The sequence below is a fragment of the Camelus dromedarius genome, chromosome 14, assembly GCF_036321535.1.
Source record: "Camelus dromedarius isolate mCamDro1 chromosome 14, mCamDro1.pat, whole genome shotgun sequence".
Taxonomy (NCBI): domain Eukaryota; kingdom Metazoa; phylum Chordata; class Mammalia; order Artiodactyla; family Camelidae; genus Camelus; species Camelus dromedarius.
The window spans coordinates 25616983-26770415 of record NC_087449.1 but is presented as its reverse complement, the minus strand read 5'-3'; the positions used below and the strand labels follow the sequence as shown (position 1 = coordinate 26770415).

Here is a 1153433-nt window from a genome sequence, read left to right as displayed (position 1 = left end):
TTTCTAGGCTTTTGTTTTTCTTCAGCACTAGATCTGTTATCTTCCATATCTGTTTTTGCTAATTGAAAATCTTATTGTTCTTATATGGACAGTCTGCATTTTCCCTTTAGTAGATTTTATTTTCTCTTTTTTTTGTGATATCTTGCAGCCTTACTCTTATGCAATATCTAAATGAAGGTTCATGTCTTTCTTAAATTATTAAAAACTTTCAACCAGTAACTATTAATCTAGTTTTCCCCTTATTCTCTTTATTCTCTTTCTCTGGAATTACTAATTAATGAATGTATCTTGCAGCTTCTCTTCCTTTCATATTTCTTAATTTTTCCTTCATACTTTCTGTATTTTATTTTATTTTTAATGCCTTCTGGATAATTTTCTGAGATCTATATCTACAGTTTAACAAATTAAATTTTTTTTCTTCTTAATTTATTTTTTATCTCTTGAAGGTTAATTTTGTTTTACTAATTGTTTTTGCTTCATTGTTTAATTCTTGTCGTAGAGACTCTGCTCATTCTTTTTTAAAATAAAAATTTTCAATTGTAGAATAGTACAAAGGGTCCCTCTATACCCCTCACCCAGTTTTTCCTATTATTAACATCATCCTTTCTTTATATTTTTGAGCATAATTGAAATACTTAAGTTCTCTTTCAATTTATTATTTTTAGCTGATTAGTTAACAATTCTTTCCACTTATTTGATCTACTGATTCTCTCTATGGTGGTGTATTTCCTCCTCATATTCTTTATCATTTAAAAAGATACAAAGTATTTTTCAGTGAGAATTGTCTTGCTTGGTTTTCCTAACTGTGCTTGGATTGTGGAAATATAACTGTGGGGTAGATTGCCACATGCTTCTACTTAATCTCATATGTTTTCAGGTTTATATTTGTCCCCTCATTAGTTTTCAGATGGGATTTGCCTAGTATTTGCTGTGCAGAATCAGTCTTTTTACCCACATACTGTATAAGCTTGGGGTTCTGAAATTTAATAGGTGATTCTTTTTCACTCACTAATCAAAGCAGTTAAGTTTCCAGGACACCTGGAACAGGCAGGCAGGGAGCTTAGTTCCAACTTCACACTGTGCATGAGGTCCCCTAACCTCATGAAGAAATGAAAATCCCAGCCTCTACTTTGGTATCCCCCAGCTCATACATATATCTTAAATATATTATTTGTAGTTTACCTATCCTTTCTACTTTCACATTGGAGAGTTGGAAGGTAGTTAAAGGTGGCTCTCCCGTCACTGTCTGTCGAATTCATCACTTTAATTGAATTTTGAATCTGCTTATTAGTTGAGGGAAAACTTTCTCATCTGCATAGGAGTATAACTTGGACAACATGATGAGAGAGGAAACCAGAGTTCATCTCAATCTCAGTGTATTGAACGTATAAATGAAGACAAATGAAGTGTGGTTCAAGATGGCAAATTCAGGACATGGAGTGGGTGATTATCATGTGAGTAAAACAATCCTGAGAGCTTAGTGACTAATGACGCCATTATGAATAAGATGTATGTTGCTGGGCAGTTGATTCACAAGAACAACTGAATTTGCATTTTTTTACTGCTTTATCTCCAGCAACCTAGAATGCTGCTCAATGAGTTTTCAATAAACATTTAAAAAATATTTCTAAGCAATTACCTTAATTCATTCCTCATCCTTCATCTCATTTGGCACTTGGTTATCCCATGTACCAATGTTGTCCCTTGTTTTCTCATTTTCATATTTACTTCATTCTATAGACCAATTCCCAGCTGTTATCTTCCTGGCTATAGCTTTGTCTCCTTTCTATAAATAATTCTTGCCTTTTCTCCCAGCAGGGATGCTACCTACATAGAGCCCTGTCTAATTGTTTTAGGTCTTCACTATGGCCTCAGGGACCCTTTTTCTGGTACTGCCCCTTTGGATAATTCATCAACCATTCACATTGTGTTTATGATTGAAGCTCAAACACCTAGACTCAAAACTATAGAAATCAGGAGAAGGCTTTCCTTTCATATTCAAACTGAATGAGATTGAAAGTATAAAACAATCTAATTTCACTAAATAAGGAAAGATTAAAGAATTTTATAAGTCTTACCTAGGTAGACATACTAAAATAGTATTTAATTTGTTAATTCCTAAGGTTCAGTTGCAGATAAGATAAACTATTTTAAATAGAAAGTGATTCAGTACTCGAATGTAGGGGCTTATAACATTGTGGAAAAAGCAGGTGTGTTAAGAACAACGCCCCCAACCATAAAACTAGCCTTTCATGAGTCCTATGCAATTATCAAGAAGCTGGAGCATCAGGGATCCCTGGGACCCGGTGCTTGTTCCAGGATCTTACTAACTTATCCTTCATTCAAGCATCTTGGAGCTGGCTATAGCCAACTGTTGACTGCAAAATCGTATCACCTTAGCTGTAATTTGGGTATCAGGAAGCTGCTACCAGGACTGTTGGTCCCTTGGTCAGCTGCGCCTACTGGTACCACACTTTGGAGTCAGACAGACCTGGGTTTGAATACTGGTTCTCGTATAACTTAGACATGTTTTACATCTCGGAGCCTCAGTTTCTTCCTCTATAAAATGGAGATCATAATAATTCATTGTATGTCATGAAAATGGAACTCCTGAGACCAATATCTGATATATAATTGATACACCAAAAAAATTAGTTACCTTCTTAACGTTGCCTATGCTTTGAGCTTCCCCTCTAAGTCAGTCTACCTGTGCTTATATTAAATTCCTCATCCAGGAAATGCAACGGATGGTATTTTTCTTGTTTATCCTGTAGGTTTATTGTGAGAATCCGGTGAGAGGGTGTATATGAAAAGTACAAAAGACTGTGAACTGTTATCCAGTATTATTTCTTTTATAGGCTGATTGGGCTGCTTTAATTGATTTGACCAACCAGTTCAGTCTGAGGACATAGTCAAGTTTCTTACAAAATCATTTCCTGTGCATCTGCTTTTATTTCACTAATAATGTATCATCAAAATTATTAATGAATTTATATATATATATGGTTTGCTTCTAGAAAGACAGAAGATAAAATAGTAAGAAAATAATATCTGTGAAGAGGGCTTAAAGGAACAGAGGTTATTCAGGCTGTAAAAGATGATTATGGTGAACCTTTAAGCATAGAGACAGGGCTTGTTTCAAGAAAACCAAATGAAGGGACAATCAGTCACTCCACAAGAGGATTCCTTACCTCCCAAACAGATTCTCTTTTACCCGGGGGATATCTCAAATAGAAATCGATTCATTTCATAAAATTCAATTTGCCCAAAACATTTCAGAAAAAGGAGATCTGTCTGTCTAAATTCCTCTTATACTAAGAATGGTCACTGTTTCCTAATCACCACAGGACAGCAAATAAGAGATTGAATTCTAAAATGTGAGATTTAAATTGGTCTAGGGAAGAATTTCATGTCTTGTTAACCATAAGTGCAGACCAGTGACGGCAAGCTATGGACCTTCCCATGTCTTCAAAAAAAAAAAAAAAAAAAAGACCTTCTCTGCTTTCTCTAGGAAACTGGCTCAGACGCGGGCCTTATCGAAAGACTAAGGTGGATGGAATGACCTTTAAGGCCCCACAGGCCCTAGGAGACCATGGCTTCTCAGAGTGCAGATAGTATTCAGAGCTATTTGTGAAAAGCATTAGGAGGGATTGTGCCATATGGAAGAGATTCACAATTTGAGATTGCGTGTAGAAGACAGTGCGAATATTGAGGCAGCTGAAGGGCTGGAAGACATCTCTTTAGCAATATGCTTTCTGAAACCCAGGACACCTGTTTTTGCCAAATTGTGTAGGAAACCTGGAGAGAACATACTTTCTTGTAAAGATTTTCCTGGAGATTTCCACTTCTCCCTGTCTTCATGTGTAACACAATCCAGTAAGCACAGAGGTACAGAGATTACAGAGCAGAAAAGAAAAGCTTAAAGAACATTTTATGAATGTTTAATGTCAGCAACTCAATTCAAATTTGACTTTATTCCTTTGTTCGATCATTGGTTTAGTAAAATGAGAGGTTATGTTTATGATAATCCATCTTTCCCTCCTGAAAAACATGCTCTCATCCCTGCCTATCTCTGATCCTGTGCTGGTAAACATGTAACAACTGTCTCTCTAAGGGAAAACAACAACAAAGCAAAACAAAACAAAACAAAATTAGAAGCCTTGGTTAGTAGTGTTTTCCAGTTCCGTTGGTGTAAATTGTTCCACCATGGACAATTTCAGACTACCAACAGGATGGCAGTAAATGCAGAGCTGTGAAGGGTATCACATAATCAGTTCTGAATCAACTGCAGCCATATCTTCTTCATGATATTGGCCACTCCATCCTTTCCCTGGGGCCTCATACACACCTGTTTCATTGTAAACATAAGTCTCTGGCTTTTCTACTTAAGTGCTTTTATCTTTCTCTGATTCATCTCTGTCTTCCCCTACTCCTACCACAATGCCTGGTATTTGTCCAGAGCTTGCATAGTATCTATTGAGAGAATGAATGACTGAACGCATGAGCTTTTAAATTCTAAGTTAAACTCAGGTCCAATTGTGAAGAGTCAAATCTTATTTTATTAGCCTTTTTTTTTTTTTATTCCAAAAGTTTTGTTATAATGGCTGAGACCACTTAGCCAATTCCCTTCTTCTTTCTTGGTATCCAGACCGCAATTTTATCCATGTACTGAGCAGTAGTTAATTCAAAAAAAGGGGACATTCTCAAACTAGTATTTTAATCAAAATAATTCTGGGGTAATTGTTTACAGAGAGCATGTGATCCAATTCTGTCAGTAGTATACAATGTGAATGAGCTGAGAGACTTTTGATAAAGGTTCTCCCCAACAGTAAACAGAAATGCATCAAAGGTGAGCCCCTCATCTTGTCTTTTCATAGCATATTTGCATGTGATGTTTAGATCTGAGCAGACCCTTGGTGTTCTTTAGAGAAATCCAAGGGAATTACAGAGAAACTGACCTAGAAATTTGACACTATTGACATGCTGAATTAATAAGCCCAAGACTGTGCCCTCTGACTTCTTGTTATAAGAGATAATAAATCCGTATTGTTTAAGCCACTTTTTATTGGGTATGCCATTATATACAACCTGAAAGCTTCCCAACTAATGCTCTGCCTTATAAATTCCATAGACTCTTCTCTAATTTTCTCCTTATATACAAGTTCTCCATTGACTTGTTTCTACCTACCTTTGCCTCCCTCCTCTTCATCATAGTCCGAGCCACTTAAGGTCCTCTAAATGTGCCATGTGACTTTTTGTCTTTGCTCAAGCATTTTCTTCTTTTTCTAACATATGCCCTAAATTTTCTCTTACCTTCAACCCTGCAGTCTACTAATTGTACCTTATCTACTTAGAAAATCCTGGTTAACCCTTTAAAACACATGTATTCAACCTAGTTCATCAAAAAGATTGCCTTTAATCTATTTCTAATAATCAACTACTCTGTTAACTTTGCCTCATTTTGTATTATATTTGTACTGTGATTGAGTTTAAGTTATTCATATTTTTTTGTTTCACTCTTCACTAATTTCCCTCTTGCTTGTCCCCCCTCCCCCACCCTGCCCCACTGTGTGCATGTACGTTTTCATCACTCTATATCTAGTGTCTAGTTTGGTGCCTGGCATGCAGAAAATGCTCTACAATGCTGGTAATTTAAAATAAATTGGCATTAATATACATATATAAATACTGTATTTTACTGAACTTAAGATGCTATTCACTGTAAGATGAACCCCTAATTTATGGATTACCAAAAAAAAAAAAAGAAAAAAGACATCCAAATAAACAGTGAATTGCTACCAACTGGAAAATATGTCAAATTTCAGAGAATGAGAATGAAAAAAAAAAAAAAGAGAGAGAGAAAGAGTCTTAGAATCAAGGAAAATCTTGTACTGAAAATGTTGATAGAGGGAGAATAACATTACTTATTTTCAAAGTAGGATGCAAATGACAACAGATTTAAGACCTGAGACATTTTTCACTTCTCTTCAGTAGAGTTAAGCTTGTTCTGTGTGTTAGTTTGCTAGGGATTCTGTGACAAAGTCTCCCATGCTGGGTGGCTTAGATAACAGAAGTGTATGCCTCAGAGTTGTGCAGGTTAGAAGTCCAAAATCCAGGGCTGCAAGGAAAGGATGTGCCTCTCTCCTTGGTTCATAAAAATGGCCATCTTCTCTCAAATGTCTCTTTACATCGTCTTCCCTCTATGTGTCTGTCTCCAAGTTTCCCCTTTCCATAAGGGCATCAGCCATATTGGATTAAGACCAACTCAGTGACCTCGTTTTAACTTGATTACCTGTGTAAAGACCGCATGTCCAAATAATGTCACATTCTGAGACACAGGCTTGGGACTCCAACTTACGAATTTTCGGGGAACGCAGTTCAACCCTTAACAGTTTGTTAAATGCTTTTACTTAAAAACGTTTTTTCCACTCTGTCAGATATGCTTTTTTCATGGAAATATTTAAACATATTAGATGATGCTTAATATTGTGAAGAGGGTCCCGTGGCACATCTAGAGGAAAAATAGTTAAGGGCTAGTCTCCAGATTATGGATTCACTTGTTATTTATGAGGGAAAAGAATCGTAGACCGACTGGAAGCTCACATTCTATGACTTGCCTTCCAAATTTTTTTTAGAATAACACACAAGAGAGACAACTGACATAATGCTATTTAAAACAGAACCAAAACACATCATAATTTAAAATAATTAGGTGCATATACTGCCGAACTGAGTATATATTAGTACATTTTTTCTGCAGGCAAAAATTTAGAAAAATCTTTAAAAATTGTCCATATTCTTTACTTAGAAATCCCATTTCTGGGACTGCCATCAAAGGAAATCATTTGCAATGTATACACAGGTACATATACCAGAATGTTTTTTGTAGTGTTTTTTAGAATCACAAAAATACTAATAATAAAATAAAAAGAAATCAACTAAAATATCTAAAACAGAGGACTGGTTAAGGGTATTATTTTACATCAGTACAACAGACCACTATGCAATCTTTAAAAATTATGTTGTAAAAATATTTAGTATCATATATTGATATATATGTGAAAAACAGCTTAAGACACTATATAAAATATTAATTTTATTTTGGTTAAAAGACAAGAGTTACTATTTCTGAAAGGGTGATGAATTAAATAATTGCTACCCATCTGCCTGTTGGATTAGGAGTGATTATTTTTTTCTTGAGTTTCTGGGTTTTTCTGAAGCATCTATCATTCTTTCAATTTAAAGAATAATACTGTCTTATGTAATAGATGACCATTTACAGTGAATAATTTCATCTTTTTAATAATCATCCTTTATGCCAAAAATATCACATTATTTTGGGGGAAGGACTTGTGCTTTAAAGCTGTTTCTATCTTCTCCCTAAAAATATACATTTGAGTCCATTTTGTCTAGAACTTCCATGAAATACGATATTATGGCAATAACGAAAAAGCTGTAGAGCATGAAGACATGGAATAACCAGTTTCAGAGAAATCTGTGGAGATACCGTACTATTTAGAGGGAGTCTCAGACCACTCTCCTCATTTATTAAAACATATTTTCCCTCTGATTTTCATTTTTCATACTCAAAAGAGAACAAATTAGAACCATGACTCTTTTTCCAAGTTGTATAGCCTGTTGTTGCTATAAAGGTATAATGATAAAAGATGATACTTTTCAAAATTCTAAAAATTCTCAGTGCAATACACACTTTTCTAATCTTAGCAGCAGTGTAAAACTATAAAATGAAATGAATGTGTTATACTGCATTACAATAAAAATAATAATGACATTTCATATATTTTATGAATTATAAACATTTTCACATTTATTTCATTTTCTCATCAGAAAACCCTCTGACTAGGGAAGGAAATTCTAATTTATCTTCAATTCATACTCAAAGGAAACAATGCTCAGAAAGGTTAGATGATTTGCCCAAAGCACACAGTTGACAAGCAAGGCCAGCTACCTAATTAGTGGGCTCAGTGCAAAATGAAAATATTGGGTCCCCTGATCAAAAAAGCAGAAAAAGAGTGCCATTAAAGGTAGATACTGAGCAGTAAAATCTCTTCCTTTCTTCTGTGGTCTCTCAGTCTGCCCTAACATTTGCTAGTTAATTGTACGTTCCCTCCAGCATGGGGATATTCAGGGTGTGTGCACACCCTCACAGGTGTTTGGGGGCCAACATGCTATGCAGGTCACCTGTAGCTTAGTTCCCCCTTCCGTCGGCTGGCTGAATGTTCACTGCTCCAATACATCGCATACACGTAGCCCCCAAGGAGTTGCAAGTTCCATGCTAGGATGTTTTCAGTATGGTACCTGGATCCAGGGTGGATGAGAGGTTTGCCACTGAAGAGTCACCTGGCAAACATACTGTGGCACTTTGAGCCCTGGGAGAGGATGGCCACCACTGTGCCCTGCCCATAATGCTGCAGGGAGCAAAACCAAACCTCTCTTTATCCATATCCAGGTCCCTTTGGGGGCAGAAGGTGACATGGGGTGAGGGCTGGGGAGGAGAGAACAGGCCAGTTTTCGGGCGCCAAAGGGTTGGTAACATGTGGCCAAGAATCCATCTCAGGGGGGTAGTTGGAGGTGGAGCCACGTGTAATATGTTCTAAACCCAAGGAACATGCCCCTTTGCCACCGCAGACTTCACTTAAAATATAAATTCAAAGATAATTTATTAAGGATTTCAAGAAAGCAACCACAGAGCATTAATTAAACCCCAAGCCCAGGGCCCTTCTGACTGTGGAGTTGCGTATGTTAACATGCCCATGAAGCGGGCTCTGTTGGAAGCGGCAGGTTATAAAATACAACTCGTGTTTTTCAAGTCATCACGGACGCTAGCCAGATTGTTGAGTCCTACCTACCATGTGCCAGGCACCTTGGGTGTACTAACTCAATTAATCCTCACAGCCTGTCTACCATGGACGTACTGTCTATCACACTGATCTTCCAAGTGAGGAAACTTCCCAATGTTAAAGTGGCTGAACTTGAAGAAGAGTTCCTATTCTTAGCCACTAGGATATATTGTCCAAGAAATCTAAAATTACTTTTCTCAGCTGCTGATAAACTTTAATATTCATCATCCTTATTCTTGATTTTAGGAAAATCCATCAGGGTTTGTATTTTATTCCATTTAGTGACATTTAAAAGTACTTCTTTATAATACTTATGAAGAGTTTCTCCCAAATACTTGTTGCCATCCATATAGGGCTATGTAATGATTGAATTTTATATGTTTGTTTCTTTCTCCCTTCTGTAGAAGAATCAGAAAGACTAAGCAATATCTTACCACCATTCCTCCTGGCCTTGTCCAGCCGAGTTTTGATTCCTAGAGAGCTGGCACAGTTCTCAGGACAGAATTAAGACACTTTATTGTTACTATTATTTTTAATTAAGTACTGGGTCCTGAGTTTAAAAACTTAGTAGGTGCAGTGAAGAGGAGATTTAGAATTCCAAAATTGAAAGCTATTGGATGAGGGCATTTAGTTTTCGGAACAAGGATCCAGGATTTGTATTCCTCTCTGTGACACCATGTAGTATGCAAATCTCCAGAGGGCGATGGGCAGTAGACGTCTTGGCACTCACCTGAAGCTAAGACTCCGTGACCAACTTTGGGATGACAGTAATGGAGCTCCGTGACTGTAAAGGACTATATATTCTTGGGCACTGAGAATTCAAGGTGACTAGTGTGGATTGAAAATCTTGATGCTTGTCCTGAGTGTTCCAGATGGTGTTTGGCTCTCAGGGGACCACTTTAGGTGAGGAGGAGAGCCCCAGATTGATACTGGGGCAGGATGTAGACTCACAGCAGAATAAATGATTATATTGAAATTAAAAATACTGTATTGTTTTATACCCCAAGTTCCTTAGTACACTAGAGATAACAGGAAGAAACATATCAGGTCAATTGCAGTGTATACAAGCTCATATTACCATTTTGCTGCAAGTTAGCTCAACTTACTGGTATAACTATAGCCCTGAGAGGATGAACTTACCCGGCAATGATTCCTACCTGGAAGAGGTAAAGGATGAGTTCCCTTTTCCTTCAAAGTTTTCCATTCCTCTCTGTGCTTCTTTATCCACAGAAACACAGAATTATGTAAAAGCACCAGTAAAATGAGATGCAAGGGATGGAGGAAATTTGTATTTATGGTGTGCTTAGCATATACCAGACACCTGAAATGCATTATCTTATTTAATTCTTAAAAGATTTCTGAAATGTAGCTGTTTGTCTTTATACCCACGGATTAAAAACCTGAGGCTCAGAAGGATACTAGAGCTTGACGGAGGTCTTTCAACTAGGAGGTGAAACATCTAGCAGGGGCGAATGGATTTCAAAGACTATGTTCTTTCTTCTGTTACCAAAAGAAAGAAATGAAAACAAAAAGAAAAATCTCTCTGTGTGGTAGAGGAGGAAAGTCAGAAAAAGGCTTGTGTGAGGGGCTCAGGGGGATGTTAGGGAAGGAAGCTTGTCTGTTGATGGCTCGGCATTCTAGCCTCATACAGCACACCTGAGATGCCATCGCTGACTGATTCAGCATAAACATGTCAACTAGTGCTCCACGTCTGTTGTAAAGAGTCTTCAAAAAGTCTCTTACTACTTTCTTTCACTGCAAAGTGTGAATGCACGCACTTGTTACATATATTCAAAGAATTAAGATGAAATTCAGCTTGCCCTATGCTTTTAATCCTGATCCAACTCAGCCTAGTTGCAATCCAATTCAAGTGCAGTAACAATCTGCCTAAAATGTGCCTGTACAGACACAAGGCAACAACCTACTTAAAAACAACTTGAAAACTTAAGGAAACCTATACGTAGAATAGTAATAACCTCCTTTCTCAAGTCATTTCAATAATTTTAAAAGAGCAGACAGCTCTCACCTCCAAAGGCCCATATATAAAACGGTAAGCCCTTCCCAAGTGACTAAGAAATGTGCATGTAAAAGAATTTTATGAAATTATGTTCAGGGAATATTAAACCTTAATTAATGTATTGGTGATTTCAATAATAAAATGCCCAGTGTTGTCTAAGAACAAATGGAAAGCATTAAACCAAAGGTTAGATTTATGGTTGAATAAATCAACTACGTTGTCAAATTCATCAGGGAAGTCTCTCCACCTATATGTGTCCTTGGTTCTATAGAGCTCCCTCCCATAACACGAGGAATTCTGTCAGCGATGCTCTGCATTCATGAATTGTGACTATTGCAGTACATTTAAATTATAGATGGGGCATTTTCTGGTGAGCTGTGCCTGTAAAGTGACCTGACGTACAGAATCCCTGGCTTTGCCTAATCTAGTCACTAGTGTACATCTGTGCATGTGCTTCAGGGGTATTAGGCTGGAGATGGAGTGGGAATACAGAGGCTGGGAGTGCTGAGTTTAGAGGAGAGGAGAAGCAGCTGTATTGAAACATATAAAAAACAAAGAGCCAAAAAAAAAAAGAAGATATTTTTATGAATATATTTAACGTGTTAAACAGATTCTGGCAATTTCCTGATGGTTCCAAAAGAAGCCTGAGCTGAGATTTTCACAGAGAGTGTTCCAGGCTCTGAATCTTGTACCTCGCGTATTGAATCACATCTGCTACAGAGAGGAAGCAATGAATAATTAACTCGGCCTCCACATCACCGCCATAGATTACAGTCATCTTGACTGCTGGACTGCCTTGCACAACATAAACCATTTAGAAAACTCGGTTACTCTCTTCCTTTTAAATTTGTCTTGCTATCATTTACTGTTGTAAAGGGTAAATCTTTCTCTAGTTTTAATTAAAGCATTTAAAATAATTTACATTGAAATCATATGTGCTCGGGTCTGTCAGAATTGATGCTTTAATAACATGCCATCCCTTTCTCCATTGCCCTGAAATCTGTTAAAATTACCACTAATCTAATTGGGAACAAAGTTGTCAAACGCATGCAGCTCTGACAGTTTGTCTTTCTGCAAACTGCCGACAGATTGCAAGTTACGCATGTGTTGAGCAGATGGGTAAGTTAAAAGGAACACCAAAAAAAAAAAAAAAAGCAATTTATTAAATCACCTGGAACCAGCAGCTCCAGTCCAAAAATAGTGAGAATGAAATATAGCAGGAGCCAGGAGAGCTGGCACTAGAATATACCAGAAGGTACCGGTTACAAAACAAGATAAACATTTGGAGATGCCTCAGCTGTGTTACAGAATAATGAGGAGTTATTTAACCCGATATAGATTACCAGCCAAAATTAATTTAGGGTGCAGCTTTTTTGGAAAATGGTTTCCAAAGTGATTGCTTTAACCCTTTAATGCCTTCTCATTATGGGCGCATTTTCCTTCTTGTTCTCATAGGCATCAACACACATTCACATACATGTATGCACGCACAACACACACATGTGCACACACACACATCTAAACTCATATATGCACACATGCACATCTGTGCATCCACATGCTTACGTGTGGTCTCGTGTGTATACGTGTACACACTTGTGAGCTATATGTGGACATATATATCAGATTCAACTCTGTCATCTATTAATCCATCCAGCCATCCATTTACCATCTATAGTTATGTCCATGAGAGGTTGCTTGCTTTCCATCATCTGAAACAAGGTTCTGAGTAAGCCACGCATGCATGGATCACCCAGCCTATAGCTGCTGTTACCGTAATTGTGTTCGTGTGTTCTACGGAGAAACTGTCCAGGCAGGAGGTTGGGAAGAGCTTAGCTACATGTGGGGGACATGGTTAGGGGGAGAGGGGAGTGGGGCCTGATTATCTCTTTTCAGTGGGGCTCCGTACAACTACTCTGTGTGATCAGAACTTTTGAGAGGTGTTCTTCGAAGACTTAGGTGACTTTGTAACCAAGAAATAAAGAGGACACGTTTTAACTAATACTTGTCTCATTTAGGCAACCAGGGCCCATACAAAACCATCAGTTCCATTTTTAAAAGGCAATAAATCTAAAATAAAGATATATTCTGTCTCTATAGGAGCTCTTGACAGACCCAGAGGCCCAGAAAATTAACTCTCTTTCTGTTCCTGGAACAGACCAATAAAATTACTTTAAGGAGAGTCTCTTGCTGGAAATTTAGGTGATCCACAATAAAGAGCCAAGAACTGAGAGTATGCCCGAGTCCCTGAGCATAGTGCAGTGGAATTCAGACATTAAATATCGCTGTTCTCCCTGGCTTTGCTTCCTAGGGACGTCATCCACGTTTGTACTTTGTGCTACCACGTAGTGCGGTGACTCGCAAATCTGTAGCTGTAGTGCTGGTTGTTCTTACTTGGAGTCAGAATCCTATATTAAAATATCTGTATAATCACTATGTGAATATTCCTCAGGTCTCTCAGACTCCGTGGGTTCAAGGTAGAATTCCTCAGTTCCCCCGAATCTCACTGCTTTTCTTGCTTTCACTATGCTAGTTATTCACATCACTTTACCCTTTATCATCCAAGGTAGAAACCTGAGGGGAATCCTAAACTCACCTTTTTCTTCACCAGCTGTAGTCAGTCACCTGTCTCACCAATTCTGACATCCCAGTGTTCCTCTAAATCTCTCCTTTCCACTCTGTCTCTAAGAGAACATCTCAATCCTAGGCTTTCCTCATCTCTCGCGTAGATATGAGCGTAGGTCTTTCTAAAGTTTCACATCTCCAATTCATTTTCTATAAGTTGCTATGGTGACATCCAGATTTCAAATCAGATCAGATTACTTGCCTCCTTGCTCTGCTGGACCTTCTGCGTTTGCCCCAGCGGGTCTGCTCTTTACCCTTCTCCACTGATGCTGGAGGCTGAGAAGGAGGTAGAGGATTTCTCCTGTTCCCTCCTTGCCAGGCCACACCGGGGCCGTGGTTGCATTCCTCTCCCAAAGGCCACACCTCCTGGGGAGTTGCTTTCTCTTTTACCTTTGGCTGCAGCTGGAGCTCTCTCCAGGATCTGGGAAGGCTTTCTGCCCTCTGTCTTTTAAAGCCTGGGGTACTGTTTTCTCCTCTCTGTTGGTAATCCTGAGATGCTTTCCCCAGCCTCATTAGTTTCTCTTTAACCATGCCCATAACTCTGTAAATAGTCCCCTCATTACAGTTTCCTCAGCTATGTCTTTATAGGGGCCATCTATTTCCTCTTGGGGTCCCAAGGATACAACCCCCAATTGTCAACAAAATAAAAATTTCAAGTTCACAACATGGCCCACAAGCCTCTTTAGAATCTAATCCTTGACAAATTCTCCACTCCTGTGGTCCTTGCCCTCACGTGCCTACTCACCTGGGGTTCCCCACATACACTGTACTGTTTCACAGTTCTGCATCTCTGATCTTGCCTTTCCCGTTGCATGAAAGGTCATCTCAGCCCCCAGACATTGCCCCAATCCCACCTCCATACCCTCTGCCTCTTGCTTCTTTTTTCCCTAAAGTTGCAACTCAGGTGTCACCTCCTCCAGAAAGCCTTCCCTGGGTCTTGGTGTTCCCGTCGCCATCTATGGTCAAAAGGTTTTATAGACTCACAGTGAAGACTACATATTAAAGCCTCTGGGAAGTTGTTTGCTAAGGGTATTTGTTAATTGGGCTAACCTCATTTTCTCCAAAGCTATTTGATCCCCTAAATTAACTTTAAGATTTTTCTTTCTTTTTTCTTCCTTCTTGTCTTCCTTCCCTTTCTTCCTCCCTCTGCCTCTCTTCTTCTTCCTCTCTCTCCTTTTTCTTTCTTTCTTCTGAACAGTTTACTGTATTATCTCATTTAATTTTGAAAAGAATTTGTAAGAAAGATAGGTCCTATTATTATGACCTTTTTTTTTTTTTTACTAAAGAAAATGAGATTTAAGGAGATTGAATGTTCTATTCAATAGTAAGTCAACTAGCAAGTAAAGGAGCCAGAATGTCAATGCAAACAATTTCACTCTACAATCTGTACTCTTAGTGATAATGTTAAAGGCAGGAATTGGTTATATCTAGGCGTCACTTATAGCATCTGTGTGATTAAGTATATATCTACAATCCTCACATAGGAATAGTAATAACTATATAAGAATTTATCAAAAGTAAAGAGCCAGCCATTATATTTTGTTTAGTATATTAGATTAAGCATACTATTCTGCTTGCAAGCCAGGGTTAAATTTAGGAGCCCTCAGTGTGGTATTTAAGATCAAACAAGTTAATAATACTTGTTCAGTTTTCAATATGACACTTTCTCACCCACAACTTGGGAATAAAAGAAGTATTAAGGTCCCCAAGATAAATACAGAAAAGTTCAGAAATAGCCGCTACATATTTTCTGACAACACAGTGTGTTTTAAACAGTCGGGTCCTAGCCATGAAACTTCCATTGTCCACGAAGAGAAAGGCAAATTCACAGGCAGGAAAATGCAGCTTTTCTGAGACCCTGGAAGGATAAAGATAGTTCATTATCATGAAGGTCATCATCATCAACTTAGCAGACAAAATTTGAGAGAATTGACAATGGATAGTGAGGAAAAAAGTGCAACCTGTTCATCAAGTCACATTAATGGTTTAAATCCTTGCTTGATCCATTAAGAGATGCTGTGTTCACATATTATTATCTAGTAATGTTTTCACAATTAAATAAGATAAACAGAGCAAAAGTGCTTGTATGAACTGAAATGTAACATGCAAGTGTAAGACTGTATTATTTTATACATTAGGGTGATGTGCAATTAAAAGTCTCTATTAAAGCTCTCTTGTTACTCATGTGCCCACTTTCACATGGAATTTCCTGTTTCCTAAGCAGGAAGATACATCAGAATCACCAGGGGAGCATTTTAAAAAGACATAAATTTGAAGTTCATACTAGAAGATTCTGATTCAAGAGTTTAGGAATGAGCATTAGCTTCTATTTACTAGAAAATCTCCCTACATGAATCTAGTATACAGGATAAGCTTGATTATGCTGCAGTAACAAAAAATTCCCACCAAAACCTCAAAGGCTTTACATTGTGAAAGTGTATTTCTTGCTTGTGCCATGTGGAAAGTGTAGGTTAGCAGGGAAATTAATCATCCTGGTCACTCAGGGATCCACATTGACTGAAACTTCATCTGGTAAGTTCTACTGTGACCATAACAGCAGTGGTAACAGGATGGACCTAGTCATACACTGGCTCTTAAAACTTCTGCATGGAAGTAACACTTCTCACATTCTATAATTGAAGTAAGTCACATGTCCATGCTTAACTTCAAAGTAGTGAAAGATTGTACTTCCAAAATGTGCCTGGAATGAGAAAGACCTGGAAATATTTGTGAACAATGTTAATGGCTGCCAGAATCTCTGATTAAGAATAATTAATTAAGTTCAGCCTCCCTAGTCTATAAGGAAAGAAAAAAGAATGGAGAAATTGAGTGAATTTCCAAAATTACACAGCTAAATGGTAGACCTTGAATTAGCATAATGGTCTCTGTCTCTTTACTACAACTATTTACTTAAAAGTGTCCCAACTAATTTCACCTACTTTTCTTGCCATGCATTCCTTTCCTTTTTCCTCCTTTTTGTCAGAAATTTTCAAAATTGAAAAAATTTCTTCCCTTAACACATAACTTAGGGTTTGTGATTTATTGATGGCAGTTTTAAATAAGATGTTTTTAACCCCACTTAGAAACAGTCCACTTTTGTGATTTATTACAACTTTCTTTCCCTGGTTAATTAAACTCATTTCTTAGGAAATGACTCATGGCTAATCTCGCTAAGAATAAAATTAGCTATATTGCCCTCTTTGTTATAAAATGAGTGTAAATAACTTTTAAGGCAATTTTTCTAAAATCAGAAAAGCATGTAATAGTCCCCAATTCAGCAACATTATGTAAAATAGCAGACTCAGAGAGTAGTAAATCCAGACACTGTCCTATTATTGCATGGAACAAGGCAGAAATTTATATTCCCTTATTATTAAACCAAACGCTATCAATCGAATTTCTTTGTGGAAATACTCTATTTTAGAGGGTTAAAGTACCACTAAAAAATTCCTAGACTAAAACCTGTTGTGTGGTTTCTTTGCCCACTGGAGAGATATAAAACCATTACATTTAAGTATCATAATAGCTAACATATGCTATTTCTTAGAAATGACACCACCATCTGGATTAAGGTCCACTGATGATTTCATACAGTACTCCAGCTTTCTTCAAGTAGAGAGAAGCCAAACTGTTCCAACTTTAACTACCCTGCTGTACTAATGAAAAATAATAAAAGGTTACACTTAGGTTTGACCTACTTACTGGAGATCAGACACTGCTTTATTAATAAATTATATAATTATCACAGTAGCTGGGAATGCAGAAGGCAAGCCAGATGCTTGTGTTAAGAAAGTGAGTTGGGGCCCAGACCTTCTCCCAATATTACCCATTTCTAGCCAAGCAGATCATGGATTTTCCTGATTGGTAGAAGCAGAGAAAGCTATCCACCATTTGTTCAAATCCTGACTGTCTGGTTTGCTAATTGTGGGACCTCAATCATGTTACTCAATCTCTCCGAGCCTCAATTTTCTCAACGATAAAATGGGCATAATTTTCTCAGTGATAATTTTGTGAAGAGGCTTGAAGATTGTGACTGTAGAGTCTCTAGCAAAGTAGCTCTTCCACATAGTAACAGGTTAGGAAATTATTATCACCATTGTTACTATTATTAACTGTTCTTCTGTCTAGTCACCTTTACTCCCTTCCCAGGGGCACAGAAAAGCAAAACAAGGGGTTAGGAGGAAGGATGGGATCAGGATGTAGGAGGAGAAGCCAGACTGGAAGTATGATGAGCAAAGACCATGTCATACCCTATGTACCTACTCCTAGAATGGCTTTCTAATGTGGCAGAATCACTAGACAAAAAAAATACACTGCTGTGGATAAAGCAATAGCAGCAGTGGTTTGTGTCCGTGTAAGCCACCTCATGGCTGGCTATCTTTAAAGGGCATTTGGTGACCTCTTACTGATGAAACCAGTTTAATCCCTTTGGCTGACTGAAGGCATTAAATATATGAGTGAGTGCGGGTGGGGAGTTGAGGTAGGGAGGGTGGAAGGATGGAGGAAGGGGACCCTCTCACCTGACCGCTTCCTCACGGGCCCCTTGCCTATTGTCATGCACACAGCAAACCTTGTGGGCCAATCCATCTGACTGGCTGTGCAGGGAATGGGGCAGCCTGGATAATTGATGGACTCAATCTGACCAGGCACAGGTGGCACGGAGACGGCGTACGGCAGCTTCTCGGGTTTGCCAGTGCCATCTGTTGCCATATGAACATCTGTCGTCAAGGTCACCCTGTCACCCTCTGTTAAAGTTACAGGTTTGGTGAGTAGGATAATGTCACCTAAGGAGAAGGGGTATGTATGTTGGGGGCTGGGAGGGAAGAGAAAGGGAGACTAAGATGCACAAAAGACAAAAGGAAATCTTACGAAAGATGAATGTCAATAACAGGGAGAATTACTCGGTAAGTGAAATGAAGGGAAGTGCACAGGATTTTAAAGGATAACTTCCTTGCAAAAGGTTTGCCAAAGGATTACTCCCATTGTTCTCTCTAGCTAAAACGTTTGCTCATTTTAAAAAGAACATTTGAACTAGAGGCATGACACACATTTGTAAAAGAAATATAAGTAATTACAGTAGGATTTACTTGTAAAGACAAGAATTATTCTCTCTGCTTGCTAACTCTAAAAACCAGTTTTTGATAGGATCCTCTTGTATAAGTACATTTGATTAAGAGTCTGCGAGTGCGTGTGTGTGATTGTGTGTGTGTGTGCATTCACAGCGTGTTCAGGGAAGGAGCAGAGTGAAAGGGGGCGTTGCATTTATCAAAGTATTTAACTGGCATTTGAGCTCTGCTCTGCTGCCAGAGAGAATGACCCATTTGTTAATAAAGAACAATTAAGTTAATAGATTCAAATGAGCTGATGGACAAAATACTGTAATGAGGCAAATGCAATATTGGATTTTTAAGCTGTGAGTATTACATGTGGCCGGACTTCCAGCAGCAGTGGTTCAGTTCTCCCTCTCTACGTTTGTTGCTGATACTTTTTAAAGCAATTTCACCCAGTGGCAAAGAAACATCATTCCCATCTGTTTAGGAAGTGTGGCTTTACTTATTGGACCAAAATTGCTGGCAGAGTGGGCTTTCAGGGACTTAATGATTATCACTGAATGGTGAAAGGAGGGGGGAGATAATCTGCTCGATTTTATGAAATATACTCACATCTGCCCCATCAAACCTAAAGGGCAGTGGATGGAAACAAAATGGTTTTTCTGCAAAAGGGAGGGTTAGGAAAGGAGTAGACTAAAGAGCTGGTGAACACTCTTAGTTGTGTCTGTGCTTTTTAGCCTGGAAACCGAACACCATACAGAAGGCTAAAACGGGGCTCTTGGAAAGAAGCAGAATTTTCATGGCCAGCCACAGTTCTAGTTGTTGAACATGTGGAGGGTTTGTCTAATTCAGTTTGTTCGCTGACTCAGTTGTTTCATGTTTTTGATAGTAGAAATGGAATGCCTGGCAGTGATTAAGGGTAGTTTCTGCTTCTACTCTGTCCTCTAGTGTGGACCATCAGGAGGATGTCTCTCATCATCTCTTCCTAATCCTCTGTTCCTTGTCTTCTGTAACAGGTAATGTTAAGTATAGACCAAAATTCAAGCAAAGGAGTAATAAACATTGATTTCTATGGTCTGGATTTCTAAATTATTTAGTGGCATACGTTTCAGTCTATATTCCAAATATAGCAAGATTATTTCAATTATTTGGCTTCATAAGGTTCACAAAAATTAATTTTCCTTATTAGTAAAGTTAAGTATTTTTGGTGCCAAAGCTCTTTAATATTATCACATTAATTTCAAGGGGACTCTTTCCTAAGTTATGATGCAGTTTAAAAACAAATGTACTTGGACTGTTAAAGAGCCGTGTGATCCTTGTAAAGTCACTTAACTTCTTTTGGAAATGCTGTCCTTAACTGCTCATCCAAATCCGGATTCCTTAAGTGCAGATGATTTGCATTTGCATTTTGCTCCTTCTAGTGCTTAAGAGCAAGTCACATTCCGAGCATTCTCACTGGACCTCAGTATCCTAGCTCAGTCTTGTCTAGCTAGCTCTGTGCCCTCATTCTGCACTCTTAAGTTTGACAGTTGTCTCTGATCCATCCAGATCTGTTGATCTTAGTATTTCACTTCCTGTGACTTTAGACTTTGTTAATGCAGCATAGCGGGGAAACAAATTAGTGTTGTGTTTTAGGGCGTAGTCTTCCAAGTCACTCTGAGCAGTTGAGTACTCACCAGCTGAGTGACCTTAGGGAAGCTTCTTAACCTTTCCAAGCCTTGGATTGATCATCTGTAAAGTGGGATTTTAAATGGTAATTATCACATAGAATTCCTTAGGATTAAATGCTTGACATATTGTCTGACATACAGCAAGTGACAAATAAATGCTAGGTATTAATATTATCACTCTTTAGGTTAAACAATCATTCAAATCTTAATGGCATATTTCTTGGACATAAATATTTTAAACTCTTAATAACCACAGGAATCTCATGTCATGTAGTTTATTCCCCAGAGCAAGAGTTGGGCTAAGCTTGATTCACTGATATATTGTGGTTGATTTGGATAACCATACCTTTTCATCTATAAGCCTAGAAAATGAGGGGGGGTGTTCTCTTCCAATGGTTGTCAGCTGGTGCTCTAAAGTGTCCCAAGACTTCTACAAAAGGGACATGATGATGGTCACGCTTCATGGGGAAAGGACAAGACTACAAAACATCAGTGCTGTTCCCAGTTGGAGCTGCCCTCCCTCAACTGTTTGACTTACATATAGTAGAACACTTGAAATCTTGTTCAGTAGCTAAAATGTTTGATAGTCCCCCAAATCCCATTCAGCATGAATATTCCTACTTCTACATTATGACTAAATATATTTCAACTAACGTATCAGAGGAAGCAAACATATTATAATAAAGAAATATACCTTATAATTTCCTTGATAATTTGATAATTCGAGTTCATTGTGAGCACTGAAGTTCTGAGGTGTAGTGAGGAGAGAGCTTTAGACTACACTGGGCTCCTTTCTCCCCACCAGTCTCAGACTGTTTGTCTTTGAATGTTCATGCCAGTCAGATCTTGATCTATTTCCTTTTTGTCATCTTCCCTGTGTCTTTTAATTTGCTACTTCTAGTGTTCTGTCAGATAAGGCACTAAATAGTTCAACTTGTTAGTTTTGTGTGCAAACTGAGAGTAATGAAGCTATGAGAGAGGATGTCACGATTTATCCTCAGTAAAATCCTTGCGTGGATTTTGTTAATTGACTACACCTTAGCTTTATTTAAGGGAGTCATTTTCTCTATAAGGAGAAAGAGCTGACAAATGTCTAATACCAGTTGGGAACTGAGGAGCCCTGATTTATGGAATTTATTGATTTCTATGGTATAAGTAATCCCACCGTAGCTGATTTCAGACTGCCACTGTGATGTCACTGAACATAGACTTTGTTGCACATAGAATTGGGAAGAGATGGGCACAAGTTGGTCCACCCCAGTACACTAATGAGAAATAGATGCATTTAATTGGTAGACTTGTGTAAAATAGCCTGCTACTCTGCAGACATTAGCATTCACCTGAATACTTAAAACTGTTAGATGTGGAGGACCTCAGAAAGGCTGTAGCATTCTTAACTGGTGGCTGTTTCTTCTACAGAGATTTATTTCTTTTTAAATTTAAGATTTATCGATAGCTTGTATGTGCTAGGTACTGTGCTATTAGTGAATTGGCACCGCATCTAGCTAATTAGTTGTGAATTAGTTCATTCAAATGTATAATAATCCTCTGAAATGGACTGGGGTTAGCCTCATTTCAAAACTGAAGAAACTGAGGCTTAGAATGGTTGAGTAACTTACCCAAGTCCCACAGCAAGTAAGGGATAGACTGGGAATTTGGATCCAGACAGTCTGGCTCAAACCCCCACGTTTTAAATGTGAACCAACTTTGGAAACAACATAGCACATTTGACTGGTAGCCCTTTTCTAACCAGTAAACATGTATATACCTAGTTGATGACTATGCAGCCATTACTAGACATAGTTTCAATGTGTAACTTGCAATGATCTCATTAGTATGGGTCCAGGGAAAAGGCCATATGTAAATATTTTATTTTTTTGGCAAAGAAAAAAAAAGAAGAGAGATATAAATATTCAAAACTTTACAAACTGTATGTTGACCCTTTCAACTCTCTCCTCTTTCTATATTGCCTCTTCACTTTTTTTTTATTGAATTTACAGTCGCAATTATTATGCAAGTTACACAGCATGCCCTGCCTAAGTCAATGGATGTCACTAAGGAAAAATGGAAATCAAAACAAAAGAGAAAATTAAAGTTTGATCATTTTTGTCCATGTTTGTTCATTCTAAAGCACCATAATAGAATATTGGTCTGCAGATATTATGCTGGTGACCCTCACACAGCCACATAATTTAAGCAACCATAAGTGAAGTGTCACATTATAGAGGACTTCTAATTTAATTGAGTTTAAAGTAGGCCAAAGTCGGTCATTTATACCTCTCTGCATAGATTATACTTGCAATTACTTCCCAGAAAATAAAAATAAAACATAATACTCAGAAGGACGGCCAGCCCTTTCTAAAGACTAAAATGTTTCGCCCAATGACTTATTTCAGTGTGAATCCACCAGAATGAAAACCTGATTGAACTAAACATTATTTACATAGGCGGTGGATAAAGACAAGTCTAAGTTGATATTCAACAAATCAATTCCCTGTACAGGTGGCCCAGTAAAATGGTTAGCTTTTGCTTGATGCAATTTTTCTCCCTTGCAATGATTCTCAATAATCTGCTTTTCCCAAGTATCAAGGAAGCAAACAAAACTGAGTTAGTTTGGGTCTTTTCCACATATACTACGGCCATTTTTAAATGAAATGAAGGATGTGTGTGTGTATGTACCGGTATCACTTTTGCCAGAACAGCAGAACTCTAACCTCAGAAGCACACGCCAGTTAGCAGGGTCTGGGGAAGTTCAGGTGGTGAGGGAATACACCTTTTCCCTTTTATCCCACCTCCTCCCAGCCCCAATTAAAAGCAGGTAACCCTATAATCTGCTTCTGGTAATCTCATGCTAATTAGACTTTGACAAAAATGTAGGCAACACTCAGTTGCAGAAAATTAACATACACATTTCCCTGCATGTACTTGGGGAAAAGGGAGAAATAAAGCCACGTGCAAAATCTTTCCAAAAACTCAGCCAGACCTCATTCATATCCACGTACTTCATGTCACATTAACTCACCCAGCCTGACGCCCAGGGCTACGCCCTCCAGCTGACTGGCAAGGTTAGGCTCTAGCTTTTTAATAACCTTCTTATACATATAGACCTATATATCCAGGATCTATGAAGTACACAGATGATTATTTAGGATTAATGGATCATCCAAAGTGCCAGTTGGCACGTTTTGAGTAAAAAGTGTAACAAATGCAGCTGTTTACTAATAAATAAAGCCTCAGCTGTAAGAGAAATAAATTAGATGCATTTAATTGGTAGACTGCAAACCTCCCCTCTTTATTACAATGCCGCTTCTTGTTATTTTATGATGTCAGGGTAGATGGCAGACTGACAGAGTGTTTATGAATCACAGTTTGCAGATGGCACTCTTGGTTCTCGGCAGCTATGAGCACAAGTAGCATGAGGCCTCAATAGCAGATTTTGCCAAAGACGACCCCCTGAGAATTAGCTGTCTCCATTCCTCTTGTGCCAACCTCTCCCTGGCAGAGCGCTACTTCACAAACCCACCTTCAATAAATTGTGGCTGCCTGGCAGGGAATTAAAGAGCGTTCACACCCAAGAATGCTCTCATCTCGAGGTGATCTCTTTGTCGTTGCGGAGGGGGCCTGTGCAGTGATTCTCAGAGCAGGCTTCCTGCAATTTCTTACAGGGGAAGGTGACCAAGGATCCCACAGGACACCATCCCCTCCCCACTCCCCCTCCCTTAGCTCTCCATGCCCACCCTCCCCCAGCTGACAAGAGTGATTTCCCATCTCTGGAGCACGGCATAAGGTCCTTGCACTTGGGATTCCGAGCTCCCCTAACTAATGACTGCTTTGTCATCACACAGCTGGGGATGCAGAGGGGAGGGGTCACCCCGGCCCATGGAGCTGGGGCTTCACAGCTTCTGTACTCCCTGCATTCCCCCTGGTCACTAGTCACTTCTGTGGCTGGGGAATAGCACACAGGAGACATACAGTCATAATTGTCAACAGATTTGTACATTTTTGTCACCAGTTATACTCATAATGGATTTTATTCTAATGGATTTTTTCATTAGAAAAATGGGAATAATCAAGCCCTTCTGGAGAGAGTAGAGTGTAGTCTGAAACACATAATAATAGTAATGATAAGAGTAATGACAATAGCCATACTATCAGGAGCTACCATTTATTGGGTACTCCCTATGAGATAGGCTAAAGTCACTGTCTTAGAAGTTATCTCATGACGGTTTAAAACACATCAGCGCCGTTCCCTCTTTATCTTTTCCCATCTTGCCGTGCTCAGCTGCATGAGCCCTGGCCATGTGTCCAGGAGGGCCCAATTGAAATCCTGAGATCACTGCCGTCTCCCTCTTCTTTTCCACTGTGTCTGGTGGGGACCTGGTGGAGCAGATCTGAGCTCTCCAGTTATCTCATGAAGTCTGACCTAAAATGGCTCCTGGAGGTCAAGTTGGACTAGGCAGAGAAAGCATACAAATAAAAATAAATTTTGTTCATTGGTTGGTTGGTTTCAAAAATGCTTTTGGAAACCTTAGATAGAAAAGGAATCAAGTTTCACTTTAGATAAACAAAGGGATTTATTTAAAACAAAGGGAAAATCATCTATGTTGTGTATTCCCCTAAAGATCAAGCTCAGGCAAGAATTTATGCTCTCATCACTTTAACATTGTACTGGAGTTTCTAACTTGCACAAAAAGGTAATACATTAATATATACATATGCACATAATAGATATAATAATATATAAAATTGGAAGCCTCCAGGTTGAGAGAGAAGTCATAAAACTATTTGCAAATGACATAATTCTCTAAGTACACAATCCTAAGGAATCTACAAAAAATTGTTTTTATATATTATCAATGAGCATTCTGAAAATGAAATTAAAATACAGGTTTATTTATAATAGCATTTCAAAGAACAAAATACTTAGGAATATATTTAGCAAAAGATGTGTCAGGCTTGTATGCTGCAAACTACAAAACATTGTTGAAAAAATTAAAGAAGATCTAAATAAAATGAGTTATGTTCATGGGTTGGCAGACTCAATATTGTTAAGGTAGCATTTCTCCTCATATTGATTTACAGATTCAATTTAATGCCTGGCAAAATCCTTAAACTGGCTTTTCTTTTTTTAAACTTGACAAGCTGATTGTAAAATTTTTGTAAAAATGCAAAGAAGAGCAAAGGTAAAAGATTCATACTTTCTAATTAGAAAATTTACTATTGAGCTGCAGAAACAAAGACCACATAGTACTGGAGTCAGGTTAGGGTATAGATCAATAGAACAGAATTTAGAGTTCAGAACTATAGACTTATATTTTTGACAAAGATGGCAAATCAGTTCTATAATCTTTTCAGCAAATGGTGCTAAGACACTTGGATATACACATACAAAAAGATTAATTTGATATTTACCATATACCATATAAAAATTATCTCAAGAAGGATCATAGACCTAAATGTAAGAACTAACACTATAAAACTTCTGGAAATAAAAAGAAAAAATACAGCAACTCAGAAGGGAGAGAGTTTTCCTGAGGAGGTGACATTGAGCAGAAAGTTTATTGAAATGAAGGAATAAACTCTGCAGATGTCTAGGGGAAGAGTATTCCATACATCAGGCAGGTAAAACAGCAGGTTTAGATGCCCACAGGTAAGAGTATATTATGCATTTCTAAGGAGCAAGGAAACCAATATGGTAGGTTTCCTTGTGACACTGAGCTAAACAAACATCTCTTAGACAGGGCCTAAAAAGCACTATCTGTTAAGAAAAATTAACAAGTTGGACTTAATCAAAATGAAAGGTTTCTGATTTTAAAAAGATACCAGTGAGAATATGAAGTGTTAAGCTGCATTCGCCTGACTGGGAGGAAATATTTACAAATGTTATATTTGGCAAAGTCCTTGTATCCAAAAACAAACAAACAAAAGAACTCTTACAATTTATTAAACAAAAGAAATAACCCAATTCAAAAATTACCAAAATATTTACGCAGATGTCACAAAAGAAGATATATAGGTGGCCAATAGGTACATATAAGATGTTTAAGGTCATTAATCATCAGGGAAATGCAAATTAAAAGCACAGTGAGGTACAACTACAGGTCCACTAAAATGGCCACAATTACAATAGATGATAAAACTCAGTTTTATCAAGGACCTTGGGCAACTAGAACTTTCATGGCTTAGTTTTGAGAGTGTAAAATGTTGTAAGTACTCTGGAAAAAAGGTCAGCAATTAACACTTGTACACTAATGTTCATAGCAGTTTTATTAATAATACCTCCAAAATGAAAATATACCAAATATCTTCATCAGAAAAATGGAAAAACAATATTGTCTATTTGTACACTAGAATATTACTCAGCAATTAAAAGGGACAAACTACTTATTCATGCAAAAGCAAGAATAGTTCCCCTAAAAAGTATGCTGAGAGGTATCCAGAGCACATACAGTGTACTTTATTTACGTGAAATTCTAGAATGAGCAAAGCTAATTCATAGCAACAGAGAGCAGATATGTGGTTACCTAAGGCTTGAGGTAGAGGAATTGAGTACAAAGTATCTTGAGAACACTTTCTGGGATGATGTAAACGTTCTGTATCTTGGAGGAGAAATACTTAACATGGGATTTTGCATTTATCAAATTTCATCAACCTGTACACTTAAAGGGTTGTAATTTATTATATTTATACTGTAATAAAGTTGATTTAAAAGTAAAATTTTAAATTACCAACATGAAATGATGAGAAAACTTAAAATAAATTTACTTCTAAAATAGGCACTAAACATAAAAATTTTTATTACAACTCCTAATAAACATTCAATGATTAAATATTTCCTATGTTACATAAAATTTCAAGATCATATAAAAAGATATAAAATTTACCAACTTGTTTTATGAGCCTAGTAAAATTCTGATACCAAAATGAATGAAAGTAGATAAAAGGAAAAAGAAAAAAATAGGTCATACTTTCTTATGAATATAGGTAGAGTAATACTGAACAAAATATTACGGTATCAAATCTAGCAGTTTAATAATGCTAATAGTAACACCAGCAAGTAAGGTTTATCACAGAAATGCAAGAATTTTTCACATCCTAAAAATGTTTTAAGATGTAGTTCACTCCTTTAAACAATATAAAAAGAAACAACCAAGTTATCATCTTAAAGGATAACTGGAAAGCATTTCAAAAAATTTAACACAGTCCTGATAAATTATTTTAGCAAGCTTCCTTCTTCATTCCTGAGACAAAGGAATAAGACAAGAAAAAATAAAAAGTTACTGTAGTGTTATTAATCGCAAATAATATGATTATCTATATGTAAAACTTTGAGTGCCAACTGACAATTTATTAGAAGTAATAAAGAATTTCAGTAAGTTAGCTTGACATGTGATTAGTAAATAAAAATCATGAGTTTTCTATTATCAGCAGAACACTTAAAAGCAATATAGGGAAAAAAGATTACATTAAAAATCTAAAAGATAAAGAGAATCTTGAATACCTAGGAACTGACCTAGCAAAAAATATGTGAGACCTATGTGAGGAAAATTATAAAATTTTATTAGGGGCTGTTCAAGTAGAACTAAATAAATGTAGAGGCATTTATTCAATTTTGTAAAGCTATTAATTATTAAAAAATTAATTAATTTCTGATCTTTAAGTTTCTCCAGAAGAACTGTTGCACAAAATGCCAGAATTTTTTTTGAAAAGAATACATTAAAATTAAAATTCCCTAGTAGATTTAAAATATATATACTTAGGCAGTTGAATTAGTTGCTTAGTCAACGTTGAATTTTCTCTTACAAAGACTACCCTCTACCTTACTCAAAACAATGTGCTCAGATAATAAAACACATATGCTAACCTCTCTCGCAGTTAGAAGTGGCCATGTATTAACTTCACGTATCTGCTAATATCACTAGGATTTTGGGAAAGCTCCTTAAAAGAAGGCATGCTCAGCTCCTTACATGCCTTCTTCTCTTTGCCTTCCTTCTCATTCTTGTCTGGAATACAAATGTAATGCTGGAAGTGAAGCAATCATCTTGCAACCATGAAGTAATTAGACATGAGGATGAGAACCACACTCAGGATAGTTGACAAAACATGAGAAGGCTCTGTTTTTGATGTCAACGAGGGCCGTATCAGTCTTGGACTCTTGAACTTTTGGCTTCCTGTTATGTGAGCACAATAAATTTCCCATTTCATTAGCTACAGTAGGCAGTTTTCTGTTATACTATGACATAAAGAAGAATTCAATCTGTAAGTGTAAAATGCTTCAAAACTACATTAAAATACTGTGCATTGTGATATTAATGCTAGAATAGACAAATATGTGAGTGACAGTCCATAATTTACATTTGGAAATATATATATATATATATATACACACACACACACACACACACACATATATTTATATGTGTGTGTGTATATATATATGTAAAACATGTTACACATTAGTAATATATACACATATATTACTAATATATATTTAAATTAATCTTGTATAAAGTAGGCATTTAAAATTTGTACCATGTGTGGGGCAGCTCATTTAAAGCAGCCAACAGAGGAAGAAAGATTTCACCAGGTTAAATCTGACCATCTTTGGAAGTATTCCCATATTCTGAGAGCCAGCCCCCTTTGTGCAGCAACACAAACACAGTACTCTCCCTTTTGGGACCATGGTTGCTATCTGTGTTCTCTACCTCTCATGTCATAGAGCATCCCCAACTCATTGCCCTCCATGACCAAATTTGCTCATCCTTGGTTTTCATCACCACCTTCCCATGGTGGTCTTTGTCCTGCCCTTCCTCAAGCTAGTATCACACGATCCCTAACTTTGGACTGTTCACAGTTGGTAAATTCTTGCTGATTGACTCCTTAACTCAAAAGTCAATTTTCCTACTGTTCAGGATTCCATCCTCTGCACTCCTTTCTGCCACCCATTTATGTTGATTGATTAGGTCAGAAAGCCCAAGCTTTTCATTTAGTTCTTCTTAACACCCTTGTCATTTAAGTCCATTAGTATTTGAATAGTGGATTTTAAAATATTATATTAAATTTTATTGCTTTTTGACAAAGGCAGTTCAAGAATAATTTCTGAGTCACTTATAGAAACCATAAAATGTCAGAGTTATAAGGGCCTTTAGAGATCATCTGCTATTGCCTCTCATTTTATAGACGGAGAAACTGCAGCTCAGAGAGGGGAGTGATTTGCCCATTTTTGCACATCTCATTAGTGAAGGTGCCAAAGATTAAATAGTAGAACTTGATTTTCATATTAATCTCCAGTTGTTTGGGTTTTCTTCCTTGCTAAAGGCCACCTGTTTACTTATCTTCCTGCTACTCTTTGGAGATTACTGTTCATCCGAGTCAGAAGGAGATGGACTAATAAAGAATAATTCTAGTTTCCTTCTCCATCCTCTCACTTGCTTTCCCCAGGACACAAAACGATTTCTCTAGTTGGAGAAGCAGCAAGAAACTGACAAGTCTGCTAAGTAGGAACAAAGTCATTGAAGAGGCAGTTGAGCAGTGTTGGCCCATCTCTCCCTCATTCTTTTGAGCCACCTGCATGCACAGGGTAGGGTGCCATGCTTCTACACTCCATGATATTAAAGGATCAAAAACAGAGACTGGACTTTGCTTCATCACTGCCAGCTACGGCTAGATTGGAAAGTCAGCTTCTCATGTGTTCTGATATGTGTGTTCAGTATGGAGGTAGGAGACCTGAGCGTAACTCTTCAGTTCAACTTTCCTAGTAATAAAACTAACTATTCTTCCATCGCTATGTAATTCTTTGTATCCATTCATAAAAGCCCAAAAACGTGGAGGGGAGGAGAAGTGACATATTAGGCTTGCCCTAATAGCTGATACTTGTATGATTTGGGCATGTGGGCATCAGGGTGAATATGGACTTTAGGGCTGGGTGTCAGAGAAGGGGAGTGCTTTGGAGCGCTACTATAGTCTGACTACCTGGTTAATGACAGGAATGTTCTAAAATGCAGATTTGTATGTAATATTCTACTTGAAGTGATTCTGTGGCTCCCCATGCCCTAGCGTTTTCCAAATGGATGTGAACACCCTGGGGATGTGTAACATGGTACCCAGAGACAAGAAGGCCATGTTAGAATATCTATTTCTGTTTATTTTTTTATAAGCTTTCTAATTTCCTTTTTGCATATTTTACTGTGTACATGATCTATTAGAGCAATAGATGTTACGTTTATACATTGTGCATATATTGGGAATGAGTGGCCAAAAGCTTTGACTCCCTAGAGTAACTGATTAAACAGTTTGGAGACCACCAATCCCGGATTTCAAATTCTTAGTGTGAAATAGAAGCCTATCTGCTATCAAATGCCTGTTTGACACTTTAGCCTCATTTCACTCCAGTCCTCTTCTTTGCAATCATTCTTTCGGTCAATACTTACTGAAGGCTTATTCCATGCCAGGCACAGTGAGAGACAACAGAGAATATTACAGAAAAAATTGTGACAGAGTCCCGTCCCTCAAGGAGTTTATGTTCTACCTGGGGCCGCAGGCAGAAAATCTGAGCATGCTTGGGCGCCCAGGGAAGGCCTTCTTTGAAAAGTGGTGTTTGAGTTCAGAGTGAGTTCTTCTTACCCATAACAAACTACAGGAAGGCCTCAGACTTTGTTAAAGTGTCCCATCTCACACTTCTTGTATGGGTCCTTCCTGCTGCTTTGAAACTCTGCCCCCAGTCCTCCCACCTACTTTTTCATGTAAATTCTCATCTTACATTCTTATGGAAACACACTCTTGATCTGCTACTTACATTATGGCACTTATTCCATAGATCAAGATTTTCTGTGTGTATACTGGCCTCTGGCACTAATCTTGTTTCTCACTGGTAGCACATTGCTCGGAGTATAGCATGTTGAATTGGATAGAAGCTCCCTCGTATTCAGAAATATCAAACTATGTTCTATGCTATTTGTACAAAATGTTCTCTGTGCCTGGAAATTTCTTATCTATTTATTCACCTGTTTAAATCTGAGTTACTCCACACAATTTAAACCTCCTAGGGAAGCCTTCCTTAGGCCAGAGGTGGTGGGTTTCTAGATTGCCGGAGTATTTGAGCTTTCCACAGAATAAGTGATAAATAGTATTGTCATGGTGGGTTCAGCGGTTTGTTTCTACAACAAAATCACGAGCAAATTGATGGGAAGAACATTTTTTAATTACTTTTGTTTTTTTACTGTTTTTGTATTTTTTCCCCTAACATCCAGTGTTGTGTCTAGCATATAGAATGTCTTCAAAAATGACAGTTTGAGTGAAAGACTAAAAGAACGCACAGTACTATCATAACCTATGAGGCAACTCTAACACCTAGTTCTGTGGGAAAGGGAGCAGTAAGAACATGGTGGGAAGCAGGCTGTGTGTGTGCACGTGTGTGTGCGTGGTGAACATGCAGTACCTTCATCCTGGCGTGTGAAAAGGGTGAATGAAAGGGGGGGTAACAACTGACGTATATAGTCTGTATTTAGTTGTTGCTCGGTTTATTGTTTGTCTCCCTTTCTATAATTTAAAATACCCTATGAAAAAGGCCTTGTCTTGTTTACTGCTATGTCTTAGCTCCCAATAACTCCTGGTTCATTGTAGGTGATAGGTAAAACTTTGTTAAGTGATAAATAAATAATACTTAGGATTTGATATGTGCCAATAGTTTGTCCAGCATCCTGCGTATACTTGCTCATTAAACACTCACAGTAACCCCATGTTGCTGATGAGTCCTTTGAGGTTGGGGTGGTGAAGTGACAAGCCCAAAGTCCCCTAGCTCTTAAGTGCTGAGACAGGCACTCAAACCCAGGACTCTCTGGCTCCAAAATCTACGTTTAAAGTGAAGCCACATTATATTTACATTTTAAAAAATTGCCCCTTGGGTACGCTTCTTAATTAACTCCACCCCTGTTTTTAGAGAAAAGAAAGCTATGAACTAAGAATAAATTATATTGCCTTGTAAACTGTGAACTGCAAACTTGTGAAGTAAGGGTAAATTAATTGTGGCCAGAACATGGTCCCAGCCCAGCCATGGATGACACTCAGAACAACTTGGAGTCGACAGAGGAGGAGAAATGTGTCCATACTGAGTACAGTCTTTCTACACTTCATTTCTGGAGGACTGACAGCAAAGCAACCTTTCCTGTGCAGCTGGCTAGACAGGGATCTCGTCCAAACACTTGAAGGTGACTGATTCTCGGTAGTTCGGCTTCTAAGGCAGGTAGGGGAAGAATGTGGGCAAGAGCTGGCTCCTTTGACATTGCCTTGCAGCACATGGCCCAGCCTCTCTCTGACTCTGGCACTTTGTCCAAGAAACTTTTTCTTTCCAAACAATACATCCTCCTTTTGATCTCACATCCAGAATCAGCCTTGTTCCAGAGCAGTAACAAGCTTCTCCGTGCTCCCATGGCTGCTGGCTGTAACGAAAGGCAAATGGATCCTAGGTCACATGTCCTGTCACTTTCTTAGCTGTAGACAGTGGATGGTGTGGGGTTATATGTGGTTTCCCTGGCAGCTTTTGAGCTGGTCTGTGGCAATGGAACGGACAGATGAGTGTGAATGTTCACAGAAGAGTGTACAAAGGGAGAAGAGTTCTTGGAGCAAAGAAAGGAAGACCGATTTTTTGCAGTCTTGATCATTAGACACCATTGCCCGATTTGAATGTATTTGATATACTCATGTATTATGCCCTTACTATACTGAATGCACATACACACTGGGAAATGTGGATAGTCTCTGAGGACATGTGGTTAACAGAAACCTAAATGGAGTGAGCTGTGTGAGGCAGGTGCAAATGTAACGGCTCTGGGGTGAGAGTAGCAAGGAGCCCAGTGTGACCAGAGAAGACAAGAGGGGAACAGTGGTAGGAGATGAGGTCCAGCAGGAAGCCAGCGGTTAGAGACCCATTGTGCCAACTTCTTAAGACTAATTTAGTCCATGTAATGGAAGATCCACGGGAAGATTCTGAGCAGGAAAGGGGCACGACTTGACTTTTGTGCTGAAAGGAGCACTCCAGTGGGGAGTGGAGAACAAACCTTGGGAAGGTGAGGACAGAAGCTGACAGACAAGTAAAGAAGCTGTCACTACGACCCAGGAGAGAGAGAGACACTGGCTTAGACGAGAGTGTGGAGATAGAAGTGGTTGGGGAGAAGCTGTTGGAATGAAGATATGTTTTGGAGGTGTTGCCTGAAGTAATTGCTAATATACTGGATATGGAATGAGTGGGCAGGGGGAGAAGCTTCTGATGACAAGGTTTTAGCTTGAACTAAGTATACTAAGGTGGAGAATAGGGTGAGAAAGGTGTGAGTTATTTGAAATGGGAAATCAAGAGCTCTCTTTCAACATATTAGGTTGGAGATGTCTATTAACCATCCTAGGGAGATATTAAGCTGGCAGTTAGATATATATGTTCAGAATTCAGTTGAGGCTAGAGATAAAAATTTATAGTTAGCATCATATATTTAAAGTGTTGGAATTGGATGATATCATTCATCTAGGAAGTAAATTCAGGGAGAGAGAAGAAACCATGGGAAAAAGGACCGATCCCTAGAAGCTCCAATAATTTATTAACAAGGATATTATTGTTCAGTCCCACATAATTTAACCTATCCTTTGGTGGGTCATTTTCTGTGAAATAGGAATTTCAAGATGTGTAAGACAAAGACCTTTAAGGGAAAGAGGATGGTGTATTACAAAGAATGCTGCCAGTGAGCACCAAACCTGCTTCACCTCTTACCAGATGTGTGATGTTGAACAAAACCACTTAATCTTTCTGACTTTCAGTATTTCTGTCTGACAGATAAGGTATTAAGTATCTGCTTTAGCAGTTATATGAGAGTTAAGTTACATATCAACAGTATGATCGTCTATAAATCCTAAGTTCGTTCGCTTCAAAGAATGCTCATTTGGGGGCACTGTTCCCCCATACATCTTCCACCTAGTACAGATTCTAAGCTCCTTAAGGGCAGGGAACACTTTTATCTTGTTTCTGTTCCTAGCATCATAGGTTCTCGATAATTATCTGTGGGATAAATTAAGTATGAAGCCAGTAGATGCATTTGAATAGGATTTGGGTATCTGGATACTTAGATGAATCAAAGTAAATGCAACTCCCTCACCTCACAGAGTTTCCATACAGCCCAGGCATTTCATTACAGTGATGCTCAGAGAGAAAAGGCAAGCAAGAGAAAATACATCATCCAAGATGAATGATACAGAATTCTTTTCCTACACTATATTTGCATATAATTCAAACATGCTCGATTACTGTTATATCATTTAGAGCAAGGCAATGCATCCAAATAACACAGATATCTAATTTTAAATGTATTTTGGAAATTAATTAATTTTTAGTATTTTTTATTAATTAACTTTGTAACTCCTACTGTAACTGAACCAAACGTGGGTCCGCTTGCCTGAGTGCAGTAAGACCAATACAGACATTGGGTGTGGTGAAGGAGAGTGCAGTGTTCATTACAGGACACGAAGCCAGGAACAGGGAAAGCTAATGCTGAAAAGGCCCAAATGCCTCAATGGCTTTGAGGGAAAGGTTTAAATACAGAGTGATGTAGGGAGTTACAGGGTGCTCTGTCAGCTCATGGACATTCTTCTGACTGGTTGGTGGTAAGGGAGTTGGGAGTCAACATCATCAACCTTCTGTTTCCGACTGATCTGTGGTCTGTGTGCTTGTGGGCAGCACACAGTGCACTTCTAATCCATCTGGTGGAGGTTTCAGTACCTGCAAAACAGCACAAAGGACTGGCTCAGATTATTATCCTTAGCTCTTGAGGGGGAACTAAAGGTCCTTGACTTTGTTTAGTGGCTAAACTATTATTATTCTGTCTTGCTTGACTATTTTCCTTTGTTTCTGCATTTTCTCACTTCTCTGATTAAATTTATTCTTTGACATTTAGGGAAGGCCTAGGAGGCTAAAGCTTTTCTACCAACAAGAGGCAGGCAGAGGACATGGTAGGGTTTGTCCCGAGAAGGCCCCATGGGGTCCTGCTCAGTTACACTGCTACTACTACTAACTAATAACATTAACTAATATTTACTACTAGAAATTTGTGATTATTTATTATGTTTTCTTAACAATTCCATGGTGAGGAGTGTATAGCAACAGCACATATCTGCAGTACCCTGATCTCGGGATCTCAGAGACCAAAGCAGCCATTCACTTTTCATCCTCTTTGCTTTCTTCTCAAGCCTGAAACTTTTCTCTCTGGACAAATGACTCCGGTCTTTCCTGTATCTGTGTGCTTTCTGTTTGTGGATTGTTTGTTTAAATGCAAATTGACTTAGCTTCTCTCCATCACACCCACCACCCTTCCTTTTCTTCTTGAGGGAAGGAGGCCTTCTTTCTTAGGGGTCACAGCAGGGGGAGGCATCCAAGCAGGGGAGGAGTCCAGTGGCTTGAGATTGTTTTTATAGTCCTTGTAAGATATGTTTAAAAGGTTGATTACAGAAGGGAACTCACACTTCTTAAAGAACTGGGGTCTAAATGGAACCTAGGGCAGTGTCATGACCGCTGAGGGGAAGTTAAAGGGCAGAGGATGTGTGCGTGGCCTTTTCTCACTGACAGGGCTTCTGCACTCTCCCTGTGTTCTCACCTTTATTCATTTCCTCACTGGACCAGTCTGCTAGATCAGACTGGGTGGCTTGAAAAACAGAAATGTATTTCTCACAGTTCTGGAGTCTGGAAGTCTGAGAGTAATTAATTTTACCCCTGGGAGGGCTGTTTTCTTCTGAGGTCCCTCTGGCTGGTAGATGACTGTCTTCTCCCTGTGTCTTCACGTGGTATTCCCTCTGTGTGTGTCTGTGTCCTAATCCCCTCTTCTTATAAGGACACTAGTTATATGGGATTAGAGCCCACCCCGGTGAGATCATTTCAACTTAATGACATTTTTAAATAGGTACTAGGGGTTAGGACTTCAACATACAAATTTTGGAGAGACACAATTCAGCCCACATGACCAGTGTGGGAAGTTTTTCCCACTGCCATTTCTCTCTGCTCTTCCATCTTGGGAAGATCTGGGAAGCCCCAAGAGCACAGTAAATTTAATAAACATAGAATTTGAGTTAGATCATGTGTGGTATGTCTACAGTTTGGCCCTGTAGTGAATGGAAGTTTGTAAAGATCGTTAACTATACTTCTCATCAAACTCTAAGCTCCGAAATTTACACTTCTTATTCACAACTTATGAACGGATGAATGAAGAAGAAAGAGCTTCTAACTATCTCAGCATATATTTCCGAGACAATTTATTTTTACCCCTAGATGTCAGGAATCTATTTCTTTCAAGAGGCTGACAAAAACTTCCGTGTTGAGTTGGGAAAATCTCAAAATCAAGCAGCCAGATTCTTCCTTTTGCCCTGAGACGTTCTGAGGAAGAAAGTAGGTCAGCATAAACTAAGGCAATATTTTCAACTTGACAAATTGGTCTCTGTGTTCTTTGGCTGTACTCAATGACAGACATTTAAGAACAGTGTTCAAATGAAGGAGGCAATACTCTGCCTTGTCAAATGTGGGGGCTTAGCTTGGTTCTGTGTCATATTTAGAAAGTGACATTGGCTTAGCAAGACATCTTCAGAGGTTGATTGACGGGACTAGGAAAGGACTGGAAACCAGGAGACATTTAGAATGGTGGAAGAAATCAAAATGTTCCATCTGTTAAAGGGTGGGGGGCAAAAAAAAAAAACAACTATCTCTTTTTACATATTTAAGAGAGTCATACGAGGAAGGTAGAGACTGTTCATGCGTCTCCAGAAGGCACAACTAGGCCCAGTGCACAGAAACGTCAGGGAGCACATGTGTGTTCGGAAGGAACAGTTTCCTAAGTGAGCTGCTCAACGGGGCTTCTGAAGGTAGGAGGAGGGCTATGGTTAATAGTCATTGTGCTCTTCACATTTTTATGTATTTTCCAGTTTTTTTTCTCTAAAAAATTATAATTTGTGTTATAATCAGAGAAGGAAACAAATACACGCTATAATATAAAGAGGAGAGAGAGCTAACGTTTGTTGAGGGATATTATTTGCCCAGTAGTTGACATATGTTAGTGGATAAAACAGTAATGAAGTTAGTTGAGTATACAATGAAGTTTTTTTTTCCAGTCACTGCTCCCAGATGTACCACTTTTATCGTCTTTTATTAACTTTTGTGATGAGGACTCTGATTTTCTGATTACTTTAAATTATTAAAAATCAGTCCAGTACAGCATTACGTTTTGGAATGAATAACCACCCCCTCCTTACCTTCCAAGTCAAGCTTGACCCCTGGCTCTTGGGAACTACAGCCATGTGGTGTATGTGTATGTGTCGGGGTGTGATCCATGCTTCCACAGTTTCATTCCTCATCCTCCTCCCTCCTTTCCATCTTGTTCTGCCTCCACAGGAGGAAGGGATTAGAGGAATTGGGGAGAAGTATTCGTATTTCACTGAGTCTGTAGTTACAGCTTCCCTTAGACGCTGCTGTTCCTCCTCAGGACACAGATTGGCCTGTGTGGCAGGTGTCCAAAAAAAGGCTCTCTTGTAGGGCTCATGTGAATGTTCTTACAAAGTTTTATAATTACTATATTCCATTCCTACTCTAATTTTTTTCCTCCATAAAATACAGCTACAGCAATACCATTGGAAATACACGTCACCCTTTGCAGCCAGGGTCCCCCTGCCTGAGTGGAGTCACTCTCCCATGTGGCCCTGTCAAGATGACTCCAAATCACCTCTGGAGTCTTTTGATCCTCAGGAAAGCTGTCCGTTTTTATCACATCCAGTGGTGAGCATGAACCTGTTTAAAATCTCCACTCTCCACATTAACATCTTCCTCCAGCCCTCTTCTTCCTTGCTCAGAGAGGCAGTGGGTAGATCAGAACTCCACTGCATAAGCAGTTGTCTAAGCAGAGAAGCAGATGTACGTCTCTCCTTGAAGGTGTTCCTACCTTTGGCATTGGTTTGGGGATGAAGAGGAAGAAGCAGCAGAGCTCCCCCTACTAAGTCAACTACTCATATCCACTATGATGCTCACCTTCCCCTCTGGCACTGTCCTTCTTAAATTTGAGGAAAGGGAGAAGTGGCCAATCATGGACGGTACCAGCGGTGTTTGCCTCCTTCTCACTGAGCACTGAGAAAGGCCCAGCTGTTGGTAGCTTTTTGGTTGTTCTTGCTCTATGATACTGTGTATTTAATGGTTTTTTTTAACCCTCTCATTGGAGTCCTACTCTCCTCTCCAACTCTAGGGCAATAGGAAAAGTCCTGTTCATCATCCCTGAAATATGCCTGATACCATATAACTGTAAAGAAATACTTTTGCCATTTTATTGAAAAGGAAATTGAGACTCAAAGAGGCTAAGAAAATACCCACTGTCGCTCCCTGTAAGGGGAAAAGCCAGGGGCTGCACCTAGGCATGGCCGCCTTTAATGATTTTTCTTTGTCCACTCCACCCATGGTGGCCATTTATGCACAGAGTTTAAGAACAAGCTTTTGTCTAGAAGGCCTGGTTTTTACCATAGCCAGTAATTTCTGAGATTTAGGTTCCTCCTGCCCAAAAGAGGGATAAGTGTAATGTCTATCCTCAGAGGACTATTTGGAGGACTAAATGTTACAATAAATCTAAAGTGCTCAGCTCTAAGAGGAAGTACACACAAGGCTCTGGATTCTCGTCCTGCAGAGAGTTGTCTTAGGCAGAGAGTAATACTGGATGCCTCACAAAAAGTGTTCTAGTAGATGGAGACCCTGCCCCCATAAAGCTCTATCTGTGCAAAGGGAAGGGGAGCAGGGATTATCTGAATAACTTCCTGCTTGTAAAGGTGCAGCCTCTGGAATCAGCCCATTTCTGTGGAGTTCAGCAAGGTGAGATGGCTCCCTGCAGAACTACTGACGAGAGTAAGGACATGTGCTTTCACAACCATCCCAGATGTGCCTCTCCTTGGGGTTTATAACAATTGCTGTAATTTTGTTTAAAAAGTTAATGATCCACAAGGTAATGACAATAATAATATACACAGAGGATTGCACATAGAGCTGCAGAAAAATAATGAGCTCCCTGTGCCTGGAAAAGGTTCAATCAAAGGCTGGGTGGTCATCTTCCAACCATCTGAAGAGAGGAGTCCAGCACTGGGTTAAAGGTTGAAGGGATGACATATAGGTTTCCATTTAACTCTGGACTTCTCTCAGACTATGAGTGACCTAAACTGGTTGCGTGGATCCAAGCCTTCCTTCCTGGCTTAAACCATCACATGCTGTTTCCATTTTGAGCCAACGAATGTACCCCCATCCCCAAGGGTGTCCAGTTCATCTGCATCATTGAATGGTAATTCTGACAAGGAAGAAAAACAGAGCTCATTCCTTGAGCCAAACATACCACATTTGTTTTTCCCTTCCCCAAATATGCAGACGGTTTATTTAGAGAACCCAGTGGCTCAGCTCTTGTTATATATTATTCCTGATAGACATGTTTGCTCACATCCATGAGACTGCACTGTGGGGGAGCTGTGAGATTATTTCTTCCGTTTTTTGGGGTCATATTTAATACAGATGCGAGCCAGATTTTTGGTAGCGTGGCATAATCTCATCAGACTGAGATCAATTCCTTCTGTTCCAGAACCAATGGGTTTTAACCTTACCTAGGAGAAGTACTTATTGGATACCTTTGGATTCCTCTATCACAATTTGTCACCAAAAGAAACACTGCTCTAGGGCCAGACTCACACAGCCTCTTTTCTTTGGGTTTACAAAGACTTTTCAGGTTGGTTTAGCGTGAACTGCTGGTGAACAACTACATCTGTGAAAGTTAATGTCCTGTACCTTCGCCCAGATGAACAAATTCATCTCTTTATTGGCACCATGGAGACTTTCCATTTTTTAAACACTTAAAGTTCTTTTTTATGCATTAGGAGAATTTTTCAGCCAAGACCATCTGATTTCTGAAACAGAGTTTTTGTGTGTTCCCAGTTAAGTAGAAAAGGCAAAGATGAAAAATTACAATAATAAAAAGAAAGAAAGAAAAAAGAGGGAAAGCCAACTAGCTACACCAAAAAACATTTCAATCCATTGCTTTATGGACTAAATTTCTTAAAACATAGAAAAAGCCAAGAAGTTGGAAGCTTGTTTTTTATTTCTTTTTTAAATATTACTTTTTTCAATTTATTTTTATATTGGTAGATGATGTGAGACTCATTACATTTTATAGGCCCGAACAAAATCTTACAATTTCTTACTAATATTATGCAATGACATAATGCCGTTTGTAGAGGTGTCGCATAAAGCAATTGACTTTTACTGGCTTCTGATGGCAGGACTTGCCATTTTATATTCTGTTTTATGTAAGCGTTTTCCAAATTTATCGACCTCACAGGATTTCTCAAGTTGCTTAATTATGGTAGGAAGAAGATATCTCTGTGGCCTGACACAAAAGCCTATTAAAGCCCCTTTTAAAAAGGGAATGTAAGAAGTAGGAAGGTGATTGCAGTTAACATTTAATATATGCCTCCTATGGGCTGGATGCTGGACTGCAAGGATGAAAGAAGCACCTACCATGAAGTAGACGCTGCCTGGACGATACTCTAGAAGGTATATTTGGTTTCCTAATTTCACAGATCAGCCAACTGAGGCTCAGTGTTTATGCACAGCGTCACAGCAGCTATTAAGTGAGTGGAGGTGCTAGGATATCCACTTACAAGCCCATGCTGTAAAGTCACAAAAGACAGCATTGCTCACATCATAGTGCATCAGCCTCTGAGGGGAACCCTTTGAAAATGGGTAGGTTCTTCTTTTGAAAATTCCTACCCAGGGGATGATGGCTCAGGAGGACTCATCCAATGAACTAGAAATTGGAAATTTTTGTTTATCATCATTATCCCTATTCATTTGTTTCCAAAGTTTAATTAAAGGAGCATTATATTACACCAAGGAAATGAGACTACATTTTGTAGAATGTTATTTTTGAAAATTAATGCAAGCTACAAGAGCTCCCTGAGTCCTGATATTCCATCCACATGTTACTGCATTCCTCTCCTGGAGAGTCTTTTTCTTTTTTTTTTAATAACTTTTTTTTATTGAGTTATAGTCAGTTTACAATGTTATGACAATTTCCAGTGTAGAGCGCAATTTTTCAGTTATACATGAACATACTTATATTCATTGTCATTTTCTTTTTCACTGTGAGCTACCACAATATCTTGTATATATTTTCCTGTGCTCTACAGTATAATCTTGTTTATCTATTCTACATATGCCTGTCAGTATCTTCAAATTTCAAATTCCCAGTCTGTCCCTTCCCACCTCCACCCCCTTGGCAACCACTAGTTTGTATTCTATGTCTATGAGCCTGTTTCTGTTTTATATTTATGTTCTTTCCTTTTTTTTTAGATTTCACATATGAGCGATCTCATATGGTATTTTTCTTTCTCTTCCTGGCTTACTTCACTTAGAGTGACATTCTCCAGGGACATCCATGTTGCTGCATATGGCATTATGTTGTCGTTTTTATGGCTGAGTAGTATTCCATTGTATAAATACACCACATCTTCTTTATCCAGTCATCTGTCGATGGACATTTAGGCTGTTTCCATGTCTTGGCTATTGTAAATAGTGCTGCTGTGAGCATTGGGGTGCAGGTGTCTTTTTGAAGTAGGGTTCCTTCTGGATATTGTCATTTTCTTTTCACCTAGTCCTGCAGCCTCCAGACCTGGATCAGACAGCTTCTTAAGAGAGAGTGGTATAGCAGAGAAATGGTGGGGAAAGGAATCCAAGTCACACTGAACAAAAGAATATAAAGGCTCTACCAGACCTAAGGTTTCCTGATCAAGCCTTTGATTTTTATACTAAAAAAATTTGAGGTCCTGGAAGGGGAAATGAAAACCTATTTGAAGCTTTTGTGTATAATCCCCCACTAATCCATCCCCAACCATTGGAAATAGTGCTTGGCCCTGGGATAAAATATATATAGTTACAAACGGATGGTTAGGTTGCCAACTGCAATTTCTTGGAAAGGGCCACAGTCCCTAGCACCCTGAGTTTACCACTGTCATATTAACTACCACAAGGATATTATTATTCTCTCTTGCTAGCATTGACCTCATTGTTTCCTGTGTGCTTCTGTCACCTTCTACTCTCTCACTCTCTCATTTTTCTTTCTCCCAGTCCAAAATGAAGCAAATGTAAAGATTCAAAGAAATTGTTTTACCTCTGTGCTCGAGGTAGTCTCAAATTCTTGGATGCATGCATGCAGATTTCCTGAGATTAGAGAATTCTAAGACTTGGGGAAGGAAAGTGAAAAGATAGAGAAGTGGTTTAGATAGGAGAATGACAGGTAGGAGGAACTGAATGAGGATTTCTTTAATTGAGAGGAAAATGGAGCAACTTTCATTAGGAGCCCAGGGAGCAAATGACAGGCATACAGAACAAGCTCTCTTTAAGCATGGATATGTCATTTGATGGACAGCTTGCCCTTCAACGTGGCTGAGCGTGGTTAGCCCCGGTCAGTGTGACTGACTGAGCAGAGAGGGGGATGCTGGATGACTTAATGCCAGTAGGGCCATGGAGGGAGAAACTGGCCCCCGACCAACATGAAAGCAAGCAGATCTAGTTGTAATTTGTAATGAGTGGTACGTGGTGATACCAACACCATCACATAGGATGTGGTACTTGCTCTCCTTCTTCTCTATTGTGGGCAGCTAGTGGGAGAGCTGTGCCATTCCCTGTGTATCTCCAATCAGCTGTTATAGTGTCTCATGTATGGTAGGCACTTGGAAAAATTTTGAATGAGTGAGCCAATGTATGAAGTAAGTTGTTCAAATTAGCACAGTGAGTTTAATGATCTGACTAGGAGAGAACCCAGGGCTCCAGAATCATGTCCAGTGGTTCTTCCAAACATTTCCCATCTTTTCATAGGCACAGAAGGACAGATAAATAAAATAAATGACAGAAATGCTCTGATTGAAGGAGGGGTTACATAGAGCACAGGTAAAATGAACTTTTCTATTGTAAGCTCTGATTCTGCCCGAGTAGCAAGGCTGTTCCCTCTCAGTCAGTAACTCTGGCTTCCGGGAAGTGTAACTTCTTGAGTACAGAATACCTTTATTCAATTTACATTGACTAAGCTGGGGTTGCATTACAATATTGAAGACAGAGGGTACTTGTAGCTTTGAAACATAGGATTTAAGTTTTTCTTTCTCTAGTTCAGGATTATTTCCTTACAGGCATATGGTTGTAGAGCTGTGGTCAGATCTAAGTAACTCCAGTATCAGCTGGGAGAAATGAGTGTTTCCTGAAGATTGCAGCTGGCTGGGCCACTAGTTCAGTTCCTAAAGATGGGAGGGTCACTGAAGATCATCTAATCCAGTGGTGCTCCACTGGGAGTAATTTTGCCCCCAGGAGCCATTTGGTAATGTCTGTAGACATTTTTGATTGACAGTTAGCGGGTGCTCCTGGCATCTAGTGGGTAGACGCCAGGGATGTAAAATATCCCACCATGCGCAGGACAGCCTTCCACAACAAAGAGTTATCTGGTCCAGAATGTCAGCAGTGTTGCTGTCAAAAAACCCGGCTTAGTCTGTATATCTGTCCAGAGTAGAATTCATCTACAGTGACTCTGATGTGGAATTTTCTAGCCTCTGGTTGAATATGTCAAGATCAAATGCTCACTTTCACTGGTACCTCGTTCCACTGCTGGACACATGCTAGTTTAATTGCTTGTTCTTGGTGACTTCAGAAGCTGAATGCGTATTATCACATTATTTCATAATTATCTGATGATTGTGTGACTGTTTTACCCATTGGACGATGAGCACTTTGAGTGGCGAGGTCTAATTCATGTTTATCTTTGCCTTCTCAGATCCTGCACAATATCTGATACCCCCAAAATTACTTGGTAAAGATTCAGTGAATAAATAAATGAATGAAAGAATTCGAGGTCTTACATTCCAAGCTGGTCCCTATTTCAGGATGAAATTCTCATGCTTAGGTTTTAGGCAATGAAGCTATAGACAATGAAACTTGTCTTTTGGACTGGAGATGGGAGAGATGGGCCACAGACTGCCTCAGGCTCTATCTTGCCATTTGCCTTTAGGCAGTCCTCCTGAGTTAGGAAAACTATATATGCTCTTACTTCGCACTTTCCTTTCACTGGAAGTAAATTTCTTATAAAAGTGCCAACACTGGGGGTAAATGGAAAATACTTTATAATCAACAAGTTTAATTTGCTGAGTGCTTTGCATTAAAATCACTGAAGTAAGTTGGGCTGGCCAGTTCCCAGACTTCATTGCCAAACTGAGAAGCACTTACTCAGCCTTGCTTTAAATGGCCATGTGCCATTGGACCCCTGAGCTTGGACCAAGAATAAGGAAGGAGGGAGTATGGAAACCAGTTCTCCCATGGGGTTGAGAAGACCAGAGGAATTGACCACACTTTTCCAATTTCACTTTAAAGCTGGTAAGTAATAATGGTAGCTCACATTAGTAAATAGTTTACATAGGCTTTTACATCTGTCCCACCTTCTCAAACTGTAATAAATGTTCACCTAGGAGGCAGGGGTTTCAGGAAATATGGGAAACCGCAGGATCTGTACGTCAGATTTTTTAAGAGAACCAATTCTTTTTTAATGAAAATGTGGAACAATTTGTTATATTACAACACTAATATATTGTGGAATAGAATACACCATTGGCATGATCTTTTTGGATATAACTAGCATCAAAGAAACTCTACATTCATGGTGGGGGTGCTTAGAACTCTATTTCTAGACCATTCCCTCAGTTATATGAGGCAAACGTGATACCCTCAATTATGTTTGTAAGAAAACAGTGGAAAAGTTGACAGAAATTTTGCGCACATTATCTCCTTTAATTCCACAATCACCTTTTTTACTTTTCCCGGATTTTTCTTTAACTTTCCTTGTTTATTCCTCAAACACATTCTTTATGGCTCGACTCAAATGTTAGTTATATTCTTGAAGATTTCTTTGACTTCTGGCAGTGACCCCCTTCTCCATGCTCCATCTGCCTGCGTTCAGTCACTTCTCAAACCATACTGTAATTTTAGCTGCTTCTGTGTCCATCTTTCCTGATAGACAGGGGTATTCTGGAGGGAGGGGACCATGTCTTAACCTCCACCCCCATAATGATGGTGTTTCTATGGAAACAACCAGCAACAACTTAACCTCATAATCAGGCTGGAGTAAGCAGGTTCTTTCCAGATATTTCCAAGAGACTCTGATCATATTTTGCTTTTCTTGGTTAATCAATTTCTATTTGATCAGTATATTTTAGAAGTGTAAGAAAATGAGTGAAATAAATAGAGCATCTACTCTGTGCCAAGCACCATGCCTGCATTTTATAACCGTCATCTCATGTAACCTCTGCCACCTCTTGTGAGGTACTGTTGATCCTATTTTTCAGATTAGGAAACTAAGGTCTATACATTTAAATCACTTGTTCAAGGTCACACAAGACATCGTCTTTATATTTGGAGGGAAGTTTTAATTTAATGGAGGCAATATAATATGTACACACACACATACAAATAGTTTATTTGCAAAGAGCTATTTCTTATGTGTCAAAGCTGTAGCAAAGTAAAAAGAACAGAAGTTCTGGGTCCTGCATTAGGTTACAGACCCAATGTAACCTAATTACGTTGTGAGTTTAAATATGGCATGAAATCTGTTTTTGTCTCTACATCTGTTCTCCAGCACAGAACACACCTCTATCCTCATGACCTGCCTGAACTCCTGTGAGGCTGACCTCCAGGGACTGCTTTCTTAGGCTCTCTTGCTGTCTGCCTTCTGGCTAGGTTTGGCCAATGGGAAGCATCCGAGGGAGGAGAAAGAATTCAAGGCATTTCTTCACGTCTTGCAACCCCACTTACTCACTACTGGGCGGGGGCTTGAGCGCTCCCTGCTCTTGGGAACTGAGTGTGGGGAGGTGGCGCTCTCATAGGTACAGCTCTTAGGTTCTGTTAGCAGCTCCTGCCCCTTGTCCCAGGCATACAGTTGGTAATGCTTCTCACATTATGAGGATCTCCTGGAGCTTTCCTATTTCCCTTTACCATGCCCACACTCTGTAGTTGAATGAGCACCTTCTTTCAGCTCACTACAAACAGCCCACTGAGTGTGCCATTTCTGTTAGGACAGGGACTGACACATGTTGGGAAGCTCCCTATGGGCCTCAATTTTCTTATCTGTAAAAGGGGGATAACAACATGTAATTCACAGGAATTTTGTGACGGTGAAATAGTGTACGTTAAAAGTAAACATAAGCTTCATAAATGTCAAAGCACTACCAAAATACTGGCCATCATAAACTTATTGTTCTTTTCAGTTAGAGTTTGCACTTTCATTTACCAAATATCTACTTAAGATCTGTGATAGTAAGGCCCTATGCTAAATGCTGAGTGAACTCTTCTAAGCAGAGATTTAATTAGAGATGGGATGAGCCAATTTCAGCTGAGAGGGAGAAGGGGTTTTAACAGAGAAAAAGAGATGACTTGCCTCTTAAAGAATAGTAGGATTTTGCTTGGTACAACTAGGGAAGGATATAAAAGATTCTAGGGGAGGGGAAATGAGTGAGGGGGTGTGCAGAGGTTAGAAGGAGCAAGGTGTATTCAAGGTGGTAAGTAAACCAGTTTCATGGGAGATGAGGCTGGGAATGGAGTGTTGGGTTTCAAGGTCTTTGTAAAGTAATTGTATCCTTTAGGAGCCTGGATGAATAAGAGGGAAATAAATTCCAATATATCTTAATGCCTTTTTCCTACTATGGCATCTGTCCTATGAAATGTTCTGCACTGAAAAATAAGTGATCTAGTGGGATTTGGATGTCTCCACAACCTGATTCGATTGATTGTCCTAATGGATTTTGCAGCAGATTGAATATTAAAGTGGCCAAGAAAGGATTTGACTAAAAATAGCTAATTTAGCCCAACGGGTACCTTTTTCAACAAATATTTATTGAACCTCTGCTATTGGACTTTATCTTGGGACCCAACAAGTAACACACACGCACACACAGAGTTCATTTTTGTGGGGCCCTCTCCATGCCTTAACTTCTGTCTTCTCTACACATCTCCTAGGGTCCAGCAGAGAGGACCTGGCATATATTTGATGGATACAGAACACAAGGCTATTATTTTTATTCCTTTTGGTTAAATTGAAAAATGAATGAATGACTCATTTATGATATAATTTAGAACAGAGCTACCCAGCAGAAATTTGTGATGATAAAAATGTTCTGCATTTGTGCTATGCAACTTGAGAACTGCTAGCTACATGTGGCTATTGAGAACTTGAAGTACATCTAATGCAAGTGAGGGGCTGCATTTTAAATTCTATATAATGTGATTTAATACAAATTTAATTTAAATAGCCACATTTGGGTAGTGGCTGCATGTATGGGACAGTGCAGGGCTAGAGAGGCATGTTCATAAGTAGGAAATCCACATATAATCCATTTATCATGTTTCCATAACACTCCACAGTGGATGAAATCCTTTTCCACACAGCATAATCGCCACAATGTTTGAGCCATTATTTGGGGTAATGCTCCATGCCTTCCCTTGAATTCCTACCATGTCAGTCTGCTTTTAAAATACTGTTTTTTTTTTAACATTTTTTATTGATTTATAATCATTTTACAATGTTGTGTCAAATTCCAGTGTTCAGCACAATTTTTCAGTCATACGTGGACATATACACACTCATTGTCACATTTTTTTCTCTGTGAGCTACCATAACATTTTGTGTATATTTCCCTGTGCTATACAGTATAATCTTGTTTATCTATTCTACAATTTTGAAATACTGTTTAATCCATGTTTACTCAACTTCTCTCTGAAAGGTGAAATGGGGGTGGAAGGCGATGATTTTCCAGCTGTAATCATTGTGATTCACTGAATGTGTTTACACCTGCTGGGCTTAAAATAGCACGACCTTAATTTAGTAGCACCTGTAGTCAATCTAAATCACTATAAAAAGGGTTGGTAAGGCTGGGTAGTTGCTGAGGGAGAGGCACAGAGAAAGTCGCTGTGCAACGGTGCTCAGCCGGCTAAGAACTTCTACTCAATGGAGAAGATGGGTGAACGTAATGTGCTTATTCTTATAATTATTTTTAAAATCATGCATATATGCAAGACAGAAAACATTGATGGTGAAAAATGTATAAGTCCCATTTCAAGTACAGTGTCAAGGAAGCTTTTCCTGATTAAGCATCCCAACGTTATGCAACCCCAAATTACCTGTCTTTGATACAGTTCGGGATCAAAATCTATGTTGCCTTAAAGTAAGCCTGGGATAAGCTGAGGAAAGGAACGTACGTTACCTAGTTTTTCAAACCATATTGTAGAACGTTGTGGTTCTCTGAGTGCTCCATTGTCTTGCGTGTTGCCACTCCTGGGGCAGTCTTGTTTCTGTGGCCAGGAATGCCTCTCATCTCCTTTGTTGACTGATTAACATTAGTTTGGGTTTGCATTCCTTTAAGAAGCAACACAAATAGTACCTCCTTTGAGATTTCACTGACTTTCCAAGAGGTGCAGTGAGATACCTTCCATGGCAGTTTTCACTTACCTCAATAAGAGCAAATGAGTCGCTACGGATATTTGTTTTTTTTTTTTTGTGTGAGTGTACCATGAGAATGTGAGGCCAGTAAGGGCAGGAGCTGTATTTTGTTAATCTTTGTATTCCAAAGAATTATTACAAGGATCAGTGATGCTTAATTCAAAATGGTTAAAAACATGGGTCGCCTTTCATAGTTAGACTGTAATTTCAAGTTTAGATTTTGTTTCTATATGTTCATACAATAATGTGTGATTGGAATAATCCAGGACAGAGAAAATCCCCAAATGCTTGGTATTATATACTAGATTATATGATATGAATTAAGGACTTTTGCCTTTTTAAGTGTGTTTTATTTAAAATAATATTAAAATTCATTCCTTCACTCATTAGCAACGCTTTCAGCCTTCACTAATCTGATTAACTTGAAATAGTCTTTATCCCTTTATACCACTACCATTACCTACCGGAGATCCTTATATTTAATTAATCTCTTTGAGTATTCCAGAGGAATGGGATTTTCTCTAGAAAATCTACTACTGAAATGTAAATACTATATAAAATACACAATTGAAATATAATCCCATGAGAACAAGTGTCCCTTTTCCCAGTTTTGATTGCTGACACAACCCATGGCCTTGAACTGTTACTTTGTACCTTGGAAGAATTCAGCATATATATTTTATGTTAAGAGCAATCAACAAATATAATAAAACTTGCCTGTGTCTTTACAATCCCTCATTCTACCATCCAGTACAGTCACCCTCTGGCTTAATTGACCACCATCACTCTGTAACTCACAAGTTGTTGCCTGTGCACCGCCTGGCCCCCTCCTGACCGCCTAGCACTTCATACTCCCAGGCTGCTGTCCATTCCACTGCTGACCTCTATGAACCGACCTCTAGGATTTCATCACCATCAGGTTCACTCTTTCCACTTTACATGGCCAGCGCATTCAGTGGGGTTCCTGTAGCAGAGGTGATGTACTGTAGTGACTCCATTCCTCTCTCTAAACGACTTTCATTTTCCAGAACACACAGGTGACTCTGGGTTAATGGTGGTGGGTTTATCTGTGGGTGAGAGAATACTCAAATGGAATCCGCTGGTGTAATTGAAAATACAAGCTCTCTCCAGCAATCAGGCTCATTGGATCTGGCCCATGCTACTCAAATTTGTTTAGTGTGATTTTTTTTTCCCTCTTAGGAACCTTATTTCCAAGTCCCTTCATGAACCTCCAGTTTGTTATATATAGCTATGATTTGGTTTTGCCCTTTTCCGTGAAGGTCCTAGGTCACCTGCAAATCAAAATATGTGTTTGGATATCTGTTTTATGTCCTTCCCAAAGCCGGTCTTCCCAGAGAAGTCAGGTTATCCCAAGCGTGGCTCATGGAGCAGAAACTTGAAGGGAGTAAAATTCCAAGTCTTTGTAGTAAGGATGTTGGTAAGGTGGTCACTGTTGTTAAAGAAGCGATCACTGAGGCTGCAGTCAGCCGTGGAGTGGGGTGAGACCCCTTAGCCTCCCAGATACCGTTTGTCATATACCAAAGGAAAAAGAAGTCAGAAGACTAGGTTACTGGACAGAACTTTCTATAATAGTGATTTACAGACCTGGTGGGTATTAGTCACCTGGAGTGTCAAAAAGAAGACATTTCTAGCATGCACCTCAGGATGCCAAAAACCTTCTCCAGTAATGGAGCTCTCTTAGTGTCCCCCAGGGTTTGGAAGGCAAGTCACAGAGGGCCTTTAAGGTAGTGCCTCCCAAATTGTACATACATGGAACACACAGAAAGTGATGTTTGCACAGCACACTAGGGAGAATAAACACAGTAGCTTGTGGCCTGAAGTAACCATCCTAAGGGGCTCCAGCCATTCCAGAGCAAATATGGTGCCCTGATTGCTACAAGGATTAATCCTGGCACATTTAAATTCATGTGCCACTAGCCATGCCCAATTGGGGAGCTTTGACTTGGAGGAAGTGTGTGACCTAATGCAACCCTCCAGTCTGTTCAGTACCAGATCTGAATGAGGGCAAATTAGCTTCTTAGTTCTGTACTCCCTGAATGATATTTTCTTAAGGGAAAAAAATTGTGAAAGGAAAGTGAAAATAAAACTTTCCATAGGTAAATCCACAAAAAGATAGTACGTATGAAGATAAGAATAACTGAAACTTATATGATAAATCTTATTTTCATGTTTTTGCCCCCAAATCAAGTTCAAATCCCCTACCTTGGCAAAATTCTCTTTAAGTCCTCTGTTTCTAAGTGTATCTCCTCTTGTCTTCAAATAACCCAAATTCTAACCAAAAAAGATTTCATGTGTTTACCGGTGGGAGTTCGGTATTTTTTAAACAGCTGTTTTAGACTCAAAATTATCTTCCTAAATCACTCATCCTTCATGAACTAGCTCAAATTTAACTGTCCTTATTGAGAATTTTCTGACCTCTCAAGCCACAAATCATATAATCATATCTCCCTCTTTTGAATGTCTATAAATTCTTATCTGGGCCTCTATTCTACTTAACCACATACTATGTTATATTACACCTATTGATACATGACCTGATCAGTGGGAACTAGACAGGCTTAGGTTGGACTCTAGCATCTGACACTTACTAGATGGATGACCTTGTAAAAATTATTTAAATTTGCTGAACTCCAATTTCTAACGTACATTTACTCTGTTAGATTATCTATCATGTTGTCAAACAATGGCCTCAATTTTCAATCTCATAGCCTTGCCCTTTGCAAGTGACTTTGTAGGTCCTGCATCAATAGGTGAAGTTTATGTCCTCACTCCTTGAACTTGGGCTGGTCTTGAGACTTGCTTTGGCCAATAGAACATGATGAATGTGAAGGCCTGTTCTGAACTTCAGCATCAAGAGACCTTGCATGCTCCCACTTGTTCTGGATCCCTACTTAACTGTCATTCAGACAAGCCAAGGCTGACTTCTTGAAGTATATGAGACCACTTGGAGCAGAGATGAGCTATCCCAGGTGAAGACATTATAGATCAATCAGTAATTATCTGACTTACCAACAGATGTAAGTGAGCACAGCTGAGATGAAAACAGTCTTCCCTACTGAGCCCAAACCAGATTACCAAAACATACAATTGTCAACTTAAACATATGGCTGTTTTAAGCTAGTGGTTCCCATACTTCAGCTTGCTCAGAATCACTTTGAGGGTTTGTTAAAACACAGGTTACTGGGTCCCACCCCCAGAGATTCTGATTAATTGGTCTGAGATGGGGTCCCTAAATTGCATTTCTAGCAAGTTCCCATACGATGTTAAGGCACATGGTCCAGGTCCCACGTTTTGAGAATGACTTTCAGTCTGCTAGGTTTTGAAGTAGTTAATAGCAAATAATAGCAAAAGCTACCTGAAGGGATATTAAAATATTACTTATTATAAATTTAAAGTGTCTGGGAGATGGTAGGCACTCAATTAGTCTACTGTTATTGGTATCTCTTATATTTCTTTAACTAGCCTATAATTTCCTTGAGGAAAAGGACTATTATCTAGTGAGTGTATCCTACTCTTATCTCTCAAATTGCCATACCTTGAATATGGTAAACATATATTTTGATTGAGCATCCTACAGAAATAACAGGTGTCATACAGAATTCCTTTATCCTTTATAACTGTTACATTCTCTTTCATAATTTGGGGAGATATTCTAAAGATAATTTAATACTATTTAATCCTAAAATTCTTTCCTATTTCTTACATTCATATGTCTATGAACTTCTGTTAAAAATAAATCATAGAAGGTCAAAGTTTAATCATGGGATGGCTGAAGATGTATAGTGCTATAGTAGCTTGAAGGGTTGAGGATTCTGATAAGAAGGTAGCTTAAGTCATCACCCAGGATTAAAAAAAAAAAAAAAAGAGCCAGGGAGAGAATGAATAGATGGGAGAAAATGGAAAGATTAGTGGACTGGAGATCTAGATAAAGTATGAAGGCAGGTACAGTGGGACTACAAATGTCAGAGAGCAGGAAAGGGAAGAGTTGTGGTCAGAATGTAAGCTAAGCCATTAGAATTTAAGATTTGGAGAATGAACTTATTAAATAAAGCCCAGGAATATGTATTTTAAAACAGATCTGAAAATGATTGTGATACACAACAAGGCTGGTGATGAATATTTTGCTCTAGTATGCTCTTGACTACCATTAAAAGCCTTGGTAAGGAACATATGGTATCTAGTTCTGCAGGGCTAAAGACCGATGCTGAGAACATTACCCATCATATCATTCAACATTTCCTACAAAATTCCACGTAAAGAATTTCTTTCCAACTTAGTGCCAGGAAAAGACAAGTTTGTCCTCCCTGAGGAATTGCTATATTTCTTCCTTTATGATATTAAAAGTTATAAAACCCACCATGGTTGCCCCTTGCTTGTGTCTGCTAAGCAGCTAAGAGCCCAATCTGAAGCTCAGCCATTTCCAGACTACGCCCCCTCCTCTTTCTTCTCAGGGCCCCCTATGAATACCTCTTTTACCACTGACACACCATATTCAAGCTATTAATTAAGTGTATTTTTTCATCATTTTACGGTAAACCCCTAAAAGTAGGCACTATAGTTTTTACATCAGTTCATCTGTAGTAACTCGCATAGTGCCTGCTGTGAAGTAGATTATAGGGAATTTTCTGCTAGGTTATTAATGAAATGCTGGCAACTATTAGATACATGAATTATATTAACACTAATGATTAGTAACTTTGTTCTTACCTTCTTTCATGGCTTTTAATTATATATATTTATAAATTTATTAATCTTACCATGTGTGTTTCACTGCTGGGTAGTAGGAGGGAATCCTTTTTCTCATTTCTTGTCTCCCTTTCAATGTAGAAGGAGCCCAGTTAATCTTGCATCTCTGGCTTCTCTCTGCCCCTTGACTCAATCTATCCCAAGGGAGCTAGAGTGACTTATCTGATTGGTAACTCTGAGAATGAACCGCATATGCTCAGCCCAAATCCGCGTTTTTACAGTTTCATTATTTAAATCAGTTAGCTCTGTGTTGATTTGATACACCCCTTTTACTCCTCCACCCGTGTAGATCTAGTTTGTGCTCTGAAAGCTCAACTCTCTTTGAAAATACATTCCTCGCACTTTCATTTCTCAGTGCTTTAGTGTATCCTCTGCTGTTTCCAGAGGTAGAACTGTTTCCTGAACTCCCATTTTCTCCTCATCTGTAAAGTACCCTTCAGTTGGTTTGTCTACTGCTTTTGGCCCTTGCACTGTTCCTGAGCCAGCTTACTTCCCCAGGCTAAGGCACCACAAGTGTACTTCTTTAATGAATACGTGATTTATTTTTCCTACTTTCTCTGTATAAGCAGACTCACTTATCAAACTTGATAGTGGCCCACATTTCTTTTTCTTACCCATTTATAAAATCTGCTTTATTTCAAATGGTAAAACAACAATCTGGATCTCCAATATTCACATATATAATTAGTATTTCTTACAGAAGAGCCCCAGAGATAATACGAAAGCAGACAAGCAACATAACCCCAGACTAGCCTTGGCTTGGTTCCAAATGAAGGTTCTTATAATCTGCAGGCCAAAAATATCTTGGAATGGCATATAGACCTAGTTGATAAATAAGCTTAGATGATATGAAACTATATTAGATGGTATAACCCTAATGTCTGGATGTAGTGTATATAAGAGCTATTTAGTAAAGGGCTATGAGAAAAATAAATGAAAATAACCTGAATCAAAGATTTTATGATCCTGTACTTAACCCAGGGGGGTTTGGTGGGGTTCCCAAAATGGTGCTTCCTTTTGTGACTGAAGTTCTTAACGAATCAGCAGATGGGGGCCAAAATGTATTGACTCTCATCTTTACTTTCAGAAGACTAAGCTGGAAGATGGTTTACACATGGGACAGTAAACTCTAATATTGATCCATGTTACACAGAGGTACTCACCTAACTACAGACATGGCCAAACATCCAAGGCCGCCTCAAGTGGGTCAGGCCCCCATAAAATAAGTGGCAAGGTGGCAGATGTGACCAGGGAGGAGTGGATGCTCCCTGGGAGTTGCATCTTCCAAGAGGAAAAAAAGAAGGGGCTGCACTGAGCATGCTCGGTTTATACTTGCCCAATTTACCAAGCATATTCACCGATGTCACTCCACTTTCCTTGGACTAGAGTGTGCAAAGAGAGAGAGCATTCAGAAATATTAGAGATATTGAGGCAAAGAGACTGAGACAGATCACCAAACTTAATAAAATAAACTTGAGTAAATGAATGGGGAAAAAATTGGGAAGATTCCACTGGAAAAATATATATAAAGATAGGAAAGTCTGCTCTGAAACCCCTAGGTATTGCTGTTAGAATACTATATTGAGTACCAAAATGAAAACCTTATCAGAGGGCTTGTGTCTCAATCAATGTTTAGTAACACCTCTAAGATCCAGGCCGTTGCCTGAGGGTAGCTGAACAGTCCCAGCGTCATCAGTATGCAGTCATACCCGGCAATAGCCGCACAATTATAAGTTTACAATTGCCCAGTGAAGCACCATGCTGTTACGACAGTAGAAACAATAGGGGGTGATGTTTACGAGCTCTTCCTGTGTGCCAGGCATGTGCTAAGTGCTGTGTATCTTACTACCCTTGGTCCTGAAGGTACTCCTGTAAGTTAGGCATCAATAGTCTTGTTTTATAACAAGGGAAAGCCAGGCAAAGTAACATACTAAATAAAGTTCATAAAGGTGAAAGTAGCAAAGTCAGGATTTGACCTCAAACTGGCTAACTTATAAACCCGGTGTTCTGCATTTGCCAAAGTAAACACATCTGTAAATTCTGTGGGGCTGGATTACGAGAACTCTAGGTTCTGACTTTCTATGTGTCTATGACCTGACAGTATGAAAAGTTCCTGCTAGTTAAATGCTACCCCAGATCGTCGTTTTTCTTCTTTTCTCTTTTCATTCTTTTCTGTGTTTTTTTTTTTTCTTTCTCTCCTTGACGGTTCCATTGGGCTAATTGGAAAGGTCTTGCATAAATACAGTAAAAGTCATTATGAGGTTATCCAAAGGACAAAATGGGGAGGAAGCATATGCTACACGTGTAAGATTGTTGTAAGTTTGAATTACATCCTGGTTGGACCTGGTTAGGGCTCAGCAGAGGAAAACATTATATGCCAGGACATTGCTGAATAGATTTTACTTTAAATTCTAAGACATGAAGAAGATAATTTTTAAATGGGAGATAATTATTTCATAAATATGTTTTGGATCTCATAATTTGAAAGACTAATGTCTGAAGAATCATGTAGAATCTGGATCATCATGATTATAGGAAATATTCCAGACAGTTCTTAAAATATGTGTGTATTTCCCCAATTTAACTAATACCGTTCTGGTAGAGGTGTGGATCTTATAGCGTGAAATAGGATATATTGGTTTGTCTAAGCATCACATTTCTTCATCTCTCTGAGCATCAATTTCTTCATCTGTACAAAAGGTTAAATATGTTTCACAGACATACTATGAATGGTCAAGAACAAAGTGTATATTAAAGTGCCTGGTTCAGTACAAGGCTTCTAGCCAATATTAATGATATATTGTATTTAAATCAATGAAGGTACATCATTACATTTCTTCAAATTCTCAGATCATTTTCTTGATAAATGTCGTAATCTTATAAAAGTCTGAAAATAATTGACATTTATTCAGTCATTCAGTTACCAATCATTTTTTGGTGCCTATGAAATGCTAGATACTGTGTTAGGCTCTATGGACGTAGAGAGTCAAGAAATGTTTTCAAGTTGCTTATGATCAAGTAAAGAGGAAACAAAAAAATAGATAATTACAAAACAGCGTGGAACATCTTTGATAGATGAAATCCCCTGGAAAGAATCCCCAGCTGTAAAAGAAAAATGATCCTAAATCAGATTGGTAAGTGGTGTCTCTCTTTGGCAACTCAGTAGATTTTTACCTTTGGCCAAATCATGTATTGTACTTACATGTGACTCTGACTCTTACAACTTGAAAATACTTGTTTGTGGTATTGAAATGCACCCTGAACTTGGGAACAAAAGAACTAAATTTTAGGTCTGGTTTTGTCATTTAGCAGTTGCATGAATGGGCAAATCAAAACACATCTGTGAATTTTAGTTTTTTCCTTCTGGAAAACTTATCTTTACATGTGTGTGCGTGTGTGTGTGCGCTATTGTGAATTAAACAAAAGGATTTTTCATTTATGTAACACTTCAAAATGGTTAAGTTTAGAAGGTCAATAATAGTGTTGGGGTTTAGCCATTTGTGAAAGGGCAGGAAAAATCTACAGGGTTGCTTCCTACATAACAGTGAGCTGAATGGTCACCAAAGGTCAAAGACTGATTATATGTACCATTATTTAATGCCAACTGAGGGCTTAATTCTGTCTCCTGGATCCAAAGGTGGCATTTCAGGCCAAGATGACTAATACAAGGTATGTATGCTGACAGCCCCACTAGTGTCAGACAGGACGCACCTCTGAGCTTAGTCCTCTCTCGTGAGTTCAGATACAAGTCAAAATTCATTCTCAATACTTTTTGCTCTGGGTAGTCACTACCATCCTATCAGAGTTGGCCCTCAGGTTGAAACTCATTTGTCATTCCAGATTCATAATCGGACTCTGCCCAACAGTCTCTGACAGGGCTCAGGGTACCACTTCTTAGTAATCAGCATACTGCCTGGAATCTTGCAGTGAGCTGAAGGAAATATTAGGAGAAAGAAAAATTCTCACATTCCTTCGAAAAACATTCAGAAATTATAATGAAATATGTACTGTGACCACAGAGTGTCTCCAAGTGTCCTCACAGCTGTTGAGCTGCATCCCCAAGCCCCTTAGTTTATTCTGAGTTTTCATCACTTTCTACTACCTAAAGTCATCTGTTTATGAATTTCTAAAAATATACAAGAGTGAAAGCCACTCATAATAGCTTAGCCATTGAGACTGTTTTAAAATACTGAGTGTATATATACACATTTACAATGTGCATGGGTATATGCACATGTGTGTATGTATGTACATACATATATGTAACATATACTACTAGCATTTTGTATTGTTGATGGTATAGCAACCATATTGCTTTTATTTCAATTCCCATTATTCATAGCCGATGTATTAGTCAGCTCGGGTTGCCATGACAAGATACCACACACTGGGCGGCTCAAGCAACAGAAATTTAGTTCTTGGACTAGATCAAGGTGCCAGCAGGGCTGGTGTCTGGTGAGGACTCCCTCCCTGGCTTGCAGATGCTGCCTTCTCACTGTGTCCTCACATGGCCTCTTCTCTGTGCACATGCAGAGGTCTATGAGATTTCGTGTCTTTCTTTTAGGGACAACAGTCCTATTGGATTTAAGGTCCCACTCATATGACTTCACTTAACCTATATGACCCTCTTTATAGAGCCTACCTCCAAGTTGTATAAAAATACAGCTTTTATATGTTGGCTTTGTATCAGCCTTACTAAACTCAGGTATCAGTTTTAGTAGCATTTTTGTCTAAATATAAAATCCTAAGTAGTCCACATATCAGGCTGTCTGCAAAAAGAAGCAGTTTTATTTCTTTGTATTTAATCTGACGGCTTCCACTTCTTGTCTCGGCTTCTTGCACTGGTTAGTATCTCCAGGACATTGATTAGGAGTCCCTGGTTCTTGAATTTAGGGGGAAAGAATTTAGTGTTTTTCACAGAGGATGATGTTGGCAGTAGGGTTTTCGTAGTTACCTTTAATCAGAGTGAGAAAGATCTCTCCTGAGTTTGCTGAGAGTTTTTAAGTAAGTGGGTTTTGAATTTTACCACATGCATTTTCTGCACATGCTGAAATGTTCATATGGTTTTTCATTTTACTCAGTTAATAAGGTGATTTTAGCTTATTGATTTTTTTTTAATGTTAAACCAATTTACATCTCTGTGATATTTCATGTGGTTTCATCTTTTATTTTTACCAATGTTGCTTTGTCTTGAAGTATTACCATTTTTACATATTGCAGGAGTAGATTTAATGAAATTCTGAAGGATTCTATTCATAAGGGATATTGGCCTTTAGTTTTATTTTCTTATAATGCTTTTGGTTTAAACATCTGTGTAATGTCTGCTTCATAACTTGAGTCGGGAAGTGTCCCATCACTTCAATTTTCTAGAAGAGTTCATGAGCAATTAATCAAGTGATACATATATATATGTATATGTATATACATATATATATATATATGTGTGTGTGTGTGTGTGTGTGTGTGTGTGTGTGTATAAGTGGTGGATAGTTGAATGATCAGGCCAGTCAGGATGGCCAGTCTCTTGCTTTCTGTACATTCCCTGCTTAACCAGTGCCTGCTTCACCTACACCCTGCTCAGACTCTCCAGTCCTCTTAATCGTAGGGCTTAATCAGTGACTACCTGCTTGCTTGACCCTGTGCCAGCTGCTGGTTTCCTTGATAACTGATGAGCCAACCTGACATCCATCCCCCCTATAAATGGGAGCCTCCTTTCCCCCCAGAGTGAAGACTGCTGCAGTGTCCTTCTGCTGCCTGCCAGACATGGTGGGGTGTTGCTCCAGGACATTGATTTGGACGTGTAAGAGCCCCCTGTCCGTTGAACCATTGATGTCTCTGTTGCTGTCCCTGGGATCCTTTTTCAGCCTCATGGCTGGGCAACTACAGGACTTGCAGGACTGTGGAGGGCAGTCCGACAATAGTATTCAGGCCCAGATGGCTTCACTGGTGAAGATTTCTTTGCAGAGGCTGTTAGCTACCACCTTAGTTTCCTTAATACACATGACTGATAAAGAGACCTTTCTCTCCTTGAGTGATCTTTGGTAGCTTTGTCTTTCAAATAATTTTCCTATCACATCTGAATTACCCAGTGTATTGGCAAAATGTTCACAGTATTCCCTTTCAAATGTCTTTAGGCTCTGTAGAGATGTTCTTTCTATCATTTCTGCTAGTAATACTTTTTATATTTTATCTCTAACTAGTCTGGTTAGAGTTTTATAAATTTTATTTATAGAAACAGTTTTGGGTTTTTTCCCCTCTTGGTTCTCTGCTTTCTTTTTCATCGATTTTGCTCGCTTTTATTATTCCCTGCCTTCTACTTACTTTGAATTTAATTTGCTTTTCATTTTTCTATTTTAAGGTGAAAGATTATATAATTGTGTTGAGAGATACTTTTCCTAGTATAACCACTCAGTGCTATAACTTCTCCTCCAAGCACTGTTGTAGTTGGCTCCCAGACATTTTGATGCATTTTCATTTCTATCCAAATTAAAGTATTTTCTGATTTTCCTTATGTTTTCATATTGTGTGTTTAGAAGTTATTTTAGTGTATTTAGAAATGATTAATTTAAAATATTTGAAGGGCCTTTCAGATATTGTTGTATTACTGATTTCTAGTTTAATTCCATTGTGTTAACAACAACAACAAAAGCCGGCCTCTTATGATTATAATCCTCTTCAGATTTGGGACTTGCTTTAGAACCAGCAGATTGTCTGAGTAAATATTTTGAGTGCGCTTACAAAGAATATGTATCCTGTTCTTATTTGGCGCATTCTGTGAATGCCAGGCTACGTTGGGTGATGGTGCTGGTTAAGTCTCCTATATTGTTAGTTAAGTTTCTGTCTGCTTTTTCTATCAGTTGTTGAGGAGTGTTCATCTCTAGCAATAATTGTAGGTTTGTCTATTTCACCTTTTACTTTTCTCAGTGTTGCTTTGTTTTTTTAAGTTCTGTTACTAGATGCATACAAAAATTGGATTATGTCCTTAACAAATGTATCCTTTGATCATAATGGAGTATTACCTTTTAATATTAGTTTATTGATCAGATTTGTCGCCTAACAGTCTTTAGGAATACAAAACTCAAAGGGTTAGTTTTAATGGAGGGGAAAAAATATTAATTAGCCTTCTTCAACTACCACAGAGAAGCAATTCATTATTAGTTGAAAGAGGCCTAAACATGAAGGTATAGGAAGGTGTGACATGAAGGCAGTTATCCTAGAACACAGACTCTTTCCTACTTAAACGAGTTTCCACGGAGACACTTTTTCTGTAGGGCACTTCTAAGGTTTTCCACTAGAATGTCCTTCCATGGCGTAGGGACGTGGTCTGTCTCATTTATCACTGTATGCCCAGCATCTAGAAGAGTGCCTGGCACATAGTAAGTACTCAATAATTATTCAGTAACAGGAAATCTTAGACCCCTTACAATGGCATTCAAGGTCTTTCGCAGTGAGCCTTTGCCTCATTTATCACCACCTTTGGCCTTGTGAATCCTATGAGTGAACCCTTGTGAAGGCTATGAGATGAGAAAGAGTTGGAAGAAGTTGTGAATATCAGATCTTCAAAGACAGAGCTGCAAACAAAGGTAGATTGAAAATCTGCATGCCAGAAAAATACAGGTCAAAATTTTAGATACCAGATAGGAATAGTATTAAGTGTTTGTTTTAGGAGAAATGTCAATGCAGAGTCAGTGCAGTGAAATCCATTTGGGGTCTCTTTGAGATCAAGAAGTAAAGGAAAAATTAGGTGTATGTTAACAGTTGGGATGTAGGAAGGGGCACGTGATTTCCTTTGACATTGTTTGTGGGCAATGTCACTTTTATTGAAGGCCCAGGCTTGTCTCCAATAGACTATTAATGCACCTTACAGGCTCCAGGTGGTCTTCTGTTTTTCTGGGGTGGGGTGGTGGTATGAACTGAAGAAGGATAAGGATAAAGAAAAGAGATGGCAAGACACCCCAGAGGAATAATTGGCATTAGATTAATAGAAAAAACTAGTCTGTTCTATTATTTCTATGATGTTGTCAAAGTACATAAAAGCAAGTTCTAGCAAGTAAAATGGTGAAACTAACATTGATTTGAAAATAGAATGGAACTAAGGGTAAATTTCTTTCAGCATTTTTTGTCATTTTGGTATATCCATAAAATGTATTGAAACAAAATGTGCAACAAAGCTATTTTGAGGAAAACTGTTGCACAGTTACAAAACTCCCTTTTGGTGTATATATTTTTTGAAAAAGCAAAGAAGGGAAAAATATACATGTATACACACACATAAATACTTACACACACACACACACACACACACACACACACACATATACTTTGTATTGGAAAGTGTGAGTTCCAGCCACCAACACCATGACACACAGAAAAGTGCCCTTAATTTGGCTCCATTTGTTGTCCGGCACCTCTCCACCCTCCCTGTCCTGATCCTGAGAGCAGTGACTCCTCCAGTCCTCTAGGCTGTACGCTCCTTGACGACACACTCTGTCTCTTCATCTTTGTAATCATTACACCTGTCAGTGTAGGTATTCAGTAAATACATGATGAATGATATTGAGAGGAGTGGAATTAAATAAATACCATTTGAGGACTCTAAATGAAAAACATGTTCCTGAAAAACAAAACTGGGAAATATGGCCCAACATACAGTCATTTACTGCTTGACAGTGAAAAATAATGCATTAAATTTGTGTTTTCTACTGTGGGTAGAACTAGCATATCTAAAATATATGTAACTAAAGAATGCCTTAATGAATGCAGTTGCACCGTTAGACAAAAAAGACTATTTCATTCTAGAAGTGCAAAATAGTAACAGACTTTAAGTAAAACAATAGTGTCCAAGGTTACAACGTGTAGTTGACCTTCTTTATAAGCTAGTCTTTCATATAAAACTGAGATGTAATTCACTTTCATTTAATCTAGTTTTTCCAGAATTGTGAAATGCTCTCTAGACCTTATTTTTTCCTACTTTAAATGGGAACGTGTATGATTTGTTCTGCTGTTCTCTCTCCCCTCCCCCATCCCAGCACAGTGCCACCCAGCCCCTTCTCTCAGCTGGCAAGCACAGGCCCCAGATGCCAACTGTGGAAGATATTTTATCTGCTGCATCTGGTTCCTTAGCAGATTCGACAGGCCTCTGTGCTGGCAGCCTCAGAAATGCCTTTGGGCTTGTCACATGGTGAAAACTCCCAACTGGCGGTCTGAATTGCCAACCACGCTTTGGCTCATTGGAGAAAAGGGAGAAATAGCACTTTTTGTCCACCTACCGATAGCCTCTTGTGTAAGTGATCAATGGCTTCTGATCTGAAAAATCTTCCCGAAGGGCAGCCCAGACTTGGGATTAGATTTCATCCTCTTAATACAAACTTGTAAGTAGTACATGACTGAGTTTTGATTCCTTAGTCAGAGTGAAAATCCCTAGCAATTTGGATTTCAGGATGTCTATTCTGAAACTGAATTCAGAAAGCATCAGCAGTTTAGAATTGGAAGAAAAATTAAGGGTCAGCTAATCCACCCCCTTAATTTATCTGATAGAGAAACTCAGGCTCTGAAAACATACAGGGTTTTGGCCAAGGTACCAAGCAGGACAAAGGAAGAGATTGATCCTGGGGGAATGCTGAGAGTGGGGTGGGGAAGTACGAAAGCAAGTGAGAGCAGGAAGTGTGCTTGTAAATGGCAGACTGGAAAAAACCGCTGGAGATGGTGTGGCGCAGTGTAGCGAGGTGTGAGCCTGGCAGACAGGGAGATCCGACTCTGGGCTAAGTCTGACACTGCTGAAGCCCACACAGGTTGGATGTGGCAAACTCTCTGTTCTCTTTTAAGCCCAAGTTCCTTCATCTGGAAAAAAAAAAAAAAAGGAGTTAATCACAGATACTAACTTATTTGGTTGTTTTGAGGATTCACAGAGATAATGTATCTGACAAGAATTAGCAATAAATGCTCATGTTTTTCCAATAAATATTGAGAGGTTATCATGCATTGGACATGATGCTGAACACTTGATAAATTATGATTATTAGTGTAGTTGATGAAATCACTAAATGAGGACAGGTTTGTAAAACTAGGACAAGAGAGTGAATTGTCCGAGTGGTTTCCTATTGCGAAGCATGCAGGCAGCAGCGAGGGAGAGCAGCCTCACACACACACATCTACTGCTTCCACGATGTTCCAGTTCCCTCGGCTGCAGTGAGTTCTGGTTTCCAGCAGGGGACATCCACGGCCCAGACAAGGGAAACCCTGGGCCTCAGATGATGATGAATGAAAATGATAAAGCCCAGAGACAAGACTGAGACTGGCCTGTTATGATACTCATTCCATAAAAACCAAAGTTCTGGAAGGGATGAACCCCCACAATTTTCTTGAGCACTGAGCTTACAGGAATCTCAGCGAATTTCAGCTTCTCTTAATCCTTTATTTACAAGTGAGGGCTCTGAGAAAGACTTATGTTTATGTTCGTAGGGAATAATTCTCTTTTGCCCAGGGCAGGTCAGAAGGGCTAGGTCTTGGTGACTAGCTCACACAAGGTCATCTTGGGAAAACGCATCTTGAGAAGTCCTGTAGGGCTTGGGGTACGTATTGGCTGGTGTATGGACCCTAGAGCTGATTTATGTTTCTTCAGGAGCCACAGAGGCAATGACTATATGGTAAATGTGTTTCAGGGCAGTGGTATGCTGACAAATAGTTAACAACCAGCAATCAGAGAAGAAAAAAGGTGTGCCTCTGTGTGTGTGTATATATAAAAGTTTACTACACATTTTGCTGATATACAGGATGTATCCCACATAATTTAGATATAAAATACAAGAATCTTTATTATAAATTCTGTATAGCCAATTGATTCTCACAGAATACTTCGGCTGATTTTTGCTGAACTCTTGTATCCACAGCCAAACTATTTTTTTTGCAGTTCAATCATGATTTGACTATCAGACTGCAAATATATGCTTGATTTCTTTCTGGTTCAGCAAAGAAGTCATTCACCTCGTTGCAGAATGAGTGGTGGTGACATGAGTGTTGGTTGATATTTTCATTTGTGTTAACAAGGAGAACAAAAATGAAACAACAAAGACGTGTTGAAACTTCATATGTTTATTAATGGATGATCTAAATCTTTGCTAAATCCTCTAATAGTATTGGAATACCAAGAAGTATTTCCTCGATTATTTGTGTTTACAGTGTAATAGAAACAGCATGCTTTTGTGTTTAATCTTCCTTAGTAACCTATCAATTCAAGTCTAAAAAAATCAACAAAACAATAAATCAAGACTTGATTTATAGCATTCATCAATTCCATGGTGTAAATACTCCCAGCATAGATTTCAAGCTATCAAGGCAGAGTCACTGAACAGAGTTGGGAAGAAATATACATAGTACATCATTATATAGTATTTCTACTGTACAGTTATAATAGACATAAATAACCATAAGCACAGAGAGGGTAATGAAATGTAAAATCATTAGAAAAACGAATATTAAGTGTTCACCTTTTATTCATAAAATCAGAATGTCTTGTATAATCCTATTTTTAAAAATGAGCCTACCGTGCATAGTATTTAGTACACAGTAGCACTTAATATAGAATTATAAGGAAAAGAGCAACCAAGAGCCAGAGAGGCATTTCGAAAAATACTGTACCTAAAATGTTTTTTTTAAATTATTGAGCAATTGTCATATGAAAACCACTGTGCTAAAAGCCTTTACATGAATTAAATCATAATTCTCACAATAATTATTAAGGGTATATATATGTATTATTTCCCCCAGATGAGAATCTCTGTCTAACAGATGGGAATCTGAGGCTCAGAGAAGGAAAGTGACTTGTCCAAATTCCCCCAGCAAGCAAGTGGGAGGGCTGGAATAAGAAAACAGTCGACTTTAATGATTATGCAACAAACAAAGCAGTGACAGTAACAAAATGTCAGTCTGGAAAAAAAAAAATTGGTCTGGGAAGAACCCTGAACTTGAAAGTGAAATCCAGCTGTGACTTGCTGTGTGAATTTGAACAAATCATCCCACTTCTCGAAATTTGCTACATAGCAGAGGCTGTGAAATGTTCCCCATTCCATTTTAAAGCTGGGACATAGAGGCAGGATGAGGTGCTATGGAAAATAGCACTATCCAGCTTTGCCAAATTCTGGTTTTTAGAAATAATCACAGCTGAAATCAACCACTGTGTCCAAACCTCATTCACCCCATCCTCCCACCCTTTGTCCTTGTACTCTTCATCCCAGCAGTATATCTCAGATTAGAGCAAAAGGACGAAGAGGCTAAAGTCTTTGTTCAATTTAAAGATCTATAGTCAAGGTGTAAGATCAAAAAATTTGGTCCATTTTCCTTGACTATGTGACGGTTCCACAGTCAGGGAGACATGGGCAGAAGTCAAATCAGCAGATTTGACATGTTGAGTCTTTGGGAGCAAATATCCTATGGTTGCTGATGCTAGAGAGCAGCACAAAGCCATGTGAGGGCTTTCTGGGATAGCCTTCTCTGTTTGAGAAATTACGGTGTATCATTTAGAAGATAACAGAATCTTCTCATCGTGGTCAGGAGAGAATGATCTGCTTACAACATCTAGATCATCGACCATCACCTAGCAACATACGACCTCCTAGGCTGTTCATCCACAGAGACAACCTTCTTCACCCATTTCCAACAGTCCAAAGCACTGTAAACCACTATAATCTAGTTGGGGACCCTGGACATAGAAGGATGACCTGTGCCAGGGCCAAGTAGGACTGAACAGGAGCAGCCTGAGCTCTGCTGAGCTCTATTAGGAGCCCAGATATTGGTGGAACACATCTCCCACCCCTCAGCTGAGCCCCACCTCTCATCTAGCACCCTATTCTCTGGTACCATGTGTATCCCTTCAGATGTCTTTACTCCCATATGCTTTCTGGACATGCCTTGATCACAGCACTTCTTAATTTATGTGCTTTCTTCCCCAGTAGACTGAGCTAATTCAGAGAACTGTCCATGTCTTAATTTATATTATATTAGTAGAACTCAGCACATTGAAATATAGAAGGTATTAAAAGTATATATAGAATAAATGAATAAATGCTATGAGGTAGACATACAATCGTCAATCTACTTCTGGATATTTATCCAAAGGAAATAAACACTAATTTAAAAACATACATGCACCCCAATGTTCATTTCAGCATTATTTACAATAGCCAAGACACAGAAGCAAATAAATTGCCCATCGATGGATGAAAGGATAAAAAAGTGACACATTATATATAATGGAATACTATTCACAATAAAGAATGAAATCTTGCCATTTGCAACAATATAAATGGATCTTGAGGCATTATGCTAGGTGAAATAAGTCATACAGAGAAAGACAAATACTGTATGATCTCACTCATATGTGGAGTTTAAAGAAAAACACAAAACCAAGTTCATAGATACAGAGAACAGGTTCCTGGTTACCAGAAGCAGGAGATGGGATGGGAGTTAAATGGATGAAGGTGGTCAAGACGTACAAATTTTCAGTTATAAACTAAGTCATGGGGATGTAAAATGTATAGCATAGTAAATATAGGTAATACTAGTATATTGTATACCCCAAAGCTGCTAAGAAAATAGATCTTAAAAGTTCTTATCGTAAGAAAAATTTGTAAGTATGCATAGTGATGGATGTGTAACTAGACTTATTGTGATTATATAATAATACATAAATATCAAATCGTGTTGTACCTTGAAACTAATATACTACTGTTACATGTCAACTATACATTTAATAAAAAAGCTTTATAGGTAGGAATTTTTTTAATAGTGTACTCTTAACAAATGATGAAGTTGAAGCCTAGAGGAGATGTGAATTTCTCAAGAGTGGCTAGTTAGAGTTAAAGAATGTCCCAAATTCCAAGTAATACGATTCCCGTTTCAATACCCATGTTTCCACACTCTGTTAACTTGGTAAGTTGATATCGGTTAAATTGTTCTAATACTATTCTTTACAAGTTCCTCAACACTGAAATATGACATGATTAATTTTTTAATGCTTAGGCTGAATGTCAGAATTTTCAGACAAGAATTCTGGAAACCAGATGGAGAGAGCTACTCAGTTAAGAGGGATAAAAGATTTCAGTAAGACCTTAATTCTTTCTGCCAAAAGCATGTATGAGTTATTTAAGGATGGGCAGGGGTGGGGTAGGCAGGCAGGACTTGTGTGTATACGTTGGGTTATTAGGCAACGAAAGTATGGGGTGTGTTGGTTGGTGCTTCCATTCTTCAAACTCCCTGAAAAAATGTTTTAAGATAAAATGCTCTAGTTATAGGCTTGGAGGCTCAACAAATAGGCCTATCCATTCTGATTTTAAATCACACCATGTCTATTGTGAATCTAGGTTCATGTTCCTAGGTCTATAGATGTAATGAGAGTTCATTTGCCATGTATTTATGTTTCTAAAAAGATTGAAATTTAAATTCTTTTGGAGGAGAAAAACTGTATTTTAAAGTACTTCCAAGGATGAGTCCATGGAAAAGAATAGATTCGCACAATTTCTTGCAGCTCAATATTTATAACCGTGGCAGGTAACTCTTTATTTGTCAAGATGCTGCCTGAAGGGCTTGTATAGCAGAAAACAGTGCTGGGATTTTTCTAGTTTTTAGAGATACTGCTGCATATCCCAAGTTAGTCCTTTAGTCAGCGATATTATGACTTTGACCACAATATTTCCATTCTTTGAGCCAAATAATTCATATTTGGATGAACATGATAATAACAGCTAACATTTATTGAGTGGATGTTTGATCTTGGCATTATGCTAGCCATTCTACATTTGATTTAATCTCCATCCCAAGCCTATGGAGTGATTAGTATTTTGACAGTTTTATAGGTGAAAAAACTGAAGTTTTAAGAGCTTAAGCCACTTATTCAAAGTCACACAATGTTACAAAGCTGGACCTGTCCCAGGGTTCTCTTGACTGTGGGTCTTCAGTATTCTTACCACATTTCAATACTAGTCTAGAAAGCCAGAATTCAGACTCTAGGCTTTGTCTTGTTGAAATGTACTGAAGAGGGCATCTGCTGGCATAGAAAGATAAAACCTGGAATTCACTATCTGCATGGCTTAGAAAATTAGGTCAATTATTTGAGTCTTAATTTTCTTTTGTTTATAAAGTTTAATGATGTACATCTCCCAAGGCTGAAGGATTAAATGAGAAATTGGGTAAATGTCTAGCATATAATTTTCCATAATATGTAATTTCCTTTTATAATCTAAGTTCTTAATATTACATTCTGGTTTTTGTTGTTGTTGTTGTTCCATTTTAACTAGAGTGAGAGAGCAAGCAGTGGTCATCAACTAAGAGCACTCTTCCTACAGCCTCTTCTCTCCACCGCTAGCCTCCTCTTTGCACACACACACACACCACAGCTCTCTGTGATCTAGTTCCAGGTATGTCACTTACCCTTTTTTCTTACCTGTGTGTAGAGTTGCACAATTTCTCTAGGGAAGAAATGCTGTGAATCATTTTAATTGTGGGAAAATAAGCTCCAGGTCAATGATCTAGAAAGTAGAGTTATGAGGGTAGGGGAAAACAATTTATCTCAACAATAAACTAAGAAGAATTTGGGGTAGTCAGATGAGAAAGGAGAAGAGAAAGAGAAAAAGATGAAGGGGCTAAGAAGTGACATGGAAAAAAAAAAAGCTGAAATGATGGAGAGAGCCAAAATTTTAGAGGTAGACACCTGAGGGTGAAATACAGCCATTGAGAAATTCTCAGTTTTGGGTAGGGCTCAAAGACTTCAAAAGTAGAGAGATCTTCTTCCGATCCAAGATAAGGGAGTACACGGAACGTTGGCTTCCATCTCTCTTAAAACTTACCCCATTGAGATTAAATACAGCTGTCCAAAAAGGAACAAATCCATTATAGCAAGGGAAAATGGAACAGAGTATTTCAGTGCATTTCTGAAAGGAGAAAAACTGGCAGAAGTTTGGTTATGGCAGCAAATAGAGATGCTACTGCTTAGAATATGGTATGCTGGGATTACAAATGAAGTGTGCAGCTAGACTGGTCAGGTGATCACCAATCACATTTCTACTTTCTAGCATACTGGAAGGTTGTTTCCATTTCCTTTGTGGTTAAATTTGGGTCATTGACTGGATTCTTAACAAGAGAACGTGGGCAGAAGTGATATTTGCTGCTTTCCAGCCTGACCCTGAAGTGCCTTGAGCAATTGTCCATGGACTCTTGCTTTCTCACTGTCTGAGTACAGAAATTTCTCCAGAGGGTTACAGATCTAATTGTACAGTAGCAAAGGAAACCCTTATGTATTACTCAAGCCTTCTAGTTTTAAACATCAGTACACAACCAAGGGCCAAAAGATAAGAATCAGTTACATGAAAAGGCCAATCAGAATGAGCAACGTGCTGAATCACGTATTAAGATAAATATAAGAAAGATTATACTTATTTATGCTTTTTTTTAGATGGTGAGGATAACTTGGTGAAAAAAGACAAGGTATCTGTCCTCCCAGAGTCCAATTTTCGACAGGTAATATTAAAAAAGGAACACAGGAAAAATCAATAAATATAATTTTCCAGAGAGGTAAATTCTCTGAAAAACAAAACAAAACAAAACAGGTAATGATTCAGAGATCCACTGAAAGAGGGATACTTGTCATCAGGGAAAGTGTTATTGTTCAGGTGATTATTAAGTTGAAAGTTTAATGAAAAGGAGCCAGTCATGCAAAGATCTTGGGACACCATATTTTGGAAGAGAGGTCAAGTAGTGCAAAGTTCATGGAGCAAGGAAGAACTTGATATGTTCAAGAAACAGAGAAGGGCATAGATTTGATAGAAAGATGTAATTTTGGGGGCATTCCTCAAAGACCCCAACATAACATACATCTTGTTTTATTAGAGTGTACTAAATGAAATCAACAACTGATACCTGATTTACTTTTGGGAAATCTTGGCTCCCAGACTGAGAAGAGTCCTTAATAAAATATCTTGTTTTACTTAACCCATTACAGACAAAGAAACAGAGACCCAGAAAGGGGTGAGGAATTATGCATGGTCATCCAGCCTGTTAGCAAAATGAGGTAGAAAATCTTCAAGAAGTAATTAGATCTCCAGCAGAAATTCTTCAGCTCTGTTTCCTAAACTTGGATAATCATAACTTGAAGAACTAAATAAAACACCAGATATATCAGTCCCGCTCTAGGTGATGCCAACTTAGACGCTTTGGCGTGGCATCCAGGAATCTACATTTTAAAATAAATTCAGGTGGTTTTTAAGAACTGTGAAGACACAGTGGAGAGAGCCATGAGCTTGCACTCAGAAAACCTAGGCTCTTATTCCAACTCCCCCATTGGCTAAGAGTGTGACAACATCTCTAAGCCTGTGTTTCATCATACTCATAATGGGGATAATGCCAGCCTAGCCTATATTGTATTTATAGGAGAACCATTGTCCCCCATTTTCTCATGATTTTGATAAAGAGAGTTTAGTAAGTAAAAGCTCTGACTATGATAAATGTTTACACATAGACTATAAAGTGCTGTCACTTTGAATCTCGTTGTCTTTTCTATTCGGATGAACAAAGCTTACTCAGTTCCCAATGTAACCCTGGTTCTTCTCTCTCTACCCCTGTTCCTTCTATACCACTGTTAATTGCCTCTCTTGATAAGATTTTATCAACTATTTAGTTTATTTTTAAATAAAACTCATTCAGAAGTATTCATTTGTCAGTGGAGATACTAGTTGAGCTACAGTTCAGGCAAAGAAATGCGAGGCATGGACAGTTACAATTTCACACTATGCTAAAATAAGAGTCAAAAATAAAATCTCAGGTTTACACTATGATTCTTTAAAAGGAGATTTTGTTCTCCTTAAAGGGAAATAATTTTAGAAGATGCTGCCTCCCCTCTCCCCTACCCTTTCCAAGTTTCCCTCCAGGATATATGAACTACTGTTTAAGAGCTAAACTTTTCCCCAGGGCATCATAGATTCCCGCAGAACTCCAGGCTGATAAGAGTGGTGCAAAGTCAAATCAGCACAAATGAAGCCGACCAATCTTCTTCCATTACCTAAACAAGTGAAAAGGGCAAAAAAGTCAACCTGGCCTAAGACTATGGAGGCGTCTGAGTCTGGGACAAAAAATAACAACCATTTTCATTACCTATGCCAACCCCAAACAGATGACAGCATCTACTTCAGGGCTGTTCAGAAAAGAAACTTGAGGCTGTTAAGGGCTTCGCCATAAAGAGAATCCCGTTTGGTGAGAAACAATCTACCAGGGACCTGGAGAGGGGTGAGGTTGTGATGTGCCAGAGATGTGCTGTCTGGAGTGGGAGGACTGTGCTAGACATGTGTTACAAGTCAGAAGAATTCCACTCTTTAAAGGAGGTGTAATTGACATGTAACATTAATAGTTTCAGTTGTACAGAATGATGATTTGATGTTTGTATATATTGCAAAATAGTCGCCATTGGTAAGTCTAGCATCCATCCCTGTACATAATTACAAAAAAATTGTGTTTTTTAACTTTTTTTTATTGCGTTATAGTCATTTTATAATGTGTCAAATTCCAGTGTAGAGCACAATTTTTCAGTTATACATGAACATGCATATATTCATTGTCACATTTTTTTCTGCTGTGAGCTACCACAGGATCTTGTATGTATTTCCCTGTGCTATACAGTATAACCTTGTTTATTAGTTCTGCATATTTGTTTTCTTGTGATGAGGACTTTTAAGATCAATTATCATAATTTTCAAACATATGATACAGTATTACTAATTTTTGTCACCATGTTGTATATTACATCCACATGAATTTTACAACTGGAAGTTTGTACCTTTTGACCCTCTTCACCCATTTTGCCCACTCCCTACCCCTGCCTCTAGCAAACACCAGTCTGTTCTATGAGCTCCTTGTTTATTTTTTTTAATAACTTCCACATATAAGTGATCATACAATATTTGTCTTTCTCTGACTTATTTTACTTAGAATAGTACCCTCAAGGTCCACCCAGTTGTTGCAAGATTTTATGGCTGAATAGTATTCAACTGTGTATATATACCACAATTTCTTTATCTGTTCGTCCAACAATAGATGCTTAGGTTGCTTCCATGTCTTGGCTATTGTATGTAGTGCTGCAATGAACATGGGGGACAAAAATCTTTTTCAATTAGTGTTTTTGTTTTCTTTGGATAAGTACCCAGCAGTGGAATTGCTGGATCATGTGGTAGTTCTGCTTTTAATTGTTTTTTAGATCCTTTTCTTTTCCACTTTTTTTTCAATTCTTATTTTTTATTGAAGTTTAGTCAGTTTACAATGTTAGTTTCAGCTGTACAGCAAAGAGATTCAGTTATACATATACATACATATATAATTTTTCAGGTTGTTTTTCATTATGGCTCATTACAAGAAATTGAATATAGTTCCCTGTGCTATCCAGGAGGTCCTTGTTTATCTATTTCATATATAGTAATGTGTATCTGTTAACCCCAAACTCCTAATCTATCCCTCCCCACCTTTCCCTCTTGGTAACCACAGTTTGTTTTCTATATTTATGAGTCTATTTTTGGTTTGTAAGTAAAATTTGTAATTTTTAAAAAATATTTTGAACTTTCGTACTATTTTTATAGCAGTTGAACCAATTTACATTCCTACTAACAGTGCACAAGAATTTCCTTTTCTCCACATCCTTGCCAACACATATTTCTTGTCTTTTTGATAGTAACCATTCTAACAGGTGTGAGGTGATACCCTATTGTGGTTTCAGTTTGCATTTCCCTGGTCTAGTGATTTTGAATATCTTTTCATGTATCTCTTGGCCATCTGTATATCTTCTTTGGAAAAATGTCTATTCAGGTCTTCTGCCTGATTTTTATTGAAGTTCATTTTTTTTTTTGCTATTCTTATATGAGTTCTGTGTATATATTGTATGTTGACCCCCTAATCAAATATATGATGTATAAATATTTTCTCCCATTCAGTAGGGAAAATAAATGTCCCATTCATTTTGTTGTCAGTTTCCTTTGCTGTGCAGAGCTTTTAAATTTGATGCAGTTCTCTTTACTTTGTTACCTTTGCTTTTGGATTCAGATCCAAAAACTCATTGCCAAGACTGATGTTGAGAAGCTCACCACCTGTTTTGTTTTAGGAGTTTTATGATTTCAGGTCTCACATTCAAGTCTTTAACTGATTTTGTGTTAATTTTTGTATATGGTGTAATATATTAACCTAATATCATTCTTTTGCATGTGGCTGTCCAATTTTCCCAACATTATTTATTGAAGAGACAGTCATTCCTCACTGTGTATTCTTGTTCTTTTGTCATAGATTGACCATATATTCATGGATTTATTTCTCATTTCTCTATTCTATTTCATTGATCTATGTGTCTGTTTTTATGCCAATATACTGTTCTGATTACTATAAACTTGTTATATCATTTGAAGTTGAGGAACATGATGCCTCCAGTTTTATTTTTCTTTCCTAAGATTGCTCTGACTCTTCTGGATCTTTTGTGTTTCCATACAAATTTTAGGATTTTTGTTCTATTTCTGTGAAAAAAAAAAAAAGCCATTGGAGTTCTGATAGAAATTACACTGAATCTGTAGTTTACTTTGGGTAATATGTACATTTTAACAATATTTTAACAAGATTGATTATTCCAACCAAGAAGTGTGGAAGATCTTTCCCTTTATTTGTGTCTTCAATTTCTTTCATTGTCTTATAGTTTTTAGTGTACAGGTCTTTCAGCTCTTTAGTTAAACTTATTTCTAGGTATTATTTTTAATGAAACTGTAAATGAGGTTTTCTTAATTTTTGTCTTGATAGCTCATTATTGCTGTATAGAAATGCAACAATTTTTATATATTAACTTTGTATCCTGCAACTTTACTGAATTTGCTTATTCTACAAGTTTTCTGGTGGAGTCTTTAGATATTTCTACATATACTATCAAGTCATCTGTAAATAGTGACAGTTTTACTGCTTCCTTTCCAATTTGGATGCCTTTTATTTATTTTTCTTATTTAATTGCTGTGGCTAGGACTTGCAATACTATGTTGAATAAAGGTAGTGAGTCTGGACATCCTTGTCTCATTTCTGATCTTACTGGAAAAGCTTTCAGGTTTTCCATGGTAAGTATGATTTAGCTGTAGGCTTATGATATATGGTCTTTATTATGTTGAGATATATTCCCTTTATACCCACTTTGTTGAGAGTTTTTATCATAAATGAATGTTGAATAAGAAGGTCTTGATTCTTGGCTTGATTAAGACAATTACTAACTTCGTGATCTCAGCTAGACAAAAAACTCCTTCTCACTTCTGAAAGTGAGCTTAGTATCTCCCTGAGCAAATGAATGGACAGTGGGTGTGGTAAAATGACTACAATTATAATAAATGGGATTGGCATTTCTTTTATATTTTACTTTATACTTTTTTGATTGCTGGTAAAATTGAGTTTTTTCTTTAAAGATTGTTTCCAAATTGACCCATAAGACCTGGTACTTCACCCACGTTAGGACCCAGACCTTAAATAAAATTTGGAGCATGCTCTGGCTTTCCCTCTCTGCCACAATGTCTGTCCCTACTAATTGGGGTCCAGACTTCTCTGGCCAGTATTGTTTCAGTTACCTCCTTTAGCAACTCAGGGATTTTTTTCTTTCCTCTGACCACAGCTTACATCAGATGCCTCTCTTGCATAACGTATTCTACCTTTTCATTTCCACATAAGAGAACAAATTCAAATATCATTATGTCTTTAAAGAGACAATATTCTGTCACCTTTAGTTGTTTTTAAATATTTTCAAACTTTGGAAATTTAATTCCTATTTTAACATATCATAGTACTGTATTTTTCAAATGCCTACTCACATTATGTTCTTCTATACTGCAATGCAAAACATGGTTCTCAGTTGAGCATTGTAGTCTCTCTAGGCAATTGTGCTAATTGTGCTGAAGATGTACATTATAACAATTCTGTCTCCTGGATATTCTGAATTAATTTAAATTTTAAATGCAGTCATCAATACGAAAAGCTATCATCAATGACAGAAAAAGCATCTCTGAAGTCACTTGTTGATGTCCCTTGCTTCTGAGTTTACAAATTTCAGTTCTGTCCACCAGCCCTGTGATTATAGCCAAAAAGCCATTTAGCTTTCTTGTTTCTCAGCTCTCCAAACCCACAGGACCCTCTGAAAAGGGGTCAAATAATCACAACTCCCCAATAATCAGGCTATCGCTGCTTTGCATAAAGGCCTGGGTGACCATCTCATTTTGCATTTACATGCACCCATCTATCCTTCGTTTAACCTACTAAAAATCAATATCTATCCTAGGGCTCAGGATAGAGAGGATAATTGTTACAACAATTTCCTTGTGTAAAAGCCCCTACAGAAACTGACATTGAAAATATACCCAGTGTGTGAGTGCTCTTCTCTTGAGACTGTAACTCACTCTCAAGTCAATTAGTATGAGACCAGGGGGAAAAGGGGTCATCCTAAATCATACGGCTGCAGGCTTTAACGGGTATAAAGAACACTAAATTCACTCAGAACAAGGCAGCGTTTCCGATAGGCAGGAAAGTGAGAGTTAACACCCACCTAGTGCCACCCAACTAGAAGAGGCTGAATATCAAGGCATCTTTTATTGCTTTTTTGCTCTTCTTTCAATGTGTATCCTTGCTCATTTATTGTACATTACTCCTGTGCTTGATCATAATGTCACTGGGGGTCCTCTGAAGCTGGCATACCATGTCAGTGTGGACTCTGTCTGCTTTCCAGAGTTCCTTAGTGCCTGGTAGAGTCTTCTCAGATGCAATTCTTCCTTTTAAGTTGGGTCCCCATGTGTGTAGCATTAATTTCTCTGGCTGCATGTAATTCATTCAGCTGAGAACCACATGTGGGGGTCCAGATTTACAGGGCTTTTTGATTTTGTGCCTTGCCAGCCCAGAGGAAACAATTTTCTGTTTGAGTTTTGAGTGTTCGCCCTGGTTGTATAGTCCACTAGCAATGACTGATTACGAAGCCGCGCTCAACAAGGGACCTATCCAGCAGCAGGCTGAGCCAGTCAGCAGTCTTCCACAGCCTCTGCTGCCCTTGCTTCAAGAGTCACTCGAATGCTCTGTCTGCCCTCTTTGAGGCCTCAGCTTCTGTTTGTGTGTCCTGCTGCCATGGGTCCAGCTCCCTGTCCAGCTTCTCTATTTCTGAGAAGTTTTTCTATCTCCCAGATCCCCTAATTGTTCCTGCTAACTGTGTGACCTAGACAAATCATATTTTCTCTCTGAGCTTCATTTCTTTTCTGTAAAGTGGACAGATTGGATTGAGTGAGGACTCTTACATCTCAAATAGAATTCAAGACCACACTCTAAGCTCACAGAACACATCTCCCCACCCGACCCCAGAGTTTTAAATGGCAGAAAATGGCACCCAGCATTTAGAACAAGATACACCCAGAGGTGGAGTTGGACATCCCTAGCATTGGGTTACCTCCTTTTTCTGGCTTTTAAATCATCTGTCTTCATCTCTGCTCAGAACTTTGACATTCTTTTATTTATCAAAATTTATTGCCAGGAGAGGAAAAGAAAGATGAGAATGGTTTTGAAAGGAGATGGCCAACATAAAGCACATCTGGAATAGAATGCCTTACCAAACTTTCCAAACAGAGTTTAGCAATTCTGAGCACAGTGTAGGCAGCTACACACACACTACATTTTCCTGAAATTGAAATCTAACCTCTCTTTTTCTCCTATATTTTCCACTGTGGCCACCCTGAAAGCTATATTGTTTTCTATCTAGTAGGAATTTTTTTTTCCCCTCCAAAAACAAGGTACCCGATTACAGGACCATCTACAAGATTACAAAATTTTCTTGGAATTAGAATGGGAACAACTCCTTATGTTGAAAGTATTTACAGTCATCATTTATCATGAGTGTCAGTATGGTTTAAAAAAAAAAAAAAAAAAAAAGATGCACAGGGCTGTGATGTCCCTGGTCTAAAATTAAGAAACTAATTGAGCAAATGTGACCAAGGAGAGCAGCATGGGTAAGGGGGCAATTAAAGAAATAATAAGCTAGAGAGGTGCTTGAGAAGTAGAACATGGCCATCCGATTGCAAGGGGGTGGAGGAATTAGCAGTGAATCAAGGGCTCTGGATCAAGTGAAATGGGGACAATGGAAAGCGCAGGCGAGCTTCCAGCTCCACAGCAAAAGCAGGAGTCGCTTCAATTAAGCAAGGTGAGAATTGTGAGTCTAGGCACGCCCTATTTTGCTTAAGATTCTAATTGAGACCCACATCGCAGCTCCAAAGCCACTTTTACTTGAAAACCCTCATGTAGGTTAAAATAATTCATTAGACTTCAGTTAGTCGTTGACCTCCAAATGCATTTACATGGTAATTGTTCCTGGTCCACTTAGCTTAATCATGTAGTTGCATCTCTGTGCTTCAAAAGAGTGCACCTACTGGGTTATGACTTTCACCATCTTAAAAAAAAAAAGCTTTTCTGGTATAACTGACATACCCTCAACTGTACATATTTAAAGTGTACAATTGATATGGATTGACATATATACATAACTATGAAACTATCACAGTAATCAGGATAGTGAACACACCTACCACCTCCTAAAACTTCATTCTGTTTCTGGTACTCCTTCCCTGACCCTTATCTCGAGCAACTCTTAATCTGCTTTCTGCCACTATAAATTAATTCACATGTGCTAGATGTTTATATAAATGAAATCATATATGATATATATATATTTTTGGCCTGGATTCTTTCAGCATAATTATTTTGAGATTCATCCATGTTCTGTAGATTAGTAGTCCTTTTTATTCATTTTAATTGAGTAGTATTTTATTATATAGATAAATACTGCAATTTTAGTAATTGATGGGCATTTGGATTGTTTTCAGTTTGGGGAAATTACAAAGAAACCTGCCATAAATATTTGTGTACAAATCTTTGTGTAAATTTCCTTTTTTCTTGATAAATGTCTAGGAGTAAGATGGATGGATAACATGATAAGTATTAGTTTAACTTTTTACAAACGTCCAAACTTTTTTCCAAAGTAGTTGTTCAATTTTACATTCCCAAACGCAATGTATGAGAATTCTAGTTTCTCCATATCCTCACTTATACCTGGCATCCTTACCATCTTCCTTACCAACAAAAAACAAGAACAAAAACAAAAAAACTTTCAAGATGTTCATTCACTAATTGAACACCTACTACATGACAGGTGCAATGACTGATCAGTATGATTTCTTTTGTGTTTCCCAATAAAATAGGGAAAATCAGTTTTGCAAACTGGAAAAACAAATTTGCCTGTTAGGACCACAGGGGAAAATAAAAAACCCCAACAATAACAACAGTGAAGCTAGGGATAAAATTTAGGTATTCAATCTTTCTGTAGTGCATTTGATTCTCAGCATAGCTGCAATAAGGGGAAAAGAGACAAAGCCTTTAAACAGATCACTTATGTTTGATCTGAGGAAACCACAGTGAGAGCAGGCCTTAACATGTCAGTTACTTTAGATGCCTACATGACTATTATCTGCCTTATAAACTCTAAATAAAGATGGGGGCTTTATTTGATTGCTTGTGCAGATAGGGAAAGAGAGGATCAGAGAGACTTGAGGACTTGCCCCTAGTGTTACACAGCTAGAAAGACCTGTCAGTACATAAATAATTCAAGTGAATACTTCCAGAGCCCTTTTCTACCTTACACGTTTGAGATTAATTTACAACTCAGGTTGACTGTTTCCTATATAACAATCTGCTTCATTTCCCCAGATATAGAATAAAACTGATAAACGTTAAGCAACTACCAAGAACCTCCTATATGCTTTTTTTGGTTTATTTATTTTTTTTTTATTGAAGTACAGTCACTTACAATGTATCAGTTTCTGGTGTACAATGTCAAAATCATGCATATACATATATATTTTTTTCATATTCTTTTTCATTAAAGGTTATTACAAGATATTGAACATAGTTCCTTGTGCTATATAGAAGAAACTTTTTAAAAATCTATGTTTATATATAGTGGCTAACATTTGTAAATCTCAAACTCCGAAGTTTATCCCTTCCTACCCCCTTTCTCTGGTACCCATAAGATTGTTTACTGTATCTGTGAGTCTGTTTCTGTTTTGTAGATGAGTTCGTGGTGCCCCCGCCCTTTTTTTTTAGATCCACATATGAGTGATACGGTATTTTTCTTTCTCTTTCTGGCTTACTTCACTTAGAGTGACGATCTCTGTGTCCATCCATGTTGCTGCAAATGGCATTATTTTATATTTTTGTGGCTGAGTAGTATTCCATTGTATAAATATACCACAAATTCTTTATTCAGTCATCTGTTGATGGAAATTTAGGTTGCTTCCATGTCTTGGCTATTGTATATAGTGCTGCTATAAATCTTACCAGTGTTCTCCAAGGGCAGTCTACCCAGGCAATAGAAATAAGAGCAAAAATAAACAAATGGAACCTAATTAAACTTAAAAGCTTTTGCACAGCAAAGGAAACCATAAGCAAAACAAAACTATGACCTATAGAATGGGAGAAAATATTTGCAAATGATGCAACTGACAAAGGCTTAATTTCCAGAATATATAAACAGCTCATATAACTTAGTAACAACAACAAAAAGCCCAACCCAAAAATGGGCAGAAGACCTCGATAAGCAGTTCTTTAATGAAAACATACAAATAGCCAATAGGCACGTGAAAAAAATGCACAATATCACTGATTATCAGAGAAATGCAAATCAAAACTATGATGAGGTATCACCTCACAACAGTCAGAATGGCCATCAATCAGAAGTCCATGAATGATAAATGCTGGAGAGTCTGTGGAGAAAAAGGAACCCTCCTACACTGCTGGTGGGAATGCAGTTTGGTGCAACCATTATGGAAAACAGTATGGAGATTCTTCAAAAGACCAGGAATAGATTTACCATATGACCCAGCAGTCCCACTCCTGGGCGTATATCCAGAGGGAACTCTAATTCAAAAAGATACATGCATTCATGTATGCATATTGATTAGGACATGTCAAGGATCCAACAGAGGGAGAACGGGGTTGACATCTCATTAGTCTTTCTTCTCAATGGACTTTCCCCAGTTTTGTCCTGTTGGGAGATCCTACTCCTTTTTGAAGAGGTTGAATGTTATACAAACTTGCTCTTCCTGGATTCCTTGCTACTGGAGCATAAAATAGAACCTACTATTGACTAACAGATTTTAAAGAAAAAAATATGCCTCCCTAATATGAAATATGCACAAGAAGAAATTATTATACTGCTTAATGTATATGACTCTCTTTAAGCAACATATGTGACAACCAATTTGCAACTCTTATCAGAGAAGTTGTGATCACATGGAGGATGGTAGAAAGGAAAAGTACAAAGCACAATGATCAGTATTGTTGAGCCACTGAATTTGACAGTCTTAAATCTGCCTCTTTTGGACTGAATAGTTGTGTCTCCCCCAAATTTATATTATGAAGCCCTAACTCCCAATGTGATGATATTTAGAGGGTGGGGCCTTTGGGAAGTAATTAGATTTAGATGAGGTCGTGAAGGTTGGGCCCCATCGTGGGATTAGTGTCCTTATAAGAAGAGGAAGAATCACTAGGGATCTTTCTCTCTGCCAAGTGAGGACCCAGAGGGAAGGCAGCCAGTGCAAGCCAGGAAGAGAGTCCTCACTAGAAACTGAATCTGTTGGTACCTTGACCTTGGGCTTCCAGCCTCCAGAACTTTGAGAAGTAAATGTTTGTTTTCTAAGTCACCCAGTCTATGATATTTTGTAATGGCAGCCCAAACTAAGACACTGCTCTAGTGTAGACTTCTTATGATAGGAGGTAAATTTCCCATGCCGTTTAATTCACTTTTGGCCTTTCTGTTCCTTGTGCTAAAGCATCCTAATTGATTCAGCTTGAAAACTACACGCCAGGCACCAGACTAAGTACTTTTAAATAAATGATCGCATATAATCTGCAAGACAGGGCCATGAGATAATTATTGCTATTCTCATTTCAAAAACAAGGAGGCAGAAGCTCAGAGATTAGATGACCTACCTAAATTTAGAAAGATAACAAGTGGCAAAGAGTCAAACCAAAGACCGTTTGACTGTAAAGTCCCTGCAGTTTTTTATTACACTATGACAACTCATTGGAAAGACTGTGGTATAATTAGAAAATATACAAACTTAATTAATTATAAGGACAGCAACATGCTGGCTATTTTATTAAGGTGACACAGTTCAACTATACTTTTATATATATATATATATATATATATATATATATATATATATATATATATATATATATAACACTTGAGGCTTATCATAGCAATCCTGAAAATGTCCAGGTAATTATTACTTCAGTTATGCTTTTAAAAACTAAATTGTTAATGCCTGCTACAGATCAGACACTAAACTAGGCACTGTGAGATACAAAAGCTTAGGATACCAATAAGAAAAAGACATGATTCCCACCATAATATCTGGGTTAGAAAGAGTCAGTAAATAATATGACAGATGCCTCAGTTAAAAGTACTATATAAGATGTTTACTACAAAGTCTTTAGTAATTCTTTATATTTACATTGTGTTTGAAAATTCAAAAACTTTATCACACACTATTATTAGAGTAGAATGAGCCATTAATGATAAGAGTTTCTGTGTATGAGGAGGGAGGATACCTGAACACATCTGCCCTTTGGGTCAGAGGAGGGGGACAAGTGGATGGGTCAGCCAAAAGGATGCCCCCACATGCCGGCCGAAATCATTCCTGATGGCAACTGTGAGTCTCTCCCCGGGAAATTTGACCTGAGATTCCTGGGGCTAGATAGAATTGATGCAGCAGGCTGTGATGTCCAGAAGTCTGATTGAAACTTTCTGAGAACAGAGATTCACACTGAAATGAAGAGAATAGGAAACCAGCATGTGGTAACCTAATTCTTCCCCATACAGCAGGTTCTTGGTGGAAAATAACAAAACTAGTAAATTTTAAAAGGAAATTGTCGTACCAAACCAACCAGTTCGAAACAGCGATGTGTATCAGACCGCAGAAAACTCTCCCCCAATGGAAGTTGTAAAAACCTCTCCACCCGAGTCACTTGAAAGTAGCCTGGTTAAAATAATTAGAAGTTTACTCTAGGGAACAATCCATTAGTAACCAAGGATGTACAAGATGAATTGATATGTCCCTTAAAGTCCTCCTTTCTATAGAACAACTTTCTGGGCATTAAGTTTTTATTGTTACCTCCATCATCATCATCATCATTATTAGTATTATTATTACTATTATTATTATTTTTTAAATTCAAGGCACTGCCATTCACTGGCTAAATATTAATACAGAAGTACTTTCTAGATTGAAACTAAATATCTTCAGGGCCAAAATGGAACACCACCCTGACCTCTCCATCAGGTGTTAGGTATCTTATTTGGGGTAGGGGAGAGGGTTTGAGCATCTTAATCAGCCCCGACTTGAGGAGCCTTAAGGGACCTGAGGTGTCCCTTGCTGGCTCCGGTCACCCACATTTTGACCAGGTCTGGCTCGTCCAGTTTGTCTATATCCTGACACAGCTTTTCTCAGGCTGAAGGAAAACATGACTTTTGTGGAGAGCAGATGCCCTGGTCCACAATATTCAGGTGGTTTGGAATAGTCCCAACTGCAGTATGCTTAAACTAACTGCAAATGTATCCTTCCATTAAAAGGGAAGATTCAAATCAGGGTTGGGGTCAAGCAAGCAATCTGGAACCTCTAGAGGAAGCCTGGGAAATTCTTCAACAACAAAATACCTCTGTGACTCAGTCTGGATGACTAGTGGGACTCTAAGTTGTGATAATTAGCGGAGAAAGATGAAGAGTCCTATGGAAACATTCCCCTAAAAGCAACTTTAGTTTTCACTAATTTGTTTGTTTTGCTCACTGTATGATTTCTGCTCTTTGACCTTCCTGTCCTTCCCTTCTTTCACTCTTTTTTTTTAACAGTTTTTACTGATTTATAATAATTTTACAATGTTGTGTCAAATTCCAGTGTAGAGCACAATTTTTCAATTATACATGAACATATATATATATTCATTGTCACATTTTTTTGCCTGTGAGCTACCATAAGATCTTGTACATATTTCCCTGTGCTATACAGTATAATCTTGTTTTTCCCCTCTTTCACTCTTGTCTTTACTGAGTAGTCCTTTACTGAATGCGTGAGACTCTGCTAATGTAACTGCTAAACTCTGGGACTATAAAGAACTTTCAGGAAAAAAATCGTATACGTGTGTGTTTGTTAGGTACAGGTTAAGATGCTGTAACAAAACACTCCAAAATACAGTGGCTTATGTAAGACAGAAGTTTGTTTTTCTCATACAACACTTTGGCAATTAGTAACCAGGGGTCTATTGGCGTCTCTGCCCCACAAAATCATGCAGAAATGCAGATTTTTCTCTTACTATGAGTTTTTCATTCTCTAGGAAGTTTTCTTCCTCATCAGAGTTCAGTGTAACTAAAAAAAAGCAATGAACGGCAGGCAGTCCCCTTTTAGGGAAAAGATGGATAAGTTGCACATTTCCCAACTCCCATACTGGGAAAGGGAACATCTTTAGTAGTAAGCCATGTGACCTTAAAATCTAGAAGGTTCTCTCTGCAAATGTAAAGGGGAAAGAATGGTTACTGGGATAAATATCTTTACATAAGGACAAAGTAGAAAAGGCACTGAAAAAGAAATCAAAAGACCTCTGGTCAGTATGGAAGGTTGCTTGGTGTTTGGTTTCTTCCTTTGAAAGTGAGAGGTTGAACAAGATATTTCTGAGGTCCTCAATGTTGTGGGTAAGGAAAACAATTCATTCATCATTACCTCTGATCTCTACTTTCATAATTCAAAAGGGAGCAAGTGAACTTCAATTTGCTTGCCAACAAGAACAGTGCTTTCTTTTGTTTCTAATTATTTTTTAACATGGAAAATGAAGTGTTATTGCTTTTACCCTGATAAGTTGTAAAATGCCTTTTCCATCGTTGCTTTGCCTTCAGCCTTGTCTGATATTAGCAGGTGAATTGATTGTTCCAGAAAAAGGAATCACTTCAGGGAATGTTCTTTGAGGAAAATTTGAAGAAAGGCAAATTACGAATTTTTAAAAAAGAATATAATAGATGCTACCTCCTTGCCTTACTTTTTATAGGAGTATTAAATAAATCCTCATGAAAGAGGAAAGGCACAAAAAGAAAAGCAGCAGAAATAAGAGTCTCTGAGATATTCATTGAATGGATGGAAAAATAATCAGAAATTTGGAAGAGGAAAATAAAATGCTATGAAAAGTCGATTGTGATTGTTACATTAAATCCAGAAAAATGTTTAATTTTCTACATGTCATAGACATCATCTTTTAAAAAACTCATAACTTAAGAGTATTTCTTCTTACTTTTTTGTAACAGTTTTATTGAGATATAAATCACATACTATAAAATTTGACATTTTAAAATATAAAACCCAGTAGAAAACCCAGTAGTATTTAGTATGTTCAGAGTTGTGCAACTACCATCACTACTGAATTTTACAGCATTTCATCATGCTCAAAAGAAATCCAGTATCCATTAGCAGTCACTGCCCACTGCTTGCGTCCCCCATCCCCTGCCCTTAACCTACTTTCTACATCTATGAATTTGCCTACTCTATAGACAATTTATATAAATGGAATTTTATAATATCTGGGTTTATTTGGGCATTCTCATTTTTATTTCATTGTTCTATATTTCTATTCTTAGGTCAGTAACACACTGTCGATGACTGTAGCTTTGTAGTAAGTTTTGAAATCAGGAAATGTGAGTCCTCTTAAGTTATTATTTTTTCAAAAATGTCTTGAATATTCTGGTCCTTTTGCATTTCTGTATGAATTTTAAAATCAGTTTATCAATATCTTCAGAAAAGACATCTGGGATTTTGATGGGAATTGCACTGCATCTGAAGATCAAGTAAGTCTTCCTATCTGTGAACGTGAGATGTCTTTTCATTTACTTAGGCTTTATTTATTTTCTCTCAATAATGTTTTATAGTTTTAAGTGTACATGACTTACATTTCTTTGGCTAATTTTTTCCCCTGGGCATTTATTGCTTATGGTGCCATCATAAATAAAGTTGTTTCTTTAATTTCATTTTCAGATTGTTCATTACCAGTGTTTAGAAGTACAGTTAATTTTTGGACATTAATCTTGTATATTGCAGCCTTGCTGAGCTTATTTATTCTAGAAGTTTTCTTGTGGATTGTGGATTCCTTAGAAATTTCTATATAAAAGAAGTGCAGAGGGCTTTACTTTTTCCTTTCCAATCTGGGTGCATTTTTTTTCTTGCCTAATTGCTCTCTCTAGTACCATAGTTGAATAAAAGTGAACAACATTGATTTGTTCCTAATCTTAGGAGGGGAATCTTCAATCTTTTATGCCATATTAGATGCTGGTTTTCAATGATGAAATTTATCAAGTTGAAGAAATTCCTTTCTATTCCTGAATTGTTAGTTGGCTTTTATCATGAAAATGTTATGTTTTCCATGTGCATTTGAGAAGAATGTGCTTTGCTGTTGTTGGGTGAAGTGAACTTTAGGATGTCTGTTAGATCTAGTTGATTTATAATCTTGCACAAGTTCTTTTCCTTGCTGATCTTCTACCTAGATCTACCATTATTGAAAGTGAGATACTGAGGTCTCTTACTTCTTTGATGAATTATCTATTCCTCCCTTCAACTATGATTTTGGAGCTCTGTTGTTTAGTGCATCTTGTTTGGAATTGTTAAGTTTTCTTGATGGATTGACACCTTTATTATTATAAGATATCCTTTTTAAGCTGGAATACCAATTCTTGTCATAAAGTCTGTTTTGTCTGACACTGCTGTAACCACTGTATTTCTGTTACTATTTGTATGGCGTGTAATTTTCCATCCTTTTACTTTCACCCTATTTTTGTCTTTGAATCTAAAGTGAGTCTCTTTAAAGTGTGTCTTTGAAGCTAAAATATAGTTATATCACATTTTATTCCATTGAGCTCTATCTTTCAAGTACATTTGACAGTTTGTTCTCTATATGTCTTATATCATTTCTTATATCTTTCTCTATCACTCTCTTTTTGCATTAAATACATATTTTCTAGTATGCCAATAAATTGGTTGCTTCCTTTACTCTGTATTTTTAAATTATTTTATTAGCAATTGCCTTGGGGATTACAATTAAGTCTTTACTTAAAACAATCTAATTCAGATTATTACCAACTTAATTTCATAGAATACAAAAAATTTGCTCCAGTGTATTGCCCACTTCCTTTGTTCTTCTATTGTCATATAAATTACATACCTATACATTATAAGTCTATCAATGCAGTTTTATAATTATTGCTTTAGCACTTGTCTTTTAAATTGGATAACAGAAAAGGTATATAAACAAAAAAATACATTTTTGCTATGTTTTATAATTATCTATTGTCTTTATATGGATTTAAATTACTGTCAGTGTTCATTCATTTCAGCCTAAATGACTACTTTTAGTATTTCTTGTAAGGCAAGTGTGCTAGTGAGGAGTTCTCTCAACTGTTATTTATTTGGAAATATGTTAATTTCTCCATATTTGAAGGATAATTTTGTTTAATATTACATTTTTGGTTGACAGAGCACATCAAATATATCATCTTACTGTTTTTTGTCCTTCATGGTTTTTGATGAGATTTCAGCTGTTAATATTGTTGAAGATATCCATTGTTCATGATAAGTTGCTATTCTCTTGCTGATTCCAGGATTCCATTTGTTTTGTCTCTCAACAGTTTGACTGTGGTATAGCTAGATATGCATCTCTTGGAGTTAATCGGGCTTCCTGAATGTGCGGAATAATGTTTTCATCAACTTTGGGATGTTTGGGGCCATTATTTTTTTAAACATCTATGCCTTTTTCTCTTTCCTTTGTTCTGGGACTCTTACTATGTTTGTCAGTATGCTTGCTGGTGTCCCACAAGTGTCTGAACCTCTATTCGTTATTCTTCATTCATATTTCTTTCTGTTTCTCTAACTAGATGATCTCAATTGACCTGTGTCAATTTAATTTACTGATTCTTTCCTCTGCTAGCTTATATCTGCTGTTGAACACCATTAATAAAATTTTAACTATTTTACTTTTCAATTCCAAAATTTCTATTTGATTCTTTTTTAAAAATAATTTCTGTCTCTTTAATGATAGTCTCTATTTGGTTACATATGATCCTTGCCCTTTTTCCTTTAATGCATTATACACAGTTTCCTTTAGTTCTTTGAACATATTTAAAATATCTGATTTGAAATCTTTAGTAAGTCCGATGTTTGGGCTTTTGCAGAGACAATATCTGTTTAATGCTTTCTCCCCCAATTTATGTTTACTGCTTTCTTCCCCTTATATATAGGCCATATTTTACTGTTCCTTTACATGTTTTTTTTTTTTTTTTTTTTGATACTGGACATTTTAAGTACTATTATGTAGCAACTCTGGAAAACAGATTCCCTCCTCCTCAGGGTTTTCTTTGTTGCTGTTTTTTTGTTGTTCTTATTGCTGCTGCTATTTATTTGTTTAGTGACTTTCCTGGTCTAATTCTGTAAACTTTGTGTTCTTCTTTGTATGTGGCACTGATACTTCTTGGTTATCTCAAAGGTCAGGTAATTATTAAACAAATTTCCTTAAATGCGTGAAACTGGTAAGTATCCCAGCCTTGACTGAGGGGGTCTGTGTGTGTTGGGACATGCCTTTCAGGTTTTGGCAGGAAATTTATAATTCTGCATTCATCTTCACTTTCTGCTTATACAAAGCCTCAAGGTCAGTAAAAGGTGAGAGATAATGGCCTTCCAGGGTCTTCCCTGGGCATATGGTCTTCTAGATCCCCAGGAATATGTCAGAGCTTTTCAAAGCACCCTATGGGCATCTCATTCTCCAATTTCTCCTTTTAAGTTTTTTTTATCAGCCTCTTGTTAGCCACAACTGGTACTACCAACACAGACAACTGAAATGCTAAGCAATTACCACTGATTATTTTTGACAAACATCCTGGAGATAGGTCTGTTAGCACAGAGCAAGTTCTGAGTCAGATCAAATAAAGACACCCTGAGAGTTCAGCCTTTCAGAAGTTGTCAGACAAAGTCAAATAGTGACAGTTCACTGGAGATGGGGTTTTCAGAGGAACTCTGACCCTGCCGATAGCTGCTAGGCTGCTACTTTTCACAGCTACTAATGCTGCAAGGCTGTTGGTTTTCAAGGCTATTGTGGGTATGAGGAGATAGGGACGGGAACAGGGAAAGTAAAAGCACCACAAAGCTTGCTCTTCTTGCCATGATACAGCTGTTTTCTTGAAATAACACTCATCATACTGTCAATTTCCAGAGTGCTGAAAAGGTTATTGTGGTCATTTTTACAAGTGTTATCATTGCTTATTTAAAGGAGCATAGTTTTGAAGGTCTTTGCTCAACCAATTCTGTAAATGCTGCTTTATTTCACTTACGTTTGCAGTTTGTCTTTTACTGCATGGCCTTGGTGCCAAATCAATCCTTGGATGTTTGGGGCCAAGTGCCTATTTCATTCTCTCAGGGTTGAAATGTTCTGAACTAATATACTTTATGCTTGAGTCCATATTCATTATCTTTTGGATCTAAACTGAAAGACTGGTAAAATATGAGGCCTTCTGAAGACATGGGAAAATAGAAGGCTGACAGTAGTTTCTTGCAGCCCTCTTTTCCTCGGCACTCTCTGCCACCCATGAATACCATTGATTCTTATCAAGATGGCTTTTGCTGCCGTCCACTGCTCCTGAACAACCAGCTTGAGAACCTCCTAAGTTATGGTCTCTGGGATGAAATGATTTTCTCAACCAAAGACCTGAGTCTTTCCTCCCTTCGCCATCCAGAGTAGTACAACCAGAACTTAAAGTACAGGCCAAAGATGGGACTCCAGTCATTTCAGGGCTCACATCACTGTCTCTGATATGTGTTTAATTTGTATTCTGTCCACGTTCTAAACTCTCTACTCTTCCTTAGTCTTTCTTTCTACAATCGTTTATTCAACACTTACCATGGGCCAGACGTTTGAGCTGGTCACTGATTATATAAAACTATATTAAACATTATCATTTCCTTTAAAAAAGTATATTTTCTCTTCCCAACATAAGTTTAGGATACCCTACTTGTCTAACAAACTCCCCCAGTATCTTGGCCCTGTTATCTTGTGGAAATCCTTTCCCCTCCAATCCTCCTTGTATTTCTCAAAATTTAGATGGCAGGCTTAGATTGGGTGTATTTAAGACCTTTTACCCCCTTGGATATGATATTCCATATTACCCCTATACTCTCTCATTTTCTCCTCTACTCCAAAGATCAGTAGAATGAAGGAATGAATGGTCAATTTTATTTTTATTTAAGCTATCATTTATTAAATGTATTCCAGAAAGTAGATCATATATTGTATACAGGTTATTTTATTATATATACATATATATGTATATGCCTAGCTTTATACAAGATATTATTATTATTCGGTTTTAAGAGAATAAGCCAACGTTTAGAATGTTGAATTACTTGTCCAAGATCACATAGCCAGTAAGTGAATGAGCTAATATTTAAACTCAGGAAGTCTAAGTCCAGAGTCTGGCATTATTTACTACAGAATACTACATTTCCATGAAAAAAAAATATGATGAATACAATCATTGCAGTTACCTTTCTTCTCACTGAATTATACCAACAGATGCAGATCTTCAATAGCCAAGGAGATTTTATGTTTTCATGGTCTTGTATAACAAAGCCACTTCACCTTTCAATAGATATGAAATCCAAAATAAGAGAGCAGATAATATACAGGGCCAGACATCCCTCTTACCTGTTTTCTGTCCTTCATATTTCAGTGTTGCTAACTATGACATATGATATGTGAGTCTTTCCTTCTCCTCTTTTACTGTTTCACAAATGTTGGAGTTTGGTGGGACAGCCAAATCTCCCATTCTCTCTCCTCCTAAGCTAAGTCCTAACAAGTGGAGAAAAAGACATTAGAAGCTGAACGGGAAACAAAGTACACTATTATAGAGACACTGATAACTCTTTCTTTCTGTGGGTTCATAGCAGAACTGGATTGGAGAACTAAAGTGTTATCTGAGGCCAAAAAAAAAGCAGGCCTTACAATCTTACCCCAAACCCAGACATGAAAACCTTAGAGAGAATTGATTCTTCAAAGAAGACTAAGTACATTTATCTCACTGGAGGTACAGATGTGGAGGTAGAAGATCATGCTCTCACTTAGAAACCCAGTCTTGATGATAATGCAGAGTGCCAGAGAATTCAGGAGAAACTGAAATAGGACTATATTGTCTTTTCAGTGCAGTGAGTTCATTGTGACTGAATGGATGCCAGGCTCTCACCTGATGTTTCTACCTGATATGATGTTTTCACAACCCTATTTCCCCTCCTTCCTTGGAAAGAATCAAATAAGAGGTAGAGATCTACAGCTTGAAAGTGGAATTAGAGGAGAGATCTTCCTTTGATATGTTTTGTTGCCGTTAGTTTTTTAGTTTTTTTTAAACTCAGTTCAAATATCAAGAAATACCATATGCTTGACCATAAAAATAGTCTCAATAAATTTTAAGGGATTGAAATATAGAGAATATTCTCCTTCACAGAAAAAATAAATTAGAAAAAATAAGCAATAAGATAATTAATATTATTTATTAAGATTAGTAATAATAAGATATCTTAAGAAATTAAAAATATTTGGAAATTAAACAACTTATAAATAAACCATGGGTCAAAAAAATCACAAGAGAAACTAAATATTTTTGAATGAATGAAAGTGAAAACACAGTATCAAAAGTTTTAGAGCAATGGATGTCTCATGCATTATTGGCTAGAGTGTGTACAATCACTTTTTAGAACTATTTGGCATTTTATTATAAAGTTAAATGCATATAACTTAACACAATAATTTTATTCCTAGATATTTAGCCAGTATAAATTAAAATGTATCCTCTCAAGAAGTTGTATACAAGAATATTTATAGCACCCTTATCCCTGATGGCTATAAATTGTAAACGATCCAAATGACCATTAGCAAGACAATGGATTTTAAAAGTATGTGCTATAAGAGAAGGATTGTCAGATAGCAAAGTAGGAAGCAACAGGAATAAGTCTTCCTGTGTAGACAATGGTTGCACTAGCAAGATCTGTCTGATATAACTATTTTGGAACTCTGGAGTCCATTGAAGGCTTGCAGATTCAGTTGGGGAGGCTTGGACTAGTGAATTGTGATTAATTTCAGTCAATTTCAGGTCTTGGCTCAGCAGCATTCACCTGTTTCCCACCTTCCAGCCCCATGGCAGGCAGCTGTGCACGAGTTCCAGGAGCATGCTGCTTGCATGCATGCAGCTTAGGGGAGCCAGGGTGGGCAATAAGGACCACATCCTTAAAAAATCTGAGATCTGTGTACTGATTGCTGCTTCTGATAACAGATGTTCAGGCACAGAGATAGGCAGCCATTGTTGCATCCCCTTCCTCCATTGTTGCAAGTCCCTCCCCTCCATCTGAAGAACAAAGTTGGATAACTTGCACTTCCTAATTCAAAACTTACTACAAAACTACAGTAATCCAAACAGGTGGTGCCAACATAAAGACAGACATATAGACCAATGGAATAGAATAGAAAGCTCCGAAATAAACCCTGACAGCTGTGGTCAAATAAGTTTTTTTGATGGGGGAGGTAATTTTATTTACTTTATTTACTTTATTTATTTATTTTACTTATGTTTTAATAGAAGTACTGGGGATTGAACCCAGGACATGTGCATGCTAAGCATGCACTCTACCACTGAGCTAAACCCTCTCCACCAAATGATGTTTGACAAGGATGCCAAAACCATTCAATGGGTCTTTTCAACAAATGGTGCTAGTAAAACTGAATATCTAGGAGCAAAACAATAAAGTTCGACTGTTACCTAATACCATATACAAAATTAAAATGTAAGAACTAAAAGTGTAAAACTCTTAAAAGAAAACATAGGACAAAAAATTAAATGGGTTTGGCAGTTGTTTATTGGATATAACACAAAGACACAGGCAACAAAGAAAAAGTAGACAAATTGAACATGAAAATTTAAAAATATTGTGCATCAGTGAGCACTATGAACAAAGTGAAAAGGCAACCTATGAAATGGGAGAAAGCATTCATTTGCAAATTATGTATCTGTTAAGGGATCAATATGCAGAATATATAGAGAACTCCTAAAACTCAACAAAAACAAAAAAGCCCAATTCAAAAATAGGCAAAGCACTCAAACAGACATTTCTCCAAAGAAGATACACTCGTGTCCATTAAGCACATGAAAACATGCTCAGTGTCGCTAGTCATTAGGGCAATGCAGTGCAAATCAAAACCACAACGAGATAACCACTTCACCCACTAGGATGGCTACCATCAAAAAACCAAATTAGGACAACAACCAAAACCCAATAGCTAAGAAGTGTTGGTGAGGATGTGGACAGATTGGAACCTTCGTGCATTTTTGTGGGAATATAAAATGGAACAGCTGCTGTGGAAAACAGTATGGCAGTTCCTCAAAAAAATCAGTAGAATTACCACATGACCTAGCAACTCCACTTCTAAATATATACCCAAAAGGATTAAAAGTAGAGTCTCGAGGAACAATCTGTATGCCCATTGTTATAAACCAAGTGTTTATATCCCCCTATCCCAGATTTATAAGTTGAAACCCTATCCCCTGATGTTGATGGTGTTTGGAGGTGGGGCCCTTGGGATGTAATTCGATTTAGATGAAGTCATGAGAGCAGTACCCTCATGATGGGTTAGTGCCCTTATAAGAAGAGAGAAGAGAGCTTTCAGTGTCTCTGTCTCTGTCTCTGTCTCTGTCTCTGTCTCTGTCTCTCTCTCTCTCTCTCTCTCTCTCTCTCTCTCTCTCTGTGTATCTCTCTCTCACTCTCTGTGTCTGCCTGCCTCTCTCTCTCTCTTTCTCTCTCTCTCTCTCTCTCTCTCCACCTTTCTCTCCTCTCCTCTCCTCTCTCCTCTCTCAGGCGCTCTCTTCCCCCACTCCCTCTCTCTCCTCCCCCTCCCACTGCTTCTTGTTCTTCTCCTTCTCCCTGTTTCCCTCCCTTCCTCCCTCCTTCTTCCCTCCTGCCTCCTCCCTCCCTCCCTTTATGCACATGCACCAAGGAAAGGCCATGTGAGCACACAGCAAGAAGGAGGCTGTCTACAAGCTAGGAAGAGGGTTCTCACCAGGAACCAAACCAGCAGGCACCTTGATCTCAGACTTTCTAGCCTCCAGATTGTGAGAAATAAATCTCTGTTGTTTAAGCCTTCCAATCTGTGGTATTTTGTTAAGCAGCCAAGCAGACTAATACGCACATATTCATAGCAGCATTATTTGCAATAGCTAAAACCTGGAAACAACCCCGGAGTCCCCTGGAAGATGAATAGATAAGCAAAATGTGGTATATACAAACAATGAAGTATTATTCAGCCTTAAAAGAGAAGAAAATTCTGACATATGCCATAACCTGGATGAACCTTGAGGACGTTTACTAAGTGGAATAAGCTAGTCACAAAAAGACAAATACAGTGTGATTCAACTCTTATGAGGTACCTAGAATAGTCAAAATCATTGAGACAGAGTGTTTCCCAGGGGATGGGAAAGGAGAATGATGAATTATTCTACAATAGGTGTAGAGTTTCAGTTTTGCAAGATGAAAAGAGTTCTGGAGATAGATGGTGGTGATGGTTGTACAACAGTATGAATGTACTTAATACCACTGAACTGTATACTTACAAATGGTTAAGATGGTAACTTTTATGTTATGTATGTTTTATCACAGTAAAAAATTAATTGGAAAACAATTACATGCTGTACCTAAATGAAATACTACTTGACATCTTGCAGGTCTGCTTGCTCCATGGTTCCCTGTCAGCCTGCTTCTTTCCAATTTGGAGGCTATTTACAGTGTGAATTCTTAGGCTTGTATCTGTCCAAACTCTTTCTTCAGTACTGTTCCTAATATTTGGGTGCGGGTATGGGCCTGTACCACTCAGCCTGCTGTACTGAATCTTTTGGATCTGTTCTTGGTCACTACTTTTTGATTTGTAGTTTAACTTTATTATCCTTATTGCTGGCTGCTGTTTCTGATGATGTATTTGGGTAGTTTTAAACAGTTTCTTTCTTGTTTTTGTGGTCATTAACTTTTATCCCTTTTTTATTTATTCTGGGGGGAAAAATTCCTGATTTAGCTGCACTCTACCTACTTAACTTTGAGATTTCCCTTATTTAATTTAAAATGTTCCTATTGTAATAAAACCCTATTCCTCATGACTGCATCCCTCATGTATCCTAAAGGTGTATTTATTATGAGTGTTTTAAAAAATTAATTGTCTTTGGATAGACACTTTAGTGAAAAAATACTGAAGGTTCAAGCTCTGGTTCTTCAGATATGCAATCTAGGGAAGTCACTTAGCTTCTCTGAATTTGTTTTTTCATAAGCAATTAAAAATGTCTTTTTTCACTTCATGCTTTTTGAGAGAATCAAGTGAGAGATTGTAAATGGAATTGCTTTGTAGATGCTTTAACACACAGATTACAGGAATTGTTATGCTGATGATAATGGTGATAAATTGCTTTTTTTTTTGAGAAATAATAAGTGAAAAAACTCAAGGGATAACATCAAATTGTTCCTGGCTTGTTGACACTTAATGGTGACAGTGTGACCCCATGGATTTCCATGGAGGGGAATCTTAAGTGTTGAGGAACTTCCTCTCATCATAGTGGCAAGAATAAATATAAGAAACAAATGAGAAACCCAAGGTGCCTGCATTTGCAAAAAGCAAAGCCACAGTTCATTTTCAATTACATTATCTTCAGTCATATGCAATTACCAAATGCAGTTAGGCCATTCGTTATGGAGAGAAGAAAAATGCAGCATCACTTGTACTATTTTTAGTGACAGTGGAGTCACTGAATGCAAAGTACCATGTTACTTTTCTCCAATTTTTGTTTCTGTGAGTTGATTTTCACAGCTGAAAAGAAACATTGCTCTCTTCCATGCAGGTTATATTTTCCCAAGTTTCTGGGCTTGTACTGGAATGCAGTTCATCCATCTTCCATGACATTCCAACCTGACTGCTTCTCTGATAGCAGTATCTGGGGTACTCTGTAAAATATAGAAGGCAATCTTCTTGGAAAATTCAGACTAGCTTTCCACTGCATTGGTGAAAATTAAAAAAAAAAAAACAACTTTGACTAAATATCAACTTTCTGAAATACTGTGGAGGATAAAATTTTCCAGTTACACTCCTGAGACCCAAGCTATAACTCCTCTACTTAACTAACTTTAGCAGACTCCATTTTCCTCATCTATAAAATGGAAATACAATAGAACCTACCACATAGGGTTATTGTAAGTGTTCAATGTGTTAATATATCTAAATGACAAGAATATGGTACCTGATAAGCGTTCAACCTATAGTGTTGATTATGAGATAGAAATGATGGTGTTTAAACTTCATTTACCTTTCTATTAATCAATTCTACAGACATCTTGTTGAGTGATTTCTGTGTGTCAAGAATGAAGTGAGACTGTGAAAAAATTGAACTGGAAACATTTGTCCTTCTTTCTCGATATTTCAGCTCTAATCCTCAGTATTTTGAGATTCTATTTCTCTCCTGTTTAATCTCTTCACCAACACTGCACCCCAACTCTTTATTTCTTTTTGTCTTTCCTGGAGTGTTTCCAGAGACTCTGAAATGGTCTTATGACTCTTACCTGACCCCTTCCAATACACCTTCCACTCTGATGCAAAAGAGAACATTCTAAAACATGTCTCATTCTGTCACTCTCTTACTTACATGTTCCATTTCTCTGCCTTATCTAGAATAAAGCACAAACTCATAGCGTGGCATCAGTATCTACTTAAGACATAACTGCTGATTCTCCAGTCGTATTTCTGACCACATTTTCTTATATGCATCCTATCCCAGGAGCTTTATTGAAATACTTAAACCTTTAGAATATGTGTTATGTACTCTCATTTCCCAGTGTTTTATGAGGACTAGTCCTCTTGCCTAGAAAATCCTTTCTTGAGCACAGTCCATTTTAAGACTAAATTAGTATTTCTATCCTGCATGCCCTCTGCACTATGTATGTCTGCTTTGAGCGTGGGACACTTTGTATTTGGTCTGTTTATTCTTCAGCCTCCCAACCTATATTGCAAATCATTTGATGTTTCTTACTATTATGGTATCATTGTCCATTTTTCATCCTTTATGTCTGTTAATATTTACTTTATCTATTTAGATGCTCCCGTATTAGGTGCATATGTGTTAACAAGTGTTTCGTCCTCTTCTTGTACTGCTCCCTTTATCACTATACAATACCTTTCTTTGTCTTTTGTTATAGACTTTGTTTTAAAGTCTATTTTGTCTGATATGAATATTGCTACCCCACTTTCTTGTTGTTTCCATTTGCATGAAATATCTTTTTTCATCTACTCACTTTTATTCTGTTTGTTCCTTTAGCTCTGAAGTACATCTCTTGTAAGCAGCATATAGATGGGTCTTGATTTTTTTTTTTTATCCAGAAAGGTACTGAATGTCTTTTGATTGGTGCACTTAGTCCCTTCACATTTAAAATGATTTTTGTTAGATATGTATTTATTGACATTTGTTATGTGGCTTCTGATTGTTTTTGTAGTTCTTCTGTTCTTTTCTTCTTTTAGTTTCTTCCCTTGTGTTCTGATGATTTTCTTTAGTGATACGTTTGTATTTCTTTCTCTCTAGTTTTTGTGTATTGTAGGTTGTTGGTTTATGGTTACCATGAGGTTCATTATGTTGACCTACAACAATACCTACTTGTTTTAAACAGATAGTCATTTAAGTTCAAAGCACAGTCTAAAAAATCTACATCTTTTACTCTCCTCCTCCATATTTTGTGTTTTTGATGTCACATTCTACATCTTCATGTTTATCCCTGCACTGATTATTATAGTTTCAGTTGATTTTTATAATTTTGTGTTTTTCATACTAGCTTATTTAAGTGCTTGATCCTCACTTTTTACTATTTTACTTTTACTAGTGGGATTTTCCCATTCCGCTATATATTTACTTTTTGTTATAGTCTCCTTTTCCACTTGCAGAAGACCCTTTAACATTTAGGGTTTATTTAGTATTGATAAATTCTTTTAGTTTTTGCTTGTCTGAGCTGTTCTTTTTTTAGGGGGGTAATTAGGTTTACTTATCTATTTTCAGAGGGGGTACACTGGGGATTGAACCCAGGACCTTGTGTATGCTAAGCATGCACTCTACCACTTGAGTGATACCCTCCCCCCTGAGATGTTCTTTCTCTCTCCTTCATTCTAAGTGATAATCTTGCTGGGTAGAGTATCTTAGCTTGCAGGTTTTTTCCCTTTCAGCACTTTAAATATATCATGCCACTCCCTTCTGTGGATTACAAGATTTCTGCAAGAAAATCAGCTGATAGCTTTATGGGAGTTCCCTTGTATGTGACTTTGTTTTTCTCTTGCTGCCTTTAGAATTCTCTTTATTTTAACTTTTGCCATTTTAATTATGATATGTCTTGGTATGGGTCTGTTTGGGTTTATATTTCTTGGGAAATATTCTTTCTGTACCTGGGTATCTGTTACCTTCTTCAGGTTTGAGTAGTTTTCAGCCATAATTTTATCAAATACATCTTTGAGCCCCTTCTCTCTCTCATCCCCTTCTGTAAACACTGCAATTCAAATGCTGGTATGCTTAATGTTGTCTCAGATGTCTCTTAAATTGTTCTTCTTTTTTTAAAATTTGTCTTTATGTTTGCTGTTATGATTAAGTGATTTTCATTATTCCATCTTCCAGATCACTTATACATTCTTCTGTATCACCTAGTCTGCTGTTAATTCCTTCTAGTGTATTTTTCCTTTCATTTATTGTATTCCTCAGTTCTGACCTGTTCTTTTTATATTTTTAGTCTCTTGTTACTATTCTCATTGTTTTCATCTATTCATTCAGTTACCATTCTTATTACTAATGTTTTGAACTATTTGATAAATTGTTCATTTCTGCTTTATTATTTTTTTCAGGGGTTTTCTTTTTCTTTCAGTTGAAACAAATGCCTGTCTTCTCATTTTGCTTAACTTTCTGTGTCTCTATGAAATCAGGTGAAACAGTTACTAACTGCAGTCTTGCAGGGGTGTCCTTATTTGGGAGCATCTCTTTGCAGCCTGCCTGTGCCCAGTGGCTTTGGTGGAAGAGCTGGATTTGATATGAACAAAGACACATTTTTCTTCAGGGTGTGCAGGCAGCTGTTACCTTGGTAGGATGTGGGGCTGGAGATGGAAGGACTAGGGCCAGATCTAGGAATTTCTCTTTGACTCAGAGATCATTACCACATTATCAGGGTTGGGGTCAGGTCCCAAGTTGCTGGAGCAGAAGTGCTAAGGGTGGTGTCCATGCTGGCTTCATTCCCTTTAAATGTGTGCTGTCCCCTATCCCAGCACCAGCATTCTTGCCCTAGAGCAGTGCTGGAGCCGGAAGGGCTGATGCAGGTACTCGGCATGGGTGTGGGCACAGGCTAGGGCTACACTTAGTGACCAGACTACCTCTGGTGCACTGTCTGAGTAAGCACCAATAGCAGTTGCCCCTGTCCTAATTGGATGTCTGGTTCTGAGCTGCCTTTTTTCCCTCCCAGCTGAGCTTTTCCTTCATTTGTTGCTGCCCTCACTCTGGTGAGCAGTTATGTCGCAGAACAGGCAGGGATGGTCCTGGCATTCCACATAGGGCTGGGCATGGACTGTGGTGGTCCAGTCACAGAGATCTGGATTGCTTCTGATGCACTGCCTGTGTAAGCACCAGGAACGGCTGCCCTTTCCCTGCTTAGAGGTTGCTCTGAGCAATCTGTGTGCCTCACAGCCAAGCTTTCTCTCCCCTTGGGCACTGCAGCCCTTGCCCCAGTGTGGAGCTACATCATGAAGCAAGTAGGGTGTGAGCAGTCACTCGACTCAGGCTGGGGCACACGCCAGGCAGTCACAGGAAACTGGCCAGCATCCTGTGCTGTTTCAGCCCACCCTCTCTACCCTGTTGCGGAAGTAAGCAAGCATATGTGTGCTCCTAATGAGTGGATTCCAGGCTTCCTAAAGCCCTCATGTTAATCCCACTGGCCCTCCAACTAAACAGGGAGACTCTTCTTGGTCAGAATCCAGGGCTGGGGCACCCGATATGTGGTTCAAACTGCTCACTCCCCAGGGAGGCTCTCTGCTCATGTAATCCCCCTCCTCTTCTGAGTCCCTTCCCAGGGGCACCAGTCCCGACCTGATCATTTCTTCCCGCTTCCTACCCGATTCTCTGTGGATTGTTTGTATAGGAGTCTTTCTGCCAGTCTCCAGTTAGTTTTCAGTGAGAATTGTTCCACATGTAGATGTATTTTGTATGTGTTTGTTGGGGGAGGTTATTTCCATGTCTTCCTACTCTGCCATCTTGCTCTCTTCCTCTAAACTTATGTAATGTTACATGTCAATAGATCGCCATAAAGCTGAGTATGTGGGAAGAAAAGCTAGCCTAAGCAACTGCAAATCTGGCATTAAACTAGAAAGTCTCTGACTTGGTACCACAGTATCTGACATTTCTCTTAACCTGGATTTGACTTTGTTTAGAACCTGTCTTGTTTTTCTCATCTTCCCTGGCTGGATTGGGTATCAAATTACTTGGATTGAAATAGGATAATAAACCTATTACTACTCAAAAAGAAACTGCATTTAAGATCATAATTTATACAATTCTGTTGGACAAGTATTACAATGACAAAAATATGAAATACAAATGTGAAGTTTCTATTATTAACAGTAATAGACAGCTACTCTAATATCATGAAAATATTACTAGATGACAGATTTATGTATAATAGAGAAAAAATATATATAAATATAAATATATGTGTATATATTTAATCATATATATATAATTGAAATTATTTTCTTGGCAGATAAGTAGTAAGCTTAAAATAAAATCATAATTCATTAGGTAATTTTGGTAAGATTCTCTGCCCACTGCCAAGTTGTTCATAAATCCTACTGAAATCAATTACTTAATACACTACCTTATATCAACTACACAATTTCTATTCTTTTCTGAATGTTTAATATCTTTTTCTAAATATAATATTTCAAAAACAGAAAAGTTCAAGTTCTCATCAAGTCAAATGTGGCTCACCACATATATACCCAATAATTCCCTAAATTTGTGTTTGGGCTCAACATGTTACAAAGTACTTTAACGTTAAATTTCATTTGATACTTTCAAGGGTAGGTACCCTGTGTCATCAATTTGGGAAGTCATAATGGCTAGAATAAACTTATTGGCTGAAATGTTTGTTAAACTGGTTTTCAATAATCTATTTATTCTCCTGTATTAAAGGATATTTTTCCATTAGTTATTCTAAATTTTTCCTAATTGTCTCTGAGCTTTTGTATATGCTAGGTACTATCCTGATAAAAGAATATGGATTTAACAAGTAGTTGGTTGATTAATGTCTGTTTCTTTTGCTTGTGTATTTTCTCCTTTGACAAAGCCTCTGAATTATAATCTATATATATTAATCTTGCTAAGGCTCATTTCCCTCACTTTTAAAATGAGTAAATAGTATATAACAACAGTATTCATTTTAAGGTTTAAAGAGTTAAGTCCTATGAAACTCTGAGCACAGTGCTAAGTAAAACTGAGCAAAAGAAAAAAAGAAATGATAATTATTTTTCTCTTTCAGCAAATAGATTGATTCCAATCACTTCAATTATTTTGCTGTGTTTGGGGAAAATTATATAAAGGAAAAGAAGTATATATTTACATCTCAAAGTTAATGTGAGTGGATTCTAGGTGACAGTCAAGTGACTTCTCTACACAGCTTTTTAACTTTGTCTTCAAAAGGGCTACCTAGTGGTTTGGCAATTCCATTAACAAAAGGCAAAATTAGGTGTGGAAAGATCCAAAGGCCAGTAGGTAGGCTGCAGAGTGGCTCTCAGGAGCAGAGATGAGGTAACACTGCCATGTTTGTTTGTGAACATTTTGTTAACCACAGTCTTTGTGGTTATTTATACAGTGTGTTTACTGAGAGTCATAAGTGATGAAAAATGTGGAATTTGGGCTCAGAGTAACTTGGGTATAAATCCAAGTTTCTCACCGCATTATCTGTTTTATGTCAGGCAAGATACTTACTGCTTTTGGTCAGTCTCCTCATCTGCAAAATGAAGATAATAACACAGTTGAATTTCACAAAGTTGCATTACATAAAATCACACTAAAATATACATCATCTCTTGCACATAGTGGCTATTCCCCTGATAGAAGTCCCTTTCCTTTCTCAGACTCATCCTCATGATCCCCTCCCTCCCATCCTTCCACATCTATCAAATTGCCTTTAGCACCCAATAATCTGGTTCATAGTATCTCAGCCTTATTACCTGGTCCCAATACTGCTACTGAATATCTGTGTATTATAAAGAGGAAAGTAAACCACATACACACAATGAAACTGGCAAAGATGGGGAGCTTTGTAGTCAGATACATTTGTGTTCAAATCCTGGCACCATTACTACCAGCTGTAGATTTCTAAGAAAACTATTTCACGTGCGTAAATCTCAGTTTCATTATTTTTAAAGTGATTTATATGAACCTACTTTGTGTTGGTAAAATTGGGTATAGTGCATGTAAAGAAGCTGGAATAAAGCAGATTTATATATATAGGTATTAAAATAGTACATGCTTCAGTGGCAAAATAGATCCAAAGTACAGCTCAGGAGTGGAGGGCAGCTTGGATGGATTGGTGAAGGGATTCATAGCAAAATGGAGTTTTGACTTAAAGCATTGTGTGTCAATGGATCAAGTCAGTCAGCTAACATGTGGGATAGCCCGGAGCTTGGATGGTGCCTTAAAACAGCTATGAAAGTGCATTCTTTTTTCTTAACATCAACTGGAATTGTTTAGCCAGATGAAGTGTTTACATTAACCAAAACGCAACTCTGCCTGCATAGCTACTATTAATTGGATTAGATGCAATCTGGCCATCGAGTCTTGATTTACTATGCATGTAAGTCAGATGGCTTAGCAGCACAGACAGGCAGATGTTGTGGGAAAAATGGGTAGACTTTGACCAATAAATACTTGATCCCCTAAATGTGATTGTCTTGTTTGTAGACCATTCATTCATTCATACATTAGACACATATTTCTAGTCCCTGCCCTGAAAGATCCCAAAACCATGTCAGGCTGTCAGACTTACAGACAGACAATCATAGTACAGAGAGGTGAGTGCAATGTTTGAGACATGTCCTGGCGTTCTGGAAGTACAGTGAAATTCCTGATTCATCCTTGGAGGGCTGGAGAAGATCTCAGAACCAAATCTTGAGTATTAAAAGAGAGTTAAGAGTTACGAAAGCCAAACAGAGAGAGAAGGCATTCTAGGCAGAGGGGATACCATGAGCAAAATCCCAGTGGCATGTAATGTGTGTGCATGGGAAATGTTGCTGTGAGAACATGAATGCATAGAGTAAAGAGTGATAGGTATAGAAGTAGGTAAGTTAGATAATCTTGGAGGGTTTTGTAGACTGGGTAAAGGATCCTAGAAATTATAATCTAGGAATACTCAGATTTTCAAGCTGGTTTTGCATTAGAGCATGTTGATGATATATGAGAAATGCATTTGAGGAAGAATGAAACAGTGGATGTTATACTGGTACCACTGAGAGATGATAAGAGAGGAAATATAAGTAGGAATGCATAGAAAGATTCTGATTCAAAAGAGATTTAGGCAAGGAAATCTGGAGGGATTTAGTGATTTATTATGTAATAGGATTGAGAATAAGACAGAAGTATGCATGACTCTGTTTCTAGATTTAGTGACCAATCACTTGTGTAATTGCTTATTCTATGTCAGTTCATTCTACTACATCATAAACTTCATGACAGCAAGAACTAGATCTGTTCATCTCTTGACATATTTACAGCATTTCGCATAGTAGTTCCTAGCACATATGGATGCTCAATAAATGTTTGTTGAATCAGCGTATAATAGAAAATGCAGGATGATTAAGTGGTTTAAAAAGGGGAAGGTGATGAACGCCACATTAGATATGTTGGTTGGGAAATTTCTATGAAACATGCAGATGGAGGTAAGTAGCAGGTGTATATGTGTAGTCAGGGAGGACTGGGTCAGAAATCACTGAAATTCTCGGTCTGATGATTAGTTGCCTTTTACATCAGTAGATCTCTTCTTCACTGGTAATCAGTTGAAAGCATTTCCTGGTTGGTCAATTGATCTTTTTTTTTCACTCGATTCATTAATGAACAGAAACGTTTCTTTAGTGCTTGGGCTAAATGAGATTTTCAACTATACTGAATTAGATTCCTGCTCTATTAAAAAAAGAAAAACACTATACAATCTGGGGAATAAGTCTGAATTCCAGAGGTTTGGTCATGAATTTTAATTTACCTCAGTAATGCTTGCTCTATGTTAATCCTGAAAGGAAAAAAATAAACATATCCTCCCAGAAAGGTAGGGAATAAAATGTTGAAAAGCAAAATAACTGAATTGGAAACTGACCAAGATTGATGATTTCACGGCAAATGTTAATTTGAGGTGTACCCAGGAAAATTTGGAAGTAGCGGTATTTGAAGCCACAGCAGCCTGATAAATAATACCTGATCACAGTGCCAAATCCCAGCATTAGGACAGCAAGGCTACAGAATCAGATACGACCTAAATCTGAGGTCATCATCAAAGAAGTTTCACCTGCAGTGCTAGCCCCACCCTACAGGGAAGGGCTGTAGTTGATTAGTGATGTCTTCCATGGGCATAGGATAGGGGTCATGCAGTCGCCTGCACTAATATAGACAAAAGCCAAGTGAATATAGATAGGAGAAAATGTATCAGTGAAGCTCAGGAAGGGCCTTAAAAGGCATTTGATGGTGGGATTCACACCACAATATGCATGCCAGGTAGACATCCCCTGGAGCCCTCTAAAAATGAAGGCACAACTCATAAAATGCTGGTTTTATCTTTGAAAAGCTTGACCATTAGAAAGTTCTTCTGTAATCTGAGGGAAAGCAGGCTTATTTTAACCTCTGTCTGTTGCCTCAAGTTCTACTTTTGATGATACAGAGTAAGCTTAATCTGTAAGATAAACTAATAGCTCAAAGAAGAAGTCCAGAGGTAACTGAATTTTCCAAATTTTCTCTTTAAAAAATAGCATATTTTTGGTTAAATATTTTCTATGTTGACTAAGTAATCAGAAGCTGTAGAGTCTTATCTCCTGCTTCCTAGTTGGTCAATGTCTATAATTTCTGGAGAAAATAGTTTCCTGTTTTCAGACGCCTCTTTTTAAAGCAATCCTTTAGTTGTTCATATAAGGTTTTTTTTTTTAAACCATCTTAACCATTTTTTAAAATGTTTTATTGATGTATAGTCAGTTTACAATGTTGTGTTAATTTCTGGTGTACAGCATAGTGATTCAGTTTTTTATATATATATATTCCTTTTCATATTCTTTTTAATTATGGGCTATTACATTTAAGGGGTTTTAACCAATCCACATTTATGGAGACCTACTATGTGCTCAGTATTGGACTTGGCTTTTAAAGAAATGTCTCATTGTCCCTGCCTTCATGAAGCTTTTCATATACTATGCAATGGCACTACCTGCTCTTCTTTTGTCTGGTGCTCTTCTAACCAATAGCCTTTACAGATAGAAGGTTCCCAAATTATAAGACCTAAGGGAGTTGTCTTCAGAAAAGACCCTAAAAAATTGTCTTATTCCCACTGAAAGTCAATAAGTTAATCCAGGTGTATCTCTGGGTTCTCTTCTCCTACTCATTTTCCTTTGATCCCAAAGAGGAATTCATTATGCTCTTGATGTCACAATGACTGGCACTCTTGATGAGGTCAAAACCGTAGGCACTTCCTTATTAAAAGGGAGGCACATTTTTATATCACGTATTTTGACTTTCTCTGGATCATGCCTGATTGGCCCAGGGGAATACATCATGAAAAACAGACAGGAAAAGAACTGAGTCATAGTAGTGGCAGAGAGCCTCAATGTAAGAGTGAATTGATGCCTGCTTTTAAAGGGAGAACTACTGAAGTGGCCCTTTAAGCTACTAGAGGTGTCATCTGACTACTGGAATTATTATTCTGTCTTAAAGATACCTTCTTCTTTATGATGCTCAGACATATGATTGATACTCCTATTACCTATGTTCCATTTGTATACTTACAGGATGCATCTACATTCATACCAACTTTTGAGACAAATGAGTCTATTTCTTATTTGGCCACAAAAATGTATCTAAGGCACATTTACCCCCAGATTATCTTAGGCATATTTAGTCCAAGCATGATGGGGAGTAACTCATCATGCAGCATCTTGAGAAATTCCAGTAAGAGAAGATTCCCACACACAGCACTGTACCCTAAGGAATGACAGTGACAGATGACTGTGGCCAAAGAACAATAAAAACTGTGATCCATCTCACATAGAGAACATCTGAAGGCTCTTGACATGATAAGCTTCAGGAAATAAAAGGCTTAGGAGCCAATGCAGCTAACTTCAAATATGTAAATATAATACAACATTGTAAATCAACTGTACTTCAATTTTTTAAAAAGTAGATATAAAAACGGAGCCTCAGATTTGTTCTATATGTGTAAAAAGAGAAGAAATAAGGTTATTGCATGGAAGCACATGAAGATGGATTTTATTTAAATGTAAGTATTGTGACATTTCAACCTATTTCAACATTATGACCTACCCACTGCTCCCCAGCAGCAGGCCCTCCCAAAAAAGAATGGACGAGCTGCTTGAGTTAGTAAATTCTCCGTCACTAGAAGAGTTTTAAAGAGGTTGAGTGTCCCTTTCTTTTTCATCCTGGAGAGGTTGTTTCTGCATGTTTGAGAATTTGAAGGAGGTAAGTGACAAGGTTGTTTCAAGTCCATGTCTCCGTATCAAATGGTTTCTAGTTTTTAAAACAAAGAATTGACCTCAGGAACAGATTTTCAATTTTAAAGTTATTGGGTAAAATAAAAGCAGTAATTCTACCAGAAAAGTTGGACACCAACAGTAATCCATAGACAAGAAAACCAAGTACCATCTAAAGAAAATGTCCCCCTGGGGTAAGGTCGTTTGTCTCTATGATTTACACAGCTGTTTTTTAATTCTTAACAGATACTGTAAGATTAAAAAGAATCTACATTAGGTCAAGAAAGTGTCAGAAAAAGCTTCTTTTAGATTGTCACTATGTTGGAGATGGAAAAGAATATTGAGTTTAATCTATACACTTTGGGGTGCTTTGTAATTCAAAATAATATTAAAAAACAGTATGTTTGATAGAGCACTTTAGACCTTCCTAGATTAAAAATAATCTGTCAGCCGTACCTTTATGAAACAAGCATTAGATTAGAAAGGACAACTTCAGTTGTAGAAGTTGTGGTTGATTTCAGTGTAATCACTCAGCCCCTGAATAAAAAGTTAACCATGTCTATTAAGGAAATGGTTATTGAAAATATAGAAAAATAACAAAGAAGAAATAATTTGGGAATTTGTATTTGAGTAGAAAGTAGCAATGAATACAAAAAAGAGACAAGGAGTACCCAAGTCATAAAGATTCTTATAGGCTACTTAAAAATGTTTGGAACTTACCCTGTGGTTCTCAACCCCTCCATCTCCCAGGGAATAAAATAAGTCTGTTTTTGGTTGGCAAGATAGCTATTTAGCTCTGCCTCTTTCTATGGCATGTGGCTGCCACTGAAGGGTCTAGGCAGTAGAGAAAACACCAATATTTGTGCACCATAAGTAAATTCTCAAGGTTCACCAGGCTTCATTGCCCTTCTTCTTCATCTCCCCTTCCTTCTTCCTCAGTCAATCCACTTTGAGACATAGGATAACGTAAATGTTGCAGTGGTGGTCTTTAGGAATATGCATACACATTGTGGCTTTTTCTCTTTTTTGCTCCATGTGTATTTGGAGCCAGTCACGTGACTTTCTTTGACCAACGAATTTGAATACACGTTATGTGCGCATTGCTTTGGGGCCAGCATTTTATTTGCTAATGCTAAACCTTCTAGAACACTTTTCTTTCTGCCACATCAAGTTGCCCATTCGCCTGAGTAGTGAATAAGTACAGTGGGGACACAGAGGGAGCTCTCTAGCTGACCCGCATTGCACAGGCAGTATTGAATGATGGGGGCAGCGGGGAATCTGCAAAACTTTGTTGTACCCAGCTGAGAGTTTGGTGTTTTCTTGGTACAGAAGCATAACACAAAAATCCTGGCTGATACCATTGTAGATATTGAACTTGGTTTCCTTAGGGAGCGTTGCCATATGTGAAAATATTTAGGAAAGGTAGTTGGGGGAAGAGTCTCCCTCTAACACTCACCCAGAAAATTGAGGATTATGGACTCAGAAGGAGATTGGGTAGAAGGCCTGTGACCTGTAGCTGCATTAGCCTCAGATGAAAATAGGGTGGAGAGAAAAGCAACTGAACCTCAAAGAAATATAAAGATTAAAAAAAAAAACAACCTTCAGCAAGTTGTGGCACTAGCCTTATTCTACTGGACTAGAAAAAAATATTTGGGTGATTGACGTGGGAAATTTGCTGTCATTATAGCTGTTGACATCCTGCCTCAGTTTCTTTTAGCTTTAGTATCCAGAAACAATCCTGTCCCCTTAGTTGTTGGTAGAAAATTATTCTTATAATAAAAATCCAGACTGTTCCATGTAAGTGCAGGAGTGGAGAAGCAAGCTTCTGGTGTCCAATTCCCACCGTCAAAGCTAGAGAGCTAACTTTGAGAGGAGAAAAATATTGTATTAAAATTAGTTAGGAGTACTTTACGTATAAAGCAACTGATTTTCAACCAAGAGGAAGAAAGTCTGGATTTATGGTTAAAGTTATTTCTGAGTCCTATGTTGAGTAGATAGAGCTCCCATGGATATCAAGAGGACTTAACAAGTCACTTGGACAGAGCACTGACCTTCAAGCATGGGCATATTAATTTCAATAATCACCCAACACCTTAAAAAATGAATTAGAAAGGCAAGGCAGAAACAGTTTAGCCTAGTGGAAAGAGCACTAAAGAAGGACTCAGAAAGGCTGTGTTTGTCCTAGATCTGCCACAGATTAGCAATGTGACCTTGGACACGTCACGAGCCTTCATCAATACTCAAGTTTCCCCAGTTGTGAAATGAGTGGGTTAGCACCAGATGATCTCTGAAATCCTCATAGCTTCTGTGTGCTGTGACTCTCTAACCCTTTGATTTGGTGTTTATTCCCTAGTCTGACATCAGCTAGCTCAAAAAAGTCATTTAGTATTTCTGGACTTCATTTGCGTTGTGAGAATAATAGCTTATCTGCCCTAAGGAAAGGGCTGGAACCCATTAACTCTCAAAGTCCCTTCCAGCCCTAACATATTTTTCTATGAAATAAATATTTCAGGAGCACGTTATTATGTCTATTAATGTTTCTACCAGTGGTGTTGATAGGAGCCATGTGAACTGTGGCAGAGTGAAAGGGCTGGGAAGTAGGAGGGAGAAGAGGCAAGAAAGAAGAGTAAAGGATGGATAAGTAAAGATGAGATGATGGAGTGATGAAAGTAGTGAGTATGAGAGAGGAGAAAACCCAGCACTGACTTTTGCTTTGTCTGTCATTTAAGATGCTTTCCGTTACAAAGCAAAACAAAACAAGAGTAAAAAATATAGACGACCAAAATCAAACTGGTTACAAATGGAGACTGTGCTGCCTTGTGAATCTTACAAGCTGAGGAATATGGCAGTTTCAGACATAGTTTGAACCAGAGGCTCATGACTCCAATCTTTTCTCCCAAATGCCCTTGGCTTTGCCTTCCTCAAAGGGTAGGATTCATTACTACACTGGGTTCCCTCATGGAGGTAAAAATGGCTATAGCAGTTTCAGGCTTCCTGTTATATCCATTATGCCAGCGACAAAAAGACCGCTTTTATTTCTGCATTTCAAAGGAAAGGTGATCTGTTTTACTCACAACTGAATTCTCCATGCCTAGAAGGTTGATATGCACAAAGGAAGCCCTGAATGAATATGAATTAAATGAATGAATAGTGCTTAGCTCTTAAGGCTTTTATAAGACTTAAAGTAGATAATGCATATGAAGCACAGTGTCTGGCGTATAATAAGCTCCCAAGAAATGGTAGCCGGTTGCAGCAGCAGTGGTTATATAACAGGAATAATATTAGTGGAACAAGGGGCAGTATTAGAAGGATTTATTATATTCTAAAAGAAGGTTAAAAATATAGAAAAGATACAAAGTTCCAAAAATACAAGGAAAATTTTTATTATAGACATGAAGATGTTATCAGTCTTTTCTTTAAAAGTCTATATTTTCATGAGTTTAACAGTAATTCATACGTGTTGGAAAGATATAGCGGTTTCTAGAAATGACTAGCATTAAGGAAAAGCAGTTTGGGCTCAGACACAGAGTACTAGGTGAGTTAGCTTGGAGTTAATACAGCAGAAAAAAGTTAACAGCTGACATTTACTGAGTATTAACAATATGTCAGGACAAATGTGACAATGAATATATGTTCATGTATAAATGAAAAATAGTGCTCTATACTGGAATTTGACACAACATTGTAAAATGACTATAACTCAATAAAAAAAAGTTTTAAAAACTGTAAAAAAAAAAAAAAACCAATATGTCAGGCACTTAAGACCTTAATATAATATATAAGACCTTAAATATAATCACTTAATCCACAAACAAGCTTAGGAGGTAGTAATATTACTTTTCCCATTATCTAGATGAGGAAACTGAGATGCAGAACGATTATGTAACTTGGTCCCAGCTTACACAGCAAGAATCGGGCAAAGCCCAGGCCCAAACTCAGGCTATTTCCAGATCTTACTCTTAATCACTAACATCAACTTTCTCTCTATTATATGGGCCTTTCATGAGGACCTGTGACATTCTAAAGGACTTAATTTTTTTCTCTGAAAACAATAGGTGGCCCTCGGAAGTTCTAGAAAGGAGAAAAAGCATCACATTTTTATTGAAGTAAATAAATCTTTAATATTCATTAACATTATCTTTGTAAAGAAAAAAATAGTTCTTTTTTCTTACAGAAGGCATATAGATAAGAACATGAACTCAGTAATTGAATTCAGCGATTAACAGCTGACAATAGCACAAAAGTTACACTATTTCACAAAACACAGCAAACATAGTTAAGTCCCAGTTGAGAGTATATATAGCCTTACATTCTCACGAGTTTCTCAGCAAATATATATTTGGAGGCTATCATGTCTTTTATGTTTAAGCTTAACCTGTTTTAGAAATTCTGTAGTACAGTACAGGGTCTGTAGCTTTCAGGGGTGCAAAATTTTGGGTTCTTTACTCCTTGGTCTACAGAGTGCCTTCTCCCCATCCTCCCTCTGTGGCATCTATTGGTACAGACAATTTGGAGGGGAGATGATGAACTAGATTAATTAGGTTTACTTACCCTCAATTCCATAGCTCATGGTGGTGTGGAAAGAACATGGACTAGGGAGTTGGCTAGACCTCAGTTTAAATCTCAGCTCTACCACTTTTTCACTGAGTGAGTACCTGGTCAATGCAATAGTTTCTGGGAGGCAATCTTACCATTTTCCCCTTTCATCCCTCCAGTCCTTACGTCAGAATAGAATTCATCAAGTGGGAACTCAGCAAACCATATGACCTTGAACTGAAAGAAAAATAGAATTTTTTTTTTTTAACCCTGGCCAAGGCCAGCCATGAACAGAAAGGCTATCACTTCCACCCACAACACAGGGGGGTGTATTGGCTTTTGAAGGAATGTGTGGCTTCTTTGGAGCAGTGGTCTCACCTGGTGCATTTGGTCTAAGGCCCTGCATGGAGGCAGTGATGTGTAAAGGTCTGTATCAACACGGGCAGTTTCCTCTAATGCAGCATGTTGCTGCCTGCCAAGTGGCACAGGCCAAGGGCACGTTACAGATGGACAAAATGATTTTGGAAAAAGCAGGCAGCTCTCCCTCAACTCAAGCTTATTTCAAAATCTTCAAGCCGAAGTTTAACAGCAAAGATTCTGAACAAGTCTAGTTGGATTAGAATGATTTAGGTTTCTCTGATGATCTGGCCTGGTCTATAGGAATGAGTTTGGAAAACAGTATCAGAAGATACCAGTGAGCTAACTTTCTCATTGCAGTAACAGTTGTCCCCAAGCTCAGCACCATTATTTCAAGCACCTAACACAATGTCTTGCATGTGATACATACTCAATACTTACCAATGATTGAATGAATGAATGAATATTCTTGGTTGTCTGGTTTACGTAAGTCAGATACTTTGGGATAAAAAAGAGCTTGATGTGAAAAAAGTTACGTGGCTTTGTACATTTGATTTAACTCTTACCTCATTCCCTCATTCCATATTCCATAGCAAATGGATCACTAATCCCTAACATTCTTTTTTCTGAAATATTCACATTTCCCCCTGAATTCTGGGCCTTGCCATCTCTTGCCTGACTTGTTCTGCTTTACTCACATCTCTTTCTCTGTACCCGCCCTCCACGGCACCACCAGGTGATCTGATCATGTCTTTTCCTCCACTTCAAACCTTTCAGTGATTCCCAAAAGGCAAGTTAGACTCTCTTGGTGCATTTAAATGCAAACGGGCCCATCTTTCAGAAAATGATGCTTTTTCTAAGAGGCCTTGGTGGGCCAGGGCCACCCCACCTAATCAGCTGACTCTGCTCACTGGTATAGGGAAAGGAGCACCCACCCCCCCAAACACTCCCCTTTTCTCACCATTATGCCAGCTATGGGCAAGGACTCTCTCTCAACATAGGTTATAGTTCTATCACCTAAAAGAAAAAGCCAAATGTCGTTTCCAGCTTCCCTTGGAAGCTTTGCATGAGAAACAGAGCAGAGTGACTGATTTCAACTTTACATTTTGCTCCCAGCAAGACGGTACGCTCTGAGTTTTAAGCACTGAGGGCCCAGCGAGCCCCCAAATGCATTTTCCCAGGCACATTTCCTCCTCAATTTTTCTAACCTCTTACCATCATGGGGGAAATTTAATCCATATGTTTCTGGGTCATTTACACTTAACTCATCAAAATGTTGTGCTGTAAGAGCGACTTGATGTCAAGGAAGCCTTGTGGGCCTCATTTATACACGTCTTCTCTTTGAACCAGGAAGTTAAGGTTTGCCAGAAAAAGCAGAAATCAACATTTTAAAGGCTCCCTCTTTTCCTAAAGTGAAACTTTAGAACGTCTTACAGTGTGAGAACTTCTAAACCCAGAACGCCGGGGTTTTATTGCCTAGACATCAGTGGGCCCTCTAATCCTTTTTCCTTTCTCTCCTTACCCCCTGCCAGACAGTGTGCCGCCATTCTTAAAGAATATTTGAGAAAGGAAGAGTTACTTGGGGAAGTAGGAGTGGGGCAGGGGCCAAACAAAAGTGACGTGGAATTTCAGAATCCTGAAATTCAAAGGAAGTAATTGACTATGGAGGGCTTCATCTGTCACCCAAGAGAAACACATCCCCTACTGACTTGCTGAGCTAATGGAGATGAGTGAAACACCACGTGGCTTCCCCTGCAGATGTCAATTAAGTCCGCTGTAATTGAGGTATCTCTGGTCACCCTAGACCAGTGCTGTCCACTAGAACATTCAGCTGTGATTGGAATGTCCCACATATGTGCTGTCCAGCACACTAGCCATATGCAGCTACAAAGTACTTAAAGCATGACTCTAGTGATTGAGAAACTGAATTTTTGATTTTTTTAAAAAAACAAATCCAACTGAGAAAATTTGAATATCTAGTTGGCTTTATTAAGCAGTTCATGAATTGGGCAGCCTCCCCTCTAGCAACCAAAAGAGTGCTCCAAATTAGAAGATTTTTATCAGAAGAAGGGGGCTATTAGAAAATAAAGAATTATCTTTTCTTTCTTTTTTTTAATTGAAGTATAGTTACAGTATGTCAGTTTCTGGTATACAGCATAATATTCCAGTCATGCATTTACAAGATATTGAATATAGTTCCCTATGTTATAAAAAAGAAATTTGTTTTTTATGTTTTTATATGTAGTGATAAACTTTTGCAAATCTCAAACTCCCAAATTTATCCCTTCCCACCCACTTTCTCCCAGTAACCATGAGATTGTTTACTGTGTCTGCGAGTCTGTTTCTGTTTTGTAGGTAAGTTCATTACTGTCTTCTTTTCTCTTATTTTTTTTCTTTTTAGAATCCACATATAAGTGATATCATATGGTGTTTTTCTTTATCTTTCTGGCTTACTTCACTTAGAATGATCATCTCCAGGTTCATCCATGTTGCTGCGAATGGCATTATTTTATTCTTTTTTATCACTGAGTAGTATTCCATTGTGTGTGTGTGTGTGTGTGTGTGTGTGAGTGTGTGAGTGTATGTGTGTATGTCACAACTTCTTTATCAAGTCATCTGTTGATAGACATTTAGGTTCTTTCCATGTCTTGGCTATTGTAAACAGTGCTGCTATGAACATTGGGGTGCATGTGTCTTTTTGAATTATAATTATTTTAGTACAGGAAATCTTTTTTGAGAGGGAAAGGGAAAGGCAAGGGTTTTATTATGCAGATGCCTCTTCTTCTTGGGTGGGTAGAGAGGACTCACAAGGCTGATAACCTCATTGGTGCTGACCAGAAAATTCCAGGCTGATTAAGATTACATTTCTGCTAAAGGTCAAAATTGCAGCTAGATGAGGCATTATGTCTGGGTTTGGTATCATAAGCTTTAGCACAGGTGACACCATTTTGAGCCTGTGTTTTTTCTCTTTAACAGTTTTGATTAAATTAAATTTTAAACAGTCACATTTGGACAGTGCAGTTGTAGACTCTACAGTGATGAAACAACCATAGCATCTCTTGTGTTTTAGCTAGTTCTTAAAATATGTAGAGCCTTTATAATGCAGCATGAATACATTTTTAGTATTAAAAAGTTAGCCAGTGGGACTTTCTGAATAATGGTGGAAAAACCTAACTGAATCAAGAATATATTTATCAAAATCCAATAACAGAAACCAGTCCAAAGTTTCAGCTGGCTTTGTTTAGTAATAGGAATATTAAGAGGGTATTCTGTCTATTGTATGGAAAACAATTAGACTCAGGTACCTTTATGATTACAAGTGACTGGAATGAAAAGCAAACAGGCTTCTTGGGAGTTGGTGCCCATGGGATGGCCCATGTTGTAGTTCTTTGTTCCTTTAATCATTTTCAAATATTGATGAGACAGATAGATGATACTTTGAGATGCAGTAGTGCATGTTCCCACACATGCATGAAGATTTCTCGGAAGGCTCATGACCATATCTAATAGTTTTAATATCGTGTCTTAAAGGTGGCCTAAGGTCTACACTCTGAAGCTCAAATTGTTAGAATAACCAAAAGCTAAAAAGGGAAAGATTAATGAGTCAACATACTGTTGGTCTCTTTCACGGAAAGAAACTTTTCTCAGGGGCCTACAAGCAGAAGAGTATTAAGCATCCTGCTGTGGCTAGTGTGACAACCAAAAAATGTCTTTATTTTCAACACCAAAGATTTTTTTTTTTTTTTACGCCAATCACTAAGAGTTAAGAACTGTTGGAGCAATCCAATCCCCGACAAGGAACCTCTCATACTCCATTTAAAAAATTAGCCTGCTTTTCTCTCTACGCGTTATAATTCCGGCCAAGTTGTAGGAAACATGCTGACTGTTCTCAGCTAGTGAATATTTGGAAAAATCTCAAAGTCATTCATTAGGAGAAGTAAAAGGTATTTGAAATGCTTGGAAATGTTGAAGAAAAATTACAATTATGCTTGAGTCACTGGGGCTCGTGAGTCACCTACCACCTCACTGTATCTTGATTAATTTACTAACTAATTAACCATTTCTTGGGCTCCTCTTTAGGCAAGGCACAGTGCATAATAAAAAAACTTTAATTGAAGAGCTCCAAACTTCATTCATTCATCTGTTAATTCAGCAGCAGTCTGAGATATTGAGCCTTGTATTCCACTACGCTAAGCCAAAGACAAGAGTGCCTGTGTATGCAAGGTGCTCGGTCATTAGTCTTAGTCGATGAAAAATCTGGACTATTCAGTCTCAGCGTTCCTACCTGATTATGTCAAAGAAGCTCAACTAGGCAGCCTTCGATTTTCACACATGCCGTGGGAATGCCTTCTGTCAGTCACCACAGTTCAGCCATTCTTTTCCAGTTGGCAGTGGCCGCGGAGCATGGACGATGCAGTGCTGAGTTGTGCTGCCTCCCCTTCCCTGGGCATTGCTATTAGGGAGGCTACAAATGAAAAATGTTTCGGAGAGGTCATAAATGGTGCTGCACCCGCAGTTTGCTGGACATCTTCTAAATGGTTTTTCTCTGTAACACTGTTTGGCAAACAGAAGTTCTTTAAAATTATACTTGAAAATAGCTGTGATGACTTCCTTTAGATTCCCTCCTTGTTGCTAGTTTTCTGTTCCTCTTTGGTCTGCCTCCATAGCTACTAGATTTTGGACATTCTCAGGGCAGCTCTGCTATTGGGAGAGGAGTTTGCATTTAGAAGTACTAACTATGGGCCCAGAGACTGTTTTAAATGTTTTACCATGTTTTTTTGTTTTAAATCCATTGACATAAAATTCCTATGAATTTTATTATATTTGTTATTCTCATTTTACAAAAGAAAAAAAAAAGAGGGAATGAGACTAGGAGAGGATAACCAACCCAAATGAACACAGCATGTAATTAAAGGAGCTAAAGCATAGCTTTGCTGCATGACCTCCTGTGTCCTGAGCTCATGCTTTCAGTCTCTCCCCTGTCCTATTACATCTTAGGCTCAGTACATAGTCTTCTTAGTGGGAAATTATTAAGGTGACTTACTTTTTCCGATAGCATGTTCAGAGAAGCCATTTCTAGAAAATTTGTATTTCTGGGGAAAAAAATACTAAAATCATGCTAAAGGATCATAAATATTTTGCTAAAGTCACAAGATTTATATCTTTGGAGAACTGTAGATGAGATGACCCTTACAGAACTCTCACCTTGTTACCACGCAGAAGCAGACATACACTGTGGATTAACATATTAGTATTAATGATCACTTGTGAAGGTGGGCATTGATAAAGTCACTAGCTAAAATGCTAGTTAAAAACTATAAAAATAGCTACTATTAAGTTATATTAGAAGCAGGAAGACAAGAGTTGAACTTGGTGTAAATTATCTAAATCCTGTCATAGCAGGACACCAATGGATAATGTCTGAAATTGATAAGACAAATGCCCACATAGCATAGCATATTATTTAGATAGGGAGATAGCATTCAGAAGAAATAACTAAAAGTGGTTGTTAATAATTAAAAGTTAGAGAGTAGGGGTGGTGATGTGTGGGTCAATAGACTCTTTTGACGTCCAAAAAGAAAAAACAAAAAATAGCTACTATTGACCAGACGCTTACTCTCTGCTGCATAGGGTACTTTGTCACCTCTATCCCTGGGAGCGCAGAGAGAAACTCAAGGCCAATCATTTGCAATTCCAGCAGGAACCAAATCCAGTTCTAATCTAGCTTTAGACTACTTTCTCTCAGCATTCTGCTGTACCACCTTGAGGTCACACATGGGAACACCTTATAGGAGGTCAAGAACTGCAGGAACATGAGAGACAGGAGCTGTGATCTGCACACCTATACCTCGTTTTCTGAGTTACGGCCAACTGCGTCCTTTAGACCGCAATGTAGATGTGCCTTCTTCCTCTGAGGTTTCTCAACAGAATTCATCACCTAACTGGAGCCCAAAATCACTGCTCCTAGATGAAAAAAGAATGAAACATACATAGCTGTAGAGTGAATTCCTGACTCAGCATAGAATAAATACCTGTTTGACAGATCCTTAACTTCTTTACAGCAGCGGAATGTGACACTGGAGAGGAAAAGAAGCTTAAGGAGAGCAGGAGAAAGATCAGCCTGATTGAGTGTCATTATTTGTATTCCCTGTAAAGATTGTAAGGGCTGAGCCACACATCAGAAGGTCCAAGGGTCCCCATTGTCTGTGGCTTGAAGTTTAATACTATTGCCAAGAACCAACTGGCATCAGTAACTGTTACCTACGAAACTGATGGAAAGTGTGTACTAAGGGGCATTCATCCATTCAGCAGGACCATAATTTTATGAAAGGTAGTTAGCATTGGCAGGTGAGCCATAATATATCTGACCTTCAATCATAAATCAAAAGCAGGTAGAAAAAACACTGGACAATATATCTCCTGCCACCAGGTTGCCCATAAAATACAGCATACTTCGCTGGGCAATCACAGATGGATAAAACAGCATGCTGTTTATATCATCCCTGAATCTCTGGGTTGGACTGAAATGAAAAGCTTTGGTAATCTTCCCACCCAACAAAGCTTTGCTCCTTGGGCGTACTGACATGTCAGCATCTGTTTTAATGCCACAGCTGCAGAACAATGTCTGAAACCACTGACTGCCCAGAAAAATAGAAGGCAGAACAGAAACAGCTTCTCCAAAGCCCCAGATGAAATGGTCCAAGTTTAATGATCCAAAGAGAGACACTGATTTGTTTCTTACCATATCAAAGGCAAAGAGATCATTTACAACTTGTAGTTCTGTGCCCTCATTCATCAAAGCTACATGTCTCTGTACCAGAGTTCATAATTTCAAAAGACGGGCTTCATTTCCCCATCAAAACTTTGTTGGCCATGCACTGCATGCAGGTGCCAGTGATACGTGGACATGTAAGACAATCAGACACAGCAGTTGAGGGCCTTACAGGCAGAAGACGACTGTCTGTATTGGAGAGCTAGCCACTTGATTTTCAAGTCTGTACTGCACATTTTGGGGCCTAAGAAGAGTATTCAGTTCTTTCTAGGAGTGAGGCAGGAAAAATCTCTACAGAAGTAGGGCTTATCTGAGTACTGTAAAATGTGTATGGGATTACATAGTAGAAAAGCCAGATATGAAAGTCTTTCCAGCAGAGGAAGCTACAAAAGCGAGGGCAGACACACAGCATGTTAGGAAAGCTGTCAGCAGTTGGTATAGCTACAGAAATAGCCTGTGACGTGGGGTGGGAGTGTGAGATAATGCTGAGCAGAGGCTGGGGCTGGGGCTGGGGCTGGATCATGGAGAGGTTAGGCTAGTGAATGTACACCCTGTGATTCCCAGGGGAGCCACATGAACTTATAGATACCTGGACTCATGCGAGGAGATAATGATTTCTAAGACTGGGAAAGGGGGAGGGCAGAGAACCTGTATTTTTCAACGGCTCTCCACACCAAGAACAACTAATTCTAATGCAGCCAGTCTTTGAAGAGTTTAACCGAGGGAGAAATATGATCTGATTTATACTTTAGAAAGATCATTCCGGGAATAGACTGGAATACAGATTTGAAGTGGTAAGGACTGAAGCCAAGGAGACTCTCTTAAGTAGTCATTGTATTGCCACACATTTGGGAGGTAAAACTAATGCTGAGAGAGGTTAAGAGACTTCCCAAAATCAGTGTAGCTGGTAACAGCGGCAGAATTTGAAACCAGATAGTTCTCATTCGAAAATCTGAACTTTTCCATTATGCTCCTTTATTTACCCTGCTGCTGCAGGAATGCTGCTGAAGATGGCTAGGTCTTAGCCTAAGGTTGGAAGCAAAGGAAATCAACTCTGGCCACTTAAACGCCAAAGATAACAAGCACAGGTGATCACAGAACACAGACCCACACTGGTTGGAACTAAGCATTTTTGCTGATTGGAATTCAGTTCCCCAGCCTGCCTGTAATTCAAGTACAGCATAATTAAAACTCATGTAATTGGCATCATATTACCGACAGACAATTAGAAAAGTGGTACATACATTAGGCACGTTTTCCTCTAATGGCTGCACTGTGATATAAAAGATGAATTGAGTAAACAATGGCACAACCAGAAATTACAATTTAGCCTTTCGCTGAACTAGGCTCTCCGTTTGCATGATCTCATATAATTATCACAAGAACTTTATGAACTATGTAGTATTAACCTTATTTTATTTTTTTGACCTTTATTTTTAGTTTCTTCTAGTCTTATTGAGGTATAATTGACAAAAAAATTTGTGTATATTTAAGGCATACAATGTGACGATTTGATATACATTGTGAAATAATTACCTCATTCATGCTAAGTAACTCTGCTAATACCTTAAACACATAATACTTACTCTTTTAACAATTTCAAGGATACAATACAGTATTATTAACTATAGTCACCATGCTGGACATTAGACCCCCAGAAATTACTCATTTTGGTATCCTTTGACCAACATCTTCCCATTCCCCACACCCCCAGCCCCTGGTAACTACCGTTCTACTCTCTACTTCTGTTAAGTTGGACCTTTTTTTTTTAAGAGTCCACATAGGATATCATGCAGTATTTGTCTTTCTGTGGCTGACTTATTTCACTCAGCATAATGTCCATCAGATTCATCCATGTTGTCACAAGTGACAAGATTTCTATTTTATGAATAAAAAATACTCCCATGTGTGCACATATATTGCATATATAATTGTCTCCATTCATCTGCTGACCGACACTTAGGTTGTTTTTATGTCTTGTCAATTGAGTGGTACTTCAGTGAATATGGGAGTGCAGGTATCTCTTTGAGATGCTGATTTCATTTCCTCTGGATATATACTCAGAAGTGGGATTGCTGAACCATACGGCTACTTTTTAATTTAAGAAAGCAAAGCCTAGAGAGGTTTAGTAACTTGCTTAAGACCACATAGCAGTGGTTGGAAGCGAACCTTTGTCTGACTCTAAAGCCTCTTCTCTTTCCACTTACTCACAATCATTCCATTTTACAATGTGTTTTCAGACGAAAGGTCAAAGTTTATTAAGCACATCACCAGCTCAAGTGTTTTTACAGAAAACCTGGGCATGTTCAGTTTATACCAGGGCTTAAAAAATTCCTGGAAACATGAGATCATTTTTATCTAATTCTAATTTAGCTTACTAATAGATTATTACTCGAGATGATTTTTGAAAATGCTGGGCCTTTGTTTCCGTGTGAGATGCACTGAGTTTTTGCTCTTCTTTAGGACTAACCAATAATAATAAGCAACCTAAAGCAGGCACTAGCAAAACAAAGCAAGTGAGTACATTTCATTCAGGAAGCTGAGTAGAGGTAAAATAGCGCAGGTGAAAAACCGGACTCTTTAGAACCTTCAGATAGGAAACTAAGCTGCCTCTCATTGTGAATGCTCTGACAGAAGAAAAATGTATAAGACTATGTTCACATGTGCGTATGTGTTCATGTTTGTGCATGCATGTGTAGGTAGGCACGTGCTATTATGCACAGACATGAATACATTCCATATACTGGAGTCAGGCTTGGGCAGAGGGCCCCCATGGATGTGGAGGAAGGAGAGGACCCAAGCCACCAAGTGGTGCTTGTAGCTCTTGAGGTCTTAGGAGAGCTGAGTTTGTGGGTTACGTGGGATTTCTTGGGGGCAATAATCAAGCATGGTCCCTTTTATTGGGAATTTACCAGACTATTCCTTATTGTATGTAAATGACTTAAAATCTTCTTTAAAACACTATGAAATAGGCATTCAATTTCATGTTTTATAGATGAAGGAAGTAAATCTCAGAAAGGTTGAAGACAGGATTTGAATATAGATTTCAGTGTCTCCAAAGCCTCACACTGTCTGTAAATCCCCACTTCTGGGGGCGGTCTCTGCACCCTTTTTTTAAATTGAGGTACAGTTGATATACAATACTGTATTTCAAGTGTACAATGCAGTGATTCATAACTTTTATAAATTATACTCCATTTATAGTTTTTTGTAAAATATTGTCTCTCTTCCCTGTGATGTAGAATATGTCCTTGTAGCTTATTTACATTGTAGTTTGTACCTCTTAATCCCCTACTCCAATATTGCAACCTCTCCCTGCTCTCTCTCCACTGGTAACCAGTACTTTGTTCTCTACATCTGTGAGTCTGTTTCAGTTTTTATTACATTCACTCGTTTGATTTCTTGGATTCCACATGTAAGTGATAACATACAGTTTTTTTCTTTCTCTGTCTTAACCTATTTCACCAAGCATATCTTTCAAGTCCATTCATGTTGCTATAAATGGCAAGATTTCATTCTTTTTTATGGCTGAGTTGTATTTCATTGTGTATATATACCATGTCTTCTTTATCCATTCATCTGTTGATGAACACTTAGGTTGTTTCCAAATCTTGGTTATTGTAAATTATGCTGCTATGAACATTAGGGTGCATGTATCTTTTCAAATTCATGTTTTCATTTCCTTTGGATAAATAGCCAGGAGTGGAATTGCTGGATCATGTGGTTGTTTTATTTTTAGTGTTTTGAGGAATGTCCATACTGTTTTCTATAGTGACTCCAATTTACATTCCTATCAACAGTGTACAAGGGTTCCCTTTTCTCCACATCTTTGCCAACATTTGTTATTTGTAGACTTTTTTTTAATGATAGCCATTCTGACAGGTATGAGGTGGTATCTTATTGTGGGTTTTGATATGCATTTCTCTAATTAGTTCTGTTGAGCATCTTTTAATTTACCTGTTGGCTATCTATGTCTTCTTTGAAAAAATATCTATTCAGGTCTTCTGCCCATTTTTAATCAAGTTGTTTGTTTTCCTGATACTGAGTTGGATAAGCTATTTATATACCTTGGATGTTAACCCCTTATCAGTCATATTATTTGCAAATATTTTCTCCCATTCAGTAGGCTGTCTTTTCATTTTGTCAGTGGTTTCTATTGTTGTGTGAAAACATTTCAGTCTAACTAGGTCCCATTTGTTTATTCTTAACACCTTTATTGTGGTATGATTCCCATACAGTAGCTACACATATTTGAGCTGTACAATTTTATGAATTTTGATAGATGGATAAACCAATGAAACCACCATCACAATCAAGATAGGTAACATTTCCATCACTCTCCAAGAGGTGCAAATTTCAAATTCCCAATTTATCCCTTCCCACCCTCTTTAACCCTTGGTAACCATAAGTTTGTTTTCTATGTCTGTGAGTCTGTTTCTCTTTTGTAGATATGTTCATTTGGGTCTTTTTTTTTTTTTAGGTTCCACATATAAGTGATATCATGTGGTATTTTTCTTTCTCTTTCTGACTTACTTCAGTTAGAATGACAATCTCCAGGTTCACCCATGTTGCTGAAAATGGCATTATTTTATTATTTTTATGGCTGAGTAGTATTCCATTTTGTATATATACTACATCTTCTTTATCCAGTCATCTGTCAATAGACATTTAGATTGTTTCCATGTCTTGGCTATTGTAAGTAGCGCTGCTGTGAACACTGGGGTTCATGTGACTTTTCGAGTTACATTTCCTCCAGATATAAGCCCAGGAGTGGGATTGCTGGATCGTGTGGTGTCTATTTTTAGTTTTTTGAGGATTCTCCATACTGTCCTCCACAGTGGCTTCACCAATTTACATTCCCAACAACAGTGTAGGAGGGTTCCTTTTTCTCAACACCCTCTCCAGCATTTATCGTTTGTGGAGTTTTTAATGATGGCCATTCTGACTGGCGTAAGGTAATATCTCATTGTAGTTTTGATTTGCATTTCTGTAACAATTAGTGATATTGAGCATCTTTTCATGTTCTCGTTGGCCATCTGGATGTCTTTGGAGAGATGTCTATTTGGTCTTCTGCTCATTACTTTTTAAACTGAATTACAGTCAATTATAATATGTCAATCTCTAGGATACAGTACAATGTCCCAGTCATACATATATATATATTCCTTTTCATATTTTTTCCATTAAAGGTTATTACAAGATATTGAACATAGTTCCCTGTACTATATGAAATTCTTCAAATCTATTTTTAAATATAGTGACTAACGTTTGTAAATATCAAACTCCCAGATTTATCCCCTCCCACCCCCTTTCCCCGGTAACCGTAAGATTGTTTACTAAGTCTGCAAGTCTGTTTTGTAAATGAGTTCATAGTGTCTTTTTTTTTTTTTTTAGATTCTACATATGAGTGATACCATATGGTATTTTTCTTTCTCTTTCTGGCTTCACTTAGAATGATGACCTCTAGGTCAATCCATGTTGCTGCAAATGGCATTATTTTATTCTTTTTTATGGCTGAGTAGTATTCCATTGTATAAATATACCACAGCTTCTTTATCCGCTCATCTGTTGATGGACATTTAGGTTGTTTCCATGTCTTCGATACTGTATATAGTGCTGCTATGAACATTGGGCTGCACGTATCTTTTCTCATTAGAGTTCCCTCTGGATATATACCCAGAAGTGGGGTTGCTGGATCATATGGTAAGTCTATTTTTAGTTTTCTGAGGAGTTTCTATACTATTTTCCATAATGGCTGCACCAAACTATATTCCTATAAGCAGTGTAGGAGGGTTCCCTTTTCTCCACACCCTCTCCAGCATTTATTGTTCGTGGACTTTTGAATGACGGCCTCATTGTAGTTTTGATTTGCATTTCTCTGATAATTAGTGCTATTGAGCATTTTTTCATATGTCTATTGGCCATTTGTATGTCTTCATTGGAGAATTACTTATTTAGGTCTTCTGCGCATTTTGGGATTGGGTTCTTTGGTTTGTTGTTGTTGTTGTTATTAAGTTGTATGAGCTGTTTATATATTCTGTAAATGAAGCCTTTGTCTGTTGCATAACTTGCAAATATTTTCTCCCATTCTATAGGTTATAATTTTGTTTTGCTTATAGTTTCCTTTGCTGTGCAAAAGCTTATGAGTTTAATTAGGTCCCATTTCTTTATTTTTGTTATTTCCATTGCCTGGGTAGACTGCCCTAGGAGAAGAACATTGCTAAGATTTATGTCAGAGAATGGTTTGCCTATGTTTTTTTCTAGCAGATTTCTTGTGTTTTGTCTTATATTTAAATCTTTAAGCCATTTTGAGTTTATTTTTGTGTATAGAGTGAGGGAGTGTTCTAACTTCATTGATGTACATGCTGCTGTCCAGTTTTTGCAACGCCATTTACTGAAGGGACTATCTTTTCTCCATTTTATATTCTTGACTCCTTTGTCAAACATTAATTGACCATAGGTCTGCAGATTTATTTCCGGGCTCTCTATTCTGTTCCATTGATCCATATGTCTGTTTTTATGCCAATACTATGCTGTTTTGATTATTGTAGTTCTATAATATTGTCTGAAGTCTGGGAGGGTTATTCCTCCAGTTTTGTTCTTTTTTATTCAACACTGCTTTGGCAATTCTGGCTGGGTCTTTTGTGATTCCATGTAAATCTTAGGATCGTTTGTTCCAGTTCTGTAAAAAAAAAATTTTCCTGGGTAATTTGATAGGGATTGCATTAAATCTGTAGATTGCCTTGGGCAGTATGACCATTTTAATGATACTGATTCTTCCCATCCAAGAGCATGGGATATCTTTCCATTTCTTTGTCTTCTTTAATTTTCTTAATCTATGCTTTGTAGTTCTGCATGTGTAAGTCTTTCACCTCCTTGGTCAGATTTATTCCTAAGCATTTTTCTTCTGCCCATTTTTTTATTGGGTTGCTTTTTTTTTTTTTTTGATATTAGGCTGTATGAGATGTTTGTTTATTTTGCTTTTGTTTCTTTAGAGTTAGGGGACTGAGCCAAATATATATATATATGTATATAATATATAATATATTATATATATATATACAGCTACCATTTATGTCGAAGAGTTTTATGCCTGTGTTCTTTTCTAGTTTTATGGTTTCATATCTTGCATGTAGTTCTTTAAATCATTTGAATTTACTTTTGTATATAGTGTGAGGAAATGTTCTAATCTCATTCTTTTACAAGCAGCTTCCCAGTTTTCCCAGCACGACTTAGTGAAGAGAGTTTCATTTCTCCATGTATCTTCTCCAGGTATATTCTTGCCTCCTTTGTAAGAGATTAATTAACTATATGTGTGTGGGTTTACTTCTGGACTTTCTGTTGTGTTCCCCTGATTTATATATCTTTTTTTGTGCCAGTACCAGGCTGTTTTGATTATTGTACCTATGTAGTATAGTCTGAAGTCAAAGAACTTGATACCTCCAGCTTTGTTCTTTTTTCTCAATTTTTTTCTGGCAGTCTGGGGTCTTTTGAGTTTCCATATAAATTTTAATATCATTGGTTCTAGTTCTGTAAATAAAAAAAAAGTCAGGTATTTTGTTAGGGGTTGCATTAAAACTATAGATTGCTTTGGGTAGTATGGACATTTTAACAATATTAACTCTTCCAGACCAAGAACACAGGATATCTTCCATTTGTTTGTATCATTCTTAAATTTCATTCATTCATTCTCCTGACTTCTTTGATCATATTTATAATCATTACCTAAACTCTTTATCAATTAGGCTGTCTATCTCCCCTTCTCTTCGTTCTTCTCACAGGATTTTATCTTGACCCTTTGTTTAGAGCATGTTCCTCTGTCACCTCATTTTACCTAATGTGCTGCTTTTGTTTCTATTTATCTGGTATATTGGTTACATTTCCTGATCTTGGAGAAGTGGCGTTTCCTAGGATATGTCCTATGCATCCCAGCAGTACACTCCCCTCTGGTCACCAGAGCTATACGCACTAAGATTTCCCCCTATGTGGGCTGCATGGGTCCTTTTGTATGGCTGGCTGACTACTGTGGGCAGTTTGGTAGGTGTGGCTGGCCCCTGGTTCAATTGGTTGCCAGTACCTGCATTGGGTGGAGACTCCCAGTACTGTTTGGTGGGGCCAGGTCACAGATGGCCGGCTGTGGAGCCCTGGGTGTTGCAGATCTAATGCTGGCTCACTGGTGGGCAGAGCTGTGTTCTGGGGTGGGTGGTTGTGGGGGTGGGGGTCCTGGATCCATTATTGACCTGCTGGTGTATGGGGCTTGTTCCTAACAGGGTTGGCTGTGTGTTCCTGTTTGTCCCAAAGCTGGTGGTGGCCCCATGGTGAGTGGGGATGGATCTCATGGCCACTGGCAGAGGAGTCCAAGGTATCTTGGAGCTGGTGTTGGCCTGTTGATGGGTGAGGCTAGGGCCTGGGGTTTTCCAGGGCTTGTATCTGCCTTCAGGGGGGCAAGACTGAGACCAGGGTTCATGCCAGCTCACTGGTGGATGAAGTTGGGTCCAAGAGTCTCTGGCTGGGGTCCTCAAAGCTGGTGTCAGCCTGCTGATGGGTCTAAGGTGTCCCAGGGCTGGTCCTAGTCTTTGGTATATAGGGATGCGGCCCAGGGGATCGTGGGTCTAGTGCTGGCCCCCTGGTGGATGGAGCTGGGTTCCAGTGTTTCTCACTTCAGGGCTTTTAGAGTCCCTGTCAGCCCACTGGTGGGTGGGTCTGGGGCTCAGGGGGTCCTGGAGCTGGTGCCTAAGTGGGTCCTCCTGGAGTCTCTGGCTCCAAGGCCTAGGGGTCCTGGAGTTGGTGTCTGCAGCTGATGGATGGAGCCTAGGGGATCCTGGGGCTAGTACAGACACACTAGTGAGAGGGGCTGAGGCCTAGGGTCACTGGTTGCAGGGCCCTGGGGATCCTCAGTCTAGTGGCTGCACATGGATATGTGGGGCTGGGTCCTGGGGTGGCTGTGGGTTCAGCAGGTCCTAAGGCAGCCTGCCCGCTGATGGGTGGGCCTGCGGCCCCACCCAGTTAGTTTGGCCTGAGGCATCCCAGTACTGTTGTCTACAGTCTGGTGAGCAGGGCTACCTGTAGCCTGGTGCCAATAAGCTAGAGGGAGGATTCTAAAATGGCACTCGCAAGCACCAGCTGTCCAGAGGGTAGAAAGGGCTCCCACAAATGGCAGCTACCGGTGTCTGTGTCCCCAGGGTGAGCTCCAGCTGCCTCCTGCCTCTCCAGGAGACCCTCCAAGACAGGCAGATGGGTCTGGCCCAGCCTGCTTCCAAATTACTGCTGCTTCCCTGAGTCCTGGCATGTGTGAGATCTTGTGTGCTTTAAGAGTGGAGACTCTATTTTCCATAGCCCTCTGGATCTTCCAAAAGTAGGCCCCACTAGCCTTCAAAGCCAAACATTCTGGGGGCTCATGTTCCTGGTGTGGGACCCCTAGGCTGAGGAGCCTGGCATGGAGCTCAGCTTCACTGCTCCTTAGGGAGAACCTCTACAACTGTAATTGTCCTCCCTTTTGTGGATTGCCCACCCAGAGCTATGGTCTTGACTATACCATGACTTCAAACCCCCTACCTGTGTCTTGAGTGGTTCCTTCTTTTGTATCTTTAGTTGTAGAAGGCCTTCTCTGCTAGATTGCAATATTATCAATAGTTGCTCTGTAAATATTTGTAATTTTGTTGTGCATGTGAGAGGAGGTGAGCTCAGGGTCTTCCTACTCTGCCATCTTGTCCAAGCTTTCTCAGTCTCTGTACTCTTAACAACAATATCAGTTGTGATGCTTAGAAATTCCTGTGGCAATAGGCTTTCCCTGGTTTAATATGAAGGAAATAATTTTTTAAATTAGGTGTATTACATCTGATAAGCAACAGCCGAAGACCTAAAGGTGGACACAATCATCAAACATAATTTGAAAAGTCAGCAGGTTTTCAGAAAGGCTATCATGATAGCCCTTGCCTTGAGCTCAACCTTCCAATTACCCAGTCTGGTAATTTTATTTTTAAAAATGTATCTTCACTAGTCTCTCTCTTCCAACCAAGGTGCTCAATAAATATTTGTTGATGAATATTGAATGAGGGTAGAAAAAAATAATTCAAAGTCATGGAATAGCCTCAAGAATTTTAGTTTTATTTCATTGATCTTCCTGAAAAATCCTTTCATAAGGATAACATAACTGGCATTGGATGCAAATGAATGACATTTGGTTATTCCATGAAGAAAAAGGCAGTGAACTTCAGGATAGTATAATCTGTGTTTTCTCAACAAGGTCCCAAGGATAGAGCCTCACTGAATATTATATTAGAGTAATGCTAGCTGCTGTCATCAATACATTCCAAACTTCAATGGCTTAACACAATAAAAGTTCATTCCTTGCTCATAAAAGAATCCAACACTTTTGTTCCTGCTTGGCAGGCAGTTTTCCTTCACGTAATCATTCAAGGAACAAGTCCCTACAGTCTTGTAGCTCTGGTATCTGAAAGGGCTTTGGAGTCAGATATGGGAAAAGGGGAAGAGAGAACCCTCCCCTCTTTAAACCCTGGCCCAGAGCAATAGACATCCCTTACAGTCCACTAGAGAAATGTAGCTCGCGGCCAGTTCACACAAGTGAAGTTAAAAAATATAATCCTTGGTGGGGCAGCTTCCTCCCCAACAACTCCACACTATAGCAGGGGAAATACCCCTTCCCAGTGGACTCTGCCATTCCTTCACTCCATACATATGCCTATACTCCCAGGGGAGAATGGAATTTATCACCTATTCCAGGAACTATATTATAGTCTTATATTATCTCACCTTATCTTTCCAAAAGCTCTGTGAATTATTATCCTGATTTATCAGAAAAAGAAATTTAGACTCCAAGGAAGGAACTAGCCAAGGTGATGTAGCTGGTTGGTGATGGCACCTGGATTTAAATCTAGCACAGTCTAATTCCAAAGCATATCCTCTGTCCACTGAACCCAAGGAGGATTCATATTACCAAGAATTTGCCTGTTTCTTCAAGAGAATCTGAGTTATAGCTGAGTTGATGCTTTACATTCTTGGATTGGACTAATCTTTAAAATATATTGGACAGTATTTTTTCTTCTTGATTAGCGGGTAAGAGTCTAGGGAGGATATTTAAATTACTTATAGACAAAATAACTCTTTATACACATCTGAGTTAAATAAGTTAGTCTCTTTCCCTCCCTCCCTTTGTCTCTCTTTTCTGTGCGTTAGCTTTAGTCACTTTTACTAAAGAATGGCTTCCTCATATGATCCCACTTGTATGAAATGTGTAGAATAGACCATAAAGAGATGAAAAAATAGATGAATGGCTTGCAGGGTCTAGGGGAATGGGGGAAAGGGATGGGACTGCTAATGAGTACAAGATTTCATTGTGGAGTGATAGAAATATTTTAGCATTAGTGGTAATGGGTATATAACTGAATATGCTAAAAATCACTGAATTACGGACACTAAAATGGTGAAATTTATGGTTTGTGAATTACATCTCAATAGAGCTGTTATTTAAAAACAAGCAAGCAAGCAAACAATAGCTTAATCTCCAGGTTGAGGTAAATAGCCCTTGGCAAATTCCAAGCATCATCTATTGTGGCTCTCACCACCATAGGCTGAATCTTTCCCATATCCAATTCAAACAAACAGAAAAAAACACACTCAGAGGGATAAAAAAAAACTTACTGGCCCAGTTTAGATCAGGAGCCCTTTGCTAGACATGTCAGCTTTGGCAGAAGGACCATGATCATATAATACAGATAGGACCATGGGATCTCCCTTCTGTAAATAGTACTGGTCTGAGCGAATGGGGGATCACTGTAGATCAATCAGCACCTAAAGAGGTATCTACTATATATCAGGCTCTGCTGGAGATATTTATGGTAACGTACACCTTGGTTTAAATATTCTCACGATCCTAGGCGGTAACCCCATATACCTAATTAGGGAATCAGCCTATGAAAGCCATATAAGCACTGGACTCAGACACATCAGTTTTAGAATCCTACCACTGACAAATTCTATGCCAGACAAGTCACATCGATCCACACACGGTGTCCAACTTTATTTCAGTCATTGTAATAACAGTCTATCACTGGGTCATTACATATCGTTGGATAAGTAAAGATGTATGCAGAATGTTTAGCACAGAGCTTATGCATGTGGTCTCCACGTAGAGTAGGTACCTCACAAATGTTAAGGAAACAGTGGTACAACCAGTTGGTGCAAGCAGTGATGAAGCAATTCATGTAACCAGCCCCAAACTAGTGATCCCACGTGGACACTCAAGAATGACCACAGGAGCTAGCTTTTCTCAGTTGTATTCCTGACCAGTTGAGTAATTAAGATAGTCTTGCAGTCCCCGCCATTTGCAACATCTGCAGCAACACACTTATAAGGGTGTTACGAGTAATAGTGATAATCTGTCCCAGTTTCACATCTGGCCAAATATTTCTGTATCTATTCTGTTTTGGTAATCCCTTCTCCACCTAGAGACACCCTGTTGATGCTTCAAGACTGAACTCATGTGTCACTCCCTGTCTGAGACCTTTGGTGACCTTGCCACTCCTCCAGGCAGAGTTAACCATCCCCTACTCTGTTTTAATATAGTAATACGGTCATACTTCTAAGGTACTGTTGAACACTTCAGTAGATTTTATGCATCATCCCCCACAAGAATAGAGTGTCTAAGACAGTAGCAGGCTAGAACCCAGCACAGCATCTAGTTGATGTGGATGTTCAGGAACAATTTGTTGAATGTAAGAATAGGAAACACAAAAAGGAACAATGTGTGGCATCCAGTAACAGCAGATAAGTATTTGTTAAGTTCGATTAAACTGGGTTATCACAAAGGACGTATGAATTAGGTAGGGCTGGAAATTTTATTCTCATTTACAAGAAAAAGTCAGAGAGATTAAATGACTTGCACAAAGAAACATTAAGAAAATGATAAACCTGAGTCCAGCAAGGAAATATGCCTTCTGATTTCTACTTTAATGCCTTTTCCCTTTCACCAAGCTGCCTCAAAATTTAAACAAAGAAGAGTTCAACAACAAAATGAAAACTTAGAATCAGATTAATGGTTGTTTGGGTCCTTCTTGTATCATTTATCATCAAATGAGCCTAACCAGTTGCCGTAAAAATTGCCACTGTTCTCATAGCCTTTTCTGGCCTCTCTACCTTATAGGTTCTTGTAATATATTAGTGAGGATTAGTATTTCTTGTATAAAACCTCACAGCTTTGAGAAGAAAGGCTGTCCTGGATTCATGCTGGTCATTAGGCAGATGGGATGTGACCAAGGGGCACCGCTAATCAGAATAGGCCAAGGACAAGGACCCATATATCTCCATTCTTCCAAAGCAGTGTTCTCCCTTTGACATACAACAGTTGTCATCATAAAATGACAGGTGCACATCTGTAAGTGCCAGTCTTTTATAACAGTTAAAGAAGAAATAGGTCAAAATGTAGAAACAATGAATTCCATTTTTACTTCTTACCTAATGATTGGTAGAAATGTCTATAGCAATATTGATCCTACAACAATTTGTTTCAACTTGGAGGCCTCCCAGTTTAATCAACTTTTCAAACACTTTTTGGCCTAAACTTTCAACTATTTTGGCCATAGGTCTAATATTTTGGAAAATGCTTTCTGATCTTAGTACTCAATTTCCATTATAAAGTTGACATTTTTAACTTGAATTTTTTTTGCTGAATGCTTTCAGAGAATTAGCAAAGAGCAATACCACCAAATTGCTTATAACTACAGGGTCTCATTAATCATCACTATTCCCTTATAACAACGAAAAACTGAAAAATGTGTCCCCATTTGGCTGATGACTAACCAGAAGGAAGGAAATGAAAACCTTTAGAGACAGCACTATGCGTAGGTATTTCATTATATCATTTAATCCTCATATTACCCTAAGATGAATATAATTATCCTTGTTTTACTGATGAGAAACTGAGGCTCATAGAACCCAAATGACTTCCACATGTCATACATCCAAAAAGTTAGAGTCTAGGGACATTTCTGCTATATCACAGTGAGAGGTTGTCTTACAGAGACAAAAACAGCATAGAATCCCACCATAATCTACTCTCTAGTCTCCAGTCATTTCCAGCTGAAATTTTCTAGTATTTTTCTAGCAGTGAACTTTATGAACAGTAATAAGTCATCAAATGGTCTGTCCTGTGCCATTCATTCACTCATTCAACAGAGAGTGCCTCACTGTGCACTAGCATGGGAGAGAAAGACAGTTTTTATAAAATGGAAAGTCAGCATATGATAAAAAGGAATCTTCTGATGTGAACACATTCCCAGATGCTGTCAGAAGTGCTACACAAAAACTGCCTCTTAGCCCATTCCTTCTTAAAAATTCATGCCAGAATACTGATTCTGACAGAGCCCACATTATCATTGTTGACAAGACAAATCTGATAGTAAAGCAAAAATGAACTACGTTTTAAAGACATCTTAAATGTCTAATGTATATTTCAAAGGAAAAAACATGCCTCAAACTTGATTAGGGATACTAACTTGGCAACTTACTGCCAAATGTCAGCTTAAAATGCATTCAGCCATTCATCCCTTCATCCAGCTAACCATCATTCAGTCATTTAACTGCTAATAGCAATTGCTAACCCTTTCTGAAGTTTTCTATGCACCGGACATTATTCTAAATGCTTAGGTATATATTACCTCATGGAATTCTCACAAGTCTTTGAGATAAGCACTATTAACTCTGTTTTAGAGATAACAGACAGGCTAAGTAACTTACCCAGGATCACACATGGGCAAAAACGGTGGCAGTCTGGCTCCAGGATGCTCTAAACCACTGTTATCAGTCTGGTTTTTTTTTGGAAAGTTTGTTAGTATCTACTTATATTAGGCACCAGGCTAAATTAAAGGGAAACCACAGTGAAGATAAACATGGTTCCTGTCTTCAGGGTGCTGCCATTCAGCAGAGAAGGGGGAGAATCTATAAGCAAGTACACACGATGTAACAAGTGTTACAACAGAGGAAATACAAGCTAGAACACAGGAACATATATCAGGGAAGGTAGTGTTATGACGATCCACAGGAGGACAGGTGAGTGTGATGCCAGCAATATGATAGTCTTCCACATGTTGTGCATGCAGGTAAGCAGTAAACTGGATAATTACTTAGACCCACATTAGGGGCCAGGCTGTGCTCAGTAGGATCTAGCAGTGAATTAAAAAGAGAGAGAGAGACCCTAGTGGCAAACGATGGGGCAGGCTGTTGTCTTGGCACTACTTAGAGAAGAGCTGTGCTGTGATACGAGGAGTGGGTGGTGTGGAACGAGGAGAGGCAGAGGAAAGAAGCCTGCAGTTGTAGAATCAGAAGAATGGAATCAAAGGATGAGAGGCAGATGAGAGTTAGCAAAGTGCCATCAATCAAATGAATAAGCAGAAAGGTGGGGCTCTGTATCATTAAAATTGTTAATGCTAAATTTCTGCTGGAATATTTCTTACATGCTCCTCAAATAGGATTCTTCACAAGACTTCAAGAAACATACTAGGTGGGACAAAAATAAGTACATAGGTTGTGTGTGTGTGTTCCTTTCTCCCATAGTTTGCTGAAACTTCTGTCGTCTTTCCAAGTTCCCTGGAATCTCAGTCATAGAAAGGAGTAAGTTGGAAAGGGGCATGAGGCCTAGTTACTATACTTTATAAATGATGAAAAGTCTACACAAAACCAGAAACTCTAAAATAGGGTTTCTGAAGGAAATAAAAAAAAGCAATATTATTATGAACTGGATTATGCTCCTCTTAAATTCATATATTATTAAAACCCTAAAACCCCGTGACTCAGAGTGTGACTGTATTTGGAGATGGCTTTTAAAGAGGTGATTAAGTTAAAACGAGTCTGTTAAGAGTGAGCCCTAATCCACTTGGACTGGTGTCCCTAAGAGGAAATTTGGACACAAGAAGGAACACCAGGCATGCATGTGCACGGAGGAAAGACAGTTTGAGGACATAGTGAGAAGACGGTCGTCTCCATGTCAGAAGAGAGGCATAGATGATTCCATCCCTGCTGGCACCTTTCAGCCTCCAGAGGATAATTAATTAAGTCACCCAGCCTGTGGTTCGTTCGTTCTCTCTTTCTCAAGCATATTGCTGTATTTGAGCTTGTTAACAAGGCATGACGATGATGAACCCCACCCACACAGAGCAGCTAAGGTTTGAGCTCATACACTATTCACAGATAGCACTGGAAATAGCTGAACTAGAGTAGTTTCAAGCCTGCTGCCCTCTGAACATAATCCAACAGCCTCTCAGCACCACAGATATCTGTGGACTGAATGGCATAAATACGGAAAAATGAGAATAAATATTACACTGGCTAGTAAATCTAAATAGAGATAGATAAAACATAAGTGCAACCAAAGAAAGCCAGCAAAGTAATACCAAAAACCTAAAGCTTATTAACGCCAAGCATTGCCAATCTTATTTTGCCAGGAGTCTTCTAGTTCCCACTTTCCATCTTCAAAAGCAAGTGGAAATGGTGATCATTAGGAAGAGACCTAGCATTCTTTTTCCTGCTAACTTTCATGAGATATTGGGGCGTGGGGGCATGTGACACAGGGCTTGAGGACTATCTGAAATAACGGCGGTTCCAATGCACCAGGAATATGTGACCCTCACTAGAGTCCCTGTCTGAGGGTGGTATTAATGCCCCTTTGACAAGTTCAAAGATCAATGTCTTTACTGGGATTGTTAGTCTTTCTCTTTGGGAAAGGAGGTGATTGTACAAGTGTGCCAAGCATTGTGGGTCTCATCGCAGATGCTAAGGCAGCCACACACTAGGTCACTCATGTGGCTCCATCTTTAATGCTTCTAACTGTGACTATGAAGCTTGCCTCCTGTACATAAATCCATGATGAAAAAGACCATATGCTGTTATATATCAACATAAATTTCCCAAGCAAATGTTCATGTCTTTGCAGACACAAGGCTTCTGTTCCTCCATCCACAGTAGGAAAATAATATTTTTATACAGGCATACGGTAATAAGACCCAGTTACCTTCAAATTCTTACACTTGCAGCTCACTGCCAACTGTTTCCTGCTCCGCCACCAACAGGTGCTGTAGCATAAACCATTTAGGAGACGTGCACCTAAAATGCTGTGAGCTGGTGAGCTCTCCAAAAACAACGCTCCTTTTAGAAGACATAACAGCTTCTCATAAATATCCCAGCCCTTTAATGGTATGCTGGAAAGGTTGTGACAGAAGACCCCTATACTTGGTGAATTATGTAAAACAGCAGATAGCTTCAAGCAGTTTATTGCTCAGCTCTGTCTCAATTTAGACCTGACTGAAGTACATGGAGGCAAATTTAGCCAAATCTGAAATCTAACATCAGAATCACATACTTTATGCCTCCCAGACTATTCCATGAGTTTAAGGGGAAGGTGCAGAGATGGCAGATGGCAGTGTGATAGAGCTAAAAAGCTTTTGGCTTTAGAAGTCATGAGTTCTAGTCATTTACCAGCCATACGAGCCTTGAAGTATGTCACTGAACCTCCTTGCTCTTCAGATTTTTCATCTTTACAGTGAGAATGGTTAATAGCACCTCAACTTGTTTTGCAAGTCCTAAATCATTCCTAGTGTGTTTAACACCTCATCTCAGAAACCGAGTGTTCTCTTAGGATGATAAGAAGCTGATAGTTCTAACTAGGTGATACTGAGTGGGGATTTGAGGATCACAGACTCTCCCATATTGTAGGTACAAGGTATGTTGGTTTTACATGTATGAAAGTGCCTCTGTATACATGGAAATGTTCTAGAAGGAGTGTGTCTGGGATTTTCTGAGCAGAATGGAGTTTAAGATTTTTTTTAACTGGACATCTATCCTTTTGATTATGCATTACTTTTTAATGATCAAAATGTCTTCTTATAGATAAAGCTGTAATTGAGCAAATGGGGTTGGGGAGAAAAAAGACACAAGACTGCTTTCCATAGTTATGAGAGGGAACAGATTCCTATTTTACAGGCTGAAGCAGGAAAAAAGAGAAAGGAGAATATTGTTTCCTGCAATTGCTGAATTTTTGTTTCTTAACTCCTTGATCTTAACACTCAAGCCCAGGTCACTGCCCAGTGGACTGTCCCTCTTGGAGGCAGAGACCTGCAGCTCAGCAAGACAATAATACCCTTAGATTGGTTTTTTCACCACAAGCAACCTCTGCTCCTGGGATGGTAGATAATTCAGCTTTTTTCTGCAGAAGCAGGGCTGACCACACTAGTTGTTCTCATCCATGTGAACAGTGCTCCCACCCCCAGTCTACACAGCAGCCTTCCAACCAGCAGGATCATGGATACGAGTCAGTATAATATACCAGTTTCATTGACTAAAGGCCACACTGCACCCCAGGCTAGAACATTCCCTGCTCTGAGGCCCATTTCAAATTACGCACAGGCACGTTGTCCAACATAGCACACCAGAGGTTACATAACGAGTCCAAGTGACAGCATAGAAATACATAAATTAATGCAGTGCCTGCAATACAAAAGTTGCCCAGTTTGGACAATATGAATCAATCATCAAATTCACAGAGTGAAAGGGAATTCCCAAATTTAAATTACCGTTTTAGTTACAGTTCAAAAGAGTTCAAGTCCAAAAGAATTCCTCTCTAAATTTATCTTTCTAATCAGTCTCAATCCAGTAGGGTAGAATCATTTCTTCAGTAGCTGCAATTTCCAAAACTTTAAGCTGAGTCATTAGAACCCCAAGTATCTAACAAGCCTCACCTTTCAGAGTCTAAATCATTAATAACATGCAAAAGATTATTTAAGCACCAGAACAACATCTAAGAATTTAAAAAATCCCACATGCAAATCCCCAGTCCCATAACAGTTACCCAAGCAAAATTATGTTGACAGAGCTAGGTGCATAGTATGTTTTAGAACCACATAACTATCAACAGCCAAAGACCATGGCAGACTTTTGATTTTATTACGTGGGGGACAGGAAACTGCATGTAACTTACGAGGACAAGGATGGAGGGGACTGACAGAAAAGAAAGAGAGGTGTTTTAGTTTTGGAATGTTAAAACAAAATGAAACCTGCTTTTAAAATGTAAATCTAAACTTACTGATAAGTGATATCTCCTAGGTGATATCAAAATGGTTAATAAGTTGTGGAACTGGAAATTTTGGTAAAATTGAATTTCAGATAACTTGGAAGATTTTCTGGCTGATTGGATTCTCTTGAACTCCACGGTGCCTAGACAAGTGTTATCACACATTAGATACCTTTTAACATTGCCTGCAAAAAGCCTTGTTAAGAATGTACCTGTATATTAACAGCTTCCTCATACCATTAGGGTCAAGTTCAAAAATCTTTACCTGCTTATTAACAGTCAGATCCTTAAAGCTGAGAACCCTAAACACAGTTAATAACTTTTCAAGCTCACGTGTCCCTCACTATTCCTACTCTTCAAATGTACTGTGCCCACTACCAGGCCTTCACACCTACCTCTGAATTGCCCTACTTGAAGTATTTTGACAAATGCTTTTATATATTACTGTATTTAATCTTGATAATTCTCTTCAGGGGTAAGTCTGAATGTCTTCCTTTACCAGTGAGGAAACAGGCTAGAAAATAAACAGCCCAAGACAACACAGCTAAAAAGGAAAGGTGTGAGAACTTGAACCCAAAGTTAGAATAGATTGAAAGCCTAGTCTCTTAACCATTTTACCACCGCATAGTAGGGTATAATAGTTGAGATACGACAATAAAACTTGTGCTCTTTCTAAAATATAACTACGTTTCTTGGGTCATAAACCATACATGTTCATTACATTATAGCTATATAAGGCTTCCCATATAAAATGGGAAAAAGTGTGTTTCCATTTCTGGCAATATAGGGGAATAGATAACCTGAAAATACCACTACTACAGAATACCTTGATACTCCCTTGAGTAAAGGATCAGAGGATGCATTAAATAAGTTGCTTAGTCTGGCAATAATGTGTAGAAAGAACTGGAGTGGGGTCAAACAGGATAAAAATAGTCTTAACAAAATATTTTCACTTGTCTTTCAATTATATAGACTTGGAAAGTTTTCTAAACTTTGTAGGTAACCCGACAGTTAGAAAGTGGTATATATAAATGTATGCATGTGCAACTCATTTTTTAAGCAAAGTTTCCTTTTTTGTTAAGTATTGTGATGTCAGTTTTCTCATCCTGTTAATTTGAAAAATGCCTCTTGTGTGCCTTCCTAATTTGCATACCACTCCCCAGCTTGTCTCCTGGATGTCTGCAGTTTCAAATTCTAACACGTGTGCATTACACAGGATGCTAGGTAGAGGTCAATAGATGTTACTATGAAAAATATTTAAAAGAAAAACGGTCTGCCTCTAACTGCTTATTAGCAAAATATACAATGTTCTACTTTAGATCCTTCAGTGAGTGAGTCATGTGGGTCAGTCTACACATTGGCTGGTTAGTGTATTATTCCTGCCAAATCATCCAGTTGAGATGGGAACATTAATTTATTTGAGCAGACATGTGTCTATGTGGCTTTAACAAAACAGCCATATGCTGCTCCAATAAGTAACATAACAAAGAAAGCACAATTAATGCCAGAACCTACACTAGAACTTTTGAAAGGGACCATGGTGAATGTTCTTCAGCCTTACTTTTCAGTGGCATTTCACTTGTTCTAATGATCTTCTGCACCAATCTGGTCCAACACATATTGCCCCAATTAAGTGTGAATTCTGTGATGTTTTACATTAGCTTTGGGTTTCCTTCCTCTCTTTAATGGATTTTAACTAGAGGATTTAAAGCATAGCCATAGATCTTTGGATGTAGGCTCCCCTCCTCTACCCAAGACTTTGTGGGGAGGGGTCTTGTCTTGCAGGGCTGAGGGAGCCAGGTATTACTAAAATCCCTTGGCCAAATACTATCTTTAATTGAGGTCACTACCAAAGCTAACCCTTAGCTTGGTATGATTTTTCCAAAGTTAGTGACATTATTTTTGTAAAATGAAATGTATTCTACTATAAATTTACTATATACAGAACATTCAAAAAGTTTTGAAAGTAGGAAGAGGGAAAATCTTTACCTGGATTACCCCCAAATGACCACTGTTAAATTTATTGTGTGCATTCACTACTGCAGTGATTTTATGTATAATTTTTTCAATATAATATGGTCATTGATTGATATATATGCTATTTTTGTGTTAACAGAAGTATAGTCCCACTTTTTTAAACAAAAAAATTTAATGGCTACACTAAATATTCTTACCCTAAATATTTTCAGAAAATTGGGTTGTTTCCAATATTGCACTATGACAATAAACACAAGTGTTACTAACATAGTACTTAGAGATACCTGCTGTTACTAGTTGCTTTTGTATCTTTCCAGAAATGTCTATTAATTTAGATGCATAAATGTATGTGTGTATTTAATACAAATGGGCTTATAATAACCATATTCTTTACTTTGTTATAAAAAACTGTCAATGAGAATATTTTGTGGTAGTGGCCCAGATTCTAGAGCCAGGTTGCCTGAATGGAAATACAGCTTCAATACGTAATAGCTTTTGCAACCTTAGCATATTATTTTATCTATACCTCAGTTTTCTTATCAATTAAATGAGAATAATAAAATAGTACATACTTCATAAAATTGTCAAGATTAAATGACACATAGTAAGCATAATACAGATGTCTTGTTATTTTCCAAATCTCACTTTTAACAGTAGTATAATATTCCACAATATGGTTGAACTGCAAGTCATCTTATTCATGGACATTTTACATTCTTATCAGTCATATAGCCTGTTAAATACAAAACTATAATAAAGATCCATTTAAATATATCTTCTACACATGCATGAACCCACCTGTTATATCCATAATTAAAACTTGTAAAAAAAATTGCTGAGTCAAAAGAAAAGCATTCATTTTAAAATTTGCCCTCTACTATGATCATACCAATTTTACTTCTACATTGCTCAGTAACTGTCTCCATACTTTTTAGCCAACACTGGTTTTCTCAGTAGTTTCATATTTTGTTATTTCAGGAGATAAAATATGTTATTTTGCTTTAATTTGCAGGCCCCTCATCTTGTGTGTGATTTAACATCTAATGATAGATTGTAAGGCCAGCTCACTTTTTTTAAACTCTGGGAACTATAGAATAATGTCCTTTGATCATTTTTTAAAACTGAATTGCTCTGTTTTTATTTGTAAGGTATGTTATAGAGTAATCAGTGTTTTGTCTTAAGTGTTGAAAAACTCCTCAGTTAATAATTGTCTTTTAATTTATGATACCTATTTCTATACACAAGTTCTTTATTATTTATTATTTTTAAATAATTGGAATGTCATAATTAGAATAGCCTTCCCCACTCTAAGGATACTAAACGTTACTGGATCAATTAAGATTAAAATGTTACCCATTTTTCAAAAGACCTAAATAGATATTTCTCCAAAGAAGACTGTCAGAGAAATGCAAATCAAAACTACAATGAGACATTATCCCACATTAGTAAGAATGGCCATCACTAAAAAGTCCACAAAGAATAAATGCTGGAGAGGATATGGAGAAAACGTAACATTGGTATAAGTGTAGTTTGGTGGAGCTACTATGGAAAACAGTATGGAGATTCCTTAAAAAACTAATAGACATACCGCATGACCCAGCAACCCAACTCCTAGGCACATATCAGGAGAAGAATCTTAATTTGACAAGATACATGCACCTCAATGTTCAGAGCAGCACTATTTACAATAGCCAAGACATGGAAGCAATGTACAGATGATTGGATAAATAAGATGTGGTATATAGAATAGAATACCACTCAGCCATAAAAAATGAAATAATGTCATTTGAAACTACATGGACAGACCTAGAGATAGTTATACTAAGTGAAGTAAGTCAAAGACAAATACCATATGATATAACGTAATCTGGAATCTAAAAAAATGATATAAATGAACTTATTTACAAAACAGAAATAGACTCACATAGAAAACAAACCTATGGTTACCAAAGGGAAAAAAAGTGGGGGAGGATAAATTGGGAGTTTGGGATTAGCAGATACAAACTACAATATATAAAATAGCTAAACAACAAGGACCTACTGTAAAACATGGGGAATTACCTACAATATATTGTAATAACCTATAATGAAAAATAATATATAAATATGTATGTATAACTGAATCACTATGCTGTACACCAGAAACTAACACTGTAAATCAACTATACTTCAATAAAAATGTTACCCATTTTATCTTCTAGTACTTGTATGATTTTTGTATGTTTATATTGTGTGTGTATCTATCTAGAATTCATTTTACTAAAATAATTAATGTGTAAGATTAAATATATATATTTCCTCCAAAACTCTTTTCACTACTGTCTTGAAATGCTATCCTTCTCAAACTTTTAGAAATTCACATTTATTTGGGACCTTTCTGAATTCACTATTTTTTTTTCATTATTCTGTTCTTGTTCCTGCCTAAACTAGTTTTAAGCGTAGAAAGCCTTCCACCTCTGACAAGAGTTTTAAAAATCGCCTCTATTTTCTTTTGCATTTATTGTTTTATTTTTTATTAAATTTAGTTCTTTGAAAGATTTGGGATTTCCTTAAGGTGCTGGTCCCATTTTTATTCCTCTAGAGGTGAAAGATCAAGCCCATCAAATGTTTTTCTTCCTCAGACTTTTCTTAACAGAATATGTTTATCAGGAATTCTTAACAGTTTTCTTGTGCATGCTCAGTCCTTACTCTTTATTCTCAGACTTGACACCTTTTTTTTTTTTTAACATCTGTTATAAGGATGTTAATATGGTCATCTAAATCACTCTCAGAAGAAGAAAGAGGATCTAAGGGAAGTGCTAGGTGCTGAAAAGTCATTTAATCATTATAAGAGTTCTATTATGAAGGCACTGTTATTTTCTTATAAATGACTAAATAAACCCAGGAAGCCACAGACCAACTATCTTGTAAATGGCACAGTCAAAACTTGAATACAGGTCTGTCTGGTCAACCTCAAAACCCCATGCCTTTTCTCCCATGCTGCACTAATGTCGTTTTGTAATTCTACATAATGACCTAGTGCCCTATCCTAGATCCTAGGGATCCTCTTATTACAGTTGTCTTTATTTCATTTAATAGATGAAGAAAAAGAATTAACAGTGTTCTTCTATATCATGGTTTAGCACCTCAATTTTTTATACATACACACAATATACTGCACATATTTTTAAAATTTACATATATGTGCTGTTCATTGTTTCTAAGAATGTTTAGTTTTAGTTTTTTAAACTTAGTTATCAAAGGAATAAAGCCAACCACAAAATAAGAATTAGTTAAAAAAGATACATACACCCTGCTATTAACAGCATAGCACCTCAATTTTTACAGAGGGAAATATAGTTTAGGAAATGGGAAAAGTTTTCCTACAATATAGGATACTTTTTAAAACAATTTTTAAAAGATTTCCTATGATGTGTCTTCTCTGGAATTTATCATCCTTTTTCCTAAAAAATTATTCACTGAAAGTGATTCAAACATGAGGTAGACCTTCTGTTAAAACTGTGCTTCCTCTTTCATCAGTCAGAGTGGGCTTCAACTGCTTTAGCAGAAACTTGAGAACAGCACCTTAAATGGTAAGAGGTTTTATTTTTCTTCAGTAACAAGACAGCTGGAGGTAGTCCAAGGTTGGTTCAGGTGCTCAAGGAAGTCACTGAAAACCCAAGATTATTCTAGCTTCTATGATTGCAAGATGGCTATTTTTCTGTCGGGCCTTGAGGCTAAATTCCAACAGAAATAGAGAGAAGACCAAAGGCTGGTGCCAGCTGAATCTCTCCCCTCTTATGAGGAGAACAGTAACTTTTCCAGAGGACCCATTTAATGGGCTTATCTGTATGTCATACAGCCATCAGAAGCTACAAGACAGCCTGAGAAATCAAGATTTTTCAACTGAGTGAAGTACTGCCTATGTATTATTAGGTTCTCTTGATTAGGAAGAAAGAAGGAACAGATATGAAATGCTCTGTGAAATCAGCCCTGAGCACATCCGCTACACGATCCCAGCAATGTGATGGCCCTAAAGCAAACCTCAATCATAAAAACAAGTTGCTATCATTATCATAAGGAAACCTATTAGAAGCTAAGAAGAAAAACATTGTGAATGTCTTAAATAAGACATGATTAAATATATTTAATAAGTATTCATAGGAATATAAATCATTATAACACTTTTTATGTTTAAGGACAGCATGAAAGACATTAGAGGAGCGAGCATGGGTTCACACTCTATTCTTTCCTAACTCTGTGATCTTAGAACATTCATGTAGTCTTTTCTCTCAGGCAAGTGAAACTTCATTGCCTATAAAATGATATCAGATCAATAAAAATAAGCAACAGAATTAAGCCAGAATTTCACAGAAAAGGAAACAGGACAAGCCAATAAACCGAAGAAGGGGTACTCATCTTCATTAGTCATCAGGGTAATGCAAATTAAAACCACAGCAGGCCGTCACTTCGTACCCATGAGGTTGACTAAAATTAAAATCTGATAACACCAAGTATTGACAATGATGTAGAGCAGGACTTGGCAAACTCCAGCTCACCAGCCAAATCTGGTCTGCCACCTGCTTTTGTATAGCCCATGAGCCAAAAGTGATTTTTACATTTTTATAATGAAAAGCATAAAAAAAAAAAAAAAAGATCAGTCTTTCACGGAGAATAGTTGATCAATTTTGCCACTTGGTGCTAATGCCTAAAATATTTACTACATGGCTTTTTACAGAAAAGGTTTTCTGACCCCTGATGTGGAGCATAAGAATCCTCTTATACTGCTGGTAAGAGTGAAAATGATAAAACCACTGCAGAAAGCAATTTTGTGTATCTAGTAAGATGAATAGGTGCAAACCCCAGGACCTAGCAGTACCCTAGAGAAACATTTGCCAACTTGAACAACACCATGTACAGCTGGGGAAAAAAATGGAGCAAACCCAAATGTCCACCAACAACAGACTGGAAGAATAGAGTGGAATACGACACACAGGGAATACTGCTATTGACACCAACATGCGTAAATCGCACAAAGAGGGTAGCAGGCAAAAATACAAGTTCTAGAGTAGCTCTGTCCACTAGAAATATGTGAGAAACATATTTAATTCTTAAATTTCCAGTAGCCAAATTAGAAACAAAATGGATGAAATTTTAACCATCTATTTCATTCAACCTAATATATCCACAGTTATTATTTCAACATGTAGTCAGTATAAAAATATTGATAGATGACATTTTTATATCGAATCTTTAAAATCCAGTGTGGATACCTACAGGGCATCTCAACTCAGAATAGCCACTTTTTAAGTGCTAGTAGCCACATGTGGCTAGTGGCCGTCATATTGAACAGCAGTTTGAGAAGATGCAAACAGTAAACCCTATTTATAGTTCATCGCTCAAAGTAAGCAAATCTAAATGTTATATTATTTAGGGAAATATGATACGTGGTAAAACTACAAAGAAAAGTGAGGGAGTGATAAACCCAAGATCCAGATGGTTGTGAAGTCTGGGGGTGGAGAGGGGGAACTGAAATGGAGAGCTGGTTCTGAGGTACTCAAAGGTGCTGATAATATTCTATCTTGTAAGTTTGATGGTAGGTGCATGGACGCTTTTTTAAAAATTATCTGTTATGATTACTATTTTGCAGCTATTCAATCTTTCATAAAAATTTATAAGTAAACCCCTGTATCGGGTGGTGACTGTAAAGAGAAGCTGTAATACAACCACTTGTGCAGAAACTTTTGATCAGTAGGACAGAATGTAACCCGACAAGTTAGTATCTATTATCGTTTCTTGTAATTTTATAATTGGAAGGTCCGTATGTGCACAAGTTGCCACGAGGTAGAGACTTTAGAGAGAATTGAGCAATACAAGAGAATGTAAACTGTTAGTTGATACCCACAAAACAGAAGAGGAGAGATGGAGAAAAATCAATGAGGAAGAAAGAAATCTGCGTAAGTGGCAGCGGAGACATGTGGAAGTCTTGAAGGGTGACCAGCTGTTGCATCTCTGAGATTTGTCAAAAAGACTTGTGGGGGAGAGTCAATTGACAGGAAGCTGTCATGGAGGGCTGGGAGGGGATGGGGGGGGTTGACATCCTCAGGGGTGGGATGGAGAGCAGTAAACTATACTGGGAAAGAGCCCCGGGCAGATGCAGTGCTCAGAGCAGGTCCTAATCTGCTGCACAGACTGTCTGCACACAAAGAGCTGCAATTGGCAACAAGAGCGCGTGCTTGGCAGAGTCAAGGCGGCTTCTTTTTCTGGCTCTGCCACTCTCTCATCTTACCCTCTTCAGTAGCTGGCTTGAGGCAGAAGAGCTGAGCTCTCTGCAGTGCATGTCTTTCTAAGATGAGGTGATGAAGACAGCAGAGCATGCACGGCCCTGTAACAGGAGCAGAGAGCTGTGCGGGTACCAGGTCCTGGCTCTGGGTGGGCAGGGGGAGGAGCCACAGTCAGGGACTATCAGGGACGAGGGCCTACGCAGCTCTTCCCAAACAGTCTGCCATAGAGGTAGTGAAAAGTGGGTAGAAAATAATGTCCCTTTGGAAGATCACAGGTTCATACAGCTACTAAACCTTCAGAAACTGGGTTAAATTTCACTCAGGCTGTGATTTGAGAGAACTCTGGCATCCGTGTTACAGGAGAAGAAATAAAAATGCTTCTTTGATATTCACTATTACTCACACATCATAGAGTCCTTAAAATCTGTGCAAAGATGCCTGCAGATAGGGAGTTGGGGGGGGGGGGTCCCTTGGGAATATTGAGTCAGAATCTGCAAAGCCACTGACACCACAGTTTAGAACTAATCCCTCCTCTGCAGGCTCATATCTGCCATGTCTTCTGCCTCTTGGTGTTCCTCGCAGAGGCTAGGAAAGCCACTGGATCAAGGCAGACACTCAGCAAAGGAGAGTTGACAGAACACGTACATAAGCGTGAGCCAGCATGCACTGTCACCTGGCCTGTTTGGTAAGCCCCACCGCGTGCCACCCAGAAGTCACTTTAGATGCATGATTCCACTCAACTTTCAGAACATGCCCCAGAGAGACACCATTTTCTCCATTTCATAGATGAGAAGGCTGGCCTCAGAGGAGTGTACCTTGTCCCCAATGCTGAGCTGTACTTGAACTCTTTTTAACCTGTCAGATTTCAGAGTTCAGGTTTGTCCCACTGCATCATGCTGTCTACTCAGTTTACTGAACATGAACTTAGTGCTGGTTAGTATCTATACTTAAAGTCTTACAACCACCCTGAAAGAAGTGTATTCATAATATTATGCTTATTTTGTTAGAAAGATAGTGAGATTGAGAGGGGTTATTTTTGAAAGCTGTTTCTCCATAGAGGCAAAGGCAATCATTTAATAACACACTTATTGAAGATTTACAACATGGCAGGCAGGGTTCTAAGTACTTTAGCATGCATTTATGTATTTGTCCCCAGAATAATTTTTTGAAATAGGTACGGTTATTATTCTCACTTGTCAAATAAGGAGAGAGAAGCACAGAGAGGTTAAACAATTTATCCAACATTATCCAGCTAATGAAAAGTAGGACTGGAAATCAAACTTCAACAGTAAGATTCCATTGGCTGAAATCCAGATCACACCACCATAACTAATATGTGCCAGATACTTCCAGGTGAAGAAGTGACCCTCGATGCCTGATAAAAAAAAAAAGAAACCCTACATAATTACTCTTCCCTTTACTTCCTTCCATACATACTCTCCTTTCCTGAAAGAGTGAATTGATACAGGAGACTTGGAAGAGAAGGAAAGTAAAGAGGATCCACAGATTTGACTTCTCTGTGTTCATTCTTCCCCCAGACGATTGGTCTAAGGCAATCATGGCAATTCTAATTCTGACAAATGAAATGTAAGAGGAAGTCTGTTGGGGTTGCTTCTGAGAAAATATTCTGCATTCTCCATAAAAATTCACTCTGTTCCTCTGTAGGTAGTTATTTCTGGATGTGAGGGATGGGGCTGTGGTAGATACGTGTTACCTGCGTGAGAGTGAAACAGCCCTGAGGAAGGTAGAGCTAAGAGATGAAAAGACTCTGGGCCTCGATGATACTGTTGAACCAACAGGACTTCCTTCTCTTATGGAAATAATAATTGTCCTTACTGTTTGAGCTGTGTTGAGAAGGGCTATCTTGTTACTTGCAGCCTAAAACATACTGACTGAAACAGAGGCTATTCTTAAGCATATGATAGAATCTAGAATGAAAAATTGGGCTCGAAGAAAGATCATCCTTATTTGTAAGCCTCAATCGGCCTCAGACAGTCTGGATCTCTGTTTCATGTAAGTGTGCAAGCAGGGGCTAGGCTACCATTTGTAGAACAAGTATATTAATCAGTGCAGGAGGTTGACCCAAATTATCTTAAAGGCTTCCAACTCTAGTTTTAATCTTCTTTCCATAAACAATATAAATAAAGTTTGTAAGTTTTTATAATTTCTAATTACCAGAAACAAGTATACATTTAAAAAAATCAGTAAAAGCCATATGTCATAATTTTAAGACAGCCGGTTTTTATATTCATAGATTAACAAATAATCTAAATAAATAAGCTATGGGGTCCTGTTCTGATGAGTCACTGAGAAATTAATCTGAGAATAGTAGGATTTCCCAGGTCAGTTAAATTTCTTTCTACCACTTGCCTTTACTCTAACCTCCCATCAAAATCATCTTTTTTTTTTTAAATACCAGTGCTATGTTTTAACACCTTTTTTCTTCTTGTAAAAGCAAAGCTACACTCAAGACATCCTTCCCGCTTGAACCCAAGCACCTCTCTGGCTTCTGCACCCATATACACGTGCACGCCAATTACTATCTGTATACTAGACTATTACTAGACTGGGTTCTGTACTAGAATAATAGCCTCAGGCCTGATAGGGCACGTGAATCTGGTCTAATCACATCACATATGTTGTATTTGGATCATCCTAACCTCCCAAGGCTAATTTGCATATCTTTAGGCATGGACACCTGCTTCTTCATTTGGTAACCTGATCCATTTTAAGATTTCTATGACTATGAGAAAGTGTCTCTCAAGACTCAGTAGAAATCTGTAGTTTTTTTGTTTTTTTTTGGTTTTTTTTTTTCCCTCTTCAATGATCTCAGTTCTTTTACCTGCAAGGCCACATAGAACAAGAAAACTCTCACATGACAGCCTTGGGTGTAGAAAGAGGATAGGGTATAGAAAGAAAAGCTCTTTCCTGCCCCCTTAAATATTCAGTTTCAGGTGAATAGCACTAGTTCCTTCAAACACACCTCAAAGTACATTGTTTGAAATTTTCCTTTTTTTTATGTCATCATGGTCTAATTTATATCAAAATCCCTCTGAAAGGGTGGTGTCCAAGCTGAACACAAAATTTGTCCTGAGCACAAGTTCTAGTTACTTGGGATAGATTTTGTGTTAGAATTTGTATGACAGGATGGCAAATCCCTGCTGTATGTTTGGCTGGCCCCAGTTGAGTTCAGTGAAAGGCACTGGAGGGAGATCAGTGTGGAAGGATTCTATTTGTGCCCCATCCAGGTCCCATTCATGGGCAGGGCTCCCACACAGCTCCATGAGGACTGGCTTCTAATGGCTCATTGCTGCTCTTTTTTCTAGAGCACCATCCTTGGCTGAATGAAAAGTCATCCAGTAGAAGAGCTTACCTCCCACCCGGTGGTTACCCAACATCCACTAGGTGGCTGACACAGTAGCCTATGTCTCAAGGCAGGATCAACTCTCATGTTCTAGAACTCTCTGTGGGATCAGAGTGAAGCTAGACTCTACATCCTTCCTCAGCTCCTCTTCAGCCTCATCCTACCTCCCACACTCACTTTCTCTTGAGAGAACGCCTTCAATAAATCAAGAGTATCCAGAACACTGGTGTGGGCGTTCTCCTAAGAAAGCCAACTTAAGACAAAGTATTTCTTCTCTGCTTCTACCCCATGTCAGTGCCACCTCCCAGACAGAAGTGGTATCTCTCCAGGACCCCAGCTCTCCCTGGGATCAGTATTTCCATTGTCCTCCCTTGTCCCTTCAGCCCTGGAGGTGATAACGGTTTCTTGACGTTACTATTCACTTGGTCCCTCAGACTCATTTGTTTCTTTAACCCTGCCCATCTCTCTGGAAGTGGTCTTTTTACGAGATCCTGTTCGTTGGAACCATCTGTGGTGAACTGGCTTCCAGCTGGGGTGAGGCCTGATACAGCTGGCCAGTACACATTCACCTGAAGGAGTCCTTTTGTGATGTTTTGAAAATACGATTCTCCTCCATTATTGTTCCTTAATTATAAGGTGTGTCTGTTTCTCCACTTTTTGAGCCTAGGTTGGCCTTGTGACTTTCTCTGGCCAGTGAGAGGTTAGCATACATTAGCTGGGACTTGAAACATGCTGCTGCACACTGCAGCTCACCCAGTGCTGCTCTTGGGAACTCCGTGATCACCGCCGTGTGAGCAGTCTAAGCTACTCTGCTGGATGACAAAAGACACGTAGCCCAGTCACCCCATCACCCCAGCCTTTATTCTGCCAACTACTAGACATGTGAATAAGGCTCTCCTGAACCATCCAGCTACCGGCCAACCCACCAGATGACGGCAGGTCCAACAGAAATCAGCGAAGCTTCTGGTCTGGCCCAGACGAGAACCACCCTGCCGAGCCACAGACTCAGGACCTAAATACATGGCTGCTGTTGTTGTTTTAAATCACTATTTTTAGGCGTTGTGTGTAAGGCAGCCAGAGATAACCAATACATCTTTGGCTAATACCAAATAAACCTCAAAGCTGAACACACTATGATGTCTTTATTACTATTTTTTATATTTAGCTAATATTTGAAGTTTTGGCATCACACACTTTCTCATATAGTGTCACATCTGATTCTCTAAACTATGTTTGAGCACAGTCAACAGACAGCATTCAGCTATTGTCAGCAACTCCAGGTTCTTCCTCAGCTACAGGGTCACCTCCTCCAAAGTCACACTCTTTTCAGTATATTTCACATCCAATGACCAAGCAAATCAGGAGTATACAGTAGGTCAGAGCATTCTGTACCCACAAAGGACATCTCCAATAGGCAGAATTTATTCTGGAGCTCCCACTGGGTTGGCTTAAGCCTTTAATCATTTTAGGGAAAAAAAATTAATTATCATGAGAAAATGATCAACCTAATGTTATGTTGATGCATAGAAAAAAGGCCAGAAGGATCTATACCAAAATGTTCATTTCCCACATCCTAACTTCATCTTATATCATTTCCCTGAAGTGGACAACACTCCATTCAATCTGCCCTCCTCTCTCTTTCTCCCCAGTCTTCACTCTGTCTCCTAACATACAGTAGGGCCAGGCAGCTCTATCCAAGACTCTCCCTTTGGCTGTCTCGTTCCCATCTTCAGATTTCACTCAGACAGAATCACCTTGGTTAGAAACCCATCCTGTCCTCCTTATCTAATGCGCTATTACTTTCTGAAACACCACCTTACTTACTCTCTTCACACTTAATCACAATTCACAATTGACTTATTTATTTGCGTATTTTCTTTCTCCCTACCCAAAGAAACTCCACAAAAGCAACAACTTTGTCTAGTTTATTACTGACACCAAGTGCCCAGCAAAGCACTGGTATGGAGTAGGCATTCAATGAATACTTTTGCAGGAAAAAGCCTTTTGTATGGTGGGATTTTAGTTCATTATACTCTTTTGGAGGATATTCTGTCTTCTCCAAATTTTCTAAAATGAGAAAATGTTATTTTTATGATCCAAAACAACTAACATTTTATAGGATATTCAGTGGGCAAATACATCATGAGATCCTGCTCTCCAAAAAAAAAAAAAAAAAATGGCTTGAATGTTATTTAAGGAGCAATTTATACACTTGGAAGGAAAATAAACCATTATGCCCTGTGGCTTGTGCTGTGCCCAATTGGAAGAACAAGGGCAGTTACATCCCGTCTTCCAATTTCACTGCATGTCAGCTTCCTATACGCCTTGCCTGGGGGACAGGGAGGCAAATGGTTTAGAGAAGTGAAGATGCTGCTGCTTAATATATCTTTCTTATATATATTTTGGCACAAAGGTTTTCCCAAAACTGGAAAAGCCACTGGCAACTGAAGGGATTTGCCTCCTTTTGTTGAATTAATCAGGCAAAGTCAGTGTTTATGCATTCTCAAAGGACAGCTTCGAGAATCAGTGTAAACTCTTGCGTATGATGAAGTGAGTGTTTAGCTGTGATCCACACAAAGGAGGCAAGGCTAATAGTCATTGGGTGCCTCCTCCATGGCGTTTCTGCTAACCGTTTAGAACATTCTTCCACATTTTACATATCTGCTTCCTGACTTGGAACAATTAAGTAATTTACTTGTAGTAACACTGCTAGCAAACAGCACTGGAAAATGAAAGTCTCTGAGACGTCACAGTTGAGAATGTTCCCAAATCAACCTATTTTTGAAGTTTTTACAAGCCACTTCGAGAGTTTTCATCTCACTTTGAAACCCTTATCTGCATTTTCCACTGAATCCTCAACATATGGAAACAGTTGAGGTGCTACACATTTGGTCATTACTCTCTTCCCCAATTTCATATCTTTTGTTTTTTAAAAAAAAAAAACTTCTGTAACTTAATTGTATTTATCCACCATGACACAGCCTGCAAGCATTTTCACCATCACTGAGTATTTATAGATGCTTGTTAATTCAAATTGTCCTCAGATGAGATGCACACTTCCCTATGAGCTCTGTTTTCTTACTTTCTGATGAAAAATAGAAGATAGAAGGGCTTTTTGGAAAGGCATCATCAATGACTTCCAGTTCCAATAAGCTGAAAAAGGCAAAGGATCACAGTATAAATGCTGTCACAGAGAACCTTGGTGGGGGTAAACCCCATATGATACTAAAAAGAATGTATTAGTGATGACAAAAGTCTCTTGATTTGAGAGAAAATGCCATTTTCTTCATAGGGCCATCTCTCCAGCTAAAATTTGTTGAGTGAAATTTCATCTAAGCATAATGGGACTTGGTTGGAGCCCAAAGTTAAAGTGGGAATGTGGGTTTGGGAAACAGGTTTTGTCTGAGATCTCAGACACAACATTGGGGCAGACAGTCAAATCAGCCCTGGGAATTCATTTGAGAAGGTACTGAAAAGTCATAAATCTGCTGCACTCCAGAAGCAAAGAGGAGTTAAGAACCAGAGTAAGTGAGAATTGAAGAGAAATCTGAGGACCGGGCGTGAAAAAATACCTGAGTTTTCCTTAGTTGTTTGCCACTGCTTCTGCTAGAACTAGGTAAAACCTCATTGCTGGAGATACCCCATTGCTTTAAAAGGTGACTGGAAGTCTTCAAAATGTCAGATCTTATCTTCCTTTGCTTTTAGGTTCTGTGTGGCTTGGTCCTTCCTACCTCTTCAGCTTATACTGAACCAAACTCTATGCCTCTCACTCTATTTCATCCATAAGGCTCCCACTCCATAGTCATCTGAAGGGCTGGGGTTGTTTCCACTTTCTTCTCTTTTCCTCTTGCCCTTTCCTTCCCTTTCTGAACAGTTCACTCCTGTAACTATGAGATGGGAACCCAGAAGGTAAGGTGAACATGCTTGGCAAAGAAGAGATTGACACGGTGACACAGAGAGGGATTTGAGCCCAAGCAAAGTGTAGGGTGTGTCTGATTACAGCTGCTGAATCCTGAGAGGATAAAGAGGGTGTTGTGCGAGGTGGCTGATCTGCATGGGGTTTCAGAGTGTGAGCCAGGTAAGGATGGCTTCTACATTCCCACTTGGGGATGGCCTGTGTAGGGGGTCAGAAGCTAAGCAAGGTAAGGAAGTCACCTCAGTGGGGCTGGGCTGGTACAGGGTGCTCAAGCCCAAGTAAGCTGGAAAGGACATGTGTATGGGAGGAAACCCAGAATAGGGAGCAGAAGAAGTAAAAAGTAAGTATGGTAGACAGGATGTCCATGCACCAAAGGGAATGGCCTGGGGTGTGATGCCAGAGCCCAAGCAAATAAGGCAGGTGTTTCTTTAGAGAAACACCTCTTCAGCCTTGTCTGAGTGGGGTGAGCCCACACACACAGGAATGGTCTAGTGGGTAATATCAGAGCCTGAGACCATCCATGTGGGAAGGATGCCTGGTTTGGAGTATTAGAGAGCACGCATAGACAGGAAGATGGGAGGAGGGGACAGCCAAGGAAACTGTTGGAGTCTGTGCATACTGGGGAGTGTTTCCACACATTGGGAGAGCCTGACACATGTGTCAGAGTAAGGTGAGGGTGAGGAGAAGATTTGGGTGAATGGGAGGCAGCAGGGACCCAGAGCAGGATGTTGAAGCCCATGGTGGGTAAGAAGCATCTCTGCATGGAGAGGGAGAGGTCTGTGGCAATGGGAGACTGGTAGCAACAGATGAATTAATTAAATTAAAAAAATATTATTTCATGTGTACAATGCTATACCTCTATTTAATGTGATAAATCAGTGTTACCTCAATTTAAGAAAATGAGAATGTTTGTTTTATAAAAAATTATTTATCTTGCCTGATTGAAAAAAAAAAAAGGAAATATGTTAAGGACAATGAAAGGCAGATAACTCACTGTTGGAGAAGAGAGTTCCAAACAGACAAGAATAAAATAAAGTGGGCCATTTGCTGTTGGATTGGGACTGAATTTATCAATGTGAGTTCGTAGTTTTCAATATGTACAGACAGATTTTATATTCAAATTTATCATTTTAAGACATTTGGGCCAATAAACACAAATAAGAAAAGACAAAAATAAACCAATAAAGAAAGGGTTAGGGTGTTAGTGTCCTGGACAGGTCAGAGCTAGTACTGAACTTACTGCCTGATGCTGGGGGCCAAGAAGGTTTGCCAAGTTCATTAAGTAGGTATTAGAAACACCTCAACAACTGTCGCAGGCTGGTGGCTCCAAATGAGGCGAACCACCCTAAGCCATGGGAAGAACGCACTACCTGCGAGAGAACTGTTAGTCTGCATTGTGCTTGGCGCATGGTCTAAATGCACACAACATGTGCCCTGGGGGAACCTCAGATAGAGAAATAGAACTCTAGTCGTTCAAACCCCTTACAACACAATTACTAACATGCCTTCCTTCCTCATTCGCTGTGGTTATCGAATTTTTCCTCCCTCCGCAAGTCTGCATGCCTGTACTTCCTGTCCATTAGCCCTATTTATTTAGACACTGTTAGAACCAAGTTTTCAATTATTGTGAGGTTCCAATCATTATTTCAGCCTGAACATCTGGGAACTTAGATCCAAGTAGAATTTCTGAAGAGAAGAATGAGTTTGGGTTTAGCTGTGTGGATTTGCAGATGTCAGTGGAAATTCCCGTGGACTTCTGCTGACAGGTGGGAAAGTGAGAGGGCAGCGGCTGAGGCCAGAACTATAGGCTGCCGCAATATTCCAGAGAAGAAAATGTTGATGATGGTGGTGGTGGTGATGCGGATGTGGGTGATGACGGCAGTGATGATAAATCTTTATTAGGTTCTTTCCACGTGTCATCACTGTGCTAAATGGCTCATGTGTACTATCTTATTTAATCCTCACATTAAAACTCTAAGGGACACTTGTCCCGTTTTATAGATGTGTAAATGGAAGGACTGAGAGATTAATAGATTTCTCAGCTGTTCACAGTTGATAAGTAGTAGAACAAGTATTTGGACAGTCTACTGTAGATTCTTATTCATACTTTTAAACCATTTTGTATTTAATATGTTTTAAGGAACAAGCAGAGAAGAAACCATCTAAGGGCCAAGGACTAGATTTGAGGAGAAAGGACAGAAAGAGGAACTAGCAAAAGAGACAAAGAAGGAGCAAACAGGGCAACAGGAGGGGAACTAGAGAAGACAATGCTCAGAGGCTGAAGAGGGAATGTAAAGAAGGTTGATCCAGAGGGAGAACCAATGCCCTGGTGGAGGTTTTGGAGAAAGCCCCCAGATCGGGTAACTAAACACCAGGCGTGATCTCAGAGATGATCATCTCAAAATCGATTTCATGTATTTCAAATCATCTATCTACTATCTGTTCTCTTACCTTCTTTCCATTTCCTAAAACAGTCTTCAAGTCAGCACTTCGAACGGACTTTAGGCCAGAACTGAAATCTGCAGTTTCCTCCTTAGCTTCTTCCGAATGGAAGCACCATTCACATAAGAGCAGGGAAGTGGGACTGAGATGTTGATTTCCAAGTCCCAATTCCAGAAAAGCCCTCAGAATGAAGCTCCTGAAAAAGCATTCTCTCTAGCCCAGAATAGCAAAGTATGCCACTGGAACAAGGCACATTTTCCACACTGAAGGAAAATGGTTGGTTGATTCTCTCTTCTCTCTCCCTCTGCCCCCCACCCCCTCCTCTAACACACACACACACACACTCAAGAGAGAACAAAATATACTTCCAGGTTCTGAAATATACTCAAGAATCATTGTGATTTATAGTTTGCTTCTCATTCCTATTGAAGTAACAATAATTCTGGCCCAAACATGGTAGAATTAATCACTTCTCTAATCTCCTTGACATAGTACGATTTCATGCAAAGCAGTGATTCATCAGAATGGGAGCTAGATTTCTTCAGGGTCCTACTCTTTCCCTTTCCCTACATCAGGAATAAACTTGAGCTGATCTAACTCGGTCATTTCAAAAAGCTGAAGTTTCAAGGAATTCGTTCTCACTAGGGATCTCTACATGTCTTCAGGATCTCTACCTTCAGTAGGGTTCCTCGGAGTGATTTTTGAATTTTGGCAAAGTTAGCTTTGGTTGTGCCTGCCCCTACCATTAGTTTAACTTCCATGATACACATTCTGAGGGAAAAGAGGAAAATAGGCAGATGAAGTTCACAGATAGGTCAGTCCTGGATGATTTGGTAAATTAGTTACAAACCCACAAGAGGCCACAGAGCGTAAGAAACAAAACCTGGACTCAGAGCCAAACTTTCAAGAGTCAAGACTTCCTGGATCTGCTGTTACATATATTATGTACTGGGCTCATGCACCTGCAGTCACCGCATGGTACTGTATTTGCTTAATTATCTGTCTTGTCCACTGGACCCTGAATTCCATGATGACGAGGACCATGCCTGTTTTTCTTAGCATTAACTCCCAACCCCAACACAGCACCCAGCTCTAATTTAGAACCCTAGGCTTGAACCCTGAAACACAGTTAATCCAGGTGTCCAAAGCATTTACCCAGGAATGACCTGAAATGACTTTAACCCGTTGTGTAACCTTTGGCAAGAAGCTATATCTTCTCTGCATGTACATCTTCTTTTCAAAAGAGGCCACTGATATGGACCCAATCTATTTCAAAGGGTTGTGGTGAGTTTCAGTCTTGGGTGAGTCAAAGAGCAGTAGATGTTCAAATATACCATGCAAATGAAAAGTCTTATCTCCCCATAAATCTTCTATCTGGAATGTCTAACAGAACACATAAGCATTCACCAAAGGGTTATATCCAGTATCCTTTAAAGTTCATTCCAACTGTGAGACCTTATAATTCGACAGTTCTAACAATCGCTGTAGTATGTTTGGAGTTACTTATGTCTAGGAGCCCCTACTGAAGCATAAAGAAGAGATATGTTAAAACATGTCTTTGGGGTAACTAAAATCTTTCTCTGTTGTATGTTTATCTTTAGAGTATTTTCTAACGCTAAGCTAGACCATCTAGACTATTATTATTGAACGTTTTACTGACTCTAAACCTCACATACATAACAATGACAGACTCTAATATGGTATATCATAATTCACAAAACACTTTAACTTATGTTATCTCGTTTAGTTTTCTAACGTCCATTATAAATGTTTCCATTTTACAGATGAGGAACATGAGAGTCTTATATGCCATGCTATTTCCCTAGAATTGTGTTGAAAAGTGGCAGGAAAAGGCATTATCAGGCACTTTGGAAATGTCATGACTGATAATATCTGTGCAGATTAGATTCAGAAAGCCCACTTTTCCTCATTCCTCCCCAGCTTGAAAGTTTCTATTGGGTTCCGTTGCTGCTGTTAACAGATGACCATAAACTTAGTGATTTAAAAGAACATACATTGGAGGTCAGAAGCGTAAAGTGGGTCAGCAGGGCTGTGTTTCTTCAGGAGACTTTTGAGAAAATCTGTTCCTTTTCCAACATAAAGGATGCCTACATTCCTTGGCTTGTGGCCCCTTCAAAGCCAGCATCATAGTATCCTATCTCCTCTCTTACCTCCTGCCTTTCTCTTATAAAGGTCCTTGTGATTATATCTGACCCACTCAATAGTTTAGGATAATCCCCCATCTCAAGATCCTGATTTTACATCTGCAAAGTTTATTCTGCTACGTAAGGTAACATATTCACAAAGTCTGGGGACTATGATGTGAATATCTCTGGAAAGGGTGAATTTATTCAGCATTCCACAGGTCCATCTTACAAACTCACTTTCTTTGCCCTCAAATGAGTTGCTCAAAAATTAGACACAACCAGCAATGTTTAGCTGCACACTGTCATGGGGAGGATTTGTCTTCAGGATAGAACAGGTTGGTTTTAAACTTGCTTGTTTTCTATTTGATGACCTTGATGTTATCATTTATCCCTTTTAAGTTTCCATTTTTTCAATCCAGAAAAAAATACATGAAATAGGCTATTCTAATCCACCTGAACCTAAAAAAATTAAGTGATTAAGAACCTATTAGCTGGCCTGTGTTGGGTAGTAGCTGCATTTATGGTCTCATCTTCCAGCTGACTCTCTGCAAGTTACTTGTTTTCTTATCTTTATGGATAATTGAGTGCCAGAGAGGTCAGGAAATTTGCTGAAGCTAAAATGGAAGGAGAAGAAGGAGAAGAGCCTGGATGGGGACCCAGGTCTGTCCCTTCCAAAGCTGCCATTTTTATGATCATTTCAGATTGTTTTCCTCAAAAGACTGAGGGGAAGAACAATGAGACCATGTCTGTGGCCATGTTTTCACATGCAAGTGCTACCTGGGTGAAGGGTGTTTTATTATTACTGCAGGTAAGAAACTTCCCTCCGGCATCTGACTGTGCCTGCCAACACCCTAACTGTGGGTGCATCTGCGTCCTTCCAAAATTGATATTATTTGAAGAGTAAAGTCCATCTTATATCATTAAGTTAATGTTTTTTCATTTGAAGTGGATTTTCAATAGCTTTCCAAATATGTGATTAAATAACCTCAAACCTCTTAACCACAGAAATACCCGCTGGGAAGTCCCTAGCCCTACAGGCAGCTACAATTAGGACTAGGATGGAGAAAAATGACACCAGACATCAGTGGGGTTTCTTTAATCCTTGTCTTCTGCAAGCTCCCTGATTTTTCTCCTCTGAAACACTTTCTTTGTTTCTACAGATAGTAATCTCCCCCTACTGGGGCTGTGTGGACCAGCGTGCCCTGGTCCATGCATGCGCACAGGCTGGCACCTTGCTGGTTTCTAGTGCCCCTTGAGCAAGCAAAGCTTCTCTGTTTCAATTCACATTGCTTCTGACATGTAAGAAAAAAATATTCTGTCCTCTATGATTTATCACCTCAAGACCTCATGTTGATATTTGCTTACTACTTTCCTCCTTAAAATAGGATACCACTGAGACATCACTAATGGTGGCCAAACACTATTACCTTAAAAAAGCAAAAAGGACTTGGGTCACACATAATGGGGAATAAACACAGATCCTAAGTGATGAGCAGCCGAAATGCTTATATATTATAATATCACCAGATTTTATTCTCAAGCATCCATCTTTTAGCCCATTTTGCTTCCTCTGCCTGGTATGTCTTTCTTCCTTCCTGCCTGGTGAACCCCAGTTCATTCTTCATGGCTTCTGTCAATAATCCACTTGCGATTTTTTCAATCTAATAACTTATGCTACTGATATATTTGAACACACACATTTATTTTATTCTGAAAGCAAGCATTAGGTTTGTGGATCAAATACTAAGCTTATTATTGTTTACAGCAATAACTGTATTGGTTCCTTATGCTGAATTCTGCCCCTCAGGCAAAGTGATGAGAGCAAACAGCACGCTGCAAGTACAGAGAGAGAAATCCCAGAATTATGAATCCGAGAACTTACATAGGAACCACTGCACAACTGCTCTGCTTTCTTTTTGAGGTGGGAGGAGAAACCTTTCTTCATTAGTATAAACAAATAACTCTCCGGAAAAAGTCTCAAGGTTGTTACGGTCCCCTGGGATGTAACCAAGTGGCTCCTGGATCCAGTGAGATGAACCTCTGACTCTCTCTCTGGCGCATCCCACTATCTTAGAGTTGCTAGTCCTTTGACCCAGGTTGCAAGAACTTTTGTTGAGAAAGTATATGATCATGCAGAACCATACATACATTTACCTGACTTCCTCATAACCATCATTCTCAAATCCCCCAAGCGTAGTCAGTCACCCTTCCTGAGTGTCACCTCACTCTCTCCTAACCTTTGTCGATCTGCCTAGAACTGGTCTCGACCTCCAGTCCAACCACAATTCCTGACATAAAGCAAACCATAAGTCAGGGTTTATTGAATAAATGGATGAATAAATATTTACTGAGCCGTCGTATTGGGTAAAAAGCAATCTGATAGAGAATTTCAACAACCAGGCACTTTTCAGTGACACTTACAACAATACTTTGGGGTAGGTCCACGTGTCTTATTTTCCCTGTGGGGAAATGGACACTTAGAGAGGTAAGGAAACACTCCTGAGGTCACACAGTCAGTCAGCGACAGAGGCGGGATCCGAACTCAGATCTGTCTGACCCAGCAGCTCTTGTTTTTAACTATGATTCCTTGATCGGCTCCCAAGAAACAATTCAATGTTTTAAACATGATTGGGTTCCCTGATAGGGAGATTCTCATGCACATGATTTACTGAAAGGCTTATTCTCAGGAGAAAGGGAATGCCAGGACCAGGACAGGCAGGAGGGAAAGCTCAGGATGTGCTCTCAGCTGAAAACCAGCCTCAGCCTGACCCTACAGCAAGCTCTGGAGCATGAATTACACCGCAGTTAGCCCTGTCTCCAGGCCTCCTGCGGCCCCCTGTCAATAATTCATTTTTCTGCAGTCCTCCCCCCAGGATATCAAGGGCTATAATGTCCTGGGGTCCCAGGGCATTTCTCCAGGGAAAGAGACAGCTCTGTGCTGACACACAGAACCAAAGGACGATTGTGTTTGCCTTGAAAGGGAGACCCCGGTAGGGTACCAAGAGCGTCCTTCCTGGAAGAGCTAGGATGCGATAGTCATACCCCTTTGTGGACGGGGTTCCAGCCTTCTGGCTCCGACGGGATGTGCACTCCAGCTGCCAAATGAGTCTTGGCTGTCTTTCCTCTGGGTCAGCACAGCCTCAAGCTTTAAACTAAATTGGGTTTTTTTTGCAAAAGAGGCTCTGGCTCTCAATCTTGCTGAAAATGTTGGGGCACTTTGGGTTCAGGTTGCCAAAATACGCACTTGGCACTTCTAGGCGAGGCATTCAAGGAGGCCTCCACCTGTACAGCCTTGGAACCCGCTGGAGCAGGCTGCTCCTGGGGACATGTTCCCCGGGCAGGAAGTGTCAATTAAGCACCTGTTAACATATGTGACATCGACTGCCATTGTTCATTTCAATAAGCAATTTTTAATCATCTGTTTAGTTTTCTTATTTAAACATCTGGGTGTCAGGCAGTCCTTTCATTCATTTATAAGCTAAGGAATTATCGGCTCACAACCTAACATTTAAATTATATATAAATCGCTAAGGTGCACTGAATTAATATTCAGTGTAGGGTGTCTTGCCCCTTTTAAACACTGCTTTTATATTACAACATTTCTGTCATGTAGATATTGTTACCTCTTTTGACAGATTAGGAAACTGAGGCACAGAGAAGTGAAATAATCAGTCTACTATCCCACAGCCATGGAATCCAGATTTAAAACTGGGTATATTTTTTTCAATTACATAAACTATGTTAACTTCTGAAGGACAAAAAAAATTTAATTTCATCATGCTTTCATCAAATCTTAGATCAGATCCTTTGATTATTTTTAAAAGGCTTCCTGGTGGTTTTTTAAAATTATTTTTAAGGCAAGAAGAGTCCAGAATATTGCATGCCCATGCCTCATTCTCCATGCAGCAGCCGGAGTGATATTGTAAAAACTCGAATCTGATCCTGTCACCCCCAGCTTACCACCCCCTTTGGTGGTTCCCCACTGCATTCAGCATAAAGTCCGGACTATTCACATAGTCTGTCAGGCGCCCCATGGGTTGGACCTTGACTGTCTCTCCAGCCCATCTCATGCCATCCACATCTTGCTCTGTCCAGTCCAGCCACACTTATCTCTTTCTGGTACTCCTGCTGTTTCCTCTCCTGGTACCACTTTCCATCTCAGTCCTTAATTTATCCTCTTCCCTTTGCATCACTTCTCAAGTCCCACCTCCTCAGGGAGGCTTTCTCTGATCTCTCCCAAATTTGTTTACATGTTTTATATTATCATAGAAGCAATATCTTTCCTTCTTACCATTTCTTGATTTGTTCTTCCACAAATAATACTTTGAGTAATGCTTTATTTCTACCACTGGACTGTAAGCTCGAGGCAGGCACCTTATTTCTTGTACCTACCTCCGTATTGCCAGTACCTAGAATATAGTAACTAGCACACATAGTACACTGTTGAAGGAACAAGTGAAGGAGGGAGCAAATCCCCGGATCCCTCCTTCTCTACTGTCATAACCACGTGGTTCAAGCCTGCTAGAATGGCCCAATTTTTTTTCTGTTGATTTATACATAATGCCTAAAATAGCACTATGGGACAGGCTGGCAGGGCACACTGCACCACGGGTGATGACAGAGAGCCTTTTCCTTCACAGAGCAGGGAGGGTGAGCTGACCAGCTCCCTAAGACCTTAGGTCCCTCACACCACAGCTACTGGACAGGAATTCCTTTCTGTACAGGCAGGGAATTTCAGATCGATTGGAGGCAGCTCCAAGAAGCACAAAGAGCCTAGGTGTTGGAGCCGTATTACATTAGTTGCATCATCTTGGGAAAAGTTGCTTAATCGTTCATGCCCTCAGTTTCCTCGACTAACGAGGAACGGTGGATCTGAAAGCAGTGTGGACAGGAGACAAAGGGTGATCGTATCTAGAGACACAAAACATTAGGTCAGGAAGATGTAGCCCAGGGGGTTTCACACTGGACTCTGCAGAGTCTCAAGATGTACAGGGGCCTAAGTGGCCACTGTGGTCAAATGAGGGTGACAGGGCAAGGGGCCAAGCAGGGCTCCTCTGGGGTCCTTGCTACCACTTCAATAAAAGCAGATCCACTTTGATCTGTTTCGTACATCAAGGTTCCAGAGACCTTTTCATTTGAACATACATTTCAGCTGTTAAAAAAACAAGTTTGAAAGCCACTTATTTCATGTTGTACTCCCATTTTACAGATGAGGAAACCAAACCCAAAGACACCTCACACAGCTAGGCAAACCCGTTACAAGACTTACTTGTCTACCATCCACCTCCTCAGTACATGCTTAGGCTTTGCAGTGAAATTTCCCAAAGCATATAGATCACTTGGCAAGGTTCCCTTTGCTACCCTCTGTCAGATTAGTGAATCAGGAGGCCTGGCTTCTAGACTCGAGTATATAACTAACTGGCTACGTACCTTTAAGCACGATACAACTATTCTGAGTCCATCTCTCCTGTCTGAAGGATGAAGGTAATAATACACGGACCACCTCGTGGAGAGTAGTTGTGCAGAGCAGATGACAGTAACATGCAGAATTGCTCTGACTACAATAAAACATCATCTTTCTATCACTTGCTAAATGTTGAAAGAAGAAAAAGAAAAGCCAGGAGGGAGGGAAGGAAAGACAGGCAGAGAGGTTTACTTCTAGTCCTATCTCATCAGTGGTAAATTTCTAATCTCATAAAAATGGAAACACTCATAAAATGCCCTTGCCACATTCCTCCATGATGAAGGGAGACTCACAGTCCCTGACTTTGGTCCTGTGGATCCCAGATTCCACACGACTGATTCCAGCCCTGCAATGGTTTGCTTCACGGTCTGGCTAAACGAATGCAGTGCCCAAGCCCTGGATTAGGAAACCCTAAATGTGGTTCAATGAAACCTAAAATGTGTTTTGCCCCCAGACCTTTTCCTTTTATCTTTCAAGGCCCATGCAATTTAATGGAAATTGAAGAAGTGTGGGACAGATTCCACTCCTTTCCCACATCTCCCCAGCCATTGTACCCATTAACTTCAAAGGAATTTAGCCTGGAAGGGAGCAAATGTGGGTGAAGAAAGGCATAAGATGTTGTGGTTCTTTGAAGGCGGGGGATGGGGGGACGATGAGAAATGTCCAAATTCTTTAGCTACCAAAACCACAGCTTATGGGCCATTTCTTTTCATGGACTGGGTCATGTGCAGAATGGCTGTCTGAAGATGCAATTCACTCACATATCTTCAAGTAGGATTCCTATGCCTTTCACGCCCTGGGGTTTCCATTGGCCTAAACTGTCCCCTCGCCCTCCTTCTGACTCTATAGATGTGTCCCTGTGACTGGCCTATTGTCAACTCAATGTATCAAACACCAAATCCATCTTTTCTCCTTCCCCTACTACCAGCTAGCAATGTCATCACCGTCCTGTGTTCTGTGCAAGAAAGTGAAAGAGTCTGCCTTCTGGGCCAAGTTTTGCACCACCTGAAAGCCAGGAAAATTTAGTTTAAAGTATTAGAACTTAACATCACAAACTAAAGAACAAATGTGTGCAGGGTCAGGGCTGTAAAATGACCTTTCTTCCACAGAAACACAGAGCTATCAGCAGTGGGAGCCCAACTTCGAGAGACCAGGATAGCAGCATGTACACAGCCATGAACACCAGGTCGTGAACGCAGGAAGTAAAGAAATAGGGAGGTCATGGAAGGAAAAAAAACCAAAGTGATGAAAGTGTAAGGAAGAGGTGATATAGACTAGTGTTGGAAATGGGGTGGCTTATAGAACGTAGAATTCAAATGACTTATTTCCATTTTAGGCATCATTGTTAATCTTTAGCATGAGAAGTAACAGTCATTCTTTCAAGAACAGGCAGACTTTTAATATTGCCTTCACAGAACTGCACTCATAGACGTAAACCATTATGAGAGGGGACAGCTAGAGAGAAGCAGAGATCATTTCGACAACTTGCTAAATTTTCAGATGAGGAAATTGAGGTCTCCAAAAAAAATAAATAACTCCCAGGAGCCGTATGACAAATGGATGGCAGGAACAAGAACCTGGGCTCCTAGTACTTTGCACAATGTTCTTTCTGTGTATTCACCCAGATTCTTCTGCCATTTTGTGACCCGCCCCCATTCCATAAATTACCATTGGAGGTTCATCATGGAAATTCTGTCAACTGGGAACATGAAAGTTTGGCTTCTCTCCTCTCCAGAGCATTTATTCTGCATGTGAGTCAGTGCAGAAAATAGTTTGCACTTCATTTATTCATGTACTAATTTTGAATTAAGCTGCACCACATCAATTCTCCTGAAAAACGATGCAATTAAGCCTGGGCTATTTGAGAAGGACAACAACATGTGGCTGCAATTATAATAGCAAAACATCTTGGTAACACGCTGACATACTTGTGCAGTAATTAGTGTTGGTGCAATGCATACTGAATAGTCCATAAAACAAATAATGCAACGCAAAATCCTGAAAAAGAGTCATAATTTTCAAGTGAACAATCTTTGGATATTTTGCCTGTGGCATCAACCATTTGGGCCAAATTGTTTCAGCCACTGCATTTGGGAGGTCTGCCTCCCATTTGAGTACAGATTGTTGGGAAAATCTTCAACTTCTGGCAAAATACATAATTAGTGTATAAAATCTGGAAAATTAGAGCAAAATTAACTCTGTTAGGGACCAATTATGTAAATACGAAAAAGTGAGTGAGCATTAGTTGCATAATTTTGGATTCTGGAATAGGTCGGTCCAATAGCAGTCATTAAAAACCACAAAACTAAAACTATCAGTCCCGTAATAGTATATCCCAGAACTGGATGGAATCTTGAGACGTTGTTTTTACTGATCTCCTAACTTCAAACAGTGAGGTTTTACAATCCTCTTTTACAAATGAATTACCTTGTTCCCAGAACACCTCAATAAGAAGAATCACAGAAAATGAGATCCTAAAATGGGGAGGCACCTTAGTTCCCAACCAAAGTCCATCTTTATCCAGTACATTAATTTACCTTCAAACATCTCCTAAAATCACAGACTCATGTCTTTTATAATCTTACTCATAGACCGAAATGTTTCATCCAAAATACTGGGTGAGAGAAGTCCAAGGGTAGAACACTAGAGAACTTCCTCTGGACTGTCTCTGGCTGGTTATCAACATACTTGAAGGGATAGGTAACTCAGACATTCTACAGCAAGTAATAGCAAACAGATGCTGAGAAAGGGAAGGAAATCAGGTTAGTACAGAGTTGTGCTGGTCCTGTACAGGGTAGGATTGTTCTTTGAGTAGATTCGACAAGAGTCAGGGTCATGTGATCAGTGAGGTGTTAAAGCTCAGGCTGTATCTTTTCTCACTGTGATACCCATGGAAAGCAAGAATCTGTGCAGATTCTTCAAGTCACAAGGTGGTCCCACCATGATTTCAGGTGGGAAATTTTGTGTGACACCATCCCAGCCAGTGTCCTAGGCACACAGAAAGCAAGGTTTGGGAGGGTGCTAACAAGGGTTCAGCAGTGTGTGACAATTCTGTGAGTCGTCTGGGAATCATATCAGGGTCTGTGGCCAAGTCTATAAGCAGAATTTCCCCCTTAACTATAGTGGGCACCAGGAAAGGGTGACTCCCAGAAAGGATCACTGGTCTGCAGAAGGTCACACAGGTAGCAATGAGTTAAACCAGGACTGGAGGCCGTACTGTGGAGGCTAGCTGCGGAGGTTCCCGTCTGCAGCCTTTAGCACATACTGTTTACACTATAGCCGCCTCTTAAAAGGAGTAAGACAAATTCTAGTTCCAACCCTCTGGTGAGTGAGTCTACTATGACGTGGTCTGCTTTTGTTAAGGATAATTCAGGTAATAGGTGGGATTTACCCCATGACTGAAGTCATCAGTCAGTATCTGTAAGGAGCTGGAGACAGTTGGGAACTGACAGAGTCACTCAGCCTAGGACTAACAGAGTCAAGAGGAGCCAACCTTCCTGTCTCCACCATGCCTTTCGGATTTCATGAAGATCTGGTGACAGCCAAGTGTACTCTTCTGTGTGCTTCTGGTCTGGCAGGCTACTAGCACCCCCCAAAAACTCAAAGTCATGGTTTTAAAATCCTATCTTTGCCACTTGCTCTTAGTGAACCCTTGGGCTCTTCATTCTCCTCTGAGCCTCAGTTTCCTCATCTGGAAAATGGCAATGAAAAGATTTAATATGGACACATCCAATATTAAATGAGACACCATTTGTCAAGCATGAACATGAGGCTTTGAATGAGGACTCTGCCACTTTTTAGTTTTGTAACCTAGGGCTAGAGATTTAACTTCTCTGTCCCTCAGTTTATACTCCCACAGAATAAAAATCAATGGAACCTATAGGGTTGTTATAAAGCTTAAACACATTAATCCCTGTAAAATGCTAATCATACTTTACAATATATGCCAGGTATGTGATAATGATTGTTGTACTTATTAGTGTTATTCTTAACAAAGTGATTAATTCATTCTCTTTCTCCCACTTTCCTTCATTAAACAAGAAAATAAACTTAGCGTCTGAAATTTGACACATTGGGGTCTTATAAAACTTCTCAAAAGAGCAGTTTGTTTTTCTTTGGGTCTGCTCTGCATCATTCTCTGTGTGTCATATAGTGTAGGTTACAAGATGCCCAGGACTACATACTGTGGCTTAACATATCATTTGAAAAGAGAGTAAAGTTACTTGGAGGTAGCTTGTGTTTGGAGTCCACATTCCAGCTCTGCCACTCAGTCGCTGTATGATCTAGGGCAAGTTGCCTACTTGCTCTGACCCATCTTGGGAAAAACAGTGTCTATAACGTACAAGGCTCCAAGGTCACAACAGAGCGCTCTGCTAAATCACCGACAGCCAAGTCTGAGTCTCAGTGCTGCAGCACACTAGGTGTGTGATCAGGGCAGGGTTACTCAGCCCCTCTAACTCTCAGTGTCCTACCTGAAGATCACTGAGAATACTGTCTGCTTCGAGAGGAGCACGAGAGGGTTGTGTGAGCTCAGACAGCAGGGTGTGCTTAGCCTTGCACATGGCTCCTGGGGGGGAGCCTCGTGCTCAAGTTCACATGGAAGTGCAGGCTCATCATACACCCAAGTAACCCTTTATATTTTGATTCAATATTAAGTACCCCTGAGTCTCACTTGAAAACTTTGGGAGGTATGTTGTTGGGGGAAGAGGAACAATGTGGTTGTTCGAGGCCTCGATGCAGCTTTTCCATATGTTCCTGGGTCATTTATTCCATCAGCAGTGATCTTACTCAGCAAAATATCTTCCAGCCAGTTTCTGGGAAGAACTGATGGAAGGTGATAGGAAATCCACACAGCAAATGCTCTGTGAAGGCCTCTCTGGATACACCATCATAACTAAGCCTCTTCCAGTCTCTTACCGAGCCCTTCATCTTCCTCCTATATTTTAAAATGGACTTACCTGTTTTGGACTTGCCTCATCCTCCGAGCTAAGAGCTCTTTGAGGGTAACAGGATCTAAATCTTTTTATTTTTTGTGTCCCCAATATCTGTAACCAAGCCTAGTGCCTAACACAGAGAGGGTCCTTCAATAAATAAATTAATATGAAAACCCTTTCCTCCTTCCAGGCCCTCCTCCACTGTCAGACACATAGGTACCCCTGATGTTTCACAGATTCACTACAAGGCCCTGGCCATTATGATTTAGTTAGGGAGTGACTGGAAGACACATTGTATAACTCTTGCCAAAATTAATGTGACAAGAAATAATAATTGACTTAGTAATGTAATCAAATCAGAACGCATTTGATTTGATCTGTCAAGTTGTTATTCATATCGCTAATCCTGCTAGTCAGAGCTTTCAACACCTAATTATTTCTGAAGGCACTGAAGTCAGGCGTATTTGATGTCAGGCTTGGCGGGAAGAAATGAAGCACTGCTGGACCTTCTATCCATTCTGTGCAGCTGGAAAGGGTGGGGAGATGTGCCTTTTGCCCAACCAAATGGGAAAATGCGCATGCCTTCATATGCATGTGCTCCGCCCACTTGTGTACCGATCATCAGCCTGGTTCTCCAACGCAAGAAGAGTCTTCCTTTATCTCATACAACACCCACAAAGAGGGAAAGAACTGCCAACTTCTTTGGACAGTTTCTAAACGTGCAAAAGAACCTCCCATGAGAGCTGGGATTCCTGTACACTAACATTCTTTCACACACACACACACACACACAAATCTGCTTTATCATCTCCATCTTAAGATGAAGGACTAAGGCTCAAAATGTTAGGAAGTTAAGCCAAGATAATACAGTTTCAGGGCAAGATTTCTAACACAGCCACTGACCTGAGAATCCATACTCTATTGCCAGATTGTGCATTTACATTCATATCAACACCTTGAGCTTATCTGCCTTAGTCTGCAGACTCACCTGCTCTTTTTGACTGAAGAAATTTTGAAATCGAGAGCTTGTATTTACAGAGATCCCTCTTTAAAAAAAGAATAATTTACTGTCATAACATCAGCATATGCATTCATTCAACTTTCTCATTCAACAAGTATTGAGAATCTGACCATTTATAAGGCACTGAAGATACATAGATTAAAAACACAGCCTTTCCCTGTAAGAGTTCAGAGACTAAAAATTTTGACAGAACATGATTATCGCCCTGGTGGAAATACGTGAAGGCAGCATATGAGAAAAAGGTTTTTAGGGAAAACTTCCCAGAGAAAGTGATGGTTGAACCAAGTCTGAAAGAAAAAATTTGGACTTGTCCACAAAGATAAGCAAATTGGGTATATTACAAGCACAAGGAATAGTCTGTGCAAAGGCCCAGAGGCATGAAGGTGTACCGAATATAGCTGGATGATAGGGTAAAACCAGACAGAAGATGATTAGCTAGACAAGAGAGATTAGAACAGAAGAGAGATTAGAACTGTGAAACTATGAGAAATTTGTTTTGCTGGAACAAAAGAATCTGAACATCTCAAGTTTTCTTCTAGCTTTCATAAGATTTTCTGACCAAATACTTAAAACCTGTTTTGATGTTTTTGCATTTACTATGGCTAAAGTTTCTAGGCATGCTTGAAAATAAGGATTAAATTCTCTCCCCTGGTATTAAATTCTAATACTATGTCCTTAATTTGCTTAACTGTCCTTAGGATTACTTAAAATGAGGACATTTATTAAATGTAAATTATATCTCAATAGAGTTGACTGAAAAAGACAGGAGTCAGCCTGAATTAGCTGGTGAAATCTGAGATAATTTGCTCATCAAAAAATGAGTAACTGAATGAAAAAGGAATCCATTAGTCCATAGTGCTATTAAGATACATAAATAAAAACAGTACATTGTACATAAAGACTCTGAGGGGATTAAATAAAATGATACATGTAAATTTCATTAGTGTTCTCCTAAAGCTAATGAAAAATGAAATCAAGGCATCAACTTTTTAAATACATTCCTTCTTCCCCAGATCACTAGAACCTAAAATGTGTTCTTAACAATGAAGGAAAGTGGTATTTCCTACAATGAAATGGCAGAAAGAATTCATATTCCTGCAAAGGTAATTTGCCAAAAGTTTTCCTACAAAACTGCTGCCTGTTAAAAATACCATATACAATGCCCAGATGGTGTAGGCACTTCCACTCCTAGCCACCTGGCATGGGAAGGAGTGGGAGGTACGTAAGCCCTAACTTCACACCTCTCCCTGCTTCACTCCCAGGTTGGTCCACTGCACAGATGCTCCAAGCAGAGAAGGGAATCCCTGTGCTTGTTTCCTACTTGGTTCCTTGCTCACCATCTGTCAGGTTTCCAGCAATTAAAGCTACTGGCAGAGCTTAGGCTCCTACTGTCCTCTAGCTTCTCCACTTGCCCTTCTTGAGCCCAAAAGAAGATTTTCTTTTCTGCATGATGCTGCCAGAAACTGATGACAACCATCTCGTCTGGACACGGCCTCATTTTCTTCGGAACGGAGACCACAATGGCAGTCATTCTTTCCATTTCAGAAGCTTCTCTTCTCTTGATGGCTGGCTGCCCCCAACTTTTCTCTTCCTCTTCACAAATAGTGCCAAATCGTCCCAATTCAAATATTTCGTCCTATGATATTCCAACTCATTAATCAGATTCCATGTCAATGGCATGCCCCAGATTTTATTTCTAAAGTTAGAGTCATCCTCCAAGACACTGCACAATACAGGAGCTGGCTTCCTGATGGGCACTTAGTTAATGCTCTTCCAATGAATGAATAATATAATCAAAGGCTATGAGTCTAAAATGTAAAATCCCCAAGTACAGGAGCAACGACTTATTTGCCTTTACACACTGAACACAGGCGTCCAGCTTGCCACACAATAGGACGTAGGAAGCAAGTGTGTGGGTAACAGCATGGGGTTTGGAGTTATGTTCCTGATTCACTTTTTAATTTTACCACTGAATAGCTGAGTGGCCCTGAAAGAAAAAAATCACTGCCCCTACTTAAGATTCAGTTTCCTCATTAGCAAAATAAGACTGTTACAAGGATTAAATGAGATAATGTGCCCCAAGTACTTAGCACAGAGTAAGCTCTCAATAAAGACTGAGTTTCATTTCAATAGCATACTCTCCTTAGTAATATTGTCTAAGCTTCTAACGTGTCTACTGTTTCAACGACATGTACACCTGCAACTGGCAATTTAATATTAACATGATCCATGATGTCAGATCTTTAATCATAAGTAGCTTATGGGTGACTCCCCTCTCCCTCAACGTGGTGAATTCATTTAAGAAATTATGTCTACCTTACAAAAGAAGGCCAACTATCCAGAGGTTTCCATTTTAAAAATTGTCTGGCGAATGGGAGGAAAGGGACGTGTGTCAGGAATACATCACACCTGATTGCCTCAAGCACACAGGTGTGCCTGCGATGTCTACAAAGGTGGTTTCATCTCTTATAGAGAAGAAAAATAAGTCACAGCATTCCCCAGGAAGATTCAGAGTCATCATTAGTGGTATGAATAATTTATCAGCAGCTCCCTAAACCAGACAATGGCACTTCTGTTGTCTGCTCAAAGAGCAGAGAAGCTGTTCAACAGCAGCAAATTAGTGGCCCCCAAATAAAACCATCCTTCTCCCCCTTGAACTTGCCTTCCCTGACAGTTACAGATGCATCAAGGTACCAGCTGAGCCAAAGAACACAGAACAGACTTGGGTTCAAAAAAATAAAAATAAGGAGAAAGAATCCAAAACGATACATTTTAAAGAATCGTTTCCTTTCCCTTGTTTTCTTAAAATCATCTAACACCATTCCATCTTGGATCTGTTTTTCCAAGCACAAAATTGTGTTTCTGAATGTGACAGAAGACGGATAGCCGTGTAGCTTAAGGATGCGTATGAGAGTGAATGTGGTTTCTAATCTTCTGAAGCTCCAGCTCCAGCGTTAGCTCTGTTAGAGCCACATGTGAAAAAGCACCAGTGTTCAGGCACTGAGCCCGGCTTCTTAGAAGACCCGTTAAAATGGTGAGCGTTCAAGGCATGCCAACATGGAAATCAAACCCATACCTGGAAGCAGAGCAGAGCTGAGGTTGTTCCTTCGGAATTATTTTTCATGTGTTTGAAACGGAAACTTTTCAGAAGGCTGCAATGTTTCCTTTAAGTCACTTGACTTCTTAAACACAAAACTCCTCCCCACACCCCTTAGAGAAAAAGGGCAGGAGGGAAGGGATAGAAAGACATTCAAAAAGTCAGAGGATGCCTTACAAGTAACTGAACCAGAGCAATCCCTGCAGAGGGAGAGCGTTACCAGGCAGGAAATGTGTGGAGCCTGCTAACTCTCCCCACTAGGCTGCCCTCATCGCACATGTTCCTGATTTTGTTAGATAGCAATTCCCAGCTCCCCAAACAGATTCCAAGTGAGAAAATAGGAAAAGTAATTGGTTGCTATTAGATACGCATTCTGAAGTAGAAAGAAATGTGGGCAGTGAGGAATTTCTGGTCCGGATTAGAGGTTCCATGGTAATTAAACAATAATGACCAAGAAGATGTCAATAACTTCTTTGGAACCCAAAGAAAGAATGGGTTCGAAACTCAAATGGGCAACGTGACTCTTCCAAACTATCTCAGGAAAACATGCCATGCTTTTATAAAAGTTTTCTTCCCCAGAAGAGACCATCATACTGAATGTCATTGATATGCTTTCAGTTGTGCAAACATGTGTTGAGTAGCCATCACGTGTTAGGCTCTGGCTGGACGTGGGAGGCATTGACCAACACCTCTTGCCTGAACTTGCTGCACTCAAAATATTCCAATTTCTCACTACATTTTTAGGAGGTGCTATAACGCCTTTCAAAGAGAAATAGAGAATCCCGTAAGAAATACTTCTTCCAGGTAGTTTGTTGCCTTTAAGCATTTCCTGGGATCCTTCTGAATTCTTTAGATTAAGTTGTAATGTGAAAGTTTGTAAGATCACTGAAATTGTCCTTGAGGCTTAAACAATGGAGCTTGGTTTGGTTTTTTTGCTTTCAAGTAGCTTTAGGAAAGTATAATCCACATACCATAAAATTCAACTTTCTGTAGTTAACAGTTCCCTCAGTTTTAGTGTACTCACAGATACAGGAACCCATACCCACCAGACACTGCTCATTCCTCAGCCACCCTCATCCCTGACACACACACACACACAGCCCCAGACAAGCATGAATCCACTCTGCTGTCCCTGTCTGGACATTGTATATAAATGGACTCATACGATTTGTGGTTTCTGTGACTGGCTTGAGTTTGAAAACTTCAGTGTCACCAGACAAGAATCCAGGAGTTCTGAAATGAACCTCAATTCCTTTAATTTTAAAGACAGTAGTACCTCCTGAGACAGTTGTGAGAAGTAAATTAAATTAAAATATGTGAAAGCAGGTAGCACAGGGCCTGGCATACAGAAACTGCTGAATAAAATTTGGCTTGACTTCTGAGAACAATTTGAAAAAAGACATCCCAGATCTTTCTTCCAGAAGGGTTTTCCACATCTTTCTGTGCAAAGAGAAATAGGGGGCTTTTTACAAGCTACACTGATTAATCAAAGGATCTTTAAAAACTGCTTATTTGAAAAATGCTGAAAAAACATGCAGAAAAACAGTATAAAAGCTACTCATAATCTGACCACGTAAAATGTATCTGAAATAACTCCCCTGGAGTAACCATTATTAATAATACAATGTATATACATCTAATTTTTCCTTTACTTAGAATAAATTTATGTATAATATACATGCACATATGCAAGAGTATAAGACACTCATTCATGCCTTCAAGAGCTACGTAAAACAGATAAGGAGATATCAGAAACAAAAAAGTTATAAATATAAAACATGAAATTAAGTGATGAATTGTTTGGTAAAGCAAAAGCAGTGATATATCATAGGCTGTACATTCTTCCCAGAGTGAACGACGCTAGTAGATTTCATCTTTAGAGGAGTTATAGGATGGAAGCAAAATTAGGTGGGAAATACAGGGTTCCCCTAGCCTTCCTCCTCCCACACACCTGAGACTTGTTTTTAAATAAAAATCCTAGCTTTGCAAAGATACGACACCACTGGAAGCAATGTAGTGTGATCTAATGTTGAAACTCTGAACTATCCAAAGCTGGTAGTTCACATGGTCTCTGAAAGGTGTTGAGTATCACTGAGTTATTCTTGAAAAACTAAAAAAAAAAAAAAAAAAGAGCCTTCATGAGTTACCTGCAGCACCCTGGGGTGCTTCAGCACACAGTTTGGGAAATGCAGGCTTAGAATATTTAATCCCAGGGACGGCATCCCAAACACACGTCTATGACGAAGTGGAAATCTAACGGGGATTAGAACAAGATGTAATTGCTGGCCACGTGACTGAACTCCGAGTCACAGTTCCCCTATCCGAGAAATGGAGAAGGCTTTCCTGTTTAGTAAGGTTATAATGCTGATCAAGAGATAACACTTGGAGCCTTGCTCGAAGACTTGCTGTCTTGACTATTGGGTGCACTGGGTGAGCTGAAGGGAAGGGAAGGTTGACGGAGCAAGTACACTCGCCAAAGAGCTCAAAGCAGAATAGATGTGTCAGGTTGAGAATAACGCAGCACTAACAAGAACAGCAGCAGTATTAAAAACGACAACAACTAGGTATGTAGGGACTTGCTAATTATCTGGGAGGCAGTAAAGTATAGTGCAGTCTGATCACTTATATAAGTTAGACTCTTAGTTACTTAACAAGCACACCTGGCGCATGTCCAGCACTTAGCATGCTACCTGGCACATAGTAAGTGCTCAGTAAATGTGAACTGTCGTGAGTGTGTATTGTAACCTCACCTGGCCCTCACATATCTCATTTTACCCTCACAGCTACATTTTGTGATTTGAACTATCACGTTTCCTTAAACTTGACCTTTAAAGTCCTCAAAGCTGCTGAGAGTCACGGATTAAGCCCCAAATTGGAGATAGTCCCATTCTGTTATTTGAACTGAAATCAAAGCCCTTGGTTTTTAATTTTTATGTATACTGTAATATTTCTGAAATCAAAGGCAGAGATGCAAGTGTAAATTAAGTCACAACAGAGAGCTCAGGTGCATATTGCCGATTTCAGGCTCTTAAGACAAGACGACAGGCCTACTTACCGAGGGCAGTGGACAAGGATAAACTTAGCGACACCAGCCACACACTTTCACCTTCCAGAGGAGTTTGCTTATGCATCAGTCTAAGTGGCCCTACTCAAGTCAACGTGGGTGCTGATGAATGTGGTGCTGGGGGCGTGTCCAGGATCCTGGCTTCACCCCTACAGTGTCCTCATCTGCTACTTGTTCTTGCAAGAGTACTGATGGCACAGTTTTGTTGGAGGTAGACCATCAATATCACAGGCATAGTTTTTTAATGACTGGATTTACTTTCCAACTGCTAAAGTTGCTTGAGACTAATCTTAAAAACTTAATACCCTGCACGTCTCCCCGTCACCAGCTTCAGTCCCCTGAGATAACTAACGTTAACAAGTTGGTGTGTTTTCCTCGACAGTTCTTCCCTGCTCATACAAACAAATACATATCCTTAGTTATAGGATTTTATTTTTAAAAAGGACCATATTATTTCTATTACTCTAACTTGCTTTTTCCCCTTCAAAATTATCATAGAAAATCCTCCAAATCAATTCATATAAACTGAAATCATCCTCTTTTTTTTCTTAACACTTATGGTAGTTTATATTATATGTTTATTTGCTTATGTTTTTATTTCCCCCATTAGGATATAAGCTCCATGAGGTTGGCAAGTGCGTATTTTATACTGCTGAATCCCCAGCGTCTAGAACCATGCCTGACACATAGTTGATGCTAAATTAATGTTTGTTGAGTGACTCAATAAATTAATGAATGTTTAGGTGCCCTTCCCACTACCTGGAGGACCCTATCACCCCAGCAGGTCTGCCTACTCACACTCAGCCTTCATGGGCAGGAACCAAAGTTGTCCCTCTGTAAATCCTTCCTTCCTACCGCTCACCCAGAAATACATTACTGCTCTATCTTTGAGCCCCCAAAGCTATTGATTCCATGGTTTTTGAGCAGAACAGGTGAAGTAATATATCACTCAAAGCCATCTGAGAGCATGGAACATGGAAAGCATTCAATAAACTGGTAGTTACATTAAGTCATTTTTATTCTGTAAGTTTATGCAATGGGTACTACTGCTATTTCAACTTTATAGTTGGAAAAAACTGAAAGCCAGAGAAACTAAATAATTTACTTGAGGTTTAGTAAATGACAGAACAGGATTAAGACTAGTTCTGTCTGATTCTAAAGCCCACATTCCTGACTAATACATTTTGCAGTCTCCCTGCCATTTTCAAATTAAAAATAAAATACATTGTTATGGCTGAGACTATGTGCTCCTCAGAACTTGCTTATAGTCCTCCTGGACACATGGGAGGATCACATTCTCAACTTCCTACACGATCAGATGTAGGAGGCTACAGATCTCATGTGACCAAATTCTGACCAAAGGAACGTCACTTGAAGTGATCACCACCACTTGCAGGCCTAGGAGTAAAAACCCTCCACGTGACCCTCTCTTTCCTGCATGTCTTCAGCCCAGATGCAAGGATTCAGCCAAAGATTCCAATACTTCAGGTATCCAAGGTGATGAAGCAACAAGACTGAGGGTCCTGGATCCCTGGATCACTGAATGGATGATCTCTCATAAATCATCAAGACATAAATTCTGTTGGGTTCTTCTATTAACATTACAGGACCATTATCATTAGTTGCCTACCCTATCTTGTAATTTTCAAAGAAGGCTCTACGTATATGGTCTTTGTTTTTTTATTAGCTTCTTTCACCATTACTCAAAATATACCCTATACCCCAGGTAAAATAAGTTATTTGTTGTTCCTTAAATGCCTTACTCTTTTTCCTAACAGTTATAATATCCCTCTCTTCATGGATAAATCCCTTATTCTCTGAAATCAATTTATATGTCACCTTATCAATGTTGTAAAAATGGCCATACTGCCCAAGGCAATCTACAGATTTAATGCAATCCCTATCAAACTACCCATGACACTTTTCACAGAACTAGAGAAAAATAATTCTAAAATGTATATGGAATAACAAAAGACCCAGAATTGCCAAAGCAATATTGAAGAAAAAGATCAAAGCTGGAGGAATAACCCTCCCAGACTTCAGACAATGCTACAGAGCTACAGTAATCAAAACAGCATGGTATTGGCATAAAAACAGACATACGGATCAATGGAACAGAATAGAGAGCCCAGAAATAAACCCATAGATCTCCGGTCAATTAATCTTTGACAAAGGAGGCAAGAATATACAATGGAGAAAATACAGTCTCTTCAGTAACTGGTGTTGGGAAAACTGGACAGCAGCATGTAAATCAATGAAGTTAGAACACTCCTTCGCACCATATACAAAAATACACTCAAAGTGGTTAAAGATTTAAATATAAGACAAGATACGATAAACCTCTTAAAAGAAAATAGGCAAAACTTTCTCTGACATAAATCTCAGCAATGTTCACCTAGGGCAGTCTACCCCAGCAATGGAAATAAAAGCAGAAATTAACAAATGGGACCTAATTAAACTTACAAGCTTTTGCACAGCAAAGGAAACCATAAGCAAAACAAAACAATGACCTACAGAATGGGAGAAAATACTTGCAAATGATGTGACTGAGAAAGGTTTAATTTCCAGAATATATAAACAGCTCATACAACTTAATAACAAAGAAATAAATAACCCAATCATCATTCTAAGTGAAGTAAGCCAAAAAGAGAAAGAAATTACCATATGATATCACTTATACGTGGAATCTAAAAAAAAAAAAAAACAAGACAAATGAACTGATTCACAAAACAGAAACAGACTCAGACGTAAAAAACAAACCTATGGTTACTAGGGGTTGAAGGGGGTGGGAAGGGATAAATTGGGAGTTTGAGATTTGCAGATACTAACTAATATATATAAAACAGAAAAACAACAAGTTAATATTGTATAGCACAGGGAACTACATTCAATATCTTATGGTAACTTATGATGAAAAAGAATATGAAAATGAATATATGTATGTTTATGAATGACTGAGGCATTATTCTGTACACCAGAAATCAACACATTTTAAACTGACTAAACATATATATATATACACACACACACACACACAAAAAGAAAAGATACATGTACCCCAGTATTCATAGCAGCACTATATACAATGGCCAAGATATGAAAACAATCTAAATGTCCATCAGCAGATGACTATATAAAAAAGTTATGTTGTATTTATATAATGGAATACTACTCAGCCATAAAAATAAAATAATGCCATTTACAGTAACATAGATGGACCTAGAGATAATCATTCTAAGTGAAGTAAGCTTGAAAGAAGAAAAATACCATATGATATCATTCATATGTGGAATCAAAAAAAATAAAAGTAAAAAAGAGGACACTAATGAACTCATCTACAAAACAGAAACATACTCACAGACATAGTAAGCAATCTTATGGTTACAGGGAGGAAAGGGTTGGGAAGGGATAAATTTGGGAGTTTGAGATTTGCATATGTTAGCCAGTATATATAAAAAAAGATTTAAAAAAACAAATTTCTTTGGTATAGCACAAGAAACTATATTCAGTATCTTACAATAACCTTTAATGAAAAAGAATATGAAAATGAATATACATATGTATATGCATGACTGGAAAATTATCCTGTACACCAGAAATTGATACATTGTAACTGACTGTACTTCAAAAAAAATGTGTATGTCATCTCTTCTAGGAAGTCTTACTTAACAACTCTGGGATAGGAGCCTTTTTCTCACAGGATCTTTCTAGCAGTGACCTTCCCCGTCCCCCTGAACTGCTTCTATCCTGGCTCTCACCCTCTTCCATTACTACTCTGCTCATCCTTTAGCTGAACTATGAAGCCAGTATCACATCACCTCTAAACAAAACTCATGAATGGTAGTTGCACGCCTGAATCCCAAATCCAAGGTATCCACCTCTGAAAGCTCCTTGTTGCATCAACAATAGCTAATATTCCTGAGAGCTTGTTAAGTGCCATTCACTGTTCTAGTGCTTCACATGTGTTTAGTCATTTAACATTCACAACTCTATGAAACAAGAATTATTATCTTCTTCATTTTACACTTGAGGCAAAATGAGATTCAGGGTGATGAAGCGGTTGGCCAAAGTCACAGAGGTAGGAAAAAACTGTTCTTTTTCTCTGACATGACTAGAAACCCTCATATTCTTCCTGGAACTCATTGGAGCTTTTCAGTCCCTTAACAATTTGCCTATGGGTTTAGAAGAATGAGCATTCCTTGTTGGCTTCCCAAGTTTAAATGCTGATTAAACCCCTCTCCCAACTTCTACGTGGTCCAATAATTAGATTAATATGCCTCCTAAACCCAAAGTTAGATATGCCTAGAATTGATCATAAGTTCCAGAACAGAGACCACATTTATTTTCTTCACTGTTCTGCCTGGCAAAACATTCAATACATGCTTGCTGAACAAATAAATTGACGATAGTAAGAATACCACTGGCAGCAGAGATCATCCCAGGTTTGGGATTACCAGGTACTGAATGACAGCTGAAACTCTTTTTTTTCCAGTTCATCATTCACTGGAGGAAAGGAAACTGGAAAAAAAAAAAATAGATGAAAGCAATCAAGCAAAAGTAAATATATTTGCAAGCTGTGATGAATGTTATGGACTCCAGGTGACTTTGGAAGAATAAAACACCATTGTCTCTAAAATACACAAGCAGATTACGTGCAAGTGTATTATGTGCAAGAGTTGGATTTCTAGATAAAGAAACAATTTTAAGTTTTTGAGGATGAGTAATTCAGTGTCACCAGGAAGGGAGGGAGGGAGAGAGAGGGAGGAAGGAAGGAAGGAGAAAGAATTAAGATTATTCATCTTGGTGACTACAGTGATGTGTGAGCTAAGTATAGCCTTTTATTCAGTAAAATGTAAAGCATAGCATGTGTGATCTTTAACTATCCTCCAACAACTGCCTTAGTCTAGGGCATTGTAGACACCCCTAGAAATATGGGGCTTGTGTTTCTTACCCTCAAACCTGAATGGCCTTCGGTGAAGAAAGCCTGACATCTAAGTGATGAAGTGAACGTCAAAGGGACTCTGTGCCTGGGATCCTGGCATTCTCACTCCTAGGCTACCCCCAGCTTAATTTTTCACCCTGATCCATATCTCTGTTCCATCTTTGTTTTACATCCTCTAAACCTCTTTTTAAATAGTCATCATCTTGGTGCTTTCATCTGTTTCATATAGATGGCTGCAATTCCAATCAAACTGATGTCCAAATCAGAAAGGGTCCTGTGCTAGGACTGATCAGCAATCCTGCATTAGGAAGATATGGATGGAGCAATGCCTGGAATCCCCGAAGCAGAATACTGCCAGAGGTAGTTCCCGGAGCCATCTGGGCTGTGTGTGAGAGGAGCAAAGCCCGAGGAGCTGTGTTTGGTCTTCTGTGGGATTCTGGCCTCCAGGACTAGAGCAGGGCCAGCAGTGGAATGTAAGATTCAAAAATTCAAAGCAGACGGCAAGTCAGGTAGTTGGGGCCCCATGCTTGCGAAGGCACTAGGCTTTCTTGCCTCCAGGCACTGGGCTCTGGGCACATGGCAGCAAACTCTTCGCAGACGTTGTCTGCTGGTGGAGGCAGAGTTCCTAATGCATTCTTTGTCCTGGCTCACACTGTTTTTAGAGCCGAGATGCAACTCAACTTAAAAAGGACAAGACCTTATTGTTGGTCCTTTGATAGACTAAGATAGGTGTTTATTGTTCAGCTGTTACTCAAAGTACAGTTTTAATTTAGGAGCTCCACCCTCAGAGAAAGCTAATCTACAGTAGCTTAGAATAGATTAAAGCGATGGAGAATGATGAACATTTTGGAAAGCAATTTTAGAGAGATGCATGTATTATGATCCCTAAAAATGTTTGCCTTGACTTATGTTTCCCCTAAAGCAGAGCTTGATAAGAACTCATGTGCAGAAATAGTGATTCCAGGGAACAGGAATAAGGGACTAGGCGGAGCGAGGTAGAGAAAGAGGAAAAGCCACGATCTAGGACCACTGTCAAGGTTAGTGGGAAACGGGCCTCAATTCTGCCAGCAATTCCCAGAGAGGCATACAAAGTGCTACCCTAAATTGTCTAGCCAAAAGTCATGGCTGCATTTATCATGACATCACCTTGCGTCAAGGGTTGCCCTGGGAGGTGCTCACGCCCTGACACTGCCGAGCTTCACGTGTGCACAGATCAAATGCCACTCTCTTGTTATGAGGGAAGAAGGCAAAGATGTGCGGTACATTTAAGGTGAGATACTGTCAGCACAAAATGAGCTTAAGTATCCGCATAGCGGACCATCTCAGCCACAGACGTAACAAGAGATCTGGCAGAGGGTATGAGAGGCAGGGCCCCAGAGGAACTGAGTACAATCTTCTTTCATTAACACAGTAATTTGGATCCATAGCATCTGCCCTAAGGATTTCTGTGCACATCTTACCTTTTTTTGAGTTTTTTTCTTAGCAAAATTCCTGCTCCTCTTTGGCCCTTTGGAAAACACTAACTTCCATTTATTATTCCTGGTTACCTCCTACTGATCCACCAAGGAGCCTTTCCTGATCTGATCCCTGCTCCCTGTCCTTCCTAAATTGGGGGCCTCTCTCACATAGCCCCCCAAGTCCTGGCACTCATCCTATCTGACCACTGATGCTGCTGCTTCGTGCTGCTCACGTGTCTCACTCACTGCTTCCAACACTGAGCCCCATTACACGGATTATCTCCTTAACGGTCACAGCCCTTCTACACATAGGTATTATTAACTCCATTTATAAACCCGGTTCAGAAACTTGGAGAACTTTAATAGCCTGTCTAAAGTCACATAATTATGCATTGAGAATCAACATCTGAACCAAGATCAGAATCCAAGACGGTTTTGACTTCAAATCCATTGTTTAGCCTTTGTCTGAGAAGGATGATAACCCTAACAATATAAAACAGAGGTATTCTATTAATCGAGTGTTTATTTTCTTACATTTTGCTAAGCCAGTGATTATTCTCTGACTTTCACTGATACAAACCAATCTGATCATAAACATCTAATGATTTCCCTGTTTAGTTCTAAATTAACAAAATCTCATTTACAGCTAAATGTCCCAAAACAACTGAAATAGTGAATAACAGGATAAAATAGCTAAGTAAATCATGTACTTAAGACATCAATAATTGTTTATAACATTTTGAAGTTAAAAAATACTTATATGATACTACTGAAAATGTATGTATATGCAGTATATGTTAAACATATGCACACACATACACATAAAAATCTAGAAGTACAAAAAACATAGATTTTTTGTGGATACTAGGAAGGATTACTGATTATTTTTATTTTCTATATTTGTCAAGTATTCTGTAATTAAACTTATTTTAGTAATTAGACAAAAGAATTAGACAAACGAATTAAGCTTTTTTAAAATTCATATATATGATTTGTTATATATGAATTTGTGTGTAATATTTTTTATCATAGAGCTAACTTGATTCAAGTTTTAAAAGTGAGCACAAATGATTACAAGCCATAGGTACCAGTTTGATTTATTTTATCTGGAGCAGAATTTGAATGAACTAAAGATTTTGGACAACTTCTAACCTAGTTTATGGGTTTTTAATGAAAGGAAAGTAAGAAGGTAAAGTATCTTGATATCCCTTTTTCAGTGTATCCCATCCAAAAGGAGTTTGCTGCCAAGAGACGCAACCTTCTCTAGTAGACGCAAGTTAGGTGATGAACGAGGGAAGGCACATTTTCACCTGCAACTGAGAACTTCAATGGAGAAATTTTGAGCCAGAACAGGAAAAGGGTTTGGAAGTGCGTATGGTCTCATCAGTGGTTTTCAACAATTCTAATGAGTGATGATGAGTACCTCTGTGACATTTCAGGGAGGAACTAGGTAATTAACTTTTTCTGAACAACATATGCATGATATATGTTATGGAAGGGTGGTTTCTGAATTTCCCATCACGAAACTCAGCTATTGTAGGTCATAACTCAATTATAAAAATGTAGACTTGACTAGAATTTGGAACAGGACAGCTTGTCTTGGTCTGGAAGCACTTTTACTTCTGAAAAATAAATAAATTTATGGTTTGGAATCCATTTTTAATTTTCCATTAATTCCAGGGAAACAGTGGTCAGCAACCAAAGAAACGGCAACAAAGATCAGGGCATGAAACACAGGTCAACCACACTAGCAGACTGGAAAAACAATCAACAGGATGTAAAATTCAGGTTGTATAAATTGGAGTTCAGAAGACAAAGGCCACACACTCCTCTTCATAAAGCCCACCAGCTACGTTCTACCTGTTTTCAAGACGAAGCGTAATCTTCCACTCAGTTTGCATCACAGTGCAGTGAAAGCATTTCAGCGACTCATTGGTAGAAAACTAGGTGTCTGAGCAAGGTAGATGAACTCTTTTAAGAAGGCTTGGAATACCATTCTGGAACAGAGTTGTCAGGGATCGAGGAAGCCAGAGCGTTATTACTGAAGCTCAGCACCTGTGGATGTTAATCTGTTCAGGCTGCATTATTCATTCACATGCCCGTTGACATTTAGGTGGCTTAACTTTCCCAAACAACTCCAGCAACACAATTTTGCAGCTACGTTTATAGCGAGAAGAATTGCAGATGTGAAACCAGGGAAATGGGGGTCATGTTCCATCCAGCCTGACTGTCCGTGATCTGTGAGACCTTAAGTGAGTCTTCCAACCTCTTTAGATTCCATCTATGAAACCATATACAAAAAAGTGGGGATATCTAAGTTTTGCGAGAATAAAACGCAAATGGTTGGTTTAAACATTTGGGGAAAGGTATATAAATAAAGGAAATAACCAGCAAGTCCGAACTACATTAGAAATAAAAATTAAAAGGACTGGAAGAAAATATGACTGGATACCAACAACAATGGTTGCGTCAGGATAATCGAGTCATGGGTGGGATTTCTGGATGCTGCTTCATTCATTCTCCTTTCTACATTCACACATTTCTCTGGAGTACAGGGATTTCACAACAACCAGATGAAACAGTCTGGGTAGCCAACATTGTTGAAATTATATATTCCCCCTCTTCCTTTCTGGTTACAAGATACTGAGTGGCTCCGATTCTAAATTTCCCCAGTGGTCAGTCTTTGGCATTAGATCAAACACCACAATCTGTCTTAGAAGGGTGTGAGAAAAGGAAAGCAGACTGCTAGAACTTAAGGGCTTTGGCAATCTGAACTATGAGGTGAGTTTGGAGAGGATGATTTGAAATAAATGAGAAAGAAAAGCCTGTGGTTTTGGCAAGAGGCACATGAAATACCACTGCAGGGCGCTCCCACCTCTGCGTCCCAGCCCATCGCCATTAGGAAGGGGTGGATGTTTGCTTGCTTTGGACTCGGTATCTGGCTGTTTTTCAAAATACCCCATCCACTTGCAAATGAGCACCAGCTTCTTTCGGACCCCCAAAGGGCAAGACATTTCAGAGCCCACGGTTAAGGCCCAGCGCCACAGGGACATGGGGTAGTCTGGTCCCTTGGGAGGTATTTATTATGTAACTTTGAGTTATTAGCATGTGTTATCCGTGCTCTCCTTTTACTGCTGTGAAATTCACAGAAGGTGCCTCCTCTCCTAAAGATGCTCCCTCTTCTCAGTTGTGAGGAGCAATTATCTCCCTTTCCTCCAAGTTCCCTGAAGGGGACAGCTGAGGCCCCAGCCGCTTGCTAGAGAGCAGCCTCCCCCTTTGGCAGCCCTAAGAATCAGTCTTTTGTCTGAAGCAAAACCAGCCCAGCAATGGCCACCATTTCCATTGTTCTCCAGTGTTGGCCAGGTTAGTGGACAAGTTACCTCTGAGCAGATGGCAGTGCTGCCTGATGACAGTATTTCCTGTGCAGCAAACCAATGAATTGACATTCGTGTGCTCACACCGCACACGTCTTCGTACCTGGCACTATCTGCATATTTTTAATGGTGTTGCCTGTGGATCTGGCCCAGTTAAAAGGTGCCTGGATGGGAACTATGGCTCAAATTAAGTCTTGTTCCAAACCTCCCACCTAAGAATTTAGCAGTCTTTTCATAGGAGACAGGGAAATAGACTTTTTATAGACTTTTAATAAAATAGCTCTAACCTTTTTTGAAATAAAATATTGCATGGATTCAAGATGCACACAAGTCAATGGAGAAATGCAAGAATCCAGGGGTGAAGTTCTCAGTTGAGGGAAGAGATTAAAGCAGAGAAAGAATGTCCATCCTTGAAAGGCTGTTTCTCAGAATTCTGCCCCAAACTTGCTTCTCCTCTCCCTCTTCATACTCTTTCTGTCAGCTCAATTCAATCACCCCGTCCTTTCAAAGGCCTCCTATAAGCTAAACGTATATGTTAAATCTACATTCCAAGACCTATTTCCACATTTTCCATCTCCAGCTGCCCAGCCAATATTTCTGATAAGTTCCACCAAATCTCAAATTCAGTATGCACAAAACCATCATCTTCCTTCCTAAACTTTGCTTATTTGTCTGCCTTTTCTATGTAGTTTATATTATCTTCATCCACCCAACCCAACTGTTGACATTAAAAAAAAATCTCAGCTGGGAAACAAAAAAAGAAAAAGAAAAAAAAAAATCTCAGTTGTTCTTGATGTATTTCTCCCAACCAATCAACTATTAAGACTTTGCCCTGATACCCCTGAAACTTCTCGCACATCATTTCTCTTCTTCCTGCTCACCATTACTTCCCTTTCCTCGCCTTTCACTGGCTTTTTTAAGTTAGTACAAGAGTCTTCTAAGTGGTTTCAGTGCATGCACACTCTGCCACCCATATTATCTTTCTAGGATATAGGTTTGGCCACATCACTTCCTACATTAAAAAAAAAAATCTAAAACTCCCATAGTTAATGGCAGGGTTCCTAGGGGTGGATAGCCCCGATAACACTGCAGAATAAAGTAGAAACTCACACACAACGCATACCAATCTGGTCTAGTTAACTCAACATTCCTTTTTAGTTTTTAGCCAAACTCTCTCCCCACACTGCCTGGCCCTAAGTACCCCATCCCCACATGCAGGCCCCCTTCACATCCTTAGACACTCTGCATTTTCACTCTTCTATGTTTATGCATTCTGATTACTTTTCCTGGAAAGTACAACCTTCCTCATAGACAGAATTAATTGCTTTCTCATTTATGTTTCTATACAAATCTATATGTTCTTCTTTTACAGCACTCTTCATGCTGTGTCTTTATTATTTATGCATCTGTCTCTCCTAGAAGTTTTAATGCTTCAAGGACAAAGATTGACCTTTACTTATCTTAATATCCCAGGCTACGTGCTAGGCTTCCAGAGAGGAAGTGCTCCAGGAATACTCTTTGCACTGAATTAAGAAAGTGCTGGTGATGACCTGGAAAGCCACTTGCCTGGGACTCCAAAACCATGAATCCCCCACTAGCTGCCACCAGCACAGAAGTCCCCTGAATATAGCGTAATAGGCGCAGAACACCCTGGTGAAACTCTAATTGTTACCAGGACACTTTGCCCTACAAAACCTGCCCTTGCAACTGAGGCTGAATATGTGAGGTTTAAAGACATTTTTGGCTCTTGCTTAAGATTTAACCTAATTCTTCTGCCTTGAGCCTTGGGATCTCCTGGGCGCAATGGATAACAAATGGATCCTCAATCAAGAGACTGTCCTTTATGGGCAATTTATTATCACCACTCTCAACACCCCAACACACACACACACACACACACACACACATTTCCATTCCTAGTAGAAGAGCATCTTTTTATTTTTGCTCGTTGACCCTTGTCTCTGTTTCTTTCAAGGGGCTGAGATTTGACCTGGAATATTACTGATTTTCTGACTATATGAGGTCTCCCCTAGTGGGAGTTGCTGGGCAGTACCACGTGTAAAGAAGCAGTTTTCTGTGCACCCTTTCCTACCCTGGGGGACTCTCATAAGCTGAGGAACAGGAGACAACAGTGGGAGGCATGGAAGGTTCTTGAACGGCAGATGACGTGGTCAGAGCTCAGCACCAGCAAGATAAGAATGAAATCAATACGGGAAAAAAAAAAAATGCATGAGAGCATCAACCTTGAGGTAGGGAGACCAGAGAAGAGCCCAGCTCGAGATGCAAGGGGAGACGTCCTGAGGTCCTAACTGCGAGTTGCGGCAATGCAGAAAGACGGGGCAAGAGGGATGGTGGTGTCAGGGTTGTTAACAGAAGTTTAAAAAATAGTAGCAATTATCAGTCATAGGTTTTACTGAGTCTGGGGTTTTACTGAGACTTGTAAAAGGCATTGTGTCCGTGCTTTATATTAATTAATTCACTGAAAACCTGGATAACCAATTTATGAGGTTTTCCTGATATTTTATAGATTGATAAATGAAGGCCTAGAGAGGTGAGTGCCTTACACAAGGTCACACTTAAGAAGTGGCAGAAATGGCTCTTGAATTTGGATCTGACCATCTATAGAGATCCTGCTCTCATGCTTTGGAGGCAGGATGAAAAGACTTACTGAGCTTCCAAAGAAGTATGATATGGGAGGAAGAAAGCAAGCCAAAATGTATACTTTAAATAGTTTACAATTTTATTTGTCAACTAAACCTCAATAAAGTTGAAAAATATATAAAATCATAGAATATGAATGTATTGTCTTAACCCCAAAAGAGAAAAGAAAGAGAGCCAAAGATGAACCAGAAACTTTCTGCCCAGATTCTCTCTGGTCATCCCTTTCTAGAAGTTGGGGCACTGAGATATGGAGGAATAGACTTCTGGTATCAATGAGTTCTGTGCTGTGCAGGGTAAGTTTGAGACCCCATGGGACATGTCGGGGGGAAGTATTCAACAGGCTGTTGCAAATGGAGGACCGAAGCCACACACATGGTCATTTTCTCAAATGCCCTGAGGACTGAATTTGGATTACAAAAATGGGCATATGGATCTAACCTTCAAAGGCAGATGCAAGAGTAAAATCTCAGTGCTTAAGCACCATTAAAAATTCCTGAACACCCTGGATAATGCATTCCAGCTTCTTGTACTCTTGCTTTTAAGTGAAGACTCAGTATATACTTTACATCATTATAGCATATTTCCCGCACAGCCTTGGGCCCCCAAGTCAGTTCCTTTCCTTGTAAAGTGATTATTCAGAGAGAACACCCTGACTGATAATTTGCATTTTTCCCAGGAAAGCATGTAAATTGAATTCTAGAGCAGAAGCTCATCTATTCTGATTTTTAAAACATGTATTTAGATAGTACATCTGGCTAGCTCCCCAGATTTTGTTGTTGTTTTTCAAAGTTGTTCTTCATTCGTGTTTAAAGCAACATTAGTTAATATTCTCACCTTCTTATCTCACATCTACCACTTCCTTTCTTGTCTTTTTTGTTTGAAGAAGGTACAGCTTTAAATAGATAGATTTGATGGACAAAGTTCCTAGTTGGTACACCACGGTAGTCCTTTGGGTTACTAATTCTATTACACTTCCATAGAAAGATACATGAGTTTGAATACTCTTAATATAAGACTAGAAAGGAGAATGTGAGTAAATATTTTAAAGTAAATATTTCCAAGAGATTCACTGTTAAGTATAAATTAACCAGAGACTCAGAGAACTCCTCAAAAAAATCATAGAATATGTAAGAAGAAATGGGGGAAGGAGAGATGGAAGGTTTAGGTTTATGAACACTTACATATCTGGTATTCTGAGAGTTTAAGGCAACACGCATTAGATGTGTATTTATTGTATACAAAATACTCTTCTCAGTGCCATGCAGAATACAAAGGGGAAAAAAAGCCATGTGCCTCTGTCCTAAAGAAGTTTGTATTCTAATAAAACAGTAGACAGGATTGGTAAACACATGGCACGTGTTCCATTATTTTCTAATCCTTTTCCCATGGCAGACATCACTAATCGTTTATGGTACAGAGTTGGACAAGATTTCATTCTCCATTTCAATACTGTGCTCCAGGCATTACCACCTATCAATCTAGTTTGGCACATGAAATAAAATCCATTTGTCACCCGGTGTTGGAGAGACGCATGCAAATTAACATTTCAGGCAGACTTTGTTAAATGCTGTACAGAGGATCAATATCATCTTTCAGGAAGAGAGAAGATGGGGAGGTTAATTTGCAATGGTGGCTTTTAAGAAAGGCTCCATGGAGAAGGAGGCATTGAGCTGGACACTGAAGGATGCGTGCATCACTCATCCAGTCATTTATTTGACAACAGCTCACAAATCTCCTGGCACACCAGGCAGTGATGCCGAGCGCTGAGCTAAGAGCTGCATGTGATGCAAGTCCCAGGCCTACTGCTGAGTTGAACTAGAAAAATTTAGAGAATCACTGAAACTTTATGGGCCTAGGTTTCCTTATCTGTTCAATAAGGAGACAAGATGAGATGATAATGAACAGACTTTGTGGCTCTTTAAATTCTGCAATGCTGTGACAGTCCCTCTGGACAGAAGCATGAGAAGGTGCGTAGCCAACACCCTTTTTTAGGATTTTCTAATTCAAATTATAGTATAGTCTAGTGAGATATCTGAAGTTTCTGCTTGTGGCCCAAGAGTGAGAAGGAAATGAATGGGGTCAAGATGGAGCACAATCACGGAGCTGTCCACTAAGGCTTCAGGGAGAATGGTGGGGGGGGGGGGGTCTTCCTGCAGACCAGTGTCTGGGCCACTGCTTGTATCAGTCATGGTAGGCAGAAGGAAGCGACCTCAGTTCCCAGTGCCTTAACAATGGGAAGGTAGGGCTCCGAACCACACAGTGGCTCAGGGAACTCGGGATCCTTCTATCTTGTATCTTGACCATCCTCGGAGCCTCAGAGTCCCCTGGTGACCTGCGTCTATGTGCAGGCACCCAACAAGGGAGTTACCATGAGAAGTCACTTCTCTTAACTGCCTGGTCTCAGATGTGACAATGGTTACTGCCATTTTCATTTCATTGGTGAGAATTTGCCTCATGACCACACTTAGAGACATCAGTGATCGAAGTATAATAAATCTCAATGCCAAAGGAAAAATAGACAGCTTTTGTGAATACATGGCATTTTCTCCATCACATCCCTCTAACTGATAGGTGGCAAATAACCATTTTTGTTTCATCACTCAAAATATCCATTCTCCCTCCTGGCATTTTGAGTGGAAAGAGAAACTCTCATTATTGTCAGGGATGGAATTTCTTCATTGGTGCTGGAACAATTCCCTGAACAGCCATGGCTGAGCAAAGCCCTCCCAGCATCTTTTTCTTCAAGGATAAATGATCTAAGTACCAAGATGGAGAATATTGGGACAGACAGAATAAAGGTCCTCCAAAGCTGTCCACATCCTCATACCTGGCGCCTGTGCATATGTTACCTTCCATGGAAAGGGGACTCTGAAGATGTGATTAGACTAAGGATCTTAAGATGGGGAGATCATTCTGAGGTGAGCCCCATGCAAGGGTCTGTAAAAGTGGGAAAGGGCAGAGGAGAGTCAGAGAAGAATAAATGACAACAGAAGCAGAAGTCAGAGTGATGTGACTTGAGAAAGACTCAACCAGCCAACAAAGGCTTTGAAGATGAACGAAGGCCCCATGAGCCAAAGAATGAATGCAACCACTAGAAGCTGAAAAAGCCAAGGGAACATGAGTCCTGCTGACACACTGACTTTAGCCCAGTGAAACGAAGAGGTCAGCTAGTGACCTCCAGAACTGGAAGATAATAAATGTGTGTTGTTTTAAGCCACTAAGTCAGTGGTAATTTGTTACGTCAGCAGTAGAAAACTAACACAGAGGTACAGGACCAAAATGGGTAACAGCTAATATTTATTGGGTCCACCCTGTATTCCAGGAATTTTTTCAAGCCTTATAATTATTCACTCATTCAATTCTTAAACCTGTAAGATACATACTATTCTTAACCCCATGAGGCCATGAGGAAACTTGGGAATGGAGAGGCTAAGGACTTTTCCCAAAGTTACACAGCTAGTAAGTAGGAGAGCTAGGACACCCATCCACCACTGGGATCATATCATTAAAGAAAAAGATAGGACAGATTGACCAATACACAAACACACACACACAAACACAGACACACACCACAATATCTTGCATCTCCTTCCTTTAAGATCCCAGGAGTTGAGATTGCCAACATCATTTTCAGCAAACCTATAGAGAGGAAAAGCCAAACCACACTGAGATTGGTTGAAGTCTATTTCTCTATCCCTTGTGTCTGGGCTTGGCCATGTAACTTGCTTTGACCAATGGGACATTAGAAAATAAGAGGAAAGCAAAGGTTGAAAAGAGCTTGCACACTGAAATTTACCCTCTTTGTGTTTTTTTGGAACCTGGCCACCATAGGAAGAAGCCTGGGCTAGCTTAGCAGATGCTAAACACATGTGGTCCAGTTGCTCCTAAGGTCCCAGCCAAACTCCAGATATGTGGGTGAGGCCGTCTGAGTCCAACATGCTGACTACAACCAGCCCTCTAGCTGTACAACCACATAAGTGATGCTCACTAGGGCCTGCAAACAAACAAACAAAACCATCCAGCTGAACTCAGACCAAATTGCCAACCCCACAAAATTGCAAGTTAATAAATGGTGAGTGTTTTAAGTCACTAACTTTCAGAGTAGCTTGTTACACAGGAAAAACTCAAAATCGGGTCAGTGGGAAGTTACAGCACTTTGAGAAACATTCAATGCCTGATACCATCTCCACTAACTCCTGACTGACTTCTAAGGGATTATGTATTGGGCTTGCTGATTAAACAAATTACCCTTTAAGCCTCTTGATAGGTTTTGTGAAAACAAGAGTAGTAATCTCCACCAGTCTGCTCCTAAGCAAAAGGTACTACCTTTAACCAAAAAGAGAACTGGTGTATTAGGAATTTACATGTAAGAAAAAAAATTTAAATACCCATTTAGTGTTAACACATGCAGTTTTATGAAAATGCTTGGCTTTTTTTTTTTTTTTTGTAAAGGTCTTAGTGTCTTTTAGCCACAGTCTCCCAGTTTCCCTTTAATATCTTTAGAACAAACAGAAATTTGGTTTCTTTTGTTCCCTAAGGAAAAAGAATCCTTTGGACTGTAACTCAGGACATCAGAAAGCAGTTTCTTTTAAAATATGGAGAAAGGTTTTCTAGAAGTAAGTATTCAGGAGTAATTACAGGACCACAACTGAAAAATCCCATAATTATTGCTGCTACCTGAATCCAATTTATTATAGTGCATTTTTGACCCAATGCCAGCCCATCACCATATCTCAGATTTCTCAGTGTTCAAGATGAAAACTCATGATTGTAGAAACCACACCATTGCTTTTTTTTTTTTTTAAACAAACTCCATTTCATTTTTCAAAATAGTTTATACGTTTCTGGAGTCACCAGAAAATTTTGTATCTTGCCTTTGATTTCACCCAGGGAAATTATACTTCCCTACCTCCCATAACCTTCTAATGCCACTGTACAAAAATCAAATTGTTTTTCTGGAAGTCACCACCAGTAATGTCTCACATTTTAAGCAACACACACAAAAAAGAAGCATGGGTTCTGGCTCATTCAGTGATTTATGACTAACCCCTTCTGAGCAATTCCTATTTATACATTCATTTGTCGTGTCTCTTGGTGATACATTTTTGGCAGCGTCACTGGACACAATATAGAATGTCCCATTTCTTCCCCTGAATCATAAGAAAACATTTAGCAGACGTGAGATGATATTGCCTTTTAATTTTCTTGTAGAAATCTATGGTTTGTGTAACATGATTCAGTCCAGTTCTGATTAATGGGGATGCATTTTATTCTCCGCAACTGCCAAGTCCACAGGTATTAAAAGCTCTCACAATCCAAATACTGGAATTAAATACAAAGCCCTGTGAGCTCAAAATTTACTGCTCTAAGGAAGAGATTACAAAGGAATTGGAAATAAATCCAGTGGTAAATTTAAGGAGGTTCCTGAGCTACTGTTTTCTCCTGCAGTGGATTCCGTGTGACCCTGGGTGGATAAGTTGCTGGCCCCCAGCTAACCTTTGTATTAGCAGCCATGTAAGCAGTGACTCCCCTGCGACCATGTGAGTCTGGGGTCTGATGTACCCTCCTCAAGATAGGTTGAGCCTGCTGGGGCTGTCAGTGCTAAAGTCATGCCTGAAGTCATTTACCCTGGACAGGAAACCTGAACATGGACACAGTTCCTCTCCAAGCGTTGCTCTGACCACATTAGTATCTCTGTTCAAACTTTCATCATTCTCTGACACTTATGAAAATAAATTCAAAGGCCCTACCTGGACGTAAAATGACCCCCAGTATTGACATTCTCAAACACCATTTTCAGACAAGTTATCTCCTTTTTGTCACCTGATTTCCTATCCTTTTTTCTCCGTCTGCTTTGTTCATCATGTTCCCCCTTACTGGGAAAGACATTTGTTGTGTTTCAGGGCTCTCTGATGCTGCTTCCACAGTGACGTGATCCACCTTCCCTCAGCTAGAACTGATGTCTTTATCTTTTCAAATGCTCCAGCATTTTCTGCACTTTGGTAGGACTACGGTATTAGCCAGCTCATGCTGCCATAACAAAATACAATAGACTGGATGCCTTAAACAACAAATTTTTTTTTTCCAGTTGTGGAGTCAAAGATCAAGGTGCTGGCTGATTCACTTTCTGTTGAGAGCTCTCTCTCCTGGTGTGCAGACAGTCACCTTCTCACTGTGCCTTCACATGGCCCTTTCTTCAGCAGGTGTTTGCAAGTTCTCTGGCATCTCATAAAGCCACTAATCCTGTCAGATCAGCGTCTCACCCTTACGAACTTATTTAACCTCAGTTGCTCCCTTAGGGGCCCCATCTCCAAATACAACCACACTGGGGGTTAAGGTTTCAACATATGAATCTTGGGAGGACACATTCAACCCACAAATACCTACTAATTATTTTTTAACTAATTCAAAAATATTTATTAAGGTGAAAATAGATTTTAAAGAAGTTTATTCTATATAACACAGGGAACTATATTCAATATCTTTACCTTTAATGAAAAAGAATATGAAAATGAATATACGTATATATATGCCTGACTGGGACATTCTGTACACCAGATACTGACACACTGACTATATCTCAATAAAAAAAATACACTTATTAACAACAATGCATCATTGTACTAGGTACTGGAAATGGAAAAATGAATAATAGATTCTGATCTTAATAGTTCAAAAACTGATAAAGGAAACAGAAATGTAAAATAGTATTTACTATGATTACAGTGAGGTGGAAAGTAGCATGATCAGTCATTGTGGGCATACCTGTCTTGTTTCCCCTTTGAAAACTGAAGCTACTTCAGCTAAGTGCAAGGTAGTTCTCCTAAGACAGGTGGAAATTTGAGTCTTGATGAGATGTTTACCTCTAAAGAGACTCTAGTTTGGACTCTCAGGAATGCATACCTATATAAAGGACACTCCAGAAAAAGCTCTCTTTTCATAATTGGCACCATCCTCAGCCTAAATCCCTATGCGGTTCCTCTACTGGACAATGCCGGGCTCGGTAACTAAAACTCTTTTTGTTCCTTTGTATATCTCACCCTTCTATTATCTAGAGCAGAACTGATCTAAATATCCACTCCAGACATTCGTCTAGCTGGGACTCCCTTTGCTAGTCCTTCCAAGGTCAAAGACAGCTCCCAGGATGCCACTGGGAGACCTCACTTACCATGACCTTTGTCTGAGAGAGTGGATCCAAGTTTAAATCTACACCTGTTGGAAAGTGCACTACTGCTTAGGATGATCCCATTGTTCAACCTTTAAAAATCTGTTTTGTTCTTGAAACAGAATAGCTCCTTTACCTAAGGATGGCTGGTGGGTAGGGGTGGCCTGGAGAGCTTAGAAATTAGAGTGGGCGACCCACACCAAAGCCTATCCCTGACTTACCTCTACATGTATCACAGTACCTAACGCAGGGTCTGGCCCAGAGTAGGTGTTCAGACAATGCTTGTTAAATGCCTAAATGAAGTAATCACTGGCTTACTCCCTGCTAAAGAGTCTATTCACTTTCTTAGATATGGTCATCAACAAACCATACAATTTAATGTCGGTAACTGGACTTGAAAATCTCTGAACGAACCTCCCACTCATTCTCTTTCCATCTGAGTATCATCTACATAACTGGATAAAATCCATCCTCTGCAATGCACAGCAAACTTAGGGCTCCCAGAAGACTTCCTCAGACAACAAGACACCTGCCGCTTTACAGCCCACGTGCAACAATAGCCCAGATTGCTGGGACTGACTACACGGGCTCCTCATCACCAAGCTTGTTGTAGCAACTGTGCCTTCAGCACAGAAGTACCTCCACGTGGAGTGCTGATCGTATCGCACGGTGCCTTCCAGAAAAGAGTCGGCGCATCGGAAATATGAAAAGGACAGATTGTCCTGATCTCCATCTTAACCTCAGAGCTAATTGGCAAGCAGATTTCCACTAAATTTACCCATCTCTCAACAACTATTTATAGAGGTGGTGTGGTATGCTGAGGCCTGCATTAACATTTTTCCCCAACATCTTATTAAAAGTTTTAAACACACACTGAAGTTGAAAACATTTTACTGTGACCACTCATATTACTGCCACTTAAATTCTACAGTTAACATTTGACTGTGCTTTCTTTATCACGTATCACCTGTTATGGACTGAACGTGTCCCCTAAAAATTTCATATGTCTAAGCCCTAACCTCCAATGTGATGGCATTTGGAGATGAGGCCTTTGGGAGGTAATCAGGGTCAGATTAGGCCATGAGCATGGGAGCCTCCTGATGGGATTAGTGGCCTTATGAGAACAGGAAGAGAGAACTTACCCCCAACCTTCCAAACACAGACAGCGAGAAGGTGGCTGTCTGCAAGTCAGGAAGAGAGCTCTCCTCAGAAACTGAATTTGCTGGCACTTTGACTGTGGACTTTTTCGTTCTACAGAACTGTGAGAAAATAAACAGCTGTTGTTCAAACCACTTCGTCTGTAGCATCCTGTTATGGCAACCTGAGCTAAGACAGATATTGGTCCCAAAAATTAAGGCGCTGTTGTAACAATTACCTATAATGTAGAAGCAGCTTTGGAACCAAGTAATGGGTAGGGGCTGGAGCAGTTTTGAGGCGCATGATAAAATTATAGCTGCTCAGGTGATTCTGGTGAAATCACAGGAAGAAAGGAGAGCTGAAGAGAAAGCTTCCATCTTCTTAGAGAACATAAATAATCATGAGCAGAATGTGGGTAGAATATGGGCATTAGAATCCCTTCTGGTGACGTCTCAACAGAAACAAGGGCTGTGTTGTTGGAAACTGGACAAAAAGGTGATCCTTATTACGAAGCGGGAAGGGCCTTGGCTGAATTGTGTTCCCGTTCTAGCATTTTGTGGAAGGGAGCACTTAGAATGAGGCAAGGAAACGGATCGCCCTTGCCTACTGCCTCCAGAAAGGAAACGCAGCTCTGCTGACACCTTGATTTTAGCCTGGTGAGACCATGTCAGACTTCTGAACCACAGAACTGCGAGATAATAAATACGCGTGGGTTTAAGCCACAAAAGGTTTGGTCATTTGTTACAGCAGCCATAGGCAATTACTACAGAGGAAGACACACACATTATTACGATGCCATGTGAGGTGTCCTGTGATGGAAGCAGACACACAGCTGTGTTAGAAAACAGAGCACGATCAAGGACGGAGTCACATCCTTCTCAGTGGATGAACAATGAGGAGTGTATCACATCATGCAGACAGGCAAGAAAGGAGGAACACTTCTGTAAAGTCCCGGAGACCTGAAGAAATGGAATATATTCTTGAAATGGTAAACTGTGTGAAGAGTTACAGCAGTCATTTTAATCCCATCAAAGCCTCTCTTTTTCTAACAAATATTTTGTAGTGCCTCCTTTATTATTCTGAAGTAAAATACATAGCTATTATAACCTAGCCCCACATGTATACATATCTTTATATATACATATACCTATTTATATTGTATTATGTATCACATAAATTTATATTCACATATATTTGAAGAGTATAAGGAAGTAATACAAGTAATTTATAATAAAATAATATGTATTTCAATATAGAATTTTTCCCAGGCATGACTACATTTGAATATGTAATAAAGTAGCTATTTGTGTATATCTATGCATAGTCTCATGGTGAATGCAACAGGCATAAATGCAAATGAATATGCATATGTTATATTGGTAACTCAAATTCCATAGGCACTGTTTCCATCCATCGGTGACAGTGTTTTTCAAAAATGGTGATGAAATCTTGGTACATATCTAGAAAAACAAAGTATATGTTTTTCAACGTAAAAGATAGTTACATTTAGTAGAAAAAGCAATGTAGAGTAAAATTATGTTGAGAAAGGTAAGTTCAGGAGGAAGAACTTCAGTGAAGGAATATTTGCTCTTGAAATTAAAGTGTGTGGATTCCAGTGTTCACAGCAGCACTATTTACAACAGCCAAGACAGGGAAACAACCCAAATGTCCATCGACAGATGACTCGATACAGAAGATATGGTATATATACACGAGGAAAGACAAAGGGGAAGGGCGGGCAGGGATACACTAGAGGTTGGGAATTAGACAAGTGTTACTATTTGCAGATACATACTACTATATATAAAATAGATAAACAACAAGGATCTACTGTGTAGCACAGGGAACTATACTCAATTTCTTGTAATAACACATAATGGAAAAGAATCTGAAAAGAAAAAAAAAGTATGTATATGTATAACTGAATTACTTGCTGTGCACCTGAAACTAACATTATGAGTCAACTAAACTTTAATAAAAATTTTTAAGAAAGAAAGTTTGTGGCTGAAGAGACCTCCCCGTTGTGCCCCTGGCTACTGAGGGAGGTGGCGCGGCTTGAACCTCCTGTAGACTTGAAATCACGGAGGGACAGCTGAGGACCAAGTCCAGGGTCCTGCCTACCACATGCTGGAGGGAGTAACAGCTGGATTCAGTGGTACCCTAGGGTTAGAAGAGCATTTGGAAAAAAACAAAAATAAAACAAATACAAGAAAACAATTGGGTATCCTTCTTTACACATCTTGAGTTTTGTACCACCACAGAAGTGCCGGCTTCAGGAAGAGCTGGATCCCTGTACACTAACATCAAGAATGTTTCCCTTTTTTATCCCTTGACTCTGTTTCCCTCTGAATTTTCTTCATTCTTAGGCAAGTAGGCAGGCAAGATGGCCAACAGCTGTCCCAGTCACACATTCTAATAGCTAAGGACCCCACAGGAAAAAGGAACGTTTCTCAAGTAAATAGAGCCTTATTCCCCCATGGTTTCATCAGAAATTCCCAGGACTGGCCGACTGCTAGGCCTGACCGAGCTCACATGCTCATGCCCAGAGCCGGCCTATGGGCCACTGCTAGCTGACTCACAAGGACTAAGAGTAGAGGGAAGTGTTTCTCTGAAAATAAATCAGGTATTGTGACAGAGAAAGAAGGCATGGATGCTGAGTGGGCAAAAACCACAGCTGCCCTTCCCAATTCCCTTTAAAATGACTGGTAATCAGCCCTCTGGAACCTGCTCTCGCCTTTATCTTTGTAGAAAGAAGAGTGAATTGTATGTTTGCTGCAGGTCCAGGGAAGCCTTTGGATGTTCCAGAAGCTCTAGCTCACAGACAGGTGTTCTAAAACCAAGAAAGAGAAACGAAGAGTGGCAGACCCAGGGATCCTTAGAGTGACTTCAGGGGTCTCAAGATAACGTAGGGCTTAAGCACAAGGCTAGGAGGCAGATGGCTGGGGTGAGAACCCAGCTTCACAGTTTTCTCCCTCTGAGGATCTTATCCTGTCTCCCTGAGCCTATTTCCTCCTCTGTGACACAGAGATCAGAACAGTACCTGAGCTGTGTGGTTATCTCAATAGTTAAACATCAGCTGGTGCCCCAGGACTGCTGTGGAGAAAGTACCTTATAGACAAGATGGGCTAGGTCCTCCCACAAGCCTGAGGTGCTGAAGCGCTTGCCCAGTGTCACACAGACACAGGTGAAGCGGGAGGGGCCAGAACTCACTCCTCTCAGCAGTGCGGGATCAGCTGGCGCCGCAGCGACACCAAGACTAGCTCTCAGGAAGGACGCACTATGGGCCAGGTGCTGCCTGTGTTGGGGCTGTATAAGCCTCGTTGTGTAAAAGTTTTACAGTTATTCTAAGACAAGCTTTGCTAAAACATATGAGAAAACTGCGGATCAGTGACATAAGCTGCTTGCTCCAAAGCACACAGTTTTAAATAGGAGAACCAAGTCTGTCTTTAATCCTCTGTATACTCTGACTGACCCTCCGACTTATCTGAGCACCATGGGGATGGGGAGGGGAGGGAGGGAGGGGAGATCAGGACAGGGGCACACAGATATCAACAAGCCACGCTGAACAGGAAGATCCAGAGTTAGAATTCCCAGCAACGAGTTCGAAAATAAATGAAAGAATGTTGTTTGAACTCATGTGAGTTGCAGTTTGAGTGTGTAACCAAAATACATAAAACGCAGAAACAGACTCAAAGACATAGAAAGCAAACTTATGGTCGCCGGTGGGGGGAAGGGGTTGGGGAGGGATAAACTGGGAGTTGGGGATTTGCAGACTAACTACTGTATATAAAACAGATAAACAACAAGGTCCTACTGTACAGCACAGGGAACTATATTCAGTACCTTGTATTAGCCTATAATGGAAAAGGATATGAAAATATGTATATGTGTAACTGAGTCACTGTGCTGTACACCAGAAATTAATACGTTGTAAATCAACTGTACTTCAATCAAAAATATATATATATATAAATTTCTTAAAATACATAGAATAGAGAGCACTTACTATATGCTTTCTATATTCTGGGTAATGCTATGCAGGTTAGCTTTTTAAAATTAATAGAGGCATTTCACTTACAGTATTATTGCCTTGCTTTTATACATGAGGCATCAGGAAACTGAGTTCAGCAGTTTTCCCGGGCTCAGCTCGCTCGTGAGCCCTGGGTCCGGGCTACGAGCAGAGGCCCCGAGGCTGGGTCAGTGCTCCCTCCATAAAGTCACCCAAAGTAAAACCCTGAACGAGGGCCCGGCCTGCAGCTGCGCGGAGCCCATGTCCACAGCTGGCGGGACTCCCACTCCTGCCATTTTCCTCCCTTCTCTCTTGTTACCGCCCTGCTGTTACCTGTGTATTTAATTCCTCCAATTTTGCACTGTTTTCCACAACCTGTTCCATTTCCTCGAAGCACTTGCTCAATAGCTATACTGCTTGTTGTGAGACTAGGCCTCAAGATCCTGTGGAAACTTCCCCACACGCCGCGAAGCCCAAGTCCGGGGGCCCAAGCGAGGCAGAACTGCTGGAACGCGCGCCCCGGGCAGGAGCCTCCAGGCCGGGAGCCGGCTCTCGTTCCGGCCCGTTCATCAGCTCCCCCACGCGTCAGGGGGGTGGGCGGGAGGCCCGCCGGGCCAGCCCTCTGAAAATGTCCTGTTGCTTACTTGGTAAGAGGGAAGCAAAACAAAGGCCAGCGTACTCTCCTTCCTCTACGCGCGTGCCGCTGTCTGTAACACAGAGATGACCACGACGCAGTCCCTGTCCTCGAGAGGTTCAGAGTCTAGTGGGAGAGACGAGCCAACCAAGAGTTGCAGCAACACCTGTGGCTTCACGGGCGTGTGCTTGTGTAGTGCAGGGGGCTCTTGCTTCCTAGGCCCCTGTTTGGTTTAACGTTCTGCTGTTACTGTCTTGAAATTCTTGAGCAAGCAGCCCCATTTTCATTCGGCACCGTGCCCTACGAATGATAGGTGGAGCCCGCCCTGCGCAGGACGTACACTCACTGCCTACGCTGTTGGTGACAGCAACGCCTCAGAGAAAGGCAGTCCCCCTCAGAGGCTGGAAAAAAATAAGAAAGTGGGAGAGGACGTCACGTTTACTTTTGCAGAGATTGCATGTGAGAGAGCATGAGGAGGCAAGAACTCCCAGTGTTTCTGGGTAAACAACCAAGAAGCCCAGGACAGGGAATAGGACACGTGGGAGTTGAGAAGGAAAACGTAGGTGAAGTCAGAATACGGGAAACTCTGAGTGGTAGCCTGAGGAGTGTGAATGTTATCTTGTAAGTGAAGAGGCACTACTGGAGAGATGACAGGAGACTGGCAGATTAGACCCTCCTTTTAGAAACATCACAATGGGTGGAAAGTGAATTTTAAAGGGGTAACGGTGACAGAGAGAGTAGCCTCTTAGTAGGTGATTGTAACCATCCAGGCAGGCAGTGAGGAGAACAGGAGAGGAGGGGAAATAATGCAGCAAAGAAATATTTAGGAAATAAGACCGGTCTAATGGGGTATGGCAGGCATTTCAAGCTTTTTACCTAATACTGTTTTACTTCTTCCTCCTTATGAATATAACCTCAATTTTAGGGAGGACAGTCAGGAATTAACTCCTTTATTCATTCTTTGAAGCTGGAGAATGTCATGTGACAGTCCCAGCCGGTGAGATATATACTGAAGACACGAGGCTACCGTGGAGGGCATCTTCTGGGAAAACTGTTTTCTGCTGAAAAGGGACAGATTCAGCTGATATATGACCTTCATTCATGGTCTGCCCCATTTCTGTAAGAAATGCGACTGTAAGAAAGGCAGCACATGCTAAGGATGGAAGAGCAGGGAGCTGGAAAGAGCTGAAGTCCTTGGTGACTCAGGCCAACATTGTCACTTGCCTCCGACCACTCACTCCTAAACTTGTTACTGAGAAAAATGAAACCGAGCTTAGCTAATCAACTGGGGTGGGTCCCTGTTCAATTCCATTGCATGCAATCCTGACAGAGTCATTATCGGCTGAATGCTGCTGGTAAAGAGGTCAAAACAACCAGGTAAGTTCAAGTTGAGGACCTCAAATACCCCCAGGAATGCCATGTAATAGAACAGTAAAAACCACTCCAGTAAGGCTTGTCCAAGCCAGAGAGTCCTGGAGGTGATAGAACACTAGCAGCGTATATGTAACTGTGGAAGGTGAATGGAGCAGAGGATAGGACAGTGGAAGCCCAGGGTTTTCATCATCGGGTAAGCCACGCCTGGGAGACAGCAAGGTAGAAAGCCATGGCAGCCCAGCGCAGCACGGAGAAAATGCTGACGCCAAGCCTTTGCTGATGGGAGAAGAGAGTGGCCGAGATGAACTTCACCTACAATTTGTCTGGAGGTGATTTTGAATAAAATAGACATTATGTTTGCTGGTGAATTATGATGGTGCTACAGGCTTGGTGAAGTGACTTGGTCAGGAATATAGTCTAGGTGAGGGGTGGAGCCAGGACTTCATACCGCCAGATCCAACAATTCCTGCCGCCCTAGGAAAGCCAAGGTGGAGAAGAGACACTGGCAGTAAGCATTTGGAGGCAGCAGAGAGCCTGGTGTCTGACCAGAACTAGCAGTGAGAAGACGCATCCGGCCGTCCTGCAGGGAAAGGGGTGGATGTGGACAGAAACAGAGCCAGGTCACTAACTGGAAATTAGAGCAGGGACTCTGGCCACGGCACCAAGAGAGACAACCAGCTGCCTCTAGACCGTAAGACAAAATGAGGCTGGAAGAGCAGGTGGTCAAAATCCCTGATCTGAGAACTTTCAGGAAGTCACATCTGGAACCCAGGCCTGGGGAGTCAGGAAAGGGAAGGGCCTTCACACACACCACCAGAGGAGGGCAAAGCCATCAACCTCCCTCTACCACCCCATCGCCCCTGTTCATAAGAGAGGAAACGTAGCATAAAACACTCTTAACTAGCATGACTCGGAGTGTCTACGTTGTCAGGCCTGCATGAGGTACTTTAAGGAACTTATTCTTGCTCATTATCTCATGGATTCGAAGCTTGGCTCTATCATTTTCCATCCAGTCTCTCACGGTTGGAAATGAGCAGCTTCACTTCTTAGCATTACTGTTGAGGTGAAGCCAGATGGAGATAAGAATCTGACCCGAAGTAGGAGCTCAGAAACTATTCTTTCCACTCTACACTCAACATCTCATGGAGCAACACCTTTATTGTCATGTTACAGATAAAACAAATGTGAATTAGAAAGTGCAGCGAGTTTCTCAGGAGAAATCGGCAGCCACGTCACTTTACTCCAAAACTCACACAGAAGCCACTGTTTCTCAGCTCATAATTATTGTTATTACAACCACCATTCCTTGAACCCTTACTGTTGGCCAAGCACTGAGCAAAATGCTATATATCTATATCTCCTCTCAGCAAATCTATAGGATATTTTTATTATATGGATTTCCAAATCCCAGAGTTCCAAAGTAACAAGGCCGCGATCTAAATCAAGCCTTGTACCAGAAAGGCTGTGCACCAACCATGAAAACCAGGGTCCAGAAGCTGGTGCCCTGTTACATAAGCCAATGACCTGGTCTTTCATGCTCAGAAGAGAGAACTTTTAAAATCCTCCTGCCAAAACACACTTGGATCTGATTGCAGGCATTAGTTGGTCAATTAAGATACACTTGGGAGGACAAATGCCATTTGTTGTTTATCTGGAAAGTAATATAGGACTCACTCAACAAGCCACTCATCCCTCCTGCTGGAGAAGATGAGGATGAGAGACGAGGCGCAGGCAAAATGGAGCGCCGCTTCACTCAGAAATACTAGTTCTCGCCAGAGCTCTGTACCTCTGGGTTCTTGGGCAAATTAATGTTAGGACTCAGAGACTAAATAAAAACTAAATAAATTATTTTCTCTACCTTCCTACTAACATCTTTTCTCACCTATTAACAAAACTATTAAACATTAACAAAATTTTCACTATTCATTATTAAGGACACAAACAGTAGTGTTACTTGCCAAGCATAGTCTGCATTTCATATTCAGTAGCTATTTAAAACTGAGGCTTACAGTGGTGAAATAAATTACACAAGTCACAGAGCTGATAAACGGTAGAGGCATAATTTAAACTGAGATCTGTCTCAGTCTAAACCCCATGCTCCTAGATTTCCAGCCCTACCCTCTGTGTCCCTTTTATTGGATAAAACTTGTGTTTCCCCCAGCCTTACATCTACTCACAATGACCAAGACTGCCTAACCTGTCAGCCACCGAAATTCAAACCAAATTTACTTCAAGACTTATTACTAGTTTCTCAGTGAAAACATTTTTAATTCCTCTTTCCTTAATTTCAAACAAACATGGAATCTCCTTTCACTAAATACAAATTTCATTTGGTTTGTTTGTGGTGCTTCTATCTACTTTAATTTATCTTTGAAATACATTCATTTGACTTCCATCTCTAGGTGCAACTGGGACTGTCCTAGGCAAACAGGGACACAGAGCGCCCCCTACTCCAGCAGATGCCAGCGTAGGGGGTGCAACACATACAAGCCAGGCAAGATCATACACATGCCACATGTGGACACTTGGTTGCCACGGGGCTAAGATGCTCTGAAAACACCCTCAAAATTTAGATATCACTCTAGAAGACAAGGAGAGAGACAGAAATCCTTAAAAGATTGGATTTAAACCTGAAATGACTAAATTTACATGAAATAGACTAAGGCTGCATTTTCTGCCAAAAGATAAAACGTGGCTTTTAAACAGGGATGAATTTGAATTACAGAAAAGCAAAGCACGTTACAAGTTTTACCTACTGGAGACTGAGGCTCGAAAATATAGCACCTGCCACACAAATATTATAGATTGGATCTCAACAAAAGTAAATTCAATACATTCATAGGCAGATGGTCCACAATGATTAAAATGTGTTTCCTATCTGAGAAGGTCTCAGCATTAGCAGTTCCCCCCCCCCATCGTGGGGTGAAAAAGGAGCCAAAACGCAAGAGCAAGGTCCTGTAGGAAAATTGGTGGCTGGTGAGATGCACCTGTCCCTGAAGACACAAAAATTGTGCCATGAAGTTTTGCATATTCTACCTAGTGATTTGAGGAAGTCGCACAACTGACAGTCACAGCCCTATCGATCCCTGTTTAGTCTTACCTGATATCCTAGTTTCAGTTGATTACACCTTCCTTTGTATTCTTGTGGAATTTACCATTTACCTTTGTCACAGCACTTACAGTACAAACAGCCTACATTTAACCATCACTTACTATGAGTCAGCCACGGGCTAAGTGCTTTATGTGCATTCTTTCATTCAGCTCCTATAATAACTCTTCGTGACGGATACTATTATTACTTTGATTTTACACACGTGAAAACTGAAACACAGTATAGCAGAGACTGGCTAGCTGTCTACTAAACTTATTTCCCTTTCTGCCTAGGCACACACTCGGGCTTCCATTCCCTGTCTCTTTTACAGTTTTTGCCAACAGAATGTAAGACGTTCTCCCCACCCAGGTCTGACCTAAACAAACCTCTGGTGTGATCCTCCACCTTCCCTCTTCTCCATCCATTAGCTGGATGTCAGTGCCTTGAGAAGTCATTCATCCTGGGCCCCCGAATGACAGTGTGGAGCAGGGCCTTCACCCCATCCCCTACGTAAGACAAACCATCATTTGGATTTTACAAGAGCAAAAAGTAAACTTCTATCATGTCAAGATGGTGAGATTTTGTCTTTAACAGTATCTAGCATTATCTTGACAAATATTTACAGGGAGGTAAAGTGGTTTGTCAAGTGTCATATAATTAATAAGTAAGGATTTTAAATCAAGAAGCTTAGTGCCAGATTCTGCACATCTAGATAAAATATTACACTGTCTCACTAAATATCTATTCTTATTCTCACTAAACTATGGGATCCTTCATGGAAGGGATTTTTTTCACTTGTGAATTATTATTTTGGTACTTAGGAGGAACTCAAATAAAATTGAATTGAATAGAGTTAAATTGATTTTGATGAGATGTTATTTAAACTTCCCAGCATCATCACTTCACATCTCCACTCTACCAGAATTTTACTTAAAACTAGCACTTTCCAATCACTTTTGCTTTCTCTAAATCTATTCTCTAAATTCTCAGAAGTTATTTGTGTCTAGATAGAAGTCCAGTCACTATGTTGTAATTCATCTTGACAACTTCTATGTAAGTAACTCCCTTGGCATTTTCACATCATGTTCACGTAAATCATTCAGATTCAGCAGTGACTGAGTTCAGGTACTCAGTTTGGCACTTTCTTATGTCATTGGTTAGTTCCATAACAAACTCATGAAATAAGTATTATCTCCATCTTACAGATGAGAAAACAATGAGTAAACAAAGACTCACTCAAGATACCTCAGGACTAAACGAAAGCTAATTATTGAAAAGATTTGGGACTAGCATTTCTATTCCAGTGATGTGTAATTTGTTTTTACTTTGCTGACTATTTCTAACATAGTGCCTTGGGAAATTTATTCAAGGTCTTGCAGGTATTAGAAACTCAAAAATTTTTACCGACCAAAGCATACATACATCCTGAATGGTGAGACATAGTAGAAAAAACTGGCTAATAGCATTATACAACTTGAATGAAGAGACAAAGACTAAATCAAATAACAGATTTAATAAAGGGAAGCTTGAGACTTAACTCAATTGAAGGAGGTGTTAGCTCCTCTTATGCATGTTATGGTATGATTCTACTAAGCTGAGACGGTGTCCTTAAAAGAGCTTGAAGAAGGTTGAACAGCAAGAGACAGGTTTCAGAGTCCCAGATCTAGGATTAAGTTTATATCCTTTAAAAATGAAGATGAAATTAAAATTTTTCAGATCATAAATACTCCAGAGCATCCATCACCAGTAGGCCAACACAGCAAGAACTGTTAAAGGAAGTTCTTCAGGCTGAGAGAAAATAATAGTTGGAAATTCATATCTATACAAATGAACACTGGAAATGGTAAATATATGGGTAAATATTTAAAAATAGTATTTTAAATACCATTTTTTAATATTTTAAGAGTAGTGACCATCTAGAATAAAAATTATAACAGTGACTATGAGGTTTATAATAATTATGGAAATAAAGTGTATGACAAGAATAGTGTAAATGATGGGAAGGGATCAAGTGTAAGATTCTTGTATTATATGTAAAGTGATACATTGCGAATCCTAAAAAAAAAAACAATTAAAATTCAAGAGGTGTAGCCAAAAAGCCAATAATAAGAACAAAATGAAATACTAAAATATACTTAATTACTCTAAAAGGAGGTAGAAAAAGCAGATAAAATGAAAGCAAAAAGAAATGGGACTACTAGAAACATATCATGAGCTAGGGTATGTAAACTTGTTCATATCAATATTTATGTTATATATAAATGAACTAAATCTCACTACTTCTATTCAACATAGTCTTGGAAGTCCTAGCCACAGCAATCAGGCAAGAAAAAGAAATGAAAGGGATCCAAATTGGAAGAGAAGAGGTAAAACTGCATACGTGAAGATGGCATGATACCATATACAGAAAATCCTAAAAGCTCCACACAAAAACTATTGGAGCTGATAAAAGAATTCAGCAAGGTAGCAGGATACAAGATTAACATACAGAAATCAGTGGCATTTCTTTACACTAACAATGAAATGTCAGGAAAAGAAAGTAAAGAAAATCTTTTTTAAAATTGCATCCAAAATAATAAAATACTCAGGAATAAATCTGACTAAGGAGGTGAAAGATTTATACACTGAGAACTATAAAACATTGATTAAAGAAATTAAAGGTGACTTAAAGAAATGGAAAGATATCCCATGCTCTTGGATTGGAAGAATCGATACTGTTAAAATGACCATCCTACCCAAGGCAATCTACAGATTTAATGCAATCCCTATCAAATTACCTATAACATTTTTTCACAGAACTAGAACAAATAATCCTAAAATTTATATGGAATCACATTTATTATGCCCATAAACCTGACAACTTGGTAATCATGTACAAATTCCTGGAAAGAAACAAAACTTTCATAAGACATTGAAAATAAAAATAGTCTATTAGATAAATTAAATCTATTAACAAAAAATTTCTCACAGGGAAAACATCAGATCATTTCACTGTAGTATTTTATCAAACTTTTCAGAAAAAAAATACTAATCTTCATTAAAATAAAAATATATCATAAAGAAAAACAGAATACTTGCCAACTTATTTTACCTAGTTATCATAAGCCTGATATTAAAACCAGAAAAATACACTATGGGGAACAAAATTGCAAGCCAATATTCCTCATGAACATAGGTACAAAAATCCGTAACAAAGTATTGGCAAATCGAATCCAGCAAAATAGAAAAGTTTTACTACATAATGAGAAAGAACAGTTGTTGATCTCAGGAATGCAAGGTTAGTTTAACACTTAAAAGTCTATCGCTGTAAATTGTAATATTGAGATTACATAAAGAAGAAAGTTTTTATGATTATCTTAATGGACACAGATCTTGCATTTAACCAAATTCAACCTTAAATTTACCGTAAAAGAAACCTCTTAACATACTAAGAATACATAGAAACCTCCTTAACCTGACAAAAGGCACCTATAGAAAAGGCACAACATGGTCACCCTTGATAGAGACAGAATCATTTCCCCCGAGACAAGGAATAAAACAAGGGTGCTGGCTTCCACCATTTTCTATTCAGTATCGTACTGGGAAATGAAAAAATTGGAACATTTTTCAGTGGCAGACAACTTATTTACATAGAAAATCCTCAGGAATCTACAAAGCAACTATAAAAATAAGTAAATTTAGCAAATCTCAGGATATAGATAATTTATTGTCTGTATATACTTACAAATATTTGAAAAAAATTATAAACACAACCTACAATAGCATCAGTAAAAATATATTTAGGGAATGTTCCTAGCAGCTTTATTCACAAACCACAAAACTGAAAGCTACCCACATATTCATCAACAGGAAAAAGTATAAAGATATTGTGGTATAATTTATACGTTATAAAATGATTTAGCAATAAACCAGAACAGGCTACCAATATATGAGACAACATGGATGAATTCCAAAAATAATATAAGCCAGATACAAAGAGTATATGCTATATAATTCCATTTATCTCAATTTCTGGTACCAGAGTAGTTAATTCCTGGTGAAAGAAACCAAGACGCTGGTGGCCCCTGGTTGCTGTCAGGCAGTTGAGACAGACTTGGAGTGGGCACAAGGGGGCTATCTAGGATGACGGGAGTGTTCTATGTCTTGATAGGTGTGTGGGTTACACAGGTAACTAACTGCATTTATCGAAGCTGATTAAATGTACTTCTGATACCTGTGCATTTTACTGTATGAAAATTATACTCCAATCAAAAGAAAATGAAAAAAGAAAGGAAAAAGGCACAGAGGAAGAAAAGGAGGGAGAGAGGGCAGGGGGAGAAGGGTAAGAGTGAGGGAAAGAAAGTACTGGTCCCAGAAACTGGGGAGAATCTGAGCCACCTGTTTGGGATTATGTTGCCAACAACTGAGAAAAGAGGAGAGCAGAGCTGTGAAGGGTCAGGGTCCCAGCCAGAATTTTGTCATTTCTCGAGTGGCTAAACTAAATCATGATACAAAAAAAAAAAACATATTTTGGAGATGAAAGTTGGAGAAGATAAGCTCTGAACTCTGACTTCTGTTCTATTGGCTTTAAATAGCAGTCAGTTATAAAAGTCCGTTCTCAGGGATTCATCTGTGTAGTTCTCTTATTCACGTCCTTTAACTTGGAATATAAGTTGTTCCAAATTGCCCACCGTATTTGGCCAAAATTTTATGTGAAGAATTGGGTGGCAGGTGTTTCATTCTGTAACCATTCTTAGAAAGGTCTGTTCCTGTGTTTGAATGGAGTCAGCTGTACACCGCCCTCTCCTCTCCATCTCCTGGTGTAGCCTTGCCTGAAATCTATTCTCCTGGAGTGGAGTGGAACGTTAACCCATTTATAATTGCAGTCACCATTCGTTTCTCTTTCTGTTGCTTTGCTGTGCCAAGCACATCAGAGCTAAATTCTTGGCAAAAGATTTTTCTGCTTGTTATAGTGGGTAAAGGGTCCTACTCCGCCCTGACGTGTGTGCACTGGATGGATCTGAGAAAAGGCTGACGATCACTGAGGGAGGGAGGTCTTAACTGCAAAGACTGATATACACACTTAAATTTTCACTACAACTACATTAAAGTGTTTCCAGCCTGTGGGGACAAGATCAGGAAAAAAATACCACTTTGAAAGCAGGAGCCCCCAAAACTCAATATAAAATAGGTCATTTCAACCTGCAATCTAATCTGTATCACCAACCTACTAGACAGTCATTGCTATTCCTTTTTATTTCCAGTGGGGAAACTTAGGTTCAAAGATAGACACTAAATAACGTGCACAAAGTCAAGAATAAGTTCTACTAATGGGATTTGTATTTTTATATGTTTAGTTCCACGCTACACTCTTTCACTATTCAGCTTATTCTACCACTGTGCCCCAAAGATCTAGCACAGTGCCGGGGCATTGAAGGGGCCCTCTGAATGTGCTGAATGAAGAATCTGCATGAAAGTTAGCGCTGGTGAGAGCTGGCTGAGAAGTTCTGGGAGGAAACCCAAGTCTCATACATATGTCCAGAGCATCTCAATTCTCTTAGAACCACGGGAAACAAGGAAAGCTTAAACTTAATTCACTATGTTATCGAGTGTGTTGTTCTTTAGCAATAAATAGTAAGAGTACTCCTATTTATAAGAACTAGTTTTTGAAGAATTACTTGCATTAATAGATCACTTGAAAAGTTTTTGGCATAACTAGGAATTTCAGTGACTAGACCCTCCTGCAAAAAAGATCAGAGGCCTGAAGCTATGTCAGTCATCACCACGGAAGTTTCCTAACTCTGATGAAGAAGTCATTTGAACCTTCCAGTTGCACCAGGACAACCAATCACCATCTGTTCTAATGGAGTATGGCAGCCAAACTGGTTGACAGCCAATCACATTCTAGTTGAGTTATATATCCATTCAGAGACGGGTATTAATCTTTTAAGATTTTTTTGTTTGCTTTATTTTACATTATTTTTACATCAAATCAGTGGTCTTCAGGCTTCAGTGGAGTCCCTGACGTTTTATAGAAACGTTTGTAGATAGTCATCTCTTTGGCAGAGAGTTCATAAATGGAGAACATCAGTAATGAGTCCAAGACACCAAAATTATTAAACACCATCCTAGACTTTAACATCTAAGGGACGTCTTCAAAGGCTCCATTTCTCTAATGAAAATAGTAGCCACTGTGGTGGGAGCTCCAAGCATGCGGCAGAAGCGGGAACATAGACGGCCTCCTCTGAGACCGTTTTTCATTGTTGAATTGCCCGCCATAATTTTGATATCCCTTCTCTGATCGCAGAAATAAAGGACAGACTGATGCAAGAGTTCAGAGCTATTTTCAGCACAGTGTAAGGATTCGACAGTGTGTTTTCCTCAGCAAGGCCTTGGGACACGGCCTAGTGGCTACCCGTATGTTCTCTTTATAGAAGTATTTTTCTAGGAGATACTATTCGTCTAGAATATTCAAAAAGCCCACAATATTTCAAGAAAAACACCTGCAATGCTCTTGAAGCATCTGAACATAGAAAAATTAATGGTGATGACTCCACCTATCTGACATTCTGAAAAAGCAAAACTGTGGAGACAGTAAAAAGACCAGCAGTTGCCAGGAAGGGAGGGGCAGGGAGAGATACACAAGCGGGGTTCAGAGAACCTTCAGAAGGTGAAACTATTCTGTGTACTATAATAGTGGATACATATCATTATATATTTATCAAAACCATAGAATGTACAACACCCCCAGAGTGAACCTTAATATAAACTATGGGCTTTGGGTGGTAATGACGCGTCACTGTGGGTTCAGCAGCTGTAACAAATGCGGCACTCTGGGGCAGGATACTGACGTGGGGGAGGCTGTCCCTGTGTGAGGGCGGGTACATGGTAACTCTCTGCTTTCCACTCAGTTTTGCTGTAAACCTACCACGGCTCTAAAGAACAAAGTATTTTTTTTAATTAATGGTATAATGGGAAACAAGCCAGTATGTTATGGTGAACTGGGCTGGTTCTCAGTATTTCCCAATGTTCCCAGCTCTGAGGATCCTGGGTTGTCACCTGCTACAGCTTCAATGGCAAAGGCCTTTCTCTCTTCTTAGCCCAAAATCAAGGGGGCAGGACGTGGCCTAAGGAGCAAGCCTTTGTTTACGTTATCATCCAAATGCATGGAAGGAAAACATAGGAACAGGGAACAAAGCCCCCAGTATGCAACTTTTTATCACACAGTACCCACAAAAAGGACCCAATCTGACTAAAAACTCCTCTAGGGGAATAAGCAAGAAAGGAGGCAGGTTGATGTTTAGAGAAGTAGATGGAGTGAGATGGGCATTCCTTCCCTGCCACAGCCCTGCCACATCCTTGTGCCTAACATCAGATTTCCCAAACAAGCTACTCCGGCTGATTGAATTCCCATATAGATTCTCCTTGAGAGGAGACCAACCAAATGAAATAGTTCAATTGGCTTGCCGATTTAATTTTTCCAGTTATTGGCGTTCTGGTTTATTTATCCATCTCCAGGGGGGTGCTAATTCTTGTATATCCGAAACCCAGCATGCTGCCTGAACATGACAGATACCCAACAAACGTTTTTACATTAAAAAAAAAAAAAAGATTATCCAGAAATTGATACTCTCTAACACTTTAGAGCAGTGATTCTCAGAATATGGTCCTTAGGCTAGCAGCATCATCAGCACCCAAGAAATTGTGTGAATGCAATTTACTGAGCCCCACCCCAGACCTGAGTCAGAAACTTGAACTTCAGTAAGCCCTCCAGGTGATTCTGATGCGTGCTAAGTTTCAGAAACACTTCTTTAGAATTTAGTCTAGTAGAGTAATGATGTTCCTGAACCAGCCAGATGAGACCATGTCAACCTGACCAAAATCCCCCTTCTGAATTGCTCACTGATGGCACATATGGTCCTACTGGGGTACAGCAGGGAGATGCCAATTTTTTTGATTTATAGTGTGTTTAATCAAGACATGTTTTCCAGGATGAATTCAACGTAGATCAGGTTCTGAGCTGTATAAACTCAGAAACCTGATATTTGTCAACCCCCTAGGACTACAGGTATTACCTCAAGAATGGGTTGAAATTATCTAGGTTCAGAGAAAATGACAGGTAAATTAGAGTGGCAATTTTAAATTTATAATGAGAAGTATAACTATCACATAGGCCATCATAATCATTATTCCATTTCCTCTCTAGCCAGATCAACCTGGGAAAGTCAAGAAATTTCTTCAAAGACAAGCAAACCCAGGAGAGTTAACTACATGGTACTAGTGTTTAATGTAAACAAGCTCAAATAACAATAAAAGAGGCTAATATTTATTGAGTATTTTCTAAGTGCCAATCACTATGCTAAGTAATTTATATGTATTCTGGTGTTTAATTGTCACAACAGCCCTGTGAGTTGGGTATAATACTATCCCCATTTTGCAGATTAGAAAACTGAGGCTTAGAGAGGTTAAAAAGGCTGACTAAGGTTTATCCTGCTAGTAAATGCCACGGCCAAGATTTAAACCTCAGTCTGTGTTAAAACACAGCAGTGCTATTAATTACTACACCGAGTTGCTTGCTGTAAGACTAACACAGGCACCCCCAACTCGAGGCGACCTTGTCAGTGGGGCCATAGTAATTGCAGTCCCTTTGCCAAGACTTTTTCATTAGAGGACAATGCTAAAATGGGCTTTTCCATTAGCCACCTACACAATTCTCTTGGTTCCCTCCATGTTTATGTTGCCTGGCTAACATCCCTTAAACTCAGGGGGCACTTCCGTTAGCTACGTGGATACATTTAATCAGTTTCGAGTCAGGGTCTTCAGCTGGAGAACTGTTGTATCTCTTTCAGGTGACTGTGTATCCCTGTACTCAAAGCCATTGTTGACCTTACTGTTTTTCTCCTCAAGAATCATTTTTTTTTTTTGCCACACTTGTGATTTCTCAGAGAAACCCTTCTCAATTTTCAATTATCAATAACTCAAAAATCAATGGGGAAAAACTTCTATAGAGACTGTGGGTAACACACAGCAGAATTTCCATCATTTTTTATCAATTCCTCTTACGCTATCCTAATTAAAATCCTAAAAGTTGAGAGAGAGGGAGAAAGAGAAAGATTAAAACCAAGGACCTCCCATGTTTCAGGCACAGTTCCATTCCATTATTTCCTCTAACCCCCACATGAACCCTATTAGAATTTATTTTACAAATGGGGAAATCAAGGTTCAGAGAAGGAAGATTCCTTGAGTGATTTTGTAACAGGGAAGAACAAAGCTGACTCCATCCTGGATCTGCTCCTTTAGTTCCAACCCTTGTGCTCTGTCACCTGTGCTCAGTCATGCTGGGTCTGCACCTTTTGTAAAAGAAGGTCGTCTATAGCCTGAAATATACAGGAGAGCCCATTCTTAAGGCTCTGACTTTTAAAGGTATGACAATTTTCCATTCATATAGAAACGAAAGTTGCATAGCAGAAAACAATTGTCTTGTTGGAGGTTTACAGGAACATTGTGACCAGACCTATGTGGACAGCTGCCAAGGCAAAGTTTTTTCTGCACCAAGAAGTTTGCAACAACCAGCCACACCACCTCCCATTTTAATTTTTTTTTTTATAAAAGCCTGAATTTTAACTAAAGTAAGATGATTCTTTAGGATGTTAGTCCACCATCTCTCTGAATAAAGTCACTATTCCTTGCCCCAAAATCTCATCTCTCAACTTATTGGCCTGTCGTGGGACAAGCCATATGAGCTTAGACTTGGTAACAACTTGAATCAAGGTCTGCCTGTCATCAAAGCCTGGCCTGGGATTGTTTCTCTGCTCCACATTTTCCATAGCTTCATTGTGAAGTTTCAGAGGCTTTCTGGGGGTTAGGAGGTCAACTGGAGAGAAAAGGGGAAAACAGCCTTTCCTCTCCCTATTACATTCTTATAATCTCTCCTATTTTGATGATTTCTTTCTGCCTACCAAATATCTGGACAGAATTTGCATCCTCTGTGACTTTGAAAAGCACAGGGAGGTCGGGAGGGAGCTAAGTAAGACAGCCATCAACGTCCTTGATTAGCAGGTCAAGAAACCAAAGCTCAGAGATATTTGCTGTCTTATCCAGGGTCTCCTATCTGTGAAAGGTACAGAGAGGAGATGGACCGAAAGCTTCTAACTCCTGTATTCGTCTGACCACCACACAATGTTCCAGGACACAGATCTGCTTTGGTTTTCAATGTAACAGGAGGGAAGATTCATAGAGGAGCCCAACAGGGGTTTTAAGGTGTAATAAGACCATGACTGTGGCCTCAAATCACTCCCAAAGGTTCTGAAAAATTAGCACTGTTTTCCTAAAGCTCACACATCACTGAAAACAGAACCCATTTTCTGATAGCCTCTGTGAAATACATGTTTTTAAACTCAGAGTCATTATGAGAAACAGATCTTTTCCCCTCATTTCTGGGACTTTCCCACCAGCAGGACCAACAGGAAGGGAACCTAAGTACCGACTGCTTCCAGCCAAGTCATGCATGGCCCCACTTCTGCTTGCCCTTTAAGATGTCCATGCTGAGGACTGCAATCGTAGATGCCTATAAATTCAATAGTAGGTACTTCTTGGTAAGGAAGTTATTTGGTCTCGAGGTAGCAGGGAGCCTGCTGTTTTCTTTTTCACTCTTGGCATTCATTCAGGCTCCCAGGGGCTAGTTAGTGACCAGCAAATCCAGTAAAAACAGAAATTGTTACCTAATAAAACACCAAGAGACTTTCCAGGCCTCAGGGCAAGTAACACCCTGCCCTTTCTAATTCTCAGACCACATTCCAAGTGCAAAATGGAATCATTTTTGTTTTCAAAGTGATGCTAATTTATTAGCCATGGTGCAAATGTTGACTGTGGTAATGGGACTTCAAAAAGAATGTCTGCTGTCCAGAAAGCTTGAGGGGGAAAGGGAAATCGATTGAGAAGAGAACAGAATCCCATAGGGTTCTCCCAAACCAAATTGACTACACACAGCCGTTCGTCTATTCACCCACTCACTTTTCTCCTCATTCATTAATTCTTTTATTACTGACCTACTAGATTCCAGGAACTTCCTAGGTGCTAGGGGTATCCATGTGCTTAATATACGACGTATTTTATCATGAAAATCACAGTTGAATCAAGGACACAGACGAGTCAACAGAGCACTGAAGAAAAGCTTGTTACTTATTAAGAGGATGATGGGAGATGTCAGAAAAGCGTCACAGTGGTGGGAGATGTCAGGGAAGGCATGAAGGTATGCCATGAAGATGTCAGGGAAGGTATGCACATTTTGAAAGGGGATGTTTTACACAAGTATTATTTCAATAAAACCTCAGATCTTCCAAGGAATAATTAAAAGTGTGTATGTCAGAGAATAACTGTACTTGGGATGAAACGACTTCAAAAGAATCCTAAACCTTATTTTGGCTGTTTCTCACCTTTACAGTCTCTCCCAGGCTTTCTCCTTAGAGAGGAAACTTGTATAAGTAAAAATCACTATTACTCAGGGTTCTTGGATATGCAAAAGATAAAAAACAAACAAACTCTGGCTACCTTAAGCAGAAAAGGAATTTACTGGAAAGTTATTAGGGACCTAACCTATTGACAGAAGTTTGGAAGAGCAGACCTGGAAAACAGACACCCCAGGAGAGCTACACAGTCAAGGCAGCAGAAACAGAACAGTGGTTGACCAGGAGATATCTGGTCTTACTCTGTGCCTCAGAGAGCTCAAGTGACTTTCCTAAGACCTCCAGAGCTGACAATGATATCTAAGCACTTCTCTTGGGCCCCGTTATGGACACTTACCATTTTAGACTGTCAGTGTCCTCTTTCATAATTGCATACTTTTGTTTGTTTGTTACTTGACTATCTTAAAATTTTTAAAATAGTAATGAAATATACATAGCATAAAATTTACCCTCTTAAGCATTTTTAAGTGTACACTTGAGGGGCATTAACCACATGCACACTGTTGTATAACCATCACCACCATCTATCTCCAGAACTCTTCCATCTTGCAAAACTAAAACTCTGTACCCATTAAACAATAACTCTTCATTTTCCCCTCTCCCAGACTCGCCACCCCTATTTTTATTCTTATCTCCGTTTTGCAGAGTCCCCCAGCTTGTGTGGTCCTGCAGGCAATGGCTGTCTCCCATGATCTTCCATTCCTTGCCCAGATAACCCAGCAGTTGCCAGGGAGAGGTGACTTAAATTCAGCCAATTCAATGCTTGCCCCCAGGAGTTTGTATCTTCAGTAAAACAAAGATGTGGAGTTGGTTAGAGATATAGTCATGGGAAGATGCAAGGGTGTGTGGCCTACTGAAAATCCTACAGGTCATTAAGTGGTAGAGCTGGGGTACCAACCCAGGTGATCTGAAAGCAGAACCCACAAAGCTATTGGAAAAAGAACTACATTCCAACCACTCATTGAATAGAAAATTTGGTGAGTTTCTTTATCCATTAGGTCATAGGAATATAAAAATATGCAAACAAGGGTCCTGCCCTTAAGGTAAATACTAACAATTATAGTCTAATTTAATGATCATTTCTGTAAGATTTGATCTGAATAGGCAGAAAGAAAAGCCAAAATTGGCCTGGAATGTGGGAAAGAATTTCAGAGGACTTAGTGTTTGAGCCAGGTCTTCAAAGTTGGCTGATGCACTGCAGGAGAGCTCAGAATGTGACAATGTACTGAGGCATGAGAGGCTCTAAAGTTCCATGAACCATCCAAAAGCTGGAAAAGACTCCGGACAAGTGATTAAGGCATAGATAGAGAAGAGGGGAGGGCCTCTTATGCCCTGGAAAGCCAAGTCTTTTTTTTTTAATCCTCTAAGACTATGATTATAAATAGGGAGGCCTTGGACCCTCTGTAGGTTCATAAACCATTCCACTAAAAACATACAAAATAATATTGGTGGGTATTTTTCTTAAGAAGAAGGTCTGGAACTTACATCATCTTTTTGCTGTGGTAGGTAGAACCTGGGGCATGGGGTAAAGACAGTGGAGTACCTTGAGGCATTCCTGTTTTCAGTGCTTCTGTGTCCCACCCAAAATGTATTCTTGCCATTGATAATTTACAATGCAACCCCTACATTGGCCAAACTGCCGTTGCTAGTACTCAACACTGGGGAGGAGGAAGAACGTGCACGAGGATGGAGGATGGGGAACAGGGGAATGTGAAACGGAAGGCGACGGTGATTTATATTTCCTTAGGAGCAGCAGCATGCTGATTGCCAGAACAGTGAGCTCATCCAGAATGTTAACGCAGTGAGAGTTAGGTGAATAAATTGTCTACTATTATACATCACCATGCAGTAAGTGCTTTTGTCCCCTCCTTTCTTGGTAACACCTGCTGTCACAGTGCATATCAACTTGTGGAACATTGGTCCCCATTAACATGGAAGAAACAGAAAATACGTGAGGGAAATGCTTGCATAGAGAGTGAGTAACTGGAAAAGGAGCTTTATTAGATGACTTTTTAACTCTGTCTAAGCTGGTTGGGGTGGTAACATCTGTCTTCCCTTTACAGCTTTATTATAAGCTTTAAGTGAGGGAATTTGGCATGTAATTTTTCTTCTCTTTTGCCTTTGACACCTTAAACTAGGCATATAGAAAGTTCCTTAAAATGGTGTACCTCACTAGCCTGAGTCAAACTGTATCAATTTAGTGAATCACTTTGCAAAGAAGTAGAGAAAACCTTGCCCAGTGTAGCAATTGTGGAGTGTTCTCTCTCTCTCTCTCTGAACATAAAGTCTAGTAGGAGACAGATCTTCAATGGCTAATAAAGGTTCAAATGAGACTAAACAGTTCTCCATAGAAAAAGACAACATAATTTGGTGTTTAAGATTTCAGCCAGTGGAGTCAGATGAGCCTGGAGTTCTAGCTTTGCAATTTAACAATTCCACGACCATGAGCAAGTCACATAATCCCCTGGCTCTCAATTTTCTTGTCTGTGAAATGGAAATAGTAACACTGCTTCTAGATTTCATGTTTTTTTGTTGGTTTTTTTGTGGATTAAAAGACACACTGTGTGTGAAGCGAGATCAAGATGGCAGAGTAGGAGGGCTCCCCTCCCCTCATGAACACAGCAAACCTACAGTTACATATAGAGCAACTCTCACTGAAGTCGACCTGCAGACTAGCAGAATAGCCCTTCTACAACCAAGGCTGTAAAGAAAGATCCACACACAGTCTGGTAGGAAGGGAGGAGAAGTGTTCTGGTCAGTACCTGCAGCCCTAGTGGGGAACGTAGAAAAAGGAGGGGATATCGTAGGCTAAGGGATCCTCCCTGGGGAAGGAGGGATTCAGGCTACACATTAGGTACCCCTGGGATCTGACACTGAGAAGAGAAGCCCCCCTTAACTGATTTAAAAACCAGTGAGGATTACCAGAGAGCTGTCAGAAACCAAGACTCCAACTCCCATGAAGAGTTCACACACAGAACTGCTTACTCCCAGCCACAGTGGGGAGGCAGCAGACTGAAAACTGCCTGGAGCCCTGGCCGCCCTGCCAGGTCACCTCAGTGACCACAACGCTCCAGCCCCTCTTGCTTCAGCGCTGCTCTCCACTAAGGCAGAGGCTGCCACTGCTAATAAGACTACACACACTTGGAAGGAAAAAGCTGGTTCGGCCCCCAGCCCTCCCTCTGACAGAGTGGAGGCAGCCAGTGCCAGCTTGTGTGCCCCTACACACAGTCTAGAGGGAACAAAGATAGCTCCAGAGTGGAGACCACCGTCACAGGAGTGCACATCCCTGTGCACACTTGGGAGGGGACAGAGCAAGTTCAGTGGCCTGGCACCAACCCCTCTGGCCCCAACCCAGCCTTTAAACAAGACACAAACATGGCAGGGGGTAGGGGTGGAGTAAAACCATCACAAAAGTTCAGCCTCAAGCCTTCAGGCCCTGGCCATGCTCCAAACCAAGGTGGAGACCACCATCACACCTAGGAGAAACCCAACTCCCTCAGGGCTCCTGCTCCAGCCCCCTGGGCCCCATCCCCATCCCCATCCCTAATAGGGCAGAGATGATCAATGAGCATAGGAAAAGCCATACCAGGCACCTGGCTCTGGCTCTGGCTCTGGCTCTGGCCCCTCCAACTCCAGCCCTAATTCCCACCAAGGCAGTAACTCCCAGCACACCCTGGGGAAAGGCACAGCTGGTGCTCACTTCAGATCTAGCTCTCCCACCAAAGCCACTAGGTACATGCAGGCTGCATAGGGACACTCCCACACAAGGACATATCCTCAAAATCAGAATAGGTAACTGTTTTACCTAATTTCACATACAGAGAAAGTTAAACAAAAGGAGAAGACAGAAGACTGTTTCAAGTGAAAGAACAAGGAAAAAAATCTGGAAAAAAAAAAAACACCACCAAAACCCTAATGAAACATAAATAATTGATCTGGTAAAGAGTTCAAAGCAATAGTAATAAGAATGCTAACTGAAGTGGAGAAAAGAATAAATGAACACAGAATTTTAATAAAGCACTAGAAGATATTAAAAAGGAACCACTTGGAAGTGAAGAATACAATAGCTGAAATGAAACATATACTAGAGGAATTAACAGCAGCTTAGGTGATACAAAACAACATGTAAGTTCTCTGGAAGAAAGAATAATGGAAATTACCTTATCAGGACAGCAAAAAGAACAAATTTTAAAAAATATCCCTGATGAATATAGATTAAGAGTCTTCTGAAACAATATCAAGCATACTAACGTTTGCTTTATAGAGGTCCCAGAGTGAGAAGAGAGAGAAAAGGGTAGAAAATGTATTGATGAAATTATGGCTGAAAACTTCTCAAACTTGAAGAAGGAAATAGATATCCAGGTACAGCAAGCAAAGAGAGCATCACACAAGATGAGCCCAAAGAGACACACACTAAAATATATCATAATTAAAATGGCCAAAGTTAAAGGGAGAATTTTAAGTTAGCAAGAGAAAAACAAAGAATTGCATACAAGGGAGGCCCCAGAAGGCTATCCGCTGAATTTTCAGCAGAAACTTTGCAGACCAGAAAAAAAATGGCATGATATGTTTAAAGTGCTGAAAGGGAAAAATTACAGCCTAGGATACTCTACCCAACATATCTCCTCAAACTATTCCAAAAATATGAAGAGAAGTGAACACTCCCAGATCTTTCTATGAGGTCACCCTTATCCTGATACTAAAACCAAACAAAGATATTACAAAAAAAAAAAAAAAGAAAAGAAAATTGCAGTTCAATATCCCTGATGAATATAGATGCAAAAATCCTCAACAAAATATTAGCAAAGTGAATTCAACAATACATAAAAAGGATCATACACCACAATCAAGTGAGGTTTGTCCCGGGGATGTAAGGATGGTTCAACATCTGCAAAGTCAGTGTGATACACCACATTAACAAAAGTTTAAGAATCACATGATCATCTCAATTGCTTCAGAAAAAGCCTTTGACAATATTCAATGCCTATTCATGATAAAAATTCTCAACCATGTTGGTATAGAGAGCATATATTTCAATATAATAAAGGCCATTTATGATAAACCCACAGTTTACATCATACTCAATGGTGAAAAACTGAAAGCTTTTTCTCTGAACTCAGGAATAAGACAAGGATGCCCATTCTCACCATTTCTATTTAAAATGGTATTGGAAATCACAGTCACAGCAATCAGACAAGAAAAAGAAATTACATGCATCCAAATTGGAAAATAATAAGTCAAGCCCTCACTATTTGCAGATAACATATTATATGTATAAAACATTAAAATCTTAGTCTAAAAACGATTAGAACTAACACATGAATTCATCAGAGTTGCAAGGTACAAGATTTAACATACAGAAATCTGTTGCTTTTCTATATATTAGTAGTGAAGCATCAGAAAGAGAAATTTAGGAAACACTCACATTTGTAATAACATCAAGAAGAATAAAATACTTAGGAAAAAACTTAACCAATGAGATGAAAGATCTATAGTTTGAAAACTGTAAGACACTGATAAAAGAAAGTAAAGATGACGCAAATAAATGGAAAGACACCCTGGGTTCATGGATTGGAAGGGTAGTGTTGAAAGGTTCATAGTACCCAAAGCAATCTACAGATTTAATGCAATCTCTTAAAAAATACCCATGACATTTTTTTTTCAGAACTAGAACAAATAATCCTAAAATGTGTATGGAATCACAAAAGACCCCAAATAGCCACAGCAATCTTGATTTAAAAAAAAAAAAAAACAACAAAAACCCAAGCTGGAGGTATCACGCTTTGACTTCAGACTATACTACAAAGCCTCAGTAATCAAAACGGTGTGGTGCTGGCACAAAAACAGACACATAGATAACTGGAACAGAATATAGAGAGCCCAGAAATAAACCAGCTTACATATGGTCAATCTATGACAAAGGAAGCAAAAACATACAATGGGCAAAAGACAGCCTCTTCAATAAGTGCTGTTGGAAAAAACTGGACAACTACATGTAAATATGAAATTATAATATTTTCTCATATCATATACAAAAATAAACTCAAAATACATTAAAGACCTAAATGTAAGATCAGAAACCATAAAACTCCTAGAAAAAACATAGCAGTACACTCTTTGACATAGTATTAGCAATATTTTTTGCATCTGTCTTCTCACTTAAGGGAAATAAAAGCCAAAAATAAACAAATGGAACCTAATAAACTTAAAAGCTTTTGCAGTGAAGGAACCATCAACAAAATGAAAAGACAACCTGTTGAACGGGAAAAGATATTTGCAACTGATGTGTCTGATAAGAGGTTAATATCCAAAATGTATAAACAGCTCATACAACTCAAGATAAAAAAAAAAAATTTAAAAATGAGCAGAGAATCTGAATAGAAATTTTTCTAACATTTTACTGACAGATAAATGAAAAGATGTTCATCATCCCAAATCATCAGGGAAAAGCAACTCAAAACCACAATAGGTTATTACCTCACACCTGTCAGAATGTCTATCATCAAAAAGAAAACAAATATTTGTTAGGATGTAGAGAAAAATGGACCCTAGTTCACTGTTGGTGGGAACAAAAATTGGTACAGCTGCTATGGAAATTAGTATGGAGGTTTCTCAAAAACTTAAAAATAGAACTACCATATGATCCAGCGATTCCATTCCTACACATGTATATCTGAAGAAAACAAAAACACAAATTCAAAAAGATTATGCACCTCATGTATATAATAGTCAAGATATGGAAGCAACCTTAGTCTCCATCAAGAGACAAATGAATAAAGAAAATGTTTTATATGTGTGTATGCATATATATGTAATATATATATATTTATATATATATATACACATATATAACATATACACACACAATAGAATATTACTCAGCCATTAAAAAAGAATGAAATTCTGCCATTTGCAACACAGATGGACCTAAAGGGTATTATGCTTAGTGAAGTCTGACAGAGAAAGACAAATACTGTATGTTTTTCACTTATATGGGGAATCTAAAAAAATAAATAAATAAATGAATGAATACAACAAAACTGAAGCAGACTCATTGATACAGAGAACAAACTAGTGGTTACCAGTGAAAAGAGGAATGGAGGGAGAAAAAAGGGAAGGGAAAGGGATTAAGTGGTACACCCTACTAGGTATAAAATAAGATACAAGATGTAATGTATAGCACAGAAAATATAGCCAATATTTCATAATAACTTTAAAAGGAATATAATCTAAAAAAAAAACTATGCTGTACACCTGAAACTAAGATAACATTGTAAATTAACTCTACTTCAGTTGAAAATGAAACAAAATAAAGTGTTTTATGAATTAAAACATATTGTTATTATGAAACATCTTGATTAGAAAAGTAAGAATACTGTAACGATAACATAACCGCCACCCAGATTTAACAAACAGAATTGACTTCGGAAAAAAAAAAAGACACACACTGTAAGTGAACTTTATAACACAGTACATGCAAATACTTCATTGGTGAAGATGGCTAAAAAAGACATTGGATTCAAGATGAGTGGGTCATTAGCTCTGAGTAGCAGTACAGAAAAATCTAAACCAAGGAGGTAGTATTTGACCCAAACCTTGAAAGATGAGGACAATGACCATAGAAGGGTAGAGTGAGAAGGAGGAAGGACAATAAAGCCGGGGAAAATGCACCGAGGACTGGAAGTATATACTTATGCCCAAGATGAGGAGAACAGAAGATAGTCCAGTGTGGACAGAACCAAAAAGAGTCACAGTATGGGAAGAGGATATTCACGGAGGGAGAAGGGCCTAGAAAATTAGATTCAACTAAGATCATGAGCAACCTTCATGTCTTGATAAGGAGTATAATTGAATGAATGAATGAGTTAATTTTCTGATTCTAAAGTCAATGATACAACACTGAAATTTTCATTCAGAACAGTTTTGGCGGAAGATCCGGTGGCATTAAGGGGGATGACTAAACCAACAAAACTGAAATATGAAGATTCTCACTATACTCTGGGTAACATGATTACAAACTGAGCAGAGAGACGAGAGGAGAAGAAAAAACAGTTGGTGGGGGAGGCAGGTAAAATCAGCTAATAGCATCAAAAGACTCCCCCACATTTGTGCCCGGTATTTAATTGTAAGTAACAAGTATTGCCAATTAGACATTTTCTCTTTGTCCATCATGTATTGACTTGTATGTATGCATGTGTTTCATTAATTTTCAAACAGAGATCTGCCCTGTGTCCAACTAACTGCCCAAAGATAAGATTATTAAAAAGATTGTGAGAAGATATATTATTTCTATAAACCACCCCAGTACTTAAAAAACCACCTAAATTGCCTAAAACTACAGCCACCTTATTGTATATCATGACTGTGGGTTGACTGGACTCACTTTGGCCTGCCAGTTCTAGTTCACATGATGTCGGCTGGGGCTGCAGTCACCTGGCCCTCGCCTGGGCTGGAACATCCACGGCGGGTCACTCGCATGTCTGGCGTTGGGGCTGGCTGCCAGCGGGGAGCTCAGCCGGGCATTCTGACAGCAGTGCCTCCACTCCCTTCCACGTGGCCGCTCTTATTGTTTGGACTTAGAGAAAGGAAGTGGAAGGTGCTTATCCTCTTAAGGCCTGGGCTACAAAGTCCTTAGATGTCACTTCCGACGCCTTCTCTTGGTCAACACCAGTCTCAAGGACAGTCCAATTTCAAGGAGAAGATAAATAAGCCCTACCTCTTGGTATGAGGAACAGCTTGCGTATATGAGGAGGGGAAGTTGTTTGAGGCCACCCTTGGGAACAAGCTACCTCCGACATGTTCTCACATGATTCAAATTGAGGAAACTAACTTGAAAACGTTCTATCTTTCTAAGGATTAGAAATCTAAAATCAGTAACGTAAGGTAACTGGTTGCCTGTCTGCCTCCACTCTTGGGAAGTCTCCTCTGGTCCCGTGATTTCCACTATCCCCTATGCTCTGATGGTTGCTGAAATGGTGTCCATCCTGAGCTCTAGAATCCTATAGATAAACAGCTCTTTCCGTTGGATCTCCCACAGACAGATCAAACTCTTCAATACTCCTACACCGAAATTATCTCCTCTCCCGCCCTGAACCACCCACTTGCCAAGGAAGCCTACTATGAGTTCCTCCAGAATTTGGGGCTTCAGTGCAAAGCATTCTTGTCCACTCTCCTGTTCAGTTAATGCTTCCCAAATAATAGCATGCAAAAGCACCCCTTGGAGATCCAGTTAAAATGCAGACTCTGATTTAGCAGGCTTGGAGTAAGGCCTAAGAATCTTACTTATTTTAAAAAGTCCCGTGATAATGCCCGTGCTGCTGGTCCAAGGGTCTAAGTCACAGAACTTGTATTTGTATGACATACTGTTTCATCTCCCTTTTCCTTCAAAAACAAGTATTCACCAAATCTTGTCAATTATTCTCAATACTTGTCAATAAATGATACTCAAATCTATTCCCTCCTCTCCTTTTTTACCCTTTTTTCTGGTCTGGTCTAGACAATTGCAGTGATCGTGTCACTTACCTATTTGATCTTATATAACACTACTGTATTCAATAGGGTATTGCCAAAATCATCTTTTTCACATGAAAATATGGTCATGTGACTCCTCCTTGCTTAACTTTTCAGTGCCTTCTACAGGGTAAAGGATAAACTCATTTGCGTGTTCTGCCCTACTTGTGCGCCCCACCATGCCTGGAACTCTCCACTTTTAACATAGGCAGTCTTTCCCCGACTCCCAACACGTGCATACAGTCTGTGCTCCAGACCACAGAGTGACTGACCTTCTTAATATTTTGGCTTATGTGCATGCTATTTCTTTGCCTGCAGTCCAACTTATTCCATAAATAACAGTTAAAATATTATCTACTTCATGATGTCTTCTGTAAACCTCAAGGCTAATGTAGGAACCTCTTCTCCCAAGAGCTCACTACACATTGAATATGCCATCATCAAATCAATTTTTCTCTGTATTGTAATTGTTTCTGTTTTTCACTAAATTATAAAAATCTTTGAGAGCAAAGACCACAGCTTTCCAGCTTTGTATCTCAGTGCCTATCCTCAGCTCAGAAAATGACTAGGATTGCGCATACTGAGAAAAATTAATTAAATAAGTGAACAAATGGTCTTACATCAATATTTGACAGTATTAGTAAAATTGGACTCTAGCCCAAAGCAAGACTGAATTTTAATACAACCTCTTTTATTAAACCTCTTGTGTACACGCTCTGTGCACCTGTGGGCTCCCTGCCACCTCAGAGAAGAATAGGCAGCGATAATGTAAAAGGAACTTCTACTTTAAGTGCATATTTTAACCATGTAATATCTCAGATCCCTTCCAATTATGAGATTCTATTAGATGACTTTGAAAAGGATATTCATTTTTGAATGATTTCCAGACCATGTAGTAATAAGAAAGGACTAAAGGGAATTCCTAATTTGTGGAACATAAGTTGGTAGTAGTTCTGTCTTCCACATCTTCAAGCTTCCCTGAAATGAATCATGATCACCAGTATATCCTCAACACATCTTTTGCTACAACCAGAAGTTTTGCACCTCAGCAGCAAGTCCCACATATCTGTAGCTTCAAAAGATAGGGTAATAATGTGGACAACCTGATTTTGATTTTTTTCTTAATGCTGTTTCTATCTTCTGTAAAATCTTTGCACTTCAGTGCAGTAAAGGAATTGTTGCCAAAAGAAGAATTCAGATTTATTGAATCATAGTCTCAAAGAACAGAAGCTACTTTCAGGAGACACACTTTTCATTTGGAGATACTGCATTGAAACTATTACGATCACTTTTTGGCCCATCTTACAGGAAAAACTGCTAACTTCCTTCCAGCTTGATGTTTAAATAATACTCTTTCAGTGGTCAAAAGGGTCAAGCATATCATGGCTAACTGAGCTCCACAAATTCATTTATTCAGTAATTTAAAAATTATTACGTATTTAGAAGTGCTGTACATTATTTAATGTGGGAATATAAACAAGACAAAATTCCTGCCCTAAAGAAATATCAAAGTTAATTTGTTAAATGGCAACACAGAAACAACAGCAGCAAAAAGCTTCCTAATATTAATTCACTAAGTGACTAAACCAATGAGAGGCTATTTCATCCAATTTATATATATATATACATTTTTTTCTTATATTTTTCCACTTCCTTCGCTTTTGCCACATTTAGGTTGTTGAGATCGGATATGCTTTCCCATTAGCATCTGTGTGTGATATTTTGGCCTCTCCCTAGTGCTGGATATATGCTCTATCCACCTTTTTTTTTTTTTTTTTTTTTTTTTTTTTGGCTTCGCCCTACTCTGGGCCCCCACCTCTGGGCCAGCGACAGAGGCTGCCTGACAAACGCAGGGTCTGAGTGAGTTCACCACAGCCGGCCTAGCTCCAGGATGGGTGCCAGGGCAGGAACACGGGCAGAACAGAGACAGAACAGGAGCAAACTAAACGTCCTGAGAACAAGTCTGCAAGGAGTTGGTGAGCAAATCTTTGGCGAACTGACGTTCGGAAAACTGAATTTTAGGAAGTCAACGTTAGACTCGCTGCCAAAGATCTCACCAACCAGTCAGAGGACAAAGGTGTAAACTGATGATTACAGCAGAAGCAAATCCTCAAAGTGCAGGTCCTGGACTAGCAGGATCAGCATCACTCTGAAGCTGGTTAGAACGCAGACTCTCAAGGCCCAGCCCAGGCTACTGAACCAGAATCTCTGAGAGCGGGGCCCGGCGATCTCCAGCTGAGCAAGCCCTCTTGGTTATTCTGATGATGGCCTGTGTTTGAGAAGCCTGGTGAGTGTGAGAAGTGTTCCGGTAGAGGGACATTTCCCAGCCCCGTACAAAGCGAAGAAGGGGCTAATTAACCCAGCGTGGAACACTCAAGGCAGGCTTTCCAAGGAAAGTTAGCACCTGACACTTTTTTGTTTGTTTGTTTAATCGCTTAACTCAGCTGCTTCTGTTTTCTCAAATTCTGCCAGGGCGGATAACAATAATATTGTGTGATTTTAATTTCTTCCTATCTCCCTTCTCTCAACTACCCCCCACCCCAGTAACTGTTAAGAATAAGAAACATAAGAAATAGGGATTTATGAGAGAAAATGGAGATGATGTAAATAGTATAGAAATAACCAGTTTTTCTTTAATGCTATACAGGGCTCAGAGCATGGGCTTTGAGACTCATTCACCTTGAGTTAAGGTTATCAAGTGACCAATGCAATATTTGGAATTTACTTATACTAAAAATACGATTCATTTTTTTACCTGAAATTCAGTTTAACTGTGTCCTCATTTTATCTGGAAACCCCATCCTGACCTCAAGTCCTGGACTACCACCCACTCACTTTTTACCTTCAATTGGAGTTAATAACAATAACAGCAGATATTTATTCAGAAGTTACTATTCACTAGACATTATTCAAAGTATATGGGGGCATTCCTATTAAATCCTCACAATATCCTTATGAAGTAGGTACTATTATTCTTCTTCTCATACACATATTAAACTGAGGCTTAGCAGCTGGTCAGTTAGGAGAAAGTAAAGTCAGGATGCGAATCCATAGCCCAATTCCAGAACCAAAGCTTTTAATGACTGCATCTGATTGCTTCTCCTACATTGAAATTCTCTTAATTCTTATGAAACTTAGTTTCATTTCTTTGGTGATTATGAAGACTAATTGAGATTATGTACGGCACCTAACTCAGTTTGTGGCAATTGGTAGACACACAGAAATATTTATAATTGGTAATATTTATACTCAAAATCAAGAAAACCAACCCAAAAATATCCTTGGCTTTAGAACAATACTTCTACTCTACTGTAACCACCAGTAATGAGTCTTGAGAAAGAGGGGACTCTGGTTTGTCCTGGATGATATAGACTTATGTTTTAGCCTGAGGTCATTAAGGACAGAGTTAAAGTTAAATAATGTGTCTCCTGCCTGGGTGTTACTGGTCTCTGCGCATACCAACAGAAGCGTCCCTCCACAGAATGCCACCAGAGTCACGGGAGGGAAAATGGCACTATGGAGTTTCATTTTGAATCCTAGATTACTCTGACATCCCAAGGGCCACTGCTTTCTACATGGATAAGGCGAGAACTACAATGACAATGCAGATAAGAAGCGGAGTGACCAAAAAGCCTGCAGCAAGAATGGGAAGGGATAGCAGGCATGGTCGTCAAAAGCATAAACCTTGGTGTGTCCTACATCATTGGTTTTTCTGAAGAGTAAAAGAACTGATGTTTGTGCTAGAGATGCTCAGCTCAGTAGAGTATATGTATTTTAATTATTAATATTATCATTACTGAAACAGTCAATCCTTTCTGCAAAAGGAACTTCTTTTTAAAACAAGAATCGTGAACTCTTACAAGACACAGTTGTTTGTCTCAAGCAAGGCTCAAATAATAGATCTGTATGTGCTTTAGAATTTGCCATCCTAAAACAAAAAGAACAAAAACTCTTGTCCTTACCTCTGCTACTATTAAACCCTTTAAAGGGTCTAAGATTTTACTTTATTGCAAACCACCGAGTTAGCCTGCCACAAATTCATAGACAGACATAGGACAAATTCAGAAGACATAGGACAAAGAACAGTTTATTACTCACAGTGATATCAGCAGCTAGAGTAGCAACAATTTTTGCACTGCTGCCCAAGCCCCAATTCCCACAGTATGACAGGAAGAGGGCTAAAAATTACCTGCACATTTGGATTAATACAGTGGATTGTGTCACAGGAGAGGAACCCTGAGCCTGGAAAACCCAAATCTTTTTAAAAGCGCATTAAATGTGCCTCCCTTTTCTCCAAGGAGTAGGGGAGCATCATCTTTACTATACTGGACAGTAAACATGCTTGTCTTCTGAGGCTATAAACTAAACAAATTGACCCTTTGTTCTGGTGGGAAATACTATCTCTATCTTCCAAGACTTTTCACCATACCAACATCTTTGAAAAAATAATCCAGAACAAAAGTCACCAAAATAAGCCAGGAAACCATGTTAATGTTGCATGTTCTTCCAGAAAGAGACCCAACATAATTTCAGGTGGCTCTTATTATGATGTAATTTACTGCCGGCATTAAATTGTTTCCAGATATAAGTAATGCTATGAAGGATGCTTTATAAATTGCAGCCCTGTGTTCTGACGCTTCCTAAAACAAATGAAATATGCTCCTTAGGAATCACAAGAGAATTTTAAACAGAATACAACAAAGCATGCACCTGACTTAGATAGCCAAATTCTATTATAAGCTCTCAACAGGACGCTGTGTTTTTTTCTCACGTAGCTTTTATCATAGCTGTAATTATTTAAGCATTTGCTTACTCTTTCATTTACTCTTTGTCTATCTCCCTAGACTATAAGCTCTATTTCACTGATAGGCTTCTTTTTAATGCTTATATTTGAGTCCCTTAGCATGGCACCTGGCATGTAGTACATACACAATAATTATGTGCAGTAAATATTTTTTGAATTTTGACCGAATTTTGTACTTCATTTATAAATAAAATATTAAAATTTGATCACAAGATTTGATTCCATCACACACTTTAACTTTACCAGGACTTCCAAGATCTGATTTGGGTTTCCTAGAAGACTGGAGGGGGAAATGACCTAAGAGATCATCTAGGATTCCCACCGTATTGTACAGATGAAGAAACTGAGGACCAGAGATAGCAAATGAATTATCCAAAGTCACACAGCAAGTAATGATGGACCTGAGCTAAAAGTCAAGTTTTCTGACTCTTGGCTTAATGTTCTTTCACTGATAATATTTATTCACCTGTCCCTTCAGCCTCTTCTGGCAATGTTTTAAAGCACTTCCATGTTTATCCAATGGGAAGAAATGGGCTAAACTTAGGCCAAAAGGGAAGAGATGGGAACACCTGCAGCTCTATGATAATATCACCTCACTATCATCATGGGGATCTGGGAAGCTGCCCTCCCAAACACAAAATAATCTTCAATGTGTTTTCAAAGTTTTGAACTTTGCCTTTTTTTTTTTTTTTTTTTTTTTTTGGAGTGTGCTGAGAAAAGGAGGTGTGACACAGCTCAGGAAGACTGAGAAATAGATCTACAAATCAAAATGTCTGCAAATCTGTCAAAGCCTGATTCCAATGAACCAGAAACATTTCTATTTTTTTCCTGCTGTCTTGTCTAAATTGGCAAACAATAAACTTTACCTACTTTAATTTGTTACCAGACTTTGACAAGTTGGTAGTGAAGGCATTATCATTTAGGGCTCCAAATATGTTAAAAGAGAGAGAGCTTGAAGAATTTCACTTCTAAGATTTTATAAATTTCCTATAGGAACCATTCTTTAAAAAAGCAAAACATGCACTTCCACAGTAAGGATCCTGGGAAGCCATTTCTGCTTCTGATATGAAAGAGTGTTTGATATTCTGCTTATCCTGCGGGCTCTGCAATATCCCGGTGATCAATTGTTCCTCCAGGAGCCAGCTCTGACAAAGATGTGGCTTCGGAGGAGAGGTGCTCTATAAATGTAAGAAATAAATAAATGGAAGGACTGGGCAGAACAGCGTAAGCCCTGGATTAAATAGAGGCAAGAATTTGGTTTTCAAATTTAAAAGGGACATGGGACGGGTCTCAGTCTTCCACCTTGGGAAAAGCTACAAAGATTTATTTTTGTGAACATATCACAATTCTCATTCTCATGCAGCTGTAGTTATTGGAGTACCCGGGGTAAGATTGCTTTATGGCCCAATGAGAGCAAATACAGGTCTTTCTTGCCTTATAGGCTAAGTGGTTCTGCACTCATTTCTGAGCAATGAATCTAAGTTTCCAGTGAATTCCATGAAAAGATTTTTAGAGTTACAGTGCTGCAGAGCAAAAGTTTCCACCACAGACTGAATGGAAAACTTTTAGAGAGAGGCCAGCTATCAATTTTCTGAGAGATACTGGACAAGCAATACACTTGCAATATGTTTCAGAATCTGGTGTCTCATTCCATCATTTCTCATAGATATTGCTTCCATGCATTGGAGATGACTTAAGTCTGCATTCTTACAGATTCACAATTTGACTCATCTCCTTCTATGGGACTGAGATTTTAGTATGTAATGGGTTATACTGTATTAGAATGTTTTGCTGGCAAGTTTCACCACTAATGCATATATTACTCCAGCCTAGCCATTTTTTTTTTTTTTTAAGTCTGAGGGGTTGATTCGTACAATCACAGTGCTCTTTTTTTTTTTTTTTTTTAACCATTTTTCCCTTCATCCATAGAAAAGAAAGTAATTGCCTCACTCTTGTGAGTCAGAATTTTTGGCATAGTTGGAAGCCATTATAAAGTCAGGCTTTATTTGCAGGACCACACCAATATTACTTTTTGGTTCTGAGAGATCTTTAGTTAAAGAAAATGTTGCCATTGAGGAGACTAGGCAAAGAGTGCATGGGACCTCTCTGTTCTAACTTTCAAACTCCATGTGAATTCAGAATTATTTTTAAATCTTGTTCATAACAGCGCTATTTACAATAGCCAAAACATGGAAGCAACCTAAATGTCCATCAACAGATGATTGGATAAAGAAGTTGTGGTGTATATCTATACACAGTGGAACACTACTCAGCCATAAAAAAAGAATAAAATAATACCATGCTTGCAGCAACCTGGATGCACCTGGATTGTCATACTAGGTGAGGTAAGCCAGAAAGAGAAAGACAAATATCATATGATATCACTTATATGTGGGATCTTAACAAATGATGCAAATGAACTTATTTACAAAGCAAAATCAGACACGCAGACATAGAAAGAAAACTTGTGGTTACCAGTGGGCAAAGGAGAGGTGGAGGGATAAATTGGGAGGCTGGAAATTTCAGATACTAACTACTATATATAAAATAGATAAAAAGTAAGCTCCCCTGTATAGCACAGGGAACTATATTCAATATCTTGCAATAACCTATAATGAAAAAGAATATGAAAAGGAATATATATATACACACACATGCATAACTTAATCACTATGCTGTACACCAGAAATTAACCCATTGAAAAGTGACTGTACTTCAATTAAAAAAAAAGATTTTCATCAAATAAAATAAATGAACAAACTTTTTTTTTAAGTGAAGGAAAAAAAACATGGAAATAGGAGATATAAAAGTAGGAAGCAGGCATTATAATACAGGCCTGACTTGTCCACTGGACAAACTTTATGTATATTTACTAAACTATAAAATGGGGCAGCATCTAGCAGTAGTAAGCCATTATATTTAACCTTAGTTGTTATTTATGCAGAGGCCATACGGCAAAATTAAGACCATATCCTCTAAAGCCAGACTGTCTGCACTCAGATCCCAGGTTATGCAACTTCTTTGTGTGTCCTTGGCCTAGGAATTTAATCTGGCCTCAGTATTACAATCTAGAAACTGGGGTGGATGATAAGACCACTTATGAGACAGCTGGGATGAGGTGAGCTAATACACATACAGCACGTAGGAGAATGCCTGGTACTTAGCGACACTGCCTGAGTGTCAGCCACATTGTGAAGAAATCCCTTGGCACCTAGTTCAGTAAATGTTAGTTTTCTTTCCTTTTCTGATTATGTATTAAAGCCTGTAGGCAGCCCATCAAAAGTAACATAGAAAAAAAGAATTGCAGTATACTTACATAATTGAATACTGTAAAATAATGAGTAAACAAGCTTCCACCGCATGGAAAAATGTGGAGGAATCGCACAAAACCTAATAGTGAGTGAAAGAAGCCATCCACCAAGAGGTGCTTACTGTATGACTGCAGTTATGCAAGATAATAGAAAATAAAATAGAAAATAAAAATAATGTTAAGATAAAGTTTTACTGTTGATAAAACATTTCAGATCCCCTCAGACCACAGCCTATGAATAAGCAAAATGTACAGATTTTATACTACATGTCAAGTCCCAGATTCGCAATCCTAGGTAAGAGAACAAGTGTCAAAACATAAATGTAACTGATGTTGCAACTCTATGTAGTATTTTAAATGAAAATAAGTGAGCTTTCAACATGTAACTGAAATGGTTTTAAACAAAAAGATAATTCCACAAGACGTCTTTTTTTCAGTTGAAGCGTAATTGACATACAATATTATATTTGTTTCAGGTGTACAATATAATGATTTGACAAATGTATACACCGTGAAATGACCACCATAAGTTTAGTTACCAAATGTCACCATCCAAAGTTACTATTATTTTTCTTGTGATAAGAACTTTCAAGATTTACTTTCTTAACAACTTTCAAGTTTGTAATACATTGTTATTGATTACAGTCAGTCACCACCATGCTGTACATTACATGCCCATGACTCATTTATTTTATAACTGCAAGTTTTTACCTCTTGATCCTCTTTACCCATTTCACGCATTCCCCAACCCCCTTCCCCTCTGGCTTCCATCAATCTACCAGGCCACCATCACCCTGATACCAATATCAGACAAAGACACGACAAAAAAGAAAAGTACAGCCCAATATCTCTGATGTTCATAGACATAAAAGTCCTCAAAACATTAGCAAGCCGACCCAACAACAGAGAAAAAGGACCAGACACCATGATCAAGTGGGACTTATTCCAGGGATGCAAAAGTGGTTCAACATCTGCAAAGTCAACCAACATGATACACCGTATTAACAAAACAAAGCATGTTATCATCTTAATAGATACAGAAAAAGCAACTGACAAAATACAACATCCATTCATGATTAAAAACTCTCATCAAGGTGAGTATAGAGGAAACATATCTCAACATAATAAAAGTCATTTATGACAAACCCACAGCAAACATTATACTCAATGGTGGAAGCTAAAACTTTATCTATAAGGGAGAAGTAAAGGATTTCCATTCTTGCCACTTCTATTTAAGATAGTATTGGAAGTCTTAGCCACAGCAGATACAAAAAAAAAAAAAAAATTCCAAATTGGAAGGGAAGAAGTAAAACCATTCACAAAATGAAAAGACTACCTACTGAATGAGAGAAAATATCTGCCAATCATATGACCAATAAGAGGTTAATATCCAGAATATATAAACAGCCTGTACAACTCAGTATTGATAAACCAAACAAACCAAATGAAAAATGTGGTAGAAGGCCTGAATAGACATTTTCCCAAAGAAGATATACAGATCTCCAGTTACATGAAAAAATGCTCAAAATTACTAATCATCAGAGAAATGCAAATCAAAACCACAATGAGATATCACCTCCCACTGACAGAATCACTATCATAAAAAAGTCGACAAATAATGAGTGTTGGTGAGGATGTGGAGAAAAAGGAACCCTAGTACACTATTGGTGGGATTATAAATTGTGTAGCCACTATGGAAAACAGTATGAAGTTTCCTCAGAAAACTAAAACTAGAACTACCATATAATACAGAAATTCCACTGCTGAGTGTGTATATATTATATATATATAAAGAAAACAAAAACACTCATTCAAAAAATACAAGCACCCTAATGCTCATAGAGACATTATTTACAATAGTCAAGATATAGAAGCAACCTAAATGTCCATCCACAGATGAAGGATGTGGTGTGTACACACACACACACACACACGAATATTACTCAGCCATAAAAAAGAATGAAATTCTGGACCTAGAGAGCATTATGTTTGGTAAAATAAGTCAAACAGAGAAAGACAATAGTTATGTTATCACTTATGTGTGGAATATATAAAATAAAACAAAAATATATATATAACAGAAACAGACTCACAGATATAGAGAACAAGTGGGAAAAGGGACACTTGGAGGTGCAAGATGGGGGTATGGGATTAAGAGACACAAACTACTGTGTATAAAACAAACATGCAACAAGGATACATTGTATATCAGAGAGAAATACAGCCATTATTTGTAATAACTTTAAATGGAGTACAATCTATGTTGTACAACTGAAACTATTATAAATCAACTACACATCAATAAAATTTTTAAAAAATTAAAAATAATTTACATACCTTAAAGACTTTGTTTCCAAAAAAATTCTACCATCTGAGCCTTTGGCAAGTTGTATTAGTAACATCAAGGATCAGTGATCACAGATCACCATAACAAATATAATAATAATGAAAAAGTTTGAAAAGTAAAAATTACCAAAATGTGATACAGAAACATGAAGTGAGCAAAAGATGTTAGAAAAATGGTGCTGATAGACTCAACACAGGGTTGCCACAAAATTTCAATCTATAAAAAACAGTATTAGGGAAGCACAATAAAACAAGGTATGCCTGTACAATTTCAGAAAATCAAAAGCTGAAAGTACTCATTACTAGCATACCTACACCACAAAAAATATTAAAGGAGATTCTTCAAGCTGAAGGAAACTGGCACAAAATGAAAATTTGAATCTGTACAAAGAGTAACAACAGCTAGAAAGGGTAAGAGATAAATCCAAAAGGATTTTTTTTTCATTTGTCATTTTCTTCAAAAATTTAATTGTTTAAAGAAAAATAATGATGTACATGAAAGTTTAAAACATATGTACATATAGAAATTCTAATAATAGCAGAATAAAGAACAGAAGGAAAAATGAAGTATACTGTAATAGGGTTTTGATATTCTAACAGAATGGTTTAATATTAAAACACAGACTAAAAGACGCATATATCAAACATTAGAGCAAACATTAAAAAATACATCAAAGATGTAGAGCTAATTAAAGCTACACACACACACATACACACACAAAGGCAAAGCTAATCAGTACTGTTCAAAAGTAGGATAGTTGTTAACTTCATGGGAGTAACAACTGGAAATGGCGTAAGGGAACTTTACGGTAAGATTTGGTAAACTATCATCTGCATGTTTATTACATGAGTGTGCACAGTTCTGGTAACTGAATGAGTTACATTTAAGATATGGATACATTTTATATCTACATATATTTAATATAGAAATATTTTAAATGTATGCGCACAGTGTTTATTTGTGTATGTATATATACATATGCATGCATATATGTAGATGTAGATGTGTATATATACACTCATGCAAAAGACAAAGAGGAGACAAACAAGAAATCATCTTAGAAACTATTATGCTATCACATGACCCAATTCACAAGAGAAAATTCATATTATAGTCTTTTTTTTTCTGAACAGCGCCCCTTGGAGGCTTGGAGGTGGACCTGAGCAGAGAGCATGACCTTATGTGACTGCTGAAGAAACTACCCTTCTGTTAGAACTACGTTTCAAAGACATTCAGCGTCCTTTTATACATCAAAGAACATCAAGCACAAAGAATGTTAATCCCAACTTCATCAAACTTATTTTCAACAAGCCTCAGCCAATACAGTTTTTATTTTTTTTAAGAATGTTTCAAAAGAACATTCATGAAATCGTCTTTATATTAAATATATTGATTTCCAGAATAGAATTTTAATTTCCAATCTGTTCGTTATGTTTATGTAGACTCAACTCGTAATTGCATAGATTGCTACAACTGTCCAGACACTAATTAGGTCAGAAGTAAACCTTATGTGTGAAACAGATTATGTGCGCTCATCACAGTTCTGTTTAAATATCATCTCCTCTCGGAAGCCTTGCTGGATTCCCCTGAGGCAGACAGAGTTACTGTTTCTTGAAGCATCCCCAGCATATTGTGCACTCTTCTGTTACAGCATGTGTCCCAGTGAACAGAGCTGACTTGTTTATTTCTTTGTCTCCCATGCTAGATTGTTTCAGCCATCTTTGTCTGCTCAATAATACATGGCAAGGGCTCAAAAAATACTTGAAGGTGAGGGGAGAAGGCAAGGGAGGGGGGTGGAACAAGGGAAGGGAGAGAAGAAAGGATTTTCTTAATACTAGCAAATTAGGGAGAAGATATTCTCGGTCAGATAAAGGAGTTGTCGGTCCAGCAGGCTTCAGTTTGCATCCATTGTCACAAAGTAATTAGAATCTAGGTCATTTCACAGTGATGACTGTAAATACTTTTTAAGTATTAACCCAGTGTTAGACTGATGCTTCCTGTCCTGTTATGCCATGTGAATTGTTTCCCTCATGATCTGAGGACAGCAAAATATTTTACAAATATTATCTTGCCAAGTGGGGATGTGTCAAAAATTGTCCTCGGGGCGCCCAGTGACGAAGGAGTATGCACACCGATAAAAAACACACTTCCTCAACCCCCAGGCAACATTTTTCACTCCCTTCTCGGCTTCCCAGAACGTGATTTATTCCTCAACATTGCCTTCAGCACAACACATCAGAGTCTGCTGTGTTTCTCCAGCCCAACTGTACTGTAAGCTTCTTGAGGACAGAGACCGTCTTCATCTTTTCGTCCTCAGTTCCCATCACAGGGACTGGCATATTTAGCTCTTGAATGATTAAACAAAAAAAGAACACCTTGTAATACTTATATTAGACTATGTTTTAAATGTCCAGTCAGCCTAGCTATCTGGCATCCAACCTCAGAGGCACCTCCAAAACAAGGAGCCAACAAAAGCATTAAGATTTAGCCCCTGATCATGCAGTGGCAACATCACAACCATGCTAGGAACACTCAGATCCCCCTGTGGGAGGAAGGCAATCATCTGATCAGTGACATCGAGCAGCAGTTGTATTTTTCATGTGAAAAACCTGATACGCTCAGAGATGTCTGGAGAACGTCAAGCTAAGAAGTAAAAAGCAAAGAGAAGGAAAAAGGATAGATGTGGAAAGAAATGATTGTTTTCCACTTAAGCACAAACATATGCCAGGTAATATGCTAGGTACTCAGGACTCAGTGTTGAAATAAGATGTCCTCCATGGCCTGGCTCACATATTTGGGTCTGTGGAATCCTAAAGTATCTCCTGGTACACTATCAAAATGTTCTCAGAGTTAAAAAAAAAAAAAAAAAATTTAATCTGTGATTGAGCCTACAGCAACTTGATGTACGACGTTGGTGTTCGTTTAGCTTTTAAACCCAATAAAGCATACTATTGATTTATCGATAGAATAAATACGTCAATGAAACAATAGGTCATAATCATGATTTCACTCCCAAACTCTTAAGTTGCTCTTCAGAAGAAAAATAAGAACTCAGCAGCATTATAGACAAAGCTGTTCCACCCTACACATTTGATGATAAAACACACAACAAGGAGCCTCAGGCAGCCAGCAAAACAAGCCCTGCACTGGGGGTTTGACAGTGGATGAAAGTGTGATCAAAGCAGTGGTACCGGTCCAACTGCAGGGCAATTGACAAGGAGACATATAGGATATTCTCGTGAACCCATGAGATAAGAGTACTGAGAAGGGAAGGGGATAGATGGGCCACATGTGGGGGATGGTTTAGAAAGCTCTGAAACAATCCTGGAGAAGATTCTTTAAACATGCCAACAAAGGAGGACACTTACACAGCAGCATAACTACAATCTGTAGGTGAATTCTGAAACCGGATGTTAGAATTTATTTGAATGTGCTCATTCTCAGCCTTTCAAAGAAAATTTTCTAGTATCCCAAGTTCACCAAGATGTTTTATTTTCAATTTTCCAGAATTTTTTGGAAATAAGTATAAGACGAGACCCAAATCTTTCCTTTGGGGGGGAAAAAAGCCCTTAAGGGGTAAAATATAAAAATAAAATGGACTTCCAAGTTAAAAGCTTTTGCACTTCAAAATACATCACCAAGAAATTGAGACAAGACACAGATTAGGAGAAAATATTTGCAAATTACATATCTGATGAGGAACTTGTACCTGGAATAAAAGAATTCTTACACTTTAATAAGAAAATGAATAAATCAATTTAACCAATTTAAAATGCACACACACAAAAATGAACAGGCATTCTGCCTAAGATATATAAATGCCCAATAAGCCCCCCACCACAAAAATATCTAACACCATGAGGCACTAGGGAAACACAAATTAAAACCATAATGAGGTAACACTGTATGCTCACTAGAACGGCTGTAATCAGAAATTGACAAAAATGCATGTTAATGTGAACTTAGGGAAACTGGAAAATGGAATGTTAAAAGACGCCACCCCTTTGGACAATGGTTTGGCTGTTAATCTTTAAGTGTTAAACATAGATTTACCATATGACCCAGTACTTTCTTTCCTTGGCAACTGTGTGGGAGAAATGAAAGCATATGTCCACCCAAACTTGTACATGAGGAGCCATTCATAGTGGAATTATTCATAATATAAAAAGTGGGGAGAGAGCATAATAGACAAGTGTTAGGAAGCTGTTGATAATGATGATCACAATGAGGTATATTTTAGGAGGAACTAGAAATCAGGATTCCAGAAAACCGAAGCCAGGTTTGGAGTCTCAGTTTGAAGGCTTTCTGACAGACAAGGAAGGCCTCTGGTGGTCTCTATGGGGCGACCCGTGGAAGGCAGGCTCTTGTGAACATCGTGACAAGTCAAAATACCTCTCATACTCTGCATGGTTGGCCATTTCTCTCTCTGCACCTCTAACTCCCAACATACAAACACATGATTAAAAACTCCTCAAGAGTAAGGACTTCCTCAAGAGTAAGGACTATGTCTAATTAATTTCAACATGTGATGCCGGCTGAATTGTCTTTATCCTTAAAGCTGAGGACAGTAAACCAGGGGACTCTTCTCAATAGAATCTGATGTTTCAGACAGAACTTGGTTTCTAGACACAGGACTTTGAGGGGTCATGCCCCTCCTTAGAGCCTCAGTTTCCTCTTCCCTGCCCTGTAGGTAGTCACACTATCTCCCAGGGTTCTAATGAGAGCTAAATGGCAAATCATAGATGGTTATTGTTTTTTTCTGAAATTTAGCTCTGAGCCATGGCCTGTCTGAGTCTGTCACCCTGAAGCCCTGCTCTCCCAGCCTGCCCTTTGCTCCACTGACTAAAAAGAAGTCTCATAGACTATCCCAGGCGTATTATCTCAGGCTGCTAAAACAAAATACCATAGACTAGGTGACGGCAACAGAAATTTTTTCTCATAGGTCTGGGAGGCACAAGTCTGAGATCACGGAGCCAACATGATTCGGTTCTGGTGGGGCGCTCTTCCTGACTTTCAGATGGCTGCCTTCCTTCTGCGGTGGAAGAATGAGAGACCCCTCTCTCCCCTCTTCTTACAAAGCCACAGTTCTATGGGACGAGATTGCCCACCTTCATTTAACCTTAATTATCTCTTAAAGACCCCATCTCCAGTGACTGTTACCTTGGGGATCAGGACTTAATGTCTGTTCCCCAAAATTCTTATGCTGAAACCCTAATGCCAATGGGATATAACTAGGAGGTGGGGCCTTTAGGAGAAAATTAAGTCATGAGGGTGAGGCCCACATGAATGGGATTAGTGCCCTTGTAAGAAGAAGCCAGAGAACTGGCTGTTGACAAACTACCTAGTTTATGGTATCTGGTTACTGCAGCCCTAGCTGACAAGATGGGGAGATTTCAAAGAACCATGACTGTGTTTGAGAGCTGATACACCCCTGCAGTGTTGGTCAAAATCCCATGGGCACAGGATGGAGGGGAAGATGAAGGCAGAACCCAGAGCTGGCAATTGTACTCTATGTACAGACACTTCAGATTCACTGCAGAGTTCACCTCCTTTACCAGCCATTCTCTTGTCAATACAATACTCTTCTCATCAGTCTCCCAAATCCCTAGCTCCCCTCTTGACAACTCACATCTCATAGCAGTGATTTCACTAAAGTACTCCTTTATTCTGGAAACTATCATTTTATAACTAAGATTCCATGATAGATTGCTTAAGAGTTGGGGTTTGGAAACCCAACTCCCGACCTGGAATTGTACCCCAGATAGTCACCAGCTATTTCTTGGAAAGAATGATTTAGCCTCCCCTGTAAAATAGTTAATCACATCTTCGCCATAGAGCAGTGTATGAATTAAACAAGCAGTTACGTTGATTCCTTATTGCATGCCTTGACTCAACAAAATGTCACTTTTCATGTCAGGATAAATGACTTGTTCAGTGTCTCTGATAATGGAGAGGCGATTAGGCCCCTCTGTATCACATTGTGGTCGTCCATGCTGCTTTTTCTGTAACTGAACATCTTTGCATTCTAGGCTAAGAGACATAATCATTGAGAAAAGAGAGCGTCAACATAGGCATAAGTGAGGACTGAGCTCTACTCGCCACCATCCTGTGCTAATTGTTATCTTGTTCAAATGAGTCTGCAGGGTTTTTTTTATCTGTCAAACAATTGACTGTAATAGTAGGTGCTAGAACATCTACTAAATGTTGGTAAGATCAACTCGATTCTGTGGCATTTGTGCCACAATCCCCTCCTTCTTCCCACATGCTCAGTATGGTGGAAGCTCCTCTGCCCCCAAGCTCCCAGGCAAGGACTATGGCATCTCCCTGGGAAAAGCAGATCATTAGCATTTCTCTTGAGATGGTCTCAAATGTTAGCAGCTTATTTTTTGCTTCCTTAATAGATAATGCCAAAAAGGGGCACCCTAACTCAAATTACCCCATTTATCTTCACGGCTCTATTTTTTGCCTTCCTGGTATAGATTGCCCTTGGGCTCTTTCTGCCTGCCACTCTTCAATGTAAACCTAACGTAAGAAAGTAGTGAACAGTTAAGAGGAACTTAGAGTAGAAGTGTATTTACTTGGTTCATGGCTCATTGATCTCATTCTCACCCACCACATCATCCTTTCCTACTGAGCTAGAATGGAGCCTCAGCACCATCTCCACCCAGTGTTCCAGCTGCTGTTACCAAAAGATTAGAGCCAGGATACAAGCTGAAACTTACTTGGCCATCTCAGACTTGGTAGTTCATCCATTCCAAGTATAACATAGTTTTGAGACATTTCCCAAGCCATGTGTAAAGGTAGCAGGGGTTACCAGCAGTGGTAGGAAGGGATGAGGGTGGAAATGATTAAGAGGATTCCTGGCACGGTGAGCTTACTCTAGCAGGCAACTGCAAAAGAGTCCACTAATGGACTGTCAGAGGGAATCTGAATTTTCAAAACAACAGAATATCCAACAAAAGCAAAGCCCACAGTATCTCAGAACATCTGTGTGAAGTGGATCAGTGGGACTGATACTGCCAGGTCCAAAAGACAGTAATTATTCCACTCAGAGTTCAGACTTAATCCTGCCCTCCAAGGTTCACCACTATTAAAATCGTGTTCAAACTGAAATTATTATTACTTTACCTGTCCCACCTACTAGAACTGAAAGAAACTTTCGAGAACTTTTCACGTAGTTACAATAAAAATGTGATAAATAATGCTGATTAGAGCCTCTCAGATTTGAAACGGAGCTTGGAAACCACTGAGTTGAAGCCTAACAGCCTCCCAGCCTTGCACTAGCTGCAAACGTCTTTTCCACACTGAAGGGAGTGTTCCATTTCTCCTTGCAGACGTTCTAAACAAGGAGCTCAGTTCCCAGTAAGAAATACGCACAACCCAGGTACAAAATATAACTATTATTTGAGTCATCTAAACTCTGCAGGAAGTGATATTTAGGGCAAACTCCGCAGGAAGACAAAAAGTACTGGATTCAAGGCTTACCCTGGGCAAATCCCCAAGCCTTAGTTTTTTTCATTTTAAATTTGAGCTGCTGGTAGTATTCATCTTCTGGGTGTGTGAGGATTAGATGAGATAGATAATACTGAACACAATGTTTGGCATACAGCAGTTTTTCAACAAATGTGAACGAGCGTCCTCCTCATTATTAAAGTTCACTTCCCTTATACAAATAAGGTAGAGACTTAAAAAGAATAAAATAAAGCTTTATCGTGTACTTTGCAAATTTCCCAAATGAAAGCAACAGTGATTCGGTTCATAAATATTATTACAATGGTTTCCATCGACGTGTCATAAAAATTGGATCCAAATGGTCGGCCCCTCTGTTTTCTGGTGGGTTTTAGTTGCCACAAGAAGAGCAATGGCTGCCACTTATGAGCCCCTACTTTGGGCTAGAGCTTTTCACACGTTACCTCATTCAATGCTCACAATAACCCCATCAGGCACCACAATTCAGATGGCAAGTCTGAGGTCTAAGAAGTTGGGTAGCACGTAAGGTCACCCGGCCAGATCTCTGGTTCCCACGCTCCCTGTACCTGCCCTAATGTCTTTTGTGTTTATTCCTACAACGTGCCCTTGATTTAAGAAATAAGAGCCTGGCTCCAGGAGGCTGGAAATGAAATCACAGGCCTCTCTCTCAGTGCCTATACCCTGCAGTGATCCTGAGAAAGACTGCAAACTTCGTGGAGAACTAGTAGTCTCAGGAAGAAGCTGTCAATTTCAATTAAGACGTCAACGTGTCGGAGGAGGAAGGTGCCGCCACGAAGCCTACTGTTGCATGCGTGTCAGGTGAAGGCAGCGCTAATTACTGCATAACCCAAATATGTCCGTTCCCTACTTCTCCCAAACTAAGGTCACCGAGTTGTTATGGCATGGTGGTTTGCACTATTTTGGATTCCGCCAAGTGGCAGGTGGCCTGACAAACATGCAACTCAGCAGGTTTTGTTGGGTCCCCACAGCTGTGCTGCCAATCAGTTCAGGATGGCTGCAAGTTAATGCTAATTAGCTTCTGTTGATCTGCATATTCCAGCAGCCTCCCAGGATTCCCATTCTGATATGCAAGATTGCCAGTTGGGTATGTGATTGAATTAAGAAGCCAAAAAAAAAAAAAAAAAAAGGTTTTCTTCCATACAGGGATATGTGGGTCTGAATCCCCAGCAGAGGCTGTTACCCTTTTGGTTCATGATTGGCAGCTCTGGCCCTCAGCATGGGAGCATGGGCTCCAGGCTAGAGGGTGCCACTGCCCTGCTTATGAAAACAAAAATGATGCCTCAACCTCGTAGCACTATCAGGAGTAAACACTCTTTCCATCTGGTCTGTGAGCTGGCACTGGCAATTTAGATGGGCAAGGAATCTATAATTTTCTGTTTGGTTCAAATCTGTTTAATTCAAATCATCTAAACCAAGCTTATCAGAAATGAAGAATTATTTCCCATGGCATGCAAAGAGAACTAATTCCAAATGATCACTTCCAAACTCACAGGGTGTCATGGGATAAACTACTTTACCTTTCCGGACCTCAGTTTCCTCAAATGCAATGTTAGGAGGTTGTGCGAGAGTCTATTAAAGGACAGAAGATAAATGACAAAGATAGCAAAACGTCTGACACACGTTTAGCCCCCAGGATATTGCAACATATTGTTAAATCATTAAAAAAATAAAAATAAACAGCTATCCAGTGCATACTGTGTCAGCACAATGCATATGGCTGGAGATTCCAGTATGAATAAGATTATTCACTTCCCTCCAGGGTGCACAGTAAATAGACAATTACAGTGGGATAAACAAGGTACATTCTAACAATGGTATTCTGCGATTCTGTTCTTTCTTTTTGCCATGACTAGAAGGGAACACCGCAAGCTTCTGGCTCTACTACTTAATAGCTTTGTTTTCCTGGATTGGTTGCTAAACTTCTCTGGGCCCTTGTTTCTTCCTCTATAAAAATAATTTACCAGTGACTCAATAAGGTCATTGAGCAGTGAAATGCAATAATGCTTGTTAAGGTTACTGACACATAGTAGGCATTCAGTCAATAGTCTTTTTCCTTCTGTTTTTCCTTTCAGTGGATTAGAATCACACGAGTCCAATAAATTCTGGGATGAAGGACAGAGGTAGAAGAAAGAGGTAGAGGTGGAAGGATTTCAACCATGCTAAGACAGGAACTCGGCAGGAAACAGCGCTGTGGGGCTGATGTATTTAGATTTTGCACCTGTATTTCATCAGGGCAATGAAAATATGATCTCACTGAGTAAACATTACAAAAACAATTTTCAAAAGTTTAACTTGGCTGCAGCCTTAGAAAGTTCTGCTTCCCTGAAGTGATTAAACAATATTTCTTGGAAAACATTTGTTAAATATAATTGGGAGGGAGACTTTTTTTCTCATATTCATATTGTTGGATTTAGGAGGCCCAGTTGGCTATTTGTAATGTTACTAACGCTATTGCTGAAGTTCTATTTCATATTTAGCACATTTTGTATACTTTCATATTTGTGTGTATATATAAATATGTATGTCTATTTCTCTATGTATATCCATATAACATGTGAGGATGTGTCTATATATATGATGCATGCATATAAATGGGCACCTATGTATCTACAAATTTATGTTCATTATGATTTGAGAATTGAGTACATGCATACACATATACATGTGTTTTATAATACAGCATCTGTATTTATCACTCATTTAGGCATTATACTGCAGTGGTTAAGAGTAAAGATTCTGAAACCAGACTTCTTGAATTTGGATCAAAGCTCTTCTATTGCTTTGTGACTGTGGGCAAATAATCTTTGTATCTCAGAGATTATCTTAAATAGTGTCTTAAGATATCATCTAAAAAAAATGGATAATTGCATTTACCACAAAGATTAATTGTGAGGATTAAATAGATGAACATATATGAAAATACTTACTTAAAAATAAACTTGGCAAATAGCTCTATTTGATATTATTACTATTGTTAGCATGACTTTGTTTTGTTCTTCTGACTATTATTGTATTCGTGTTATTTTTCATTAATTCACTTATTCTGGATTACTTTGATAATTTTTTTGGTCTAAATATCTCAACAAATGGACATTTTTTTTTAAGGTAACATCAGAACTCTATTTTACAAGTGGTGGGCATTTTAATTAAATCTGAAGCATCTCATTCCTTTGTTGTGGATAGAATCATCTGGATATGCACTTAGCTATGCAAATGTAACATCACTGCTCTCCACCCCACTGCCATCCCCCTTCTTGGAGAAAATGGTGAAATAACCTGAATGCACATGTTTTAGACTAAAAGGATAAATGTGCTACTTGGCAATGCAAATTGAATATATGCTTTACCGAGGCTATTTCTTTGAATACTTTTGTTGCTTCTCTGAGAGAAAGATTTCTTTATTAAGTAGGAGTTTAGGCTGCAAATTATTGCTTGTTTTGACCAAGATGCATATGCTTACATTTGATCAAAAGAAATTAGTAATAGAGACTCCATGAGTGTAGGAAAAGAAATGGAGGCCCAGCATTTAACTCAAGCTGGAAGAGAAACGGGATGAGAGACCTGTGTGGGCTTGGCACAACTCAGACTGGACTGAACCTGCGTCTCAGCTCCATCTCTTCCTAGAACTGTGACCTCGGGCAAGTGGTAAATTCAGGGCTAAGTACCTGAGCCTCCCAAACACTATTGATGTTGGACTGTTGCCCTCTTGTATGATTGCCTTGTTGCAGCTTACGGAGCCAGACAGCACCTCTGCCAGTGAAAGGTGGAGTTTTTCATGAAGAATGTGGGCACTTGAACAGTCATCCTTGGATGAATTCAACCCTTGAACTGACAGGAGGACAGGAAGAGAGAAAATTATGCATTTTACAGCCTCCCTTTGTTTCTTCAAGAAATCCATTTCACTATGATATTAATATTCTCTAGACTCCTCTTCTGGGTCAGACAGTGGTTGGGGTGCTAGGAACAGGATGTATAAGGCATGGCTTCTGTTCTTAAAATGCTCATAATTAAATGAGTGACATACACATGTGACTAGCCATCAGTATGAAGAATGCTGTCATAGAGTAAAAAGAAAAAACAACAACAACAAACCTGGACACAGACAAGGAGGAAATGGTTCATTCTCTCCAGGGATAAGTGAAAGCATCTGAAGTGAGATGAAGCTTAAGTTGTCTTTTTTTTTTTTTTTTTCAATTGTTCTTTTTTATTTTTTAGGGGGGCAGTAATTAGGTTTATTTATTTATTCTTTAAATGGAGGTGCTGGGGTTTGAACTGAGGTCCTCATAGCACGCTAAGCACATACTCTACCACTGAGCTATACCTCCCCCAAACCATCTCTTAAAGAAAGGGCAGAGGTATCACAAATGGAAAAAGGAGGAAAGATATTTCAGGCAAGAAGAATATTCGCAGTCACAGAGGCAAGAGAGTGTAGTGAGCTCAGAGAATTGTCAGTAGATCAGTGAGCCTAGATCTTAGAACATGAAGACGTGAGTAACAAGACCTCGGCTTGAAGAGATAATTAGCCAGACTATGTTGGCCTCTGTATGCCATGCTAAACTGGAGGACTTCTTTTTTCTAAGAGCAACATCAAACAATTGAAAGGTTTTAAGTAGCTGAGAGACGTATTTGTGTGTTCATCTTACATTCCTGCAGATATGTGAAGAGGGGAAGAATAGAAGAAAGAAATTATTTGAGAGGACAGGTAGTAATGGGGACCTGGAAAAAACCCCATTAGTGAAGGGCAGAACTAAGAAACTCATAGTGGGAATAAATCCAAAAGGAATGTCATTTTTAAATCTTTGGGGATAACCATCTCTAAGGCTTAGAAATTGGTCCATGGGAGGAGAGGGTCAAGGATGACAAGGAAAGAAATTTTGTTCTGGAAGCGGTAAGCTGGAGATACTTTGGAGACACTGAAATTGATATACAAATCTGGATATATGGATTTGGAGCTAAGGGGAAAGGTTGAGGGGAGGTAGAAATTTCAAAATAATTAGTTGAGAAATGGTAATTATAATGATGAGAGTAGATGTTATAACCTACAAAAGGCCTTTAAAGTGAGATAAAAACACGGACAAGGGAGAAACCACACAGAAAGGCAACAGGAGGAAAGACTAGCCATCTGTCTGTCTATCAATCATCTAAGTGGCACTGGTCTTTCAATCCACCAGATAAGCCCTAGTTTTGCTGAAAGGCCCGGAATTAACCTGATGCTACACTATGCTCTTCCAGAAGTTACTCACTTTCTCTGCCATGGTGAAACCATCTGAGTCTTTAAAAAGAAGGCAAATGTGTGCCAAGAAGAGAAAATTAAGAATTAAAAATTCGGTGACCACTGTTTTGAATGACATCACTTTCCTTTTCTGTAATAAGGGACTATTGAACATGTGACTCATCTTTTAAAGTAATTAAGCATCCAAAATACAGGACTCTATTACACAAGCAAACAGTCTTCCACGTCCAACAATATAACAATAAAATAAGACATTCAAAGGCCCTGTTCATAGTAAGAAGGAATATAAACATCATTTGTTTGCTGTTGGTTGGGGGATATTTGAAGCTCATGAATGTAAGTTCTCCAAATGATGTGGTCCCTGTGGTCTTTTTCAAACAATTTAATACATATGAGACCTGGGGCTAATTTAAAGGATGAGTTGGGTAGGAAATTTGGAGTGAGGAAGAACCTTGGGATAATTCTTAAAAATCAAAGACAAGTTCTAATGAACTGGGTGGCGATGATAGAGCCATCAAGTTCATTCTCCACTATATTAAGGAAATGATCTCACAGTGATAATACAAATGATGTTCATATGATTCATGAAATATTTTTCTTTTTAGAAAGTTAATTGTGAATGGATTTCATAGCTCCTTAGATTCAGAAAGCACATTACATTTCGGTAATTTACGTATTCTCTGGGAAGGGATTTCACAAATATTTGGAAAAAGGTTTGGTTTAGGGTAAATTAGCTGCAATGAGTTCTTTTTTAAAAAATCATGAGACATAGAATAAATTTCTTTACTGTCAAATTAGAGCTCTGGTTCCTACTTTATCACCAGCTGAATTTCACTTTTGTTGCAGGTTTCTGCCCCTGTAACTTAAAAAACCCAACATTTCCTAAACTCCAATCAAGGTCACATGCTATTCAAGCCACCTGGAAAGCTTTCCAGTCTGCTCTTTGGATAAACCACTCATCCCTCAAGATGCACCACAATTTTAACTCCTGTGAAGTCATCTCTGATTCACTCTATCGTTCCTCCGTCTGTGATTCAACAACACTTTGAACACATCCCTATACAAACATTTACTCATTTTTACTATAGTTTCCAGTTACATGTATGTATCTACAGCTGGGCTGTGCCTGGCTCCACGCCTGGTACACAACACACCTTAAGTACTTTTTATGATTATTACTTCAGTCAGCATCATCACCTATATGTATACATGTATCTCGAGTCGTCTGTGTCTATCTGTAATTAACATAGTGAGGTTACATATTACATCTCTCTTGACTCTCAGGATAACCACACATGACTGTAAAGACAGCTATCCTTAATCTCATTTTTAGATAAGGAAAGTGAGAGGGCTGAGACTCACAAGTCTTATCCTGTATTTGGTGGGGGATAAATGGGAGACAGAAAATCGACTCCCTTTTTCTGACTTCAACTCTAGCGTGCTATATTTAAGTAAAAGTTTTAGAGCCACATGGTCATAAATTTACTCCTTGGAGCTCTCCTTTTATTTAAATATATCTCAGGTACACAAAATTGGATTAATCATATCCCTAGGTTTATCACAGTCATCACTAGTTCATGCACATCCCTGATTTTTTTGTGTATGTATTTTAATGACTAATATCCATGAATTCACCACTCATTCCTACAGCTAAAACACTGCCATTAACATCTATATCAATATGTATGCTTCTCCTTCCCCATCTTGCCAACTCTTGATTTATTGTCCACTTGAAGGATTCTTTAATTTGAATTTTTATCATTCCTTTTTCTTTTTTACGATTAGTTTAGTTGACTTTTTCTTATTTTTGAACTTTATGTTAAAAGGGTCACATTGTATGAAGTCTTCTGGAACTTAATTTTCTTAATTCAACATTACTATATTTATCCATGCTATTTTGTGTAATTTTAGTTCCTTAATTTTCAATACTTAAATTATAGTATATTCATAAAATGAAATATTAACTATTGCTGTATTCACAGAAATTTGGGTCCTGTTCAGTACTTTTTTTTTTGCTAATATGAATAATGCTGCTATGAATATTTCAATATCCTTTTGATTATATACCTGGGAGAATTGCTGGGTTGTAAGTTATATAAATACTTAACTTCACAGGGAAATGCCAAGTTGCTTTTATAAAGCAATTGTAACAATTTATAAACCCATCAAGAAGGTAGGAGTTCCCGATTTACATTTTCTGCAATTACTCTCAGGCGTCTTATATTTTGTCAATCACGTAAAGTAAAATGGTATCTCAGTATGGCGTTGATTTGCTAATGAGGTTGAGAGTACCTTCATACATTGGCCATATCTATTTCTTTTTATTTGTAAAACTGTATTTGTCATACAAATCCTTTGTCAGTTATATGCATTGTTAGTATCTTCAGCTGGTTTGTATGTTGTCTTCTGACTTTCCTAGTAAATGACTTAACTGCTCATAGTTTACAACTGCATCTTTCTCAAAAGAGCTGTACTTGGCCAATAGCTCTGCCTCACCCAAACCCTGGGGGTCAGCTTGCAGCCAATAACTGACTAAGACACAGACACTGGAGGCTGGTCCCCTTACCTCAGGGCAAGACTTACTCTGTGGTACAATTCATGCTCCAGAGCTTCCCTCGGGATTACGCTGAAGCTCGACTCCAGCTGAAACCACATCCTTGCTCAACTCATTCCCCTCCCTATGCTTTTTTCGTTTCCCTAAAGGTTATTCCTGAAAGCAGATCCTCAATAAATTACTTGCACAAAATTTTTTCTCTCTTAGGTCCTCTTTCTAGGGCATACAACTGAAAAACTGAGATATCCTCCGATGAACACTTTTTAAATTTTGTAGAGTCAAATTTCCAGTCATTTATGATTTTCCCTTCTAAAAATCTGTCTTTTCTATCCCCAGGGTCAGAAAGATGTCATGATCTGTATTTCCAGTATTTTTCCAGTATTAATTTTGCTTTTGACATTTAAGTTTTCGATCATTCTAAAGTTGATTTTTGTATATAGTGTCATCCAATAATTTACTGTATATGTCAATAATTATTTTGTCCAAGGTGATTTGTTAAATTCCTTCATCATGTATCTTCTTTAGAAAACTGGTGATTTACTTAACACATTTTAAAATGCTCTTTATATATTAAAGGCCTTGCTTGGTGTTGGGGATATAAATGTAAAATGATAATACAGACCACTTCCCCCCACACTGTCAAGGGCTTCCAGTAGAGTGGGAAAGCAGAATGCACCAACAGTGGAAGTATATACAAAACAAATTAGCATCTCCTAGGAGATAAGATTTCTTAGAGGAGGTGAAACTAAAAGAACAAGGGTTTTCTAGTTGTGAAAGGGATAATTCATGATAATTTCTAAATTGAGGAAACTTTTTTTTTTTATAAAAGCACAGATTGTAAACCATCATACAACATTTTAGAATGCCTCTAGTTTTATATGCCACAAAAAGTACGACAGCAGGTTAAGAACAGAGAATTAGCCAAGGGTCTACTTATAAAGGACTTTTTCAATAGTGGACCTTAATTTACACCTTGTATCTCCCAGCACACTCCCCTTCTCTTTGCAGGTGGCTTCCACTCTTGCTACTAGTTGGAGGAAATAATGTGCCCAAGGTTTGGCATAGTACTCTAGTCCAATGGATACAGAGATTGGCCTAAGTGTGGGCACATGATGCAAACAGGCATAATCAGAATCCTATGAGATTCATGTATAGATGTTGATAGAAAGAAGTCTTTTCTGATAAAGTTGCTTAAGTGGAGCTAGAACAACCATGTTCCCTACTACATGGATAACAGCTGAGTATAGCAGTAGAAAATAAAGCCCACATTCACAGGAAAAAAAAAAAAAAAGATGAGACAGTAGCAACACGAAACCCACATAAAGTTAATGTTGCACTGAAGTCCCTGTTGCATTACCTGAGGACTTACCTCCTACAAATCTTTAATTCTGCTAGCTTCCCAGGTTTATTCTCAGGAATATAAGGCAGTCAATTATCTTTTTTTTATTAAGCTTACTGATATTGTCTTATGTTTTCAACTGAGGGAGAATTAACTGAGACAAGCAATGACTATCTGATGGCAACAGGGGAGCCGTCAGAGGGCTATTTTCAGGGGAGTGTCATGGTTAGACTTGTCTGCTGGAAAACTTCCTGTGGCCACAATGTGGAGGGTAGATTCTTGGCGGCAGGTGGCAAGAAAATCAAGTAGAAACAAACAAAAAAAAAAAAAAGGAAAAGGAAACTGATATACAGCAGGTATACCTAAGGATTAGCTGCCTGATTATGCCCAGCACTAGACATGGTTACATCACCTCCTTCCCTCCCTTTCACTCTCTTTAAAACAGGCAGACTATCTGTATCAAATGGTTTAATTACAGGGTTTGTTTGGGTTTTTTAGAATTCTTGAAAAAATGTTGATACATCATTTTACTCTTGAGAATAAAAAAGAACAAAACATTTTAAAACTTGTATTTCTGTCAGTTATAAGTTAGAGATCTTTATATGAGCTAAGAGAAGACCAAAATGTTTTAAGCATTAAAATCATCCACAACCCCAACCATCAAAGAAAAATGGTTAAAATTGTACTGTCTAATCCTTAGGCTCATAAAAATGTGAAGGTACTGGTTTTTAAAAATACAATGTAATTCATTCCATGTTTATCCAGATACTATACCCTGAATAATTTCCCATATAAATATACTTTGAATATTCAGCAGCTACATTTCATGGTATGGATGTACTATACTGCTTAACCATTAGTTTGTTTTGGAGACTTCGGTTGCTTCCAGTTTTTGTAATTTTAAAGAATGTTGCCATAATCATCCAACATGTAGATCTTTTTCTGCATTTTTCAATTTCGGGTTGTATAAATTCCTAATGGCATTGCTAGGACAGAGGTTATATACATTTTTGAGACTCTTTGCACAAAAGAACTTTGCAAATTAGACTATATGTTGTATTTCAGCAGAGTATGACAAATCTGAAGTGACAGATGAGCCCAGTTCCCAGAATCTCACTGCACTGAAATGCGTGGGGCAATCAGAATTGGCTGCTCTCCTGCATTTGGGGCATAATGTGATGGACTGATTTCTCCCTCTGCAGCATTTTTGACTGATACAAATTCTTCAAAGTTTCTTTGCCATAGGAACAAAATATTCTAAAAAGCACAGAACTTGAGATTTGGAGTCTCGGCTGAATTTTTCCAAGTTTCTTTGGGGATAAAGTAGATTATGAAGTGTGTTCCTTTCCTGAAGACAGGAAATGAGATCTACAGATTGAAGGCCTTTTTTAAGAACAAACTATACCAAGATTCTCACTCTTAAGGTCTTGTTTAGTCTCTCCCAACAGCATTTGAGAATTTGAGTAATCTATCAGAAAACACGCAGGTTTTGCAACCAGCCTAACTTGTCAGATGAACCCAGGTTCCATCAATTATTTGTTGTGTTAATTGAATTACCTTCTGCAAATTATTATCTCTGAATTAAAATCAGGGGGGCTATGAATAAATGTCTTACCAGGTGGATATTTTAATTAAATGAGAAAATTCAGGAAAAGCAATCAGCATAGTGTGTATCTCTGTCTTAATCTGAGACTCCCTGAGATCAAAATGTGAGGCATGCATATGGCTTATCCTGGAAGTGATCTTCCAGAGCAAGAGTGGAGGTCCAGAGAGGAGCCCAGGAAAGAAGGGAAAACCAGCACAAGGATGTTATTGAGTTGTCACTAGTGCCATTGACTGGTGCTTGACTTCTTCCTTCCCCAGAGTGTTATGACATGCATCTTAGAACCCTTTACCCAAGGAAAAAAGAGGGACGTATTCACTCACCAGCAACCATCCACCACTAGTCAAGGAGAGCTCTAGGGCATGCGTTTCCAGGTTATTTGTCAGGGGATTCCTGGATATCCTCCAGCAAGATATATATATGAGGGGCAAGGTCCACTGGCTGCAGCTGCACAAAGCTAGTCAGAATTAGTCACTACAGCAAAAGTCGAGCAAATGATGGGCACAAGCAGATATTTGGGCACAAGAATTTTCAGTGACACACAAGCGGTGTCTGGATTCATTTCCTACTGCTATTGTAACACATTATCACAAACTTAGTGACTCAAAAACAACACAAATGTGTTACCTTATGGTTCTGGGGATCAGAAGTTCAAAGCGGCTCTTACTTGGCTAAGGCGGAGGTGTCAGCAGGGCTGCATGCCTTCCAGTGGCTCCAGGAGGGGCCCCATCTCTTGCTGTTGCCAGCTCCTACTGGCTTTTCTTATTCCTTGGCTCACGGAGCTCTTCCAGCAACGGCCGGGCTCTGGCTTCTCCCCCTCTCATCACGCTTCCTTCTCGAACTCTGACACACCTCCCTCCCTTTTATAAGGACGCTTGTGATTACATTAGGCCCACCTGATAATAGGTGCTAAACTTTCATCTCAAGATCATTCATCACACCTGCAAAGTCCCTTTTGCTATGTAAGGTAACATCCTCCCAGGTTTCCTGGATCAACACATGCACATCTTTGGGGAGTCATTATTCTGCCTACCATAGCGTCCAGCATAGGAATCTAATAAATGTGTATTAGGTTTTCTTCCCTTGCTGGTCACTGAGTTTCTATCTTCTCTCCACTCCACTCTACCTGACACAAATTTGAATCAAGTCAGTAGGTAGTAAGTGGCTAGGGAAAGCCACAAATTCACATCACCTGGTTGAAAATCAATTGATTTTTGGAGTCTTGGCAATCAACTTATTGTTGGATATGGTCAAAAACAGGGTTGTTGATGTTGCTAGCGTGGGCTGGTGTGATGCAGGACTGAGCGAGGATGGGCCAATAATGAGAATGAGAAATTCCACCCAAAAGGCTGCACTGGAAGCCCTGACAATTTTAGATTCCACCTCCAATGTGATTATTAGTAAACTGCTTTCAATTGTCTGAGAACGGAAATTTACTCTTTTTAAGTTGCCAAAGATGGATAACTTTGACTAAAAGATAAATTTGCTGCATCTAAAACAGATCATTGTTCATCTGATATCTTGAATAAATACTAAATGAGACGTATTATTTAGCGTGACTTTTTAACAGGACAAAACTTTGCTCAGATTTTTGGTGAAAATCAACACTTGAATAGAAGATACAGGTGAAATTTCAAGTAATGGTGCTCCAAACTGAATATTTACAATAAATGTATCAGTTAAAAAACTAAATAAAATAAACATCCACATAACCACCATACAACTGCAAAAAACAAAAAGAAACATGTTACCATAAGGTAGTACACAATTACACAATTCTTTGTGCCTTGACAATTCTTGTGTTTCTTTCTGATCCCATTCCCTGCCCTATTAGTAATTGTGTATATATTATTATATATTATTCCTTTTCTTTCCTTGATAGTTTTTACAAATTGTTTACACATTCTTAAACAGTATATTGTTAGTATTTTATGTAAATGGACCATATCGTATGAGTTTGGTCATTCAATCATTTACCTAGCTTCAATTGATTCAGTGCTTACTGATGTGTATTAATTCACTGCATTAGTAAACCACTATTTACTTACCCACCCTCTTGCCAGCAGAGTGGCTTCCTCTGGTGGTATTTGTTGTTGCTTTGTTTTTGTTTCCCCCTTGGCTGTTACAAACTAATGAACATGTTTGTACTTGACTCTTCGTGCCCACGTGTGAGAATTTCTCTAAAGTATAAATCCAGGAGATGAACTGCTTGTTTGTCAGGTAGGGGTAATTTCAAATTAGGAGAGAATTCTAAATTGTTTTCCAAAGAGGCTGTAAAAGGCACTAACCGACAGCCATGTGAGCTGTTTTATTCTAACTTCTTACCAAAACTTGATATTAGCAGACTAAAATTTTCCCATTGTAGCAAATACAAAATGGTGTACTTTGTAAATGGTTAAATGTATAAAACTTTATTTTCATGGTAGTGCTTTTGTGTCTTGTTTATAAAGTCATCCCCGACCCCAAGGTCACATAAGATATTCTCTATGTTATTTTCTAAAATTTGATTGTACTCCTTTGAATGCGAGTCTTTAACTGGGATTGATTTTTATATACAGAGATATAAATCCAACTTAATTTTTTCCAGTAAAGATACCATTTTAACCAGTATCACCAATTAAATAGTCTCTACCCAATGTTTGCACTGCACATTTTGTGATATATCAAGTTTCCATATATTTGTGAGCTGGTTTCTGCTATTTCTATTCAAGTTTCATTTATCTATTTTCCTGCCCCTAAGCTAACACTACACTTTTAACTACTAGTGCTTTATGCAAGGATCTTAATATCCAATATGTCCTTCACTTTTGTTTTTCTTCCCCCCTCAGAAACATATTGGCTTTTCTTAGCTTTTCCTCCTCCATAAAAATTTTATAATCCATTTAGAATTTTAGAATCAATTTGTCAATTTGCACAAAAGCCTTGGTAAGAGTTTCACAGGAATAGATAAATTTGAGAAAACTTGATAGTTTTAAACGTTTTGAGTCTTTTTATTCATAAGCATGATATATCTTCCCATTGGTTTAGATCTTTAATGCTTTTAAATTTTTATAAATTTACCTCTAAGTCTTGAAAATCCTTCTTAAATTTCTTCTTATAAGTATGTAGATAGATAGACAATATTTTGTTGTTATTCTAAACTGTATCATTTTAATATTAACATTTCTAACACTGATTGCTAAAGCACAGAAATGCAATGAGCATTTTATAAGACAATATTGTTTTTGATCAACATTGCAAAATACCTTGTTCAAGTCTAGTAGTAGCTAGTAATATATGTGTGAATAACGATGGCAATGTTGTGTCTTCCTTGTCTATATCTACGTCCTTATGTCTTTTTTTCTTGTCCTGGACTTGTAGGAAATCATCAGAAGAAAGTGGCTATGGTGAGCATTTTTGTCTTGTGTATGTTTTAATATTTCTCTACTAAATATCCCTTCTGATCCTAGTTTTGTCCTTCGTGCAGACTGAATTTTAGTGAATGCTTCTTTTATACCCACTTAGATGGTCATCCATTTTTCTCTTTGAATCATATGCTAACGTAATGAATTTATGCTAATTTCTGTTTTATATTGCCATCTGAGGAAATCTAACTATCCATGATGTATTACGTATTTTCAGATTGTTGATTTTTTTTGTCTTAATAATTTGTTAGGGATTTTAGCATATAAGTAGAAGTAACGTATAATTCTTATTTCTTCTGCTATCTTTACTTTGGATATAAAGATAAAGAATAGCAGACATTAAAAAATTTGTGGTGTAGATAGAAAGTCCACTTAAATCAAATTGAAATCACTAATATATTCTGATTTCTACTATTTAATTTTCTCACTTTTTTCATTTTTCTCTATTGAGACTTTTCTCTATCCCTTACTTTTTAACCTTCTCAAATTTGGAAATTATAACTTTGTAGTGGCTACTCCAGAAATATTTTGCCAAATAGCTTACAAAGTTTAAAATTATGTATTTGTCCTACTTTTAAACACTGGTAAACATCCAATTTCCATTCTCTATGTTATATTTTTTGTTCAGTAGTTTAGTCCTATGTTGTCTTTATAATCTCCTAATAATTACTTTGGGAATATTATTGAGACGATTATATTAATTGACATATGTAAAGTACCTAGATAGTGCCTGGAACATACTAACAGTTACATTAATGTTTGCTAATATTATTTTTATTGCCAGTGACATTTTAAATTTTATTATTTCTGTATTGGGGTTGGCTAGGATATGCTGCAGTAACAAAGAGAAACCCTAGTGCTTTACAAAACATAGCTTTATGTTTTGACTTTGTGTTTCTTTTCAGTTCTACCACATGCCCTACAAGAGTTGGCTCCATCTCTATTATTCATCAGTTTTACTCCAGAACCTAGGGTGACAAAAAGACAGTATATAGAATCATCCTAGAAAAAAAATGCTTAGGCTAGAAGAGGCACATATCAGTTCCCCTCACTAGTCATGGGCCAGAATTGTTTACATAGCAATCCAGAAAGTACAATCTTAGCATGTGCCGAGAAGTCAGAGAATTGGAAATATTCAATAATCAGCATTAATGAATAACATATCATCTTTTGTAATTTCCCTATATTTTTGTCTTAAAATTTTACCAGCTTAACATCCTGGATTCTTGCTTTAACTTCTTATTTTTTGCACTTCAGGAGTTCTTAATTGCTTGCCATTTCAATGATGCATTCAAAAGTTTTATTTTATATTTTATCTACTAGTATTTTTTGAATTTTTAGAAAAACAGTATAGTACTGGTACAAAAGCAGACATATAGATCAATAGAGCAGGATAGAAGGCCCAGAAATAAACCCACACACTTATAGTCAATTCATCTATGACAAGGGAGGCAAGAATATACAATGGACAAAAGACAGTCTCTTCAGTAAGTGGTGCTGGGAAAACTAGACAGCTACCTGTAGGAGAATGAGATTAGAACATTCTCTAACACCACATACAAAAATAAACTCAAAGTGGATTAAAGACCTAAATGTAAGACTGGATACTGTAAAACTCCTAGAGGAAAACATAGGCAGAACACTCTTTGGCATAAATCACAGCAGTATTTTTTTTCAAACGAGCTCCTTGAGTAATGCAAATAAAAGCAAAAATAAGCAAATGGGATCTAATTAAACTTAAAAGCTTTTGCACAGCTAAGGATACCATCAACAAAACGAAAAGACAACCTACAGAATGGAAGAAATATTTGCAAATGATGTAACCGACAAGGGACTAATTTCCAAAATATACAAACAGCTCACACAGGTTAATATCAAAAAACAAAACAAAACAAAACAAAACAAAACAAAACAAAACAAAACAAAACACCAAGCAACCCAATCAAAAAATAGGCAGTAGACCTAAATAGACATGTCTCCAAAGAAGTCATCCAGATGGCCAATAGGTGCATGGAAAGATGCTCAATTTTGCTAATTGTTACAGAAAAACAAATCAAACTGCAATGAGGTACCACCTCACACCAGTCAGAATGGCCAACATTAAAAAGTCTAAAATAATAAATGCTGGAGAGGGTGTGGAGAAGAAGAAACCCTCCTACACTCTTGGTGGGAATATAAATTGGTGCAGCCACTATGGAAGACAGTATGGAGGTTCCTTAAAAAACTAAAAATAGACTTACCATATGATCCAGCAATCCCACTCCTGGGCATATATCCAGAGAAAACTATAATTCAAAAAATAAGACATGGAAACAACCTAAATGTCCATCCACAGATGAATGTGTTAAAAAAAAAATGTGGGGTGTGTGTGTGTGTGTGTGTGTGTGTGTGTGTGTGTATAAAATAAATATAAATATAATGGAATATCAGCCATAAAAAAGAATGAAATAATGCCATTTTCAGCAACATGGATGGATTTAGACATTATCATATTAAGTGAAGTCAGACAGAGAAATATCATTTGATGTCACATATATGTGGAATCTAAAGAAAAATAGAAATTTTATTTACAAACCCAAAATAGATTCATGGACATGGAAAACAAACTGTGGTTACCAGGCAGGGGAAGTGGGAGACAGGCATAGATTAGGAGTTTGGGATTAACAGATACACACTAATATACATAATATAGATAAACAGTAAGGACTTAACTATAGAGCACAGGGAGCTATATTCAATTTCTTGTAATGAGCCATAATGGAAAAGAAACTGAAAAAATGTATATGTATGTATGTGTATAACTGAATTGCTTTGCTGTACACCTGAAACTAAGATTGTAAATTGACTACACTTCAATAAAAAATAAGAATTAAAAAAAAGCTATAAGAATATATTGTACAGCACAGGGCATGAAGCCAATATTTTATAATAACTTTAATGGCATATAAACTATAAAAATTTTGAACCACTATGTTGTAGACCTGAAACTAACTTAACATTGTAAATCAGCTATATCCTCAATAAAATATAAATAAATAACCCAGTGGGGGAGAAATGAGATCATATACCTTCAGTGGTCTTATAAATGAATGAATGAATGAATGAATGAATGTTAAGGGAAACAATCTCATCCTATTTTTCACTAAGTAACTCTGCAAGGACAGCAAGTCACTTCTCTTCTTTGCGTCTGTCTTCCTTCCACCATAAAGCATGTGTGTCGGTGTAAGTAACCTTTAAGGGTGTGCCCAATATACCCCTCATCTTTCAGTTTATTTCACTGTAGAATAATACTTATTTTTATAATGGCTTTTGACCATCTCAAATTCTAAATCCAATATTCCTTTTTCAGTGTCAGGCCTGTTGCCACTTAAGCCATTCCGGCAGCTCTTGACTTAAAAGTACTATCAGAGAATGGATTCTTGACCTCTTCTTGCTTCCTGTAAACATGCACTAGGAGCATAAAGAGCTTTTAGAAAAGAGGCACCTTCTGCTCCCATGGAGTTTCTTGGCTCTGCATGATCTCAGTCTCACCTCTCTCCTGCAACACTTGCCACTGAGTACAGAAAGGATACCAAAGCATTCCTTACAGAACCAGGAAACTAAAGAAGGCAGTTTGATATAGTTTAACCTTCAAAAAAAGCTCTGGTCATCACCCAGCCCAGTCCCTGGACCCTCTCTGCCTAACCTGCATGTCCTGGTAGATTCCAAAGGGAAAAGGGAAACACCATTATCATTGTTTCGAAAGACCATCATGTTTTTCAAAATACAGGTATTTTCTCCTCATGATTAAATTTAATTCTCACAACTATTCTTGATATAGGTGCCATTATACCCTCTTTTGGATGAAGAAACTGAGATCCACACAGGGTCATTAATAGGTTCAAGACTTCACATTTGAACTACAGTCTGATGAAGGCAAGAGTCATTGTTAGTGAAATGATATGAGAGAGATAAATTGGAGTAAAGAGAACTACTTACCTCAAAGTAAAAAGTAGAGGATTCATGGATAAGGGGAGAGCCCCTCTGTCAAGATGGAACAATACACAGCGCCCACAGGAGCATCACGTACCCTCTGATGCTTGAAGCTGGAGAGACTTTGAACTCTGGCAGGAGGGGGTTAGTGTCCCAAACCTGAGGACATGACTTACTGCAAATTTCGTTTCTTTTTCTTTAAACTTCTCTTTGACATGATTTTAGATTTAAGGAAAATTTACAAAGTTTCCTTAAATAGTACAAATAATTATTGCAGTAATATAAATAATACAAAGAAGAGTACAAAGAATTCCTTTGTGTCTTCTCCCAGAGTCTTTAAATATTAACACATTTCCACATTTGTTTTATCATTCCCACACACACAGCTTTTTCTGAACCATTTGAACATAAGTTACAGACAGGATGACTGTTAATAATTCAGTGTATATCTTCTAACCACAAGGACATTCTGTTATGTAACCATAGTACAGTTACAAAATCAGGAAATTAACATTGATCTAATTCTATTACCTTCAGATTGCATTCGTGGTTTCCCATGTGTCCCTAGATTGTCCTTTGTATCAAAAGAAAATCATGGATAAATCTGTCTTTCATGACATTGACATTTTTGAAGCCACATATATTTTACAATGTCCCTCATTCTCAAGTTTTCACAGGATTAGTTTCAGGTTATGCCTTTTTGACTGGAATACCCCAGAGGTGATGCCGTGTCCTTCTCAGGGCATGAGGTCAGAAGGAACACGGTATTTATCCTACTCATGTAGATATTAACTTTGGTCACTGGTTCAGTTGGTATCTGCTACGTTTCTCCACTGTAAAAGACATATTTTTTCAGTTGCAGCCAAAAATTATAAGACAAAACTTTTGAGTCTAGGTAGGTTTCTTAGTCTGATTACTGTTTCACCAACCAGTACTATCTTGTATTACGATTCTTCCCTTAATCAATAAATAATATGATGCTCACCAAATGGTGATTTTTCTGATTTAATCATTCCTTCATCATTTATTGGCTGACCCTCTAATCCAAGGAAAAGCTTTTACTTCTTCCTCATTTATTAATTTGCTGATTTATTCATATTATCATGTATATCTGTTTAGAGCCCGTGTTGCAAGTTTCTTAACCTTCATGACCATCAGTTCTTCCTCTGTAAAATGGCAATGGTAATATTTACCATCTTGATTTGCTGTGTTGATTAAATAAGTTAGTGTATATAAAGTTCTCAAAAATGTAAGAAATAAATCGGAGCTATTTGTATTAGTGATAATAATAATAATTGTATGACTCTCTTTTCACATAATGAGATTTACATGCTATCTTCTTTTTGTTATTTATTATCTCAGACAACCAATTTAACCTCTTGGTCTCATTTTTCTCACCTATAAAACAAAGGAGTTCAGTTAAATGGTCTCTAAATTCAATTACATTTCTAGTGTAAGAAACTAAGATTCTGTACCTACAGAATATTTGTAGATAAACCCATTTTCATCCAACAAACTCAAATATTCTGTAATAGCTTTGCAATATGAAATCTCCACAATTCTTAGTGTTATTCTAAAATTTCAAAGGATACATATTTTATCTGTGAATAAGCAGTTTGGGTATTCCATTTGATCGTACTTTGTTGGTCACTGCTATTTTCCAGCTATGCTGATGATTTTTGACAAAATGTGAAATAGCTGAAGACAGATGGCTTGCAGCTCCAGCTGCTGGGGTTTATTTTCCTCTGCCAGCAAGGTCATTGATCCTTCCATGGACGGTGGCTTCAGACCACGTGATGGCTCTGATTTGCATATTAGAGAAAGAAGAATACAAATTTAAAATTTGTTTGCTAAAACATATAAGTCACATCATGCATTGTGAGCAGTATGTAGCTTGGAACTTTCTCATAGGTAGCCGGTAGCCTTACACAAGTCTTTGCCTATGGTGAAAATGAAGACTATATTAATGGAAAGCTAGTAAATGCAATCATCTTATTATTAAACATTTCCCATGGGAGAGATTGTCTGGGATAACGGAAAGGGCCCTGGACTTGAATTTTGAATCTCTCGGCTTAAATTTCTATACTAACCAGTCCCATGAAGCAGATCAAGCTATTTACATTCTCTGAGTTTCAATTTCTTCTTACGTCAAACTGGAATCCTATGACACAAGTCATAAAGATACTCTGAGAAGTAAGTTTCAGTGAATGCACCTAGGATATGGAGTATGTTCAGTAAGTACGAAAGGGAAAAAAAAAAAAACCTTAGGATAAAAAAGATCCAGGATAGCCAGAATAACCATCTTTAGCATTTTCTACTGTTTCACCAACTGAACTTAGAAATTCAGGGAAGTCAATTTGAGCATTGAGAGTTCTAGGTAATGGTCACTATGACAGACCTAGCACAGCAGCCATACTGGGGGCGGCACAGCCCTGAGTGGCGCTCAGTCATGAGTCTTGGGCCTCATCTTAAAGACTGTGAGTACGTAATCTTACAGAATGCCTCAGACATCAATATTTTTAATCACTTCCCAAATGAATTTGATGTTTCAGAAGCCTTGTTCTAGAATTAAGAACAACGGAGAACATACCAAATGAGCCATCAGACTACCAAGTGAAGACCAGGCCTGGAAGCACTCAACCAGCTACCAGCAGTGCAGCGCTGATGCTGCATAGCGGTCGGTTAATACCTAGGACCTGTGAGTCCGTACATGAGCTACTTCACCGTGTAAGAGTAAGGCTCTGGAATCACATTTCCAGGTTCCCATCTGGACTCTACCATTTTCCACCTGTGTAAACTTGGCTCCTGACATAACACCCCTGAGTCTACTTCCTCATCTCTAAAATGAAGGCTGTCATAAGATTTAAGTGATATCATCTGGTGAAGTGCTTAGTCCAGCACTAGCAAAAATAACCACCAGATGAATATTAACGGCTTAACTATCCTGAACTCATCAGACACTTTGAACAACTGTGCCTCTACACACGCTGTTTCCCACACTCCTCGGCTGAGCAGACTCCTCCTCCTCCTCCCTCAAGATAGAAGATCCTGTGTCAGAGTGCTGCTCTCCACCCTCTGTGTGTCCATCTCTGCCAGTGAACTCCTCCCCATCGTGCAAACCTTCTTGCTATCAGATGAACGTCCCGAACAACTGCCTGCCAAGTCCTAATTCACCTCCCCTTTTCCTGTCCTCCCTCACACAGACCACGCATGCTAGTCTTAGAGATGTGGTTCTTCTTACGCCCCTGTCTTTATTTTCCTGCTATTTTCTCTCTAAATACTTCCCCTGGGTGAGCTCTTGCTTTCTCTTATCTTCAGTTTGACATGTTGCTGATGCCAAAATCTACATCTCAAACTCATATTTTCTCCAAAGGCTAACACACATATAGCTATCAGTCTCCCCAAAATAGCCTTCTGTGTGTCTTACAAACACTCCAAATTCAACATGCACAAAATCAGATTATCTCAACTAAGTTTTTTTCTTCAATCATCTCTTTTGTGTCACTTTGGAAAACAGTTTGGCAGTTCCTAAAAATATCAAACATAGACTTACCATATGATCTTGTAATTGTACTCCTAGGTATTCACCCAGAAGAAATGAAAACAAATGTCTGCACAAAAATGTGTATACAAATATTCATAGGAGCATTATTCAGAACAGCCAAAAAGTGGAAACAACCCTCATAGCTGCCAGTTGATGAGTGGGTAAACAAAATGTGGCAGATCAGAATATTATTCAGCCATAAAAATTAATGAAGGGCTGGTACACAGTACAACATAGATGAAGTTTTAAAATATCATAAGTGAAAGAAGCCAAACACAAATTGTACAATTTATATGAAATTTCCAGAATATTCAAATCCATAAAAATATAAACAGATTAATGATGGGGAATGGGGTACGAGAGGATGAGAAGTGATTTCCGATGGGCATGAGGTTGCCTTTGGTGTGATGGAAATGTTCTAAACTAGATAGTGATGATGGCTGCACAACTCTGAATATTCTAAAAACCACTGACTTATACAGTTTAAAAGGGTGAATTTTATGTTATAAGAGTTATATCTCAATTTTTTAAAATCTCCTTTTCAATGATCCTTATTTCAATGTATAACATCAACACTCCTTCACCAGCACTTAACTAACTCTAGAAAATTTGGCAAAATCTTTGACTTTCTGTCATCCCCAACACATACAAAGATGTCAGATATCTTTAGTTTTCTTTTTAAATCATCTCCGTGATTTCCTATCATCAAAAAAAAGGGGGGGGGGAGGATCATCTTTAATATAAGAACTAGGGCAAGAAATGTTAATTCTCAATTTTTCAGTGTGTCATAGTTTACAAAGTTCTGACCTTCATATATCATTTTCAAAACATCTCTAAAACAATGGAAAAACAAAATAATTAAGTGATTTGCCAGGGTTATATAACTAAGCTGGTTTTGAACCCTGGACCTTTGGTTCCAAGTCCAACATTTATTTGACCCAGTGCATTGTGCATGCTGTGTGAACAGAGATCCAATCACTGGAAGTATCAGGAGTCTTTAATCCTAAAGAAAGGAAGGGAAAGATCAAAGAAATATGAGCAACTTCCCATTTAGAGCTGCTAAGTGGGGAGAACCAGCATCACATGAGGGTCCCCTCACTTCTTCCTGCTAGAGAAGTGGAAATTGTTCCAATGCCAGTCAGTAGACAAAGAGGGAGCAGCCAAGCCTTGGTAATCACCACCTGATAGTTCTCAATCTGGGCCTATTTTGCTTCTCAAAGGACATTGGACAGTGTCTGGAGATATTTGTGTCAGGACTGGGTGGGAGTTGTGGGCGTGCTACCAGAATCTAGTCAGCAGAAGCTGGAAATACTGCTAAACATCCTACAACGTACAAGACAGCACTCCAAAGAGTTATCCAAACATCAATAGTGCTGAGGCTGAGAAACCCTGCACTAAATCTACTTTCAGTTACTAAGTCTTGCAAGCTATATTCCCAACTGGCAGGTCTCCACTGTTTGGTTGCAAAGGACTCCCACCAAAACAGCCCATGGCCCAAGAGCCTCAGGCTTTGTTTAAAATAAAGAGTTCTTTTGAATTTAATTCAGCTGACCTAAAAGCCTTCATGGTTACCTACTGTGCGCAAAGCATTAGGCTATGCACTATGGGGAAATATGTAAATGATTGTAACATGCTCCATGCCCTTCAGAAACGTATAGTTTATTAAATGTGGCAACTTCCTAGAGAGCAAGGACCGTGTAGTCTCAGTTCCCGCATGATAGGTGTTCAGCAATTATTTATTAACTGAAGAAGAAAGGCCTCTCAGTAATTTTTCAAAATCTTCCCAATCCTTAAGTCCCACATCCAACTTTACCACTCACTTTTTGTTCAAGGTCTTTTTTTGTTTTTCTTTTAACGGAGGTACCGGGTATTGAACCTAGGACCTTGTGTGTGCTAATCAGGTGCTCTATCACTGAGCTATACCCTTCCCCCTTGAGGTCTTGCACTTTATACGTGACAGAGAAAATTGAGGCCATCCATATGAATCAACTTAGCCTCTGCTTCCCCTCAGCTACATTCACACTCATATTTCCTTCTCTCTTTCAAGTCTTGGAGAATGAGGCATCTGTCATGCTAGCCAAGGCCAACTCATCTAGAAAAACCTCCTTTTCAATGGTCCTTATTTATAACGTATAACAATCTCATCATCTTCAAGATCTGACTTGATCAATAAACAAATGTTGCGAAAAGATCAGCCCCCGTTCCTGACGAGCCAAATAACCCAGAGACAAGGTCTTGGAGCTTAGAAGAAAAGAAGCAATTTTATTGCCTTGTCAGGCAAAGGGGACTCACATCAGGCTAGTGCCTTCACAGCTGTGAACCCACCTTGGGGATGGGGTGGGGTTGTTATGTAGCCATGGCTCAAACAATAAAGCATTGATAAGAAGCCACAGAATCATTTTCTCATCAGAAGACTTAGAATGGTGACATGATGCCTCCAGGTGACCAATTCTATAGAGGCCAGCTGTTAGATCTCTTTATCTCGTAAGCACTCAAGGTGTGGTCTTCTTGGTAATTCGGGCTATTTTGTAAGGTTACAGTCCTGTGACCTTCTCCTTGGAGAAGGACTCAGAGACCAAGTTTGATCATTACTTTCAATTACTGGAATAAAGCAGAATCAGTAAGATCAATAGCTTTAGTCTTAACAATGGGCCTGGAACCGTGAGTAGCAACGAGTCAGTCAGGTCAGTTGCCCCTTTTAAGAACAAGCAAAAGAGTAAGCAATCTGTTAGCCTAAGTGTGGCCATTTTATTAATCCTCCTTCACTAACACCTAATTTATGTAAAGTACACAATTCAGTGATCAGACTATAGTAAATGTTCAATGAATATAGCTCGTACATTCCCCTTCCAGTCCAAGCCTCTTCCTTCCTGAAACAGAATATTCTTGTAATCTGTATCCACCTTTATTTTTCCCTTCTCTTTTGAGCCTACTTCTCTCTGTTCCTACTTTCTTAGTTTCCACACACTTAACATTCTGAAATCTGACTTTGCCTCTGTCACTCACTGCCATGGCTCTCAAAGATGAGGCTCTCCATGTTGCAACATTCCAAGCAAGAGTGATTTTTTTAATTCTTTGAAGCATGAGCCTCTTTCTAAAAAAAAAAAAAAAAGAATGACCACATATACCCAGACACAAAATGTTTTCATAGTATTTTCAAATGATTGAGTGATACATCCATTGACCCAAGTTAAAAAACACTGCGGTTAACAGAATTGAGTCCTCACTGGAGAACTATGCTGCATGTAACACTGTTTTATCTCCAGTGAAGTCCTCGGGCCAGGGATAAGGAGCTATTCTACCATGACTTCTTGAACACTTACTCTATGCCAGATGCCGAGTAGGAGACACACAGAGAGATAATAGAACAACATTTCTATCCTCAAGAAGCTCACATGAAGCATTGTTCTCTCTGGGGGAGGAATGAGATTTGAGGTTTCAAATCTACATGTCTGGGAATATGTAATGGTATTTATGATAAGGGTAACCAAAGAAGGCATCCATGCTCACCACTATAACACAAACACCACTGAAAAAGTGAACCGAAGAAAAGGAATTCAAACACTGTTTGGCCTTGGACGTATTATGATTGAAGAGTAAACAAGAAAGATATCTAAGTGGAGAAATGGGTGAGATGCAGAAGGAGGGAGTGTCTAGTACTCATAAGGGAGATTTTGACCTGCTGAGAAGAATCTGAGGCTCAATCTGATTTGAGTCAAAAATCAAATTAGGTAAGATTTCAATGTGCATAGTTTTCAGATAATCTCCCAGATAAAAATGATAAATTCAGTTTTGGGGGAAGAAATTCAAATTTTACGAAGTTACATGATGATGGATAAAACCATGGTCATTTGAATCACACAGATGTGATGGATCTAAACGTAGAACCATAGCCTGCTATGTCTGAGACCTTGAGAAAATATGTAACTTCACTAAGTGGTGGTAACTGCAAAATGAGAATAACAACAATACATAAGAGGTCATGTTGAGAATATTTAGTGAAATAGTGCGTATAGGAGACTTAGTACAAAATACGGCACAGAATAAAGTCTGATTAAATTATAATGACATCTCCATTACTTTTACTGTGAGGATTTTTTAAACTAGATGCCCATTTATTAAGTCTTCAAGCCCAGGAAGCCAAATGTGCAAAATTCTCTAAAAATCAGTACATTTCTTATTGTTAAACTTGAGGACCGAAATAAATGCACAGCCTGAAAGTTGAGAGTTATGTTTTATTTGGCGAACATTTCTGAGGACGCGAAACCCTTCGAGCCTGGGATGACAGCCTCTCAGATCACTCTGAGGTGCTGCTCCCAAGAGGGAGGGGAGGAGGTAGGATATATGGAGTTTTACAACAAAGACCAGGTAGTTGGAACATTAAAAGACTACTTGTTAACTAAAGAAAACCAGACATCTCAAGTTAAAGAATTTAGCACTTTTCTATGTATGGAAGGAAGCAAACATTTGGGCTCATTGAATTCATTCCTTTGACAAGCACCTAGCTATCTAGGGCCAGTATCCTGTCCTTTCTTATTCTGAGTCCCCTCAGGGTGCACCACTGTGAGTGGCTGCAGAGGCCGGGCTGCAGGCTTGTCTTCACTGGGGGGGAGGCGGCAGCGGCTGATGACTTGATGGTTTCACCATTCTTTGTTTACTGATATGGTTTGCAGTATTTTTCATTCACAAATTCCATATTCAGAAAAAAGAGCCAATTTTTGTTTTAATACTTCACAAACTATAACTTCCTGGCATCAGTTATTTGAAATGTTCTGTACTATCATCTATATTTGGGAGAATGGTGATTTATGTCCAGATTTATGAACCTAAGGCTCTCAGAGTTTCTCAATTATTACAAAAAGTTGAAATTAAGGAACATAATTCAATAATTAATTAGTTCATTCATTTATTCATTCAACACAAAAGGAAAGCATTCTATACGTCAGGTGCTGTGACAGGTATTAGGGACACAGAATAGAAAAGACAATGCCTTTACAGAGCTTACAGCTTTGTAAGGACATTTAAAAAATCATTTTATTTCCACAACAAGTAGTTAAGAGACACACACACAACAAAGATGGAAAATACAATGTTGAAAACAGTAAATGAGGGGGGAAAATCATTTTGCTAATGTAATTACAAACTGTGATGGGTACCTTGGAAAAAAAGTTCAGCGAAGTATGAAATCACGTCGTAAGGAACCCGATCTCTTTAGAGGTTCAAAGAAAGCTTCCCTGGAGAAGTGACATTTGAGCCGTATTCTACAGGGTCAGTTGAGCGATGGGGGAGGTGAGGAGTTTCTCCAAGCAGAGGGAACAGCACATGTTAGGTGTCTGCAGAAGGAGGGAGCAGTAATTCAGAGAAAGGGAAAGAAGGGAAAATCCAGTTCCACTTGCACCACTTAGATCTCCGTTCAGAAGAACTTTTCCTGAGAAGCATGGTTGACTGCAGTCTCCAGCCAACAAGTTTTGGCTCCTGCAAAGTGCTCATATTGAGCCAAGGCTTTGGCCAGTGTTCTCCCAACCAATGAGTAAGCACTGGGGGATGCTAGAGCCAGGTCACTCCCCATGGATATGAGATGCCTCTAACAGGCAACCTTTGCTTAGAGACTTCCCATCAACCTGGCCGACATTTTCCCAGAATTGCACTGCAGTCTGGGGCTCTTTCTGTTAATCCTCCTTCCTTCCCCCTTCTCCTCTCGTGGCTTTTAGATACCCATAGTGATCCGAAGACTCACTCTGCCTACTTCTGTTCTCTACCCTTTATCATTCACTCCCTTTAGATTGATCTCAAATGGACCATTTTCATCTTACAGCGGATTACCTGCGTAAAAATTGCTGTAAAATTACCAACACTTTTAGGTCAATGCTGACCCCATCTGACTTAAAATTGATGGCTCTGACATAATCCAGCCCATGATGGGTAGTTCCAGGTGCATGTTCTTGTGGTGCCTCATGAGCAAGACTTCTATTTTTACCAGGACTCAGTTACACACAAGGAACCATTTCTCAAAAGGCATATGCAGATGGCATGGCCTTGCTTCAGAACCTTTGGGTACCTGTGCTATGATTTTCCCAACAGGGTTTACCGTAAACTCTATACATCTTTTCCTACCACTGACACTTATAATTCCATAGGGTCTGCTTAAGCAGCCTGCAACTGCTTACATTATACTTGCCCTGCAGCCAGACCTGCTGCCATTCAAGGCTATAAAGACCTGTCAGAATGGCTATCATCAAAAAGTCTACAAATAACAAATGGAGAGGATGTGGAGAGAAGGGAACCATTGTACACTGTTAGTGCGAATGTAAATTGGTGCAGCCACTGTGGAAAACACTATGAAAGTTTCTCAAAAAACTAAAAATAGAACTACCATAGGACCCAGCAATTCCACTCCTGATTATATATCCAAAAAAACCCTAAAAACACTAACTTGAAAAGATACATGCACCCCAATGTTCACAGCAGCATTATTTGCAATTGCCAAGGCGTGGAAACAACATAAGTGTCCATCAACAGATGAATGGATAAAGAAGATGTGATATATACATAACGGAATACTACTCAGCCATAAAAAGAATGAAATTTTGCCATTTGCAGCAGCGTGGGTGGACCTGGAGAGCATTATGCTGAGTGATGTAAGTCAGACAGAAAGAGAAATACTGTATGATATCACTTATATGTGGAATCTAAAAAATACAACAAGCTAGTAACTATAATGTAAATGAAGCAGACTCACAGATGTAGAGAACAAACTAGTGGTTATTAGTGGGGAGAGGAGTAGGGGCAACACAGGATTTGGGAGTGGGAGGTACAAACTATTGGGTGTAAGACAGGCTTTAGGATGTATTGAACAACACAGGGAACATAGCCAATATTTTATAATAACTGTAAATGGAAAGTAGCTTTTAGAAATTGTATATAATAGTAATAGTAATAGTAATAGTAATAGTAATAATAATAATAATAATAATAATAATAATAATAATTAATAAATGCACGCATGAGGGGGTGTCAGCATCACTAAGCAGTGCAGCAGTGGCGCTCTCTGCAGGCCATTGCTGACAGTAGGAGCGTGGTCTCAGAACAGAGCTCCTTAACAGCCATGGGCATGATGAAGCCCTATTACTTTAGGTGATGGTACTTAAACATCAGAAGCCAGGCCCACTGTGACCCAGGCTTTCTCGTCCACTAGGATGTCTTCCCAGGTCCACATTAGTGAAATCACTAGCAATTGTGGCACAGTCTTATGCCAGGAACTACCTGTCTCCCACATTCCACTCCGGATGTTGTCCTCCTTGGCAGCTGCTCAACAAGTGAGCCAGTCCCCAAACATCTCTGTTCTCAAGTCACTCTTGGTAACTTTTTTTTTTTTCATTGTAGGTCCTCTGGGAAGCAGGCATGAGAATGGAATTTGATGAACAAGGGATTTATGAGGGGAATTGTGCAGTTCCATTACAGCCAAATTCAGGAGAGTGGACTTGGAAGACAGCAGAAAGGGAAAATCTTTCCTCTGAGCTATGAGTGCTGAACCTGTTCATCTACATTATGTGGAAGGAACAGTGGTCTAAAGTGACAATATATACAGCTTCCCAGGCAGTAGTTAATCATCTGACCAAATTTTAGAGACCTTAATAGAAAAACCCAGAAAATGAGATAGTGAATGGACACATGCAAGAGACCACAAAGTATGGAAAGGTTTACATCACACATTAATGTACACCAGAAACAACCCACCGTGGAAGAGGCATTAAGAAACAAAGTAGACAAAATCACTCAGCCAGTTGACATAGTCCAGCCTTTATAATCAGCCACCTGGAGCTGGTATGGTGGACACATGAGTGGCACAGCCACAGAGGTGGAAATAGAGACCACGCACGAGGCAAACAGCATGAGTTCCCCCTTACCAAGGGGAGCGAGGTTCTGTTGAGTCAATGTTCCACCGAAATAGCCATTTTGCAGCAAGTTAACTGCATTGGGCTCCTTCCATCCTCGATGAATCAGCCGTCAGCCTCACGGGGCAGAGATCTATTCTATGGGTTGACTTTCCTGTTTGCAGAGCTTTAGCCAGCAGTGCCATCCAGGGACTTATGGAATATCTGATTCACAAGGATGGAATACCAGACAGCACGTCATCTGAGCAGGGACCCATTTCACAGCGAAAGAGGTCCAGGAGTGAGCCCATAACCATGGGATTCCGTGTTTGCCTAGGGAGCAGACACAACTGTAACACTTTTATGTGAACCTGTTTATATTAATTACCACAGCACTTACATACATTTGAAAGGAGTCTCATACCTGTGTGTATCAGCAATCTGGAAATTCAGGTAAGAGTGGATGTCATGAGTTTGAAATCCACAGGGCAACTCTGGAAACTCTGTCAGGACTTCTGTGTTGCAGTCTCAAAACAGAATTCCTTCTTCAATGTTTCTCTCTCCCCTTGTATTTTACTATAAGCAAGGAGCTAGGCAGTACCTTCAACACTTTGCTTACAAGAGGTTCTTGGTGAAAATATGAGTGTTAAAGTTGTTTCCAGTGAGGTTCCAGATGGGAATGAGGGGTATACTTTCAGAAACTGGGGGAAAGGTGATTCTTATTATAAAATGGCAGAGGACTTGACAAAGTTTGTTCTACTGGGTGGAAAGTAGACTGTATAAGTGGTGGATTCAGATCTTTAGCTGGAGAGATTTCTAAGCAAAGCAAAAACCCACATCTTTTGACTTCAAATCCAGGCCAATTGTAGTATCTGATCCTACTGCACTCCCCACCTAAACCACTTACACAGAAGAGACTCTATAAGGTGGTCTATTTTTCAAATAGTTGGGATACCTGGGTAACCAAATGTACCATTTCCCTGAGCTTTAAAAGTCTTTGACTGAATACAAATACTTGTGATCACTTAAATGGAAAAATAGTGCTTTAGAGTTATATCAGTCACCTGAGGCTAAATTATTATTAAGTAACAGAAGGTCCTGAAACCTTATTAGCTTTCAATGACAAAGATGTATTCATTGCTCACTTAACCTGTCCACCATGGGTCAGCTCTGGCTCTGTTCCACTTTAGCTTCATGCTGTCTTCCCAACTGAGGAGCAGCCCCTTTCCAGGGCATGCAGAAAAGAAAAGGAGGCCCAGACACATAGCATCTTCCTCAGACAAAGCCTAGACCAGAAAAAGGGGAAACCCTTCTGCAGCCCCTCCACCAGCCTTGCACACACCAAATAACAAGCAACAATAATATACCACTGGGGAAGATGAAAAGGCATGGATAAAGAGCCCCACTCTGGGACACACGTCACAGGAAAGCTGAACGATGAGGATGAAGTATGCACATTGAGAAAACCCCTCCAGCACCAAAATTCCTGTCCTAACCACAAGGCATTTTTCAGAGGAAACCCTGTGGTGCTTTGAAGGTAACCACACAGCAGTAAAACCCAGGCCCCACTTAACTCCTAACTAGATGTTCTCAAACCCTGACATTACTGGCCTGACAAGATGTGTGCCCATCTTTAGCAGTAAACAGCATTTACTCAAGTTTCTCTTACTCTGCATGAGACATCTGGCATTCAATAAAAAAAAAAAAAAAATTATAAACACACAAAGAAAACAACCCATTGTCAAGAGAAAAACAATTGAACAGTATCAAAATCAGAAAGGACCCAAGTGTTGGGCTTTAAACTAACTATGGTTAATACATAATGAATTTAGTGAAAAAGGTGGAAAATATAAACATGAGTAGGAAATTTAAGCAGACAGAGGGAAATCCTAAGAGTCCAACGGCAATAGGAGAAATAAAAAATGACTGCACTGGAAATGAAGAATTCCTTTCTCAGGCTTGTCACTAAATTTGACACAGCCAAGGGAAGAATTAGTGAATTTGAAGATGAATCAAGTAGAAATTATCCGAATTAAAATACAAAGAGAAAAAAAGTGAAAACAGCAAATAAAATACATGCAAACAAGCATGAAAACAGACCAAAGCATTCAAAAGTTGTGTGACATTTCAAACAGTCCAGCATATGTGTAATTGGAGACTTAGAATGAAAAGAAAGACAGAAAGAATGATGCAGAAAAAAACCCAACAAACATACATTTGAAGGAATAAAGGCCAAGCATTTGGGGGAAAAAAAAAAAAAGCAGTAACAAGTGACATCAAACCACAGACCCAGGAATCTCTGAGCACCCCAAGCAGCATAAATACTAAATACCCCCGTTTTACTGATCCTCTCCAGGACCTTATGAAATAGCGAGAGTGAATGTCCATACTTCTCTAGACGAGGAAAGATTGAGCATTTTGTCCACATTCACATAGGTTTTCATGGAGGCAGAACTCCGATGTCTACCAAGGACTCCTTTTGTCCATCGGCTTCTTGGTTGAACTTGTGGGACACCTTTCCTCAGTACGTGCTGTTCCACCTTGGGACTATTATTTAAATGCTATTTTTTTTTCTTTAAAAAAAAAAAGTCTAATAATACAACATTGTTTTCAGAAAATAAATTTAAGGAGCCTAGCACCAAACTTGGCCTAATTTTGTACTACACAGTTCCTCAGAGTTCGGGCTGTGGGGACCCTCTGTGAACCTCTTGTAAGAGTCGTGGGCAGGAGGTGAGCAGGGGCTCCTTATCCTCTTAGGTGCCCATATCTGTCTGAGGGCTCCTTGGTCTCTGCTCCTTGTCACGGCTGGAGGAGAAGGGGGGACAAGGCAGACCTTCTCTGGTGTCTAACTTTTGTTTTCTAGATCCTTCAACTACTCTCTTCTTCCATGGTTGGAGAATTGTACTTATCGAGTGAATTTGTTTCCTGGGGGTTAGGGTATGGGAGAAGGGTTGGGGCAAATTCTTTCTGGCCTCACCTTCTCCCAAATATTTCTCTGTTACACCTAAACAGTTTTTTTTTTAACATAAAATAAGAATTTTATTATTTTTATTACTATTATCATTTGCTCCTTATTTTCTCCAGTGACAGCCCACCTTTGCAGCAATATTCATTTCTTGTTCCTGAGCCTGAATAGGAGACTGTTAGGGGTTAAACAGATGCTCACAAGAAAAGGGAGAAATAAAAATCACATCCACTTTTATTATTGCATCACATACGATTACGACCATCACTGTTGTGATTTTCATTATTATTGAATCACTATCAGTTTAATAAACAAACATTTTTTTATGTTCTTAGAAGAAGACCATCCCTGTTCTATACATAAAAGCCAAGTAAAGTATGCTGTGGACGCTCTGGAAATCATCTAGCCACCTCCTAAATTACTGATGCTGTATCTCCTGTGTCCTTCCAGCTCTCAGCTCCTGCCCTGTTTGTGGGCTTTCTTCTCCCTCAGTTTTGGTTTCCCTGCCTGGATTCTGATAGTTCTTACGTCTAGCCCACTGACTCTTCTCCTCCTGACTATCTCAACTAGCACACTCCATCCTTGTTCTGCCCCCAGGGACGACACCTCAGTGCAGACTCTTCCCAGCAAGCATGCAGACTCTTCGCAAGGCTGGGTGATTAAAAAAAAAAAAAAAAAAAAAAAAGCATTGCAAAGGAACAAAGCTTCAACTTGCTCCAGCCAAAGTTTCTGACTCTCTCTTTTCTTCTTTCTTTCTCTCTTAAAAAAAAAAAAATCTGCTCAAAAGTATGCAAACACTTATTGTGAAACATATTTCCCCTTTCTGTTCAAAAGAATATAAACACCTTGGCTGACATATGGGCCCATGTGTTTCTTCAGCAAGGTGTGATGAGACTCAGAGCAGCATATGCTCCAGGTGATGGAGAGCTTGCCACCGTGCGGGTGGGAGCATTGCTGTCCTGTGAGACAGGTGCACGAAAGCCCATGTGAATAGAAGGCCCTGGGAAGTGAAACTGAGGTTCCTCAGACTCACCGCCTAACATGGGACTATGAGGTTCAGAGTCGACTCTATATTTAGCACCTTCCATGTGAACTTAGTGGACTTCAGGACTTACAAAGTTGCAAAAATCACCTGGCAGAATGAAAATTAGACCCACAGAGTTAAGAGGTGAGGACTCGAAGAAACTAGGTGAACTTTCTCTAGCGGTTGTTCTCAGATTTTAGCATCATAAGAATCACCTCGAAGGCTGTTAAAACACAGATTGCTGGCGTGACCCCCCTACTTCCCGAGGTTCTGAGTCAGCAGTTCTGGGGTGAGGCTGTAGAATTTGTACATCCAACCGATTCCCAGTGATGCTGCTGCTGATGGTCCAGGAACCACGCTTTGAAAACCACTTTTCTAGCGTGCAAGGCACAGTGCCGAGGTCTAACGCCCTGGCAGACTGACTCAGGAAACAGTGCCACTAGTCAAAAGCCTAACCAGTCGTTATGCTCAAGAGGGAGGGACAGGGAAGAAAACCGGCTCCCATGCCAGCGAAGCTAGAGTGGTGCTAGGAATGGTGGGGCCAAGTCTAAGGGCTTGAGGAGATTGCCACAGGCCACCCAGACTTTCCACCCCCCGGGTTTAAATGGCTGCCAGAGATGGGGTTTGGGTCCACCGGGGTTTAAATGCACACGATGAGAGGGGTCAGGATAAGGTACCAGCTTTTGACTTTTAATAAATGTTTCACTCTTACTGTCCCTTGGCCATACGGTAAACTCAGATTACACCAAAAGACAAGAACTCCAAATAGAAATATTCAGTCTGTGTGCGTGCGTGCGTGTGTGTGTGTGTGTGTGTGTGTGTGTTTTAATAGGAATAGGTGAGACTCCTTTCAATTTATATATTGAAGATATTCTAAGTATGGGTACCCCACTGGCTATAGGGGGGGAGGGATGGGTCCAGGACTAACGGTAACTGTGAAGAGCTCATGATCTAGCAAAACGTTTCTGTCCCAAGTCAGACTGTGACATGAACCAGGAAGAGGGAAGAAGGATTAATTAATTCTAATTTGAGAGCAGTGGTGTCAAAGGAGGCTTCACGGAAGAAGTGACATTTAAGTGCACCTGAAAGATGAGTGGTGGGGGGGAGGGCTCTGGCAGGGACATTCAAAGAATGGCTTTTGTCTAAAATGTGGAAGGAAAAATAATTGACTTTTCCAGTGAGGGAATATTCTACTCTAGATTCATTTTCATCCACGTTGGAGGAAAACTGGGTTTTCTTTTTAGTTTTTAAAAGACTTCCAAAATGAACGTAAAAACATAGAGAAGGGGGCAGTTGGAGTAAACACATTTTACAAAGGCAAAAAAACCTCCCTGGGTAGAAAGCACTTTGTTTTATCCTCATCTCTTCCCCGCTTCTGTCCCTCAAGGGAGCACGTCATCTAGAGCTGTCGAATTTCCCGAATTCCACTGTGTGTTTGCACAAACTTATTTGAGTCGGAGTGTAAAACAAAGAAAGTTTTGTATCTTAGAGGCATCCTTTTTCAATCCACAGGCAGCATTTTGGTTGGAAGAATGAGCTGCTAGTATTAACAGCAGGAAAACACAATAATTACAATATGTATTGCTTGCGAATTTTCACTAATGGATGTGTGTTAATCCTCTTGGGCTGCTCTAAGAAAATACCACAGACCGGGTATTTCTCCCAGTTGTGGAGACTGGAAGTCCAAGAGCGAGGAACCAGCAGGGTTGGTTCCTCGTGAGAACGCTCCTCCTGGCTCGCAGACTGCCTCTCCCCTGTGCGCTTGCAGACAGAGACAGAGAGGTCTCTGGTGTCTCTTCCTCTTCTTGTAAAGACACCAGTCCTATCAGATTAGGAGCCCACACTTACCTCATTAACCTTAATCGCCTCCTAAAAGTCCTATCTCCAGATACAGTCACATTCAGGGATTAGGGCTTCAAGATAGGAACCTAGGGTCAACAAAATTCAGTCCATACCCAGACAGGACTGTGATTTCTGCGAATCTCCATGTGCCCATACTGATGGGGTGGACCAGGTTCCCTCTCACAGATGAGGAATTTGTCCTCCCTTACATTGCTTTTTCATAGAATATGTATCTCTTTTCAGTGTAGATGCTGTTATTGATGAACTAAGAAAATCTGTATAACCATCAACAATTATTCTGTGCCTTCAGGAGCTAATTAAATATATTTGGCTATTTTACTACAACCAAAGTGGCCCAGAATGCTGGGCTTTTATTCTTCTGCTGCCGCTATTCAAGGTCTTTCATTTTCCCTCATCTGTAGCTTTAAGCATACTTACGGCTTCTAACATACTATTTTCATCATTTTAGAAAATCAAAGGGAAAATAAATTAGCATAGACTAATTAACACTTCCTTCTTCATCTTATATAAAAAAAAAAGATATCAATTCTCTCTGCAAATTCTTAATCTCACTCTGACCTCGAGGGAGCCCTCCTTGCATCAGACACAGACAAAAAAAAATGTCCAAAATAGGGCCACCATAACACCATGCCACCTCCTGCCCCTACAGAATAGAACCAGGAGTAGAAACAGGAAAAGAATTGTACTTAGTGTTGAATGAGGCCAATTTTCCTTTGTCTCCTTTGCTGGTTTGCTTCTACGGTAAGTGTATGGGCACCATCATCTTTGAAACAACAACCATGACTGCCATTTGCTGAATGCCCCTCTGTCCCAGGAATTATTTACATAGTCTATCTCACGTAAGCCTTATCAGCCTCTTATTTAAAGATTAACAAGCACTATTTATAAGTGAGGAAATGCAGGCTTAGAGAGAAGAGATACGTAGGTGGACCAATGCCACGGACCTGGAGGATGGGAAGTCAAGTGAGACCCAGCACCTGTGTTCTTTCTCTGGCACCAGGCAGAGCTGGTGCAGGTCTGCACTTAGCAAGCATTTAGCCTCTACTCCAAGGGCAAGTGTAACGGCAGCCTTGGGATCTGCAGCATTCTCGGGCAGTTCACAGTGATTTGTTATCTGTCTTCACTTGTCTGAGAGGAGTGAAGTAATCCATTCTACTCAAAAGCAATGGACAATTCCTTTCTTGCTCCAAAGCCAGACCCAGCACCAGGTTGGTCTCAGTCTCCTATATATTAAGTTAATAAATTTTTCCCTGTCTCTTTTCCTGCTGTAGTGGTTAGTGCATTTTTCTTCATTTGCTAAATGTTTAATGTATTTTCATTTTCAAACCCTTTCCATAAGGCTAGTGGCTCTTTCCTTATTTCCCCTGGGCTGTTCAATTTCCCCAGATTGTTCACCATATGAGATAGTAGAGAGAATCTGTAATCGGGGCTCAGAAGACTGGGTCCTCGGTCTGGCCCTCCCCTGTGTGACTCTGGGCAAGTGTTTCCTGCTCTCTGAGCTTTAGCATCCTGGTTTGTAAAGAACTGGGTCTCGGAATCTCTAAGATCCTTGCGAGCTGATCTCCCTGCCAGTCCCGCTGCATGGCGATCTGTACACCCTTCTCTGCTGTGAGCAAATGTGTATGAGACACTCCTTCCTCTACGATTCTCTCCCCAAAATGAAACACATCCCACGCACCCTCTTTCTTAGAAGAGAGGAGGGTTTCGTTTATTCTTCAAACTCCCAGAATTTTTCTATATCATTTCTTTACATGCATTTATTTGACTAACAGTTCATGAATTAACATGTAGTAGAAACTAGAGATTCAAAGCCACAGACCCTGTCCTCAGGTACACAGACAGGCAAACGGAGGAAACTCGGAAGAGGGACACTCCGTCACTGTGGCAGGTGCTAGCACTAAGAAAACTCTGCTGGAAGAGACCATAGCAAAGCTGAGTCTCTAAAGCTGATGGACAAGGTGTTTATGAGTCCAGAGTCTTCAGTCACACAAAGATCATTCCCAGCTTAAATAACCAGTAGCCGTATGACCTTGAACAAGTTACTTAACCTCTTTATGCCTCTTTTCTTCATCTGTAAAAGGAGAATCACAATGCTATATTCATAGGATTGTTAGGAAGAGCGAATTATATCTATTCATAAAAAAAATAAGCATATACCACATGCTCGGAACTAAGCTAGATTCCAAGAATAGTGTGTTAAGAAAACTATAAATATATGTATATGAAATCAAAAAATCCCAGGCACCATCCTAAGCACTTGGCATGCACTAATTCATTTAAAGCTCGCTGCAACCCTATGGTGTAGACTCTGTTAATATCTGTTATTATCCCTGTTTTAGAGTTGAAGAAGCAGGCTTAGAAAGAATAAATGTTTAGCCCAAGTTGACGGAGCCAGTAAGTGGCGATCCTGAATCCTGACCAAGGCAGTCTGACTCTGGAACCTGTTTCCTGAAATACTGCATCTCTTGCCCCTGCCAACCTCACCACAGCTCTCTGCTGTCTCTACACAGTCCTGGGAGCTCTCTAAGTGCACTGAGCCCTTGGGAAGCTGTCAGTACAGTGGGGAAACGTGGTCAAAAAATAACCACAAAGCATAACATCACCCCTGGGCCCCAGGGCAGGTCCAGGACCCAGGCTTATCCACTCAGTACTGCGTCTTCCTACCCCATGGAGACGATTTCAGTGATCAACACATGGCCCACACTGGCCCTGGAACTTCTGCTGGAGTAAGAAAGGAGAGCTGTTTCTTCAGGGTTGCTGACGTGGTAGTGTTTGTGCAGCCTGGCACTCTTGGTGGCAGGGCTAGCATGAGACTGAAGCCAACAGAGAAAAAGGCAGAGCCATGAGACCCTGAGGGACCAATTTATGACAACAATCATCCCTGTATCATGAGCCATTAAAAGCTGTTTTTTTTTGTTTAAGCCAGTTCAGCTTGGATTTCCATCACTTGCCACCAAGAGTCCTGACTAGCACACTAGAAAACTGTATGTAATATGCTTCACACATAGTACCACTACTCATCTGTTAGCAGTGTGTCTAGCTACTTTTGAAGAACAAGTAAGAGTTGATCAAGGAGAGGAGGGCAAAGCATTCTCAGCAGAGTGAGCAGTCTGTGTAAAGGCACAGAGCTGCAAGAGACCGTTGCCTATTACAGAAGACTGCATATCCACATTAACCCACCTATTACATTCAGACCGCATCTTGTTGTCATCTGCTGACCTCCAGAGACCTCACTTCACTATCTGGCCCAGAATTTTCCTCTTCATTTCCCTCTGTGTTCTGGAAAATTTTAGATAACTACACAAATATATTCCATTTTGCTGCTTCTGCTACATCTGCAATGAATTGGCTGAAACTGTCAGATTGCTGATCTCAGGGCATTGGATCTTTAAGATCAGCAAAAGCACCATGTTTATCTTTACTCTCACCAAGTTAAAGTATCTTTACTAGACTGGTCTAGCACATTCTAGAGCTCAGCTTTTCCTGATCAGCCTGTGTTCCTCTGCAGGTTATCCTGACAGTTATCATTGTCTCTGTTGCATGATGAAGAAACAAAGGCTCAGGAATGTTATTCTGTGTTAGCCTGTGGTGGTTTTGGAATTTGAACCAAGTCTGTCTGAGTCTCAAGCCCATGCCCTTTGCATCACGCAGCCTTTGGTTAACACTTCTGTTTCAACTGTGACCACTATGTGAGTTCACAGAGATTGTCTTCATCCCCAGCTTCCATAAAGGTTTAAAGGACTGTTTCTTGACTGCACAGAGCACAGATACAATAGTGTCACCACCAGTCACCCACAGGAAGAGACTACAAAGAGAGAAGACATATAACTACCAAGGAAGCTTCTCTTGTCAACACTGGCTGGTTGACTGTGGAAGTCCTCTTGGCTGGAATCACTGGAAATTTTCCTTGCTGGAGGCAAGGACTCCACCCAATGTATTGTACAAGTCATTTAGGTAATACTGCAAACTGTATTATCTAGTTATTCTACAGTCCCGTTAATTTTTATCTACTTCTATTATTTATAAGAAATGTTTATTTTTTAAAAATCTACTATAATTATGGATCTATTTCTCCTTTTATTTCTGTTAGTTTCTGGTTCATATGTTTTTGAAGCTATGTTACTAAGTACATACAAATTTAGAATTGTGATATCTTATTGGTGGATTTACCCTTACCCCTTTATATAGTTACTAAAAAAAACTTTTATTTTTTTTAAATAAATACTCTGTGTACCCAGCGACCTACTTTGCCTGATATTAGTATGGCTCTGCTAGCATTCTTACAATAAATATTTGCATGGCCATCTTCCTCTGTACTTTTTACTCCAAACTTTCTGGGTCCTTACACTTCAGATACATCTTATATAAAGAGCCTATTGTTGAATATCCAGCTTGATATGCTGTCACTTTTTATTGGAATATTTATTCTGATTACATTTAATGTGATAATGTGCTTACTGATATATTCAGGTTAAAATCTGCTGTCCTCCAATTTTTCTCTTTATCCATTGTATTTTTTGTTTTTTTCTCTTTATATTGTCTTCTTTGAACTTCTGATGTGTTATTTTATTGTATCATTTTCCCTCTCTATCAGTGTGTTAAGCATGAATTTTTAATTTTTTTCCTTATGGTTATCTTAGACCACGTCATATAGACTCACTTATCAGTCTTCTATAAATTAGTACTTTTATCACTTAGGCAATTCAAGAACTTTAGAGCACTTTTATTCAATTCACTCTCATTCTCTTTTTGTGCTACTGTTGTTACGAACTTTAATTCTACATATATATTACATACAATCAGTAGTTACTATTATTTTATACAGTCCATATTAACTTAAATTCACCACACGCATTTACCCTTTCCATTACTTTTTAATCCATTTTGCATTTTCAGACTCCCATTTGAGACCATTTTCCTTTTGCCTGAATAACTCACTTTAGTATTTCCTTTTGGTAGATCTACTGGAAATGAATAATCTCACTAAGTTTAATTGAAAATGTCTTAATTCCCACTTTATTTTAGGATATTTTTATTGTGATTATAATTCTACACTGACAATTATTTTCTCTGAACACTATAAAGAAGTCATCCCATTTTCTTCTAGCTTCTGTTAGTTAATTCTCACCAAATTGATGAGGGTACTCAGTGCAATTCTAATCAAAGTTACAGCAGGCTTCTTTTGTAGAAATCAGTGAGCTGATTCTAATACTTATGTGGAAATGCAAAGGAGTTAGGAAAGCCAGAACAACCTTGAAAATGAAGAACAAAATTGGGGGACTTAAACTATCTGATTTTAAAACTCGCTGCAAAGCCTCACTGTTCAAAACAGTTTGATATTGCCTCAAATGCTGACGTAGAGACCAAGTTAAGAGAAGAGTGAATACCGATACTGATCTACATATGTGCGGTCAGCAGACTTCTGGCAAGGACGTCATGGTAACTCAATGCGGAAAGGAAAGCCATTTCAATAAATGGTGCTGGATCAACTAGATACCCAGAAAGAAGCAAACAGCAATTCTCACTCATTCCATACACAAAATGTACTCAAAACAGATCATAGAACTAAATGTAAAACTGAAAACTATAAGACTTCTAAAAGAAAGCCTAGGAGAAAATCTTTGCAACCTTAGGCGAAGGCAAACTTTTCTTAGCTAGAGTACAAACAACATGAGCCAAAAAAGTAGGAAGTGATAAATCATATTTCACTAAAATGTAAAAGTTTTCCTCTTCAAAATATCTCATTAAGAATGTCAAAAGGCAAGTCACAAACCATGATAAAATATTTCCAACACACATATCAAGAAGATGTAATGAATTTTCACAAATCAGTAACAAAAAACCAAAAAACTCATTAAGAAAATGGGTAGAGATTTAAACAGGCACTTCCTGAATGAAGACAAATGGACTGTCAATAGGCATTTGAAAGCATGCGCAATATCATTAAGCATCTAGGAAACTGAAATTAAAACAATAAAAAGATACACTACAAACCCAGTAGGAAGACTAAATTTAAAAAAAAAAAGCTAACCTTATCAAGTGTCGGTAGAATGTACAACAGGAGGCACTGTTTCACTGCTGCTGGGAATACAAAATGGTACAACCACTTTAGAAAACAGTTTGACAGTTTCTTAAAAGTTTTATATATAGATATAGATATAGCTACATACTGTAAAATCCAACCATTCTACTGCTAGATATTTACCCAAGAGAATCAAAAATATATGTCCACACAAAGACTTTTTTCACAAATATTTATAGCGGCTTTATTTGTAATAGGCAAAAGCTGAAAATAGCCCAAACATCCATCAACAGGTGAATGGGTAAATAAACTATGGCGTAATCAAGCAATGAAACACTACTCAGAAATAAAATGAAATTAACTATTCATACAACAACGTGAATGAATCTCAAATTTTCTATACTGAGTAAAAGAACCCAGGCAAAAAGAACACACACTTTATTGTTCCATCCATATAAAAACTATAGAATATCTAAACCAATCTATAGTGACAGAAAACAAATCAGTTGCCACCTAGGGATGGGGCAGAGAGAGGACTGGATTAATAAATGGACACAAGGAACTTTTAGGAGTGACGGAAATGTTTAGAATCTTTATTGTGGTGATGGTTTCATTAATTAGTACATACATATGTCAAAGCTCCTCTAATTGCACACTTTAAATATGTGCAATGGAGTGCACTTTAATTAATCTCAATAATTTAAAAAAAAATCAACCATCAGTCTTATTGTTCCTTTGAAAGTATTATGAAGTTTTTTTTTATCTGACTTCTTTCAAGATTTTGTCTTTGGATTTTCAGCAGTTTGCTATGAAGTATATGTGAAACATTTACCAAAACTGTATGTATTGATACTTCTTGAGGTTTATAGATTTCTTTAGTTTTGTGGCTTAATGTCTTTTATAAGTTTTGGACAATTCACAGTCCCTAGTTCTCCAAAATTCCTTTTTCTCTATCTTCTCCCCGTCTCCAAGTACATCTCTAAATATTCCTATGTGAGATCTTCCCCCCATGTTTCATATTCCTTTGTGTTCTTTTCTGCATTTCCCATTTTTCCTCTCTGTTCCTGATCTTTTCTACTGACTTTTCTTCCAGTCATTTACTCCCTCTCTCCTTCTGTGTCCAATCTGCTGTTAAAACTATCTATTAACTTCCAAATTTCAATAATATTTTTCACTGTGGACTTCCTTTCTAATATTTTTGTAGTTTTGCATGTCCAATGAACTTTTATGTATTTGAAGTTCAGAGGGATTTTGTATTCTATAAGATGCGTGGCTTAATCAAATAGAGCTGCTATAACAAAATACCATAGACCAGGCGGCTTTAAACAACAGAAATGTACTTCTCATAGTTATGGAGGCTGGGAAGTCCAAGATCAAGGTACTAGAAGATTTGGTTCTTGGTGAAGGCCCTCTTCCTGACTGGCAGATGACTGCCTTCTCCCTGTATCCTCTCACAGTAGAGAGAGGAAGCTCTGGTGTCTCTTCCTCTCCTTATAAGGGCACTAATCTCATCATGGGATCACCACCCTCATGACATTATCTAAATGTAATTACCTCCCAAAGTCTCTCCCTCCTAATAGAGGTGGGTTAGGGCTTCAACACATGAATTCTTGGGGGGACACAAACACTTAGTCCATAAGGATGCCCTTACCATGTAATTCCACTCTAGTCAGAGGCGTTTTATTGCTTTGTGCTTCATTCATGCCAAGTGGGAGTAAATCAGAATATATCTAACTAAGCTTGTTTTCTCATTGCTGATTCTATAGTCAGGTTCTCTGGAAAGTGTTGTTATAGTACATTTTTTTATTACAACAAAAATAACCATTTTGCATATAAAAATGATTTTCATTATCTTGTATGTCCTCAACACCTTTGATTTACCTTCATTTTACTGATTTAAACAGACTCATCAATACTTTAAGTCCAGCCTGTTGGCAAAGTATAGTGTGGCAGGGGGAGGGGGTGGAAGTAATCTAATAATTAGGAGATAGAACTTCCTAGTCTCAACTCCACTTCCCAGCTTTGGCCCTAAGCAAGTCAAATAGATTCTATGAGCCTCTGTGTTCACATCTCTCAAATGGGAACAATGACATTCCTTATTTTTTCCCTTTCTACCTTATAAGAGCATGTTAGGATACACAAAACAAATGACGTAAAAGTGCTTTGTAAAAATTTAAAGTATACAACATAACTATTTAATCAATATTTTGAATTAATATCAAGTAACATGTTCTGATGTAACAAGCTCTGTGACCTTAGGAAAATGTGAGGATCTGGGATTTGAACACAGACACCTAGCTCCAAAACCAGTGATCTCAGGCATCACATCACACTGCTTCTTACTGAGACAATTCTGAGACAGGATGTGGTACTTTTCCAGATGAACACTACAGAAAGTATGTAACCATTGACCTGACTTGGACCTATAATAAATTAAAAACCACCTAAGCAAACAACTGAAAACATGTTCTTTATATCAAATTTACTTCATTCAGTAGTATCTTCCTCTTCTCTCCACCTCTGCTATTACTGACCTTTCCTCTTGCTCTCTTTTATATTTTACCTTTGCCCATCCAATCAGAAAACACAACATTGGTACTATCTTGCTTTCAACCTAAACTCCCTTCTTGCTTTGAACAGAATTAGGTTCCTTTCCTGAAAACAGAAATTATATGGGAGAAGAGAAAGATAAGGAAATGGAAGGGGGTAGAAAGTGAATCTGGCAGAACTTCACTACTGGCAAATTTTCCCAAGAGTAAATGCAAGCCAAGTCCAAGTGCCACTCCATTTGGAGCTCAAGAGAGGCTGATGGAAGGGAAGCAGATGAAGGAGAACAAACGTTTGCAGGTGTAAGAGAAGTAGATTTGCCCAGAAGTGACTGGTCACAGAGGTTTAAAAACCAGGTAAGGATATCTCTCTTTCCGGGATTCAAAGATACATCTGCAAGTAGTGATTTTAAAATAATGACTCTGAATATGTCACAGGGGGATTGTGCTCAATCCTGCCTCTCACAGCCTCCAACAAACCTGACTGACTCTTACCCCGACTGTGTTCACTCATTGACCTTAATCCCCAAGACCTGTGAGTTTGTGATATCGATACACTTGAGTGAAACCTGTACATTCTCCTTTCTTTTGAAGTTATTGCTTCGGCAATTTGAATACGATCGTATTTTCTGCCCTGGTCCTGTTCTCTCCAAAATATAAACAAAACATTTGAATGTCACAATAATCCTCTTGTAATAAATCACCTGCTATAGATAAGTCAATCTTCCAATTGATCTATGTTTAACATTAAGGTGAACCATTGAAATGTACATACTGGCTTCTGAGAATGGATAGGAAAAGTTCTTCGAAAGCCTTGTGGGACCCCCCGACTTTCTTTGTGGTCCAGTTAGTTGGTCATCAGTCTGTTTTGCAGCTTCACTAGTATGTGTGCTGTGGTTGCTCCCCTTCCTATGAAGTCATGACTGGTGCATTTTATACTCCACAGATGACATATGAGCTTTTCTCTCTTCTAAACAAATACCTGATTGTCCTCAGTCCAGTGATTTTTCAGATGAAAAGCTCCAAGGCACAAAGTCTCTTTCTTTAAAAAAGCTCAAAATATGTACACATTTATATTATAAAGTTTACACAACTTAACATTGTGCACATGAAGAGGAAGTCTCTTCTCTAGCAATGAGGGAGTGCTCAGCACTCCCAGGATAGGTAAACGGGTGTCTACTGTGATGAGAGACTCATGTTCTAGGGAAGCTGTAGGCAAGGCTACTAGTTTGCCTTACTGAATAGCAGCTACCTCTGCTCTTGGAAATCAAAGGAAAAATGACCTGTGGATGACGGTGGAGTCAGAGCAGAGATGGAAGGGTCCAGCCAGGGTTCTGTGGGATTCTTAGAAGGTCTTTCAGTCCTCTCGGACGTAATGCACTGGGGAACGAAGGAGGAGGAGTCCGTGGAGGTGGCATTCAGGAAAATCCATTTTGCCAAACACATAAAGTCATTCTGTGTGCGCATTCTACAGGAAATGGAAGCCATATGTTTCTGATTCATTTACATGTAATCCATCAAAATATTATTTTGTAAAAGATATTTAATGTCCAACAAATCTGCCAAGCCTTCTTACAAACATTTTTTCCAAAAGACCAGCTTCATTGCGGCAGCTGTATAAAAAGTTACCCTTGAAAAATGGAACTGGTTTCAAAGTCTCAAGCTCATTTTCAACTTCTCAGGGGCAGCCTGGCATAACAGAAATAGCAGCACAGGCTTTAGATTTGAACAGACTCAGATTTAAAATCCAGTTTACTTCTTACCAACCATCATGAAAATATTTTTCTATGTATTTATCTGTCTACTCAGACTCTAATTTGTGCTAGGCAGAAGACACAGTACTGAATCAGAGATCCAACACTTGACAAGTATGATAAACAATATCTTTCTTGTCATTAATGTAGTTAGTTGATTTAGCTGCACCTATATTTTCTTATTCTGAGAAATGAAGCTAGTAATGCTCATTTTAAAAGGTGTTCAGGAAAATCATTCAGCATGAAACACAATGCATGGCAACCAAACCATACCCAAGAAAAGGAGGTGCCAGTGAAAACATACAAATGGCCAACAGGCACATGAAAAAATGCTCAGTATGGCTAATTATCAGAGAAATGCAAATCAAAACTACAAAGTGGTATCACCTCACACCAGTCAGAATGGCCATCATTCAAAAGTCCACGAACAATAAATGCTATAGAGGGTGTGGAGAAAAGGGAACTCTCCTACACTGCTGGTGGGAATGTAGTTTGGTGCAGCCATTATGGAAAATAGTATGGAGATTCTTCAAAAAACTAAAAATAGACTTATTATATGATCCAGCAATCCCACTCCTTGGCATATATCTGGAGGCAACTCTAATTTGAAAAGATACATGCACCCCATTGTTCATAGCAGCACTATTTACAATAGCCAAGACATGGAAACAACCTAAATGTCCATCAACAGATGACTGGATAAAGAAGTTATGGTGTGTGTATATACATATATATATGTGTGTGTGTGTATATACATATATATGTGTGTGTGTCACACACATACACACACTATGTTGTACTATACTATATGGTATATATGGAATACCATATGTATATACACTATATATACACACACATACACAATGAAATACTATTCAGCCATGAAAAAGAATGAAATCATGCCATTTTCAGCAATATGGGTGAAACTGGAGATTGTCATATTAAGTGAAGTAAGCCAGAAAGAGAAAGACAAATACCATGATATCACTTACATGTGGAATCTAAAAAAAATGGCACAAATGAACTTATTTACAAAACAGAAACATACTCACAGACATAGGAAACAAACTTATGGCTACCAGAGGGGAACGGGATTGGGAAGGGATAAACTGGGTTTTCGAGATGCAGATATAAAATAGATAAACAACAAGGTCCTACTATACAACACAGGGAACTATATTCAATACCTTGTAATAGCCCATAATGAAAAAGAATATGAAAAGAATATATGTATGTGTATGTACGACTGGAACATTATGTTGTACACCAGAAATTGACACAACATTGTAAATTGACTATACTTTAACAAAAACAAAACAAAATTAAAAAAAGAAAGAAAGAAAGAAAAGAAAAGGAATTGTCTTTCATTTTCAACTTCTTTCCATTTGAAACCACTTCCGCTTTTCCATGTGTCTGCACACACACCGTCACGCAAGGACCCTGCTCCTCTAGTATCCACAAAGACCACAATCACTGGAATACCTCTCATGTGTTTGGCTCATTATCCACTACGCCAAAGTGGTCCCTTTCTCAGAAGTGTAAAGCAGTATGCCTTAGACTAAAACTCGATTACAGTTTGTATTGAGGGTAGTGGAAAAAAAGCATGAACTTTGGAATCAGGATAAACTGAACTTGCTTTTTGGATTTTCCATTCACAACCTTTTCATCCTGGTCAAGTTTCTGAGCTTCAGTTTCTACATCTGTAAAATGGGATTAAAATAACCTAATGTGCAGTGTTGTTATGACAAATTAAATGGAGTAAATTATAGAAAGTGCCAAGCCCAATAATGGCAGACCTTATTGCTTCCATAAAAGGTAAATCAAAACGTTTTATTTCAAGGGTTTAATGTTCAAAACCACAATGTGGCAATTTTCTTGGTAGCTCATAACCTGTTTAACACTTGAACTGTAAGCAATCTGATAAAATCATCAACTTCACCCACAAAACCTGCAATCTTATACCCACCGAGTCTCTTGAAAATGCCTAAGATTAAACCGCTATAATGAGAATGCAAATGCATGATACATGGTTTGCTAGTCTCCCACTACAGACATGACTGATCAATCACAGAAAACTGTTCCACTAAGCATAAGCAGATTCAGAATCCTTTCCTCAGCACTTCATGCAGCTACTACAGATCACCAGGAGCTGGCCAGCATTTGCATCCCTGATGTCATTGGTCAGACAGTTTGCATGATCCACTCTCCTGAAACTTCAAGTCTAGTCAACAGACATTTATTTAGCACTTACTATGTACCTGGTCAAAGAGTTAGAGAGATAAGTAAGTTATGACCCTGTCCATCAGGTGTACTACAAGGCGGAATAAATAATTACTAAATAGAAATATGAATTGCTACAGAGAAGAGGAGCATTAAGGAACTGAAGGAAAGAAGGATTTATTTTTTGTTACTTGTTCACTCTATCCAGAGTGCTTAGAATAGAGCTAGCAAATCATAAAGATCAAAAACCATCTGTTAAGCAAAGAAATGATAATGAATTTGCTGAATACGTGTTGTGTTCATTTGATACTTGTTCACTTAGAGAGCAATGCCTACTAAGTAGGAATGGCGGAGGACAGAAAAAGGGGAGCAGCACTTGAGCTGGATTTCGAAGGATAAGACAGTTTCTGCCAGAGGGAAGACATTCCGAGCAGAAGAAATGACCTGAACAAATACAAACGAGTAGGAAAATTCACGGCCTAGAGATGCTTTAGATTTTTACAGATTTGGAATCTGTAACCCAGCAACCTCTTAAGTTTGGACAGACAGAAAAGAACAATGCCTGTGGCCAAGTGGAGTGGAGAGTAAGGTCAAAGGAGGCTGGTGAAAGATGCCAAAGAGAGAAGCTGCCCTTGGTGGGTTTTGGCCTCTACTCATTCTGTTCTTCCCAGCAGTCACTGCTGCCTGCTTGATCATTAGCACCCGAACATCTTGTTTGTTTCCACCAGACGGAAGTAATATACAATTATGCAAATTATCTTAACTCCAAGTAAGGAATCACAGGCCAGTCAATAATGTTGATGCGTTAGGAAAGGGCAGCTCCTCCTGGAAGAAATACCATGAGAAGCCGATCCTAAGCAAACAGTTTGAAGCCGGCAGAGGACTGGTCCCTGCAGCGCAATCTATTATCATATTTCCACATAATTAGTTTGTTTTCCACTTGAAATCAGAAAACGATTGGACATTGCCTTCCCTGCCTCAGGATGGAAGAGCATTCACTGGAATTCTCCTGCGAAGGTTCACGTGGTGAATAATTAGTGAGAATTAATCTGTGGAAATTAAAGTTTGGGATATTGTAGAACTCATGAATAGTGCATAGGACAACTGAGCAGAGGAACAGCAGAGCGGCACTTCAGCGGTGGAAAATCACAGATGACTGCTGGCAATCAGTTTTTTTAATCAGCGCAGCACAAGCCAGAGAGTTGAATATGGCTACAGGCTGTGGAGAAATACTGTCAAATTTTCACAGGCAGGATAAAGAAACATTTCGAAAGAATCCCATCTCTGTGTTCATTTGCAGCAGATTCTGTTTGGAAGGGATGCCCTGGAATGAGAGGGCTTTTCTCCAATCGGTGCTGATGACGTTAATGACTTTACTCCTTGCAATTGCCCTATGTCTTCAACTTCATTATCCCCATTTTACTGACAGGGAAACTGGGGCTTAAAGAAGCACAGTGATTGGCTGGAGTCACCAGCTTCTAAGTGGAGGCACTGAGATCGAAAGGCCAAGTCTTTCTGATGGCAAAGCCCAATGGCCTAAGGGTAAACAATGCATGAGCTGAAATCAAACTGACGTAGTTTCAAATTTTTAAACTGTGTAAGCAGCCGTTTTCTCAACTGAAGTGTATATGATGAAGGTATGCAGTTTATAAAGTTGTCTGTGGGTTACATGAAACAGCCCTTTATAAATCCTTCATACAGTATCTAGCACATAGAAGGACACAATAAATTGCATTTATATTAAAATATTAATCGATATGATTTCTCAAAGATTACTCCGACATTTAAAAATATAGGCATCTCATCACATGATTTCAGGACCAAGTTATAAATCCCTTTCTCCTACAGCCCCCTGATGGCAGCTTTCCCAAGCATCTGCTTACCTGAAAATAAATTTAAATGGATAATTTGTAAGTGATCAAGGTTAATGTCTCCCATTATTAAGTGACTGGAAAAAACAGGACAGCAGGAACACACAGCAGGGGAGCATTTTTTAGGAGTAAAAAGCAAAGATATTTTTGTAGATTATAGAGTGGTTTTATTTTCCATGGTTTTATATTCCAAGTGTACCACACTTTAGCAATAGTTGCTTATGATTACCAGAACAATATGGTCACTGGAGTTAAAAATACAGTAACAGTAAAAGAAACAGCATGTTTTCAAAGGAACAAATAGCTTATTTTCTTTTTTCTCCAATTATAAATTTAAAACTTATTATACAAGAAAACTACACAAAAGTAGGGGGAAAAAAAAAAGCCTCACCATAACCTTAAAGATCCATCCCTTCTTTAATATTTTTGACATTTGGGGTGTTTCCTTCCAATTTCTTTTCTGGGCATATTTTGTCATAATTGTTGTCATAGTTTATTTGCAATTTAAATGTTCATTTGTATTTGAAATGGTAAAATAAGTATTTTTACCAAGTTCTAAAAGCATGGGCATTTTATAAAGTCAGATGTAATCAGTATAGAGACTGTCAATTGCACTCAAAACAAGGAATTGTTTTTCAGATTCAAAGATCACCTTTTGTTTCTTTATCTGAGAGAATGGTTTCTAATCCAAATGCACATTTGCCTCTCAGGCATCTGTTGGATTTGGAAGAGGTTTCCAGATTGAGTTGAGAAATGGTCATTACAGTTAAGCTGCAGCTTCAATCTTGAAAATGAATGAATGGATCCAGTCCAGTCGTTTGGCTGGGACCCAGTCTTTAAAATCCAGCAGAACAATGAGTATGTGACTTCACAGCCAGCTGGTATCAGACTTGGGCAGGGAGAGTGTCAAAATATTAGTGACTTTTTTACATTTGTCAAAGCTGAGGCCAATACAAGAAATGCAGACAGCTTGCAAATGCGGATTGTGCACCAAAGGGTGTGTGTGTGTGTGTGTGTGTGTGTGTGTGTGTGTGTGTGTGTGTGTGTGTGTGTGTGTTTCAATCCTGCCCACCGGATGTCAACATTTCCTAGCTTTCTGACTACATATCCAGCAAAGACAGAGTGAAATATCTTTTACTTTGAATATGAAAACCGCTATGGATTTATCATCAATGCATCAGCCAGTAATTTATTAGACCAAGGCGATGTACTCAGCTGGAATAAAGGGGCCATCAGCATTTCCATGGCAATTCCTCCTTTTCTTTCCTCGATTTATAACTCATCTGCTTACTCAGTTGTTCCTGAACCTGGCAGGCAAGGTCTCAGTGGGAGAATAAATATATTTATACAAAATGTTTAAGAAAGGCTGCCCACATTGAGTTAGAAAAATAAGCATATGCTAGTGCTGTCTGGCACTCTCTTTGCAATTCCTGTATCTCTCCAAAAGGGGAAAAAAAAAAATCTACAACCGAACATTTTCATTTTATTTAAAAAAAAAAAAAAAAAACATTGCTGGCAGCCAACGCGCAATATGGGCTTGTTGATGGGTTGGAGTTTTTTCCCTCTCTCTCTCTCCCTCCTCTTTATCTCTTTCTTTGCCTTTTTCCAAGAAAATTATATAGGAGAATAAGCTCATTGCTTCCAGAATCAAATCAGATCAATTTCTCACATGCGTGTACAGCTGAGGTGCCTCTTTCTCTCTCTCTTTTCCATATTCCTGGGATAACAGTGAGCTGCCTGGTGCTCATAACTATGTCTCATGTACCTGGTGACAAACAGTCAAGTCAGATGCCTCCCATCTGTATTATCTCCTTCTATTGCCAGTAAACTGTGTGAACTTAGGCACACAAACCTTGCTGAGCCTCAGTTTCCTCCACTGTAATAAGAGGACACTAAATTCTCATCTGGGGATTTTATTGTGAGTAAGGAGTAGCCCTGTGTCAGGCACCTAATATTCATTCTATAAATGCCTGATGCCCTCCCCTTTTTTGCTGCATGAGGCGAGATTTATCCTTATTAAAGTGGAGGGCGAAGAGGAGGAGGAAGGGCGGGAGGAGGAGGAGAAAGAAAGAAAAAGAAGAGGAAGAAAAAGACAGAGCCCATGGAGCCACCAATAATAATAATGAAAAATAATGAACGATATTTCTACCATATTTATAGCTATAAGGCACTTGTATTGTCAGTAAGTCATTCAAGTGTCACAGCATCCTAGTGAATTAGATGTTATTATATTTCCATTTTGCTGATAAGAAAACTGAAAGTCTGAAAGATTAAGCAACTTGCCCAAAGATACTATATTTTGAATGGCTAACCAGATGTAAGAAAAATGATAATAATGATGATGTTTGATGATATTGAAATATACTTAAGCCTGTGTTCCCAGAAAACAGCAGTGGTCCAGAAATCCCCTTCATCTCCACTAATGTTCCCCAGAACATCTTACTGGAAAGAACCAGTTCCCTGGGTGAGTTACCCCTGACTCATGGATGGCGCCTTGCTTCCCTACGAAAAGACCAGAATCAGACTTCCAAATTCCCATCTTTGTCTCATTTATGATTAGCTGAACTGTATCTTTCCACTGACCAGTCTGGACAAAATGTCCATAACCTGACTTGACCAAACTTGGCTCAGGGTTCTCTCCTTCCCTCCAGATCTCTGAACTTTGGTCCCCAGTAAGCACAGAACCTGGGGCAACCCCTCCTGAAAGACTTCTCCTGACAATCAGCTGATTTCAGCGGTGTATACTCCCCCCTGTAAAAGAAAATCCCTTTTCTGTCCAGGATGCTTCCAGTTCTTGTAGTTAGAGAATTCTCTCTATTGCAATAGTCTCGCTTTCCTTACTGCACTATTCTTTTCAAATAAAGTCTCTCCCTACTTAAGTTCAGATGTGTTTCTTATTTGACATGTTAGAATAATAGTAATGAATACTAATACATGTGTAGTACTTAGAATTAAGCATTTTCACAAGAATCATAATCTATCTATACAAATAGATCGACATGTCTGGGGTTTTTTTTAAATGCTTTCCCATTCATATCTTTTCAGCATGATTCTTCAATTATTATCCCATTTAAAAAAATAACACCCATGAGGATAAGAAGTAAAATGACTTATCCAATTTCACAGAATCTAGAAAGTGGGAGCCAAGTGGGCAATTCTGGACAGGAACGTAAGTGTCCTGTTACCTGGCCCACTAGCCTTTCACTGACTGCATGGAAACAAGCCAGGCTGGGCTTTCACGAATTTGAAAAAGGCCAGTCTGCTGTAGATTGATAGTCAAGGATGAAGCTTAAGCTGTAGAGGTCTTTACTTACACATCAATTCCAAAATCTAATTTTGATTCATAATTTCATTTTCTTTTCCTCAGAGAGTCCCCCACAAACTGTATATTCTTCAAGTTCCATAAACCCCAGAGAATAAGGCCAATATGTTGTATTTTGAGAAGTACACTCATATGATTCTACTCGCACAAAATCACTTCTTCCAGGAAGTACAATGCCAGAATTTCCACAAAGACAATTCCTTATTAAGACACTGTTTCCCCATGTGTGTTCTGCATAAATGCTAATTTTACGAGATGTTCACAGGTGATCCACAGAAAGAGAACTGGCAGTCAAACAAAGGAGACTCTTTAAATTCAAATATTCATTTTTTTCATCTTCAGGACTCCTCAGAGCCTTTATGTTGTTAATCAGTATAGTGAGTCTCAAGAATTCTTTTTAAATGGACCATCTCCTTGCATTAACCTTCTTAAGAACAGTCTTAAAACATGCTGGATTAAGGAACCAGGTTTCCAAGGAACCTCTGTTAAAAAGGAAATATACAAATGCAGGAAAAATAAAATAAGCCCCCCAAAAAAGTCTTTTACACTTGGGAATAAACCAATTAATCAGGTGTGTTTTTAGGTTCTTAGCAAGACCCTAATGCAAAAGAATACCAGGAAAAGGTCAGTTTGGGCAGGTAGTCAGTGAGGACCTTGCAACCAGGTGATGCCCTGGTGGACAGCCTAGGTAGAAGGCCAAGGTGTGTGGAAGCATTTTGCCTATAACAGGAAGCAAGCTCAAGAAGACACAAGACACTCGAGTGACAGAAATCCTCCCAAAACAGGAGGTGCGAGTTCAGCAAAAACTGACTTCATCCACTGAAAAGCAACAATTAGTACGTGTATGACATTTTTTCACTACAATCCTGTTGTTTTCCATTTTTTCTTTTGTTTTCTTATTATTAAGCAGCTGTGGTTTGGGGGAAAGTCTGGGTTTAAAGTCCAATATATACTGTTATTAAACCAAACTTAGGTCTGCTCGCCTGCACACAGTAAAGCCAATGTACCGACACCAGGTTGTGGTGAAGGCAAGTGCAGGGTTTACTGTAGGGCACCAAACTAGGAGTCCAGGACAGCTGGTTCTCAAAAAGCCCCCCCCCCCAATGGGTTTCAGTAAAATGTTTTTAAAGGCTGGGCAAGGGAGGCAGGGGTCACAGGGTATGTGATTAGCTCATGCACAATTCTCTGATAGGCTGATGCTGAAGTAACAGAGTGGTGTCACAGGGGTTAACATCAGCCCTTAAGCACTAGTAGGTCTGGGAGCTGTGTGCTCAGGATCATCAAGTAGTTAATTTCCTTCATTTGGTGGGGGGTTTTAGCGTCTGTAAACAACTCAGGAGATGTGCATCAGATGCTGTTATCCAGGTACTTCAGAGAGGGGCTACAGCAGAGGATACAGAGCAAGGGTCTGTCCTGGGGAGGTCCCATAGAGTCCTGCTCCACTACAGTATGATTTTGAATATCAACTCTTCTATATTTGGGTGCATGAAACTGAGCAGACACTTTACCTCCCTGTGCCTCCGCTTCCCCATTTTGAGTGAAACAATAATCTTGACCTCATTATATGGTTGTAATTCATGAAGATGCTGCCTGCGAAAGAGTAAGGTCAGAAACTAACATATAGCGAGGCAGTCAGAACACATGTGTTGGATCTGAACTACAGCTCTGGGGGGTGGGGTAGATACTTTGTAACTTCTCTTTTATTGATGAGGAAACAGAGGCTCAGAAGAATTAAATTCCTTGTTCCATATTACTCAGCTAGAAAGCAAATAGGCAGAGGCTCCAACCCTGGACTACTGATTTGGAATCTTGGCCTCTTTCCACATGCCATGTGTTTCTTTTCATAAGTCTACCTGGGGTCAATTCTAAAAGAAAGTTGTAAAAATAGTTAGAGGGTCCCAGAGGATATAGTCTGGATCTCCTCAGAGAAAGGATCAAAACTGGTCATTCAGCAGATTAGAAACCTACAAATAAAGCCACAGCTCCTTAGCATCTTATCAAAGACACCCCAGGGTCTGGTTTCTACTACACTTCCAGGTGCTTTCCTTGACACTTCATCACCTTAGAGTTTGAGCTCCAAATATACTAAGCATGAATTTCCAAAAATATACCTACCCTTTTACATTTCCATGGATTTTTTTCACGCTGCAAAAACCTCCCTTTTCCTCTCCACCATTTTTCACCATGTTAATCATTACTCTCCATAATTTAGTTTAGGTGATGTCTCCTGCAAGACTTCTCTGAACTTTTGAGGCCAGGTTGAAGGCACGCCCTCTTTGCTTACAGAACAACCTCCCTGAACTTCGGTCATAGCACTGATCACACTGCAGTACAGGTTTTGGTTTCTATTTCTCTATTTCCTTCAATGGAAATTTTACTGCAAGAAACAGAAGCCTATTCAAATTCTCTTAAGACCCTCACTGAAATCCAAAAACAAAAAATAAACAAACAGGTCTCAGGTCAGGAGTAAGTCCTTTCCCAGGAAGGGAGCAGAAAGAATTCATCATGGACATCTGCATTCTACCTGTTACCAAACTCAGGTCTGGCTGCTCGCCACTCCAAAGTCAATACGAGAGGCAAGTGTTGGTGGGAATGGAAAAAGTTGCTCTAATCAGAAAGCCAGTATTCTGGAGAGAAGGCAGACTTGTGTCTCAAAACCAACTCTGAAGATTCTGCTCGGCCATAAAAGTTTTTAAGGCGAAAAGGGGAAGTAACTTCCGTTAATCATTGAATTAGGGGATCAGACTTCTTGCCATCTCCCACCACGTGGAGGAGGCTTGTCAGCTCCTCATGATCTTTCATTAGATGCTATGTTGCTCATGCAGTTTGTCTGTGAGATTACTGGCGGGGAAGCTAGGGAAGAGATCTGGTCATTGGTTAATTACTTAGTCCTCATTTCCACTTCTTTGATCTACAGAAAGAACGACAGGTTAGGCAAGGCATTGTGTGAGCAAAGATTTGAAAAGTGTGCTTGGGCCAGAGATGAGTAGGGCATGGGGGTGCTGGCTTAAGGTTAGTTACAATATAGCTCTGCTAAAGTGACAAGACAAAAGTGGCCTCCTGCAGACAGCTCTGTCCTGCCAAAAGTGGCTTACCTAACATTTACACAATTTAGAGACCAACTTCCTCAGTGTTTGTTCCTTTGATTCAAACTTTTAAGAAAGAGAAACTGACTCCACTGCCTCAGGTGTCTACCCACAGACCAGTGGGTCCAGAGAGGGAATAAACTATTATTAACATGAACACTTGACCCTTTCCATCATCAAGGATGTGGGGCCCTTCCAAGCAGCAGTGTACAGGCGGGACAGGGATCTTGATTGTGTAAACTAGAGATGGAGTGCTCCTCAGGAAGAGGGACACTATCTTAAGCACCTTTATACTCCTGCTGGCCAGCTTAGTGGGAGAACAATGGACACCCTATAAATATAAATAATAAGAGAGATGACTTTTACCATCCAGGAAGCCTGCAGTCTTCCTTGAGTCCACCCCTCCCCTCCAACCTCCAAATAGATGAGACCTTGAGTTACAAGAGATTAATTTCACTTGGCCATCAGGCAGGAGTGCTCACTCGGCAATTTTTAAATGCAAATCCAATTGTGGATTGCTCACAAGGTAATTTTGCCTTATTTTCTTCTTTTTTTTTGTAAGAATTGACGAGAATGCAATTCCAAAGGATAATGACCACAACCAGTTATATTAAAATGTCAGATATAAAGTAGAAGTAATTATCTGTCCTTCAAGAAAATCTTGATGTATGGAGCCAAAAGCCCATTATATACTCCATTCATCAACGTTTATTCAATACCCACTATGTACACAATATTGTAAAAATGCATAGGAAGCTTTCAAAGAAAGGTGAAGACCAGCTTCTGCTCTGAGGAAGTGCATAGCAAGTCAGCTAGAATAGATCGCTTGTGACCATGGACTAGATTGTAGTTAATGAACTCACACTGCATTCATATGGTGTACTTTACTAAGTATTTGAAAGAATAGGAAGATTTAGCCTGAAAAAGAAAAAAATTAAGAAGAAAAACAGGAGCTTAATAATGAAGCATAAATAGTGCACTGCACATTGTTCTAGGCACTTGGTATATTCCTGCTGACTTTGCATTATTTGACAGGAAGATGAATAATAAGCAAATAAACATGATAATTTCATATAGATAAGAGTTATGTGGGAAACAGAACAAGACGATTCAATAAAAGTGATATATTGCTTTAAACTGGTTTCTTTACATAGGGTAGTCAGGAACGGCTTCTCTGAGCTGAATCTTATATGATGAGAAGGACCTAGATGTGAAAAAGTGTCCAGGTTTGAGAAACAACAAAGTCCCTGATAAGTGAATGAATTCAGTGTTCAAGGAGCAGAAAGAAGGCTCATGAGGCTGTCATGAAGACAGAGGAGAGAAGTGATAAAAGTGGATTCTGGCAACAGCAGGAATATGCAGAGTTTGCAGGACACAGTAAGAAGTTCACATTGTTTTTTAAATGCAGTGCAACATCATTGGGGGACTTTAAGCAGGAAAGTGGCTTGACGTAATTTTGGAAACATCACTGTAACTGCCGTGGAAAGAAAAGATTATGGATTATAGGAGCTCCAAGTTCCAATCAGGGAGAAAAGTCTGGATCTCTTACATCTTTCAGGTGAAAAATGATGGTGTCTTTATTATTATTTTTTTTAATCTTTTAATGGAGGTACTGGGGATTGAACCCAGGGCTTCATGCATGCTCAGCATGTGCTCTACCACTGAGCTATATACACCCCTGAGATGATGGTGTCTTGACGTACTGTGGAGTTGGATAGGACAGGGAGAGGTAGACAAAATCTCTGGATGTATACTGGGCTTACCAATGAGGGATCTGGGAAAAAAATCATGGAAACATTTTAGTGTTTGGGTTTGAGCAGCTGAACAGGTGGTGCCATTAACTGGGATGAAGATGACTTTGGTGGAAAAATTAAAAGTTTATGTTTGGGCAGGTAAATTTGGAGAAACCACATAGAAATACCAAGTAGACAGTGAGAAAAAAAATAAGCCTGCAGTTCAGAGGAAGATCAAGGCAAAGTCATTGACACACAGATGATATGTAAAGCCATGGGAGTGATGATTATCGTCAAGCATTTGCAGAAAGAGGAAGCAGCTCTATCTGCAGTTGTTTGCGACAATGATATCAGACATTGGTTGCGTGATAAAACATTTTGAAAATATAAATGTCCTGGTTCTTTTCCAAGCATTTTTGACTCAGTACATCTGGGATTTCTATCCATGGTGCAATAAACTGTGTATACCTTTTTGTTCCACTCCTCAGGTGAATGAGTTTGAGAATCACTGCTTTAAGGGCAGAGTCAGGATAAGTGAATAAAGTTAATACCCTCTGGTGCTTCAGTGAGGATTGGAGAATTTAGAATCCCTGTGTGAACGGTAGAGGGCTTGAACTAACACAGCATTTGGATGACGTTTCTTTGCCTTGGTTCTCTGGCCTAAAACCCTGTTTTGGCTATTCCTTTGCAATTTCTCATCTAGTACACACGACCATCCTGTCACTTCCTCGCTATACCTTTTCTACAGGTGGCATGAAGGAATTATGCAAGAGTCCTAACACGGGAGTTGGCAAACTTTCTCTGAAGGATCCGAGAATAAATATTTTAGGCTTTATGAGCTGTACAGTCTTGTCTCAACTACTCAACTCTGACCTTGCAGTGAGAGAACAGCCATAGACAATACGTAAACAAATGAGTGTGGCTGTTTTCCAATGAAACTTCATTTTAAAACTCAGGGAGTGACCAGGGTTTGGCCTGTGGACCATGGTTTGACAGCTCCTGATCTAATATATGGTGCGAGGTATGAGGAAGGTCTCCAGGGGCAGAGTGTGCACAGATGATGGTGAAAGTCTGGACTGATCTGGACCACTTTTTCATTGCTCTTAGACAGGGACCACATTTTATAAGATTTTGGCAGCAGGAAATAAGAAGGTAAGATTAGGTTGGCAACTTCACATTGAAGGTGAAGGCTGCATTTTTCTCTCCTGATCATGCTCTCGTTGCATATTGCGGGCTGTGGGCTGCCATCACGTTAGGAAAAGGTTTGAAGCTGGGAGGTGTTGTACTGCTTTGATGTACTACCCTTAATTATGTGACTTGGGCGAGTTCCTTACCTTCGTAAGTCCAAATTCTTCTTCAATAAGTTAGAGAGAATGATAGGACATATTTTTTTGGCTTCTTGGGATGAAAATTTGTATAATAAATGAAAGACACAGCACAGTCTCTAGCAGGACAAATGTTCTAAAGCATAATTAGATGTAGATACAATTGTGCATTTAAGCACGTAAGGTCACAAGTAGAGCTTCTGGTATATGAATAAACATGGCAGTTTGGGAAAAAATATAGACACGGACAGATGAATGATGAAATAGTGAGCTCCTGGCCACCGGAAGTGTTCAAGTGGAGGCTGGATATTCACTGTTGGCAAAAGGTGAAGCAGGAAAGGCTCTGAGTTTCTGATTTTACATTTGCAAACTGAGGACAGAGCCAGGATGCCTAGATACTGCTTAATACTTTCAATTAAGGTTTCCTGTCAGGGCAACGTTGAATATTTTGCATCTTAAGAAGGCAGCATGCTATACTGGGAGAAGTGTGAACTTTGGCACCAAACAGGCATGAGTTTCATGCTCTGCTATTAGCTGTTTGACATTAGGCCAGTTGCTTCACATCTCTTCTTTATTTAAAGGGATCATAATCTTTAAAAGGATTATATATATATATATATATAAGATATACACATACACACACATACCTAGTAGATAATAGTACTTCCCTTCCTGCCATTTTCTTTTTATTCTGAATGCCCCCTATACAATCCATGTGTCACCAAACGAGGCTCCCACCCTAAGTTTCTCCCTTAATCCTCCATTTTCATCATCAGAAACAAAATTCAGCTTCTATCAAGTGCTCACTGACATTACCCTGGCATCTGAACTATCTAATGTGACACACCAAAAAACTTTAATGTGTAGACATGCTAATCAGAAGGGAAATGTCAAATCTGCATACATTTCAAGTGACCCAACAATGTTTACCTTCGAGCTAAGTCTCCTGTTTTTCTGACAATTGCCTCACTGAGGAAGTGACTCATTCAGCATACCCCAAGCCCGATTCCACGAGAGAACTTTACCTCAGACTTGTCTGAAAGCATAAGAAGATGAATGTCACTGCCTTGCAGTTAGTAACAAGCCTAATCTGATCTGACAAATGATGTTGATTTGGAAGGGGTCACAAACCATGAGAACTGCAGGGGACAAAGAGGGCCTTGAAGGTGGATCGCAGTCGAATGTTTAAACAGTTCATTATGCAAATTTGCTTTCTACCTGTCAGGAGTGGGTAAAGGATACTGGGAGAGAACTCCCAGTATCCTTTGGGTGGTAAGACCATGCCCGAAACTGAAGACCGCCTGGTGCAGTCCTTAGTCACTGCAGAGAGGGTTTCCTGCAGAGCCCGCCTGTGGCTCTGCCGCCCTCATTACCCAGGTGGGTCAGGTAAGCACACTTCCGGCCAGGAGTTCCGAGATGCTCTTCTTTTCCATCTCTCATATCCCCTTCTCCACGGCCATCAGAGCAAGTAAGAGTAAAAAGAGTTCAAATCAAGCTTCCCCTAGAATGCCGACTCCCAAGTTAGTTAACCTGTCAAAGAGATCAGCAGCTCCTCCTGCATCCAAACTGGCATCCTGGTGGGACACGAACATTTCACAGCCCAGGGCTTCCCCTATCTCTTGTCCCACAGAAAAGGCTTTATCTCTTTGACCGTTCACTCTCCATTTTAACTGAAGGATTTATTTTATTTTGTTTTTTGATTTTTTAAATTGAAGTATAGCTGATTTTGTGCTAGTTTCAAGTGTACAGCAAAGTGACACAGTTAGATAGATAGATAGATAGACAGACAGACAGACAGACAGACAATCTTCTCTTTCAGATTCTTTTCCACTATACAAGACACTGAATACAGTTCCCTGTGCTATGCAGGAGGCCAAAATCTCCTACAGGAAGTCTGTTTTCTCATTTATGCCCCAAACAGTGACTACATGTTAGTATTTGTTCCCCGGGGAGGTGGACGGTCTTCGTCTTTTGGGTTTTCTCAAATATCTCCACGGAGCTGGGAAGATTCGACCCTGCTCACTCTTCCTCCTGGCTGCAGCCTGAACTGAAGCAGGTTTCCTCACCTGGGGCAGAAGCACAGAGACCGGGACATGCCCGTGCAACTCCCCTGCACCCCAGTCTCTGCAGTGGTGCTGATGATACAGGCGTGAATCTCACTCACAGTATTGGTTTTCTGCGCTTAATTCATGATCATCAGATTGGTCACGGAGGGCTCTGTGAGCCACGGTGGGAACGTTTGGCACCATCCTGAGTGAGACACAAAGCCAGTGGAGGGTTCTGAGCACTTTCTTATTTTACAACTTGTGGACATGAATATGGCCTTGGAGGGCCATTGTGAAGTAACAAATAGCATAAGGAAAGCGCATAGCACAAGGCCTGTTACATAACTGTACATGATAAATGCTCACTACTGCCGTTATGAACATTAAATTCATAGCCTCTTTACCTTGGTCTTTTCATTATATTTTATTTCATTTCTCTTTCTTTTGGTGGAAGGGGGAGTACATAATAAATTGCAAGGACGCCCTTGCTCTTATAAGCCTGATATATGCTTATGAACAGTCTAACAAAAACCTAACAGGTCCAGACTACACATGCTTTTAGCAACTGAACCAAAGCCAGATTTCTTGTTTTTAATATCCGCACGGCAGGAGCTAAGAGAACATCTCGTGACTGAAGGAAAGTTAAAGCCAGGCATGACTGGCCTTTGCCCACTAATTCAATCAACAAATGCATATGAAATACCTCTGGAAAGTACAGTGGCTTTGAACCCCAAAGTCGTGGATCAAAGGTCAGCCCTGCTGTTTATTTAATAAGTGACTGTGAGCTTGTCACTTGATTTCCCCAAGTCTATTTCCTCATCTTCAAAATGGGAATACTTCAGAAGGAACATTGTTGCAGGGATTAAAAAGATGAGGCAAAAGAATACAGTATCTCTTGGTGGGAGAGGTCACAGAATAATAACCATTATGAAAATGTGTCTGTTACGTAGTCATCCACCATCTTCGTAAATGAAGTAACTGTTAACTGGGAATAATTTGGTTCAAAGTTCTACCACCCTGGAAAATTTAATTTCAACAATTGAGCACCTATTAGTAAAAGTACTCTGCTAATCCCTGAGACGGATGTAGCTCTGAATAATGTCTGGCTCAGTGAGGGCCCTCTAGGACGTTACCCCAACCCAGCAAAGCACGCTGGGGAACCCATGAAAGGGAAACCCAGCTTACGACCTGGGTTCAGGAATGGGTGCCTACATCATCCCAGTCCATAAGCCCAGGTCCTGCTGACTTTCATTATTTCTAACCCTGACAATAACTCTATAAAGTAAGTATTATTGTCTCCCTTTTATAGATGAGAGAGGGAGGAACAATAAGGGGAAAGCAAAGCCCTTTTCCAGTGTTTTCCAGTTGGTTAAGTGGCAGGGCTGAATTCTCATTTGATTTTGGCAAAGATCTGTGCAACACCTACTCTGAGTCAGATGTTGTTGTAGGAGCTGGGGTTATAACGGTGGGCAAAATGTTCCTGACCTCTTGGCGCTTACATTCAAGCTCTGAACCCAGATCTGACCTGCCCTCAAACCTCAGTCTTTCCATCAGACCCAACACTTCATGGCAATGGTGCTGTCTGGGGAGATGAACCGGACCCCAGTTCAGTGAGTTATGATGTTCCCATTATGCCATTTTTAGTCCCTTTATGATTTAATCAGAACACTTGCTTAAATTAATATATAGCTTAGTCATGCATATGATCTTTTTCCCCCAATATTTTTTGTGAGGCTGTCAGTTTTGCAACCTGGCTTGATTTCACAGATATTTTATCCAGAAATAAATTGAATTAAACAATTTAAAATGCAGAACAGAAAAGGCTGCCAGTCTGCTAATAGCTCCATTTCCCTGATTAAGAGGGCTCTCACCAAGATGGCTTAAAGAACAAAGCCCTCTTTGGCCTAAAATTCATTTGGACGATGGTCTCAGAAGAGAGATATTCTAGAAGAAGAGTGTCCCATCTGAAGAACAGAAATTTACCCCCAGTCGTGCTGCCAGACTAATTTTCAAAAATATTACTTCGCACGTGCACTTCGGTCATGAGCTTTTGTGGTTTTCTATGCTTACATAAGAAAAAGCCCAAACCCCTGAAGTTGCCATTCAAAGTCACACATTCTTCTCTAACTTACTTAGTCTTATCCCTCACCCTGCCTCTTTCCAAAGCCTTGGGAGGCTGCCAGTTGGAGTTTGAGGCCCCACTCTGTTAGACAGTGGACGTGTTACCTTAACCAAGTCACGTCGCCCCTCAGTTCCTGTTCCATCTTTGTCTGTGCTCAGATCCTCTAGATCTGGGGAGGGGCTCACATGAGGCAAAACGTTTCTGTAAATTGTAAAGCACGATGCACAAACCACCTTGCCATATTTTTGCTCCACCCACAACGATCAACCCTTCTGCTCATACACAACCACACGCATTTCTCTTATGAGCCATCTCTCCCTTTCTGCCCACACAGGCTTCCTCCTCCCTGGCTCCCTCAATAAGAGCTTGCCTTTCTTCAGAAGCTGGATCCTAAAAGAAGTCAGTTGTCTAACCATCCTAGCCCTCAAGAATCTCCTCCTCCGCTGACCTGCTGTGGTTTCATTCACTTGGTGCTTGGCCTTTGCACCTTTTTGCTCTCATTCTTCCAAGTCTCACCAATTAGCTCGTAAATCTCTAGGAGAGAGAGACTGAATTCTATACTAATTTGTGTCAATGCCTAACGTTGGTGATTCAGATTTAACTAACATTTATTGAATGCCTATTACATGCCGGTTCTGTATCAAGGACAATTGTAGGTGCTTCCTCGTTTACTCCTAAGATAGATATGACTCTTATTCACAACGTACACATATGGAGATGAAGATTCAGAGGAGTTACCTCTTTGTTGTTCCACATCTCACAGCTAGTAGGTGGCAGAGCTGAAACCTGATTCCAGGGCAGATTTCAAAGTCCATGTTCTTTCCACCAAAAAGTGCTGTCTCCTTTATTAAGTGTCGGCCCATGCCCATCCTAATCGTGATGATGCTAGGTAACTGGGGCATTAAATGGGGCCTCTAGTAGCTCAGAGCACTAACCATCTGGACCTGATTATAATTGACCATACGGATTCATAGCTGACCATTCATCCTATAAATATATATTTCTCTGGCTTTTATTTTTTTTCATAGGTTAAGCACATAAGAGCAAAGGAAATGATATGGAATAAAATGTATAATTCAAAACTTAAATGCCCTTCTTATTATCATTATAATTTTAGTTACTTTTAACTCCTTGTGCCCCAGTTTCCTCATATGAAAAACGAGAATATCATCACCGACCTCACAGGGGAATGCAAAGCTCAACTGAGATGTATAAACACAATCTGCATGAGCAGTGGTTATAACATTAGTGGGGAATGAGCAGGATTGATATCCAGTAACAGCTAGTTAATTCTAATTTAGTGCTTGTGCCAACATCAAGTAAATATTCTCTGTATAAAATCTCTGAATAGAGAATAATCTAGGCAATTAAGAGAACACAGAAATCTGTATGGAGAGTAAGAATAATTCAAACTAATTGTGAAAAAGCAAACTCTTCATAGAAATCTTGAAGGACTTTTAAAGCCCAGCACTTTAATATGCTTTCTATTACTAGAGGATTTCTAGGATATTGTCTAGGAGGCCATTTTTGAATGGGTTGATGTCCAATTTACTTCCATATTTAACACTGTTACGTACACACTTGCATGTGTGCTCTTAGCAGAATGGGGTGGGAGAAGCGGGGTGCTGCGGGCAGCTCAGGCTGCTATAACCGAGTGCCACAGACTGGGTAGCTTAAACAACAGAAATTTCTCTCTCACAGCTCTGGAGGGTAGAAGCCCAGGACCAGTGTGCCAGCTGGTCAGGGTCCTGGCTCACAGTCTTCACACAGTGGAGAGAGATCGCTAGCTCCCTGGTCTCTCCTTCTAAGGACACTGATCCATCATGAGAACTTCACCTTCATGATCTTATCTAAACCTAGCAGCTTCCCAAAGGCCCCACCTCCATCACATTGGAAGTTAGAATTTCGACAGGTGAATTTGGGTGGAGTGGGGGTGGGGATGGGGAAGATACACATATTCAGTCCATAGCATTGGGTAAGATGAAATCGGAGTGACGAGTGACATCTCTCTGCCATAAAAATAACTGTTCTTCCAAGGGTGTGGCCAGCCAGGTGTCCAGGAAGACAAAGTGGGACCAGCACTAGGAAAAACGTTTCCATTACAATACAGAGATAAATTACTGTATAATATTATATATCCATCTGCCTAAATTTTTAACAGCAAGACATTTATTTTAAAAAAAAAGAGAAAAAAAATCTTATATAAAACTCGAACATATAAAAAGCAGGAGGAGAGTAATCCAGTTTAAATGAGGATGCAGGGACCAGACATTTTTTTCTTGGCCACTGAACTTGTCTGGTAGGGCTGCCATCACAGAATACTACAGGCATTCATTTTCTCATAGTTCTGGAGCCTGGACATCCACGGTCAAGGTCTAATAGACTTGGTTCCTGGTGAGAGTTCTCTTCTTCCCTTGACAATGGTTACCTCCTCACTGGGTACTTACATCGTCTTTCCTCCGTGCAGATACACTCCTGGTACTTTTCTGGTACCTTTCCCAGTACTTATTTACCAAGACAATTCCCTTCTTAGAAGGACACCAGTCCTAGTGAATTAGAGCCCTAACTTTATGAACTTGTTTAACCTTAAGAACATCTTTAAAGGCCTTATCTCCAAATACAGGCACACTGGAGGTTAGGGTTTTAACATACAAATTTCGGAGAGATGTAAAGTCTATAACATCATCCTCCTGACCCTTTGATCTATAAGGCATTTTAAGAAACTCCAAGAATCTATGGAGAAAAATACGAGAATCATTGGTCCACATCATGAGTGGATCACCTATATCACCCATACCTTCTTAAATATCATAGATTGACCAGTATTTCTCACCAGTCTGTGTTTTTCTCTTCTTACTAGGATTAAGTCAACAACGAAGAGAGAGCAGTTTAGATAAATGAGATCTGGTCAGTAGGAGATCATTCACTTAACAAAATGTACAGACTTCCAAGGACATTTTCTCTGGACTTGGCTGGGTCCACACAGCTTAGTAGACGCTATGAGGTGGAGCTTTTCCATGCTGTGTGCAGGAGCCAACAAATGTCCTGTGTGCATAGAAAAAGGTGCAAACAAGAGTCTGTTTCACCTCCCTTTCTAGAGGTTTAGGTAAAACCCCTTGATTGGCTGAGAAAAAAAGTAAACATATATCTGACTTACCTTTAGTATCATCCATGGAAATCAGACACTATGAAGGAAAGATGCTCAGTCTTGGTGAGATGTCTGCAAATGCACATGTGTGTGCGTAAGATCTCTCTTTCTCTCTCACACACACACACACACACACACACACACACACACACACACACACACACACACACACACACACACACACACACACAGTGATAGAGTCTACGGCAATATTCAACACATCCAGGAACAAACAATCTAGCTAATGAGGCATTCTCTGAGGAGACTGCTTAACTAGTTTTTGCCCACTCTGGCATGATTTTGACTATAAAATTCAAGCAGTCTCTACCTACACAAAATAATACCTGAGGACTATTTTCCCTAGTACTTATTTACCAAGACAAAAAAGTGATCATTATGGAAACGAGAGTAAAGGCACTCCACACAGAAGGAGAAACAAGAGCAAAGGCAAGTAGGCAAGAAATACAGGATGTGTAAAAAGAACACCTATTAACTTAGAATTTACATGAAAAAGGGAAATAATGGTAAAAAATTTTTGAAAGAATGTCTTGACAGGTAACTAAGGGTCTGGGAACTGGAATAAGTCATTTGAATACTGTCTCTAAGCACCAAACAACAGTGTAAGGTTTTTGAGCAAAAGTGACAGAATCAGAACATTGCTATAGGAAAATTAACATGGTGGGCACATGTGAGATTAATCAAAGGAAGGAAAAAGAATTTGGGAAAACGTTTATAACTCTGATAGAAAATGTGACATGAGGTTTGAAACAACCAGCAGCAAAGTGTCAGCAGAAACTTAACATTTTTCACTTATTCATAAGAGAACTGCAATATCCCTGATACAAAGAATTTCTCATTTTGTTGAGGTGTGAATCCAAATCACATGCTCAATGAGATAGATGTGTAGAAACGAGTCCGTCAGTCTGCTTGGTAAGACTAGCCAAATGCCCAGTAACCCTCCTTAACACAATGTGCTCCACTTCCTCACATATACAAGGGTCATGGGCAGTTAGTGGATGAAACTTGACTCAGAAACTATGCAGAACAAAGACAAAGTGACTCTCGTTTAGCCAGACTAGGAATGTCAGGGGCAGATAATGAAAAAAAAAAAGAGTGTCCGCCAATCATAGACAGCTTCACACAAAGGCAAAAGAACCCAGAAGCTCCCAAGTACCCCATCCTTAAAAATCTTTCTCTTAACAGCCTGCATGGAAATGCTGCATTAAACCACTTGAAGGAATGCCTCTGTGAAAATATGAAATCTATCCCAAGGGCAGGAGACCATTTACCAAAATGATACTAACAGGAGGCTTTCCCATGAAGGACTGAACTTAGATGGAGGATGAGAAGGACAGGGCAGCAGCAGGGCAGTATTTCACCAGGTTAGCCCACGGCACGCTGTCAGGGAAGGCAATCTCATCTAACTGGGGAAAAGTCACCAGTCACATCAGGAATAGTTGGCCATTAAAAACAGGGAGCATATTTGAATCTAGTGCCCAGTGGAGTTTGGAGCAAGTGGTTTTTGTCAAATATCATAAATGAAGCAAGAATGTTAGAGGTCTATTTCCATATCTGTTGATTTCTCTTTTTTCATCTCCTAACTTGCAATCTTTTATGTCTGTCTGTTTTAGATTCGGCGCTTATGAACAGTATTTATCTTGTTGTTAATAAGGGTATCCTCATAATCTTTGTCCTTCATATGGAGTATATAGTTCATTTACATTTACCATAATAATGATTTATCTGAATCTATTACTATGACATTTTGTACTTCCTCATAGACCTGATTTTTCTGGTTTTTTTCTTTTTTTCTTACCTATTTTCAGATTGATTTTGTTCTCATTCATTTTCTTCTCTCTACTCTATAGCATATTTCTACTCTTTTAGTGGTCACCCTAGAAATTAACAAGCACAATTTATTTACCGAGTACTAATGTTAATACTTTATGCTCCTTCTTATCAATACTCACCCAATTTATGTATGATTGTGTTGCCAGGTATTATCATTTTGCATTATTTTAACACCAATAAAACATTTTTGTTTTACACAGGTCAATATTTATTCATTTGGTCATCTTTTTGTTATTGTTTATCATTCCAATCTTACATCTCAAACCTTTGATCTGATAACTTCTCTCTCCTTGAAGTTCAAAATTTGGAATTTCCTATAATAAGGATCTGCTAGTAATCTCAGGTTTTGTTTGAAAATAACTTTACTTCACCTTTATTACTGAAAAGTAGTTTCATTGATTATATAATTCTGAGTTAACAAGTATTTTTCCTCAGCATATGGACAATATCATTCCACTGTCTTCTAGCTTCCATTGTTGCTGTTCAGAAATCAGATGACAGACATATTAGTATTGCTTTATAGGTCATCTTTCTTTTATTCACTGGCTGTTTTAAACTTACTGTCTGAGTCTTTAGTGCTCTGAAATTTTATGGTGATGTGAATTTTACTCCAGTTTCATCATTATGTGTCTAAATGTAGATTTATATTTATTTATTCTGCTTGAAATTAATTAAGTTTCCTGAATTTAAGGAGTTTTGTCTTCTTTCACTTCTGGAAAATTTCCAGCCATAATTTCCTCAAACATGTCCCCTTTTTCATTCTCTCTCTTCTTCTCTAAGTGTTTGTTAGATCCACTCACTCTGTCCATGTCTTTTTCCTTTTTACTCACATTTTAATTTTTTGTTTGTTTCACTGTGGTGCTTTGGATATACAATCTAGTATGTTAATTCTCTCCTCAGCTATGTCTGATTTGCTATAAAATTTCCACTGAGTCAATTTTGAATATTATAATTTTTCATTTCTATACATTTATTGGATTCTTTTTCAAATTTACTTGGTCATTTTTATAGTCTGCTCACAATTAATGTTTTAATGCCTTCTTTTACTTGTTTAAGCATGCTGATCATGCTTACTTCAGCAAATTACACTATTGTTCATTAAATATGAAACATTCTCTTCCCTTCATAGACCAATGGAGAAAGCCTTCCTCTTTGTACCACTGATGCTGGATTTGGCTGTGGCTTGCTCTGCCCGGTGCCATGTGAACAGATAGGACGTATACCGTGTTTGAGCAGGGCTTGCGTTACTTGTTTTGGCCTCTTGCACATCTACAATCCACCATAAGAAAAGCACATCCCAGGTAGCTACTATGCCTTTTGCCTGAGTCCCAGAATTAGAAATATATGGAAAATACCTGAAGCCAATCTTTAGCCTGAAGTCAGGCCCAGCCAGGACCATCACATCTCCCCCACCAAAAAAATAATTAGGGCCATATCCCCACCTACAAATCCTTAGCAAGTAGTTAATGGTTATTTTTGTAAGCCATGGAATTCTGAAATGATTCATTTTATAGACTTATGTAAAACTTAATTTACACATCTAGTATATATTCTGCCTGCAATTCCAGTATTTGACATTTGGGAGATTGAATGATTCTTTTATCTATAGTTTCTGCTGAGTCTTACTCATGGTGTGCATCTTCTTTGTTTTGTAATTTTTAACCATTAACCATTCTTTGAAACTTTAGGTCTTCATTGAGGCCTAGTCTGAGGATTTCTATAAAGAGTAGTTACATTTGCTTCTGCCAGGTATATTGGTTACTACAAATTTTGAACTCTTTTAACTAAATTCTCAAATTGAGGTTTTATGGGGTTTTTTTGGAAAAAACTTGTACTGTCCACTTTGGCTGTAGAATTTAATGATAGCTATTTTGTGGTTAAAATTCTTAGAATAGATTGTTTTTCTCTCCAACAAACAGGAAAGAGTAAGACAGACACTTTCCCTTGCTGTCTCCTAAGGGTTAGGAGGTTAAGGCTTAACCAAAGGATGCACTGGGAAATATCCTCAGTTTTAAGAAAGGGAAGTTCCTAGACCACAGGCTTGATCTCCTGTTCACGGTGCCTTTCAAAGCCATGAGAACTAAGTTTCTCAGTGTTCACAACATACCCCTTCAGGGTGAAAGCAGGACACAGTGCCATGTTTAGCATGCTGGGGTCCTGTTTTCATGTTGGTTTTGGCCTCCCTCCCCGCTAGCTAATGAATATATTTTAAAAGACTCACGCGAAATCTAGAACTTTCAGTTTTTTTTCAGCAGGAGGCTCACTTAGGTTATCTAATCTGCAGTAACACTAAAAATGGACTTTTCTACCTGCATTGTCTTTCATAAATTTGTTAAAATATCCCATCTGCGAATAGCCTTTTCTCCGTTCTTTGGGTTGTTCATTCAGTTATTCATGCAACTAACATTTATTAAGTATGAAGCAAGTACCAGGCCCTTTTCTATGTTCTGGAGATACAAAAAAAAGTAGACAATGCAGGATAAGTCATTATCCTCGTGAGCTGGTAGATTGTTGTCTTTTAATTTAATTCTTCACTGTAATTTTATTAAAGAAAAGGTAAATAAATGTGGAACAATCAGCCAGTGTTAACTGAAGTTCTCCCAAATAGTACAGTTTCTACCTCTTTTACTGAGCTTAATACAATCTGTATGGTATTCACATTATGTATGTACTTATTATATACTCATGAAATATTTCATCCTATGAATGAAGGCACTTTGTTAATCTTGATGAGCTAAGAAAATGCTAGGTATCATTAATATTTCTGTTGTTACCAGGTTATAAACTCAGTGGAGGCAAGGAGTATATCAAAATTATTATGTAAAGTAACATGTTGCACTTAGCAAATGTCAGGACATATTTTTCCCTTGAAAAACTCCACTGTCAAGGGAAAGGAAGGCAGAAAATCTGATGACCCAGCATATATTAGAACTAGAAAGGACCAGAGCAGAGACTGAACAAAATGACCTCAGTTTATAGAAATAAACTGATATATAAGATAAAATGCCAAGCCCAGAGAGATGAAATTACTTGCTCAAGGTCTCATAGGTATTTAATAACACAACAGGGGGTAATATTTATTTTGGTGTACATAAATGCGATAGAGTTCTAAACATTGATTTTAGCTACTGTGCTAAATCTTTTATCTTCTCCAATATTTTGCCTGTAAATGCATTTGACCTTTCAATGTAGATGATCATATTATCTGCAAACAATGGGAGTGTAGTTTCCTAATTTCCAGGCTTTGTGCTTTTAATGTATTTTAACTGTTGCACTTCATGGAACTTGAATACAAATTGACTTGAAAATATTAAGTTTATGATTAGTGCATATTGCTTTTCAATATTATTGCTAGTAACTAATACTACTATAATAGCAAACACCTTCATAGTAATTACCACGTTCCAGTCACTATTCTCTATCCTCAATCACCCTATCACTCTTTCCATTTTACAGATAAAGAAAAGGAGGAGGTACAGAGAATTTAAGTAGGTTATCTACATTTATACAGTTAGTAAAGATGGATAAAGAATAGAATATTGGCATTTTGGTTTCAGAATATATATTCTTGACCTTGATATCCACTTGATTTCTTCACCTAATTCTAAAATTTCCAGGGGTTAAAGAAGTCTAACCTATTAGACCATGTATTATATCATACCACACAATCTTTCACATTATCTTCCTAAGTAATGTGGGGTTGCTTGAATTCCCATAAAGGCTAGAGATTGTTGCTTTATCAGTGACTTCAGAATTCAAAAGAGGTTCTAATGTAGCCTGAAGTTTATATTTAAGTTCTACTTTGCATGCCCACCTGGTAGCTAAGACGCTTGATGAGACTTTGTGGTTTTCAATTCTTAGTATCTTTAAAGACCTTTAAATTTGAGAATTGAGAATTGTTTTGTAGACTTAAGCACAAAAATCTGTCATGTACATTAAAATGGTACATTTCCAATGGAATTCTTCCATTATAAAAAATGGCCATACTATATTTTGTTAATGGAGTTACACATCTATTTCTGAGACAATGATTTGCTAGGGCATGGGTTATAGGTCTTCATCTTTGCATCCCCAGAGTCCAGCATAGTTCCTGACATATACCAAGTGCTCAGTACCTTTGCTGATTTGATAAAAGGCAACAACCCATGGGCCATACATATTTATCCCTATTTAGCAGATGATGATAAGAAGTTTACAAGAAAGAATTATTATGACCTCCAAAGCTACAAAATTTGTAGTAGTAGAACCAGAATTTAATTTCAGATGCTTGATCCAAAGCCACCATGTCTCCACTAAATCATACAATGTATAGAAAAGATTTTTTACTGTATATTTTTACATTTAGATGATGACTAAAAATCATGTGGCTCTCTGTGCCATTTGCATAAGAAAATTAAAAGTTTAATGGAATAGAATGGAAATACTAACCAAAATTTACACACTGATCTCTAAAAATAGTTTATTTTATAAATGTAGCAATGTATGTCAGAAAATCATCCCAGACATTTTTTCTAAAATAAAAGTCCTTATTTTTCTCTTAGAAATGACATCATTTGCCAACTCTGAATTCCATAAAGTGTTAATGAAAAACGGTGTAAAAATTTTTTTTTTTCAAATTCATACTGGCATGAGGAAACTATGGAAAACTGGAGATATGCCAGAACATCAAAGACAGGCTAAACCTGGTATAATTTCCAAAGAGGGTAAATAAGCACATCCCAAGAAATTAAGATTTGTATGACTTTCTCCCTGGCAAGAGAGATGGTCAGAAACAGATTGCTTTTTAAGAAAATTTTGTATTGAAGTATAGTTGTTTCACAATGTTGTATTAGTTTCTGGTATACAGTAAAGTTATTCAGGTATATACGTGTGTGTGTGTATATACATTTTTTTTATTTTCTTTTCCACTATGGTTTATTACAGGATATTGAATATAGTTCCCTGTGCTATACAGTAGGACCTTGTTGTTCATCTATTTTATACATAGTAGTTAGTACTTGCTAATCCCAAACTTCCAATTTATCTCTCCCCCATCCCCTTTTCCCTTTGGGAACCATAAGTTTATTTTCCATGTCTGTGAGCCTGTTTCTGTTTTGTAAATAAGTTCATCTGTATCAGATTTTAGATTTTAAGTATAAGTGATATCATATAGTATTTGTCTTTTTCTGACTTACTCCACTTTGTATGATAATCTCCAGGTCCATCCATGTTGCTGCAAATGGCATTATTTCATTCTTTTTTATGGCTGAGTAATATTCCATTGTTTTTACCCATTCATCTGTCAAAAGATATTAGGGTCACTTCCACGTCTCAGCTATTGTAAATAATGCTGCTATGAACATTGAGGTGCATATATCTTTTCAAATTAGTTTGCTGTGGATATACGCCCAGGAGTGGAGTTGCTGCATCATATGGCAATTCTATTTTTAGTTTTTTAAGGAACCTCCATACTGTTTTCCATAGTGGCTGCACCAATTTACATTCCCACCAACAGTGTAGGAGGGTTCCATTTTCTCCACATCCTCTCCAGCATTTGTTACTTGTAGACTTTTCTATGATAGCCATTCTGACTGATGTGAGGTGATAATCTCACTGTAATTTTGACTTGCATTTCTCTAATAATTACCAATGTTGAGCATCTTTTCATTAGCCTGTTGTCCATCTGTATATCTTCTTTGGAGAAGTGTCTATTTAGGTCTTCTGCCCATTTTCTGATTGGGTTGTTTGGGTTTTTTTGTTGTATTTGTTATTGCATTGTGTAAGCTATTTGTATACTTTGGAAATTAAGCCCTTGTTGGTCACATCGTTTGCAAATATTTTCTCCAATTCCTAGTGTTGTCTTTTTGTTTTGTTTGTGGTTTCCTTTGCTGTGCAAAAACTGGTAAGTTTTATTAGGTCTTATTTATTTTTGTTTTTATTTCTATTGCCATGGGAGACTGACCTAAGAAAACATTGCTACAGTTTATGTCAGAGAATGTATAAACTGATTTCTTGTTAGCATGTGGGAAAAGCCAGGTGACCACATGGAACCATTATGGATTCACTTGGAAAAGTTTCTCCCAGACAAACCCCATAAACTTAATGAGGCCTTTAACATGATCTCTGACACGTAACAAAATGTCACAAAATCTGTCACGTAGCAAAGTCTAATATCACATAACAAAACCCTTCATGATAGCCTTATGGCAAGATGAAGCAGTTAGGATTAGCTACAATATGAAACACTGTGTTTAATATTGTATAATTATTGATCTTAACTATGATTATTGATCTTAACTCCTTGTTGCCACACCACTGGGTCAGTGGACCCTGTTTTCCTGAGAATGAAGAGAGACAGCCATGAGGGGAAGAGTTTTCAAAAAAATCAAAATGTGGAATGAAACTAGCAGCATCAGGGGCTACCTCCAAAGAGAGGCTTGTCCTTTCAGCGCAGTCCTGAATCAAATGTCAAGAATCAGAGAAATAAGATCTTTGAGGACCGGGAAGTTCTGCAGCTTCAGAAGCACAGAACGGAGAAGGTAAAAGATCCCAGTACGATTAGGAGGCCTTCCCAGAATCCCACCCAGAAACAAAGCCCAAGAGACAAAAAGCAGGCGATGCTCGCTCCCCTCTCACCAGGAGAAAGCCACTGCAGGACTGAACAGGAAAGCCAGCTCTCCGTAATAAACACGGTGCTCCACGCGCCAGCTCTCCATAATAAACACTGTGCTCCACAAGATCACCAATCACCTCCACATTGCTCAAGTTTCCTTTCTCTATCTTCATCTTTCTTGGCCTATCAGCAATACACTCCAGATGCACTACCAGCCCTTGTCGGCATCCAGGACAGTAACCTCTCTGGCCACTCTTTGTCAGTCTCCTTTACTCCTTTCCCCTTGTCTTAATATTGGGGGTGGTCCAGGACCCAGTCCTTCACTGTCTTCTCTGCTTTATCTACACACACTGCCCTAGAGGACTGATCCAGTTTCATGGTTTTGAATATCATCTGTATGTTGACATCTCACATTATTATCTCTCATCCAGACCTCTCTCCTGAAGTCCAGACTCATGTATCCAACTTCTTACCCAACATCTCCATTTGTCTTATAGAGACCTCAAAATTATCATGTCCAAAACTGAACTCTGTTTTCCCTCTGAAACTCTCTCCATCCATCATCTTTCCCATGTCAGCTTCTAGCAACTTACTCCTTCCAGTTGCTAAGGTTAAGAAACTTGGAGTCATTCTTGACACTTGTCTTTCTCCCATGCATATCCAATCTGCCAGGAAATTCTGTTAAATCTAATTTCAAAACACACCTAGAATCTGGTTGGTTCTTGTTGCTGCTAACATCTCAGGCCAAAGTACCAAAATGTTCCCCTGAACTCTTGCAGCAACTTTCTAATAGGTCTTTCTGCATCTAATCTTGCTTCCCTGAAATATGTTCTCAGCACAAGTGCCAAAGTGATCCTTTTAAAATTTCAAGATCATTTCATTGCATTCTTCAAAACCCTCCAGTGGTTCTCTATTTCACTCAGAGTAAAAGCCACAGTCTTGTAAACCCAGTATAACCTAGTCCTCCACTAATTCTCTGTCCTCCCACTACTCCCCCATCACTGCCCCTGCTCCTTCCTCTTTCTCAGAGATGCCAGACTCATTCCCATCTCAGAGTCTACCTGGAATTCTATTCCTTTTGCCTGGGATTCTTTTCCCGCCAGTAGCCATGCCATTCAATTCCTCAACTCTTTCAAGACTTTATTCAAATTTCACCTTCCCACTGAGGTCCTCCTGGATCAGTTTACTTAATAAAACAGTCTATCCATCCACATCATAAAACTCTTATCTCTTACAATTTTTTTTCCATAGTAATTACAACCTTCTAAGAAACCACCTAATTCACTTGTCAATTGGTTTCAGTGTTTATTATCTATTTTTCTCTGCTAGAACAACAGCTCCATGAAGGCAAGGTCCTTTTTCTATTTTCTCATTGATATACTCCACAGGTGTAGAAGTGTGCTTGGAACGTAGTCAATAATCAATAAATATTTGTTGATCTACTGTAAGTTAGAACCCTCCCCACTCGCACTTTGTCCCCATGTCCTAGGCTTACAGCAATGAGAGCTCTGCATTTTCCCACCAGGACAGAGAAACTCCTGCTATTGAAGAAATCCAAGCAAAGAGACCAAGACCCGAAAACGAGAGAATTCTGGACCAGGTACCAGGTGAGAGCATCTGAAAAGCCCTTTAACCCTTTGGCCTGGAAGTGCCAATTCTCTTTCTTCATCTCCAATCCTGAAAGGGTATTGATACAATTTCTGGTCATCTGTGCCTTGGTTTGGGGGTCAAGGAACCCTGCTTTTGCAAGTAGTTAACACTCTTTTCAACTAACTGAGATAAAGTAAAGACCCAGCCAGATTTGACAGCATAAAGAAGGATGATTTGTATACTGACGTCAACCTATCTCCATTCGGCTTTCCTCCTGTGAAGAGTGTTTGGCACACTCAGTCAGGATGGTCTCAGAAAACCTGTCATGGCCACCTACTGTTTCCCTAGGGAATTCCTAAAAGCTTACCTTCTATCCATGTGAACCTAACTATGACTTCCCCTGGTTTCCCCAGGGGCAAATTTCTTCCCAAATTGGTTATATTCCCAGCTGCTTCTCTTTCAGATGTCCCCTGGGCATTGACCTTTTCCCCACTGGCATAAAACTTCTGCACTTATTTTCTTGGATAGCCTCAAACATTACCAAAATGTGCCGTATCATCCCTGAGCCACACTGGTAATCTGAAATTCTGCGCTGTCAGATTTATTCCTTATTCAACCACATCTCAATAGGAACAGAAATTCTCCTAAGAATGACAACCTATACAAAATATGCCAGTAGTTTCTACTATCTTCTTTATTTGGCTCAGTCCTATTCAATATACTCCCTCAATGATTAGAATAATTACATGATAACATGTTCGTCAAATTTGCAGGTGACAGACATCTGGTGGAAATTGCTAATATTTTAGATAATAGACTCAAGAGCCCAAAATAATCGAAGCAGCTTCCTGAGCAGCCAAAATTAGTCAAGTGGCAACTCACAGAGGTGATGAGTCCCACATTTGACGCATAGTAGGCACTCTACAAATGCGGGTGGGATTAAAACACAAGTAAGTTAATCAACATAGATTCTTATACTGAGGTTATAAAAATAATGGATTGATAGGCTTATTGGATGACAAATGCCGTAAGAGTCAGTTCCATGAGAAAATGTGGCTGTTGCTGGTAAGAGCACACCCACAACTACTGTGCTGACTTGTGGGGTTCACGGTTTTCAACTGATGTTGACAAATCTGAGTGATACCTGAGAAAAATGATTGTGATACTAAAAGGTTATATGCTGATTTGTTTATTATGCAATCTTGAGTACATACTCTGTAAAAGCCTTGGGCTGGTCAATAAGAATGTTTATATACAGAATAGCTGAAAAAATTGAATATATTACTCATTATTTTGTCATTATTAACTAATATTATAATAAAGTGTTATGTCATAATTTTAATAATATATATGAATACTATAAAGTTAATCATATAATATTACTATAATACAATATATTATGATATAATAATATAACCTTATATATTATATCATTAATATGAAAGTTATTTCATTTGACCCCATCTTATTGATTAATAGTAGTAACATATGCATAATAAATCCTTTTTTATGTGCCAGTCTTTCAGATATCAGAATTCCAATGGAAGCTAGAATGTAATTTCCATGACAGCAAGTATCCATTACTTCTATATATTATGTACAGTCTTTAAAATATTTAAAAAATAATCTAAATATGAAAACCTTCTAAAATTTTGCACTTTTCCACAATCACTGTAATTCTCTTGTTCACACTTTATTTGATGGTAATTCTTAGTATGTATAATATATATTAGAGACTGAGTTTTTCTAAAGCATTCAGCATATTTTCATTGAAACAAAAACTGTTCTTTGCTTAAAGTAATATTTTATTAGCTTACATGATATTTACTGAAATTGTGTATCTATAGTAAGAACTCTAACTGGCATAAGTGATTTGGTAACTAACACAACTGACTCTTTGCAAACGTACAAGTCACTGATCGTTGCAGAAGTACATGCTGGTACTAGAGTACTGCCTACGGACCACAAGGACGCTGGAGGCATCCATCAGAGTGTTTTATTATGGAGAGGAATCGCAGAATTTAATCTTGCAAAGTAGTTAATGTAGCTAATTGGTTGAGTGGAAGCTGGTTAAGATCATTCTAACTGAACACTAAACCAACTTTCATGTAGCTTCCAGAGCTTTCTTTCTAGAAAATATATTTAAATATTTCAGTCTCCTTCTTAACGGTTCCAATATAAAGCCAAGCTCCATGGACAAAATCTTTGAGAGATGAAATTTAACTTATCTAAGGATTCCTTCAGGTTATGTTTTACGAGTTTTGAATAGTTCGTTAAAAATTCATTATGGAAATAATTGGGGCCGAGGTGATGTTTCCTGTTCCAAGGAGCAGTTAGATTTGCCTCTGGCAGTGGCTGGGGGATCTCACAATGAAACTTCACCTGGGGCCATTCACAGTGACTGACTGTCTAGAGAGCCTGACTATTTCTGGCTCTCTGTCCCATCTTGAGCAGAGACCTCTGGGTTCCTAATTCAAAGCATGTGTGACTTGCTGGGACCCCCTGCCCTCAGTGACCCGTGGACCTCACACGTCAACCTCTCAGCTGCCTTAACCAGCAGATGTGCTGGATGACCAGGGATCCCACCTGCCAGAGTCACCTCAGAGTTCCCTTCTCCCAAATCTGACCCTGTGATTCTTTACTCCATTAAAAGTCTTCCTGTTTCTTTGAGAAGATGTTTACTATTTCATCCAGTGAAGTGTTGACTTGCATTGCCTACTCCTGTATAAATGAAGTCAGCCCACCCTTAATCTTTGTAAATAAAGAAGAATGAGGGCCCGGGCCTGAAGGCAGAGGACAAAGTACTGTGTCCATTTCTATCACTTACTCTGCAGGTCACCCTGGGCAACTCTCTCATAGACCTGATTTCCAATAAACAAAGACAATAATTTTATCTTCCTGTGTTAATGATTTTATGTGCAATTCATTGAGACACTGGACAGAAAAGCATTGCAAACTTGAAAGTACTAAATAATATAGAATTATATCAGTGCTTGCTCCCAGACCATTGTGTGTGTGCACGTGTGTGTGTGTGTGTGTCCATGCTTTTGTCAACTGTTACCTAAGAATGGAGAGTGGAAATTGATTATAAGACAGTGTGCAGATTAACTTATCCTTTACCAACGTCATTTTTTTATTCACACCTGTGTACGATTATATACAGCTTGCCTGCTCCGCCCTGGGCCTGGTGCTAAGTCCTGTTTGTGGAGCCCGCTGGCACACTCTGAAGCTGCTCTAAAGCCATGAACTCCCCACTCCAGGGCTCTCCGTGTGCCTGGAGCCCGCTGGCACCCTGAACCCCAACTCCCCACTTCAGGACCCTCTGCAGATCTGCATTTCTGCAAGATAAAAACATCTTCCCTTGATGTGTGTTTCCCCTAACAAAACTAACTGCCCCCAGGAAATGGCTAATCTCACCATACCGTAGGCAGACAGGCCTCAGGGCACATCCTGCCCTTATCAGGGTCTTCAATCCCATTACTCAGAGTAGCCCCTGACAAGTCTACCTCACTTGTAACCAGCCAGGGACCTGTGCACAAATTGATCACACAGCCCCCCCCCCTCCCCGGTTCACCAACCCCTTCCCGTAAAAGACCTCAGCAACCGACCCTCAGTGCTCACGCGGGCACCTCTCATCTGTGTGGCCCGCTCTTGCCTGCAGCAGCATATCTGTTAAACTTTTCCTTCGTTTTTTTTTAAACTTTCCTTTGTCTTTAGTAAAATTCTTTCACCACCCATGACACCAGTCCTCTGTGTCCCTCAACACTGTCGATACAGCAATGACACAGAAAAATGCCTGTATTCAGCAAACTTCTAAAGGGCTTTCTGAAGGTGTCTTAGCTTCCAAGAACCCCTCCATGATTACCCACAATACCCCACCCCCTGCCCCCCCAAAACCTCCCAGCCCCGTCATCCAGTCTCCTGCCATTCTTAGCCCCTGTTATAATTTAACTTCAGGGAGCCTAAATTAGAATAAAAATATAAGTAAAATTATAATAATATTTGTTAAATGTCTATTTCTACCACTACACTACAATGTCATGAGCGTCATTACTGTGTCCACAGTATAATCTATAAATTATTGTTAAAGATATGAAAGGAATGAATGAATGATTCATCAGATGGCAGTTAAGGGATCTGACAGGGTGTGGTAGGAGATAAAATTGGAAAGGTAGATGCGCTGTTTGTAAGGAGCTTTGAATGCCCAGCCAAGTCATTAGGGCTTTATACTTTAAAAGGTGAGGAACCACAGGAAACTGAGATAATAGCATACCCAAAGGCAAGAAGATGTAAATGTTGAGCCCTGAATAGAAGAACAGCAAGTAATTCTATCTGGTTAGAAGATAGCACAGTGCTGCCTCAGGTCACTGACTCAGGAAAGAGCACATAGGAGCACCTGGTTTCTTCTTCTGACACCTTCTGCTCTGATCTGGAGAACTGCTTTGCATCCTCCTGACTTTAATAAGATGCTCTTTAAGGGAAGCACAATGGTGCTGATTAAGATGCAGTCTCTGGAGTGAGTTCCTGCAATGAAATATATTGATTGTGACTCTCTTGAGATTGTCAAGGACATTTCAGGATCATCAGTGCAAATATGAATGTTGATTGGCTCAATCTTAAATGGAGTCACAGGGAGAAATCCCACAGGAAGAGCCAGAGCACGTGAACAGAAATCAGTGACTCCCCTGCTTGGCTGAATCTCCCCCTGCAGGATCTCAGAGGGTGGCAGGGGCCTTGCTCATTCATCCAGCAAATGTTTACTGAACACCCACAAGGTGTCAAGGCACTGCCCAAGCTAGCCTCTGGGGATACAAGGCTGAGGGAGTGGCCAGGGCTGCCGAGAAGATGTTCACAGTCTAGTTGGGGGGAACCACAAAGACCAGGCATTTCAATAAAGTGTGATGAGTGCTCTGCTGCTAATAAGGACAAAGCGTGAGTCCAGAGCACTGGTCTCTGATGTGGCAGTAGGTTCAGGAAAGGCTTCTGGGAGGAAAAAAGTCTTAACTTAGACCCTAAGCGTGAATCCAAATTAGCATCATTAGAGGGAAATGCATTGGTCACAATTCTGAGATGCAAAAAAAAAATAAAAGCTGATGCATAGTTTACTTTTATTGCTATAATTATTACTATTACCTACAACAATAGTAATGAGACCTAACATTTTTGAGCACAAACTACGTGCCAGGCATCGTTTCAATCATACTACACGTATGTTTGATCCTTTCAAGCGCAATTTGAAGTAGGCACTATTATTATCCCATTTTAGACATGGGGAAACTGACACAAAGAAGTTATGTAGCCAGCGTAAGATTACACAACTAGTAACTGAGGTAGGAGGATTGGGACTCAGGCCCTCTGACCTTGAAGCTCCTGCTGTTGCTGCCTCTGTCAGAAACTGAGACAATGCCGGTTCCTTCGCCCCTTGTGTCCCAAGCTCCTGAGCCAGTTCTGATGGGTATATGATCTAGGTTCTGCCCATGTGTCAGCTACAAAGCAGGTTTGGAACTCAGTAATGATATTTCATCCCTCATGCAGTAAAACGGTCCATCCCACAGAGCACCTCAAAGCGGAAGGTTCCCTGCACTTAGGAAAGTGTCCTAATGATAGAAAAACAATGACAAGGATGACAAGTATTCCACGCACAGGAAGACGTTTGCAAAGGCCTAGAAGCAATGGACAGCAAAGGTGTTTGAGGAAACTGCAGGTAGTTGCTACGAACAGCACTTAGAATAAAACCCTTCAGGGAGAGAAAAGGGTACAACTGCATCGGGCTCAGATCACAAAGGGCCTCATACACCGCTGTGAAGGCCTTGGATTTTACCTCTAGGGCAGTAAGGGAAGGAGTTTTAAGCAGAGGAAAGATGCAATCACTTTTGCAATTAGAAATATTTCCCTGATATCAAGAGGAAACTCTAATTTGAAAAGATACGTGTACCTTAATGTTCATAGTAGCACTATTTACAATAGCCGAGACGTGGAAACAACCTGCTTATCAACATGACTGGATAAAGAAGCTGTGGTGTATGTGTATGTGTATGTATGTATGTGTGTGTGTGTGTGTGTGTGTGTGTGTGTGTGTGTGTGTGTGTGTGTGTGTGTGTGTAATGGAAATATATATAATGGAATACTACTCAGCCATAAAAAGGAGTGAAATAATGTCATTTGCAGCAACATGGATGGACATAGAGATGATCACACAAAGTGATGTCAGACAAAGAAAAACAAATATACAGTATCACTTACATGTGGCATCTAAAAAAATGGCACAAGTGAATTTATTTACAAAACAGAAACAGACTCACAGACATAGAAAACAAATGTATGGTTACCAGGGGATAAATTGGGAATTTGAGATTTGCAGATACTAACTACTATATACAAAATAGATAAATGACAAGTTTTTACTGTACAGCACAGGGACCTGTATTCAATATCTTGTAGTAACTTATAATGAAAAAGAATATGAGAAAGAATGTATGCGTGTGTATGTATGACTGAAACATTATGCTGTACACCAGAAATTGGCAACATCGTGAACCGACTATATGTCAATAAAAAAATAATAAAATTTGTAAAAAGGAAAGATTCCACTGGATGCAGAGGACAAAGGTAAAGAGAATACCACTGTCATTCAGAACACGACCGTATAATTTGTTGTGTCTAAACAGGGACCTATTTAAGAGTGAAGGGGAGTGCTCCTAATTACACTAGAAAACAGGCATTTATGGTCACCACATTTCAAGTAAACAGAGGGGCCAGAAGAAAACACTGCAAGAAGAAAAATTAATTATTTGTGGAATAGTTTCACCCACCACTGACCAAGACCTTTCCAATACACTATCTCACTTCCTATTCACAGTGGAATGGTCTTAGTTATCCCATTTTTAAGGGAAACCGATTCATTGAAATTAAATTAGTTGTCCAGGATCTCAGTGGAAGGAAACCAAAGAACTCAGATGCCCATCAGTTTCTTTCAGACCCAAAAGCATGACCTCTATTCAATTCTCTTGCCCCCTTCCCTACTCCACAATAGCAAAAAGAATATTGTCCATCTGCTACGAACTAGCATGGTGATCAAAAACATGACTTTGGGGGCATGTTTAGGTCTGAAGACTGGTTATACCACTAACTAGCCTAGTGAGCTGAAAAAATTATTTTAACACAAATCTCTTTCTTATTCTGTAAAAAAGGAATCCCAACATTATCTAGTTCAAGATTTGTGGTGAGAATTAAATGTAACAGTATTTACAGAGATCTCAGCACGCTGCCTGGTACACAAGTGTTCCATATATGGCAGCTTTCATGTTACTAGGCTTGACATGTTAATGAGTTACAAAGAATCAGTGAGTAAAACAAGAGGCTGTTTCTTTAACTGAGGCTGAGGCTACTTTAGTTTGGCTTGTTATTAGGAATTAGAGCAAGGCCAAGACATCAGGGAGAAGGACCTTTGGGCACAGTAAGACACGGGAGGCTCAGCCTGGGGGAAGCCAAAGAGGACAAGTGAGAAGAAGGCTCATATCCACTACTTTATCCACAGAACATGAGGCCAATAGATCACGTCTAAAGGGGTAAGCTAATTTCTAGGGCTTTTAAAGAAATAGTTGAAAATGGAATTGAAGAAGGAGGAGGAGGAGGCTATGATAGTAAAAGGATGTGAGAACTGGGTACAAAAACTGGAATTTTTTAACCCATGAGAGAAAGGACTGATGCAAGAATCTACTCACCACTTATAATACTCTCAATGGGAAGTAAAGTTCTAGATTTCAAAGTGCTGGCCTGCAGAGTACTTTCAAAACACACTTTGTTCATAAGTTAGATTCTGCCTGTTCTTCTATTTTCCTATGTGCTGTGGGTCTAAACCCATTTGCTCATTGATCATTTTCTAAGAAACTTCTCTGTGCCAGGTAGAAGATTTGCATTCTGGAGCATAAAAAGACGCATCAGAAACAGAACTCATGTAACTCACGTTATTCATGCAACAGAACAGTCTAGTGATAGAAATTAAATGTACCTAGAAGAATGTCAAATTCAATGCAAAAAGTGCTAAGTGCTATAAAAGCAGAGAAGGTAAGGCATTAAAGAAATTTAAGAAGGAAAAGAGATTATTCTCACCTAAGGGGATCCAGGAAAGACTTCATGACGGCATTGGCTTTTGATGTGGGTCTTGATGGGTAGATGGTTAAGATGAGCCAACCCCATGACCAAAGACTTTAGGAAGAGGAAAGAGAGAGTTTTTTGTTTGTTTGTTTGTTTGTTTCCTGAGCCTGACCAGTGAGATTTACATTTCTAAGAACTTTTCACTAAAACTCTTCCAGTTCAGAAACTGGCTTGTTAGCAGTGTGTTATTATTGATAGTAAGAAAAATACTAGCTATTTCAATTACATCAGTTTTCAAATTCATTCTCTTTTTTAACTTGCAGAGCAGTCCTGCAGGTTCAGATGGCAGGCACTGTTATTATTCTCCTTATTTTAATGCATGAAGAAATTGACATCCAGAGAGCTTAGTCATTCTGCAGAAATCACACAGCTAATATGGACACAAGTAGGAGAGGACTTTCAGTTTTTGAATCCCCAGTCCTATATTCTTTCCCACCATATCACCTAACTTGTCAGAGACGGATGGGACCTTAATCTGAGGTATCTGCCTATTACCTGCATCAACCGTTCACTGTATTAGTGAGAAACAACAAATAAGAAAAGTCCAAGATGTAGAAAAACTTTGAGAACTGGAGATACTCCTGGTGTTTTCCTTCCCTCTCTTCCCTAAGCAAATTGTACTCTAGAATCAGGGGTTTTAAAGGGAACGTTCCTGGCCATGCGTTACCACCTACCCATTCTTTAATGGTCAACCTTCTGGGCTCTTTGAAAGACTTCACACCATTCAGCCAGATGCAACTTGATGGCTAGGCTCTTTCAAATGACCAGAAAGAAACCCACGTACACATTACATTAATAATCTTTGCTTGTTTGTTTGGATTTTTGTTTATCTAAGAACACGCAGAGAAATTAGTCTTGCTTGCTGCAGATCCCAGCCTCCAGGTGGATGGAACATCGCTCAGGAACTGGAAGGCCATTCCAGCAACCAGCCTCTGCTGCTGCTGCTGCCCCGACAGTGGACACCCAATGTCCCTCCCTGATGCCTGCCCTGACTGTGACTCGCCCCTTCTGCTGCCACTGACAGAGTCCCGGCTAGTCTTCTTCCTGTTCCCTCACACTTGAGAACTAACGTCTTCTCTCCTCCAACGTCCAGGGACTCCCACTCTCTACATGTATGATGGTGGCTACCCTCTATGGGTCCTAGCCGGGTTCACTGAGGTCAGAGCAGTCGGTTAATTTGGTGATTAACAGAGCAGCTGACGGATGTGTTTATTATGCGAGGCCCTTGCCTGCCCTCGAGCCAGTTATCCACCTCTGGCTCTGTCAGCTGCCACCAGTCTGCTGGAATCACACAGGCACCTGTCCTACGAGGAAGCAGTGCTTCCTAAACGCCTCTCCAAAAAAAATGGAAAAGATGTGTAGACACTGACTATTATATATAAAATAGATAAACAAGGTCCTACTGTACAGCACAAGGAACTATATTCAATACCTTGTAATAGCCTATAATGAAAAAGAATAGGAAAGGAGTGTGTATGTATTTGTGTGTGTATATATATACATACATATAACTGAATCACAGTTTTATATATATATATATGTGAATCACTATGCTATACAAGAAAAATTAACACAACATTGTAAACCCACTATATTTCAATTAAAAAAATAAAAATAATTTTTAAAAGTGAATTTTTAAAAAAGCATAGAGAATATCTGACTTACTAATAATATATTTCCATGGAGCCTAGAGGAAGGCAGTCCAGGGGAGAACAATCCTGGGGGACCCCTAACACCCTAAAGAACAGAATATCCCCCTTCAAGCTGCTCAGCCCTGCTCCACTGTAGGTCTGCAGTCATGAAGGAACATGAACTGACAGAGACGTGAGAAGGCCCCACCGCTCTCATAATGCACAGAGCCTGCGGTCTGGTCAGAGCAGAGAACACGGCACATTACATAGCCTTCATGTGAGTGGCGAGAGCAGAAGTGCAAGGGGGAAAAGAACCATGTGATACTTTCAAGGTTATCACACTGTCCTTGTCCTCTCTCCATAGCCCACTGACCAAAGCACATCATGTAATTAAACCCAAAGTAAAAGGACAGGAAAACATATATATATCTGGATTTCCCTCTGGTAGGAGAAACTGCAGTCACAAGGTAAAAGTCAAGGATACAGGAAGAAGTAAGGAATTGGAGCCAATAATCCAACTTCCTTTATCATCGTTACTCACATTTTACAGATAAAGAAATTGTGGTACAGAGACACTAGCTGACTTGCCCAAGGTTACATAACTCAAATTCAGATTTGTCTGACTTTAAAACACATTCTCCCTTGTTTTACAGCACAAGGCCTCAAGATATGTTCTCTGAATTATCTCCTTCCAAATAAAGGAGTTTACAAATTGGCATCTAAAAAATCCTTTTGCAAACAGCAGCCAGATATTCCATTTTGCTCTTCTGCTTCCTGTTTCACTTGATCAGCCTAAATTTGTAACACGGGCAGGAGTGTGGAGATAAAATCAGCTCTGAAAATGAGAAAATGGATTTTCTTGCCATGCCTTTGCATTACAAATGGCCCCCGTCCACAGCAATCATGGCTGCACCTGGAACAGTGCGCCGGCCCCATGAATAATCCATGTTCCCCACACGCCTCCCCGCAGTGCTGACTCAGCGACGGCTCTCCTACTCCCCGCGAAGCAACAGCAGCGGATCCATCGCTCGGGTGAAGTGTGAGAATGTGACTGCACTCTGAACGTTTCCCTGAATCTTGAAGGCGGACCAGGGACTTAAAAATGGAATTAGACATTAACTGGACTGTAACACTTCCCTTCTTAGAACCTTCCAGTCCCTTCAAAATTAAATCTAGAATCCTTTGCGTGGCACCCAGGAGCTTTCGTGATTTCACCATTGCCTACCTGACCAGAACCTCATCCTCCCAGTCCCTGACCTTCAGCTTGACCCCTTTCACCACCTTCCTCGCCTTCCACACCAGACACACCCAACTGTACTTTGCCCAAGCAAACATGTTATCAGCATGGTTGGTCCCTTTTCCCAGAAAACCCTTCCCCCTACTCCTTGGCACTTCCTTCTTTCAGAAGTAGCTCAGGAATCACCTTTTACAAACAATCCTTCCTAACTGCACCCTCACCCCGGCACCCAGCTCGCTAGGGTTGGGGGCTTCTTGTCCAGGACACATTTTGTGCTTCTGACTATAGCTCTTATTGATCTGCATTAGAAGCACCTCTTTCCTTGCTGTCAGCCCCACACACTGAGCCCTGTAAAGCAACATTTTGGTTCTGATTCACATTGTTCTTGGCACAGTGCCCAGCAGTCATCAGATGTTTGCAGAAGAAAAGATTGGGAAGAGAAGGAAAAGAAAGGGAAGAAGGGAAGGGAGGGAGGGAGGAAGATGGGGAGGGAGGGAAGGTGGGAAGAAAGGGAAGGGGAGAGGAAGAGAGAGAAGAGGCGAGGGAGGATGAAGGGCAAAAAAGAACAGGGGGAAATTAAACCCCGTAAGAGAAGGTATTTTGTAAATAGCACATGGCCACGGAACTCAGAGGAGCCCTATTCATTTGCTCCTGGAAAATGCTGATGTGCACGGCTGGCTAGTCTCAGGCGAGGCTGTGTTGCCTTAAATTCTTCTACTCTGGCAGTCCAGACCCACTAACATCCTTTGTAAATTCAAGCGAGAGAACTTTTTTAAGAGTGGAGTCTCTTAACCAGTTCCTCAATGTGCTTCAGTGCGATCAATAACCAGTCCAGATGACAAATTAATGTTAAATACAGTTTGAAGAATGGCAAGAAAAAAACGTAGGAGAGGATCAGTGGGGAGTCTCTCCAGAACTGTGGCCTCACGGAATGCGTAAGGACCCTGCTGTGATTCCGTGGGTAAGAGGCAGGAGGGCTGGGAAGATGGACTGTGGGTTGGTTTGGAGATGATCAGTCATCTGGCGGGTGGGAGGGCCCTCTGGAAATGGAGTTCTCATTTCTGCTGTGGAAACTGGACTCCCAGATCAGCCCAGACAAGAGTTTCCACGCAATCGTTCCAAATGCCAATTGCTGCCATTTCTGCTTCAACACGACTGACTGACTGTGATTGTTTGATGGCTTTGAAGCCGCCTTTACACTCTAATAATTGCTCTCCGCAAACTGCACCTGAGATATTACCATATCTGATAAGGCTCTTAATTGATGTTTTAGTATAATTGCTTGGAAAACACATCCTTGGAAAGAATAGTTTGAATAGAAGATAAATCAAATATGTTCTAGGATTTTTTCTTTGCAGTCAGAGGGTAACTGCTTCTACCTACATCCCCTCCTCTTCCCAGAATCAACAATTTTATGATGTTGAGGCTTCAAAAAGTTGTAAAAACTCTGGAAGCTTTGCCCTTCTAAAAAAATATTCTTCTTTATTTCCCAAGAAGTCACCACAGCATACAGCTGAAGAGGGGAGATGTGGCTGTCATGATCTAGGTTTGCCAAGCTCCGGACCCTTGCCTGACTTGAAAACAGAATTTGGATTTGAGTAGAAACAGCAATGCACTTAGAGCACAAATGCACTTATTAGCTGAAACTCTTTGAGCCTCAATATTTTTCCACTGTGAAAAAGGGAAGATAACTTATTTTCACTGGACCATGGTGAGAATCTAAGAAAATCTGATGGATAAAAAGCAAAGCAAAAGCTAAACTATTATGGATTAAAACTATAATTGAGGGCTAGAATTAGTTGAATTGGAATAGACACTGTACATTAGTCTGTTCTGGCTACTGAAACAAAATGTCAAGGACTGGGTGGTTTAAATAACAGAAATCTATTTTCTCAGCATTCTGAAGATGGAAAGTCCTGGATTAAGGTCTGGGAGGGCCCGGTTTCTGATGAGAGTTCTCTTCCTGGCTTGCAGATTGCCCCTTTGGCCTCACAGGGCCTTTCCTCTGGGCACAGACAGACAGAGAGCTCTCTGGTGTCTCTCTTCTTACAAGAACACCAGTCCTATCAAATTAGGGTTCCATCCTAATGACCTCATTTAACCTTTGTCATCGCCTCACAGACCATATCTCCAAATAGAGTCACAGTGAGGGTTAAGGCTTCAGTGTATGAAGTGGGGGTTGGGGGGGACACAGACCTTTGTTTATAAAACACAGGTTACCAAGGGACTTCTCTTCACAAGTAACTTACTGTTTACAGAAACCTAACATGGCTTTAGATTCCACTTACCGTGTTTTAGGCTGGTTCAAATCTTTTCAAAGAAGTCATCTCTATTGCTCTGCAGGACTAATCCTTACCTCCTCTTTGCACTTGTTAAAACTCTTCTCTCCAATAGCTCTTAGCTCATTATATATATATATCTGTTTCTCTTAGGAAAGGTGGAGATTCCACTGCGTCAGAAGACATTATCTTTTCAATTCTGCATAACCAGATGACTGAGGACTCTCAGTGTGGTGTGGTAAAAACATGAATATATTTTAACTCTTTTGTCATTAACACCTTCAACCACATTCTAACAAATAACCCTCTCCAATTTCTTTAAACATCTTGGGCAGATTTTACCATTTCTAGTAACTGACAGTACCGTTTAAAACTTTAATCTCTAGATTGACTGAAAACTCATCTCTTGTCTTTTCATCAGAGATAGAAGGGGTGGGCTGGGCTACAAGATCCATGCAGGGCAACGGCACAGACCTGTGCAGGACCCGCAGTGCTCAGCTCTAGGGAGCAGGGTGCGTACAATGCACCATACAACCCCCCCGCTATAGCTGTCCAGGACGCCATCCGCACAAGCACAGAAGGAAGCCCTGAATACATGGCCTTCCAGTTTCTCTTCCAGCTCTAATTCTTTCCGAGTTTGATAAGGACCAAAAGAAGAATAGGGGAGGCAGGGGTCATCTTATACAACTAGTGACATTACCAGTAAAGGGAAGCTATCTTTAGTCTTGCCCTGATTCTGTCTGATTTATCATCTCCTGATTTCCACAAATAACAAGTATAACAAATTATAACAATTATAGTGATGCAATATATAATGCTTCTTGAGTACGCACTACCACCATACTTTATAAATTCTAAAACACAGTCTTTCATATTCCAGTATTTCTGAAATAGCAATCTGATTTATAATTGATGATGTATCACAGTTTAGTTGTCAGCATCTGTCCTTCTTTGGGGTGCATAAAGTAATGGTGAGTCTAACAGTGCTGGCCTCTGAGAACGGGTGAGAATGTACAAGATACAGTCCCAAGCTCTTTACTCGGGCTATCTAATACAGTAATACTGTGAGAGCAGCTACGATTATTTTCCCGTGTTACTGACAGGGAACCTGTGATAATGAGGCTTCGTGAGCAACCCCAGTCACACCTACCACGTGGAGGATGCAGTGAAACTGATGTCGATGGGGTGCTTCTTGGGCTTTCCTGGGGTGTTGTTTGGCCTCCTCCCTGTTTCCTACATCCCTGAAGAACCTCTCAGGGAGGGACAGTCGTGTCTCTGTCAGCCACCCCCGTGGTACATTTCCCAGACGTCCTCTCCAGGTGGGTGTCCCAGTGCCTGGTAGTCTCCCGGACAGCCCACCACTCCTGCTACTTCTCTCCCTTGTGGGCTCCTTCACAGGGAGCCACGTGAGATGCTAAGGTTGTCCTTTGCATTCCTTAGGACTGAGCAACCATTTTTCTATTCTCAGTTAGATAAACCTTATAATCTTTCCTTGGCTTCCGAGCTCATTTTGCTCCTGTAAACACCCTACATTCAGGAAAGCCCATAGAAGAAAAGATAGCATAAGATAGCATCCTCTGTACCAATTAAACCTCCCACCCTCCAGGTACACACATCAAGCCCACCCAAAACTTTCTCACCAAGTTCCTAAGACAACATCCAAATAAGGCTAAAGAATCTTTAGCCTAATATGTCTATTCAGCCAGCGAGCAAAATGCCAGTCTCCACATCTTACAGCTACTCCAGTCCCTGCAAGTAACAACTTGGAGCAATTTCTCACTCCCGCCCCTGCGCCTAGCTTTCAGATAAAAGAGCACTTCCTCTGCAGAAATACTGTTATTTTTCATACAGCAGAAAACACTATGCTTCCCTTAGATGGAGCTGGAGAGAGAAGGGGTCTGATTATCTTTAAAAAGTGAGGAATGAAGAACTTTGTCCTCAACTCAGACCCTATTCAATCCTTCTGGCAATAAACATAATCAACATTCTGTTCCATTATTTTCTCCCTGAATCTAAAGTACCTTGGGGCAGCCAGCCGCCCCTTTTAGAGAACTCAATGTATGGAGTGTGGCTGACTGGCAGCCTCCTGTGGGCACACCTTTGAAATTGATGTGATATTCACTCCAAGGCCACACTTTCTCCAAGCTGCTTCCAGCCAACAGGAGAAGTGTTAGACCCACACCATTAATGTCCCAAAGGGACATCTCAAAGGCACCTTTGTCTTGGCAACTCCCCATCAGCCTAGGCAAATCCTTCTCAAGAACTGTGCTATAGGCAGAGATCTTCCCACCCCAAACCCCAGTCTTTTCACCCCTTTCACAGGTGTCAGCCCTGAGTTATGGTCTGACAGTTCCTCCTGCCTCCTTCGGCTCCTTCTCCCTTTGTCTTTCACAAGCCTTTCCTCCAGTACTTCTCTTGCACATCGGGTATCTAATTCTGAGAGAATGTACCCCAACTGCCCGGCAGAGTAGAAAGTATTCAATCAGCTGCAGATTACACAGGTCTTTTGCTTTTTTTTCTAAAAAATAGAATTACCCCTGAGAAGAATAAGATGTACTTCTATTTTAGAATTTGCCATTGACAACCACGACCTTCTTGAAACTCCTCCCTCAGCTTCTGAGACTACATAGACCTATGGAAAGTCATGAGGGATATTCATTCCTTTGTTTTTTTAGATTCCACATACAAGTGAAAACATACTCTATTTGTGTCTCTGTCTGACTTATTTCACTAAGCATAATACCCAAATATAACCAAACAGAAACAGACTCAGAGATACAGAGAACTGGGGGTTACCAGTGGGGAGAGGGGGAGGAGCAAAGTAGGGGAAGGGGATGAAGAGGGCAAACTACTATGTATAAAATAAGTAAGTTACAAGGAAGTAATGTACACCACATAGAATATAGCCAGTATTTTACAGTAACTTTAAATGGAGAAAAATCTATAAAAATATCAAATTACTATATTGTACACCTGGAATCAATATATTTTAAGCCCGCTGTATGTCAATTAAAAAAGAAAAAATCATGAGTAAGATTTCAGGGACTTCACAGACCTTCTGAAGCTTACCAGTTGAGAACCTCTGGTCTGCAGGATAAGGTCAAAGTTCTTAATATGGCTTTCCAACCCCCCACTAAGCAGCCCCAGCTTACCTCTAGCCATACTGAACTGCCTTTGACTTCCGGGGTGTGCTAAGCTCTCTCTCGCCTCCCTGTCTCTGCACCTGCTGCTCCCACACCTGAAATTCCTTCTTGTCTTCCCTTCTGCTCCAACTCACCCCAGCCAAGGGTCAGCTAAACAACTTGACCACATTGAAATCTTCTGCAGATCGCTAGTAGAAGCACCCCTCTTTTTGTCCACTGCCCCCCGAACACAGCTTTGTTATAAATTTCCAATTGCCTCTTTGCATGGCTTCCAAAACTGTGCGCTCTTAGAAGGCAGGAGCCGTGCATTACTTTTCTGCGGTTCCCAGGACCTAGCGCAGTGCCTGCTGCGTGGTAAACACTCGGTGTGAGTTGTGCTGTTGCTGCTGCTGTTACTGGGTTTAGTCAATGAACACCCGACACCGGATGCTGGACACACACAGCTGTGTGACCTTAAGGGATGGATTCTCACAACAACTCTGAGCCTCAGTTTTAATTTCTATAAAGAAGAGATAATAACGACTACTTCCCTGAAAGTTCTGTCACTACAAGCACTAGTAGCAACGTACTGGATACAGTTCTGTCCTTTACTGGCCCATTTCCAGTTCAGTACGATTGATAATATCCTCCTTAAAACTCTCTGGTCTCTTCTCTTTTCCTTTTGTATTTCCTATCTTACTTGACTTTTATCAAGTCACCCAAAAAATCTTGGCCGTGATCTTTGAGTCAGTCCTCCCCCTTATCTACCACTCCCAATCAATTACCTGCCACTCCCAATCAATTACCTACCTAGTCCTGTACATCTCGCCTTCTGTTGGGCTGCACCTTGCAAGCCTGCAAGCCTTGTGGTTGCCCAACCTTGACACTGAAGAAAGAGCCCAGAGACACTGACAGAGACATCATAGGCTTATGGGACAGGGGTATCTCACACATCTGAAGCAAGGTCCTGGAGTGACACCCACCATGCGCGTCAGACGGGACACGACAACAGCCTCGCTGCTCCGAGGAGGAGGAGGCTACTATTTATAGGGGGGAACTGACGCCAGGGGGGCTCTTCAGTTACCCGGGACTAATTAAGCCTTATAATTAAGAAGACTGGATAGTCATGTGAGTGAAGCAGGGCCAGGTCAAGCAGGGATGTACAGAGAGCAAGAGAACAGCCACCATGAATGGCCTGATCACACACTTTCTAAACATTTTATTCATTTTCCCATTGACTCTAGCCTAGTTGGGGCCACCATTACCCCCTTGGGTTTTTACAATATCACATAAGCAAATAACTCGTCTCTCTGCTTCTGGCCCTAGCCCCCTCCAATCCATTCTCTGTACCCATGTCATAAATCTGACCATGTCTTTCTGTCCCTGAAAATGCTTCCTGGCTCCCTGCCGCCTAATAACAGCTAACAATTACTGAAAGCTCCTTCGCTGCCTCACAACAAACCTGTGAGGTAGGTACTGCTATTACTCCTGTAATGCAAATGAGGAAGGTAAAGCACAGGAAGGGTAACAACTTTGTAAGTTACCTGCATTTGAAATGATTTCAAGGTTCTCAAAAGAATTCTACGTCTCTATATGATGTTGCCCCTGCTTGACTTGACAGCCTTGGCTTAAATTTCAACAAAACTTATGTCTCAACAGAACTAAGCTGCTTTCTGCACATTTCTTGCTATATCCTGCCTCAGAATCTTTGTGCACACTGTTCCTGTGACTAAAACTCACTTTCCAGGCAAGCCGTCTTCCTTTTCCTAGCCAGCTCCTCTGGTCCCCAAAAGGATTAATTCTTCCTGCTCAGTGTTCTGACATCCCCATTAAATATATTTGCCATTGTATTTACTGTGATAGATCGATAGACAGAGAGCTATATAGACGTATATGTAAATTTATGTACCCCTCTCTCCAAACATAGATTAATAATAGTGACCATACTAACAGTATTAATAATACTATGCTGCTAATAGTGTATCCATCAAATGAATGAATGATACAGCCTATAAGTGTGCATGTGTTACTTCCCAGTGAGGTTATCTTTAACCATTGACATAAAGGAAATTGGAGTGAGCCAAGCAAATAAAATCTCTCCTCTCATTTCTTCTGGAATGCTCTAAGGCCTCGGATATAGCCTGGCTGGAAATGTTTCATGGGACCAAGTGGACCCACCTGCTGAGAGAGCTGGGCTTCATATTTATGGCCTTTGTGAAGCAATGGATAATATGTAACACATCACCTTGCCTTGCTTCCCAAATTCCAGAATATGGAACATGCATCAAATTGAAAAATAGCTTATGGTAGTGCATCGACAGCTGTCAGAGCTCAAGATACAGGTATCAAGAAACGAAGCAGGTGTGGCCCCTTTCCCATCCAGGGACCCACTAATAGAATTATGCTTCCTGCCCTCCCAGCAGTGTTCTTGGGCCTGGGGAACACGTCCACCAGGGAACTCAATGATGATTCCCCCGAATGGGAAACACTGGGACTGTGACCTGGCTACTTTGCATACGTCCTTTCAGTGGACAAATAGACAAGAAGTTTCAACATGATGAGGGCAGCAGGAAGAATGTATACAGAAGTCAAGAGATTCACAGAAGAGTCTTTTACTATTTCCATGCCAAGTAATAATCACTGATGGGCAATGACAGCAGCCACAACCCAATAGGAGTTAAGCCATGAAGGGCTCACTCCCACCAGGGATGAAGGTCTGTGTTACTCCACCGGGAAACTAACCAGACTAGCTGAAATCCAGGCCACAGGGGGGAAATTCTAGAGTGACAGAGGATGGAGCTGTGTTTCTCAAGACCGATCCCTAGTGAGCACCTACCAGACACCAGAATTTTTGACATCTTTCATCTCATCTCGTGCTGCAAATTGACTAGTGATAGAGGACCATTACTGCACATCTATTCCTTAGATAATAAAACTGAAACCAAGAAAGACAGAGTGGGATCTCAGAACAGATATTTACTTACCTTGAATTAGAAAACAATATTGAGTAAATTATTTAACATATCTGAACCTTTTAAATGGTGCAAATTAACAATAAATGTCCTAATTTTCTTAAGGGATTGATACCAAGGTTAGAAAGTAACCTGTTCTGTTAAGTGTCATTTTCCATAGTGATGAGGAAATAAATTCAGGTTCTAAATATAGCTTTGAATAGGAGTATGTAGCCTGAGGTCAAGGTCCTACAGATTGTATAGTACACACAGTTGAATACGACATTGAGTCAACTTTCTGTACAGTTCATAGTACATCTTACTGTAGATCTTGGGCAAAGGTGAGGAAGAAGAGATTTCAGGTCTCCTCATTCTAGTCCATTGTGTTTCCATAACGCAGTTCCAATGGCAGCTGATAGGAGTAAATGATGAAGGTGTTTTAAAGGGCTTGAGTACCCTGGCACCTTTCAAAAGAGTCCATGGAAAACCTGGGGTGGGGATCTTTAAGGCCTCCTTCCCCTAGGAGCCCCACCCCTACCTGCAGGTCTACCCTGGCTCCTGGCTGCTCCTGGCTGGCCTCCCTGGGTGGAGCTGGCTTCTCCTTCGCGCAAAGCAGCTGTGGGGGTGGGAGGTGGCAGGAGAAGCGGGAGTCTGTGTAGCAATAAAGCTTGAATTCACACACACGCACACAAGAGCCTAGAGCAAATGAGAGATTCTGTTTGCCAATGTGAACAAGAAGTTGTCCGTGTTAATAAGTAAGCCCCTGGCACTTGATAATCCTCTAAAGTCTTTTATTTCTTTATTTTTATTTTATTTCTTTTTTGAAGTGGGGGAGGTAATTAGGTTTATTTATTTACTTTTTTTTTAATGGAGGACCCTGTACATGCTAAGCATGTGCTCTAACACTGAGCTATACCTTCTCCCCTCTTTTATTTCTTTTCATGGCTAGTTTGTAAGGTTAATTGTATGTGCCAGATAAAAGAGAAAGGTGTGTGTGCAGACGATGCTGAGATGTTTTCTTTCACAGCAAAAACATTTGGATGATTAAGAGTAAGGTCAAAGGAGGAAGAAATAATAACGTTAACATGAAAACTGTCCATTTAGTAAGTGCAGGGCTCAGGTTAGGAACCTAATACAGAATTCTGTGTAACAGAAGTAGAGGCAACACTGATGAACATCCCCAGACTTTTGCACTTCGAAGCAACCTTTCTTTCCCTAAGACTATTATAGATGGTTGGTGCGGATTGAAGGAACACGCTCTTAAAGCATGGAGTATGGAATGTAATATTTACAGAGTTGGGTCCTATAATGTCTCATCAAAGGATGGTGTTGAGAGGGGACTGGAATTCGAGAAACCCTGTGTACCCTCTGTAGGTTTCACTGGCCCATGTAGGTGCACAGCTAGAATTCTAAAAACTAAAGCAACTTGAACAAAAGCACAGAAGTTAGGTTTCATAAAGCAGGTTAGGCTCAAGCACAGAGCATGTGAGGGATGCCAGGAAATGTTGCTTTTGATAAAATTGCAAGAGGACTTTGAATGCTTTGCAGGCACTTGTGAACGTCCAGTAGGCTATGAGGAATTACCATTCTTGACAAGTTGAATAGCATGATGTGAAATACACTTTAGAAAAACTGATCCTGCCACAGTATATGGAAAGCTGGAGTGAGAGACAGAAATAAATGAGGCAAGCAGTTAAGAGATGATAACAGTGTGATATAGACTACACCACCATCTAGTCTACAGTGGAGTGTAGACGCATTTATCCTACTCTTAATTCTCAGAGTATATTATGGAAATCTGGGGTTGCTAGATAAGGGACCTCCAAATAAAAAAAGTAGATCTTCTTCCCATTCCCAGAAGATCTCATGGTGAAAGAAAAAGATAAAGAATTCTAAATAACAGCATTTTTGGAAAGAGAAGGTAGGCATCTAGACCTCTGTGACAGAGATTGCTGGATGTCACCTGGTAAAAATGTTCACCTTCTTTCACTGTAAAATAATCTTGTTATTATTTGAGATGGCAATGAACCCAGCTAAAAGACTGCATTTCCTAGCCTTCTTGCAGCTGAGTGTGGTAAAGCTGAAAAGATTTGGGTAATGAAAAGTAAGTAGAGAGCAGGAAAGCTGCTCAAGGAAGCTGACTCACCTGGAAACTGAGTCCTTTCTTCCCATGCTGCTTCCTCCTGCTGCCAGCCTGGAATGCAGATGTGATATTGCTCCAGCAGCCGTCTTGGACAATGAGGTGACTCTGAGAATGAAAGCAATATGAAGTGGAAAATGGTTGGCCCTGAATATCTTTTGCCTAGGAGACAAACTCCACTCTTGTTTAAATCATTATTGTCTGGCATTTCCTGTTATGCACAGCTGAACCCAAATCTAACTGATACTGCAAATTTGTAAAAAAACAAACCTTGGGAACCTGGAATTTAGATGCAACTCCTTTAAAGTAATTACTAGGGGGCCATCCAGGTTAAAGAATTTCAGAGATATTATCTAGCCTACCCACCCCCACCTTTTACAAGGCTGCAGCTATGAAGTCTACTCCATGCAGCCTCCCTGCAGATGACACTGCTTTCGATTCTGTTTTCTAAAAATCTCAACAGCAGACCCCTTCCTTTCCATCCCTACTACCATCGCTTAATACAGTTTCTCATCTTTCACTTGATGAACCATTGCCACAACTTCCTAATTTGTTTCCTGTCTTTAGTTTTGCCAACCCCACACCCTACACCATTGCTTACTGCCTTAGTTCCAGTTGCTATAACAAAACACCATAAGAGGAGTAATTACAAACAACATTTATTTTTCACAGTTCTAGAGCCTGGGAAATCCAAGATCAAGATACCAAAAAATTTGGTGTCTGGTGAAGGCCACTTCCTGGTTATAGTTAGCAACTTCTCACTATGTCCTCACATGGTGGAAGAAGCAAAGTTTCTCTCTAGACCCTCTTTCATAAGGCGCTAATCTCATTCACGAGGGCGCCACCCCTATGACCTCAGCACCTCCCAAAGTCCCCACCTTCTAATACCATTTTAAATGAGAGCAATTTTGGATATCTATATATTCATTTATTTACAAATAAAACATGCTAACATATGTAAAACATTTTATGAAAAAATACTGTATTTTCAAAAAATTATCGAGAAGAGCAGCACTCCTTCATATTTCTGAAAATTTTTCTAATGTCTGGCTTAACAGAAGATGTTTCTAGCTTAAAAGATTTTTCATGTCTGTGTCTATATTCCCTCTATTTGGATATGTAGTTTAGGCCAAAGTCTATAAAGAAAATTTGGAGAATTTTGTGGATACTATTCTTTGAATCTAAGCAAACAGTAAGTAGTAGTTTATTAAAGCTTAGCTGCAATGTAGAATCTGGAACCATATTAATGAGCTTTTGACACTCTTTACTTTATAATCTATTGGTCAAACTTGAATGGATCTTTTACCCATGGTCTTTGTAGTATCAATACATGAGTCATTTTAAAAACATTGGCTTAGTGGGTGGGTATAGCTCAGCGGTAGAGCATGTGCTTAGTATGCATGAGGTCCTGGGTTCAACCCCCAGCACCTCTATTAAAAATATATATATATTGGTTTAGCCACGTAGATCTTCCAAATGTTAGTATGTTGATGCTAAGCTATCAAGAAGTCGTATTTTTTACTATCACCACAAATTTCATCAGAAAAGTCATTAAGTATTAGGAACTGTCAAGTTCATAGTGGTAGATACAAGTTTTCTAAAACTCTGATTTTTATTTGAAAGTTCAAATTTTATCACTGGCAACAAATACTGTTTGTTTCCCTTGAAGTAAAAGGCCTACTTTATTCATGAATATGTCTTCTAAACACCCAAGTCTGAACATAGGTTTTTTATACATTATTCTTCTAAGTAAAGAGTATTGTTTCTTGAAAAAAGGTAGCTAGTTCAGCTCGCAACTCAAACAATCGTGCAACTTCTTTTTTCCCAAGGCGGGCATTTTACTACAGTATGAAGCCAAATAACTTTACAGCAGAACTAATTTGACACAGAGATATTAAAAAGCATGCAAACAAGGTTAATATTTAATGAAATTAATTGTTACTGTTCATTTCAAGGACATTCTAAATTAAACTGGCCTTTTTAGCTGTGAGTGCAAGGTAGTAAAGAATGCGATGATGATCTTACAGTTTGCTATGGATTGGTGCTAAGGGGCCTGAAATTTTGTTTTGTTACGTTTGTAACATTACATTCCTTTGTAGCATCAGTACAAATGTCAACATAGTTGGGGAGAGAAAAAGGCAAAAAATGTTTTAGGATCATGAAGAAAGTAGTTTTGACCTCATGGACCTTCTAAAAAGGGCTCAACAATTTAAAAAGTGTTTAAAAAAAGGGGGGGGGGTGCTCAAGACCCTAGTGTCCCACATACCATACTTTGAGAACCACTTTTACATCTTCTCTTCCAAAATACACAAAGTAGCAAGCTGACTATGATACTTAAGTTGAGATTTCAGCAGCAGAGATCTTACTTTAAATTTTTCTTTTTTAAATTTTTTTAAGCGTTTTTTGGAATTAGTTTTATTTTTAACCTTAAATATATACATGAAAATATAGGTTAAAATGTTATCTAAATTAAAAAAAAAAATTCTATAGAATCAGTAGCCTGATCCTACTTCCCCCTCTTCTGAGAGCCGCCTCGTGCAGGTCTTCTGATACAGGGTCTGCGGAAGCTGCGTATTTCTAAGTAACTGGGTCCTACAGACACATCTAAATGGCCTAGAAATAAACCAATGAATTCCTTTCCTGAAAATGCTGGCCTCAAAACTTTGGAATGTGGACAGTTCATTAAAGCAGTTTCTTGCCAGCGTCTAAAGCTGTAAGACGTAAAACTTTGAAAGAGTCAGTGACAATGCTTCTTACCAAAGAAACCGCCAGTCTGCAGCAAGAGCAAAGCAGAGGTTGGAAGTGAAGAGACACCTTATTAATGTTCAGATAAACAGATCCCAGTTTTCCCTGGGCCCAGCCATGTCCCTGTTCCTGCTACTGATGTGACACCCCGGTGCCTTGACAATAAAAGCCCCTCTGAGATAAAATCATTTATATAGGTTTCCTATCATTTTCAATTAAAAGCATCTGAAAATGTAATTCTGCACAGGGGGACTCCTCAACTGTGGGGCCCCCCGAGTCATCCTCTAAGCAAAATTGAGAGCCCCACCTTTGAGCCAGCGTTAAACCTGGCACTCACAGCTGGCATAGCCACTGTCTCCTGCCATCTCATCCCACTGTAATGCTGTCGCACCTGGCTGTCCCCTCAGTACACTGCAAGACCCTGGAAAGCAGTGAAAATACAGGACTTTTTTTTTTTTTTGACTTAAAACTTAGCAAATTAAATATATGAATGGATAAGGGTAGGGGGAGAAGATGGAATGCAGAAGAAGAGGGGGAAAAAAAGACCATTGACATGGATATAAAATCTTGTTCTATTCATTTCTGGCTAAGTTGTTTCAACTTTCTGTGCCTTCATCCACCCACCTAAAAACACTTGGGCCCGAAGGCTGATGCTGCATTAGACGAGACCCTTGAAATGTTTTCATGAAGTAAAGTTTTCCTAAGTTAAGAAATGCCATCCTTGCTGGTTCAATTAGAAACAGAAATTGTATCTTTCTGATGTTACAAAAACCATGTCTGTAATGGTTCCTCTAGGAACCATTGAGCATAAAGTTTACAAAACTTTCTATTTTGTAAATTGGAGGCATCCAAAGAGACCCCACCCACCTTCTCCCATTTAACTACTTAATTATTCAACAAACTGGAAAATCAATTCCCTCAAACCGTGAAGAACTCACTCCAATATAAATTTTATAACTCTTTGATAAGTCTTTTTATCTCCATTCCCTCATCTGTCATACAGGGAAAATGTCACCTTATGAGTTAAGTGAGAATTTTTTTCTTTGATTGTGTTTATCTTTTTTTAAATTAAAGTATAGTCAGTGACAATGTGTCAATTTCTGATGTACAGCATAATGTCCCAGTCATGCATATATATATATATACACACACATATATTTGTTTTCATATTCTTTGTCATTAAAGATTACTACAAGATAATGAATATAGTTTAGTGTTTTTTGAGCAGTGTGTTCACAGCACCTAGCCTGGGGTAAAACTAAGTCTACTGTCTTAAAACCTTTTTCTTCTCTCCTATAAACACCATGTACATCAGGTTTCCTCTCAGGATGTTTGGACTGAAATAACATTTATCTCTGACCTAAGCTGAGAGGAGTCAGAAGATTGGCCTGAATTCACACTGCTAGTCACCGCTGCCGCCAGAAACTCAGCACAGCTTCCTGATGCCAAAGCCTGCTTTCTCCACACCTGCGGTCTCCCCGACTCAGAGAGCTCAAAGACTTAAGCTCAGATCAAAGACAAGTATTTTATTCCATCTTTGGGTATGTAAGCAAATGAATTTTATAAAGAATAGAAAAAAGTGCCGGAAAATGATGGCGCACATTTTTAAAGACATTAAAATCCAACTAAAAATCATGACGAGTAGATTAGAAAGAGAAGGATGTGGATTTCAGTCACTGCCCTGAAACTGGCTTGCTGAGTGGGGCAAGTCACTTAAGCAAAAAGGACAGTAAGTTCATCATGTGTCAAGTGAGAAAATTTGTTCTTATCTTGCAGAAAGAGAGCAAATTCATTTTCTGAGCCCCTACCCACGGGCTTTACGAGCATGACCCTACCTAATTCTTACAAGTGTCTGCTCGTCTGCTTAGCAGGCAGTATTATACGTTTCTTTCTGACAAAGAATCTGAGATCTAAAAAAGTTAATTTAATTTGCCCAAGATTACAGAATTAATACCTGGGATTCCCACCACCCCTAGTCTGCATGCCTTAAATGATAAAATAAGATGAGAGATGAGAACAGACGTGTCACACAAAAGCTGGCACCTTTGGGGAGAGCAGCAGGATGATCCCTGAACATCAAATCAGGAAATTTGAGTTTGAAGTTCCTACTTCACCACTTACTAACCATTCAGTCTGGACAACCTTGCTTCGCATCTCTGAACCTCTGTTTTCTCACCAGTAAAATGGGGCAGACTAGAATCACATTCCCAGATGCCTGCCTTTCAGAGCAGTGATGAGGCCCCAGCAAGATCACAGTTGTAAGACTGCTTTGTGTTCCACAGAGCCCAACACAAACGTGTGCTATTATTATTACCATTGCTATTACTGTTATTATTACACCATGTTCTTTGGGCAAGACATTTATGTTAAACTGACACAGCACATAATTGGAGTGCTCAAGTTAAATAAATGAAGTCAGCTGTCTGACTCCTTTAAGATAAATGATGTTATTACGACATAATTGTATAACCCCATATAGCTTACAGCAGCAAAAGGATGTGTATTTCGCATGCCCTCCTATAATTACACCCCCATTATAATTTTGCAGTTAGTTGCGATGAGCTCTGGTCATGAAAACATGCCAATTTTGTAAGGGATTGAAGTCTGCCTAATTTTAGCAAATTGAGAGTCACACAAAAGAAAAGAGATAAATACTATGTTGTTATTTTTCATTAGAGAATTGCTATATTAAGAGGCTGCGATCCAGCTGTGTTTGTTTAAATAAAAGTGTGATTTGAATACCTCCTACAGCTAATGTTCCTGCCAATGAATAAAAGATAAAATGCGGCTCCCCTCTTGTTGGATGGGAGTCTCTGCATTCTAGCTGACTTGGAGATTTATTGTTCCACATAAGGAAGTTGAAAGCGTGGAGGGCAGACCACACGCAGGGGCCTTTTGTGTATTGTTTCAAGCCATACCACTAATAGATTTCTTGCACCGAGGCTCCCAGCAATTCAGCTGTGCTCAAATGCTCCACTTAACTGTGAAAAAAATAATAATAAAATAGTAATTATGCCTCAATGGCAAACACAGCCCAGCTCGATGCCACAAGGAGGAGAGTGAAGAGGAACAAATATCATTCAGAGCAGGAATGTTGTATCTGAGTGTCATTGTGATCCTGGATTTAAGCCTCCTTTATTTCTTCCAAGCAGACTCTCTCACTTACAGCCCGATGCCTTTGTCTCCCCAGTGTCCGCCCCCTACCCCCACCCCATCCCCCCGTAAACTAACAGCCTTCTGCAATTCACTGCTTGGCAAGCTGGCCAACCCACAATGAAAGATAAGAGGTGAGATCCAAGATGTCGTTACAATGTAGTCAATTCCAAAACGTCTAGAATGATGTTCCAGGAGTCTGGCATACCAGGACATAGGCAACAAGAGAGTCTCTGCCCTCAGGTAGGTCACAGTCTAACAACAGATGTAAGATACATACATAGTCCCCATTCTCCAAGCCAGTAGGTGTGACTTTTTTAAAACACCATTATCTGGACACTACTTGCTCTGGACCACTCAATTCTTGCCCCACTTCACCCTCTAACATAGCCATACCAGACTTCTCCTTCTCTCTCTCCATCCACCCCCACCACACACACAGCATTCTGTATTAAACCCCCAGCCCTCTGCAGGTGTTAACTATCCCCTCTTTCTGACTTCTTCCCTCCTTTACTCATGTAGTAAATGCATCTTTGTAATTTAGTTCAAACTTCAGCTCCCAGAAGTCTTCCCTCCACCATCCCCAAGAATGCTCCAAGAGCGGGATGAACAGATCTCCTCTCTGTGGTGAGAACACCTGTGCTAACTTGCACGCTGGTCCCCAGTGGAGAAGACTGTGCCAGAGAGACGTGCATGATGTGTTCCCCATCTCCATTCTGGGGGAGTGGAGCACACCTCTTCCCCTCCCACCAGTCCTCGCGATCCGCCAGAACTGCAGCCATCATGAGCAACTGTTACTGACAGGAATGCATTTTTCAGATGTGTTGAGCTGGAATAAAAATCAAGAACGATATTTGTATTGAAACACTTGTCTTTCTCTCTGCCAGGCCTTTGAGGAGGGACTGTCTTTTCATCCCTGTGTCCTCAGGATTCATTACAGTGACTAAAATTTTATAGACATATAGTAAACGACAGATGGATGAGTGTATGGAAAGAGAAGCAAATAAACATAATTTAGGAGCAAAGGTGACTGGTGAGACAGGAAAAGTGAAAACAAAATGCAGTTAGAACCAAAACAAGGGACAGTTCATTTGCAGCTGGAAAAAATTAGAGGCAGCTTATAGAGAAGTAACCATTGTGCTAAGACTTGAAAAATCTTGTGATTAGGAACCAGACATTCCAGGTGAAGAGAACAGTAAAAGTGACTATTTAACAAATCTACACTATCCACAGGGTGTAGTTACACTCTCCAAAGGGTGTAGTTACTTTAGAAGTAAAAACTTTGAAACGTTTACACACTCTTCCAATAATAACCAATCTCTGAATATTTTTGGAACAGTCTTCAAGGTCTACCTACATAGGCACTGAAGAAAATCTATTTCAGATGGCTTTGGGTGTTTTTAAACCCAAATCTGGACTACCTAGCTTAATTTCCCACCTCACTGTTCCTTCAAAGGTTGAATTATACACAATCCACATACACAGCATGTGCTCAATATACTGAGTGAAGTCAGTGAGGTAACAAACTCAGAATTGCCACCACTGGGGACAATAAAAGTGTCACATTACTTCATCATCATCGCCAGTTCAGAGTGAAGAAGAATTGCCTGGTGAAAAAGAAAAAAGCACACCGCTTACTGGCTGTTTAACCTTGTGCGTGTTATATAACATAGCTCAGCTTCAATTTCCTCTTTTACAAAATGACGCTAACAATTGTTGCTTTGTAAAGCTATTGTCAGGGTCGAATCTGACGGCTATTAGGTTAAGTCATATAAAATTGCAATTTTGTAGGTGAAAGATCAGCAATTTAATGCGATTCAACTCAATAGAACAGTGATTAGAGTCTCGTAAATGCTTCATTTATGTTAAGGATAAATCTTTATTGTATGGACACGAGAAATGCCAGTTTAAACCTTAGTTTTATCATTTACTAGCAGTAAATGAATAGGTCACTTGTTGTTATAGCCCCAGTTTCCTCATCTGTAAAATGGGGTTGATGATACTCCCCTTGTCGATATACTCTAAGAATAAAAGAAATGCAAAATATCCGATACAAAGACGCCACTCCACCCATACAAGCCTGTATGACTGCAAAAGGCCAAGATTTTATGAAACGATTCCAGAGAAGTATGATAGGGAGAAAGTTTATTCAAGAGCAGTTTACAGCCAGAGGTATTCTGGCCCCATGTTGGAATATTTTTTAATTGAAATCCTATGACTTTGCACGTAATTCTAAAGAACTGGTGTGTTGGAGTGGACTTATTTAAGGCTAAATAGAGAGCTGAGCAGGTGCTTGCCAGAAGCCACTGAGAGTCTGGTTTATCTTGTCTGAGTGCGTTTAAATAACCAGAATGCCTGAAGTCTAAAAAAAACCTATTCAAGCAGTAACCATCATGATCAAACCATCATAGTTTTTTTGTTTCGGTTTTGGGTTTTTTTTTTTATGGCACAGGAATCAAAACTAGATGTGACATAGAGGGATCTGATTAACAGAAGTTTCTAACCTAGAAGATCATATAGAATGTAGTCATTCAAACTATCAGAATTACTATTATTATCATTATTATCAGGAATAATAACTAAGTTAGGAGAGTATGCAAAAGTGCTGGGCAGACATGGTTTTTATCAAATGCATAATAAAGTACTTATTTGGGTTGAATTTTGGAATAGCTGAGAAGCAGTGTGTAGGGACTGTAAGAAGACGTTGTTCACACAGTGTACACGGGGGAGTGCTTCGTCGATGTTCGGAATGTGTGCTTGGGGACTTCCACCTCACATGCAAAGTTTACAGGGCACATCTTAATGTGGTGCTGAAAATAATCGCCAAATCTCTAAAGGTTTCTTCACTTACAATCTGGATCGGGGATGATGTCAGGTATCCTCAAGGGGATTTCTTGGAATGTGTTCTATTTTAAAAAGGAGGAAAAAAAAGCAAAGGAAGACATTTTGAGCTACACTGTGAGGCATTCAAATGGGGAGAGGGAAGAAAGAGGCTCCTCGCAAAACCAGGACCTGAAAAATGAAATCTGAAGAAACATTTGGGGCTGAAGAGGACACCTCAGGGCCCTTCATAGGGTGTTGGGTATCCAGAGTTTTTGCCAATGAAGCTCTCTAGTAGGGTCTGGGGTGGGAAAGGGTGCTTCATGTGTGGACTCTGGGATTTTGAGGTGCCGGAGCTGGCTGAGCCTGGAGGAGACTGAACTCTATCTGGCCCTAACGTCCTCTCAGGACACCATGAAGCCGCAGCCTGGTCCTGGGGAGACTGCTGCCCTGGACAGACTAACCAGATCCAGGCTGTTGTGTGACAGCTGCAGTATAGTGGGGAAATGATGGGTTTTCTCCTATCAGAAGTCTGAAACCAATTCAGCATGAGATTTTAGTCTTTTGAGAAAGAGCTTGAATGAGAACCAGGAGAACTTGAATATGAATGTATTTTTTCAAGATCCCTGACATATGCCAAAAGAAAAGTTAAGTGACACATAGGATAGAATAATGTTTCCTAAACTGTTCCCAGAACACAGATCTGAGATGTTACATACACACACACACGGAGTATTCTGTGGTCAGATAAATCTGGAACATGCTGCATGCTGTGTTTACATCCGTCCTGATTAATAACAACATTAGTAAATCAAATGCTCTGAGAAAGCCTGTAATAAAAAATAGTATATTTAATTTTGTTTAGTCCCTTTGGGTGTTGTTTTATTTTGTTTTCTTTTTAATTTTTCTTATTGAAGTATAGTTGATTAACAACGTTGTGTTAGTTTCATTTGTATAGCAAAGTGATTCAGTTATATAGATACATACATATTCTTTTTTCAGATTCTTTTCCATTATAGGCTATTAGAAGATATTGAATAGAGTTCCCTGTGCTATCTAATAGGTTTGTTGTTTATTTACTTTATATATAGTGGTTTGTATCTGTTAATCCTATATTTCTAATTTATCCCCCTTCCTTCCCCTTTGGTAACCATAAGATTGTTTTCTATGTCTGTGAGTCTGTTTCTGTTCTGCATATAAGTTAACTTCTATCATTTTTTTAGATTCCACATATAAGCAATACCATATGATATTTGTCTTTCTCTGTCTCATTTTCTTCAACTTGTATGATCACCTCTAGGTCTTTTTAAAACACAACACCTACGAGCACCTCTCAAAACATCAGCCTTCTTACGAATTCGGTTTGGGAAGTAGAGAGGCTGCAAGCATGATTGTGTCAAACATCTGTGGTTTCTGTGCATGTCTTCCAGGGACTGCCTAATCCCTCCCTCCGCAAGGATGACTCCCATGAGGCACCTATTCCAAAGGATGCAGGTCAGCATTCAGGTACATCCTCTTGAAAGCCCTCTCTAACTTTTCCACTAGTACAAGTTAGGAAGCTGCAGCCCCTGGGTATAGCACACGTGACAGTGCACTGAAATCATCTGTAGCTGGAGCCTCTTGTCCCTGCCAAGTGTGAGTTCCTTGAGGTCAGACTTGCCACCGAGACACTTGTACCCCAGCAACTACCCAAATACCCAGAGACCCTGAGTTAACATCCTTCACGTGATTGTTAAGGTTTGCTAAGCTAAACATTTCTTAGATGTTTGGACAAACCTTCTGTGCTTGGTCTGAAAGTCAAAGCACTTCCAGGCCTTCCTCTGCAAAGGCAGATTCCTTATCCCTGGTTTGATTGTCTGCACAGAATTGGAGTCTTGAAGAAAAGTGTAAGTAGAAACTTAGCTTCCGGCCTGCCAAATAAAAGGCTCCTATCTGTGATCTGACAGCCAACAACAAAAAGCTTTATTCCAAAAGGCTTGATCTCTACAGCATGTTCAGAATGTATCCAGTCCACTTCAATCCCACCACCACTATCCTGGTTCCAGGGTTGGAGATCTCCCATCAGTGACATTACCACGGTGTCTACACTGCATTCCTACCTCCCATTCACCTTACACAAGGTCCATCATTTTCTCTATTAACAATAGGTACCACTTCTACAGAAAACCATGCAATGCATTTTCACATACGTAATATTATTTTGTATTATCTAGACCACAGTTTTTTCCTGCTCCCCCCAAAATATTTCACAGAACCTCATAAACCTATCTAGTCATTCAAGACCATCCAAAACCTGGCCTATATTTTATATTGATTGCAAAACTGAGATTGATAGTTTGGGCATTTATATTTTATAAATACACTTTGTTTAAGGATTCAAATGATAAATTTTTATCTTAATTCAGTTCTGAATATATTTACTTCTATGCGTAACAATCAATGCATGCTTTAATTTTTTACTAAGGTGCAAAACAAACTCCAAATACATTACACAGGTATTATATCTGTTCAGTTCGAGTAGCCAGAAGTATCCATTTCTTCTAATTCACTCAAACACACTCTGTTCTGAATTACCCTTAAATATCTCTTTCTTGACTGTATTTTTAACAGTCAACCTTATATACAGTTTCTATGCATAAAAATACATCCATTTAAAAGCTCCCTCATGCTTATTTGTGGTCAATCTCACTGAACCGTTATCCCAGGAAACCTCTAATCTGTTTTCTGCTATTACAGACTAATTTGAATTTTCTAGAATTTTGCATAATGAAATTATTACACAGTCTATACTTTTTTGTGTCAGCTTCTTTCACTCAGAATAATGTGATAATTTTTAAGATTCATCTGTGTCATGTGTTTAAATGTATTTTAGCCTTTTAAATTGCTGAGTAGTGTTCCGTGTGTGGTTATGTCATAAAATTGCCTATCCAGTCCCCCACTGATGAGCATTTAGGCTGTTTCCAGCTTAGTTACCAATACAGCTTCTATTAACATTTCCATATGTGGAGACATATGTTTTTATGTTTCTTTCTTTCTTTTTTTTTTTTTGGAAATGCTGAGTTCATATGGTTAGTGTATAAAAAATTTTTATAAGAAACTACCAAACTGTTTTCCAAAGTGGTTGTACCATTTTACATTTTCACCAGCAACCTATGAGATATTCAGTCCTTCCTAACCCTTTCCAGCACTAAATCTTGCAGACTTTTTCATTCTAGCCATTCTAATGGAGGTGCAGTGGTATCTCACTTTGGTTTTAAATTGCATCTTCCTGATGACTAATGATGTTGAGAATCTTTCCATATGGCTATTGGCCATTTATATATCTTCCTTGATGAAGTGATGGGGTATATGTTTAAATCTTTTCCCTATTTTTAGTTGGACTGTCTGTCATCCTATTATTAAGCTGTAGTTTATTACATATTCTGCATACCAGTCCTTTACCAGATATATGTATTATTACTATTTTTCCCAATTTGTGGCTTGCTTTTTCATTTTCTTAACACTGCCTTCAAAGAGCAGTGCTTTTTAAAAGTTTTATGAAGCCTGATTCATCCTTTTTTTTCTCTAATGGTTTTAAATTTGGGAGGGTCTTCGTTAAGAAATCTTTTCCTACCTCAAATTTGCAAAGATTTTCTCTTACTCTTAAAAGTTTAAGCTACTACATTTAGGTCAACGATCTACTTCAAGTTAATTTTTGTGTATGCTATGAGTTAAAAGCCAAAATTTTTTCTACCTGGGTTTCTAGTTCCTCCAGCACAACTTGCAAAAATGACTACCATTTCTCCAACGGATTGCTTCAAAATTTTTGTTAAAAATTAATTAGCATATTGGGTGGGTCTATTTCTGGACTCCCTCTTCTGTTTCACTGATATATTTGCTCTCCTTACACCAATACCACATCGTCTAGATCACAATAGCTTTATAGGCAGTTTTGAAATTAGGAGTTTAAGTTCTCCAATTTTGTTCATTTTCAAAATCTTTTTGCCTAGTTTAGATCCCTTTGCAATTTCATATCAATGTTAGATTCATATTACCAATTTCTAGATTTTAAAACCCTGCTTATATTTTGTTGGTATGGAACTGAATCTCTAGATCATTTTTAGGAGAACTGACATTTTTTCAAAGCTCTAGAGACTGTGTTCCATTGTCTGCTCATTGTGCTTCTGATGGTAAATATACTATCATCTCTAAATTTGCTTCTCTGTATACATCTTTTTTTTACCTGGTTCTTTAAAAATGTTTCTATCACTGATTTTTAACAACGTAATTAGATATTCCTTGGCGGAGTATTCGTCACGTTTTTTGCACTTGAGATCCATTAATCTTCCTAATTCCGTGGGTTTATATAATAGTCATCAAGTTGGGGCAGTTTGGGTGATTATTTCTTCAAGTAGTTCCTCTGTTCCTACAAGTATGAGCAAATTTCTTTGTTGAAGAATACAGAAGTATCTTCTGCAGATCTCTGGAGTCCACTCTCAACGCTGCTCTCTTCTCCCTGGTGGTCTGACCTGCACACCTGCAATGGTCCCCTCAGACTCTCAGCTCTAGCTTCTCCACTCACGGGATCCAGTGGGCTCCATGTGGATTCCCACTCCCCGTGCCATGACCCGGAAACTTCCGCAAGGCAGCAAGACGGGAGGATCATAGGGCCCACTTCATTTTTCCCCGTCTTTCTTGAAAATCATTGAGATGCTTGTTTGTCTGTTTAAGGGGGTCGGCGCTTGCTTCTTCGTTGTTTCAGATGAGAAAGTAAATCTAGTCCTGTTACTCCATATTGGGGTACAGTGGAGGTCTCCCTCTGCTCATTTTTAAAAAAATTTCTTCTTTATAGCTCCATTTGGATATTTCAAGTTCTTTAGGCTTTCATTCTGTATTTTCTAATCTGCTCTTTCATTCCATATGGTAATTTTTTTTCATTTCAAACACTATATTATTCAACTCACAGTTTCACTTTGTTCTTTCTTAAACCTAACATCTATTTCTTTATGGTATTTATGGTTCCCTTTAAGTCCTTGACCATATTTTTAATATTTAATCATTTAATAATAAGAGCTATATTAAGGTTTTTGTCATTTCTGGTTCTATTTCTACTGAATAATTTTTATTTTGATTATGAGTCACAATTTGCTGTTTCATTATGTGTCTAGGATATTCTTGTTGGATTCTGGAATATTAAATGCTTGGATTTTGATGTTCTTTTTAATAGGCTTGAAATTTGTTTGGGTCAGCAGTAAAGCTACTGAAGGTCACTTGAATCGTTTCAAGGCTTGTGTTTAAACACTGTTAGGGTGAATATAGTTCCCACTATTACTATTATACTGTTGTCCTTCTGAGATCTGTCCTGATTGCTCTGTGTTTTCAACAAGGTCCTTCTACTCTGGCCAGATATTATTAAAAACATCTCCCAGGCCAGTGTGAACTCTCGGATTGTTTGGATTACATTTCTTTTTGCCCAGCCTTGTGGAGTATCACTTTATACTTGAGCAGACTGAAATTTAGCCAAGGACTCGAGGGTATTCCTCTGCATATTTCTGGAGATGTTCTATCCATGAGATCTCTCTCCTTTTCACTAGCAAACTCATGCTACTTCTACCTTCTCAAAGGCTTAGCCCTGCATCCTCAACTCAGTGAGAATGTCCTGCTCTGGGTGGGGTCCCGCTCCCCTGCACTGCAGTCCAGAAAGTTCCTCCAGATGGTAGCCAGGACAGTTATAGAACTCACCTTATTTTTACCCCTTCTCTAAGAGATCACTGTCCTGCAGTGCTTGGTTCAATATGTGAAAATAATTTTATATATACTGTCTAATTATTTTCATTGGAAGGGTAAACCTAGTCTCAGTTACTCAATCATGGCTGGTAGCGGAAGTCCTCTGGATTTTTCTCCCAGCACTTAAAGATGTCATACCATTATCTGCCAGTGTGCATAGTTTCTGAAGTCTGCTGTAATTCTTATTTTTCTTCCATATGTAATGTGACTGTGTATCTCTGGCCAACTATAAGATTTTCTCATTTTCCTTTGTTTTCAGCAGTTTGAACATGATAAAACAAGATGAATTCCTTTGGGCTGGATGATTATTTCCTTTTGGTTATTCTGCTTGGTTAACAGTGGGGGTGGGTCTGCCAGAGACTTTATTTTTCAATGCTTACTCCATTTTCAGGTTTGATTTTCTCCTCACACCGTACCTCGGAGGGTCTGGCTCTTGCACGGTACTTGTAACTCACTGCTTTTAAGTCTAGTGGTGTGGGGTGTGGGTCATTCTCTTCCATTCTGATTAACCCTCATATTTAGACAGACATTGTGTTTCTGGGCATGGCCTTCTCAGTAATTCTGAGCCCAGCACATATTCCTGTTCCTCCTCCCTCTGGGTTTTAATCAATATGCTACCAAAAATCTTTCTGATAAAAAAACTAGCACTATTACTTTCTAGCTGTGTGACCTTCGGCAAATACATTATTTCTCTGGACTTCAGGGGTTTTTTTTATTATATAAAATGGAGATAATAAAACTAAGGAGATTAGAAATTTTTCCAGAGAAGACATGCAGATGGCTAACAGGTACATGAAGAGGTGCTCAGTATTACTAACTGTCAGGAAATGCAAATCAAAATTATATGTGTTAGAATGACTATTATCAAACAAACAAACAAAAAGGAAATTTCAAGAGTTCGTGAGGATATAGAGAAAAGGGAACCCTTGTGCCATTTTATTAACCCTTTAAATTTATTTAACCCTTACATTCTATTGTTGGTAGAATGTAAATTGGTGCAGCCACTATGGAAAATAGTATGCATGGTCCTCAAAAATTAAAAATAGAGCTACCATATGATCCAGCAATTTGTCTTCTGAGTATTTATCCAAAGGAAACAAAAATACTAACTCAAAAAGATATATACACTCTGATGTTTACTGCAGCATTATTCACAGTAGCCAAGACATTGAAGCAACTTAAGTGTCCATTGATGGATGAATGGATAAAGAAAATGTGAGATACATATAATTCAGCCATATAAAAGAAGAAAATCCTGCCATTTGTGACAACATGTATGGACCTTGAGGGCATTACGTTAAGTAAAATAAATCAAACAGAGAAAGACAAATACCATATGATCTCACTTATATGTGGAATCTAAACAAAACAGAACAAAAAAAAAAAAAAGGAAAAAAAAGAGCTTATAGATACAGATAACAGAGGATAGATTGGTGGTTACCAGAGGCAGGGGGTGGAGGATGGGCAAAATGGGTGACGGTGGTCAAAAAGTACAAATCTTCAGCTTCCAGTTATAAAATAAATAAGTCATGGAGCTTTAAAGTGCCAGCATAGTGACTGTAGTTAGTAACACTATGTTATATATTTGAAAGTTGCTTAGAGAGCAAATCTTAAAAATTTTCATGACAAGAAAAGCATTTGTAACTACATGTGGTAATGGGTAGTGAAGCTTACTGTGGTGATCATTCCACAACATACAGAGATGTTAAATCAACGTTGTACACCTGGTAACTAACATAATGTTATATGTCAGTTCTATCTGAGTAAAAAAATAGAAAAAAAGAAATGAAGCTAAAAAAAAACCTGAAGACATTAAACGATACAAGAACCTTATGTTTATAATGTAGTAGGTGTTTGATGTATATTTTTGATTAACTTACTAATAATGGCATAAGAGTGGATGGATGCAGCTTTTATTAGCACACCTGAAAGTTATCGTTTCTACTCCAAAATCAGCTTCTAGAAAAAAATCCCATTTTCTCAATCGCTATCCAAAGGGGAAGATGAAAAATTAGACATTCACCATTAAGATTTAAGAATGTATTAGAACATAAAGGGTTAGAAACAACAAGCTGTCAGGTAATTGGTGAGGGGAATGGGGCTGAGGGGAGCCCTCTGAGCATGAGGTAACTCCCTGATCTGTAAATAGTGTTCCAGGAGATAGAGTAACTAGACGATACAGTGAGATGACACGTTGGACTAAGAACACCCTCAGATGTCAGACCGTGCTGGGTTTACATCCCAGATCTTGTATTTAAGATGTGGCAATTTGGGCAAATTAATTTCTTTAAACCTCAATGTCTTTATCTGCAACAGGGCAACAATTGTGCCTCCCTTACAAATCTGTTATAAGGACGAATAAAGATAAATGAGATGATATTTGTGAAAGGTCCTGAGATACAAGGAGTTCACTATATGTTTGTTTGTAAAACACACATACTTACAAAAAAGAATGTTATCTAGCAGGAAACAACAACAGGAGCCAAAGGCAACACAAGCCAAAACTCAGAAATCTAAGAGAGAGAGATGCCAAACCAGAAGCTCAGATGCCAAGATTAGGAAGCAGGTGGTACCATGCCCGTCTGCCAGAACAGAATTCGCTAAACTTGAGTTAACAAAGACGATGTGCCTGAAGCGGGTGGAGAGAGGAGGCTGCAAGGAATTCCAGTCTAGAAGCTGTCCTCTAAGGAGCCTCCAACACTTGTTTAGGATTCCATGCTTTCGCTAAAACAGTTTTCTCCACCAGCTCCCGTTTCGAGCCTGGTAGACAGCATGTAGGGTTTCTTTCCCGGGTCTCAGCAAACCCTCCTTCGACACCTCAGCTTCGTGCCTTTGGGCAAATGCTTGTCATGGACATGTGCTACTCTTTTTAGTTACTTATTATTTTAACTCTTTCCACATGTTTGGGCTATTTTCTACCTTACTGATCTTGGTTAGAGAATAGTCTAATTTTCAGCATAGGAGCTGAAGAAGTTGGATGCTTGCCTTTATATAGCCTCCTGGAGCACTGGAATCTGCCAATCAGCAGCATTCACCATGAGCTTTGAGTTAGAAGCTCGAAGCCTGAAGACTCAGGGCTGTAGAGAATCTCCTCCTTTAGAGATTATCATTGAAAATTAACAGTCCAGCTCTAATGCTGGTCTCCAGTGTCGTCTCACCACTAGCTCTGTGCCAGGAGTAGCACCATTTTCCTTCATGAAACAATTTTCTAGAGTTGATTTTGGGTAGCATTGTTGGGGGTAGCCGCTGAACCTCATTTTCCAATCAACCCATCAATTCTTTTCATAAACTCCTTTCTCCTAAATCAAACAAAGTTTTTCTATCCCGCAAATTAGTACTGAGGCTAATACATGGCCCTTTAGCATCCATTACCTCATCTGTAAAATGGGTAACTATAGCAGTTTCTGCCAGTAGGACACTGTACTGATTCATCAAAGGAGGCATATAAAATGCTTAACTGAGTCCCTGAAGTGCATATTTCCTTAATAAATGTTAGCCATTATTATTTAGTGTTTTATTTTTTACAGGGGAATTTTGCCAACACTATAACATTGAAAGCTCACAACAATATGGGAAGAAGATATTACTTTTACTAATTTGGAAACACAGGTCCACTGCCTTTAAGCATCCAAAATGAACAAAACTAGATGTCCTTAGAAAATCACTAGGCAAAACTTTAAAATAAAATAAAATTTAAAAGGTGGTATATGAAACAGCAGGAATGGATGGGTTCAGTGCAAGAGATAGTGAGTGAGAAGAGGGCTCTGAGGTTTCAGGAAATCTAATGTTTAAAGGTCCAGTAGTGATGAGATGTGTGTAAGCAATACTAAAAAGAAAAGAATAAGAGGTTAAAAAAAAAAGTTTGGTCAAAAAGCCAAAAGAAAACCATAGTTCATAAAAAGAGCCAATATTTTTTTTCCTGCTTCAAATTCTTGTCCATCTTCCTACTGAAAGAAGAGGAAACAGGCAGGCCTGGAGACACAGAGAGGATGGAAAGAGCATTTGGTAAAGGAGGGAAATAGGGCTTTGCCGATGCAGGAATGACCAGAGGCACCTCGTTTGGGGGTCCTGAGTACGGCTTCGCAGTTCAATACAGAGTGTCTGGCAGGGCGTAGCAGGGTCAGGTGGGGCTGGACCTGGTGTACAAGAAGGGGTCCAGCCTCGTGAGAAGGGCACAGCTATAGGAATCTCCAGGCAGGTAGTGATCCCTGAAGTCAAGGGAAAGACTTACTCAGAATCCTGGTTACCAGACCCTTCAGAATATGATAATATCTGCTTTTTTTTTTTTTTTTTTTTGGTATTAGGGACTGCATCCAAATTTAAAAAAAAAAAATGAAGCCTAAAGAGAGATGTTCGATCACTAGTGAAGCAGGCTGAGTTAAGCCAGGGATCACATACAGTATAGAACTGGAGCTAAAAAAAAAAAAAAAAAAAAAAAAAATCAAACAACGACAAAGCAGCTATAGGTACAGGGCCAAGGCATACAGACAGGAGAGGTGCGAGCCAGGGCCTCTGTGAACACTCATTGCTGAGGGTCAGTCCCCTCCTGAGATGATGAAGGAAACAGAGGCGCAAGGAGAATGAGGCTCCTGATGTGCGGGGAGGGACTGGGTTCATAAGCCTGCAGGCAGGGGAGCTGTTTCAGGGACCCCCGCTAAGGGTCTGGAAGAGGGAAGGGAGAAAGGGAAGAGGGGGAAGAAGGAAGAAAGAGGAAGACAGTTAGATAAAGAAGGCAACTATGGAGAGTCAGAGAACTGGACGATTGCGGGGGGAGGCGGCACAGAGAAAAGAAAACAGAAAGAAGAAGAAAAGAGGAAGGTAGAAGCGTGAGAGAGCACGACAGACAATGAGGGAGAGAAGATCGATATGTTGAAGCAGGAAGACATGACTGAATTATGAGCAGAAGATGTTTGAAATGTAGGTAAAATATGACTTAATTATCTGAGACCCTCCAGAACACAGGCGGAAAAAAAAAAAAATCACATCAGGTTGTAACTGCCATAGTACCAAAGAGTTACGTTTCTGCATTTATAAACAGATATCTTTTGGCACGTGAAACAAAAAGGCCTCCACAAGACATGCGATTCTGGGCTTCAATCCATTCACTCTGTGAATTAATTGACTTTGTTTGAACTCTACTGTTTTCAGTTGGAGAATTCACTGTGAACATGTTGTATGTCTCTCAGATAGCAAGTAGCAAACGCACTGCAGCCAGATTCTGAAACGGAGCCAGAAACTGTTCATTAATCAGACAGAGGTTTCTCCATGATTAGGAAAGACAACCAAGAGATAGATAAATAAAGTCAACAGCCAAACTCTTTAAAATTGCCTTCCACATTCTTTCTCTCACTTGGGGAGCAGAAGCTCCACTGGAAACCGAGTAATTGTACTCACTAGGGGGAAGGAGGTGGTATACGACACCTGCTTTCAAAATAACATTTGTTCCTAAAACTTCATTTATAATCAGTTTTCCGTATCTTACTCATAAGCATCATTTGCCAGCAAGATTCACAGATTTAGTCGTTTTCTTCTCTTACAACATAAAAAGTATTACATTTTAATCTTTTACTGCATATAAAAAGTATGTTTGAGCTGACAAGCCCAGGGTATATGTTCTCATTAATTTCTAAACTCATTACATTTTAAAAGGTTAAATCACAGTGTTCTAGCCACAATTCATGGGAGCTTTCAAAAGATAGTTACTCTTTTTTTCCTAAACAGACAAATTAGATAGGTAGGTAGGTAGGTAGGTGGATAGGTAGGTAGATAGAGAGAGAGAGAGAGATAAAAAATAGATATAGATAAAATAGGCTCCCATGAAAGTCTGGATGGAAAATTGGGCTCGGAAATAGCCATAGTCAAAGGCAAACCCCAGGTCTGATCTGATGTTCCTGGCACTGCTACTGGAGTCATGATCGTTATGATCCATGGGTATTCCCTCCATCTGTTTTATTTTCTCAAACTCAGGATCTCCTCACTATTTCCTCATCTCCCTTCCATGACTTATCCTTGGGCTACGCAACACAGCAGTGAGTGACAGCCTTCAGAAAACAGCAGTGCTTAGGAGACACCCTAAGGGGGAGAGTCTCTAGGCAAAGATGGAGAAAGCTGCAAATAGGCACTGGTGAATGAGAGAATAGGCACCCGAATGAGAGAAATAAAAAGAGAAAAAAAAAATATTTGAAAAACAATGACCAATAATTTGCCAAAATAAAAATATATGCAACACTTCTGATTAAAGGGATCATAGCATTCAACACAGAATAGATTTTTAACTGCTGAGATATATTTAAAAGAATATCCAAAACACCCTAGTTTCTGAGAGAAAAAATTTTTAATTGCAGAGTTAAAATGATTCACCTAAAATAGGAGAGGAATCAAACTGATATCAAAATTTCAGTATCTACATTGAAAATAAGCAGAAAATGATATAGCATCTTATTTTGGAGGAAAAAAATTTAAACAAATTTTATATCCAGCTGAATTATTATTTATATCTGAAGATGATGCACAACTTCTGAACTAGCATAAGAAAATGTGGTCTTAGTAAAGGGAATTATAATAAAGATGAAGGGGAAGGAGGAGGGATAGTAGGAGGAAAAAGAGAAAGAAAATATGCCAATTAATATACAAAAAATATGGTAAAAAGAAGTCAGAATTATTTGTACTAATTAAAATAGTTTAATTAATCCAATAATAGGGATTCTCAGAATAATTTTTAATCCAGCAATATGTTGAATGTAAGAGAAAGATTTAAACTGATAAGAAAGAGAACATTTAAGAGATGGAAATTTATACTAATAAAATATTGAAGGACAGAATGCTTGAGTACCAAATGTAATATGAGACAAAACAGAACTCAAAACAAACAAGAAATTGAGATATATAAAGAAATGTTATGGAATAGTGCTGTATGTCAATCATAAGCATATATACACCTAATAGCATAATCTCAGTCTGTAAAAAGCCAATTTACATGATGGCACAAGCAGATTAAACAAAAAATTTTTATTGTAAATGTTAATGTCATTATCACAGAAACTGAGAAATAAAGTAGACAAAATATGAATGTTACAGACTATTTAAACCACATGGTTAACATTGAACTAACATAAAGGAAAGTTTGACACTGGTTGAATGAAGACCACATGTTTTGTTTTTCAAGCATGCTTGGAGTGTTCATAGAATTCAGACAAATGTTGAATACTCAACGAGAAACAGAAAATATCAAAATTAAGCAACCTATGTTTTCTAATTGCTATACTATATCATAGATTATGAAAGTCTAACTTTGAAATTCCATATATCTAATAATCAAATAATACTACTAAATAACACATGGGTTAAAATTAAGTCAGAAGGAAACTATTAAAATTTAGACTTGAAAGACAAAAGACAATAAAATAAAATTTGTGAGATATTATAGCATTATTTAAAAGGAAATTTCTAGCCCTGAATAGATTTATTAAAAAATAAGGAAGACTGAAAAGAAGTAAACTAAGCATTGGATAATAAACTTTAAAAAAAGTAAAACTCAATAGGAAAAATTCTAATTAAACAGTGACCAAAGGACTTCAATAGATATTTCTCCAAAGACGACATACAAATGGCCACCGGCGTATGAAGAGTTACATAGCATCACGTATCATCAGGAAAATGCAAATCAAAACCACAATGAAATATTACTTCATACCTGTTAGGGTGACATTATTGAAACGAGAAAGACAGAAAGAGAAACAACAACAAGCGTTGTCAAGGATGTGAAAAAACTGGACCCTTGTGTACTGTTGATAGGAACATAAAATGCTGCAGTCACTATGAAAAACATTCTACAAAAAACTGAAAGTAGAACTAAGGTATGATCCAGCAACCTCATTTCTGGGTATTTATCCAAAGGAATCAAAAACCCCTATCTTGAAGAGATATTTGCACTTCCATGTTCATTGCAGCATAACTCACAATAGTCAAGGGTAGAAACAATGTAAATGTCCATCAAAGATGAATGGATAAGAAAAATAAAAACATGCAATGAAATATTATTCAGCCTTAACAAAGAAGGACATTCAGTCATATACTACAGCATGGAGGAAACGTGTAGACATTATGCTAAGTGAAAAAAGTCAGTCTCAGGACAAGTGATGCATGATTCCACTTATGTGAGGTGTGTAAAATAGTCGAACTCATAGCAGTGAGTAGGATGGTGCTTGCCAGGGGCTGAGAAGAGAGGGAAATGGGGAGCTGCTGCTCTATAAGTGCAGAGTTTCAGTCATGCAAAACGAAAGTGCTCTGGAGATCTGCTGCACAAGGATACGCAAGTAGTTAGGAGCACTTAATGCTTCAAACATGTTAAGAGGATAAATGTCCTGTTATCTGTTTTTCACCAGAATAAAAAGAAAGAAGCTATAAAAAGAATATCAACATAAACACAAAGAAACAAAAAATTAATCATAAAGATAAGAGCAAGAACAAAATAAGGCCATTTTCAGCAACATGGATGGACCTGGAGATTGTCGTTCTAAGTGAAGTAAGCCAGAAAGAGAAAGAAAAATACCATATGATATTGCTTATATGTGGAATCTAAAAAAAAAAAAAAAAAAAAAAAAAGAAGTTATCGACAAAACAAACAGACTCACAGACATAGAGAACAAATTTATGGTTACTAGGGGAGACAGAAGATGGGAAGGGATAAATTGGAAATCTGAAATTTGCACCTCTTGGGGAGTGATGGAAATGTCAGCTATCTTGATTGTGGTGGTGGTTTCATTGGTGTATACATCGATCAAAATTTGTCAAATTGCACATTGTACATCTGAAATATATACAGTTTACTGTAAAGGAATCATACTATAATAAAGATTTTTTTTAAAAAAGAGCAGAAATAAACTTAAAAAAGAAAAAGCAGATAAACAGCAAACCATAATCTGTTTAAAAAAAGATTAGTAATATAAATAAATCTCTAGCAAGGACAAACTGACATAGAAGAAGAAAATGCACACATAGGCACATGCACACACACAAAAGGAAAAAAGAGGAATAAATATAGATATAACAGGTATCTTTATGAAACAACAATACATCTGAGAACCTATATAATACTTATTTGTTTCCAGGAAAATATAAAATGCCAAAGCTGGCATATTAAAAAGTTAGAAATTTTTAATGGATCAATAATTATTTTAAAAGATGAAACAGTAATCAAAAACCTCCGCTTACCTAAAGAGCCATTACATAGATTTTCAGGTGAATGATACTAAATTTTCAAGAAATAAAAATACTTGTTTAAAATTGGAATATTTAAGACTAGAAAGAGGTAAAACAACTCTATTCATTCTTTGAAGCTAATATATACTTGATAACAAATTCAGATATCAAAATGAGAAAATAAAAATACAAGCCAACTTTCAATTTTTAAAATAGATACAATGTCCACACAGAAATCTGCATGGATACGTTTTTAGCAACTGTACTCATAATTGCCAAAACTTGGAAGCAACCAAGACGTCCCTCACTAGGTGAATGGTAAACAAATTGTACCAGTCTGTACAATGGAACATGAGTCAGTGATAGAAAAGAATTAAGCTATTAATCCATGCAACAACACCGTTGAATCTTACATGCCTATCGTTACATGAAAGGAGCCAGTTTGAAAGACTTCAGACTCTGTGATTCCATTTATATGAAATTTCAGAAACGGCAAAATGATAGAGAACAGATCAGTGGGTAGCAGGGGTTTGTAGAGGGGAAGGGTTGATCAGGTGAAGCACAGGGATCTTCAGGGCAGTGAAACTCTTCTGTGTGGTACTATGAGGGTGGATTCATGCCACCATGCATTTGTCAATACCCACAGACCTCAAGAGCAATAAAAGTAAACTAAGTGTGATTTACTGGTTTATAAATAGATCTACAAATCACACAAACAATATGCATGTTTTCAAAGGTTTATAAGCACTTACTTTATGCCAGGCACTGATTTTATGCTATACACATATTAATCAATTTAATTATCCACTAATGGTACACAAATTAGGAAACGGAAGCACGGAGAAGATAAACAGCTTGCCCAAGGTCATATCGGTAGAGTGAGGAGTTGAACCCAGGTTCCAATGCCTGCGTTCTTAAACAGTGTGCTATACTGCCTCTTATGCGGCAGATGGTTTAGAAGGGCACATGTCAAATATATCACTTGTGTGACAACTGTGGAGATGGAGCAAATAGAGGTAGGGAAAGAGAATGAAGGGAGAAAGTGCAAAAATATAACAGAAGGACAAAGAGAACCTACAAAGGCTGATGATGAGAACGAACCTGACTGAGGAGGATGATGAACTTAAATCTGTGCATCTGATGTTTAAAAAAAAAGTGCTGACGTGAACCAGAAAATTCTGATTACTCTTAGGTAACCAAACTTTTAGATACGTGTCTTTTCACCAAATCAGCAACTTTGTAGACCAGAAATGTCTAGCCCAGCAGATTCAGGAGTACCTGCCTGGAACATCTGAAGGACAACACTAAGATCCCTTAACTCTAGAGACCTATTCACACACACTTGCTTGAACTACATATTCCTGATTCAAGCTTGAATTTATTGTCTAGAATTTCTCCCAATTGGAGAATTCCTCCCAACTGACGATCAGTTTATTGTCTAGCACCTAGCCTCTTCCCCCGACCCAGCATACATGTCTATTTCCCAAACCTTTCTTCTCCTACTTTGTCTTGCCCCTCAGCTCTATATGAAATGCACTTGGCCTTGTAGATACCAACCAGTATTAACCCGTCTACCTCTCCACACACGTGCTCAGTCAACAGACACGGAGTCATCACCGTGCCATGTGCTGCACCAGGCACCAAGGAACAGGGACAAGCTGGACCTGAATCCTGATGACAAGAGGCTCACATTTCAAGAAGGAAGACCAACATACAAATAAATGAGTGCAGTAAAATGGAACCCAACTCACTGAATTATCACTGGAGTTAAATGAAATAATGTATGTAACTCAATAAACTCAGCCTATCGCATGGCGCAGAGCTAGAGTTCACTAAATACTGTACACTTGCCTATTCACAATTTCTTTAATGTCTTTTTTTGGGATGTGTGATTCCTGGTTAAATGACTTCCCATCCATTTGCCTTCCTCTAAAAGGCCCTTGGGATGTGACTATGGCCCTCCTGCTGCTCATCTTCATGTGGAAAATCACAAATATATCAGGTTCACATTTAGTGTCAGAAAGAGAAAAAGACAAAACAAAAAACCCTGGGACTTTCTCTATGGCCCCTTTCCCTCTTTGCCTGCTCACTTTTCAGTCCCCTCCTTCTCTGGTTGTTTTCTATGGTATGAAAAGACAAGACTGCTCTCGAATCCCAGCAATTGAATTTAATCTACACAACAACTGTTTCTTTAAGTAAATGTTAGTATTTACCATAATAGAAGGTATAAATTGTTGAAACTTCTGAGGACCAATCAAATGTTATCTGAAGCCTCTATAGAGATAAAAGAGGCCAGACACCAACTGTATTACTCTGCAAGGAGTGTCATTTAAAAAGTGCCACAGAATAGGTGGCTTAGACAACATACATCTATTTTTATTTCACAGTTTCTGAGGCTGGAAATCTAAGACCCAGGTGCTGGCAGGGCTGGCTTCTCGTGAGGGCGCTCTCCTCGGCTTGCAGACGGGCTGCCTTCTCTCTGTGTCCTCACACGGCTTTGTCTCTATGTTCGCTTCTGGTGTCTCTTCTTCCAGTAGGGACACCAGTCCCTGCTGGATTAGCACCCCACCCTGATGATCTCATTTAACCTTCATTACCCCCTGAAGGGTCCCATCTCTAAATATAGTTACATCTGGGGTTAAAGTTTCAAAATATGAATTTGGCAGGGAGGACACAACTCAGTCCACAGCATCAGACTTAGAAGCAAAAGCTTTCTTCCCAAGGATCCCACCACTGCGTGTGCTACACAAGTTGATGTAAAACCTGTAGCTCCACCACAAAAACCAAAGGTGATGGTTGGAGAGTGATGTCACCAAAATGGCAAAACAGGAGTTTCTAACATCTCGCCCCCAAAGGAACATTGATTTTGACAATCCTCCACGGACAAGAGTATCTTGGTGGAAGTCCAGCAGTCCAGCAGAGAAATTCTAGCACACGATTGGAAAAGGGTTGATGCTGGACATATTGAAGAGGGCAAGAGGAACAATTTCATTTTACCTGCATCACCCCTCCCCGAAGGTGGCACAGCTCGGTACCAAAGGAACATGGTAACTTCCTAGTAACTAAACTCAGAAAGCCCTTCTAGGCTCTTGATTTCTCCCACAAAGAGAAGTGGGAGTGTGTGCTTGAGCACCCGGATTCCCCAGCTGTACAAGATGCTGCCAAAGATACCCACTTCTCTCTTGCCCCATTTAGAACACTGTGGTGTGCTGCACAACTGAAGAGTGGGGAGCCACTGGGACAACAGCCAGGCCTCTCAGAGGGCATCAAAGGGATGCAGAGCCTACTAACTGCAGAGCAGACTCCCTCAGGAAGCCTGCCCAGGAAGCAGTGGGGATACCTCAGGTGCAGATCCCCCAGCTGGCCCCTCAGGACCCCCAAATGTTTAGTGTGCCTCACCTGCACACACCTCCACCTCATGGTTGGCTCCTTGTGTAGGTCCCTGAAGAGAGCTGGAGCAAGCCTTTGCAGACAGCTGGTGAGTATGCACAAAAAGTCAGACCAGTTCTGCAGAATTGGGGGAAAGCCTACAATCTTGGGCATTCAGCTCCATCCTAGGGAAAGCAAAGGGGAGGCCATCAGCTCCTAAGCTGGCTCTGTGGCATCAAGGGAATGTACACAATCTTAAGAATTCCTTCACAGGAGGGAACAAGAAGTATGCAGTAGGCATTCTGAAGGGTTCCTCAGAATTCCTAAAAGGGCTGACGGAAGATACTTCTCTCCGAAAGCTAGTCAATAAAGACTGGAGGAGATGACTGCTTCTTCAATGCAAAGAGAGCAATGCGTGACTTCAAGGAGCATGAAAAATCAAGGAAACACGACACGCCAAAGGTACATGTTAACTTTCGAGTAACTGACCTCAAAGAAATGGAGATCTGCAGTTTACCCAATAGTTGTTTTATGGAAGCACCATGAGCTAAGACAATGCAAGAAAACAACACAACAAAATCAAAAAAAATAATAATACACAAATGAGAAGTTTAACTGAGAGGTAAAAATCATAAAAAAGTACCAAACAGAAATTCTGGAGCTAAAGAATACAATATATGAAATGAAAAATCAACATCAGACTTGATCAACCACAACAAGGAATTGGTGAGATAGAAGGCAGGCCATTTGAAATTATCCCATCAAAAGAGAACAAATAAAAAAGAATAAAAAAGAGTGAAGAAAGCCCAGGTGAACTCTGGGATACCATGAAAAGAAACAATCTATGCATTTTTTGAGTCCCAGAAGAAAAGGGAAAAGGACAGAAAAAGAAAGAAAAGGGAGAAGAGAAGAAAGTTTATTTAAAGAAATAATGGCTGAGAACTTCACAAATCTGGGGAAAGATTTGATATCCAAGGTAATGAAACTCATAGATCCCCAAACAAATTCGACTTAAAGAGATTTTCTCTAAGACACAGTATAATAAAGCTGTCAAGTCAAAGATGAAGAGAGAATTTTAAAAGCAGCAAGAAAAAAAATTCTCACATACAAAAGGACCCCCATTAGGCTGATTTGTCCGCAGAAAAGTTGCAAGCCAGGAGAAAGTAGAATGATTTATTCAAAGTGCTGAAAGAGGGGGGAAAAAAAAAAACCCAAAACTTCCAACCAAGAATACTTTACCCTGCAAAGCTGTCCTTTGGAAATGAAGGAGAAATAAAGGCTTTCCCAGACAAACAAATCTTGATGGAATCATACCACTCAAAGTCATCTATAGATTCAGTGAAATCCTTATCAAAATTCCAATGTCATATATCACAGAAATAGAACAAACAATCCTAAAATTCATAGGCAGCAACAAAAGATTTGCAATAGCTAAAGCAACCCTGAGAAAGAATAACAGAACTGGAGTCATCACATGTCTGTGTTTCAAACTACAGTACAAAAACTGTAGCAGTGAAAACAGTATGGTACTGGCATAAAACAGACACACTGACAAATGGAACAGAATCAAGATCCCAGAAATAAACCCATGCAAATAATATTTCAAAAGGGAGCCAAGAAGACTCAGTGGGGAAAGCACAGCTTCCTCAATAAATTGTGCTGCAAAAATTAATATCCACATGCAAAAAAAAAAAAATTAAAATTGAACCCTTATCTTATACATGCACAAAAATCAATTAAAGACTCCAACGTAAGCTCTGAAACTGTGAAACATTTGAGGGAAACACAGGAAAAAAGCTCCCTGACAATGGTCTTGGCAATATTTTTTTTTGTCTCTGACACCGAAAGCAAAAGCAATTAAAGTAAAAATAAACAAGTGGGACATCAAACTAAAAAGCTTCTGCACAGTCGAAGAAGTAGTCAACAAAATGAGAAAGTAACCTGTGGAATGGGAGAAGTATTTGCAAACTATCTATCTGATAAGAGATTAACATCAAAATATATAAGGATTTCATTGAGTTCAATAGCAAAAACACAAATAACCTGATTTAAAACTGGGCAGAGGACCTGAATAGGTATTTTTTCAAAGAAGACATCCAAATTGCCAACAGGTACATGAAAAGTTTTTCAACATTACTAACCATCAGGGAAATGCAAATCAAACCCAAAGTGAGCTATCACATCACACCAGGTAGAATGGCTATCATCAAAAAGACGTAAGATAAGTGTCAGCAAGGATGTGGAGGCACCGTTGGTAGGAACTGAAACTGGTATAGCCACTGTGAAAACAGTATGGAGGCTCCCCCCAAAATTAAAAGTAGGACTACTGTATGATCGCATTTCTGGATACATATCCAAAGACAAATGAAATCACGATGGCAAAGAGACTTACGCACCCCCATATTCACTGCAGCATTTTCACAGTAGTCAAGGCATGGATGCAACCTTAGTGTCCATCAATGAGTGAGTGGATAAAGAAGACATCGTATGTATAAGAAGTGGAATTCAGCCATTAAAAAAAAAGGAATCCTGCCATTTGAAACATGGATGATATTTGAAGGCAGTATGCTAAGTAAAATTAAGTCAGACAAGAGAAAAATAGATACTGCATAGTGTCACTTATACATGGAGACTAAAAGAGCCAAGCTCATAGAAACAGACGGGAATGGTAGTTGCCAGGGGCTGGATAGTGGGGGAAGTGGGGAGATTTTGGTCACAAGAGTACAAACTTCCAGTTATAAATGAATAAGCTCTGGGGAACTAATGTACAACACGGTGACTACAGTGAACCATACTATATTATGTACTAGAAAGTTGCTAAGTAAAGTGGATCTTGATTTTTCTTAACACACACACAAATGGCAATTTTGTGTGGTGACGGATGTGTTAACTCATCTTACTGAGGTAGTCACTTAGCAATACATATGTGTATGAAATAAACATGTTGTACACCATAAGCTTACACAATGTTATATGTGTGACAATTGTATAGCAATAAAGCTGGGGGAAAAGATAATTGTTAAAGAAGCTATATTTCCCCATCTCCTCCCGCTGAATTATGAAGGGTCTAGAGTTCTCCACATTTATTCCTTAATTTATCCATTAGCATAAAATAGAAGCTGAACCAACGCTTTGATGACAAGGGCATTGGCACTGCAGTCTGCCCTGAGTTTCAGTGATGACTCTGGTACTTGTCAGCTGTATGACTTTAGGCCAGTTTTTTAAGGTTTGGGAACTTCAGGATGCTTACCTTTAAAAATAGGGAAAATAATACATACATTATAGGGTTAAAGTATTAGGGGAAAATATATAAGTAAATCATATGGCATATTAGTTTCTTATTGATACTATTATCACAAACAGTGATTTAAAACAACATACACATATTCTCTTACAGTTCTGGAGGTCAGAAGTCAGGTGAATATTACAGAACTAAAATCAAGGTATTGGCAGGACTGCTTCCCTCAGGTTGCTCCAGGGGGTAATCCTTTGCCTTTACTAACTACTAGAGGTTGCCAACATTCCTTTGCTCATGGTCTCTTCCATCTTCAAAGCCAGCAGAGCAGTATCTTCTCTCCTTTCTGACTCCCTGCCTCCCTCTTACAAGGATCCTCGTAATTACATTGTACTCACCTATCTATATAAGCTAAGAAATCTCCCCATAGCAAGATCATTAATTTAATCACATCTGCAAAGTCCCTTTTGCCATATAAGGTAACATATTCACAGGTTGCAGGAATTAGGACATGGATGTCTATGGGCCATTATTCAACCTACCTCACACATGGCTTATTATAAATTTGAGTATTGTGTAGGTTTTGCCCGCACAATATCTCATTTACTCTCCTCCTCATCCCCTTCTGGTGATAGGATTCTGTATCCACTCTCCTTGCCATGTGTCTGGAGTAGAGGGAGGACATTCTTTAGACTATCGATGTTTGGCTTGGCCATGTGATTTGTTTCAGTAAATGAAATGTTTGGCCAATAGATATGATGTGAGCAGAGGCTTGATTTGTATTTGTTGGGCTTGGCTTTGTCTTGAGAACAGGATGCCTTGGACCACTCCTGGTCCCAGAGGAAAAGACGTGGTACAGGCTTATACTCAATCTATATACTGAAGTAGAGCTTCTCAAGCCAACTTGTTAGAAAAATAAAATGTTAGATGTGGTAAGCCTGTGAGATTTGGATGACGTCTTTCACTCAGCACTACTGCAGCAATAGCTGACTAATGAAATCTCTTAGGGTAGGTTCCCCAGAAGCAGACCCTGGAACAAGGACTCTGTCAAAAGAATTAAAAAAAAAAAAAAAAAAAAAAAGCCAAAGACTGGAAGAAAACATTTGCAAAAAGACCTATCAGATAAAAGACTGTTATCCAGAATATACAAAGAAGATACATATGTGGAATCTAAAAAAAAAACAAAACAAACAAACAAAAAAAAAACCAACCAAAGCATAAATACAAAACAGAAATAGACTCACAGACATAGAATACAAACTTGTGGTTGCCAAGAGGGCAGGGGGTGGGAAGAGATAGACTGGAATTTCAAAACTGTAGAATAGATAAACAAGAGTATACTGTATAGCACAGGGAAATATATACAAGATCTTACGGTAGCTCACAGAGAAAAAAATGTGACAATGAATATATACATGTTCATGTATGACTGAAAAATTGTGCTCTTCACTGGAATTTGACACAACATTGTAAAATGATTATAAATCAGTAAAAAATGTTAAAAAAAAAAAAGCAAACTTCAGTTAAGGTGTTCAAAAGCAGGTGTGGAACAGTTGAATATAAATAAAAACAATAATAAAAGTCAATATTTTAAAAGCTAAAAAAAAAAAAAAAAAAAGATACAAAGACTATACATGAAACCCAAGAATGAGAAAACAAACAACCTAGTCAAGAAATAGACCAAAGACCTTACTAGACACCTCACCAAAGAAGAAAAGCAGAAGGCAAATAAGCATATGTGATGCTCCACATCATGGGTTATCAGAGGATGCAAATCAAAACAATGATGAGGTACCACTACACACCTATTAGAATGCCCAAAATCCACAACACTGGCAACACCAAATGCTGGTGAGGTTGTGGAGCAATAGGAGCTCTCATTTCTTGCTGGTGAGGATGCCACTTTGGAAAGCAGTTTGGTGCTGCCTACAAAACTAAACATACTCTTTCCATTTGATCCAGCAAACACACACCTCGGTATTTATCCAAGGAAGTTGAAACGTGTCCACACAAATGCCTGTACATGGATATTTAAAGCAGCTTGATTCAAATAGTTTTTTTTTAAATACTGCATTTGCTTTATTCCTTTTTTTGGGGGGCAACCCATGAAAAGATATGAAGGAACCTTAAATGCATATTACTAAGTGAAAGAAACCAATCTAAAAAGGCTACACACTGTATGATTCCAACAATATTGGCATCCTGGTAACGGTGAAACTGTGGAGACAGAGAAAAGATAAAAAGATCCAGTGGTTGCTAGGTTAGGATGGAGGAAAGGATAAATAGGTGAAACCCAGAGGATTCTTAGAGCAGTGAAACTGTTTTGTATGGTTCTGTGATGATGGATCCATGTCATTATAAATCTGTGCAAAGCCATTGAACGTAGAACCCGAGAGTGAACCCTAATGTTAACTATGGACTCTGGGTGACAATGATGTATCAGTGCAGGTTCATCATTGTAACAGATGTACCGCTCTGGCCGGTGGGGAACGTTGACAAGGGGGGAAGCTGTGGATGTGTTGCAGGCAAGGGATACATAAGAAAGTTCTGTGCTTTGTCTCAGTTTGGCTGTGAACCTACAACTGCTCTAAAAAATAAAGATTTTTTTTTTAAACTTAAGAAACATAATTGTAAGATCATCTTTATAGCTACTTCTCAGACCATTCTAATAAATAAGGTCTTTCTATATCATTAATCATCATTTTTTTTGACCTGCCTTTTTCTCCCCTGTGTATGCAGGGGTGAGAAATATCAGCATCTCTCCTCCAAACTGGTACAACCTGCAGGTAACCTCAGGTCACCAGAGGAATAGGGCGGGTGCATTTACTGGCATTATGTTCCAACGAAGATGCTCAGTTTTAAACAGATATTAACTCATTTAATCATCAAAACCACCTTATGAAGAAATGTTATTATCCTTGTTTAGCAAATGAGAAAACAAAGCTCAGAAACATTAAGTAACTTATTCAAAATTACTCATCAATAGGAAAGAGAATACTATTGCAGAAAGTACATGACTTTGGAGTGAAGGGGACTCAAGTCATGTCATTTACTAGCTATGAACATGGGCCAGTAACTTAAACAGCTTTGTAGGAACTGACGGAAATGATGTCTCTAAAAGCTTGGCACAAGGTACATACTTATTAAACAGCGATCCAACCTTCTCCTAGACAGCAGGGAGACTGTGATTTGACTCCTCTTCTGTCTGACTCCAAAAATCCATGCTCTCTGCCCTCCGTAGTCTCCCTGCAATAGAAAGCTGCCTTGTGCAGATCTGGGGTATGTGTTTTTGCCCAGTGCAGAGCTGGGAAAGGATTATTATCCACAGCAACGTTAAAATGGAGTATTTAAGTATTGATTTACTTTTATTTCATATGACTTCCTTCAAAACCTCCTGTTTACTAAAAATTCAATTGAAATTATTAGCCTACAGGCATTTGTGGATACACGACATATGCAGCTCTAATAAAAACAGATTAACCCCTCTCTTTCATATTTTACACTGCATCAGGCCCTGAAAACTAAGTCTGATGTAATAGATCTCTTTTGTGGTTTTAATCATAACAATTGTACCAAATGACTTTTTTTGTGCATGTGATAACATCATAATGGGAAACTAAATCGATAGCATATTTCTCAATCTAATTATATGCCGTGCATTTCTAAACCAGTTTTAATGAAATACAATAAGTGGGAGTGTGGAAATTAGAGGAGACTAAAAAAAAAAAGGCAATTGCAAATAATACTGTCAGTGACAGGAATAGTATGACAGTCTAGTATGTGAACAATGCCTCCCCACTGCGACTGGACAATAAAAAGCCAAAGAGGGGGAGGGGATCATCCAAACAAATCACTATTTTCAGAAACAAGCATTTTTACAGAATAAGCGTAGGACACAGGAATTCAAAAATGGGAAAAGAAGCATCTGAGACTGCAAAACGCATCTACACACAGACCTCACCTGTGTATCTCAGTTAGGTCACTAATTTATAAACACATTAACACCTTCATATACATTTCAAATAACATCTTTCCCTATTTAGAAGAAAAACTCATGCTCATCATACAAAATTTGAAAAATATTGAAAGACACAGAGAAAAAGCACACTGTAACCCAAAATCCATATGCAGAGATAACCCTGGTTTACAATTTGCTCAGTTTCCTTTGTTTTTTCTTCCTATGCAAGCATATGTATTTGAAATGATACAATAATCCCCTTGAATGCATAGTCAGATAGCTCCAAGTAATAGACAGCCCACAAGCAGATCCTGATTCAAAAATATATACTTGTGTAAGTGCTTTGTTGGTTTCCTAGGGTGTCATAACAAAGGAGAGCTGGAAAAACAAGTTTTTCTCACAGTTTGGGAGGTTAGGATGGTTGAAATCAAGGTGATGGCAGGCCTGGCTTCTTCTGAAGACTCTCCCCTTGGCTTGCAGATAGCCATCTCCTCTCCGTCACCCTAGGTCTCCCCCTGCGTGTGCCTGTGTCCATACCTCCTCTTCTTATAAGGAGACCGAGCGTACTGGATTAGGTCTACTGTAACGAACTCATTGTAACTCAGTTGCCTCTTTAAAGACCCAATCTCCAAATACAGTCCCATTCTGAGGTACCAAGGGCTAGGACTTCAACATACAAATTTTGGAGGGACGCAGTTCAGCCCCTAACAGGAGCCAAGTGTGGCAATACAAGCACATCACCCCCAGTAGGAAGATAATTCCTTCTAGGCCCTGCGGCAAGTACTGGAGACATAAAAGTTAGTTAACAGAGTCCCTGTCCTGACGAAGCTTAAATCAGTGGACAAGCGAGGGGCTATGTAGTAAATGTCACTGGGAATTTATTAATACTCTGAGAAAAATAGGTAAAGACTCACCTCATACCGTTATCGAACCCAAGTCTGTATGCCCGATGCACAGTGAGGCCAAAAAATACTGAAACGCCGGAGTTTGGAGCAGAGAAACCTTCCCGGCTGGGTTGAGCAAGGAGAATGACTCACACACAAACCCCACACTCCTCAAAAGCTTTCACCTGAGCATTTTTAAAGGTCAGCTGAGGGTGGGGCGTGCCAGGGAATGTGATCAGCTGTGCACAATTCTCTGATCAATGATGGTGATCAGTCCTTAGGCACCAAAAGGCCTGGGGGCTACAGTGCTCATGATCATCAAGAAGTTAATTTCTTCCACTTGGTGGTGGCATATAGCATCTGAGATACTCAGGAAGGATGCATGAGATACTATTATCTGGGTACTTCAGAGAGGAGCTACAGCAGAGAATCTGGGGAGAGGTCTGCCCCAGGAAGGCCCCATAGGGTCCTGCTCACTTACAATACTACATACCAAAATAAATGACATATTTTGTAAAATGATAAATGTTAAGGAGAGGAACAGAAAAGAGGCAGAAAAGAAGGAGGAACTCAAGGGATAGGGGAAGAGGAGAATGGAGAAGAGGAAAAAGTTGAAAATGGAATTAGGTTTTATTTATCTTACCTATGAATGGTGTAGGTATTTTGTTTTAAATTCATTCCTTCATTCATTTAATAAGCACTAGTTGACCATCTACCACATGCCAGGTGTTTGGCTAGGCACAGAAATGAACCAGGGCTTTTTATGTTTGTGCACATTGGAAGGAGCCCCCCAGCTTGTTTGTAACATAAATACAAGTTCACATTGTCTTTACCTTCCTGCTCGATATTGACTTCATCTCTGTGCCAATGTCACGAGCTGTACGCAGTCAGTATGCTCCTGCAGAAGTTGTTTTCAAGACGTTTTTATAAATCAGATCTTATTAGAAATGCACAGAGAGCTGGCTGCTCAAAGGAGCCCTAGAGAGAACCCTGTGGTTAAAAGAAATATCCTTATGTACAGAGGGAAACTCACCTTGGTTCCAGGGCTGTATCACTCCCAACTGTCAGACCTGTGTCCTGGCTCACAGGTTATGCCTGAGTGCTCATCTGAGTTTGCCCTGTCTATCCTTCTGCCTTGGATGACAAACCCCTGGAGGTTGGCCCGCCACATCTGTTCCCTTCTTTGTGTCCAGTGTCATAATGAAGCATTCACAGAGCGATCTTAGTAAATGCTTTCAGTTGCTGATAACGGATGCAGAAATGAATCTCAGCCTGCCGTGTCCATGGGGCTACACTGAGGAAATGTCCCGTGTGTCCTACTGCTAAACAGTGAAGCCCTACGTCACATACATGGCAAGGCACTGCCAACTCTAGAAAGCGGGGCCCAGGATCCCTTGGTCCTATTCGTTTTCCCAGAAACAGAGAAGAGGAATTATTCGAGGAGGAGGTGACAAAAGAGACTAAGAGTTGGAGACCCCTCGGGACACTGGGAGAAGCTCTGTCTGAGCCATATTTGGTTGGTCGCCACCCAGTGCCTTTGATGAAGAGCGCAAGCTTTTCTGTGAGCTTCCAGCCAGTGAGGACTGACAGTTCCTGTCCTCCCCAATGAGAACCTCTCATATTAATAACACATCACATAGCAGCTTGCTCTCAGAATCTAATTATCGACAGAAGAAATGCAGAAGTCCTTGCCTTTTTTCTTGGGTTCAGAGAAATACTTCAGCCAAAAGTTGTTTTTTTTAATAAGTAGTTTTATAGTGCCATTGTCAATAAATGAATGGTATAATTTCTGGCTGACAATTGCTCAATTCAATCAGAATGTAGTGACCCTAAAATTGAACTTAACATTCACAAACATGTCCCCAGAATTATACTAATATTGGGGAATTTTCCCTAAGGAAAAAAATGTATAATTCTCTGATATGATTAAGTCATTTTAATTCTTTGACCAATTTTCTATTTAGTAATATTTTCCATCTTTATTTTGATCTTACTAAAATTATTTTCATGAATATCTGTTTTCCATGTATATTTTATAATAGTGCTTTTATTTATTTATTTTTTCATCCACATTACATTGAACAGTAATCACTCCTGCCATGGGACCATTATTTCCAAAAGTCTACTTTTCTTAACTCAATTTTGCATTTATAAATTATGTCTAAATTATTTTATTTACTCATTAATACTTTGTCCATTTTTTCACCTTATCTAGTTTTAGCCTGTGATAGTTTTGTTGGGTTATTTCTCTAGAAACTATTATTTCCCCAGTTGATTTTTGCATTTTCAACTTTGTTCATTTTTTCACCCATACCGCATTTAATCATGCAAAGTTTTAGTTTTGCCAATTTTCTGTTATTTTGATTACTTCTGTCAGTAATATTCCATGTGAATTAGTTGTGAAATAATATATTTTTAATTCCTTTGTGGAAGCAACTAGGAGACAAAGGGAGTCAAAATATCTGTGAAATCAATAATAGTGTGGTGAAAACTTGCAGCTTCATTCAAATATGAACATCCCTGGAAAGGTCAACCAGCATTTATATTTGGGATACGGAAAAGTGATTCATATCTCATGCTTTCCTGAGACATGGAAATGGAGGTTTTCCCTTTCCCAGCTGCCTGGCGGCTGAGGTGTGGGCACACAACCTGGTCTGCATCTGTCCCTTTCCCCTTTCGAAGGCTCTCACTCTACAGCTGGAGAAACAAAGCAGCAGGAATAGGAGAATTGTTTCCTTGTGGAGCAGCTGTGGCAGCAGGGACACACAGAGTCCTGGAATGATTGTGAGGGCTTTGAATGCCGTGCTACAGGGTTTGAATTTTATCCTATGGGGACAGAGGGGCACAGGGGGTTCTATGGAGGGGTCATGTTCTCAGCTCTGAGGTCTAGGAAGATGACTCTGGCAGCGTCACGCAGGATGGGCTGAAGGTGGCAAGTCCGGAGACAGACTTTTGGAGGGCTAACTCTGCACCGCAGTTCTGCATCTCCCCCATTCAAGACACTGGGTGCCAGCGCTGCTACCCTGGCCCTTTATGACATTGCTGCTGTTGAATCTTTGCTTCTGCCCAGTAATCTCAACCTACTCCGTTGCGTGCTTCTCTATTATTCAAAAAAAAAAAAAATCATTCCATGCCTTCATGTTTGTATTCTCATGTTCTCTTCCCATGAGTCAAGAAATTCCTTACTCCCCTTCTCTGCCTGACACATCCAGGTCCAGTTCTGGGGGGTTAGTATTTCTAAAGAGACTGAACTTCTCCCTGGAAAAGGCAATGAAGAAATTTCTGAATGCCTCTTTGGGAATGAATTTATTAGAACTTTCCTTCATTAATAAGAGGAACAAACACTTGGATTTGTGAGTGAGTGAGTGAGGAAAGGTAGAGAGAAAGAGAGAAAATGAATCCATTAATAATAAAGGCTATTTTCCAAATTTTGATGGAGGGATACATTTGGAGTCTGAGATTGGCAGATACTAACTACTACATATAAAATAAATAAACAACAAAATCCTACTGTACAGCACAGGGAACTATATTCAATACCTTGTAATAGCCTAGAATGAAAAGGAATATAAATATGTATAACTGAATCCCCATGCTGTACACTAGAAATTAACACAACATTGTAAACCGACTATACTTCACTAAAAAAATTCACATAAAAACATATATTACTCTCATAATTTGAAAAAATAATTTTTAAAAATTTTAACCCATTATTCCTGTAATTATATTCATTTTTGTCAGGCAGCTCAAATATCCCAGCTTAGGTAGGCTTGCAGACCATTAGCCTAGCATGAGGCTGCTTCTCTTAGTCTGGGGTTTCCTAAAAACCAGATCTGAAGTCAAAGGCTTTCATGGTAAACTTTGTTGGAGAGTACAATCTCAGGGAAGCAGGAGGGGAGATAGAGGAGGGGGGATGGGAAGTAATAAAAGCAATTATAAGGAAGACATTACCAAGCTGGTCACAATTCAGTCTCAGGAGATGTCTTCAGAGAGACTGCTTCTCCATACAAGCTAAATATGGGAGAAAGAAAGGGAGAATTATCGCACTGGTAAAGTTTATCCCATGGGGGCACCAGCTCCCTCACAAGTCCAACTTGCATTACTGAGCCCCTCAGCAACCTCAGGGAAGCCTGATCCCCGGATACAGGAAGCCAGCCCCTGGCAGTACCTGGGCTGTGAGTCACTAGCCAGTGGGGGAGTCTGAGGTGGGGGGAGAGGGGGCAGAATCACGATGAGACAGTGTGCAGGCATCACTCTGAATCTCAGGGCTCCATGCTGCTTCCTGTCTCCACAGCAGCAGGGGAGCCACAGGTTAACAGGGAAGGCTGGGAACAGGTGGAGTGCCCTGACAACTGGCCCTGCCACAAAGGTCACCACAGAACCAGAGATCAAAACCTCCCCTCTTCAGCCTGTGAGAATACAGGTGCTGTCAGGCGATCTTCCCAGAGGGCCATCAGTAGCATCAAGCAAAAGACCATGGCCAAGAGGATACGGAGTGGTGCAAAAACCGGGTTCGGTAGAACATCTGATAAAAATAAAAGTGATAATTAAGAAATCAAGCAGAGGCTTTACCAATGATTGGTTCTGTAATCTAGTAAGTTTCTTACATTGGTTGGTTAGCATAGGCGAGGACCTGCTAGAAGAAAAGTCCCCAAATCTCAGTTGTTTCAACGTAATAAGAAATTCTTTTTTACTTATGTCTCAGTCCAGTGTCCGCTGGAGCCCCTCTCCTTGTAGTGACACTGTCTGGGATGGATGGACCTCAGTTTGACCTAAACTATGAAGATTATGATTGTCTCTCTCTCTTCTCCATTCTCTCTCTCTCCACTTGTATGTCTCTCTCTGAGTTTATTGTCAGTATTAAGTGAGGTGATGTTGGTAGGCATCTCAGTTATAAATCAAGAAAGTCTGTCTAAATTTAGCTCCGTAGGAAAGGGGGCTGTTGGATAAAGTGGCTTTGAATCCCAACTAACCATCTTGGAAGGTAGGGTTGGGCTCTAGTCCTCAAGGTACTGGAGAACTGAGCTCCTCGGTCAGTCAAGCAGACGGTTCATAGATGGGGAGGGTGAGGCATGGAGGCAACAGCCCAGGGTTCATAGAGGCAGCAGGATGCTGTAATCAGCCAAGACTTACCTAACATCCATCGGGAAGTAACACACTTTATCCAGACTTCATTCATAGCAAGAACCAGTCCTTTAATGTCCTAATATACTGGATGGGTTGAGTCTTTAGTTCTTAGACCTGGGAGTGGAGGAAGCTGGCAAGGACATCTCAGATTCTTCTGGTCCCTCAAGTCTGGCCTTCATCACCAGGTTCTACTCTTCTGAAGTTGCAGGTGGAGTAGAATTTTTTCGGTTGTCTCATCTCTTACAGCTGTGTCAGACTAAACCCATGACCAAGTATGTCCACAGTCCTGGCCCCTTAACATGTAGCTTCCCACCCTCTCCTCTTGGTCTCCTCATATTCAACATTCTGGAGGCAGCACACTGTACCTATTTCAGTTAAGAGTCATTTTCCTTCAATAATGGAAGTTCAGAGGTTGAAGTCCAGGGCTGGGAAGGCAGTTCTGTATTTTTTTCAAGACCTGAGACTCCCTCTACGCTTCTCCTCTGCATTCTGAATGGAGCACGGCAAATACTTCAGGATGATGAGAGTGTAAACTGCCTGTCACTGCTTAATAAACTTTGCTTTGTTTTAATCTACTCCTAAAATTTCAGCAATTAAAGGCCAATTATAGGGAACTATATTCAATATCTTGTAATAACCTATAACGGAAAAGAATCTGAAAAAGAATATATATGTGCATACACGTATATAATTGAATCACTGCTGTACACCTGAAACTAACTCATTGTAAATCAACTATACTTCAATCAAAACAAAAAATAAATGTTTTTTAAAAGACCAATTATTGCCATTCTTCCTAAAATGCATATCCTCTCTGTAGAAGTAAAGCAGAAAGCAGTGGTTTATTCCTTAATATAAGTTGGTTTCAAAAGATCATTAATTCCTGGTAAAATGTTGGATTTTGCAATGGTGCTGGAAGGAAGGGAGGATCATTTTGGAGTAGAGGGCACTAGGGCATGCATGTTCGGTGCTATAAAAAAATACCAAAGACTGAGTGTCTCATAAACAACAGAAAGTTATTTCTCACCGTTCTGGAGGCTGGGGAGTCCAAGGTCCAAGGTACCAACAGACAGAGCGTCTGATGAAGGCCCACTTCTTAGCTCACTGACAGCCATCTCCTCACATGGAGGAGGGAGCGAGGGAACTCAGTGCCATCTGCGTTATGAGGACGTTAATCCCACTGTTATCAAATTCTTACATAAAATATTATAGTAAAAGCAGAGCCCTCACAACCCAGCCACCTCCCAATGCCATCACACTGAGGGCTAGGATTTCAACAAATGAATTTGGGGGGAACACAAACAATCAGTCTATAGCACCTGGGAGAGTTAGGTGTCAGAGAAGAGAGGACTTTTATAGGTACAAAGAGGGAGCAAGGCTTTACCTCCAGCCTAAAGGATTTGTTTCAAGGCTGCACGGGAACATTAGCTTGCTGGGACAGCGTCTCATTCTCACCCACGGAATCATGCGTCTTTCAGTACCTTGAAGACCGGCATAAGGGAGGCCTCCAGATTCCTAGTGCTACAATCCGTACCCAGATATCTGCTTCTCTGTATGCATCTATTAATTCCACGCACACACACACAAAATGATTATCATATTAATTGAGACAGTTCTACCCATTGTGACAAATAAGCCCAAATACATAAAAATATAAAAGCTTGAAAACAACAGAAGTTTCTCCTTCGAGTATAGTCTACACAGGTGATCCTGTTGGTCACGGCTTTATTCTAAGTGATGGTTCAGGGACTCGGTTTCCTTCTGTCTTGTGGCTTCACCATGCTCAGTATACAGCTTCCAAAATCACCGCACTCGCCTCCCACAAGCCAGTGGGGCTGTTACCGGGATAGGGGAGAGTAAGAATTACCTCGGTTCTTAGTCACCCGAAAAAAGAGAACGAGAGACAGAAAGCATGATATAAGCAGATTATTAGTAAAGTCAAAAAGTAGTAAAAGATAGGACACTCCCAAGAATTGGGAGCGGGCCGCTCCAAGAGAGGAAAACAGCGCCGCCCCTTTGTTTTTCCATCTTACATCCTGGCTCAGGGGCTTTTTTTGTGATTGATTGATGATTGATGGCTCTGGTTCTTTGAGTAATCAGGCTGATTGACAGCTCAGGTTCCTCGTGCTCAGGCTGACTGACAGCTCAGGTTCCTCGTGCTATGGCACGCCCATCCCCTTTTGGGCAGGTTCACAGGGTCAAGTTACATGGGGGGGGTTGCCTTCTCTTATGCACAGCTGCAGCATTTTGATTTTAACTGGCTTCTTTTGCTGGCCCTCATTTAGAGAAAGTAAAAATTTCTGGAGTCCCTTATCCTGAATGCAGACATACTGTTATTTTCTGGGTTATTCCTTTCCGCTTCCTCTTCCTCCCGCCCAGTGTTTATTTCTATCTAAACTGCCTAACAGTATGAGGAAAGGGCATGGAAGGTCTCACACTGGCCGTTTTAAAAGGCAAGGCTGGGAAGGGGCACATACCACTCCCGCTCTCATTCCATTGGCTGGAAGTCCAGCAAATGGCCGTGCTTACCAGCAAGGGAGACTAGGAAAGGTAGGCTGGCTGGTGCCCACGGACAAGCGGAAACAAGTTCAGTGAAAGCCACTCTGTTCCTGCCATCAGGGCCTGCCCTGTCCCAGGCACTGGGCCACGCACCGAAAAGACTGCAGTCACAGCGCAGACGTGGCCTCCCCTTGGGAAGCCGAAAGTATGGAGGAAAATCAAGAGCTTCAACAACTAATCACAAACACCTGAAGGCACATGTTTAAACAACACCATTGCAAACGTGATGAGAACACAGGGTACCCGGGGCCAGTTTAACAAGTATTATGACATAGACAGCAAGGGACTAAGACATGTGGTAATCAGCCAAGTTAAGAGAGAAAGAGGCATGTGCACGCGAGTGTGTGTGTGTGTGTGTGTGTGTGTGTGTGTGTGTGAGATGTTTAAGGGAAAGAAACATTCCAGGGTGCAGGAATAACCTATGTCAGGGTTATTCTTTGGTGGAATGTGCCATTCGTTCCATTTACTGGTATGGCAAACAGAGTGCCCAGTATACGCCAGGTATTCTGCAAGTCTCCTTAGAAGATTCCAAAATGGAGAATGCAAGACCCTGCTGTCTACTGCCACGGCCTTGAAGAACCTATTTTGAGCCATCAGAAACAAGACCTCACAAGTAATCTTATATATTTGGTATGATTTCAAGTGCAGAAGAGGCCCTTTTTAACACTGAGTAATTTTCCTCTTTCCAAGTATTAAAGCAAACTGCTGAGTCCACAGCCAGGATATCAGCACAGCCCCTTAACTCAAAGGCCCAGCTTTCCCCTCCCTCTAAGGCAATCACTCTGAGCACACTGTGTGATACATGACATTTCTATGACAGCCACAGTGCTCCCCTGCCACCCTCCTCGGACGGCTTGGATCAGGGCTGAGATCATGAGCTCAGAGCCTCTGAGCTAAGGTGGCACACAGCTTTCCAATGTTGTTCTGTTTATAATCAGGGTAGATTTATGGGTAAGAGCAGTAGCAGTATTTTATAGTAAGAATTTGGTATTAAAATTATCCAATCAGATTTCCTCTCTTAGTCGGATAAAAGCTAGATTCCCATTTCGTATAGAATAAAACTGAGACTGTTATTATTTTTTAAAAATGTACACAGCAATGTCTCCTATGTTGTTCTAGATGGGTAAGAAAAAAAAAAAAGAGCTGACTTGCATATGAAGTAATAGGAATTTTGCAGCCATGGTCTAATGAGACACGTCTGCACGGGAACTGAACATAAACACAGCAAGGAAGGCTTTGCCTGCAGGAAGGAGAGCTGGCAGTTTTGGAGACGTCTAATAATCTAGTTTCCATCTTAGGTTGCTTCCTGCTCTGTCCTCTAATCCCTGCAGCCATCCCTAAATTTTTAGTAAAATTCTGTTGCGTAGAGCTGCCTTCCATCAGCGACGCTTTGGAGAGTGAAGGAGAAAACTGCCATCAATGAGTGAGACAGAGCCGGGAGAGGCAGGATGGCAGCCGGGAGAGGCGAAGTGTGAACGGGCTGGTCACAAAGCCCAGATTCACAGCGCGAGGCCGTAAGAGATTGATAAGAGTTGTGTCATGCATCCCCTTAAACCCTCACGAGGGCACTGGGTTGCCCATTACAGCTGGACGTGCTGCTCCCGGTCACATTATCTGATCACTAAATTTAAAAGTGGCCTGCAGAAGGCCAGCGCACGTGGGTCCCCTGAGGTCGGTGTTACAGGCTTCCCCTCAGGTCCCACCAATATCAAACCTGCCTGTTTTCAGACGGTTGAGAAGAGGGATCCTGACAACTTGGCTTAGTAATGACACAAATCCTTCAAGCCACCAAATAAGTAGACAGATACGTCACCGCTACACTCATCTTCATCCTCTTTTTTCCAAATGTGTATGTAGTTGGTTGCCATTTCTTTCTTCTTTTGTTTTTTTTTTTCTGTAAGGAAATGAAAAATTGCATCTTGAAAAGCAGCCATAAAGCTTTTCTGGAATCACCAAGAAACCTATCAATTTTATAGACAACCCAACTGATAACATATGGTCCAACACTGTTTGGTGTTTGCTTTTTCTGTTGTTTTCTTTGGGGCTTTTTTTTTTTCTTTTTCACTCTCTGAAACCAGCACGATTTGGAGTGATATTTTAATTTATTATTATGAAAGGGACAGCAACTGGTTTTTAATGGTTACAGAATGGTGACTCGCAGCCCTGTCCCAGCTGCTGTCGCTGCCGAGCGGTGAGCAGACTTGCAGCATCTTGTCTCAAGCACACATCAGTGCTCCCGCCTGCCGCCACCCTGCCTCCCTCCCTCCCAGTGGACAGGCCGCCACCTGCTACTGGCACAGCGCCGGCCCTTTGGGGAACAAATGTTCTCTGGCTGCTGGGTGACAGGACAAGACAGACGCCGGATTTCAAGGGAAGCAGGGAAAGGCACCCTGGGGCCTGCTGCCCCTACTCCTCCACCCATCTGCCTTCCCTGCCTAGCAGAGATCTCGCTAATCAGGGCCATAGGAGAAAGGGCTTTTTGGTCAGACTGTGGTCTAGACTGTTCTGTTTCCTTTTCCATATCAGTCTCCCTTAAGGCTACAGTGGCCATTTATTTATTCAGGCCACAAGCATTTTCGGAGCCTCTGTTCCCTGTCAGGCAATTTGCTAAGTGCTAGGAAGACAGACCTGCACATCTCAATCCCTGACCTTGAGAAGGTTACAGTTTAGTAGGGGAGACAAGACACACCAACCGATAAATAATGATACAGTCCGGAGCACGTAACAGCAGAGTTAAAAACCAAATGCTCAGAGAAGCAGCGTTAAAGTATCACCTAGGCATGAAGCATGGGAACTTGGGAGACTGTTAGCCCCAGGGAAGTCCAGCTTTGCCTCTTGCTGCCTGTTTGCTTTTGGACAATTCATTTATGGTCTTTAAGGCCCAGTGATTCATCAGGAAGAGGTTATATGAAATAACGCAGGGAAGCACTTTAACATGGCACATAGTAAACACTCAATAAATGCAGGCCTTTCTTACCCTGTACAATCTGTATCCAAATGCCTCTCCTAGAGATACAGGGTCCCAGCCACTGCATCCCAGCAGGGGTTCTGGATGCAGAGAAAGGATGAGGGGAACATGGCCAGCTAGTGGACTTCAAAGCTCAGGGCCAAAAAGAGCCATGTCCAAGGACAAAGCTGAGTACGAGGCTAAGTGAGAAATCCACCTGAACTATCAGGCAGGAGGGGCTAGAGTGAAAGAATCCAGGGCAATAGAACAGAAATTGGAAGTATCAGGCAAAACCCAATCAGAAAAGTAAACACGATGCGGAGCGAAAATCTGGAGCATCAGAGTCTTGAAAAGGCTGGAAAACATTTCTCAGAGAGGGTGGTGTTTGATCTGGGTCTTATCTGAGACTTGCAGACACTAGCTACTATATAGAAAATAGATAACAATTTTCTACTATATAATACAGGGAACTACATTCAGTATCTTGTAGTAACCTATAATGAAAAAGAGTATGAAAATGAATGTATGTATGTCTATGTATGACTGGGACATTATGCTGTACACCAGAAACTGACACAACATTGTAAACTGACTATACTTCAGTAAAAAAAAAAATTTAATTTGTTTTAAAAAAGATGAATAGGAACTTGCCAGGAAGAGATGCTTGGGAAGGGACATCCTGGAAGGGGACCTTTGCACAGGCAAAGGCTTAGTGATGTCCAAGGGGAAGAGAGAGGATGTCTAGCAGCTGGGATGCTGAGTGCACAGAATACAGTGGAAGGAGCCGGGCAGGGACTGAAACATAGAGGGTTTGAGTGCCAGACTAGAGAACCTAGTCTTAGCCTGTAAGTCCACAACGGGTGCATATCAGGGTCATCTGTCAAGCTCTTGCAAAGTGTCAATGCTCAGATCACACTGCCCACAATTTTGAGTTAGTTGCTCTTGGCCCTGGGTATTTTCAAAATCTCCCCAGGAGATTCTCATGTGCACCCGGGGCTGCGAACCCCTGCTGAAGACGATCAGAAGTCAGTGGAGGGCCTCCTTGTGTGCCTAGAATGCTGAGATGCTAAGAAAAGACTCACTTCATTTCAACCAACGTTATCAATGCCGACTCGGTGGCAGGCCCTGTGCAAGGCCTTGTAAATATGGAGATGCGTAAGTCAGGGCCCACTGCTCTCTGTTTAGCTCATTAGAGTCTATGAATCATGTTCACCTTCACTGTCTTATCCTGCCTGAGCATTCAGAGGGAACTTGGTTGCAGTCCTTCAGGGGAGGCTGTGCACATAATCCACTCGGTCATTGCAGGGCCTACCCTGAGGTCTGGCTCTGGGCCGCAGTGGAGAAAATGAATTGAGCAATCTTTTATAGAACAAAATCAATAGCTTCAGAGCAGCCAGCCACACCAGCAGCTGGGGCTGGCAGGGGGAGGGGAAGGCATGGGGGAGGGGGGAGCGGGAGCTTGTGGGAGGAAAAAGGACACTGCAAGGAAACTGAGACATTGTGCAGGGAGGAAGGAAAGGAGGGCTGAGGGGAGGGGGTTCGGGGGACGCGTGGTGGCTCCTGGGAGAATCTGGACAAAACACTGCATCCGTCTTGTCCTAAGTTCCCTCCGCTGCTGAAAGCCATGAGTGCCGAAGAAGCAGGCAATGTGAGATGTGAAGGAACAGCTAACACTCTTCGAGTTCCTGTCCCTGTGCTGGGTCTTTTGCATACAATCATATAACATAATCCACACTAATCACTAATTTTACATATGAGAAAACAGAAATCCTAAAGGTCACTCAGCTACCACTCAGGTGTGATGGAGTCATTTAACCCCTTAGAGGCTTAAAAGAGGAATGGAAGGAGGACTCGTTTTGTAAAAAGAGAGGCTCTTCAGAAATAATTATTTTTTCCACTCTCAACCCACGCTTGCACAAAGCTCAGAAAGGGGAGGGGGCTCACGGATCCTCTGGGGTGGATATGAATGAGCCAAGAACCAGGGCCCTCACTGGTCCACCTAGCTTCCAGATAAGACCTTCAGTCTACTTGGAAACCTACACAAGGTAGATGAAAGAGAAAGGGAGAGTCTACTACACAACCACACAGAACATTTTTTAGAATCCTCAGGCATACATCCTCCTGGAGGAGTCCCATGGGAGGGACGGTGGCTATCCCCACTGAGGCTGGAAACACTTGCATGGTGGGCAATGAGCTCACTGCAGCCCACTGGAGTGAGAAAGCCCTTCTGGAAGACAGCAGCTCTGCTCTGGCTCACCCTGTTCTGTTAAACCACATGGTCAGGTCAAAAGTGGCTGCTTAGATAGATACCCGACTCAGTTGAGGACAAGCAAAGGGAGAATTTATTGGAAGGATACTGGGTTATCTCACACGAGTGGAAGCATTGGACGAAGCTGCAGGAATGCATGCTTGTAGTTGGGCTGTGGAGCAACTGCGATCGGGAACGTGAACCAGAAGGATGTCCCTTCTCTTTTCTGCAGTCCCCTGGCTCTGCACTGCTGGTTTCCTTGTCTATCCCTGCAGACAGCCTTCTGCTGGAAAGGGGAAAACGTGGCCACCAGCAGCTTCTGGGCCTTACAATGCACAGATTCTACTTCCAGAGCAGTAAGTCTACAGCTTGAAAAATATCCCAGAGTAAGTCTTATATGGAGGATTCTAATTGGTTGAGCATGGGGTGGTGCCTATCCCTTCACCAATCAGCTGTGTCTAGAGGAGCAAGGTTATGTTCAACAGTATGGCAATCCCAACTGTCTCCATATGGAAAGTGGGGAAGACTACCAGAAGGGGAGAGGAATTAGGACACTCTGTAACACCAACAGAAAGAAGACCCGTCAACAATGGCAGAGGGAGGTTCCAACGGTGGGAACATTCTCAACACCTCTTATTCAAGTACAAACACAATGTGCAACCCAGAGAGATGAGTCAGACCCGTCACTAGTCCTCGAGGTGCTCACAGCACCAATGTGACAGGTCATCATGCCCTTTCCTTACCGGGCACACAGTGAGAGTGTATTTCCCGTACAGCTCGTGATCAGCAACTGTCATGTGATTGCCTTATAACTACTGGAAAGTGGTGGGTCACTTCCAGACCTGCTCCATCAAAATGTTCTCATTCTCTCCTCCGTGTACTTCTCCCTTTCCAGCTGAGTGGGATGGAGATGACTCCCCAGGTATCCGGGAGGCCATGTGTTTATAACTGTAGAACCACAGATGGAAGGCGCCTGGCTCCCTGAATCACGGCTTAGAAGAGATCACTGATCACAAGCATACATGGTGGGCTATTAGATTAGCAAAAAAAATACACGTTAAGCGTTAAATTTTGGAGGTTCTTTATTACAGATGTTATATCTACCTTCATTAATAAAGTTAGTAAATGTTGCGTTAGCAGGAATTAACTGCTTTGAGTCCAAGTTCTGTGGTAAACTTGCTGAATGACTTGGAGAAAATCACTTCACTTCTCCAAGTCTCCCCATCAATTATATCTACATTGTTAGGATTTTTCGCTAATGAATAGAAATAATGCATATGAATGCTAAATTGCTCTACAACTTCAGGATGGAGTATTACAAACTTATCTCTGTATTGCCATTTCTCAAGTATGCCAAGATTCAATTTTAGTGGTTTAGAAAGCTTTTAAGCTTCTCATTGAAAGTCTCCTATTTAATAAAGGAGGCAATATAGGTTATAAGAATGTAATTTTTCTATAGAACTCAATGAAGCTATTTTCACTTTGAATTTTTTTGAAAATAAGTGGCACTTAAACATTTTTTATTTCCTGAATTAGTCAGCATGAGAAGATAAATAGCTTGTTCACCGCTAATATTATGAAGGTTCGTTTATATCTTGAAGAAATTAAGAATGAATTAAAGGGGAAAAAAAAAACCCTTGCCCTTAGTGACTGGAAGCTCTGAGCCTTGAACCTGGAACCTCTGTTTCGAGTTAGCAAGCCTCCCCAACTCGTTTTTGATTCCCCTCTGCTCAGCATCACTAGTTCATAACTGCCACTGCCACTGTGTAGGCTCCCGTGAAGCTGTGGGTAAGAGCCCGATCTCAAGTGACTGTTCCCTTCATCCTCACCAGAATGTTGTGAATGAAGATTCCTGCTCCCTGTTACATCAGTGGTTTTCCAACTGTGTTCCTCTGAGCGACCTAGGAGCAGTCTGTGTTTGAGCTGTGGGGGAGTCTCTGTCACTCCTCTAACCAAAGCAGCACTGACTTTATCTGTTTAACATACTGAGCTTTGGGGTAAGATTTTCTTTGAACAGAGAGTTTCCTAGTTTAAAATAAAGATTGAAAGCCACTGAACCAAAAAAACTGATCTTGGGGATTATAATATGGCGGCAAACAAAGGAGACAAGAGCTTCACTTTCTAATATGTCTGACACTTCTTATGACCTTAGATGAGTGTTTTTCCCATTTAGGCCTCAGTTTCCTTGTCTGTAAAATGGAAAGTTTGATGACATGAGAACTCAGCCCCCTTCCTATTTTACTTTAGAAGGCTCCTCACAGTAGGTACTCAGCATCAGAGGTGGAGACAGGGAAGGTAGGAGGGACTGACTATGAAAGGCGGAGTAAAAGTTCAGAGGGGGAGATTTTAACTCGATTAATAAATATTTGCTGAGCTATAGCTATGCGCCAGGCACTGCGCAGAGCAGCGAGAGTATCACATCGAAGCAGACAGGTATGGTGTTTATGGTGCCGGATCTTACAGCGAGGGATGTCGACACCAGGATTAAGGGCGCTGTCCGAGAGAGAGGGAAGAACACCAGGAGAACAAATGGTTCTTTGTTTGGGGGGGTGCACCTCAAATTCAATCATCACCTTCTTTACAGAATTTTAACTCTCTCTCTCATTCTTTCAGCCATTCTTCTCAATTGGTAGCAGAGGCTAGAAAGAACCTAGTTCTTTAAATCATTCACTCACTCAATTGTCATTTGTATAGCATACCCACCGAGAATCTCCACTGCCCAAAACACTATACTAGACACTGAGGACCCGGAGATGATTAAATGGATAGACGCCCTCGGGATGCTCACGGTCCAGTGGGGAGATCTGTAAAGCCCTGCGATGAATGTGCTAAGAGCTGTGATAGCGGGACATGCGGGTGAGGATGGGGGAACCATGGGTGGTCCTTTGCCACTCCTCAGGCGACTCCAGATTCCTCCTTCCTCCACTCCCCCACCTCTCTGCACCTCACCTATGGCTTTCAGATGCATCCCCTTAGGCTGAATCAACCAGATCAGGCACAGACATCCACAGTGAGAAAATAGTGAGGCCACCAGAAGGTCACCACAAATAGAAGGCAGTTATGTTGCTTTGTGATTTAAAGTACTGAATGGTACATTTATTTCCATTAACTGCAGTGGGGTGTGTTCTCATGGGTGATAACAGTGGGCTTTTCATGACATCACTTTGGTCTATCTGGTTACAGAACCTACTAGGTTTCCTCAGTAATGTTCCTAAAACATCAAGGAATAAAGGGTATTCTGTGCTTTATCTTCCTAGCTCCCCTCCACCTGATCTTTTTATCGTTACAGACAAAGTCCTTAATTTTCAACATTCAGTTAAGAAATATTTACCAGGCCCTAGTGCATGGCAGACACTGTGCTTTAAGTAGACATGTAAATGAGAAAGAAATGATCCCTGATCTCAAAGACCTAACAGTCTCACAGGAAGAACAAGCAGGATGATTAAACAGATGCCACATGGGAAGTGAGGCCGGTGCTCTTGGGAACACAAGAGAGAGACGCACTGCCAGCTAGGAGGTTCTATAAAAGCTTCCTAGAAGAGACACCAGCCTGAGCTGGGGGGGAGGAATCACAGCTAGTCAAGTAGATGGACAGGGGTTGGAGGGATGTCCAGGCAGAAGGGAGTCTGTCTCTGGAAGCCAGTGGGCTCATACTACTTGGGAACTCAGCACACAGCATGCACTTTGGAGTCAGAAAGAATTTATTCTCATTTTTACTCTGTCTCTTTACCTACTTTGATCATGATCATGACACTCAGATAAGAAAAGAAAGTAGATGATGTATTTCAGACAGTATCTGACACCAGCAGGTTTTCATAAACTTGGAGAGATGGGAGGATGCGTGTGGGTACGTGAGTGTGTGGATCAGAGAGTAGCCCCTGTGCGTGTCTTCGTAGGACTGAAGGCTTATTTCATCAAATATAATGAATTATCTCTAGTTCGTCCCCCCCTCACCCGGTTCCTCTCCCGACCCCTCGTCCGCAGCTCCACGTCATGGAAGCCTGACCGGTTTGGACGCCAGCAGAGGGCCCCCTCACTGACATCCAGTTGGGTCCAGTAATGGAGGGCATTGTAGGAAATCAGACAGAAGCAAGAGTCAGCTCAAGTGCCCTCCTCTGCAGTCATCTCAGGCTGCGGCACCCTTGGCAGAAGGGCGCACGTCCTGCCAAGCAGCCCTCCCCCCACCATTTTCTGTATCTCTAGATTCTGGTAATTGCTCCTTCCTTTTATCCCTCACACACAAGGGTAAAAACAGCCAGCTGCTACCAGCCCCAGGACACTGCATTATCCTTGGTGGTGTCCACACAACCGACCCATAACTTTATATATGAATCCTTTATTCAATTCTTGTCTAGTCAGCCAGTCGGAGTGTGCGATCTATTTCTATCTAGGACTCTGACAGACTCATATTCCGTAAGTCCTGCAAAAGGAATCTAATGAATATGTGGACATGGGAATTCATTTCTAGGTTAAGAAAAATTAATATATTTTGTTAGGGACATACTGAGGCACTAAACCAGCCCCGAGCTAAGGGCAAAGAGGGGGGTCTCTTTTCTGACTCTCTCCTCCCACTAAGCTGAGAAAATTGAAAACAAATTTTCTTCATCTTTTAATCTGTACCCCCAGCATCTAGCTTAGAAACTGGGATAAGGCGGGGGGCGGGGGGGGACATACAGCTCAGTGGTAGAGTGCATGCTTAGCATGCAGAAGGTCCTGGGTTCAATCCCCGGTATCTCCATTTAAAAAAATAATAAAATGGTTTTAAAAAAGAAACTGGGATACAGAAGTTGTGCCCAATATATGTGTGTTGAATGGATTTTCACTGACTTACCAGTGGATGGAAAAGATGAGGGAGAAAAGAAAAATTAAATGACATATCTGCATTTTCTGCTCTCTCCACGCCCACACGCCTATATACACCCCATGCCACACTTGTGACTTTTTTTATACATTTCAAAAAACCTTCACTTGGTCATTCCAATCCTGATAAAAATAACATACCTCCGGAGGTCCACAGGAAAAAACTCTCTTCTTCACTTTTTGGGATCAGGACCCCAAACGACGATACTGGAGATGGGACGGATGCTCTGCCATTAAGTCAAGCATCTCAGAGCCAGATGGAAGCTTGGATGGCAGATGGCCCCAACGTCACTGCTTCCTTTAAGCTCCCTGACTTTGTTATGTGGTAACCAGGCTTCAGGAGTACAGAGCTGGGAGACTAGATGGATGCCCGATGAGGCAGACTCTCGCAGGATGAGGAGGTGTCTCAGGCAGGCATAAAAGGAAAAGTACCCCAGCATCCAGAACAGCACTGGCAAAAGCACAGAGCGGGGACGCATCCTGTGTGTTCAGGTGCCACAGTACTCGGGGAGGTTGGAGAGTGTCTGTGGGGAGGGGTAAGCTTTGGGCCAGAGAGGGACCGTGGCCCAACCCTGCCACCTTCTAGCTGTGACCTTGGGAGAGTCACTTCCCCTCCCTGGGAAATGAGGAAGGAGGGGGGGGGGCTACATCATTTCTAAAGGCCTTCCTTTTCCATAAATCAATGATTCTATAAATGCCTCCCATTTCTGGAGCTCTTCACAGCTCATAAAGTACATTACCTCATTTCACTCTGCAGCACTGAAGGCACAACTCGGCAGATTTCAGAGTTGACCTGACTCTTTTCTGATGACTTTTCAACTGGAATGCAAAACTCAGCTGTGCCCAAGTTCTTACCTCTGAACCACTGTCTCAAATAACCTATCGCCCCCTTGCTCAACACACACACACACACACACACACACACACACACACACACACACACACACGAGTTTCTCAAGGACAAAATACTTCTTAAAAGAGTTCCCACATTTGAATTTCAAAAAGCAGTCTACTGTACCAACTCCAGCCCAGATTCAAATGGTGAAGAGCAAAGGGCACTTCCAGTGCCTCGAGAGTAGGCAAGTCTTACTCCTGCCCTAGAAACCCCAAGTGATTTGGACTTAACAGTCTTGTCCACAGAGTCTGAATCCAGAGCCTCAAGAAAAGCGTTTCTAATGGGGATATGTGAGAACAGTAGGGTCAGGGAGCACTTAGCTTCCTCAGTCTAGAATTCTAAATGGTGTAATTGATCCAAAAGGGCCTTAATAATTGAGGCTACATAGTAATGGCAAATGCTGGAAAGTTGCTTTTAGTTTAGATTCTAACACTGCCCAGTTTGGTAACCTAGAACAAGTTAACTAACTTCTCTGAGATCTGTCATCTCATTTATCAAATTAGGGGTTTGGTTCAATGACCAATAAGATGCCACTCAGTTTATGTCTTTTTTCATTAAATGCACATTGATTGAACATCTACCCTGTGTCAGACATTGGAGAAATTAAATTTTTTTAATATTAATTAAAATTAAATATGAGGGAGACAGACAGACAGACAAACACTCCATGCCCTCAGGAGTTCACATTATGGTTGGGGAGATAGACATGCAAATAAATGAATACACTGTGTAATAATAATCATGGATACAGTGGAAACACAAGGGAAGGAATTGTTTCTGGTGGAAGAGTCAGAGTCTTCAGGGATAAAGTGATGCTTAAGTTAGATCTGAAGGTAAATAAAGCTAAGAGGGGATTCCCACCAACAGGAAGAGAACAAATGAAGACAGGCTTAGGGAAACAGACTAAGTTTGCAGTGCTTAGCACATGGGGTGATGAGGAGGGAGGGTGGCTGCGGGAGTTGCAGGCAGGAGCCAGACTAGGCAGAGCCAAGTTAGCCTGGTTTAGACAATGAAGAATGACTCAGTGCTGTAGACTGGGGAGAAACACGATCAGCTCTGATTTAAGCGAATGCCACTCTGCTTACCAGAGGGAGTGCTGACTGGAGGAGCCCAGGACAGGAGACGAGGGCTCACTGAGAAATAAAGATCACTGTATCATGCCAGAGGAGTTAGCGTCTGAACTACGGCAGCCTCCTTGGAGGTGCAGAGGAACGTGTGAAGTTAATAGCCTTTCAGGGAATGTGATGTGTGATTTATTTATGTAACAAACATTTACATAGCATTTACTGTGTGCCAAGCTCTATTCTAAGCACTCAAAAATATTAACTCATTTAATCATCACACCAAACCTATGATGTTAAAATTATTATCCTTATGCTATGGATGAGATGAATATGACAAAGACAGGTTAAGTCACTTACCCCAGGTCTCACAACTAGTGAATGGGTAGCTTCCTCTTGAGTCCATGTTCTTAACCACTGTCACTAGTACCACCAACACTGTGCTGCCAAGGGCGACTCCCAAGGGCGACTCTGGCTTAGTTGGCTACTGGACGGATGGCCCAGAGCAGATATTAAGAGAAGGACCAAGTTTGTTTGGGAGCATATTACTCAAGGTACCTGCGACATCATGGTGGAAAAGTCCAGCAAGGAGCTGGGCAGGTGGGTGCGGAAAAGGGGAGAGAGTTCTAGACTGGGGATGTAAATTTGCTAGTCATCTATGTACAGTTGGCCATGGTCACCAAGTGGGTGACCTGGACTGCCCACCACTATCACTGGTGTGTCCCATGTGACACGGCAGGAGCTCTTCAAGTTGTGCCTCTGGTTCTGGTTGCATGTCAAGACCTGTTCCCCGTTTCCTATGGAATGTCTGCTACCACGCTAATGGTGAGCTAACTGTTGTCTAAGGACATGGCTATTTTTACCCAAAGGCCATGTTTGAAGTATTCCAAAACACACAGAAACAATAAGCAACTGAACTGCTGGCAGGAAACAAGACTTTGATAGAGAATCTATCGTAAGACATTGAGGCAGATGAAACCTCTACTGGGACTTCGTTTCACAAAGTCCTGCTTACTAATCCTGTCCCTTAATATTTAAAACCTCCATGTAATATTTGGTGCAAAACGTCAGCACCACAATATGGTCATGCTGATTCTGTATTTATGTTCCTTTTATTAAAAATTTAGTGAAAATGAACAATTAAAGAAAGACCAGAGCTTAAAGAGTTTTGTAATGACAAGTTAAAGGTTGAACTCTAGTCTCCTGAAGAATGACTATATCCATTTAAAAATTCGGGTATTTTGCTTTCAAAGCTCAATGAATTTTTGACATGATTTTATGGACGGCAAAGACAACACTCACTGACTGCAGGCAAGGCACTTCATTCGAATGCACTTCAGTTTACTCTTCCGTCATAACAAATAAATATAATATGCTTTTCCCCTGTGTCAGCCATTGGACTATATGTCTTTTATCCATTGTCTCATTAGACTCTCACAATTGCCAGGCATCATTTTAAGGATGGTGAAACCAGAGTTCAGAGAAGGTGAATTCAGGTGAATAAACGGCAAAACTGAGGACTCCCCCCCAAACCCTGTACCAGGTCCATATTCAGTCTGGGCAGTAATCGAAGTCTCTCAGACTCCAGGGCTCAGCTATTTTCTTGATGTTAATACTCTTTCCCTTGGTCTCTGGAAGGCCTGCCAAGTTATCAGACTACCCATCTTCTCCATCCTTCCAGACATCACCTCAGGGTCCACCTCCACACCAACCCCAGCCCATGCCAATTCCTTATTACGTTCTTGCCTGGCTTGACTGCACCTCTCACACCACTTACACTGTCATTTGGGACTGTGGGCTCCCCAGGGATAAGTCCTGCCTTGCCCGCATCACCATAATCCCTTTTCAGCCTGAACTTATCAGCTCCTTTCATTGTGGGTTTTACTTGACTTGTTTAGTAAATTGTTGCCAAACTAACTGAAAAGTGCTTGTTGGGGGGGGGGGGTGTCTCTGAGGGAGACCACAATATATAATAGCATCCTTCTTCTCTTCCTGAGTCCTGAACACATTGAGAAATAAGCATAAGAGTGGCAGATGATAGTCAGAAGTTCAACTTTAGCGCCTGTACTAAAGATTGGAGGATCCAAATAGCTTTCCTCGCACTGAAAACAAAAGCCTGGCAACACAGGGTGAGTTTCAGGACATTAGCCAGGGGAGGCACACTTGGGTGGGACTCACAGCGCAGCTCAGCAGAAGAGAAATGAGCTGTAAAGAAGAACAGAGAACCTCCAGTAATTCTTACCTAATTTTTTCATAACATCTTAACAGCCTGTCCCGGGACAGAGCAATTCCGCAAGAAAAGGAGGCTAAGAATACGAGTACGGAAAGATGTTCCCTTCTAACAGTGTTGAATAACTCGCCAAATGTTCATCCATTCTATATTTACTGAGTATAAAAAAATGAAGAATGACAGCATCCTCCACAAGACCTCTGAGAGGACCTGAAAACCATGAAATACTCCATCATAGCCATAAAAATAATAATAGTTATTATTATTATATTGAGCACTTACTATATACTAGGAATTATGCTGTGCTTCAGATCTGTATAATTACTATATGTTTCGACTCGCATGGTACAGATGATTACCAAATTTAAATTTCCAAGGTCATACATCAACTAAATGGTAGAGTCAAGACTCAAATCCAATCTTTCTAACACTATAGGCTCTTAATGAAGAGAGCATGTAAGAAGCCATTACTACTTCTGCATACAAGATAAATAATTCTAAGATCTATGACCTTTACTTATAATTCCCACATATATTGCATACTGACTCTTCAAATATAGCTTCCAGAAATTGTTATCCTTTTATTCTTAACATCTACCAAAGTGATCATCAATGTCAATGGCAAATCTATATGCATGTGAATAGAGGCAGCTGTTGTTTGATGTTAAGTGTGAAGCACTTGAAGTCCGAAGACCCAGTCTTAAAATCTAGGGTGGACATTTACTGGCCATGATAGGCTATTTGGAATAAATTACTTAACATCTCAGGTCTATTTTTTAAAACAGGGCAATTAAACATACCGTGATGTCGTTAAGGACTAAAATAGACGGTTTGTATAAAGTGTGCAGCACCAAGATTGGCATATACTAAATACGTAAGAAATTGTTACCAAGAGGAAGGCAAAGGGTGAGAGAATGAGGGAGAGGAGGAGGAGGAGCCAGATTCCATCTCGGTGGTGCGGCTTTTACAGGCTGAGAATTGAGGGAAGAAAAGGAGGGAGGAGGAAGAAAGCAGAAGCTACAGCAAGAAAGTATCAGCGTAAACTGTTTACGCAAGTACTGATGGCCTTGTAATTGCAGGAACCTTTTGTTATTGGCTGAGTCACCAGGAACAAGTAGAGTGTGTAACTCAGGGCAGGAACCCCATCAAGGCATGTGAGGCAAGACCAGCCTGCCTCAAGCTCATCCCAGACCCACGGTGTTTTCAGACAACTTCTCTGCTCCTGAGATCCTCCTTGACTCTCCATCTGACCTAAATCATGGTACCTTTTCCACCAACAACATCAGAGGAGAAGACCGCAATCACCATCACCATTGCCTAATGTCAACTTTTGCCTTCTTGTGGGGCTGCCAGTGACTGCTGTGGGCAGGATGTTACCCTTGCTGGACCTCAGTTTCCTCAGCTATAAACCCAGGGGCTTCCAATAGCTGCTCCTCAAGGATTGTGGTAGGAATGCAGTAATCAGTGCATTTAAGCCATTTGGCAGATTCATGGTCCTTCCTTACACACGTACTCATGTGTTCTTGACGACAACCTATAAGGTAGTCAGTGTGTTCCAACCCTTCCTACGTTAGCGTAGTCTGTTCTGTTATAGTTGAGCTTAGGTTAATGTTCGATATTTCTTATCAGTTTGCAAACAGTATTGATGTTTAAACATATATATTTAAGATCTGATGTAGGAACTGTGTTAATACTTGGCATAGTGTTTTGTGGCTATACCATTTTTATTGTCTTTCTTTAAGTTGGCCCTCAGCAATACTACAATGAAGCAGAGCAGCCACAGTGATCACCGTTTTGCAGATGAAGAAACACTCTACCGAGATTTCAGGTCCTGCCTTATCCACCTGGTTAATTGCAAACCTGAGGTCAAACCCAGCTCCCCTGATGCTGAAGCCCAGATTCTATCTATTCTCCCACACTGACACAATCGCGAGAGGAGTTGATGAACATAGCAGTTTCTCCAGAAAGGGACCATAGCAAGGGCACGTCTCTAGCACCATGAAATCACTTAACTAACAAAAACAAAGGGAGGACACCCTGACAGATGAAATCTTCAGCTTCTTTCAACAGTGGAGGGGAACTGCCATCAGTCACAGGTTATAGTGACAGCCCTTACTCCTGGGAAAGACTTCCACAGACGTTTCAGAGATGAAAGCATCTATGACCTTACGAAACAGAACGTGAGCTCCCCAGTCCTAGAGTTTCCAGCTGCACTGCCAGGGTCTGCAGGGGAGAGTTCTAGGAAGAAAGCCCTGACACCCCATCTTAGCATCAATTTTCTCTCTTTTGTGCATTGAGCCTCCACCTAAGATTTCCATTCAGAAGGCTTTCCCCCACTAATGATAAACAAATAGTTTGAAAATCACAAATCTTATCCATGCTCTCAATTGATATTCAAGTCTTCTTTACAGCATCTGCAAGAACTTGCCCAAAGAACTTGATATCCCACAGATGGGAACTCAGCTACTGCAGGAAGCCCTGATGTCATCTCCAACTCTTAGGAATGTCTTCCTTGTGTTAAGCAGTGACCAGTCCCTCCATGAAGCATACCGCCCTTTGGTCCCAAGTTACGGTGATATTCAAAATATTAACAGGGCAGTGCATGCCATCTGCGTATCAGCCCTGGTCCAAGTCAACCCTAAGGCCATTACTGAACAGGTGTAATTGCTTCTCTGCAGGAGGCCCTTCTAGTAAGGTGTGTGGGGCTGGAGGGAGGTAGGGCAGGGGAGAGGAAGCCACCAGTCCAAGGCACTCAGGGTTGGCTGGGATTCCCCATGGCATTCCCATTCCATGAGCATTCCTGGTTCTGAGTTGCTTTTTAGACTCCAGTCATCACACCAGCCAAATCTGAAAAAATACACTTTGATCCTCACTAATGTTGGCATCGCCAGCAGAGAGGGACCTAGCCTGGTAGAGGGGAAAGAACATGACCATTTATTCATTCATTTAACTGTTGTCTCCCCAGCTCTATTTACTGAGTACCTCGTGTATGCAAGGCCCTATGCCAGGTGCTGGAGATACACAAATAAGTTGTCTTCAGCAGACATGTCTTCATCCTCCAAGAAACTTAAAGAATGCAGGTGAGTATTTAGAGTAGGACAAAATTGCTTTTGAACCCTAGCTTCACAGGAAAGTGACTTAACCTCTCCCAGTTTTTGTTTACTCACTTGAAAATAATGATGACCATCTCATAGAATCACTGTGGTTTTTGGATGAGGTAACAAGCTGAAAGTCTTTCTACTTAAATGGTGGGTGGTTTTTCTTGTTGTTCTCACCCATGTCACTACGGATAGCCCCCATGACGGTATCTGGCTTATATTAAGATTTCAGTAGCGCTGGTTTCCTTCTTTTGCATTCATTCATCTTGTTATTGCTGGAGTTTTACAATAAATCCTAAATCCTGGGTTACATCTATATGCAGTGTGTGTATGTGTGTGTGCACGTCTGTGTGCATCCCTGTAACTACAATGCAGTTCAATACGTAGAAAATTTCCAATACTGAAAGTTTCCCTTGTGTGCTTTCTCAATCAATATCCACCACCTCTCCCCAGAGATAACCAGTTTCTGACTATTATCACTATCTGTTAGTTTTGTTTATCCTTGACCTTCACTAAACGGAATCAGGAAGTGTGCAGTCTTTTAAATCAAGCTTCTTTCACTCATTATTATGTCTAGAGAGTCATTCATATTATCGTGTGCAGCAATACGTCACTTTTTTATTGCTGTGTACTTTTCCATCATATGAATTTACCACGATGTATTCATCTTTCCCACTGCCAACGGACATTTGAGTGGTTTGAGTCGGCTGTAGTGAATAAAGAGGCTATATGAACATTTTTCTCCATGTCTTTTGGTGTATATATGCATTCAGTTCTCTGGGGAACAAATCTAAGAAGGTCTTAAGGTCAACATATGTTTACCCGTAGTATATGCTGCCAGTCAGTTTTCCAACTTATTTACATTCATATTCTTAGCTGCAATGTACACAAGGTCAACATTGTCACCAACATTTTTCATTAGGCGCTTTAGCCAATTAGATGGATGTGTACTGAAATACTACTGTGATTTTCATTTGCATTTTGCTGATAAGTAATGATGTTGAATAACTTTTCAGATGCTTATTGACCATTTGTCTGTCCTTCTTTATGAAATAACTGTTCAAGCCTTTAGCTCATTTTTTATTGTGATTTTTTTCCCTTTGTTGTTTGGTTGACCTGTAGGAATTGGTTGTGTATGCTGGATATAAGTGTTTTTCTGTAGTTATGTATTATGCACACGCTATCCAAGTGTGTGACTTGCATATTCACTCTCTTAATGAGTTTTTAATGAGTTCTTAATTTTCATAAATTTCAATTTACATGTTTTTTCTATTATGATCCATGCTTTTTTTTTTTTTGTCTTAAGAAATATTTGACTGACCATTCTTTGAGGGTTTTTTTTTAATTGAAGTGTAGTTGATTTACAATAATCGGTTATATACACATATATATTCTTTTTCATATTCTTTTCTTTTTCTTTACTTTTTTTATTGAGTTATAGTCATTTTACAATTCTGTATCAAATTTCAGTGTACAGCACAATTTTTCAGTTATACATGAACATACATATATTCATTGTCACATTTTTTTTGCTGTGAGCTACCACAAGATCTCATATATATTTCCCTCTGCTATACAGTATAATCTTGTTTATCTATTTTACATATGCCTGTCAGTATCTACGAATTTTGAAATCCCAGTCTGTCCCTTCCCACTCCTCTCCCCCTTGGCAACCACAAGTTTGTATTCTATGTCTATGAGTCTGTTTCTGTTTTGTATTTATGTGCATTTTTCTTTTTTTAGATTCCACATATAAGCGATCTCATATGGTATTTATCTCTTTCTGACTTACTTCACTTAGAATGACATTCTCCAGGAGCATCCATACTGCTGCAAATGGCGTTATGTTGTCATTTTTATGGCTGAATAGTATTCCATTGTATAAATATACCACATCTTCTTTATCCAGTCATCTGTTGATGGACATTTAAGCTGTTTCCATGTCTTGGCTATTGTAAATATTGCTGCTATGTACATTGGGGTGCAGGTGTCTTTTTTTTGTGTGTGTGCAGGTATCTTTTTGAAGTAGGGCTCCTTCTGGATATATGCCCAGGAGTGGGATTCCTGGGTCATATGGTAAGTCTATTCCTAGTCTTTTGAGGAATCTCCATACTGTTTTCCACAGTGGCTGCACCAAACTGCATTCCCACCAGCAGTGTAGAAGAGTTCCCTTTTTTTTTCATATTCTTTTCCATTATGGTTATTACCTCCTTTGAGTTTTAAGTGAAGAGTTTATAACTAATTTTTAAACTCTTGGTCCTAGCATAAAAGCCCAACCCTCATCCCAGTCTTTTTTTTAAAAAAACTATCAATAAATTTTATTTTTATGAGCAAAAGAGATAGCATGCTATAAGCAGAATGCCACGTGACTCAAGAAAAAGTATTAAAAGCTTATTTCCATAAGCCCCTTTAATAGCTAGTTCATTCAGTCAACATGTAGAAGAGTAGTTTAGCATAATAATTCAAATCAGTAATCTAGGATTTGCTGTGTGAGTTTAATGTCTATTTTTGATATTCCTAGAAGTTGAGTTCTGGTCTACACTAAATTGCAAATAGCATCACCTAACTAGAACTGGATAATACCAATGCTATTTGGTCTACAAGTTTTCTCTCCTCTAGGCTGAGTGGTCACAGATCCTTCAGCTGCATCCAGTACACCCATCATGCTGATCACTCTTCTCTGTGTACACTGCAAATTTCAAGCATCCTTAAAATGAGTTGCTCAAAACTGACTTCAAAGTGCAAGTATGCTTGCTCTTTGATCAATGTAAATTTGGCTCATATTCAGATTTCTTTGTCTTTTCAGAAATATTACCCTGTCAATTTATATTAAACCCAAGTTTAATTAAAATACAACCTCTGGTTCTGAGACTTTGGTGTGCATGTGAATCACCTGGGTGTTTGCTGGAAATCCAGATTTGGGCTAAGAACTTAGAGATCCTAATTCAGCAGCTCTATGGTATGGCTCAAAAATCTGCATTTATAATAATCACTCCCCCCCCCCCAATAATTCTAGTTTTGGTGACTTTTGGACTGTACTTTGAGAACACTGCTTTCAATCTTTCTCACAGGTGCTTTAGATAAAGCATCTCCTAATGGTGTTCTTTGGGTGCTTGGATTTGAGGGTCCAAGTTCATAACTTTGTATTGATTCCTCTAAAATTCACCAATGAAAAATTGTGGTGAAAAAAAAAAAGCATAGGCTTTGGAAATAAAGAGGACTTATGTTCAAAACCTGACCTGCAAATGCTGGTCTTGGGCAAGTAAGTTAACTCCCTGAGTTTCAGTTCCCTCACCTGTGAACTAGGAAAATGCGCTCCAACCTGCATGGCTATAAACTTCGGATAATCTATGTGTTGTAGCCACACAGTCTGGAGCTTACAGAAGTGTTCCATTTACATTAAGTCCCCTCAGCACGTTGCTTTATTATTCCAGCATATGGACATCTTGGAAAAAATGATATGACCACCCAATTAATCAATTCTTCTTTCCAGCCTCCTGTCATTTGAGAATTTTGGTGACATTTTACCTCTGTCTTCCTCTCAGCCAGTGGTACCCAACCAGATGTGCATGTAAATATCCTCTGGGAGCATTTAAAAGTGCCAGACCCCTGGAATAAAAACCTCCAGAAATCCAGCCTAGGAAAATACAGGCTTAAAAAGCTCACCAGATAATTTTTGATATGCATCTTGATTAAAGAATCACTGATTTAAATAAGTGATAAATAATGTGGCTTACTGTGTATCAACAACCATAAAATGTGTAGACCCTTTGAGCCATAAAAATTTGCTCCTAGAAATGGACTCTGAGGAAATAATCAGAGATGAGGGCAAAGATATGATTATAAGGATTTTTAATACAGATCTCTTTGTAAGTAGAAAAAGCAGGAGGAACAGGAAGAAGAGAAGGGGGAAGAATTGAAGGAGAAGTTGAAGGGGAAGAAAGGAAAGAAACTGGTTGCCCAGCCCCAAGACACTGGGCACCTCCAAAAACTGAATAAAATGTGATGCTCGTTACAGCACAGTATCCTGCAGCCCTAAAACAGACCACTACATTTTTATAACAGTTACATTAGACACAACAATCTAATGTGCTGCGTATGAGACATATGATACATTTTTTCTTGTTTAAAACACAACTATAAAAAAGTGTGACAATGAATATATATGTTCGTGTATAACTGAAAAATTGTGCTCTACACTGGAATTTGACCCAACATTGTAAAATGATTATAAATCAATAAAAAATGTTTTAAAAAACATAATTATAAGAGAAAGATGACAAAAAATGAGCAATAATTTAAACTAGATGTTAGGATGATAGGTTATTTTATTTTATATTATTCTATTGTCTTAATTTTTTCTATAAAAGACATCATTCTTACATCAACATTTAAAAACATATGCTAAACATACGCTATTTTTCATGACAGGATTTAGATCAAAATGATGAATACTCTCTCCAGGTTAATATTCCTCTGCTCATCAGGATTATGTGGCTACCCTCATTTGGTTCTGAGGAGAACATCTGTTTATTGAGACCAGACTGGGTACCAGGGCTGTGCTAGGATGTCTCATAGATGTTATTGCAGATGATCTTCAAGACAGTCTCATGTGGGTTGTGCGATTATTCCTTCCATTTTACAGATGAGGAAAATGAGACTTTGCTACATTAAGTAACTTACCTAAGGTCAAAAGTAACTGATAGGAGAAACTGAATGGAGAGTACATGAGATGTCTCTGCAGTATTTCTTACAACTGCATGTGAACCAACAAGTATCTCGGAATAAAAAGGTTACTTTTTTAAAAGCAAGGAATGGGCAGAGCAGGGATTCACACATAACCCTGTGTGACTCCAGTGCCTGTCGCACCAGTACTAAATCGGTCCCTCTTTGCTGTCATCTGACCTCTCCTTCTCCACCTCGCCCACCGAGACACTCTGAGTAACTTTGTTGAAACTTTGTGAAAGCCCAACTCGTTGTCCTCTACAGGGTGACTCTGCTCACATCATCCATGAAGGCCATGTGCCAGGTCTGTCAGAAGCAGGAGAGGGGCAGCCTGCAGGTTTTGGTGCCAAGAAGGAGCAGAGTAAAAGAGGTAAGAGTCAATGGGCATCTTGCCTGACTAAGGACGCTGGGATTGGACCCTCAATAGATATGCAAATTGAATTCTGTATAATCTGTGCTTTTCAATAACCTCAGCATGTGTTGGATGTGTACAAAAAGAACCGTAAAATAAAATTGCAGACAAAGAGGGGAGTCAGAACACAGAAAGGGGAAGAATCGGTTGATTCCACGAGCCAAACAATGGGTCATAATAAATTCACCAGCCATTAGCTCTTTGGTTGCACAGAACAAAGAGATTGAAATGAAATGGGGAAAAAAAGAATCACAGTTAACTGTTAGGTGGCTGGCCTGTTTCCATTTGGCCAAGTAGACAGATCACGGGATGAGCCAGGGAGCTGCCCGGGGGCATCTGCCACCTCCATGGGGCGGCCCCCCCACTGGTGTGCAGCCCAACCATGGCTCTTCCATATGTTCAGGTGCCACTGGGGTGATTTTTCCTTAGGAAAAACATGTAATAAAAAGATCCAATTGTGTTTTAATCAGCCATCAGTTAATCTGTAGTTACACGCTCCCCAAAGAATTATAAGACAGATAGGGTGTGAAAGGAGAAATGCAGGGATATAAAGTAAAGAACAGAGAAGAACACGCAGAAAGAAACTGAAGGAAAAGCAGAGGAAAAGGAGAGACAGCAACTGACAGAGAAGGATGATCATCATAATCAGAACTACGGTTGCCAGTGCTGCCTTTCCCACCAGCAGCGCCATCATCGTTTTTGAGTATTAACTGTGGCCTCAAACCTAAGGGCAGCCCTCCCCTCAGAACAGAGCCCTGGCAGCTCTCCACACACCTCCCAGGAGCCCTGTGAGGATTGCTGTGAGACTGTCATCTTGTCTGAGCATGTCTCAATCGCTTAATTTCCCACCTTAGTTTTTAGTTATCTTGTAATTTGTCCTTCCTTCCAGGAGACTCCAAGGTCCTTGACTGTAGAGTCTGGAGTTCACCCATGTATCCTAAATGCCAAGCATTGAGCCTGACCCATTTTAGGTACCCAAACAATATTTATGAAGTTAATGAATGTGTTTTGGATGTATGGATGAATGGATGGATGGATGGATGAATGGATGAATACCAGACACTTTAATACTCACATGAGCCCAGTGAATTAGTTGTTATTAATCTCATTTCCCTCATACAAATGAGGAAAGTAATGCCCAGAGAAACCCAAGCCTATATGATTCTTTACCCTGTGAAACAGCAAAGATATTCTGAGAAACAGATGGGCACAAAGTTTGGGAGAGGTTTGGAGAACAAAAGGATGGGGGAAAGGGATGAAAACAGGAGGAAGAAGGATGAGGGATAAATTGGGAAAAAGCAAAGAGGTGGTTCTGCTGGGTGCCCTCATAATAGAGGACAGGGCTTTAGCTTTGTTTGAAAAATGAGTAATAGATGCTGGGGTGAGCATCAGCCAGAAATGGATGACATCATGTTAGCACAGAATCAGGAGTTTAAGAGCGACGCCTAAATCCTATTTGGCTCTGACAGCAGGTGGACTGGGGTTGGGGATTTGCAAACTGGCCAAGGTCATCCCTGGTAGCCCTAATGCAAAGTGAATGTCAAAAGAGATTTGATAAATAAACAGAAGTGCTCAGAGATTCTGGTGTTCACATTCACCAGAGGAACACAGTGAGTCAGTTTTGCTTGAGTGAGGCTGGAACAATCTCGCTCTTAAAGACATAAGCCCCATGGACCCTGCTTGCCATAATTTTCAGAGTAATATGATTTTTGACAAATTCATTAAGCAATAAGACATGACAGACTGTAAATTGCTCCACTGTTAATTTATGTCCACTATATTGTTAGGCATCCAGCCAAGGCTTGGTCCTATCTGAAAGCAGAGATATAAATTGCCGTTGTGTAACCACAATCTGGGATGCTTTGTGAGGATCAGAGAATGATCAAATCCTAGAATCCTCAACACATGGAATGAGAATTCAGTCCCTGACTCAGGCATCGACTTCTACAGAGCACCCCCTTGGGAACAGCCATCTCCCCTGAGGTGAGTTTACCAGAGTGCTGGGAACACCAAACTTTCTTTCTATAAAGTGATAAGCCCTGCACCAAAGGACAGATGCCATTGCTGATGGAGCACAGAAAAGGGAGTGATCAGTTCTAGACCAATCGGGATGAGAGGAGGGAGATCATGGAAAGCTCCAGAAAGAAGATGGTTTTTGAATTGGGTTCTAAGAGAAACACAGACATTCCTCAAATGGGGAAGAGTGGAAGTTCACTGCAGGAAAACCTCACAGAGGCATGAAAGTATGATGTGTCCAAGGAGCTTGAGCAATTTGGTACAACTGTAACCCAGCGTGCATGGAGGAGAATCATAAGCAAGTTACATGGCGAGAGAGTGAGTTTGGATCAAACTGAGAAGCCTTGAACCCCATGCTAAATGTCTAGGAGTTAATTCAACAGTCCCCTTCTCTGCATAATCCCACTGCCACTGCCTAATTCAGGCTGTTATTGTCATACTGGGAAATTGAAGGCTCCCATACTGTCTGGATGGATCATTAGTTACTAAGGATATAAACCCTGAGGCTGGTACACTGTGCTGATAATTTAGGAGACAAACAATAATAAAAAGAACAATAGCTGGTATATATTGATTGTAAGGGTCACAGTTCATCCTGGGCTGGAGCCCTGGGTCAGAACACCGCCTCTTGTAGGCGGATTTTAGTGGAGAGATTTTCCAGGCCAATTTCCTCATAATCCAAAAAACAAGTTCAGATCTCTTCCTTTCTCTGTAAGCATCTAGGAAAACGTGAGAGGAAGATGTGGGCTTGGAGTAACAGAAGTCTCCTTGTCAGAGTCCCAGACTGAATTAACAGATCCAACACTGTGGACTTGGTTCCTCTTTCAGTTCCCCTGGGCATATATATAGAAAGGAAAAGAAAGTGGAAGAAATTGCCAGAACTGTGGCAGCAGAACTGAAGGAATTATAGTGTGAAAAGAATCAGGAGGCCTGGGTCTTGCTGCACCCTCTCACTCATCAGCCTTGAGCAGAGATGGCCTCACCTGTCTGGGCTGTTCTGGGAATTAAAACGAGGGCGTGCACATGAGAACATCTGGCACAGAGCAGGCCCTCAGGAGATGCTTATCGAATCTGAATCTATAGTCAGGTGGTAAGGAACTTGAGAAATAAGCAGCATTCAGAAGGGAAGTAGTTGGCATGTTGGAAAAGAGCTGCAGACCCAGGGAATAGCTCACTGAGGTCATCGGCATGACCTCCTGGCATGGAGGGGTGATTTTTCAGTATTTTGTCCCATTACTTTCAGCCCCCGGGGAACTTTGATCAGTCTCCACTCTACACCGATGTTCACGGAGCTGGTGTGCTGATTAGTTTTCATCAACCGAACACAGAGAGGCAGGTCCCAGGAGGTGGAGGGAAGTTTTGTTCCTTGTGAAGCTAGCTACATCTGAAACACACTGAGTCCTTGGGGATTCCTGACATGATTTAGACATTCTTAGCCTGCCCACTGCAGGAGGCTTTATCCAGGAAAGGCGTCCCGTCATCTCACTAACTAGTGGAAAGCAGGCAGGGTGCAGTAAGAAGAATGCTGGTCCTGGTCCCGGGAGGCCTGCTGCAGGAAGCCCATCTCTGTCAACTGGGAGACCTCTGGCAAATGAACTTATCTGAGCCTCAGGTTGCTTGTCGAAAATGGAAATAACAGCACCTACTCTTTGGGATTATTTCTTGACTCAGTTGCTATAACCTATGGGAAAGCACTTTATGAATCGTAAAGTGCCAACAATAACTCATCATTGTTATTTATAGCCATCGAGCATGTAAGCTTTGCAGCCGGTTAAATCTTTCAGTCTTCCAGTCCTCATGTGCCCGTTACCCCTTGGCTACTGTCTCCATCTTTCCAGAAGACATAACTCATGTCCAGATGTTTCAAATGGGGAGATTCTAATGAAGCCCCTACTTAGAAAGGTATAGGTAGAGTTAAGGGAATAAACAAGGGATGGTGAGGCATCGAGAGGCCAGCAATAGCTGGAAGCAGTTACTGCCCACTACACATGAAAGGACAGAGGAGGAGCTCCTACCAGAGCTCAGTGAGGATGCTTAGTGCCTTAAAGGAGGAGGGGCTAACCAGAGGGATGCAGCTCTTGCAGACAGGGGACACCAAAACAGGAACGACTTCTCCTCTGCCCACCAGTCTCCCGTTGGTTGAGCCGAATCAGAAGGCAATGAGCAAGGGATTCCTAACGATGCAATTCACAGGGTCAAGCTCTCAAAGACTCGCGTCTTTGTGGTCGTCTGTCATTGCCTATAGTCTACCCTTCATAGTGTTTTGTGCATGGTATCTAGACAGCAGCATGGCTGGTAGTTACGAGCAGGGTTCTGAAACAAGGTCTGTGTTCAAATCTTGGCTGTGTCATTTGCTAGCTATGTGACCTTAGGGAAATTTGTTTAACTCTCAGATCCTCAATTTTCTCATCTGTAAAAGGGGCCTTATGAGAGTGCCAATTTCAGGGGATAGAGTATTAAATTCAAAAATACTGGTAAAATACTTTCCAAGGTACATACTAAGCACTCCATAAATATTATTGATGTTGCTGTTTTACTTTTAGCAGACCCATTTTCTACTGCTGCTCTTTCCCCCAAACCTTTGCACTGGAAACGCTTCTCCATGGAAACCTCACCTTTTTGCACCTTTAACATGTTCAGTAATTCTACAATTTTTTTTCCTATCTGAAACCTGGATCTCCCCGGTAGAATTTTCTAATTCTTTTCCTTTTTATTTAGCTTCTTAGCATCATTTGTATTTTGGCCATTCCTTCCTCCTAGAAAAGCCTTCTTCCCTTGGCTTCGGTGTTATAATCTTCTGGCTTTTGTCTTGATTGGACAGACCGTGTCCTAAACTGGATTTATTTTCTTTCCCAAAAAACACGCTCCTCTCCTCTTACCTTAATTAACGGCACCCATACCACCCAATTGCTTACACCTGGATGTCTCATCTCTTTCTCACTCCTTATGACCAATAAATCATGGCGCTCCATACATTAAGCCGCTAAAACATCTCTAGAATCTGTCTACTCTTCTCTGTCCCTAAGAGCACAGTGTTCGTGTGAGTCATCAGCATCTCTTGGCAACTTTATTGCCATAACTTCCTAAGAGGTCTCATTGCCTCTTGTCTTCCTTTCTCTACCCATTCTTCACACTGTAGTCGAAAAAGCTATTCTACAGAAAACACTTTCTCATGTCCCCACACTTATTAAAACTCTCTCAGTGATTCTCCATTGCCCTTATGAGAAAGCCCACTGTCAATCGCTAGCAAGACGCTACCAATGACAAGATACTCATCTCGAGACACTCCTTTCTCTCACTCAACCCCATTGGTAACAAATGACTTGCAAATCCCCCAGCACTCAAACTTCCTCTCTCCTCTGGGTGGTGGACACGCTGGCCAGAACCTTCCATGCCCACATTGCACTTAGCTAACCCTCGCTCACCCTTTACATCTCAGCTTTCTCCAGGAAGCTTTCCCAACCCTGAGACTCTGATTTAGTTGGCCCCCCTGGCTGTGCCCCCAGGACTCTGAAGTGCTGATTCTATGAAAGCAGACCATTCATCTTGATCATATTGCTTCACCTTTTTATCTAGTACCTGGCACTTCTGAATAAGGGAAGATTCAACACAAGATAGTCACTGTCTGATCTCCATTTCCCCGTAAGCTCCCTGTTCTGACTCTAGAATCATCTCCTTGAGAAAATGTCATTCCACAGGGAACTTTGAGAACCCTGTTCAAGCTCAAAAAAACAGCAGAAAGTCAATCAGTGTGACATGACAGGGCACACTCTTTCAAAGACAGCTATTAATAAAGCAAATGCAGAGCTGGTTTGGACCTAAGATAAGCAACAAAAACACTTATTTTCCTAAGTGTTCTAGAGCAGTCTCTCATCTTAGGAAAGTCCATCAGGCCCTTTTCACTGGGTCTCCTGTCTAAACACACAGATTTCACCACTGGACTACGTCAAAAATGTCCTCAGCTTCTGTCTATAACACAGCTCTTCAACCTGTACTGAATGAATGCTTTGGAACATATGTTATAAAAAGGTCATTCATTGTCCTTTTTTCCCCTCAGTTTTCACTCGTTACTCCCGGGTAAGCTTTCTTAGTTCATAGGAAGTCATGCTACTAAATAAATCCAGTCATATAATAAGAACATACCTTTTCTCAATGAAGTCTTGAGTCTCAGAGTTAAGCCTTCACAAGTGAATTTTTCCAAACTAGAGATTACAAAACTGGATACCTACTGGGTTGCAGGTTTCTATTCTATGTAAAAGAGGTAGCTAGTTGATCTCAAAAGCACCACACAGCAGTGAACGGAGAGACTAAGGTTTAATGTAATCTAAAGGAGATGCACTGATACTTTAATTGCTACCAACGATAAGTCATTAAAAGAACCCTCACTTTCTACTTCCAAATCACAGGCTCCTTCCAATACATGGCATTGTCTTCCTTCAGACGTGATTCCTGTGCTATGTCAACAACTGAATGTGCCTGTGATTGTCAAACGATGTCAGGAAGTTTATCATCAGTAATGTAATACCGGGAATAAGTGAAGAGAAATAGAATGCAGAAAGTTCCCAGGCAAATTTGGGGAAGACGAAGTGGAGGAAAAGGGAGGAGCATCCGAAGCAGTAGAAATACTTTATTAAGGCCACAGATGCATGAGTCAGTGTCACACGTTCATGGGAAAAGGCAGAAACATACGTGCTGAAGGATAGTGGGAAGTAGGGTTAAACACATAGAAATGGTCCACATTTTGAAAAGCAAAAGGTAATATTAAAATCCACCTCTAGCTCAATGCCTTGCTTTGGGAGAAAGCTATCTTGAATTGAACTGAATTATCTTTCTGAGTAAAAATATGCTGCATGGCTATTGATACTCCTGATCATCTTCAGACCTGAAAACTAAGTAAATTGATTTTACTTAGCATTTATTGACCACTTCCTACAGGCACTCATGGCAGTAAGTGCTCTGTGTGCCTAATCACGCAGAATCTGCTCAATAACCCTATGCGGTAGGTACAAACGTGCTTCCCTCTCCACAGTGAAGAAACTTGGGCCAGGAAAAAAGTGAAACACATTTCCAAGTCGTAGACTCAATGCAGGTTTTCTGAATCTGGAAACGGGGGCTTTAACCTCCATAGTATTTGGCCTCTCATAACATTTCAAGGATCATGACGTTTGGTGGTTTGAGGGTGAAGTTTTCCTTCTTAAATGGTAACACTCAGCCCTCCTCCCCTTCAGGGTTCCTAACTAAGGAAGCTGAACACACAAAGGAACGAAGTAGAAGAGAAATCAAGCAAGCAATTGCCCAATTCAGAGTTTCTTTAATAAGCTGATGTGAAGCGCATGCTGGGCTGGTAGGTGTAAGAGGGGCTTCCCACTTCTGACTGAGTCTAAGATGGCCATGCACGCAAAGGAGAGCCAACCTGATATATCCACCAAGATGCTGAGGGAGAAAACGGCCAACCTGCCAGTTTGGACCAGGCCCTGCGAGGATGTGAGGACTACACAATAGCAGAAAATGCAAGGCAGCAAGTAGAGACGGAGACCTTGGATACATCAGATAAGACAATGTCCCAGACTGACATAGAGGGATCTGGGAAGAGCCCGGGAGAGGGTCTAAGACATGACTTCCCCTGCAGGAAAGAGCAGAAACAAGGGAGAGGAGTTAAGGGACCCCCCAACACACAGTAAGGACAGAGCCAGACATGAGAATAACTTCTGCAGGTTCCTAAGCACTTTAACATTCACTATATCACTTGAATGTCACAACAATGCCTTGAAGAGAAAATCGAGGCGCAAAGAGTTTAAGGGACGTTCCTAAAATCAGACCACCTAGACACATCTCGGCCTTCCAACATTTCCCCTAAGTCCTAGTTCATATTTTAGATGATTAAAAAAGAAGAAAAGAAATGTGACATATATCACATTTCTGAATCCTATCCAAACTATAACTTGTTTTAAAAACAAAAAAACCCACCAATTTTCCATTATTCCAATGGATTTAATCATTGAAAACAACTCTTAAGAATAAGCAATTATTCATGTGAAAAAAATATTTCTTCATGGTTTCCAAGAGTGTCTTTTTCAGAGCCACTGCTTCATACGTTTTAGATGAATGGTGGGTCCTAGGCTTGTTCAGTGCACAACCCGCCCAGTCTTCGTAGAAGCCCTGTTCTGTCTGTTCCCACCATACTACTCAGTCCCCACACAATTGCCGACTCAATGGACCAGAGTGATGTATTTTCCATTTGTCCTTTTAGTTCTTTTTATTTGAGATATAACTAATATGTAACACGGTTGATGTTTAAGGTGTACACGTGTTGATCTGATACATTTATGTATGACTACATGATCACTGCCAGAGCGTTCGCTAATACCTGTGTCATGCCACATAATTATCACATCTCCTTCATGGTGAGAACAATTAGGATCTAGTCTCTTAGCAGCTTTGAAGTTTATAATATAGGACTGTTGATTATAATTACTACGATCTTCTTTATCTACTACTGTAGGTTTACACCCTTAAGCAGCTTCTCCCCAATTTCTCCACCAACAGCCCCTGGAAACCACCATTCTAGTCTCTGTTTTTCATCATTTTGTATTTTTTAGATTCCACATATTAGTGAGATTATACAGTATCTGTCTTTCTCTGTCTGACTTTTCTCACTCAGCATAATGCCCTCAAGGTCCATCCATTTGCTTTTAAAACAAATATTGAGCACAGGCTATGGGCAAGCGCAGTGCTAGGTTCTGATGATGCAGCAACAAACAAGACGCATTTCCTGCCATCAAACCCTCACAGGTTAGCAGGGCAAAAATACCAGTAAACATACACCTACAATTCAATGCGATCACTGTTTTGACATAGAAAACCCTGTTAAGCATTTTTGAACACTTTTCATAAGAGCACTTGCCGAGTCGGGTTACTGTGGGGATCGAATGAATTAATGCATAAGAAGCACTTGGAATGGTACCAAAGACCAGTGCTCCACATGCACTAATTCACTCAATCCTCACATCAACCATACGGCATTAAGTACTGTTACAGATGTTAAACGTTAAATGTTAAATGTTAAAGCCCATTTTACAGATGAGAAAATTAGGGCACAGAGCAGATCAGCAGTTTAACACAGATCCAGAACACCTTCATGGTGGTACTTGGCTCTGAACCTGGCAGTCAGATCCCAGGGCCCACAGGATTTAATCACTACCCAACACTACCCATCCGGGGGCAAAAAGGGGCTATGGGAGCAAAGAAGTTTCCAGCCTGGGTGTCGGAGCAGGGCCCACACTTCCTGCCTGGGTTCCATAATGCAGTCTCCATTCAGGCTGATACTAAAGTGAATACTCAGCTCTGACCCCCAGGGCCTTCCCTCCAAAGCAGAGCAGTGTGTGAAACCCCCACAGTGGATTTTGTATCGGCCCATCCTGTTATTAGTCAGTTAGGCCTGGGGAAGCTGACAAAGAAGCAGCTGTTAGGAATATTATATGTCGGATAGATATCATAATGATGTGCAGTTGTCAAATGCATCTATTTTCTTCATTAAAAAGAAGAGCATTTTATGTGGGAAATTTCTTACCAAGCCAATGTTTCAGCCGAGGGCAAGAGGAGAGAGTAAACATGAGAAGCCCAAGGAAAGGTATATGCAAGCGGAGGATAAATGTTTAGTCTGGGTCTAATAGTCTGCAGAGGACATGTGCAATTTGGGAAGATTATGGGGGAAAACTGCCAAAGCCGGGCGAGCTCTCTCTGAGGTACGCACACCGTGTATTAGGAGAGCATCGGCCGCACTCCCTGAACTAGGTTGTCCTCCGGTTTGCACAAGCGGACCAGCACACAGAAGCCACCGAAGGGACACACTCTCTAGTCATCACCTACTATGTGCCAGATGCTACCCACCCCCCGCCACAGGTATCAGTTAATCCTCAAAATAACATTACAAGAGAAATATTCCTATCTCCTTCTTGCAATTGTGCAAATAAGTCTCAAAAATATGCCCAAATTTGTGCTTCTGAGTTGCATAGTCAGAATTTGAATCCACCCCTGACTGCTTCCAAAGCCCTTTCAACCCTTACTGCTTCCCCTCTGAGAAGTTTTAGGACCCTTACTTCAGACATCACATAACCTTTAGGTTGGTACGCCCAACATCTGTGAGGGCAGGGGGTCGCACTTAATCCCTGCTACTACCTTTAAAGTACCTAAAATACAGTGGATGCTCAAGCCTCTTCTTCTAAAAATTCTTTAATAAACTTTATTTTTTAGCATAGTTTTAGGTTCACAGCTTCACAGCAAAATTGAGAGGAAGCTACAGAGATTTCACATATACCTCCTGCCTCCACACACGCACAGCCTCCCCCAATATCAACATCCTGCACCAGAGAGGTACCATTGCTATAACTGATTAACCTACATTGAAACATCATTTATGACCCGAAGTCCACAGTCTACATTAGGGCTCACTCTTGGTGTTTTACAGTCTACAGGTTTTGGCAAATGTGGAATGACACGTATCTATCACTGCAGCATCATACGGAATACGTTCACCTATTTTTTTCATCCTATTCCTCCCTCCCTTACCCTCAACCCCTGGCAAACACTGATTACTTTACTGTCTCCGTAGTTTTGCCTTTTCCAGAATGTCATATAGTTGGAATCATCTAACATGTAGCCTTCTCAGATTGCCTTCTTTTACTTGATAATATAAATGCAAGATTCCTCCATATGGCTTCATAGCTCATTTCTTTTCAGTGTTGAATAGTATTCCAGTGACTGGATATGCCAGTTTACTTATCCTTTCACCTACTGAAGGACATCTTTCCAAGTTTTGGCAATTTTGAATCAAGCTCCTATAAATATCTGTGTGCATGTTTTTGTATAGACATAAGATTTCAACCCCTTTGCATAAACACCAGATAACATGGTTGCTGGATCATATGGTACAAGTATGTTTAATTTTGTAAGAAACTGCCAAACTATCTTCCAAAGTGGCAGTACCATTTTGCATTCCCACCAGCAACGAATGAGGTTTATGTTGCTCCACATCCTTGCCAGCATTTGGTGGTGTCGGTGTTTTGGAGTTTGTCCATTCTGATAGGTGTATAGTCAACAAAGATTTTTTTTTTAATAAGTACATTGTATAAATCATAAATTGAGATGAAATAAAGTTCAAAATCATTAAGAAAGTTGAGGTATAAGATTTGGTATTTCCATTATCACTTTTAGAAGACTGGGAATAAAGCGAGAGCTTCCACAGTCAAACCCTAACCTAACACTTTCACGTTATCATCCACACCCTTTGGGACAAATGGTTCTGTCTGCCCCAGGCAAGCAATCCACTGAGTGTGTGTGTGCTGGGGCTGGAGGTGACAGGAGTGTACTTTGGAATCTCAGTCTAAAATCTCTTTCTTTGCTACATTTCATTCTTCTCTAGCTACTATGTTCTCCCCAGATTTGGGTTGCAAAAACAGTGTATTTCTTTTATTATTATAGTTAATTACTATGGGACCTGCTGCCAGTATTAGAAAAATAGTACCTCCACATTGAGTGCCCCTACTTACAAGCCTTCCAGATATTAAAACATAGTAAACCTACAATAATTTAGACCGGCACACATATAAATAGAACAATGTCAAATTAGGATATAAAGCCAAATGCATAGAGGAATTTAGTATATGATAAGTGGCATTTTGGTTTTGGGAAAACTCTATCAGTGAATAAACAGAATTAGTGTGATGGGTACCATTTGGGAAAAAAAAGTGTTAGATTCTACTTCATACCTTAAATATAAATTTGTTTTAGAAGTATCAAAGTTTTCAATAATTTAAAAGGAAACTGAAAAAAAGACTAGAGGAAAATACACGATTTATTTTAACAATCTAGGAGTGAGGAAGCCTTTTCAAAGAATAACACGAAACCGTGAAATTTTAAACAAATAGATAAGTTTGACCACATAAAAATAAAATATTTACGAATGGCTGAAAAATAGAAGACAAATGAAGTATTTGGGAAAATACATTTGCAACTCATATCACATCAAAGAGATATTTTTCCTAATACTTCAAGGGTGTTCAGAGAGCAATAAGAGAAAATGTCACTAATCCCATTGAACATGGTCGAATTACACGTACATAGTTTACAGAAGAAAACAAATGAGTTTTTAAAACAAGAAATAATGTTCAATGTCCCTCATAATGAGAAAAATACACCAAGATGCCACTTTTCTCTTAAAAATTGGCAATGACCCATATTTTGAAAATACGCTTGGAAGGTGAGGGAAGCAAGCAGCCTTGGATACCGTTGGCGGGACTGTGCATTACTACAGACGCACAGGAGGATCGATGGGAAGTACCTGTCGGAATTACACAGGCACGTGCCCTCTGTCCTAGCAAACTCCCTTCCCTGTATTCATCAGATTTACCTGCCCATGTGCTCGTGTTTATTTTACTGCAAGCCCCACCTCTGTCAGGACAGAGTGGTAATTAAAACACGTGGCATTCATACAATGGGATACCATGTAATCATAAAGGAGGATGAGGAAAACTGCTCCGTCCTTTATCTTTATGAGATACAATCATCAAGATGTGTTTTTATATTAAAAAGCACACAATCTTGCGTGGAACCATCAGAAACGCAAAGGCACGTACTGTATGTTGCCATCCATGTGGCCTTCAAGATCAGGAGAAGCTAACAGGCAGTGAGGAAAGCGAGGCTAGCAACGACCTCAGGAGAGACTGGGAAGAGGCACAAGGGTGGGGTGGGGGTGCTAGAAACACGTATCTTGATCCGGATGGTGGTAACCTAGGTATATACTGGAAGAAAAACTCACCACACTGTATGCAACATTTCTGCACTTCCTGTACATGTTATAGCTTAGTTTTAAAAAATACAAACAAGATGAAGAACAGCATGAAGAATATTTCATATTTTGCACAAAATACACAAAAGAGAAAAATAGGTCTCCATGTGCGTTTGCTTAAACTCGCATAGAATATTTCCAGAAGGTCACACAAGAAACTGGTAACACTAGTTACAGATGAGGAGGGGTCCTGAGCGACGAGGCGCGGAGGCGAGAGGGAAATCCCTCACTGTACACCTTACGCTACTTTTGCATATTAAACTACGTGAATATATTACCTTACGACAACATACACTGAATTAAAATATTAACAACACACCGCTTAGAATTGCCCAGGACTTCTGGAGCTTACTCAGCCTTACTGACAAATGCCAGATGGACAGAAAACTGGAGGGTCTACAGTCTGCCCTCTGCTGGCATTGAATCTCCAGCCACATGGTGTCACTATTGAAGGTGTGTCTGTAAGACCTGACAAACACTGGCCCATCGCCAGCCTCCACCACCTCCCAGGGCAGGAGTCGTCACAATTGCTTAGACCCTTAGGTTGACCAAGTTCACACGCCCAGATGCCCTATTTTATTCACTCGTTTAACAATATTTATAAGTGCCCATTGTATGTTCCAGGCAAAGGGGACACAGTGGCTCATATTTCTAGTTGAGAAAGATAGTTATTTTCTAGTATATAAAATGAAAATAGAGAGAGAACATGTCAGGTGGTACAGGGAGGGAAAACAAGACAAGGCATAGAGGTAAGATGTCTTTGTGGAGGGTGGTGACGGAGAGTCAAGGCTATTCCAGGTGAGTGGCTTACAGAAGGCCTCGCAGGTGAGGTAGTATCTGAGATCTGAATGCATCAAGGAGACAAGCATTGAGAATATCTGGTGATAGAGAGTTTGAGGCAGAGGGAATAGCAAATCCAAAAGCCCTGAAATCAGAGCATGCCCTCCAACACTGAGAAACATCAAGGAGGCCAGTGTGGCTACAGCACTGAGAACCAAATAGGGAGTATCAGAAAGAAGGAAGGGGAGGTCAGCAGGGCTGCATCACGAAGAGCCTCGGAGGCCACGTAAACACTTAGACTCTTGCACTGAGCAAGATGGGAAACCAGTGGGGGGTCTTGAGTAGAATCAAGAGATTATTTTTGTACCTATTAAGTGGGAAGGTTAGGATGGATGTACAAGTCTGGGCTTTACAAAAGAGAGAGAGCGGATACATAAATCTGAGAGTCATTGAGTTTCTCTTTGCTCTAAGTTGGTTACTCTTCGGGGTCTTCTGGGTGTTTGCAGTCCTTTCTCACCAGCACAGCTTGGTCAGGTCCATCCTAGTCTACTCAGCCAGGTTTCCCTACCTTCACATCATGCGAAGCAAGGGTGGGGTATTTATTCCTCTACCTCAGTCGGCAAACTGATCTATCCTCATCTGGAGACTCCACATGTCACAGGATCTAAGGGGCACAGCCTTTGCTAAGTCAAACATGTGCCCACACACACATTCAAGTCCACTTACGCAATTCTGCTAGGACCATAGATGCACACTCACCTTACATTTTTCATTTCCTTGATCAAGAGGAGCCATTTAACTCCATCTCCTCTGAACTAAAAAGGGTTACTTTGTCCACCTGTACATAGCCATACAGACAGCTTAGTATTACTAAAAGTTTTTTAGTTATGTCTTACTAAGGCTTCCATGACATTTCTATGACCTTTCACTACCTTTGGTAGATTTCCTAAAGATTTTTCCGTCTTTGTCTATTCTTCCTCCACTAACATCTGGATTATCCATCTGCTCCTGCTGACAAATATATGCCATCCAATCTTTAAGGCCCTGAAATCAAGGCACAGCCTTCTCACTAGTTGAATGATCATGAGATAGTCCCTTCATTTCTCTAAGCCTCAGTTTCCTTACTTTATCATGAATCCCTGTCTCTAAGAACAGAATGAGTTATATTTTGTTTATATTTTTCTATGGTTTTCAACTTTGATGATGATAAAGATGGTATTTATCTGATGATGCCCTGGTGAACTTGGGGATTTTCATACTCTTCGCAGAGCAAGAAGGAAGTTGGCAAGTGAAGTTGAGAAGTGTGAAAAGAACTGGCATGCATGTAGTTGAAAGAATATATGCACTATTATTATTAGCCTAAATTAATTAGCATTCTACCAGTTAACGAGCTGTGTGACCGTGGGAAAACTTGCATATCCTTTCTGAGACACTGATTGCTAATTTGTAAAATGTAGGCAATAATAATTCTATTCATGGGATTATTCTTAGGAATATTTAAATGTTATTAGGAACATTCAAATCTAAAGAATATTTAAATAAGCCTCAGTCACTATGCCAGCTATCTTGACAGTGACCAAACACTTCATAAACTTGGATTATATTATCCTCATCATCATCATCAGGGAGGAAGGTCAGCTGGAGAAGGACAGATGGAGGATACAGGGAGGAACTGAGCACCAGGTGAGTTTGGTACAATTTTTGTTCTTAGAAGTTATGCAGAAGGTAGATGCAGTGGTGATTCAGACTTGAAACAGCAGTATTTCATTCAGGGCAAAGTAGAAACACACATGTATGGAATTTTTTTCTACCAGGAGTGTGGTAGAACATAACGATCAAGAGGTTGGGTTTTATACAAAAACAGGCATAGTTTTCATCCTGACTCTGGAACGTACTGGCTGTGGAAACTCCATTCCCCAAACCTCAATTCCTCACCCGCAGGAGGAAAGACAGAAGTGATAGAACTGGTCGCCCAAGCCCCATCCCAGATCCCAAGGACACCATCCTCACTGAAGCATCAGGAGAAGTCCCTTGAGAGGCAGAGTACCATGAAGAGAAGGGCCCCGTGCCTGGAGACAGAGCTGGCTTGAATCCTAACTGAGATATTTATTATGTGACTTTGGATAAGTTTCTTGATCTGTCCAACCCCGAGTTTCCTCATCTATAAATTGGAGATGGTAATAATCATTTCTGATGGAGATACAGCAAGCAAAACACTGCTACAATCACTGGCACATCGTACGTGCTCCAAAAGTGGTGATGACTGTTGTTTAGATTGCCCTTCACCAGGACCTGGGCTGCACGTCTGGGATACAAGGTGGGCAAGAATCCACTTCACTCTTTGTATAACATGACACCTGTCAGCTATTTAAAGACAAGTGCCGGGGGGAGGGTGCAGCTCAAGCGGTAGAGCGCACGCTTAGCCTGCACGAGGTCCTGGGTTCAATCCCCAGTACCTTCTCTAAACATAAAATAAGTAAACCTAGTTACCTCCCTCCTCCTCCCCAAAAAATAATTTTAAAAAGTACATTTAAAAAAATGAAATAAAATAAATAATAAAGACAAGTGCCATGTTGCTCCACTCCATATCCACTCCAGTTTTCTCTGGTGTCTTAGCTATTTCCCCCAGGACAAGATTTCCTCCACACAGTCCTCTCCTCCCCAGCCTTCACTCGGAGAGTTGTTTTTTCAATGTCCCTTCAAAATCTGACACCCACAATGGACACAATGTCAGCCATGATGCCATCAACCTGGGATACCATGGGATGAGAACATGGCTTTGGTCTTTACCCTGTACTTCAGCTAATCCAGCTACATGTTCCTGTCAGCTTCCCTGTTCTTGTAACAGTCACAAAGAACACTAAAATGGAGCTGCTAAACTCATTAGCACAATGAGGGTACCTGAGCAAGTATTCAGTTGTTTTCAACAAATTTAAGGGTAAGGAAGCAAATCTCTTGTATAAGAATTCAAACTAAAATCAGGAAGAACCCACTGTACCTCTCATCCTTCACGTAGTAAGGGTGGCCCTAACTTAGTACCACTTGAAGAAGATGGATGTTTTAATCTTGGGGGAAAAAGAAAACTTTCAACCTGACTAAGAATAGAAATGCTTAACCAAGACGAAATGAACCTTGAGTATATTTTAAAGGTGGATTCCCTAGTAAAGTTGAGAAGATCTTTATTATTCATGTCAAATATCCTTTTTCACAGCCCATAAATCCTCCCAGAGGAACAGAGTGGAGCCAAAACAGATTTATACCCTCGTCCTAAGGCAGTCTCCTACCAGCGCCTCCGGTCACGTAGCAGGGCGTCGCAAGCCGCGGCTCTACGACAGTCAACAGGTACTTACTGCAACCTCAAGTGGTAAACAACCCTTTTTCAAATTAGCAAATAAAAAGAGTCCTAAAATATAGATCCTATTCTCTAAACATGAATGAGGCCTGCTTTCCACTCTTTGACTTACGTGCCTACGCCTGAGTGTCAGAGGCCTGAGGAATCACAGACGGTTGAAAGAGAGAAGCTGAGCAGGAAAGTCGTATTTTGTTTCCTAAAAGAAGCTCAAGCATCAGGGTTTGAATGGCTCGGCACCTCTTTAATCAAACCAGGGCTTCTCAGTCCAGGGCTTTGTAAGTGAGCTAATTAGTAATGTGCCAGAGACTTACCTGGTAATCAAATGATTAATCACTTGGTAGACTTCATTCCTCTTGTTTCCTGGCTGTCTCTGGCTCTTCTACTTGGGTTTTTGTGGTTTTTTTTTTTTGTTTTTGTTTTTTTTTGTATTTTTGGGGAAATTAGCATTTTAATAGCTGGCAGTCACCATTCAGGGTAAAAAAAATGACATTGTCCATTTTAACCATTTTTTGTACAAATAAAAATGGGACAGTGGAGATTCTTTCTCAGGAGGAGGAAAAGAATAGTCCTGAACGATGGCTTGGCCACAAGATTTTAAATCGTTTCTGAGGAAACATGGTGTTTGGGTAGAAGAGGATTCGAAGCACAATGGAAGCTTCCAGCATTTCTTTACACGTACAGACTTGTTTGGAGAAAAGGGTTCTGAAAAATTACACAACCACAAATCAGCTGGATGATATTCTTAAAGTTTAGATATCAAAAGCTTTAAGGAGCTGAATCATCTTTTTCAAAGGTAATATTCTAATGGCTCAATTTCAATTCAATATCTTAAAATAGTTGTCAGCCATAAAAACATGTAAAGAGCCAAAAACTGTAATAAATTTATCAGCAATTCTCTCATTATGTCCTTGACAGCCACCCTCCTACTCTGTCCACGTGATCCTTCAGCCCTCTTCTCACGCCCTGTGGCTCTTCACCATGCATCACACGAAAGCACCAGTGGTGAGTCCAGTGCCATTCCAAGTGGATGACAATAATAATAATAATATCAATTGTGCATTGGCTTACAATAATCCCAGTGTTTGAAGTCCCATTTAATTTTCCTCCATTGCCACATGTGTTTCACTGACACACATGTAAAATTACCACATGAAGTAAAAAGAAGGTGATCAAAGAAATATTTTCCTTTCTTGAAGGCCCAGGGTAGATAGATCCTGAAGGTAGGTGTGAATGACACAAAGGGACGATGCACCTCCATTCTGTGAGGCTGATGAGTCTCAGCCCTTCTAGAAAGAGCAACATTTCCATGTGAAATTCATCAAACTGCATGACTTCCTATATCCTGATCTTTCACCATAGTGAACCACTGTTTCTGATGGGAGAGGGTCAAGCACTTCAGGGGTGGTGTCTAAGTAGTGTGTGTGTGTGTGTGTGTGCGCACGCGCAAGCGTGTGTGGTGTTTCAGTCAAGGGAAAGCTGACAGTTGTAACATCACTAGTTGTAATGTTACTACTAAACTCTACGAGGTGCACTAAAAAGCAAACATAAGTTTTAAGCAAAGGCGTATTCTTGCTACTTTAGAGCAAAATGGAGAAAACATGGAAGGGGTGAGAATCCAACTAGAGGTATGAGATTTCATTCATTGTTTCTTTATTAACTACTGTCCCAGAATAATCCAATCTTCTTGAAGCCTATAATAAAGGTAGGAATTAGTTCTTGAGACAAAAACTTTGATTATCAAGAAGACTCATAAAAAGAAGTCAACAAAGGTCTCTAAGTTAAGGGACTCTTCGATGAGTGGAAAACAGAGTCATCAAAAAAGAATTCAGGATAAAGACTAAGTTTTCACCTTATTCCCTGGACAGTTAGACCATCCAACCAGAGGACCTGGAGGAGGAAATGCTACCACTTCCTGGACTGGGCACATCCCACTGCCAGGAGCAACCCTAGAAATACTGAGAATTAGGTCAAGTTATTACTTTTCTCTCCTTCAGCTTTACCAATCTCCAATCAGTCATCTACCGGCCTCCAAAACGATCTTTCTGAAACACAATCGATCTGTCTTCACAATAAATTCAAGCTGCCTTGTATTGGCTACAAGTTTGTCCAAGACCTTCCCTTATCACCCTCCTCAACCTTGTCTCCATCAGTCCTCTACTCACACTTTCTGCTTCTGGATCACATTTACCTGAATTACCAAAAAATTTCATGACAATTTGTCTTCGCTGGCCTGACACTAAGCACCTTCCAGTCTTCTCCTTCAAGCAATCCTGGAATTCCACAGGCAGGTATCCCTTCTGAACAAACCCACCCTTGCCGAGTTCTACACCTGGACACCAGGCAGCACCAGTGTTCACTGCTCCTCTAGGGCACCCAATCAAGCCCTAGACCAAGGCCCATGGCTGTTTCACCTCTGCTCTGCCAAGGCTCACCTCCAGTGACTCAGAGACTTCAATGTGCCAAAGCTTCAATACAATTTTATGGCAAAATGGAGGAGAATGTTTCTATTCCTTTCATGTAAATCTCCAGTAACGAAGGGGTGGAGGGTGTTACCAACATGTTTAAATGCAGAGATTTAAACAAAGTAGTTATTTCTGTTTTTATATATGGCAACTCTGTGTACCCAAGACACAGCCTTCGCAAGCTAGGAGACAAACGCAAATGACAAACATTGTACTATATTCAGAGCTCTCTGTCTCTGACCTGTGAAGGTAAGTTTTGTCACTGTATCAGGAACTGTGCGTGGGATTCCTTCTCCCTGGAGATTGTTTTATTTCTTGAGAATCTGCTATCCCCCTCCCTAAAATCGAAGGTCACTCTATGGGTTCTCCAGACCTGCTGAGATGTGTTTGTCTGGATCCCACAAGCAGAAACATGATTTATTTTTCAGGAGGTGTCTCAGTATCCCCCCAGATAGACTTCCATCAGGCCTGACTCTGCAGTTTTCCAGACACCCTTAGACATGCCTAGATCCACAAGTAGACATGGCCAGTGCTTAAGCGGAGACCCAGTTACATCTTAATTTATGGGTTAAGTGGGAGAAAAAAGCATCTGTGGAAAAGGAGGCATCTGAGCCATATTTTGAAGGCAGAGTAGGATTTATGCAAACACTGCAGCAAATGATTCATGAAGAGAAAGCATAACAGAGAAAACAGAACCGTTATAGAGACCAAATAGCAAAATCATCCATTTATTCAAGTTGTGTTAAAATGTCCAGAGAAGGACATACTGACATTCTTTGAGCTCATACTGACTCACAGTAACAACTCAATAAATATTGTTAAATGAATAAATAAATGAATGAGTAAATTGTTTCATTTTCTTTAAGCAAATTAAATTTGGCTCTGAGCTCCTACTTGCTAGAGGCAGGAGGGGATTAAATGTTGGTCATTCCTGAGGGTGGTTTTCTTTTCTACTTGGGGTTTTGAAAACAACCTTGGAGGTTTATATAATATCCACAAAATGAGGGATTACTCCATGGTGTTCACCGTCCGTACAGTTACATCCATCCTGTATGTGATACTACTGGGCAAACAGTCCTCCAACCATCTAGCAAGCGATGGTGCTCCAGGTGAGCTCAGAGATGCTCCCCACCAGGGCTCCCCACTCACAAGAGGCCCAGCCACAGATCCAACGTTTGCTCCCAAATCTTCAGCATTAGTAATCCTCTCATAGGCACCTCCCCATATTTGGTGCTTCCTACACGTAGGCCATGGATCGCTGCCACTCTTAGAAATACCCAAAGTCCTAACTAACCCTGTCTCACTCAGAGCAAAGGAAATGCATCCTCCCATTTCTAGATAAAAGTCTTTTGTTTCCTTGAACCAAAGCACCGGCCTCTCTGCAGGAGCTGATAAGCCCAAATAGAATACCGAGTGCTTCACAATGTCTGCTTTTGGCTCTGACACGTAAAAACTATGAACAACCCCTTAGACAAAGAATCCAGACTCAGAAGAGAGCTTTAGCTCTTACGACAAGGGACCTTGCCCTTTCAAGCCTGGCTGGCAGCCCAAACGAGACCCAAAATCACACTGTTGCATAGTAGTGTTTCGCCCCCACCATCACTCGCATTCCCGCGATTCTACCATCTGGACCCACGTCCACTCATCATGGCTCCTTTTTCTCTTGTGTAAAAGCTGTCCCATTGACCTCCCAAAACCATCACGAAGGTCCAATGAGAAAAGGAACTGTACAAATGCTGAGGGCTGGACAAAGAGCGCTGGCTAGTGTGAACCAGGTCGAGTCGGCAGGAACCTAGATCAGCTGTGCCTGCTCCCCCGTGACTGGAAAAAACGTCGGCAGAGCTGCAGTGACCCTTCTGGCCTCAGGACAGGTGCCCCATCGACTCCTGGGTGGTGTCTGCTGTTCCACAACCCCTGCAGGGAGGACGAGCCCTGGCGGCCGCCCACAAGAAGCGCCAGCCAGCGAGGTGAGGCCTGGGCCGCGGCAGCGCAGGGGAGCGGGTCTCTCACCTGCGCACTGTCCTCTGTGGGGCCCGAGGCCTGAAAGGCGGCTTTGTTCAGCCATCAGGTGAGCCGCAGGAGGAAGGTGCCTCTTCAGCCACTGCCACCAAGACCTGCACAAAGCGCTCCTTCAGAGGCCCTGTCCTGGCCGTGCCCTCTGATGCTGCATCTGACTTACTGGGTTGCCCGCACAGAGATCACTTCCCCGCCTGCGCCCCCCCTCCCCCTGCCGCTGACCCTGAGACTGCACAATGCCACTCAGGGGGCAGGGGTAGAATATTACATTCCAGAGAGAAAAGGCAATGCTCAGGCTGAAAAGACAGGGCGGCAGTGGAGGCCACGCCCCTTCCACCACAGAGCTCCCTGTGTCCCTGCGGACAATAGTCCTCTGTGCAGCCCCACCTCCTAATGCAGGGACTGCTTACATGTTTTCATCTTTGGAAACTTCAAACTGCTCAGTCCCCAGGAACGGCCGTACAAGTGAGTGTCTGTCTAGGATGGAAGGGGAGAAGAAGAGGTGAGGTTTGTTCTTTGAAAAGCATCTCCCAGCCAGGTTTATTGATTCCCATGGGCAGTTTCTTGCCAGTTTATTCATTCGTTCATTTAAACAGTCAATATCTATAGATCATCTATAGTGTGCTAGGCATCTTGCTAAGGTCTCTTACCAGAGATGCCTTGCCCTAGATAGAAAAATTAAACAAGACTGCCCTGCCCTTAAGCAGATGGCATCCAAGGGTCTGAAAAAGCATTTTGTGTATTGATATTGATTTTCGTGTTGGGCATCTTTTTTTCCACTCTGTGCAGGACTTGACCTTTGATCACCATTCTGTCCTGGTCCCCAGATCCCTTCTAATTCATTATCATGTGAAAATAAAAGTCAAAATGTTGGATTTCACAGGCACTCTCTTAGTAGTGGGGATGTGGCATAACCCCCATGAGGACAATTTGTCAGTAGATAACAATTATGCACATGTATTTACTCTTCTACCTAGAATATCACCTCTAAGAATTTATCCTGAATACTTATCTCTAATAATACAAAGCTACCACATACACAAGGTTATTCAGTGCAGCATCAGTTTTATTTGCAAAATATCGGAAACTACCCACATGGCCAAGCATAAAAGACTGGTTCAGTGAACCATAACATTACACAGTGGTCGACTATGCTGTTGTAAAAAAAAATGGTGATTACTATATACCACCATGGAATGATTTCCAGAAAGTTTTGTTAATTGACAAAATCAGAATACAAAATAACATATTTAGTATGCTAGCTTTTATGTAAACTAAAAGGGGAAATAAGAAAACATAATTCTCTGCTTATCTTTACCAAAATTTTTTTTAAAAGGATAAAGATAAAAAAGAAAAAACAATTACATTGGCTGCCTACAGGGGTAGGGAAACAGGGAGGAAGGGAGTTCTCTGGGTGTAACATTTTATATAGTTTTGACATTTGGATTCTACCATGGAGGTAAAAAAATGCTGTAAAGGATAAATACCTTGTCATAACCTATAATGGAAAAGAATCTGAAACAGAATATATATATACACATATGTATATATATTCAGTTATATATATGTATGCATAATTGAGACACTATGCTGTACACCTAAAACTAACACAACACTACATTAACTATATTTCACTTTTTATAAAATGCTGTAAAGGATGTTACTGGGTCAATTGACAAAGCTGGAGTAAGGACAGTAGATTATATCAGTGTATTTTTTCAGTGTTTACTGAAGTTGATAACCATGTTGTGGTTTTATAAGGGATATCATTTTTTCTAGCAAACAGACACAGCAATATTTAGGGTAAAGTCTTTAAGAGATGCCACTTACTCTCAAGTAAGTCAGAAAAAATATATTCATAAATACGTGTGTGTGTATGTGTGTACAGGGGGGAAAGAGAGAGGAGATGATCAAGCAGAGAGAGCAGAATGTTAACAATAGAGGAATCTGAGTAAAGAGTATATGGCTTTCCTTGTGCTAATCTTGTTCTTATTATTTTTCTTTAAGTTTAAAATTATTTCCAGTTTAAAAATTTTTAATGTTGGATTGAATTTCCAGTGATTGCATTTCACATGAGAAATGAGTGCTGATTGCGTCAGACTAGTCTGTTAATGCAGTGGATACCAATACTTCTGATTGTGGCAGTGTCTTGGCCCACCCCTGTGTCCTTCTTAAAGTCATTCTCTTAAGATTCTGACCAGTAAGAATGCATCCTGAGTATACTCTCCATTGTATCAGAAGACTGCAAGGAAAGGAAGTTGAAGGGTATACTTGATCAGGCTTGAAACTTGTGCCATATTGGATCATTTGGAATAAGACCAGTTATCATGTTATGTACCAATATTATGCCAAGAACTTTATGAATATTGTCCCATGTAATCCTCACAACAACCCTGGGAAGGCAGCAATAATGTCCTTGAGACACAGGGGCTTTAACCTATGAGAAGTGGCAGGGCCATGATTAGAATTCAGATGGTCTGATTCCAAAGCCTGTTCTCCTTAACCTCTAGGATTTAATACCTGCCCCAAAGGTAGAGAGACCAGGTGCACCTGACAAATCTTAGCACTCTCCAGATCTTGGTTCTGAGGTGACACCCTCTGTAAAGGTCATTCCCAATGATCCAATATGGCGCAAGTTTCAAGCCTGATCAGGTATACCCTTCAACTTCCTTTACTTGCAGTCTTCCTGATACAATGAAGACTATACTCAGGATGCATCCTTACTGGTCAGAATCTTAAGAGAATGACTTTAAGGAGAACACACGGCTGGGCCAAGACCCTCCTTGAGCCCCAGGGATGCATTATACTGTTTTCCCATTCTCCCATCTCAGTTAGTACCCATCACCAAAAACTGACAGCCTTGTTGTATTATTGTTTTTGCACGTCTGCTTTACTTTTGGGACTTTGACTCCCTTGAGAACAGAAACTGTCTTTTCTTCTTTACATTCCCAGCATCTATCCCAGGGTCTAGTCCATGACAGATACTCATTAAGTGCTATTGAAGTTGTACTGGGTTTTGCTAAGTAGATACTGAGCCTTTAAAACAGCTCTGTAATGCTCACATTTTATTCATATAGAAATTGAGGCTTAAACTTGAGCCCTGAGTCAACAGCTAGAGAAGATTTCCTGCTAAGGCAAATATGATCTTAAACCTCATTAACAGAAGAATCAGATACAGAAAGAGAAAGTGGATGACCTAATCTACTGCAGCTGATCAGGCCAGAGACGCACACGGACATCTACATCTGCATGAAGGCAGACGTGGCCAAACTTGGTGGAGCCTGAGAGCAAGATGAGGGCAGACGGCCCTCAAAGCCAACACCATCTCAGTGGAGACCAAAGGGCTGGCGTAATAATGACTCAGGGGAGCCATGGCTATTTTCAAACTCTTAAGTGCATTCGGTTTTTCCAGTTGATCACCAAAAGAGAAACTTCAGCTGGCAGGTAGATGTCACTGGGAGAAGGATTTGGATTCAATATAATAAAACAATATTCTTTGGTACAGCTGTCTAAAGATGGAGTGAACAGCCTCAGATAACAGTGAGATCTCGGTCACTGGAAGTTTGCAGGCAACAATTAAAGATCATGAGTTAGGAATGGTTTAGAGGGCATTCAAATACTAACAAATGAACAGAGAGAGAGTAATGGTTATCATATGCTGTTCCTTTCACCAGTATGACGACATCCCTGGCCCACAACAAAATAAGCAAAAAAAAAAGATAAAGTAGTAAGTTTCACAAAGCCGAATTAATTCAATTTAAACAATACCTCTTAATTACAAAATTATGATTTTCAGTATTCGGATTTTATGTTCTTAATGAAATGAGGATGATAGGAGATGGTTTTTATAGTGCCTTAACTCAGCAAAAAAAAAAAAAAAAGTATAGCAGGTTGAGAAATCTGAGTTGGTTGCCAAAATATTTTTTGAAATTATAGTGACCCGTGGAAATTCAAAAGCCTATCAGCTAATGGGCCAGACAACCTCTAAGCTCTCTTCCACCACCAAGACTGAACACCTCCACATCTCAGAGGCTCTGAACCCTGAGTGTCAGCCATCCAGGTCCAGAAGAAATTCACTGGCTTTGGAGTCAGATTTGCTGGCCTTCACACTATGATTCAGCTACTCACTAGTCACGGGACCTTGAAGAAGTTGCTTAATATTTTGAACCTCAGTTTGTTCACCTATAAATAAGGGTAAAAATAATGCCCTTCACTGTAGGATCATGGACTTTGGAGTCCAAAGCCACACCTAGACTTGTGTGGTATATAACAAAAGTGGCCACAAGTCTTTTTACTTCTTCCGCCAAGAGGTAGAACCTACTTTTCTACCCTTTGTATCTGTATTGAACTTGCGTTGCTTTGGCCAAAAGACTGTAGCAGAAGCAACATTCTGAGCCGGGGCTGCAAGCGTCTGCCTGTCTTCTCTTGGTCTTGGAACAGTCCCTGTGTGCCATGTGAACAAGCCGGGCTGGCCTGCTAGCTGCGGAGGCCCCCCACCCCTCTCACCTCTCCAGTTGACAGCCGGCCAACAGCCAAAGAGTACTGTTGAGAAAGGTCATTCAAGACTAGCCTGTCCTACATCTGGCCACGAGTGAGCCCAGCTGACAACAGCCAAGCCTGGCCCCCTGACCCAGGCCACCAAAGATACTCAAATGACCCCTAGACTCATGCGTAATAACAAATGGTATTTCTTTGGAGACACCCCATTTCAGGGGGAGTCTGTCATTCAGCAAAAGCTAACTGAAAAGTTCCTTTTCCAGAGTTAATATTAACCAGGTAAATGACCTTGAGCCAGTTATTTACAGTGCTTTGGCTTCAATACTGTAAAACAGATGAACAAGTCCTACTTCATATGTTTATTGCAAGACCCAAGTGATATCATATAATTAAAGTATCTGTCACGTGGTGCCTGGTACATGTTAAATACTCCATGAGTGATAGTATTAAGATCAGTAGCAGTATGACAGTGATAGTCCCCACCCTGCCCTCCACGTGGATTCCAGTCCCAAGAAACCACAGAGGTTATTTGTTTGAAATACTTATTTATCCTGTGACTAATAAAAGGTTCTATGCAAAACTTAATGCAGGTAGGGTTTGACTGATTTTATGTGCCTGGCTCACCACCTGAACTATGTAGTTACACAGAGTGGGTGCTAGAGTAGCCCAAAGTATAAAATTTCCATCAAACTCTTCAGAAAGTTGACAGCCTAGCTGTTCCTAGCATCAGACAATCTCACAGGGCAAGGAGGGTGGGAATGGGTGCAGCCAACTCACTTCGCAGGGTCACGGGGATCCTGGCATTCTCCAAAGGGCTTTACGTGGTGTGCACAACAATCTTGGGTCAAGCAGTTTCGTCCTCATATATTGATGAAGATACTGAGTCTAAGATTGTTTCGTGACTCCCCCACGATCACAGAGCCAGGGTCCCCCAGGTCAGACGCATCCAGGGCTCTTGATCTTTTCTCTCAGGACCTGCTCTCTGTCTTTGTGATCATCTAAGACGTCTCTTCCGGTGGCCTCCTCTTCACCCCCACATCCACAGTCTTCCTAGTCAGTTGGACTCAAGTCGCACCCGCTGTCTCTCACCTGGACACTTACAGTAGCCTTTTGTCTCACTGCCTCTGGGCTCACCCTCTGACAACAGCCCCCACTCCCTGCCAGACGACTCCTGTGACATGCGAATCTGATGATACCAAATTCCTGCCCTTCAAAATTGGAACTCCCTCACTTTCCTTTACCTACATGATAAAATCCAAACTCTTCTGTATGGCAAGCCCTGTGACCTCGTCAGCACCAGGTTCCACGTCTCCACCCTCCAGGCCTTGCTGACCTTTCTCTTCTTCCCACAGCCCATCGCGCTTCGCCTTGCTGCCACTTCTCTGTGCATCCTGTCACTCTGCTGAACTGCCCCCTCCTCTTCCAGGGCCTGAGTTCCTGACGAGCTCTAACTAGATTTTCAAGTGTTCCTTCAAAAGCCACGTTCTCTGCAAAGTCTTCCCTGGACCCCCTACAGATTTCGATCATCTGTTCCCTTCATCCCTCCTCCCACCCAGTTAAAGCGAAACTCGAATTATATTAAATTGTTGCCTTGTGCGTCTTCCCCGTTAGAATCACAAACCAGGCATTAACCACAGTTAGTGAGATTTTGTGTTTGTACCACACCAATAAAAAGGGTTATTACAGTGACCTCTGCTGTTTAGTTTAGTGGGCAAGAGATGAAGGCAGAAACCGCATTAGATGTCGCTAATCAGTTATCAGACTTTGAACCAGTCAGCATCTTAGAACTGTAGGGTAATATGTCTCTAATAAACACCTCATTTTTAGATGCAATAAAGAACTGCTGAAAGCAGGCAGACATATCCTGAACTGAAGAGACAGTGCGCTACAAAATAAGAGAGAGAGAGAGAAATGACTTGGAAAATCTTAATGGAAGAAGGACTAAAACCTGCAAGAAGACTTACAGAAATCATTTACTTCCATTTTCAGAGGTGCCAAGGACAGAATGCATTTTCCTTGTGAGTGAAGAAGAGGAAATTTTGGGAGAAATAAGATCTTTCCAGAGCAGGTGTTAGAGAAATTAAATCTCACAGAGGATGGACCAAAGCCAGAATTATGATCCACATGGTAAATAAGGAAAAGTTGTTCTGCTGGGCCAAGAGCAGAAAGGGACTGGAGAGAGATGAAGTGATGCAGAGAAGGCCAAGGGGGCCTCCTGGGTGCAGCCATGCTGGCTGTGAGCAAAAGGTTCATCCTTCCAGACCTCAGGCAGGTTTCCAGGGGACACCTAGTCACTGGAGATGTGGGCCATTTTTAAGTCACTCTGCAAAGAAATAGTAACATCATTTGGTTGTCTTGGTCACAGAATCATAAAGACAATTTAATTACTGCCCTTCAAGCATAAGATGAGAACGTTCTCAAGCACATTAAATACTCAGAAACACAACACTTATGAGCCTTTGGTGAAAAAGGTGCCTAATAACAAAATATAGCAAATCTATGATGCCTCAAAATGAACGAATTCTGCAATGGCCAAGTCATGGCAAGAAAGGCTGGTAGTGTGTTCCAAATGGATTCGAGTATTGAGCTAAGATTAAACAGCTAGGAATTATGGTTATCAGTTAGAATATTAATATTACGAGTTCCAACAATGTAAAATAATTTCACTAAGGAAAAAAATGGGAGGTGTGAGGAAGAGATATAAAGACATAAATCACCTACTGTTCTCGTATTTCAAAAAAGGCATAATGAGATCCAGCCCAATTTGAAGCTTATAATTTAAAAGGAATTTTTCCTCACCCCCTTAATGTATATCACAATGTTTTTCTTAACTTTTGAAGGATCTTTCAAGAATAAATATCTTGTAAAAAATGGTCTGAGGTTCAGAAATTCCTTGTGTTTTTTCTTCCATTAGATTCAAGAAAAAATAAACATGCTCTTTATTTTAAACAATATGCATATAAGGACACACTTTTATACAATTATTTCTGTCAAGCTTTATCTCTGTTTGCAAAAAGAACTATAGAAAATAATACATTCTCAAACTTACAATGCTAATATGTGGGTGGAGGAATTTGTGGTGAAATTTTACTTTTTTCTATAAACTTTTCAATACTGCTTGATTTGTATTTGTATTATGTACCATATTTGCAAATATAATATAGATATTATTCTTTTGAAAAAAACCACCCAGGGACATAAAATTGATTTCGGCTCTCGGGCCCACTCTGGCTGGTTGGTAGCAGCTGCCTGGGGCAGCATGGGAAGAAGGACTTTTGAGCTGGATCAAGGCTCAACAGAAAACAGTCCTCTGAGTGATCAGTCAGTCTGCCGTGGCCCTCAAGAAGCAGCAATGCCACACGGGCTGTAGTCAACATTCTAAAATTAGCCAACATTCTTAATAAAAATGAGACTACTAGTTTGTGTATAACAAGTAGAGACGTCAAATAAGGACAGATGCTCACACCATTCACTCAATAAAAGTTGACTAAGCAAAGACGTACCCATGCTAAGTGGTTTACATGCAGCTAGAAAGTGCCATTGCAGGCAGCCACATACACACACACAAAAAGTCAAATGATAGTTGTATTATACTGGTCTCTTCAGTTAGTGTGTATTTGAAATCTCCAATAATACAGAATATTTAAGAAATAAAAAAATTGAAATAGAATATAGAAGCCTCTGTTATTCTAACTAGTAATCATTTGCTGATCCATAAACTAAATTAAAAAGTCTATTATCGAGAGATGCTTTTTCAATAAATTCTAATTTTAGGTCTAATAATTGTCAACATTTAAATGTATGTAAATTATTTTGATCAAATGAGACCTAAGAATAATTATAGTGACGACTCAATCCAGAAGAGAAAATATTAAACCTAGATAGAGATAGTAACAGATTTTTTAAAATTATATTTCAAAGGGAAAAAAATAAGGAAAAAATACACTTAAATGATTTCACCATTTCGTCACCCTACAAATGCTTCCTGTACCCAGTGTGCACCAGGTTCTGCGCTGGTTGCTGGGGTCAGGATGATGAATGCAGCACTGCTGTTGTTAGGAAAGGAAACAGAACACCGAAGAAAAGGACTGTCACTTAGGTGAAAGGAACCAGGAGAGGGTGGGCACTTGGAAGTTGTGGGCAAGAGAAAGTTTGAAAAAGTGGAGTGAAAACGGAGAGCGCAGCTAGGAGGTCCCCGCCGGGTGCTTCACTGGGGCAGTAAGCAAAATTCTTTGTTCTCCAGTAACCTTGGATTGACTTACAAAGGGCTATGATTAAGATAGACATTTTGTATGCACAGCCTGCAGAGTAAGGGCCACTTAAGAGCAGGGGAAATGGTGGGGGGATCTCTAAACTCGCCTCAATATCCACATCTGAAAAATCAAATGCACAAGGCTGAGGCTGGGGGATTTCTGGCAGGGAAACCTGGGGCCAGAGGGGAGAGCTGGCTCGGTGGACAGCACCAGCTGTAAGTACACTCTTCTGAATTTGCTTGGACAGAATTTGCTGGGATTCAGGATGAAAGGAGGCTTGAGGGCTGCCTAGCAACCCTATGTTTATGCAATGGTCCCAAGGACGTGGAGAGAATAAAAGAAAAAAAGCTCATTTCTGGAGAGAGGGTTCCAGAGAGCAAGAGCGACGCCAGTGATGGGGAGCCCCAGCTTGGGAGCAGGCCTGCCAAGGCTGAGCCCGGCCATGTGATACCCAGATTCTGCAGGCTGTGCACTGACATGGGAAACGGGCCTGGTGGGTCCCAGATTTCCCCAGCTTCCCCCACTAATCACAGCTCTCCTCAGCTTCTGCATTGTTTTCACAGCTGTTCAGCTGCTCCTGCTCAGTCAGGGGACAGACAGGCTGACTCCGAATCACAGAGCAGAGAATAATACTCGGGCCAAAGAGCGGGTGCACAAAACATGATTTTTATTGGTGGGGTGGGGGGGGGGAAGGGGTGGCCAGGAGATGGGAAAGATACAAACTCTTAACCCTTTTATTGGTTGATCAAATAGGAATGTATTTTTCCAAGAGAGAAGAGATCGTTCTCAGAATTAAAATTGTTCTGTAGCTCCAAAATTTATGAAGGATTGGGTTTTTCCAACTTGAGATCATATTTGCCCACAAAAATAACATTAGGAATGGCAGCCATTGGTGGAGGCCAGATCACAAAATCCCACTTAATCCTCAGCAGATTCAGTTATACTTACCAACCTGATCAGAATGCAGAGAGACGGAGGGAAATCCGTCATCTAAAAGAAGAGCGTAGCTAACGTTCACAGGTTGCTCACTATAGACTCAGTACAATGTGTATATAATTTCACAACACCCACACTCTACATCCATGAAGTAGGTAGAATTATCCCACTTTACAGATGAGGAAACTGAGGCATGAAGCAGTTAGTAATGTGCCCAGAGTCATAGAACTATTAAGAAATAAGGCCGTGATTGTAAAAGAGCCAATCTGACTCTCAAATCAAGATTCTTTTAAGTAGATAAACAACAGAGTCCTACTGTCTAGCACAGGGAAATACATTCAATACCTTGTAATAACCTATAATGAAAAAGAATATGAAAAGGAATATATATATACACGTACACCAGAAATGAACACCACATTGAAAATCGACTACATTTCAATTTAAAATAAAATAAAATAAATTTTAAGATTCTTAACCACTATCTTACATCTCTCTTTTTAATACTCCTGTATTAGTTTCCTACAGTTGCTGCAACAAATTACTACAAATCTGGTAACTTAAAACAACCTGAATTATAGTCTGTAGGTCAGAAGTCCAAAATCAAGTTTCAGTAAGCTAAAGTCAAGCTGTGACAGGCCTGTGTTCCTTCTGGAGGCTCTGAGAGAGAATCTGTTTTCTTGCCTTTTCCAGATTCTAAAGGCTGCTGACATTCCTTGGCTCATGGCCCCTTCCTCCATCTTCAAAGCCAGTAGCATAGCATCTTCTCTCTCCCTTTCTTCCATCCTTACATCTTTGTTCTCTTATCTGGATCCCCGTGACCACATTCAAAGCTCACCCAGATAATCCAGGATAACCGACCCATTACAAGCTCCTTAACTTAGCTATATCTGCAAAGTCCTTTTGGCCAAGTAAGGCAACATTTTCACAGGTTCTAGGAATTAAGACATCAGCTTCTTTGGGGTCCATTACTCAGCATCCCACAACCCCTAATAACATATGCATATTTTACCCAGTGTGCTCACCATGCTGTGTGATATGTATCTGTTTACGTTCTGTTTCCAACCGCACTATACATTTTTTTGAGGGCAGGGACTATGTTCCACCCATCTTTAAATTGTTTTAGGAAAAAACACTAAGTAGGCTCTCATAAATGTTTCTGTCATTAACCAATGAGTGATGAAAAATATAATGAATAGACTTAACTGTGACAATAATTTATTTGAGTTCATTTATTTGCATAACATATATGTCATTTATAACCAGAAAAAAAAAAAAGAGAGCAGAACTGAACACGTGCTGACCATCAGTAACCACCATAAAGTGGACTGAATGCTCTGTCCTTACGCGTCATGGCATTTTAGGCCCCCTTTCTTTGCTCATTCTGTGCCTCTGCCTGGGATGTCCTTCCTTGCCTTTCTTTGCTTGGTTATTTCCTACTCATCCTTTCAGACTTAGGTCAGCCGTCCCTTCTCCCAAAAAGCTTTCACTGATGCATGTGTGTGCGAGCAGCACAAGGGTGTGCTGGACGGGGCTGGAATAGCTCACGCGAGCTGACAGTGCACATTTTGTCTCCACTTGTCACTTTGTAACACCATGTTGATGGCCACAGCAGGAGTATTTACACCATGGAAATTGGTAGCTGCTACAAATCGCAGTTTTCTCTTCAGAGAGCCTTTATTCCAAATTTATACCACTGCACACACACACTCTCCACGGGCTTAGCCCTCAGTTTCTGACTGTGTACCCACAGCATCCCCTACTGACCCCTACCACACTATTTTCCAGTCCTTTTATACTATTTTGTCGATATGCTGATTGCGGCTCAAGTAACCACCACCCCCACGCGTTAGTAGAGAGAGGCAGTGAGGGGAAGGGTGTGGTGATCCCTTGAAGTTACTGAATAACCACTTGACAATCTCTCAGTCCTTCCAATACTGCAGTCTGGTTCAGCGATTTGTGGACTGAGCCTCCGATTCCTTCCCGGTAAACATCCAGTCCCACACAGGAATGACCATCCCGCATCCCTGCATCTTCCACGAAGCAGCTTCAGGGGGCCGCTGAGAAAGGACTAGAGTGTGGTCTGCTCACCCCCAACCATTCATTCTCATGTTGTGTGCTGCTTTCGGCTCCATGTCTCCAGGACTGACTAACATGAGGGTTGGGGAGGTGCGGGGAGCAATCTGTTTCCCAGGAGAATGTGAGGGGTGGAGGAGGAGGTCCAGTGACCTTTCTCCTATCTCTCTCATGGTCTACCTACTCATGGTCTGGATGTTCATCTGAGATAGGTGGGCACTGAATCATGGACCTGGCCTGAGGTAGGGGACCCCCAAGACGTTCAGGGACATCTTCAGTCTAGCACTACTGCTCTATCTTCAATATCCACAGTAGTCTCTGGCAAACTTACAGACCACCAGTCCCCTTACCCTCATCATCCCAAACTCAAAGTCTGTAGAAGCAAGTGGGATTTTCCACTGTTCCTTGAGAACCCCCGATAGTAGGAGAAATAGTCTCTGTCCCTTTCCAACATTCTGTACCACTTCTGTCTCCAAACTCCAGGATCTTGGGGGCATGTCTTAAATTTGGCAGACATCCATCTGGAGAATGAGGTGAAAAAAAACCCAAGAATTCAATTAGAATGGGGAAAGGAGACTAACTTTCCACATAATGCTCTCCATTAAACTCTTTCTCCAAAGTCTCTTCTACACACACACACACACACACACACACACACACACGCAGCTCTATTTGTTTAGACAAGTGGGGACAGGGTTGTCATACACTTCCTCCTGGAATGCCATGCTGCGCAAAACCTACGTGTGGCCATCGCCGAGCATGAGAACAGGGGGTTCTCTGACTTCAGAAGAGGAGGCGACAGCACCTTTTGCTCCCCGCTGTGAGCTGCCTCCACGTTACCCGACTTCCCCATGTCACACTTCTGTGTGTGCCAAGCAGCAGGACAAGCATTTTATACGAATTATGTCACAGGAATAATTAGGTCTGTATTACAGATGGGGACACTGAGCTTCACAAAGGTGAAATCATTTCCTCAGCATCACACAGCTAATAAGATCCAAAGTAAAATTCAAATACCAGTTGATTTAACTCAAAAACTTGGCTTCTTTATTGCTTATTTTCTCCCCATCTCAAACCTGTCCCCATTTGTGGACCCACATTTGCCTTTCCATAAGTTCCTCTCATTCAGGTTATATTATTAAGTAGCTTTTTAAATATATATTGTTGCCTGGAAGGCAAGCTCATTAGCCCTTTTTATTATAAGGGTTTTTTTTTTTACTGTTCATCACAGCCAGGGAGCAGATAAGGGTTCACCAGAACAGCCAACAGGGGAAGTTTAAAGTTTTAAGGTGTTATATCAAGTTCCTACAGAACTTTCCCTGATCTAGGAAGGTAAGAAAAGTGTCTGGCTCATGGAGATTCTCCCAACTCTGGTCCTAGGAAAGGTCACTGCTTCCAAGATGCTAGGAATTAAGTGACTCACACTGACCTCCTAGAAGGTTCTGGACCCCCATGGAACAAAGAAAGATATCTTTGCAAAACCTTCTACTGGTCATATCAATGGGGAGCACTGGAGTTTCCTGGAATTTTAACTGGGATCCCTGGTCCCATAGCTTCCACCTTCCCCCATCCACGATCTCACTAGCCCCTGCTGAAGGTCACGCCACTGTTACAGCCCTCTCCCCACCCCTAACTGACTGGTTAAGCACCCCATTTCTGGGTTCCTTTCACTGAGCCCCATCTTGACCCTGAGATGCCTTTGGAGGTAGAGTCCCACCTCCTCAGCGAGAGGAGCCCCAGACAATCTAACCACACCATCCAGAGTAAAAAGCAACCCGCCAAAAAGAAGAAACACATGAGCTTGCGACCTCTTTCTCCTCTTCCATATGTAAGGAATTTCAGCTACAGAGGTCCTGAATATAATTTCCAAAAGTCAATCAGTGGAAAGCGAAACATTATGTCAAGCAATTGTTTGTTTTGACAGAATCATCTTCTCCCAGCCATCAGTGCCAAGGCTACTTAATGAATTCAGTCCTGCAAGCTCAGGCCTTAGACCTGCATGCATTTAAAGAAAAGTGTGTATTGGATCCAAAATAAAGAACAAAAACTACAAGTCAAAATGAGTGAATGTTGAATTAAGTATCTATGTAACTGTTACGTTTTGTCAGGTCCTAGATTAGAAGTCTACTCATGTAGTTATTTATAATTATAGAAATAGGGAATGTGGCTGCATTTTAATATGTTTGAAATGATTATGGGTAGGGCCTCCCAAAGAAAGATTTTCCAGAATACTAGAGCTTCCCTGCCTAGCTCTATGGTCCATGGTTCTAAATTGGACCTCATTTCCTCTTAAGGAGTGAGGAAAGGAAGGGGAAGATAGAACAATCCTTCACCTTTGCTAGAGGATGCAGGTGTCTCATCCTTTCCCTTCCCCCTGCAGACACCGAGACCCACCCTGCACTCTTTGCAGAAAGATGGGCTGATCTTTCTGTCTCCATCTCCCCTAGTCTCTCTCTGGGTCTCGCTTTCCACTGCAGGAATTACAGGTGGAGGAGAGTACAAACCTCATTTATTTCCAGTGAGTAATCTCACCTCAGGCATCTCCATAAAGGGGGAACACCCATCTCAAGGGACCAACTGATGGGCAGATACTGAAAGCCCAATACATACATGCAATAATCACACACATACAATATAACACTATGTGCCAAGCACTATACTAAATAAATGTTTTTCAATTATATCATTGACTCTATTATTAGGCCTATTTTTCAGGTAGGGAAACTGCAGCACAGAGAGTAAAGAGCCCACCCGAGCTCCCACAGGCAAAGAGTGACAGGGGTCTTCATCGCTCCACTGTACCATGTGTCCACCCAGGAAGGAGGAACTCAAGGTCATGGACCCCACCCTCATGTGAGGATGGCAGATGACACATGGCACCCCAGAACCACGCATCCCTGGACAACTCCTTGAGGACAAGACGTATTTCTACCTTATTTCCGTGATGTGATTTCGAGTTTCTTTGAGAAGATCAGCCTGCTCTCCTGCACACTTTGTCTGAAGACAAGGCAGGTGAAACCACTTCTGGGGCTTAGTCACCCATGGCTGTGACCCCATATGGTTTTTCATAAGTCTCATCTCCCCAGTGAGAGTTGACGAAAAGTCCTTGAAGGCATGGAATCAGTCTGCCTGTGGTCTTAGAGAGCACACTTGTGGATTTCCTAGGTTTAAATTCCTGCTCCCCATGTTCCAGCTGTGGCACCATGGACAAAATACTTAATTTCCCCGCATTTCAATCTCCTCAACTGTAAAATGGGAGTAATAATGGTATCTAACTATAGGGCTGCCAAAAACATTAAATAAAAGAATAACTCATGGAAGGGGCTTAGTCCTTTGACTGACAGATAATAACTATTCAATAACTATTAGCAAAAACTAAACATCCGTAAACAGGGCCCCAAATTGTACCTGGTTCTCTACATATATTATCTCATTTAATCCCCACAAACAGTGCTTCAAGGGAGGCAAAAGTTTTAAAATATTAGAGAAAAGTAAGTTTAGATTTAGAGAAGCTTAGAAAATTACCTAACCATATGGCTTGTAAAACATGGAGCTGGAATTGGAGGCCAGAGTTCTTTCTGAGAGAACGTTAACTCCTCAGCCAGCGTTCCAGCACAATCCTGGCACAAGTGGCACTCAGTCATCTAATGTTTGTTGATTGAATAAATGATTCTTAATTAAAATAGGTTTAAACAGAGTTGGTGGTACTTCTAAATTTGATTTTTCTGATTCAAGAATTACATTTTAAAATCTAAGTCTGTGACCAGAGGTTTCATGCAAATTAACCATCATTTGTAGTAAGAAGAAACAAAGATAAAAACCTAACTTTGTGCAAAAAAGTGAGCTAAGTAGGAGTCTTTTTTTTTCTTCCCCCCATCAACCTTACTTGAGCCTGGGAGATTGGGGAGGGGAGAAAATACTTGCGCAAGTGATACCACATTATTTCCAGAACTATAATTCACGGGACAGATTGAATTTACAATATTTGTTTGAAAGAAGCCTATAGTAAGTTATACCCTAGGGACTAGTCACTGCGACTAACCCATCAAAAACAACCAGGGCAAGGAATTGGAGGCCCCTGATATAATCTGTATATTTATAGGAGGCTTTGCTTCAAGAAGGTAGCTCCAGCCCCGGATCCCAAGACCTTTATTTGAACTCTTGGCTGAGGCATAATTGACAGAGAGAATTAAAGGGGATATGAAGACCTGGGACTGAACTTTTTCAATAGTCTCAGCTCAGCTCACATAGCTCACAATATTAGAGGCTGCCGTGATGATATTAAATGATGCCGCACTGACAGAGATTAACAGAGTATGCAATTAGATTTAAATGCTGTAATTGGAACATGCTGTTAAGTGCCTACCATCAGTCCTGGGTCTCCCCTTATGGCAAGCGAATCTCTAGTTGGGTTGTTCTGTGAATTTAACACTGTCCTCACCAGCCACAAATCCTCCACCACTTGTGCAAAGAGTGAACCAGCCTGACATTAGCAAGAAATTGTCATGTATCATGCTGCACACTTCTGTGCCACTTTTTAGTTTCGGAATGCTTTCAAGTCTAGTTAGATCTTTCAGGCTTTCTAACAGCCTAGAAGGCTAGGAGGACAGATAATGCAGGGAAGAGGTCAATGTTTAATACAGGTAAAAAGAAGCACCCACAGTCTAAGCTACTCTGTGAGTGAGCCAGAAATCTAAACTAGATCTTGTGACTCCAAACTCCATGGACATGAAATTGATTTTTACCCACCCTTCTCTCAAGAGGTGAAGCTCCTTGGGCCCGCAACAGGACAAGCTACCGTGGTCTAATACCCATAGGCCTCTACCAACAATGACCTTTATTAATCCCTGACGGTACCACAGGATGAGGTCAGTCCACCACCATGTGCTTACTGAATACCTACTGTGTGTCAAGACAAGCACCATCTAAGAAAGAAAAAGAGGATCCTAAAATCTCATTGACTGCTTCTGACTGTCTATGTAATTTAGTTTGCCTACCTACAAAGTATAAAAATAATAGTTAACATTTGCCAAGATAAATATTATGTGCCAAGCTTTTTAGATTCTCTACCTGCACTAACTCTTGGATCTTAACAGTTGCCTTTCCACGTGTCCACATAGTAACAGGATTCCAGAATGGTGGTACAGAGGTCACTAAGAAGTGAGAAGGTTCACTGGATGGGCCTCTGGGTTGGCCCTCCCAACTTCCCCCAGAAAAAGAATCTGAATATTTGGGGTTTGTTCATTTACCTATTTTGTAGATATCAGGTTTCTAAAAATAGTGTTTATATTATACATGGTTCAAAATTCAAAACGTAGAGAAATGTCTCAAATGAAAAACTTCTCTCTTGTTCAAAGCCTACAGCTACCCAGTACAACTCTCTCCAAAAGAAAAGGCAAAAGCAAACTACAGGAAAAGTTACCACTGTCATTAAGTCATTGTGTATCCTTTCAGAGATATTTTCATGAATATAGAAGCAAATATGAATATTTTTTCTTTTTTTCCATGTTTCTTCCACGCCATACACACTGTTCTACATCACTTAAAATTGCAACTTGGAGTTTTTTCAATATCAGTTCCTCAGAAGCTTCAGCTGCATAATTCCACTTAACCACTCTTCTGTTGATGAATATTTAGGTTACTTCCAATCCTTTGCTGTGAAGAATAATATTGCTAATGTCACTTTTCACATGGGGAAATATATCTGTAGTATAATTTCCTGGAAGTGGAACTGTAGGGTCAAAGAATAGGTGCATTTGTAGTTTTGTTAGATATTGTCCAAACTGTACCAATTTACTTCTTGCCAGAAGCATATAAAAGTGTTTCCACACAGTCTTGGCAACATGAGGTATCATCAAATGTTTGAACGTTTGCCAGTTTGGTAAATGAGAATGGTATATGAGTATCATTTAAATTTTCACTTATCTAATTATGCAAAAAGTCAATTGACTGTCCCTTTTATAGAATCTTGTTTTGGATTTTCCTTTTCTCTGACATGTTTTTGTATATCCTGTGCCCATTTTTCTAGTGGCTTGATGATCTTTTCTATATTGATTTGTAAAAAGCTATTTACATATTAAAGACATTATCCCTCTGTATGTGATAAGTTGCAGATATTTTGCCAAGGGTCATTTTTCTTTTGACTCTGCTTAGAGCATTTTTGCATACAGATTTTTAAAATACATATAGTGAGATTTTTTTTCTCCTCTGTCTTTTGCATTTTGTATAATGATTGAAAAGATTCTTGCCACTCCTGTGTAATAAAATAACTCACATGTCTTCTACTACTTTTACAATTTCAGTTTTAACTTTTAAATTTTTGACCCATGTGGAATTCATCTCAGTGTACAGTGTGAGTATAAATCCAATTATTTTCCAAATGGCTACCTAGTTGTTACTGTGTAGACTTGTCTGTCCCCTTTCCTCTGCACACACACTCAAATACCCTGATCTGAGTTGCTGACTTTACTATCTCCTAATTTCTATGCATATTTGAATTCCGCATATATCTGAGTATTCTATTCTCTTCCATTGGCCTTATTAGTCAATACGTCACTGATCTGTCAAAGGTTTACGATGTACGTTAATATTTTCTAGAACAGGTGCTCCCTCCTTGTTCCTCTTTCTGTGTTTTCTGGCTAGTCTTATCTGTTTCTTTTTCCATAAGAACTTTTAAAAATTATTTGGTACTTTTATTAGAATTGTATTCAACTTATAAATTCAGTTGAAGAAAATTGCATCTTTATTAATAGTTTGAGTCTTCCTATCCAAGAACTTTGTATGTGCCTTTCTGTTTGTTCAGCTCTTCTTCTGTGGAATCTCAGAAGTGTGTGTGTGTGTGTGTGTGTGTGTGTGTGTGTGATACATATATAGGCAAGTAGACAAGTGTATGCATGCTTTTCTTACATGAATGTAATGTATTATAGATGCATATGTAATTTGTATATACGTGAAAGAAATGTGATGTTGCATTAACCCGTTGTCTTTCATTATCTCCGGAATATGATCATAGACATTATCATTAGATCTACCAGTGTGAAAAGTTTTATATGTCTTTATATTAATTCATCCTTATATTCCTGGAGTAACTCCTCTTCCTCGTGGTGTAGTGCTCTTTAATATGCTGCTGCGTTCTGCTAGCTAATGTTTTACTTGGAACTTTTGCATCTTGATTACGAGAATCTTTCAAAGTATGAAAACACTGACAAGATGATCTTTAAGATTTCTTTTAATTCTACTATCCATTGAGTAAAATCCAAGAAACAGTATGAGAACAATTGTCACACAGTTTGAAATAAGAGCAAAAAGGCATTAAAATAATTCTTTTCCGTGTTTACTACAGTGGCCAGCACATACACACACACACACACACACACACACACACACAATGATGCACAATGTTTGTTTTCAAAGTAAATAAACCAATAAATCTTTACTGGACATGAGAAGGCACATGACACAGTGCAGGATATAATAATGACTTAAAGGGCCCCAGAGACTAACGTGATGGACCAGAAAGGGCATGGAATTCGGACTCAAGCACACCTGCCATCTAACCGCAGCCCTACTGCTTGGTAGAAGAGAGATCTTACACACGACACTTAAAATTACTTCCTTTCCCCTCTCTTTCAATTCCTTCCCTCATTAAGACCGTATACTCTCATATAGGGAATAAAGCAAGAAAACATACATACGCACACGCAGAAACCACAGCGGGAAAAAAGCCTCGGGCTATGGTAGGAACACTGAGTTTAGAGCCAGACAGAAGTGGGTTCTAACCCCAGTCACTGCCTAAATGTGTGACCATGGGCATGGTATCCAAACCACTAAATCTTAGTTTTCTTGTCTGTAAATTGGGAATAATGATACTATTTCATACAGTTGGTGTGAAGACTACATGATACAATACACTTGAAGCGCGTGGTACAAAGCAGCAATGGTCCCCCACTGTCCTTGCTCCTTCCTGAGAGTTTCACAGCCAACAGTAGATGCAGGGATTACCTACTGGCTGCCAAGAATTTCCCCCTTCAGTCAGACTCCCCTTTGCAGAGTGGAGAATTCCAGCTGTCTGATCAGGAGACGTGACAACAGGAAGCCCCATTCCTCTCTGCTCTATTCTCTGACCTCCAGTCCTCCCACCCATGTGCACACTTCATTATGGTGCTTGATCATACGCTGTCATATGTGGTTACTCAACTTGTTGGCATGTTATGTTCTACTCACCAGTGCACCTTGTCTCTTACTGTTCTTTTACCTCTCAAAGCAGCTCTCACTGGATTGAACCCAAGCAATTAAACACTAAGTCTTGTGATTTTAGAATCGGAAGGTTATGGAAAGGTGTGATGTGTGAGTCCTCTAGGCTACAGTTGATTAACCTGTTTGAAAAATCCACCCAAAGATCCAACTTCCCACCACAGTTCATCTCACTAGAAGGTTCCCTCTCACCCCAGGGCCTCTGCATAGCTCTTGTTTGTCCCTGGAACACTTTCCCACTCCCTCTCTTTGTTTTTTTGTTTTGTTTTATTTAGTCCCACTCTTACTGGTATTTAAAAATCTTAGACCATTTGCCTCTTCTTTTGGAGAGCCTTCCCTCATCCCCCCGGCTAGACCAGTATCCCCTAAAATATACCATTATGGTTCCCTATACTCTTCCTTTACTCCTCTTACCACTTAAAAACATCTTTCTCTACCACTGGCTATAAAATCAAAAAGGTCAGAAGCAAGTCTACTTTTGCACATCATATTATCACTAGCACCTTGTCCACAGTTGGCTTTTAATGATGTTTGTTGAATTAATTAGTTAATAGATTAACCACTGCTAAGTGCTTCCTGGTGAGGCTACATTTTCACACTCTCTGTATTATTGGGTCCCCACATCAGCTCAGTCATAAAGTAAGCCCCAATCCTTCGTCCCCCTTATCAAATATCTTACCTTGATGGCAGACAGCTGACCGCTAACCACCTCCCACTGGTCCTCTCCTTGGGAGGAATCTGTCTTCCCCTTTTCTCCCAGGCAAGCAGTGCATGCCATCCCACTCCCACCCACCTGTACGTACACACCGGACATAAACACAGATACACACATACTGGGAGTTCCCTCTGCCAACAGCAGATTTTGGATGTGTTTTCTGTGTGACATAAACACTCTCTCTACATTTAAGGGTGATGGGTGTTAGACAGTGATAGATCCTAGAGTTCTGTGCAAGGCTGAGGCCAGTTCACCCTCCGATCCATTCCTCGCCCTGCCCCTGTGCCGTGTCACAGTGGGGGCTCACCTCCACGGTCTGCGACTCCCACAAGAGGTACTGAAGGGACTGAAGGGGCAAGAGGAAGGGGGAAGCCAGCGCATCCCCCACCCCTTCTTTCTGCTGAAGAGCCACGTCCCTTCTGTGGCTACAGATCCCATCTGATAGACCAGCCATAGTCAAGATTTGCCCAGTGAAATCCTCCCCTGGACTTCAGAAACGCTCACCTCCCTTGGCCCCTCTAAACAAGGAGGGTAGGGGCTTCTTGCTGCAGCACATCTTTGGAGTGCCTTACCGTCCCTTGCTGGTTCCTCATCTTTTCTATCACCTGTGTAGCCAATTCCGTCCAAGTGGGCTTCATTCTCCCAGTGTAAGTGAAGATGCCAGCGGAAAGGCAGGAAACGCTTCCCTGTGTTGCCATTTCACTCCGGGATTATCTGCACGCCTGTCGTTCCCACCTTAGGACGCAGGCGCCAAGGGCAATGCAACCTCTCCTTACTGCACCCACTCCCAAAGTGCCTTCCACATATCAAAACTTCCATAAATTCGTGCTGAATGAATGAATGAATGAATAAATAAAGGAAGGAAGGAATTGAATCTTGGGAGCTGTACCATCTTAAGTATCTAAAGCTTCTATGTGTATCATAAAGTTCTTGTACATTAATTAGAACCAGTCGATTAGCACCTTCCTCAATAACATACAAATCTGGAAGTAATGTAATTAATTCAAAATTACATAAGCAATCAAGGTGTGCTTACTTTTCCATCAATCAAGGCATAATTACTTAGCTGTGAGAAAGCTCAAAAGGGGTTTGTATAGCCTTTAATGGGGACTTCATAGCACATGGCATCTCAGGAATCAGCAGAGCATTGTCGAAAGCACTAGACAATTAAGGCTGCTTAAACTGCCACCGTGAGAGAAAGGTCTATTTCTTCTCAGACACTGTTACAATTTTCTTAGCGGAATTTCTTGAAGAGATGACCAGATTTTGTATTTGGACACTATTTCACCCACACACCATCACTAACACCACCAACAAAAAGAACAAAAATAAAACAACATATTGATAGATGATAGGTAGATAGATAATATACAGATGTGTACATTGAGATACGAGGTGGAAAAGAAAGAGATTTAATAGTGCCATAACTTAGCTAATGTTCCCTTGCCAAAGCACAACTGGGAAAAGGACTTACGTACAAGTAATCTGCTAAAGAGGTTATTATGGGCTGAACTATGTTCCCCCCAAATCCGCACATTGAAGTCCTAACCCCCCCATTCCTCAGAATGCGACTCTGTTTGGAGAGATGGGGCCTTTAAAGAGGGATAAATTCCACGCGGTCACACGAATGGGGAGAAGACAGCCGTCTGCAAGCCAAGGAGAGAGGCCTCTGAAGAAACCAACCCTGCCAGCACCTTGATCTCGGATTCCCAGCCTCCAGAACTACGTGAAAATTTATTTCTGCTGTTTAAGCCACCCAGTCTAGGGTATTTCTCACCACAGTCCTAGAAAAATGCAGAAGTAGGGAGCAGAAGTGAAGTTCAAGTGTTAACGAGGGAATGTGGGAAAAGCAATGCAGATACCCAACTCCATCATCCACTCCTTGTCTCGTATGGTTACAGGTCTTCTGGCCATCATACATTTATTCATTCCACAAGCATTTATTGAAAAATCAAGTAAGTACTAAGCCCTGTGCCCGGCCTTGCAAATTCAGAACAAGAAGGCAATCCCTGCCCTCCTTGTGGGGACTCAGCTACAAGATCCAGCTTCCGATCCTGCAGGCTCCACCCTCAGGGCACTTCAGGTAGCAACGCGCCTCTTATGTCACACCCCCCAGGACTCACTGCCCACCCCCCAGTCTCACATACCATCCACAGCCTGATTGTGTGATTCCCCCCCCTTCCAGAATTCTCTGGTATCCCATGTGTTTTGTCAGCATTGCATTTCTAGGATCTTCTTGAATATTGTTTTAAAATCTAAATAATTTATTACCACAAATAATACCGATACTGCCCACATTGCTGCATTTTAACAGCATCACGTAGCAGCAGGAAGGGTCCTCCGTGTTCCCTTTCAGGATTGTGTCTGTGTTGAGGTTCTAACCAGGAATAATTACTCTAAAGTGAGCAGGAAAGTGGGTCATATACACCAGTCATTTCTAATATTATTGACTGCAGTGAAGAATGTTCTGTAGCCCACAGAAAAGTCTACTGGCAACAAGGCATGTTAGAAAGAAACGAATCTATATGTTCTGACTTAGCCCAGCCCTGTGTTTTACAAATGAAAAACTACAGGCAGTGTAGCCTTGTAGAAATAGCCTGGATTTAAGGTAACCTGATCTGGGTCCAAATACCTACTCAGCCATTAACTCCCTAGGTGACCTCAGCCAAGCTACTCCATCACTCTGAGCCCGAGGTGCTTCGTCTATAAAATAGAACTAACACCTAGCTCATAGATTTGCCATCATCTTTGTGATGCAGTCTCTCCTACCTAGGTCATGTTGACTGAAATGATAATCCGAAAGAAGTAATGGTATATGTACACAATAGAATACTACTCAGCCATAAAAAAGAATATAATAATGCCATTTGCAGCAACATGGATGGACCTGGAGATTGTCATTCTCACTGAAGTAAGCCAGAAAGGGAAAGAAAAATACCACATGATATCTCTTATATGTAGAATCTTTTTTTTTTTTTTAAAAAAGGACACAAATGAACTTATTTACAAAACAGAAACAGACTCACAGACATAGAAAACAAACTGATGGTTACTTGGGGGAAAGCGAGTGGGGAGGGAGAAGTTGGGAGTTCAGGACTTGCAGATACTAACTACTACATATAAAATAGATAAACAACAAGGTCCTACTGTCTAGCACAGGCAGCTATATTCAACACCTTGTAATAGCCTATAATGAAAAAGAACATATATGAATGAATCACTATGCTATACACCAGAAATTAACACAACATTGTGAATTGCCTATACTTCAATTAAAAAAAGTAATAAAATGGTAATCCCATCCCTCCAACACTCCCTCTCTCTCTTCCCTGCTTTTTTCTCTTCAACTGTTGTCGCCATCTGATACTCTAAATATTTCTACTTTATCTCACTTTTCACTTAAATGTTGCCACCACTAGAATGTAAACTCCAAAAGGGCAAAGATTCTTGATTCTTTCGTTTAATGCCATATCCAACTCAATCAGTGTTGAATGAATGAATGAATGAATGAAACATTAAAAGATACTCATTAAACATTAGCTGAAGGAAGCGAAGGTCCACAGCCTAGTTCAAATGGCTAGCAGAATGATACCAGCACCAAACAGAGACACGGCCAACAAGCTGTGGCTCTTCCCCACAGTGAAAACTAAGATTTGGCTGAGATTTGACCACAAAGGGCTTTTTTAACAACAGCATCAATTATTCTGGGTGAGTACCTTCTGCCCGGCATCCTAAACTTCTCACAAGTACCCAGCTGGCTGGCAGGCAGCCCTACTTAATAACAACCTCTGACCCTTGAAGAGCAGCCCCCTTGCTCAGAGCACTTTCAGATATACATTCTATTAAAGCTCCATAATCTTTGCAAGAAAAGACGCTCCCCACCACTTCTATCTCATGTGTGAGGAAGGAGACAAAGTTTACAGCCAGTGCATGTCTCAGAGAGAAATGAGGCCAGCAAAGGAGAGAAAATGTGCAATAACGCCTTGGGAGGAAAGCCAAAAAAATAATGTCTGTTCCTGTTCATATGACCTCACTTTTAACCTTCAGGCTGATTCCTCCTGCAATACCGTGTGGGTGCCACAGAGACAGTGCATGAAGAGAGAGATGCTTTCTAGCCACATACATGGGCCAGCTAAAGACTGGCAGTCAGTGGGGCCACAGAAGTTATGGGCAAGTAAGTCTCATAACCCAACAGCAGAGGAACAAGTGTTTCTCCAGTGAATAGATGAATGGATGAAATACGTATTTTTTTATTCGTAATATGTATGAACATCTCCATTGCACAGTGTCTGCGGTAGGCACCAGGGTTAAAAAAGTGAAGGAGACTCGCAGAGGGGATCGGGCAGCATCAGCGACTATCCAACATTTTTGAGTCTTGGAATCTTCTTTCAAAAGAACAAAAGCTCAATATGCAACAAGGTTCCAAGCTAAGCTGTTCCAAACTAAACAGGCTGGGGGCGAGGGGAGGAACAGGAGGAAGGGGCCTTCATTTCAGAGGGGTGTTTGGGGGAGCCCTGTGTCTCCCCAGAGCAGGTCTGAAAACACTGACTTGGAGGCCATGTGACTGAGATGCTATGATTCTGAGGTTTATACAGCAAGCTCGTTATACAAGAGAAGGAACATGAGGGGGTCAAAGTTGAAGAGGGAAAGGTTCAGAACTCAGAGTGTCCCCCTGAGAGGATGCCACCATGGGGCTCCTCCAAAGCCAAGCGTTTGTTTGGGGCAAGGGACATGAGTTTGGGAACATGAGTCATTTACATTGGCTACTCAGCATGCATCGTGTTGGAGGATATAATGCTTCTTCTTGTAGAGGCAGAAATGCTAGCTACTTGCTTTCCCAGCCTCCCTTGCATCTAAGGCAGAGGCGTGAACCAAGAGACCTAGGGACGTAAGTAGGTATGCCCCCTTCCCTTCCTCTCCCCTCCCTCCCCTCCACTCCCCTGCTCTTCCTGCCTCTGCTCTCCTCACCTCTGCTTAGTGGCATCTCAGTGTCTAAGGATGCAAGATCAGGCTCTGACACAGTCAGCAGTGCTGGGGCTCCCATCGCACTTTCTTCATCAGACCACATCCACTGAGACCTTCCCCTCAAGCCTGCTCTGGGGCCTCCAATACTTCTGTTGGCTCAGGCTACCAAGTGACAGGGAGGTTGAGTGGGACCCTGGGAGACGGACACTTCTCCTTCAGAAGCTCACCTCAGGGCAAACCAGAAGACGGCCTAAAATGAGGCTGCAAAAGGAAACAGTCTGAAAAGTTTCCAATAGTGTCACGTGGGAATAGTTCTGAATTGTCTCTCTCTCTTTCAATACACAGCTTGAAAAAAGGAAAAGGTTTCTCACCCTTGAGCCGCTGTATTTATATCTTAGGACATGTCAGCCAAAGACAGTGGCTTCTTCCTGCCCAGAACGTTGGGCAATCTTAGAGTCAGATGTTCTGAGAAGACATTTCTCATTTGGGAAACTCCTTAAAGAGGAATCCAGGTGGCCTTCAGCCTGATGGCCAAGCTATTGACAAAGCACCAGCGTTTCTGATATTTCCTGGACACCAGTCCGTATGGCTTTAGCAGGACTTCACTGCATTGAACTTGTTATTCCCTCCAAAACCATCAATCCAGTCTCAGCTACTTCTGTTGGTCAGAATTGACTTGGCAGCTGTACTTAGAGAGGTCCAGAGAGAGGAAAATATTCTCCTGTGTTAATTAAACAAACGTTGACCAGGAAATAAAGTCCTAGTTAGAGAATTAGGAGTTAGGAAATCGGGGTTCATATACAAGACTCGCCAATTTCCACTTCTGTAAACTTGGTGACGCCCCTCTGTGAAACAGGGAAAATACGCTTCATGGAAATTTTGTGGAGATTACGTAAGAACGAGGGGTGGGGGGCTCTCTCTCAATAAAGTTTAGCTGTTACCATTATTTCTTTGTCATCACTGTTATTACAGAGTCAGAAGCAAGAGTGACCAGAGACTCTGGGGAGGATATTTGCATGGGAACAACGGAAGCCTTAACGACGGGGAAGAAAGAGCGCTTTGGAGTCAGAGGATTCCACTTCCCACAGCCACGTGTTGTGGACAATCTACTTCAGCTTTCTGAAACTCCATTGTCTGACCTGTAGCATAGGGATTGAATTGTGGGGATTAAATGACATAATAGATACAAAAGCCATATGTACAGTGTCTAGTTTACAATGTGAACTCAATCTGTTAATTTCCTTCCCTTTTGCCCCTCTTATCAAAGAAGGGGGAAGTTTTCTCACCTACAGGGAAGTCAACCCAGGGTCAGCATATATACAGCAAGCAGACCAAATGAGTCCACCATCTGTTTTTATAAATAAAGTTTTATTGGAACACAGCCATGCCCATTTGTTTGCTATTGCCTACGACTGCTTTAGTTGCTACAGAGACCATATGGCCTGCAAGGCCTAAAATATTGACTATGTGGCCCTTTACAGAAAAAATGTGCTAGCCCCTTATCTAAGCTATTCAAGTCCAAATTCCATATTTACAGCTTTGGGTCAGAGCTCTATTGTCATATATAAACTGGCCATTGTCCATTTGTATATTCAGTCCCTCTGTTCCCCTTTTGATCATCCTTTCAACCAGCAAGAGGCTGATCAACTCAAGGAAGACTAGAGGTCAGGTCTTCCTGGTGGGGATTGTCCAGTTGTCTCCAGAGTCAATGGTATCCCTAGATTTTCTTGACCTTTAATTGTTGAATCATCATGGTGATGAGAGAGCCGCTGCACAGAAACACTTACAACCCTGCATAGAGTGTAATGAACCAGTGTTATAACTACTCTGACAAAAACAAGAACAATTCATAGTCTCTTTAAGATGGTTGGAGCCAGGAACTCCAATTGCTAATCCAGACAAAGAGAATGAATTCCATAGGCCATGACGACTGGCCTTAGAGGGTCAAGTCACTTTTTCTTTAAGGTGATTTATAGCTTGCTCTATCTTGACTGTTTCACTGATCTAAGTAGGCAAAGACCATGAGCAATGACACGAACACCACCATAACTAGCCAACAAAAAATCTAGAGCAATGCAATTGTCCATTACTACTCACGCCAACAAGTTGAAACTGATCTATATCAGTCTAGGGAAAGAGTAGTGCCATCAATAACCTCTTCTAGAGTTAGTAATATGCTTCTTACAGTCTCCTTGGTTTGTAGGATTCACATACTTGGGAACATTGCTCTGATTGTTCACATAAACAATGAGTAAGTAATTTCCCCCAAGCTGAGTGCCTGTACACACAAGGGTGGCCTCCTTTGGAGCTCACATCTGAGTTGAAATTTCCAGCTTTGGTGATTTATAGAATGAGGGTTCCTGTGTATTGACAAGTTTCAGCATACTATATCTAAAGTGCATTAAATAAAGCCTGAGGGAAAGAGAACCAGGAAGTCTTAACCGTAAGGCACATGGGAGGGGCACATAGACGTCCAGGGAAAAAAACCATTTGTTTGTGACATGAAGTCAAGGCCTTACTCGAGCTGGGTTACATATTTACGTCTTTACTAGTTTGTTCCAGTTGATGAGTGTTTATTTGGCCATTCATCCTAAGAAGGTTGTTGAATTCAAATTTGTATTATCTGATCAATAGGTTGTAACAATTTATTCTTTTGCTATAAAAGAGGGACACTAGCAAAGTCACTGGTTGGTTTATTTAAGGACTTCTGTCCATGCAGTTGCAAATGGAAGTGGTTTTAGCTGCAATTCTTTATGGTCTTGTTTGGTGAGACTGGAATTGCTCTAAGGTTTTTAGCATAGGGGGCTGGAGGCTGATGGCACATCCAAAAGTTGTCACAGTGGAAGGCAGGGTTATTGTTTGGGATCATCTAAGAATGGTGTTACAATGGGTGTGTTCTGACCTAACAATTATCATGCAAAGGAACGATCAAAGATAAGGGACCATTCCACGTGGACAACAATCAGGACTGTATAGAAAATGATAGGCAAGTGGTTACAAATAAGCTGATAAGAAACAAAAAAGGAATTACCCACAGGTGTTGGTCCAACATCTTGGGTGCAAGCTGTCCGTTATCTGATGCCATCAGAATTTTCTGAAGATTCTGGCTCACACGTCTACTTTCAAAGAACAGCTGTTTCTAGAGGCGCTATGAGAACCTTTCCTGAGGTTTTGTATTTGAGTAGCTTCCCAATTATGTGGAATTCTGTGTTGCTTATTTAGTTGTGAAACACGATCCCAGGGAATGCTTCACTGTAATTGTTGTCAAAGCACCTTCCAATTGTGCTCAAGTGCAGTTGGTTTTGGGTTTTTTTTTTGGTTTTTTTTTTTAATGTTTTTTCCAAGGTATGAAATCTCTTGGATGAAAATCATGAAGTTGTTTAAGTAGATTTTATGGGAAAGAGGCCTTAAACTGCAGGTGAAAAAAGCTGGGGATAGTACACGAGTCCCTTGCAGTATCTTGCCATGTCTTCATGCAACAGGGTAGATCCCAGTATTAGAAATAAATTCTCTTAATGCGTGAGTCTTCCACTTATCAGTTCATAAGAGGATAACTGATGTGCCCCCAGGGGAGTGGACCATACAGCTAGTAGATATATCTTCAGCCAAGGGTTACTGAAAGTTTTGATAATTATGCTAATTTTTATTGACGTATAGTTGTTTTATAATATCATATGAGTTTCAGGTATACAACATAGTGATTTAATATTTTTATAGGCTATACTCCATTTAAGTTATTATAAAACACCAGCTATACTCCCTGTGCTGTACAATGTATCCTTGTAGCTTATTTATTTGATACATGGGAGTTATGCCTCTTTGTCCCCTTCCCCAGCTTACCCTTCCCCCTTCCCGCTCCCCACCAGTAACCACTCCTTTGTTCTCTGCATCTGTGAGTCTGTATCTGTTTTGTTATAGTCATTCATTTGTTTTATTTTTAGATCCCACATGCAAGTGATAATATACAGTATTGGTCTTTCTCTGTCTGACTTACTTCATTAAGCATTATACCCTCACATTCACTCACGTTGTCACAAATAGCAAAGTCTCTTTTTTTATGGTTGAGTGGTATTTCATTGTGTGTGTGTGTGTGTGTGTGTGTGTGTGTGTGTGTGTGTGTTTATGTATCACATCTTCTTTATCCAGTCATCTGCTGATGGACATTTAGGTTGCTTCCATATCTTGGCTGTTGTGAATAGTGCTGCTATGAACATTGGGGTGCATGTATCTCTTTGAATTAGTGTTTTCCTTTTCTTTGGACTTATACCCAGGAGCGGAATGACTGGATCATAGTGTAGGTCTATTTTTGTTTTTGGAGGACCCTCCATGCTATATTTCATAGTGGTTGCACCAATTCACATTCCCACCAACAGTGTACTAGGGGTGCCCTTTCTCCACATCCTTGCCAACGCTTGTTACTCGTGGTCTTTTTGTTGATAGCCATTCTGTCAGGTGTGAGGTGATACCCCATTGTGGCTTTGATTTACATTTCTCTGATGATTAGCAACATTGAGCATCTTTTTGTGTGCCTGTTGGCCATCTGTATGTCTTCTTTAGAAAAATGTCTATTCAAGTTTTCTAATTTAGGGATGCCATTGGTTCTTTTAATCTGTTCAGAAGATCTGGATGGTGATGGTAGTATAATTTCTCAGTTTTTCAGAATGTCTTATAGAGATTTTTTTTTTCACAATGTTTCCCATAAGTGTGTGTCTCCATCGACTTATATAAATATAAAAGTTGGTATACCTCAGGTTGGAAACAAAAAAAAAATCAAGCAGCTTTTTAACAACTGTAAGAGCTGTAGCTTTTTGGCAAGGAAATACTTCAACATCCACACATCCTGAAAATAGATGTATAATAACTAAAACATACTTAAACTCCATGGAGGGCAGAAGCTGGATAAAATCCTGCTTTTTGCGTGGTCTTCAACTTCTACAACAGTGATCTTTCTAGGAAGTAAGTGTAGCATCTAAAAGTTTCTTAACTTGTCCACTTTTTGATAAAAGTTCCAGAGAAGGTGAGAAATTATTTGTTTCCAAAGCATCCTGAAGTTGGTTATTAACTCCAAAACATACCTGCTATCTGAGTGTGTATATATATATGTGTGTGTGTGTGTCTATATGCCTACACTCTATTCTTTGGCTAGTTTACAAGCTCTCGTAAATGCATTAATTTCTGCCACCTAGGCTGATGTTGCCTCAGGTAGAGGACTATATTCTACAGATAATTTAAATCAGTGGTCGCACATCCTGCTTGATAGCCACTGGTTTCTGTCTTCAGTATGACCCATCATGAAATATTATTATGACAAGTTTCCCAGTGGAAGTCTGTTATCAGTTTAAATGAACTAAAGAGCAGGAGGGACTATTTTTCAGTCAAGGGTCCAAGAGTTAGAGTTAAAGGCTAGGAGACAGAGAATCTGGGTTATTTGAAATACCTACCACCTGTGTGGTATGTTTAGTCCAAGGAGGAGTTTGATCAAAAGTAGCAGAGTTTAATCTAGAAAGAGTAGCATGCATATCTACCAGGAATTAGTGAGGTGGACCATTGATATTTATAATTAATTCACTTTGCTTGTTTAAGACTAAGGCAAAATACTGGGCACTTTTTTATTCCTTGGAGCACCCTCCTTGATCTGAACTGAGGAATTTTGTCTTTGTCTTTTTTCTTCTCCAAGATAGGACAATCTTTTTTTTTTTTTTTCCCCACTGTTCCTTCTGTTTACAGTTTCTATAGGTATCCTTAACAATAGATGGTCTGTTAGGAAGTGGGCCAGCCAACTCTTTGATCTTCAGGGCCACACATTTATTTGGGGTCCTGTCTCATTTTTTTCTGAAGCCCCTCCCAAATCTTCTGCCAGGTGTTGGAGTTCAGGTAAAAGGGCCATCCCCCATCCTAATTTCTGTTTTCCTTTTAGGTCTCCAATGAAAGGGCTCCTGTTATGTCAGTGCCTTTTTTAATTCCAAAATCTTGTCAGAAGTTATTTTCTGGTTTATTGTAAAATCTCCTAGAGTTTCATCTTTTCTGTTTCCATGACTAAATTATGAGCCAATCAATTTTTACTGAAAATGTTTCAGGTATGGCTTTTAGGAGACTTTGTCCTATTTTCCAGGCTTTTCTTTGACCCCTAGACTGATTTTTGGAAAGGAGGACCCTGTAGGTCACTTTCTGGGTCAGTCCAATCCCTTTTGCCACCCACGATTAGCACCTAAGGTGCCAACAATGATGTATAAAAGTTTATAACCCTGGGACATATGCACTCAAAACTTCCAAATTCTTCTATGAACAGTTGCTAGTCATGCCTAGGTTTAGGGAAACCCTTAATTATAGGTCTTAATTCAGCTTGGGTTCCTGGTTTCAATTCTACTGTAGCTTGCCTATCTGGCTCATGGGCAAGATGGATGTCAGAGTTCTACTGTCATATGTCGTCTTGCCATTGTCTGCTTATATATTCAGTTGCTCAGTCTTTTAAATTTTCTAGTTCGTTTTCCACTAATTGCCCCTGCTCTTTGTTTTTAAAGTTTGGCACAATCTAAATATCTAACACTAGGAGATTCTTGGTGGCTATTTAATTTGTACCATCTAATCCCCTAATGTTAGCCATTTAGAATTCTTAGGCCTCAGTTAGAGATGATGATGTAGCTTCTGTGGACTATTAAGCTGGCTACAGATTAAATCAGTTCTAGTCCAAGTCATGTTGGGTCTTCAGCAACACAAGCCAGTGGAAAAGTAAGAAAGTGAGAAATAAGTAGTTCAGGGACAAGGGATAATAAATGATAATGACAGCTAGTATTTTTAAGTCACTGTATCTTCACAGCACCTTAAAGGATGCATCTTTATCTCCATGTTACAGATGAGGAAACTGAAATATAAAGGTTAAGTAATTGACCCTACTTAAACCGCTAGTAGGTGGCAAAGCAGAACTCAAGCCCATGCTGGCCACATCCTTAAGACCATGGTTTTAGCTAGTTTAACTAGAGAAACTATGCCTGAAGGCAGCCAGAGCTGGACCCTGCAGTGGTTAAGACAACTGGATTTGGAGTAGTCTAGATCTGAGTTCAAATCCCAGTTCTAACACATATGGATAGTATGAACTTTAACAAGTTCATTAACCCACTTAGCTTTGAGCTCCCCATGTGAAAAATGGGGAGAATATACCCAAAGCCAGATGAAATCTATCAACACTTCCAGGCAGTTCTCTGTGAGACACCAAAACATCACTGAAAATGAAATGAAGTAAGAGAAAAAAAAATACTTTCCAGAACTTCTTTCACAAAGAGTAAAATATGTGGCAAGAAGGAATATTTTAATCAATTGCTGGGTATGGGTGAGGCAATATTAAGGAATAATACATTATAGCTAAACCACCTTCTAAGGGTAGATGCGTCTGGTTAACAGGACTTTTGTTTATTAGAATTCTTCATGAAGCCCTGGATCGGAGCTTAACTGTTTTGTAAAATAGAAGAATGGGTGGCATGGTTAACAGGAATCCCCTTCATCTACTTCTCCCATCTTCCTGTGAGCCTTTCGATAAGTACTAGAAATTTAAAGATGATCAATTTGAAAGGGCACAAATTATTCAGTTACCACGATGCTCATGTGCATTGTTCTGGCCCAGCTAAGGCTTAACTCATAGAAGTGTTGTAATGATGAAGTGGTATTCAGTGGAACCACGCCATTGCCAATATTTAACTGTTTTGACCTACAAAAATAATTTGGTGTGGTTCAATCTAACATAAAGTATTGCAAATATCTTCACCCAGGACTTGGCCCAAGGTAATTCCTTGGTAAATGGTAAGTAGTCTTATTATCAGTTGACAAGAAGGGGCCAGCTAACTCAGGCATGCCTCTGGCCAGCAGCATTTAAGGTCCAATCTAATAAATGGGAGATTCTCAAATTCTGGTGAATACTGGCTTTATGATTTGGAACTTTGGTTCATTCAAAGCAGAATGTCTGTTCATGAGGTGTCTGACTCAGGACACAGCTCCCAGAAGTCTGTCCGAGCGAGAGTGAGAAAGATTGTCAGTTTTCAACCAGCAGATTGGGTTTCAGGGCTGTGTCTACTTTTCATCAGGAAATAGGAAAGGGAAACTGAGGCAGAAGACCAGGTCTTGGACAAGGCCAACTTGAAGGGGAAAAAAAAGAGATGGAAAAGGAATGCTTTGACTTCCCCTTCTATTCTCATTCCTAAAATATTTTCCACAATAAAATAGTTCAGGTATAAGTTTCAAGGAAAGGAGCTCTGAAATCAGAGACTATTACCTCTACCTTAGAGACACACAATGGACTTTTATCCAATAACCTTCATTTGACAAACATTTGTTCAGGGCTAATAGATGCACATTAAAGACTCTAAAAATTCTTACAATAAAGATCATGTTTGATTTTATTGAACACCACACTTCTCAAATATTTGATAACATAACTTGTTCTTCATAAAATGCTTAATATTCTATGAAATCCAACTTTTCAAAAGATGCTTTAGGAAATACTTCCCTGGATTATAAATATCTTTTATAGATATTCTGTGCAAAACTTTCTATCCTCTGTATTTAGCACAATGGCTGGAAAAGAGTTGAGCCATTTAAATGGAATTTGCAAAATTAAGAGTATCAACTAGATCATCTCTCATGTCTCTCAGCTATCAACTTCTACAGCTCTGTGATGCCTAGAGGTGCCTGAGATTATACTAGAAATGGCCGTCACCAGCCACTGAGGAGATAACCATTAATAAGGAGACTCTGATTTCTCTTTAGTTCAAACAAAATTTTTTCTTTTACCAAAGGATTTAAATGGGGTTCTGAGTAAAAAGAAGGAAAATCATGGAAAGCTTCCTGGAGGAGGTAAGTTTTGAGAACATCAGAGTAGGAATGGACAGAGAGGAAGGGCTAGAGTGATGAGCCTGGATACAAGAAAGGGAAGACAGATGTATTAAGACCACTATGCTTGTTTGTATTTTTTTAATGACCTTATATGTTTTGAGAGTCTTCCTATCAGGTGGTGGGACCCATGTCCCCTCTCCTTGATTGCTTCTACCAATAGAGTGTGTCAGAAGTGACATTATGTGACCTCAGAGTCTAGATTATAGACGGTCATGCAGCTTTGCCTGGTTATCTTGGAATGCTTGCTCACCCAGTGCTTCTCCTTGGGACATGCTCCCCCAGGACACATTATCAGAGCAAGTGAAATTTACCCCCAAAGAAGTGGCTTATCTGGAGAGACAAAGCATTTTGCATCAACTACAGTGGCTTAAAATATTCTGTCAGGGGTACCTTCTGCTGCAGAGTATCTCCATTTATCCACAGATGGGGTGAAGTCTGGGATGAGAGGATCCTCCCCAACTGAAGACAAGAGAAAAATCTGAAACCTCCCAAAGACTTGGAGGCATGGGCTTTGCTAACACCTGCCAGATATTTTCTAATGAACTTGTAGTTCGTGCTGTCACACTGGCCATTTTACTGAACCCTCCCCGCCACCCTAGGAGGCAGGTAATGTTAACCCCTGAAATGCATAAAGAAAACAGAACTCAGACAGTTAGATTACTTGCCCAAGTCATATGCTTCTAAGGATCAGAGCACCATATAGAGCCTGGTCTTCAGTCTCCAAATCCAGAAACCCATATCTGATTCACATTAAAAGTATGAAAGCCCTGGACAGGGAGTTATTCACCCCAACTAACGAAAAAAACCTTTAATTTGTATACATGGAATCCAGACACAAGCATCCCGAAGTGCTTGTTGTTTGGACGTAAATAAGGCAAAAGCGAGTTAGGTCCTGAGCAGGCAGAGACACTCACCACGACCTGCGGGACTTGTTTTCTCCATTGTCTGAGTGCCCTTGGACCTCAGACAAACCTCATATTTCCTGGAAACATGTATTCCTCTGAGAGCCAGGGAAGGCATGTGGTCCAGTAAATGCAATTAGCAATCTCCCCACGTGTTTCCTCCTCTGTTGTCTCCTAGTGTACAGCCATCAGAAAGCTCAGATTTTCAAAACACCCTTCCAAAGTCCAGTCGCCAGCAGATTTTAAGTGGGTCTGAGATGTCTATCTAGGGAGCCATTGGGAGAGATGAAAATTTTACTTGAGCATCTCTAGGAACAAGACTTTAGGCACAGAGGGAAACAGGAGTGATTGAGAGAGAGAGAGAGAGCTTGTATAAGATATAAGGGAGATTCCAGCTAGTTCTTTAACCTCATCTACAAAGTACAATAATATGATGATATAGAAATTTATATCTCCAGTCCAGCTGCTCTTCTAACCCCAGGGCTTTATATCCAAATGCCTATTCAAAATTGGTTTCACAGGGGCTCCAGAATCAACATGACCAAAACTGAACTTAGAGCTATCTCCCCCAGTTCTACACCTTCTCTGTTATTTCTATCATTGTAAAAAGTTCCCAGAAATTCCATCTTAACAATTCTATCAAATTTAAGATCTTAAACTTTAATATGGAAAACCCATCAAAACACCTTCTCAGCTCTGTAAACTCTAAACCAAAGACAGCATTATGCCCTTTAGCCACCAATGGTGGAGAGGTGAGGATAAGTTTGTATTTTTAGTGCTTCTTGCACTTGACTGCCTGACCTCCCAGCAGACAGGCACACCTGGTCTCTGTGTCTGGGACTCTGCAACACTCACTGCAAGGGTCAGGTAATACGCCAAGAAACAGCCTGATTTTGAGGGGCAACTCCATATGAGAATAACGGCGGCAGAGAACAGGACGACCAACGACGGCCACCACTCAGAATTTCTTATGTTTTCTCTGCAGGGTGACAGTAATCAGGACTGACCTCTTGAACTTATTTCCAGTTCCTGGGAATCCTTGACTCAATTACAGTAGTGACTCTAAGTTGAGAAGAAAGGTCTCATTGCAGTAAATGGAACTGGGACTCAGAAATGTTGTACCTCCAAAATGAGTGGAGCCGATCATGTTGTATCAGCAGGTCGTACCTTGAGTAGCGGTCTCACTAGACTGTGAGCTCCCTGAGGCCAGCAACAACGTCTACACGATGTCCATCGTCTTCACAGAGCACACTTAGACTATGTGCCTTGTATCCCTTTAGACTAACCTACAGTTCCCATGGACAGCCACGGATTTTCCATTTCTCTCACCTCCATTATAAAATCAAGAGACACTTATTGAATTGAGGGTCTTGGGTTTCCGCCCATGGTCTTCAGTAATTAGATCACAATTTGTACCTTTTATGAAAGAGCTAGTTGGAGTGATTGTGGTAGAGAGCTCACCAAGGTTGTGGTGAATGAGCATAAGCCTTGCTTGCTTTTTGGCAACCATTTTGTAAAAATTTACATCTTAAAAAGTAACATGGCATTGTGTTCCATGTGGGTTAAGAGAATGGACTTATTCTTTGGATGGATATGCCAGCATTAGTACGAGAGTTGTTTTTTTTTTTAATCACTTGATGAAATTTATTTCAGATTGTGCCAACCACCTACCATCCTGTCATGCCTGGCCACATCCACTCCCACTGGTTCCCTTGGCAACCAAGTTTACCACTGAGATGCTTAATGCCATCTTGACTTGAACTGCATGGAAACCATTCCTTTCCTATTGGTGCTGCATCTCAGTAATATGCAGCATATGGATGGGGGGGGGGGTCAAAGCCACAACAAGAGGGCTGGTGGCTACAGAGGCAGCATTTAGGGTTGAGCTGGGATGGAGGTGTCTCTTACATGGTGCTGGAATCAATTTGGTCTTGCTCACTCATGTTTGCAGGGCTTGGGCACCTGTTTTCTATTTGACTTTTCACAGCTATCCCACAGGCTCACATACCCCACAGGAGAAGTACAGGTGTGGTAGGTCTGTGGGTTGAGTGTTTTTTCTTTAAGTAAAATCCAAATGAATGGGAAATAGACATTGGAGGAAAATCATAAAAGGCATGACCGCCTGAGATATTTACTCTCTCCACAGGTAGTACAGTCACACTCTGGAAAAGCCTCCCGGGGCTGGAAAGTGTTAGGGGCCAAAGCAGAGCCCTACTAACAGTGACTTTTTGTCTACATCTTCTGTCCAGACTGCTGGGATCTTCAAGGTGCTGTACCTGTATCTACTTCATATGAAGTAGAGTGTTGACGGCTTCTATGACTCATGAATTCCTTCCTTAATCACTTTCTATTTTCTGTAGCTCACATCTCCCACTGTTCCAATATAGAGAGTTCTAGAAATGGCTCATCTTTTCATCTTTGCATCCTGTCTCCCTTTATCTTTCTACTTGCAATGTGCTTTCACAGTCTAGAACACAGGCTAGATGGAAGATGGATTGCTCTGCTTCTCCTGACTGGGTGCTGTGCTTCTGGCAGCCCTGGGTAACGATCCCTGCTCCCTAGTCCCGAACATCTTTGCTACCTTGTGGAAAGCACCCATATCAATCTCATGGTTGAGGCAAGGCCCAGACATACCCTTGAACTCTTGAAGCTGCATTCTGATAATCCAGCACTAAAATGTCTGAGGACAGGAAAAATCAATGGAGAGTAAAATTAAAAGAAAATATCTTTTCTTTTTCTTAAAATATCATTTAAAAAATGATTACGGACACATCAAGAACTAAAAATCCATCTAGTGATTTTCTAAAATTACAAATCCCTCCCAGGAAACAGTCATGGCATGTTCTTGACCGTGATAGTTACCAAATTTTTATGTTGACCAACTTAAATATCTTGGAGTCCCTCCCACCTTCCAGGAGGCATAAAGCATTTCCATCTCTGAATAAAAGAACAAAAGGTGAAGTGAGAGCCTGAGTGAACAATTATCTTTAGAAGCTAAGTACGCACAGCAATCCCCAGAAGTACTGTTAAAAAGAAATTGGGGCTTCACTAGAGCTGTATCTAACCTGTTCTGCAGATCGGTCAAAGAAGGTAGTGGAAGACTGAAAAGACAGAGGAAAAAGGGGATGTTGGAGGAAGGCCTGCTGGGGAAATCACCCGCCTCTGGAATTACCATAGATTCTCCTTCCAAAACAAGAGAACTTGCACAACTCAGTTCAATTCCATTCATAAACACCAAGGGAATATTCGTTTTTTTCAGGCACTCCGTTCAAGAAGGCAAACAAAACATAGCTCCTGACCTCGATGAGCTGACAGTCCATTAGGCAAACGGAGCTAAGAATTTTGATGCAACATGACAAGCACGAGATGCAAGAGGACCACCGCATGGGCAGCCGGCCCAGCTTGAGTGCCTGAAGGTTTCCTGAAGGACACATCTGAACTGGGCCATGAAGGCTGAACGAGAGTCATGGAGATGGGCCTGAGACTACCCAAACGATTTTCATGAGTCCTTCATCATTTTATAATAACCCAGCCCAGCGCACACAGTCTGGGGCACGGAGACGCGGACATTCCCATAACGAGTTTGCAATCTGGTCGTAGAGAACAGACTTGCGCATACACACAGAACAGCTGCAGGCGCCTGTCCAAGATGGCAGCCGCGGGCTAGACACTGTGGCTCCAACTGTGTGAGTCCTGGTTAGTGTGGGGGAGAGAGAAGCAGGAGCTGAAACAGTCAGCGAAAATTATCATTTTTATCAGGAGCGTCTGAGCATCACAGAGTTAGACACAGACTCCTCGAAAGCTAGTAAATCTAACCGTTTCTGAGAAAACAGGGGCAGCAGTTCAAGTTCACAAGAGGAAGCAAAAGAGCAAAATTCAGAGTTCCTTGAAAGTACGTTCAGACGAGTGTTTCCTGTGCTTAAAGTAGAGTTAGTTCTCAGTAAATATGTGTTGCGTTAATCAGCATCCTTCTCTGTAGGACAATTTTAGGGCAGTCCTAAGGCACTGATTTCCAGGGAGGCAGCTAAAGATGAAGATGACACAAGACTGCGATGCCAGAAAAAATAAATAAATAAAAGGACTTTGTGCCTTGAATGAACTGCACATAGACTCAAATTTCAGAGGCCAAACAGTCCATATCCAGTGGCGCGACATAGTTAAGAAATGTATTCTTGGATACTGTGAACTTCATCTCAGCGATTCTTTTTCAAGTACCTACTGTGTGCCAAGCGCTGGATTCATCCCTGAAACACAAAGATTATGAAACCAGTCCCTGGCCTCAGGACTCTGCTTCCTAGGACAAGAGAGAATACAGCCACCTGTGGTATTTCGCCAGTTTCAGGAAGCAATCTTGAAATGTTAAGTGACCATCAGAGACACGCAGTTTGATTCTAACTTTTAGGTGGACCTGAGAAGACTTTGTGGAAACAAGAATATTGAATTTTGGCCTGGAATTATGACTAAGTCTTCAGCAGGAGATGGGGACATCCTAGGCGAAGGGAAGAAAATAAGAGATCAAATAGAAGCAAGACCCGTATCATTCACATTTTGGAATTGGTGAGGAGTCTGGTGCCTCAAACCCAAGAGGATCGCTCTTGCAAGGAGAGGTAGCCGACAGGTTGGGCTGCAGTGGAAGGGGTGTTTACCCAGAGCTAGAAACAATCCAGGTGGTCAGAAGATGATGCTAAATCAAGGAGAGCTGAGTTCACTCTGCAGAACCTGTGGAGGCCCCACCTGTATCTCTTCATCATGCACCACTTCTGTCCACATCAACCCAACTGGCAACTGCAGTCACCCATGACTCTGTAGCTGCTGTAACCCACTCTGTGTGCATGCTCCAGAGTGCTGGAGAATTGATATCTTCTCTCCCCCTTCCCCAAGCAATGATTAATGGTGAAAAAGACCCCTCTTCACTTACCTCAGATATGGAAACCCCGAGGCATGTGCTGCCCAAGAGAGTTAGGCTCCAGCAATCCACATATTTAACCTGTTTGATATAATTCTCTATCAGCTTCCTTCTCTACGCTGTTTTACTTCTCCACCCTCTTACTGAGGTTTTCTAGGATCACCCTCAAAATACACCATTTACATCTGACTCACTCTCACATTCTGCTTCTGAGGGGAAGCCAAACTGAGATTCTATGAGGAAATTAGCATTAATAACAAAGTCATTATCAAGAAAATGCAACCATGGGTCAGACTTGATGATCAGGATAATGCTATGAAAGAAGACAGAGAAGATGAGCCAGCAGGTAGGAAAGTGAGAGAAGGGGAAAGACACAGGTTAAAAAGGCAGAAGATCAGGGCACAGTAGGGAAGGAAGTTCATAACTAAGTCTAGAAAAATGAGTTTGATGGGCCAGTTTTGCCTGATTCAAGGGCAAACACAATGGATTGATGGATACTTAATCATTTCGATTGTTGGGCCACTTTGAGTAATGGATGAAAATTTTGGACCCCTCTATCCAGGAAAAAAAAAGTATATATGAACAATTCTTGGAACTTCAAGGGATTCCCAAACCCCAGATTTAGAACACCTGATTAAAGGCTGTGTGTGAGGCTGGACTCGGAGGGCCTTAATTGCCTGCAGAGTGCTTCAGTATTTAGTAGGCAATGGGGAGCCAGCAAAGGTCTTTACCATCAGAATTCCCAATTGGGTAGAGTTTTCCATTCTAAATGGAGCCCAAGAAATCTGGATGTTTTTAACAGATTGAAAGATAGATTACGGGGAAAAAAGTGCATAGGTCATGGAGTTCCTTGTTGACCCAAAACATTTTTAACCAGATGCACTGCAGGGCTTCAAAGGCTGCTGACTGCAGAGTCCAGATGCACCTCAGTGGATGTGTGTGGGGTCTCTCCCATAGCCAAATGTTTTGGCCTCAAAAATCCCTGGAGCAGGACAGATGCTGAATGGGGTTGGAAACAAACACAGGGTAAACGCAACTGTCTATATGACCATGTATAAGTCTAGGGTGAAATGGTCCCTTTTGCTGAGTAGACAGGGCAAGGGTGGGGTGTGGAAAGAGAGAGACTAGAGACAGAGATGCTAAGAACAAAAGAATCCATTTGGAGGCATAAACAAAGCTGGGAGGGACGAGCAGAGAAAATATGGAGAAGGACCTATCGGAAATAGAACTGTAGGCAATAGGGGATGGTTTCCAAACAAATGGGAAAAAAAAAAATCTCTGGAGGTTTTAACCAGTGTTTGTTATTGTTGTTGTGGTTTTTTAATGAGTTATGATTCTACGTTCCGTACTCAAGTCTATATGCTTCAAAATAAGGAGTCCAAACATAGAAGAAATAGAATGTCTCCAGCATTTTTGACAAATCTTCTAGTAAAGATAGCTGAACAGAAATGCCAAATTAGGTACAGGTACTTCTTCAGGCACCAAATCAGTATTTTAAAAGCAGTGACTACTACCTGGAACACTAAATAGGATTACAAAATGAAACAAAGATCTAAGTTAAAATCACTGGCTGTCATCAGTGAGATGAAGATTAGAGTAAGCTATGACTTTATGCCTATGATTTTTCAAAAACACAGGAAGGTGTAATACTCATCTCAAGGCAAGGACTAATATAATTCAGAATATACTGGCCCCACTAGGCTGAATCATAGATCCTAGTGGTTAGAAAGTACCCACAGCAACCAAGAGAGATCACAGAGGCTGTTGTGGGGAAAGAAAGAAAGAGAGAAAGAAAGAAGGAAGGAAAGAAAGAAAGAAGGAAGGAAGGAAAGAAGGAAGGAGAGAAAGAAACAAGGAAACAGGAAAGAAGGGAAGAAAGAAAGAAAAGAAAGAGAGAAAGAAAGAAAGAAAGAAAGGGAGGAAGGAAGAAAGGGAGGAAGGAAGAAAGGGAGGGAGGGAGGGAGGGAGTAAGAGGTTAAGACAAAGAGGTAGAGAAAGAAAGAAAGGAAAGAAGAAAGGAAGAAAGAAAGAGAAAGAAAGAAAAGAAGAGAAGACAAGAAAGAGAAAAAAAAAAACAACCTACAGAGATAGGAGGGAAAAAATGATAGTAACTGACCTTAAGGGGTCAGGGGTACTAATAGGGAGAAAGAAAAGTTAAGTGATGATTTTTCTCTTCTTTATAAATGAATTTAAAGATAGATGATCATTTTTAAAGTATCTCTTCTATGGGGAAACTACATTCACCATCACTACCATATTCTTACAAGTAAGGTGTCATCCCCATGTCGCAGGTGAGTAAACTGAGACCTAGAAGAATGTGCACAAGGCCACCAAGTGAGGAGTAGTAGAGTGGGATTTGAACCCCCATGTGCCTCACTAGGAGTCATATCCACCAGTTCCTGCTTTCGCACCAGAGCTCAGATTTGTAGACCAAACACAAAGGGAACATAAATTACATGACATGGGCACCAAAACAAAACTGAGGAGTTATCCATGCCTACCTTTCTATGGAATCAGCTGATGAGGCAAGAAGAAGCTGTGTGGCTGGTCACCAGGATCATCTACATGATGACCTCTGAGCTTTCACTATCCAAGCCACCTTGACTGGAACAGTCCTCCTGCTCAGGCAGGGAAAGACCTGTGGGAAAATGGGAGCTGTGGGATGCTAGAAGCAGAAGGACCTCAGACTGGGTCATCCAGATAGATGCTTTCAAGTTGCTGGAGAGGCCAGTAGTGTGGCAGAGAGAACATGGATGCTGAGCCAAGTGATGGAGGTGTGAATCCTGCTGGACCACCCATCACCACAACAACCCACTGAATCTCCCACAGCCTCAGTTTCATCATTGGTAAAAGCCAAAACACCTGTTTTTCAGGTTTAATAGGATGATTATACAAAATAATGGGTGTGTGATATCTAACACAGTGCCTGGAACACAAACAAGCTCTCAAAAGCTAGCAACTTTGCAATCCAACATCTTTCTTTACTTCCCTTTTCTATTTGAAATGCTTCTTTTTTGTGTCATCTATGAACCCACTACCAAAGCCCGTTAGCACCCTGGTTAGCTCGTCCCCTCATTTCACCTTAAGACACACATATTTGGTGTCTACTATAATAGCAAAATTAATTGGAATTTATTTAAGCTTACTTGGAATTGTGCAGTTTGCAAAACTCTACCACTTCTGTCACAGCATCTATCTTTACCATGGGCCTAGAAAGTGAGCAAACAGGAATCACTACCCTTTGCTACCTAGGTTGGAAAGAGGCTCAGAGAGTAGGTGAGATATGCCCCAGTCACACAGCAAGTAAGGATCAGGCTGGCTTAAAGAAACAGCCATGAAATATGCAGGTGCTGAGGTAGTCAGTTCTGGCGGTTATAACATATACTACAGACAGTTAGACTTGGGTGGCTTCAACAACAGGAATTTCGCAGTTCTGCAAGATCACAGCGCTGGTTGACTGTGTCTAGTGAGGACTCTCCTCTGAGCTTATAGACAGCTACCTTCTCACTGTGTCCTCACATGGAGGACAGAGAGAGAGAGTGCTCTCTGATATCTCTTCTTATAAGGACACTAATCCAACTGGATCAGGGCCCCACCCTTATGACCTCATTTAAGCCCACCCTAACTCCAAGTTCAGTCACATTGGGGGTGGGGCTTCAACATCTGAATTTTGGAGGACACAAACATTTAGTCCATAACAGGTGCCTTGGACAAGTTACTTGCCTTCTTTGGGCCTCTTTTCTCCACCTTAAAAAAAAGCAGTCTGGGATAGCTATGTTTAAGACCCCTTCCTGATCTGATATTCAAGGATTCTACACTAACTCCAAGTGGGGATTATCTGGGATAAATTTTTACTGGTTCACACTCAGTGTCCCCTCAAGCTTGGATTTCAAGCTTCCTCACAGGCCAGAGTGTTGTTTCCACTTCCAGTGAGTTTCCCTGACAGAGCTGTTGTTCATGCAGTCAGCAGATATTTGATGAGCACCTGCTGTGTGCCAATTACAATACTAGGTGCTGAGGATGTATCTTTAAACAAGAGAAAAATCCCTGCCTTCCCATGAAGAGACAGAGAAAGAGATGGTTTCAAGGTATCAGTTACAATGCTGTCAGCTGCAAATACTGGAAACACAAACCCCAATTCAAAGCATGAATTTACATCTATGGGGCTTTATTATCTCATACAATAAGGATTTCAAGGTAGGTGCTATGGTCTGAATGTTTGTGTCTCCCCAAAATTCATGTGTTGAATTCCTAAACCCCAAAATTGATAGTATTAGTAAGTGGGGTCTTTGAGAAGCGCTTAAGTCCCAAGGCTAGAGTCCTCATGAATGGAATTAGTGCCGTTATTTATAGCAAAAAGGCTCCAGAGAGACCCTGGTTGATTCCACATTGTGACAATGTGAGGACACAGCAAGGAGAAGCCAGCTATGAAAAGGCTCTCACCAAACACGACCGTGCTGGTGCCCCAGTCTCGGACTTCCCAGGCTCCAGAACTGTGAGCAATACATTTTTCTGTTATTTACAAGCTACCCAGGTTGTGCTATTTTGTTACAGCATCCAGAACAGACTAAGACAGAACTCCTTCAGGAATGGTTTATGCAATGACTCACTACTGTTATAAACACTCAGCTTTTTTCCATTCCCAGGACATTGGCATCGCCATGGGCTAGCTCTTTTCAAAGACACAACACGGTCGCCCTAGTTCTAAGAACCCATGTGCAGAGCAACATCACACAGCAGAAGAAGAAGGCACCTAGCTTCCAACGTGTCTCTTTGTCAGCGAGGAATCTTTTCCCAGAAGCCCTCAGGAGACTTCTCAGGCCCTGGCCATCACTGTGTAATATGCCCCTCCCTAAACCAATGACTAGACAGGACTAGAGCTGCCATGAACAGACAATCAGGACTTCCTCCTAGAGTTGGAGTGGGTCACATCTCCGGAGTCACATGGGAAAGGAGCAGCAACCGAACCAATCAGCATTTTATAGTAAGGAGGAGGAAGTGGGAGCCCAACAGCGCCTGCAGCACACAGTTCAGTGCTTTAAGGAACACAAGAAAAGTAACCCAGAGATACTAAGGGAGCAGATAAGACAGGATCCTCGGGCAGCCTGCATGAGCATGTGCTGAAAATAGAAAGCATAGTATTTAAAAGCTAGACTTTCAGATGGGGTTCGGGGCAGAACCAGAAATGCAGTTGCTTTGGGGGTGAAGCAGTGATATTTACAGACTCTCATGTGCCTCCGGCTGCAGCTAACCCCAGCAAGATTTGGCTGGCCCCTTGCAACAGAGGCCAAGCCAGGGCTCGGGGCAGAGGGAGACAAGCTAAGCCTGGGGTCCGTAAGGGACAAGCAAAGGTCAACTCCATAATGATGAGACCAGAATGAGGATTTAATGTGCTATGAGTTAGGGGATGTGGGTTTTTGTCATCAGACAATCTTGAGTTAAATCCAAGGTCTTAATTTATTAGGAAAATTATGTAAACTCTTTGGCTCTCAGTTTCCTTATCTGTAAAATGAGGACAGCTACTCGGCTGGTAAGGACTAGAAATAATGTACGTAAACAGTAACAAAGTGCCTGGCACACAGCAGCCACTCAGTAGATGGTAGCTGGGAATGGGTCAGAGATAAACAGGATGAGAAGGATGAACAAAGTCTGTGAAACAGAAATTCAAACAGAGCTCAAATGTTCAAATTAGGTACTATTTTCACAGTTCCTTACAATCAATAAAACACCTTTCTTACCTATTGTCTCATTGGATCTTCATGATCAAGGTGTTATTAGAACTTGCCCATTTTACAGACCAAAAAAAAAAAAAAAATGAGAGTCAGTGAGGCTTCAGCCATGATACAGTTTGTTCATCTCTGATACCATGACAAAAGAAAGTAGCTAGGAATTCATTTTCTCAGGGAACTCAGGCTTCAAGAGCGATTTGTCTACAGGCTAGAAAGTCAGAAACAGTGGGATCCTGAGACTAACCCATTACGGGGTCACTAGCTCTGAGTCTCCTTAAAGGTCTCTGTAGAGAGCACTGCTTCTGTAGCTTTATCAGGTGTCAGAATTGCCTGGACGGCTTGCTGGGTGGGACCCTAGAGTGTTCAATTCAGGGAGTCGGGGGTGGGACCTGCTAATTTGCATTTCTAACAAATTTCCAGGTGTTGCTGAAGCTAATGTTTTGGGGCCACACCGTGAGAACCACTAGCCCAGATAATACATCGGGGCTGTCAATCATTAATGTGTGTAAGGCCACCTGGGCAACCTGCTGAACATGTGGTCCTCATTTCCTCCCATGATGCAGTTCAGAGAGGTACAGGTGACTGATGAGGGAAGTGCTCTCTGCCCTACTGGAGAAGAGCTGAGGGGTCAAGTCTATCAAGCGCTTTTTGACATGCACCCCTAATTATGTGTATTTATTTACATATAAATCATTTACATACACTACTGTAATAACACATTATCTAATATTCAAAAATCACACATTTTTAAAATTCACTAAAAATATACATAAATGTTCAATTTTCTTCCTGCATCCCTGTGGACTGCCTGGCACCCCCACTCTAGGGACCATTGAACTCACCAAGTGCTGTTCGAAGTGTGTTCTACAAAGTGGCAGCATCAGTGTCACCTGGGATCTTGTTAGAGATCCAAGTGCACAGCCCCTGCCCCCGACCTACGGAATCGGAATCTCTGGGGCTGGGCCAACTGATGTTTTAACAAGCTCCCCATGTGACTCTATGGACAATAAACTTTGAGAACCACTGATGACTAAATACACAGATGGGGGCAGAGTGGTCTTGGCTCTAAGATGATGACTGATGGGGCAGAAACATGGTCACAAGATCAGCTCAGTGGGGGCAAGTTCTTGAACTCCAAGATACTGGAATTCCCCACTGGAATTAACTTTTTTTAATGAACAATTTTGAGCCAACAGTGATCATGTTATCATTCAGAACTCTAGTGCTGCTATGATACTATTTCCTTGTCTTGACAGTGTCAAGGAAAATAATCAGTTTCTGTGAAATTCAGGAAAATCATCCCGGTCAGGGGAACGAATCCTCCCAGTTTGCCCAGGGCTGGGGGTGAACTAAGGAAACGAGACCTTCAGTACTTACACCAGCAAAGTTCTGGGAAAATCAAGACAAGTCAGTCACCCCTCCTAGACTCCATTATGACAGATTTCGATGACTTTAAAGAAATCAACTTCTTTACTCTTGACAACGACAGAACCTCTGCATAAGGTGGGTGTGGACATGGCCAAGAGCCCTAGACTTGAAGACCTGGGTCTGGCCGTCATTAGTAGCAGCGTGACACAGGGCAAGTCAGACGCTCTGTGAACTTCTGTTCAACCCCAGCAACATGGGGACCAAAACCCCTGTCTCCCACACCCACCAAGACAACTGTCAAGGCCAAGAGAGCTGATGTTATGAAGGCACTTTATGCATTACAGAGCAGTCCAGAAATATAAGGGACAGCTGCTTGACATCCTTGGAAGAGCACAGGCTTTGGGACAGGCAGATCCTAGTTTCAACCCAGCACCACATCGGGCACATTATTTTCTCTGAGATGATTCCCATCTGCAAAATGGGAATTCAAATTACCTTTCTCCTAGAAAATTGAGAAAATTAAGAGATGGTGGTTGCTCAGCACCTGGCATCTTCGGAGCTCCAAAGTATTACTCCCTTTCCCCCTTTGAATAAGACATTCAAAGACTTAATGATAGTTTTTTGCAGTTAATGCAATGAATAGCATCATTATGCTTGCTTCCTGAAGTGAAAAGCCACAATAACACTCCTCCCTGCTCCCAGGGCCCCTTTGATGTGGCAGGGGGTGGGGAAGGATGTTACTTCCCCTTGGTATAACCAAGCCAGGTCTCATCCACAGAGGAGTGGAGCGACCACTGGCTTGGAGAGGCCTGAGGTTGAACTTCACAATGACCTTTGCAAGATGGAATGCCAAATCTGCAACTTCTGCACCTATTCAGCCATTTCTTCAGTAAATAATACCAAATGTGGATAGATTTTTTTTTAATCATCTAAAAATATTGCACAGAAATAAGGACAAGCCCAGCCTGTCCTCACAGGGGGAAAACGTACCTTTAGTTGAATGTCTCTTTTCATGCAGGGATTTTGTAACATTTCATGTCTAAAGGATTTCATCCATTCATCGAGCATTTACTGAGCCAGATAACCTGTGTTTTGAGCATCTACTTTGTGCCAGGCTTGGCACGTAATAAATGTGAATAGTTTCTGCTTGGTGTGAAGCTCACAAGTACAAATAAACACAGAGTTACAATCGACAGTGAAAAAAAGTTTTAATAGAGGTAAGTCCAAGGGATGGTGATGGCAAAAAGAAGGTTTAGAAACCCCACCTGGGGCAGTGTTGGCAATGAGCCACATTCTGTAAATTAAGCATGCACACAGGATTGACAGAAATTATCCCCTAGTGTCCATTGTCTTCGCCTTGGCACATGGCCTCTTCTAGGGACCCGGAGAATAAATTTTGGCCAGGGAGATCTGAGCATAAGTGATGCGTGTGACGTCCAGGCTCTACCTTTAAAGGGAAAGTCATATCCACCCCTTTCCCTCTCCCCCTCCCTTCTGGATGGTAGTGAACAATCTCAGACCATGTGGTTGAGAACATCACCTGGGAATGTCAGAGGGACGAGAGAAAAGAGGCCAGGGTCCTTCCAGCATGTATTCATAAATCAGAGCCACCTAGCTGCAGGGCATTTACAGGACACATCATAGAGCATCCGTCTCACATATGCCTCTGTTGTCTTGGGTCTCTGTTACGTGCAGCTGTATCTGTATCCTTTTACACCTGCCTAAGGTGACAGTTATTTGTCTGGATAAATTCTGCGTATTTCACTTGACAAGTACGTCAAACATAAGAGATCTGCAAACACTAGCTGTTATGAAATGATGAGCTACAGTCAGAAGCCCAGCTGAGCACCCCTACAAGTCCTCTAATAGCTTACATGTCACTCAAAGTTTGTCCGTAGCAGCCTGAAATCTGCAAAGCATCTGTCTAGGGAGGCCACGTTGGATGCTTCTGGGACCCCAGCTTCTACTGTTCTTTTCTCCTCCCAGGAGGAGCTTCTTGAGTCTTAAGCCCAAACCCCAGAACTTTCTGAGGCAGGAGAGTTTGAGTAGCCCCAGAGCCACCTCCTAGCTCTTGGCTTGAATTCTCTCTTGTCTACAATTTGACTAGAATGTCTTTTCCGCATTCTACTGCTGGTTTTCTGCCTCAGATAAAGTTCTTGAATTCCTGTTCCACGTCTAAAGTCTAGGCTATGAACATGCAGAGTCAGGGACTCTGTTAATTCATAATTCCATCCCCAGCTATCATGGGACCTAGCACAGCACAAGCATTTGTTGAATATTAAAAGGGAAAAAAAATGGTGAATGAATGATATGTTATATTCTACCATTGCCCTCTTAGGAGGCTTTCCTATTTTTCCAAGCCTCTCTCTCCAAAGACAAGAGGACTGTCAAGGAATCCTACTGACCAGTTCACACCCCTCTGGGTACCCTTCTGCAACTCAGTGAGACTCCCGGGCATACGGCCTGCCTGAATTCCACCTGATAGATTATCCCACTCTTCAGCATGAGTTTCATTTATAGCCTTCGAGGCACCAAGGGGCCCACTGGTTTGCCCAAGATGGGATTCACCCACCCAAGGGAATGCCAGGTGGCCGAGACCATGAAGTACAGAGGAAAGAAGAATCAGGATCTCTTTCCTGAGCAAGGATTGGCCTTGGATGAAAGTATAGTCAAAACACATTAAGCTCCAGACAACAGTCAGAAATCAAATCTGAGCTCTGAACTACTGAGTCGGCTTCAAGGGAATAGGCAGGACACAGTTAGAGGGCCCAGAAGGCAGAGACTGGAAGGGGGAAGGGCAAGAAATCCTTCCTACAGTGTTTCCAGGAAGCTAGTGGCTGCAAAGAGAGCTGTGAAGGGCCCTGAGATAAATCAGACAGGCCTGGCTGCCTGCTCAGACCGTGACTTGCAGTCATATTCTTTGGGAGCCTAATTGTCTGACATGAAGGACCCTCTCCCTCACGTGTCAGTGCAGGTCCCCGAAAACACAAATGCCAAGCTGGAGTTAGAAGTGCAAGGGATTTATTGAGGACAATGCTCATAAAAGATAGAGGGAGAAGGAGAAGCAGCAGGTGATGCCGCCATGCGGATCTGATACCTGTGGAAGGAGCGAAGAGGACAGAAGGACTGGGTAGGAAGAGCCTTGCACTGTGGTTCAGCTCTGAGAAGTCTCCACCTGCCCAATGGTGGAGCCATGGCCAAGACTGCTCATAGAGGAATCCTGGGAAGGGTAGAAATGGCATCTGGCTTCATCCTGGATCCACAGTAATTATCTGTACAGTTCCCAACTGATTCAGAGAAAGTCCAGGTTGGAAGCTGCCTTAGAGATAATCTAGAATACATTGTTAAAAATTTTCTGTAATGAGATGGAAGTCTCCCATATCTGCCCTGTCCACTCTGGTGGCTTCTAACCACATGTAGCTGCTGACTACTTGGAATGTGACTGGCGTGACTGACGAACCGAATTGTTTCATTTCACTAATTTAAATGTAAAGTTAAGTGATCATGGGTGGCTACCACATTAGACAGCAAAGATCTAGAGTCCAAATTTTTGAAGTGAAGAAACGAAAGCAAAACGGGACATGTCCAAACACGTATAAGAAGTTAAGTGTAGACATAGGACTTGAACCCATCTTTTCCAGCACAGCCTTCTCTAAATCAACCACTTCTGAGTCAGGATATAGGACACAGTACTTGCATTTGGAAACTTGGGGCTTCCCTTCCAAGTTGTCTCACATATTTAAGGGGTCACAGGCTCGGTTCTTTCCTCGAGTACTTAGCAGCCAATTTCATGCCAAAGTACATCCCTTTCTTTACAACCAACCCCTTGTCCTTCATCTCTGCCCTTGTCTGTGTGTTTAGGCATGGCTCCTCTGAACTTTGCCGCTGCAAAAGTTTTCTGCCCTCCTTCCCTTCCAAACTCAGGTGTTCTTCTAATACTGTTTAGACCCCCACAGCCTGCCCCCCATCCCCCTGCACCATATCCGAGCCTGCCACCTTGGGAGTTGAAATCTCTCTGCCTGGCCATGACTGCTGCCTTCGTGTTAATCCACCTAAAGCTCCTGCAGAGCCCAGGGTCTCAGATCCCCTCTTGGGCCTTTTCCTCCTCCCTAGTCTAGTCCCACGCCATCACCTGCAGCCCAGATGGGGAGACCACAAACCCCAGGAATGCATTCCTAGCAGAGGACATGTGATTGCTCCAAGGCTTGCCATTCATTCCAAGACCCTGGAATCTGGCCGTCTCGGAGAGCACACACTTCCTTTGGGCTCAAGATGGGAGAGCGATTTTCCTACATCATCTGAAACACAGAGGCATTCACTGTAGCTAGGCATTTCAAAACAAATAATAACCAAAAAAAGGACTTTTAGAGCCCCCTCCCCATCTTTCCCATCCTTACTGAGTCCCCCTTCTTTTTGAATAAAATGATCATCAGTTGTAAAACCCAAATAGACATTCTTCTCATGTGCTCTCTCCTCCTTTATCTTGAATTGCTTCAGTTACAAACACTTACTACAGCCAGATCTCTGGGTTCTTTGTTTTACGCAACAGCCTCTTCTGTCATTTTAACACTCGCTTCTCTTTATGTAAAACTGAGTTACAGAATTGGTAAGTAAGGCAATCAGGCAAGAGGAAATGGAAAGGATAAGTCGGTCAGAGCAGTTTAGGACTTTATTTCCTGGTCCTCCCTACAGCTTAGAAGCTTTTTACTTGGTGTGTCATGCTGTGTCTTTTGGACATTGGGTGTGACACTACAGGACCACTTCCCCGGGACAGGGAATATTGTATAGGGAGCAACAAGATAATCATTCAAATCAGGACCGTTTTGTAAGTGAAAGAGAACATTATTAATAATTGTGCTGGGATAAGGAAGTAAACAAGGATCATTGCTGGCAAACCAGTGTGTGGTCAGCCTAATCTTCATTAAAGCTTTGGTCCATCTTATCCTCCAGTGGTCAAGGATCTGTGAAGAAGTGGGATACTCAGAGTTGGTCACCACTGAAGTGTTGAGTGCTAAGTGCTGGCCATGGACAGCATCCGGTGGGACTGCTGCTAAGGAAACCAGGATGCAAAGAGATGAAGGAGTAAGATAAGCCAGGCCCTTGAGACAACCTGGGGTATTAACACTAAGTCTGGAGGGCCCACAGAACTAAGTCACACCAGGAAATAATTCAGAAAAGTCTCGTCACATGGAAGGACATGCAAGTATGTCTCCTAGGTCATGGCTTCAGTCACCCGCTGGTCGGCAAGGACAGTGTGGGCATAGGTGCGGGTGAAGTAAAGAGCCATCAGAAATCTCCTAGATGCCTAGATGCCATTACTAATGTTTCCCAGAGTCATTTAGTTCTAGAATGAGGCAGCCTGTGCTATAAATAGAACAGGGGGGAAAAAAGGCCCTTAACCTTTACTGGTCCACAGAGGGTCCCTGAGGTTAGACATCATTTATCCAGGAATGTAGAAGGCAAATAGCCACACCAAATGTGAGAGCATTTTTTATTTTCCTAGTTTTGCTGAATAAGTCTCTTGAGATTCTGCTGGCACTGATATATACAGCCCTACTTGGAGGGCAGGGGACCAGAGCATTCTAAACTACATGAGTAAATAAATAATGCCAGCACTTCTTCAGCACACTGGGTTTCTGTCTCAGGCCACCTGCACATGTGAGGAAAATAGAATCCTTTGTAAACATTTAAATATTGACTTTAGACAGTTACTTAGAGGAGGGGAAAACATATGATCCTCAGATGCCAGACTCAATTCCCACGAATATGCTTCTTATGGTCCAATGTCTTTCATTAGATAGCTAAGAAGGGAGACCACTGGAGAGAATGGAGAATGAATCCCCCTTACACAACGCTGAGGCTACAAAGAGTGAGGAGACTGAGGCCCAGAGACATAGCTAATAGCACAGAGACAGACACCGTCAGAGTGGGCATTAAAGTTTCCTTGTCCAAGTTCCTTGCCTCGGATTGAGGAGCTTCCCAGTATAGCAAACTCCCCTCCCTATTTGTCTGGCTGAGACATCACTCACCCCATTGATTGTTAGGGTTGATTCAGATAATGCTAATCTCCTACATCTATGGTCCATTCATAGGAGAATATATAGTAATTCTCAAACTCCTTTGACATAAGAATCATCTGATCAAGAGAATGAGAAGACAAGTCACAATCCAGGAGGAAATATTGCAAAAGACACATCTGATAAAGGAATGGCCCAAAATATACAAAGAACTCTTAAAATTCAACAATAAGAAAGCAAACAACCTAATTAAAAATGGATCAAAGATCTTAATAGGTACCTCAGCAAAGAAGATACACAGATGGCAAGTAAGCATATGAAAAGATGTTTCACATCATATGTCATTAAGAAAATGCAGATTAAAAGCACGAGATACCACTACATAGCTATTAGAATGCCCAAAATCTAGAACACTGACAACACAAGATGCTGGCAAGGTTATGGAGCAATAGAAACTCTCATTCATTGCTGATAAAAATGCAAAATAGCACAGCCGCTTTGACTTTGGAAGACAGTGTGATGGTTTCTTATAAAGCTAAATATACTCTAATCACACAACCCAGCAATCACATTCCTTGGTATTTATCCAAAGGAGCTGAAATATGTCCACACAAAAGCCAGCCTATGAATGTTTATAGCAGCTTTATTCATAATCGTCAAAACTTGGATTTGGCAAGATGTCCTTCAATAGGTGAATAAACAAACTGTGATACATCCAGACAATGGAATATTATTCAGTGTTAAAAAAAAATGAGTTATCGAGCCATGAAAAGACATGGAGGATTGTTTAACACATATTACTAAGTGGACGAAGCCAATATGAAAGGCCACATGTTGGATGATTCAAACTATATGACAATCTGGAAAAGACAAAACTATGGAGACAGTAGAAAGATCAGTGGTTGCCAGGGGTTGGGGAGCAGGGGAGGAGTGAATGGGTGGAGCAGAGAGGATTTTTCAGGCAGTGAAAATAACCCCGCATGATTCTATTAACGATGAATCCATGTCATCATACATTTGTCCAAGCCCATAGAAGGTACAACTCTGAGGGTCAACTGTAATGTAAATCACAGACTCTGTGATGTGCTGAGGCAGGCTGACCAGCTGTAACAAATGTACCGCTGGGCTGGGGGATGTTGATAATGGGGGAGGCTATGCATGTGGAGGGGCAGGGAGGACATGGGAAATCTCTATACCTTCCTCTCAACTTTGCTATGAACCAAAACGGCTCTAAGAAAATAGACTTTTAATGAAAAAAAAAAAATCACCTGTGGCATTTGTTAGACATGCAGACTCAGCAGGATGGGCGTGAAGACTATGAATCTGTATTTTAATATGCATTTCTTCCTCCCTTCCACTCTCACCCTCCCACTCCAAGACTCGGATGCAAACTGGACTAGAGGTCGCACTTGGAAAAACCCTAATAGAAATCATTTTGGTGCACTTCCCCAGTAGTTACAAAACTTTTCTGTGCTTCAGATTAAAATATGAAGAAAATTCAAACTACAAATTTAGGAACCTCTCACTGCAGGAGACGCTAATTCAGTGAGTGGGGTCTGACATCCGTATTTTTATAGGTTCACTGTTAACTCTGATGCCTAACCAGGTGTGAGAACCGCTGCTTTATTTATGCTGCAGGACTGTGGTCCCATGCACTCTGATTTCAGTTCTGATGGCGAATTTGCATCAAATCATTCAAAGCCATCCTGCACTGGACTTCTTTTCAGACAAGAGTGGAAGGAGTTTGCAATCTAATACACCAGTCAAAGGCTTACGTACGTAAGGCATCGCTCACAGGTGTTTATAATGTCTGAATTCCGCAGCTGTTGGGATTTGAGGCCCGCCTTCATTTTGGTTTGTTTTTAAGTAAACAAATGCATAGGTGATAGCAAAGTTTTAAAATGTGAATATGTTAATTTTGTCCTGGAGAAAAGGTGGAAAAAAGGCACGGTGGCGTTTGCAGATTGCAACTTGGCTTTTAGAGACAGTGAGGAGGATAGAATGGACATTCTGTAAAGAAGCATAACACATACTGTGCCCATTTCACACCTAGACCATTAAATGTAGCCCACCCTCCCACATTCCAAGATGAAGTTCATCCTTAAAGATCAACAGACTCTAATGTCTGCTCCATATAAACTATGATATGCCCTCACATATTCTCAGCACGCTGCTTTTCACTGGTTTGGGGCTGTACCTCGCGGCCCTGCAAGGCCTGTACTCACCCAGCTTCAAGACTGAAGAGCCCAAAGTCAGCAACAGAGGCTTAAGTGATTTAATGGACAGGGAAAGCTTCTGTGTCTGAAGCAAGGTCCTGGAGTGACCCCCCCCCTCCACCGTGTGCCGGGGACAGGACATGGCGGCAGATCACTCCCCAGGGCGGGGGGAGGGAGGTTAACTGTTACCGGGGAATCGCAGTCAGGTTGGTTCGTTTATTACCAGGGAAACCAGCGGAGGGGCACGCCTCTCATTGCCCCTTTGATAAGAACAATCATTAGCGGGGCCTGGGGCAAGTATGTAGGAAAGTCAGTCTCGCAAGTTGGGTGCAGGTGAGGCAGGGGCGGATCAAGCAGGGATACACAGAAAGCAGAACAGCCACCTTGAAAGGCCTGACCAACCAAGTGGTCTCTACAGTTCTCCCAACCTTGGAATCATATTCCAGTTTCCAAGTATACAGAGATATCTTTTACTTACTACACCTAACTTCCTGGTCAGATTTAGCCTGCATGTGCTACACGGCCAAAGTGTTCAGCTTTACCTGAGAAATGTCTTCCTGCAGCACCCAGCCTACCAGCCCAGTCAGCCCCATCCCCTCAGACTGAGAGAGAGGCACTTAGACAATTTAATGGCATGCCAGTAAAATGCATAGATGACAAAAGCTTCCACTGTGCAGAAAACCAGCAGTATACTCCAGAAACACACGGAAACTCATCGTCACTACACATATTCGAGGTCAGACCCCTAAATTCCCATTGTTGAAAACGAGCAAATGCATCTTTCTATATGTGGATATTAAATTGTTCAGAAACGTTCATATTTGTGTTGAGCAAGATTCCCAAAATACTGCCTTTAACTCTGCTTTATAGGAATGCCTGGAGAAACAAGAGGGGAAATCAGTGTGCTGAAGATCACCAAACCTGTGACATTTCTGTCTAACAGAAATGTCTCTCTAACACACTCCTGGACAATCCATTGGGTTTTCCATTGAAGAAAGGTGACAATTTCCAAGGACAGCTTGATTTTACTTAGACTGTTGGCCCTTATAGTATATGTTATATGGTTTCCTATGAATATTTGCTTAACCTTAATGCTCCTGTTCTCTAAGATGTCATATTGCCGAAGGGTCCTATCACTGGCTAGTCATTTGCTTGACTTAAGCTTTTAGATCAGTTTTAGGAATTCCTAAAATAAATAATTGGTTATTAAACATTCACTATGTGCCTGATATAATAGATACGATATTAAACCAAAGTATTTCTCATTCCTCTATAAATCTCTTTACCCTGGAAATCATATTCTCGGACAGCCTTCTACAATGAAGGCTAAACAGGAAAGATCAACCCAGGAAAAGAGTGAGCAAACTACAAAAACATGAATCTTTTGTCATCCCCAGGCTGACTCTCTTGAATCCTCAGCAAGCCCATAGTCTTAAAAGCCAGGAATTGTAAGAAGAAAAAAATTCTAAAATTCCCTTTATACATAATAAAATCACAGCCAACTTAGGCCATAGAAAATACTATTTGTTCATTTTTAAGATACTAACACTCCTCACTGACTGCTCTTTTTATGAGAAGCACTGTTTTGCAGGTACTGATTCCTTTCAGCTTTATAAAATAGTCTCCATTTCATTTGTTCACCGGTGTGCCCCAAGCTCCTAGTACATAGCCTGGCGTATAGCGGGCACTTAAGAAATATGTGTTAAGCGAATGAATGACTTCATGAGATATATACTGTTATTAACATTTGGCAATTCAGGAAACAGAGGTATAGAGCAGTGAAGTATCTTCTCCAAGATCTTATAGTCAGCAGCAAGAAACATCACCATAAACATCAAGCGAGTTGCTCAAAGACATTAAAGCAGCTCCCAGTTCCCTGACTTCAATCCTGTGCATACTTCATAGGACTGGCAGGCAAATACAAATAAATTATATGTCAGGTGCTATACATATATAATTTACATATACATATACAAGCACAAAAATAGTGTGTATATATATATATATATATATAAATATATATAAATTATACAACACACACACATACATGCACACATAAATATAGCACCCGACACATAATTAGCATCCATGAAACGCCAGTAGCTTTTCTTTCAAACTGTCCTAAAAACAAGCAAACTCATAGGTGTAAAAATGCTTTGAAAAATGTGAAACACACTCATGCAAGATGCTATAAAAATAATAATGATGAACATTTATCACAATCCTGCCTGGGGCCAACCCCATAGGTCTGGATTTGTCTTCCTCACTCTTGATACAAATGGCCAGCTGCTTCCTGCCCTGAGTTTTGAATGATAGCCAGGTTCTTCTCACATCTGTCAAATGAATGAATCCTACCAGCGCCTGTCCAAACTCCACCCCTCCTGCTACATCACCAGTTGGTTGGAAAGGGAACTTCCACTTATTATGAATTTTGTGCTTCAGGGTCTATACTACCGAGTCATTGATTTACTTATCAAATATTTACTGAGCACCTACCACGTGCCAGATGCTGCCAGACAACTGGGACATTCCTGCAAGTGAGCAAGGTTTAAGTGGCCTCTGTCTTCACAGAGTCTCATGATGTTCTCTGCAGGCTTTATCTCATTCAATCCCATGAATAACTCCTTAGATGACCCTATTATTACCATCCCCATGTTACAGATAAGAAAATGAGGCTAAGCAAGGTTAAGTAACTTACTAAGTCCACCCAGCTACATGATCAGGTTGGATTTAAATATACAGTTGGCTCCAGAGCCCATGTGAAGTTTCTCCTCTTCGTCAATTTTTGTCCTCCTTTGCCTGCTTTTACTGCAACCTAACATACAACTCAGTTCTTACCCTTCCTAAGTCGTAGAAAGGCTTACTGACAGCATGCAACAAGAAGTAATGGTAAGTGAGAACAGAACGTGCCTGACCCCACCCACCTCCATTCTTCCCAGTCCCGTGCAGTGAGAGCAGCCTCTTAATCTGTCTCACCTCCTTGGCCAAGAGCAAAGAAGATGCACACAAAGTGAGCAAACATCTCAGTGCCTGGAGCTCGCCAAGACTGAGACAGGTTAGTGACTGAATAATTACCTCCTTTGAGAGGTTCCCCCAAATTCATGTCTTTTCTGTAGATCCTAAGGGTGCAAAATTTCATACACCTTCAACCTACTAAGTTTTCTATTAAGTAAGATATCAAAGGTTATAAAATTTATTACTCATAAACTACTATTAGAACATGGCGAGAGTCTCCCAAGGATGAGAATTCCATTTCAGCTAAGAGCGCTGCCCTCCTCCAAATGTTTCCCTTCATTGCACAGTTCCTACTGTAATTCACGCAGGTCATTCGAATACCTGCAGTTTACAGGAAGGAAATTTTGTTACCATTGCATCACCAGCATTGTTTTGAGTTGATCGCGGTTTTATTTCTGCCGTTTTTGCTTTGTACTGATTATTTACTGCTACTTTAGCAGCAAATATCAGTCTCACTTATTGTGTGTTGTTTGGTGAGCCCTGCAGTATATAATGATGGATATGTGCATATTTTGTTATCTACTGGTCTAATGTAGACTTTGACATGCATACATTACGATTCAAATATGAACCACCCATACTTCGCTGATAAAGCAGATGTATCTATAATTACAATTTATTCTAATGTATGGTAACACTGGATTCATGTTGCCTGTGAGTTTGAGCCATTCAAAGTTTGACAGAGTCCTGCTTCTGGTTTGGCTAAGTAAGCTCCAGCTGAACCAGCTGTCGGGCAGATAACTATATACTGTAGATAAACACGAAGTAAAAATGACCTAAAGTTACTGGAGAGTGAAAAAAGGAGAAAGGTTTCAGAGAGAAGGGAATGGCAGGGTAAATTTCACTTTTTTATAGACTTAACCCTGAGGGCAGGTCACAGTTGGCACCACTAAATAACTAAAACTCCAAAAGAAAATCTACTCTTTTTATCCTAAAAACTAGAGAACAGAGTTTACTATAACCATAGCTGCTGTAAAGTGAGTGGGAGAGATCTCAAAAAGGAGAGAAGAGTGGGAAGCCCTAAATCCTAAATTCTGTGTATAAACTCTGTCCAAGTCTCTGGATGAGCTCTGAGTCATGTAAACACAAGGCAGATTATTAGACGGTAAAATAAGAATAATAGAATTGACTAATATTTGAAATGTTTTCAAAAAGACAGATTTTTCAGCTTGAGCCCGATAAAGTTAACGTTCTATTAGGGAGAAAAAAAATCACTCCCAGAAGAATATGGAGAATTTATAATCTGTACAACATAATAGTAATGATGTCCAAGATACAATCTAAAATCATTCAACATACAAAGAAATAGAAAAATACGGTCAATTCTCAAGAGAAAGTGTGATGAACAGAAATCAACCCCAAGATAACCCAGAACTTGGAATCAGCAGGAAAGGATTTTAAACATCTATTAAACTATGCCCTAGGATGTAAAAGAAAATACAGTCATAATGAATGAAGAAATATAAAAATACCAGAAAATTAACCAAAAATACTTTTAAAAAACAAAAGAAAATTCTAGGAATGAAAATACAATGCCTGAAATTTTAAAATGCACAGTTTGGACTTAATAGCAGAGTGATAATACAGTAGAATCAGCTAACTTGAAGACAGATAAATAGAAAACATCTAATCTGAAAAAGAAAGAGGTAAAAGGCAGAAAAAAATAAATTAAGCCCTGAGGACCTATAGGACAATATCAAATTGTCTAATATATGCATAATACAGTTGCAAGAGGAAACAACATAAGCAGAAAAAGTTTTGAAAAAATAATGATCAAAATTTCCCCAACTTTCATTAAAGTCATGCATTTACAAATGTCTGCCCTTCCTGGACTATCCTCATCTCTTCACCTCTTAATATTCTTATTCTTTAATAACTGCCTTACAATTGCCCTCTTATTTCCTCCACTTCATTATATATACAGCAGCCAAACCAATACTGTTTTTTTTTAAACCACTTATTCAACAAATATTTATTGAGTTAATATTATGTGCAATGCATTAATGCTAGGTGCCTGGTACACAGTGATGAACAAAAAGATTTTGTCTTTTTTTTTACCAAAGCAATAGGAAATCATTAAAGGTACTTGAACCGAGAAGTAACATGATAAGATTTGCATCCGTAAACGCTCTCTCTGGAAAGAACAGGGCAGAGGCGGAAGGCGTGAATGCAAGAGGAAGAGGACAGGATGTCCGCTGCGATTTGGGAGAGACATAAAGGGTGCTTGGAAATGGCTAACAAGCCTAAAATCAAAGAACTTTCTCTGAAATTAGAAGATCGAAAAATATACTGGGAAAAATTGATAGGACTTGGAGATGAATTGTTTATAAGGAATGAAGAAGATGGAGATTTCACAGATGAACCCTAGTTGTCTTTTGTGGAAATCCACTTGAAGAGGGCGCCCGTTACGGAAGCTAGGGGATACTGGTGAAAGTCGAGACGATGAGTGCACTTGGGGCTATTTTGAGTGAAGCTAAATCATCCAGTTGGAGATGTCAAGTGGCGGGGGGGTTATGTTTTATTCGATGCAGTATCCAGTCCTCAATGCAGTGTATATTTCAAAATAAAGATTCAATACATATTTGTTAACTGACTTGGCATCAGAGGGAAAAAAACAATCCTTTATGAAGCGTTGACTCTGCCAGGCATCTGAACAGACATTTTTATCTGCAGCATCTCATTTAATCCAACAGTAACAGTTCAATTTTAATACTATGATTCCAGTTTTACAGATTAGGGGACAGGCTCAGGAAGCTTAAGTAAGAAAACAAAGAAACTGTAGAGTCAAGATCTTTCTATTTACAGATTCCTTGCAAAGTCTTTGTTCTCGCCCACCGCCTCCGGCTCGCCCACCACCGTACAACATCTATTTTATGGAAGATGAAGGAACTTCTTGCTCTGTATCTTAGAAAAGCTCCCCCTCTTTCTTTCCCCATCCTCATTTCTTTTCCCTCTCTCAGGCATGGATACTTCAGAACGAAATCCAGCAATTTCTCCTTTGCCTCTACCCAAGATTATGAGAGGGGAGTCTGCAGCCTGCTCTACCTGTCCTTTGCTGGGGAAAATCAAAATGGAAAAAAACGGAAATTCTCCCAGTGCTACAAGGTTGTGGATGCATACGTTTCATGTGTGTTCTTTAAAATTTTCAAGGAAGCTGAAATCTAATTTAATCTATTGCATGATTGTACTCAATTACTTAACCACATCAAAGTGAGACTGGCTTCATGCTCTGGGAAGGGACATTGTAAAATGGTTTTCAAATATATAATGCAGTCTCTCAGGTGCTTGAGACAGGGACGCCCATCTCTGAATATAAAGATTCCCTTACACTTCTGAGATCAAAACAACAGAGCCATTATTTGAGAGGCTGGATGAAATACCAGAGCCATTTCTTATTAGCTTCAGTCATTAAAGAGAACTTAGTAGCCTGGCTATTTATGCTTTTTTTTTTTTTTTCCTTCCTTTAAAAAAAAAAAAAGGCAATCTTAGTGGAACGAAAGGGTGGAAGATTTTGAAGATCAAGATTACGGGTAAATTTCCTACTAATTACATTGTTTTCTGCTTTCAGAAAAGAAAACCCAAACCAGTTTTCCAATGTGCCTCTCCATCTCATGCTAAACATTTCAAGAAAAAAAAAAAGAGAGAGATGTTAAGCATACTGATCTTCACTAAAAGTGAGGAAAATTACTACCATACTACCCCTGTAAGCACTAGTGAAAAATATCCTTGTGAGAATCTGTCCTCTGGAATGTCGAATGTGGGTTCCCATAGCAACAATATTGTGAACAAGAGTCGGATTCTCAGTAGGACCTTTAAAAGCCAAGTCAAGCCATGATGGTGATGCAGAACAGGGCTACATTGAAGTACTAAGGCAAGATCCTACACATCTCAGAAACAGCAGAAATACATCTCCTCTCCCCCTCTCTCTTGGTAACAACTATTTTGAAAGCCATGTAATAGCATAGACAGTAGAATCAGGATATCTGTCTCCCAACACTTCTTAGCGCTGAACATTGGACAAGTTACTTCCTTTATTCTGTGCCTCAGTTTCCACATCTATACAATGGGACTTTAAGCAGTATTCTTATTGTTGTTTGTGATTAAATAAATTACACGTAAAACAGTTCCAAATACGTAGTAAGAACTCAGTAAGTGTCAACTCTTTTTGGTAACACGCTATATATGTTATCTCATTTAATCTTGGCTATGACCCTTCAAGATAAATATATTTCTCTTCCATTTTATAGATGAAGAAACTGAAACCTACAGAGGTTAGACCATTTGCTCAGGGAAACACAATTATTTACAGATAATTTTTAAAAGGTGGAGCCAGATTTCAAATCCAGTTCTGATTCTCAAATTCCAGGCTCAGAAATACATGACCATGATGCATTGCTGGTGAAGATGGAGGGTTCTCAAGAACAATTCTCTTCACCTGACTCCAAATCCTCTGGCCTAATTCCTCCACCACAGCCTCCACAGTAAGAAGACAAGATGGACAACAGTTGAAATTCTTTCTCCCTTTCCAGGGCCCAGCTCCCTGCCCAGCATGGGCCAAACTTCCATGGATATCTGACCTTTGTAAATTGGGTATTCAGAGGTCAAGAAATGTTTTTCTTTTGCACACCTTCTCTTTTTTTTTTTTTTTTAATTGAAGTATAGTCAGTTATAATGTGTCCATTTCTGGTCTACAGCATAATGTTTCAGTCATATATATGCCTACATATACTTGGTTTTGTATTCTTTTCATTATAGTTTGCTGTAAGACATTGAATATTGTTCCCTGTACTAGTCAAAAGAAAATTTTTTTTATCTATTTATATATGTAGTAGTTAATATTTACAAATCTCGAACTCCCAATTTATCCCTTCCCACCTGCTTTCCCCCTGATAACCGTAAGACTGTTTAGTATGTCTGTGAGTCTATTGCTGTTTTGTAGATGAGTTCATTAGTGTCTTCTTTTTTCTTTTCTTAAATTCCACATATGAGTGCTATCATATGGTATTTTTCTTTCTCTTTCTGGCTTACTCCACTTAGAATGATGGTCTCCAGATCTATTGATGTTGTTGCAAATGGCATTATTTTATTCTTTTTTATGGCTGAGTAGTATTCTATTGTATATATAAACCTCAACTTGTTTAGCCAATCATCTGTCAATGACATTTAGGTTGCTTCCAGGTCTTGGCTATTGTAAATAGTGCTGCTAATGTGAACATTGGGGTGCATGTGTCTTTTTGAATTAGAGTTCCCTCCAGATATATGCCCAGAAGTGGTATTGATGGATCATATGGTAAATTTTTAGTTTTTGAGGAATCTCCATAGTGTTTTCCATAATGGCTGCACCAAATTAAGGCATACTTATTTTTGAACTTCCACTATAGATTTCTGGCAAATCCATGAGTGTGAGCTTTTTGAAAATGCCAAAAGCCTATGAAAATGCTGATCTTGGCCTTGGAAATCCTGGTGGTTGTAATTAGTTAGCAAAAGTAAAGATGACTGACCATATACAGTCAGAATCATAACAAATTGTACTACAGAAACTACAGGTCCCAGGGAGGGCTGGGACCTACAAAGGAAGCTGGACATTTAGAGACATTTTCTGGAAACCAACAGAACTAAGAGGGTGTTCTTCTCACAGGCTTGACACTGGCTTGGTCCAGTTTTCCTTCCCACTTAGACATGGATGCTGAAGAAGACAGAGCAAAGACAGAGATGAGAAACAAAAAAATCTTCCAAGGCCTGAAAAGCAGGTCTCATGGCAGTGGGGATTTTTTTAGGGAGAAGACAAGAAAGGAGCAGTTTGCCTTCACATCATCTTGATTTCTGTGAGCCTCTCACAGCACTCAAAATTGTTCTCGATTATCTTGAAAGTATATTTGTTATTATCAGGAAGGCTCCTTTCAGGAAACAGAATCCCCAAACCGGAAGCAGTTACCATGTGTTGGGCACTGTGTTCTCACCATAAGCCCTCCCCGCAACCCTGTGATTATTGTCCTCACGTTACAGGTGAGACTCAGAGAGGGTTAAGTAACAACCAGGGTCACAGAGCCAGGATGGGGCCCACTGGCTCCCAGGCTGGCCCAGCCCACAGGCAGAGCTCTTGCTCACTCGCTGCCCACTGAGTTCCCTGGAAGTCATCTTGTCCAAACTTCATCACCCTGTGGAGTTGGCTGGACAGCATCCCCAGTGAGTGGCTTTGCAGTCTCCATTTGAATACCTGCTACCAAATGCATCTCACTATTTCATTTTTTTTTATTGTGGCAAAATATGTATAACATGAAATGTATCATTTTAACCATTTTAAAACATACAATTCAGTAGCATTTAGTACATTCACAAGGTTGTACCCCCATTACCACAATCTGGTTGCAGAAAGTTGTCATCTCCCCAAAAGGAAACCCCCTTACCCATGAAGCAGTCACTCCCCATTCCCCCTCCCCACAGCCACTAATTCGCTTTCTGTCTCCATTACCTGCTTATTCTGGGTAATTCATACAGATGAAATTGTACAAAATGGGCCTTTGTGTCTGGCTTCTTTCACTCAGTCTAATACTGTCAAGGTTCATCCATGTATTAGCAGGTATCAGTACTTCATTCCTTTTCGTGGCTGAATAATATTCCAGTGTAATAGATATACCACATTTATTTATCCATTTGTCCATTGCTGGCCATTTGTGTTATTTCTACTTTTTGGCTGCTGTGAATAGTCTTATTCACATTTTGAACATCTGTCTTCAATTATTTGGGGTGTATACCTAGGGGTAGAATTCCTGCTTCATATGGTAATTCTGCTTAATTTATTGAGGAACTATCAAACTATTTTCCTTAATGGGTGCACCATTTTACATTCATACTAGCAATGTATGAAGTTTCCAATGTCTCCACATCCTAGTGGAGTCTTGTTATCTTCTGTTGTCTTTAATTATAGCCATCCTAGTGAACATGAAGAGGCAAACCTGGTATGCTTTTGATTTGCATTTCCCTAATAATTAATAACACTGAGCATCTTTTCATGTGCTTATAGGACCCCTATATTATATTTTCTTGGATAAATGTCTATTTGAGTCTTTTGCCCACTTTTTAACTGGGCTATTTGTCTTTTTGTTGTTGAGTTATAAGAATTCTTTTCCTATTATGGATACTATACTCTGGATGGATACATGATTTGTAAATGTTTTCTTCCTATTCTGTCTTTTCACTCTTTGCACAGTGTCCTTTTATGCAATAAAGTTTTTAAACTTGTGAAGTCCAACTAATCTAGTTTTTCTTCTGTTGCTCACACTTTTGATGTCATGTCTAACAAGCCATTACCATAGCCAAAGTCATAAAGATTATGCCCAAGTTTTCTTCTAAGAGTTTTATAATTTTAGCTCTCATAATTAGGTTTTGGATCCATTTTGAATTAATTTTTGTATATGATATGAGGGAAGGGTCTGAATTCATTCTTTTACATGTGGATGTCCAGTTGTTCAAGAGGCTGTTCCTTCTCTATTTAATGATCATGGCACCCTTGTCAAAATTCAATTGACTCTCAATTTTATTCCATTGATCTATATCTCTATCTCTATGCCAGTACCACATTATCTTGATTACTGCAACTCACAACTTTTTGAGGCAGCTCTTTTAGCCTTCAGATATTCCCACTCACTTGTTAGAAAATTCTTCCTCACCTTATGTTGAAATATATCTTATGTTACAGCTAATCCCTGATCTCACTTCTGTCCTCTGGGGGTCTCACAATTACCAACAGCAACAATAATCACTAACCTTGTTAGGCTCTCATTATTTTCCAGGTATATTCTAGGTGTTTTACACCTATTGTTTATCACAGTATGTCCTCAAACACTACGGCTACCATCATGACCCTCAGTTTATAGATGAGGAAATGTGTCATAGAGAAGTTAAGGGACTAACCCACTCAGTTACATAGCAAGTTTCAGATCCAGGATGCAAATCCAGACAGTTCAGCTTTCCAGATCACACTATTAACCTGCAGGGTGGTTGAGCAAACATTCGCTGAGTGCCTCTGGGTCAGTCACTGGGTTAAGAGCTACAAGTACAAAGGTAAATGGGCCCCTTCTCTTGGCCTTCATGGAGTTCATAAATTATTGGAAAAGATACCAGTCAATATAAAGTCTCTTCTAGAGAGCGCTGTAATGCAGGAACACCAAAGATAGACATTCTTCCTGGGGAAGGAGGAAATTTTACTAAGTTCACAAAATCCCTTGGATCTCCCCACTCCACTCCCCTGTCCAATCTAACCCATGTCCATGGTATCACTGCTAATATAAATGCCCCTCAACAGACGTTCAGACTCTCTGGACCACTCGTGCTCTCTTGAGCTTCACATGACCCCACACGGACCTGGGACACTGGGAGGGATCATTCTCCAGTTTGGAAGTTGGACATCGGTGTTTGTATTACCATCACCAAAATGATTTCCCCACCCATTTCCCATAGTGCTTGAAATCTCTTTAATTTTAAACTCTTTCCATTGGTAAAGGTGTTTCCTCTTCCAAAGATCAATTATCTATGTCGAAGTAAGCAAGTAGAAAACTACACTTATTGAGGACCTGTCATATACTAGGCATTTTATATAGACTATCTTAATTTAGCCCCAGAACAACACAGTGAGGTAAGCATTATCAGCCCCATTTTACATAGACAGAAACTGAGACTCAGAGTTTAGAGAAAGAAGTGGCACCTTAATAGGTAAGCCTGGGACTGCCTAATCCCCGTGCAGAAATACCTTTGAAAGCTTCCCCGAAAAGGGAACATTTAGTTTATGTGTAACCACTTTCTGGAACTAAGAGCTCATAATCCACATTTGACCTAACCCATCACGGAACATCTTGGATTGTTAGAAAGTGCTTCTAGCACTGAAAGCATTCTGGAAATGAAATGGGCTGCTTCAGGGAGGCAATGACCGTCTCATCTCAGGACTTTCTCAGCTGCCAAAAGGCCTTTAGTTTATTTTGAATGGAGATTCTCAGTCCCTACTTAGCCAACTCCTTCCCAAGTGCAACACGCCAAAAATGACACTCCACCACCAGAGCAGATCTGAATTCCTAAATCATTCCCTAAAAGCAGAGAGGACAAAACTGATAAGATAAAGCCATGCTCATTTTGCCACTTTTCCCAAAGGCAAGGGCATTGCAGGCAGTGGAGAGTCAGAGGAAATTTAAACTATAAAGAAATATTTGACAGTGTTTCCTTAATCGCCGTCTTTATCTGCTGATCCAGCCAAAAGCGAGGGGGCAGAGGTGATCCTTGCTATGCCACAGTGAATAATGCAATCATATTTTTGATACCAAACTACATTTAACTGCCATATAAATCCTGCCTGCCTCCATACCACACCTCATTATCTCACAGGAAATGTACAACTCCTGAAAAGTCAAATGTGGTCAGACCTGTGCTTCCAAAGCTGGGATGGAGACACAAAGCTGAGAGGCAGATGCTTGCTGCCCCAGCTGTCCGGCTTCCTGAGTGCACACCAGGAGACTCACCCCGGTATCCTTGGCACTGGTTTGCTCTGGGACAGTTCACAGCAAAACACACCAACTTTCTCGGATTCAGTTTTTCATCTTTAAAATGGGCATAGAGGCTATCATTATTCCCATTTTGCAAATGAGGAAAGTCAGGTACAGAGAAGTTAGAAAATTGCTCAAGGTCGAAGTGAAACATCTAGCCAAAGAGAATCCAGACATCAAACCCAAGTCTGTCTGTCTTAACTCACAAGCACACTCTTCCGTAAATGAAAAAGCTCTAACACTGGGACTCAGTGGGACCTTGCTGGAACCATTAGGGTCAAAAACCTTTAACAATAGCTTCCACAGTTTGGAGCATCTTATTGTCAACATCTGAACAGCCCAGATTCCCAAAGGAGGAAAAATGTGCAAAGTAAGCACATTTAGAAATGTTCAAGCTTGATTTCGGGGAATGCGATGGGAGGTAGCAGAAATGACTGGTGCAGAGAAGCAGGCAGAGTTCTTCCTCCATCTCTTTGGAGGGCAAGAGGAAGAGGATGCCACTCTGCCTGACTTGGGAAGAAGAAAGGAGCACGCTGGGTCATTTTTGCCCTGTTTCCAGCTACATGAATTGAAAAGCCAAGTCCAGGTTCAATGCATCATTCTTGAGGCGGTGAACAAAATCCCTCTTTGTTCCCCCGTGAAACTTATCTCTGAAGAGCTGCATAACTTCCTGTGAGATACAGCCCTGCAGATGTGCCACAGGAGACCCGCCTGGCTGTGCCGCCATCACTCAAAGTGCAAGAATGGGCACTTTGTGCTGCTGGGCTGAAAATGACACTCACTCCTCTGATCCCCACTGGGGTTCCCAAGTGGACGAAACTTCCTGCTTAGAGGAGGGGCCACGGGGAGTGTGTGTGTGTGTGTGTGTGTGTGTGTGTGTGTTTGTGTGATTTTGTTTTGTTCCTTTGCGAACTTGTTTAGCTATTTATAGAGCACAAGGAGAAAGCAAGGGGGCAGAGTGTAGCACAGGGTTTTGCAAACTGTATTCCATGGAACCCTTCCAAGGGCGGGAGACCCTGAGGGCTGGAAATAGAGAACTGGGTGGGTGGGAGGGGCAGGCACAGCTCCAGACCTTTATGTCTGCCTCCTGCTTCCCCTGCCAACACCACCAACAATAACCATCACAGCTGTTGTACTTCTAACAATTTGATGTAGTGGGCTAGAGAAGATTTTATTTCAATAAAGACTTTTATGACTAAAAAAGTGTTGGAAAACCACAGTTGCTGTAGATAAATTCTACTCTCAATTCTGCTAAAATGTTGCTCTGTGATTTTGAGTAGTTCTTTTCGACTCTGGTCTCAGTGTCTTCATCTACAGAGCAAGGAAAAACATCAACTCCTCTAATATATTTTAGGTCAAAGGAGGAATTGGTTATAACAAAATAGGCACAGCTTTCCCCTAGAGGAAATGAGAAAAGAAGGAAACTCTCTCTGGAAGATGGCTTAATTTTCAATTAACCTAGGGTAAGATGCTCTTTCTGACATTCCGATGATGGGCCCGGAACTAAATTAGCACCAACAGACTGTACGCAGTACACACAAAGCCCCTGTTGGTGCTACTAAAATTAATGGGCTATTTAAACAGCACTCTTATAAGGGACATTAATTTTCCTCTGTTGGGAAACATGAGCTATCCTAAACTGGCATGTAGGTAATCCAAAAAAGGGAAAAGACAATGAAGTTGGAAAAAAGAAAAGGAGAGGATCAAAAATTTCTGATTGTGTGTGCCTGTGGGAACTACGGATGGTGTAAGCTATGAAAGAATCTATGCAGGATTGTTCAGTTGTCAACCTGGCTAAACTGGGACCTTGGGTTCCCAGAATTCCCTCTTACATGTGATTCTGAGTCTGAGTCAGCCAAAAGAGGAACTTGTATGAGATTTGAGGAGCAGCAGTAGAACAGGGGCCATCACTCTCTGAAGGTCTTATTGGGGCCAGTGACAGACAGAGGGCCCCAGTGGTTTCCAGCTTGTCCTCACTTCTCTACATGGCTAGCTCCTTTTCCTACCTGGGGCTCTGCTCAGCAACCAGAGGTCCCAGGCTCACCATCAGGCACTTGACAGCAGACCCAAATGGGCGGTAGTAACACAGAGACAACAACTTCCCACTGACTTCGTTCACTATGAGTTGCCCCCTCGGAGGTCCTACCCCAGCAGCTGGACATGCTTGACTTGTCAGGTACCCCTGCAAAGTCTAACTTGTCCTTTTGCATCAAAGCTTCAAAAAGATCGGTTAGCAACACATTTCTCAGCTACTTCCACCCTCCTTTTGGACCTTCACTGCATCAGCCCCTTCCACGGTTGCATCAGTCAATCCCTGCTCCAGGCACTCATAGGAGCTCTGCTTCCCTGACTCATCCCTGAGAGGTACAGAGAATTCTGCCTAAAAGTCAGAAACTGCCATAGCATGAAATCCATGATATGTGGCATTGCCTTTAAGACAGCAGCAAGCAGAGGTTGGAAGGGCAAGGAGAGCATTGCTTACAGAGGCTCTAAGAGCAGTGAGTAAACGGGAGGCCAGAGAAGGGGCACACAGCATTACACAGTGGTGAAGCAGCTGGCAAAGCTGTCACTTGTGATGGGAAGACAGAAATGTTCTGAAAAACTTGTGGATCTGCCTAAAAGCATTTCCAAGTAGGATGTTGAAAGTGTCAATTGGCATCTTTTATCTACAAGCAGCAAGTTGCAGAAAAAGAGATATGAGCTAAAAAGAGAAATGACCAACTTTCAAGGAGAATCTTCTAAATTATATACTCAAATCAGACTGGTATGAGAAAACACCTGTGTGTGTGTGTGTGTGTGTGTGTGTGTGTGTGTGTGTGTGCGTGTGTGTGTGTGTGTTACACATATGCAATTTTGGATTTGCTGAGTTAGAAAATAAAGTTAATTTCACATTCCCTAGTCTCTACAGCCAGCAAAAGCTTCTTGAATTAAGCACCAGCCTCAGAGTAAAGATTAAATTAAATATGTGGCTGTAAGAAGCTTTATTAAGATCTCAGGAATTTTTAAATCAGTGACTTCTCAGTAAGCAAAAAAGAGTTAAAAATCTTAAGGGTGTCACCCCTAATAGTCATAAGGTAAAGAGCATAGGGTAAAGAGAAGTATTTCTCAAAAAGACTTACTGATATGGATTTTGGACATGAACTGAACTCCAGTAAGATACACAGAGACCCACAAAACTTTTAAGAAACCTGTATTACCAAAAGTACCACCAAGTTGGATAAAAAGGAATAGAAACCATTGAAAATGATAAAAGCCCTCTGGGTGCCAGTTTTTTTCCTGGGCAGAAAGTAGGCTTATAATGCTCTCACCTGCAAACACAGACCAGCTCTTACCAAGAGAAAGAAAGAGCTCAGGCATTTCTATCAAAATAGAAGAGAATGAAGAACAAAGGAGAACAGTGGGTTAGAGAACCACACACAGGGAACAGAGCTGAACCCTTGTCAGTGAGCATGCCCTACCACTGAAGCAGGGAGCTCGGACCACATGTGCCCTGCTGGATTTCAGAATTTCTATGGAAATTCTTTACTCTTTACCTTCTAATATTCCTCTTTTTTGAATGTGTCTCTTGCAATGATCCTTTCTCTGCTTCACCGTTGTATGCTGGATGTGTGAGAGATAAAGAACTTGTCTTTCAATTAATAATTCTCTGATAGTTCAGGAGCAGCTCCCCCTAAGATGCTGCATTAGAGGAACTTCATCTCCATCTAGACCTGATGCAGACAGTGAGATAATGACTTCAAGCCTTTGCCATCATGGAATGAGGCTTTAGGGTGGGAGGTAGGGGGGTTCCTTATCCCGTAATAAGAGGGTGAGTGTAGTTCGTAAGTGGGAAGAATGTAAGTAAGTGTGACCAGAGGATATACTGTAGGGTAGGAGTGGAGGGAGTACAAACGGCCACAAATGCTTTGAAGTTCCTACCATCAAAGCAGAGAGTCGATTTCCCTACCTCTTTCATCCGGGATGGCCATGTGACTTGCTTTGACAATAGAAGGCAAGAGAAGTGATGCTGTAGGGCTTCATAGGGCTTCTACTCTTACCCTTGTGCATGCAGCACTTCCATTCTCACTCTCTTGGACACTAACACTGACTTTATGAACAAGCCCACAACATGCTGAGAGAGACTATGGAGAAGTAGACGAGATCAGTCATCCCAACCGTTTTAGCCATCCCAGTTGGGACCCAGTTGAGTCCCAGTTGAGTCCTAGATATATGTGAGGCCGTCTAGACCAGCCACTCCCTAGAAAACCAATGAACTAACTTTAAATGCATGAATGAGCCCAGTCATCACACGAATGAACCCAGTCCAAATTGCTAGTCCACAGAATCATGAATAAATAAATGGTTAACTTTGTTAAGTGTCTTGTTGTGCAGCAGTGGAAAGCAGACGAGGTTTCAGGGAAACAAAACCTTAAGATGAAAATCTGGAATTGACTCTTTTGGAGAACAGGGACTAGGGTGAGGCAAGCAAATTATCTGGAATGCAAATATTAAAAAAGCATTCACTCTCAGGGTCATGCAAGTGCCCCCTCAAATTTTGCACTGTACTCATCTCTCTCCCCCAACTCTAGACCCTGGGTTTCCTATATGACTAGGTCAAAAGGCAATAATGATCCAGCTGTCAGTGGTAAAAGCAATACTGCTTATCCACAGTATAAAGTGGAAAAATTGTTACTTAAATGATCACCTGTAGCACCTAGAATCAACTGCCTATGAAAGAGAAGTCCATAAGCGACCGACCAGCTGCTGCCATAGAACGTTTTAGTAATAATAAGGAGTTTAGCAGAAATAAGGAAAATTTTGGGAGAAAATGATGAGTTTAGGGCTTTAAAATCCCAGTTCGAAGTTTGATTAAAGAACCAGAAATCTTCTATGACTACACTAAAAGAAACCATATCTCTTGTAGCTACAGGTAGAGATTTCAGGAAACCAAACCAAAAATCTAATCCTACAGGCAGCTGAATTATAACACAAAATGTATCACAAGCTCACAGGGTCTTGTATTAAAGTCAAGGTATTGAACAGGAAGGGGTAAGACCCTTGAAATAGGAATGATGCATATGAGCAGATTCCAGTGAAGCTGAGGACCTTGAACTCCAATTCTTCAGAGTATTCTTTGCCAATAGAAGCGATGTTTCCTAATAGTTTTAGGAGAAATGATGGTGAAGGGAGGGACTGAAAAACATTAAAGAACATGGCTGAAAGTAGAATTGTTTTGCCGAGGAAAGAATACATGAGCAGGAACGTGAAATTTGACTCTAATTATTTGAAGAGCTAGCTACTGCAGAAGGTTTAGATTTGTTTCACCTCACCTATAAGGGCAAATCAAGAACCAATTAGTAGATGTGTATATACTACTGTTTCCTTGTCAGAATTCTTTCCTGGTATTTCTTGATAATGTTTTTATTTCCATCCTAAATGCCAAGGAAACCTGTCGAGAAAATAGGAAAACAGGACAGGTATTATAATTTTCCTGCAAGAAATCCTCCTAATGTTTATGTATGTCAGATCATCCCATGGTGCACTTTAAATACCTTAAAATTTTATCAATCGTGCATCAATAAAGCTGAAAGAACTGAGGAGATCCCTCAAAAAAATCATCTTAACAGCTTAGCATCTCCAATTACACCAAGTATCTTCCATTTTCCCCTTCACATCCATTTTTCACCCTTATCCACCCTGTTTTGTACACTGGAAGGCTGTCTTGTATGGACTATGTCCAAAGATTCCACTGTCCTCTAGCTTTTGGATAGATTTGGCCAACAGTAAGCCATGGCAGGAGAAGAGAAGAAAGAGAATGAGGGCAAGGCATTCATTCAGCTGGCTCCCTCCCTAAAAGGTCATCTTGAATTGTCTGTGTCCCATGACCAGACAAAGCGGTCTGTTCTACTGATTACTCACAACTGCTTCGTCCTCTCATCCCTTCACCTAAGGGAGACAGCTCTTCCACACTTTCCAGCCTCTGGATACTGAAGTATCTCTTGTATTCTTGTTAAAAGTCCCTTTGTAAATAGACCTTCCTTTACTCATCTCATTGGAATGTGTCCTTTAGTTCCTGTTGGGACACTGATTTATAGACCAGTGGAAGGAGAACGTCTCTTTCCCAATAGTTCTAGCAAAAGTCTCAGGGCTGATGTTCATTGGCTTCCGTGTCATAGCTTTAGTTACATGATCACCACTAACTGTGATAGAAATGCAGTGTTTTGATTAGCCAGACCTAGTTCTTGTATCTATCCCTGCGAGTAAGGTCAGTCCCACTGGAATCACATAGACTGAGAGTTTGAGAAAGATACTTCCCCAAAGCAAAATCTAAGTGAGCACGGATGTTAAGAAGAAACATCTGACATCTACAAAATCAGGCAAGTCACAAATATTTGGAGTCCCAGTTCACCTGTAACATAATAGTAATACAGTATCTAAATTGGATAAATGGACCAGATTCTCCTTTATGTTTTCTTTTGTCTTTAAAATCTATGGATCTAACTTCAACAATGCACAGTGACAGAACTGAACAAATTTAATTCTATTTCCTGCTCTACCAACAAATATCTCTATGACCTTGGACAAGTCAGCTCTTTTCTAGGCTTCTATTTTTTTATCTGTAAAATGAGAAGGTTAGATTAAATGATCTCTTGGGTGTATTCTAGACGTAAAATCTCTGTGAATCTGTGATTATCTCTCAAGTTCCAGTTCTGTTAGGGTTCTTAGATTGCAAACATACAAACAGGCTCAGTATAACATCAGACTCTGCCTGCCAGAAAAAAAAAAGGAATGTATTAAAGGGATATGAAAAGACAGAGAGTCTAAGGAAAGCATTAAGAGCAAAACTTTGGAAACATAGGAAATCATAGACTATTTGAGAATTTAAGCATTAATGTAGGGTCATCTCTTTAGGCACTGCCTACACAATGAGTGAGCTCCATTTTTCATCCCTCCATCCCACTCAATATTCAAATTCCCAAGTGTAAGCCTGGGAATGGATTAGTGGGAGCTGCCTTCTCATCTTCTGTCTGGGGTTGGGAGAGCACTGCACTGACATTCCCACCAGGACAATACGCCGTGGAAGGGGAATGGTTCCCAGAAGGTAGAAAGGATGATGAGCAAGTAAAAATTACCGACACCCTTTATACTAACCAGCAATGGCATCAGTATTCTCTTTTGCTCATATTTCCAATGTAGCTCTGTATAAATTCCTTTTAAAGTTTTCCTGGAATTACACATGTTGTGCCCAAGTCACAGTCTGAGAATTTCAAAAACATAAATAAATAAAGGCTCAACCTCCAAAATTCAAATGAATTGGCTAGGTCACTAACAGATCTAGGGATTAGAAATGATGATTTGAAAATGAGGTCCACTTCTCAGGAACATTGTGAAGCAAAGACCAATAACTTGGTTTTGTTTCCATTAGACCCTATTATTTTTCAGCCATGGGCAAATGCTCACAAAATGAGATATTACTTGAATATATGAATGCAAAATCAAGAACTGCAGCTGAAAGGTGAATAATTTATAAATGTACAAAATGATACCAGCCCTCCTTCAGCGATTATCAATGTGTATAGATACCAAAAGCACATAATTTCACAGTAATTATCCAATCCCTACCTTGAGGCTTCAATATCAGCGCTGAAAATTATGTACCAGTGATACTTGGAACTTGTAAGGTTTTAGAATGGAGTGAAATTACCACGAATTAGCAACTTGTTGGTATCTTTAATCGGAATTTAAATATTTGGTGTGAAATGGACACGTTACAGGGGCCTGCGTGTGCGTTAGCAATATGTATCGTATGTGCAGTCACCTTATATTTATAGTTCTGTGTTTGCATGAATCCTGGATCTGTTTTCCTTGCCTTCATAAACATTTACAAAGCTTACATTTTTAATTTCAGATATGTTTCCTTTTTCTAAATGTGCTTACATCCCATCATGTAGCTAAGATATTTCATTAATAAATTAAAATGAGTTTAAAATCAAGTAGAGGGGGAAACGTGAAGAATTACTGTTGCACTTCACATCCCAGGCTTGAAAGTCGTAGGTGCTTAGCTAGCAGACAGGCCTACTGCTGCTTCACAGGACGTAAAGCAGGGCTTGGCACACAACGTACTCAACAAATGAGTCATGAAGAAATGAATGAATAAATATTAACATGGTGCACATGAGTTTTGGGGTAGAGTTAATATTCCCTTTCCAAGTAAGGGAACATCAAGAGATGTTTAGAAGGTACCAAAGGAGATCTAGAAACAAGAGGTATATTTCCAAACTATGGTCTACTCCAGGCCCCTACCATGGCAGTGATTTTTGGCTTAAGCTGTTTGTCATTACGATGAACACTGTGCCTGATCTAACACCTCACCGTGGCATGGAAGTGGAGGAAAGATGGTAAAATGGGAAAGCCTGCCAATACAGGTATGATCCTTCCCTATAACCTGGACTCCCACCTTCACTCTCTAAAGACACCTCAAATTGAAAGAGAAAAAACAGAGATGAATGAGAGTTTGAGTTCCTTCAGTTCCCCACTCCCCCCACACAGTGGAATCTGTCCACCTTCCCTAAGGAAAGCACAGTCAGCGAAAGCAAGTGTTTCCTAACAACCTACTGTGGATGGACACTGCTTGTGATGGGACATAAAGGTGGATGCAGCATTGTTCCTGCTCTCACTGATGGGTATATGTGTTAAAATTAAAGGAAATTCTAGAAGAAGCAATCACTGGAAGCTAGGTCAATAAAGGCAAGGTCTGCAGACAAATTAAGTCATTAGCCGGATGATAAAGTTTGAGATGGCTTATAAAAGAAGGCAGAGAGAGGAACCACACTTTCGATGAGAACCGCAGACTTAGAGTTAGAAATGGGTTTGGACACTGGAGACCGGGAAGATCAGTGTGACTCAGGAAACAAAAGCAGGGAAGTAATTGAAAATCAAATCCTGCTCTTTCCCTAAAAGTCAATTGTTTCTAATTTTGACTCCTCATTAAAATAATCCGAGAAGCTTTAAAAAAAAAACAGGCATTTTATGGGCCCCATCTCTAGAGATTGATTTAATTGGTCTGGAGTGAGGGCCAGGTATATTTGTTTTATTTCTTTTTTTTTTTTTTTTTAAGATCTCTAGGTGATTCTAATGTACAGCCAGCGTTGAAAGCCACTGTTTAGGTCATCAGAATCCACCAGTTGTATGCAACTGGCATCATTTAAAAGAAGGCTATCAATACTCCTAAATATTCTGCAATCCAAGTCCCGAGTCATTGGATGTAATGCAGATAACATTTTGTAAATCTTAAACAAATGTCATTCAATGCCTCACTTTGTATTCTTCTACCAGGAGGCTGAGCAATGGGGCTTGTCGCCACGTAAAAGAAGAGGGTGAGATCCCACCCACACAGTGGTTCTCTTTGAATAAATATAGTGCCCAGATCCCACGGTCCAGATATTCTGACTTGGTAGTCTGAGATGAAGCTCAAACATCTGTGTTTTCTAAATTCTCATGGCCACTCTCACATTCAGGTCTACTCCTAGAACAAGACACTGACTTTCTAACTCCCACCGCAGACCAGACCAATTAAATCAGAATTTCATGGGTGAACCAGGCCGAGTGCTCTGTAAACCTCCTCACATGACCACAACATGCAGCCAATGTGGTTTATCAGATAAAAATAGGGATTCCAGCATTTCTTACATCATGTCACACGTAGAAATTGACTATTTTTCTAGTATAAGAAAGAAGAAGCAGACTTACAGATATAGACAACAAACTAATGGTGACCAGTGGCGATAGGGCAGGGGGGAGGGGCAGTATAGAGATATGGGGCTAAGGGATACAAACTATTAGGTGCAAAATAAACTACAAGGATATATTGAACAAGATGGGGAATATAGCAAATATTTTATAATAACTATAAATGGAGTATAACATTTAAAAATTGTGAATCACCACATTGTACACCTATAAATTATATAATGTTGTACAAACAATCATACTTCAAATAAATAAATAAAAGCTATTGCTAAAGTTAGAAAAAAGGCAATGTGTGGCACACAATGTCTTTTTGTTCATATTATGTTCATAACATGTATTATTTTATTTTTTATATTATTTATTTTATGTATTTATATTATGTAACACTGGTTATACCAGAGGAGAGGTATTGACTGCAACGGGGCAGAGTGGGAAACTTTTCTATATGTTTTCCATTTGCTTTTCCTGTTTGGAGTTTTTATATGAAAATATATTATTTGATAATCTTAAATAATAAAATACACCTGTAAATTTTAAAAAAAGAAGAAATTGACTACCTTTAAGTTACACTAGAATAAATTGGTAGAGACCTAGAGGCTTGGAATATGGATATATGGGGCCTGATTTTAGAAAAATACCTCTTTATGATTACATAATTATGATATAAAATTTTGAAAATATTATAAGTGGTTATAAATGTAGAAGTCATAGAAAACTTCTTAAACTGATTTCAAAAATTATAATGAGAGACTGAAATTTGTGTTTATGACTAAATCTTCATCATCAGATTTTTTATGCTTGAAATAACTACAGGCTGTCTTTGATTAAGATTTTTAAACTAATTACCTCCTCAAATTCTTCTTAATAATCACTATGAAGAAAAAAATTTCATCTTTTACAGTAGAGGATACTAGGGGCAAGGGGCAAAATGGATGAACACGGTCAAAAGGTACAAACTTCCAGCTATGAGAGAAATAAGTTCTGGGATCTAATATACATCATGATGACTATAGTTAATATATTTATATATTTGAAAGTTGCTAAGAGAGTGGATCTGAAAAATTCTTATCACAAGGGGAAAAAATTGTAACTATGCGGGGTGATGGATGTTAACTAAACTTACTATGGTAATCATTTTGCAATAGACACATACATTAAATCATTATGTTGCACATCTTAAACTTGTACAATGTTATGTGCCACTTATATCAATAAAACTAAGGGAAAAGCAAATATTCCTCATATTCTGAAGTGGAGACTATCTTAGATGTTGGCAATGGCACAAAATACAAGCTTTTAAAGCATGTTTTGAGGCTATGCAGCAAGACACATGAAGAAGTTTTTCCTTGAGGTTCGAAAGGTGTTAGTCATGAAAGGAGACATGTAGGGTTAAAGGTTGTGTGTGTAGTCCTCAACAACAGATCCTGAGCAACAAAGGTGCCCATGTGTTCTTGAATAAACCTGTCTTTTTGTGTTTGTGATGTGCACAGCCTTCCAACGCAAACCCCAGAGAGAAAACTCCTATGGCTTGAGTCAAATCAGAATGAAAGAAGTTAAACGGTCTCTACAGATGACATGATCGTAAATGTAGAAAACCTTAAAGATTTCACACACACACACACACACACACACACACACACACACACAGTTAAACAAATAAATTCATCAAAGTTACAGGATACAAAATCAACATGCAAAAATCAGTTGTGTTTTTATACACTAACAATAAATAATCTGAGAAGGAAATTGATAAAACAATCCCATTTACAACAGCATCAATAAGAATAAAATAGTAGTAAACTTAACTAAGGAGGTAAAAAACTTATACACTGAAAACTACAAAACATTACTGAAAGAAATTAAAGTCATAAATAAATGGAAAGAGATTCCAAGTTTATGGATTGGAGACTTTAAACTGTTAAAATATCAACACTACCAGAAGCAATCTACAGATTCAATGCAAGTTCTATTAAAATCCCAATGGAGTTTTTTGCAAAAGTAAAAAAGCAATCCTAAAATTCATATGGAACAAAAAAGGACTCCAAATAGCCAAAACAATGTGGTGCCAGCCTAAGAACAGACATATGGACCAATGGACTAGAACAGACAGCCCTGAAATAAACCTATGCGTATATGGTGAAATGATCTTTGACAAAGTTTCAAACACTACACAAAGGGGAAAGGATAGTCTCCTCAACAAATGGTGCTAGGGCAACTGGACATCTACATGCAAAAGAATGAAGTTGGACCCTTATCTCACACCATATACAAAAATTAACTCAAAATGGATTAAAGTCTTAATGGTCTTACACGTAAGACCTGAAACTATAAAACTCCCAAAAGAAAACACAGGGGAAAGCTTCATACATTGGATGGCAATGATTCCTTAGATGCGACACAAAAGGCAAAAATAGACAAGTGGGACTACATCAAACTGAAAAGCTCCTTGTGCATCAAAGAAAACAATCAAGAATGAAAAAGCAACCTAAAGAGTGGAAGAAAATCTTTGCAAGCCATATATCTTATAAGAGGCTAATATCCAAAATATATCCAAATAGATCCTACCACTTAATAACAAAAAAAGTAACCCAAGTAAAATGGTCAAAGGACTTAAACAGACCAAGAAATACAAGTGGCCAGCAGGTATATGAAAAGATACTCAATGTTACTAATCATTGGGGAAATGCAAATCAAAACTACAGTGAGATAGATATCACTTAACAGTTATTAGGATGGCCATTTTTAAAAAAATAAATAAAAATAACAAGTGCTGGCAAGGATGTGAAGAAATTAGAACTCTTGAGACCTGTCAGTAAGAATGTAAAGTGACACAGCTGCTATAGAAAACAGAATGGAGTTTCCTCAAAAAATTAATAAGACAACCATACGATCCAACAATCCTGTTTCTGGGTACTTATCCAAAAGAATTTCAGTCAGGATCCTATAGAGTTATTTGCACCCCACCCCATGTTCATTGCAGCAATAGTTATAATAGCCAAAAGGTGGAAACAACCCAAAAGTCTCGTCCAAAATGAATAGATAAAAATATATAATATATACATGCAATGAAACATTACTCAGCCTTTAAAAAGAAGGAAATCCTGTCATATTGCTATGGATGAACCTTCAGGACATTATGCTAAGTGAAATAAGCCAGTCACAAAAGGATAAATATTGCATGATTCCACTTATATGAGATGTCTAAAGTAGTCAAGTGCTTAGATGCAGAAGGTAGAATGGGGGTGGCCAGGCATTAGGGGGAGGATGAAATGGTGAGTTGTGGTTCAATGAGTATAGAGTTTCAGTCATGAATGATGAAAAAGTTCTAGAGATCTGCTGTACAGCAATGAGCATATAGCTAACAATACCATGCACTCAAAAACTGTGAAGAATGTTGATTTCATGTTACATGTTTCTACCACAGAAAAAAAACAAAATTAAAAAAGACAGATATGAACAACAGCTACACTCCATAAGCAGTTAATGATCTAGACACAGATGATCTCCATGGTCCATCCCAGTGGTTTTGAAACTTTTATTGACATTGGAATCATTGTTCACTTAAAATTTTCCCTGTAAACTCAATAAGGAAACTATAAAAGTAGAACTGTTTGTGTTGAGTTGGGTTGGAGGGAAGCGATGCAGATTTTGGACAGCACACACTGTCACTGAGACCTCTGCCTCTTCCTGTCAGCCTGATCCCCAGGTACCCCTGACCTCATCTAAGCTCTCCTCATTTTATAGATAAAGAACCTGAGGCCCTGGGAAGAAAAGGCCCAGGAGTATTCAGTGAGTTGGTGGCATGGCTCTGGCTGGAATCCGCATCTCCTGGTTCCTAGCTTGGTGTTCTCGTTAAGCTCCTCGTGACTAACCTGGGAAATATCCAGCTAACCGTAGGAGGCCACAGAAAAGCAGTCGGCTGTGGAGGGAGGGGGGATTTTTATAACTAATCAGCAGTAGACACAGATTTCCAATTTCAACAGTTTTTTATGCCTATTTATTTCCATTATAGAAATAATATCCATTCATTAAAGGAACTTGTGAAATTGCAGAGAAGCAGAGAAAGGAGAAAAAATTATAATCCCACCAATTATATACACAACCATTAACACTTGAATGTGTTTTCTTTCTTTTAATGAGTAGCTTGTTGAGTTTTCATTGAACTGTGCTCATTCAGTATGTGCAGTTTCATATCCTGCTTATTTACAATATTGTAAGCATTTTCAATTTATAAACAATTCTTTCTCTCATATTTATAAAATATTGCTTGGAAGTAGTTGTGCCATGCAGAACATTTCTTCTAGATTTTTCACCATTTCAAATTATGCTAAAGTGGACATATATCTGTGTATATAATGTATATTTAACAACCATTGATCCACCTTGATAGTGTACCAGAGGGAAATTATGGCATTAAAGAATTTGAAGATTTTTAAGATTTTTGGTACCTAGTTCCACATTACTTATAATATGTATTTTCTTAATTATGCACAATTATATAAGCCTTGTTTTAGAATTCTGGAAATAGAAGGAACTCAGAGGCAGACAACTGCTGAAAATCCTGACATTCTCCTTCCCCATCTTTTTGAAAGCATGTACATATACACACAGAGTTACCAAACTCAGACCATTGTGCTTAGGTAGTTTTTGGTAGAATGGTTCATGAGCGTATTTCCATGTCAATAAATAATACTTGAAGACCAAGCAGATTTTATTAATCACAACATTTTATCCCAGTCACACAGCCAAACACACTCCTGTGAGTCAACTCCCAGTGCACTCAAACCCATATCCCTAGACACAGGTAACAGAATACTTGCAGGCCCACCCCTAAGAGCACAACTCTCAAGGAATAACCCTGGTTGTAGTTCTCATGGGAAGCCGCTGAGAAACACTCTAGAATGAACGTAGGCAGTTGCAATAACATTTTCCCAAATTGGCACTCAACTCAGAGTGATGGTCCAGCATGCCAGTTGCCAAGAGCAGCTGTGGGCCCTGAAACTTGGGTCCCTTGCTCTCATGAGAAGAGGTTTCCAAAATCACAGTGGCTAAGGCAGAAGTTTTGGCATCAGAATGTTCCAGCCTCAAGTCATGACTCTACCTCCCACTGGCTGTGTGGCTTGGATTAACTTCCATAATTTCTCTAAACTTCAGTCTCCTCCTACGTAAAATTGAGTGACAGTAGTTGCTGCCTCATAGGTTGAAATGATGATCAGATGAGACAAAGCGTGTAGAGTACTTGGCACCATAGCCTCGCAGACACGCAATCCATTTTAGCTATAGTTATTAAACTATTTGAGGACCTTTGCACCAGCTTGTCTCTGACCCCTCACAGCTTTCTCTTCTCACTCACAAATAGGACTTTCTCTTTCTCCATTTCTCTATTAACAGACAATGCTATTTTAACTGATAATTCCCAAAGACGTCATTCTGGCAATGAATATGGCAGTCCACAATGTGATCATATTTATCTTATCACAAATGGCATTAATAGCTCAAGCTGGTTGAAATTGTCATTAACTATTTTAAATAAATAAGTTTCTTTGGTGCTTACTAGTCCCAGGAGCTTTATATGGCTGTATCCCCTTCAGTCTTTACAAGCCTGTGAACTATTATTATGACCATTTTTCAAGTGAGCAAACGGACATATAGGCAGTTCAAGAAGTTTGTTGAAAGTCTAGATGGTGAAGACTCAGGATCTGAATCGAAGCCTACTGAACTACAAACCCTAAACCCCATTCACGAGGCCAGGGGTCAATAAACTTTTTTCTGTAAAGAGCTGGATAGTCAATATTTTAGGCTTTTCCAAGCCATACGGTCTCCATCATTACTACTCTCCTCTGCCACTGTAACGTGAAAGCAGCCGTAGACAACCCGGAAACACATGAGTGTGCCTATGTGCAATAAAACTTTATCATGGACACTGAGATTTGAATTTCATATCATTTTTCTATGTCACCATATGCTATTCTTCTTTTCATTTTTTCCCAAACATTTAAAAGGTAAAAACTATTCTTAGCTTGTGGCCCATATAAAAACAGATGGTACAATGTAAGTTCCATCTACAGAGAGAATGTGATGATCAGGTAACATGAGACTCTCCAGGCATATTAGGCTATTTTGAGGTGACCAGGCTCTCCCCTAGGTCTTTGCTGTGTTATTCCTTTAGGCTACAAACTCCAGCCGTTGTCCCCCTTCTCAACATCTACCTTTGTCGGTCATACTCCTTGTCATACTTTAAGCCGAACTTCACTGTTACTTCTTGCAGGAAATGCAATCAACCCACCCTACCCCCACCCCCATACTAAGTTTGGTGCCCTTTTTCTGCTCCCGCAGCGCCCCGTACATTCCCGCCAGAGTGTCTACCACACTGGGTTGGAACGGCTGGCTTACCTGCTCCAAGGACAAGTGCCGTGAAAGCAGGCTCCTGTCTTGATTATAATTGTACCTAGTGACTAATACAGTGTTTGGAATATACGAGAGCTCAATAAATGTTGAGAGGAGGGACAGGAGGGAGGGAGGGAAGTAGGGAAGGGGGAAGAGACAAATAACAGATGTCCTTAACCATAAATACAGGCTCTGAATGGGATATGGAGATGCAGGAGAGTAGGGGAGGAGCTGACTCCAAACCATTAGGAAAGAAGTGGAAGAAAAATTGCCCGAAGTGGATGCAGAGATCCTATTTCTGCTTCTCATGAGGGGTAGGTCATGATCTCCTCTACAGATGGTTGCCCATTGTGATGGGACAGTGAAGAAAGGCAGAAACAAGTCTCTCAGGTTTGTCCCATCAAGGCCCAGGCAACAGGTACCAACTTAGACATTCTGGGTGCCCTGTGGATTCCCAAGTCATTTAGGTCGTGCTCTTTGCCAGTGGAGTGTAGACCTGGCAATGGCTCAAAAATCAAAATGGTGTCTTTTAAACATGTTACCTTTTTTATATATTTTTAAAATGTTATAGCAAATAAAAGAATCCAACTGGAGACACAAAGAGAAAAGAAATTAAAGGGTCGGAGGTGAGATGGGGAAGTAGCTAGCTAAAAGCCTTCTTCCAGCTTTAAACAAATTTACTCTTTTTAAGAGATTATCAGAGCTTGGATTTGTTCTCCAAAACTCTCCTTTGAAGCTAAGAGTTTAATCATCCCACACCATTAATGCTTCAGATTTGGGATTTTTTCCTTGTCTTGGTCAGGTGCTCTGTGGGAAAGCTTCTCTGAGACAAAAATATAGGGATTAAAAAGCACCAATTTCTCACAGCACTGCTGCTCTTTTCTTCCCCCTCCCCTCACCCAAACTCTCTTGTCCATCAGTGCAGTGCTCCAGGGAACATGCCAACACCTGCTTCTACCAAGAGACTCTTCGGAGGTGCACACACAGATCTGATTGCATGGGTTCAGTCACACCCCAGATCTCTCCCTCATTCACTCCCTGAATGCTTGTATTTGCCAAAAATGATGCCTGTCACTGGAGAGCTGGAGAAGCAGCCAAGAAACGCCCACCATCACACTCACGGCCTTGGCCTCCTTTCCCTGCCCCCTGCTATGTCTCAAAGAGAAGAGGTGCTTCTGGATATGGACTGGCACCAGCTTGTCTCTGACCCCTCACGGCTTTCTCTTCTCACTCACTATTAGGACTTTCTGTCTCCCCATTTCTCTGTTAACAGACAATGCTGTTTTAACTGATAATTCCCAAAACTGTCATTCTGGCAATGAATATGGCAGTCCACGATATCCCCTTAAAGAGGTGTACTACTCTTAAAAAGAAGAGGTGTATTGGGTAGATTCTGCTCAAAAAGGGCGTGAAGCCTTCTCCCTGCCATTTGGGAAATGAATAAAGCTATGGACTTTGTATGGACATGAATTCCAGGCCCAAGTCTGCCACTAACTTGGCTGGTGTCTTTTTCACAAAGCCATTTGACTTCTCTGAGTTCAGATGCATCCTGCGACACACCATCCAGATGCCCTATAGCCATTGGGAGCATTGGAAGTTGACAGTTCTCGGCTGAAAAACCCTCTGAATTTTTTTCTTGGCTGAAACACCCATGTAGCCAAAAGCTGCATTTAATGACTGGTTGGTCACTGCAAAAGTACAAAGGCCTGGCCCCCTTGACCAATTTGGAACAGTTCTGCAGGGCCATCCCAGCTTCCGGGTTCCCTGCAGGATTAGCTACGCCCTTGTCGGGACTGCATGGGGTTTTAACTCTGCCCAGTCCTCCTCCTTTTACTTCCCTGCAGGTGTTGATCCCAACAGCCACCCCATAAAATTCTTGCACACGAATCTCTCCACAAGTCTTACCCAAGACTCAGAGTTTGCCACCCACCTGGGATACTGGTCCTTAGCTTTCCCATTGATCCATGACGGGGCTGTGCTAGACGTCTCCGTTCCTGTCCGTAAACCTGAGTAAAGCCCAAAGGCCCAACTGCCAGGTGTGTGATATAACCATCAGAGGCAGCAGCAGCCGGGTCTCACGTGCCTCTGAATCCAACTGAACTACAGAACCCAGGATACGGCGCTTCAAACGCTATGAAACAAGTGTTCGTGGCAAACAGAGACACTAAATACTAGGGTCTCCGGGTTGGAGCCCTGTCTCTGCCACTCACTTGTGGGATGACTCCAGGTGAGTCTCTCTGCTGGGCCTCATTTTCTTAATCCACAAAGTAGGAGGTTTTGTCATGTTTCTCCCTTCTCCTCATTTTAAATAAATACATGTGCTCTCTGCTTTGAAAAGAAAAAAAAAAAGTTGATCTTTGGACACATCAGTCTCTCAATACGAACCAAAATCACACACTAGGTACCTAATTAAGTGTGACTCTGAATGGCGCCCTCTGCAGGCCTGGTCCTTGGAAACCTGTGGTCTGAGGCTGGCTGGCTGACTGTACAGGGCCAGACAGACACAGCCTCCCTGGATCCATCATCCACAAAGGAGAAACCTGCTGCGAGCTCAAGCTTCAGTTTATAAGGTTCTCGTGTATTGGGAATTCTCGTGTATTCTCGACGGGAATGGAAACTAACATATATTGAGTACCCGCTGCGTTCCTATCACTGATTTACATACTTTTATGTAGTTAGTTCATTCAGTTCTAACAACACTCCCTCAAGTTAGGCCATTGCCATCTCCACTTTACAGATGAAGGCTACAGAGGACACGACAAACTAGAGTCACGCATGGGGAACGTGGAAGGACCAACGCTAGAACCCACCATGGTTCCATCCACGGTGCTAGGAGTGTCTGGTCCTTTGTCTTGTCAGCTAGAGTTGGGCTCCTTGACAGCAGGCCCCATGTTTCTCTTATTGGTCTCCTAAGCACCTGGCACCGTGGCAAGCCTCTGTCATTACTAAATGCATGTTTATAACATGAATTAATTAGACCCCCTGACGTCCCCACTTGCTCTTTCTATTACACTGTCATACAATCAGCCTTGCTTCGTCACCTCTGAATTTTTCTAAAATGATCAATCTTGAGACAGAAGATCAACCCCAAATCATGAAGATGTAGCTTATTACAATCTCCCCACTTACAGGGGGCCACCAGTCATTGGGTCCCTTTGGGATTCTGTACCTGGGTCACTGGCTCCAGCACTGTCTCTTTGCATGAGATTGGCTCGCTTGGGCTGGCCGAGCTAGGGCATCCATTGATTATTCCTAAAAAGCCATTATGTTTCTGAAAGCCGTTACATTTCAAGGTGGTTTAAATACATCCATCTCGTCATTTTTAACCATGCCCACAAAAAGCATCCTAAAGATATTTAATCATTCAATTAGACTAAATGAGGCCAAGGTATACGCTGCTGCCTCAGAGGTTATCATACTTAATAAAACATACTTTATAAACCCCATGAAGGCTGTAATTAAATTTACAAGGAGCCCTCCGCATAACGTGAACAAAGGATGTCTGAATCTCGTGTGGGTGTGTGTTTTGTGAGTGTGTGTGTGTGTGTGTGTGTGTGTGTTTTAAAGTCCTGTTCCATAAGGATTATAGCTCCCCTGCTGTTTGGAAAAGATAATTTCACTTGTAACACTAATAACTTGAGCAGGGGAGAAGCTGGCCTGGTGAATGGAATGCACTTCACTGCACATCTTGGCTCAGCTAGAAATCGGAAACAGATGGTCCTTGCGGCTGGTTTCCCACTCGAGCCCGCGCGCTGCCAGCCTGTGGTCTTCAGTGAGCTGCTGCTGGCAGTCTGTGACTTGAACATAGTAGGGCAGTGGCAAAAGAAATCAAATCTCTTCCAATGAGCAGCAAGTTATAATGAAATTTGACAGATCTGACATTCTATACCCAACATCTAGTTAGAATATATTAACCTTTTCGTTTTCTTAAGCGCCTTGCCTAGAAGTTGCGAATATACTTATTAGAAGGTTGGGTTGTAGGCCTTTTTTTTTTTTTTTCTTTTTTTCTCTTTTAACAGAGGGCAGAGGGTTTAGCCCAATCTTGGGTGGCAACTGGTTAACAGAAAACGCAGAGAAAATAAAAGTCAGAGAATCTCTAAATGGCAACGAGGCCCAAGAACGGCCGCTCAGGAGACAACCAGTTCTTTGCAGGGCCTGGTGGGTGAATTTCTGCTGAAAAAAATTATCAATATTTCTCCTGAGAAAAAAAAAAATACATAACCTAGATCAAAACTCCGGGCCATCTCCGGGCATATCATTAAAATGGATGGGGCTGTCTGGACCCCCTGGCATTTTCTTCAATTCTGCCCTTTTCAGCTTTACAGCATTTGCTTCTGCCATACGGTGAGAAAACCATGCCAGGTGACTTGGGACACTTTTTTTTTTTTTAAGTCACCACACTCATGCCCAGTAATGGTGAGTACCTGTGCAGAAGACTTCACTCCTTTCTTCCAAAAGGGCTAAATCTCCCACCGGCGACTTTGGCATTTTTCTGGGCTTTGGAGATCTAGGCTGGCCGTGCTTTTGTGTAGATTCTTCCTCTGATTTGGAAGCTTGCGTGTGAGTACACACTCGTTTTCAGTGTTAGACAGTGATGTCCTGAACATCATTTTAGGATTTTCCACCTGATTAAGGCTAGAGAAAGACCTAGGTCTCTTAATAGTCTATAATCCCCTCTTCAATACAGGCTTTTTTTTTTTTTTTAAAGTCTTAGACACCCATTGCCCTAAACTGAACTTCTCTATAGTTTCAGCAACATGGTACATTTCTAATTTCATTATTTCCAGAAGCCCGGTGAGTCAAGGCCATACCGATTTATTAACCCCAACATCCAATGATACAAAAGAAATTGTTAAAAATCTTCTGAGAGCTCACTAATTGGAGCAGGAAAAGTGTGGGCTTTTTTGTCAAACAGACAGAGTCAACTCTGTTAGTCCTGCTTTAGTTTGTGTCCCGAGGCAAGGCGCTTACCTTTTTACCCTGATCTGCACATTGAAAATAATCATACCAACCTCCAGGGGTGTTATGAAAGTTAAACGATTTATCAAACCTGAAAGCACCTTAGAAAGGGTCTGGCACAAAGCAGGTGCTAAGTCCTACCGTGGTTTAGGAGCAGTACCCGCGTGGTGAAGCGCTGGGGTCATCACTCCCAGGCTGGGATCCTTCTTCCGTCTCTAACTCCAGGCCCCTCAACAAGTTGCTTCAGCTCCTAGAGCCTGTTTCCTTGTTTGTCAAATAGGATTAATGATAGATCCTACCTCATAAGGACCTATCTTAAAAAAAAAAAAAAGATCTTAGAAGAGCGCCTGGCTAAGAGAAAGTACTCAATGCATGTTAGCTGTTATTATTACACGTTGCATTCAAAATCGAGTTGCTCTTCTAGAGTTTCAAATGTACTCATGGCCCTAGAAACAAAGCTTGCAAAGGAGGAAAAAAAATTGTTGCCTACTTTGCAGAAGTTCCTGTTAAATGAGTGAAGGAAGAATGGAAGGAAGGACATACGTTAATTTAAGACAAATAATAATATAGTCAGTCTATGTGAAATTATCAGTGGATGATACATATAAGGAAGACATCAGGAATTCCAAGTTGTGAGAGGTCACTGAGGACTGGCTTCTTGAAGGAGGGTGTTGACTTGGAAAGGCAAATGTTGTCCTGGAAGGGGCAATGTTTAAAGCCAAGGTAAATGAAAAGGCTGTGTAAATATGAGAAGAATGTAATCACGTTTCAAATCGACGAATATGCTGTGCCTTTTCACTATCTATCTTTTCACCATTTGGGGAGCCCCTACCATTTGTCCAGCACTGAGCTTGACCTCAGAGCTCCTGAAACAAACAAGACACAGCCCCTGCCCTCAAGGATCTCAGAGTCTGAGAGGGGAGGATGACTGGGAGGCAGATGGTTCCAGGAGAGGGTGCTAAGAGCTGAAATAAGCAAGGTACAGATTATTATAGAGACCCCTTTTTTGAGGTTCTCCCTCAACAAAGTACTAATAATAACATAATATCAATAACAAAATAATAATTGCTTGAAAACTCATTACATATCAGGAAGTAGTGACTTTATGCATATTTTTGCTATAAACTAACTATACATACATATATATTTAATAACAATTGCTATCTTCATTTTTCTGATTAGGACACAGAGAATCAGAGAGGTTAAGTAACCTAGGGTGGTCACACAGTTAGTAACCAACCAAGGCAGGTTATGGGCAATTGGATTTCAGAAACTGCCTTTCCCACGACTCTACTCTCCAGCCTCTGAAAGTCATTAATATTCCACTTCATTTTGACTTTTAGCAACATATGACAAAACCCAAAACCTCTCCTTGGCATCGTACACCTGTTGGCAGCAGAGTGTTCAAGGCCTTGATCCAAATGCACTGCAGCAAAGACAGATGGGAATCCCCCATCCCCTCTGCTCTCCCAGGTTGTTCCTATTCAACCAAGGTGGGGGCAGGGGGGTAGCTGATTTGGGTAGCATTAGCCATGACAGCCAGAAAGAGGCTGGAAAGTGACTTGTTTTATTATCCCAGAGGCTTCATTTTCTGAGAAAACAATCCCCTTTCTAGGGTTCCCCCAAAGTCCCCCAGACCATATTCCTCATCCATGCCCAGCAGCTTAACCCATCACTTGACTTCATAGCTACGGAGATTCCTACTTCTTATGAAACATGTTCAAAGGAAGTAAGAAAGCCCAAATCCTGCTGGGCTCATTTCTTGATGAGAGTGCTGTTTTTGCCTCAGATTCATTCACGTGCCGTGGGAAGAAGTATTCAAATGACAAGAGTTAAATTCAAAGCATGTAGCCGCTTTCTGTTATATTTTTTTTTCCTGTGACTGAAAGCAAACCATTTACATGTTTGTTTCCAAAAAGGCATCTGTCAGCAATCAAAGGGGAAAAATGCATAAAGCAAATGCAATTGTTTGGAGTAGCATTTCCTGGATCATGTTAAATGCTTGAATTGCTCCCCATTATGCTCACCAAATAATTTCATTTCCCACAATAATTGCAATATTTAACATGTTTTATTTAATCTTGTTTTAAGGCTATTAACAACGGGCCACACTGTGAAAAGACTGATTGCTATATGGAAAAGGAGAGTTTCCACCAGCCTCTCAGAGAACAATGATAAAGTTAAATGCACCTAATTGTTCTGGGTTTAAAACATTATTATCCAATAATATTTCTCATTTCTTTATTCAAAACTACTGTGCCATCTCCTGTAAAATCCTCGCGGGTATTTCCATCATTCACAAAGTGAAATCTGGACTGCGGTTTACCTCATGCCCCATTCATTCATAAATACTGGGCGTGCATAGGGTGTTCTGAGTCTCAGAAATGCAGCGCCTCGGATAAGAGACACCTCCAACTTCAGAGGCTGCTGCGGGACCAACTCAGAAATTGGACCCACAAATCCAAAAATATCCACGTGCCTTTATGCCTTGGGAGAAGGCTGAGGAGACTATAAAGCAAAGAAACTTTGGTTTTGTCTGCTTGTCAGAGGCAAGTAGGAGAGGCTGAAATGGAACAAGAGGTCGATTCAAAGACAGAAATGCCACTTCATTTCTTTTTCCCTTTTATCTTCTTTTCCCCGGTGTACGCTATTTTACATTTATATAGAGTTTTCAACTTGTTTCTCTCTTTATTCCTCTAAATGGTAAGCTGAAGAAAGACTAGGTCATTTTAATGACGCTGCCGTTACACAAGGCAACCACCATTTTGACCGGCAAGCTGTGGGCAAGGTCCTGGCAGAAGGTCCTTTTGCTTGTGGACACTGAAGGTAACTTAGGATTCCCTGTGCTGCCACAGACTCTTTCTGAATAGAGAGGTGATGCCAGCGTAATAAAGACTACAAAGACGCTTCTAAGAGGAACGACAATAACCATATTTGATGATCATTCCCCATACCACTTCCTACCCCCCATATTATTAGAAGAAATGCCATCAAATGAGGGATGAGAAGGAAAATAAATGCCTTATTTATTGTGTTTGTGGTTCAGTCTGTAGAAGCAGTCTGTGCCTCATGCTTTAAATCATAAAACATTTCAGGTGCACCTGGATAAAATTTGCTTTGCTGAAATTATTTTTGTCCAAACAGCTGTTTACCTGATGCTAAGTGGTTAAAAGAACACCAGCTAAGGAAGAGGTCAGAAATAAGAAAGCAAAAAAGCCACCAAATTTAACCTCTTCGGAAAATATCATGTGTCCTGAATAACTTCATCTAAATATTTTTCAGTTGAATCATTATTATTCAGTCAAAAATGTGATGAGAAAAATCCGCTGGATAGTTGGACTCTAAATGCACACATAGTTCAACTGCCCTGGAAAATACTGTAGATAAATTCTCTCATGCTCCGGAGTACCTGAGTAGGAGACCTGCTGTGTAGAGAATTGTAATATTACTGCTAGTTTCTTGGAGATCAAGAAATCACTCATATTCAAAAAAAAAAAATGGGATGTGTTTGGTACACTGTTCTTAAAAAGGTATTTCTGCTGTTCCTAATTTCACATGATTAGAAATGATAAAATGTAATACATACAAGACATTCTGCCTACTTCTTCCTTCTTAGTCCTAAAGTCAAATGACTTGAAATTCAGCAGTTACTTGGACTTCTCAGTTAAAAAAAAAAATTTAAAACATCATTTACAGTCATTCTTATTGGTAGGTCCATGTTGTGGTTTATTTTTCCAGCTAAAGAGAGGATGTGTGGTTAAAAACCCCTGTGACAGAAGATGGCTTGGTTACAGTAAGGAAAACAGATGCAATTTTCCCCGAATAAGGAAGTACTCATGTCAAGTGTAGCCTGAATTGTGTTAAACTGGATTGATAATGACTGATCAATTTATTTACAAAGAATGGAAAAGCCCAGAATTAATTTTTTGTAAAAAAAGGTACATCTAAAAGGAGAAATGGTGCCTAGCCTAGATTAGAACTTGTGAAATATCAGTAATGTCTTTACTCACAGAAAAACACACATCAAAATACAATACCAAAGCTGAACCAAAAATCAAGGGACTTGAACACCATCCCCTCGTGTTTACGTTCCTTCACCATCAAATCAACTAATTATTTTTTTTTAAATCAGGTAAGGAAGGAGAAATATTTTTCCCTGGGTGTTTTTTTTTTTTTTAACTCCTTTAAAACCTGTTTAGCTGTCCCCAGATTTAGTTTGAGACTTTTCGCTTTGCTTCCAACGAGATGTGTAAGACAAGAAAACTGAGCTAAACACTTTTTAAAATGCACAGCTCACGTTCTTGAGAAAAGTGGCTGTGAAAAACAGATACTGCATCAGACTTAAAGTTGAAGACGCGGGGGGAGTAGGAAGGAAAAAAAAACAGCCCAAAACATCGCATGATAGTCTCTAAACAGTTCCATCTGTCAAGCAGAAATTTTAGGCTAATAGCCTGTGGCGATCTCCCTCCGCAGTCCACTACCTGCCTTTGTCCTATTAAATCTCTTTATTCTCCTTAAAAAAAAAAAAAAAAGAGGGGGGATTGGTTGTTGGAAGGAAAGGAAAAACCTTGCAGACCAAAATCATCTGAGTGATGAAGCCCTAATTTTAACTGCCTCTCTTTGATGTGTAGCAGTGGGTTCTTGCTTTTTAAAAAGGAGAGAGAGAAGACAGTGCTCGGAGCAGAAGACTTTTCATCTCCACTTCACCTTGCCACTGGGTCTGTGAGAGATTGGTTCATTGTCAAGGAGATTTTTTTTTTTACCCATGATTCCATATGGTATGGACCGGACTACATGTTGCCCCACATGCCACTGCAAATGTTTTCTCAATTAGGTGTCTTATCTCCCGTGAGTTAGCATCAGATGAAGCTTGCTGACAGCGTAATGGCAGGGAAAGCTTCCGACGGTTCCATCAAATGGCAGCTCTGCTACGACATCTCGGCCAGAACTTGGTGGATGGTGAGTTGGCAGCCGGGCTGCTTTTTTTTTTTTTTTTTTTTTTCCCTTTTCTATTTTCCCTCCCTCTTTGACAAAATGTCCCAGACCTCACATTCATCAAATTCACATTTGATTTTTTTCACACTCTTCAGTGAGGCAGCCTCACACTGCTTCCTCTTGCCATCCTCTCTCTGCCACTCTGCGACTTGAGTTCCCAGGAATGCTGGTCCTGGTTTTCCATGGGACAGTGTATAGGAGTTGTTTGGGTTTGGTTTTTTTTTTTTTTTTTAATTTTTTTTTTAAAGAGTATCAGAAGTTTTAAGGTAGAGTTGGATATTTTAGGCAAGCCGGTCTTGGGGTAAAAAGATACTTGTCCTGGCCCTCAGGTTTTACTCCCTTTTTCTAGCTTTACATCCCCTTTATTTTTGTTTTCAGGGACTGTGGGGTGCCTGGTTTGTCCTTGGCTGTGGTGTTTTCCGAGGACGCGTGCTGGACACTAGGGAGAAGTAAACCCTGGTGGGTTCCGGTCCTGCCCCATTAATTGGGTTGTCTGAAGTCACCTATGAGAGAACTGTGGTCCCCACGCCCTGTTTTCCATCCAGGGACCCACAGCTCTCATCTAACTTCTCCCCATTTGTTTATGTCAGGGCAGGTCTTAAGTCTCTGAGCAACTCTAGCGCTGAGTGGAAGAGACCCACACACGCTATCTTTTCGATATTCTGGGCACAAATAAAGTTTTAGCAAAGTCCCACCATGCGGCCCCAGAACGAGTTAACTCACGTGTCACGGTCAACCAGGCCAGACCACCTTTGACATCTGTGATCTATAAGAGGTGGACGGAGTCGGGAGGATGCACAATGGCTTATTGTCATGGGAGACGCAAGTCCTGTGAGGAAGGGAGTCCTCAAATCATTACCGCCCTCGTTAGGGTGGTGTCCGTTAAGGATTAATTCGTTAGCAGTGCATTTCTAGTTTTCTGTAATTATTATTCTTGCGGCAAGCGTGAATTCTTCCAGGGAGAGAAAAAAAAGTTTGCCGCCAGGACAATGAATGTATTATCCATTCCTAACTGGACCGTGAACTTCAGCTCATTTCACATAGATATCAGTTTAAGAAAAAAAAGAGAGAGAGTGGTGTTGAAGGGGGAGGTTGGCGAATGGAATTACAAGACGGGACATGTCGGTTTCATTGTATGATCTGCGGGCCGAGTCCTCCCTTCCCCTTCCTGGACCAGCGGTGGTATCATTTTGGCAAGTTTTAGGAATTCTGAGGACTGAGAGACTATTACAAGTGAGCTTCCGCAGGATTCTATCCGGCTGCTTCTTGGGGTGCAGTGTGTCCCTCCTAAGGATCTTGAGTTAAGGTGGTTGTGGGTATGTGTGTACATGTGTGTTTTTCACTTGCAGTTGCTTAACCGGACGTTAGAAAGTTTACCAGTGATTTCAGCACAATGTTACTTGCAGCTTTTGGTTAACTGGACTAGCAGCAGACTATTCACTTCGATCCTGAACTTTTATTCAGGGCACTTGTTTTCCCATTAGCGTTTCTGCCAGCAAGAACAAGGTTTGCTTGTATGCTGTGATGTTTTCTATTGCCTCGCCTTCTACAGCTTGCTAAACACTAGAAATGAATGTACTGATTGGTTCAGCTATTATTTTCTAAGCTAAGTTGTAAGTTTGGTTTTTTTTTCAAACTGCACGCTGATGTCATATTCTGGGTGACATTCTACTTCCTTGTATTTCAAGAGCTCATAGATTTTATAGACTGTTACTTTTTATGGCAAATTGTGTCATCTTTTTTTTTCTTTCTTTCTTGCAAAGATCACCAAATGCTCCTCTTTTTCTTAACTTGCAAAACTGTCATTTCTTTTATGTAAAATTTACTTGGAAGTTGCTTTTCATTTAAAATTATTTTACAGATGTTTTACCGCAGGGAAGATAAAATATAAAAGTGGTGGAAACATTTAGCAATACAGTTGACTGAAAATAAACAATGCTGTAAGCTCACAGGCTGCACACTACAGGAAGTTTCTCAACTTCAATACTTCTAGAGCTTTTGCTTTGAAAAGGGGGCGAGACATCAGAGTTCTCTTTCAAGAAGTTGTGGAAGTTACTATAGAGGATAAATCAATTTTTTTAATTCCCCTCCAAGGTGTCCACACACCGCAGCATTTTAGATCTGTCAGTTACAAATAATTTTGATGTAACTTTCCCGTTCCTGATGGGAAATTGAGGACTTTGGTGAAGGGGGAGAGGGTTAATTAAAATTAAAACAAATTTTGCCTTTTCTCCTAGCTCTTGTCTTTCCTTGAATAGCATTCATTCCCTCTCCCTCCGCACCCCCACCTCCTCATTACCCCAAACAATTTTCCCCAACCAAAAAAAAAAAAAAATTTAGATTTGTCCCTAGCTGATATGCTGCTTTAACCGAAGAACAGTACAAGATCGGAGTTTCACACTAAAGGCAAATAAAGCTTTAAAATTACCTCATGCGTCATCTGGCGGCACAGACTCCGGGCGGCATAGTGGGAACCTCCGGCTTGGTCCTCCCAGCATACAAAGGCAACTCAGTGAATGCCCCCTCCGCCCCCGTGGAGGGTCGGCCTCAGCTGCCAGCACCAGGATATGCAATTTTGCTTTTTAATGAATCGTAAACAATTTGTATGGCAAATGAGTTTGTTTGTTTTAGTTTGGGGGCATATGTTGGACCAGGTTGTAGACAGCCATTCCCTACTCCAAAATTTGGGGGGAGAGTGGAGAGAGCCCCGGATCATTTTTAGTTTTCTAAATAATAAAGACCCACTGGAATGAAAGAAACTGGTTAATAAAAGACTGAGAATAACAACCTCTCGCCTCTCCCTCCCTCCCCATCCCCACCCCCTCTCCTAACGCACCCTGGCTTACAGTAGGGTTCTAACTGCACTTTTTGCCAACTAACTGAAGGTCGGTCGGCTAAATTAATCGTGGTTTTTTAAAGTGTAAAATTTAGCTTTGTCTTTAAAAGGCTACTTTTGTTTAAGAAACAAGAGTTTTAAATTGAGAAACACTGAGAAGGGCCTTCTCTTTCTTTCTTTTTTTTTTTTTTTTTTTGGTTGAAGCTAATGTTGTCTTGAGAGGCTTGGGTATAAGAAATGCTAAATACACTTTTGATATCAAAATGGAGCAAGAAAAAGGTCTTGACATCCAAAAGTCAGATGAAAACTTTTACTCCAACCCAGGAAGTTGTGAGCAGCTGAGACGTTAACAAGCAACCAGGGTTCGAGCATGTACATTTTAACAGTAATTACCTTTGGCGCTGCCACTTATGAGAAATCTTTTGATATCTGAGCCACTTCTCTAATGCTTTAATCATGCAAATCAAGAAATAGATATTACGTATCAGCTTCATCTAGCTCTGCTGTGACATCTCTATTTGAAACCTTCCGACATAAAACTAAGGAAAAAAACCCTTGTGAAATTTTCCTTCACCCCAAAGGAAATGGGAGCACCCTGGATGCCTGTATATGCTTCAAAATATAATTCTGCCCCCTGGAATTACCTCCGTTCCACCCACGTGGCATTAAAATAAAGGCAGGATAAACATTCTCCTTTTCTGAATGATTTACTGATAACAGGGTACTATGGGACTATTTTTATGTGAATTATAAAAGACACTTGTCTTGCTGCTTCAGTCAAATTTAAAAACTCATAGTGACTATGAAGTAAAGGCTATGAAATCATCCTGCAGCTTCCTCGCCCCTTGCTACATTCCCGAGCACCTATTTTGGTAGCATTCTCTTTAGAAATCGCCATACAATTTTTCAATGAAGAACTCTCCATCACTTAATCCAAATTTTTATAACTCAGGTTTTGTATGCCAGGAAAATACTTGGGCAGGAAGGATATGCTATGCCTTATAATGTAAATGCCTTTTAAAATATATCTGTATATAGGGGTGTGTGTGTATATATACACACACACACACACACACACACAAGGTACTTCTATGAAATTGTGTTCAACAATTCCGAAAAACCTCTCAACTCTAGCCTACTTCCCAAATGACTGGCAGCCCTAACCACTGCAGACCCAAGAACTCGCATTTCATGCAAACCTTTTGTTGGTATTTGCTTGGATTCACCTCTTATGTTGTATTTATCATTGCAATTTTTTAAATGTTAATTCTCAACTGAACGGCTTTTGTCGGTGATCCTTTTCCATAGTTCTTTGAAGGCATTGCCTAGTGAAGAATTTTCTATGCCTTTGCACTAGTCCTTTCATGATGGTGATTAAAATGATTTGGAATTCGCTATAACGGCTATAAGTGAAAAGAATTAAAGTGAGGGAATTCAGTAAATAGTAAATCCTATCATATTCTCAGCATCCAGTATTTTTTTCAAAAGAAAGTGTCCATGATAAATATATTTACACAAGTTCTGTTTCAAGCATTTATATACTTGAGCTTATTTTTAAAACACACAGTTGTCTTATTTTTTAACCACCATTATCAATATGTGTGACTCAATTAATATCCAAGAATATGCATTAACTTCAAAGGTCTGTATGTTCCAAACATTATTTTCTCACAGTATTAGCAATAATCAGTTGAATAAAGTAGTATTTTTTTTCTCCCACATCCATTAAGACATTATCCTTATCATTTTCTTCTTGGTTAGCCTTATACAACATTTTTCAAAGGACCATTTACTGTGCTTTGGAAGAAGCAGATACATTAAGCTATGTTCCTCTTTTTTTTCTTTAAATCAAATTATGATCCAAATGTACTTCATTCAGGAATGTGATTGGTTACTTAAGCTAGCCTATGTATTTCTCCTATCTCTTTTAAAAATCTTGATTTCCTGTTATTACGCTCCTATTTTTCCTGTGAACTCTAGACAGTAAAATAAGTGCTTTGTCCTTACTTATTTTCTAGTTGATTTTCCTTCACCTGTCCTGAATATTGTCAGGAATGTTTCTAATTTAAAACCAAAAGAATCAGGGGCTGATTAGAAGACAGGAAATTGGAGGATTAAACTGTCTGGTTGAACTTCCTTTACTTATCAGCACTCAGTAACTCACACTGGATTACAAACTCAGCAGGACAATTTTTACAAAGCATTGTTCCTTCTGGATGTTTACATATATACAGTGCATGTGCGGGGTGGGGGTGTGCACGTGTGTGTGTGTGTGTAGATACATGTGCGTGCTGTATGTGTCCGTGTGTGCATTCATGAGTATGGAGACAAAACAACCAGCAGCTGGTAGTTATAAGTCGATGCTTTAAAGTGGGATAGTTTTAAACCAAAGGGTCATGAAAGTTCGTTTAAAGACTGTAATCCCGGGATATTCTCGAAACTTTCTTATTAAAACAGTTCTGTGCAGCCAAGCAAATAAGGAGATACTATAAGGGAGAAAGCAAGATGCACTATTTTGGAAATAGGAAATAGATGGCGGCCGACCTTACCTAGCTCATCTCTCCTTCGTTCTGCTCCAAATTCCCAGCACTCATATTACTGAGTAGAGAAGGTGAGTGAGAGGGTTAATCCATAAGGCTTCCAAAGCCACTTTGCGATCCCCTTGGCATAAGCTGAGAAGGGACTCTCTCTTCCTGGGCCTGCAGGTCTGAATGTTCCAGGTGAGTGTGTATTGCGAAATGAGTGTTTGGCAGGGAATGAAATAGCAAATCAGGGCAAGAGGGTCCGGGTTCATCTTAGGCCATTAGATCATTTAAATTTGAAAATAAATAATAAAAACAAACCACTGACCTAGATTTTTACTGTGCCATGCACATTTGCAGAGCTGTGTTCTAGAAACCATGCTGAGAATTCCTTTTCCTGACCTCACTCTGCTCACCTGCCTTGCCCTCAATAAATCTTTGCTGATTTGGCTTAGGAGAGCTCTGGAATAATATCTAACAGTTTTTCCTGCTCCCGATTGAAATGGTGGATTTTACTGGGAAAAACTGATGGAAAAAATGGAAGAGATGATCTGGCAAAATGAGTTGGTCAGTTAAACTGATAGATCTGGGAGTTGAAGTGTAGGGGCTTGTTCTGGTAGTCCTTCATTCATTCAGATATGTTCTGAGCCCCTGCTAAGGGCCTGGGGCCGAGGTGAGGCGAAAATCAAGCAGCTGTTTCTGCCACGTGCAATCATTCAAGGTTTAAAGGCTCTAGGAAGCCAACCTCTCCATACCTAACTGCAAATTTCATCCTAACAGCAAACAATGGTACAAACTGTCTGCTAGAATCTGTCCTAGTGCTTTACATATTTTTTTTTCATTTAATCGTCACCATAAACTGTGAAGTAAGCATTATTGCCCCACTTTACATACAAGGGAACTAAACTTCTGAAAGGTGGCACACTGCCCCAGGATGGGTACACACCAAGAATGAGCTGCTCAAACTGCATGCCCCTTGGCTTCATCGTGGACCACACTTGTCATAAACAAATTAATTCTTCTAGCATTAGAATGTAATGGCATTCAGAACTTTACAAGATGAGGATCATCCATCCATTTGTGTGATGGCATTGTGGGGGCACAAGTTTGTTTGCTAAGAAAATAGTGGCCAAGAAATTACAGTGTGTCAAAAGCAAGAAAGGACACTGGTCTTGGGAGTCCCAGTCCCTGTTCTGGAAGAGTTGTACCAAAAATAGTTCCCATTATGCCGCAGAAATGTTTTGTATCATCACCAACTAAAGAAAGTCACGAGAGACATGAGAGACTCATGCAAAGGAGTCACATTTTCATCAAAAGATGGATGGGTCAGGGAAACCCACGGTGTTGAAGTTCTTGCTGAATATTAGGGACATTATTTCTCTAAGCAATGTAATCTGTATTTAGCAAATATTTCACTTGCAGTTTTAAATAGAACATACCAGTTTTAAAAGGCCATCCTTCCAAAGAAAGGTTTCTGGTGCCTCTCTCTCTCATCTTTAAAAAGCAGAAACACCAACACAGAACAGTATTGCTGTTTAATATTTTCCTTTGCCACAAGAATCACCAATTAAAGGATTGTTCCACCATAGTCTTCTGTAAGAGAAGTTACAGTGCAGGATATATATTGCATAATGGCAAAGATCTTAATATGCTCCCTACAAGTAAACATCTATTTTCCAGACAACTGCTGACTATAAACAATATGTCTCAGCCAGAGCTCTTGAATGGTGCCACATGTTGGACAGATTTTTCTAGTCCTCATAATCCAAGTTTCTTTCGTGATCCTTGATGCGTACAGGCTACTGCCCTGCTGACTGTTGGAAATGGATGATAATTGGGAATAATGACCACGTCAGAGGTGGGGACGCCTCATCCTGGGTGGAGCAGCCCTCCGCAAAGTCGCAGCGCAGGCGGGCTCGAGGGTGGGGAGTCAGTGCTCCTGAACAGAACCAGACATTCGATGAGTGCAGCAGACCCTTCTCACCTCAGCAGGTACCACGTTATGGGTGCCAGCTCCCCATGTGACCCAGGTGTAGACAAGGTCTATACCCATCCTAAGTTGGCCCTGTCTGCCTCCCCCAACCCCCAAGTCGTCCTCATCCACCCTCTCCCTCCCGGATACATGACTCCAGTCCTGCTGATAAAATGCCTTGGCAGCTGGGTTTGATCAGCCCCCTTCCCATGCTGAAAAGATAAACATTGCGGGCTTAATAATTGACTTCACCCGTTCATTTAAGAATCAATTAAAATCATCGTAAATTGCTTTGCTGTGTTTTAAGAAGAACAGTAGCCTGGATTCTCATTTTTTGTAAGCGTGTGAGAAACAACCTAGTAACAGGTGATCAAGTCTGGACTCCCTCCGACTGAAGAGGAGGGAATCCTTGAATGCTTGAAATCCATTACCCAACACTGGGGTACAGGTGGAGGCAGGACTGTTGGTAGACCTGCCTAAGAAAGGAAGGAACAGGGTGGTGCTGATGTCATTTCTCAACTGAAAAGTCAAGAAAGAACAAAGCTTCACACAGGGGGCCACGCAGACATACTGCTTCAGAGCAGGCAGGTCAGCCTCACAGAAGACAATGAGGATGTAATAAATTAGTGGGGATAGCAGAGTCTGTGACAAACCAGAGAGAGATACCTATTTACCACTAAACAACAGGGAACACAGCACTGTACTAACCAAACAAAACGCATCCGCTACCTGGGGGCCTAAAGCTATTGAGCAGAGACTGTGGATCAGAAGATAGAGTGGGATTCCAGCATCAAAGTGTTTCATTCCACAGAAAGCAAGGAACTTAAAGGCAAATACCCCTGGGGAAAAGATCACAGCTACATAAACCACAGAAACTCCACTGCAGGTTCGGCCCATTCACATCTGATCTTTTACTCCTGGCGGGCTTTTGTGAGTGGGAGGAGGCAGGCAGAGGACCATGTGAGTATCCAAAATCAGGGAAAGGGCCCTCACGCAGGGAAGGCGGTGAGCAGAAAGGGGAGCTAGGAGATACTGGAGGACGTGGAGGGGACGCAGAGATGAGAACTTGGTGGTTGCACCAGACCTGCCTTGCTGAGCCTCACCTGCCCACCCCAATTCCCTCGACTCTAGCCCCAGATTTCTCAAAGTGGCCTGGGAACCCCTAGGCTCTCGTGAGCTGTGAGTTCCAGAAAAGGATTCTTCACTAGCACACACGTAGGTCCTCATGCCCTATTTTCTCCACCCAGCAAATCTACCCTCCTGCCAGGCCCAGGACAGATGAAGCCATCCCAGGCTCCCGGAGGTAAAATGAGTCACTTCCCCACCCCTCCCAGCTCCACAGCCCATTGCTCACAGTATTAGGACACTGATGAAATAGTTGGAGTTTTTCTGTCTGCTCTCCAGCCCTACTGTGTGGCTTAGCCCCAAAGTCTCAGTCTTATATTACTTTTTAGCTCCAGGAAAAGAGAGAAAAGGCGCATGGGAAGTATCCCAAGAGAGTGGTTTTGTGCAGCTCAGTCGGCGGCTGCAGGATTGAGAGCAATTAGGACTCGTGGGCCTTCCACGAGTGTACTTCCCACCCCGAGCGCAGGGGATCAGGCAGCGTTTTTGTGGAGATTTGTCCCTGCAGGTGTGTGCACTGCTTGCCATGTGTAGGGACGGGGACCAGCCAGCGCTCCGCCCAACTGTGAGCTAATCCTCAGAAGCCCCAGTGACCCCAACATCATTACCTCTAGGCCCCCAATGGGGAAACTACGTAGAGAAGCCAGTAAGTAGTTGGCGAAATTCTGAAGCCTACCCTGTAGTGACCCCAATATGCCCAGCCTGCCACACTCTGACTCAGGCTCAAAAAAAACAAAAACAAAAACAAACAAACTTGTGATAATTCAATGGGGACAAAGTTTCACTCCATTTTATAAAGGAGAAGGGGGAGCCCCAGAGTCTAAAGCTCCCCCAAAGTCAAAATCATCACCAAGCCCAGGTCCAGGACTTGAGTCTTTGGTGATCCTTCCACTAAACGCCCACTGCACTTACTCAAAGGGGTATGGCGCTGTTTCATTAAAAACAAGGGCCTCCCCTCCCTCACCCTCTGAGAATTAGAGCAGATTTTGGTTGTTTTCCTGTTGTCTGTATTTTTTTTTATTTTTGTGCAAGAAACGTGTATTTTTTATTTATAAAAATGATATCTAACTAAATCATACGCACTAAAGCTATTCATTCCCGTGGATGTCATGAAAATAGACGTAGCACCAGCCACAAACATGCAGAAACATCATGGGAGCCTGGGCTTTGAGGACGTGCATAGTTTCAACGTTGAGTGACACCCACTTATTCATCAACTTCGGTACTTTACTGCTGAGTTGAAGATTTCCTTTCCTCTAATGGGGCATGTGGTCCCTTCCATCCCCAGTGTGGCGTAGCAGTCAAGAGCACAGACTGCGGATTCAGGTGGGCCCGAGTGCATCTTGGCTCTGCTTTGGATGGACTATATGACTGTGGACAGTGACTACAAATTTCTGAATCGAGTTCCTGAAACTTGGAAGTACAATCATCACAGTGCCGTTGTGAGGATTAAATGAAACAATGCGTTTTGCCCACGCCAGAATCCCGGGAGGCATTCTAACACCTTCCTCTTGCTTACTCCACGTATCTAACTCGAGAGATCCCGTCGAATTTACCTCCTAAATAATTTCTAAGTCTTCCCACTTTTCTCCATCTCCACCACCCTCCCCCAGTCCGAGTTACCATCATGTTGGCACATATTGGCCAGTGGTCTCCTAACTCGTCTCGTTGCATGCATCTTTGCCCCCTGTAATTTATCCCTCACACTGAAGGCTAAAGGATCTTTTCAAACACAAATAATCTGTGATTTCAATGGATTACCCTTGCTCTTAGATTACACAGTTCGGCGTGCTGTTGCCTCCCCAAGCCTGTCGGGGGCCATTCTTCTTTTCCCTAAATGTACTCTAGCAGTGAGTGAACCTTCTTTTAGTGCTTTGAAATCTCCAGAATGTCAGATCTTACAGTCTTCTCCTTTCCCTAGAACACATTCTTCTGTAGTTAACATTTCCACTCCTACCATTCTCGATACAAAAATGGCTTTGTCAGGACGCCACCCCTGTCCCCAGACAGGATCTGAGAACGCTGCTGACTGGCTCTCGGAGTCCTCCAAGTCCCAGCAGGGCACTTAGCACTGTTGGCAGTCACAAACATACGAGATTATTTGATTGCTTCTTGTTTCTTCCAAAAGACTGTAGGCTCCATGAAGGATAATGATTTGCTCATCTGTGTTTTCTTGTACCCAGAACAGTGCCTGGCACATAGTAGGTGATAAAACTTCATTCAGTGAGCAAATGAATGGTACAGGGCCCACCATGGTGAGCAGTCTTCATTATTATTATCATAATTAACATTTTACATATACAGAGAGGTATTTAAAAGTAGATATAATATCCTTTCAAGAAAACTCATTTCTCCCTAGCAAAAGGATTAGAGAAATGGAGACTTAAATTAAGAGCTGAGAGCCTCAACCAGGGCTTGATTCCTGGCTGTTTCACATCTTAAGAGTGAAACTTGGCCATGTGATTTCACATCTTTGATTGTTGAGGGTTAAATGAGTTAATGCCATTGATGTGATTAGCATGGTGCTTGGCATACGGTAAATATTTAGTAAATGGTTTATTATTACTATCATTACTGTGGATAATCCCAAATCTTCCTCTAATTGTATGGTCTTTAGAAAGCCCCTTAACCTCTCTGGTTGTCAGCTTTATCACCTGTAGAGTAAGAATGCCAACCTCGAGTGGTTCACAGGGCTGTTTTAATGATCAAATAAATCAGCAGGCGGAAGAGTTTCTCTGAAACTTACAAAGCGCAAAAGACGCGTAAGACACCACTATTGAGAAACCTAAGAAACACAGGTTCTAAATAAACACATTCAACCCAAATTCTCATGCTCTTTTCAATATCTTATCATCACGATAGCCTCTATGGGGAGAATGAGAGTCTGGTTCAACACACCTACTCAACAGTGCCTTCGAGTAGTTGATACCTGAAGGTATGGGCGTGAGAACAGAGACAGTGCCGTTTAAGAACATGCGTTCTAGAGTGACAACGCCCGTGTTGAATCCCGCCTCCAACCACCTCCCAGCAGTGTGACCTCAGGCAAGTTGCTTACTCTGTTCATCTGTAAAGTGGGACAGAGGATAATACCTGCCTCGTAGATGGCTGGAAGGATTAAGTTGTGTAATCTGCGTGAATCACTGAGAACAGCGCCGGACGCATGATACACACATAATAAGCCTCAGCTGTCATTGAGACTGTGATCATTTCTGCTGTTACCATCATCATCACCTTCCTGTGATCTCCTGAATGTTGACCTCCTGTTGCTTTACAGGAGATCAGTATTCAGGGGTGCAGGAAGATAGCAAGACCATTAAACGATATCTAACAGACTCATTCCTCCAAGATGGTATATTTGGATTTAGAGACAAATGTGTTAGATTAACCTGGCCTATCAACTCAGTTCGGGCAACACAAGGACCATGTGGCTCAGACACCTCAGAAACGGAGAGAATTTATGAAAGAACATCCTACTGACAATAGCCTCATCCCATGCTGTGGGAATCACACATTTTGTGATAAAACTTCATGCCAGCAAATGTGCTCCCTTCTCAAGATGTAATTCCATTTCCCAAGAAAATTCAGTGAGAGAGGCCCACAGAAGAATTCCTGTGTCCCTTGAATTCATGCTGAATTACAAGCATGCTTTCTGCCCTTGGAATTTGTCACATGTTCGGTTCAGCCTAACAGCCTTTACTCAACAGTTTCCACAGAGCAGCAGTGACCTCTTATTCCCCTGGGAGAGAGAACCATGGCCTGTGTACAACTACCTCACGAGTTTTATTTATTACTGCAGGCCACAGTGAAAAACAGTAGCAGTGTCTCTTTATCCAAGAAAACTACATTTGGAAACCATAAGAGTATATTCAATATTAATATTAAAAATAATAATAATAGACAACGTGTATTAAGCACATCTGTGTGCCAGCACCTCTACCAACTACTTCACTTGCCTTGTATAAGTTTGTTCCCACAATAGCCCTGTGAAATATTCCCATTTTACAGATTATAAACTGAAATGTTAAGGAACTTACCTAAGTTTAATTCCAAAAGTCAGTAAGTGATTGACCTGGGATTTCAACCCTGGTCTAAAATGCATGTTCTCAACCGCCTAACTGTACTATCTAATGTGTTGTTACATTAATGTTTGCTGTTTAAACTTCATATCAGCTATTAATCATATTAATATTTTTCAGCATGGAGAATAAGAACCATGGAGCTGGCATTGAGACCCAGGGCTCGAGGTTGTAGCACTAAAGACCTTCTGAAAATTGTAATCATCAAGCCCCTTTAGGTGCATCCTTGGTACTGAGTCAATGGAAAGAATTGGAGAGGTCTTTTTTTTAATTGAGTTATAGTCAGTTTACAATGTTGTGTCAATTTCTGGTGTACAGCAACATTTCTTCAGTCATACATGAATATACATATATTTATTTTCATATTCTTTTTCACTGTGAGCTACTACAAGATATTGAATATATTTCCCTGTGCTATACACTATAAACTTGTTTATCTATTTTATATATATCAGTCAGTATCTGCAAATCTTGAACTCCCAGTTTATCCCTTCCCACACCCCTCCCCCCTGGCAACCACAAGTCTATATTCTATGTCTGTGAGTCTGTTTCTGTTTTATATATAAGTTCATTTTTTTTTTTTAGATTCCACATATGAGTGATATCATATGGTATTTTTCTTTCTCTTTCTGGCTTACTTCACTTAGAATGACATTCTCCAGGGACATCCATGTTGCTACAAATGGCATTAAATTGTCATTTTTATGGCTGAGTAGTATTCCATTGTATAAATATACTACAACTTCTTTATCCAGTCATCTGTCGATGGACATTTAGGTTGTTTCCATGTCTTGGTTGTTGTAAATAGTGCCGCTATGAACCTTGGGGTGCAGGTGTCTTTTGTGTGTGTGTGTGCAGGTGTCTTTTTGAATTAGGGTTCCTTCTGGATATATGCCCAGGAGTAGGATTGCTGGGTCATATAAGTCTATTTTTAGTCTTTTGAGGAATTGGAGAGCTCTGCTTTTAAAGGGCTTCTAACTAGAAGTCCCTAATGCAATCCTTCCCAATATTCTGATACTTAAGCTACCAAAGAAGACAAGACTTCTTAAAAGTACTGACAACTGGTTCTAAGAAATTTCCCACTGACATTTCTGGTAGGAAGTTCCACTAGCCACACATCTATGATATTGAATAGAAACATACAATTAGTGGTCCATGAACTGCTCTGCTCCAAAAATAAAATAAAAGTCCCACAGGCACATGGCAATAGTTAGGAAGATCTTTTGTCACTTCCCCTACCTCTTTCTGCTAATTGAAAAACACAAATTCTGCAGCACATGGAGATAGCTGTTCCTCTTTTGCCACTAAAATTTCTGCACTCACTGAGATAATGTAACTACTGCAAAATAATTGAATAGGGATGACAGAGAAGCTGGTGGTGACACAATGCATCCTCAGAAATGTGGTCCCCATTTGTAAAACCCAAAAGACAGGGGAAGAAATGGACGATGCTCCAGGGTCCTTGCATGCTGGGAATTGTAGGTCTATGTATTTCGTTTGCTCTGTATATTAGGGAGTCAGGCATGGGATAAGAAAAAAATTCTTGTTACAGAACAGCAAAATAGCCAAAAGATGCTAATGTGCTGGAAATCAGGCCAGGACATTAATCTGATATACAATAGAGATCTGGGAAGAGGATTTTGGCAGAAGCCAACTGGAGAGCAAGTGGTGCCAGGAGCAATACACGCACCTCATATATAAGAAAAAGCCAGGTCCAGCTAGTTCTCTTCCTATCTGAAGATGGATAAATAAAAAGGAACATACAAAATAGAAAACATTAAATGCTGCTGGGCAAGAGTAAAGGGAGACTCAAAAAGAAAAACATCTGAAAATCATAAAGATAGAAACAGAAGGAAAAACAGAACAATTTGTACTCTAAAACAAGAGAAGAGAGCTATTAGAAAGAAAATATGTGATCAAATAAAAACTAGAGGATAAAATTTTTAAAGAGCTAGACAAAATCACGTGGTAATTCAAGAAAATTAGCAATATTAAGTCTACTGCAAGGCAGATTTAATAGTGTGAAAATTGATCCAGTAATTTCAAGGGCAAACTTTCAATAACTTGCCCAGACACACACAAATCACACTGAGTGTAAAATTTATATGACAGAGACTAACACCTGTCCCCAGAAACCGAAGGTCCAAGTCAAGGATTACAAAGATATTTCCAAATAAAAGAGAACAATTGGACAGGAAGCAATAATCAAAGGCCATAATAGAAGGAAAAACAACTCTCTGAACTAGAGGGGAAAGAAAAGGGAGCACACGTGAGACATTTATAGGCTGAGCCAAATTCACTATATTCCAGGCAAAGATCATGAGAAAGCCATGCCTACCTCGCTCACCTGCTCTTCAGGACAGGAAAAAACATCATCTACAAAAGTGGATGGGAAAGGAGCAAACATTCACTAAATGCCTGATCACATAGAAGAGATTCTAAATTCCATTTAGAATTCAAATTGTTGACCCTGAGAATTAGAACAATATAAACCTACATCTGGCTGTTGGAAATTAAAAATTAGGTTGAAAAGAGAATAGATACCTTCTCAGTTACTAAGGAAACAAAAAACACACATAACATTCTGTATTTTCAAACCCCCAAAGCAAAAGAAATGGCAAAAAAAAAAAATCAAAATCAAAAAGAAAATAAATTGTGTTGAACAAAATGACAGAAATAACAAAGTCATCTAATGACTTTAAATACATATGATAAAAGGCACACGTTAGGAAACAAAGATTCTCAGACCGGAGTGAAAAAGATAAATCCATCTATCTGCTGCCTCTAAGAGACACACCTAATACAAAAGTGTCCACATTAAAAATAAAAAGAAAGGCAAAGAGTTATTGAATAGGATGAAATTAAACATAGAAGAGACAATATTAATATCTGGCAAAGTAGGCTTCAAGGCAATAGTAATTAAACATGGAAAAATAGATTACTTATTTATGTTTACAAACTGAAGAATCGCATAATGAATCTACAATAGTAATTAATCCCTTCATGCAGCAATTAACGTAATATCAAATGATATAAAGCAAAAATGCTCAGAAAATTAAGGAGAAACTGACAAGAACACAATCTGTGTATGTAATTTTAACGCAGATTTATCCACTTTTTCTAGTTCAATTAGAAAAGCCAGAAATAATAATATGGATATTTTAAACAAATATAATTAATAATATTAAGGCTACTAGATGATGTTGACCTCCTACACACACAGCATATGCCATCTTTAAAAGCATTCGTAAAAGCTCTACAAAAATGTATTGTGTCATGCAGGTGTGTGGACACCCACAACAGTAAATTCTAAAAGTAGGAAGTACACAGACTTTCTTGTCTAGCCATATATAATGAAGCTATAAAGTAATATCAAAGAATAGTCAACACCATACTTAATGGCAAAACAAGAAGCATTTCCATTAAGATCAGTAATGTAAACGTGCCCAAAATTATCATTATTTTTTAATGTCCTGGAAGTTCTGACCAACTTAAAAGATATGAAACATAAATACAAGGTATAATTATTGAAGGAAGCTAAAAGCATTATTTTCAGATGACCTGATTAAATATTTAGAAAATCAAAAAAAATGTAAAAAAAGAAAAACGGTTGCAATTAATAAGCTAGAGTACGTAAGTGACGGCCATGAGAGAATTATACAGAACAATGGCAGATGAATGACATAACGGGAAATGACTCCATTGCCAATCATAACAAAAACAAAATCATGAAACACCTAGAAGTAACCCAGCAAGTAGTATGCTCAACCTGGATGAATAAACTATACATCATTGCTGAGAAGAGTTTAATAAATATATCCCCAGTGTGTGGCTATAACATGCTACATCCTAAAACTGCAAATGTAAAAGTTTTCTCTCAAATTAATTTATAGGTTCAATGCCATACGTGCCAAAATCCTAAAATATTGCAGTAGTTTGTCTGTTGCTTTGTTGGAGTTTATTGGAACTGAAATGTCAGAGAATAAACATTTTTACTTTCGATTTCTATATAAATCTGAGATGATTACTATCTTCTTCATTAGAATGAGGTGTTATTATACCACGTTTCAAGGATAACGTTATCACCAAATAAAATGCATTAAGTTTCTAATGTGGGAGATACTTGACTCATTGAGGATAGGAACTCCTAAGAGGTATCAGAAAAGACTGAGGCCTCAGAAGGAACCAGGATCGTGGAGGAAGTTATTTCATCTTCCCAGGGTTTTTTGTTTTCTTTGGTACCTGGATTATATCGTATTTGTTGGAAATCTGTGACATAAATTTAATTTTCTTTATTTTATGGATAACCTTGTTGAGATGCAAAGAGATTCAGTAATTTCCTGAATGTATGCAGATCACAAATAAGAGGTATGGATGAATTTTTCTCAAACTGGAGAAGCTGCAGGCCTCGACAAGCCAGCAGGAGCACTTCCTCGGTGGGCGCGAGCTCAGTAGGGAATGCTGGACCTCACCCACCACCTTCCCAAGAGCCACATACATCACATCACACGAAGTGGGATCCTTAGCTGGTCAGGTTGGGGTCTGGGCTGGAGTTCAGGCTAGGTTTCAGATCAGGTTGAAGTTAGGCGTACAGTGAGCAGGGCAGTTGAAGCTGGATTTAGGGTAGGGCTAAGGTTTGGGCCCAACTTAGTTTTAGATGCAGGTTTAGACATAGAGAAAAAACATCACACACTCCTGGACAAAGGAAACAAGCCATTGTATTGGAAGAGGGCTTCATTCAGTGTGGCCAACATGAAGCAAGCAGTGGGTGTGACTGGTCTGAGAGATCTGCATTGGCAGGAAGCTGAAGATGGTTTGTAAGTGCCAAGGAATTATTTTAAATTTTTAAACGGAAAGTGATATGATGAGATTTATCTTGTGAATAATAGCTCTGGCTGCTGTGTGGACAATGGATGGAAAGGAAGTAAGACTGTGGGAACAGAGGCCAGCTGGATACATCTCATACCTTCTCTGACCAACCTCACATCCCACTGTATTTCTCACTCTCTCCTCTGCACAGCCGTAGCAGCCTCCCTGCTGTCCTGCCATCGGGACCATACACACTTGCCTCAGGGCCTTTGCACTTGCTTTTCCCTCTGCCCAGAATGTTTTTCCTCCAGATATCTGGAGTGTATTTCCTTTGAGATGTCTGCTCAAATGCCATGTGACAGGTCCCTTCCCTGACCACCCTAGCTAGATTAGATACTGCCCATACCCAAACATACTTCCTTTCCTACTTACCAATTTTATTTTTCTTCCTTGTATTTTTCACCATTTATTTAGTGTCTGTCCATCTCCACTAAAATAGAAGCTTTAGAAAGTCAGGAATATAGTCTCCTTGACTGCTCTATCTCCTATATCTCGAAAAAATGCCTGGCACATAGTAGATACTTAATAAATATTTGTAGAATAAGTGAATTTTGAAAATATTTATTGAATGATCATGATATGCTGGTACCTTCTAGTAGGGGACACAGACAAGGGAACGGATAATTACAGTTCAATGCAGCAACTAGAATGATAGAGAGTTGCACAGAATGCTAAGAAAGAAGCCAAAAACTGAGTCTGGGACTATCAGAGAACACCTGAGGAGGAGAGGGACCTGAGCTGGACGGTGAAGACCAAATAGAAATTCAGCAAACTGAAGGGGGAACATGGTAGAGAAGTAAATAGAACCTGTAGAAACATCAGGAAAGAAGAGCAGGGAAAGCATCCAATGTGGTCCATCCAATGTAGTTAGAGCAATTTTTCAAGGACTTGGCAAGAGATGGACTGATGGGGTAGTTAGAGGAGGGAGGATGTTAAGGAAATGCTCTTATTTTCAATTGGTGTTTAATCAGCAGTAGTTTCACTGGAAATTTCTGTGCTCCATCCTCTTGTCCTACTCGGTCTTTAAACCAACCAGTCAATTATGAAGTCTCTAAGGAGACTGCTGTGGAAAGAAACAAAGGGTTGAATAATTTTTTTAAATGAACATCCTTCCCATCCAAAAATGTACTTGCTTTGAAAGTGTAACCCTTAAAATGTTGACGTCTTTTTTCTAAAAAGAAGAACACGCTCAGGCTTGGAAAAGTTTCCATCTAGAGAACATTAATGTTCTCTATAGACCTTTTGCCTTTCCTGAAACAAATTGCTCCCTTCGGTTGATCCTCTGGGCACTCGTCACTGTCTACAAAAATATCTCAGTCAATCGGTACTTTTGGAGAAGGGCTGGTCTACTTGATTTTATTTTCTAGGTAGCTGAGAGTTAACCCAAAGGCCCTTTTGGTTTCCACTCTGGAGGCTAAGATTTCTTGTCAGATGTGATAGCATTCTTTCCTGCCTCAACAGGACATCATGCTGAGTCTGTTTAATGCCTGAGGACTTGCAGAGCTCACCCGCATTGTTCTGAGCATAAGTTAATGACTTTAAATTTAGAAACAAGAGGAAATTTACACTGGGCGCTATGTGAGCTGCCAGGCACTGACCTGACGTTTTCAAACACGTTGACCTATATTCTTTCAAATGTAAGTGTGGTTATTCCCATTTTCCAGACAAAAGAACTAAGGCTTCACAGAGTTCATAAATTGCCCCGTATCGTAAAACTTCCCCAAGATGGTCTCAAATCCCATGGTCTTTCCTTTGAACCTGAGTTGGGGACCAAGGCCCTAAAAAGTAGTTCTAAAGAGTTGGGGCTTTCCCTCAACAAACACCCTGAGGCCCCAGATTCAGCCAGGCAGGAGCCAGCAGGTGTGCTTTGAAATATCTTCCCTGTGGTGTTAATATACCAAGTAACACTTTTGAAAGAAAAAAAAAAGGTTTCAGTTGAAGTCCTTATGGTGGCCTCTTATCCTATGACAATAATTAGAAAGCAAGAGAAAAATGAAGACTTCCACTGAATTTAGTTCAGAACAGTCAGGTGTTTATTTTACTTTTGGACGAATTCTCTTGTTACCACAGGTCCTGTGGATAAAAAGGAACCTGCAGTGAGCTAACCTGGAATAAGACAAAGGTGAATTTAGGTTGCAACCATCTCTGGAAGACTTACTAAAGGACTGCAGTCTCTCAGCTGCAGATGGGGCTGGTGCTCTAAATTCTCCACCCCGACTCTGCGGGACCTTGTGTGCTGTGATGCAGTTGTGGACTGAGTGCTCGTTCGCTTCTTCCTTCCTTCCTGCATTTGTGTACTGAGTGCCTGTGATGGGCTTTGGCATCAGTGAGGAGCGTAGATCTCTCTACCACCACATCATGCCCCTGTCTGAATACCGTTCTTTCCCTTTACCACTGTCTACAGGGACCCGAGGGCGTGCCACACCTCTCCTGTACATCAGCGTTCTGAGCAGCTGAAGGTGCCCAAAACTCTGCCTCCTGAAAATGGGGGCAACTACTCCATTTGACCTACTTGCCTGCCTCCCTCTTTCCCTTTGAGTCCCATGGCAGTACAAACTAAATAATCTACCACTCTACCTTGTTCACATTATTTCCTCACTCCTCACTCACAGCTGGGAGGTAGGGATTCACCAATACACTCTATCTGAGGTGCAGAGTGTAAGTTCTTTCTATTCTGAGCTACCATCTGGGTGAAATGCCACCTGTGGGCACGTGTGTCCCTCACCTTGTGAGTGAGGGAGTTTACCACATTATCAGCCTTCTTTCTTGAGTCCTGGTGGAGTCCCAGGGTTGACTGGGTTGAGCAAATGTGAAAGTTTGAGTTGGTTTACTCATGCCCTGACTCATCAGGGAAGAAAAGAGAAGATTCCAAGAAAAAGGAAGAAGCAATTGGAAAACAGAGACTTAAGGCTCCAAATGAACCACTTCACTTTTCAGAGATCCACTCATGCATTCTGTTATCTAAAGCACTTTAAATATTACAGAAGATTGTTCTTGTCTCCCAGTCCCCAGTCCAGGTGCCTAAGTAACCAGCCAGCACCTTTCAAATCTAGTGCTTGCTATCTTTGGTGATTTTTATTTTACCTAATCTTAACTTGAAATGTCTTCTCCTGGGCTTTCCCTCTAACTTTGGAAGACAACATTCATTGGATGTGCCACAAGGAGAACTGTTTTCTCCCTTTGGGGATGAAATCCGCATAGGTCACCCAGTGTGTGTGTTTCACGTCTCCAGCAGCCATCTCCAAAGAGCACAGAGAGACAGCACATGCGTCCTCCACAAGCCCCCTGAAATTATTACAAGAATACTTCTGGTTATTTTAGGAGCATCTTTGTTTGGGTACAGATACACCACGTAAGACCTCTAAATGGCTAGAGATTGTGCTGGTCTTTATTATCTTAAGCCAAGTTTTGTCAAAGTACATTCTGTGGAACACTAATTCCTAATAGTGTGAAGATAAAAAAAAAAAAATTCTGTGTTTGAATAGATTAGGAGTCTGCCTGACCAGCCAGAGTTACACTTATTTATTGACTGCAGAATTTCACAGTGCTGTTGTGCTTGTGATTCTCCAAGAACAATTTTATAATATGCAGCACTTCTCAATCTTGCTGTGTGCCCTGGGGCTGTTACTTTACTTTTGATAAGCCTCCAACATTAGAAGTTTTGACTAGATTATTTCTGGTACCTACCATCTTCCATCCCTTAGGGTCTATGACACCTCTTCCTTGAAACAAAGGTTTCTCCTAGAAATATTGCCTATCACTTCCCACCACTATCGAATAGAAGTCCCTTCCCCGATTCCTGTGTTCCTGTGGCCCAGCAGGACGTGATGGAGGCTGTCTACTGGGGAAGCTGCAGAGAGAAACTTTATAATCACTTCCAACTGGGGGAGAGGGAGAGAGAGAGAGAGAGGGAGGGAGGGAGAGAGAGACTGCTTGGAACTGCTACCAATCGTGATAATAATAAAGACTGTGGCTCTTTTTGTTCCTTTCCATCCTTACCACTGTGGCGATGATCTTTATCTGAAATTACAAACATTTTCTGTGACAATTTGCTTCCACCCAGCACATCTGGTATCTGGCCAGAAACTGTAAATTGATGCTCCCCACTCTAGTGTCTGACTTGGGAAAGGGGATGGGAAGATGGGGGGAGCAGAGGAAATGTGGCTGCAGAGACAGACCCCGCTGAGGCATGTAAAATGCATGCTCCCCTAATAGGAAGCAGAGCAGGCTGTGATAGAGACACAGGGACGGAGAGGAGCAGCTCCTCCTGGTCGTGGGGAAGGGGAGGGGGGAGGAGCTTTGGTGCCCAGCCACCAAAGACTCAGGACCCAGCAGGCAGGCCTGGGAGGGTGGAACAGGAGCAGGGTTGCCTGATAAGATAGCGACAGAAAACCAGGAGATAAAGGAAGTCTGGCCCGCAGCAGCTAGTCTAGGAAGCAGGCAAGGGATCAGCTGACATGGACGGTGAAGGGTGGCCGATGCCGGGCAACCAGAGCGCTCAGTACCGGAGGCAGGGCTGTGAGGGGCAGGGTGGCCTGGAGCGGTCGGATGGGAGCACTGTGGCCTTGCCAACTTCCAATCAAGATGTACATCTTTTACTTAAAGGGAAACCAGTGAGGCATTCAGCCCACCAAGCTAGTGGCTGGTTGGCCAAGAAGTATTTAACCTTACAGGTGGACAGATTCTCCAGGAGGAATTTGGCACAGGAAAAATGGCTATTTATATCAAGGCATGGTTATGGAAAAAGAGATCAGAAGGAATTCCAGCCACCCCCCCCCCACCCCCGCTCTTGTTACTATAGAACTTCACACTGTTAACTAAGAGCTTCCCATACTTTCATTGACTCATTCAACAAGGACTCATGGAAAACCTATCGTGCTCCAAGGCTGGCATGGAAAGGCCACAGACTGAGGACATGTGCCAAGGAACAGGACACTGGCCCTGGTCTTAAGGAACTTTTAGCAATTTCCTCACATGTGTTGACTGGACAAAATTTCTGCCTTGCTTCCTTCCCAGGTTTATTGTAAGAACCTTAGTGGATGTGGAAGAAATGCTGTGAAATACTGAAAACAATACAAACAGAAGGGAAGTATTATCATTATCCATGTAATTTGAAGTTCTGGGAATTTAAGTCTGAGATAACCAAAATTCAGTTCTGCTCCTTTGCTCTGGATTCCTACGTTTTGTAGATTCCTAAACAATCATATTGAGTCCCAGTTAGCATGAATGAAATGAGTCTATGTCTTAAACAATCATTAGGCACCTGATTTTGCCTCCTGTATTTATGCCCTCATTGTAACTAGGGAGGAAGTAGCTAAGGGCGATGTCCTTTAAGTCAACCTGGGACAAAAGGTATTTCTCTGCCCGGCATGGAAATGATGTTAAAAGTGACAGGCAGAGGTTTAGGGGAACTACCACTCTAACCCAGAGACTTTATGCTCCACACTGAAGACCTGCTCATATTCAAAAGGCATTCAGAACAGAGACTGGGAACTCGTGGCCCTGTGTGCCAGGCGGTGGGACCTACCGACAGGCTCAGGAAATGTCACACCTTTGGGTCTGTGCAGCTGCCGTCTACTTCTCCATCCCAGGGAGCCGGCCAAGGGGCCATCAGCACCCTCACCAAGCACACTTTAATTTATTAAAGTATCATGGAAGATTAGGCCTGTCCCAAGGTTACAATTATTGTCACACTTCTAGCCCACTGCCCACTGACCTTGATGATAGGGTTTTGTAATTGCAGTAAAATATACTTGATACATATAACATGAAAATTATCACCTTAACCTTTTTTGAGTGTACAGTTCAGTGGCATTAAGTACATTCACACTATTGTGGCAACCATCAGCACTATCCATCTCTAAAACTTTTTCACCTAAAATTTATATGATTCAGCAATTCTACTCCTGGGTATTTATCCAAAGAAAACAAAAACACTAATTAAGAAAGATATATGCACCCCAGTATTCATAGCCACAATATGGAAGCAGACTAAATGTCCATCAACAGATGAATGGATGAAGAAGATGTGGTAAAAACATGCATGCGCACACACACACACACACACACACACACACACACATATATGCACAATGGAATATTACCCAGCCATAAAAAAGAGTGAAACTTTGCCATTTGCAACAACATGGATGGACCTGGGGGTGCCTTATACTTTGTAAAATAAGTCAAAGACAAATACTACATGTTTTCACTTATATGTGGAATCTGAAAAATAAAACAAATGAACACTTATAACAAAACAGAAACAGACTCACAGATACAGAGGACAAACTAGTGTGGGGGAGGGGCAAAATAGGTGAAGGGGATTAAGAGATACGGACTACTAGGTATAAAATAAATAAGATACAAGGATGTAATGTACAGCACAGGGAATATAGTCAATATTTTATAACTTTGTATGATGTGTAATCTATAAAAATACCACATTACTGTGTTTTATACTTGAACCTAACATAATATTGTAAGTCAACCATACTTCAATTTAAAAAAACTTCAATCCCATTAAATAAATAGTAACTCCCTGTTCTTCCCTTTCCCCAGGCCCTGGTAACCACCATTTTACTTTCTGCCTTTGTGAATTATGACAATTCTAGGTACCTCATATAAGTAGGATCATAGGATATTTTTCCTTTTGTGTCTTGCTTATTTCACTAAGCGTAATGCTGTCAGGGTTTATCCATGTTGTAGCATGCGACAGAATTTCCTTCCTTTTTGAGGAAGAATAATATTCCATTGCATGTGTATGTCCTAGTTTATCCATTTATCTGTCAGTGGGCATTTGTGTGGTTTACACCTTTTGGCTACTATGAATAATGCTGCTATGAACAAGGATACAGAAATATCTGTTCAAGTCCCTCCTTTCAATTATTCTGGGTATTTACCTAGAGGTGGAATTGCTGGATCATATGGTAATTCTATTTTTAATTTTTTATGGACCCACCATAGTGTCTTCTGCAGTGGCTACAGCATTTTACAGTCCCAACCGCAATGCACAAGGATTCCGATTTCTCCATAGCCTCGCCAACACTTGTTACTCTCTGTTTTTCTGGATAATGGTCATCCTAATATGTGTGACTGGTTATTTCATGATTTGATTTGCATTTTTCTAACAATTTGTGATGTTGAGGATCTTTTCCTGTGTTTTTTGAGGATAGATTTTGAAGTAAGACTCTGCTTCTTCTCCAGAATTTCCACCATTCACTGCCACCTCTTTTAAATGAGAAGCAAGTCTCTCTTGCGTTCCTCCTCCAGCTGCTAATAATGTGACTTTCCCCATGTCGTCTCTCACCCTGGGGCACCATCCCTGGACCTGAGCATGGTTTACTCAGGTTAATATCAGTGTGTTTGCCTCCCATGAGTACACCCAGACTAGAGGGGCAATGAAGGCTGGCTCTGTGCTTGGGAAAACTAGCCACTATTTTTAAAGTTACCCCCAATAATCTATTGTTGAGTGAACGTGTTTTCAGAGAACCTGGAATCATTTCATTTATTTTTTTTGTTCAATAGTGTGTACTTGTGACCAGAACTGTCCTAGCCAGTAAGAAGACAAAGGCAATTATGATACAGTCCCTTAGGCTTTTGGAGGGCTTGGTGACAGTTGGGTGACATACCATTCACCCAGAGGAACAAAGACCGCCTCGGAGAGCCATGTGTTATGCATAATTACCCAGCACAACAGCTCTTCATGAAGAAATGATTTTACAAGTCATTCTTTTATTTACTACCTCATTCTCTTCCTATTTTATTTAGGTCATAGTAATCCACACAAATAATATTTTGTCCTTAGACAGTGTCAGCAATGATTGAGAGCATGCACTCTAGAGACAAATGGACCTAGTGTCCAAAAGTATTTCCTGTGTGACTATGAGGAAGTTACTTAAACTCTCTGAGCCTCCGTTTTCTTGTCATTTTTAACAGATATGAGCTTATAGTGCTTAGCACAGTGCGTGGTGTGTAATAAACACTAAAAAATGTTGGCTTTATTATTAGGTAAATGCATCCCCTTATTCCTTTATTTGTTTTTAATTTTTTAATTTTTTGTTTTTGGCAGGGGAAGGGAGGAGGAAGGTTCTGATTCAAGTTTTGTTGTTTTTTTTTTTTTTTCCTTCTATGGCTATAGGATCCTCCTAAAAATAAAAAGCCAAGGTCTTCCTGAGCCCCCCTGGAGTGTCTCCATGTATTTCCCATGGGGCCAGGTCTCACTGGGACTATGACATATATTTTCATCAATGTGATTTCAGCAAAATGAGTGTTTCCCCCTTAGATACGCAAACCTGAAAAGCAAAGTGATTATCTTGCATAATTCCTGAAAACTTCTTTCCCCCAAGAATCCACTGTGTCAAATTCAGAAAGGGTATGACTTTCTGGTTGTAGCAAACTGAAGACATACTTCAGAGGACATGAACCTGGCAGGAAGTTAGTGATTCTTAAGGAAACCCCCAATTTGGGACCAGCTTGAGGTCCATTTTCAGTGGGGAGCCTGCTCGCTGTGTGTGCCGACTTGGACCTCAGGTTCCTAAGCAGGTGTCCTTGGTTTAAAATTTAGCAGCTGAGAACTTAACCTGAAACTTTGCCCTGGGTAACTGCTGTGAAACACACCTGTCTGTGTTGGATTTAAAGTTTGGGCTACTTGGGAAAGTTGTCCAAGCCAACTTCCCCCACCACAGCCCAGGAGTTTGGATCAAGGAGGGTGCTGCGTGTCAGCTTCAGTTCTAAGCTGCCCAAGTTTTGCTCTTGGTTATAAAATCGTCCAACTCCAGAACTCACTTCCCCTGGGTTGTGACTTTCATTTGTTAGTGTTCCAAGCTCTAGCCAAAAGAGATACGTAGAAGAAAGTTTGAGATCATTATTCTTAGCCCCGGCAGTTATATTTGGCAGTTTGGGGGATGAAAAGAAGTCCATGGCAGGGAGGCACATCTTCCAATGCCAGCATTGACTCTTCAGAACCTCTACGTGCTACAATTCACTTGTGTCGTCACTAAAATAAAATTTTAAAAAGAGAGAGAGAGAGAAGGAACACACCTCCCCTCCCCTAAAGAGAGCCAGCACCTTGAGTTCAATCAACTAGAGGGCGGGGAACACTGAGTGTCTCCATTTGTAAAATGGTAATAATAACAGTCACCACCTGCTTCCCAGGGCTGGTGTTCCGGTTTGTGTTCCTTTCGGGGAGGGGCTTGAGGTCCTTGAGTCCAAGGTGTGGTGCACAGCATTCTAATTCCCACCGAGGGTGACATATGGAGAGGGAAAGAAAGTGTATAGATACGTATGTTTCTGTTTAAACTCTGTGTGCAGTGCTGACTTTTATCTTATTTTGCCTTTAAGCTAAACTGCATGGGTCACATTTAGAGCATATGTTGTTATCATTCGCCTTTTTTAGCTCAAGAAAATTGAGTGAATAACGGGTATTGTTTTCCTACTTGCCGTGGTTAGAATTGTTGCACATTTCAAAATCTCTGGCTCGACACACAATACAGCAGATTCTTTTATTATTATGCCCAGGGTGAGGGGGCTTCAGTTTGGGTTTCCCCCACCCTATCGTCCATGAATAGTATAGATCCAGTTTTGAAGATTTTGAAATTGGCACAGAATTACTTGACAAGTGAAAAATTCTTTTCACCTTCCTTGAGAAAAAGAACGGACAATGACACCATCTCACTGTTGGCTACCCATATGCCTCTCACTCACAGCCTCTTAATTGGTCTAATGTGCTTTTTCGCTTTTTGCTTTTTTTCCTACAATGAGCTTTCACATTGGTGATCTTACATTTTAAACTCTTGCTGGGGACCCATCAGTGTTTAGTTAAGACAGAACTTGCATTTCTGTCTGCATTTGATTTAAAATAGAAACCAGGTGGTACAAACCCAAAAGGTTGGTGGTGTTCCTTGGATGTAAGACGTGAAATGGGTTTAAGTAACACTGTATTAGTCATGAGGCAGAAACGGACTAATGTTGACATGACTCGAAATTCACATTGTTGAGTAAGTGAATATGTGAGAAGCACTTGCTAAACTAAATGAGTTTTGCAGTTGTATGCACATTTGTGTAATCCTGTTTATTGATGCCTGAAACAATTTGCAAAATAGAAACAAATCCACGAAAAAGAAATATGTTTGGAATTATTTGTTTATATGACAATTTAAAAAAAACACACACACACACAGGAATCCAACTGCCACATTTCATGCACTAAATATACCATATGTGGAAGATTCCCCTCAGAAAATTCGACAGCAACCTTTACCATCTGATGCAGAACAATAAGGAACAACCCTACGTCTTTGATATGCTCTGTCAATTATTTTAAGCACGAGAGTTAGTTTTGTAAATGTTTTTAGCCAGACAGAGTATCAGGATACCTATACTATTGTCTTTCGTGTTTAGAAGCTGATGAAGAAAAACAATTTCTCCTGACATGATATGAATATGGGTAATGACATTGATAGAAAAAAAAAATAGGAAGAGTTGTACATTTTCCTGGGGGAGAAAAGAATCCATGTGTTTTTAAGGAAATGAATATAGGCTTACGATGGGCCAGGCACTGTTCTTAAGTACTTTACAAATACTAATTTGTTTGATCTTTATTACAATTCCTTGATTACTGGGATTATCCCCAGTTGTCAGATGAGGCGACTGGGGCACAGAGAAGTTCAGTAACTTGCTCAGAGTCACGCAGCCAGTAAGTAGAGGAGCCAGGATTCCAAGTCTAGCTCCAGGGTCCGAGCTCGCAGTACCACACTGCTGCCTCTCCGCAGGGTAAAACCTCCACGTTTTAGAGATTTTTTTTTTTTTTTAAAGAAGATTCCGGTTCCCCGTTTAAGTTGGCACCTAGACAACAGCACTTTATTTCTGGAGCTCAGATGCTAACTCACACAGTCTGCCTCTGGGCCTGCTGGGAGTCCCTGGACCCGAGGGACCCTCCCTCTCGTGCCCACATCCCCAGGCCCCGCGTCTGCGGGCGAACACTTGTTGCCGTCTGACTCACTTAAGAAGTACAAGCAGCCTTAGCCCCACCAGCTGCGCTCCCAGACCGGAGCACTTCTCCAGACTTGAGGTTAATCACCTGCAAATTCCATTAGCTTCATACAGAGTGAAAATAAAGAACAGACGGCTTCACATGGGAGCCTGAAGTCAGGTGCGGCTCCCCCAGGCTGGCCGGCAGGTATCCGTTTTTTCCCCCAGCCTCAAAGGAACAGAGCCTTGGATAGGAAGACGGATCAAAGGAGGGCTGTTCCAGAATACCTCTGCTGATGGAACAGCTCTCAGAGGGTGCCCCCTCCACGTACACCCTGACTCCTTTTTTTTTTTTTTTTTTTCTGGAAAGACGTAGAATTTGGAACTCCTGTTTGTTGTATTCCAGCTGCTATGAGGACGTTCCCTAGGAGCACTGGGGGGTACGCTGCTGTGGAGGGTGCTTCATCCTGATGACAGATTTCTCTGCCCACTACACACGATGGCCCAGAGTCTGGTTCAAAACGGCTGCCGTGACTTTGAGGTGGTCCTTACTTGAGGCCGTGGGGTCCTTTTCATAAGGCCTGATGTCGAATGGCTTTCAAACACAAAATCAGAGCCATGTTCCAAAGATCGTTGATGTTTTTCAAAGAAGAACAAAAGTGGACTTGCTAGGACATATTCAAACACAAGCTGTTAGTTTCTCATTAATCTAAGTTGACCAAACAAAAGCTTCGCTGGTAGAATAAAAGAAGTATTATATGGCAGGGTTGAGTACGCTAGCCATTTCCTTAAAAATGCACAGGGCTGTTCGGCTCCTTGTGGGAAGCCTCCCCGTGATCAGGTGAGAGTTCAATTTCCGTTTGACTTTTTAAATGCCATCTGGTCATTGTCTAAACACGCTTTTCCCATTCCCTGAATCCCTGCCCCACGCCATTGGCTGGGTTACTGTTTTGCTTTGAGAATTTTCCCGTGTCTAATTACTTACCTCTCCCTACCCCAGATTAGGGAAAATATTGTCACCGTTAAAAACAGAAGAAAAACGCAATAACCCCATTGCTGGGAACTTGTAAGCTAAGCAACCCCCATCACAAATGGCCCCTTTCTAATCATAGTTTGTGGAGGAATGAAAGATGCAATTGTCTGGAAGGGATGAATATGGGATCCATGCTGGCTTGGGGGTCAAAGGTCATCACATGCAAAGGTCCCTTTCTCTCTGGCATGGCGCCCTTTGTATAGCATAGTTTGGCAGCTCTCTCCTTGCACTTCGGCTACCTGCCAGTGCAGCTGGTACTGTGTCTGGTGCAGACAACAAAGCGTCACTCAGCAACCAGCAGCTCTGCATGGGGCCGCTTTTCTCAGATGACAAAGAAGGATGGGCTATACATTCTGCCATCGCTGCCCATTAAAAGGACTCTTAAATTGCATTACTACAAGTTATTGTTAATTATGTAGTAGTCACTGGAGCTGTAGGCGCTTTCTGGGGAGGGTGATGGGGCTATACGCTGAGGGAAGAAGGAAGTGGGGGAGGAGTGACTGTGGCGAGAAGGGGTACCCAGCGCGAGGATGGGTGGGAGGGAAAAACAAGTCCTCTGCCACCTCAGACCCTAGGGGCGTGAACAGGGGAAGCCCTCGGTTTTGACGACCAGCTCTGAAGGTTAGCGATGTTGCTGAGGAAGAAGGAATCCCTCGGCTGAAAGAGTCTCTGATACAGGCAGTTTGGAAATTGTTCTGCCCACCCTCCATTCAAAAAGCCGTATTGGAGTTTTCCAGTGTTTTCATTTAAGAATAATTTTAAGCAATTTATCACTTGGCTGTAAAGCATTCGCTCTGGGCTGAAATCAATAAGGGCTGCAATGTGGAGATAAGGCCTGTTTGAAGGTTGGGGAAAGAGGGCCAGAGGTTGCCTATTGTCAAATAGCCAGAAAATTAAAATTACAGTGATATGTTTACCCCATTTGGCCATCTGGGGTAGAAATAGAGCTCCATTGGCGTCGCCCAGGTTTTTCGAGGGTGGATTCTTGGAGATATTTTTATTGCGGGGGTCCAGCTCCATCCACACTGTTTTTAGAAATCGAATCAATACAGCCATGTGCCCCTAACCGAGGAAAAGCCTCTCACTGTTTCCATTAAATTCTTCTGTAACGTGTCGGGTGGGCATTTGTTTTCTCTCGCGCTGTCTTTCTAATGTTTCCTAAAGGCAGTGACTGAGGTTTTGCGACCTGGTCATTCATTTGCTTGTCCCTCCCCAGGGAATAAACACACACATGCATTTTCCAAAAAGGTGGAGCATGGGGCTCTTATCAGTCTTCTTTGGCTTGTTTTGAGGTTTTTGGCCATTGAAATGAGATGACGCCGCTCTCCAAACGTCTGGCAAGTTTTTCACGATGTGTACCAAACTCTAGCAGGGAGAGGATCCCAATTTGATGTAATTTCGTGGCAACAACACAGCGGCACGACTTCTTACTCCTCCCCATCCCCCACGCCTCTCCCTCGCCACCCCCCCCCCTTGCCCCCGCACCCCAGCTCCCTCCTGTCAATCCTCTTCAGATTAAAAGAAAATCCAAGGGAAACAGGACACAATGGGGGCAGATGAAAGTCCTCAGTCTTTAGTTTCTGTCTTTCCTTCTTGTGTCTAATTTTCCGCTTCTTGGTAGTTCTGATCTCAGCTATTTGCAATAGTTATATATAATTTAACATTATACAAAAGTATTGTCATATCAAACATCATGAAATGGATTCCAAAAACACCATCTGGTATTTGGGAATGCACTGTGAGTTGGGAACGTGAGAAGAGATATTCTTTGCCACTTTGCTTGGGACCCAGCCATTAGCAGTGTAATTGCCAAGAAAAGGTGACAGGCTCTAGGCTTAAAACAAGTGGGTTCCTCCCCCCTCTCGCCTATTAACTCTTGCGAGTCCTTAACCATATGAAAAAGGACTCTGAGGACAGAGCAATTTAGAACACAAAAACAAAAAACAAAAGAAGGAGGAAGAGAAAAAAGACTGTGGAATCTGATGAAAAATAGAAAGCAGAAGTACCCACTGCCTTGTTGTACTTGTTTTACGGAGAGAGTAGAATCCGAAGAAATAATGTGAGTCAGATACAGGAGGGTGGGGACTGGGGACGGGTTAACTGTGCTTTAAAGTTCTGGGGTTTTTCAGTGGATTTACATGATGAGAGTTTTAGTCCAAAGCTTGTTTCAAAATCCTCATTAGTTTCCTCTAATCCACCTAAAATTATGAAGACCTAGATTGTGAAGGTCGTCTGTGACGAGTCAATCCAATTTCATGGAGGTTTGCACCCACTTCTCTCTACGGAAGAGAAAATGAGTAACTTGGAATTGTGCTCTGTGTCTATAGTTGCGGGGACGGCCACATGAGAGAAACAAAGAAATGCAGAAACTGTCCACTTTTATAGACCTGTACTTGGTTTCACCAATTTGAGATCAGAACAGTTTTAAAAAAATCAGTAAATAAAGCACGCCGGGTAACAAGGAAAAGGAGTTATCCTACCGGATGGAAATTAGAGACAGGACTTCTTAGCAGGAGATAAAAATAAGCGAACAGCAGGAAAAAAAAAAAAGACAAAAAACACAGCTACTTAAACCTCTCCTTGCTATGTTCAATCTGGCATTCACAACCTGGGTCTGTCTCTGTTTCCAGCTACAAAAATAGTTTACGAGGGTCACGGTCTTTTTTTCCCCTCCGTGCAGTGTGTCAGAAGTCGGGATGTGCGACCCAGAACTGCCATTCCATTACACAGAATAAAATGGTATCTGCTGGGTGGATGGAGAGGCTGCCAAAGAAGACACAGTGAAAGCTAACCCTCTCCGTCTAGCTCCTGTTTTTAAATATTTATATCTCTGGCAGACTTTTGGGGGGTAGAGGAAACTGCAGGCTCTTTTGCTATCTGTCATTTCACCCAGGCACAGGAGAGAGAGTCTCACCACTTGATTTTCCTCGAGTTTGGCACCAGGAACAGGCGATGGCATTTCTTCGGGGCGGTGAATTTCTCTTTGTGGAAAAACCGGCCTGGACCAAGGATTTTTACAAGAGCCAACAGCAGCTTTCCATACCCGCCTGGGGCAGGGCCAAGTTCCCATTAGCACTGCTGTTACAGCTCTGGCCTGCCTTGCAATCAGCCAAGCAAGCCTAGGAGGGAAGCCGGCCTGGGCCCGGGGTGCTGGGAAGGGTAAAGCACTGGAAACGGGCACTCTGGCTCCCCAGCTGGCCTCTGTCATTACCTTTCTTCGTGAGCATCCGTCTCCCTCTCCCCACTCCCCAACCCCCTCGATTTCCCTCTCCAAGGAATCAGTCACCCCAGTCAGTCCACCATTACCTCTGCTACCTCCATCAGTTCAGGGCCTGGAACGCTCCGTGAATCTTGTAATGCTGTGGGACAGTCTTGCAGTGGGTGAGAGGGTGGTCTTTAGAACCAGGCAGACCTGCATCTTGCCCATGGCCAAGGTACGTGGCCTCTGCCACAAAACAGGGTAGCTCATTTCTAACAGGAACATCTTACGGAGTACGAGAGACAGTTTGTAAAGGATCTAGGACACCACCGGTGACCTAGGGAACATGCAGTATCCTAAGGTTATTGTTAATATTAGCAAGAAATGCATCTGGTTCCATCAGGAAACCTTTAATACTTCCCTCTTTTTCTACCAAGTGTTGTGTTAAGTGCTCAGAATGCAGAGAAAGAAAAGATACAGAAGCCACCCTCAGCAGGCTCTCCATCAGATGAGACTGGTTCATCAACCACAGATTAATTTTAACTTTCTTCCTCTAGTCTCATGCCTTTGATCTCTGAATTTTTACAGTCTTTCTACAGCATCTTTTGGCAAGAACAGTAACCACAATTGTAATAATAGTGACCATCAACTTGACCTTTGCCATGTACCAGGCCTTTTACATACATTAGCTCATTTCATTCTTTAGGTCTATACCCTCAACCATGATTACAAAAGAAAAGCTGGAGAATTGGAAAAACTAAGTAGCCTGCACAGGAACAAACAGCTGGGAATACGTAAGGCTCAGTGAAGAGAAGGAATAATTTCCTTTTGTTTTCTTCATGGGAGAAGTGACCTTGCTCAAGGTTCTCAGATTCTTTTCTGATTCTGACAGTGACTAGCCTGTCATTTGTTTCAGACCTAGGCAGGATGAGCCATAGGGGCATGCAAATTACTTAGTCACCAGATAGTTTTAAGCTTTGGGTGTCCCATAGGCTTTGGGTGTTCTGATAGAAACAAAAATAATCCAAAACAAATTCTCCCCTCAAGGAGAGCAAAGTCCAGAAGAGTAAAGAAGGACAGAGTATAAGAAACTGTGGTATGCAATAAAAGAACGATATGTTCCGTTAGAGAGTTTCAGGATGCGTTGTATCAAGACTCCGTTAACCTCCCGCTAGGACTGGGCTGGAATAGACTATCAGGCAGAGTTTGAGCTCAGGTGATAATGAACGTGCAGAAATAATGAGGAAAGGTGCTCCGGGTGGAGAGAAACATCCGAGCAGAGGCCAAGAGGCAGGAATGGGTCAGAGGTGTGCTGATAAGAGTTCATGGAACTAGACCTGGGGAAAGCTTCTGAAGGCTTGAACTTGGATAGCCAGGACTGAGAGGAGAGGACGGATGTCAGACGAAGCGGTACCTTGCCAGATTTTATGCACTAACTTGTTGCTTAAGAAATTTTCCTTGATGAGGACCACGTATGCTGTTACTTAATAGATATTCCCGAGGAGGAAGACATGTGCTGAGTTGATGGGGAAAAAACAACAAACTAGCACCCAGGGCTCAGTTTTCCTGCTGGTTCCCACGAAACCATTCATTCACGTAAGCATCCAACATTTATTCAGCAGATACTCTGCACCCTATTTGGCACTAAAAATCGAAGATGAGTAAGATATGGTCTATTCCTTTGAGGCATCCACCATCCAGGAGCAGAGGCAAGCACATAAGATAAGAATTCTAAAATGGTACCATGGGGTGGGGGATGGGTATAGCTCAGTGGTAGAGAGAATTCTAAACATGCACAAGGTCCTGGGTTCAATCCCCAGTACCGCCATTAATAATAATAATAATAATAATAATAATAATAATAATAATAGAAAAAAAGCAAAAAATAAAATGGTGTTGTGGGACAGTGCAATATTGCCAAGCAAGAGGGTGGCCTAGAGGGTGAAGTGCCTACTGTTGCAGGGGCCAGTGAGAGAAGGCAGAAAAGGTCCGCTTAGGGTTGAATTTCATACTCTTCCTTCAAGTAAAATCACTTTGTGAATCTAAAAAGCACAGTGCCAACGCTACCTGTCATTTTCTCATTCTTTTTCACAACCACTGAGGTTAAGTCAGCCCAAGAGGAAATGAAGGCTTTATTTTTAGAGCTGGAGGAAAATCTTAAAGATCATAGGATGCACTGGCTTTTAGAATGAACGAGCATGTCTATACGTATATGTGTATGTGTGTGTATGTGAATGCAAATATTGCTATTATATTGACAAATATTGCTTTATAATTTTGGATTGATATCATTTACATATTCAAGTGCCACCAAAAAGAGCAGAGTTTATTCAGATCCACCCCAACATCTGATCTGGAAGTGATGGATGCTATTTGCCCTCATCGCCTCAGTAGCGTCTGCATTTCTGTATTTTGTCTTGAATACGTGGCCATACGAAAGTTCTGACTGCACTGATAAGCAGTCAGGGTGGTAGCATCTGTGGGCGTTTTGTTTGTTTGTTTGCTGTTAACAGCTTTACTCACAACCTCGAGATACTCTTCCTTTCCTCTGAGCCAGAACATTGAAGGCAGCGTAGCGAGACATTTCAGTTTCAAAGCTGAATCCGTAATGACACGTAGGATGGTTCTCTATCTTCTTTGACATAAATACGAAAATCAGACGTGAGGAGCCCAAAACTTACACTGAGGCTGCAGTCGTCTATAAAATGATCCATGGAGATCAGCACGTCTCAAATTCACAAGTGTCTGAATTGAAGTGTTACGCCCTGATAAAAGGATTGGCCTAAGCAACTGACTGGATATTTATCTGGCATGTAGTCGGGGTACCTGTGACCCACTCACACAATTTTAGGTTGAAAGTCTGAATTCCAGAAAGACCACCGCAGAGCTATAATTTATAATCAATGACATATTTATAAGGAATGAAGTTGTATGTACAGACATTTCTGTTAACATTTTGATGGGAATCATTTTTTAAGTATAATTAAATGCATCCACAGAAACTGTTAAAGTTTTCTTCTGAGACTATACAAAAATTAGTAACCTAGCAGCTCCAATAATTCTGTTGGCAGTCTAATATAATATAAATATAAATGTACATATGACAATATAAATATAACATGTACACACACAGACTTAAGTATATTCATGGATTTTTTTTTTTATTTGAGGGGTGGTAATTAGGTTAATTTACTTATTTGTTTTAATGGACGTCCTGGGGATTGAACCTAGGACCTCGTGCATGCTAAGCATGTGCTCTACCACTGAGCTATATACCCTTTGCACTTTATGGATTTTTATTTCAGTTTTCAAAACAGTTAAAAATATATTACAAAATGAAATTTGCATCTTGCACTGCCACAACAAAACAATTTAGTTCCATGAAAACAATTTGAAAGCCATTGGCCAGCCTAGATGTCCCCAGTGGACCACATGCAAGGTGATTTAAGGTGGGACACAGACATTGTTATGGCTCTTCCATATATATACTGGCTCTTCCACTTTCCATCATGATATACATTTTATTTTCTTCCTAACTGGTTTAGAACCATATAAAGAAAAACACTAAGTAACTAATAGCACAGGTGAGTATAGAAAAAATATAATAGATAAATGACTGCTGTGTGGCAAACTCTAATCTAATACAGCCCACTTGCCAATCCAAGTGGAGCAATGAAGGACCAAAAAGTTGTTCTTTGGTGGCAGATGAGGACTTGCCCCCATTTATCCTCACTCTTAATTCAGGAAGTCTATCTTTTCCGTGCTGTAAGGGCAAGACCTGCATGCTCAGCCCTTAGGTCTGATGGCTTCATCACCTACATGTGTGGCAAACCGAAAAGACTTACATCTTAATTGACGATCTACAGATAAGCCGAGGCCGGGTGTCTTTAAGGACTTCTTAGTGCTTCCCTGAGTGCATCTGAGTATTTTCGGCTGCTACCTATGGAAAGTAGGCTTAAAATATAAATATAATATAAATATTTTATATATAAATAAAATATAAATTATAAATGGCTCTTATGATTGAAAAGCCCAAAGATAGCATCATCTTCAGTTACGGTTTGATCCAGCAACTCATAGTCACCCAGTTTCTCCATTTGCCTTTCTTGGAATCCTAAGGCAGGGATCTTTCCAAGTTACTTCCTCATTCATATCTAGCGGGACAGAGTTCCAGCATTCCCAAGAAAAATCGAAGAGCTACTCTCTAGATCCGTATGGTCCTATGGCCCATCCTTAAACCAAAACTGTGCTCAGAGGATGGAAGACACTGCTTGAACAGACCCAGTTATGTGTTCCATGCCTAGAGTGCAGCCTGGAACCACTGGGCTCTCCAATAGGCTGTTAGAAGCTGTTGGGATTGAAGACAGGTGAGAATAAAGTCTGGCAAGGCAACCACAAATGTCCTCAGCAGTGGAGAAAAAGTAATGTTACTGGAGTGGAAACCTTTAGATTTGATCTTGGAAAGACTTTGGATATTTCCCAGGATATGTCATCTTCTTCAGAGGTATTTATGAAGTGTTCATATGCGAGGGGAAAAAGTGGTGTACCGCCAGCCACCCCGGGCGTGCGCTCACGGCCAATGTCCACAGGATATCTGTGTGAATGTCTCCTTGCTGAATACCACTTTGGGGAGAGATTTCCCCACTACATTCCAGGCTGGGCCATTGCCCTACTTAAGAATGTTCTTACTAGTGGCTTTTTGTTAATGGGAGGGTGGGGGTACAAAGATAATACAGTCTGGACACCAAAAAGAAAAGAAAAACAAACCATAGTTTCAATATTTGAAGTTGAGGTTTGAGGTGGAGGGAAATTAAATGGCTCTGGGAGGAAAAGCACTGCCTTCCAATGAAGATGCTGGCTCCCCTCCTCGTTTTCCTGTGTGTTTAAGGCTTCCTGCAAAGCACACACTTTAACTCCCTACCACCCTGAGAAAGCAAGCTACCTCAAGGGTAAACCTTCTGCAGCTGAAATTTCCATCCATGGAAGTCAGGCTGCGTTTCAATAGTAGTCCAAAGGATGTGGCTCCCATGCAGGTGAATGTCATCTGACACCTAGGCCAGTGGAGAAGGATTCGAGGAAATATCGGATCTCTTCCAAAGCCCCTTGACCACCTAAGGCATCAGTGGCTGCTTCTGACCCCTTGTAAGTGGAGGATTGAGCACCACATCAACTAAAAGGGGCTATTCACTTTAATTACTTTATCTAAGCCTCACATTGAGCCTGTAGGCTTATTTACCCCATTTCACAGACAGGTAAACAGAGGCTTAATGAAATGAAATGAATGGTTCCCAGTGGTTCTGACCACAGGCTATGGCATGACCTTGAACCAGTCCCTTCTTTCTCAGAATCCCCGCTCCTCTATGAAAGGAAGCCCTTGGCCCTGGAAATGACTTCCCAGCTGCCTCTGGTCTCTGAGGCCTCAGACTGTTTGTGTTAAGCCCTCCTCTTCCAGTCTGTGAGGTCCAAATCCTGGACAGATGTCTCTCACCATATGCTGGGGGTGATTTAACAAGGCCAAATGGGCAGCCCCGTGGTTAGAGGCGCTCTCCATTACATACACGCCGGGTGCTGCTGCCCGCCTGGCTGTCCCAGCCCTGCCTGCTCCTTCTCCGTGGCAGCCGCCTGCAAATGCAGATGCCAAGCAGCGGAAGATATTTTTAAAGCTACAGCATCTGGCTCCTTGGCAGCCTCCGCCCGCTGGTGGGCCGGGTGTTTTGGAGTTGCCTCTGGGCACTTCACATGGTTTGGCATCTGATCCATTGTCTGGGCTGCCTTTTAGAGCAAGGCTTTTATTGTAAGGTGGGGTGGGGGTGGAAGGAGGGTTCCCCTGAAACCAACTTTTGATTATGACCTGAGTCGCCCCCTCCTTGACATCAGTATGTCTCTGGATCTTTCGTCCTGGTGGGGATTTTTTCCGTTTAAAAAAAAAAGTGATGAAAGAAAGAACATTTCCCCTCTGCTAGAGTGGGTTTGAATAGAAAGCTGTTCAGTAGCTGTGCAGCTGCCCAAACCTTGCCCACCGTGTCCACATTCTGACTCACTCAGAACACGGCTTTCTTGGCATTCAAACTTCCCGCAGGCTGGACTAGTCCCCAGATGTCTCCCCAGAGAGGTGGGGGATTTCTTTTCTTTCTTTTTTGATTCCTCCTGTTTTTGCAAACGATGCTGACGCTTCCTGTCTATATCCAATAGCTATTCGGAGGGGGGAAAATGGGGAAAAAAAAAAAAAGGACAGTGACACGTAGTTCTCCCTGGCAAGCTGTATTAAGTTTTTTCTTTTTCTTAGAAAGGTTCCTTAGAGGGAACACCCGCTCCCCAGCCTGGAAACTCAGGCTTGGGGATTTGGCCCTGATTCAGAAGAACACCAGTTTGAAGATGACTTCACGTGAGGATTTCAGGCCTGGTGACAAGAAAATGATCTCAGTTGGGGCAACAGGCTCCCGTGTGATAGGGCTGGGCAAGGCACCAGGCTGCCCCTCACCCGTGACTTGGCGAGAGCACTGAGTGTGGTCCTTTCTCCAGCCCGCAGGCACAGGGAGTCCCTTGGCTGGGCCACCAGTGGGCAGGGGTGAGTGCTGGGGGCCCAGCTGGGCTGGCCAGAGGGCTGTTTTCAAGTATTTATTGGACATGCTTGTCTCCTTACCTCATTCGGCTGTGTTGATAAGAGACCCAGGAAACCGGTCCTCACCAAGCAGGGGTCGGCCACCGACATGGAGGGCTGAGAGGGAGGGGAGTGGAGGGCTGCATTTTCTCCACTCGCAGTCAAGAGGAAGGTGGCAGTGGTCTCATCTGAGGGGTGATAGGGGACATTGCTAACAGTTACTGAGCACTTAGACTCGGCACAGTCCTGTGCTTTACCCATGGTAGCTGGTTAATCCTCCTCACAACCCCAGCAAGGAGATTTCACCATCCCCTCTTTACTGGTGTGGGAACCGGGCACTGATGGGCGAGCTAACTTATCCAAGATCACAAGCTGATACGGGGTGAAAGAAACGCTCTAGTTCCAAAACCCACCTTCTTGACCATGAAATAAAGATTGAGACAAATGAAGGCTGACACGTTTTGAAACAGCACTGAAGACCAAGTTCAGCTCGGAGCTGCTGGTTCTTTTTGGTCAACCTTCTCTGGAGTGAAAGGGGATTTATGAAGGGTGTTTTAAGCAGAAGGTGGGAGTGATTCAAAATATACAGCCACTCACTCCTAGGCTTTTCGCTGTGCTTGATGAAGCCTGTCTTCCTTCTTACCCACGTTGGCCAGAGGGTGTGCTGTCACACTGGCCACCAGGAAGGAGCTTAATAAAAACGGGAGGTGTTTGAGCAGCAAGAGCCGCCTCCCGAGGCCCTGGCATTGGCAGAATTTTGAGTGGTTGCGGAGGCTAGTGGTTCAGTTAAAGCGGAGGCTGCTGGAATTCATTCATTCATTCAAAGTAGTTATTCAGTATCTTCTATCAGCACCAGAGAAGGGGGATGAGGGAGTACCAGGTGAGGGAAGGGTTCCACTTAGATGAGGTGGTCAGAAGAGTTTAGTGTGAAAGGTTGAGATCTGAGTAAGATGCTGAGGGAGGTAAGTGATAAGCCATGAAGGTGTCCCGAGGAAGAGAGGGGACAGCCACTGCAAAGGCCCAAGGTGAAGCATGCCAGGTATTCAGGCAACATCAGGGAGGCCTGTGTAGCCAGAACAGCGTGAGTCAGGAGAGAATAGTAAGAGATGAGAGATCAGAGCAGGAGTGGAAGTGGGGGAGATTGTAAACATGATCTATTTAAATAAGCTTCATTCAATGAGATACTCCCAGTGTCCCCGGGGGAAGGAACAAAATATGAGTGACAGGTAGATGGTTCTCCAAGGCTCAGGGAACTAACAAGCCTGAAGGCCACAGGGGAATGCAGTTGGCCCCTACCTTGGCTTGGCATGGCTTGGCTCTCTTATGGTAAATTAAGACCAGACCACAGGAATTGAGGCTTCTATGCAGTGGGAAGATGAACTTGACAACCTCACAGGAATGCCAAAAGGCTCTGCTCAGAAGAAGAAAGTGTGGGGCTTCTTTATGATTTAACACCTGCAACAATGCCTGCCTTGTCTGCTGCAGTGCCAGGAACACCACCATGTTTAGCTCTTTGGATTCTGAAGGCAATAAATGGAGGTGAGAGGGCACCAAAGGCGAACCCTACCCATTTCAAAATAACTGTCAAATATTGGAATGTGTCTCATCCTCTCTTAACTTGTTTTCTCAATTCTAAGGCCTCTTTTCCAGCATCTTATAACTTCACCCCCTTGGAAATGCCCAGCAAGTATTTTATTTGGTTTCCTGAAATGGTCAGAGCTACTGGGCCCAAAACTCTCACATTCGAAGCTTTTGAGGAGGGTGCCAAGGGTCCCCTCTCTATCTATGGTTATGTCTTAGGCTAAGCATGCACCAGCCCACCAAACCCAAGAAGAGGTACATTTTACTGAGTTGTACATCAGGGCGATAAGCCCTGCTCTGTCACTCAGCAGCTGTGGGACCTCTCTGGGGCTTATCCTACAATATGGATTGTAAGTCCTGCCCAGCAGAGATTTTGTGGGATTCAGACTTAATGCCTACAGGGTACCTGACATAAAGCAAAGCAGAGAGAAAGGAGGGAAGGAATGCACTCACACCTGTGTCTTCATCTGTAAAGGGAAGGTGTTGTCTGAATCATTCACCCGGCAAAAGTTTTGAACACCTTCTCTGTGACAGCTGCTGTGCCAGCACCCAAAAGCCCCAATATCTGATACCCTGTGGGGAAAATGTAAAGATGGAAGTCTGACAGACTCCATGAGGGTCTGGGAGGGCCCAACTGGTCAGTCGCCATCACTCAAAGGTGAATTTCAAGACCACTCTAGGACGAGTTTCTGTCTGACGCTTTTCCCTTCCTGGTTTTCATTCATTGCTTTATTGCTATGATCCTCGCAAGTATTTTAAATAAGCTGTAAAATTATGGTATCAGTTTATAAATGGAAAGTCCACCATGTCTCATTTTGATGACCATTATATGATAGACAAATACGCATTATTCTGTCAACACCGTCTCTTTAGTGCCCAGTTAGCTCCTCCCAGGATTCACCATGAGCTGTGGGTCTCAGAGCTCATCGAGGGGGTACACAGTGTCCACATTGCTAGTGCAACTTACCAGCTACATAACATGTCAGGGATGCAACGTGCTCTCTGATGACTTTTTTAAATAAATTCCTGGTATGAGCATCGATTTTTTAACTTACAACACTAGTGAGGATAAAATTGTGCTTGGGGCTAGACTGCTTCATCATAGCAGCTCTAACCAGCCGTTTTAATGTCCTCTTGGGGAAAAATGTGTTTGTTTACTTATTTATCTACTTGCTTACTTACTGCGTATTTGGTATCAAAAACATTTTCCAAAGTACGTTGCAAGGAACATCAGTTACACAGGAGTTACTCCAAAAAAGGGTTTCATGGTTGAGTAAATTCAACAAAGTGAATCAGGTAACTTGTAAGTTCACAATGGAATTCTGGTTTGCAGCATCCTAAAATGATAAAACCAGTTAGTTGAATAAGTAGGACCTAAACAGGGAGTCATCCTGAAAGCAACTGTGGGTGTTTTATTTTTAATAATCCCTATGAATTTGTATGGTGGGGGTAGTGGTCATTCCCCTGCACTCAGATGAAAATTCAGGCAATCCTGTGACTTTTCTGAACTGCTTAGGCAATGACTCAATTTAGAGATTAGAATGTATCTGTTAATACTCAGTCTTCTGGGCTGGCTCCTGCAGGTGGGTGGCATGCTCCCACATCTTGGGTGTGACTGGTTTTCTCTCTCTCTCTCTCTCCATCTTTTTCCTGAGGCTGCTTAGGCTGACTCTGACCCCTTTGTGGTTGGGGCACACCGAGGGGTCAGGGTGGGGGTGGGGGTTGTTGGAAGAAGGGTGTAGGTAAGTTCCTCCTTGATAGGTACTTTCATAAGATGGCTTTTCGATCTCTGGGCCTGGCAGGGGTGAGAGATGCCTTTTTTGTCATGTGCACTTTCAGAGGGCCTCGGAGGACCCCCTGTTAGGCCCACTCCCCAGCTGCCTCTCCCTTGATCTGATTCTTATCAGCTGCAGCCACTGATGCACATCCCCACTGTCCTTCCTTTGAGGGCCTCTCCCTTGCACGCTGCCCTTGGAAGCAGGACCCCTTTTTAAAGGACCCTGCAGGAAGCAGATGGAAAAGTCAGACGGGGTAACTGAAGGGAGTTTAAGGAAGGAACTGTTTACAATGGAGTGGGCAGGGTAGGACAAGACCAGTAAGAGAGGTGAAGTGCCCTGAAACTGGCAAGAGCAGAGAGCTATTACCACCCCTCACCATAAAGGGACAAGTCAAGGGAAAAGCTGCAGGAGACGGCCACCTAACAGGAGCCTCCACAGCACAACGTTTGCCAGCCTGGCACCCAACAGGGAGGCAGCCGGGGAACAATTACCCTGACCTCTCTCCTCACATTTTCCGACCTCCCATGCTGCCTCCTATTGACCAAATCCCACCAGAAGTCAGAGGGCAGGGAGCCCTGTCAAGGTAGCTGATAGAAACCAGCCTCCTAGGGCACAGAGCAGCGTACTGAACGATGGAGAGCAGATTTAGAGGAGCAAACAGAATACCCATTCGTGACCTCAAGAAAATGCCCTTAGTTACATGGGTTCCACAGCTTCGTGGACTGGCCCCCGCCTGACACTTCTGCTTCGTCTTCGACTGCATTCTCTCTCCCCCTACCCTTTTTTTTTTTTTTTTTCTGAGCTTTAGAACCTGGTTTTATTGAATGCAAAATGCTCAAATGCTATGCATTTTGTACTTTTCTAAACATTCTTCAACTGTCAGCTATTTAGGTTTTTTTTAACTGTTCCAATAATGCTGTAGACACATCCGTAAATCCTTGTCAGCCTCACTGAGTATTTCCTTAAAATAGACTCCCACAAATGGAGATTCTGCTTAAAGAATTGTATGTGTCCATTTGGGCTGCCATAACAAAATACCGTAGATGGGGTGGCTTAAACAACAGAAATTAATTTTCTCACAGTTCTGAAGGCTAGAAGTCCCAGGTCAAGATGCTGGCTGATTCGATTCCTGGAGAGAGCCCTCTTCTGGCTTGTCCGTGGTCACCTTCTCACTGCGTCCTCACGTAGCAGAGAGAGCTCTGGTGTCTCTTCCTCCTCCTGGCAGGGCACCAGCCCTGCTGGATTAGGGCCTCACCCATCCGACTGCATCCTCTCTTCATCTGCCACTCCGGCTATCCCGGACTTCTCTCCATCGCCCTAACCACGGGCTTGTTCCCTGCACCTGGAATGTTCTTTGTCCACCTTCCACTTAGGATATCTTTTTCATTCTTCATGGCTCATTTTAAGCATCACTGGCTCATGGGATCTTTCATTTAAAAACCTGTACTTCTTTTACACATTGTTTTGTGCATTTGGGGTTCATTCATTACTTTCAGTTACAGACAATTCTCTCTTCTCCTCTGGACACAAGCTCCTTGAAGGCAGGGCTGCTTTCTCTGGGAGCCTGACACGCAGCAATTCAGGAAGAGTTCACTGAGCCATCGGCTTCCTCTGCCTGGGCCTCAGTTTCCTTGGTCAGAAAACTGAGGACTTAGTGCAGACGATGTGAAAGGCTTCTTTGAGCTCTCAAATTCCATGAGATGTAAATGCTATTCCCACAGGTGAGACCCTCTTGACTTCTCTGTCAAGAAATTCCTTCCAAGTTTATACATTAAGCAGGGAGTACAGTAGTGGGGGAAAGGCTAGGAAATCTCAGATTACTTACAAGAGGCAAAAAAAAAAAAAAAATAGCATTACAGTGGATGTATACCATTTCGCAAGGAAATGAGCAATCTCTTCTTTGATGGACTATGTGAAAGCTAAACTGGAAGGAATAATTAGATTAAATGGTGATGTAAACTGGAAAGGAAGCATTACTTCCTGCCCTGCACCAAATGTCTTACAGGTGTCAGCGGGACCCACCAGCTTAGTAATTAGGGTGCTTTAACTGTCTCCACTTAACTATGTGCAAGTGATTGAAAACGGGAGCCTCACTGGGGCCCCTGGCCACCAGGAGACCGTTTTGGTGAAACGAGCTTTGTTCTCCAGGACAAGGGGTAAAATAAAAACTAGGATTTATGGTAAATGGATGTTGTAATGGCTTCTCTTTTCCCCCACGTGGCCGAGGGCTCTGCTAGCATGGGCCCCAGGAGCCCTGGGACCCCAAAGAGAGCATACCTGAGGGGCCCCCAAATGTGGAGCTGGAGAGCTGAACTCTGATTGGAGGGTCAGCCAACTTTTGTCAAGACCTGATTCTTCCACTAAGAAAGTGTGCAATTGTGGGAAAGCAAACTAGAATTCCCTGATGCACAAAGGGGACATGGTGACATTCCTGACACATGGAGGGTTCTGGTGTGCAGCGGAGGCACCATCAAATGATGGAAGCACTTCCGCTTTGGAGCCAGCCACCCTTACGTTCCAGCCCAGGCTCAGCCACTTTCAATGTGGGCGACCTCCGGCCAGTGACGTATCCTCTCTGAGCATCGGCTGACTGGTATGAGAGCTTGCGTATATAACACGACCCACATCGCAGGCGCGCTGAGCAGTGTCTGAGTTGGTTCTCTGTAACATGGCAGCAATGCCAAAGCTCCAATAAATGGCCCTCCCGTTTCCTAAACATCGGTCTTTTACTTCATTCATTTATTCATTTGGCAAATATGTACTGAGTGCCTACTGTGTGCCTGGACCGGATTATACAGTAGCAAGGCAGCCGTGGTCCCAGCCCTCAGGAGCCTCACTGCCTGCATGAGATCGGGGAGCACAGACTTCAAGTAAACTGACAAGTCTATGCAAGAAAACACACAGCCCCTGTGAGAGCAGTCAGTGGTGAGGGCTATTTGGATGACAGCTCAAGGAAGGCTGCTCTGAGGAGGTGGCGTTTAAGCAGAGACTTAAAGAATGAGCTGGCGTAACCCAGGGGAAGCGTGGGCAAGGAGTACACCAGGCGATGGGAAGAGTATGTGTGAAGGCTCAGAGGTGGGAACAGGCTTGGACACGAGAGAAGGCCAGGATGGCGAGAGCTTTGTTCACAAGGGAAAGAACGTCGTGCGGTGAGGCTGGCGAGGTGAGCAGAGACCAGCTCAGAGGGAGCTGATTCTACACGCAGGAGGAACAGCTCCCCCCAGACTCCTCGTATGGGGCAGAGTCCCTGCCTGGGTCCCTGGTTCGACGGTCACCAAGGCACCCTGGGAGAGCAAGCGATGCCTCGTCTGGGTGGGAGATCTGTGTCCTAATCTCAGATTTGTCACCTAATCCTTGTAAAGGATATCTTTTAGCTTCATTTCTACACGCCTCAGTTTCCCTCCGCCCGAACAAGATACACTTCGGCAAAAATCCTCCAACCTCGAATTCTCAGATTCCAGATTTCAATTTCTTGCCCACTTCCTTGAGTGTTACAAACATTGGGACAGTCACCTCCAGGAACAAAGAGGAGGGAGCATCTGCTCTGTTCAGTCCCACCCCACTGCCATCCCCGGGGATTCTCAGGAGAGGCACTTAGAAAGGGGAAGCAAACACAAGGGCCCCACAGAGGATGTGCTGTCGGTAAGGTAAACAGCTGTCAGGGACAGCATGACAGTATATGGGGCTCCTGCCAGCCTTTGGGGAGGAGAGAGAAGCATTCTGCTCCCCAGGAGTGGAGCCTGTAATGTGATCCCCCAGGGTGGAGCCTCTCTGAGGACACCTGGAACAAAGAGACCCTCAGATTTTCCACTTGGGCCTGCTCTGTTCTGTAATCATGTTAACTTCTGGTCCAGCGGTCCTTAGACTAGCCAGACCTCTCCCCATATTGGCTGGGTGGGCACAGGCTAAGTCAGGGGAAAAGTGAAGGCAAGAGTCCTGATGGGTCAAATCTTGCAAAAGGGACACAGAGTGCTGAATGGAGGCACTGGCACAGCTTGGCCTCCTATAAGTCTTACCAGATCATGGCTCAGCCCTCCACATCACCTGGGTGGAAGATCACACTACTCCAAGAGATCAGCTAGGATCTAAAACAAATGAGCATCATTCCCCTAGGATTCACGGAGAGCTGCAGTGTGCTAACCCTATGTTAAACCCTGGGGCGACAAAGTCAGAATCTGCCTCTATCTCTGAGAATCAGAGTTTATAGCTTAGGTAGGCAACGAAGGCCAGCTGGCAAGTGGGCCTGTAAAACAGTCAGCCTAACTGCAGCACGGCTCGAACTGTTGTGGTGCAGAAAATGAAGCCGCCAGTAGGGCTGGAGTTGAGGAGGACAATCTGTAGAGGTAGCGGGGCTTAAAGAAGGACAAAGATTCTCGCACAAAGGAAGGAAGAGGATGGTCCCAATGGTGAATTCGATCCACGAAAGCAAGGAAGTGAGAAAGAACACAGAGAATTTGGGAGAAATCAAGGAGCCACTACAAAGTGCCGGAAGCTTGAGAACTCAACACCTAGTCCAGTTTGAGGCCCCAGGCAGTCCCAGGACTTTGACTAAACATACTCTGTTATGGGTTGAATCCTGTCCCCTCGAAAGATATGTTGACATCCCAACCCCCAGTGCGTGTACCTGTGACTTACTGGAAATTGGGCCTCTGCCAATATAATCAAGTTAAAATGAGATCATGGGGTAGACGTAACCCAGCATGACTGGTGTCCTCGTAAGAAAGGGAAAATGCCTTATAAAGACGGAGACACACGGGGAGAACACCTTGTGAAGACGGAGACAGAGATTGGAGGGAGGCCTTGCAAGCCGATGGGCACCAAAGATGGCACCAGCAGCTAGGAAGAGTCAAGGAAGTATTTAGAGGGAGCAGGACCCTCCCAACACTTCAGTTTTGGGCTTCTGGCCTCCAGAACTATATGACAAGACAGTTCGGTTGTTTAAAGCCACCCAGTTTGTGGTACTTGTTACAGCGGCCCTCAGACACGAATGCACACTCATGTAGTCTCACTGAAGGCGCCACCATCCATCACAGGAACAAGGTGAAGGTGTAAGAAATGACCCCCTAGAAAAGAAGTTTGCACTCCCCAGAAGGAATTACACATAAAGAGACTGGATCCCCACATCCTGGAGAATACTTGGCAGAAAGGAGGTAGCAAGTCCTTTCTGAGAAAGAACAGAGGGGACCGTTTGGTTCATGGGTGAAGGTATAAGCTTTAGAGTCAAAGAGGCCAAGGTTGAGCCCCACTCTGTCCCCTACAGCCTGTGAAACCTTGGCCGAGTCACTTCCCCCTCGGGGCTGTCATCTTTTCAGCTGTAAATGGAGATGCTAACTGAACTGAGCTCATAAAAGCAAATGACTTTTAAAAGAAATAATGCACACCAAGTCCTCAGCACAGAGCCTGGCTCCCACCTCCCCCAGTGTCAAGCATTAGCTTGGGGGCCCCCCAAAGTCACACACTTCTTCTCACAGCTGTGTTTTGTCCCGTCAGCCTTCACAGGCTTCAGCCTCAACCAGAACACCTCCATCCCTCTCCCCTGACCGGAACTCCTCTCAGCCTCAGGGCCCACTCCCACCCCCTCGGCATTTTCCTCCTCTGAAACCCTGTAACCCACAATGGTCTTGGCCATCTGACCCCTCTTTGGCCATCAAACACCAAAAAGCTTGGGGTTTTTTTTTCAATATGCTCTGCCTCCCTCCCTAGTTTGTTACTGCCAATAAAAGCCAAAGAAAGAGAAAAAGAAAGGACATTTACAGTCTTTAGTGCTTACTCGAAGCCAGACCCTGTTCTGAGCACTTTATATTCCTTACCAGTTCATTCAGTTTCACTTAACTTCATTCTCCTGCCACCTCCCTGACCTACATCTCTAACTTCTTTACCTCCTCCTAGAATACACCTGCCACATAGCAGGTGCTCAATAAAAGCTGCTCTATGTGCGAATCCCTTCAGTTCTCCTCTGAGTCAGCAGGAGACAGGAAAAAGCGAGTCTAGGGCTGTGGCCAGCAGATAGGGGAGGGGGTTCTCCTTTTGTAATGGGCTCGGGAGCCCAGAATCTCTGCCCGAGCCCCTGCCTAGCACACTTTTATCGACTCTTCTGCCCACAATGCTGATCCCTGCCAAGCTCCCCGCCCAAAGACTAATCTTATTATTGGTAACCTCTTCCCAGCACTGCGCACCGCAGGACAGCCCATTAGGGCCTGATTACTGCTCGTCGCCGCGCGGTGGAGGGTAACTGGATCCCCAGCCCTGTGCTAAATGCTCCATCTGGAGCTCCTCTCCCTGAACACTGATGAGGCCTGCTCCCTCCGCATCCTTAAAGGTCTTCTGAAGGCCGGCTCAGGTTTCTGAAACCTGCTGGTCATGAAGATAGCACCGTGGCCCGAGGTTTCTACCCACAAGAACCAAACAGGATGGCAGAGACCTACTCTCCCCAGGCTCGTTTCTCACCTGCACCCTCTGACAGCACACGTCTTAATTCTCTATCTTCTGGAAGATTTTCTCAACCAATATTTATTGAACAGCAACTCGAGGCCAGGTATTGTTCTGGTCCTGGAGTGAGAGCAGCAAATAGAACAGAAAAAAAAAAATCTCTGGGGGGAGGGTATAGCTCAGTGGTAAAGTGCAAGCTTAGCATGCACGAGGTCCTGGCTTCAATCCCCAGCGCCTCCGTTAAAATAAATGAGTAAACCTAATTACCCGCCCCCCAGAAAAAAATCTCTGCCTTTCAGAGCTTATGTTCTATCAGAAGGAGAAAAAGGATAAATTTCATTTTGAAAAGGTAAATTCCAGAGATTTTTGTATCTCAGTTTGCCAGGGCTGCCATAACAAATGGAGTCGCTTAGATGACAAAAATGTGTGGTCTCAGCTGGAAGCTAGAAGCCTGAGGTTAAGGTGTGTGCGAGCGGGTCCCTTCCTTGGCTTGTAGGCGGCCGCCTTCTCCCTGTGTTTCTTCCATCATCTTCCCTCTCCGTGCAGCTTTATGTGTACTTTTTCTATTTTTCCTTTTTTAAGGACATCAGCCTTGTTGGGTTGGGGCCCATCTGAATGATGTCATTGTAACTTGATTGCCCCTCTAAAGACGCCATCTCCAAAAAGGTCACATCCTGAGGTACCGGTGATTAGGATTCGAACCTACGAGTCTGGGTTGAGGGGGACACAAGTCAGCCCCCGCCAATGCTAGAATAACGTTCTTAGAATTACAATGAAGTCCTAGAACTAGCATTGTAACTTAGTAAGTGCTGTGGAAAAAATAAAGCAGGTAAGAGAGAGAGGAGTGCCAGGGCTTGAGGGAGCGTTATTAAACAGGTGGTCAGGAAGGAACATTCTAGGCAGAAAGAGAAGCCAGAGTAAATGCCCCAAGGCGGGAGCAGGACAGGCAGATTCTGGGAAAACAGAGACTAATGTGGCTAGAACAAAGCAGACGGGATGAGGAGTTGGAGATGGGGTCAGACAGGGCAGGGAGGGTGGGGAAGACTGTGTTCTTCAGCCTTAGCATCAATGGAAATCTCGGGGAGACTGTAAAAGGCGCACGATCTGGTTCTGCTGTAGCATCTGAAGAATTGTTCTCCTGGAAGTTCTGGTGTCGGGCAAAGAAATCTGTCTTCACGATCACATTCCACTTTCTGCAGCTTGTGTGGGGCCTGTTGCATCTTTCGCTGCAGTGACCCATTGGCCTGAGACCCTGTTCTCAGGGGCACTAGTGCAGGATTTTTACAAGGCTGCATCTTCCTGTGTCCCCAAGATCCATTTCCTCAGACTCCCTGGACCGGGAACATCACAGGCCTTCTGCCGCGCATACCAAATTGGCCTCCGTGGACCAAAGCGTTTTAACGTTCCCACCACGGGGCTCTTCTTGGCCTCTTGTTTCACATCACACTACAGATGCGAAGAGGAGCGAGCCAACCTCTAAGCTAGCACCAGAGATCATAAACGCTTCAAAAGTGGCCTTCTTAGGGAACAGAAGCCCATAAAAGCTTTTACTAACAAGACAATAAAAGGTGGAAATAGTTATGTTCCCAGACGTGGCCAAGTGGTGTGTCATTAGAGGCAACAATGTTTGCTTCTGAGAGTCATCACCACACTCGGAGGAGTCTGGAAATCCCCTCCCTTCTCCTCCTGACTGAGCATGCTGACTTGGACTGCAACAAGTAGCTGTTTATCTTAAGAATTGCTAACATGGACTGAGGGCCTACAACGTGCCAGGCATGTTGTAAACATGTGCATTTAATCGTCACAGATATTAACTGTAGATGTGAGTATTCCTACTTGACAGATGCAGAAACTGAGCCTCAGACTGGTTACTTTGCCAAAGATCACACAAGTAAGCTAGTGAGTGATGGAGCTGTGTCCTAAACCCAGGTTTGGGTGATTTCAAAGCCTGTTCCCCTCACCAAGACATCTTGCTGCTGCCCAGAGACTCAATTTGCGGACTAAATGTCTCCCTTTGATACATTCCCTCATTTAATATGTATGTGAAAATTTCCTTGTATGTTTCCTCTCTCTGATTAAAAGCTTATCACATTATAAAATTCCAACTAAAAATATTAAAATAGTATCCCATTGTTTCTTCAATATCCATCTCCCATATTACTTCTCTATGAAGCCTTTCCTGATAACCCCATTCCCCCAACAAAAGTTGGATGTATTCTCTCCATACCCTGAAACACTAGTAAAACAAACATAAGTTTGGAATTAAATAGACTTGTGGTCAAAGCCTATCTCTGTGATATTGAACAAGTTATTTACCTCCCCTGAATCTCACTTCCTCATAAATGCAATAGGGATTAAAATGTGCATCAACAGATGACTAGATTTAGAAGCTGTGGCATATTTATACAATGGAATACTACTCAGCCATAAAAAAGAATAAAATAATGCCATTTGCAGCAACATGGATGGACCTGGAGATTGTCATTCTAAGTTAAGTAAACCAGAAAGGGAAAGAAAAATACCATATAATATCACTTATATTTGGAATCTTTAAAAAAAGCCAAATGAACTTATTTACAAAACAGAAAACAGACTCATAAACATAGAAAACAAACTTACGGTTACTGGGGGCGGGGGAGGGGGTGAGATAGGATAAATTGGGAGTTCGAGATTTGCAGAAACTAACTAATATATATAAAATAGATAAACAATAAATTCATACTGTATAGCACAGGGAACTATATTCAATACCTGGGAGGAACTTATAGTGAAAAAGAATATGAAAACGAATATATGTATGTTCATGTATGACTGAAGCATTCTGCTGTACACCAGAAATTGACACAACATTGTAAACTAACTATATATATACATATATATATATATATACACATATATATATATATATAAAATTCGTAGCTCATATGGTTTTCATAAGGATTGAAAGAAATGTGTGTAAATAGCTGGCCAATAGTAGTTGCTCATTAAATGTTAAGTACCTTCTCCCACTCTCTTATGACCCTGAGAACATGGTGCCTTATTGAACAACTATTAGTTGCTTGCCTTTGAAAGCATGGTCTGTGTCTTTACCCATTTTTGCAGCCTCCATTATAACAGCTCATAGCTGGTGCTTTAGAAATGTTTATGGAATGGGTTTAAGTTGCAATTTACTAATCTTTCCCGAAAGGAAGTTAGAAAGAACGGGAGGAAGGGAGGGAGGGAGGCAGGAAAGGAAAGGGGGAACATCCCACCAAGGGAATGAGTGGCAGTAAGAGAAGCCACGGATGGCAGCCCACACAGCCAAGGAGGCGGATACGTCACACGGGCGAATTCATCTGTTCTCTAAAGTTGTCAAGAGCTAGCCCCATTAAGAGCCGCATCCCTTTTTATCCACATATACCAAGCACACAAACACTTGCGCCTTTTAATGGCCTGTGTTAGAGCCAGGACCACTGTGAGGAGTATCTCTATAAGCATTAAGAAGTTCCATTTTGTTCCCTTCCCCCCCACCTCACCACAAAAGCCCCAAATAGGCAGGTCATGGCGCCCAACAGGTCAGGGTCAGGTCCCTCTTACTCCGCTCAGCAAAGGAACACCTAGTTCCAGGTGCCAGGCTTTGCTTCCTCTCAATCTGCTGGTAGCGAGGGAGGGAGGGAGGGGAAACGGAGCCCTCTGCTCCCGTGCCTCCTAAGTCAATTAGAACATGCTGACTTCCCTAGCAGGATTATCGCTGTCCTTCCCCAGCGCCTTTCCCTGTCAGGAAGTCACCAGTGGTGTCCCAGCATTTGCATGTTGGACTCCTCCATAACACAGAAATCAGTTAGTAACCTCAACAACCGAGTGCAGAGTTCATAATTCTTATCTTTAAATTCATCTTGGCCACCACTTTGCTCCCTCCCAAAAAGTGTTTTAACACTAATGAAAACACTCCTTTTTTGCATGAGCATCATTCCAACATTTCATCACCAGTCTCAAGTGTGAGGCGTCGTGGGCCATTTCTAGCAACACCGGGCAGGAAGAGAGAAGGAACAGGCACGTGTTCCACTCATGGGGTGACAGTGCTCCCTAAGCCACACCCGAGTCCATCAGCAACGTGGTGATAAAAGATGAGATAAAATAGACAATTCATAATTTATGGGGGAAAATTTAATCATATGTAAGCGGAAATTGAGACATGTATCTATAAAAGTATTAGCAGGGGATACTGGAAATCCCACAGAGCCCTCGCTGCAGTCAGAGTGAGCTTCCTAAACCACAGATAGGATTACTTCATGACCTGCTTACAACTCTTCAATTGCTTCCCCTTGCTGTAAGGACCAATCCCACCTCCGTAATGCGGGCTGCGAGACCTTGCAGGCTCCCCTCCCTGCCCGCGTTCCCAGTCTCACCTTCCATTTCCACTGTGCCACACACACGAGTGCACATAAACCCACACACACACCTGCTCATGCACACACATACACATGCACACACACACGCCTGCTAACACAAATGCACCAAATCAAGTACACTCACTAGCACACACAGACACATGCACCCAAACACACATGCAAGAACAGGAGCACACACATGCCCAAACAAACACAAGCACACGTGCACACTTTCCCAATACGCCTATTGATCTTTCAGGCCCCAGAGCAGACGTTGCTTCTTCCAGGAAGCCCTCCCAGAAAACTTGAGGGTAGATTAGATGCCTTTCCTATGACTCCCATGTACTTCCCTTTTTTAACCTGTCTACACTGTTTTGTAATCGCTTATTTACCTACCTGGTTCCTCTAACTAGACCACCGGGTAAGGACTCTGTGTGGACTGTCTACTGCTGCAGCCCTGGGGTCTAGGACAGGACCTAGCTCAGTAAATATTTGTCAGATTAAATTTAATTGAAGGGACAGAATTTAACATGACCTGGAAAATCTTAGGCAGGCCTAGCATGTAGTAGGTGTACAATAAATATTTGTCAGATTAAACTGAATTAAACCAAATATGACTTAGATAATCTCAGGAAGGCAAAACTGAGATTGACTGTATTTCAGGAAGCTGATAGCTGGTTACTAGTGTCAAATCCTGTCGGCGTGCGTGATGAAACATGGTGCTCACCAAGGAGGAAGGGCCGTGGTGGGAGAGGGAAAACACTGCCCAGAGGCAAGAGTGGGCTGTTTTCGCCCAGCCCTGCTCAAGGGGAAGTCAGAGGGTGAATCACTGGCTGCTGAAGAGGGGGCTTCGCTGTGGGCAGAGGGTTCACTGGGGTCTCAAGGTGCTTGGCCTCCTTTCCCCAGACTCCATCTTCACCCAACATCCCACAGTTTCCCTGCACATCTCCCACAGGGAGACCACACGCTGACCCTAACATGCCTGTCCCGTTGGCAGCTCTGTCTCTCACTGAAAATGAATAGATGGGCCCAGCTCGTGAATGGTCTCCCGGAAGCCGGGCTAGCAGGACTCCGTCCCGAGCCCCGCTCCATTCTGCGTTTCAGAACACATTATCAGGTTTCTCCATGTGCAGAACTGCCCAGCCTGGGCGGTCACTGGTCCCCCCAGAGCACACTGCTCTTTTATTTTTTTTCTGGACACAGTGGGAAGCAAACCTAAGACTTGGGGAACACAGGGCCTTCGGGAAATGACTCTGCCCCAGAAGCTGGCCACCCTGGAGCCGTCAGACAGTGGAGGCCCCATGGGGGCGCAGGCAACGGCCGGCAGGCTGGTGCTCAGGGGGGTCAGACAGGGGCTGGAGGTATAGTCTTTGGTGGCAGGAACCTGGCATATGGGCCAGGGTATCAGGCAGTCCCAAGCTGTGGGGAGGGGAACAAACATGCATTAAGTAGGAGATTGGGGCAAGACTCCATCCGGGAGCAGATGGGGTGAGGAGCGGACACTAGTAATATCCTAACACCGGCTTCGGTTTGCTGCGAACTGACTTTGTTCCAAGCAATATCCTCGGTTTCTTGATAAACATCTAATTTAATCTTCCAACAGTCCTACGAGCCAGGTACCAACAGCTTCCTCATTTACAGTGAGGAAATCACCCTGGATACAATACTGAGGTTGTCGGTATATTTGCATGACCGATATGCAATTGCCTACATTGGGCTGTCATTTACCTTCTTCAAAAATGGCAATTACATGGGGTCCAACCGGATAGTCGCCGTCTCCAGGAGGGTTGGCCCAGGAACTTGGACAGGACTGGTTGTGCTGGTGGGAATGAACAGAGAAGCCGGAAGTGAATTAGAGGAGGGTCAGCATGACACGAGCAGCTGGGACTGGAGGGCACAGTGGCCACGGTATGGGCCATTCCAAGAGTGCCGTTGTCAAGGCCCCGGCAAATCATGGCGGGGTTTCTGGCCGAGGGGTCTGGTCCCACAGACTAGCCAGGTGTTGTTTACCAGGCCAGTCACAAGAGAAGACTGAGCTGCCCCCTTTCCCAACACCCAGAGGCCCAAACAGCCGCTCACGTCTCTGTCAGCCCTGGCCGAGCCTCTTTCTGAGAACAGAAATCAGATCACATGTTGCCTGGAGTCAGATATGTGACCAGACTCCATGCACTGTGCAAGATTTCACCGATGATGAAAATAACTTTCTCCTGCTGCATTTAACATCTGGTGTCACAGATTTTTGCTGAGAGCCATAAAATCACTAAGTTACAGAGAAAACCTCATTGTTGAAAAATACATTTATGGAGGGGCAGGTGGCAGCCGGTTCTGGGCCTGCCTCAGAGTTCAAGGCAGCCCTTTGTGTCCTGGGTGGAGGAGGAACTTCACGAGGCCTGGGGATGGATCAGGGGCAGTGGAAAGATTCACCCGGGCTGGTGACTCCGTCACTGAACAGCTGAGGGAACTTGGCATGGTTCTTTGACCTCTCTGAACTTCTCTGTTCCTATCTACAACAAAAAAGCGAGGATAAAAATAGCCACCCGCCAGGGATACTGTGTGGACGCGATGTGATAGTGCCTGGCCCGGGAGCAAGTGCAGCTTCCTGTCTCTGTCTTTTCTTTTTCATTTTTCCTCTCTGACATTTCCTCTCAGACTCCAGTCTGCCCGTGCACTGCATCATTTGTCGAAGGTTTGTCCCCATGACGCTCCTTCAAGCTTGGCCCAAGTGGGTCCAGCTGGCCCCCCGTGCTGTAATCGGGATGGAGGCCCTGATGTCCTAGTCTGTCTCTCCCAGGAAGACGGAAGTTCTCTGGGGAAAGAGACTGTGCCCGTCCACCAGCGTCTGGCACACAATAGATGCTCGGAAATTCACTGAATAGAGGTGTGAATGGGATGATGTCAGGAAGAAGCGGGAAGGGAGCAGGTGGTACCCTGATGCCTTCTGTCAGCCAGCACCACCCAGCAAGCTGTTAGACCTGGGGATCCAGGGGTTCGGCGATAAGAGGGGGTGAGCCACAGGGCCCCTCAGCTCAGCTGCTGAGCAGGGGCTGGGACCGGAGGGACCACTCTCTGCGGCAACTCCTTCACTGACAAGGGGGACAGCTTCTGCTTGTCATTCTCACAGCTGCCTTCGAAATTCTCACCAAGTGTCATTTCCCCTGCGTCTAAATGCTGCTGCGGGTGGAGTGTGAGAAGGGAGCATCTCAACGTGGCTGACCTTGGAGCGCACCCCAGTTGGTATAGACGCTTTCTCAGAGCGCATCCCATCTCCTATGTTTCTCTCCCTGCCCACCTCTCTTTCCCCCTCCTCCTCTCTCTCTTTCTCGGCCTCAGTGTACACCTTTCTGTCTCTGAGTACGTGTGCACTGTCTCCCAGGCACTCGACACTCTTTTTTTTTTTTAATTTTTTATCGAAGTGTAGTTAATTTACAATGTTAGTCTCAGGTGTAGAGCAAAGTGATTCAGTTCTATATATTATATATAATCTTCTCGGATTCTTTTCCATTATATGTTATTACAAGAAACTGAATATAGTTCCTCATGCTCTACAGTAGGTTCTGGTGTTTCTGTCCTCTCTCTCTGTCCCTCTCTGTTTCTCTGTCGCCCTGCCTCCGTCTCCCCATCTCCCTGTGTGTGTCTCTGTGTGTGGGTGTCTCTGTCTCTGTCTGTCTCCACCCTCCTGCCGCCCCCTCCCTCCCAGCCTCTCCCTACCTGAGCCGCTCCTCCAGCTGTCTAGGGTCCCAAACAGCCCGGCCACTCAGCACATATTTTTAACTCCCACTTACTATCTTTGCCGTCGCCATTTCTGGCTTCAGGCCACAGCAGACAGAATGTGAGAAAGCAAAAACTAATGAGCTTCTTCAAGAGAGGAGAGGGAGCTTCTGTTATTTCACTTAGTCCTCAGAGTTTAACTTCTGGCACTTCCATCACATCTCCAAATGGTAAGTGAAGGTTGTTACTTTTCAGCATGGTTGGGCTGGTGTAGCACATTTCATCAATTAAAATGCACCCTCGGTGCAAAATCACAACAGGGCCGGCAGGAAGGGTGCTAGTGTGTGAGGAACTTGTTTTTTTTTCCGAAGTTACTTTTGTTCCGTGCGGTTGAGATCTGTTCAAGGCAGCCTTATGCTCCAAACAACAACACCGTTCATGGAAAGCAACGTGGGTGTGATCCAGGGCGACGCCTGGCCCTGAGGGGCTGAGGCCCCTCTGGTGGAGCAGAGGTCTCTGGATTTAGCTCGGGCTCTGCTAAGGCTACCCAACCTATGGGATGACCTGGGTAGGTCACCCAACCTGCCTGGACCCTGCTCCTGAATCACCCATCCCTCACCATAGGCCACAGGAGGAATTCTCTTACTGGAAAGATCTTAAGAAGTGAGAATGAATGAATGAATGAATGAGATAATAGGCTTCACCAACTTCCCTCATTTTCATTCACTCAGCAGGTTCTGATGGGACATTACTGCCTGCCAGGGGCCATGCTGGCCTCAACATTTGGAAACATTAGCTCCAAAGATTTCAGCCTTTCTCTCCATCCTGCCCGCCACACGGGGGATGACCAGAGTCACCATGAAGGATAAGCCCCTCAACCTTCCATTCTTTCTACTTATAATAACTGCGTGAAGGGAGGCACCTTTCAACAAATTACTGCTGTTTCCTGGTTGTCAAAGGAATACCCTTATCATAACTAAATGTAAATTAGTCACAGTCCTTGCTCCCAAAGATCACCACTGTCTTCAAAGGAAAGTTATCTCTAGTGTCACCAGAAACAACAAAGAGGACTACTAAACATAGCTGAGTCCCAGGGAGAAAACCTAAGTTTAATTTCACATGTGGGCTGAGCCCCTGCCTTGCCCAGGGGGCCGACTCAGAGCTGTGAAATTAGTACAGTGGGGTCTGGCCTTTTAGGGCTAGGGGAACACTGATTTATGGGTCACCTTTACCCAAAAGTTAAAAGCCCAAGTCTAAAATCTCTAAACCAAGACTCTAACTTGAGAATGGGCTCCGTATTCAATTGTCCGGGCAAGTGTTTCACCCATCCTGACGTGTCCTGCCCATTCCACTCCCCGCAGCATCGATGCTCTGCCATCACCGCTGCTCACCCCTCCTGCTCTGCCTCCTTCCTAGGGCTCCGCTTGCAGAGCTGTGGCTGCTTGACAGCCTTATTCTTGTGCAGCATCAGAGAGATTCACAGTAACATCCGGGCAGGACGTGAAAGATGAACAAAGCCGGGTGGTGGCCCATGAGCCTCACCTCACACTCTGCAGGCTCCTGTAGCTGCAGCCTCTGATAGCCCGGTAGCGGCTGCTCCTGAGTGCTCTGGACTGGGCAGGAGGTGAAGGACACCCTAGGAGAGCCCCGGAGGGGGTTGCTCAAAATGCCTGTCCCTCACAACACTGAAGGTGAGGGAAGGTGGTAGTCAAACGAATCTGGGAAGTGCTTCTGACTGCATCCCGGTCACAAAGCACGTTAACACATGGAAGGCTCTGAGAAATCCACTGAACTCACTTTACCCCAGCAACTCCCAACCTTCTGACCATGGATGCTAAAACCACTCGGCAACATCCTTGAAAACTCATTATGGGACATCAGTGGCAGTTAATGTTATTGTGTAAGTTATTCCTATTAATATTATGTGAATCTTATAAAAAGAAACATTGAATCTAGTGTTATTAACAACATCCTTCTCTACTCTCACCACGGCCAAAGTCATTATTACTATTGTGTACAAAGTCGCCACCGGTCTGGCCCCTGCTCAGTCCAGCAGCCCCACCTCCCGCCCTCCCCACACTTCAGCCTTCCCAGATTGCTTGACATGCCCCCAGACGCACACGTGCTTTTGATTGCCTTTCACTGACATGCTCATCTACCTTATCTGTGCTTCCAAAATGTCCCCATCCTTTAAGGCGCAGATTTTCTCCTCTGTAGCGCTGTCCCTGAACATCCCAGGAGGAGGACACCCTTTCTTCTTCTTTCCTGATGTTTTGCACATACTTCATCCACTGAGTAGGAGTTTTTGCTTCCACATCTGTCTTCCCTGGCAGACTGGGAACTCCCAGAAGACAGAGACAGTGTCTTATTCATCTTTGCATTCACAGGATTCAATAGAGTGACTGAGTCACAGCTGTTTCCAAATAAAGAGATGAAAATGGACCCGCGTTCAGAGATCAGGCAGAGCTCAGTGAGAGAGACAGATGAGGAGGATGCTCGAAATAGGGGAGATGTCGGCAGCAGTTGGCATTTGGAAGCTTTGGCTGTGATAACCTGGTTTCAGTAAAGTCTTTCAACAGCACTGGCAATTTCCAGTCTTGTGGGTGGTCTGGATGGGGGACTGGAGAACAGGTTCCCAGGGGACTAAACTTCAGACAGAGCACCAGGAGGTCAGGATGAAGTCAGCCCTAGAAAAACCAGGGGAACTCAGATGCGAACCTGAATCATTGAGAACTACTCCCTAGGTTGACTGAGCTAACAGCCCAGAGTCCCTTAAACTCCCCTTAAGTAGGGAGAGGGCTGAATCCAGATTCTGGGGCCAGGCGGAGCCCACAGGTGCAGGTCAAGTGGCTGCACCTGGGGGATTAGAGGACTCCAGGGACAGGATGCCAGGCTGACCATTAAGGCTTCCAGATGCTTCTCTGTACGTGGCCCTGCTAGGGTTTGCTTCTGTCTCTGTGATACAGCCTCAGACTCCCCAACACCATGAATTTCTACATTCAGAACCCCAGGCCAGAAATGTGGCTTCAACTCTCTTTGAAAATCATTGGGGCCCTAGAGTTTACATCCCAGGATCCAACTCATGGAGTTGTCGTCCAGGGAGCTGTCCACCACGGCGTGCTCAGAGCCAGGTCGGGAGCCTCCGTACAGACTCAGACAGTAAAAGCCAGCTCTCCAAATGGTGTTTGGATGAAATTAAGGTGGATAGTTAGTGAGTGGGATTCTTTCACAAGAAAAGAAAAGTTCATTTTCTCTCCCCCTCCACCCCAGCACCTCCCTCCTCGAGCAATAATCCTTAGACGCACAGCAACTGTTACTGCTCTATTCTGAATCTAGGTCTATGCCCCTGACCTCAGTTGGCCATCCTCACCCTATTTCTTCTCCCAGAGTTGCTCCCTGAAATCCACGTGGTACTTGGGTATCTTAAAAGCAAATCATCTTGAAATGTGAAGAATGCACAGAGATTGGTAACCCCAAAGCCATCTGATTTATTTTGCTTTCTTTAATGTCACAGTCATCCTCTTAGATGAGCAGCACTTCCTTTTTACAGATGAAGAAACTGAGGCTCAGAGAGGTTAAATAATTTCCCCAAAATCACAGTTTTCTTCCCTCCAGTTCATTTCCATTCCTGTAGCCAGAGTGATTTTTTTTTTTTTTTGTGGCCAGGGTTATTGTTCTAAAAAGGAAAAGTGATGTCACTCTTGCTGAAAACCCCTCAATGGCTCCCTACTGTCCTCAAGGCAAATTTTCCCTCCTTAGCCTGGTAAACAAGGCAACTCACACACACACACACTGTTTATGTCTCAGTCCTATCTTTCCCAAGCCACCCTGACCTTGACCCCCAACCTTAGGCTCCAGAGTCTAGCCACACTGAGTTACATGTTGTTTCCCAAACACACCGCTGGTTCTTTGACATGCTCTCCCAGCTGGCTGTCACTATCTCCCTACTAGAACGAAAGCTCCTTGAGAGAAAGAACTTCGTTCTGCTCACCAATGCTGTAACCACAATGCCTACCACAGTGCTTAGTGCACAGTGGGTCTTCAGTTCTTGCAAACTACTCTCTCACACTCTTCGGGGCCCATCTCATGTGTCACTTCCTCCAAGAAGTCTTCCTGACACCACAGTCAGGTCCCAATCCCCCTTTACCCTTCCCTCAGATCACCACATATTTAGGTCTGTCATAAATCTGATCAGACCCTACTGTGATTTTCTCTGTACTCACTGCCTGACACACACTAGACAGTAAACCTGAGAGCACGATTATGTCGTGTGTATCACCGCGGTACCCACAGAGCCAAATACAGACAGAAGGTGGAAGTCAGAGGGGGGACATATGTCTCTGGAACCAGTGTGTGGAGCCACCACAAAGATGCTACCCTTGAAAATTCTAGAGCAAGATTACCCGAATGGGTGGAGGGAGAGAACACAGATTTATCACCTTAGCTATGGGTACCATTTGCTTTTGCTGAGTCACTGGCCAAAGACAATATCCGGCATTGACAAGCTTAAAATATGAAGGGAGGAATGATCACAAATGAAGTGTTGGGACTGGGGTGTCCACTCACCGATGGCTTTTCTATTTTGATGCCATTCAGCAACCTCTTTCCTCTTGTAGTGTTAGGACCAACATGGTGGAATTAGAAAAGTGACATTGAAAGCATTTAGTATTTGGACAACCTGTACCAGTTAATGTCACTTACGGACGTTTCCAGTCAGCTGTACTCCACCAGCTTTGGACCCAATTAACAATTCTGCCCCCAGATAAGCTGTAAGGTGTGTTTCAGGGTCCGTGAGTGAGCCCATCCTTTTGACCTTCCCACCAGCGTGGTTATTCTCCAAACTCTGACAGGTTGCCTTCCACAGAGTGGAATTCAGGGCATGTGTGTTGGTGAAATCCTCTCTCCTCCTCCTCTACACCCCAGCTTAAAATTCAATCTTTAGGGTTTAGAAATTCCATGTAATTCAACAAATAATTGTTGGAATTACATCCAATGTCCCTAGACTGTGCCAGGTGATGAGAAGGGACTAGCATTTTCCTGAGCACCTCCTCTGTACCCGGCACAGGGCCATTATCCCGTATCATCCTCACGCCAGGATGGAGAGGTAGAAATTATCAACTCCGTTTTACCAGAGGGATGACTAAGCCTTCCAAAGGTTTGGGCACGTCTTCAAGGACGTGTCATTGGCAGTTGGTGGCATGGAAGTTCAGAACCATGTCTGGAGGGGTGAGTAAATAGCTCACTGGTAGAGCACATGCTTGGCATGCACGAGGTCCCGGGTTCAATCCCCAGTACCTCCATTAAAAATAAAATGAAACGAAACAAAACAAAACCATGTCTAATTCCAAAGGCCACACATCCTTTCTACTTCATCTGCTGACCTCCAGCATTTTGTCTTTTGACAAAAAATATTTTATTTTTTACGTAAGAGAAACATAATGTATAATAAATTACTTTATATTATATACTATGCTTACCTCAAACGTATAGTATACAGTAATATACTTAATACTGTATAGTACATACAAATAATTACATAGTACAATTATTATAAATTATTCCAGATTTATTCTATGTAAATGCACACGTCCCCTTGGGACAGATGCAAAGAGGAGAAAGGAAGGGCAAACATGAATGATGTGAATAACCTGGCGGAGAGTGTGGCACAGATGCTCGGGTTGGGTGAGTTTCAGTGGGTTTCAGTGGGTTTCATTGGGTGCAAGAGTGGGAAGGAAAAGGCTCTAAATATCGACTACGCACTTACTCTAACTTGGCAGGGGCTTTTCATGTGTTTTCTCATCCAATCCTCAAAACAACTCTATGAGGTTGTTAAAGTGAGGAAACTAAGGCTCAGAGAACTAAGTAAATTGCTCAAGTTCACGCAGCAAGGAAATAGCAGAGCCTGGATTCAAGCCTGGGTGACTCTGGCTCCAGGGTCGACTCTCCTTCCTTTGTCCCAGGCTGCATTGTCCCCGGGGCTCTCCACGGGGGCCTTGAGCACAAATAACGTCTAAATAGGAAATGGATGGGGGGAGGGGTGTAGCTGTGCGATGGAATGAAAGGACGCGCCCTGAGGGATTTTGCTTATTTTGCAAATAACCTGGGACTCCTGTCCAACAGGTCAAAGAGCCTCGGGCTAGAAGCCCTGGTTCTCATCTCAGCCCTGCCTGTAACTGAGAACTGGTCACCCAGGAAATCCTGTAAACTCCTCGGGGTTTGGTTTCCTCTCCTGCAAAATGAGTCTCCTGAGCGAGGTGATGGAAGACCCATGCAGCCCTGAGGGCCTGAGGGTCTTCAAAACGTCACAGCAAATACAAAATTCTCTGCTCCTCAGACCATTACCATCCAAGGATCTGTCCTGAGGAGCCGTGTGTGTCCAGACTGGACTGTCAGCCCGAAGAGTGCTTTTTGCACCATGTTCTCTGTCTATACAGGCCTGAAAGTGTGCTAAACATTGACTGAAGTGTTGATATTTTGCTAAGGGAAGACTCTATGAGCAAGCACCTCGTACAATGCCCTGGGGGTGGGGGAGTCGGTCTCGGGGCTCAAGGAAAGACATGTTTATTCAGTCAACAAACGTTGACCAAGGCCCCACACACAGGGCCTGGCACTGGGCTGGCTCATGGATCCAGGAGCGAAGTGGCAGCCGAAGAAGCGTTACACAAATAATGACACAAACACGGGAGTAACAACCGTTGTGTTCCTTTCTGAGGCTCTCTGGGAGACGCGGCAGGGGGCAGACAGAGAAGTCACGCAGTCAGTTTTGTGTTACTCCAGCTACTATGTGAATCAGAGACGGCCAGATTGGAGGCAGAGGGGCCAGTTAGAAAATCCACTGCAACAGACTGACATCGTTGGGATGTGGAGAGTGAGCGCGGTGGTGTGACGTGAGGGCACCCACCCCGCAGCTGGTGTTGCTGGGCAGGAAGGCGATTGACACTGATCACCACGCACCCGGTGTGCGTGGTTCACCCATCCAGGGAGGCAGGATGCCAAGAGGCACAGGTGTTCCATCCCATCGAAGGCAGCCTCTGCCTCTCCTGATTGCATAAACAGGCCTCCTGCTTTCCTGCCTCCTCAACATCCAGCATGGCCCCCCGGGAGTCCTGGCCTCCCATTCAGGGTGCTCAGACGGGCTGCAGGGGTCTGAGCAGGGGTGAAGGCTCCTTATGGGTATCAGACTCCAGCGGGTCCCGGAAGGACTGTGGGTCCACCCTGTGGGCCCGGCATCCTGTGATCTCCACGTGCTCTGCATCCGCTTGCTGCCATCTGTTTCTCATCGTGGCTGAGCACGAGCTTGTGCGTGTGGTCACCATTGCGCAGAAAAACCACCCTGCCAACAAATGGGAAAATGTTCAATTTCATCCTCTCTCTTTCCCTCTCTCTTTTTAACTGACTTCCAAAACAGACATTGAAAATATAGACCCTTTCTCTCAGGCCTCCCCCAGCCACAAGGAAAATATAACGACACTGAATTCTCCTTGATGTCCGTACTTTATTGAAAGGGTAGGGGACCCCACTGCCCGTGTACAAGGGCCAAACCAAAATAGGATATGTGAGCAAAGTGGTTGCATCCTTTTGCAATCAACTATTATAAAAGTTGGCCATCTCCTGTTGAACAAGAGAACATGGAGTTTCCAACAGGCGCAGTTTTATTTTACATAATTGTAACCATCTCGACATGTCAATTAAGACAGAATGTTACCTTTGGGATGGGATCAATTAGGGCCCTGAAGATTGAATTTGGAATCATGATTAGCCTGTTTTACATTTTGCCTTCATTTTCTAAAATATACAATTGTCTGATTCAGCCCAATTTTTAAAAACATATTGTAAACTTATTTATTTTTTTAAGCCAAAACAGACGTGGGAGGCCTTGCTAGTAACAGGAACCATAGCGAAATGGAGTTTGGGGGTGGTGGGGTTGCTATTTGATTAGAGTCAATTCTTAAATTTCCACAGCAAGAAAATATTGAATGTGGTGTAATGGTTGCTGGGTTTTCTTAAGAACTGAAATCATTACACTCTGGCCGTGATCCAAGTCCTTCCCTTTTTTAGGTTACGATTTGAAACGGTGCAGAACATGCTATAGTGTTGTAGTCATTCATGTAATGTCATTGAATCGAGCTTCTGGAAATAGACAAAGGACTTTGTGTCCCGAAATGTTCTTCTGGTGGAAAATTGATAGCAGCCTGAGATATGCTATTACTGGGTTTGGTTCTGCCTCCAAATTTGTGCTGAGTAAAGTGATTTCATGAGAAAAAGAGATAGAGAGAGAGAGAGAATGAGAAAATGAGCTTGCAGTTGTGTAGAGAAGCTAAATGCTTAACACAAATGCTGCATGGACAGAAAGCCCACATTTTCCAGCAGAGATGTGCTGATTTTTCCAGGGGTCACTAAAATAATGTGAATGTCTTCACTTGCTTCTCTTAAGATGTTGTTGTCCAAATGGAAATGATGGACAGACAAATGGATGACATGAAACCCCCGGGTAATTCTCCCAAGCCCTCCCCTCCCATCCCTGCCCTCTGCAGTGTTTTCCTGTTCATTGGCCAGATTCGTCAGGACGATAAGTGAGTCCAGCTTCACCAACCACGGGATGCAGCCTGAATGCAAATCAAGTCTTGGCCTGGATGCTCCAGCCAGGACACATAGTGCTGGGCACAAACCCATGCCCGGCCCATTCTGTGCCCCCCAATTCCTTTCCAAGAGTTGCCATCTTCATTGCTATCATCCCTTGCAAAAGGAAAAATTAGAGCTATCAGTGCATGATGTGAAAGATATGTCAATAAGCCCCCTTTCTACATAAATAGCATATCAAAATATTACTAAATAATGCCATTGACTTTGCCAGCAGGCAGAGGACTCCATCTGGAGATAATATCTTCCAACTGAGAGGCGTCCAAGGTGCCCTTTCCTAGGCAACGGGCAAGTTGACCATTCTGTGGCTAAATCCCGTCCTCTCTGAATACACAGGCTCTCAGCAATCCCCCTCTTCTTTGGTCATGCCCAGACCACCTGCACCTGGATCCGGGAGTCCAACAAAATAATCCTCTTTCCTTGGTGATGGCAACAGCATGATCCTTTTCTGAGCACCCTCCAATAATACCCAAGTATCCTCTAGAGGGACCCGAAGTAGCAGATAGTAGATCCTAATGAGGCACAGAGCTAGCTGGCTGGCTGGCTGGCCGCACCTGCACTGTCCTCTCAAGTGCGCCTATCAGCCCAGTGACAACAACAAGCTCTCCAAGGCGTCAGGAGTGACACCTTCTGAACCAAGCCTTCTGCACTTCCCCCTCATTCACGAGCCTCTCCCTTCTGTGAATTCCTATGTGATTAGAGACTGAGCCACATAGATTTTCTTTTTACTGTCCTCAGTTATTCAGCACATGTCCGCTGAGCATTTATCGTGTGCAAAGGACAGTAAGGCGGCAGAGGTAAACAAAGCATCCACAGAGTCCCGCATCTCCCCATAATCAGTGTGACTCCCCCGCACCGGCTCTGCTGAAGTCTAACTGTCCCAGAGGGTTGTGGGAGGGGCTTGCATTGTTCTCGTGGTGACCCGGTCGCTGGGCTCCTTTGGTAAATGCCATTACTGCCTGGACCTCTGTCCACCTGGTCAGGAAAGAGGTCATTTCTACTTATTTAAAAGTTCTTGCAAAACATTTGTGAGTTCAGTAGATTTTTGGAAGAAATTGCTGGGGGTTGTGGAGGGAAGAGGAGAGAGTAATGCTGCAGCCACACAACATCATGTGAAGCATTAAACATAAAAGGCTGGACCATCTCCCCAGCAGAGCCTTTCAGCATCTCTTCCCCAGCCTTTTCGTAGTTCACTCATCTTTTTCCCACCAGCTCAGCCTCACCCCTTTCTCCTCCTCTCTTCTCTTCCCTCTCAGAAGAAAGAAAATCATTTCTCAAAATAAAGGGATTCACAAACTAAATAGATTCTGAAATTTAATGTCCGCAGTCCCTTCTATTCATGAGCAACCTCAATATCCCATGACTTGAAGTAACTTGTAATAGGGCTAATATAGATTTTTTTTTTATAATGTTGTTTGGAGAATTAAATAAAAATAAAATTTGAGTCCCTCGTCCTGGGAGTCCTTTTGTGAGTTAGCTCACCCTCCCCTCCTCAAGTACAGAGATTTCTAGAATCTAAGAAGTTGCATAGAACTCCAGGGGCACCCTCCTAAATGTCAAAGCTCTGCTTTTGCAGCCCTGGCCCTCAGGGGGCTCTCTGTTTTCCTTGAAATCCTGAATGATTTGGAAAAGACTTAGGAGTGAGGCTGACCCAACTTCAGAGCTCAGCCCTGCTCGCAGCACTATAACTGCCTGAACATGGGCTGCAGAGGCCCTCGGAGCCTCCCTTTCCTCATTTAGAAAATGAAGAAAATAGTGGAACCAACCTCAGAGGCTGTGAAGATTGAATAAGATGCACGTAAACCTTCCAGAACAACACCTGACAAATAGTAAGTGACCAGTGAACGTTTGCAATGTTTCAATATTCTTTGCCCCAGGATGATGGTGGTCGTTCCCAAAGTCTGGTTGCCCAGCCCAGACCGTGGAGTAAGACCCCTCAGGACACTAAAGCAGGAGGCCTCCCCCTTCGGGATAAGTGTAGCCTTAGAGCAGACCGGGGTGGCAGAAAGCTGGAGACGTTGGATCCAAAACATAGTGCGGTGGATTCCGAGGGCAGCCCTAACAAATTACCATCCACTGGGTGACTTAAAACAACAGAAATGTGTCTGTCACAGTTCTGGAGGCCAGAAGTCTGGAATCAAGGTGTCAGCAGGTCTGGACGCTCTGAGGGACAAATGGTCCCTCTCTCCTAGCTTCTGGCAGCTGCCGACAACCCTTGGTTCTCCTCGGCTAGTAGATACATCACTCCAACCTCTGCTTCCATTTTCACATCCTCTCCACGTGGGTCTGTCTTCTCTTTCCCTTCTAGGGACACTTGTCATTGGATTTAGGCTTGCCCAGATAATCTAGAATTGTCTAATCTCGAGATCCTTAATTACAACTGCAAAGACCCTTTTTTCCAAACAAGATCACACACCCAAGTTCTGAGTAGATATATATTTTGGAGGCCACCACTGAACCCACTATAGAATGTGCCCTCCTATTAAGTGAAAGAGATGAGGTAATATTCAGCAACATCCTCAAAGAACAGATGATCATTAGCAAGGTGACAGCACGTTAACATCCAAACCAATAGAAAATACAGACATTGAAACATGTTAAAACCAGAAGGGCAAAAATGATTCCCTTCTCCCTAGACCAAAAAGCACTTCCTGGGAGGAATCCATGGTCACCTGCTGAAAATTCCAAAAGTCAGAGTCAGGAAGTTTTCCCGGTTTATTTTGAAAAGGCATTTCCAGCCTAACGAGGATTTCTTGATTCTTTCTGCTGCTGGTGTTTCTATTGATTAGAAAGGAAGATCGCAGGCAGGGAAGTGTCAAGGTATCCTTGAAGATGCCAGTGCGCTGTAAGTGCTGAAGCTGAAACATGTCAAACAGGAAGGGAAACAAGCCTCTCCACTACCCTCCCTAAAGACAGCTCCTGCCAAACGAAATAGAATGTTTATATTGTGTGCGCCATGTTTATATATCTTCACATCCTCTTTCCCGGTGAGTGTTTTGCAAATCGATTAAGGTCGTTGCAACTGTGGTTCCTCAATTTCAAGCCCCATTTTCTTTTTTCCAGGTTAACTTCAAGTGAACTTTAAGATTTTCAGCTTTATTGGAATTTTGTAATGCTCAAAAAGGCACTTTGACAAAAACGTTAGAGGAGCAAGTTAGTGACTTCCTATCTGCGGTATTGTTTGTGAATATAAAGGGAATTTCAAGTCCAAAAAGAGAAAAACCAAATCTGATTGTTGGTTCATATAAATTGTTGTCTTTCCTAAGTATATAGGTAAAGAACAAACACTTAAACGTCACTTACATGTGTTTATCTAATTTTGTATAAACAAGTCATCGAACCCATTCATTCTTTTCAGCAAATCTTACTGAGTACCTACACTGTGGTGTTCATGTACTGTTTAGGGAGTGCAGTGGGACAGCCAGACACATGCCTCATGTTAGCCAACCAAGGTCGCTCAGACGCCCCTAGATCTCCCACAGTGACGGGGTATTTATTACCCGTCGAGTGTACCCTATGCCGTGGTTGAACCTTCCTAGCATCCGTAGGAAACAGGGGAAAGCAGATACCCGGAACCACCCCAGAAATTCTGATTCAGCTGGTCTACCCTGCACACTGGACCCAGGGACCTGCGACATTAACATGCACCTCAGGTGACTCTGGTGCAAGTTCTTCACAGGTGGTCCACGGACTGTGTTTTGCAAACTGTTTATCCCATTTGAAGGGAGTGCCAATTGTGCTGCTAGACCTGACTTACATTGGCTCAGGGCGTGCACAAGACTGAGCCTCCTGCAGACAAATCACAGATCAAAGGGCTAGAATACATCCTTCAGAAAATCACCCTGGAATTTTCACCCTCTGTCAAACTTCCACCCTTTGGAGTCACACAGAAGGCTTAGTTCATTCTCTTATTAACTGTTTACCGAGAGCTGGTTCTGTGCCATGCATGGTTGTTGGTGCAGAGGCCACAGCACAGAATGAAATGGTCAAAAACCCACCCTTCTTGGATCTTATATTCAAGTGGGAGAATGATCCTCAGTTATCCTCCTCCAGTTTCATGCATCCATCCATTTCACAAACATAGATTGCGCTCGGCATGCTGAAGGGTGTTATGCTTCAGAAATAAACGACAGTCCTACCTTCTAAGCAGCCTGCAGTCTAGAGAGGGAGACAGACAAATACAGCCCTTTAAGACAGGTTATTAAGTGCAAAGATGGAAACGTCTGAGGGTGTTATGAGAACTCAGGAAGGGACAATCAAGGAAAGGTTCCCAGAAAAAGTGACATTAGACCTAAACCTTGAAGGACAAGTAGGTGTTCACAGCAGGCACGAGCACATCCACAGAAGAGGAGGAAACTAAACGGAGCTCAGCGTGCTTCCAGCAAGAGTGGGAGGAGGAGAGAACAGAAGGAGGACGCAGAGCTGGGAGGGGACCCCAAGTATGCACTGGACGTCATCCTGAAGGCCATGGGGAGCCACTGAAAGGTGTTAAGAAAAAGTGGGGTAACCTACTCTGATTTGTGTTTTAGAAAGATGTCTCAGGTTCAGTAAAAAGCATGGAATTAGAGGGGAGAGAACAGCATTGTGAGATGAGTTACAAACTTACGACAAGAGAACAGGCCAGAATGATAAAGACCTGAACACACAGGGTCGAAGGGAGAGGCAGAGAGCTGAGAGATATTTAAGAAGAGGAACCTAGGACATGTGATGACCAATCAGGTGTCAGGAGTATGAAGGCGGAAGACAGACCCTGAAACAGCTGGATGGCAATTACTCTCCCCAGTTTTTTCTTCGTTAACCTTCCCTCAAGATTAATAACCCAGTTTTCAGTTTTCACACCATCCTGGTTCCTCCCAGTCACACTGCTATTCACAATAAGTGAACTGAATTAATAGGGAGCTTGACCACGGTCTCTGTGGGACAACATACTCTAGTTGAAACTACTTAAATACCTCAGTCAAGTTTAAATTATCTTCAGAGGGTCAAATCAACTAGTTTAAAAAAAAAAATTGGTAATAATCCGAGGCAGAACATGCAAAAGAAGTGGAAAAGCTCCTTGCTGAGTAACTGAATCTAAAGTTCATACAAACCAAATTATACCCCACGGCCCTCAGAAAATGATGGCAGGCTGAACGGAATCACCACAAGTCCAGAAGAGTGGTTCCCGGAAAGGGTGGGGTGGAGAGGGGGTGTGGGGAGGGCAGGCAAAGTGCTGTTAAAGAGCAAGTGATAGAGGTCTTCCATTATAGTTGTAACGTTTTATTCTTATGCTGACGGCGGGCATGGGTGTTTAGTTCATCCCCTTGTACACTATTTGCTGGGCCTGACATATTTCAGACATGCACGGGATCGCATTAGGGACCTGGGCACTACGATTGGATCTGGACCAAAATTTCCAGGAGGCCCTCTGGATGACCTTGCTGGCAAGCTTAGGGACTTTAGCAGGTGCCAACTCTTTTCCCACCTGGGTATTGGCAGATTCTTGCGTTATCTGAGGGGATCTTATGTATGGAGAGTGGTACCCATAACTAGTTGTATTTGATTGCTTCCTGAAATATTAATTACATGTATCTAGTAAATAAAACTTGGGGAAGGAAAAGGAAAAGATGAAAGAGAGGCAACAAAAGTAACGATTTAAGCCAGTAGTTTTTATATTATGTAACTGGAAGCCCTAGACACTCTTTGGAGGAAGACGATTAAGCGACCCACGCTGGGCTTCCCACCCCAGCCGCCCTTCAGTGTTGTCATCTGAATGTGTTCTGGCTTTCCACCCAGCGGATTATGTGAAGGATGAGTTCTACAGTTTACAAAAAAAAAAAAACCCGATTATTTAGTAAATGATGGATTTTGAAAACTAGACATTTTAATTTCCTCCTTTTGTTTTTCCACAACCAGAACTTAGGCATGACTGGTTCACTATCTGCATACAGACACATATGCATAATGTATTCATACTCACATACACAGCTTATGCACGCACACACCGTACATGCACAATAGTGTCAATGACCAAACGGACCCAGCTAGGAGGCGCAATGTCAAATCACTGAATGCAGAGCCCGCTTTCCCGCTACTCGCCAAAGGGAAGAACTGTTTTTGTTCACACTGACTTCTCCACGAAGCCTTCTGTGATCACCTGAGACACACTAAGGTCTCACTGAGGGCTGGTCCTGGTACACGTTGAGTTTCTGCTTACAACTCTCCGTCTACTAAGGCCCACCATCACCACTCCAGGACTTGTCAAGTAAGCAAACAAATGAATGAATTAAAAATGAAAGGACAAAATAAGAAATGAACAGATGAATGGCGGAATAATCTGTCTGATCAATTCATTCACAAATAAATCGGGTCCTGCCCTCATTAAAGTTATGGGTCACCCACAACATGGACATATAGGTACATTTCTACACATGTTAATTTCACAGCCGGAATCCACGCCTGACCACATTTTCATGTGCGAACACTTAGACTCAAGGCAAAAGGTTTCTCTTAAACTAACATGATTATCCTTGACAGTAGCAGGATAAACAGACGCATGTCAGAAATTTGTTAATTATCTTTCTGCTGCTAACCGCCGCTGTGTTGATCTGCTTTACCGTGCAAAGGCTTTTTACTGGGAAGCATGTTGGGGGCCTCCTGGGTGGAAATCTGCTAGGATGCAAGCAGAGACCACTTAATGGCATACTTTTCTGTCACTTTTCTTTCATGAACGAATCTGAAGGCCAACAAGTCAGTCCTAGTGGTTTCCTCACTCAATAGAAAGAAAGGAAGACCTACAATTAAAATCCAATTCAGTTATTGTTGGCTGAGCAGAAGGACTGTGCTGGATGGACCTGGTGAAACGCAAAGATATACTCAAGAAGCCGACAGTCTGGGTAGGTTTGCAGACAGTTAATTCGTTTATTTACCTACCTACTATTTACTTAACATATATTATGAGCCAGGCACTTCTGCCGAGCCCCGGTGGTAGACATAAATATACTGGCACATTTCACGCCCAAAGAGGGTTTGCAGTGCAGCAGGTAAGGCAAATATTAAGCAATAAGCACACATACAAATGCAAAATTATAAATGTTGTAAATGTTCTATAGGGAAAGAATGAGAGTCTATGAAGAGAAAAATAGTGGATAACATGCTTTAAAGGGAGGGCGAGTTCAGAGGTGACCTCTCTGAGAAAGTATCATTTGTGCTGCCCCCTCCTTGTGACACTTTTATATTTCATGGTGCAATGTATGTAGCAAGGGCTAACAAGATGCAGAAAGTTCTGTGGGCATTTCCCTGCAGCTAAAGGACTCCTCCAAGAGCAGGCGCCTGGGAGGACGGGCAGAGATTTGATATGTGAAGGGAACTGCATGAACAAAAGAAGGGAAGAAGGAAAGAAAAGTGTGTGCAGGAAACAGCAAGCAGTAGAGGGAAGCTAAGGAACAAGGTACAAGGGGTGACCGAAAAGGACCTGACGGTGGAGGGCCTAGAATGCCAGGCCAAGGAATGTAAACATTCTTCCACAGGCAGGAAGTAGGGAGCCATGGAAGGCTTATGAGCAGGGTAGTGGGAGGCTCAGACTTGTGTTTTCAGAAACTCAGAATGCAGGTGAGTGGGGAGTGGATCGCAGGCAAGGACATTCGAAAGGTGGGCAGGACAGCTTGATCCAGATGAGATTAGTAAAGGCAAACAAAACTGCCGTGGTCTACATGAGAATGCTGAGGGCCTGAAATGGGACAGCAGGTGCAATAAGAGGAAGGTGTGACCAACAGCAGACGTGGGCGAGGTGATCCCTGGCTGGCCTTGGGAAGAGAGAGGGTGGTGTCCACTGTAATGCTAAACTCTTGAGTCTCTAGGACTAGGGAGACGGTGGTGTCACTAACCAGACGGGGAGTTCTCTGCACAGCGGCTCATATCAATTCAGGCGTGTCGCGCCCATGCTGGGAGGGCCATGTCAGAGGCCAGTGGGCTGACTGCGCAGGGCAGCCACAGGCAGGGCTTGGAGCCCCAGGGCCCTGCGTGTGTTCTGTTCAGCCAGTGAGTGATCATGAAGAACTTACTGTAGTCAAGCCTGGGCCTCCCTGAGAACAGGCATGGCCGCACCTAACTTAATATTCTCCAGGATTATTACTGCTAATAACTCTTTATTGGGGAAATCAAATAGCCGTAACTTTTCACTGTTGTTGGAAAAGCTGGAGGGGTGAGTCACATGCTACCCACAGAAGAACTCGGTCCACGCTAGCCACACGGTGAAGTTAAGTTCAAATAAAATGGTTTGGAAGAGTGTTTCATTTCAGAAAGGCTTACCTTCTCTCTTCCTCTTACTGGAAGTGAGTGTTGCCGAGCATTAAAAGACTCCATGTCCTGCCTAGTGTTTAATATAGGGCTCCATTTTTTAATTTAATCTACATGAGATCAATACTAGAATCCGTAAGTAGTAAAAGCAGTTGCAATAAACCTTTACATTCATAACACCATGTGGTTTATGAAACACTTTGGCCAATGTTGCTCTTTGGATCCTCAGAACAACCCAGGAGTCAGTATGGCTGCCCCTCCTTTCCTTCCAAGAAACTGAGGCTCTGAGAGGTGCCCACAGTCACCTAACTCGAAAGCGTGGAGCAAAGGTTGAGCCTGGAGATGTATCGTATTTGTATCCTACTGTGTATTTATGTAGCATTTGATAGTTTAAAAAGCACCATCGTGATGACGCCTTAGACTTCCCAAGGGCCCTGTTGTTGGCTTTTCGTGACTCCCGCTAAGGCAGAAGGACCAGAGAGGATGAATGACTTGGTGACAGTCATAAGGAGAGTGGCAGAGCCGAGACCCCAGGCCTGGGTTGCCTCTATCCCCTCCCTACTCGGTGCAGACCTCCTTCCAGGACCACCAGAGAGCAAAGTGGGTTGATTATCATTATTGGCAGACAACGAGGACTGTCACGGCTCCCTGGAGTTCCCTCTTCTTTACACACCCTTACCCTACAGGTAACACTGAGGAAGATGCCTTAAAATTACTGCTCTTCCCTGCAAATTTTTCAGAGGTTCCAGATTTGACAGCCCCAAATGAAACATCATCACCCATACACCCCACCACCATGTCCATCTCACTCACAGAGGCGACTGAGAGAAACGGCTCTTTGAACTCCAAACCAAGTCAATCCAGCCTGCCGACTGATGCCCACTCCCATGGGTCTGCTCAGTTCATCCCACTGGGCAACGCCAGAGAACACAAAGTCCCCCTGCCCGGCACACAAATCCTGCAGAGTAACCTGAATAAGCTGAGCCACCGTCAGCCATTCTTGCCCCGGCGCCTGTTGTCAATGGGTATCACAAACTGTGCTCCAAAAGCTCTGAAGCGCAGGACAGGCTTTTACCAAAGGCTCCTTAACGGAGCCAGAGTGGGAGGGTTACATTTCACGTCACAAGGCAAAATCTCCTCTAACTCATCCTTGGAAATCTCTCTGATTCCCCCAAGTTCCTTTTCCCTAGAGTTGCTGCTACCTCTTTCTTCCCCCTGCACTTCCCCTAGACTCCTCCCCCCACCCCTGGAGCCACTCCCACCACGCCCTGTAGGTCCCTTACTTGTGGAGCAGTTGGCATCTCCATCCACTAATCACACTCAGGAAACCGAAAAATATCCCTTGGAATCCACTCTCTTTAAACATTCAGGAACTCTTGAGCAGAAAGAGAGAGTTAGAGAGAAATTCTTTAAAACTATTGATTTAGTGATTGTTCCTGTCCCCAAAGAAAAACATAATGGCCAACATTTTCTGTCTCAGGTTCTTTGGATACTTTCTCCCTTATTCTCAAAACAGCCCTATAAAGCAAGTATCATGCCCCATTTTACAGATGAGTACACTGAGGCTTAGAGGAGTTAAGCTACTTACCAGCTACAGCTGATGAAGTGCAGACCCAAGTCTATGTGACTCCAGACAGCATGCATCCGTGCCACACTGCACAGAAACAGAAACAGCAGAGGGCTGCTCTCCCCTTTGGGAGCCGCCCTCTCCCCGCAAACTACCCAGCTCAAGCCAGCTGCAGCCCTCCCCCTGCTATGCGCATGTCTCCTCTGGCCAGAGGCAAAAGGAAGCCTGTTACCTTTTCAGCTGATAGACCCACTTCCTGAGCCAGCCCTGGGTGCTAGTGCACATGGCCCAGCTCTCTCTTGCCCCGAGACCTGCTCACCAGCCTCTAGTCACATCTGGAACGTATTTGAAATTACCTCTAACCACAACAGCAAAATAAGTTCTTTTGAGTCGAAGATTGCAAAAGATTAAGCAAGTGGCTCAGGCTGACTTGCTCGAGTTCAGCACAGGAGATCCGTATCCCTACTTCCCCTGCTCTCCCTGGCTCTGCTGGGGCAACTTAATGTGGGAAGTTTGATCTGACTGTTGTCACTTGGGAGCACAGAATCCTTAGCTCTTTTCTGGACTCATGGACTCTACTTGCAAGTGGGGAGCAGTGGGCAGTGGTCTAGAACTAGTCGTGTTGGAGCACTCAGCTTTGGAACTGAATTGCCCCCAGTGTGAGTCCTCCGTCTGCCACTTACTATGATCTGTGTGACCTTGGTGAATTACCTAAGTGCCCGAAGCCTCGGTTCCCTCCCCCCCCCCCCCAATAAGAGAGGGCTGGTGAGGAGTAATGAGGTAATGCATGCACCCAAAACAAAGTCCTCAGGAAATGTAATCTATCCTTACTCCTATTTCCCACGGCAGCCTCAGCTCTCTCCTGATTCCCTAAACTTGGGGTGGCCATTCGACCTCCAGGCCCCAAGTCTCCTCGCCTGCATTGGCAGATGGGATTCAATCTTCTCTCAGGTCCCTTCCTGCACTGATTATCTACGAAGCAACCTCCATTTTGCAATTTTTTTTTTTTCCTGCCTGTTGGACATAAAATAAAATCACTCATTCCCAAAACCTTTCGGAAAAAAAAGGACTCCGCTTGGCATGGGCTTTCATTGGAAACAGCACTTCATTTCCAGAATTGGAATAAAAAGCATGTGTTGTTTACTGTTTGTTCAGGTTCAGAGGGAAAGGGAGATGGTAGAGTAGCTTCGCGTGACAGGGAGATCTGGGGCGGGAGGGCAGGTAGAGTTAACGTGTCAAATCCACAATCGGGGGCCCCGGAGGGTCTTCTGTTCTATGGATTTGCCTAGAGAGCATGAAAATGACACAGCGGTATTCCCGAGATATCCATCCTGGAATGGAACCCTGCAAATCAGAAGCCAGGGAGCGATGGTTGATATTGAGAGGTGCCAAGCAGAGGAAGCAGGGAGGTGATGAAATGACTATTAGCCTGAGATGGGGAGGGGAGGGAGAGAAAGAGAAATAGAATGGTAATCTGGTCTCAGATCAGCCAGGCTCCCGCTTTTGGCCAAGCCAGCAGGCTTTGCCAGCAGCTTCCTAAACGCATCCACCAGCCCCATCCAAGTTCCTGCCAGGAGGCATCATTATAGATGAATCTCTGCCTCGACTCTATTGAGAACACATGAAAGGAAAGGCTTCCTACCCCATCTTCTGAAAGAGTTTTGCCATTTGGACAGATTTTCAGGGTCACTTTCCGACCCATCTTGGGAAGAATAACAACAATCAGACCCCTCCTGACTTACTTGTTTGAGGGAACAAAAACCACACATCTTTATTCACAATATAAACTGGTGCCCAGTCCTAGCTCCTCCAGCTCTCTGAGGCGCCTCCGCTACCCTGTCCCTTGCAGGTCCCCCCTACCCTTTGGCCACTCTTGGAAAGAAACATCCTTCCAGTTAAGCATGTTTGACTAATTAATTTCTTCCATCTGTTCTTCCTCAGGAACTTTGACCATGAAACAAAAGGTTCTGAAATAGATTTGGTTCTTCTATTGATAACCAGGTCACCCGTAACTGACGCAGAGTAGGGTATGGAGGGCTGAAGCAGAGGGTACCTAAGATCTGTGTCGCCTTTCACTTGCCTGACTTTTACACAAACTGCTGATTTATCCAGTAGGTTAAATGCATGGAGACATCTGAAGCTGCATCCGAAAGAATTTCATCTCTGCTTTGCAAGGGAATTTTTCAAACCTAACCCTGTTCAGATCATTGGTGGAAGGAACTGGGGAGGAAGGGCAGTCAATAAACTAGTGAACAATTGTTGAATGAATGAATAAACAATAGGAACTGAGCTACCACCACGAGCCACTTCCTTTAGCAGGTGGCTTAGAGGTTTTTCATCCTCAGAATAAGCTTGTGAGTAGGTAGAATAATGCTGGGGTCATAGATGAGGCAACCACAGCTCAGAGAAGCAAAATAACTTGCCTTGGGTCACCCTGACCTTGAATTAGCTTCAGATGCACACCGCCCTCAGATCTACTCCTACCCAGACGTGCTGGGAAATGTGCATTCTTTGTTGTGAGTATATTTTCCAAGATTCTGAAGACTCAGAGTCTTTAGCAGGACCCCATCGCATCTTCAGAGGTGGGGAAAACAAGTGAACATGACCAGTCTGGGCGGGCTCTCCCTGACAGCTCCGGAGAAGCAAATGTGGCCTTGACGTACAAGCTCCCTTCATTCAGTGAGTCACCATGATTTGAAGTCAAATGCCTTTTATCTGAATTGACAGCAGGTTTCTGATCAAATATTACTGAGTCTGCCTCTAGGTGCAAACGTGGGTGAGCTCCTCTGTTTCCCTCCAGTGAATGCCTTGTGACTCTGGTGCCAGAACCATGTAGTTGGACTCAGCCTAACACAACGTGACAGCGAACCTCCAAAGGAGAAGCCAGCGCCTCTCCGCTGTCTCCCACATTCCCTGTTTTTACAGAGTGCACGTCTCAAACCCAGCGTGCGATGGACTTCTTAATGTGCCAGTTGTTGCCACTTGGAAAGGTCACTCTTACATTTGTAATCTTTGCATCCTGTTCCCCGCCATGGATTTAGGGAATGGAAGAGAAAGGAGCCCAGCGTGAGTGTCTGTATGGTCCCTCCAATACCATGCTGGAAGGGGCTGAGAGAGGGAGAGGCCCCAGCCAATAGGGGCTGGGGGTGAGGGGTTGAGGGGGCTGAGGGCTGGGCTCGGCACCCCTGAGGTTCGAGTCGGCCCTCAACTGATGTCCAGGCAGTCTGGTGAAGTCAGGACAGATTCTCTCTGGCGCCAGAGCCATGCCCACTCCGGCTCGTAGTCGATTGAGATAACCTTGACAGAGCAAACAATGAACGGCACATCACTTTCCTGAGGATGCTCTGGTACCCGGAAAGATCTCTGCCAAAATCTCATTCCCTTGCCAAGGCTTCCAGGTGTTTCTTTGTGTTTGTGCAGAGAAGTAACATCATTTTTTCCTTCAGTTCAGAAGAGGTGGTCCAAAGTGTTTAAGCGACAGTGGCTGCAACATGTCAGAGTGGGAATTTATTATCTCGGCCCCAATAGGTCTTAATAAGCCTTACACAACTGTTTAGACATTTATTCTATTAACGGCTGTTCATTCTGGTGGCTTCACCTGAATATTCATGATCTTCCTCTCCCCAGAGCTTCAGTATAGCAGCTGTTTGAAACCCGCAGCAAATGTTCAAGAGAGTTCCACAAATATAAACACCCTCAGAGCTGAGTGTTCCAGCCTTGGCCTCCCAAGGGCTAGCCATGAAAACATTGATGTCAAGTGATTTTTGGAGGGCAGCACTGACAGAACTTAAATAGTCCTCCCCCTTAGGGGGACCCCCGCACTCTAACTGGGACATGACCACACGGACAAAGGGTCCAGGGGAGCCCGCCCGCCTCTTTCCTTGTCCACAAGATAACGGCCTCCTTCTTTGCCCCCTCCTATCCTGGGAAGTTCTGAATAAATTCCATCTGGAAGTAAAGCCAGAGCCTCCGGGCGGATGGGACGCGGGTGGGACGTGCCTCACACACTTCAGGGAGTATCTCTGAGCTGGTAGTTTGTGAAAGTGTGGTGGTTTGTGCGCGGAATATTTTTAGCACAAAAATATCAAAAGAGAAAGAGTTGGTGGTGATTTTCCAAAGGGATGTAACTAGGAAAGACAGGATTCATTTACCGGGAGGGCGACCTGGCATGAAATTTACTGAGCTCGCCCCCTGGAGCATATGTTCTCCTCCTTTGGAGTCAGAACACAAAATAGAAAAAAATTCCAGCCCGTCTTTACGACTGAACAAAGCTCCACTTCGGGCAAGTTGCTTAACCACCTTGTGCCTCAGCTTCTTCATTTATCGCTTTCAGGGGGCAGGGATGTTGTGTCAAAGAAGATGAGTATGTGGCACCGTTTTATAAACCAGTAAGATATGAATGTATTGAAAATAGGACGTTCCTATTGTCCTGAACACACCCAAAGAAGAGTTATAAGAACCAGTCTAAAATCATAAAGCTAAAGGTGAATAAACATATTGTCTAGCCTCTTTGTGGGGTGCCAAGGTCACCTTGAGGTGAGTGAGCACTGCAGGGTGAGCAAGGACGTGGGGCCGTTACACGTGCTGGCTGCTGGAGTAGAAAGAACATAGGTTGGAGAGTCATATTGACCTGGCTTCAAATCCCAGCACTACTGCTGAAATTTGAGCAAATCTCTTAGCTTTTCTGAGCCTCAGTTCCTTCACTTGTAAAACATAAAGAATATCTAACTTAGACTTTTGCCCCAAGGCTTGAGGGTGCAATGCGCAGCACAGTGCCTGGCGCAGCTCCCACCAGACGTGGGTCCCTTCTCTCACCTTCTGCCCCTGTTGCTCAGCTGGCTCACACCCCCAAGCAGGTTTGCCCTCGATCCCTCTTTCCTCAGCTGGGGGGATTTGAGAGCCGGGATCTGGATGGACAAAATAGCCCTGCCTCCAGCCCGTGATTTCTCCAGCCAGAATCTCACCTCTACAAGCTGAGAATCTGAAACCAGGAGCAGGCAGGAGAGAGGATCCAATCCCTTCCTAATTTTTTCAATGGCCTGGAAGGCTCATTCTGTCCTTGGGAATTCTGTGAGCTGGAAGGCGAGGAGAGAGGTTTGAAGGCTTTATTGCAAGTTTATTCCAAGAGGAGGAAATAAACTTCTCAAGGAAGGTGATCATCCTTGGCCACGTGCCCTCTTCTGTGCTTCCCCAGATCTTACCGCACGTATTGTCATCCTTGATTTTTCTTAAATCCATCTCCCTCAGTAGATGAATGCTTCTCGACTTTTTTTTTTTTTTTATAAAAGCCATACTTGGAGTCACATAAAAAGCTCAAGTCTTCCTTTCATGGTCTGTGGAATTCAAAAGAAAAGAAATATCATGATTAAAATAAAATCAATGCAATTATAATATCAACATGTTTTTGCAGGCTTCCTTTGTAATGCAACTCTCTATCCCATGCTTGAAAAAAAGTCCTAATATAATTGAGAAGGCGAGAACCAAACATGCATGGGGGAGGGGATGAATTCATATAACATGTGGGAGATGTTATAACAGGGGATCAGTGCACGTCCTTGGGAGCACATCGGAGGAGGGATTCTGCTGGCTGGGAGAACCGGGGAAAGCTGCAGAGAGAGAGGGGTCACAATTGAGTGGACATTCTCTGGATGGAAAAGACAGAATAAGCATTACAGCACAAGCCACTGCATGGGCAGAGGGCTAAAGGCAGGACAGGGGTGACGTGGCAAGGAAACGGCAGAAAGTTCTTTGTGGCTGAAGTGGTTTAGCGGGGAGCAGGGCAAAGTGGGTTAGGGCCCCTTGTGCTGCGCTGAGGACCTGGGTGAAATCTGATCAGCAAAGGAGGAGCAGCATCATTAGGACTTTATTTTAGACGAAAACTACACGCATGTTTATGATAAAGAAGTGAGCTGGGGAGACCAGAGATAGGGAGAGCCTACGTGACTTATTTAATCCTCCCAATAACCCCAGGAGGGAGCTATTATTTCTCTAGAACAAGGAGTCCATGACTTGCTCTTTTGCTGACAAGTGATGGAGCTGGGACTCAAACCCAGTCCTTCTGATTTCAAGTCTACGATTCCTTTCCCTTCTCATCATAACTCATTAACCCCCACAACCACAAAATGCAGACAATGAGTTGCTTTCCGAGGTTCATAACCTTTCTGTGGGCTTTCAGGGGTTCCTAACTTTTTGTGGGCTGCAGACCCATTTAGCAGTCTGGTTTCAAGCCTAGAAACCTCTTGTCAGAATAACTTTTGAATGCATAAAAGTGCATCACATTACCAAAGATACTAATGACACTGAAACATAGTTGTCAAAATATTTAAGATGGTAACGGAAGTGCTTCTTTATTAATGCATCAAATAGCCAGCTCTATTGGAGGGAGAAATAAATGCCAGAATTTCAAAATAGTGGTCAAATAAATCACATTTCAAGATCTCTTCAACAACTGTTATGCGATATGGAAATACCTATGATTCCTGTTGGTGACATCGTCATGGGCTTTGCAGATGTGACTGACTTGCTTCTAATCGTAATTAATAAAAATGATGAATTTCAGTTATAAATGAGTGAACATAACGGTGCAATTTTTCTCACCCAATTCATAGATCCCTGACTAGTTTCTGTGGACCTTGGTTCAGAACCTTGAGCAATGTTTCAAATTTGAGATAGCTGCTAAGAGGGATTTCTAAAATATTTGGGATGGGGTCCTTTTTTTTCCAAAAAATTTTAAGAAGCAGAACTTCAGTGATGAAAGAGTTCAAAGCAGAAGGATTCTGATTGATCATTGTAAATTGATTATAATTCAATTTAAAAAATAAATTTAAAGGGGGAGGGTATATAGCTCAGTGGTAGAGCGAATGCTTAGCGTGCACAAGGTCCTGGGTTCAATCCCCAGCACCTCCATCAATAAAATAAATAAATAAGTAAAACCTAATTACCTCCCCCTGCAAAAAGAAACACACACACACACAACACACAAATATGTATATATATGACTGAATCACTATGCTGTACACCAGAAACTAACACAACATTGTACATCATCTGTACTTTAATTTAAAAAATAAATTAAAAAAAAAAAACAAAAACGAAGGATTCTGATTGAAGTGCAGGTTGGAAGGCTTGGAGACTCACCCCCTGGGTCCCCTGGTCACATCCCTCAGGCAACCCTGATGGAGCTAGCCCGCAAGGCATTGCCTCAGAATCCCAGGGCTCCCCAGAAAATACTTTGCTGTGGTTTCACACCATGTGTCAGCAGTGCTCAGCTTTCTCAAGACAGAGATCCAGAAGGCTTTCCAGAAAACACACTGCCAACCCACTCTCAGGGAAGCTGGTTTTAAAGGGAAGTTTCTGAGCCACCATGGCTCTTCAGGAATGTTCCAGAGGTAGCATTGTGCATACACAGGCTGCTCTCAGTGAACAGTAACGGTTTCAAGCTAATAAGGAAATAATCCATTTTCAGCAGATGAAAGAAGGGGGATCAGAGAGGTAACCTGAGCCGAGGGGACTAGCAGTGCCAAAAACTTATAATGGAAACTATCTAAAGAATCCAAGACCCTTTGTTAGATATGAATGATGTCTTTTTTCTGGTGAAAAGTGTATGAAGAACTTGAGAAGAAGGGCCTGAGTGGATTTTATGAAACAACGTCTGTCTGAGGAGGAAGGGCCCGGGGTAAGGTTGCAGCTCCACTGTATCCTTAGGTTACGTAACGCGGAGGGAGTTGAAAGATGGTCAAACCACCACAATATGATGTGCTCTGTCTTTGAACCCTCTCGTCCGGGTTTTAACTGTAAGTTCATACGTGTTTCCTTGAAATACCTCTCTCACTAAGTGTGTGATGAACAGCAGAGATGGAAACAAACTTAATTAAGAAGGAATTCTATAAGGGATAGTACACACACGTGGTGCTCCCCACTCTGAGTGCCAAAATCTTTACTGTAACAGCCAGGAAGCTTCCATCTACTCGAGATACCTACATACAGAAATGCTTTAAAATTTTTAAGGCAGGATTTTTAAAAAAATAGAAAAACTCTAAATGGATTTTGCTGAAAATGTCTAATCCCATTCTGAAATAAGGCCTAGAATTTTGGCTCCACTACCAGAATGCAAAGAATTATAAAATATATACAATAGGCTGTGATATCAGTTTGTACTTTCCTTTCATTCATTCATTCACTTATTTATTCAAAAATGACTTATTGAGTGGCCTTTATGATTGATGGACTGAGCTAGTTGCCAGAAATACACTGGAGAACAAGACGTGATCGTTTGTCCTCATAAAGACATATTCTAAAGGGGAGACAGGCATCAAACAGTGCCTATTCAGTTCCTCCAGAGAGAACTGATTCTCAGTCTTGAGTGTGATTAAGAATCACCCAGGAAGCTTGTTAAAAAAATATGTATTACTTGAGGGGCAGGGGGAAGGTATAGCTCAGGTGTACAGCACATGCTTAGCATGCACGAAGTCCTGGATTCAATCCCCAGTATCTCCATCAAAAATTTTTTAAAATAAAATAAAGTAAAACTACGTATTCCTAATTCTGCAAACCTGCAGTGGGGCTGAGAAGTTCACATTTTTAATCAGCTCCACAGTGAGTCTCATATAGGTGGTTGGAGGACCGGGCTTTGAGGAATGCTGCCACATTGTGTTGTACACCAGAAATGGACACATTCTAACTGATTATATTTCAATTATTTAAAAAAAAAAAAAAAAAGAACGCAGCCACAAATGAGCCCATAGAACAGGCGGCCTTTCCCACCCACCACACTCTCATCCCACACTCTTAACACAGGAACGCCCATGTCTTACTTCAGAGCCCTTATAACAAGCCTGGGTCTTTGTCCCCACACGTTCTTAAAGCTTAGTCTTTGTAAACACTAGGTACTAGGTGTCAATTTATTTCTGGGGAAAACTGCGGTTCCCTCCAACACGCTCAGGGTTTTACTGCAGCTCCCGGTCTCTCTAGCCTCCATTTTTAGGCAGCTACCTTGTTTCTCCTCTCTGTGAGCTTTAGCAGCAGGAGGAGGATCTCATACCCCTCCGGGCAAGAAGAGTCACGTTCTGCTTACAAGGGCCTTGAGTCCTTCCAACACTATGAAATAGCCCACCCCACCCGGCATTATCAAAGGCATGATGGTTTGACTTCCTCATGCCTCACAGCACAAATGCACACACACGCACACGTGCACACACACATGTCCATGTGCACATAAACAGGTTTGCATATACAATCTATCTAAATGAAGTCTGCCATTTCCTTAGTGTTATCAAAAAGTAGTAACTTTCAGACTCTCAGCTATAAACCCAATACAGCTAGTAATACACTCAACAAGTTGACTCCTATCAATTCTATTTTCATACAGACACCACAAAGTGAAGAACTGCAGTCTCCAAATGCAATGACCCTTTCTGTTCCCATAAATCAGTGTTAGGATCATCCCTGACATGACACGATGCCTGAAACATACTGGGACCCAGCCCATAACGGCAACAAATGAAAGCGAGACTAGCTTTTATCTTCCTCCAAAGCACAAATTGTTGTTGCATATAATCTCTGAATCAATTAACTATATCCCAGTGGATTCCAAGCATCATACTTTTTAAAGTTAGTCCTTATATTTCTTATTTCTTCTTAATATGGTAAGACCTTACTAATAAAAAATTAATTGCTTAGGGCTGAGCTGAATTAGTGAGGAGTGTGAATTATAAATTGTCTTTTCAGAGCAGTTTTGTTACTATAAATACAGCTAGATTAAATGAGTGTTGCCAAGTAGAAGGCATGCTGCCCTGCCCTGCTTTAATGAGTAGATAAGAATAATTTGTAATTAGCATACGAAGGCCACTAAATTGCTTTTTTAAACATTCCAAGCATAGGAAGAACATGCTTCCGCAGCACACGTCACAAGTGTTATCTGAAGCTGGCTCTATGAATACTCAGTAAGGGTGTTATAGCAGATTTAAGCACTGGATGTGTTTCTTTGAAGTCCATTTCAAAATTTCCATAATTCTGTGATCAACTGAATGTAACATCTTTTTTTTTTTAATTTGGTAAATTCTTTTATGAATTATCATAAGTTCCAGAACTAGTGAAACCCAAATTGACAACTTTAGCTGAATCTAATTACTCTAGTCATTTCCTGATTTTCATAGGGAAGTTAAAATTTAGTATCCCATCTAGAGTGTCATGTTCCTGTAGCATTATTTACAGTAGCCTACGTATGGAAGCAACCGAAGTACCCATCAAAAGATGACTAGATAAAGAAGATGTGGTCTATACAGACAATGGAATATCACTCAGCCATTAAAAAGAAATGTATAAAATCTTGTCATTTGCAACAACATAATACCTGGAGGATATTATGCTATGTGAAATAAGTGAGACAGAGAAAGAAAATACTGTATGATTTCACATACAGGTGGAATCTTAAAAACAAAACAAATGAACAAACATAACGAAATAGAAACAGACTCATAGACAGAGAGAGCGAACTAGTGGTTGCCAGAGGGGAGGGGCACAGGGGGATGAGTGAAATAAGTGAGGAGATTGAGAGATATCAACTTCCAGTTATTAAATAAATATAATAGGGGTGAAATGTACAGCATAGGGAATGTAATCAATCATATTGTAATAACTGTGCACAGTGATCATTTTGTAATGTATAAAAATATCAATTCACTACATTGTACACCTAAAACTCATACAACATTGTAAGCTAATTATATGTCTTTAGAAAAAAAAGGAAAAGAAAATTGAAATTTTAAAAAGTGTCATGGTCCATGGTTTCAGTTTCTAGCTGAAAAAAAGGAGAAAAGTTCTCTCTAGAGATGGAGAACAGCACAGTCATAAAATTAGGAACTGACATAATGTACTGCTTACTTCCAAAAGCCCTGCATCTTTTTGCATTCACAGCTTTTCTAGACAATAAGTATGGAAAGTTACTATTAATAACACCATATTAAAGAAAGAGAACCCAAGGGTCTGTGAGCTCTTTTAGGATTAAAATTCAGGCCTTCTGAGTCCAGAGTCTACCTGGTATGGAATAGAAGCTTAATGTGTATTGGTTTAATGAATGAACAAATTGATCATCAATAAATCAATAAAAATAATTAGGGATCATCCATCTAATGCAGGGAAAGCACTGGTAGGCAAAGGCGAGATAATCATGCAAACACTAAGCATCCTTCAGATACTTCGGAAAACAGGAATCCTATCAGGATACGGAGCCAGGGCTGGCTGCGTCCTTTGCAGAGCCTGGTGCAGAATGAAACCTCAGGGCCTCTTGTTCAAGAAGTGTTAAGAATCTGAAGACCACGACAACAAAGCACTAAACCGAGCCCAGAACCCCTCTAAGAACAGGAGCCCTGTGCGGCTACACAGACCATACACGCCTGAAGCTAGCCCTGCACACAACACTCTACAGCTCCGAGTACTGGCCCTCGGTGGGGATGACAGCATCCTGGAGGCAGCAGTTTGGATGTTGGTGGGTGGGGAGGCTCTCGGATGGTGCAACGCTTGGAGGCCCTGATGGAATGTAGGAGGCGTGGGCCAAAGGGTCTAGAGCTCGTCAGTGTCAGAGAGAGCCCGCACTGTAGGAACCTTCCTGCTTCCCGGAGAACCTTTGAAAGCCCCCACCCAATCTTCACTCAGGTGAAAAGCCTGTTTATAATGATCTGAGCTGGAAAAAAAAAAAAAAACCTTTGTTTTACATATCCAGGATGTGACTATTCTATCCATTCTGGAAAGACTGCATGCTGTTCCTTTGGAACTTTGTCACTAAAAACAGTGACTTCCATGACAGCAACACATCATCCAAAGTCATTGTTGCAGAAGTACAAGGATCTGGCCCCTGCCTTGTGTTTCCAGTGGGGGCCCAGCCTTGCTTTTACCTAAAGGAACATGTGTTATTTTATCATACGTGATTTTCCTTTTATATTACAGTTAGAACATTATTTCTTTTCTCTTCTTTACTTTCTTTGTGTATATATATTTTTTACTAAAGTATATACTCAGTTTACAATGTTGTGTCGATTCTGGTGTACAGCATAATGCTTCAGTCATACATGAACGTACAAATATTTGTTTTCATTCTTTTTGCACCATAAGTGACTACAAGATATTGAATATAGTTCCCTGTGCTATACAGTATGAACATGTTGTTCTTTTTTTTTTTCTGATTGGTTGGAGGTAGGTTATACCATGAGAGCATTTCATTTTATGTTGGTAAAAACAGATTTCAAAATATTTGTTACATAAAGTGGCTTTGGGTATGAAGGAGCAGAGAACCACAAGCTTAGAGGCATAAGATTACAAAATGTTTCAGCTGGAAGGAATTTGGGGGTTTATCTACTTCATTGACAGATAAGGAAATTGAGGCTGAAACAGATTATATATCTTGCCTAAGGTTACCCAGCTATTGTTGGCAATGCCAGGGTTTGAACCTATGCTAATTTCCATGACTATATAAAGTAACTAATTCTTTCCTTCTTTCCTTCCTCCCTTCCTGCCTTCCTTCCGACAAACACAACTGAACCCTTACTGTGTGCCAGTCATTGGAGGAGGGTGGTCCTGATGACTTAGAGATGACCAAGACACAGGTCCTGCCCTTAGGAAGACTACAGACTGGCCAGAATACAGGGGTGAGCCCAAATATGGGGCAGCATGCCTTAGAATAGACTTATGTTCAAAACATTAAAGGGGACAGATGACTGAGTCTTCCCCAGGGAGTTGAAGGCTGCCCAGCCAAGGTAAGATTTGAATCTCGAGGTGGGAGAGAGGCTTTGCTCTGTAGGGATAAGGTAGCTTTCATGCCAAGCAGTTGTGCAGCATGGACAAAGACACGATGGCCAAAACGAGACCATCTGTAATCAGGTGTGGACTGTCCACAGCCCTTAATGTCAAGGAGCACTTTCCAGAAGCATGGGGTTGGTCATCATTTTGCCAAACATAGCCAAGCAAAGAACCAGCAGAAAGCAGGGCCGACTCAGAAGACTTGGGACTCCCTGAGGTCATCGAGGAGAGAGGAAATGAAGGAGGAAGTTTCTGCGCTGCTCCGTGGGTGACGAGGGCCTGATGTGGCCACTGGCCAGAGGACAAGCCAAGAAAAGAGCTGGTTGATTGCTGATGTAATTAAGGGGATCACCTTACTGATTCTCACCTAGCTTGGACCAGACCTCAATAACCAACATCAACTGCTTTAATAAGAGCAAAGGAAAGATTTACAGGACGCGGGTACTTTTCATTAGAGAGGACCAAGGGGAAATACAACATGCTGGCCCACCAGTGAGGGGTGGCAGCGTGGCTCGCAGCCTGGCAACTGCCAGCCAGACGGGAAAGTGAGTAAGAGGAAGTCCAGTGAGACAGGCAGTCCAGTGTCCAGACTCGTGCTTATCAGAAGTGTTAGAAAAGGCTGTCCACAGATGACCAGATCCCCTGCTTCCCTCCTCTTCCTCTCCACGCTGCAAACCCTGCCACCCAGCAACCTAGGACCCAGGCAGAAAGGCTGCCATTCACTGAGCTTGAAAGTAGGCACTGGCTTGGCATTTTTTAGGCATTATCTGTGGTCTTCACCTCGACCCTACAGGGGACGTATCATTTTCTCCCCATTACAAGGGAGGAAACTAAAACTAACGAAGTGACTCTTCTATGATGGGGCTTGGATTAAAATCCAGGTCCCTCTGATCCTTGCATTTAACAATATTCTCTTGGAAACAGGACTTGGCATCTATTTTTTGTCTCGAGGATTTGAGTTGAAGCCACTCTACCCTGCCTAAACTGACCAAATTTTAATGTTTATTAAGCAATTACTATATGTCAGATACCAAAAAAATATTATGCCATTTGGTCTTCACTACCAGCCTAGGGGGTTGCCCTACTGTTATTGTCCCCATTATAGAGATGAGTTAACTGAGGCTGGGAGAGTTCCCAGTTAGCATGTGGCAAAGTGAGACCTGAACACAATATTACCAGATTCCAGATCCCAAGTTCTAATCAGCTGCATCCTAGAGGTTTCTTGAAGAAAGGATAAATGAAAGTTACAGATGGGCAATCTAAGTAGACCTAGGGAAAACTCAAGGAATATTATCCATCTGTTCAAATATCCAACAAATATTTACTGAGCTCTTCCTTCATCTCAAGCATTTTTCTAAGCCTACAGGACACAGTGAAAATCATGGGAATAACATTGTTTGGGGGACAGTTTTGTATAAGTAAGGAACAAATAAGAAAAATGAGAAACGTCCTGAGAGAGAGAAGGACAAGGAAGAAAACAAAACAGTGTGGCGGATGGGTCTACCCTCCATCCAGTGAGCAGGCAGGTGTCGACCTGAGAGTATTGTTTGTAAGTTGAGGCTTCAATGCCAGGAAGGTTCTAGCCATGCCAAAGTCTAGTGGAAAAGGATTCTAAGTGGGTGAAACAGTGAGTGCAGAGACCAGAAAGCAGGAAGGCACTGGGCGCATCCACAGCAGAGAAGGCCACTGTGATCTGAATGTGCGGAGGGAGGCGGGCTGGGGCAAGACGCGGTCTAAAGGAGGAGTGGCCGGCTCTCCTCCCGGCTGCTGAGCTGTCATAGGAATTGGACTTCATTCTAAGTAACAGAGGAAGATCTGGAAGGTTTCAGCATTTTAAATGATTTGCATCTCAAAAACATAATTTTGTCTTTCTCTGCCTGACTGACTTCACTTAATGTGATCATCTCTAGGTCCATCCACGTTGCTGTAAATGGCATTATTTCATTCTTTCTTATGGCTGACATAGTATTGTAAATTAACTAGACGTCAATAAAAAATAAATTTGAAAAAACATGATTTTGGCTGCTGTTTGGAGAAGACAGGAGAAGATTCAGGGAGACAAAAGGGGAGGCCACTGCAGGAGTCCTCCTGGAGCAGGAATGTGGCTGGATTCGGTGTAAACAGGAGACGTAAGGAGGTGGACACATCCCTAATGTGTTCTGAGGGACGAGCTGGCCTCACGTGCCACCTGGCGCTTTCATAAACGGACAGGAGCTGTTACTTTCTTGCCACCCAGGAGGTGCCCTCTGCCCGCGCTCTCATCACATTTAGCCTGGCTTTGGCCAAGTTACACGAGGAAAACTGAAATAACAGAATGGGATGCCATCGTCGCTTCTGCTCACCTGGCAAAGGGTTTTATGAAGTCCCACCAAAAACAATGCCTGCCAGGAAGCCGAGCAGCTCCCCTGAGCTCTGCTCACCATGGCCCGGACAGAGAGGAAAACCACTGGCAGAGAGCTCCCTGCTCTTCTGAGCCAGCCCCAGTGATGGTTTGTGTGCTGTGGTCAAAGTGGCAATCACTTCAGAAGAGACAGAAAATGTGATGAAGCAGGAGAAACCCCTATCGCCAGGAAGGGTCACCTCATATATTTGAAAGCTACTACGCAGTGCTGGATTCCTCATGGGACATCAGTGAAAATACGAGGACGGTCTGTCTACTACCAACAGGTTTAAGTTCCCAATCTAGACACCAGGGGAAATCCATCTGAAGGGTAATGAAGAATGTGACAGGGCAGCGTTCCTCTGTGACATGTCCTCAGGAGGGAAGACAGCCGGTGGCGTGCAACTGTCTGCAGGTCTGACTCCAGGAGACAGAAGGTTGGCCCCCAGGTGAACTGTCAAGAGAAAACAAATTGAGGGAACCCCGGAGAAGATGGGCCTTGTGCATAACTGATCTGACAGAGCGCTGCCCACTGCATCACCACAGCTGAAATACGGCCACTCTCCCACGGGGGAGTGCATTTGCTTTTAAGGACACCAGACTCCATCTATTAAGGCAAGTGTTTAAACAGGAAAGACAACACGTCTGTCAGTCTGAGCTAGTGATTCTGGAAACCCACACACCATGTCAGAGCCTCAGAAATAAATATACGTACCTAACTCTAGCCTAAATCAAAAGAAAGTTTATCCATCGAACTCGGGAAGGGAGTAACAAACAGGCTTATGACAACTGCCCCTCCTGACTTTTGGTTGGTTAGTTGTATTCAAAGAAAAAAAAAAAAAAAAGCTGTCTATTCTAGGGAATCTTCACAAAAAGTGGTTCTAGAAGTATTCTCAGCTCCTTGGGTTTGCTTCCTTCCTAAGGGTCGCATAGAAGATGTTCCCCGTTTCATCAACAGATACTTATTTAGTACCTACCATTTGTTCATCCTTCTGCTAGGAACAATATTAAACAAGACAGGACACCATCCCTGCCCTCATGGACTTTAGAATCCAGTCTGTTCTTAGAACTTTCTAGATATTAGGCATGTCTGTGATGAAGGGTTAAATTCAGTTTAATTCAACAAACCTGCACTCAGCTCTTATTCTGAGCAAAGTAATATAAGGACAGTTTAAATATTATCCAGTCAACAAATATTAAGAAAACATGTGTGATTTGGGAGATTAGCTGTATGGGGAGACACGTAGTTGATTTGGATCTAGAAAACTGCCTCAGGGAAGCTGCTGTGTGGGAGCCGTGATAAGACTCATCCATTGATAACTGTCCATAGATAAGCGTTTAAAAATGGTAAATACCACTGAAAAAGAGAAGTGCAGATACAGAACTTTGCCAGGAAGGATGAGGGGATGACCAGTTCTGGGAGTTGGGCAAAGACTATTCTCTGCCTCAATTTCCTAATTCAATCACTCATTCATTTACTCTACAAATAAAACTTGAGTTCTTGCTGCCTTCCACATGCTGCTAGGGTCTGGGATGAAAATCGTACTAGAAAGGAGAAAGATGCCAACTGACTGGGATAGGTACCTTAGCAAATGCCTCCAGGTCAGAAGGAGGCGCCGTGGGGAACTGAGGAGGGAACTTCCAAGGTGGCCTGTGATGAGAGGCAGTTAGTAAAAGAAGGTTTTACCAAGTAGCTGAGCTTTCACTGGGTGCAAAAGAAAAGTGAACATCTCAGGAGAAAGAAGAAGGTTGACACCACACTCCAGGCAGAGAAATGAGAGACTCTCCCAAATGAGAGACCCAGAGGGACTTGAGGGCCCACGTGGGAAGCAAAGAAGGAGGCTGAGGGTGGAGGCTGGTCGGGGCTCCTAAAGGTTTCCCAGCGAAATAGGAGGGGAGGTTAACAGCTGAGGGGTGCAGGTAGAGTGGTCTAGGGGGACCGAAATGGCAGGTTATGATCTCAGAGGCTGCTTTGAAAATGTGAGAAGATACTCATAAAGAACAAACTCTAATTCGAAAAGATACATGCACCCCAATGTTCATAGCGGCACTATATACAGTAGCCAAGACATGGAAGCAACCCAAGTGCCCATCAACAGATGACTGGATAAAGAAGCTGTGATTTATCAAATATATATATGTAATGGAATATCATTCAGTGATTTAAAAAAAATGAAATAATGCCATTTGCAGCAACATGGATGAGGGATGAGCCTCGAGATCATCATATTAAGTGAAGTAAGCCAGAAAGAGAAAGAAAAATACCACATGATATCACTTATATGTGGAACCTTAAAAAATGATGCAAATGAACTTATTTATAAACTGGAAATAGACTCCTCATCACCAGCCTCCAGTCTGATGCATGTGGCCGGCTGCACACGGAGGCCTCCTCCAACTCGCAGCCCAGACGGACCCACCCTTGTGGAGGAATCAGGCACGGGCCTTTCCCTCCCGCAGGGTGGGCAGGGGCCGGCCAAGTCAATGACCCCTCCTCCTGTGACCTGATGTCATGACTTTTTTTTCCTAATTGTGGCAAGAATACTGAACATGAGGTCTACCCTCTTAATAAATGTTTAAGTGTAAAATACACGAATATTGACTAGAGGTGCCATGTTGTACAGCAGATCTCTAGAACTTACACATTTTGCTTAACCGAAACTTGCTGCCCTCTGACTAGGAGGTCTCTCTTTCCGCCTCCCCTCAGCCCCGGGCAACTACCATGCCACTCTGTGATTCTGTAAACTTGACTGTTTTTAGATACCTCATAGCAGTGGGATCCTGCAGTATTTGTCTGCAACTGGCATACCTCACTTAGCACCATGTCCTCAAGGTTTCTCCGTGTTGTCCCATATGGCAGGATTTCCTTCTTTTGTAGGGCTGAATAATATTCCACTGTCAGTATAAGCTACATTTTCTTTATGCGTTTATCTGTCGACGGACATCTAGGTGGTTTCTACATCTTGGCTGTTGGGAACAGGGCTGCAATGAACATGGGAGTGTTACTATCTCTTTGAGATCTTGATTTCAATTCTTTTGGATAAATACCCAGACGTAGGATGGCAGGATCATATGGTAGTTCTAGTTTAAATTTTTTGAGGCGCCTCTATACTGTTTTCCATAGCAGCTGCGCCATTTTCCCTTCCTATCAACAGCAGACAAGGGTTCCAATTTCCACACATCCTGGCCTGAGTCTCTTTCTGGGTTCTGGAGTAACAATGACTCAGGAGTTTTGCAGGGAAAAGGCCATCGCCTCCTCTTCACTTGCTGCCACAGCAGAGTGCTGAGCTGTCAGTTCTCCTTCCTGGTTTGCCTGCCCGCCTTGCAGATAAAAGCAGAGAAGGAACCGGGATTGGCTGAAGCGGTGAATTCACGGCCCTCTAGAGCGTGTCTAAAAGTGTTTGTCAAAAAAAGAGTTAATGCCCGCTTCTCTGCGGGAAGCTCGAAAGAAATGAGTGTTCTGAAGTGTAGAACATTCGCTTTTACGGTAGGTGGTGTTATTGTTACATGTTCATACAGACAGTGCTAATTAACAATCCTAAAGGCCACATCATTAAATTATTTCTCAGCTTAAAACCCTGCAATGTTTAACACACCCCAGCAATTCAATTATATCTAAAACACCAGCCTGAACGCCACGCATCCGTCTGCAGCTGACAAAGTGCAAGTTGCTCTTAAGAGCAGGTGAGGCTTTAAAAAAAAGACAGAAAAACATCTGACAAGCTGTCCCTCTCCCTGACACACATTCTAAATATTAAAAGCAACAATAATCTTTGAAGAAAATTTAAAGTGGACCTTATCTTTGCCAGACAATGAAATGTGGACTCTACCAATTTTTCTGTATATGCAGCTATGAAGAATCTGGTGAGATTTCCTTAAAGATCTCACCTGAAAAATCCAACCACTGCCCTCAAAATCTAAGGTCTACTGGGTTTCACTGTTTTTCCTCTGGGTCCTGCCACCCATCCTTTGTCATTTCTAACCACGGCAAATTGCATTTTGGGTTTGAACTCGGGGCAGAGTCATGGCTTTGGGCTGGGCTTATCCTTGGTGTGTATCATAGTCAGCACAGAGCACTCTGAAGAGCACACAAAATCTCTTTGTCTCCCGCGTAGTGAAACATCTCAAGTAGAGAGTGCGGTGAGAGAGGGCTCCGATCCAGCTTGAACACACACATGCTCATGTGCACACACACACACCCCGAGCTCTTGCTTTTCCCTGCTGCCCCCAGCCTCGCCGTGGTGAGACGGTTCTGCTCACAGGTGCAAAGACTTGTTCAGCTGGCCAGGTGGCCGCCAGTCTTCTGGACAAGATTTGGCAGGCAACACCAGGACAGAGCCTTCCGCTTGGAAAGTGCTGGTGCTGAGACTGCATCTGGGAGCAGCACATACATGATTCCACTGGTTTTCACACAAAGAGGGAGACTGTGCCAGTGGCCAGCTGGGCACTTCACTGCAGCCAGAGAAGCAAGAGTGGGAAAGAGACCCACCTGATTCTCCACACGGTCTCCGCGAATGTCCAGTCTCTGTATGAACCATGTCCTCCGTCCTCCTCTCCCTAATACTATCCCAACAGTGCCCTTTAAGGAGGCCCCACTCAGCTCTATGGTGCCAGACTTCTGTATGTCCCCTGCTCCATGGCACCAAGCACAGTGCCTTACACAGAACACACTCTCGATAAAGGTTTTCTGGATGGAGGGACGGAGGGATGGATGGACAGACAGAGATGGATTGGCAATGGATGGATAGATGAATTAATGCACGATGGATGACTAGATGGGTGGAGGGGTGGATGGATGGTTGGATGGAAGAATAAAGCAAGTGAAGATCCTCTAATGCCTCTCGAAAAGAACTGAGTCCTCTTGCTGACAGCCTCAATCTGGACTCTAGATCTCCAGAGAGGTGGTACAGGCTGGTGTTAGCAGGGCCAGCCGTGCACTTGTAGAGCTGCCAGCCCCCATCCCTTCACTCATGGCATACCTCGCTTACCGGACACGGTATTCTTGCCAACACATTTAAGCCCTTTCCTCTCAGTTTTCCCCAGTAGTGCTCCAGGCAGGGACAATTTATTATCAAACAGGATGCAACCAATTTTCTGTCCCAGGGTTAGCATATGGGCTTTGGGGTCTGACAGACCATTGTTTAAATCCTGATTCAATCATTTTCTGACTGTGAGACCTGGAGAAAGCTACTGAAGCTAAGATACCATAAAATTAAGCCTTTTTTTATATATATGTATAAAGGAAGACAGAGAAATGAATTTGTGAGCTTATTGTGTTGATTAACAAGAAAAATTACTCAGCACCTGAAACGTTAGATGCTCAATAAAAGTTAGCCGTTTTTATCCAGACACTATGGGTTATGTCCCTGGTTTCTGGAAAAGGCCCTTCCCTTTCCATCATTGCCAAGTTTATTGCTCAGTTGCACCTCTCTGAAAGTGATGACGGAGAAAAGGCATCACACTGACTTTGGTCTGCTGAAAGTCAGGCTAGATGTGTTCCCACAAGAGGCAGCACCAGTATGGACAGAGGAATCATCATCTGGAACGGTTCAGACAGGCATTGCTTGGAGGAAGAACAGGAAAACGAACGGATCTGGAGCTGAGAAGACGGGTTCTAGTCAAAGCTCCGCCCCCAACCAGCTGGAGAAACATGGAGAGGTCAGCTCTCCCCGACGGTCCTAGAGGTCTTCTGTGAAATAAGGCCACTGGGGTCCATGGATGCTTCAACCCTCAATTTTGGGATTCTAGCTTGTTGACATTTCTTACTCCTTCACTGAAGCCTGTCCTGACCTTTCCCAAGGGAGAATTTATAACACTTGTCTGTGCTGTGCATCTGGAAGTGAGCCCATGTCCTGGTCCTCTTATAATGATGATGATAGCATACACTGGTCATTCCAGCTACAGGACCAGGGGCTGTTCTCGGCTACACACACACAACCATTTAATTTTCCCAACCTTCTCACTATGAAGTAAGTAATATCAAAATTCCATTTTACAAATGAGAAGCTGATGCAAAAAATAAAAGTAACTTGTCCGAGGTCAAACAGCCTTAAGTGCTGGGGCAAGTATTTGAACCCAAGCAGTAAGGACCTGTTGTCTTTGGATAGTAATTTCTTGTCTTGTCATTTAGCATCTCCCTTCCCTCCCCAGGCCTGAGTGGAGAGGCCATGTGGTGCAGTGGCTGGGAAAACGTCTCTGGCCTAGCCGCTCTGTATTTGAGCCCTGGCTCTATGACCTGCTTTGGGTCTCCATTTCCCCAGGCATAAAATGAAGACAGGAGCTGTACTTCCTCCCAGAATTGTTATGAGAATTAAACGAGTTATTCTAAGTAAAGCGCTCAGAGCAGGGTCTGGCACACAGCAGGTGTCACTCAGGCTTTTGCTGTTACTGTGTCTAGGAACCCAATCAAAAGCATCTCCACTCGCCGTGGGTTTCACACATAGTCAGTGCCTTCGTGTTGCCTCAGTTGATTTAACTGAACAGCTCAAGATTGTGGTTGAACGATTAGGAGCCAAACAGACCAGGTCCAGTCCCAGCTCAACCACAAATTAATTTTGTGATCTGGATGGAGCATTTCAAGTAACTTCTTCTGAGTCTCAGTTTTCTCAGTTTACAAAATGGGAATCCTACACGCTTCCTTGTAAATCTTACAGAACTGTTGTGCTACTCAACTCAACAAGGTGTATGTGTACACAGAGCTTAAGCTATTAGAGGAATGAAAGGGACGTAATTTATTTTAGTCTTGAAGAAACCACCTCCCAGGGGCCCCTGAAAACCTCCCCTTGAGGGTCCTTCTCAACTGACTGCAGAAGCAGAAGAGACAGTTTCCTCCAAAGGGCCCTGTTTGTAGGACTCTTGCTAAGCCAGATAATGTTCTTGCAAAAGCATGTTGCAGAGGGTCCCTTGAGCTAATCAAACTGAAGGAACCACCACTCTGTGTCCAACATAGGGTGAGTCGTGAGTTTTCTGGTATATATGGCTGTTCTCTGAGGCATCCAAAGAATGTTGCCGGCAGTGACAGATAGGTCCACATTTAGTTTGTCGGAAGTTAGGTAAAACACGATGTTACAGACCAGACAGAATTCTGAAGGAGGCGTTCATTGCCCTTGTTATTTCCTGGTAGAGTCGGACACACCTACATTTCAGTGCCAGCTCAGCCACTTACAATCCGCTGACCCACTGAGAGTCTCCCAGACTCTCCTAGGAGAGCTGTGAGGATCAGAGACCCAGCACAGGCGCCCGCACACAGGAGAAGCTCTGTGAATGTAATAGCCATTGTTATCATTTCCCTCTTCAGAGACTCCCAAGGCAGTTGTTTCAGCCTGAATGCAGGGACCTAAGAGCCCCCGAGGTCTGCCTTACCTGTTCCTTCAGCCCACTGCAGACAACACTCCATGGTCTGAAGCTTTCCCGGCTTCTGCCAACAAGCCCTCCTTTGTCCCCCTCTCATCAGATAGGCCAGCTCCTGCTGAGACATGTGCCTTCTAATGTTTTCCCACCCAGGTAACATTTGCTAAAGACACAAACTCACAGCAGCTCTTGAGGACTCTAATTGTGATCATTCATTATCATGTGGCCCCAAACTCCCTTTGGTAGAAAGCGTTCCATCGCTATTATTAAAGTCTTAAAAAAAAAAAGTTCTTCTCAGGAACACTCAATCAGTTAGGGCCACAGCCTAAGGTAAAAACCCTCACAGAGTAGAGAACAGAAACAGCATCATGTGGAGGAAAAATCACAGGTTTTTGATTCACAGAGGTCTCTGTCCCTTAGGCAGCTTGTGACCTGAACCCATCTTTGGAATCCGTAAAGGAGAGATGGTGAGGAGATGCAGCTCCTGAGCTGATCATGGTATCTAAAGGGGATGGCATATCAGTTAGCTCCACTGCCTAAGAAATCTCCCCAGAGCTTAGGGAGCTATAATAACAACCACTTGCTTAACTCGCAAGTCTGTGGGTTTGCACTTTGGGCTGGCTCAGCTGGGCAGTCCTGCTGGGCTCTGCTGGGGTCTTGAGATCTGGGCTCAGAACTCACATGACATCATCCGCACCACATTCAACTGGTCAGAATAAATCCCCCAGCCAGCCCGGATTGGAGGAGGGGGGAAATACGCCACCTCTTGATGAGAGTGGCTTCAAATCATTGTGGCCATATTTGAATTCTATCATAGGTCATAAATATAAAACATCCAGTCCTCAAACTGAGCTTTCTAGCATAGTTTTGGTTCCGAAATTCTTGCGGTGTTATTTTATATGAAACTAAAAAATATATCTGTCAAGCCTTTACAATTCAGCGTTGTGCTAGATGTTGGAGAGGAGGAAAGGATTTAAAATATGTTTATGACACGGTCTCTGCCCTCAAAGCGCTTATAATCTAATTGGGGGGTGGGGGGAGACACGCATACACAGAGATGAATTACAAGACCGGAGTGAAACAGCAGTATCAAGCTGGAGCAGCAGAGGAGAGAGACAGAGACAGACAGAAGTGTCTGGAGTCAGGGGGCTTATCAAAGGAGGGAGGACTTAAGCTGGGTCTTGAAAGATGGTGAAAGTTGGCGCAAAGCCCCAAACTGACATGACTCCCTGACCTCCACTTTCTATCCAGTCTTCCCTGCCCGGGGCCCTTCCTTCAGAAAGGACTCCCTGCTCCACAGCTCACATGATGAATCTCTGTCTCGCAGCCACAGAGGGAGGAAGGGAGAGCCTAACCCTCAGAGCCATCAGTCAGAGGGAAGACCTTTCTTGGTGATCATCAAAATGACATAGTGGAAAGACTGTGGGTTTTTTTAGTTCCAAAAGCTGGCAGTGTCTGTTTGTGCATCTCCTCCTAGACTCCATTTCTTCACCTTTTATTTCTGCTGGGGATTGTTCCTACAGCAGTACATGGAACATCCAGAGGATTGGAATATAATGCTTCGGGCACATAGTAAACAATAAATAAAATTCAGTCCCTCTTTCTCACGCTTTTCCATTGCCTCTGCCATTACATCTAACTTAGTTATTAAAGTTTCCATTAAGAGTAGTACTTAGTAAGTATCACAGCATGAGACTTTCACTGTAATAGTTGTACAGCAAAGCTCATCCCAGAAGACCCCAGGAAGGCACCTGGCATGAGAAATGTGCCTAATAAGTATATGTTCTTCCTGCTTGCAGTTCCTGAATCCCGTCCTGCTCTCTCATATCTCCGTGCAAACCACCCATGTTGCTCTTTCTTTCTAGAATAACCACCCCCCACCCCCACCCACCCACCTTGCGAAGGAGCTAACCCCATTCCTCTTGGGCGTCTATGTCCTCCTCCAGGAAGACCCCCCTGCCCCTACCTCCCACCCATCCCCACTTTGGCTTAGGGATCTCTCCTACTGCGCCTACAGAAGTGCGGGGAACAGTACAGGACTTCAGAAGATGGTTATTGGATGGCTGGAGGGATGAATAGAAGGATGGTTCACTGAGGTATCCCAAACGGAAATCAATCTGCCAAGCGCTCCTTTCACACCTCTGAGCCTGTACACGGGGCCTCTTGGGACGCATAAATTTCTCAAATCAGAGATGGAAGCTAAACTTTCTATGATTAGGTGGGAGTGAGTGATTAAGGCTCCATCTCATAGAATAATAGACCTGACGCGGAACATTCCTGCTCAGCATGTGCACACTTAATACTCACAGGAAACAGCAGGTGAGCAACATAATTAGAAGGAGATGCATAAACCCGAGGAACAAACGCCATTCCCCGCTGGAAGTTTTCAGGGACAAACTTAAGATAAGGTCCTTGGAGACGAGATTCTTTACCAACTGTCAGATTCAGTAAGCACAAGACCCCAAGCCTGATGTGTTTGGGAGGGAACTGTCTCCGTCCATGGAGACTGAAGCTAGTTGCTCCGAGATCCCTAACAGAAATCATTTTCATCCTGCTTCCGCTAGCAAGGGGACCAGGAGACATCAGCTCGCAGCTTCCTCATCTCTTCTTCTCTCCCGCCCTCCACCAAACCCTTGGTACTCCTCTCTTCCACCTCCTCATTCAATGTTTCCTAAGTGTTTTGAGATCAGAGGAAAAGAAACATTGTTTATTTAGCTTGAAACACCAGGAAACTTTTCTCTGGGAAAAAAAAAAAAAACACCTCATACAAACAAAAAAAAACAAGGCAATTGATTCCAATATTAGAGTAATGAAGAACACACTATCCGAATATAATAAAGCAAAATGTATACCATCAGTGTATGAAATTTTAAAGAAAAGTGTCAAACCAAAGACAATCACTAATCTCGCTTCCATATTTCCTCCCTCTGTTCTTTCCTTCTTTCCTTCTTGATACACACACACACACACACACACTCTTACTGACTGCATGTGCTGGGCAGTCTGCTAAGCTCCTCATGGTTAGTCCTGAAAAGGGCACAACTGTTTCCCACAACCCGAGGGAGGCTGGGGCATGTAATACCCAGCCACGGTGCGGTGTGAGGAGTGTGATGAGAGAGGTGGGTCCAGGGTGCAGTGGGGATGCCAAGAAGAAACACCCAAATCAGCCTGATAATCACAGAAGGCTTCCCAGAGGAAAGACATCTAGGGGACAAAGGTGATTTTAAGGACGGGGGCAGGGGTTGCCAGGCAAAAATGGGATGCGGGTTCCATGCAGTGAGAATAGCAGACACAAAGTCAGAGTGATGGATGGGCACTTGCAGAACCACAGGTCACCCACTGTGATTAGAGGAGTCGGGTAGATGAGGCTAAAGAGATGCACAGGAGTCAGATCATGAAACATCTTGTGGGCAAAGCTGGATTTGTACTTGATCCTAAAAGCTATGGGAGCTGTAGAAGGGTAGTAAGCAAGCAATGCTATGATCTATTTCCATTTACCAAAATGGCTTCATCGTGGGGTGGAGGCTGGATGGCAGGGGAATGATGCTAGGGGTAGAAAGACTACCTGGAAAAGTACTGGAGTGAACCTGGTGAGAAATGATGAGGGCCCGACGGACCAAGGCAACGCCCACTGGAAAGGTAGTGGGTCTTTTAGTTTTGGATGGAACTATGTATTTCTGGATAAAACGTCACAGCAAATAACATTGCGGTGACCGGCATTTCCTCTGTGTTCCTTTTATATTTGCTTTCCGTAAGGATCTGGTTGAGGGAAAATGTGCCTTAGCAATCACTGTGCTCAGAGCCCGCGTTCTTGTCCGTTCCCATCACATACCAGCTGGGTAGCTTCGGGTGAGTCACTTGTTCTCTCTGAGACTCAGTTTCCTTGTTAAGAAAACAAGATCATAAAGCTTACCTCCTAACGTTGTGTGATAATTAAGACACAGCAATTTAATATATTATTGTTCAGCCAAGTAAGTCTTAAAAGTGCAGTACATCAACACGTACTGGACCGCATTAGGAATATTTTGGATGCAAAGACAGAAAAGCCAGCCTAAATTGGCTCAAGCTAGGGAAAGGGACATCCTGGAAAGTCTGCGAGCAGGTTTGGCTTCAGATGCAGCTCGCTTCAGGCTCAGATGAGGTCACCAGGACCCAGATCTTGGCTCTGCTGCCCCAGTGATGGCTCTGTTCTCAGGCTCACGTCGTAGTCCCCTTCTCGCTGCTAGCAGCTTCAGACACACCTCATACCACCCAACCCTGTCTCTTCCAGCAGGTTCTTCCATAAAGCCTGGAACCCTCTCGTTGCCCTGAACTGGATCATATGCCCATCCCTGTAACCAGAAGATGGAATTCGTAGATTGATTTATGGGTATGTCACGTGGTCCACCCTGGGGGGCAGCCAAAGGACTAAGGATGAGGAGGGAGAATTCTTTCAAAGCAAAAGTGGAGTCTGTTACCAAAAGCAAAGGGAAGATATAGGAGTGAAAAGGCTCCAAGTGTCTCTTACACACACTTCGCAGTTGTGCACCACTCCAAGCCCCTGGGTGCTAAGCTGTACAGAGAGGAAGCAACCTTGCTGTTGTCACCACTGTCCTGAGTTGGAGCACTGAAGAGACGTAGCCCTTCGTTCCACTTAGGTCATGATCGTAAAATAGTTATTGATTGTTAAGCTTTGAAGTATTCTTCCAGACGCTTTCACAACACCTACGAGCTATTCGGGGATCGCCAGGCTTCCACCTGACTCATTTAAGAGGCACTCCTGGAGATAATAAGAGGCAGAGGGCAAGGGAGAGCTTCTAGCAACAAGAGAGGGCCTAACAGGCAGAAATCAGAGAAAAGAACCTGACAGTAATCAATAGTAATTGTATTTATAAGTGGCATCCTCTTCCGCCTTGGAAAGTACCTTCTAGCCCCTGGGGACTTACCCATCTCTACAAGCTTGAAATCATCTCGCCAATCTTTTGCATCCAGCCTCCTTGTGAGGGGACCCCCGGAGTGAGTTGCCATTCTGCACTCCATCGGAGAGCGTCCAAGGGTCCAAGGGCAGCAAAACACTATACAACCAACAACTGCCCAGCCATCAAGAAGGGGGACCACCAACAGCTGAGAGGCTGGATCCCATTATCTCTCTGACTCTAGAAGAACAGAGAGCAGATGAAGCCTTTCCTGTCCTGGAAGTGGCAACATTCGCAAACAGAATTCCCCCTTAAAGGCTAAACCTCAAAATCAGTTTCCTTTAACTTCATTCCTGGACACGTCTGTAGCTCACTCCTCTGTCAGAAAGCAAGATTCTTGTGGGCAGCAGCTGTATCTTTTTCAGGTCTTAAGCCAGCACCTCCTTACCACTATGCCTCCTGACCCAGAGTAGGTGTTTCATAAGTGTGTGTTGAATCAATGAATTCACTTTGCCAGGCACTGGCAAATGCAAAGATCTAAAAGACAGCTTGGTCCTCACAGCCTGGTGGCACCAAAAAAAGAGAGAGAATATAATGGACTGGAAACAAGGCAAGGTGTTCTAAGTGCTCCCTAAACATGCCGGGGCCTTTTCTGCTTATGAAGCGTTAAATCAAACCCGTTTTTATTTGATTTTCATGACACCCCGGGGATATTGGCATAACAGATTGGCTCCCCTCATTTTACAGACATGAAATCAGTTACTTGGGATGCAAGAGGTAGAACGTCACACAAGTGACGAGTGACAGAGCCTGGACTGGCTCCGAACCCCGGGTCCGGGCTCTTGTTCTGATGGCTCTGCAGTGCTCCAGGTTGAATGCTGGCGGGGTCAACTCTGAACACCAGAGATGGGGTGGAACTGACTTAACTGTAAAAGATTCGCCTTATATCACTAAAAGAGCCCTCTGTTAGTCTCTCTTCCAATCACCACACTGTATTTGTGTAGCAATTTTATACATAAAAGACTAGGGAGAGGCTTTAAGTGTCTCAAGTCCAGACAAAACATAAAACTAGTCAGCAACTAAGTTGAAACTAGACTCTAAGACTCCTGTGTTACCACTCCCCCTTTTGCCTTCTCCCTGGCCTTGAAAAATTAGAGAATCGTAGAATCTTTGGATCATAAGGATAGAAGAAATCTTTTGCAATGTACCCTCCCACCCCACGCAGACCTCTAGCGAGAACACACCACTCCCCATGCTGAGATACCGGCCTTTCACTCTTGGAAACCCCTATTATTGGTCTTTCTGTCATTAACAGACAGAACTCTGACTCCCAGCCATTTCCACTCGTTGGTTCTGCCCTGGTTCAGTTTTATTCTGTTTTCATGGGTACTTGCCATGCACTAAGCACCCCACAGACAGGCACTATTATTACATCCATTTTGCAAACAAAGAAACGGGGCCTTTGAGAGGTTAGAAAACTTATCCAAAGTCACAGCGGGGAAGCGGCAGCCCAGCTCTGCTGCTTTAAACTACAGTGCCGGCTGCGGCTTGCGCTTAAGGGACACACGAATGAAAACGCTCGCCTGCCTCCAGACAGAGCAGAGAGGACCAGTTTTACAGACACGGCTCCCTCTGCACCACTCTCCTGTTTTACAAGTCAGTAAATGTTCAGGAGCTCCCAATCCAATGTACGGGGTTAATTAATAATATGTAAAAGTTTATAGTTTATACAGTATAATCTCATAAACATTTATTAGTATGCTAATAGAGAGTAATGGCCATGTGAGCATAAAATGAGATGGGGGCTGACATGACAGAGCAAAGAACTGTCAGAAAATTCGTGGTATCGTTCCTTACCAGCAAGGGTTTTACAGGGATGAGCTCCCCGCAGATTCGTTTTCCAGGTTGCACCTCTGGATGACGGTGACGGGGTTGAAAGAATGCTGGACTTGGGGTCTGTTGATCTGGATACTAGTCCTGAATCTGTCCGTAAAGAAGGAAAGGGAGTTGACCTTCACTGAAACCTACCCTGCACCAATGCCCCAGGAGGCACCTCCCCAGCAGTTTCTCCAACTGTTCTACCTGGGTGAGCTTAGGCAGTTGCTTGGCACATATTTATTCAATTATGCTGAGTTGCAATGAAATCACTCCCCCTCTCTGGGCTCAGTTTTCTCACTTTGTCTCTGAGATTCCCAGTCTTCTACCAACTCTCCCGAAGATATCAGGCAAGTGACGTAAAATTTAAACCATCTCGCTTTTTTGAAGTCTAAGGCAAAGCAGTTTAGTACAAGAGCGACAAGATACCTAGACTCCTGTCCATCGCTGCCCTCGGTGACCAGGGGAAGTCACTTGAGGTAATGTGCTGCGGTCAGTTTCCTCACCAGAAAATAGAGATAATAAAGATGTCAAGAGATGAGAAAGTCATGAACTACGTTGTAGTGTTAGAAACTCATGTGTGTGTCTCCGTGCACAACGATTTACTGAGTACCAACTGTATAAGCAAGCTCTCAGGCTGGGACGCTGGGGACACAGCCCTGACAGAGACTCGATTTCTACATTTACGAAGTTCACAATGTACGTGGGGTGGAGGGTGAAGGGTAAGAAGTAATCCTTAAACAAAGTTGTAAATAAAGTTCTAGAGGAAGAGAAAGAACAATTCACTTCACTTGGATGGGATTTTTTTCATTAAAGAATGTTTCATTACATTTTTAACTTAGCCATGAAAGATGAGCAGACAATTTTGCCACTTGACTTTTTTTTTTAACCTAACATTATGTTTACAATGCATTTAGATTTTATTATAACTACTATATATTTTCTTTTAACTACTGTACAGCATTTTATTTTATGAAACCCCAGTATATTTTATTTGCCTACTAAGGGACAATTAAGCCATTACTGTTTTGCACTATTAGGTTGACTGTCCCTGTCCATGCTTCTGTCATGTTTGAGATCTTCCGTTACACTGGACAATTACAAGTGAAGTGACTGGTGTACGTTCCTTAGCAGGTATTGCTAAACGGCTCCCCAAAGGACATGGGCAAATTAATACAATTATGCAAGATATAAAATCACATAAGCAATGTTATGTATTATTTGTGGAGACACTTAAATATAGTAAAAGTGCTTTGGGAATAGTTATATACCAGACTCATTATGGTGCTTATCTTGGGGTGGCGGTGGGGGGGTACCTTTGCAAATGTCACCCTCTCTTAAAGCTGGGTGATGGGCATATGAGTTTCTGGTAAACAGCTTCTTTACTTTGCTGGATGGAAGTCTGAAGTCGTTCATAGTTAATTCTGTTTAAATTAGAAGACCCATATCAAGCTGGGAGATGGGGAGGAATAGGCTTTCCAGATTGAGGAAATGACAGCACCAGGAGCACAGAATAACACAAGCATAACCTGTCCCAGGAGTGGCACAGGGCACTGCTGGGACTGGAGTGAAGGATGCTGGGTTAGGGAGGAGAACGGGAAAGGTCGGTGGGAACAAGCCACCCAAGATATCTGGACATGTTCTGACACCAATGGGGAACCACTGAAGCTTTGTGAGGCCACTTGGCCCATGTGCTTCTTGCGGGCCTCTGGCCTGATCTGGGCAGTTCCACATGTGCCCACTGCCCACCCCTCCTCCTCACGCATCTCCTGACCTCCAGCAAGATGCTGCGGCCTGAGCTAGAGAGCCGGGCGGTCAGGAGGCTGGGGCCCCTCCAATGGCAGCCTTTCGAGATGAGTCAGTGCAGAGCTGCGAATGTGGAACATGCACATTGTCTCATGCACAGGTGTGAGAATTGGAGGAGCTCTGAGCCAGAGCCGCCCTAAGCTCGATGAGAGTTCAAACAATCCCCAGAGCCAGCGAGAAGAAAATTGTCTCATAAAACTTCCCATTGATTTTAGTTGGATCCTTATAAATTCCCGTGGGGCCAGATTGCTTTTAGCATGATTAATACCCCTGCCTTCCCCGAGGCACGTTCGTTCTCTCTCTGTCTCCCCCTCTAACACACACACACAGCCACGCACACACACACACAGCCTCACCCGCACACGCTCTGGGTCCCACACACTCAGGCATCCTCTCCGTCAGTGACGTGAGCACACACACACACACACACATCTCTGCCTGAGCGCTTTGCACATTCCTTCCACACACGGTTAAATGTTTCCCTTGTCAGGAAACTTCGAGTCGGTTTCCTTTTGTAATGTGTTTTTCACACTTATCTCAAATCTGGCTAGGCTTTGCCTTATGACCAAAATTTTCCCTTGAAAACACCCCGAGTTCACTTCACCCCAAGCACGGGCCTGCATCAATCATGGGGCCCGATGACTGGTGGACCGGCCCCACGCACCAAAACAAGTCCTTCAGCAGCCAATGCTCGGCCCAGAGGGGGCTCCCCAGGGTTCACCTGGGGACAAGACGTCTCGGGGAGTCCCCCACCCATGGGGGTGCAGACCTGGGGCCAGAGGCTGGAGGGGGCTTCTCAGGTTTATAAAGGAGCCGACACAGCCCTCTCCTGTGTTCAGGGAAACCCTGGGAACTGGGGGCGGGAGGGGTGGTAGGGGGAACAGGGTTACCTGGCACTCCCTGCAGCGCCGAGCAAACTCCAAACGAACTTACATGCGGAAAGTGGTCCCCGAGGATACAGCTTCCCAGCAGACGTCAGCCTTCAGGACTTGTTATTTCGGTGGGGAAATAAATGTGTGTAATAAGAAGGGAAAACATCCGTAATCACTCTTTTTCAAAGGCACAGGGCTTAGCAGAGACTTTAGCTCACGTTTCCCACCATCAGGAAAATCCGCTTGTCAATCAAGGACCATCTGCTGCCGGGGACCACATGCCGCCGCTCCTCCATCGAGCCTTCTCCATCCATGTGGCTCCCCATCCTCTCTTCCAATGCTCAGTCTTAACCAAAACCTATCCAAAAAAGGCAGATTGCAGCTGGTAAGAAAGCACTTTGGAGAAGGCCAAGCTGTCCAGAATGATGTGGGGGCGCCTGAGCAGTAGGGACCTATGGCCGAGAAGCTCGGTGGGCAGACCACTTGATGGAGCTGTTTAGAAAGGGGGCTTCATCCATCTCACGGCACTTTGGGAGACTCGGGATTCTAAGCTCCGTCTCAGGCCTTCACCTACCACTTGGGTGGCCGTGACCTCTCCATCTCAGCTCTCCTACAGCTCATCACAAACGCCTGTGTCCTTAGTGACCATCCCTTATGCAGAGATCCTTGCTCCCTGGATGGAGTTTATGGAATTTGAAAGCACAAACTTGATCTCATTCTTCCTTCATCCCCACAGCTCCTAGCACAGCAATTAGCATACAGTAAATGCCTAATGAATTGTTTGATACGCTGAAATGCTTTGGAAAGGGGGTGTGTGCAAAAAGATGGTTCTGGGATGTTGACTCTGTCTGGAAGTTTCCTATAAAGCACACAGTTCAGATGGGGTTGTGTCCTTGAGCTAACCCGCCACCGCAGTAGCTCAGATACAAACATGGTGACCCAGGGTGGACCCTCTCTGTTCACAGTGGTACCCCGTGGATGCAATGGAACATCTCCAGGTCTTTACTGCACTAGCTCTTTTGCAAAGCAGAGTGGTTAAGAGCAGGGGCTATGGGCATCATGCTGCTTTCTGCTCAAATCCTAGCCTTACCTCTTACCAAATGAGTGACCTTGGGGCTCATCTGTGTCATTGCTAAAATGGGATATGAAGAGTCTGTGCCTCATAGGGTTGTGAATTTATATGAATATATATGAATATATTTGAATAGGAACTGGCATATTTATGTAACGATAAATATTTACTGGAGCCAGGCACTGCTCTAATTGCTGGGGAAAAAAAAGGCAAGAAATTAAAAACAACAGACAGAAAAAATCCATATCCTCAGGGAGCTAGCTAATAGTTTAGTGGGGGTATCACCCTAAACAAATCGTAGCAACCCTCATAATTTGTTTATTTTTATATTTCTACAGCATCACCCTTTGTCTCCCCTACTGGCCTGTATCTCCAGGCCTGGCAAAGTTCCAGGCCCACGGTGGGTATTCAGTCAACAGCTTCTGAATGGACAATGAGTAGATGAGTCCATAATTGTAACATGGCCATATTTATGTCAATCTCAAAAGCACATTAGGCAACATGTATTGAGCCGTGGTCCAGGGGCTTGCCTTAACTGAGGATTCAGGCCTCACAACAAACCTACCAGGCCAGAACTATTATCACCCCCATTATACAGATGGGGAAACTGAGACAGATAGAAGTTAGAATCCCTGCTCAAGCCCACCACCTAGATGAGAGTTCATGCTCATCTGCCCATGCCATCCTGCCTCTCAGTAGAACAGAATAGGCCAGGCCTTTTTTTTTTCTGAAGTTTAGTCAGTTTACAATGCTGTGTCAGTTTCTGGTGTACAGCATAATGTCCCACTCATACATAGACATACACATACTAGTTTTCATATTCTTTTTTCATTATAGGTTACTATAGGATATTGAATATAGTTCCCTGTGCTGTACAGTAGAAGCTTTTCGTTTTGAGATTTAAAGATACTAACTATTATGTATAAAATAGATAAACTACAACAGAATAGGCCAGCTTTTTTAAATGCACAGTGGATACTCTTTCCATGGCTGGGAGGACATCAGCCAGCACTTGGATGACTGGGGCCACTTAACTCACCTGCCTGGCCTTGGTCCCACCCCATTTGCACAAAGCCACCAGTGATGATCACCCTTAGTGGCAGTGCTGACCGAGTCAGTCACCTGGTCCCGTCCCTGCCTGAACACCGCCCCCCCCATCACCACCACCACTGAGCATTCCTGTTGCCTCTAAAATATTCTTCAAAAATTTTTTTTTATTGTTATGCACTGTAAGGAATACATTTCACATGGTAACCCAGTACATACAAATGTGCGTACGTAGAACTGAAATAAAAGTTTCCCTAGACAGCACCCGGCCCTCTTGTAGGCCGTGTGTCGTGCTGGGTATTTTCAGTCCCTCTTCCAGGTCCCCCCTTACCTGTTCCACTCTGACCTGCTCTGGCTTCAAGGTCTGTCTTGGCTGCTTAGTGGCTGGGGTGAACGCAGGCAAGTTATTTTACCTCTCAAAGCCTCAGTTTCCTTCTCCGGTAAAAACGGGGGTGACAGTGATAACGCGCAGCTCATACAGGATGAAATGGGATGGTACGTAAATTCTTAGAGTGTGCCCGGCTTATAGTAGCACGCCAAGAAATGCTTCCTACAGGTGTGATTACTTTGAGTAGACACAACAGTAAACGTGCATTCATTTTTGTTAAGGTGCTTTAGTGCCTGGCTCTGATTTAGTGAGAAGGCCTCAGACAGAGGAAGTGTGTCCACTGTCTTGTAGCCACATGATTAAAATGCCTGTTTTAGAAGCAAAGCCACCTACATGTTGTTTGAGGCCATTTTTAAAACAGATTCAGATCAATTGCCACCCAGATCCCAACTGTCCCCGCCCACACGTTGGAAGACAGCTTTTCAACTGAAGCAGTTTCATCTCTGGCAGCGTCTCCCTGCGCCCAGAGTCAGAAACGTTAGCCCGTGACACCCCTAACAGACTTACCTAATGATGCGTTTCAGGTGGCGGGGGAGGGAGGCACCCGTAAGCCGGGTCTCCCGGGTGAGACTGGGCTTTTGCATGAGCACAAGCAATGGCTTTTTATTCTCCGGAATTTGGGATTATTCCCAAAAGGCAGATACCCAGGTTGACAGCCAAGTCCTGAAAGGTGCCAAGGCAGTGTATCAGGGAAAAAGAAAAATCCCAGGTTATAAGTCACTTGGAAGGCCGTTTAATTATAAAATGTGTGAAGCTGAGTTTTAAATGTGAAGGTTCATACGGGCTGTTTCCTAGGACCCTTTGAAGAGTGTTAACTCGTGATCGTTCTAGGAAATTTATGAAGGTCCCAAGCCCAGAGCTATATGTTATTTCCTAGGCTCCTCAATAATTCCCAGTTACAAGGAGCAGGTATTCACTATTCAGACATTCCAATGCAAGCATCAAACGTTTATTTCAATAGTCTGATCACCGCAAACTCCTCTAACTTTGGAAAGTGTTCAGCGTCCTTCAAATAATATTTAAACAACACCCTTCTACCACCCACCTCCCTCCCTACAGCCCAATAATGTGAATTTTCTTCCTATCTACACACACACACACACATTTCCACTTTGAAAAGATAATTACTGCTGACAGAAACTGCCTGGCACAAGATACATTGGTACAGGAGATTAGCCACTAAGCGTCCCAAAGAACCCCACCCTAACCGAAAGCCGACTCCCTCCAGTCCCAGTGATGAGGATGGGATGACAGTCTTACTGCCTCTCACCTTCTCTCCACCTGTCACCCCGGCAGATCAAGGGAAAGGGTCAGGAAGGGTTGGTACCAGACGGTACCAGAGGCCACCTTTCTGTAAAGCCCCATGCAAGTTTCCAGTCTACAAATAGTCTGGGGGCAGAGCAGCCTGGGGGAAGGGAGAACAGACACCAAAGATGAATAGATGTTTGTCCCCACCCTCGACCTGGTCACCAAGCAGTAAGGGACACAACCGACACACCAGCAATTGCAAGCAGTGTGGTGCCTGTTGGGTCAGAATTCTGAGCAGCCTCAAGACCCCGGTTTGGGAGAGCTGGCCCGGTGGTGGGGTCAGTGTTTAACAACCAGCTCTCCAGGGCAGAAGAAGCTCAAATCTGTAGTTCTTGCCAATTGCTATGGTGTAAATACTCCCACTATGATCAATTACAAGCTACCCAAATGACATCACAGAACAGAGGATTAACGGTGGGGAGTGTAGCTTGGTGGTAGGGTACTTGCTGAGTACGCATGAGGTCCTGGGCTCGAGCCCCAGTACCTCCATTAAAAAAAAAGTAAATGAGTGAATGAAACCTAATTACATCCCCCACCAAAAAAAAAAAAAAAAACAGACAGTTGAGGAAAGACGCATGGTGGCACATGAGTACATAGTATTCCCACCACACAGGAACAACAGTTCTAATGACCACGGGGGTATAGATCTTAATAAATGTGAGCTGCCCAATCTCAGATTTCTGTGGTGCATGGGAAAATGGAATAAAATAACTTGGGAGCGATGAATTTTGAGTACTTACAAACTCTATTTTAAGTATTGTGTATTTGCTAATTCAGATCTTTTTTTTTTATTGGAGTTTAGTCGATTTACAACATTGTGCTAGTTTGAGGTGTACAGCACAGTGACTCAGATATACATCTACATATATTGCTTTACATAGCCTCTTCCACTGTGGTTTATTACAGGATATTGAGTATAGTTCCCTGTGCTACACAGCAGGACCTTGTTGTTTATCAGCTTTATGTATTGTAGTTTATATCTGCTAACCCCAAACTCCTAATTTATCCCTCCCCCATCTCTCTTTCCCCTTTGGCAACCATAAGTTTGTTTCCTATGTCAGTGAATCTGTTTCTTTTTCATAAATAAGATTATTTGTGTCATATTTTAGATTCCACATACAAGTGATATCATATGGTGTTTGTCTCTCTCTGTCCGACTTCTCTTAGTATGATCATCTCTAGGTCCATCCATGTTGCTGCAAATGGGAAATTGAGATCATTTAAATTTCAGTAGTGGCTGTGTTTAACAACCAGCTCACAAAATTCCTGCAACTTTTAACAGTTGGCTTTTAAGGGTGGTTGCATCCAGGGCACCGCTGGATGGACCTCACTGGGACAGAGGGCAAACCAGGGCCCCAGGGCCAGGGCAGGGGTTCAAGAGGCCAGATGTGAGCCAAGCACTTGCCTGAAGCCGTCTGGAGTGCAAGAGCCAGAGGTGCAGCCCAAGCCAGCATTTGCAGGGAGCCGAGCGCCAGGCACAGAGGAGACAAAGCACCAAGAGAGGACCAAAGGAGCCGGAGGCCAGCTCCACAAAGAAGGTGCCGAGCAGAGCTGATCTGGGGCCAAGCCTTGGTCAGAGAGAGAACACAGAGAACAGGGCAGGCACAAGAGAGGAAGTTTGGGGGCTGAGAGACTGCGCAGCTCCCGTCCGTTAATGAATACTCCTGATAATTGTCCACACGCACTTGGTAATCACTGTGGGGAACGACTTCACACAGACAAGGTGCTGGTCTAAAGGCTTTGCCTGCTTTAGCCCTCGACTGATAGACCCATTTCACAGATGGGGCTGGCAGCCCGACTCCAGAGCCTGTGGTGCTGCCACCTGCTACGCAACGCAGGTGCACGCGTGTGTTGGGCTGGTTTAAAATACTTGGCGGAGAACAAGACAGTTCCAAAGCGGGATAGGTCCGTATTTCCCAGACTGTGCGCCAACAGTTTGCCTATGGGGGAGGGGAAGGGTTAAGTTAAGCAGAGGCTGATCTTACTTTTTGGTGACCCCAATACACTGACTGTGAGGACACTGGTGGGAAATACAGATGTAGTCCCTGCCCTCCTAGAGCTCCAGTCTTTTTCTACCCTTTTTCAATTGTAGTATTGTCAGTTTACAATGTTATGTTAATTTCTGGTGTATAGCAGAGTGATTCAGTTATATATATATATATATATATATATATATATATATATATATATATATATTATATATTTTTGTATATATACTCCTTTTCATATTCTTTTTCAGTATAGGCTATTACAAGATATTGAGTATAGTTCCCTGTGCTGTACAGTAGGACCTTGTTGTTTATCTATTTTATATACAGTAGTTAGGATCTGCAAATCCTGAACTCCCAATTTATCCCTTCCCACCCCCTTTCTCCCCTGGTAACCACATGTTTATTTTCTATGCCTGGGAGTCTGTCTCTGTTTTGTAACTAAGTTCGCTTGTGTCACCTATTTAGATTGCACGTATAAGTGGTATCGCACGGTATTTCTTTCTCCTTCTGGCTTACTGAAGCCCCAGTTTCCACTCCTTCACTCCCACGCTCCCCCCCTTAGATCTGACACTGCGGGCAGCCCTTGCTGCCCGCGTCCACTTTCTCTAAACACAGCGACTTTGGTTCCCTTTGCTCCCAGGCCAGTGACTGCCAATCAGCCCAACCCCTGCCCTACGCCGGCCCCAGGCCCAGCCTACAGCCCAGCCAGGGCAGAGCCCTGGGTCCTTGCCTCAGAGGGGAGACGCTAGCCTGTGAGCTCCTTCAGGTTTTACCAAAAATTTTTTCCGGAGGACCTAGCACAGTGCCTGGCACAATAAATACGGGCTGAACAGAACACCGAGGCTGCCGGAGCAGAGGGAGGGCATTACCCCTGTTCCATATTTATTAGGCCTTCTCATTTCATGATTCACTGCATGGGACACGGGCCAGCCGCCCCTCTTCCCTTAGGAAGTGGCCTTCTAACTCAGAATGACACAGGATCTCACAGTTCCCCCGCCGGGAGCCACAAAGACCTCACAAATGTCTCAGGCTGGCTGGAAGCGTTATACTGGGTCTCAAGTAGTGTTTTGTCTGCAGCTTGTCTTTGAATGGCAGGGACACGTGAGGAAGAGCTATCAGGAAGGGCCAGGATCTCGCAGGCAGGGCTTTGGGGAAGTTCGGGACCAGGTCTCCCCCACTGACCGGGGAAAGTTTCCATGAATTCATTTTCCTCTCACCCTTCGTGATGCTCAGTTTGCTAACTCAGATGAGGGGAGAGGTCTGTTTTCAATTAGGGCTTCTCGAAAAAGTGTTTTTAAATAGCCTGTAAAAATAATCCAATAGAGGCCAGAGAGGTGGGAGCTGTTGTCATCATCCTGTTTGGAAAATGTCACTCAGAATGCACCCAAAAGCAAGAGAAGGAGGTTGTGACACCTTCAAAAATTGAATTTGTGAAATGAACCTGCCGGATTAGTTGTCCCCTTTTGTGCCAGCTTTAACGTGTCCTCCACCAGGGAAATCCGAGGCCCTGGATGATTAGCCGGTTTGGATCACGTTACCCTGTTTGGCTCTGCAGAAATCACACTTTTCATTTTGTCTTTAATCCTAAAGGTCACCGGGAAAGTTGGCCTCAAACACAAATGATACTTTGTGGTCTTACTTTCAGACAATTATCAACTCATAAATCTTGGTCAGACAGTAATGAGGGTGCGAGAAATAATGGAATTCTGTCCAGACGAGCTGTGGTGGAGAGAGGAGAGGCCAGAGGGTAGAAGAAAGTCGGAGGGAGGGGGTCCAGGGCCCAGGAGCCACAGAGTCTCTGTTGATTCCCGTTTGTCCTTGTCGAATTGCTGCATTCAAAGGTTCAGATGGATGTGAGTGAGGCCATTAAAGTTGGTGAAGGTCCAGGAGAAGCTCAGAAAATAGAGGGTAAAATCTAAATAAGAGATTAGGTCTATTGGTGGCCGCTAGAAAAGAGAGAGAATGCGAAGGCAGCCAGGGGCTGGGATGCTGGGAGTCCCAGTTTAGCCAGTTTCCATGCTGTGTGGCCCTGGGAGAACCATTTAACCTCTTGGGAGTTGAGACTGGGGCTGCCGGCTCCTCCTACATCACAAGACTGATCATAAGGATCACGTGAAATAATACACTGAAACAAACACTAAATCCTCAGAAGAGACCATATTCTTAAGTTTGTTAGCTCCACTTAATTAGTCAACAATAATTTGGAGAAAATCCTGTAGGCTCCATATTCCAAACATGTCTAGAACTTCTCTGCTTCTTACCAGCTCCCCTGCTCCCATCTCAGTCCAGTCCAGCCTCACCTTTTCCCTGGCTTATGAGAATAGTCCCCAGTCATCTTTCTTTCCATGAGCGTCCCCTCCTCCAGAATTCATTCTTTATCCAGCATCTAGTCATGAGCTCTCAAGTACATCATGTTACTCTTCTGATCCAAATCCTCCAGTGGTCCCCCACTTCGCATGAGTGTCTTGGTGGGGAAAACCTTTCCCCCTCCATTTCCTGTGAGTTCCTTGGTGGGGAAGGAGAGGAACTTTTGTACCACTCGCCTTCATAACCAGCCCGGCTTGCACCCATGAGAATCCCCTGCAAGAACCTACTGAGCTGGCAGCACCCGTAACAGAATGGGAAGGAATCAAATTCGGCTTGAAATTACCAGCATTTTTGTTTTCAACACCAAGCATTGCCAGTCAACTCATGTCTTATGCCGTCATGGCACGTTAGAGTATTTTTCCATATGCGGTGTCATTTCACCCTTAGCCCAACAGGGTCGGTGTTTCTGTTGTCTTTGTACTATAGACAAAGAAGCAGATTATACAGGGAGTCCTTGGCCAAGCCCTGTCTTACACCTTCTTCGAGCTGTAAGTGAATTTAGCTTGGCTGGTATGAACAATGACAACAAACCTTCCCTGCCTGGCATCCTGCTGCGTGGATGTCTGTCTGTCTTGCTTCCTCTGTCCCCCACTTACAGTGAAGGTGATTTGGGTGCCATGACCATGTCAGACCTCCAAGGGTCTGGCCCAGTTCTGGGAACAGGGTGGTTTTGCAATAGTAGCAGAGGGTGAAGTACGAAGTCAGTCAGCAAATGACTGAGTCAATAGAAGCCTTGTGAAGAAAGAAACCAAAGGGATGCTGAGAAAGGGGGTAGCGTGGATGAGGGCGGTCTACTTTGGGAAGAGTTCACATTTAGGCTGAGATCTCATGGATGACTATTTGCTCCCTGGTGAAGGAATCGGCAGGACAGAGATGACTAGCAGCTGCTCCCTGGAAGCTTACTACGTGTAGGAGCAAAGATTGCGTGCATCCTGAGAACAGCACTTCTGAAAAAGAAAATGGGAAGCGGGGGTGGGAATGGAGCCACAGATGCTCAGTCTTTTCTTTTATTCAAGGAACATTTATTGAGCATCTACAATGTGCCAGGCTGCTCTAGGCACAAGGGCTGTGAACACAATTCATGGAGCGTGTATTCTAACAGAAGAGACACAGACAATTTAAAATATAAGGTGTTAGGTACTGAGAAGTACTCCAAATATAAACTAAATAGGATAAGAAGGGGACAGAGAATGAGAGATGCAGGGGTCGTGAGAAAGGCTGACAATTAGGTAGGATCAGGAGACCCACACTCCTGAAATGACGTTCCTGCAGAGGCCCAACTGAGGGGAGAGGAGAGGGTTAGCAAACATTTTAGCCACAGCAACAGCAAATGCAAATGCTCTGACGCAAAACTACCTTGCCACATTCCGGAAGAGTTCCAGGAATAGCAGGCAGCCCAGTAAGGCTGGAGAGGGTTGGGCACGGGAAGAAGAGAAGGAAGAGGGGGACACCGGCAGGTGTTACCAGGAGTAAGATCACAAAGTGCCTTATCCCTCCAGCAGGAGCTTGGATTTGGATTTTACTCTGTGCACGGACAAGCCATTGCCTGTTTTTGATCAAGGGAGTGGTATGACCTGATTTATTTTTAAAATATCATCCTGGCTGCTGGGTGGTGAGTGGCTTGCCAGAGACTAGAATAGAAGTCAGGAGAGAGACGACACCGAGTGGTCGGGGTGAGAGATGATGGCGTGAGAGACTCTGATTCAGGTGTGGCCTGAACAACCAGGTTGATGGCATTGCCACCACCTTAGAGGGGAAAGCAGCGGAGGCCCAGGGGGTGGAGGACAGTGTGTGATGCTTGGCGGAGAGAAGAGAGCAGAGCAAGATGGTCGTGCTCCTTCCTTCCCTTGGTCGCTCCAATCAGGTCAGCCAGTCAGTCTTCGGGAAGGAGGACAAGAAGTGTGGACCCCTCCTTTCTCCTCCTGGAGAGATGAGGGGAAATTTCATCAGAGGCCTATAAGGAAAAGCTTATAAATGCTCACCCTAAAACTCCATTTTGTTTTCAGTTTAATTCACCTGGGGAAAGGAGTAGAAAAAAAGGGGTAAAGAAGAGACAGAGAAACATGTCAACAACTAATAAAATGTCAACTGTTGGAAGTGCTGGGGGGAACTTTGTCTTACTTCCCTGTTACTATTACCTATTACTGTGTCCGGCACAAAAGCATTTGTTGAATTGGATTGTCACACAAAGGAGGAATGAGGGATAAAAGATAATTCTGAATGAGGGGGTCAAAGAATTCTTGGAAGAGGATTTAAAGTCTTAATTGAAATCTAAGTTTGTTGTTTCAATTGATAGCATTACTCAAACATTCAGTAATATTATGGTCCTGGTACTATGTAGACCTGCTTGGACAAATGAGGCTCTGCTCAAAGATCTTGGAAGCTGAGAGTACACCAGCCCAGAATAAGTTGAGACCTCAGACAAAGTTTATAAAAACTAATACCACAGTAGAAAGTTATTAATTATAGACTGTGGTTTTCTGTCTCTCCTCCACCAATTTACTTGTTGTGTGTCCTTGGGCAAGTTACTTACCTCTCTGTGCTTCAATGTCCTTATCTACATAACGGAAATTTTAATAGTAACCATCTCATAAACTTGTTGTACAAATTAAGTGTGTTAATATGCATAATATACATATACTTAGAATAAATGCCGGGCACATGGGAGAGATACACCACTCCTACTGCTACTGCTGGTAGTAACTGCTACCAGGACCACTTTAAGAACAGGTCTAACAAAGTTAAGTGTCATGCAGTTTTATCCATTCCAAGATGTACATTCCTGAAAATGCTTTTTTTTAAAACAGGAGGGTATAAAGGGTAAATATTAAGAATAAATGATAAATAGAAATATACCAGGCAATAATTAAGTATTCTATTCCATTAGAGCTATTTTTTAAAAGCTAAGAAAAACACACATCCTTGTTTTTCCTCTTGTACCCATGAACTTTGAAGATTCTTTCTCATCTATTTGACTGTTTTCTAATGGTATCCAAGAAGGAAGTTTTCAGAATAAAACTAGGGCCTTATAAAATGAATGCCTTACAGGCAAAACAAGCACCGGGGAGGCTGTGGCGCCCTCAGCGGTGCTGATGGGAATGTACCTACAGTGACACCGCTGCTTTGGAGCACAGTTTGGCGGTTCCTCAAAAAGTTATCCTAGATTTGCCATATGAGCCAGCAACTCCACTTCTAAGTGTCTAGCCAAGAAAATTAAAACATATGTTTGGATGAAATGTATGCATGAATGTTGCTGCAGTTGTTATGCATGACAGTCAAAAAAAGTCCATCAGTCAGTGAACGGTAAATGAAAGTTGGTATATTGACATGACAGAATATTACTCAGCCATCAAAAAGAATGGAGTACTGATACTTCCTACAGCATCATGTTAAGTGAAGGAAACTAGGCACAGAAGGCCACATCGTACACGATTTCATTTATACAAAAACTCCAGAATAGAGAAACCCACAGAGGTAGCACGTAGATTAGTGACAAGCAGCGGGTAGGAAGGCGAAGTGAGTGACTTCTAATGGTTACAGGGTTTCCTTGAGGGGGTGATGAAGACGTTCTGGAGTTAGAGAATGCATATAGCTGCACCACTTTGTGAATATGCTGAAAACCACTGAACTATATATACTTTAAAAGGTTGAATTTTTTTAATTAAAATAAAAGGTTGAATTTTATGTTCTGTGATTATATCTCAAAGAAATTAATAGATGAGAGTTGCTATGCATGTCCCTATTTGAAAAGGATTTTTATATCATTATCTAGGATTTAAAGGCTGTGAGATTATTTAATAAGACAATATATGTAAAGCAGCTGACACAAGGAAGATGCTCGATAAGCCTGTAGGGATTCCGTCATTCTGAATGAGGACAGGGTCATGGAGTCGAGTCCCGTGGGCCACCAGTCTCCACACAGCTCAAGGACCGCGCACATGTGCTCCACCCTGCTGGTGGCAAGGTGGAATCACACAGCGGGGAGAACTGGGCATAGGGGTGGGGGAGACACGGATGGATTGGGCTTTACCACTAACTCAGCCTGTGATCTTAGTCTGTGACCTTAGTCCGTGACTTCCTTGCTGTGTCTCAGTTTCCCACACGCTAAATGATAGTTTTCAAAAACTTTTCTCCTACCTCCCAGGATTATGAGAATCAAGTGAAATCAAGTATCTGAGTTGACTTTGCAAAGTTGATGTAGGAGCTTATTACCTACAAACTAAGCATCTCCTTGATGGGAAAGGCACCTTACAGAATGATAGCTAACATTTTGTAGAGGGCTCACTCTGTGCTCAGCACCGCTCTAAGTGCTTTTCCAAGAATTAATTAACTCGCCTAATCCCTACAACAATCTTTTAAAGCCTGAATTATTACTATCTCTGTTTTTCAAGTGAGGAACTGAGTACAAGGAGATTAAGTAATTTCCCAAAGTCATGTGACCAGTAAGAGGCAGAACTGGGACTCAGACCCAAGTGCCCTGGCACCAGAGCTGGCGCTTTCCACCTCTAGCAGTGTTGAGTGTATCTCCATTTTACAGACGAGGAAACTCATGAGACCACATGCATAAGACGGTGGGAGGCAACACCATGTGCCAAGCCATTCCTCAGGCTTCCCTGTGCTCTCTGACCGCAGCCCCATGTCACTGTTGGGGAAACTCAAAGCACTTAATCAACATAATTGACTTACCTAAAATCACCAGCTTAGAAAGTCATAAAGCCAGGATTTGAGCCCACTTCTTTCCGACACCAAAAGCTCTGCTCCTTCCACACCCCACGTCTGGGTTGAATTTGCCCTGATGCCAATAATAACCCACACACACGGTGTGATGATGTGGTACGCTTTTGCCAATGGGTTTGAAGTCTCATCTGGATATAAAAGGGGCATTTTTTGCCTCTCAGACCAGAGATGCTGGTCCACTGGCAACATTTCTTTTAGCCACTGAGCCGGGACAAGCCCTTGACATGATGAGTTACACATCACAGAAAGACAAAACCCTTAATGACGATGCTGGCAGAGTCAGCCCTGGTGGAACTAGGAGCAGGTGGTGCTGAAATTAAAGAGTAACGGGAAAGCAGGGAAATTGTGGCATACTTCATTTGGACTGATAGGCAATTTTTGGTCCACTCCCATGGAAATCACTTGGGGATAACCTAGCGGTTATTAAAAGCACAAGGCTTGTGGAAAGACCCATTTGTTACTGAGTCCCTGCACCAGAATTCCGGCTTTGCAAAATGTCGACATCACAGAGCCTGATTTAAGCCTAACACAAGAGGCCACAGTAAATCCTTTCACTTAGTAAAAAGCAAGGGAAGACAGCATCTTCCGAGAGATATTAGGGGGCAGCGACATGCAGGTGCCCAGAAATGTCTAAATATGGAAAATAGACTGAAGCGACAGTTACTTGTGTTTTCCAGAAATGAAGCCTTCCTATAATGAAACTGCAAACCTTAGATTCTGCAGTGGGAGCCACAGGGCCACAGTGCCACTCCCTGAGCATCCCCTTAACCTCCTGAGTCTCTCCATCGGTCCCCTTGTGACATCACCCTTATGCAAAATCTGCCAGGGACACCGACAGTTACAGACTCAGATGTCTTGTCCATTTCAGTCAATGGCAACCCTGTCGCTCCACTGTATGGGCCGTAAGCCTGGGAGCCTCCCTTGGCTCCTGTCTCTTCTCACAGTCCACATCCAATACAACAGGAAAGTCTATTACTTCTACCTCCTAAATGTGCCCAGAATCCAACCACTCCCCTCGCTTTCACCCTAATCCAGGCTGCCACCATCTCTCATCTGAGTAAGGCAACAGCTTCCTAACTAGTTCCTGCTTTCATTTCTGCCACTCTACAGTTTTTCCTCAACACTGCAGTTTGCAAGATTTTATTAAAACTTAAACAAATTATGTCATGTCTGTGTTTACACCCTCCAGTGGCTCTCCATCTCAATAAAAGCGCAAGCTCACGTTCTTACACTGGCCCGCAACACCTTCTTCATGGTGTGTCCTTCGTTACCTTCCTCACCTTGGATCTTAACTCCTCTCCCCCTGACTCTGTACCCGCTCCCTCGGCTTCATGCTGTTCTTCAGATGGCCCAGGAGTTGTGGGCCACAGAAGCAGAGCCCGCCAGGGCTATGAATGGGCAGAGCATCTGATGCACCTCCAGAAGGTCCCATCACATCTCACGATTTGTCTGGAGGAGATGGAGAGCAAGGATCTGGGAAATTTGGAGAGAGCAGGAGTTGAGCACAAGTGCAGGTCTCAGCAGTACGGAAAGGAGACAATGAATGTGCCGGTCTCCTATCGGCTCTCCATTAAACTTCCAGTCCCTTCACTCAGTGCCCGAAGCCCATCCTGCTCTCTCACTACCTTCCAGTTCTGGCCGCCACACCCTCCTGGGCCCCTTCTGTTCCCCTGACTCGGTACCAGGCTACTATGAGTTACCCAGACCAGTCATGCTGTTCTACACTTGAGAACCCTCACGTTTGCTGTTTCCTCTGTGCAAAACCCCTACCATCTCCTTCTTCATCCACTCCCTCAACCTTCAGAGATCAGCTTGGATCAAGGCAGAGCCTTCCTCCCTCTCCCCATGCCTCCCTCGCCGCCAGTCCACACACACGCACACACACATTCCATGTGACCTCAGATACCCCTCCTCTCTGCACCCACAGTGCCACACACTTACACCTACCACACCGCTTTGCCTCTGTATTGTAATGACCGATTTGTCTCATCCCCGCAGGATCACACGTTCTTTGTTGGCAGGGACCAATTCTTGTGCATTTCTGCATCCCCAGCATGTAACACAGGGCCTGGCACATGGTAGGTGACCTCTCAGCTTCTGGCACATGCACCGAATGAATGGAGGAGGGAGAGTGGGTGTCCTATTGATACGGAGCTGGTCTGACGGCAGGGATAGAGCCAGCCCCAGTCACAGGCCTGGCGGTCTCAGTCAAACCGTGAGCACTTAGGAGGCTGGAAAAGACAAAACGGGGGTTGGTCTTACAGGAGGTAGGACATGGACAGGTCATCAGAGTGGATACTTGTGTACAGGAAGAAGTCAGGGAGTCAGACACCAGACTAGAAGAGAAGAGGTGGGGTTGGTCTCAAAAGCCGGACAAAAAAGCCCAGGTTAGGGATGATGTCTGACAGCCCATGCTGCTGCTGAGCTAGGAGGAGCTGTGGTGGATGGAAAGAAAGCCAAACACTCCTGCTGATGAGAACCGAAGGGTGCAGGGATCCTGGATGCTCCTTCCATTGTGCGGTTTCCATGGTATCTTGGTCCGTCTTCATCCTCCAAACCCATGGCAGGACCAACGGGGCCATCCCTTGGCAGAAGCTAAAACAGGTACCGTTGTATTTCCACATTTAGCCTTGACAGCTTTGTCCCTCTTTTCACCACTTCCCCTCCCAAAAGTACAGACAAAAAAAAATTCAACCACCACATTCACATTTAGCAAAGTCCTTGAGTCAGATGGCTTGAGTTTAAAGCCCAGCTGTGCCACTTGCCCTCTACGTGATCTTCAGGGTTCCCTTCTATAAAGTGGGGGTGATGCTAATAGTGCCTACCTCACAGGGTTACGTGAGGATGAAATGAGATGCATAAAAAGCATTTAGCGTGGTGCCCGGTGTACAGTACTCAGCGAACGTTCCTAGCTATTGTAATCCGTGCTGTGCTGTTATTTACGGCCCTGGAGTTAAGAACAACAGATGATGGAGCCAGACCATAGCGTTCCAATTCCGTCTCCACCTCTCACTAGCCCTGGGACCTCGGACGAGTTACTTACTTCAGGCACTTGCTTCAGTGTCCTCATCCGTACAATGCAGATAATAACAGACTCACCTCAGGGGGCTGTTAGGAGATTGAAAGTGGTCAATAGTTGTAAAGCTTTTAAGGGGGAGGGTACAGCTCACTGGTACAGTGTGTGCCTCGCATGCACAAGGTACTGGGTTCAATCCCCAGTACCTCCATTAAATATAAATAAATAAATAAAAACCTAATTACCCCCCCCAAAATAAAAATATATATATAATTTAAAAAAATAGTTGTAAAGCATTTAGAACAGTGTCTGGGTGACACAAGGGCTATCTAAGTATTTGTAGAATAAGTTATTACTATTAAGAACCAGTGACTTACTGTGTGGCCCCCACCTGAGACACAGCAGGGCCTCAGTATCTGAGGATGTGAAACCCTGAATATGGAGGACCAACTGTATTCATTGCACTACAGCATTTTACATAAGGGACTTGAGCATCCTCAGAGTTTGGTACCTGCAGGGGCTCCTGGAACCAGTTCCCCTCGGCTTTCGAGGGACAACTGTACCTGCATTTCTTCAAAAGGCCCAAAGGGAGAGCCTCCCTATGTCAATGGCCAAAAGCGATGGCTGTGGGTGAAGGTTATACTGGGGCTCCCTGACGTCTCGCAAACTGGACCCTGTGAGTGCCAGCCCTTTCTCTCTACTATGCTTCTGGGTTCACAAGGCCCAAATCAAGGCCCCAGGCCTGCTGGGAAGGTCCCCTGAGTCCTGACAACATATGACAAAGTGGTGGGAGGGAGTGGAGTGCCCGCTGAAAACGGCTGACCTGGTGGACTGGCTGCTGCCACAGGATCTATTTCCCAGCGTCTCGGAAGTTGCTGACTTCAGCCTTTCCAGAGTAAAGCACCGTCCACGGTCAGAGACAGCACCGAGGCGAACACGCAGCACAGCCGTAAATCTGAGAGCCATATTATTTAAGAGGCCTGACTTTCTTGTGTTGCGATATTAAAGCAAATCTGCCTTCTGCTCGTAAATCAGCAGGGCTATTTCCGTCCTCAGCCACTCCGCTCAGCCGTCTCGAGATGCACACAGCATGCATTTCACTCACTCGGGAGGTGCAGGTTGAGAAAAGTAAAGGAAGATTCGTATTTACCCCCTCCCCAAAACTGTCCTCATGACTCTGCAGGCACTCTCCTTCCCTGTCCTGTGAGCTTAGGTTCCCAGCATCCTCTGGTGAATCACAAAAAAACATAGCATGACCCCTGGAGATTGGCATAGCACATTACCCTCACAGCATCCTGGGTGGATGGAGTGGGTGCTGTTAATCCCAGTTTAGAGATCATGAAACTGAGTATCAAAGATACTAAGTGACTCTCCTGAGATCACACAGATAATGAAGCAGGGGAGCCTGAGCTGACTCATATCCCCTAACTCCTGGTCCAGTGCTCTTTTTATGGCATTAAATGTCTCATCATGAATTTCTTGACGTGCATAAAGGAAAGATGTGCAGGGGCTTGCCTGGGGGAAAAAAAAATGAGGTCAGCTCAAAATTTTAAATGAATGTTAATCGAGAGTCTGCTATGTGCCAGGTACTTTCCAACACATCGGCACACTTTATCACGACACTGAACTTTCTGTGGCTTCCCTTCACCCAGAACGTAGCCCAGGTCCTTAGCACCATATACAAAGGCTCTCGTGATTTTGGCCCTGACTATTGCTTTGGATTCATCTCCTCCCAGTGCAGGTCACAACCTTTCATTCATCTTTCTGTCCTCCAGGAAGTCTGCTCTGACCCACCTCCGCCCCGACCCCATCCCCTGGCTGGGTTAAGCTCTGTTCGCTCTCACGCCAGCACTTTCCACACAACATCACCAGGCTCGGTTTACTCCTCTGCCTCCCCCTCTGACTGTGACCCCCTTAAAGGCAGAGATATTGCATGGTTCTGGGGAAAACAGTAGGTGCTCAACCAGTGTTCCTGGACTGAATCCTCACTCCCATCCAATCCCGTGAACATCATTATCCTCGTTTTACAGTGAGGAAATGGAAGTTCAGACACGCTGCAGAACTGTGCACTGTCAGCCTTTAAGAGGGTCCCCAGCTCCTGAATGGGACTGAAACTCAGGCTTCTAGCCCACGCCCTCACCTCTGTCCCCTCCCCGCCTTGTTCAGTCTTGAACCTTCCATTGATTTCTGCTTTTCCAGCCTGAGTTAGTGCCCTGAATTCGCCCTGCCGTTCAGTGCCATCAAGGCAGAAGGGAGAAGGAGTGTGTCCTGGTTTCTCTCCCACCCCAGTTGGCATGCCTCAACCATCTCTTGAGGAGGGACCCTGGTGGGTCATCCCTGAAGGGACGTTGTCCTCAGAGGTTGAAGACAGAAGGAAGAATATTCGTATTAATTCACACACACAGAGCGCTCACTCTGCCTCAGGCACCCCCCCAATAACTAGACCTATCAGAAAGGAGAGAAGACTGTTGGCCATGCCTGGAGGGATTCCTCTCAGGGCAGGACAGGCACCTGGCAGGAATGCTACAGGCAGAGACAGAAGCATTTGGAGGGGCTGGGGTGACCTGAGGTGACTCCCATAAACTCTGAATCTGGAGCCTCGGGCCCGTAGGCCTTGGGCCACTGTTTCTCCTACCCTCCCTCCCCCAACCCCTCCTGACTTTTCCAAGCACTATAAAAAGCAAAGGCTTTGGAAATGTAATGAAACTAATTTTGTGAAAGATTCTAAAATGTTCCATAAGTATGGCTCTAAGTGATTTTGTTTCCAATACTTGCTGGCAGAAAAATATTACCCCTGCATTTCAATGCAGAGGAAAGACGCAGGCTGTGTTTGGCCAAATTCATTTATTTAAGTTATTTCCTAAAATGAGTGTAATTTGCAAATCACTAGGATTATTTTCTCCCAGTGCAGGTTAATGCCTTATCCATGGCCCCTGAAAGGGACACTTCTTGCAAAGAGAGTTATTAGTTTTTTATTTAGAATGTACTGTATGGGTGATTTGTGGGTGTAACAAACCTGAATAATTTAAAGTAGTCTTTATTTGCTGAGAACTGCAGGTTTGTTTTTTTTTTTTTTTTTTTGTAAGTAGATTTTAAATCTTTAAACTTTCAGAGATTAAGAAAGATTGGCCAGGGATTTATTTGTAGCAGGAATTTCTTTTTCTTAGGCTTGTGTCTTTCCCAGCACACATTCTTCTTTCCTGCCTCCATCCAGAATCCTGTAATGTCAGCGCTGGAAGAGACGGTAGATGGCCATCATTTAGGGCGGGGGTTTTCAGACTTCTTTTATGGCCAAATACTTGATGCAAAGAAAGTTGTAACCCCACTAGCAATAAAACAAGGAAAACCAGAGTTATTCTGGGAGGGGACCCTTTCTCAGGTTCCCCCTCCACCCTGGTGCAAAGCCTCACAGAACCCCTGCGGAATACAGTTTGAAAACCAAGACCCCTCATTTTACAGTAAGAAGACTGAGAGCGGAGGGTGAGAAATGACTTACCCAAGGTCACTCAGCAAGTACGAGAGAGAACAAGGGCTAGAACCATGTCTCCTGATCCGCCAGCTTTAGCTGCTTCTTGCACGTGTTTTTGCCATTTTAACATAGGTCTATCAACCATCTTTCAAACTCCCACCTCTTGAGGGCAGCGTAAAGAGACAGGAACACAGCCCAGAATCGCCCTCACTCATGTTAGTGAGGTAGTGATTGTTGTCCCAGGCCGCGGGCCCCGGGCATCCTCAGGACATGCCAGCATTTAGCAGCCAGACTCCATCTCCAGCAAGGCTGGGTGAGCTTGTCATTTCTAAGCAGGGCACGTTTTTCTGCGGTCCCCTTTCCAAAGAGCAAATGGTGACAGCAGCCGGGAATGCAGAGTCAGCAGAAGGGAAGTCGCTTTGCCTGCAGAGGACTTGCAGCAACCCGCACCCTTTGCCTCTCTCCTCATTCTACCTGGAAACCCAGATCTTTTTTTCCTGGGATCTGGGGTACCCCTGTGCCAGCCAATATCCACCAAAGGCCTCGTCTCAGTCCCATTCCTCACACAGATTCCATACAGAACCAAGGGCAGTTTTTGTTTGTTTTTGTGCTTTTACTTCCAAGGAGAAAAGCACCATGTTACATAAGAGGTCTTTTGTTTGGCTAAAGACCTTGATGAGTTTAGGTCCGAATTCAGTGGGCAAAGTCTTAAGAGAGCTCAACTTCACCGCATGAGGAAAGGGACAAGTTTGTTTTGTTTTGTTTACTAGAAGTGATGGAGTGGACAGGAGAGGGGACAGGAGAGAGGTGGGGTAGGGGTGCGGGATTCTGCCACCTGGCAGGAGGCTGGAGTCCAGTTTGCCAAACTGATGATAGGGACTTTAAAAGCAAAAATCCCTAACATGAAATTTTAAGTTATCTGTGGTGTTATTTTCAATACCTTGCAGTAACTTATGGTAAAAAAGAATATGAAAATGAATATATGCGTGTTCATGTATGACTGAAGCATTGTGCTGTACATCAGAAATTGACACAATATTGTAAACTGACTCTAGCTCAATAAAATATATATATTTTGTGTATATATATATATATATATAAAATAAATAAATAAAAATAAGTTATCTGTTTGAAGCAATCAAAATCCTTCCTACACCTCTGCTTTCAGGAAAATCTTATATACATTCAAATGCCTTGTTGTGGGTGGCTTTCCTGGCGGAATTCAGGAGGAAGAGCCGAGTTCATATTTCAGTTGGAGAGGTGAAGAACCAGACGCAGGAGCAGGGCAGCGAGAAAATCCCCAGAGAAGGTGAATGAATTAAAACCGGAGCTCAAAGCCAGAGCTGACCACCAGAACAGAAGACTCTGGGCAGGGCTCTGTCATCTTGGGGAGAGTTTAGTACCTCCACACTCCACGAAATGGCCATCTGAGTCTGTCTCCTTTTCATTTTAATGGATGGGGAGACACCAACTGATGTTCAATTTATATATCCCCTGGCCAGAGCATCTAACACTGTGGAAACACAGATTTTGCCCATGCTATCAGGGGACTGGGTGAGTTAAGATGTAGTAACAGTCGTTAATTCAGGCTGGTAACATTTGCTGACTCTAGCTGCAAACTAGACATATTGAGAGTAACTTACTTTCTTTCTTTCTTTCTTTCTTTCTTTCTTTCTTTCTTTCTTTCTTTCTTTCTTTCTTTCTTTCTTTCTGTTTGGTGTATTTGTACCTGCTTGGGTGTGAATCTACCAGAAATGCTTTAGTCCCAACTGCACAAGCTCTCACGGGGCCATGTGTAATTAGTGAAGTCACAAGGTCAAGGAAGAATGATTATTTCACTCCTAAGCAAAAAGCATAAAGGAGGCTCCCAGAATATTTAGCTTTTTGCGGATAGTAGTGATCAAAAACAACAACAGTAACAAACGTTCTCGTTCTCTGAAAAAGATCATCTGAGGTGTTGGAAAGTCCTAGAGACAGACACAGGTCACTGCTGAGGGTGAGGCCTAAATTAGGTCCAATTCAAAAGATAAGGGAAAATATGGGGGGAAATGCACACCTAGCAATTTTGGGAAAGGACCTTGGTTTCATCTCCAATATCCTCGAAGTTGGGAGAGAAAAGACTTTTCTGGGGAGAAGACCTCAGGGGAGAGGGAAAGCGGGGCTGGCAGGGGGCTGGGATGGGGGGGAGGTGCAGGTTTTCCTGGAAGATCAAAGGAACGGGCATGTTTAACCAAGCAGGTTGGTCCCCAAAGGGCGGCTACTTTGGAACATCCCAATCATGATTTTTTTAAATTTTATATTGAAGTAAGTCAATTATGATGTGTCAATTTCTGGTGTGCAGCACAATGTCCCAGTCATGCATATACACACATATATTTGTTTTCTTTTTTTTTTTTCCATTAAAGGTTATTACAAGATTTTGAACATAGTTCCCTTTATCCCTTTGTTTCCCAAGGTTTCTTTCACTTCCCACTACAGCGCATCTCTAACTTGCTGCATCTCTAGCCGGGCAGCCCAGGGTGGAGGCCAGAGTACTCACTTTGGCTCCAGAGGTTTGGATCCAAACCTCAATTCCACCCTTCTCTGATCATACGACCATGAACAGGTCAGTCAGCTACCCAAGCCTCAGCTGGGGCATTATTAAATCGTGAGGTTTCAAGTGCTTTCTCTTTTAAGGAGCAGAACCCTTTCTTTAAGTAAAGCCATATTCAGAAGCTCTGTATACAAAAGAGATCAAAGCAGAGTTGGTGGGAAGGAAGTAAAGGTGACCGGGGCAGTCCCTAAGTCACCAGCAGACACAGTGCTGCAGGGGCACCAGTCACCTAGCAGGTTGTGCAATGGAGCAGAACTCACCTTAAAGCTCCACAGAGCACAGTCCAAAAAAAAAAAAAAAAAAATCACAGGACAGTATCAGGCCCTTCCAGTTCCAACAGACAATGGGAACATGCCTACTCCAAAATAGACCTGTCACAGGGCAAAACCCATTTGCCGCTTTTGCCCCAACTCAGCCTGGTTGCCTACCCACCCCGCCTCCAAGGAGACTGGAGGCTGGGGAATTTCGAATGAAAGAAGAGGCTAAAGAGGAGAAGAGTGGAAAGAAAAAACAAAACAAAACAAAACAAAAGAGCACCCATATAAGCACTTGGTTGTGTACACCTGGATCTAACTGTAAAACACTGCAGGGGCACATTGCCATCATGAACAGGATGAATCTTGACTCGGAGTCTGGAGGTCTGATTTCTCGGGTCAGTTCTGCCTCTTCGTAGTTGCGCAACCTCTGACAACCCACCTGTGGAATGGGAGAGACATGGATGCCTGCCACACATGTCTCTTTTGAGGAACAGAAGAGAAATATGTGTGAAAATACATGTAAACGGCGATGTGTATGGAATATAAGATATTATTATTGTATTATTATTTTCAGTGTATCTTCCTAGAGGTGCTGTGAGTATTTTTTATCCCACCAAATCTCCAACTAGGATTCTGTTGATGTTTCGGGAATTCTGCCAACTACGGAATCACGCTTCCATTTTTTAATAAATTCAAACACTTTAAAACTATGATTCAGTGTGGTAAAAGAAAACTACAGGATGCCCAGAGAACATTCAGGAGCGGGAGGCGCTGCCTGGGATTGGGGGAGCGGGGAAGATTTGCTGGAGGAAGTCGTGTTTGGGGCCTAAAGGAGGCAGGAGAGGGGGGCAGTCAAGGGAACAGCATGAGTGGAGACCCTACCACAGAAAAATACATGGAGCATTTAAACAAGTGGAGGAAAGAAGGCCAGTGTGGCTGGAGAGAGAGGACCACGGCGAGAGTCTTGGAATGAGGTTAGGGAGCTAGGCAGGCAGGAGCCAGACCAGGCTTTTATCACCAAGCTAAACCTGACATAGGATTCAGAAAATTTTGCTTCTCATTTTTCTCTCATTAGCATTTTCCTTCCTTTGGACACTAGTCGGGATGAGAAATAAAAATGTCGAAATATGGAGGCACGCTGGCCGGCCTGACCGAGCACAGCTGTAGGGCAGGCGTTACACCGGAATAACTGGGAGCAGCAGCACACGGCGAGTCCGGGCACACTGGGATGTTGCAGGAGCGTTCGTTGCATGAACGAATGGCTGAAAGGATAAATGAGTGACCTGCAGGTTAACCATTCATTTCTCCACAATTCTACCAAAAGAACTGGAAACTAATTCGTTAGGCTCTCAGCCACGGGCTAGACCTTCACCCACGGAGAGCAACCCACCCTGTCCCATCCCCCCAACAGCAGAAGACAGACTCCGGGGCCTCAGTTTTTGTCTTTCATTTTAATTCGCTTTCATACGTCATGCAATCAAACACCTATAAAGATTTTCTAAATTCGAAGAAGCCTTTAAAATCATGTTGTCTGAAGCCTTCAACCTCCCCCCTTAGATCCCAACCTAAATCTCTTCAGCCTCTCTCCCTCCCTCCGGATCTGCGCTCTCTTCTAACAGCTCCTCCTGCAGTGGGCATCTTTTTGCCTCTCAAACAACTGGAAGTGTTAAAATGATTCTTCCTTAAGGAGAAACCTACCTCCCTGAAGCACCCATTCGTGACCCTTAGTTCTCCTGCTCCTTTGAAGATATACTGATTAAGTCTACTTCCTTTTTCAAATAAGAGCCTCTCAGAAATTTCTTTCCTCCTTTTGCTCCACGGAAATCATATGTCAGTTTTCTATCAGAAAATTGGAGCTCTGTTCCCACTGAAGATTCTAACATTCCAGGGTCATGGGCACGAAACACAGCACTTGCAGGTGGTGTCCCCTTGTCCTTGCTGTGTGCCCTAGGTCTTCATGTAGGGAGTGCAGTAAAATAAACCTCAGGACCTTTGGCAGCTAAGGCTAAGGTTTGAGTTCAGTTTGAAGTCTCCAGTGAAATATGTTGGGTGGCTTGACCTCTGACACTTGTGAATCTTAGCTCACACAGTAAAACTATCATGACTCATTCAACCCAACTGGAGGGAGTTATTGGCAGGTTGCAGGGTAGCAGGGATGACTTAAGGCGTTGCTTTTTGAGAAAGGAAACTTGCATGAATGAAGACTGACTGATCTGTTAACCCCCAGAGAAGGTGTTACATATAGGTCAAACCTGAGTTCATTGCCAGGGCAGCCGTGCTGAAGGGCTCTGGCTATAAATTCACCTCATTTCAGCATTTATAATAATGGGTTTAAGAACTTTGAAGAGTGTCCAAAATAACTTAATGAAGCTTATTTTTGTTTTATGGGTCGGCTTACAATAGGGCCATGATCTTTACTTTTTTTTTTTTTTATGACCAACCACTCACTACACAGGACAATTTCTTGTCCTTACCGTCAGGTATGATCCTCTGCACTCTCTCAAGTGGATACACGGAGCAAAAAAGAAAGGTTCCATGACCCCCAGAAGGCTTGGGTCAACCGTGTGACATACTATGGCACTACTCTCTGGGCCACCATTTGCTAAATGAATCCACTTGACTTTAATTATAACCCAGATGTAATCTTTTATAGCTTAATGATTTGTTCTCGAAGGCCCTCTGATGAACTATAAACAGTTCCCTAGGATCCAGTGAAAATAGTTTTTATTTCTCATTTCTGTTTCTAACTAATTGTTGAGCAATTAGATTGAACCTTGATCGGTGTCAGTCCCTGCAAAATTGCACCATGGCAGAGTCTTAATAATGATCAGTGTCACCGCAAAATTAAGATGCTCTGGAAAAAAAGATGAAAAGTATTTGGAGGGCAAATTCTTCTTAATTTACTCAATTGAAAATGTAATAATAGTTTGTCCTGAAACAACACCTATTACCTAAGCTAATTAGCTCTTTCGGCACCCCAGTGAATGAGACAGATACAGACAGATACGGGAAGATGCTAAGGTTACGTGGCTGACTGGTGGCTCATGGAATAGGAGGCCATGGCAGAACTCAGCAGGGGACCCCTCTTGCTAACTATCCTAGCCCAGAGCCAACAGTCACAATCTAAATTAAACACCCCTAGCCCAAGAGAGTCACAGAGATGTCACGATCATACCAGAAAAAATTACACCCGGGGCTTGCCTCAAAACACCAAACTTGCATCAAAGGAAAGGCATAACACTCCTCTCCGCACCACCACCCACCTCCTCCCTTGGAAAAATGACGGCAGTGCCATTTCTAATTCAGTGTTATGCTGGGAAGGTTGCAAATTAATTACAATTATGCCTTCTTTGTGCCAAGTGATAATTTACTGCAATTAATTATCCAAAGATCTACTGCTGTCAATTACGCTACTTGCTCTTGAGGAGGGAGGAGCTATTTGTGAGCCTCTGAAATCTGTAACCAAGTTATGTTTTGCCCTTTCTATTTCCCATTTCCAATTAAGCTATTATCATTTGTTTTCATTATGCCAAACACAATGGAAAAACTAACACTGTTACTCTAACCTTTTTCTTAATCTAAACATTATCTAGACTTTCATTGAGTCAACATGCCTATTGTTACACCTGCGAGGCGTACGTAGAGGGAGGCGTACTTCAGAATTAATGAGCGCAGCTGCGGTCTCTCTTACATTCAGCACTTGTGAAATAGACCTCTTTAAAGTGCCATTATCACAATATTGATAGAGTTATTTATAGCATTGCAAACGCTCCCAGTCATAACAGAGGACTTGTTATCCACAGCGAGTTCATGCTGCTGTCATCCCCTGGCCTCCATCCAGCGCTGGAGAGCAGGCACCAGGTGGACCATCTTTCAGAAATTAGCTCTGAAAGACCTCCAAAAAACTTTTGCTCAAAGTGAATCTGATCATGCAGAGTAGTTCAAGTGATGGAGTGACTACCTGTAGGAAACAGAGCAAGTGGGCCTGAGCCCAGGCATTTAAGGCATGTCACCTATGACCTGACCCAGTACAGTTCTGCTGGGAAATGGAAACTCAAGGTGCAAGGTTCGTGCTATTTCTTCTTCTGTCAGTCAGAGAGAGGTCTGTGCAGAAGGTCAGTGTCAGGAGAAATTGTCCGCCTCCATACCCTTGCTTGTGCACGCCCATTCAATAGAGGAATGACTACCTCTTCTTTTCTGTGAATGGAACTTTTTACTTGCACCTTTTCCTCCCATTAGACTTTAAGCTGTTTGTGGATTAAGCGCACACCTTATTTATGTTCTTATTAGCACAGTAGGAAAATACTCTACTCCTTCATGAGCACTGTAAACTTATTTAAGAATCCTTTGTCACACATCAGCCCTGTGTTGAGCACAGCACAGGTCCTATAAAGCACAGACAGATATATACATACATGTCTCATCGTTTTCTCTCTGAGGAATGTCATAGTCTAGGACAGGGGTTCTTGACCTCTTTTGGAAGCTATAAGATCCTCTGTTGATCTGCTGAAGTGAACACTTTGAGATATCTGTGCAGAGAAAGCGAGATGTCATTAGAATAGATGCCAGGGCCAGGGCTCTTATGACAGAGGCTGCCTCCGAAGCCATCTGTCAGCACAAGGGTGAGGGGCTGAACTCAGATGTCCAGACCTTTTTACAGGATCAGGGGATGCCCTCCAGCTGTCCTTGGATGCTGGCGGTGGGGCTGAGAGAGAGGACAGGCAGTGACTTACAAGGCCTCTGCAAAGTAGGTGACAGCCTGTCCAGGATCCTCTGAGAAAAGTGACAGGCTTCTCTGCAGACGATGGACTGATTCTCTGACACCTGTCAGGGTGCCCATGTGGCTGGGACATCTCTAGATACTGCACCCAGTTTTAGGGGGTCACAACATTATAAAGCCCATCCTGGGACACCCCCCACCCACACCCCCAACCCATGACTAGAGGCAATGAATGGATCAATTGCAAGAATTGTGTGTTGGTTGAACTTAAAAGTCCTAAGGGCAAGGGCATGCTCTGGCCTGGGATAAAAAAGCTGTTAATCAGCCTTCCTCCCAGAAGCACATTCTCTCTAAACTGATAGGGCCTGGCTCGCTTGAATAGTTAGGGCCAGCCAGTCATACCATATTTTTGTAAGTGTGTGTTTGGATTTGATTTCCTTTTCCTATCTGTATTCTGATCAAATCCACCCACCGCACCCACCGGCCCCCACCCCCCGCCCAGTCTCACTCCTTGCAAGTGATGAAGACAAGCACATGCAGATCAACGCTGCCAAGCGAACAGGTCAGTCCCTTTGCCAGCCTCCACCACGGGGCCAGGGAGAAAAGAAACCCAGCTGAGCGGGAGCGATAAGCCCTAATGCATAATCCTCCCCACCCACCCAGCCACATCTGAGCTTGCAAACAGGCATTCAAAAGTGACCCGGGCTCCGAGGGTTTTCGCAGTGCTGGGTTCTCCCCAGCCAAGCCCTGCCCTGAGTTCCATTCCACAGACACCCAGTCTCTTGCCTGCACAGCCATCCTAAAGGGAGACAGGGCAGGTGCCCATCCCATGCGAGTAGCCTGTTATGTATCTCAGGGCACAAGGCCAAGCAGTTGCATACATCCTGGAGAACTTCCCCCTGAACCCCACTGCCTGCATTTGTTGGTGCTAAAGGGGATTGTTGCCCTTGCAGAGGGCAGCTGGGGATGGCTGCCACCGGCAGCCTGGGCACACAGTATTCACCAAGTGCTTCTCTGAGAGGCAGCCCCTGCTGTAGGCAGAGCCTGGGGAGGTAGGAAGCCCAAGATTCTAAGTCCTAGCTCTGCCGTATTATTGTCACTTTTCCCTCCAAGTCTTAGCTTCCTTAGCCAAAGGGAGGGGTCAGCCTGAATGAGAGGGTGCAGCCTCAGCCACCCTCTGGGACCTGGCAGGTCACACAGACGACAATGAGCGAGATAGGGAGTGTTCACAACCGAGTGGACAGAGAAAGCCTGCCCCACCTATAAAGGCACTTTTCTTCTAAAATTTCAAAATGTGCTTGAATGGCAAAACATGTCTGCAATCGAAATTCACCCTGGGACTGTTAGCTCTGGCTACTGGCGACAACCAAAGTGAAACGATGCTGTTGGTATTTCAGTACTTACTTTATTTAGTGGCCCTTCATTTCAGAAGTACTTAGGATGTTTTGAATAAAGTTGGTGAAATTAAATAGATTTCAAATATGAAATTTAGCTGAGCCTCCCTTGGCCATTACTGGTTCTGCTGCTGCCTTTGACATCCGCCCCTTCTGCCTGGGGCCCCTGGGAGCAACCCATGTGCGAAGGAGCCGGTCCGGGTGGGCTCGGAGCTCTCCCACGGGGACCAGCCCCTGAAGGCAACTTTCAGGACCTCTGCCTCCGGGCAGCTCCTCTGCTCTGTCCCAGAGCTCCTGACTGTGCAGGTTTTATTTCTCTCCTGTCCGCCCAGGAGAAATAGCCCTGCCTGCAGCCCACCCTTCCTCTGCGTGTGTGAGGCAGGAGGAAGGGGTGTGGAGTTCCACTCAAAGCTAGCTCTGCTTAGGGAGCATTGGTGGTGATATTCTTCTGTTTCTGCCAGTCCCATGTCCAGCCTTTGTGTCTGTGCGGAGGGGAGGAAGAAAGTTCCCCTGCTCCGTGTTCCTCTGGCTACACCCGAGCTTGCCTCTCTCACTGCACTTTCATACCGCGTTACTATGCTTTCGTCGTTCATGTGTCTGTTTCTCCCGCTAAAGCTGTAAGCTCCTTGAAGGCATTTCTGTGTCCCCAGTACCGAGCACAATGTCTGACATATGGTAGACCCAACTCATTTTTTTCTATTATTCCTTTCTTCTTGTTTATTGCAAGGATATTGCATTGACATAAACAAAATGTTTAAAGATAGGGCATTCTGGGCTTGGGGGAACATAAACGTAATAACCATAATTTATAATTATTTGTATTTGTGTTTGATGTCTGTCTTCTCCACTCTAGTGCATTGCCAGCACCTAGCACAGTCCCTCACGTAGAGTATGTGCTAAATAAATATTTTCTGAATGAATGAATGAATGAGGGGAGGAAAAGCACTTTGCAGAGCTTCTATTTCTGTCAGCCTCCCTGGACAAATTGCTTGGGCTTCCTTGTTTTCTCAAACTCACCTACCAGACTCCCCCCTCTTAAGGAACGTGTTGATACTTTATATCTTTGTGTTGGTTGAGGGTCTGGCAATCTTGAAAGAATCCCCTACGCCGAGCTCATGAACATACATGATAAACCAGACTGACAGTTAAATCAGAAAGGCTTTTCATAATTTAATTAAGCTCCCTTAAATGTAGACATTAGTCAAGGACAACTTTATTGATTGAGTCTAATTGCATATATTTTCTTACACTTTTACTGAAGCCTATTTTTCAAGTCACTGGAAAGACTGCTCCCATTTCTGAAAGGGAATATGCCAAAGCAATGTTTTAATTCATTACCTTTTGGACATACTGTCATCCCCTGGCTAGCACCAATCTGTTACAGAATGTGATAGTGTAATTACTTATAGGACTCCCAGTCCACCTTTTTACAAGAGTTCACTACTAGAAAATTCTGAAGCTCTGTCTGCCTTTCATTCATTTAGTCAATCAGTCATTCAACAAACATTTACTGAGACTCAATTATGTGCTAGAAATACAGAGATGAATAGTACACAAAACTACTCTCCAGAAATACCCAGTTTGATGGGGGAGGCAGATGAATAAATAGTTAATTTAGTGTAATGTTTCCAATGAACTAAGAGCTCTGTATAAGATACCGGGTAGCCCAAAGGAGGACGGGGTGATTCATGCAGGAGAAATCAGCTTCACAGAGTCACATGTGAGCTGGGTTGGAAAGGGAATCGGAGTGCTTTAGGCACTATAATAAAGGCACCCCAATAAAGTGGGGTAAGGGCATTCCAGGCAATGTAACCACCAGAGCAGATACATGCACAAAAGCAAGTGAGGAGTAGCTAACGCACTGAGCGTCTCAGGTGGAGAAGCAGGTCACACTAGGGAAGGAGCCAGAGACCACAAAGAAAAGGCTATCTGAGGACTTCAGGCACAGTCAGCTCTGCACTTCAGAAAGATGATCCCAGCAGCTGCATAGAAAATGGACCCCAGGACAGTAGACTTCATGCTTCCTGCTGAAGCCAGTCCTGTCCACCGCCTCCTGCCCCAGCTTTCAGCGGACCAGCAGTGAGTGTCCTTGCCTCTTCTGATGTCTAGAGGCTACCTATAGGCCTTGATTCCTGGTCCCTTTCTCCATCTTCAAAGCCAGCGGCATTGACTGTCTCTGACCACTTTTCCATCCTCACCTCTCTGACTCTCCTCTTCAACCTCCCTCTTCCACTTTTAAGGACTTTGTTTATTACACTGGATCTACCTGGATAATCCAGGATCACCTTCCCATCTTAAAGTCAGCTGATTAGCAACCTTAATTCCTTCTGCAACCTTAATTCCCCTTTGCCCTGTCAGGTGACGTATTCACAGGTTCCAGGCATTGTGACATGGACATCTTTGAGGGGCCATTATTCTGCCACTGCATGGAGGGAGCATGCAGGTTGAGACCGAATTGAGGCATTTTGAGGAGGAAAGCATCCTATTGTGATAGAAAGAGCAGTTTCCACTGTGGCTTTGAAGTTAGAGACCTGGGTTAAATTAACCAATCCATGTGTCTGCCATGAATTTGAACATGTCCGTTGATACCTCTGAGCCTCAGTATCTTCCTCTATCAAGTGGGGATAAAAATAACTAACTCCCAGGAAAACTGAGAGAATAAAATATTTGTACATAATGACAGGCATATGCAGAATAGATAAACAAGATTATTCTGTATAGCACAGAGAAATATATACAAGATCTTGTGGTAGCTCACAGTGAAAAAAAATGGAACAATGAATGTATGTACGTTCATGTATAACTGAAAACTTGTGCTCTACACTGGAATTTGACACAACATTGTAAAAGGACTATAACTCAGTAAAATAATGTTAAAAATTAAATTAAATTAAATTAAATTAAAGAAGAAGAGCTTGGCCAAGAACAAGCACTCTGTGAATGAGGAGGAGCGGAATGCTGGTTTCGGCTACACCATTGGGAGCTGGCAGAGGAGCAAAAGGAAATAGAAAAAGCAGAATCCATGCCACAAAGAGCCCAGAATGTCAAATATTGACCATGAAATGCTCTCAAAGATGCTGACCAGAACAATACTGAATGGCTTGAACGTTCACCAAGCAAACCTGAGTGTCAGATGAATTAGAATGAGCAGCTTTGGCATGCAGAGTCCCGAAGGACAGGTAGGCTAGCCCCCCCTCATAGTTAGAGTTCCCATGTTAAGCCAATAAGCAGAAAATAAATCCCCCAATTCTGCTGCTGCCCATGGCGGACAGCATGCTGCCCTCTAAGCCCTCAGTTCATGTTTGCACATGATTTTAATTCTGCCCTAACTTCTGATTCATAGATTTCCAATTTATCCAACATCTGGAACTCTCAGGGCACTGGAACACCACTCTAGGAGCCTGCTACTGTGGGCCTCGATAAACATTTGTTGATCAAAAGCCGCAAATGTGGGGAAAAGAAGGTTTGGAAACTAAAAACAGGTCTTTTGAAGTGGAGCAGAATTTGAAGAATTTAACTGTGACATATTGAAAAACATATTTTGCAAGGGAGCAACTGGGGACAATCATCAACTGAGATTAGCAAAAACATCCAGGAGAGAAAAAAGGAAAATCTAGAATCTTTGTGCATGTGAAGGGAATGTTTTGGACTTATTTTCCCTTTTGTCACAATCATGTGTGTGTGCGTGTGCGCACACATATACACACACACATAACCTGATGCAGCGCCTAATTACAATCATCAAGCATAACCCTGAACATCCAGAAAGCTTCTTCGTAGCACCTATGACTATTACACCATCCAATATCCCTAACTAATACTTGCCAATCAACAAGAAAAATCTGTTTCATAAACTTTTTCTGCAATCCACAATATACTTGGTTGGTATTTCTAGTTAGTTAGTTAGCTAGTGTGATATAAATTGATACATTTCTGATACTAAAAATAATATGTTTAAAGTAACTGTTTTCCTCCTGATTATAGGACAACCAATGAACAATGGGCTTATTGCACTGATCTCTGCCAATAATATGAATCGTGTTAGGACATATGCAGTGAGCTCCAAATGTGTCGACTTTGGCTTCCTGATTTAGAGTGCCCATCAAAAGCCTTCATCATAGACCAATGTCATTGTGTCTCCAGAAGTTTCCTTTTAAAATGCAGATTTGTTCTTGAGCAATGAGCAAGGGAGGCGGAACCAATATTTGTAGAGCTCCTCCCTGAGCTAGCCATTCGTGGACATGATCTCGCTCAGTCCCCACAGCAACCCTGTGGACGGGCAATTATGAGTCCCATTTTATAGACGGGAGTGTGAACCTTGAAGAGTTTAATATCTTGCCAAAGGTCTTTCCGCCAGTAAGTGGCAGAACCAGTTAGATCCAGTTTTCTCAGCTATCAGTGGCTCTAGCTTAACTTCCAGCTGCCAAGACAACTGGAAGAGGACCACAAAGCTGAGACAAAAGTCACTAATGAACTAGAACAGGTGCTGAACCCTACAGGGTGGGGCCTGAAAGGAAGTCATCCTCACTCTTTGACACAATGTTAAAGAAAACCTCACTGAACTGGGAATTCCTGATTTGTGCAACTCTAAAAAGAAGCCAAGAAGGATTTCAGCCAATAAATCAATCCCTGGATAGAAGCTGAAAGCATGGCAGGTAATAGTAACAACCACAATCATGATAATATTCATTCAGTACTTAATATATGCCAGGCTTTCTCCTAAGCACCTCTGCAATACAAACTCTTTCAATTCTGCATCCTCGCTGTGAGGTTGGCACCATTGTCATCCCATTTTTTGGATGAGGAAGTAGAGACACAATGGGGCCACAAGGTAAGTGGCAGTCCGGTTTCAACACTCAAGCTCTTATCCACTAAACCTCATTGCTTCCGTAAGGGGGGCTCTGAGTCAACCATGCTAATACAAGAGGGTCTTTTATCTGCAGAAATAATGACACTTGCATGTTTCTAAACTTTGCAATTTATTAAAAGAACATATTCATTATCATTCATTCATTATTCATTATCTCAACTGATTCTCTTAAAGGAGCCTGAAAATATATGTATGTATATATATATTTTATCCATACGGTGTGAGTTTGTTGTTCATTTAACAAATTTGTATGGGGTGAGCATTTGTTTTGAGCAAGCATTAAAGACAGAGAAGTAATCAAAAAGCATCTCATCCTTGCCTTTATGGAGTTTACAATATAGTGGATAAGAAATCCCTTAATAAAGAATCACATGAGTATGTAATTACAAGTGGTGCTAAGAGCTTTGAATGAAAAGTACTGGGAATTACGAGAACATATAATAAAAGATGACCTAGTCAGGCATTCAAAGACTTGCTGATAGATCTAGTCTGGAAGACATCCCTGAAGAAGTTAATTTGAGCTAACTTCTTAGAACAATTGAGGCTTGATTTGCATTTTACCATATCAGTAAGGACTTCCGCCCTATTCAAATTGCAAGCACTTTTCATACACCTTACTTTTTCCTATTTTTCCCTATCAATTGTCATCTTCTAATTCCAATTTATTTATTTATTATGTTTCTTTTTGGTCTGAGTACTCCCACCCCTACAACTCAAAAGCAAGTTCTAAGAGGGTTGTGAATCAGTTGCATTCACTCGCATCTTTGGCTCATACAGACACTCAATAAATACAACAAAGAAACTAACTGAAGGGGATTGGGGCTGAAGGAACCAGAAATAGGTGTTGGGGGTGGGGGGTACTTTTCAGTAGAGAGATCCCTCTTTCAAAGGTCCTGGGGCAGGAGGGCGTGTTGAGTTTTGAAGAAACTTAATTAAGCCCATAGGGCAAGTAAAGAACAGAGCAATGGAGAAAGTGGCAGGAAATGAGGTGGAAAGGAATATTAGAACACGTTATGAGGAAATGGAAATTCAGAGTGAACGATCCCCAGAATGGAGCCATACGTGTATTTCAGGGTAGATCTAGCCTGCTTTGTCATCGCTTAGAATTCTCTCAGAGGAGTGGAGAGCTACCTGCCCCTCAGACAAAAATGGCCAAGCTTAAGAGGACAACAGGGAGCAGCAGAATACTCAGATTGGGCGAATATTTAATAGATTGTTAAAATTACCCATTGACCATGCTTGGGGCAGAGACGTTTGATGGCTGTGGTTGATTTACAAGTAGCTGGGTATTAATGTGCAGGATGTCAAAGTGCATGAATTGTGTAGAGTTTCCTAATTCTGGTTTGTTAAAACATGATATTAAAAATGTGGTACCCTAGATCATCACTGTCTCAGCTAGAGGTAATCGATACCATGGCACGTAGCCAGCCTCACTGGAGGAAAGAGAATGTTTCGGGAGGCCGGCAACGCCAAACACTCTAGGACCCACTGATGGATTCCCACCTGCCCGCCCCACAGCACCTTTGGCCTCTTACGGGCAGGAGCAAAGTCTTCCTTAGGACAAGATGGTGGATGGTGGACTCCTTTATGTCCCTCCACCTGGCTCAGAAGAGAGAGGTTTGTGTCTTTTAATTAAAACAGACCTTTGTCAAACTAGTGTTTTGACTCGAAGCTCATTTAATACAGACTCCCAAATTATGCCTAACATGTGGTCAGACTCATGAAACCCTGTGACACACTATTACAGGAGGTGCTTTGGGCTTGCTTCTGTCAAACAAATTAAATGCCTGCACTTCATACACTTCACGAGGCCAAATTAAACACTCGTCAAAGGGGAGCTGCCTTTTAGCGTGCAGTGCCTGCAGCCTTCTTGACACCAGCGAGCTTTCTCAACAAATCCCAGACTGTCTGCACGGGATACATGACGACGGCATTTTATCTCCTAGGCAGTCGTTTCAAAGATTTAGGTCTTCCAGAAAAGGAGGAGTCTTGTCCCAGCTACTCTGAAATTCTCGCTAGTACATGAAAGACCTTAGCCACCACAGATAGTTCATTCTTGCAAATAAACATTGCCATAGGTGTCCACTATCCATTTTTTTGTCCAGAAGGTAATTTATAGTAAATTGAATGGGATCACCATTCCAGAAACCCTTCCCAAAATGCATGGCTGAAGGCCTCTGAGGACAGCTATTTGCAAATCAAGCTATGGTAACTTACTTTGTGACTCAGTGTTCTGACATGGTCACTGCCAATTCTTTGGTTGCTAAAAACTAGAGCCATCCAGGACCCCATTTAGATGACAATGTAGATAAAACCTAACATAAGCTTGCCTGGTTGTGGCTTTGCCAGCCAGCTGTTGACCTGGGAAGTGCTTTAAGGAAGTAGAACCTTGCTCTAAGTCATTTCCTGACCTTCCCCAGTCTTTATATTCATTCAGGAACCTTATGTGTCGAAGGCTAAAAGAGACCTGAAAGAACATTTGGCCAAGTAATTCTCAAAAACAAGTCAGCTAATCCCAAACTCCCAAACAAAACTTTTCATAAGGATTTGTAGATACACACTACTATCTATAAAAAAGGTAAACAGAAAGGTTCTACTCTGTAGCACAGGGAACTACATTCAGTATCTTGTAATAGCCCATAATGAAAAAGAAGATGAAAAGGAATATATATATATATTGAATCACTATGCTGTACAGTAGCAATTGACATAACATTGTAAATCGACTATGCTTCAATTAAATAAATAAATAAAAGTCAGCTAAACAGCTACATCAGAATTGCCTGAGGTGCTTATTAGAAATACAGTTTTCTAGATCCCAGCCCAGATCTACTGAAACAGAAGCTCTGGTTGTGGAGTCTAAAGATCCATGTTAGTAATAATTTCCTCAAGGGGTTTTGGTCTATAAACACCACATTTGAGAGCCACAGAATTCTGTTCTATCCCTCAACCCCGTAGTCAGAATGACAAATAAGCCCTCGTGGCAGATGACCCTTTATATAGAGATGTGATACACAGTCCCCCTGATCTTTTTTACTATTATTTATGAACGGAGAAAAGCCTCAGGTTTTCAACACTAATATCACATCTTCATCCTATTATGAGTTTGGTAGGGCACTGCGTCATAAGGAAGAATAATTCAGCACTGAAGTCAGTACACAAAAGTTTCAGATCGGTGAGTGGGTGATAGTGGCTGGAGGTACAGACGAGGTCACGGTCAACATCAAGTCCCTGATACATCCAGCTGGAGTAAGACTCCTGTAAGTAGCTGCTCTAATAGGAAAGAAGTCCAAGACCATCAGTGGAGGGGGCCAACCAAAGCTGGGTGAGGGCCCAAACTAAGCACGTTCCATGTATTAAATCACTTCATACCTGACAGTGGCCCTTTCACATAGGCATGGTTAATAACACTATTTTAACAAGTGAGGAAACTGAAGCACAGAGTGGTTAAGTATCTTGCCCAAGGTCACACAGATAGTGAGCGCCTGAACTGGGCTTCCTATCCAGGCAGGGTAGCTCTAGAATCCACATTTTTCATCACTAAACCACCCTGCTTCCTCGGAAGACTGATGGTAAGGCGTACGCTCTAGTCAACAGGGGAAGTGGAACGCTCAGTGGGCAGGACAGTCAGAAGCCTGAGTGGAGCACAGGTCTGCCTACTAGTCAAAAAAAAAAAAAAAAAAAAGAAAAGGAAAGAAAGCTGCCTTTGGTGAGCACCGGGACACTTCAGGCAAAGTGAATCCTAGACCGCACAGCAGCAAGACTAATTCCAACCAACCTCACCCCAGAGACGGTGCAGGGCTCCTTCTGTTGTCCCTGCTCTAGAAGGGACTGGCTCAGGGAAGAAAGGTGTTTGGAACTGCCTTACATCGAGGGGTGCCATAACAATCTGCCCTAGATGGCTACAACAACAGAAACATGCTTTCTTGTAGTTGTGGAGGCAGGAAGTCTGAGATCAGGGTGCCGGCGTGGTGGGGTTCTGGTAAGAGCTCTCTGTCTGGCTTGCAGACGGCCTCTTTCTCCCTGAGGGCTCACATGGCCCCTCCTTGGTGACTGTGCATGAACAGAGACATGCACAGGCACCAAGATGCTTCTCCTTTTAAAAAGGCACCAGTCCTATCACATCAGGACCCCACACTCATGAGCTCATCGAAACTAAGTTACCTCCTCATCACCGTATCTCCAAATAGTCCCATTAGAGGGAAGAGGGGTTAGGGCTTCAACATACGAATTTTGGGAAGGACACAGTCAGTCCACAGCAAGCCTTTGGATACTGTGGGAGAAGGCCGTTCCAACACCAGCAACGACCGTACTGCTTCCTGCGTGGAGAGTCTCCTGTGTGCCGGAGGTCAGGGACGTGGAGGACTTCAGAGTTCGTGAGTGGCCGAGCCAGGATCCGGCTCTGCTAAGTCTCTGAATCCCTATGCCAGAAACGACACTCTGGACAGTGGGTCCCCTTGAAAGTCTGAATAAAGTTATGAACCCTCTGCTTAGAAAAAAACACACACAAACACAAAATTTTGCAGATAATTTTAAGGGGCCTCCCAGCCATCTAGAGGTTAAAGTAAGCGGAAGCTTAGGATGAACATGGTTTTCCTTTTCCTGGAGAATCAGCATCTCAAGCGGCCCTACTGCAGAGTGAAGCAACTTTGGCATGAACGTCTACACCACAGCACGTGCGTCAAAGAAACTTCCCTGTTACACAGGCTGCACTGGGCTAAGCTCCAGGGCACCAGGCGCCCCCCCCCCCATCTCTTTTTCTGGGAACAGTTGTGATGGGGGAAGAGGAAAATGGCTGTCGAAGAGGTACCAGAGGAGCCAGCTGAGGTCACCAGAGCAGGAGGCTAGAACAGAGATGCAGCCAGGGCCAGCAGACGACCCGGCATAACAGGAGGGGAGCGCTCAGCTCTCATCCGCAGGGGCCGTCCCCTCCACCCTGGCAGCTTCCGTTCACCTTCTCCATGAGGAATGTGGGTTCAGTCAGTAGGGACACACCTTCATTTTTTTTAAAGCAAAAAATCTAGACTTTTATGTAAAATCTTCCCATTTCCAAATATCGACCCTTCAAAGACATATGGCTTCAGAATTTCATCTTTTATGACCCTTAGTTTCCCCATCAGTAACATGAGGATTATAGTAAGATGAGTCTCCTAGGGTTTTTTAGAAGATCAAATGAAATAAAGTATATAAAAATGCTTTATAAGCTATAAAGTGCTATATAGGTGTTAACAGAGAAACCCATAAAAAGCAAGTTCTCTCCAGAGGTAGCGATGGTGTACTTAATAGCGGGGCGTCACACACCCACAGTATTTGAGCAACAGCAAAAGGGATCTTTTTTAAATGCAAATCAGATTATATTCTCTCTGGTTTAAACTCTCTGATGGCTTCCCCGCCCACGGGAAATAAAATCAAAGCTATGTGCCATCTGGGTACCACTGACCTGTCTGACCTGATCCCCAGCCTCGCCTCACTTAGCATGCTCTAGCCCTGGGCTTGCTTCTATTCCTCAGCCACAACCAGTGTGGTGTCCTCTTAGGGCCTTGGTGCTAGACAGCTCCTCGGCTGGAACGCTCTGCCCTTGACCTTCTGAACAGTAGTCTGATCATTCAGCTCTCAGATCAACATCCCCTTCTGAGAGAGGCGCCCCTATCCAGAAGGGCCACCTTACCACGCTCAGCAACAGCACTTGACTTTGTTCTCAGTGTAGCCCTTCTCACTGTCTGACATGGTTCTTGATTTTTACTGGCTGGCTTACTGAACAAGTATGTCCTCCCAGGAACTAAGCTCCAATTAGAAGGGTCCAATCAGTCTCCTCCACCACTGTATCCACCAGCTTCTGAATCAGGTCTGGTACATGGTTGGAATTATAAATATGCATTGAAAGAACAGAGTCTTACAATTAGTATTACAGTAGAAATTTTAGCAGAAGAGCAGAAAACACTTTGGACTGGACCGATGCAGTTTCCTGTGTCTCACTCAGATGCACTGAACCAGAATCTCTACGAATGTGGTCCAACTATCTGGATTTGTAGTAAACACCTGAGGTGGGTGGTTCTGTGGTAGGTGACCTCAGAACACATTTTTTTCAAAACACTGGATTTAAAAGCCAAAGACTGCGTTCTGGATCCTATTTATTTTGCAAGGTTTCATGAGGCCAAAATATCTAATGGTAGGTAAATACTTTGCCTACGCCAGACTTGGAGAAACACAGGCCCAAAGAACCATTCTTTCCTTGCCCTCCTGTCTGGGACAGAAGCTCGTGTGCCCCGAGGCAGCTCCTTCCTCGCACGGACCTGAGCACGTTCTGTGCCTTGTGCCACGTGGCACGGCTTCAAGGATGAAAGACGACTACACCAGCTCCTTTTAGCATTTCTAGCTCGTTAGCTATTCTTAGGCCATGGCAACCTGGATATACTTAAGTCTGTCCATGCCATTTTTAGAGTGTAGATTTTTATAAATTAATGAAACATTCCACTATGGTCTGTTCAGTGTAGTTACACAATATGAATATTATTTTTTTAATGACTGTAGTTTGAGGGTCAAACATTGAGGAATTTGGATTTTTTTCCTCAGCTCACCAAAAATGAAGCAGACTTCTGTAGAAAGAATCATCTGCAGAACTGCACAAAAGACTGATGAAGAAACTGAAAAAGCCGAGGTATCAGTCTCCAAAGAAGAGAAAAATAGTAATAACTGAGCTCTGTGATTGCTGCCTCGGGGTCAAGCAGCCTCACACACTGTCTCAGTCCATACGCACGACCCTGTAAGGAAGGGGCAGGATTCTCCTGCTTGACAGATGAGAATTGTCAAGGCATTAGTCACCTGCCCCAAATGGGATAATTGCACAGTTGGTTTAAGAGCCCAGGCAGCTGGCTACCCCAGGGCCGTGTACTTATCTGCTGACTTCCCCACAGTGAAAGGCTCTTCTCTGACACCACAGCAATCGGTCTGCACTGGCTCTTCATTTTCTGGGTTTCACTCTAACCAACCAATTCCCTTTCTCACGGATACCTTCTCGTCCTAGATACAATACCATCCATTATGCCACCATCAAGCTCCATTTGCTTTTCCAGCTTCTCCTCTTGAAGGTGCTTTTGCATAGATCTCATCCCATCCATTATGCGCTCATTTTGTAATTGAAGTCTTTGGATTTTGGTGGAGGGAGGGCTCCTTGCTCATGCCTGTAACTCCCTTGAAGGATCAACTAAAACGCCTAGATGTTTTTCCAGTCTACCGATACGAAGCTAGGCTTGTATACTTGTGCCATTGATTTTTTTTTTAATCCAAATTCAGAACTTTGCCTATGTCTCTGTGGGATTTCATCTTGTGGTTTTGGACCAGTGTTGTAGCTTGTCAAAATTATTTTAAATCTTGATTCTATCATCTGCGGTACTAGCTATTCCTCCCAGCTTTCTGTCATCTGCAGATTTTTATTAAATGAAACATCTATTCATTGTGCAAATAATTGATAGAAACGTTGAACTGCACAAAGCCAAGCATAGACAGTATGACAGGAGGGATTTTTTCTTTTAATGAATATAGTACCAGGCTGAGCGTGAGGATGAGAATTTAGTCACTAGAACTGACCCCGGATGCACTATTGAAGAGTGTTGGCCCATCTTTCTCCTGATTTTCTCCATAATGCCACATTCTGACAGATGTACTAGTGTCACGATCGCCACTTTTGAGGTGCCTTTTCATAGACTTCCTTGGTGTCTGTAATTCATTGCCTTGATAGTCAACAAATATTTATTGACTACTAATGGAGTAAAATTATCTGTGCATATGTGCAGGAGTTACAGAACTGAGGAAAATAAACAATTAAGTTGATCACCAGGATAAATAAATGCTATTTGAGGATAGATGATACAGGAGGAAAAGACGGAGACACATTCACATGATGGCTAAGAGATCAAGAAAGGCATTCTAAAGCAAGTGTGCCTGGGTTAAATTTGAAAGTCCAGTATATACTGGCAGGACAAGGAGTTGGAGGTGGAGAGGTTGTCATGAGCTAAGGTCATAAAGCCCCTAAGCCATCTTAGAAGGCTGGGTTTTATATTAATAACATTAAAGGTTTTCATTTAAGACTCTGTGCATGAAGTCTTCCCCATAAACTTCACCTTTCTCTGACGTCTCCTGCCTTGAAAATCTTACAGCAGTTTTTCTCCACCCCAGGGCAGGTTGCCCCTTAACCATATACTCTTTTATTTTTACCTCATTAATGTGCACATGTATCTTTCATCCCTCAATTCATGGAAGGACACTGGAGACTCAACTATGCTCACGTTCCCATTCTGTCCACAGTTCTAAGCACCAAGATGGTAGTGACCAAATTCTTGATGAACTGGATAGAGGTAACAGCAATGAATGGCACGCAATAGCAGTGAGAGATCAGAGGGGAGGGTGAGACCCAAGAAAAAAATGGCACATAGTGAGGGGGCCTGGAGGACTGGATGGAAACTCCATGAAGGCAGGGGTCATATTTGTGAGGTTCCCTCTTTGTGCCAAGTGACTAGTGGAGTGACAAGTTTTCCTTTTTGGTAAAATAGACAAATGAAATGTGTTGCACTCGTCTCAGAAGCACCATAAGTCATACTTAACTATTTGCATGTTCAGTCCTACTTTCTAAGGACAGAATGTGCCTTTGTTAAGGTTCCTGAGCGTGAGCTGGTGTTGATTTGATGCACGATTTCTTTACACACGTCAAGAAATACGGTAAGCTTTTGGAGGGTATGCCAAGCTCACACACAAGCCAGTCTGATGACTTTATGTTGTCTGATAAGCTGGGACACATAGACAACAGATGGAAAATAGATTGGAACTTCCGTGTTAGTCGAGAATGGCTGGCTAAGCTCTGTGGGAAAATGAGGCTCAATTTATGGGTGATGTCTGTTGGCCACGGGTGAAGTATGTGGTGACTGGAAACCACAAGGGCTATTCAGATGCCACCCCTGATAGGCATCACCTTTGATGTGACTTTCTTAAAGAGTTTTGGCACAATCTAAATGCTCAGCATCATCCTTCACCTTATAAACTGTGTGCGTGTGACTCTAGCCTTTTCTTTAAACTTTTTGCTATGAAATAAAACATACCTAAATAACATATTGCTCCAAAACCCACTACTAAACAAAAATACATAAGATATACATACACAGTTCAACAATTTGTCCATAGTGAGTATATGTGATACCACCACTCAGGTCAAGACATAGAACGTGATCAATCTCTTACAAACTCCCCTTTCATTCTCCCTCCCGGAGAGTACCCACCATTAGCCTGATTTTTAAAGATATCACTTCCTTGCTCTCATTTACAGTTTTATCACCCAAGTATGTATCTCTAAGGAACACAGTTTAGTTGTGCTTTGTTTCCTTTTCTTTTTGGTATTTTCTCTAAATAAAACCACATACTGTACTTTGTTTTGTAGTTTTTAATCAATATTATGTTTGTGACCTTGATCGCTTTTGCTGCAGGTAGCTGTAGCTCATTTATTTTTCACTACTGTATAGTATTAAAAAGTGGGAGTATACACAAATTTTATTTATCCAACCTACAAGTGATGGATATTTAAATTGTTACCAATTTTTAAGTAGTTTGAATGATGTTGCTGTGAACTTTCTTATACACATTTCTCGGAGCTCACATTTCTGTTGGATCTTTGCCTGGAGAGCAATTGTTGGGTCATAAGGGATTCGTGTGTTCAGCACTAGCAGATAATGTGAAACTGTTTTTCATAGTAGTTGCATCAATGTCACTTCCACTAGCATCGTATGAGTATGTCCACTGTCCCATGTTCTCACCAACAGTTGGTTTCGTAGTTTATTAATTTTAGCCCTTCTGATTTGTGTGATATTTTATCGTGGTTTTAATTTTTATTCCCTGATGACTAATGGGCATATTTTATATATATTTTAAGCATTAGGATATCCTTCTTTGTGAGGTGCCTGTTCAGCCCCATGTGCCAGATCTTTCCATGTTCTTTTTTAAATTATAGGAGTTATTTTTTATCTGCTCTGGATACAAGCCTTTGTCAGTTACACCTGTTACAAATATCTTCCCCTATTTGGTAGCTTTCTTTCCACTCTCTTAATGCTGTCTTCAGAGGAAAAGAAGTTCTTACTTTTATGTAGTTCATTATTATTCAGTTCTTCTCTTTAAAGTTTATGCTTTATTTTGTCCAATTTAAGAAGATGTTCCCTAGTGCAAGGTTGTAAAGATATGCTACTGTACCTTCTAGAGGCCTGGCTGTTTTATCTTTCACTTTTCCAGTTACAGCCACCTGGAATTCATGTGGTTTGTTGGTTGGTTGGTTTGGTGCAGAGAAATAAGTCATTTCACTTTTTCCTTAAGGATAGCCAACTGACCTGGTTTTGAAAAAGACTGCTCTGCAGCAATATCTCTGTTTTGAATCAAGTGTCCACGTGTGCATGGGTCTCCTTCTGGAATCCCTATTTTATCCTGATTCAGGTGGCAATGCTGTACCAGTTTCTGCAGCTTCGTGTGCAGCGGAGCAAATCCTCCCACTGTTCTTCATCAAGTGTCTTGGCTCTTCTTGGCTATTGGCACTAACGTATACGTGTAGAATAATCCTCTCAAGTTCCATTTTAAAGATCTTGTTGGGATTTTAACTGGGAATACATGAATCTACAGGTAATTTTGGAAAGAAATAACTAATACTAAATATAATATAAATATAAATAACTAAATACTAATTATAAATGTATAATACTAATACAATTAGGAACATGGTAGAGCCCTCCTTTTATTTAGGCATTTTTGTATAACATGATTGTTTTCTTGAGGTTTGTCCAGAGTATCTGAGAGTTTTGATGTTATTGAAAAGAACATCTTTTTTCAATTGTTTTAATTGTTTGAGACTGGTATATAGAAGTGTAATGTTTTTGTATATTGACCTTGTATCCTGTAATCTGCAGAACTCATGGTTAATTCCAATAATTCATAGATGTTTTGGATTTTCTACACACCCAGTCATAGTATACAGGTAATGAGGGTTCATTACTTCCTTTCCAGTCCTTATACATGTTATTTCTCTTGTTGCCTTGCCATACAAGCTGGGATCAGTACAATACTGAATAGAAATAGTGACAGAAGTCATCCTTATGTTGTTCCCAACCTCAAAGGTTTTGTCATTTTACCATTAAGTGTGCTGTTTGCTGCTGGGTTTTGGTAGCTACTATGTTCCTGATCAAGGAAGTTTCTTTGTATTCCTAAATGTCAAGGGCTTTTATTAATCATAAGTGGATGCTGAATTTTATCAGATGTTTTTTTTGTATATATTTAAGTGATCACATAATTTGTCTCCCTTATTCAGTTAATGTGGCATATTTGTTGAGCTCTGTATATCAAACCAAACGAATGCCTGGAATAAACCCAAATTGGTCACAATTTACTATATTACTAGAATATATTGCTAAATTTTCTTTGCTAATCCTTTGTTCAGAATGTTTACATATGTCTTCATAACGGAGAGTAGCATATAATTGTATAAACTGTCCTCATCAAGTTTTGGTGTGAAGGTTATGCTGAGCTAATAATCAAATAGGTAATGTTCTTCCTTCTTCTAGTCTCTGGAAGAGTTTTTGGGAAGACTGGCAATATTTCTTCTTCAAAGTTTGGGTAAAATTTACTGGGAAAGCCATCTAGTTCTAGATTTTCTTTACCAAATGGCTTTTAAGTATGGATTCAATTTCTCTAATAATTATCAAGTTACTCACACCTTCTCTTTTGACTTTTATCCATTTTGAAAGTTGTGTTTTTTAGGGAATTGTCTATTTCATCCAATCTTTCAAATATATTTGCCTAAGGTTATTCATACTATCCTTTTATCAAGTTTTTTTAATGTGTGTAGTATCTGTAATCATGTCCCCTTTTCCATTTGTGACATTGGTTATTTGTGTTTACCACTTTCTTTTTTCCCCCTTAGTCAGCCTGTTGAGGGATTTATCAACTTTATTAGCTTTTTCAGATTAACTTTTGGATTTGTTCATCTTTTCTCCTCTATGTTTTTTTTTTTTCTATTTTATTTGTTTCTGCTCTTATCTTTATTATTTCCTGCCTTATATTTTATTTGAGTTTAATTTTCAGCTTTATCTTTAAATTATTATTATTATTTTAACAGACTTTATTTTTTTAGAGTAATTTCAGGTTTACAGCAGAATTGAGCAGAAAATAGAGTTTGCACATAGCCCTCCCCACCCACACATACATGTCTTTAAATTGTTTTAGAAAAGATGATTAGCTCATTGATTTTCAGCCTTTCTCCTTTTGTAACATATGCATTTGAAACTATAGATTTCCCTCTGCTCATGGCTTTAGTTGTATCTCACAAGTCTTGATATATATTTTTTCATTATTTTTTGGTTTAAGTTATTTTCTAAGTTCCATTGTCATTTATTCTTTGAACTGTGAGACTATAGAACTATGTTTATCAATTTCCAGATATTTGGGGATTTTCCAGCTATCTTTTTGTTACTGATTTCTAACTTACTAGCATGGAGGGAATTCTTTTTTTTAAGTTTTTGATACTTTCTTTATGGTGAAGTTTTGCATGTGCTTAGAAAAAATGTGTATTTTGCCATTATTGGTTGTTTTATTCTACACATGTCCATTAAATCAAATATGATCATACTGCTGTTCCAATCCTCTATATTCTTACTGATTTTTAGTCTGCAGGTTCTGTTAGATATGGAGAGTGATTATTAAAATTTCCCATTATGATTACAAGTTAGTCTATTTCCCTTTTTAGTCTTATCAATCCTTGCTTTATATATTTTTTGTGCCTGTTATTGGGAACATACAAATTTCCTGTGAAATAAATCTTTCATCCATGTAAAGCGTCTCACTTCATCTCTAGTAATGCTTTGTAAGCACCTACAGTGCACAGTTGAACAGTCTATGTTTGGCTAGTACTTGTCTTTGGTATATTTTTCCTCTCCTTTGCTTCAGTGTTTCTGTACTTGTATGCTTAGGTATGTCTTTTCTAAATATGTTAAGCATTGTAATGTAAAGTTTGTGTCTTATAACTCCTACACCTGGAATCCCTGTGGGTCTGTTTCTGTCGCCTGTTGGTTTAGTTAGTTTTCATCCCTGTCACTTGGTCCCCTCATATGCCTGCTGATTTTCTTTTCATATTACATGATGGTCATTGTATTTGAGAATGTGTTTATAGACTTAACTTGAGGACTAGGATGCGGTTACCTTCCCCAGTGAGGATTTACACTTATCTCTGCCCTCAAGCCACAGTCACTTCAGTTCAACTTAAAGATGACTCAGAACTTGTCTGGGTCTCTGCTGGACCTCTCTATTTTTGGTTCGCCCATACTTTCAGAGCTCATCCCTTTCTAGGGTCATACCCAGGACTCCCAACCTGGTCAAGTGCTGGTTTCCATCCCTCTCTCCCATGTTCCAGCCCTCAGCCACCGTCTCTAGAGCTGAGATCCCCCTGGTGGAAAAGTAAGCCCAGATGCTCAGCTTACCTGCTGGGCCTCACTCTCCTGCAGATCCTAGCCAGGCCATTCTTCACGACCTCGTTAGTTCTCCAGTGCCTTAAATCTGATATTTTTATATTTTCCTCAGTTTTTCGTATTGTCCTCAGAGAGATGATCGATCCACTTACCTTACCCGCCATTATTAGACAGACGGACATGCCTGCTCCACTTGTTTGACTTTTTAATGGAAATAGTAATTTATGTCATTTTTTTATTATGCTTTCTTATTAGGAAAGTTACACATTTCCACTGTCAAAAATTTAGAAAATACAAACATAAGGAGAAAATAAAAATTGCTCATAATTTCACAGTTCTGAAATGTATTTTCTATTTGTCCTTTTTCTATGCATATATACAAACATTTTTAACAAAAATGAGATCACACTGTACTTATTTTTAATAGAACTTATTCATTTAATATATCACAACAGCTTGCTAGCTTTATAGTATTCTAGTGTATATATATACCGTAATTCATTTAAAAATTTTCTAGAATTGGAGATCAAAATTTTCCCAATTATTTATCATGCTATAACCACTATCACAAACATTATCTCATCAAATATTCTAACAGTTCATGATTATTTCTTTAGGATAAATTCCTAAAAGGGGAGTATATATTCCTCATACCTAAAAGATACAGGGCATTATATTCATTGCCAGGTTGTCCCCCAGAAGAGTATCATCTGTGTACACTTCTACCAACAGTGTTTGAGAGCAATATTGTCCAGCTCCTAAAATCAGATGAGAACTTCTGAGCCATTATTTCCTTACCAACATACGTGAGATTTATCATTTAAAATAAACAAAAAGCATTCTAAATATTCTCTGTCTTGCTTTTGCCATCACTGTGACTTTCATTTCTTCCTTGGTACATAAAATAAGCCACCAGCTTGGGGATTGGAGAGATTTAGGGGCTTAGCATTGGAGACCAAACATTTCCTCTAGGCGGGGGTGCGGGGCATATAAATGCTGGTTTACTGTTGGTTGGCTGAGGATCACCAGGGATGACCACTGACTTCCAGCCCTCCAGTGGCTAAAGCAGGGCACCTCCTTCTGGTTGGTACTCATTCGCTCTATTAAAAAGCTGACAAAGCAAATGAGTAGAGAACTTTTTTTTCTGGTAACTCAGAAATTAGCATAATACCTAAGCAACACTCTCACACAGACAGACTTTGGTTTGAATTCCCCTGTACTAACAAAGTCCAAACTCCTTAACAGAACTTTTGAGATCTGACCTGTTCCCACCCTCTCCCACCTACACTTCCTTCTTCCTGACCTCTCACCTTAGCCAGCAATACTGACCTCCTTTAAGTTTCCAGATAGAACCACGCTTTCTCTCTTTTTCTCCCCTACACCAGGGATACAGAGTCCTTTGCATGAAATATCCTTCTTCTATACACTGTCAGCCCCAGTTTATCCCGCAAAGTTCAGCTCAGAGGTCGTCTCCTCAAGGAAATCTCCCATGGCTCCCGCAGCCTGGCACAGGAGTGACTCCTGTCTCACAGCACTTCACCTTAACCTCTGTCACAGCCTGGCACTCTACACTGTGCCCTCTGTTTACCTGTCAGTGTCGCCTTAAGGACTTGTGATGTCAGGGACTGTACCTTAGCTCTCTTTATACTCCAAGCACTGCACCTGGAAAATATGCTCCTTAAATTTAAGTCTTTTCTTCCCTTGTAGATGTTCTTTCATTCCTTCCCCAAATCCAGGACTTTGTTTTTATTAAAGAAAATACAACCTAAAAAAATCTCATCCCCACTAGTTAATAGTGGGATGTAGTTGCATAACAGTCTAGAATGATAAAACTGGGAGGGACGTAAGTAATCATAAGCCACGTTCTCTATTTTTACGGCAAAGGAACTGGATTTCAGGGAGTGGAGTGACTTGTCCAAGATCATACTGCAAATTCATGGCCAAACTAGAATGAGAATACCAATCTTTTGATTTCTAGACCAATACGCTTCCCGCTAAGTCAAAGATCTTAAGAGCAGCGTCCCAAAGGAGATAATGCTTAACTCACAGAAAAGGATCTCTGCTGGTGGGATTTCAGATGCTATGGCCTCCATACTAGGGAAATAGCTGATGTCTCTCACTTTATGTCACGTATGTCCAACCAAAGTGAGCAAAGAGAAACTCTACAGTATTAACACACAGGAAAAAAACCATGGTACACCGTATATTTAATAAAGAGGATTTCGTTCTATGTTCATTATTGTGTTAGTCTTTTTGAAGGTGAAGAAATAGAAACAGTAAGCCACACATGCTTTTTAAACTAAGTATTGATATAATCAAAGCTGAGCTTCAAAGATTTGCTTTGCTTGGCTTATCTACTGTTCTAACACTACCCTACGGAAAATAGCAGATATCTGTTTCTGAAATGTATTATGACTTAAGTTGATAAGCTAAAATGAATTGTGTTGTTTTAGTTTTATTTCTAAATGGAATTTATTTATTTATTTCTAAATAAAATTAGAACATAAAATAGTAAATATTAGGCCCTGGCTTAGCCCACGGGGCGCTGTACTATAGAGGTGAACAACATGAGCTCTGGAGCCAAACTAAGTTTGAGCCGGGGACTTCTAACTCACTTTGAGCACTTTTGTGCCTGGGCGTTCTCACCTGGAGAATGGGGATGTTAACAGTACACATTTCAGATGGCTGTTTTGAGGATTAAATGAGATAATACCTGTAAAGTGCTTAGAACAATGCCAGGCACGTGGTAAGGCTTAGAATTAGTCATTACAGCAGGGGCTCTGCAAATCAATGTAAGGTGGAAATAATCCACAGATCCATCTGGGAGTGGAGGCGAACTACTACTGCCCCAAAATACAAAGCTCCTGCTATTGGCATTATTTTAGGGAATGGAACATATCCCCATTAACTCCCTAAAGAAAAGTTGATAAAATACAAGAATGAAATGTTAGCCCGTAACTATTCGTAATTTCTGGATTTCCACAAAGCAGTTCTTCCGAATCGTAATTAAGGGTTTGAAAGTCAAATGATTTAAGTGCTAGTTTTAATTACCGCTTGGTGAACTTTAGTGTGTTAGAATTGTCACAACTTTCCTTAAGGATTACTCTGAAGCCAGGCAGTACAGTGGGAAATTATTAACTCCTACTTTGGTACAGCAATTATCTGCATTACAAGGTTTATGCAATTAGCTGTTTAAGATGTCATTATATTTTGCCATCTGGTACACAGGAGTTTATGCATATGAACAGGCACGTGCTGAAGTGATTTTCACTATATGACTTGTTCTCAACCCAAGTCATCTCTCTAATGAGGGGAAGTTATCGTGCACCGTACATTAGTGGCAGGTGCACACTATCAAGCTTCATTTTCATCGGAGACCTTCGTTTTTTCCATTTTAAAGTATTCTGCACAAGTGCTGGAAAATTAATTAGTCGTCTGCCATTGCACAACGCCTGCAGACATGTTCCTTAGCAGTTAGAGGGGGGCACAGCTTCACTTAGGGGCCACTCCTCCTCCTCCCCCAGACGTCTGCAAGGAACCCTCGTTCGGTTAAAAAAAAAAAAAAAAAAGGCAGGGCGTGAACGGCGGCAGGAGACTGCCTCTCGGGAGCAGGGAAGGGGCCCCTCGCGGCGGGGTCCGCACCCCCTACCCCGGCTTTCCACCCAAGGGTGAGCGCGCTGGGCGGGGGTGGGAGCGGCGCTGCGCCCCCGAGACCGCGGCCCGCCACCGCTGTCCCCGCGCGGGTCCCGAGCGACGCGCATTGGAAGGGCGCCCTCTGCCGTCCGCTCGCGGCCGCCGGGTAAGAGGAGAGGTGTGCAGCAGCCGGCGTTAACTTCTCACCAGGTTCGCGCGCTGAAAGCCTGGCTCTCCCGAGGGGCTTGCAACGCTGCGCACGCGCTGTGCCGGGACCCCGCAGTCGGGCGCGCTCGGGCCGGGCAAGGACCGAGCCCCCAGCCCCCGGCCTCCGCTCCCAGGCCGGACGCCCGCGCAGCCACGGCTCGCGTGCAGGCCCCGCGGGCGGCGTCCTCCGCGGCCTTAGCTTGGAGGGGTCGGGGGAGGGGGAGGCGGTAGCGGGGCGGGGCCCTGGGCTCCGAAGGCCGGAAGGAGAGAAAGCCCTGGTCTGGACGGCTGCGGGGCGCGGGGCGTTGCGGGGCCCTGGCACCTGCCCCGTGAGGTGGCCTCCGCCGCCCGCCGTGGGGCCTTTGTGGGTTGGTTCCGTCTGAATCGCCGCGGGGTCCAGGCGTCCCGGAAAGGCGCGCGGGCACCTCGCCGAGGCCGGCCCCACGCTGCTATTGAAACGTGACACTGACGAACGAGCCGGGCCCGCGGCTTTCTTTGGGAGGGTTGGGAGTCGCCCGTCGCGAGGAATGTGGCTCCCGGGTTCCCGAGGAAACGTTCTGCCCCCACGGTTGCTACCGTCCCGCGGCTCCCCCCGACACCTCCCAGCACGCACGTGTTTCCTCTTTCCCAGTCCGCGTGCCAGGAGGCGCTCCTAAGTTCCGCTCCGAGAGCTGGGGAGGGAAGGGACCTTCTGAACACGGGGAAGCGTGGCTTTGAGGGGGCTGAGGCAGGAAGGGAGTCCTTGAGCCTTTTGTTTGGGGGCTCTGATTGCAGAGGAGACTTGCCTTTTATATTTGCTGCCTCAGGGAGCCGTCAGGGGGACCAAGGTTGAAGAACCTGGCTGAACCTGACTTCCCATCCCCATCCCCTTTGTCGCGTTTATGCACCAGCCCTTGTCTGGGGGGCGGGGGGGAGCAGGGAGAGAGGAGTGTTTAGAAACACCCGACAGATATTTCTAGATAGAGGACAATGTGAAGCACTGAACCAGGCACCAGCAGTTACTGAGAATGAATGTAGGAATTTACAAGTTGATTAGAGAGATTAAAATTTTAAAAAGGAATAAATTGGTGTGATTAAATATTCAAACGGTGCAGCCAGGCTGTGTGTACAAATGAAGAATGGGTAAAATTAGAATTGGCTTACTGGAGCCTCAGAACTTCTGTACCTGGGCATCCCTGCAAGTGGATTGCAGGTCAGAGGTGATTGTGTCAGCTCAGCACAGGAAACAGATACTTAATAAAGTTTGAGATGATGGTGCCAAGAAAAAGAGCCAGTCATTTGTGTTGGGAAAGAAAGTTGGACAAGTAAATTATAGCCAGACTGAGAAGGCTGAGGGGCCTGGAATTGAGTGGATAATGTAGGAAAGCATGTGCTTTGGGGCCAGACTAGGTCTAAATCTCATCTATGCCTCTTTCAAATTGTAATCAGGAGTCTTTTTTCCCGTCTGTGAAATGGGTAATTATGCCTCAGCGCCGTGCGGATGACACAGGGTCATATGAGACAGTATGTCCTTGGCCCTAATACATTCAGTGTCAGTACTACCCCTTCTCCTCTTTTACTGTTTCAAGTGTTCCCATGATCTCTAGGCTTCTTCAACGCATCTTTAAAAGTTATTTAAATAAATATGTGGCTATGCCCCTCTTGCTTAAATTCAGGCAGCTCTGCTGCCTCCAGACACTCAGAAGTCTATGCTCTACTGCTATCTTTTATAGCATCTAAATTATTTGAAAACACTGAGTTTTTACTATAAGCTTCTATGGTCATCGACTCTCTGAGCAACTGTCCTATCTGTCCATCTGATGCCAATTATATGTGACGTGGGTTTATTAGACCCTCACCAATGGCTTTGGCTGAAAACATTCTCCATGAACAGGAGCGGGGTTCAGCTTGTCAGAAAACCCTGACACTTGTCTGTTGTAAAGAGCCATTTCATTTTATTAAATGTCTGCCTTCCTAGAGCTGAGCCTACACAGAACAACCTCTGCCTGTAATTGACTTGGGGAGCTACTCACATTCAGAAGTTCTGAGGATGAGACTTTGGAAGGTCAAGGCTCTGATTCAACACAGGTGATGTGAAGAATACTGAGTTTCAACGTGGTCTGTGGATCAGATCCCCACTCTGTCCTTTTATTACTAAAAAGAGCCCTGGATTGCTGCTCACTGTTGGGGAAAGGTTTCAAAAGAAGTAGCTAAGATCTCCAGATATACACCCATACACACCCTTACACCAACCAATATGTTTCCATGACACAGAAGTACAATTACCCAACAGAGAATAAAACAAATGTCTTCAAAGTAGAATGTCGTCTCTTATGCGTATGTGTGTGACTGTAGAAAGAGGACAAAAGCTATAGCTCTCACCTTTCCTAGTGTCTTCTCCATTCATTAATTTATATGACTATACCTGAAGATAATGAAGTGAGTAATTAAAGTTCTAGGATGAAGATAGTAATTTTTGAAGAGAATTATGTTATGAACACATCGGCTGTTTTTTGAACACCGACCCCATCACTTTATTATGACAGAACTAAGGCATGGACCTAGGAAGTGGGAGAGACAGAAGTTTCTACCCTAAAGTTTAGAAAGTAAACCCCAGGAGAAATACTCCTGTATTTTTCCGTATCTCTGCTAGCACCCAGAACAGTGTGAAACACATAAAATAAATTCCACAAATATGTGTTAGTCTCAACTTTTTCCTTCACAAAGCCCTCTTATCTAATTACCAACTGGTCCACAAAAGCTGACAATCCAAAGCCATCTGATCTTAAATTTGATAACTTTATGGTATTAGTTACACAGTGGGGTTTTCCTGTTAATGAATCTCCTGTGGTATCTGTTTCAAAATGAAAATCTATTACATTATTAGAAACACTCTCAGTGTCCGGAAGCTGCATAGAAGTGAAATGCAGTTAAAGTCTGTGCTCTTGACATTGAATTGGCAGCAGAAGCATCAAGGCTGGACCCAGTAAAAGAAAGACAAAGTGGGATGCGCATATTTACATCCCATACCCCTATCCAGAGCCTTCTTTAACCTCCCGTTTGATATGGTTAGTTATTCTCAAGTGTGAAAAGGAGGTGTTCTGGGTAGGAATGATGGTTTGATTTGATACTTAGGTAAGAACTATTGAGTAATTGCTACACAATGGAAAAACAAAGGCACTGAAAGGAGTATAATTTTCCTGCCGGAATAATCCAGTCTTTTCATCATAAACCATTACTATTGTGTGGACACAGACCAGCAAAAATATTGAGTGTGCAAAAAGACATAAATAATTTTTGTAACCAAATCAACAGAGCACTATCACTGTAGCTCAGATGCCTGGCATCTGCTGTATTATACCAAAGTTGGCAATAGCTACATTATATCAAACTTTTCAATGCAATAGTATTTGTTAGAATGAAATTGGGTTGGTGCGGTTATTAAATAAAGATGCTGTTATATTTATAAAAGTATAAATCAACTCATTCTTTGGCTTCTTCACCCCGACCCCTTCTTCTACCATCAGTATTTCCTTAGGAAACTTTGTAATATGCTGCCATTCCTAAAGGCTATAAATACCATCCTTTACCACACCTTCAACATGGCAAAACCACCGAAGTATCCACTTCTCCAGGTGACTTTCCCAGGAACATGTGGCCCAGAGCTAGTTGGGTCTATGCTAAGTTGTGGTGCAAGAAGGCACCTGGATGCGTAGTCAGAAGATCTGGGCTCTCCATGACCTGGCTCCACCACTTCTCCGTAGGACTTCAAGTGACCAACCCTCTGATCTCCCTGAACCAAGCTTTTCTCTTCTGTGAAGTGTTATGAGAATTACATGAAACCTCATATGTAAAATTCCTAATACAGTAACCAAGCACATAGTAGGTATTTAATAAATTGATGTTAAAGGTAGATTCTGAAATATAGATCTGGGGCTGCTAAAATAGGAAAATTACTTTAAAGGAAAAAAAAGTACCAACGAGAGCTTGTATCCCCATGTCTTTATTTCCTCATCTCCAAAATGGGGATAATATACACCATGTAAGGTGATAAAGATTAAGTTAGGTAATACAGCGATAGTAAGTGATCCAAAGTATAATGTGTTATTATTTGTCTATGAGAAGAGAATTAGCTGGAGAGAGCAGATATCAAAACTTCCACTAACAGGTCCTTCTATGCTAATCAGACACTCAAACCTCTCTGGCTCTCTCTCTCCCCTCTTCTAAGGCCCTAATCTTCAAAAAACAGAAAGCAGCTAGACAAAGTCTTATAAGTTAGATTTCTTGGGATAAAAAACGGTTTTTTCATGTTAGAAACTGATGGAAGCTACATCTAGGAGGCACCTATAGTTTCTCATCTACATCATCTCTGTTAATTCTCTCAAGGACCCTGTTAGACATGTACCGCTATTCCCCTTTCAAAGGATGAAGAAACCGAGACTCAGAAAGACCGACTAACTTGTCCAAGGCCACACGGCCACAGCTCTCAGTGAAACACGCTGCCCTCCACGAGACTACGCTGCAGGAGGGACTTCTTTGGTCCTCAAATCCCCCAATTCCTGTCTTTACTACCCGGACTCCCCACTCCCCCAAAATTCATTCTCAGTGCCCTCATGACTCTTTCTGCTGCCAACAGACCCATAGCTCTGGGGCTCAGAACTCAAACTCAGGAACTGAGAGATGGCTCTGGACAAAACAGGGCTGTCTCCCTTTCTCCCTCCTGCTAGCTGGAGCTCGCCTGTAGGTGGCGCCCTGACTCGCTCGGGGGAACTTGAAGGGCGAGGACGCGGCTCACCAGCTGCCTCCCCTCAAGGCCAGTTTAAGTAGTCCCTTGGCTGAAGCTCAGCACAGGAACCCTGGTAATGTGGACGTGCCCCCCTGCCCGGTCTCTCTTCCTCTCCCCGCCCCACCACTCCCCCCTCCACCCCCTCCCTCCCCCCTCTGGTGGCGCGGTTCGGGAGCGGTCGGCCAGCGCTTCCTCGGAGGTCGGGCTCGGGAGCGGATCTCCAAGCGCTCTAGGCCGAGCCCGGCGCTCCGGGGCGGTGCTCCGACCCCAGAGCCTCGGCCTGCCCTCTCCCCCGCCCGCGCTCCCTCCCCGCACCCCCTGGTGCTGCAGCTGTAGCAGGGGTGGAGGGATGGGGGAGACTGTGACCCGTGAATGCTGGGCCGGGTGGGGCAGCTTTAAAAACTTCTGAAAGGTCATGTTCAAAGCCTCCGAGGACCGAACTTGGGCCGGATGGCGGTTTCCACGGAGGGGCCTACAAGGGGGCGGAGGGTGCACCTGCAGGGCCGGGAGCGCGCTGCCTGAGAAGAGGGTCCCGGTACCCGCGAGCCCTGAAGTCCAGGCCCCGCACTCGCCACCTGGCCTCGGCCTCCTCCGCCCCAAGCCCTCGCCCCCTCGGGGGGAGCCCGCGGCCCCTCCCGGGACCTTGGCTTTCATCCTCCCGGCGGGACAGCAGCGGGGCGGGGTGGTAGCCTCTCTGGGCGGCGCGTTCCCCGCGGGGGTCTTCCTTCCCTCCGGCCCCTCCCTAGGAACTCGAGATTTCGCAGCAAAATTGAATTCCTGGATTTTAATTCCAATCCACCCGGGTGGGAGACGGCTGAGGAAGTGGGCATCGCGATGCAGGAAACGTTCCCATTTCGCCTCCTACCCCTATAAAAATCACCGGGGAGGGTGAGAAGGAAGGGAAAGCGGGAGGAGGGGCCGAGCTGAGGGAGGGGAGGGGGCGAGGGTCGCACAGTGGCTGATCAGATAGTGATCCTGGCCTCGCCTGGAGTCGTCGCTGTCGCTGTGGGCCCTGGTTGTGCCATCTGCGGGCAGATGGGGAGGGGCCGCCGCTGGCCAGGGCCACTCTTCGACAGACTGGGAGCCGACGCCGTCACTCGCGGGGCCGAGAGAGGACTAAAGGGATTTTCATTAGTAGGGCATTATGAGGATCATCAGGCTCCAAAGTCCTTCCTATAGAGGCTCTTGAATGAATTAGGTAAATGATTTGCTCCATTGGTAGTTTCTGAAGAAGACATTTTCTCAGATCTGAAATTGAGCGCTTTAGGCGGGGAGCAAATGTGCGGACGCTCCTCCTAGGACGGTGCCCAGTCCAGTGGCCTCTCTGGGTGTGAATTGCTGAGTGAGTTAGTGAAGACTCGTGGGGAAAGGTGGACGAACAAAGCTGTGTGGTTTAGCTAAGGAAGAAAAGGCGCTACTGAAAATAGAATAATTTAAAAATAAACTACGTAGTTTATTATTTGCTCAGAGTCCTTTTCCTTGATTTGATAAAGTAAAATACGTGAGTTGGGGTTTTTTTTCAATTAGCGTTTATTACACTTTCTCAAAGGCCTTGAAAGAATTATTTTAGTAAATTTCAAGAACAATAGTGGTTGGCTTTACAGACAGCAAAAATGTGGCGAACAGATCGGTGGACTCCAGGAGAATTTAGTTGCAACATTAACTTCTAAATTTAGTGTCAACTTTATGTATTTTTTAAAAATAGAGAGGTGTTTTTTATTAACTCATACTTCAGGAGGTAGGGAACACTGAGAAGGAAAGAGACCGAAGGAAAAATTGAGCAAGGGAAACAAAAAGAGAGACGAGATTAGCTGTTAACAGTCTGGTCTTAAACGAGTCCCACGTCGGCATCCTAATGCACCGCACATTTCTGGTAGTGTTAACTTTATCCAGAATATTGGTCGGCCTGGTCTCTAAGTGCTTCCTACGAAACAACAGGCTTAAGCAAAACGTGTTCCCTTTTGTGAAGGTCTAGCACTTGCTTAATGAAGTTGCCCCAGCGGAAAAAGGGATCCTCCTGCTGCCGGTTTCGCTGTTGAAAAGTCAGCAGGTGCGGGCAGCATCCGAGACGCTAGGGCAGGGACCTGGGGGTCCAGAGATGGCCCCGATGGCCCGTCGGCAGGGTGTCCTGAGTACCTGGCCCTGGCATTTTAGGAGACAAGACCTGGCATGTTGAAACTGTCCATCTGATGATGTTAGCTAAAAGATCGAGTTTCCTACAACCTACAAGGCAGCACTCCCCCTATACAGGGTGAAAACAACGTTTTTATCCCTTAAGACCAAAATGTAACATTTAAAACAGGTTGAAAGCATGGTCAAGGGCTCAAAGGCAAGTTTGTCTTCCACACAGGGCAAGTGCAGGTTATCAGGGTAAAAAGCAAGAAACTTTGTAAAAGTTGGAATCACCATTCAAAGAGATAGTTTAAGGTGCTTCAAAATAGCCTGGTAACCGCAAGAGAACCAGAAGTATTTGGGGGTGTATTTGTGTTTGTGAAGGAGAGTACAGACTTGTTGTGCTGTTGTTTGAATGATTTGATTTACAAAAAGCAGTCCTAATTCTCAAGAAGCTAGAAGGCTATACTTTCTGGGCAAAATACTCTTCATGACTTCCCCCTCAGAGTTATGGGGTCTAAGACCTTTGTAAGTTCTCGTGACCTGAGAAATCACACAACTAGCCAACTTTGCAACTCTTCTCTTGAGTTCATATACAAAACACACAAACCTTGACTGCAAAATAATTTATGTATTTTTTTTCTCCAAGAAAGAAACCACAGGGAGACTTTCTGGAGATGAGGGCTGTGTTAGAGCCCGTTCCTTAGCAGTGGGGCAGGGGTCAGACAACAGACTGGCACAAACACATATCTTTGCCTAACTTGGCACCCACATTCCCACTGTGGGTGACCGCACTGCTAGCTGAAGAATGAGAGGTTATCCACCTCCAGGGTGTGAGGACCAAGGCTTGATGCAGGGTCCAAATATATGCCCACAAAACACAAAAGGGGGGCTTAAGTCTGGGTGTTGGGAAGGGCTACCCCAAAGAAGAAGTAAGGGACTTCCAGCAAGCAGTGAGAAAGAGCCCAGAGGTCTGCAACCTGTCAGCTCCATGACTTCCCACCAGCCCTACAATATCATTGCTGTGGTTCCAGAGTTGGAAACTGCGGTTTTTAATTGGGGCTAGGTCGAGCCTCCCCCCTTCCTCTTCTTCAGCCCCTCTCTGTAAGCGGATTTGCTTTTCCATGCATCGCTGGCAAGTCGCTTTTAGGAAACCTGGCCTCTGCGAAATGTTTTAAACATGGTAATATATTGCAGTCTTATTAAGTCCCCCTCCAGAAGTGCGTGAAAGGGGCTCTGTTTTCCTGAAGGATCCAGGAACTATCTGAGCAAAGGCTGGCCCAAGGAAGGCTGGGGTTGACTTCACATCCACTCACAGGAAGGCAGCATGTTTTGTTTTTGGTTTTGTTGTTTGGTTTTTAACGCCCAGGAGATTTTAAATTCACACTATACTCCCCGGGAAAGGGAAAAAAGCATTGAACTTGTTCCCTTCATTACAAAACATCCTAGAAGTCTGTCTGAGAGTAGAGGCTACTGAGTTGGTGGAACCACCAATTAATATGGAGAACTAGGCCACCTGGGCCAAGTTACTGGGGCAAGAAGACACAGAGAGGAGGGGACAAAAGTCTCTCACAGGTCTCCACTATAAAGCGGGGCATGGAGAGCAGAGAGCCCCTTCTAAAGTTCTGTTGTGCTGGGCATCTGATCTTCCTTCCAGGACAGCTCGCCGGGGAGTCCGGTGGGTTTCAGCTTCTACCTTTAAAGTAAGGGTTGGTTCTGCTGCATTCCCCCCTCCTTCCCCTAGGGATGTGCCCAACCGGCATGGCGCAGGGTCAGCCCGGAGCCAGAGGGCGGCTCCTGCCGCCGGCCGGCCGCTGTGCACAGTGGCCTCGGCCAGCCGCCTCGCGGTCATGACCTTGTCGGGCAGCTCCTGCGACTCCCGCGCGGTCCCTCCACCCGCCCTTGTCCCCACCCCTCTCAGGGCCTGGAGTGGAGGATCCCTGGCCTGTCGTCTGGGTCAGTGATGATAGAGGGTAGACTTGAATTTATTTACTCTCAAATTCCCCCAGTACCTCTGCACCTGGGAAAGTCCGCGGGGACCGTGATGAGTGAAGTCCTCGCAGGCACTCCTCGGAAGTCTCCGCAGGCTCCGGGAGGCCAGGCGCCCGCGGCTTCCCAAGTTGCTGCGGGCGGGAGGAATGAAACTCCAAGGTTCCCACCTTTGGCTCCTGGAATTTTTAAAACTATATAGCTATCTTGGGTTTCCTTTTGATGCCTTGCTGCGCTGTTTTCGGAGGGGTGTGCCCGTGTGATGGTGATGGAGAGGGTGGCAGTCCCCTCAAGCGAAAAGGAAGAAGGCAAGCAGGTGGCGTGGAAGGCAGCACACCCTCTTCTATTGATTTATTTATTTAGGAGATAGTGTTCATCAGATTGACAAGTGGAGTCGAGCGCTCACACTAGCGCTTGGAACATTAAACTTTTCTTCCTGCGCTTTCAGCAAGACCTTGTCTGGCTAATGGAGAACTGAACCCGGTGCCTGCAGCCCCCTCAACTTGGGGATGGACGTCACCCTGGGCATCCCAGGTCTGCCAGCCCTCCCTAGGACAGTCTCCTCCCCGGCCCTGATAGAAGAGTTGGTGCACCTGGGGCCTCAGGTGCCGCAGAAGGAAAGAAGTGGGACCTTACTTCCCCACAAGCAGTGACCTAAGCCTGCCAGCGCCCACCCAGTTCTGGAAACACCTAATCTCCACTTCCTCTATAAAGCTTAACTGCAGCTCGCCTCCAATCCCAAACTGCAAACACTAGCGGGATTGCTCCCTTAAGCGTTCCGCGCCCGTGACCCTCCCTAAAGCCTGGTTCAAGTCCACGCTCTGCAGGGCATTAAGAGAAGAGAGAAAGTCAGGATGTCACTTTTCCCCTTTAAACTAATTACGACACAAAGGGAGCACGCCAGAGATTTGCGATTGTTTTGACTCCATAATTCAATGACAGAGACTAGGCCTGAGGTAACAAATTGTGTAGGAAAGAAAATGTCACAACTGGAACAGGCAGGAACTGATTCCTTGGAAACTTCTCTGCAAAGAAAACCTTGGCTTCCTCCCACCTGGATAGTCCAGATACATATTAATAAATATCCCCTCAACATTCAGAGCCCTTTATTCCACATGTGCATTGATCTGGTCAAGTGGAGAATTCTCCGGTTTCATAACTATTGAATGTATGGGGATGGAGGTTCGGTAGAGAATGTTCTGGCCTATTCTTAATAACAATAAAGACTGCTGAGCTCCTTGCTTTAAGCTGACATCATAAAAGCCAGATAAAATAAAGTGCTTAGAGGCCTTAGTTGAAATCCAGGAGCAGTTCAAAAATCCCTGTATTATATCTGGCCTTGCTTTCCCTGTGTTTATATTGGAGTAATAATAACCTCTAACATTTATTGAGCTGTTTGTTACATGTGCTGTGCTCTGTTCCAAGCACTTTAATATAACTCACTTATCCTGACAACAGCCCTACAAATTGGTTGCTATTATAATCCCCATTAAATAAGTGGGAAACTGAGGCACAGCTAAAGTAAGTAATTTGTCTACGATTACTTGGCTAGTGCATGTCAAAACCAGCTAGGGATTTGGTTCTAGCACACACACTCCTGGCCACTTACCACACAGATAAGAGGGATGTCCAACAGTGGTCTCTGCCTGTGACCCTGCTTGGAGTTGTTTTCTGAAAAAGTAGACAGAGAGTAGTAATTAATCCCATTAACTCAGTCAATCTCGATAGCCAGTCTGGCCCAGAAGAACTGTTCTTACCCACTAAAAACTTTTCTCGGAATCATCCACGTAATTTAATTCATTTCACAAACAGATTATAAATGAGAACATTGAAAATTGTTCCAATCCCAAAATCCTTTTGGCTGATCTTTGAAAATAGTCTCTACCCCCAAAAACATAATTACAAGATTACGTTGTCATTCCCAAAGAGCACTCATTATATGCTATATATACTTCAGAGCTGGGGCAATAGCAGCTCCTAATACAGACACAGTCTTTACTGTTAAGGACTCAGGCATACTGGGCTCACCACTCTCATCATCATCAGTTTAAACAGATGCCACCTGAAGAATGTGACCTCTTTTTCTCTCTGCATTAAAACCTCCTCCCTCCCCCCCATCATCTTTCCCTGCTAGATGGTATCATGGCCTGTCAGTGCAAAAAAAGACCTAAGGAAGCATAACATTTACCTTCTGCGATTTTACAGATGAGAAAAGAGGGCCATGGAAGAAGAGACCTGCGGAAACTTACAGACTATCCCAATGCCTGGGATACAGGACTCCACGCCCAGTTCAGTCCTTCTCCCAACCCAAACTGACCTTAGGATTTGTGAAGATATTTAGACTAAGAGCCCACTTGAAAAAAGAGTTTTAACAACCTTTTTTTGACCCAAGGTATATAAAGAAGGGGCTGTCTTACGCCTTTCTTCCTTTCAGATGTGTTCCTGGAATGTCTTCACCAGATGTTTACCCAAGAAATTACAGTGGCAGAATCCTCAACATGTGCCTGCATTTTCAAAGCAGCATTTTAGATCTGAGCCCAATTAACTATTTTATTTTCTTTCTTTTATTAAAAAAAAAAAAAAGAAGGGGGGGGGGGAGGATTTTAGTTTTCCCTGCAAGGGATCGGAGTCTTTGCAGAGTCTGCGTTAACGTCACTCACTTGCACTCTGGGACGTGCTAGTCTCGCAGTCTAGTTTTGTTCAGACTTTATTTTGCTCTAAGCTGAATTACAAGCCGCTTGTCCAGGCTGCAAAAGTTAGGAGTAGAGGTTGGGGGTGAGGGGCTCTTTTGCTCTTTTTTTTTTTTTTTCCCCTTCATGTACGTGAAGTAATCTGGAATCATTCCACTCGGCCCTGCGCGCGCGCACACGCACACGCACACACATGTGCCATGCATGTGTGGGCGCCTATGGACCTGTGTAGACGAGCATTTGTGATTTAAAGTGACAGGACCAAGAGCCGGAGTGAAGCAGTGAATTATTTTGCGTGATAAATCAGCCTGATCGTCTCCACACGGTACTGGCATTATTCACCCGAGTGCTCGGCGGTTACGGCAGACGTGCACTGCGGCAAAAACCGCCTTGGAACCGCTAGTTTTGTGGCCACTGCGGCGGCGGCGGCGGCGTGGGGGCGCGAGCACGGATTGATTTTTCAAGATCTCGTCTCCGTCAGTGAGGGTCGCCAAACCGAATCGAGTTGACTCCAGAAGCCTTACTGGATGCATACGGATTGGGTTTTGTACCTGAGATCGTTAAAATACTTTTATTATTTATTTATTTATTTATTTTGAGAGAGGAGCCCAGCTGTTGGTGCAGGATGGGAGAGAGACCTTTCTTCTGTTTTATTTTCCTTTTACGTTAAAAAAAAAAAAATGAAAATGGCTACCACGGCTTCCTGAGCACTGGGGAGGCCAGACTTTTGCCGACGGGGAGATGATGCTTGGGCTCCTTTCTTCCCTCTGTCCCTTCCTCCCTCCCTCGCCCCCATCCTCCTCCAGCCAGCCCTGCGACAGCCCAGGGAGAAAAATGGTCATGGGCACTTGTGCGGGTCATTTGTCCTCACTCTCGCTCTTTTCTTTGGACAGTTACCTTTTTGTTTTTTTCCTTCATTTTACAAACTGATCCTTTTCATCTGGTTTCAAATTTTTAATAAAAATGTGCCCGGAACAAGTTGGATTCGCCTTCTGCTCACCCAGCACCGCAGCGATTCAGCAGCAGCGGGGGTGGGGGTGGGGGCAGCCGCCTTACCCGATCTGTAGCGCGCACCTAGGGCAGACTCAACTCAGAGGTCACACACACCTTTTGGGAGGGGGATGGGAGGGGGAGCTAATTAACAAATTAGTTGCCAGATGTGTATAATGCCTTCGAGTTTTTAAAAAGCACATTCAGAATTTCACTTTCACGTGTTCACGATTGTATCGCTCCTCTGTAGAGCCGAGCATATGGATTATACCAGACTAACCATTTACATTTAAAACGTAGTATTCCCGAAGGCTTGGGAGACTACTTTGGAGTCCCGCTTTGTTTGCAGGATAAAACCTGAGTGTCTTTCGAGAGGGTAGGAAAACTTTTCCATCCGTGAAGGTGGCATTGACATATTTATCCCAGATTTTTACTTCTCCAGAAGCTGCCTACAAAGCTATGGTGGTATTTGCCAAATTGGGACGATAATTGCGGTGTCGACGTGTGAGTAATGACACAGTGTTGCATGATAATAATTTCAGCGACTGTGTTTTTGTTTATGGTGATGTAACTTTCCCAAAGTTTGTTTGTAGCTTTAAAGGGTTTAAGTGCAGAGCAGATTGCAAGGGAGAAGCTGCCCCAAGGAAAGTGAGCGTGATTCAGCCCTTTGTTTCGGATCTGCACTCTCCAACTTTATCTGCAGTTCCAACCTGTAGGTCCCAGGAGCAGGGGTGGAGGGAAGAGGCCAAGCTGATGACTTGGCTTTACCTGATAAAGTCTGCCTAAAGTGTCCATGACATGGAAGAATACTCCTGTTCAAGACAAAAAAGACGGGGGAAAAAAAAAAGCCAGTGGCAGCAGTGCTGTGAAAATCCAGCTCAGTTAAACGTGAGCATATAACATAGTTGAAATACAGCTTTTTAATGAGTGTGTCTCAAGTAGTAAGAATGAGTGCAAATGAATTCAAAACTAACCACCACATTTGCTCCAACATTTCAAACATACTGAGTCTGTCATGTGTTCATGCTGCTGTTTCACAGTCCATGATGTGTAGACAGTGCACACATTCCACGTCATAATGATTTGGAGATAGATGTGTATTTTAATTCAGTCCTTAGAGTAGAGACAAATGAAAGCAGGTTATACATCCAGGTCCACAGAAGGGCGGCCTACCAACTCAGAGGGAACCCACGGTCTCCCAGCCAGCAACACCCTCACTGTCCTTTTTCTCTTGAAGACCAGGATTCCAGGGCCCCAGAATTGGGCATGAATCTGATTTGTAACTATAAAATGATATACCAAAATGTATTAATTCACACATGGATATATGAAAACTAACAAATAAAGAAGTCTTTGTTGGCCATTAGGCAGGGCTGTAAATGGGAAATGCTTCCCTCAAGTTTATCTGACTTAATACTGGTTTTTTGTTTTTTTTTTTTTTTTTGGTGATATCTTCTGTGTAACCATGATTTGCCATTTATAGAGACCCTATTCAGGCAGGGGAGTTAGCTTTTTAAAACATTTGTGGTATCAAAGTTTTTTTAAAGGGGAAAAAATTCACAAACTAAAGCTTTCTTATTATAGGAAAAGTTTAGTCAAATTCTTAATGTGTGGCTGCTTTATAACTAAAGTGACTAGGCATTTCACTTGATGATATTAATAAATATCTGAACACTATAAAGATTAATTATGGTTTTTTTAAAGTTAATTGACCATGTTTTTATTTTCAAAGTAACAAAGTCTGATAGTGAAAAACTTAAGATTTTCTCATATTGGGATTCTGGGATTGCTCTATTAATGAAGTGTTTTTTTGATTTTCAGTTTAGGATTGTGTTAAACTTCCATATCACAAGGTGTGGGAATATAGAAAGGTTTTTTTGTTTGTTGGGTTTTTTGTTTTTGTTTTGTTTCATTCTGTTTTTACTTTAAAGTTAATTCGGTTATTTTATCTACAGTCCATGGAAGTCTGTTATGATTGTACCTGGCATACTCATTAAGACAAATAGTTAAGTAATGTTATATAATACATTTTTTAAAGAAAAACTAAAGCAAAGGATTTGAGCAAATTGAGACAACTGGAGTAGTCAAGTAACAATATCAAAACAATACATGCACTTGTAAAACTATATGTTTGAGTCATTATTTACATTCAAATTTACAAAAGGAAAAGAAGGAGGAGGAGGAGTTTTATAAGCCTCTCCAATTAATATTCAGCTTACGAAATAACAGGTGTTTGTATCACTGTTTTTATCCACTGGAAAAAAAACTCCTCGTCATGCTACGCTCACAGACAAAAAAAAAAACTTCAAGTAGTGTTTTAAATAGCACCCAATATTGACATTGCAATGAGTCTTTCAATTACATGTAATATAAAATCCAAGCATATTCTCAAATTTTGACTTTGAGAAACTAAACTGAGCATGCATCACTATATTTTTAACCCCCTTTGAAGCAAGTATCATACATATTATATTTTCAGGATTTACTCAAATATTATACTGCTACATAAGGATGTAGGATTTACTGCAATCTGATATTCAAATAGAGACTTTCAAAAGTTAGTCATACTAACATAAGACATGGATTTGGAGGCAGAGCAGTGAGGTAGGATGTGCCTCTTCATTTGCTACAATGTCACGTGTCATATGTATTTACTGACCTGCAGAAGGTATTCTGCTCTGGCCTTCTGGCAAATAAGGTAAACCAGCCTTGCCTAGAGTCACCTGCCTCTTTGAGATCAGATCATCACTTACTTGTCCCATATCCCCAGAATGTAATGTAGTGCCAGCTACTGCAGCATCCAGTAAATGTTTTCCAGACTTGAATTTATTTGCTAGTTCCATTTTTTTTCTTAATTTTTGACAGTGAGTGTAAATTTTGGAAGTGGAAAGGGCTAGTAGAAATACTTTGGCAGAAAATCAGTTGGGAAAATTTTGTTTCTATCTGCTATTTCATGACAAATTAAAATATATTTGATTTATTGTCAACTTTATAGCTCTTGGGAAGGCTAGCAAACTAATAGGAATAATGTTAAAACCAGAAACACTTACCATTCTTTGGCTTCTTTCTTGAGAGAGCACTTCTTTTTTCAGTATACCAAAAACGTACCGTGTGCCATACAAACTTTAATTTTTCGGCTCTCAGCCTGGCCCTGCTTGCAACAAGCTGGCCATTTTAAGCATCCTCGCCAGACTAAAGCACTCTTTATAATTGGTTCTCCTTGCTCTCATTTTGGTTTTCTTTCCTTGGTAAACACAAAGTAAAAAACCATGCCAAACTGCCAAAATTTATTGAAGGCAAATGTCATTCTTTCCAGCATTATTTTACTAAACAAAGCATGAGTGATAGAATGCATCTTAATATCTGCAGTAAACCGAGGCATTATTCTTTCATACTAAAACTCAGAGTATTTTCCCAAACAACTCGTTTCTGCATTCGTGTGATCTAAGATAGAAACCAACTTCTTTTCTTCACCCATTAAAAATAATGGCCTTCAGGGATCATTCACTGTTTTCATAGATATACAATCTGCTGATGCAGCACAACTTACAACTTTCATAGTAAAGAAAATATGAGGTATATTAAAAAGGAAAACAGCATCAGTGTGTATTTTTATGATTTTATAATACTATATTATTTATATAAAGACTATTATATAAAGTCAGAACTAAACTATTTGCATCTCAATTGAGGAAAACTCCCACTTAATTAAATATGGATTTTCTTAAGTTTTCTCATAAAATATAAGGTATTATATTAATACATGATATTTAATTTTTTTAACATTGCAGATAAAGGGATAATAATCTCCTATCAGAACTTCTTTTAAAATTACTTAATGTCATGGCTCTAAAGAATTAATTGGCAAACTAATGAACTGAAGAGCTTAATACATTCCCAACCATAGTGAGTCGTTTTCACAGTTAAGGGGAAATGGTTGCCACATATTTTTCAGTATAAGGAGAAGTACAGTACAGCATTATTTACCAAGGTGAAATAAGCTTGATCTAATTGTCTTTTGTTCCAGTTAGGCTCTGGGACACCTTGACTAATTTTCCCACTTTCAAAGCAAAAGGAAAAAAAAAATGAGATAATGGAGCAGAGGAAGAATGGGTAACTTGCTTTGAACCCCTGAAATCCGTTCTCTACATTGTTGTCAGAGTGATTTTTCTAAACAAAAACTGATCTTGTTACTACCTTCTTTAAGCCCTCAGTGGCTGGCTTGCCATTCATGTCAGGATAAAGTCTAAAATCTTAAAAGTTGGTCACTAGGCCCGGAGTGTTCTGACCACATTTACCCTTTCACCCTCCTCTTGGTAGCTGCTCTCCCACTAGCTTGCAGTCCATTTTATTTCTTCTTTCAGCTATTTCCATAGCCTGCCTCTTCCTGACTCCCATTCCTATTGGATAACTTATTTATCTTTGAGGGGAACAACAACAACAACCACAACCATGCTGTAACATTCACAAAGCATTTCCAAACTGAATGAATGAAGAGATGAATAGATGTACTCATATGCTAAGGAAAATATGCAGAATAAGAGACCCTTAGAATTTCAAAGGACCTTGGAAATCAACTAGTTCAAAGACATCATTTTTCAGGAGCAAACTGAGAATGGTCCTGTAAATTCAAGTGGCTTTAAAGATTACACAGTTAATAGGAGAACTGAAACTAGAATCCAAGATTCCTGGTGTTTATGAAAGCAATTCTGTAAATGAAGTAAGTCATTAATGAATTTGTTCAATTATTTTTTTTCTCCAAAGATAAACTAAAATTACTATTTCCTTCTCAAAAAATTACAAATAGAATTACTATATGATTCAGCAATTCTACTTCTGGGCATATATCTAAAATATTGAAAGCAGGGACTCAGATTTGTGTACACCATGTTCATAGCAGCATTATTCACAACAGCAAAAAAGTGAAGCCACCCAAGTTTCCATCAGTGGATGAATGGATAAATAAAATGTGGTATATACATACAGTGGAATATTATTCAGCCTGGATCAGGAAGGAAAATCTGGTATATGCTACAATATAAATGAATTCTGAAGACATTATGCTGAGCAAAATAAGCCATTCACAAAAGGACAAATACTGAATGATTCTACTTATATAATGTACCTAGAGTAGTCAAATTCACAGAAGCAGAAAGTAAAATGGTGGTTGCTAGGGTCTGGAGGGAGAAGGGAATGGGAAGTTATTGTTTAATGGACACAGAGTTTCAGTTAGGGATGATGAAAAAGTCCTAGAGATGGATAGTGATAACAGTTGCACAACAACGTCTAGAGATGGATAGTAATAACAGTTGCACAACAACATGAATATACTTAATGCCACTGAACTGTACATTTAAAAATGGTTAAAATGGTCAATGTTATGTATATTTTTCCACAATTAAAAAAAAAGCCATTTCCCTAAGGGATCTACCGGTATAGTGTTAGATTGTGCCTTATCTCCCTACCATGACCCACCCAGGCATTTTTTTCCTGTAATTTTCTTGGTTGACTCATAATCCTGATTCTTAGCCTATTAACTGGGCTTTGAGGCAAGCCACCCATTTGTTACTGCTTGAGTATCCAACACAATAACAGCAACCCCAATTCTATAAATTCTTTGCTGGAGTTCCCTTTGTTGATCCCGTTTTGAGTCCCCTTATCAAAGAGAGAGTTCAAGGGAGGCTGGAAATCTAAAGGATGGGGCTGGAAAGGACAGTCTGAACTCAAGGTCTGTGCCTACTGGGTTTTCCAGTTCCTGTTTCCCTCCTCTCTACACTAGTTTTTGGGGAGTGGGATGTGATCTTAGGAATATTAAAATGAGTGTGAAACACCCCAGGGTCAAAGGGTTCAGCCTTAACTGGTTCTCTGCTTCGTTTGTTGCTGATGTTCTGGGCCTATAGACACTGATGTCAAACCAAGGACCCTCTAACTCAGCAGTACTGAGGGCACGAGGATCCCCAGCCCAGGTCACTCCAGCCATAGCCGGGGAGCTCCTAAAACAGTCCTTGTAGAAGATGCCGTCCTGCCCACTCCCTCTGTCCTCCTGCTGGCTGAAATCTCACCCAGGGACTGAGGACATGGTTCAGTGCATCATAGTGCAGATTGTTCTCTTCATGACAACCTAGTCTGTGTGTGTGTGCGCACGTGGCAGTGGTGGTGATCGTGGTGGTGAGGGGTTATGTGTTAAAACTGTGCAGGCCTCAGAATGTCTGTGTTGCTTTTGAACAACCATTCTTGAATTTGAATTTTATAATTACATGAATAGTGTGTATTTTGTACGTTTTTACCTTTTGTTTTTTAAGTTGATTGCAAGGTAGCTCAAAGTCAAAATTGCAAGTCAACTCTAGAGAAGTACATGGGCTCTCATTGCATGTATTTCGGATACACATCTTGGCCTTGAGTTTACCTTATTTCTATCTTAATAGTCTCTCCCTCTCTCATACACACACACACACACACACACACATACACAACTAGTGTGTGTGCATGTGTATAGATATAGAGATAAATATAGATACACACACACACACATCTCCACTCCAAAACGTTTTTGAATAGAGGCAGGATAAATACAGCCACTAAATATGCATGTTCTTTATTCTGTGCTGTGTTATAAACAACTGTGGGTGGTATAGGCCTTCACAGAACAGCAACCTGCTTTTTCATACAGTTTCACATTCATGATTTCATTGACTGCTCCCAACACCCCAAGAAGTAAGCTGGGCTGGTGATATTGACATTTTACAGAGAAGGAAGCCGGAGGGAGAGGTTCAACAGCCCGAGGCCACAAAGCACAGAGAACAGAGACCCAGATCAGCTCCCAGCTTTTCACATCAAGCTGCAGTTCTAAACTGTTGCTCTCATCCCGACCCTCATTTATTCTTCCTGAAAATTATCCTTGAACTGTCTGAACACGTTTGGGTAAATCTTCCAGGTACCAACCTGGATTTTCTAGCCGTCCCTCCAATTTAGATTATGAAACATTTTCTTCCTCCGATCAGATTCTCTAACAGTATTTCTTCACTTCCTCAGGCCTCTGTTCAACTTTGATACCAGAGATAGTTATTCACTCCTTTCTCATTCCTGCAAAATATCCTTTGCATGATGTAATGAAACTGGCACTGCACTGGGGATTAATTCTTTACCAGCTGTGTGGCCATGAGCTAGCTACTTCACTCTACTAGTTGCAGTTTTATCATCTGTAAAATGTGGCGTTTGGAGACTTCTGAGCTCCATTTCTGCCCTCTTTCTGTGGACTGGGAACTCACACTTTGCTAACTTCACTTTACTCATGACACGGATTTCCTCTGCCTGGTTGCCCTAGCGGCTCAGTTGTGTGACATCAGCTTTGGTCTTCAGGAATTTCTGCAGTTGATTGTGGTCCAAGACAAGAAGGATGGGTCTAGGGGTGGGGGGAATGAGGAGTTGTTATTCAGTGGGTGTTGAGTTTCAGCTATGCGAGATGAATAAATTCTAGAGATCTGCAATACAACACGGTGCCTACAGTTAACAATACAGTATTGAACCCTTTAAGATGTTCTTACCACAAATAAAAGGTGGGTGGGGAGGGTATAGCTCAGTGGGAGAGTGCTTGTTTAGCATGCATGAGGTCCTGAGTTCAATCCCCAGTACCTCCAATAAATAAATAAATAAACCTAATTATCTTCTCCCCCACCCTCAAAACAACAAAGAAACAAAAACAAAACAAAACAAAAAGTGGGTGTGGAGGGCACAAGGAAACTCTGAGAGGTGTTGGATGTGTCTATTACCTTGATTGTGGGTACCAGGGATAAGCTTACATATGTCCAAACTCATCAAATTGTATGCATTAAATATGTGCAGTTCTTTGTATATCAATTATAATACCTCAATAAAGCTGTTTTCAAAAAAAAAAAAAAAAACCAACCAGGATGGGTCCAAGTGTTTGCCTTTGATTACGATTAGAGCCGCCCACTAACCGTTAAAATGGTACTTAAAAAAAACTGAAGCTTGAACTCTTCCCTAAGTCAGACCTCATAGCTGGAGCTTGGGGGAGGAATGCTAAATGAATTGAATTCTATTCAACCGCTCACTAAGTGAACGACCTTGAGTAACCCCTATAGAACCTTAGTTATCTCATTTGTGTGATGAGAGTGATAATGGCTGACCACCCTATTCAGAAGGAAAGTTAAAAGTGAGACCCTGTGTGGAAGGCCTGCCCGAGCAAGCTCAATGTCCTACTATTTTTCTGCTTACAAATTTCCACCTAGTGATAATGCCATGTCTTGTATCAGCCACATTCCTGGCCCTGTATTCCAGCAGAGGGCAAGAATGGGAAGCTAACCATCTGTTCATCTGTCCATTTGCACGTGAATTTTCCCAACAGTGATTGAGGATCTACTATGGCCCTGTGCTTGTAGGAATACAAGGAGGAATGAAGTCATTGCACTTTGAAGGAGCTCATAGTCCAGCAGACACAAACACCTGACATACAACGTGAAGAGAGCTGTCCTAGAGAGGAGCAGAGGATGCTAAGGAGCACGCGGGGGACTGATGGATTCTGCCAGGGGAGTTGGAAAGTAGCTTTAAACCAGTTCTTGAAAAAACCTCATTGTTTTTAGGAAAAAACAGCAAAACAGCACACAAACAGGGGAAGAGAGGGATGAACACGTATGGTTTGTTCAGAAAGTAATGTAAAGAGAAAAGTGAGTCATTTAGTGAGGTTGGGATGCAGGGGGTAGCAGAGAGAGTTTAGGTGAGAGGAGAATCTGGAAAAGGGGGCTGAGAATAAAATCAAGTGTAATCTGTACAAAGTTGGGGAAAAACCATAACATTTTAGAGAGAAAAAAATCCAAAAGTACCATGAAACTGTTTTATAATCTTGATCATTAGTTATAGTAAAAGATAGGCTGCTGTATCGGAGACAAAACATAGCAGGTTTTTTTTCTTATTCTTTCTACATTTTTCTTTCTTTCTTAAAAAAAAAAAAGCCCAGTATTTTATCCTTGTTTTTTGGGGGGGAGGGGAATTAGGTTTCTTTCTCTCTTTATATATATATATATATTTATTTTTAATGGAGGTGCTGGGGATTGAACCCAGGACCATGTGCATGCTAAGCACACACTCTACCACTGAGCTATACCCTCCCCCACTAAAACACAACAGTTTAAATATGATCTAGTCTGGAGAAGCAGCTCTACTCCATGAGGTCATTTAGGGACCCAGGCTCCTCCCATCTTGCTGCTCCCTTGTCTCCCAGCGCATTGTCCTGGTCTTCGTCACTGAAGTTAGGTCTCTAACATGGCCTCATCGCAGCCTTTGGAAAGGCCACAAGTTGACAACAAATTTCTTTTAAGCAAGTGACATGGATTTTGGACTCAGCAATCCTGCTCTTATTCTACTGAGAACTTAATCATGTGCCACACCTATCTGCAGGGAAGCCTGAGAAATACAGGTTCTAAACTATTCATCAATGTATCAACAAATAGAGAACAGATTGAGGGGGGACAATAGTCTGCCACAACCTGCTTATTTGGGAGCCTCACCAAGTCCTAGATTTAAATTTACTTCTAGTATTTATCATTTATATTGCCATATTGGTCCTCTAAATGCCAGTGTTGATTACTTAGCCTAAAAAGCACTCTGATGATCTAGGATTGCCCATGCAAATCAAGAAAATATGAAGTATATCCCTGGGTGTTCAACATTCCACTTAATTCAGAAATTTAAAATTACTAGAAAAAATTGTAATTTTGAATTATGTTTCTAATTCTATAAGACTCTGATGTTCTAGTCTCCCTATCAATTCCCTGCAAGAAGATTAAGTTTTTATTTGGATCAACAAAGCAGAATTCCTGGAATAGCCTACTATTTTCAAGGCATAAAGCCAGCCTAGGTGGAAACATGAGGCTCTCAATGGGGCTGACAACTCAAAATCACCCTATTTGATGTGCGGCTGATTTTCAGTGGCGGGTTGGGGTTGAAGTTACTGGAATACAAATCTAAGGGTGGGAAGAGCCAATATAGAGCAGACAATCTATGTGAGCTATTGTTATTGTTACTGTTATTGTTTTAAAATTAAGGGGGGAGGGTATAGCTCAGTGGTAGAGTGTGTGCTTAGCATACACGAGGTCCTGGGTTTAATCCCCAGTACCTCCATTTAAAAATTATTTAATATTGGTAGGTTTAAGTGATATAGAAGTGGCAGTTTGTGGGAGTGAGAAGAGCCTCTTTCACTAATAGATCTTATCATACACCATGTGAATATTTTGACTTTGGGGAGAGTCTGGAAAAACTGCACTCCTAAATTGCCCCTGCTGATCAAAGTCCCTGAAAACAAATGTCAATGGTTCATCTCCCTGGCTTCCTCACCTCCCTCCCACCCTCTACTCTTCCCTCCCTTTCTCTCCCTTGCTCATTCATTCCTGCTATGCTGTAGTTCAAGGCTTCATCTTCTCTCACCTTTTTCTAAGTGCTGTCTTTACCTCTATTGCTAGAATAATCTTTCTAATTTGCAAATCTTACTTTGTATATCTTTCGGTTAAATACCTTTGATATCTCCCCAGCCCCCCAAGTAAAAGTTTAAACAACTCACAAGGCTGTCCACCACCTTGCCTCAGTCTTGATTTCTATCTTCATCTCTAGTACCTGTTACACCAGCTAATACTAGCTAGAGCAACTAGCCACAACTGAATCCCTCCCCATTCTCTGGCCCATTGCATACACTGACATCACCCTGCTTTCCCGGACAGGGGTGCCCTGCCCGTTGCTAGTCCACCTGACAAATGCATACTTTTGGCCCAACATAGATGTAATTTCCTCTTTTTTTAGCTTTTTAGCAGTACATCCAGACAAAATTAGTCATTCTATCATCTGTAGTCCTACTGCTTTTTATACATACCTAAGTTGCACAGAGCATTTAATCACATTACATTTTTATTACCTTTGTGTCTTGTTCTGCCATTGGACTGAAAGCTTTTTGGAGGCAGGGATAATGTCTTATTCTCTGCATTCCCAGTTCTTAGCACACTCAATGTGCCTAGAACTTGGTTCATATTAAACAGTGATAGTATTATTATTATAGTGACCGTATATTGACCACACATAATGTACTAGGTAATTTACATACATTATCTGCAAATGTCCTATTTTTCAGATGAGGAATCTAAAGTTAACAGAGGTTAAATAATCTGCCTGGAGTCACATAGTAGGACCAACATTAGCACCTAAGTCGGACTCCAAAGGTGGATATACAAAAGGTCACTCTGGAAATAGTGCTAACCTACCACATTAGACTAAGTTAATGAACTACAGACATTGTACACAAAACTCACTGTTACCAGCTACTGACAGGGCCTGGCTTGCTTAGCATTGGCTATTACTCAGACCACGGCATTTACAGAGCAGTGCAATACAAATTGATATGACTTGTGTATTTCAAAGGCCCTTAGCTCTTGACAAAACAGATCTCCATTCTTACAATCAGTTGATGTCCTATTTTACTGGTGTTATGTAACAATCTCAAAGTCACACAGTCTAGCACCAGCTGAACTAGGCCTAGAACTTTTTTGGTTACTTAAAAAAATTATTTTTTCTTTTTACTTAAGCCACTACATCCCACCAAGTATAATTCTAGGGTGAAAGTAGTTGCCAAGTGGAAATGTATGCTCAGTGGAGGAGGCCAGGATTAAATGCCACAGACCTTCTAGAGCCAAACACTGTCTGAATCTACCAAAGGCAGACCAGAACAGCAAAGCTTGCCTAACACCAAGGATAGCCACAGGACTGTACCTCCCAGTAATGCTGCATCAGTTAGCTAGTTGTAAAGTGCAAGTCTAAAGCCAAAAATGTGGTTCAAAACAAAATAGGAGGTTTCTCTAACCTCTAATTTAACTATGCAGGGTCCTGTTATTAATTAATTAGGTAGCTTCACCAAGGACAGTTAAGAAAATCACACAACTGCCAGGTTGCTTCCTATTCCTCTTGACTTCTTATTGGATAATTTTTATCAAGTGAGCTAAGCACACATTTTCCCTTAACTCAGTTATTCAGCAAAAAACGTCCTAAGCTACTTAACTGAGGCAAAGCAAACACATTAAAAAAAACAAAAACAAAAACAAACACAACAACCAGAAATAGCTCGTTGTGATGCTCTCCATTTAAAGAGATACTCCCCCCCAAAACTACCACTGCACCAATAGCCAGTTTGTTGTTTAAAATAAACACATAAAACATTGACATTGAAATATTCTGAGCACATGATCTTAAAGAGTCTGGATTAATAAAATAAAATGAATCAGTGAGATGAAGGACTTAATGTTCAAATAACTGTTTGAATCCCCCCCCCCTTTAAATGTTGAAACTCTTATAGCAGCTCTTCTTTTGGGGGAATGTGAGATGGAGGGGTGCATTAAACTTTGTGGAACCCAGGTTTTGTAAGGATATTGACAATTAGGTGCTTGCAATTAAATTAGAATTTCACTGTATCTCCTGCTTTAAAGGAACAGCTTTAATTTTGAAGGAGCCCACCTAACAATTTTATGTTTAGCCATCTGCAGACAGTAGAGCCAATGCCTTTTTCTTTCTGAACCTAGAGTTGAAGCTTTATTTCACTGCAAATTCTGTGACATTTTGCACTCTCTTGATTTAATGAACCAATGAGGATCTTTTAACTCTTGATCTACACCAGTGCAAATAAAGGTTAAATCTCTCACTAACCATCATGAACTAGCCTAATAACTCACGAGAGGCTATGGAAAAAGAAACCGAGAAAGCAGGTGTGCAGACTTGATTCAAACGTGCAAAACCCGCACAACCGCAGGCAAAGGTACTATATCCTCACGTCTCCCTAGTACTGGCTTCGAGGTACGCGAGCGGGGGAACTCCTACTGCGCCAAAAACACCATCCTGCGAGCGGGGCCTAGTAACACAGAGGCTTTTCTTCCGAACGGTGTCCCGACCGGAGCTTGCGCTGAATGCTGGGGCTCCTATTGGCCATACGCCGTGGGGGAGGAGGGGACTGGCCGGGAGAGCAACGGGAGGAGGGGAGAAAGGGGCAAGGCCTTTTCCCTGCCCCCTCCCGGCCCCCTCTGCAGGCAGCCACCGGCGCCTCGTGCGTGGTTACTATGCAAATTGCAGCGATTGCGGAAATAAACAAGGGGGTAGGGAGAGGAGAGAGGGACTGCGAATCGATTGCAACTTCTGCAAAGTCTCGTACAATCCAAAGCACACAAGGCAAAACCAGAGAGAATCTGAGAACCAGCCAGCCCGGGTTGGATCGCTTTCAAAAGAGAGAGAGACAGTGAGAAAGTCAGAGAGCGCGCATTGAAATTGCAAAAGCCTCCTGATTTGGAGTAGAAAAAAAAAAAAATCTCCAAGAAGCCTGCAATTGGCCAACAGCTTTTAAAAAAATCTCTTCCGGGTTTTCAACGGTTCCAAGTTTATATAAATATCTTTTTTTTTTAATGCACAAAAAAAGGGACAACAAATGAAGCAATTCGTCTGAACAGTTTAAAGTTTCTCACGTACTCTTTTTACATTGCAATGGTACGTGGTACATCTTAAACTTTCTATTTTACGTTTATACGATATGCGTTTTATAAACAACTATAAGGGTAGAATGATTTTGTTTAATGGTTAAGACTTTAAAATTTCTCTAGCTTGCATATGCATTGAAATGATTGCTGGCTAAATGTCTATTGTGATGGTTTTGTTTTAAAGATGTAGCTTTATGGATGGTTTTTTTTTTTTTTTTTTTTTTTTTTTTTTGCTGTGTGCATCAGGGACCGGGTTCCCTATTTTTTTTCCCCGAGACTTGAAAAAAATTGCTGAGCTTGACAGATTTTTTTCCTCCTAGCGCTTGCTCGGTTCCAGAAAGGGGAAAAAAATCCTGTACGTGCTCTGTTCTGTAAAAAGACGTCTGGCCTTAGCAGTCAACCTAACCCGAAAAGAAACGTCTGGACCCGGAGAATAATTGACGATTCGATCAGCTAATCAATGGGACAACATAGGAGATTGACAAAAGCTTTATCCAATCATAAGGAAGCTTGGGTGTACAATGGTTCGCAATAGCCAGAGGGGGCGGGGCAGAGAAGATCTGAAGTTCTCTGCCGCTCTGAAGGGGATGGTGTGGTTCAAGCTGTCAAAGCTACAGGCTCTTCCGGATTTAGCAAGCACAATAGGAAAGTGTTTTCAAGTTCAAGAGAAAAAAAAAACTAATTGGGTTTTATTTTATTTTTCGCGTGAATCGTATGCTTTCTTCATTGCCTTTTGGAAAAGTTTTTTTTTTTAAATTCTGCTAGAGAATCTTTTAACTTTGCATGAATTATTATTTTTAAATCCGGGAAGTTGTTAACGGTTGTGGAAGGTGAGGTTCAACTTTTAAAAATGTGTGGCTTAAAAACTGTGGGACTGTAGTGAGCTTTGGGAAATAATGTATTGCATACTTAGCGTTGCAAAACTTCTCACTCTGATTATCTTAGAAACTTTGGCTTTTCAGGTACTTTGAAGGAATAGGCAAAGCCTCTCTTCTTGAACTCTGAGCAAGAGTTTTAAGGAAAAGAGAATGTTTCACAGGTGGACTGGCAGCTGTTTTATACATTTGAAAGGAAGAGGGGAAGAACGAGAGTGTTTTTCTTGACTTTTCTCGAATTCTGCTGTTCAAATATACGGTCAGTAGCGAATAGGATATTGAGACTGGCCAAATTCACATTTCTTCTTGTTACCACAACAACCCCTGTAGAGGGTGTGTGTGGAAGATTGCTGACTTGCTAACTCTTAGCTGGAGTCTGGCCTCTTGGACAAGTCTTTGACACCAATCCAGTGGAAACCAACTGCAGTAGCTTGTCTTGGAGACAGTAGCTGGCAGCTTCTGACTAAAATATATCCATCTCTTCCTTCCCTCTGAGCAGTGTAGACACCTAATTCTGTTGGGAAGTGAATGGAAAATAATATGGGCTCTTTCCCATCTTTGGATTAAATTCCCATCGAGCTATTTCCCAAGGCTTTAGGCCTTCTAATCAAATCTGGCCTGGGCATTTGATGTAAGAATCTGCTTGGATGCTCAGTTCAGCAACATGATTCAATTTAGGAAGATACGCATGTAAGAAAAATCTGCACCCATGTGACTGCAGGTCAAAAAACTAGAGAAGAAAAATGTTATAAAATGCTAGTGATAAAGTTAGTCTTGGGAAGAGCTATAGCAAATGGCATTGTCACTTATGAACCCCAATTTTGTCTTCACTGCTTTGGGCATTAAAATCTAAATCACATTAATAAGATTTTCCTATTAAGTAACCACAGAAATGAGAGGTATTTGAGATGTACATATAAGTGAAACCTTATTGACGTAATTTATATATCTAAGAGGATTTCACTGAAACTGGCAAGGTAACATTTCTGCAAATAAAACACAGCAAATGCAAGGCTGGGCTCTGTGCCAGGAAGAATATGGATAGCAGAGAGCATGACAGCAGCCTCCTTTGCGCAGAGACAATCCCATTTCAAGGCAGCCTCCTAGCACTTGCAAAATAAATGATTGGACTGGTTATTTCCAATAAGGGGTTTATCCTTCCTAACAATGGGTCATTTATATGATTGCAGTAAACTAGTTTTCGTAGTTCACCTGTGTTTCCTCCACTGTCCTTTTCTTTCTTCTGTATGCCCTCCATCCCTGCTCTCTTTCAAGTGTCTTAGTATCTCTGTGAACTCTGGACAAGGATTTACTTTTTCAACTTGGGAAGAGGGGAGAGAGTTGGAAATGTTTTTTACCCCCAGACTGCCCTTTGAGGAACATCTGTTTCTTTGTGTGTGTGTTTAAATTTATGCCTGTTGGAGAGAAAGTTACCAGAAGCCTCTCTGTAACTGTAACTCTTCTACTGTATTTTTCTCAGTCCTGTTTCCAAAGGCTGTAGTTGGAACTGTGCTTTGTAGTGTTTCCCCCACCTCCCCGCCACCCCCCCCTCCTCACGCGGGGGAGGGAGCGGGAGCTGGCGGAGATAGGAGAGAAAGCTGGAGCGGATGTGAAGGGCTTTGGTGCTGAACTTGGATCCAGCCCCTGCCTAGAGGGCGCAAACAATCGTCCCATATCCAAAAGTCTTACGAAGGGCGCCAAAAGTTACTTAAGATAATATTGCTAACCGCAAAAGCTGGAAATCGCGGGCACATCCACTGCTGCAACAAAAGAAGTTTTTAAAGTAGAAATATCAGCATTAAATTACTTTCCCCCATTTTTTTTTAAACAAGGGCGACGTGCCAGTCCTTTTTTTTCTTTCCTTCTTTAAATCCTTTTTCTTTTTCGTAAGATTTAATTAAAAGTAAGAATCTTTGCTGTTTTGGGAAGAAGCAGATGTGAATTCTATTTTTTAATACACCAAAAGAAAGATTTTAATCTGCTCTGGAAGAGAGCTTCCCAAGAGTACACACTCGGAACAATAACTTCTCACTGTGCCTCAGTTACATGTTGGAACTGTCAGCCAGAAACTTCTATCGAGGAAACTTGGAGCGCGTTGAAGTTATAGATCCCAGCAAAGGTTTTCGTGGCCAGGGATGTTGTCTCTAACTCGGCTTGGCTTTTAGGGCGTTTCTCCTTTACTAAAGTCCAACAAGAACTAAGGAAAAGCTGTTGTTTAGTTTGGAAAAATGGGGCTCTCTCATTTAAGGTTTAAATCATTACTTCCTCTCACCCCATAATAAATAACAGAGATGTCCAAGGGTATTTAGAAGCGGGGCGTGTGAAAATGGTCTCTTGAGAATTCAGGAATTATTTTGGCAATAAAGTAACAGGAGAACAAGCATAAAGTAATGTAGAAAGATGCAGAATATTTCAGAGGATTTTATTTTGTTTTCTCCAGTAGCCTATTTCTCGCCCCTTACTTTAAAAAAAGGGGAGGGGGTTGCGTGCGTGGGGGAGAGTCTGAATGAGAGTGGCCTTAACATGCCACCTCACTCTCACCTGCAGAGTGGGCATTCCTACAGGAATTTCCTCTTTTTAGAGGCTCTCTAGCTGTGTAACCTCTACCAAGGTGCAGATTCCCCTGTCTGTGTGCCAGAGTCTTTCAACGTGATACACTCATCTTTCCTTTTGGAATTTTGAGAAGGTTTAGAAAATGCAGCAGGCTGCAAACTAGACTGAGGGAGATGAGGATGAAGTGATGGGATGGGGGTTTGGAGGAAGGAGGTACAATTTTTCCCCCCCAGCAGTGAGGAGAACCTAAAGAGAAAATATGAGGTTAAAAAAAAACTGGAAAAGCAGGCTTATTGGCAACTTGCCAAACCCTAAAAACCACCCCCCTTTTCTGCCAAAACAATACTTTAGCAAACCTAAAATAATTGCAGGAAGCTCTTTTCCATTTTAAGAACTATTACCTGGGGGAGGGAAAAAGAGGGGATTCTTAAAAGGCACCCTTCCAGAGGTGTCCCAGGAACAGGGACGGTAATGATAGCCTATGTCCAGTTCTGGGCACGCGTTTGTGGACCAGAATATCTCCCTTCCCTAAGGGGACAGCCCTTTCGCATTTTTTTTCTCCTCCTAAAAAGAAAAAGATGTCACAGCTAAACCACTGTTGTTTCTGAACGTGATAGAACTTTTTCTATGGCGTCTGTGTTCAAACCCACTAGTTTCATAGTCCTGGGAGGGAGAACGCTCATTAATCTCCGCCTCCCTTCCTCCAGACAACCCCCCCAGCCCCCAAATCCGGTGAATCTTCCTTGTGAAAATTTCCCCCACCACCCCCGCTTCAGGAGGCCACAGGACTGAAGCTGCACAAAGTTTGCAGAATTTTGTGCATAATTACCTCTGCCGACGATCTATTCCCACAGAAAGCTTCGCTGGAGAGATTACAATGCTCTGAGGCGTACCGCGTTTCAGAAGGGAAAAAAAAGTTACCTAGGAGGTCTGATTTTTTAAAAAATTTGCATACATGCAAATTTGCCCCCTGACCTTCTCCGCGGTTCTCTTCGTACCCACGCAGGGAACCGAGGGGTGCAGGGCAACCTCGCAAAGTTGCCCAAGTCCTCCACCGAGGTCCGCGAAGGTCTGCGGCGGGGATTGGGGGATGGGGACGAGGAAAAGTAGTTTTGTTTGCTTAAGCACATCCTGTGGCAGCCTATAGCTGCCCGGGAGTACAGACTGTAACTGCTCCTCACTGCGTTACCCAGTAATGCGCTGAGCGGGGACGGGGGGGCGGGGGTGCCGAGCGAGCGAGCGAGCCAGCCAGGGAGCTAGAGAGGGAGCGAGCGAGGAGCGAGCGCGAGCGGCCGCGGAGGCTCGGGACCCGGCTGGCCGCGCGGCGCCGCAGCCGCCCCCTCCCCCACGCACCCCCCCCCCCCGCCCCGGCGGCGGCGCGAGCGGGCGGCGGCCGTGCGGTGCGGTGCAGAGCGGAGGCGGAGGCGGGCGCGCGGGTAGCTCGCGGGCACCGGGCCGGCGGGCGCGGGAGCGGGAAAGGGTGCGCTATGCCTTTAACGCCCGCGTACAGTAGACATGTATAGTGGAGTGTAGGGAAACTCTAGGCGGGGTTAAAGTTCAGCTCATGGAGCGGCAATAGCGCTGGCTGGCTGCAGTTGAGCCGAGTTGGAAATGTGAACGCAAGAAGCAGGCTTGATTTTTTTTTCTCCCTCCTTCTCTCTCTCTCCTCCTCTCTCCCTCTTTCTCCTTTCTCACCCGCACTCACGCACACCTCCAAACCGCACACCCAGACGCACACGCACACCCCACCGCCCGGCAGTGATGTATTCTCCGCTCTGTCTCACCCAGGTAAGCAGCTGTTTGGATGCGGAGAGGCTGGGGGGGTTGGGTTGGCGGGGGCAGACCTGCGGCCGGGCCGGGGGTGCCCGGGACCCCCGCGCTGGCGGGGTCCGGGGCATGGGTCCTGGGGTGTGCCCGTGTCTGCGCGTGTTTGTGTGTGCGCGCGTGAGCTCGTGGAAGGGGGGGGGCGGAGAAATACAGCTTTAAGAAAGTAACTTTGTTTCCATGCGGGTGCATTCCTCTTGTACGGCCATTTGTGTGGGCACATGGCTAATGGCGCCCTCTTATTAATGCGTTAATTAATATCGGGGCGATTGACTGCGGAACGGCGGTGTTTTCGGACGCCCCGCACGTGTTTCAGCGGGGTTGCAGCCCATGACACGCTGAAATCTGGACTCAGCGTTTCTGCAGTCGCGAGGCCGGTTTCTGTAGTTCCGCGGCGCCCGTGGAGGGGGCCGCGGACGGAGTCCCCGCACAGCCCGCACGCTCGGGGCCGCTGCACCCCCGGCTGCAGGAGAACTCGGGTCCCCGCGCCCACGACCCGCCCGCCGAGCCCGCGCCGCAGCAGCCTCCCCAAACTCTTACTTTTGTTTATTGTTTGTCAGCCTTTGGGGTCCGGCCGCGGGAGGAACGCTGGCTAGCGCCCCGGGCCCCGGCCGGGACAGCGCCCCTCGGACGCGGGCCGGCGGCGGCGAGCCGGCCCCGGGGCTCCGCGGCTCGGGGCCGTGTGGCCGCGCGTCCCCCCGCGCCGGCCGTGTGGAGCCTGCGTCCTCGCCGCCCGTCGCCGGCTCGCTTTCCCCAGTGAAAGTTTCGGTGCCGGGACGAGCCCACGGTGCGCAGGGCGGCGAGCGGCGGAGGCCGCGGGCTGCCGGCCGGGGCGCGCCCGGCGGAGTTGGGCTCCCGGCCGCGAGCCCGAGCGGCGGCCCGGCCCGGACGCGGCTCCTCCCCGCCACCGCAGCCTCCCGCCGCCGCCGCCGCCGCCGCCGCCGCCGCCGCCGCGCAACTCGGGCCGCTCGGCGCGCAGGACGGGGGCAACTTTTCCCCTCCGACTCAACTCGGAGCGTGGGTCTCTCTTGCCCCCAGCAACCCCGCCTTTCCATGCCCTGTCTTCCCATCCCTCCCTTGTCTGCACCACCCCTAGGCAAAATATTGCTACTTCACGGCAACAAATCTGGTCTCTTTTGAATATATTATTTATTTTCTTTGACTAAAAGACAAGAAGTCAAAGTGATTTTGCGCTAAAAAAAATTTTTTTTTAAAAAGAAAAAAGTGTGAGCCTTCAGACTGTTTTGGTACATTGCGATCTGACCATTAATCACCCACATGAAGTTTGTATGCTTCATATAAAAATGTTAATTCACCACTCCCTTAAACCTGCTACCACTTCTTGCCTTCATTTAGCAGGAGATAACGGTTTAACTGGAATACTTTCTGGAAGGCTAAAAAGTATCAAGAGTTTCTTCTCTCTAGATTCTGGATTTATTTCCCACATGACATTCCTTCTTACTGCAGTATCTAACAGTAACATACTGGCTATTTGATCTCAGAAGACTCTTAAATGCATCTTTTATGTTAAAATGGTCTGGGATTTAGGCCTAGCATTAATAATGGATAGCAGTTGCTTTTAGTTATTGTAAAAGTTTTAAATTTTTTTCCTAACAAACTTCCAAAGTTCCTATTTTAGTAACTTGTGGAAGTATGGAATGAAACTTTTCCAACCACTTTTGGCAAGGTTCACAATTGCATATGGATAAGATGCAAAGTGTAAGATAATTTGAATGAGTTATGACTACAGTGAAAATGCTGAGATTCAAAGGCTGAAGTTCTAGCTGGCAAAAGTTTGCAACACATAGAACTGGTTGATAATACCAGTGTGCTGCAGTAGTGGGGAGGGACCTTAACAGACACATTAGCCTCTTCAGTTAGCTCTCAGTAGAGAAGTTTATATTTTGGGGTGGTGCATATATGAGGATACCTATGTATCCATGCAGGCCCAGGACATAGTCAGGTATTTAACAAAGTCGGATTCTCTTGGTTCATGAGCTATTATCAATTAAGAAGTTTTTTTTTTTTTAATATAGTTGGCAGTGTGATGAATACATTCAGTAGGCCTTCTTCTGGAAACACCACTAAGAGAAACGGTTACTTAGTGTAACAGTTTGTGAAAAAAATGTACACTAAATAGTGAATGAGAGCCATATATTTTATGAGTTCTTCTTTTAAAAATTGATTTACAATTTATTTAACTTGCTGGAATATTTATAAAGCTTTAGAGCCAGTTTTAAAAAGAAAAACTTAGGTAGTTTATTGGTCATTAAAGAAAGAACGGTAAAGCAGTGATAAAAAGTACTCTGAATGGAAAGAATAAACTCCATATATGTGTATGCAGTTTTATAAAACTTTATCAGGAAAATGCCAGACATCTATTTTAATCCATGTGGGCATATCATAACCAAATCATGTACCTGGCTGTGAGATGATAACAGTAGAAATTTATAGGTGAACCTTTGCAAGAAGTAGTTCCAGAAGTATCAGCATTCCGTAGTTCTGAAACTTGGCTTACTTACAAACACATCAACGTTGAAGATGCTGATTCAAAGTCCTACCGTGTTTGAAACAGGTTTTCAGGTTTGTTTTTATTGGTGGCCTGTAACTTTCTCATCGAGTACATACGTAAAATATTCTTTGTATTCTCCTGAATATTTTGAAATATTATGTAGCTTATAGTGATATGTGCAGCAACATAATTTATAAAGGCATAGGATTTTTTTTAAAAAACTCATTTATGCTGTGCTTGGACATTTCCTGCAAGTTAATGATATTCTTTAGTTTTGATGTTCTGGAGTATTTCTAATTGTGCATTGAGAATAATAACTAGCACTTTAATGGTTCATGTAAGTAAGAGTTACACAAAACGTTGTGCACTTTTATTGGCACATTCTTAAAACCTTTGGGGAATAATAACTTATAAATACTTTTGATGCAAAATTGGGGATTTAGATTATTCTTAGTGATTAGTTGACATAGTTGGCCTCATTTAAGGATTTTTATGATGAGATATATGGGCATTTGGTTGGCAGGTAAACAAAATCCTTTTGAACACGAATGAACGCAGTTCCCAGTTCTCTGAGAACCATATTGGGAGTATCTTCGAACACTTAAATGACACATTAGGAGAGTTATTTTAACTGTTTATTATCATTAACAAAGCTTTTTAAATAAGACAGCATTTTGACATAAATATGAATTGTTAGGATCTCAGTTATTCTTCACATTATAAAATGGGGCTGAGACTTTAAAATGAAATCCTCCTTTGGTGAAAGCTCACTTTGTAGTTAAGGTAGACTCCAGGCGTTTTTGCATAATTCCACAGAGCCTGGTCCCTAGCATGTCCTGTGTATGTAAGAAAATCAGTCAATGTGAACGACTGTTTCAAACCCCAAATTTATGTGTTTTATAGCATTTCAAGGATGAGCTCAGAATTTAGTAATGTTTAAATGCTTTGCTGTTTGGCGTATACCTTACTAGATAAACTGTGACTTGAAAAATTCTCCCCCCACCCCATTTCTCGCTTCTAAAGTATAGCAATGGGAAAGATTCTCAAACACCAGACTTTAAAAATGCTAATAGTTTGTGGTAAAGGATAATAGAATTCTTGTATTTTTCTCTGTTTTCTCTCCAGTTAAAGAATGCACACATGTTAGGAAACTCTTTTGGAGTCTTTTATTGAAAAAGAGCAGTTTTCAAAGCTCAACTTGAAATACAGAGCCTGAAATTTGTTCAGAGAGAAAAAAAATAAATGTCAATTATTGAAATGATTTATTATGTATTATATTAACATAAACTTTAAAAAACCCATTGTATGTAGTGTTTAGATGATTGATTATAATTTACAATATTTTAACAGGCTTGATTGTTAAAATATTTCACCAATTTTAAGCACTCAGTTTACATTTGAACATTAAAAATTAATAATTGCTTTAATAGTAGTAATATTTTGGACATTACAATTACTCGTGCCTCCAAAGTATAAATTTAGATGGATATTAGAAACCGAGAAAGAATGCGTTTTAGAATATTTGTCTGTCCAACACCCTTTGAAAAAAAGTCATCAAATATCTCTTTGGTTTTCTTATCCTCATTTATTTGAAAGTAAATAATTTATCTTTTAGGGGGATTGTATGGTGGAGAGAAGTTATGTAAGATTAGTGTGGGTTGGTTAATCAAAAGTTAGATGGACTCAGAAAGGTTTGTGGAGGTTACTGTTTAATTTTTCCTTAATTTTATATTTCTGTTTCCTAAGAAAATGTCAAGTAAAAGAATCAAACATTTTTAATAAAACAGTAAGAAAAATTTAAATGTTTTAAATTCAATTTTACTTTTAAATTACTTGAATTTTAAGAGGCAACCATGAGGGTTTTCCTGGAGTCTCATAAACATTGAATATACCAGGTTTCCTGTTTCCCTGTGAGAAAAAGCCTGAAATACTATTTTAAAAATTTAAATAATTATTCTGTTTTTTAGGGATGATTATTATTGAAGGTATTTCACAATCATGTCAGTAAATTAAATGTATTTAGTTGCAACAGTGTTGTCACAGTGACGCATTCTGTTTACTATCTGGCTTGTATGCTTTTCTTTGTTTTTTCTTTTTTTTCCTTTTTGTTTCATTTTTATAGTATAAGCAATTATGTCTTAGACATAGATCTTTTATTTTAATCTGATGAATATCAAATTCATCTCTTCTTTTGTATACGGACCTGCCACATTTTTCTAAGTTTTTGACGAAAAAGATTTGTGTGCAACTGTCACACTTAAAAAGGAATTCAGATGTTACCAAAATGACTAAGAAACAGATCAGAGCCTACATGCAATATTTTTAGAGGGGAAAGTCTTTGTTTTCATTGATCGTGGAGATGATTTTTGCTCCTAGACTTCCATAAACATTGACTGGCATCTAAATGTTTAGGATTTGCCAATCTGGCGGCCGAGCCCTGGCTGTACTACAAGTAGTGAGGTCAAGGCTGGAGCAAAATTAGATATGCGTTCCTTGAAATAGGGTTAAGATTGTATGTTGTTATAACCATTTCGATAAACTTCACTTCCTAACTAAAGGATTTGGGATGTAGGCCTGACAGTAGAACGTGTTACACTTCGGTGAACATACCAAAACAGTTTTTAATTTTTAACAGTTTTCTTCTTTGATATTGTGAGACGTGATACTGATAGTTTTTTCCCCCATCAGACTTCCCATAGGGATCCCATGTATGATTTTGGTAACATAATGCTTGAATCAAATTTCAAGTGAAATAAGGTTTTTTTTTCTTTTTTTTTTTAAGGTGACCATCTGAAGAAATGTTGCTTCCTTTTATTTTCATTACAGTTACATTTTTGTTTTTATTCATTTCCCCAGGATGAGTTTCATCCTTTCATCGAAGCACTTCTGCCCCACGTCCGAGCCTTCGCCTACACATGGTTCAACCTGCAGGCCCGAAAACGAAAATACTTCAAAAAACATGAAAAGCGTATGTCAAAAGAAGAAGAGAGAGCCGTGAAGGATGAGTTGCTAAGTGAAAAACCAGAGGTCAAGCAGAAGTGGGCATCTCGACTTCTGGCCAAGTTGCGGAAAGATATCCGACCCGAGTACCGAGAGGATTTTGTTCTTACAGTTACAGGGAAAAAGCCTCCGTGTTGTGTTCTTTCCAACCCTGACCAGAAAGGCAAGATGCGAAGAATTGACTGCCTCCGCCAGGCAGATAAAGTCTGGAGGTTGGACCTTGTTATGGTGATTTTATTTAAAGGTATTCCGCTGGAAAGTACTGATGGCGAGCGCCTTGTAAAGTCCCCGCAGTGCTCTAACCCAGGGCTCTGTGTCCAGCCCCATCACATAGGGGTTTCTGTTAAGGAACTCGATTTATATTTGGCATACTTTGTGCATGCAGCAGGTAAGTGCGATGGGGACAAGTCGTCCCACTTGCTGGCGTGGGTTTCTTTCCTGACGACCTCTGTCTATGCTGGGACATTCTGGGACGCCCGATGGCAGGCCGCGTCCCCGCTGACAGTGTGCTGTCAAAGGTAGACCAATGGCAGAGGAGCCAGACGCTCCAGTGTTGGAGGGTCCACCTTCATTCAGGTGGAAAAGCATAGCTTTGAGAGAATTCTCGCCAAGTTCAGTTCTTTTGGCAAGCCGTGTTATCAAAGGTGTTGGTAGTCAGTTATGGCATATGTTTAAATCTCATTTTTTGATGAGGGCTGAGAAAAGCTGTGTAAAAACCTTCGTAATAAAGAGCATATTTGAACTGGCAGGTGATCTAGTTAAAAGGCATTTAGTTTGGTAGTGAGGCAATATTTTTAGTTGCTTTTCTTTTGGGAGTGTTTTAACCTACTGGGGTCACTTGAACCCTCTGCTAATTAAGAAGAGGTTGGAGGTAAGATTGCTATCAAATTGCTGATCATTTATGAAGGAAAAAAAGTCACATTAATACGCAAACTTAGTGGCTTTCATTAGGAATACTTGGCACTGTTTAAGAAAGCTAAGGGAAAAAGAAACCAATTCTTTAAGTAATTGATGGAGAAGCTAATCTTAAAAGTAACCAAACCTGTATGGTTTGACACATGAACACATTGAGAAATCAGTATTGATAATTGATTTAGTGAGTTGCTTTGATTCATAATGAAATTATTGTTCCAAGGCGGTTTTCAAGGCATGTTTTACCTGTTCATATTACAGCATGTAGAGTAGCATTCAGGATAATAATATTGAGGGCTGGATGAAATAGTGCATTTTCACTTTGTTCCTTTCGCCTTGTTTTAGACAAAATGCTCATTGTGTGATGTGAAAGCTCAGGTCTTGTGTAACTTGCTGACTTTTTATATGTACATACTGGTCTCGCTGGATTACCTTCATAGCAGTTACTTGAGCCAGATGGAAGAAAGAAGGTGGTGGTGTCCTACCAGTAGGTTGTTTTGGGGGTTCACGTATGTATGTATTTTTTCACAAAGGAAAGAAAAGATGCTACCTGTAAAAGCGACTCTGTATTGTTTGGCAAAACATTTTTAATTTTAAAAATGTGAGCTGTTTTTTCAAAGCAGCCAGCCGATAGCCTGTTCTCTATTATTATTCTCAATATATGTTTTAGGAAGAGAACTTTTGTTATCCATCTGTCCTTACATAAGAAACTGGAGAAATTTACTTTGCAAGCACGTCACATCATCATTTGCATTCTGTTGGCAGGGGATAGATGAGTATTTTAGAGGATGTGATCTGTAAGTGTTTCAAATATTTGGGTTTTTGAAAATGTATACTTAATTATAAGAAGCGCCTGTTGCTTTAGCGAGTTATGGGCAGCGAAAAGGAAAAGGCCACATCTTTCTCAAATGACCTCTAAACAAGAACAGGTGGCCCTTTCTTAACCCCCTGTTGACCATATTGTTGTTACTTCATATTGTCTATTGAAAAAGCAGGGTTACAATTTTTTAAAAATTTATTTGCATATATAAGTGGAGATTCTGCTGGGGCAAGGTGCAGAAAAAGTGTGTCAGAGGGGCTTTCAGGGAGTGCTCTTTGAAAATCTTGTGTCTAATCTCTTCAATATTTGGAGAAGTAAACAATTCATAAGCGATAGTAAATGCTCTAATGGACCAACGTAGAAAATTGCAGGTGCCAATGGGTGATGCCCATCGTGGTATATGCTTCCTTAAGGGGAAACATGGAAATGAAATACCTGTTACCGTTAATCAGTGTGAGCAGCATCCCTTCTAAGCTTTAACTGTGAACCTCTCCGTCAGATTCCCCGAGATGGAGGCTTTCTCGCTCTTGCGGCCGTTTCATCCAGGATGTTCTCTTTCGCTGTTGGGTTTGTGCCTGTGCTGGGACTCCTCATCCTAGAGGCATCACGGTTGCTGGTGGTTTCAGTGACCTGAATGGTGATGTTGGTAAAATGGCAGGGAGAAGGTTGCTGAGCAGAGTGAGCATCCTTATTGCTTATGAAAGATTTATTGACAGCACCGTGGATCAGACTACCTTTCGGTTTGGTTTTCGTGCGTCTCCCAGAATCCCTCGGTCGCCTGAACCCCGGCCAAGTGCAGGCCATTGGCTCTGCCCGCGCAGCCCTGGCCGCCTGTGCGCACGGGTCCGGGTCTGAGGGGACGTGCGCAGGGCCTTTTGTCTGAAAATATTCCAGATTTGATTTAAGAGATTCGGAGACCTGTTATTTGTGGAAGGGAAGCTGCCAATACAAATAGGAGGTAGATCGGTCCACTCACATACAACTGATTTGACAAGCATCTGTTATAATACTGAAGATTTGTAAACACTAAACAATGTTTTTACCTCCTTAAAAGTTTTGAGAACTTGCCAATATTGGCAGGAGGCAGAGACTCTGAAACGTGCTTGGAGAAACATGCCAAAACCATCGCGGCCGTTTCACCTATAGCCTTTTTTTTTTTTCCTCTCTCCCTTCTCTTTCTTTCAAATGTTTTTTTTTTTTTTTTTTCCTTCTGAAATGCCTTTTTCCCCCTCCCTTGATGGCCATAGAAAGATCTTTTTTTCTTTCTGAGAATGCATACAATAATTACTGCTTCATGCCTCGGCCTCTTCTTTGGAAGGAAGTTGAAATCTTAGAACACACATGTAAATATGGGAAGCTAATGCAGAATCAATCCTTCTTTAAAAGCAGAGGTGATTTATTCTAAGACTTATTGAGACGCTAAAATACAATACATAAACTGCATTCCTTTTCTTTCCCCCCTGTAAATCCAGGGGCATTAGAACTGTGTGAATTTTGTGGCTGATAAACAGTACCCAGTGTAATGGAATCGGAGTGATTCCATAAGCCTGAGAATTTCATCTCGTTAAAAGTATAAAAGAGTAAAACCATTTTATGCCCTGAATTTGGTCTCTGTTGGAGCCGTCCTTCCCCTGGATCATAGGACAACTTGGAGATATTATGGTATTGCGGCAAATGGTTTTCTTTGTGGGCGTGTAACAGTAAAGCTAATTTATGGCCAGTCTTTACCAGATGATCTGTATCAGAATCTACAATATACCCGGCACGTGGCAAGGTCACAATTTAAGTTGTTAAGGTCATAACCTTAGCCACCAGGCATTTGACCTTTTAGATAAAGTTAACCTTTGTTCATTAGTAGGCACTCAACCGAGAACTTTCTGGAGAGTTTTTTTTTTTTAAACTGCTTCTGTATAACTTCTGGTAATGTAATCGGATTCTAGAAAGATTCTCAGTTGAGTTAGTTAAATTTTGTAAGAGGTTAGACTTTTTAAGGGCTCATCTCTCGGAGAGAGGTATGTTGCTGTATCTAGGCCATAAAATGACAGTGTCACAATTTACTTTTCATAGTTATTATCTGCTGGGGGGTAAGAATGAATGCTGAGGCAGCTGTGTAGAGACATTTAAAAACCAAAATTAAACAAATAGAATTATGTTTAATTCAACTTTGCTAATTTTCAAGTGGCCTTAGGCCCAGAAGCTAAATCACAGTGAGCATCTTCACTTTTTTGCAGATGAAAAAATTTCTAAGGTCGGAAATATTTTCAGTGGCCTTAAAATTCACTTTGAAAGACTAATAAGTGACCAGAATTTGTCAGGTAGTTGCTGGAATTGTCAATTAGCCAGTGAGAGAGTGAATTGAACGTGTCCTAATGGTAGCAGTAGTAGTTTAGTTTTAAGGTACAAAGTGAACATTTTTGCAGTATTGTTTTAGTATAGTAGTTACTGTATGTGATTACCTCCACACTCCTCCTGTTACCGCCTTTACCTAGTGTTGCTTGGACCCTGGATAGTAAAGGTCCTGTCACTTACTGAAAGAGCTGTGGCAGTGTCTGGGAAGTCTGGTACCTGTCCTGGAACCCCGACGGGGGTATTACTGATTACCACATTACCTGTGCCATATTGTTCACTTAATTACGCTGTCCTGAACGCTCAGTTTAAATTATTTACGTTACTGCTGGTTTTGCTCTAAGAGGCCATGTATTATTCCGTTTCAACAAAGAGAAAGAGAGACAGACTCCCATTCAGGTGCATTTTAGTTTTATTTTGGCTTTGTGATTGCCATTCCTTCATACAGTAATAGAGAAAGCCGTGATATGCAGATAGACCAGATGGTCATGTTGACAGATTGAGAATTCACTTCCTACTGCTTCAGAGCAGGTGTAAGATGAAGAGTGTCTGTGTCTGAGCGTGTGTGCGCTTCGTGTGCATGTGTGCGCACACCCAGGCTGCACACAGAGTGCTGTTTAGAGCAATGGGAATGATTTCTTTTTTTTTTTTTTTTAAGCTGGTGCTTTAAATACAGCGTAACTATCTGTGTAAAGTTATCAGTGCATTCAGAAAAATAATTGTAAAATTTTTAAGTGAGTAATATTAGATTATTACAGTTTATAATTTTATGCCAAATTAGTTCTGATAATTTTTAAATGTTTAGGTAACTTACCAAGTTAGTTTGTGGCAACAGTACGTATCTGAAATATATTCAGTATGCTGTTAACAAGCATTTGTGTGTACGTGTGTTTACACACAATTCTAAGACTATACATTATGCAATTAAACTTCTTCAGTACCTTAATCAACTCTCTAGTAGAAAGTTGTGCAGTTAGCACCTGTGATTTATAGTAGTAAACTGTATTTGGAAAAAGCAGGGGTAAGGCTAACATATAGTGATATTTAATGAAGAGAGCAAGTACCGCCCTTTCTCAAATTCTGACTCTAACCTTAAACTAAACTGAAGGTGGATTTTGTGGCTGATTGATCTACTGTAACTTTTTGGTATATATGCACACTGTTTTAGAAAATTTCACTGATCTTTCCATTCGTCTTTGAATTCTCTGAAGGAGACATAGCATTAACAGTCAACAAACTTGAGATTAAATACGGCTTTTACATCCTTGAGTGTTTTCTGTGTAACTGGGATTGTAACAATGTCCTCTGTTTAGAATGTAGTAGCAATATCCTTTATCTAGAATGTAGTGAAAAAGAGGGAAATTGAAAGGCCGAGAGTGTACAGGAACAGAGAGAAAGGGTTGTTCTGGAGTGAACCTATGAAAGGAGGTCAGCTCATTTATGGCTCAGAGGTTTGAGTGTTGGTAAGAAATTTCCCAATGCTGCTGGCTTGGATTTGCCTTGTCTTCTTTTCCACCCAGTGATGGATAGCATTAATTTAAACCTATTTAGGGCTAGTGTGGGAGAAACCACAGTCTTTGTTGTGGTCACTGCTGTACACAGTAGGACTGGGTGTTCTACTTGGTTAAGGCCTCAAGCTGCTTCCAGAGGATGCAGAGCAGCCTGTTTGTTTTTTAAAATTTGCACAGAAGCAGCAACAATTCTAATTGCTCACAAATGTTAATATAGATTATTGAAAACAATTCTGAGGTTAGAATAGAAGAAAAAACATGAAATACAGATTGCATTCAGTGAATGTGCTAAAAACCATTTTATTATCATTTCAGCAATAATTTCCCCATGGTTGTTTAGAGATTAGACCTTGCTTTTAAATATATTATAAACTGTAAATCCTTGGGAGATGGGGCCAGGGGAGGGAAGAAGTCAGGTGGAGGAGGAGAATGAATGAACTAGCATGTTTTGTTAAGAGAAACAGAAAACCGTGAACTTAATCACAAATGGAGATGCTCTAAAAAGTGTTTTGGTTGAAGTAATGACTAAAAGGATCCTGAGCAGCAAGATATCAAGTGGAGCATTTATAATCCATCTCCCAGTAATATTTGCATTCCTTGTTTCAGACTTAGAGACTGTTGGGGGCTTTTGGAGGTTGTATTCAAATTTTTAGAAAGAAAAGTTTTGCAAAAACTCTCTGTCGTGCTTTGGTGTCCAGCGAGGGACACTGTGGCATGGGTAAACTTGGAAAATGGGCTAGTGAGATGTTTATCATTATCATTTTGCTTTTTAAAGGGTAACTTACAGTATTGTCAACATTTTGGCCATCGCCCACTAAGGCAACTGTAAGGTAGAAATGATTGATCCAAACTTTAAGGTCCCCAAACTTATCAGAATTCTCTAGCTGCTGCTAAGACAGAAATGACTTCTTCCCTAGGCTTTTCCCAAAATATTAGAAAACAAAGCTTCATGTTTTGTTATGGTAATTCAGCAGGGTGAAAGTGTACATTATCTACTGGAATTAGTCCTCCGATTGATATTCCAGTGAAACAGACCTGGCTTATGAGCCAAAGGAATGAGCCCGCAAATGACAAGTTGCAGCGACTTCATGGCAGAGGATACTTTTGCTGTTCTATTTGTAAAAGACACTAAATGAGATAAGATTGAGAGCAGTAAGCTCATTTGTGTTATGTATTTTGGTGAGTGTTGTTCTGTGATATACTGCTAATCTCAAACTCAGAGACGATTAGGACGATCTTAATAACTGGAGATTGAAGTGGAATAACTCTAATTTTTTTTTTTTGAGAATTTTAAACTTATTTCTCTTCATGTCTTTCACATATTTTCCTAGTGGTAAATATTTTGGACCTAGATCAATTGAGAGTAGAGAGAAGGAGACGAATGGAAAAAAGGCAGGCAGGCAGGCAGGCAGGCAGACAACTTTTAGTGAGTGTCTGTTTTGCAGCAAGCACAGTACTAAGTTCTGCCATACATTGTAGCTTTCTTTTTACTTTTTATTTCTTTTCTTTTCTTTTTTTTTTAACTTCACAGAAGTACTGTAAATAAGTAATGCACTGTCTATTTGTGCAGGTGAAAATCAAGTCTCAGAGGTGCCAAGTGACTTGTGCAGAGCATGGTTAAACCCAGGCCTCCTGAATCCAAATCCTTTGCTCTTAAAGATAAAATTCAGATCCATTCTATATCCCTCTTTATAGCCTGTTGTCTGGGGTAGGATGTCATTTAAATGGTATCACACACCTACCTTGAATCAAAAGGGGAAATAAGTCAAAATCCGGACTCTTCCCACGGAGATATTTTACTGTGGAGTTTGGTTTCTAGCCACATAACGAAGCCACACTTGGTTACGAGAGGGAGACATGGTCTCATGCTTTTTAGTGTTGGGGTCAAAATCTGGAATGACTTGTTCTTTTTTGTTTTCAGAATGTTGAAGTTTAGTGAATAGAAGCATTATAACATAGGTTTAAGAACTTTTTGGGGGGAAGGATAAGAGAAAGTTAGATGAATTGGTTCTAGGTGCTTTAGCAAGCCATTGAGAATTAAAGCAAGCATTATTTTAAAAATCAGAATTGCATGTCATATTTTGGTAGGTAGATTTTTGTACATTTTTATATGCACAAGAGATAATATATTTCTAACTTCTCTTGATGATTAGATTTAAAATTTTTAAATTTACTTTGCTCCAAAAAGATGCTTTGACCATGGCCTATGTATAATTATTTAAAAGAAAGCAAAAATGGAATTTTATTAGTTAAAAAATTGTTTTTTAACTTAAAAGACAAAGGAAGAAAATTGAAAATAGGGACAAGTTTCATCCTAATGCCCTTAAATGACTGATTTATTGATGGATTTATTTAATACCCCTTTAAACTTAGGCAAGATTACGTCTTAATGACTTCAGTGCAGGAGTTCAAAGCCTCACTCAACATGCATTGTATCATTGTAAATAGAAAAAAAGACCAGTAATTATAATTTAAATTACATTAATTCATTTCTATATTAATTCTTCTTGTCTTTATTTTTAAAAATATGCTGCTGAACCAAACTTATGTTGAATAAAATAGAAATATAACTTTATTTTTAAGTGTCTCTTTAGAAATGCTAATAAGTCTAAAAGTTAAAGTGTGGAGTACCAGCCACCCTAGAAAGGGAAAACTAAGGTGTGTAATAAGTGTAATTTAATTGGAAACAAAAGAAGATTGCAGTAAAAAACTAGGACTCACATCCCGTGGTCCTCTCCCTCAGGTTCAGTACTGCCTACCTTTTGATGTCTGGGGAGTGTTTACAGTGGTCCCAATAGCTGTGAGTTTCCAAGAAGAAATGATTTTCAGAACATTTATATTCATGTAAATATTTATATTCATGTAATACTTTTTTTGAAATGCTCTCTGGGTTAAAAAAGGTGAGATGAAGCAAAAGTAGCAATAAAACATATTTTTAAAATGAATAATATTTAAAAATTGGTGTGTGTGTCTCTGTAGCATCTGCCATTGTCAGGCTGTTGTCTTTGTTGCTATGGCTGGGGTGATTTTGTTTCCTGTTGTAGTTTTGCCAGCCCCGTGATTGGACAGTGCAACATGTTCATGCTGTTGGGGAAGACACATCTGTGGTGAGTCATATAGCTTTATCTGAGTGGTAATTTTGGGTAGAGAAAGGTATTTATCAGTGGATAATAGGAACTATGATGCTACAACATTAATTTTCAAAATTAGGGACATACTACTTATGATAGGAAACTCAGAACTGGCTCTTGTGTGTTATGTGCCTACCTCTTCCCTCTTCCCCTGTTCTGTGTATTTTAATTTTAAAGGGGTGAGTTACTTGATTTTAAGCTCCTGTGCAAAGTGAATATTGTACTTCCGGGACTCCACCATTGTCACTTTCAGACATTCCGTTGCCTTTCAAAGAAGCTGACGTTGCACGTCCTTAGGTTGACAAATTCTCATCAACTTTTGTGAAAATTTTGGCTGCAGAAGGAGTCAAGTCAAAAGAGGGCCACAGACAGATGGATTTCAGTGTTGAGATGACATCAAGCCCTTCTTGTGGCATTTTTAAACATTTCAAATGAATGAGGAATGGAAACGCTTAAAGAGCTCACTGTAGAATGAGTAATTAAGATACTGTGCATCTGCATATACACTTTGGTAGCATTCTATTCAACAGAGCTGGATGGGCTCAGATATAATAGCAGATTAACAATGAAAATCATGAACGTCTTCTATGCTGAATATAATTCATAAATAACATTAGATATTAAAAATGTTGTTGACGGAAAACAGCGTATACCTGAGAATGTATTTTTGGCATTAAGTAGTTCGAAGTTACAGATGAGTGGGTTATAAACGTTTAAAATGAAGCGAGGATTCTGGATCCGAATTTGGCAAAAGCTTTCTTTGTGTGTCTGTGGCAAGGTTTTTGTGTGGATGCGTTTTATATAAAAATTACTGAGTTGCTAAAGTTTCTGATTGATTCATCTGGTTGGCTTTTTATCCCCTTCTTTTAAATGGTGGAGGTTCTCTTTGGGAGAGTAGTTTCAAGTAACTTCTGAGAATGAAGTCTTTGTAACTTGATGCTGTTCAACAGCGTAACTATTGTTGTGTGTTCCTGTCAGGGAAAGATAGTCATTGCAATACTTTTATTGTATGGCCTCTTAATATGTGACAAGGACTTTTATTAAGAATTCTTTTTTCTCTTAAATGTACTTTTAGAAATCCCTTACCCTCCTGACCCATTCAGGGATTACAGTGGTTTTTAAGAAGGTTCAAATGAATTTTTATTATTTTCTCAGCTCATTTACAGCCCAGACAAAAGTCTTACTTTTAAAAAAAGGTTTGGAATCACATGTTTTAGATTTTCTGTGAAATAAGGTGGGACTAGGAATTAACAGAAAAGTGCCACCCCATCAGGCCCAGGATGAGTGCAGTCCTTAGAGAACGAGGATCTTGCAGCCTGAAATGTTAGGATTGGAAAACGAATTGTTCTAAAGATATTTGCCCCTCATCTCAGAAAAGACAGCAAACATGCAAAATGGATAAATGTAATCCTTTGTACTTTGACCACTTACATTTTTAACTACAGTGACTCTGATTTCTCTAGAAAGGTCAGAGGTTTCAGACAGAAAGCTTTGTGATTCTTCAAAGAGAGACACTTTCAATTTTGCCGTATAAAGACTGATTATGCCCAGCTTTTTACTTGATTTGCAGTTGGGCCTTGGAGGTGCTGGGGTGGGGGCGATGCTGAGTAAGTGGAGTCGGGTCATGAGACAGCAGAACTGGAGGGAAACAGACAGACTGGAGAGGAACCGAGATCACACTCAGAGGTTCGCATGTTTGGCCCTTTGTCCCCAGTCACCTTTCTAACAGTGACGGAGAAGCTGTCCCTGTAACCGTGCAAGTCTTGCTTTGTGCTGGAGCATTCTGTGGCAGCTTCTTTTAAACACTGGGCCCTTCGAGGAGTTTACAGAGTTCACAAATGGGGGCCATTTCTTAGGGTTGGCTTTGTTGGTTTTCTGAATTGTAGATATGGGTTTCTTCGGTTTTATGTGGGTTTCTTTGTTTCTGTTCTGTTTCCTTTTTGGACTTCTCCAGGTTTGGGAGAATTTTTCATGTTGGGTGGTGGAGGTGGAGGCTACTAGAGATGGTAGAAGGCTTTTGTTGTGGTTTACTTCTGTTATTCAGGAAACAGAGGTTCAGAGAGTGTTGGTAACTCACCCAAGGTCACCACCAGTGGTGAGTCGCAGAGCCAGGATGAGAGCCAGACCCGCCAGACCCCAGGCAAGCGGCGTTAACCTCTATGGTATTTAACTTGGCTCTTATAGATTATTTTATTAGCTCTTCATATAAACCTTACCCTCGAGGTAGGGGAGCTTTTATAACTGCCTTTATGCTGGTGAGGAGACAGGCGTGTCCATGGGACAAGGTTAGGAAGTGGCGAGGGCCGGTGACTGGGTCCAACACTTCTGTGGCCTGTTTTTGTCTCTCAGGTGTTCCCCAAGGTACCAGCCTCCCTAAGCTGCACCTTGGAATTTATGGATGGGTTTAAAAGTGTTCTCTGAAAGTCCACAGTAGTGCTGAAATCTATTGTTTTCTATGAAGTTTAAAAAGTAATGAGCAACTAGACCTTGTTCTGGATTGTTAATAGATTCAGAATTTCATACTTGAAGGAAGCTTAGGGGAAACATTTATTTTACAGGTGAGGAAGCTAAGTCCATGCACCCCAGGAGCTCTGGAGATAGAAAATTCTCGTACAAAGTGGGGAGTAGTTGTGGCCCCTTGTTACCATGTGCATCAGGGATGCTCTTTGGTTGACGTTGACCTAGAAGATGTATCTTGGTTGCTTTTATTGACAGGTTGCACCATGTTGTGTGGCAACTCAGCTCAGCAAACATGTTTTGAGCACTCACTACCTATTAGGCACCGTGCTGCGTACCAGAGACAAACAGGTGAAGAAAATGCCATGAGATGAGTTGACGCCGTCTTAGATGAAATTTCCTCAGAAACAGATTTTAAGGCTTTTGACGTTTTAAAATTAGGATTCTTCCAACTAACAGCCCATGTGAAGTTTTAAACATTTGCAGAACTGGTTGTTGATAACTGCCTTTTGACTGGGCAATTGGTGTACGTGGAGGAATTCTATCATTTGATGATACGTCCACTATGTGTTAATTTTTTGTTTTCTTATGTCAAAAGTATCTACGTAAATGGAAAGAAAATCCAAGCAGACACAGACCAGGGCACAGGTGGTTTCTATTATTAATAGTTCACCGTAGCATGTTTTCTCTAAAGAAAGCTGGTGATGCACAAAAGAAGTTTGACTTCTTTTCTTAAGGACATCCTTTGAGTAATCCTGCAGTGTAAAACGGAGTCACAGGCAAACTAAACAGCAGGAGAACTGAGGGAGTGACAGACAGACACGCAGGGAAGGCCTCGAGAGCAAGCCGTGGTGAATTCATTTGGCAGCTGGTAGTGGCTCCTAAAACTCAGCCAAGTCCCAGCAGCAGAGCCGCTTCAGTTCCCCTACTTCGCTCCATCCCCGGAGCAAGCTAGCCATCTTGAGACTTGGACACGGAAGTGGATTTTAAGTCATCCGAGGTCTCAGGCCGCTCTGCCTTTCTTTCTCTTGTGAAAAGCAGACAGGTAGGTGTGACATTCAGTCAGAAAGCATGGCCCTGAGTGAGTGTGCTGGTGTGGTAACGGGACAGCTGTGACGGGGACAGAAAGGAGAACCGTGGCTTGTCCGAAAAGTGAAATGCAGGCAACCGCAGAGGTGACCCGGTGGTCCCACATAGTGGACATTTCTTGGTCCCTATTATATCTGCTTGTTGTTTAATCTGAAAATGAAATCTGTTTTTTTGCAGCCACTAATATGTGTGTTTTTCTTTGGACAGAGCACAGAAGAAATGATTTGTTCTGTCATTATTTTCAAAAGGCAGAAAATGTGTGTGTGTGTAACGTGGAGAACGGCCTGGGATTGTCATAGAAACTCATCCTGAACACTGTAAATAAAAATGGTTGGGGATTAGTCACAGTGGCATGTGGGACATCATGGAACTCAAGACAGATTTCTTTGTTTTCCAGTCAGTACGAGAACTTGGTAGAGTTCCTGGGATGCTAGCAGCTCAGTTCCTCCAGGGAAAACCATGTTGACTTCAGATTAAATAAGCCACTTGGATACAAATATCCAGATTTACCTGATGATTTTAGCAATATCTGATGTTCCCTTTACTTTAAGAGTGTCTTGGTTCCAAATAATGAAAGTTTAACAAGTTTAAAAATGTCTCCGTTTTCACTACTAATCTCTAGAATCACCCTGCCTTTCTTTTCCTTCCTTGCCCACACCAGGCCCATTACTTACTTGTAATCCTGAGTAGCGTTTTTACAGATCTGGTCTTCATTCTGTTTTTTTTTCAGTCTTCCATTTTTTTTCATGAAATACAAATAAAACTGAACATGTTAATGTAAACAATCTTTAAGACTGCTATACATTTTAAATTATATATATTCAGGTTAGAATTATGAGTCTATAATTATGAGTCAATATAACACCCCTTTTCTACTTTCAGTCTGTTATTTAGAGGGAAATTGTTTCAGGGGATTCTCATTGCCTAAATTTGACATCTGGAAAAAAGGATTGCTTGTTTTTAGATTTGGAATGAATCCCCAGTTGCAGAGTCCCACCTAGGTGATAGTTCAATAAACTGATGTCTTAGCCTTGAACCCTTGAACTTTTGAAGGTAGGAGTTGAACTCTGTGAGGGGATTTCAGGACTTAAGGAACTTAGTGTTATAGAGTGACTTGTGCTTCTGACAAGGCCCCTTTCACTTAATAATGCTGTGCATTATTGAAGGTTCTTATTTGTTATCAAGACAATAAATGCAGTGTTTAAGTAAGGGCAAGGTGTATTGACACAAACGTGGGGTAATTAGCATGAGTAAGTTACCTTTCTGGACTGAGTGACCCAGTGAACATAACTAATCTTGAGACTGGAGACAGCACATGCAAAAAAACAGGTGAGAATTTTGGTGCATGGACAATATAGGGGCAATAGGCAAAATATATCGTATATTCATTCATCCATTCATTCATTCATTTCTTTGTATTACTCCTCCACTCGCACGTCCTCACCCACCTTCCACTGGCTAGTGCTACTTCAGCCTTTCACCCCAGCGTTGGGCTAACGGCTCCGTCCCTATGTCCCTATAGCGTCCTGGTAGCACTGTCTTACTGTACTCACCCTTAGCACTTCCTGTGTCATTATAAAGTGATCTGTCTCCCAAATTGGGCTGTGATTTCTTTACGAACAGGGACTGGATCATACTTGTTTTTGTGTTCCCTGCATGGGGTGCGTAGGGCCTGGCACTTATTAGTATGTGCTCAATATCTTTGTTAATGGAGAACCTGGGTTGAACAAAACAAAAAATGGGAGCAGGTTATAGTCTGAGTTTAAAAACTAGGTAACATAGTATTTGGGTGTTCACCTCGAGACTGAATTTAAGCCCAAGCATTTTTTGATCAGAATGATTTTCTTTTCTTACTTTATTGTGTTATCTGATTCTGGTTCTTCACCAAAATCCAAAGATTCATGTTAACCTAAAGGAGTTATTGACATGTGAATAATCTTAATTCTGAAAAAAAAAGCTTTGGGGATGCTAGATTTATTTATAGAAAATTATGTAGGCTATTTGTTTTTCCATCTAAGATCCTGGTCTTGGCTTTTATCTGAACTGTTTACCCAGAAAAGATGATTCGAAGGTGATAGACTAATCTAGCCATTGCTCCATCTTACCTGTGGAAGTCATCTTTATACGAACAGCCGTTTATCGAGTACCTACTGTGTGCTCGGTATCTGCTGGGAAGGAAAAGAACGGCTTTTCCTTTTATGCTGTTGAATTTGCAAAGAGTACAATCTTGATTAAAAAAGGAACCCTCTCCTCATATGGACACACTTTTTTTTGATTTTGAATCACGCACTGTCCTGCTCTGCAGGAAGAGGGTCCGTCAATCATATCCTTATCTCTGGTGAACATTTGCAGGTTTGTCCGTCCTCACTGCATAGGGCAGATTTTGGCGTGGTTACTTACTCTAAGCTAGGAGAGGCCAGGGCAGTAGTGGTAGAAAAGTCAAAAGAGCAGAATTAAGGAGCCCAGCCCAGTTAGATATGGTGAACTCATACGTTTCCGCCTCCTAGTCAGTGCTTTACTCTCATTAAAGCTGCTAGACCGATTTCATTAGCTCCAAAATGCACCAGCATATGTAAATCTTCTTTGTTTAATTGGAGACCTATTGATTGTAGGTAACATAAGCCTCTCCAAGGGAAACAGAACCCAACTGAAGATAAGAGTTTCTTCCCCCCAACACATACGGCATTCACGATTTTATTTCTCTAGGCATGTTCATTATCAAAACCATTCCACTGCAGACTTTCCCAGAAAGTGTTTCCGTCTGGCTCTGTTTTCATATCTAAAAGCTCCTACTGGTTTCAGCAAAGGATAATGGAAGGATTTTGACAGAATATACAGTTTTCTTTCTTTTTTTTTTTTAACTGTAACTTTAAGAATAATGAGAAAGAAAAACTTATAAAATCATATGAAAAATAATTTGCTTTGAAGAGACTAAGTCGTCTTTTGTGTTTTCATAGACTGCTCAAAGGGACTGAATTTTGGCCCTCTTCTTTGGTGAACCATCAGCAGCAATATTCCAGTAAAGAATGAAAACTAGAATGTAATTTTTCACCTTACATTCTAGTTGGATCTCAGAGTTGCAAAGAGGATAGTGTACCAGCCTGCACTTTGTAAAGTGATACAAACTATGGGATTTTCCCAGTGTGCTTCCTAGGATGGGGACATCTTATAGATGTTTAAACTAATGAGAAAACTTACATTTAGTTCTATATCTTCCTGCAGTTCCACTTTATTTCTGAAGTGTAAGATTCAGGTCAAGGTCAAGGTGTAGCTAGTTGCTTATAAGGAAATAAGAATCTTGAGAAGGAGAAATATCAGTTCAGATGTTGTAGTCATACAATAACTCAAACATTATTTTTAAATGACAAAAAATTAGGTACTGGAGAGGTAAATATCTCTATTTTCCCTTCCTTAAAATTGTACCGAAGTTATGTTTAACATTAAGAACTTGAATTAGGAAGCAGTCTCACTGCTGTATTTCTTAAGAGTATTATTGATCTCTGAATGAAATATTTAATTACTGAAATTAGAGCACCTTGGAAAAAAATTGGTTAGTTTCTAATTTTATAAAGTAGTTGATGCTCTAGCAATGCATGCATGGCCTTCCTGTAATGTTCATCTGTTCCCTGTGTGGCTGGTTGAACACTTCTCAGGTAGGAAGGAGGGTATGTTTAGATGGCAGAGAGTGGAGAGATCTTGACTGGTAGGGAGTAACTTTATATCAGCCACTATAATGCTTATCAGTGAAATTCTAACTCATTTAATTATTACTTAGTTCTCTGATTATATTTTTGGATCTGAGAGAAGATGATCATCGTCATTCTGGAAAAGTATGGCTGGACAGATGTTACTATTGTAATTTCTTAATTCAGGACACCTGGGAAGGTGTTTTATTAAAGTAGAACACCTTTTTTTTTTTTTTTTTTTTTTTTTTAAAGAAGAATGTATCTGTGTACCTACAAAAATGGATGTGGTGAAACCCTGACTGGACTTGTGATGAAATAGGGAACTCTCCAGTTCAGCTCTGGTCATCTCTGAGTACTGCATGCACTCATGTTCAGTCAGGTTTCTTAAAAAATTTCTTTTGGAGATTTCGCATAGAAACTCAGGTCTATAGCCAGATTTTGAATATTACCATTGGAAGGAAGCTTTGTACTCATCTATCGTTTCCTCTCTCCCAAACCACAAAAATCCCACCTTGTTGATTTCTTCTCATATATATGATAACGATGTGTGTGTGTGTGTGTGTGTGTGGTGTATGTGTGTGTATGAGAGAGTGCCTAGCTATTTACAACAAGCCTGTTTCATCCTTTCTTAGTCCCTTCCCAGGAATAGAAATTTCTTTGAAACCAAGCATAATCAGAAAATGAAATTGAACGTTAGAAGACTGAATGATGCATTTTAAGCTGAACAGAAATGTGGATTATCTGCTGTTTGAATTTGTCCATACTGGAGTTGAGTTACCTCGTATACCACTGCATCCTCCCTTTTTAAATGGGAAGCTGAGATTAAATTTAAAATACAGATTATTCACACCAATCAAGTAAAAAGGAAGATTTCCCCCTCTAGTTTGGCTATTCATATATTTTCCAGGGGAGGTAAAGGCATTATTAAAATAATTTGCAATAGAAATTCAAATATATTTCTTTTAAACCTTTTGAAGCCTATTGCTGAAAGGTTCTAGGATATTGTGAAAAATCCTTTTGTTTTAATAAACATTAGTGGGTTGGTTTCTTATTGATTTTCACTTTATTTTTCAGTGTAAGACTATATGTAAATTATGACACATAATAATGAAGTGAAAACCTATGTACCTACTACATAACCCAAGAAAGAAAACGTTACCAGTACCTTGTGCCCTAAAAGTATCATCCTGAAATCCCCCCCATTAGCATGAGTATTATGTTTATCATTCCCCTCCTATAAATGTTTTTTAATCACATACATGTATACTAAATATATTGCTCAATTTTGCTTGTTACTAAGTTTTATCAAAATTATATATACATACATGCTTCTGGAGATTGCATTTTCACTCAACATCATGTTTCTAATGTTACTGCATATACAATTAACCCTTGAACAGTATGGGTTTGAGCTGCACTGGTCCACTTACCTGCAGAATTTTTAAAAAGTGCTAGAGCACCACATGATCCAACACTGGTTGAATTCGAGGTTGTGGAACTGTGGACACGGAGGGCTGACTGTGAAGTTTTATGCAGATTTTCAGCTGCGTGGGGGTCAGTGCCCCCAGCCCCCATGTTGTTCAAAGGTCAACTGTACTGTAATTTCTTCTTCTTTCATCTTGTATAATATGCCATTGTGTGATGGCTCTATGGGGGTGTTTCCAGTTTCTTGTTATTAGCAAGTGTTATGAATAGTAGCATGTCTTCTGGAGCATGTGTATGAGAGTTTCTTTCAGGTATATGCTTAGGAGTAGAATTGCTGAATCATAGGGCATGTAAGTGTTATATTTTTTAAAAAGATAATCTTACTTTATTTTATTAAGTAGTTGTACCTATTTATACTCTCACTAATAGTAGCTGTTTACAAAAGATTCTGTTGATATACATCCTCTCCAACGCTTGCCATGCCAAATTTTTAAATTTTTTGCCATTCTGGTGGCTATAAAATAATATTTCATTGTGGTCTTAATCTGCATTTCTAATTTGGTTAGTAATGGAATTAAATTTTTTTTGTGTATCTGTTAGCCACTATCTTTCCTTTTCTGTGAAATAAATGGTCAGATCTTTTACTCATTTTTCTATTGTCGCTTATTTTCTTTTTCTTTTTCATTTGTAGGAGTTCTTCATATATCCTAGTTTTTACTCCTTTGTGTTACATGTTTGCAACTATCTTTTCATAGTTTGTGGCTTGTCTTTCATTTTCTTTAATCTTTGATGAACAAAAATTCTTAATTTTAATATAAATTTTATTACTCCTTTGCTTTACAGTTAGTGCTTTTCTATCTTGTTTAAGATATCCTTCTTTACTCTGAGTTTAGAAATATATGGTAGTTTTTATACATCTTTAAAGGTTTAGCTCACATTTAAGTTTGTATTCCACTTGGAATTTATTTTTGTGTATGGTGTGAGGTAGGGATCCAATTTCATTTTTTTTTTTCTCTATGAATAACGGTTTTCACTCTTGTCATTTGTTAAATAGTTTCTCTAGTCCCAAATGATCTTCAGTGTCATCTCTGTCATTTATTAAGTTTTCACATTTGTGTGAGTCTCTTTCTAAACTCTCTGTTCTATTCCAGTGATCAGTTTGTCTACTCTGTGTCAAGACCATGTTGTTTCACCTGCTAAGCCCTTATAGTTAGTTCTGATATCTGATAAGGCAAATCCTTTACACCTTTTCTTAAAGAATGTTTTACTTATTCTTGACCCTTCACTCACTTATATATACTTTAGAATCGTTTTGTCAAGTTTTATGGAAAATCCTGTTGGGATTGTGTTTAGAAATGTATGGAGTCTATAGATGACAGATGAATTTGAGGAGAATTGGTATCTTTTTGCTGTCACATCTTACTACATCTATGAACATGGTATGTCTCTCCATTGATTTACATCTTATCTTTCAATAAATTGAATTATTTTTCACCCAGGTCTTAAGTTTTTTGTGAAAGTGCTTTTGTTAATTGTGTTTTTAAAAATATGTATTTTCTGTGTTTCTAGTGTAGAAATATAGTTAATTTTTGAATAGTGATCTTATATCTACCTATATTTACATATTTTTCGGCCAATAATTTGTCTAAGTTATTTTGTGTTTACTGTGGCCATAATCACAGATTTTCATTTATGCTGTTACAATCTTATGCTTTTATTTTCCGTACCCTTCTCACTACACTGGCTACCTCCAATTCAGTGATTAATTAACCTGTGACGGTGGACATCCTTGACTTTTTTCCTGGGTTTCCTATTTATTTTTTTATTAATGAGTGAAACTGAGTTAATGCCTTACTCTTTAAATATTACATTTGCTGATCACATTTTAATCAGAGAAAGGTCACACAAGACCTTGCCTAGTTTTGTTAATTTTTCCCCAGTTTTTCTTATTAGGTTTGTTGAATTGAAACTTCAAATTCTCCTGGCAGATTAGTTCATGCCAATGAAATAGTATAAATTATTGAGTGAGTGATGTTTTGAAGAATGCTGTCACCTAAAACTTCGAAACGATAGGCTCACTTGTATATATGAATCATTTTATATGTTTCAGTGAAGACAAATATTATATTTTGTATTGACTTGAGATTCTTTGATACTGTAGCATGTGAATCAGCTTCTTAAATTTTGACGAGCTATAGAATCCTTAAGTGTCATTTTTCACAATTTAAAATGCCTGATTTGGATGGGTTTATGTTTTCCCTTTTCCTCATGCAATTTTTGTTAAGACTTGAACAGATTACTCCTAATCTTGTGAGCAGACTGCAGGAAGACAACTATTAAAAGTAGAAAGCTATTAAGCAGTCAGGGGTTTATTATGCTTTAGTGTTTTGTTTAAGTCTGTTCTTAATTGGCTGATTAATGTACGTGAAGTCCTTTTCCCCCCTCCATCTCTACAGATGGCAAATGGTAGGTCCCAACTGTCATTGTTCGCAAAAAAGGTTATGGTTCAAAGTCAAAGATTCAGAGATACGACAATAATCAATCATAGGAACTTGTCTCAGAGTGCCCAGCCAGGCAAAAGTTAGGCAGAGTAGTAATATTTACTCAGAATCCTTTAGGAGCTTTTTTTTTTTTTTCTTTGGTTTGTTCTTGATTTTATTTAGAAAAGATTATTTAATTAATAGAAACGTCTCTCTGAATTTAGTGTCCAGCAGTTAAATAAATATGAAAAATATGAAAAAGAATAGTAAACAAGTTTTCTGTTGGTTATCAAGTATGGCTGGAATTTAGGTCTATAGTTTAAAAATGAGCATAATAGAGAAAGTAACATTCTTAATATATTGAGATTAACAGAACACTTCTAAAGGAATACCTTTTTTCCATTTTCACGTGAAGATGATTTATCATGGTTAACTTCCTTTTTTTAGGGGGAAGAATAGAATTATGTTCTCATATCGATCCATAAAGAGGATTTGCATTTTATTCATACTATAAAAGTACCTTTAATGGATACATTGTGGTAATTGAATCTATACTGTGTATCACTATCAAAGTATCTTTTTAATTATTTTATGTTATATAATTCAGTAACTAAATTGAAGTCATGGGGAAGGAGATGACTGTATTACATCTTTTAAGTATAATGTATAGCCTTTAATATCCTTAAAGTGGATGGCAGTTAAGGACATTTTTAGTTGAATGCAAAAGAAAGAGAGAGGGAGGGAGAGAGAAAGAGAGAGGGGAGAGAGAGAGAGGATTCCATTACATTCAGCACAGTATGAAACTAAGTCAAAGGAGTTTTGTTAATTAAATTCAATTGCCATCCATTAGACCAGTGGAATGAGATGGCTCTGCCAGGACGCTGACACAGCACAGGTATGCAATTTGGCTAAATGGCCATTTCTAAACCATAGCACACATTTCGCTACTTGTTCACTTTTTTTTTTTTAAGTGAGAGTTTTCACTCTTAAAAAGTCAAAGAGTAACCAGTGCTCGCTGAAGGGTAAAGGTATCATTTTTATGCAGTCTATTGAGAAGCAATTAGTTTGTTGACTTGGAAATGTGCAGTTCACAGGGAGACGATTTGGGAGAAAATGGTTTTTTTTAAAATTATACAGTATCTGCAGGCAAGCATACTAACATGTATAACGTGTCAATGTAGGCACATGTATGCGTTTTAAAATTTAGTTGTCTTTTAATATAAACCTATTTGACTCAAAATTATTCCTTGAATTTTTAAAAACATCCTTGATTTATAAGCTTGATTATAACTATAATCAAGGTATATAATTGGGGGAAGTTATAATAATTATGGGAATTATGAAATGAAATTTAGGTGGTTGGTAAATGTATCTACATTTTGGCATAAATCACTACTTTTAGAGGCTTTATATGTCAGACTGATAAGTTTCTTACCATGGTGAAATGACAAGAATACCACTCAGGCACTGGCTGACACATAATTTTGACAGCCAGCAAGATTGCAGTGTTGCTGAGTGCACAGATTTCCACTTCCTGCCAAGATTAAAATTGGCAAAAACCAAAAAGGATATTAGGGATTGTCACTTTAAGAAGAAATAACATGTTAACGTTCTGCATGCGCCTGAGAGATAGAAAGGTGCTCTCTTGAACTGTAGTCTGTTGGATTCTGCAAGTTTGCAATCAATGGAAGAGTCTGCTTCATGTGAGCATCAAAAATCAAAATAAGTTGGGGTTTTCTGACATTTGTGGTAATAAAGCTCATTATAGTCTCACTTAATGGGACGTTTTCATTTTTCTCCTGTATAAGAATTCTTCACAAAAAGTATAAGCTAAGTTTCCCAACAGCGCCTAAAGAACAAAGGCCTACTTCAGGTTCGTGAATTTGAAGACAGAAGGCCTTACTTCCTGAATGCTCTGATTTTTTTCCTGTTCGAGCAGATGGTTTTTCTTTTTATAAGTTGCCAGATCTTTTCCTATAACAAGAAATGCTGTTTATTGAGAACCTACTATGTGTGCTGGGTTCTGTACTAGGCCTTCGAATCTTCTATATTTTTTTCTTGCTTAGGAGTTTTTGTTTCAATCTAGGTGTAAAAATGAAGAAAAAAAAAGATATCCTATGTTGTGAAAGAGTCAGACTCTGAAATCTGCTTATACTTTGCTATTTACAGTAAGTACTTTTGAAACAGCTGTACACGTTCAAATGAAAGTAGCAGTGTGGAGTGGGAAATGTGGGAGCATTCATTTGTGAAGACTATGCATTTCTCCAGCTTTATGGCCAACAGAAAAGGAGATTGTTGTGCGTTCTATTAAATACTGCCAGTATGATTAATTTAAAGGGTTACATTTTATTGAACCCTGGTGTAGATGTTCTTTGTCAACCCACATTCACAGCTAGTTAGAGTGTGTGTAGCATTTATCAAAACTTTCTGGAGCCCCTCTCACCTCATTAGCATCTGAATCTCTATTCAGCAGTTAATGTCCGTTACTGCTAGAGTGCTCAATTCTTGTTTTCAATAAGCCAGTTGTAAAATGTCAGACTGTCACTTACAATATAAAAAACCAAAAATGATGGTATTTGTAAAAATGTTATCACCTCATAAAAACAAATTGTAAAGACATGAAAGTGATCTTGCTATGCTGGGCTTTCAGAAGGGAGTAAGTACAGCTACTTTAAATACCAGTAGTGTAGATTCCCACACTTTTCTACCAATGGAGAGGTTTACACAAGCATAATTTAAGTTACAATTACACTAATTAACATCTCATTTGCATAAATTGTTGAAGTCAAAACAACAAAGAATTTTCTAAGAAGCTTAATCCTATTTGTCCAAAATAGAAAGATTTTTTTTTTTTTTTAAAAAGCCATGCTCTAAAAATTGGCAGCTTGAGTATGTCTTTAATATGTTGAGCTGTGCCATTTAAAAAATAAATGCTTTGTACTTGTTTAAGAATATATTTATCTATCCTTTTTGGAATCTTTCATTTTTAGTATGCTTTAAAAAGAAAACTCAGTACATTCTGGTTCCTAAATCAGTGATGACAAGAGATTAAAATCAAGGTACAGTATCATTTATATGTAGTAGTGTAGCGTTAGGTGTGTGATGAAGTGTGTGTGTGTGTGTGTGTGTGTGTGTGTGTGTACAGGAGTTTGTAAAGTGTCTCTGTAGTTTATCCATGGTCAGTTAAATTTTTAAGTCCTGGCTGGTCTCTTTCACACTGTCCAGGTGTTCTCAGTGTCTTGTATTTGCCTTTTTGTTGCTGTAAATTAAGGGTATGTTAAAGATCGTTTTACCCAGGCCTTCTTCATGTGTGATAATTCACACCTCTAGTCAGAAAACTTGTTCTTTAATGACCACCCAAACGCAGTTGGCTTCCTGGGGGGTGACTTCGTACCATAAACTGTCTTCTTCTCTAAGACTCATTTAAAATTAGGGACATGTTTGCATACAGTGGATTAATGAAGTTTTCATACTAACCCACAAAACTCTGCTGTACTTTCCTCTGTAGGTCTAACATTTATTTCATGTGCAATTATTGTAACCAATGAGTTTGCATGAAGTACATTGTGCATATAAGGAAATAAATGTCACCAGCAAGGTTTAGGATTTTTTATTGTTAATTTGTATAGTAATTTGGGGTTGAGGAATTAAAATTAGGCCGCCTAGTTAGTATTTCCAGTGCCTTATTAGCCCTAAAATTGTGACAAGATCAGGAATAAGATTAGATTGAAAGTTTCACTTTAAAACTGTATGTCTGGAAAGCATTTCGTTTATAATATATAGTTTATTCTTATTTATTTTTTATAGTCTTACTTTACATATGTTCTTTAATTTGGTCTTACAATGTCAAGTTCATAAATTACGGTCTTAGAAATAATTAGTTAATTTACAAATAGGTATTGATTGTTAACAGCACCTGAGCCATTGTGCTAGGTTTGGTGAGGGATGTAAGCTTATACACACACACACACACACACACACACACACACACACAATGTAGTCCTTGTGTGAAACATACGTCCATCTTGGGGCTATGTAAATAAATAAATGCCAAATGAGAACGTGTTTTGCAGAAATGTGGAAGAAAATTCATGAAGAATTGGGACAGTCTAGAAGCCTTTTGTGTAGAACTAGATTTGAGCTGTGAATTGAAGGGTTGTTTGGAATGAGTTGGCAAGGAGGGGTGATGATCGGGATTAGTGGGGAGAGGACCTGGAGAGCAAGGCAAAGAAAGGCGTGAGTGAACGTGCAGAAGGGCTCTGCAGGGCTCCAGGTCAGGTAAGGGGGCAAGTTTGGTTGCAGTGGGGCTTTGCCTAGGGGAGGGCATTTAGTGCCCTTGTAGGGTTTTTGAACCAGGGGTGTGACATGTTTCACAAAGTGTTTTGGCAAGATTAATCATGAGGCTTAATGCAGGGAGCCTTGAAAAAGGAGGATAGAGTAAGTCTAGGGACAGTGAGCTTTTTTAGTTGTCTCAGCACAAAAATATAAATCATGGTGGTTTTTATTTCCTGTCCCCTGAGTTGTATAATGAACTAAGTAAATGAAATGGCAAGGGTACTTTTGAAAAAACAAAACAAAACAAAACAAATGATTTCTGATTCTGGGTGGTGCTTAAAAGTTAAAAAGATACTTCTATATGATAAAATATCTTATTTCTATTTATTTTTAATAGTGATTAATTCTCTCTATATATTTAGAAAGATGGATATGGAAAAAATGAACATTATTTCCTTTCTCCTTTCAAAGAAAAATGATCTCCAGATTATTTTCCCATCTATTTTTTAAGAAGTTGATTTTCAGAGAACACATTTCTGATTCTTTTGAGCATGGCCAAATTGTTTCATTGTCAATATTTGATCTTTCTTGGAAGTCGAGGGCATGTCAGTTACTCGGGAGAATGTTCTAGACTTTTCTGCTTATCTTTTAAAGGCCTATCTTTGATAAAGTTGGACATGGTGTGTACATGGTGACTTTTATCATTCTTTTTGTCACTTTTCTATGTTTACCTTGTTCATAGTATGTAATCTGAGAGTGCCTTCGAGAGACTAGAAGAGATTTGACCTCAGACACCACATTTTGGGTATTTTCATTTAACTGGGAGAAAATTGGGTATTATATGCAGCCAGGAAGGTAGGATGCATTGGCATTGCTAGAAGTACTCATCTTAAATATTCAAGGAATATGTATCAGTCATTTACTAGAAGTAAGGTAACATGGTGTATGTTGATAGAAGAATAGTGAAAAACCGAGAAGTTGTCCTTCCCTTCAGGTGCTCAGAGGTTGGCAGAGGAAAAGGCAGAGCACTTCAGTGCTGTGTTTTATGTAGAGCACAAAGGACCCACGTGGCCCCGGAGAGGAAGTACAGGCACACCTTGGAGATAATGTGGGTTCGGTCTCGGACCACCGGAGCCAAGGGAGTATCACAGTAAAGGGAGTCACCGGGAGTTTTTGCTTTCCCAGTGCATACAGAAGTTATGTTTGCCCTATACTGTAGTCTGTTAAGTGTGCGGCACTGCTGTGTCTTAAAGAACAGTGTACACACTTTAATTAAAAAATACTTTACTGCTAAAAAAATGCTAATGATCACCTGATAGGCAGGGTTGCCACAAACCTTCAGTTCGTAAAACACACAGTATCCGTGAAGCATAATAAAGCGAAGCCGGGAAAACACCGCGTGCCTGTGTGGGTTCCGAGTTGAGAAGGAGAAGGGCTTCGGTGAAGGACAGGACACTGCAGCGGGGCCTTGTAGGTGGCGAGGGACACGGAGGGACCCAGCGCGCAGCCGGGCACGGGGGCGCGGGTTCCGGACATGGCACGTGGTTGGGGTGGAGCCCGGGGTGCCGGGTGTATGCGGCCTCTTCACTTCTGTCCGGTTCACTCCGCAAGCAGGGGGCGAGGCTGCCCCCAGGGGCTCACCAGCGGCTCCCTGGACGGAGTGGGAAGAGCTTGTCCCCTCGCCCCGCCTCAGAGAGGGAGAGGGGCCACACGTGGTTCCTCTGATCCACGGTCCCTTGACGTGGTTAAGAGTTTTGGTTCAAGTGCTTATTGAAAATTTCACATTCCTTTAACTAAAGTCTGAAAATTCTGAACTTCTAAGAAGGTGGTGAAGGCCGTAGATCTCTCTGCCCTTTCCCTTCGTTCACTTGCAGCCGGATTCTGCCTTTCCCCCCAGGGTGATCTGAGGAAAGTTGGCCCTGTCTTCTGTCTTCTCTTGGGTCACAGAGTCCCCTCTTTTCCTCCCCCAAGAGAGTCTGATGCTGGTTAACTCTCCTTCCAGGGCTGCCCAGTTACTACAGAGGTCAGTGGTTATAAATGCAAGGCCAGAATTAGAGTGCGCATAGTAGTGCTGGAGAATCCTTATAATGCTGGGGGATCCTTCAGTTATCAGTGGAATTGTCTGCTGGACTTGAGGAAGCTTTGTATGTAGTGAAAGCAAGACCCTGAGTTAATTAAAGTAACTTCACAGTACACATCTACCACTGCCAGTGCGGCTATAAATAATCGCAAAGTTAAGGATTTTTAGTAACTGCAAATGGATATTAGAAAGTTTAGATGACCTTCATGAAGAAACAAAGTTGGCTCTGGAACTCTGCCTAGCAGGAATGAGGTTTTGTGAATTTGATAAACACTGCTGGTTGTTAAGGCATCTTCCGATAGGTGAAAAGTGGTTTTTTGATGTGGTGCTGCCTGGCATGCATCTTCTCTATGGTCTATTATCTTGTGGGAATGACATTCGTTAAGTTGGTATCTGTGTGCATCCCACCCAAATCAAGAATGTTTCATCAGCAAAGTGAATTACCATATAGTCATCAGCCTCTAGAAATAAATTATCAGCCATGACTACAGTGGGTGAGGCTGTTTGTTTATCAGATCACTGGAGAACAGAGTAAAGTGAGTTTCATATTTTCCTGAGCCTTGGATTCTCATTTTAGACATCTGTTCGGAAGCTTTCGAAGCCGTGGAGTATTCTAAATGAGCGTTTTGTCAAATGGATGAAGGGAGACTTGGTTTTCCATTGTTAGGTGAAACCTAATTAAAAATTAAATAATGACCTTGTGTTGGCTTGTAAATTCCTTATTTCCTGCATGTGTGAGTGTATTTGGTTAGAACGCTCCATTTTAAAATGTGCTTCTTTTTTTTTTAAATGACAAGAAATACTTTGAAAATACAGTTTGCTTTTGGAATTACTGTAGAGGAGCGAAGGATAGTCTTTTGTTGAGAGTGAGGGGGTTGGAAAGTGTTAGAAGCATGTAGCTTTAGGAACTGTATTTTCTATGACTATAGCAGGGTTAGTTTAATTGTTCTGTCTCACCCTCTGCAGCATGATTGCACCCAGTGGCAGTTAACAGAGGCACCACTCTTTGTGTTATATTAGGAATTCTTTATAAACTTAATAAATGAAAGCGTTTTCTCTTACAGGCCTGATTCTCTAGTGGACTTCTGGTGAAATTATGTGGCTACCTTCCATTAATGTTAATGGAGGTTATGGATATAAATCCCTCCTTAGTGATGGAAGAATGAGCCCCAGAGAAAAGATGATTGTAATGAATCATTGGGTTGTGATACAGGATTCACTTGGTCTCCCAAATACCATTTTTTTTTCCTCTTAAAAGTTTAAAGTCTTATTTTTAGGAACTAGTCTCTCTCCATTCTAATCCTTTGTTGTCAAGTCAGCAATAATGTTAAGAACAGAAAAAAAAACGGGTTCATGGGTAGGCATAATTTTTGTGTTATGTAATGATATAGCATATATATATATATATATATATATCTTTGTGATTTCCTTTTACTTAATATTATTTGGTAGACATAACGTGAATGTTTTAAGAGGTCATAATATTCTTCACTAAGAAGAGTTGCTTAATAATTCATTATCCTGACAGATGCAGTTTATCATTTAGGTATTAAGGCTCTCAGATATATTTACTGAGTACCTACTGTATATAAGGCTCTGAGCTTAATGCATATGGCATAGTCCTTACCTCAGACTGCCTATCATTTTATGGTAAAAGTTGACCCCAGTCCCTAAGGCACCTTCCCATGGGCCACAAGCTATGAAACTTACCCTGATGAAAGAAAGGGAAAGAAATTCAGAATCAGTATCAGCGTGACTTCTGGGAGTCTGATTGGAGAAAATGACTCTATATGTAATGAGGTTTTCAGTCAGTATTGTTCTAGGCAGGTCATTTATTCAGCTAACTGCTGTTGGCGGCCCTCTGTGTCCAGACACTGGGCTAGGCGCTGGAATGCCTTGTGAGCAAGGCAGATCAAGCCGTGTGCTCGTGGAGTTTATAGTCTGGGAGTGGGTAAACAAGATAATTCCTAAATGTGATAAATCTCTCAAGGAAACAGATATGGTGATAGAGAATAAGTGAAAGGCCTGCTTTAGATGGGATTGTGGAGGATCAGACCAGGCCCACCTGAGCTTCCAGGTAGAGAGATGATCTAGTGCAAAGTGGGTGGGAGAACTTGGTTGGGGATGAATGTGTGTGTGTGTGTGTGTCTCCCTGGGACTGAAGAAAGGAAGGCCATTGTGGTTGGCTAGTGATGTGTGAGGGAAGAGCTGTCTAGAGAGGGATAACTGACTTCTTCCAGAAAGGAAGTGCCCCCAGATCACATAGGAAGCCAGCGGTAGTGAAGGCAGCATTTGACACCAGGTTGGTCTGACTCCAGACTACCCTGGTGTACTTCCACATGCTGTAAGCACCAGGCGGTAATTGGGAAAGTGCCAAGGACTAGTAGAAGAAGTAGCTACTACAGGCATTCGGACAAGAGGACGGTCACTTTGATCTAGGAGATAGCTCAGAATTCTCTTTAAAAAAAAAAGTACAGAATGTGAAAGATATTGTAGGTTTTTCCCTCCTGTGATATAATAAGGAAATTATTTGGGCCAATTTTCAGATAAATTGTTATGATCTCCAGCTGAAAGAAATAATGTACATAAACCTTTTTTAAATTAGGTAATCTTTTCCCATGAAATCTTAAATATTTGTGCATATAATTTGGTCATTTTTGCTTTTATGTTGGTATTTTTCCCCCTAGTGACACTTACAAAATCTTGCTTACCCAACTCCCAAAGTCCACACCACCAGTAAACTCTCCAGTCTCTGTTCCTGTGCCAAGTGTTCTTCCTTTGTTACCAGGTCCACATAATTAATGGCTTTATCATATGAGGTAATTCAGTTACTCAGCAAAAAAAATGATACACACTTTTAGAAATAGCTCTAGAAAGTAAACTTGAACCTAAAACCTGTTTAGTGAGAGGAAATTTCTGTTTGTCTTTAATTAAGAGAAACTGTATGGAAATGTAAGCTAAGAATGCATTAATCAGAGAAGTTGGCATTGCACTGTGTTCTTCATTTTTATTTGGCATAGATTGCATGGGTGCTCATTGAATAATTTGGCTGAAATAACTCTGGTGATATTTCTTGCTAAATTTTTGCATCTATTCAGACTAAAACTCTGGAAAGTTGGAAAAAATTCAATCTTTAGGTTTGAAGGTTTGAGCCGTTTATTGTAACTGAAAATCTTTTGTGGAAACGTATATGCGTTATAATGTTTGCTTGCCTCGTTGTTAGGTAAGAAATGTCTATTATGAAAGTATATACAGCTTCAATGAAAAATTGGTCCTCATAAAGCAGATGTATAGCTGGTAAGTAGATATTTGTGCTTAATGCCTTTGAATTTTAACAGCTTTGCCCCTGCTCATCTTGTCTGTGAACTTGTCAACTTTGATATTGTTTTAAAAATAAAGATTTGAAGGAAAAAGTGTACATATTTAGAGGATTGGTAGGGTATACTCACATCTCAAAGGGAACCTGATCTTTGGAGATAGCATGTTTGGGTCGGCAAGGCCAGGAAAAGGAATTTCCCCTTCCACTTTAATTTTTTGGTTCATGTGGATCAAACCAGGATTCTTTGGCCCAAATCAGGTGGCGTATACTTGGCCATAGGTTTGGTTCAGGCTCCGTAATATTTGTAATTATATGACAAGATTGAATTAACTTAATTGTAGAATTTTACATAGTATCTGTACTAACATCCTAATAAAGTGATATGAAATTCAATAAGTAATGCCAAGTGGGACAGTGCTCCACTCACATAAGCTTACTAAACTTGATGTATTCTTATGGCGTTTCTCCAGAATGTAGAAGAAACACATTTATCTAGGTGATTAGTATTCTTTCTGTCTGCCAGATTTAAGGATTGTTTGGAAATATTGTTAGAATCAAAGTCAACGTTTGTTGCTACACAGGGTTGGGCATTCCAGGCAAACTCCGGTCGTCTTTAATGGTGTTACTCTCATGTCCACTTACTTCACATCTGCCGTGACAGTGACAGTTTTCAGTAACACAGAGCTGCCATCAAAAGACTGATAAGCTTGTAAGTGAAGCCTTTGGGGAAAGAAAAAAGTCATTTCTGGACCCATCTCAAAGGACAACTATTGAAAACATCTTTAAAAGTGATCACGCTTCCTCACAGTTACCTTGTACAGTTCAGGTTTTTGAAATTATTAACAACCTGTAGTTAAATCCGTTTCAAGCTGAAAAGTGACTCTTACACAAGCTACTTTTTAAACACTGTAGCTGGTTCTACACTAATAGACAGTGAAAACATCAGAAATTAATAGTCAAAGAAAGTTCTAGGGCAGAAGATGCTTTTAAGTTTGTAACTGCCCAAATCAGATTTAAAACTTGAACATGGCGATGCTTTGCATTTTGTGATGTCTAATTAGTGCCTTGTAATATATTTTGTTAACAGTCTCTACTAGCTATAGCATCAGGTCCAGGTTAAAAAATCTCAAATAAATTTATAATATTGACAAATCGCAAGGTCTTACATTGACCTCCAGGACATTAGGAAATCAAATTTAAAGCGTTGCATTGTCTGTTACTCAATGGAGTGGACTGAGGACAGCGTGTGACTTGTGTACTGGGAATGATGCAATAGCTAAATATTCTAGTGTGAGTTAAGGTTGATTAAATGATCATCTTTAACTCTGCTTTTCCCGGAGCTTTTTTGAACTCTGGTTTTTCAGGTGATAGTCTACACAGCATTGCGTTGCTCTTTTTAAAAAGTGTTCTGTTTGTGACAAGAAGACATAAAAGCTCTCTTTGCATTTTGGATGGAAATTACCAAACTTAACGCTCAGACTGTGAAAGTACAATGCGTTATCACAAACTGACCCTCCTCCCCCCAAAAATTCTAGGAGTAAAATATATAAGAAAGAAACCAGAAATTGATCTACATCTACAAAGTTATAGATTTAAAAAAAAAAAGAATTTTAAAGGTTTTTCTTCTGGAATTAATTTTCTGTGAAAACGAAGACATTTTTCTACTCATCTGGAATCAGTTTTTACTCCATTAGCAGGAAATGGTGAGTATACATTCAACACAAATAGAGTTCGCTTTATGAGGCAAAGAATTTGCACTCCATAAGTAGATATGTATAATAAAAGGCTCTTTCTGCTATTCTTAAATAGCATTGTGAAGGAAATTATAGCAGTAGATACCATCATTCAGGTAACTTTCAATGGTGTGATTTTTCCCCCCTGCCATAAATCCAAAGAAAGGAGAATTTTTAGTGTAACCTGTTGGGAAATATTTTAACACAGCCTTTAGTATAATGGTAAAATGAAATGTTCGCTAGCTGGGCCTTGGTGGTGATAGCATGTGGGGCTGGGGCAGGACTCTCTTTTCCATTTTCTTTTGATCTTAAAGTTACATAACTGTGCATTCGGCTCAACTTGTGCTTATTGCAGCAGGAAGATGTGTAGGTGGAAAGATATTCTCAAGGAGGCTAAAGCTACCTTCCCTGACAAGAAGAAATTCAAGTGAACAAATAAAAATAGATTCAAAGAATCACAGAATGTTATAGCTGTAAGGGACCTGAGGTTTCATTTAACACCAATTTAAACTTCAAGGTACCAGATAAAATTCATATTCTGGGCATATGAATGGGACTCTGTATGTAAAAGTTAAATTTATTAATGTGTCCACTTGTTTACCATGATGTATTAGTGGCTTTTTAAAAAATATTTCTAATGGGGGCATTCTGTGTTGTCACTTCTTTTTATTTGTCTGGATGCTTGGATATGCCTGTTGGTCTACTACTGTCCTCACATGTGCAAACATACAAGGGAAAATGGCAATCCAGGATTGTAAAACGGAGAAAGAGTTATAGTGCAATAAGACTGGATTAATTGTGCTTTGGGCAGTCAAGCTGCCATAAGGGTCATATTTTAAAGTTTTAGACTACTTCGCGTGTATCCCAGAGTTTGTACAGGATTGTGGAGTGTCTCATTAGACATACAATCTGCCTGCAATTCCGACCTGACATACAAAATCGATGTCATTGAACTGGCATCTAGAAAGCGTTGGTAGCACTACAGATTTTATCACTCATTCCAAACATAGGAATTGCAAAACACCTTTCTTTAAATGTTTTCTCTTCATGGTGCAACTGGGGAGGGCCAAATTCCAGCCTTAAATAAATTTTCAACCTGACGGGGTGACAGAAATGACAGAGGAATAAAATTTTTGGTCAAGAAACCGAGGCCTAGACTGTATCTGGAATTAGACCGTGGCTTTGCGACTGTGCTTGCCGGGGCCCGTGTTCTGCTCAGTACACCCATCCTGGTAGCCAGGAGGAAGTGGAGAGTTCCACCTTTGGTTTCTTTTTCTAGAGAGATTCTCCTGGGACTCCTAGACGCTAATCAGTATTCTTTTGTTGATGATAATCTACTTAAATGATACGCTATCATCAGAATCCCTTGATGGAATTATCTTTGCTTGTTGCACAGTTCTTCCATCCTGGCTTCTAAACGTGTTTTTCTTTCTCTTAAATTATTTTTCTAATGGAAACTACATATAACTATGCAGGACAGAATGCATAGTTGTGGCAGGAAACCCACGTAGTAGGGCTGGTTTTGATACACAGTCCACCCTACTGGCAACTCCTTTGTAGGCGGCTTCATACGATAGTGCAGAGGGTATAGAAAGAAACCTCTGCTGTGATTTCTTTGGTTTATATACTTTGCATTGAAATTGTACTTTTTTTTTTTTTTTGGTTGGAATTTATCTGAGATGATTAGAGACATTTTGCAGAGTACTCAAATATAGGTGAAAGAATTTCAAGTTTGCTCATTTTGGCATAATTTTAAAACAAAAGTGTTACTGTTGGATCTGGGCATGTGATGGGTGAATGAGTGTTTCAATGAAATGACATAAGTCTGTATAATTTGGAGGGTAATGAAGCCTTAGAACAAGAATAAATCTGGAGCGATGGAAAGGCTCCATATCCTAGATGAATGCATGCTTCCTCTTAGGAGTCTGAAAAATAAAATTAAATTTTTATTTATATGAATCCACTGGGGTAAAAAGCTACATGGACTGGATTTATGATATATTTTAGAACAGGAATATTAGCCTTAACCTCTTTCTTCACATTGCATATGATATTTAATCCATCATCTTTGTTTTAAACAAACAATACGCAAGCTGTTGCTGGCACTGGTATAAAGCTGATGGTCCATCTGGAGAGCAGGAATACAGATCAGGAAAATAAGAGAATTGAAATTGGGTGCAAGGGCAGATTTGCATGTGCAAAACCTTTCTGTTTTACCAGCTTCTTATCAAATTATTTAATACGAGGCAAAACAGATCCCTTTTTCTTGAGTCTGAGTGCCTTCCTGGAAGAAGAGTTGCTTCAGTGCTGAAAGGACAGTCGGGATTCGAGAGACAGTAACGTACTAAGCCATTCCTGTTGCCTTTCTTAGCGTGGGAGAGCCCCGGTGGGGATTTAGTTCTTCTTCTAGCCCTATGACCTCTGGCCAGTCATTTTAGCTCCTTGGCCTTCAGTGTCCTTTGATCCAACTGAATTCAGCAACCGTTTATTGAGGCAACTGTGAGAATGTTCCCTGAGCCAACCATTATGTGTGGCGTAAGACTGGGCCCTACTCTCAAGAGGCTTGAGGTCTTGCAGTGGAGACAGACATTCCAACCGAACCGCGGAGAGTGCGTGTTGTACATGAAACACGGGCTCACAAAGGAAGGAGAGATTCCTTCTGTTTGGAACAGACAGGACGATTTGTATTAGGAACCCTTCATAAGGATTTTCCACTTTGACAGGCGAGGAGCGGCCATTCCAGGTATCAGAATGGTGAGCAGTTCAGAACAAATGATCCCCAGAGTTCAGATGATGCCCAGAGTTCTCTCCCGTTCCACATTAGTGTAGTGTTATCAATGTAAAATTCCTTGAATAGCTTTCCACTGATGAGTGATTCGCTGAAGAGTGTTTGTTGTCATGGTGGAAAGAAAATAATAATGAAAAAAAACCCCAATGATTTCCTTTAGTTATAAAATTGGGGCTGGATGGGAGCAGGCAGCCAGTTTTGTTTTGTTTTATTTTATTTATTTATTTTTTTCATTTTAATCATTGTTCCGCTTGAAAAATCCACCTGCATGAAGAGGGGCAGACACTTGCGTAGAGGCCCCGGGCCTTCCCTCCAGGGTGGCAGCGGATAGAAGCCCCGCACCCTGGCCGGCGTCCACGAGAGGAGGGGGTCCAGGTGGCCGCGCCCCGACGTGTGTGTGCGGCGAGGCTGCCGGGCGCGGGGAGCTGGCGCCTCCCGGAGCAGCTGGGGCCCTGGGCCGCACCCCCGGCTTGGCTTCTCCCCGCGACGGGAGGGAGGCGTGGAGCCCCGGGCTTCTCTTCCTTTTTTAACTTTTCATTTCGTCTCTAACGGTTTTGAGTGGCGTATGAGGATTTCTTGACAAAAGAAAGAGCCCCTCTTTTTAAACTATTCAAACAAAGGCGCTTGTGTATACCCACCGGCTTAGGAATAGAACTGGAAGCCCCCCCCCCCCCCCCATCTTTTGTTGTTGTTTATGAACGGCCAATAATTTATTCACGTGTGACATTTGAGCTGGCATTTTTTCCCTTCCCTCCTAAGACGACTGTAGCTTCCGCTGTTGTCCTGTCCTGAAGCCAAGTCAGAACGGCCCTTTGCTCTTGTCCTCATTGGTGGCTGTATTTTCCCCTCTTGCCTTTTTCATTTAGACCTTACGGTGTGTCCTAGCCCTCCGACTGTTTTGAAAGGCTTTGATTAAAATATGCTGATAAAAGGATTTGATAACCACGTTAGGAACGACAGGGCTATCTGGAGAAGACCGAAGGATTTGGCAGCCTCACAAATTCTATTCAGAGCACACAAAGAGATCCTGGAACGTTTTATAGCGACTCGTGTTTGGGGAATGGTATGAACTCAGGTTACCTGCAGAATATGGTGTCATATGGAAACATTTAAGAGCTTATGGAAAATTCTTTGAAATGAAGTGGAATGAGCCAGCAAGCATATAATACCTAAGAAGAAAAATAAGAGCATTCATTCTGATTTTCAGGTGGCTGCTCAAGGAGGGAGAAGGACGCAAGTAAATCATTTTCAACCTCCTACACACAATGTAGAAGGTATCACCTAGGAACCAAAGCCTAGACTTGAAAGGATTTTAGAGGCCATCACGTCTAACGGCCCTCCTCTGTAAGAAGCTCCGCTGTGGTGCCCCCCACAGCCTCTGCTTAAATACTTCCAGAGGAAAGGAGGGAGTCGGGGTGTGCGGGTGAAGGTTGCAGGCACTCATGCTGAGTACCTAATATCTGCTGGATCCTGTAGTGGGCACTTTCTCACCACCTCGTTTGACTTATGTGTGAGTTTTACAACCTCCAGCTTCCAGATGAGGAAACTAAGTTATATAAATGTGAGGCGACTAGCCTTCGCTCATGTGTCTAGCTCAAGGCAAAACTGAAATTAGAACCTAGTCCCGTCCTCTGGCACCGAACTAACCTGCCTCTTGGGTTGAAGAAGAGCTTCCTTTCTCACAAGGCAGCCCTCTTCCGTCTTAATGCACATTGTTTGAAAACGCTGGCTTTTATTTAGCTGAAACCTGCCTCTTATTAACATCTCTCCTTGGTTCCACCTCAGGAACATCATGGAGTTGATGGAATTTCTTTCTTCATCCAGGTACGTTAACAACCACTGCTGCCGATGTGGTTTCTGCCATCTTGTACATAGTTGTTTTTTTTTTTTTTAACAAACACACACACACACAGATGCGTGTCCTCTTGCTGACTGCAATCACCTTCCAACATATGGAGTTCTTTTTGAACTAGAAGTCTAGACTCAGAGAATATGAATTTTGGCAGATACCTTGGTTTCATTCTACCCTGCCTGATTCTTCAACCAGTTGTTAGTACGCCATCATTCAAGCCATTAATAAAACTAGTAAGCAGGACAAACAGGCTAGGTTAACCTGTGGTCTGTGTACTAGTTCCTGAAATTGCACGCAGAGTTTAGATGAGCTGTGAATTTTTCTGGGGAAGAGGGTTGGTAATGATTGTCAAGTTTTCAAAGGAACCCATTATCTTAAAAAGTTGAGAACTAATCAAAGTAGAGATCTTCCTCCAGGCTGAATTAACTAACCTCTTCAAGGAGGGCTTCCCAAGTGACCGTAAATTCACATAAGCATCATGTAAACCATATTACTTCGCTCAGGAGACATGGTAAATGGTCTCATCAGATGCCTGGCTAAAATTAAAGTTTGCAGTGTTAAAGAGTTTGCATTTATTTTTCATTTTTATTTGTTTCCAGTGATAAACCTAAGTTTTTTTTATTTTAACATTTTTTATTGATTTATAATCATTTTACAATGTTGTGTCAAATTCCAGTGTTCAGCACAATTTTTCAGTCATACATGGTCATATACACACCCACTGTCACATTAAACCTGAGTATTAATCACCAAAACCTCACCCTTTACTCTGCAGGAACCTTGAAAACAGGTGGGATATTGAGGGATATCCTGTCTGCTCCTGCCACTTACCTGCTGTGGAGCAGGTGCTGGCGTCCTGGGTATCCTGGGAGCTCCCCAACGGCAGGGGCCCCGGCATGACCTTGACCCCCCAGCACTGACCCCAGCGTCTGGCACATCCTAGACTCTGGAGGTTTCTGAATTGAATGGAATGATTGAGGTGAAACTGCCTGCTACTTAGTGTTTCAGTTTTGGGTTGTTTATTTTAGTCAACCTTATTTCATGTGCCTTTATTTTGGGTGAATGGTATAAAAATGCAATTGTACCGAGCACCTAATTAATTTAATAAATAATGAAGAGGAAGAATAATGGACCATAATGAGTTGTGATCCACAGGGAAGTGAAGAGCCCAGTTAAAAATGATGAGCTTTATTATGTGTGAAATAAAAAATATGTAGCCGAAGGGAAAGTGTTGACTAACATAACCCCCTCATATGTTGTTGTTTAAAATGGGCATTGGCCTGCATGAAATGGAAATGGATAGTTTTCTATACATAAAAAGAGAGTTTTAAACATCTAGACCTTAGGGAGGTTAGTTAATACAATCCCTTATACTTCATAGATAAGGGAGCTCAGGTCCTGATAGTAAAGTGACTTTCCTAAGGTCACAAACTCAAAACAGGAGTGCTCTTTCCACCACTGTTTGGTAGTGCCTGCCTACCTCGTGCTTTTTTTTTTTTTTTTAATCTTCTAAATGTTAAAAGGACATTTCTAGATAATGTGAAGTAGCCCAGTTGCCCCAGGAGTAGTTAAGTATATGCAGATCCATGTTATCTTGTGGAGTAACAGCAAACATCCACACAACTTGGTTTTAAAGGACGTTTCCTTTGCAAGTGAAATATACCCACAGGAAAACGACAGTCATGTTTTTCATGTGAAGTTGTGAGTTCTCTTGTATTTCACATTGGGGACATCTTCCAAAGGGAGTTTAGAAAGAGGGAATATGTCAAAGACATCTAATAAAGCTAGGGATGTTGAGAGACATTCAGAGCCCAGCTGTACCTACTTACAGACTGTCTCTTGGGGACCCCATTAGAGTTAGAATCTTGGCTTGGTATACAAGGGAATGGACCCAGTGTAATGGTTCTTAAAGTGTTATGATGAGCCTTCCTTGACTCTTCTCCAAAAAGTCAAAGTCAGTGTCTTTGATTCAAGCATAATTGTCTTTTCTCACCAGCCTGGATGCTGAGCTTTTCTTCTGCTCCTAGAATGACTTATTCAGTAGTTACTTCTACTTTGTAATAAAATGGTTCTGGTTGTTGAGGTAGGAAGAAGAAGACAGACCAACCCATTTTCCAGCTTGCTTGGGCTACATTAAAGTTGTCTTTCAGACTGCTAGTAAAATAAGAAAGATTTGTGGTTTTTACGGCATCCAAGATGCCAAATGTACGCTGAAGACAGATGTTCCCTTACTCCTTTAGAGTAATGGACAAGGATACATACCCATTGCCCTGTGACTTTCAGATCTCCTGTAACCTTAAACAAAATGGGCGAAGTTGCTGCTTGTACCCAAGGGAAGAGAAAGTTAATGAATAGAAAAGACAGAATTTACTTAGGAAAACAGTGGAATTAAGCTCTGGACAAAGCATGCATCAGTGATGCATAACATTTTTGTTAATTGGGTCTTAACAGGTTTCTGACTCACGTGGTAATCATTGTAGAAGTGGGTCATACTAGACCATGCCAGTGGCATATCCCGCAGCTACAGGAACACTTCCCTACTTGTGCCCGTACACCTGAGTTTCTGGAGCCGCACGTTTCTATAGCTTAATTTAGGTTCCACATACACTTCAGTGGTTAAACCTGAGCTAGACTCAAAGAGTTTGTTTCCATTAAGAAAATGAATCTTTTATGTGGACCAAGGTCAGGTTAGTTAATTTGTTTGCTTTTATTGGAATAACTTTTCCCATTCCAATTCATCACTTAATTTTAAGTGGTTCTACTAAAATACCATTAAAGTCCCTTACATTTCTCACAGACAAGGGCTATGACAGACTCATGCAATCTTTTTTTTTTTTTTTCTCCAAGGTACAAAGGTAGCTTTTCCGGTCATCAACCTAGTCTTCCTTGCCTGTAATTTCCCAACAATGAGGGAACATTTTATATAATAGCAGTGTGAACTCTAATTGCAAACAGACCAAATGGAGTTTTCATGAGCAACAAGATTAATTAAAATGTAAAAATGCACTCAATTGTGATAAACATTTCTTTTAAAAAACAATATGACTTTTTCCCCCTAAATGTTCCTTTTTCTGCCCACTTTACTCTCTCCCCTACTGATGCATTTTCCAGCAACTCAACGTCGACTCCTTTGCTAGTAAAGTAACAAAATGTGATGTTACCGTCCTAATTAGTGGTGACAAAAGATCAATTAATGTTATAATTAAAAACAGTGTCTAGATCTGTTGTTTGTGGTGAACAAATGTGACAATTACTTTGTTCACTGACATAGATGTGTTGAATTTCCTGCCTAGATTTTTAAGGGGATGCATTTTAGTGCTGATGTGCACATTTAACTGTGGACAGTAGGGACCAGGCAAGCATAGTAGGGAAAGAATAGGGCCCCTAATGTCTAAGCTAGAGCCATATTTTAACATACTTGACACCTTTCCTTGGTGCCTGGTGCTATATCAGCAGCTTGTACTCACTGAGTCTGGAGCCTCAAGCTTTTAATATTTTATCACTAAATGCTTAAGTGTTTATGTTGCAAAAAGAAAAGGAAAGAAAGATTCCCACTCGGACTCTCAGACACATGAACAGGGCAACAATATATGATAACTATGTCATCGGTGACTTGGGTTCCATGTATAGCAATCATTTTTAAGTTACTGGGGCAGAAGAGCGAGTAGGTGATTTTTGCAATCTAGTTGGATTTTCTTCTGATACAGAGCAAGCTGTTTTTCATACATTGGAGCCTGGGAAAGCTATGTTACTGTAGAAGGAGTAACTGTATCTCTTTTTCTGAGTTGTTGCCAAGCAGATGTAGACTTTTGGAATGTGCCCAGAAAACTTCTACAGCTGATACATTGGTGACTGGTTCCTACTTCTGGCTTTACTGGCACCTATTTAAATAGCAGAGGAACACATTTTGTGCTGGTAGGTCACAACATTATACATTTCTTCAGAAGCAATTGACTATAGGTGAGCCAGCTGATAGGAAGTAAACCCAACATGTTTTTCGAGAATTACAATGCAGATAGGACCAGCTTTGGTTGTATCCTTTTGGATACACACATAAAACCAAGAAAACTGGTCTAAAAACTTCCCTGAGAGATTCACGCTGAATGTCAAATAAGGAGATCACTTACTCTCATAAAACGGGTCATGCTCAGTGGCCCTACCTGATCAGCACTTGGTTTGATTTTAAATTCTTAGGTTAGCGGCTTCCAACATCATGGCTTGGTAATCTTTCCACAGTATTGCTGTTGTAAAGTTGTTAGACGTGGGGAACTAACAACATTGTCCCAAATTCACAAATTTATCCAAAAATGAGCCTTTTCTGTAACATCAGAGCAAAACAACAAAGGTCAATACCGTAATCTCAGGTAACTCGGTAGCAGCTGAAATGCTGTAAACCTCAGAGGTAGCGTGCCTGTGGCGTGGATGGAGAACGGAGGAAGCTAGTTGAACCCATTGACTAAGTCTGTTGCTGGCTAAAAAAGACAGTTAAACAAGGAGAGAAGGGAGGAACAAAGAAACTAAAATCTGTTCCTCTTTTAGAAAGAGTTGGGAGCTGAGGAGTAACACAACACGTTAGATGTATGTTAAAAACTTACAACAAATCATAGCTCATACTGAAGGATTACTGAAGTTGAGCACAGGGCTGAGGGTATAGATGTCAGATTCTCTTACACAATAGTGAGTCTTTTGTTTCAGAGTTCACTCTTGGCAAGAAACTCCTTACCACTGCGTTAATTTCCTGTCGATCTTTCATTCAGCAACAGAACTAGAGATGGAGAGCAGACACCCCCCACCCTAGGCTTTTTAAGATGGTGCTTTGTGTAGATTAAAAAGAAGAAAGAAAAAAGAACAAACTTTTTCCAAACAAGATGTCCATGTGCTTTCTTTAAGATCCCGTGTGTGTGCTTAAAATGGTCCTTAGAAAAAGCCCTCTCCATAATTTTGAACCTCTTCTTTTTCTAAAGACTTTTATAGCCATTTTTTTCCCCTTCTCAGCATGTGAACAAATGTGTAACTCGAATAGATGTTACTTTGCTATTTACTTAGACTGTTTTAAAAGGCTAGCTGTGTGGAGGAATGAAGAAGGAAGGGAGGCGGGAGTGGCTGGGGATCATTTGTTCTGTGTTGACCTAATAGTGCAGTTCTTAAAAAATAATAAATATTTATATGTGATCTTAATTTTTAATGAGTCTCATAAACTGGCTGGTATGGTAAAGTGTATGAAAAGCTGTATATATTAAACTACGCATATTGTAAATATGTGCATACATACACTGAATGTTTTAGGAGGCAAAGGACATTATTGGTCGTGTTCACTGTTGTTTTCCTAGTGTCTAGAATAGTGCTTGACACATAACTGGCACTCAATAAATACTTGTTGAGTTAAAAAAAAAAAGAATGCAAATAGGCAGCATTGTATAGTAGGATAGCATTGGATTAGAATTCAGAAGACTTCCGGCACTACTGTTAACAAAGTTAACGTTGCTTAATTTCTTCATGGAGTCACTTAATTTCTTTGTTCCTACATTTCTTAAAAACTGGAAATAATAGTACCTGCCCTCCTTGCCTTTGTGTTTTTGTTTTTTTTTTTTAAATAATGACTAAATGGTATCTTAGGGGTACAAAAGTCCTTTGGAAACTACAGGGTGCGTTTAAGATATGTGTGTGTGTGTGTGTGTGTGTGTGTGTGTGTGTGTGTGTGTATACGTACAAAAAATCCTTTATCTCTTGCTTCTCAATTTCTTTTCTTAGGAAAATCAGATTATTTAAATCCCATTATGCACAGCTCTCCTCTGTTCTTCCTAAGCCTCTGTATTCCATTACCTTCAGTAAATCAGAAAAAGGTGGTGAGTCAGGCTAGAGTGGAAAGCAAGGTCTGCTGTTCTCTGATGTCTGTTTTACTCTGCAGAACTCTGAACTCTCAGCTGCATGTCTCTCATGAAGTTTCTTACCTGTTTCCACTATGCAAGATGTAACATATGATATGGAGTCTCTTAGATAGTTCAAGATCCTTCGGTGGCCAAGTTAAAATATTTATTAGTCGTTAATGTTGTAGATTGATAATCGTGAATTTAACCTGGAGTCTGCCTCAGATGAGTATCACGGAATTATTTTTAAAGGTATTTTTTTAAAAAGTACATGCATGTGTTAATAACATGTCCTGAAGCCACACACCTGGAAGGGAAAAGGTTAGAAACTAAAAAGTAAGTAGAATGGTATTAGTGAAGAGAAAAGAGATCCCATTTTCGAAACTCTTCAAGGCTTTACACTCATTCTCTACAGTTACTTTTTGGATTTGGATTCTTAAGTTTGAGTACTGAGTAACACTATAGGGTGGCGCTTCATATCAACACATTGCCTTAAATTAGGAAGAACATGTGTAAGGCCGCAGTAGACTCGAATAGCATTGTAGACCTTTAGATTTGGAAGTAGACTGTAATACCATCGTAGAATAGATTTTAAAAGTCCAGCTACTCTCACTGGGTTCTTTGAAGAACTGAGGCCCACGTAACCCAGGCCTGGAAGCTTTTGGAAGGTCACGTGACCAGTTACTTTAGCTTCAGGACCTTAGCCGAAGTCTTCAGATTTCCAGATGCCTGCTCTTCCTTCCTTTTACCCAACTGTTTAATTTTCATAAAACTAAAACAGTGGGATAAACCCTACTTAGAAGAGCCTTCCAAAATATTGTAAAGGTTGAATGCTTTGGCATTACATGTGCTAATAACAGTCACTCAGGTTTGCTGAACCAGAAGCCTAACTTTCAGGTTAATAAGAGTGATATCTAATGTGCCATCATTGGCCCGACATGTCCATAGATCACACATTTTAAACCTGAAAGAATATAAGTAATCCTGCCCCCACCTCCTTTAAACGACAGGGGTTATTGACAACCCTCCACTGTCACTTGCATCCATGTGGCTTAAAATATATGCTGCCTATTGAAAGACTTGTTCAACTTAAACTCGGGAGATAAATTACACCATGTAATATGCCCGCGTTCGTCCATGCATTCTTTTTGGAAATCTGATCTTATTTATGTCTGCTTTTAACAGATAGACTAGGTTAAGTTACGTTAAACATGTTGTACTGAGGCTTGATTCACCGTGCTGCCGCCTGGCTTTCTTCCTTGATTAGCTTTAATCAAACTCTCCGCATTCCATGACCTTAATAAAGCTATTTTTCCTGACAAGTGAAGACTGTCTTAACAAGCACAGCTCATCTGTGCTGAAACTAAGGCTGAGTTAAGATGGGGTTTAGGTCCTCATTAAAGTCCACAGCATGGAGTATAAGAGGAAATGATGAAACGGTGCTCCCTGAAACATCTCTTCTTTAAATTTAATTAGACAAATTATACGCAAACCAGTAGATGCCCTGGGAAGGCAATCAACATTAGGGCTAATAAAAAGCTTGAATAGTGTAAAAGGGCTGGGGGGAGGTGCTGGAGAACCTTTCTAACACTTATGAGAGGTAAATTAACACCAATAGCTAAACATAGAAACTAGATGAATTTCAATATTGATTTAGAAATTAATTTTATGGTGCTGTTCTAAGTGCAAAAATGCAGTTTATACTTAAATCTTTTAAAGTTTGGCATGTGCATGCATATGCACCAAGTGTTTTATGATTGCTTTGTATATTAAGTATACATACATATACACTTTATATATGAAATATTTTATACACTGGGAGACAATTATGGTCCGACTTTGGAGTTTTTGAGAGACGTGGGTTCAGATTCTAAAAAGTTTCCCTATTTGCTTTGTGTGTGTGTGTGTGTGCAAGTTACTTAAGCTCTGTGAAATCCTATTTTATCACCTATAAAATAGGCAAAATAATTCTTTTCCTGAAAGTCTTCATAAGAATTAAGTGAAATCTAATTGGATTATACATATAGAAAGTTTGGCATAATACCTGGCACATAATAGATGCTCAAAAATAGGTGCCCACATTTAAAAGAAACTTCTGTTAAGAGTGGTTTCAGGTGAGCTATTTTATAAATATGTGGGAATCGAATTATGAATGTAAATACTTTACACATAGTCTTACGGCTCATTTTAAGGGAAAGCGCTAGAGGACAGAAGCTCATAGATTTTGGAAAGAATGGTGACTCAAGCATAATAAGTGAACTGTTTGGAGCCTAGAGTAGGCAAATGGAGAGGCGCTTCAGAAAGTGGAAACATGTATTCAGTGCTGTGTGCTAAGCACCTTGTGTACCTTGTTATCTCATTTAATATATTTGAAGACAGCTCTGCAAGGTAGGTGTTACCGACCTAATTTTACGGAAAAGGAAAAAGAGTTTCAGAAAGATGAAGGGAGTCGTGTGTTACCGTGGTGGAAGTGAGTTCTTGCTCCGGGGGCAGCAGAATGGAAAACTAGTGAAGATGTGTGTATCACTTTTAAAATCAGATTTGCCGTGTAACCTGCTGCGATACACAGTTCTCTCTTTTCATCCTTGGGTGAATTCTCAATTCACTTACTTTGTGTTGGGTTTAGCCATCAGTTCCATTGGTTGTGGACTGTGGCTCTCGGCCCTGGCCGCCCTTTCAGCATCCCCTGCGACGGATCGGGCATTGGTGTTTTCTGAAGCTCCCCTGGCGACTCCAGGTGGGCGCCCAGGGCGTTCAGATGTGTCTTCCTCATCAGGCTTGGGTGTTTTGGTGTCCCCAGCTTTAGGACTGTCGGCAGTGATTTGTCAGAGTCAATTAGGCTCCTCTTGCTTGTTTAGAGGAAGAAATATGGAAGGCCTGAAACCTTCTCCAGTTGTGATAGATGTTGCGTACACATTAACTAGCAGGTAAAAATTAAATGTTCTCTTCTTATTGTGAGCTCATTTTCTCTTTTTTTTTTTCTGATTGAAAAAGGCAGAATTAAATGGAGTGAAGATTACGGCAAAAAAAAAAAAAAAAAAAAAGAAAAGTGATTATGGCAACATTTCCCCCTCGAAAACAAAAGTGTGAGAGCATCCTTTCCTTTATTTTTAGTAAAAGAAAAATGATTTATAAAAGACACCAGCCTTTACGCCTGCTCCCATAGAGGTGGAAAGAGCCTCTGTGGTCAGACTTGTCTGTGGTCGAACCTGGGCTCTCGCTTTCTAATGAGGCATTAGTCATTTTAAACTCTCAGCATCTCAGTTTCCTAACCTGTAAAATAGAACTAATTCTTAACTCATTTAGCTACTCTGAGGATGAAACGAAGAAAAACAATTTGCAGAGGCTGGCCCCGAGCCTGAGCTGGGTGGCTCGTGGCGTCAGGGGACGCAAGTGTCTTTGGATCCTGGTCGGGTTGGGGGTTTTCCAAGAAGGCTGTGCGAGGCTTGTGGGTTCTGCAGAGCAACAAGGCCTGCGGCTGACTCCTACCTGGGGATGCTGCACTGAAAGACACCTTTTTCTTTCATCGAAGAGATTCCTGGGTATCTCTTTTACAGACCAGGAAGTCAGGAAAAAGTTAGGGTACTTCCCTGAAAGCGAGTCTGGGATGTTGGCAGCTGATGGGAGTCAGCTCTTCTCTAACTTGATATTTCGTAATATTCTCTCTCCTTTCAGTTCTGAGTCACTGGTGCCTGCCCTAGTGGCACTGCTCATGAACTCAGCCGGTTACTGGGAAGTGATCTCGTCTTTCCTCTTGCCTTGAGGCACAGCCACCTCTAAATTACCCCAAACGGATGTATCTCATTCTTCTTTAAAAGACTGTGTAATGAGCTTAACGATGAAGAAGTTCATTCTAATTTCTAACGTCGATAAGCATCAGGTTAAGCATATTTCTGCTCTTGCGTCTTCCAGAGAGATATCAAATGGTTTTCATACCTCTTACTTTACAAAGAAGACTGTGCTCTCTGCTAATGGGTTTGATTTGCAGGAAGTCTTGAGAACTCAGTGGAAAAGTAGCTCTCCCTGCACCTGCGTGACCTGGTGGAAATCCAGGCGTCAGGCTCCACCAAACTAAAGGACAACCAATAGTTGGTGATAGGAATGTCCAGAGAGGCAGAAGCCTTGGGACCACTCACTCCCTAAGCTTCAAATCCTTACATGACCCTGAGACAGCCAGGCAGTGGGGCTGCAAGGCTGAGATAAGTACTGAAAATTGGCCAGGGTACTTTTTTTTTTTAAAAAACACAGCTCCTTTCTTTACACTTTTCTGTACCTCTGCCCTGAAGGCTACACAGCCTGTTACAAACTGATAGCTAAGTAAATATAATCAACATTCTTTACTACTGCCTACAGAAAAGACCTAAGTAATTTACTGGCCTCCAGGATGTTGGTAAATATCTGGCTAGTTGTCTTGTTTGTTTGTTTTTGGTGTGGTTTTTTTTGGGGTGGATGGGTGGAGGAAGGCCAGTGTACAGGATCTAAAGTTATATGATAAAAATACACATTTTGTTCTCCAGAATAAGAAATACTTCATGGCAGACCTGCATGGGTCCATGGCTGATGACAAATTGTCTTGTCTAAATGTGCAGGTGCCTCCCCCACCCCCGTGGCTTTATGTATTTCCTGTAGGGAAAAATACTATTTATAAAGTAGCCGGGATAAGGAGAATCCAGTGATGAAAAGGGTAAGACGTTTTCAGACTGTTTTGGAAAGGAGCATGGGAAAGATCCTTCCAAAAGGCCATACCTCTGGGCATCCTGGCAAAGCTGGGGACAGAATTGGTAAGAAAGAAATGAAAATGGGATGAAAACCCTGAGGCGTGGAATGGGACACCCTGAATGTAGAATGAGAGACTGCATTATACAAAGGAGGAAATGTAGTTTGACAGCAGTCCATGTGAAAACAGTCTAAGAGTGTAAGTTGACCACAAGATTAATCGAGGCCAGCAGCGTGACAGTGCCATTCCCAAAGCTGAGGCTGTGTTGGGCTGTGGTTTGACCACAGCTGGAATTTTTTTTTGCCCAGTTGCAGGCACAGAATGTTTAAGAGGAACGCCAACAAAGTGGAGACCCGGATGCGAACGGGTCAGGAAGCCACCGCATAGGAGGGGCAGGTGTGGAACGCGTGACTCTGAAGTCCGGAGAAGAGATTCCTTAGAATGACCTTAAGGACAAACTGAAGTATTTGTGTCCTGTAGGGTATTCTCTGTTGCTCTAGGAGACGGCGGTAGGGGTTAGGGCTTTCTCTGGAGCCTCACAGACACATGCCCCAAGAAAAAACGGAGACAAAAAACCTGGGGTAACATCTTGTGCTGCCTGACCCATTTTTCCAGCAAATCTGCTCATCTTCCTGTGCTTCAAAATGAGTGGCTGTCACCATTCTTCACCCTGTCATCCAGACCAGAAGCTGGGCATCATCTTTCACTCACCCTTTTCCCTTGGGGGTGTGGGTGGGCAGGGAACCACTGCTTGTAAAGTCAGCACCCAGGGTCCTGGGCTTCAGTTTATCTCCAATAACTTAATTGCTAATAGCTCTTGATAGGGAGGCAGTACAGTTAAACTCGATACTTTCTAAGGAGTTTTGAGCTATTTAGCTCTAAGCGATGCCAAAGGAAAAGAATACTGGCTACTTGCAGAAAAGGAAAAAATTCTGTATCCTTTTTTGGGGGCCAAGTTTAAGTTCCGTGTGGCTCAGCACATTGACATTGTATGTGACCCTCAATTCCTTCTGTTTCCTGATCTGCTTGTCTTGCCCTGTGACACTTCCACACCAAAATAGTTTCATTAATACTGCGATCATGCACAGGAGATAGTAGCTAACTGATGTAATTAATGAGTGTGGCAAAGGCTCTTGGTCTATTGCATATGCAACTGTTTTTCCTGGTGGGAAGATACACTTTCTGCTGACATAATAGATCTGCAGAAATACTCGATCGCCAGATAATCTGCTGGGTGGTGGTGAGGTGTTTGTGGTGATTCCATTTACTTAGGCAGAATGGTGGGATCTGTTACTCTGTTCTCCCAAAATGCAACCGGCTGAAGGTGCTAATTGTTCAACAGTTGGCACAGGAGAGAAGGCAATGCAGTTTTGGGCCTTGGTGAGGTTCTTTCCCTTTTCTTTTCTTTTCTTCTTCTTCTTTTTTTTTAATCTGTGCTTTTGGCATGCTAATGAATGCGCTTAGTCTCTGCAAGAAATTTCCGTTTAAGAAAGAATTTAAAAACACGAAGTGCTCAATCCATATCTCCTAAACAACTAAAAAGACTGCAATTTCAAATGAGAAATTATGTTGCGGAGAAGAAAAAAGTTGTTTATTATGGCTCAAAATTTTAATCACCCAAGGGCTGTAAAGTTAAAAATAGACAATTCTGCCTTCTGTTTATGGTAAACTTGGCTGAGTCCCGGCAAATTTCAAAGCTGAACATACTGTATGTTATTTTTGCTTAATTTTAGATTCCACATTTTTAAATTATTTCTTACAAGAAGCATATTTCAGGACATAAACTTAGCCTGAAGAACGGTATTCTTGATTTCTGCCCATATTGAAACTCCTTTGAAAATAGTAAACTCTGGTTTTGGGATTTTCCTGTTCCCAAGAGTCCAAATGGGTACCTTTCTAAGTCTTTTACATTATGAATGAACACAGAACTATGAAACTGTAAAGGTTACTTTCTGCTGTCTGGCTCCTGACTTGTAATTTTAGTTTTCTTAACAGTGTAACTTGATGCAAATACGCGAACTCTCACAAGGGGTCTCACGGAGGGAGGGGCACTCTGTCTTACCTTTAGTGTTTCAGACGTGGGGACCAAAGACACAGAGGCTCTTGGGTGTGTGGAAGGTATCTGCACATCTGCTGGACCCACGAGGGCGCCCAGGACAGAACCTCCCAGCTACGGGACAGTGCAGCGTCTTCCGACCCGCTCACACCTGCCCAGAGAGCCTCTCCTGTGGGGGCTGTTTGGCTCAAGAGCAAGTAGGATTGTTGACTCAGCCCTCTTCATGCCTCCTGAGAGAGGAGGCACACCTGGCTTCATCTCTTTACAAAACTCACGTTGATTCTTGACCCTGAGCTCATCCAGGGTGCTCTGCTGGGCCTTTTCTCCCAGAGTTTTTACAACAAGCCCTTGGGGTGGCAAGAAATCTAGGGAGGGGATTTTTTTTTTTAACCCATTGCTCAGTGTGGCAGCGGAGAATCGAACATTCCCCAGAGAGTGAATGGCATGCTTGGTAAATATTTGCCAAATATTGTTGGGTGAACAACTGTTTTCTGAAGATCAGGATTTCTGGGATGGCCCTGACAGAGGTGTGTTTGTAATTGTCTGGATCATAGCTGCCACTAAAGAATTCTTACTGCGTGCGAAGACACACATCCGAATACTTCTTGTATGTTACTGCTAATCTTCCCAAGAACCCATTGTATAGAAGGGAAGACTGGGCATTACTAAGTTAGGAACTTGCCGTTGGACATTCAGCTGTGTAGAATCTGTACTTATTAAGTATAAAATTACCACTGATTCCATGTTCTGTCCGTAGGCCATATCACCATGATTGAAAAAGGTTCTGAGAGCAAGACCCACACTTTGACATCATTCGTCTGAGAGGCCAAAGGCTATGTCACAACGTTCCTTAAGGTGCTCACGCCCTTCCTGAATCATGTGAGAACCTCCCATTCAGAACCTGTTTACCCTTAGTTTGCACATAGTTTTAATAAAGTTGGTTACCTCTTTGTCATGTACACAGCAGATTCATTCATTCAGTGGTTATTTTCTGAATTCCTATGACATGTTGTATATTCTTTTAGATATAGAGAGCAAAAAAGACAGAATTCCTGCCCTTAGAGATTACGTTGCAGATTTATACACCAGTCGTTCTCAAAGTGTGGTCCCCAAGTCAGCCTCATCAGCCTCACATGGGGCCTTGTTAGAAATTCAAATCCTTGGTTGCCACTCCAGAACCACTGAATCAAAACTTGGAAGTCCCAGTTATCATTTTTTTGTTTTGTTTTTTGTTTTTGTTTTTAAATAAGCAACCATTCCAGAAGGCTTAAAACAACATTTTTGTGTTCCTGAGACAGGCAGCTCTGTGCAAAACTTTTGTCTCTAGATTTACCCTGACGTGTGTGTGTGTGTGTGTGTGTTTGTGTTGAGGTCCAACCTCATGGTGGCAGTCAGTGATGGGCCCTTTTCCGGGCAGAGGCACTGGGACACTTATCCATAAGAATATGAGCCCTGGGGTCACATGGAGCCAGACTCAGATGCTTTCTTTGCTGAGTATCAGCCACGTGAACTCAGGAGAGTCACGAAACCTCTAAGCCTTGGTTTTCTTGTTGTGGCAAAGAAGGCGCTCGTGATGGGACCGTACGTAGCACAGCCACTTGATACAGAGAGCATGCCCAGAGCTAATTCCAAGTGTTTCCCTGCCTGGGATCTAGCACTTGGCTTGGCACAGGGTAGGTGCTCAGGAAATGTTCTTTGAGAAAATGCATGGATGTTTATTTTTCCTTTGTGTTAGCCACTAGCGCAGAAGGCCTGCAGCTGTTTAATTCCTGCCCTTTGTCCACCTGTAGCAGAAGAAGCCAGAATGATGAGAGCCAGTGTCAGAGCGTACCTGACATGCAAGGTCCTTTTGGAAATGTGTGTTGACCTGCCTCGGTTTAGCCGCTGCTGTTCCTCAATCCTCACCGGTCTAAGTGTCCTGTTGCCTTTCCCTCCAGCCCATAACTCTGGGATATTTCAACTGCCTGTGAAATTTCATTTAATTAAGGGGCTTCCATATCTGCTTGGAGATATTTTATTCTCGAGACGCTGGTGGTGTTAATAGTAAATCTGAGAGCACCAAACCTCTGCCTGTTTTGTGCCATTTCAGCACTAAGCCGAGGAGAAAAACTCTCAAGGAAATTAATGCTTCCTGCAAGCACGGTAGGAACACGGAGCTAACTAACATGTTGCCATAGAACCTGGTTTCACTGACTTTCTGAGTTTTTGTTCTGCCTTTTTTATTACACGTCACATTGTATGGCTGAAACCAGAAGTGCACAGTTACAGAGAGGATGTTTTCTCAAAATCTGCAGAGTCTGGCCCATCAGATAACCTTTCAGGAGAAACATTACCCACCGGAGACTTGGTTGTTATTCACAAATAGATTATCTTTTATCTCCAGACTTTCATTAGTTCCCTGACTATTAATGAGCACCTACTATGTGCCAAGCATTGTTCTAGAGCTGGGAATACAGCGGTGGACAAACAGGACAAAACCTCCTGCCCACCAGCTAACTCGCTACTTTCTTTTTTGCGCACGGGGCTGTGTCGAGGTGCCTCTGGAGTAGCAAGTCCCGCGGTGTCCAAGCCTGGGGTGGGCTGGCCGTGGCAGGGTTGCTCGGGTATGAATTCCCTGGATATTCGATAACTGCTCACGTTGAGTCGTATAAGCAAGTTGAACCATTTGTAACATTTTGCACCTGTTTTAAGTTTGATGTGTGAGGTTATGGTCACTATCACTGTCACTGCTTCTCTGCTCTGGCACATCACAGTGCCTGGATTTGTGGGGTGACGTCAGCGCTGATTTAATTCACCTCTTCTTCCTATTCCTGCCAGCCCTGGGTTTTCGTTTTCCTCGGCTGCTGTGACAAATCACCATAAATGAATGGTTTAAACCAACACACATTTATTTCCTTGGAGTTCTGGAGGTGGGAAGTCTCAAAACCAGTCTGGTATCAGCAGGGCTGGTCCCTCCTGGAAGCTCCAGGGAGAACCCGTTCCTCACCGCCTCCAACCTCTCGAGACTGGTGTGGCATTCCTCTGCTCCTAGCTGTGTCACTCCGATCTCTGCTTCCTTTTCCTGGGTCTCTGATCCTCCTGCCTCTCTCGTGTAAGGAACCTTGTGATTACCTGGATAATGCAGGCTAAGCTCCCCACCTCAAGATCCTTAACTTAATCGCATCTGCAAAATCCCTTCTGCCATGTTCACAGGATCTGGAATTAGGATGTAGCCATTTAGGGGTGGGAGTGAGAGGGGTCATCATTGTTCAGATGTCCGCACCCTGTCAGAGGTTCCAGTGTCCCTGGGTTCATTGACTACTAAGCAAGTTATGTTGAGTAGTCTCTTCCATTCTGTGAAACCCAACCCAACAAAGCACACTCGAAAATACAAATGTTGCTAACTTGGCAGAATCAATTATACTTGCTTAACTACCTGAAAACCTCCTTAATCATTCCTATTTCCTCTACAAGACTCAGCTCAAAACCCCCTCCCCCAGGAAGCCTTCCTAGGTTACCCTGGGCTTGTTTGATGCTCTTCATTTGTGGCACCCCGTGTGTAAGTGACTATATGACCACACCTTTCTTGTTATAATTGTGTGGATTTACTTGTAGCCCACTGCCCCCATATCCTCTCTCCTCCCCGCTCAATGGTGTGCTCTTTACAGGAAGGTACTGCCCTGATGGGCACACAGAAGATATTTGATTAAAGTTTCCCTTTTGATGAATGAATTCTCTTCTCTCAGACTTTCAAAAAATTTTTGTTTTATGTGTGTTTCACTTCATTTCATTTAACAAGGTGTTCACTAGCAGTGTGGCGGCCAGGCTGGGTTCAGGAAAGACTGGCATCATTTGATTTGTCTAAATTTGCATGTCCCGTGGTCAGGACACCTGACTGGGCTATGCGTTGGTGGATCTTGTGGACATTTCTTTTCAAGGGAGTGTAACCTTGAAGCTATGCACCGTTCTTTCCTGTGTCACCATAAATCTACCATAAACCAGGTGGGTTCTGAATATTTGGGAATAATGATGTAAATTCACTGAGTGAATCTTTAATTTCTAAAGTTCTTTTCAGTCACCAAAGAACAGATTCTGTGGCCTGGGAACTTTTAGGGTTACCCTGATGGAGTCAGGTCTCTGGTAATTGAGATATTTTACTTTATTTCTATTTTCCAAGGTAGAATCTTGCTGCATGGGAAAATCTGAGTCCTATACGGTTGTTGTTGGAAAACCACGTTGTCCTCTTTTGTAGTATTCAGGCTGATTTTTTTTTCTTTGTACATGGACCGTGGGCTTTCTGTGTTGTTGGAAAGCATGTAATTTTCACTTGTTTTTTTCACCTAGTGGTGCTTAATGATACCATGTGAATTTTTATGGTCCCAGCTGCACTGAAGTGTGTGCCCTGAAATTTCAGTTGGATTAAGAACATACCTTGGTGTGAGGGCTGAAATTGGAGAAATGGGAGAACACAGGGTTGGATCTATATGTGTTGCAATTAATATTGATGAGTGGGCAAAAGTCCAACATTATCCTAGGGGGCTTGGCTAATGTTCATTGTAAACCAGTGCGAGTGAGTCCTTCTCCTGCAGGTGTGAATACTTTAATTTAGTAGGTGGATTAGGAAAAGCAAGGGGTGTTTTCTTGTGTTCCAGTGTACATTACACGTTGGGCACGAACCAGCTGCACAAGGTACAGCTCGTCACTGAGAGGTGGAACCAGGTGTCCCGAGGCGTTGCTAACCCACCTCGGTATCTCCAGGGTCTAGCATCAGGCCTGGTATGTAGTAGGCACTCATTAGCATTTGTGAAATGAATAGAAGAAGGGAGGAATGGTCGCTGTTGCAAAGCCCCTTAAAAAGACTGGCCCCTGCTCACCTCCCTAGCTTTCTTACCACCTCCCACCTTCTGGCCAGAGTGTACTGTTTGTAGCTTGTTAAATATTCCACCTTCTTTCTTGCCTTTGGACCTCTTTATTTTTCATTCCCTCTGCCTCTCATCGCACACCTTCTCTTTCCCCTTTGCCTAATTCCTGCTGGTTCTTTATGACTTAGCACCTTCTAGAAGACTTTTAGGAGACATCATTGCTGGTATCTGATGGAAGGCCTGGTTCATTTATCATATCTCTGTGAACATTTGGATGGCAACAGGGAACCACTGACTAGTGGAACTGTTGAAATCCGTGTCTGAGTCTTTTCAGGAGAATGTGCAACACTGTTGGAGGCTGGAATCATTTGGATTGCATCTCCCAAACTCTACTTCATTGGCCCTTTCCATTTAGGAACACGCAAAGCATGGCTGTGTAATCAACAGGAAGAGAAGCGGTCAAGTTAGCAGCCGATCCCCCTGTGTTTACCGGGCATCAGTTTCAGGGTACAACGGACCACGAAGGAGAACCACTGATGAATCACCTACAGTATGACTGATACCAGAGGGTCTCAGTAGGCACAAAGAAACTGAGAAATTAACCCGTCCCCTTTCTGATGCAGTTTAGAGAAATTTGGTGCACTTTAGAGGCTCAGCCAACATTTGCTGAGGATGGAAGAATAAATGAATCAAGTTACTTTTTTTCCCTTTTTGGGCTTTATAATAAGACTAAGAAAAAATCCTTAGGTGGTCTCTTCCACTCCACTGCTTTTTGCACACGTAGCCTCAGTCTATACTTAGTGCTTTTGCTAAGACTGACTCATCTTGTTGCTGATTGCGTTCGCGATATGAGACTCCAGTATCCATGGGAATGGTGTAAGGCTGTATTGCTTTCATGCTTAGAAGAATGTGCCTGGAAGGGCCAGCTGTTGGTACCAACACTAACTAACTCTGGAGAGCTCTGGGGCCATCTCACCCTCACGTTCTTAAGCCAGTGTGGAAAACAGTGTAATCTCTTGGGAAACTAGTCATGTTTTGTGACAGACACATGTGATTCAAATCTTGTGTCTGCTGCTGACAGGCTGTGTGACTTTGGACAAGTTGTTTAACCTCTCTGAGTTTCTCCCTCTGTTTTTCTCTGTTTTGTAAAATGGGGCCAGGGAGGGGGGAACCATATTAACTCCTGGGGTTGTTTGACAATTAGAAATGATTTTGTAAGCGTCCTAGTCTATATTCGATGCTCAGTGAATGGTATATGTTATCATGGCTGCTGTTACTGCTGAGAACCAGGTCGGCTATTGATCCTCCAGAGTTTCAGAGAGGGCAAGGTTAGCGGGAACCACCAAGATCAGGACGGGACAGCTGAGTTGGATTTAAACATTCTCTGTGTGTCTGTGATGGAAATCTTTTTTTTCCCTCTGTGGAGAATTCAGGTCAGTTTAAGAAGGGACCTCAGCATGTCTTCCTTACATTCTGGGTGTTTCAGAGATGACTAGGAATTGGGACTAGTTACTAAGGAAGAACTTAAAAAAAAACAGAAGTTAGGAGACAGGGCGGTGTAGAGGTAAGAGCACTGACCCCTGTTCCCGGGGCCCAGCTCCGTATTCTCTGCTAAGCCCTTTTGCTTGCTGTGGTCTCTATCTCTTCCGTCTCTTTGCTGGGAGCCCAGCACGCTGGACCAGACAATGAGCCTGGCCCTCTCGTCTGTTTCCTCCCCCAGGAAGATGCTTCTTCCTCACTGGGCGTTAGCGTGGGTGGCCCCAGTGGGGCTGGTTTTATTGCACCAGAGAGTGTCAGCAGAGACATGGCTGGACGTTGGAGTATCCTTTGTGATTTGACATTTTGGGGAATCCTTTTATGGTACAATATACCTGGCCCAGCAGTCTTCCAGCTCAGAAATTCTGCGAGTGGAAACTCTTTGAATAAATGTAAACCAAGAAGGCATCTTCAGGGCACAGTTTAAACTTCTCATCTGGCTCAGGTCTAGCAGCTGCTTATCCCGCTGGACTTCTCCAGGGTATTGATAATGCTCGTCTTTGTACGGGGCATGAATTTCCCAGCTTCCTGGGACCAGCAACAACAGAAATCCCCCCAACAAACCCCAGGGCGTCTGGAGCGCCTGCTTTCTTCTCGAAGAGCTGATCGAACACTCTTCTGTGGGCTCAAGAGCTATCAGCAGTATTGAACAATTAGACTAGAAGGAAGGGCTGTGAACAGTTGTTCCCTAAAGGCTTGGAAATTAACAAAGGCCATATGAGTAAGGCGGGGAGGAGGGGGTGAAGAGCATGGGGGCTGGGAGGCACAATTCAGGAGTGGCCAAGGGGACTGGAGGGGTTTGTTTCCCGGATGGTTTTCAAAGGAGAGAGATTCGTGCGGTTTGCTGTGGGACTCACACCGGGCAAAACCAGCTGAAGCTCTTTTTGGCCCAACAGTTACTTTCTTGGGCACATTCCTTTTAGGCTAACAAAGTGTCTTCCTTCCTTTTTCATGGTCATCAATAGCAAGAGCTTAAGGGCTTTTTGCTTCCCAGGGTTCAGGGTAGGGTGGAGAGAAGGACACGCATGCGAGCGGATTGACATTTTACAGGTTTTCGTGAATTCTGTCACAGACAGGGAGAAGCGTCCAGCGCGTAGGAAAGGCTCAGGTTTTCATTTTTGTCTGGGGGGTGATTGATTTCTTTCTTTCAAGGGGCTGATAGAGGAGGTCAGAGTCTTAGAAAGAGAGGAAGCCAGGGAAAAGGAGAAAAGAGAATGAGATTTATGACCTTCTGGATCCCCGCTTTTATGTCGCGTAACCATTCCCAATACTGGAAGTTCATGACACCCTGAGAAACAGCCCTGGAACTCAGAGCAGTGATCTGCATGCAAAGGCGAAATTAAACAGCCCAGCAGCTGCTTTGATTGAGAGTGACACGCCGCCCTGTTCTGGATCCCGAGGTTGGTCCTCTCCGCACAGATTCTGGTGTTTCACGGAGTTACGAGGCAGACCACCCAGGGCCACTCACGTTATTCTGAGGATGGTTGACGATGGTGCTTAGCGAGGAATTATTTCAACAATGGGACTTTTCCATTATTCTTTCTGTAATCAGCCCTCTGCACCCAGCACATGGAAACCTTCGCATCTGTCACCAAGAATACTAAACTAATAAGGTGCTGCTCAGGTAGCCCTCGCCCGGGTCCCAACCCCTGAGATAACAACTGAAGATCTTAAAGAGTGTGTGGATCTTCCATTTTTATTCCATGTGGCCCCTTAGGTAACATGACCCAATGTGGGCATTCAGTGACCCTGCTTACACTTGGATTACTCGGTACAAAGCAAATTTATGGTTGTTTATTCTCTCCTCCTATCAGCTATTAGTGCCTAATCATATGGTCTATCGATCATGAGATTAATCGCCTGCTCAAAGAGGCAGCAGGTCTTGTGGAATGCTGCACTGCGCCAGACTGAACTTCAACCTTTTATACAAACTGGAGGAGTCAAAATCATCATTCACTGCCTGAAGCCCCTGGTCCCTGGGCCTCCTGAACCCCAGGAGGTAAATCCCTGCTTTTTCAAACAGTGTACTTTGCACTTCCTTTCCTGTGTAAAACTTCACCTCGTTGATTCAGGCGGGCACTTGTAAATAAAATCCTTTGTAAGGCATCCTATAAATAATGACCTAAGCCGAAAATATGTGGGCGCTATTATACAAAGCCCCACAGTGCTGCCGTAATTAAAGGTCTGTCAGTGTATCTATTAGAAAGTCTTGTTTTGGAAGATTTATAACTGGACCATTAAAGTTTTCTTGGGCTAAGACTTTCCAGGAGTGTCATGATCTGAGACCTTTTTCCCTCCCTTTTTGTGGAAAGGGTGTGTGTATTTTTTTAAGATATAAATAATAAAACCGAGAAACATTATCCCATAGTGGTCTATGCCTTCAAAGGTTGGACACTTTAAGATTTGAGTACTGCACCCCCTAAAAGTAGCTTCTGTTCACCTCCTCTGAGTCTTCACTGCAGTTGATGAGAACAGAGAATCGTTGTTGCGTTCCTGCTGTTTTGTAGTGTTCGCTTCCTGGTCTGTGTCTCCTACTCAGAGGAGAGTGAGGGCAGGGATCTTAAGTCGTCTGTCTTTCTAGCCCTGCTTCTCCCAGAGAGCCCTACCCCAGTGTAAGCTGGGTTTGTTCAGTAACTACCTTTGAGGATGGGCATCAGGCAACTTCCTTTCCAGTCCTGATGCCCTCATTTAAGGTGGGGAGTGAATTCAGGCAGTGAATGTAGGCAGGTCTCTTTCCTTCTCTGAAAACAAGTGACCCAACCAGTGGAATGGATGTGTTGTGTTTAGGGCTGGTGAATCAGTGTTCAGAGAGTTAAACGCTGCCAGCGTTTACCAATTTTTTAATGCCCGTGCAAATCCTTTATGAAAGCAACAAGCGAAATACAGGATGGGACACATGTTTTTTGTGTTTTTACTACTACTATTATTATTATTTTTGCTGCTAGATCAGCTTAACTAGTAGTCATTTGTTTTATTTTAAATAGCTTTAAATTATTTTAAAAGAGCAAATATTTATAATTCAATTTTAATAAATTCAATTCAGAGTTATCTTCAGACGCTTGAATCTGAATGCCTTTAGGTAGAGCCTGGGCTTGCTGGTTTGTCGTCACCCCGGCTGTTCCCTGTTGTGTTATTGTATTAGCAACCTGCTCTGTCCGTTCGCCTGCATGGTCCGGAAGAGTTTATGATTCCTTGTAGTTACAGGCCTATAATGCGATCTTTCGTTGTTACAGTAAGGGTCTAAAGAAATCTGAGATTCAGGGTAGCTGGGGATGCCTCTGACTGCGATTTTAGTGCTCTAACTTCCAATTCTTTTATCAACGAGAACCTCAACTATTATTTTTTACTTCATTTTTTGAAAACTTTTGTCTTCCAGACAAACTGCATTGGTTAATCATTCATTTGCTGTCCCGTTTTTAAAGCAAACGAACATCTATAACCGAGCACACAGATACAGTTGAGCGTATGGAACAGTTTTTGTGTAATGAGCTGGGTGATGTTTTAGCCAGCTCACGCAGTTCTGTGGATAAGCATGTAGCTTCTACTTGATGTTCTGATAACGGGAGAATAGCTCCTAGATCGTCCTGCCTTTTTAGACACAGGAGGGGCCCGAGGGCTCTGGGTGGGTGCTTAGCGTATTCTTCCATGAGTTTCTTGGCTAACCTTGTCCTCAGAGCTTCAGGGACGTTGTTTGCCTCCATATTCAGGCCATGTCTTAACTGTCTCATCTCTCAGCTTAGAGAAGTCTTTATAAAACCTGGCGTTTAGATACCATAAGAGAAAAACAGCTTCCTAATGTGAGTTTGCCTCAAAGCCTTCATTTACACTTCCCCCCTTTAGTCAAGAGCATTTTGGAAGACTTGTTAGAAGGAAAGGGAGATGGTTTTATACTTGACTCTCAAGCTAAGGAGAATCCTTCCTTTTATCTCAAATGAGGCGGTTGTTGGATATTGACAGTTGAGAATTTAAAAGCGCACATTCGATGGGGGAGGGAAATAGCTCAGCCGTAGAGCGCATGCTAAGCATGCATGAGGTCCTGGATTCAATCCCTAGTACCTCCATTAAAAAAAAATAATAATAAAAGCACACATGTAAATAGAGCAAATTAAACATCTTTAGCATGGAAGTAATCTGCATATAAGCCGGTCTTGAGGCTTGACTTTTGGCCCTTAAGTAGTCCTCATCATGTAAAAGTTAAGAGGCTTTTGAAGACAGCAACCTGGTTTAACCAGATCACACATGGCTACTAAGAGCTTAGGCTCTGGGTTTCCACTAATTTAGGTTTAGGTCTGTCTTGGTTCCTTATCAGTTCTCACCTTGGAGGGGTTACTTAAATCTCCATAAGCCTCAGTTTTCTCCTCTGTAAAAAGGGGATAATAATAGCTTGTGGTGAGGAGTAAATGAGTAATTCATGCAAAGGATTTATCCTGTTGGTCACAGAACAAACAATTCTAACTCTCATTATTAGCAAAGACATAATTGAAATTTATTTCTGAGCTTTGAGTTGTTCTTTTTGGGAGTTTAAAGATAGGCTTTCTTGAGAGTGTTCGTATCTGCTGGATCACCTACCTCCATTTCCAGGAAATTGTGTGTTTCAGTATTTCACATGTGCTGCTTTCAGTTTTTCAGGCAACAAATGACGTTCGACTTTAAAAATCTGAAGTTGAAATCTCCCTTACATTTTCTTTTCCCTCCAGATCAATCCAAATTAAAGTTTCATTGCACCAGTTTCATGGACCCTTATTAGCATTAATTATTGTTGGTGTGCTGGTGAAAGTCCTAAAGTGAGTGCATTAAGAACAAAAACCCTTGAGAGAACTGTAAACCCTCGTGGACTTAGCTGGAAGGGACCTAAGCAATCGTCTCCTCTAAGCCCCATTTTACAGATAAGGAAAGTGTATTTTTCCAGGTAAAATGGGTTTGGAACAGGGACTGTCCTACCTGCTGGCTTTTTACTTTGTCCCCTCACTGGAGTCTGCACTCACTTACCATGGTATGATTATGTTCTTATTGTGGGACTTGTATGCGTTTATTAGAGGCCATTGAGATGTAGCCTTGGGCATTGCTTCTGTGGCAGAGGCACGGGGCCGTAATCATTATTAATGCATTCCATTATTTGGGAGAGCATTTTACTGACTACAGAGAATTCATCGCGTTGATCTATTGTGCCACGTTTATATTATACCAGGTAGTTCAAAATGATATTCTCTAAACTGGGAGGCTGAAAAATTGTCCAGTCTTGGCAGTGGTCCCATCAGCAAGGCCTTCTTTTTACTACTGAAAATACATAGTTCTGTTGAAAGAAACCTTTTGACTGGTCCCCAGTGCCCTGAATGTGCTTAAATCCCTCACTACTGATCTCGGAGGATTACTACCGCTATCATTGTTCTAAAACAAACTTCCTTTCGGACGATAACAGCAGCGGTAAGTCAGATGTTGAAGAAAGTACCAGCTTAACTTCAGTTTGCTTTAAAAGGGTTTCCTCTTTAATTGACAAGTGTCATGTGTAATAGAGCATGGCCACTCACATAGAGCCCCGTGGGCCGGACTTCCCGCTGGGGCTGGAGTTCTTAATGAACGTGCACGTGAATACACTGAGGCAGAAAAATTAAAGTGCCCCAACTGTGGGCTATTCATTCTGTTCACTCTGGCCAGCGCGGTGATCAGCACAGCCACCCCGATGGCCAGACAGACCCGCATCGGTCATGTGGCTGTTTGGTAGCTGTGAGCTAGGGTGACTGTGGTCTTTCCTAGTGACATTTGGAAAAACAGCACCGATTTAAGTGTCATATCCAAGGAATAAATAGTTATATATTTTGTTTTGGGTTTTTTTTTTTTAAACATAAAGATAATAAGCTATTTTTGGCACATGCAAACCTTTCCACAGAGTGGTGGTTTTGTTGAGCGCTGGACCACTTGCTAATAACATTTATAAGTTCCCTCACTTAGCAGTTCCCTTTTCCTTCCCTTCACTCCCCAAAAGAGAACAGAGCTGATTTTTTTCAGAGGTGGTGTTTACAACAGTTCAACACACTCGAACAAGCACTTAGAATAATGTCAATAGAGGAAGGGAAAAAAGGGGCGTATTATTATCAAATTAAGTAATGGATGGGCAGTGATATTTTATTTATTAAAGCTCGTCTGAGTACCATTGGAAACAGAGTACGCTGGTTCTGAAGTGCACAGATTAGAAAGGAATGTTGAGTTTGGAAACGTGGCAGCCTGCAGCACTGTGTATGGTTTAAATTAAACCTTTTTTTGGAAAGCAGAATTGCTCTAGGCCACATTTAAGGGAAAAGCTACAGCAGAGTGAGCTGGCTGTGGTTTTTCTTTTACTCTGTAACCGGCCCACTTTCCCTTGTTTTAACACAGAAAAAAGACTTTGGACTCCTTCAGACCAACCACATAGCTTCTCTGCTGACCACAAAAAGGAAGCTTGGCGTAGAAGCCATAGGATTAATACCCACTGTCTCTTAACCCAACAGAGTGTGAAAACTTTTATAAGAGATTTCTCTGGGCAGGCTGACACTGTGGTTGGACTAGAAACATTTTAAATCAAGAACAACTTTGAACTGCATTATGCCACAGCGCTCTGTGAAGTGTTACGTGCGATCTCACTGTTAAAAGTTATTTACACGCGTCCCCAGGTTTCAGAGGGATAAACCACTAACAGCTTTGTGTAGCTTGATAAAGAAATACAAGGAGAATTAAAGATAGGCCTACGCCAAATTATCTCAGAGTAGGTGGATCACAGTCCATCTGATTTTATTGTTCCTAAGCAAATGGAGACAATTGGCTCTTGGTGGAAAAGCCTTTTAATCTTTGAAAATAATAAGATTAAGGCTGTGGATTCTATTAAATCACTTGATTCATCACATTATTTTTCAACCAGGTGAGAGATCTTCCTTTTAAGAGGTGTACATCTTTCTAAAATGATGATTTTTGCGTTGCAGAGGTGTGATTTCACATGGGGACCCGCTCAGGGGTTGCCAGTGGTGGTTGCTGTGTCCTGAGTGTTCATTTTAATGATTGGAATTTTACCACCCTGGTTAACTAATCATGCATTTGCCCAAAGCAACTCTGAAATTACCAAAACAAACAAACGAACAAAAAGAAAACAAAACAAAAAAACCCTCTTGTGTGTTTGTTTTTATATTTACTCATCCGAATGCCTAGGATTGGTGTATTTTGAAAGAAATCATTTGCATTCACGTTTTGCCACATTGAAGGAAACAGCTTTCCACAGGTGCACTGGGTCTCCATTCTGGTTTCTGTTAATCTCAGTCCAAAGGACTGATTTGAAAAGTCGAAGGGAGAAACGTGCATACACTTTGCAGAACTGCTGTCTCCGCGCTAACCACTGAGTTAATTCTTGGTTGACTGGGTGTCGCGAGAGGGGTTTCTTTGCTGTCATTAGAGAAACTGGTCCTGTGTAACGCTTCCTGCGTGTGAAGAAATGCAGTTGTCACCTTGCCTAGACCATTAAAGGCAGAATTGAAATACTTCCAGTTGTGAGGAGCCTTGCGTTCATTGTGGTTATTTTCCCAGGTGTCTCAGGAGCAGCTGTTTTGCGCTTTCCTGAACTTCATAGTTGAAGAATGTGAGAAAGAAATGGTGTCCTTTCTGGGTAGAGTGTTTTAGCCACCCTGGGGTAGTTGCATAGCATCTTGATCTCTTTTCATCTGGGTGGAATTATACTGTAACTAATTGAATCCATTGATCACTGTCTTGTTTTTTTCCCATCTTCTTCTCAGAGGATTCATTTCATAGGGGTCTATATATCAGTCAAGAAAATGACTACCGAGGAATTACCAAGACTGATAATAAAGGTAACTTAACCTAGTACAATACTTTTTTTTTAAAGGCAGAACACTCGTAAGTGTCTTTTACCTGGGGAGAGTTAACTTCTTAATTAGGTGATGTTGGGAAGCAAGTCAAAATAGGATACTGACCAGTATTTGCAGAGAGGGGGAGAAAAGAGGGGAGAAAAGGCGTTGATCTTGGAACTGGATGACCTGGTTTCAGGCCTGTCTTTGCCAGGGCTTTTCAGACTTTGTGGATGAGTCGACCTGGGAGATTGTTAAACTGCAGATTTCCTGCAAGATTCTAACAGGTTTACCAGGATGTCCGTCCTGAGACCCTCAGACCACACTCCGATCCCTTAGAGCGCTTAACTAACTTTGCTGTTTTGGATGCACCATTTAACAACACTGTGTCCCACTGTCCTAATCTCTACAATAGGGATTTTAATCTTTGCTCTCCCTACCTCCTCAGGTTGTTATGAGAATCAAAGGAGATAAGGTAGATGAACTTTTAAAAGGCTACATAAGACACCAAGGATCTTTGTTTATAGATAAAGACATTCTTTGAATACCTTTCCTCACATCGGTGAGAGCTGCTCTGTGGTGGGAGGTACCCTGAACTGGGAGAGGGGGACTGGAATCCTTCCTTCCCTGCAGTCTACTCTGTGGTGCCTTTGGGTCTAATCCCTTCACCCTCCTGGTCCCTCGTGGTCTCATATTTAAAAGAGGGCTCCACCTGGATGAGTGATCTGAGTGTGGCCACAGGACCAGCAGCATCAGCATCACTTGGAAACTTGCTGGGAACGCGGATTTCCAGTCTCAGTTGGGTGCCATCTCCTGTCTCATAGGCAGAGAAGAATTGGGAGTTCTCCAGGGTGTTCACTGGGCACGTAGAAGGGAGAAATGAACACCCAGGGGTTTAAGCCTCACCTCCCTGGAAGTCAGAACAGATGAAAACTGCCTTGGCCTACACCTTCCTAGCCAGTTCCAGCTTTGGGGCTGCTTTAGTGGCCCGTGAAAGCTGATCGAGAGGGAGCAGAACGTGCAGACCCGAGAGGTTCCTGGCCACCCTCCTCTTTTCTCTCCTCCTCCCCTGATGGTTGTCATTGTAACTCAGCACCAACTCACATTTCTCAGACTTCGCAAGCACATTCACAAGGGTGATCACAGTCTGTGTCAGGTAGATTGGCGTGAGATGGGAACAGAGTAAATAATGTTTTCCTTAAAGTCTTTTACAGTCAGATCACATCCCTGCAATTTTGGGGGTTTTGTTTGGTTTTACATTTGGGGATACATCTGAAAATTAGAGAAAAAAAAAGCACGGTGGCCTCCATTTGTACAAAGTAGATTTTATCAAGTTCAAGCACTGAAGCTCATGATCTTTACTCAGAAGAGACTCTCAGTGAAGCCTGGCAACTTTTACACAAGTCTGATTTTTGTTTTTACTCCACAGCAGCAAATAAAATCATAATGGGCAGCTGCTTGAGTCTGGAAAGTGGAAACAAGCAAGAGGTGTTAGTTGGCAGCTGAGCACTGAGAGAAGACTTGGAGACACTGTCAAAAGTGGAGCAGATAGGAGGTTGAGATGGAAAGTAGCCTGAGACCTGTCTATGTATATGTAGATATACACATGCATACATATAATGTATATGTGTGTGCAGTGTAAGAATATATGTGTATACAGTGCATGCATGAGTATGTGTGTGCATAGATAGAAGAATAAATGTGTTATACAAGTGTATCGATACATATAATACATGCATATTTATTTCTATATATGCACATGCACACACACACACATTTTCCTATATACTAATATTCCTAAATAGTTCTTTGGGTATTTACTGTAGTGGGACACTTTCATGTAACTCACATTCTGAATGGTACCTTCTGGAAAAGATCAAATTATGTTTCTGAATGGAAGAATATTAGTTACAAATTATAGAAGATGTCTCTTCAAAATGAGTTAATATAGAAAGCAAACAGTCCTTAGAGTGATAAACGTGAGTACTCGGCCAGTTCATGAAGTCATTGACGTCTGCAGTTTCGAAGGCCCTTGTAGATATCATTTTATCCTGGGGTTCAGATTTTCTTCAAACAGAGATCTTTTCTTCAGAACCACATTCATGTGGAAAGTAAATATATGTATACATTTTAAGTTGAAAAAGTGGGGGGCCGGTACTGGATCTCTGTTGGCTTTGGTCCTGTTCTGTCTTCTGGAAGCAGCTCCCATTGGAATCAACCCCTAGGGCAAAGAATCACCTGGAAAACTTGTTACATGCAAATGGTGATTCTGTAAGTCTGGGGCAGGGCCTGAGGCTCTGCATTTTTAATAAAACCCCCAAGGTGTTAAACACACACTGACCACAATTTGAGTAGCGAGACCCTGGGGGGACCTGTGTAGACAGCTTGAAATCCTTTTCATTTTAGTTCAACCTCTTCATTTCAGTCTGAGTGAAAAGAAAGACTTGGACATAATAATGAGTTGCTGAAAGCCACAGGCCGAGTCAGGGTCTTCTGCTTCCTGGCAGGCCCTCTGTCCTGCCTGGGAGGGACGGCCATGCCCCGGCCCTTTCGGCTGGGCGACGTGCCCCAGTACCACGTTTCATGGGCACCATCAGGGCCCCGCACAAATTCAGTTCACCTGGACGGATGCAGCAGGACCGCGTTCTCTTCCAGCCTGCTGTCTGGCCCACGGAAAGACAGTACTCTGAATCCGACCCTATTTAGGGTGGAACATTCTGATTAGCCAGCAAGGGCCTTTAGGCCGGTGGCTGTGGTGTCTGCTGCCACAGCAGAATGGATAAGCAGTTCTCAGCCCCCCCCCCAACACAATCCATAAAACTCTTTCAACCTTTCTTTCCTTTTTTTTTTTTTCATGATGTCTAGTGTTTGCAAATGGAAAATGGCCGAGGAAAAACGGAGTGAAGGTTTATATAAAATATTTATACCTTAAAGATCTTTTATCTTGTGTCATTCAAGAGATAGAGAAGTGAAAAATGTATTGGGAGCACATTACCAGGAGCACATTATAAATTTAAATCTCAGATTGAATAATACCAGCTGCTAATGTGTAGAGCTTTGGAAACAAGTCACTTTTGAATCTTGAGAATTTACGGTACCAAGTCAGTTACACTTAAGAAGGAAGTGCCTTTTGAAAAAGAATCCTGTCCCGGAATCGAGACTGATACTAATGGATATTAAAAATCAAGTATTTGGTATGATATTCATGTTGGAATGTAGTTACATAGGAATGAGATGTAGGATCTGAGAGGTTTATTGAATGTTTCTCAAAAAAGTCAGCTATTTTTGGTCTGTTCTTTGTGAAGCAGTGTAACTTGTGGTTCATAGTATATGTCTTGAAGTCAGAAAGACTTCGATTCAGATCATCTGTCCACTGTTAGCTGTATGATTTTAGAGCAGTTATTTTCTCTGAGACTCACTTTATTTATTTTTAAAATAAATGTGATAGTACCTACCTAGTATATTGGTTTTTTTTTTTTTTAAGGATTAAGTGGCATAGTCTTTGTAGAGCACTTAGCCCATTCCTAGACTCGTAAAGTCCCCGTAAATAGCATTATTATCATTGTTATCACCATCATATTGTCTTTAGCCCTAACTAGTAGTATGTTGCTCTCCAGGGACATGGTGTTTTTCTCCCCTCTGTGTAGGTGTGCTGTGAAAGGAAAACCAAAATTAGTGTGCCTGCTGAAAAAGTTAGTAGTAAGAAAATGAAAATACACTCTCCTAAGTGAGACAGACCATGACTATCTATGTATGCCAGATATCTGGATTCTAGGTGGCAAAAAAGGAATATTTTGTTGGTTATAGTGGAACTTTGGTTTTACAGTGCATAGTATATATTTTTGTGTGCTGTATGCTAGGGTCTTACGTTGGAATTCCTGCAGCAGCAGGAGTGAAGCGGGCTGTGGACAGAGGGCCCAAGTCCCACTGAAGGCCGGTGAGGCCCGTGGAAAGGCCCCTTAGCTCGAGCTGATTGGTGCTGAGTGAAAACCTGGGCCCAGTGTCCCAGTTATGATGATGATGATTTTTTTAAGAATCCGGAAATCCAGATTTTTATATGACTCAAAAGACCGTTTTAAATAATGGCAGCTGTGTCTTGAGAGTGCCGTTGGCTGCAAGAAACAAAAAACTGTGGTTTCAACAGATTTATTTTTCTTACGTAATGATAGATTGAGAGGCAGTGGCCGTTGTAGGTTTACTTGCACACTGATGCCAACAAGAATCCAGGCGCTCTCCAGTTTTCTGCCCTGACAGGCTTTATTTGCTGACTTATTTTTGGTAACTCTGGTCGTGTGATGGTTGCGATGTGCATATTTGAGGGAGGGTGATGGTGATGGTGATGGTGATGGTGATGGTGGGTGAGGGGTCCTGCCAGCCTCATGTTATCAGGGCAGGAAAAACTACCCCAGAAACCACACAGGTGGCGCCTCCTGATTCACTGGGTGGAATTGGATCGCTCGCTACAGGGAGACGCAGGGAAATGAGTGTGCAGCTCGCCAGGCCCTGCAGTGGGCAGTGACGAGGAGGTGGCAGGGGGCTGTGGTGGCTGCCGGGGACCAGGGCGGCTGCAGCAACCAGCTCAACAAGAAACCCTGCTGCAGGGCCTGGAGACCCGGCAACCTGCATCGTGTATCAGACATCTCCAGATGTGAGCTCAGTGTAAAGGAAAGGCATCATTTAGGGGAGGGACCGTGCTTTCTTTTGTAATTGAATGGTTTTGCGTTGTATGAGATGGGTCATCGCCCACAGTGAGCAAACTGCTGAGGGAACATTACAAGAGTGTATTTCATTTTTGGAAAAGTTGATTTAGAGTTCTAGTAGAGAAGTTAGAAAAGAACATGCCATTTAGTGTTATTTCTGTAGCACCACATTACAGTAAAATATGTAAATTTCCCTGTATATATATTTTTAAATTTATGGGTAAACTACATTTTCCTTTAATTGTTTTTATTCTAAAATAAACACATGCTTTATAAATCATTCCAATCTGATTTTGATAACCTTGGAAAGAAATCTTTTCTGGCTTTTTATTTATCTGTATATTTGATGTAAACACTGGGAAGCTCTTCCAGAATGCTTTATAAGAGCAGACATTCTAGACTGACTAAAGGCGTGTCTTGCACTAGTGTGGATACAGTAGAGGTGCTGCCAAACCTGGTGTACACTGAGTTCGTTAAACTCAAGAATTATGGAAGTTTGAAGAACTCTTACTCACAGGTAAGCAAGTTCACACTAAGGGAAACCGTATCTGTTTGACTCCAGCCAGTCGACTCGTTTGTAATATTTTTGCTTACACTTTTTGCAGCTTTACTGCTGAATTAGCTGTTCTTTAATGTCCTTGACAAATTCAGGAAGCCACCGTGTGTACATAAATTGAGAGGAAACATCTCTGCCAGTTTGATCCTGATCATTTCTTCTCAGGGTTATAAAGTTCGGGTTTTCATGTTTCTCATGTTAATTAAAAAAGAAAAGGAAAGGAAAGGAAAAAAAAAACCCAAACAAAACAAGTCCAGACTGTCTGGAGGGTTGCTCTCATTGTAGGCGGGTATTGTAGAGTTTAGGGACTATGAATTGGCCACCTACTGAGGACCTTTACAGCATTCATGCAATTCCAGTGTATAATCACTTTGTCAGGCCCAGCGAGTCAGTGAAATCTCTGATAATACTGGGATAATTAAATATTTCAGTACCTGTAAGCTCTAAGATAAAAGGCAAAACTGTGTTTTATTAGGAAAACTATGCTGAGACAATCTCTTCGAATTATTTAAGGGGGTAAATAGATAGGAGAACCAATCCACTACTCTAAATAATCTATTTAAGATTAAAAATAAAAATATTGTCCAGATGCTGTAGCAAAATCTGCTTTAGAGTTGTAATGAGGTACTATTTTAGAGACAAGGTAAAGAATAGGTGACTTATTTGTATGGGAAATGCAGTGTATTTGTGTTTAGTATGTACCTATAATGTGAGAGATTCTATGCCAGAACATTACACTTCATACCTTCAGTCCTCATAGCAATCATAAATTGGGTATTGTGACCTCTGTTTCTTTGATGGGGACACCAAGGCTCTGGGTACTCCAGGTGACTTTCTTGGGGTATACAGTCAGGACATTTTGAGGTGAGCTTTGAGCCCAGCTCTGTCTGTATTCTATATTCATTCTCTTCCCCCTACATCCAAAGTTCCACCAAATAGCAGATAGAGTTAAATGTGGGTTAATGTACTTAGCAAAGGAGCAGTCCAAACTACTTATAGGATATGAGCCCTTGTACTAATTACAGCTCAGGAAGGAAGCCTGGGAGCCACCGTGCAGGCTGTCACTCAGCCTGACTGCCGACCATCCCTGAAAGTCAGTCAGTCCAGGTGTATTTGTTGAGTACTTACTTTGCGTGGAGATGGAAAGAAAATGTTCTTGCCCTTGACAAACTCACATCTCTTTTCTCCTGTGACTTTTCTAACATTGCCATAATGAGAAAAGTTCCTTGTAAAAGCTCTTTAAACAACACATCAATCTGTATACGAGAAGGAGAGAGAAGGGTATCCTCCTTTTGTGCTAGGTACTGGTTTGGAGTGTGTTTTGGATGGAGACTAGAAGTTTACTTTGATCTAAAGGAGGCATTTTCTTTGTAGAGTCATTATGATATTATTTCCTAGCTATTAAAATTTGCCATCTTGATGCTTGGTTATTCACTGAAAGAAATGAAATATTTATTAAGGTCACATCACTGTACAGAGGGAGCCATGGAGTGATTTTTATGCCATGCTTTTTGGTAGCAACGTTTCTGCCGGGCTGCATCAACGTCTGTAGATTTTATTGATTATAATTAAGTCAGTCTGCATTGTCTCTGAGAATTTACATGGGTTTAAAAATCAATCCTTCATGTATTCATTTGAAGTAGTTTGAAAAAGGATCTTAGGAGAAGGGACAAATCTGCAACTGTTCATCCTGTTATTTCTGAGAGTAGAAATGGTGTTATTTCCCATGAAAACATTTGCAGGTTTTAGGTGTTATGATCCGTTTAGTTTTCCTTTAATTTCATTTCCTCCACCTCCAATCTTTCAAAAGCATGTCACAGCTTATCCTTGTCTCCAGTAGATTTCTGGGTGTGCCTGGAAAACCCCCCAGCTCAGATCCTAGAGGTTATTTAAATTCCATCGTTGGATGCGCTCCACATATGCAGATTTTGATGTAAAAATAAGATTATGAAGATTTCATGTCAATGGATACCTTGCATTTACATGATGGATCAAAGGACTACGGGAAGGCTGTTGGGAGACCTGGGATTGGGGGTGGTGGGGAACACTGTCAGGGCTTTTTACTAAAGGATTTCTTTGTTTCCCTATGTATAAGCCAAGTTTGACAAACACATTTATGTGAAATATTAAGGCACGTATGATCATACACGCGTGTGGAATTAACTCATTCTGATATATGTCAGGTCTCAACCAATAGTGCAGATACCAACTGCAAGACTTTTAGCCACTGTTACTTTTGTGGAAGTGTGAGAATTGACTTACATTTACATTATTTTTCTACAGCAGCTAATTTCAGGTACCACTGCTTCTGCTTACGTAGATGCTGATCTCCCGTGTGTGCGTGTTTCTTACGGGTATATATTGAGAGATATAGCTGGGAAGATGATAGTTTTTTGACACCAAAAATACTGAATTAAATTGCACTTTTATTTTTTTATCTTGAAGATTAAATAAAAATAAAAGAGCATTATTTAGAACATAAACTCAAAACCAAATACGCAGTGGGCGAGCCTTAAAAAAATTTTTTTTTTTTTTTCCTTTTTTGAGAACCCTTTAAGGAATCGTTTTGGTTTCCCAAACTGGAGATATGTGGGGATTATGGACATTAATATTTTCCATGGCCATGATTCTTGAAGATGGTCAGTGAAAACTTCTCTTATTATATTTCTTTAAAATGACATTGTATTTGTGGCACCCCTGGACTGTTTCATGTCCTCTGGGATGGATGTTACACACCTCTTTTCTAGGGGTTGAAAAATTAAGCCCTGGCTATAGCAGTTTTGGTATTTTCTCTAAGCTTTGATCACAGTTTTTTGAAAGCTCAATTATCAATGGCTGTTAAATTTTTTTCTTTTAACCCACTTATCAGCATTTTCTTTTTCTGCAGCAAGACTAGCTTCCTTTGCTTATGGAAGGCCCTGTGTTTGTTTAGAAAACAAAGTCTTTCTTATCCTAATTTCTGCTGGGACAAGATGCAGCTACATGAAACAGCAGAGCTGGGATGCTTTTGCTCTTCGTATCAGGTCTGCTCTGCATATCAGGCCTCGGCTTCAGGGAAGCACAAATGAACAAAATAGCAACTTGTTACACTTCGCCCTGACTCTGTTTAAGAGGATCTTTTATTTACAAAATTGAGTCGATTCCTCCTTAAAGGGAGAAAGGAAAAAGGTAATTTTAGTGGCTCTTGAAAGCTTTTAGATAAATACTCCCAAGTTTTTCCCCCAAGCTTAAAAAGCAACATAGATAGTCTGAAGCCTGTTTTTTCCAGCTGTGTAACAAGCACAGAATCAAGGATTCTAAATATTTATCTCCCCAGCACCGCCTCCCCTCCCCAAAACTGTTCTGTGTTCCAGTCAAACCTGACTACTTGCTGTGTGTTTCTAGGACATTTTCCACACTGTGCTGTCAGTCTGTCCCTCCAGGAGTGCACTTCTTTTTGCTCTCGCATCTCTGTCCATCCTCAGTTTGCACTTTAAATGCCAGTTGTTCCTTGAAGACTTCACAGACTCCCTGATGGATCGTGGTTATTCTGGAAAGGGGTCCACGCTTTCCAATGCAGTTACCTTACCTGCCTGGTGTTTGGGCTCCGTATTCTTATTTTTCTGCCATGCATTTTAGGTATTTGCATACTTAATAGTGTTCAGTGGTCAACAGACATTTATTAAATGCCTGCTTTGCCAGATGTATATTACTTACTGGAGAAACCAAAGGTTTAAAACATGACCTGTGATGTCAATACCTCTTGGTCTTTTCTCTCCCCAATTTGGCTCTGAATTCCCAAAGGATAGAAATAGTTTTAGGGTTCTTTGGTATCCTCTGCGAGTCCTGGCTTCTTGCACATAGTAGCTGCTCAGTTAATGTCCACTGCGTCACATTGGTTGGCTAAACCAGTTTTCTTCTGATTATATTCGAACAGGAAAGATTAGCCCCCCTCTTTGGGGTCAGAATGAAAGTAATGTTATTTATGCCGTTTGCAATTACATTCTAATTTTTTTTGGTGGCATTTAAAGGAAGATTTTCCCACTACCTCTGCCACGTACTCTTTGGGGATTTGCTGTTTTTCTTGGAAGATGTTGGTGACAGCATGGGTCAGGTGATCAGAATTTTATTGGGTACCAGTGGGCACTCTGTTGGCCTCCTCGTCTGGCCCCATAGGGCTGCCCCCATATCTGTCCTCATGCACAGACAGCTGACTGACTACAGCTTCTGGCCACTATCAGCTGTAGCTTTCATCAGGTTCCCAGAGGCGATCATGACCCCGGAGAGGTTAAGTGAATGAGTAAGTTCACACTTGTCTCCCTGAAGAATCCAAAATGCAGGTGGCATTGGACAGGTTCACAGATGCTCTGATCCATGGCAGTGTCCCCAAATTTCTTTTCACCTAGATGGGGGAGGAGGAATGCTGGTAAATATGGGTACAGAGTAAAACTGGGGGTGACCTCCAAGAAGCTGCAGGGCTCCTGGGCAAATTATGGCCAAGACCTACATGATTAGGAGAGTTCCAGAAGCCCAGCTGGCCAGAGAATGGTCCTGGTCGCAGCATTTGGCATTTTCCCTGTACTCTAGCCAGCACAGGATTTCTGGACGTTTAGCACTGTAACCTAATGGAACTCTTGCCTCGGAATATGCCCCCCCCCAAACCATGTTGCCAACTAAATGACCAGGATAACTGTCAATAACATTTTGACATTTCCAGCAAAATGGTGTTCTTCATTGAGTGTAGCAGGAAGTATTTCTTTACTCTGGTGCTTTAGACGATGGTCTGAGCAGAACAGAAGTTGTTGTCACTGCTGCCTCTTTAACGGCTGGACACTTATCACCAGGCCGTGCCAGCATCAGCGATGGTACACCACAAAGGTGTTCAGTCTAGATAAGCCTCTAAAGAAGCAGACTTTGTTGTTGTTGTTGTTTTTAAAATAGCCACTGGACTCTCAGTTTCATGAGAGAGAGAGAAGAAGCATTCTTTTCTAAGTAGAAAAAACAGAAAGTTTATAGAAAATTATGCCTAGGTTGCTATCACAGTGTTTGCCTTTGCTCTGTGACGTACGTACGTGCGTGCGTGTGCGTGCGTGTGTCTGCACGCATGTACACAAGGCTGCTAGTTTGCATACTCAGTATAAGACCTTTGAATGGATACCAGATTGCCTCTGTAACCTTGGAGGGTTTATTTACTCTCTCAGTTCCTTTTATTCTCAATCTTTCATCAGACACTGTTTATTATGTTCTCTGAAACTGTTAAATAGAAGGGACTGTGGAAAAAAATTCCAAAATGCTAAATTTATTCCAGGCTGAAAGTAGTACAATAGGATGATGCTGTTTAGCCCAGTTACTAGGAAATAAGGAGCCAAGCAGTGGAAATGTGATATATTCTAGAGGGCATTTCTTAGAAGAAAAAAACATGCTTGATGTTCGGCCTAGACTGACATCATTCATTGTATTTTTATTTTAAGCATAATTTGGAAATATGTTTAAAGTAAGTATGGTGGTATTTCTTGTCTGGTATTTCTTGTCTGGATAATAAGAGATAAATGTTATCTGTAAGGCTGACTACACTGAATCATTAAAGCCCCATCACTGTTAAAACACTGACAATAGGATTTGGGAGGAGGGGGAGTTCCTTATTTAGGAAAGATTTTTTGGTAGATCTTCCTTAAAGAAATGAGGGAAGTGCTCTGCTGATCTACTCGGAGTCAGAATAAGAAAACGCACCTGGCCGAGAACACCATGGCCGCCACCCTGTGCTGGTGCGGGGTGGGTGTGACCGTGTGCTTTTGTTGGGGAAGGATAGCACTGGGAAGGTTCGACCCCTGACTCTAAGCCCTCAGGACCTGGGTGCCCTCGTGGAGCAGCGGCATTTGATCCTCACGATGTGGGGGACCTCGTGCTCACCCCTGAGGGGTTTCCAGGGCTGGGCGCAGTGGGTCATTTCAAAGGATTTACCTTAGCAGCTTTGTCACTGAGTGCACAGAGAGGGGTTTCTGTGATGGTTCCAAACTTAGAATAAATGCTAGGGAAGCATCCATGGAGCTCCAAGGACTTCAACCTGCAGGGGAGAAAAGCCGTAATTTATGGATCTCTCTAGAAATTATGGTTAGGTTCTTTTCCCTCTGAACCCAGTCTTCCTTAGTCATGTGACCGGAATTCAATTATCAGTGCCATAAATAATCTTGTGAATGGAAGCAGTGTGTTTGGCAGTGAATTTCTGCTTCCCAAAGAGAAAGGGAACCTTCCGAAGTGATCAGAACTAACACCGTGCTAGCCGTGATTCGGGAGGCGAGTGGCCACAGAGGCCCAGGCCTGGGTCCCTGAGGACAGCGGGTCTTAGGTGAGTCTGATCTGTGCTGGTGACGTTTGGCATGAAGGTTGGATGTGTTTTCTTTAATGCATATTTAAAGCGGGCTGTATTTAGAAGTTTATTTATAATTGGTTTCAGGATAGAGCCAGCCTGCTGATGCATAGCAGAGCCGATCTTTTGGTTCCATTAGCGTCTCTGAAATATGTAGCACGGGGCTGAGTTCAGCGTACGAGCTCTTTCAGCCGCTGTTGGAGATGGGGCAGCCCGTGTTGGATGGCTCTTGCTGCAAAACCAGCAGGGACCCCCTTCGTTTTTCCGTCTTGCCCCATGCCCGGCGTTCTAGACCAGGGGAGGTCAGCTTTTTATAGTCAGAGGCATGTATGCCTTTGGAAATAGCCATTCCCCTGCCTGTCCTCAGCTAGTAACAATTTATGTCCTGAAGATAGCAAAGAGTGCTGATTTAATTCATTTTACAACCAGTGTCCTTTCATGGGAGCGAGCAGGCTGGTAAAATTGTTTCAGGAACCAGAACATTTTTCTTGGTTATTTATAACATAACTTGACCATCCAGCTACACAGGGCTTCGTTCAATTGAGAAAGTCTATTGAATCCAAAAATAATAATCCTTTCTATTTGTCTAGTTTCAGTTTTAGGAGGAACTTCACATCCATTCTCTCGTGTGATTTTTCTGACAACTCCATGAGGTGGAGAGGGCAGGGACTTTTACCTCCACGTCCCCCGTGAGGAACCTGAAACCCAAGTGCTTGGAAGTGCTGCCCGGGTTTCACAACCAGTAAATGAGTGGGACGCGAGCCCCCTAGATTTTATTCTGGCTCAAAGGCCAGCGCTCTTTCCACTGTTTGTTTTGATACCCTTGGAAGGTTCGTTGCTCGTCTAGGAAAGAAAAATTGGCAGCTCTTGCTGAGGAACATGGAAATCTGCTGGGAGAGACAGATCCAAGAGAGCTGTACTGGGTCAGAAGTAAAATGAGAGGAGACCAACGGGGTCCGGGGCCTTGGTTCACTCCCTGCCCTGGTCCACCCCCTGTGTGATGGTGGACCAGTCATTTCACGTCTCCGTGCCTGAGAATCCACTTTGAATCTGTCCCAAAACGAGCATCTCTCAAATGCCGTAGCCATCCTGTAAGTCCACGGTGAAGGTGACAGAGAGGCGGTTTCTGTGAGGGGTCCTCGGGTGACGCGCACTGTACGTAGGAAAAGGGGTATCACATCATTGCACATGTTTTTAGTACTTGAGGTTGAGGTGTGCCGTGGAGAAGCCATCATTTTCCTTCTCTAGGGCCCTGAGATCTACCCTCAGGGGAAGAGTAAGGGATTGCTTCGTGGCCCTCAGCCAGCTCCTGACTCTTCCTGACTCGCCTTTGTTTCCTTTCTCTCTCTGCCTGGCCAGGACTGTGGAGAGGTTCCCAAGCGTTCCCTGTGATGCAAGGGCGAGCCGGGGGGGAAGGGACATCGGGTGACAGCTGGATAGCCCCGCCCGCCACTTTCCAGCCTTGTGACCTTGGACAAGCGACTTGACTTCTCTCAGCCTTGTTTTCCCTTCTGTCCAGCAGGGATCAGGGTGCTATCTAAGGGGCTTAGGACTAGGAGAGCTGATGGACGCACAGTGACCGGCACTCAGCTTGCTCTCAGTAGATACTGTTCTGTGTTAGGGAAAAGTGAACAGAGATTGAGGCTAAGTTAGGGCAGAGCTGATGAGAGAAGTCGATGGAGAGAGGGTGGCTTTGGGATGCCGTCTTCTCCACTGGAAACACTATTGGTTATATTGTCTCTCAGCCTTCATGTTGTCTCTCATATTTTCCCCTCTCAGATGTGAGGTGTCTTAAAGGAAAAGACAACCTAGGAGTTGGGGGGGTCATGCAGGTGGAGAGGCCCGCGGCTCACCATCCTTGCAGACGTCCTGCTTGGGCCTCTTCCCAGCCTTCTTCAGTTCTGAAACACACGCACCCTCAGCAGGCCAGGGTCGTTTGCAAAGCTGTAGGGGGGCTTCACCAGGCAGCGTTACCTGCCCTGAAAGCAACGCACATGCCTGCAGACTTCACGAAGCAGACGGGTTCTTTCATTTTCCACGTTGAAAGATGAGATGGACTTTTGAAAGAATGGGTGGGGGGATTCCACCCTCGGTTGTGACTCCAGTGCAAGGACAGAGGTGTGGTACCCAGGGCTGTAGAAGAATTTGTACTCGTGGTTTCGTCTGGCTGGCGGTGGGATGGGGGGAGGAAAAAAGGAAGTGAGTGAATGAAGCCGCTACCGTGGGGTCCAAAGCTAGTGAGCAGCCAGGCATCTGCCATTCACACTGAAAACTGAGAAGAAGGGGAGGAGCGTATTTCTGCCTTTGATCCCCCACGACAAAGTGGAAAGGCAGATAGGTTTGCATCGATACCTCCGAGTACCTGTGATGTGCCAGGCACTGCGGGAGGTGCCTGGGGTGTGAGGAGGAAAGACACCTCTCGTCCTTGGAAGGCTCACTTCAGCCACAAGCGATGGGGCTGAAGTCATGATGTGAATTGTAAAAGTTAGGATTTGGGGATGAACTTTGGAGAAGACACTGACGGGGATGACTTGCTTTTTCGCGGGGCACCGGGGCATGTGGTGAGACGCACCCTCTGTGGCTGGAACAGGTTTAAGGATTGACATTCTTGAAAGTGTGGCCTCCTCCCCAGTAGCAGTGGCAAGGGTTTCAAAAAATAGATCTCAAGACTTGGCATTCATTGGGTGGTAACACAGCAGTCCCCAAAACATCATTCGTTGTTGACTTTTAAACTAAGCCTTTCTGCGTTGATGTTTATTATTATTTCAAGATTCTGAGAAATGCCATATAACTGCAGATGGGGAAAACTCTTACTGCGTTCACTTCCCCACCATTGTAACTGTGAGAAGTGGGTACCTGCTATACTTAGTCATGGTTTTTCTAAATCCATGTGATAACCTTATTTCCTCCCCCTCCTTCCCCCTCCCCAAAAAGACAGTGTTAAAAACCAACCTATGTGATAGAAAGAAAGTTCTGGTAGCAGCTCACGTGTGTTTACTGTCACAGGACAGTCTTTATAAGTCAGTTATTTCATGGGTAAGTGCATCTTCTTGCGATTACCTTCTGTCACGTGTGTGCTTCCTTCTTGGATTACAGTTGTATAGTCAGTCATCTCCTCACCTATTCATTCAACAATTTATGACACCTACTACGTGCCATGCACGCATCAGGAGTGTTCCTGTCATCAGGGAGTGCCCGGTCTAATGAAGAGACAGAAAAGCAAATAGAATGAAAGTTGATCTGTGATAGACTGAAATGCAGAGTGTTCAGGGCTATCTTTCTGAGGGAAACTCTAAGCTGAGTTTCAGAGGATGAGAGGAAATTACGAGGCAACAGCTTGTTTGGGGGAGGAGATCGAAGGAGTTGCACACGTAAGGAAAAGTGGAAAGGTTGCGAAGAACAGGGTGAGTTCCAGGCGTGATGCCTGGTTCCGCCTGGGGCCTGTGAACGCCTTATGCACCTTTCTGAGGCCGTGGCTGACTGCCGTGTCCCCAGAGCGGAAAGCTACGTGGAGGCTGGGGTAGGGCCAGCACAAAGTCATGGTACCCTTTCCAAGGTGCAAATGTCTTTCCCTTGTTAAATTTTGCTATCGCTTTTTTCTTGTAAGTATTACTGTTTTAAGTCGGGTCATAAACTTTGCAGGACGAGGAGGGGCAGGCATGAATTAGTGAAGGTAGAGGCCTTTAAGTCTATTTATAAACGTCATTCTACCAAGTTCCTCCTCTCACCTCAATAGATATTTAATAGGAGAGAGAGAAAATTGTGGATTTTTCTCCCTTCTAATCGCTGACTTCCATTTTTTAAAAGCTATTTTCATATAAAATGTGTTGTTATTAAAAGCAACTTATTTCTAACTGTAAATAGATACTATCTGCAGTATAGAAAATCTAGAAGACATTATACAGATGAATAATAAAATTAATTCTGCTTTTTTTTCAAGTTTTTTCCCCTATTCTTTCCTTCTATGCATTTTTAAATATAGGATCACACTGCAATGAAATAACTTTTAAAAGTCCATTTATTCAAGAGATATTTGTATTATTATGTTTCAATGGTCAAACAAACCTTTTAAATCCTCTGTGGGGAACTCTGATAATTATTGGGAATACCGAAACTGGGAAAGTAGAAGTAACTGTTTTTCTCCCCTACGTACAGTTAGTTCTTTGTATTTATAAAAAAAAGTTCAAAAGAAGCTTATGAGGAGTTAGTTTGAAAATAACTTCAAATGCATGTTATTGGGTCAAGTTATTCCAGTCTCCTATACCTTCTGTGTATATCTTACACAGTATTTAGTGAATTCATGATGGCAATAATAACAACCCTGATTTTAAAAAGCAGTAATTGTGTAGCACCATTTACCTAGTGACGTTATGTGCATTATCCCATTTAATTCTTAAAACTTACTATCGTTGTCACTGATTCTGAAGACAAGACTATTGAGTCATGGAGAAAATTACCCTGTGCCATGACCCTCAGGTACGCTCTGAATCACTGAAGAAGGTTACAGTATATGTAGTATGGTGTTTATAGGAAGAATGTTTTCTGTCCTCTGTGTGTGTGTTTCGGAAAGCCATGCATTATGCACAGATCTCTCTTGATTTTTAAGCTAGTCAGACTCCCCTGCCCATAATCCCCTTCCTCAAATCTGAGCCATCCTGAACAAAGAGGAGCTTTAATAAACCATTCTATTATTGGTTCTGTAAGACCTTGACATTTGCAAACTTTATTTTTTGTCTTTTGTCCCACACAGTAGCCACTCTTGCAAATCAACCTTGGGAAGTTAGCATTCTTAATGAAGATCTATAGGAGACTTTCGCCTCAGACTGTAAATCAGCTCCTTCAAGGCACCATTCATCTCTTCCTTTGAGCGCATGAATTGGTATATGGCACCTTACAAGAGCTCATTTATCTTACGTGGGTTCCTAGCTATTCCCTCTGCCCACTTCCCCTAGATCGCCAGAGATCAAGGTAGACGTGCAGTAGAGGATGGCTTTGTACTTTGAAAGTTGCCAAGGTCGGCCGAGGTGCCCGTGGCATTGACTTACAGACAGCTGGTCCTGAGTATCACCCATAACTTTTAGGGTGATATTGCCCACACCAGCTAAGGAGTTAGTTTGCTAGAGTGTTCGAATTACTCTGGGTTAATTAAAGGTGGCTAGGGGATAGACAAAACAGTAGGAGGGAAAGTTTGTGGCTGTAACTTACCATTAGAGAATGTCTTCCTCTCTAGCACTTGTCCGCATCATATTGGCATCCTTTTGGCCTCACAGTGAATTCTGTGCTGATGATAATGAAGAACTTTTATGTACCTAGGCTATGTGCTAGGTGCTTTTTACAAATGCCCTACTTTTCCCTTACTGTCCCACCATGACATCGGAGCCATTATCCTCATTTCTTATACGAGGAGCTGGTCATCACTGAGGGTTAAATAACTTGCTGACAAATGCTCAACCAGAAGGGCAGAATCAGGATTCAAAACCAAGCATCTCCAACATTTGCCTCTGTGACCATCCTCTGTCAGGGCTGCAGCTTTACTGGAATCACCCACTGTTTGCAGGATGCTACACACTGTACATAACATTCTAGTAACAAATTAATCAAGGCAGGATACCAGCGTGAGGTGATGGTTACCAGGGGACTCCGAGGCCACGCTTCCATTGCCTGTAGCGCTGATGCTGGTCTCTGTAGTTTGGGTTTTCTCACAAGCAGACACAGAGACAAAGGTTTGGGTGCAAGTAGTTTATTGGGAGGTGATCCCAGGAGTACGGGGCGAGAGTAAGTCCAATCAGAGGGGCCTTAATGAGCAGATGATCGCTGTGAGCAGTCGGGCCCCAGTCCCGGGGTCCTGCGCTGAGAGACATGCCTCATACTTCACTGAGGGCCAACTCTGGTCCTTCATTGGTTGAGGGGTGCTCCTGGGTACATTAATTCTCCTGCACTTCCAGCCTGCCCCACTCTGCCCTGTGCACAGAAGAAGGCCCGAGGCAGAGGGACTTGGGAGTTTGTGTTTGAGACTGGACAGCACGTGCACCCCAGCTGCATGTGACCTCCAGGCTGGGGTGGGCAGCGTGTGGGAAGGGCAGCAGTATTTCTGCTCCATTTGCTTTTGAAGCCAGTGTTTGTGCTGATAAAGATACGTCTAGACTGGGGACCCTGACTAGAGGGCTGACACCTCGTATCAGCCAAGCCAGGCAGCAGGGAAGGCAGTGAAGCTGAGGTTGGCCCTAAGGGAGGAACACAAGAATTGGAGTTGGGCAGTCTCAGGCTTTGGTCCCAGTTTGGCCCCTTATCCACTGTGTGTTAGCAAATCACTTAATTTCTCTGGGCCTCAGTTTTCTCATCTGTAAAGTGGACATAGCGGCCTTACAGTGTCCACCAAAGCCTTTGTAAGTTATAAGGCAGCATGCCGCCTCCGTGTGGTTCCCAGGGGCGCTCCTGGCTGAGGCATCGGATGGAGTGCTGAGTGCCAGTGGGACCTGGAGCACAGCTGTTGGCTGGCTGTGCGGCCATCCTGACACCCAGGACGCCAGTCCTTAAACTTCCTGACTCTTTGGAAGTCAAAGGTCTGTGAATTCAAACCTTGTCTAGGCCCCACCTTCTCAGGGTGGTTTCTGGCCAACTGAGAATTGGTAACCCTGCCTCTGCACCGCAGTGAGATTGTGTTTCCAACAGCTCCCTGTGGAATTCCGATTTTTTTTTTTTTTTCTGGTGGAAGTTAATTTGGATTTGCAACCTCACAGACCAAGGCCTGGTTCTTCTAACGGCCCATCAGCCTTTGCAGAAGATGTCAGAGGCTTTCCTCTCTCACACTCTCGGTTTGGTTCCTGCCCAAAGGCCGATTCTTCCACAGGTGTCTGATGTCAAAGGAATCAGGACTCTCCCCACATGTGAATTTGGCTCTAACATGGGCAAGAAGTGCATGGATTGCTGGAAGCACATTTTGTTATCCATCCATCAGCACCCCCTGGGCTCCTCGGGGGTCCCCCTCCAGGAGGAGGACACATGGCCCTGATCATCCCCCTCACATCCAGCGCCGAGCCCAGGACTGCCGTCCCTTGACCCCACCCACCCAGTCAGCCCTGGCTGGAAGGCCATCACTCAAGAGGGAACATTAAAAAACCCACACCTCTGACTCATGCTCTGATTCTGCGGCCTAGAGAGGCCAAGACGCCGTACGGAGCTTTTAGGGGCCATCACCATGGAGCCTCTTTATGGCCGAGCAAGAGCCTTAAATGATAATGGGAAACCTCACTATTGATTGGCTGACTCTTAATTCTTCCTCTTTGGGTTTTGAAGTAGAAGCGATGGTCCAGAATATTTATATTACTCGTTGGATATATTAAATTAAACATACGAGAGTCCTGAAGCCATTTAAAATGAGGTTGCAGCGCGGGTGAATAGGACTTTATTATCAAAAGAGGGGATGGTAGCTTTTAGTTGTGGCTTCGCTGGAAAGTATATTGATGATAAGAATGGCTCAGCAGAGGTCTTGGGACTCTCAAAAGGGGCTCACAGTGCGCTTCCTTTGAAGAAAGTTCTTCAGGCCCATCCTCTGTAAGCTCCCGGGGCTGTGGTGTGATGGGGGGTGTGGTGACGGAGACTTAACTTCTGTCTGGGCTGACAGTAAGCCCCACTGACATCTTGGCAAAAGCTGTTATTGGCGGTAGAGGACTCATGCGTGAGTCCTCATGAGAAAATGTCCTCTGGCTCCAAGAAGCCACATGAAGTACAACCTTACTGTAGAGTGTGTGACTTAGAGTCTTGATTTCTCGCTTTCATCCTAAACCCAATGGAAATTAGAATGGATGAAAGGATGGGTGAATTCTGTTAAATGACTGGTCAGGCATATTAGGGCTACGATTTTTGTTCTGAAAGATTTTTGACCCCTGGAAAAAATTCAGAGCCCCTGGCAGTGAAATGGTTAACACGACTGCCTCTCTTACAGGTTTCCCCAGATATGCTTACTTGGTGTACAATGGATAATTGTTAGCTCTTGTTGTGCAGATGCTGTTGCAGATGGAGTCCTGTACCTGCATGCATAGCAAATGAATTAGACTGGCAATCCCCTTTATAAAGCATAAATATGTAATTTGTTCAGCTGTTGTAATTAAATATGTATGTGTGAAACAGCCACCATTCAGGTCATTAATGATGCGCCATGCCAAATTAGAGCTTACAGACAGTAATGTACATTGTTGTGCAATGAGGGAATTGCAAATAACATAGCTAAGCCTTTCCTAGTAAAGTGATGCATTCAGCAGCTTTAGAAGGAATATTTACATTTGTAACATTATTTTTATTTAGAAGGTACTTTTTTGTTCGATGTGAAAGTCTGTAAGATGGAATTACTTTTATCACCAGTTTAGTTTTAATAATGTTTTAACATTTTATCTTACAGATGCCACAGACTTTATTAAACATGCTGCTTGGTGATAAGTCTTAAGTATCATAGTTACATACAAAACAGCAGTTACCCCTGTTTTTCTGCATAGTTATGACAGAATGGATGTATCATAGCACCTTGGAATGTCTTGATTATTTCATTGCATTAAAAAAAAACCCCTCATAATATTTCAACTCTATTCCCCACTGATGGATAAAGAAATTCCTCTGACAGTAAATAATATTATTTCCATAGAAATTGAGCTGAGAAAAATGCAGTTATCAAAATATAAACAAATGAAGGTGGTAAATTTGCCTTTTGCGCTTTAATTCCCAATGAGTTACTTGTGAATCCAAGGAATTTCCTAAGAAAAGTGTCATCCATGGGTCAGAATGGTTGTTTTCTAAAATTTTAAGACTCAAAGTTGGTGAAGTTAATGCACTTGGGAAAATTATTGTTCTGTCCTTTTTCTCCTTGGTTTCATGTTACAGTCTTTAGAATACCTGAAGCTGCAATTTAAATATATTGAAACTATTTTTATTTTAAATTCTTTCTGCACTTGTATTTTGGTTGCCTACAGACAATCTATTTTTAACCTGCATGTTGTTTTGACGGTTGGTACTGAGACCATAAGAGCTAACCATCTTGACCTTTCTGTCCACCAGGGCAGCAGGAGGAAGCGTCTCAGAGTTAATTCTGTCTTGTTCACAGCTGGGAACAGAACATTCCTCTGTGATCCGCTTGCCCATGATTCGCTGGGATCTCTTGGAAGTCAAACTTGATACTATAAGTCCTGGGCTTCTGAGGTTGAAGACAGATCAACCTTACTGAAACATTTGGTTAAGAATTAGATTAGACAAGATCTGTGTAGTTGTTAAAGTTTCACAAAGAGTTGAAATGGAATTATTTGGTACATTATCTTAGTTTTGCAAAAAATTCAAATTTAGAAATTTCTTTAAGCCTAAGATCAATGAAAATTCAGGACCTAGAAGAATGTTCAAAGTTAGAACTCTAAATTCTGTATGGATGTAAACTCTTCTTTATTTTCACCAGACAGTAAATGTTTCAATTAAGCAAATGTGTGTTTTAGTTGAAACAGATGAAACCATAACATAACATAGTGGCTTTCTTTACCTAAATTATTGTTCCATAATATCAAAAATTTTACTTAAAAACTCTTATCTCATATTCTTTGATTTTTTTCTGTCCCATTTTCTGTATAACTTTCTGTTCAACTAAATAGAAATGTTTTGTTAGCAACATTAAGGAAAAGTTTGAGTCAAGCATTCTTGTTTATGAAATAGAAATATTATGTGGATGACAATGATTTAAAAATATGATGACTTATCTTGGTTGTATTCAAACTGCCCTGAATACTGAAAGCTATGAAAAGACTTTGCCCTGCCAGCTACTTGCTTAGCATAAACTATGAATTCATAACTTTTCTGAAAGATTTTTCTCAAGATCCTCTTCTTATTCAGTTTCTTTATCCCAGTTAGAGATCTTAATCTTTTGATGGGCAGGTGCTTTCATTTCTCCCTGTTTCAAAACTATAGTACTGGTAAGATAGCATAATGTATGTTTTGGTTTTTGGAGAGAGAATTTGAAGGATGCACTGCTTTATTTAAAATATCCTATTGCGGCTATCAGAGGTAATTTGTCTCCTAAGTGATTTCCTTGCAGGAATTTCAAAGATGCTTAAATTCATCAAACGATGATGATTGAGGGATTTAGTGATAGGATACCTAGGGGTGAGAACCGGGATGTGTGCAGGAGCCACTGGACCTGAGAAATGCCCGTGGTTTGGTGAGGCGGGGCAGTGCGGAAAGGGCAGAGGCCCTCCTGAGGTAGCTCCAAGGGGCAGACACTTGTTTTGCAGTAGTGGTAGCAGGTATACGGGTGGTTTGGCTCATTCAGGCCCCTCTCTCTGGAGGAACACATGTAAAACCATCAGCATGTCTATTGGTCTTGGATTGACTGTGGCAAGGGTGTGCAGTAAAGAACTTAACCATCACTGAAAGGGTGGGAACCCCCCAGTGGCCAGTGGCCAGTGGCCAGGTGCTTTATGATAACACCACAGGCAGGCCTGGCCAATCGGATGCGATCTTTTGCTGGCAGTTGCTCCTTTGGCCACCACTGCAGTAAACACTTTCCCTTGGATGTTGGTTTTCTGTTGTGTCTGGCAGCCACACAGGGCTGCTTGAACTTTAGCCAGAGGCAAATATTTATACATCAGACTGTGCAGTGTTCAACTGGTCAGGCCTGAGCGGGAGAGTGAGGGACCTCCGTGCCTCTTCGTGCCTTTCTGCCAGAGAGGATGCGTCCCTCTGTCCCCCACCCCCTGCACCGTGTGACACGCGTAGTGGGACCATCCTGCGGGTCCCCGCAGCTCGGCCGCACGTGCTTCCTTCCCAGACGTACCCGGGCGCGACCTCGGGATGTGCTTTGGGACGGGCGGACGTCCTGACATCTCTGCCTGCTCCTTTAATTCCTCTTGGAAAGTTTACAGTTAATATTTTCCCTGGAACATTGTCAAGCTTTTGACAGAGCCTGAGTGTATGCCGAACTGTGAAATCGAGCCGGAGAAGCAAGTCGCGAGAAATCTGTTTCTACTCAAATCCGTAAGGTTTCGTGAAAAACACAAACACAAAAACAAAAATCTTCAGCGGGGGGAGGTGGGGAGCGGGGCTCGCCGGCCCGGCCCGGCCCGGCCCCTCGCGGTGCGGGCTCGGCCGCCATTTTAAGAAGCCGGCGGAGGGCGACGCTGGCTCCTTACATGGCGGCTGTATTTACTCGGCCGCAGCCAATGGCGCCGCCCAGCCGGGCCACGTGACGCGCCACGAGGGCACGCTCAGCCATTTCCTCCTCGCTGGAAAACTTGCTACCTCCACAGAGCACTTTACCTTGCTTTGCATGCCAAGTGTTCCTGCAGAATGTGTCTAGCAGACTGGCATTTGTCCATAAAGTTATTTTAGTAGGTAAAAAGTCTCTGAGCACTTGAGCTTTGTGCATTCTTTATGTAAAATGGATTTCCCTGCTTGGCCAGAGGCCAAGGGTACAGCACACTCGCTGGGTGAGAAGAGAGCTTCTCTTGCTGAGAAACTGGTGGACCGACACACTCTAATTTTTTGGCTTCTGACCAAACAAGCGCGAGGGATGCCAAAATTCAACAAAATAACACATTATTGTGTGATAGGAGCCGTGCTCGAAGAGAGCAGGAACTCAGAGGAACTTCATACGGCAGCCCCCCCCCCTTCTTTTTTTTTTAAAGCGTTGTCACTTTGGGGAGCTTTCTTTGGAAAACGGGAGGAAGATGGCAAAGTGCAACCTAGAGAGTAAGGTATAATTTGCCCGTAAACACGAAGGAAGGAACTGAAAGAAAACAGAGGAGTTTAAAATTGCTTTTATGAACTTTCCCCAGACATTAACAGGCAGTTCTCTGACTTGACTTGAATTCTTTTAACCCTGTAGGCTCACTGTCTGTGTCTCAACTGAACGATGGGCTACTTAATATTCAAATAAGAATTAACGTGAGATTTAAGCACATAAAGAGACTTAAATCTAAAGATAACTGCAAATTCCAAATACGGAATCTTGGCAGGCTTATTAGGAACAAGAGGAAACTTTGTACGTTTACATGTTGTGTTATGTTTTTGCCCCCTGACGTCTGACTTCGAGTGAAGTCGGCTGTTAACAGCTTGTGTGGTGTTTGCAAGTCATGTATGCTCTCTGTGCCTCAGTTTCCACAAATGTACAAAGAAGACAGGGAAGATAGTTAAAGATCCTTTTGTGCTCTAAGGGTGCTGGAAGTGGATTTTGAATAAACAGCTGGCACAAGTATGAAACACATCTTCAGTTTTTGTATGGAAAAGGGAAAAAGGGAATCTCCCTCGTTTAAGCCTCCACCATCCTTCCTGGGACGACTTCTGTAATCCTGGGTGTTCTACCTTCTTCCATGCTTGCTCCTTCACACAGCAGCCAGAATGTCTCTAAAGAATTAAATTAGTTTTTTAAATATTATTGTCCCTCTGCTCAAAAACCTCTCATGGTTTCCCATGGATTTAGAATAAAATCCAAACTTGTTGCCATGGCCTACAGATACTGCCTAGTCTCTCCACGGACTCCTTGGATGCCTTACTGGCCTCCTTTTGATTTTTGGAACCGGCCAACCTCTTCCATCCTCACTGTCTGCTTAGGAGGCACTTCCCTCAGCGCTTGCTGCGGCTGGCTTCTCACCGTTCAGCTCCGAGTTCCAGTGACACCTCTGCAGAGCAGCATTCTATCTGAAGGCAGCCTTCCCATTGCTGTTTTTCATAGCACTTTTAGCAGTCTGAAATGGTCTTGTTGATTTATTTGATTACTCATTTTAGACTTGTTTTCAGTCCCACAGTGATAGGAATCATATTAACCATTCTGTTTTCTACTTTTTGTACCACGTGTAGGCACACTGGGAGTGAAATGTTGGGCGAGTTAGAGTACTCGAAAATACACACGTCATTTACCTTAGATTTCACAGAAGAACCCTGTATTTTATTACTTATACTAAGAAAACTTTTATTATAAAATGCCTTGTTAGAGTAATGCTTTCAGATGTCTACGGCGAGTCAGTAGAACGTGATGTTTGAGAGAGGACAAAGCACTGGCCCTTCAGTGGCCTGTCCTTGAATCTTGGCTCTGCCGTTGACCAGTGATGTGAACTGAAGCAGCAGATTCAGGTACTCTGCACCTCAGTTTCCTCCTCTGTAAAGCAGAGTTCAAAATAGTTCCCTCTAATCATAGGATTATTGTAAAGATGAAACGCGATAGCATATGTAAAACTCTCAGCGCAAAAGCACTGACTGTTACTACTATTGTTCCTTCTGCTGCTGTGAATAGCAGTGTGACAGGCTGGGCACTGGCAGCAGGAGTGCAGCTGTGGTAAGGGACAGTCCTCTCCATGGAGGAAGTCCGTGGAAGAGGCATCTGTGTAAATTACCTGTTGTAGGTGAATTACCTCCCATACATCGTGCCAAGAGCTCTAAGGATACGTGAACAGAGCACTAACGAACACAGAAAGGGGAGCAACTACCTGCCAGCAGGCAGCAGAGGTGCCCTGGGGGAAGGAGCATGGAGCCAGATTAAGTTGCCCTTTAGGTAAAATATGTTCCTTAGAGATAATAATAAAATAATGGCGGCTAATGCCTATGTAATTCTTTCACTAATGCACAAGATTCTTAAGTGTTTTACGTATATTATCTCATTTAATCTTCTTAGTGTCCATGTGAAGCAGTACAATTATCCCCATTTTACAGAGGAAGAAGCGGACCCAAAGAGAGGTTAAGTGGCTTGCTCGGGGTGGCACAGCTCCTAAATGTCTGTCCTGGGATGTCATGCATGCTTGCTGTGAGGACATGAAGGCTGATCCTGCTTCGTCACTGGGCATCCACTGTGCTCCACTCCGCTTTCATAATGTGTGAAAGCATGTGAATCAGCCCTAACAGATTCTGTAAAGAGCCGGTTTCACCCTGTTACCCCTGTTGCCTTATTGGTAAGATGTCAGCTGTAACAGCATCCACCAACCTTCCCGGGCGATTACGAGAGTTAAATGAGATAATTCAGGTACAGCGTTCACCATATTGCTTAGCATATGGAAAGCAGTGAGCAAATGTGCGCCATAACTAGTGTTGTTATATATTTAGCCACATGGAAATGAGGTCTGGGGTCCCCTGTGACCGGCCTGAGCCCTTCTTCTTCTGGGAGCCTCCGTGGTGGCACAGCCACCTCCAAAAGGAGCGAGTTCCCGGCCGCTGAAATGGCCCACGACCCAGGTTGCTAGCGTCGTCCCTCAGCTGCCTCTCCAACTGCCATGGCTGCCTTAGGAATTTAAAAATTACTCTTCCCGTTTTATATTTCAGCTCAGAAATCGATGCATCTGTGAGGCAGTTTGTTTTCCCGGGGAAGTGTCAGGAGCCCCGCTGGTGGTTTGGAGACGCGCTCCGTTTAGACTCAATATTGCCACCCACTCCCTGCGCCGCGGCAGAGAGCAGCCTCAGACGGCTGTGTTCCTTCCCCTCCCACACTGGGTGCCGCAGCCCGGCCGGGCCTTCAGGACTCTGCTCATCTGCTGGAGGCGGACATACTGACTGCCCGCAGCTTGCTTCTGTTTCTTCCTCCCAGGGTGCACATTTTAGAAAAGCCCCTAGTGTGTCCTTGCCTCCAGGACCTCGGAACTGCACAGATGCCCCTGTTTCACGCAGTTGTGTTCTGTACCTGCTAAAAACCAGGGCAAGCCTCATCATCCCGCAGTTCCCCTTGTCCCCTTGTCGCAGTGGGTCTCTGGGGGAGTGGACCTGCCCTTCTGTGATAGGGGTGAGGCTGTCCTCCTGGGCGGAGGTCCCGCAGTCTCTCTCTCTCTCTCTCTGCTTCCAGGCTCTGTGTTCCTGAGGTGGTGGGCCTGGCCTGGCTCGTTGTTCAACTGGGACAGAGGTGGCTTATCCTGAAAATCTTCTTACAGAGCCATCTTTAGATTTCAAGAAGGAAGAACACAGTCCCCCAAAGCACCAAGAGTTACAACATATAAATAGCTTTGCTGAGGGGAACAAAAGTGCCTATTGTGCGCTGGACTGCAAGGCGAGATGTATACTGGGAACTAAGAACAAGATGCTAGAGATTTCTTTTCTTTTCTTTCTTTTTTTATCTTGGCTTGAAAAATTTGTTTTTTCCCCATATGAATTGTACATTCACTCTTGGGTCTTGAAACAGAATAATTTAATAATGTGGGTTCGAATCCTGGCCCTGCCACCTGGCACTGTTTGATTTTAGGCAAAGTATTTAACTCTGTGCTGCTGCTGCTGCTGGTGTTACTGAGGTGAATTTTGTAATTAATCTTCTAGGGCATTTATGGTGGACAGAAATCTGTTCTTCTAAGTTAGTCATCAGTCATTTAGTGTACCTGAAAATTTCCTTCTTTAACAGTTAGGGCCAACTTCAGTCATTGTTTTTACTATTAACTGTTGCTACCATAACATGGCTAGTTTGTGTTTTTTCCAAGTTAAATAGTTGCGGTCATAATCATTGGTGCCTGAGTTGATATTCAAAGCCCTGTATGTGTGATTCCATCCGGGGACACATTACTTCACTTAGGTATAGTCGGTGTTTCTTCGTCTGTAGAATAAGGATAGTAATACCGCCGTTACAGGCTCGTAATGAAGATGACACACGATATGCGTAATAAGATGGTCCGCTCGGTGCCTGTCATAAATCTGGGGGCATCGTGGCTAGTCAGGCAGTGAGACTACTAAGGAGCCAAACAGATTATCTGTGATCATTTCAAAGTCCTCGAGCCCGGGGGTGTATGTAGGCAAGGTGAGGGGTCAAGGAGGTGGGTGGTCTTCTGTGACCAGGAGAAAGCAGGTGAAGGGCAGGCAAGGTGAAGATGAGGGGGATTCGGAAGCCAAGGCAGACAAAGCAGGGGTCCTGAAGACTTGGTGTGGGGCTGGGCCTGCCCTTCAGGCCACAGCTCCTGGAGTTCTGCCTTTCTGTCTGTGCTCTGTCTTGGGAGCACCTGGCTTTAGGACTTGGTGTTCAGGTGTGGAGAGAAGGTTCTCAGTGTAGCCCAAAGATATGCCATAAGTCGCTTCCCCTGTTTTCAAATGAATACCAGTGAATCAATTTGCCTGTATTAAGAAAGACTTGCTTGTCTTACATATAAAGAGGGCTGGCCAACAGGAGTGCCAGCAGTGTGGGGTCCCCGGCACTCATTAAATACTTGCTGATGGATTGATTTGGTTTGGATCACATTGGAGTTCACGTCTACTATCAGGATAAGGGAAGATGTCCTATATGGCTATTTCTGATTATAATGCTATTGAGTCTTGGTAATATTGGTAGGATTTATTGAAAGTTGCCGTGTGTCAGGCAGTGTTCTAAGCCTCCATGTCAGTTACTCCATTTAATCCTCACAGCACCCTCTGAGTGAGGTACCATTATTCGTCCTGTTTTCTGAGTGGACAGTTGGTACCAGTCAGATGACTCCAGAGCCATCGTCTTAATCATCCCAAGGGTCCCCAGTCAGAATAGTTCCATCTTCGTGGTGCTTTGGACTAATGAATTCTCACCCCAGCACCACGAGGTTAAGGGAATTCCTTTGTTTGCCAGATAGTTACTATTTCTGTGCTACCAGAATTGGGCTAGGCATGGGTTGGAATAAGGAATTACTCCAGGAGGCCAAGTCATTTTCCTGAGTAGGGCTTCTGTCAGAACTGTAATTTAAAGTTCCAAGTTCATGGCTTCCAGTCTTGTGCTTGTAAAACAGACTCACATAACTGCATCTTTTTTTTTATGGTTACATCACAGGAATATTTTGCATTTATTCAGACACAAGTAGGGCAGAGTGGTAGCTAATCTGTCTCAGGATTTGTTGCAAATTTTATCATTTACACAGTTTGTGATGTAACTGATTGGGTCTGACTTGGGCCAGCTACTGAAACAAACAAAATGCTTTCTGACCTTTAGTTCGAAGTTTGGAATCAGAATATGTGTGAAATCAGGACCCAGGAATATGAGTTGGATAATATACTTAAAGTATAGGCTCTGTTTGGTTGCCCTTGCATCAAGGATTTTAGTTCCGAGACTTAGACTTGGATTTCTTGCAAGAAGGCACTCCTTGCCTTCCCTTCCCTGTGGCAGGCTTTATATCATTTTTGGTACTGAGCACCAAAATCTTCTGGCAGTTTTTTAATTGAGGTTTTCTAGTTTTAATGGTCTGATACTATAAAAAGCCAGCTTTGTGCCAGAATTTTTCCAAGACCAGACATGGGCTTTGACACCACAATAAATTAAAGATAAATAAATAAAGAAACATGGCAGTAAAAATGTGGGAAGCTTTTTTTTGTTTTAATTTTTTTTTTTAAACTAGCAAGTGAGGCCTGCTTGTAAATTTCAGGCATGTTTTCTCAGTACTTCAGCCCAGTGTTACAGTGCTTAGCTACATGAATCTGTTACTGGGTAACTCCAGAAAGAATGTTAGACCAAACCATTAGGAGATTGGCGATTTTTTTTTTTCCCCTTTGAGCATTATTGAAATTTGACAACATTCTCATAGTCTCTGCTTTCATTTAAGGATTTGGCTGTCAAAAATAGGGGTAAGCGAAAGGGACCAAGAGAAAGTAATGACCAAATGAATAGTAGTGTTTAAAGTCGCAAGTTGCTACGATACAGGCTTCACCGTGACCTGGATGGATGAGGGCTAAACAGGATTTGCTTTCCGCAGAATCTGGGTGCCTGTTCCGCCAATTCTGTTTGCCTGCAGCCTGCCTTGCTGGCCTCCTTTTCCCAGCACCGCTCATTTTCGGTTCTGAGAAACAGCTTCCTCCCATTACAGGCACCAATTCAATTAAGCAGGAGAGAGTGCTGAAGGTTTTTGACGCCATCGGCTTCTGGTGTGGAGACAGAAGCTCTGTTTGGGAGGACTTTGGGAGAGTGTTGCGATGTGCATCTTTGTGGATTCTGATCCCTTCTCAATGTGTGATTTTCAGATCAGTTTCTCTCCCTTCTCTCCGTTGATCTGTCTCCTCCCTCCCTCCTCTTTTCCCTCTCTCTCCCTCACTCTTGCTCTCTCTTCTGTAACACAAAATGGGGGTGATGGCACTGACCAAATCCAAGACCTGCCTTGCTTCCCAAATACAGCTCAGTCATTAGGAAGCCATTAGTCTTTCAGTCACTAAGTAGGGATAACCCTCTTCTGAGTGTGTGAGTTTGGAATTTAGTTTGCCCCTGCAAAGACCTGTTTCCTTTTTTCTAAACTGTGTCTTAAAATTTACAAAAAAGGACTGAACAAGCTTTGAAGCCTCGTAAAAATAACCCAACAGAAAACTTCCTTCTCTTTCTATAGTCTACTAAACTTTGTCTAATTTTAGGCCACCATGTGGAACTAAGCCTTTATTGAGGTTTGAAATGTCAAAATAAGGAGGGATTTGTGTATATTTTCACTTTTGACTTCATTTACTGGAAGTGCTGAAGCACCAAGGGTGGGAGGTGGTTTTGGAAGTATTTCTGATCTCAAGAGGAAGTTCCATTAGTCATCCATGGTGACGTCACATTTGGTATTCTAAGGAGGCGTGGGCAGTTTCCACCATGCATCCTGGCCTTTGACTGCATACTGGGCCCTAACCTGGATTTCAAAATTTGAACATTTCTGTTGCTCACACTTCAGAATGTTAATACCCAAGATTCTTACGATCTTCTGTTAAATACTTTTCAGATTAGCCTCATGCATAGTTTAAAATTGGCAGGTGCTGTCAGAATCCTATGATATGGGAAACCTGTGGCTGTTAACCATTGGGTACGTCCCCCCCCAGACCTACCAGTGTTGGCCATGTATTTGGTTTGGACCAATTTATAAAATGTTCACGTGCTTGGGAAAAATTTTTTTTTATCTCTGCTACTCAGAATAGTTGAGCAGAAAAGTATAAGGAAAGAATTTTTTCTGTGACTTCCAGTGTGTCTCTTGTGGTCACTGAGCGCTATGAGAAGGGTCTTTTTCATTTCCAACTTCTCCACTCTTAGAAGTCTCTTAGGTAGAATTACGTCTGGTGACAGCCGGCACTTACTCTGTCTAGTGTTCTTCTCTCTCCTCCATGACTCCGTCCCGTCCCCATCCAGAGGAAGACAGAGTAGCTTCTGAATGAGATGTAACAGAAATAAGTGTGTTCTAATAGATGTCAAAATTAATAATTCCTTCTCTCTCCACAAAAGGTGCAGTAGGAGCTTTTCAGTGTTATTCTGCAAGTGTTTTCTCTGTTAACGGGGTAGAAAAGAGATGATAAAGGACCATCATCTGTAGTCAGCTGTATTTTGCTTCTGTCAAAGATGATACCCAGATATTCCTACATTTCCTGGACAAGTTGCAAATTCGAGATATCCCAGAAACAGGTTTAATGCATTTATTATTTTATGATCTGCCCACTTTTCCCTGTAAAAATTTCCTCATTAATGTCCTTGTTGCCAAAAGGCTAACATCCCACTCTCATAGGACTGATGATTGTAGGACAGATTCTTAGGAGTATGTCTCCTTGTGCTTGCGTTTTCATTTAGGGCTTTGTCTACATGCATCCAAAGTCGGCTTAACTTTTTAACCCAATTAACTGATTGGCCCGATGAATTTAATTAAAAGAGGGGAAGTGCTTGTGCAGAGAGGACCAGCATTAGTGTAATGTGGTAGTTAAAATTAACAAGACTGATTTGATTTGATAATTAATTAGATAATCTGATTAACAGAATAATTTAGTATCAGAGACCTGGGTTCAAATCCATATGAGCTAGGTGACCTTATCGTAAGCATTTTAAGTGTCATTTCCCCCCACTTACCAAAAGGTCTTAGTAGCACATACATACCTCATAAGGGTGCCATGAGAATTGGTGAAATCAGTCATGTGAAGTGCTTAGCACAACACTTGGCTCAAAGTCACTGGTGGACAAAAGTACCTTTTGTTATGTTCCAGGATTTTTAGATACGGGTCCTCGGAAAGACACCGTGTCTCAAATGGCTGTCAGATTTCTTTCTGAGTGAACAGAGTCACTTTTTCTGGAGACATCAGTAGCACAAGCATCATATGGTCTCTGAATTTTCTCCACCTTTTTTTTGCATTTGAGGCATTCCTCTTTTTCTTATTCACATCAACTTTAGGTCATAATAATAGGCCCTGTATTTTAAAAAATAACATTTAATAATTTCGATACAACTCATTTAATTTTCATGGTGACCCTGTAAGGTGGAGATTAGGTCACAGAGATGAAGAACTGCGGAGATGGCAGGAAAGGCGGTGACCTTGACTCTGTTGGCTCATTTGGTAGGTGCAGGAGCCCTGTGTTCAGGTTCTGGGTGGTAAGTGGCAAAGCAGATCTGAGTTTGGTGCCCTTTTCACCCCACCATGCTGGCTACTTCTCTTTTTAATTAAAAATGCCCTATTCCTGGCCTCTTATTGACAAGTTGCTCAGAGCTCTTAATTTCTAGGGTTCTCAAAACTGTTTAATGAGTATCTCTGGATTAAATCCAGATACTCTGACGATATGCAGCTCCTTACAGCTTCAAAGATATCTAAGCAAGTACAGCATAGAATCCATATCAGTTTCCCATCGATTTCCCCTTTTTAAAGTCTTGGCTCTTTTTCTGTAGCCCTCCGAGAAATCAATTCTGTAAACCTCTGTTTCTTTCTGTCACCGCCTCTTGTCACATATGCTCCTCTGACTGTAGCTGCCACATGTAAAACCATGGTAGCTAGGAATCGATACTGAAATAGTTTCAATTAATTTCTCTTTGTTCTGCAGTACGGGCTTTACAGGTTCTAGGCATGCATTTAGACTTTCCTTTCTCTTCTATTACATGGAATGGTAATTTTGTTCAACTGAGATTCCATTGTCAAGACTGCTCTGATCACAGGGCCTTCTGCAGTCGTGAATATATACCCCTGTTAGTTAATATTATCTTAGCCACGTAAGAAAATGACCAGGACACACAACTTGTATGTGAAACGCACCTCGAAGGACTATAAATCTTTCACTTAAATCTTGATTTTCTTGAATCCTTTGTATTTCAAGTTCTAACCTGCCATTTACTCCCACAAACAGTTTTGTTCTCCTGACCTTTCTTCCATACTCTCCTCTGTACCTCTGCCTTTTTCTTATTTTTGGTTATATTATGTCACTAAATGTTAAGAAATTAAAAAAATATATTGCCTTATCTATATTATCTGTACTTAAACATTTTACTTTTGTATTAGATTTATGAATTCTTTTATTCCCTGACAGGTTTAGCCTATTCAAAGGTGGTGCTTATTTTCTGTGAATGTTCTGTAATTTGCCATTCTATGAAAGACTTAGTGAACATTTACATTTAATTAGCAGCAGTTTTTTTTTTTTTAGAACCATAAGATACATCTCTTTTAAATGCTATTTCTTTACAATATTACTTCAGAGACTAGAAATTCATTTGCAGTTTTTATTAACCTAGTTTTAGTTGTCAGAAAAAATACACGTATAAATAAAGCAGAGTGAAATACTCTAACAGTTTTTAATGAGCCTGGTTTTTCTTACAGAGTAACTGAATTTTTCTGTAACAGAGACTTGATCTTTCTGGATAGATTTTGCTTTATTTGTCCAGAAGTGGATTCCAATTTTGCTAATATTAATTTGAAGTGTATTTAAAACTCTCTAGCTCACACTTTTATAAACTTTTAATTTGACAAAGAAAATGTTAAATTTTCTTTGGGGGTGTGTTTGTTCTTTTGTGTGTAGGTGCTATTGGTGGGTTTAAGAGAAATTTAATGGTATCTTTTGAGAAAGTTGTAGCTGTACTGAAAGTCTAGGGTTGGGAATCAATACCTAACACTTGATTTGGACAAGAAATTTGTATAAATTTTATAGAGGATTTTAGCAGGGCCAAAAAAATGTACGTTCCCCAAGGCAGTATTCAGTACTATGTGGTAAGCTCCTAGGTCTGCGGACTGTGGGACTGTTACTCAAGTTAAAGGACCCTTCACTTGAACTAGTTAAAAGCTAGTTTGAGATAAATTTGGAAAATATCTAGAATTGAGAATATATATGCCTTTGGTTTTCTCTGTTGCTATTGAAGATACAATTTATTGCGTTCTTAGTGTAGAGCAAATTTTATAGGCAATATGATTGGCCAGTGGTATTTTATTTCAGAGCTGATGCTAATATATAGGAGATTACGGTATTTGTTGTTTGTTTTATCAGCGTGCTTATTTTTTTAGGGGTAGCTGTATGCAGAATGCGTATTTGCTGTCCAAACGAGTTAATGGGCTTACAACTGGAGGGTGTAAATTCTAGTATCTGTATTTCCCAGCTTGCAGCAGTGTTGTCTGAAGCCTGAAACGGCTGATGTTAATCTTCAGTTTGTTTTGTTGCTTTCCAAAAATTAAGTTGAAGTAAAATAAAATGTGATGTAAATCAGTTTCTCGGCTTAATAATAACAATACTAATAGTAAAATATAAAGTGAAATTTCCTGTATGTCAGAACTGTTTACAAACTTTAAAGGAGTGTGTGTGTGTGTGTGTGTGTGTGTGTGCGTGTGCGCGTGCGCATGTGTGTGTTCAGTTGAATAGGGGAAGCAGTAAATTGCTGGCTTTTAATCAAATTGATGAATTTTGAATTTCTACTTCAGTGGTAGTTCTGCCTTTAATTCATTTGGCTGATTTGATAGCGGTATTTGGAATGCAAGGAAGAGATAAGGATTTGGATGTTGTAGTTATAATATCCCAGAAGAATTTCATTGCTTATTGGCTAGAAACTCAGAGTTCCCACAGAGTTGTAGATGGTGCGATTTGGCATGTACTTTTACTTACCCTCATTCTCCACAGTCAAAGATTTATAGCTCAGAAGGAGTCTGTAGGTAGAGAAGGATTTAAAGAATGGCTGTCTTAATATTGCGTGGTTTGGCTAAGAAACCTTATTATTCTGTGTATTGTGCATCCTAGACTTGCCTAGAAACAGCAGACTTCGACTATTCCCGCTTCAAGTGGAATAAATAGGCAGAGCCGGGCCAGGAAAAGCCAATGAAGGAGCCACAAGGCAATTCATTAACCCATTTGAAGACATTTTCAGGCAACTTGTTAAGCTTCAAAGGTCAAAGTGACCAACATTGAATTCATCACGGGAAAAAATTCTGGTAGCAGAACAGAGTTAGCCAACTTGACCTTTAATACTTAACAAGTTGTCTTAAAATGTTTTTATTCAATCTGGACACTTTGCTAACGTGATTCATCTTCTAATCTATGTAAATGTGACTTTTAAGTCCTATTGGATTTTACGTAAGGGCTTAATGCGATGGACTTTGGAGCAGGTAGCCCAGAGTTTGTGACGGCTGTGCCCTGCTGTGTGTCCTGTCCCAGTCACAGGGCGGGTGACCCCTGCAAGGAGGACGGAGTGAGAAACTTCCAGGGTCTCTGACTGAGAAATCACACAAAATCAGTGGCTGTGCTGTTGTGAATCTTCTCTGGCTGGAAGCTGAGCACGGGCTGTGGGCTTTTTCACCTTTTGAGTGTCTCTGCCCGCCGCACCGTCCCCTCTCTCGGGGTTGCAGCAGTGGCCCCTGCAGGCAGGTCCCCGAGCCAGGGCGCGGGGCGCGGGGCGCGGCGGGGAGGCCGCGCCGCGTGGCATGGCGGGGTGATGCTGGCCGGGCACTTTCCAGGCATGCTAGCACCTAGCGCACAAGCGGAGAACTTTGCTTCTGCCAACTGTGACTTCAGAACCCAGGTCTGTTCCTGAACCTGGACGCCCAGCTGTCAGTGTGTCGCCATATGTCACCAGCACATGGCACCCTAATTAAAATTTCAAATCGCATGCATGTGTGTTTGCTGGCTGGCTGGCGTAAAAGGCAGAGACCTCGGCACCCCAGCCGGCCCCCTCCCCCACCGCTCGGAGGTATTATGTGTGCCATCCGTAGGCACGGCCTTTCCCCGCTAAAAACCCATCACTCACTCCTTCTCTCATTTCCCTTTTTGAAGGAAGAATAGACCCTCTTTTAAGGGAGGAGGAAGGGTGTGAGAAAACGTGTCTGGTGCCCTCACTGTATTTCTAAAGACCAGAGAAAAGGTCCCTGTCTTACCAGTGGCTTGTACAGAGGACTTCTCCGTCTTTACCTCTCTTTTCTCAATGGAAAGCTAGTGAATATTACTATCCCTTAAACAGAGTATAAAAATTTTTAACAAGGCTTAGTATTATGATAAATTACTTATACTTCAGGGTTAGACACTGTGAGCTGGTGCTGATAAGTACATGGGTTTCTTTTGTGCTGTCCTCTCTGTTGTGCGTAGACGTAGCTCTTTGTGTGTTTACATTTGACATTTAAAAAAAGGATTCGATTGATCCCTTCTGGAAAACAGTAACGATGAAATTCTATGGAAGTAGGTCCTGCTGTTCAAAGCTGCCAAGGCAGACCGCTGGTTGGGGAGATCATCTATTAATAGCTGCCCTTTATTGATCACTTACAGGATGCTAAGGAGAATGCAAATCAGTTCACCTCTGTCCCCTCATTTAATGCTCATACCACGCCTACTCTGCTGCACCTGCTAGCGTCCTCATTTCAGAGATGTGTGTGCTGTGGCTTACTTGTGAAGCTTTCCCAAGGTAACACGCCCAGTGTGTGATAGGAATGAGATCTGAACCCAGATCTGTTTGACTGGAGACTGGCTGTATTATACTGCTTCCTGTCTGGGAAGGTAATGCAAGTTTTTTTTCTGGTTCTTTCTAATCCTAGCTTTTAAGGTGTGGGGTGTAACCTCCAAAGTGTATGATTGTGTGTGTCTAGTCTTAGTAAGTTTAGCTGACATGTTCAGAAAGTTGAGCAAGTCTTCATACAGTTCATTTCACATCAACCCCTAGTCGCCATTTGCAGTGTTGACAAGCCAGGGGTATTATTTTCAACTATAGCCAGGTTGGGATCATAGTGTCCTGTGGTGAAATATGCCTGTGGTCTGTTTAAATCTTCGATGAGCTCCAGTATGGAGCTCTGTGAGGACGTGATTGCCAGCGACGTCACCACTCAGGCTTACGTGGCTGATCAGACACATGTCGTGAGATGTATCTCATCGATTTATTTATTACTGACTTATGGTTGACGATGAGGCCACTCATCCACAGAAGCAGGAGTGCTTGTGGTTTTCTTCCTCACTACCTAGGAGACCCGTGAGCGCGAAAGGAGGGAGCATGGTCATTAGTGTGGATGCTGGAGCCTGACTGCAGGGTCAGGTCCCAGCTTCCCCTTTGACTTGCACTGGAATGTCATGCAAGCCTCTTGACCTCTTTGTGCCTCAATTTCCTCATTTTTATAAGAGGGATAATAATATTATGAGTTAATCCGTGCAAAACACTTTAGAACATTGCTCCTGGAACATTGGAGGTACTCAGTAATGTTAGTGAAAATTAATCATCACATTTAACACTTTACAGGGAAAAAGAAATTATTTTCTAGGAAGATGAATTGATGCATTTTAGAGAAAATTCTAACATTAAAACATTGACCTTTTAAAAGCATCTAACTAAATAAAATGAGTCACCCCCTTGATTGGCTCTGCCAATCAGCAGTCGTTGGTGGAGCTTCTGCGATGAAATGGTGCATGGAATCTCCAAAATAAAAAAATACTTTCACAGAACTTAAAAAGATAGCAGTCACGTTGGGTAGACATAGCCACTTACTTACATTTCAGCAAGTGCTCTGGAGTATTTACGGATGTGGTACAGTACGGTGTCACAACTACATGATTGAATGTGTACTCATTCCTAAGGAGGGACAGAAAAGATGAAGAAAAGCTGAACGAGCCAACCAAAACAATGCCCAGAAAATGTTAATAATCTATATGATGCTCAGAGTGATATTTCTAACCGCGTTCATAGCAGTAGTAGAAGCCAGCAGTGCGCACGTAAGTATCTGCTCGTATGGTTCTAGGCAAGCTATTTACATACTTAGCAAAGTTATGAAATTCTATCATCTCTAATCTTTTCAGCCACAAATTATTCATTTCTTGTAAAGCTCCTCATGTATTCCACAGGGCTGCCGAAGCATAGCAACGTGTGAGGGAGACAACAACGCCTCCCTCTACATTTTGTTTAAAAATAGGAAATTCTGATGAGAATCTGAAACACAAGCCAAGATACGTATTAAGATTTCACATACTTTGTCAGATTTAGCTTTTTTTTTTTCAACCCCAAGTATCATATGAAAGAATCAATATCCTTTACTCTATCTGTGGAAAATGTAACGACTGTTGATAATTTTTGTAAGGGTCATTGTACTCCTTTGAATCCACACATCCTCTCCCCTACAGCATCACGGCCTTGAGATAAAACTGGCTAATGACCCATGAACCGACCTGTTTTCTTTCTTTCATTGAGCTTTAAAATATAACGCTCTCCCCGGCGTTCAAAGAGATATTTGTTTGAGCCTTTGTGTATATTATGTGTCATTAAGAAAATTATAAAGAACTTGATGAAAGCTTAAGGCAAACTCTTAAAATAGTTTGTCATGTCAAATGCCTGTCTCCTTTGAGCTAAAAATAAAAAAAAAAGAAAAGAAAAAGTGTAAGGGCCATTAGGAGGAGAGCAGGTAGTAAAAGCCTGTTTAATGTAACATCAATTGTGGAGAAAATATTAGGCACAATTACATAAGGATTGCATGAGAGGGAGCACCTTGAGAAGCATAATTTAATTAGCATGAATTTATGAGGGAGAGGTCCTGTGCCACCAGACAGAGGGGAGGCAGCGGCGGTGTGCTCGCATTCACAAGAGCATTTTAATGAGTTTCCACACGAAGTATTGCAGGTAAAAGATTTGTAGCAGGTGGGCATAGAAATGTAGCTCAAAACAAAAAACTGTCGAATGGCTACAGTGGCAGTTTCCGAATTAAGAGTATTCAGTGAACTACGAGGATGCAGGTATTTCTTAACGATGATTTTAGTGAACAGCTATCATAGGCGAGATAACCCTTTTCTCTTTTTAAAAACTCAGATTCCAGCGCGTTCTTTAGTTGGTCAGTGAATGTCTGAGTGTAGTCCTGGCCTGACTTGTCTCCCGTCTTGCACCTGTGTTAGATCACACCTCATCCAGTGCTGTCAACTCAGTGACTTCCTGAAATTCCAGAAGGACAGGTGCCAGGGGTGACTTCAGACTGAGATTTTGCCTCTGTGGGGTTTGTTTCCTGTTTCTGGTCAGAGGGAATTAGGATGTTATCTCCCTATAATGTGGTTGTGGTCATAAACTTTATCAGAATTCTTTTACATAAAGTCCAAGTAAGTGAAAGGGAAGGAAAACACTATGGTGAAATAGGGGGAGGAGGCATGACCTTAACCTTGGTCAGAACATGTTCCCCGGGAAACCACATGTATATGTAAGATTTGTATGGAAGGTTTTTTTTTAAAAAAAGTTGACAGGAGAATAATTTGTTGTTTAAGGATTTATTTGTATCTTTTCCCAGGAGGTGTGCTTTGGGGATTCATAGCAAGTAATTCTGTTAATCTTTTCCTAGATATTCCAACAGGCCAGGTGGTTAAAGAAGATAATACGTAGCAGGGCTGCGGAAGAGGCATAAGTTATTACATAGTAATATAAGTATTTATGGTATCCATGGCTAACTTTTAAAATGGCAGTTATAAATATCTGTAAGTCTATGTGCAGCTGTTACTGATTATTGTGGCACTAATGTGTAAAGAACATGTTTTTCTGTTTTGTTTTATTTTCCACCCTTAGATTTTGTTTATAAAACAAAACTTTTATATTTGCAGAGGAGGGGAATTAGCAGGGTGTAAATTAAAGACAAAAAAAAAAAATCCCCAATAGGGGAGAGTATTTAAAATGTCTTGCAGGGAGTGGAAGAAAGAGTTTTGCTTAAAAATTTCACCATATGCTAACTATACACAGCACTTCAAGTTTATTTATTGTTAAAGCCTCATGTAAATCACGTCATTCTGAAAGTCATGGAAACTGCACATTTGTGCATTAAACTATGTAAACAACAAAAACTGGCCATCCATCCAATTGTTGCTTCACTTATTTTGAATTATAGTGCAATTTTGTGGAGGGTGAAGTGGGGATTGCACAATACAGCGATTTCCTGTAACACCTACGTTTTTGCTGATCTAGCAAGGTCTGTTGGTATGAGAGCTTAACCTTTATTTTATTTCAAAATGTGTTTTTTATTCTGAGTGCCATTGGTGCCTACGGTTTCACTTTTCTCCACGAACCGCATGTTAGAGCCTGCCCCAAGTAAATGAAGGAGTCAAGTGGTAGAAAAGACCTTGTAGGCAGGCGAATTCCACACCAGAATGAGTTCAAGACTACTTCGAACCTATCAGTAACATTATTAATAGGGAGAAAATGCGAATACTAACACTTTAAGTGCTCAAGTGTACACGTCAAAATTAAAGCATAAAGTTACACGGGACTACTCACCAGCCTGCCTTATTTATAAAACAGATATATCCTTTGCGCATAACTCATACTGTTCCCCTTTGTCTGTGCCTGCTCTTCCTCTGCCTGTTGGACCCCCCACCCCCCCAGCATCCTTCAAGCTCCCTCCAGTCTTTGGTGGAATCAGGCAGGAAATACACGTTTCTTCTTCTGCCCCGCCCCCTTGGTTAGCCCTCTCCCTCGTCCTTTTACTCATCGCGCGTGGTTTAGGTCGCCTTATGGTAGTTAGGTCTGGTGTGCATTTGTACTTCGTTGTATGTGAGTCGGTTCTCCACGCGGGGATCTGTTTTCTTAGTGCTTGAGAAAGCTCTCTGTAGCAGTGGATGCTCAATAACGATGGTTGGGACTGAATTAAGGGAAAAAAATGAGAGAAACCTACTTCAGTAGGAGCCCGGCCATAAAGTAGTGACAATGCACTTAGGGAAGTCTGTACATCTCCAGTGTCGGGGGCAGTTCCCCGGCCCCAGCTGGACTGTGTGAGTCTGACCCCATGTTTCAGGGTAGATTCAGGTGTTTCTGTTGTGGTCTGTGGATACTCATTTTTGACCAAAGAAATTGCTTCTTTACAAATTCTGTAAGTTCCTCTTCTGTATATTCTGAAGGACTTTTTTGGGGGGGTAAGGGGTGGTTACTAACTGCCTAGCAGTTTATGAAATGATGAACTGGAACAGGGTCCTATCTCCAGCCAGATTGTTCTCATCAAAGTGATCTCCCCTTTTTCTGTGGCCTCCTTGAAGTGGACCTAGTCTGGAAGAACCTCTGATTAGTTTATTGTCTTAAGATTTTTATCTACTTAGCCATCATCAGCTCAAAGGACCAAACTTAAAGGTAGGTGGTGATCGGTGAACTGGAGCCAGTTAGTTGATGGACTGGAAGTTATTCAGGCTTGAATTGATTCACACCTCATTCCTATGAGGTTGTTCTGGGCCACCAAAACTTTGTATATAGTCAGCCTGATCCATGCATCTCTTCACATTTCAAGTATGCATGTAAATGACCCTGAAGGTAGCCCCTGATAAAAGACATAGCAGGAGGACCTATCTTTAAAAAAAAATGCTTTTACTATGTAATCCTAGATGGTTTGGTAAGTGAGTGTCCTTTTGTTTGTATCCATCTTCATGCCTTCATTGTAAAGACAATGAGGCAAAAATGCACTAAAACTTGGTTTAATTTCTAGTTGTGGCTGTTTGACGTGTCTCTGCCTTAGCCTGCCGTACGGCCCCGTGGGGTGGTTGTGGTTACTGAAGATAGTGAATCTCTCTGGAGACTGGAGGTTTACCTTCACTTTAGTAGAAAAACAGACTCAGCTGCTATTCTTACCTGCTGGGGATGGTGAGTTGAGAAAAACTCCATCCTGTGATTCTGTTATTGTGTGGGCAACCCTGACTTGTATGTACTGGATGATACTGAAGACATTTAGGTAGAACTTTTCTCTCTCAGAGCTCACTCATCCGTTTACTCAATGACTGTTTACTTTGTACCCACTCATCTAGGCACTGGGGTTGTATTAGCTCGAACATGATTTTCTCAATTGAAACGGCTTACTGTAGTAATAGGACACACTGATTGATTTAAAGTCAGTTGCCAATTATACATGTATTTTGCTGTTGATTCAGTTAGGTCCTAAGGGCTCCCCTTTGAAGAAATACTATTTTTTGAATTTCATATATATATATATATTTTTTTTAAAACTCTTTTGTTGTGGAATCAAAGGCATGCAACATAAATGTACAGGTCCGAGAATTTTTATCATGAGAACCACCTGATGCAGCCACTGCTCAGTCAAGAAACAACACTGCCTGCAACCCAGAAGCCAGTGTGTGCTTTTCTGGATCACAACTCCCTCCTAAAGATGATCACTTGACCCTTAGGGAATCACTTCCTTGCTTGCCTCTTTCTTCCATAGTCTGTCTTAATTTGCTCAATTCTATGTCATGAGATTAAGCTGTGTGGTTTCATGTGGCTGTAATTTGTTTACTTTAAAAAAACTATAGTATATTCACACAGTGGAAACTTGTACAGCAATGAAGGAATACTATTATCACCCCCATTTTACAGATGAGGAAACTGAAGCACGAAGTGGTGACTCAGTTTACCCAAGATCATACTGCTAGTAAGTAAGTTATAAAACTGGGATTGGAACCTAGCTCGTCTCAACCTCTGAATCTGTACTCCCAGTGTTATACTAAGTTGTCTAAGACTTCAGCACGACTTAGCCTGAATGATGTATAGTATTTCAATTTCTCTGCAGATTTATTTAACAGATTTTGTTAAAGCTTAGCTTTCAGAAATGAGGCTTTCTCATAGACATTGTGGTGATATAAAAATATAGACATTTTTAGAATGATGCAAATTTACAGCCCCTGAAGATCATCTAGTCACTGAATTCTTCATTTTAAAACTTTGAAAAGCAGAAGGTCAGAAAGTTGTGTGTCTGGGTGGAGTTCAAACACTTGGTTATCAAAAGAGGCAGGACCAGGAGGTTTGTTGAATTGAGCTGATGGGAACTCCGGTGGTTTGGTGTTTATTCCATGTTTCAGTGTTGACACCAGTCTTTTGGTCAACACACTGAATCTTATGCAATCGGATGCACAGTTTCTTGCTGAGAAGCTTTCAAGGTTTGGTATCAGCCATTGCCAGGAAGAAAAGCTACAGCTACTGCCTTGGCAGCTAGCGTGGCATCAGATTAGACCAAGTTTACTGTGTTGACGAGACAGAAAACTGGTTGACCTTCTGTGGGCTTTAAACTGTAACCAGTGACTGGCATGTTATCTCTCTCAGTCATAAGCACGATTAGAAGTCAGTGTGAAGATTTTTCCCCCCCCAGTTTTGGTAATTCTTGTCACTGTGACCTCAGAGACACATATTGCCTCCTTTCCCGTGTATCCTCTGAACAGATGGAATTTCTCCTATTTTGGACATTACCAAAAAACATTTAAAAGATGCAAGTGTATCCTAGATAAATATAAGTTAATTAGGTACTAACTTTTGAAAAGAACCAAAGATAGTCACGGAGCCATCCTTTCCCTATTTGTCTTTCAGCACTGTTATTTTCTGCCCATCATTACACACCCGAATGCACCTCATTCATTGCAACACACACACACACACACACACACACACACACACACTCACCATTGTACTATAGTTTGCAAGCCTTTGCATTGGCACCAACATCCCTGTTGTTCTGAAGAGCTGTCACATGAATGAGTGAATTCTTTATAGCTTCAGGTATATAGCTAGGATTAATGTGTGGGCATCAGAGGTAGACAGAAGTCAAGTCAGTATGAAGAAGGTCGTAATCATCATCCAAGATGTCCAGCAGTGGACTGGACTTGTAGAGAGGCTAGAGATCCCACATCTGGGAGGGGTGGTTCTGCTGAGGTGGTTCAAAGATTTTTAGCTGAGATGGATTGGGAAATTGGATGAGAAGACCTTCAAAGTTCTGTACTTTTTTTTTTTTTTAAGATTTTGAAATTGAATTTAGTGAAATGTTTTGGGGAACACCTGGTGTTTTTCTTTGACCAGTTTATTTTTCTCAGATTGAAGTAGATACTCACTGGGAAGTTATTCCTGAGTAATGAACAGTAGACCCATTTCACATATATCCGTACTTGTTCTTTCCCCTGGTTTTCAAATTTAAAAACAAGACTGTAAGACAATGTGAAACTGTTTAGCCAGAAACTGTTGTATATGATTATCTTTCTTTTCTCTTTCTTTTCTTTTCCTTCCTTTTTAACTTCATGATTTTGTGCCAGAAGATTTATGAATTCCACTTAACGTGGAATCCTCCCTCCCCAGCCTGGTAGCTGTCATTAAAAAGAGAGTTGGGTGCTCAGGGGGTGTGTAGCCTTCAGCTGATAGTCGGAAGTGTGGCAGGAGTCCTGGGAAATCTGTAGCTGGGAGCATTCATCTTTGACCACAGAAGCACTGTTAAGATGCACCCAGATGGAATTCCTGCGAGCCTCTCTTCTGTGAAGTGGGACTTTTATGGCCCCAACAGCAAAGCAATTCATGAACGAAAAACCTTCTCTGGTGTCATCATCGCTGATGTTCACTGTTTCTGCCTCCCTCTGCTTTTGTTTCACAGGGGACTTTTATTTATTCGTAAACACATCTTAAAAAGATTAGAACATACGTCCATGTTAATAACATCCCTTGAGTTACCATTTTGCGGGGAGATTTGCCCATTTCACTTTGGTGTTTGTATGCGGGGTTTTGCTGAGGATAACAAACAATTGAAGGAAGCTTCACTCAGCATGGCTGGATGATGGTGTGCCTTGTCAATGCACGGAACTTTTTTTTTTCTTTCTTTTTTTTTTTTTTTTTTGACTCAGCTTCTCTTGAATGGATAAGGTAAGGCACTGTCTGCAATGTGTGAAATACTTTTTAAAAAGTGGGAACTCCCAGTGGAGCCACATTGCAGAGGGAGTAGGTCAAGTGCTTCCTTTCTTTAATATTTAGCTGAGAGAGACCACTTAGCTCCTCTGAAGCCTTCCCTTTGACTGATCATCCCTCTCTTTTTTTCTGTTCACAACATTATGATCAACCTCTTCTGGTATCACAATAAGACCTTGCATCTGAAAACCCTGCTGCAAGCAAGTGCTGACCAATTCGTCATTCTTGCTGCCATTCTCTGCCGGTCTCTGCATCTGGGTTCATGCCAGGCTGAGAATGAGCTTGGCAGAGGAAGGAGAAATAAAGAGTGGTTTAAGAGTGTGAAGAGGAAAAGAAAATTCTGGTGGTTTTCTGTCTTTGTGTTTGTTTTGTTTTTTAGTTTTGAAAATTCCCAAACTCCCACTTTTTTTTTTTTTTTTTAAATTTGGAAGGAAGCATATATGTCTTTGGGGTCAAGAGGACCTGAGTTCGGAACTGTGCTTTGTGACCTTAGACAAACTGCTGAGTCTTTCCAAGGTCCAGTTTGCTGTCTGTGAAATAAGAATAATAGTATATCATGTTATGAGGTTTAAATAAGGCATTGCATGGAAGGTCTACAGCACGGAGCAAGAGGCTTGTTACTATTCCTGTATGAACAAAGCTGTCGCAGTACTTGTTCCCGTTGGTAATTTTCATAAAATACATATTAAGCTCTATTATTGGATATGATTTAAGATTTTTAATAAACATGTCTAAGAGTTTAAGATTTAAGGCTTTAAAAAGGGTTCAGACAGGATTGGTTTCTTGGTGATTAAGCAGCGGGCAGTTGTAAGATACTTATTTTATGACATGTTTAGGAGAAAGTACTGACTGAAGCTCGTAATAGTAACAGCCCCTCTAATTAGAGGATGAGAGAGAGCAGTCATTCCCAGTGCTGTCTGGGAAGAGGGTGGGTTTCCGGCTGCACTGGAGCAGCCCTGGGGAAAAGGCTCCCAAAGAATTCTGAAATTGAGGGAGCTTGGAAACTGAAAAATGCCAGTTCTTTTTCTCTGTCAGAAGTCGATCTGTTGCATTCTAATGATATTAAGTAGAAGCTGATTTTTCAAAGGGAAAGAGATACTTCAGAGAATTGAACTGTCTGTCAGATTTACATGTTTCTCTTCGAAGAAACAGAAATCTGTTTTTTCTGTAAGAGCAGTTATTTGTGTCTAGATTTGCTCTAGATTACTTATTTTTTAAAGATTTGGTTTTCTACATCGTCTCTTTGAGGGCAGGGATCAGAGAGCCTCAAAGTATGCATCACAGTATGCACCTAGACTCAAAATTAACATTCATATCTTTACTTTGAAAGACTTTTAATATAAAAATAATGTGAGTTTAGTATAGATCACTTAGAAAATAGAAAAATAGAAGGAAGAGAAATCATACATAGTTCCACCATCTAAGAATAATTGTCATTACAATCTTGGTGCATTTCTTCCTGGATTTTTTTCCGTTAGTGTAGAGCCCTATGGAAGATATTCATGAAGATGAAAAATATGGAAGATCCTCAAAGATCTTCTCATGCTGAGGCCAGGTGTTGTGGGACAGAAACTGATGATAGCCAGGCAAAGTGTGTAGACATAATTATAAGGATGACAGAATCACAGGGGAGGGTGTAATACCCTTGGCTTCCTCAGCTCAAGGTGCCCTCATCTCTGCAGTAGGCAATGTGGTTTTCCTCAAGTGGAATAAGATTGTAAAGGCAAGGCAGGCAAGCTCGAAAGAAATCTTTAGTTTAAAACTAGGGTAGGTACCAAGGGCAATAAAAAATGAATTTTGGGGGGAGGGTCTAGCTCAGTGGTAGCGCACATGCTTAGCATGCATGAGGTCTTGGGTTCAATCCCCAGTACCTCCATTAAAAATTTTTTAAAAATGAGTTTTACTGTGCTTTGGTGTTCCTGTATTCAGAAAAAAAAATGTTAGTTTCAACAAGTCCAAATTTTGAAGGTAACTTTTTTCCCTTGAACACTTCCCATTAGGAATTAAATTATTATCAGTAACTTCAAATGTGGAGGGGGAGATATAAACATGAGAGAACTGAGAATTGTTAGCACATACAGACTTTTGCAGCATCTGTCACAGTCCTGAATCGTGATGATTTTTATTGAATTGTACCTTTCTTTACAAAAGCTCTCTAGTCTGGCCCATGCATCCCTGACTTTTCTCGAGCTGAGTCATACTTCATTCTGTTTTATATATATATAAACACACACACATATGTATATGTATATAACTGCATTATTGGACAAATGCTGGAAGAATGGATATGGCATTGGGAAATGTGCAATATTTCCAGAGATCACTTGTGTTGAGAGATGATTTCATTGTAATCCTTCCAGATTGGACATCTCAAACCTGTTATTCTCATCTGCAAAGTGAATGTCTTTATACCTTGTCCCCTGGCTCTCTTGTCTCCATCTGCATGCAGTGCTCAGGTGGACTTCTTTACCAAAGAGAAGAGCATAATATTCTTCGAGTTTGCCTAGCTCTTTGGCATTTAAACAAGCTAGAGAGATGCATAAATTTAGCAAAGGATTGGGGCCAAAGTGATGGCTGAACTGGCATCATTTCACATTTTTCATGCTCTGTATTTATAGCAATAAATTTCAAGCAAGGAAATAGATTGCAAGGAGTATGCTGTATTAGGAGGGAAGTTTGTATACTTCTGTGGCTTACTGGTGTCTTAGTATAACCTTCTTCCCACTTCCCTGGTTGAGTGAGCTGAAATGGATAAGTTCAGATTGTTCTCCATGTGTCTGGCCAATGAAAGGATAGGCTTTTTTTTTTTTTTAAACTAAACTGAGCTCCCAGAACTATTGCTTGGCTGCCCCTAATCTCTGTCTCTCTCTCTGTCTCTGTCTCTCTTTCTCTCTCTCTCACACACAAACAAACACACACACACACACATACATTCTAAGAGCCTGAAGATCTCATGGTTGCTGCCTCCATAGCTACTAAGTTCTAGGCTTTGCAATAAATTGCATGTGTTAACTTCAAATACAAACAGTACCCAATTCTTTAATGAGAAGATTACAATGGTACAATAAAATTGTGTTTCCCAGTCATTGAGATCTTATGAAGATTTCATAGTACTGAGAAAATTTTGCTCCCATGGTTGTCTTGCTTTTTAAATCAGTGGTGGGTTACAGTTCAGAAGTGACTTGCCCAAGTGCTGTTTATTTAGTATCAATAATATTTAAGGGATGGTGATAAATAGTAACACCTTATTTTTTTTTACAGATATATACCAAGCTAAGTGCTTTTGTGGATTAATCTCATTTAATTCTCTCAACAGCCTTTTAAGTCTTATATTGTAGTCATTCCCATTTTATAAAAAAAGAAAACCAATTTTTTGGAGAGCTTAAATAACCTCTTTTAGAATCTAGGTCGTAAATATCTAGAATAAATAAGTGGTACCAGGAAATATTCCCTTCAACTAAATATGCTTTCTCCCACATATTCCATCAATTAGAGATTTTTGGAAAAGGGGCCTGCTTTTAAAAAAAAGGGAAAACCCTGGTGGAGGTTTTAGTCTTCATTAATCATACACAGTTAGGGGGTGAATTTGAGTGAATAAGCCGGTTGTGGGATTTGTAGTTGTAGGATAGTGGGGTTGTTTGTTTGTGAGAGCTGTAAAGGTGGGGTGGGGGGTGATGGCTAACGAAAGTTTGTTTTTAGAAAAGGGACAACCAGCAGGCTGGCTTTCTGTGCTCGGGGGCACAGGATGGAGCAGAACGTCAAAGACAGATTCCACCTACTGCTAATGTTACACCTTTTGCCCCAATAAAAAGTTTCTATGTGTCACCTTTGAGACACGCACCAAAGCTTATTGTTCTGTAGAGCTACCAAATAAATTATGTTTACTTCGAGAGCAGTGAAATATGAATCTAGAAAAATGTTTTAGATTTAGAAAGCATGACTTTTGAAATCTAAATGTTTATTATCCAGTAAGGACTGTGAGCCCATGAGTAGGTCCTGAATTATCTTCATCTTGACATCCAGAGTGCCTGGGACAGGGTCTGACAGATAACATGGTAAGGACTCTGTAAAGCTTTTTAAAAAATATACATTTTATTTATGTATCATCATATTATTTAATTATTTTATTTCAGCGGGATGTGGGGCTGGGGGAGGTAATCAGGTTTATTTATTTTTAGAGGAGGTACTGGAGATTGAACCCAAGACCTCATGCATGCTCAGCATCCACTCTGCCACTTGAGGTACACCCTCCCCCCATAAAGCTTTTTGAATAAATGAATCAGCGAAGGAATGGATGAACAAAATACAGGGTTTTTTTTTCTATCATCTGCTAATAAGCGTCTACCTATGATTTTAAAGAACCTCATTTTAATAACATTAAAAAGAGGATATGTAACATAGTTTTATTAACAATATTTATTCATATGTATTGTAATTGAACTTATTGATATAAGAGAACATTGTATTTGGTTCATAAAAAAAGAAAATTCACAACTCAGTGTAGCTGGGACCACACCTCCGGACACAGACACTCCATTCAGAGGTGCAGACCCCCACCGTGCTCGGCTTTGGGCTGCAGCCTGGACTGAGGTTGGGCAGTGGGGAGAAGGGAACCCTGTGGTTCAACCACTTGGGAGAATTGAAAGTCAACCATACTAATTTTCAGCTTGGTAGCTGCATTTGCTTCTTCCTCAAGTGTGCCGTCTTCCCTGGCCGTCTTCACACGGTGACCTGGCAGAGGTATGTGGGGCGCTCCCCACAGCTCCCCTCTAACAGCTCCTTTGCCGGCTGCACTGCCCTCCCCCTTGACTGGGCTCTGCTCTCCGCACTCAGGGAGTTGGATCAATTGCAAAGAATGCAAAAGAAGAGATAGACAGACAAAAATCAAGAACGTGTGGTCTGAGGATAGCAATAACGAAATGTTACATTTAACCTGGCCTGGGTTCGGCTGGATGGAAGTATTTGCAGCACGAGAGAAAATCCCTGGCTCCTCCAACTGTTTCACATGCTCTGATTCAGACCCTTAGAAATTTCTGGTGGGCAGTTGGTACTTGAGTCCTCCAGTGTATCCATCTTGATGCTCCAGACTTGGATACCGTTTGAGTTAGAGGCCCCGCCTGCCTGCTACAGGTGACGTGTCTCAGCATCAGAAGGAGAGGAAGGTTGCTGAGATGCATGTTCCCATGGGACAGGCTGCAAAGCCAAATCTCGCAGGATGAGCTAGTGGATATAACCGTGTTCATTCTCTTTTTCCTGTGTTTTTTAACCTGTGGTTTTTTTTCTTTTTCCATTTTCATCTCAACTTGATGATACGTCACTTAAATTTGCACTAGCACCTGGGCAGACTTTCCTCCCCACCTTAAACCAGAGTTAGAAGAACCTCAGGTCTAGGTGATCTCAGTTTACTGTTTTCCTTGGATAAAATGCCCTCGATACCACATAACTGTATGTTGAATATTTGTTATTGCTTGAGTACAGTTTCTTGGAACGGACCTCAGGGGTTTCATAAAGGGGTAGTAAAATCCACCCCTTCCCTTTAGCACTTACCGGCAACCTTGCAGTTTGGGTGGCTTGAAATCTGGTCAGAGTGCACGTTACTCAACTTCTCCTGGTGACTCCTGCTCTCAGGCTGCACGCAGATGACGCCCCCGCCCCCTGCCCATCTCCCAGCGAGAGGCCTGCTGACGCAGCAGGCACATGCAGGGACTTGGTTATCCTTCTCATGACTAGCAGGGAAGGATGGATGCCAGCAAAGTAAGAATCAAACTCTTAACCTGCCTGACTTAAAAAAAAAACACCAAGGCCTTTTGTTGGAAGTATGGGAGTTTGGAGGTGCCCCCCAGTCAAACCCAGATCTGCAGGTGGTCAGCCGTTAATGGGCAGCTACTTTCTACAGGTGTGTGGGGGGCATCATTTCATGACCCTGCCTGGACCTGAATGGATAGTGCATTAAAAGATACAAATTCACGGATCGCATCAGAGAGGATTCCAACTTGTGGTCAGAAGAGGGTCTACTTTTGTGTTCTGCTAGGGTTTGTCAGTATATTCCTTGCTGGAAGTTGCTTGTCCAGTTTGGATTAAACCACTTAAGTTAGGTGGAACTTCACCCTCAGCCTTGCAAGTAAAAAAGGAAAATCCTTAGGTTAATAATAAATTGCATCTGCGTATCAGTTAACAGCTTGCAAACTACCCCACATATTATCTTATTTGCGCTTTATAATTGTTCCCTGAGGACTAATGGCCATATTATTATTATTACCATTATTATCAACATCACCTTCCATTTCATAGATGATAAAATTGAGGTTCTGAGAATTTAAGAGATTTTCCCCCAAATTACTAACCTGTTATTTCTGAATCTGAGTATATGCCAAGGTCTCTGTCCGCAGATCCTGTGTTTCTGCCTTTGAAGTATACTGTTGCTAAGCCTCACTTTCTGAGGACCTCCCTGTCCTTTATTATCTCACACTTGGCATCTAGCAGAATAAAAGATATCTTAGAAATGGGTATTTTATTTAATACTTCCAGAGCCAATATAGGAATTGACAGTGAAGTTATGTACTTTGCTTGCTAAAATCAGCACAATTTGCAAAACAGGCCTTATCTCTCATAAGCTCCCTTAGGTCCCTAAAACTTAACTGCTATGTTATTATAGTGACGTTTACGTAGCACTGCAAAGATTGAGACACGCTTTTTCCCTTCCCAAACACCCGGCAGTACTGTGACGTGTCTGGAGCCTTGAACAGAAGATACGGGCCTGTGGTGAAATAGTCTATTAAAATTTAGATGTTTTTCCATGAATATAATTCTTTTAAAACTGGAAAAAAAAAAGTATCTAAACAGAATTTGTATCATTGCTTTAAAATGTGTGTTTAATGAAGAGAACTAAAAAGTACATTTAATGGGTTGTTCAACATTGACAAACTGTTAAAAATGATTATACTGCAGTTTGAGGTATAAAATCCTTTATATCACTTATACAGATATTTCCGTTGTATATAACATAGCTGGAAAATTCTGATGGGGCCATGTCCATGCAATTACTGGTTGTGCAATGCTGTCAATTTTTGATAAGCATATTCCAAGTCTTCCTGTTCTGAAAACATAAAAATTAAAGTCACTCACTGTTGAAGACAAAAGACTGTAAATATTTTTTTAGGAGTTAGCATCACTAGATATGTTGAGAACTAGGTGAAAAATCAAAAGACCAGATCAAAAATCAGAAGATTAACCCCCGTGGTGAAAATTCAGTTCCTCTGGAGCTGACGAAGGTAAAGTCTTTCCCCATGATGACCCTGAACATGGAAGGCTTTTAAAGTTCGCCTCATCATTACTGTAGGTGTAACTTATGCAAGTTGATGAGATAAGCCAGCTCCCCATCTATTAGGCTACAACTGAATAAGGATGAGAACATCTGACCTATCAGTGACTTCTTTTTATATTGCCCGTGCAAATCAGGTCACTAGGAAATCGCTGTTTATTAACTTACTTCAGTAACATGATGTTCTGAAGTATTTCAAGGCTTGTTCATCCCTTTTCCACGTGACTCGGAATCCGATTCTGCCCTCTGCTCTGCTGAGGTCGTTCTGACTCAAACAGGTCAACTTAGTGGGAGGCCACAAGGACGCAGGCTTAGGGACGCGTGGTCATCACTCACGTCTCTCGCTTTGGTTAAATAAGCCCCTGATGTACTTGATGGTTTATTTGCCAGGAACTCGATACTTTCCCCCAGTTGCTGATGCTGCCGAGTGCAGGGAGAAGTATGGATGGCTAAGAACTTTGTGTGGTGCTGGCATGCTCTCCTAGTGAGACTTGGCACAGTTAAACCTTGTGATAGTAGTTTCTTGGTTCATTTTCCATTCACTCCATCAGAAAGTTTGAGCATCACTGTATGCACTTCTCAGTGATAAATAGTTCACATTTCTAGAAGGGCTGTGAGGTTTGGGTAGTAATCCAGTGCCGTCATCGTATAATCTTTTCTGGGAGATGCATCTACGTAACTTCAATAGCTTATAACTTCTTGGGACGCCTAGTGCAGAACTGGGGGTTCCTGCCACCCCCCAAACCTCTAAATCATATGTATATATATATGAACAAATATTAAAGTGAGTATAGGACTTTCAAAGAAAGGCATCTCCTTCTTTTTCTGGTGGCAGGTAGATGGAATGTCATGGTGGAATATAAAAGTTGTTCCAAGTTGGCTCCTAAAACTTGAAAAAAGTTTCACCGTTTCAGCGGAACTGAATGGTTAGTTTAGTTTTTGAAAAACTGATTAGTTCAACAAGACCTGACTGATTGCTCAGGCAAACTAATTGCCTCTAAGATAAAAGTTTAGAATAATTATTTATGTCCAATCTTTGGTATCGCTGTGTAGCAATAATCTTTACTGCCCTATTTTGTTTAATTGTCTGTGTATATATTCTCTACCAAGAAGGCTGATTAAACTTTGAAAATGGCTTGAGTCTATTGTAGCTTGAGTCTATATTAAGGTGCACAATTATGCCTGGAAGAGAACTGTAAGTAATCACAAAGCTTGTGACTGGGACAAGTGCTCTGTATATTTTTTTCTTTTTAGCTTTCCTTTAGCTGTGTTCTAAGAGCTATCCAGGAGTACCAGTTTAGGTTAATAACCCATGACAAAGCTAAAGTCAGGAAGGGATGGTCCCAGAGGACCTGAGTTGGATCTTGCTGGGAAAAGCTCAAGATTGGGAAAGAGAACTTTGGAAGCATAGGTCAAAGGAGGATATGAAATATTTGCTCCACAACCCCGTACATGACTAACCTTTATTTTGGAGAGGAAAGGTTTCTCAGACTTACTGGGTTAGAATTAGAATAAACCTGACTTCAGTGGTTTATAAGCTTATAAATGTAACAGAATAAAGATCTGACGCTGTATTCAGTCTGGGCTCTGCCACGTAAGAACTTAGGGACTTCAGGCATGCTGCTTATTTATCTGTTAGCCTCAATTTCTTCAGCTCTACAAAGGGCAATGATAATGTCTATATTGTGGCATGGTTACTAAGAAGAAAGGAGGTAATGTTTAAAAGTGTTTAACACAGTTGCTTACACATCAAAGATACCTCATAAATGTTGGTTTCCTTCTTGTTCAGCTAAAGCTTAAGGAGAAAGCTGGTGGGGATGTTTATGTCTTTCATTATGTCAGTAGCATTTGCCAAACATATTTACTTAGTTGTTGCTAAGTCATATGAAACAGAGAGCCGCGTCTCTGTAGATGCAGAGACATATTTTATAGTTGAGCTACCACTCCCTTTTTTGGTAATTGTGGATTCTTACTTTGCCTCTGTGTCTCTGAAGATCTTTTAATTTTAAAATACGTTTATAAGCTCTTCTGGGGGGTGGATGATCTTTCTGATTGGAATGAGTGGTTGTCAGCTCCATTCATGTACTGGCTTTAGCATATCTGAGAATCCCCTGAATTGACAGAGTGATGTGTATTTGTGAGTGTGTATATTTTCTTGGGAAGAAGGGTTGTGGCTTTCATCTTCTCCGAGAGAGCTAGCGGACCCCAGCAGTTTAATATTGATCTTGATGATGACTTTCTAGCTTACATTTTTTGGTCCAAGAATATAAATGTTGCTATTGATATTTGTTGAAGATTTACCGTTTGCTGGGCTAAGCTCATTATGTTTTATCCCACTGCAAACTGGCCCTTTGTGAGCATCAGGTCCACAGGGCCATTTCAGAGCACTTGGGAATAGGAAGCCCAGGCACAGTTGGCCTTAACAGGGTAGAAGAGCACAGCCAGGGATGGACAAGTCATTCCGATGCGCACTTTGCACAGTTTTCCCCAAAATGTAAATACTGTGATTCAGTAATAGTCCTGTGTGTTTATACCATCTATTAAAGATATTAGAGGTTTCTTAAAGCATTAAAAAGGTGTGATATTAAGATGGTCATTCCACAATTCATGGTGTGTGGAATACACCTTAGACCACAAGCCTCAGTTTTGGGGTTTTTTATTTATTTTCTTTGTAGGTATGAAGACCGCCATCGCCAGAAAGATTGGCTCCACCTGTTCTTCATCCCCTCATGAGTGTGGGGAGGGGGGTGCTCTATGGAAAATTCAGGTTGGTTGGAAAACCCACAGCAGGAAGCCTTTTGCCTTGAAGTGTACCGGTTACATCTGGGAAAATTAGGAAAAACACATTTTGCCAGATAGCTGGACACTGGCCAGTTTAAGGAAATCTTCAATACAGGGTCTTAGCAAATTCTTAGTTTGCTGTTGAATTGACCCATCATGATATGGACATTCTTGAGAATGATCTTGAAATGAGCTTGAAATGATCAAAACTTGTGAGTTGGAGGTAGGGTTGTGATTGCCTTGATTAGAATTGTTACCAGACATCTCCTGAAATAGCCCTTTTGTACCTGGGGTTTGTTCACGTCTATTGTGTTATAAATATCGTTAACAATACAATCATAGCACCACTGAAAAGTCAGTTTTAATGGTGTTTGCCATCTCGGCCAGCTGGTTACTTTTTGTTCTGAGCACAGTTCGTCTGCCTGGTAGAATTCTTTCATATTTTATGCAGGCTTATTGGTTCTTGTAGACTTGCCCTCCGACTTCTTCATTCACTTTATCCACCCAGTGTATAAGTATTGAACAACTATTATGTGCAAGACACTATTCTGTGTTCCAAGAATTGTTCCATTGCTTTAAAGAATACACATCTGGGTATTGTTCTGGAGAATTATTAGCCGTGTTTTATCCAGAGGAATAGATCAGAGAGAATAAGGAAATTCAGTAATTTTGTCGGCATTGAAGCACCAAAAATGATGAGTATTACATAGAAATGCATTCCGGGGCTGTTCGTTTTCCTGACCACATCACATGGTCCTCTACAGTTTTACAGGCAACATGCATTACAAAGTGTTTGTAACAGAACTGCCATTTTTCTAAAGCCATCTTTAGAAGATTTTTCAAAGGATTTTGAATTTTTAGGGGATTTAGAAGGATTTTACTTCATTTTGGCTGGAAATTCGGTGTCTCCATTGAAACTTGGAAACCAAGCCAGACATCTTTGGGTTCTTGTTCACCGTTTAGACTGTCAGAGAACATCCAAGTGAAAAAGTCAACTTTGTCCTAATTCTGTGTATTCATTATATTGTGTTCGTTTTAAATTTCCACTGAATGTGACTGACTTTACTTGCTTCTTATGAACTCTGTTACAAATAAGTTACTTAGAAAACCATTGAGGAAGGAATAAACCTGAGCCTAATAATCATAAACTTTTCAACTAGGAGTGTTAACTGAATTGTTCATCGTTGGGCAAAGTCGCTTCGTCTTCCTTGCTCTTGGTCTACTTCTCGAAAGGTTTTAAATTTTAAGAGTCTTCATTCTACCTGATTTTTCTATAAGACAATTACATGATCGTAATCTAATAGCAGTCTCTGTCTTCTGTGTCTCTGAACTTTTCTTCCTTTGTAGCATTTGGGAATTTAGCACAATTCAGCAGTGGTGATTAGCACTAGCCTACACACACAATTCAGTAACATTTCTAAACCACATGGATTGAATTGCATAGGAGTGATTTAAATGCCTGGACCACAAGTGCTTTGTGTCATAATATCTTTTTAAAAGAAAAACAAAAGCCTACTTCTGTCTATTACTACAGGATTTATCTGCCATCATCATAATTTGCATTCTACATCCCAGTAAAAAGAAAATAAAATCACGAAGGAAAAACTGTTATTAAAATTTTTGTTATTTTGGGGTTTAGCCTTCCGAATAGATGTATATATTTTAAAAAATCCTTTCTAAAAATTTAATGCTATATCATGAACACCTTTTTCTGTCATTATATATTCTCCTCCAGCATCGTCTTAATGGCTGTATTATATTTTGTAATATGAATAGGCTATTATTTGTAAAAACCAATTCTGCATTGGATACTGAGTTTGTAAGTTTTTGCTGTTTTAATTAATGTGGCAGTTAATATCCACATAACACATTCACGATTATGGATTTATAGATCATCTTTTAAAATGGCAATATTAACTTGTGATTTAGAAACACTTTTTAGGCAAAACTAAAGTGATATAGAATTGATCAGTTCCTCCATGTGTACTTCTTATTGCTTGTACACTTTGTAAACTAATTATTTTTCAAACTACTAACCTCAATTATTTAAAAACTATTTTTAAACATTTATTAGCGATACAGTGTTGGCATGTTACATGAGTAACCTGGTTAGGAAGTGTATAGTTATCTTATGTCTAAGGAAATACCAGTGATCTCACAGTATTTTCACTACTAGAACAAAGTGTAATAACTTTTATTTGGGGGTGGCAGGTCAACTAGGGCATATTCCACTGGCATTTTCCACTAATAATAATGGGGGAATTTTTATGCCACTGTCTCCCTCGTGATGGAAGGTGAAGAATTTCTTGGGTCTTAAGGAAGAAGAGGGATCACAAAGTCCACAAAATTAGTTTATATATTTTTAAGTCTTTCACTTTCTGGGGTTTTAACTGTGTGTGTGTGTGTGTGTGTGTGTGATTCCCCTGCCTTAATGCCTCTGTATTATATATTTTTAAGTCTTTCACTTTCTGGGGTTTTAACTGTGTGTGTGTGTGTGTGTGTGTGATTCCCCTGCCTTAATGCCTCTGTATCCATCATAGAATGTCTTAAATACCATTGGAATACTTTCCCCCGTCCCCTCCAATTTGTGGGTTTGCGGACTAGTCCAGCAGCAGGCTTTGGAGAAGTTACTTGCTACCTTATTATAACATACTTAAACTCAATAGCAATTCAGGCCTTACTGGGTATTTACCTAATTTACTGTGGCAATGCGGTATTTAGACCACTGATTAAGTGAAGTCTGTCAGTATAGTTAAAAGAAATTAGAGACACTATCATTGCTAAATCACTTTACAATTCAAAGAAGAATTGTAAACATATGAATCCATTTAATTATAATAGTGCCAATTATAAGAGAAATTGTAACGCTGAGAACAGTGGCTTTTATGTAATCATAATAATGGCATGTATTTATCTTGGTTTGGCAAGTTAGGCTTTTCTTTAATACTTGGCTTTGCCTAAATAGAATGTGGTTTGCTGAAACCCACAATAACCCCCACACCCTCCAATTTGTTATTGCAGAAAATACTGAACCATAATCATGCGGTATGAATGATTAATGTATGCATGGGTTAGTAAGTATCTTTGAGGTTTAAAAAGTGTTTTTATTTACATTCTTATGCTGGCTGAAGGTATGAAACAAATAAATACAAATCCACATGTGTTAAATACTCCCGTCCCTTTTTGTACAAAAATTTGCAGCGTGAGCACAGTCATAGCCTTTTCATTGTTTTCTGCGCTTTTTGTTTTTGTTTACCCAAAGCATATCTTTTAATTATATTTCAACTGTAGTGTTTGATAAGTAATCCATTTTTCAATTTGCTAAGTACTTTAAGATATAGCTTTCCCCCGATACAGAAATAATAAATTTAATAATGTGTAAAGATTGGCAAATTTAATTTATAATGTGTTCAAAATAATACCTATTAGAGTCACACTTATTTCTAGAAGAGCATATGTAAAAAGATTACTCACATTCTTTGTTGAATAAGATTACTATTATCATGGAGGAAGAGGTGCTATCTAGTGGTATAAACAAAATTACTGTGGAATTGGAACATTTCTACACTTTAATCTCAGGGCTTTTATTTATTTCTGCTTCCTGCTTTCAGAAAGATAATTTGCAACAGTTCCACACTGTGCATTTGTAGAAGTGGAGGGAAATCCTACTTTCCTAAGAAAAGAAGGAAGGAATTTAAGTTTAAAGAGGGCTCTGATAAGAAACTTACTTTTAAAAACTCAGAGAAGTCTTTATTTTAAGAAAGAAATAGCCCTTCCAAGAACACATGGAATTCATTGTAAAAGCTATAGGTTATAAAGAACATCAGAAATCCAAACTGCTGACTTTTTTGTAAGACACGGCCCCCAAAAGTAAAGATAAACAAATAGTAGATTAGAAAAATTGGCATCTGGAAGGGGTTAATATTTTTATTACTTGAAATTTGATATAAAATTGTGGGCAACCCATGACACGGTTTGGAGTACTTGATTATTCTTTTCTCAATAAATAAGAGTGGCACACAGTTAATTTCAGCACTGTAATTGAGCAATGCATTCTGGGAAGTTGAAAAGCACTGTAAGATGAGGAAATGTTTTAGGGACTAATCATGAGAAGAAAGGAGCCTTTCATAGCCCGTGTGATGCTGTTGTCAGAGCTAAAGGCAGATAATGATTCGGTAATAATGGCACATTGTGAATATTTAAGCTGAAAAGATTTGGGCAAAATGAACAGACATTGTTGGTTTGTTAAAACTGAACAGTTGGTCTCTGGGCTTCAAAAGCACTCTGAACTCGGTACAACATTTTTATTCAACATTTTCCCTAAAACAAGACACTTTTTTGAAAGTTATATCAAACACCGTCACTATAGGAAGTTTTAAAATGATCAACTTGTTTAATGTTTACTCTAAAACTTGATCGTATGGACTCTTTTTTGTTGTTGTTGTTAACAGAGAAGTTTAAAAGTTTCATGTGTTTCTTCCATGCTTTTAAATTTATCTGGCAGAAGCTATACCTTCAAAGAACATTCTCATAGCAATGATGTAAAATATTAGATATAAAACCAAGAGTGTCAGATTGCAAAGAAAGTGAAGTCATTTGCATTCTGTTTCTAGGGTTTCCAGTACACCCTTAAGAGTCTTGCAGCTGGGTTTCTGTGTACCTTGTCTTTTCTCCTCATTAGTCTATTTTCAACCTGTTTGTTTGTGTTCTGGAAACATCTGTTAAATGCAGATTTATACAGCTCTAGTTTCCCATTTTGGGGTGAATGTTACCAGAAGCTTAAGATTTGAGTCCTCACAGCCTTCTTTTAACTTATATCGAGAAGAGAACTGGACCCCAAGCCAAGAGCAGTACATTTTAAAACTTACTAACTTTAATGATGGGTTTTTAGAATTGGTAGCAACTCTGGGAAAAACCTGGGAAAAAGCTAGATCCTGTTTTGCTTAAGTATAGGTAACACACTATTACCTATACTTTAAAAAAGCATTATGTAAAGCATTATTGAAATAATGCTGCTTAAATATTTAAAGTCTGATTCAATTACGAAAGAAGATTTTTTTTAGTATCAGTTTTAGGACAGAACTCAACCTTTATATATGTAAGATATGTATATCTCTAGCGAGGTTTCATTTATTATATATATGTTACAATGACATAAATAATTCCAAGTCTGGTATTTCTTTTATAAATATACTTTTCATGTGCAGTTTTACACAAAGACTGAAATGAAACAGATTTCTGAGGCTATACAAATGTTTTTTGTTGAGTAAAAAAGATTACTTATTAAAAATGGCTTCACAATTTATGCCAAAATAACTTTTTTGGGGGGGTTTATTCTCAGATTTTTTTGAAGGAAAAAAATGTTGCCGTATGTTTACACTAGCATTCATTTTTACCCATATGCTTTAAATCTGTGTATTTGTTTAACCAAATATATTGTTTATTTTTAGAACTGTTTTTCTTTTTTACTGGAATTTTTAAACAGCAGCTCTTTTAAAATTAAGTTAAATAAAATTACACTATTTAAAGGACATTTTCTTCGGGAGTTTGAACCACGAAATAAATTCTTTATTACCATTAGGTGAGACTGGTCTTCGGGCAGGAAATAGGCAGAGTCCAAAAGCAAAAATAAAACAGAACAAATGTTTACCAGGAAAATGAACTGTGATCCAAACAGATTCTTGTATCACTTTTCTAAAGTGGCTTTTATGAAAGGTACTCCATGCAGTTGTGAGCAGAAGAGCCTTTCCCTGTACTTCTGCAAAAACATAATTTGAATTTGGATGCTCTACCTGTACAAATTTGTACTTCTTCAAGTTTGATAGTGGGAATTGAGGCTATAAAATAAAATTGTTATTTACTTGGAAGCTCCGTAACATTTAACTTATTTTTGGAACATGAGGTAAACATTTCAAATTGTATTTTTTTTAATGTTTTAATGCTTTTATAATCCCTTTTTGATTTTTTCTTAGATTCCACATAATTTCAGAATTGTTCTAATTTTGTTGGTGTTGGTTTTTTTTTTTTTTTGGTCTGAGAGTGTGGATTTCTCATTTGATATTAAGCAGTCATTTGGTTTAGAATGACAGTTATTATCCCCCACTCCATCCTCTGTATTTCTATTTATTCAAATTCATGGACAACTCTATGGCCATAATCAAGAGAATAAGGGATGCTAAACTCTCTTGACATTTACTCTGAGGTTTTCTGAGGATAATCCACTAAACTTTCATCAGAGGAACCTTCCAGAAAAATCACCCTTAAATTTTGTTGTAAATAATTTAAAGCCCATATTCAAAAACCAGTCTGTCTGAAAACTGGCCTCTCCACTTACAAAGTGTTGGTTGGTTCTCGCCTAATAAGAAGAGCAGGGCTTGGGGTAGAGCTCTTGTGGGGAGGAGGGCTTGTCACTGTTGATAGAATTGAATTTTGTTTGCTGAGGTATGAAACGGCAAGGTCAGTTAGAATTTCAATTAGTTTTTAAAAAAGATTTTGAGTTAGTTTATGGTCTTGAATTCAGCTATTCAATTTCATTTTAAACAATTTTACTTAAATCTAACATTTAAAAACCTCAAGTTTATACTAACCAAAATATAGTTTTCAATATTTGTATTTTATGCTTCGTAGAAAAAAAGGTTTTGGGGTTTTTTTTTTTTGGTGAAATATACTTAAAATATAAATGCATAGTTCTGTCTCTCTTGAAGAGTCACAATGCACATTAATATATTAAAGGGCCTGAGAGCTTTGTTTAACCTAGCGGTTCCCAAATTTGTTTGTCAGTGGAAACTTTTTGTTGCTTGTAAGCCCTAGGAACCCTCCAAAACACACTTTGAGAAATTATGCCCTCCGTCTTTATTTCTGCCTTTAAGTGAAGAAACTTAGGATTTTGGTCTCTTTTGGTGTAAAAATCATCTTTCTGCTGACCCTTCTGCTCAAGGGGAGCCCTTAATAATGAATTATGTTCTAGTCTCCATTTGGGTACCAAGTGCCCCCTGGAGGGGGACTTGATGTCAGAAGCAATACTACTTGATTCGGTTGTCTCCCCCCACCCCCCAACTCGTCCATCCAATCCATTGCAATTTACTTTAAGTACTTCAGACTGTGTCCTTGGAAGACAGATTTGCCTGGAGCTATTCCAAGTTGGCAAAGGGATGTTCTAATAAAGCTCTAAGTGGTACTACTTGCTGATCAAGAGGAGAGGGGAAGGGTGGTGACAGTGTGATGCTACGAAGGTCATTTCATATGGCTCTAAAGTCCATTTTTAAAAGGTCTCCTTTCCTTTCACCCCATAATTTTGAGCATTGCAAAGATTTGTTAATGAAGCTCTCTTTTATTGTTATGCCTACCAAGAAGCAGACTTTTAAAAAATACTGTTTTCAAGATTCCTGACCTAGAAATCCATTGTACACTTCTGCTTTAATTTGCCCCATTCCTCAAAAAATGTTTTTAATCACTTCCATTTTAAAAAAAAAAAAATTCAGAAAGTCCATCAGAAGGAAATTGACTTGAAGGTTTTAACCTAAAACTCAATCTGTGCTCAGTGTAAAACCGTTATCTGAATTTTTATGTACTTGGTATCTTTTTGCATATGGGAAAGAGATGAAGCAACTAGAGCAGGAAATTTTATTTTTTATTACCAAAAATGAAGTTTGCTGTTTTCATCTGGTTGACATCTTTAGTATTTGCTGAATGTGCACAAATGATTCTTTTTCTACCATGATATATGTTTGCATCTAAGAGATTTTAGATTTGTTAATGCCTGAGCTTTCATTAGTATGAGAGATGTGTTTAATCAGTGTTAGAGCTGTTACTGAGCTAAAAATCTTGACAAACAAACAAACAAACAAAAAACTACCTAATACAACACCAACTCTATAATCTTCTTACCACGTAGACCATAGTAATTCCGGAGGATTTAACACAGTTTATTAGATAAATGACTTGCAGTTTTAAGAGACCATAAACATACACTGAAAAGTCATTATCAGTGAAACAGGATCTTGATAATAATTCATATAATCTAATTAGTTAAGTATCAGTTGTTGATACTTTTAAGATACCCTGTAAACTAAGAGGAAATGTTGGGCACCCAGCAAACATGTGTGATAGAAGAAAATCCAGCTCCAGCAGGAAAATAGTATTTGTGGAATATTTACTGTAGAACTATGGTAGCGTTACAGAGATCAGTGACCAGCTGCGGTTATCAAACCTTAAGTTTGCCTCATGCTATCGACATTAGGCAGCCACTTGGTAAAGCCCAGAAAGTAACATGTGCCTCGACAGTTAGCACTTAGAGACTGTGTTTTAACAAGTCTCCAGATATGTATTTACATGATAGACCATACTAACACCTTTTAGTGTTATCTGTCAATCAAGATTTAATAATGTTCCTTGATAAAATGTATCTGGTGTTCATTTCCATTAGGTTGGCCTACTTATTTTGTACTTTTATGTGTTCACTAGGAATCCATGGTTGCCTGACCTCTTGGCAGCCTTCCGTAAACGTCGCATTAACCCTGCTTCCTAGGCATTGCAAGGGTCATTTTAACCCCCAGGAAACTGCAAGGTCCAAATAATTGAGTCCAAAACGCTTGAGAAGGGATCTGTAAAGTCTCTTCCCCACAAAAAGAAATGCTTCAGTTGATGCTTTTGGCAAGCACCCCCTCCCATCTTTTTATTTTTATTTTTGGTAAGAGGATTTCACATCAGACAGATATTATTAAAAGATTTTATTTAACACTCAGATGCGTTTTGTTCTAAAACGAATGCTTGTTCAAGAGTCTGAGAAGGCTTCATGGGAAGAGCAAAGCAATCTAAGCCATATGTATTGGGCAGGTTGCCAGTTGTTTGCCAATATGCCCAAGCCACCTGGCTGTGCATTCAGCCAAGTGTGCCATTCCGACCAGCCAGCTTTAGCCTCCCGGCTGCTTTTCAGTGCTTAGGCAACTCCAGAGGCCTGGGAGCTGCACTTCATTTCTCCCGTGCCAATAGATTTCCCTCAGACAAACCGCACGGCTACACTGACCGGTAACTCACAAACGCCCATTTTGCATGAGCTCTCCTTTTGTTTAAAACACCATTCACTAGTGTTGAGCTGGTGCCATAAGATGAGTCTGGAGATAGCAGACTGAAACCTTTACCCATATGCCATACACAGACACTTTGACTGACAAGCAGCATTTTATTCCCCAGCCTGTAGCGATAGGGTGGTATGATTCTGGTTTGCTGAGATTTGGGTTGACTTTATTTGCCATTGGTTTCAATTTTTATTTTGGGTGCTTCTAACTTTTAAATGTGGGGAAATGTTTGTTCATTTGGTTTCTCCCTTTTTGTTTAGTTTAGACACTGGGTGTGCTGTTGCATAATGTATGTATCAAGCCTGATTTCATAATCTTGGGCAATCTAGGCCAGGAATTGTGTGGGACCGGCAACCTTAAAACTGTTTGAAGGACTCTTGAAGACTGAGCTGTTCTTTGCCAAAGTCACAGTAGAGAGAGTTTTACTCCTAAAAGGTGGTATTCTTTCTTGCCCCAGATCAAAGAATTATATAATCTGTCTTGCTTCCCTTTTTGCCTTGGCTCCCAAGAAACTCAGAGATAATTTAATACTTAACCTCAATAAATAGTTCAGCCTAGGTTTCTACCCCCATAACTTCTCTTCTTTAACCCCTGTTGTTTTTGATTGTATTTTTTTTTCTTTCATGGCCTTAAGTTGGCATGTGGATGTATGTCTGCATTTAATGTACATTTGTGAACCATCTCAAATCATTTTGGGAAAGTAGGTGTGATAATGGATACATTAACATAAATTCAGTGTAGAAACTTAAGCCTGTTCCTAATTAAAATCTTTAAATGGACTTTCCTGGTGTAATTGCAGGTGTCTCAGATTAATCCTCCCATGTTTTAAATAAAGGGAGCTGTGATGATTTGAACCTAGAACTTTCATTATTATAAATCTCCACGCTAGCCTTTGGACTGGCCAGTTTATCATTTTCCATCCGTGTTGTGGTCTGTACGTCCTTAGCTGATGCCATTTCCCTCTTCCTGGCTCAATGACCACTATCTCTCAGATCTTGAAGATCTGTTTTGGCTTGGCTCCAATTTAATCAGTCTGAATGGATCCTATTGAGTAACTTGACTCATTCACCCTGCTGAAGAGAGTCTGAATACACTATTTCTGAGAGTTTAAAAAAAACTATTATAATGTTCTTTTTGATTAGGATTGTCAGTCATTTCAGGAAAAACATGTGATCTGTGTGTGTGTGTGTGTGTATTTCGGGGGCCCATTTTTCATTCCATTAATAAGACCCATTCGGATCGTAACATTTTGGCCAAAGTCCTGGGACACACTCAACAAAGCCCCGAGAAGGTGGAGCTGCACCAGCTCACAAGATGGATAGACAGAGCTGGGGGAAGTGTCCCAGCGGGCTTTTGCAGTCTGTCAGAGGAGCTGCAGCTGTAACCACCCATCTGTGCATCCTTGGCTTGGACTAGGCTTCAGTATTGAACACTTACCCTGAAGAAAGATGTTCAAAAGGAATGGAAGGCTTGGTTCAAATAATAATGACCAAAATGTGACAGGTCTAATGTTTGAAGAGGAAAACTATTATTTTCCACAAACTGTAAGGCTTAGCCTATTGCCGTTTCTAAAAAAAAAAATCTGCAGTGTTCATTACATTGCTTGTTTTTCTGGATACTGCTAGAAAGAAATACTGGGCTTTCAGTTTATTTTTTTGTGTGTACATGAAGATTTTCAGCATAACGTTAAATCCAAAAGAATCTCGACAACCGTATTCATTGTATTTTCCATGATTTTTGTTTTATCCTTTTGAGTTAAGCTTTCTACATCAGGTAGCCATCGCTCATATCTTGGCTCCTGACCGTTTATTATCTCCTCATTCATTTTGAAATACAAATTTCAATGATTCTGCACAAAGAAAAGGCTGTTAATTACTTGTACTTTTAAAGTTCTTTGTTAGAACCATAAAAGAACCTTATGAGAACCCACTAATAACCAAGAATGCAAATATCCTCAGAATAATACAAAAATTCTCCCCCTCTTTTTGATATAAGGAAATGATATATATAATTTAATTTATGTTATTTATGTATATGTTTGATATTGGCAGATCAATATAAGTTCATCCAAATTGTCTAAAAAATAAGTCATTCATGGGGTTGGAGCGAAGAAAAAAACAATAAGATTCTTCCCTTTATTGGAAATTTCATATTTATGTATACCATATATGTGGTATATATATTTCATATATATATGTATTAATTAGATTGAATTAAAGAGCATATCACTTAAAAGCTATTCTTGAAAAAATAAACTACTATGCCATTTCCCCCCAGTATAGCCCTCAAACCAATTACTCAACCATTTATTAGGGAAATAAATATCTTTTGTATTTATGCTCAAGAATCTGTGATGCATTTACAGTGCGGTGAAATTTATATCCCATCGCTTACATATTTTCTCATACTCAGGACCCCGCCAAACCTCACTGCTGCCCTAGACAAGATCCTTGGGCAGTGTTTTTAAAATTCCCTTTGTTTGATTTCACTCAACTAGATGAGCTTATCAAGCAAAGATGGAGTGTTAAATCAGGCAGCATCTCACTGAGAAATCATTGATGGATTTATTTCTTGAATGCATACTACACTTGGTGCTAAAAGCCCCTTCGTTGCCCTGTGGAAGATTCAAGTATGATTCAGTCAGGAGCCATGTGTCTTTCCTTCCTCTCCAGCATTCATTTATTACCTTTTCAATCTAAGTTTTTGGGAAAAATGCTTAAATGTTGAATTTTCGATTAAAAGCTAGGATACAGGTGCAAAGTACATTAGTGAAAGTCATATTGGGCAAAAAAGGTTGGATAAAATTCAACACTGATTTCAAACCATTAAAAACTTTCTGATAACCAGTAACAAAGGAGAACATTATCCTTAATGTGATAAAATGATCTATGTCATATCAACAGAAGGAATCATCCTGAATTATGCAATATTAGAGTCATCCTCACCAAAATTAGGAACAAGACAAAGATGACTGTTATCCCTGCTGTTATTTAATGTTCTCCTAGAAGTTATGGCCAATGTTATAATACATGAATCAGAATTAAGAAAAGAGGAGACAAAATTATCACTATTTGCAAATAATAGAATTCTCTACTTAGACAAAGGGTTCAATCAAAACCATGTGGAATTAATAAGAAAATTTAGCAGAATATCTGATTGAAAGATAAATACCCCCAAGCAATAAATTTTCATCACACAGTCATCTCCAGTGAGAGGCTATGGTGGAAAAAAGATCTCATTCAAAAAGTAATAAAAAGCACCAAATATCTAAGAATAACTTTAAAGTAATTTGTCAGTGACTTGATGAAAAGGCCTGCTCTGAAGTTGGTGTTTGGAATTACTAGAGCTGTAGAAATGGGAAAGAGTGGCGTCTAAAGGGCTCATCCTTTACACATTTCTGTCAGGTTGCAGCCTGGAAGTTACAGTTTACTCCTCTTTCATCGTGCCTCCTATCTGATCAGCCACCAAGTTCTGCCAAGTCGGCCTTCTTACTAGCATGCAAATCAATTCCCATCTTACCCCAAGCTTCCTTTAGTTTTAGATCCTTATTATTTCTCACCTAGACTATCTCAGTAGCCCCCCTCTTTGCTCTCATTCTTTCCCTATCATCCATATACTACTGCCAGAGGGATCTCTTCAAAAAGAGAATTATTCCTCCTTTACTGCCATCCCTTCAATGGCCCCCATCACCTGCTGTATAAATTCTGCATTTCCCAGCATTCCATGCCCCAGCATTCTTTACCATCTGGCCCCTCCTCCCTCACACTTCTGGTGTTATTACCACCACCCCACCACCCACACTTGGATACACCTTGCTCCAGCTCTCTGATCTGGCTTTGCTGAAATGCTTGTAGCTTACCAAGGTTCTGTGCTTTATCAGTACTGCAGTGTCAGTGTGGTGCATTGCACATTCCAGTTTCTCTACTGAGAATGCTCTCCATCCAAATGGCTCCACAGCCTGGAACACTCCAGGTCCTCTTGCAACACTCAATGTAAGCACTGTATCGTTTGAAAGACTACTGCAGAAGCTTTCTTGCAAAGTTACTTATTTTCCCTGTTCTGTTAGCATCTTCAAATACTTCTTTCCTTTTAGCTCTTGCACTGTACTGTAGCCATTAGTAAACCTTCAACAGAGTAGGAGCTCATTGCATCTCTAACATCCAGCTCAGTGTCTAAAACATAAGTGCTCAATAGTATTTGTTGCCATCAAAAAAACCTCTAAGTTTGAAGTTCATGCAGTTCTATGTTTCTGAGATAATTTTATAGTTATGGAATTGTTGTCTGGGACAACTGCTTTAAAATTTCATAGTTTTTTGGCATTTTGGAACTAAACAATGACTGGACGTAACACATAAGTACACATATTTTTTATGTCACAGCTAAAGTTTGACAGATCTTTAATGTTTTTTCAGGAATAAATAATGAAGTTTTATGAATCCGGCTATAATTTGTGTTTATGTTGTCACTGCTAATCATTTCTTTATTAGATGGCTAGGCTAAGGTCATTAGCTTATTTGCTGACATTTACAATCATATGTTTCATTTAAACTAATAAATGACACAAAATCATAGATATGTAAAATTGGGACCCATCCAAAATATTTATTCAGATTCTTTTATATGCTTAGGACTGAATGTGGTGTTACCACATTTCAGAAAGGTATAAAACAGCTCAGACTTTAAGAAGGTCGTCTAGAAGAAAAGACTTGCTTGCGTAACAGCCAGACCAAGATAAAAACAAGAGTGTTTCATCCTGAGATAGCAAGTGTCATCACCCCCATCCTATAGCAAAGGAAACTGAGTTTCAAAGAAGTTCGGTGACTTTACTGGCATTACAGACCCAGCTCTTAATGATGGGCTTGAGGCTGGGGCCTAGGTTTTCAGTCTCTGATGGAGGGCTCAAAACAGAGCTTAATGTGGGAATTTGATAAATTTGGAAAATGTAAACCAAGGCCACAAAGCTCAAGAAACAGAATAGCGGTTCATGAGTTTTCTCATTGTTTCCCCCTATTTTACTTATGCCGTTATAGAAGTAAATGTTGAGTAGATTACATCTGAATACTGAAGGCTGGCATTTGGGTGGCTCGGGTATTTTGTAGGCATTCCAGACACACTGAGTAATCTAAGTTCACAGATATTCCTCTGAGTGATGGGACGAGACCATTTTAAGTAAAAGGGAAATTAAGCCATATATATTATATATGTACATATTTATGTAAAGCATAGTAGAGCAATATTACATCAAAATTTTATTGCCATGAGTTTGGGATGACATCTTATAAGTGGTAAAGCCACAAGTGAGTTATGCGGGTCATCTCAACTAAATGCCAATAAAATGTTTTTACTGTACCGCATCATCCGGTATTCTGCCTATGCTACAAATTTAAAAGAGAACCAATTTTAGAAATTTCCAGAGTTGTAAAAGTTTTTATTGGCACTATATTTCAAACTTGCTGGCCTGTAAATATTAGTTCCATTAATTGTGGCAAAAATTAGTGCACAGGGAGTTAAAAAAAAATTCATGATAGGGGTCTTTTCTTAGAACATGTTTCTTTCTCATTTAGTTCCCTTTTTTTCAGGTTTAAGTATAAACACGATCTTCTCTCTTCTCTTTTTGTGTAAATCTTTTTCTCATTTCAAAAGCTTCCTCAAGCCCCATCTCCAAAGAGCTCTCCACGGGTACTTCATGTCATCCCTAAGTTTGATCTCATTTTTCTGAATGCTTTTACTTAATGCCCATAAATTCATTGGCAAATGCTTTTATTGCTTTTACCACTCTTTTAGTTGCAGTTTATTGTTAAACTATTAATTTAAAGTTTATCATTATTAAGCTTTTAATTAAGTGTATGCTGTCTTTTGCCAAATAAATTCTAAGCTCCTGGAGAGTGTATTCAATGCTTTGTGTTGTCCCTGGCCTCCAGGACAGTACTTTTGTTTATTTATTTGTTTGTATTGCCCTTCCTTTTTTTCCCTTCCCTCCTTTCCTTCCACAGACATTGATTGAGTGCCTACCATTTATTTTCATGTCTAAGGTATGCATTGGATATTGAAGATGAAAGGCTGCCTGGAAAAAAGCTTATGGAAATGATCCTCAGGCTGTGGTGTGCATAATGCCTTAAGGAGAATTGTTAAGGAAGTTTATTTCCAAGCCTTACACCCAGAGATTCAGGGCTGGGAACCAAAGATCTGTACTTCTAAACACCAGGTGACTCAGATGCAGGGAGGCCACAGACTCTGAGAAACCCCAGTTGTAGGTGAGGAGAGACCACACTGTAAGTTGATCATCGTACTGCTCTGCTATTTAAAAAGTCCTGTGACAGCAACACGCTCCAGGTGCTTAAGGAGCCCAGTGGAGGGGCACCTGTTGAAACTGGAGAGGCCGGAGGAGTGATGTAATAGTTGGCACTTAATACTTGCTCTGTGAATAAATGAATGAATATTTGAATTTAGAATTGGACTGAAGTGGTTGAAATCCTGGGGCACTGTGACCCTGAGCAAATTCCTTACCTTCTCTGAGCCTGAGCAGAGTGACCGTAGGTCAGAGTATCCTCGGTGCTGGTTCCATTAAATTGGTTTCAATGGCTGCTTGGTGTACTTTATTATTTTCTACCGAGAAGCCACAGGTGGATGCACAGAGGGCTGTGAATGATCTTGAAACTCTTTAACTTTTTTTTTTTAAATTTTAAACAATGTGAACAGAAGGAGAGTCTGCCTTGGCCCCCTGAACTTGTAAGGAACTGTTTTCACAGGGGCCCAATATAAAAAAGTAGATCCTCAGACCATAACCCTCGTTTTGTGGTTTGAACGCTTGATGCTGCTCTGTCCTCCCATCGTGTGGGTACATGTCTGCTGCCTCTGGTCTCTGGGAGCGGGAATGTCGGTTCTCTTCTTTGTCTCTCTACACACCTATCATGCTACTTTGCCCTTAGTAATCCTTCCAGAAATCCTGGCATTTGAATGAATGAATCCCTCAGAGAGGCCCCAGTAGCTTGAGTCCCAGCAGTCCATGCAGGATCTAACCATTTTGGAAAAAAAAAAAAAATCTGTGCTTTTTAGATTATCATAAAACCGACCGTATTCCCACCTTTCTAGCTGTGCTGTTTTAATGGTCAGAGATCTGATCAATTACATGTCTTTCAAGAAACCAAATAATGTATTTTGACCCCTGGCCCTTCCAGAATGGGATTTTTAATAAAAGACAAGAAGAAGCACATTTTGCTTATAATGTTTTTGCCTTTTTTTGTTTTTAAAGATGACCACAACTGAGTTATTCTCTGGAAACACAGCTGTAATAGTGACAACCATACTAGCTTTCTACACGTGTGAAGGCTGTGACATCTGTCTTTGGTCTCCCTGGCTTCATGTTTCAGTCTTTCCCTCTCCCTGGTGGTCCTATCTTGAACCAAGTCAAGCCTTTATACCCTTTTAAGACTCCTCTCTCGAGAAAGCAGCTCTTCCTACAAAAGGAAGTTAACTGCATGTGATACAGAGCATGGCAGGCAGAAGAGGTGGGGTCTGTTGAGTGCATAAAGGCAGGAACCTACTACACCACAAGCAATTTTAAAAAGGGGGGGGGGGAGAGTAGATTTATCAGCTTTGTAATTTCATTCGTAAGAAAGTGAGAGGACTGAGTTTCTCCCCACTCAGTTGAAGACTGCTTTGCTGTTACGTGGACTCACTATTTCCCTAGGTCAGTGTCTGACAGTGTTGATTACAGATCAGTGGGGACTGATGTTCTTTCAGTCAAATGGTTTCTGAACTTCCCTTCCCTGAGCCCCTTCCTATGACAGAACACTGGGGCCGCTTAACTCTGAGTCACACATATTAAAAACACCCTGAAATGGGCAATTAGTCTGCATCCAGTTCAGGGAATACCTATCATTTCAGAGAATATCCATTAAAAAAAAAAAAAAAAAAGGTAGGGAAGAGGGTGTAGAGAAGTACTTTTTTCTAGACCAGTGTGAACATGGGAACAGCCAGTCTGTTTAGAACTGGCAAACGCAGTTGCCATTGGAGAGAGCTCCTCAGCTAAATGGATGTGAAGAGGAGGGTGTGTCCTGAGTGTGTGGCTAGTTAGGGTCCCAAAACATCTGGCGCGAGATATCCTTAAACCAGATAGCAGGCAGTGTGTCCTCTGTGATGGTCAGGCAGGTGTCCTATGTAGTTTTTACATGGTTTCTTTTGTCACGATACACTTGATCACATCCATACCAAAAATGGGGACCCTCACCTACAAAAATGTTATATTATATAGACATTTTAACATGTATAGAAATAAAAAGGCCCGAAGTTGTAGGACTAACACATGCCTTCCAAGCTACACCTGGTTTACTAGTCTAACTTGGATACATTTTTAACTATTACTGGAAAGGAGTTTTCCTAGAAAGGACTTCTTTCTTGTCTCTGATCATTCAGTTTATTTTGTGACTTCTTTCTTTTTCCTGTTGTCAGTTAGTTTTAAATGACTCCGTGGAGTCATCTGTTGTACTGATGTGTGAAAGGCACAACTAAGAACTATGTGTCTTTAAGTCTCCGGGCCGATATAGTCCATTCCTCTAATTATGTCCAGCCAAAGAGCTCTGGCCGTCTTGCTCTTGCGTTTCATCAATGAGAAAACTTTAAGAAAATTAATCTTTGAAAAAAAGAAAACAAAATAAATAACTGTGAAACCATAGCCAATGATGTCTTCATGTTTTTATCCCAGTGCCTAAGGTGTTGAATCATTGTTGCATGGATGAGTTAATATATATCTAGAATCTTTGTTCTCAATTCCAGTCTACTGTAAATTCCCAGAGGGCAGGGGTTTTTTGTCTCCTGTGTTCACTGTTGTGTTCACAGTGCCCAGAACGCTGCGCGGTACCTAGTATATGTGCCTCTTCTCTCCATTCTCAGTGCTGAATGAATGAATGAGCCCAAAGCATTTCTTAATCCTCAAAACAGTCAATGACCCCGTAATTTCTAATTCATGTTATTCAGAATCTCTAACGTAGCCATGTTTCAAGTAAAAGCATTCTCGTAATTCTGCAAAATATACACTTAATTTTATAATTTCCAAGTAGTTTTATTAAACCGAAGATAATAAGAGAACTTCATCTTTCTTGGGTTATATCAGCAATAGAAGAATTAACTATTTTTCCAGTTAACTGATAAATATATACTTAAGACTCTATGGTGGGCAAAATATTGTGCAAAAGTATATTAGAAATGAAATTTAGAAAATCACAAACTAGTTTTTCTCCCCATGAGCAGAACAGGTAAAAGCCAACACATAAACTAACAAGACTCATTGTTTGATATTTTTTTAAGCAACAAAGTCAACAAGAGATAAACCAGATTGCTTTTCTACAAGTTTTTTTTTTTTTCACTTTTCTATCACTGTCTTCAGATATAAATATCAGAATGTGGAATTTTCTTTTTCCCACCTTCTCATTTCCATTCTGGCGTATGCTCTAGGAGCTTGGTTTACCCTTCCCAGTCTGCTGAGCCTCAGCTTTCCCAGGTGTAAAATTGGCCTGACACTGCTCATCTACTAGCAAGGGGGGTAGGAGACTTAATTAGCAAACAGCTGGAAAAGCCCTCGAGAGAGCTCTGTGAGTCAGGATGGAAGTGCGTTGTTATTAATCATTATTATTATTGTTATTATTTTTAAATGGCTCAGAGCCATCTCTAAATTTAGTAGTAAAATGAATGCACCTAATAATTCTTTCCATGTACATGATCTGTGGTCATGCATTTCACAAATTAAATGGCAGAATACTTGTAGGATATGATTATAATGATCCAAGTAAATGATGCTCAACCAATTCAAAATTATGTGATTAAGACCCCAAGGAGCTAGAGCAAGCACTTTGCTTTGTTACCTTTTGGCTTCTCGAATAACCCATTTTGTGTTAATTTATGTGAAAGGAAAAAGTAGCTTTTTAAAAAATTACTAACTTGGACTTTTCTGTGTAATTAGTTGGGAATTTGGGAGTGGGTGGGCCACTCCCTAATTCCCAAATACATCTATCTGTGACACCTTGTTCGTACTATACAGACAAGTTGTTCCAAATATGATTGGCTTAGCTTCTTATCAGTTACTGAGTCAAGTTTAATGTGTGAACTTTAGAAGTCAGAGATCTTCAAACACCATCTGAAAAGAGCATCACTTGTCTTGTTTTTCTGACTGTTCCCTGGGCTCCTCCTGTACCCTTCGGTCAAGAAACGCTTTTGGATCTGAGTAGGGTGATGGTGCAGGTGGGTGGCCAGTCGGCTTCCACTGCAGACTGTATGCCTTTAGCTTGAATTATCTCGGGGAGACATCATGGCAAGCTGCAGTGCCAAACTCAGAGGCTCAAGCCTGAGAAGACCTAAGGTTGGCAGCCCACTAAGTTGGGGAGGAGAGAAGAAAAAGGAAATTCTATCTCTTCTGGTGCTTTTCCCCTCTTGGTCTCCCCACAGAAAATCAATAGCACGGTCGATAGTTGGTTTTGAGTTGTTCACTACGTGCTAGAGTTTTTCTGATGTAAACCTTTGGTGTCTGGGCTTCAGACCTTATAATGTGTCGGGGAAGGTCTGATCGCTGCCACAGCCCTCCTGGGTTACATTTTATTCCCCGTGACAGCCTTTGTAATGCGAGAGGGGAAGTACAGATCAATTTTTACACCATTTAGTTGTGGGGGGGAAATTTTTTTTTTTCCTGTGAATTGATTCTTGTTTTAAAAATTTCCCCCACTTATATAGCTTTTTCTTCTAAACAGCAAAAGTTAATAAAAAGAGGCCTTTTGATTAAAGACTATTTTAAAATGAAAAGCAACTCAATCCTTGCTCTGAGTTGTTAAGACCCAGTTTTATCGAGTTCAGAATTTCTCAGATTCCTTTTGCATGACTTGGAGTGACACTTTTAATTTTAAATGTATCCATTTGGGAAAACCTTCCTTAGCAATAGTTTGGAATGGTGACATCAGGAAGAAAGTGGCCCAGTGTCAGCTATAATGCTTGTGTGGTTTTAATGCAGCTTTTGGTTTCTTTGAAACTCCATGGTAGCTTTTATGGATATTGAATAATTATGAAAAATGAAGAGTCATTATAAATGATGGCTATTAAAAAGTTTTAATTTTCATTTGAGTCATTTCTATTAAATCTCTTGCTGTCGGGGTTAGCAAACCATTACATTTTCTCTTCTGAAAATAATATTTTGTTGCTTACCTATTTTTTTCCTTCATTCTAATATTTATTCTTCTTCATCCTAGTCAGTCTTGCCAGAATTACCCTTGAGAAGCTGTAAGGTAACTTCTAGTGCCATGAATACAAGATGAAAGAGTTGTGTTCATAAGATATCTTCAAATTTTGAAAGATACGTTTCTAAACGGAATGAAAACATTTCTGTAAAATTATGTTGAACCAGCATCCTAACAGAGGTGCAAATGCTGTGTCTTTAAACTGCTAAATCAATTTATTTGAAATAATTGTCAAATATTTGAACAATGGTATTTAAGCAAGAACACTAGAATCAGGCGTCTTATTCTCAGACAGTGTTAGATATCCATCATGCTGTACTAATTGAAAGGATTTGGTATAATCTCATAAAGAAACCGGCAAACTCTGGGCTTTCCTCTCTAGTAAAAATATATCATTCATGTCTTCCATTACCGTGCTATAATTATGGTAAGTGAAGCAGAACGGAATCGATAGAGCAATTTATCAATGCATTCCAAACTATTCTAGCACCGTTTACGTCATCCACTGCAGATACTGTCATTCAATACAGAGACATCTAATAGTATCAAGACTTTAGACTGGTCCATTTCAGCATAATGTTTTCCTATGTACTTTTCTAATCTGGGTCATGGCTTAATTAATTGTTTCACTCTGCATGATATTATGTGAAGTAAATTATTTCCTGAATTGAGTTTCAGTAGAAATTGAAAAACTTAGTCTTCAAGTATACAAACCACTGCAGTATTATAGAGAGCGTAAATAGCGCATAGATTTAGCTTTTCGGGTGTTGTTTTGAATTATATCACCATTAAATTGAGAATACAAACCAGGTGTCCATCGTGTCCCAAGATACATTAAAATTGAAATAACAAATATTTGGCCAGGTATATTATTTAATGACTCCAAATTTTTGTCTTTTAACATTGTAAGATTCAAAATTCTTCAGGCTTTATCATCATATTTATGATTTAACCATAATAGTAGATTGATAGAAACATTAGTTCATTTGGATTTTTTTCATAAAACCATAAACAATATGGTCTTTTGCCATAAACCAACCCCACATACAATTTGATTTAAAATATTCATACATTGAAGGGAAGATACTAAACTGTATGTTAATGTTACTTATTTCAGTATGGAAAAGATATTTCAGATTATTAGATTGTCATTTCCCCTTTCCATATGGTGGTAAAATTATCATCCAATGTCATTTAGTTAAATCGGCCTTCTACAAAACTATATAAATCTGGTAAAGATGCCTGAGTCACACCAATGCAAAATTATTTTTATTTCAGATTTGTAGCCATCAAGAAATGTTTTTAAGGACAGAACTTATTTTTGGTTGAGTCGGAAACATTAAAATTTATGGAGAAAGAGGGAGGTTGACTATAACAGCATTGTCAGAAAACATTTATAACTCTTGGTTTTCGAAAAATGGCATTACATACAAGTTATTACCTTTGTTTTCTTTTAGACTAGTTCTTAAGATCACATTTGTTCCTGTTTTTTAGGTAATTTCCTTACCTTAGGAAGAGGTCAGCCCTATATAGCTCCTTAAGGTAGTTTCCACGAGCTCAAAGAACATTTCGTGGGATACAGTCTGACATTTTGGGATCGTTTCCTAGAATTAGACTCCGTGGAGAGTGATGACAGCCTCTCTCCCTTCTATCTTGTATCTTGAATTTGAGTGGGTTCGTGAGTGTTTTGATGTAAATGGTGGCTGTGTGTGTGGCCACCTCTTCCCTTCTTTGTGCCTTCTTCCCCTTTGCTATTCCCTGATGTCCCTCCAGGATTGATTGTCAAGAATTCGTCTGCTAAAGGGTTAAGGAGTCAGCCTTTGAGCTGCTTCAGTGCTGTGCATCCAAGTTGAGAAAATCAGGATGGCATTTACCTCGGTGAAGATGTTGTGAGTTGTCTGGTTGGCAAGATTCGTGGAGGGTTACTCTACCTGGTATCACACTGCACTGTTGAATGTGCACTATTTTTAACTAGCCTCCTGTTTGAACAGTGTCAGCAAATGCTGAGAGCTTGCCAGACAGATCCTCAAAATGGTTGCCAAGCTGTAAGATGGCTGCCAAGGTCTGAGCACAACGAGCAGGTTCAAAATGGTGACCAACTTCACAGGATTTGCTGGTCAGATTTCCCCCACTACCGCCCCCTATGCCCAACACACCACCACCGCCCAAAAAGGAAGGGAAAAAAGCCCGAAGATGCAAGACTTGGCATCAGCTCTTTGGCACGAGTGGTTGTAGTGCCATCCAGGGATTCAAGTAGTCACCGTGTGCTCCTTGTCTCTCACGTGCCTGGCAGAAGACTCTTCAGGGGACAACGTGAGGTGACACCACCACGGTAGAATAGCATGGCCCTTTTCTCCACTGATCTCACATGCACCCGATAATTCTTTAGAAAGGGGTCGGGGGAGGGAAGACGAGACAAGGCAGTCCTTTCAAAGAGCTTTCTAACTGAGATCCAAGAGCATGAACCAAGGCTTGGGGCTGTGCCTTTTTGTACTGCCTGCCTAAAGTGGCACAAACTTTATACACAACAGGTTTGAGATTTATTTTAGTTTTGCATTTGTTTACTGAAGTTTATAGCAATTGCTTTCTGGCAGTTGTGCTACTTAGCAGATTGAAATAAAATCATAAGGGTGAATTAAAACATACTGCTGTTAGTGCTGATTAGAATTTTAGCTTAGTGTAAATACCGGATGCAGGGTCCAACTTTTCAGACACTTGGCATGAGCTCAATAGGGATCTCCAGGCTACACAGGAGACAGTGTGTGTGTGCTTGGATGCTTTTAAAATTCTTGGATAGGTGGAGCATACGACTTCTGCTGGCATGTTAGCTCATTGTGCTGGCTGCATAATGTGCTTGGGTTCCAAGGTAGATAGAGAAGCTGGGGGAATCGTAATAAGGGAGAGTAGTTTGAACTTACAAAACAAAACCTGGAAAAAAGGATTTTAATTAGACCCTGTGAAGTTTTTACTGCGTGTTTTGGTTATTAGATATAAATAATCAGCACTAAACGAAGTTGAAGAACTGTAGGGTTGGTGGTATTTTGAGGAATGATCTAATAGTGGATATATTTCTACAACTTGTTAAAATTTTTCTCTGTGTGACAGTTTTAAAAATATGCTTGGTGAATTAACTTCTCCAGGGCAGTCAGTGTACTCAGGGAAATTCCTTCAATAGGTCTTCTGTTTAATATTCTCTCTGGGCTAGGTTTTATATGCTGATTAAAAACTGAATTCCTGAAGATGATTTTTAATTGATAAAGCATTGTATTTAATGCTTAAGTAGCAATTCAAAAAAGCTGGTTGTTTTGAAGGTGGTGGTGGTTTGTGTGCTGTCACTCGGTAGTGGAATCGGGGAGTGATGATGTTGTAGGAATATAGTTTATATAGTTCGAGCTTTTGGCAGTCTGTAGTTTTCAGATCTGCTCAGTCATGGAACCCTTAGGTGGTGAGATGCACACCTGATGTCTCCCCATTTGTAAGAAGTAGCCAAGAAATGTGACTTTTCTGTTCTTTTTTACTGATACCCTTTTGCTGTTCAGTCGGCAATAGTTGTAGCAGAGATTTCTGTAAGTGCCTTTCCAATCTTTTCTCTCATAGTAGGCAATTGTCAGCCAAGGCTCAATCATTCAATAGGTGAAACCAAATGTTATTGACAGAGCTGAAATTCGAACTCTGCATCCTTCAGTGTAAAAGATCAATGCCCATTAAGACGCTTCAGCTCTGGAAATTTCAACACTGGGCTACATAGGCTTTTAGAGGTTAGCTGGGCAAATATGTGATGTGAAAGTTGCATGGCAGATCCCTTAATACACATTTGCAGAGTACAGTGTAACGCTGTATAATATTACAAATGTGAAGTAGTTTAATCAAAGCATTGTTTACTAATTCTTAGACATCTTACTATGGGTTAGTGACAGGAACTTGAATAAAACCTTTCTTTCTAAATGAAAAATCAGGAGTTCATGCCTCTTTACAATAAATCATAGTACATTTTTAATCTTCACATTAGGAATGTGTGAGTAGTACTGGTTATTACCAGTCAATTTTTTTCCATTCTTTTCTATCATATATTATTTATTGACAGTTTATTTAGGTGAATAATATTGTTGTAGCAAAAGTAAAAATTAAATACTTACAAAATGTGCTATTTTTACTTTGTTTATAATGTATTATATCCATGAATATGTATGTAAGCAAGTAGAATTTTTTCAAATTGCCTGGAACATGAGATAATTCTAAATTTTATAGTATAAAATGCCAATCAGGCAATGTTTTGGAAGGTAGAATAAAGCAGAGTTTTGCAAATTCACAAAAGAATTCAGCATTCTTGCTTATATGAAAATCACAGTCCTTTTCAGTATTTTTCAGAGAAACTTTATTTTATTTTTTTTTTTTTTTGCCATTATTAGACATAGTCCATATTTTCCATTCGTAAATTGCAAAGTCATTTCTTCAGGAAAATTTTTCTGTTAGTCCTTCCAAAGTGAGCATTTTAATTTAAAAGGATTGTTTATGTTTTAAATTTCTGTAGGGGGGGAATCTGGCATTTTACCCTTTTCTACATAGCGTACGTGGGTGATTAGTACATGGGGTGGCTGTGTGTGCTTGTTCTGCCCACGAACGTATAGAGCTGTGAAACTGACTTTCTATATAGTAGCTTTCTGCATAGGGCAACCCAAACAGCTGTTACTCCTTTTTATAGCTTCTTTAATCTATGTGCCAACAAGTCAGTTTACAAAATCTGTTTTGTTGATGACTGCTGCGATAATAATTGTGGTGTTTTGTGGCTTGGCAAAAGGCTGGGGTCTCCTCTGAGAACTCTTGCCAAAGGCTTTGAAGGGGTTGAGGTGGATTCACTGCCAAAATGAGTCACCACTCTCTATTTTATTTAGTGTCCTTCTGCCAAGGCCTTAGACACTTTCTGTTTTCATTCTTTTGTAGGCTTTCCTCCCCACATTGTGGTTTTCTTCACAGCCAGAGGCCTGGGTCTGCCAGGATAGGTGAGAGAGGCTGGCCACCCTTCACGGAGCGCCAGCATGCAGGGGAGCTGGAGGTGGAGGGGTGGGGGGTTTAGCGATTGTGCTCCTTGAATGAATGTGAGTTTAATTATACAGTTATGAATTCTGAATAAAATAATGGATAATCTGGTACGCTCTGGTCACCTGGATTTGGGTCAGAAATTCTCAGAAGGGTAGTTATTATTTACTTTAAAAGTAGCATTCGAATAATGTGACAGTGTTTGAGTGCTTTTCATAATTGATTCTTTCAAAACCTTAGATGATTCAAGCGTTCTGGCTATGGGCCCAAATCTTGAATTTTTTTCCTCAAACAATAGAGTGCCATCCCCTTCCTTTTAAATGCCATAATATTTTGCTGCAGAGGAACTATTTTATACACACTCCTAATAGTTTTCAAGGAGTAATCCTGAAAAATTTTTTTCTACCTGTCTAGATTTAAATTGTCCCTGGTAAGTGGACTCAGAGATATGAATTGCTAGTCCATTGTCTAATACATGTTAGAGATTTAAATGCTTTTTTCTTCACTAAATACTTTGAATGGATTGAAATAAGTTGGATTAAATGGCCTCTTGCTAGGTTCTTCCAACTCAGATACACATTATGCCTATAGAAAGATGACTGGGATAAATTTGAACCTTCAAAATGTAAGCAAAAATGGCATTTCATACATTAATATGAAGAGGACTGAATTGGACCTTTGATGACTTTGACCTCATAAATTCAGATGGCTTTTTCTTAACTAAAGTGGTAACACAACACTCAATGCTAATAAACTATATGTGCAGAATTAAATTGGGAGGTGTGATTTTGGCTTTGTTAAGTACCCATTCATTGTGTTAGGTCTTTAAACATGGTCTACACAGTAAAAGTTCATTATAACATCCCCTGAAAACATTTCCATAAATATAAAGTATAGTTTTCAAAGTTCAAATTCCTAACTGTGGGACACCAAAATATTTTCCATATATTGTGGTTCAAGCTTTTGTTCCTCAGGGAAAAAAAAATTGCCATAAAATGAATTCATTTAACACTTTGTTTACAAAATAAATGCTATTAATAATTGATTATTATTCCTTATAAATATTTCAGTTAGAAAATGTATAATTAGATGAAGAATCTGAGATAATATTAGGATAAAAATTGATCTAGTCACATCCTACAAAGGTCATGGGTTAGCGTTCAGACAACTTAATATGTGTGAAAGCCCTTTAAACTGTAAAATATTATATAAAATCATTACATTTTTATTTCTTTTTTGTTTTCTTAAACTTTGGATTATCAGACTCTTCTCTCCACATACCTACTTTATGATTTTCATTTAAAATAGCAAGAATAAGTGAACAGAAACAGTTACTAAAAACCTGTAGTCACTTTGTGATATAAATTTATTCGGAATTTAAATACTTAAGAGTTCACGGCAAGATTCCAAGACAGAAATTCTTTTGGATGATCTATAAACCACTCAATCCCTGGTTAATGCTCAAACCATGTGAAAAGTTCCAGGTGAAGTTCACTTTGAGTCTGAACCCCATAAACTGGGTGAAGTCCTGTAAACCCTGTGAGAACCCCAAAGAATCAAAATAACTAAACCTGGTGCATATAATTAAAACCCACTGTTTTCTAATGGCCGCTTTAATGTGCCCCAAACTGGGAAGCGAACTTTGCACTTGGAAATGAGCTGCTTTATTTTGGAGGGTATGACTCATAAGCTGCTTAGTACTTAGGTATAGTTATCCTATTGTGAAGCTCTAATAATAATGCTGTTTCAGAAGAGGAACAGGAACCTCCTTACATGTCTTAATATTCTCAGGATCTCTCATAAAGTCAGCAAGACATAAATAGAGTAGTAGTAATGGTTGTCATTTTAGTAGTGGTATTAATAGTGGAGACCTTCATCAACATTATGTGGAAAGACTAATGTTATCTTGAATTTATCCTGAAACTTTGGACCACATACTTAAAATAAGGCTCTTGGCATATCCTTTATTTTGACAGTGTGAGTAGATTTGGAGGTAAGTATTATCGGTCCTTTTATGCAAAAAGGAAGCAGAATCACTGATCAGTGAAGTCACTTGGCTTCCAGTTAGTTGCGTGTCTTCAGGTACAGGTGGATTAACCTTGCAGGGTATTGCTCTCCTCTTCTGAAAAACAAGGAGACTGAAACTAAAATGACTTCTAAGGTTCCTTTCAACTCTTGAAAAAACCTGGAAGTGCTATTGCTTTCGGTTTAGAAAACCTACCCCCAGAAACGGCAGTCTTTGTGTCATTGTTCATTTTGTCCCTTTGGAAGATGAGGGGACTGGTCCATAGAGGACACATTATAAATCCCTGGCCTGACTTTGCTTATTAATCACCATCATCGAAGTACGATCCTAGTTACCACACACAGAGTGCTCACCCTGCCTTCGACAGCGTGTCCTGGGCCCTCTCCACGAATTAGCTCACCAGTCCTTCCGTAGTTCTGCATTCGTAGCCTTAGTGTCTTAGCATACCAGTGATTTTATTAAGTTCACTACGTTTTGTAGGACCATTTTTACAGGCCAGTGTCCTTGAGTGTTCAAGAATCCTGAGGTCATTCCCTTTGCCTGTAAATGTTGGCAGTTAACCAAAATGAGGACTCTCTCTTTCAATCTCGTAACCATTTTGCTTTTTTGACTATTGGCCTTAGGAGGTGTTTTGTCAAGATTAAGTCATTTTCATACATTCGCCTGTGGATTCATCCATCCATCTATTCACTTGCGTACACACACGTAGCCTATTGCACACTGGAGAAAGCTAGAGGAATCAGACATGCTTCTTCTCTTCAAGTGCTTACAACTTCCAAAGTTACAGATCCACCACGAAAAGAGGGTCAAGACACAGCTTAAGTTCATCACCTAAACGGCACCGGTGAATATTTTCAGATGAGCAAAGTGTGGCGCAGCCACTGAGTGAAGTGTGCGCTTTACAGACTCCGATGTCTGAAGAACTGGGCTTGTAGAATGGGTGTGCTTAGCTCGGTGCTAGGTGCTAAAGGAAGTAAACAGTCGCTGAAATGGTCCTCTGGCTAGCAGGAACAGTATCTTTGAAGCCGTCACTCCATACACGAGGCTCTGTCTGCTGTAGGTCAGCTCATGAAAGCTACGTTCTGGGTTTTTGTTCATGTCATGCAGACCTTGTGACAGGTGTTCCAGCTGCCAGCCTGGCACAGTCCATTGGGGGGGGGTGCTGCAATTGCCCTCGGTGCCAGCCTTAATGGGTGGGGGAAGAAGGCAGCGTGGTGGGTGAGGGGAGGTGAGAGGACGCCCTCAGGCCGTTCCTGACATCTGGTCACCACTGCTGTTTCACTGCAGTGTGTGTTTGGTGCCTACAAATGTTGGACCGTTGAGTTGTGTTTGCTGCCACCATTGGATTCCTTGCAGCTGTCATTATTTCACAGCTGGGCAATGATTTTAACTTGGAAAAGGGGTATTTATCTCAGGGCCAGAAACAGTTCACTGCCAACATGACCCTGAGAACTTTCTTACGTTTATTAAATGAGAGAATAAGTATCCTCGTGACCTCCTTTAGTCAGTAAGTGTTTCCTGGTTTTGAACTTTTTGTTTTTTTGCTAGAGTGTTATCTTTCATCATTATTTCTGAACCCATAAAGGATTAAATTTCCTCTTCAAGAGTTTCACATATTTCTTTTATATATACAGGCTGATAAGTAAACACTGATCTGAGGAAGTTCTGACAAGTCTTATTCAGCCAGCATTCACCAGGCCCTTATCTGTCAGCCACTTGAACAAGGTGCAGGAAAAATAAAGGCCTGACCTCAACTAGCTCTCGCTACAGCGAGAGAGACACACAACTCTACACAACTAACCATAACACTGGGCAGATGGTGTGAGTGAAAATGAAGTAAAATGAGTAACAGTGTGGGTCCCATTGTGATCTGGGTGCACGCTGATGCAAACTCGTGCTTTTAACTAAAAGCTTGGGTGGGACGGATTTGAGAAAACTTCATGCACAAAACTTCTCCATGCGCAAATTAGACAGCCCCACCTAATATTAAGGCACTCTTGCCAGGAGGATTTCCGGCTGTCTAGAATCCCCAAACTTGAGTTTGCCCGACAACTGAATTAAAAGTAGCTCCCTCTCCTCGTGATCTTTTGTTCCTGCGAGAGTGGCATCTTCCTAGGGCTGGTATTCTTTTGGTCAGAGCAGAACTGTAGCCTGTTGTCAAGTTGCACAGGAAAGCTCAGAAACAATTAATGAAGGGGATTTAAATATGCATTTAAAACCAGTCACCTGTTGGGGGAGGGTGTAGCTCAACCAGTAGAGCACATGCTTAGCACGCACCAGGTCCTGAGTTCAATCCCTGGCACCTCCTCTAAAAATAAATAAGTAAACTTAATTACCTCCCCCCCCCGCCAAAATAAATAAATAAATAAACAAACAAATAAAACCAGTCACCAAGTCTTTCTTTGCAGAAGATGCACATACTGCAGTCCTAACTTAAATACCAACTTAAACAAGAAAACTTGACTTTAGGTGTGCTACATAAATATTTAATGATTATTTCCGGGGTGTTACAAGACACTTTTAAACCATTTAATTATAAAGATATTAGTAACTAAACAATTGCCAATTAAAACCTCCCCCCTCCCACTTCCACGTTTCTCTGTGCATACTCACTCTAAATGCTCATGGAGAGATGGCATTAAGGCTTTAATCTGACCTTAGTGATTTTACAGATATAAAGGTAGCATTTCATGGTCCCTGAAGTGATATATTATTGGAAGAGCATTCATATAATTTTGTTTTAATTGATTCTGACTCTTAAGTATGCAACCAATCTGTGTACATCTCCTTTTAATTATTTATCTGAGCTGTGAGAGAGAAGAGGGTTATCATTTGGTGGTCCATTCAAATACCTTCAAAGGAAGGCATCCATCTTTCATATGACAGACATGCTGAAAGAGGTAAAACAATATATTTTATTTAATAATTTCAACTGATATTCTTTATGGTGCAAGCCGTTTAAAAGCACAACTTATACAGGATGCTCAGTAAGTATTTTTTGATTAGAAGAAATGGCCACAAGAATTAAATTTATGTAATTGAGGAAAAAGGCTAAAACATAAGAATATGATAAATAAATGAACAGATTCTTTTCAGAAGGAAACCAAATGTTATAGTTAAGATGAACAATGAAGTAATCCCACTGTAGGAAAATTAATTCAGCCAACACATTTATTAAGTGTCTTCTGTATGCTTATTATGGAAAGTGTGAAAGGGGACGTGGAGGAAATGTCTCAAAAATGAATAATATTCATTACTATGTTCCTGTTGACGGGTTTGAGTACACAACATATACGAGTGAAATAGTGAATTCAAGGAAAGTTGAATTGGAATGAAGGGTGAAATTATCATGGATAGATACCTACTAGCAGAGGCAGAAAAAAATAACACTTCTTTTTCTAGGAAAATATTTATAAATTATATTTGGTTAGCACAAATATACAGAAAGCATATGGAAGTTTTCAGTCTATTTTTATAGAGTTTGTAAGTTGCTGGATAAAATGTACAGGTTCTTGTCCTAATCCTTTATGTTGGAAATGATTGTTTTTTTAATTGGATTGCTTCTTTGGAAGAAAGACAAAGAGTACATTGCTAACAGCTTCTGGAGGCCATTTTCAATATTTGTAATAATATAAGTGCTAGAAATGCACTTCCATTTATATGCAAAGGCAATAATGCCTTCTGTAAGCACAGAGTCTCCGTAAGACTTTTATAATATTGTCTATTTAAATGCAAGCAGACAAAAATTATTTTTAACTTCAGATTAGAGGACCAACTCCATCTTTCTCCTTTGCAACTTTCTGACCACTCTTTCAGATTCTGCTCCCCACAGCACTTTCAAAGTCTCTTTTTGTTTTGCTTAAAAAAAAAAAAAGGAATGTTTATTTCTACAAGTAACACATCAGTTCTATAGGACCTGGGCAATGTGTGTCATAAATATAATTTCTATATGATTGGCTCGATTTTTCACTTACAGCTAAGATGTCTGCTAAAGCCCAATGCTTGGGAATGTTTGTGTTGAGAGGTGACTTAGAATTTATTCTCTTACTCTTAAGAGTACCTCTGATAATACGGATTTAACAGCTCAATTATTGTGTTCTATTGTCTCTATATAGGTATATACATGAAGCAGACTTAGAAGTTAAATGACCTATATCATATGTTTCTTTTCATGATTTGAGTTTAAACTTGACAATGTTATATACATGACCAGACAAAATTTGAAATTAGAAGAAAACTATGGGTCAGTTTAGTGCCTATAGAAATGTACTTTAGGATATTGAAATATCCCATAGAGCATTATGAGAATAAAATGGCTCTTTATCTCTTTTCTAAAGCCAAGTCACGACTTTTGCTTTCATAACATGCCATTAGAAAAGACATTATACAAATATTTTATAAAATCGTACCTTGAAAATTTTTTTCCTGCAGGCAAGGAAGTATGTTTAAAGTTATGGACATTACTAGAGGATGATATAATTGTATTCAGTATAGAAAAACTCATTGAAAAATCTGTGTGCATTTGGTTCACTTGAGCTGCAGGTTGATGAAACCTGTTTCACTTCTGGATACCCCGTAAGTTCCGGACGCCTCTTTCTGTCTTTCCTATGTCTGGGAAATCTGCACACAACAGAGAGAGGTTGGAAAAGACGGAGAGCTTTCATTTCCCTTATTTTCACTTTTGTTCCATCCCTCTGTGCTTGTTCTTTGTTTAAATAAACTTTTGTGGTATGTCTTTCACACATCATCGCTCCTTGCTTCAAAGGCTTCCTTTAATAACTTAGCCCTGGCTCACTATCTTTTTGCATATGAAATTGATTTAACTAAAAGTGTGTCTTTGTGTGTGTGTGTGTGTGTGTATGCACGTCAACACGCAGACACACGTCTGTACAAATAAAAATTTCACTGGAAAGGAAAGTCTGTGATCTCTGGTTTACTTTAAACACAGACGGATAGACAGACAGACAGACACACACACACACAACTTGTTGAAGTGAGAAAGCCTAAGCTTGGGGTCAGTCTATTTTTGAGATCCAGATTTTTCTCTTAATGCTGTCTCAGTTTCCTCAGCCTGAGATAAAGACAATAATATTCACTTTGCAGAAGTTGCTGGGAAAGTCACACACGTGTAAGTAACTTAGCTCACAGTGCTGGCCGTTATTATTATTTTCAGGCAGCTGGTAAATGCTTGCTGTTACCATCACCATCACCATATATGAGCATAAGTGACATATTTATTGGGGGGCTGATAATAAGCAAACTGATAGTAAGCAGAAGGTTGATGTTAAGGTTTTTTGTTGCTGAAAAATTGATCTTAAGTACAGTCACATGAAAAGTGATAGTTATAGTAACATGAAAATAATAAAATATTTTTAAAAGACAGAATTATCTATGTGACTTTCAGTTGTCAAATCAACTTATGTTAAAATGGAAATTAAAAGTTTTAATGTTTTTAATTTTTTGAAAAATGTTTCACTAGTCACAAATTTAAATAAAAAAGAAGTAATGATAAACTGACATTTGTACAAAATAACAAAATAGAAAGTTCATTTAGAATTTGAAAATACTATATGAGGAGCTAAGCTGTCCAATTATTTTTCTTGTTCTTTCACTACATTCAGATCAATTTAAATATTGTTTCCTATAGTAGGTGGGTAGAGATACCAATTCAGTTACCATTATACATACAGTAACTCTGAGATGTTCTAGCTATTTCTTACATTATTAGAGTTTAGAGCTATACCAGGATGCTGGGACAGATATCTTTTTCAATCTTGTGTCCCACCATCAAATGTGATGTATCAAACATCAGTGCCTTCTCATAACATCCAGTCAACGACCATTTGAATTTTGTTTTCCTTGGGTAGATGCTCACAGTGGAAACTCTGTGTTAACCAGCTTGCAAGATGAATCTACTAAGACTTTTTCTTTTCTTTGTAACATCCCAACTGATACCTGGAGTCGAATGCTGATGGCCAGCAGTTCCTTTGCTAGCACATCGTTTTTTAAGCACTTTTGTTTTCACTAGTTGTATGTTTACCAAAAGTTAGTTGCGTTATTCCCAGACCTGTGTATACTAGTGTTATTGGCATTGTTACTATATAATTTAAATTTATGTGATCTGATGACATACAACTTCAAAATGGGAAAGTTTTACTTAAGTGAAAATAAGCCAGTGCTTTGGAAAGACTTACTAGAGGTGACTTACAAAAACTTCTGTCAGATTAAGTGTGGGTGAGATGTCTCAAGCATAAAGAGAAATTTGTAAAAATATAAAAGGACCCTGTTCCCAGATTATTTTAGAAGTATCTTCAGATTCTCCCTTCACTTAAAAAAAAAAAATGAAAATCTTACATGATACGTTATAGGTGTGGTTTATTTAATATACTGCAATTAACAGACATTAAAGTTAAGGCCTTAGCTCTGTATGAAAAGATTGGCCAACAAATGTACATTTATGTCTTTAAAGTTAAAATGCTTAAGGGGTATATGTCTCACAAAAATTATTTTTATCTATTTTTTAAACTAACCAATCAACTACTGGCCCCAACAGTACTGGATAAGGATGCTTCTACTCTGTTCTTGTTCATAATCTTTTCAGAGGTTTAGAGATGTTCTGTTTTTTCCTGATAAGATAAAGCAGAGGGAATTGGCAGATGGGATTCATATCTTGGGATATGAGACTTGTAAAGGATCAAGACCTGAAATTATTATGTGGGAGTTGATATGCTGAGGTTGGTCTAGTTATGGAGTTCCATTAAAGAAAAAATAATTCAGCATGTCCAGGAGAGGTTCCGGATTGTCTGATTATAGACTTTGGATGGTAGCTTAGTAGACAACATGGCGGTCTAGCTGGCAGAAGGTGAGTGTCCCAGAAGTTGAGTAGAACCTAGATAGAGTACACAGGCAGGTGACACTAAGCCGGGCCGGTGGTTGGTTAAGGTGGAGTTTACCTGTTGGACAACATGGCACAGATTGCTGGTACCAAAATCGAAGCACAAGGTCAGGGGCTAGGGGACACCTTAATGCTGAGGCCCATGGTGAAGCTGAGCTTCTCAGAGCCCCTCCTGTCTCCTGAGGATGGATGTGCAACCAGATTGGGACTGTTATGCAGTTGGACATCAAATGGCTTACCTGGGCGTAGTAGAGAGCCAGGTGAGGACTTCAGGTGTTCAAATAGGGAAGAAAATAAAATAGCTCTGTGTCTGTCTTCGTGAAGACAAAACCAGGAGGCGAAGGACTGAGAGTTTTCCCACAGAAACTGCTGTTTTTGAAAGGACCATGGAAGACGCATCAGCCTCCAGTGTTAGACTAACTGTATCTAAATCAGGTAAACTCTTTGTCTTTCACTGTTGTTGCTGTTGTCTGTCTTGGCACCTGCCATTGCCTGGCACCGAAAAAAGCAATGAAAGATTGTTGGTTAACTTGACCTGCCTGGATGGCATTTGTAATTGACATTCATCCATTATTAAAGCAAGTATAGGCATTATTATTATTTTAAAAAATATCTAGTTGCTATTTTTGTAAATGTGGAGGTCTGTCTGGCTGTTTGGTTTCTGCTGGTGGTGGTGCTGTGGTGTTTTACAGTGGGGGCATACCTGTAGCTCAGCTAAGGTGTTTGAGTCAGACTTTATAAGCATAAACGTACTTTGCATGGGTTTATTTCATATGTATCAACTTACGTCATCTGTGGCACTGAAAGTGAGACTGTAGTTCCCAGAGCGCCGGGACAGTTCATTCAAAGGCTAGCCCACCTATGTTTATAGTAGTTCTCTGTAATATAATTATAACTAATTTCCACTGTTGTTTTTGGAGAAAACTGGAGACTATAATTATGTGTTAGCACTTTTTAAACAGCTCCCTGCATTGTCATATTATTTTAAATGGGCTCTGTTTTAAAATAACCTTTCATGTTTTGATTGCAAGAATATAGCTTACATGGGTCTGTAGTTAGCAAAATACAAGGATCTAGGAAATGACAGAGCATCAACACCGCTCTAGAAGTATTCTTTAAACATTTCTAGCACTGCCCTAGGTTTAAAGGGGAGGGCAAGGGGGAAGCAGAAATGCCTTGTCCTTTAACAGTTGATCAGTCCTGTTGGCTAGGCAGGGTATCACACGAATAGCTAAGCCCCCATGTGGAAAAAAAAGTCCGTAGTCGTTGTACAAATGTAAAAATGCTACACTCGAAGCCCATTGTGTTTCATTTTTGTGGTCCCCTCATAGGAGTCTCGGAGCAGAATTAGAATAAAGTCCCATCTTCCAGAATTAAGGGCAGCAACACCATTTTATCTCTTGACAAATGTTGCCCATATCATCCCCAAATGGCAGATATGCATATAGTTAGTCATCTGGACACACCCTTCCTCTGCTCCATTTCATTGCCATATTAGTAATAGAATTTTAGTGTTGATTTAAAAGACAGTCTGCCTTAAAGCAGATTGCATAGTTTGCACACTGTGAATTGTAATTAAAGTGTAAGGGGTGCTTATTATGTCAACAACTGGCATGAGAACCCCCGAGCAGCAGGTGACCCAGAGCATGTGACGTTTGTGACAGCTAGGATCCCCTTTTCACTGGCTTAGCAATCTGAAAGTCCAAATTGAAAGAGGCCCAGAGGCTGTATATTTCATCAGATCCCAGGGGAAGTGCAGGATACAGCTTCCTTCTGTTTTCCTGGGAGGTCGCCAGAAAGTTTGTAGAGCTCTGTTTCTGTCAGAGGCTCAAAAGAGAAAAGAAAAAGCACACACAAAACAAAACAAAACACCATACACACCACAAAACCATCCACCAATCACCCCCAGGACCATAAATTTGACATTTCCCACAGTCTCTCTGAGACCACAGTGTTGCTACATCAGCAGAATAGCGCTCGCTTTGAAAGGTTTGAAAGGAAGGCTCCGTGTTCTAGCATTTAAGAAATGTTTAATCTTCCATATGCGGTGACTGTTTTGATACAAACCTAGGAAAAATTATCAAGTACGGATATCATATGATTTGCTTGAAAGTACTTCTGCATTTTGCATTTCACTCTCCTCCCCGTCTAGCATGGGGCAGAAGTCCAAATTTAGAAAGACGAAACCACACGAATAAGAAAGGAAAGTGACCAGGGAGACATGCCATATGCATTTCACCTCTGACGGTGATGGGTGAACGATTTGAAATGTGGTCACACGAAAGGTCTGCTTTTTCAGGAGGCTCAGATCCTTTCAAAAGTAGATTTTTATAGTACTTGATAGTGGGTGTAGACCCCCATTAAGGTTTTGGTTTGGGTGGAGGTTTTGGTCTTTAGTCATCTTGGAATCTGACTGGCGGTTGCCGGAGTGAGTGGAGAAGCTGTATCTTTTCTTCACTCACATTGGATGATAAGCTTCTTACTGTCAGGGAGTTTCCATATCACAAAAATGGACGCTATGGGACTTCATTGCTTAACTTGGGTAACACAGATCTTTTGGAAGTTGATTTTTATTTGGGACTCAAGCTTCCTTTTGAACTGATGTGGCAGTTGCTGGTCTGCTCTCAGGAAGACCAAATTTAACCCCAGTAGGAAGTATTTCTAGCCCTTTAGGTACCTGGCATACTTTTTAGTCCCTAAGCGTTATTAAATTTAAATGAAAAAATAAGAATTCTCTTGAACCCAGACTCCACTTTTTCTGTGTGTTTTATTTTGGGGGCAAGAAAGGAGGGTTAACAAGTCACTTGTTTGTATGCTTGTGCGTGACTGCGTGTGTGCTTTTACGCTAGCCTGGGAAGAGAACCACAAGGCTTGAGAGAAAAAGATGCACCGTTTTTATAAATTTGGGAATAAAATAAAACCTTCCATCTTCAGGGCTGCATTCAAAATTGTCATTAAGGGTCTGCTGGTTACTTTTTAAATTATAGTCCATCTATTTTCACAAATTTGCAAATAATAATTTCTTTTTATTTATACTTTTTAAGGGCAGTTCCTTTATTCAGCCAGAGAGAAATCCAATATCCTTAGCAGAATTGTACCTGTTATCCAGAGAGATGAGAGAAGAATAGATTGAGGTGGCGGGGGTTGTGGTGGAAGTTTGTCTGTCTTTGCTACCTAAGTTTATTAACTAATCACCAGTTTCTGTAGCAATATAAGCATAGGGTGCAGAGGTTAAAAAACTGTCCCTCGTCATGAATTTTCCAGTTTTTACTTAGCTCCTCAGTGAAGCTTTTAATTTTTTTCCTCTCATTATGTTATGTGAATCCTACTTCCTTAATCTTTATTCTTAGTTCATCATCCTTTATCATGTTTCCTTATCTGCCTTCAAAGTCTGTATTGTATTGTTTCATCATCTGTACAAAATTACATCACTTTGTGAATATTCTACACATAGTCTGTTAATATATAGCACTTTATATAAGGTGAATGTATAGAAGATAAGCTATTTTCAGAACTTTTGGCTTATTTTAGAAACTGCATTCTCAACTTGAGGCCAGGTTAAAAAATAAAAACTTAAGGGTATCTGAGATTGTGCCTACATCAGGCCAAATCTAAAAGCTAAAGACGATGTGGCAAACAGGCCACAGTTCCTATCAGAATTGGTCTTCAGCCTGACATTTTCAACACAGTTTCAATATCTATCTTCTGAAACGCATGCTAGAATGAAAACCTAGAAGGAATTTTTTTATATTTTATTTTCAGTGATTGAAGTATAACTTCTGATGTCCTTTTTTAGATTGTTGTTTAAGGGACTGCTGGTCTTGACAGAGGCTTTACTGATACACTAGTCCAAACATGGTTCTGGCCCTCCTTCACATGCTTAGTAAAGTGTTCTTGCTTTCTGATACACATCAAGGAGTCTTCAGTAATTATGCAACTAGAAATCTGTCATCACATACTGCAGGAATTTTCTAGAGAAAGGGCCTAAAAGAATTCATATTAAACAAAATTTGTTCGCTTCACCTTACTCTTTCTACTACAGATGATAGGAAATGCTTTTAAAGACTTTGGTTCCCAATATATTTGCCAATAATTGTCAGAATTGTCTCATGATTTGAGTAATCTGCTTCCCTTTTAAATTCTAATTTTTCATTGGTTTATGCTTCAAATATTAAATTATGTAATAGGATTATTGTGGGCACTAGACAAGCCATTTGCCCATCTCTGATAAAGGAAGGGAAATCTCTCCCTTGTGTGTAGCCATTGCAGGAATTTTAGCCTTAATTGAAAAACCCAACTTGTCTTCTAACTGTACTTGGTTTTTGCTGGGAGATGAAAAATATATAGGCCTTCTCTGGGATAGCCCTTGCTTTAAAGTCCTTCCCAGATGAGCCCCTTTGCTCTATTCTTCTATTCAAGGTCACTTATTGAGCATTTACTATGTGCCAGCGTTTCTTTAGGTAAGCAGGAGCTTGCACCCTCAGGGGCTGACAACTCGTGGGGACGCAGAGGGGGATCCACCAGACGGAGAAATGAGGTAGAAGCTGAGCCCTGTTCTTAGTAACCAGGCCGGAGGAAGCCAGAGGAAGGATGGGTTAAGTCTGCCAAGAGGAAGGGGAAGGAGCCCGTCTTCATCCTCTTCTGCACTGAATTACCTTCTAAATTCAGGACCAGGATCTGTGCTGTATGAGTATGACTCACAGGCGTGGGGAAAGAACGCAGTTACTCTCTGTGCCTAGATGGGGTGTTGACAAAAACAGAGGGTACGAGCAAAGCCAGAGCTGTACAAATTGACTGAGATCTTCTTCAAATATTTGATAGAAAGCTTTGGGTCAAATGTTACAGTTTTAATTAATGCATTTGAATGGCAGCTGAGGGTTAATACACCCAGTGGGCAATTGTCCTAGTTATCAACGTCTTGTTGCTGTACAGTTGAGAATAGTAGTATGGGTTGCTTTGTGCAAGACCACTGGGTTAATTAAAACTTGCAGTAGTCTGTCATTCATTCCTCAGGCAGAGGAACTTTTGAGTTTGCGATAGATCATCCTGCGTTGCAGTTTTGCTCTTTAAATTGAGCTCAGGTTGAGCCTCCGGAAAAAAAAAATCAAGAAAACAGAAGAGGTGAGTTTTTTAACTAACGGATCAATCAAGGCAGAGGGCCAGTTTGAACCACTCAAGCCTTGGGCATCTTTCACAGAGATGCTCTGTGTTCACTTTCGGTGTTCTGTCCTACTTGGCTTTGCTTCTAAGGACATGATGTCTGTTTTCCATTAATTTCGCAGAAAGTATTTATACCCATTTATTTTCTCAAGAAACTTTTCAAGCAGATCTTGCAGCGTGGTGAGGGCCCGTGTTTCTCTCTGCGTTGGTGCCGTCCTGTTCTGTGGGCTGGCTTGCTGCAGAGGGTGACCGGCAGCGCCCAGGCGGGCCAGCTCACTGCAGCGTCGATGGGGGGAGCCCAGGGCTCCTGAGATTGCCGTTCACCGCTCTGTCTCCAGGGCTCAACAAGACTGCTGGGCACACAGTAGGTGCTCAATACACATTTGCTGGCTTTATCTGTGGCATGATATGCTGACTAAATGATTAGAGTCTATGATTACAGAATTTCAGTTGCGTTTGCATTTGCCTGGTTGCTCAATTTGTCATATTTGAATCAGCCTATGTCAACGCTTCCCAAATTATTTCAGCTTTATCAATGACATCTGAAGTTTACACTGACTCTTTTGCAATCGTTAGTTTCTTGGGAGGTGCAGTTTTTAGGAAAAAATGATTTAGACTTCAAGAATTTAGGAATTTGGGGGGAACACTCGAGCTCATTTACTTTAATGGCCTTAAAGATGGGGGAAATGAGAGCCAGGTTTACGGAGCTTTTAACAATCGATTCTGGATCCCAGATTTCCTAATTCTGAACCTCGTGTTCTTTCTTTTTTTTGGATTTTAAGCCAAATACCTTAAAGCTTTTCCTCTCTGTTGCTCTCACTTTTGATCTCTCATTTGTGAATACTCTCTTTGGACCAAACAGGGAATAATAAAGTTCTCCAGGAGAGGCGAGCTCAGAGGTGAATTTCACATGGAAACGTTACAGGCCTGCTGCAAGGTGCAGCCAACAACAACAACAAAAAAAGCGAGCTGGCGATCTGCCTTCCATGCAAAGGTTATTTTCCTTATTACAACAAAACTAATTAGTGGATTTTCTAATGTAAGAAAATGTTGCTGTTCGTAAAAGTTTCCTCTGTGCCAGAAAGCAGATGGTGGCAGTGAACAGTGTTTTTCTTTTGCCAGGTTTTGTATATGCTTTCTAAACCTGCAAGAGATTTTGCTTTTCCAGATTCAGATTTCTGATCTTTTTTATTTTTAAACAGAAATAGAAACTTATATTTAAATGTACTTGCATCATGTGGTCTGTTTGACATATCATGGTTACTTGAAAATGTTGAGTAACATTTGATGTTCTGTATGAATTTCTTCTCTTGGGACTTTTTTTTATGTTGTTCTATACTTCGTCTCCTTTCGGAAATCCAGAGGCCATGCCTTGAGAGTGCAACAGTAGGGAGTTTCGATGGGGTTATGAAAAGCAGCGTATGAGGTTTTCTATATGTGGAAATCTTTTTTATATTTTGTTTTGTTTCGCTTCCAATTACTGTGTAAATACCAGCTTTTCTCAGTAAGGTTCCTCAGAGCCTGCCTCTTTTCCTGGTGATGTCAGGGTTTGTCTACAGTTTTGAATAATTCATTCCCCTGTCTACTGCCGGTGGGATGTTACTCTCTTCCTGTTAATTTAAAACTTTCTTTTTGCCTAATTTTTTTTTAAATGAAATTCCTTCCCAGTATGTTTATTTAAAGTCTCCCTGGTGAAGTCTAAGCGTGTCAGTACAATACCAACATGGCAGCGTTAAAACAAAGCGCTTTCTGATTTTAAGACCAGTTGGGAGAATGCTTGACTGCAGTAGTGTAGGTGGGAAACTGTTGTGTATGATAAAGACTTAGGACTGTGCTGACTGAGACTTTAGAAAATTTCCCCTTTCTGCGGGACTTCCACTGAGAGGAGAAAAGGAAATCATTAAATCGTTAGATGAGTTGTTTAAAGTATAGAATAGAAGTGGAAAACCAGCCCAGTTATCTTTTTTTTTTTTTTTTTTGGAGATCATTTGGGTAGACATAACAAGAAAGAATTGCCCTAAAGATACTAAATGGAAAAGAACTATGAAAATTCCATGCTGTTTTTGGAGGTGATAGCCAGATTCAAAGGAGATAACAGAGGGCCTTCGTCCCTTCTTTTGTGTCTTTCCCACGTTAAGCTTTGCTGCTGTTGTTCCATCCGTCCCTCAATACAAGCCTGGTAATTCAGAGACACTATGCAGGCTCTTTCTTCACCCTTACTTCCGGATAAACTCTGATTTTTTTTTTCACTTGTAATTTTTCCCATGTCTGTTGCAAATAAAATTTCCCATCTCTATTGAAGAATTGCTATTTCTGACCATTGTTCAAATGATGCCTCTCCTTTTGTTACTGCGTGCTTTTTTCTTCCTGTTTGCTCTTTCTTCTTTTTCTTTGTCCCCCCCCCCCCCCACTTCTTTGCTTTTAATCTTCTTTTCTAACAACCAAAAAAATAAAATAGGACAGGGTATGGAAGGGCCATAGAGAGATTTCAACCAGAAATGATTTAGTCACTGTTTATTCTTTGCTTATCTTAATACTGTAAATCTGAAAAGACAGAGGTGATACTGAAATCACTCTGAACCACAGGTTAGGGCCTTGGCTGGATGAATGCTGCAGAGGTTTTAACATCGCTCCCTGGAGCCCAGCAAGGACGGGGTGTAGGCGTGAAGGGGTGATAACGGGGCGTGATCCCAGGTAGAACTGCCGGGTTTTATTTCACACGCTGGTGCTCCCGCTTCCCTGTGAACTTGCACTTGCCCGAAGGCTTCCACCGTGACCAGAGAGTTATCATTTTCGTTAAATAGAAAACAAACAGATAAGCCATTTCCTATTTGTAGAAATCTCTGCCTCCTCTCTCCTCCCCTTCTAGACATAGGAAAGTGTTCTCATTTAGAGAAACTCCATGTTACCATCACTAGTGGGGGTTGGGGTGGGGTGGGGGCAAGTAGCTACTCTTAAAAAAACAAGCACTGTACACTTTAATAAATGGTACACAGTTGAATGAGTGGAATTCTTAGTCAACGTCATGAGCTACCTCAGAACTGAATACCTTGCACACAGTAGGTGATCACTAAATGCTCGATGAACTGATATAAGCTTCGTCCCCTGAGAATTTCTAATTACTTGCCATCCTTTAGAGTAATAATGATTCTTGAAAAGTGCATCAAAACAAAGCCCCAGTCACCTGCTTAGACCTTTTGGTGAGGAGCAGCTGTTGAAATAGTTCCTCTGTTAGAAACTTTCCAGAGAAGACATGACTTTTTTAGATCAAAGCAAATCCAGGTGACAAATAAGGAACTTTAAGCGCATCCTGAAGATAGTTCATTTGGCTAATCCTCCACGAACTATTACTAGGCATTGTATGAAGACAGTTTAATTTTAGGATTATTACTAAGCAAATTACTTTTCCATACTGAGTTAGACTGAAATGGAAAATACTTACCCCCCCCCCAACATAACCACAGAAGAGACTGTAGACTGCATCCTAAAATGAAAATGAAAATGACGGATAAAGAAAACTTTAGGTGAAGGTGATGGTACCAGATTGGGCATAAGTGGGTAGGACCCCATGATCTGTGGTGGATTTCTGAAAGCTTTTCTGGATTCAGAGCTACATAAATGAATTCATGCGTTTTAATTATCTGTTGTTTTTTTTTTTAATGTAGGGTGTTGGCAGTTTTCTCATTTGTATCAACTCACACATTTTTGAAATTTTATAATCTAGTATCATTTTGGTGATAGATTAAAGTTCACTGACTAATCTTTTTTAGCATGTTTAACGGCTCCTTGATATAAAGATACAAGGAACTTGATGGTTTCCAAGTGTGGTTCAAACATCCGAAGCACTTGAGATTAGCACCATGTGAAGAAATTTTAAAATATTGTACTGCAATTAATTTTAAATAACTTAGCACTGCATATGTCAGGGAGAAAGCCATGATAGAATCCAAATGGAAACTCCTAAAAGTGAAGTGATTCAGTACACTTAAGTCATTTTATCCATCATGAAGACACAGAATACATGACTATTTCTACCTGCAGAAGGCTTGGGTGAATTTCTGTAGAATCAGCTACCCCTTGAACTTTACTGTGATGTTATGGAGAGTCTGAGGACTATTTTTTGGTTGACCGAATTATAGCTCCTTATATTCATGCATATTTGTTAAAAGTTCAGAAGTCAAGTTATTAGAGAAAAGTTATTGTCCATGTGGAAATTGAAAGCACATTATTAAAAATACATTTTTATATTATATATTGTAACAACACAGGGATTAGGGACACCACACAGTCAAAAATCCCTATCTAGTTTATAGTTGCCACTCAGTGTACACGGTTCCTCTGTATCTACAGTTCATCATCCACGGGTTCAACCAACTGTGGATTGTGTAGTACCGCAGTGTTTACTGTTGAAAAAACTCCGTATATACAGTGGACTTGTACAGTTCAAACCTGTGTTGTTCAAGGGCCAACTGTATATATAAATATATAATATATACATATGTATTAGAGAAGGTATAGCTAAAGGTTTTTTTTAAAAAGTATTGTCTGCAATCCTAGGACCTAAATCTAAACTCTACAAATCCTAAGTCTAAATTCTTTAAGGATACCTAATTCAGTAGCCCCTAAAACACTTCTGGCATTCTGGGTTACATGATGGACTAAGAAGTAAAGAGAAAATACCATTTATTGGCTTCTGTAGTCAGAATTGGCCAAGTCACTGAAGATAAACATTTATAGTTCTTAGTAGCATATTTGTGGTCATTTATAAGGTAAAGAGGAGACAGTCTTTGACTTATAATGACTACTGAACTCATGTTATTTATAAGTGTACGTATGATCAGCAGCTAATATCACCCCGTCCCTTTTGATGAAATGTGGGTCGCAGCCTTGAATGTAGCCAGAAGACCAACAACTGGATTGCTAGTGATCTGTTTCACGCTAGAACTCTAGAGTGGGAAAGAACCTTGACAGGATCCAGAACCCCCCTCATTCTGGTCCTGAATCAAGGACCAGAGAGCCAAGCCTATGAATCCCACAGGGTCTGTTCTCACCACATGGGATATACCACCAGCCAGTCATGCAGTCTCCCCAAAGCCAGAAAATTCACCCAGAAACATCTGTTGACATCTCCCAAGAGAGGACCTATTGTATTTTATGGCCCCAAAAGAGCTGTTTTTGCACCTTCCGATTTCAGTTCCACATCAACAAATATCTATTAGTACCTATGTATTCCAGATACTGTGCTGCGTAGAGTAAAAATAATGAGGCAAGAAATAAAAGTAAGTAGTCAATGTGATTCTTCAACCAGTTTATACACTTTAGAAAATCTGCTTCCATGCAGTGCACAGTTAGAGTTATAGCTCCTATAATTTACAAGGCATTTTAAATCATGCCATTCAGCTCTCATAATCTTGGAGTCGGGCATTTGGAAGATGAGTAAATTGAAGTTCAGAGAAGTGAAGGGGCTTGCCCAGTTCCACACAGTGAATATAAATGACCAAGGAAGGACTCAAACCCAGGTTGTCCAATGCCAAATCCTTTATGTTTTTCATTGTACCATAGCTACCTGTGTTAAACTGCCATTTCTGCTAAAAGGACACCTGGCCGGATTATGAGTAACATGAATGAAATTACTTCTAAGGAGGAAAAATCTGATTTTTAAAGACCACTTTGATATTTTTACACCATTCCCAACAATGATGATTATGTGGAAATACAGCCCTGTTTTTTTCACTTGAAAGGACTCTGCCTACACCTTGTCTACGTCTTACTAGAAAAGTTACTCCCAGCCGTTCCCACCAACAGTCAGCATCCAGGCGACTGTAAGTTCTGTTACAAGGCTACAGTTATGGTACAGGACTGACTGCTGCCGACAGCAAGAGAATAAAAGCCATTACAAATGTGCACAAAAACGTGTTGCTGTACATGAATTTCACTGGGAGCCAGGACTTAATCAAGAGGGGACGCCACAGAGTCTCAGTTTTATGGCCATAATCCTGACTGAGAGCTCCTTGAGGGCAGAGACTTGCCTTTTAAAATTTGGTATCTCCAGGTGCATGGGGTGACAGGGAGATAGATGCATGGATGAGTGCCGTGAATGAATGAATGGGTGGAGCAGGCCCACAGACGAGGTAATTAAAAGGAGGCAGTGCTGTTTCAGGGGAGCGAACCAGTATCATTTCCTCCTTTGGTTAGGAGTCGCAGTATGAACGTCGCTAACAGGGCAGAATCCCAGGCTTGTCCAGAATCTCCAGTTCTCTCTCACCACTGGTGGAACTCACGGGCACGCTGACAGTGCTATTTTCTCAGATGCTTCAGGGGAAAAAAAACAAAAACAAAACCAAAAACCCAGAAGAAGGGGAAAAAAAAAAAAAAAAAAAAGAAAGAAACAAACCCCCCAAACTTCCTGATTTACCTGACCACAGACACCCTTAACCTCCTCATTAAGGTGCCTGCACTTTTTAGGCACATGGTTACAATGCCATGTTCGTCTTCTTCTTTGACAGCATTATTTTCTGGTTATGGCAGTGACAGGGTCCGGTGATTTATTTGTGAGAATTTGGCCATGTAGTCAGTGGATTGAAATCTCTTCCACCATACTTTCTCCCTGCCTCCCATCACCCCCCCACTGCCCCTGCCACCGATTCTTAATTTCCTTTCCTCCTTTTTTCTTTTCCAAGCAAGAAAATGTCACAGTAAACCCCACCACCTTGTCATCTAAAGTTCCATGGGAGCCTTAGCTCTGGGGGTCTTCTTCTTGAGGCCTTCACCTTACTTTTAGACAGTTGTCATTATCTTTGTCTAAAGGTCATAGCTAAATTGAATAAAAGGAAAGCTGTGTTTTCCTGTCGATGCACAAAGGCAGTATTGACTTCCCTAATCCAGTTTGCTGAGGGGTGAGAGAATTAAATTAGATATCTAAGCACAGAAATTGAGAGCCTTTGAAAACACAGATAAGGAGACAAGACTGTATTTTCCCCTTTCCCGGGAGCTCTGGGCTCAAGATTTTGCAGGTGTGTCATCTGATCCATGGCTTGCATCGATCAAAACTGTGCCAATGCATATTTAATTAGCAGGGGGACCCTGGATGCATTAGAGCCATCATCCCCATATTGAATGGACTGTCAGACTTTCTGCACACTTCTCCACCCCCACCCTCCCCCCATCCCGTGCCCCCTCCCTTGCCTCCTTGTTTGGGAAGCTTCTGCATTTTGTCTGAGCAGCTAAAAAGTTTCTTTGTTTTTAGCTGCTGATGCATACAGCACCACTGAGGAGAATACAAACAAGTAGAGTCCTAAAGTGTTTATTTTGTCTAGGAAGACAGGCTCAACCAATTTGATGCCTTTGGTTAAGATTTTCAAACCCTGTAGAAAACCGACCAGAAAAATGAAAAGAAATACGCTATTCAACTCTTCATGTATAGATTTTTTTTTTAAAGACATCAGTTGTATTAGGATTAAAAAAAAAAAAAAAAAAGAGGATCCCAGGATAAATACTTCAATAGCAAAATAAATAAATACTTTTCTATTATGATAGAAAAATATTTTCTTTTAAAAACTCCCTGGTTTTGATCATTAGGGCATGTTAGCAAATGTTTAATTTATCAATCCAAATTGTATGGTAAAATTCACCATTTTGTCCTGAGTCCATCATGCCATTAGGCAATTCAATGAATGTAGAAAAATGATTTAAGATAGAAGGTGGGCCAAAAGTTAGGGTTGGTTGTATTTTTTTAAGTTTCAGAGATTTCATAGGCGTGTCTATTGGTGAGGATTCTTAAAGTGATGGGAGGCTTGGAGTTCTGCCTCAGACAGGTTATTTCATGGGATTACGGTCACCGCTGATTTTCACACAGGTTACAAAGCCTGAGTACCCAGACAGAGTGCAGTCTGATAAACAGATGTAATGCACCAAGTCTGGTTAGAATAAAGAGCAACAGACTGTGAGCACATATTTAGGACTCATTTAAACTCATCAGCATACTCTAGCTCATAGTTCTCTGTCTCTAGTCTACTTTCGAGGTAGCTTCTTGCTGGTACAGTAACAGGGAATTTTTTTTTTTTCTTTCTTTGCTACAATTTGCTGTGAAGACTCATGGGAAATTCATTTGCATACATCTTGTTACAAAGACTGACTACTTCCTGGCTTAGACAAAGTGTTGCCTGATAAACAGACTTAACACACAAATGTCTGTCTGGAATAAACAACGGCAAGCTGAGATTTACATTTCCATTATCAGAGGTAATCTCTTTCCCAGTATATGGGAATTAAGAACATTTATTTTAAAGCCAGGGCTGTGATGCTGATGTTTTAGACCAGAATCATGTCACGTGTGATTTTTTTAAAAGAAATAAAACATGTATATGGATGGGAAGATTTTTGCAGAGGTAAATGTACATTTCTTTTGGGGGGACCATCTAGTTTCAAAACAGGTTTTTCTTGCATTATTTTATTTGATGCACACAACAGTTCTATTCAATTAGGCAAAACAGTCATTAGTGTCCCCATTTTACAGATGAAAAAACTGAGATCCAGAGCAGTTAAATTATATAGCTGCTTTTATTTTTTAGGACTTCGTCTTTGTATCATTTCTTACCCTTTTCAATAGTGAAATATGAATGCATATTCATACTAACTGAACTTACATAGCATGATTAGTCTCAACAGAGGTCTTTTTATTACTTTAATAAATTTTTCTACAGATGTCCAGGTACATGAAAATAATGGGTATAGACTATAAATAATGCATCATTTTCATTTGACACATTTGCTTTTATAGCATGAAAGTATACAGGGAAAGTTTTTACTTCCAGTTATGTAGATGACTATAAGTAATCTTCAAGTACATTTTCTTTTGTTTAAGAACCCCAAGGATTTACTGTTAGAATGAATTTTGTTGGTGGAAAAAAGTGACTCAAAAGGGAAATTGAGCCCAGTCCTGATATGCAGTAATGTTTTAGTCATGGCTTTTTAGGCAGGTCTTTGTTTACACATGAGTGGGTGGGAAACCAAGTTGACTCAATAATGTTGAGTTCTGAATTGATCAACAGGTCACCATCACATGTTAACACAGCTCCTGTTATGAGAAAAACTAAATTTGAAGTGGTTACCTCAACCTTTTAGTTTATTTTAGTCATAGATCCTTGTCAAAGAAAATAGGAGAAATTATAAATTTAGTCAAAGTATCGTGCTGGTATTATCTTTTATAATCACCACTCTCTTGCCATTGACTTTCATTTATAACTTCACTGAAAAAGCTTGATCATGACTTGAAATCAGGCTCATACAAAGGCTGAAGGTTTAAAGAATGAGTCATTTTGTCTTTACTTGCAGAGTGACTGAATTGGTCATTTCCAAAGCTTAGAAATGATCCCCCCGCAGTGTCATAACACAGCAATGGTGACACCATTTTCCTTTTTTCTCAGCGCATTAAAGCTGCTGTATCATTCCACAACCTCCCTGCGCACGTAGAAAAATGACACGTTTATGAGTAGGTGATAAGACAGTTGAATCACTCCTCAACCTAAACAGTCCTGACTACACAGATGGGCCTGGAATACCAGCTTTAATGCCAAAAAATCTAATTCCTGCAAATTTATTATTTCCCAAATTCTTCCTCAGAAAGGCATTAAAAAAAAAAGTTTCAAGAAGGAAAAGGGTAGTAACCTAGATTATGCAACACTTTTAGATCCGGCCCTGAAAATGCCACCCGCGGGAGTGGCTCAGGGGTGACCCCTGGCGCAGCTGGCAGCCCCCAGGGCGGTCTGGTGGGGCCCGGCCAAGTCACTGCTGCCCGAACACGGCCTTCCCGCTCCCGCTCCGTCTGAATACGGATTAGAGGAGACGAGGACTAACGTGTGCAGACTAGCCTGGTCCTTTTGGAATCGGGCTTTTCCCCCTGCCCCGCCTCCCCATCTCCCTTCCGGTAAAGAAGGATTTGCTGTGCATACCTTGATGACTGCGGTTACCAAGCACACACGCAACTCGAGCTTTACTGGGAGAGTTAACACAGATCAAATTTGGCATTTGAAATACGGTAAAGATAAGACTTGCCATGTAAAGAACTGTGGAGCGTTTCCGTTTCCAAAACTAAGAAAACTTTGATAGTATGACTCACTTCAGAATTTTTTTTTTAAAAAGTAGGGTATTGTATGTTAATTTTTCAGTAAGTAGTCCACAGTTGCCTACATTAATTGACATCAAATATTGGTTTGGTGATTCACTGAGCTTAAAGGATTTTATCCAGTCTCTGAAAATGCTGGTGATAATTGAGTATTTTTGGTGGTCCAGGTTTAATGATGGTATTACAAGTTTCTGTTTGTTCTTTGCCAGATGGATAACGTTATATGTAGTGGATGGTATTGTATTCATCAGTGTTTACTCGTAAGCTGCAAATTGTATATACATCTGTGCACGTGTGCAGTGACAGTCTATATTCTCAAAGATTTTAAAAATCTTTCTCACACCTCAGTTTTTAAGGTCATGATGATACTGGGGAAAAAAATAGACGATATTCCTAAAGATTATTAAGTATTATAATAATATTTCTTTTGTAACTGCAGCTGTGAGACTAATAAGCAAAATGTGACTATCTTAGCCATTTTTCTAGACTTCCTTACTGTAATAAACATCTGATGATACTGAAGGACCAAAATAGAGTAATTCTAAGCTTTATACTACCAATCAGATGTAGAATCATATAGCATCATGGATGTAGAAATATAAATCTTAGATTCTTTGGCTTGACTCTTTTGCAAACTGCTCATCTTCCCAAACCTCCATAAGAAAAAAAAATCTCCCTAAATTTTGAACATCTTTAAGGGCTACCATCCTAGAGGGTAACTGTTTATTATATTCAGAATATAATCACCCTGTTCTTTAAGATTTTCTTTTACCCCAGGAATGTTCCTAACTCTTCATTTATTTGCAGGAGAGGAGTGTTCCTTCCTGGCTTTGCCTTTCTTTTTCACTCTGTAAACAACTGCATCTCTCTTAGGCAGCATTTTCACTTTCTTTCACTAGATTAATTCGTTTTTGTTTCCGGATGCCTTCTGATGTCTTCATATCACCTTGTAATTTGGGAGGTTTAAAACTGGACACAAAGTTCTGACAGAGGCTTTTCAGACTTCATCTTTAGCCAAATCAATATGCCAGTAGGGAGGTTGAACTTAGGCGAAATTATTTTTCTAGCAGAACCAGAATTTGTACCCTTATGGTCCATAGACTTTTGTTGATGCCGTGTGGACGGAATAGGAGCCACCCTGGTTTGTGTCGGGGTGGGAAGGGTGCCTCCCTGCTGCGGGCTGCTCTCCCGTCCCGTTGTCAGCTATTCAGGGCAGCAGGCGTTAGGATTTGGGGGCCCTTTTCGGGCATCCGAGTATGGCAGGGTTCTCTTATCTTTGTATTTTTTGAATGTGTGAGATATTTCTGCCATCCATCATTTTAGCCCGCACACACTTCTGGGGGGGCCTTTTATGTGTCTGACACCATCCTCAGCTCTTATTATTCTGAGGAGCCTCTTGTGGTGTGTCGGCCAGGGGATCAGAGGAGGTGATTGTCTGCAACTTCTAAACACTGTGCAAAATTTCCCACCCACGAGCCAAAGGGATGGGCCTGCCTCCCTCTCTCTCTTCTCTCTCTCTTCCCTTCTCTCCCCCGCTTTCCATCTCTCACGTCAGGCCCCACGAATGGGGGTAGATATCAAGCAGAAATAAAGAACTTTTCTGCCCTCCTTTTTCATTTTACAAGTCCCAGTCCGCTTTTAGGTGTGAACTTGGTAGGTTTTTCCGTCACTGGCAGTGGTTCGATGTTAAAAAGTTGTTAAAAACAACAAGTGAAAATTCATCTCTTTAATTCAGCAGCTGTCAAAACCCCGGCTAGGGCCAGGGACCCTGGAAGGTACTGGGGATAAGACCAGAGTTAGGAAGTAATTCTTTTCTTGCAGAGCACAAATTCTCATAGGAGGTGATTGAAAAGTACCTTAGGACTTGGTACAGCATAATGCAAGTCACACTGTAAGAGACATAGGGTCAATGAAAGAAGGGCCAGAGAGGAAGAAGTTTAATTCTGGGTCGAGCACAAGGGAGATTTAACAACATCCATCTCTGCTTCATGCCCAGAGAACATTGGAAGTGCTGTCTCTGTTTCTGCCTGATCCGTTTCACCGTATTGACATGTTTTTGTCATTCTTTGCCATCCCCAAGGGGGTATTCTCTGAGGTCCCATGCTAAAGGGTGCTGAGCAGAATTGAGGTTAGGGGAACTGGATATGTGGATAAGTAGCAAAGCCAGTACGAGGTTCCTGTTCCTGCTTTGCACAAGCTTATGGAAGCAGAGGCCAGCATGCAGGCATTAGGATTTATTTTATTCCTTTCCCCAGTGATTATATTGATAGTGAAATATCTTTGTCTGAGTACTCCAGCAATATAGCTGTAGGCGCCATAAAAATGCATAGATAGATGGCTACCAGTTCAATTAAGAGGTCTCAATCCAGCCTCCTATATGAAAACCTTGTCTATTTTAGGTTTAAATTTCTGCTCATAAAATTTTTAGAAACCAAAAGAAAAATTGCTTCTCAAGGTTAGGTTGAAGTCTAAGGTTCCTTAAACAAAACGCAAATCCCTAGACAGAGAAAAGAAATTGATAACCCTAATGTACTTTCTCACAATAACATTTCCAACTGCATCATTTAAAGACATTTTAAATAATATTCTCTTTATTGGAATATACAAATCTTCTGGCTTTCAACCAAGGAACCAGAGAAAGGCAATGCTATGGGGGGGCTCAGGTCCTAGAAGGGTGTCCAGTTCTAGGCAGGTGGGTATTTTTCCTGGGGCCTCTTTCAGGTGGTGGGAATTAACTGACCATGTGATAACTGTCCCCAAAAGTAAGATGTAAAGTTACCCTGGCTTCTGACAGGTCTCTACCAAGTATGTAAAAGAAAAAAGGAAATTAATTGTTAACCTTCATGATGGTGTTTTTTTAATGCAAATGCTTAAGAAAGAGATCTTTCATTTGCATCAATTATGTAAGGGTGGAAATTTGTAATTCTGGTTGTCTGATTGGCTCCATACTTAGCAGCATCGGTGACCTTTTGCAATACCAGAGCAAGTGTACGTGCCTCCTCAGCACTGGGACCGGGTAATTTTGTTCCTCGTTGATTCAAAAAAGAAACGGCATTAAATGGCCCATGGTAGAAAATAATGCTTGAAGTTTTTTAATCATTTAACTTTTCTTGTAGATCTTTGACTTTGCCTATCCGTTAAGAGGATGGTGTATTTAAGTATGCAATCCTCGGGTCAGTAACAGTGTCTCCAGCTTTTGAATAAAACTGGAGAAATTAAATTCCGTTTTCAGTTTGGCTAGATGCCTCCTCCAGTGTTTGTATCTGAGCTTTCACAAGAGAGCTGCGGCCCCTTTCAGACCAACTCTGAGCTATTTTCCTGTCGCTCAGTCGTTTGCTGTTTGCTTGCTTCTTTTTCTGTGGCTTGGAATTTTAAACTTTCTTTGAACATACCTAGAGCCATCTTTTGTTGCTGTTCGTGTTTTCTATAATTATGCTATCTTTCTGTAAATATAGGGTGGCGAAGCAAATGTAAAAGAAAATTTAAAAGAGCAAAGAAGTCCACTTTTAGATTATTAAAACAATTTTTTTGATCTCTCATTATTTTTACCTTAATATTAATAGGTAAACAACAGAAAAATAATTGGCTATGGTATATTTAAATTAATTGAGATAAAAATTTTTTTTTATCTGTTCACAAAGAAGCGATTCATCATAAAGATATTACACCTAGAAAAAGAACATCAGCCAAGCTATCATATGGAAAGTTGGGTTTGCTAGTCTGGTTCCAAAGAAAATGTTCTGTTTGGCAAAATTTTTATGTATCTATTTTGGGACATGATCAGGAAGAATTTTAACTTTCCCTAAAACAAACTTAGATATTGTCTTTAATTTTAATTGTGGATATTAATGGCTTAAAATTTTCCAGTACAAAAATAATGAAAGTATGCCTTTCTCCTAAAACATGTTGAATTACTTCTAAGAATATTTAATTTGTAATTTTTAATGGCAAAATTAAAGGATATTCTCCTAGAAAAAGGGAAGGTAATTATGCCATGTTTTAAAATCATTTGCTATAAAAGTAATATTAAGTAATATTAATTTATGGAGTTAAAATTTAAAATATGGTCCAATATAAATTTGCATTCCAATTTTCAGTGCAAACCTTGTATTTAACTTTGTGGTTCATTCTGAAGGATTTTCTAAAGTTTTTTTTTTTTTTTTTTTTGATTTATGATGCTTTTTGTTTGTGTCTTTACTACGGCTGTCATTACATTATGATAAAAGCTATCATTTTGCCAGACTTGAATAAAAATTTAAGTTTTCACATCTTTCGCTATTTGAACTTTTGAATCAGCTTAAAATGTTTGTTAGAGTCACCAGCTTAAGAGCATCTGAAAATTTAAAAATAGACGTTTTAAAATAGTACTTCCCAATAATTAAAATCTTCATTTGCCTAAAAGCAGGGAGTCTTTCTAAAGTAATAAATTAGTGCTTCTCGACCTAGGGTCACTGGTAGTGCTACTTCTTTTTGCAATATCTCCAAGAAGGAGGATGGAAAAGCTATAACTCTGTTGAAACAGAAGTAATATTTTTCAGTTTAATCCCAGTTAAGTGTCATGACCTTTTTGGTCTTGCACTGAACTTCTTGCTGAAATGTGGTCAAATTTCAGACAGCCTGTCCTAACCCTATGAAGTCAAGGTAAAGTTTGGATCCAGGTTTTCCACAAATACAGAGGTTTTCTGAAAATTTTTTGGGTTTGTTTTCCGATAATGTTATATACTGTTTCAAGTTACAGAAAATGCTTTACATAAAAAATTCTCTCCTCGAAATATTTTGCCTGATGTTTGTCTCCTCTTCCCCCGACCATGTCTGCTTACTTCCAATTCTGTGAAATTTTTTGATCTAACTTAATTTTATCTCATTTTAAAATTAAATGTTATTTTATTTTACATGATCCCGTTTAAAGTTGAATGAATTTTTTTTTAGTTTAAAAATGATTGTATTTTTAAACTAAAATAATAAATGAAATCCAATAAAGGTGTACAGGAACCTGCTTTTGCTCACTTTAGGATCCTTCGGGGTCTCCCAAATGTGTCAGTACTGGAGAAAGATAATACTTAGAAACCAGGCGAGAGGTGTACCTTTCAGAAAGACGTCTTGTGAGTGATCCTGTTATTTTAAGTAAACGCGCTACAGTATTAGAATTCTAGTATTTAATGCTGTTAGCCCGCCTAGTCTGTTGCTGTAATACAGAGCTAAATATCAACAGAACTTGTTTCTGTTGTTTGGGTTGCTTTTATATACCAGCTTCAAAATATGTTTTGACACTTTATTATGTTCTGAATCAAGCTTCAGATGTGTGTAATGAAGGATGAAGTCTTTATCAGGCTCTCGTGTATAAATAATGGAGAAGCGCAGTTTGGAAATGGTCTCTCTGTAAGAGGATGGTTTCTGAAGAGTTTCGAGTTATGATCTGGCACCAGCCAAGCGCCGCTGGAGGTGTAAACAGAACCGAGAGTCCTCTCTGAAGGCGCGGGTTGCTGCTTTTCTCCCCACCTTCTTTTCTCTCTCCTTTTTTCCATCACCGTGTCATTTCTGTAACGTTCTCGTTCCTAGTTTACATGCTGAACCTTTTGAGAAAGTCTGGCACCTCTGATCCACTTTCCCTCACAGACCCTGTAATTTTTGGCTGTATTTTTTATGTTTTTCAGATTCAAGTCAATCTGAAAGTCCCAGCCAGCCAAGTGACGCTGACATTAAGGACCAGCCAGAAAATGGTAAGTTTAGTTTGGGACTCTGGTTGCTGCTTTGAGAGTTCACAGTAGCCAGCACCCAGCCAAGTACACGGATTTCGAGGTCTGCCCTGTGGGCGGCCCCCAGTAGGAACAACTTTGAGGACTCAAGTTTTCTGGGTCATTCTGGCAGCCCCAGACCCTTCCCCTCCACCACAAACCCTGGAAGAACCTTAGTTCCCCAGAAAGTTGATCACTATGAGAGATGGCGTTGATTAACCAGATCAGAATCTTTTACAGAGTAAGTGAGGAGCCAACGCCTTTTCATTTTAGTTCCTTTTAAGGTGGCAAGTGACCCATGATCTTCTTCACTAGTGACTTAAGGTTATTGACGGTTAAGTATTTGTGAGGTCTTTATCGAAGCCTTTTCGAAGCCTGTGCTAATTGCTTTAAGAAAATGACCTCTGCCTTTGAAGGCTTTTCCACGTTAAATTGTCTAAAATAAAAACAGTAAGGGTACATGACAGCATTAAATTCATCAATTGCATAAATGTATAAACTTTCTGTTGTAGAAACTTGGTTAACGTAGAATGCACACTTTACATATGAATATGATAGTATCCACTAAAATATTAAATGTGTGGTGCATTCCAACTATGGAAAAGGTTATCACAGGTTAGAATTTATCATTGACTGAAACCATCAGTTTCAGTAAAAACCGAGACTTGAACCAGCAGTATCCATTATATGCTAAACATCGTATTATGTATTTTCACAGATACCATCTCATAAAATTCCAAAGTGCTCCTTCTTGGTGATAGAACTGAAGACTAATGAGAACTTGACCTTGAGGGACCTTTGAGGGGAATTTGACACTGTGATTAAAAGCTCAGGCTGTCGTGTCAGATCTGCATTCAAATTCTGCCTCTACTATTTCTTACCTTTACAATTTTGAATAGATTATTTAACCTCTCAGAGTCTTTGTTTGTTCTGCATCTAAGAAGTAGTGTGGTAATACTATAACCTACATGTTGAAGAATTAAGTAAGATAGTATGTATAACATACTTACCGTGGTATCTTCCATAGACTTTATACTAAAAAAAAGTTGGCTGTTGTTCAGTATTCCTTGTATTATTTTTCTAGTCAATGTAATCCCATCATTCTTTGTTTTTCACTTCCTTAGACTGACCTCATTCCTCAGGGCTCTCTTCTTTCTGTTGTTCTTTATATCTTTCCGTTTTAATCTCCAGGATCTTTTGGAAGAGATAGGTAAACTGAATTATGTTGGTGTTGGGGGGAGGAGGATTGAGTTTACCACATTAGATATTCCTATCACTGATTTCTCGGAATTTGTGTCACTTCCCGAGCCTGGGGAATTCTCCATAGCGTTGCTGGCCTCCCGCATTAAATATAGATGCTCTGGCTACCCCTCTCCTCATCCTGGTATTTTGGTGGTATTTTCCTCATCAGAGTTGTTTTTTTTTTGAATCAGGCATTAAAAAAAGAGCGCGCGTGAGAGCGAGAGACCTCTGTAGGCTTGTTTTTAGTGTCATAAACAGCTACGTCTTACTTTTTGTTGACATTTGCAAGAGTGATATTTATAGACTCGTTTCATTCTTTATTTCCCACTTGACTTATAGGTGATGCCTTGTATGTTTCGTTTTTTTTTTTTCATACGTTGTATTTATATAAAATCTGCCTGAAGTTGCGTCCAGAGATACTGGTTTTATTCTCACTTTTCAGACCCGGTGGGCTGCTGGGGTACGTGGCTGGCGGATTTCGGTCTGGCCGGCCCTCTCGCAGGCCTGCGAGTCATCTGTCTTCATAAAATGGCCGACAAGCTGTTCACATGCAAATATGAATTGAGAGCATGAGAGGCCTGGCGTGCCTTCCCGGAGCTGCCTGTAATACCGATCCTGTGCCTTTCCCATTCCAAAAAGCAACCAGGATTGAGCCTGGATTTTTCGGCCAAAGGCATGGAAATACTAGCCAAGTTCATTTTTAACCCCAGATTACTCGGTGCTTCCTCAAGGATTCACGGTACTATTTGGGAAGGATCATGTGAATTCAAAGAAGGAAAGTATCAACACCCAGGAGAAAAAGTAATACATTCCTGTGCTTCAAATTTCTGTTTATTTCGGAGGAAAAGAGATAGAAGTTGCTTCGTCTTAGACAGTTCCAAGTGGAGCTCAGACCAGAGGAACAGCAGCCTATTCGGTTTCCCCTTTCTGTCTTTTGTCCATCTCAGATAAAGTTATCTGAGGAAAAATGATTTTTTTCCCTCTTCCCTAAGGACATAAAATCCCTAAGGGGAAATAAATGAAGACTTCAAGACTAGGTATTGACATGCATTAGATGACTTGCTGGGGTTGCTTTGACCAAGAGTATTCTTTCGTTTTCATTGCCCCAGGTTATGTAAGATGAGTTCTTGAAAGGTTCTGGCTTATTTGTTCGTTGTTTCATTTTTGTTTTTAAAGAGGGAACTCTTCTAAATGTATCAACAAAACTTAAGAACTTTGAAATCTTGGTGGATGAAGAAGTGACAGACTCTGGTCCTCAAAATAAAGTGGGAACCCATTATTCCTTCTTTATGTATATATTCGAGGGGAAATAATATTCTTTTTATCCTAGCTCTTGAGGAGCAAGGTAATGGGAAACGAATGGTATTTTCCTAGTAAACCATGGAGAATGAATAGACAAATGGTAACATGCTGTTTCTTCCAAAACCATAAACGAGGCCATGTAACTTTACCTAAAGTGGATGCAGCTGTTTCTTCCCTGTCCAACTAGTCTGGTTTTTTTCTGTGGAATTTTTGCTTTCTTTTCTTGTACTCCCTGAAGACTCAACTGTAAAAGAAAACAAATCTTTGTCCAATTAGAGTATTAGATGGGAATTTTGAAGGAATTATCTGAAGCCCAGAGATAAAATATCAGAATCTCTGCAATTCAAAATTGGTATAACATAATGAGTGATTAAAAACCCTGCCTCTGGAGTCAAACAGACCTGAGTTCAAATGCAGTAATAGCTGGGTGTTAATAACTGGGGAATAAGCGATGGCCCCAGTCTCAGTATTTTATCGGTAAAATAGGAACACTAAAAGAGCCTACCGCAGGAGTATGAGAATGAGAATATGCATATGAAACGGCACAGTGCTGAGTTCATAGTAAGCACTTAAAGAAAGGGAACCATTGCTACGCTCCAGTTAAAGCTCATGTCTGTAATGAGACACACATATTCAAGAGATCAGAAGCTGGGGAGGCTTGGAGTGGACATTTTTGAGAGCTGTCTACTCTGTTCTGAAATGTTAGACCCCAGTCTCTTCAGTCAGTTCATCAGCCCGACAGTGGCACGTCTGTTTCACTGTTGAGTTCTATTCTTCACATTCTGTTTGCCTCCCAGAAGTTGAGAACTGCAAGTGATTCGGAGATGCTAGCACCTTCAGAATGAATGCTCAAGAAGAAGGTTATTCTGGGAAGAAGGGACTCTACCCAGATATCTTTAGTTTGGGCTGAGGTCTTCCTTGGCAGAAACCAAATAGAACCTGGCTTATTAAAAACTATAAGTGGATTCAGGATAGGATTTATGACAAATTCCATATGCCTTGAACTTGACACATATCTCATATTTATTAAAATTAATAAGCAGATAAATATACTGTCACTAGCCCCAAGTATTTTTTGAGTATTTGCTCACTACTGATTTACCAAGAGGTTTTTAAGAAAAAAAAAGCAACCAACCAACCAACCAAACAAACAAACAAAAAACCCTGGAGAAGCTGAAAATCTAACTTGGGTGTGGGGAAGGTCATTCACAGACATATGGACATACACAGATATGACTAACAGTGCCAGGAAACCAAACTCGGGGCTACGCTAATGGCCACAGAAGGTCAAATTGTACCCCCATGCCTGGCCCACCTCAATGAGCAGGTGTGACATATGAAATACCATCATGTTCGTTTACACGTGGCTATCATAGGAAATGGAATCCCAACAAAGTTCTCAGTTCTGACTGGTCTCATGCATTTAATCCTTTTGCATATTACTGAACCCCTTTCTGGCTTTTTAGGAGCTCCTGAAGGGTTTAAGCCTTATTTGTTAGACCTTGGCTTAAGACATCTACTCAAACCACCTTTGTGAATTTCCAGGAGGTCCTTTGGCTACTGTTAAAAGTATTAATGGAGCAGAATATTAGCAATGCCTACTTGATACTTCCAGGGCCTGTGAACAGTGCTCCCAAGCTTGCATCATGTGGTGCATCAGGTCAGGCATTAATGAGGGAAGAGCGCGTGTGCTAGCCCTCCTGCTTAATTCAGGGCACACCTCTGGGGGGCCACACAGAGCCAGCGTCTGAGAGCAGAGCACAGTCCAACACGGCACTCTGAAGGCACACTTCCCCCTGGGACTCCCTGTGAATGCACCCTTAGCTAAAAAAGGAAAAGAAAATGTGGGGTTCCCTTGCCAGAAAAAGAAAAGCTGTGTTCACATGTTTTTTGTTTGTTTGTTTGTTTGTTGTTATTTTTCCTATTTACTGTCTCTCGTCACCTGCACAGGCTGCTAATAATCATAAGCTCATCCGACTGGGTTTTAAAATGTGATATTTACAACAGGAAATCAGAGTTGGGGTTTAGATTATTTTCTTAGGTTTAATCATATTTGCTCTTCCTCATTTATTTGGTTAGTTGCACATATGTTGGTGGCATCGACCCTCAGATGGGCCTTTGCAATCAGTGGAAGGCCATTAATCATGATGCTTGCCCCAGATTTTGAAAATCTGTAGCTCTCCCTGCCAATCTGAAAATCACCCAGGAGTGCTGGTTGAATCTAGCGTTCACGTGCAGCATCTTCATTTATGTCGTTCCCGCGTTGCACCAGCAAACCAGGTGTCATTGCTGGATGTTGCTGGATGAACAAGGAATGCACTTTTCTTCAGTCACAACTGTCAGTATCTCATTAGTTATCAGTGAACACATTTCTGTGAGCATTTTGAATATGTCAGAACTTATGAAATAACTTTCAAGGCTATACTGACTTTCTGACTTAAGATTTATACGTAACATTTACTCTGTAAGTTGGGGTGAGATAAGAGAACTATAAATTTCTGTTTCTCTTTTGGACATTCTTTCATCTGATAATATTCTCATAATAAAAAGTGTAGGCCCTCTGCTTTAACTTTTTTCCCCTACTTCCTCAACTATGTGGTAGATATATTGCAGTATTATATTACAATATTAGTGCATAATTGTAAGGCAAAATAAAATTCATAATTCTAAACAGTAAAAATTGTTTCTAATGACTGGATGGACTGCTGCTTTAGGAACTGTTTTGATTCCTGTGTCATTTTAGTTGGGTCATTTTAGGAATTTTGGAGGCAGCGCAGCCTTACAGTTCACATTTTATTGGGAAAGCAGGAACATTCTAGCACCATTGACTTGTAAATACAACTTGTCGATATTCCATAATTGGCGTGACTTTCTTTTACAATTACCTAGCACAGTTATTCTCCGTAGTGTCCTTCCCCCAAAACCCTGCAGGGACAGAGACAGAAGAGTGACCACCAAAATAGCAACAATAACAATAATGACCAATATTCTAAATATTGTGAAGGTCCCAATTCAGGGAGACATTAAAACCTGATGCCTTCTGGTTTCCAGATCTGTGTAATTAAATTCTGACTGATGAGTTTTCAGCAATGCGATGGAACTGGTGCCTCTCCTCTGAGAGACCGGGGAACCAGAATTTGGGTTTAATCTACAATGTCAGTCTGAGACCAGGTGAATTGTGCTTTCTTAAAAATTGTTAGCAGATGTGACCCCTCATTGTCTGCAGAGGCTCTTTAGAAATGCGTCCAGACAAAGGAAATTCTTGGATCTTGCCTTTTGAAAGATGAGGTACCAGGTGAGGCTGGGGGCCTCCCCACATGCCTGCTGCAGTGTGGAGCAGGCTGGGCTTTACCACAGGACCCAGGGTAGCTAAGGAGCCTTTTCAACTGAAAAAATAGGGAGGAAATTTGTAGTGGTTTTAAAGAAGTCGTTTTACCTCGCACATTATGGGTATTTTATTGTCTACATACAGAGGATAACTAGCTGAATAGACTTTAAGTGGTTGGCTAGTAGCCAAAATAGGAAATGTTGTAGACGTCTGTTCCCCTGATTTCCAGATTCTAAAACGAACTGGCTGGGCGGTCTGTTTCATACACACACCCCGCCTCCTCCCCTCCGCCAGTCCCTCAAGTACAAATAGGTACAGGTGAAGGAAGAAATAAAGGGGTTTCTCTCTGGTCCTCCTGTTCGTTTGTGCCCGGGACTCTTGTCCCAGGAGAGACAACCATTGGATGCAACACTGCAAGTAGGAAAGCCTTTTTTAAGTGTTTGTTTATAATTTATATGGAACTGTGTAAATATATCCGTAGATCTCGATTCTAAACATATGAAGCAATGCAATTCATGTGGTATTTGAACTGGGGCTCGGAAAAGAAATCAAATGAGGCGCCATCATCAAATCACAGTACAGCTGGAGAAGGTATGGTAGAAGGAACACCTGGGGTTTGGCCGCAGTGCCATCTGCTGTTGTTCTCTGTTCCCTCTAGTCTAAGCCTGGAATGGCGCCGATAAGACCCTCTGGCAGAGGCGTCCTTAGAAGCACCTGCAGTGTACTCCTGACGGTCACTCTCACGTGCCTCTCCATCACTGAAAAATTCGCGAGGTGAGGTGTCAGGGAGGCTCATTTGGGTCAGGAGTCACGTGTGAGCTTTCCCTGCCACAAATAATAGGGTCTGATTTGACACTTGAGTGTGGATTTGTTGATTTAAAGCCTGTAACATTATTTTGGGGAGAGGATTATCCATTTGTGGATCATACTAGTAAACTGAATGCAATATAAATAATTTATTTGGGGATTCAGAGTCGCTAATCCAGATTGATTAGTTGTCTGCTGGAAAAATTCATGTGGCCACAAGGATTTTTGGCACCTTTTCTCCCTACAGCTTCCTCATTCTTTTCCTCTTCTTCAGGTTTTACTCAGCTCCAGGCAACTCTGTTCCCTTGGCACCGCCTTGTCGTTAAGGAAATCTCCTGGGCCATCGCAAACAGAGGTGGTGGTGGGGGTCACATTCACTTGCAGCTGACCCTGCCCCATCACAGTTGTTAATTTCTATACTCGGTTGATTTTAACCCAAAGGGAGCAGGGGAGTCTCATATGTCTTATCCACAGGCATCGTATGGCGAATATCCAAAGAGAGAAGTGTAAAGGATGTTGTGGTGAGGCCCAGCAAAATAGGGATAGGCGTCCAACAATCTCTCCATGAAGGAAAGTCAGTGTTTTCTTAGATCTCTGTAGGTATTTTGCAACCAGAAAGCTTCTCAGCAAGCAGCATTTGTAAACTCAAGAGATGAATAAGGAGAAGCCAAATCACAGCTTCCGAATAGGTCAGATCAGCAAAGGAGAGCTGCCATGATAAGGCTGACACTGAGCATCGGTTAAGGGCAAATCAGTTGTCCAGGTCACTTAAAGACTTGTATGTACCTCAATTTTCTCAGAAGTAATTTAGCAGATAGTTATTAAGAATGTACTGGAGTGCTCACTTCGGCAGCACACATACTAAAATGTGCCGGGTACCTTTGGACTGTGTACTGGATGCATTGAGGGAATACAGTCATGGTGCAGACATCCTGTCCTGGAGGACCTGATAGTCTGGTAAGGGGGAAAAGGCCTCGTTCATTCACTCGTTCAACAAATGTTTATCAAGCGCATTCCGAGAACCAGATACTACACTGAGCAAAACAAAGTCTCTGCCCTTACGGTGCTCACTTACTGGTGGGAGGAAAAGAGAATAAACTATTTATATAAATATAATACCAATATATATGACTTACCAAGTGGCTTTAAATATTATGAAGAAAAGTAAATCAAGATAAGGGATCAACCATGAAGGATATGGAAACTATTTTGCAGAAGGAGGTCAGGGTAGGCCTTGCTAGTCTGTTGACATTTGAGTTGAGACTTGTCAAAGGAGAAAAAGAGAATTATGCAGATATTCAGGACTTTTGCTCTAGAAAGAGGGAGGAGTAAACATAAAGGCCCTGAGGCATGTTTGAGAAACAGTCAGAGGGTCAGTGTGGCTTAAAGGATGTGAATGAAAGAGGAGCGATTGGAGATGGGGTAGCAAGAAGCCAAATGACACTTGTAGGCCAAGGAAGGGACTTGGCAAATCCTGGATAAACTGTGATATGCTCTACAGAGGAATGCGGACACCGAGTCCAGCCATTTCTTGATGCGGGCATGCCCTGAGCCCCTGCGCTGCGTTGTCAGAGAAAGAGACTCTCGTCTGCCATGGCAATATCTTTTAGCATCCCTGGAGGTTTTCTCTTATGTGAGTATTACTGACAGAGGACCCACCTCCATGGGATATTTGGCTTCACGTGCCCTCTCATGCAAACAGTTCTTTTCTCGTTTATGAAAGTCTAAACGGCGGGGGGAGGGAGGGGGCTGCTGCTGAACCCTTACCTCGGGCCGCCACCTAGATGGCGATCCACGGGTCTCAAGTGCATTACCTCGAAGCTTGACTTTTCCCCCAGTAGTTGGCAGATTTAGCAAACAGAAATACAAGATGCCAAGTAAAATTGGAATTGCAGATCAACAACAAGTAATTTTTTTTTCAAGTACAACTATACAAAAAAAGGATTCACTGTTTATCTGAAGCAAGTCCTGTATTTTATCTGGTCGCAGGTCCTAAACCCCTGCACACTCCCATGGACGTTCCATGGGCAACAGTAACAGCAGTAGAGTCGAAGGCTTGGTTCATCTGTGGTGATTTCAGCGATCACAAAGGGCTAAACCACTGGAATTTAACCCACTGGAAAGGAGACCCGGGAAGAGCACCACGAAGTTCTAGTGACTTGACTGCTTAAATTCCATTCCTCCCGCATCTGCTGGTACCTAGCCCCGTCGTTGTCTTGGAACAATAAGCCACTTGTATGGCACAGTCAACAGATACAATGCTGTAGCTGAGACCCACTCAACCTGTATAAGCCAGTGTGTAAGTTTAATTAGTGGGGTATGAATTGAGTAGGGCACTGGGACGGTGCATGAGTCACCTCTTCAAAGGGAGTGTATCTTGTCACGAGATGCAGGTGTTGGCACACCGTTCGCCTCGTGAAAGATGGTGAAAGCAGAACATCAGTCAAATAACAGCGCACTGGAAAGTTCCACATCCGTTGGTAACATAGAGAAAAGACATTTAGGTTGACTTGAAAAGAGAAGATCCTTTCTCTTTTTTTAATGCTGTTTGGGGACACTAAATATATATGTTTTCATTTGGGATAGAAGACCGATTTGCTAGATGACGACAAATCTTGTCTGAATATCTTGTAAGAACATGGTGTGATCTTTGTACCCTCCCACTTGAAGAAAGGGTAATGTTCACAGATTCAAGGAAAACAGTTTTGGAAAGGAGGGTTAAACTCTGCTGGGCTTGAGAGACAGATGATGGCGAAACTAACGAATTTGGTGATAATAATCGTGCCCATAGCTCACATTCGTTGTGGACTTCCTCCGTGCGGGTGTGTTAGTTTGGGTCCTCCAAGAAGAAGTGTTTCCTCGTTTATAAGGTGGGATGTCATCACCTTCCCAGGAAATGTTTTAGTTGCTGTCATGTTTTGAGCTTTAACAATGTTAGTTCCTGTTTTCCCTTGGGTTGCTCTCTTATCTAAGATGGTCGTCTCCTCCTTTATTTCCCATCTCATCCTCCCAGGTGTCTGCCTCAGCCTTGCTCCGGCACCCACAGGCTCAACTATGTCCTCAGAACTGACAGAGCTGTTACTGTGCAGATTCCATGTGTGAACGTACATCTGTGGACGTGTGTATATATAAAGTGCCTGGAACGTGCAGTGACCTATAGGAGACACACAAGAAAGTGTAGCCTGCCTTCTCCTTCATGCACCTCCTTGCCTCATGCACATGAACTCTGTGCTAAAGACCAATCTAGAATGTGTCTTTGTCTTGTTTTAAATTTTGGAGGTAAAATTACATTTTTGCAGAAAAATTACGTTCCTATTTTTCTTATGAATATTCTTCACTCTTTTTACCACAGTCTCAAGCATTGTTAGTCTGTGGCTCCACAATGGATATTTTTAAAACAATGGGCTAAATTTTCATTTTCATTTTCTGCTGGAGGTGGAGTGTATAAAATGAAATTAGTTGTAAGGTATTTATATCAGACGCCATTGTGTTTGTTGGATGGCATAAAACCATTATGATTGCCAATAAATTTGAAAGTATTTCAATTGCAAAAGAGGTAGGAATGTAGTTTTATTGAAAACATAAAATGTTTATTTCCAGTCCCCATTTTTTGTGCAGTACAATGGAAATTTGCTCCTCATCCCTTTGATTTGAGATTTCTGAATTATTTAAGAGTCCCTTAATTCTCCATTTCAAGTGAGCAAGACAAAGTTCATTAGGATATCTGATTCCTAGCATGTCCCCCATTCACAGATCATGTTAACTCCATAGAGAGGTTTATCTTCTTGTAAGATTGCAAATGCTGTCCAAACTGAAAGCTTTTCAATCTAATGCATTCTTACAGCTTAGGGCTCTAAGTAAGATCCTGAACCATAGAGAGGGGAACAGTGAGGCACCTTGTTGTCAGAGCATCAGCCAGTTCTAAAGGTAGCAGTGCCCAGAACATGCATGCCCCTTGAGGTCTAGTGGATTTGCAAATTGATATCATGAAATATATGTAAGTAAAACTCAGCGCACGCCAGCACATGCTCTTCACCAATGGTTGCCAACTGGTGGTCCTTGAAGGGGACCCAAAGAAAAAAATCTTAAATTATTTGTTTTTTGTCCCTAGAAATTAGAAACTGCTGCTTGACAATTTTAGCTTTTGACTGTTCGTGAGCTCACTGGCTGTCTTACACTCACACGGACTCTAGCAGTTATAATTTGGGTTCATTTAATAAGAGGTGTGGGGGGCGGAGTTGAATTATCCATTATTTAGTAAAGATGGTAAGTTAAATACTTTGATAAATAGGCTCCATGAGAGGAAAATATTACAAGATGCCCTTAATGGTGAAAAGGTGCAGAAGCCTCTGCTGTAGGCCAGCGGTTAATCATAGACTCTCACCTTCTCTTTTGGAAGGAGAGAAAAGCAGGTACCAGTGAGAGCAGGTAAAAACCAGTTGTCCCAGGAGCCACCCATCATCTCCATGATGTATCCCTCCGTTCACTCTTTCAACAGAGGTTGTTGAACTCACCGCTGTCTGAGCAGAACTGCTAATGTGGGGCAATGGAGAAAGCGGCTCAGGGTAGGAGCCTCGGGCTGCTCTTAGCTACATAAGTTAACCCAGGAAATCGTACTTTTACAGGATCTTAACAAAGTTTGGGCAGCCTCATCATTCATAATTGTGTAGCACACTTGAGATCCGGGTACATATCTCTTTCTGTATGGATTCTGTGCATCAATCAGAGAGGTAAGAAAACCAACCTTGGTTGAATAACAACGTGTGCCAGACACTTTGAATTGTGTGGCTGTGTTGTCTTACTTTGGCCTAATCTAAGAGGTAGAGGATGCGGAAAAGGAGGTTCAGGGAGGTTGAGGCACATGCCCGTGGTCAGTAACACGTGAGGTGCAGAGGAAATACCGCCTTGTCTTCCTGGGGGCGGGCTCTGACGTTAAACAGGTCATGGAGAGGGAGGTGCTTTGAAATGTTGTGGAATGCTTTACACTCAACAGCCATAATAATCTCAAGTAACTGGTATTATTAGTACTGTAATTGTGTGATTTCAGTGTGTTTTCTCCATGTCCTGTGCCCTCTTCCCAGGGAAATTGTAAACTTAAGGTTAGAGAATGACGGTTGTGATGATACACTTATGGTGGTAGTGGTGGTGGTGAATTAGTTAAAACTAGATAACTCATCAGGTTTTTTTTGACTGAACATCAATAAATGAAAACAGTAATATGTCACCATACGCTGAAATAAGTGATAAGGGAGTCTGCAGAATTCCACGTTTCCCCAGGGACACTTTTATGGACCGTGGGTGACATGTGACCGTCTGACGTAGGGACCAAATGAGGGAGATGGCATTTTATTAATAACAAATTCATTATTATGTTTTAGAAGGTGCAAAAATAAATATAAATAGAAGCCCCAGTGTCTTCTTTGGGGTACCCCTAATGTGTGTTTTGGGAGACCACTATTCTAAACTGTAGAGAGTAGACTGCCCTTGAGGGCAGAAGCCAACGCCCAAACATAGTGTCTGACAATCTAAGTACTTTTCAAATGAATGAGTGAGTGAGCAAATGAGTGCATGAATGTATCTTGCCCTCGGGAATCTGAAGTCTTTTTTCCCCTTATCCTTATCTTGCCCCTCTCTCCATTCATCTCCCTACTGGTAACCACTAGTTTGTTCTCTATAGCTGTGAAAACGTCTTTTTTGTTTTGTTTTGTTTTGTTGTTTTTTGCTGAGCTCTATCTGACATACAACACTGTGTATGTTGGAAGTGTACAACATCTTGATTTGATACATTTACATTGCAGTGTGATTGCCATTGTAGCATTAGCTGACCCCTCAATCACATCACATGATTGTCATTTCCTAATGTTGGGGATAATTAAGATCTAGTCTCTTAGGAAGTTTAATGTTTCTAGTACAGTTTTGCTGTCTGTAATCACTGTACTGCACATTAGGTCTTTAGGACTTACTTGTCTACTAGTTGCAGGTGTTCACCCTGAAATAATAATGTCTCTCCCGTTCTCCCTCCCCACCCCTGGTAACCACCATTTTAGTTTATAGTCTGTTAAGGGATAAATCACATATATTTAGAAGTAATTCCTCCTCTTTCCAATCCATCCTTTGTTAATCACACATGCTTACCTAGTATGTGTGCTAATCCTTGTGTTAGGCAGTGGGACCATAGAGAGAAATGAGATGCAGACCCAGTGCTCATCAAGGGCACAGCCTAGCGAGGGAGATGGCTATTTAAATAGATATTTGCCATAATCTGTGATTGGGGTCTTCTGAAGGTATTTGGGTGGTGTTTGGAGCCCATGATGGAACTAGGTACAAATAATAAAAGCTATGCAAGAGGCAGCAGTAGTTAAGTTATAGGTGTTTGTAGAAGAGCTTTATTAGATGTTTGATCTAAATATTGAAGTGTGTGTATGTTCCTCGATATTTCCTCTGACCTCCTTGCCCCTTAGAATGAGCTCCAAACCTCCATTCCACACTCTTGAGGAAATCTAAATTTCACCCCCAGATTTCTGCACGTTTCTGGAAGGGCTTTTGGGCTAAAGTTCCCTTCAGTCTCTGGCTTTCTGCACCTGCTGAGTCAGTTAAATCGATAGATCCTCTCGCAAGCTGCAGTGCTCTCTTCCACGCCTTGTGCTCAGAGGTTGGGGTCAGCCCCTTCTGCATACTTCTGTACTGCGCACACACAGCACTTACGTGAGTAGCTGGCACTGGTGAAGTTGTGTGGTGACCGGGTTGGGGAGGGAGCACTGAGGTTGTGTCTCAGATCACCCAGACCGCTTCACACTGATTTTGGACAATCCTTCTTAAAAATGCTTAGGTGGCTGTGCCGTGTCCCCACTGCCCCCTCTCTTCTCCCTGAGCTGCTCCTTGCTCTTGTTTAGTTCTAAATGCAGAGGAGTTTCACGCTATCTTATTACTTCCTTGCATTTTGGACATTGATGTTCTTGGGGGGAGGGGGCCCCCTATATTAATAAGAAATGTACCACCAGTGTGTTTTCCTCATCAGTGAATTCTGGTACTCTTGATAATCTGATACGTGGGATCGGTAGCTTCTATATGTGTGGGAGGGAAGATGCAAACCTCTTTATTAATAAAGCAAAAAGAGCATTTGACCCACCACATAAGGCTCAGTGTGGCCAAGGCATTGTGTTTCTGAATAGTTTCTTAGACGCTGTGGTCCTATCACGTTTAATTCATCCAGCAGTGTTTCCCTTGGAGTGGAGCTTGCTGACTGACTGGCTGACAGATAGAAAGCATCCATAAATGAGAGAAGGAGACGAAATTACAATGTGACTTTGTTGGCATCCACCTTTCGAACCGAGGCCTTCCCCACTTTACTCTAATTCAATTTAGTAGATGTTGGATGGAAACTAATACAGTTAAAAAGAACTTCATATAATCTCACTAACATTCTTTGAACACGATGCTCAAGGTTTCCTGGTCAAGGATATTTGCATTTGCATTTACAGAACAGTTAGAGGCAGAATTCGGTGCGTGTGAAAAGTCCTTGCTTTGAGAATGACATTCCCAAGCTGTCAAAGTCTGATGCACTCAAAGCTAAAACCGGAATTGCCTCTCATTCTGTAAACATTGAAGAAGAGGCTTAGCGTGGTACCAGTGAATTTGCTAGCCAAGGAGGTAGCCTACTGGCTTGGGATCAGCAAAAAAACCAAACAAACAAAAAGGCTATTTGTTGTGTTTAAATTGTCATAAAATTCAAGCTTAAGGGATGCAGTGAGAAAGTATTACAAGCAGTCATCATCCAACATTTTCCTGCCGGCCACTCAGCCACTTGGACACTATTTGCATCATTTAGGGTATAAGCAAAATACATGAATCTCTGTTGCTTGACTGTTCTTATCTCCAACTTCTTGATGTTTATTTACAGTGAACCACAGAAATATTCACGCTAAATCTTCACATATTATATTCATCCATTCAACCAGTATTTATTTATTAAACATCTGCTGTGTGCCTGACACAGTTCCAGGCGCGATGAAGCCCAGGGCAGTAGAGAGATGTGCCCCGGATAACACACGGGTTAGCGGTAGAACCGAGACCCTGAAGGTCCAGTCCCCTGTCCAGCGTTCTTTCTACTGTCTTACTGCTCTGCTTTTCTTAGGCTCATGCTTCACCCAGAAAGTAAACTGAAATCAAATAGTTCCTCGAAAGGCTATTGAAATCATTCTCTTAATTTGCCAACAAGGTGTAAAGTTTATGTGAAAGTCATTTGTTTCGAATTTTGAATCAAACTATCACAGTTTTAACATGACATTTATTTGGGAGATATCCTGAATAACGTCTGCCAAGGCCACCGTGTTTATAAAGCATATTGGATGCTCCATGAAGGCGAGGACCGTTTACCCCCTTCTCACTCACCATTTTCCCCTTAGCACGGTGCCGACCGCGTTGCGTGTGTCCACACGTATCTGTCGCATGTGCAGAGCCGAGTGCCTTAGGTGTCCCTGTTGTCTGGTGTGGTGTGTGTGCAGCACGGGCTCTTCACAGATGTCTGCTGCTGCTAAGATTATACATGGCGTTAGCCATGTTCAGCAGGCCTCTGCATGTCATTCCTGGCCCACCTCCTCCTGTATTCAGTGCTTAGATGGCCATCAAGCAGCTTGCAGTTTTGCTTGCCCGGAGGTCCGCAGGCTGCAGACACAGCAAGGTGGTTTTGTGGCAAGGTGGGAAGTTTGCAGGGAGGAAGGGTTTCCTCTGGGACTTGGCTGGGGCTAGCACCGTTTCAGTCTCCACGGTCCATGGTCCTCTCCATTCTCCACCACCACCGTCCTCATCTGCGCACAGCTGTCAGCTTTCCTAAGTGTGGCACTCAGACAGAAAATCTTGTATGGAACAGAGCTAGGCATAACTAGTCACAGCGAGGTGAATGCATGTTACCTGGCAAAGCTGACTTTGACATGAAGGGATCGTTGCAGGGAGAGGTTGAACAGAGCAAAGCAAAGTAAGAAGAAAATAGAAATGCGTCCTGTGTGAGCATTTAAACAAGTACATGTGTGAAAAGAAAGACCAGTTCATATGACTTTAACAAGCATCTTAAACTCTGCTTTATGGAAAAGCATAAATATAAGACATGGTCTCTCTCTTGTTCACTCTTCTTTTTCATGATCTTGTAGGGTAAAGAAGTTATGTAAAATTTGAAGAAATGGTAGTTTTTGAGTTTGATAGTTTTTCTTATCGGAGGAAGCTGGTGTTTGGAAGGAAGAGTGAAGTCCTCTGATTTGAGCTTTGACAGGTGCGTGTGTGGAAGGAAGAGGGGTGGGAGACCCTTGACGTTGTCACCTACCTGTGAAATGTTTTTTAAAACATTCAGACGCGGACCTCTTCACCTATGAACTGTAACTGTCCTTGGGAAATGTACTTAACCTCTCTGTGCCACAGCTTCTTGATCTGTGAAATGGGACTAGTGATTGTTGCCTTTCTCTCCCAAGGGTTTAATAAGGATGTAAGGGGATAATGTATCTGGAAGCACTTTATAAGCAGTCAATCCAAGTATAAAATGAGCTGTCATGATAATTTCAGGTCATTAGGGATTCCTTCATTTCCATCCCTGGTCCCCTGAAAAATACCAGTAGGCTACAGAGTATATTCCACACATTTTTTTCTTTCAACCCAACAGTTCTTAGTTTTCAAGCGAATATGATTACAGAGCTATCGTGTGGGAAATGAAGATTCCTCTCTGTGGGCAGTGTATTTTACCATTTGGCGCCTGACTTCCCCTCTATGCCTACTGAAAGGCATTCTTTCTGCATTTCCTGTGATACCATTTTTACCCTCCATTCTGAATAAACTGGAATTCTAAATTTTTCAAAGATAATTTTTAAAAAAGAAAGCATCCCAAATTATCTCATATAGTCCAAACAAATGCACAAGTTGAAACTCACAATTTCTAATGATATTCCAGCTGGTCCAGAAATCTCCTGAGCAATCGTTAACCTGTGTTAGTCTGTCGGTGTTTGACTTCAAATTGACTCGTTTATTGACTCTTAAGCTCCCTGGAATCCCCAGATTTTTTTTCTTACTTGCATTGAATATATTCACCCTAGTGACCTTTAGATCCACTTTCAGTTGGCTTTTACTTAAATTCTTCTTTTTCTGGGACAGTCAACTCAGAAGCAAGATAGACTCTAACCCTGTGTGTTGTTTTGGCAAATAGATCTCACTGGGTGGTGAGAGTTACAGGGTTGTTTCCAGTAATTCTTATGTGTATTTTGTGGTCTTAAAAGGAAATATTAGTGTCCTCCTTCTTAAGCCACTGGTCCTAAAGATCTGTCAAGCATAGACTTTAAATTCCCTGACAAATTATCTCTAAGGAGTGGAAAGAAGTTTTGAGCACCTAATTCCGATTTTTTATGTCTGCTTTTGAGCTTCTCTCTCTCCCCCCTCATAACCCCTGACCACCAAATACTCTTCAAGACATTGAAGCTTATTGTAAAAAAGACAATAATACATTTCCTTGAAAAAAGACATCCCGGATACATTGGGGGGGCTAGGTTACGTTTGCCTTTTCATGCATTTTTCTGGTTGAACTGAAATCTCTCACCTCTCCTTCTCGGGAAAATCTTTGACTCTGCCTGTGTAGGATAAGCATGGTTCAGCCATTCCCAAGACTCTTTTTTTTTCTTTCTATGTAGTACCTACCAAGGAGGCTCTTACTTATAATCTGACATGTATGACATAAATCGGTGGAGAAGAGCCTCCTTTGTTAAATGGTTCATTCACTTCACTGGCCTGAGGAAACGTATATGAACCACAATGAATCACAACAATTACTAGTTTAATTCCTTTCTTACCCTGTATTCATTTAAAAGGTTTGCTCTCTAAATGTAGGACCTGTAGATAAAAGGTTTCTCTCAAAATCACGCTCTTTTCAAGATGTTTTCATTAGTTGGTATTCGTTTAAGTGGGTTCTACTCTGCATACCATTAAAGGTGTGCATAAATGTTTTTATTGGTTTCTTCCCTATCTTCCACTTTTATATTTCCTCCATAAGAGGCAATGCCATTAACCTTAGCAGTGCTGAGTGTGATTGTCTTTCGATCAGCCCCATCATTGCAAACCACTGATCCATAGCTTACATTACTTAAACCACTGGTTCCTAAACAGAAAAATAGCCCCATTACCTTCCTTGGAATGGCAATAGGCTGTCTGAAAAATCCTTTCAAGAAGAAGAGTGAGCAAAAGTACTCCCTCGTTCCTTTGGGAGTAGTCCTTTCTTTGATAGAAATGTTGTAGCGATAGAACCTGAGTTTCCTATTTTAACTCTACGTGAAACATTTATTGAGTGCCTGCTGTGTTCAGGGTGCTGTTTAAGATACAGGGGTGATGCCAAGATTCTTGAATGCAGTCCTTTAAGATACATACTCTTTTTCCTGCAGGTGAGAGACATGTGTGCTCCTAATAATAATGCCAGGTAACAATGCTAAGTGCTCGAAGAGTGAAGCAGACAGAGTGCTCTGAGGATGGACAAGAGGGACTGCTTTAATTCAGACTTTACAGACAGGGAGCAGAAAGTTAGATTTCACCCAGAAGAGAAGAAAAGGGAGGAGGAAAGAGGAAGGAGCATGTTCAAATCAGTGAAACAGCCACCAAAATCATTGTGTGGTCTGAAAGTTTATGGTGAGCTTTGAAAATAGCCACAGAGTCTAGTTTGACTTGTGCAGAGTAAGATGAGGGGGAACAGGAAGGCATAGTGTCTACAAGGGTGCTATGGTTTTAGCCTTCCCTTTTAGGCTCTCCTTGGGGTATAAATCCAAGATGCTACCAGTCCACACATGTTGGTGGGCTCACTGTCTTTAGAGTTTGTCTTAATCCCAACCCGTCACTCACCCAATCAGTGTTGGAGAAGGCATTGAATTAGGAACCCAGATAACTGCATTCCATTCCTGGCCCAGCCATTAAGTAGCTCTTGGATACATAACAGTTCCTCTCTGAGCCTTGATTTACTCTTCTGCGGATTGGCGATGTAATAGTACCTAAATCGTGGTTGTTAGGAGTCCTAAATGAGATCAGGCACAAAAAGTGTTTAGCATAGGTCTCCATTCCATCAGTGGAAGCTACAAATTTGAAATTATATTTTGATACTTCATTGTCCATCTTAAATGAACTGGACTTTATTTTAGTTATTGATAATTTATAACACCCTGAGGGGGGCGGGGGGAAGCCCTCAGTTCAACGTGGCTGCATTAATTTGGAAATAAGATCCAGTTTATCTCCTTCACAATAAAAATCACTCTAAGAAAAGTGTTCACTTGTGTTGGTCAAGCAGGTGTATTGAAAATTTTGAGACCTGAAGCTTATAAAATTGTACTTTCATGCATATCTAAAATAATCATATAATAGAGCTCTTTTCCATTGCTTGACAGTTGTTCTCAAGTGTTCTGGGAAGATGGGCTTCTTTAGTTACATACAAGTGCAGAGTGCAGAGGTTTTCCTTCGCTAACAGAGTCTCATCCTGTATCAGAAGGCTCCACAGATCCCTCAGATCACTGTCAGCATTTACTGCTGATACAGCAGTTTTGCATCTGGATCTTTTCATTGATTACTATTTTACCTCCCTTTTCAACCTTTTGAACTTCCCTATGAACTTGGAAAAGACACAAGTGTTTGAAAGCTTGACCTAGGTCTATCTTAGGCCATAGAGAAGAGAGTTTTAACTTATGTTCCCCAAATGGGGCCACTACCTCTTTCATTTTTCTTTCTGATTTAATCTCTACATCTGTAGGAGGAAAGTTTTCACTTAAGCACAACCTTTAAGAAAAGCGTTTTTGTTAAAGGGAAATCTTAACGGGGAGAACTAAAGATAGCGAATTTGAAGAAAATGTCTGGCAACGCAGGCTTCTGCAAGTTTGAAGCTCTTGGTGAAATCTCAAACAGTCGGAATGGAAAATTACCCAGTCTGTTTCCTCAAGATAGACTTGTTTGTACAGCTACTCAGAGTTTAAATGGCAGAACAGTAGGTACACACGCTGTACTTGTAAGCTGTGTTTGTATTACAATGCTGTGTTTTTAACCTCCTTTTAGTTTGGAACACAAGCTGGTTAATGTCTTAGTTCTTTGCTTCCTGGATTATGAGTGAATAGCCTGGTTGTATTGAGTAACCAGAAAGGAACAAACAGGCGAATGACTTCACTAAGAATATTTCTCTCTTGCCTCTTAGGTTTTTACTTCTGTTTTGTATGAAGAATATTTTAAAATTAGATATTGAGTCTCACTCTCATGAGATCAAAGAATTTTCAAATATCTGAGGGTTCTTGAGTGTATCCTTGTTTTGTGGAGCCCTGTTAAAGGTCTGAGTCTTAAAAAACTTGAATCCATGAGCAGACATGGTCCTCTCAATGAGCAAATGAGCGATGGATGACTTAAAAATAATTTTTTTCCTTATTCATTATGGCTCTCTCCACAGTTATCACCATGCTTAGTAGTAAAATATAATTCATCTCTGATCATATTTTATATGCTATAGGCAATAGCACTGATAGCTAACATTTGTATTATACCCCGGAGATTTATAGAACACTTTCCTATGCATTATCTCATGGGGAATTTTATGGATCTTCTTCTAAGTATAATTACATGATATTCAAGTAGATCTAAACACATTTCACTTGAGTCTGAGTAATAAGTGTATTGAATTTTTAAAATATTGACACCTGTCTGAAATTTTTGAGAATAAGGCATTTTAGAAATTAGATTCCAAGAACTCTGAATCCACATTTGTATTAAGTAAAGTAATATTAAAGAAAATGTCATTACAGTGTGATATAGCTATTTCTTTATTTTGGTAGTTAGCCTGCAGGCATTGAACTTGCTAAATAAGTCTCTACAATGAATGATCCAGGGCAGCCAATTTTATTTCTGTTTCATATAATAGTTCTTTCTCATGAAAATACACTAGCAAAATTGTCATCTTTACAGATGTGTGTGTATAGTTTGTACACATATGATTTGTATATATATGAACCTTCACTTTGTTATAAAGATTGGAAGGCTTACAAAGAATAACTATAGTAAAACGGAAAATAAAAACAAGTGAAAGAATGAGGATAGGGAAATACGTAAAGTAGGAAGGGAATATCAGAGAAAAAAATGTGAACCCGGGTTCTACTGTGCTGTTCTACTTAGTTAATAGCACTGAGCCGTAAGTTTGGTTCTGAACTCCCTGGCAGCCAAAGGGAAAAGAGAAATTCATATGATTGTTTATGTGATTCTCATTGCCTGTGAGGTGATACATACCAGTTCCTCAAGGGAAGGAAGATTTTCCCGGCACTTAGTTTTAATAATTTTTTTGTATGTAGAAGTTCAACAGGAAGACACTGACGGATACAGTGGCATTTGGTGTTATTAAAGTGGATGCAATAGAGGATTTGGTAAGATAGCTTCTTTTAGGGTCCACTAACTGGAAGCTGAGAAACTAATTCAAATGTCCAACTCAGTGAAAACTATTTGGGATGATCCATGACAGAACTTGCTTCTCATCCATCAGAAAATTTATAAAAGCTAGAGAAATTTACATTGTGATCTTTCTAAACTGTGGAAGTAGGTAGATCTCACGGTCTTCACATGGCTTTAAACATTTCTTGCAGCTACACTTTTGATTAAAGTTCTCATTGATGTATTTTAAGAACTGATTATTTGCTTTAAGACTGGATCCTTATCCTTTACAGAGTAAACAAGCAGAGTTTGCCTCACAAGGTGGGAACTGTAGCTCCTTCAGAAGACACTTGCATGGGTGTGTGGAAAACAGGTGTCTGCCATTGTGGTTATTTTTAAAGTATTTTTTAAAATTATCAAGTATCTCCCTGGTTATTTGAAGATGCCATTAGCAGCAGAACAAGTCTATTGTTGGTTAAAGAGGAACAAGACTCAGAATGCAGGGCCTTTTGAGAGAGTCAGCACATGCTGATATAATTCTTCTCCAAATAGAAATGATTGATATCAGATTCTTGTCTGTAAGCACTCTCCCCGAGTGGAAAGAACTCTGGGTTCTTCGAGGGGAGTGACAGGGTAGGTTCTGTCCGAGCCAGGTCACCTACAAAAGCAAATGCCAGTGCTGCCTCGTAAGGTGCTTGTTGGCAGTTCTCAGCCACCGCTGGCCTGGCGACCTTTCCTTTGAGTTTCATCCAGAGCGCTCATCTGGGAGAGAACTTTGCCACCTACAATATTACGTGGAGACACCACTGTTGCTTAGGACCGAAAGGGTAATTTACACATGGGATAAAACAGTAGGTGTGACGATGTGTGTTTTGACAACTGCCGTTTCCTCATGCAGTGATCAGAGTTTCTCTTTTGACTCCGTTCATTCATTGCAGAAAGGTGTGGGCTGGTACTCGGGATGGGGAATTCTAGAAAAGTCTTCGCTCATAGTGGAAACCACATGGAGCACGGTAACGTTAACCACTTATTGAGCTGTGGACCCTGACGTTGTACTGTTAAGCATAACAGTACAAAAAGAGGGTTTTGTTCCCCATACACCTAATTTCTGGCTACAGTTAGTTTTTAGTGTGTAACTTCAGATTTATTTCATCAGAGAGCAACTGGGAGGTCCCAAGACAGTGACTAAGTGGGAATATGCAGCAATGACGGGCGAAAGCTTAGTTTCTAAGAATCTCGATTTTGTGGAAATCCCCCTTAGACTAATGATGGGAGGGAAAACATGTGGTGTGTGTTTGGCAGATCATTCCCCAACAGGATGTTTCATTTTTTGTGTTTAGTCTTCGTCCATAGTAACAATTATAATGAATGCATCAAAAATAAAGCATGCAGACCTTGTGACCTATCTTGTAATCAGCACAAATTAGTTTGGGGGCAGGAAAATCCAGCTGCATATTCGTTTTATTAGATGTTCCCAAACATTTTATTGCAGTATTTTGGAAAAAACAGCCACAAACAAATCTAAGTCTTCAATGTGTTTCCTATTCAATATGTATTTTGTTTTTGAAGGATAATTAAATTGTATGTTTATAATTCCTTTGTTCCTAATTCATCCAAATGCTGTCTTTTGGGAAAATAGATTCAGTGTAAGGAGATTATTCCTTTTCCCGACAACCTGTTCCTAGATAGCCCGCTGCTCTCCCTCCAAATGTTCTCCAAACTTTAAAAATGCTTTTAAAAGTTTAAACCATTACTTTTCACTTGGTTCTTTTTTTTTTAAACTGTTTTCACTTATGTATTTATTTTACAATATCATTTTTTAATCAAAGTATAGTTGATGCACAATATTATATGTTACAAGTATACAATATAGCTTATAATTTTTAAAGGTTATACTTCATTTAGAGTTATAAAATATTGGCTATCTACTTTTCAGTTGGTTCTAAAGATAGTGATTGAAATACAGGTTTTTTTTTTTTTTTCCAAAATGATCAGGTTTGCTACTGTTAATTGAGTGACCATAATGAGCTGAGCACTGTATAGGCTTTTTATCTTACTTAATCCTTTTTTTATCTTGTTTTTTTTTTGTTTTTTTTTTTTTTGACAGGGGAGGTAGTTAGGTTTATCTATTATTTTTTTTTTTTATTTAATGGAGGTACTGGGAATTGAACCCATGACCTCGTGCATGCTAAGCATGCGCTCTGCCACTGAGCTATACCTGTCCCCCTTACTCAATCCTCTTTTTATTGATGAGGAGACTGAGGCTCAGAAAGTTTAAATACATTGCACAGGTCACATGGCTACTAAGTGGCAGAATGGAACCATTCCTTCCTTTGACATTGAACACACACTTACTGAGACTCACTTTGTGCCAGGTGCCTGTCCAGTGACACAGGATGTATCAGCGAACAAAGCACCGAAAACCCCTGCCCCTCCAGGAGCTGACATTCTAGGTGATGGAGACAGGGACTTAAAATAGAAATCAGAAAAATGTGTAGTGTGTCAGCTGGTGAGAAGTGGAGAAAAACTAAGAAAAGAAGTGGGGTAGGGAGTCAGGAGTAGTCTGAGTTTTAAAGAAGATGGACATACACACACATTACTGAGAAGTTCACATTTGAACAAAGATGAGGAGGAGGTGAGGGAATGGGACAGGCAGCTGTCTGGGGGAGACTGGTGCAGATGGGATGAAGGGGGTGAGGAGGAGAGAGACTCAGGTAAAGGGCTAGGGATGAGGGCAGCTCATTTAGGACAGTGGTTGTCAAACTTTGGCAGCCTCGCAGTCAGTTGGAAGACTGTTGCTGAAACGCACATTACTGGGCACCCCCACCCCAGAGTTTCTCATTCAGAAGTTTGCGCTTCCAACAAGGTTCCATGTGATGCTGCTGCTGCTGGTGGTCCAGGCATCCCACTTTGAGATGTACCGAGGCTGTTGTCAGACTTTTACTCCCAGTGCATGGATGCCATGGGCAGGATTTGAACGTAGGAGAGACAGAATCTCTGAGCACTATAGAGTCAACTGTAGGAGTCAAGGGCAGAAGAGGGAAAGCCAATCAGGGCACTACCTCAGCAATCCAGATAAGAGAGCATGGTGACATCATTAAGCTAAGTTATCTCTCTTCTGAGTTTATTTGAGCTTGACCTCGAAAGCAAAAGGATACGAAGCATTTGTTATGTTTAACCTAAATTTCTTTTGGTTAAATCTTTAGCCAAAATGAGTGTATGAATTCCTTTTCAAAGAGCTGCCGGTCTGGAAGTTTGTGAAATAGATGGAAAAGACAGGGAGTTCAGAATTGTGCTACTTTCCTGATAGAGCTGACAAGGATGTGCCCAGGAGCACAGGACTTTGTGGAGTGGTCCTTGGGGAGGTAGCTAGGATGGTTGGTGGGAGAGAACCCAAAGCTGACCTTTAGCTTTCTGACCCTCTGTCTACAAGCTGATCCTTGGTAGGATTGGAGAGGTGAAAGTTTCCAGCATCCTAAGAAATACTGTTTGTAGTGAATACCACCATTCCCTGAGACACTCAGATCCTATGAGGAATAAGAAAGAAAGAAGAGAGAACTGAAACAAGGCACTGCCATTGCTTCCTTCCTGATGTGCAACGGGAAGGAAGCAGTGTGGGGAAAGAAAGCTGGACTTGGAGTCACCAGTCTCTGATGAGTAACTGCATCGGTGCCCAGGTCTCTTCATCTCATCTGAAAATGGGACTAATGGTGGCACTTGTCTCACAGCAGGGGGTCGGGGGGGGTCCTTATCAAATGTTCACCATAGCAGTCATTATTATCACTATGAAATTTAAGTGGATTTCTTGGCCTTTCAAGCCTGACACTTCTTGGTCCCTTACCCAGATCCCCACCACACACAGAAATAGTACAGGGTAAAGGAAGTCAGGGCAAAGGGGAAACAGCGGAGATGCTGCGGATGTTGAAATGCAGGGTGGGCATGGGACAGTGCGGAGCAGTAACGCCTTTGAAGGAGCGGGGTGGGGAGAAAGCAGGCGGAAAGTAGGCGGAGGTAGGATGGAGAACCAGAAGGAGAGAGACTGAGATAGAGCAGAGGCAATGTGAAAAGGGGAGGGAGGGTATGAGAACGAGTGGTAACGTGGGAAGAACCAGAAGTTCTTGGGAATGGCTAGCAGGACCACGGGAAACTCTGCGGCAGCTCACTTCAGTGGCCCAACAGTCCGGGTGTTCCTTAGCGAGCCGCCGTTACTCACAGGGGCTGGCCCTGCAGAAGCTGCTGCACTTCCGAGGGGCAGCAGAAAACAACAAGAGAAGTATCAAGGGGTCACAAGTTAGACGTCAGAGACTCTGCTTAGCTGTGGTGCCTGTGATGTGGAGACTCGTGAGATCTGACATCCATGCGGACCTTTTAGGCAGATAATCTGAGAACCCAGACACTTGTTACAAGTCCCTGTGTGAGCACTGGAGGACCAGGATGCCTTCCTCTGCACATCCTGGGGCCAAACCCAGTGAGACCTGCTCCTCCAACAGGATGGAGACGTAAAGGACAGCCGTCATCTCTTCGGAGGGGGGCCTGCCCTCTCGTTTAATCCTCAGATGGGCAGGATTCATTCCATTTCGCAGAGGAAGATGCTGAGGCTCGGGTTGGAAGGGGTGTGGCTGGAGTTCAAACCCGGAGTCGGCTCCCGAGGACTGCCTTCCTGTTAGCAAGAAATTGTCTCTGAGTGTTTTCAGGGACTCCTGAGTCAGCCTCTTTGCTTCTCTCACTTCTGTGGCTCTGCCTGCCTGCCTTTGGGCCATTCTACCTCTCATCCAAGCCCTGGAATTGTTCTTGGCTAGAAGAAACTGCAGGCCTGAGTGTTGAGTGTCTCTGTTCCCTCGGCCGCTGTTTCTCTTACACCCACCACTTCTTGACCACTTACCATTATTACCAGGTTACCCACCAAAGGACGTTGGCCTCGAATCACCGAGTTTATGGAGATTCTGCGCCCGCACCACCCATGCTCACACATGTGTCCTGCTCGCATTTTGCCCGGGGAGCCCTAGAGGAGTCGTTTCATAGCGTCAGCAAGTGTTGTCTGTTCTGTCACATCAGGGTGCACACAGCCAAGCCCCGCCTGCCTGCTCACCAACCAGCGCAGGACTCTTAGGATGCAGAAAAGTCACTGTGTTGGGAGATGAGGATTTGCATATACTAATTACTGTATATAAAATAGAGAAACAACAAGGTCCTACTGTATATAGCACAGGGAACTACATTCGATACCTTGTAACAGCCTAGAATGAAAAAGAGAAAAAAGAATATATATGTGTATAATTGAATCACTATGCTGTACACCAGAAACTAACACAACATCGTAAACTGACTATACTTCAATTAAAAAAAAAAAGAGTCACCCTGTGTCAGAGTTGAGGAACCACCCTTCCCCAGTGGGTCTTTCTCTGGGCGAACCTTCTCCAATTCATCTTGCCTTCATCCACCACATCGAACGCAGTACAGTGAATGTGGAAGGAGTCCAGAAAGCACTGGGTTGATTAGTGAAGAGCAGATCACCCATTTTAGACTAAAGCAGTGTCTTTAGGAAAAAAAAAAACAAACTTCCGATGGGGTGGCATGAATATGGAAGGATTTAGGCTATAGTCACCAGACCACAATCCAACACCAGAAAATGTGATTTTCTTTTTAAACCATAATGAAAATCAGTCACCTGGATAAGAATGCTGAGTGATCAAAGTGAATGAGCCAGTAATCTATAAAGAATCATCTCCAGGACCCACGTAGGATCGTGTTTCCTTTTTGTGTTTTTATGAAGTTGCCTCAGAGGGACACCACTGGGGGTGTCTCTCCAACATGGTGAGGTTGGCAACTGAGTCACCCATTTGCGACAGTTAAATTTTTAGGAACCTCTAGCAAATCCATTTGCAGGCATCTTTTAAAGACTCCAGATTTTCTTGAGCCTTGTGTGGTGATAACTGATGCATCTGAAGTGGACCTGGGAGCTATTCTTTGTCAAGAGTTAGAAAATATAGGCAGTCTTGTCTTCCCTGTGAGTGTAAGTTGTTGTTGTTGTTGTTCTTATTATTATGTCAGCATAAACTGCTCCCTGGGGAGCTGAGATACAGCATCGCAGAGAGAATGCGCCTGGCTGTGGAAATGGGCAGTAGGAGTACGACGATATTATCTCGTGGTAATGAATTTACCTTTATGACAGATCATTATCCCCTCCTGCAGCTGAACCGGGTGAAGGACAAGTCTGGCAGAATAACCTGGTGGTACTCGGGGTTTACTGGCTTTGAATGTTTAAGCTGGAAAAATGCAGTAGCAGCGCGGTTATCTCTGTGTGAATGTTGCAGAGGGGAACAGAGACGAAGGAAGTCACATTTTCTTTCTGGTAATGGTAGGAAGCAGGTGGTAGTGACAATCTTTAACAAAACAATGAATGCAGTTTCTCATACACTTTGCCATTTTAGTGCTCGAGTCAAAGGATTCAGTGAATGGGAAATAAATCCGTAGCACATCATCATCATCACTAACAATAAAAATTACTTGAGGTCTCATCGAGTGGTACCCTATGGGAAAGAACAAAGATTCATTTTTAAAACGAATGAGATGCAGCTCCTGTCCCAGGTGTTATAATTCGAGGTCATGCTTTAAAGGCTGTATGTAACGTGGAACTGGCTTACGTTAGTGAGCTGTGGGGGGTGGTAAGTTGTGGTTCTGCATAGAGGCAAGCTGTGACATCCTGCACGAGGTGTCTCTGCGGGAAGAGTGGGCTTGGAATCATTTAGGTTTATGTCCTTGCTTTGTCCTTTACTTACCACGTGACCTCAAGCAAATCACCTAAACTTTCTTAGTTTTTTCACGAAGGAAAAGTCAACATCTGACTCTCAAATTTTTTAAAAATATTCCATTTATTTTTAAAAAATTTATTGCTTTTGTTTAGTTTGTGTGTGTGTGTGTGTGTGTGTTTGGGGGGGTAATTATGTTTATTTGTTTATTTATTTTTAATGGAGGTACTGGGGATTGAGCCCAGGGCCTCACGTGTGCTAAGCACACATTCTACCCCTGAGTTCTACCCTCCCCCCTCAAACTGTTTTCTGCTTGATGTCAAGAACCTAGTAAGTATGCAGTAAATGAACGACCTTTGTTGGTGTTCCTGCTATTGTTATTGCTGGGATTGTCTTGACTCAGGAGCCCTGATGGGACACTGTGTGCCGTATTCCAAGTAGGACCCACCCGAATTATTGGGAACGATTGAGAATCAGTGTTGAGGTGAAGCTCCTCAGACCAACATTTCTACAGGGGCCATAGGAAGCCCATCCCACTCCTGGGTAATCGATGCTGCAGGGCACAGCTCTCAGACAATTTCCCGTCTGTGTGGTCACTAGAAGAGGGACCAAGTGTCCATTATCTCTTTGTGAATAGATACTCTACAGAGTTTTCCCCATCTTCCTCCTCGTTCCCCTGAGTTTCCTTGTAAAGGCCTTCACTGCTTTCGTCTGAGCTCCGGTACCCTGTACACTGTTCATTATGCGTCAGCTGTGTAGAGGGGCTTCGTCAGGCTGGAATGTGAAGAGACGGCTGATTTGTGTCCCCTGGACTCACTCCCATGAGCCTCGGAGTCTTGAGCTCCTTTTTCCGGATCAGCACCTGTGATCTTCCATTTGGGGTGAGATGTCGCTACCCCCCCTGCATGCGCTGAAAAAGCTCCCTGGCCCCTGAGTCTTCACAGGATTCTTCCTTATTTAAATCTTTTCATGTGTCTGGGTGTGTTCTCTCTCCTGTCTTCCTGGGTGTTTGTTTGTCTGTTTGTTTGTTTTAAAATCTTCCTTTCAACCATGAGAGAGAAAGAAGGGGAAATGCATGTGGAAGTTTATGTACGTATCTGAAGACGTGGGGACGGGCCCTTTGCAGTTCAGGGAGCGGAAGAAAACCTCCAAGACCTAGGAATTTAGGTGAATGTTTCCTTCTTTTCTGTTTTTTTTTTTTTTTTTGGAATGATTGCATGGACAGAAGCAGTTGCTTCCTTTTTACTTTTTAATAAAATCTGTTTTTAAACTCATTTGCTTTGGACACAGAAGAACGCCTAGAATTTTCCGGTGCCTGAGACGTCTTACCAAGTAACACCCAGTTGGAGTTGCTCAGTCAGGATGTGTCTCAGATGAAAGATTAATCCATTCTGTGCTTCCTTGTGGTTTGAAAATCTCTTCAGCGGGCTGGGCTGGTGGGCACAGTCCCTGGTAGTATATACAGAGGTGGTCCCAGGCTCGATCGAGTCTGTCGTGGCGGGATGAGACCGTGGTGCCGCAGAGGGGAAAGAGCCCTGGAGGTGGAGGGGCGCAGCCTCCTTCCAGCGAAAGCTGCCGCGCTCCCCTTGTCTTGGATCGTCTTCCTGCAGGCGTAATACTCATCAGTGCTTTAACCAAGCTCAAACGGAGCAGGTGGCGCGAGTGCTTTGGGGATACTGGGGATAAGCAGAGGTTTTCCCCCTTGCCACAGTGCCCGAGGGGGAAGCATCTTCCTGCCCTGGGGGTATGGGGAGTAATAAAGGGGAGAGTTAGGGATGCTAAATATCATGTAATGCTCTGGACAGTCCCGCCTAATGAAGAACTAACTTTCCTAAAATGCCAGTAGTGTCCCTATGAAGGAAGGGCCTGCCAGACTGTTCAGACTCATCCTTCTGGAATCGCCTGTGAAGGACTAGGTGCCTAGACATAGCATCAGCTTAATGTTAGGAACTGGCGGCCACTGCGTTGGTCTCCCAGGTCTACGGGTACTAAGCTGGGGTCTATGCGTTATTTCACTTAATCGTTACACCAGCAAGAGAATGAGAAACTGAGGCTCATGGTGGTTGCCTAGCTCGCCTGAGCAGAGCAGGGCTGGGATGTGCGTGCATGTCTGCCTCAGCTCTGTCCTGGGCTGCCTGCCTCTCAGATGGGTCCTCTCGCCCAGTGGGGAATAGAGGGTGCCCACTTCTGTCTAGAGGTTGGCTGCCATCAAGGTGTGGAGAGCCGTGTGTTAACCTGTTCTGTGCGGGAGCACGTGCATTCTTTGTATCACTGGCAACCCAAGAAATACAAGATAATGATAAGCCTGGCTGCGCAGACTTGTGGGTACACAGTTACAGCACAACTGTGGCTACACAGTTGGCCTGCACTTCGAGTGTTGGGAAACCGAGTTCATGGAGGGGAACTACAGCCAAGCAAGAAGTGTATAATCTCTCTCATCTTTTCTCGACATCAGACCTTTGTAAATGCAGTGTCCACACCCCTTAATGGGCTCTCAGGTGAAAACACAGCTATGAGCATTGCTCCAAGGTTGTTCTTTATTAGGATTCTTTATTACCTACCTTGATTGGCAAAGCCAATTTAGAACATGAGTTCTAGAACTGTGGTTCTTAGTGGCATTCTGTAATTCACTGCTGACTCCCTTCCCAACATTTTGACTTGAAAAAAGTTCAAATTGGAATTTCTTTAAGACTTATTCAATGTCTCAATTGGTAGAGGGGGGAGAAAACTTGTAACTTTTTAAATAATTCTGTCCCCCAAGTGACAGTTAAGTCATAGCTTCCACTATTAAGTTGGTATAGCTTTAAGCTTACACATATGAACAAAAATACAGTGAATTAAGTTGTAGTCAAGAGTGGATCAAAAGCATACATTTGGGGAAGAGGTAGGAGGGAAGTTGTGTCAAAGCGTACAAATTGTTTTGAGAGATCGTGGTTTTAGTGGTACTGATATGGAAGAAATAACCTTCCCACAGGGTTGTTTGGTGAGGGACACTTCCCTTTGACGGTAAAGCTGGAGTTTCAGTTTGGGTAGAATCCACTGGGTCCATCCAGTGGATCTGCAGTGAGATCTACAGATCCGGGGTTTGTATGCATACTGATGACAGTGGTGGTTCTCATAGTCTCACCGTCATCTGCTGAGCCCTTTCTCAGTGCTGGGGCCTCTGGAGGAGACACTCTTATGCATGCAGTTAGGGCCAGTGTGTGGTTGAGAGCATGGCTTCTTCAGTTAGATTGCTCGACCTGAAATCTCTGCTCTGTCCATGATGGTCTGTGTGACCTTTAGTTCAGCTGACGCTCTCTGCCTCAGTTGCCTCAACCGTAAGATGAGAACATAAGAGTACCCCCCCTCATGGCGCTTTAGAGATTACAAGAAAATAACACATGAAAAGCTGAGAAGAAGAGCTGTCACAGAGTGAGCATTAGCTGTCACCACGCCATTGTTATCCTTGAACCCACAAAGACGCCGAGTCACCTCCTCCCCTTCATGGCGCTAACCCTGTGGGCTCCTGGGGGCTGTACAGGCCATCACTGCCCTTCCAGGAAGCTTTCTTTACCACCACCACCCCCAGACTAGTCCTCCTCCCCTGTGCTCTCAGAGTCTGCTCCTACTAGCAGGGCCCATAGCACATTGTCTTGTAACCCTCCCTATAGGCCTGCCCACCCCCCTCACTGACCAGACAGAAAGGACCTGAAGGTCAAAGCTGTGCATCCCAGTGCCTACCAGAGTGCCTGGAGCAAACAGGTATTCAACAAATGTTGTCTGGATAAAATTAATGAAAGTTTAATTAGCTTATTCAAGGTCACAAAGCTAGTAACTCAGTGAGAACCATGTCTCACTTATAAAAAGAAATAATAAGCTATAGACAACATTCCTCGAACAATAATGCACTAAATGATGATTTGAAACTGACCATTACTTCCAGGATAGTGTCCAAATATATTGAGAGTCTCCAAATTTTGGCCCTATCATCCTTTCAGGCTTTGATCTAGCTGTAATACTTGCTGTTTCCCCTGCTTCCAACACACACACTTGGCTCCCTAGCCATTGGGGTACCCTTGGTGATCCCCATGAGATGAATCACCTACACTCTCGTCTTCTCTCAGACAGTTGTCAGTATTTATTGAGCCTACAATGTACAGGCCTGTGATGCTCTAAGGATACAGAAATGAAATCAAAAGGTGCTGACATTTGAACTGGGTCTTGCAGGAGTGAATCAAGCCTTCTTCCTAGTTCTTCTCTGAAAAGTGTTTTCGTGAGACTGAGGGATATGTTAACTATTTGTTCCAAGTTCATCATTTATACTTAGCTCATCGGTTGGCATCAACAGGTTTGTTGAATGAACCAATCAGACTGTAGAGAAGACTTTACGTTTGTAATGAAAGCACCTTAAAAAATAAAGCAAAACTGTGTTTAGATTCTCCCTAACCTTTCTGATGGTAGTAGGAACCTCAGAAATTGGCCACTGACTTACTGATTTTGTCAGACAATGTAAGAGAGCAGAATGCTGTCGGCTTCACCAGCTGTGTCCAGAAGGGCTCCATGTTCGAATTAGCCACAGATAGTGTCCCTTGTGGCATTTGCTAATGGTGACTCTGAAGACCCGAAACGCCCACGTTAGCGAAAAATATTTTACTTGGTGCCCCTGACAGTTTACATCTGAAAAAAAAAAAAGTGCTTTTCTCTGTGTGAGTTTTTGAGGGAGTAAACTGAATTAAACGCACATCCACGTATTTACATGTAGGCATGCAGGTGCGCAGGGCTCCCACCTGGCCGGCGACTGCCCGACAACCTGGGGAGATTGCACATCTCTCCTAGTGTTAGGGATAGGAATGGGGCCAACGGAGTGCCCCTTGGTGATCACAGAGCGGGATTTCTATTGTCACCTGGCACCGGGTAGCTGCCCTTGGCTCTTACTTTTGGAAAAATGACAGGTATTTGATAAAGTATCAGAATGATTAGAGAGAAAAAAAAAAAAAACATAGAGCCAGAGGAGCTGGCCTCCTTCAGAACAAACAGTGAGACAAGGACACTCGTTGGCATTCCTGGTTGGTTGACAGCATGTAGCCTGTTGTTGCTTAGTTTTGTTTCCTGTTTATTTTTGGAGTGTGGTTGGTTTGGTGTTAGCAATGGGGACTTGGGTCATTTTGGACCCATGTCTCTTGATTTCACCTGCAGCCTTCCTCTGAGAGCAGAGAACAGGATGAATGTTTAGTTTCAAGCTTTGCATGTCGTTTCACATTTCTATAGAGTCTGCAGACTTGAGGTACAATGATGCTGTCGTGAACAAACAAAATACTGTTTGTGGGATTCCTGGGAGTTTATTAACAGTGAACGTATTTTCTTAGCAGCAGGAGGAGATCAGAGAGGTTCAGCCAACATGTTCACATACACATACAGACCAATGAGCCACTATTTGAAATGAAGACTCTTCCAGAAAGACCAAAATGTATGTTTTACATTTGTGGACCATATATATGAGAGACCTCCGCCCCCAAACAAAACAAAATATACTATTTCCAATATAATTAATTTTTAAAAATCAAGTTCTAATTATGATATCTGAAGTAGATACTTGAGCAAGAATGGGGGGCAGAGGGCAAGACTGAGGAGGACAGGAAATTTCAAAAGAATTATAAGCATCAAGTCCCTGGCTTGTAAGAGTATGCAGCTAATTATGGAGACAGTCAGCTAGTTCACTAGTGAGCAGAATTACGCAGTATCAAATACCTAATGAGATTTGTGAGACAGTGTTTATACACCAGAGTATTTTTCACCAAGGGACCAAATGACTCCCCCCCCCTAACCTTGAGGGGAGTTCAAAATGTTTCAGGGCATTTTTGGTTGTCGTAAGGAGTGGATGTTGCTGGCATTCAGTGGTGGCGGCCAGGGATGCTAAGTGCCCTGTAGCGTACAGGATAATTCTGGACCTTGGAAGGAATCCCCCTCGAAGTGCTGATAAACTTGCGGAGAAACTGCAGAAATTCCAAGCAGAACTCAGTGCTCTACTTAGCTACAGCCAAGCCTGAGATGTACCCAGGCAACTCTCTGAGTCATACTAAGGTTCTGCCCCCTAAAATCAAGGAAATAGCCTGCATCATAAAGGGCTTCGGTGATCAAAGTCAGTAAAGGGTAACATGTCCGTCATTCTTCTGCCTAAGAGGGCAAATTCTTTTAGCATTGATTTAAAGCTGCAAGGAATCAAGACCCTTCCTTTAATGGTGCTTTCTGATGGCTCTCCATCTATACTGAAGTAATGACCTGAAGTGTGGACACCCTGGACTGTGGGTAGTTTATTTCTTAAGATATGTCTACATTTGATGTTAACATTGCTTATTTTGAATGCGTTTTAATACGAGCCAAAGTATTTTAATATTTTAAAGAGTTTGAATAGTTTTCATTTGAGAAATACTGAAAAACACAATTAGATTTCTAAGTACCTGTTTTCTAGAACATGCAGCTTGCCTTTAGCTACCAATAAGAATTTTCAGCAAACCAAATTCTTTAAAAGGATAAAATGTAACTGGCCGAAAAAAAGCATACCATTTTTATTTTCTCTTTCTCTAAATACTCCTGTATATTGTTTATTGAAAAATTGGGTAAAATTTGATCTGCCAAAAAAAAAAAAAAAATGACCTAGGGTTCACGTATTGGTTGAGTATCTATAGTTGTTACCCCAAAAATATGAAATCAAAATTTGTAGCCCCATATCTAGGATAGTGCTTGGCCTGTGGAGATGGTTAATGTGCCTTTAAAGAATAGATCTATATTTAAAATAATTTTAGGAATTATAAATATATTTTTAAAAATAATATGAATAAATATATTTATATATAAATATGGGAATCAGATTCCTAAAATTTACACTCAATTTACTTAAAACAATTGGGAGACCAACTACTGTTTTATGTCACTTTAGAAAAACCTAAGAAATACCAGAGGATTCAATTTTAATGATGTTTTGTGTTACTTGCTTTGGAAAGTAATTTTATTTTTATTCAAAAATTCATTCAAATGAAATTATATCATCATTTTATTTACATGCACAACTTTTACATGGATATTTACATTATTTACTCTTCCACATCAAAAGAACATAATTATTTCTGTTTTTCCTTTTAAAAATATTCTATCTGATTCAAGATCTAAGATACGCAGTATAGTCTTTTTTTTTTTTTTAATACATTCTATGTTCTTTGCTCAGCACCTTAAGTGCATTATCTCATTATTCCTAGCAACAAACTTATAAGCATTCATGCCATTTTACAGCTGAGCAGACTGAGGCTTAGGACATTCAAGATTCTAATTTCTGTAATACTGTCCCTCCTGCCACATGATATGTAAATGATGCCTTGAAAATATAATTTTTGAAGGACAAGATGAATGAACACATTGCCATAGTGGTCCCTTTACAAGAGAAAAGACAAATACATTACAGGTTCACCCTGATTTATATTTAGCCTAGAATATTTTGTTTCTCTGATCACATCCAAGCAAAAACTAGGAAACTGAACATGTTTGATAATTACTTATTTTAAATTAGGCATATAACTAACTTAAATGCAAAAGTAAGTCTGGAGAAGCTTGAAAAGTAAGGCAGAATTAGCTTCCTTTTAAGCGAACTTTCATAAGCAATGGTAATAACTCGTTAAGAAGAATGGACACTGGCAGGTTTGAATCCTTGGTTGCAAGCTGACACTTTGAGGGAATGTTCTCAGCAAAACACTCACTTCAGGGGAAATTAGGTCAGGCTTCTGGAACATTTATCATGTATACCTGTCACCAGCAAGACCCAGTCCTTAAAGTGAGCTGAGATCACAAGCAGGGATCCCTCCTGCTCTGAGTTGCAAAGGACACTCTAAACCGATAGTTGTACAACTATGTGAGCTTGGCAGGGACTCCCGTAAAACTGAAGCCAACGCCCATATAGTTGCTGTGGGAATTGAATTCCTTAATACTCTGTTTATAGAATTTTGAAACGGCAAATGGATTTGGTCTGTTCCGAAAAACAATCTGTCCCCTGGCTTGTTTGGAATAACATCTAGAGTTGCTATAGAAGGACGTGGGCAGACGACCCGTGTCTGCTTGGGAAGTCAGTCTCACCAGCCTCTGCTTGTCTCATACCGCACAGCCAGGTTGGTTTTTGCCCAACTCACGGTATTATTTGCATAAAGGAAAGGCCGCCTTCTACTGAAGCTGAAAAGTTGCTAATTTGATATAGAAACTAGAGTCATTAGCAAAATCCAGAGCACTGGAAGGTAAGACAGAGTCTACGGTAAAACCAAAACAACATAAATGAGTCATAACCCAATGTCCTTTCAGTAATCGTGGGGCATCACTCTGGTGGTTTCAGAGCAATGTCAGCAAGTATGGGGATCCTCCATGGGAGCTGGAGACTGCGTCTGCATCTGTTCATGTGCCTTTCAGCTCAATGAATGTCATTCATTTAGGGTCTTGTGGATGGAAATGATCACATTCACCACAAATCTCTTTATCTACTAGGTTCAATTACCTTATCTTTGAAAGGAAGTAATTACTCATCCTTTTCATAAATTCTTGTTGGGTAAACACATCTAAAGACGTAAGAAAAATTGCTAATTTAAATGGGAAATTGGTTGGAGGAAAAGGTGTTATTTATTAAATGTGTGTGTAGGAATCTACCTTTACCTCTCAAGAATAAAAAGAATACATGGATAAGAATAAATATTTCCTTTTTGTGTTCATTTGTCTTACATACAGTGAGGACCCACCATGTGCTAATCAGTGTACAAATGGTGGAATAAAAAGATGTGGGACAGAACTCTCATTTGGGGTGTGTGTGTGTGTGTATGTGTGACAGATCCTTAAACAAAAAAGAATGATAGCCAGTGTGAAATGTCACAATAGAGGTTATTTTAAAACTCAGGAGAGGAACTCAAGAACTTAAAGAAATTTTGTCTGTGAAAAGTAGCTTATGAAACAAAGTTTTGTTTTTAACTGTATCCTTAAGATGGGCCTGTTAACAAGTGAAAACCCAGAAGATGTGAGGGGCTGAAGGGGGAGAGTGGGTGTGAAAGAAATCTACCAATGATTTCTTGGTGGAAGAATTAAAAAAAAAAACTTTCATTATCACACTCTATTAAGCCAGGACCAGGAAACAATTTCTAATCAGCACTCTGATCTGGGCAGAGATTGTGCAGTCTTTTGTACCAGGCCTCAGATCTGTGTTCTCTATTCACACATGCTCACTTCCAGCTGTTGTCATTGAAATCCCACATAATCTTTCAAGGTCAAAGGGCAGTCACCCATGGCTGCTGCAGTTAAAAGGTTATGCTGATTTCTGTTGTCAAATATTGGCCCTTTTCTCTTCCAATCACTCCCATTCTCCTTTTTTTAACAAGAAAAATCCAGCCTAGAATTGTATTACATGACTTTAAAGTCTTAAAAGTGTTCCCCCATTGTGCTTACACGACATGGCCTGAACAGTCTAATTCATTCTGTTATATTTCACAAAGAATTTTCTGGTGCTTCTAAAATACTTTGTGTTTGTGCTAAGCCAGCAAACTTCAAAGTCTAGTGGCCTACACGATTTGTGGCATGCCGTAGGATCTGCAGACATGGATAATATAGATCCTATAATTTAATAAACGCTGTGAATTACGGCATCAGGAACTAAGTAATTGCTGGGTGAGTAAGAATTGCACAAAGCAAATGACGTTAAAAAAGATGGAAGCTCTTTGTATTTTGTGGTTCTCAACATTAACTAATTTTATTATATATTTGGAAAACTACATGTACCTGTTTGTAATTTTTTTTTCTTTTTGTAGCGTTGGAAAAGTCATTGTAAGGATTTTTTAAAGAAATATACTGCTTCAGTTCATCAATGATTTTCTTTCCATGCTTGGGTGAACCAGTCAGTGTTGAGTGTCTTAAAATTAGCACATGGCCCCTGCTCATCTTCTTTCCTTGTCATTGCATGTGTCTGCAGGTGGTTTAACAAGCAAGGCTCTCTGTAAATGGTTTCACAGCCATGTGAATTAAACCTAAAAAGGAAGAACAGGATGATGGGCATTAAGGTTTTTTTTTTTTGCTGTTTTACATCCACAAACTAGGGTAGCCCTCGGGTGAGCCAGTTTCATGTCTGTTTCATTTAAGGTAATCAGTTTCTGATGTATTCAGAGAATACATTTCCTTATTTTTTCTCCAGTATATGGAAGAGTTCATAAGCAGAAACTGAAGCTATCACAAATAGTTTGATCCATTTGCAGATTAATAGTTGTTGCTGTCCCAATTTAGAGAAACCTTTGATACAGAACATAAAAATAAGATTGCTTAAAAATCCTTTTTAGTTCAAAACCAGGTTAATTAAAAACTACTTTTAAGTTTATGATGCATTAAGAAATAACACCGTTAATTTTAAAAATACTTATGAAATATGGATCTTATTATGCTAACTATACTGGAACTTACTTTTTCTAAAATGAAGCAAAATTTTCTTTAAAGAAAGAAAATCTTTTAAAGCAAGTGTTTCTCTGTTCCTGTACAAAACTAGTTTGTAGTTGGGTCCACTTGCAAAATACCTACTTCTGCTCATTATAGGTCTAATAAATGTATGATTCTAAATGTTTTGGGGCAACAGGGAAATTAATTTGCTGACATAACAAAACTGAAGGGAAGAATATTTAGCCTGGAGGAGAGAAAATTAGGGGCTGAGGGACTGTCTTCAAATATTCAAAAGGTAGCAAAACTAGATTTATTCTGCCTGTTTCAGAGGATAAGTGAGGTGAAGTTATGGGAAGGCAAGCATATTAAATGAATTATTTTTAAAAAATCAAACCTCATAATCTTATTAGTCTAAAAGTCTTGATGACAAAATGATGGTTACACCATTACTATATGATTTTTAAGATCCCTTCATTTCCAGTTCATTCTGTAATGTCATGCGTCTGATATCTCTAAACATACAAATAAGTGCAAACCTTTTTTCACTTTGTATTTAGATGTTCTGATATCCAACATAGTTCTTCAATTAAGTGCTTAATCACTTGTAACTCAAACTCATAAACCCTCTTTATGTGAAGTCAAGGCATCAAATTTACTTTAATGAAATACTACTCTTCCCTTACTGGCTGCAGGCATTGGTAAAAAGTTGTGATAAGGCCTTTGAGTTAGATTGGATAATCAAGTCTCTGGTGTTATATATAATTTATATTGTAATATGTATTAATTATATATATATGGGAATAAAATGCCATAAAATTTATTACATACAGAGAACTAAACAAGCCTGTGTTCTAATCCTAATTCTGCCACTAGCTGTGTGACCTTAGGCAAGTCACTTAACCTCTTTGAACTTAAGCTTCCTTTTCTGTAAAATCAGAATATTGCCAACTACGTAGTTGCAGGAAGAATTAGAGCTAATATGTCTAAAGAGCTTAGCAGAGTGCCAAACACATAGTAAATACTGGATAAATGAAACCTATAGTTTTGATGAAAATTAATACTACCTAGGTTGTTCTATGGATAAATTTTTTCAGATAGGCAGCATAATTTCACAGTACCTGTTACCGGCTTGATCCCTTTTCCTAATGTAAATATTTTAAAGTGATTGCAATTAAAGATGTTGAGTATCCTTGAGTCTTGACTTTAGAAGTGTTAATTAGCTCAAAGACTTCAGATTCTACCTTCTCTCCAGGACACTGGTACATAAACCAAAAAGGGAGAGAGAGAAAAAGAAGCAGAATAGCGTACAACAGCTGCCAAAGCAAACGGTGTCCTTGTCAAATTATTTGTGAAATCATGAGTTAAATGATAGTAAGGAAATTTGTTTATTGCAGGAACTGTCAGAGGCTTTAATGTGTAAATGTTCTTTGTCATTCTTCAAGGGTGGGTGTGATAGCTCCTTCTGAACTTATTTTATTTACTATGTAAATCTTTATCTTATTTGTATCTGTTATCTTTGTTTTTAAATTGTTTGTGGTGGGGCATTTTCGAGGACTAGTCTACAAAACACGGTTTGGGAAGCACTGGTACGAGCCCAGATACAGAGGATGGAACATATCAGTGTTTGGAGAATAGCAGGTCGTACATCTTGGCTGCAGAGAGTGTATGTTTGGGTGTTGTTGGGACTACTACCCGAAACGCTGAGCAGTAGACCAGATTTTGAAGGGCATTAAGTACCTAGCCAAGAAGTCTAAGCTTAATTCTCAAAGAAACCATGAAATGCTGACGGCTTTATTATCAGACGAAAGACACCAGCCATCCATGCATTCTCTTCCTACTGTGCTAGCAGATTAAAGTGCAGAGAAGATACCTCGCAGGCATCACACGTTTCTGTGCCTACAGGGGCCTTACAGAACATGTGAATAAATGAAATACAATTAAGAATATTGGGAGGGTAGTACATTTGTAAGCTCATACTCAGTTTTAAAAACTTCATATGCCAAAAAAAAAAAAAAAAGAAAGAAAGAAAAAGAAAAATTAGTACTCTGCTAGCCAGGCAAAATGTGTTTGCAAACTAGAATTGTCCATGGGCTGCTAATTTGCAGTACTGACGTTGGTTAGGGTAACTGCTAGGCTCCTATAACAAAGACCGAAAAGTAAGATGGTTAAAGTACGTTAAAATCCCTTTTCCTTTTTGTAACTGTTCCAGATGAGCTGGCTAAATTGCTGGGGTGGTTCTGCTCCACAGTGTCATTCAGGGTCCCAGGTTTCTCTGTCTTACTGCTCTGCCATTCCATGGGCACTGTCTTTGTCTGCAGGCCAGAATATTAGAATTTGGGCTTAATGAATCAGTAGAAATATACCCTGAACCCACTTAAAAAAAAAAAAAACAAAAACCTGTTTTCTAAGATATTCCAAAATGAAAGTATAGAAGTAACATACGACTTGAGGCAAGCTACTAATGACTTACCTTGCACTTTAGGGGGCCACCACATAGGGGTATCTGGAGTCACTCATCTGAGTCACTGAATAAATACCGATTACACGCCCACGCCAGGGATTGTGCCGGGCCCTGTGGGCAGAGTGTAAGGCCAGGGGACACAGCCTGCTCTTGCAGGGTTTGTTGTAGGAGTGCGGAAGGAGGAGCGGGAAACGAGTCACTGTCGAGTCAAGTAGAACGAGGTGTGACATAAGGCAAGTTGAGGAGAAATTCTCCTGAACTCGACAGTATTGACTGAGCACAGCTGGAAAGTGTGTGCTGGAGGGGGTGGGGGGGGTGGAGCCACCACCCTCCCCTCCATGCTCCTGCCGAGAGGGCAGGTCACTGAGGGAGAAAGGAAACTCCAGGGAGGAGCGGTGAGGTGATGAGTAAGCTTTCCTTTAGGAACATGAGAACGTGAGTTCTGTGACAGCAGTGTCCTCAGGATGCAGCCCAGGGCCTGCACTGAGTGAGGCAGCCCCAAGTACGCATGCAAGAGAGATGGTGTGACGATGGGGAGCTCTTTTCCCTTTGAGTAGCCCAGACTCACACTCACGAAAAGACCCAGCCACTGGCCTGTCTCTTACTAGTGATGGAACTGGATCTACCAAGGAAGAATAGACTAGAGACATGGTCGTCCCTCTGTATCCGTGGACACTGGTCCAGGAACCCCGTGGGTACCAGACTCCACGGAGGCTCAAGTCCCTTGTATGAAATGGTACTTTTGGCCCCCAGTACCCACCAGCTCTGCATCCCCGATATGGAGGGCAGACCTTGTGTCCTTTTTGGTGAAGTGACCTGTGTATCGCAGTTTGCCTACATCCATTAGCCAGATGAGGTTTGATAATTTAGAGCTGAGAGCCCTTTGCTGTTCCAACAGGACAAACAAAATACCACCCTATGTATAAACTTTCTCCCTCAGATGCATGAACTCTGTTTCATGGGCATTCAAACTTTCCTTAAAGGCCAGTCTTCCAGGTGGCCTGTCCCAGCGACTTCTTCTGTTAGGTTCCACAGGGCTACCTGTGTCTGCAAATCGAACTTTTTTCCTTTCTTGCCTGTTAAGAGGTAGGTAGATGTTCGCTCCCTTCACGAGATGACATGTGCTTCCCATATAATGGCATTTCCATAATAACTGCTGGTATCATCGAGGTAAAGAGAGCTGCTTTTTCTAACCACCCACAAAGGAATTTAGCTTTTCATATTTCTGCCTCTGCTAAAAAGCCTAGTTTGTCCCCACTCTGAGAATGACTGACTCCGGTAAACTGAAATCTGGACTCTATTTGGGAATTCATGGAATGGGACTTCAGTGAGTGAATTGTTTTGGTCATTTGATCTTAAATGAAAAAGGATCTGCTCCTTACTTCAATCTCCTGTACAACTGCTCCTGAGTAGTCGTTCAGAATTGGAGAGGGGGTCAGGCTGTCACACGATCTGGCTTTTCACCCAAGACTTACTTAGCAAAAGTGTATGTTTTGCACTCATTTCTGAGAGGCCCTATTCAAAGTGTAAATCTTGGGATCTTACAGGAGTGTTTAATCAGTTTTCCATCTGAAGATCTTTTAATGCCAACATCTTGAATTCGGAATAACATACTTAAATTTGCTTTTTTAATTGTCTTTTCCACTTTTTCTCTCATCTTGCAATAAAGTAGAACACCCAGATTAGTGTTATTTCCCTGAAAGTCTTTGTATGATTTGGGTTGTTAGTGAAGTCTAAATATCAATCTGCTCAGGTTTGCTTAGTAATTACGTTAGCTGTGTCATTTTTTCCATCGTTTCTTAGGTTTTATTTCTCGTTGCTTATTGCTCTAGAGTTCATCAGTGGGTTTCCAAATAATTGGTGAAGGAACAAAACCAGTTTCATAGTCATTTGAAGTTACGTGGAGTGTTTACACAGACCTTTCCTTAGAAACATGTTCTAAACATGAAGTAGTCAAGGCGATCCGATAATCTCATGACGCTGTGAAGGGATAGTTGCTTCAGGATTTGTGAAATCACTTAACTCTTTATTTTTATTTTTCTGGTTTGATACATTTCATGCATTTCATTACACAAATTACGCATATTCCATTAAAATAAGCTTTAGGAGGCAGGTTGCTGGAAAGGGAAGGAGAATCCACTTTTTATTTTTGCAATGACTTTCAGGATGACACAAGATCCTTGTTTAAGGGTAGGACTAGACTTTTTTTTTTTGGCCCCTTATGGCCATTAAATAATGCTACCTTTAACTCTGTCTTTATTTGGTCTCCCAAAATATGATCCATAATCACAACAGGATAACCCTAGACATTTCTCAGCAGAAAACCTAATGGCACCTTCCCTGTTGGAAGCTTTGTCCAAATAGTTTGTCCATCTGGTCTTTGCCCTGTTTATTTTAGAGGGACTATTTGGATAATTCATTTTAGTAGTTTTCAGATGCACATTGGTTTGATTTTAGTTCAAGCTGTATTGCAAGAGGTGAGAGAGGAAAAGAGACAGGAATAAGAAGTTCTGTCAACGTTTTTATAAAAAAGGAATGTCAACACACTGAGCCGAGTGTGGGTTGTGCTCACTCAGGGGCACCTCTGAAGTCCCTCCTGCACACCAGCACTGTGCTAGGACCTGGGGGGCTGGAGACACGGAAGATGCGCTCTCTCCCCTCAGGGGGCTCACAGTCTAGTATGAGAAAAAAGGTGAACTTACACTTCAGTGTGCTAAGTCCCAGGTCATAGCTCAGGTTGCCAGGTCAATATTGAGAAAATGGAAAAAGAGTGTTCACCAGCTGTGGGGGTAACCAGGGAAGGTTTCTGATAGAGATGACAACAAAGCTGAGATCTAAAGGCCAGGTAGGAGTTGGCCAAGCAAAGAATATGAAGGACAAGGCAGTTCAGAAGAGGGAGCAGTGTCAGGGGAAAGGTGAGCTGGAGCCAGGGAGGAAGGACCATGTGTTCCCTTAGGCCAAGAGGTGGGGGTGGAAGTGAGAGACCAGAGATCAGGAATGAGCCTGGAGAGGAAAACAGAGGCTGTAGGGTGGTCGTATGCCAAGTGGAAACATTTGCACTGTACCCTAAACTCTCTGTGGGGCTCTTGCAAGGTTTTTGACAGGGCAGTGAGCTCTGAACACATTGGGTTTATCTCAGATTTCCCAACACCTCATTATTTTCTACCTCAGGGCCTTTGCACATGCCAGTACCTCTGCCTGAAGAGCTCTTCCCTCTTCTTTTTCTGGCTGTCTCCTTAGTATCTTTCAGATGTCAGCTCTTAAGAGAGACCTTCCCTGACACCCCTTTCTAAGGCTTTTCCTATTTGTTTCCTTTACATTATTTATATCATTTATAATTTTAAAATAATTTATTTCTTTTATACTTTCAGCTGTGTCTAATCCTAGAAGGTAGGGACTATATCTCAAACTCCTGGCCCAGTGCCTGGTACACAGGATGTGCTCAAGAAGTACTCGTGGAATAAATGAGTGAATCATCACGTTTGCCTGTTAGGGAGACAGCTCTGGCTATAGACCGGAGAGTGGACTACACTGATGACAGAGAATGTGGGAGGTTGTCCCATCGTACCAGTGAGAATTGGGAAAAGCCAGAGCCACAGTCATAAGGGGGAGATGAAGATACACATGGAGCAAAGAAACAGTAAGAAATGGAATCAGTGGCGGTTAGTTGGATGTGGGTGCTTGTAGGAGGTGAGAGTCGGGGATGACACCAAAACCTAGAAAACGAGATGAATGGTGGATGGTTCATTATAGCAAGGGATTCAAAAGAGTAAGAACAGTTCTCAAGAAGAGAAAGAACTCAACTTTGGACATGTTGGGTCTGAGGATACCCACAGGCTATCTGGATAGAAATATCTAATAAACATTTTGATTTATGGGTTTGGAATCCAGGAGAGAGAGCTTGGCAAAAGATAAAGATTTGAGAGTCATTGGCCATAGATTCATTCATCCACTCATGCAACAAATAGGCACCTACTGACTGCTTTGTCCCAGGTATTAAGTACAAGGTGAACAAAGCAAGATTATTCTAATTTTCACAAATATCACAATCAAGCCTGGTATCCAATATCATGGAAATAAAGAAAATGACTCAGGAGGTATGTATATAGGGAGAGGTGAGCACAAACGCTGGAGAACACCAACATGTCAGAGGTGGACAAAAGAGAAAAAGGACAGTCGGAAGAGAGTGATGGTTTGGATGGATGAACGCAGGGGTTTCCCCCTCCCAAGTCCCTGCACCGAACTAAAACTAAGTTTTCAAAACAGATCGGCTGCTTTTTCTGGTGGCAAGATTAAAGTACGTGTGTTCACGTTCACTCTGTTCAGAAATTCATGTTAAGTCGCCCTTAAAATAAGGAATTTTAAACGTTGGAACTGAAACAAGTAGCAGCCCGCAAGCGAGTGACGCAGACAGAGCTGAGCCAGGGCTGCAGATCAGCCCAGATCTTCCCACTCAACTCTGAAGTTCCTTGCTATTGTTGACTGGGTTTTAAGTCAAACTTACCATATATTGTGGTTGGATTTCCTTTGTTATGGTCTGTGGGATAAATGTGATGTTAATGTCACAGTGAAAAGAGATAATATGCGCTGTTTTGCCAAGACTTCATTAGAGAATCTCTGTTTATTTATTTATTTTTACTTCTCAATTCTTTGAACCAAGGAGGCAACACCTCAGGCGCTTACCATGTAAAACTCAACTAAATACCTGGGTGTGGGTTGTTTTAAGAGGTGAAATTTCTTGGGCACTTCTTCAAATGAATTTTGCCTTTTTAAAAAAAAAATTGTGGTGCATATACACGATTCTTCATTTTTCCTTTTTTTAATTGAGGTATAATTGACATAAACATTGTTAGTTTCAGGCATACAACAACCCCTTACCGCACATAGTGCCACTTTATTTCAAATAAGCAAGTTAAGATTATCACATATTCTAAAAATTAGAGTCGCTTTATCTAAAATATCATAGATTGTGTGTTTGATATAAAAAATTAACTGAAAATTGTCTTTTAATTTTCAGCCAAAAAAATCTTTCTTATGCAAAAGTCCAATGTAACCAAAAGAGAAAGAATAATTTGTAGGTCCATTTGTAATTCTCCAAAACATGGTGATTTTTTGCATGTGTTTATGTGCATGATGCTTAACATATATATTGGTACATAAACTATGTCATAGGTAAACTTGCTTCCCCTTAGTAGTGGGGAAGATCTAGCTTTTATCAATAGCATAAATCTTATTTATGGATTGTTTGTTATATATTCAAATTAGTCCATTTTCATACATTGCATTTCTTACAAGTATGTTTCTTATTTCAAAGAACAGTTATTTAAAAAAAAAAAATCCCTTCGGTCACCAACTCACTACAACCTTTGACCCTAATTTTAAAGCAGGTGATAACATTAGCCCTACAGATACATCTCTCAACCAGATTCAACCTGTGAGACTCAGAATCAGAAAACCTTGGAGGCAGAGAGGGAAATGACATTCCAGAAATTATGTATTCCTTGCCATTTATAAATATGTTCCTGAATATACCGTAAGAATTAATAGGTGGTTGATAATAGATATAGTATCAGATATCCTCAAGGAAATTAATTATATCCAGCAAAAATAAAGCAGATACAGAATTCAAAGAATAAGTTATTTTGAACCATTGATTTATTATCTTTTCTCAAAAAAAAAAAAGGTTCAACTGACCCATCCACAAAAAAACTCCTGTCTTGAAGCAAATATAAATTTTCATTTGTGCTCAGAAGAATTTGGTTTTTTGCTTCAAGGGTTGGGGCTTGTCTTTTGTAGTCTGGCTTTTTAAAGATTCACCCTATGGTATCTCTAGAAATGAAGGGAACATCTTTAAATCTTCTTTGATTTGAATGAATGGACAGCTAATCCTGATCAGATGTTTCTTTAGAGAATAATGTTTAAAAACTGTTATGGAATTTAGCCATCCTGGCTGATTGGTAGGTAGGCCTGTTGTGAAGGTCTCAGAGGTCAGCCAAGGTAACCATTTATTTTAAATCGTCTTTTGTTTCAGATTTCCTGTTGAACTTTTTTTAAAGCATTTCAAAAATCACCCAGTTGTTGTATCATTGCTTTCCATAACCTCCAGATTCAAAGATTCAAACCAAAAAACCATGTACATAACTGAATGACTGTACCCTCCCACGTCAGCTCTAGCTAGAGCGGAATATGAAATTAGATTTCACATTTTTAATCACAATGAAACTAATGTTTAGAATCCTGTTGTCAGATGTCTTCTATTTATGACACTTTGTTTCTTTTGTTTTTTGTTTTCCCAGGACATTTGGGCTTCCAGGACAGTTTTGTCACATCAGGTGTTTTTAGTGTGACTGAGCTAGTCAGAGTGTCACAGAGTAAGTATAATTTTGCTTTCATTTGGTACAGATTTGCCTTGGGTTTGTTGCTTACCTTTTGCCTAGGCCTCCTAGAGACATAAATAGCTTTCACAATCTCCTTTACAGACTCGCATTGGAAGAATTTTGCCACGTAGACTGTTTGACAGCCAAGAATTTAAATCAGGAAAAATTAAATATCATTTTAATGTGAGACGTAGGGAAAGAACTGAAATCCTGAGTGTCTCACATGTTCCCTCATTTATAGTGTGAACCTGGTTTTTTAAAAAAAATCCTGAGGCTTCCTGGATTACTGGGGAAATTCTGCATTTTACACGAATTTGGTTTTGACCTTTAAAGAATGCTAATGCCCTCAGCACAAGGGACACCAGGCAACTTGAGCATTACCAGCTTGTCAATGATCACCAACAACAGTGAACTGAGAGTACCTGTCACCACCCTGTGCCATTGTCAAAGGGTCATCGATTGTATTTTTGCTATGACATAATTGAGACAGTCCAAGGAGAAGGTATAGGATTCCCCCCTCCGCTCTCCCTCCCCCACGTAGACACACACACACAGACACACGCACACACACACTGTTACCTTCCCACAAAAAATCTTTGTCTTTATTTAGAAGCATACCTGTAGTACACCTGAAACTAACATAATATCATACATCAACTACACTTCAAAAAATAATAATAATTTTCATCATGGTTCAAACAACTTTGCAGCCCCTTGAAAAGATCATAGACCTTAGACATTGTGCCTATGGTGCTTAATGGATTCAAATAAAACTTCTGGCTAACATTAAAAAAAAAAACAAACATATCTACAATGTTTGTGCTGTTCTAGGTCTCAATATCAAGGGAAAAAGACACCAAATATTAAAATTTTATTTTTTATCCTCCTCCTATTTCAAAAATACCACCTCTACATAAAATTTGCATTGTTTGAATTGGTTTCAAGCTGCATCAAATCCTTTGTGAAATGAAGTGGAGTAAAAATAAATATCTTTTATTTCAAGTTCATACCCTCCGTTCACTGCAATACACTCTTACAAGATTGACTGAGTGAGTAAGCAAGTCAATTTCATGACAAGATATCAGATCAAGCAAGCCAAGCCATGCTGATCTCACAGGCTGAGGTTCTGTCTGTTCTTATTTCTTAAGAATCCAGAAGGTGGGATACAAGTAGAAGGCAGCGGATCTGGGAGGAGAAGGGGAGAGACTCTGACAGGCACTGTACTAGATTTTCATGCATGTTACATAAAATTAATCCCTGCAGTAAACATGCTAGGCAAGAAATCATTCTCATTTTCACAAATGAGTTAAATTGAAGCGCTAGCTAAGTCATTTATCCAAAGTCAAACAGGGGGGAAATGGTTAAGCTAAGTAAGTCTGTGTAATGCTGGAATCTGTACTCTTGGACCGGCACAAGGGAACTCAAAGAAATCCACAGCCTGAGCCTAGACAGAGAAGACAGCAGGAAGGTGGCTCTGGGTGTTAGAATTCCAGAATCAGGGACCCTAGGTGGATGCTGGGGTGCTCTACTGTAGAGGCGTCGGAACCCTAAAGAATGAGGCGATACAAGCAGCAAGTTACGACCTGGAATGGAGCAGTTACTGCCGCGGTATGAAGTGTGCCTAAAGCGCCAACCGATGAGCTAGAGACTAGCTTGCCTTTTGAACTTGGAGGGTACATGCCGCCCGGGGAACAGCCGATGAGCCAGTTATTTGCCATAGACAGCTAACAGTGCGTGTGTATGTATAGTTTTTACTTGTTAAGATTTTTAAACAGGGATCGTAATCCCACATTTTAATGTAATAATAATAGTAATATAGAGTGTATGTGTAAGAGCATAACTGTCCCAGAGCGTCACTGGGATGTACATTCATTCATAGAAGCCTCACTGGGGTCTAAACAGAGTGAAAAGAAAACACTTTTAAGATTGATGCACAAGACCTTTTTATTCTACCCTGGCTGCTGTAATGTTTACGTTTAGTCTTCGTTACCGTCAGTGTCCTGGGGCCTGGAGGTTTGTATGTGAAGGCCCACACTCCCCGGAATCGCATCCTTCTTCCACTCTCTCTGTGTCCCTTTAAGGTCTTATATCCCAAGGCTTATCAGTTCCAAGCTTGACTAGACTTCCATTCAGTCCACCACAGCCTGGTTGCCAAGGGAATTCTCAACCTGCCTTCAATATCGCCCCGGGGGGTATGGCCGGACCACACATGGCATCCGCAGAGGGACCTGGTTTGTTTCCTGTCCCCGTTTAGAGGTCTGTGTTGCTGATGTTCGGCATCATGAGCGTCCTCCGGCTCTTGCATGCTTTCCAGTTCTGCACACTGCTTTGTAATCGCTCTAGGACTCACTCACACATGGCCTCGTGCTGACTGAAACTGTTTGGCAAGAGTGGGACTGGGCTGTGTCGGCTAAACCGTGGCTTCAGGCCAAACTGCCGTCCGGAGCCCCCTCCCTCCTGCAGATCTATAATCCAGGTTTGTCAGGGTCTGTGTCCCAAGATTGCCTTGGCTGCCAGGGTAGGGGGGAGGACGCCCCCTGCCCCCACCAGCTCACGTTTCCTCCCTTCCCCCCTCCATCTTTCTGAAAGACTTAACACTCAGGCCACGTGATGGAGTCAATGTCCTTAACCATTTCTTTCCACGCTGCCTCCTTCCCCACATTGGAAGAGCTAAGCATCCATTTTGGAGGTACGGTGGACACTTTTCCCTGATAAGTGGAGCTGGGGTGCATTCTGCAGCCTTGACATAGAAATAAGGCACCTAAGTTGATTCAATGCATGATGTTAGTCTTGGTAGGAGCACGATGCAACACTAACATGAAAAATTACAGTGGCCGGCATTTATCACGCATACACTGTATACCAGGCATTATGCTAGGCACATTGTAAGTGTTCTCTCGTTCAGTCCTCCCATGGTTGCTGTTATTGATGGTCAAAGTTAAGAAATTTGGTCTTTTCACTTTGTTTCCCTCAGCTAGCTGACTGCAGACGTTTTTGTCATGACCTCTCCTGTAACTGCGTTATAGAACTAAACAATCTGAAGTTCGGTGCTTTCATTCAATTATCATTTCCTGTTAGAGCTGACACACTTTTTGATTATTAAGTTATGCATTCAAAAAAGGGTAAAACGATTTTCAGGTAATCCAAAGCCAATGAAATAATTACAATTTTTTTCTGGATTTGTTTTTAAGTTTGATTTTTTTTAACGAGTAGACTTTATTTTTTAGAGAAATTTAGGTTTATAGTTTTAGATTAACAGAAAGTACAGAATGTCAATATTACCTTCTCTCCCCATCACCCCACTCAATAGTTGCTCCTATTATTAACATCTTTTGTTAGTGTGGTACATTTCTTACAGTTGAGGAGCTGATAGTGATACATTATTATTGACTGAAGTCTGTAGTTTACATTAGGGTTCATTCTTTGCATTGTACGTTCTGTGTGTTTTCACAGAGGTGTCCATTATTACAGTATCATATGGAATAGCCTCACTTCCTTAAAAATCACCTGTGCTCTAACTAGTCATCTTCCTATTCCCTCAACCAGTGATCTTTTTACTTGTTCTATAGTTTAGTCTTTTACCTGAATGTTTCTAATGGCCTCGGTGCCTTAGAATTTCTTCCACTGCATTACAGATTTCTTCTTAACGTCCTCCTATCTCAGCCCCGCCTAGTCCCCCCAGTCACACCTGTGACCACGTAGGTGGCCCAGAAATTTCACACGAATGATGGCCTTAGCTTGAAATTTTTCCCTCTTTCTGGATCTTCCGAATTCAGTTTTTAAATTTGCTAATATAAGTATTTACTTTCCCCAGGTTTCCAGTTAGTTTCTGTTCTTAGTTTTCCTCCTTTTAAATTTAATAGAAGAGGGAGATGCTATTTCAGTATTTCCTCCTGAGGATTCACTGAAATAACTTATGTGCTAAGTTTGTTGTTACAATTGTGTTACTACAGGGTAACAGTGGCAGAGAAGCTCAAGAGAAAGCTGCTGGCTTAACCTCACACGTTCAGAGGTGAGGGCTGAGGCGACAAGGTTGCTTGACATTAATTTATCCTGCTCAGATGCACGGGGCTATTGGCATCAGGGGCTCCTGCTGTGTCTCCCACCAATTCCCGTCTCACCCTTGCCTCCTGCCTACCTACCATTTAATTTTTTTTTTTTTTTTTTTTTGCATCATCTAGAGTCCATGAAAGGCGAAAAAGGAGAGTAGTCTCTCTTAGCAGCAGAGGGAGTACCATAGCGTAAACGTATGTGTCTGCCTGTGCTCCTCCTGTCTTTCTTCCCCTGTGCTGGGACCATCTGAAAGTCGTTCCAGTTATTTATTACTTTGTTCCGGGGGAGAGAGAGCGAAATACAGAGCCCTAGATACAGGGCCAGAGAGAAAGAGAGACGTCTTCCCTGCTCTGGGGGAGGGGGTTTACAAGTGCTAACAATGAGGTTCAGAATCACGAAAGTTGTTTTAGCATAATACTGTGAGGAGAGAGACAGGAACCATCTGTTGAAATGGCTCCTACGTGATGCTGCATTTTCAAACAAAGCCTTCTAGGAGCATTTTCAGATGGGCCCCTTTCCCGTGAAGTCGCTCTCCTGGCTTCCCAGAGAGCTCGCTCTCCTGGCTGCTAAAGGATGCTGCCTAGATGGCTCTCTGTCAGCACCCACCCTTGTTTATTTTGCACCAGTGTTTTCCTCAAAGTGCGTACTTCGAGGCTGTCAAATACCCCTCCTGGTATGAACCCAGAAAAATCCTCCCCCCCCAAAAAAAAAATCCACTACTTCTGCCCATTTCCTTCTAAAGTGCTGACTCTTTGACTTGAAGTTGGTGGAGTGACTCTGAAACCTTAAATACTTCACTGGGAAAGAGGAAAACCGCAAATACACACAGGCCATTGTGACTCCGGCCTGGCGGGCTCTAATTTTCTAGCTAGCGGTTTGTACACCCCAGCCGGCTGCAAGGGTTAAGTAAACTTCGTGGCTGGGGATGACTTCATGGCCCTGGAATTTTGAAAAGCCAGGGTTCTCAGTGCACTGTGGCCAGCCTTAGAGTCTTTGGGTGTGAAAACCACTCTCAGTTACCCAGACTGATTTTGGGTTCCTGGTGCGTTGCTGCAGAATCTATTAAAATCCAGCAGCTGAATTGTCCTGGCTCTGCCACAAAGTGAGGCTGCCGGGTGGCTACAGGATTCCCGAGTTGTTTGTCAATGGAGAGTGGGAGTGAATGGAGCCCAGCATAGCCTCAGCCTGGCATGAGGTGGCACCCTAGTGGCTGTTTGCTGCCTTAGAAGTATGCACGCTTCGTGTATTCTCACACCGGAAGCAACCTGAAGACCCAAGTTGCAGTTCATTTTTGAACTTCATTTTTAGGTCTCCAGGTCCTTTGTGGGCCTTGGGGGACCTATTTCCACACCCTTGGATTTTCAGGCCAGCAGTTTAGTGGGAACTATTGGCTGTGCTCTAACCAGACACGATGGGGCTCCTAGAACAGAACTAACTCAGCTCCAAGGTGCAATAAGGAGACCAAGAAGCTCTTTGTTAGGAGTGAGCCCAAGCTTGAAAGTGACAAAATGCTCTTGCAAAGAAGGACTCGCGAGGAAAGTGGTCGAGGCTGAGAGATCCCGGGTGTCCCAGTCCTTTGGGGTGCCATTTAGATAGTTGCGGGACTTAGATCTTTGTTAATGTGGAAGAGATCGCAAACTTGCGTTTCTGAACCAGTGGCCTGATGGTTCACCTCGGATAGTGGCGTGGAGATTATTTTTCAAAATAAGGTTACGTTCTTGACCGAACTCTTCTTTCGAAAGAAACCATTTGGGCTTGAGCATTAAAGGAAGAAACAAAAAGATTATAATTAAAAAAATAGACTGCAGCCCTACATGAACAGTGGCTGTGACCTTGCCTTCTGTTTGCCATTACACAATTCAATGGCAGTCCACTCAAACTCTGCTCTCGATCAATATCCTATTAAAGCAGCACAAAAAGTCTCCATAAACTTAGTGGTTAGCTATGTTTATAAATGGAACTCGGCATAATTAGATGGTCAATAGTGGGCTCCAGTAGTAATTTTAAAATGAACATCACACATTTTCTGTCTGGGGAAGTCAGCGGCACCTCTGCCAGCGAGAGGGTACGGTGTGTGGTAGACAAAACAGTAGGAATCCCTCTACAAAAAAAAATCATAATGCCTGGCTCCAAAATGCAGCTTTGCCAGAGAAATCTGTCACGTTGTGGACTAGGACGTACTGATTGGCCCTATGTATTCTTTCACTTTGCCTGTCTAAGCCACCTTATTCTAAATATATTATGACATTGCAGATGTTTTATTTTCTAGTTTTAATCAACCCCTCAGAGAGAGAAAATAATAAATACTGCCATACTCTTAGGAAGAAAAATATCAGTCTGGCTGGCTTCAGTTAGTGGGTTTCCTCTACTATAATTCAATAAATTTTCAAAATAAATACCGAAATTGAATTAGTTCAGAAGGATGTTCTGTTATATAATTTTTTTCTTTTAATTTTCTTGACATATTTGGGGTGAATATTTGGGCAGTAAAGCTGGCAACAAATGGAATGAACTGGCAGCAGTAGGAAATGCTCGTCAAACTACTGTTTCTTCTGAATCCCGGCTCCCAGTATGTGTGGCCAAACATGACATTTTTTCCGTCCTCTTCTCGTCACCCACTAGAGAAAGAGCCACGGAAAGTAAAAGGTGTCCCCACGCTTACCTGTCAGTTGAAATGTGCGTATGCCTTGTGTCTGGCGAGTGCGCTGGCAGTGGTGTTTTGACCACCATGTCTGCTGCAATTGGAGCTACGGTCAGAACGAGCTTACGACGTCAGGAGAACCATTAGTCAATGCTGTGCATGAAGGTCCCGCCCTTTCTGTTTCTCCTACAGCCTCCCTGGTTAGAGCTGGCAGTGAGGGTTCTCATGGCAAGATTTAGATGGCCTTTGGTTTTCTTTTCTTAGCTGAATCCCCTGCTAAATTTACCAGACTGTGAACATTTTTATGTTCATTTTTTTATGTAAAGATTTGACTCAGAGAGAAGAAAACCATATAACACCTTGATGTACATACTCTTTTGTTGTCATAATCTCTTTTTATATATTCATTTGTTTCTCATCTTTTCTGGATAATTCTTTCTGTGTATAATATATAAACTCTATATCTAAGATGGCATCATGGTGTCATAAAACAGTTCAGGAAATAGACTTGGGCATCCGGCTCTGCCATGACTTCAGGCAATATTTAACCCCTCTCAGCTGTGTTCTCCTGACTGATAACCATCATTTATTTGATCAGCAGAGATTTCTTAAATATCAGTTGTGTGCTGGATCTAAGTCTGAGTGCTGGAGATAGAAACAGCTTGCAGGAGTGTTTCAAGGGTGAAGGGAGAATGTGTCAAGTGTCTGGCATGTAGTAGGTGCTCAACCCTGGGAATTACTGTGATTACTACTGAGCAAAGCCTCCATCCCTCATCTTTGACTGAGAGCTGATCCTTGAGCTGACCACGCTATCAGCAAATTTATTAAAAATGTGTCTGTGTCTCTATGTGCTGAGTGTGTGTGTGTGTGTGTGTGTGTATACATTAAGAAGGACTGATTTTAGAATTCAGGCCCTAAAAAATCAGTTTACTAGAAGGACCATTCCAGTGGCCCCTTCAGAGTTAGTAGTTCCGATAGAATAAGAGTGTGCCAATACTAGATCTAATTCATCTGCTTTAGGAAGCCATAAAATTCTTATTCCTCAAGTTTGCAGCTAAAGCCTATGCTTCTGCATCTTTCTGGAAATTTCTCTTCCAGAGTATCTAATGGGTAACAAGATGTTTTAAAATTCTCACTTCAACACTGACACGTTAACAACTTTTTAAGTGGCCAGCCACACAGTGGTTATTTTTTCAGAGGTTTTTTTGTTTTAAGTTTTTAGTTCTAGAGTATTTGAAATTGTTTTCTTTCTCTTAAATTATAGACATAAAAATTCCATCATGCTGAAGGTCATTACTGCCAATGTGGTTTTTAGTAAATCTTTATTTATGTACTCATAAGCCTCAATTTTTAAAGAACAGATATTCATACCCAATAGGTAGCACTGGGAAACTAAAAGACATTTTTTGGGGGGGGTGGGTTTCCAAAAACCTGACAGAAATCCTGTCCTGCCCCACAGTAATACTGCAGATATTACTGAGATTCTGGCTGGAATATATTGTCCTAGCTAAGTCTTGCGGGTTACAAAGACTATTGCTGATGACCCTGTAGGCATGTGTAGGACGAGAATGGTAGGGTTCACACTCAGCAAAGCCACATATTAGGTCAACTACTAGAAGAGAGTTAATCCAGTATGTGATTGATATGAGTGCAAATTAGCACCCAGGATTTTTCAATATACGGGGGAGGAAGAAAATCAAACAGTTCTTGGTGAAATTAATGAGAACTGTTACTGTAGACAACTGGATTTGTAGGTTGTTGGGATGGGACTCTGTTGACACAGTTTGGTTTCCTACTAGCTCATGGTCCGATAGTCCCAGCGCACTCTTGGTTAAGGGGCTTCAGGGTAGAAGCCCTTCCCCAGTTTATAGATCACTGTGGTGAAAAGACCTCTTAGGCCATCAAATCCATCCTCTGTCAGGGAAGACTTAATCCCATGGCTGAAGCTGTATCAGATACTAAACGGGTACCACATTTGACCTCAACCAAACGCTAAGACGAGATGATGCTGTAAAATGCAGAAAATCAATTTCAGTCTCAAAGGCATAAGCCACTAATGCAGGAGGTCCGTTGGCACTGCTCACCCCGCCGTGGGTTGCTCTGCTGGACCAGGTGTCAGGCCCTTCATCCAGTGACACTCTGCCTGACACTCGAAACTCTAAAGACCTATGAAAACAAAGAAGTGAGAAGGAGGATGCTGAAATAGACTTTTGGCCAGTTAAGTGATTGGTGATAAATTTTTTTTCTATTTAAATCATATTGAGTTCATCTCCCCAGTAACCCATGATGAAGGAAAGACTAGAAATGTGTTTTCATCTGTTTCTTCAGGCAGGTGTCTACAGACGTCTGTCACAGGGTTAGCTGTGTGATCCTAATGGTCTTACTTACCCTCACAGCTCACTTTCTCACTTGTAAATAAGAATAATAGAAATACGCATTCCATGTCCCCACGCAAGGATGAAATGAGGTAATTCAGGTAGAACACCTGTCCCATTGACAGGCACATACTAAATGCTCGATAAATATAGTGAATATAAATATATATAAATATATATTTAATATCTAACATATCTAATAAATAAATATAAATATAAATACTTAGTTCTTTGCCATTTTTCATTAATAAGCTCGTATCATCTTGGTTCAATACAGTAAATTTTTGCTGCATGTGTAATATGTGAAGCATTCTTCACTGTGTGCTGAGGAGAATACAGAAGTAAGGAGACAGTTCCTTCCTTTATGGAGTAGATATGTAAGTTTATTGAGATCCAGGACTGGGCTTTATGGCAATAAAGTGCCGGAATGAATGCACTTTATTTACAAGTTGAACTCACAATAACTATCTATCAGAGATAAACCATCTTCAAAGGTCAGAGTGGGGAGAAAGAGGGTATCAGTGAATGGTTCCTACTTTAGTAAAAGGAAAGCATTTTTTAGAAATAAAAATTCTTCTATTTACCTCCTCTGCCACCAGAAACACGCATTTTCCTCACTCTGTGTCCTCCAAACGTGAGTGTGTGAAGATGTTAGCAGATGCCTTTGACGGGGTTAAAAATTCTGCTGGCTTTTCGCACCTAATACTACATTTCATGAAAAGCGTTGCTTCAGTCTTCTAGTAACAGGGGAGTTCATTTTCACATAGAGGGAAACCCTTGCTTTAGTTCAGTGCCTTTCTTTTGTGTCCCATTCTGGAAAAACATACTCCTAGCCTGCCTGCATTGGGTCAGACCTTTCAGAAAGGAAGGGTGGGAAAGGAGATCAGCACACGGTTTACAGACCAGAAATCTGCTTGGCAAAGGAGTCGCCGAAGACCGTGGCGTAGAAGCTGCAGAGAAAGTACCTTTAGGATTGATTTCCATTCAAGTCAGACTGACTGCAGTGTGGTCATTTTTCTAACCCATAACTGCTCACGCTGCAGCAGTCTGCTATCTGCAGGGTGTCTGAGTTATAGCAGTCTATGTCCCTGTTCCCTCTTACACAAATTACTTACACTGGTTTCTTTTTCCATGCAAATTCATCAGTTTTACAGCCCCTCATAGCCACAGTCAGGAAACTCTGGCTGAGAGCACAAATTGATAAAATGAGTTAATTTTACTATACTTATTTTTTTCTTTCTAAAAGCCCTCTCTCATAGGCAGTGTTCAGGAAGCATATTATGGTAAAAGGAAGATAACAAAGGAGTTGAATTTTCTTGCCGTAAATTACCTTCCAAGTTAATTCCCTTTAACGATGATTCCAGATTTGCTTGAGTTTTCGTAGCATTGTGCATTTACAACTGCGCCTTTGATAGAAAGAAGAACAAGTATTTTCCCATGTTCACTCCTTTTGTGCCAGTGACATGGACTTTCTTACAAGATCTTTGCCACTAGAATGCAGAACAACACTAAATTGTGCTGGCCCCATAGAGCTGTGTGCTGCTGTTGGACTCCCTCCTCCCCGCCTCCACCCCCTGCCCGGTCTTAAAGTACAAGTTCCCGAAGTCTCAGTGCATGTGTGAGATTATGTAAGCTGGAGAGAAACAGACCTCTCTCCCTCTTTTTTTTTTTAATAGTTATTTTACTAGTTGGAAATGGGGTAGTAAACCCTGATAATCTTTCTGTTGGTGGGGGGGTCCCTATTCCATTATTCCATCTTCTTTAGTTGCCATGCAAATTTGAGGAAGGGGCAGCTATGACTGTTAACCTCTAAAATGTAAGCCTCACGAGGGCCAGGGTGTTTGTACATCTTGTCCACTGATGGCTCTCAAGCATCAGGGGCAGCGCCTGGCACATTAAAGTTGCTCCATAAATATTTATTGGATTCCACTGGACGCAGCCTCTTAGAGACTGGGTGCCGTTAACCTGAGGCTGGCCACACAGGTCATTTAGTTCATGCTCCCCGCTGATTCCCTTTGCACCCGTTGTAAACTCAGTGTGCTGTCATCTCCCAGGCAGAGCAGTTTGAAATTTTGGATAGAAATTTTTTTTTTCCATCATCCTCTTTCCAACAATGCAAGCCCGAGCAGGTTGTCTCTGGTGGATGGCAGAAGTTCAATAACCACAACCTTATCCAACTACTAATGTGTACAGAAGAGCAGGTCATTAAGAGGGTTGGCTACTAAAGTAACCCCTTTTTTCCAATAGCCCACATTACTGTAATGATTCCTTAATAGCAAACCATTTATTAAGAAATGACACAAAGACTACATTCTACTCATGACAGGAAAAGAAGGGCGGGCGGAGGGGGATGAATGACTTAGAAGTACCATCTTAAGAGACATCTTAAGTTAACCTTTTGAGAAAAACTCCTCAGTGGAACCAAGTCCACAAAGACTTCAAGTTGGAGTGGTCACAGAACTGCTTAAGAAAGGCAGGGAGCCAGTTCTCACTACTGACGTGTAATTACAGGGTTCTAAGTGTCATTCTTGCGTTGCTTAAAGTTTGGAGGAGGAGGTGCAAATGGAGAAGGTAACTGTTTACTCTTCTTCAAAACATATTTATGGATCATCAGCTGTTTGGGAACATGTGAGAGGCTGTGGGATCTGCAGGGTTAGAGGCCATCTGGTATAACCCTTTGACTTCACAGTCTGGGAAAGGTGCTAAACCTCCTCGTGGCTCAGTCATTCCTTCCTCCAGGTGTTCAAGGATGAGGTCCTTAAAGCTCTTAGCCTGGATCTGTCCATCAGTGATGCTTAAGAAATGTTAGTCCTCGTTGTTGTGATGGTGATGGCCGTTGCAGTGATGGTGGTGGTGGTGGTGAGTTTTCATTTTTATCATAATTGTTATTAGAATTATGAGGTCCAAAGAGTTTAAGTGACTTAACCAAATTCCACAGGTGGTTATTGGCAGGGCTGGACTCTAAACACTCTCTCCCAGGCCCTGGCCAGCATTTTTTCTAAGCCCTGGGACGGCTATCTTTACAGAGCTCAAATTGCAGTAAATCTAGCTGGGTAGGAAATCTTATGTCTGAGATCACTAAAGAATGATAAAGCCTATGATAAAGTACAAAGGGAGAAAAATCAGGTCTCACTGTCTACGGCACAGACAGGAAGTGTTGTGGTTGGTCCCCTCCTTTCTTGACATCCCCACCTTGGATTGGCGGTGGCTAAGTAATCTCTGTAACACACCAGCAGGCAGTTAGTCATAGCCTCAGAAGCCCAACGTGACAACCTAGGCAGGCACTGGACAAGTCATTTAACCCTTGACAACTTTTATTTCCCTAATTTGCAAAAGGGACGTAATACCATTATTAGCCCAGAGACACATTTTGCTATGTACATCTTTTTGATATTTAATATCCATTAGAATAATGTGATCATTTGCTTATTTATGCCCTTTCACAGTGTATAATTAGAAACATATCTTTTGTACCTGTTTACTATCCTGGAAGAGGTGACAGATGCACATTGTGAAAATTCTGTTGTCTTCCTTGACAGTGTGGTTTAGGCCTCCGTTCCCTCTCACCAGGGCTCCTGAATTAACTACCAACTGATTTCCCCACCCCCAGGGTCTCAGTTCCCTTTCATGCATTCCGTATGCTGTCGTCATATTAACATTCCTCAGATTCAGCAGTGCTCACCCCCCTACTCAGTAGCCGTCCTTTGGGGGGAGGGTATAGCTCAAGTGGTAGAGCGCATGCTTAGCATGCACGAGGTCCTGGGTTCAATCCCCAGAACTTCCTCTGAAAATAAACAAGCCTGATTACCTCCCCCCTGCCAAAAAAAAAAAAAATATATATATATATATATACACACACATATATATATATATATATATATATATATATATATATATATACACACACACACATATATATATATATACATATATATATATATATATATATATATATATATATATATATATATATATATAAAATAAATAAAACATTAAAAAAAAAAGAAAGAAAGAAACTGTCCTGGACTCCGCAGATCTCTCACTTCCCTCATACCCCCAGGCTTACATACATACTCTGTCATTTGCTTAGAAACTCTCTCCTCTTTTCTTTCTGTGCCCCTTTAAATCCTAACCAGCCTTGAAGGCTCAGCTTAAGCACCCACTCTTCCTGGAGTCAACCCTTTTTCTGATCCCACAAGCCTGTGGGATCTATTACTCCTTTGAACTTTCCTAACACATTCTTTGCATTTCTCCTGTGAGATTGAACACACGCAGCATTGCATTAGATATTCAGGTATTACTTTATGATTCTGCAAGACTGTAAACCCTACGGGGACAGAAGTCCTGTATACCTTTTTATCATCTCAAGTTGAAGGCCAATATTGTACGTGAAAGTCAGAGTGCTGCGCTGGAAAAAGCACAGGTTTTGAGGTCAGACGTCCTTGGATTTTAACCCTGGCTCTCCCCCTTTCTCTCCATTCTGTGATCGAGGACGAATGATTTAATCTCATTCCGGGGCTTAGTTCTCCTTACCTCGAAGATGTACTTTCCTGAAAAGATTGTTTTGAGGCTTAAGTTAGATATAACAAATAAAGTGCTTTTTAAAACACGGCTCCACAGGACTGAGAAAAGCCTGCTGAAGCCCGCCTTTTGGGTTCTTAGTTACCTATTGAGGCTTCTTCCTGTTCTCCAGATTTGAGCCACTGGGCATACCCAACCCACTGCTAGGACTCTTTGCTATGACGCCTACCCTCAGATAGGAGGCTTCCCCTTTGGCTGTCACAGCATCCCTGAACCCAAATCCACTCCTCTAAGCTGACATTCGCACGAAACGTACACGCAGACAGTCCCGGGCGGTGTTTCCTAGCAGACTCTTTTGAAGGCGGCAGAATTTGGATCTGTGTGTTCTTAGGATTATTTAACCCAGGTGTGAAACCCATTCTCACATCAGGAATTCAGTGGGGTTTTAAAATTCAAGACACACAATCAGCTTGCCAAGCCCTAGTGTGACTCACCAGAAAGCCAGCAGACACGGTGGGAAGCATCCCACGCTGGCTGCCAGGCCAGATCTGCTGCTGAGGTCGCAGCGCCAGTGGACTAGGTGGCTCACGGGAAGGAAGTGCACGGGCAAGCTAAGGAGCGTTTCTGTGAGCGTGATTATTTTTTTATTCTCTCTGAGAGGTGGGCTCCCCGCATGCACACATGTATTTTTCTTCCTTCGCCTATTCTGGCTCCCTGGATATTTAAAAAATATAAGCAAGGTGAAAGGCATTTTCCAGGGTAAAGCACGATAAAGCGCTCAACGTAAGAGCAGCTGGATGTTCACCGCTAGGCCGAAGGCCGCAGACTTCTCTCAGTCCAGCCAAGTCCATCTCCTCGCGTCTTGCTGTGTCTTCCCTTCCAAGAGGGAGGGTGGGGTCATGCAGTTTCCATCGTGTTCCATCCCGAAACTTGTGAAGAAAATCTAAAGCCAGACCCATGACACCGGCTAGCCTTTCCCTTTCCTCTCGTTGACGAGAGGTGTGACTCTGAGCTCCATGAAGGCACAGACATTAGGACTAATTATATGCCAGGCTGCTAAGAGGGATAATGGTCGATCCAGGCCCACAGTTGAGCAATCTCCCTGACCCATGGCCTGTTTCATACATTAGGTGTTATGAAATCAAAGGGGGAAATTAGGCTAATAAACTTAATATAAAAAGTTAGGGAACAACTAGCAAAATTATTAATGAGAACTCTGTTTACACTGACTGTCAAGCCTAACCGTTTGTTTTTGAAGTAAAGGCCTTCATCCGAGCCCATGAGTGAGAGATGTGTTTGAATTTCAAAAGGTATATGTGAATTTCAGAGTCTTCTCTTTCTTAGCAGTGACTGTTTTTATATAGTGATGGCTGTGATTAAGGTTCAGACAACTGAGTGTTTGTTTTAGACATTGCTGTGTCCCCACATACTTTTTCTTGATTCCTCAGTTTTATGATGGTTTCACAATTCGCCCAGTTTCCCAAGCAGTCATCCTGGGAATTAGCCCATGCCCCTCCTCTTCCATTATTACCACACGCAAGAAGTCAATACATTTTCTCAATTCTCACTCCCAAATAGCTATCACCAGGCTCCTCCTTTCTATCCCTTGAATTTAGACCACACCCCCATCTTCTCTTATTTAAATGACTCCACTGGCCTCCATGGTTTTACTGATAATACTCTTCAACTGCCACCACTCCCCAAACCATACCTACCCTCTTGACAGGTGGTGTGTCTCGCTTATAAATGCAAATTTGATGATAGCATTCCTACACTTTGTTGATTCTCCTTTGATGAACAATCAGTTCCATTTTACCAATGCTTACTGACTGCCTCCTGGTGTCAGATGCCGGTGATGTAACCCCAGCAGTCCCCAGTTATAGTGGAGTGTGATAAGTGCTTTAGTAGCTTATAAACTTGGGAATATATAGTGGAGTGTGATAAGTGCTTTAGTAGCTTATAAACTTGGGAATATATAGTGGAGTGTGATAAGTGCTTTAGTAGCTTATAAACTTGGGAATCTGCTGAATGCAAATTCATGTGCCTCGAACCTATGTGACCCTTCGTGACCTGACTTTAAATCTCCTACTTCCCCCATATGTTGTATACTACATCATACCACGTTATCAGAAATCCAGTCCACATTTCATGTTCTCTTACCTTTATAAATGCTGTTCCCTCACCATTATAAATGCTGTTCCCTCTACCTAGAATACCTCCATCCCTCTCAGTTGGGTAATTCCTACATGTCCTTTTAACATTCTTCCCAGACATCACATTTGCCGAGGCCTTTTTACTCCCTTGAACCTCTTATCCCTCAGCTGGGCTAGGTAACCGCTTCTGTGCGGCATATCAATTTAGGAATAACTCTAGCAAAGGGCTTATCAGACTGTATTGAAATTAACCTGTCAGCCTAACCCTTGAGAGCTGCTTCAGGGTAGGGACCATGTCATTCATCTAAGTGCCTTCCTTACACAGCACAATTTTTGGCACTAGCAGACTCTCAGTAATCATTTGTTGGAAGAATGAAAGTCCCTGGTTCATGATTTTTCTAATTATCCTTTCTTCTTATGGAGATGAGCCTCTACTTAATTTATTTAGATATCCACTTATATGGGCTTAAAACTCTCAAACTAATGCCTCACTGCAGTAAAATATGCATCTGTTGCTCCCCCCTTTGTATAGTCTTTCAAAAGAGCAGATTATTTACACTTATATAGTTGCACCACTAATTTTACCCAGAATTATTTCCTAAGATTGATAGATGTTATTTATTCATTCAAAAATATTTATTAAGCTCCTCCTGTAAACAAGGTCTCTCCAGAGGCTCCAGGACATAAAAAGTACAGAGAATCACATCTCGTGCAAAGGTCAGCTCTGAAAATCACATGTAGTTAAAGTTATTTTTAACCATCCCTTAAATCAGAGGCCGGCAAATCCTTCTATATAACTGTTTTCTGCTTTGTGAACCATATGGTCCCTGTCACAGCTGCTTGTCTCTGCTCCCGTAGTAGTGTGGAAGCAGAGACAAGATGTAAATGAAGGGGTGTGGCTACTCGAGTACAACTTTACCTACAAAAACTATGGCTCAGGGACCGTGATTTGAGAACCCTGCCTTAAATTAGAAGGTGGGACAAATTTTAAAGCGATGATGTATGCAGGGTGCTGAGGTGCTTTGGAGTAAGGAGAAATCACACATTTCTCATCGTAAGAAATTGGGATTAGGTAGCCTAGAAAGATGAATTTGCAGTTCAGAACTAATTCTAAAATACAGATGAATGGAAGCTGTCGGGATCAGATAAAGTTGGAAAATCCCGGGGAGTGTTCTGGTTGGTCATTCAAGAAAAGTTTCAGACCAAAAGGTGGAGGTCTTTTTTGCCTCAAGCATCCAGGAATGTTGCAGCCTTGGTGACAATTTACCATTACAAAAAAGAGAAACCGTGAAAGGTGCATTATTTTAAAATATGTCCTTCTGATGTAGGTGATTTTTATTGTCAATATTGTTTTAAGGTCAGAGTTCGTTACTGGGTATTTTGGAGAAACTTGCCACATAAATTGGAAAATGAAACGTGTTTAATGCAACTCTGAAATATGCTCTCACTGTTCTTTTATTCACAGAACTTAACCTGATGTTTCTTCTTCTTCTTCTTCTTTTAATTCCAGCACCAATAGCTGCAGGAACTGGCCCAAATTTTTCTCTCTCAGATTTAGAAAGTTCTTCATACTACAGCATGAGTCCGGGAGCAATGAGGAGGTCTTTACCCAGCACATCCTCTACCAGGTAATTGATGGGTGGCTCTTAAAGAGGTCATGCTGCGTAGTTATACACCTTGACTAACCCTGGGCCTGTTAGACACTTAGCAGTGTGCCTGTAGTAGCAGAAGACACTTAGAAGTGGGTTCAGCCCCAACAGATTTTCAGTCTCACTGGAGAGAGAAAGCAAACACACATGCAGCATGCATATGTGTATACACACACACACACACACACACACACACACCAGTCAGTAAAAAATTGTGTGACACAGGCTGAAAATAATTAAAGAAAGCTTTATCCAAAAAGAATGACTTGTGCTGAGCCGTAAGCTGTAAGCGGTGGTGAGGGCTGGCGAGATGGAAGGTGAAGGCATGGCATTCTGGGCGGGGTGAAGACAAGAGCAAAGGCCGGAGAAGGATAGGTGATGAACACAGCATGTTCTCCGGAAATTAAGGGCAAAGCTCTACTAGGGGAAAGGGTGTGTGTTTTGGCTTGTTTTGCAGAAAGTTGACACTGGTGACATCAGCCCAGTCCGCATGCCCACAGCAGACATTAATTACCACTTAGTCCCAGCTCTTTTCCTACTGAGCCCTAAAAGGTCTCAAAATCCAGTCTACTGGAGGTGCCCTGAGAGATGAAACCTACTTGCTATCCTGGTATGAGGCTATAAAAGCGACTGCAGTCCGACAGCAGCGTGGGGCCAGATCAGAAACACTGCTGCATGGGAGACCTTTAAAAAAGCAAAGCTCAAAGAACACAACCAGATAATGATTCCAGGGTTCTTGATTCCCTTGAGGTCACAAAGCCAAAATCAAAATGAAGCATTTTGCAAGATCGTGTTGTCTCTAGATAACCTGTACCAGAGGGGAAAGGATTAGGCATTAAACCCACAGTATTCTTTTACAAATTGGCTTTAGCACTGGACTGTGACAACAAAGAAAAGAATGGCGCAGAACAATCTTTAATGTTTGTGTACTTTGCAGAAAAACGTTTGACGAAGGTATATTCCTCCTAAAGCAAGTGCTGGAGTTTTAGGATTTCAAACAATGGCCAGATGATAGAAATTTTCCTTGGGAGAGACTCATTCTTACCTTGACTTCATATGTTTTAACTATCATTACTTTAAAAAAAAAACCAGCTTAGTCATCATCAATACCTTGAAGACAGTTAAAGAAATACGGTCATTCCCTAAACATAACCACCAAATCCTACCATCATCTTTCACGTTGTTTAAACGTTCCCCTTAGTTCACTGTGGCATCAGCTCCTCCAGGAAGAAAAAAAAAGTTTCCAGTCGAAAAAAGCAAACAAACAAAAAAAACCACCAAAAAAACCCATTTATAATAAAAAGAACAAGACCGTGAAAACACATTTGGGTGTTAATACATTTTGAAGATTTTGAGTGTTTGCTGATGGAAGAAACACCGTCACTACACTCAGTCAGCATGAAAAAGCTTTACAAGTACTTGTGGTCAGTGATTAATATAAAAGTTGGTGGGCTGTTTGTTTTTCATACGTGTGCTGCTCATGTGCCATGGACATCCCAAACATCTTCTCGACTTCTCCAGCTGTTTTGTTGTTTTTTCGGTCATGACTCTCTATGTGGAAATGTGGTTTTTAATGTTATTTAAAAGGCTCGTGTCATTCCCATATTCCGCAAATAACTAACCCTGATAAGGAGCTAATTATAAACAGCATCAGAAGTTAATAACCTGGTAATATGTTTGTTTTGCTCTCATTAGGCTCTCCTAAGATGATTCTTTTAAAATTATTCTTTAAATCTATAGACCCAGCAGAATTAGCTGTGTACAGTTTAGGAAATGTGCCCAGAAGACTACCCCCGATTTACATATAGAAAAGTTCATCCACCAATCAATATTTGTTCATGCTGTGCCAATATTAATTGGTCACCTGCTTTGTGGCAGGCACTGTATTAGGTGCTTTGCATGCCTGATAGGAGTTAATATTACGATACAGCCTTGTAACAGTGGGTCAGCCCAGAGCTCGGAGAAGTTAAGCAACTCACCCAGGGTCACAGACCAAGTAAATAGCAGAGTCTACACTCAGACTCAGGTCTGTTGGAACTTTAAAACCATGCTATTTTCACACTGACTCCTCTGAGGAATGGGGCTCACTCTTTTCAGTAAGGAAACAACAGAACAGGAAGCCCCCAGAAAGGAAAATCAGGCATCTCTACTTTTCCCGGACACTTAGCATTTGCAATCTTGAATGATTATTATTATCTTTGATGTCTGTACTGGTCCTGCCTCCCCATCTCTACGTCCCTTAGAGGACAGTGTCTAGCTCTTCCAGCTCAGCTACAAATATTTATTAAGTCCCAGGGATATTGTCCTAGGCACTGTGGAAGTAAAGTCAGGTAATAGGAGCTTTGAAATCTCTCAGTAGAGACTGACAAGAAAACGGGAATTTTCAGTTCAGATAGTAGGAACGCTCAGGAAAGAGGCATTTTACAGTTTTGTGGATTCTAGGCTTTGCACATAGTAGGAATTCAGCAAATATTTGGAATGAAGGTCATGGTCTTACCTTAATTTCTGGGTTGAATTGCTAGGAACAAAAGAACAAATTCCACACACAAGAAGAGATGGTGTGTCACTGCTCAGAGGGGTATTTGTCCTCCCTCTTGTGTACAGATCTTTACTGGTACTTTTCCTGTGTTCTTCAAATGTTTCTGGGAGAATAGAATCAGTGTGTTAGAAAGTCAACAGCAAGAAACCAAAATTAATGACCGATTCATTTCTAAATGTTAAAAAATAAAGAAGATTGATAGGCATTAACTGTAGGTTCTGTCCCTTCATAGTAAACACCTCCAAAATCATAGAAGGGGTAGTGTAAAAATTGGGATAAAATGTACTTTTTTATCCCAAAGAACTTCATCAAGATAAACCAACTGTCAAGTCTGTGAAGTCAGGAAACTTTGTGTTGGAAGCCCTCCACCCGCCCCTCCTGGGTGAGGTCTTCATCCTGGGAACATGGGTCCTGCATCAACCCCTGACAATCCTTGCTTTCAGACTCAGAGGTCAGCTAATAACATCTACAGACCCTTCCACCTTTAGGATTTAATAACTGTAGGGGGATTTGCACTTTATTAGAGGACACTGGGGAAATCGAAAGCTTGAGAAACTCAGAAAAATATCAATAATAGGAGAATGATGGGCGATTTGTTGGCCTTTTGGGTGGGATCTCATTGGGCAAACCCTTGTCGTGAGTACTCACATGACTGTTTCTAAATCTAGAGCCCAATTCAGCAGTTTTTGAGCATCTGCTGTTAGGCAGACACTGTGATAGGCACTAGAGATTTAAAACAAAGCAGCCAATAGTGTCTTTCCCCACAGAGCTCACAGTCCTATCAGAATATGTGGGTCTTGCCTTTCATTTGCCCGGAAACATAAGGGAAACATTTAGTTTGTTCCCAATTTGTATTCTCCCAACTTCCCCAATTATTTTAAGTGGCTTTCAATTTAAAAGCACCACAGGTAATATTAAATACAGAAAGAGAGTCCAGAAACCATTTGAAAAGATGAGAGAAATTGTTCTATCAGGAACATGAACCAAGAGTTAGGCCTTACATTTAGCCCTGAGATTCCTGGTTGCCAAGGCGAGAAGGGGAAGCACTCATAAAAGGAAACAATTGAAATTCATTTACAGAAACCATATTTTTTTCTGGTTTCATGTATTAGGAGAAGTTTTTTGTGTATATCCTTTTATAAAAGACTTCTGTTAGATGTAGTTTTACATAAAACACAGAAAAGTTCTTTGAGTGGCTCTTTTTCATTGAACAAAGACAAGCAAAGAACATTAAATAAGCTATTAAAGGCTCTTCCTTTGGGTGCTAAGCTAGCATGCTCCAAGTATGTTGCTTTCCTGTGGTCTGGCTCTAATGACAATTAGAACTTAGAGGCTAAGAAGCCTGGACTAGAATTTTGTGCCTTAAATTGGGCCCTCCACATTTTTTCACTTGGATTGCTACAGTAGCCTCTTCGCTCTTTCCCTGCCTCTAGGTTCCATCCCCTTCTTTTCCCTGTGCTTTTCAAAAACCATCATCTGTACAACTACCAGAGTGACCTTTCTGGGGTTTTTTGTGGTTGTTTTCTTTTGGCAGGGTGAGGTAATCTGGTTTATTCATCTATTTATTTGATGGAGGTGCTGGGGCTTGAGCCCAGGACCTTGTGCATGCTAGGCATGCACTCTACCCCTGAGCTAGGCCCCACCCCGCCAAGAGTGACCTTTCTGAAACACGATGCTGGTGTCACTCCCCATTTAGACTTTTTCAGGGAGTCTCCACCGCTCGTAGGATGAAGTCCAGACACACAGTGTCTTCCGTACCCTCCGCCCCCTTCTTTTGCTGTGCCCCGCCTCCCACTTCAGCCGCAGCAAACACCTGGCAGTTCTCTGCCTGTCACACTCCACTCGTGGTGCTGTTTCTGCCTGATAATGTACCTTCCTCCTGGAGTGGTGTTCAAAATAGCCGGTGACCCGTGTGACATGAGCATACCAGTTAGGACAGACCCTGTCCTGCCCCGGTGCTGAGTCCTGGAATGCCCCTGATGGGCCACACCTTAACCCTTTAGGTTCTGGATCATAAGGCTGTCCTGGGGCAAAGATGAGGTGGCAAGGTTGGGGGAAACTTAAGGGGCTTAAGACCATGGCACTTTGCCAGTTGGTAAAGAAGTCATTCAACATTTTCAAATCCAGAATGGCCGCCTGAGCGGAGCAACAGCCTGCCTCTTGTCTTGTCCTTCTTTCTGCCCTGTCTCCTGACACTCCCTCTTACAGGCAGCTCAGGAACCGTCTCCTCTGGGAAGCCTTTCGTGACCTCCCCAGTGTTTCGTTTCCTTCCTCGATCGAGGAACCCACTGTAACGTCTGTGTGGTTCCATCATCATACCTATGTTTCTCTTTTGCATGATTTTGTTCACCTCTCTGTCTTCAACCACGGGCTCGTAAACCCCGCAGAGACAGGGGATTATGTCTGATTCATTTCAGTGTCCCAGCGTTAGGCATGGCACTCGGCGTGTGGGGGAGGTGCACAGTGAATGTTTGATGAATGAACACATGTTAAAATTCTGTGCCCTGACATGTGAGGAAGGGATCTCCCAACAAGGCACGAAGTCCGCCCCTACTGGTATGTTAGTGACGATCAGTGAGCACAGTTAGAACGACGTTCGCAACGTGTAGCATTTCGTGACTCCTGCAGACTCAGGTTGGGAGAAAAATATTCAGACCTTTAACTGAAGGAAATGGAACACATTCCGGATATTTCTCAACCATACCTCTCCAAAACTAAACACTCCACACCCCGACGGCATAGAACTTTGTTTTGGTTGTTTCTGTGTAGAGGAAGGGCATAAAAGTCACGGGGTTACTCTTTTTTCCATGTGCCCTGTTCTCACAAGGAAGTGTACTCCTTGCTTCTGTTTTTATCTCCTTTGCTCACTGTTTTATCTCTAGTGCCTAGATCAGTACCTGGCCTGTTGTCACTGTGCAAGAAATATTTTTTTCAGTGAACAGATGTAAGTGGGAAAAAAACAAATGGCAACCCAGGCTCTCCTTCGAGGGCCATGCGCCCTGATTTCTCCCCTTCCTGGGGAGAAGGGGCTGAATGGATGTGTGGGGACACTGCTGATTGCTACGCCCAGCCACCACCTGAGGAGATACAAACTGTACCCGCTCTTCCAGGTGGAGGCAGGGGCAGGAGCCAGCCACCAGTTCCTCAGAGGAACAAGGAACAGGATGTGGCGGCGGCAGCAACTTGAGTGACAACAAAAATCAAACCCAGACGCTTGGAGCAACTCAGACCCAAGATTTTGTTCCACATCCAGTGACTCACCCGACTGAGCAGGAGCCTAGAGAGAGTCCTAGAACGCCGCCGAGTTGTCCAGTTGCTTCCTCCCTTGGCTTGCTGTCAGCCAGGAGAAAGGTGGTTTGGATGGCTTTTAAACACGTACCCGTTTGTCATTCCAGCTCCACAAAGCGCCTCAAGTCTGTGGAGGATGAAATGGACAGTCCTGGTGAAGAGCCATTTTACACGGGCCAAGGGCGCTCCCCGGGGAGCGGGAGTCAGTCCAGCGGGTGGCATGAAGTGGAGCCAGGTAAGCAGGGCGGGCGGCCGGGCGGCGGCCACCGTGCCGTCTAGGATGTGCGTGCGCGCCCATGCCGGGTGTGAAGGGAGGGGGCCAGCTCAGAGCCGTGGACTTTCTGACTTTTTCCCTGTGAACACGTGTTTCTATCTGACAGCTGCTCTTAAGAAAGGGAGGCAGCACAAGGCTGCCATTCAGCTGAGATGAAAGATGGTGAGAATGGTGTGTAGGATTTCCTCCTCTTACACATTTTCACCTGCACTGCAGTCCAGCGTTCTGTTGACCTTTGCTTTTGTTTTATACGAGCTGCCTTTTGGGTTTGGTTTTTTTTGAATTACCTTTTAATAATCAAAATAAGGGGAAGGTATAGCTCAGTGGTAGTGTGTGTGCTTAGCATGCACAAGGTCCTGAGTTCAATCCCCAGTACCTCCATTAAAAAAAAAAATTAAAATAAATAAATACACAAATAAACTTAATTACCTTCCCCTAAAACAAACAAACAATAATCAAAATAAAAATCTATCAACTCCTTCGACTGCATTGATAACATTAGAAAGGGAGAATGGGTTCCCTATGCGGTGGCTTGTACGTGCATCTTTATTAAAGGAAGAGACTTTTAAATATGCTTTCCTATTACTGGATTTCATCATGATTCTTTTTTCTATTTAAAAGGAATAGCTATCTTTATGTCCATCTTTAGTGAACTAAGCAAATGATGGCTACTCTAACCCCCTGGGGTAGTCTAGTCTTGGTTCTGGAGTCTTGAGTAATGTGAATGATTCTGGTAGCAGAAGCTTTTTGAAACTTTTCTTGATGTCTAACCTCCACACGAGCAAGCGGGAATCTCCTTTAGTGCCTTCCTCAATATGCAGAGTCAAATGATGTAGAGAACAGAGTGAGCTTTGGAAAAGACAGGCAGAGTGTAATCCGGGCTCCAGCTCCTGCTGGCTGTGTGATTATGGGCAAATTGCCTAACCTCTCTGAGACTGAGTGTCCCCAGTTTTATAATTTGTCAATAATAATAGCTATTTCGGTGCTCTTGAGAATTAAACGAGGTAACAGACGTAACTCATCTGGGAATTCTACCTAGCACAGTAAATTTGAAAAAAAAAAAAATTTCTGACCATTCCCTCTACTCTATGCCTCAGAGTAATTCTCTGCAAGAACAGACAAGCCCCAAGAAAATCTCTGACCCTCTTCATCTTCAGATCCTAACTCCTTTCTTTCCTCTTTAACATATCAAAAGAGAACCTCGGAGGGTGTGACTATAAAGGAAGTAGCAACAAGGGAGATTTTGAGGAGTGATAGAACGGTTCTGTATTCTGACTGTGGTGATGGGTACAGGAATCCATCCATGTGTTAACGTTCCTAGAAATGGATGCCTTCCACTCCTGAACCCCCAGGCACTTTCACTGTATGATAATTAAAAACAAAACAAAACCCCAGTCCCCGCTGACTAAGTCCTTCATCTAAAATGCAGAACTTTCACTTTGCCTTCCTTCTACCTAATCTTCTCATCCAACTCATTCATTCATCCACTCACGCCTTCCAGGAGAACTTTCTCTGGAAGAGGCATTTTGCCTCGTTCTGGGAACTCAAGGATGCATGGAAAGGTTATGGCTCCTGCTTTCAAGGAATTCACAGTTGGGGGTGGGAAACAGACACATAAGAAGATCATTATGTGGTGATGTGGGAGATGCAAAGATGGGGATTTAGCCTCCAGTGCCGCCGTTTTGTAATTATTACCAACACAACACTCAAGGAGTGGAGGATCTTCTACAAAGGCCACACATCAGCTTCACGCCACACTTACATTCATGTCAGTTCACCAGAAGTGGCTCAGAAATACATTTCACTAAATGAAAATGAACATGCTGACCATTCGTGCCGCCAACTGCACCATCAGCGCGACCTGAGGATAGCGCCAGTGAGAAGTTTATGTGCTGTGAAAACATTAAAAGAGCTAAAACTTCTTTGAACCCTTTTTAAAAGGCCAGTTAGAGTTCTGGCCAGTTTACCTGCTTCGGTGAGAATCAGAATCAAAATACATAGGTTTGGGACCTCGTACTTGAGTGTGGTCCTGACGCAGTTTTACACCAACTGAGGCTGCTATATTGTGTTGGTGTCCCTGAAGCATCTCCACCATGAGACGGTTCTCTGCATCCTTGTTTTCTTTGGGCATACTTGGGGACAGTGGGGATAGGTTGAATGCAGAGTCCTTTGACCTAGTGACTCCTTTATGCAGAGCAATTCTGTTCCCCTCTGCATGTTATGATTCAAATGATCATAAATTTTAACATCTGAATACCTATATCCTTTGTGGTCATAAAATAACCAAAGTTTAATGGCTAAATCCTTTTCGGGAGGAGATATATATGGCCATTTACTATATACTATACACACATACACACACACACACCTATGTACTATTGACACATAGTATATTATACTATACGTACATATATGTACGTATAGTATAACTGTGGGGTGGTTCTCTAAGGGAAAAAATTCTATTTTTAGAGCAATCCCCCACAATTTACTCTATTTCTGGACTGATTCTCCATTCTCTATCTCTATTTCATTACAGAAAACTGCAGTTTCATGGTATATGTGTTTGGGGGGAGCAGTGGATAAATTTACATTTGGCCATATTCAGCATAGAAAGTCATAATTGAAACAGGGCCTGAGGGGACATTAAAACTCAACTGAAGGATGTTGTACATGTTCGTGGTGACTTTGGTGTCATTAACTCACACCAGCCATTTTAAATGGATAATTTATGCTGCCAGATGGTCCTTTTTGGGGATTTTCCATCTAGCCCAATCCCCTTTTTGGCACAGAGAACACCCTTATGTTGTTCCCACACTGATCTGGGCCTGCATAGCTTTTCCCCAGGGGTACAGTTCATTGAGTAGGAGGCTTTTAGTGGCTCACGCATGTAAATTACCTTCAGAGCACGTTGGGAGTTATGTGTATCTGAAGGCACCGCAGCCTCTCGGTTGCCTACATTTGGGATAATTCCCTCCAGCAGATACGAAAGGATCCTTTGTTTGTGCCTCAGATGTGACCCAGGAAGCAAGGCCTGCACTTACTCCTCACTGAGAGAGCTTTGCATCTGTTTACCTGCCCTCGTATGCTTTTTCGGGACTCCCCGGCCAAAAGAGGGCCGAAGGTTGCCAGAAGAGACAAATTTCCTGGAGCAACAGGAAAGCTTTAGAAAGTAAAACAAACCAGACATGCAGTAAATTACTTGGGCTCTTTCAAATGTCTTTTGTAGTATCCTGTTCCCCATTAGTTTATCTCAGCACTTTTAGTGCACAGCACTTACTATCTGGGAAGAAGGGGCATAGGAGATTAAAGATGATGTTAGTTTAAAAACATCAGACAACCTCGAGCTGACTTCTGCTTCTCTTACAATGCCGCGTTTGTTCCCTCCACCTAGTGTCCTTCCCCAGTTATCTCAAAACTGGGTTAGATTCGAAGCTTTGAAGCTAATCATGCACTGATGAAACGCGTCCTATGAAATTCTATCAAGCGAAAATGCACATACCATCAGCTCTTGTTTATCCGTACAAGTGAAAAATTGCAGAGAAACCAATAATGCAAATAAATAGGAAGGACACCAACAGGCCGGCGCCTACACTGGGTCAGTGTACGGTGCTTTCGTAAATACAGTGAAGACTATAGCTGCTATTGTTTGAGGACCTCCTGTGTACCAGCTTTTTTTTTTTTTTAATTGCCCTAAATTATGCAAGTAGAATGAGCTCGCCTCTGTAGCATTATAAAAGGTTAGGTGACTTGCCCAGGGCCACACGGATAGTAAACCTGTGGATCCCATATCCAAATTGCAACCTAAATCTGATTTCAGAGTATAAGCTTTGTCTCCTGTACCCAGTGACTTCTTTTACTGTCAACATTTATGCTTGTATTTTAAGGTCCCATGTCCTGGGCTTGTATTGAAATTTAAAACATCATAATAAAAAATTAACAATTACTCATCAGAAAGATCTGAAACATCCCGCACTTTCTTTATCCCGAACCCTTGTCATGCACCCAGGCCAAGGAAGGAGTGTGGGCTTATTAAATACACATAGGACACACTATGTGAACAGACAGTATTAACTGTCAACAAAGTGAAGTGTCTATCACTTTTTGCCCATAAAATCAAATAATCCTCAGCATTCAGAGCTTTGTTCAAACAATACCTCGTCAGAGAGGCTTCTGGGGAGCAAAGATAGCTGCTGTTTCTCTTCCATCGGCCTGTAACGCATACCCCTGCTCTCCTTCCTTCATACCACTGTCTCCTGTCATCATCTGTGCTCTGCATCTAGAATGTACCCTCCGTGAGTGCGGGGCTCAGGCTGTCTTTCCCACGGCTGAACCCCCAGCATCTGTGACACTGTCTGGCACATAATAGGTACTCAATAAATATTGACTGAGTGAATGAATGTGGCCTGTAAAGCAGGGAATTTGGGTGCTTTCCATAAATCTGAAAGCAGAATTTGCCACCAGTAATTCTCTCAGAATGGATGTTTACTATATTCTCAATCTGTAGGCTGTTATTCAGTCAAATCCAATTATTAACAAGTAGTAAGCAAAACAATTGCGAAGGCTAGACCACGGGCCCCACTGACAAGTGATAGTATATCAGATTTTATTACAAGTGTCCCTCCCTCGCCTGAAAGGGTATTCCTTTAAGTAAATCAAACCTTTTGTTAAAGATAATACTTTAGTGTTTTTTAAGATAATATCGTTTTCTTTAAAAAAAAAAAAAAAGGTAGTTCGTTATCACAAGCTCTACATCGAGAATCCCAATAGTGAATCTTTTGTTGAATGTTTTATGTAAACTTCCTGATGTATATCTGAAAATTTTCTGATTTCTATATGAAATTTCCTCTTATACAAGCATAAGGAACACTCATGAGATGCTATGAGATCTAATCTTGCTACTCAAAGTGTGCTCCGAGGACCAGCAATATGGCATCAGCTGGGAGCTTATTGGAAATACAGAATCTCGGGGGGGAGGGTATAGCTCAGTGGCAGTGTGGGCTTAGCATGCACAAGTCCTAGGTTCAATCCCCAGTACCTCCATTAAAATAAATAAATGAACCTAATTATCAGCACCCTCTGCCAAAAAAAAAAAAAAAATACAGACTCTCAGGTCCTACCCAGACCTACAGACTTTTAACAAGATCTCTGGGTGATGTTTATTCACGTTAGGGATTGAAAAACACCGATGTAGGCTCCTGCCTTGACTGTTCCTTCGTGTGGGCTCTCACCACTCCATCCTTGCCTTGTCTGCAGGCAACCTGAACTTTCAATGTCGTGCTCCCCAACCTTTCTCCCTGCTTTAAGTAGAAAAGCCTTTAATGCTCTATCGGATAGTTAGAAATCTAAACTACTTACACTCAGATCAGAGAAGATGGTACCCTCACGCAGTGATTCACACAATGTTTAGATACCTCCGGACGAGAAAGAAAATTTTCTCATCTCTCTCATCTTCCAACCAGTGTAATTCAAGTCACGTCATTGAATTTTACTAAGTATAGAGTAGACACACTGATGACCCCATCCAGTCCCTATCTTCAGGGCAATCCAGATTTCCTCAGTTGTCAGTCAGATGGGAAGTGTTGCTTCTGCCCCATCTCTGTCACAAAGTTAGGACAATCCGTGATAAACTTGAACTTCGATTCCAAGTGCCAAAGCCCTTTGTTAAAAGTAAGTTTTTCTAATTGTGTGAGATACCACTAGGATTATTGAGGGAGACAGACCTTACCCAGCTATTGGTGGTTGAAAGCTGGTGGGGTTAAGTGCTGTAGGGGTAAGAGAAGAAAGTTGTTCAATCTGACTGTAGAATTAGGGACACTGTCCTCAACAGGAGGCAATGAAACTGGGTCTCCATTGGAACCCAAATGAGAAATGTTCACACACTTGAAAATGAGACATAATGTCTCTCAGCCTTTCAATCAGTATATATAAATTTAAGTGTTCTTCATATAGGTTTCTTGCTAAGTGGCACGGCAGCTTTGTGGCTGTCTAGTGAAAATTTTCAGGCTATCTGTGCCCCCAGAATTGACTCATCTAAGAGTCCAGTGGGCTTCATGGATTACTGAGTTACGTCCTCCGTGTGAGACCACACCTGCATTGAGCGTATACATGTCAGTCAGTTGCAGCACAGGTGACAAAGATAATTTTTATTGTGAAAAAAACATGAAATGATAGGACTTTTTCATTTCCTGGAATTTCATGAAATTTAGTTCTGTGTTTGAAAACAGGAGCCTCTTGCTCCTTAAATTTTCTCCTGTAGAAAAATATTCAAAATTCTAGCATGCCTTCAATTCTTTTGTGATTGTAAAACCTTATTAACAGGCACAGTTGCATTAGCCAAGATGCCAGAAGTTCTAAACAGCTCAGTGAAAAGGTGAGTCAAATTTGGTTAAGTAGTAAGTTTAGTTTTAGTTCTTTTCTTAAAACCTTTCAGAGATGGGTGTCTTCCCAAAGACTTACAGTCCTCATTTTTGAAGGTCGAAATCAAGCACTGAAGTAGCATGCTGTCTCTTCTTATCACAATTATTAAGTCAAGAAATACATTTTTAAAGGCATTTGTGGGAGAATATTTAGTAAACATCCAATCAACCAGCAGCCCAGGACATTTAGAGCCAGAGTTCAGTGTCACAACTGCTAGGAGCACAGTTGGATTTTGCCGACTTATGTTAGTTTGTTGCATTTTTCAATACTCCATATTACGTTCACTTGGATTTCCAGCTCTGCTGGTCCTAATTTGACCGCCATCCATCGGTTTTAAGAGTTGGGGAAGTTTACCAACTTAACCTTATAGTGGAGACACATAGGAAGAGGCCTATTATCAACGCCGAGAGAAAGGCAGCAGACTGGTAACAATAGTACATTGATCACGGACGCTCGGCCGCACTGGCACTTATTAGGGAGAGTGATGAAATCTCCCACAATCTCCCACTGTAACAGGAATAGTCGCTGTTACAGAACACCGCCATTGGATCAATGTCCTGGCTTTTCTTCTGCATTTCTGGAGCAGTGGGAAATTGTCATTAAGCGACAGCATTGTCTCCCATGGTCTCTTTAGTATTGGCACCTGCTCATTAGAGGCTCGTGCACCAGGGAGCCCCAGCACACTGACAAGGGGCTGCTCCTTAGTGACCCTCCTTTAGCAGAGAAATCTCATCCAAATAAGGGGTTATGACAGGAACAGGGGAGCTTTATTACAAAAGGAGCACTCTCAACTACTCTTCAAAAATGTCCGTATCTTCTTTATCAAGGCTATTTTTTTTAAGTCAAAAAAGAAGGCTAAAACAACCTGTTCCAGTTGGAGTCTACAAGGTTACCTAGTAGAAAAGAAATACTCCCCTCACATACGTGCACATACGCTGTCTCCACGTGGATGTGTGTTTGTCTGATCCATGTACGTGGTAAAGCACGGTCCGAAAAAATGACTGTTGCATTCCTGAAGCCTGCTGCAGCACCTGGCACATGGTGACCATTCAATCACGATGTGTTGAATAAGTAAAGAAATGATCAGGCGGGGACCACACGTGTCTCATATTGTCCTTTGAGGAGGACAAAGTGCTGAGGGAACAGAGCGCTGCAGACATTTGTGGACGGGATGAGGACAGCCCCACTGGCCTCCGGGAACCCAGATGCTCGATTTGGTAAATACGGAAGCTCCCAGGAAAACAGATGCTGCATTTCAGCTGGTCTTGGCTGAGTAAATACATCACCCAAGTCTCCAGATTTTTTTATTTAGTGTTTGAAAATGAAGCTGTGTAAATATTCCAGAGGGAAGAAAGGGGAGAACGTGTATCTTCTGCCTTAGGTTTGCATACGAAGTCTTCCTCCCTCCCCTGTTCCTGTCACCCGCCTTCCGCACTGTCCCCGTGGCTTAGGAAGCAGAGTGCTGGCTCATCGTGTGGCCTCATTTAGCACGTTGTAGGGAGGACCTTGAAGGCCAGTTTCATTCCAGCCACGACAAGCTTTGGAGGCTTGCTAGGGAAGGAGAAAATAAGAGAGAAATAGTGTGTATTATAAAGAGAAGAAAGTACAGATGAAGAAAAAAAGCCTCCAATTCTTGTCCTCCGTCATGAACAAGCCTGAGATTTTTAGCAGACTCCTTCTCCAAATTTTCATTTCCTCATGTGTAAACATTGGATTCCCTGCAACAGCCTGGCCTTCCTACCTCATAGCTTTAAAGAGTCAAATGAGATGATAATAGAAACAGGAGCTACCACTTATTAAGCACCAGCTGTGTTCAAGCTACTGTGTGTGGCCCTCGACATAGGAGTGTTTTTAATATACGTAAAGTATACTTATAAACTTCATACAAATCTTGGCTACCCTTTTTTTTCCAAATTCTGAAGTACTATGTGAGTTTAAGGTATTGTGAAATTAAATTGAAAACCTATTACACGTGTCTGTTTCTGTTATATATACAAAGCACTGTGCAAGGTGGTAGAGGGCATATGAAAACAGACAAGACAAACCTTCCAGCCCAGTGAAGGAAGGAGGGGTAACTGGTTAAACCAGCGCCCAGTTCTAGGAGGTGTCGAGGGGGCCAAGCAGCACGTGGGCCAGGAGCCGGTTCGCTAGCGCAGACCCTCATCCTCCACCGTAACTGTGTGAAAGAGCAGGTCCATCAGCCATCCCGTTATTAAAGGAGCATCAGTGAACGCTGGTCCCTGTTCCTTCCCTTTCGTGCTGTCAGACTCTTTTCTTTCTTTATCTCTAAGAAGCAGGTAGAATGCTGATGGGCTAGGAATCCCTCAGGAAGTGCACAGGGCATTGCCCTCCTACTCCAGCAAAGGATATATCTTTCCACATCTGTGGACGTAACCCTTTCCTAAAACAGTGTTCCGACTTGTAGATAATGAAATTGGGCAGAATCTAAGCAAATGGTTACTTAGAGGAAATAAAATTATTCTGAATTGAGATTAAATTCACTAAAGGTAAAAACAACCAGAAAATATACTTGAAAGAAGAGAAACACAAGAGAGAGAATCAGACTTACCTAAGAATTTCCTGTGTTGATTTTCCTAGATTTAGTGCATTTTATTTATCTACTAAATATTAATAAATATTTGTAGAACTCAAACAGAAGGTAGTTTTAACTTCGATATAAAGAGAAAAAATACTTCTTTAAATAATGTTCTTACTTCCTCTTTCTATTCTATGAACGCAGTGTAGATATTTCCTAGGCATAAATAATATCACATGCTGATTAACAATAAAAGATAAATTTACTTGGATTTTGTCATTGGAATGCTGCTGAAAATTTGTGTTTTATTAAGGAGAGCTAATATTTACTGAGCACTTACTGCGGGCCATACATTGTTCTAAGCTATCTATATACATTTTTATAAATGTAGCTATATATGTATAGATATAATGTGTGTATTTACATATATATTCAACTTGTAAAAATGATTCCGATCACTAATAATACTATTTGCAGACTTCCTTCCCTCTCTTGTCTGTTTCTGTTTTTTTCTGACTGATGATTCTATTTAAAAGGTAAATAATCAAGAATAACACCGCCAGTTTATATGGGAATACAGTTCTATTTTTGGCCATCAGTGTTTTTAATAAAATCATTTTTTAATACTCCAGAATTAAACGGCTTTCTATGGGGCATGCGGGAGAGAAGGAAGAGAGAAGTCCTTAAGTGCACGCGGGTCTCAGGAGTAATAGCTTTTCCGCCCGTGCTGTGCCACAGTTTCTGACGTGGCGGTACACATCCCAATTGCCTTCCTGCTGGGCAGAGGATTACAATAATGCCTATTTATCCAACTCTATCCACCCACGGATTTCAAATACATCATAATCTCATCAATTAATCAAAGACATGGCACCCATTTCGAGATGATGGGTGAATTACATCCTAGCAGATTACGAGAAATGCGCACACCGACGTAGTAAATCAGGGACTGTTTCCTGATGGGTTCCTGAACAACACACCGAGTACTAAAACGGAGAGGGTTCTCTCCAGCACTGAATTACAAAGTAATAGGAGAAAACTTTAGGAATAAAAGAGTCATTTTATTTCGAAGCATCTCTTAAACTCGATGAACTATTAAACCATGATGGAATAACTTGAACCCACTTAAATACAATTATTCAACTTGCCTCTTCAGAGTAAAATATTAATGATCTCCCTTTCAGAACAATTAAAACCTTTTGGATTTTTAAACACTGGGTGGCTTTGGTTCCTGGTTCTCTGGTCTGTCTGGAGTGAGGAACTCTTGTGCGGTGTTCCAGCGCCTTCAGCCCCTGTGGAGAACGGCTTCACAGACAGCTGTGGTGTTCATTTGGATGATACTCCAGCTCTTCCGGATTTTAATGTGACGCAAACATCTTATTGTCCTTCATTCTGAAGAAACTTTCCAACCTCTAGGGATTCTCCACTTTACATCTAATGAGAAGTAACATATTTCCATTTGCATCGTTGGAAACGCCCTCAAGTGATTAGAAATTCACGGAATGGCAACCCAATATCCATTTCTAATCTGAAGCGTCCTCTGCAGGACCAGATTATTCTGCAGCGTTAGCTATCCCAACCCAGACATCCTTTCCCTGTGATTAGCTTCCAAGATGAATGGATTTGAGGATGTCATGATTACTCAGGACTCCATGCCAGTCAGAATTTGCCATCTGCCTTTCAGCCATTTCGTGAACCTGAGAGAAGAAACGGTTTATCAAAATGGCTGTGCAACGTGTCTCGTGTTTTAGCATTCTTCAGGGACTCACATAAGCAGTACTTCATGTTCTAATGTTAAAATACACATATGAGGATTAAAAGTAGTATGGGACGCACTGGAGTGCTTTTCAGGGCCCGCTATTCTTTGATATTTATCACTTCAGAGCAGTGACACCTGCTTCTAATTTTCAGAGTTCTTTTTTCCAGGGGGTGATTTCTTGATTTTTTTTTTTTTCTTTAGTAAAGAAATCATATCCTCAAAAGACTTAACTGGTCATTTTTCTCCTTTTGATGTGCTTGATATTTTTATGAGTTTGTCCATTGGCACTGAAGCCTTAACATGGCTTTTGTTTAAAAAAAAATCTTTGTAACACATAATTATTATATTGGGTCATATAAATTTATATCCTGGCCACACATTTGGAGACTTTTGCAGAGATACAATTTGTTGTAAATGTCATTATCTGCCCCTTGGACTAATAGATGGTTGTCATAAGTTGACCAAAGCCAGAAAAATAAACTCTCCCTTGTGGGAGAGGTTCAGCAACTTACATTCAACACACAAATCTGGCTGTTTCTCACATTCAGTTGTGGCAGTTGTGATTTGAGGGTTGGTAAGTGGAAGGAAAAAAAAAGAGAGGAACCTAGTTTTGTCTATTTAGACACATGTGGAAATAGTCCTTTGGTTTGGGGGTAGCCAGCCTACTTGTAGGGTCCGAGGTGGTGTGCCTTTTTGTTTTTGTCTTGTGTAAAGACTTTTTCCTAATAGGCCCTGGGTAAAGTTGTGTCCTAGTAGAAAAAGCTGCAGACGATGGTATCTTGCTGGCAGCCCATTCTGACTGGCCTGTGAGGAGCTGTCTATATAAAATTGGATCCTTGTGCTGGGTTCCAAAAAAAGGTGTGAATATGAAGGGGAAGTGTTAAATCATGACTCCAGAGAAAATGTCGGCCTGAGCAGTTTTTAGTTTCCGTGAAAACCAAACTTTAAGATTTGGACAAATCAGACAAGGAGAAAAAAGGGTGAATCATTAACTCCAATATGAAAGTGTTATGGTGATCAAGTTTCACCAAACTTGCATAAGACACTCGATAAGGCTATGACTGAATGGAACTAATTCATTTACTTAACTGATAGAAGAAAACTTTGCCAAGCAATTTACCCTTCATGTTAGATGAGTAATTTTTAATAAAATATTTCCAAGATATGAAGACAGTTAAGAAAACAGCACGGTTTTTAATCACTGCTCTCAGGGGTAAATGGATCTATCATTATGTTGTCACAAAGAATGACAGTGAGCGGAGGCACTGCTAACTCCTCTCAGGTAAGTGTTCAATGTTACGCCAGACGCCGACTGGCTGAGTGTAGCGTTCATCAGAAGTGCACTGCACACAGAATGCCTTTTCTCATGTGTCAGCTTGCTTCAGAAAATGACTCATGGAGTCGTGCAGAGTTAGTTCCTTTTCATTTTATATTTTCATTTGTTTTATAGTGTTTTTTCTTAACATCTTTATTGCGGTGTGATTCCTGCACAGTAAATTACACATATTTCAGATGTACAATTTGATGAATTTTGATAGATGTATACACCAATGAAACCATTACCACAATCAGAATAGCTAACATTTCTATCACTCCCCAAGAGGTGCAAATTTCAAATTCCCGATTTATCCCTTCCCTCTTTAACCTCTGGTAACCATAAGTTTGTTCTCTGTGTCTGTGAGTCTGTTTCTGTTTTGTAGAAAAGTTCATTTGTGTCCTTTTTTTTGGATTCCACATTTAAGCAATATCATATGGTATTTTTCTTTATGGCTTACTTCACGTAGAATGACAATCTCCAGTTCCATCCATGTTGCTGCAGATGACATTATTTTATTCTTTTTTATGGCTGAGTAGTGTTCCATTGTATATATACCACATCTTCTTTATCCAGTCATCTGTTGATGGACATCTGGGTTGTTTCCATGTCTTCACTATTATAAACAGTGCTGCTGTGAACATTGGGGTGCATGTGTTTTTTTGAATTATATTTTCCTCCGGATATATGCCCTGGAGTAGGATTGCTGGATCATATGGTAAGTCTATGTTTAGTTTTTTGAGGAATCTCCATACTGTTTCCATAGTGGCTGCACCAAATTACATTCCTAATAACAGTGTAGGAAGGTTCCTTTTTCTCCACACCCTCTCCAGTATTTATCATTTGTGGACTTTTTAATGATGGCCATTCTAACTAGTGTGAGGTGATACCTCATTATAGTTTTGATTTGCATTCCTCTAACAATTAGTGACACTGAGCATCTTTTAATGTGCTTGTTGGCCATCTGGATAATTGTGTGGGCCTTTTGCATCCACAAAGCTGCATTTGAGGTTAGTGGTTCATTTTGTTTTGCCAAATAGCTGAATAACAAACATACTTGAAGTATTTTTGAGCTTTGAAATGACCTATTGGCTCATCTCTCTGAAATGAAGGCATGACTCTTTTACAGAAGTTTTCTTATAAGGAAAAAGCCAGAAAAAGTTTTCTGCATTAAATAAGAGCTCAAGAGAGAACCTCTTTCTGTAAAAGGGTTCATATTAAAATGATGAAATGTGTTGCCCCCTTCCAGCATCCACAGGCATCGCTTTTAAAAAAAACAAAATCCCTCTCCTTTTGCTCTGTACCTTCTTGCCTGAACTGTGAACTACTGCATAGTTACAAAGTGGTACCCGCTCAGTTCATCACACGGCTCTAACCTCCCACTTTCTCACTGACTCAAAGGCCTTTGAAGGCAAAGAATGGGGTTATTGAAGGATGGAAGGCAGATTTCACTAAGTAACAGGTGGAGGTCAAAGCAGTTTATTTGTGGGGATGAACAGAGTGCAGAGATGAAAAATCAAATGCTTTGCCATAATAAGGTTTAGCAAGAAAATGCTGACTACACTAAGCTGAGATTCTAGCTGACAGAACCTTTTCTAGTGTTCATTACTTGATTTCACAGTTCAAGCAATTTGAAGAGACCTAAAATTATATTTCTTTTTTCCCCCAAGAAATGCTCCCATCAGTTTCAGATTTTGCTTTAAATAAAGTGATGGGTGCTCTGCCTGTATCCAAGGAATCCATTAGGACTCATGGATTCCAGTGCAGGCATATCCCAAGCTTGGAACATCACAAACTACGCATCTCCTACAAATTAAATTCTACCAATAGGAACCTTAAACGCCAAGCTTTCAACCACGTTTTAACTGACAAAAGTGAACGTATTTTAATAAGCACTTCACTTTACATCATCTAAATGAATTTGTAGGTGGAGAAAAGTACTGTAAGGATATTTACCAACCTTGAGCATTGGGTTGCCCCCAGCTTGTTGGAGATAAAGAGGAAAGAGCTTTTTTGTTTTTTCCCCTTTGTACAATTCTGTATTTGTATAGTGCATACGTTTTGCTTTTGCAACTTAAAAGAGGGCTAAACATGCTGAAAAAAATTATGAAAGTAAGATTTACCTCATGTTCTACAGCAGGAACAAATAAATTATTTTGTGGCATATAGACTGCAGCTGTCCAACAGAACTTTCTTCAATGATGCAAATGTTCTAAATATGCACTGTCCAGTACTGTAACGACTAGCCAGATATGGCTACTGAGCACTTGGAATTGGCTCTGCTGAGCAACTGAATTTTTAAATTCATCTAATTTTAATTAATTTAAATTTAAGTAACCACATGTGGCTAGTAGCTACCATATTGGACAGGGCAGATATAAACCGAACATATGTATGATTGAGTTTTTTACTTTTCATCTGGGTATCTAGGCAGAATGAATAAAACATTGTGCTATATTATACTGTATTTGTTTTGCATGCAAAGAAAATAATTTGGTTTTCTCAGTAGTGTCATCTTCATTCTCAGTCCTCTGTGGATGTGTGTAATTGCTATGCCAAAGTCAATCCTTCCCCTGAACACAGGGGAGATTGAGATGGTTAGGGGGAAGGTGGGATGGGGAAGGGACTCTCCAACTCCTAAGTATACGGAGCATGAAATGCAATTTTAAAATTTTATTCCTGACACTAGGGTGTCTGTATTTACCCTGGAAGGAGAGGAAATCCCCTAAAAAGTCAGGAGACTTGATTGTTGGCCCAGGAACCAGATTTTTTCATATGACATTTTCCTTGTGTCTATACTTGACTCTCTCTGGTTGTAAATTTTCACTCACAAATGAACATTTGGAATACATTAGAGAACACATCATTTCTTTTCTTCTGAATAATCCATATAATTTTGACTCCATTCTCCCATTTTTTTTTTAAAGAAATTGAAGAAATCGCTTGTGTCCAAGCCTTTTAAATTACCTGAACTTCTTTATGACGTGGTAATTCTTTGGGGGGTCCTTTTAGCTCGTTTCAAATGGTTGCATATAGAGTAAGAAGGATAAACCTCAGAAGCTGTATTAACTTTCCTTTTATTCTCTCCATCTTAAAAATGACTTTAAAACATTTTTTTATTCACTGAAAAAGGTTAAAAGTCGAAATAGTCTGAATGTTTTACCTTTTTTTTCTTATTGTTGAGTGTGTTAATCATAATAAATTACATTAGAATGATCCCTAATGGATTTTATCATCAGGACAAAAGTCTAAGATGAGTACAGTATCGTGAACTGCCTCCCCCTGTCGCACAGCGTGTATTGAGACCCGCAGGAACAGAATGGTCCTTTAACTGTGGGATTAATCTATCCAATCATAGCCTTTATTTAGCATCCCGGTTGGAGATGATCTCATCATCAGGTTTAGCTGAAATGGCCCTAGAACGGTCCTGTTCTCGCCCGGGGGGCTGCTAGAGAGTGGGGCATCACGTAGCATCTGGAAGAGATGAGTCTGAGCACAAATTCGCTGGTGGTAGATGACTTGCAGAATGTAGTATTGGGACTCCGCGTTCATCCTGTGCTGGAGAAACGGCGCCGAAATGTATGCTGACACCACGACAGTCTGACAGACATGACTGGCGCATCCATTCCCCTCACTTAGACTGGGGTGGGGTGGGGGCTTCAAAGGCCCGAATGCAGACAGAACAGCCAGGATAGCAGTGAGCTCATCACTTAGGCTGAAGGCGAGTATTTACGTACCATGACAAAGCTCTGTTTTAAACCAGCTCATTGTGTAAACAGGGGGAACTTTTTTCAGAAGTGGGCATCCTGGCGGAGTAGTACACTGAAAGGAGGAAGAGCTGCGGCTCGCTGGCGTCAAATCTTGGCTCCTCCGCGGAGTAACTGTGTGGCCTCTCACCTGCTCCAGGACTTTGCTCCCTCGTTACCCTCTCTGAGGCATTGCTTTCTGCCCACCTGCTGGACATTCCCACCAGCAGGCCAGCTCGCTGTACTGTCTCCCATCTTCAGAAAGCTCTGCTTTGTTTCCTTCCATCCCCTATAGCTACTCCCCTAATTGTCGGGCTCCCTCTGCAGACTCATTTCATGAAAGCGTCGACCACACCCACAGTCCCTGTTTCTTAACCTCCCATCAGTTTTGTGAGCTTCTGTTTGCAGGAGGGTATAGAGAGAGCAACTTGAATGGGCAAGAGGCCTACTGTAATATTAAATGTGTGTATTTACTCTTTTACAGTTTAAGATCTTTAAGTCATTAGCTATTAGAAGACTTCCAAGTCTGTGCGATACTTATCTTTTGGAGGTTCTGTGTTAGAATTGCTGATAATACACTCAGTATGTTTAATAAATTCCTAACTGATTCCTACTAAGGCCAAGAAAAACCTTTGGTATATAGGACAAGGTTGTTCTTAGTACTATACTTCAGAGTCTTTTTTATTTTTTACATAATTCTTCTTTTGCAGCTGATAATAACCTTTCTTTGAATTTTTCCTTTGGGTAACCATATTAGAAACTTCAACTATAAATACATTTTTTTCACTTAAATAGGACACTGTTATTGTAGGATACAAGGGAAACTACATGAGGGAGTGTGATATTTTGCAAAATATACAAGCTTTGGAACGAGAGAGACGTGGGTCGGAAATGCCACTTCATAGCTGTATGACCGTGAGCAAGTTGCTTGACATCCTCAATATCTAGTTTCTGTGACATTAAGTTATAGGTTGGCTGGATAATAATCCCTTCCTATCTGAGATGAAAATGTAAGGGTTTAAGATTATTTGTTAAGTACATGGCACACAGTAGGTCCTCCATAATTTATGGCTTTTCTTATTTTCAGTCTGTGTTTTGGAAATGATCAGTATGTAGAAATTTGAAGACCATCTCTTTAGTGGCCTCCTGGCTCTCTTGAGGCCACTAAGTGGATGAAGACTTCCAATAGCATTGACATTTGGTCTAAGAGTTGTCCTGGTAAAGCAGTAAAGATAGGCCGTGGGGAATTCTATCATGACAGTGAACAAGAGAATGTCTGAAGTCAAACATGAACAGCTGAACTTAAATGGCATTTTGTGGTCCTCTCTAACCTGCGTTTATATTGGATTTTAAAATGAAAGTGCAGAGTTTGCTGGTTTCCAGAGTTTCTCCCAAACAGATTGTGACTATAAATGAATGGTAGTGAAACTAACCTTTCTGATCTTGACTTTGCTACTTTGAAGAAAGAAACGTACCCCAGTTAAATCTTCTCTGACAACTTGAATTACATCAACCAAACTCCTACGACAGACGCGATAAGGTCTGCTGTCCTGAGCAGCATTAACCAGGGGTCATTTTCACAGGACAGTGGGTTTTTGAATAAGTCCCCTAACACAGTAAGCACTAACCCTGACTTGTCACCTCCTCTTTGAAAATCCAGCATGTTGGTTTCATTGTCACTGGAATAATTATGGCTTATTGTGATCTCTCCCTTCTTCTCCCCTTCCCATTAATATTGTAGCTCCATTGACTCTTAGAAATATCCCCTTTAAGAGGCTTTCTCAAGCAAAGAACAGCATCGTACTTTCTTCCCATTCCTGTAGGATTTGCTTCAAAATTGTCACTGTAAAGTTCTTGGTCAAAGTGTTTGGCAAATATAATTTGGGAGAGAGGGGGAGTTGAAATTAATGATGATTTTTTTCCGTGTGTATTCTTTCTGTTACATCAGGTTGCAGCAAAAAGACACCCCCCAAACCCTTGATTTGTTATAGAAGACCCCAAGAATTATTTTTGAGTTTTTTTTAATATCATTCAATCTCTTTTTATTACTGATATTCCTTGAAAGAATCAGGAGGCAATAGAAATTTTCAGAAGTGTTTATGCCATTGGAAATTGCTGCTTATCAGCCTCTTGTCTAAGAAAGTGTCTTACCGTTTTCTCTGGGTTAGTGTAGGCAAATGGAAAATCTCACAACCTAGGATAGATTTGCTAAAAATAATAGAAACTTCTAGAATTCTAGAGATTAATTCTAGTGCACAAGAGGCATCTTTAATACATACATTCCTAGCATAAATGATAATCTTGAGCATCGTGTTAGTTTGTATTGCTGTATAACAAATTACCACAAACTTAGCTTAAAACAACACACATTTATTATCTCAGTTTCATGAGTCAAGAGTCCTGGCACAGCTTAGCTGGTGCCTCTGCTCAGGGTCTCACAAGGCTGCAGTCAGAATTTTGTCCAGGCTACATTCCTTTCTGGAGCTCCGAGTTTTCTTGCACACTCTTGTGATTGTTGGTAGAAATTAGTTTCTTGTAGCTTTAAGATTAAGGTCCCAGCTTTCTTAAAGCTGTCAGTCAGCCACAGCCAAGCTTAGGCCCTAGAGGCCCCTGCTGTTCCTCTTTTACAACATGGCAGCTTACTTCTTCAAAGCCAGGAGGAGAATCACTCTGACTAGCAATCCTTCTGTGGAAGGACCACACCTGATTAGGTCAGGCCCACCCAGGATAACAGCCCTTTACTTAATTCAAAGTCACCTGATTAAGAACCTTAATTGCATTCACAAAAGTTCCTTCCCCTTTTCCATATAACAACCTACTCACAAGAATGACATCCATTTTATTCACAGGTACTGCCCACATTCAAGGGGAGGGGATTATACAAAGTATGTACCCCAGAGGCCAGGAACCTAGGGACTGTCTTAGAATTCTGACTACCACAAATATTAATGATGAGGCTAACAGAATCTTTGTGAATGCTGTATTTGGCCTGTACTTTCAAGGTTCTCACTCACAACTGCCTCCAGGGATCAGGGTCACTGAATGATTAGAATTTCATGCATGTTTGCCTGTGTCCACCTATTTGAAATGACTCAGATAGCTTTAAAAAAATGGCTAAGTGGAGAGAAATTCAGAAAGTCTAATGGTTAGAAAACCAACAACAAGCCAAAGTTCTTCTTGAAATTCATCTCCTATTCTGTTTATAATCATAGAGTTTTTTTACAGCAATCAACAGGTGGGAATGTCCCATTGAAACAAAACATTATGCTAAATTTCTGCTTCTCATTCTAGAGAGTTCTTTATTTTTACATATTGAAAAGAATTTTGAAGCAATATTTTGTTTGTTCCAGAAAAATGGGTAGCATTACTTTATAATCTTTTTTTTAAAAATCTGATACTTCTAAAAAATACAGTGAAATGGAAGTTTTGATTAATTAAGAGGAAGCCAGTCAGTCATTAATCTGTGCAGTAATTGTGTAACAGTTGTGCACAGCTATTTGGAAAAAGAAATTTTGACAAGGAGTTTATTTTTAAAATAACATACAGAAACCAAATTTGGTTTCAAAAATAAAAGCAAAGATTCATATTCTCTCACTTTTAACATAAAGCAGTTGACTAGCATGTTGGAATTTCCTCTGGTCAATTAAGTGTATGAAGCAAATTAGCCAAAGCATAATTATGCATATGGTGAAAATATTAAAGTATATAGTAAAGAAACATGCTCAGTACGAGTCTTTACAAATTGAAAACACAAAGTAATTTTGAGATTCATGACAGCCTTGAGGTTCATGCTACTTGACTGTGATAAATTTAGAAGATTATACAAAGTTTGTCTTGTTCTTGTATGCCGACAGTATTTCTTTTCTCTTTAACCCTTTCAAAGAGGATTTGAATTTTGCTCATTTTGAACCCATTTACCAGCTTGATCACTTTGACGCTTATTGCCTGAATTTAACTTACACTTCCCCCTTTTAAAAGAGGAAATGGTGGGTTTAAATCTTGTCAACATTTCTGCAGTATGGCATGGGTTGGAAAACATGAACTTTTCAAAGAAGTGACAACTCTTCCTTGAGTCCAACCATTTGCTTTCTTTAATAAGATTAGTTCAGATAACACATTTCATCATCAATTCCATCATCTGAAAAAAATTCTGCCATCTTAAAAGTTTTGACATTTTCACTTTCTATTCTATTTCTGTTGCATGACACATAATTCAGGCATTTGACTGAGTTTAGATCAGTGGACTAGCTAGATGCCTAAAAATTTGTTTGCCCAGAAGAGGTTTGAGTGAATTAGGAGATATGTCTACATTTGGGAGCTTTTTATTTCTTCCCTTTCACATTTTAATTTGAAATCTCTTCTTTGATATAATTACATTGATGATACCTTAGGTTAGGTTACTTGCAATGAATGTTTGAATGTTGATCCAAAATCTCAGTACATTCTAATGATGTTAGGACATTGGCATGGTGTGACTTTGGTTACTGATTCAGCGAGCAAACAAATATAGCTAAAGTCACTTAGTGACTTGTTTCTAACTCAGATCACATAGATACTGATCTAGAACGGATCTGATCTGGATTTGTCAAGTTCCTGTGAAATCACACACCGCTTCGTGTTGTCCTTACGTCTGACTATGCAAATGTGCTTACCGATGTGCAATTTGTTTCTTTCTTGGGGTCAAAATCCCAAGTTTTACTCTGTCCAAGGAGCTGTTAGTAAAACCACAGATAAAGCCAAGAACTGTACATGTAATTTACATATCTTTTGATGTGTTCTAGAGCCTTTATTAGACAGCCTGAAAGTAGAGGAGGGCAAAGCAGACCTGGTGTCTGTCCTCAGAGAATCCGCAGTCACACTCAAAGGTTGTCTTGTAGAAAATCATTGAGGAAGTCTGTGGTCAGAAATAACAAAGATATGTATAGATATAGTCCAAACTAACTAAATTTCTGAGCGGATCTCTACCTGCAAAGTGCTTGGAATAGTGTGGGACACTTAGCAGCTACTTAATAACAGTTGCATGCTGATATTATTATTTTTATTACTTATGTTTCCAGTTCGTCCAAATAATTCTCTGGTCATAGACAGAATATAACGTGTGTGTGTGTGTGTGTGTGTGTGTGTGTGTGTGTGTACATATATATATATACACATATAAGTAAAATGAGATTTGATTCTTTTGACATGAATTTAGACCAGATTTATGCTGCCAGCTTAAGAGAGCCCAGATTTGTCCTGTGATGTGGAGACTAGGAGTCATTTCCTTTATTTTTATATCCAAGTTTTCATTGTTTTAATTGGCACCCTACCAAACTGATAGATGCCTCCAGTTGTGTGTGTCAGTGTGGTTGCTGAGAACATTACACATGAGGTAATTACAAGGGACCACTTTCCCATTATTTTCTTCCCAAAGCATTTCGTATGCTGGAAATGCTATGAAAATCTTAGGCTCTAGTAAAAATACTATTTTTAAAAACAAGCTTTTATTGTATTTGCTTAACATAAAAATAATATATGTTCAGCATAGGAAAAACAAGCAGAAAGCGGCAATGAAAATCACTCGAATCCAACACGCAGAGAGAACTACTATTCTAGTTTATGCATATTTCTTTCCAGTTCTTTCTCTGTACATAGAAATACATTTTAAAATGGCACCATAGTGTCATATCCTATTTTGTAATTGCTTTCCGTGTCTTTATTCCATGTCATTAAATATCTTCCCGTTGTCATTATTCTTGTACAGTATTTTTTTACATTGGTTATACCTTACCTAACCATTTAAGGTTTATTTAATGTTTTACCTTTTCTTTTTTTTTCTATTATAAATTATTCATTGGATGAGCAACTGAGTTACCATTGGCGAGGGTTTTTTAAATGTTAAAATAGCTAAATTATGTAAAATGCAGAGAAAGTGCCTTGGTACTGAAGTAAGGTAACTGGTGGGGTGAGATGATTGCACATGAAGTCTTCGTGTGCTTCTGTTGCCTTCTTTACGAAGGGTCCCAGAGGCTACAGGCCCAGACAACAACTTTCAGGACACACTGGGAAAGTGGCACTCTCTAGTTAAAGAAGATCAGTAACCCCAAAATGGACTGTGACTTAGCAGAGTACATTGAAATCAATCATATGCTGACATCACGGGACCATTCCATCACCTGTTTGTTTCTATGACAAACTCAAACCGATTCAAAACACATTTTCCATTTACAGGTAGATTTCTTTTTTCAGTTCTTTTAAGTTTCGTCTTTCAGGTTGCATAAGCTGTCGTTCCTTGCATTAAAGTGTGCTTATCAATCCATCCTTCCTGCCAGGAATGCCATCTCCAACCACACTGAAGAAGTCGGAGAAGTCTGGTTTCAGCAGCCCCTCCCCTTCGCAGACCTCTTCCCTGGGAACGGCATTCACACAGCATCACCGACCTGTCATTACAGGACCCAGAGGTGAGCAGCCCCACACGTATCCCTGGTTGTGTTTAGATCGGGACCTTGGGACCAGAGTGGCAGAATGTGAGACAGTGAGGACTCCCCCGTAGTGCTCCTGAAGGCAGTAAGTGTTCCCATTTCTTATCCTTGGGGACTGCTTTGGAATTGTAGGGACCTAAGAGATTTGGCATCAAACCCTGATCCTTTCTTGTTTCTTTGCCGGGAGGATGTTGCCAAGAGGTGGAGGTAATTTGAATGAAAGCAAAATCAAATCTGTCCCCCAAGTTGTACGAGAAGAGCACAGGTGCTCGTGTGTGTGTGTGTGTGTGTGTGTGTGTGTGTGTCAGGGTTGTTTATGTTTGTGTAGTCAGTTACCTGTTTTCAGGCAATAGCTCGTTTTCCTTCTCTCGTCCCTACTGATTCCCTTTCCTTGAAACCTGATTTCAATATGTGGCATTTCGTGTTGAGGTTGTTCTGCATCACCATGTTGAGAGCCGCCTTCATTCACTCCTTTTGAAGTAGTAGATCGTTTGTCTGGCTTTCATTGCAGTGCTTTCATTATTTTTGTCTCGTGTGCTTTTAAGTTTATTATTAAAATGTGTCCATAAGAAATATGATTTGTATTTCACATTAAAGACAAGCTTTAAGCCTCAAGAGAATGTCTGCAAATCACTTGACTTGATCTTATTGCGAGATGAAAATATTTATTAGTTTGTTTATGAAACTCCCACAGTAGGAGTATGAATAATTGTAACCATGTTTGCTTTCTTCCGTCAGATTTTCGCTTAGGTAGGTTTGTGATCTACCAGCTGGTATCGTAAAACATCCTAGAAAGTTATGATCTGTTGTCTACTTTGACGTACGCCTGGGGAAACCGATATTTCTTGCATTAATCTCAGTGTTAGTCCCACAAATCTAAATCCTGTGTGCATCTCGGGGAAATATGGCCGTGGAGAGAGCTGGCCGGTCAGCGCACACGTGCAGAAATCACATTGAAGAAAATAAGTATTTGGATTATTGTGTGAAGCAATCTCTGTAGCAACAATTGTGAAATTTTACTTGCTCCAAAATTTACTTTAAACGTCTTGTGATGATTGACAGAACTTTCTCAAGATCCTGAATTATTTCACTTGGGTTTGAGCATGTGTGTGGTACAATCAGAGAGGCTATATATGTATTTTTTTTCTAATTTGAAAACCTTGCGTCTGAATGGGATTATACAAGTCCCAGAATGCGTCTCTTTAAATGGGGCAGCGTGATGACATTATCCTCATAGTCCACATCCATTAAACATTGAAACCATGGTGGGAAGTAAAGAGACACGAAGCTCTTTTAGTCAGAAGATTTTTGGTCTCAAGGAGATAAAGGCATGTGATGTTTCTCATCTTTTTATGGTCAAGTTAACATATTCTAAATGCTAAGTGAATGTTAAAAGCAGACATTTCTGCAGGGGCTCAGAGGAGGAAACGAGGCCAGTTCATTCTTTCATTCAACAAGGGATCACTGAGTGCCTGTTGCTGTACAGACGCTGGGAATTCAGTGGTTCCTGACCTCACAGAGCGTATAGTCCAGTGCAGGAATGTAAGCGTTTAGAAGACGATGTGGAATGTGCTGTTCCTTATCACCTTATATCAAATAAGGAGGCTTCAAGGTGTAGATAATGATGAAGTCAAAAGTTGCTTATGTGCAATTTAAAAAAAAATTAAAAATAACACAACATTGGAAATCAACTATACTTCAATTTAAAAAAAAATTTTTTTTTTTAAAGTGGCTTACATGAATGGAGGGCATTCCAAGTAAAGGACAGGATCATGGTGCAGCGTGGTAAGAAGGACTAGGAAGCACAATTTGCTCACAGTCAGGACAGTTGGTTAAGCTGCCTCTTTTCCTTTCCACTTACCTTCTGAATTTTTTAATGTCCTCACCAATAAAATGGGGACAGGAGTACTCTTGAGTGAATTTTTTTCTCCCTACCTCATATTCTGATACAGAAATGACAATAAAACAGTATTTGTAGACTCTTTGAGGAGCATAAAACAGTGCGCCTGTGTCATCGTTTATTCTATAAATGCTGAGTGCTTTCTATGTGTCTTCCCTTAAAAACTGTAGTTCCAGAAATTATTAAAATGACCTTAGCACTGTCATGATTGGGAGCTTCTTCATGGTAGACAATCAGTCACGTTTGCTAAAATGACCCACGCCGGGTTGAACCAGAGGGGACCTCCGTAGCCTATAGAACAGTGAGTTTTGGCCTCCTGTTCATACTCACGAAATTGTTTCTGAGGAAAAGAGGAAGATGCCCAAGTTAAGAATTACGAAATACCAAAGATTCTTAGTTTTCGCCAGAATTCAAGATGGCTCCCAGCATCCTGAGTTCTCCTTCCTGGGAAGTCCACTCAGGTACCCGTTCTTGCATCCTGCCCACCTTGGTGGTCTGATGAAGGGAAGTGGAGAAACTGAGGTGAAATACTTCAGCGGCATCTTTGTGGTCAGAGTCACCAAGTCGAGACAGGCTCACGTAAGACTCTCAGGCTAAGGCATTGCTAAAGGCCGGTACCCAGGTGCTTGCTATTTAAGACGTGCTTGCTGCTCTAGGTATCGTTTTCCCTCATACTCATCTCTGAGCCAGTTGGAAAGCTGATGCCTGGAATGACATCACATCTGGGACTAAGAGTTGATGTTTTAGGAAGATGAGGCCAGATTTAAAGAGGGAGAGTCTGACCAAGGGAGCCGGCGTGGAATAAATGTGACATGTGGACATAAAGGAGAATTCACCTCATATATTCCATTTATTGTAAGGCGTTACCCCAATCCGAAACGGCATATCATTAGAGAATGCAGGCAGATGATCAAACTTCAAAAGGGCTGGGAAGAAGAGAAAGGTGTGTCCTTTATCAGGGTCTTGGGGCCCTGGGGAGGCTGTTTACTGCACTCTTGTTCAGAGTCACACGGTACAGTCCTCTGGGCAGCACCCAGGTTGCAAGACTTCTGCTGCCTTCCTTAAAACTCCTTACATTTCCTCGTAGGGGCGCCTGACTAGACAGACACCAGTGGGTAAGCGGTAGCTGTGTCGGCTGCCCCGGTGTGCCCGGGCCAGGGGGGTGGTGTTCTAACAGCTACAGCAAAGCAGGGTCACCTCACTGAAAACCCAATGGCCCTGCTTTTGACTGCAGAAATTAGCTGTGTTTGGAAATGTGGTGGCCACCTTTTGCAATGGGAACCTCTCTTTGATGATTACAAGAAATAGGGCCTTGGAGGGAGGCAGCACAGCACAGTGGTGAGTGTAAAAACTCGGGAGTTGAATGGACTGGCATTTGTTGGTCAGTGTGCATGTCTCATCCCTCTGCTAAAATGAAACCTCTAAGAGGAAGGATCTTCAATGCACACTTCTTGGTATCTTCATTGTGTCTCATCCAGTGGGTTTTATGCTCAAAAATTGCTTGAATGAGTAAAAAGTACTTAAGCTGCACATTCAAGGTACACAAGAGACATTCTGCTCTGAAACTAATAGGCTGCCCTTGCCGCAGAAGAACTAAGGGTGATAAATGTGTAATCATTTCTATAATACTTTGTCATAAGGAATGTCCAAGTTAAGGAAGAACCATGCATGGCCTTTCATCCAAAGAAAGCTTTTGCAAGATTATGTAAGTAAGGCTTTGCTATTAAAAGCTATGGTTTTTCTTAGTTTATGCTGCTCTAATCACTTTCCCATTTACCTTGTGAAGGTAGAGACGTGTGATTTCTTTAAATGAATCTCCTCTCTGATATTGGCTTTCCTTGTGGCTTTGATAAATCTTTTAACCTTGTGGCCTCAGTTTGGCCATCTGTATGATGGAGATATTACTTTGCTACCTACGTAGTTAAAATTAGGTGAAGGGGTTAAAGTATTGTGGAATGTCCTAGGGAGTGGGAATGATACTAAGGTTCAGTCAAGGCATTTGTACATCATTATACATGATTACAGTTACTGTGTTTAATCATGACAATTTATCTTATTCATGATAATAGGGGAAAAAAATCTTTTCTCTTCCTTTCTCCTTTTTAAGAGTTGTAGGTTTGCATGGTGATTTAAAAGGGCCTAGCTCCTTTTGAGAATTATTTGGAGTACTCATCAGCAGTGTTTTAGAATTCCTTGAAAGATTTTCTTCTTGAAACTGATGTTTCTGGCCAAAGTCTTTGCTGTTTTCAGAAACAAGAAGATAATGAATAACACTTACTTAATTTAAATGCTCAGTGCTAGGTAAAGCACCTCTGTGCCTTAGGGATTGAGAAACATGGAGGGGCCTGCACTGTACACATTAGGAAGCAGAGGTTGAGAGTAATTGGCAAATAAGCATTGACTGAGCTTCATCTAGAGCCATAAAATTTCAGAACAGTGCTCTGGGAATCTTACTTTATTCTGTGTATCCACTAGGAATGCATTTGGCTGCAAGTAACTGAAAATCTGACTAAGCAGGTTCTATTTTTCTCATATAAAAACAAATATGTGGGGGGTGGGTATCGCTCAGTGGTGGAGCACATGCTTAGCATGCACGAGGTCCTGGGTTCAATCCCCAGTACCTCCATGAGATGAATAAGTAAATAAACCTAGTTACCCACCTCCCCACCAAAAAATCCAAATATGTGATTTAGGACTGTCATAGAGGCACCTAAATGTCATCAAAGATTGAGATTTCTTCTCCTATCCATGCCTTAGTGGGTTGTTTTCCTCCTTGTGCTATGATCTCATGGTTACAGTGTAGCCACTGCATTCCTGCCATACATCTGCATTCCAAGCAGAAAGAAGGGAAAGTACAAGGGCGATAAATACCTGCCAGCTCATTCTGCCAGCTTGTATAGAATCTTACGCAGCATGATCAGAACTATGCCATATGATCACCTCTAGCTGCAAGGGAGGCTGGAAAATCGAGGGGGGGGGGTGTTTGTTTGTTTTGTTTTGTTTTAGCCGAGCATATTGCCACTCTGTATAAAATTAGGGCTTTGTAAGTAGGTAAATACTGGAAAAATGTGCCGGATAGCAGTTAGCAACCTGTTTCCCATTACTCTCACAAGCGGGAAATCCGAGCTGGTCAGAGCCAAGGCTGGAAATCTAGTCTCCAAGGCTGTGCCTTTTCCACCATATCAGCAGTTTCTACCTTTTTCTCCTCCACTTGGAGAAATCAACTGCACTTATTTAAACAATTAGTTTGTTTTCACCACTTTTATGAGCCAAGGACATAACATGGCCATTTAGATCTTTTGATAAACATGACATAACCCATGTTATCACACTTAGTTTTTTTTTTTTTTTAATAACAACCATAAACAGATCACTGGATCTTTTTTATGAGCCCATGAATCCTTGCTACTGGTAAATGCAGGGTTTCTGGTAGGTGCGAGTCACTTTAGAAACAACTTTTGAAATCAGTTTGGCTTTTTTTTAATATCAGAATCAGCTTGCCAACTCCCATTAGTGTCTGGGGACCCATTAAGTTTTTCCACAAGTATTTGTCAAACACTTGCCGAATAGCATGAACAAGAGAAGCTTGGATTCTGGCCTCAGAGTGCTTACCTTCTGGTGGATGGCAGACAAGAAAGCCAGTAGTTGTCTTACTGGGATGAGGAAACACCGGGTACTTTCAGGGACAAGGCGGTCCTGATAAGGAACTACTGGGGCCTTTGGCACTGAGTGAGTCCAAACAAGCATGACTTACGCCCCCGTTCTCAGCGTACTTTCTGGTTGTAAGCGTGCAAAGCAAAGCCACAGCAAACAGCCATGCTTTTAGATCGCTAAGTCCTGAGGAATTCATACGTACAAAATGTGAGGACAAGGTTGAAGCCCCTCTTCCTGACGGGTCAAAAAGTATATCTACATGAAGGGAGTTTAGAAGTCAAATTGCCCCGATTCTGAAAACATGCATAAGAGGTACTAAAACAATAGCCATATAAACCAGGGATTTATTGTGCAGCTCTCAAAGACTCCTGCCAGTTTCTGTTCAGGCGTTTACACGCTCTGTAAACCACTCCGAGTCTGTGATCCTCGTGGCCCAAACAGGGATCCTGCTCTTAGTGATGAAACATCTGAGGGTCTGAAGTTAACAATATGTCCCAGTTGGGCCAAGAAAAATATACTGCAGAGAATTATGAGAATTAAGATAACTTCTCAGGAAGTTGAGGTCACCAGGAAAGGTCGGAAGAGTGTAGATTCATAGACAATAGTAGAGGAGGAAGGAAAGAGGGGTAAAATAGGAAGGTGGCAGTAATCGCTAGATGGCAGGGCCCGTTAGAGCAGGGACCACCTCTTTATTCCTCCTCCTGATGTCCTGGGTCCCTCAGCCTGTGCCTGGCATGGGCCAAGAAAAGCACTCAATAAATATTTGTTGAATAAATGAAAGTGAGTGCGTGGATTTGACCGAAGACAATCAGAAAGTTTGGGAATGTTAGGGAGTTCTTTCCATCCCCCGTGTGGAATAATAATATAATAGTCAAGCGCGTGTATTTGGCAACATTTAGGGAGATGCATAGCATAGTGAGTAAGTGCTGGATACACCTTTGCTTGGTTTTAATTAAGAGCTTCTGCGTTAACGGGTGTTAAGAGAAATGCCGAGCTGAAAATGATTTGATCTCCTTTTTATGGACTATTTACCGCAGTATTATAAAATTTTCTATGCAAACTGAGGACCCTGAAGAGGGACAATCCCCTGGTGCTTCATCACTGTCGTGTCCATGGCTCCCTTCCTTAGCACAGACCCCCATGCCTAAGAGGTGGGTTTGTTTCGCTTTCTTGTATCATATGGGCAAACGTCTTTGCCTCTTAGGAAAGCTTTTTAACTTAGTTGTAGAACAGGCTGGTGCTCCTTTCAGTGGAGCTGAATCTAATTTGTCTCTCCTGGTTTAGTGCAATTGAATCATCTCAGGAAAATGAGAAGCAATTAAGAACCTGTTGCTAACAAGGTGCTGAAATAATCTGCCAGCAGACGCAAGGTGTTTATTTATTATGGGAGCGTGTCATTTGAGAAAACATTACGTTGTCTTTCTACAATCAGAGTTGCCAGAATTGACTTTCAGATGCAGGCGTCGCAGACCTAACAAGTACCACCTTTGAGAAGCACTAAAAAGGGAAAGAGGGCTTGGGAAGGCTGGTCGGCGTTTGCTCAAGTGCTGGTGCCCAGCCTAATGGGAAACCTTGTCGATGAGCTTTGAAGGGACTGGATGGCAAAGAGGAAAAGCAGCTTTTTAGCAAAGGCCCTTTAAGTCCCAGTTCAGGAAATTATTAAATTCATTAGCCAGATACTTAACAACCAGCTATGACTGCCCAGCTGAAGGAAAAAAACAGTGCCAGCAAATGTTTTAAAACTACAACTAAACAAAAGTCAGGAAGCGTGTAATTAAAACTGTACCTTTATTGTATTGTAAAGAGTTTCACTGTGACATGGAAAATATTTAAAGAAGAAGGCTGTTGAGCTAATTTGTCTGCAAGTGAACTGCTTAGTGGAGAAGTATCCTAAATTAACTGTAAGGCCACCCACCGAGCGAGCCTCATAAAGGGCCATGGCTGCTCAGCTTGGTTTTGTGTAACCGTTCAATAATTACTAGATAAATGCATAACTAAAAGCTCTATTACACTAATAATTTGTACTGAGATAGATGTGTGGGACACCCTGCTGGGTTAATTTGTCATCCCCGCAGCAAACTTCTAAAGAGAGCTCTTCTGCAGTGGAATCTGTTAATATGTTGTCCCAAGGAGGACAGGTTAGAGCAGGAAGACCAATTGGCTCCTTAATCTCTTAAAGGGGCAAAATGCACCAGGGTGAGTGCCTGAGAGAAGAATGGGGTGATTGGTGATCAACCACGTGGACCCAGATTTAAACTCGTCTGGACAAAAACAGCTGCTCTCTTTTGGAATTCCTTGCCCCTTTCTCTCTCTAACCCTCTCCATCTCTCCATCCATCCCTCTCTCCCTCCACCTGCCCTCCCCGGCCCCCACCATAAATCCATGTATGCAGACACAGTGAAGGTACTGGTTCTGAGCAAGATTTCCTTGAAATCCTGGCATTGATAAGACTTCCAGTATAGTATCACTTGTACTGTAAATCACATCATCAGATAAATCCCGAGCAGGTCTTTCTGGTTTAGCTTAATATAACATTGATGCCACATTGAGATACATTCTTTATTCTCCTTTTTTCAGAGTAGAATAAAAAGTCAGTATTGGACTTGTATCTCCTCTTTATGTGGAATGTTTTCTATCACACACACACACACACAGAGGCTGTTTTAAATATGAAGCTCACACTGAAGCCTTAGTGCAGGGTTTTCAGCCTCCCCTATTGACAGAACCATAAATCATGTTAAAGTTAAGTGAATTACTGTAGCATGGAACTGTAGCTTTAACAATGTTTATGGAGTATCAGCTTATCATCCTTGTAGGCAAAGGGGGTGAGCACTGATATTCAAAATAGGAATGTTCAGTCCCATTAATGTGGTTGCAGAACCACGAGAGTCAGCCCGCTTCACGCTGCATCCTTTGTATGACTGGAACTAGTGTATGTAGTCACTCACATGCAGTGGAATGTTTTTTAAAATGTGTATTTCCGCAGTAAGGTTACATTTGCCATTTCCTCGTACTAAATGGCAGTTGCCTTTTTCCCCCTCAAACAATTCATTTTTCTTACGTACAAAACACATGTGAGGAACATCAGGGTTGTCAGGTTGGATTCTAGTCATAAGGGACCTGGGAGGGAAAAATCGTGACAGGAAAGAGACCATCTAACCTCTGAAAAATAACTCAAACGGGAGCAGCAGAGTGCGGTGAAAAGGGCACGGTCTGTGGAGTCAGCCGGCTTAGAATTCAGATCCTCGCCGGCCACTTGGGATCTGAATAAGCTTGTGCAAGTCACCTACCCATCCTCCACTGGCCTCTGTTTTCCCACCTGTACAGAACTTTAAGATGCTAACAGGAGGAGGAAGTGACCTATGGAAAGCCGTGGTATGTGGCTAGTATGTTACTAAATGTTAACTATCCCAGATTCCCCCATCCCCATGTCCTTATGTTTTTATGTGTGGTCCTCTTGAAAGAATTCTCACTTCCCTCATTCCTCACTCCCCACCCCCAGTTCTCTTGCTCATCTGCTCTTGCGGGTCCAGAAGGAGTATGTGTTTCTCCTCTCTGGGAGGAGCCTCATGATCTAGAAGAGAGGGGGGCCTCAGGGAAGTGAGCCAGCCTGGGTACCCATCCCATCACTCTTGTGTGGTTGGAAGAACAGGGGAGTGTCCCCAGTGGGGCAGGTGAGGCCCCTCCAATGATGATTAGCCTTGTAGCCCCAGTGAAGGCCTGGCTTTGGCTTGTCTTCATTCAGGCATGGCTCTTGTTAAAGCGATCAGCACCTTTGCGATTTACCAGTCCATTCAGCAAATAATTTTTGAGAACGTGTCATCTGCCAGGCAGTGTGCTGGGCCCCAATGAACAAACCAGAGAAGCCAGTCCTGCCCCTGCAACGTAGTAGAACAGAAGAACAGGCAAATAATTATTACCAGGATGAGATTCATGAGAGGGGAACTGAAGAAAGGGACAATACAGCACAGATATGTAAAGTATTTGTGGGGATTTGAATTTATTTGTTCAGTTTGTGTGGGTCTCTCCTGTTGGCATACAATGTGAATTTAGAAAGCTTCGGTATCCCTGAGGGATATCTCTGTATCTCCCTGAATCCCCAAATTCTTGAATACCATAATAAGAGTTACTGATTTGTGGCATATCCAGTAATGAACAGGAGATATGATAATAAGCACTCTTTCAAGTAAAATATTCTTATGAGTGAAAGAACCCAACCAGACTGCTTCACCACCCCTCCAGTTTCCCCAAAAGAAAATACTGGATTGTTTCATGTAACGGAAAAGTTAAAGGGTTTATGGCTTCAGGTAGTGCTAGATCCAGATGTTCAGGTGATACCTTCAGAAATCTGTGTCTTTCTCTTTTCTGGCTCTGCTGTCCTTTGTGTGAACTTCATTCGTAGGTTAAATCTCCTCACTAATGATGTGAGCAGCTCCAGGCTTATTTCCCACCAATTTAACAATCCTAAGGGAAGGAGAACAGGTTTCTCACAGGAGATCTAGGAAGGGTCCCACTTCTGGATGCTGATGGCTCTGATTGGCCTGGTTTGGGTCATTTGCTCGCTTTTAAAATACGCTTTATGTCTAAAAGATCATGGAGTTTCTTGTGGGTGTGGCCTGGGTTACATGCCCACCCCCAGAGCTGGGGGGAGGGTTAAGTCTACACTAAGACTGGGGTGGAGGGAAGGCTACTTATCCAAGGAAACATTAGAGTGCTGTTCCCAGAAGGACTGATGGGCAGGCAAAACTAAAAGCTGTCCAGTACGGGAGAAAGGAGTGCGGGGCACGGGCTCAGCTCTGCCACCAGCCAAGCGACTTAGTCCTGCAGGTCAGGCTTGCAGAGCACAGGTCAAATACAGTTCTTAGAAAAGTGACTCTTAGTCCATGGACCGTGGGCTTCCAGGTCCATGAAAACAGTTGAGAACAGCTCAACTCTTGACTCCCGGTTATCTCGTATTGCCATGGTGCATTGTATGATCCTGATTATTTTCACGTCTTAATTTAATCTAAAAACACAACTCTAAGGATAGTAAACAGCCCAGGGTCGAGCATACTGTCTGGCACACTGTAGACTCTGTGACGGCTTAAGCAGTTTGTGCACGAATGTGGTTTATTCAGAGAAGAGGTCCTGTCAGGACCCAGAGGCTGGGGCTCCATCTCACAGAGTTTCAACTAGCACGTTCACTCAAGGTTTTTAAAACCCTAAATATCCCAGCCTTCCCATTCCCAAAGTCAGGCTACCTGACTGAGTCCAGATATACCCCAGAACTTAATATCCCAGAAACATTCAAAAAATAATTTCTTTTAAAAGCCGCACACTCCCTTGTTTCAGATATTTTAGATCTCAGTGTTATTACCTCTGGGTCAGTTGCACTGAGTTATTTGTGAATGTAATCCCAGAGACTAAATTTCACTGGAATTTAAGCTGGATGAGCCTCAGCGGCTGTTGAGTTCGAACTGCTCATCTTGCCCTTGAGAGAACTACAGGGGAGAGAAAGTTGCCTGCATGTAAAGCCAGGCAGTGACAGAGGCAAAACCCAAGTCTCTTTATAGAATTAGAAACTTTTCCTAAAAAGTACCCCATATCTTCTAAAAAACTTTTTAAGCAAAAACACTGGCTCTCTGCTAAGCAACTCCCATCACTAAGATGGCGGGCTGTGCAAGTCCATTCCATCCGGGTTTGGGAGACCGTGAAGAGGCCATGCTCAGAATCCTGTTAGGTCAGAAACATGCCTGGGTAGCAGCGGGGTACATGGTAAAGGGGGAGGCAAGATGGGCACTCAGGGATTGTAGGTCTAAGGAAAAAATGGAGTCTGGAGAGAGACTATGCCAGAATTGTAAGTCTCCAGGTTAAATCTCAGATTTAAGCAGAGGTGAGGATTCAAAGTATCTTCCATCACAAAAGGGCCTTTACAGTCACTGTTTCTATGGGACCTATGGCGGCTACCTCAGGATCGCTTCTATTGTTGCTTTGGTTTTGCATTTTACTGTTTATGAAACTTTTTTCAAGACCCTCATGTCATGTGCAGTCTAACAGCTCATACTCTTTTATCAGGATTTATGTCCTCATTTGCCTGAGACGGGTGGGCAACAGCTTCCTTTCCCCCGTGTATTCTACAATTTGGACAGATCCCGAGCACATGGGAGCAAATTCCAGTGTATTCATTTCTCATCCCCATTCCCATCCTTACCTATCATAGTATTACAAATAAACGAAGCTATTTATTGATGATTGCTTAACCCCGTGGGCAGGAACTGCTCCACGTGCCTTAGATACATTGGCTCATTTAATCCTCAGAAGAAATCTGTGAGGTATTGGCCCCATTATACAGATGGTAAACTGCAAGAAGCTTGGGAACTTGAAACACAGCTGGTAAATGATGGAGCTAGAATTTAAATCCATGTCTATCTGACTCCAGAGCTCCATGGTCCTTATACTTCTCTACTTTTCTGACTGTATGTTTAACTTGACATGATATACACACAGATGTAGGAAACCAGCACATCCCCGAGGCACGTTAAGTAATGGTGAAGAGGGACAGTCAAAAGAGTGACAGTGCATGGCTAGTCAGTGGAGATACGGAAGGCAAGCAGATTGCTTTGGAGACCTTCAGAAAGGGAAGGCTTCAGCAGAAGGCCAGCTGGTAGGGAGGAAGTGGAAGGAACAGTGATTGGCTGGTGCTGGTTCACAAGCAGAGCTTTGCAAGTGTTTGGAGACTGAACAGGACTTATGTGGGTCTGCACCAGGACCCAGCAAAGTACGGCCCACCAGCCAGATTTAGCCGTCTGCCTGTTTTTTTAAATAAAATTTTACTGGAACAGGGCCACATTCATTTGTTTGTGTAGTATCGATGGCTACTTCTGTAGTAGCAGAGTCCAGCAGTTGCAGCAAAAACCAGGAGGCCAGCAAAGCCTAAACTATAGCCTCTCTGGCTTTTACAGAAAATGTTTGTCAATCCATGGACTAGGTTATAAACCAGGGCCTTTGTGTAAGAAAGGTTTTTAAGTAGCCAAAAATAATCTAAATTAAAATTTTAAAAGATCCTCACCTGCCCCCCACCCCCACCCAGCTCTCAATTTTTTTTTTTTTTTGTCTGTTTTTCCAAAAGATATTTGGAAGATCCCTTAATTCAAGTGGAATAGAACACATCAGCTATCTTGGAAATCTACTGTGGTGTAGTCACTTACATGGGTGGCATGAACATAAAAATACTGGTGTTTCGCAAGTCATCGTGCAATGCCATGTATTTCTCTCATTTGACATACTCAGGTTCTTTTGCAGGCATCTCACCGATGTTAAAGTTGTGTACTCCATGTTTTGAAAATCTTGGTTTGCCTTGAGTCAAAGGTTTGTTATTTGGAAAAGGCGCCACATCCTAAAGGCTTGAAAACCATTGCCAAGTCCTTGTCCCTTGTGTCTCTATTAAAATAAATCCCATAACTCCAAACTTCTAGGCTTTCATAAATGGCAGGTCTGACTCATGTGTGATTTATAAATTATAACTGTGGACCATTAAGATAGATTTCTCAGCTTTAGGGAGGCTATCAAGGTGTTATATGTGGTTTTGAATTTCTGAAGGAGCAAACTACATAATAGTTGACAACCCAAACAATTCAGGTTCCATTTGCCCTTCTGGAAGGCTTTTTTTTAAGTGCAGTTTTTTTTTTTTTTTTTTTTTTTTTTTTTTGCTTCCACTTCCTCCTCCTTTTAGAGCTCTGCCTTATTAAAAATCTTTACTTCTAAATATGAGTAGTCAGGAGTTCTTAATGCCACCTTGTATGGAAGTGGTTATTTTTGTCTAAAGAATATCTTACCCCTGAAGACAGATGAGTAGCTTTTTCTTCTAGCGGTGCTAACGGAGAGAAACAGTTTGGAATCTCACCTGTTGCCGCTGACTTAGTGTCGATTAATGGTTAAGACTGGAGTTTTGCAAATGCCAGGGCTTGGGAGTGATGCTTCACTCTGTGAGGGAAGAAGGCTGTTTGCAACACTGTCTTAAGAACACTCTGCACCTGAAGGAGGATTAGATTTTATCGGTTGCACTGTTCTCTTGATGGCTTATCTTGGGAGCCTCCCAAAGAAGACAGAGTAGGATCTAAGGGCCCAGTGCCCAAAAGCAAAAGCTAACATGAAAAAGGGCCTAGTCCCTGTGCAGTCTGGGAGAGTCTGCAGAAGAAATAAAGCATGTACAAGAAATAAAGCAATTCAGGCAATGTCGGGGCTAAATAGAAGAGCATATTTCAGCCATAACATTTTGGTTTGAGAAAAAAATGCAGAAGGGTTATTAGAATTCTTGGAGGTTGAGTTTGGGCAAAACTGCTGGGAAGGGTAGAGAGAGATGGCTTTCTTAGATCTCTTCTTCTTCCTAAAACTTAGAATGAAATGCAAGATTCCAGAGCTATCAGGCCATCTCCCCAGTGTCATCCTCTTTGAGCTAGAATATGTGTGTACACAGCCCCCTCCCTGTAGTGGCCTCTCAGACCCAAGAATCGGTTGTGGACCATGTAAGGCTCTCAGCATACACAATGATACAGCAATGACCTTGACCTTCTCCTTCCCCAGGAGGGAAGGAGGAGGAAGGATTTTTTAAGTTAAAAAATACATATTCAAGCATGTTGAACTTTTTACTTTTTCTCTTTCAAGCTAAAACCGAGTGAGTCTTTTAAATAATTGGGGGGGGGGGGGTGTCGCAAACAAGTAAACCAACCTGCCTGACCTGCTTTCTTGTTTTTAAGTATCCAGTAATATGATCATTTTGCAATAAATAACTGGGCCTACACCCTTTGGGAAATTCTGGGTCTCTGCTTCTTTCACTGTGGCTACTCTGTTTAGAATGTGTAGGCAGTGCCATTCCAGCCGAAGAACCCTGATCAAATTTCCTTCCTTCCCATCTTACTTGTATTCTTTGTGAAAAGCCCAAGCAGTTGTTTGGAACAAGTCTGGCCTCTGGTTAAAGTTTAAACTAGCAGTGAGATACATCCAGGAGAGTGGAGTGTCTCTGACACTTTCTGCTGCTCCTGGCCTAGGGGAGGACTACAAGTATTAGAGCCCAGAAGCAGCCAATTTTGTAGTGCCTCTGAATACACAAAATTGTATTAACATCAACATGGATACAGATGGATGCTCTGCAATAAACTGTAACCACTTGAGAAAAGCCTTTATTGACTCTCAAGTAAATAATGCACATTTTAAAGGATCTAAATATGCATTTACATAATGTGCTATAATTTTTTATTGTGTCAACTACTCACACACACACACATCCATAAGAGATGTTTTTCTCCGTCAAAAATTTGGACTCATACCATTCTCTGTGCATTACATTAGCACCATGCCAGCTTCACAATGATAGTTTCGCTTCCGTAGGGCCTGATTGGACCATCTCAAAATACATTAAATGAATTTCACTGATTGAATAGCTGATTGATTGATTTAATGCCAGTGACCTTTTCTAAAATAATTGGAGGCTACCTGGACAAAAACTTAGGCCCACTAAACATCCAATCCAAGATAAAGGAAAGAAAACAAGAAAGAGAGAAGAAGGAAGACCATATTCAAACACTGATGAGATCTTAAGTCTGAGCTTCAGAACAACAGAAGAAGCGGATGCTGTCTCATTGTCCAGGACAAGGGTACTGCTAGCAGGTTACCCAGAGAAATTGCATGTATTTCATACTATGTAACAGAGCTGTGTGATCTCTGCAACACAACTGTTTTCTGTTCGAAGAAATTAAAGCCCAGGGACTTGAAGGATTTATACCCAGTTTGACAGTGGACTAATGGCTGAACCAGACAGTCCAAGGCCTGAGAAAGTGAGGGTTGTGAAGGATGACCCTTTGAAATGCAGACTCAGCAGTTGTCTCATTTGAATCTACAGGCTCAATGACTTCCTGGTATTAATTAAGAAGTAATTGATTCTCATAAATCAGTCATTGTAAAATTAACTGCATATAGTGCCATGTGTTCTGAGGTTTACATTAAAATACACTCTATGACACACGGAAAAGGTGAATATATTGTTTTCAGTTAAATGTAATGAAGAAACTAAGGTCTAAATTTAAGCTGTTGGTGGGGAGGGTATAGCTCTGTGGTAGAGTGCACGCCTAGCATGCATGAGGTCCTGGGTTCCATCCCCAGTACCACCATCAAAGAAATAAATAAATAAACCTAATTAGCCTCCCCCCCCCCAAAAGGAGAAAAATGTAAGCTGTTAATGATTTTCTTTTACGTATTTAACAACAAAAAGAGGGCAAGGCTGTTTATTAACAATTAAAGGAGGGGTTTCATGATCCTGTTGAATTACTTCCTCTATTAGGTTTCTTTAATTTTTATCTGCCCAATCTTTGCTCAAGTGAATTTTTTCCCTTGGGCAGAATTCTCAATTTCATAATCTAACAAACCGTTCATCACTTTCCACTGAACGCTTGAGACATCGCCACTTTATCCCGAAGGCCTGCTTCCTGGGGCCCTTGACAGTGGAGTGGCCACCTTGGTGTTTGACCTGCTGCAAGAGTGTGTCATGTTATGCTGAGTGCACTCCCCGCCTCATCCGGGAAATGCCACATTCCATCTCTGACTGAAAACTGTTTGGTCAAGTGCAGGGCACCTGGTCAGAGTTTCTTGCTACCAGCAAAGACAACTGTACCTTATTAGATAAAAAAATTTCTTTGGTTCTTTAACGCCAACAGCACAATTTGTAGAGTAAGAGATGACCAGAGCCATTTAACTTTTTAGCTGTGGATTTGAACTCAGGCAATAATGGATTCCAAGATTTATCATTCATCGTATGAAGTCCTAAGTTTTACCAGTTTTCCTAGATGCTGCCTGGCGTTTTGCCAGGTTAAAAAAAATTTTAGATTTATATTTATTGGTATGGTTACTTTATTAATTTCTGTACCATTCATATAGTCAGTCATTCATTGTACCGTCAACAAATGCATATCGAGTGCCAGACGCTGTTCTGGGATATGACAGAGAATCATTAACTGGATAGGAAAGTTATTTACAAAATGGAGAAGAGAGAAAAACAAGTATGAGGGGTGGAAGGTGGCAAGAATTCTGGTTTGAAGAGGTGATGTTCAGGATGCCCTCCATTATATGACTGAAGACAAAACTTTGTGTTGTCTCAGTGTTGTGTCCCCAGCCCACAGTAGGAGCCTAGGAAGATTTGGGGATAGATGAAAGGTTACATGAATGAAAGGTCCCATCGGGTCACCTGCAAGGTATGAACTGGATGGTTGCTTCCCCTCCAACCCCCCATTTCTACTCTTTAAAAATTGCAGATGCCCTTCTGAACCTCAGAGTCCTCGCCGTTCCAACTAGTAGTCAGAAAATGCCCCAGACCTAAAGTTATCCTGCTAGGGGACCAAGAACCCATGCCCAGGGGTCCCTAGGGATGCATCGGTTTCAGCAGTCCTCAGCCATGCTGAGGGGACAGTGGTAGGAAGTGAGGCCAGTCTTGTCAGTTGCCCTTCAGTTTTCTGTGTCACTCTCCGTATTAGGAAAGTCTTATTCTCCAAATATTTGGATATTCCTTTGTTTTCTCTTTGCAGCGTCTCCTTGAGGTTAAAGATTTAAACTACAAAAAGCAAGGAAAGAGAAATACTCTCACCTGCTTTGATTTGGGAGCTGTTTCCGGCCCTCACTGAGAAGTGAGAGCTGCTGTCTTGACGTTACTTGCTTGGAGTGCCTTCCCTTCCCACGTGCCCCTCCTGCCCTCCAGCAGGCTTCACCAGCCACCCTTCCAGTGTCAGGGCAGAAGTTCTCTCGGGAAAAACTATTCAGCGCCTCTCATACGTTTTTTAATCTAATGCTGTCTTCTTCCTGTATCACTGAAATTTAGCAAGGTTCAAGTACAGGGCAGTGAGAGTTATCTGAGTCCATCATCAGTTTGTACACGCAGAGGGCCAGCAGTTTAGCAGGGGTCACTGCCTGCCTCCTCAGCCTGTGGGTTCCCCTACTCTAATTAACACCTATGCATTCCTGAGTTTGCCTTTGAAATGGCAAAAAAGAAAAAAAGACAACATAAACCTTCTGTATAAAGTGAGGCACCCACATTGCATTGGGTTCATTAAGTGATCATTTACTACAGACTTCAAAAAAAACTTCATCCTGAATTAGTCCCTAGAAATTTCCTTGAGAGGGGTATAAGAGCTTTAACAATGAATTATTGTCTACGGATAGCTCAGCATGAAAGCGGGTCCATATGTGCAAACTGGAATTTGTCATATGTAATGTCAGTTAAATCAGGTCTAATCTACCAAATACATTTTTTATTGCTTGCTTCATTAAAAAGGCTCTTAAGGTAATGAATAATCTTCAGCTTCACCAAGGATTATTAATGCCTATATAACTCATGTCCACTGAAAATAGAAAGACAGCTTGAAACTCTACCCGAATTTAACCTCCATGTTTGTCTTAGAGCTTCAAGGAAGAAAATCTATCAGACCCACCCAGTGTTCAGTCCTGCCATGTCAGCGGTTACTATGAATTGGGTCAGAAGAAGATATTTAAAAAAGAAGTTGAATCCGGCGTAAAAGCTGTGGCAAAGCAGGTCTTTCTCTTTTTGACTCTGAGGTTTTCTTTTCCTCCAGCAAGTCCACACGCGACACCATCGACTCTTCATTTTCCGACATCACCCATCATCCAGCAGCCTGGGCCTTACTTCTCCCACCCGGCCATCCGCTATCACCCTCAGGAGACGCTCAAAGAGTTTGTCCAACTTGTCTGCCCTGATGCTGGTCAGCAGGCTGGACAGGTGGGGTTCCTCAATGTAAGGAAACTTCTTTTTTTTTTTTTTTTCCAATTTCTTTAGAAATTTTAACTGAATGTAAAAATAGCAAGAGGAGACCTTATGACCATGTGATGCTGTGCTCTGATGTTGTGCTGACTGACTGCAGGCAAATGTCATATTTATTCTAGATTGTGGGAAAGTTAACTTACTCTAAGAGTGACTGGCCAGGGTTTAAAAACAGTGTTTGTGTTAACTTCGCAACTGTCAAGATTATAGATATAAATCATCTCAAGGGTGAACTACATAACCTTCTGAGGTCTGTGGGCTGATAATTCCACCTCATGCGTACAGACCCCAGGGCTCATACAGTTAACAAAATAGAAAGACCAAATAATTTTAATGGTTTGGGGTGGTAGGCAGAGGTAGGGGAGGAAGGGGCACAGATGTTTCAGATCAACCAAGTTGAGATTTTTTTAAAATAGCCTTCTAACACTTTAGATCAAGTTGACCAGTACTTGAACTCAAGATGCTCAAAGTACAGTTTATTATAGTTTGTTATTTCTGCAAGTAGTTATCTTTCCCACTTATCTTTGTAGAAAGCTAAACAGTATTCAATAGCTTTAAGTGAATGTTTTCATTTTTCCCTCAAACCAACCAAGTCACAATTTGCAATAATATTCCTAACGTAAAAGTAGTTTTTTAAAAATCACAAATTTTATATCAAATATAGCACCAAATGTTTACAATGGATAGCTGGATCCCAAGGTCAATAATAATAACAATAAATTGTGAATAATGAGCAGCGTAAAGCCAAGTGAGATTTTCTCCTAATAACTGCACGTGAAGCCACAGATTAGCGCTAATGATTGTTGCCTAATTTAGAATATTGTATCACATTGCCCATCACTGATTTTCTTCCCTTGAAGGAACTACCTGATTCTGCATATCTGAGACAGAACAGGCAGCTTTGACTAATGTCTGGTGATGTGTTAGCAGATACATTTCTGTCTAGACAACAAATCAACATGGTGCCTTTTTTCTTTTTGCTTCTGTATTCATTTGCGTGGCTTATTCTAAAGCGTTCACTTATGGACTTCTAGCCCACTCAGAAATAACACACAGGCAAGTTTGTTGGCAAGGATATGCAGCATTCCGACTGTCAGATGAGACTGTCTTTAAGGAACAATACTAAATATATAAGTGACTATTGCTGAGGCAGTGAGAGAAACTTCCTTTGCAAATTATTAAGCTTAAGCTTAAAAGCCTGGAACAACAGCATCTCCTTTAACTAAATTTTGATTCAGGGCTGTAGCCTAAATTTGAGCTGTTATTGTTGGTTGAATGGTGTCACTGAAGTCTGGAGGCAGGAAGGCCACTGGGGAAACCAAGAAAAAACTGAAATGATCACCAGCATCAAGCAACTGACGTTTAAATTTCTACCTTTATTTTTTTAATAGTCCTGACATCATCCTGTGTAACTGTCAAATGCCCAGTTTTGCATTTTGATCAAAACTTTATAGGGTTTAAGGCAGGGCTCTTCATGGGACTGTTTCAAAACACTCAAAAAGAAATGGATTTTATTGCTTTCTTCAGAGGGAAACTTTCCTTTTGTTCAAGAGCTGTTACTTGGTTGTTCGAACATCAGGCAGCCAAATAAATATGACTCTTACGGCATATGCTTATATAATTTAAATCAGAATTAGAAGTGATATTTTTCCTCAGCAGAATTTTGACAGCTGAATTCTGAAGTTTCTGTGCCTGATGTTATACAATATGTGAAAGAAATTTTTTATGTTCACTTAACATGTTTATTAAATGTTATATAATATCAACTTTGAAGAGTGAAAATAAAATACTTTTTATCTCAAATGCATATTTGGGGAAACTTCAGTAAACCCATATAAATAGATATGATGGAGTAATTCTACAGTCTATGAAACACTCAGATATTAATTAGTATTTAATAATCAGGAAAATGATGACAAAGGTAACAGCTAATACAGAATCGAAACATTCCAAGCTAAAGTTGGCAGGTCATTTTACAGAACTAGATGCAAAGAAGGCCAAAGCAATTCAAGAGATGCGTTCAGGATGCATTGAGCATGTGTGCCCGACACTGTACTTTCGTGGAATGCCTTAAGAACAACCCACCATTCTTCATCCATGTGCTCTTACGGAAGAATTAAGTGGCTAGAATACTTAGTGATTTACATGAAAGGTGCCTAACAAGTCTTGTTTTCAGAAGCAGCTAATGGTTCCTATCTGTTACTTCTCTCTCCCGTCTGTTTTGTTTTGTTCCCACCCTCGCAGCCCAATGGGAGTAGCCAAGGCAAAGTGCACAACCCATTCCTTCCCACCCCAATGTTGCCACCGCCGCCGCCACCACCGATGGCCAGGCCTGTGCCTCTGCCGGTGCCAGACACAAAGCCTCCGACCACGTCAACAGAAGGAGGCGCAGCCTCCCCCACCTCACCAAGTAAGTATGGCCGAGACGAGGCGCCGGTCACCTGTAAAGCTCTGTGCACTTCAGTCCAAACCTAAGCTTGGCCCCTCACTGCATAGGCTTTAGTGGCAGGCATGATCCCCAGTGCTGGCTGCAGCATGAGTTTGTAGAACCAAGACCAGATCACAGCAAATAGCCCTCTAGGGTACTACCGACTCCACCAGGTGTCGGTGGAAATGACTGGCTGTTTGGGCAGATGAAATGGTGTGACCACACGCCCAGGACTGAAATCAAGATTTGAGTTAGTACATTTTGCCTATTCTTTGAGTGGCTTTGAATGCTAGCCTTGTGATCATCAAACAGCAGCTACTAGTGTGAATTCTTATTAGCAAAAAGGTCCCCATGCTTTTGTGGAGCCCTGCCTTCCTGTAACTTTCAGTCCAAGAGAAATGCATTTGTTGAACTACACAGGTTATCCACCTCATCCATCAAATAGGAAAAAAAAGTTTAGATCAAAGTAACAGTTCAAAGGTGTGTACGTTGAACGTTTGCCAAGCGTAAGAGCCTGGCAGAAGGTCAGTGCTGGTAGCCGTGGCAGTTGCATGGCTCAGCTTGGCAGAGGGAAGAGACGGAAGGTGGAATTGGAAAGGAAGAGAAAAGAACTCTTGGCTCTTCTCTGAATAGTCTGGGGACATGTGATCAGACAGTACAGGATTTCAAAACCTCTTTGGATGATGGGAATCATTACTTAATGAATTAGAGGGAGAAGAATTCTCCTGATATTTCCTGGTATTTTAAAAGATGACAAGGGAATAGAAACAGCTTGAAGACATAAATCTGGCTTTTATTAGTACCTGAAACAATGACAAAGAGAATGACGGATGGAGGCAGAGTTCCCAGGTGACGGATGGACTAGCTAACCTCGACAGGGGTGTGATGATCACCTTCTCTAAAGCTTTACGGAGGGATCGAAGCACGGGAAAGGATGGGAACTGTGACAGTGACTCTAAGGAGAGGAGGCCTTCAAGACGGTGAGGCTGGACACAAGGACTCTGCTGAGGACAAGATGAACATACAGCAGGAGCAAAGTGTTAAGATCGACAACTTGCGCAGCAATTATAGAAGCTGAATGGAGGGGAGCACAGGAAGAGAGATTTCATAGACAGAAGCTTTGGGTTTGGACAACCCCATTTGGTTGAGTGTAGTGAAGGAGGATTCAGACCTCTCGGTACTGGGATCGTACGTAGTGGCATTGGGTACGGGAGGGAAAGGGCCAAAGAGAAAAATCAGCCTTTGTTGCTACTGTGTTCATTAGATTTAATTTTAGGGACACTGAATCCCAAATGTCTGGAGTCCCTCACGGGTGTGGACGAACTTTGGGTCATCTAGTGTGTATTCATTTTGATAGTACATGCAGAAGCGAGTGGTGCTGTATGTGGATTCTGGTTTTATAGCAAAAAGATTGAGAGCCCAGGAGCAATTTTGGGGAGGCTTACTTCTCTTGGTAAGAGGTGGTTCAACACCTTTCAACAGAGGAGAAAACCCTGAGTGTCTAGTGTCATAGGAAGCAAACTAGGCTGGCTCTGAGGATCTGGGGAGCTCAGCTAAGAAAAGAAGCTTCTGAGAAACACATGCTTATAGGCATGTCCTGCTTATTGTGTATTCATGTAACATCTTCCAACGAGTCAGAGACGTAACCATCCCCAAACTATTTAAATCCAGTCACTGGGGATATTGGCTGACACGTTGGCAGTTCACATGCTTATTGTGCCCCGTGCCTGCCTCTGGGTACCACTTTTCTGTTCATCGTCTCTCTGTATGTACGGGATATGGGCACAGCCCTTAAAAAGCCTTGTTTAATGTTCTTCCTGTTCTATGTAAACATATCCTCACCTCCGCTGTCAATGTTACCACGTGCAGCTGTTGAAGTCTGAAGGTTAGGGGCTCAAATCCCCACCTTTCAGATCACTAGCTGTGTTTCTCTTCCAGTCCCAGTTTCCTCGTCTGTAGAATGTGGGCGATAATACGGAGCTGGGAGGATTATGTGAAATCAGCCATGATAAGCACCACCACCAAATAAACTGGAGGGTTTTATTACCTGCCAAAACCCTTACCTAGTAGAAGCCTCAGGCTTGGCTAGTGGTATGTCTGTAGGACACGTGGAAGCTACTCAACCCCTCTATCAGGCTGATGCCTTTGGGTCCATACCCTGGACTCCACTCCATGAATGGAATCTAATGCCTTGTGTAAGAACACACCCTTCCTCCTCTTGTGCCCAGCCTCGAGCATTCTTTCAGCATCATGGGAAGAAGTGTGGAGGAGGTCTTGACAGATTCCGTTCATGTGGTTGCATGTTCACACAGTGTTCAGCACAGTGTTTACAGAGTTTTAGAAAAAAAAGTTTCAGGAGCGGGGGCCCAATGTTTGATATAGGCAATTTGATACTTTCTGAATCCTAGGATTCTAGGAATATAGACAAAACAAATGTTCTACTGATGGCATAGAAAGATTTTTATGATCATAAATTTTAGCCCTTGTTTCCGGTCTTTTCTGGGATCTGCTGAATTCACAGTATTATGTTGTTTCACCACAGTATAGTGCCTGACCATCTTCTACTTTATTATTAAGACAGTGATCATCTGGGAAACCTGTAATTTATAGCATAGGAGAAGCCTTTCAAATTAAAAATCTCAAAGCCCACTGGTCCACATTGGGAAGAGATTTAAGGACCGCCCCCCTCCCAAATAATCATTTCCCAAGCCCTGATTTCTGAACCATTTGATAAATACAAGAAAAAAAATCAGGTGGAAGACCAGGCTAAATTCTATTAGAGAATTTATTTTTTAACTACAGGCAAAAGTGCTTCCTAATGCTAAAACACAGACACACCAACCCAGTCCCTGGCGGTGCAGGACCACCGACCACCGCAGGCCTTCCTGTGTGGGGCAGAGGGGTCTTGCCTTCCTATGTAGAGTTGATGGAAGTCCAGATGGCTGTGTGCTCCCTGCCAGCACCTGTGTCCTTCAGAGAAAGAGGCGAGGAAGGGGTGGGACAAGTCACGTGCATTTTCCACATCCAATCTCTACAGTAAGTGAGGGAGTGGAGAGAGGCCAAGAGCGTATGGGAGGGAAAAGATATCAAGAGTGAAGTAGCTCCCCCCTTCCTAACATTCATCCTTGATGACTACCTTCTTCCATTCATTTATTCATCCTTCTTCCATCGAGCATCTGTCATGTGCCAAGAACTGTGTTAGCTGCTGCTTGGGTACAAGCGCTGCCCTAAAGAATGTGGGATTTATTGAGAGAGACAGCAGGGAAACGGGTCATTCACATGGACAGCACCGGGACAGAGGCGTGCATAGGGGCCACAGGAGGACGCGGGAGGGAGTTTGGTCCACGCGCGGGGCCTCAGGTAAGGTTTTGTTGGAGGGGGTGACTTCTAAGCTACTTAGTAGGAATATCAGCCTGGTGTTTTTGAGTCTGAGAGAGAAGGTAGAACCTCCCTTCAGAAACCAGCTCATGGGTGGAAGGAGGGAGTGTCCAAAATTGGATTACTGCTGGCTAAAAATTTAGAGCAGAAGTATTGTTTCCTAAATGATGAGCTTTCTTAGAAATTAAAACCACAGGATGGTTGGGTCCTGTTTATCTTTGTCAGTTTATTAGAGCTCAACTTCAGCAAGAAGGAACATCATAGCAGGGCATTAAGTACAGATGTTCAACATCCCAACAGTATGCCTGAAATTGGGACTTTTTTAAAAAAAACACCAATGGTATAACCGAGGACAGCCTTTTCTTGTGAGGGGTTTAAGATGGCTTGCGATAAAATAAGATTTTAAAAGTAAAAGAAGGAAATCATGCCCAGGGCCTCCTATGTTACCAGCTTTTCTGAGCCTGGACTTCCTTGGCTATTAATGGGATTGGTGCTAACTGCTCTATGCACTCTCATAGGCAGTTTGTCAGGATGAACTGGGGTGACAAATGTGCTGTGCTGTTGAAAGTCCAAGACATCATTTTTAATATGCTCTTATAATGAAATACAAATGGATGCCAGCCTAAAGCAGAGTATGTATTTTTAAACTAATCAGTTACCTCTGGCACTAATATGCAACTTTGCAGCAAACTGGGCGAAGGTAGATTTGCGGGGGGTGGAATTTGCCTATAAAATAAATGCATTTTAATGGGAAAAATCCTTACCAAAGCCCCAAAAAACAGAGTAATGAGGGTGGAATGAACAGTTCTGCTCTTTCTCAAGGAGAACGTTCATATTGTTGATGCATTTGGAGAAAGACTGATCTACCAGATCTCCTTGGGCTAATACGACAAAGAGAAGGAATAGCCGGTGGGAGTAATTCACAGTGGGTGGATCCCATGCCCACTGATTAACTACCTTTGTGGGTTTGGGTGCCCAGTGAGAGAAGATCACTTCTTTCATTCATTCAGTAAATAGTTATTGACCATCCACTATGTGCCAGGCAATGTTCTAGATGCTAGGGTTCTGCAGGAAGTGAAAGAGATAAAAATCCCTACTCTTGTGGAGCTTTTATTTTAGAGAGGGAAGAAAGATAATAAATAATAATGTGTGTAATAGCAGCCAGAAGGACGTACACGGGGATTTGTGAGTGCCACGTAGGAAAAGGAGCACCGAGCGGTTGGGATTAGTGGGGGTGGGGCGCAACTTCAGTGGGCGAGCGGAGAGGGCCTGTGTGAGAAGGGGAAATGTGAACCAAGATCTGACGGCGGTGAGAGGGTGAGCCGTGAGGCTGCAGGGGAAGAGCTTTCCAAGCGGCGGGATCGGCCAGTCCCACCTGGCGTGTTGAGGCCCAGAGGCCGGGTGGTGAGAACAGAGTGAGTGGGCGGGTGAAAGCCAGGCGAGGCCAGCTCAGAAGGGGGGTGCGGGCGAGCATGAAGGAGGCTAGGAGCCGGGCCCCAGGCGGGGGCGGCCAGCGCTGGAGGTCCTTCCAGGCCCGTGGCAGGGCTTAGGCGTTTGCTCCGAGTGCGATGGGGGAGCAGAGGAGGGACAGTACCTAGGGTTTAACCGACACCCTCTGAAGGCTTTGTTGAAAATAGATTTTGGGGGTGGGGGCAAGAATTAAAGCAAGGAGACCAGCTAAAAGGTTTTTTTTAAAAAACCAATAAATATATTGTTTTCTTCATGTCAGCCACTCTTCTAGGCAAAAGGGATCCCAAAGTGAACAAAACAGACAATCCCCTTCCCTGGTGGGGCTTACACTCTAGAGGGAGGGGACAAACAATAATCCAAGTATAAGTAAATTAGTAAGTTAGGGACCAGTAAGTGCAATGGAGAAAACGACCACAGAGGTGGCACTGCGTTGCAGTAATCCAGGCAGGAGCTGGGAACGACCTGTACCGATATGGGGGCAGTAGGGGTGGTGAGAAATATTTGAAAGATAAAGCTGATAGGATTTACTGACACATTCGATGTGGATTGAGGGGGAAAAAAAAAACCCTAGAGAAATCAGCAGTGACTCGTAGGTTTTTGACCTGAGCAGCTGGAAGGATGGAGTTGCCATGAACTGAGAGGGGAAATGGCAGGAAGAGCAGTCCTGGGCAAGGGGTGGGGATCAGAAGTTTGGTTTGACCAAGTTATGTTTGGAGACGCCTATTAGGTATCTTACTGGTGAGACGAATTATCGTAACATCCCACCTACTGCTGTTCTTTGCAGTGCACTGAGTTTTTCCACGAGCACCATCTCATTAATTGTGGAGGGGCTCCTTTTCAAATATGTAATAAAATGAACAGATATTCCTAAGAAACCTGAGGACAGCAGCTCAAGAATAGGAGAAATCGCTCATTATGTTTGGGTCTATTTTTGGTATAATTCAAAATGCACTATTTTTCCTAATTGCATTGGAAGATTCAATTTTTATATAATAGGTTGGCACCAAGATCATACTATAAAAATGTATAAATTTTCCAGAAAAGAAATTGAAGGTTGGCATCATAGCCTAGAATTATAATGAAAAGGAAAAAACACTTTTGAATTGTGATGGAAGATAAAACATGCATATTTTCCTTTTTTAAATTAATTAGGAACACAAAAACTCAACTTAAAAATGCATAAAAAACTTATAAACAATTTTCTCCATCCCTTCTTAGCCATGAACTTTTTTTTATTAAACTAGAATTCTGTTAAATTAGAAGCATGTAATAACAAGTTTCTTTTATTATTTATTTTTATATCTCTGATGAATCGTGTGTATATATTATATGAATGAGTATGAACCTGTTAACCAAGAATGTAATGATCATCTATGCCTGGGATTGAAATTTCCTAGCATAATAATGAAGATATGTTCAGTGCTTTTGGGTTAGATAAGCTCTTTTACACATGTATATTATCTCATTCTGTCTTCCTAAGACTCCTGTGAAGTCAGGATTTTATGGACAAGGAAATTGAGATTAGAAAGTGGAGGTTACTTTCCCAAGATGATAATCCCATGGCAGCTTGGTGCTAGCCCCTATTGTAACTAAACTGCAAAGCAATGTGACTTGATTTCTGGTTACCAGAGAGCCACACCTGCCTACTCCTGTCTGCAATTAATACAACAAATTATTGAGCTTTTACTAATGCTTCAGACACTTTAAAAAATGTTTTATATGTATTATCTTGTTTTAATCCTCACATTGATGCTATCACGTAGATACTTCAAAAACGAAATACCCTAATTGAGGAAGACAAGACGTGAAGAGATAGGGAACTTTCTCAAGGTCACTCATGCAGGTGCAGCAGCGTCATGACTCACACCCAGCCACCTTGATTGAACCTGTAGTTCAGACACTTGGCCGCAGCCTCCTATGGGGAGATATGCTTCAGTGCAGTGTCCACATGTTTGCAGTGAAGACCCTCTGGGAGACATATAGAGGAAGATATTAGTTGCTACTTATACTTTAGTGTGGATTGGTTCTGTGGATTGCTGAGAGTAACTCTTGTTAGCAGAGAAAAGAAAAGAGAAGATTTGGAGGGAGATAAAACAAAAATAGCAAAAAAAGTGAAAAAAAAAAAAAGGTGCTATTGCTGAAGGCAGATTTCCTTTATTCCCCCGGGCTCTCCAGAGCTTGGACTGTTGATGAATGTTTAGAAGAATTACTTTTTGAGTTTTCACCCAACCAATGACAGCTCTTTTTTTTACCAACACTTTTTTTTTAAGTGTATAACACATTGTTTTAATCAGTAATTAAGTTTAGAGCAAGTCAGTGAACGATATGTCATATTTACACAGTTTTTAAACAACATAAGGACTGTGTTTCCTCTTTCAAAGAAGAACCAGTGCATAATGATGAGAGAATTTTTTTTAAAAAAGTTTGTGGCTTCCTTTCACAAAACAGTTTTTCATTAATGATGCCTGGACTATTCCATTAGTCTTTAAACTTTTTTAAAAAATTTACATTCAATGAAATTCACTCTAGTGTACAGTTCCACGAGTTTTTATAACGTCACAGAATCTTGCAGCCAATACCACTCACAGGACACAATTCCTAAGAACTCCCTCCTCATTCTCATCTACTCTTTAGTTAATGTCTGATGTCACTTCGTGCCAGGGAACTTATTTCACTTTGATCTTTCTATTTCCACATGGATTTTAATTCTTCTACCAGCATGGTCTTATCCTTGTTAAATTTTAATTTTTTATGTTCTTCTGAATTAGAGACCCATGTAAGTATAGTGTTTTAGTATATGATAATAGTGGCACTTCATATTGGAAGAAGGAAAGAGATTATTCAATGAAGTGTGTTGGGATGACTGAATACTGCCCAGAAAAAATAAAATTCCTTACACCAAAATAAATTTCAGGTGGAGAAGAAAAAAAAGTAATGTTGTCTTAAAATATCACGAGAAAATATAGGACAACTTTTATTTGGAATATTGGAACTAAAAAGGCCTTTCAAATAATACCAAAACAGGAGAATCCATGAAAGGAAAACTAATAAATTCTACTCTAAAAGTATTAAAAATTTATGCATTGGAAAAAACCACCATAAACAAAGTCAAAAGACAGTGATAAAGTGGGGAAGATATTTGCAACACATGTGGCAAAGGGCTAAATTATCTGCTGTATAGGTTTTTAAAGTCAGTAAGAAAAAGACTGTCAATCCATTGTTTGTCCATTACATTCATCTAGGTTCTCATAACCCATTCAGGTCTTATTTTTGTCTCAGTTTTTAATTTTTTCAGATGACTGAAATGACAGCTAAGTTTTAAGATTTTCTTTGTAAGGCAATATATGATGATGTAGGAAATGAAAGATATAGAAAAGTATAAAAAAGAATATTATGTTTTTCTATAATCACCCATTGTTAACATGTTGATCTGGTTTTCACCCATTCTTTTTCAGTGCATGTTTGGTTGTATATTTGTGTGTATATATACACACAGAGACATATAAAATGATTGTGACCTACTGAATATAATACTTTGTATGTTATTTTCTTAACTAATATTTATACCTTTTCATACTTCATAAAAAAGGGCTAGGAAATGTGATTTTAAATAATTTTTACTTATTCTCCAACCATAGAAGATTAACCTTTGTCCCGACCTATAGAATATGTTCCAGCATATGGTCAAACATCATATATTAATGAATAATTTCATTAGGATAGATTTCTTGAATTGAAATTACTAGTATAAACAGTATGAATATTCCTCTTGGTGCACATTACCAAATTTATTTTCAGAAAAGCTGTGTCAGCTTACACCCTTATAGATTATTTACAAGTCTGATCATAACCTTAATCTTTGAGAGGTTTGAGAATTTTTTTTTTAATTGGTGGAAGGCAGATATCTTGGAGTGTAACACCATTAATCAGATTTGGAATCAGTAGTCCCTGATTGGATGATTTTTCTCCAGCTGTTTTAATACTCAGTGCAGTGGAATTCTAGAGATTTCTCATCTCATTGTCTAAGCCTCTGCTTAAGGATCACTCCCTGATTGCTTCTGTGGAGAGGGTGGCCCATTAGACATTGTGGTGGTGAAGCCTTAGTTAAAGGGCTATGAATATTAGAGTGAAGAGTATTTGTTTTAACATTTTTTTATTGAGTTGTAGTCATTTTACAATGTTGTATCAAATTCCAGTGTAGAGCACAATTTTTCAGTTACACATGAACATACATACGTTCATTGTCACATTCTCTTTCTCTGTGAGCCACCACAAGATCCTGTATGTATTTCCCTGTGCTACACAGTACAATCTTGTGAGTGAATAATATTTATTATGCTAGACTCTTTGTATGTGGAGGCTCAGAGAGGTTAACTGGCTTGCCAAGGTTACATTTCTTGTAAGAGATTGAATGGATTCAATCCAGGATTTTCTGATTCTAAAATTCATTTTCTGTTGACTACATTGCGCTGCTGTAAAACTAAAAATATTATTTGGGGTTTTCCAGTTCTATTTGTCTTTACTTAAGATTAAAAATTACTGGAAGGTATTTTAAAATCACTCATAGTCCCACTCTTCAGAGAGAATCACTTTCTGTGCATATTTTCCAGTCACTTTCTGTGCATATCTTGAACGTAATTGATCATAATATATGTGTGTGTGCATCTATGTGTGTATGTATATACATATATACGTAAACTAATTTTATTCATTTTATTTCATAGTATAAGCATGTCATTTTAACATATATTTAATGGCTACAATATTTCAACATATTGATGAAACACTCACTTTATCAGTTGGTTCCAATTGTTGTGCTTATAAGTCATGCTGTAATGAACATCTTAGAGCATAAATCTTGATATGTACTTTTAAGTATTTGTTTGGAATAAAGTCCCAGAATTAGGCTTCCAAAGTTACACCACCTTTGCAGAGGCTGCAGAAGCCTTTCAAGAGGGGAGGGATCCAATATATTAACCTGAGTTTCTTTTTTTTTTAGTAAACACCAGCTGAATCCAGGGTTTACTCCCTGTGACTCTTCAATATAACTCTCCCCTGTGCCTACGTGTATACGTTGTTGCTTCTGATCAATAAACATGTTCTATCAGTTGAACAACAGACAACATCACATGAAAATAAATGACATAGCATTTGGAATAGTCTTTAGTATAAACTTAAATGAACTGAAACAAGGCTGTATTCCTATCCTTTAAAGTTATTATGAAAAAGAGACTATTATAGGCAGTTTAAGTCGACTGTACAGGAAACACTCATTGTACAGGGCCTCTTTATCACAAAGATTTTGGTAACACGTCAAAACACCTCCGGTTTACAAGTTGTTCTGATCCTCTTCTCTCTGTGTGGATTGTCTCGTACTTTCCTTTCTTCAAGTTTTATCCCAAACCATGATGTAGCTTGAGCCCTTACCCCTATGAAGATCCCTAACACAAGCAGAAGGACCAGCAGAGCAAAGCCGTCTGCCTAAATTGATTCTTTTCATGATTTTTGTGAACTCTTGGCACATTAAACATTTCATGCAAATCGTTACCATACATGGTAAGTAATGCTCATATATTAAAGTTCGAATTCATTAGCTTTTCAGGAAGGAAGCTTGTGGGCATGTTATTCTGTAGTAATTTACTAGCAATAAGTAGGCTTTAACTTCATGCCCTGAAGGCCGTGTTTTTTTTTGTTGGTGATGGTAACTTGTTTGTAGAAACAAAAGATTAGCAGAGATCACAGAACGAGGTAACTGACTGCACAGACGTGATCAAAATAATGGAAGTGCAGTGTGGTTATCTTCTAGATTCCAAACATCTGGGCAAAAACTGTAACATCCATTCAATCATGTGGGAATTTCTAAATCTCTGAGTACTGGGTCACACGTCAGCAAAGGCTGTACGCATTTCCTTGGCTGTATAATGAGATTAATAATGCTAACCCAGGCCCTGTAAACTTGTCAATACTGATAGATTTCTTCGAAAGGAAAACCGCTCCAATATCCTCCAGCATTTTGTTGTTGTTGTTGTGATCTGGCAAGAAATAATGCTGTTCAGTTTCCCAAACGAGTTCAATTGTAATGGGTTTCATTTAGAAACCAGCCAATCTATTTTCTAAGAGTTTCCACATTTTTCGTTTTAGAAATGGAAAGTTTTCTCCCAGGGCTTTTTAAAAAACAATAACATGTGATAGTGCAGTTAAGAAAAGATTCCAGAAACGACTTCAGTTAAGTATTTAGTCATCTCACTGCTTCAGCTTGCAGCTGAATGCCTTCTCATGCACCATCAGGTGTCACTGATAAACATTTAATAAAACTGCAGTTTGAAGACACAGGGATCTGTTCAAGTCTGAGTTCCTAAACTTGTTTGGATTACTTCTGTCCAGCAAGCTAGCCCATTCCTGGGCAGGTGTTGAGTCGCACAGTAAGTCTATCTGAAGGAAACTGAATTTGTGACCAGTATTTTTAAAGGGAAATCCCCACATATAAATATGTCTCAGTTTCTCAACACAAGGGAACACATCAAGCGCATATTGACTTTGAGCTGTGAGGCGAAAGGTTTAGTGTTAGGAGGTCTACCTGTGATGGTGTTTAGAATGGAAATTTGGTATCTTTGTTGATTTTATAAATTATTTCTTCCTCTTAAAAGAAAAAATAAATTCAGTAGACTTTTTCTCCTCCATTTTCAAACATTCTCGTGTCTGATCCTTACATTTTTATCTTCCCTGATCATATGGCAGTGTCCTTTGCAACGTCCCGTCTTCTCTCCTTTCCCTCCATGACTGTCGCCCCCGTCCCCCACCTCTATTCCTTTGCTTGTACTGCTTCCTCTGTGACCCCCAATCCATCTGAACTTGTCAACGGCACGCCTTTTACAGCCTGTCACGAACGCCATCTCCATCTCTTCTATAAAACTTTTCCTGTTCTCCAGCCAGGTGTCACTTTTCTGTCCTTTAACACCCCTCAGATTTTTATTTATATTACTTGTAGGCGCTCATTTTCTGCACTCATCTCTCCCCACTAGACCCTAACATTTCTAGGATAGTGATGTGTCTTGCTCACCATCTTATCTCCCATGATGCTCAGCACAGGGCCTGGCACAGAGCAGGTGCTGAGACAGACAGAGAGGGAGAGACTATGGATATATCTCTCTTTGACGCACTGCAGCGGTTAGACTTGGTGCAGTTTAAGGGAATGAAGGATTGGTATTCCCTCCTTTTATGTCATGGGAGTCTCTGAGGAAACAACACGAAGCTCATGTCTGCCAGGGTTTAGGGGACTTCACTGCTTCCTGTGTCTGGAAGTAAGTTCAGAACGTCAAAGCTCACTAGCTCTCTAACATCCCCTTCCCTGGCAAGGTGCCTCACTGGGTCACTTGCTCCCAGCCTGGCAGAGGAGCCGGCCACCACCCCACTCAGGCTGCTTCAGCCTCCCGGTGGGCGCTTGCTCTGTGGACACTGGAGGGGCTCCATCCAAAGAGCAGGTCTCTTTTCACCCCAGGCTCTATACAGAAACCTATCGAAACTTTCTCCCTGTTCTGTTTTTCAGTGATTACACACATTTCAGGGGTTGCTAAATTTGAACCCGATCTGGAATCTGGCTGCCTACTTTCAAAGCAAGCCGATGCGCTCACGTTTTCTAGACTGTCAGATTGGAGTGGTTTTATTGATAATGGTTTCTATCTTAAAGAAACATCTACTGACAGTGGTACAAATATTTTAATATCTTGGCTTTTAGTCATATTTTTTTCCAAAAATAGGAACGCTCCAAGCATCTTTGTTCAGAACAGTTTGACCACTTTCTTTACCCCATGATGAGGAATGATTGTTGGGTGAAGGCTACCACAGACTAGAAACTGATTCACCTGGAAATGTCACTATTCCTTTATCCAGACACATCCCTTATTCCTTCTCATTCTGGAAACAAACGAACAACAAACAAAAAGCTAGAGACCTTGGGAACAATACAAGGTAGAATTCTCTTTGGCTTGCAGGCAGGCAGTACATCCCTTTCAGAGGACTTAGCGGCTCTCTCCCAGGGAACGCCTGCAGGGTTGCAAAGAGCAGTGCTACTGGGGGACCCCTGCCATTCTCCCTGCCCATCCCACAGCCCCTCTGGAGACAGAGTCCAGCATCCTCAGAGGCCTCTTGCTTATAAAGAAGGAACCGTTCTCTGACCATTTTTCCAGTTGATCATACTGAGGAGGGGATTGTACTGACTAAGCGAAGGATCATAGAATTAGCAATGCATATGATACAAAGTGAGTGACGCAGAGGAAAGGCATTCTCTGGATATGGGATCAAATTCTGATTTGGGATTTTGATACTTACCGCTGTGGCTAAGGCCAAACTAAGACTCTTGGATAATCTGAAGAAATACATTAGAAAGAGAAAACATATGATCAGATTAGCTCAAACAAGAGCTGGTGGAAGCTTCTTGCAGAAATGTTCTTCCGCAATGTTAGGAAAATGGTCCATGGTCACATCGCTCATGTAGGTAACATGGCCGCTGAAAAAAAAGCAAACACTGTTTCAGAAGCAGGCAAATAATCAATAGTTTGGTTTCTAATAGTCATGTTTGCCATGAGGACTCTTACAATGGTATTATATAAGCAAACTGATTTCCCTGTTGACTTTATCAGAAAGTCATCAAATGCCCCTGAATCTTCCCTCTAGAATCATGAAAACTGCCTACAGTAATCTTCCCAGAAAGCTGTTTTCTGGATTTCATCATTTCCTGAAGCTCCTCCCATAGCATGTGATTATTGCTGTTGTAAGCAGGCAGAAATTATAATTAAGAAAGATATGAATGTGATATAATAGCCTAGTAAACACAGTTGTATATAATTAATTACCACATTGCCCCCTCTACTTGATTTTATATTCATGTTGAAAGCTCTTAACTGTGCGTGTGTAATTGATTCACCATGGTAAATGTGGTTGTTTAATAAAAAGTTTCAACTGAGGTTTTTGTTCAACAGGATAACTCCCTCATTCCACTGTTTCTTTGGGGAAATCAAATTCAACTAATGTCATATCATCTCTGGGACTACATCCTGTTATAGGTGAACACACTCTCTGCCTCTTGTAGCTACAATAATGGAAGATGAGTCAGACTTTCTTTCTTCCTTCCCTTGTTTTTCCTGTGTCCTTGATTTTTCCCAGAATCAACTTTCTATAGAATAAATTTCCCTGGGCACTTTTTGTTCCATTCGATGGCTTGGGTACTCAGAGATCCCCAGATTTTTGTAGTTGTAATATCCTTTTTTTAAAAAATGCAAACACATCACCACCTCTCTCAGCATTGGTCTCTTTTTTAAAAACCAGTATAAGATTTGAAGCCGTTTTAGTAGCCTATGAGAGCATTAAAGGCCTTCTGGGATGTTTCAAAACTAAGACCGAAAGGTTTGTCTCATGACTGAAGAAGGGACAATGCCCAGGGGTTAGTCTCGTGGTAATTTTGAGTGGCTAAATTATTTGTATGCTAACCTGTCTTTCAAAATGGCAAACTTATGTCTGGCAAAAATAGAGAATGGGATGTAATACAGACCTTTCCTGATTTAAGGCTACATATGGTCAACAGAGAACCATCTTCACACACACACACACACACACACACACACGCCATGTATCCTAGGATCGATCAGCGTACTTGTTTCTGATGTCACCAGTGTGCTAAAAATGTCATAGGAAACCCTGCTGTGTGTCTGCAATGACCAGTGCAGGCATCGCACTCTGTTCTACCAGGACCAGCAAACCAAGACCTCATGGTCCAGCTTCTATCATCTTAGAACCTTAGCTTATTCTTCATGTCTCTTTGTTCCTTTTCAACCTACCTACCTATTCAAGTGTAAAAGAACACTTTTTTCCCTCCTAACTGCTAACAGGTTGAACAGGTTATTTTATCTCCTAGCTTCCTCCTTATCTCTCCCACATCCTCTTTGTGCCCTGAGAGCAGGTAAATTCACTACCAGGTAACTTGTAGTCCATCATTTTCAATATGTAACTTTCTGTTGAGACTTCTGAAAGCGTATCAAAGTAGAGCCATGGGCTGAATGAACCAATTAATAAAGAGTATTTTACTGAGCTTTTTAAAAAAGTAGATTTCCCCCATAGCAGTGAGTGAGTGAGAGGCACATCCAGAGTGACTGAATGCAGGGGCATTTCTCCGGTCTGTGCAGGTTGGTCTGACATAAGATGGGCTGGGGAAGAGACCAGCGGGTTCACATTGCTACACAGTACAGCACATCATACATTTAGAACATTTTCTAGAAAGCTCTTGAAAAATGAATACTACCACAGCAAAAGGCTTCTTATTCACAGACATCAGAGAACCCTCATGTTCATCCTCTGTTCCATCCTGGTTTAACACAGCCACACCACGTGACCATCACAGCTCTGTGGGGGTGACTTAGCTCTTACCAAGGGTGACCAGTAGGACTTGCACCAGATTGGTGGAAATGTTACCTCTAGATGTGCTTAATGAGGGGAACAGAAAGTCTGAGCAGTTTTCTGTAAAACAAAGTCAAAGAAGAACCGATGATGTCAAGAAAGAAAAAAAAATGTGGCAAAAGAATTTGGTATTATTCCCTCAGTTATCTGTGTTTTTTAAAAATCGCAAATCCTTTTCATCTTTTAGATGGTGTGTGACTTGAGTTAGTCCAAAAATTGAGGCCTTTTACAAGTATTGATGAGAAATTTGAAATTAAGCAATAGTCTATCCAAAAAGTCTAGTAAGAAGAAAATGTGTATAAATCCTTGGAGTTTGTGGTAAAGAAGTGAACTGAAGGACACCAAGAAACAAAATATTCAGATACATGAGCCAATGAAACACTGAAACCACAGCATTTTTTCTCACTAAAGTGGAGTGCATGAAGCTCTTAAATATAATTATAAAAACCAACAGCAAAACTTTCATGTACTTGTAAGAAGGATGGTAGACTGAGGTGTGGTACCTGAGGTTCCGGGTTCACACGGGGTCTTGAGGGTTTGTGCCTGAACGGAAGGGTTCTGGGGGGGGAGACTACAAATGTTAATACTATAAGCACATTTTGTACCTCATAAAATTCTAGACATTCCACCGAGCCCGTAAAGACAGCTTGTTCCAAACGGTTTCCCACCACCTTTCCGGAGAACCCAATTCCTTCTACAAAGACTCCTCTCCCATATTTAGAGAAAGGGGCACAGGAACGTTTCATGATTTTTAGGAGGGTAATAGCATGAAAAGCAAGGTTGTAAAATGAGCTGCTTTCCTCCCCTTTCTACCTAATTTCTTTCTCCTGTGCTTTTAAAGACGGGGATAACTCTTTCTGACCCCAAAGCTCGTGTTTAACTCAGAAAGTATACTTTGCCAGTGTCCTGCATGTTCTAATTCATATGATGGAAGGAGAAAAGAGCTCACGTGAGCACCAGTGTGACCTCGTTTTACTCCAACAGTCTTTGGAAGCCAACCCTCCTTCCCTTTTTGACTGTCTAAAAATGCCCCTGCTAGCCAGATCCCTCTGCTAGCTACAGCGTTTGCACATTTCCTTGTTAATCAGCTGTGTAGGCTCGGAGACTGTGTGTTTTGGTGTTGTTTGTGTGTGCAATCTCGTGCTGCTTCCTGAACGCATGTGTCCCTTCCCTTCACAGCCTACTCGACACCCAGCACCTCCCCCGCAAACCGATTCGTCAGTGTTGGACCACGGGATCCAAGCTTTGTAAATATCCCTCAACAGACACAGGTGGGCCGCTCTCATCTTTTCTGTATGTGGTGCAGCTTGTTTTATCCATCAGGTGCATTGCAACTCGTCTTCCGGCACAACAGGCTGCCTTCCCCAGCCCCTGTTCGGTCCCCTTTCTTCCTGACCCCAACCTGCCCTGGCCCTTCAGCCACATTTCCATGTGTTCTCAGAAATCGTCGAAAACAGTGCCTGCGATTTTTGCTTCTCGCGTTGAGGGGGTAGAAGAGGAGGGCTTCTGTGCCAGAACTGCTTTTGCTGTGGGAAGAGACTGTCCCCAGGGCTAGACCGTGTGTGCTCCCTCTTTTAGGAAGGCATGCCTCTCTTCGTGCAAGCAAACAGAAGTAGGCCCCCGTGGAACCTGGAAAGACCGCCCGGCAGCCGGCGACATCAGAGAGCAAGCTGGGAAGGCGGGGGCCTGCCACTGTCCTGTACTTGTTATAGGGTCCCCGGAACCTGGCAGACTTCCCAAGAGAAAGGAAAAGAAAGGATTCCTGAGCCCTGTTAAGCTGCTGGTGTTGGTGCAGAGATAGGACGTGTTTGTTACTGGCTGCGCTGGCCCGGTGGGGTGGGAGGGGAAGGTATGTGAATATAATGTCATATTTTGAGGTAGATGATTGAAAAAAGACAATGCCAGGACATCTAGAGCTTGTTTTTCAATAGATAGTTGTGTTTTTGTGCTAGTAGAGGTCAAGGAGAAAGAATGTCTTTTAAAAGTTTTGGAATGGCTGCTGTTAATTGAGAAACAGGGAAAGACTTTTTGGAATTCAAAGGTAGTAGATATAAAGATACTTAGAGATTTGTGAACTAGAGTTGGATGCAGGTTTTGGAAGAAACTACTCTCTGATTTCCTAATTAGAACGTGACTGTATATTATCATAATTGACATAAAGAAAGTATTTTCTCTTTGAGGTTCTCAACACGGTGTCTGAAAAAAATTCTCTGAGTTATTTGTGCATATGTCTGGGTGTGTAATCTCCAGATGCCTAATTTATAACTATTCATCTTTGTTTGTAACACTGTGAGCAGGTGCTTATGAACGAGATAGATTTGCTTTCCTGGGTCCATTTGCTTTCTCTGTGAAGGGTTTTAGTTTATTGCTGTGTTGACAGCGCTGGGTTAAACTGCATTGCATCTGAAGCCTTCCTTACACTGAAGCAGGGTCACAGAAAGTACAGCCTCAGAGGAGGCAGCTGGGTGGAGAGGGGCAGCAGAGAGGGGAGGGAGAAGGTTAACTCTTGAACTTCCCACTTCTGCTGTTTCTTCTGAAACTGGCAGGTACCTGGCGTCTGGGATTAACATCTCCTGTTCAGTACCTCCCATAGAATTCTTCAAGTTTATTGCTTATTTTCCCATACCTTCAAATACTTGTGAATCTGAAATTGAGTAATTACCTTGAAAGCATTAAAATAAAAGAACATTTCATTTTGTACTTTTGGCTCGAGGGATCAGGTTCAATGAGAAAGGGAGAACTGGGGACAGTGGCTTTATATTGGATGATTGCTTTTCTCAGAGCACCAGTGGGCTCAGCTTACCCCACTAAGAACCTCAAAATTGCAGTTTGGAAATGTCCCGTTTGTATTTTCCATAGTATTTGTATCTAGGCTGTGATTCACAGCACTGAAATTGTACCCTGCGTTCCATTCAATTTGTTTCTCTATAATCAAAACATGCTCTAGTCCAGTATGGCTTTGTTTCGCAAATGCCTTATCTAACCCAGAAACTGAGTCTTCATGATGCTGACCACAAAAATTCAATTCTTAAAAATCCAGATTTTCTACGCATCTGGATGGATGATGTCATGTGGACCCAGTATTGGCATCTGGAACTGAATTTGGGGAGTTTCCATTAACTATTTGGCATCATAGGGACAGCAGCTTAAATGTCTCTTATCACAGTGACACCTGCCACATTTGGCTTGAAGAAAGCCGTCCCCAATTGTCTTATGAGAAGCTGTGCTAATGGAGTTATCATTTTTTCCCAAGAAAACATCCTGAGATAAAAATCATGTGCTCTAAATATTTTAATTCAAGGTGTATATATATATGTGTGTGTGTGTGTGTGTGTGTGTGTGTGTGTGTGTGTGTATATATATAAACTCTTTTTAAAAAAGAAGAACTACTTTCTGGAACCACTTAAGGTGGTAGGCTTGTATAGATATAGATAATAAAAATAACTTGTTTAAATAATCTTTTTGAGAGGACATCAGAAGAGGAAAACATTTTTACGGGAATTTTTTAAGACATAATTTGAACATGGCCTGCAGATTAGTAATTTCCTAGGCAAGCTTGCATTTTTCTATAGAAATATTTTTGTTAATAAGGCATGAAATGTGTATTAATCAAATTATGGGAAAAGTTTTCTGGGAAAACAAAACTTTTTTCTACCTTTAAAGAAATCAGAATTGAAGAGTCACCCAGGCAGATACTTGAGCTTTAAAAATGCAGACGAGGTATAGTGCACGTAAATCCACAAACAAGTGCAAAATAATATGGGCTCCCTTTCTCCCAAAGAAATTTCTTCAAATACTTGAAGCATCAATGTATAGGATACGGATTAGATATGGTCTCTGGTTTTTTTCCATCAGATAAAAGTTGAACTAATGCATAGACATTTGAAGTAGGCAGCTTTCAGCTTATCATAAGACCTTTCTTTAAAAAGAAAATTCTTTGATTATATATAGTCTCTACTTATTGAGCACTTTCTGTGTACGAGGTAGCTTAGGTACGTTATCCAGCGAATCTTGACAGCCACCCAGTAGGGTGTATGTAGTTGTCTCCACTTTATAGATGTGAACCCTGAGGTCTCAAGAGACTGCTGCTTCTCCCAAGGCCGTACAGTGGTGAGGAGTGGGGCATGAATGCACCCCCAGTTCTGCCTGTGCTCTCCAACCCGGGTCCCCTGCTGCCTGCTGATGAGCCAGGGAACACCTTTCCCTGCCGATATTCAGGCAGAGACAGATGCTCAGCTCTCAGGAGTATCACTGGCATAGTCTCTGGTTTTAAATCTGAAATTGCATCAAAATCTCATCACTAGTATGTACCCCAAAGAACTGAAAGCCAGGCCTTGAAGAGATATTTGTACACCCACATTCTTATTTTGGCTATTATTCACAGTAGCCAAAGATGGAAACAACCCAAGTGTCCACTGACAGATAAATGGATAAACAAAATGGGGTAGATACATTTTATTATGTATATGCCATTTTAATGTGGTATAATACATACTATTCAGCCTTAAAAAGTAAGGGAATTCTGCAATATGCCAGAACATAGATGAACTTTGAAAACATTCTGCAAAGTGCAATACGCCAGTCACAAAAGGACAAATACTGGACCGCTCCACTTACGTGAGGTACCAAGTGTAGTCAAACTCATGGAGACAAAGTAGAATGGTAGTTGCCAGAGGCTGAGGAGAGGGTGGACTAGAGAGTTATTGTTCAGTGGTATAGAGTTTCAGTTTTATAAGATGAAAAAAGCTCTGAAGATGGGTGGTGGTGATGGTTGCACAGCAATGTGAATGCTCTGAACACCACTAAACTGTCCACTTAAAAATGATGAAGATGGTAAATTTCATGTCATGTGTATTTCACCACAATTTTTTAAATGTAATCATTAGATAAACCCTAACAGCCCTTTCACCTCTCAAGAGCCTAAAATTCTATAAAACCGCCAGGAAAAGTGGACTGTTTATCAGCAGAATCTACTGTTACTGTGTGCTGACTTCTCCAAAAGCACTGGCTCTCATGTCCGGCACAGAGTGGGTAGTCAGCGGGTAGGGGGTTGAATCTAAATGATTCATAAGGAAGTTTAGAAATAATGACTTTTTCTTATTACAGTCATGATACATATTAATTGTGGAAAATACAGATGGGAAAAATAATAAAAATCACTTGTAGTCCTACTGTTAACATTTCTGCATCCATCCATCCAGGCTGTTTCTGTGCACACCAATATATTGCAAAAACGAGATCATATTATATACATTGTTTGGTAACCTGCTGTTTCTTCCTCTTAACAATATATTATGGCCTTCTTTCCATGTAAATTGGAAAAATTGAATATTGGCTTTTATTGCACCTATTCATCATCTGTAATGATTGGTAGGGAAGGATAACATGGATAATTGAAAGCCATTTTTCCTCCTCCTTCCCTTCCAGTCTATTTTTTTTCCTCCAGAGAATTCCTCCCTTCACTGAGACAGAATTGCCTTCTCTTTAGCCTTGCCTTGAACTAGTTTTCTTTCAAACTGCCCTCCGAGTGCATTGTGTGTCTCCCCCCAGCTTTGGCTCTGTCCGAACATTCCTGCCGAGTGATCTGTCCCGTTCATCTGCCTCACTGCCTGCTACCTCTGCTACGGTCATGCTGTGCCTCTCATTTTCCTTCTCCTCCTCCGTTTCGTGACCCATCGTTAACATGGGGGTGGCCACCTCCTTACAGCCTTTAGAACGCCTGTCTGTTCTGAGAAACCACGACCACTCTCCCACCCTAAATCTCTTATTTTTGAATACTTTCCCATGACAGTTGATGTTAACATATAGAAAAGTGTCTGGGGCATAGAGCTTTTACTTCACTTTGGACACTATTAATGTCCTCTGCATATCCACGAAATGACATAAGAGAGCTCACGCCATCGTCTCAAGTAGCAGAAAGCCAATGGCCATTTCAATTACATCCCATGATTTAATCTGATCCCTGAAAACATGAGCCATTAAGAAGAGGCATTTATTTAGAGGAAAAGAGTTAATATTTCATCATCAGGTAATAAATAGAAATACCAATTCCCACACAGAAGTACTGAGCAAAGAACTCATTTTCATTCATGTTCTAGTTTCATCAGAATGTTCAAATAAAATGCTTAACCTGCAGAACACCAATGAGGACTAATTCTTTAAAATGAAAAATGAGTGCAAACAATATTAAAAACAGGCATTTCTTCCTTGCCACCCAAATCTATCACTGTTCTGCATCAACAGAATTGTGGTATCTGAAATGCTATTTAAAACCGAATTACCATTTGGGTTATTAGAAGAATCGCTGGGCATGGCATGGGCCTGATTTGTTGACGAAAAGGCACAGGTGCTGTAACCTTTGCTTAATAAATCATTTAGCTGCCTGACTTGCAAGCAGTGTGACTGCCTTTGCCTCATGAAATTTACAAATGTATGCACAAGCCACACACTGCACCGTGCTGGAAACCTGCTGATCTGAAGAGGTCCCTGCAGAGCTCAGTTGTGGGCATGGCACCCGTTGTCCGCCTCGGGTGAGGGTGCACAAGGAACGCGGGGAGGTGGTGGATATGGAGAGCGTTTGGATCTGTTGCCATTCCGTGTGTCACATTCCTGAAGCTCTGCCTGAGAAACGTGGGCAAAGCTCGGGCAATCTGCAAAACTTCCGAAAGTTCCTCTCATCAATCACTCACCATTTCTGACTACATTCCCTACGCCTACAGAATGCTGGGAATAACAATTCTCCTCAAGTTGTTCAAAGTCTAATAGAGGAAACAGATGTGAAAAATAATAGCAATGACAATAACAAGATTAATAATGCAATGTGATGCTGGTTACAGTAAGGATTTGCCCAAGAGGCTTCGAGACCACAGAGTTGGGTGTAAGAACTTTCCAAAGAGTGGAAGCGGCAGCAAAGGCTGGGTAGTTTTTCTGTCCTTGTCTAACTTTGATCTGATAATATGATTCTGGTTCCTATACATTTTACCTTTTTTTTTTCTACTTTTAATTTTGGCCATGAGCCGGTCGATAAGGCTTTAGCCCATCTTAAGAAGAGAGACACGTTGAGTTCTGTCTTCTCTGGACCAAGCAGATAAATTTAAAATCCTTTCCCACTGCTGGCATATCAGCCAGAACTCCCCTCAGCCCTCATTTCCAAGAAACACCCCTCCTTGTGTAATGTTCTCACCAAGCGCACTTGAGATTACACTGCAATTAGCTGAAGCCATTCCCTGCCTCCTCCCTACCCTGACCCCAGCTGCCTGCCTGTAGGAGGTTAGGTACCACACAGAAGTTCAAGGAGCAACTGGAGAGTGGCAAAGGGAAGAAACTCAGATTTCCTTACAGAGAGAATATATATATATATATATCTCCTCCCCCATCTAGTTAGAGTTGGCTCTGAGCATTTTTGTTACAAGCCCATGCAGCGAAAAACTCCCAAGATTGGAGAGGAATGGCAGATAAAATTCCACTGACTCCTAACTTTCGAAAAAAGTTAATTGGCCAAATGGGCATTCTGTATTAGGCTCCGAAGCATGCCAGGTTCAGTGCCCGCACTCGATCCAAGCCTCAGAGCCTTCTAAGCTTGATGCTACTATTCCTGTTTTACGGATGAGGAAACTGAAGTTTCAGAGAGTACACTTGTCCCATGGCAGGATTTGCACCAGTCTGTCTCCAGACCTTCTCTCTTTCCCAGATACGATCTGCATCCTTCACTGTTTCATAATGAAAGGTTACCGGCCACTTTCTCTTTATGGTCTGCAATTGACGCATCCTCTTAACATCAGGGAGTAGGACCGATGCTGCACTGGGTTCTTCTGAAGACCTGACCTAGTTTCCTATTTGTTCCTGCATCTGTGAAGTCAAGACTGAGCTCATTCTCTCATCCTGCCTGGGAAAAAGACCTTTACTAATGATATTAGTCCGCATCTGTGAGAACAGCCAGCCTCTGCCCAGAGCCCCAGCAGCAGAGCAGCTGACACTGTGAGCCTTCCTTTCAGATCTTGGTTGGAGCTTTACTTCATCACTTAGTAGTATGTGTGCTTCATTTTGGGGTAATTTTTAAATTTTTTCTTGGTAAATCAGTTTTTCTAGTCTGGTTTATTAATGGTAAAATGGTAAGAACTGAATTTATTTACCTCTTATGGTTATCTTTAGTCTTAAATTCTGTTAGTGTAGAGAAGATACATGCTTGACACCTGTTGAACGCTCAGCAAATTATTGCATTTGTTGCTTGGTTGATAACTACACTCTTATATTTAAACAGTGTTTCCTGGACTACAAAAGTATTTTCTCATTTGATCTTCAGAGCAACCCTCTGAAGTAGACAAAGCCATTATTATTGTTATCCCCATTACACAGGTTCAAAAACTGAGGTTTAAAGAGAGGGAAGTGACTTCCCCAGAACCCAACCACAGAGCCAGGGGTTGGTAGAGCCAGGACACAAACCCGCTTCCAATTCCAGAGCCCACACCACTCCCTTCAGTGTGCCCCATCAGAGAAGGACTTGATCAGTCAACACGTCCTCACATGCTGCTGTGTGGGTGCGGGCAGAACCTCCCTGCCAAACACGGGATCTAAAGTAGTAACCATCCAACCAATTAGGACAAGAACCTCCACAAGATCATAATCTCGTGGATTCTTCCATTGCATCTGCCCTAAAGGCACTCCCAAAGCCTCATTCAGCTGGGCACATCCATTCTTGCCCTGCACACCATTTCTCCTCGGAAGCCAACGTGTGCGCCGATGAAGAAGTGACTTCCCAAGGGGAAGCCATGTCCCTGAGGGTGGTAAGGACTGCGACAGTTGTTACCCCCAGAATCTGCAGGGAAAGGCGACACCTGGTCATTTTTTCTCTTACGTTCTTGGCTCCTGCCATCGGTGTTAAATAGGCAGCACCACTTGGCAGAGATGAGTTACCCCTGAAGTCTGTTCCCTCCTGCTGTGGGCAGGAGTGACTCCTCCTAGCTTCCCAGCTCCCGCGTCAGCCTGTGAGTTCTTGACATGTTCTCTTCACAGACACTTGGCCGCCAACTCACGGACAGGCTATAAGACACTCTTAAAGTAAACTTCTCAATAAACAGAACCTTTGTCTTTCAAGTTTTAATTTGGTGGCACGTTTTAGTCGTCCTCAGCCACAAGGAGCTGGCCAGAGCAAGAGCCTCTGTTCTAGGTCCTGGTCTCCTTCTTCTCCCTCAGTTCTTGTACTTCAGAGAGCCCATCATTTTTGCCGCATGTCTTGGTTTGGTTTTAGCCTTTTTGTTTGTTTGTCTTTTGCCTGGCTCCAAAAAAATTGGGAAAAGCTTCTTTGTTGAAGCGAATTGGTGATTGTTGAAAGAATTAAGGTGCCTACATGGGATCTGGCACACAGTAGATCCTCAGTAAATAGTGGTTCCTTTCTTGCTTGCTTCTTTTCCAGTATTAAAATAAGATCAGTAGAGAAGGGGAAGATAAGAGGGAGATTTCATAGGAGATTTTAGGTTTCACAGAAGAAGGGAAAGGACTAAACATCTGTTTGTATTCACTTAGCCCTTGGGATTGTTGGGAAAGTGGGATAGAAAATGAAATAAGGCAAAGATTGAAAAAAGAAGCTGTGAATGGGTGTAAAGAACTGAGAGGAGTTTGATCAGAATTAGGTGATGGCCTTGCAGTGAAGTCAGAAAACCATAGTGTCAGTTGCAGAACTACCATCAAAATGGATCCTGATAATGATGTTTCTGATCAGTGGAAGTTTCAGGACACTAAGGGAAATGCACCTGGCACTCAGCATGATTTCTTTGAGGGAACAAGAACAAATTCATGAACTGGAGAATAGGCTAGACCTGTTTTCACATCCTGGCTGTGCCATTTATCTGAATGATCTTGAACATGTTACCCTTTAAAATTCTGTTTCCTCATCTATGAAATGAAAACAGTAATAGTATCTACCTCACAGAATAAAACCCAATTAAGTGTGGCTTAAGCCAATCAAGTGTTTTTTGTTCTTACACAGGAAGGAATCTTGTCAGTGAGTAGTTGTTGGCGTTGTTTCAAGCTGCTACATGATGCCAGCAGAAACTTTGCTCTTCCTAACATTCTGCTCCACTGTCCTTAGCATCCACATGCAGGTGCTTCTGGTTGCAAAATGGCTGCTGCAGCTCCAGACATCATACCCATATCATTCCCTGTTATTCCTCTTACATCAGGCAACAAAGATCCTGCCGTACTCCTTCCCTGTTTCCTGTTGGCAAATTTCTATTTAGGTCTCATTGACTAAAACTGGTCACATTTTAATCTTTCGCTGCAAAGGATACCAGGAAAGCCAACACAAAATTAATGTTTGGCTAAGATCATAATTCATTACCCAGGGCTGCTCACATTGTCCTCCCTAAACAAAACTGCCCCCGGAAAGAAGGGGCAACAGGTAATGGGTAGACTGTTAGCAGTATCTGCCATCTTCCTTTTTCCCATTCCCTGGTAGGTTTCATTTCACACACTTTTCAACTCGTTGTCGCACTTGACTCCTTTCATCTCTTGCTGCTTGTCTTCCAGTGCCTTTCCTGCACACTCACTCCCTGTGTGTCTAGGGGACGTGTATGGTGTGTGTGTGTGTGTGTGTGTGTGTGTGTGTGTGTGTGTGTGTGTGTGTGTGTGTGTGTGTGTGTGAATGTGTAGTGATCATCTCATTTCAGCCCTCTGTTGGAGTCCAGGATTTGGGCAGAAGTATGGGAGTGTTGTGCAGACCAGCTCCCACAGAGCTGGGTCAGGGTTCTCCTGGTAAACGAGGACTCTGAAAGGGCTGCGTTGAAGGACATGTGCCTTTGTAATTGAAGGGGAACTCTGGGAAACAGTGCCCTCCGTGTGCCCTCCCAGGTGCTTATCAAACAGTCAGCAGTGGGTTCTGGGTTTCTCTTTTATGACTTGGAACCAGATGCTTCCTTTGCAAAAGAAAAGAGCCTGGTTTTGCTGAGCTTGAGTCAACAGAGTTCAGAGAACAGGAAAATGAGTGGATTGGCCCCGCTGCATGAACTCTGAGGAGAGAAGGCAATACAGGTGGGGTTCCCACTTTCCACAAAGCCCCTGCATGTGAAAAATCCCAGGCCGGAGAGGAATTTGCTTTACCAAACGTTTCTGTACTCTAAATAATGACTCCATGTTAGGAGAGGTTCCTTGCAGACGCAGGCTTTCCCAGGCCTTCTAATGAGTTTAAGACCTTGAAGGATCTACCAACACACAGTTTGAAGGCCAGGGCCTACTGTCTACTGTGAGATTCTCAAAGATCTCACGTGAGTTCTCAATGACTCTTCTGGCTGCTTTTCCCACACCCACTTGTTTACCTTCCTGTTTGTTTATTGAGGATGAAGGCACATTCTTTTATCAGTGGCATTTGGGGGGTAGAGCCTTTCAAAGGAGCCTATTCATTGAGTCACATTCCGCAGAGCAGGCCTCCCCCAAAATATTTGCATGAGAATTTTTCCTCGGGCTTCACATTGCTTCCTTTACAGCAGAGATGAAATAACTTAGCACTTCTAATTGGCTTTTCACTTTCCAAATGCTTTACACATTAACTAATGAATCACATGAGCTTGTGATAAGCTGGATCCCTGGGTTGGAGCTGGGACACCGGGTTAGGACAGGCTGTCCTAGCCCTGTGTTCCTCGCCCTCCCCCTCCCCCCAACCCCCCAGAGTCTGAATGTGTTGGGCTCATGGCGCAGCCCAGGCAGGGGCATCCTCAGGAACCTTGGGTCCCCAGGCACTGCCTTAAGGATGTGGGGAGTGCTGAGTGCTGCCTTCCAAGGCTGGAAAGGCTGCTTGCCTTGAGCAGTTAAGGGAAACTTGAGGCCAGTCTTCACGGCACACAGCTTTCTGCCCGTCTCAAGCGAAATCCCCTTTCCACGGGTCTGTGGCCAGGTGTGTCTGTGTGCTGGGGAAGGGGTGGGACTGGGCAGCTGGAAGGACAACACACTAGAGAGGTCTGAGAAGGAAGCTGGCCATAGTACATCCTGGAGGAGTAAAAGGAGCACTGGATGAGGAGTCTAAATACCTGGATTCCTAGCTCACCTCTCCCACTCACCAGCCATGTGGTTGTCCTTAGCGAGAAGAAGAAAGCAGAATTTCCTGAGCGCTTACTGTATCCCGGACACCACACTCGGGGGGAAGCGGCCTACCGATACCTGGGACCCAGTCCCTGCCATCCATTGCCCATAGACTCCTAAGGAGAAAAGGAAAGAAGTGACAGTAAGTCTGATAAGGGAGACAGTTGAAGTGTGTGTAACCCACAGGCAGCACAGAGAGTGGGTCGCTGACCCTGGGGAGAGGCTGGGAATTCATGGGAGACGTTCTAGAGGAGATTTCACATGAGCCAGTTTCGAAGGAGACAGACAGACTTCCATTCCAGGAGAGGGGAACAGCACGTGCAAAGAAACAGCGGTGTGTGTTGGGAGAGCTCTGCTCTGTTCTGGTACGTTGGTTAATACAAAGTAAATGACAGAGAATGTTGAGTAACAAGGCTGGGAAGTTAGACAGGGTCTAGTCATGAGTACACGCGTGCCTTTATACAGTGGTGAGGCACTTGGACTTTATTCTGCGGGAGATGAGAAGCAGGGGAGGGGCACGGGGGGGTCTCTGCATGTGAAGGAACCTGAACCTAGCTTGGTTTAACACTCGTGAGGTATGAGATTTTACAGGTCGTAGCAGCACTGAGGCTGAAAGTCAGGAGGTTCTCTCCTCTCCTGGGCACTATAACGTAGTAGAGAAAATACAAGCTTTGGAGACAGACTTGCTTTTGATTTGTCTCAGGGCATTACTGATATGGATTAAATTGTACCCCCTTACCAGTTTCATATGTTGAAGCTCGAACCCTCAGTGTTATAGTGTTTGGAGATGAAGCCTTTGGAAGGTAATTAGGTTTAGATGTGGGTGAGGCCCTCGTGGTGGGATTAGTGCCCTTAGAAGAAAAGACTCCAGGGAGCTTGCTCTGTCTCTGCCATGTGAGGACTTGGCAAGAAGGCAGCCGTCTGCAAGCCAGGAATAGGACCCCCAAATCAATTGGAACCTTCATCTTGGACTTCCCAGCCTCCAAAACTGTGAGATGATAAATTTCTGTTGTTTAAGCCACCCAGTCTATGGTATTTTGTTATGGTAGCCTGAACTGACTTCTGCAGTGACCCTGGGTTAATTTTTAGCCTTTCTGACCCTTAGATGTCAGATTTATAAAATTATAAATTAATTTCTGCCTTCCACTTAGAGCATTGGGAAAATTCAATATGGTTAGAATGTGAAGCCCCCAGCCCACTACGCTGGCACAGGGAAAGCTGACGTGTGCTGCTGCCTTTTCACTCCTTAGCATTGAACCTCACCAGACGTGAGGCAGGATGCGTCTCCTCCATCTTTGGGACCAGAGAGCTGTGATTGCCAGTAGAGACATAGAAATGTTAATTAAAGTGGTGAGAACCCCAGGTAATCTGGTAATTTTCCCCCTGAGCTAAGTCATCTCTCCCCCCATCCTCCCATGTCCGTTTTTCATAAGTCGTGCATTAATCCTCTCATTAGCTAGTGGAATGATATTTATTTATTAAGAACATACTTAGCACACTCCCAAGGAGCAAGTTAAAGCTCAGCTAACAGCTGCAGTTTCTGGTTGTGAGGAAAAATACGCTGAGGGATGCATACGGAGAGTTTCTGTGTATGTTATAATTTCATATTAAAAAACTATTAAACGTTATGCTGGATGAGGGAGAGAAGGAAAAAAATCCCATCGCGAAAACAAGTTATGAACCTGGGAGCACAGTTTCTGAATGTTTATTTTGTCAGATCCACAGCTGACATGATTAGTTCTAATGGGGTGGTGATCCTCATTGAATTGCAGATGGGTGTGAGTGACTGAAATACCGCCGGGACTTAAATAAGTGGTGCATACTGTATCACTTAGGCTGCATCCTTTAGCCAAGTCGAAGGCTTCATCCTTTAGCCAAGTCGAAGGCTTCTTTCGCTCCATCCATTCCCAACACAGGCACGCACACACATAACATGCACACCGCACACCACAGCACACGCATGCATCTATCCATTCCAGAAGCTCCGTGTCGAGCATTAATTCCGCATCTAGAACAATGCCTTCTTGCCTTGCCTGACTTCTCCCCTTTGCCCTCTGCCACCCAAGTGCAACCCCAGCCCCCAACACTCTCCATTGCAGATAATGGTGTCAGATCCGTCTGCTCTGCTGCTCCATCAGGACCCAGATCAATTTATTGACTCCCTCAGAGTGGCTGGTACAGTAATTGTTACAAGTGAAGAATAGAAAGTGAGAATGTGTCCACATGAAAATTAAAAATGACGTTTTGTTCTTTCCTGCCCCCTTCCTTTTTGCCTCATAGATCTTTATGTGTTTACACAGTGGAGAGCACTTTACTTAAGTTAATCAGCTCCTGCTACATTATTAATTGTGACAGTCAGGGTGCTACAGGACAGGAAGAGTATTATGGGAAACATTGATCTCACTCAGATGGTGTGGACCTGAGCAGGTTTGATATTCCCCCCCCCCCCCCCACCGCTTGGGGGTCCCATCAAATCACATTTCCCTGATTGACAACATGGAAGGCCTCCCATCAATACCATTGATTCTGTGGAAGAGGACAGGAGACATTTTTCAGCTGGAGATAGATGAATTATGGTGGTGGCAAAGAGAACATTTCAGGAATCTTTTCGTTTAGAAACTTAAACTGGAAACTAAGGTACTGTTATCATCCCAAACACAAGCCTAATTTATATTCTCAGAAAAATGCTACTATTAGAAGGAACTTAACCATCAGTGAGAAGCAGAGTTCGTTGAAGCCAGCAATGAACTTGAGGATATGATGGATGTTTTTAAAAGGCCATCCACGAATTTTTTGTGGGAAATTTTTGGTTAAGTGCACATCTTTGAAAGACATTTCATTAAAGTTCAACTTTCATGGCTTATACCTGTAGACCCTAACATAAATCCTGTGTGAATGGACCAAAGCGAGTGGGTGTCATTTGTGACCTGGAAATAAAAGGTCAGCCATTGGATTTATAGCTTTTTTAGTGAAAAGAACATAAAGATTCCTGCCAACTGAAGTCAATCCATATTTTAATGTTTCCTAGTTAAGATTATAAAATCAAGGGATTAGGATCACGCTGTTCAGTGAAGGTCAGAAATTAAATGTGATGGGCTAAGTGTCATTCCCATGGGGCAGAAGTTAATATTTCAGAAACCATTTCTACCACTGGCAGTCAAGAAATGAGTTGTCCATGGTCATTAACCAACTTAAGGGGAAATCCCACCATCATCACTAAATTTAACGATGATTATTACACTAATCAACTATATTGTTAAATTACTCTGCTGCTTTCCTGAAATGTCCCCAAACAGTGATAGTGGATTGATTGCTGTCAAGTAGTTCTTATACACAGTTGCGAACAAGTCATGACGGGGGATCATGGATGAAGGCTGATTTGTGGGAAAAGAAGTCGTGGCTCTTTTATGGATAAGAGAGAGAACACAGGACCTTACATGTCATATACCATTCTTCTAAGACCAAGAATCAGCGACACTACAGACCTGTCACTAAGTATGATTCACCAGGACAAGTTTTCTAAATAGAAAAAAAAGGGGGGGGGGGACTGTGCATTTCATTTTAGTATCTTTTTTTTCTGTTCCATATTTTTGCCATCTTTTTCTTTTCCTTTAAGGTCCTTTCCTTCCTCAGATTTTTAGAGCTCTGGATCCCAACTCAGGATTTTTATTAAGAGAGAAGGAAGGTTATTTAAATGTGTTTGTAGGATGACTCAAGACACATGTACCCCCGTACCATTTTCAAACCCATTTTAAGATGCCAGTATTTTTCGAAGTTATAGAAATACAGAATACTGAAGCTGGTGATTTTCTTAAAAGATTTTCTACTCCAGGCTCCATTGTTTTCAGCTATGACTTGAGGTACATTTTAGAATAAAGTGTGTGTAATTTTCATAAGGCAGCACCTCCAAACAAGAGGGCCGAAGCCCAGGGAGTGGAAACAACTTACCAGGCCACAGCTTATCAGGGGCAGAGCAGCACTGAGAGGCAGGCTGTCTGACACCAGGGAGGGAAGGGACTGGTAGTTTAATACGTGGCTTAGGATACGGGTGCACGGCTTCTATTTTACAAAGGTGTTTTACAAAAACTCCGTATCCATTAGACTGACCCAGGTGCATTGAAATCGTGAGGAACAAACGCATATAACTTAAAAGCTCATCTTGCAGAATTTATCTTCACGTACTGCCAGGAGTATTGTGTGGGTGTGGGCGTGGGTGGGTGTGCGTGGTGGGGGAGGTGGGTTGGGTGGGTGTTAAACCTGTCCTTCTGCCTGTGCTCCTGCTTTTGGTGGCATATTTCTCTAACTTCTGTCCTTCACAGTGCAGACAAAGGTTAAAACTCCCATCAACTTTCAGAGGCAAACACTTTAAAGTGCTTCTACGGGAGGCAGGGAGTAGGGAGGACCTTTGATTTAAAGTTCAACATTTACATTTGTAATTCTGACTAATTTCTGTGCTCGCATTAATTAAATTGAAACTGTTTAATTAGAATAAAACTAAAATTGATCATTAAGATTAATTTAACTTGATAGGCTTTGTGTGCCTTTCTAGACAAATATTATGAAATATAGTGATAATGAAGCAGTGAGAGGTATAATTTCACATCTTATAATGATTTTCATATCTGCCAGTTGTTCTGTCTGATATCTGGATAGCTCTGAATGTTGCTATTTGCTACGTCATTACCATTCAGCTGGGGCCATGCTGTTCTCTCTCACTTGGCCTCTTCCCAAATAAAGATGTACCAAATTCTCTTCAACCCTCCCTCCTAATAACATCATCCCCCCCTTCCCCCCAAGCCCACCATGTTCCAGGAAGGCCATTTGCTTGGCTTTCCCCCTGGGCCTTACATCACAATGACCTTTGTAAACCAAGAACTGCAGAATGACACTCCTTATGGGATTCACCATTGCTCCTCAGTTCTGGGGTCAGTGCTGTCAAATCTGGACTATCCCTTCGCACCCCTTCCCGGCTGCTTGCTTGGAATAAGAACCAGGCACAGAAGTAAGCTCCACAGTAAGATGAAGGATTGTAACCACTGAGTAACTCTTACGGGAGTGGGAGAGAGAAGGCAGCTTCTCCAAGTACCCAGTTTGCATCCAGGAAATAGCTCACCCTCTTCATCCTATGCCTTCCATCTAACTGCATCCAGCAAACATGTTTCCAGATTTTGTGCTCTCTGTTTCTTAAGGAAAATCAGAAGGATGAGACTACTGTTTTGCCGTAAGAGTCAGCATAAATGGAATAACGTTAAATCTGCATCTAGCTACCAACTCATTAGTGAATGTAAAACTTCTTGAACTGTCAGGTCAACTATCAAATTACTTTGTCTTCCTAAGAACAAAAAGCTGCATGGAGAAATTAAATCCTCAGGAAAGTCAGCAAACCACTGAAGTTTCAAAATTCGCCCATCCACCATTTTGCCAGAGTTACTTTAAAAAAAAATAAGTTATGTTTGATAAACAAAGGCAGTTATGTGTAATCTGTTTCCTACAGCAGCCCTTAATGTAGAAGTCCAGAGGACAGTGGAGAAAGAGTCAAAATTAGATAGATGTTTATGAGAAAGAAAGAAGAGAAACAAAAGTATGACAAAAGAAAGAACACATGATTCTCAGTAATTTGGGATTGAGTGACTAATGGTGTAGTTGAAACTCTCTCATATGCAAATTAGTATCTTTCTGCAGATTGGTTGATCATTCCTGGCCAAAGGCTAAGAAACATTTAGGGTTGTAAGTTCTGATTTCATTCAGTCATTATAAGTAAACTGCTGCCCTCAAAGAAACGAATTTTATGGTTCATTTCTACAGAATACCATCTAAGTGGATTCTACTTTTATTCATGTCTTTATCCAATAGAAGAAACTTACTATGTTCATAGCAAAGGGTTTTATTTGGAAGCATATTCACATTTAATTTGATTTTTTAAAGTTCTTAATGTTTCTAGCATTTGAGCTTGGGTAAGTTCAAGGGATTGAGAGAAAAGAGGATGTAGCCAGCATACTCTTGCCGTTACTGTATTTATCCAAGAAAAGCGACCGCCCATTATTGCATTAGGCCAAGAAGCTACAGGCACTAGCCTGTAGAGATGAGGTTTCTGTCTTCCCCATGTCAGAAAAGAATATACACACACACACACAAGGCATCACCCTAGTTTAACAGCTTAGTTTAACTTAAGTTAAAAGACAAAACACATTCATAGTTTCATACATCATTTCATTTCATCCTCACAACCACCATGCTGGGAAGGTATCCTTAATTAGAGGCACAGACTGAGACCAGATCAGCCATGGACTCAGTCCTTCCCCCCTGCGCCAGGTCATTTCTTCTCTGAACCCCCAGAGCAGCACTTACTTTTGAACTATTTCTCTGATTTTATCGCCTATCATTGCAGGGAGGCAGCCGCTGAGGCTGGGTCCTGGGAATGCCACGGGCAACCCTCAGTCTTGCCGGGTATGCTCACCTGCCAGGAAACAACTGCTCCAGGGCAGAGATGCTACAGAGTACCTCTCGGGTGTTGCAGCGTTGCTTTGTTATTGCTGGACCCACCTTCTTGCTAAACTCAAATTCAGAGAGAAAGTGAGCGGCAGAGTCCCTAGTGCTGTTTATCCGGCTCCCCTTCCATTTTTGTCTACAAAGACCATCCCTGCTTTCTTGGAACTCCTAGACCCTTGCTTATTAGCAGGGAGGTTGAGTCTCAGCCAGGAAGCCAGCTCTCTCCAGGTTGGTTTCTATGAGCATCTCAGAACCCCTACTTCAACTCCTCCTGGTTCTAAACCAGAAATAGCCATTTCTTCCTCTCTAGTGTAACTCTATTGGTTGGAAAATCCCTGAGCTCTTTTTGACCTCAGAAATCCCTTTGGTTTTTTCATCAACATGATACGGAGTCCCTTCTGGGTTGGGGACATTTATCTTCATGACACTTTTTACACTGCATTTTTCAAGTCAGAAAAGCAGTTTAGGCAAACCCTAGTTTTTATATTTGAAGAGAATAAATATACATCGGCCATTTCCCACAAAGAGTTGAAAATGATTGCAGAGAAGTCCGAAATCGTGATTATGGAATTCTCGAATCTGTGCCTAGAATCTTTTTAACTGGAATGTTAACTCTAAAGCCTTATCAGAAAATTAAAAAGGTCCAGTTCTCTTGGCCGAGCCGTGTCTCCCTTTCTCCCTTTCTTTGACTTTATAGTAGATCCGAGGAAACTTTTAATACTAGCTAAACCTCCATGTTGCCTGGCCTCTGATCTAAAATGCCTGAGAAAGCAGTACAGATTCCCACTGCAAAACATTCCTTCCCCAAGCCTAGGAAACTAGCATCCTGAGGCCGGCAGAGTTCAGAGGGAGCGCGTGTAAATGAGGCTCAGTTATAAACTCCTGAGGAGTGTTTTATTTAGTTTAAACCTGAACTTGAACTCGTAAACGTGTTCCTGGAGAACAACGCAGAAAGCTGCCACGGTAGGATAGGAAGCCGTATTTCAGTTCAGACAATTCACTTCTTTAAAAGAAAGCAAAGCCTTCAAGTATTTTTTTTTTAACTGAACCACCTTTAGGATGGCACAAGGTGGCATCCCTGCAAGGGTTCTGTGATCGCAGAATCAGAGTGAAGGTAATACCTGTCATTTGAATTTGCCACCATCCCTGCAAAAGGAGCAATAGGATCTCCTCGCCATATGGTGATTTAACAAGAGAAAAGGATATTTAAAGACCCAGTGAACATATAACTGTCATCCAATCTGTAATTGGTTTCATTAAAATATAATAAAGTGATAGTAGAGGTGTGGAACTGTTCCACATTAGCAGTGTGTGTGTGTGTGTGTGTGTGTGTGTGTGTGTGTGAGTTCTGAGTTTGTTCCTAAATCTGAGTTACTAGGAGAGCACCACCGAGTAGCATTCATCTGAACGCAGAGCAAGTGATGTAGTTCACATGCTCGATTTTTTATAAGACATATTTGTAAATGTGTCTTTAGTAATCTTTGCTTATGAGATCACCATCTTTAAAGTCATTGCTAAAAAGGTAAAAGTGAGCTGCACTGAATTAAATTTTCTGGGTTGGAATGATACTATCTCTCCTCAAGAAGCATAGATTCCTGACAGGGAAGCCAAGGAGCTCTGATCCCATATATTATGTTTATGTCCAAATCGTTGATAAGACCCTTGACGGAGACTGTTAATGCCCTGGGATTTCACTTTTGCACAGCTCCCCACCCCAGCCCTACTGAGAAGCTTTCCACTCACCTCCCCTGGAAATATGCGGGAAGAGTCTAATTGTTTGTAGTAGTGAATATTGCTTAGTTGTAAATTTAATCTACAAATTTAGAAGGAAATAAATCTGAACATAAAAAGCATTTGCTGTTTCAGCATTAAAAAAAAAAAAAAGTACTGTCATTTGAAACTGCCAACTCCCCCATGTGGGTTTGTTTTGCAAGTCACGTCTTAACAAAGACAACTTTTGTTGCCATAAAACCCTAAATCCTACCACATTTTTCAGAAGGAGGAGGAAAGCATTGTTTGCTGGTCTCTGGTTTGTGCTTTCGGGGATGTCACAGAAGAGCTTTGACTGGGCTCAGGGCAACCATGCCATTTTTATCCAGGGCAGTTGGCTCCGATGAAACCCTGACCCCATCCCATGACGTCTAGATCACAACAATGTCTCCCAGAATAATGCTGCTTACATTTGAGGCCAGTGTTTCAAAGTTTTATCTCTATGTTTGCTATTTCCTCCCCCAAATAATATAAATAATACTATAATAACTGGCATACTGAGGCTGGCTAAGTAAAGTGGGGTCCCTGAAGTCACACAGACTAAACTTTAGGTCTCAACTTTTTCCGTGATTAAGCTCACTCCACCCTCAGTGAGGGAGATGAACAGTTTTATTGCTGTCAATATCACATCTACACAGTGAAGAAGGAAAAGATGACTCCTGGGCCTGTAAAGTTGAAAAGCAGGTGTTCCTGGAGGGTGAAAGTATGAGGATGGGATCTTTGTCGTGTAATCAGAGCGGCCTGAGTCACAGGGCAGCCGGTGACGGAGCTGAGACTCGAACCCGGGCCCCGACTCACAGTCCGATGCCGAGCTGCATCTCAGTCTGCGCTGGCTCTCTTCTCTCCTGAGCCTGAGAACTGAGATGCTGCAGCCGCCTCCACATTCTGTCCGGAGTCCGCCTCTGCGCCTCCTCATTTCTCTGGCTCACTGCAGAAGCCTCCGTCCCAGCTGCCAGCCAGGCCGGCTGTGTTTGCAGTTGAGTGTGCCCTCTTCCTTCCTTTCTTCATCCATGAATGGAGTAGGGGGACTGCTGGTTTGCACAGCCTTTGAGAGAGTAGAGGTCTGCCCTCATTCCTGACAGGGCTCAAACACAGGTGGAGAGGGAGCGGGAGAGACAGGCTGGAGGGGCAGGAGGAGGCAGGAGACAGGACTGGAACAGACAAGGAGGGAGGACCCTGGACAGTGAACAGAGGAGGATGAAAGGGGTGAGAAGCAAAGACCTGTGCTCGGGCCAAGCAAGGAGGCAGCAGCAGGGGTTGGGATGTGCACAGGTGGCCAGTGCCATCCAGTGCCTAAAGGGCTCCTTGGCTGAAAAGGTTCGTTTGGGAGTTTGTTTCTGGCAAATAGCAGATCTTCTGTCATTCTCTTGCAAGATGTCTCTGGGAGGGTTTTTTAAATCACTGGACTTTTCAGTGTTATTTTCCCTTACTCGACTTTATCTGCCTGCACAATCGGAATGTTAAATTGACGTGATAGATTGACTGTGAACCTGAGTCATGTTTGGGAAGAGCTGCTCAGCTTTGGGGGAAGAGCCAGGAGTGGGAAGCACTCAGTGGCCTGATTATTGTAATGCGGCCACGCTTTGCTGAGCCCCGACCTCCACTCTCACGCCTCTCCTTTTAAACCAGAAAGGTTACCTCCCTGGGCCACCGTTGGGCCAGCCCTAAGTGTGACGGTCTGCACTTGTTAGACAACAGGCATTTAATTAAAATTGGAATCTGATGTGTAGAAAACATACTTTTTTTCATTTCATAGCCCCCCAGGAAGTCACATTCTCTTCCTGCCCTGCTCCTGCTCCTCCACGCTCCCCGCCGCCAAAAATAAAGAAAAGAAAAGAAAGACAGACTTGGGGAAAGATTATTTTAATGTTAAAAATCAGAAATTACAAAGGGCCAGGCTGCCTTCTTTATTTTTGCCTTTGGGGCAGACACGTAGCCCGTAATAAAGCCTGTATTGTATCTTCAGACCAGAACTAGCTTCTTTTTTTTTTTTTTTTTATGGCTAATTTCCCATATGGAAAAGGGGTCGTCTCATTTCAGAGCATGAAAACACAGCATTTGATGGATCTGTAACTCTAAAATCTTTCATCTTACTTTTGTACAGTAGAAGGGGTTGCCTGATGCCTTCTGATATTTGGTTGGACTTAGTGGAATCAAAAAAGTTAAAAAGAACAAGTAATAGACAACAGGGCCTTAGGTGAAAAAAATCAGTGGCAAAACACCGTTGTCATCTCATTTTCCGGGGCCGAGCCGCCCGGTGCACCGTCTCGGCTCCACCCAGAACATTTGGCAGTGCCATCACGGCCAAATAGGTAGGAACTCTGGACGATTTCATCGGGTCCTTGTCCTCTTAATCCCCACACTGCACCTCAGATCTCAAAAGCAGCTTCCGTGGTGCGGGCTCACTTTAATGGATAGAATCTATTTTTCATGAAAAAGCAGGAAATAAGCTGTCTCTTTCATAAAAAGATTTACAAAATGTAATCATTGTTGAAATATTCCCTTTGAACTGCCGTGTCCACGGGGGTCTCCGGCTCCCAGAGTCGTGCTTCATTAGAACCCCCTCACAAGCGACTCCAGAAGGGCAGGTACACTGGTGGTGCCCGGCTTTGATGTCTTGAATGAATGAAAGAAAAGCACAATAAAAAAGAGCTGTTGATCAAGCATAAAATACTCTTTAAGCTGACAGAATGGCAGCGTTAACACACTCTAAGCTGCTTTTCGTTTTTCCCTTTTTTCCTCACATTTTCCTGTGCTTTGTGTACAGTGGGGGTTTGTATTTTATAAGAAGTCTCTGATCTATGTAGTATGCCATTCGCTAACAAAAACCAAAATAGGATTGTTTCTGTCCGACTTGGTTGCCTGACTGCTCCCTCCCGCCCCACCCCGTCCCCTCTCCCCCTCGCCCCCAGCTTCCAAGGCGTGCAGTTCAGCCTTGCAAGGCAAGGGCCCAAATGCCTTTCATAAACTTGAGCCAGTTCCTTTTGAGCGGTTAGTTTCGCTGCTCTGATTTTAATACCACAATTAAAGACAGATTTTTATTTTCTCAAGAACTTTCTCTTGCAACTGGAGAAATGGAACTAAAGCAGCTACTACTTTTAACAAAGAAATTATATCATGAAGTAAGAGAACGTCGCCTTGGTGAGCGATTCCTTTCCAGAGGCACTGGTCCTCCATAGGCCTCACATGGACCTTAAGGCCTGTACACACTTTACAGTTAGAGAAGCTGTCGACTCTGGCTTGCTGGGTTTCCCTACTCCTCTCGCTCTCCAGGCATTCAGGCCCCACAAAAACTGATAAAGCTGTCATCTCTATTTCTCGTAGTCGAAAACTGAGACCTAGGAGTGCTAACTTACCAAAGATCATTGAGTGCATAACAGTGTACTAGTGAAACGGTGGGATTCTGTAAACTCCGACCCCAGTGCTCTTGCTCTTACCGCTCTTCCATCCAGCCCTCCGGGAAGTCTGCAGGGCACACGGAAGTGGGCCAGAGCGCAGTTCTTAATTCAGAAGTCTTTGGTTTCACGAGGTGAAAGATGACTTGATTTAAAAAAAAAAAAAAAAAAAGGGAGAGCAAAAAAGAAAGAATTTACTTGGTGGTGAGGCAGACACTTGGGCAAGTTGGAATACAGTGAAAGCGTCAGACTTTGGAACAACAGTCGGAATAATTGGATTGTGTATGCACTCTCAAGGTTTGGAGGTGCTGGATGGCTTATTGGGTAAAAAGATTAGTGTTTTCCCGTCTTGAGGTTTGAACCAAACAGAGGTCTTGGCTGGGAGCAACACGGTCACTCTCCAGGGAGTGGTGGTTTGGACAACTCTTCTGTGCTCGTAGTAAGTAGGCAACGGTCCATGTTACAAAACTATTGCACATGCTACAGACGCAATTGGCCACAGTTGGCCCGTCACAATAGCTCTTCAATCAGAACTGCTCCAGGCGGCTTGTGGAGACCTGTGTCTCCCTGCGGGGAGCACCTGTCACTTGGAGAGACCTGGACATGCGGCGTGAGCATGAATGGGACACAGCCATGCCAGTAGTCACCCATCTCACTACCTTGTTGGAGGAACAGACACTAGGCTCTGGGAACCTTCGAGACACCTCGTTTCTTCCTTCCTTTATTCAACAGTATTTATTAAGCCACCAGGCAAGACACTGGGGCTGCCACATGCAAGAAGATAGTCCATTTTCTTGGGGAGAAAACAGGTAATTACAGTTCAGTGACTGTGACAGAGGTAGACCCCAGGACTAAAGACCTGCAGAAAGACCCCTGGGAAGAAGGGACTGCTAATCTGAGACCACAAGGACCAGTGAGTGTTAGCCAAGCCAAGGAGAGGGGGACAGCCTGTGCCAAGGCCCAGCAGGGAGAAAGCATTTGGCTTTGGGAGATCTGGAAGAACTTTAACAGCACAAGTGTTGAATACAAGCAGTGAAAAGATAAGGCCACAAAGGTAAGCGGGGCCAATCATGGCCCATTAATGTTTTAATAGTTTCCTGTACAATAAACAACTCTTGGTTTAGCATTATTGAAAACTGGCTTTCTTTAATTAACAAAATCAGCCAAGAAAAATGACTGCAGAGATCAAAGCCCGTGGCTGGCAATACCAATAATTGACACCTGGGTACAGCATGGCCCCTTTGTCAGAAGAAACTGGTGTCAGAAACTGCTGTCCCTCATGTCATGCAGAATGTCCCTCCCGGTAGTCCTCTGGGGGCCCGAGGACAGAGACCTCGCTTACCTGGAGTCACAAAGCTAGTCAGTGGGAGAAGTGGGACTCGGTTCTGGGTCCGTCGGACATTGGATGCTCAGCCTCATCTGTCGACATCAGTTTTTAAAGATCCGACTGTGAGAAAAGCCAGGTAGCTGGTATTTTGAAGGATACAGAAGTCTAAAACCAGAGCCTTCTTTTTGCAGGACAACTTCACGAGAGCAGGGACCATGTTTGTTGTCCTCGTTACATCCGCAGAGCCTGGCACACAGAGCACACCATAGGATGCTAGGGCTTGCTAAGTGAGTGAAGAAATGCTCCCGAGTGGTGGATTCTAATGTGGGAAGCTCAGAGGCCCTGTCCCTCTCCATGGTATTGGAAGGGGGTTGGGGGAGGCTACTAGGCTTCTAGCTAACTTGCCAAAGACAACTCATTTGGGCTAAACAGTGGGCTCTAGCTCGTCCAAACAAGAGCAGGAAGCCAAAAATGACTGACTGGATTAGGGTGACCCAGCAGAGATAGCATCTCCTCAAGAGAGAAGTCAAAACGTTGACCGCAACTCTTGCAGTATTGGTTGGCAACATCCTCTCTGGGGGCTGATGGAGTAGGAAGGAGAGGGGAGTGGGGCCTGCTGGCTGAGTGGGGGCAGAGGCCTCCCTGTATTTGCCTGTTTCTGTGTTCTGTGCGGGAATGTCCTTAAATAACCCACCTTGCCTGGAGAAGAAAATGGAGTGTCACACCCAGTTCTGGATTCCACATTAACAACCTCCTTCCGCAGTGTTCAACTTTGCCCTTGAGGCCTTTTGTTTAACTTTTTAATTTGAAAAACAGATTCTGCCGCGTCACAGTCTGTTCCGCCCTCCCCACTCCCCCCCAGCACCCTCGCCTTTTTTTTTTTTTTTGGTTAAAGTAAAATACAGCTATCTCAAACAGACTTGTATTTCCTTTTGTTTCTTAAATATACATCCTGCCCTCTTAGTGGAAAGAGTATATTAAAAGCTTTTTGAAAAAGTTGTTATTCGCACTAGCATGTTCGTTGTTAAGGAAGACTGTTGAGTCTTCTTCATCAGCCTTGTCTTAAACACCCCCGTGACCAAATTTGGGGGAAATAGCCTCAATTTCCTAATTGCTCTCCCTGCGACTTAGGAAAGGAAAGAGTTGGCCACTGCCAGAGGTACCACCGCAGGCTTCCTGCTTAGGATGCAGCCGGAGAGATATTGTTTATGGTTCATAAAACCTGACTACCGTGAGTATTCCAGAATCCTGGCAGAATGGGATTCGAACTTTCACGGAGCCGTAAATTAAGGGGCGGGAAGTGTGATAAAACTCCTTAGAGAACGATGAGGGGAAAAAAAAGTCGCACTGCAATGGTTAAATGAAATTTTATAAGCACATTCAGTGTGGAGCTGTTTTGCATTACATGAGTTGAATACCTTAGAGACGCCACATCTGCAGGCACTTTATTAAATCCTTAGTCAGCACTTTCCAACCTGATGAGATTACTTCTTCATTGACTGGAGAAAGGAAAGCTGAGCTCTGGTCCTGGACTGCAGATTTCTTTTGATGTTTCACCTTGAGCACTGAGAGAGGACAATTACCCCCCTTCCGGCACACCCCACCCCCACCCTCCCAACAATTCCCAAACTGTAGAAATTGTGAACGTAACAGACTAATTTTACTGAACTCGAACCTTTGTGGGAGTGTGGATTTATGGACCTCCAAAACAACCGTGGCTGAGAGTTCCCAAGGAGAAAACAGATCAAAGCTCTGTGTTTACTTCCTTAATGTAAATGTACCAAGATAACATCGTCCTATATTCTACTGTAATATTGGAACTCCCTGCAGATAAGGGACAGAGACTCCTTTGTAGTCCATCTGGATACAGTAGGTTAGATTAAAGGGCTATACAATATGAAGGCAGAAAATATAGGAAATGTAAGCTTATATCAGTAAATATCTGAGGATAATTTTTTGACTCCCCATAAATGAATTTCGTTTAATGTAGCAACGTTTTCCCAGTGATTTGCTCCTCAACCACAATTTAACAATCTCAGATTTCTTTCATATTTTTCTTGTATGACCCAAGAAGACAATGCCCAGAATTATTCATCAAGTAAAATGTTTTGAAATTTGGACCGTTTGTATAACAGATTTTATAAGAAAATATCACAAGAGAAAAAAAAAGGGCTTTTCCAAATATTATCTTGTCCATTTGACGTTATTCATAGTTCATGGAAGTTTTTAGAAAGCGAGTGGCTTACACACATGTGGCTGTCATGCTCATCATAACAGAATTAGGGGCTTCTTCAGCTACAAACCATGCAGTGATATGGATGGGTGAATTTTTTTTTTTTTTTTAGTATTATCATTGTTTATCTGCCATCTCTAGGAATAAATGATTTAATCAGAGTCCTCATTCCAAAAAAAAAAAAAATTCCCTGTGTAGTTCCCCTAACCAGCTGACTTCCCATCCTGGAAAGCCTTGGTCAAGTAGCTGGGTTAATTGTCATGAAGATTAGTGCTATGTTGAAATAAGGACTAATGGTCAAATTACAGGAGTGAAAAAGTTTAAGAATAGGTTTTGGTTTGGGCCTGAAAGGGTTAATTAAGCTTTTTTCACGGGTTATTAAAGACCCCCAACCCAGGCCTTCAGGAGTCATATTGACACCCCACCCCAGGACAACTCGCTCCTCTAGTGACATGTTGCTGGTCAGAGCACAATAGCCTTCTGTGTCTGCAAATCATTGCTAAAATCATCTCAAGGAAAAAAAAAGTTTGAAAGCTTTAACGTTAGACAAAAGCCCAAGAGCTGCAGTGCGCAGCTCAAAAACCCGGAGTCAGCAACTTCTATTGATTAAAAACTAACCTTTAAAGTAACTCTGAGAGTGTGTGGTTAGCATTTAAATTTAAACATGTCATGAGTTGATTTGTGTTACTGAATACCAACTCAGAAGGAGTAACATTCACATCGCATTTTTTTTTCTAATTCCCTTAAGCAGCTAAAGTATTTCATGAAATGTCAATAGGGCAAAAAGAAAAGAGGGGGGGCAATGCTGGGCCTTGTAGTTTTCTTTCCCATGCAAATATTCACACACACACCCCCCCGCAAAAAAAAGAAAAGTGTGGAGAGTGAAACACAATAATTAGTCCTTTGTCTAACTTTCCCAAGTGCCCAAGAAAGACAGATTAATTAAATATACAACAGTGTTGGTTTTTGGAGTGGGGGTCTTGCTTGCTGTGTAGGTCATAAATTAGGCAGAATAAATACTTCAATGTGTTTGCAGTGGGCCTGCTACGTCAGAGCCACTGGAAGGTTGGTGGGAGGAGAGCGGAGGGTTTCTTGCTAATGATAGTCACGTCTGGGTCTGTCTGGTTGCTCGTAGCAACCAGACATGATGTAACACCAGGATGAACTTGAACTTGGGGGACTTGAAAAGAGAACAATAGACCAGAGCAATCAATAAAGCCTATTTCAGTGAAGGATTACAGAGCTGCTCTGGGGTAACCTTGTCGGCAAGGCACACACTGAATAGTAAGATGTGTGAAGAAACTTTTTCCCCCCCTTTTTTGCTTTTTAAGAGGAGTGTAGAAGCACTGCAGATTTTTGTAGTGCACTGAGGTTGTGTCCAGCAAGTGTGGTGTGGAAAACTGCTCCCCCTGCTGACTCACTGGGTCCCAGGCGCTCGCTTCTAGAACGACGGCGACGCAGTGTCAGATTTAAGAAGCCTGGAATTTCACAACTGACTTCGAAAGTGTGAGAACAGACATTGCGAGCGTTCTTTGCCGCACCCAGAGTTCCAGGCTGTTTCGTTAGAGAGCACGGCTCTGCCTCGGATCCGGGATCCGAGTCAGCTGTGTGAGAGGCTGACTAGAAACACGGTTCCGAGTCCGCTTCCCTCTCCCCCCACCCCACCTCTTCTTTCTTTTGTCCGGTTTGATTTGGGCCTTGTGTATTTGCCAGGATGATTTCCTTTCAGGACACAAGAGGCTTTATTGTGTTCCTCAAAGCATGTGGTCAAAGAATAACATCTAAAAGTAGACAGGATGAGTAGTTTTTTGGTTCAGGCTTAGGTTTTTTGTTTTTTTTTTTTCCCGAGTCCTCTGGAAATCAAAGGTAGCTTGTGTGACCAGGAAATCTTATCCCAGCCTCCATGTAACCCTCACATGGCCATTCATCCCTGGGACCAAACGAGTCCTTGCCTTACATACCTCATTGAATCTCTCGGACATGGACGAGCCTTCATCTGGCCGAATCCACCCAAATGTAATCCTTTCTGATGCTGTCAGCTCAGAGATTTCAGAACCATTCTCTTCTGCTAGAGGCTGATGATTTTAATGTGAATAATGATAAATGTGGTGAATTTGACAGGGTGTCTCTGGAGAAACATTGGCAAAAGCCACGTACTTTTTTAATTTTACCTGAGAAACTGACTCTGATGTTAGACCCATAATTGGTCACTTATTTTAACTAAAAGAGAAAAAAGGGCCAGTGAATAAAGTGATCTATCACCAGACTGTTGCCCAAAGCTAATCACTTAAGGATTTATGAGAAGAAAAGGTAACTGGTCACTGGGCCAAGCAAGTACATGGAAGGCTCTAAATAAATGTCGAATGAGCAAAAGCATGAACAAGGGCTATGTAGATGGCCTCATTTTTTTCCTTTGGACCTCACGGTAGCTAGTAAGGTGAAATCTTGGTACTTGATTATTCTATGTCATTTTGGAAAACAATATTTTAGAAATACCAAGCTGACAGGAACATTTTACGTCATAAAATCTACCTCATGCACATTGAGTGTAAGAGAGGTGCTGTGACTTGTCCAGAGTCCCCCAGGACTCTTGGTGCAGCAGTTTTTCTCCTTCAGCTCTGCTTACTCTTACATCACTGCTGATCACCTGTGGAGAGAATGTTGCAGTGACAGGAGATGTTGTGAAACTCATCAGAGAAGACATTTATCACCACACAAAACCTCTCCCCTCACCCATTCTCCATTCACTCAACTCTTGTTGAGATGCTTCTATTCCAGGCACTGTGCTAGGTGCTGACGATTTAATACAAAAAAAAAAAAAAAAAAAAAACAGGTGATCATCAACTACCCTTCAATAAAAAAATTTTAAAAAGAGAAAAACACCAGGTGATCAACCTTCCTGCTGCCCTCACCAGACTGCAAAACCCGTATACGTATTTCAAATGGACATTAATGCTTTATTTTGTAAGACACGCTCAGAACATTGGCAAACTCCAACAAAGAAGGTGAATTTCAATTCCAGAGATGTAAGATCAGTTTCGGCATCTCATGATTTACTGTTTGTCATTCCTTTACTTTCCCCAGCGATTCCCCCCTTCTCCCCCAACGTGGATCTTGATCTCACAGTTGGAAGGGCAACTTTTAAAGTACGTTATTTTCCAAATTGTACCTCTAATTGCACTTTTCCTTTTGTCTTCCAGTCCTGGTACCTGGGATAAAAGTCGCAGCGTCCCACCATCCACCAGACAGACCACCTGACCCCTTCTCAACTCTGTAACATGGACGCATCCTCAACCCGGCGCGGTTACAACTTCACTGTCACTGGAAGGGGAGAATCAAATCAACTTGTACATGGAAACAGCGAGCATTATGGTCCAACAGCAAAGGCCATAACCTTTTGGGATTTTTTTTTTTTTAATACTTTAGGGACAGTTGTAATTTTCTCATATGGTGCTGGAAATGGTTGGGCTTTGTAACATTTGAAGTGTTTCCGTGGTAGCGTGAGCATTAGGTGATGCGGCTGGAGAAGGTCTACCCTTGCTCACTGACTTCCCGTTGTAACACACTTTCCTTACAGAGCCTGGCTGTTTCACAGTATTTCATGAATTTACCCACACAGGTGTGAGCCTCCTTGAGCAATCAGGAGGCACATGGAGAACTAAATCTTTTGTAGTAGCTGAGATCTGCAATATATAACTTACGGGACAGTCAAAGGGCAATGTTTTTCTGTAACATATTGGAAAAAGAAAATGCAGTTATGTTCCTTTTTTATTTTTTTCTTTTAGTTTGGTTGGTTCAGCAGTCAGCAGTTAAATATATCACGTGGCCCGCAAGGACAGTGAATCCACTCACGTTGCAGAACAATTCCGAAAATGGCATACTACTACTACTATTCAGTTTTTTAAAAGTTTTGAAATGCTGCACTTACATTAAAAAAAAAAACATTTTTTCAACAATTTCAACAATGACACACAAATTCACTTGGAAATGGGGAAGATGGTCTGTTTTGACAGAAACTGACAGGAATCAATCAAAACAATCGAATTTTGAATTGAGTAAAGTGCAATTTCATTGGATAGCTAAATATCTTTGTAAGATAGAGATTGTTGAAAATTCTATTTTTGTTTTTCAAGTCCTTCCACCCCAGGACTCTAAATTATTGGGGTAAAAAACAGCCTTGCAAGAAAAAGGGGAGCTATTTTTGCTTTTTATGTTTTTTATTGTTAAACTTGTATCCCTTTAAAAACTGAAGGAAAATTTAAAAAAAAAAAAACAAACAAATCTAATGGTGCTTTTACCACAATATGTTAACTACATTAAATGCTAATTAATTATTTTCTGTTATCAAAGCACATAACTAAAATGAAATCATGGTATCTGTTAATTTTATAAGCTAGAAGTCACAATAATGGATTATGCCAATTCTGAAAATTTTTACATGTATCCGGCAACATAGGATTTATCAGTTATCAGACACTTCATTGTACCAGAGATTGTCCAGAAATTTTAAAGACCTTTGCGCCCCTGACCTGGGCTATGGGAAAATAATATTAATAATAATAATGAAACCAATACTGACACAAATGCTGGTGCCCATTCAGATCAAGGGTACCTGTTAGGGAAAAAAAAAAAGTTTGCACCCCCAAATGTCCTGTATCTTATGTAAAAAAAAAAAAAAAAAAAAAAAAAAAAAACCACAAAAAGCAAACAAAAAAACAACAAAAAAAGTGCAAGTGATTTTTCTACCAGACAGCGAAGCACCCCTTTGCTTCCCATGCAACTTCAAGAAGGTTTCCTATACTATACATATATATACGTTCTGGTTGGCAAGCCCTGCTGATCAGAGAAAGTCTCTGCATGTTCTAGTGTTAGTAACTAATTTTTATATAGTTAACGTAGGATAAAGTAGAGTGCATTAAGACACAATATTGTAATCCCTACTCTAGGCACTTGCCTTTAAACTATGTTTTTCAGCCCTTCAGAAGGGTTCTACTACTGTCCTATACAATCAAGTAACTGAAATTCTTGGGAAGACACTTTGCTCCTCATCTTTCTCCCCCCGAAACAATGTTGTTTTGTTTTGTTTTTTTTCCTTAATTTGCACGAAAACAAAAAATTCCATATCAATGTGCCTTGCCCTGGATAGCGATTATTTGTGGAATTGTTGCACATGCTCCTCTATTGAAAGGGGTTTTTCCCTAGTCAAGCATTTGGAGACACTTTTTGTAAATGTGACTTTTATGTCAGCCATCGTCAGTTTCAACATCTAGAACTAAATAGAGAGTTAGTTGTTCCGCAGATAGGAATAGTCTTTATTGTCCTCTGTGGTCAGTGGCAGTGCTATTCTGAGATCTATAGATGCTTAGAATATCAGTATTTTGGATGTTGCTGCATTTTACGATTTATTTGGAGTCTTCCTTTATTCCCCCCTCCCCCAGATATATGAAAATATGCAATACCTGCTTATATCGTGTAGAAAAGCTTAGCGATGATTAATTTTTCTTTTATTTTTTTTATTTGACCAAAGTCGGTGCTGCACTTGACGCAGTGTGTTTTAGGTGTCTGTCTTTGTACTTTTTTTTTGTGATTTTTGAATGCACGTGCGCAGGAAGGGCTCCTCTTAGAGAAGCAGTCAAACTGTGAAGCACTAAGCTGACCCTGCTTCAAGCAATTTTGTTTTTACAACTGTTCCTTTCACAAGCAAGCCTTAAAAAAAAAAAAAAAAAAAAAGACAACTTCCCTTTTCTTCAGCTCCCACACCCCATTTTTCTTAGCAGACTGCAGTCAATCCACATTCAATACAAAGTATATAATGCCCATTTTTATATGCACGTTTTTAAACTTCCAAGTTCTGAAAATTGTTTACTGGTTCTCTCTATTTAAGGAAAAAAAAATAAAATAAAACATTTTGGATTTTCATATGTGTCTGATAAGTGGTTGAATAGTCGTTTGGCGCTGTTGTATGGTGTGATTGTCAGTATATGGTGTCACTTCCTCTAGCCAGCCAGCATACTTTGCCTTCCCCTATAGCACTTAGCTGGGCATTACTTTATTATGACATATGTGCACTAAAAAAAGAAAAAAGAAAAAAAAAAAAAGAAAAAAAATAGCAGCTTTCAGTGCTTCACAGTGAAGGGAAAAAAGCCTAGACAAACATTTTGTCAGAACCTTGCGATAAGCCAAGGTATTACCAGTAAATTGGTTGTATATACGATAAAATTGCACCCTTTTTTTAAAACAAAACAAACTAAGCAATAGTTTGGGCAGTTTTAGTTGTTTTTAGTGAGCATGTTGTAGTCATGACTGCAAAGAGAGAGATTAACTGCCCACTCAGAAGATATGTAATTTGTATTGTTGTATAGTTTTATTGATTACACTGATTTATTCTACCCTATTTTATAATGCAGGACTTTTGTAATGTTGTTTAAATGAGGAAAAAATTTCTGTCAAATTAGCCTAGTGAAATTTCTGATTGTTCATTATAAAGGCAGCGTTCATAGAATGGCTTTTCTTTCTTTCCCACCCCTCCCTCCCTTTGGGAACTGGATTTAAGTTTAAAACTTTCCTGTTTCCTTTTTTTTTTTTTTTTGTAAGTATTTAAATACAGTTATTTTTTTTTCTCTCAATGGTATAGCATATTCCTATGCTTGAGAAGTATAGGTCTACTGAAAAACCATTGTAAATGGACGTTACAGGTATGCTGTATTTTTGAAGGTATTTTGTTGTATTAAGTTGATAAAGCTAAAATTAGGGAACTCTGAACAGATTTGCAGGAAAAAAAAATGTTTTAAAGGCTTTAAAACATTAGGGAGGCAGTCTAGGGTGATAACGAACAGGGGTTAAGTATTAAACACACTAAGTTATATTTTTGTTCATGTTTCATTGTCCAGAAAGCAGCAGGAAACTGTAGTTCAGTTGTGATCAAGCAGGAAAAAAAGAAACACCAACAATACGAGTGTTTAACCTTTTTAGACTCGAAGTCAAGCGAAGATGTGTAAGGAAGACTTTGCTACCCGGGGTGTGTAGACTGACAGACGGAGGCCGTCCGTGTTTGAAGGCCCAGCCCTTGATTCTGAGACACGTTTGAACTTTCTCCTCTCCCATCAAATGGCATTAACAATATTGGCAAAGATAAGTCCCTCAGATAACTCTCCATTTTCTTCCCCCTTTGGGAACTGAAGTCAGAGGCACAAACACTAAATCATATCATTTTTCTGTATACTTCTTTTTTCTGGCCTGTCCCCCTGCCACTAAAACGCTCCTTGTCTGATCACTCGTGGGCAGAGGCCCTCTCCCCAGTGCCACTCTCTCCATTCCAGGGCCTTTTTCTTTCCTTTGAGATTCGAACTAACTGTTCTGTTTCTTCGCCCCCTGGCATGACAGTTACTCAGTGTCAGCCCCCCCCTCAAACCCCCACCCCGCAGTCAGGCCTGGGCTCCGGGCACCCGAGGTCCCCTTTCCAAAGCTTGTAGGCATCACACTCTGACAGTCGAAGTGTAAAGGAACCCAAATGTCCCAGGGGCATGGGATTCAGGGAGCCCACCGCAAGATGCAAGACCCATCTCAAAAAGTTTGTCCCTCACTTTGCAAACCCTTATCCTCATAGGCTTTGAACTCTGTAGTTACGGTGTCATAAAGTATTTATGAAATCTGGATTAAGAAAAAAAAATTTTTTTCCTCATGATATTTTTCTTGGGGGGAGGGGTTTCTAAGAATGGTGCTTCACGCCCTTGGCATCATGTCTCTGGAAATACCTTTTTGTCCCTAGTTGGTGGTGGTCTCCCTCTCTCTCTTCTCTTTCTCTCTTTCTTTCCTTCTTTCTTCTTTTCCTGGTAGCAGGCCTCCACAGAACAAGTTTAAAACACAACTGGCATGGTAATGTAAGGAGAGCTTCAGTGGCACCTCACCCCCCACCCCCCGAGATCTGTCGTAAGTCACAGACAGTCTCATGAGGCTGCCCGGCCCGCCGGCGCAGCTTCCGTTCAAATCCGCTTCCAAGGCCAATTTCGTCCTGAAGTCAATGCATGTATTTACTGTTTGACAGTAAACCCCGCTCTGCCTTTTCCACGTCCAAGGCTGTGCATTCGTCTAATTAGTGTCGTGTATGTTTTCCTTTTATTTTTTCCAATAAAAAAAGCAGTGGGATGAAAATTGCTTTGATATATAGCAGGTAACATTGAAGCTATTCCATAGCACTTAACTGTAGTGAATACTGTGTCACCAATTCTGAAATCAATTTAATGTTTAATGCAAATCCATTACATGGTGCTATTACAGGCTGACAAAATGATTTACACAAATGTGACAACTTGGGCTCAATTCACTCTGCTTTCCAACAGTGTAAATGCATAGCAGTGTTTATCTGCATGAGAACTATGCACTAATCTATCCGAAGAAAAAAAAAACTATATCAACTTTGGTATCTTCTTTCCGTTTACTTCAATCCTTGCCTTTTTGGTCATTGTTATAATGCCAGCTTTAGGACAGAAAGAATTATAAGAAAACCAGCATAATACCTGATATATTAAAATGTAGTGCCTGTGAAATCTGTATTATATTGCTCTTCTGAAGTAAGATTTTTCTACACCGGTAGCCTTCGCTGTCTGTCAGTCAGGACCTTCTGGTATAGGTGATGTAAAATAACCGTACAATATTAATGCATGCGATTCCATAATGCTTAGTGAACTGTATGAATATTACTCAAAATTATGTTAGTCTTTTTTTCTGACTTGGTTCTTGTCAACTAGGTTTAAAGGTATTTCACTGAGGAACGCAAATTCTGTCTTTCTTGATTTCGGCTGTTTTCAGTATTTTGGAGGTATACATTTACTTAAATTCAGTATTACTTGTGTTTTTGTTTTCGTTTTTGTTTTTTGTTTTCTTTTTCTAGGGGACAAGCATGGGTGTTTGATTTCAGAAATCAGTCCCTGGCAAGACTTTTGTCTCAAAACGACCATTTAAATTTCAAGAACTCTGCTCCGAAGACACTGAGAACCTTTCCAAGTGAGGGGCGTTTTCCTTCACCCTCGACTGAAGCTTTGCTGACCCTCTAGCGTTTTCTTAATGGACAGTGTTCAGCCAGGTACCCATGCTTGATCTGTCTTCACACCAGACTTCCTCATAGTAAAAGAGAAAAAAAAATGAAAAAAAAATCTTTACAAAATCACGTGGCTATTTAGTTTCATGCACAGTTGCAATATTTTCTTCAAAGATAAAACTCTGTACAAACTTTGGGCCCGATTCATAAGAAAAAGAAATTGGCTATTAACACGGGATTTTTTAAATATAATTTTAGGGGGTTCTAAATTTGAAATTACTTGCTTCCCAAATTAAATGTTTCATCTCATTTTCTTTTCCTAAGCCAGCGTCATTTGCCTTTTCTGCCCCACAGGGTGACATAATCAAATTAAGGGGGATGGGGAAATGGGGAGCAGATACCAGAAATGCTCAGAAAGATAAGGGGGACCACCTGTGCTTGAGCATGACAACGGGGAGGCAGCAGCTTGCGGGGGGCAGGCATCCTGAGTTCCCCCGCTGTGGGAAATGCTGATGCTACTTAATTCAAAAAACACAATTTCCAAAGTATGGACCACGAGAGGATATAGTGGAAGTACCGCCTCTAATCCAAGCGGAGCGCCTTCGCGGTGGAACGTGCTCCCTGGGGCGTGCGATGTGAACTTGCGTTTCTCCGTAGTTGTGTCAAGGACAGATGGGGCTCCAATGAATTGGGCTGTTTTTCCTGCTGTTTTTATGCCCAGCTTCTTGAAATGACAGTAGCTTTGTCCCCTCTTTGATTCTCTTTGTGTTGTTCTTATCTTTTTACTTTTTACTTTTTTCTTTTTTTTAGTAATAGTCTATAAATTAGCACTTTTTAAAAAACATCTCAACCGAAGGTCGCAAGGCCAATGGCTGCGTTGCGATGGAGGTTGAGAGAGCTGCTCTTCCCCCTTGGTCTCGGACTGGCCTCTCTGCCCTGCGAAGGCGCTTGGTCGTGTCACTGCTGAGGCACTAACGGGCCCTGGAGCTGGAGCGTCATCAGATTCTAGGAGATCCTAAAGGGAGACTTTCAAAGGCGAATGCACAGCCCCCTCCCCTACAACCCTGACCTCTTATCAGGGGCTCTTCCCACCACCCTTGGAAATCTGTCTCCTCAAGATACCTCCGTTTTTTATTTTTGGGGCTTTTTTTCTTTCTTTTTTTTTCATTTCGAATCGTTGGGGGAGGGGATTAAACACGTCCAGGGCTGAGAGATCTGTTGTGAAACTGAACACCCCCCGTGTTAATACGTTGGTTTGACCCTTGTTTTTTATGAGCCGGGCCCGCTGTGCCTCTAGTGTACTTGTATTGACTCTCATAGTTACCCTTTTAGTTTTACTGTGTTCTGTGAAAATTTGTAATTGGTTGAGAATCACTGTGGGCGTCCATTCTTATTCAACTAAATCTCCACAGGTTTTTTGAGCTGGTGTGGATTAGTTTAACTCTTGTATTCAACCATTAGTGCTACCACCTTCTCACATTACAATACAATTACTGGAAGCAAGTACTGCATTTCCTATGCAACAAAAAAAGGACAAATAAAAAATTGCTAATGCTATGGAAGCTGTGTCATCATTTGCTTTGAATCACTCCCGGGTTGGGGTGTTCCAGTGACAGTTATGGGCGTGGATCGGCGTTTCCCCTGAAGACAGCTGTCTTTCTGCACCGTGAAGTTTGTGTTATCCTTGATGGATGTCAGACACGTAGATAGTGCCCCTCACAGAATTCTGATGGGCAGTGTTCGCTTTTTTACCTACTTCAACAAATGCAAAACTTCACACTCACATAGTGCTTACTGTGTGCCTGATGCTGTTCTCAGTGCTTCAGGTGTTGTAGCAGGTTAGGGTCCAATCAGAAACCAGGAAAAGTGTCCAATAGGCTTTCCAGCAGAAGAGTCACCACCCTGGAGTTGGGGAAACAAAAGTGTCCAGAACCTAGGAGCTCCAAGGAGGACCCCACACAGCTGGTATTTGGATCTTTACTGACAAGGGTCACTGTGAGTGTGGGGGGCACCACATAGCTCAGACTCAGACCTCTGAGAGGCTGGTGGAGGGGAGTGCTTGGGGGGGATAGCAGCTGGTGCCAGGACCGCCGAGGAAGACACAGCCAACAGTACTTCTGAGCAGACAAGGCAGGACCAGTGCTGGGAGAGTTGCAGGGAGCTGGAGGCTGTGGGTGCATCATGCTCTGCGGCTGACCAGTCGTGGGCAGGACCTGAGACCAGACGGAAGTCCCTTCTCTCCCTCCCCTCCTACTCCTAGCCTCCTGCCAGCCTCTCTCATTGGCTAGATCTAACCAGAGCCATCTGGCAATGGAGTCTGGAAAATGTCGTGAGAAAACTACCAGCCCCACAGAACAGCATATAGAAGGGTGGCCTTGGAGACCAGAGACAGTAAGTAAATAAACACATATCTTAATCCATTTGCTCCTCACAAGCACCCTGTGAGATCTGTATGATTGCCAATCCCCCTTTTACAGATGAGGAAATTGAGGCAGAGAGAGACTTAATAACTTACCTAAGGTCATATAAGAAAAAAAATGGCCAGGTAGGGTTCAAACCCAAGAAGTCTGGCTCCAACTTCCATCCTATAATCACTACAATAGATTGACTCAATTATTTATTCAATAAATAGTTTTTGAGTACCTATTATGTGCCAGAGACTATGCCAGGGGCTGGGAATAGTAAGTAAGTAAAGACTAGGCAGCTCTTCTTAGGAAGTGTACAGCCTAGTGGGCAAAAATAAGCATTAATTCAAACAAACAGCAGCAAAGGTCAGCATGTAGTTGTGACAAGTGCTATAAAGCAACTGAGACTGGTAAGACAGAATTAACAAAGGGGCAAAGGGGATGAGCAAGGGGCAGAATGTTCCGGGCAGAAGGAGCAGCACGTACAAAGAGCCTGTGGTAGCCCTAAGAGGCGCTTAAAGAAGTCCCGTTTGGAGGAAGATGAGAAAAGAAGAGGAAATATGGTATCAGATGAAGCTTCACATTTAGGTCAAGATATTGCAGGGCCTTGCCGGCATATTAAGGACTTTTGTCCTACCTGCTCAGAGCATCATAAAACATGTATCCGTCAGATGAGGCTAGATCTATGCTGTGACACAAATGGGTCCAAAAGCAGCAGCAGCTTACAATAAACAATGAAGGTTCACATTTTATTTTGCATGCCTGTTAAGGATTACCTGGGGCTTCTATACAGAATCTCCTCACTCTAGGACCCAGGGCAAAAAGCAGCTACCATCTGGACCATTGCTGGATATGTCAGCATAGGGGAAAGGAGCATGGTGAGACACACGCTGGCTTTGAACAATTCCGCCTGGAACTGACGCCACTTGCACTCACATTTCATCAGCCAGAGTGCATCACGTGGTTCAGCAGGACCAGGAAGGACAATCCTCCCTCAGGGAAGACCAGAGCGCACCACTGCAGATTGGTTTGAGGAGAGGAGGGAGGGATGTGCAGTGTGGAGAATGGGCTGAGTGGAGGAGGCCGGCGAGAACACTACTGCAGCAACCAGAGAGAGGACGGACCCCTGGCCTGTGGCGCCCGTGGTGGACTGGAAGAGAAGTGGGCAGATCAGAGAGATTAATAAGGATGTTAATAGCTACTGTGTATTGACCTTTTTTATGTGCTAAGTGCTATAGGTGCTTTATCCCATTAAAGCTAATATTGTCTCTCTTACTGCAGCTTTTCAAAAGGTACAGTTAGTCCTCAAAACACATTTCTGATTTGGGTGAACAGATCAATTTCCCCAGTATGTCCCTTAAAGTCTAAGTTAGAATCAGTTACTACCTTTCAGTTACTACTGTGGCCAATAGCAGGCACTTTGGTCTTTAATTATTTGGAGTTAAGAACTTGGAATTAAAGTCAGTTACCACCGGTCCTTCACTGACACACCCTATGACAGACTGTGTGTAGGTACCAGGCGGTGTGGAGATCAAAGGCACGGGGGCAGATGCAGGACTGCCTGGGTTGAATCTTGGCTCTGTATTTCAATAGCTCTGTGGTGTTGGTGAGTGCCTCAGTTTTCCCACTGGTAAGATGGGAAGAAGAATAATGGCCCCTAACCGCCTCACAAGGCTGCTGTGAATATCTGATGAGTTAACATTTGTAAAGCAGGTAGCAGTGGCCTGGCCCATTGTTAACGCTATGTGAATGCTGTGACCAAAAAGACAAGTGATTCCAAAATGTAGAGCTAAGGCATTCTTCCAGCACATTGATGGCATGTCTTCTTCCTTTTCATTTCCAGGCCTTTATGTGGGTGAATTTTGAAAAAACTTTCATCTAACACCTGCCTCCACTAAGTAGGAAGAAGTAGCATTTAAAATATACTTGAAGGGTCTGAGGACAGACAACTTGGGTTTAAATCTCAGTTTCTCATTTTATTTGTTCTGTGATATTAGAAGCCTCAGTTTTCCTGTCTGTAAAATGGGCAAAAGGATAGGACCTACCTCATAAGATCATTATGGAAGTTAAATGAACTAACGCACGTAGAGCACCCAGCACAGTATCAACCACGTAACAACTATTATTATTTGCAGCCTTGGATTGGTGCCTCCTAAGGAGAGGAACCTGGACATTGGGAGGGCAATATTGTACAGTGGAAAGAAGCCTGGGCTTGAAACGAGAGAGGACTTGTAGTGAGTTGCACATTCACCATCTATGCACCATACTATATTAAACAAGTCATTACACCTCTCTCTGAGTCTCCATGGAGACAGAGGCCCGGATGAGCCAATGAGTACGGATGGCGAGCACGTGCAGGGAAGCCCAGTTCCCAGTGTCAGGCACTGGGCTACGCTGACTAGAACCCAGCCGGAGTCGAGGCCCACCTGGCTCTGCTCCCTATTTCCCTCAATAGTGTGAACTGCCAGGGAAATCCATTCTCATCGGGCAGGGAGGTTGGCCAAGAGAAGTGGTGCTGGTTGTTTTTTTAATCCTTCAAGTTCTGGCTCTCTGGTAAACAAACAAAAACATAACAACAACAACAACAACAACAACAACAAAAACATGGCTAAAGTATAGAGGTTTTACTGGCCTTTAGGGGAAAACAGGGCTTCCCTTGACCTATGAGGAATGAATGAGCTTCTAGTCATCCCTGAGACACAGAAGCCCATCCCATACTCACTTTCCACCTGGTACATTCAGTTTGGATTTCAAGTTCATTACAGGGAGCCTGTTAAAACAAACAAAAGTTACATTTATTTCTACTGTCACATTTAAAATTTTTTCCATTGTGGAAAAATACTATTATGTACAAAATAGAAAGACTTGAGTAACGCATTCCCTTGTACCTAGTATCCATCACTTACAGTTAACTCCTACCCGCTCCATATTCCACCCACTTCTTGACCACCCCCGGATTATTTTGAAGCAAATCTCATGTATCATATATTTCACCCATAAATATTCCAGAGTCCATCTCTAAAAGACAAAGCAGCTTTTATAACATATATTCACAATACCATTTCACACCCCCAAATATTAACATCTCCTTAATATCGTCAATAACCAGTGTTGAAATACTCCCAACTGTAGTACGATTTTTCTTAATAATTTGGCCAAATAAGGATCCAAATAAAGTCCATACACTAAGTGGTTTGTATGTACCTTAAATATATAAATCTATAGGATTCCTTCTTCTCTTTCATTTTCTTGCAATTATTTGCTGAAGAAACTGGGCCATTTGTCCTGAAGAGTTTTTCAGAGTCTCAGTCTTGTGGATTGCATCCACGTGACATAAGTATGTTCCAACTCTAAACTAGAAGCATATTCTCGACCTCGGAAGTGGATCCGATGGGCTGCAGTGCCAAGGTTGCCTCACACACTGTTATGGGATGGACCAAGGAACTCATCTTGGGTGTATGCCCCTACTCAGGGAGCTGTGGCCAAAATAACTGGGCCAAAGTGAAAGATGGCCCCTGTTCTCCACCAACTCCATCCCTCGCTGGTTTTTTTTCTCTGACAGTGAGAGTGGAGGCAAATAAGGGTCTACCTGGATGGAAAAGAACACTGTCTCCTTTGCTACCTATTGCTGACAAAAAAAAAAAAAAAAAAAAAAAGAAAAAGAGAGAGAGAGAGAGGGAAGAAAAAAAAGAAGAGAAAAGAGAAGAGAAGACAAGAAAAGAAAGACAGCTTCTACCTTTAAGAAGAACAAGATGAATAATTCTGGTTAAAAGGCAGCTAAAAGTCTTTCTGTTCTTGCCTCTTTCTACTATGGGCATCCTCTTCCCTCGCAAATGTATGCCCTTGAGACAGAAGTCAGTCCCAGGCAGGGAGGGGGGCTTCCGATCAGCTCTAGGGAGCAGAGGGGCTGGATTCTTAGGGCCACAAGATCACTTCATTGAGCGCGTCTGCCACTTCCACTTGTACCATCACTGATTCTGAACACTGGCCTGGGCCACACTCTGGTCCATGACACACAAAATCTCATTGTGTAAAGCCCTTGCAAGAATTATTGAGTATCTTCCCTGTGCCAGAACTTGGGGCTGGAGAAGGACATGAATCTGAGATCACCGCCAGAGAAATAGAGTCTAGCAGAGGAAACAGACATGAAAACTGAATAACTGCACCTTGGTCCTGTGAGAACCAGGAAGGCATCAAGTGCCAGGTAATCTGGGACCAGCTATGCCCAAGGGAGAAGGAGCCACAAGGAGGAGATGCACAATCTAGACCTTCGAGGATGAAGAAGAGTTCAAGAGCCTGGCTAGAAGATATAAACAGCGGTAGTGATAAAAATAGTAAGAACAGCTAACACGTCCTGGGTGAGCCCTTACTTCATCACACACATCTCTGAGGGCTTTACATGCACTCTCACATATAACCCAACCCTATGAAGGAGAGGCAACTGTTATTCCCACTTTACAGACAAGGAGACTGAGTCACAGAGCATTTCAGTAACTTTTCTTACATATAATAACTTCCTGTGTGTGACTTTAAAATGCACTCAGGGGCTTAAGGGTGGAGCACATTTCTAAATCACAATTAGTTCCAAATGTCAGTCTGGTTCACTGCCCTCTTCCTGGTGCCTAGAACAGTACTTGGTACACAAAAGGTACTTTGTTCCATGATGAGATCAGCAACAGTTGGATCATTCAGCTTTACTTGCACCTCCTGATCTGCTGTTCATCCTTCTCCAAGCTGCTCTCTGCTCAGGAGGTGGACCGTGTGACCTCATCCTTGACCTCACGTTTTCAGTGGGGACCAGCCAGTCAGAAGCCCTGAGGGTAAGGAGGACAGTGATGTCAGGGCATTTATTTCCCTGGCTGTCTCCCTAAGCCCCCACTGGCTGGTGGCATTCTTCAACAGAAGGTCACAGCCCCTCTCGAGATGGTCCTAATTTCTCCTTTTAGATTCTGATAACTACTCCCTCTCCTCATGCCTTTAGGCTCGGCACAGTAAGAGCTTTGGGTACCGCTCTGTCCTTTGTAATTTCTCTATATCTTACTCAGACCTTTGTAAATAGCTTCTTTATTAACCTCTTGCAAATGATCTTGAGTTGAATTTGCCATCTGTTTCCTGCTAGAACCTGGACTGATAGAGTGGTCAAGCCAGAGCAGGCTTCCAGAATCTTCTTTCTCCTAAACTCCAGCAGAGGCTCAGATTTATTCACATGATGGCTGTCAAAACCATAAATTTCCCCATCTTAGTTTATCCTAGACTCAGAAGGCTGGACTCAACCTTCAAAGGTCACGCAAGTCCATTTCCATGCCTCGGGCAAGGAATCCAGCCCCCACCGCCATCCCCGACTGCTCCTGTCAGAGGGAAGTATATCTTACTTTGAAGAGCTCCAGGTAAGGAGCCAACATAACTCACTCCAGTGTCTTCATACTCCCTGCCTGATAAATCTCCCTCCTGTCTAACACGAACCCTTCCCGTTAACAGGTGAAGCTCGCTTCCTGTGTCTGCTCCTCGCAAGAGATGCACAAAAGATCCTTCATTCTTTGAAAATAGGCATTAAATCATCTTTACCTCCTTTCTCTAGCTCTGAAGTGCAGATCAATGAAAGCAGATCATCTGCCCACGCTGGTCCCACGCCGTTGTGGGGGAACCTGCGCTGCAGTGAGCACTTACAGTCGTGAGCTCTAGAAGGATGGCTGGGGTTGGGAGGAGAAGACGGAGCCCAAACCTCCCCTGGAGGACGGCTGCCTGGGGTCCTGCCAGGAGCCCTGGGAAATTCTTCCTCCACTTTGACTTACTGATCTCCTTGGCCGTCTGTCCTCTGGCTTGTTGTCCTCACCCTGAATTCCTTAGGGGGCTAGTTTGCTGGTGGTCACCAGCCCTGACTAAAGCTGCTGCGCTGGAGACAGCTCTGGAGACACCTCTGCTTCCTCCCCTCAGACTCCACCCGACGGGGCTCACGCTGGGCTCGAACCGAGCCAGCCAGCCACCAGGAACAGCAGTGCACCCGGGATCTGACAGCCCTCAGAGCCCACGAACCACTGGTTTCAGATAAATTGTCTTTCGAATTTTCCTTCTTTAAAAAAAATTCTTATTTTATTTATGTATTGTTTTTGTTTGGGGGGAAGTAATTAGGTTTATTTATTTGCTTATTTATTCTAACAGAGGTACTGGGGATTGAACCCAAGACCTGGTGCATGCTAAGAATGCACTCTACCACTGAGCTATACCCTCCCCCCCATCACATTTTCTTTCAAAAGTTTCAAAATTCTCCTCCCCGAAACCTCACTTGAAAAATCCCAATTTCTCACTATGCTGTATACCAGAAACGAACAGAACATTGTAAAGAGAATATACGTCAATAAAAAATAAATAAACGAACATAAAAATCCCAATGGCATATTTTAGACCATTTACCTAGATCTTGAAAGTGTTCTCCGACCTGACACACTTTGTTTGCTCTCACTCCTAGACTGGGAAACGCATTCACACAGGGCCTTTGCCGCATTCCCACAAAAGCACACACGACTGATAAAAGGGGCCTTCCTTACTGTTCCTACGTCAATTAGACGTCCAGCTGTGAAACTCCAGTCAGCACAAGAGTAGGTGCTTGGCTTGTGTCACTGGGTCATCCCATTTAATCGCTAATCCTCCCCGTAACCCAGCAAGGCAGGTGTTATTAATCCCACTTTAAAAAGTGAAGAGACTGTAAGACACAGAAAGATGAAAAAGTCACCCAGCTTGTAAGTGTGAAACACAAGGGTTCACATCTGAACCCTGAGAGGGGTGTGAAATCTATTTAGACAAAGAGAAATGCTAGCAACTAACACTATGGGATATTTATACCCAAAAGGTGCTCATAATTAGGACTTGTACGTGCCTTATAACCCTAAAGTTCTTTCAAAATAATCAAAGAGAGATCTGAATTGTTTTGGCACCACTTGAGTGTGCTAAATTTTTAAAACAGTTCTTGTCCATTGAAAATAAATGGTCAGTACCGTGAGTTTACGAGGGGCTGAGTCGGGAGCATGGCTCACTCACATGTCACTCACGAGGACACACCAGCACATCTACCACACAGGGCGAGAGGAGTCCTGATCCTCCCAACGGATCAGTCCTTCAAAAGCTCTCTAGAAGTCAGGTCAGGGCAAACCCTCGACCACAGCACAGAAATCTGGGTATTTGCCAACAGCAGGGCAAGAGGAAGTCAGAGAGCCACACTCCGGCCCACTGCCCCTTGAGTGACCTGAGCCTCATGGTCTCCTGGGATGGAAAATACACAGGACCTGGACTCAGGGTCCAGTCTGGAGCTGAGAGGTCATGCACTGATACCTGGCCCAGCAGGCCTGGGTCTGCCTTTCTCCTCTGACACTTTTACATCCTGGTTCGCCTCACATCTCTGCGCCTCAGCAGTCCTCATTTGTAAAAGATGTGTGTGTGTGTGTGTGTGTGTGTGTGTGTGTGTCGGGTGGCTCTCACAGAGAGATAAAATTCCTTGTTACACAAAGGAAGGTCATATGAAGATTGACAATTGGATTTTAAGGGCTGAGAGAAATGGAGCAGAGACGGTGTGCCTGAGTCTGCCTCTGCCTGGGGGAAAGGTGTCACCAGGCTCCTCCGTCCCTCCCCCTACAGTCTAACAACCCAGCCTGCTGGGTCCAGAAAGCACAAGAAGTGTCCCCTGCCCTGTGGTACATCTGGCTCACTTCTACTGAGATATTCATTGGCCAAGCCCAGAGGTCCCTTCAGGAAGTACCTCCAGGCCAACCTGGGCCTCAGGCTACTTGGCCAAGGCTTTGGAGCTGGGATGCACAGAGACCAGCCCCCTCTGCACCACAGGCAGCATCTCTCCCTCTGAATGGCTCTGTGCAGGTGACCCCAGTGTCACAGAACATTCCCAACTCCCACCTGGGCAGGTTCTGTCAAAAGGCCGCTTTCGCCCCCTCCACATCCTCAGCTTCCTGCCTTATTGAGGCTGGATTCCCAATAAATTTGTTCGGTGGAGGGTTTTTTCCTGGGTGCCTAGCAAATGTTTCTTGACGTTGAAACATACAAAATGGTAATGTCTCTCTGAGGTAAGAGAATTCAGTACACGGAGGCTCTGCTAGCTTCTTGGGATGGGAGAAGCAAAACTAGCTTCCTTATTTCTAGATTATTATAATAATGAGAGCAAACCTCAAACTGGTGTCTCCATAAATTGGCCTGCATTCACGATGACCAAGTGCCAACAATGTGCCAAGGGGTTCTTTTCCAACTATCTCCTCTGAACAAAAGGTAATAAAATAACCTGTGCTTAGATAAACAAGATTATACTGTATAGCACAGGGAAACATATACAGGATCTTATGGTAGCTCACAGAGAAAAAAAAGTGACAATGGATATATATATATACATATATATATGTTTGTGTATAACTGAAAAATTGTGCTCTACACTGGAATTTGACACATTATAAAATGATTATAAATCAATTAAAAAATGTTAAAAAAAAATAACCTGTGCTTTAGAGCAGAGATGCCACAGAGATACTGAGGACACATGCTCCATTCTGCTCCCTGGGGCCACTCGTTGTTTGTCATCCCCTCCCCCTCAAAAAGAGATACCTGTAAATGAAGATGGAAGTGAACTGGTTGCTATGAGCCGAGCCCACAACCAAAGCCAAGCCCTGGCTCTTACACAACAAGCTCAAGGGGCACTGCTCTCCTTGGCCAGTGTCACAGATTTTCTGAAGAGACCAACTGTTTTCCTCCCTTGTCCAGGGAGGAAATGATACACGAGCTCTAGGGAAAGAAAGGCAAAAAGAGTTTTAGAAGAAAGAGAGGTGGCGCTGAGTGTTTGCCCACCTGGTGTCCCTGTTGGTTCGGAAAGATGGGCGGAGGGGAGGCAGAGAAATACACAGAAGCAAGTCCTGAGGGAGGAGGGGGCACAAGGTGCAAGTGGCAACCCTGCGCCGCCCTGATGGAGACATGGACGTTGGGAGCGTGGATCTGTGGGCCGTCCACAAAAGGCCACCTGGGGAGGCCAGGGATGCCCAGCAGAGATGTCCATGAACGGGCCCACAGGAGTGAGAGAAGACGAGGCGCCCTCCTTGTAAATCCCTCATACAGGGCCTACCCAGCAGCCAGAGGTGCCCCCAGACAGAGCCGCCCCCAGGCATTGGCTGCGATGAGAGGTGAGGCCGAGGGGGCCGCAGCGTCTCTGGCAACATAAGAACAAGATGCAGGAGAGACTGGAGCGTGCCCCCCCTTTTCCCACTGCTGTCCAGCCGCGGCTGTCTCTGCCCCTTGCATTGAGCCAACTCCGGAGACGGGGAGGGGAGAAACTGGAAATGATTTTGAGCTGGATGTGGGCCCGATCATTCTAAATTTGACAGGAATCGCTGATTGGTCTGAATTTACCCAAAAGCATCTAGATTGAGTTGCCTGCCAAAGACAGCTTAGAAGCTGAGAATCACAAACGAAAGAGAGTTACCATTTTTTTTTTTTTTTTTTTTTTACTCACCCAAATGAAGACTGTGAGATGGCAGGCACTCTGCAGCTGTCAGTCACCGTAAGTCAAGGGTACCCTGGCCTGGAACACGGAGGCGGACTCCCTGCTTGGGGTGGGAGAAGAAAAAAATCTCATTGTTTTGACTTTTGTGTAGCAGCAAAGACAAACTGCAAATAATATCTGACCAAGTTGTAAATGTAATTGTAAATGTAAAAATAATAAAGATAGTAACAGCTGCTACCAAAACTGAGCACCGCGTGCCAGCCATTTGCCAATGTTGTTTTACTTAAACCAACGAAAATCCTGCCTGCGTCACAACAGAGAGGTTGCTCCACATGACTGAGGTGGGAGGGAGGACCGGCCACCCAATCGTGCTTTCCCAGTAAGTCCTGTAGCTCAGGGGCCCTGTCAGCTAAGATGAGGAGGAAAAGGTCACGCCTGGAGACCAGGTGCGCGGAGGTGTAAGATTCCTGACTTGGGTACCGTCCCATCTCCTTACTCTGCTCTTCTGACCTCAGTACTCTGGCTCCCAATTGAGGTAGACAGACCAAGGGTCAGGGCTTCGATGTGGCAAGTGAGGCAATTTCTAGCATGCAAGATTGAAGAAGGTGCCAAAACAACTCAGTAATCATGATAATATGTTAGTGCAAATTTTTTTTTAGTAAAAATTAATGCAAAAATATTCAGGACAAACAAAATATCAACATTTGAAATAAAGACAGAGTCACAATGACTGCTTTTTCTTTTTGTGTCAGGCTGCAGTATGGCTCAGCATTGACCCTAAAAAGAAGAAAGAAAACTGTCTTTATTCACAAGCCATATGGTTGCGAGGAAAATTCAAAGAATCTACAGGAAAACTTTCCTTCAACCTGTAAGTGAGACCAGCAGATGTGTTTGTCTGCTCAGGCTGCTATGACATAATACCATTATTTCTCCCAGTTCTGGGGGCTGGTAAGTTAAAAATCAAGGTGCCAGCAAGGGAGGTTTCATTTTTGAGGCCTCTTTTCTTGGCTCCTAGGTGGCCACCTCCCCTCTGGGTACTCATGTGACTCCTTCTTTATGCAGGTTTAGAAGAAGGAGAGAGAGAAAGCAAATTCTCAGCTGCCTCTTCTCCTAAGGCACTAAGCCCATCCTGAGGGGTCCTGAACCTCCCAGCACCCTGTGCATTTCCTACCCGCCTCCCATTAATATTGGCATTTTTCCCTTTATGTATCTGTCTTTATCTCTAGACTCAGAGTCGGAAACACTTCTGGATCCTCAGTGCTGGGTAAAGAAAAGGTGCTCCACAAACAAGCTGCTGAACTGTTGGCTGTGTCAAACTGCAGGAAGCCAAGGGAAGACTGCGGTCAGGCTACAGACACGATGGAAAAGCGGGTGAGCCTGGGGAAACAGGCAGGATATATTGGAAAAAGGAGAGATGGGCCTCTAAGGGGCCACCTGGGACGCCTCAGCAGAAGTAGAGATGTGGGGAACACATAGGAGCCTCCAGAGAAGAGGAGGTTGGGGCCATTTGAGTCTAGACTGCCTCTTCCTCCCAGGCTCTGATTCTTGGGTTGATGGATTGGTTAGGAGAGTCCCTGTACCTCCTACCACTCCGCCCTCCTGCCCTGGCCCCACGTGCCTATGGGGTTGTGATAGGAACAACCCACGCCTCAATGTAGGATCCAAATTCCCGCCTCTTCTGTTATCAGAGCTGCATCTGCAGGAGCGAGTCAGGGAGTCTTGGTGCTGAGACCCATAAATCTGCTTTCAAATGCCCAGAGCCTCTTCTCCCTGCATCTGTGCAAGATACCCTAAAGTCCCTCCTTTCCGAGGAAGCAACCACCCGGCTTATGACAGAAACATCCCCTCTGCAACCAAAGCCCTTGTCCTTGCCAGGCACTTGCTCCAAGAGCTGTTGCCTGACTCACTCTCCTTTGTGAATGGCATTTGGCAACATCGCCAACTCCTGGGGATCCCTCAGTCACGCACCTGGACACCTGGGGGTGGGGAGGGGGGCACGCTCCAGGCTCACAGTCCAGAGGGTACTTCTTCGCCTACCTACTTTTAGTCCCCATGGAGGCCAAGGCACTGCCAGAAACAGCCCCACACCTGACTCTTTTTGAAACTAAAAGGAGAATCGAGAAGATCAGTGACTTACACATTCCTTTTAAATAACCTGAATATAGCTGGAGTAGGCAGAGTGATAACGTCACCTAAAAAGGAAGAAAGATGGATACAAAATAACCCTACAAAAACGATACTGCAGACTATCACAAGCAAACAGCCTCTGCATGGAAAAAAGAAAAATAAAAAAGGACCTGGAAGGAATTGATCAAGGTATCACACAGTATCTTCCAAATAGTCTATAATGGGCGTGCTAATTCTATTTTCCACGTAAGCCTATCTTGCGTGCGTATGCCTCTTGTACACATATCTTGAAAAATACCAATACACATTTTGTAAAGAAATCATATGGATTTATCTGTTACTCTTGTTCTCTGATTTGGCAGACGGAGCTGGCACCTCTTACCCAAACGATTACAACAGCAACAAGCGACTCCTGCCCCACCAGCTCAGAGCCGTCTGTGCCAGGCATGGCGTGGGCTGGGTTGGTAGCGTGGAGGTTATTCGTAACCCTGGTGGCAGCTGCCTCTTCAAGTGGCGGCAGTAGCCAGACTGCAGTGCGCTGCACAGTGAGACGGGGCAAGGGAATGGAGGGTTACTTTTGGTTTTAGAAGAACAGATGCAGGAAAGGTTCTCTGTAAGGAGGGTGCATTGCTTTGCTGGGGCTGCCATAACAAAACGCCACAGATGGGGAGGGGGTGTGGGGCGGGGGGGCAGCTTCAACAACAGAAATTTCTTTTCTCAAAGTTCTAGACTCTGGAAGTCCAAGATCAAGGCATCAGCGGGTTTGGTTTCTTTGGCGGCCTCTCTCCTGACTGCCTTCTCACGGTGTCCTTGCATGGTCCTCCCCCTGCATGCACGTCACATTGTACATCCAAATTTCCTCTTCTCGGAAGGACGCCAGGCAGACTGGACCACAGTCCACTCAAAGGCCTTGTGTTAACTCAGTCACCTCTTCAAAGGCCCCCTCTCCACATGCAGTCACATTCTAAGATACTGGGAGGGTGAGGCTTTGACATCAGAATGTGGGAGCGGGGGGGTGGGGGGACACAATTCAGCCCATAACAGAGGTCAAGGAATTTTTTTTCTTTTAATATGCAATTGACAGCATTTTTAATGCGGAAAGGGGTCACAGAGAAAGAGAGGACGATTGATAGAGGAAAAACGCTGAGGCTGGGGAAGGGCTAGGATGCAGAGCCTGGGTGGAAGGAAGCCCTGGGCAGTGGGGTGGAGGCTTCCACCCCAGTCAGTGGGGGAGGCAAGGGGGCGGAGCAGGTGCCATCATAGCTCACGTCTTCACACGACAGAGGGAACCAGTGCCCGGGAGCTTAAACTGGAACCATTTTATGGACAGTTTGGCCATATATGTCAAAAACTTTAAAAAATTGCATGTGAATTGACCTAAAAATTCTACTTCAGGGAATCTATCTCAGGGAAATAATTAGAGATGTGCCCCAGGATGACTAGACAGATAGAACCGCAGTGTTGTTTGTAATTTTTAAAGGGCAGAAAACAACATCAATAGCCAAACATGGAGGACTAGCTAAGCAAACTGGTGTATGTTCTTAAAACGGAGCCCACACGTTAGTAGGACCTGAGCACGCGTGCGGACGTCAGTTATAGAAGTGTGCTGACTGTGGTGTGATGATGGGATGCTGCAGCCTTAAATGAGAAGAGGAAATTACACAAAGAATGACCAAGCTTTCTTTAAAAGGTGGCAGATACATATAAGAGAGAAACGAGAGTTCATGTGTGGGAGGCAAAGGTTAATGTGGTGGTCTCTGGCTGGGGGAATTTAGGAAGCTAATTTCTTTTTGCTTACCTATAGTTTCTAATTTTTGCTACAGTGAACATATTATTTAAGCAAGGCAGGGTGGAAAGCAATAAAATTTTTTTTTAATGTACCACCTGGGTTTCTTTTCAGGGCTATTTTCCACAAAGAAACCAATTTTTTTATTACCTTCTAAGAGTTGTGTAAATGATGCTGGCAGGTTGAAAATAACAAAGGCGACATGAAACTGCTCCCTGCAGGCTGAGGTGCCGGTGCTGCACCCCCCCCCCTCCGGGGCCTAAGACATCACCCAGCACACAGTAGGCCTGCAAATAAGCAGTTAAGGGGAAAATGGTTGGAGGAGATACTGGGAGCAGGTGGGGTTGCTAGGCTTCCCCCAAAGTGAGACAAACTGTCACACAGCTACCTTCATATGAGATGTCAAATCATGCCTTAGTAAAAATTTTTTTAAATGTCCACAAGCCATGATCCCTGATGTGGTTCCAGGCTTGTAAAAATCTAGAATATTCTTTCTATAAAGCTGTTGAGCCTGTGAGAATGTGGATTCCAACTCCCCGCCCACTGTTCAGGCTGCAGATCAACCTGAACTTCAGCCCCATCCGAAGGGAGGCATTTGCTTTCCAGAAAGCCTTTGGGGCCAAAAACCTTTGGTATCGATGATACATCTTCCTGAGAAATGTTCTGTCCTTTTTTTTAAGCATATTGTCATGACCACTATATCCTGAAGGTATCACTTAGATGTCATGAAATAACAGCCTTTTAAATTCATGTTATGGGCTGGTCCGGCTATTTAATCTTGTTCTTAGATGTAAATGTTCCCAACGCTGTGGAGAGGAAGACAATGGAAGAATATTATTAAAACAGGGCATGAGTCTGATGTCTTTTATCTGCCAGAGACAAGCCAAGACTGGAGATATTTATTGGTTCAGTACTTTGGCAACATGGTATTAATTGTCTTTGAGTGTTTTGATAGGTAGTTAGCGCAAGGGTATTAATGAAAACAGCCCCACTTCATTTTAAAATTAACTACTTGGCCATTGAGCAACAGGAGCTGATAAATGATGGCAATAAATCTGTGATGGAGATTTATGCCCTCGTAACTCAGAGCGGGGCCGTGGGCATGCTCAGATGGGGTGGGGAGATAAGAAACACCAAAAAGTAGCTTCGTCCGGGAGAGCATTTCCCCCAAATTGTTGCTGAGCCCATTAGCGTTAACCTACTACTGGGCTGTCACAGGTCAGTGGATACTTGGCCTCCCAGATGCAGGGGGGCAGGTCCCAGGTCTCCCTGCTGGGCGAGAGGCTTCCTGCTCTGCAAGGAGGCGTTTCCTGGGTGCGTGTCCTGACTCTGCCCATGTCCTCCTGATAGGTGGGGAAAAGAGCCTTCATCCACCTGCGCTCCTGAAAAGCAGCTCCTCCCAGGCTGGCCAGGCTGGCACAGCGCTATTTCCTCAGAGCCGCCCCATTGCTGGGACAATGGGAGACCCAGATGGACATAGCGAGGCGGGAAGGAAATATTTCTTGCACGAGTGTTGTCAGGCTATGGGCTAGGCACCTAATTTACATAATTCCCTTTAATCTCTACAACAATCTTGAGAGGTAGCTCTGATTAACCTATTATTAACTGTTTTAGAGAGGAAGAAGTTGAAACTCATAAAACTGAAGTGACTTGCCCGGGGCTTGTGCTCTGTGCTTACCTAGAGACCAGGTGGCTGGGAGAACATGGGTTTTGAAATCACAGAATCCAAGTTTGAATCCCAGGTACCCCACTCACTAGCTTGGTGATTTTGAGACAATTATTAAAACTTCCTATGCCCATAAATTCTGGGGTTTTCTTTTTTTTTTTTTTTTTTTTTTTTGCTTTTTGTTCTTTGGTCTGTCAATAAGAGATCATCATAGAAATCTTGGGCAGGTTAAATTAATAATAAAATGAAAGTCCACTGGGCTGAGATTGCAAGCTAGGCTTTTCAGATTCAAAAGTTCTTGTATCTAAACCGTAGTCGCTCACGATCTTGGAGAGAAAAAAGAGGCTAGGGCAGGATGCCAGATCCAGTTTCCCAGGAGGCAAGCAGACAACTGGGAGTGAGACCCACTTGTGTGCAATGTAGGGCTCGGACTTGTGGATGGGTGGAGCTGGAGCAGGGTTATCTCTGCCGGGGAAGGTCACGGCAAGGTCAGCAGCCAGGCATACGTGAAGGTGGACCAATGCATACCTGCCATACAAGAATGACAGAAAAGTACCCCCCAAGAAATTGAGAATGAGGGACGTGAGACCGGCCCCTGAGAGTTAACCTAGATACAGCAGTAGCCTCAACCTAAATCTGAGCAAGTTCAAAGTTCTAACAAATGAGTGTCTGAAATCTCATGGTCTGAGAGAGGAGGAGCCTCTGGAAGGAAGATAAGGGGATAATATAGAGGCAAACTCAGTGGCCATGGGACACCCCAAAGAGCGCTTTCTTTGGGGAGCAGAACGACACTGTCCGCTACCTGAGAATTTGCTGCAGAAAGTCATTAACAAAAGTCATTTTCATTGGATGTTTTCTAAAGCAAAAGTCATCTTACTGCAGAAGGACTGGTGGGGGACCATGACAAGGACCTGGGAAAGGAAGTTCATTTCCAGGCCGTGGGATTAACCGAAGGCTCTCAGCACTAAGGAAGCTCCTGACAGTATGGTTAGGGCATTGGAGACCACTGGAGGCAGAGAACGATTTAGAAGAATAAAAACAACGGTCCAGCTGGAGATCATGGATGCAGCGACCACTGGTGCAAATAGTGAGGATTCAGGAAAACCAATGTGTTTTTGGTTGAAAGCTGAGGATACAGAGGTGCTAAAGAAATGATTCCAGCCCTCAAGAAGTCCCGTGGTGGGAGACAGTGAACAGGCATTTAGGGTATAATGTGGCCAGTGTCTGTTCCCAGAGTAGCCCTGTGGAGAGGCCCTCAGGCCATCAAGCGGTGGTCAAGAAAGGTTCCTGGAGGAGCTAGCACCAGAACTGTGACTTAGAAACAAGTGGCAGCTAATCCGGACAACAGAGGGGACGTCCCTGTCACTGTCCTGCTTCAAATCTTGTTCTGTTTAATAATGTGGTTTATACAATGAACCACATCCATGATTCAGCTCCTACCTCAACCCCCAAGCCCATTTCTCACCACTCTCTGCTTTCCATTTGGGCTGCAGATACATCAATTGCTTGTGGTCATTGACATGGCCAGGCTTTGCTTTTCATTATGCATTTCTGTCTGCCTGAAATCCTCCACCACCCCTTAGGGCAGCTAAATTCTATTCATCCTTTAAGAGCCTTTTTTTTTTTTAATTGAAGTATAGTTGATTTACAATGTTGTGTTCGTTTCTGGTGTGCAACATAGTGCTTCAGTTAAACATACATACATTCCTTTTCATATTCTTGTTCATTGTAGACTATTAAAAGGTATTGAATACAGTTCCCATGCAGTAAGTCCTTGTTGTTTATATATTTTATATATAGTAGTTTGTATCTGCTAATCCCAAACTCCTAATTAATCCCACCCCACCTCCTTTCCTCTCTTGTAACCATAATTTTGCTTTCTATGTCTGTGAGTCTGTCTCTGTCTTGTAAATAAGTTCATTTTTGTCCTTTTTTTTCTTTTTTTTAGATTCCACATGTAAATGATATCATATGGTATTTGTCTTTCTCTTTCTGGCTTACCTCACTTAGTATGACATTCTCCAGGTCCATCCATGTTGCTGCAAATGTCATTACTTCATTCTTTTTTTATAGCTGAGTAGTATTCCATTGTGTGTGTGTATGTGCGCGCATGTGTGTGTGTAAATATATATGTGTGTGTGTGTATATATATATATATATAATATATATATATTATATTATATATAATAACTTCTTTATCCAGTTATGTATCAATAGACATTTAGGTTGCTTCTATGTTTGGCCATTACAAACAGTGCTAAGAGTCTTTTAGGACTCCTTCTCTGCCTCCTCCTTTGATATTAAATGTCCCTCATGGACACCTCTGTGTGTATCTCTGTCACTGTCCTCCCCACCTCATGTTAGATTTCACTTTGTGTTTCTCCCTCACTGGACAGTGCACTAGTTGATGTCAGGGATTATGTACTGTTTTTTATCTTCAAAGTACCCAGCAGTTAGCTATTGCTTTATAAATATATTTTGTAATAAGTAGTTACTGAAAGGTAGGCAGACAAATTTAAATGAAGTACTTCTTTTTTCCTGAGGCTTGCCAGATAAACATAGGTCACCAGTTAAATTGGAATTTGAATTCAAATTGGAATTTCAGATAAGCAGTGAAAAATTTTCTTGGTGTAAGTATGCCCCAAATATTACATGGGACATACTTTATACTAAGTAGCATGTGTCTCAAAAATTTCATAGGACATGCTTATACTAAAAGTGTATTCATTATTTATCTGAAATTCAAATTGAACTGGGCATTCTGTTATTTGCTAAACCAGGTGGCCCTATTTCTCCCATTAAGTTTAGAAAAAGGTCAAAAAATGTGAGCAGGAGCATTCTGAAGTGGCCAGTGGAAAAGTGTTCAACCTGGTGCGGAATTTGGCAAAATATTTTCAAATATACTTAGAAATTTGTACAAAGTTACTGGGAATTAAATCCAGTATTTTCAATGACCCAAAGTTGGAAACAACTTAAATGGACACCAGCAAGGGCATTGGTAAAATGAAATAGAGTTTTCTGTGCAATGTGACATCAAGATTAAGAGCACAGGATCTGGAGTCAAATACCTGGGTTCAAATCCAGGTTAGTTGCACAGGATACTGGTTGTGAGACTCTGAGGAAGGTTACTTAACTTTTCTGTTCCTCAGTTTCCACATTTGTCGATTAGGAACACGACAAATGCCTGCCATTGGGTTTCGGGAAGATGAAAGGATTTAATACAAGTGCAGCCCTACAACGGGGCCTGGCAGAGAATAAGGCTCAAATAAAGATCGGTATCATCGTCACCACCACCGTCCTAAATGAAGAATACTATGGTGCCGTTGAAAATGACCTTCTAGATTCACGTTTATTCATGTGAAAAGATGCTCCCATTTAATAACAAGGGAGGAAAAATAATCAAAGCAGCGTATATACAGCACCCATTTAGCAAATCATTTTTGAGCACATCTCTCCGTTAAGCCCACCGTTAGAAGTCAGCAGCTGCAGACACAGTAAGGAGCGAAGCAGAAAAGACCCCTCCCCTCATGCAACTGGAGGATCATGAACAGACCTTACAGAAAATATACACCAATTAAAATATAACTGACATTCAGATGAGAGCAATAGAGGGAAATGAAGAGGCGCATACGATAGGAAAGACCTAATCATCAAGGGCTACTTCACCTGAAACCTGAAGGTTGCGTGGCGTTAGCCAGGCCAGAGCTGGAAGAATGTTTTACGCAAAGGAAACAGAGTGTGAAGCTGTGAAAATAGGGAAATCCAGATGAGTTTAAGAAACTTGAACAAGGTCCATATGGTTGGAGCCTAGGGGATGGGCGGGAGAGCAGAGCAAGGTGAAACTGGAGGGATAAGTCAGGGTTTGATCATATTCAGCTTTGTGAAATAGCTAGAGTCGAATTAAGCAGGGCTGAGTAGTGGGGTCTATATCCTAAGGTCCTCCAGTGCAGTCTCACCAGCTGTCATTTTTGTTTTACTTGCTTGAGATTCTGAGCTCTGTGTATTGAAGAAGAACAAAGCTGAAGAACTGATACTGGTGGACTTCAGGACTTACTATAAAGCTAAGGTAATCAAGACAGTGTGGTATTGATGGAAGAAAAGACAAATAGATCCATGAAAGAGAAAGGAGAGCCCAGAAATAGACCCACACAAATACAGTCAACACACCTTTGACAAAGGAGCAAAGACAGTACAATGGAGCAAAGATAGTTTATTCAACAAATGGTGGTGTAACAACTGGATATCCACGGGCAAAAAAGTGAATCTCTACACACACCTTACTCCCTTCACAAAAATTAACACAAAGTGAATCATAAACCTAAACACAAAACACAAAACTACAAAACTCCTAGAAGATAACACAGGAGAAAACCTAGACAACCTTGGCATTGGTGATGACTTTTTAGATACAACACCAAAAGCATGATCCATGAAAGAAATAATTGATAAGCTGGACTTCATTAAAATTAAATACTTCTGCTCTGCAAAAGACAATGTCAAAAGAATAAGAAAGCAAGCAACAGACGGGAGAAAATATTTGCAAAAGACACGTCTGATAAAAGATTCAGAGCTCTGGGTTGGAAGATCTCAGTGGCTTAATTAAAGCCACATATCTCTAGGGAGGGAACAGGATGGATTCTCCCTTCAGCTCCCACCTCTGCCGTTGAAAAGCTACTGAGTGGTGTCTGTTGCCCTGGTTTCCTCCCACGCCCACTGAATCCAGAGACCCCATGTGAACTACAGCTTCCATCCATATCTCTAGCCTCCAGGGAGCAGTGGCTATGGTGAAGACGCTGGTGTTCCCCTCAGAGAGGTATTTCTCAAGACTTTGGCAAAGGGGATGTCCACTGAGCTCTCCTGGGAAACATAGTTAGGGAGTGAGAGGCTCAGTTGCACATGATAAATTCACTCTAGCATTCCTATCTCTCAGAGTCTTTGGATTCTTTCCTTGACTTGGTATCAAAGAATTTATGACATCTCAACTCTGTTTAGTGTTGGCCACCATTAAGTCCAGATTTCTGTCAACCGACTGCACAAACAATGGTGTCTACTCCCAGCTGTTCGAACTTGCAACAAAATCTGGAGTCTCGGCTAAGTGCATCCATGTCAATGAGTTCAACTTGGTCTAAAATTATGTTCATCTCTCCTTAGTCAAGAGCCTAGAGAATTCATTCCCACACACATTCCCCAGATCTTTGAAGGTGTAAATTAGCAAAGTATCACATGTTGCTTGTTATATACCTTCTACTTGCAGGTTTGACTTTTTACTACCCACCTCCCCATGAGTCTTCTAGATCTGATCCTAAAGACGAGGGAGGGTTGCTCTAATGCAGATCATAAAAAGAGACTTCTTCTATCAGTTAACTCTTTTGAGTGAGGGAGTTATAGTATCTTTGAGCAAAAAACAGAGTCAGCAGTCAAAGGAGAAGGGCTGCTTTGGCTGGCAGGGGACAGTGAGTGAGTTCTCTGAGCCGTCTCTAGACCCCCACCATTCCATGTTTTATCCTATCCGTGCCTTAACTTTCCCCTGAGAAGTGTGACAAGGCTGAGAACTCAACTGATGTAATTCTACAAACCTCAGAGTCTTGCTTTGAATTTGTATTCCATTCTTTCAGCTGTGTGGCTTTTAGTGTTTGGACATTCATTCATTTACTGCCGTAGTAAGCTCCTGGGTGTTACTGTATGTTTTAAATCGAGAATTTGGGGAGTTTAAACTTATTTTCTTTGAATAAACTAGACATGGCCAGTAAAAGCAGTCACTTTATCCTATAGTCCTTGATCTCCTTCTGCCTTGTAAACTGTCCCAGGATGGCAGCCTTGACCTTGCTTCTCATGAGACCTTTGTACAAATGACCACAGGTGATAATTAAGAAATTCTCCTGCCATGAACTATGGGCTTCCAGATTCATTTCTCTGAACCCTAAAAAGATGACCGCTGTCATCACCTCCCCAGTAAGGCAATATAATTAATTCCAGATTTCTACCTTCAAGCCCTTCTGACTTGAAGCCCCTGCTGCATACTCCTTGGGACTAATTTTTGTACTGGGAAATTGCGAAGGACAGAAACACAGTCTAACTTTCATAAAATAAGAATTCTTTGGAAGTTGGGTAACTCACAGGTTTGGAAAATTGTCAGGAACCAAGCAAGGCAAGGCAGCAGGAAAAACTGGCTGGGATGTAGCCACCACCAGTAACAAACAGAGCCATCCTGTGGCTGGTCTCATCAGCCCTCTGTCTTTGCTTCACTCACTCAGAAGTCAAACTTCTGGGTAGAAGCATTCAATTCATTCAATTAGTGACCAAAAGTCATGTGCCCTCACTCTAGCAAGGGAGGGGTTGGTGGAGAGCTGGAATGGTTCCCCTTAAGGCTTCCACCAGAATCCCAGAAAGGGGTTTGGTTTGGGGAAGCCAAAAAGTGACAAATGACAAGGACTGTGGGATGGTGTTCCTTTCATCATGTTGGCCGAGGGGAATAATGACTGATCCGTGGTCATTATTCACATCCATTGGCTCACTGAGCTGTTGCCGCTTCTACATGGTCTTTTGTCACAAGCCCACGCAGGTCACCATGGAATCTACCTCCTCCCACCGGCGAGAGCTCTGTGCCACATCTTTCTCTCTGTGTGCTTGGGAAACCCCTTCACCCACTACCGTGCTGTGCAATGGGAAGGTCTGCGGGACCATGGCGGAGCTGTTTCCCTGGACAATTCGCACGGCTGTTTCAAGGCTGGTCTATTTCCCCCTTTCACAGACTCCCCTCACAGAAGGGAAGACAGTTCTTGACTCCCTCAAACCTGTCTGGAATTTCTGTGCTCTCCTCTCACCCGGAGCTTGACCTAAGGTGGGGAGTGGGAGGCAGGCACCCCACTGTGTCTAGACTCTCCGTGTTTTTCCTGTGAATTGTTTACCTTCCCCACACAGGAGAATCTTTTTGTTGTTGGTGGTGTTCTTTTGTCCTGAAGGTGGGAAGGTCTGGATTTCTATTTCTAAATTCCTAAATCTATTATTTATGCCCTGACTTTCCTTTGTTCTCTGCATTCTACTTGGCTAACCCGCTTCCAAGGCAGAAAACATAGAATACACAAGCTGTTCGCCAAATCAGGGGAAGGTTTATAAGATAACAGAAAATACTGAGTAGGAAAAAAAGTTAAAATATAATAAATAAGTGAAAAGAATATAGAATATTATCCTGCAAACTTACTGTTTTTGCATATCTACATTTTAAATTTTTTTAATTAATTAAATTAGATTCCAGTGTAACTTAAAACCAAACTGGTTGCCTTATGAGATAGTGCGATCTCCATCAATGGAGGTGTTCAGACCTGGTGGAGATAGGATGACCATCTGTTAGGAATGTAGTAAAAGGAACTTCTCCATTAGTGGGAGGTAGGATGAACTGATGTCCAAGGTTTATTCTAAAGTTAATATTTTATGCTTTAATTTATTTCTTATTACATTTCTTATTTGTTCCACAGATTCTGACATCTTAACAAGACTATTTTGAGGTCCCTACTAATTATAAGGACTTAAAATGGCCTCCCTGGTTTCTAATAAATCAATCAACATTTTTAATAGACCTTGTTCTGAGTGCCCAGGATTGGCTATTTCCAATCCCGTTGGTTCTGTTGGCTTTGGTACAACTCTTTCTGTTACAATAGCTTTATTGTTCTTTTCCGTTTCTTCTGGCTTTTTCTCCATAAATCTTCTATGAAGTGGATGTCTGCTTATTTTTCCTGCGTAAAGAGGAGAAAGTATTGCTTGTACCAAGTTTGGGGAAAGCATCTTTTAAAACATCGAAGAAGCCCGAGACTTGAAGCAAAGGAACATGTATTTCAGTTGTAGACATGGCTCTTTCTGGCCAAGTTATTCAACCTCTCTGAGCCTCAGTTTGTTATGTGGAAGGTGAAGATGGTCCCTACTGTAACAACGCAATCAAAGTTAAGCAAAAATGACATGTCAGGTGTGAGATGATCGGGAAGTTGCACTATCATGGCTCCATCTGCTTTTCTCTGCCATTCCTTCCACTCTGCCTTCGTCTTGGGTCAACTCTCCTCCTTCCCCTCCCTCCCCTGGCTGCCTCCCCTGGTGGTAGCAAGAAAGACAGCAGCGTTTTCAGGCTTCTCCTTCACATACTGCACGCTCCAAAGAAGAAGACTCCCGTTGCTGCTGTCGATGAAAGAGGAAAATTCTTTCCTGGAAGTCCCGGCCGCTGTCTCCTTATGTATCCCACGCAAACTGGGTCATGTGTCCATCCTGACAGATCCTTGTGGCCCAGAGTGGGCTGAACTGAACAACTTAAGCCGATCGGAGTCCCCCTCTGGAGATGAGATGGAAGCCACCCCCTCCAGAGACAGGAGCTCAACCCAGGAAGGAGCCATCCTCCAAACGAAGATCCGAGTGCGATTTCAGGGAGAAGATGGAAAAATGGAGGCTGAGGACGCATCTGCCAAAATGGCCCTCTTCCTGTACAGCTCTCAAGGTAATACGAAAGTCACATGAGACTGTGAAAGCAGCAGTGCCTTATACCTGTAGAAGTGCCCGACTCCAACAGGTAAAGTGGCATCAAGGGACTGATTCGGTTTCTGATCCTTGCCTACCACTTCGGACAATTTACACAACTCCTTTGAGACCTAGTTTCCCCATCTGTAGAATGGGGGTGCCACCTAATAATGGGACATGCTCACAAATATTCATTTATTATAAATTGTTTTTAATTGCATCCACACAAGAATTGAGTCAGCTGTTCTAAAACCAGGTTGGGCTAGTGAATTTGGAGGTCCTGTTGGCAACCTTAAGAAAACCACCCCTGGGCACATCGGTATGTTTCAAGTAACCATGGTGCTGAGATTCCAGAGGGCAAGAATGCTTTGTGAACCAAATTTTTAATAACATATAGAAAATCATATTCATGTGTGCATAAGTCATCATGCCCTGAACCCCTAATCTCCATATCTCTGATGCAGAAGAATTAATCTTAGAAGGAATAACTGACAGCCCATTGCTCCAGGCTGCAGAGAAAAATGAAAATGTCCTCTGCCAATGGGATTCATATTACAATACTTCTGCACGTTCTGTGCGATCCAGTCTTGTTTGAATGAACGGAACGTGGTCAACTGTTCTGTTGGAAGATATACATATTTTTTCCTTTTTGTATCACTCAGAATTGTTAGAAGCTAAAAAGAGGCCAATTTCTTGCTAACACAATCTTATCTATGAACCAGGCATTTCTAGGGAGGCAGCATGGCTCAATGAGATTTTTGTCAGATGGTCCTGTTACCAAATTCTTTTTTTTTTAATTTTTATTTTTAATGGAACTATAGTCAGTTTACAATGTTGTGTCAATTTCTGGTGTCCAGCATGTTTCAGTCATACATATACATACATATATTCGTTTTCATATTCTTTTTCATTCATTCATATTCATTTCACTACTGAATATAGTCCCCTGTGCTATACACAAGAAACTAGTTTTTTTAATCTGTTTTATATATAATAGTTAGTATCTGCAAATCTTGAACCCCCAATTTATCTCTTCCTGCTCCCCTTCCCCTTTCTGTTACCAAATTCTGACTCAACTATTTTCTTAAACTCTGCAAGCTTCAGTGTTCTCATTAGGGAAGTTGGGGTGATGACAGCATTTACCTCACTGTAAGAGATCAATGAGATTATGCATGTTAAATGCATAAAAGAGAACCTAACACTTAATACATGTTAGCCTTCCTATTTTGGGATTTCTGAGAAAGAAGAAATGTACTTCTATTGGGAAAAGTGCAGTAGGTTGATGCTTATTCTGATTTTAGGCCCATCGTGGCTGGTATGTTCCAACATATGAGAGTCTGAGACTAACAGTACAGATGGGGCCCCCTGAATCAAGGCTAACCCCCATCCTTTCCTCCCTCCAACTCAGCCTTGCACTGTGAGGAGTCTTGTGCACCAGCCTGGACAGCCCAACCTGAATGTCCAAACTCTGTCTACACTCCCACCCAAATGCAAAGAGTAGCCCCTTATTCTACCCTCTCAAAATCAGGAGTATATATACCCGTGACAAAGTCTGCCATCGCCACTGGGAGATGGACAGGTGAAGAGACTCTACAAACCAAGAAAGCAGATTGGAGCCATTTGGGCAGGAATTCCAAGGAACCTAGTACTAACAGCATGGACTATAAGGGAGCAGGGAGACGTTGGGGAGCATGTTCCCTTAGCCCCATGGACATTAAATCTACAAGGAGGGGACAGCTCTAGGAGGGCCAAGGAGCGGGATCTCTAGAGCATAGGGCCCAGGAAAAGAACCTGGGTCTGAGAGTGGTGCTGATTTCATCTGTTAGAAATGTATTCTTTAGAAATGAGTGCCCAGGGCTAGATGCTTTTTCTTTTCTTTTCTTTTCTTTTTTTCTTGATAAGCACCTTATTGAGATAGAATTCACACACTATGCAATTTACCCATTTAAAGCACACAATTTAATTGTTTAAAGTGTAAGTGCAGAGTTAGGCAACCTCAGCTGACTTCTGTTTCGGGGGGAGGGTGGAATCCACTCTCATGCCACTCAGCACATGGGGCCCGGGGGGAGCATGAGAACGGGAGACTAGAATTGGCTCTTTCTTAGAGGGTCTGTCTTCCCCATAGCCTCTCGTAAGATATGATGCTGCACTGAGTTTGATTCTAATATTTAAAGATGTGAATTTCTGGTACCATATGGCCTCAAAGTGCAAACCAATATTCTCATGATAGTTCAATTAAGAAATAATGATTTTTTTCCTCAAACAGAATGAAAAATTGACCACCATGGACTTACTAAGAGATGGTATGTCAACCTCCGTAATAGTATTTTCCTAGGGGATTTTCAAGGGAAATTTTGACTACCTGAAATTTCTGTCTTATACACATACCTAATCTACTCCTGAAGATGTAAATTCACTCTATAAGGGGGCACAAAAGCATCATTTCACTTGGTCCAGGGCTATTAGATGACCTCAGAGTCCCATAAGCACTGCCTGCCTGCACTCGACATCAGCCCCATCAGGGCGGTCGTTTTTTTAGTTAAAAAAAAAACAACAAAAAAACCCAGAAAAAACCCTGGCACCTCCAGGTTTACATTCAACTATCCTTCACTATAATGCATTTAAATAGTGAAGAATACTGGTTTATCCAAATCAGTTTGGTCCCCAAATTTCCAACAGCATGTAGTCAGAGTTTGGATAGCAAAAAAATTATCCTAAAATTTGTCTGAATTGAGCAGGAACACCCTAGTGTCCTGATAGCAAGAGTTTGGGTAGTGGAGATATAGCCACATGTTTATTTAAGATTATATTCGTGTAATTCTATACCGATACATGGATATTATCAAAATCACACAAAACTCATCATTTTTAATAGATGAAATAAAAATAAATGCAAATAGCAGTTCCAATGACTGTGCTAGTTTTCTGGGAAGTGTGTCCCCACTTTGGAGATCACTCCAACTGGTCAAGAACCAGCGTGTCCTCGGTCACCATGCAGAATGGCCATAAAACCGCCCGATCTATTTCACTGGTTTTCAGAATAATTCTCTGCTCTCTTATATATTCACAGCTATTACCATGCCTCATGCTTGGGGTGACTGCCTTTTCTTCCTGGAGCCTCATTTTATCACTTTATAAGTTTTGATGGTATTAGCAAATTTGTAATAGCTTCTCTCTCCTCTGTTTCACAGTTGATCAAACATTAGCGTTAAATGGGCAGTTTCTGATTTCTCCTTAAAATAGAATCCTAATTGTGTTTAAAACTACCTTCTCCCTGGGTGAGTTTCTCAATAATAATTGCCAAAATGCTGGAAAGTTTCTGTCCTTCAAGAAGTGACAAGCTCAGTTTGGTCTCCTCCTGCCTCATACTGAATTCCAGATAAGCGTCTGGCCTTTGCTGACCCAAGAGAGGCAAGCAGGGACTTCACCCAGGAACGACAGCGGCCAACATATTTGAGACTTTCAATTCAGTCTGATCAACATTTCTGAAACCTTACCATGAGCTTGGTGTCCCTGTTCGTATTAGTATTGGGTTAGGGGAAAGCATTATGTATGTGAAAAATGGCTAATATATAAGAACCAGGTCTTCAGAAAATATTCAGATTTTTCACTTCCTCTTCGTATCCAGCCATCAGTGAGAGGAAAATTAGCTCGTCTATTATAGTGGTCTTCAAATGTATTTGAGCAGCACAAGGTCTTTAAGATTGTATTTGGAACCATCATGTTTGAAAGAGAGGAGAATATTCTGGCTAATTTAGAGGCAGGAGCTCCAGGTCCCACTTACCTGCTCCCTCCTCACCCTTATTCTTTTCTTTGCAGAAAACAGAAGAAGAGTGGAGGATGGTGGGGTGGTGGTTGGTGGAGGTTGCGGGGGTGGTGGAGATTGAAACACATGGACTAAAATCTCTGCTGTGTAAGAAATGATATGCATTTGTGACTTTGAAATGGGTACTCAACCCCTCTTTGCCTCTGTTGGCTTGTTTTAAAGAGCGAACCAATAATATTTACTTCCTGGAATGATTATGAGCCTCAGAGGAAAAGTTTGGCCCCTTGCTTTGCTTCAGTCGCTCTGCTGCAAGCAAGACCTGGTTTCCTGAGTAAGAATAGGACAGCCATTACAATCGCTCTCAACCCAAGCCAAGGTACACAGGTGAGAAGGAAATCCTGCCTGAGGCTCCTTCTAAGCAGCAACACCAACGGGTCAAAACACAGCCTGAAAACTTGGATGTGCAGCCATAAGATTTATGATCCACACTGACTTCTTCCCATCAGGAAGAGAAACCACAGGTCACAGTAACCCAGATGTTCTCCATAAGGTTTTCCTGACTAGTCCACTTTCTCCTTAATGTATTAATAACTTACTTTGTTTCTAGTAAGTACATTTTATGTCTCTCCCTCCTTCCGTAACAGAGTCCTTCTCCAGATTCTCCTTCTGATCGGTACTGCCCCACTCCATGGAAATGATTGTGAAAAGGCTTTGAGATGATCACACACTGTTCACATGTGAGTTACCATTGCTGTATCTTTTGTACAAGTTTATGCACTTCATGCTTTCTAACATCCATTAATCATTGTCTTAGATCAGCTTTGCTTTTCGTTTGTTTTCTTTCAAACATAGCTGACCTCCACCTCATCCATTCCTCTGTAGCCCTTGAAACCGGAATCTAAGACAGACCTACACCTGGTGCCTCTGCAAGGAGAACTTGGCTTTCATTGCTCTTTTTCTTCTTTACCAGCTAGTTTTGTTTTCCTGGAGTAGAGGCAAAATTCCACACCGGATACGCTGCTGCCTGGGATTCATTTCATTACCAGGCCATCCATCGCTTGGAACCATCAATTACACTTGGAATCGTCAATGACTGGTGGCATGGAGATTATGAGGGTGGTGGGCATTCCAGGCCTGGACTCATTTCATGGCCCCCTCTTCTCTCCACCTTCCTCTTCATTCTGGGTTTCAAAATCTGTGTTGTTTTGGGAAGGGGATAATGGTCAGGATCCTGACTGGGCCTGTTGTAAGAGCAGCCAAGGGGAGGTCGAACCTGTGAACAGGTAGTGTAGGCAGCTAGAGGCCAGACTGTAGGTCTCTCTTCAACCTAGGGAACCTTGGGCTACATAGCTGTGAGGTGTGGGCAAAGGGAGGTGAATGCCGCAGGCTGTGCAATGCTCGGGCCTGACACCTCCACCCCTCCGGCATCAGAGGCATTTGCCAACAGCCCCACCCTTCTCTGGAAAGGATGACTGTGGAAGGAAACACAAATAATGGAGGTTGTTTCCGTTCAGAGACAACACAAACCAGGGTTCTCTTTTAGGCAGTAAGTCTTATCAACAATGGCTTCCCTAAGTGCCTCCAAAGTGTCTATCCATTAGGGCCCAGGGAGGCGCTTTGATTCTCCCTCGGAGGGGAGAGCAGTTTAATAAATCACCAGGTGGATGGAGCATCTAAATTCAATAATTGTGAAGTGCAGATAAATCATGGCTGTCAATGCCGACTTAGACTTTATTCATTCCAAATAGTGAAATTCAAAGAGCAATACTTCTATCCAGTATCCAGACACACACGGCTCACAGCCCCAGCCTCTGGGCTCGAATGTCTTCCCAGAGTTGGGCCTCATTCCTGGCTGTCTGTCGGGAAGTGGGGAAGGAGGAGAGAGGTTGAATTACAGCCAGAGAGATGACCCACTCGAGTGACAGGGAGATCGTGGAAGCCCAAAGTGAATAATTCATTGTCCGGTCGGCTGTGTGTCAGGTTTCATCCCTGGAGCTGCTGATGGAAAGGAGATCAGGCTCTGGCATCTTACTCCAGCTGCACCACTGGGCCTTCCAACAGATTATCTGTGGTTGATTTGCTTACCAGCAAGGTGAGGGCGTGACACAATGGTACATGATAGCAGCTGGAAGTTTCGTAGATTCAAGCTGAGGCAAGAATGGGAGGCTCATTCCATGTCCTCCCCCAGATTCTTTCCCGTAAAATATGGGGCATTTCTCACCCCTCCATTCAACTCTAAGTAAGTTTCATGTAAAATGCAAGAAAGTGTAACCCTGATATTTATAAACATGCCAACTTGCAAATGGTTGGATAGGTGTTTGAATTATTGATTGTTAACTATTTAAGCTGAATTCCTCATCCATCAGTTCTTGTGAGAAGCCAGGGGACAGATTTACGATACTAGAGTTTTTCTGGTTAGTTGGCACTTGGCATCTCCATTAATTATGGCCCACATGGTACGGTCTGTAGTGCTCATTGCAGTGCTCCAAGTCAGTGTCTCTGTTATCCCTTTTAAAGGGGGTTCGTGCAACAAGAGCGGCTGACATGAAAAAGAACGGGAATAGGCCGTCGTCTGAGGTTTTGGGGGGCTTGACTGCATCTCTGGCTGCAGCGCAGTTGAAAGAGCAACTTTTTAGAGGCAGACAGACCCGGGCTTCAGTTCTCACTTTGATTCTGGGACCCTGAACAATGTACTTCATTCCTCAGAATCTCAATTTCTTTATCTAAATAAAAGGGAATAATCATAACCAACTGGATATAAATATATTCATGTATATACACATGTGTGTAGATAGATAGATGGTTAGATAAGGTGCAGTATAATGCCTATGAAATAATAATAAACAGCCATAATTCTGAAGCAATAAAACACAAGCTATGGGAGGGAAGAGATCTTAGTCCGGTTTATTCACTGTTAATCCCCATTGCCTAGAATAGTGCCCGATACAGAGAAGAAACGTAATAAATATTTGTTGAACTAATAAATGAGCATGTTCCACGTCTCAGACACTGAGCCCTATGCCATTGCATCTTACGAGAACCCTAAACGGCAGGTTTTACCAATTTTTGAGATGAGGTCACTGCGGCTCTGAGAGGTTAAGCAATTTTCCTGATGTTACCCAGCTAGTAGATGCCCAGTGAATGGCAGTTTCTAGTCGCTCTTCTCCTGCTCTCACTGAAAGTTGCAGTAAGTCTTGAGATCCGGCTCTACTAAGGTTTATGGGCCCCGTGGCCGTGTGATCACATGTAGAAAGGCACACGCTGTCTCAAGGAGGCTCTCAGTCATCCCCACAAGAGGGAGAAGTCGTCAGAGACTTCTTTCCCCTTTGAGTTTCACAGATGAAGGCTCAAAACTGAGCAGACTCCCCCCAAACCAGCACAGGCTGCAGGAGAGAAGATGGGTGCCAATTAGTGATGCTTGGGGGATCTCCAAGGATGGGACAAAGGTGAGAGCCCAGCAAGGGAAGGGCACTGAGGTGCCCAGGGAAGGGAAGCCCTTCTTCCTTCTGTAGGCCAAGTCCGTGACTCCAACTCCAACTCCGTCCTCGCTTTCCTGAAGGACATCACTCAGCCGGCAGGGAGATGAGGAGCTGCTTTTGGACAATCCTGTTTGCCAGCTGGATCCATGAGAGGTATCTGGGGAGAGGCTCCTGCCTTTTCTGATAGATGTTGGGATGGAGTGTGTGTGTGTGTGTGTGTTTGGCGTGGAAACCATGAAGGCAAGGCCTGCACTTCTTATTGTACCCCCGCACGTGGCACAATGTCCAGCACATGGCAGACAGGCAGCAGCTCTTCACTGAATAGATGGGTTCTGGTCCTGCCCCCAGCCGGTATAGTTACTATGAATTACGTGCCCTCCGTCAGCCAGGCATTGTGCTCCTTCCCCTGAGAAATAGCACCAGCCTCGCTTTATAAATGAGGAAACTGAGACTCTGGAAGTTTAAGTAACAGTCCAATGGTTACGTGGCTGGTGAGTACTATGGGCCAGGGTTCAAACCTTGACTCTCAGACTCCAGCTTGTACCCTTTGTAACAACTGTGCTGCCTCCAACACAGCTGCCTCCTAGCACACATCCAGCTACGCCTGATCCAGGCTTTCTCAACCACAGCGCCACTGACGTTTGCAGCCAGACAGTTCTTTCTTGTGGGAAACTGTCCGGTGAATTGTAGGGTGTTGAGTAACACTCTTGACCTTTATTCAATGAAGCCACTGGTCTCTCCCCACAATAAAAATGTCTCTGGACATTGTCAAGTTTCTCAAGGGGTGGGAGGCAAGATCTCCCCCAGTTGAGAACACTGTAACCCTTCTGACTCTTCCCTGCCCCTCCATCATGAATTGTGGAGAAGCCAGTCCCTTGAGACACCAAACCTCATATATCCAGATGCCTCCTGGACATTTCCATTTGAAAGTCCCGCTGCCCCTCATTCCTAAAACTGAGTTCATACCCTCTCCTAGCCGGCATGCTTATCTTTCTGAGTCCCCGGCCTCTGTGAATGTCACCCCATTTACCAGTTGCCCAAGATGGAAATTGGAGAGTCATCTTATCCTTTCACATCTTCACCATCAGCCACCAGTCAGCCCCGAGTCCTGGCTGTTTTACCTCTTTGCAGCTCTTGAATCTGTCCATCTCCCTCTGATGCCACTGCCACCCACCATCATTTCTCACCCAGCCTCCTAATGGGTCTCCCTGAGCCCAGATTTTACAGATATTCCTGTATCTCTAACTCTCTTCTCCGTAGCACAGCCAAAGGGTGTTTCCCCCCAAATGTAGATCTGACACTGACATTCAGTCGTTGGTGCTAAGTCTCCTCAGGATGAGTCGAAGGCTCCTAGCATGGATTGTAAGGTCCTTGACGACTTCTCCACTCCAAGCTTGCCCCCTTTGTCCTTTGTACTCCGCGCTCTGGCTATATGGAGCTCTTCCAATGTGCCAGGCTTCCTAGAGGCTCAAGGAGCAGGATACACAGGAGAAGGCTCCACTTTCTTCTACCCTGCTGCCTCCTTTCTTGGGGACTGCCGCATGGCCACCCCTTTCTCTATACCTGGCTCATACCTCAGTTCGGATAAGACAGGGTAGTAATTCAAGTAAACATCCAGAAAGGACTGACTCTTTCAGTGTAATGAAGCCCAGGAGGTATGGCAAGAGAGCTAAGTTGGACAGTAGGGCAGGATGCAAGGTTCAGGAGAGCTAAGGGGAGGGGGGCCGGGTTGCAATAAGAAGTAGGGTGATCGAAGTGGGTTCAGAGTAGGTCTCTCTGAGAAAGTGCAGTCTGAGAAAGAGTTGGAGAGGGTAAGGGAGTGAGCCGTGCCCATACAAGGGGAAAGCCTTCCATACAGAACAGCACTCAAGCAAAGGCCATACTATGTAATTGCACCGTGCTGTCTGAGGTACATGAGCGAGTGGAGACTAGGAGATGTCAGGTGGTACTGGATCCCCTGTGCCCGGCACAGAGCTGTTGTCCAGTAAATATCTAGGTGACCTTACCTGGCTGCTTGTGACAGCTTTCGGTGTACATCTGCAAGCAAACTTTTTCTCCAGAAGAATGGTCAGGAGTAGGTTAATGGTGACCTTCTCTCTGACTTTCTATTGTCTCATCTATGAAATAAGGAGGTTGGGCTATCCTGCTCCAAAATGCCATCACAACAGGAAAGGGAGAGAATCATTTCTATCCTGCCTATACCACAGGGTCATTGAGATATTCCTTGACGGGTTGGGGGAGGGGAGAGAGAGCTGAGGCCCATTAGAAAACTTGGGCTTCTCTACCAATGAACTTATCCTTTCTGAACCTAAACTTCTTCATCTGTAGAATGGGAGTCCCAACTACCATCCCACTTACCTTCTGAATCGGTGTGAGCTTCTGGTACAGTAACACATGTATCATACACAGAAGGTCTATAAATCATGAAACAGTATGTAGGGTTATTATTATCTGAAGGTCAAAATGAAATCCAGTTGTGAGCCTTCCAGTCTAGGGAGCACCTCCTAGCAACTCAGAGTGAGCTGGGAGGTCTTGGGCATGTCCCTTCTCTAGTTGCTGAATGACATCCTTTCTCTGAGAACTGTCCCCCTCCCCATCACGGGGAAGGAGTCACATTTCTAGCACACGCCTGAGCCTTCTCAGCCTTGGTTGATTTGGTGACTGACCCAAGCTGAGCCGGTAAGATTCCCTCTATGCAGAAAATACACCTGCAAGACAGAAGCTGGGGCTGGGCTAGGAGCGGTCACTGGTAGACTTCTAGAACAAACGGCGTTCACCTCCTGCTCTTGCAGCCCCCTGGCTCTCCCCTGCCGAAGGCCTAGTGTTTCAACTTTGCTTTCAATTCCATGAGATACTAATAAATCCCTCCCCAGAGGCCTTTTTCACTTGAAGTCAGTTTCAGGTGGGCTCTGTGGCTTGCAGTCGAAAGAGTTTCAACCAGCTCTGAGCCAGCCGTGTTGGTCTTCCAGGGATTTCTCACGGCTGCACTCAGAACTGCAGTGTGAAGAACCTCCCTGACTTCTCGAAACTTGCTTTGAAATTTAAGACAACCTTTTCCAGACTGTGTGCCATAGAATACCAGTTCCATGAAGTGAATAGTATTACACGGACAGTGGGTTGGTTCCAAGTGAAAATCAATTTAAGAACAGCCAGTAAAGCAAGTTATAACAATAGGACCCATTTATTGAGGGCTTGCTAGACGCTGTTCTGGGCGCTTTACGTATGCTAACTTGTTCAATTCTCACGACAACGCTTTGAGATATGTACCATTTATTTGGGCCATTTTATAAATGAGAAAACTAAGGCACTAAGAATTTTTAAAAACTTGTGTGAATTCACACAGCTGGTAAAGGGTGGAGCTGGGTTTTGAAGCCCTGCGTCTGAGTCTAATAGAACTTTCCAAATGAGAGGAAGTATGCTCTATCTGGGCTGTTTAAATGGTAGATCCTAGACACATGTGGCTGTTGAAATGTGGCTGGTGGGACTGAGGAAATAAATTTTAAATTTTACGTAAATTTAATTAATTTAACTTTAGGTACCCACATGTACTAATGACAACTGGATTGGACCATGCAGGTTTAGACCGTGTACTTCTTGCCACTATACCATCATAGCTGCATCTTTCCTGCAGGACTTCTCAGAGAGTTTATGCATTAATAAGTGCTGTGATGCTCAAAGAGGAAATAAAACATCTCCAAGGGCATACAATCGCAGAAACGTTTCTACCACGGGATGTCTTAAGGGACGAGAGTTCCACTGAAGACAGTGACCAAGGGGCAGTGTCAGTCAGGGTCAGCTCACCTCTGCCCCCTCAGGGAGCTGTCTGGGAGACTGACACCCTGTAGCCATAGCAGACGCATGCCCTTGCAGTGGGACAGAGGCTGCTGGGTCCCACGTGCTTCTCTGAAAATTCCACCTCGAGGATCACTCCCCCGGCACAGAAACAAAGACATTTGCTTCCAAAAGCACAGAGGTGGTAAGAAATTAGCCTCACCCCATGAACACATCCTTATTTTATACAGAATAGATGAATTTATTTAAATTGATAAGACATATACTTTACAAATTGCGAAGCACTTTGACTTACAGCCATGCTACTCAAAGTGTGGTTCCCACCTGCAGCAGCAGCCTTGCCTGGAAACCAGTCAGAAGCGTGAATCCCTCAGCCCACTCCACACCTGCTGAGTCAGACCCGGGGGTGGGACCCAGCACTCTGTGTTTCCACAAGTCTTCCAGGTGAATCCCATGCCCCTTCAAGTTTGGAATCGTTTACATCTCTTTGTCTAATTTCATCCTTAGAACTGATGAAAGAGAGGTCCAGGGAATTTAAATAACATGCTCAAAGTTACACAGCTGGAAAATTACTGAGCTGGAACAAGAAACTAGCTCTCAGCCAGTGAATTGGAATCTGCCCGGAGGTCTTTCAGATCTCCTGGGGAGCGTCCCAGCGGCTGGCTGACTTTCCTCCCTGCAGTTTCGAGGATTGAGAGGGTGTGGTGGCCCTGGTGTGGAAGGGCCGGCAGTACACTCCCCTGAATACTTTCCTTCCCATCCCCCGAACCCAACTCTCTACCTCACTTCTTGTCCGCTTCTGGTTTATGAAGTACACCATCAGCAGCATTTTCCTTCTTCCCTTTCCTCTCTTGCCCCTCATTCTCATTTGAAGCTTTTATACATCCCTAGTCTCTCATGTGGGAAAGTAGAAATTTAATAGGCATAATTGGGGGTAAATAGGATTTCATGGTTAGGAAATGCTGGATTAGGGGTGAGGGTAGCTCAGTGGTAGAATGTCTGCTTAGCATGCAGAACATCCTGGGTTCAATCCCCAGAAACTCCATTTTAAAAAAAAAAAAGAGGGGGGAAATGCTGGATTAAACAAAGTAGACTTCTTTATCACAGGTCTTCTCAGAGCCTTTGCTATGAAATATGCGAAGCTCCACAAGGAGGCTATAGCAGGCAGTATTCACTATCTCGGAGGACCACAGTCTTTTCATTCAGAGGACCTTTCAGGAGACTAGAGTTCTGCGGGGGATGGGTCCTTTCCCCACGGCAAGCAGCAGAATATGAGCCCTAAGTGAATAGGACAGGAGACAGTTAGACTTTGAGGATCATGGTAAAGGATGGAGAAAATTCCAGAACACAGAATTCCCATTTCACCAATCTTTGCCATCTCTAGCCCATCCTCAAATGTAGCGCTAGCAGGGATCTTTCTAAAGTGCCAAGTTTGTCAAGCAGAAAAGAGTAAAGCCAGGAAAGTATCAATACTTGGGGTTGAGGCCCCACAGTGAGTGCCCCCCAACACTGCCGGGGGTGGGGACTGGAGGTACTGGAGGCCCCATGGGGCCAGTTGTGAACCCTTGAGTTGCTGGGTCACAAGGAGGTGGGGGGAAGGGTCTCAGGTCGGGGTACAGGGTAGCTGAGTCAGGGAAGGGTGTGTGGGTATTCTGAAGGCTCGAGGCAAGAGTGTTCTGTCAACTGTGGAATTATTTCAGTGTTTGACAATCAATACAGCTATTCTGGTACACGCCAGCTAACCATCAGCCCTGAATTCAGGAGCAGACCTCAGGAAATCTGTGTCCCTTCAAGGTTGTATTATCCAAATAAAACAGTACATATAGCACTTGGGAACATGATAAACTACAAAGCGTAGTTTTCCACAAAAACAATGAAACTAATCAACTACGTACATTATCAAACACAAGTTATGGTTCTATTGTTCTGTAACAATGTATATCTCAAATTTTGGATGAAGATAAATTCTGTTTCATTTTAGATGTCTGTTGATTCTACTTGGTGAACTCAAAACCCACATCTTTCTATAGGAGAGGTCACACAACCCAGGCACAGGTCCCTGATTTGGTGGGCTGCCCATAACAGGACAGAGAATATGCAAATTCAACTTTGAAAACCTTGGTGCTGGTTCTGGCTCTGCCACTAGTTATACGGCCTGGGGAAAGTTATAGACCTTCTCTGAGCCTCTGGAAAATGGGGAGAGTCATGATAATATGCATGAAAGCAACCGATATAACACATAGGACATAACATGCTTTCAGCAAATGTTGCAAGAACTGAAAAATCATTACTAAACCTGGAAAACTAAAAAGGTCAACTAACTAGCTAACTAACCAAAAAACCAGGTGCACACATACATACCAGCTCATTCTGGGCCACGGGCCTCATTTGAGGAGTAGACTGCTGGTTTGGATTTGAATGTGGCAAGGAATCTGAGATTAACTGCCTCCCCAACTGTGCATCCTTGCCTTCAGTTAAGGGAAAGCAGATGTACAGGAAAGGAGGTACCAATCTGAATGACAAAAGCTGAGCTGGAAGAAAGCACACGAAATCCTCATGGGCAAGGGCTCGTGATCTGGCAACTGGGTGGTGGACACATAGTATATTAGAAGCATGTATCAGTTAGCATTTGCTAAGTAACTAACCATCCCAAAACTTAGTGGCAAAGACCACATAGTTAGCTCACTGTTCTGGAGATCAGAATTTGGGGCTGGGTTCGTGTGGTCTATTTTGTTTTAATTGAAGTAGTTTGGTTTACAATGTCATGTCAATTTCTGCTGTACAGCATAATGTTTCAGTCATGTATATACATACATATATTCATTTTTATGTTCTTTTCCATTATAGGTTACTACAAGATATTGAATATAGCTCCCTGGGCAATACAGAAGAAACTTGTTTTTTATCTACTTTATATATGGTAGTTAGTATCTGCAAATCTTAAACTCCCAATTTATCCCTTCCCATCCCCTTCCCACCCTGGTAACCATAAGTTTGTTTTCTATGTATGTGAATCTGTTTCTATTTTGTAAATAAGTTCATTTATATGTCTTTTGGGGTTTTTTTTTTGTTATATTCCACATGTGAGTGATATCATATGATATTTTTCTTTCTTTCTGGTTTACTTCACTTAGAACAATGATTTCCAAGTCTACCCATGTTGCTGCTAATGGCATTATTTTATTCTTTTTTATGGCTGAGTAGTATTCCATTGTATAAATATACCACAACTTCTTCATCCAGTCATCTGTTGATGGACATTTAGGTTGCTTCCATGTCTTGGCTATTGTAAATAGTGCTGATATGAACATTGGGGTGCAGGTATCTTTTTGACTTAGAGTTTCCTCCAGATATATGCCCAGGAATGGGATTGCTGGATTATATGGTAAGCCCATTTTTAGATTTTTGGAGGAATCTCCATACTTTTGTACACAGTGGCTGCACCAAACTGCATTCCCACCGGCAGTGTAGGAGGGTTCCATTTTCTCCACACCCTTTCGAGCATTTATCATTTGTGGACTCTTTAATGATGACCATTCTGACTGGTATGAGGTGATACATCACTGCAGTTTTGATTTGCATTTCTCTGATAATTAGAGATATGTGGTCTTGACTGGGCTCACTCATGTGTGCACAGTGAATGCAGAGTCAGCTAGGAAGGAGCTGGCCTGTGTTGGCCTTGGTTGAGATGGCTCATTCCTGCTGCACGTGGTGCATCATCCTCCAGCAGATTCATCCACACCTATTCACACGACAGCTGAGCTGGATTCTATGAGACAGTGGAAGCCTCCAAGACCTCTTAGGTCTAAGTTCAGAACTGGTGCATCATCATCCCTTCCACTGTGTCCTGTTGGTCACAGCAAGTGACAAAGCCAGCATAGATTCAAGGGGTGGGAAAGAGTCCTCATCTCTTGATGGGAGGAGCTTGATAAAGCCAGAGTCTACACCCATCCTAGCCAACAGCTGTCAGGCAGCCCAGTAGACCAGTCCGGGTGCACTTTACCTGGAGTTTGAACATTAAGTGAAAGGAACCAGGAGAGTGTCTCTCCATCTGTTCCTGCTACCTTGCTTGCCCCGTGCAGTCCGGCCACTTCCTTTCTCAAGCCTGGCAGTTCAATGGCTCTCAATTCTGTACATTACCTCCTGTAGTGGGTGCTTTGGTGCACTGCCCAGGTCTCCGCCCAGGACTGGAAGTGTTGCTTGCTGATGGCCAGAGATAAGTCCCATCGCAAGAAATGCCATTTGCTCATGAGGTTATGCACCACCCCTGGCGTGGCCTCCCTTGGGACAACTCTGAAAGGCCATGCCTTTGGCATCACAGTTAACTTCTCCCTCTGCCAAACCTGCCTTCCCCACTCCCTCACGGGTTTTGTCACCAAGAGCACTCTCTAGTGAAAGTCCTGCAAAAAAAAAAAAAAAAATCTCCAAGAGACTCTTTCCTGGGAGCTCAACTGAAGATATTCTGTACCCCTTCAATAAATTACATTTTTGCCTAGGCGAGTCAGTCAGATTCCATTACTCACAGTCAAAACCTTTTACAAGATATTCCAGTCCAGGATCCTTTTCACTGCACTATTTTCTAATTCTTTTCTGCTATTCATTGAGTGCTTACTCTGACTCCTCAAAATAACCCTGCCATGTTGAGTACCAGCATCCCCATTTAACAATGGAAATACTTTAACTCAAGTACCTTACGTGGATTGCCTGAGGTGAAGAGCTAATAAAGCAGAACCCTTAAGAAACTTGACTTTGGAGCCAGGCTGCCTGGGGATAAGTCCCACCTCTACCCCTTCCTACCTCTGTCACCTTGAGCAAGGTACTTGATCTGTCTGTGCCTCAGTTTCCTCCTCTGTAAAACGAAGCTAATAACCTGTCTCATTGTGTTGCTGTGAGGGTTAAATGAGTTAATACTTATAAAATGTGTAGAATGCTGCCCGACTAGCAGTAAGCCTTGCGTAAGTGTTTGCTATTATTGCTATTGTTGGCATTAGTTTTAGTAGCAATGACGTTCAGAGTTTTCTTTCTGGTTCCAAAGTCTATGCGTGCTGTGTCTTCTGCCTTCCCCACGTGAGAATCCTCTTTTTGTCCCTTGGGCTCAGGATGCTGGAACTCGAGCAGAGTGCCGTGTATCTCATCTGAAAGGGGACAGCCACGCCAGCTCTGCTGACAGGGCTCCTCTTTGCCGGCCTTCACCTTTTTCTTTGTTGCAGATTTGATCTACTGTCTCCTCCCCACTCACTGGCTTTGCTGTAAGTAATTGTCTTCTTGGAACAACCTGAGAGGTGCTCCTGTTTAGGGAGTCCTGGCCTGATGGGGGTGTAATTTGTTAAAGTACTTTTATATACAACAGACTCCCAGAGGGCAGGGTGCTACCCAAGGAGCTAGTTTAATTATTAGGCTCATTCTCCAGGGCATTCTTAATCTCAGGCCCTCCTGTGTTATCTGTGCATCTTGTGATGGGACACCACGTAAATATCAGAATCAATAAATTAAAAGTTTTCAAGGATGGAGGCCAAGCAACAGTAACCTGTTTAATGGGCACCAAAGTCAGCTTCCCCTTAGAAACCTTAATCTTAGAATAAGAAGCCTGGGCAGTGGGATGTATTCTTGTTATGGGGACACGCTGTTCTGAAATTAAAAGAATGTAGGTTGGTCTTACAATCTGGGGCCTTGTAATTACGAGGGGTGACTTGGTTCTTAGTGAGAACAGAAGCATTCCCAGGCTTAACCAACTTCTGTTTGGAAACCGCAGTGCCAGGGTGAATGTGGAAGACAAAGGTTGACCGAGCACCCGTAAGGGTGTTGAAGGTACAAAGAAAGGGGTGCCAGAGTCCTTGCTGTCCTGCCAGCAAGGGAGGTGGGGACAGACACAAGAAAAGCGTCTTTCCAGGAGGCTCGGGGAGCTGTGGAGGAAGCACATGGAAGGGTGTCTAAAGCCAGCCTGGGGGCAAGGGAGGGCTTTCCCAAGCTGAAGGTTCTCAGGATGAGGATGAGGATAGCAGGTGCAGGAGCAAATCATCCTAGATAGAGGAAGATGCTCTCTGAATGGCACTGATGTGTGAACAGCTTTGGTTGCTGCGCAGATTTCCTAAATCCATTCCCCCACCCTCCACGCCCACTTCTCTACCAGCATCAGAGGGCAGGCTCTCCCCGTCTCCCACCTGGATCCCTGCAGGGCCTTCTTGCTGGTACCGCTGTCTCCTGCCCTCTCAGAGCCTTCCCCACCACTGCCTCCACCCTCCCCAGTCCATCCTCCCTTGAGCAATCCTGTCCTTACCCCTCTTCCCAAAGCCCTTTAAAGGGGCCTCCTTAGCAGGATAAGATCTAATCTATTATATATATATATATACCGTCAATTGCCAGGCCCCCTGGGGAGCTAATCCTGTCCTCCCCAAGGAACTTATCTCCCACCCTCTCCTATCTTGTGCTCCAAGGACACAAAACAAAAATTTGAGTGTCATCAGAGTGCCAGGCACTGCGCTGAAGGCTTTTGCTTTATATATTAGGTCATTTAGCCTCACTTTACACATGGGTCTAAAAGTGAAGCCCATTTGACCCCACACACATATGGGCTTCCTAGAGCTGTCGTTAGAATTAAATGTAAAATTCAATTTTACATGTAAATTCAAATTTACATGTAAAATGTAAATTAAAAGTTCAGACTTAAACTAATGATTTTTAAAAACTGGAGAAATAAAACTCTATGTTAGTTACATAAAAAGGAAAACATTTATTCACAGTTATAAAATTAATAATCCACATACCCAATGCTTCTGGATAGTAAACAATCGCCTGGAAATACTGATGATAACATATTACCTTCTTTGAACAAGTTTTCCCTTGTTGAGTACCAAACTATGTCAGGGTAACTTGGACTTTATTAAAAGAGAAATAATTTTGAACTAAAACAAACAAACAAACTTTAAAGTCACCCAAAAGGCCTGGAATTGGCACCTGGACACCATGCTCGGTCCCCTGAACCCTCCTCTGAGCTCATTTCCCATCTGCCCTCCTCCTGTTCTCTGTGCTTCAGCCACACGGGCCTCTTTGCTCTTCTCTGATGGGCCAAGCATTCTCCAGTTGAGAGATTTATTTTGTTAGCTGTTCCTCTGTCTGGAAGTGCTTGCCCATCAGGTTTTTTCATGACTCATTTTTTTCACTTCATTGAGAGCTCTGCCCAGATCTCACCTGCTCAGAGAGGACTTCGCTGAGCCCGCTCTCTGACATATCCCCATCTTATTTGCTCTCTCTTTCCTGTTACTCTTACCCCTAGCCTTACCACTGCCTGACATATTGCTTATTAGTTATTCGTTGTCCTTACTCCCTGGGTTCCACAACGGTAGGACCTGTATCTCCAGAACCTAGAACAGTACCTGACATGTAGGAGACACACAATGAATATTTATGAAATGAATGGAGGAACGGCTCCCAATGCTCCAAGGCTTAACTGTGACCTGACAGAGACTATTGCAGCAACTGAAACATGTGGGGTCGTGCAGAAGGTGACCTGGGTTATTGGTGGACAATGGAAGAACAGGAGGTGTGGAGGCAAAGCGGGTGCTGTTCATCTAACGGTGATCTGACAGGGTCACCCCAGATGCTGTGATGGCAGCCCCGTCACGTATGGAGGTGAATATCTTATCTTTTTATCCTGAGCCCCCAGCACAGAGTAGATATTCAACAGATGATTAAAGCATGGTTGAATCCTAGAATTTCACTTTGCTTTGGCCTGCCTCCAGCTAGTTCTACTCAAGTTCTGAGAGCGAGAGTTGGTCAACGGTTTTACAAGTTATTTCCTAAGTATGCATCGTTTCGATACTATGCTTGGAGTGTCAGCCTGAGCAGTCTGATTTCTGGTTCCTTTATTGGGTAGAAACTTTCTTGTAACTCTCAAGGCGGGCTCAGATCCAGCCGTGGAGTCTGGGAAGCTGAAGACTGAATGACTATTCCAAAGGCCTTGTCTGTAGAAGTGGTTAGTGTCTTGGCAAGCTTGCTGGAGATTCTTCACTATAGGAACCACCTTTCTTCTCAAGGTGGCTTGAAATAGCTGCATGGTCAGGGGCACAGTCTGTAGCAGAGTTTTCCCATTTACAGGTTTGCAGTGGTTTGTGGTGGACTTCAAGCTGCTTCAACGCAGTTGGTCTGTGAAACCAATGTAATGAGTTACGCACAGCTTTTAAAAAATGAAATTTATGAGAATAGAAACTATAATTGGCAACCTAGAGGCAAAAATGTATTTCAAAAATGAAGGCAAAATAAAGACATTTTTAGACAGCAGATGTACGCTAAAGAAAATGCTAAAGATGTTCTTAGCAGAAGGAACACGATCCCTCGCTGAAGCATGGAGATGCAGGAGGGAAAGAAAAGCAACAGAAAAGATAAATTTTAGAGAAACTCAAATTAATGTATAAAACACATAGAGAATTAAAATACATGACAACAAAACACACAGTTGGGAAGGTATTAAATAGAGTGAAGATGTTCTAAGTTTCTTGTATATTTTGTATTAGAACATGTTATATGCAATGATAGACATTTTTCCAAAGAAGGTGTACAAATGTCTATTCAAATCTGTTGCTCATTTTTTAACAGCTTTATTGAAATAGAATTCAATCATACAATTCCTCCATTAAGATGTACAATTCAATGGTTTTTGCTGCATTCTATTGTTAATTTTTTGATTGTAATAAAATATATATTTAACATAAAATGTGCCATTTTCACAAAATTTTGTGTGCAATTCAGTGGCACTAATTACATTTACAATGTTGTGCAACCATCACTCCTATTTGCAAAAATTGTATGGCTCCATACAAAAACTCTGTAACCATTAAGCGGTAACCTCAGGTTCCCTCCACACCCTCCTACCTTCCTGCCTCTGGTAGCTTCTAATCTACTTTCTGTCCTTATGAATGTGCTTATTCTAGATATATTATATAAGTGGGATCATACAGTATTTATCCTTCTGTGTCTGGCTTATTTCGTTTAGGATAACATTTTCAAGGTTCATCCACATTGTAGCATGTACCAGAACTTCATTCCTTTTTGTGGCTGAATTATATTTCATGGTCTGTAGACACCACATTTTGCTTCCCTGTTGATTGGTTGATGGGCACTTGGGTTATTTCCATTTTGACGACTGTGAATAATGCTAATAAACACTGGCATACAAGTCTCTGTTCGAGTCCCTGCTTTCAGTGCCTTTGCATATACACCTGGAAGTGGAGTTGCCAGGCTATGTGGTAATTCTCCATGTTCAGCTTTTTGAAAATCTGTATGATGTTGAATCAAGTTGCTGAAAGCAGGCATCTTATCTGATTTTCAGGAAGAAGCTGTTAATACTTCACCTGTAAGTATGTCTTCTCTAGGTTGTTTTATGTTTTTTCAAGAAAAATTTGATGTGACTAAGGATGTTCTTATTTCTAATGTGCTAAGTTTTTTGTTCATTTGTTATCACAAATGAGGATAGGGGTTTATCAACATTTTTACTGGACTGAACCCAACTTAGTTCTGCTGTATTTCCTATGGGGCATCTATGTTTGTGGACAAGAGAGAAACTAAATAAGACTGTAAATCCAGAGCTGACTGGGAAAGGACTTGATATTATAGGAGAACATATACTAAGGATGCTCAACCTAGTGTCTGAGAGTCAGAGAAGGCTTCACACAGGACAAGAGTTCTAAGTTAAAAGGTTAGTCAGAATAAGCCTGTTGATGGTGAGATGTCAGGGGATCAGAAATGGTGTATTCCAACCAGAATAAAGAGTATGTTCAGAGGCCTAAAGATAGGAGAGAATTCTTTGTGCTCCAGGAATTGAAAGACATTCAGCATATCTCAGGTAGAAGGGAGCGGTGACCCAGGGAGAGTAGAGGAGACATGTTTATGAAGGAGGGAGGCCATATTAAAATTTGTTTGATTGCTTTTTCATTTCTTGCTCACTCTCATCAACAGATATTGATACTGTGGATGATACTGAAGTGATGTTAGCTCAGTGGGGTTGTTTTTTTTTTCCTGCCCCTTCTGCTCTGAGTAGCCCCAGGAGTTCTGTAGAGATGCGCATGGACCATGCTGGGAGGTAACATGGCAGGCAGACCGAGCCCCTCCCCTTTATCACCTACTTTTAAACTACCATTTCAACCAGAGCAGCAGTTTCACACTTCCCTGATTTATGAAATGGACTTCTGTGTAAGATTTCACCCAAGGACAGGGTTCTGGTGCCTAAAATTATCTCTCTATGATATTTAAGTTAGATGGTTCTCAAGAAATGGACTATTATCTTCATAAACTAAGAAATCTGCTCCCTAGCAAAGGACATGAACCCTGTCCCCCAAAGGTCAGCAGGGGTGGGGGAGTCTTCTTGATAGAATACCCAGATGTTTCCAACATGCTGCAATGAAAACTTGACTTCAATGTTCCCAGAGCTGCATTGCAAAAACTAAGGGGGAAGGTGGGGAGGAATGTGAGAAAGAGGAAAAGTCAAACACGTGAGTATGAGTGTTTACAGGGACCTTGGAAAACACTCTGAAAGAAGGGAGGCTGCTGAAACTCAGATGGGATCCTTCTTAAGAGGACCTTCTGAACTAAAATGAACTTCCTGTTACTTGCGCCTTTATCTCCAGGGCCAAAATGGTGAGCAAAACCGAGTATCTCTCTTTCCACCCACCTTGTCATCGCTCTCCCCACACCCCCAACCCTGCTTACTGGGAAGAAGATTTGCGTTTGGCAGAAAATGTAAAAACAGTTAATTTTCCCAGACTTTGACAAACAGCAATTAAAACCATCCCAAACACCTTAAAAATTAATTAACTCTTTTCCTGTTAGGCTGATAGCCTTGTGAAGACAATGAATTCACCTTGTTAATATACATTGGAACATTTACTCATTATTTCTCCATATCTACCTGTCTTATCTATCTTTATTTAGACTTTTACAAAGTAGTTACTAAATTGTGTGCACCAGTAAGTATGTTAAGTTGGTGCAGTTTCATGGAGATTTATGCACCAGCAAAGTCGAAGATATTAAGTTCCCGTAAAAGCTCGGCTTTGGGGTATGTTCTTTCTGAAGACTCCGTGGGGTACATTTTCAATATGGAGAGCGATATGCAGGGACCAAAATCAATGGGCTTAAATTATTAAGATTCTAAGGACGCGCTACAGATTGGGTCAGGTATTATAAAACTTACAGTCCATCAATTTACTTTCAATATTAATTTTAGCCCCGTGCCTTGCCTTGAAAACCATGAGAATGGAAAGCATGTAACATCTCACTTACAGCTGACACAGAAGGGAAGTGACTCTGAAATATAGACCTTCTTGGCCTCTGGGGAAGATTTATGTGGCAAGGATCACTCTCCTCAGAGTAAGCCTGCAGGTGAGTGGCAGGTCTGCATTATAAATGCCTGGGGTAACTATAAAAACATAAATGGTATCAGGTTATTGATTTTTTTTTCTTTCTGGAACCCACAAATTAGAAAAGTCACTGCTAAAAATCACTGGTCTATCCACAAATTTTAATTAAAGCATAAATAAATCATTTTGGTCGCTGCACTTGCATATAAACAAAGGAGGAGATGGCATCCTTACAATTGCTTGTCAACATTTGGTGACTAATGGCTCAGAGTGCAAATACAGTCTGAAGCAACTGAATTGAAAGCAGATTCTGGAGCTAACGAATATCACATGCAAACCATCTAAAGCTATTATGGCAAGAGGCATGGAAACCACAGATCAGGTTTTGAGGGGGGGTGGGGAGGATGAGGATAATTTTGTTAAGTAGAGCAATACTATTTTTTGTTATTAAATAAAGTGAAGCCCTGTAATGAGATATTACAGCTGCTGCACTTTCGCCACATGATGGAGAAATGGATACCCCACCCCTTACAGCAAACACTAACCACATGCTGTGATGACTCCAAATGTTGATTTTACTCCTAAATAAATACATAGCAAAGACTAATATAAATAGGTCTTTAGAAAACAGGGGTTGAAGGAGACGTTCTGAGCATTCCTAGATCCCATTACTTCAAAAAGAATAAACAGAATTGTGCTGCACACCAGGAACTGACACAACACTGTAAACTGACTATACCTCACTTAAAAAAAAAAAGAAGAGGAAACTGAGATATTAATATTAATATTAAAGAATTCCCAGGGAATTTCCAACATTGGCATGGGTGCCACCATCCACATCGTGCTCCAGGTTTGGGGAATCATGTGGAATGTTCCAGGCATCACGGGAGAACGCTCCTCAGGGCTTCTCTCCAGAATCTGCTGTAATGAGGAGGCAACGAGACACCAGGCCCTGCTGTTGCTAGAGGAGAGGGATGTGACAGAATGACCTGTGACCAACACATCTCAACACAAGGGTCTTCCCGGTGGGGAGATGTACCTTATGTGGTTGTTCTTGCAGCTGCTCCGGAAGCTCAGAGAGAACAGGAAGTGTGTTGTCTGCAGTAGCACCTTACCTGGCAAATGTTAGTAAAGGAAGGACAAGTTTTTTCTTCATTCATTCATCATTCATTCATTTATTCATCCATTTAGCAGACATCCATTGTGTGCTTTAACCACATGCCATGCATGATGTTGGCTATCTGAGAATAAAGTCATGATGTGAAGTCTCCATCCTCAGGAAGGATTCAAGCTGAAATAAAATAAGTTCAACACAGTGTGGCAAATATTTTAATAGCAGCATCCTGAGGCTATATGGGTCCAGAGGAAGGCAAGCTTAACTTGGGAAGAAAGGTCATGGGGGCCAAGGAAAATTTTGTAATGATAGTGACATTTAGGCTGAATCTTGTCATGTGGAATGTGCATTTGCCAGTAAAAGCTAAAATAAAATTTCCAAACAACTGGAACTTAACCTTTTCTCTTTATCAATTGCTAAAAGAAGGAAAATCTTATTTAAAAACAAAACCATAAAGCCATACCAAAGGCACAAAGAAGCCAGACTACCTAGCTTTAAATTCCAGCTCTACCTCTTCCTAGAACTGGAAACTTGGCCAGGTTAGTTAGCCTTTCTGTGCCTCAGTTTCCTAATCTTTAAAATGGGAATAACAAGAGTTCATACCTCATACATCATTTTAAGAAGTAAATAAGAGTTAATGCCTGTAAAGATCTTAGAACAGTGCCTAGCATGTAAAAAGCATTGTAACCACACACACACACACACACACACACACTCACACGTACTTTCTCACAGACACACATAGATTATTATAAATATTATACTTACTTGATAGCAAACATTTACTGACCAACGATTATAGGCCAATTCACATGCTAGGCACTAAAAATAGGTGGAAAACAGGAAAACCAAGTCCCTGCCCCAAGGAGCTCACAGTTTTAACTTACAATTTATTGACCGCTAACTCTGTCTTCAAAACCGAACAGTCCGCAGAGTCACAAATGCCACCTCCTTATCTTACAGAGCCCTCGCACTCACCATGTACGTGACCATACACATCTTCTTTCTTCCTAAACCTGTTTTTTTCCCTTAATTTCCTGCTGTTAATCGGCAGCAACGCCACCCGTGGAGCTGTCTAAGCCCAGAACCCAGAGATTACCCCTGACTCTTCTGTCTCCCTTACCCCCAGATCCAATCACTAAGACTTTCCAATTTTGTCTCTAAAAGTCTTTTCAGCCCCACCTCCTCTCCTGCATCCCGACACTGACTCCTGGAGTTCTAACCCTCGACGCTGCCCTTCTGTTATGACTGCCGTAGCCCCCAAACCAGCCTCCAGGGTAAGCCATCAGGTACCCAGCTCTTGGGGGAACTTTTCAAAATGGAATCTGGCCATGGCCTACTCACTGTCCCTAGGGAGTGGATCCTCACTGCTTGCTGTGTAGACAGCATGACACTCGTGGACATTCATGAACAGCTGAGTCAGTACATCAAATGGTGTCGAACACCTCAAGCCACTCTCTGCCTCATATTTAATCCTCCATCATGATGGAACCACTTTTCTCTCCACCGTACCTGTCTCCCTCCCCAACCACCGATATTCCACCCCTCTGGGCAGGCTTTCTTGACCCTCTCCTTCTGGCTAGTGCCCCCTTTTGTATCCCCAAGCCTTCCAGTGAATGACTCTCACCGCACCCTTCCCATTGCATTGTGGGCAATCATTAATTCTCTGACTCGCCGTCTCTTTCCCCACTGCGCAGTGAGCCTAGCACAGACATCAGGCACCGAGATGGAGCATTATCATATTTATTGAAAGAATACCGTGCTTCATCAACTCTAACACGAATTTTTTGTGAGATGTGCTATTATTTTATGTACCACTAAGGAAGGCAAAAAGGCTGCCAATTAAACAGAATCTACGTATTCTTATCCCATCGATTATAGGAACATTCCGATTGCAGAGATGTTAAAATGGGAAAGATGGGCTTCTTGGAATCCATGAAATGTGGTAACTGAAAGTGTCTTTATGGCTTTACGAGAAGAGCACAGGGATTAAGGCATGGGCTCTGGAGTCAGACCAAAAATTTCATCTCCACCATTTATTAGGTGTGTGACCCTGAGCAAGATACGTCCTCTCTCTGTGCCTTGGGCTTTATAAAATAGGCTTGATAATAGTGCTGTTTCTGCTTTGTCCTGCCACACTATTCCTGCATTTTGGACTTTGAATGCTAAAACCAGTGCCTTTCTAGAAGGGCCTGTTCTGTAACTTGGCAGGTAGCTGCTTGTTTGCCCAGTGTCACTACCTTTGGTGAACCGACCCTCACTCCATTTGTTATCCTGCCCAACCCATGTGACACGGGTGGGTACGATGACGTTTGTTTCAGCTCAAAGGAGGTAAGGGGGCTGAGGTAGGGGCAGGGGGAGGACAGGGAGTCACAGGCAGCAGTCCTGACCGATCAGAGCACCCCACGCTACTTGACCACGGTGACCGGCTCGAGGGAAAAATAACATTAGAGTCTGGGTGAAGTTGAAGAAGCTAATGTACAGAAAGCAGCCGCGCAGCCTGGCAGGCGAGCTACACAGAACAGCTATTCGTTATCATCGTTAATACTTTGGTGAACGAGCTATGATGCCATGAAGGCTGAAGTAACTACTGAAATCTGTAAGCTTTGTGCCAGGATTCTAAAGGCACCCAGGATTTTCTGCAGCAATTGGCAACTCCCTTTTTCTTTCTTTCCTTCTTTCTTTCTTTCTTTCTTTCTTTCTTTCCTTCCTTCCTTCCTTCTTTCTTTCTTTCTTTCTTTCTTTCTTTCTTTCTTTCTTTCTTTCTTTCTTTCTTTCTTTCTTTCTTTCTCTCTTTCTCTCTTTCTCTCTTTCTCTCTTTCTTTCTCTCTCTCTTTCTCTCTTTCTTTTCTTTCTTTCTCTCTTTCTTTCTCTCTCTCTTTCTCTTTCTATTTTTCTTTCTTTCTTCCTTTCTTTTCTTTCTCTCTTTCTCTCTTTTTCTCTCTTCTTCCACCTTTCCTTCCTTCCTTTTTTCTTTCCCTCCCTCCCTCCTTCCTTCTTCTTCCTTTCTTTTCTTTTCTTTAATTTGACTTTACTTCTAGCCGTCTATTGGCTGAAGAATAAAAACAGCCATATACATCAGAATTGTTTTCCAGCCTAACTAATGCCCGTATCCCTGTCCATTTCCACTTGTCAACCCACATTCCCGTCCATCCCCTCCTGAGGCACAACCTCTGCCCACAGGGACCCGAGGTGTTTCTCCCTGCATTTGTCACCACCCCTGAACTGACAGAACCTCACAGCTTCAGAGATCACTGCTCACCAGTTTCCTCCGTTTTGCTCCTGCTGGTCTGGCACTGACAGCCCGCTGCCCCCAGAGACGTCCCAAAGAAGGGCTGGGCATCCCACTGGTCTTGTTTTGCTTTGGCCTCTCTCCTGACTTGCTTCCATTCCCACTGCCCATTCTTGGTGGATGCAAACTTCAGACTAAGCTGGCTGATGCCGTCACAGCCCCAGGGACCTCAAAGATGAGCTCCCTCTCCCTGTCACAAGGAAGCACCACTTGGAGAGAAGATGGGATTTCCCCCACGTAGGTTTCTCTCCAGACCAGAGACCAGTGCTGGGAGGTAACACCCGGGCTCACCCTTACTGAGACCGTGGGGAGACTGGCACTGGGCCATTGAGAACTGAGTGTGAAGCCCAGGGAGACCCTAAGGACACTGTCCAAGAGCAAAACCCCAACAAAACCTCAGTCCACAGGTGTTGGTCAGAGAGGTGACAAGAGGGCCCAAAGCACTGAAACAGAAAAAACCAAGACCCTAAAACAGCCAGGTTTGATTGGTAGGTGAGGTCAGAATTGTGAAGAATATTAATAGCTCTCATCTTTGAGTACTTACTAAGAGTTTTACCTGTATGATCATTTAATTCTTAAAACAGACCATGACAGAGCCAGGCTCAAACCCAACCTGTCTTCTGCTCCATGCTCTTGACAGCTCACTCCTGGGCCTCCATGTTCTGCGGGGCTGCAAGGGCCTCTTGGAAATGTCTGGAACTTTTCCTACAGTAGGGGAAGGCCTATAAAGGGCAACTGGAAATCCAGTAATAAATAAGAATGGTCTTCAGGCCAAAGAGAAATCACTCAAAGCCAGTCAGCACCTGCTCAGTGCAGAGTGCCTCCCAATGAATGCAAGATTTAATGTCCTCTTCTGTCACTCCACCACTTGGATGGAGGATAAATCTGGTGCCTGGTTATATATGACCCTCTATAGGCCACATCAGACCCTAGGTTTGTTTGTACACTAAGAAGTCAGTACCAAATAACAGCAATGACAACAATAACAACCAGAAAATAGTGGTTAAGAGTGCTGTCTCTGCAGCCAAACAGCCTGAGTTTGACTCCTGGCTCAGGCACTTACTAGCTGTGTGACCTTGGACAGCTTACTTAACTTCTCTGATCTTCATTTTCCTCTTCTGAAAATGGGGGACTTGATAATATTACCTTCTAGCTTGGGATTAACATATATACAATAGACAACCAACAAGAACCTACTGTATAGCACAAGGAACTATATTCAATATCTTGTAATAACTTACAATGGAAAAGAATCTGAAAAAGAATAGATTTATATATATATATATATATATATATATAGCTGAATCACTTTGTTGTACACCTGAAACATTGGAAATCAATTATACTTCAATTAAAAAATGAAAAAAAGATGCTTTAATCAATCAATCAATCAATCGTATTTTGCTTGGGAAAAAAAAAGAGGAAGACATTACTTTGCAAAGTAATTGTTTTTCAGGAAGATTTGTTTGTAAATTATATTTCTATAGCTAAAACATAATTGAAATAACCATTAGACCTAACAAAAATAATAGTAGTACCTACTTCATGAATTTGCTCTACACAGAATGTTACGTGGAATGCTGTGCATGCTCATGAATGCTAACTACTGCTACTATATTGAGCCTATGGGCCAGAAATAGCACCATTTTGGTGTCCATTTTCTCACTAAAGCACGTTAACTCTATGAAGTAGGCGCCAACATTTTTTACAGATGAGAAAACCAAGGCGCAGAGAATGTAAAGTCACACAGCTAGCAAATAGCAGAGATGGGCTTTGAACCCAGGCCTTCAGAGTCCAGGCTGTGTGCTCAGAACCACCGCACTGAGCTGTCCCTGGACTAAAGTTTTAGCCAGCACTGGCTCCATGCAGCCCTTGCACAAATAATAAATATGTTGTCCTCTTTCCATCTGCCCTAATTATTTGCAGCCTCGCCTACTCCATCTTCCGGGCCTGACATTTAGGTCTGACCGACATCTGACCTTGGACCCCTCATCCAGCAGCCCTCCTCAGACACACTGGGTGGCAGCCCTCCGGGTCTAGCACCCCACACCTCTGTGGGATTCCTACAAGCAGGCCCTGGGAAGTTCGCTGCTTTCCCAGGTGGCGCTGTTTTTATACCATTGAGGGCCCCGTTGCCTGTGTGACACGCTGCACTGGATGGTAAAGGCTGTGTCACCCAGTACATCACAGCACAGGTTAGTCAAAAAGTCTAATCAATGCGGAGTTCTCATTTCCCTTCTTCCCACATCGGGGAGGCAGGAAAGAAACTGACATTCCTGTTGGATCGTCCCTTGAGATGTTCATTTTAATTTTTGTGTTGCTGTAGACAGTTGAAGTTTTACAGGGCAAAAAGCAAAATTTTCGTCTATTCTTTTTAGCATTTAGGTCTTTGGTCTTGTTATTTGGGGAGAGGGCATAAATTCACTGAAGAGGTTATACCAGACAGCAGGAGGAAGAAAGGAAGGAGGAGGAAGGAAGAGACTTGGAAGGCAAGGGGGCGAGAGGGTGGCACAGAGATGAGAAAAAGCAGAAAAGGTTGGCGAGTCCCAGGCTGACCGTGGCCGGAGCAGGGGCAAGGGCTCCAAGGAAACCAGCTGCTGCGTGGGGTTTCTCGGGAACCTGGGGTGGGGCCGGTGGCTCCATCTCACCTGGGTCAGAGTAGCTTACTGCTCAGTCTCTGTTTGGTCAGAGGCTGTGTTTTAAGCCCCTGTGCCAGTTAACAGCTCTGTGTACAGCTTGAGACACACTTTGAGGCCGACCCTGCATCCCACTGATTGCCCCTGAGCCAGCGCAGCCGCGCGCATGTGTCCATCCTTCCTGACTCCACGACTGCCTGTGATCCCAGGAGCGATTTTCTTAGCTGTCTTTCCCTCTGCTTACTTCTGCTCTGCCATTGTTCTTGTACAATGACTCTACCAGCCTCCTCTTAACTGCTCTCCACCAAGATTCTCATTGTTTTTACATTGGCTTTAGAAATGGAGTTCTCCACACTGTTTCAAACGGAGTCAACCCCTCCAGGCAGAGCTGTGGAATTCTTCAGCCTTTATGACCCGACTTTGCCCTGGGCAGAAGCCTTGTGCCCCGGCACCAGAGCTGTTTTCACCAGAGCGACATCCTCGCTCTGTGAGTGAGCGCTGTGGGGGCAGGATGAGGTGGCAGCCCCAGATCTTCCCGGATTTCCCCTGCTGGTGAGGAAATTCCACCCTTTAAGCAAGCTGGGATGTGGGCGATAGGGCCCTGTGTTCTCAGCCCCTGCACCCAGAGTAGAGCTTCCATCCCGAGTTAGAGCTGGATAAGGAAGGGAAACTGCTTTTAGCCACGCCTGCCCTGAACAGAGCTTCTGGAACATGGGGTCGGGGGAGGTAAGAAAAGGCAGCTTGCCCCACCCTGTGTGAAACTTTAGCTCCAAACTGAGGGCTGGAAAGAGAGGAGGCCCCTGTCTTCTTGGCTGCACATGCCTGGAGTAATATGAAGCTGGGAGATGCGTAAAAGAGTGAGGTTTGGCTCAGAGGCCACGGACACACTGTTCTTACCAAGATTGAGTAGATTTTCTTGAATGAATCTTTCTCCCTTTGCTGTATGCCCTTAGGACAATCATCAGAGACTTTAAATGATCTTCTTTTATCATTTTCACTAGTGATTTGTTTTTCTTACTCCTCTGTTCTGGGAGTTTTGAATCCACACAATGTATTATTTGGTTAGAGAGAGAGAGGATCTATTCACTCACTTGACAAATATTTATGGAGTATCAACCATGTGGCAGGCAATGATTTTGTTACTGCTTGACCTCTATTAACTAACTGTTTCACGTTTACATTTATCTAGGACTCATATCTCCAGCAGGATGGAGTGAATCTCGAGGAAGGGGCGTGTCTGTGTGGTCTTTGTAAATCACTATGGCACATGGCACAAAGTGAAATGTGGGGTTTATGCTTTTGTTAAATTCCTTCCTTCCTGATGTCCCTGGTTGACTAACACCATATTTTCAAAAGTACATATTTTTCTGAAATGCTCGTTTCCTCTTGCCTTGTTTAGCAAATCATTCTGGATTTTCTGCTATTTGTCTCTAATACCAACGTCATCATGTCACCATTTCTGATGGCCTAATGTGCAGTAGGTTTTTACATACACAATCTCATTAAGGCTAGCATTAGTCCCGTGGTTGAACTATTGCTATCCCATTTTGCAGGTGGGAAGGCTGAGACTCAGAAAGGTTAAGGAACTTACCCAATGTTAGAGCAAGGAAGTGGCAGAGCTGTGCTCTGAGCGTAGAGCTGCCTGCCTCCAAAGGCAGTTCTCCATCCCCCGCGCGAACCCACCCCGACTCTCGCGTTCTGAGAGAAGAAAACTACAGCAAGTTTAAGAAAAATGGTTTTCAACACCTCAAGTCACCTACGACATCACATGCTTTGGAAGTTTACTGATTTTCCCAGAGCAAATACATGATCTAGCCTCGTCATGCTTGCTGCCCTTTGGCACAGAAAATGACTAATGAGGAACCACGGGAGTGAAAAGGAGTAACCTCGTCACACCACCCCCAAACCCCCAAATGACCCCAATTAAAGCAATGATCTGGCTGATTTACAAACACGTAGCCCACAAAACGGCAAATATAACTCAACCACAACTAATCTGGCCTTCATTAGCTGCATTGTAACAAGAACTTGCCTGAATATCATTATGAAACACTTAAGACAAGAATTGTGCTGAATTCAGAATTTTCTCCTATAGGAAAAGAGAAATCAGTTAAGAACGGTGGAAAGTATCTGTATCTCTGTTTTTTTGTTTGTTTTTTGTTGTTGTTGTTGAAATTACTATCTTTAAAACCCTGGATCCTGAAGATCTTAGTCCTTCAGTGGAATTTGAGTGGTTCAGTTGGATCTCATTGGTTGGTTTCTTTAAACTAATCTAATCTCATACCTTCTCCACCAAGCTGTAGAATCAATAAAACAAGGAGGGGTGAAACTGGAAAGAATTTGAGTGGAAACCTCTGAGGAAAGTGTGGGGTTTTTTTCCTTCCGTGGCAGGAAGAAAAGTTGGCATTTCAGTGAACTGTATTAGACTATAAACTTGTTAGGTGTTGGGCTTCTTCTCCCCGAAGTTCTATATAACACCTGGAATAGTGTTACTCACCTATCAGGAGGTCTGCGAGTGCTAGTTAATTATCACAACCCGGATCTCCCTGCAACTGCCATAGTCGATGGAACCAGGGTCAAGTCTCTTTCAGGGCGTGTCCCTAACTCTGCTCCGTGACCGGTCTTCACCTGCCATATGGCTTATTCATACTTTCTTCTTTTTTTTTTTTTTTTTTTTTCCCATCCCTCTGGGAGTTCCAACATGGGGTTGGAATGTCTCACATGTAATTCGAGCTGCTGTCTAGTCATCTCTCCCTTCCCTGTCCTCTGGCTTTTGTGGTGTGGAGAGGTAGACTAGAATCATGAGCTCACTCTCAGAAGGAGTGATGGAGGAGTTCAGCTGACTGTGCCATTTTTTTCTTATGAATCAGTTAAGGTTTTCCATCTGTCCTGGGAGAGAGTGAACAAAGGGACAGTGTGAGGCCAAGAGTGTGACCTTCACTGAGTCCATTCCACGGAGAAGAAAACAGCAGGAGCGATGGAGAAGCACTCACGCCCCAGCCCCCTGCGGTGTTCTGCTGAGCACCTCCGACACGGTAAGGCCTCTGAGGCCACTGGGGCTCCTAAGCCTAGATCCCAGACATTCATCTCTCTGACCAATTCACCCTTCTCCCCTTCCCATTTTCATGTACTGCTCTTTTCATAAGGAGGAAGGCCATGGCCAACTCAGGGTGAGAGGAGGGCTAGTGATAATTTCAGCTATTTTTGTTTTGTTTTTCCAGTTTACAACCTGTGTTTTGAATGTTCTAAACTCAGTAGAGCTCAAACATGAAAAGTATTATTTCTTTCAGTGACTGCCCCTAAAAAAAGCTCTGTTGAATCTCACTCTCTCTTCCCTAAATGACATTTTAGGGAAAACTTTATGCTCACTTTCAGATATTTTTTAAAAATTCAGTTAATACAATTGATCCAACTTAAACCTTCAAAATCATGTCCAACTTAATCATTTTCCTCCTAACTCAGGAGACTCATTTTCTACCATGGACGGAGAGTGCTTTTCTCCTTCACTTTTCTTTCTTCCTTCCTCCTCTTTCTTCTCTAGTGTTTTTGGGCCTTAAAGAAGAATGGGGAGGATGGAAGCAAAATTCTTCTGTTTAAGTGGAACTGTTTTGTCCTCCCTCCCTGGGCAGACAGTGCCCAGGAACAGCACTGTCTTCCATAGGCTCAATATTTTGAGACCTCAGTGGGATCCTGCAGGGGCCTCACACTGCACAGTGCCTCCCATGGCAGATGCACTCTGGCATAATTTCTTATAATCCTCCTCCCACTCTGACTTCCCCTTCCCACCGGTAAATCCCACAACATGGATCTGGATGGAATACCTGGAAAACAACCTACGACTTACACGGTCACCTTAACCAAATACAGCAGAAGTTTGTTACATTCTCCCATAACGGAATTGAGCTAGGTGAGCTCTCTAGCCTGTTCCACAGAGTCATTTAGGAATCCAGGTTTCTTCATCTGTATCTTCATTTTGACCTGCGGGAAGGGGAAAGTGGAAGTCAGAGTAAGCAGACGTATTTTTAAAGTGATAGCTTGACAGTTTCCATACATCATTTCCACGTCCATCCTGATTTTAGTCACATGGACATACCTAGCAGCAAGGGAGGCTGGGGAAAATGTAATCTTTGGCTAAGTAGCCATGTGACCACCTGAAACTTTAGAGGTTTTTTTTTTTTTTTTTTTAAAGTAAAATAAAGAGAATGGATGTTGGGGCACAGTTCAGCAATCTCTGCCTCAGGCATGTATAAGTACATCCTCACATTGTACTCCAAACCACTTCGCCTTCAGGCTCTGGTGCCAAATATGGACCACACCACCAGACTTCTTCCTCATTTCCTCTAGACTCCCAACACGCCTCCCTGCAACACCTTCCTGCTCCCATTTTATCATCCATCAAACATATCTGTAGATAAGGGAACCCCAACTGTAATCAAGTTTTCGTGTTTTTTCTTACTGTGACACATGTAGTTCAAATCACTGTGATAAGTGACATAGGTGTAACTTTAAGATGTTCTGGGAACACATAGCAGACACACCACACTAATCCTCGTGGAGAGGGAAGAGACTGGCGAAGGCTGCCTGGATGACAGTGACACCCGGGAAGAGTTCTGGAAGAGGAAGAGTCAGTCAATGGAAAGGCATTGTGAGCAACAAGAAGGATGTGTGCAAGAATCAGGAAACACAAGAGAGGTGGTGCCTTTGCATAGCAGCAAGTAGGACACTATTGCTTGAGAGTCAAATTTGGGTCAGAATGGGGGATGTTTTTAGAAGATGAGGCTCTGAAGGTAAGCAAGAAACAAATGATGAAAGCTCTTGTAGAAGTGAACTGATCTGCATTTGCAAAAGACAACTCCTCTGGCTGAGTGAAGGGTGCATTGAATCAGGTAAGACTGGGCACTGCTAGAACAGTTCAGAGGTGACTACAGAAATCCAAGGGAAACAATTAAGAGCCTGAAGTAGAATAATGACAGGTCTGCTTCCAGAGCTCACACTTTTTCCAAGATAATGATGGTTTTCTTCTCTGTTTGTACACTGTCTCATTCCACAAAGGATTTGGGATTACTTTCACAAATTTATTAAGTACCATTAATGAATATGAATCCCAGTCTGCAAAGTCAGGTATATAAGAAGTATTATATTTCTTTTCTTTTTCTACATGTCAAACTTAATATCTATTCCAAGCCCACTCCTGCTAGGTAGGTGGGCTGTCCTCCCTTCCTACCTGGGATCTTGCCACTTTTGTGAGCTTTGCTTCCCTCTGGTCTCTCTAAGGTCACAGATACAAAGAGTTTCTGGGAATCTCATTGTCATTCTGGGGGAAACCCTCCCCTTCCCAAGTTTCCCTCAGGAACCCTTTCTGTCCATGTAAGAAACTTAGCTCACCCTCCTTAAAGACTTTAGACTTTTCTAAACAAATTCAGAAAGCGAAGTCAACCATACTTTTACCACTTGTCATGCAAGAAGGCACGGAACTTGTATGCTACTTTCAGGGAAGAATAAAGAGAAAAAAAAGTCATGAATTAACATGTCAAAAATGGTCCTGTCATGATAACATATGATTATTTCACATACAAATAATTCATGGTGAAGGGAAAACAAAATTAAATAGAACTAGTGAAAGAGTTAATACTTTGAAAACTGTAAACACTTTCCAAATTTAGAGCCACAACTTCAGCTCTGAATGATCTAGTGACCAAAGCAAAAATGAACAAACTAATGAACAAACTAATATTGCAACTCTTCATGGCATCCACTAAAGAAAGCACACTTGTTTTTCAGAAGCAACATGGTTTAACCTGCCCCTGGGATGAGAGGAAAGTTTCTCCACTGGATCCTTGTAGAGGGGACACTGCATGATGCAGGCAACCCCATGTTCAACATCATCCTTCCAAGAATGACTTTTGTCAGACGATTTCTCATAACAATGTAGGTGTTGCAGGAAAATGGGATGCATGAGAGGATGGTCATGTCCCTGGGCTGCACCCTGCCAGGTGAAGGTCCTTGACTTTGCACAGGAAAGAATTCAAGAGTGAGCCATAGTAAAGTGAAAGTAGATTTATTCAGGAAGATACATACTTCATGGACAGTGTGTGGTCCTTCTCAGAAGGGAGAGTGACACCAGAGCTTGGGGTCATCTGGGAAAGTGAGAGCAGCCTTAGGGTGCAGGGGTAATTGCCTATGTTAACAAGTGGACGGGTTATTTCAACTATTTGAGAGAAGGGGTGGGCATTTCCAGGAACTGGCCCACTGCCCACTTTTTGGCCTTTTATTGCCAGCCTCAGAACTGTCATGGTGCCTGCGGGTGTGTCATTTAGCTAATATGTTACAATGAGCCCATAATGAGACTCCAGGTCTACTGGAAGTCAGATCTTCGGCCATCTTGGGCTTAGCTGGTTCAAATCAGTTTATGTCCTGTCCTCAGTTGCTATGCCAGCCTTTAATGGTTGTGCCCTGCCCCATTCCCTCCTGTCTCATAGTCACCAGAGACTTAAAAAAAAAACACTTTAGAAATCGTCCCTGCCCTCACTGTGTCCTGGTCTAGTCAGGAACACAGATAAGGAAAAAACTGCTACATGCTATCAAAGTACTGTGGTGGAGGTGTTGTACAAAGACAAAAGAATTTTCTTCAAGTTTCTAGAAGAAGAACAGTTAGAGGGAGCTCAGCACCCAAAGGTCTTTGGGGCTGGAATGAGGAGAGAAAATTCTCAGGTCATCATAAGTGGAAAAAATACAATCTCACATTCAAAACAGACCTACACAAAATACTGAAAGGAAGTACACTAAATTATTATTAGTTCTTATTACCAGGAGATCATATTGTAAGTGGTTTTTGTATTTTGCCTTCAGCTCATCTACATTTTCAAATTTTTGTGATGAGAACGTTATTAATATTTAGAGACTAATTTTAGTTGTAACAGAAGGCCCAAATAAAAGCTTTTAGTTTTTGTCATGCATGATGTAATCCAGAATGAAATGATATGAGGTCTGGGATTTGCTTCAAAATGGTGTGGGGCAGAGGGAAAGTGGACAGGGGCAAAAATGAATCAAGAGTGGTCATGAGTTGCTAATTGTTTAAACTGGATGATGGATGGGTGACAAGGGAATTCATTTCACTGTTCTCTGCTTTAGTATATTCTTTAAATTTTCTGTAATAAAAAACCAAAAAGGCAAACAAATAAATAAGGAGAGTGACCTTGGCACATTAACCCCTCCCTGGGTCTGTTTGTTCAACTGTAAAATGGAAACAACAAACACACCCACGACATAAGGTAGTTGTGAGGATTCAGTGAGTGAACATAAATGAATTGCTCATAACAGTGCCTGACATTTAAGTCATAATTATGATGATTATTATGATTGCTTAAACCAGGGGCACGATGACCTCTGCAAGATCCCAGGTTCCTTCCATCTTTCTACTCTGTCACCTCATGCATGTTACTGGCTCTCGTAGTTACATGACGCTGAAGCTGTTCTCGGCACAACTTCCTTCTATCACCCTGTCTAGAAGCAGAAAAAAGTTGAGGCTCTGTCTTTTTTAGTGTCCTCTGTTAAGACTCAGGAAACTTTCCAAGAAATCCCCTAGCAGGCTTCCCTTTACTTCTCATTTGTCAGGATCACATCACATACCCATGCCTAAACCAACCACTTACCAAGGGAATGGATCTCCCATTGGCTGTAAACTAATCAAAACTTACACCCTGGAGCATTGAGAGGGGCCCCTGCAGTATGTGGTATACAAGTGCCAGAAGGAAGAAAATCATGGTTCTGCTAGGAAGGAAGAAAATGAGAAAGTGGTTAATGGACAGTCAACTGATAATGATTTCTCATGGCTTGTTACAAAACAGTAAGTAGTTCTGCAGACCTGGTGCATATGATAATGCAGGGAACAGGGAAAGAGATGGCAGGTGATGGCAGGTGATGGATTAGGTGCCAGACAGGAGACAGTGCATTTTTTCCTGTAGGCAGTGGGGAGCCATGAAGACTGAGGAACAGAAGCTAAGGAAAGCATAATAAGGAAAAAATATTACTAATTCTGTTTTAACATAGAATTTTCCTGAAGATGGCATGTAATTCTATGCAAATTCTTTGTACATCATATGCAAATGTACTTATTACTCCCTTAAATATTTTACATGATTAGGTGTGGTCTTTGCAAAAAAAAAAAAACAACTTGGTGGAAATAATTGACTCAGCAGTAATGTCTCTAAGTGGGGAAGCAAGCTAGTCTTGGATTCAATATTTACATCTTAACTTTGTTTTCTACTAAGAGCTTTTCTTCAGCTTCTCTACTAAGTTCCTTTATGATTTGCCTTCAAGGAGCTGGTGAGTGCCCACTGCCCTCCCCACAGCGTCTACCCTCAGTGCTAAGTGTAATTATCCCAATGTGAAAATGAATTCCACATGAGTCTTTTGAGGGAGGCAGAGCCTTTTAAGGTATTATTTAATTACAAATGAGAAATGCATTATTTGATTCATTAAAGAAGACCATGATGCAAAGAGGCTAACCTCAAGCTGATGAACACTTTTCAAATTAAGACGCTGGAAGCTTCAATATTGGCCTAAGTGTTGTTTCCTGGGGGGCCAGCACATGCGATGAAATGCAAATGGATCAGGAAGGAGAAACTAGGAAGTGTGCTTGTCACTCATGAGACTTTCTTGTATTTCTGAACAAGGAACTTTGATTTCAGCCTGATCTTAGCTGAAAAAAGGAAGCTTATGACTTTTGTTTCCACGAAAGCCAAGCTGCTCCTTCTCCTCCAGTGGCAGAAGCAGTGTCCATGAGGAAGGCAATAAGTCCCTGTGGAGCTGGTGTGTATGAGGGCAACGATATTCTCCTTGATGCATGGAGCCTTGCATAAGTTAAGTATATACTCAAATTTGTTGAATAAATGAATAGCACCAACTCTGGTTTAAGCCAAATTCCAAGCCTGAGCAACTGAAAATTACAGTATATTTAACATGGACCACTGATCGTATCCTTGTCATTTATTCATTTTTTCAGCAAATGTTTATCCAAAGCCTCCGTATAGCACTGGGATGCTAGGCACTGGGAGGACAACATTGAATAAAACAGCAAAACTCTCTTTTCCCTTAGAGTTTACATTCTAATGGAGGAAGATATAAAACAAACAAGATAAATATGTAATAGCTACAGTGTGTGTAAGTAGTGAAAGATGCTAAAGAGATAAATAAAGAAGTTAAGGCAATAGGGAAATTGGAAAGTGGTGGGGAAGATGTGTAACTTTTCATATGTAGCCAGGGAAGGGCTAATATGATGACTGATAACCATTAATATTGCAGTACCATCCATCAACATTCCTGGTTCTTCTTCTGGGCACATGATAAGATTTTATTTCCTTGCTACATTGGAATTAGAGATGCCCAGTGACTTGCTTTGACTGATGAGATATGAGTAGAAGTGACTTGTGCTGTTTAAGAGCTAGTATATGATTCTCCATGATATTTCTTTCCCTCTGCCACAGCAAGGGTCCAACAGTGGCTGTTCTGTCAGCTTGGAACCTCAAGTGAAGATAACCTGGAGTAGAGCCCAGGCACCCCAAAATGGACATGTATTATGATTTGTTTTAAGCTGCTGAGTTGGGGAGTTGCTTGTTACTGAAGCATAACCTAACCCATCCTATCTGATACAATGACAATTGATTAAAGACCTGAAGGAAGTTGGGGAAGTAAGAAGTGTGGCTATTTAGGGAGGAGCATGCTCAGCATGGGTAATAGCACAAAGGCCTCGAAGTGGGAGTATGCTTGGCACTTTAGAGTCAAATGAATGAGGAAAAACAGTAGTAGAAGATGCAGTCTGAGAAGTGATATGCTTCCAGGTCATTGTAGAGTCTTATGTACCATTGTAAGGACTTTAACTTTTTTTTTAATGTTTTTTATTGAGTTATAGTCATTTTACACTGTTGTATCAAATTCCAGTGTAGAACACAATTTTTCAGTTATATGTGAACATACATATATTCATTGTCACATTTTTTTCGCTGTGAGCTACCACAGAATCTTGTATATATATCCCTGTGCTATACAGTATAAACTTGTTTATCTAGGACTTAAACTTTCAAATGTCAGTTATTAGAAGAGGTGTAACATGATCTGACTTAAATTTTTTTTAAACATTCTACTTGGTTATTGGGAATAAACTGAGGTGGGAGCAAGAGAAGAGCAGGGAGAACAGTAGGAGACTTTAAATCTAGGTGAGAGAGGAGCGTTGCTTGAATGATTGGAATAGTAGTAGAGATGGTCAGAACTGGTTGGATTTTGCAGTTTTCTTTTTTTTATATAAAGCTGATACAATTTTCTGGGAGATCAGATATGGGCTTGAAGAAAAAGAATGGATGACTCCAAAATTTTTGCCATAAGTAAATGGAAGCATAGAGCTGCTATTTCCTGAAAGAAGAAGACTGTGGTCAGTTTGTTGGGGAAAGCACAGGACCTCAATTTTGGGCATTGTTAAGTTTGGGATGCACATTAGACACCCATGTGGAGAAGTCGAGTACATCGGTCACGATGGGGACATAAATTTGGGGGCCCATTGGTGTGTACATGGTATTTAAAATCACGAGACTCGATGATAGCACCAAGGGGGAAAGAGTAGAGAGAAATGCACAGAGACCTAAGGATTGAGCTTCTTAATGAATCTAAGAGATCGGGGAGAAGAGGAGAAACAGCAAAGTAGGCTGAGAAGGAGCTGCTAATAGGAAAGGAAAACAACAAGAAGAAAATGTGTTGAAGAAAGATTTTCAGAGTGTTAAATTCTGCAGATAGGTCAAGTGAGATGAAGTCTGAGAATTGAGCATAGGATTTAGAAAATGGAGGTCCTTCATAACCTCGATAAAAACAGTTACACTGGAGTGATGTGCCAACAGCCTGTTTGGACAATGCTCAAGAGATAGGGGGAGAAAAGAAATGGAGACAACTCATTCAAGGAGTTTTGTTATAGAAGGAGGTTAAAAAAAAAAGAGGGGGGAGCTTTACTGGGCAAGAAACGGAGTCAAAAGAAGATTGGAAAATAGATAGAAGGATTAATACTAATTGTGTAGGCAAACGGAAAAGACCTACTAGAGAGGTAGACGTTGATAATGCTAGAGAGGAAGGGGAGATGCTGGAGCAGCGTCCCCACATAGACAAGAAGAGATGAGATCTAGGGCACAAACAGAGGAGCTGGCTTTTGCTAGGAGTTCTTCCGGGAGAAACGTGCATAACTGCAGGGAGGTGGTTGCGTACGGAGGTGGGAGTATGTGGAAGTTATCTCTTGAGTGCTTGGATTTTCTTAGTGGCACTGGAAGCAAGCTCATGGGCTCAGAGGAAGGATGGCAATTTAAAGAGCAATAAAAAGGTAAAATTGTGGTTGAGGAGAATGGGGAAGTGAATGGATTAGGATAAAAATACTGTAACTCCCAGGCAGCAGTAAGGTGAGTAAACAGGAGTTCAAGGGAAATCAATGAGTATGTTAGGGTTAGTGGTCCTTGGGCCACCCACAGCTGTGTGGGTAGGTAAAAACATGGGTTGACACAGGTTGGTGGCTTGCCATAGTCGTATGATGAGAGAAAAGAGGGGCAAGACAACTGAGGATTTATGCAAGGGTGCAATGATACCATAATTAACAGCGGAATTTAAGCTGGCCAATTTGGAAATGAGCAGGGTAAGTTATTAGAAAATGCGTTGGGATCGATGAGCTGTAAAAACAGAAGTAGTGGGTACAGCTGACTGGGTGCCTACAGTGTACCATCCCTAGGCTAGTTGCTTAACATTAATTAATGCTAATTTACAACAACTCTGCAAGGTAGGTATTACAATTCCAAGTGTATAGATTGCTAATAGACTGACCTCACATACTGTGACCACAAGTGAAGCCATAAGAGATAGTTGAAATTCAGTTATCATTCCAGTATCGAATACACAACACGACGCATATATTTAATATTGAGACAAGTGTTATGTGACTCTAGGAACCTGGAAGAAGTGGGGAGGTACTTACGGACCTTAAGGTTTTGCCAGGAAAATGCAAAACCCAACTAAGAGATTGACTCTGGCAAGAGTTACAGGTTTCTTAGAGGATACACAGAGAAATGTGTATACGTTGAATCCAGAGGTAAGAGCTACACAAACAGCCACCTCTTGAAATCAATCTACAACTGATGTGCAATAAAGTTCAGCACATTCAAGCAGAGTCAACAAGAACCCAGTCAGCATCCTGGCTGAACTCCGGGCTCTTTAATAACAAACAAGCGAACTCAAGCCAGCCCACGTATTACACGGGAAGATACACTGGGTTTTTAAGTGAGGTGTGAGAGGAGCCAGTCTAGGTAGTTGAAGCCCCAGGTCTCTCAGCTGAAAGTAACCTCAGTGACTTTCAGCGATATTTGTCTAAACCAATAGAGAATTGTTAAATATTAATCTTCCAAGCTGAGGAATCCATGCAAGTGTTACATATTTCTAATGTTTACATGCATTTGGCCAAACAGAGTGACAGCCTCGTAACTCCAACTTCAATCATGTAATCGAATACCTGATTAAACTTGTGATTTTCATTTGAAGTCTCATTCCAAGCTTAAGTACTGTATTAGAGCATTTAAGAGAGCTACAGTTTCCCATATTTCTCAGTTTAATTTATTAGACTTGTAAAGTTTTGTTGCCAAAAAACTGGCCTCTGTACCCCGATAGCTGAATTGAGAGTCGGAGGCAGAGTTCTGGGGAGGATGGAAAAGAACAGCTTTACTGCTTTGCCAGGCAAAGGGAGTCAGAGCAGGCTCATGCCTTAGAGACTGTGAGCCAGTCTTGGGGCTGAGGTCTTGAGGTTTTATAGAAAAACTGGGTAAGAACAGAAAAGGTGATAACAATCAGGATGTTTTACAGGGTGTTACATTCTTTTCATCTTGATAAGAACTTGCTGTTGTTTGGAAGAATTTAGAAGGGTCCGCCCATTTTCTTGAGGTTCATTCAGTCCATGACCTTCTTTCAAGACCTCTAGGATAAAAAAGGATTAAATTATTCTAAGCAAAGAGTGCACAGGGAGGGGAGCCTGTTTGTCATCGCATCAGTTTAGCTAAAAGCACAGGCTTGAACAACCCAATAGTCATCTTGTTAGTTTTCTACTCTTTCCATTTTTTTTTAACTAAGGAAATTTTATTTGTTGTCAGACAATTGAAATCTTTGAGAAAGGACTCAAATACGTTAAACCTATAAATGCGCTTTAATATAGTTGAAGGCGTTTCATGAACCAAGTTTGTAAATGAAATCAAATGTTAATCATAGGTCTCCTCAAAAGTGATTGTTAAAATTTACTGGCCTTATAACTAGATTAATAAGGCTTAAAGTTGAACTTAAAAACTTAAGGAACTCAAGTTTTCAATTTGAAACTTTAATTTAAAAAATTAATTTTAAAAACCAAGCTAAGCCTCTGTTGACTGAAATAAATGCACAGCCTAAAAGTTGAGAGTTATGTTTCATTTGGCGGGAGGACTCGAGCCAGGATGACAGCCTCTCAGATGGCTCTGAGAAACTGCTCTGAAGAGGTAGGGGAGGAGCTAGGATATATAGGAGCTTTACAACAAAAATCAGGTAGTTGGAACAATATAAGATTACTTGTTAACTAAAGAAAACCAGGCATCTCAAGTTAAAGAATTTAGCGCTTTTCTATATATGGGAGGAAGCAAACTTTTGGGCTCATAGTTCATTCCTTTGACAGGCACCTAGCTCTCTAGGGCCAGTATCCTGTCCTTTCTTATTCTGAGTCCCCTCAGGGTGCACCACTGTGAGTGGCTGCAGAGGCCGGGCTGCAGGCTTGTCTTCACTGGGGGGTGGCGGCAGCAGCTGATGACTTGATGGTTTCAGCCTTCTTTGTTTACTGTTACGGTTTGCAGTTTTTTTCGTTCTCACCTCTGATTAATCTTTCTGTGCACTAAATTGCCCTTGAGGACACCAAGAAAAACTCCGATCAGTGTAGATGAGGAAACTGAGGCAGTCAGTTCCTAAGTGACAGAGCTGGGATCCCAAATCTGCCAGCTGCAAAATCCATGCTTTCCCCATCATTCTTCATCGCCTTCCCTGACAAATAATTAGCCAACAGTAACATACAATTAACATAAAAACTTGAAGAGTTCATTCTTTCTCCCATGTCCTGCAATGCCTCAGGCTTATAATTATATCATTATCCCACAGTGCAGAGTAAGGCGGAGTAGGTGTTTTAAGGATTCGGCTGAATTAGTATGACTTTAATTATAACATTGCGTGGAAATGGCTTTTCCTACTAAATCCCTAATGTTGGCATGTGTGTATATACTTTGCCAGTTTCTCATAAAAGTGGAGTGTAAATAGAGAGAAGAAATCCAATAACCTATGGCTGATTATTTAAACTATAAGTATGTTTGTTTTATAGATAAATTGGAGTTTCCTGTCTTCAAGATTTTCCCGAGGTTGGTTTTGTGTGTGCCTAGGAGGTGGCATTGCATGGAGGGGTGTTCCCCTTGAAGCATTCTAATGAAAAGCAAAATCCAAATCTCCGAACAGATAAGAGATGACCATTCTCTTGAGCAAGCCAGCGCTCTGGAAGCTCTGTTCAGAGCACTCAGCCTATTATCAGGGACAGCACTCTAAAGAGCCTCCTAATTTCTTGCAGAACTGGTTTAAATTTCTCGATCAGACAGCTGCTTCAGCACTGCCGGTCTCCCACTGTCTCTGCATTTTCTGTTAACGAGGAGGAAGGCCAGTAATGGTTGTTGAGGAACACAGTTGGTGGCCTCCCCAATAACCATCAGAGTCAGTCCTCCTTGCTGACAGATTCCCAGTGTTGCTCAGGGATCAGACAGGCAGTCCAGGGAAGGGCTGATTTAATAGTGATTACCCCGATCCTCTTTGCCTGTGAAAGGTGTAGAGGTGCACATGGGACCTAGTTTAAGCCGATGGGACATAAGGGTAAGACTGCAGGAGCGGGCACGGGGCTTCTGTAAAGCATTCTTCCCTGAAATACAAGGGAGAGCAGTGAGCAGGAGCTCCTCTGACCATGCCCTTCCTCCTGATGGGATGCTGTCCTTTAAACAAATGATGCTTGGAATTTCAGCAGCCATCTGGGAACTAACTGTAAAAGGCAATATTTCCACTAAAAGCAACATCTGTCTAGGAGAGATCAAAACTGACTCATGTATTTTATCATAGCCGGTTCTAAGCAGCAGAACCTGACGGAGGACAATGAACTTTGAAGGACCCCAGGGATCAGATCCTTCCTGGATCGAACTGAAGATCATTTGCTGACACTGACACTGGTTTTGACAAATCCTGGACAGACTAACAGATTTACTCTGCTCCACCCAGAGTACTAGTTTCTTAGTTAGTCTAACCACCATGAACTGCTCTGTTGCATTTAACTCTTTTTTCCCCCCATTTTTTCAAAGGAAGAATAGTTAATTTACAATGTTGTATTAGTCTATGGTGTACAGCATAGTGATTCAGTTATACAGATATATTTTTTTTCATTACGTTACTACAAGCCACTGAATATAATTCCCTGTGCCCTACAGTAGGACTTTGCTGTTTGTCTATTCTGTACATAGTAGTTTATGTCTGCCAATCCCAAGCATTTAACTCTTAAAAAACCCTGATTTTTCCTCAAGAAACTTCTCGGTGACTTTCTTCAAGGATATAAACTTAATATTAATTTAATAAACTTGCATTTAAAAACGAAAACCAAACGCCAGGCATCTTAGTTTCATTTGTTCACATGACCATAGAAAGCATATGATTCTCCAGTTTGCTCCAACTGACCCCGGAACCACCGGCCACTACTAGATCTCTTGCTCAGTGAACCTTCAACGTCCTTCTGTTTTATACCAGAGATGGACAAACTATACAGCCCGTGGGCTAAGAAATAAAGCTTTACTGGAGCACAGCTGCACTCACGTGTTCATGTATTATCTTCGGCTCCCGTGGGCTGTACCTGCAGAGCTGAGTGTTTGCATCAGAGACATCACGATCTGCAAAAACTAAACTATCTACTAGCTGGCCCTTTACAGAAAACGTTTGCTAACCTCCGTTTTAAGTACTGTTCGTTGGATTTTCTGTCACATCCTATTGACAGCATGGCAAAATGCTAGGCTAACCGTATTTTGGCTACTTATTCCAGTTCCTGGGCCCACCTACTAAACACCCAGTAAGATTAAGGGCATTTCTGCATACACAGCCTGGTGGGCCATGGGCTGAATCCAGTACCCACTCAATCTATAATCTTGTACAACTGACTTTACCACCATCCCGGCACCCCAGCTCTTTTCCAAGTCAGTGACTGAGCCATACTCTGTCTCAAGAGGAACAGCGCACATGTAGTCTGGAACATTCTTATAATGGTTCCCTTCCCCTTGGCTAGCTTCTATTTATCTCTTCTAGCTTAGCTCAAAGGCCATTCCCTCAAGAAAAGATTCTCTGACCCACCAAATAGGTCATGTCCTTATTTTATGGTCTCATAAATTTAGTATGGGCTGCTAAATTTCTCTGTCATAGCACTTATCAAAAACTGTAATAAGGCATAAGTTGTGCAATGAGTTTTTATTCTCACCCTTCCTTTCTTAGAATAAACACTCCATAGTTTTTCTTTATCCCTAGTGCCTAGAACATTACCTTGTGTGTAAAATACACAAAATAAATGTTAACAAATGAAGGAGGAAGAAGTGAATGGAACAAACAGCACCAATAGTACTTGCAACCATGTGAAGTCCTGTGTCCTTTACTGGACGATGTCCATCTTTCAGAAATATAGAAACGATTCCAGTGTGTTAGGCTGGTGGGTTTTCTGTGAGTCTGAGACTATCCTGGTAAGTGGGCCAAGATCTGGCAGCACGGCCCCCACCCCAGCCAGCAGCTCCTCATGTTCCTCCTGTGACTTGTCGGGTGTCTAATCTGTCCACTGCATGCTCTCGCATTTGTGTATGTCGGCCTCTGCCCGCCCATGTGGTAGCTGTGCCCCTCACTAGCTGTGTGCCGTTAACAGGCTACTTAATTTTCATTTTCTTATCTGTAAAATGAGGACACAGTATAGATTAGAGACTTCTCCCATTGTGAAGAGGGCATGTAAAATTCAGCCTAAACGCAGACACCATCACAGAAGTAAGGAGGGAAGGGGAAAAAACACCTTGAGAAGGAAGATATGGTCCCCATAGTCCTACTAGCAGAATCCAGAGTATTTAGCTGGGGAAGTTTTAAACCTAGAGACTCCATTACCTTTCTTTTTTTTTCTTATCTTTTCTTTCTTTCTTTTTTTTTTTTTTAAAGAAACTATTTTCTGCCGATCTTATTTCCATTTTCTGTTTAAGAGCCTGGCTTTGGAAGAACAGCTTAAGACCGCTCAGTGGTTGTTCCTCCCCATTCAGTGGCCTGAGTGGTGCGAGCTGCAGACCAGCCCTCAGTGAAGGTCGAGGGCGCCCGTCTTCTGCAGGGAACTGCTGGGCGGGCACAGAGGCACCTGCGCCTTCAGACCCATCTGTGACCTTGGGAGGAGTAGCAGTGAACTCGGGAGCTGGAGGGACTCCCTCACCCTGACGTTCCTCCTTGGTCATGGCCTTCTCGGCAGTGGTCTGCTCTTCCTTTTCAGTCCCTTCACGACCTCTGTAGAAGCAGAGATCAGGTGTGACCTCCTATGGATGTTGACGAGGGATGGTACATGTGCAGAACTTTCTGGGCCAGCATCCAGCACATCAGACCCACTGAGGGAGCTCCCTTGTTGTTTTAAGGGTGACACTGTCCACAGGGCATAGAGTGTGTTTTACGGGGAGCAGTGGTAGGTGGGTTAACATCCAGCACCTCTGGGAGAGGCTGGTAGTCAGCCCTGGGATCAATACCCATCAGAAGACACGGCTCCTGGAAGGCTGCCTGGATCTGGTTTGGGAAGGCTCTGGGAGAGAAGCAGCCAGCAAAAGGAGTGGCTCCAGTGGCAGCAGCAGACTTCAGCTCAGCCCTCCGGCCAGTGTTTCTAGAGGATATGACACTGATCGGCCAGTTTTAAATGGTAACAATGGCAGAAGCCATCAGCAGAAGCTTCTCCTGCGTCCCCTTCAGATCTATAATGTAGAGGCCATCACTTTTCCTTTTGTAGATGTACTGTTCCACTGGGAAGTCAAGGTTGGTGCCACCTGAGTGGGTTCCTGCTGCGAGAAATTTGAGGACATTCTTCTCCCTCACGTGCAGGACATTATGGGCTCCAGGTGTTGTAAACATCTCCCTCTCAGTCAGGACGAGAACCCAGGACAATGCGGTAGGGGCCCCTCTGTGGCTGAGTGAGGGAAGGCTGCACTACCTTTCATTGGCGAGTGTGAAGTTTTCTCCACCCGTCCTCAGGAAGAGGATCTTAGGAGCAAAATGGACCCACAAGGAAAATGTCACCTTCAGTTATAACAAGTTCCACTGAGTCTAAACCAAAGTTTCGATCTCACTCCCAATTTAAAGCTTCTGCTCGTCCCAAGATCCCCCAATTTACAGCCCTCAGTGTAGGCCTGAGCCATGGGCTGAAACCTTTAGTGTTGAGTGAAATGCGCGTGTCTGGATCTCTGGGCTTGGGGTGAGATGGCAGAGAAGACGAAGGGAGAGCTGCGGCTGCTCTTTCAGGTCTCCCCCTCCGCTAATCCTGCCCGTCCCCAGAGACTTTCACACCCTGGCCTTCGGCCAGTTGCATGTGTTGAGCCTTAACTCCCAGTTTTTGCAATTACTCTACCACCATTTTCTGCTGGGTTGATGTTCAAGGAGCTGTAAATTCAGTTACATTCCAAATAGCCTCTTGGCCAGCAGAAGACTCAGGCATCCCTTCCCTGATGGTTAGTGGCCTCGCTGCTCCGCCGCTGCCTTTTCTCGGCACCCTCCTGCCCCTCTGGCTCCTACCTTCAGGGTGCTCAGACTGGGCTCCGAACTTTCTCACTCCACTCTGCCTGGGAGGCAGCACGCGCATGAGTCTGGGAATGTCTGTGACTCAGCCAGCATCCAGACGGGAGTGAGAAGCCAGGCTCCCCTTCTTGCAGGCAGCCCTGATTTCTTGGAGTGGTCCTCTTAGAGCTACTTTCATTTGGCCTAAGAAGTGACTGAGTCATGGGGACCGGAGAAACAACGACACAACAATCCCTATTCAACCAACAATCCATTAGCAAGAAGTTCCTACTTAAGCAAGATGAGTTTGAGTTTCTTATCTTCTCTTATGTGGGTTGATTGGCATGGTGGGGTGTTGCAAGACTATCTGGTCTAGGAGGTACCTAGCATCTCCTCTTTAGAATGTGAGGGTTCTTTCAAGTTGGCAGCTGTAGCCCAGAGTCCAAGATAAGAAGAGCACCATTTATCATCCTATTAAATCAATCTAAATAAATATAGTGGACTGTTTTATCAAATTTAGATCACATATTTTATAACTTGCTTTTTCTTACTTAAAGGTGTATTACAAAATTCCCCATGCTACTAAATGTGCTTTGAAATGTTATTTTTAATACCTGTGAGAGAGAGACAAAGAATCTCTCCCAGCGTCAGTAACATTTGGGCTGGGCCCAAAGGCTGAGTCATAGTTTTCTAGGGAGAGAAAAAGGGAAACCTCATATTAAAAGGTATGGAAGCAAGAAAGATCATCAGATATTCTGGGAACTGGGGCGGGGTGGGGGGGGACTTGATCTACACAGCCCTGTGAAATTCAAGGGTAAGTACTTATTACTGTTATTATTACCATTGCTATTGCGGTTAATTTTATTTTCAAAAGAGGAGACCGAGGCTTAGACAGAGTAAAAGCTCTGTCAGTGGTAAAGCTGGAATTCAAAGTTAAGACTTCTGGAACCTAAAAGGAAACTGAATGTAAGAAGAAGAGGAAGAAATCAAGGAACCTAAAGACATGACAAGGAGAAGAGGTGCCCTAGACTAAGTGAGGGGGGGGAAAGGAGAGAAAAACTCTCTCCTGTTTCCAATTCGATCCCTTTTGTTCTCAGAGAGGCCTGGGAAGCCAACCACCAACTACCCTCATCGGATGAGTGAAGTGTAATAAATGTGTGTTTTCTTTCTGGTACACATGTGAAGTCATTTCCAAAATTAGCCCTGACCAACTGTTAAAATCCCCAAGTTCCCAAACTCTCTCAACAGGAAACAAGCAGTGGACATCCAGATGTTTCTCCTCACAGTGTTTGTCTGTGTCGTGTTTACATTTATCTTTCTCTTGTCAAATCATGACTTTCTGAAATGCTTTATTATGGTGATCGGTCAAAAGCACAAAAGTCCTAGGAAGGGGAACTGAGGGAAGCATGGGTACAGGGTGACACGTAGCTCCTTAGCCACTGACCCATCTCAGAAAGCCATTGCTGAAAGCCACACTTCCAGCAAAAGCTCAGAGTTAAGAAATTCATCAAGTATGTGACTCAGTTGAGATTGCGTTTCTTTTCTTTATGCAAAGAATTAGCATAAAGAACAATCTTGATGAACCACCCTTTGGGGATTAAGAAGGAAAAGGACCTGCCTGAGAATCACACAATCTACCATGTGTACCCGAAGGACATCGCCCTGCAGGAAGAGAGCTGAACAGAAGGAAGCCTGGGATGGTGAGTGATCAACGGGCCATCACCGTGGGTATCACTGCATGTCTCTTACTTTGTGCCAGACACTGGGCTAGACAAGGTGAGTGTTCTGCAAACATTGCCTCCACTAATCTTCAAAACAATCCTAGGAAGGAAGTACCATCTCCTGCCCTGTTTATAGATGAGGAAACTGAAACCCGAGAGGTTAAGAACCTAAAATGTTTCACATCCAGTAAGTTGCTGAGCTGGGAATCCAACCTGGGTCTCAGGTCCAAAGAGACTATGCATTTAACTCACCGTTATATTCTGAGTACAACAGACGTAATTCTACTGTTTTAAAAAAAGGGGGGGGGGGACCCATTTTGTTCTCATTCTGCAAGGATTTTGCCTCAGTTTCTAACACTACCAGAGCTATCTGCTTTTCTTTCTTTCAGCAACGATTTAATGAGGGTATTTCTCTTCCCTCCTCAATGCAGCAACTTGGCTTAAGCGATGGGGTCACTTTTGATCAGGTTTCTTGTCTTACTTTTCAGTGACCATTGTTTCATTCTTTCTTTAAATCCCAGAGAAAGATGTGAAAGGCAAACAGCACGTACCTGGCAGGTCGCAGTGACTAGCGATGGAAAAAACAAGCAAACAGAACAAAGCAAAACAGGTACAGGACTGGATTCTAGAAACCCTTCTCCTGCCAGGTATCTTGTAACCAAAGAGATAACTTACCAGACTTTCAACTGATGTTGCCTTTGATGGTTTGATCTTTTTAACTCCACTTTAATGATGATCTTAGCCAAAACACCATGCTGTTTGTCCCACTATTAAGGCAGGGAAGGAAGAAAACACAAACATTAATATAACCAACTTTATTTGGATCTGCTCTGTCTCATCAGCAATTTTATGGTTTGGGTATGGAATAATACTTAATATAGAAAAGGTGTTTTCTTTTTCTGTTTTTTTCTTTTTTTTAACTGAATGTTTAATTGTTTTGTCCCCTTTGGTCTTGCTAGAGAAAGCCCGGTCTCCTACACGCACATACTGTATAGAAGAATGGGCAGCAACAAAAGTCAAACATCTGCTCACCAGACCTGCACCTAAGTCTTCTTCTTAAGCACCAGGGGAAGCATCTCAAGTTAGTCTCCAGTTTGGCTTTGCAGGAATGCTGCAGAATCCTCTGCAGGGTTTTTGCCTCTCACCTTGCCTGGGAGTTTATAGGGGGCTTTGAAGTTCCTCTGAACAAACAGGGTCTCTGTGTTTCACTTATTGCTCAGCCAACCCTGGGGCCTTGGTTCCATCAGCTCCTTATTAAGTGTTGAGTCATTTCAGTTTCCACCTTTTGGTCTTGCTTGCTTTGCGAACATCTGGAGAGAATTAGCTCCCAGGCCTCTGTAACGTACCCATTTTGTGGTTCTAGGGAGAGTTGTGTGCTGGGGGATGCTGTTGCTCTTAACGAGCTTTCTTTATGGTGTTTAACTGCAAAAGGTACCCTCGTTAATATTAATAGACAAAGAGAAAGTGAGGCTGTTCCCCTTCTATTTAGCCCTTGCCTTCTCCGCTGTGAGGGAGACCTTCATGCTGAAAAAGAAAGAATAAACATCATGAAAATGGGAATGAAATACAAGATAAAAGAACACATCATCAGAACAATAATAACAACAATAATGTCCAGGCACTTGGAATGAGTGTAAGTCTATCCCCGCACGATTCAATATGGTAACTGCTAGCTCTGTGTGCCTGCTGAGCACTACAAATGTGGCTGGTCTATATGTATTAAAGTTTACTGTGAGGATAAAGCACACTCTGGATTTGGAAGACTTAGAATAAAAAATGTAAGCTATCTCAACAATTTTTATATAGCTCATATGTTGAAATGATAATAATTTGGAGATAGAAGGTTAAGATTAATTTTACCTATTTCTTTTTTAGTTATTTAATGTGGCTATTAGAAATTTTTTAATTATGTGAATGGCTCATCTTTGTGGTTTGATGGTGTTTCCACTGGACAGCAGCGTACTAAAGGACCAGACAAATTATTTAACAGGATCTGACTCAGACTTGCAAGAGTTCCCCATGACTGGGAATCCATGTGACATCAAAGGGAACAGGAGAGGTGTCAGAAGAAGTATTAAGAAAATGTCCTGCTGAATCTCAGCAAACAGGAAAAGGTGGCTATCAGAAACTACTGAGTGGTAAGCTTTTCCTCAGTATAACATTTTAGAATCAATTATTAAACATACCTTTTATAAACAAGTTAGAAAACAGGTAGATGAGTACAAGGAACCGGCTGAGATCACTAAAAGCAAGGCATACCACCTTAAATTCGCTACCATTTCTGATGAAGAGATTGGGCCGACAAATCTAGGGAGTTATACAAACATGCCTGATTTCAGCAAACTATTGGACAAAATAGTTCTCATGACATCCTTGCAGACACATTTCAGAAAGTTGTATTGAATAATAGTAATTGGATAAAACCACAACTGGTTGAATATTTGGATTCAGTCTTGAAAATGTATTTAGGAGAGGTCTCAAACTTAAAAATTAATTAATACGATGGATACTAAAATCAGTACTCAAAAAACAAGGCATCAGTCATGAGACTATGACGTATGACCACCATCAAGGTAAAGTGCTTAGTTCATAAAATAAATCGTGCAGGTATAGCGCTAAGGTGGCCTGACAAGAAAATAATGCCCATGAAAAGAATTCATTTTTCTTAAAGTACAACACAAACTAAATGTGAAATATGCTTGTGGACAAATATCGTAGGAAGTAGTAGTCTCCCTTTATTTACTTAACTGGCCAAGTCCAGAATATTTTGTTCAGTTCTTGGATAACTACAACGGAGAAGGGGGTCTTCACGGCTAGAAAATGAGGGCCACACAGGCTGACAAAGAGGAGTCATGACAGCCGTGCTCAGTGCCGTCACTTGGAGAGTGTGGACATTCTGCTTTGCTACAAAATACGGGCAGATCCAAGAACGATTAGGGGAAGTTACTTCCGGGTAGGGACAGACCGTCACAAAGAAGGCGGCATTCGTCAGGAACGCTAAAGATAACATCTACCCTGGAGGGAAGGTGAAGTGAGACTTTTCGACTTCCAATTCTAAAACTGGAAATCCTGTTACCAGTATAGGGAGTCTCAAAATCCTTTTACAGTTTTCTGCTTTGGTGAAATCAAGCTAAATATCAGCTGGAAGTTTCTTGAAAACGAGGCACCAGAAATCGAACTATCAGAAAACCTCGTACGTGCTGGCTCTCCATGCATGTTTGGGGGTGGGGACAAAGTCAAGCCCTGATCTGTGGTGTTGGCTGATTTCTGTGGTGTAAATACTCCTACCATAGCAAAATTTAAGCTACCCACAGTTTAACAAGTGGCTCACAAATTTCCTGAAAATCTCACATGGGCCCAGAAATACTTTTTACATTAAATAAAACACACACACACACACACACACACACAAAGATCCAGTCCAGCGTTGAGAAGTCAGTGTCCGCTTTTCTCAGTGCTGGTCACCCCACGTAGATGAGGACATCCTGATGGGCCTCTCTGCTCGGCCTGAAAGCTGCCTCTGTCTGTTTATCTGCTTCAACAGGGTGTCGTCTTTCTGCCGTGCTCTTTCAGGTCTGGGGAGTTGGTTGTCCCAATACCCTAACAAGGGATGGTGCTGGGGTTGCCACCAAAGTTCCCAGGAAGACTGTCATGCTAGAAGTTGGAGTTCAGTTGTGACAGCTCAAGGCAAGTTCAGGCAAGGAAACAAGTGAAGGTCATGGGGATGCTCGGATTTTCATGAAGGACCTCATGTCCGTCACTGCAGCCAGAGAGGACTGACCAGGAATTGCACAAATAGGAGCTGGAAGCCTGAGGCTTGTCATGTCTCCAAGGGATTTGAAGAGAAGGGAAAAGTGATTGGCAACAGACAAAGCTCCGTAAGATCAAGAAAAGGTACCCAGATGTGATAATTCACCCTTTCCATTAACTCATCTGCCCGACCCAGAGCTGCTTCCCAGGGAGTGCCTATAGGCAGATGCTTCCCGCACGTGTGCGGTGGGAACCAGCTATGAAATCCACACATGTATCTTCTGTGGAATCTGGCTCTGACTTTAGCAGACAGCATGAGATGTTGTCTGGTTTTTATTAACATCCATAAGTCAGAGAGTATTTCATACTCCAAAATGTTACACACTTACTATTTACATAGGGAGACTGATGGAAAACTGTTTTGTTTTCTGTTTTTCTCTACTTTGTAAATTTTCTTTAATGAGCATGGAGTACTTTTATATTTTAAAAAATAAACATTAAAAAAAAAAAGAGAGTCTCGTGTCAGCCGCAGAAGTATAGGCACAGAAACTTTTATTCCTAAAGACTTCAAGAACCATATTCCTGCAGCTTTGATGATGAGAATGTTGTCTTATTGGGGTGTTTTACTCCACATTCTGTGAATCTGAGTAAGCTTCGTTCTGAGACTGCCAACTGAAGATTAAGAAATACGCATTATAATTAGAGGCAATTCGTCGAATTCCCTAGCACCTCCTGCATTTGAGTTCTGGGTTAAGTGCTGGGAAAATGATGGCTTTTCAGAAGCTGGGCTTTGTCAGCATGGAATGACAGGACATGAGACAGGTCTCGGTCCAAGGGCTTATTGAGCACCAGCTGTGTGCCAGGCACTGTTCTGGGCACTGAAGATAAAGAGATCATTCGCGTCCTCACTCTAGCTAAGAAGGTAGATAAGAAAGCAACATGGTAGTACCAGGGGCTGACTTATGTCCGCAGGGTGTGGTGAGTGGTCAGGGCAGGTTTCACGGAACCCGGGACATTTCAAAGTCCTTCACTTTAGAGTGGGAACATGCTAAGCAGACCAGACATGGTTAGGTGGTAAAGGAGTAGGTAGAGATACCCGGATCCTGGTGGAGGGGGAAAAAATGTCTGATCAAGACCCCAGGACTAACTCATTTAAAGTTCTCAAAGACATAAGAGTTCTTCTTCCAAATAAGAATCAAGGCTAGTGGGTGACTCTGAGCGCCAATTCCATCCAACGCCTATTAGCCTTGCCATGTACCCAGCATGAGTTTGGTGGTGATTCAAGAAAACATGATGTCACCATCCAAAATCTCCTGATGACCAGTTGTCTGACTGTGATGCTTCCTGTCCTTTTGGTGAAACTGTAGAGTAAAATGTAAGCTCTGAGGCTGCCCGTTCGAAAATAAAACGTTGTGCATTAGGATTAGCATAATAAATACTTACGTTTGGTGTAACCTACCAGAGGTCCCGGGATGGCTTTTCCTGAAAGGATTTACAATCTGGACACCGTCCTACTGCCTAGACAGGCAGGAAGGGAAGGGAGCGTGGCCACCAAAGTCACTGCTTATTGTGTCCACGGTGGACTTCCAGTCCAAGAAATAAAAATAATTTCAAGACAATTTTAATCTTTACTGAGCTCTGTTGAAACATATCAAAGAGAATCCCCAATGCACAGCAAAACATCTCAAAATTGCCTTTCCTATCTCTCTTTGGTCGTATGTGCCACACAGTTGTGGCTCCCTCCTCCTAACTCTTTCCTCCTTCTCTGGGTTTTCATCCAAACTGTCTTAAACCCAATGACAGGAGCACCCCCAGCTCCCGTCCCCCTTTCTGAATTTTATTCCTCCTGAGGCTGGTAGCTCGCTCTCCCTTTTCTAAAGTAAATCAGTTTCACCTTTCCAGCGCACTACTCCAATCAACACCACAGTATTTTTATATCTGTGGCAGAAGTTTAATAGGCAGAATGGGGGGATGCTTTGCAGAGGCTAGAATGCCCAAGAGAATGATTTGTTTTCCTTGTCATCTGAACAGCAAGCCTTTGTAGCCTCTGCAGGCAAAGTTTCTGTCTGGTGGCTCCCCTATTTCAGGCCTTGCTCACCCTAAAAACTTGAGGCTTTCCATATCAAAGACGCTTGATGGAAAATGGCCTTCATGAGCCTGTTTTCCCTAACTTATTTAAGTCTTTCCCTTTTTTTTCATAGCAAATTTGTCTCCTTTCCTTTACTCCTCGAAGGTGGTTAACTGCATGATATAACAAAAAAGAGGTAGAACTCACAGATATAGAGAACAAACTAGTGGTTACCAGTGGAGAGAAGGAAGCGGGGAGGGGCAAGATGGGAGCGAGGCAGTAAGAGGTACAAACCATTAGGTATAAAATAAGCTACAAGGATATATTATACAACATGGGGCATAGAGCCAGTACTTTATTGTAACTATAAATGGAGTATAACCTTTAAAAGTTGTGAATCACTATATTGTACACCTGTAACGTATATAATATTGTACAGTAACTATATACTTCAATTTGAAAAAAAAAAAAGAATATTTTTCAAGTAGTGCCTGTCATCTGCACAAACGCCAAGGGCAGGGGCCGCATCCATTATGGAAAATGCAACGTGCTCATTTCTAATTATAGTTAGTATTTATTGAAGTGGATTGAATGTGAGCATAAATTTCACAAAGGATCTTTTAGTCCCTTGAACCAAGTGTGAACCAAGCATCACTGTCTTCGGGAAACCTGGAGCACACACCATTGCATCTCGTCTCAAGCCACCACGTAAATGGGTGACCGGGAAAGCAGTCTTCCCCTCATAGAATTTCCTCCAATCTCAACAGTGCGAGCCGAAGATTTTTAAGGACAGAAAAAGCCATTTGTTTTTCTTTTGCTCTGAGAAGGGAGCAGATGCAAAATTTTCAGACCCCAGTCCTGACTTGTCTGAGCCCACGCTGGCACCTGAAGAGTTAATCTACTGCCACCTAGTGGCTCTCGGCCAACCTGCGGGACCCCCAGCTCGCAGGGGAGGAGCGGGCGAGGGCGATGCGGTGGGGTTGCCTTGGTGAAGGGGCAAAGTTCCGGAGCGGCTTTGTCTTTCCAGCCCAGAGTACTAGTTAGAGGGGTTGGCTTTTTGAAAACATATTCTCTTTCTCCTCCCCCCCTTCCTCCCTCCCTTGCAACTGGGGCCTGTTTCCTCTAAACCTGAGGCAAAGCAGTAGTGCAGGCTAGGATTTCTTGCAAGTTTTCCGCTGTGGGGTGCCGCAACAGCTGTGACCCCGGCTTGATTTTGATGTAGACTTCAAGGGCGCCGTCCCCAGCAGGGGGAACATTTTTACCTCAGGAGCCTATTCACATTGGTAGCCTTGGCAGGGAAAGTTCCAGAAGCTTTGATTACACAAATACCTCTGCTAGGTACAGGCCCCGTCTTGGCAACCTGGGGAGAGAGAATGTGCACGTGGGCTGATTAAACCAAACGACCGTTTCCTTGGCTGGGGTGCGGGGTGGGGGCTGGGGGTCTTCAGCTTGGAAATGATTTTTTCCTTGGCTGGGTTGCCTGGAAACTTGGAGGGTTTAATTAGGACTGGGGAGGTTTTGGGCTTCTGCAGCTGCCTCTGCTCTCCCCCAGGGTTACTGAGTGAGTGTGTGTGTGTGTGTCCCCTGTAGTGCAGGCAAAAGCCGTCTGGAGAAGTGAATCGTGGACCATAGCAAATGTGACTCTTTATTTCAATTGATTTTGGTTAATAACTTTTAACCTTGTGAACCACAGGGAGGCTATGTGTGGTTTACATATTGTGGACTGGAGCCTGGACAACTGGGTGAAGTGGTAGCTGTTACCTTATTGCCTACATCCACCATGGGTCAATCTTTTGGAAAGTTTTCTAAATGTTCCCTAGGAGGTCCAGGAAGGACTGCTCTGGGCCATGTCTCCCTGGCTCTGGGAGTTCCAAGGGAGAAGTGAGGCGGAGCCCAGCCTGCCCCAATGCAGCTGCCTTACTCTGTTAGGGAAAAAGAACAAACACATTAAAATAGAATGTATTAATCCTTTATTAACTTCATAGCCTTTATTCACCTCAACATTACCAATTAGTTATTCTTCCATTTGGAGATTTTCAAGAATTGAGGAGGAACATTTTCTTTTCCATTTTTCTTTGGTATGTGTGTATGTCTGTGTTTATTTATTTTTCAACTAAAGACGTAATACATATATATGTTGTGGCTGTAAAAGAATTAGAGACAGAAGTATAACCCCTAAGGCAGATTTTCCAGCTGGAGTCAAGGTCGATCTGGGCACATTTGGACCAATCTCCTCTTCCTTTTCTCCTTCTTTTCTTTCCTCCCTTCCTTTTCTCCACCCTTCAGAGAAGATTCAGAGACACAGTTCTTTCCTCTCTGGAGTCCACAGAATCGGGCAGTAGCATGCCCCGAGTGTGAGTTTCCAGCGTTGCCATGACAAAGTACCACAGGTGGGATGACTTAGACACCAGAACTATGTTGTCTCACAGTCCTGGAGGCTAGAAGTCCAAGGTCAAGATGTCCACCTATATTCTCTTCTACGAGTTTCATGGTATCATATCTTATATTTAGGTCTTTAAACTATTTTGAGTTTATTTTTGTATATAGAGTGAGGGAATGTTCTGATTTCATTGGTTTACATAAGGCTGTCCAGCTTTCCCAGCACCATTTGCTGAAGTGGCTGTCTTATCTCCATTGTATATTCTTCCTCCTTTATTTAAAATTAATTGTCCATAGGTGTGTGGGTTTATTTCTGAGCTCTCCATTCTGTTCTATTGATCCATATGTCTGTTTTTGTGCCAGTCCCATGCTGTTTTGATTACTGTAGCTTTGTTTGTAGTATTGTTTGAAGTCTGGGAGAGTTATGCCTCCAACTTTGTTCTTTTTCTTCAGGAGTGCTTTGGCAATTCTGGATCTTTCATGGTTCCATATAAATTTTAGGATTATTCGTTCTTGTTCTGTGAAAAATGTCATGGGTAATTTGATAGGGGTTACATTAAATCTCTAGATTGCTTTGGGTAGTATGGCCATTTTAAGAATATTAATTCTTCCACTCCAAAAGCATGGAATATCTTTCCATTTCTTTGAATCATCTTCAGTTTCCTTTATCAGTGTTTCATAGTTCTCAGCATATAGGTGTTTCATCTCATTGGTTAGGTTTATTCCTAGGTTTTTGTGGGGTTTTTGATACTATTTTAAATGGGATTTTTTTTTTAAGTTTCTCTTTCTGATATTTCTTTGTTAGTGTAAAGAAATGCAACTGATTTCTGTATATTAATCTTGTATCCTGTTACCCTGCTGAATTCATTTATTAGTTCTAATAGTTTTTGTGTGGAGTCTTAGGGTTTTCTATATAGAATATCATGTCATCTGCATGTAATGACAATTTTACCTCTTCCCTTCCAATTTGGATACATTTTATTTCTTTTTCTTGTCTGATTCCTATGGCTAGGACTTCCAATACTATGTTTAATAGAAGTGGTAAGAGTGGGCATCCTTGTCTTATTCCAGAATTTAATGGGAAGGCTTTCAACTTTTTTCACTATTGAGTATTATATTGGCTGTAGGTTTGTCATAAATGGCTTGTATTATGTTGAGATATGTTTCCTCTAACCCACTCTGGTTAGAATTTTTATTATGAATGGATATTGAATTTCATCAAATGCATTTTTGCATCTATTGAGATGATCCTGTGGTTTTTGTCTTTTCTTTTGTTGATATGGTGTTCCTTTTAAAATTTAATATTCATTTTCATTAACATTATACATACACATATATGAAAGAGTCAAGTACTTTTATAAGGCTTACAATGAAAAATAGGCTTTAACAAGCCATGCAGTGCTTCCCACCCTCACTGCACACTCTCTTTCACCTTTCAACTGGCACCCTCTTTCAACTTTTCTGATTCTGTTAATATTTAACTATAAGTTTCCAAACAGCAGATTTAACGTTGCTACATGGTATTTCAGTTATGGATATTATCTATTGGTTTCCCAACATGCAAGATGGGGACTTAGCTCTCTGTAGATTCCCTCTCTAAAACACACACACACACACACACACACACACACACACACACACACACACACACAGTGTTCCACCTGTCCAATATAGTGGTGCTGTAACTCAGATCAGTATCCAGTGCTTACATCACCATGACTGTGTAACCTCTGTAGAGAGCTAAGTGGTGTGGGATATCAAGAATACTTTTACTTTCCTATACATTTTTCCCACCTAGAGTAAATAATTGACTTCTTTTTTCACTTGCTTGGGTTTTAATGTCCTTATCACAAATCAAATTCAGATTTTGCCCAATTGTGTAAAAGTTTCTCAATACAGTCAGACACATTAGTAACTGCAGATTTCATTTTCTTGAGCTGTCTCCCAGAGCCCTGTGACTGGCTCCAACCTGGCACAGCGGGTTATCTGACGAGACTGTTTCCTGGGGAACCCTCCACGTGGGCCCTTCCTCTTGGACTGGTCAGATGCCCAGAGAAGATTCCTCAGTCCCCTTCTTGTAGAATATATGCCTGGCTGCTGTGTTCTGGAAGCCGAGTGTGGGAAGAAGGCTAGAGCCCAAATATCCGTCCCTCCTTGTATCCCTCTGTTTTCAGTACAGCCACCTCCCCTGCGTCGACTCTCCCTGCACCTCCAGTCTGGAAATCCCGTTCACTGTCTCTGGGAAATAAATCTCTCCCATCATTTACTGCCGCGAAGAAGGAGTCAGGGGGCTGCACGGCCTGGGGAGGGTGGGAGTGGAGGCAAGGGACATCTACCTGCTTCTAAACCCTCTCCACCAACCCTCCTGCTTCAGCATCTCACACTCTCACTCCAGAGGTACCCGGAGCACCAGTCCCTGGGTTGCTCTCTGTTCCCAAGTGCTTTGGGAGTTTCCCACAGCAGGCGTTGCATGTGGCTTTGTCCGCCTTGTCCGCTAGGCCAGTCACCAGTCCTTCACGGGCTTTGCTGTTTTCACCCTTTCCATTCTCATTGCTTCTGTGTTAGTGGGTTTCAGGAAGAAAGGGAGCTAAATATACGTGTCCAATTTGCCAGTTTTAACTCCAGAGCCGTTCTTGTCCTTTCACTAGCACGTTCTAGAGACATTTTCAAACCCCAAAGGAGTCACCCTATTCCTGAGCTATCCAGAAGCTGCGGGTGAGTTTAGGGAGAAGAGAGGACCCTCAATAGGCTCTAAGCACACGCACGTACACGCATGGGCACACGCTCGGCCCAGCCGTCCACTCTGCATCATCCACAGCCATCCTGGACTGAATATTTGGAATTGTATCCAGATTCTTATTTGGTTCTCCATGTAATTTTCTCACATTCCCCAATTCTCTCTTTTTGCTCGCTCTCCAATTTGTTCTTGCCAGTACGGCTAAAGTGTTCTTTCCGAAAATGCAAACCCTATTATCCTATGTCATTCTCCTACTCAAAGCCTTCTATGTCTTCTCTTTGCCCTTAGAATGAAGTTCCATACTCTACTCTTGTCCTATACGCCCCACTCCAGGGTCTGGGGGGCTTATATTAGTCTCCCATTAGTCTCCCTTTGCCAGCTAAGCCTTTGGCTTCCTTAGCTGTTTCTCAGTTCAGCTAGGCCTTTGCACATGCTCTTTCCACTGCCTGGAAAGCTCTCTACCTCAACCCCTTACAGTCTCGGTGGGGAAAACAGCCTTAACCCAGCGAGATCTTTTCTGACCGTGTCTCAGCCCCTCCGCACACACCCTCAGTTAGATGTTGCATTATGCTTCCCCGTGACACCCTTGCTTTTGCTTTGCTAGCACTTTAGGTACATGTCCAGGCTAGATGAGAAGTACCACGAGACAGGATCTGTCTCCGTCTTGTTCACATCACCACCCCAGTACCCAGCCCCGGGCCAGCCCATGGGGGGTGTTCAGTAGATACTTATTTAATCAGTTGTACTGTTTCACCTTTGAGTTTTCTGATCTTCACTCGCACCCTCACCCCAGCATACTCTCCCTTCTAAATGCACTGTTCTCATAGCAGAAGGTATTAGTTAAATATTGAAAGTGTTTGACCTGGAAAGATACTCCTAATTCCCTTTCTGGAGAATTGGACTTGGTGCCTCTATGTCTCTGTCCCTCATGGAAAAGAGCCCTCACTGTCTTCAGGACACAGCAGCTGGTGAACCGATGTCTCTCAGCTTATTCTGCTGGCTCTAAAAGCAGATCCCCAAGATTATAAAGAGAAAGGGAAAGACTTAATTTTTGGTTTTTATAGGCAATCAGGGAAGTTGGTTGTAGTGATAAAGCTAGCAACATGGTATGAGGGTTCTCATAAAATAAACTGAACAGAGGTCCCCATTATGGAATTACAATTCTAGTTAGACATGTAACAGTTGCCCCAGGTTTTTTTTTTCTCATTGCTCTGCTTACATGAGGGAAAAAAAAAAAAAAAAAAAAAAAAGAAGCCCACAGTATGCAATGACTGGAAGTTTGAAACTGAGACTATTTGTTTCCTCATCTGTAAAATGAAGAAGTTGAACTAAGTGCTCTCTAAGGCTGCTCTGTAACTCTGTGACTTTATGCTATGATTCTTGATAAGAGTTGTTCACAATAATTTCTAGGTTTCTGGAAATACATCGCTCTTGAGGAAATCAGTTTTATTGCAAGATTAAAAAACAAACTCCTTTTTGAACTTGGCAAAGACTCAGGTGAAGAATAGTGTGGATTTTTGATCTGCCAACAATGGTGCCATTCTAGAGTTCAATAGTCAGCATTTTAGTCTCAGCACACAGCTACATAAGGGCTACAAGGACTGAAATCTTCAACAGCAGCTTTAAATTTTGTGTCTTTGCACAGAGGCAAAAATGAAATACCTGCCTAACTGCAAAGGATTAAGTACCCAAGACTTCTTGAAAAAGTAAATAAAAGTACTGTGTGACACTTGGCATAGTAGCAGTAGTAGATATTTACTGACTTCTACACTCCTTCACGGACCTTCACCTTCCTCCCCCATTGACACTAGGTTGCTTTGGCCATTGAAATGTTTGTGGGCATGGCAGACATTGTGCTTTCTTCTATTTAGCTTTGATCTTGTGCACCAGTGACCTGCCATGAGATGCCCTAGATAACTACTGCCTGGAGTCCAAAATAAAAAATATGGAGCAAATGTAAGCTAAACCCACAGACCCTCCCAGCTGAGCTCAGCCTAATTCAGCTGAATCACAGTTAATCTGCAGACCTTTGAGCATAAGAATAAATATTTGTTGTTTTAAGCCACTGAGTTTGGAAGTGGTGGTTACACAGCATTATTGTGAAAAGGCTGACTAATACAAGATGCAATGTGTGTTCTTATAATATACAACATGACAGTTAAGGTATGGCCTATGAAATTTGGCACATCTTGTTTTGAATATCACTTCTGTTATTTACTAGATGTGAAGTGTCATGCAACTGACTTAACCTTTCCGAGGCTCAATTTCCTCATCTGCAAAAAGGAGATAATCATAGTACGAACCTCATAGCACTGCTGTGCAGACCAAATGAGCTAATATGTATCAACCAGCTAAGACGGCGCCTGGCACATAATGAGGAGCCAATAAATGATTGCTAATAATAATAATAATAATAATAATAATAATAATAATAATAATAATAATAACAGCAACAACAAGAGGAAGAGGAAGAGGAAGGAGAAGGAGAAGGATTTCTATAAAATAAATCTTACTTTCCTATTAACTTACTTTATAAAACTGGGTATAAAGACTTATTTGGAATATTTGCTGAAGAAGGATGAAGAAGATAAGTACTCTACTACATGGCTGATAAGTTCATATGATATTAAAAAGGTATACTTTGTACGAAGCAAACCTATCTGTGTGTATAAGAGAGGTCTGAGTTACTTCGCAACAGCTTCCCAAGACTATGAAAATGACTATATGTATGTTCATGTATGACTGAAGCATTATGCTGTACACCAGAAACTGACACAACACTGTAAACTAACTATACTTCAATTTAAAAAATACAAAAAATTCCTTTTATACTTAAAATAAAAAAACCTCCCAAATCTGAACTCCTTTTACAATCAGAATTTACATTTCCAATTGGATAAAGAATGTAACACTACTTAGCCATTTGCAAGAACATGGATGGATTCAGTGAAACAAAGTGGACAAAGTGAAAAAAGCCAGACAGAGAAACATAAATATCATATGATATCACTTATATATGGAATCTAAAAAATAATACAAATGAACTTATTTACAAAATAGAAACAGACTCACAGACATAGAAAATGAATTTATGGTTACCGAAGGGGAAGTGGGGGGGAGTAAATTAGGAGTTCTGGATTAGCAGATACAAACCACTATATATAAAATAGATAAACAAGAAGGTCCTACTCTATAGCGCAAGGAATTACATTCAATATCTTGTAATAACCTATAATGAAAAAGAATATATATATGTATAACTGAATCACTATGCTGTACACCAGCAACTAACACAACACTGTAGATCAACTCTACTGCAATTAAAACAAAAAAAGAATTTACGTTTCCATGTGCCAGAGTCCAGGATATGAAGTGTGGTATCAAGTACTAACAGTCTAGGTTCGACTCTACACTCTTAGCACCCAGAATTGTTCCTTAGAGTTCCATCTAATAGTTCATTGCTGTGGTACTTTGCCTTCATGTACTTAGCAAACATTTATTAAGTACTATATATAACACAAGGTACTAGAGGTAAGGAGATAAACAGGCATGGTCTCACACTCAGGGCAATCATAGTTTAGTTACAGATTGCAAATATGTTTCACTGTGGTGTCAGCTCCGATGTATTTTAGAGGGGCTGCCCAAAACACTAACAATTAAAAACAATTCTAGGCAGCATTTTATTTTACTGGGGAAAAGAGCCAAGGGCGTGGAAAGAAGGAATGGTTTTGAATGTTTGCTAACCTGGGTCTAGCTGGGGACAAACTCTTATACAACAAAATATAATTTAATGTGGTAAGTGCTGTTTGTGCGATAAGAACAAAGTAGCATGGAACACAGCAAGGAGTGGTTACTCTTGCCAGGAGGGAAGTGGAGTAAGGAAAGGCTTAACTGAAGAGGTGAAACTGTAGCTGGGTCTTGATGGATGACTGGGAATTTAGTAGGTGATGAAGTGGGGAAAGACAATCTCAGGCCAAGAACACATCGTGAGCAAAGGCACAGAGGTGTACGAGTCCATGGGGGTGTTGAGGGAGCAGTGAGTCGTCCTGTTTGGTTAGAAAACGGGGCGTGGGGATGATGCTGGTAGGAATGAGTTGTAATAGGGGGTTGGGATCTGACTGCTTTATCGTGTGAGCCATGGGAATCACTGAAGGCTTCTAAGCTAGAGTACAGGATGGCCAAATATGTGCCTTTAAAAAGTTGCTCAAGAAGAACTAAATTGGAGATAGAGAAAAAGGCAGACAGTAGAGAGGAGGCTACTGCAGCTGTGCAGACAAGGCACCCTGGGCATCTAACCTGGGGTGGTGTGGTAGAACAGAGAAAGAGGAAAGAGCACCAGCAAATAGCACAAGGAGGCCCTTCTCTCAAAAGATGACCTATTATTAGGGCTTCAATCAATATGAAGCAAATCCAGTCATCTAATTTTTTTCATTGCTCATGTCTGCATATGTATATGTCATTAAATTACACGTATAAATGGGACCTCAAAGAGCAATCTCAGATTTTTAAATTTATCCTTGAGACAATTCTGTAAAGTAGGAACTAAAATTCCCATTTTACAGAGGAGAACACTGAGGCTTGGAGATTCTAAAAGCCTAGGATCAGTGATCTTGGACTACACATCTTCTAAATGTCAAAGATAGCATTTGAACCCAGAGCAACTTGACTTCAGAGTCTATGCTCTCAATCACTACTCTATACCACATAAATAACTCATTCTCTAATGTTATTGTCCATTTCTACTAATTGTTAAGTCTCTTACACATCTCCTCTTTTCAGTTTCATATATCTTGACCCAGGAGAAAAGCCAGTGAGTATCAGAGAACTGTTGAAGGCAGGAGAAAGTTACCTCTGAAAAACTCCAAATAACTCAGACTTGAAGTCTAAGTACTTGGGAGGTTTATTAAGTAATCTTGAATCTCTTACTCTATGGGGATCAACACATCAATCAGTCCACTCACAGGCAGTGTACCCAGCACTGTGCTCGGGGAATAAATCACCCATGACTCAGCCCTCAGTACAAACACAGGGGAAAGAGCCCTGGCTCTGCTGTTCACCTGCCCGTGGCCTTGGACAAGTCACTTCACCTCTTGGGGCCATCGTTCCACCGTTGGACACACCCCTGATGACAGCAAAGGTCCTTGCCATTTCTACATTTTTGCGCCCACCTTACAGGATTCATTTGAAGGAAAAATAAAAGAAGTTAGTATTGGACAGAAAACTGTGGTAATAAAACACCCTGAATTGCCATGGCTGGTTTAGCAATCACTAGGCCTCTTTGGAAACAGCCTCCTAAATATGCACAAAGAGTGTTTATCACTCCTGCTCCCGTAGACCCTGACACTTCCCTGAGAGAATGGGCTTTACCATGTCCCACTTTCTCAAACATCGCTGCATTTGAAATCTTGCGGGTTATTTAAAACTTGTTTTTAGAGGACCTGAGGCATTTTTAAGCTGAGTTACTCAATGCTTTATCCCTCTTTCCTTTTCTTCTTGCCTGGAGAATCCCCAGTGGTCATTTTTAAACATGGTTAGGTACTTAATTGAGGTCTTCGGAGTTTGGGCAGAGCAGAGTTTACTCTGAGGCAAAATACTTAGAAAAGTGGCTGCGTGTGCTCACTGATTCCTGGAGCTAAAAACCACAAACTGATTTTTGCCTCCCACTTCTTCCAGAAGGTGATGGTTGGGTAAGTGGGAACACAGACTTCCTTGGTCCACCTGCACAGCGCCATCAGGTTTCTCACTGTCATCCTGTTGCTTCCAGAGGAATCGAAGGAGCCGGTGTTGATCTCTGCAACAGGGCGATCCCGCTGCCCTGCAGCTCCAACAATCAAGAGACGGGTCTCCCGAAAGCATGGGCTCTGGCGGTCATCAGAGACGATGGCATCTCCGGAGCGCTGGGACCGCCCGCGCTGCCCTCCAGGATAAACGGTTCTCTCACGGCTTCACACTCTGCGTTGCTCGTTATATTACCACTGGAGCTGCTGGATTGGTTGAGAAGCTGCCACTAACATTTTTGAGGGCATAAGAGATGATTGTGCTGGTTCTAATTCCAGAGCCGATCTTTTCAGCAGATTATGATGGATGACTCGCCACGGTGGTCAGCGCCTCCTGTATATTTTAGGTGGAATGCTTTCCTTTGACACATCCTTTACAGAGACATATGTGTATCCTATTTTAATTAATGGAAGAAATGATTCATTCACAAGTGAAAGATTTAATTAAAGAAAGGGTCAGCATGGGGTAGCCATGAATTGCTAAATACCTCTGATGTTTATTATGCTCTTCAGCATCTCTGCATGCTGTCTGGAGTGGTACATGGCAGTAGAGGTGGGCCCTAGAAAGAAAGAAAATGAAGTTTCATTCATTCATGCATTCAACAAATTTTAATTGAGCCCCTCCTGCGTCCGAGGCACTGTGCTAGGCTCCGCAGATAAAACGGTGAACAGTCAGACATGGTTTTTGCCCGTATGGCAGCTGCAGTGCAGTCAGGGAGATGGGAGAAAAATGAGGAACCGACAAATTGAACACTATTATGACAGGTGGTACCACGATTTCTGAAGGAAAAAATCATTTGTGGGCTCGTCTCCTTGCATTGTTTTGGTGGCGTTTTTTAAAGATCTTAATACCCAACTTTATAATGCTGTATTTGTTTAACTTTGGAATATATATCTGAAACGAACCTGACCCAAGTCCACTAGATAAAGTATCTCATTCCTCGAAGCAGTAACTATACATATTGAGTTACCCAATATGCATCTAGTCATAGTAGCTCATTCCTTTGAGTAAAACTTGTGCTTTGGAATCAGACAAACCTGGATTCTAATCCTGGCTTCTCGACTTAATCACTTTCTGGTCTATGGTATCCCTTTGCTTTCCTGAGCTCAGTTTTCTCATTTACAGGGAAAAATAATAATACACAGGCATTGAGTCACAGAGAAAAAAATATGTGAATTGTACCCAGTGCAGAGCATTAATATTAATTAAAAAGCATTAATAGTTGTAATTCATCTTCTTCCATTACTGTTAGTAGTGGTAGTATTCCCCCTCCCTTCTGGAACTTTCTTCATGCTGCTTTTGTTCTGGTTGTTCATGTGATTTTCTTATCTCCTCATCTGATGACAGAGGTGGTAATTTTTAAGGCACTGGACCCAGTCTGATACACGCTTGGTGTTCAGTAACTGTCAAAATGAAAGGATGAAATTCTTTCCATCTCTTTTTGGAACTGGATAGAGAGTAAGCTGACAATAAACAGAGTCTCTCATAGCCTGCCCATAACACTTGGAATAAAATCGACATTCCTTATCGTGGCCAACAGGACCTACATGCCCTGACCTCTGCCCACCTTTCCAGGCTCAACCACCACCTTCTTCCCTCCTGTACTCAGTCTGAGCCACCAGTCTTGCCTGGCATGCCCTCCCTCTAGAGCTGTCCATGGATCACTCCTTCAGTTCTCTGCTCAAATGTCTTCCCTTCCTAGGGGCCTTCCCTGACCACCTTGCCTATTCGTGTTCTGTCTCCTTATCCTGCTTCATTTCTTCTCAAAGCATCGTCACTGTCAGAAATTACATAATATTTCCTAGTTTACAAACTTGTTGTCTGTCTCCCCACTTAGCACCAGACTAGGTTCCTGAGGGCAGGAACCTAGTCTGCTGGTGTCCAGCCCTGAGTTGCCATGCCACTGAGTGAATCACTTTTTTCATTTGAATCAAAGTAACTTTTTTCATTTTCCTAGGAAAATACACATAGAAAGCCTAGCCAGATAGTTTCTGTAGGATAGTAGCCTCCAAAATAGATGAACTCTTTCCCCCCCAATTTTTGCTTGCAGCACTTAATTTAATTTTCACCACAGAATGGCAGGAAGAGGAAGAATCAATGCTTTTGGTCCTATGGAAAATGAAGACACAGCCAACAGGAGGTCTCCCAGGGCCCCAGTTTTAATAGGATTCCGACACATTTTACTTTCTCCCTGTGAGTCTGGCCCTCGTAAGTCACTTCCTTTGTGCTTAAAAAGTAGTTCGTTCCTCCTGTTCTTAAAGCCAGCAAACATGGATTTTCTTTAGTTTTCATACGATCTGGCTCCAAACAGCAGGAAACTTGAATGTTTCGTTTGGCGTCTTTCACCGACTGAGAACAGAACTGCAAACAAGAGAGGAGTCTGCGTTTGCCCAGGCGGTCCTCGCGCTGGGCCCGTGCGCCCTCCGCTACGCGGCGATGCTGTCCTGCACGCAGCGACCCGGCTCGGCCCGCGCAGGGCTGGAGGGAGGGAGGGGACCCGGCACTGTCCCTCCACGCGGGGGGGCCATGAGCCTGGGTGTGCGTGTGCGGGTGAGGCCTGGTGCGGGCTCCAAGCGCTGGCGTCGGTTGGAGCGTTTTGACCGGCAAGTCTCTCCAAAGAGCCAAACAATGCCGGCTGTTCCTGGCAAGGCCGGCCCTGCCTTACTCAGATTCGTGTTTCAGGAGAGGTGCTTTGGGGTAACAGAACTGGCTCCATTTCCACCATGACCACATCAGCCCTGGTTTCCGCTGTGCAAAAACAAAATTCTCAAAAATGTCACCATACCAAATCATATGCGGCTTTTGTTTTATAAACAACTTTTTTCTTTTCTTCTTCTTCTTCTTTTTTTTTTTTTTTTTTTTTTTGAGTCTTTGGAAACTGTAATAAAGAGCAATGCCACATCCAGTTGTTTTCCACGGAGCCAAGTCAACTTGGGAGACCTTCTCTCAGCATGACGTCCTGTTCTTCCCTCTCACAGATACTTCCTAAAGCTCGACCCCACGTGGTCAAGGGCGCAGCCCCGGATCCTCACCACCTCACCTTGGAACCGGCGGCTTCCTTCTGCTTGGGAAAGAAAGGGTTTCAGAACCACTAACAGCACAGGTGGGAGGCGGCCAGTCAAGGAAGCGTTCTCACGGAGGGTCTCAGCTCTGCTGGGTAAGAAAAAGACCCCCTTGTGAAGGATGCCGCGCACGGGGGACCCACGTACCCCACAGGCCAGGAGAGGGCTTCACGGAGGCTTTGCTATCCCCAGATGCCTGGACAATACCCTGAGACTCATCACTTCCAAACGCCTTACTTCTTTCCGTATGATTCCATTTCAGACAAGTAAGAGGAACACTTACAACAGGATGTCACTGATTTTCCAACACAAAGCAGGTGAGGGCGATAATATTAATGGAACAAATATACTCTGGGAGAAAATCTAGTCAACTCTTATTATTTACACACGTTTAAAGTCACAAAATAGAGTTGAGGACCAGAAACCTTTCCCTTGTGACTGAGAAGCCATGGGCTACCTGCAATAACCCCCCGAGGATGGACCCCATTTACAATCGACTCCGGGGGCAGAATTCACTACTGAAGGAACGTGTGTGGTACAGTTTCATTCCCAGATTTCATGAAAATGGATAAGACTCAGACAGCCATTTTCATTTCTGGCTCAGTCACCTACTAGCTGTGCCCAAAGTCCACATCTATAAAGTGGAGATAATAATATACTTATCTAAAAGTTTTGTTATGAAAATGAAATGAGATAACCCACGAAGTCCCTTGGCATAAGGTCTGGCATGTGGTCAAGCGCTCAGTAAATGTTACTTGTAAAAATAATTATTATAACAATGATAATTTATGACACCATTACTCAATCTAACATTTGTTTCTAATCACGCCTATATATTCCGTTCTATTTTCTCTTCCATTTGTCACTGCCTTTTGAATTCAGAATGTCTGGTAGCCTGCGTATGAAGTGATAATATATAAAAATCACTGTTCCTCAACACAAATTTCTCTGAAAAATATCGTACGTCATGCTACAGATTCCTGTAAGCATTTTGTTCATTCAAATAGCAAGATAACACTAACATCAGCTTTCTTTTCTGGCTCGACTCTAAGCCCCTTTTTAGCACCTTCTTTACTGTTCTCTCTTCAGCTCCTAACATCCAGGGCCGCTCAAAATATGTTTGTTGAGTAGATCAATGTTCTTTATTCCTGCAAAAGAAACAGCAACAAAAATACAAACAACAGCAACTGCCTGAGTGGCTTCTGATACTCTCCCATCTAACACTTTCCCAACAAAGACACTTCCCTGGTGAGTGTGGGAGTTCTCAGAGAGAGCAGATCCTGGGCGGGGGACCTCGTTCCCGCACGTCACCCTTCTTGGTGGTCTGTGTTAAAAAGGTCAGTCTTAGGAACAAATGCTATATGACTGCCTAGTGCCTCTACTTAGACGTGGCATTTGACATACTGACATCATTTTAATAGCACCTTTCTTAAATCAAGGTCAGAATTATTTTCCCAGCATCACCCTTTTCATCTCTTCTAAGAAAGAGCTATCATTGTCTCATGTCCCCACTAATTGGATAAGTGATTCTTCCTAACCTTGAAACCACTGAGGAGAAAGTATCCCCAGTGACCTCAAAACCGACAGCACTCTCCTTTTCTAACTGGCATGTGTATTCTAGAGCTTTTTGAGTAATGCTTTGAGGTCCTACAGCTTCCTATAAAGGGGTGTGTGTCTGTGAGTTGGTGACAGAAGGGCCCACCTCCTTCATTTCTAGCTTCCACCTGACCCCATGGAGAGAGCAACATGCTGGCACATAAAGCCATGGTCTGTGTTCTGATCTCCACTGGGAGATCTAGCAGCTGAGCAATGGGGTGAGTGGCCACTTTGATGGTGGAATCAGGAGAGGGCTGCTGAGTAGGGGAAAGTCCTCACACCCTCAGTTTGAGAGGACAAAGGATGAGTATTTCCCATGGACCAGATGTGGACAATGCTGAAGAGAGAGCCGAGCTGCAGAGCGGGGTGGGGAGGAGGAGGGAGGGCCGGGAGGAAGAAATATACAAGGCCTCACAAACCCTGTCCCCACCAGACTCCCCCTTGCTCACTGTGATGCATTTCATTTGTGGTAGAAACATGATCTGATTTACATATTAAAAAAATTATTCTGGCTACCTTGTGGAGAAATGACAGAGGCAGCAGAGAAAACACAAAGACCAGATGCAGAGCTATTTCACTGGCTCCCAG

General features: G+C 41.3%; 1 protein-coding gene, 2 long non-coding RNA genes and 1 pseudogene across 12 annotated transcripts; 1 reads left to right on the top strand and 3 right to left on the bottom strand.

Annotated features, from left to right (window-relative positions):
* Nucleotides 1-95214: 95214 nt before the first annotated feature.
* Nucleotides 95215-385698, bottom strand: LOC116156891 (uncharacterized). 3 transcript variants are annotated; one of them, XR_010383809.1, is made up of 11 exons: nt 380902-385698; nt 341823-341924; nt 328412-328507; nt 263395-263604; nt 261809-262005; nt 260071-260115; nt 117257-117372; nt 115694-115873; nt 111207-111288; nt 101762-101783; nt 95215-95714 (listed from the first exon to the last, which is right to left on the bottom strand). It is a non-coding gene; the product is annotated as an uncharacterized LOC116156891 (long non-coding RNA). The 3 variants fall into 3 exon arrangements; XR_010383810.1 differs by lacking the exon at nt 328412-328507 and having other exon boundaries at nt 380902-380961; nt 383105-385698; XR_010383808.1 differs by lacking the exon at nt 328412-328507.
* Nucleotides 385699-522786: 137088 nt separating this feature from the next.
* On the top strand, nt 522787-1057053 carry NFIA (nuclear factor I A). Of its 8 annotated transcripts, none has more exons than XM_064493521.1 (11): nt 522787-522882; nt 717673-718204; nt 890200-890265; nt 937291-937365; nt 954625-954742; nt 960698-960825; nt 982949-983077; nt 1001246-1001424; nt 1003696-1003861; nt 1020356-1020447; nt 1049660-1057053. In XM_064493521.1, exons 1-11 carry the CDS (start codon nt 522787-522789, stop codon nt 1049675-1049677), a joined length of 1599 nt encoding a protein of 532 aa, XP_064349591.1. In that variant the 3' UTR covers nt 1049678-1057053. The 8 variants fall into 8 exon arrangements, with proteins under 8 accessions (XP_064349591.1, XP_064349592.1, XP_064349593.1 ...); XM_064493522.1 differs by having other exon boundaries at nt 522808-522882; nt 1001246-1001409; XM_064493526.1 differs by lacking the exon at nt 522787-522882 and adding an exon at nt 706640-707062 and having other exon boundaries at nt 1001246-1001409.
* LOC116156893 (uncharacterized) lies at nt 1042427-1044981 on the bottom strand. The gene is made up of 3 exons (XR_004140811.2): nt 1044921-1044981; nt 1044242-1044472; nt 1042427-1043044 (listed from the first exon to the last, which is right to left on the bottom strand). It is a non-coding gene; the product is annotated as an uncharacterized LOC116156893 (long non-coding RNA).
* Nucleotides 1057054-1128236: 71183 nt separating the features above from the next.
* Nucleotides 1128237-1129115, bottom strand: LOC105096293 (small ribosomal subunit protein uS2-like; annotated as a pseudogene).
* Nucleotides 1129116-1153433: the final 24318 nt, after the last annotated feature.

Coding starts and splice junctions, on each gene's coding strand:
- NFIA (XM_064493521.1), top strand. CDS start 522,787: ATGAAGCTTGCTGACAGCGTAATGGCAGGGAAAGCTTCCGACGGTTCC. Junction 522,883..717,672: donor CGGCCAGAACTTGGTGGATG/GTGAGTTGGCAG, acceptor TCATTTCCCCAG/GATGAGTTTCATCCTTTCAT. Junction 718,205..890,199: donor ATACTTTGTGCATGCAGCAG/GTAAGTGCGATG, acceptor TATGTTTTTCAG/ATTCAAGTCAATCTGAAAGT.